At 38.1% G+C, this 852959-nt stretch overlaps 2 protein-coding genes and 1 pseudogene across 4 annotated transcripts; 2 read left to right on the top strand and 1 right to left on the bottom strand.

Moving 5' to 3' along the window:
- Positions 1 to 29382: 29382 nt before the first annotated feature.
- On the top strand, positions 29383 to 232671 carry ITGBL1 (integrin subunit beta like 1). Of its 2 annotated transcripts, XM_036299395.1 has the most exons (11): positions 29399 to 29710; positions 30561 to 30778; positions 118498 to 118644; positions 124268 to 124390; positions 128056 to 128196; positions 131921 to 132061; positions 138488 to 138634; positions 209257 to 209373; positions 224022 to 224168; positions 230688 to 230801; positions 231815 to 232671. In XM_036299395.1, the coding sequence occupies exons 1-11, from the start codon at positions 29613 to 29615 to the stop codon at positions 231904 to 231906; spliced, it is 1485 nt and encodes a 494-aa protein (XP_036155288.1). In that variant the 5' UTR covers positions 29399 to 29612; the 3' UTR covers positions 231907 to 232671. The 2 variants fall into 2 exon arrangements, with proteins under 2 accessions (XP_036155289.1, XP_036155288.1); XM_036299396.1 differs by lacking the exon at positions 128056 to 128196 and having other exon boundaries at positions 29383 to 29710.
- Positions 109549 to 109653, top strand: LOC118652422 (annotated as a pseudogene).
- Positions 232672 to 238870: 6199 nt separating the features above from the next.
- On the bottom strand, positions 238871 to 803376 carry FGF14 (fibroblast growth factor 14). 2 transcript variants are annotated; one of them, XM_036299398.1, is made up of 5 exons: positions 802970 to 803376; positions 368290 to 368400; positions 361726 to 361829; positions 243505 to 243703; positions 238871 to 239214 (listed from the first exon to the last, which is right to left on the bottom strand). In XM_036299398.1, exons 1-5 carry the CDS (start codon positions 803175 to 803177, stop codon positions 239078 to 239080), a joined length of 759 nt encoding a protein of 252 aa, XP_036155291.1. In that variant the 5' UTR covers positions 803178 to 803376; the 3' UTR covers positions 238871 to 239077. The 2 variants fall into 2 exon arrangements, with proteins under 2 accessions (XP_036155291.1, XP_036155290.1); XM_036299397.1 differs by lacking the exon at positions 802970 to 803376 and adding an exon at positions 419260 to 419983.
- Between the last annotated feature and the right edge of the window lie 49583 nt (positions 803377 to 852959).

Genomic DNA, 852959 nt, shown 5'->3' with positions numbered 1-852959 from the left:
TTAAACAATGGTAAATCTATAAACAATGTATATAGAAAACTATTTACCAATTTATTTAATTATCTTAAGTTACCGCCTTCGATTATTTGACCTAAATGCTAGCTTATTTCAGTTTGTACTTTAAAAATATATAGCTGTGTAGCCTTCTTTGGAATTCAAGTTAGAATGACCCATTAGAAAATCATATTGATGAAATAATTCAAGCCAAGGTATTTACAAATTTTTAAATGAAGTGATAAAGACAGCAGTGTCCCCAGTCTCAGTACCACTCTTTGCCAATCAAGCATTGCAGACCCTTCTCTGCACATGCCTGCTATGTCAGTATCTCTAATTCAGGCTTAGGAGTCAAACAATCTCCTGGACAATGGAGAATGTCATTGGAATTCCGTGGGTTCAATGAAGTAGTCTTGGAGAAACTCAGTGCACCCATCGAGGAATCTGTAGCAACTCACTGTGTATAGGAGTAGACAGTCATCCTAAAAGGCAGATACTTACGTCCCAGATACCACCTTACTCCTTCTACCTGCTCATCATTCTTCTGTTTTCTTATCAGTAAAATTAGGGAAGATGGATAAGCAACTTTTCCAGGTCCAATGGGATCTGTAACTATGCTCATTTCTATAATCTAATGAAAGTGAGTTGCTGCCCTATGGGTTCAGTATAATTCAGAGGTGTGTTTTATTTGGCTTGCAACAAATTTTTGACAAATTAAGATCAACTATCAACATTTGAAAATCATGAGATTTTTATTTACTTTATTTTTTAAAATTTTTCATTGTTGAAAGTATTGCATATGTCCCTCCCCCCGCAATTACCCTTTCTAGTCCACCACCACCCCTTGCCCCAGGCCTTCACCACACTATTGTCTGTGCCCATGGCTTATGCATACAAGTTCTTTGGTTGATCTCTACCTACCTACCCACCCAATCCCGCCTTCCCTCTGAGATTCAACAGTCTGTTCAATGCTTCTATGTCTCTGCATCTATTTTGTTCATCAGTTTATTTTGTTCATTAGATTCCACATATGAGAGACATCATGTGATACTTGTCATTCTCTGACTGGCTTATTTCGCTTAGCATAATATTCTTTAGGTACCTCCATGCTGTCTCAAAGGGTAAGAAATCCTTCTTTTTCACTGCTGCATAGTATTCCATGGTATAAATGTACCACAGCTTTTTTACTAACTCATCTACTGATGGGAACTTGGGCCGTTTCCAAGTCTTACCTATTATAAATTGCGCTGCTATGAACATAAATGTGCATGCATCCTTTCTGATTGGTGTTTTGGGTTTCATAGGATATATTTCTAGAAATGGGATCACTGGGTCAAATAGCAGTTCCATATTTAATTTTTTGAGGAAACTCCATAATGTTTCCCATAATGGCTGCACCAGTCTGCATTCCCACCAGCAGTGTAACAGAGTTTTCTCCACATTTTCGCCAGCACTTGTCATTTATTGATTTGTTGATGGTAGACATTCTGACAGGTGTGAGGTGATACCTCATTGTTGTTTCAATTTGCATCTCTCTGATGATCAGTGACTCTGAGCATTTTTTCATATGTCTCTTGGCCATCTGTATGTCCACCTTGGACAAGTGTCTATTTAGATCCTTTGCCCATTTTCAATTGAATTGTTTATCTTCCTTTTGTTAAGTTCCTTTTATATTTTGCATATTAACCCTTTATCAGATGTATCATTGGCAAATATGTTTTCCCATACAGTGGGAAAAATAGATGCATTTTAATGATGGATGGCCTGGGCAAGGTTTAACACAGTTTATTTCTACACCTCCCAGACACGAGCATGATATTGAGTGCCTCTTGGGTGTCTTTGTCTTCTCATAAAAAGAATTTCCAGGCAACCACAAAGCATTAATTCACCATTCAAATATTGGAAGGTTTTGGAAAAATAAGACATCTTACTCTTTCCTTAAGGCAATGTTTCCCAAGTTTTCTTGATAAGGATCACCTGGGTGATCTTAAATATTTTCAGGACAATTCTGATTAAGTATCTTTGAAGTGAGATATGCAACTATGGAGGATCTCTCTTAATATAACAGGTATCCCCTTAAGCAACACAATTCCAGTGGTTGGTACCTATTCACAAGCATTTCTTTCTTAATAGACCAGAGTGGATTTTCCCACTCTCTTCCCTCTCCTACAAGTCCCCTGCACCTCCATCCTCATATAAACCTTGGAGCAGTTCTGGAATCCCAGTAGACCCTGCACTTGTAGCTGTGTGATCTGAAGCACTAAAAATGTGTGAGTGAAACTAGGTGGTAAAAGACCATCTGCTGAGTCAAATGTGAGGTCTTTGTAAGATTGTCATATGGCCATTTAATGTTTCACATAGTTCCTATTTGCATTTAAATCAGCCATAGATAGGAAATAGGCTTAGCATATCCTCAACAGCAATTTTTTTTAAAGATGATAAATACCTTAAACAGAAGTTATGGATATTAAAACAGGCAGAAATTTATTTAAGCAAGAAATGCAGTTGATTTCTCATATGGAAAAATAAACTGCCTAATGATCTGAGAGGGATTCCAGAGGACACACCTGACTTGGAAAATCATATGATGTACAGGTAACTGTGGCCCTCCCCAACTATGCATACTTTACAGGTTAATTGGGAAAAAAAAATCTTGGCTCACCATTATTCCTACTTTAGATTACATTTTCAGAGGAAGCTAAATTCTAGGAGAAAAAAAAAGGAAGGCTGTGAAATCTGGGATAAACAATAATATCAGTTAGGCACTCAGGCTGGGAGCTAAACAGAGGTCTCATTGTACTGAGCAGGAGCTGAGCTGATGGCCCAAAGGAGCTGGTGGAGTACTGAAAACAAAGGGCATGTTTCAAGACAATCAGTCAGTAATCAAGTGGTGCAAGTTTTGACTATTTAATAATAAAAGCTTCTCCCAGACAACAGTAAATATTTGAGTTTAAAGTAACCTTGAATATCTCATTTATTATATAAAATATATTAATACGTTCCCTTCAAGGTTGATGGAATGGGGCACTCCTCAAGACAAGCCACTCAAAAGTGCTAGCTGAGGGGAGACGGGTTCCAGAATGGGTGACAGGGAAGAGGTGTGATGAGCATCACTTATCAACTTGGAGCCGGGAGTGGGGGCTGTTGTTCATAGAGCTAATTTTCCTCTTGTAAATCGCCCAGAAGTAGGGAGCAACCAGAATCCTGTGCCTGGGTGGAATAAACAATGGGAGAAACAAGTAGATCTCAATAGCACTACAAAGGGGCGATCAGTGTTGGCTACTATTGGTGCCATCCCCAGAGCTCTTTACCAGGTCAGGATGCCCATTCCCCAGTTGCTATTAGGATTAGTGCTAATGTCTCATAACTGTCCCCTTTTTCAGAATGGGAGATGCCTCACCCTGGCAGATACAACCTCACTCCCACCCCAGGGAAGGGGGCAGTCTGAAACCAATGAGAAATGGACAAGCTGGCATTTCTGTGTAAAGGTGGATCAACTCCAGTGTAATTCATCTCTAGAGTTCTCAGTATCACCCAGCTGAAGCTTGACTCCAACTACATCTTTCCTTGGCTCCTTCTCCTATTCTCCTCTGCTATCTTCACTTCCTTTCTCCTGAAAGTATCCCTTGAATAAACCATGTGCCCCTGAATCCTTGTTTCAGTCCCTGCTTCTAGGAAGCTAATCTAAGACAACTTTCTATTTTGCATGCTATTGCAATAGGAGTTAGTACTTTCATTCTCTTCCTAGTTGTCTCTGTATCCAGACACCTTATAAAACTTTAGTCCTGAGAATTCTAAAAATGTAATATGTTCTTTATAGATTTTCTGCATATATAATAACCGGATCTCTGGGCAAATCACAGTTTTGCTTTCCCTTTCCAAACTTACACATTTTTTTTTTCTTTTCCTTGCCTTTCTTGGCTGGCCACCTTGGAGATATTGGACACAGAAGTTGTTCTGTATCTCAAAGGGATAGCTTCTAATATTAACATTATGCATAATATTTGCTATTGGCTTTTTGGTTGATAATGTTTTTTAGTTAAGGTTATTTTTATTCCTAGTTTACTAAACATTTTCTTTTCTAATGTTGAGCAACTTTAAGAAATATACTTTTTCTACATCTATCGAGAGAAACATGATATTTCTCCTTAAACCTATTAGTGCTGTGAATGATAATATAAAATCATCTTTAGTGTTCTCTTAAATTATGGTATCCATTGAAAGCATAGACAACTAGAGCAAATGGACGACTAGAAGAAAATTATTTACAATGAAAAGCTGCTTTATATCTGGATCAGAACAAGATATTATAACTTTTTGTTTCAGGGTAAATTTTTCTCATTAGATGATTAATAGTCATTACAAGGTGGAGTAATATACTCAGTAGTCACCTAAAACAAAGCCTTTATTTTTAGATAGAACAAGTCCATTTGGAGACATCAGAAAAAAATCTATAATGTACTAATTTTCTTATGTAGCGCTTCCAAGCTACTCTATATTGTAACTTAAAGTTGCTACTTCACAAAACCCTGGGATTGCCATTACAGAGTGTGAAATAAAGGTGTTTGTTCTCTGCTCTAAAACATGTTCGTAGTACTCCTAGCACAACACCTGTTGGACAATTTAAAAAGCATGCATGATTTTACACATACTTAATGTTGAAATCATCTTCTAAATAAGAGTGTTGACTTATTTCAAGCATAATTTTCTATCATTCACAGTCCAAGATGTATCAAATGATTTATTGTCCTTCACTTTGCAGAGTCAGTGGAGAGCTGGGCAAAGACAAGACCTTTCATACTGTCGGGGAGGTCCTTGAGAAGATGTGACCGCCAGTTGAGCAGCAAGCCCTTTGGTCAGTTATGGTCTCCATTGAAAGCATAGACAGCTAGAAAAAAAAAAGCCCCCTCTGTCCTTGGAATATATGTTCTGCACACAGAGGGAGCCATTTTCAAGAGCACAGCCTTGAGAGGGCAAGGTGTTGAGGCCATGTGGACTGAATATGTGACTGACGCTCAGGCCTCTATGTAACCTTTTAAAGATTCTGGTGGGCAGGTGCTGGGATCTCCTCATTTTGAGTCCACTTAAGAACAGCCTAATAAGTATGTTCCCTTGCTTATTAAACTTGCTGCTTACCAATCTGGAGTGGCCTGCCTCTTTCTTTGGTCTGCTTTACCCTCTGAGTATAGAGGCCATGTTCAGCTTTCACCTGGGCAACCCCCAAGTTTGCAAACCAATACATATACTAGGCCCTACTGTTACCCAGATTCTCTTCTTTCAAGAACTTTGAAAACAAACAGCAATAACTTTATGAAAATAAGTATCACTAGGTCACAGAAGGAGAATACATAGCCATGATTTTAATAAATTTTGTGATAATCCGTATTGTACAAAACACAAAAGGAATACAAGTTCGTCGTGTTCCAAACCCTAGGCCACTTATTTAACAAATGACAGCTCATCCAGGATTCAACAATATATTTTTAAGCACAGTATAATTATTTTAAACATGATGGCCTAGTTGTACAGACTAGCTTTGGTAACCAAATCTGTTTGGAAAGGAATTAGATTTCTCTGTAATTATTGAGTTAGGTCAGGCCAATGAATTGTAAAAGCATTAATATGAATGAACTGCTGGTACATACAACAAGCATGCTAAGAAACCTTACACAAGAGTGATTGATGTCATTTCATCAATATGGGTTTCAAAAATAGTGGTGGAAAAATATCAGAACAGCAGTTGGTTCTGGGGTGTAGAAAGGGTTGACTGGGAAGGGACAGGAGAATAGTTTTGGGGGAAGCAATGAGAATGTTCTGTTTTTTTAAGAGTTCTCTATTTTATGCAAATTTAATGTAAAAAAGACTAAAATATATTGAACTAAAGTTGACAGGCATGCTGAATTACTGAGGCAAAAAAAAAAAATGTATGAATGTCTGCAGTTTACTCTGAAATGCATCAATTACTAAGATGGATTGATGGGATGGACGGAAGAAATTGGATGGGTGGGCATGTAATAGAGCAGGTACAGTAAGCATCAAGGTAGCATCAAGGTGGTGGGTGCATGTGAGAATACTGAATAATTCTTTCAATTTTTCTTGGGTTTGAAATTTTTCATAATCAGTTTGTTAGAAAACTATCAGCAGAGCTTTACCATTTCCTACTCTCATATTTCTTCCAGCTTTTGCGAGGATTACTTTTGTATCTCCTAACTTGTCTCCTGCCTCCTGAAATTTATTCCCAACACAGCCAACCAGAGCAATAAGCAAACTAATTACTCCTCAAAACATTGTGAGGCCAGTCCCATGACACTCAGAGTGAAATTCCCGGTCCTCTGACGTACCATGTCCTACATGATGTGGCCACCATGTGGCCCCATTACCACTCTGACCTCTCCTCCCACTAACCACCTCCTTCAGGAATTTTCTCTCTGGTCATATTCATCTCTTTGCTATTCCTTAAATTATCTGGCATGCTTCTATCTCTGGGTAATTGCACTTGCTATTCTTCTGTCTGGAGTATTTTCCCCTCAGAAATCTCTTTGGTTCTCCCACTCCTTCAGTTCTTACATATCAGTGAAACCTTCCTTGTCTGCTCATTATAAAATTTCAATGCCCTTCAGCCAATATTTCTTATTTCCATTTTTTTAATTTTTTTAATATTTTCTCCATAGCTTGTTTTACATATTACCATTCTCTGTAGTTTACTTATTTATCTTGCTCATTGTCTACACTCTTGCAATAGAAGCTCCATGAGAGCAGGGATTCTGTCTGTTTACCTATTACTTCATCCTCAGCACCTGGAACAGTGTTTAGCACAAACTGGGTACTTACTAAATATCTGTTGAATGAATAAAGGAATATCTGAAGTTTTGGATCCTTTCTTTTATGAAAACAGAATAGTATAATTGATTATAGAGAGACACATGATTGACTTAGTAAAGTTGTGCCATTATGGGAATTTGGAAATAGCAAATTTGAATTAAAGCTAAAATCAAATGCTTGGCTAAACTTTGAGCTTGGCACCTAAGTGTTTTTGTCAGGAGTTATACAGAATAGCAAGAAATCAATCAATTCAGTTGAAGGAGAGATTGTACCTTGCGTTGGAAGAAGAAAGCATAAACCACACAAAATGTTTTATTTCAAGGACTTACTTCCTTACGCCCACAGATTTTTACTTTTCAGAATCTCAAATATATGCTCTTTGTAGGAATTTCTGTAAGTTTAGTTCACTGCTGTATCCCTGGCCTGAGAACAGAGCTTTTATATGGCAAATGTGCCCTATTTATTTGTTGAATAAATGATATGAATGTTGATGTTGTCATTCTTATTGAATAAATTCAATTCTGAATATGATTGTGATGTTAATAGTGCCATAGTTTATTTACCAAGTGCTTTTGTGGGATGGTCAGGAGAAGCCCATGAGTTAGCTGGATATCTATGTGGGTGGCTTGAAATTAAATCCTCATCAGCAATGTGTACAGAGAAGTGGAATCTGGTGTCAATGTGAAAACTGCCGCTGAAATAAAAGTCCTTGTGTATATGTGAATAATTCTCTATAAGTCACTGATTATGGTAAAAGGTGTGATCTGTGCATATTTAGAGAAAATGACTGCTAGCCTAGTATGGGTGTTAAAAAAAAAAAAAAAGACACCGCTTTTTGTGGATAACTCAATGCATGGCAGGGATCATGGCGTAGAGCAAATAGATCCAGGGAGGCCTGGATTTCAGCCCCCACTGATGCCCTGCCTCTGGGCAGGCCACAGCCTCACCACAATCACAGGTCGTGGACTTGAGTGCCAATTGCTTTCCAGAATGTGTCAGTTTGCATGTCCACCATTATTGTCTACCACGTCTTACTGATTGCTTGATTTTTATAATGTAAGCCCTGACATTTTTTTTTCTTTTTGTAATGCAAGTGCCTGACTTAAGTTTTGATTGCTGAGGCATCCATGTCAAAGAGGGCTATCTTGAATAAAGGCATTGTCAACCACAGGACTAAATAAAGAGCCAGGCCACCCCCTCCCACTGTGGCTTCTTCATTTTAGAAATCTTGGTTGATTTTAATAACTGACCATTTGGGCTACTTGTCTGTTTTCACTTTCTTTCCACACTTGAAATTCCTGTTCTTACGTTTTTCACCAATAAAGAGTGAGCCTGGGAAACCCTAGGCCCCCACCTTTGAACCCAATAAAAGCAGAACCGCAGTGCCATGTACGTTCTCTCTCTCCACCAGCGAATTCGCTGTGTGGCCCCAGGTGTGCTGTGAAATTTCCAGGTCTTGTAAGTAAGAAACCTGTATCCTTTCCAAGTTTCCTGATGGTTATTGCTGAAGGGCATCTTGCAATCATAAGAACCACAAGGGTTGGTGCAGCTATTACATTGGTTATTGATAGACTGAGACCAGCACAAAGCAATTTCACATTTCTTGGCTAAACTAGTGAGCTAGTACCTTTAAACTACACTTTTATGTATTTTCTATTTTTATGACTTGTCTTTTGCAGTTATTTGCTCACTTAATTGAAAAACTACAATTTTCTTATCAATTTCTAGACATTTCTCTCACGTTAGGGATTATCGATGATTTTTTCATAGTTTGAAAATATTTTCCCAAGTTTGGTATGATTTTTACTTTTTTTTAAAATATATTTTTATTGATCTCAGAAAAGAAGGAAGAGGGAGAGAGAGATAGAAACATCCATGATGAGAGAGAATCATGGATCGGCTGCCTCTTGCAAGCCCCCTACTGGGGATGGAGCCTGAAACCTGGGCATGTGCCCTTGACCAGAATCGAACCTGGGACCTTTCAGTTCGTAGGCCGACGCTCTATCCACTGAGCCAAACCGGCCAGGGCTGATTTTTACTTTTGTTAGTGATGTTCAAAAGTACAATGAACTCTAATAGCCTTTTTCTTTGTGATTTTTCACATTGTTGTGTATATATATATATATATATATATATATATATACACACACATACACACACACACACACACACACACACACACACACACACACACACACACTGAGTGGCCAGATTATTATGACCACCTGACGTTTGTAGGCAAATTAGCTATGATTTCGCGCTGAAGCTGCTAGAGGGCCAGGCCATTATAAACAGGGAAGCAGGTTGTTTACTGTGACAGTAGAAGTGATTTTTTTCTGAAGATATGAGTAAACAACTCAATTTAACAGCCTTTGAACATGGGATATATATATATATATACTGAGTGTGCCAGATTATTATGACCACCCCATCAGTACTTCATTGGGCCACCTTTTGCCTCCAATACTGCAGCGATTCTTCTTGGCATTGAGTCCACGAGATGTTGAAAGGTGATGCGAGGAATCTGACAACATGCCTGATGAATAGCACTGTCCAGTTCTGTGAGATTTGATGGTTGTGGAACCAGCTGCCTGATGGCTCTTTTAACTCTGTCCCACAAATGCTCAGTTGGACTGAAATCTGGTGGTTGTGGGGGCCACCTAAGCAGGGTAAAGTCTCCCTCATGTTCTTGAAAGCACTCCTGCACAATACGAGCACCGTGGCATGGCGCATTGTCTTGTTGGAAGAAGCCATCTCCATTGGGATACGCCATCAACATGATAGGATGAACTTGATCAGCAACGATACTTAGGTATGTGGTGCTATTCAGACGTTGTTCCACAGGAATTAAAGGGCCCAAATCATGCCAGGAAAACATGCCCCAAACCATAACACTGCCCCCACCAGCTTGAAGAGTTGTACTCATTCATGTGGGGTGCATGCTTTCATGCTGTTTCTGCCAAATTCCCACTCTGCCATCTGCATGATGCAACTGGAAACGTGATTCATCGGATCACATGACTTTTTTCCAATGCTCAATTTTTTCCAATCCTTGTGTTCCTGTGTGAATTGGAGATGTTTTATCTTGGTAACTGCAGACAGCAAAGGTGTTTGAACAGGCCGGCTTCCATATCCCATACGATGCAGTGTATGGCTAATTTGCCTACAAACGTCATGTGGTCATAACAATCCAGCCACTCAGTGTGTGTGTGTGTGTGTGTGTGTGTGTGTGTGTGTGTGTGTGTATGTGTGTATTTGTTCCATCTAGAATTTAGTTAGGTCATTAAAAATTTTTTTTAAATAATAGTTGACCAATTATTTCATCATCACTGTTTAAATTTATTGGATTTAGAGGTAAGGACTGATTTTGAGCTATCATTTCTGTTTTGATGTAAATGTCTACGCTTGAACAAAATCTACTCCATTTAAGTATTTTCTCTGTAAAACATTTGTAATAGTTGGAAAGAAAATTCATTTGCCAAATCTTATCATTACAACATTTTTATACACTTTCTTAACTATATTGTAATTATTTCTATAAATTAATTTAGTAATCATTTTATGCTGTCCAAAAAATGTAACAAATTAAGATATTGAATGGCATTTCATTACTCATTTGGGTTACTTTTGGAATATTTGATATCTTCATAATGTTGTTATTCCATTCAGGAAGACAGTACAGCTCTCTTCTCATTGATTTCTAATTTGATAGTTGGCATCAAGTTTATGTATTTTCCCTTCTGCAGGTTTCATATATTTCATGAAGAAGTCATTGTTACTAATCTTAAATATTTGGATAACCATTGGTTCTGTGATTTTTACCATTATATATCCAGATTTGTTATTGCTTTACCAAGGAAAGATGTCTGGTCTTGTAAATTTATCATATTTCTGGACTTTTTCTGAATTTTAGACGTTTTTTTCTGAATTTCAGAAGTTTTTTTCTGAATTCATATCAGTTGTAATTATTTTACTAAGTTTAATGGGGTGCACAGAAGAATACCTCTTTTCTCTTTTGAGTGGTTCTAACATTGGTATTCTTTAGTTAACAACTATTTCTAAAACCATAGACTTATTTGAGGTTTGTATGCATACCTGAGAATGTTGAACAGTGAACAAGGAATTTATTTAGATCTCCTTGTCCATTATCATTTCAATCATTGGACACCAGAGACTGAATTATGGAGCAATGTTTCTACATTTTCTGGGAGTTTTCAATCTTGTTACATATAAAGATTATCAGAGGTAAAAACTTGGGTAAAAAGTTTTCAACTTATATTATGCCAGCTATTTTAGGGTAGGCATTAAGACCGATTTTGTTGTGTCCCCAGCACTTATAAGACTAACTAATAGCAGCAGTCAACAAATATCTGTTGGGAAAAAAAATTGAAGAAATGCATGTGTCTATAGGAGAAAACTAACCCGATACTGACAATGAAAGGCTTTGGAGTGAGTTTTAGCCAAATTTTTCTAGCGAGAGTTCTTGCCATTTCTACAAACATTCATCCTAAACACATACTGGCAGACATTGTTGGTTGACTGACAAAATAGTTTTCTCTCTTCTTGGCCACATACTCAGGGCAGAAGCCAATCATCAACTCCAATTATCAGCTGAATTAATTCCATTTCCTCTCCAGTAGTTGCTTTAGACATATGCATATGACATATTTCTGGCCAATGAAATGTATGAGAAAAACTTCTGGAAGCTCTTGAGAAGAGCTTTTCACTCTTAAAAAGGAACATTAGTAAGAGACATGCTTTATTTATTTTCTGAAGACATTCTGGGTGAGTTGTGTGAATTGCTGAGACTTGGACTTGATGTAATCATCTCGTGACTATGAATGGATGAGTCTGAGACCAAAGCCAACAGCCTGAAGGAGATGGAGCAAAAAGAAAAGAACCTGGCCCCTTGTGTCATTGGTGAGCTGCTGAAAAAAACCTGAGATTTTGTGAATTAACATTTACACGACCTTTTACTAAGCTTCCAATTATGGGCAGTTGAAAGCATTCATGAACCAATGGATACAAATGATATTTAGAAGCACACATAAGCTTAAATGAAATAAATAGCCCCTGTCTACTGTATTAATAGTAAAAACACTTTCAGTCTTGTCCTATATGTTCTTTTAAAAGGAATAAGAACTTTATATTCTTTTAAAGAGAGGGATTCTTCAGACATTTGGGGAAAAAACATTGCAGATAGGACATAGAGGGCAAAGGGCTGGAAGTGAGGGTAATTTTGAAGAAGATCAAGGAGCTCAATGTGACTACGACTAGGTGAGCATAAAGATAAGTGGGTGAGGTGCAGGGCTTCTGGGTCCTTTTAAAAACTTTGGCTTTTGCCCTGGCTGGTGTGGCTCACTTGGTTGGGCATCATCCCCCACACCAAAAGGTTGCTGGTTCTATTCCCAGTCAAGGCACATGGCCGGGTTGTGGGCTCTATCCCCAGTAAGGATTGATTGATAGCCAATCAATGTTATTCTCTTACATTGATGTTTCTCTCTCCATCTCCCTTCCTCTCTCTCTAAAAATTAATAAAAATATTTTAAAAATAAATACAAACTTTGGCTTTTATATTTCCCTAAAGAATGAAATGGTTTTCAGCAAAGGAGTGCTGTTTTAGATTGTTCTTACTAAATTGTTAAGAATACACCTAAAAGGATTAAGAGCAAAAGCAGAAAGGCCTGATTAGGTGACTTCTTCAATTCAGGCGAAAGAAGATGGTGGCTTGGTTTGGAGTGATAGCAGTAGAGATAGTGTGATGTGCTCAGATTCTGAATGTTTTTTGAAGAATCTGGCAGGATTCACTCATGGGCTATGAGAGAAACAGAGCAGGTGAGGATAACCCTGAGGTTTGGGGGCCTGAGGCTGTGGAAGAATAGATTTACCATTTATTGAGATGAAGAGGACTCTAGAAGGAGCAAGTTTAGATCTAAGTGTGAGGTAAGGCAATAACAAGAGCTTGGTGTTAGATAGGTAACATTTTATATGCCTATTTTGCATTAAAGATGAGACTCTGAGTAGGCATTTGTGTCATATATATATACACACACTCAGATATAGGTGTATCTGTATGTGTATGTAAGAGCAAGCATTTGAGTATTTTATATATTTATGACAGTTTCCGGGTGCAGAGAGGGGCTAGAGTTATAAATTTGGAAGTCTCTGGTATAGAGAAGGTACTTAAGTCAAGAGACTGGATGAAATCATCTAGGTTTCTTTCCTATGTGTAAACATAAAATAGAAGTAGACCAAGACTGAGCCGGTGCACAGTATCATTTAGAGGCCAGGGAGACAAGAATGCAGACATTATGTATAAACAACTCTTTCAAGGAATTTTGTTATAACCGAAGGAGAGAAAGGCAGTAGGAACTGAAGGAGGAAGTCGAGCCAAGACAATTTTTTTTTAAAGATAAGAAACTTAAAAGTACGTTTTATGCCAATCTAGTGGATAGCGAAAACTTGGTGACGCAGGGAAGACAGGAATAAATCGAGCATGTCCCTAATGAAATGTGGGAATCCTCTCTGCTTCTAGGTCTGGAGGGCTGGTCCAACCTAGAAGCAGAGATGATTCATCCACCCATTCATATTAATACAAAGTTAATTCCACTGAGTGTAGGTCCTAAATGCAGGGAGGTGGGCAGTTTGGTGGCACATGCTTCTGGAAATTATCCTCTGATTTTATTATTATTTCCATGAAATAGGAAGAAACTCATTAAGGAGAGTGAGGATAGAGGAAGGACTTGAGAAAAAATAAATGGTGAAATTATTAACTAGAAGTGTGGGGGAGTGGCTGGATGAGAAAAACATAGCATGATTACTGGCAATCTTATGGACCCACTTGAGATTATGAATGTAATTTGAGACATGCATATTTCTCCTAACCTTGTTCAGTTGTGTGAGTGGAGGTAATGACTGCAATCTATTTTTCCAAAGGTTGTAGTTTAGCCTGGTGAGTAATACAATATCTTTGAGCCCAGTACAATGGTAACAAGGCTTCTCTTGAAAGTTCATTGATTTCACATCACATTATTTCTGCAGGTACTAAAGTATATGCAAATGTTTGGGCTAAAAATAAAAAGAATTCAATAAGCTAACATCAGATTTATGTTACTTTGTGAAGTCAGTGAATCTTACACTAACACAGATTTCTTAGAACTTGATAGCTCTTCTGTTCATGGACGATATCTACAAAGAAGGGAAATAAAATGTATTATCAAAGGGGAAAAAACACACACACAAAAAGCCATTTGGAACAAATCAAGTAAAAGATGCTTTAATAAATATGCATTGTGGTTTATCTCCAAAACTACTTAATCTTATTCACCCCAATGGTAACCTGAAAATTTTATTTTGAGATCTTACAGCTAGACTCTATCAAAATATTTGACTGTTTCTTAAATAGTACAAGTACAATAGTTGAGAAAAATTTCTGAAAGAGATGGGAAATATATTCACCCTATATATATTATTCTATGTTAATATTTTGAACACATTCTTATTTTCATACTGTCTTACATGGTAATTATTTACATTCAGAATTATGGTAATTATGGCAATTATTCTTATTTAGATTTTAAGGTTTCGAAAGAGAGTGACCTAACCTTATACTGTAAGTCTTTGCATTCCTATGTTGCCTTATCTAATACTTCTTTACCCTATAAGGTGCTTAATCAGTATTCACTGAATAAATTAACTAAATACCAATTAGTTCATAAATTCAATTATTGAAGATTTAAATGTTTTGCATGAAATATTTTTGCATTTGATCTAATAGGTATTTCTGTTAAGACAAATATTTGTGTATTGGAAACTGAAAATTTTCCATTCCCTGACCAGAAACCAATCTCAAAACACAGCCGTGATAATGTCTAATTACTAAGCCACCAGGGAACTGAAGTTTCCTATTTTAGTGTGAAAATAAAATAGAGGGTGATGTTGAATAAGAATGTCCTCATTAGTCTTCAAAAGAGCCTCACATTGAAGAACTGGAAAAAGCGTTCAGATGTCATTGGAGTTAGCATCTATATCTAGGCTGGAGGATAACTAAATTATATAAAAAATTATTCTGCATTTTACACAAAAATAATCAGTAAAAAACATTCATAAAATGTTCTATCTGTAAATGTTGATGTTTTTATAACAAAAATTATGACTTATAAACATAATCTGGATGTTTTCTTTATGTAACACCAAGCCATGGGTATAATGAATCTTTGTAACTAAATTTGTGTACTCAAGCAATGGTTTCCTTGTTTTCAAAAGCCATCCAGTTATCCAAGAGTATATTAATTTTTTAAATAGTCACCAAACTTCTTCTTTTTCTATTTAAACCTATGTCCTGCCCTGGTCACATTGTAAATGTGTATAAACGATTGCTCATCAGGAATTCTATCATGTATGTGTGTATATGCTTATATATTACTAGAGGGAAGGGGGGAAGGGAGGGTCCCTCAGCCTGGCCTGTGCCCTCTCGCAGTCTGGGACCCCTCGGGAGATAACGACCTGCTGGCTTAGGCCTGCTACCGGGTGGCAGAGGGCAGGCCCAATCCCTAGGTGCAGCCCTTGGTCGGGCTCAGAGCAGGGCCGATTGGGGAGTTGGGGCGCCGCCCCCTGTCATGCACAGAACAGGGCGGATTGGGAGGTTGCGATGCCACCCTCAGTCACGCTCAGGGTAGGGCCGATTGGGGGGTTGGGGCACCATCCCCTGTCACACTCAAGGCAGGGTCGATGGGGAGGTTGCGGTGCCACCCCCTGTAACGCACCGAGCAGGGCCCATCAGGGGGGTAGGGGCTCCGTACCCTGTCACGCACAGAGCAGGGTCAATCAGGGGGTTGGGGAGCTCCCCCCTGTCACTCACAGAGTAGGGCTGATAGGGGAGTTGGGGCACCGCCCCCTGTCACATTCAGGGCAGGGCAGATCAGGGGGTTGGGGCGCTGCCCTCTATCACCCACAGAGCAGGGCTGATCAGGGGGTTGGGGTGCCGCCACTGTCACACTCAGGGCAGGGCCGATGGGGAGGTTATGGCTCTACCCCGTCACACACAGAGCAGGGCCCGTGGGGTGGGGGGGTTGGGGCTCCACACTCTGTCACACACAGAGCCTCAGGGGGATCAGAGGGATGGGGAGCTCCCCCCTATCAGGCACAGAGCAGGGCTGATCAGAGGGTTGGGGCACCTTCCCCTGTCAGGAACAGAGCAGGGCGGATAGGGAGGTTGTGGCCCCGCCCCCTGTCACACACAGAGCCGCAGGGCGATCAGGGGGTTTGGGCGCTGCCCCCTGTCATGCTGATCCCGGTGCCGGGAGGCCTCTCGGCTCTGCTGATCCCGGTGCTGGGAGGCATATTACCCTTTTACTATATAAGATAGAGGCCTGGTGCATAGGTGGGGCTGGCTGGTTTGCCCTGAAGGGTGTCCTGGATCAGGGTGGGGGTTCCCACTGGGGTGCCTGGCCAGCCTGGGTGAGGGGATGATGGCTGTTTGCAGCTGGTCACACACCCTTCAGGGTGGGGGTCCTCACTGGGGTGCCTGGCCAGTCTGGGTGAGCGGCTGAGGGCTGTTTTCAGGATGACTGAAGCTCCCAACTGCTCCTTTTTTTCTTTTCTTTTTTTTTTTCTGGGCCAGCTTTAGCTCTGGCTCCAGCTCTGAGGCCTCTGCTGCTGAAAGCAGGTATCTGGTTTGTTTAGGTTCTATAATCGAAACTCTGTATCATCTCCAGCTCTGAGATCCCGGGCTTGCTGAAAGCAGGTTTCTTGGGTTTTGTTTAGCTTCTATATTTGTTACAATGTTTCTTAAACTGCAAGCTCAGAGGCCGGCAAGGCAGGCGGGGAACATTGGAGTCCTCCGTCACTGAAGCAAGCAAGCCGCATGTTAGTTTCAAGCTGCCTGGCTGCCGGCTGCCATCTTGGCTGGCAGTTAATTTGCATATCTCACTGATTCGCCAATGGGAAGGGTAGCGGTCGTACGCCAGTTACCATGTTTCTCTTTTATTAGATAGGATTCTTTACAATGGCAGTTGCTGAATGTAGCCTAACTACTTTCCCTCCAAATTAAGTAATTCATTTTCTCTTGATCAATCATTCAATATTGAGCCACAAATTTTAGATAGACCTGACCATATTTATTGGTCATAAACAGTTGAATAGCATCAATCTTATATGCTTCAAGCTAATATATCCTACATAATGTTAGTTGCTACATGCAGTACACAGAAAATATATAATATGTCATTTTATTTTGAATTTTCCAGAAGCAAAATTTTGAGTGTTATTAATTTTTAAACAAGTGCTCCCAAGAGAGACCAAATGGGGAGGATGCAGGACAGGAAGAGGAAGAAGATATATGCAATTGTGCATTTTTAAGCACAATTTTAGGCATGTGAGTTTTGCCATGGAGAATAGAATTTAGCAGGGTTATGTAGGGGAATGCTGGGTTATAATTTATACCTCAGAGTTGTCTAAATTTTGGTAAATTTTCTGGGCTTACAGTCATTGGTTCATGGCTTTGAGAGGGTAAGTGGGAGGCAAAGAGGGGTGAAAGTGAAGGAATAAAAAGGAACATCTAGGCACTTTTGTTTGCATTTGCTGACAACATGGTCTAATAGTCTGAAGGCAGTGCCCTGAAGAAGATATGAAGGTGCTGGGCTTTGGAAGTACACCAAAGGAATGCCACTTACACCTTCAGGAATTGTGAATCTGAGACAACTTGTGCAGGGCACTGATTATGTCTGCCACCTACGGTAGATTCCTTGAAAATGCTGAGAAAATTCAACCACATAAGGTGTATGAGGCAGTTATATTATAATACAAAAATTAGTTAAAAATGGTCACTATAAGTCTAACAAAAGTTGAGATAGTCAAGATTATTCTTATGGGTTGGAGAAGACTGGACTTGTGGAAAGCATTGCACTAAAGTAGATATTTTTTAAAATTAAATTTATTGGGGTGGCATTGGTTAACAAGATTATATAGTTTTACATGTACATTTGACTCATATGTAGGATATAAACTAAAGGCAGCAAATGAATATACAAGAAAAACAAACAAAGTAAGTTAGATCTTTTAGATCTTTAAAACTTGAAGACAACTGCATAGAAGATAAAAGAGCCTTTCAAGTGTCTGAAAAAGCAAAATTTGTTTATTTGGAAACAAATGTTGAGAAGAAATTAAGAGTACAGAAGACTTTGGGGGGAGTAACACCTGAGAAGAGGAAAGGGAAGAAGCATGATTAGGCAGGGGAAGCCATCATACTACTGTGCTGGCCTGACATTGCTCTATGCCAGCCCCTGGGCAGCTCTTGCACAGTGACTGTCCCTTAGAGGATACCACATTGGGCAGAAATGGCTAGGCTCTCAAACACTGCCTTTAACAGTCAATGATGGGTCATCCTGAGAAGAGCTTGACCTTGGCTAGAAAATTAAAATAGTCTCTGAAAGGGCCAACAACTTGAGACTTTCAAAAGACCACATTCCTCACATCTGGTTAACTAGTCTCTTCTACGAGGGGTTCTATGCAATGTATCTTCATTTCTGCACTTGGGACTAAGTGAAAGACAGCATAAATTATGTAATCATGTAAACCAAACCACTAATTTGAAAGAATATATGCACCCCTATGATCACTGCAGTGTTATTTACAATAGCCAAGATTTGGAAGCAGCCCAAATGCCCATCAGTAGATGAGTGGATAAAAAAGCTGTGGTACATTTACACAATGGAATACCACTTAGCTATAAAAAAAAAAGAAGAAGAAGAAAATGTTGCCCTTTGTGACAACATGTATGGACCTGGAGAACATTATGCTAGGTGACATAAGCCAGTTTGAGAAAGACAAGTGCCAAATGACTTCACTCCTATGTGGAATCTAACAAACAAACTGAACTAACAAGCAAAATAAAGACAGACTCATAGGTAGAGAACCAACTGACAGCTTCCTGTGGCGGGCAGGGAGGGTGGAGGGATTGAGCAACAAAGGGGAAAAGAAAGAACTCAGGGACATGGACAGCAGTGTGGGGATTGTTGGGGAAGGGTGGTGGGTGGAGGTAGAATAGGATATGGGGAGATACGTGGTGATGGGAAAAAATAAAATAAGAGATTCTAAAAAAAAATTATGGGAACTTATGACACAACATCCCTGACTGTAAGAGTGGACTATGAACCACTTTTTAAATGAGAAATATTAGAAATTGTGAAAAATATTTCTTGGGTCTGTCCTCCTAATATTTTTCTTGTATCTCAAACCTGATATTCTTAATGGCATTCACAGATAAACACTATTTTTTTTTAATGAATCGATGAATGATTGCAGGCAGGTAACTGTTGCTAAAGGAAGGCTGTGGGGATGTTCCAATATTCAAGCTAAAGCAAAGAACGCTGAGTTATCGGAAAAGAAGTAGCAGGAAAGGAGAAAGAAGTAACTGAAATGGAAAAAAGAGGGGTGAAGGACAAATTTTGCCTTTTTTGTCATTTAACTTAATACTAATTCTGTTCCAAAATTAAACTTAATGCACATATACTTTATCTATAACTTATTAGCATTTTTAAAATTAATCCTCACCCAAGTATATTTTCCCATTGATTTTTTAGAGAGAGTGGATGAAAGAGGGAAAGACAGAGAGAAATCTTGATGTGAGAGAAGCACATCAATTGCTTGCCTCCTGCCCACTCCCCGACCAGGTCCGGAATTGAACCCTGGACAGTCCTCAGTCCAAGGCTTTATCCACTGAGCCAAACAAGCTAGGGCAATTTATTAACATTTTAAACTTGGTTTATTTGCATGACTTTTGTGAGCAACATATATTCCACCTAAGGATTCAATAAGATAAAATGTCACATCTTGCTGATACTCAGAGGCAATTATTTTGTTCACATTTTTAACAAATCTGAAGTAAGATCAGTTAACAATTGCTGGCACCTTGCAATGTCTGTTGACCAGGCAGTCATGATGATGCACCAAGGTCCAAAGCTCTCATCTTGAAATGTGCAAAAGTAGCATCAGCCTCTTGAAATAAAATCCCAGAGACACTAGCAGAGCAATCTTGGAATCAAATAGGTGTGGTGACCAAGTGCAGATCATGGTGATGCAGATAAGTTTAGCAAACTTCTAGCAGTTGAACCCAAAATCTGCCTAGCTCTACATCTATGCTAGTAAATCAGCACAAAAGAGATTTGACTTTTTATATAGATTGTTTAAGTAAAACTGCATCATCAACACTTATTGACATAGAGGATTATGTGGTAAGGAAAAAACATAATCACACAACTCTAAGTTGAATAGTGAATATTAGATTCTGCAACATTTTAGGAATATCTCAACCAACTTACTTCACTTGTGCTTTCCCTTTTATTTATAGAACAGAGAGCTATGATAAAAATAAGTGTACTTCTAAAGAAGCTTAAAAGGTCTCGTTCAATAATTATGAAATAAAAATGTAACTGATAAGAACATATGTTATAGTTTAAATGGCCACATTTTTCTTTCTCAGTGGTATGTAAAATGATGATGAATCTTACAATAACTAGCATCTGTATTTAATGAAATATGGCATGGAAAGTGACTGGCATGATAGGTTCTCAATGAAAATAAATGGATTGATTTTTCAATTATTTGTTACTTCACAAATCTTAGAAAACCTAGGTACTAAAGTCACTGCAGTAATTCTTTGGAAGAACTAACACAATGGAAGTAAAAATAAAAATATACAAGTTAAATCATTTGATTCATATCTTCTTGTTCCATTTTATGGTTTTATCTTAACTAAAAGAAGTGTATGCTATCTCTTTCTATCCACAATTATATCTAATCGATTGTAAATAGTAATAGGAAGAGAGTTAATTAAAAATATAGCATGTATGGCAGTTTTTAAGTTATTAGCTTTTAAAATTAGTACTTTTAAAACAACTTGACCAAAAATCTGTCACAGAATTTTGAGACCCATTAAAACAAAGTTTAATGAGAAAAAAATCTGACAATTATGAAACAGTGAACTCAATTTTCCCAATTGTGTTCAATACCCTTTCAGTATACCAGGAACTATGAAAGACATTTAGATTTTCAAGAATTTTTGAATATTAAGCTTTACTGGACTCTACAATGCTAAAGCAACTGATTTAGGGGCAGAATTAACTAAAGGAGAAAGTTGTTTGACTATTTCAACCAGGGCTTGAAAGGCAAGAGTAATTGCTGATGTTTCTGCGGTCAAGAGGGGAGCAGAAGGTGAAAGAAGTGATAATTGACAGAGTAACTCACACACAAGATAACGAGCTGCCCTCTTTTCAAGAACTGACTGCATTATTCCAGTTGTTAGTCAGCTGCTCAGTTATTTTTCTTTTTGGTTACTGGCTTTATTTACTTCTCTCACTTTTTCAGAGGCAATTTAATTCACACCCCAATTACAGTAATGTATCTCAATTGATTAACAGGCTTATATCAAATAAAAATGTTCTGTGAGATAAAAAGTTTAGCTGACAAATTTCTAAAAAGAAAATTTTTGCAAGTTGCCTAGTCAAACAAATTGCATCCAATTTGTGTATCTTTTATACCTATCATTTCAGTTTTATAAATTGCATATTACTGTGGGAAAATGCTTAGCTCTGATATGGGCTCCAATACCACGATTATTATTCCCATGATACTTACCAATGTCTCAGACAACACACTCAGGGCAAGCATCCTGACGGAGATACTAGCACATAATCCGCCAAGCATCTTATTTGGAGAATGAATCCTACTCATGTTGGAATAAGAGTGAAGATAATGGAAATAGTAGTGTGAATACAATTTTTAAACTAAGTGGTGTATGGTATACACCACACAACAAGCCTAATAGTGCTTCAATGAGGAGGAAGCAGAGAGGTTACTGAGTATAGCTTCAGAGACCAGCCTGTGTAGTGGGAAAGGCCCTGGCACAGAGTTCAAATAAAAACGTACATGAATGAAAAAAATTTTTAACTTTTGAATGCATATGTTATATAAAATAGCCCTATATAAAATCTCATTACCAGAAAACTAATTACTAGTTTTCACCATTTTCTCCCTAATGTAGGTTCAAATGTAAATATATATATATATATATATATATATACACACACACACACACACACACACACACACACACACACACACACTAGAGGCCCGATGCATGAAATTCGTGCAAGAGTAGGCCTTTGCAGGGCCCAGCTGCCTCGGCCCTCACAGCCCCAGCTTTGTCCAGAAGGTCATCTGGAAGGTTGTCCAGGCGGTTGTTCCGCTGTACAGCCGTTCAGTCGATTTGCATATTACACTTGTATTATTATAGATATTCCTATTTTCCTCTTTATTACAGGAAGATTTTGTAAAAATATTTTCAGAGAGAAAATATAAACACAGAAATTAAAATGGGAGAAAATCAATGTTCTCTTAAACCATGCCACTTTGGAAACTGAAATTCAGCAGGTTAAAGAATGCAGCCAAGATCAGCTATGGGACGATGGAGCCAGCATCAGAACAAATAGTGCCGTGTTCTCTCCCCTTGTCTGTTTCTGATTATATCCTTCCAGTTGTTATCAACTGATTAACAGCATCATTTTATGAATTAAGAGTCTATTAGTTATGATAAAATAATATTGAAATGATAAATCTTTTTCCCCTGAAGTCAATGTAAACAACGTCTAGATTTGTTTCCCTAAACTTTCCCTTTAGCATCAACCAGAACTGTAAAAATACTCAGAAGACTGAAAGATTATTTCTTATCCCAGAGGCTACTAATATTTCCAGGTGTTTTTACTACATGGGAGGAAAAAATGCTTTCTGGTCCTGCACTAATGTCTGGAAAAGATGTTAACTAAACACCTTTTTATTCCACAGCTCAGGCCCAGCTGAAAAGTTCTTTTTCTTGGAAATTTAAACTTATTTTTATTGCTGCCTGGGAATATTTAGTCTTCCTGAAAGCTTTGGTGTACATTTGACTATTTGAAAACCTGGAAGCCTCCTTTTAACTGAAAATATTATCCAAGTGGGTTTTAAGTGAAATTAAGATTTTTAAAAATTCAAACTTGACTCTGGGTGATTGAACAATTAGTGTATATCACATATATGGAGAGTTTTATAGGAGCTGCTAATTATCTGACTCTGGATTAGCTTTCTTGTTTTTTTTCTTTTTTTCATGAAAAATACAATTTTCTTGCTGATTTTTATACTTTAGTTGCCTAAATTCATTTAATAACAGGGTGTAAATTCTTTCCTTCCATTTTACCTGAAATACTGTCCTTTAGTTCAAATTGTTGAGTTTTATCAAAGTGTATCAAACTTTTAAAAGTCATTCATTCATTCTTTCATTCATTTATTTATTCATTCAATCAATCATTCTCTAAACAAATACTTGTTGAGATGCTACGCTGCACCAGGTACTGGAGTTATAGCAAAGTACAAGGGAGCAAAGGTCCCTGAGCTCATGGAACTTGCATTTAAATGGGGAATGGTTGACTATACACAGAAGGTAAAATAAACAAAAACCATAATGTTAGACCCTGGTAAGGGCTGCCAAGAAAATAAAACAGAATTAAGGAAGCTTGGTCAGGGCAGCAGCTTTAGGCAGAAGAAGGAAGAAAGGAAAGAAAAAAGGAGAAAGAAAGGAGGAAGGGAGAAACACAAACACACGAACTCCTAAATGATAGATATAATAAATAAATAAATTCTATATAATAAAAAGGTAATATGCAAAATGACCATCATGCCCTCACACAAGATGGCCTCCCCTATGTGGTCAAAAGATGACCATCATAAGATGGCTGGCTGGGGAGGCAGTTGTGGGCAATCAGGCCAGCAGGAGAGGACAGTTGGGGGCAACCAGGCCAGCAGAGGAGGGCAGTTAGGGGCAACCAGGCCAGCAGAGGAGGGCAGTTAGGGGCAATCAGGCTGGCAGGGGAGCAGTTAAGCATCAATAAAGCTGGCAGGTGAGTGGGTAGGCAGTGATCAGGCTGGCAGGCAGAAGCAGTTAGGGGCAATCAGGCAGGCAGGCAGGCAAGCAGTTGGGAGCCAGCAGTCCCGGATTGTGAGAGGGATGTCCGTAGGGATCGGTCCTAAATTGGCAGTAGGACATCCCCTGAGGGGTCCCAGATTGAAGAGGGTGCAGGCTGGGCTGAGGGACACCCCCCCCTCCCCGCATGAATTTCATGCACTGGGCCTCTAGTAAGTAAATAAATTAATTAAATAATTTTTAAAAACTTCTTGTTTAGCCTCACACCTCACACATCGTGTTGCCTTTTTAATTTTGAGTCTTTCTTGCCTTGTTGATATGAAAGACAGCGATGAAGGTGTCCAGCTCTACAATTTCCATAGTGGAGGGGATATAAGGATGTCAATACTGTTGCAAGTGGGGAGACTGTCTTGGATATGAATGATCAACTTTAGTGGAGGCTTTTTCTGACATGCAGGGCAATTCCTCATTAAGGGTGCAGCTGTGAGGCATTAGCAGCCAATACTACCATCAGCTAGGTGATGGGTGCATGGGCCCTGGACAGGGAATCCTGGTGGAACATGCATTATGGAAGTAGAGTCCAAACATAAAGTGTCTTGTATAAAATTATAGAGGACTTTAGCTTTATGCTATAAACAATGGAAAGCTATTAAAATATTTTTCAATAGGAACGGATATGATGAAATTTGTATTTGATCTCCTATGGAGCAGGATAAGGGTAGATACAAAAGGATGAGAATGAATGTAGCAAGACCAGTCAGTAGTCTATAGCCATGATGTACAAATAAAAGTAAACATAAAGATGTTGATGTGGGAGGCTAGATTACTAAGAAGAAGAATCAATATGATTCAGGGATTTACTGAATAATTCAGGCAAACAATAGAGAGGAACTAAAGAGAGCTCTCAGAATTATGGTTATAAGAATTAGGTAAAAATGATATAATTAATAAAAATTGGGAATATGAAAAAAAGGATCTGAAGTTATTTAGATTAATTTTGTATCTACACGATGTCAGGAGGATACTAAAGTTTACAAATGTCATGTGTCAACTGATCCAGAAACCACTGCATCACTCAAATTCTCTGTTATTTAAGTATTACATCATTTCCAATGAATTTATTCATGCCAAAAATATATATTGATATATAATATGAATTGGGCACTATTGTAGGTGTTGGCAGAAAAGGTGTGAAAGCCCAAGTTTTACCTGGTAAACTAAAATTACTGAGACCACTATTAGGACTTTCCAGAGGAATCTTATGAACACGATGAAGACATAGGTTGATTGCAGACAAAGCAGGACACTGGTAAATGGTTGGATTGCCTATTCAGTGTTTGCTGATGAAGGGATTGCTATGAGCTTAATAAAATTCTCACCTAAGTTTGGGCCTCAGCCTATTTTTTTCAACTATGTTATCAATAATTTGGATAAAGAAGGAGAAAATGTATTCATCATAATTACTTTTGAAGGATGTGAGAAATATGAAATAGTATCAGATAAAATTGAACAAAGAGAAATAACAACTTGTATTTTGGGGAAAATATACCTGTGAAAGCCTACTAATGGAGTAATGAGACAGTCAAAAAGTTAATTTGATCATCAGTTTATTAGTAGAAATATAGTATATGAACTGAGTGCTGAAAGTGCCAACCTATGAGTTAGACCTAGGCAATAGGATGCTCCCCTCTCCCTCCCCTGTCTTTGGAGTATACGTTCTGCCCACTGCTTCAACAGGGGGAACAATTTTCAAGGACACAGCTTTGAGAGAGCAATGTGTTGTTGATGATATCTGGATGGTGCATGTGACTGAACCCAATTAAGGCCTCTATATAAACTTTTAAGATTCTGGTGGGAAGGTGTGGAGATCTACTTGTCTTGTGGCGATTACCTAAGAAAAGTCTCAATTCTCTTATTAAACTACGACCTATGCATCTAGAGTGGTCTGACTCTCTCTTTGGTCTCTCATTGCCCACTATGTACAGGAGCCAGTTTACAGAAAAACAATTCCACACACATTAGACAACCCCTACTTTATGGTCTCAGTTGTGCATGTTATACTTTACAGAGGCATCCACACCAGACAGAGCAAAAACACTCAGAAAATCAGAGTATTAAAGGCTTGAAGTTGTAATACATGAGGAAGTGGTGATAAAAATGAGAATATGTATCTTGGGAAGTGTAGAATTATTTGGATAAAATGATGGGACTGGGGTACCTACATGTTATAGCTTAAAATATTAAGCTATGGCCAGGCTGCATGACCTCTTGGAGTAGATCTAAAACCAAGGGGTGAAAACATTACAGCTACTTTTACAAAGAGTTGTGTTCTTCTGAATGTTTGTTTTCTTGATGAGTCTACCTAATCATTTGGCAGTTGTTGTTGCATATTGTCAACAAATATAGTTTTGAATTAGATAACCTTATTTTATTTTTATTTTCAATTTATTGATGTTTTTTAGAGAGAGAGAGGAAGGGAGAGAGAAAGAATATTCAATTTGTTGTTCCACTTATTTATGCATTCTCTGTTTGATTCTTGTATGTGCCCTGATGGAGTTCGAACTCACAACTTCGGCATATCAAGATGACACTCTAACCAACTGAACTAACTGCCCAGGGCGGATTAGATTGCCTTTTCACCTTAAAAAAAAATCCCTTGAATCCTTAGATTCTGTGATTTGTGACCTGAGGAGTCAAAGACTACATTCAAGGACTAAGATGTTTTCAATTCCTTTGAGTTTGGTTCCAGATGCTGGGGGTCCTCCCAGGCTCCCCCCACTGTGTGTCCACTACCTTGGCTTTTCTTCAGAGCTCTCACAGGGTCTTCAGGGTCAATGAGAGACTCGGGGCCTCCCATTCAGCAATGGAGCTCAGCATCTGCTCTCACAAGAAGGCGTGTTCTTGAAGTTTCTGCAAACTGGGAGATGGGAGGTAGTAGGCATTTAGGACTTTGGCAGAAGAACAAAAACACCAACAAAAAGTTTGCTAAGAGGAGAGAATTTTAAGTTGGTCTTTTTATTTTGACAGAGTTTTTGTGGACCCAAGACTTTCTACTGAGTCAGCCATAATAAAACTATTTCAACTTACAGGGAATATTATTTCTGAGTCACAGTAATACAATGATCAGAACATTTAAATGTTTTCAGTCACTAGTACATACTATCTTTACGTCACAGCAGCATACTCGTAATGATAATACTTTTTATTGCACACCACACTATGAAAACACCACAAGTTAAAGACATTTCCTTTAATTCATGAAAGAAATGTTCAAACATCAGGTCCCAATTTCACAATAATTCTTTTTTTTCCCCTCAGAAAATATGCAAACAGTAAGTAACTCATGACTCATTTATTAAAAGTCCCATGATTTCAGTGTAAATTCCTAGTGAGGCTTTGGAATTGAGGCTTCCTTTCTACTGTTCCCATGGTCTCTGAGTCATCAAGGTTTTTAGACATTGGCAGGAGAGCCTGCTCCTACATCCTCATAGTGTTACACGTGGCTAGGAAGGAATATAATGGCAGAACTTGAACTGTGAGTGAGTGTAAATACCATGCTTAGCCCCAGGCATCGTGGTCCCAGCCCTCAGCCCTGGACTTTGCAAGGCTCCTCCAATTGTGATGTGCAAGTAGATTTATCAGGATGTTGTTAAAATACACCTTGTGATTTGGGAGGTCTGGGGTTGGGACCTGAGAACTTACATTTCTAACAAGTTCCCAAGTGCTGCTGCTGCTGCAGGTTCACAAATCCACTTTGAGAATTACTGGTTTAATGACTCCCTCTGTCTTTCCTCCAGACACACCTCCTCCCCATAAGGTGAGTCTTTCATGCAATGCAGGGAACCTGCCAACCCAAAGCCTATGTCGTTCCTTCTAAAGCAGGACTCCAAGAATTCCCGTCCCAGATCACTCTGTGGCCTAAGCACACCTCTCCCCAGTCTATACACCCCATGGTAGATCCAGCCACCAGCCTGTACATGCCAGGGTCTGGGGGCTGACGAAGGACAGCTATGTGGAGGAGGCTTAGCTGTGGGCTGGGGTGTGCCCCAGGCAGAGCTCATCCTGGTGCAGATTGAGGCTGAGGAAGAGAGAGGGAAGGGGTGGGCTCCAGCAGGCAAATGTTGGAATGGTCTTATATCTGTTTATATAACTGACAGGGAGAAATCCCATCCTTTATAGCTTATTCCAACTTTAAGGTTGTAGAATCACAGCTTGGATGGTTCTATTCATGAGAAACCACTGCATCCAAAGTGCTCTTGTGAGAACATGGGAACAATGTTTTCTTCCTTTCCATATAACCCTCCACAGCAATTTTCCCCAATGACCACACAATTTAAGGGACAGTGTGTAGTGTGTGGGGTTTGAGATGCCACAGGTTTTAGCTGAAATCTCGCTTTAACTTCTTGTGTGATTTTGAGAGTGTCAGTTACTTTTTCACAAGAGGCCATACTTTGCCCTCAGTTTCTTGATCTTTAAAATGAGAATACAAATGCTTTCCTACTCTCTTGCACCTCTTCCCCATTTACACACAACTTCTACTTTATCCTTCATTCATTAGCTCAAATGCCACCATACTGATTAGATCAGGTGCCTCTAGATCAGTGGTCGGCAAACTGCGGCCCCTTGAGTGTGGCTCTTCCACAAAATACCACGTGTGGACGCGCACGTACAGTGCGATTGAAACTTCGTGGCCACACTCAAGGGGCCAAAGAGCCGCATGTGGCTCGAGAGCCGCAGTTTGCCGACCACTGCTCTAGGTAATCTGCAAGTCACTGCACTTTTTCATTGCATTTGCAAACCTTTGTTCTTTAATATTTGTCTTTTTGTTTTGGTTAATGTCTATTAACCCACTGGATATCAAGAGCAGGGGTCATGTCTCCTTAATTTCCTTAATTGTGTCCTCTCCACCTGGCACAGAGGCCAGAACCTAAGAGATGCTAAATCCATGCTTGCTAAATGATCAAACAAATGTTTGGTTATTGTCACAATTAGAGAAAAAATATACTAAGTGACTGGCACATAGTAGGTGCTTAATAAATGACATGGGTGAGTTTTCAGTGCAATTGATATTATAATTAGACATTTTATCTTGTTTCCTCATACTTGATTCATGGAGGGAAATGGGGTGAATTTGGGACAGCCATGATTTGAACTTTCCAAGTCAAGGAAAAAAATGTGGTGTGATAAACTACTGGCTTGAACAACTAGAATCATGATACACTTTTCAAAGGCTTAAAAAATGAAAAACCCACGATTTAAAACAAAGGGAAAAAGTACAAGTAAAAGTTTTGTTTTTGTTTTTTGTCAATGTTGCTAGTTCCTCAGAACTCATGCCCCAAACAGTGCATCTTCTTAAAAGACATGTGGTGGATAACTCCTTTACCCAAGTCCTCACGCTGACATCCTCTGCCGCCTCCTCCCCCTCACTTCTTGGGGCTTATTTTATCTGTCCCTTCAATATCAGCCAGCCCAAATATTATCCTGTCAGATATTTCTGGGGCCTGTACTTGAAGAGACATTTCTTTTTTTTAATGTCAAAATAAACCATCTGCTTGTACAACTGTTTCTAATTACTTTCCTGCCTAAACTCTCCACTTGAGGGCTTTGGCACCAGCACCCCGCCCAGAGCGGTGCTGCTGCCCAAATCTTCACAGGCGGCTCATCAACGCACTTGCAGCTCCGGGCAGAGCCCAGGATCTGCGCGCCTGAGTGTCGGTGTGTCCGTCTGCCCTGCCTTCTGCTGGTGGCACCCCGCCCTCCTGCAGCCCCCCACCCCCCACGCCACCCCCGCGGTGAGCCCCTCCTTGCAGAAGCACAGCTCGCCTCCACCGCCCGGGAGCTCAGCATGCGTCCCGCGGGCTTCAGGAACTTCTTGCTGCTGGCGTGCTCCCTCCTCTTCGCGGGGCTGTCAGCTGTTCCTCAAAACTTCTCGCCATCTCTGAGGTAAGTTTGGTTTGTTATTCAAGACAGACTTGCCCTGCTTTGTGCGGCAGGGCTCAAGCCTGCAGGATGGCTGCCCTAAGGAAGTTGGACACAGGATGAATGCTTTCAACCTGCTCCCCTTCCTTTCCTTATATCTATGCTGCGCGTGGCTCCTCTTCTGTTCTTGTTGCTTGTACTTTGGAAAAAAGAACCACCGAATAAATAAATAATTTCCTCCTCCGCCAATGCATATCTGGAGGAATTTCTGCCATGAGTTGAAGGTAGTTCTCTCTGTGTGTATCTATGTGTTACATTTTGTATTACAGTTGTAAGAGACTTGGAGGCACATTGCAAAGCTAAACCTTTAAAAAGTATACTTTATAAGCACTGCTTAATGCAACTTTAGAAAGCTTTGTGTCTTATGCCATCATAACCTGTATAACCCTTTCTATATATTCATTTCTTCCTTTTCATAAAATAACTGCCCTGGCCATCAGGTAGTAATGGGGCTTTTCAAAGATAACTGAAAAGGCAGCTAAGTGTCATACTTTGGATTGATCTGTATTTAATCTTAATGTGCATGTAAGATTCCGGTACACACTTCCCAGGGGCGGGGCTGGATCACCTCTATCCAACCGGGAGATGGCCCTATGCCTTGGTGGGCAGGTCATTTCGGGTCAAGGTCATTTCTCAGGTGATAGCTTATGGGCGGTGCCCCTTGCCCGGGATGCCAGGGCACTTCTAGAGGAAGCTTGGCCCCCAGAGCAGTGCGGGGCCTCGTGGGGTTCTGTCTGCATCTGGGTGGGCTCGGAGCAGCAGGAGCAGAGTCTGTGCTTGACCAGGACCCTGCTGTGGTTTGTCGCCCATGCAGAAGCGGGCCAGGCGCCACGTGCCGGCTGTCCCGGGCCGAGTCCGAGCGCCGCTGCAGGGCTCCCGGGCAGCCCCCAGGGGGCGCTCTGTGCCACGGCCGGGGCCGGTGCGACTGCGGGGTCTGCATCTGTCACGTGAGCGAGCCGGGCGTGTACTTCGGGCCCCTGTGTGAATGCCAGGAATGGGTGTGCGAGACCTACGACGGGAAGACCTGCGCAGGTAAGGGAGGGCGCCGTCTCCTCTCGCTGACTCACCCGCACGCGCGGGGGCCAGGAAACCCTCCTTCTGGGGTTGCTGCCTCTCCCCACAAGGGGAAAGGGCGGAGAAGTGTAGGGACAGACCTCTGCTCACAGCCCCCCAGGAAGTTACTGCCATCCCAAATGTATCCTTTTGTTAGTCAATTCTGGAATTATGCGTGATAATACTTTCCTCCACCCTAGAGTTCAAACTTCAGTGGAAATAATATTTACAAAACTCATTCACTTACTTGTCTCACTTGTCTATTTTAGTTTCTTGTTACAGACGAAACCTCCCAACTTCCTCACAAATGGAGTTATTTTGCTGGGTTCCCCACTAACGTCAATCATAATCTTTGCAGAACATAAGTCTGAGTTTTATTTGTACTAAGGCAATACAGGGAAATACCATTTTCCTAAATTCCAGGGTGGGGCAGGCAGTGTCTTTGAACCCTGATTGGCCCTCTCATACTTAGGATATAGTTCACAGATATAAGTGCATATCAGGAACTGTGACAAGGAAAACATAAATCGTCCATATTTACTTAGAAGCAACTGCTTTTGTATTGTTTTAGCTGCTTGAAATTTTTAGCTGCAATGAAACTTGTTATTTTGTAAGGGTGGAGTGAAAATAAGTTCACTGCCTTGCACGTTTTTAAAAAACATATTTTTATTGATTTCAGAGAGGAAGAGCGACGGAGAGATAGAAACATCAATGATGAGAGAGAATTATTGATCGACTGCCTCCTGCACGCCCCACACTGGGGATCGAGCCTGCAACCCTGGCACGTGCCCTGACCAGGAATTGAACTGTGACCTCCTGGTTCATAAGTCGATGCACAACTACGGAGCCATACGGGCTGGGCACCTTGCACATTTTTAAGTGATTTGGGCCCTGATTTTGGAAAGCGTCAAGCTATTTCTTTAGAGAGAACACCCCACCCTCTACCAGTTTCACCTAAATATGCCATTTACTTAATGCCAAGAACCTCAATTAGGTCATTGTGAATGACACAGGCACTCCATTAGTATAAGGACAACACAGCGCATTCCAACCAGGGTCTGGCATATTTGTAGGGGGGAAAAATCACAACTTATTTACCCACAATATGTCTAAGAATAGAGTCCAACGCTAACATACAGAGTTCAAAAATATGTTTATAGCAAAATGCTTTTTTCTTGACATCTGGGCCCAGGAGAGCATAGAGGGAATGCTTAATATGCAGGCTGCTTGGCAGTGGGAAAAATAGTCATATAAGTAATTCAGATGGGCACAGGTGCTTCTATGTGATTTGTTTACCCTAGGAAGGCTGTGGCTCAACCCTTTAAAAATAGTGAATGCCACAGCTTGTTATTTTAACTTCATCACTCCCATAAGCTTCAATACTTAGCTTTGGAATGAAAGCTAAGTATTGTCTAATATTTCATTCCAAATTCAACTTCTACCCTGCTTTTCTGGATTTTATTGCCTCTGGCAAGGCCTCCTCAATATCATGAGTTCTGAATACATTTTCTAAAGGGCATTTTTCTGTTGTTCTTTCATTGGAAAAGAAGAAGTAAGATGCGGTCTTCAACCAGTGAACTAGTCGTCAGATCATCAGCTAAAATCAGAAGAAGCTTCTCTGGTTCCTGTCTTTAAAATTCTGCAGACGGAACGCTGTGGTGTACAGTGTTCTTGTTTATCTTCCATGGAAAGTGATTTGTTGTTTAACCATGACATCTTAGTCACTGCATTCCTTCCTCCCTGATATAAAATGCAGTACTGAGTCACCCATGGTTTTGTTTGCTTGTGTGTTCATTCCTGTAGAAGTCAGTCTATGTCTCTTCATTTCAAGGTTGAATGAAATAACTGTTCATTTTCCGTTCGCATCACTCTGACTGATGCCCTTTGAGGCCTGTGCTACAGGGCGTGGTGCAGAATCTGCCCCTGCAAATGCTCTGACTCTCTTTGCCTGATTCAACAAGGAAATCCTTACATACAGACCACCGGACTACCTTGCCAGCTTGCCCACTTGTTCTTTGCTTTAAATTTAGCTTCTCAATTTCATCTTCAATTGTTCCCCCTAGCTGGTTTGCTCAGTGGATAGAGCGTCGGCCTGTGGACTGAAGGGTCCCAGGTTCGATTCCGGTCAAGGGCACATGCCTGGGTTGTGGGCTCAATCTCCAGTAGGGGACGTGCGGGAGGCAGCCAATCAATGATCTCTCTCATTATTGATGTTTCTATCTCTCTCTCCCTCTCCCTTCCTCTCTGAAGTCAATAAAAATATATTAAAAAAGTAAAGAAGTAGTTCCAATATTATAGCTAGTAACATTGAAAGATAGCAGGTTGTCTTTTTAAAAAATATATTTTATGCATGGCTGTAATAATATTATGTTTTACACATATACACATATTAATATGTATTGAGCACTGACTGCGCAAAACACTGTTCTATGTGGTTTACATATGGTAAACCTCACAATAATTATGTAATATAAGTACTGCTCTTATCCCATTTTACAGACAATGAAATCAAGTTTAAGTAACTGCCCAAGTTCACATAGCTGATTTAAATCCTGGAAAATTTCCTCCAGAGGACAAAGTGTTAACCACTCTAAGATATACTACCAGAGCAGAATTTTATTTTCTTCACAGAGGTTGAAGAGGTCTCTGGAAGCTACTCTATTTCCAAAAAGTACTTACAGGGGCTTATCCTAGAGGTGAAGGCCCAAGTGCCCATCCTATATAATAAAATCCTAATATGCAAATTGACCAAAAAGCAGAACGACTGGCAGAACGACCGGTTTCTATGATACACACTGACCACCAGGGGGCAGGCACTCAACACAGGAGCTGCCCCCTGGTGGTACTCCCACAGGGGGAGCACTGCTCAGCCAGAAGCCGGGCTCACGGTTGGTGAGTGCAGCGGTGGTGGCGGGAGCCTCTCCCATCTCTGTGGCAGCGCTAAGGAGCAGTGAGCCAAGCAGTAAAGAGCAGCGAGCAGGCAGCAAGTAAGGAGCAAGGGGTCCCTGACTGTGAGAGGGTGCAGGCCAGGCTGAGGGAACCCCCACCCCAGTGCACAAATTTCATGCACCTGGCCTCTAGTAAAACATAAAAGACAACCTGCTGCCCTAGCTGGTTTGGCTCAGTGGATAGATAGATAGATAGATAGATAGATAGATGGACGGATGGATGGATGGATGGATGGATGGATGGATGGATGGATAGATGAATAGATAGATAGATAGATAGATAGATAGATAGATAGATAGATGATAGATAGATAGATAGAAGATGAGAGAGAGAGAGAGAGAGAGAGAGAGAGAGAGAGAGAGAGAGAGAGAGATGGCTTGGCTTTGTATTTGTTGGGCATTTGACTCAGTGAAGGCAATTTAGTTTTCTTAGTGTAGTCTGGTCCTGTTGTTATTGATCCAGAACTCAAAAGGTCAAGCAAGGATAGCTATTTTGGCCCAGCCTCACAGCAGCTGTATGAGATACACCATGCCCTTTTAAAGTTAGGTCCGTTGGGATTCTAATGCTGTGAATCACAAGAAACAGTTATTTTAGTTTGCGCTGATTGAAAGTGATCGCATTTACAAGATCACAAGTGGTCTATTTCTTCCAGTATTCACTTGTTCCTGGCCCATGCATCTTCCTTAGACTTCAATAGCATGAAGCCTGGCCCAATGATTGATCATGTGGGTGTTATATTCTAATAAGGAGTAACCTAATTTTGGTGAAGTATGTCTTGGAGAATAGTAAAATGTTTGGTTACATAAAAAAACACCTTTCAGTTAATATTTCAAGGCATCCCTGGAAACCCCCAACAGCTATGATTACACTTAAATAAAATAATTGGTTTCTTAAAAGATATTTGCTAATCCCTTTTAATATAAGTAGGTCTACAGTTGTATATTAAATAGTTTATTCTCATATTATTTGTTAATTATTTTCCATACTAACAAATGTAAACCTACTTCTGCCATACCCCCTGTAAATGTATGTGTGTGCTATATATATATATATATATATATATATATATATATATATATATCACTTAAAAGAGTTTCAGTTTTGCCCAGCTGGCACATCTCAGTGATTGAGCATCGACCTATGAACCAGGAGGTCATGGTTCAATTCCTAGTCAGGGCACATGCCTGGATTATGGGCTTGATGCAGGAGGCAGCTGATCAATGATTCTCTCTCATCATTGATATTTTTCTCTATCTCTCTCCCTTCTCTGAAATCAATAAGAATATATTTCAAAAAAAGAATACATATTTTTAAAAAAGAGTTTCAGTTTTAATAACTGGGAAGAGCTAACTGAATTTAGCAAACACTTACGACATGCTGTATATCTCTGTTTGCTATTGAAGGGGGACAGAAAGTTGGGGAGAGCTTCCCATTGAGTAAGGAGGTCAAGAGAAATACCAAATACCTATAATTCAATGCAGAATATAATTTCTACAAATTTCTTTGAGGATTCCTTTAAGGCAGAAATTAAATGTTGTGGTATTGTGGTTAGACATTCTGGAGAATGTGTTAGCACATCCATCTTTAAGTTTAGGAAGGTTTTTAGTCCAAAAGGTGGACCGTGGGAATTCTGAGTGAAGAAAAGTTCAAGCAAAGGCGTAGAGGAAGAAAAGTATGTGGGTGTGTTTGGGGAATAGTGAGGGATTCTAGGTTTGGCTTGGCTGGATCCAGGACTGTGGGAAAAGTAGAAGATACATTGAGAGTTATGAATGGATATATTGTGGAGGACTTTGAACGTGGATGTGAAGTTTGTGCTCAGGTAAACAACATACGGGAGCCATGAAGTGGCTGAACATGGGAACTGTGGTTAGCGCTCGAACTCATGGCAGGTATTGTGGTGCCTGAGGGCACAGCAAATTGGGGTAGACACTCGAGGGGAGGAACTCTGCTTAGATGCCACTTATATTATAGTCCAACTGAGAGAGAATAAGGTTTGAATTGTGATGAATTTAAACACTTTGAAACCTGCTCCTTAACACCCTCTCCAGTAAAGGAATGTGTTGCACAGGCAGACTCGGATTGCTTCCTTTCGTGTATGGGCATTTTCATCGTGGTCCTTACATCTCCTGTAGTTTCTATTTATTTAATTTTTACTTCTCATCCAAGGATATGGTTTTTTGTTTGTTTGTTTTGTTTTTGAGTGAGAGGATAGTACACAGAGAGAGAAATACCAATTTAAGAGAGAAACATTGGTTGGTTGCCTTCCATATGGGCCCCAACAGGGGATCGAACCTGCACACGTTTTGGTGTATGGGATGACACTCCAGTCAACTGAGCCACCGGGCCAGGGCTCCTGTATTTTTGGAGAACGCATTCAGGAGTCCCCCTCTACTAGCTCACTCACCCACTCTGTGCAGTCCTCTTGTTCGAGCCCTACCCTCCCTAGGTTCATCCAGTTTGGATAAATGTACCTTGTCTTACGCCCAGTGACACATAAAACTAAAGGTTTCCAAGCTCAGGAAAGTGCCAGACCTGCACACCACTTTCTCTCAACTGCACTGCTTTATGTGCACACCACTCTGCAGCTCCAGCACAGAGACCAAAACACATTGTCTTTGAGCCAGGCCATTCCCCACACTTTGATAATCTAAAAAGCATATTTATCATATGATGGTACTTAGGTCAAATAGTGTCACTGTGACAAGTTCAGCAGTTATTTTTTTTTAGTAAAATTGCCCCAGAAAGAAAGAGGAACATATGGGAACAAAATTATTAATGTTACAAGTTTTAAATTTGCAACGCATAAACCTCCTTCATAGGGTTCTCAAAATTCAATATATTTTGAGACATGATGCTAAAAGTGACATCCCATGTCTCTTGAAATCATAACATCCCTTCCCCAAAAAAACAAACAAACAAAAAATAAACTGCTCAGCTCTCTGGGCCTCAGACACAGATGTTAAATCTGACCAGTGACTCATGATGCTCAGGGTTTGGAGGTGGGCAATCAATGCCATAGAAACAGAGATCCCAGATATAGCCCTTTGTCTGAAGAATTTCCTGTCTGAGGAATTATGACGTGAGACAAGACATTTCCCTAAATTCTATCTCCTAGTTCATGGCTCGATGCTCAACCACTGAGCAGCACAGGCCAGACCCTTCCCCCTTCCTAAAGCTAAGTATGGACGTGGAATAAAATCCTGGCCAAAAAGAAGTAAACAGACGGAGCGGACTTGCAGAGGTATTTGTTTTGCCCATGTACCTTTCTCCACCTGGAGTTCCAGCAGTCCTTTGAATCAAGAGATGAATAAGGTGACCACCGGTGAGGCTGGCTCAGCACACAAAATAGGAATCTGGCTTTGCGGGACTGGGGGAGCTGCCATACCAGTCCCAGACAGCTTGCCTCTGGACTACTTTTGCAAGTTTTATAAGAATAATAAAACTTTTATCTTGTTTGCCCCTGTCATTTTGGGGTTTTTGTCATTAGCAGCTAAGGGTAAACCTATTTGAAGCAATGGTTTTATTCAAAAAGTTCAAAACTATTAAAATAAAGCAAGAGTAGAGTATGCATAGTGATTGAGAGCTTGAGTTCCTGAGAACAATAGGGCTGGGCTTCATTCACACCAGTTCACCTAATATTTAGACTTCAGCAGTTTGGATAAACTCCACAAGACTCCGTTTGTTCTTCTCTACAATGGGGTCTAATTAACACCCTGGGGAGGCTTATTGTAAAGTTTAAATGCTAAATGAAGCACTTAATAAAATAACTGACACATAATCATCATTCTAAATAGTAGCAATTATGACTGTGTTGTTATTAAACCTAGAATCTCTAAGAGGATTATTCTAAGAAAAAAGGGAAAACATCTATGCTTTAAATGTACTGTAAGTAACTAAGTGAACAGTGATGAGCGTATATTCCCTGAACCTCTTTTTAAAGTTTTATTTGTGTTGATTTTAGAGAGGGAGGAAGGGAGGAGAGAGAGAAACATTGATGGCTGCCTTCTGCATGCCCCCTACTGGGGATCTAGCTTGAAACCTGGGCCTGTGCCCAGACCAGGAATTGAACGGTGACTTATGATGCCCAGGGTAATGCTTAATCAACTGGGCTGCATCAACCAGGGCCCTGTACCTCTTAATATACTCGATATAATCTAATTTTTTGCTTAGCAGTTTTTAGAAGGTTACTATTTCTAGGAAATTGTGGTGTAATATTTAAAAATCTGGTTTACCAGAAATTAAATGACCATAGAAAATATAAAAATTATTTATGTATTTAAATGCTTAAATTTTTAAAATTTATCAGTATATTTTAAAAATATTAAAATACAATGCATGTTTGCTACAAAAAGTCAAACAATATATATGTGTGTAAATAAAAATTAATACAGTGGAGATGAATTTTGTGTACAGAGCAGGTTCTACATAAGCACATTTGAAGTTTTGTGGTTTGTTTTTTTAATGTGTTTTTATTGGTGTTTTTAGAGAAAGGAAGGGAGAGGAAGAGAGAGAGGGAAACATCAACGTGAGAGGAGCATTTCCAAGTGCTTCCTATAGGCAGGGATTAAACCTTCAAACTGGGTATGTGCCCTGACCAGAAATTGAATGGGCGGCCTTTTGGTACATGGGGCAATGTACAACCAACTGAGCCGTACATGCCCCGGCTAGACATTTGAAATGTAAGTAATGCCCTGACAAATATCTAAAGAAAGCTCTGTGTTTGAGTTCATTACACTGTCTCCAGCACAGGAAATACTAGGAAATAAGTGTTTACTCCATGACTGGAAGGCCATTTTGGTTTGGGGCTGGGTATTAGATAAGTATCAGGTGGATTGTTCTTTTGGGGCCCCTCAGCCTGGTGAGATGCTCAAAGTAGGAGATAGACACCAAGAACCTCAGCCCACAGAAGTAACATCCCTTTCACACTCCCATTTCACACCCACTTGGGGCCTCTGCTCACCAAATGGAATGGCAGAATCTCTACACAGTTAAAATTATTATTTCACCTCCCTATATTGCCAAATATATATGTTAAATGCCTAAGCTCATATGATTGAATTCAGGTAAATTAAATATGTATGTGTGGGACTCCCCTTTAGTCTACCTCTTAATCACAACCTTTGGAAGCAATCAACATTAAATTTAGGGTGTATACTTTCATATTTCCCATAGTTATATAAATATTAGAGGTGAATTCATGCACCAGTGGGGTCCCTCGGCCTGGCCTGCGGGATTGGGCTGAAACCGTCTCTCCGACATCCCCTGAGGGGTCCTGGATTGTGAGAGGGTGAAAGCCAGGCCAAGGGACCCCACTGGGGCACGATCGGGGCTGGGGAAGTTCACGGGAGGTTGGCCAGCTGGGGAGGGACCACAGGAGGGTTCCAGGACATGTCCGGCCCATCTTGCTCAGTCCTGATTGGTCAGACCCCAGCAGCAAGCTAACCTACCATTGGGAGCATTTGTCTCCTGGTAGTCAGTGCACATCATAGAGAGTGGTTGAGTGGCCTTAGCATATCATTAGCATATTATGCTTTGATTGGTTGAACAGATGACCAGGCGACCAAATACTTAGCATATTAGGCTTTTATTATATAGGATAGGATGTGTGTTAAACACACACACATATACACACATACACACAGCTATGTTTCTCTCTCTCTTGCTTTTCTCTTTAAGAATATATCATGGCCTTCATTCTTGTTTAATGATATGTATAATCAGGAATTTTAATAGGCATACGATGTTCTATAGTATGAATGTATTACTTTGTTAAACTGAGTATTACTGAACATTCTGGTTGTTTCTGGTTTTTGTTATTTTTTTAATATATATATAAGAGGACTTTAAAAAGTATTTTCAAATGCCAATTTAACCTTGTACAGATACACACATACAGTTCTGGCTCTTGCACCTACATGTAGACATTTCTGTCAGAGGAAGTTGGGTTCGAAGGCACAAGGGAGGAAGAAAGGGAGTCACCAGCCAATAGATGTGTTAATAAACGTGTCTTCAAACATTGCTGATCTCAGCAAAGGGAAACTTCAGATGAGGTGAACTGGGATATCTGAAGCTTTTTTCTTTAGGAAAATTTAGATTCCAAGCCTGGTGTGGGATTCAAGGTCAAGAGTCACATCTGAGAAGGGGAGAAGTGTAGTATTGTTGGTGCCGAGAGTACCAGAGGGATTTTCCATGGCATTTTCAGGCCTCTACACAGGTAAATTCTCAAGATATTTTCCATTAACTCTTAAATTGATAAGGATAGAGAGCTGCAAGAAGGTTGCAAATCTCATTTTCTTTGGAAAAGAATGCTTTGTCTTTTCAAAGATCACATTTCCTGGCAAATAAGAAACTATATTTCGTAATAGAACTCATTCTTCTGTCTGCTCTAAATAATCTTAGCTAAGCCTGGGTAGAAGAATGACGGCTTTATAAAGGGGCAAAAAAATAAGACCTTTTATAAAGATGCTCACTGGTTTGACCTTGTGTCACCCCAGGCATAACTTGTGAGGTAAGATAATTTTCTATGCCAAAACACCTATCATCCTAATTATACATAGACTAGTTCAAATACGTAATTATTCCAAGTGGATAGTTACGCACTCTGTTTTCCTGTTTTATTATTGTATCCACTTACTTCCTAGGGAATGGCAGGCTAAAAATGTTTTTTAAAAAAGGTCAATGAGTTTTGGTATTGCTTAAAAACTCTATGGCAAGGTCTTAACTGTAAATTTGTGAGTTAGTTGGGGTGGTAAGGAGCAAAATTAGAAAGTCAGAACATGGTAACTATATTTCCCAATTGGTCACTACTGCTCTTTCAAAACTATCATTTTCTGCTGTGCAAAATAGTTAAACAAAACTAGTTATTTTTTCTAAACAAAGTGACTTGGCCATTTAAGTATTTTCCTCTTCAAAACACAAAAGACAAATTACAGACTTTTGTTTCTTGTTTTCTTAGCCAATACCATTAGTTATATAAACTTCAAGAGCAACTTGACATGTAAATAATTCATTTGTTTTAAGAAAGAAATTGTTTGATCTATTAGCTATGTACTGGATAGACTTCTCTCAATTGCTGCTTGGATGGATTTGAACCTTAAAATTAATGCTGCATAAGCAATGGATGCAGACAACAGGGGGTGAGGGTGAGGGCAGGACTGGGGGGATGAAGGGACAATGGAGGGATAAGGACACATTTATAATGCCTTAATCAATAAAGGACAATAAATAAATAAATAAATAAATAAATAAATTAATTAATTAATGCTGCATTAGTAATGCAAAAGAATAATGGGAAAACATCTACTTATATTTGAATATTTTTGTACATATGACTTCATTCAATTCTTATATATCTTTTAAGAGGTAGTCAAAATTATTATTCTCCAACTATCATACTATGTAATTGAGAAGAAATCATTAGATGGTTGCTCTTCAAGCACATTAAAGTTGTTCTGAAACCACATACTTAGGTAAATATTTTCATAAATTTGAAGTTCTAAAATGATAACATAATTTTAGAAACCTCATTTTTACATTTAAAAATATATATTCTGTTGACATTTTTTTTCATGGGAAAGCAGATTTGGACCCTCATTTCTGTCTTATGTCAGAGAAGTACACATCGAAGCTCAAATAGTGAGCAGAACACCTTATTCATTTACATCAAAAGAAATTCAGGTAACAAAAATCACTTAAATTATTTGTCATACCAACAAAGAGCATTTTTCTTAGCTATAATTGAAATTCTTAGAGTGATTGCATTTAGCACCAACTATTATCCAAATAAGGATTCTCTGGAGTCAGCAATGGGAGAAATTCTTTCATAATCTTTGGTTTTCTTTGTCTATAAAAGTGAAAGAAAAGCTAGATAGGAGAGTTGAGTGTATACATTTGTTATTTCATGGATATTAACTAGTGTTATTTTGTGTATTACATATTTGGCTATTATGAATAGATAACATTAGATATTATCTTTTGCACTTATGAAATCAAACTATTTGTAACATGAAATCTAAAAATTCCAATACATGGGAATTTTAATATGTATATCCTCTTTGAGAGCAAAGAGATGCAAATGAACAGAAATGCATGGGGAGGGAAGAAAGGTGTCTATAGAAAACTGAATAATTTTGATTGGATCATCATGAGAGTTTACTTTGTACTTTGAAAATGAGTGTGTCAATCTTTGGGTTGTGACATGAAGGCTTCTGAGGACATCCTACAAATGTCATTCATCAATCTGCTTGGGATTCCTGAGATTCTACTGCTTCCAAATATCATTCCTGCTATTTTGTCAGGTGTGGGATTCTAAGACTCATGAGTGGCAATGCCCCGATCTGTTACTAATATAGTCTTTATTGAATTTAGTCATCTTTCCTTTGGGAACGCTAAGTGAGCAGGTTTGATAGGATGGAAGTGCGGAGGCAGAGCGCTCTAAATAGTGCTTGGGAATTGGAAAGAAAAACGGACTGTTCTATCTCCACTAAAATTACTTATGCTGTGACTTTGAGCAAGTCACTTGACTTCTCTGAGCCTCAGTTATTAAATTCAGCAAAAATTTATTAAATATCTCCAAAATATGTCTAGAGGAGGACAGGGCATTGGTAGCTGGGGGACTAGAACCATCAGAAAGAAGCAGGAGCTGAATCCAGTGAAACTGCAGGTTTAAGGAAGGGGTGGAAAGACTTCCCTTGCCTACAGGTGATCACTAAGGAGAAAAGCCCTGTTACCTTCAGCTCACCTTGAAAGCTCTACTATTTTTGAGAATTTTCAGAACTTTAATTTCCATCAATTATTATTTAATGAGTTCTCAATGTGTGCCTGGTATTGTAATATAGGCATTAATATTGTATAGAGTAGATTTGGTGTTTAATTCCCAACTATCTGCACAATCTATTGGAGTATAATAAAATAATATTTATGTGCATATTAAAATTTGTCCCCTGAGTGTGAAGGTATCAAAAATTACAGTATTTGCTACTCTTTCCATAGACAAGTTAACTAGTCAACCCAGCATGAGTTTGAAGAACAATTAGTAAATAATAAGTATGGGGTATTTGGAGGAGAATAGCAAGGTCTAGAAAAATATTCCTTGGAATATAGTTAAAAGTTGTTTAATTATAATAAAGTATCCCATATTGTTATTATGAAATTGAAACATGGTAATGATAATACGGTTAACATTTATTTAGGATTTGCTGTATGCTTCTTGTGTGGTGTTAAATTCTCACAGTCAGCCTATTGGTTAGGTCATCTTGCCATTCTAAAGATAAACACCTGAGCCTGAGCCTGAGCCTGAGAAAGATTAATGGAACATTTATGATCACATTTTGTTTGACATCAAAAGCTATGCAGTCACTCCTATATTTAGCACAGTGCCCCAAAATATTTGAATTCCTTTTCTGCAATTTTGAGTTAGCATATGCAGTATTAATACACAATAATTAAATGTGTGCGCTTTTCCAAATGTGGAAGTGCGAGAGGCAGGTTAGTGAGAATAATTCAAAGGGAAGAATTCTGTGGTTCAAAAGTTGACTCTGCCCATTATGAACTATATGATCTTGGGAAGTTAATAAACTTTCTTGTGCCTCTGTTTCCTCATCTCTGTGTTATTGTGAGAATAAGGACTCAGGAAAATCCCTGTATAACAAAAATAACCTTACTTTTGTTATAGATTTTATTAGGCTATTTCCATATAAGTACAATTCTGTACTCCTCAAAGGCAGGCATGAATTTTATCTCATACTCTCTCTTAGGGCTTTATTGTTATTGATATAAGAATGCTCCATTAAAAACCAGCCCAAACTTCAGTGGCTTATCGAAAAGAACCAGAACTAATAGGTATGTGTTATTCTTGGGTGTGCAGTTCAGCTACAACTCCGCTGGGCTCAGGTCTGGTCCACATTATCCTTATGCTCTTCAGGGTAGGCTTATATCATGACAGTTCACAGTAACACTGGAGGGTGAGAGGAAATACTGGCTATTTCTAAGGCTTTGTGTAACTGTACTTCATAACCACATCCCATTAGGCAAAAGGAGCCACATGGCCAACTCCGGTATCTATGCTGTGCCTTCTGTGCTCTGCAAGATGGCGTGGCAGGAGGGAGTCAAGTTGTTGACAGCAATAATCTGTCAACCACAGGATTTAACATAGGCTTCAAATATGGTGGCTTCTCAGTGAAATTAGTTGATTGATGTGATTGTGAATATCTGACTGACACTTAAATTTATTTTGGAGGTAAGTATGTTTTGTTTTTAAATGTACCTAAATTAATTACATAGAAAATTATACGGCATCCTGAGGATCTTTATGAGGGGCCAAGAAAACTAAAAAGCAAAAATATATCTAGAGCTAAAATACAATGAGGGAATTGATCTCAATCTCATGAAAATGAATCTCTTAAATATAGACTTAATGTCCTAAGGGTCAAAGGAGAAGTGTTCATTTCCACTACACTTAAATTTACTCAATATGTCATTTCATGGCATTGTCCACCTGATCTTGTATAAACGTGTGTGCCAAATTTCATAAAACTGGTTTGGTCAAAACCAAACTATTGATACATGTCAATGAGAAAGGTTCAATAATTTCTGTTTTCATATGAACATTCAGTAAGCCATTATCTACCATTAGTTAAATTACTCCCTTTAATTTTCACATATTTTCTACCTTAAAAGAATATTTCATGGTAATTATTGATGTATAAGGATTTCTTAAAGCCCTTTTATCTGTTGTTTTCTGGTAACTCTGTGCCTCAATTGGTTCTTTTCCTTTATGCTTCTTCTGATGTTAATTTTAAAAAAAATATTTTATGGCTCTGGCCCATGTGGCTCAGTTGATTAGAGCATCATCCTGTACACCGAAAGTTGGCAGGTTTGATTCCTGGTCAAGGCACATACCCAGGTTGCAGGTTCAATCCCTAATCCAGAAGAGGCGGCCCATCAATGCTTCCCATATCAATGTTTCCCTCTGTCTCAAAAAAAAAAATCAACAAACATGTTTAAAAGAATGTTTTATGTAGCATATGTTTGATTCCTTCAATAAGTTATTTTTGAAATTTCTTTTATCTTCTGTGAACCTTTAGAAAGCATAGGAATTAGTCAACATATTTCATATTATTTAGATTTCTCTTTTTCAAATTAAAAAAACACTAGGATTTAATTTACTTAAGAATAAAGGAGAATGTAAGGAGCTTTAAATTGTGTGAGCTGTCAACAAAATCACTGGTTGGCTAGCCAACCAGTGTAAACTAATTGATAACACTGTTAGGTAGTTAATTAACTGAATGCAGAATGTATTTCCTCTTTCTAATGAGGGACTGTAGGTCCTTTAGGGACTAATTTTTTCATAATGTTTGATTAGTTTTAAAATTTAAAATACTTAGTTTTATTGGAAGCTCAAAAAACTATAAATATTTTTGACAAAAATATGTGTGTAATTGTTAGAAAGGTTGTATAAATTAGTCACCATCTTTAAGAGTTGAAACTCTGAAAATGGACTGTTTTCTTATATATGAAGGGCCAAGGACTTATATACAGATATAAAATAAGAGATGTACATATTTGTGTTGTATGTGTACAATTTTATGTCATTTGTTTGTTCAAGCACCATGTATTTATTAAGCAACTGCTGTGGCTCAGACCCTGCATTGGCAGCTGTAGGGGTTATAAATATTAAAATATATGATTATTTTCCTTGGGAAATGTAGTAGTAGGTTTAAATTATAGTATTCTGAATTATTAAAGAGGTACAAAGTGCCTCACACCTGGGGAGTTTGAGCTGTTTTGAAGATGAGTAAGATATTGACTAGTGGATGTGAGAGTACTGGCATTCTAGTTAGGGGGCAAAAATAAGCAAAATTTGAAGGTAAAACACAATGGGCTGTTGATTTGCTTGCTTATGTCAATGGATTTTTTCTGAGAGGTTATCCGAAAGAAGCCTGCAGGGATAGGTGGGAACAGCTCATAGAGAGCCTTTCAGTGCAAAAAATGACTGGACAGCCCTTGGCAGGCAATGGTGAGCGGGTAATTTCCTTTTCCAGACAGAAGTTTCAGGGACATTGATCTTAGGATAAGTGAAAAGAGAAAAGTCTTTAAATGGAGGGAACAATGAGAAAGTTATTTTAGTAGCCAAGAGTGAGCACTAATAATGTGAATGATGTCGTTGTCCATAGAAAGAAAAGGGAAAGAATGATGTTAACTACATCGTTATATGATGGACATGACAGAGGTAGGAAATCGTACTGGGGAGGTGGCGGCAAGATTTAATTGGTAAATGTAAACTATTATGGTCATACTGGTTTTCAAAGAGTCTGAATCCTGCCACCTCCCACCCGCTCCCCAGAGTCCTGGGCCTATTTATCACTAGAAATTAAAGGGTTCAATCTCGGCATATGTAGAGAACTCTTGCCCTGCTCTGGGGCTAAGTACTGGTACCTTTCCTCATTCAAATATCTCCCATCTGAGAGACTGGAGGAAGCTATATTGGGGTTAGAAATAGGAAGTTGAGAGGGCAGTGTTTTTGAGAGCAAAGGGATAAGGAGCAATTGTTCATAATACAGCCCTCTAAAGGTGGCAAGTGGTGGCCGAAAACTACATGAATTCCCAAAGATTGCCCATTTATCACATAATGAGCATGTCCTAGAACAGTGATGGTGAACCTGACACGCGTGTCAGAGGTGACACGTGAACTCATTTTTTTGGTTGATTTTTCTTTGTTAAATGGCATTTAAATATATAAAATAAATATCAAAAATATAACTCTTCGCTTTACTATGGTTGCAAATATAAAAAAATTTCTATATGTGACACGGCACCAGAGTTAAGTTAGGGTTTTTCAAAGTTCTGACACGCCTAGCTCAAGAGGTTTGCCATCACTGTCCTAGGAGCTGAGAAAATTTTAAGAAGTTAATGACCCCTGATCTCAACTCATTTTCTCACAAATATTACATCTAGATAAGTTGTTAGTTATTTAAATACCTATTTTTATTTGTGGATGTCTAGGACACTTTGACTCTTTAGCTACAGGTAACCATTTTTCTTTTAGGAATTTGAAAGGTGAATGAGAAGTGAAATTATACATTGTATGGTAAGCAAACAGTAGTTACAACTCTTGAGTATAGTGTTATTTTTACTGTACTCAAAATAAAATAGTAACTGTCTTAATTATATTCATTATGTAAAAATAGCTTCAATTTTAAGTCAGCAATGAAATTCCTTATGGAAATATCAGAAACTTACAACATTTTCTATGGAAAAAAAATCTAGGTATTAGTTTTTTTGTGTGTACCTCCAATATTTCATTACAAGATGCTATGAAATTTAATTTTGGTATATCATGAAGTATGAAAAAACCCTAAATGTACTATGAAATCTATCTATTCTGTGTAATAATTTCCTCATGACTTCCCTTCCTATACTTTTAAATGTATAAGCACTAAATAAGATGGAGTAATTCATGCTTATTTGGGAGGTAGGTGTCTTTCAGATACTTAGGTATATTGGGTAGGACACTTTTGGGGGTCCAAGTAATAGAAAACCCAACCCAAACATGTGAAAGACAAAAAAATCACTATTTATTGGCCCACTTAATTGAAATAGGCCAGTGATTTCCAAAATGTGGTTCTTGAGCCAGCATCAATTGGGGACTTGTTAGAAATGCAAATTCTGAGGCCCCAACCCAGATTTACTGAACCAGAAAGTCTGACTGTGAGGCTCAGCCATCTGCTTTAATAAACCCTCTGGGTTGTTCTGATGCATAGTACTTTCAGCAATAAAGATAAATTTAAAATTTTTTGAGCATTAGTGGTCTAGGACTAAATCTTGCTTTAGGTGCAACTCAATTTAGGGCTCAAAGGATTCCACCAGGGTATGAATGTGGGCTCTGCTACCCCTGGGATAGTCCCATTTCCAGGTTTCACATGGTGGCCAGTGACAGCTGTAGATACCTGATAACTCAGCACCCTGCTCAGTGGACAAGAGAAATTATTTCTCCTCAAGTTGAGTGTTTAATATCAGACACAAATCTGGATCTACATAAGGAAATGAAGAGAACTAGAAATGATCACTACAGTGGGTCAATATATACAATATATTTTACTTGTATTCACATATCTTTTAGACAGAGCGAGAAGTATGTAACTGTGAAGAGAGCCAAAGTCAGGGATGAGATATTGGGAAAAAAAACCAGGAGATTAGGTGTGGGATAACAAAGACTATTTGAGAAGTAGGGAGAAATGGTAAATAATGCAAATAAGCAACATTGGTTTCACATTTTTTTTAAAATATATTTTATTGATTTTTTACAGAGAGGAAGGGAGAGAGATAGAGAGTTAGAAACATCGATGAGAGAGAAACATCGATCAGCTGCCTCCTGCACATCTCCTACTGGGGATATGCCCGAAACCCAGGTACATGCTCTTGACCGGAATCGAACCTGGGACCTTGCAGTCCGCAGGCCGACGCTCTATCCACTGAGCCAAACCAGTTTCGGCATGGTTTCACATTTTAATAGACTTGTAGCTTTCAAACTTCATAAGCTATTTAAATGTTATGTTTAATATTATAAAATAATGATAATTTTAATTATTCATGCTAATTGCTATTCTCTATGGCTATATTACTATTCATTTATTCAATCAATGCATGTTTATTTAGCACTGTAAGGGACATAGGCCAGTATTCCATATTCCACTTAGGTTAGTTTTACACATAAAACATGACTATACTAGATTTTTTTTAATCCTTTCTAAATTGCATCAGTCAAATGGCAAAAAAAAAAAAAATCTAAAAATATGTAAAGAACTACCTAAATATATTCTTAAGGTCAGTATTTTATAATAAAATTTTCTTTATAATATGTCTTTCTAAACCTTGAATTTGTTTTATTGCTGTCAGCGTTTTTAATAACCTACCTTATATTTTGTTACTATATCTGTATTGGGTAAAAATGCCCAGGTTTATCATATTATTTGAGCACATTAAATATTACAAGAGAAATGTACACTTATGGCTCCAAGGCAGGTGTTGTGATCCTGTCAAATCACTCAAGCTAATTTCGAGCCATGTCAGGTCAGTTGCAGGGAGACGTTTAAGCTGCACAAGAAATCATATGGAGCCTGTTGATAACAGCTTGTCCTGTACAGTGACACAAAATAATACCAAGCCTGCCATATTACCAACGCTCTTGTTCAAATAGGAGGCCCGTGTTGGAGGTTTATAACACCACTAAAAGAAAACTAGGATGATTTTAAAATATGGTTGCAATTATTGAAAATTTGCCACTGAAAATATAAATAAAATTGGCAATTCTATATAATAAAAGCCTAATATGCAAATCAGCCAAACAGTGAAACGACCGTTGGAATGACTGGTCTCTATGATGCACACTGACTACCAGGGGGAAGACGCTCAATGCAAGAGCTGCCCCCAGCCCACAGGCCCCAGGCCAGCCAAGGTGAGGGCCCCCTGATTGTCCTGCCAATCGCCCCACAGATTGGCCCTGATTGCCACCCAGGCCTAGGGACCCTACCCATGCACAAATTTCATGCACCCGGTCTCTAGTTGTAATTATATTTGCAAAAACATTCTTTTAAAATAAATATTGTATGTTTAGCTAAATTACTTCAGTTCTGTTTTACAAGCTTGGGTGATCATAGGAATTAATTGTGTTTTTCTGTCATCAGTTTCCTAAGCCCCTATTCTGGAGAAGTGCATTTCATAAGTGTGCCTATTTAACCTGCGTCCCAGGTAACTGAATGCTCAGACATAGTATGTTGGCAAATCTCTGGCCTAAAGTAAGGAATTTGTATACTTTTCAAGTAAATGAATATGGGGAGCTCATATAAATATATCCAACCTTAGCTAATAAATTTCATTTCCTTTACATAGTGTTCTCCTCAATATTTCCAGTATCCCAACTGGCACCAAACATAGGGAACACTATGTAAAAAGTATGTGATTTTCTAACCACTAAGCTGTATACCTGAAACCAATACAAATTTAAAATTGAAAGAAAAAAAGATTGCATATCTTTAGAATTCATTTAGATCAGAAAGAGGGGTCAACCTTCCTGGCTTAAATAACGCCTAGGAAGATAGATGAAGGGTTAATAGGTCTATGTTCAGTGTGAAATTGGCATAGAAGGAGTGCTGCATACAGCGATGCAGAAAGATTGAGGCCAAGGAAGTGGTGATACTAGAAATACTGGGGTTCTGAGGAGAACATCAAGTGGGTCGAAGTTGGTCATGAAAGAGGGGGTAAAGAGGAGGAAATTGATGGGGGCCCTAGTAAATGGAGATATTGATATTTCCAAAAGGATGTTTAGATTATACATGCCAAACCTTTCAAACCATAGAGCCAGTGCCCTTGCATTGCCATTTTGGGGGAGTGTACAGTCCAAATGAGGCTGTTGTCAAATGAGTCATTGCTGTCTGTATTAGAAGGCATGGTCTTTCCAGAGCAATCTGCTCATTCTTTATTGTCATTGTAAAGGGAGTTTAATTTCTAGCTTGACATATACATTCAACTGAGTCTATATACTTGGCTTAAAAAAGTGGATGGCATTCCACAAAGAGCCGGGTTCATTCCTTTACTTGTAAGTAGGTTAAGGACATATGCCTGCTTAGTTTTCCCATGTTCCTTGTGAAATAGGGATGCCTTCAGGAACTGACACTGCAGGAGATTCAAGGTCACAGAGTTTGTAACCAGAAATATTTAAACTGACTCCTAATTCTCCCCTGTGAGAGCTGTGTCAGAATGTAAAAACTACTGAACCCGCCAGAGAAGTTTCCTAGTCTATAAACTGAAAACTAGGACATTTTAATAAAGGTGCTATTTGCCCAGCCTATGCCATGTGTGCCTAGGCACTGTGCCAGGTATCCTAAATATCACTCATAGTATTCCCACTACAACTTTTTGAGATCAGCATTATTGTGTTCTGACAATAGCAATAATGATGGATCTTTCTTACAGGATTTTTGTGAGTAACTAATGAGATTAGAAATATTAAATAAAACAAATAAATAAAGATCATGTTCCAAAGTAGGTATCAAATTCTACTTTTTTTTGGAGACATAAACTGTACCCAGCTTTGAAGTTGTAGTTCTTCTCCCCAACTCTCACCCATTAAATTTTTATGGAACCCTTTCTCACCTATTAAACACATGACATATAGGAGGTGCTCAATATACTTTAGTTCCCCTTCAATGCTTAGGCATGTGACTTGAAAAGACCAGATGGTGTAATTGAATATATATGGGCTTTGGAGCTAGAAAAATATTGAATAGATAAAATCTTGTCTGTCTTGGATTGGCTGGGGCACAATGAACAGCTTATTTCACGTCTTCTAAGTCTATTTCTCACTGGAGGAATGAGAATTATCTTTTAGTGTCTGCCAGGGCTGACCAGCAGGCCCTTAGCGACAGACGAATGTGAAAGAGAGGGCTAAGGGAATGCCTGGCTGAAGGAACCAGACAACCTTGATTGCCTACCTCGTTAGGCTTTTATTGCAACAGCATTTTGAGATAAAGTTTATCTTTTAGACACAATCAGTAGACTAAGTAATCTTGGGAGACACATGTGTTTGCAGTGTCCTTTAGGCAAGGACACCCAAAGATTAAGCATAAGGATTCCAGTAAACACCTGGGGGTCTACACATGCACAGATTTGTTTGGAAAGGTCAAGGAATAATTAGGGGCACCGCCTTTGCCACTCCCCTAATCGGACTTCCGATAAACAGGGCAGGTCGCCTTCAGCACACTTTCCTTATCTTGGAACATCCTCCTTACAAACTTTCCAACCAAATCTCCTGTGCTCCCCAACAAGTGTCCTTAAAAAAAGAATGTCAGGTGACCTCTTATAGGGATTGTAAAAAATTAGATTATATTTTAAATGAAATATCACACTTGAATGACATTGTATAGAATAATTCTTTGTAAATGCGAGTCTATGATATTACATCTGAGGCAAAAAGAAAAAGGTCTGTTTTCCTAAGTGTGAATGCAAATAATGTTAGAATAGCATGTTTTTATGTAACATTGGATAAGATTCATTCTGAGTGAAGGAAATTAATGAACTTTTGTTTTATTTTTTTCACACTGCTAGGGATGAGGTCACTGACCTCAAAGGACATTGAAAATACTGATGCATGCTGATAAAATAGATGTCAGTTTGCCTGACTCATTGGTGAAAAAATAGAAACCACTGAGAGGTGGACTAAAGGTCTAGATGTGGGAATTGCTAGCTTTTAGAACAAATGAAAAACAAAATGTCTTCATTTTAGACTTTGTCTCAAGAGCTTACTTGCAGTGACGGGAGCACACAATAAGGGTAATTGTTTTTTATTCAAATTAGTTAGCACTTTGTTATGGACTGAAAGTTTGGGTTCCCTCCTCTAAATTCACATGTTGAAGCCCTAACCTCAAATATGATGGTATTTGGAGGTTGGGCCCTTGGGAGGTAAATAGGATTAGTATATGAGGTATACTAATATACTGAGGGTGGAACCCCCATGATGGGATTAGTGCCCTCATTCAAAGAGGAAGAGATAAGAGAGCTCTCTTTTTCTCTGCCAGTTAAGAATATGGAGGTAGCTCTTTCTAAGCCAGGAAGCGGGCCCTTCCCAAGAACCAAATGCCCCTTGGATTTTTTTAGCCATTAGAACTTTGAGAAATAAATGTCTATTGTTTAAGCAGTCTATGGTATTTTGCGGCAGCAGCCTGAGCTCAGACACACTTGATGAGCAGCTGCTATGCACAGAGTCCTCATAAACAAAAAGGAACAGTCCAACCCTGCAACCAATGAAGTCAAGAGTGATTAAGATAATGTTATAAACAGAGGTATGAGTAATTTGCTGTTCAGGTACCGTGTGAGAAGCCATTAATCAAAGGGAGCTGCCCTTTGAGCTGGGTCCTGGAGAATGAGAGGGATTTGTATCTTTGGGTGTGATAGCTTGAGAGGGGTAAAAAGTTATAAATGAGTAAAGAGAAGAGGCTAAGCTGCAAATAAATGTATTGGCAATATGTGCCAAAGCTAACTAATGTAGGTCAACCCAAATGCAACAGCTCTGGCTCTGTTTATCTCCTTGTTTCAGATTTTAGTTTAACAGATTTGCAGAGAGAGGGAAGAGGGTTTCTTAGTCATTAGAAAAATTGTCACTGAATAATACGTGTTTTGTTTTTTTTCAGTTGATAAGCTGGGAATCCCTTAATGTTCCCAGCCTCAGTGTTGCCCAAATACTAAAGACATTTATTGACATTTAGTAAAGACCGATAAAATTTCTTCTTCATACTGGCTTCATTGTTAATAAGTGGTAGACCAGCATATTGCATGAGTAAGATCTTTCTAGGGTTCAGGGTGAACCATTTGGCTAAAAAGTCAATAGGAATGGTTTTTAAAAAAGGTTTTAATGACTCTTTTGCTCTATAATTTGTAAGTGCCAATATCTCCAACTTACAACTATGTAAATTTCTATAAGTTAAATGAGTTTGAATTTTGTTGTTAATAAAACTGTCTGGCTCCCTGTCTCTGCTTAAAGGTTGTAAATAAAATGTTCTTGTCTCCTTTCAGCCACAGTCTCCTCTTTCAGGTCAGCAGATGGCCAAGTTTGTCAGGGCCAACCTCTCTTTCTGACTGGCTCCTTAGGTCAACTTACCTTCCCCATCTCAACAACTTACCTTGTAAAGCTGATAGCTTCCAAACTAAGCCACATTTTGCCTTCTCTTCCTGAGGAAGTTTGTATAAGCAGGTATGAGCTATGCATTTGTGTTCACATTTTACATTTGAAGGGATTTTAAGATTAGATAGACTCGTAGAGGGGCCGAGCCTACACTCATCCCAACACCCTTCCCTCTATCATGCTTTGCCATTTCCTTACACCACACATTCCTTGATGATTTTGCATATTCCACCTGGTCCTAAACTGATGAATAAGATGACAGAACCTGAGTCACCGGGATGAACATTTTTTTTTTCTACAGGAGAATCTGGAATGTGGAACTTCTTTTTGAAGTTCAAACTTCAAATATAGGGCTGTATTGGTGGTCACGCTCAGCAGTTACACATTTCGTAGGTGGTTTTGCTATTTTTGGAGAAAAGGGAAGTGGAATAAATGGGGTTGCTTTTAGAGTCCAGAAATCCATTTGGCTCAGTGGAGCTGACACACCTTAGTGCAGTTTTTAGGGCCTCTTTGTAATTTACAGTGGATTCTAAATTCCTGCCCAGGTTTCCTAGGGCAGCTCCCATTGAGTTAAAAAGGAGGCCAGGGCTGGTAGTTTTATGTGGAACAGCACCCTGAGAGGGGCGGTCCAGATTCATTCTTATGGCTCTATTTCCCCTTCTTCCCCCCTCTGGTCCCCTGTTTCTTTGCCTTTCTTTTCCCAGAATTCCTCAGAGCTTGAAAGGATGAGATTTTATTTTACTTCCCTTTCCTGTGCTCCTGGGATCCATTACGTAAAACACTAGGATTAACTTCACCAGCCTCAGATGTTAATAAATTAAAAGGAATTTAGAAAATCCTCTCTTCACAGAGCCTGGCTCTCATGTAGATTGTCTTGCTGTACAATCCTCTTTTGAATGTCAGGAGCCAAATAATAATCCTAAACTTTCTCATTCCCTTTCACCCTCCAAATTCCAATGGAGAAGCCTCAGGCTGCCTGAGGATAAATGCATTTATGAAGAGAACAATAATTCCTCCGAGCAGGCATTTTCTGGGAGTAAACCCCAAGGATTCTGGGAGTACATCCTTTGCTAAGCACTTGGTAGATGGTCTATAAAGTTTATTGCACAAATAAGTAAATAAACAAATAAATAAATAGGTGATTGGGTGAAAGGGGAGGTGGAACTGACAGTTTTTGTAGATAGAGCAGATTTCAAATAATCCTTAAGTTTTCAAACCTTGACTCATAAGAGTTGCTATGTAGAGCTAAGAAAACCTCTATTAGCTCATAAATAAAGGGTTATTTGAATTCTCTAACTTCTACCTGCTGAAAATGGAGCTCATGCCTTTTGATCTTTTACCCTGTATCCCAACAATTTGACAAAGAATGATGAATCTAAGGAGCACTGGGGAAACTTTAAGATGATACCAAGTTTCTCTTTTTGAAAAAAAAAATTTAAGCTATTTCTTATTAATAATTTTAATGTCCCTTACATACTTTTTTTTTAACATTATTAATTGAGTTGAGCAGAGGCTGTAAGGTGGCCTTTTGCAGGCCTCCAAGGTGCCTCGTGGGCCCGGGCGGGCACCTGTGATGGGCCCCAGCCATCTAATGACCTGCCACCGAGGGCAGGGATGGGCCTCCGCCGCCAGAAGACTCCTATTCTGAGGAGTCAGCTGCTGCAGCTCAGTGGCCGTCCTTCTCTCCTCCGCCCTCAGGAAAGCAGGGCCCTTGGAAGGCCCTCTGGAGCTGTGAAGGTGTTGTGTGCTTTCTCTGTTGGTGCTCAGAGCTGTGCCATGGGCCTCGGGATGCTCGGTGGTCTCCCTCCTTCTCCTCCTCCGGCTGGGGGGTGGGGGGGAGGGGGTGGGCTTTCGGATTCCCTCTCTCTGAGGCCCTTTCCTCCGAGTGTTTCCTTCCCCAGGAACCAGCTTCTTGCTCGGAGTCCCTGGCAAGGCTTCTGATGTGCTCGCGTTTGGGCTGGCGACTATCTTGCTGGTCCCCGTCTCACCAGATTGGTTACTGCGAATGGCCCAGCAGCTCTTTATATACTGTCCAGCTTCTAACATAGGGCCAGGCGTACCCAACTTGGTGCCCTGTCCCTGCCCCCATGCCCAGGGCGAGGGGTGGAGTTTAGTGCATCCCTGGGGGAGACCCAGGCTCCACTGGCCCCTTGAGAACAGGATCCAACTTCCTTTGTGGTGGGAGCTGGGCCATGATGTCCGTTATATTAATCCCATCTTCTAGATGAGGAAACTGAGGCTAGGGAAATGAAATTAATTTGCATACACAGGTCACGTGACAGGAAGAGAGGAACCTGGAATTTAAGAAGTTTAGGTCCAGTTTGAGCGAACCTTTCTGAAGAGGGTGAAGAGTGGGAGCCTAGAGAGAGAAATGGATCTGTCTGAAGTCAAACAGCTTAGCCCTAATGATGGCAATAATAGTCCCTGCATCTGGTTGGCCTGCAGAGCAGTGTCTGACCTAGGCATCGATCGGTCAGTTCTTCTGGAATGAATGACTGAATGGCCATTTGCTCTGATCACTTGAACAGCAACAGTTGGGCCTGACTCGGATCAGCCCTAGGCACTCCAAGTGGTGGTGGTGGTGGTGGTGGTGTTCTTCTTCTTCTTCTTCTTTTTAATATTTATTGTTGAAAGTATTACATAGGTCCTCCTTTTTCCCCATTAACCTCTTCTAGCCCACTCTCATCCTACCTCCTCTACCCCAACCCTCCAACCGCTACCCCCCCACACCAGGCTCTCATCACCCCATTGTCTGTGTCCACGGGTTATGTAAATATGTATACAAGTTCATTGGTTGATCTCTTCCCACCCACCCTCCCTTGTCTTCCCTCTGAGGTTGAACAATCTGTTCATGCTTCTATGACTCTGGGTCTATTTTTGGTCATCAGATTATTTGGTTCATTAGATTCTACATAACCTCATGTACTCTTTATTATGATTATCAATGTTGCAATAAATTGTGTTTTGAGAGTCTTTGACTAAAACTTACATTTTTATTTCATTTACATGTGTTCTGGAGTGGTTCTGATCCGTGGGTGCAAAAATGACATTGGAAATCAGCTCCTCTTTGTCCAGGACATGCTTTAACCCCACAGCTCTCATCTTGAGTGATGTGTGAGTTTGGCCTTCATCACCTGTTCATTCATTTTCCACATCTGCCCTCCCAGTCACTCGAAGATTTATTCTCTATGCCCTATGGCAAAATATCCTTGTACCTGGGGGATGGAAGCCGGTAGAACATCTATCTCATCTTCTTTCTTTGACACAAGTCCATCTGTCTTGAGGACAATCTCAGCTAAGAGCCCATCTTAATTTTCTTCTTTGGAGACCTTTCAGAATGTCAAGGTTATAGAAAAATTGGCTTTGTGCAAAGTGTGTTACCATCTGTTGCTAGTTTCTAATCTCAGATCCATTTAAGAGATTTGCCAGGTTAGATTTATATAGACATTTTAACTAATTGTATTTTATCGTACTTACATAAAAAGTACATATTAGGTTTGTCTTTGCATTATTATTTACCGAACTATTCTATTATGCCTTTTTGGGGGGCGGGGGGGTGGGGGGGTGCTGGACATAGTGTTTACTTCACATCTATTGTGATAAGACATTATACATAGCATGTGTCTATTTGGTAATCATAAAATAATAATGAATATGAATAGAGTCAAAAAGCAAGCAGGAGATTTAGATGTCTCTTTTTATTAATGAGAAAACTGAAACACACAGAGTTTATGTGGCTTCCAGTCAAAGTCTCAAAATTAGCTCGTGTTTCAGATGAAATTTGCCTTGAAGTTCTAAATAAACTATAACACTGAAGTTTTGTGACCATTTCTTTCCCCTCAGATTTTGTTTGATTCCTTGATTAATAAGTGATTCTTTTAAAAGTTTTGAAAAGTATTTTCTAGTAAAACTGAAAGAGGCTAAAATATATGACAACACTGTGGTCAAAATATATGAGTATACTCTCTCTCTCCACACTGGTATTGCTATTTGTATGGGAATTTTCTGGGTACCCATTTTTTTTTTTGGGGGGGGATGTAAAGTACTAACTAGCACTCTTCCCAGAAATGATTTTTGGTACTTCCCAAATCGTACTGTATAAAGGGCCTACTTCACATAGGGTGGACCCAGGTTGGGGGCGGGGGGTGGGGGGTGGAAGAGAATTTCAAAGGTCTTCACTTGGAGTGACCAGGGAGATGTGGGGGATTTCACATACCTCTCTGGGGCTTGATAAGGATCAGCTTTTCCATTTGGGTAGGTAATTTACATAACTTACATAACTGGCATAGCTTATCTTTATCTTGAAACAATGATTCTAGGTAAAAGTAATTTATTGAAATGAAAGTTTATTTCCTACTAGAGGACAGGTGCATGAACCTTGTGCATGGGGGAGGGGGGGGAGGGTTGTCCCTCAGCCCAGCCTACACCCTCTCCAATCTGGGACCCCTCAGGGGATGTCTGACTGCCAGTTTAGGCCCGATCCCAGGATTTGGGTCTAAACCGGCAGTCAGACATCCCTCTCACAATCTGGCACTGCTGGCTCCTAACCACTCGTCTGCCTGCCTGCCTGATCACCCCCTAACCACTCCCCTGCCGGCCTGATTGATGCCTAATTTCTCTCCTCCTGGCACAATTGCCCCCAACTGCCCTCCCCTACCGACCCGATCACCCCCAATTGCCCTCCCCTTCCAGCCCAATTACCCCCAACTGCCCTCCCCTGCTGGCCTGTTCACCCCAAACTGCCCTCCTCCGCCAGCCTGATCACCCACAACTGCCTTCCCCTGCCAGTCATCTTGTGACGACCTGGGGTGGCCATCTTGTGATGATGTGAGGGCGTCACGTGAGGGCATCATGCGAGGGCACGAGGGCCACCTGGGCTTCTATTAGTATAGATAGTTTATATTTCATAATCAAGTGGTAATTTTTAAAGCTTTATTTGTGCTGTGTTGTTTTCTTAATACTCTAATTTTTCCACGAGCCTATTTCTACAATTTATCTGCAGGTAGATAACCCCTGCTCCAAATCTATATTTCCCAGTCTGTATTATTCCAGTTTCTATTTTTTGCAAAACATTTCTACTTGAATGACTTGCTAATATTTGAAAATGAATATATTAAAGTCAGGGTTCAAAAGGCATTTCTGTTGCAAAACAACAGATAGTACTCAGTATAGAATTTCACACTCTAATCAAATCTCATTTACTCCAAAGGTAGATAAGCTCCCAGCAAAGACCCAGCCTGGGCTTGCAGTCAGGAGACCTGGGCTAGGGTTCCCTCTGCCTGAGGACAGCTCTGTGATCCAGTAAATCATTTAACTTTGGATATTTCAAACTCCCTGCTTGGGAAAGGAGTGGTTTGACCTATGTAATCTCAAAAGCCTCTTCAAGCTTAAAAACACTGGTTGATTTTAATATTTAACAATACTCATAATTGTGCTTGTGTTGCATGATAATCAGGCATGAAGATAAATGGCTCACATGAATGGCTGTAATTAGTTATAATCTACAGAGAACAAATCTATTTTTAAATCTTTCCTCTTCTCCTTTGATTGGTTTTTCCAATATCAATAACCAGTATTAATAGCCTTTGCTTTTTTCCTTGAAACCTTGCACCTTTAACCATTACCATCCTCAACTCCCTTCTCTCCATTATTTTCTTATCATTATACTCCTCGTGATCATACATGGACACATATGTTAAGGACTATTGCATTGAATATTATTTCCACACTGCTGAATTCTCCCTCTTCTGATTTTATGGCAGGTGGTGCTCTCCCGTGTCCTTCATTCTCATTCCATGAAGATATTATGTTGGTACCTTCCTGCCCTATCCTGACAAGGGTGTCCTTAAACACCCAGAAATGGAGGACTTAAGAACAGGACATTGAGGGTTGGAATGTAAAGCATCTACCATGGCCAGGGAACATGGTAGAGAGCAACACCCACAGAGAGACAAGCTTTGGAGCCTGCCTTCCTATGTCAAAGGGGAAGGAGAGGGAGAGGTGGCCTTACAGGATGGGAGAAGCTAGAATTGAGGCCACTAAAGTAGCCTTCTGGCTTTGTAAGTAAATTTACTTGACAAGCATCATATTCATTATGATAACAAGTGTTAAGTGAGCACTATAAATGCGCAAGGCACCATAACAAGTACTTATTATTCTACTCCTTCCTTTATTACTTTTAGATAAATGCTTTTGTAATACCTAAATCATAGGTCAAGTTCTAAGACCTAGAGAGTTTGGGAAACTTAGGTTTAGTCACATGGGTAGGAGATAACAGTGCCAGCTTTAGAAAATAGATGCTTTAGGAATGAGGAAAAGACATTTTCTTTCCCTTTATCTTACCTCATGGTACTTAGTCCTGTTCCCAAAATGTATAATTGATATATTGATTTTTCTTGTTGAGTTGAGCAAGGACACTTATATAAGGTAGGCATTGAGACTCTGAAAGTTCTGTGTAATTGGATAAACTAGTCAAAAAGTAAATCTGGAAATATAAGGAAAACTTTGATTGCATGTGGTATATTTTAATTTAAATTGGCTACTTGGAAGTCCCGAACAAAGGTGGTCCATGTTCTGCGTGGCCTGGTACTTGTCTTCTTGAGTGGAAAGGGCATCCTGCCTTCTATTCCCCTGTGACCCCTCAGGTCCCCTTAAGGGCAGTCCCTTTGAAAAAGGACAAGTGGTCTTGAGAAATAACCTGGAAATTGATTCTGATGCTAAGGAGTCCTTGAGAGAAATAGTGTTTGTCTCTTTTTTCTAAGTAGTTCAGTTGAGATACACTTCCCTTTCGGGAAGATACAAAAGTCCTTGCTGTCAGGTTCAAAGATGAATGTTCCCTCTGTAGGGTTTAATTATTTGACAGCTCCAATAGAGGAGTGGGAGATTTGGATGTCAACCTCTGTGATGTTTTTCCAATAGTAGTATTTGGTTCTGTGGTAGGATTTCAGTCAGTAAGGTTTCAGTTATATGACTTGGTATTTCCTGGTATTTACATCTTAATTTAATATATCTGACCAATCACTTGAATTTTTTATTGCACTTTTCTTTTTCTTTTAATTTGGAACTGAAAAAAATGTTCTCTCCTTGAGACCTCATATGACTTCCATTGGGAGTGGTCTTCACACTTTCAACTTACATTTCCTTTGAAATTTCACTGGCTAGTCTTAGTTTCCCCATGTAATGATGAGAAGTCTCTCATATAAAGCCTGACCATTGTATTCCTCTTGCAGAGGTGAGCATGTTTGTTTTTTTAACTTCTCAAATAGAATGTGTAGCCAAGACTGTTAAAATAATCTGTAACTATGTCCTGGCTTGGTGGATCAAGTGGTTGGAGCATCATCCTATACATCAAAAAAAGTTGCTGGTTCGATTCCTGGTTAGAGCACATACCTCTGTTTCAGGTTTGATCCCTGAAACATGTACGTGAGGCAACCCATCAGTGTTTCTCTCTCATTCTCTCTCTAAAATAAATAAAAACATATTCTTGAGTAAGGATTAAAAAATAATAATAATCTGTAACAATGTGTTTTAGGGTAGAAATATGCAGCATATTTTTCAATAGATATATATAATACAACCATTTTTCTATAAAGAAAGATATTAAAAATCATATTATATCATTTAGTACCTATGAAATACCTTTATAAATTGATTTGCTTCCTTAGGACATTTCGAAAAGGGTGAGGTTAGTGTTGGCTTATGTCTAGAGATCAGTAGCAAAGTATTCAATGTGATTCATTTAGGATTCAAGCAATTTGGATTCATCAAGGATTTAAGATTTTATAAAAATAAGAGAATTAGTTAAGAAGATGTCCTAGCCAATTTTACTCAGTGGATAGAGTGTTGGCCTGTGGACTGAAGGGCTCTGGGTTCAATTCCAGTCAAGGGAACCTACCTTGGTTGCAGGCTCCATCCCCGGCTCTGGTCCAGGTGCATGGGGGAGGCAACCAACTGATGTGTCTCTCTCAGATTGATGTTTCTCTCTCTATGTCTTCTCCCCCTCCCTTCCACTCTAAAAATCAATGGAAAAATATCCTAGGGTGAGGATTAACAACAGCAATAATAAAACCCCCAAAACACACACAAAAAGAAAACATCATTCAATTTAAAAAAATATACAGGTGACCTGAATAATTTATTCAGATGTATACTTATATACACATGAGTATGATATATGTATATCAGCTTATTAAATCACCAGTCCTATCTCCTTGAGCCTAGTAGCAGGGATGGCCTGAGATGAGGATTTCACCTTGATTCACAAATGTTCACTTCCATCACAATGTTGCTTTGCATTGTCTGTGTCTTTAGCTTTTTTTCTGATCATTTCTTAGCTATCTATTAAAAAACAAAACAAAACGATCACCTTCAGACTCCTTCTGCCTTTACCCCATGTCTTTTTATTATGATATGCAGCCTCTACTCATGTAGGAAAGACGGCTATTGCTGGACATTCGCCTTTGGTTCCTACTTTTCTCTCAGCTCTATCAACCCTGATCTCATGTCTCTGTACTTACACTTACACGGAGGTACTTCATTCAAAATGTATTGTACTGATGACACAGATGGCTGCAGTAGTGATTGCTTTACAGTGGAAGGTCACACAGTATTTTATGGTTTTATCTGGAGAAAGAAAGAAGACTGTTTACCAGCAGTATTCTTTTTTCTGTGTTCTTTATGTTCATATTTTCCCTTTAGCTTTCATTATAAAATGTCCTGACTCAATTTTGGAACTAGATAAAAGAGAGGAAGAAAAGTTGTCTAGAGTTGCAACTTCTGGTTTGGACAAAAAAGTTCTCAGATTAACCCTGTCTCCTTAATGTGAGTCACATATAAATAAACAGACTTTGGCAACTGAGTTTTCTACTGTAATCAGATGCCCCCATAAGGATTGTTAATGGATGACACTGAAAAAGGAACCCAAATTTCTATGAGTTTGAACATTTTTATAACAATATTTGGAGAAAAGAGAAGTGAGAGGTGGTTCAGGGCTTGGGTGACTGACTGTGTCTCCTATTTTGCTCCTCAGATGGAACCCTGGGCCTAGAACCCATTCCTGTCTTCTGCTGCTTCAGCTCTATCCCCTCCCCCCACTGCCTCTTAGACTTCCTTCCCCTCAGTTTGGCTTTCCCCAGAGCCACTGACTGATGTGGTCTACCTGTCACTGCTCCCTTCCTCAGGCGCCATCTCCTATTGACTCTGTGGCCTACGGGTTTATCCCGCAGACCAATTACACTCACCAAATGTGGCGCACAAGGCATTTTCATTTTATGTGGTCTCTCAGGGTAAAATCATAAAGATAAAGACAGTAAATTCAAAGTAGCCTTGTTTGATTGGTTGTGGTTAGGATAATTTTTGATCATGGCCTGCAAGCTTCAACTAACTAGCATAAAGTCCAGTAAAATGTATCATGAAGTATCACTTTATAAATTATTTTAATAGTTATGAACAAAGTTCATTCCTATTGAATTTTTATGTATAACAGTGAGTTTAATGTAGTTAAATTTCTGTTGACTTATATTGGAAATATAAGTTTTATTTATAAGGATGCAGTGAAAACATTGCCAAGTTAAAAATGTCATGTCATCCTCTGTCAATGAGGTTCATTCTGCTATATTAGTGAATTTGTCTGAATCTTTTCTTCTAGGGAGCTGAATATTCTCTCTGAATATTAAACAACTGGCAAGATTATTCTTCCAAATGACATAAAATTTAAAAAGCATTTACTAATTAATTCTTCCAAATCTCTTAAGAGTAGGGAGAACTCAAGCAGATATACCCATTGAGAAAGGGGACATCCCCCTTTCCAGTGTGGAGTTGTTATTGCAGTATCCCTACAGTTATCTTTTATGTAAGTAGTTATAGAAGCAGAAGAGGCATCCTAGTGGGTAACGACATTTTATATCCTTCAAATAGCTTTCCTCAAACAAATAATAATAAAAACTATACAGCCTCAAGGATTAGTTCCTGGGGAAGTCTGTGTCTAGCAGAAGGGTTTGAATGGACTCCAATATCCCATCTGAAAGTGCCCTGGACTTTTCACGACAAAAATAAATAAAGTTTGGAATTCTACACCGGTGTAAGTCATTCACAATTTATCTAACCTAATTGCTCTGCCTGCTTCCTTGTGACAGTAAAAAAAAATAATGAAAAGATATTTTTAAACATCAAAGTGGCATATATTTCAGTGGTTATTACTATGATTATTACCAGGCACCACCTGTTCTGTTTCACAGTGGAGATGGTGCTTGGTTTGATATGGGTTCACCTTTTGGCTCCTGCTGTTTGTTTGATGTCTTCAACTTGTCCTGCTTGGCTTGTGTTGTAGGTTCTGGAATCTGTTCTAATTCAAGTAGCTGAGATACGATTACTCTTCTGGAAGGAAAGAGGGTGAAACAGGGAGATGGTAGGAAGTTCCCCCCACAATTCCTGGTCTTCCTGGCAGCCCAAACTTCTGGAAACTCCTGAATCACATTCCTCTACCGAGCATTCACAGCAGTGGTTGATTATGGTATGGTGAGTTGTCAGCTGTCCCTGTCACCTACTGCTAATGCTGCCAACTGTACTTGGCCAGCTCGTCCTGTGGTTCTCAGGGTCCTGATGAGGTGTGACAGTGTGGCATGCAGTGCCCTGTCACTCTTCTAATGATTTAGTTTCCTGGAAAAACCAAGGAAGAACTTTCCCATTGAGAGTCCAGCTGCCTGACATTGATATCCTCACTTGAAACACTGCAGGAGACCGAATTGAAATCATGTGAAAGGACAAATGATCTTAGATGTCCCCTGGCAAGGAAACCACAGTGTTTCAGAGAATCGCAATGCCCCACAATAGCCCTGAGGATCACTCGCCTTAAATTTTCTAGTTGAAAACTCTGTAAGTAGTGTATGACCTTAGACTCTACTCTCCAGGGGAGTTAGTTTCTTTCATAAAATGTATTGTACTTTTCATTGTTTGGTTCCCATGAGGTCAAGATTTTCTCCAAGGTCTGTCGCATGGATAAGCCTTTGGAATAGTAATAAACGAACTATGGCTTGGGGGTGGGGGCATATGTTGCCTAACCAGTATCCTGAAGTGGCTCATGATCTAATTTTTGAAATTCCTGATGAAGAAACTGAGGACCAGAGGATCAGATGTAAGCCAGATTTGTTCTGCTTACTCTGCGTATATTCCTCCCCGCAAGGACTCCAGTGATTGGCCTGATCAGGAAGGGCTACTGGGACTAGCCCCATTACAGAAGGAATGGATGCGGGCAATATAACAAGAATGTGCACTGTTTCCCAAGGAGAAACCTCAATTTAAGGGCCAAATGGATTTCATGAGCATAAGTATACACTTAAAAAAACCAAACTTGATGATCTTTGAAATACACTATTATATAAGTAAGAAAAACACTTTAAGCTATTAAAGATCCTTAATTTTTATGCAAATTCATATTTTTATTCTTTAATTTAAAAACAATGCATTGTTAAATAAAATACAGGTCAAGAAAACCACACAAAACCATGTATGACATAGTGAGTGATTAGAAGATTGAACATTCAGGTCAAGTAATTGAAATCTGCAGCCATGCCAGAATCCCACCCCAAATCTGACCTCACTCTCTCCCTTCAAAAGTAATCATTGTAGGAGAAACCAAGATGGTGGCGTAGGTAAACACCTGAAATTGCTGCCTCACACAGCCACTTCAAAAATACAACTAAAAGACAAAAAGGACATCATCCAGAACCACAGGAAGGCTGGCTGAGTGGAAATTCTACAACTAGAAGGAAAGAGAAAAGCACACTGAGACTCAGAGGAGGTGCAAAAGTAAAGTGCAGAGGTACGGAGGTGCGCGGAAAGGGCTGGCAACTGAGGACATGGTTCTCTTTTTCAATTGGGAGGGAGACACAAGCTCCCGACAGTCCTGACTCCAGTTCCCAGTGACTCTCTGGGGACGCAGACTCATATGGGGAGAAACTGGACTGTCTGGCAGTGGGCAGAACTCGAGGGCAGCTTTCTCTCAGAGGTGTTTGCAGTGATTACCACTGGCTACTGAGACCCGGGACCTCTTAGGGCAGGGATGAGGATCAACCATAGCAGTTTGCTCCACCCTGTTGATTCCCTGAGATGCTGCCCCACCCAAGCAGTGCCCAGAGGTTTTTGCATATGAATGACCTGGCCCTTTGCAATCTAAAATTACCTAACAAACTGCAGCTGTGTCAGAGAGACCCAGAACATACAAAAGAAGGCCCAATGCCCCACAGCAGACTGCATTGCTTCACAGCTGGGCCTCATCTGGGCACCTCCAAATCCCAAACAAAGAAGAGGAATCTGCAGATCTCTCCATACCTCCTGCTAGGAAGCCTCAGGCAGAGGCTAAATTAGCACCTCCTTAGAGATCCAAGTGCCAGTGTACCCAGTGGTCAGAGTGGGACCATCCAGATTACAACTCCTCAGATCCATAAGGGACACACTAAGGGGGAAGACTCAGTGAACACCAAAGCCTCACTGAAACAAGTCTTGCCCCATAAGGGTGTCTCCAGCACAGAAGTTCCCCCACCATAGACACAGCTGAATCTCACAGCCAATTGACCTGGAGGTCAATTCCTCCCAGTGATATGAACTACAATCAAGGCTTAACTACAACAAGACTGTGCACACAGACCACAAGGGGGTGCACCAAGAGTGTCCACCTCAGGTAATTGGGGTGGCTGAGCCAATGGGCACTATAGGACACCTAGCACAGAAAACCACTCTATCAACACAGGAAAGCAGCGAAAGACAAAGAAACAGGTCACAAATGACAGAAATGGAGGAAAGCAAACTACTGGATATAGAGTTCAAAACCACGGTTTTAAGGTTTTTCAAGAATTTTCTAGAAACGGCCGATAAATTTAGTTAGACCCTCAATAAGTCTAGTGAGACCCTCGAGGATATGAAAAAGGACCAACTAGAAATTAAGCATACACTGACTGAAATAAAGAATATTAGACAGAGATCCAACAGAAGACTAGAGGATCGCAAGAATCAAGTCAAAGATTTGAAATACGAAGAAGTAAAAAACACCCAACCAGAAAAGCAAAAAGAAAAAAAGAATCCAAAAATATGAAGATAGTGTAAGGACCCTCTGGGACAACTTCAAGCATACCAATATCCGAATTATGGCAGTGCCAGAAGAAGAGAGAGAGCAAGATATTGAAAACCTATTTGAAGAAATAGTGACAGAAAACTTCCCCTACTTGGTGAAAGAAATAGACTTACAAGTCCAGGAAGCACAGAAGACCCCAAACAAAAGGAATCCAAAGAGGACCACACCAAGACACATCATAATTAAAATGCTGAGAGCAAAAGACAAAGAGAGAATCTTAAAAGCAGCAAGAGAAAAACAGCTAGTTTCCTACAAGGGAGTACCCATACGAATGTCAGCTGATTTCTCAACAGAAACTATGCAGGCCAGAAGGGAGTGGCAAGAAATATTCAAAGTGATGAATACCAAGAACCTACAACCAAGATTACTCTACCCAGCAAAGCTATCATTTAGAATTGAAGGTCAGATAAAGAACTTCACAGACAAGAAAAAGCTAAAAGAGTTCATCATCACCAAACCAGTATTAGCTGAAAGATATTCTTTAAGAAGAGGAAGAAGAAGAAAAAGGTAAAGATAAAAATTATGAACAACAAATACATATCTATCAACAAGTGAATCTAAAAATCAAGTGAATAAAAAATCTGATGAACAGAATAAACTGGTGAATATAATAGAATCAGGGACATAGAAAGGGAGCGGACTGACAATTCTCAGGTAGAAAGGGGTGTGGGGGTGCGGGAAGAAACTGGACAAAAATCGTACACCTATGAATGAGGACAGTGGGGGGGGGGTAAGGGCAGAGGGTGTGGTGGGAACTGGGTGGAGGGGAACTATGGGAGGAAAAAAGAGGAACAACTGCAATAATCTGAACAATAAAGATTTTTTTTTTAAAAAAAGGGGAAAAAAGTAATCATTGTCATGGTGCTCACTTCCTCATTTATTCATTTACTATTCAACAAGCATTTATGAAGGGCCTGGCATACATCAGCCTTTTCTCTTTCATCTCAAACATATAGAATGGCATTTTAGATATCTAAGACACAGTTCTAAATAAATTTGAGTCTTCTGGCCTAGAAACTTATTCTCAAACCTGCTATATATTATGGCTGCTCTGAGTATTTTGGTATAGAGAGGCTGGTTCATATAGTTACTAATTAAATATACTTTTATTGGTAACTTTTAATGTTTGACACTTTATGTTGCTATTATGAGAGATGAATATGAATAAAACACAATATTTGTTTCTATAATACTTACACTATAAGGGCAGCAGACATAATACAAAGGAAATGTTACTAGTAAAAATGTCAGAGAAAAAGAAATGATTTGGGATATTTCTTTTCTCCACTAGCCATTTCCTGGGAGAGAAGAGAATAAGGCAGGATGAATTGGATTGTTCCTCATTCTTTTTCAATTATACCTCTCCATCTGCAGATTACATCCTGTAACACTTCCTTCCTCTAATTTAAATGCAGTGCTCCTGGGAACTTATTTTATATATACCCAATAAAACAGCATTAATCTGATAGTCGTTTCTTCAAACTGGCACAAAATTTGAAGCAAGTGCTATTTTCAACCTTCCAGATGTCTTATTTGGTAAAAGAAATATGGAATAATTGATTTTAAAGTCTCCAGGGTCTTTCTATACTGTGAAATTTAGGGGATGTAAAACTCAGGATTCAGGCAGAAGGATCCAGGACACCAGAAGAAATAAAGTCGTGTGCTAAGCCACTAGCCCCATGCATTCTCCCCTACCCCCCAAATTTGAGACTATTTGTAGTGAGGGTCAGGACTGAGGCTCTCATCTCTAGGACCACTTCAGACACTATGGGATATAATAGGGGTTCACCAGGTGTCTATTCCCTGAAAGGGGTTGCTGCACCTGTGAAGAAATGGTGACAAGAATTTGAGCTAATAGTCAAGGATAGAGAGGCTAATTAAATATACTTTTATTGGTAACTTTTAATATTCAACACCTTGTGTTGGTAATTATGAGAAAAATAAATATGAATAAATCATAGTGGAAAAAATGGAATGGAAAATGTTATTTGGAAATAATGAAGGAAAACACATCATTATCCTACTATAGGAACTGGGATCAAGGACAGACCTCCAGGTGAGTCAAGAACTCACCCTTTATCTGGACTCACCCTTTAGCTGGACATCCTTGTTTGTTCATGGTTAGTGGAGAACATATCTTTGAATATGACACTGACAAGCAGCTTTAAAATTACTTCCAACAGGCCCCCTGCACCTCAGATTCCTTCAAAAGTGAGGAACCATTAGACTGACAGAACTAGTTTCTTTTGGGGGCCCTTAGTTCCTGCTGGGAAAAATTCTTACTTAGCCTCAACAGCTAAAACTTCCTTGCAAGCTAACAAGTTAGTCTGGCGGTTTCATGGGTGCTGACAGAAGACATGAGATTCTTGGGTTGAGACTGTCCTCTTTTGCTGTTTAAAGTGACTAAATAGGGTCTTTGGACATCAGAGCAATTAATATCTGAACAACAGCACATGATATATGGTGGGGGATAGTCACTGGGAAGAAGAATTTTCAAGTCTGGGTAGCTGTAACTCCTGAATATATTACTCTAATTTTGGTGGTCATTTTATTTTAATGTGGCCTGGCAATGCAAGTATTACATGGAAAACTCAGGTTGTAGGTAAAATAATGGCTTTCCCTTTAATCTGTAAAAGATAAAATCAATTTTTAATAAAAGCACTAAAATACCATTAATGAATAAAGTAAATGTTCTGTGCATTTCCTTAAATATCCATGTATTCATCAAGAACAGCAAATGCTACTATGCTTACATCACTAGTGTTTGCAATCAATGATTTCACAAATTCACTTTATATATACAAAACACATCCTGTACATACATTTTATGTGAAAAGCGAGTAGTCTTAAAATAAATACCAAAATAAGACACATTGCATGAGCATTCTACCTTAGCCAGAATTTCTTTTGTACCTATTTTGGGGGAAAGTAATTTAAAGAAGCCAAAATAGTACATGGCAAATGATAGCTGGCTAGCTGACTCATTGCTTTAACTTGCTTTGGTAGCTGCTGCTTCTTTCTCATCTATGTTTAAAGGGAAAATATACCTAGCAAATTTCTCTAATGTGCATTGCACTATACTTGAAGAAAATGACATCTTCACAAAATGCCAAAGAAAAAAGCAGCATTGTGTGGCCTTTTTGTACAATTAGGGATAATTCTACCTAAGTGGAAGAAGGTGAGGGCAAAATAGAATGTTCAGCAGGTAATCTCTCCAGGAAGTGGTTAATACTGAGACATTTTGGGTTTCCACGCTGTGCTTTAAGCTGTTACCAACTCTCAAGCTTGCCTACTTATTTGTTATAAACATTTAAATCTGAGACCTTCACAAAAGGCCAAAATTAACAGTGAGTGTATTTACACTAAGAAAATGAATTTGAATTAGATTTTTCTACTGCTAGATGGGTTGTCAGTAGAATTGTCTAAAAGGATATTTGTGCTTATCTCCAAGTTGTTTGGCTTTGACAACCAAGAATATGAAGATAGCTATTGTAGGAATGTGCACATACATGGCTTTTCTTAAACCAATTTCCCGAACACTTTTTAAGAGCCTACTATGTACTGGATGTGTAGGTGTTTGAAGAGCTCCTAGCCTAGCAAAAGATATACATAAGTGGATAAATATTTATTGTGCCACGTGATGAAATATTTGAGGGAAAGGTGTTCTTTGTGCCCTGGGAACCCTATGCAGGTTGTGGCTAACTGCCTAGAGGATTTAGGAAATAATAATAGCTAAAATAATGAATATTTTAAAGGTAGTATTTTAATAATATTCATAATTTAATTTAACCTTTATTTAGTGCTTTATTGTATGTAGGGCATGGTATTTGATGCATGGAAGACACTAATGACAAAACATAACTGTGGCTAGAACCTAAAGGGTCTGAGACTTTTACCCTCCTTGTATGCTAACAAGTTAGTCTGGCAGTTTCATGGGTGTTGACAGAAGACATTAGATTCTTGGGTCAGAGACTAAGCACTTTACTTATCATTCATGTCACAGCAGGCAGCATAAATTTCATATTCATAGAAGTTTTACTTGCTCTACAAATCATATGGGGAATTGCAGTGTGGGTCCAGGTGGATGCTGTGTATACAAGTATGAATTCATATTTTCTACTTCTTGAGTAAATCTTAATAATTTATATTTTATCTCAAAATTACTTGTTAACATTAAATTTTTCAAATTGTATTACCACTTAATTACTATGTAGGTCTTTATTAGTGAAAATGTTTTAATTTTTACTTACTTTTTATGTTCAACAGTAATTTTATTATTTCATATGGCCTTAGCTTTTTTTCTTCATAAATGTCTGAGTTTTACCTTTCCTTTGGTTAGATTTTAAAGAAAACCCTATTGAACTTATTGATCAATTTTAATAATTTTAATCAATTTTTTCTTTATATTTATATTTTCTCCTTCTGTCTTTACTAAAACTTGTGTTATTCTTTTTGTTGCTTTTTAAATTTAGATCTTAATTTTTTCCATTCTTTTGCTTTTAATTCATAATCATTTAATACCATGGATCTAATTGTATACTGATTTGTTATTGTGTATATTAGGCCACAAGAGATGCGTGAAATATCTGGCAGACATTTATGTATCCAAACAGATAAATTTAAAGCTTTGAGTGCTTAGAATAGCATTTCTAACCTGCCCTTTGCCCTGAGGAGTAGGCTTTTGTGATCAAGTCTACTTAATCACAAATGACCTCCTTCTTTGCCCAGAAAGGTCATTCTCAGTAAAAGAGGATAAAAAAGAATAAATTGAAAATATTAATGTATAAAATATTCTTATTCTTATATTTTCTCTTAAACACAACAAATAGATCATTCTTATAAGATGGAATACAGATATATATATATATATAGTCCCAAAATTCACGCAAGAAATAATTTTGATAGAAAACACAGGTTTATAATTAAAAATTGTAAATTTTTTATTGACTCATAAAGTATACAGTATAGGGTTATGTATTGAATAACACATCAGGTAAATGGCCTCCATGGCTTTGCTGGCACATACACAAAGCCTTGGTCTTCATTGGTCTTCATTGGTCTTCATTGTCCCTGCTCCTGGGCCATATTGGTACGTGGTAATACTTATCAAATTGAAGGGATTGAAATCAAAGGGCAACAGATAGTAGAATCTGATTCAATAAACCAAGTAAAATTAGGCTTTGATTTTTTGTTGTTGTTGTTGTTAATGCTCATGCAAAATTCAAATCTTGCGTGAATTTTGGGACACCCTATATAATCTAATAAAAGAGAAACATGCAAATTGACCGCACCTCCGCTATGCTCAAGCCACATCCACCAGCCAATCAGAGCAACTATATGCAAATTAACCCAACCAGATGGCGGCCGGCAGCCACAGAGCTGGAGCAAGCAGGAGGCTTGGTTGCCCCTGCGATGGAGGAAGCCAAGCTTCCTGCCTGGCTGGCTGTGGCCTCTGCTCAAGGCAACAAAGTTTCAATTATAGAAGATAAATAAATCCCAGATACCTGCTTCCAGCCAGCCTCCACTGGGAGCTTGGGTGGCTGGGGGCTGTAGCCAGCCTTCAAACAGCCATTAGCCCCTCACCCAGGCTGGCCACATCCTCATGGGGTGAGGGTCCCCACTGGGGGGCTTGGCCAGCCTGCAAACAGCCATCAACCCCTCACCCAGGCTGGCCAGGCACCCCAGCAGGACCCCCCTCCCTGAAGGGGGTGTGACCAGCCTGAAAACGGCCCTCAGCTCCTCACCCAGCCTGGCCAGGCACTCCAATGGGACCCCCCACCCTGATCCGGGAGACCCTTCAGGGCAAACCAGCTGGCCCCCACCCATGCACCAGGCCTCTATCCTATATAATAAAAGGGTAATATGCAAATTGACTCTAACAGCAGAACGACTGGGAATGACTGGTTACTATGACACACACTGACCACCAGGGGACAGATGCTCAATGCAGGAGCTGCCCCCTGGTGGTCAGTGCACTCCCGCAGGGGGAGCTCTGCTCAGCCACAAGCCACGCTGATAGCTGCCAGTACTGTGGTGGTGGTGGGAGCCTCTCCTGCCTCCTCAGCAGCACTAAGGATGTCCGACTACAGCTTAGGCCTGCTCCCTGCTGGCAAGTGGACATCCCCCGAGGGCTACCAGGCTGCCAGAGGAATGTCTGACTGCCAGCTTAGTCCTGGTCCCCCGGGGAGCGGTCCTAAGCCAGCAGGTGGACATCCCCTGAGGGGTCCCAGACTGCCAGACTGCGAGAGGGCACAGGCTGGGCTGAGGGACCCCCCCCCCCCCCCGCCTGAGTGCACAAATTTTTGTGCACCAGGCCTCTAGTATATATGCCTAAGTTACCACCAGGGGTAGACATTCAATGCACAGGCATGGAAACATGGAGCAGACTGATGAATCTGGGTTTGTGCATCGGTGGGGTCCCTCAGCCTGGTCTGTGGGGTTTGGGCTGAAATCGGCAATCCAACATCCCCCAAGGGGTATAAAGAAAAAAGTGAGAGATTCCCCTCCACCACCACCATTGTGTCCTGAGACTCACAGAAGTAACCATATTCTTAATTCCCTGTTAACCACCTATGATACCAACAAAGGATCTGATCTCAGGGCTTTCTCTGGGCCTGAAGAACCATCAGTACCTGGCTTTACCACCCTCTTCCTGCATGCTAGCACTCACAGAAGCAATTGTACCACTGCTTTACCCAACTACTGCACAGATGGACAAGTAACTTTGGGGTGGCAGATTTTCATTTCTTCAGAAACTATTAAACAGACAGAAAAGAAATTGGACTTGCTGGGACTAGGTCACTAGAATTGAAAGTTGTTTTGGCAGCAGAGCACCAGCATCTGAGTTTCCTTTTTGGCTGCGTGTCACCCCCAGGATGACAGTGCAGTAGTGACATGAGAGAGCTCTATTACCAAGAGGCTCAGCTACTTCTGAAGAGGTAGGTTTTCCTGCCAAGTGAATATTCTTTTGATGATGAACCTACTGCAATATGTTCAATGAGGGACTAACCTAGGGACATTTGAGAATATTTCAGATGTGCTAACATGTGATAATGCACTGCTGAGCTAAACAAAGCCATTCCTGATGTGTTGAGTTTTACTCCTTGGTTTGATTCAGGACAAAATACCAGGAGGCATATCTTTCTGCTTTTATATAGCTTCTGTGACACTGAAGAGAGAAGAAATGTTAAATGTGTTTTATTGTTAAAGACAAAAGTAAAATATGTCAACTACAATGTCATATTTCCCTCCTTTTTTATTTTATCCTGAGATAAATTTCTAGAGTCATGTGTAAGAATAGAAATGAGGTTTTGGTGACTGGCAATTTTTCCATAGCAACTGAGAAAGACCACAGGCAGCAGGATATTGGAACATGTGGAAGATGTGCCAAATATTCAGGGTGAAGTATCAGGAATATATTTAAATAGTAATCCCTCTCCATGCCCCAGTCGTCTCCCCACATGATATGCCACATAATAACCTGTTTTTTTCTAACCTCATGACATCTTTAGGAAGGCATTGGTTTCTCATCCATCTGTTGTGAATTCACAGCTATCTGGTGGGGTTCTTGTTTTGTTTTGTTTTGTTTTCTGCTTTTCTCACTGGAAGTTCTTTCATGGAAGAAGGATGGCTTGTTCTATTATCTGCTTTAACATAACACCAAGGATAGTGTTTGGCATAGAGTGAGCACCCTATTAAATACTTGTTGAACAAATATATATATATTTTTTTAATGATTGTATTGAACTAATGAACTATGTTTTCCTTATTCGTCACCCCACTTCAATTAACACCTATTTTCTAGTACATATGCTTTTAAATTTTTTTCATGGGATAAAAAATGTAACAATTTTTCAATATTTTTAATACATAGAAACAATGTGAGGCAGGAAAAGCATAATTTCATCTACCTTTGGAAACCATTAGCTCTTTACATACTTCTTTATAATAATCTTTATATATCCTATGTTATAAAAGCCTAATATGCTAAGTGTCTGGTTGTCCAGTCCTCCATTCAACCAATCAAAACATAATATGCTAGTGATATGTTAAGGCTGCACAGTCGCTCACTGTGACGTGCACTGACCACCAGGGGGCAGATGCTCCAACTGGTAGGTTAGCTTGCTGCTGGGGTCCGGCTGATCAGGACTGAGTGAGACAGGCCATGCATGCCCTGGAGCCCTCCCACGGTCCCTTCCCAGCTGGCCAACCTCCCATGTCCCTCCCCGGCCTGGATTGTGTACTGGTAGGGTCCCTCTGCCTGACCTGCACCCTCTCACAATCTGGGCTGAGGGACACCAACCCCCCCCCCCAAGTGTACAAATTTTGTGCACTGGGTCTCTAGTGTTGTTATATAGTTTTCTATTAACTATAGCATCATTTCTATAGTCAACTCAAGCTAGTGTTTCCAGGAGAAATAGATATAACAAGCTCATTGGCATAACCAAGCCTTTGTAAATAACTTTCCATTAATTCTATTTCCTTTCCCATATCTTCTTATAAAACTGAGGTCCCCTGTGAGGTATTGCTTGCAAGGGAGTCTGAGAAATATAGTTCTTATCCCATGAAACTCTTTCCTATGTATTGGTTCTTGTACTTTTATTTTGCTTTTCTAGAATACTCTTCTTACTGTTGTTCACAAAACTGACCCATTGACATATTTCAAGTTTCAGTTCAAAAATCTAACTCAGAGAAATCTCACCTGCCCACTTGGCCTCGCTCAGTTTCTCCACCCCACCAGCCAGTTCATTTTCTTTGTAGCATTTCTTTTTTCTTTTTTTTTTTTTTAAATATATTTTATTGATTTTTTACAGAGAGGAAGGGAGAGAGATAGAGAGTTAGAAACATCGATGAGAAAGAGAAACATCGATCAGCTGCCTCCTGCACATCTCCTATTGGGGATGTGCCCGCAACCAAGGTACATGCCCTTGACCGGAATCGAACCTGGGACCTTTCAGTCCGCAGGCTGACGCTCTATCCACTGAGCCAAACCGGTTTCGGCTTCTTTGTAGCATTTCTGACAGTCTGTATTACTCATCTGTGCCTCTTGGCTCTCTGTTCCACTTGAATGTAAGCTCTATGAGGGCAGGAGCTTTGTTACTCATAGCACCTAGTGCTTTGTCAGGCTTTCCATATTTTTATACAAATTTGTTATGTAATAGATTCACCTAAAGTTGTATCTTCAGTTTATTTTCAATTTGCCAACATAAGAACTGCATTGATGAGCATCTTTACACAAAATACTTTGTCTACATTTCTGATAATTTCCTTGGATCGATTAATAGGATAGGAACAGCTCACATTTTCCAAATTGCTTTATAAGAATACTGTTCCAGTTCACTTTCCTGCCAGCAATATGTGAGAACTTCCATCTTATCACATCACCACCGGAGCTGAATATTTTTGTGTTTAAACCTTTACTAATCTTTTCCTACTGAAATTTAGAGGTGTATTTCTTAAAATAACTATCAAGTTTTTGTATATTGTGAATATTTATTCTGGTCATATTTTTTGAAGTACAATTTACACTGTTGTGTTCTATGCTAGAAGTATTCAACATCTATGTAGTCAAACCAATTTGGTTCTTTCCTTTATAATTTCTTTCATTGTTAAGAAAGCCTTCATTCAGAGGCCAGATGAATATTCTATTTTAAATTCTTTGATGTATTCATATTTAGATTTTGGGGATAATTTCCTTATCTAATTTATTTTCACAATTTATCTTTTAAGAGCTTTTTAAATTATCTTTATCAAATTTGAAACTGGATCATAATAGTAGGTAATACAAAACATGGCTCAGAAACTAAACATAAATCACAGACAATAAAGAAAGAGCATAAAATTGAAGTGTTTATAGCTTATATATTTGTCTATTCTTGTACCAGTATTAAGCAACTCTGAAAATCACAACCATACATCCCTCATTTTAACTATATTCACAAATATAAATTAACATTATGTTCTTGTTCTAAATGAAATGATGACATCAAGTCTGGTTTGCAGAATGTTGTGATTGCTTTGATATTAATTGTTATTGGATGGTCTGATTATTAGATGGTAAGTTTTGTACATTGACCTCATTGTAGTTTTGAAACTGCTCACAGTTCTTCCCCCATAAGCAACAGGGGAAGAAATTTGATTTTGGCAGTTCAGGAAGCCAGTCACCCTCTGTGTCTGACTCTAGAGTAGAGGAAATAACATTCACTCTGTAATTCCTTTGAGGTGCTATCAGCTGAAGCCCTTAAAACTAATATCTTTGACAAGCACTCCTCAAATTTTCTGTTGCTAATTGCAGGTCAACATGAAAATAGCCAATGTTTTATAACTGATTAGTTACTGCAATAATTAAATTTAGCAGTGTGCCCTCCTAGACATAGATTATGAAGTGACCTTGAAAAAACAAAGAATATTATACAAATTAAATCTGCCATATGCTGATTTCTTAGTTTTCCTCCTTTATTGGCTTTTTATTTTGAATAGTCCTTCTCTTCTACTCTATTTGGAAACAAAACAAAGACAAGTTAGAATGGGAGGTGATTTTAATTTGCAGAAACTATGGGTTTACCTGTTTAGTCAGTATAAGTGAGTACTGTGAAAGGAAGTTTAGAACTGAGTGTAAAGGAATAGTGATTGAATATAAAATAGTATGGAGACACATCCTAAGGGGACCCCAATGAGTCACCCCCTTGTATAATCTATTCCCCTTGAGTGGAACCTGGGAGTTGCCTATCACAAACAGAATATAGCCTAAGGGAGGAGTTGTCACTACAATGATCATACTGGTTTATATGGCAGAGGAGAAAGATATTGCAGATGTATTTGTCCCTAGTGTGCTGTCTTGAGCTCATCAAAAGGAAGACTATACTAAGTAGAACTGACCTTATCAAATCCTATATAATAGAAGCGTAATATGCTGTGTCCAGTAGTCCAGTTGGCCATTCAACCAATCAAAGTATAATATGCTAATGATATGCTAAGACCGTTCAACTGCTCGTTATGATGTGCATTGACCACCAGAGGGAAGACAGTCGACTGGTCGACCGGTTGCTATGACGTGCACTGACCACAACGGAGTAGATGCTCCAAATGGTAGGTTAGCTTGCTGCTGGGGTCTGGCTGATTGGGACTGAGTGAGACGGGCTGGACATGCAATGGAGCCCTCCTGCGGTCCTTCCCTGACTGAGCAACCTCCAATGTCCCTCCCCAGCCTCATTCATGTACCAGTAGGGTCCCTCGGACTGGCCTGTGCCCTCATGCAATCTGGGACCCTTGGGGGATGTTGGAAAGTTGGTTTTGGCCTGATGGTGGAATGACCGGTCATTATGACACACACTGACCACCGGGGGCAGACGCTCAATGCAGGAGCTACCCCTTGGTGGTCAGTGTGCTCCCACGGGAGAGCGCCGCTCAGCCAGAAGCCGGGGTCACAGCTGGTGAGTGCAGTGGCAGTGACAGGATCCTCTCCCGCCTCTGCGGCAGCACTAAAGATGTCCAACTGACGGCTTAGGGGGAGCGGGCCTAAGCCGTCAGTCAAACATCCCCCAAGGGTTTGCAGACTGCAAGAGGGTGCAGGCTGGGCTGAGAGCCCCCCCACCCCCCGCCAAGTGCATGAATTTCGTGCACCGGGCCTCTAGCAAGTATTATAAAGGAAGGGTCAGGCTTTCCTTGAAGTTAGAGATTCAAAGCAGCAGCAGTGCTTTTTCCCTCCTTCACTGGCTTTGAAGGAAAAGGTGTCATCAACCCTGCAGTCACTAGGAATGAAGTTCACTAACAATTTGAGCGGACTTGAAGGTGGAGCCTCCCTATTTGAGCTGCCAGATGAGAATGCAGCCCAACCTTCATGCCAGCTTTCTGAAACTCTCATCAGCTTGTTCAGACTTTTGATCTACAGAGACTGTGAGATAATAAAGAGAATAAAGCAGTGTAGTTTTAAGGCTCTCAGCTTGTGGTAATTTGTTGAGTTGTAACAGAAAACTGAAACAAAAAGTTTCCTTCAGGGCATCAGCTAAAGGAGGGAGAGTTTCTTCTCTCAAACCAAAATGTGAAATTCCTCTCTCTGTTTGTAGCTTAATTTGAATGTTGCCATTCTAATTTGAAATTATGTCCATGCTGAAGAACTGGTCGTACTCTTTCTACTTCTTTCTTTTTAGACTATTTTATTAAGGGATGTTGATAAAACTGCCAAAGGAAATATTCTTGAAATAATATTTCCTCTAATAGTATCACTTATTCCTGTGAATTTTGAGTTTCCCTACAATTGTACTACTCTTCTAATCTTGTCTATTTTCAGTTAAGTCATTTTACTTTTAAGTTCAAGTGGACACTCCTTTTCCATTTGCCATTGTGTTTGATTTCCTGATCTCTTCCTCCCCATGTCATTTGAACCTTGTCTTTGCTGGGTGATTCTGCATTTCCCCCTTAGTTCTACAGGGTCAGGATGCTCTTTCCATTTTCATTCTGGGTCCATTCTTGACCCTCCGTGCTAGTCAGCACCCAATAAATTTCTGTCTCAAATTTTCCTCCTTTAAGATTTACCTCCGTTGAAGAATTTCCATTTTCTGTTTGACAAGGTTCAAATTTGGAAATGTGGAGTTTAGGCCTATTCTTTTGTAAGATTTATGTTTATTTTCCTTGAGAAAAAGTGAACAAATTGGTATGCAACTCTGAATGAGTGTGAGGTTTTCTTTTTTTTTTTTTTATTAAGATATTACATATGTGTCCTTGTCCCCACGTTACCCTCTACCCCCCCCCCCCGCTCATGCCCTCACCCCCCCCCCCCGTTGTCCGTGTCCATTGGTTAGGCCTATATGCCTGCATGTAAGTCCTTTGGTTGATCTTTCCCCCTTACCCCCACCCTCCCCTACCCTCCCTCCAAAGCCCGACAGTCCAATCAATGCCTCTCCGTCTCTGGATCAGTCCTTGTTCATCAGTTTATGTTGTTCATTATATTCCACAACTGAGTGAAATCATGTGGTATTTATGCGCTCTCCAGTTCCATCCATGCTGTGGCAAATGGTAAGAGTTCCTTTTTCTTCTTCCTCTTCTTAAAGAATACCTTTCAGCATTTCATATAATGCTGGTTTGGTGGTGATGAACTCCTTTAGCTTTTTCTTATCCGTGAAGCTCTTTCTCTGACCTTCTATTCTGAATGATAGCTTTGCTGGATAAAGTAATCTTGGTTGCAGGTTCATGCTATTCATCACTTTGAATATTTCTTGCCATTCCCTTCTGGCCTGCATGGTTTCTGTTGAGAAATCAGCTGACAGTCGTATGGGTACTCCCTTGTAGGTAACTGACTGTCTTTCTCTTGCTGCTTTTAAGATTCTCTCTTTGTCTTTTGCTCTTGGCATTTTCATTATGATGTGTCTTGGTGTGGTCCTCTTTGGATTCCTTTTGTTTGGGGTTCTCTGCGCTTCCTGGACTTGGAAGTCTATTTCTTTCACCAGGTGGGGGAAGTTTTCTGTCATTATTTCTTCAAATAGGTTTTCAATATCTTGCCCTCTCTCTTCTTCTGGTACCCCTATAATTCTGATGTTGGTACGCTTGAAGTTGTCCCAGAGGCTCCTTACAGTATCTTCATATTTTTGGAATCTCTTTTCTTTTTTCTTTTTCAGTTGCGTATTTTTTGTTTCTTTGTATTTCAAATCTTTGACTTGATTTTTGGGATCCTCTTGTCTGCTGTTGGATCTCCGTAGATTATTCTTTATTTCAGTCAGTGTATGCTTAATTTCTAGTTGGTCCTTTTTCATGTCCTCCATGGTCTCACTATACTTATTGAGGGACTCATTAAATTTATCGGCGGTTTCCATAAAATTCTTGAAAAACCTTATAAATGTGGCCCTGAACTCTATATCCAGTCATTTGCTTTCCTCCATTTCTGCCATTTGTGACCTGTTTCTTTGTCTCCGCATTTTGGCTGCTTCCCTGTGTTGATAGAGTGGCTTTGTGTGCTAGGTGTCCTGTAGGGCCCAGTGGCTCAGCCTCCCCAGTTACCTGAGGTGGACACTCTTGGTGCACCCCCTCGTGGGCTTTGTGCACAGTCTTGTTGTAGCTATGCCTTGGTTGTTGTAGGATCACTGGGAGGAATTGACCTCCAGGGCAATTGGCAGCGAGAATCAGCTGTGTCTGCAGTGGGAGAACTTCTGTGCTGGAGACACCCTTCTGGGGCAAGACTTGCTTCAGTGGGGCTTTGGTGCTCACTGAGACTGCACCCTGAGTGTGTCCCTTATGGATCTGAGGAGTTGTGATCTGGGTGGTTCCCCTCTGACCACTGGGTACAGTGGCTCTTGGATCTAAGGAGGTGCTAATTTAGCCTCTGCCTGAGGTTACACAGCAGGAACTACGAAGAGAACTGCAGATTCCCCTTCCTTTTTTTTTGGAGTTTGGAAGTGCCCTGATGATGCTCAGTTGTGTAGCAATGCAAGCCGCTGTGGGGCCTTGGGCCTTCTCTTGGAAGCTCTGGGTCTATCTGGCCTGGCTGTGGTTAGGTAATTACAGGTTGCAAATGGCCGGGGCATTCATATGCAAAAGCCTCTGCCTCAGCCTGGGCGGGGCGGGGTCTCAAGAAATCAAAGGGCAGAGAAAGCAGCTATGGGGGAGCCTCAGCCCCGCCCTAAGGAGTCGTGAGTCCCAGTGTCCCGGCAATGGCTGCAAGCACCTCTGAGGGAAAGCCGCTCTCAAGCTCGCCCGCTGCCAGACAGTCCAGTATCTCCCCGTATGAGTCCTGGGTCCCCAGAGACTTCCCGGAACCGGATTTCAGAGCCGTCGGGAGCTTGTGTCTCCCTCTGGATTCAAAAAGACAGCCGCGTCCTCAGGTGCCAGACCCTTTCCGCGCGCGCGAGCCCCCGTACCTCTGCACTCCACCTCCGCAGCTCCTCTGGCTCGCAGTGTGCTTTTCTTTCCTTCTAGTTGTAGAATTTACACTCAGCCAGCCCTCCTGTAGTTCTGGATGATGTCCACCTTGTGTTTTTGATGCATTTATCGATTGTTGTGGGAAGCAGCAATTTCCCGGTGTTTATCTATGCCGCCATCTTAGTTTCTCGAGTGTGAGGTTTTCATCATCATTAGATATGAATCACATATAAGCATTTTACCTGAGCTCTGAAATTGTGGGACTACTATTCAAAGGCTGTCAGTGAACATGAAGACCACTCCCCATGGATGTATGACCCCTTAAGAGCCAAAAGCATTGCAGGAAAAAATGGTTACTGCAGGACATTTGCTATAGGCTGAGTGTTTATGCCCCCCAATATTCACATGGTAAAATCCTAATCTCCAATGTATTTGGGGGTTGGGCTTTTGGGAGGTGATCAAATTATGAAGGTGGAGCCTCATGAATGGGATTAGTGTTGGCATAGAGCAAATTTGCTCCTTCTGCCACCTGAGGACATAGTGAGAAGACAGTCATTTATGAACCAGGAAGTGGACCCTTACCAGATACTAAATCTGCTGGCACCTTGATCTTGGACTTTCCAACCTCCAGAAGTATAAGAAATACATTTTTATTGTTCATAAGCCACCACAGCCTGTGGTGTTCTGCTATAGCAGCCTGAAAAGACTGTGACAACCCTTTTTCTGCTCTGAGGTTTATGGATTCTCAGCTGTGATTGATTACCTTCCCTTAAGATTACCTATGTGCCAAGGTCTCCCTCAGTTCCTGTATCTGTGCCTCATTCTCTCTGAAGCTGGATTCAGAAATGTTATAACAGAAGATATTGTAAGGATTGCTTGGGTGTTTTCTACACCAGGACATAGCAGTGGCTTGGTGTCCTGCCCATTTGTGCGGCAGGAAATACTTTTATTTGTTCTGGTGAACTCATTTGTCTGGGATTTATTCCCTCACTAAAAAATTTTGCATTATTTTACTGAGGAAACACGTAGTGAGTAAGGATGTTTTCCAGCGAGTGTGCAAAGGGTTATCGAGGGTATAAAGATGGCCTCTGAGAGGTGACAAATGTAAAATATACTGGGAAGGTGACGCATTTGTGGTGGGTGCACATCTGGCACAAGGTTGGTACATGGTAAGACTAAATCTTTTGGGTAAATTTCTGGCTATGGAGCTTGGGGATTCTTATGCAAACTAAAGTTTAAGAACATTATTACCTGGTGGCAAAAATAATGTCATTGTTCATAAAATACCACAAAGTTTCCCATTTCTTATTATGTCATTAAGATAATATTATAATTTCAAAAGAGAAATCAAAATACTCTTCAAAATTGTTTTCATTAATCAAAATTAGCTTTTGGGTTAAGGCTAGAATTCCTGTGCTTTTATGGTTCTCTTCTACTTGTAAGTCTAAATCTTTTAATATGTTTTTCATAATTATACTTCTGATTAATGGAGAACCATTGACCCCGTGAAATCAAGTTCTGAAATTGACCTACGAGTAATGAATTTTTAATAAGGATGTATTATTCACATCTGCAGTGATTATTTTGGGCTAATAATATTTTAGATTGCAATGATCTTGGAAAATATCTCACAAGCAATACTTCCTGATCTCAAAGCACAACTTAATAATGAATGATGTATAGCTACTTCTATTTTCCTGTGCTAACTGGGAATGAGGTACTTGCCCTGAGCATATGCAGATGTATATATGTAGCATTCATTTATCCATTGTTTGAATGTAATTATATTAACTACATTTATAGAATACTTTCTGCAGTATTAACTACCGCTTTGTATCATGAGAGTCAAAACATTTATAATGTTTAACATGTTGTGTTTTCATGTGATGATATGTACATGAGGACACTTTCTGAAATTAGAAGCAAAATGGCCTACATCTAAATATTCCATCCTACATATCACCATCCTTTTGCATTGTATGAAGAAGTGTGTTGATTAGTTTATACAAACTTAGTAAGTAAATATACATTTATTTCTGGATTGAAGATAAAGGGAAACATGCATCTATAAGTGGTCAAATGTTGGCATTGGTATAAAACTTGCTCAGTTTCATCATTGAAATGACCATGACATAAAATCCTCCAGCGAATAAATACCTTCCTGGAAGAAACTATCACTTTTAGCACATTAACTCTTCCAGGTCATAATGATGCTATACATTTAATTTTTTTTTTTTTTAGCTAGGAATTATTTTTAGGAATTAATTTTCTAAAGTCTTTCATTCGTATTTTGGATGTCATGTGTGTAGTGAGAGATAAATGTTTATGTGATGATAAACTAAAAACAAAATAATTATATCTATTAATATTATGAATTTTCCATTTTTCCCTGAAGCTGTTGTCAAAATCACTGGCATTTTATATGACAGTCTAACTTTGAGTTTGAAACAACCACCAAATATTATGTTAAAAACCTATAGACATGTGAGCGTGGTATGTGCACACCCTCACTTATCTGAACTTGGGTGACTTCAGTTCCTTCCAACCCTCTTTGCTCCTGAGGCCCTAGACCAGGTGAATCTGGGTTGTACTAACAAGCACTTTAATATTGGCCACCAGAGGGCTCCCATATTCCTTCCATCTAAGTAAAAAACACAGTGCAATTAACATAAAGTTCACTAAATAGAAAGCATGTACGGATTTATAATATAGTTACCTATAAGAGGAAATATTCCAAATCCACTGTGTTCTTCTTACACAAAATACTTTCAGTGGACACACGAGAAACTAAACACGTCTATTAAAACAAAGTGATTAAGTTGTGCAGTTGATTTTGTTTTTGTTTCTGGAAGCCATGGCACTGACTTATAATACTTAATACTCGTGACTCCATTTAAAAACTATTTCCATTAGTTAATTTGGGTGTAAATCTATTATATATTTATGGGTGATGTTAAATATAACTGATTCTAGCCATTGGAGTACAGTTGTTGTTTTTTTATCACAAGGTAAGCTATATAGATTATCCTGAAATAAAACGTTGGGTATTTTTATTAGCCCAGCTTTTGATATTACAGAAAGTTTTATAGAACAAGATGGTGGGTGTCTTGAGGGGGTGTTAGTGGTAAGAGGAATAATGTCATGAGCTATAGATATTTCCACTGGAGAGGAAGGAAAAGATTGCTTTCTTCGTGGGTCTTTCTACTGGTTCTTACTGAGATGTGTTAGCTGAAAACCAGTCCCAGGAGCTGAGGCTTGCCGGGGTTACTCTAAGGGTTTCTAGAAGCAACAGAAGCATTTGGCATTGTTCTTTCCTTTAGTTTGTGGTCATTTGTCTGGGTTGGACAATCCAGGTGCTGTCCATAGAGTTTATGTATGCAGGGATATTTCCTCCCTGAGATAGAGCGTGGGATCAGCTGTTAATGGAAATGTTATAATTTGCAGCAGAGCCAACTTGGAAACCAGCATCTTTAGGGACTCTTTGGATTGAGGTGAAACACTTCAAATGAGTCATGACATTGATCTTCTCTGTGATGTGTTTAAACCACATATCATTTATCATCAGTAACTGAAAATGCTATTTAACCATTCTACATTTTTTCAATTACTTTTTGTAGAACACATTAGTTATTATGCATGCACTTAAATGTGCATCAAAGAGAATGACAACACGTAAGGCCTGATTAGCTCAATTATACACCCACACCTACATGCTGTCTTTTTTACTGTAAGACTGAAATATCATGTTATAGGAGAAAATAAAACAATCTGTTCCCCCTTTTATCCATTATGTTCTTCTGGTCTAAGAATTGTTTTGAGTATTCTTTAGAGAAAGAGAATTTAAAAATAGAGCTAATTTTGGTTTATCTTGCGCTTACTGCAATACTTTTAAAGCAGTGTTATGAATTCTGTTTTAATCTGTTTGTAGTTGAAATGCTATTTCCCAGTGCAGGCTTTCTTTGAATCCTGCATTTCAACCATTGCTTTTTCTCCATGAGACGATGGTAATTTAAAAACCACTCTAGTCCGTGGGCTTAGATTACCATGTCTAAGTGAAACATAGATGTGAAATTATCAGAGCGTAAAACCTATTCTGGAAGTTCAAGTACAGTTATAGTTGTGGCCAGTAGTAACCAGTCTAGTGCTCATGATTCACTGGATTTAGATTTGACGCCATTTCTACTCAAGGAAATCCACAATATTGCAATTGGTAATTCACTGCATTTTAAGATCATTGCTAAACTCTAGTTCAAAACATGCACAAATAAAAGAAAAAATTAAAAAACTTGATAGTGACCGTAATATCACCTAGCTTGTAGCTAATTCTGTTTTATATTTCTCATGAAAGTCTTTAAATTAAAAACCAAGGAAAATTTTCTGGATTAGATAGATTTTGTTCAGGAAAGTCTTTGCTAATTACCATACCATTTGTAAGATTCTATTATTTAGTAATAAAAATATCAGAAATTTTTAAATTAATATGTCCAAACAATTTCATGTAAAGTGATTGGTTCCTAGGTTTCTGAATAATTGCTTCAATTCTGAAATTTAGTATGTTTAGATACTGCTCCAATTGTATGTGTTTACCACTTAGAAAGAATTATTTTTTCCAATCTAGACTATGTAAAATCAAATTGGTATAAAGTAAACTGGCTCAAAAGCGTCTCCTAACGTTTATTTGCAAAGGTTTCTATGGCCAATATTCCTGCTACCAAGGTGATATTAAGCCTTGTCAGTCACCAAGGAAATGTAACTTTTCACTAATTCTGAGTGTGAGAAGAAAGGTACTACTTGAGCATATGCCAACCCTGATGTGCCTCTTTCTGCCCCTAGCAATACATTTCAGGCATAAAAACAAAAATCTGAATTCTCAGCACAGGTGGACAGTGATCAGGGAGAGACCCTGCATTGCCCAGCTCTTAAAAGCTACAGACGTACCTATTTCTAAGCCACTGGTGGTACCTAGAGACCTTCCTTTCTCAAGTTGTTGATGCATATTATTCTTTACCCAGGATTTTGGGATCTCTTTAGCAAAAAATAAAATGTAAGCATTATCTTTGAATACTGGTGCTCAATCTTGGCTGCACACAGCAGTCACCTGGGACTACGTTTTAATTAGCAGTGCTCAGGCTGCATCACAGACCAGTTACATCAGAATGTCTGCAGCTGGAATCAGGCATCAGTTTTCTTAAGTCCCCAGGTGACCACAACATGGAGCCAAGTTCTAAAATCACCTTCTTATAAACAGACATCTCCCACTGATATCATAATCCTATATCCTGGCCTGCGTCGTGGGTGGGGATTTCAGTCTACAGGTCCATATATTCAAGAAATACAGGTTATTTTTTTATAGCCTAATTTAATTTTGATTATGAGTTAGTCACACAGTCTAGCTTTTGTAATTCAGCCAGTGTGGTGAAGAGCTGATCTTGGACTCTTAGGATTCTTTCTTTCCCTAGATTTGCAAGTGGATTTCAAGTTATTTCTGATACTAAAGTGTTTGAGAGTGGGACTGGAGAGGGCTCTGTCCCAGGTTGCTCCTTACCTGTGCTAGTTACTGAAATGCTCTCGAATGCATCTGTCCCATGATATGTCGGTGGTCCCATGGGTCCCCACAGCACTGCCCTTCACCCAGTTCCATCTCACCTGAAGGGCCTTTTCCTTCTCCCATGCAAGTCATGGTGTGCAGCCGTAAGGTGAGCTGACTCTAGTCTGCCTTGTAGTACCATCAAGTTTCTCCTCCCCCTCTTCCCCACATTTGAGAAAATGGCTATGCATTTGCTGTTTCTAAGAGACTTTGTGTGATGTTAAATAAAATGTTAAGAAATGGACCAGCTGAAACCGGTTTGGCTCAGTGGATAGAGCATCGGCCTGCGGACTGAAAGGTCCCAGGTTCGATTCCGGTCAAGGGCATGTACCTGGGTTGCGGGCACATCCCCAGTAGGAGATGTGCAGGAGGCAGCTGATCGATGTTTCTCTCTCATTGATGTTTCTAACTCTCTATCTCTCTCCCTTCCTCTCTGTAAAAAATTAATAAAACATATATATATATATATATATACCAATATGAAACTAGAGCTTCTTTCAGCAAAATCATTATAGGTATCTTCCATCCCACCCCCACCCCCACCCCCACCCCCACCACCCCCCATGCCCCGTCTGGCCTTCACTACATTGTTGTCTGTGTCCATGGCTATGCATATATGCATATATGTTCTTTGGTTAATTTCTTCCATTCTCCCCACCAGCCTCCCCTCTGAGACTGTTTTTTCTTCTTCTTTATGCAAAAGCCTATAAGTTCCTTTTCAGTTTATAAGAAACCATAAAATTATGCCTCTTTTCTTGAAATGATTTTTTTTTAGCATGGGATTGTTTGATTTAAAATTATTGTTTAAAAGTATATTAATATAAATATTCAACTCAAAATGGTTTTGCTAGATAAATCTAACTGTGTCTGTCTTCCTCAGGTACTTTTGTCATCTGCCTAAACAGTATGAATCATCTTTAAAATTATATCAACTGGTGCCACCTCCAACGGAGTTGCCTTAATTCTGCTAGGGCTATCCATTTTGTCATTCAGAACCTTTCCTTAATTATTGATTTGAATTAACTACTGCATTTTAGTGACTCAAGGAGAGAAGAAGAACAGTTTATTGTTAGTACCAATACTGAGTACATCTGCTCAGTTTGTCTAACTTAGGGAACCTCCACATTTGTATTACCTTGGCCTTAAGAAAGTATGATTCCTCCTTACAAAGTCCAAGTCAAATACACGTAGCATTTATGACACTATCATTGTAACAACAAAATTAATCATGTGCTTATTATGTCTTGAAACTATGCTTATACCTTGTAAACATTGCCTTGTTTAATTGGACAATCTCCATTTCACAGATGAGGGGACTACTCAAATCACTTGTCCAAGTTCACTCACCTCATTAATTGCAGTTAGGACTTGCTTCATGCTCTTGCCCATTATACTTAGACATATGAATTGAAGGCAGTTCTTGATGTTTGACACTGATTATTTTAAACAAACACATGTACACAATAGAATACTCCTTTTTTTTTCTAATAGGTACTAAACTGGGAAAATAAAATTAGTGCCATGCACTAAAATAAATATGTCCAGATTCATAATGGAATATGAAGAGAAGCTAAACAATAGTTGGGGAATAAACCTTTTGAAGGTTATGTTATAATATTCTACTCAGGCCTCCACAGAAAGTGTCTAGATGCCCATGTATGATACAGGGTATTGTGCTAAGGGTGCCATGATCTGACCCAGAGCTGCCTGATAGAACTACATGCAATGATGGAAATGTTCTTTATTCACACTGTACAATATGATAGCTTACTGAGCACATAAAATAAGGCTAGTGAAAATAAGGAACTCAATGTTGAATATTGTTTGAGTTAAAAATTATTGGACACTATTATCAGAGATAAAAATTTGACAGGAAAACAGAAGGCTGCATTACTAAATCCCAGACAAGAGGGTTACTGATTAAAACACACAAATAAAAACCCCTTAAGACAATGTCCCATGTATAGAAAATGTGGCTCTCTTTATGTTAAGATGGTTGAAGTTGCCATGTAGTAATTGCTGGGGTGGAATGGGGTCAAGGTGTGGCAGGATCTTTTGTTTAAGTAGCTGGTGAGAAAGACCCAAAATCTTATTTGAACTTAATGAACCTAAATTTAAGTAGCCATATGTGGATACTGGCTGCTATATTGGAAAGTGCAGTTTAACCTTTACTGAACTTTTTTCTCTCTTTTTTTTTACTTTCTTTTGTCTTTTCTCTTGAATAAAGGGAATATATACAAACTTTGGAGTCAGACAGACAAAAGTTAAATTCCTAGCAATAATCTCCTAAATGAAAACAGACCTACTTACATTACTAATTTGTAGGATGAATGAGATAATCTGCATGAAGCATCTAGTAGAGTTCTTGCTATAAATGATGACCTGTTGATGATGATGATGGCAATGCTAATGCTAATGGTCAAATGGGATGAAAGGAGGTCCTCATGTTACATTAGTGTCTTGTGCTAAGTCATCTATTTCCTCAGTAGCATAGCAACATTTCACATGATGTTAGCAATGTCATGTGTGCATACAGTGGTTTATGAGTATGAAACAATTTGTCACTCACGAGCATGTACATGTTCTTTTGAGATAAGAGTTGAAATATTAGGCTTATATTGTTAGTGATAACATGAAAACCTGGCAAGGGGAAGATTTGTGATAAGTCACATAGAACTTTCACTCAAATTTCCATCTTCTGTTTCTGTCTACTTCTCTTACTGCACTATCATATTGCCTCTTAAAATATCTATATATATAAGCGACCGTCTGACCGTTCAACCATCCGATCAGTAGCTATGACATGCAATGACCACCTGGGGGCAGACACTCAATGCAGGAGCTGCCAAGCTGCGGTGACTTGGCAGCTGTGGTTCTTGTGTGATGCACCCGGAATCAGAGAAGAGCGAGCCCGATTCCAGGGTATGTCACCCAAGAACCACCCTCTCACAATCTGGGACTCCTAGGGGGATGTCAGAGAGCTGGTTTCGGCCTGATCCCTTCAGGCCAGGCCAAGGGACCCCACCGGTGCACAAATCCATGCACTGGGCCTCTAGTAATAATATAAAGACTCTAAGGTGCATTGAAAAATATAAATACTTGTGGGACTTCACTAAAGCCTTTAGTTATGAAATAAAACAAAAATGTATTAGAATCAGTGGTTTAGTAAGATCAAAATTCCAGATGAAATTATTTTTCAGTAATGTCATCTCTTTATTAATAGACCACTAGTGCTGCTTTGTAGAGGTAGTATTTATTTTGTTTAATCCTGTATTTGGAAAGTTTCAGCTACTTGAAATGAGTGCAGTAGTGGTGAGTGGTAGAGGAAATCCAGTGTTCTTAGGGGATAAAAATTAAAGAAGTAATTCTTTAGCCAGGAAACTTGCCAAGTCATGTATCATCTTCCATCTTCCACGTTGTCATAGCTCCATGGAGGAGACAGCACCTCATCATGTTTTTAAAAGCTAATCATTGTTCTGCACAGGATGTCCTGCCGACTTCACGGGGACTCTGGCAGGATGTGAGAGATACCGCAAGACTGGTTCACTGGAACCCAGGGATTTAGCAAATGGCAGGAAAGGATAAGTTTAAGCTAAAAATGCAAGTGATTTGCTAAGATACCAAAGCAAGAATAATGAAACCAGATGATGGCTGGGTACCTCACACATCTATGGGGCTAGGGGAGGTAATGCAGAATGTTACAGGCCAAAATATGCTTCCAATCAAACACTGGTGGCAAGGGCTTAAGAAGGAAGTGGAAACCTCATTTATTAGTTCATCCATTCTTTCACTCTTTCCATTCATTTCTTGGGACTGTTCTAGAATTAGAAAATACAGACAATAAAAACCTACAAAAATCTCTGTTCATAGACAGCTTTCATTGTAATATGGGGAAAATACAATAAGAACAAAATACGCAAAAAATAAAGTATATTAGATGGTGATAAATACTGCAGAAAATTTAGATAGGGAAAGGGAATAGGGATTGTTGGGGTGAGAAGAGCTGCAATTTTAAATACAGTGGCCAGAAAGGCTTGCAAATGTGCAAGACCTTGCCTTCATATTCAAGGAACAGGAAGAAGACCAGTACGGCTGGAATGGAGGAGATGGGGGGCAGAGGAGTAGGAGATGCAGTCAGAGGAGCAGTGGGTGGTAACAGGGGTACAGTAGAGACTCACAGACCCGCACCAGAAGGCCTGGACAGGATGGTTTTCCCACCACCCACAGAAGCATCATCAAGGCCTCCTAACAACACAGAACAGCTTTCCATTCCCTTTTCCTGACATTATTCATCCACAATGAGCACAAGTAAAATCATAATTGAAACACTGTACTGATTACATCTGTCCCTCTAGTTATTTTTTCTAGATAACTACACTAAGAAGAAAGAAAGAAGGAAAGAAAGAAAGAAAGAAAGAAAGAAAGAAAGAAAGAAAGAAAGAACCACCTACTATACTATCCAACTTAACTCTATTGTCCCAGCCATGGAGGTCACGATTTCTCTTACTCCTAATACGTCCAGAAAGAATTTGAGTTCAGCTGTGTGATGCCATTAAAACCCTCTCAAAAGTGAGAAGAGAAATAGCTTTGTTAGAACCATGATTTAGGGGGGAAAAAAATACAGACAACTGCTTCCTGGGAGGCAGAACCATTAGGAGCAGTAAGACCAGTCCACCAACTTTTTGAGTACACTGAGAGAAATATAATGAGGTTCTTAAGTGGGACACTGATGGAGGTTTATTTAGTCAGCAAATGTTTATTGAGTGTCTGCCATGTGCTAGTATGTACAATGTTCCATCTGCATAGTTGTAGGTGCCAGGAACAATTCAGGACTCCTTCACTCATGGTATTTACATTTCATGAAAAGAATGAAAAAAATTCAAGGAGCTTTCAATGCAGACACAGGAAGACATATTTTTGAACTATATAGACAAGTGTCAAAGAGCAAGAGCAAAGATTAACAATGGCATAAAATGTCAAAGTTAGAAAAATGAAGCAATATCTTCAGAGGTAAAGAGGGTGGTTGGTTATACAGCTAAAGGCAAAATAGTGCTAGTGGACGGACATCTCCATTCTCATTCATTTCTCACCCAATGATTTCACCTCAGGTCATTCAAAGATTTTTTTTTTCCTTTTGTTTAAATTCAAAATGTAAACTAAATGTAAATACTGCTGCTTTATGGAAAGCCACTCTTTTGCTACCTTTCTTAGAGCATATCAGTCTGTTAAAAACACATATAACTGATTGCCCACCCCAGTTTCTTTGTTCTTGAAATAAATATTTGGTCCTAGATGCAAGATTTCTTAGGAAATTAATTTTATTGTTGGAGGTGTTTCAGTAATCTGTGAATAACCCTAAATTACCTATTTATAAGAGGAGAATGCCAGCCCTGTGTGGCAAACAAAGTAGCCTTTTCATTTTTATCACGACTTCCTGTCCTTGGCAAACCATCTCAGTCTTCTTTGTGGAGAGCCCAACTCTCTGATTTCCTGGCCATTGAAGTTGGCTTAGAAGTGTCCTGGAGCCCACAGCACACCACCCACTATGTTGGAAGCTGTAAGTGTTTTTGTTAGCTGAATGTCAGATTAATGAGATTTTACTATCTAGGAAGCATGTTTTGACAAAGATACTCTGTATGTGTACTGACAGTGAGCCTTCTGCTCTGGATTAATGCTAATTCAAGACTGCTTATTTTTCACCTTAGAAAACCATAGACTTGTTTTTAACGCAGGTGACTTCCAAAATGTCAAAAACTAAACACTATGTTGTTCACATTCGGGTTACTTATTTTTAGTCCATTGACAGCACTTGGAACTTAAAATGGAAGCATGTGAGAGAGTTCCAGAGTGCCCGTGACTAGTAAAAGAAAATAGAAGCATGTGCTCATGTATCACTCCATCATAGTAATCTTTGATTTTGTCCCAGACCCAGGGTGTGTCACTTCCATAATTCAGAATCAGCTTGTGGGAGGGACCATCACTGCACATTGCCATGAGCAATTGCCACATGGACCATGATGACTTTCGTAAAAGCTTTACTCATTGCTCCTCAGACTAAATCTGTCTGTTGTAGAGGAAACGTGATGGCTGAGAATTACGGACTGTGTGTCAGTCCTTGGTCTTAATGTGGGTTCAAAAGAGAAGGTGACAGAATTGTTTCACTGCAGTTAAGGATGATTAATCTATGCCTCCTAATGAAATTAAGGGAAAGCAACTATTTTCTCTCTCTCTCTCTCTCTCTCTCTCTCTCCTCTTTTTTTTGCCAGCTGTCCTCTACACTGTGAGTTAAGTAACATATTCTGCTGAAGTTATATAGCAGGGAACAATGGTTCCTTTGTTGGACGTTTTCCCAATTAAAAGCATAGCTTTCTTTTCAAAAAACAATTAATACTATTGATGATATACTTCAGATTATATATAATCCTCTTGCATGGCTACTATTGTGATTTACTTTATGTAGGAAATAATCCAGTTCTTTTATTAGTGAGAGATAGATTATAGAACTCAATATTTTCTCACGCATTCTTTTTTTCAGTTATTCTTAAATCAAAAAATTTAAATACGACAGTAGAGCTTGATACCTAAAGTAGAGACTCTCAAAAAATGAATCCATATCATGTTTGGGAAGAATATGGTTATTAGACCAACTGATTTATTTATAGAGCTATCATTGCTAATGTAATTTTAAATGTGTTGCATAATTTCTTGATTAATATCTGCCTCCTCTACTCATGTATAAGGACTACGAAGACAGGAGTCATAGATGTGCAGACTCACCACTCCTTTAAGATACCTAATAGTGCATTTGGCCCTCAGTACCTAACACAGCCCTTGACCCAGAGTCAGCACTCCATTTGAATGTTGAGTTAAAGAACGAGTGAAACAACTATCTACCTCTAACTAGAGTTTTGTGCGGTTTCTCTTTTTTAAAAAATAATATATTTTTATTTCTTTCAGAGAGGAAGGGAGAGAGAGAGAGAGATAGAAACATCAGTGATGAGAGAGAATCATTGATCGGCTGCCTCCTGCACACGCCCTACTGGGGATCGAGCCCCCAACACTGAGCACACTGACCTTGACTGGAATAAAATCTGAGACCTTTCAGTCCGCAGGTCGACACTCCATCCACTGAGCCAAACCAGCTAGGGCTGTGCAGTTTCTTTTTAAAGCGGTTGTTTAAACTATTTTGAACACCTTCAGCAATAAGAGAAACCCTTTTTTCACAAGGATACCCAATGCATTTTAAACAGTTTTGGCCACTAGAAAGCTTTTTCTATTATTGAGCTGAAATATGTTGATGTGTAGTCTTTCCTATTCAAAAATAAATGTGGTATTGTGTGGAGTAGAATGACTGACAGTGTTAATGTAAAAAAAGAAAAATACTAAGAATGTAAAGGCACATATTTGAAAGTACCCTGTAGGTTTATTTTCCTTTTTTATTTTCTCCCCCCGCCCCCAGCCTCCTCCTTTTAAAAAAGGGGATTGGCACTGTGATAGGAGTTCCAATTCATTCTAGTAATTAATTTTACAGGAACATTCTGTTGATTTTCAAAACTTTTGGAGGTATATGGATAACATTTAAATGGTCAAATTCACTAAATTTATTAAATTCATTAAGTTCATGAAATATCTAAACCATATAGTTAGTTTTACAGTCTTATTCTAGTGGTTTCAATTGGGGGTTTTCAATATTCATGTAATGAAAAAATGACCAAGAGACTTACTGAACAAGAAGTAGAATCATTGCCTATAGGATGAGCTCAGTGCTCTGATCTTTCTGCTACTTCACCACTGGACTAAAATTCCTTCTTGTAGCTTAAAGGTGGTTTAAGCTTTTCGCAATCATTAATGTTTATTCACTTATTCAGTTGTTAAGTATTATCTAAATCCTATTTTATTTGAGTTAGATATTGGGCTGTTTAAAAGCAATACAATTAATATCATGTGAAGTCAAGCTCATTGAGTGTTTTCACAGAATTGGAAAGATGATGTGTGTGCTGAAACACAGGGACTGCTAGCCCTGCCCGTGTGACTCAGTGGTTGAGCATCGATCTATAAACCAGGATGTCATGGTTTGATCCCCAGTTGGGCACATGTCCGGGTTGTGGGCTTCATTCCCAGTAGGGGGTGTGCAAGAAGCAGCCAGTAAATGATTCTCTGTCATCATTGATGTTTCTATCTCTCTTTCCCTTTCCCTTCCTCCCTGAAATCAATAAAAATATATTAAAAAACAAAACAGGGACTGCTAGTATCTGGAACATGCTACATTATTTTGTGTCATAGCTTTGTTGAAAAAATAACTTGCCTATTAAGTAGTTTAGGTGCTTTGTTAGTGAGGTGGTCATTTCTAGAGGGTTTCATTCTTTTTGATTTGCTCTAAAAGATCCAAGACAAATAAAATGTACATTTAAAAATAGGTTATCTATAATAATAAAACTGTAATATGCTAATTAGACCAGACATCCTTCTGGACGACCTTCCAGATGAAGCCGGGGCTGTGATGGAAGCCTGGGTCCCGGGTGCCTGCCAGTGGCTGGAAGGAAGCCGGGGTCCTGGGTGCCAGAGGAAAGCCAGTGCCGGCAGCCAGGGGAAGGCCTACTCTTGCACAAATTTCGTGCATCGGGCCTCTAGTACAATTATATTTACAGAACTAATCTCTTTTTGTTGTTGTTAATCCTCACCTGAGAATAGTTTTTCCATGATTTTTAGAGAGAGTAGAAGGATGGGGTAGAGACAGAGAGAAACACCTATGTGAGAGAGACACATCAATTGGATGCCTTCTGCACAGGCCTGTTCGGGGCTGGGGATAGTGCCTGTACATGACCCTAACCGGAATGGAACCCTAGACCCTTCAGTCTGAGGGCCAGCACTCTAACCACTAAGCAAAAGTGACTAGGGCTAAAGAACTAATATTGTCAAATTATTACCTAGACGTAAGTTATTTGTTTGAAGCAATGTTAATTTTTTAATGATTTTTGATACCATTAAGTGCATTTATACAAGCAAAAAGTAAATGCATACAAAAATTATTTGCAGTAATTCTCTGCTTTTCTAAAAAGCTAATTTCTATTTTAAGATCATACAGAAAGTAAATATTCATACACTATCTGACAAGTGATGGGTTTATTCATCACAAATTAAAACTCCAGTTCATAATTGTTCTGCTTAATAGATGCTTAAATAAATCCTAAAAGATTCCAAATATATGTTAATGTATATTTTTGGAGTTCAATATCAGCATATTTAGATGGTAATTCCCTATTCAACTTTCTTTTAAAATTTTAAGTTCCATGGATTATAAATAGCATCCCTATTAAACATTTTCTAAATACTGTTTCTTCCAGGAAAGTTCTTTTTACTACCTGGTGCTTAAGATTAGAAAGAGGAAAGAAAAGCAGGTGAACATATAAAATCTTTCTTTCAACATGAAGTTATAAAGAAAGAATGTACAAAGGCAAAACAATTTTAAACTGTCAGTTTGAAAAGTGTTTTGTTTTCTACAATATCTATCTATCTATCTATCTATCTATCTATCTATCTATCTATCTATCTATCTATCTATCTATCATCTATCTAACCCTAATATGCAAATAGACCAAACAGTGGAACAACCGAACAACCAGTCCCTATGACATGTGCTGACCACCAGGGGGTGTGTGCAGAACATGGTGGACATCAGCAGCAGGCAGCAGAGCGAGGAACATGGCGGGCATCAGCCTCAGCAGGATGGTGGAGCAGGTGAACAGGGTCTCCAGACCAAGGCGGGGTGCCAGTCACTGTCATCGGGGCAAGCCACTGGTGGTTACTGAAAATTCTTTGGTCCTGTGCTCCACGGCCTTGCCCAGCACTCGCACCTGCTGCCAGCGCCAGCCCCGCTTACACTCGCTGTCGGCACTGGAGCCACCGCTCGCACCTGCTGCTGGTGCCCTGTGTTGGCCCTGATCACTTGGCACTGTCAGAGGGTGGGAGCAGCAGCTGCTGGCCCCGTTGCCCCTCAGGGCTTCTCCACCTCCCCCTGCTCCTAAGGTGAAATCAGGGCTAGTAACTGCCTCTCGCACCCCCTGCTGGGAATGGCCCTGCTCACACACGCTGCTGGTACTCGGCACTGGTCCCTATTGTTTGGTGCCATCAGCAGGTGTGAGTGGCAGATGCCAGCCCCGATCGTCCCTGAGGGCTTCTCCACCTCCCCTGCTCCTGAAGGGCAATCGAGGCAGCAGCTGCTGCTCACACCCGCAGATGGCGCTGGTCCTGCTTGCACCCACTGTGGGAGCTACAGCTGGAGCAGGGCTGCAGGCAGACAGGGGACCAGGGGCCACATGGGAGGGGCTGGACGAGGGCATGGAGGATGAGCCGAGACCAACCCCTGTGCCCACCACAGCCTCGTGGCCCACAGTTCCTTTCAAGGTGCACAAATTTGTGCACTGGCCCCTAGTTGTTTTGATAAATTAAAAAGATTAATTGAAGTAACAAATCTAAATAATAGCCTATCATACGGATGATTGTAGTTATCAGTGGAAGCTTAGAAACATTAGTCCCTAACTCCTAACATTAGGTCCAATTTTTAGTGCATGGTTAAAGACATATAATTAAACCAACATAAGATTATTTGGAAAATAAAAAACTATTGGGAGCAATATTAACATACACAATTGATGTCAACAATACCATATTCTCAATGGCTGTGTTCATATCAACATTCAACTGAGTTTAAGTCAAAGCTGAATACCATAATCAAAGAACAAGCTTCTATAATTACAAGAATAAATCTGAAAATTGATCAATAGTTTAATTGTATTAATTTTACCATTAAAAGGCTTAGTGGTCAAATTTCAAAAGTTATCTGGTCAAAGTTTAGTTTGAACTTTTCGCCTCTTCTAAAACATCTTCGAACCCCTACGGAAATCATGACTGGAGGCATTTTTCTCCACTTCTTTTCGCTTGTTGGAATTTGATTGTGTATCTCCATATAGAAGTGGGTGTTTTTCTATGTTGAGGAGCAAAATCTACATTTCAATAAGTTATTCCCTAAACCTATTCTAGCATCCAATGTTTCTCTCCCTGATATGATCACACATATGTTTCTAGAATGGTGAGCATATTGAGGGGATAGTGTTAATGTGGTATCTCCTGCCACCTTCCACGATTAGTCTCTTGAGATATATGAAATTCATGATATTCTAATAAAATGGACTACTATAGCCCTGACTGCAGAACAATTATACCAGCTCTGCCTGGAAGCACGTCTTGGCAGTCAGAGACTGGCTCTCCAGGCTATTCTATGTCTTTATTTGGGAAGAACTAAAAGAAATTTTGGCCAAGGAACTTAGGCAATATTTTAAACTAGAATGCATAGCTTAAGTAACATAAACGTATTAGATTAAAATAATTTCATATACAACTTAGTCTTTAGCATTACGTAACATTTTAAAGAAAAGTTTTGATTTCAACCATTAGGACTGACAAAATGTGGCAACTTGGAGATGCTGTGATGTGGCTTTGGCAAAAGTTAAGTTGAAATGAAAATGCAAATTTTGACAGCTGGGCAATTTATTTAATTCAACACATAACATTATGATAATCTCACTAAAGTTCCTAGATTCAAGGTTGATTCAATAATCCTAAATAAGCAAAACTAGTAATTTTTTAAAATTTATCTTTATTGTTTAAAGTTAAAGCACACATTGTTCATATAAATCAGAAATGTTTGTCTTCTTTCATAGAGAATTAAAGTTGTCACATAGATCAAAAGTTATTAAGTTACTATAATCAACTCTCAGATATTTTACCTAAGAATGGACTCTAAATATAATAGATATCTTCACTTGAAAAAGCAATATGGGATTCTGTATGATTGTTTGCATGAGGAGCAATTGAGTTTGAGTCACAAATATCTATAGTTGGTTAGTGGCAGCTTAATCAAAATAGAATTATGCAGTAATTTTATGAGGCTTTATTAATCTTATGTCAAACTCTGGTTACATAGATAGAAACTATATCTGGACCAAGCTTCAAAATCCCATATGAATTAAAACATATTATTACTGTCTATGCAAACCATACACCATAATTTTGTCAGTATTAGAATGAATAAGAGTCATTTGCAATTTGAAGGATAATTATAAGTCTGCGAAATAGGTTTTTGACCTAGATGCAAGTCCTTTCATTTATATTCATATACTTTGGAACATTATAGTGAAAAAGTATGATTTGTAGGGAGAAAGCTGGATTCATAATCTACTTGTCCTATTTACTGGAACTGGGCCTATGGACAGTAATTTTGTATTACCTTTACTACTTATGTATTTATCAAACACTTTTAGGGGACAACTATTATGTGCCAAAAAAAATTGGATATGAGCCAAGGATATAAAATTAAGATGACACAGGTTAGTCCTAAAGAAGTTAACAATTTAGTGGGGAAGAGAGCCATGTAAAGAGATTATTAAGTTTTAGTGAAGTAATAGATACATACATGGTATAATTGGAGTCTGGAAAAGGTTCCTCTCTCAGTTTAGAGTCAGATAGCATTTTATTTTATTTTGAATTTATTGGCATGACATAGGTTAATAATGCTATATAGGTTTCAGGTATACTCGGGTAGCATTTTATGAAGAAGGAAAAGCATAAGCAATGCAAGGCAAGAAGTACTGACTTGCAATTATTGGCAGAAATGAAAGTCACAGACATTTTAGAGAACATTATGGCCATAACTATTAAACTTAAATATACGTATAACATTTAATTCATCAAGTTTACCTTTAGAAATTAATAATAAAGTATTTACACATATGTGCAAACGAATGTTCATAGAGAAATTCACTTCTCTTTTTCCTCTCCACATTATCTTTTCAAATATAATTGTTCCAGAAAAAATGCCTTTCATTTGTGATGAATATAATAAAGAAATTAGCATAAGAAAATATAACACAAGAAAGAAATACAAAACATGAACATAACAAACAAAACTCAGGTAATAAATCAACACCTGAAAGATCTTACTATGGAGCTGATAAAAATTATGAACCATTTTTGATGTTATGAAATTAAAAAGAGTTCTTTATAAGAATATATATATATATATACACACATATATATATATATATATCTCACTTCCAGGCAATAGAGTTAAACGGAGAGATGCAAGTACTCCAGGAGGAAAAGAGATAATTTATATAATAATTTAATAAATACTTACATAGTGTTTATTATGTGACAGTCACTGTCTTAAGCTCTTTACAATTATCTGAATTAATCCTTATAGGAACACTTTTATGTAAATACTACCATGTTCCCATTTTACAGATGAGTATTCTGAGATTAAATAACTTGCTCAGATTCACACAACAAAGCTATATAGTGAGAATTTGTACACCAGCAGTACAAAAAGTACTTTAAATTTTGTGCTGTGCTACCTATAGAAAAGTAAAATGAACTGGTGTTGTGTGTCTAGGAGTATATAGGAGTCTTTAAAAAAAACCACAGTAATGAATGCAGAGAAAAGAATAGGCACTTCTTAGGTCAGTCAGGAACAAGGAACACAGGCTTGAGACTATTAAGAATGAAATGAGCCCTAACCGGTTTGGCTCAGTGGATAGAGCATCAGCTTGCGGACTGAAAGGTCCCAGGTTCGATTCTGGTCAAGGGCATGTACCTTGGTTGCAGGCACATCCCCATTGGGGAGTGTGCAGGAGGCAGCTGATCGATGTTTCTCTCTCATCGATGTTTCTGGCTCTCTGTCCCTCTCCCCTCCTCTCTGTAAAAAATCAATAAAACATATTTTTTTAAAAAAAGAGTAAAATGAAAAATAACCAACTGTTTTATCAAAGATTAGAGAGAAAATGACATATGAAGAAGGAAAAAAGGAGATCTAACATAATTGTAATTGGTGCACATACATAGAATTTGTATACCATGGAATTGGTATACAATAGAATTGATATATAGAAGAGAAACTATAACATGGAACTGAATGATTTGAAAGATATAATTCAGAATTACTTGGTTTAAAATATGTTCACTTTAACCTCTAGTAAGGGAACAACATGTTCCAGAAAAACATACAGATGAACAAACAGTAGAACATAACGTGGTAAAATTATTGAGTTGAAAGAGAAGGAATCCTGTGGGAGAATCAGGCTAAATACAAACAAGAAACCAAAGTCACTTTGTTCAGGGACATTTATATAACAGTCGACACTTAGGTATGTATGCAAAAGACATATTTTCAAATGTGCAAAAACTGAGAGAATATGTATGGTTATAACATTTTTTTTTTTTTAAGAAACATCCAGAGAAAAAAATCTGTCAAGAAAGTAAAAGATGAAAGTGTTTAGTAAATTCGTTTTCTAGGTACTTTGCATACAATCGTGAATAAGACAAGACTATCTTGGTTCTCATTGAGCCAACATTCTGGTTATATAATGGTATAGAAAGAAAGAAATCATAGAAGAGAAATTCTAGAGTATGTTCAAGAATATTTATAGTCAGGGTAGTATACAGCTTCTATGTGCTGATTAAATTAGAATAGTTGTTAATTTTGAAATACTGCTAATTAGTGCATAGCAGGTGATAAGAAGATGTAGCCCTGGGTTCCTAAGATCCTCCAGCTGTTCTCTTCACTGCAGGACTTCACCTGGAGCCTCAGATCTGATGAGGACCCAACAACTAGAGCAGTGGTTCTCAACGTTGGCTGCACATTAGAATCACCTGGGAATCTTGTTAAAATCCTGATTTCTGGGCCTCATCATTAGTAACAAAGAAACAGAATTTCCGGAGGATGAGGCCCAGAAATCAGGATTTTAACAAGATTCCCAGGTGATTCTATTGTGCAGCCAACGTTGAAAACCACTGAACTAGAGGGAATCAGGCAGAGGCTAGTTGGGAGCTTCTAGGCTGGCCTGTGTTTAGACGTGTTACTCATAGTTGTTAAATATTTCCAATATGTCTCCTAATTATAGTCACATTATTGGTATTGACACTACTTGAAACAAACCCAAAGTCCAACAGCAGTTGAAAATATAGTTTTCTTTTTTTTTAAATTAAATATTTATTGTTCAGATTATTACATTTGTTCCTCTTTTTTCCCCCCATAACTCCCCTCCTCCCAGTTCCCGCCCCACCCTCCGCCCTCACTCCCCACCCACTGTCCTCATCCATAGGTGCACGATATTTGTCCAGTCTCTTCCCGCATCTCCCACACCCCTTTCCCCCCCAAGAATAGTCAGTCCATTCCCTTTCTATGTTCCTGATTCTATTATGATCACCAGATTATTTATTCACTTGATTCTTAGATTCACTTGTTGATAGATGCATGTTTGTTGTTCATAATTTGTATCTTTACCTTTTTCTTCTTCTTCCGCTTCTTAAAGGATACCTTTCAGCATTTCATATAATACTGGTTTGTTGGTGATGAACTCTTTTAACTTTTCCTTATCTGTGAAGCTCTTTATCTGACCTTCCGTTCTGAATGATAGCTTTGCTGGATAAAGTAATCTTGGTTGTAGGTTCTTGGTATTCATCACTTTGAATATTTCTTGCCATTCCCTTCTGGCCTGCAAAGTTTCTGTTGAGAAATCAGCTGACAGTCGTATGCATATTCCCTTGTAGGTAACTGAGTTTCTTTCTCTTGCTGCTTTTAGGATTCTCTCTTTGTCTTTTGCTCTTGGCATTTTAATTATGATGTGTCTTGGTGTGGTCTTCTTTGGATTCCTTTTGTTTGGGGTTCTCTGCACTTCCTGGACCTGTAAGTCTATTTTTTTCACCAGGTGGGGGAAGTTTTCTGTCATTATTTCTTCAAATAGGTTTTCAATATCTTGCTCTCTCTCATCTTCTGGCACCCCTATAATTCTGATGTTGGTACACTTGAAGCTGTCCCAGAGGCTCCTTACACTATCTTCGTATTTTCGGATTCTTTTTTCATTTTGCTTTTCTGGTTGGGTGTTTTTTGCTTCTTCACATTTCAAATCTTTGCCTTGATTCTTGCGCGCCTCTGGTCTGCTGTTGGGAGTCTGTATAGTATTCGTTATTTCAGTCCGTGTATGCTTAATTTCTAGTTGGTTCTTTATCATAACATCGAGGGTCTCATTAGATTTCTTGAGGATCTCACTACATTTATCGGCGGCTTCTAGACAGTTCTTAAGAGACCTTAAAAGTGTGGTTCTGAACTCAATATCCTCCATTGACAGTTTTGTCCTGTTTCTTTGTCTCCGCATTTTTTATGCTTTCTTGGTGCACCTCCTAGTGGTCTTGTTGTAGTTACGCCTTGATTGTTGACGGCAATACCTGGGGTGATTTTCCCTCCAGGCTAACTGGCTATGAGAGTCTGCTGTGTCTGCAGTGGGAGAGCTTCTGTGCTGGATCTCTTGGGCGGTGCTAATCTAGCGTTTGCCTGAGGCTATCTGGCAAATGGCTCTGCGCAGGGCTTGGGCGGGGCGGGTCCCGGGGGATCTACAGGGCGGGCCTGAGAGAGCAGTTATGGCTGCTCTCAGTTCCGTCCCTAGGGGCTCTGCCTCACATAGTCCCTGCAACCGCTGCAAACCTCGGAGAGAAAGCTGCCTTCGAGTTCCGACCGAAGCCAGACAGTCCCGCTTCTCGCTTCTCCCGTTTGAGTCTGGGTCCCTAGAGACTCGCCCAGATCTGGAGCTCAGAGTCTGAAACTCCCTCCCGATTGAAAACAATAACTGTGCCCTCCGCCTCCAGCCCGCTCCGCATGCACTCCGCACCTTAGTGTTTCACTTCAGCACTGTGCCTCCTCTGAGTCTGGGTATGATATTCTCTTTCCTCCTAGTTGTAGAATTTCCACTCAGCCAGCCTTCCTGTGGTTCTGGATGATATCCGTTCCGTCTTTTAGTTGTTTTTTAGAAGTGGTTGTTCGAGGCAGCAATCTCCGGCGTTAACCTATGCCACCATCTTGGATTCTCCCGAAAATATAGTTTTCAAAATAATAATGCAATGAGCTACTAGTATATTAAATGAAAATGAATAAAATACAAGTACATGTGACAAGATAAATGAATCTTACAAACATAGTATTAAGTTAAAAGTTGTTATAAAAATTAAATATAACCTTGAGTGACAGAGTATTGATATAGTATTTTATAAAAGAAAATATGTAAAGTTAAACCAGTATCTATGCATGTATACAAATGCAATAAAATATAAAGAAAATTATAAACAAAATTCAGCATAGGTTGGGCAGTTGTAGTTGCAAATGGGGGTTCAGTACTTACTGGGATCTTATTCTTCATTATTTGGGTAGTGAGTACAAAGCCATTCATTATTGAGTGTTAAATTGAAATTGATAGACTGTTTTTACCTTCTACATTAGTGTATATTTGTTGAATTTATCCTAAATTAATCTTTATATCTAATGTGATTAATACTTCTTTCCACAAAGTTCCAAAAAATTATTTTTAGAATTAAGCTGAGTCTAAAGATAAATACTGAAAACAAAGGATACAAAAGAGAGACTAGACCTACTAAATATTTTTAAAAACACATTATTACAATCAAGCATGTAAAACAGTTTGGCATTCACACATAATTAATAGAGATAGCAATACAAAATTATACAGAGCTGAGAAAAAGATATGTAGTACTGATAAAGGTGATGTTTTAAATCAATGGGAAAAAAACAAGCCATGTATTAGTGGTGTTGGAAACCATATCTCACTACATGGAAAAATAAATATAGACACTTACCTTCTAGCACCAAAAGAATTCCAGATTTATACATGAAATCAAACTTTTAAGAAGAAAGCATGAGAGAATTTGATCAGGTGATTTAGGATTATGAGAAACTACATATGTCATAAAAATATTTCTAATATAATGGTAGTCAGAAGACTAACTTATTTAATATATAAAACCTAACAATGCTCTTAAAAATAATGAAAATGTCCAACAAATTCATTAAAAAACAGGCAAAATACATAAGCATAAAATTCTAAGAAAATGAGACAAAAATGATTTTTTAATAAAAAAAATGATTTGTAAAACAATGAAAAGATGTTGAACCTCACCCATAGTTGACACATGCCATCAAAGATATCCAGTATGATTTTTAATGCTCAGATTGACACAGATTACTTCAAAATATCCTGAGTTATGTGTTGACAGGTGTATACTCACACACACATGGTTGGTGAGAGTGTATTTAGTATAGTTTTGGAAACAAATTTGTCTATATCTATTAAAATTTTAATGGTATGCATACTCTTTTATCCATAAACTTCACATAATAATAATTCCCCCAAATCTATTCACACTTCTGCACAAAGATACATGTGTAAGGAAGAATAATTCTGACCACATTGTTTGTAGTGGCAAATGATCAAAACTAATTAAGAGCACACCAAAAAAGAAAGCTAAGTTATTGTGGTTATACACAATGGGACATTGTGCACCTGTCAGAAAGAGTAACAGAGGTGTCACTCTTTGAAGAGGTGTTAGGAGATAATTCCCCATGGGTCTCTTCTGTTTCTGTAATTCTTTTCTACACAGGCACTCCTAATTCTTTTCATAGATGTTTGTACAGAGAGCAGCCTTGGAAATTGGACCTGGTGTTTCCCTCTGGAGCAAAGGAAAATTTGTTTACAATTGAGTAAAATAAAATAATGTCTCCTTCTGGGAAATGTTCAGGCATGTTTACTGCCCATTATACAGGAGTTGGGATCCCTATCCTAGGGGTTCCTTTCCTGTACACAACTCACCACATGTGCAAGCATCACCTGGCCCTTGTCATGTTGTCCTGTGGGAATTGGGGCTTAGATAACTGACTCAAATTGATTTTTCAGTTACTGCTATTGATATCCTATATAATAAAAGGCCAATATGCAAATTGACCAAATGGTGGAATGACAGGTCTCTATGATGTGCACTGACCACCAGGGGGAAGACTCTTAATGCAGGACCTGTCCCCTGGTGGTCAGTGCACTCCCACAGGGGGAGCTCTGCTCAGCCAGAAGCCAGGCTCATGGCTGGCGAGTGCAGCGGCAGTGGTAGGAGCCTCTCCCGCCACCTCCAAGGCAGTCGGACATCCCCCGAGGGCTCCCAGTCTGTGAGAGGGTGCAGGCCAGGCTGAGGGACCCTCCCAAGTGCGCGAATTTTGTGCACCAGGCCTCTAGTGAGTACTAAAGTCCTTTGACTCTAACTCAAAAGTCTCCTGTCTTCTGCCAGAAACCAGGGAACTGTGGCAGGTTAATTTATTAATTTCAAATGAGGGAAAATCATATCTCAGTTCCCTTTCACAGTTCTTGACAAAAGTTCTCCAAGATATATTTTACTTGGAAAAATAATTGTCTCAGAACAATGTATATGCCATATTGCTAATTATAAGAAAACTGTTAAGTGTGTGTATGTGGCAGATTCAACTATATTATCTTGAAACTTGGATATTTAGATATGCAAAGGAAATTTTGCTTTTAACTCCCTTTTTGTTTTCTCTGGTGTTCCTTATGAGCTTTCTTCCCTACCCTCAACTTCTCATTAAATACAAGGAGGAAAAATTAAACAAAACAATAAAACATAACAGTTCAAGCCTGCTTAAAACCTAATATGATTCAGTAATGTAAGGATTATCTTTGTTTTAATTAAATCTCTTTGGAATAAATGCTCCAGTATTTTTTATTCTTCTTACTTGCCTTATCTTTTCTAAGATGCATTGGGGGAATATGGATTTTACTGATGCTATGCATTTAGACATGATGAGAGAAGCCAAGGAATCAGCGAAGAGTAAGAAAAGGGGTGGGGAGAAAAAGGAGATGTCAAAGGACAGAGAAGCAAGCAATATGGCTAGGACTTAAATGTTAATTGAATTAAGGAACAAAAAGCATGCTGGTTATCTTAGTTAGAAACATTGATAGAATGGTGGAAATGAAATCCAATTGTAGAGAAAAGGTGAGAATGAGAGTGAAAACTTCCTTTTAGGAGATTTGAATAAAAAAGGGAGAATTGAGTTGGAATAGAGACTAAAAGTAGGGCCATGTGTTTACTAGAGGAAGTATTGATTTTATTTTGTAAAGATCAGGAGATCCTTATTCAATTTCATGGTATAAGAGGAAGGTGCTAATAATGAGGCTTAGATTGTAATAGAGGAGAGAGAGGAAGTAAGGCCCCCAAAGAACCAGAAGACAAGGAAGTCAAGGCTCCTTGAAAGGAATGGACCTTGATGTAGCCTCTGGAGCTGGAGAGAAGGAGGCAACATGTGGGAGGGTAGGGTAAGATGATGGAAGGGCAGGAAGTTGGGAATTTCATTGCTCCTGAGTTTGAGGGTACCCAAGCTGAGTGGATGACTTGGGAGCGTGGCTAAAAATTTGGAGGAATCATTTAAAGATATTACCAAGAATCTCATCTTCTATGAGAATGATAATACTTGTTTTCTATTTTTTTTTTGCATCATTTGGATAGCCATAACCAAATAAGATTGAAGTGATTTGTAACTCAGAAGTTTAATTGTTTTATGCATTATAGTGTAGGTTAGTAATGCTATTTTCCAAAGTAAATATCTGTATGCCAATGGAAAAAGAAAGACAAGATACATTATCTAGAATTCTATAAAAATGGGTTGCCTATAAAATTTAATGATAGGTGAAGCTTATCTATCATGAGTTATAATAACTATAGACTTCCAGATTGGGGAATGGCACAGCTCATCAGTCAAGAACAGGAAGAATATCCTGGACAGGGGTTGGTAAGTTTTGAACTGGTCTTATTTTCGCATGAAGCTGTTCCTTCTCTTTGGAGCAATGACCACTACTGTTATGCCCTTTTCTCCATCTCCAAATGCCTTGGTTTAAATGGTTTCAGGACAACTGAGTGCACTGGCTGTTATAGAAACTTTTTCTTTCTATTTTTATCACCTAAATGCACACCTCAGTGTGGTTTGCTCTCCTCTACAATATATGTGATTTCAGTAAGAGTGCTACTTCAGGTGACTGATCTTTGTATTGTAGAAAATGTCATGACTTAAAGTGCTTTTACCTGCTTGCAAGAGAATTATTTCATTCTTTCCAATCAAGTCAACCAAATTGTCAACAACTTTTATTAACTACCCACTTTAGAACAGCTGAGAGCAGAAAACCCTAGGGAGTTACTGAGTTAATAGAAAAGTCATTGCAATTAGAAAATTTACAATAAAGTTAACTGAACATACAAATGTTTGTTAATTTTTGAACTAAGTGAGAAGGAAATAAGAAATAAATCATTGCCATCTGCTCCTTTTTAGTTGGAATAGGAGAAAATAACATTCCAAAGAATTGCTTGATCATAATATTTGAAAAATCATGAGATGACATAGATGATGTTCAGTTTAGCCATTTCACAGACTTAATTAAGGAGAAATAAAAGAGTTCTTTCTTAAAATTACATTTTATAAAAAGTACATTTTATAAAAAGTCTCAGGCTTACTTTGGAATCTTTGACTGGGGCGCCTTTATAAACCCATTGGAATTTAGTAATGGAACTCATTTTAACCACAGTCCTCTTTAGCTAATGACCTTCCCTCTCCAAAAATTTGTGATTGACCTGCTGTGCCCTGCTGGGTCTGTAGGACACTTCAAGGCCTGTGTCAGATACTTGCTGCCTTTGAAACCTTTTCTGTTTCTATTGAAACTGTTCCAAGCTGCTTCAGACAAAATTGGCAAAGCTCTCCAGAGATGTGCAGTTGGATCTCCAACCTGTCTCTCTGTGTCCCATACTTTACCCCTTCTGCAGAGGGCAGTGGACAGACCCCTTTCCTGGAGGCCCACACAGCTCATTGCTCTTGCTAGCACCTTGCATACAGCATGTATTTTTCTGAATAATAGTGTCTTCCCATTCAGACAATCAAGTACATTCTATCAAGTTCTTCATAGACCCTCAGGCTATGAAGATTTATATTCCTCAGTCTGCCCCATGCAGTGTCTTTTGGATGTGATTCAGGATTGTGACATCTCCTAAATGCCACTGAAGTTCCAAAATGTAACTCTTTGACATCATTACTTATATGAGTGCTAAAAGCCCAGCACACGAATTTGTGCACAGGTGGGGTCCCTCGGCCTGGCCGGTGATTGGCGCCAATCAGGGCATCTTGCCCAGTCCCGATGGGGCCAATCGGGGCTGGCCATCCGGGGGGAGGGGCCATGGGAGGTTAGGGGAAGGGGTATGGAAGGTTGGCCCAATGGAGGGTGAGGGGCGGTGGGAGGTTGGCCAGCTGTGGGAGGTTAGCTGTAGGAGCAATTGACCACCAGGGGGCAGCTCCTGCTATGAGCCTCTGCCCCCTGGTGGTCAGTGTGCATCATAGCGACAGGTTGACTGGTCGTTCAGTCACGTTGGCTTTTATATATATAGATTAATTCTGACAGATGTGGGGTTTTTTTTCTTTTTAATTTTTTTGAGTGAAATAGTATCAAGAAGTGTAAAAGGTAACAAAAATGATATTATTCTCTACCACCTAGCTTAAGAAGTAGAATCTTTGTTATAACTTTAAAAACCTATTGCTTAAATCAGTTGTCTCAAAATCCTGATCATACATTTAAAAAATGAATTTACCCATATATAGGTATACTAATTTATAAATTATGTAGATCGCTTCTCGGCCTTTTGGCTAACATCAAGTGTAGTATCTGTTCTTATCAGTATAAATTATGTAAACATGTTTTATATCAATAAATTGCACACATAAAATCTATAAAATTATTTTAAAGTCAATGAAAATAAGCATAAATATTAATTCTAGATATTTTCTTCTTGAATCACAAATATCATCTTGTACACGCCTTGAATGATGGCTGTCACATTTTGGAAACTACCAATTTGTCAGGAGCTTTGCTCTGAAGCTGAATAAAAAAGATAAACATTTTTGTTGCTTTTTGTATTTTTGGTGCTTTCCCAAAGGCATCTAATGCCAAAGTGTGCAGTATGAATGTGGGGAAGTTTTAGGGACCTTAGAAAAATACATAGATGCACACACATATAAATAGGTATGTATTTGAGAGCACATTAGCACTTTGAAATGTTTAAGTTATTTTTCAGACACAATTAATCATTCACTTAGCTTGTTGGTCAGTGTACTCATTAGTTTTGTGAAATGTGTACTCATCCAGGGAAAGTTTTTTCCCTGTAACCCAGATGGACTATTAGTACTGGAAGAGGGATTTTTCTCTGCAGTATGGGAGAGGGAGAAACATGAGTCAGAATTTGTACTTAACATCCACTTTTTACTCTACACTTAAGTTTAGAATTGCAATAATCATGACAGTTGTGTTAGGGTGACCTGCTCTCCCAATATCTTCAGTATAGATTGTAATAGCTAACATGTTATTGATGGGCAGTGTTTGAAATGATTTGTGGGAATGAACTCATTCTATTCCCATAACAATCATGTGAGATAGGTATTATTATTTTATCCACAATTTACAGATGAAGCAGAGATAATGGGAGATGTTATGGATTGAATTGTGTCCTCCAAAAAGAAAATGTTGAAAAAATCCTAACCCCTAGGATTTCAGAATGTGACCTTGTTTGGAAATAGGGTCATTGCAGATGTAATGAGTTAAAATGAGATTACACTGAAGTAGGGTGGCCCCTAATTCAATATGACAGTTGTTCTTATAATATAAGTACAGGAGAAGAGACACAAACAGACACCTGGGGGAGAAGTCCAGGTAATAACAGAGGCAAAGATTGGAGCAATGCAGCTGCAAGGCAAGGCTCTCCAAGGATGGCTGGCTCCCACCAAAAGCAGGACAAGGCAAGAAAGGGTTCTATTTAGAGTCTCAAGCAGCTTTGGTCCTGCTGACACCTGGATCTAGAACTTCTAGCCTGCAGAATTGTAGTCTCTGTTGTTTGGAGTCACCCAGCTTGTGGTACTTTGTTAAGGCAGCCTAGGAATCTAATTAAGTATATGCTGAAGGTGAACTAGCCAGCAAGTTATAGAACCTGGCAGTCTGCCTCTGGTGCCTGCACACGGAGGCCCTGCATTATACCACCTCATGGGATAGACAGTTGTCCATTTTGACACACAATTCTTTAATGCTATGAGGAATAAAGACATATACAGAGTTTGCTCTATGGACAACCACTAGAACTTGAGATGAAGGTTCATATAAATAGATGAAGAATATTATTGATATTTATCTAATGTACAGATACAAAAAGTTCTGGGGAAACATTTCAACATTGGGATGGACACTAAATACCATCTTATTTGGTGCTTTCCTTTTTGGGAACCATATTAAAAGACAAAGTTTAGAGTCTCATACATGCATATACTTACATATGTATATGAACACACACATATATATAACACAAACACATATACATATATCTCCATTGATTAGTTTATTCATTGCACATTTACAATGTGGAAGGAGTAAATGATAAGGGTGGAGCTACATTTTTTAAAATTTTGTGTGTTCATTTATTTTGTTCTTTAAATTCCACATATAAGTTATATCATATGGTATTTGTCTTTCTCTGTCTGACTTATTTCATTTAGTATAATATCTTCTATGTCCATTCACGCTGTCACAAATGGTAAGATTTCATTCTTCTTACGGTCAAGTAATATTCCTTCTCTTTCCCCAGTACAGCTGAGGAGATTTCATTAGTTCAAGGTCCCCTGCTCTGGTTACCATATTCTGAGATTCTTATATTCCAGTTTGAGTACATTCATTTCCACTGACTAAGAAATATCATTGGTGAATGTTAAGTTTCAAAGGCTTGAATGGCTTTTATCAGTTGATGTATTTGATACTGACACTCCTGAATCAATAACCCAACAGAGGACAAAAGGCCAAGGCAGAAATGAAAGGAAATGAGGGTTCCTTATGTGTATTTTTTAAAATATATTTTTATTGATTTCAGAAAGGAAGGGAGAGGGAGAGAGAGGTAGAAAAATTGATCGATACAGAGAGAGAATTATTGATCAGCTGCCTCCTGAATGCCCCCTAATGAGGATTGAGCCTGCAACCCGGGTATGTGCCCTTGACCTGAATGGAACCAGGGACCCTTCAGTCCTCAAGCTGACGCTCTAACCACTGAGCAAAACCAGCTAGGGCTGTATTTTTTTATTGTAGAAAAAAGTGAAGGAATCTCTGAAAGCTTTCTGATGAATAAAATCTTACAACTGTAAGCTAGAAAGATGGAAAGAAAATTGAGCACTTCTGTCATTTAGTCAAGTGGTCTTTCCTCTCTCTCCTTCCATCCTCAGGAACCTGAGAAATGCAGTTTAGGCTCTTAGTGTCATGGATTTTCAGATAGGAAAGGGAGTACCAGCTTCCTGGGAAATGTGGATAAAACAGGGTCTGGGAGAGAGGTGTAATAAAGAAACATATCCTGCATCCCTCGAGAAATACTGAAAGACGTACATTTTTAATTTACCAGGGCCCCCCCCCAAAAAAAAAAAAAAAAAGATGAGGCCAGAAAAGTTCAAAGATTAACTAGCCTGTTGAAGGTGACAAAACCAGCTGTGGAAGAATCTATACTAACAACTAGGTTTTCTGAATCCACAAGCTTGTGTGTGTGTGTGTGTGTGTGTGTGTGTAATTCTTGCAAGAATTTGATATATAATTATATGGTTAACTTTATAAAATGTGCTACCTAAGAGTCATCCAAAATATTATGTATTGTTTGCTATAATTTATATTTTATTCCCCATTCTAAGGTCACCAGAATTTTAATTTTAAATCCATTAATTTTAGCAGCACTGATTCATGCCAAACCCACTTTAAAAATAAACATATCATGATAATCTACAATATTGTAATGGGTGCTTTTAAAAACAAACAAGATTTTAACTGCTCATGATTGTTTTCAGTAGCAAACAATATTTGGAAACAATTGATGTCCACTGCCATTAACTTGTACTAATATGTTGAATGCCTATTTGAAGAAACCATTTTGCTTTGTCATGAGACAAAGAAACTAATTGAAGCTATCTTATGGAATTTTAGAGATGAAAGGCATCTTGGAGTTAGTTAGTCCAACTCTTACTTTTGCAGATGAGCACATTGAGGTTTGGATTCCTGAACTCTTTTATCTGATGGCTGTGGCATTCTTTCATTTTAAATAGTAAAGTGGGATAATTTCACTGTTACAGTTCTTTCACCAGCTATGATGAATAATCCAATTCTATGCTTGTGAGTCCCAAAAGGAAACCTCCAAAGCTAAAGCAGTGTTGTCAAGCCACCAGTCCATACCTTTTACTGGCATCACCTTTCCGAGAACAAAAGCGCCCTCTCAAGTCTATTGTATTGCAACTAAACAGATAATGCTGGGTGTAATGGTGAAAACATAGCTGTTCAGTTTACAAACCATGTTACTTTGAGCAAGTAAATTATACTTTAGTCCTCTTATTTGTAAAACTTGGAAATGAAATCTATCTCACTGGCTCCTTATGGAAATTAAATAGACTAGCTAGCCTGTATAAACTACCATCAGTACCTGAGAGCCTGTTATTACTGGCTTCCTGTTTTTCTTTTCCATTTTCCTGACCAAGGTCACATGACTAATTAGTGTCCAGACAGGAGGAGAGAACAGACCTTTTAATTTCTTAGGGCAAATGTTCCCTCTACACAGAATTCTTCTATTGTTCATATTATAACGTTCTCAGGATTGAGAAGCAGATATATTTAAGTCCTTTTTTGTTAGCCTGAGAAGCAAACGGGACTGATGCCCCATCTTGAAAATGGTCAAGTTTCTATAGCAAACCGTAATAATTGTAATATTACTTAAGGGATCCTTTCACAGTCTTTTCTTAGAATTCTAGATGTGGCATAGTTAGTTTTTTGTTTGTTTGTTTGTTTGTTTGTTTGTCTTTGTACCTATAAAAGACTGGGAAATCTATAGTAGCTCAGAAAGGATAGGTGAAAAATTGAGTGTGTCTGTTATTAAATGAGCATGTTTGAATCTACTGGGAAATAGGACACAATGCAGGTCTTGGGAATATACATATTTGACCAAAGCAAATAGATTTGCAGGGCCAACTGGGTGCTCAAATTTCAGGGGTATCATGAGGCTCCATCAGTGGTATACCTTGCTAATTTGACACCCAGAATCATTTTTGAAACATCCACACTCTTCCATATAAAATTGTTGTCAGTGGTAATGAATAATAATTAATAATCAGGACTTTAGCTGTTTTATTGAGATATGATTGACATACAGCACTGTGTATGTTTAAAATATACAGGATAATGACCTGACATACCTATATTATGTAATAATTTCCACAATAAGTTTAGTTAATATCCATTATTTCATATAGATACAAAGAAAAAGTTGTTTTTCTTGTGATGAGAACTCTTAGAATTTACTCTTACAAGCATTCAAATATACCAGATAGCAGTGTTAGCTACAGATCATGTTGTTCATCATATCCTCACCACTTACTTATAACTGGCAGTTGGTACCTTTGACCACCTTCACCCATTTCACACACTCCTCACTTTTTGCCTCTGATAACAAATCTGAGTTTTTTCTATGAGTTTACTTTCGGTTGTTGTTTCTTTGTCTATTTTTTAGATTCTATACATAAGTGAGACTACACAGTACCTGTCTTTCTCTGACTTACCTCATTTAGCAGAATGTCCTCAAGGTCTATCCAGGTTGTCCCAAGTAGCAGGATTTCCTTCTTTCCAGTGGCTGAATAACAAATATTATCTTCTTTATTCATCCACCCTATTTCTATACCTAATCTACCTATCTATTATCTATCTATCTATCTATCTATCTATCTATCTATCTATCTACCGATTTACCTAAATACCTATCTATCTACTTTTTACCTTTTAAGACTTCAAGAGGACTGAAGCCAAGGACATATAGCTAATCCAATAAGCATATTCATTTTGGCAGTTTATTTCCATCCAAAATATCAGTAAACTTGAAAAAGAGAGATAAGGGCTGTCTCCTTCTATTTTTTTTCTTCCATATATTTGCCAAAGAAAAGTATAATTATTTTTCATTTGTATTTAGTAATGGCTGATTGGTTTTTAAAAGTTCTTTCAATACTGGTAAAGTCTTTATTTCCATGTTGAAACAGCTTTTCATTTAAAAATAAATAGTGTCAACTCCCCTCTATTGTGCACTAATGGATTTTAATGAGTTCATCACCACTGCCTTTGCATTACCCAGGTGAAAAGGATTATGAAGAATGGTGATGCTGCTGCTGCTGCATTGTTTAATTTAAAATTACAAATTTTTATACTGTGTTTGTTGGAATGCCTTTATCAGTGGAGATCAAGGCCCCAGCTTACTGGAAGCACTGGAGAAAGCCAACCACACCTCTGTCTTCTTACTGAAAATGAGACTAAACTATTGGATTTTACTCTCCACTATGGTTTGTCTTCCCTAAACCACTGAAAGCCCTGGAAACAAAGCCTTTTACATCTCCATCTTCATTATTTTGGCTGGGAGTTGTTTTGGCATTTCTCTGACATTCTTGTTTTGTGTGCTTGTTTTCTTTGGATTCCTTAGGGAATTTATTTGAAGGGCAACAGATTTATTGTCAAGCATGTTGGACTGTTTATTTTAAGACCACATTTTGTAGTTGTGGAAATTGACTTATCTGGAGAAGAACCAGAACTGGAATGGTCTTGACCAGTGATTTTCAACAGGTGTGCCACAGAAATGTTTAAAACATGCAATACTTGACTATTGAATGAGGAACACTGACTTCTTTTCCTTTGGATTGTGAAATCAAATTTAAAAATGACAACAGTGAACACAACAATAGCCTTCCAGTGTGAATGAATCAAAATTATACCCTTTTTTTAATCTGATAAGCAAAAAATATATTTTCAATGTGCCAAAGAATTTTAGTAATTGGTTTATGTGTGCCATGGGATGAAAAACTTTGAAAATTGCTGGTCTAGACAGCCAGGAACGGTGAATGCTGTGCTGGTTAGGATTTCATGTAGCTCTAGGCAGGGGCCATCCTTTTATATATATACTAAAGGCCTGGGGCATGAAAATTCATGCACTGGGGGTGTCCCTCACCCTGGCCTACTCCCAATTAAGCTTGTGGTACTTTGTATGGAAGCCCCAGAAAGCTAATACACAATGGATAATTTTTTGAAAAATGTGATATTTTTAAAAACCATGTTATTGATACTTTAATGGAGATTACCACAATAATATCATAACCTTATTCCCCAAGGTTTTCCAAAGCTCTTCCTAACTGTGAATAAAGAGTAAAAATCATCTGAAGATAATTTTCTTTCTAAAAAATTATATATTTATCTCCAAATAAGCTGTCCCATCCGATATAAATAAGCATTGAGTATTCTTTTATTCCAGATTTAGCAAATCATTACTGTTCCTTGTTCTTCTAAATCATTTCTATTAACATTGTTGATATGAAGACTTTATATGGAGATGAAGATAAAAAATAGCTGATATTCAGCTTAGAAAAGTTAAAATATTATGTGGTTCAACCTAATACACCAATATTAAGAGTCCTTACAGTTACCAACACACTTGATTTATCAAAAAGGCTTAGCTCCTTCAAGAATGTGGCTTAATATATTATAAATAGACTGAATGGTTGGCAGGAGAGATCACTTATGTTTGTGAATGATACCAAGTTGGCGGAGATTAACATTATCATGTAGGGCCAGACAGGAATGCAAAATGAAACAATCAATTTGAAAGAGTAATGTGCACTGGATGAAGTGAATTACAATTATGGTGCATGCAATATTTGAAAAATGCAACAGGAATAGAAACGTTTACATGGACTGGGTCACACACAGAGGACTTTTAAAGTCACAGCCAATCACAGGTGCAGGCTCTGCTGAACTTGCCCAAATGGGACCTCTGAGCCTTTCATTCTGACTGACCATCTGGACCTCATCATGTGAATTTTGGCTGCCACATTGAATAACTGTTGGCACCAGATCAATGATTCCATTCCGTTGTGGTCTATGAATTTCAGGCATTAAGACATCCTATATAATAAAACCCTAATATGCAAATCGACGGAACTGCAGAATGAACGGTCGCTATGACGCACACCGACCACCAGGGGGTAGACGCTCAACACAGGAACTGCCCCCTGGTGGTCAGCGTGCTCCCACAGGGGGAGCACTGCTCAGCCAGAAGCCGGGCTCATGGCTGGCGAGTGCAGTGGCAGTGGTGGGAGCCTCTCCAGCCTCTGCAGCAGTGCTAAGGACCCCTCAGGGGTGGACTGCGAGAGGGTGCAGGCCAGGCTGAGGGACCACCTCCCCCCCATGCACAAATGTCGTGCACCAGGCCTCTAGTAATATTATAATATAAGCCAGTCAGAGAAAGATAAATATCACATGATCTCACTCACTTGTGGAATATAATGAACAACGTAAACAAATGAACAAAAACAGATCCAGAAACAGAAAAGCATCAATCAGACAGTCAAACCTCAGAGGGAAGGGAGGAGAGGGTGGGGGTAAGGGGGAGAGATCAACCAAAAGACTTGTACATGTGCATATAAGCCTAACCAATGGACACAGACACCAGAAGGGTGAGGGCATGAGTGGGGGGTTGGGGGGGGCAATGGGGGATAAGGACACATATGTAATACCTTAATCAATAAAAAAAATAAAATAAAATAAAGAAGAATACTATCCCTGCAACCCATTCAAACTCTCCTCACCTTTCAATGCTTATTTAAAGGTCAAGGAAGTCCAGAAAGTCTCTTCCTTTTTATTTCTATAGGTCATAAACTGTATTGCTCAAACTTAACAGAAAGTCTGACATCAGTTCTCTTCATATGTCAGTCTCAACATCGAATTTGTAAATTCTTAGAGCCAAGGGCCAAGGGTTATACATATTTTGCACTTCAGTCTAATTTATATGTAGCCAATGAAAACATTACTAGGCTTCATTAAGCAGATTTAATAAAGTTAATGATCCCAGCAATAAAAACAGCAAAATGTAGATTTGAGAGCATGAAAGGTTGAGAAACTTGTGTGGCAATAGATTAATGTGGGTCTTATTCTTTTGATTCTTGAACCAAATTTCCTCATTGAGAAACAAGCTATATACTTAACTTTCATGTCAATCTTACCCAAGGTGGTATTTATATATCTATACAATTTTATTACATGTTAGATTCAAATAAATAAAAGGCCAAAGTTTGGTTGAGTGTAAGATTCCTTACTCAGAATTTGTAGTTTTATGTGCTATAAAGTGTACTTACATGAAAATAATTTTTACTGGGCTTTTGTCTCTGCAATGTGGAGGTACTGAGGTTTTTTTCTATCTAATTTTTTTTATGTTTATTACACTTCAGATTTATTATCTATCCTAATGTCTCTATAAATTAATGTTTTAGCATGATTTCTCAAAGTTGGTTATTTAAATAAATTTTACATACTCCATTATACTGTATATAATAATATCATTACCCTTTAGTCAATGTAATATATATGTTTGAATTTATTATTGCTCAATCTTGAACCAACATTACCCTTAACTCTTTTAGTTATAATAATGTGTATTTTTTGTTTTTTGGAAAACAATTTGAGTCTAACTGGATGTCGTTAAATCCTCAGGCCATGGTAAGTGTGACTGTGGAAAGTGCAAATGTGACAAAGGATGGTCTGGGGACGCTTGCCAGTACCCAACTAATTGTGATCTGACAAAGAAAAAAAGTAACCAAATGTGCAAGAATTCTCAAGATATCATCTGCTCTAATGCAGGTAAGAATTTGATTCTATGAAGATTCTTAAGTGAAATAATCAAATTTGGGTTTTTAATGGAAGTACTTATGCATTTTGGAGTGTTGAACCTCTGAATGAAACTGCTTCTGAGTATATTTTTTAGAAATGAAATTCAGATAAATCAATAGAAAAAAATGTCACCTTGCTGAGACTGGCAAGTTTGATATTCTCCAGCTGTTCCAAATGCCTCCTTCAAGTAGGAAATTCACTGGAAACAACACCCCGATGACATTTGATGTACATTGTCGGCCCTGATTTTGAATGCTAAAATAAATCTTTGAAAAATTATTTATATAAACTGACTTAATTATTTTCTGTTACAGATCCAGATTTGTCAGCCATCAAATAAAACCAAACCTTTTTAATTAAATAGAAGTTTCTGATGCACTATGTGAAACTCATTAAAGAATACAGTGACAGCAAGCTTTTTTGTTTGATCAAAATATTTTTACCTCTCACAGAAATCATTTAAAATATATTTTTAGAAATTTAAAGAAAAGCTGTTAAAATTAATTACCAAAACCCTATTTAAAAAATAAAACAACTACAGTTTCATACAGTTTCAATTCCAATGTTTTCAGCCAGTATTGCTAGAATTACATTCTCTTAACATTTGGTCACATGGAGCCTCAAAGTCAGCTTTTCGCAACCTGACTGGACTTGAGAATGTTGGTGTCCTAAACTAGAGGCTGTGATTCAGTTGTCTCAGGGTATGGTCTGGACTATAGGTGATTTTTAAAGCTCTTGTGTAATTTGTATGTAGATCCAGCCGTCTGAGCCTTTGCTCTTCCTGTTATAAGCAAGGACTTGAGGACAGGCATGACTATCTTCCCTCCGGAAGCTCACTTTGTTGGTAGAGTCCTGCAATCAGAGATAAGACCTTTCCAGTTTTTGATTTGCAACGAATTGCTCTTGTGCAGCCTAAGTGCAGTGAGGCTTTCTGCTCTTGCTCCTGGGAATCAGAGCCACGTCCAATGCAAGATGTGAATGGACCAATCAGGGGCCATGACTAATGGTCTCAGCAGCCAGGCCACTTTCTCTGTTGACTGATATTCTTGCTTCTTTCAGTCTTTTCTTTTCTCTCAATCAGATTTCTCTACTTCCAGTTCATAACACCCACCCCTCCCAATGTGTGTGCACCCACACGCTCGCCCCTCACACCCCCACACAGCTTCTTTTGTTGTGAAAACTTTATGCTTTCCAAACCTTCTTAAGTAATAATACTTGAATTTTGTTTGTTTCTTTGTTCTTTATTTTTTGGATTTATTTATTTTGTTTTCAAGTTAAATTCAAGGTATTGGGTTTTGTGTTGTTGTTGGTTTTTTTTTCTCCTTCTTTTTAATAATATATTCAACAGGTAGATTTTAGCTTAGGAATCCAAAGATGTTTCAACATAAGAAATCTAAACATGTGATGCACTACATTTAGTTATCTTTAAGGAGAAATTTTACAGAATTCTTTTAATAGATAAAAACATTTAGTAAGGTACAAAACACATTTCTCAGATATCTATAGCCCTATATTTTTTAACATTAATACAAAGCTTTGATGCAATCTGCCATTCATATTCCAGTTTTTTCAATTGACCCAACAATGTTCATTCTTTATAGCGTATAGTCAGTCCTATTTTGACCAGCCTAGTTCAGGACCACTCCCCTCAAATTGCATTCATGTATGAGTTCTTTCTACTAATCTTTCTTTCCACTTCATATTACAATGTGGTTTTCTGGAAGTAGCTTGGAGCAGAAGAGGAAAAGAGGTAAATGGAGTGGGGCATAAGACTGAAGGGCAGGCTGAGATGGAGCTGGGGACTAATGGAGTTCCAGAATCTTCTGACTCTGTAGGGGCCCAGAAAGGCAAGCACAGTCTGCAGGGTGAAGTAAAGTGTGATGCCATTGCACAAGGGTATAGGCCAATGTTCAAGACTGGGAAGCTGCCCTAACCGGTTTGGGTCAGTGGATAGAGCATCGGTCTGCGGACTCAAGGGTCCCAGGTTCGATTCCGGTCAAGGGCATGTACCTTGGTTGCGGGCACATCCCCAGTGGGGAGTGTGCAGGAGGCAGCTGATCGATGTTTCTCTCTCATCGATGTTTCTAACTCTCTATTCCTCTCCCTTCCTCTCTGTAAAAATCAATAAAATATATTTAAAAAAAAAAAGACTGGGAAGCTATCCTAGAGAGACAGCAGCATTAGTCAGAAGGATGTGTCTGTGCTAAAATAATCTGGCATAACAGAAGACCAGTCCTAGAACCTGAGTTAACTGGCAACCAAGAGAGAGAAGCAGTATGACATAGCATGAACACAGGAGTCTGGCACTTTTGCCAGGTCTTCCATATGCCATATCTTGGAGCCTCAATTGTGATTTCTCCTTGGTAGGTGAGACAGGAAGTCTTTGAGCTGTTGTAAACTTCCTATATCAGCCAGGAATGGTTCCAATGTGTGGAAGGGAGTGAGCCTGCCTGTGGGAGATGTCAGTGAGAAGTTGTAGAATTCAGAGGAAGAGACCATTTCTTCCCATCTTCCCTGAAAATAACTACTGCATACACTCCTATGTTATACCTCTCTCTCCAAAACCACGAAGCCTCCAGGAATTCCAACAGATAAATTCTAAAATTTTTCACCAGTAGTCTTGATCCTCTACTATCTGGCTTCAACCTACCCTTTTCTCCAAACTCAGGTCAGATGCTTCACTGTCCTTTAATTCTCCACTCGTAATCCTTAGCTCAAGATCTTTCCTCAATATCACATCTTTTCTTCATTTCCACTTGTTGAAATTCTATCCATGGTCAAGTGCCAACTCTAGAACTTACTCTTTTATTGTGCCTTTCCTCCTTCACAGAACCAGACTAGGATTTAAGTTTATAGTTTCTATAAAGCATTTGTCACAAATCTATTGCAAATGCCTTTGTATCATCTAGTTTTATATATATAAAAAATATTATAAATACATACATATATACATACACAAAGATTAGCTAAAAGCAAGTTTACAGTTGTATGTGAAACACAGAGTTTATTCTTGTATTACTATTTATTATCTTATTATTTTTTGTATTACAACTGTAAGCCTACTTTTGCTAACCCCTGTATAAATGATTAATCATCTAGCTCTTTCTGCCTGGTCTATGATTTACTTAGTTTTAATTTTATTCATCTTATTATCTCTTATAATTTTATTCATCTCATTATCTTCTATAGTTTTCCTCTTATTATCTCCTATAGTTTTCCAATAATATAATAGGCAACAAGAAAATTTAATGAATACATATGTGGATGGTTGAGGGACAGCATAAATGTGACAATGAAAAATAAGGTTAATAATTAAAGAAAAAATTGAAATGAGGCAGGACCATGAATTAGAGCACTAGATTTGAAACCAACTTTTATAAGTTAAAATCATTTTCAGAAAAAAGCACACAAAAAACGAAGTTTAAGAAAAGTAAAATTCATACATGCATTCTCAAGGAAGAAAAATAACAAGCTCAAATTCTGCAAAATCACGCATTTATATGTGACTATAAGATAAAAATAAGTGTTATAGCTAATAACAAATTTCAAGTGACTAGAGTAACAGAATCATGCAGAGGGTATGAAAACAGGGGTGCATAAATATAAAGTGTACCTGAAGAAATATACTAGGTATCTTAATGGGAGAAGAGGAAAAACCCAAAGTTTTCTGAAAGACTACTATATACTAGACACAGTAGTGTTTTTAGAAAGATGATTGGATGATATCACTTGGTCCTCACCGCAGCTCTGTGAGGTAGATATCATTTGTAGATAAGGAATTTGAATTAAAGATTAAAATAATAACCTCAGAAAGGTGTAGCTAGCCCTGGCTAGTGCGACTTACTTGGTCTGGCATTGTGCCGTGCACCAAAAGGTTGCTGGGACTGATTCTTAGGGCACATGCCTGGGTTGTAGGCTTGATCCCCAGTAGAGGATGTGCAAGAGGCAGTGGGTTAATATTTCACTCTCACATACATGTTTTTCTCTCTCTCCCTCTCTATTCCTCTCTCTCTAAAAATCAATAAAAATATAGCTAGTGGGGATTAAAACCTGGATTTGGCTACACGTCTACCTAAATCCAAGATTTTCAAGTAGGTCACATATAGAATCTCCGGTATCGAGTGGCTCAAATCATTTATCAATATCATCTCTGGTTCCTCCCTATTCTTCACCAAGTCAAGCCCAATCAGTCACCAAGTTTTGTCTGTTCTTCTACAAAAGGTGCATTTGTTTCTTTCTAAAGTCCTTGCCATCACCTCGGTCAGCTTCTACCTTCTATGCAATAATTCTTTCCTCGTATCTACTTTTCCCCTCATTTCAGCTTATTCTTTGTATGACAACTACAGTAATCTGATAAAAATTCATAAATTACCACATGACTCTATTATAAATATATTTATGGCTTCTCATTACTCTTGGATTACAGTTCAAAATTTTTAACATGATCTATAAGACTTCCATAAATTGCACCTTTAGTTGCCTAATTCTTTTTATGCCACTTTTCACATTATTGTTCTTCACTATCTCTCATTTCTTTTATTTTTTTTTGTTTGGTTTTTAGTTTTCAGCTTAATAAGAGCTACTTCTCCAGGGACCCTATCTTTGACTTTCAGGTGTCAGTTAAATCCCCTTGCTATGTGCTTTTGCAACACTTTGCACTTCTCCATTTACTTTGTCACATTGAGTTCTGCTCATATAAAAAATCTGAGAAAAGGATTTGATTGAGTTGATCTGTTATATTCTAGAGTCTAAGGTGGTGTCTGGTGAGTGGGAAAGTCTCAATTTATCTTTAATGTTGTGATGATCAATTAAAAATTGAAAAATAAATATTCAAAAGAAAGTTCCTTAAATGAAAATTCTATCTCTCGGTATCATTTAAATGCTGTTTTACTGTCAGTGAAATCACTCTCAGGAGTTGAAGTGAAATCCTCAAACTTGGCTGAATATGTGGTATATGGTAGACCAGATAACTCCAGCGTCTCTATCACCCTGAGCTGCCTTGTGGTTCTGATGAGCTCCTAGGTTTCTCTGCCTAAGAAAGCCCATTCTGCTCCCCTGTCATTAGAATATGTATATCAGTTTGACACTGTGGATAGGAAATTATTAGGGGCATCTACATTTTTCATTTATGCATTTAATAATGAATTCCACAAATGTTTATTACATAAATAGTATGCTCAAATATTGTATCAAGCATTGAGTAAATACTGGTGAGGCAGATAAGTAAGGTTACTTTCCTCACAAAGCTTAGAATTTTCTGCTTTAGTTCATTTCAGACCCAGGTAAATCAGAAGGTATTCATTCACACATTGATTGGAAGGACATGAATAAGCAGCTTTGCACTGAGGAGGTCAAATTTAAATTCATGAAACTATTAGAGGTCAATCATAATGGCTGTGCTAGAAAAAATAAGTTCTGTGCTACAATAATCTTAAGAAAGAATGTCTTGTTATCTATCTCATCATACCCAAAAAAGTACACAATTTCAATAGTAAATTGATTTGAATTTTCTCTTTTTGAAAGAGGTTAAAATTCATTAAGTATAATTTATATGCATTTGACAAATAATTTTTGCTTGGTTTTAATGGTTTAGGTACATGTCACTGTGGCAGATGTAAGTGTGATAATTCAGATGGAAATGGACTTGTTTATGGAAAATTTTGTGAGTGTGATGATAGAGAATGCATAGATGATGAAACAGAAGAAATATGTGGAGGTATGTATATTAACTGCAGAAATTAATAAAGTACTTGATTTTTCACTTGTTTCATTGTGCTTTTATCTCTCTATAAATTTCTGTACCAGCTTTATGAATTTTATCTGAACTTACATTATTTGGAAAACATTTTATATAAGGGAAGTTATACTAAGGCATTCAAAGTAACGTGTACTTTTTAAATGCAAAATCAGATTATTGCTGGAGGAGAGTCAGATCTTACGTCAAGCAGGCCAACTACATAGTTCTGAAGTGGTTGGACTTCATCTTTTCTGCTCATCTTATCTGCTTTTATTGTCTCTTTTCTCCCAATCTTTCAATTGCATATTTTATTTTCATTCTCTTTCTACGTCATTAACCGTTAAATGATGTCAGGTCCTATTGGAGACATGAGGCCAATAGGTTTATTAGCTTAGTATTTACTTACCCCCCAACACACACATACAGATAACATTTTTCATGATCTTTTCTATGTACCACCATTACTCAAATCATTTTGTCTGTTGTACTAGTGATTGCATACTTGCTAGTGCCAGTCACTGGTACAACATGAGGTAATGCCAAAGACTGTACTCTTGACCCCTCACCAATGAGAACTGCATCAGTGCCCAGGATGTGGCGTTCCATGAGATGATACACTCCTCGCCACCCATAGTGTCCCTCTCTTCTGTTTACCTAACTGCAAGCCTGTTCCTAAAGTTTCAATTTGCAATCATGACCGACACAAGAGAGGAAAGTAGAGAGCAATGAAAATCCCTTTAGTTTAGGTAAACCCTTCTCTGCAATTGATAATTTGTTTTAGTGTGAGATCATCTTTCTACTAATAAGCAATTGCTTATTTCATTTATCTCTGACAAGATTCCAGTTCATGGAATCCTATCCTGTTTGCAGAATGGGTGATTTCAGAAGAGTATTCCCTTGGAAGGATCAGGGGAACCAAAGGCCATTGAGAAAGGCTCAATAACATAAGACAAACTGTCCCTTTGTTTACTAAAACAAATTAGTGCTTCGATTCCCGTGGTCATCCAGATATTCTTATTTAGGTCTGCTTGGTTCTTTCTCTCTGGCTTCATTGCTGGGCAATCCACCAGGATAAAGCAAACAAATGCAAAAGTCTTCTTTTTTTCAAGCCAGTGACCTCAGCTAGATACTGCTCAGAGAATTCTGCTAAAGGGCTCAGTCCAAAATAATTAGAACAATTAGATAAATACACCCACAAATATGATGTATTTGTCTTCCTGCTGTTTCAGTTACAATTATTACAAATCAAAAAAAGAGGAATGGAACATGCTTGGGGCCAAGGTGTTCTGATGCAGACCACCGAAGCAAAGTCTATTTGCCTTTGTAAATGTAAACATTTAACTTGAAACAACACAACAGGAGATTGTTAACTCTCGACCTTTCACTTAGAGTTCCATTTGTTTGAGGCTTAAGCAATTTCATGGTGCAAAGTCTCTGACCACAGACCCCAGCTTTCTGGTAAACCCTCTGGGGGTGACATTGACTGGGCTTGTGGGTCTTTCCACCTGTCATTCACAGGGAGCCAATCTGTTGAGAGGTGACTCTACAGCCCATCAGTGAAGCAATGCAAAATGAGATTTTCTTGCTCCAACAGTTTATACAAATCAAAGAATGATCTTTATTGTCCAGAATGTGTATCGCCCTGAAGCTTTTATTTTATCTCAATTATTCAGATGTCTTGTTACAATATTTTCATTTGAGTTATGAGGATATCTGCTTACATTGCTATACATGCAGAAAGGTGTAGCTTTACATGATTTTTCTTTTCTTTTTCACCTCTGCCTCAATGATTGTTTTTAGTAAAACTGAAATTGAATACTAAATTTTATAAATATACAAAGATTTTGGTGGGAAGAATGTAGATTTATGATCATTCGTTAATGTCAAAGTAATCCTTACATATGTAGCAGCTTACATAAATTTCCTGAAATTACAGAAAAAATAAATTCTGGTTTAAGAAGTTAATCAAGTTTTTTTAAAGAACTGGCTCATAGGAAAAGCTTTCAGTACACTGTTGTCTTGCTATTTTCCAGGGTAGCCCTCAAGTTTCTGAGGCTTGTGATATAGCATTTTAATGTAATATTGTGTGTGTGTGTGTGTGTATATGCAGAGATATTTTTAAGTTCATAAACAAAATGTATAATACATACATATAATTATAATATGTAATTATAAATATAAATGTATAATTTAATAGCCTTTATATTTACTTGTGTGAATAAATTAAAATTAAATCTGTTGTGGAAATTATCATATTAGACTAAGAAGAGGTGTGTGTTTTTTTATGGGTTTCTCAGTTACTGCTTATTCAGACAGAAAACATGGAATTGTATGCATGGGTCTCTTCCTCTGTATCTCATTAGAGCAGTTTCTCTTCACCTCTTGTTCTTCCTCTTTGTCTCTCTGTTGTGTGTCCGCTTGAAAGAAGTCTCATCTGAAGGACAAGAGTTGCACAAGAAACCCTACTGAGACTCTTGCCATTGGCCAGGTTGCCATAGTGTTTAGAAAGAAAAATAGCTTCACAATCAGTTTCCTATGGATGCTCTGGAATTATGGCTGTGGGAGGAAAAAGAGGGAAGTTCAAAGACTTTAGCCATAGACTCTGATAAAACATAAATTCCTATATTACAGAAAAAATTAGACTAAAACACAGTGTGACCCTGGTTTTTATCATATTTACAAGAACAAGAAACACACATTCATGTTTGGAAGGCATAACTACAAAAAGGGAAGACATAAGAAGGATGTTAAAATGCTGACTCATAGGAAAAGCTTTTAGTACAGGGTTGTCTTGCTATTCTCTGGGGTAGCCCTCAAATTTCCGAGGCTTGTGATATAAAAGAATTGCCATCTTTGGGAATTTGTAGAAGGACTGATAGATACGGATGCAGGAAGTGATGGCATGATGATTCATTACAGATTCATTGGTTGTAAGTACAAACAAGTAGGGTAACCGTTTGAAAGGGTGTGGTGATATCCGGACACAAAATGATGGGGTGCCTTTACCTACCATTTGTGTCCCCTTCACAGTTATGGTGGGAATTTGACTGTGAGATCCAAGGTCTAGGATATTTCATTGATCTAAATGAGTTCTAAACATTGATTTAGCTGAAAACCTTTTTCCATGTGGTGGAACACAACAGCTTGTGGGATACAGTTGAATGGAAAGATGAAACATTTCCTCTGGTTTAAGCAATGGTTCAGTCATTAATAATATGCATCCAAGTAAATACACACCATTGGTTTCTCAGTAGTTGATTTCATAAATAAAATATTTTAATGACCGATTCAAGAAGTGCCCTTAGAGTAAGTACTTAAATGCATTTGAGTTTGGTGCATACATTTGAGATTTGAATGTAATAGACTTTCACAGTCTTTCCTATCATTTCTTTAAAATGCATTCATTTTAATCAGCTGCCTGGCTAGGACAAGCTAGAGGACACTGACTTGCTCGGTGCGTGTGATTATGTAAGTATAGGCATAACTATAATGTTTTGGGGAGAAACTACTTGATTATTTTAAGCAATAAGTGTGAAACAGATATATTATTTCAGAAAGCAACAGTGACCACAAAGAGGTAGAAAGTTAATTTTGCTTTTAAAGTTGCTTTTTTCCTCACTGTATAAAATTCATTTTGGGTAAAGGCCATGGAAAGTGTTACTGTGGAAACTGTTACTGTGATGCTGGTTGGCATGGAGATAAATGCGAATTCCAGTGTGATATCACCCCCTGGGAGAGCAAGCGAAGATGCACATCACCAGATGGCAAAATCTGCAGTAACAGAGGTGTGTCATTCATACACATTACTATGGATTTGGGAGGCAAACAGAGCTCTTAATTGTTAACACTCCTTTTCTCTGCATTTCCTTCTGTGTGGGAGGAAGTCATCTTTGATAGTCATTGACTTTGATGAAAATCAACATTTATTATACCAACAATTTTCTCTTTTTTGTCTTTTATTGAGTAGAAAACAGAAAAATTAGAAAGCTACTGTCATTCATTAAGCTTCACTGAACAAATAGTTAACATAGGAACTGTAATTTCTTTGGCGGCCGTCCAGAAATAGCATAGTGCAGCTAAAAGGCAATTCTTGTAGATACTTCTGTTAAATGTCTCTTGACTAACAGAACCATCTACAGCATGAACATCTAATTATCCAGAGAACATTAAAAATATAAAATCTCCTCTTGATGACTCAATTGAAGTCTTGGTTGAAATACAGAATTGACGTAGAGTCATTTAACTTTTATATACAATAATAGAAATGTCATATTGAACATAATATATTTGGAAATGGTATCAAAAGCCATATGAAATTTAGACTGGCCTTAGGCATACATTTAAAAAATATATTACTATTGACAAATTATCATTTAAATTAACTGTTGATATAAACTGTAAATTCGTCAGCTGGACTGATGGATAAAGAGAGTCATGCTGTAGGTGTTCTTTGCCTGCCTGATGAAATGAATAAGTGGTCATATTTCCTTCTATAAAAATCTAGAAACTGGAAAAATATTTTTTCATTTCTATAAGTAAATGATGCATTTTCAGAGATAATACTTCCAGGGAAAACCTTAACACACACCAATTTTATCCTTTTAAAAACTGACATAGAACAGTAAAATGTGCCACATATCTGAACATAGAGAAAAGAAAGGAAAAGACCTGAACTTGTAACAAAAATCCTTTAAAAGACTTCTATCTTCAATTTATATAGAATAGATATGACTGTATATCATACTAATTCACGCTATGTTTTCCTTTCATATATAAGGACCCGTTTCTGCTTCAGTTCTTTTATGCAGTAGGGTCCATAGTCACTGTAAGAATGTCAGTGTAAGAAGCTTGAACTGTGTTACAGTGGGAAATAACCATTTAGGTTTTGAAGAGAGAGAGGAGAAAAGTGAAGCTGATTGGACTGTGAATCAGGTCCTCATTCTGCAGGGATATGTGGGCTGTGAGGCAGACATCATTCACAAACACATGTCACTTGCCACCTCTCCATCTCACCTCCTGCCTTCCCTCTCTTCTGGTGCTGAAAGTTTTCTGATTTGGAGATGGGGCAGAGGCAGAACAGGAAGCAGCATGTCTAAATGAGGCTGGTAGCAGGTGAGATTCAGGAGTGTGTGAAGGCAAGCCAGGGCAGGCACCACAATGAGTTCCTTTTCCCAGAGCTACTACTTATGTCTACCCTAGAACTCTCCTTATCATTGCTTCCCCGGTAGGAGAGAGACATTAATCCTGCACATGTCTGCCTCATCTTCCTTTTTAGCCCATCTTTAAGGACCAAAACTCCAATGTTGTGAACACAGCTCATCGGTGATAGAATAAATGTTCTTTATTGCCCACTTTTGTTTAATCACAATTTCTCAGTGGACCCAATTTAACACATACCCATCCCCCCACATCCTGTAACTTATTGCAAAAGCAATGCATATTCATCTTTAAAAATGCAGATAGTAAAGAAGAAAATTAGCCATAATCTTAACATACAGATATAACCTCCTTTTACATTTTGGTGCATAATATTTTGGTCTGTTTTATTAATTTTTTTTTAAATTCATCATTTGTGTGCTCCCTGACATGTATTTTCTTCTAATTTAATACAAAAATTAAAGCATGCTATACATACTAATTTTTAAAAATATATTTTTATTGACTTCAGAGAGAGGAAAGGAGAGGGAGAGAAACATCAATGATGAGAGAGAATTATTAATCTATTGCCTTCTTCACATCCCTTACTGGGGATCTGAGCATGCAACCCAGGCATGTGCACTAAGAATTGAGCCCTGTCCTTCTGGTTCATGGGTTGGCACTTAACCACTGAACCACATCAGCTGGGCTATAATTTGTTGTTGTTTTTTTCATATAATCATATATTTTGGGTATTTTTCCATGCTCACAGAGCAAAAACCTAATTTTTACCTTTAATGGCTGCTTAGTAATCCAAGCTACACATTGTACTAATCCCTTTTTGATTGATATTTATGTCACTAGTTGTTTTTCAATAACATAAATGCCATCATATTTAATATTCCTGAACATATACTTTTGTGTACTTTTCCTTTCCTGTGGATATATTATTAGAAGTAGATTTTTATACTAAAATTCCCACATTTTCAGAGTACATATTGTGAAAAAAAAGTACATCCAGAGTTGTACTATTTTGTCTTCATACCTCACCAATCTTTGATCTTAGCCATCTCTTCACCTCTGCCAATCTGATATCCAAAATAATTCTAACTCACTATTGTTTTACAGATTCCCCACCCCCACCCGTTAGTAATCATAGGTTGAGTGGTAAACAATTGTATGTTTATCTATCCTCATTACATCTCTACAAAGTTTCTGATTGGTGTTCTTTTTGCCTTTGTCTATTTCACTTTAGGCATATTTGTCCTTTACATATTGATTTCTAAGAATTGTTTAAGTTTGTGAAAGTAGTTCTTTGTCTTTTGCCCACATATGACTATTTATTCCAACTGTTTGTTTTTGGTGTTTTGTTTGCAACCAAATTTTTACATTTTTATATAGATCTATTTCTATTTTTCTTTATAGTAATTTTCTTTTGGGATTTTGAATAAAAAAGATTTATTTTATGATTTTAGTTTATATTTTTAAATCTTCAATCTAACTAGATTAGAATGTACTCTGATGTGAGAGGTGAGAAAGAAATTTAACTTTATCTTTCCCTCAAATGATGATTAGCTCGTGGCTCTAAAGATGATTATTGATAACTCACACAAAGTAAATATGATCTATAACTGGGCACTTCCCCTTTGGAAATCTACATGTGACCACAGTTATATTTCTCTATCTAATCCAACATACTCTATAACTTGAGCTCATCCTAGCTAGCAAAACTTATCATTGGGTTTCCTTACATGCACCTTCTGCTCCTGGGACTCCTTAGGATCCCCACACCCATCCCTGCCCTTCTTTGCTTATTCTTGCTTTCTTGACTTTTCTTGATTTGTTCTACTTCCAATCGATCCTAGAATATTTCCCCATCCCCCTACATATCCAGACCATCTGCCCTAATTACTTTAGCCCACATTGATTTCTTCTCCCCCAAACTCTTACAGTATTTCTCACAGTATTTATGTCTTAGTTTAAAAAATGCTAGTACTCAGACATTTATTGTTTGCTTATTTTTCTTTCATTAGCTTTCTTTTTGTCAAGTATATTGGAAGCTTCTTGAGGACAAGGATTTTATCTTGTGCTGTTTTAATTTTGGGGGTATTATCTTTGAGACGAACCAACACAGAGCTAATGACATATTCCACAATCCCATATAAATATTGACAGAGATAACAACTTTTGTTTATTAAAAAATCTCTGCTATCAACTTTAGATGGACTTTTTCTTTGTAGAATAATTTTTTTCTGAATACATGTATTTTTCAAATACAAAATAAGTCACAGATTTTTAAAAAAGTAATGTATAAGCCTTTTGCTTTCATGAATTTTTCTCACTAGACTCACATAAAAGCATTTTTCCATGTAGGGACTTGTGTGTGCGGTGAATGTTCTTGCCACGATGTTGACCCAACTGGAGACTGGGGAGATATTCACGGAGATACCTGTGAGTGTGATGAAAGGGATTGTAGAGCTGTCTACGACAGATATTCTGATGACTTCTGTTCAGGTAAGTGCTCTCTAAATTCCTATTTAAAATTTTAAAAATATTCATTTTCCTATTTGAAGATTAATTCTGATTCTCACAGAAACTATAAAGGAACTGAATGTGCAGTCTGAAACATTGGATATCCACAGCACTCCTATTAGTCACTTGGAAACCTTTAAGATAATTCACACTTTGAGCAAAGACTGAAGAGGAAAATGCATCACTCCCTTAAAATTAGTCTAATTTCCCACCAGGGAAAGCCATTAGCTCTAGATATCCATTGCTTAACTCAGAGAATTCAAAACTGGCAGACCTTATGACAATTAACAGAATAGGTACCATGATGACAAGCTATATTCATATATTGCAAAACTTAGGATAATACATCTCTCATGGATATTTTAATGCATTAATTCTTCAATATAATTTACATACCAAAATTATTCTGCAAATTAGTTTAAATTGAATATCATTAGTGGATTCAAAAAATTGTTTCATAAATATTTATTGAGGAAATAGTATTTGCCAGGGTCTGGACTGCATCTGGGCTTCTGGGCCCAGCAATGAAGGAGCTAAACATGATTCTTTTTATAAAAATTATACTTTATTGATTTTTTAACAGAGAGGAAGGGAGAAAGATAGTGAGTTAGAAACATCGATGAGAGAGAAACATCAATCAGCTGCCTCCTGCACACCCCTCACTAGGGATGTGCCCGCAACCGAGGTACATGCCCTTGACCGGAATCGAACCTGGGACCCTTCAGTCCACAGGCCGACGCTCTATCCACTAAGCCAAACCGGTTAGGGCTAAACATGATTCTTGACTTTATGGAGCTTGACATCTAAATGAAAAGGGATAAATATATGACCTGCCAGAATTTTTAAGGGTTCAATGGGAAAAAAGGATCTGTCTGCAAAAGTGTCATTTAGCAAAAATGGATTATGGGTGTTCAGCCCAGTTAGGTTTGATAATCCAAAAGGCAGAGACATATACATAGACATCTCTTTAAGCTTGACTTCTTGGTGGTGTACATGGATAGGAAACACCACTGGTCTATTCAAAGCAGAGGGAGATAAAAGAGCTGCCCTATCTAAGTGTGATTTTACAACTGCAAAGACCTCTGGCCTGCTGCTTAAACTTCCCACTATGGAATGTTTTCTCTTCTGATTAGCCCTCATGTTCAGGAGGATTTCCTAAATATTTCAAGAATCCTGTTCTCTTGAGGGGATGATGCTCTTTTCAGATTTTTCTATTATTCATTAATATGAATGTTCTTTATTATCACACCAGCATAATGCAGGGCTTGACTCTATTGTAAAGACAAGGGGGAGTTTGTGATGGTTTTATGCAGTGGAGGGCTGTAGTCATGGGTCTGGTTGTGTGGGTAAATGTTACTGAGATGGGGAATATAGAAGGAAATTGTCAAATATATCAATCATAAAGGACAAATGGCAACCTAACATTTATATTTTTTTAGCTTATTAAATATGTGGGTCTAAAGGATGAGAACTGAATGTGAGAATTTAGTGATAAGCACAGAGTTGGTAATGAAAACTTTACTGAGACTCAATGAACATCATTTAAGAATGTCATTTTAAGATTGTGAGATAAAATATGAATTCACACAATTTAAAATAAGAAAATAAAGGAGATAGTCAGGTTTTTTATGTATGAAAAAATGTGTGTGGATTTCTGATAAACTTCCTCCCTCCCCATAGGGTGTGCTCTTCCTTGTTAAATTCATGATCTTGATTTGGGAGTGGGGCAGAAAATTTCAAAATAAATATATTATAGTGATAATTCAGGCTCTTGTGAATTGGTCTATCTCAATTGTGAGGGACTAGGACCATGAGGTGAAGATGGATATTGGCATTTCAGTTGATATCTCTATCCTTTTATAAGTTCACAATTCCTGTTGCATGTTACTTAAGCTTAGAATTACTATTATATGTTGGGCAGATAAAAGCTATTAAGGAGGACTACTTGGAATCTGAAACTTTGCACTTCATGTAATCCCTCCCTTTTTCCTTCTATCCCATTTTTATTTTCCTCTCATTTTTCATTCTTCCATATCCTATGAGATTTCAGACAAGAATGTTAAGCAATTGAGGTTTCTCATGGAAGGCAGCTAGAAGAGAATGATTAACCGTTTATATGTGGTTTCCATGCTGTGGGTATAAACAGGTAGGAATGGGCAAAAGTGTTAAGGTAATAGGCTGCAGTTTGAACAATAAGAAATAAGACAATGAGACGTGAAATTTGTAATTGTGATTTTGTCATTATTTGAGTGAACTGAATGTGTCCAGTTCTCCATAGCCTGCCTCTCACAGTTAAGTTGAGGCATTTAGGAAAGAAGAAACATTGACAGAGATCCTACTCTTATAGATACTTACCAAGTTCTTTCACATATCTCATTCCATTTTAGGCTCATACTAACTCAGAGAGGGAGACATGATTATATTTTAACAGAAGAGGAAACAGGTTCAACGAAATTAAGTAACTTGAAAAAGTTTTCACTGCCTTTAAGTGTCATTTAAAAACACATATGGCCCAAATACTCATGTAATTTAATCTCCAAGTGATGAAAATAAAATTCTTCAATTTATTTTGATAAGGAAGAGCTATCCTCTTGGTGCTCAAAATTCTTATAAAACTAAACTTCTCTGAACATAATTATGATCTTGGGCAGGCACCAATCTCAGCAGTATTTCTTTATTCTTACTAAATCTGTAATTTTATATATAAGGCTTAGTGAATTATTAGTCTTTACAATTTTTTCTAATTGCCTAAGTCACACCATAGGAAGGATGCCATGCAGCTGATTACTGAGTTTGTTAATAGCTTAGTTTTATGAGACAAAAGTAACCCAACTATGTCAATATTCTCTAGTGATTTATACAAGGCTGGAGTATAAAATGGTTCAGATGAAATGCAGCTTTATTTTTAGTTTATATTCTTGCCATGCAGAGAGTGTTGGTCTTATTTAAATCCAAAAGAAATCTCCTGATGGATTAGTTTAGGTTGGCTCTTCTCAGTAATACACTTAAACGTAGATATTTTGTGCCTACTCCATCATAGGTATGAAAGTACAAATATTTTAAAACATAATCCCTGCTTTCAAATAAACTTGCTTTATTTATTTTTTCTTTTATTGCTGTATATTGTTCACCATTCACATGGTGCATGTGTTAGTATGTATTTAGTCGTACACAAACATCACACACGCATACACACAAACACCTCAAAGATGATATTATTGACAAAACTTGGGTGCTACTAAAATGGCCAGGACATGACCAGTAATCCTAAAGTATACCAACTGCTACTTCAGTTCTATGAGCTGCTCCTTTGAATTTACTTTCTGATTCTGAAATACGTTTCTATTCCTGATGATTGCTTACCACCCTGGTCTCTTTCTCAAATTTCCATGATTGAAAAATTATGTTGCAGTGTGACCTTAAACTCCATCTTTCAGTTTGGGGTGCCTATCAAAATAATGAAAATATAAGATTAGTCCTGGTATACAGTAGCTTGGAAAATGGAATCATTTGATAGAACCTATATTATGTGGGAAATTTTATCATTGTGGATTACCAAAGCACTAAGGAAAGAAACTGAAGGAAATTATTAAGTATGTTCAGGTTGCATTGTCTTGAAGGAAAATCAATATATTGAAGGATTTTTTAAAATAACAAGTACTGATTAGATCTAATTTATTTCCCCAAACTTTTCTCTATTGATTGTCTTCATATTACTTTGTAAGAAACTACTTGTCAACATCAGATTCCAATTCATGACCATTTTAAAAGAAAGGAATGTCCACTATAGCAGAAGAGTGTTTGTCTGGAGTGAATGAACCTGCATTTGTCCTGTATTTCTGAGTTTAGATAGCTTACATCAAAGGAGCACAATAATTGCAAAGAAAAAATTAGTTTTGGTGTCAACAGTCTCTAATATCATGGCTTGAGAGCCTTTTTAGTTTTACCTGCCCAACATAGCCATGATGACACTTGATGTCTGGTCTTGCTGTCATCTCCCCACCCATATGGTACAGATTTGGCTGTGATCCCATTTACAGTATGTACCAGCACCAACACCATGCTGTTCTCCCATTGTGTGTGTGTGTGTTTGTGTGTGTGTGTGTGTGTGTGTGTGTGTGTGTGTTAATGTATGCTTACAGATCTTTTGAAAGCAGTTCTCCTCATATTTGATATCAGGAATAAATAACAATCTGTATCTTTTATTTCTGTTTTGTTATCCCTTGCTTGCAGAGTTTAAAGGAATATTTGTTAGAAGCAATGAAATTAACTCCTGCAGGCATACTCTACAAGCTTGATAAACTAGCATGGAAACATTACATATCTGATCAGAGTGGTGAAATTCACATCTTTTAGTTCTCTCACTTTTAAAGATAAAGTCCAGTGAGATGAGGCCCCAAAAGATGAACTAGTGACACATTTAGATCAGGGACACAAGTATCCTAATTTCTTTTATGCCCTTTCTACTATTTGTGTATAAAATACTCTGATAGTGTATGTTATGATAGTCTAAAAGATTTTGATGCTAAATACATCTTATCTTTCCTAAACTTTTCTTTGTATATCAAAACCATGCATTCTCATCTTCTTTATTTTATCTTTATAAAATGATTCCTTCTCTCTCTCTCTTTCTCTGGCATAACTTTTGCAGCAGAATTGAGAGACTAGGAACTCCAGAAGAAAAATTGCAGTTTCCTTTATGACTGGAGGTGAAGCATAAATTCATAGGATTCATCCTTAAGATGCCCCATGATACTGCATTAAATGTACAGGAAATAGAAGTGCAATATTTCATAGGCTACATCTTCCTCTAGTGTTTATAGCAGAGCACAGAAATAGCAAAGGATTAAAAAAATGAAGCTACAATCATAACATAGAGCTATTTTTTCTAGGGCAGCTGCATTTTTCCATAATTAATGCATCCACAATGAAGCTGACATATTTTGATATTAATTGGACCATATTTTAACTCTAAAAATACCTTATTAATAACTTCTGACTGTCCTCACAAATTTGTTTTATTCAGCCACAATTATTTTAGTATTTCCATGTGGACGATCCTCAGATAGATAATAATAACCGCTCTTAAATCTGTGTCCAAACGATACAACTTGAGACTGTTCTCCCTGCAGTCACAGGTGTCCCCAGCACAGGCTCCTGCTGCATTTTAGGTGCCTCGTTATTGGGACCTTCACACTGGGCATGGGCTGCTGCCCGAGGATTTCAAACAACTGCAGCAGCAGGCGGCATCCCCATTGGTAGGGACTTCCTGGCATCTTAAACCTGCTGGATATTTTGTTCTAACTTTGACAGCTATTTTAAACTCTCAAGAGTAAAGCTTTCCCCCCCTTTCAATCTAACTCTCTTCTTCAGTTTTTTTGTTTTGTTAAAGTGTTAACTGATCTTTCACAAATGACAGCATGTTCTGTACTTTGCCCGGTATCCTCATGGCAGATCTAAATGTTCTTGAAATGAAAACGCTTTGTCTTCAAGAGTTTCAAAGCCATTAGCTCTTTTAAGATGGCAGAATAGATTGTACTTTAAATGTTAAAGATTTTGTTTTTATAACTGTTATTTACCTATGCATTTGCAATACAGCTCTGTTCACAAATTTTGTTTGAAATGGCATGAGGGTTGAGGAGAAGAGTAGGAATTTCTTAAGCTGGGATAAATGGCAAAAAGCCACAGGATCTACAACCAATGAAATCTAATTGCTAATAAATTAAACTACTAAAATAAAAATCCTCATATTTGAAGGCCTAAATGATCCTATCCACATGTTATACATACAGGGTATCCCCAAAAATGTATACACACTTTGAATAAGTATTAATTCCAATGGATTAAATCTGAAAAGAAAGAAACATTGATGTTAATAATTATTCAAAGTGTGTATACATTTTGGGGGGACATCATCATTGATGTTTCTATCTCTTTTTTTCTCTCCCTCCCTTTCTGAAATTAATAAAAATATAATTAATTAATTAATTAAAGAAATAAATATAATGAAAATAATGTGTGGGTGACTTGAAAAGATAAGACCCCATTTCACAAACAAATTATTTTCCATTTCCAATGCTTTCTCCACATGAATTAATTGTCAAATCCATCAAATATTCTATTTAGGCTACAGCAGGCCAGTACAATCACATGCATATGGATTTTGATAAATTCACATTTATAGCCCTATAAGCCTGTTAATCATATCTGGAGTTGTTGCTTTTCTTTACCCCTTATGAGCAATTAATATAAATTAGTTATTTAGGATCTTGAGAAAAATGTACCTTTGCTTTAAGGTCTAATATTGTCAACTAAGATCCTGACTCATAACATTCCCTGTTGAAATGAATTCTGACTTCAATATATTTTTCACACGTATATATATTTTTTACTGCTCTCATCGTGAAGGTCATGGACAATGTAACTGTGGAAGATGTGACTGCAAAGTAGGCTGGTATGGGAAGAAGTGTGAGCACCCACGTTCCTGCCCACTGTCGGCTGAGGAGAGCATCAAGAAGTGCCAAGGGAGCTCCGATCTGCCCTGCTCCGGAAGGGGTAAGTGAGGGCTCTCAGGCCTTACCACCGCCTCCTAATCCTATGCGACAGATGAATTCAGTTCACATATATCCTATTGAAAAGATAGCTAAGATTCCTGAATGAGCGATGAGTCTTTTAAGAACTAATAAAACATACAGATGATGTATCAGAATTGTACACTTGAAAATGTATATAATCTTATTAACCGATGTTACCCCAATAAATTTAATGAAAACAAATCCAAGTTCCATGAATGAAAGTACCTGGAGAATGTAATCTCTCTTTCCCTTTCTGTCCCACACACCCAGACACACTCACACGCTATCAATTCACTGTAACCTTGAGGTTTGTTCAATTTCAGTTCATTTTGACTCAGTTCAATGATACATTAAAAAGAAAAAAAAAATGTTTGAATATTTGCTCAAAATTTTCTGAATGAGACCATCTAATAGTTCACTGCCATTTCTGAAACTCAATAACATTGTATTGGGGAGAGTGTTGGCTTCTGAAAGAGCATTGTATGCACAGATAGTTCTGAATAGGCTTTTGTTGTCTTAGAAGGCATGTGGTCTCAGGTGCACTCTTGGTACCAGATCAGTACAAATTGAAGAAGGAGGCATTCATCTAGCGGAAAGCTGGTTCCATTCTTTTTGATTTATCAAAATAAGAAATACAATTTCACCTCTAACTTGAAAATGGCAACAAGCATTAATATAAACTATGCTTTCAGAGGAACTGGTAATTGAAGTAATTGTAAATTTTATTGTGAGAGAGGAAAAAGAATACTTCCTTTACCTGAATGCTAGATCAGATGTCTAATTTCGTTACAGTTTTCTTTTTGAAAAATAAATTTGTTATTGAGATATAATTCAAGTTCCATAAAAGTTGCTTTTTTAAAGTGTATAACTTAGTGGCTTTTAGTATGTTAACAGAATTATGCAACTATCACCATTATATTATTCTAGAACCTTTTCATCACCACAAAAAGAATCTCTGTACCCCTTGCCAGTCATGCCCCATTCTCCTCTCCCCTCAACCCTTAAACACCATTAATCTATGGATTTTCCTACTCTGGGTAATTCATATAAATGGGATTATAAAATATGTGACCTTTTGGTTTCTGGCTTTTTTTCACGTAGGATGTTTTCAAGCTTTATCCATGTTGTAGCATGAACTTCATTCCTTTTTATGGCTGAATAATATCCATTTGTATGGATAGGCCACATTTATTTATCCATTTATCTTTTAATGGACATTTGGAACGTTTCTACTTTTCAGCCATTGTGAGCAATGTCCTATAAACATTCATGTATAAGTTTTTGTGTGAATTGTGCTTTTATTTCTCTTGGGTTTATACCCATAGTGGGATTTCTGGGTCATGTGGTAATCTAGGTTTAATTTTTTGAGGTACTGTCTTTAAGGTGGAAGTCATTTTACATTACCACCTGCAATGCTAACGTTCCAGTTTCTTCACATCCTTGCCATTATTTGTTATCATCTGCTTTTAAGAATTACTCATAGTTTTCCTCATGTAGAAAACCCCCAAAGTCTCCAAGATTATTTGTACCATAGGTATTTTCCTATACTTTGATATTTGTTTCCAATGATTGTTAAGTAGGAAGATAAGAAAGATATGGGTAGAGGAATATTTTTATTTCACAAGCATTTCTGACTTACCCCGTCTCTCACTGGTAGCCCTAGACAAAAACCAGTGTTCTGTCTGCATTAATACAGTATTGCCATTGTAGTGCTTGAGTCTCTCATGCTTTTAAAGTAAGATTAAAAGTTAGTATCTTTCAGACTACTGTTATTTATTTATTTACTCATACATACATTCATTTATTGTTAAAAATAACTTATATAATGGGGGGGGGAACAAAAACATACAAAATATCTCTCAGAGATATTTTTCATTTGTCTCTAAAATTTTTAATATAGTGCTAGTGCAAGAAGGTTCTTATGGGCTTTATCTATAAATTTTTAATAAACCCTAATAAACACATATTTGTCTCTTACCTTTCTAGAGGTTAGCTAATAAATTTAGCTACAATTTGAAGAAGTAGAGTATATCTAAAGTTTGTTATTAAAAAGGTATTGAATATATGGATTAAGTTATAATTTCTATTTCTTATAATTCACTTAAGCCTTTTGAAATACTTTACAAATAAATAATAAGCTTTTCTAGTTTCCTCATGGAGAAATTGAGGTATTAATGAGTGAAGTGATTTCTCAGGGACCATAATATAAGGATATTGAGAGTGAAGACCAAGGATTTATGGGAGCCAGTACTCAGACCAATGATCAGAGACGCTTCCTTTTTCATAGAGCTACATCTGCAAACTCATTGGCATTGGATGTTTCATAGCAAATAGCCAATATGAAACTTGCGAAGGATTAGTTTTGTAATATATGAGTGACAATTGCACCAGTGGTTACATGACTGAGGAAAGCAATTACAAGGCCCATCGGTTCACAAGCCAGAGAGCCTCTTCAGCTTACCAGCTGGGGCCAAGAAAAATAAATTATCCTGGAAGAATGTACTGAAGTTCCTCAGTAGAGTCCACCTCAGAGGTGAGGTGAAGGCGTTTTCCACTGGAAATTAAATTGGATGACTTGCTTCTGCTGGTGATGACTGAGTGTGCTCCTATGTCTTCGAGGTAGGGGAATAATTTACATTATCTCTTACGTTATCTACTTATCCTCTGATTCCTTGATTTCTATTTCTTATTGGCTAGGAATAACTTTTCATTTAATTTAGTTGACTCTCATGTAGTCAATATGGATATACAGTTGTTCATCTTAATTTCTACTCCTGGGAGTTAGGCATGATGTACAACTTTCTCTATTTTCATACCAATGTTCTGCTAAAAAAACTGAAATGATAGGTTACACATTAGTTTTAAACTCTTCATGACTTAGAAATACATTTATTATTATTATTGAGGTTCTCTTCCTGAGTCTGTGTCTGGCTTTGTTAAAAAAATGTGAACAACGTGATGTGTTCATTTTGGAGCAGAAGCTAGAGGCAGTGAGAGATTTGCCATCTCCGTTTTCCTCTGGCCCAGGGATTTGGAGTATTTGAGATGGTGGCTAGTTAGCCTGGGTCTCTGAATGAGGATAATTAGCAGAAACCTCTGCTGACACCACCAAGGGACCTGTAACAGGAGCAAGAAATAAACCTATCTTTTTTGAATCAGCTCAGATATTGGGGTACTTTGTTACTGCAGCAGAACTCCTGACTCATACTGTCTGCCATGTACAAAATTTAGGGAACACATTTAAACCAAAGCAAACAAACAAGCAAATGCAACAAAAATCTCATTTCAAACCCTACAAGACAACTGAGGTTAATAATATATGCACATCATATCAATATCTAAATCAAATTAAATATAAATGTGCATATTTTACAAATGATGTATTTATGCTACTCTATCAACAGCATGTTATGCACACTTACTCAATGGGTAAAATGTTAAGAACATTGCACGCATTGTCTTTTATGCTATCCCCAAATATAATGAGGTAGGAAAAAGAACAATTATTCTTCTCTTTACAGAAAAAGAAATTAGAAGTTTTAACAGTTTGATACCTTACACAGTAAGTCCCAGAGATGCAAGTTTTAACACAAACTTTTACTACAGGCCCTCTGACTCCAAAGCTGTCATTTTAGATGATTTACTGGTTCTTTTATTATACCAATTTGCTGAACAATATGTAATGAATATATTTATTTCTTTGTTACAAACATTCTTATGCAAAATCATTGGTATAATTGCATGGTATTCCATAATATGATTGTAACAAAAGAACTAACTTTCTTTTCTTAGACATCTAAATTGTCTCATTTTATTCATATTCTAAATATTATACTTTATGCCCTAGCTCAGCGTTTCTCAACCTGTGGGTCATGACCCCTCTGGAGGTCGAACCACCCTTTCACAGGGTTCACCTAAGACCGTCGGAAAACATATATAATTACGTATTGTTTTTGTGATTCATCACTATGCTTTAATTCTGTTCAGTTTGTAACAATGAAAATACATCCTGCATATCAGATATTTACATGATGATTCATAACAGTAGCAAAATTACAGTTATGAAGTAGCAACAAAAATAATTTTATGGTTGGGGGTCACCACAACATGAGGAACTGTATTAAAGGACCACGGCATTAGGAAGGTTGAGAACCACTGCCCTAGCTAGTTTGGCTCAGCCTGCAGATTAAAGGGTCCCGGGTTTGATTCTATCAAGGGCACATACCTCAGTTGCAGGCCCCTCCCTAGCCCAAGCCCTGGTCAGGGTGCATGCAGGAGGCAACCAATCGATGTGTTTCTCTCACATTGATATTTCTCTCTGTCTTTCCTCTCCCTCCCACTCTCTCTGGAAAAATATCCTCAGGTGAGGATTTAAAATTAATAACAATAATAATAATAAATACATATTGTGCTTTATATTCAGATAGCCTAAAAGTTGCACAAATTCTTAGTATTAATTCTGACATGTAGAATGCATACACCTAAATGAATAAAAATACATTGAAGTTTTTCAATTAAAAATTGCTGCACCCAACAATTTATATTCTCTATAAAAATTGTGCCAGTATAGCCTCCTGCCAGGAGCATATCAAGGGTTCTCTTCACCCTCCAATGCTGACAGTTTAATCAGTAGCTCTTCTCAATCTATTTTTCTTTTAGTGTTATGCACTTTTTATCAAACTCATTTTATTGACTCCTATAATCGTAAAAGAGTAATATTTATCTGCAGGCATTATTAGTTAGAGGCTTGTGTTGAGGTATTTTTCCTTCTTTGATCATTTGTCCTTGTACCCAAGTCATCTTTTTGTTTGGTACTCAAATCCCGTGTGTTTTTGTTGCCTATCCTCTGTGCCATTTGGTTTTTTTTTATTAGACTTGTTCTAAGAGGTATTGTATATGTTTTAGTCCTTAAACACACAAAGGGAAGGTGTGAAATGGAGCAAGAATGATAAATTGAGGTTAATTATTTAATATTATAGCTTCTAGAAAATAGAAAACATGTCCTCATTTTTATCAATTAGTATGTTTTAATTAATGAATTAAGCAAGTTGGTTCAATTCCCTTACCTAGGAACATACTTTCAAAGAATAATAGTGTGCCAGATTTATACCATCTGGAGATTTTTCAATTTATCTTTCTTTTTTTTTTACTGGCAAAGCACAGCTTTAAAATGTCTTGCTTTTATTTATCAGAGACGTTTTCCATGATGCATATACTTTTTAACCCTATGTATTAATTACTGTATGTGATGTTTTACAAGTGAACATTATTTTTCTTATTTATGTATACAGAGATGTTATTATTGGGAAGTGATACGCACTTCTTAGAAATTTGAAGTCCTCTCTATATATTTATTTTTAATTTGGGGGGAGATAAAGGCTTTTTATTTTTATTAAAATTTTTTTTACAGCTTTATTGAGTTACAATTGATATACAAAGAAAACCTGCACTTACTTAATGTATGTAATTTGATGAGTTTGGATATATGCATACATCCATGATGCCTTCACCACAATCAAGATATCTGCAAAAATGTCCTTGTGTCTCTTTGTGTGTGTGTGTGTGTGTGTGTGTGTGTGTGTGTGTGTGTGTAAAGAATACTTAACATGAGAGGCATCTAAAATAGTCAAACGCATAGAAGCAGAAAGTGGGATGGTGGCTGCCAGGAGATAGGGAGGGGAAAGGGAGTGGCTATTCCATGGGTCTAGAGTTAGAGCCATATCAGATAAGTAAGTTCTTGAGATCTGCTGTACAACCTAGTGCCCACAGTTAGCCATGTGATATAGTGAACTTACACATTTATCAAGAGGTTAGACCTCCAAATATTTCACATTAAGCACCGGACCACTTATTGTGATTTTGATTATATTTAAAAAATTCTCAGTAGCCTAATTGAACGTCATTGTAAGTTCATTGCAATGGGAACTGCACAGTTTTCGAGTGGCAAGGAAACCTGGTGTGCGGTTTCAGCAGTGCTTTGGGACAGTGAAGGGGATTCAGATTAGCTCTATTCTGAGTGCGCAGATTGGTCAATCCACTGCATCTGCCAGTGCTCGAGGACTCTGGAACAGACATGCACTAAGTTATGGTACTTCAAACAGTCGTTAAGGACCACAGCCAAAGAAGAAGAAATGACCCTGTAAAATCAATTTCTTTATGTTTCCACACCCAGAAGGAATGTCCTGCTTTTAGTGCTTCACTAAATGGGGGAAATATCAGTGAACTGCTAAATCATGTCAAAAGCAAAAGTTTGCACTTTTTTGTATTGTGACATTAAAGGCCTGTGCATCTCGAGAGTTTTCTGTGGATCTCTGAGGACACTTTTGAACTTACAGTGTTCCCTCTCTGTTATGTTTTTTATATGTTCTACTAGAGGCCTGGTGCATGAAATTTGTGCATGAGGGGAGTAGGGGTGGGGGTGGGAAGCCCTCAGCCTGGCCTGCACCCTCTCCAATCTGGGACATCCCTCTCGCAATCTGGGATCGCTGGCTCCTAACTGCTCACCTGCCTGCCTGCCTGATAGCCCCTAACTACCTCTGCCTGCTGGCCTGGTCACCCCTAACTGCCCTCCCCTGCTGGCCTGGTTGTTACCAACTGCCTTCCCCTGCCAGCCTGGTCGCCCCTAACCACCTCTGCCTCAGCCCCCGCCACCGTGGCTATGTCTGGAAGGACGTCCGGATGGATGTCCAGTCTAATTAGCATATTGCCCTTTTATTAGTATAAATTATACAACATAAGCTTTAAGGTAGAATTGCATTAGTAGACATGAAGAGACATTTCATTAAAAAATGTATATTGGTTTGATATAATTCAAATCCACTTGTTTATGACAAAAATCAAGTCTTTAAGAATAGGATTCTTGCCCTAGCTGGTTTGGTTCAGTGGCTAGAGCTTTGGCCTGAGGACTAAAGGGTCCCAGGTTCGATTCTGGTCAAGGGCACATGCCTGGGTCACAGGCTCTATCCCCAGTAGGGCACGTGCAGGAGGTAGCTGATCAATGATTCTCTCTCCTCATTGATGTTTCTATCTCTCTCCCTCTCCCTTCCTCTTGAAATCAATACAAATCTATTTAAAAAAATAAAAGAATAAGATTGCTTTGCTATCAAAGCCAAGTAGGGTGTGTCATTCGTTGTCCCTGATGAAGTCTGAGCAGCTCAGTTGCTAAGTGACTTCGCTGGGTTCTTATCAAATAAACTCCATGGAGAAGCAACTACACCCACCATGCATTTAAGCTATAAAGACCAAAAGTTGGGGAGGACAGAGTGCTTCTGGGGTAGGAGACAGTGAGGGTCAGCAGCTGGGAGGCAGGGAAGATGCAGGCATGCCCAGTGCCTGGAAGCACCAAAGGGTCTGAGATATGCAAATCTGCTGGAGGTGAGGTCAGGCCCTGTGCTCCAAGAGGCCAGGTCCGGAGGGAGGGCAGGGGTGCGGTTCCCGGGGATCTCCATCCTGCGAGGCTCCTCCTCCTCCCCTTAACCCCCTAACCCTGTGGTTGTCAAACTGCAGCTGGCGAGCCACATGCAACTCTTTGGCCTCTTGAGTGTGGCTCTTCCACAAAATACCGCATGCGGGCACATGTACAGTGCAATCGAAACTTTGTGGCCCATGCGCAGAAGTTGGTATTTTGTGGAAGAGCCACACTCAAGGGGCCAAAGAGCCACATGTGGCTCGAGAGCCACGGTTTGCCGAGCTGCAGTTTGCCAACCACTGCCCTAACCTGTCCATTTGGATGAAGTGGGTGGGAAGCAAGTATGCAATGCCTGGGTGGGACGCCTCTCAGTCCCAGATCCCTCCCGAGGAAGGGGTGTTTGTATTGGTTTATTTAATTCTTCTTACATGTTGAAGGGGGTGGCAGGGGAGTCGTCTGCCAGACATGGTTTCCTTCTGCTTGCTTGCTCGAGCTGCCCCGCGTGATGCCTTTTCCCTTCCTTCCCAGCTGCCCCGAGCTCACATGCATGAGATTGCCGGGGACAAAACTGGAGACCTCATTGTATTGCGTGGAGATTGCACTCCACAGGAACCTGCTTGATCCAGGGAGGGTTGGGGTTATTCACTGCTGAAAAAGCTTGATTTAAAGGAAGCCGCCTAGATCTGCACCGGCTGAGCCATTTGGGGAGGGTTTATCATCCCTTCTGGCTGTTTCCTTGGAAACCACAAACTCAAGATAGCAGTGGAATGCTGCATCCCCTTATCTGAAACCCTGATTCTCTAGGCCAGAGACTTAGATGCCCCAGGCAAGTGTGGGATGTCCCTTTCTTACTGATATGATGGCACACAGCCACGTTTTAGGTAGGCTAGGATTTGGGCTCCTATCTGGGGCCGGCCCAGGGGGAGGGGACGCAGCCTGCTGATCTGATCGTTTCATGAGGGCATTCCAGACAATTTGCATATTCCTCTATTATTAGTATAGATTACCATCTATTATTAGTATAGATTACCATGGAATGACCTATAACAGTAATATGGTATGTAGAAAGATTAAAAAACCTATTTATCATTTGCTTTCTTTGGACTCAGGAAAACTCATTAGAATGTTATAAACTGTAGATGCAGCCTATATTTCACAAAATCTCAGAAATTTAAATGTTATTTATTATGACTTTACTAAAGATAGTATGGAGACAAAACGATTGGGATTCAGGGAGAACTAAATATGGTGCCTCCAGCATGGTTCCTCTATGTCATCATGATGTGCTGGGACTTCTGTGTGTTCGGATATTTTCTATCCTCATGAGCAGGCCAATGGTGTGGGTGCCCAGATGTGATGGTTTACTGGATGGTCCTGATTAAATCCAATATTAAATCTCTCACTCATATGAAGAAGCAGCATTTACTAAACTAAAACCATGATCTGCATATAATGAAGGGAATGATTAAAACAAATCATTACAGCAAAGAGCCAAATTAAACAGAAACGGTCTTTTCTCATGCAAGGTGTTTCTTATTTCTCCATCTTTATTTTATCTAGCCTTTCTTCTTGTTATTTTTATATTCAACAGAACATATAGGAGAAGAAATGCAGAAGCTGAATTGTGTATCTTCTTAAAGGATGATAGAAATTATTTCTGTGGAAAATAATAAAAATAGTATTTTTTTCAATTACCTGAGGTTTCTCTAATCCATAGTCCAAAATCTGTATCATCCTCAAGAGAGTATTTTATTTTGTGTGTTCCATTCAATGGTCTTGTTTAAATGTTTTATCTATGGCAACAGAACATTTTGTTTAAAAAATAGAATCTATCCAAATCAATAGATAGTTTTTATTACATTTTGCATAATATAAATTGAAAACCAGTGAAATTCTGTGGCCAAGAAAACTTCCTAGGAAAGGCTGCAACAAATATTGTCAAAATCTATTTGAAATGAAGATAGAAACTTGGACAAAAATTCAATCCTAATTTCTTTAAGTGAGCTTAAAATGAAATGTGTGACAACTGTGACAATTTTGTTACCAACATTATATATTTATTTCTATTAAAGCACTAAATACATAGTGAAGGATGTAATGTGGGGCTCTAGTGTTTATTTACTTGATTTTACTCAATACAAACAAGCAAACCAGATACTTTTAGTGGGAAACAATCTGGAATGGTTATTAGCCAAAATCTTCATGGAACCATACAACTCTACAGAGAGTGTATGAGACACAGAGTCTAAAATATTTACTATCTGGCCCTTTACACGAAAAGTTTGCAGACCCCTGTACTAAGCCTTTGTGATAAATGTGAAAATATGGTGAGAAAAGGGTTTAAGTGTCTTGAGTATCAGAAGAGTAAGATAATCTTTTCTAAATACATTTGGGTGCAAAAATATGACTTCATGAAGTAAGTGAAGCTGGACGTGAGTCTGCAGGGATGGGTGGGTAGCAATAGACAGATGATAATTTAGTTAAAAGTGCATTCCAGGTCAAGGGAGCAGCATAGAGAGAGACACTGAGTTAACAAGGGAATGGCTTTCACAAGAAACATGAAGCAAATTCACTTTTGATATATAAAGAATAAGAAAGTGGTGGGAGACATACTAGGGGCAAAGGTCATCTCTCCCATTCCCCCATAACTCTTCCCCATATGGCAATACATTTGAGACGGAAGAAGTAACTTATTTGAGAGCTCTTGTTCTCATAATTGTTTTCTGAGGTCAATTGTTAGTAAGAATGATACACATTGGAAGTATGGATTGTAAATACACTAAAATGATATCATGGAAATGCCAGGTTAACCTTGCTTAGTGCCCATTCCATTACGCCATTGCTAAAATACCATGTTTAACTTAACTAAAGTTACCAAGATCCAAATCTTTCCATGAAACAGAAAAATGCATTAGCATCCTCTCATGTGCCTTTCTTCCTCTTTCTTGCACATCAAATCATGCTTACTTATTTATTGACAGCCTATGAGAAGACAAATACAGATCTAAAGTGGCTGTTTTATTCATATAAGCAAAGTAGCAAAATGAGAACAGTTTAGCAGTCAGATTAGTATCTGAGGGTCACGTTATCTGTATTGGGAACATATACACATACCTACATGCTTTAAATACAGAGGGAGATCATGTCATAGCAAGGCAAGATTGGGGGTTATTGGTATGGGAGTGAGAGAATGTAGACTTAGGCTGGGCTCTGTTAGGTATGTGACCCAACAAGTCACAGACTAACATAGCAGCAACATCCTAATAGTGACTTTGAACTTAGTTTCTTCAGGCTACTTTCCCACCTTCTCTTCTCTCTGCAGTATGTGAACTTGATTCTATGTTCCAATTCATTTGGACCCCTAGATTTTGTATTTACCTTCACGGACTCCATGCCTTTTATTTCCAACTCACTTTTGCAATAGACTGTGTATCTGGTTTGGCATTGTTAATGAGACATACAGAGAGCTGACTACTTAGGAGAATCAGGTGACTAGCCAAGCTGTCTTTCTCGACTCTGCTTTCTACTACCAAGTGACTGTTTTGAGCATAGAGTAATATATTCCTCAGTTACGGCATCCTTTTATTTGGAATATAACAGTTGAGATGGATGTGTTTTTGTTCCCCCAAAATATTTATTTCTCATGTGATGCCTTTTATTTGGATACAAGAGGAAAATCAGGATTCTTTGGCTGCTTAAAGTTTCTAAATAATTTTGGCCTATTCACTGCTTAAAATGTCCATGGCATGTGGTTGCTTGTAAATAGTACCAAATGGTCTGGCATAGTACAGTCGTGAGTTGTTAAAGGTTTAAATGGTCCCAAAGATGAAATAGCAAATATTTGAGGTCATAAGTAAAGTCCTTTATAAGGACATTAAATCTTTTGCCAAGATTTCTTTCTCTAAATTTCTTCCTAAGACCCTGAATTGCACAATAGAAAAGCATGAAAAATGCAAGCAAATGCAGAGTATATAGTGACTGGAGAGGTCTCTTGTTTCATTTGATTAATTTGCTGGAAGTCTGGTTATGGTTAATGTCACTAGTGAATTATTGTTGCATTGGTGAAACAGAATCACAGAACATATACTCTTGAATGTAGTTGATTGTAATTGTAAAAGAAGTAGTAGCCAAACCCAAGTGGTGTGATGCATGTCGATTCTAGATCCACTCTTCTGGATGATTCTACTACATAAAGAAACAAATTTAGAGGAATTACTGGTAAATGAGTTATTGGATATGTTATGAGCCTGAAGTCTTGTGGTTATACAAGGGTGTGACAGGCCTAGTATATGCTCATGTTGTCCAACCCTCTTTCCAAATGTTACTTCCATCCTTGTGTGATGCCTGAGAAAACTATCAACAAACTTCACTTTCTTGGTTGGGTAGAGAAACTCAGACACCCTGCCAATATTGACTTTATTTGAGTATCTAGAACCTTAACCAGTTAACCACTCTAATTATGAGGACATAAGCTTTTGAGGGGACAAGAATTGAAGGGATGGCCACATGGCTTATGACATCCATACAAGGCAGATGTGCTCACACCATTTATTAGTGTGCCCCTATAAAGATATTTTTGTTTTGTTTTGTCTTTGGATGTTTTTAGCTCCATGGAACCTCAGTTTTGTTATCCATAAAAGCAATATTATAACTGCTCTGTTTCTTCTAAAATGTTGTTGTGAGGCAAATTAAAATGGTACATAGGATGTTGTTTTGTTTACTTAAAATTAATACGCAATTGTAAAGGATTACAAGGGTTTAAGTAGATGACCACAGATGAATTCAAGGACATAGAGTTTAATAGAGATAATATGTCCAATATTAATTCACTCATTCATTCATCAATTCATTTATGCATTCAACATATATTTATTGGAATCTTACTATGTGCCTAGAACCAATCCAGGTGCTGAGGATAGAATAATAAATAAGGCAGCCAATGTCAGGGATTCCATAGAGATTCTAAAAGTTTGGAGAAGTTAAACAAGAAAATAAATAATTGTGGTTAGTGCTGGGAGAAGGAAGTCAGGATATTACATTAAAGTGGCCCAGATGGACCCTCCAGAGGGAGCTGCTCCAGATGGGGTGGTCAGGGACCCTCTCTGAGGAGGTCCTGTTTGGCCAGATCTGAGTATTAAAAGGGGACCAAATGAGAACTGAAGGAAAATGGCTGGAAAATCGCGGGGGGTGGGGGGTGGGGGGAGGTGGAATAGGTTTGCACAAAATTTTAGACTCAGGTAATGAAGGTTTCCAGGAAGAAATCAAAGTCAGGTAGCCTTTGTCCTTCAAGAGTCCATGGAGGAAACCTAGAATTTGTTGAAGAAGTATCTTAGAAATACCAGTGCTGAGCTTCCACATGATTTAATTTGTCTGTGATGTGGCCTGGGCATCAGGGATTTTAAAAGCTCCCTGGTGCTTCTTTCCTGCAGCCACATTAGGAATCACTGCTCTGCAAGGTTGTGTAATGGGCAGCAGAATGGACTGAGCAGAAGACACTTTTGATTCTGCCCTACTTCCCACAGAGCAAACAGGGCTTCAGGGAGTGCTTCGGATTGCAGAAAAATTACTATCTTGTGGGGTCTCTTCTGATGCTCTGTTGAATATGCAGGAAAGCAATAAGGGAGGGGCGGAGGTTTGGGGGAAGATATGCTCTTGGAAAAGAGGGACAATAGTTTCAAAAACAGGAAATTGCATTAGAAGACACAGAAATAAGAAAGAATATGGTACGTTTGTTCAGGGAATTATTCCATCCCAGTTTTTATGTATCTGTGGTGGAAGTGAAAATCTGTATTTTTAAATAAATCTCCAGTGTAATTATGAAGCATTTGGGTATGAATTCTGGGGGTATATTGCTTGCACAAAAATGTCCTTCCATGGTCTTTAATCACTCAGAAGCCTTTTAGTCCTGCTTTCAACCTTCATAGTTTTCTTAGAACTAATCTGTGATGTGTTTCCTCGACCAGAATAATTTGTATCGTAAAGAAATCTATAGACAGGGATTCTTAACCTTAAATTCATGTAAACTTTGCAGTTTATGATTGGGTATCAGGGCAAAAAGAACCTCTTAAAATGGCACAAATATATTGTATATGCCTTGTTGCTTATATTTTTATGAATAGAGTGTCCATAGCTGTTTTTTAACCAAATTCTAAAAATACTACATATTTACAAAAGGTGACAGCTTCTTAGATATAACTGTATAAAACTCAATCACTCTAAGAGAGGTGTGACAGATTGTTAAGGAACATATTTTGAACTAGATGTGCCTTTACTATACAATGCATAGTTTAATAATTAAATTAGTAAATATTTCAATAGAGATAACATGTCTAATGTTCATTCATGCATTCATTCATCAATTATTTATGCATTCAGCATATATTTATTGAGACCCTACTATGTGCCTAGAACTAATCCAGATAAAGATAAAATATATAGATACTTTGTGATACCTAGTTGTATATGGAACTTATGATTTGGCTTATTTTTTTTGATGTGTTCCCATGATTCAAATTTGGAATGCAAAGATGGATCAAACCCAAAACCATTTTATTCAAATTCATGACAATTTGTCATTGAAAAATTTTATTAGGATGGAAAACAAAATTCCACTCATGTTTTTCTCTCAGAACAGAATGACATTTCTTCTGTAATGCTTTAGGTTTTAGTTTGTACCCATGAAAGTTGTCCATTCTGAATAATAAATGTTGAATGCTCGTAACAGTACAACCTGGCATTCTAGGAATAACAGGAGTATAGGTACAAAAACAGAAGGCAATTTAATTTGTATGCTAACCAAGTTTCACTTGGAATTGTTTTAGGAAGACCCATTTCATTATGTGAAAATAGTTTTTTATTAAAATTTTTACAAAGGAAATATATAAAAATTTAATAAGGAAATGTAATACTGTTTTGTGATTCTTACATGGTTCCAAACTAAGATTTAGTTATTATCAACTTATTTCCAATCAACATTCAGCCACATTGCTCTAGTTTTAACTGTGGCTAGGTAATGTCCCCATAGGTCTTGGAAATGTGTGGAGTAGGGCTAAGTTATCAAAGAAATTTCAAGCAGTGTTACAGAGCACATAATGTGAGGAAATAGTAGAAAAGGTAGACAAACACATCACGAAGCAGCTATAACTGCTGTTTATTAACATTGAATGATCCAGGGCCTATATTCTGGACTTATCACTGTTCATCATACATTCATTTATTTATTCATTTACTTTTCAATATAATTAATTATGTTGGTAACATAATATGATAAGGAGGATCTCTATAATACTTACTTATATGAGATAAGCTGGGTAGCTGGTTTTTTGTTTGTTTGTTTGTTTTGTTTCATTTTGTTTTTTCTTTCTGATGTAGCTTCATCCTCAGGTTGAGTCCAAGGGCTCAGTTTCTATATCATAAACTGGCCACCCTGAGGGAAACGATGTTGAGTGAGAATATTTGCTATAACTTGTTTAATGTAAATTTAAATTGTTCAAGAGACCACGGTTGATGCCTTCTATAGATCAAAGATGCTCAGCTACAAAAAGGTGTAGTATGACCGCCATCTGATCACACTTAACAGCAATCTCCAGTTTGGTACATGTAAGAGCTGCTTAGTTCTTATGTCCTGAAAGAACTCTAGCTTTCTTGATTATGTTTTTAATTTCTTTGTCATTAATTACAGTACTGAGGATATAGCAAAATTACAAAGCATCTATTTTAATTAAGAGTCATTTGGATGCAAATGGCAGAACCCCAATTCAATCAGAATAAACAAATGACTTATGTGCTCACATAACCAGAGATAGGGGGTAAAGATGACCTTTAGAATGAGTGGAAAGGGAGTTAGACAATCTCACAACAGTCTTTCTCGTTCTCTCTATCACACACACACACACACACACACACACACACACACACACTCACCTGCCCCCATCACACACATTTCAATTTCTGTCAGCTATTTGGTTTCAGTCTTGCCTACTGTAAAGTGAGTTTTGTCCATGTGAAAGGAGCATGGATTTTTAGCATCATTTAAAGTTATGTTTTTACTGTAACCTGATCAAATAGGATGAGAGACTGTTTCTTCCCTGGCAGTTCATGGGGGAGGTAGAGGAAATCTGAGAAAAATGCTGATTGGCTTAGCTTGGAACAATGATTAATTTGGAACCAATCACTGTCTAAACAGAGGGATGGTAGACTACTCAACTTGGCCCAACTTGGGGCAATGCTGGAGGGGTGAGATGTAAGACTAAGCGAAATGAGCCAGTCAGAGGAAGATAAGCATCATAAGATCTCACTCATTGTGGAATCTAATGAAAAAAATAAATGGATGAACAAAATAGATCCAGAGACATAGAAGCATGGAACAGAATGACCAACTTCAGAGGGGATGTGGGGTTCAGGAGAGGGTGGGGAGGAGTAATTAACAGGGAACTTACTAGTATATGCTTATATGCATAGCCCATGGATACAAACAACAGAGTGGTGAAGGCCTGGGAGGGGCAGGTGGAGGGGGTCAATGAGAAAACAAACAAACAAACAAACAAAAGGGAGATCTGTAATACTTTAAACAATAAAGATAAATTTTTAAAAAAGACTTAAAAGAATTCCTATGAACAAAACAATTTTTACTAATTACAGCTGCCTTTAGGGTTGATATCAATCTTGAGAATCTTTGATTACATGAAGAGCCTTCTCGGTGTAGGAAAGATGATATATAGAATATTTTCAGATTTATAACTAAAGGACAATACCACAGGACAAGACAATTCATTAATGATTGTGATAAGCAAATAATGGGTCTCAAAGACATTCATTTTCTGATCCCTGGAATCTATGACTATGTTAGATTACATGGCAAAGGGAGAAAAATTGCCTGTGGAATTAAGATTGCAACTCAGGAGATTATAGCGGATTATCTGGGTGGATCTGATGTAATCACAAGGGTCCTTCCAAGTGGAAAAGGGGGCAGAAGAGGTGCTAGCATCAGAGCAATTCAATATGAGGACTTTGATGGTGTTGCTGACTTTGATGATGGAAAAATGGGGGCAGAGAATGCATTTTGCCTCTAGAAACTTGAAAAGGAAAGGAAATAGATTGCTCCTAGAGCCTCCAGAAGGAATGCAGTCTTGCTGATATCTTGATCTTAGCCAAGTAAAATCCATTTAGATCTCTGATCTCCAGAACTATAAACTAATATGTTTATGTTGTTTTTAGTCACAAAATTTGTGGTAATTTGTTATAGAAACAATAGGACACTAACACAGTCTTCTATCAAAATAATTCTTCTGCCTAGTCACTAAAATTACATCAGAATCTGTTACTGAGCAAATTATGTATTCCTGGGAATTATTAAAGTCTTTATACAGATAATCTGAAAAAGATTACTGTTAAAATGCTTATTTCTTTTACTGCTAGTACTTTAACTATTTGCATAAACCTAAAGGTATTAGCCAAGGCATAATTCCTTGTTGACTTCCCCTTGCATTATTTTTAAATAATGGAAACTAACTTTTAAGCACAACTTTATATCCTGCTTTTTTGCATTTATATGAAGTCTTACACTTTATTCTGTGTTGTAATATAGTCTGGATACATTGTTTATAATGGCTAATGTTATATTAAGGTATTTTGCCAAAGCATAATAGGCAACTTTGTCCCATGATTTAAGCCATTATTCTATGTAAATGGCCCATGAGTACAATTGTAAGAGTTTAATACTCTGATTTCAATTTTTTCCTGTTTCTCCATTGTCATTCTGCATTGTATTTGGGTACACATTATTACCTAGATAGATAGGTAATCCAAGTTTTGCAGGACCTACATTTTGGGAGCCCTTTTTTAAAAAATGAATTCAAAATTGCAAACACAAAATTAGTTAAGGTGAATATACACTGAGTGGCCAGATTATTATGACCACCCCATCAGTACTTCATTGACACTTCCAAAAATACTGAATATTGAAAACTTCCTAAGCAAATACTCTCAAGGTTTTATTATTATTATTATTATTATTATTATTTGCATAACTAATTCACTTCATTGTACTGATGGGGTGGTCATAATAATCTGACCGGTCATAATAATCTGACCGGTCATAATCTGGCCACTCAGTGTATATTTAGGACTAGAAAGTAAATCAACAAAAATTATAATTTTTAAAGCAGGCAAATACCACAAGCATCACAAAATTCAGAATATTATGTAAATATAATTTTATGAATCTGTTTTAAGTAGCTCTGTGTACTTTAAAACTTGTTTCTTTTCAACTACTTAAGTGTGGGCTGAGAATTATAGAATGTATTCAAATTATGAATTGATCGCTGTCCTTGCATTGTCATGACCAAGGGGACTTTACAGAAGCCATTCCTACACCCTGAAAAACCATGGAAGTCACTCTTCCCCAGCTAATTGCAAGTAAATGTATCCTCAATTCAACCTCCCTTTGGCTGAATCCCAAAAGTACCGGAGCCATCCCAGGGCCTCTTAACCTGAGGGATAGTATGACTGAGTGGAAGTTGGGAAAGAAAGAGAGAGTGCCTAGCCCGTTTTCTCAGTGGATAGAGCTTTGGCCTGAGAACTGAAGGGTCCTGGGTTCAATTCTAGTCAAGGGCACATGCCCGAGTTGCTGGTCAATCCCTACTAGGGGGCGTACTGAAGGCAGCCAATCAATGATTCTCTCTCATCATTGATGTTTCTATCTCTCTCTCCCTATCCCTTCCTCTCTGAACTCAATAAAAATAGGTTAAGAGAGAGAGAGAGAGAGAGAGAGAGAGAGAGAGAGAGAGAGAGAGAGATCCTCATTGATTCAGTTAAATTTCTTTTTTTTGAAATTTTCAAAAATATATGTCACCTCTTCCAGGATCCTCCCCCGCACCATGGAAAAGACTGTTATGGGTGAAGACATCTGAGGATTCATTGCCATTAGCTCCATGGTCAATGTGGTCTGACTCTTTGATGATTGACACTGAAGAACTGCACTTAGGCTATCCCTAAAGTAAAGTACACCGAGTTTTAAAATCTGTCATTGACTTTCTATGCTTCCCTCTTCTAAAGAAGAATAAGCAAATCATTTGCACAGATGAAACACGTGCTGTGATTCCCGTCCTTCTTGATATCACTATATAGAGTGAAGTCTGTCTGTAGCTCTTAGGGTGCTCCTCCCCCCTCCCCGGGGACTGCTGCCACCTCTGTCGCCTGGCAGCTATCTGTTTCATGATAACATTATAAACATTCTTCTGAACTATTAACAGGAAAACATCTGTTTAGAGTTTTGTTACATGTGGGTGCTGCCAGTCCAGGCATCCTTCCATATTTGTCACATGATCAGCTTCCAAATCATTTTTTTTAACTGAAAGTATATAGCCTGGAGCCTCAATGTTTCTATTTTTGTTTATTTATTATACAAGATGCCACTTCTCACCCAACCCCTTGCAGACAGTAAGCTCTTCCACCAAAATGTAATATGACCTTGGGTTTTAGTTTCATGGTCCATAAAATGCTAGATTTTTGGTGATAGAAATTCAGAGTTGGAGCCCTCACTTAAAAAGAGATAAGGAAGCTGATCCATTGCAGATTGATGCTAAGCCTAAACCTAAAATGAGCTTTGCATCCTCATTGAACGTGTTCCCACACTCTAGAGTCCTTATTCCACCTTTTGAAATGCTTGTGTCCATCTCTTCACAAAACTTTGAAGACAGAAAATTTTCAGAGTTTTAATGATATTAAGATAACACAAAAAGAAAGTTTCTCAAAACGTTTTTATTCTCTACAACTCTTGGAGAAAAAGCAGACCTTTATCTTTGTCAAAAGGGAATAAAACTGTTGGCATGACAAATGAAGGTTCTAGGGGGATAAGTGAAATAAGGAAGTGGAGAAGTGTGGTGGATTATTCCCAAAGCCTGGTCCAGACAAGAAAATAAACCATAGGCAGCACAGATTGAAGTGAAGATGTGTATCCTCAGGTCAAGGGCCTGGGCTGGTTGGAAGAAAAAGATAGAACAGAACAAAAAGAAACGGGAGGCCCAGCCGGCGTGGCTCTGTGCTTGAGCATCGATATGAGCCAGGAGGTCACGGTTTGATTCCTAGTCAGGGCACATGCCCAGGTTGCAGGCTTGATCCCCAGGGTGGGGCATGCAGAAGCAGGCAGCCAATCAATGATTCTCTCTCATCATTGATGTTTCTCTCTCATTCCCTCACCCTTCCTCTCTGAAATCAATAAAGAAATATATTTTTAAAAAGAAATGGGAGGAAATGTCTTAACAATGGTGTATATATAAGCAGGGCTTTTGCAGGCAATGGTTATTCCCCCTATTTCTTCACATAGAATAGTACCCAACAAGGTACTAGAGGCTTAAGTATTGATTGAATGAACCTTTCCCTATATGCAAAAATCTGTAAGAATAAGCTTCTGTTCTTATGTAGTACTTCTAATATTAGATTTTGAGTGAGTGATAGTATTAACACTTAATGAGTACTTACTAAATGCTAGTGCTAGGTACTGTGCTCAGTGCTTGATATATGTATCTCAATATTCTCATGACCTTATAACGGTCTTACCATAATTATCCCTACATAGCTAATAGCAGCATGTCTCTCTTTTTCTATGTAAATTTCATTGCTTTTATTTCCTGAGATACTATTTCAGCCCAGGTTCTAGCGCGTGTGTCCTTCTCTGTACCTAGGATATCCACTGAGACCTTATATGCTGGAGTGAATCAAACTTCACATGTAAATGTAATCATTTTTCTCCATGTTACAGCTAACCCCGTGGATACCTTTATTTTTGCATATAACCTACTTTATTATAATTATTTATTTATGTTGGTCTCTCTCACTCCGGGCTCCGTGAGTGCTGGTATTTGTATTTCTAGATTCTAACATCCAGCAAAGTCCTTGGCTGAGAGTAAAGAACAATGATTGTGAAATAAATGACTAAGTGAATCATACTGGACTCCAGTATTCCCTCTTTTAAATAAATGATCATGCACAAGTAGTTAAAGAGCAGATTCTCAGCATGGGTTTCTAACTAGCTGGAGACTCATGAGTGGAAAATGTTAATTTCAGTGAACACAGGGTATCGGTTTAGCTCTATATTCCCTAGCAGTACTCTGGGAAGGGAAAGGAAAATTGAATCTGGAGTGAAGTTGGTGTGTGTGTGTGTGTGTGTGTGTGTGTGTGTGTGTGCGTGTGTGTGCTTTCCTGTACTCGTGACTTAATTCTAAGGTCAACTAGCAAAAAATATGGAATTTTTCATTACCTATGCTTTTTTTCTCTAATTGAGTTTAGACTACATTTATATTTTGCACACACATGAACAAAATTGTAATTCATCGATAATATGTAATTTCTATACATCACTGGCACTCATTAACATTTAGATGGATTTTATTCTCCATTTAAATTGTAGGTTTTAATCTTTTTATTAAAAGTAATTCTCCACAAATTTGAAGAAAACTTTAACATTTGATATAGTAATGCAAACTATTTAGTACTTTAACTTGATTGTGTGATAAAGTGAACTATTATTTAATATATGATTAACAACCTATAAAAATGTTTATAGGTTACCTGTTAGTTATTCTAATAAGGGTGATAACTGCTGTTTTTTTCAAAGTTAAGAAAAAGTTTTTTAAATGAATTAAATCTCATATTTTTATACTGAAATTGTTTTTTTAAATTTCTACCCATATACCTAACCCATAGCTTTATTTTATTTCTTATTCTACATAGAAAGACATTATGTCATTATTTTTATAAAAGACATAAAAATACATTTACTTTCTCCTTCATTTTTGGTTCCATACAGATTCCTGACAAGATGATTCTATAAAATTATAAAACCCAGGTCTCCTGTTGAGTTGCATCTGAGGACAGGTAACGAGGTCACCTGTGAGTCATTGTAGTTAGTTCCAGAGATGTGAAGAAATCTCTTGCCATCACACTTAACCTTCACAGAGCATGGATTTCAGGGGGAGATGCCCAGATGTAAAAATGGGCAATTGACATAAGAACTTTCTCCTCCACATTGAGTTCATCAGAACAGGCTGGTGAATAGTCTGATTATAGATCATTTTAAAGGAATGAAGTATTTTTTTTGGCTATACATTCTATAGCCTTTTGATCCCAATTTAAATCTCATTTCAAAATTCCCCACTGCATAAAACAACTAAAGGAACAAATTTCATAAAAATTCCATTAGACTGGTTAAACATGCCCCTCTGCAATCTATTTAAAATAGCCGTGCTCGGCTGGCGTGGCTCAGTGGTTGAGCATGAACCTATGAACCAGGAGGTTACGGTTCAATTCCTGGTCAGGGCACATACCTGGGTTTCGGGCTGGATCCCCAGTTAGGGGGCGTGCAGTAAGCAGCCAATCAATGGTTTTCCCTCATCATTGATATTTCTCTTTCTCTCTCTCTCTCTCTCTCCCCCCCTTTTTCTCTGAAAACAATAAAAATGTATATTTTAAAGAATAGCACTACATATAGTCCATTGTGTTCATTCAGGGTTGTGATGTGCAGGATTCCTAGAGATATTCTCCAGAGGTTACTCGGGAGAGAGAAAGGTCTGGGTCTGGTGCACATTGCCCATTCCTACCTTTTGCTTCTTCCAAGGGGTTTCACTTATGTATGGTTTATTTACCAAGGGTCTTTTAATGATTTATTTTGAAATAAAATGTTTTTGCAGGTTTCTACTTCTTGATCGCTCAAATGTGAAAACCTTTGCTTTGGTGAAAGCAAACACCATGTCTTCCCAAATCACATCTCCACTCCAGGCAAACATTTACATTCTAGGCTCCAGTAACCACAATCCCTTTAATTTTCCCTGATCAGAGCCTTTACGGGTTCACCTGAAAGCATTTGGTCCGTCACTCCAAAAGGAAAGAAGTAAGGGTCCTTGGAAGTGGGGCTTGGGGAGGGCTCAGGATTACAGATGTCCCTGGGCTTGGTCAAGGATTGAGGCCGAATGCAAAGCGAGGTAGAATAAAATCAGAGGGAGAAGAACGAGCATTTGTGCTCTCTCTTTGTCCAGTACCGACACGTGGCTCGCAGCTGCTCTGCATTTTATTCCTGTTAAATCAGTGACTGTACTGAGAAGCAGACAGGAGAGCCCAGCATCGAGGATTTCCTCTCCCTTCAAAGCCTGGTCTCTGCAACCTGCCGGAGCCAGCCACAGATTCCCTTTGTTGGTAAGTGGTTCAGGGAGATAAGGGAAACCCTTCCATCCGCAGGCTGCAAATGAACTGAACTGCAGCCCAGTTCATGACAGGACGAACATTCACCCTCATTTTTGTAGGGGATGGAAAAGGTATTTTTAAATAGCAATAAGGTGCACCCTGCAAATCCTGCCATATACCAGATTAAAGGAGCTCCTGCTGGTAGAGCAGTGCACGGAGGGAGAGAGGAAGCAGGTAGTTATTCAGACATAATGCTTCTGGGACAAAATGTTGTCACCACATAATGGTCCCCTGCGGGTAGATACAGAGGCAAAGGCAGTGTACTTATTTTTTAATGCAAGAGACACTTTGTCGGTGACACAATCACAGCTCTCATGATTACCTTTCCTCTTTTACCAGATGAAAGGCTGTAGATGTAATCATCATGCTGGATGGAGGACTGGTGTCACAAAGCCATAGAAGTAAGCCCAGTAACAATGGCCTGCTGTGTGCAGGTTGACTTAGTAAACACTTTTGGAGCAGACTTTAGCCATTGAAGAACTATTTAGTTATAAATGGGTAGATTCTTAATTATGCATTTTCTAAAATTCTTAATCCTTTCTAGTCCTGACAGGTAAAAATTACTGTGTTTGCTTTGTCAATGAAAAATCATCTGGCCAATGACATATGAGAGGATACATTTAATTTGATTATAGGGATGACTGTTTCATCTCTAGGTTGAGGGTTATGTAGAGTGGCTAGATAGTTCTATAAGTACACCATGCTACAAGAACTCATCTGGCCCAACTGTATTTAAATCCAATAATAACAGCAAACTACATTGAGTACTTTACTTACAATATGTTAGACACTGTTATAAGAATTTCACATAAAATTTTCATTAATCCTATAATATTTAAATATATGGAGTATTTCATGCAGATCATTGCATTGGAGAAAGTTGGCCACATGGTCAGAGAGGTAATGAGAAGCAGATACTTCAGGGCTAGGTCCTGTTAAGGATTTTTGCTTTTACTTTGAGTGATTTGAGAAGCCATTTAAAGGTTGTGCACATGAGTGGTATGCACTCAGCGTGAGCAGTCCACGCTGTGTTTTGTGACAAGACACAGAAGAATGGCAAAGGGAAGACAAGGATGCCAGTTAGGAATCTCTTGCAATATTCCAAGAGAGAGATAACTGTGGCTTGAGATAAGTTAGTGGCATTTGGGGTTATGATGAAGTGCTGGGTTCTAGATATTTTCCTGAAAATAATACCAATAGGATTTCCTGACAGAACATGAATGGAATACAAAATAAAGAGGTCAAGAGTGGATCAATAAGCAAATGGAAGAGAGTTGTTAGTAACTGGAAAAAAAAATTGCAGTAGGTATTCTCATTTTACCCAGGAAGAAATTAGAACTCGGGGGAATGACTTGTGCAAGATCACATAGCTAATAAATGGTGAGGCTTTGACTGAGGTGAATTGAATGCTGATACTTGTCTTCTTAGCCTTTGTATCTTTGCTTTTCAAAGTGTGGTCTTTGGCGTGGTGGTAGAAGCATTGCATCCTCTGGGAACTCATGAGAAATGCAGACTTTCACACCTCACACCTGACCTGCGTAATCAGAATCTGCATTCCAGTGCTATCCTGGGTGATTGATATTCACCATGTGGTTTAATAAGGACCATTCTTTGTTACATGTTTGCCCATATGTCTTGCTCTGTTGCTGAAAGGAAGTGTTTGAGTGTCTGGGTGGTTGATGATGACTTTCTTGAAAAATCATAGCAATGCCTAGAGGTTGAGACTTTTATCTGAACATGGTGGAGAATAAGATGCTTCTGCTTTTAATGACAAGCGGCAAAAGATTGCCCTGGGAAGTATCTCTATGAAATCCTAAAAGAGAAGAATGACAAATTCAGAAAGAGATTTAGAGGTACCCAAGCATATTTTCAAAATAATTTCCTCTTATGACCCTGGGTAAAATATTTTGATTCTTAATTACTTCACCTCATGTCCTAGCACAGTGATGGTGAACCTTTTGAGCTCAGAGTGTCAAAATTTTGAAAAACCCTAACTTAACTCTGGTGCCATGTCACATATAGAAATATTTATTTATTTTTTTATATTTCAACCATAGTAAAAAAAAGATTTATATTTTTTATATTTATTTTACATATTTAAATGCCATTTAACAAAGAAAAATCAACCAAAAAATATGTATAAAATGAACAAAAACAGAAAAACAATGTACATTTAGGAAAAAAAATAATAAAAACAATGATAATCAAATGGTATGAAAACTAGAAATTAGTGCCTTTTTTGGTGCTGAAGTTTGTCTGCTAATTCTTCGATTGCAGGTTCATACTTGGTGCACTTCAAGGCCAAGCAAGCGCCACTAACTTCATCTGTTAGCCGGTTTCTTTTGTTTTTTTTAATATTATTTAATGCTGAGAACAAAGTCTCACAAACATATGTTGATGAAAAAATTGTTAGCAAAGCCATTGCTAGATTTTTTATGTCGCTAAAAGTGTCAGGTACTCTGTTCCAAGCACTCAAAATTTCTTGTTCGTAGTTGCACTCTTCTTCATTATTCAAACGATTTCGTTCCAGATTTTCAAGTTTCGACCTTAAGTCGACAAACACATGAGTCCAAATGCTACCTTGAAAATCTGCAAGTGCATCTCTAAATCATTAATTTGCATCCATTGGAAATCCTTTAATTCCAAAGTACTGTAAACAACTACATCTGGATACTTAATTATTTTAATGGTCTGTTCTAGGCTTCTAAATTGGTTGAATCTTTCACTGAACTGTTTAAATAACGAGTTTATTATATTCTGGTACATAGGTATGGACTCCATTACACTCATTGTAGTATCCTTCTCGAAATACTTTTTTATACAAGCAAAATACTTATAAGTTTTAGTTTCAATATCTCGCTTGAAAATTTTAAGTTTACTTTCAAAAGATTTGATGTATCCAAACATAACGTCAATACTTTTGCCAAAACCTTGTAATTTTAAGTTCAGTTCATTCATATGAACAGAGAGATCTGTAAAAAAGATCAAATTGCTGACCCACTTATGATCATTCATCTGAGGAAAGTTTGCGAGATCCTTATTCTCAATAAATACCATAATTTCTTCAAAGCACTCCACAAATCGCTCAAGTACTTTACCTCGACTCAGCCATCTCACATTATTGAACATCAGTAGTCCACTGTAGGTTGAATCAATTTCCTGTAAAAGTGCAGAAAATTCTCGCTTGTGAAGGGTTCGAGAAGCTATAAAATTCACAATTTTTGTTACAACTGACATTAAATCATTCAATTCTGAGAATCCCGATTTGGCACACAACACCTCCTGATGGATCATGCAATGAAAATGTACAAGTGGATGTCTAATAGCTTCCATAAACAATTTCAGGAATCCCACATTTTTCCCACCATATTTGGTGCCCCATCTGTCGTGACTGACACAATTTTAGAGATATCAATGTTTAGATCACTGAATGTTTTTATAACAACTTTACATATTTTGTTTCCTGATCTACTTATTGGCACTGATTCTAACTTTATCAACTCTTCTCTCATTGTGAGACCATCAGAATATCTAGCAATAATGGCCAACCGAGCATTTGATGTGACATCAGTAGTTTCATCAAGGGAAATCAAAAAATATTTACAACTATTTAAGTCTTTTTTTAATTGATGTTGTACGTTTTTGTTACGATCTATTATTCTGTCTTTGATAGTATTTCTACTGAGTGGTATCTCAGAAATTCTTTTAATAATATCATCTTTATTTTTCATATCGTGAACTAGAGCTGGTGCACATCTTAGAAATGTTTCCTTAATAAATTCTCCATCACTGAGGGCTTTTCCATGCTGAGCTATGGAGTGAGCAATACAGTAACTTGCTGATGTTAAATTTGTAGAGCATCTTACAAATTTAATGATGGAATTTGATTGACTTTTATAGAGGTGTAGCTGCCTAGAAATGTATTCCTTCCTTTCATCGATACTTTTTTTCAAGAGCTGACAATGATTAATTTCAAAATGTCTCTTTACATTCCACATTCTGCTTACTACCGTCTCATTACACAGTATGCGCAATGATCTGTTGTTTCTGTCGACAACCCCGTACATCTCGGTCCATATGTCTTGAAAGGGTCGGCTACTGCTACTTCCACTTCCTTTATCATTCAATCTTGCTTTTTTATTTTTTTGATTCTCCATCACAAGGCTGCAAAAAATAAATAAATATAAATCACTGCGTTTTTTATAAAAGGTTGATAGGTTTCTTACCTATTAACTTTTTGCAGTGTTGCTGCACTGACTTCTGGTGCAAAACAATTCAAAGATAGTATGTATAACCAACAAATATATGGTGCTTGTAATCAATTATCTGACACACAGAATGTCTCGTGGAGCACTGTTGCACAGTATATCTTTTTCTTCTAACCCTCCCACTCCTGTCTCCTAGTGAACATGGCGATCAAGTGCGCACCCGAACGCTCGGGAAGCTTACCTGAGGCACATGTTGACAATAATGAGGCCGTTTCCAGAATTGGGCATTTTGTCACTTGAGTAAAAATAAAATGTCATGAGTAAAGATTAATCTCTTTATAGTGCAATTCTCAACCTTTCTATATTAATGTCAATATTGGAACAATGTATCTTGGATGTTTTCACTATGTATCTTTGCTACGCAACACCAATGTACATGTTTACATCCGGTTTTAGAATTGCATTATTGATCATGAATAACGTGAGTAATAATATTACTCGAGTGATGCCCAACTCTGGCCATTGCGAGAGACAAATATTTGAATTATGCAATTTTTTGTCTCTATCTATGCGTGTCATCCGAAATGAGTTCGCCTGTCACCTCTGACACGCGTGTCATAGGTTCGCCATCACTGGCCTAGCACTATCCTGGAGGCCACTCGAGTCACATTTGTAAGATCATATGAGGGCCCTACATCTAAGCATGCTGAAGCCAAATTACCCATGAAGGTGTGCTGGCCCCTTCCAAACTAAATGGCAAATTTTAACAGAAATTTGAAACCTGTAACTTAAATACATACATTAGTCATTTGCTTATTCATTACAGTTCTGAAATGCTTTCTCAACACGCAACATGGAAAAGCTGATATTTCAGCATTTGACAAATTAATGTTTAAAAAGGAGAGGACAGAAACAGTTTGCCATCATTGGGGGTAGTATTTCAATTCATTATTTTCGAATAGGCCCTGGAAGCAACGTAAGTGCATGGTTTTAAATTAGAAACAAAAAGCTATAATTGCAAAGCCTGAAAAATAAGCCTAATTACTATGATCATATTCTATTATATTACTTTTGTTGTTAACTTGAATTATTTGAAGAAATGAAACTGATATCTCAGGTTTTATGATGCTTGTCAGCTTCAATATTACCATCCTAATAAAATAAAATTTGAGTTGAAGTGTTCAATGAAATAAGCACAGATTGAAACTTTGAAAACAGGTGAAGTGGGTGGATATTGATCTCTTTCATGGAGACAGTTGTCTGGAAAGGACTGGGGTGGTCCAGGAAAGGAGCTGTAACATCCCACTATGCCAAGCCCAACCTATTTTCTACATGTCAAACATTCAATGATAAAGCATACTGATGACTGGCAATATTTGAATAACAGGTTCACGCGTAGGAACACCATATACAATGGCTAGATTAAAAAATTGAAAATAGCAAATATCTATTCTTATTTATATATGTAAAAGCCTAAGTGACCGGCCGACTGACCGGTAGCTATGATGCGTACTGACCACCAGGAGCAGATGCTCAATGCAGGAGCAGAAACCACAGGTATGGAAACATGGAACAGACTGATGAATCTCAGAGGGGAGGGTGGAGGGTGGGAAGAGATTAACCAAAGATCTTATATGAATACTAGAGGCCCGGTGCACCGATTCATGCACCTGTGGGGGTCCCTCAGCCTGGCGGCCTGGCCTGCAGGGATCAGGCTGAAACTGGCTCTCCAACATCCCCCGAGGGGTCCCAGATTGTGAGAGGGTGCAGGCCAGGCCGAGGGACCCCACCAGAGCACGAATCTGTGCACTGGGCCTCTAGTTTCCAATAAAATAAAATTTAATCTAAGCCTTCTTTATAAACAGTGACTACAGACTCCATGTAAGCATTTTTTTGTTGTTGTTATTTTAAGACATGCATCACTATGGTCCATACATTTTTATAGCCTTTCCCATAATCCTTGATCTATTAAACATTTTGAAAATGACACTATAATTTCATGGCACAAAAAGGAATAACAGAGTTTTTGTGAGCATTTCAAGTTTTTAGAAATGGAATTGTAAATGAATAATTTTCTCCAAGATAAGCCACTTATCTTAAAGGTTAGCTTGTCGCTGATTAGTTTTAGTACTTGAGTCATGGCTCTTTTTTAAAAAAATATTTTTAAATTGATTTTAGAAAGAGAGGAAGGGAGAGGGAGAGAGAGGGAGAGAAACATCAATCAGCTGCCTCCTGCACACAACCCTGGCATCTAACCTGCAATCTCTAAGTGCATGGGACGATGCTCAACTAACTGAGCCATATTGCCCAGGGCTGGGTGATGGTTCTCTCTCATCTAGCTTTAAAAAATACCATCTACTCCAGGAAACCTGGCATATTCTACTGCCATTAACTGCATTGATTTTTGCTTTGCCTATGATAGTCTTTTTCAGGTACAGTAACTTTCTTCTGTTTCAATGATTTGTAAAGATATGTTAAATACAAATGAAAGATTTGAATTGAAATTAAAATCCCACTGCATAATTCAATTGAGAAGAAAATGTAATCAGTAAATTTTCTATTGGTGTTAATTTGCCTATTCTTAGGCAATGAAAGTACATCATTTTTTTTTAAAGAAATAAATGTGATTCAATCTAATTTCAGAAAACTTAAAATATGAAAAAGTATTTTAGAATCAAGGAACTAGCACTTAAATGCTTTCCAGTTATGATCTTAGTCATTCAATAGAGAGCTCATGGAATATCTTGAAAATGGCCCTGGAATAAGAGACAAGATCTGGGTTGAAGTCCCACATCAGCCACTTTCAGGCTGTGTGACTTTGCAGTGATCACTTAAACTTTCTGATTCTCCTTTATCCTGTCTACAAATAAGAATAAACCTCTTGTTCGGATTAAGTAAGGATTAATTTGTGGACTTTTCTTTTGTTTGTTTGTTTTTACAGCTTTATTGAGATATAATTGGCATGCAATAAACTACTCATATTTAATATGTATACGTTTGATCCATGTTGACATATATATGAACATATGAAATCATTACAATCAATATAATGAACCCATCAATCCCCAAAGTTCCTCATGACTCTTTATAATCCCCTTCTATAATCCCCTTCTAGTCCCCAACACTGCTTTCTGTCACTATAAGTTAGCTTAGATCTTCTAGGATTGCACATAAAAGAAATCACACAGTATATAATGTTGTTTTTTTATTTGACTTCTAATCTCTGTGACAGATTTTATGTTTAACTTTTATTTTCACTGCTTCCCAAAGTGTAGGATTTCTCTTTCAGTTACATTTGTTTTGGGTTATTTCTCTCTAGCTTTATGATATGATCACAGAATATAGCTTATAGAAACAATGTTTTAGAATATTTCAATGATTTTTTGTGTGTGATATATATCATGCAGATAATTTTGGTAAATGTTCTATGGATAGTCTTAAAAAGTTGGCATTTAATAAATTAGCCCTATTGCTTATTTTGTTAAGATCATATATGATTTTCTTTTGATTGAATCTATCCAAGACTAAAAGAAGAATATTAAATTTTCCCTAGCAATAATCAATTTCTCACTTTGTTTCTAACAGTTATTATGTCATATGTATTGAGAATGCATGATATGGACAAAAAATTCATAACTTCACATATTCATTAATATTGAAATTTTAAAACAACTAAATAATACAACTTTCTTGTTTAGTTGTTTTTTATTTCTACTGTGTCTGAAATTTATGTTGCCATCTGTTTTATTTTTTTTCTATATTCTTGATAAATCTTTTCCAGCCCTGTTACTTTTATCCTCCTTCATCCTTTCAAGTCAAACTTGTCTCTTGTGAGCATTACACATTTGGATTTATGATTTTGTTTATTCTTTGTATAATTTGTGGATCTTTTCTCTAAAAGGGTGGGGATTAAGCTATTTGAGTTAATTATCATAACTGATGTATTTGATTTTATTCCTGCTAACTTGTTTTACTCTTTCTTCATGTCATTTTTTATTTTCTGTGTTTTGTTTCAATCCCTGCATGAATCACATTTTATAGGTTTCTATCTCCAATGCTTTGTAAATAAATATATCAGTTTTTATTTATCCCAATGATTACCTTATATAATTTTAAAACTATTGTCAGTATTAATTTTACAGTTATTAAGATCTCAAGCTTAATGGTATCATTTGTCCTTCATCTATTTAAAAGGAAAGATTTAGGATCTCTTTATTTTCCTCTAATCTTTACTCATTGGAGATTACCATTTGAATTCCCAGTCAGGGCACATGTCCGGGTTTTTGGCTTGATCCCCAGTAGGGGGCATGCATAGGGCAGCCTATTGATGTTTCTCTCTCTCTTTCTCCTTCATTTTTCCCCTTCCTCTCTCTAAAATAAACAACAATAACAAACCAATAGGATTTAAGAACTAGAAAAACAAATTAGACTATGACTATTTCATAGTATTTCTGTTTCAAGCACTGTTTTTTGAAATTTTCATTGAACGGTGTAAGCCTATTATATTGGCCATTAAATCTAACTACTGGGTAATGATTATAGTCCCATTTTCCACTTATCTTATATTTTTTAGTCCTTTAATTCACATTTCTCTGTTATGCTTTTTAGAGTAAAATTTTACAGGATTAAATTTGGGAATAGCCAACATTATATTTTCTGTAGTTTCCAAACCTGAGCATTGATTTACTTTGGGAAATCAATGTCTTGAACGATAATATTTGATATCTATATGCCCATTTTCTTCTGATGTTTTAATTATAATAAAATCTGATTCTTTGTAGATGATCTATGCTTATTTTCCACCTATATACTTAAATTCATCATTATGTGAATTTCTTTTCATTGATCTTTCTATGGAGCATGATAAATTGTTTTAGCTTTATACTCAGATGTGAGTTTAGGTACAAAATGTGTTCTTTAATGATTTATTCAATATCCCTTCTGGTATGTTGCACTTGATTCTTCCTAGGTAAGAGCCATGATTCTTAAATTGTATTGTTCTACATCTAAGATCATCTTTCAGTAATTTTGTCTTTCTTCATTTTCACTGCATTTTGGGAGATATTATAATATTTGTATCACAAATCACTGGTTCAATTGATCCCCTCTTGTAAGTGCTGCTCTTGATTGTTTTCTTACGATAATTTAAAGTTACAGATATTCTTTACTTTGTTCTCTCTTTCTTAACATGTTCCCTTTACTCTTCGTTTTCACTCCTGTTTGGCTTTTTAAAAAAGGATGAAACCATGTGTGTTTATTGCAATCAATAGAGACAAAAAGAGTCTTCTTTCAGTGCTAAAACACTTTTCCGATGCATGTATTTTCATAACTTGGACTTGTTGTTTTCCTTGTTCTGTTAACTTACCCTCCCTATGTTGATTACTCTGGCCTATTCTTAGAAATACATAATGCCCGTCAGTTTGTTATAGGCACTGATACATCCTGCAGTAAGAAAACTCTTTAACTATCTCCATACCAATATCTCCTAAAGTTAATGGATCCTAGAACTTTCTTCTTGGTGAAATACCTCACAGAGCAAGTGTTTCATGAAATTACATTTTATCATAAATGGCTAAAAACAGATCATTTATAACCTGTTAACATTATAAGAAATTTTTGATTGCTATAATTATTAATTATTACTTAATTTCACTTAAGGACAATTTATTATGTTTTTATACTTAGCAGTGTCATTACAAATGAAAAGAAATAGTGATGAAGAGTTGACTAATGTTTTTTCTTGTTATGCAAAAATAATATGTAGATGTTAAGAATATATCTTCTAATTCTTTAAATGAGGAGGAAAATCATTTAATGAAATTTTTATAGATACCCACACAGAGAAACTGCAGAAGAAAATTGCAAAATCTATCACACGTTATACCATCACAGATCACATTTACTGTGAAAGAGTGCTAAAAGTTGTCAAAACAACTAATTACAGGATGTGAACTGTTTTTTTCTAACTTCATCAATTGGAAGATTCCCTATCGGGGGTTGGAACATTTCAAAGAATCTTATTTTTTGTGTGTATCTTATAGCTACATAGAATATAAAAGATGTTTGCACAAAAGTACATAAAAATGAAGAAGGAACTGCAATTAGTCACCAAGGTAAACCAATGACGATAGGAAACCTCTTCAACAAATGGTGCTGGAACAATAAAATAAATAAATAAAATAAAATAAAATAAAATAAAATAAAATAAAATAAAATAAAATAAAAGGACTACTACACACCAGATATAACCCAATGTATATGTTAGACAATAATATTGATATAAAAAAACATGAGACAATATTTTTATGGCCTTGGTTTGGGCTGAGATTTTTATAGGGGACACAAACCATAAAATAAATATTGATAAAATGAACTGCCTCATAATAAAAACAATAAGTTCTATTATCAAAAGACACTCTTAATAAAACAAAAAGGAAAGGTGCACATAGGATAAAATAGTATGATAAACACTTCTACCTACAATACATGCCAGTAAACAATCTTCATTAATCAGTAATAAAAGATAAACAACCCAATTGCATGGGGTAAAAACTTGATTATACTTCACAAAAGACATTTGCTTGACATAACCATATGAAAATGTACTCAATGTCATTATCAGAGAAATATAAATGAAAACCCCAGTGTATTACTCCTACACAACCACTAGAATGGACAAAATTAGAGACTAGAAACACCAGATGTTGGTGAGGACATGAAGCCCAGAACTCTCAGATATTGTTATTGAGAGAATAAAATACAACACTTAACTTTGAATAAATTATACTATATTCTTTGACTCAGCAATGCCATTTAGGTGTTAACCCAAGAGAAATGTCTACAAAAAAAAGTTGTAAGTAAATAATGGTAATTCTTAAAATGGAGTACTAGTCAATAAAAGGGAATACAATCTGGCCAGCATGGCTCAGTGGTTGAGTGTCAACCTATGAACCAGGAGGTCAGGGCACATGCCCAGGTTTTGGGCTGGATCCCCAGTGTGGGGCATGCAGTAGGCAGCTGATTCTCTCTCATCATTGATGTTTCCATATCACTCTTCTTCTCCCTCTCCCTTCCTCTCTGAAATCAATAAAAATATTTTTTAAAAATCTCTCTATATAAAAGCCTAAGCAACTGTTTGACTGTTCGACCCTTCGACCGGTAGCTATAACACACAATGACCACCAGAGGGCAGATGCTCAATGCACATGCATGGAAAAATGGAACAGACTGATGAATCTCTGAGGGAAGGGGGGAAAGGGGAGGGCAGGAAGACATTAACCAAATATCTTATATGCATACTAGAGGCCCAGGGCACAAATTTGTGCACAGGTGGGGTCTGGCTGATCTGCCCCGATTGGGGCTGATTGGGCTGAGCAAGGCATGGGGAGGGGACAACGCGGGTGGTTCGTAGGCCAGGGAGGGACCACTTGAGGGCTCCAGGGTGTGTCTGGTTCATTTTGCTCAGTCCTGATCGGCTGGACCCCAGCAACAAGCTAACCTGCCAGTCAGAGGATCTGCCCCCTGGTGGTCAGTGCATGTCATAGCGAACGATTGAGCAGGCTTAGCATATCCTATCTAATAAAAGAGAAACATGGTAATTGGCATATGACCGCTACCCTTCCCATTGGCTAATCAGCGAGATATGCAAATTAACTGCCAGCCAAGATGGCAGCCGGCAGCCAGGCAGCTTGAAACTAACATGAGGCTTGCTTGCTTCAGTGACAGAGGACTGCAACATTCCCCGCCTGCCTTGCTGGCCTCTGAGCTTGCAATTTCAAACATTGTAACAAATATAGACGCTAAACAAAACCCCAGAAACCAGCTTTCAGTCAGCTGGGATCTCAGAGCTGGAGTTGATACAGAGTTTCGATTATAGAACTGAAACAAACCAGATACCTGCTTTCAGGAGCGGAGGCCTAAGAGCTGGAGCCTCAGAGCTAAAGCTGGCCCAGAATAAAAAGAAAAAGAATAAAAGAAGCAGTTGGGAGCTTCAGTCCCAGCCTGAAAACAGCCCTCAGCCCCTCATCCAGACTGGCCAGGCATCCCAGTGGGGATCCCTACCCTGAAGGGTGTGTGACCAGCTGCAAACAGCCATCATCCCCTCATCCAGGCTGGCCAGGCACCCCAGTGGGGACCCCCACCCTGATCCAGGACACCCTTCAGGGCAAACCAGCCAGCCCCCACCCATGCACCAGGCCTCTATCCTATATAGTAAAAGGGTAATATGCCTCCCAGCACCAGGATCAGTGGAGCTGAGAGGCCTCCCGGCACCGGGATCAGCATGACAGGGGGCAGCGCCCAAACCCCCTGATCACCCTGCGGCTCTGTGTGTGACAGGGGGTGGGGCCACAACCTCCCTATCGGCCCTGCTCTGTGCCTGATAGGGGGGAGCTCCCCAACCCCTGATCACCCTGCGGCTCTGTGTGACAGGGTGCGGAGCCCCAACCCCCACCTCCCCACAGTCCCTGCTCTGTGTATGATGAGGTAGAGCCATAACCTCCCCATCGGCCCTGCCCTGAGTGTGACAGTGGTGGCGCCCCAACCCCCTGATTGGCCCTGCTCTGTGGGTGGTAGAGGGCGGTGCCCCAACCCCCTGATCCACCCTGCTCTGTGTGTGACAGGGGGCGGTGCGCAAACTCCCTTATTGGCCCTACTCTGTGAGTGACAGGGGGGAGCTCCCCAACCCCCTGATGGGCCCTGCTCTGTGCGTGACAAGGGGGAGCTCCCCGACCCTTTGATGGGCCCTGCTGTGTGCGTGACACGGGGTGGCACCACAACCTCCCCATCGACTCTTCCTTGAGTGTGACGGGGGCAGTCCCCCAACCCCCCAATCGGCCCTACCCTGAGCGTGACTGAAGGTGGCATCACAACCTCCCAATCCGCCCTGCTCTGTGCATGACAGGGGGCGGCGCCCCAACTCCCCAATCGGCCCTGCTCTGAGCCCGACCAGGGGCTGCACCTAGGGATTGGGCCTGCCCTCTGCCACCCGGGAGCAGGCCTAAGCCAGCAGGTCGTTATCTCCCGAGGGGTCCCAGACTGTGAGAGGGCACAGGCCGGGCTGAGGGACCCCCCCCCTCCACCCTCCGAGTGCACAAATTTTTGTGTACCGGGCCTCTAGTCATTAGCATATTATGCTTTCATTGGTTGAAGAGATGACTGGACACTTAGCATATTAGGGTTTTATTATATAGGATAGGATGTAAGAGAGTGGTCTAATTTCATTTTTTTACATGTATCTGTCCAATTTTTCCAACACTATTGAAGAGATTATCTTTTCATCATTGTATATCCTTCCCTCTTTCATCGTAGATTTAGTGTGTAAGTGAGGATTTATTTATGGGCTTTCTATCTATTCTATTGATCTATATATTTGGTTTTATGCCAATATCATGCTATTTTGATGACTTGTGTTATAGGATGGCTTAATATCTGGGAACATGATACCTCTCACTTTGTTCTTTCTCAAAATTTATTTGGTTATTTGGGTCCATTTGTGGTTCCATATAAATTTGTAGGATTAGTCTAATTCTGAGAAGAATGCCCATTGATATTTTAAATGGGGTTGGATTGAATCTTTATATTGCTTTAGGTAATAAGGACATTTTAACAAAATTAACCCTTCCATTCCATGAGCAAAGGATAGCCATCCATTTATTTATATCTTGTTGAATTTCTTCAGTCTTTTATATTTTTCAGAGTATAGGTCTTTTACCTCGATGGTTTAATTATTCCTTTTTTATGCTTTTTTATTGTAAATGGTATTTTTTTCTTAATTTCTTTTTCTGGTTGTTTATTATTAGTGTTTATAAAGAATACTGGAGGCCTGATGCACAAAGATTCGTGCAAGAATAGGCCTTCCTTCCCCTGGCTGCCGGCACCGGTTTCCCTCCGACACCCAGGAACTGGGCTGCTTTGCTCCAGCCGCCGCCAGGCATCTGGGACCGGGGCTGCTTTGCTCCAGCTGCTCTGCCATCGACCAGGGGCTTGCTCCGAGCTGCACCATGTGGCTCCTTGGAGCATGCCCCCACCCCTGGGTGTGTGTGTCCACTGGGGTGGGGGCAGCACACAGTACCCCCCCCCCCCATCTGCACTTGCAGCTTCTCCTGAGCAGTCGTGATGCAGCCTCCTCAAGCAGGTTGTGATGCCCGGCTAATTTGCATATTACCTGCATATATATATATATATATATATGATAATTTTTATTTCTAATAAGTTTTCAGGTGATGCTAATACTACTGGTCAGGGAACTGGATAATGGCTTCTCCGTTCTTCAGAACCGAGAAGAATAATTAACTTTCAAATTCATACTTAAAAAAATACATGAATATCAGATTATGGCAGAAGCCCCTACTGAGTCCTTCCCTTCCAGGTATATCACTGCTCTGACTACTGTTTGAGTTCTTTTAGCCACTTAAGGCACATTCACAATTCATTACATTCATTTGGGTCAAAATTTACTGCTTTCATATCTACTTGACCTGAGAAGTTGCAATCATGACAGGTTATTAAGCTTCTAGAGGCCCGATGCATGAAATCTGTGCAAGAGTAGGCCTTCGCAGCACCGGCTTTGTCCGGAAGGTCATCTGGAAGGTCATCCGGACTGTTGTTCTGCTGTTCGGCTGTTTTGTCGATTTGCATATTACACGTTTATTACTACAGATGTCAGTGATTTATTGAAAGGGGTGGGATGGTGTGGCAGATTTGATTACTGAGCCTAATTCTTTCTTCCATGCATGTTGTCAAGTGACTTATATTGCTGTATGGATGGGGACACGAGAAAGGATACTTTTTCACTTGACTAAAGCTTAGACATCTGAGTTGTCTTGGTTAACAAAAAGTGAGTTCTGCTTGGAAGCTTTGAGAGCCCTCCTGTGATTTTTCAACTGTTTTCCTCCATTTGCCAGAAGAATAATATGTTACAAATAAAGGCTGCTCCTTGGCTAAGATGAGAAATATATGTGCAGAAGAGTAATAACCAATATGTTATCTGAGCAATAAATGAATATTTGTTATTATATGTCAGTGACATTTGGAAGCTATTATTGTAGCAAAATCTAGAGGAAATTGTTGCATTGCCTCCTACTTGAAACCAGGTATCAGGTGAAGCTGATCATGAATAGTATTTTAATTTTAGTTCCCACAATAATCCTATTACTTAGATACTCATAGTCAGATTATAGAGAAGAAAATAAGGTTTGCAGAGAGCTTATCACACTAATTGCTAAGAGATTTCTATTAATTATACTAATAATGCATAAATGGTGAGATATAAGTAAATAAGATTATATCCAAAGAAAGTAAAATTTATTAAGAAATATTATGTTTACCCTTTCTCATCCCAATATCTTAATCAATGTGCAGAGTTAATGTAACAATAGATTATATCAGAATCTTCTCCACCAGAATTGGTTTTTCCACTCCAGAGTCAATTAAATATATTTTAACCACTCAGAGCAGATACCTCCAGTTAACAATATTTAATCTTCAAAATTCTGAGTATAATTTAATTGGTTTTCTTTTGCAGTTGATAGGCTAATCAAAGAATGGCCTAATGTTTTGATGTTTGGAAGTGGAAGATAAACTCCAATAAGTTGAATGAATGGGGAGATAACATTAGCCTAAATTTAAGAAAAATTTAGTTGAGTTAATAAACATGATAACTTAATAGATCATTAAAAGATTGGTTGTTAGTGATACAGTCAATGAGGAATTCAAAGGAGAGATGATAAAGGCCCTGGCATTCAAAGTTTGTGGTCAGGAAGCCTGTGTTAGTGAAGAGTCTATGATTAGGGATGTACACGGTAAGGTACTTTTCCAGTAAGGTGAGAAAGATGTTTTATGAGGTAAGATTAGAGAATCCACTGTGATTTAGGGCTAGCTTTCTCATATATTTTATTCATTCATTCTTTAAATAAGTGTTTACGAAGCACCTGCTCTCTGCCGAGTGTGTTAAGTGTGGGTTATATTCAGCGAATAGGAAATAAACCTGCTCTCACAGGTCTCTTACTTTCTGGTGAGGGGAAACAAACAGAAGCAATAATCTTTTGGAAATTATAAATTCAATGAAGAGAATGATGAAGGAAGACTGGATTGAGTGTGACTATTTGCTAGTAGGATGGTATTTGCAGGAGAGGCAGATGGAGTTACCTGGAAAGGACACTGAGGAGAACTTGATGTTTGAGGTGAGACCTGAATGAATGAAAAAAACTAGCCAGGGAGAAGTTTGGAAGGATACTGTTCCCGGGTGGTACCCGCAAGGGGAAAATGCCTTAAACTTCAGTGAGTTCTTCATGTTCCATAACATCACCAAGGCCAGTGTTTCCTACATTTAAAAGGATATACAGCCTGGTTAGTGGGCTCAGTGGTTGAACGCCGACCCATGAACCAGGAGGTCACAGTTCGATTCCTGGTCAGGGCACACGCCTGGGTTGTGGCTCAGTCCCCAGTGTGGGGCATCCAGGAGGCAGGCGATTAATACCTCCTTCTCATTATTGATGTTTTTATCTCTCTTCGTCTCCCTTCCTCTTTCTGAAATCAATAAAAAACATTTTAAAATAAGGATATATAAATATAGATACTACTAGTATATATAGCCTTTTGAATATGAGTGTGTGTGTTTCATTGTTAGGCTTCTTTTAAATAATTATTTTTATAGGCAAGTACTCTCAATTTCTTGTTTGATTTATTTTTACTTTATTTTTATTTATTTTTTTTTTTTAGCTTCCAGGGCATGTCTTAACTATAACAGCTGTATTGGGAACATGGGAAATTATATACCATACAGTCAGAAAGAAAGTGAGAAAGTACAATTGTCTGGGAAGTTTCATATCATTCATATACACTTTTTAAAACATAATCTTTGTTGTCTAAATTTTCTGTGCTGCACTTACAAATAAGTGTTTCTTAAGCTTTTGTGAAATTTTGACCCCAAATATTCTATGGAGCAAAAGATTTAGTCACTGGACTATTCCCACCCATGTTCCCCCCTCAATAAATCCCCAAAAAATCAAACCAAAGAAAATAAAATACATGTTAAATATCTGAATAAATAAACCAAATTAAAGAACCCCAAATAACAACTATTTCAGTAGAATGATCAGGAATAGCATCTCTTTGAAAACAACTCCAATTTAGTCATAAGAAAATTACTTTTGTTAGTCACAACAATGTCATTCTATATGACATAGTTGTATGCAGTTTTTAAAAGGTCAGTCTCAAAGCCTGTTAAAGGGAGTACGATTGTGTTATATGATCAAAGGGTTAGAAATACATAAAACATGGCCCCTTTTCAATTAGGGCTATTGTATACATACTTCACTAATGCCCATGGCGGGGATAGAAGAGGCATCCCTTAATCTGAATGCACTCAGGTAGAGAAGATTATATGCACACCTCTTTGTGCTTTTGAGCGAGGTCCAATCACTAATGTTAACTGAACTATATAGCGATAGTGATTATATATGAATAAAGTTGAGTGTATTAAGCTTTTCCAAATACTCTCATGTGAGAATATGAACTGAAGGAAATTCAAACTATAAAATGCTTCATCATTTATATTCATCATAGCTTAATTTTGGCATAATTCAACCAGTATTTAAAGAAAACTAAGAGGAAATGAATATTGTTCATCTAACCATCAATATCAAAAAACAAAGCTATTTTTGTCTTAAGTGACATATTTTCCAATGACCTATGAGAAGATATTTAGCATCTAGAACTCTAAAAATTAATATACTCATGTTAAATTGAATGTGTTTTCCAATGTGTAAGAGACCACATTTTGGTATTTTTCCTTCCATTTTATCTTTTATGTAGTATATTTTACAATTTCACAATGTGCTTCTTTTTAGCTTGTCCCTAATGTTAGCCAAGAGATTCCCAATGGCAATTCAGAATAGAAGAACATTTAAATCCAGGAATATAATTTGGGGCATCAGAAAGCTTTTAGAAATGATTTTCTTTTCAGGGAGAAAGGCTACTGTCTAATTAGCCAGTGACAAGAATCTAATTAGCCAGTGGCAAACCCACCTGATCTTCTAATCATCAATCACATATCTTGTTAGTGGGAAAGTTATCTTAGTTTATTATAATTTAATCTTATAATTCATTTTCAAGCTGAGTGAATCAGACACTTGCATGACCTGTTGTTTAATGAAGGGCTCCTAGAGGAACCAGCATATAAATATAGAGCATTCATAATTGATTAGATTAGACTTTTAAGTATATTACTTATATTTCCTCAATTTTTAAATAAAAGGAATCTATTTAAGTATTAATTGGAACCTTTTCATTGACTTTCTTTGGATACACTGAATTCTACTCCTAAGTTTGCAAAGTATGTTTCAGTGCATTGCACTACTTAAAAATAGCTTCAGTTTGTGCTCTGCAGAGGTGGCAAGGGCAAACTTTTGCAGATAATTATTCCTCACTTCTACTTGGTAATAAACTGGTCATGACAATTTTTAGTACTTCAGTGTGTCCCAGCATTTCTGAATTTTCTAGTCTTGATTTAGCTACACCTTTTACTGGAAATATCATGTCATATTATTTGTTTGGATGCCAAAGTTCCAGCCTACTGCTTTGATAATTTTTTCCTACATCATTACATCAAATATGTTTTATAAAAGAATTTAATTAGAGTAATTTCATATGTGATATAACTGAATAATCATATCCAACTTACTTCTGCAATTCTTCACTGAAGATAGGGTTTGAATCTACTGAGTCTAGACAATTCAATGAGTACTATTTAAAAATTTGTCTTAGTCATAAATAGTTTTATGTGTTCATCACCAAAAACAACAAAATTGGAAGATACATCAAAAGTTGTTTAGAGCAGGTATTGCTGAAACTGAATTTTTGGTACATATTGGCATTTCCAATTACTTATAGATGTTAAAATAATTTAAAAAAACTTCAATTCAATGTGTTGTATTCATACATTAAGATGACATATATATGTATGCATATGTATGTGTGTACACGCATTGGCTTTGAAATCAAATCAATGATGTGGGAAGCACAGTAAAACTGAATGGAACAATGATTTTAAGATATCAATTATTGTCATATTGACTACATCACACACACACACACAATAAAACCTCCCACTACTATGCCAAGCACCTCTTCTAACCTTAGTTTACCTGGAAATCCCATATCTGCCTAGAGAGAAATATACTTCCTGGAGAACCGGCAGTACACCTTCCCACTGCCCAACACTGCTAGCACTTAAATTAACCTGACATCCTTCAGCACCTCATGACTGAGTTGAGTTGATTTTGTGCAGGAAGACTTAGTTCTACAACAAAAACAAGTCCTTACTTACTTGTGTTGTCCCATTTAATTACCAAACAAAAAAAACATTAAAATAAAATAAAGCCATTTTTAAAAATAATATTCCTAGTAGACCACTAAATATATTAGCAAATATTAATGTGAAGTTAGAAGAAAGGAAGAATATGAAATGAAAAGCGTATTTTAAAAAGATTTTACTTGAAATACAAAATGTAAGAATATTTTCAGATATTCTCATGAAAGTCTATTGTTCATCTTTGGAAGTTCAATGCCCCCCTGTTCAAAGAGAGTCAATGGCATTATTTTATAGAATGTTTGGCAAGAATGAAATGTAATTTAATGCCATACAAAAACAAAAGCGCCGAAAGCGGGTTTGGCTCAGTGAATAGAGCGTCGGCCTGCGGACTGAAGGGTCCCAGGTTCGATTCCGGTCAAGGGCATGTGCCTGGGTTGCGGGCACATCCCCAGTGGGAGATGTGCAGGAGGCAGCTGATCGATGTTTCTCTCCCATCGATGTTTCTGGCTCTCTATCTCTCTCCCTTCCTCTCTGTAAAAAATCAATAAAATATATATATTTGTTTAAAAAAGCATTATATTTGGAATTGCTATATAGTGTGTATGCTACAAGCTGCTTCTTCCCTTAAGACACAGCATTGAAGTACAAAGAGAAGAGAGTACTGTCTCATCTTAGTGCAGTGGTTCTCAACCTTTCTAATGCCGTGACCCTTTAATACACTTCATGTTGTGGTGACCCCCAATTTCATTGTTACAAATTGAACATAATTAAAGCATAGTGATTAATCACAAAAACAATATGCAATTATATATGTGTTTTCCTATGATCTTAGGCGACCCCTGTGAAAGGGTCATTCGACCCCCCAAAGGGGTCGCGACCCACAGGTTGAGAACCGCTGTCTTAGTGTGATTTGAGGATTAAATGAACTAGCACATTGCTCGGCATGTATTTGGCTTTCAATATCTGTTTATTTTCCTACTCAAAAAAATCAGTCATTGTTTGGAATAATTATTATCGTGCACCTATGGAAGAGGACAGTGGGTGGGGAGTGATGGCGGAGGGTGGGGCGGGAGCTGGGAGGAGGGGAGTTATGGGGGGAAAAAAAAGAGGAACAAATGTAATAATCTGAACAATAAAGATTTAATTTAAAAAAAAATAAATTTATAAATAAAAAAAAATCAGTCATTGTTTGGAATAATTATTATGAAAGGCAAAAGTAGATAGAACTGAAAATCTTTCACAGTAATTTCTTTTGGAGTTAAAAACTAATTTTTCATTCAATAGTGAACATAGTGTTGCATGTTTTACTTAATTGTTTGCATTTATTAATCATTTAGAAACATTACAAAAACATAACTAACTAGGAAAAACGGAAGTGAACAGTGCTATATTCAAATAGATAATCTGGTTTGCAGCATGTTTTCCTCCACGAGGGCCAGCCCCTATTTCCCATCTGAGAACTCACCACTAGGAGTTCAACCCTTGCTTCCTGAAGTCAAGACCTAAAATAGCTGTTCACATTTGGAAGATATTATTATAAGTATTCTTTTTAAACACCTTATCTAGAAATGAAAAAAATAAACTTTTTTTAAAGTTCAGATATCTCAGACATTTCCTCTACAATATTTTTCAACTCATGGCCACTGTTTTTCTAAGACAAAATTTTCTTTTATCCTGAGTTTCATGGGGTAACATAGCTTGAATAAGTGATATTTGAAGGTACTGATGAATGTTTCACAACAAGCAAAAACAGACATATTTCATTGTCACTGGCAGTTGGGTGAATTGTGTTCAAATTATTTCACATTAAATATGATCAAGTCAATTATTAAAGTATAGCCTACAGATCTGGTGAAATTGCTATCCTTTCAAATATATTAAAAATGTAAGTAAATATTTACTTTAAATATTTATTCTAAAACATAATATTTTACTACTTGGAATAAATGCAAGATTTCAATTTGGGTTTTTAGGTGTAAGGAGGGCTTTTCTCCCTGGTTTGTACTTTAAAATGTGTTTAAATGTGCCTTTATTTGTCTATATTTTAGGCATAATCTCTGTGTGTTTCTAATTATAAGACATTGGATTCTTTCAGTCTTTTACAGAGTTTTGTTTTTGTTTTTGAAATATTTTGTGATTGCATCCTCCCTAAAATGCATTAAAGCAATTTTATTTAAACTTCAGATCATCCAATTATCAGAATAGCACTATATAGACAACACATGGAGAAATGAGTCATTCACCCATCTCCCGTCTTTTGTTTCCTTTCCTGATTGAAGGGTTCAACAAATTGCTTGGGCTGGTAATGACTATGAAAGTTAAACACTATTTTTATCCATTCAGCTGGGAAAGTTTCAGTACAACATGTGGACCCATCATTCTGTCCTAGGCAGAAGCTCTGGAAATTCTTGACAGCTTATAATCTTCCTTGCTCATATTCACAAGTGAAAATGATTATACTTAAAAGCAGGAACTTTACACACTAATTTTTGAATCAACTTTCAAAAAAGCAGCCACCCCATGAAAATCGCTTGCACTCTATAGCTTTTGAGAAAGTACTTATCTCAGAGAACAAAGCATTCAGGGTTTAAGGATTAAATTTACTTGTTTGTCATAATTTAAAGAATAAAATATATGAAATCTATATATTTGTGATAACACTTTTGATTTACTTATATGTAATGTTCTGAGTAAAGTTGAATCAAAAAGTTGGGAGTCTATTTGGTAGAAAACATTATTTCCACATTAGACATATACAAGATCTGGCTCACTCAGGCTAATCTATATGGAGCACCAAGCCCCTTCACTGTTATATATTTTTTCGTTGATTTTTTTTACTATCTGAAATCATATATCTTTGTGTTTACTTCTAGAAGTCTATTTCACCCATTAGAGTAGAAATTATAAAAGAGTGCACATTTTTCTTATTTTCCTCTGTGCTCTTTAGTGCTAGACTAGTACATGACACATCAAGAACTATGGTGTCCCAATAAATAGCTGATGACTTCCTGGGTCAATGAAAAATCCCTTATCTTGTTTATTTAGTAGGCGCATACATTTTGCTACCAAGTACTTTCCATACGCAGCATCTGTGACAAAAGGTTTTGAAATCGTCACTGCAGAACTTCACCGTGGATCTTTATGTCAGTCAGTACAGTTTCTTATGCCTGTTTTCTGCATGTAATTATTCTTTAGTTGATATATATTTTTTTTTTCCAAGTTCCTGCCTATGAATCTTCTCAATTAGAATGGAAACATGCCAAAGGCAGGAACTTGCAATATCTTCATCTTATGAGTTCTGTAATATCTGACATAGATTAGGAGCTCAATGACTAGTATATGGTAAATGTCTGAGTACCTGGTGGGTGTCAAATGATGGTTATTAAAAAAATGCTTTAGTTCAAAAATAATCTGACTATTCATGAATAAGGTAACTTTCTCTTCTGTGTATGTATATACCTATATATACACATATCCTATATAATAAAAGCCCAGCAACTGAATGGCAGAACGACCAGAACAACCAGTCGACCAGTCGCTATGACCACCAGGGGGCAGACGCTCAATGCAGGAGCTTCCCCCTGGTGGTCAGTGAGCTCCCAAAGTGGGAGCACTGCTAGGCTGACCTGGATGAGCAGCTGCTCCCACTGCGAACCCCAGGCCTACAGCAGGAACCCGGGCAGAGATCATCGCCTCCTTGCCCTAGGCTCCTCCTCCTTACTCCCTGTCACCTCCTCTGGACATTCGCAGGCCATGCAGCATCGCTGCCAGGCCCACAGAGCTGACCCCGGAGGCTGGGAGGTGAGTTCGTGACCTCTGCGGGACTGAGGCCTACTCCGCCATCGCTCAGTGCTATTGTCCCTGGGCTCGGCTTTGACCAGGTCCCCTGGAGACGAGTGCTCTGGCTCCATGGGAGATGTCAGACCAGGGAGCAGCTGCTCAGAGGGCAGGTCCATAGCCACTTGGCTAATCTGGATGAGTGGCACTCCCACAGCAGGCCAACCCTGCAGGCCACGCCTCCACCAGTGCATGAATCCCATGCACCAGGCCTCTAGTTAATTCATAAAAGGAATTTTTTTTAATTTTCTCTTTGTATATTTTCTTTATTTTCCCTTTATATAAGAAAGGAGTTAAAATAGATTATTTTATAATCCCCTTCAATTTTTTTCAGTCATCTGTTTATTCAATTAAGGTTTTTATTTTATTTTCAATTCTGCACAGAACTCCTTCAAACTTTATGTGTATTTCTCCATTCCATAACTGTGTTGTTTAAATCAAAGGCTTCATTTTCTCACATGTGATTTTTTAGCCACCAGTGAGGACAGACTTTCATTCCCCCATAATCTTGGTATAGGGTAACAGGGGGACCTTTGAGAGCCAGGTAGGTCTACCTTATGGCTTGGGAGAGTCACTTACTCTCTTCAGGTCTCTATTTGCTCACCTGAAAATCAGAGACATTGATGTCTACTGTGGCAGGTAGGGCTGACTTCATGGGCCTGTGGCCTGTGCAGGCTCTCATTTCCATACACTCAGAACAGTGTGCTTGGTTTAATGGTCCACTATCGCTGCCCTGAAATTCTTAAGATTTTTTAAACAATGAACCTTACATCTTTATTTTGTACTGGGACATGCAAATTATGCAGCTTGCTCTTTTGGCAGGATATTGTAATGATTCAATTAAATAACGTTACAAAATATTTAGAGTACTTCGTTAAGAATAAATTATCTCTTCCCAATTATTTCTTAAAATGTATAGACTTGTGTATTTCTACAGAACATTCAATAGCTCAATGACCAATAATTGTGTAAAGAAATAAGTACATATATATAAATATTTTTAAATGAATTAAATAGCATTCAATGTCAGAAGATAGCGTTCTCACGTCATTCAGTTAGGTGCCTAGAGTTTTGCGAAGGGCCCGTTTCCCCCCATTGTATATAGTTACAGTAATCATAGAGAAAATACATTCAACTTTCCTTTCTTAGACTAATGACTAGTCTTAACCTTTTCCATGGGCCATTTTTTTCTGTTTTCTATATGTATTTCTATATTCACAATATATTTTATATTATACATAATTATATAATTAAACATTATAATTGTACATATTAAAGAGAATACATACAAAATAAATGGCTGATGTAACATGATACTACAAAAATAACCAAGTCTGTTTTCCATATTAAAATAATTTATAAATTAAAATAAAATGGGAAGAAATAGTTAGTTACAAAATAAATATTTAGTTTATAATTAAGCAAAACTAGACAAAATTTTTAAAGGACACATTTATAAATTAAGTGATAAATATAAAAAAATAAAAAAATTTAAAGTGAATGCTAGCTATGTAATGGATAAAAGAGAATAAACAAATATAAGAAAATTAATCCAGAGAAACATGAAATTTCACTAACAGAAGTTATTAAAATACTGTAAAAATCACATAAAGCTTTGCTCTTGTAGTGCAATGAAAGAACATACATCAGGAGCCAGGCTAAGTTCAAGGCTTCACACAGTCTGCAGAGAAGCTCAGAGCCCAGGGCTTAAGTCGTCTCATGGGCTTTGGACTTGATTGGCCTCTCATGCCTTTGGGGTCTGGCCAAGGGTCCCTGGCAGCTGCACTCTTCCCTGTGTGTGGCTGAGGGTGTATAGCCTGGGTAGCCCTCATTCTCTCACCCTGAGATTAAGTGGTCATCATGTCTCATGGTTTTGCAGTGAGAAGTGCTGCAACTTCTTAATAAATACCAAGTTCTTTCTCCTATTCCCAGGGTTATAACCCAGTGATTCTTATAATTGGTCCACATAGTGTTAGCTCCTTTTCAAAACTAGGATCAACATCAAGACTTCTGGAAACTCTTGAAAAAGTGGAAGATCTGGCACCATTGGTCCAGATTCCTGACTGGCTACATCACCTCAACTGAATACTACTGCGTGGGAGGTCACATGCTTCCTCATTGGCCCTAATACTCCACTCAGCCAGAAGCCAGACTCATGGCTGGTGAGTACAGCGGCAGTGGCAGGAGCCTTTTCCATCTCAGTGTCAGTTGGACATCCCCTGAGGGCTCCTGGACTGTGAGAAGGCACAGGCCAGGCTGAGGGACCTCCCTTCACCACCCAAGTGCACAAATTTCATGCACCAGGCCTCTAGTACTTTATAAAAGGCTCGGTTACTATTATTTTCTGGATATCTTCTTAATTATAAAACCAATTTATTATACATGTGGGTGTTTTTTTTTCATTTTTTAATTAACTGTGGCTCTGATTTTCTATTTAATGAAAATTCAGTAACTCAATTGACAAATAAAGGAACAAATTGGGTGGTATGAAGTACCTGATGAAATATTAGACTGTATAAATAAAAGTAATTTCTAGTTATATGATTTGTTAAGCATTAGATTTTGAGAAAGTCTACTTAGTCAGTTGTAGAGGGAACACTATTAGATAGAATAAAATGTAATCAAAGTAAAGAGGCAGCAGAGGAAAACAGAGATGAGTTGAATGAGTACTTAGAGAATTGCATCAGTCAGGAATAACTTTTGGTTCTGATTAACAGACACCTCTCCTCCCAATCAAATAGTAGCTTAAACAAATTTTGGAGACCTTATTCTAAAGAACTTTGAGTGAAGGGTATCCAGCATGACACTTTCTAGTATGGCCACTATATAATGTCATCAGGGGCCCAGGCTTGCTTTGGTTCTTAGGGTGGAATCACCCTTGCCCTCACACTTTCAAGATACCTCTTGAGACTGCAGACATCATGCGTTGTCTCAGGAAGGATGAGAGTGAAATACCAAGGGAAGAAAAGTTGATTGCAACATACCTTTTTTAAAGGCACTTTCTCAGGAGTCTACCCAATGGATTCTGCTTATATCTCATTCTACTATATTTCACTAGAGGCCTGGTGCACAAAATTCATGCACAGGTAGGGTCCCTAGGTCTGGCCAGCGATCAGGGCTGATCGGAGCCTTCCAGCTGCCGGCCAGGGCCTTCCTTCGTTCTGCACCACCCCCTGGTGGTCAGCACACATCATAGTGAGCAATCGAACTCCCTAGGGGACACTTTGCACATTAGTCTTTCATATATATATTGCCTTATATCTCTTTAGACAGGATACTAGCTGTGCCTAACTACAAGTGAGCCTTGGAATAGGTTGTTTTATTTAGTCACATTGCAAACATGAATAAAACAGGAGATTCGTCAGTAAGACATTAGGTTACCATTATATTGTATAGACCACTAGCATTATGTGACATTTTTCTCATTCAGAAAAATTAATTTAAATATAATAATATATTGATGCATAGTTGACAGTCTCTTTGCAAGAAACTTATCTGGTTTGGATCTAGCAATAGCCATGTGATAGAGTCAGAGTCTGGGCACAGGCCCTTAGAGAAGAAGGTGACAAGCTCAGGGATGGGTTATAGTATGGCCGCTTCAAGACTTAGATCCTGCCTCCTGCAGGAGGGACATGTGGTCTTTTCTTACCTGTGTTATAAGAACACTGAATTTCAGTAAGTAGGTTTTATAAGTGAATCTCTCATTTCCCATCTTTTATTTGCTGGAATAGTTTATTTTTACTTTTTGAAAATTAAGTAGGAGGGCAGCCTAATATTTAGCTTTTGATGTTAAGAGTTTTCTCTTTTTTTCCAATTGAACTTGTCTTTCACCTGACTCCAGAAATAGTCTCTAATTTTGCTGCAGGAACAATATAATGCTGTTCTCCACCTAATGAAGAAAGTAGCTAATGATTGATGCTAATGAGTACGTGTTCAGTGAGAGGAACAGAACTGTTGGATATTTTCTTGAACTCTCCAATAGATTGATGTGTTTCCACTGGCTTTAACCCTCTGTTTCCTTATATTCCCAACAGTGTGAACTTTAAGCGCTATGTTGAGAATAACATGCCTTTAGTAGGGCACCAATTTGGAATGTATTCTACCCCTCCACTGAGTTTCTCAGTGAACAAAGAACAATTATGGAAATTTGTATAATTACTTTTCCTGGTTAGAGTTCAGTAGAAAAAAAAAGTCCTTAATATTAAAAAAAGCCCAAATATAATATGAAAAATACACATTACACAAAAAGAATGGTCGAAGGACTTAAACAACTTACCCAAAGGAAAAACATAATAAAAAAATGTATATATAAAATTTCCTTTGAATTAGAAATGTAAACTTTTTAACATGTAAATTGGAAGAATGTTTTTTATGCTATTTAGTGTTGAACATGCTTTGGCTTAATTTTTCTTAGAGTAATTTGCCAATGTCAATTAAAGAATCTTCAAAATCTATACCCATTGACCCAAAAGTTTTATTTCAAAGAATTTACTTAAGCAATTCCCCAAAAGGCAAAGATTTATATGTATAAAATTAGTCTTTGCAATTTTACTCAATAGTGAAAAAAAGGAAAACTACCTATATATCTAAAAATAATATTAAATGATTAAATGCAATAGACTAGAGCCACACTAAAAAAAAGTTTTCAAAGGATAATTGAAAACCATGGACAACAGTCATGATGTAATAAGTAAAATAAGCAAGATTAAAAATATATTCTTGAGTATTATATTGTGTATATAATCTGTTTAAAATAAACAAATAGGCCAAAAATGTGAAAGCAATAAACTCTGAGTGGTGAATTTCACAAATTTATATTCATTCAATCATCAAAGTATAATTAAATGTACTGGTTAACATGATATATATTATTCACTGAACTATTTGAAGTCGATTTTTAGGACAACTGGTAGCAAAAATGCCACATGATTCTGAGAATAGTCTTTTACACCCCTATTTGTCAAAATTAAAGAAACCAAGTAACATCAAGCAAGTGATTCAGTAATAATATAGTTACATGAATTAATATTTTCTATTTTCAAAATCCTCTGTGATGAAAAAAATAATATTTGCCTATAATTTATTTGTAATAAAATATAAGATTTTATGTGGCAAAACTTCAGTATAAACACATTTTAAAAATTAACAAGTTCTGTTTCTCACTATAATAACATAGTTTTAATAGACCAATGATATGGTCAAAGACAAGAAAAGCTTGAAAAATATCCCAAAAAATCTATTTGAAGGAGTTGGAACGCTTTTGAGACAGCCAGGGCTTGAGAAACCAAGATCTCAAAGAGAAGAAAAGCTAATTTAGGTGTGAACCTGGTTTCTGTGCAATGTTTTCCCCTCAGATCATGTGCTGGTTTTTATCTTGTACAGGGAAAGAGGGTAAGAAGCTCGCAGAAGGCTTAGATATAAGAAGAGAAGATAATAGAACTTTCTGGAGTCTTAAAGGGATGGCAACAAAATATATAAGATTGAACCTACCAAGACTTCCAGGATTTGAGAGGTCATGATCTTCTTGAAGATAAGGGAGGTGCAGAACATGAGCCAATACTTCACTCTAGTTTTCTCTCCAAGGTGTTTGCCAGTCACAAGCAACTAAGACTCCAAGAAGAAATGGTCTAAACAGCTGATTAGGACTTCAGGGAATAATATGGTGCATGGGAGACAAACATTGAATCTCTGGAACTACTAAGAGCCTGGATCCCAGGTTCTCATAGAAGCCTGGAGAAGTATTGTTGAATCAGAGACAGATCAGACCTCACAGGAAATGCACCCTATTTGGAATCAGCTCAGTCCCTGACTGGATTGGGGATATCTACCTCTAATGTTGATGCTTATTAGAGAATAAGATAGATTATCTCTGGATAAGTATTACACTACTCAGAGCCTCTTCAGTGTCCTGCATTCAATAAAAATAACTTCAAGAAAACAAAACAAATAAAAAACAACCAACTAGGACCATTTGGAAATAAAGACCAAGAGAGGATGCTGGAATATCAGATATATGAGGTCTAAGTTTAAGAAAAGAGATGACAAACTGTAGAATTTCAACATATATTTCTAATGAATATAAGAATACTGCTGTGAATTATAGTTACTAATATTGGGAGCTCAAATGGTGGATTAACAGCAGATTGCACATAACAGAAGAGAGTATTAGTTAAAAAGAATGAAAAACATATTTAATGGTGAAATGTTTTAAACTTTTCCACCTGAGATTGGGAACAAGACATGGATTCCTGATAGTACCACTATTGTGTTTATCATTGTTTTGGTGAACCTAGTTAGTACATAAAGGCAAGATAATTATAAAAAGATTTAGCAATGGGGAAAAAAGAAATAAAACTATCCCAGCAACAAAACTAGACACAAAAGAATGTGCTCTGTATGGTCCCATTTATATAAATTTCAAAAACTGATCTATAGAAATAGAGGCTGTTGTGTTTGAGGGCTGACCAGTAGGGCAGAAGAGAAACACCTGGAGGTGTAGGTAACCTTATATTTCTTCACTTGGGTGTTACACTTAATGAAAATTCTGAGTCATACACTCTTGGTTTGTGCACTTTTCTGTATGTATATAAGACTTTAAAATTAATACACTACAAATAGACATCAAAGCAGGATTTTAAAGATTAAAATAATAGCCATAATTAAAATTATGATTAACGTATTTTCCTCTTAATAAAAAGGCATATGCATATGAATCAAGAAAAAGATCATTTTAGTTTTAGAATCTTGTTGGCTTTTGAACATCTGCTCATTTTGGTTACTCACAGGTTTTTAATTTTTATTGAAATTCAAATGTGAAAACACATCTGTTTCGCTTATTCATATTTTATGGTGAACACTGAAATGAGACAATTGTGAACCAAGAGATCATTCAGAACAGGGCATGTGTCCTCATATTATTTATAGGGAAGAAGTACACGATAAAGTCCTTAAATATTTAATATAAAATCTCACATAAACAAGCCAGACATACAGGTTGTATATGTTAGGAGGAGTATTGAGAGGAACAAGATTGAGAGGAAGAGAAAAACTCACAAGCATGTCAAGCTTGCTGCCGGCAGTGAGTTGACATGCTTAAAGGCATGGCGGCTCTCTTAGTTCACAGAGCTACTGGTTCCCAGTTTTCTCATCATGTCCTCAAATGCCCCAAAATAGTTTTGATTAAGGTAAATATAGCTGATGCCCAAACTATGGTTTTATATTTTGTCAGTTATACTAATAGCGTTAGGAGATATGCCCTTATTTTCTTTCCTTTAGAAGAAATAATAGGTTAGCTTGTTTTTCAAATGAACAAACTGGTTTGCAGATGTGTTTGTAAGGAGATGATATAAAGGTTTTTTGGATTTTCCCCCCTATACCTGATAGTAGATCCTTGGATTTTTGCATGAGACATTTCCCCAGTAACTGCCCTTGTATTTAAAGTAACTTTTCTATCATGACCCTTATTTTATTTTGAAAAGCAAGAAACACATTTATGCTAACTGATAATGCCAATTACTTATCCTTGGCATATGTCCAAAATAAAGAATAAATATAATCTAGATATGTGTTTTTGACTAAGCCAGATATTGGATGGAATCCTGGCTCTGCCTTTTACTGACTGCATCACTCTGATACATTACCTAAACCCTATCAGTCTATGGGCCTCATCTGCAAAACAGGGATAAAATCAGGACCTTCATCCATGGAGTCTCAGTGGAAAAGAAATCAAATGAGTACTTAGTACAATGCCAGGAAACTTGTATGGTCACAGTCACACAAAGGCAGCAGGCTGTCCTCAGCCTCCAAAGCTATATGTGGAAAACACAAATTCACTGTCTAAGGACAATGAAATTCTCAGTGACTATCCACTCCCCTGCAAGTGATTTCTTAACACTTACTTAAACATACCAACTTCTAGGTGGGAAAAAGGGGAAGTGTTCAATTCAGAAACACATAGAATGCATGAGAAGGACATAGATATGCCAGAACTACCACTTTGGTTGATGGCATAGAATAGGTGTTTGGTTTATCTTATCTTTTATCTCATGTGAGAGGAATGGACATAGTTATTGCAAAAAGCAGTTGTTAGACAGGCATAGTTAAATGTAACAAAAAGTGAGGTGGCAGACACGATAAATTTAGTCAAATTAATGCACTAATAACTTATCCTCAGAAAATGCAAACCCCTGTGGTAGTTCTCTTTCTATTCCTACAAATGTAGTTAAAGCATTGGTGTTGCAAGGAAATCAGATAACTGGAATTGAGAGCAACCTGGTATATGAGAAAAGAAGCATTGAAAATTGTATTTTTAAGTTCCTCTCTCTTCTGCTTTTTAATTAACATTTGTATATCTATAAATCCAATTTTCACTTCCATTTCTTATGAAGCTGATAGATCTTATGTCTTTACCTTCATTTAAAATATCTACTATTATCTTTAAAATTTATTTGCTTCTCCATTGTTTAATCGGATGGTCACAACATCCCACTGATGTGCCATGTTGACTAGTGCATGAGCTGAGTGGTTTGGTAACAGTTCTTGTCACAGTAGTGATGCCTTTTTCTATCAATTGCCACAAGTGAAAATTAAGATCAGCAGTTGCAAGCCTTCATATTCAGAGAATGTGATATATACTTATAGAGCAAATTGAAGTTCACCATATTAACTCTCTACTTTTTTCAATCCTCATCTCACCAAGGACATGCTTTTATTAATTTTGAGAGAAAGAGAGAGGGGGAGAGAGATGTCATGGTTGCCTCCCATACACGCCCTAACTTGGGATTCAACCCATAATCTTTTTGATGTACAGGATGACTCTCCAACCAACTGAACCATCCAGCCAGGGCATTAACACCATACTTCTCAAAATGCACTTATATTCTATTTTGTTTGTAATAGTTGGCAATATTTTTCCTTCCTTTGTGAATAACTAATCTTCACCCTTATTGAATATCTTGTTTGAGAGTAGTTTAACACTTTTATTTCATCTCTAAGTCTACGTAATCTATTTTTACATCCTTCTTATTTACTTCTTTTTTTGTCAATAAAATACATCTTTGATATATATTCAGGCTCCTCATTAGTTCAAATAGTGTGAAGTTGATTAGACTGTGTCCCAGTATTGCCTCTGATGGAAAACTAGCCCAAATGCAGGAAGAACAGTGCCTAGACTTGGCCTGAACCACAATGAAGCTGTTATAGTGTTCATTGTATTTTACATTTGAATATGGATGTAATTGCTACACTTTATTGAACTTTTTTAAATTATGTTTTCCCCGGCATAGCTTCAATTTTAATCCAAGTTGCATAAAAATTCATTATTTTGTTTTTTAATAAAATTATTAATTGTTAACATTTTACTTAATTCATTATTTAAGCTTTTAGTAAACATGCCTCCTGTCTGCTAATCTGATGTTATATTGGCCCTGGGTAAACAGTTTAATCTAACCCATACACCAAAGTCTATAACGAAAGTCTAATTCATACACCAAGGGTGTAATTCTACCTTCCTCTTCACTTGACCATCAAACATAAACTAAAAAAGAAATGTAAAGCATCGTATAATGTGTTCTTATCTCTATTCTGTTTTTTGTTGTTTGTTTTTTTATTTAAAGAAAAATGATTTTAAATATAATAATGTTACATGCAATAAAAATTAATATCTCAAGAAAAATGATTTTATTTTTTTAATAAATTTTATTGATTTTTTACAGAGAGAAAGGAGAGGGATATAGAGCTAGAAACATCGATGAGAGAGAAACATCAATCAGCTGCCTCTGCACACCTTCCACTGGGGATGTGCCCAGAACCAAGGTACATGCCTTGACTGGAATCGAACCTGGGACACCTTCAGTCCGCAGGCCAATGCTTTATCCACTGAGCCAAACCGGCTAGGACTCAAGAAAAATGATTTTAAATATAATAGTGTTACATGCAATAAACACCAATTATTCAAGAAAAAATGATCTTAAATATAATAATATTATATTTTTACATGTAATAAATATTTCTGTCCACATTAATATTTCAAGAAAAAAAGGATTTTAATTATAATAATATTACCAAAACTCTCTATTCTGCATTTTGCTATGGGACCCCTTTCTTTCATTTTGATTTGTTTTATTATGTATGACACCCCTTACACATTAACTAAACCTACTCAACCCATAATAGTGGTTTTCTTTATAGTTACAAAACACTTGGAGGTCAGTTTTCTTTCTGTGAAAATTGGAATTCCTATTGGAGGGTAACTTTCTCTTCCTTGGGGTTATCAATCTTCATAGACTCATCAGTTTGATTAAGATTTTAGACCCTCTCCTGTGTGCTGTCCACATGGTTGAATATTAATTGTTATCTCAGCAGATAAGAAAGCAGAGAGCAAATGATTCTCTATTAATAATCCACATTAGAACAATCCTGAATGAAGGGAGCAAGGGAAAGGGTTCCCAGGACCCTTACAATTCTTCTTATTCTTGGGTAGCACACAAGGCAAAGAAGCTTATTAGTGAGTTCCTGGGCAATTTTATAAGAGTGGTATAGAAATTTTTTTTCCTCCTACAGATAGTCTAATTACAGATTTAAGTGATTAAATCATCACTCTCTCTTCTTGGGAATGAATGTCTAATTAGTCAAGCTCTTAGTAAATTAATGTACATTTGAAATTCTGTCAGCAGGAGGAATTCAAATGTGTGCAGTAGAGGTCAAGGCTGGTAACATATACTATCTGCTCCCTTGAAAAAAAATATTGTACTTTAGGATTAAGTCTGGCCACAGTTTAGGTCATGAAAAGGACTACTAAAAAAATGATCTCAATTAAAATGAATCCTCTTAAAAGTGCCCCTAACTAAAGTACTTATGCTGTAATTTTAGATAAAATATATTGCCTGGTTTACTCACATATGTAAAAATAGGTGTAGATAAAAGACTAGAATGAAATTCATTGCAACATTAACAGGAATTGTACCGGAAGCTGAGTTTAACAGGTAATTTCCTGCCTTATGCATATGTATTTTCTTTTATTTACATTGATCCTGCATTGAGTTGTGATTATTTAGGCATTGCTTTGTATAATATATTTTAAATCAGTGAAATCATAATTTAAAAAGTAAAAGGCACTTAGTATTTCAATATGTGTGTGTTTATATGCAATATTTTAAAATCTTGATTTGAAATTAGGGGAGTGATTCTTAATAAGAGATAATAGAGGTATACATAAAAAATATAGTGAATGGTTGTTTTAGGAAATGGCATAAAAATGCTAATGATTTGCATAAGCACTGGATGCAAGATGCAAATGAACAGTTTAGAATTAAAAAAATTATGTAACAGACTTCAACACCATGGAACACATTTTAGATCTATCAATATCTGTTGGAACAGTACCCAGATTCTATTTTAAACATCATAATGATACTATTCAAGCCTCAAGTGGTGATTGAGTGTGTGGGCTGAGGCAGTGGCAGGCACTGATTCTTAAAGGAGGCGAAAATGATCAGTCTTAAAGGATGAGGTGTAGACTTGCGTGGGGGTCATTTTCATGTGAGCATTTCTATGTGTATATGTCTGTGTGTGCATGAGCTCAGGTGACAGTGTTTTGGGATCTCTTGGGAAGAGGAGGGTAAACAAGATGTAAATGCAACTCAGTCTCTGGTGAGCTCAACTGCTATTTGGATGTGCCTTCACTTTTCAGGTTTTCCCAATAGCAGCACTCTTTCACATTGTGGGCTGGAGTCTGTGCTGTGCTTTGTAGGATGTTTAACAGCATCCCTGGCCCCTACCCATTAGATATAGTGCACCTCCAACCCATCACTACACTAAAAAGTGTCTGGGGACATTGCCAAAGTGCCCTGGGGTAAAAATATACCTGGGATGAGATACATTGCTCTATCTACTTACAAGAGGTGAACTCTTTCTGGGGAAAACACTACTGCCCAAAAGCTCTGTAGTCTTTTCATATGCCATTTCTGACAATCAAAAAATGAGAATCAGGACCAAGGAAATAACAACAGACAATAGAAACAAATGCCTAAATGACCCAGTTATTAGGATTATTAGATACAGATATTAGAATAATAACAAATATATTCAAGAAAGAAAGTGGCAAGATGTCTAATTAGACAATAACCAGTATATAGCACAGAGCTAAAAAAAAAATGTGTGTGTGTTTTCTGACTTTCACTCATGGTGGTTTGTTTCCTTATGTGTGCATGTGTTGTCTTCAGTATATGTGCTATCAAAGAGAGCACACATGTTGATCTTCAACTGTGAGCTTATACATGGTTTCTCCTAAACTTTGCAAAATCTTAAAGCTTAAATGCAGGACACTTTCCTTCAAGGAGTATTTGTATCAGTTCCTTACAGGATGTTACTGATCTTGGGTCTCTTTAAGTCCTAGTCTCAGGAGTCTCAAGTTCTGTTTCTCTACTTTCATTCCTTAAGGAACCCTCAGGACCCCTTTCATGGGAGCTTATAGGAATTGCTCTTGGTCTAGCTCATAGTTTTTGTTTTGGGGTATTTGGAAAATTATATTTCTTCCCATAAGCCCAGCAATGGAACGAACACTTTATTTTATGTATAGATGTCACTTGCTCTTCATATTGCTGGAACCTAAATCCCATATAAAGTGTACTTGATTGGGGTATGTAGTTTGCAATGCTATTTCTTAAAGTGAAAATTAATTAAAACACATTTAAAATCACATTTTAACCAAAAAGTAAATAAAATTAAGTGGAGGATAAACCAAAAAGTAAATAAAATAGAAAATTAAGTGGAAGATAAACAATACACTTAGATTTGGGAGCGAATAAGTTTAGAATGTTTACTAACTACTAAAATCTAATGTTATGATTTCTCTACCCATTTTTCTTCCACAATGCTTTGGCTATTTTTTCCCTTTACATTTACATACCATTAATGGTATCTGAATACTTAGGGATGCATTCAACCTATAGATCAATTGTTGGAGAATTAACAATTTTTTTGTGTGTTTTTTTTTTTGGTGTTGCTTTTTGTTAATCCTTACCTGAGGATATTTTTCCATTGATCTTTTAGAGAGAGTGGGAGAGAGAAAGACGGAGAGAAACATCGAAGTGAGAGAAACACATCAACTGGTTGCCTCCTGCATGCACCCCAACCAGGGCCCAGGCCAGGGAGCAGCCTGCAACCAAGGTATGTGCCCTTGACCGGAATCAAACCCAGGACCCTTTGGTCTGCAGGCTGATGCTTTAACCACTGAATCAAACCGGGTAGGGCAACAATTTTAAGGTTCTAATTTATAAATATGTTACACCCTTCCTTCTATGCTTCCCATAAAGCAGTTGTCATTTTCTAGCAAAAAAAAAAATATATATGCAAATGAAAATTCTAGTGGAATTCATGTAACACATCATGGACTAGCAACCAATCTTTTGGACTCTCTGGCAATCAGATGTATTTAAGTCAAAGATAACTCAAGACAAAAGTAATCAGGGTCCTCTAACACTGCTTTTTGTGTGATGTGGAGCTTATCATTTTTTAAAGCATCTCACTTAGCCTTTTTTTGTTCTCTGTTATTACCTCATTTCATTCCCTGAATAGCTTTTGTGGTATGATGTTAACTATTATTGCTAGGACTGATTGAATAATTTATTTCTTTTGATACATCAGGTGAAAGCAAAAGTCATTTCACTGCAGAGCTGATACTGCAATTTCCTGTTACTTCAAAGAAGACATTGCTTTTCAGATAACGGCAGGGACGTTTTTTGATAATTAACAATTACATGTGATTTTGTTTTGTTTTGTTCTTATGTTCCGTATTCACTTCTTTGATTTTACTGAAGATTTGAATGAGAGAGACACATAAGCACAGTTTAGCTCATAATATAAAGGCACCTAAAGAAAGCTCAGGTTCTATTTCAAACAAGTGATTATTTATCTTACATTTTCTTTTCTTTTTTTATTTTAATCTTCACCCAAGGGCATGCTTAGCTAGAGAGAAGAAGAGATAGATAGAGAGAGAGAAACATCAATTGGTTGCCTTCCTTAAGCTCCCAGAGTGGGGATCAAAGCCACAACCCAGGTATGAGCCCTGACCAAGAATCAAACCACCAACCTTTTGGTACACAGGGCAATGCTCAACCAATTGAGCTATTCTGGCCAGGCTATCCTACATTTTCTACGGTTAAGAAGTTGTGAATGCCTACATAAATGACCTGAATTTCAAAACCTTTGTTTTCTAGCATTTTTTTCCATTGCCAATATAGAGGATCACATGTATTTGGGTGTTATTTTTCTTTAAACACCTTCCTTTTCCCCCTTAATTGGAAGCGTATTTCCCCTCTTTCTTCATCTCTATACTACCCCTTTGATATTCTTACTAAAACAAAATGTTTTATCTGATAGAATCCAAGGAACACAGAGGACCCTCATTTATTTGGTCATCAGACAGTTTTTCTAGTTAGCTAAGTTTAGCCATTGAGGTCTCCATGGTCTCTTCTAAGAATAAATATTTAATTATCTTGAAATAGTGGAAAAGATGGGCAAGTAATTTTTTTTCATGTCTTCCCACAATCTCTGATCTTTCCTATGACTTTTTACTGCTCTCTTTGGCCTTTGCAAGTAATATTTATTTGTATATAATTTGCGAATATATGTATTTCCATAGATCTGTATCACTATGGTCCCAGTAAGTCCCATTACTTGAAATTGTATTTCTATGCTTAACTACCTTTACTTTGTAGTCAATGGTAGGAAGTATTTCTGTCTTGGTTTCTGTATTAATGAACATTTTGAGGCTAAGTTGCTCACATGGAGTTTCAGCATCCTCTAATTTAAATGTACATATGCACCTACATCCTCGTGTATGTATACACTTACGTGTATAAACTATGTTCTTTCTACTGTTTTATGATTTGGGGGAATCAATATTGGTAAATTTAGAAACAAAGAATAATAAATAAATGATCAGTAGAAAATATTGTTTTATAGAATTTTTCTTAATTGTAGAAAATTAGCTTGTTGATGGAAAATATAATGTTTGCTGTTATATGGATTTCACTGTTCAATTTTTAAAAAATGAATCTGCTAATTATTCCTGATATGAAAGAAAGCTCACACTTGCTTTAAATCAATTTAATTAACACTGCTTAAATGTGTACTAAGGAAGTGATATATTCACTCATACTTTTGAATTTCTTTAAGTAACAAAACCCAAGAATTTAAATGTGACTAAGGCCTGATTCCACCCCCAAAAAAGTTCATCTTCAAGAACTTTTTATAAAACCATTTCTCTAATTATAGCACACAGAACACTGTCTTGAACTGGTGAATAACATTTGTTTCCTGTGTCAGTCCTTTGGCATTTATCCCATAGACATAGAGTGTTTCATGGTGAATTACAGTTGCATGTATTTATTTATTATTTAGAATGGAATCATTAAAGTCCATACCAGGGATGGGTTCATGTGTGATATGATTTTTGTTTGCAGAATCCTAAAACCTTGTTTCTGAAGCAGGTACTGCCCACTGTCCAGTCAATGAGTTTACTAGGGAGGAAGAAGATTCTTATTCTAATTGATCGTGGCCACTTCATGATGGGCACGTTAATTAATTACTTAAGCTCCATATTTTCCATCTTAGTTCATTCATTGACTTTTTTTTAATTAAATCTTTATTGTTCAGATTATTACATTTGTTCCTCTTTTTTTTCCCCCCATAACTCCCCTCCTCCCAGTTCCCGCCCCACCCTCTGCCCTCACTCCCCACCCACTGTCCTCATCCATAGGTGCACGATTTTTGTCCAGTCTCTTCCCGCATCTCCCACACCCCTTTCCCCCCCAGGAATAGTCAGTCCATTCCCTTTCTATGTCCCTGATTCTATTATAATCACCAGTTCATTCTGTTCATCAGATTATTTATTCACTTGATTCTTAGATTCACTTGTTGATAGATGCATTATTTGTTGTTCATAATTTGTATCTTTACCTTTTTCTTCCTCTTCCTCTTCCTCTTCTTAAAGGATACCTTTCAGCATTTCATATAATCCTGGTTTGGTGGTGATGAACTCCTTTAGCTTTTCCTTATCTGTGAAGCTCTTTATCTGACCTTCAATTCTGAATGATAGCTTTGCTGGATAAAGTAATCTTGGTTGTAGGTTCTTGGTATTCATCACTTTGAATATTTCTTGCCACTCCCTTCTGGCCTGCAAAGTTTCTGTTGAGAAATCAGCTGACAGTCGTATGGGTATTCCCTTGTAGGTAACTGAGTTTCTTTCTCTTGCTGTTTTTAAGATTCTCTCTTTATCTTTTGCTCTTGGCATTTTAATTATGATGTGTCTTGGTGTGGTCCTCTTTGGATTCCTTTTGTTTGGGGTTCTCCGCGCTTCTTGGACCTGTAAGTCCATTTCTTTCACCAGGTGGGGGAAGTTTTCTGTCATTATTTCTTCAAATAGGTTTTCAATATCTTGGTCTCTCTCATCTTCTGGCACCCCTATAATTCTGATGTTGGTACGCTTGAAGCTGTCCCAGAGGCTCCTTACACTATGCTCGCATTTTTGGATTCTTTTTTCATTTTGCTTTTCCGGTTGGGTGTTTTTTGCTTCCTCGCATTTCAAATCATTGACTTGATTCTTGCGCTCCTCTGGTCTGCTGTCGGGAGTCTGTATAATATTCGTTATTTCAGTCCGTGTATGCTTAATTTCTAGTTGGTTCCCCAATATAAGATCGAGGGTCTTATTAGTTTTCTTGTAGATCTCGTTAAGTTTATCGGCGGCTTCTAAACAGTTCTTGAGAGACCTTAAAAGTGTGGTTCTGAACTCTATATCTTCCATTGACAATTTTGTCCTGTTTCTTTGTCTCCGCATTTTGTTATGCTTCCTTGGTGCACCCCCTAGTGGTCTTTGTGCGCAGTCTTATAGTTAAATCTTGATTGTTGTAGCTAATTCCAGGGAGGGTTTGACCTCCAGGCCAAGTGGCTATGAGGATCAGCTGTGTCAGCAGTGAGAGAACTTCTGTCCTCTAGGGAGGTGCTAATCTAGCCTTTGCCTGAGGCTATCCGGCAAAAGCCTCTGTGCAGGGCTTGGGCGGGGCGGGTCGCACAGGATCTACAGGGTGGGCCGGAGAGAGCAGTTATGGCGGCTCTCAGTCCTGTCCCCAGGGGCTCTGCCTCTCTGAGTCCCAGCACCCGCTGCAAAGCTCAGAGAGAAAGCTGCACTCGCTCTGACCGAAGCCAGACAGTCCCGCTTCTCCCGTTTGAGTCTGGGTCCCTAAAGACTCGCCCGGATCTGGAGCTCAGAGTCTGCTACTCCCACCCGATTGAAAACGCCAACCGCGCCCTCCGCCGCCAGCCCGCTCGCGCACTCCGCACCTCAGAACTTGACTTCAGCACTGCGCCTCCTCTGAGTGTCCGTATGCGTTTCTCTTTCCTCCTAGTTGTAGGATTTCCACTCAGCCAGCGTTCCTGTGGTTCTGGGTGATGTCCCTTCCGTTTTTTGGTTTCACTTTTGAAGTAGTTGTTCAAAGCAGCAAACTCCGGCGTTAACCTATGCCGCCATCTTGGTTCTCTCCCATTCATTGACTTTTTAACCCTGGTCTTGTCACTTAGTTTTTTAGTTACTTGGTAAATGAATATGATATTGCCACCTAATTGTATCGCCACCTAGTTATGATATTGCTAACTATATTTATCTAACTTATAGTTAGAAAAAGTGAATCAAGCAATTTCAGTTTTTATTTTAGAAACTATCTTAAGGTTGAAATAATGAGATAATCTAATTTAGAGGTCTAATAGACCTCCTCTGTGATATTTTTCTCCATATCTTAGGAAACCTTTAAGGAAAAGTGAAGCCTAGTGCTCTCATTTTCAATTTTAGACATTCTGGGGCAGACAACTGAAAATTATATTAGCACAACATTTGCTTAAATGTCTTTTTCTCTCTCACATAGTTCATGAATGATCACTTTAATCCTTTTGTACTAAGAAAGCACAAACAGAAGGATTGACATTTACCTGTGTCTTTAAAAGTCATGAGCAATTCTTCATTGGCTAGCAATTGTAATGTTGAGGTGGCTTAAATTATGTCTCACTGCCCATTTTTAAATGGAAGGTGAAAGGTGCCTCTTCACTTTCAAATAATGGAAGATTACTTGATTCTCAAAAAAACTTTTGAACTTGGATGAAATTGTACAGAATATTATAGTTCTCAAGTGCTTAATTCCTTCTCATAGAAATTTCAAGGGAACTTAGGATGCATTTGGCAGGAGCTTTTTCTCGTGCAATCAGGTTGCTATGGTAAACCAATTATTTTAGGCAAAGGAGGACTGTGTTAGTAAAGTGCTAATCTCTTTTCTGTTTTATGTGAGACTCTAATTACTCTCCAACTATTGAGCATGTACTGCAAGTGTGGTTTTTCCCATTTTAAAAAGTGAAGGAAAATAAGGTCATGGAGAGTGTGCCTGCTGTTACCATGCTGGCAGGTTCATTTGATCATATAGTGCTCTTCTTAAACAATCTCATTTTAGATCAGGAAATGCAGTTGTTTTTAGAGAAATGCAATGAGAAAGAAGAGGTATGAATTTTATGTGAGCAATTGAAACCCAAGCCCCCAACATGTTTTTATTATACAAATATAAATAATATCTATAATTTATTAAATAATATTAGGTGTTAGGCCCTGTCCTGTGTACTTTATATGTATTACAATAATTAGCTTTTAAAATAATCTTATGTTATCATTATTGTTTTATTCCCATCATGCAACCATGATAAAGGAGGTTTGATTTACTCTTGCAAGGAAACACATTTAACAGTGGATGTCTCGATAAAGATCTACATATATATAAATTCATAGCCCATGCTTTTAGTTATATCTGCACCATAAACTTTATTAGTTTTCCTCTTTGCCCCATTGACGTTTAACAGACAATTTAAGACTCACTCCCAGGTCACCTTTGCCAGGGAACTTCTCTAATCCTACAGGGTGTGCATACTTGTGTATTTTACCTTTATTCCCTCTACTATTAAACATTTTAAATGTCCTACTTAATTTTGTATATTCAGCATCTAGCACAATAGCCCTTAGCTGATATTCAAAAGTGTTTGTAGAGTGTATGACTAGAGGGAGTGATCAAATCAATGCAGTTTTTCAAGGTTGATGAGCCTTATTCTTGAATAAGAACACATATGTGTTCTCTGTAGTGTAGTTTGAAGGAAGTTAAAATCATTTTTCCACACCTCAAATGTGAACATAGAGGATATAAATGATTTGTGATTGTGTGTGTGTTGTATTTTTACTTATGGCTTCTGGAGATGATTTCAGTTTTTAGCAGTCATTGTTCAGGTCCACACATCTACCATGTGGTGTCTGAAAATTCCAAATATTTACTCCTTTACAAATGCCCAATGATATGACTGGTGGTAAAGAAGAGAAGATTGAATTAGTTGTTAACATTTAATGAGCTATGAGTTTATCCATTTAGTCAATCAAAGGATTCTCTCTAACTGTTAATTCTTGGATTAGGATGTAGTGTCCCTTTTGTTTTTCTTTGTATCTCCCTATCTAGCATATAGTCGCTGCTAATTTGAAGGCTCTGTCCTGTAGAAATAAGACATTATAAAGAGGAGTCTGAAGAGAATGAGGGAAGGAGAAGACAAGTCTAAAGATTGAGAACTTTGTAATGGTTAAAACTGTGCAAAAAGAGGAATCCAAAAAGAAAAGACATAAAAAAAAAGGAAAGGAGAGGGCATGTATGTGTGCATGTGAGTGCGTATGAGAGAGAGAGAGAGAGAGAGAGAGAGAGAGAGAGAGAGAGAGAGAGAGAGAGAGAGTTGGAGGAGATGATTGGGGACAAAGAGAAGAAGTAGAGAAACAAGAGGAGAAAAAAGAATGAAAGGCGGAGGAAAGGATATATAGTCTGAAAAACAAATGTTGTCACCTTCACAGTTTCATATAGTTGACCTGTACCAGTGTTAGAAAATTAATCTCTACCAGAGATAAACACCTTTTCTCAGACAATGCTTTGACATATCTCACCATTTTCATTAGCAAAGAGTCACACGACCATTCCTAACTATTACAAAGGAAAGCAACAATAGGCATAGAAATGATTGAGGAGTACCCCTTATTTACTATGTGACCGTGAGAGATGACCTTTGGATCCCTTGTTTTCACAATGTGACCTCGAATAAGACACACATTATCTCAGGCACAGAGGTTCATTTTCTCTCCTGTAAATTGTGGGGCTTTTCCTCCCTGTAAATTGACTTTTCCATCTCCAACAATCTCCTATTTTGTGAAATAAAAAATTATTATTTCTACTGTAATTGCACTCTAGCAGTTAATAAGAATAAAAACTAGTGAAATTCCTCAATAAATTTTTGATCTTTTAATTTATAAAAATGAAAATGAGGCAATCTACATTTTATAAAGGTATCAAGCTACTCTTTCTTTATCTCATCTTATAACTTAGTGATATTGAGTTATCTTATATATAGAATAAAATTTTTGCTTTTTCTTACTTTAGTGTTTTTGAGTTGTTGTTTTGTTTGTTTATTTGTTTGGCATGTGCCTTTCAGCATCTTGTGGGCAAAATCCAACAAACAATAAATGAGGGTTTCTTCCAAGATGTATAAGGTAAAATCTTATTAACTTAAAAGATCTCAGAAATTTTATGTATTTTAATTAAACCAGGTGACTTCTCAACAAAGCATAGTTATTTTAAATGTGTGGATTATTTCCAGGGGATTTACTAAAAGATAAAAATAATTCACCATTGATAGTAATTATCATGTATTATTTGTATTGTGAATGATCCATTTTTTGTCCTTGGTCTATTTTTCTTGTAGGTGTACATCATTTCTTATTTACATATGAGGCTTACATATAGTAATTTTTACTTATCTGTCTTATTTGTAGAAAAGTTTTGCCTCAGTTCATTGTTTATTTTTAGTCTTGTGCTATTTGTTGCTTTAAATAATTTAAATATCATATTTTATGGTTAAATTTATCAATGGTTAAATTTATGTTTCTGGTTTGTTGTCATATTTAGTCTTTCCTATCTTAGGGTTATGAAAACTCCCACCTATATTCCTGTCTAGCATTTTATGTTTTAAATTTTTACATTTAAATGTTGAATCCACTTGGAATCTATTTAGTTGTAAGGAGTTAAGTAAAGAAACTGATTAATTTTGCAACATGGCCCACCAGTTATACTAGCCTTGTTTCTTGAAAAATCCATTATGCCTAGAAAAGTATATGGTGAGTTAATGTATAGCATTAGGAAGTTTTGTAAAGTAATCACACACCAAACCATGACTGAGGTGCAGAAGTAGAGTGAAGCCAGAATCCCAAGAGCAACCAACCTCTTGCCACATACCCCACATACCTCCTCCAAAAGATGACCATTATTCTCACTTTCATGGTAATCACCTCTACACCTGTCTTTAGTTGTCCAGCTAAGCATATATTCCTAAACACTAAGGTGTTTGGCCTTGCCTGTTTTGAAATTACATCATCTAACAATATGCATTATTTGTGGCTGGCTTTTTACACTCTACATTTTTAAGATTCAAGCATGATGTGCAACCAATGGTGCTTCCTTCATTTTAATTGTTGTAGAGTGTTCCATTTGAGAATATAATAGATATTTATCTATTCTATTATTGGTAAACATTTGGGATATTTTTCCTTTGAAACTACTTGGAATAGTGTTTCTCTGGTTGGACTGGAATATCTCCTGGTACAAATATGTATGCTTTTCTCCAGGGAACGTAGCTAAGAATTGAGTTTCTAGTTTAAATATTATGCATATTGACTTTACCAGACAATGCTAAATAGTCTTCCCAAATACTCTACTAATTTATACTTTCACTAGCTGTAAAAAAATATCAAACAAAAACCTGCTTTGTACTTCCAAACCACTGCCAAACTTATGGTCATTTTTTGAATGCTTGTTTATCTGATTAGTTTTGGAAAAAATCTCATTGTGGTTTCAGTTTGCATTTCTCATATGCTTAAGAGGAGAGGATCTTTATATATGTCTAGTGATCATATGAATTTTTCATTAAAACAAATATTGAAAAACTTTAACTTTTAAATAACATGACTTATTATTTCAGAATAAATTTTTATTATAAAAAAGCCAATAATTTTGGTCAAAACAATTAAGATTTTGATACTTAGAAATCATTCTACAAAATTTGTATTTGGAGTTAATACTTAGTGAAAATAAATTGGAAATTATATAGCATATCAGAAATTACAGGCACGTACCTTTTGTTTAACATTAACAATATTATCTAATCAAATTATTCACACAAAATAGGTTCTCAATAATTATTGAATTTCTTATAAGAGATATTTTTGAGTAAGTGCAGCAGGGTTTTAAATTTTAATCTAATACTTGTGGCAAATATAAACACATTTTAATGATTGTGAGAAATTTTAAAGTAAAAAGATCTAAATTGAGTGAGATATATTTTATTTGTTAAAATGATTACTTGCACATAGAGCTATATACTGTGCTTCTTGTAAAAGTATTGACTTTTTTGTATTTTATTTGAGTATCAAATTTGAAATGTTTAAGTAAAATATATTTTGATAAAAAATCCTAGATATCTGCCTTATTTCATTACTCTTCTTTGCTAGTAGTTTGTCTCTCTGTCTCCACAGTCTGGATGATTATTATTATTCATACATCCACTCATGGTGAGGGCTAGCAAGGTTATGCACACCAGAAGGTAACTGGGGCTCAGATAATCTGGATTCTAGCACCAACACTGCCGATGTCTACTTCCCTGGCTATAGGCAAATCATTTAGCCTCAGCATGCTTGAGTTTCCTCATCTATTAAATACATTGCAGCAAGTCGTGGATCTTCCTGACATTTTACAAAAAATAAATGTGTGCTGGTATGTTCTTCCAGGGAGAGATCTGGAGTCTACCAGTTATAGTTCTTGATAGCAAACAACAGAAACCAACTTTATGAACTGGAATGAAACAGGATTGAATTAGAAGGGGTTAGGCTCAGAATGCAATGCTGCACAATCAGCTCATGCAACACTCCAGCTAAGCAAGGCACTGCCAAGACCAGCCCCAGCTGCCACCACTTTTGAACTGACTGCTCTGTGTCAAGCTCACTGCTCCTGTGCCCTTGAAGTCACCCTCAAAAATCAAAGCCCTGCCAAGAGTATCTGGTGTGTCCCTGTTCTGTCTGCCAGGGCATACTAAGAGGGAATCTCGTTGGGCAAGGAAAGGGACTCTGTCTTCTGCTGAACTTGGGACTGTCTCCAAGTAGAAAAATAGACAGGTTGAAGGGCAGCCACCACAGGAGTATCTATTGCCATGTCTTTCACCAGTTTCTCAAAGGGACCATGGCCTCAACACTTATGCCAGAAAAGATAATGAATCACTTCATTGGATCATCTATCATTACAGCTCTAAAATTATATGATTCTAAATACTAATTTTCCCTTCTCCCATTCTCTACCAACTCGGAATTTCTTTAACAAGATACAAATGCAGCAACAGAATGACTAACAACAGTGTGGGGTCAGTCCTGAAGCATCTCATGATCATTTCAGTGGGTGTATAATTATGATGGTTGGCTAATGACAGAGAGTAACAGATGTCTCAAAGTAGTTACCCAGCTGAAATTTTGGCAAACTAGTCCAAATTCCTTAAACAAAAGGAATTTACTCTCTTGTATAGTCTTCTGGTGCTCTGTTATGGGTATACTCAGGTGCAGCATGGCTCAATGGTTAAGTGTGCACACTTTAACATTAATGAGCATGGATATAAATTTTGAATCTCTCCCTTATGAACTGGGTCACCATGGAAAGTAACTTGGCCTTGTTTTTTTCTTGTTTAGTAAATGATAGTGGTTATGCTAGTCAATGGGTGTTACTATGAAAACAAAATGATGGAATTTAAGAAATTATAATGTTTGACACATACTTACAGCTCAGGAAGTGATGATAAAAGTCATAATGATATTAGGGAAGTCCCCAACGCTGAACCAAACTCATTCCAAAAAAATGTTTACATGTTTATTTTAAGTCAAAAATGATAAAGATTTTTAAGTCATGTGCAGTGACACATGCTCCATGTTAAAATGTGTTTAATGAACTATAAAATTGATGCAAAACAATCACTAAAATGTCATGTTGGAATGTACCAATGAACATTTTTTTCTTTATGTGGTGGATACACCCAAAAGAAAAATATTTTTAAATGAACATATTAGGCTAAATTTCTCAATATATGTAAAGTTGATTCAGTTACATTCAATGGTACCATCAAACTAAGATGAATATGAAATACCCCGAGAGTTTAATAACTGAATTAGTCTTCAAAGATGAAAGAAACAAAAGGTGGACAGTAGTAAAGGTGAATGACTTCTGAGCCAGCAGTTGTCACTGGAATTGTCACTTCCACTCCCGACTGCCTTGGTGCTTGTGTCTAACCTTCTAACCCCATAAGGGGTTCAGAAAAGTTGTTTGCTGAGCTAGAAATGGTACAGCCTAGAACTGGTCCGGAGGTCTGGCTTTAATAGTGTGCTTGTTTCCTTTGAAAGCCTTCCTGGTTCTATAAATCTCCTAATGTACGTGCTCTGCCTTTGTATTTTGCAGGTAAATGTGAATGTGGCAAATGTACCTGCTACCCGCCGGGGGACCGCAGGGTGTATGGGAAGACATGCGAGTGTGATGATCGCCGCTGTGAAGACCTCGACGGTGTAGTCTGTGGAGGTGAACAATTTAACAGCCTTCCGCTACTGCATGCCACATGCTTCACCTGCCTTCCTTATTCTACTTAACCTTTTTTTTTATTGTTGAGAAGAAGATAAGCAAAAAATAATACACAATTCAACCTAAAAGCAATATACAGTTATGCTTGTAATGACCTTTATGTTCTTGGACTCTTGATTTCGGGCATGTGAAAGTACACAGTGCACTATTGATAAAAGATGGTTGAGACTAAACTAAATTCTATGGAGATAGTAAAAGGCTTTGCTGCCACTGAACAGTTTAAGATGATTTTTATTATTGTACTCATAAATCCTGAGGGAAGTAAGTATCACACATAAATTTGAAAAATAAAACACACACACATAGTAAGATAACTTCCTAAGTTTAATTACAAAATCACAGGAAATACACAATATCTCAGTTCCCATAATGGCTCTGAGACCCAAATAAGAGCTTATGAAAGCAAGAAACTGCAAAGAACAAATGAGACAGATAGAAGGTGATCAGCAAAACTGAGAGTCCCAGAGATAGAAGGTTGACAGTGTCTACCTGGTCTTCATTCAGAGGAGGGGATGGGAGTCAACATTATTCTCATAGTTCAATCTTGCAAAATCTGATACTGTAGAGATGAAACATGCTGATGATGCCTCCTCCTAGGTTTCCAGTACAACTGAGGAGCACTGGGTATGGAATCAGACTAAAAGAATATAGCTGTATTTCTTTCTTTTTTAAAATATATTTTATTGATTTTTTACAGAGAGGAAGGGAGAGGGATAGAGAGTTAGAAACATCTGGGGATGTGCCCACTACCAAGGTACATGCCCTTGACCAGAATCGAACCTGGGACCCTTCAGTCCGCAGGCCGACGCTCTATCCACTGAGCCAAAAACGGTTAGGGCTATAGCTGTATTTCTTCAAGACAGTTATCATAATGCAATTGGGCATTTTATTGGATGAAATCAACATGCAGGTACAACATAGAAAAGGCAGGGACATTATCACTACCATCTGTCTAATGTCCATGTGTATCTATCTATTATCTCTCTAACCAACTATGAAACACTTGCAAGTCGACTGAAAATTTCTTCTTTCTTTTCTTTGTGAGCCAAAGTAACGGCCCTTTCTAAGGATTATGGTGCCAGGTGGTTTATTTAACGCAGCCCTCATGGCAGCCGCCTTCAGTAATTGTTCCTGCTTTCTTCATCTTTCAAATAGAAAAGTGAGTGAGGTTTGAGGTGTTGATGTCCCATAGCTAAATAGCAGCAGTCCCAGGATCTGACACTGATGTTCGGTTCACAGATCTCTCCCTATACCACAGTTTCCCCCAGCATAACATTAAACTGTTTGGACTTTATCTCAATATTACTTTTAGTTGAGATTGCCCCTTCACTGGTATTAGTTACCAGAAGTATCTAGGCAGAGAGCGGTCTTTTTTATTAAGTACAGTATGTATATTGACTCATTTAATTCTCACAACGGGGTATAGAAAGCCTGCCGGGCACCTAGAGAAGACCTTGTTATCATTGCCATTTTCTCTGGCATGCAGTGTCTACCTCACATGGGTCTCCTTGCCCAGATGCGCTGGTGACTTGGTTGAAATGGTTGATGTTGTAGAAACCTCTTATATCTACACATCCTTTCACATTCCAGTGAGTACGTTTTTTGTTTTCCTTGTTATTGATTTCTTCATTTTTCCTCTTGATGGTTAACCCTATTGCTTGGAGAAAGAGCTCCAGGAGGGAGAGGGTGAAATATCTTCATGCTCATGTTTATCCTAAATAACATAGCTTGTCAATACCTTTTGTGACAACAATGTGTTTAGAGCTGTGACTGTCTGGTCTTCAGTTTTAGGTGGCATTGATTTCTCCTTTCTGGTCATTCTTATCACACTTGACACTGAGCTATCAAATCAAAGTGACTGTCACTCATCTCAGAAGTATGTTTAGTGTCTCTTACCCTGCGGTGCATCTTCTGTGGAGAAGCTTCACATGGATTCACCCAAGCATGGAGGAGCACAATTAAGAAGACACTGGCCATTAGGGTTCCTCAAGCCACAAAACGCACTGGCAAAGTTTCTGTGTTTCTCAGTCTATCTAAAAATGCCCATTATCATAAGGAAACCTCTCTCATTATTTAGCAATATCCTATCATGTATATAGCACAAATTTAATCAAATCAGCAAATACTTACTGCATACTTATTCCACATAAAGCCCTGCATTGCTCTTTAAACATATATGCCCTTAAGTATTTTTAATCACTTGATGTCATTACCCCTGACCTATATGCTGGCATTCCTCTTGGTTCAATCTTAAGGCCATAGAAACTTGCTCTGTCTCCAACCATTCCACATAAGCGATTCTTCCTGAGTTTATTAATAATTCTAGTTGCCCAGTTCCTAGTTGATTTTTAGTTCTCATTCTACATGACCACTTTTTAGCATAGAGTTATAGTTACTCTACTCTGAAAGCCCCATGAAATGGTCTCCTCACTGGGCCTCAGAAATACCTTCCCCATCCATTTCTTCTTAGACCTCTCCCTTAACCACTTAATTTTTTATTCTTGCTCATCTCCCAGAGCTTACCAATGACTCTGTTTCCCTTAAAATGGATGTTGTTGGTTGCTGTTCTGCTTGCTATTTCTTGCCCTTGAGTAATCTCAGCCTCTTCCACTTGCATCTTTAGTTTTCAACTAAGTTGGAAAGGATGGATTATGAATGAACTCTGTATGTCTGATGGGAATGCTATGCTTATGGCTTCTATGAGTGCCATGACTCTACCAACAGGCATGTCCCTTGCAGGGTTTCTGGAAGATATGCTAAGGAATTGTTAGAAAATATTTTAGCTCCTGTGGAGCATGAGGCTTCTTTTAAACCAGAGAAGCCTCAACATCTGTGCAACATGGATCTCATCTCTTTGCATCTGAGTTGTGTTATCTGAAGAGAAGGTGGTCCCCAGACTACCATGTTGAGTTGTCAACCTCATAAATCCTTGCAAGGATTCCCATGGAGAGGAAGGCCCAATATTGTCCAGCTGCCAGGATGTGGTTCCTACCCCATGTCCTTCTAAGGAGACTAGTGCCAAATGTCAATCTAAACACAGCTGAACCTAAGAAAAGTTGCCCCTTTTGCCCCCACTGCTGCCTTGATGGAAAGGCAGCATTTATGGAAATTCATGATTGAATAATCTGAGTGAGGGGCAGGGCAGAATCAAGGATGAATCTTGATGGCTTCAGTGATTGGATGGGTGGAAGAGTCTATGCTTTTATTGATCTAATTGTCTCCATTTATTGAAAAAGTGAGATTATTTTTCATGAGGGCAATAGAGATGGACAAACTTAAATGTATTATGGTTTTGTTCATTTTACCTGACATTGTATTCCTTATCTTTGCTTCTCCTTCTAAATTACTCGTTATCATTTTCCCATTCTTCCAAATAATCTCCTTTCGAATGCCTTTCTGAAATTATTTTATACTTCCTCCATACTGCAATACCTTCATTAAAATACCATCACATTTTATTGTAAGTTCTTTTCTTCAAGTCTATACAATTCTCATGGATATAATAAAACCTTTTTTTACTCTGAAAAATTATTGTATCCTCAAACTTAGGATAAAAGTTGATGCTTAAGAACTTTTTTGAATAAATTATAAATTAAGGAAGTCACAAGTAAATTAAGGAGTAGAGGAACACATGCAATATTGACTCCAGTTTTGGATCAGAGAATTCTTCAAGTTGGAGTTAACATTTGATGTGGGCCTAGAATAGCTAATATTTAGAGATGTGAAAATGGGATGTGAACATTTTAGGCCTGAGGAAGCTAAGCAAAGGCACAGAGGTAAAAATATTGGATATATGGAGGGAAAATATTTATTTCATTTTCTTACATCAGAGGTTTTCCTCAGCTGCTCTTGAATCCATCCTTGGAAGGATTTTTTTTCAAACTATTTACTCATTTATCATTTACAACAGATATTATTTCCCTCCATTTATTTTACTTTGCTCATCTTTAGATATCAGGAAATTGTGAAATATTTTTATATTAATGTTTTTCCTTCAACACTTAATAAAACTAAAATAGTATAAAAAAAAAAAAAGAAAAGAAAAATCACCCACAAATCCACCATCCAAAAATAATACCTGATAACATTGTGTTGTATTTCCTTCTAGTTTTTTTTGAGGGGTAGATCTCTTTTTGAATCTAGACTTATGACTGTTCTTTGGGTATTTTGATATTTTGTGTGGAGAAAGCCCACATTCTATGGTATGTTCACTTGCTTCAGTTTGTGTTGTGTGCACTCTGCTACATTTTTTTCACATGAGATTACAGTGGGTAGAAGGAACCATTTTCTTTTAAGCATAGTGAGGAAATGCCCTACAACAAAAGGAATACGAACCTCATATTAAAAAAGACCAGCATTTGGATTCTGGCTCTTTTTTCACTAGTTGTAGTAACTTGGAAGGGCCATTTGGTCTCTCTGCCTTGGTTTACTCACATGTACAATAAAGAAAATAATGCCCACCTATTGGCTTTATGTGAGAATGAGACACAAAGAATGAAAAGTGCCTCGTACTATGCGATAAGCAGGCAATCAGTGAATGCCCTATGTATGCAATGCAAAGTAGAAGATTCAAGTGTCCATCACCATAACAGAACAAAACAACCCATTTAAGATCTCTGGAGGCACCAGTTACAAAATGTTTTGGAAGGAAGTTGGCATCTTACAGATCTGCATGTCTGTGTCAGGGAAGGAATGGCAACTACTTTGTTCAAAGCCTTTGGTCTCCCATTGCTTAGCAGCCAGTGGTGAATGGATCTTACTACCATAAGTGTGTGAAACTCACTGACATCATCCCTCTGGTGTGGCTTCAGAGGGAAACAAAATTGAGAACCACTAGTTTGAGTAATTTCCTCAGTTCACCACCAGACACTGGGCCATCCCTTCTATGGCCTTTCACCTGGAGGGATGAACTAGAACCCCATGTATCTTCTGTGTGTTCAGAGCAAAAGGCTGGTCCCTGACTCCAAAGCAGCATTTCGGCAAACAACAAACAATAAAACAAAAAACATTCATAAACCTACCTAATCAGCACATGCAGGAGAACTGATAGCCAGTGTTGTTTCTCCACCTTCCTAACAATAACACTGAAGATGATTAAACCAGTTCTGGCAGGCTGGGATAAATTAGCAATTGTACCTGAAGGTGATTGTACATAATTACATAATTCTAAGCAGTTCAGTTTTGATTACACCAAATTACAACCTGAAAATGACTGGCAAAAGAGAATCAGTATGAAGACCGTTCTCCATTTAATTAACTTATTGGAGAGTTATGTTCAATGATCATAGAAACAGATGTGGACCTTCTCAAAATATCTTTATCAACAACAAAAATTTTACATGGCCTATAAACACATGGATTTTTAAAATCAGATAAGTCATTGCTTTAAAAAAATGCTTTGTACCAAGTGATAGTCCTTAAGATATACTTATTTTTATTAGTATATGACTTTAATATTTCACAAAGAAAATATATCTACAGGCTGGCTCATGTGTATTTGTTTGTAGCCTAACATAAGCTGGACCAGAGCCCTCCCTCCTGTACCCCATATACCCGGGATGAGAATAAGAAATAGACTGCTTATTGCTTGCCTTCTTCCTTCTATGCTCCTGGAATAACTGCCCATGAGTCCAATTTAAAAAACAAGTGGGGATAATGAAGAGCCACCTCTTAATCACACAATCCATTTACATTTCTCCGGGGAGTTCTTCAGTTGTAGCTACAATTGGAAGGAGCTCACGCAGCCCGAGTGTGTGAGTGCAGAGAGCCCAGCACCACGGGATTTCTCACGTTGAGGAGGACCTCGGGCCAGGTCTTTCTTAGCTGGACAACATCGACAGTAGTGGGATTGTCTCCAAATGACGTGTCAAAATCATAGACCTCTTTTCTGAGTTTGTTAAGTGTATCAGTTAGGACTGTGGTTGGCTGAAGGTAATTTACGCATATAAGTCTGATGGATGTTGAGGTGACTGCCTGAGATCCAGCAACACCCCACACCCCTCCTATCTTCCCTTCCACTCTGTCCTTCCAGTATGACTTTTATTGTCATGCTCCTAGAAAACCTCCAGCTGTGTCCATCTTCCAGGAAAGAAGAAAGGGGAAGGAAAAAAGGACAAAGGGCAAAGGACACATGCTGACTGAGCCTGTCCCATTTTCTTTGGGAGACAATCACTTTCCTGGAAACCTCACCCACAGGTTTTCTCTTAGATCTCAATTATTAGAGCTCTGTCCTAGGGGCAGCTCTAGGTAAAAAGGAGACTGGGTAATAAAACAGCTTCCATATGGACATATCATCACTTCCCTGAAAAACAAACAAATAAACAAATACAATAATAAAACAAGTGCTCTCCTAATATTAACAAGGGGAAAAAAATGTCAGCCAGGCAGAATATCATATCTGACACAATCAGTACCCATTCATGGCCCAGTTTCCCAATTGAGAACCATCATTGCAGTGTTTTAAGGAAATGTGTCTCTGAGCCAGTGAATTTCATTGGAAAGGGTCATTGCCTAGAGCAGCACTGTCCAGTAGAATTTTCAAAGATGATGACAATGTTCTAACTCTGCATTATTCAACACAATAGCCATTGGTCACATGTAGCTGCTGAGAACTTGAAATGTGACTAGTGCAACTGAGAAACTGAATTTTTATTTTTGCTTAATAAATTTAAATTGGACAACACAGGTCTAGAACATTCTTGGGGAATTTTTGGTGTGGGGGAAGAAATCGGACTAAGAACAAAAATCACTGATAGGAGTAAGTATCTGGGACAGGATGGATGGCACTGGAAGTGGAGATGGAATGGAAAACTACTCACCTGTCTGAAGATTTGAGAAGTCAGGTGAAGGTAGATTTAGTGTACTTCAAATGGCTCATTAGGTTGGCTCTTCCTCCATCTTTGTTCTAGAATGATCTATTATTGTACACTTATAAGAAGATAACTTATCACTAGATTCTCTGGATTCTACCACCAAACAGAGACAGTGTTCTCACTGAAATCTGTATATTTCTACAATAGTTCTGCAACCCCTAGGAGAGCTATTCAGAGACCTACGTGGCAACAGAGTAGGGTTGGTACAGCAAAAGCTGACTGAAACTACTGTTATAGTCTTATTTTTTTAAACCAATTTTTAGGAACATTCCACTTAGTAGGCTTTGTAAATGGCCTTCTCTGTCATTTTATGAGACAACACAATCATTTTATTTTTCTCCTTCTGTACTGAATGTTCATACCTTGTCTGGCTTCTCCTCCTCTATGTTAGCCTTAAATATTAGAGTTTCTTCCTAAGTAGTTTCATTCAATTCCAAAGCTTTAAATGCCATCTTCTTGCAGAAACCGCAGCACGGATGTGCTTAGCCCTACCCTGTCTTCCCACCAGACTTGTGTCAATTGCTTCCTTAACTTTCCACGTGGTTGTCTTAGAAGTATCTCGTGTAAAAAGGTAAAAAGAAAACAAAACCAGACACTAATAAAATGACAAAATAAAACCACTGACAATACCATTTACTGATGAAGATGGAGAGCAACTGAACTTCCATATTTTCATAGTTGGTGTAACTTCTGACAACCACTTTCAGAAACTCCTTGTCTTCTAAAGATAGACTTGAACATCCCTAAGACCCCAAAAGTCCACTTAGTAAATGCCCAATAAAAAATTCCTACAAAAAATATCTCAATCACATGAGGCTTAGAATAGCTGATTTGCTGCTCTCAACCTCTCCCTCCTAAGCTTCTTTAGCTAATAAAAAGCATCATTATTCAAAATATTTTCCAGCTTTCTTTCTGTCACCTACCACATCCAATTCAACAGTAAGTCTCATTAGCACCACTACCAAAGTATATCTCCATCTCCTCTCTATTTGCTCTGCCACCATCCTATTTTAAGCCTCTAGCACCTTTTTCTTGAACTATTGCAATACTCTCTCACTTTCCCCATATTCGCTTTTTCCCAACACACCTTAATTTTTCACACTTATCTGTCAAAATAAATGTATAAATTGTAAATTATATCACATCGCTCTTGCTTAACACTCTTCTATGATTTCCTATTTCTATTGGAATAAAATTTAAACTCCTTACCAAAAATAAACAGTTTGTTATGCTCTCATTCCTGCATATTTCTCCAACTTTATTATTTATTCCATTTTTCTTACTCATTATTCTTCAAACATATTGGCCTTTTTTCACTGCCTAAAATGTGCCAAGTTCTTTCTTATTCCAAGAAATTTTCATTAGCTTTCCTAGAATATTGCCTCTATGGCTGCTTCTCATCCCTTGTGTATCACGGAGCCTTCCCTAACAAGTCCAGTAAACAGCATTCTCACTATTGAATATACTAATATTCTCTCTAATGTTTCCATAACTCAAGTGCATTTGTTCATGTGTTACTTGTTTTCTTCCTTTGTGCACTGAAAACACTATAACGGCAGGTCTCTATTATGATACCTGGTACACCATAAATAGCTATTGAATTGTATGACTTAAATTATTAAAGTTCATAAAGAAGATATTATTGGAAGCATTTAATATGTTTTTAACTAAAGGGAAGTTATGTAAATGGTGAATCAAAACATGTAAATATCAATGCATTTTGACTATTGTGTAGGCTAGTTGCCAACCTAATGCTATAGAAAGATGTGATAAATGAACTAATAAATAAAAACCAATCACCTATCCTTACATTGAATTATTCTCAATGATATTCTAAGTCAAAGGCAGAATGCCTTTCTCTGCAATAGAGATATAATTATTCTAATTATGCCAAAGTGATTATAATTCTTACTAACCTGAGTTGGTAAGAAACACAGACATTTAAAAAGTCCATAGCTCAGTGGGTTTGGTATTAGATGCTCTCTATTGCTTTCTTACTTATTGTGTACAACAGATTATCTGCCCTAAACATGGATACCTTTTTTTGAACTTCTAAGTAGACCTCACTTTAAGTGAACTTTCGTTTTATTGGAGAAGTCAAGATACCATCAATTGATTGTGTAGCTCTTTTTTTTTTAAAATATATTTTATTGATTTTTTTTTTTTTTACAGAGAGGAAGGGAGAGGGATAGAGAGTTAGAAATATCCATCAGCTGCCTCCTGCACACCCCCCACTGTGGATGTGCCTGCAACCAAGGTACATGCCCTTGACCGGAATCGAACCTGGGACCCTTGGGTCCTCAGGCCAACGCTCTATCCACTGAGCCAAACCGGTCGAGCATAAAGTCATTCTTTTTTTTAGAAAAAGAGGCCATCTAAACAATGGCAGAGAATTCCAAACAGTAGTTTTACAAAATGAGGGTTACCTTCTCACAAGTACCAGTCCATGAGCCGGGGGAGGGAAGGCGGGAGTAGAAGCTGGGAGTGGGCAGAAGGCCACAGTCTGGAAGATGGGGGCATTAGCCCTGGGATCCTGGATTCTTTCTTTTCTTTTTTTTTCTTTTTTTCTTTTTTTTTTAATTAAATCTTTATTGTTCAGATTATTACATTTGTTCCTCTTTTTTCCCCCCCATATCTCCCCTCCTCCCAGTTCCCACCCCACCCTCCGCCCTCACTCCCCACCCACTGTCCTCATCCATAGGTGCACGATTTTTGTCCAGTCTCTTCCCCCATCCCCCACACCCTTCCCCCCCCCCCAAGAATAGTCAGTCCATTCCCTTTCTATGTCCCTGATTCTATTATAATCACCAGTTCATTCTGTTCATCAGATTATTTATTCACTTGATTCTTAGATTCACTTGTTGATAGACGCGTATTTGTTGTTCATAATTTGTATCTTTACCTTTTTCTTCTTCTTCCTCTTCTTAAAGGATACCTTTCAGCATTTCATATAATACTGGTTTGGTGGTGATGAACTCCTTTGGCTTTTCCTTATCTGTGAAGCTCTTTATCTGACCTTCAATTCTGAATGATAGGTTTGCTGGATAAAGTAATCTTGGTTGTAGGTTCTTGGTATTCATCACTTTGAATATTTCTTGCCACTCCCTTCTGGCCTGCAAAGTTTCTGTTGAGAAATCAGCTGACAGTCGTATGGGTATTCCCTTGTAGGTAATGGTGTTTCTTTCTCTTGCTGCTTTTAAGATTCCTCTTTGTCTTTTGCTCTTGGCATTTTAATTATGATGTGTCTTGGTGTGGTCCTCTTTGTATTCCTTTTGTTTGGGGTTCTCTGCGCTTCCTGGACTTGTAAGTCTATTTTTTTCACCAGGTGGGGGAAGTTTTCTGTCATTATTTCTTCAAATAGGTTTTCAATATCTTGCTCTCTCTCATTTTCTGGCACCCCTATAATTCTGATGTTGGTACGCTTGAAGCTGTCCCAGAGGCTCCTTACACTATCTTCATATTTTCGGATTCTTTTTTCATTTTGCTTTTCCGGTTGGGTGTTTTTTGCTTCTTCGCACTTCAAATCTTTGACTTGATTCTTGCAATCCTCTGGTCTGCTGTTGGGAGTCTGTATAATATTCTTTATTTCAGTCAGTGTATGCTTAATTTCTAGTTGGTTCTTTATCACAACATCGAGGGTCTCATTAGATTTCTTGAGGATCTCATTAAGTTTATCAGCGGCTTCTAGACAGTTCTTGAGAGACCTTAAAAGTGTGGTTTTGAGCTCTATATCCTCCATTTCTGTCATTTCTGTCCTGTTTCTTTGTCTCGGCATTTTTTATGCTTTCTTGGTGCACCGCCTAGTGGTCTTTGTGCGCAGTCTTGTTGTAGTTAAGCCTTGATTGTTGTGGGTAATACTGGGGGTGATTTGACCTCCAGGCCAACTGACTGTGAGAATCAGCTGTGTCTGCAGTGAGAGAACTTCTGTCCTCTGGGGAGGTGCTAATCTAGCCTTTGCCTGAGGCTATCCGGCAAATGCCTCTGTGCAGGGCTTGGGCGGGGCGGGTTGCACGGGATCAACAGGGCAAGTGGAGGGAGCAGTTATGGCTGCTCTCAGTCCCGTCCCCAGAGGCTCTGCCTCTCAGAATCCTAGCAACCGCTGCAAACCTCAGCGAGAAAACTGCCTTCGAGTTCCGACCGAAGCCAGACAGTCCCGCTTCTCCCGTTTGAGTCTGGGTCCCTAGAGACTCGCCCAGAACTGGAGCTCAGAGCCTGAGACTCCCTCCTGATTGAAACAGACAACTGCGCCCTCAGCCGCCAGCCAGCTTTGCACGCACCTCCGCACCTTTGTATTTTCCGCACTGCACCTCCTCTGAGTCTTGGTATGCTGTTCTCTTTCCTTCTAGTTGAAGAATTTCCCCTCAGCCAGCCTTCCTGTGGTTCTGGGTGATGTCCGTTCCATCTTTTAGTTGTATTTTTGAAGTGGTTGTGCGAGGCAGCAATCTCCGGTGTTTACCTATGCCGCCATCCTGGTTCCCTCAATTGTGTAGCTCTTATGAAACACCAATTCTCTAACTTCACTCCAATTTATAGAATGTAGAAATAAAGTAGTCATCCAAGAACTGTCCATTAGTCTTAAAGGACAGTTATTTAGCCAGATGACCTGTAAAAATGTCCTGGATTCAGTTTACAGTTCCAAGTTGTGATTAATTTTGTAAATGAGGAGATATTGTTTAAAAAATAATCTCAATCTAAAAGTCTTTTGAGGATCTGCTAAGATTAAGGCAGTGTGCTTGGCACTCTGAAGGCTACACTGATTGTTAGAAGTGATTCCTACTATCAAGGAATTCACAGTCAAGGAATAGGTTTATTTAATAAATAACCACATAAACTACATCCTACAAGGTGGAAGACAACCAGTGCCACCATAGAGGTGAGAAATAAGGTGATGCAGAAATTCAGAGGATAAGACGAATTCCCCTTGAAAGTATTAGAAAAGTTTTCACAGAGGTTTAAAAATTAAGCAGGAACTGGATGTGTGAAGTAGGGGAACAGAAGGACAGCATTTTTTACCAAAAGTATGAAGTCAGAAAAGTGCAGGGGATACATTGAGAAGAAGGAATAGGTCAACTTGGTAAGATCAAGAGGTATATGCAAGGGGAGAAGAGGAGAGATTATAAGGTTGGAAAAGTAGCTTGGCATTCTATTTCAGGAACCTAAAACATAAGGAAAGTTATAGTAGGTGCACTTCATATCATAAATATTGGGGAGTCATACAGCACTAGATATGAAGGCTATGATGTGAGTAGAGTGGTGTAATAGGAAGCGGTGAGCAAGAATATTGGAGAAGACATGACAGGAAGGTATCTCAAAGGTTTATGATGGTGATATGAGTGGATATGTTGGAGTTAGTTTCAACAGGACCTGTTGAGGGCAGTAACAGGGATTCAAATGTGATTCAAAACATTTTAAACTGGTTGACTGAAAGGAAAGTTATATCATTAAAATAAATGGACAATACAGAAGAGGAGCTTTTATTTTATTTATTTTTTATTGATTAAGTTATTAAATATGTGTCCTTATCCCCACATTACCCCCCCATCCCCCCCACTCATGCCCTAAGAGGAGCTTTTAGAAAGGAAATTGTATATGCAGGTTGAGAAGTATCAATTTTGTATGCTAGTAGTACATAAAGTATGGAATCACAGGTGTGGTCCAGTCCTGTGATCATTGAGGTTATCAGAAACCATGTGAGGTGATGAATTTTTCAAAGGAGACATTATAGAGAGATAAAAAATGATTGATGGTAGACAATCGGGATGCCTACATTAATTAGATCAGGAAAAAAAGTAGAAGGATAAATAAACAATGGAGGAGTATTGAAAGGATAAGGAGAGACTAATGTCATGAAAACCAATACAGGAAACACTTTTCAAGAAGAAAGTGCCCATGAATATCAAAGTATGCCTTCTAACTATGTAGCAGCTAAACAAGATAGCAATTAAGAAAAGATTTCGAGTTGTCTCAAATTGATAATCATGAACTATAGAAGCAATGTGAACCAACGGAAAAAGAGTGGACATTGAAATCAGAGAAATTGGCATCAAGGTCTGATTCTGTGTGGTTGAGCTATGTGCTTTGGGGTAAAATTGCTTTGTTTCTCTGGACCTTAATTTCTTGACTATAAAATGGAGATGATACCCGAATCAAAGGGCTCTGAGATTAAATTTAGTAAAAACAACATAGGGATAAGAAGAGGCTGTTGGAAATAGGTCTGTTAATCTAGGTCTCTTTTGAGTTTGCCTCCCATTTGCTTTCCATGAACTTCCAGATGATCATGTGTTATAGAAAAACTTACCTGAGTTTGTGGGAGTTTAGGTTAAATTATCATGACCACAAATTGCAAAATATTCAGCATTGTCCCCTAATCCCTCCTGTGCAAAGCTGAATATAGGAGGAAGCAGATGGAATAGGTTTACTCTGAAAGTCCTGCCACAGCAAATGTTCAAGACAGAATGGTGTCGACAGGTTCAGAGGGCTGAGCAGTTGGAATGACAACAACTGTGTCCTTGATGCTTGCTTTTGCAAACCCTGGTGCTTAGCAAAATGCTCTGTTCATAATAGAGACTCGGTAAGACTCAAAGCAGCCAAACAAATAGCTGTTTTGTTTGTCCTGTTTGAAGAGATCTGGCTCTAAGGTAATACACATATTAGAAAAGGATTTTTGAAAAGGATAAAGCATTGATTGGAAACAAGAAACATTTTAGGAAGATGGTGCAATCTAATGGGGTATTGGTAGCAAGCAGCTAGACAGATGTGTAAGCCAATGCATACTTGCCATAAATACAATGTCATATATGTTGCCAAAAGATAAACATCCCCCAAATCAGGAGTCAATGATGGAAACAAAAGGGAAAAAAAAGCTGAAGACATGAATCAAAGCCTCATGCTGTTTCTAATTTGTAGACAACAGTAGAGAGACATGGCCAAAACTGGTTTGGCTCAGTGGATAGAGCGTCGGCCTGAGGACTGAAAGGTCCCAGGTTTGATTCCGGTCAAGGGCATGTGCCTTGGTTGTGGACACATCCCCAGTAGGAGATGTGCAGGAGGCAGCTGATCAGTGTTTCTCTCTCATTGATGTTTCTAACTATCTCTCTCCTTTCCTCTTTGTAAAAAATCAATAAAATATATTATTAAAAAATAAAATAAATTGACAAACTTAAAAAAAAAACAATAGACATGGTTACTTACACTTAGATCTGTTCTTATTAATAAGTAGAGAGGCACACAGATAAGGAAATATAATACCAGATGCCATTAACTTCTTATGGAAATTGATCTTTTATTTTGATTAGTAAACAGTAGGATTGTAATCAATAAATGCAGCATCAACGGTCAAGTGACTAGCCTTGTCCGTTGGTCTGGGTATCATGGTGTGCACCATGAAGAAAAGCACCGAGACCCCATACTGCTAAAAAACGCAAATGACGTATTTTATATCAAGAAAAGATGGTATAATTCCATGTCAAATTGTTTCAAGGTTTCTTTCTCTCTCGATCCATCTCCTTTGCTGCATTCAAATGTACTATGAGAGTTGGAACTTTGTTGTGAAGTTCTTTTCAGCAGTCACGAGCCCAGTGACTATGCATAAAGGGAAAGTGTGTTTGCTGGATAGGAAACCAGAGCCTGTGGTTTACATATCTCTTCCTTAAACACTGCAATCAGCCTGATATTTACCATCTCCTCCTCTCTCCCCGCCCTGTGATTGCTTCTCAGGCCACGGCACGTGTTCCTGTGGCCGCTGCGTGTGTGAGAGAGGATGGTTCGGGAAGCTCTGCCAACATCCCAGGAAGTGCAACATGACGGAGGGACTGAGCAAGAGTCTGTGTGAATCAGCAGATGGCATACTGTGCTCCGGAAAGGGTGAGTCTCTCTGCCGGAGCTTGGCCTGGATCCCTGCTGGGACACATGGCTTGTACCGCAGCCCGCGGCAAACATCCCTTTCAAGCCGCACTTTGCCTGAATGAAAATCACTCTGTCCTCTGCTTGTACCGGACCTTATTAGTGTGAAAGTGAACCACGTGAGGCTTAGTATCCAAGGAAATGGAGTGCATGAGGTGGGTTGCATGTGAAAAGATCCTCAGCCACTTGTAGACAACCTCATTGTGAATGAAATGCAATTAATAATTGTATAAAGAAGAAAGAACAATAAGATATGCTGGGACCTGAATGGGCCCCAAAAGGTAGAGGTACAATCATTGAGTTCACCTGTGACAGAGCAGAGCCCAGGACGGGTCTGCATAAAATGCTCTGGAAGCTCATGGGATTCTCACTAAATGTTAGGGAGCTGCCCTGCCTGGAACTGAATGTCAATCTCCTGCTCTCCTCTTCCGCTCAGCTGCTTCCTTACAGAACAAACCACCCCCCTTTTCAGACTTTTATAGCTGAAGCTACATCTATCCTCCAACATCTACCCTGGGTCAGGAGTGCAGGTAAATGCTTTCTGAAGAAAACACAGTGAAGCAAAGTCAAGCTGCTGAGGAGGCCTCAGAAGCAGAACTCGCCTCAGGGATGTGCCCCTCAACAGTGGCTGTCGCTACCGATGATCACTCAAGGCCAATGCTCTCCGGATGAAAGAGGCCTCTTGACGTAATTGCAAAAAATAAACTCAGATGGAGGCTGTGACCACATTTGGTGCCAGGAGGAAGGCTGAGAATGGATACAAACATGTTCATTTTAATATCCGAGCATGTCCTTGGTTTCCAGGAATTCTGTGTTTGAGACTGGTGTTTACAGAGTTCTGGCAAGGAGGCCATGCCTTCCACCGAATGCAATCACAGCAGCCAAGCAGCACTTAAATGCATCTAAAGCAATCACTTTGTTCCCTGTTTGTTCTCGTATGGAATTCATGCTAATTCCAAGTCCTAAGCAAATCTCAGCATTTCAGTTCTCAGGGGCCCTCAGGTCCTGGATATACTTGCTTTAGGTTCAAGGAGTTCTGTTGGCCCTGGCAGGCTTGGCTCAGTTGGGTGGGCATCCTCTTGTGCACTGAAATGTTGCCAGTTTGATTCCCAATCGGGGCACATGCCTGGGTTTTGGGCTCTATCCCAGGTAGGACGTCTTGCTCTCATATCGCTGTTTCTTTCTTTCTCTCCCTCTTCCTACCTCTCTCTCTAAAATCCACTTAAAAAATCTTTTTAAAAGAAAAAAGAAGCTCTGTTGGGAGGAGGAAGGAAAGGTTGAAAGGAAGAGACAGAGGGAAGGGATTGCCAAGGAAGAGATTAACAAAGAGAACAGTAAAGGTGGTAGGAATAGAATTAACCATCAAGGTGGAAGCTGGGGAGGAAAAAGAAATGTTATCAGGTCAGAAGGGAGTGTCCTGTGTATAAAAAAGTGCTCAGAATGATTAATTTGTTTGAATTAGAGTTATTTTTTTCCCTGAGTATAGCTTCAAACACAGAGCCCTAGCGTTTAGATACTTTTGTTGTTGGTTTTCATGACGGCATTATCCTTGGAATAAGGCTATTAGCTTTTCTGAGAAACTCTACTAAATGGAACTTTTGTATTAGAACATTGGTGTGCTTGTTTATTTTAAAAATTAGCCATTGTGTGTGTGTGTGTGTGTGTGTGTGTGTGTGTGTGTGTGTTTCCTAGACACTATAAAATCACTAACATTGTTCATAAGCAGGTCTTTGCTAGTCATGTTCAATTGCAGGTACAGAAGGAGAACATATACACACAGCCATGCTCACCTGTGTGGTGAATACCATTCTGTCATTTCCTCGCTGAATTTCATGCAAAAAAGAGGAGTAGTTTGTTTTCAAGAAATAAACATTCTCATTAAAGTCATTACATTCTGAGGAGAGATTTTCAGCATCTTAAATATCGAAAAGGCCCCCAAAAGGGAATGAACCCAAAGGCATTTCCTCAAAACAAAACAAGAAAATCTCTCTAGCTAATGCCTTTTTCAAATTGCTTGCTTTAGGTGATGGAATAATATCTGCAGATCAATGATGGGTTGAAAGCGTATATTTTAAACTGTTTATCCTTCAATGGGGAGAGATCTTCAAAAGGAGACTGGATGTAAAAGCTGCCTCAAGGCTGTGTGCTTTGAAGCTGGCACTAGAGAGGATGGTGGGCATTCTGTTTGCAGCCGCTGACTGCTGGCTTCTTCCCACTTACTCTGGAGTCATCAGTGCTTGATTCTAGAACAGGATTACAACGGTGCCCATGGAACTGTGCTCTCCCATAGGCACAGAGACCTGTGGGGATGCAGCTGTTATTTCTGTCTCCTTAGAGGGTACCATCCACCCCTTGCCTCAAGAACCACAGAAAGAGCCTTTGCTGGTTTGGTTCAGTGGATAGAGCATTGGCCCTTATACTGAAGGGTCCCAAGTATAATTCCAGTCAAGGGCATGTACCTTGGTTGCAGGCTTAAAACCCAGCCCCAGTAGGGCGGGGCACTTGCAGGAGGCAACCAGTTGATGTATCTCTTTCACATCAATGCTTTTTTCTCTCTCTTCCCCTCCCTTCCACTCTCTTCAAAAATCAATCCTTGGGTGAGAATTAGCAAAACAAAAAGAGAACCACAGAAAGAGTAACTCACAAAATAGACAACAGGTTTCGACATGGTAGCAGAGAAACCTATTCCAAGTTATTTGACTGGGGCCGGGTATTTTTTAATAGGTTTTATGGACTTGCCAGAATTCCATATACTTTCCCTCAACATAGTAAATGAAAACCCCTCACCCTGATCTTCACAAAGGACGTTGGAGTGTTTTTCTTTCTCCGACTAGGGGACAGGGAGGAGCAGTGGGCCTGAGGTCACCACCTGGTAGCCTGTACCCAACTGTTTCCACCAGGCGCTCCCCATGATCTGTGAATAAAGCCGTCACCTCAGGAGATGATAAAGAAATAACGTTTTATTTCTTTACAAATTTATAGCCAAGACAATAAATCACTCCATAGAAAAATTTAAAACTAGATACATTGCTGTGACCTTCATAACAGATGGAGTTGTGAATACAATAGTGGAAACTGCCTGCTGGGATGTTGGTTGCAGCATTTTGTCAGGCTTGATGAATGGAAAAGAAAGTCCACTTTGAAATGGGGCAGCTGACAAGGGTGCTCGCCCTTACACTCAAGCTGTTCATGTGAATCACCAGAGAGATGAGCTTAGAGCCAGGTTTAACTCCCTTTGCAGAATCCATGCTGTAATTCGTCGGCTGTTTGTTTGCTTGAGTATTTATGTGTATCCAAGAGTACATAATCACCTTTCTAGTTCCGGGTCATCATCTCTGTATTCTTAAAGATGTTGTCTGATGATGGCTGTAATTGCATGTCACTAAATGTCTCCTTAGAACTCTTACAAAGACACTGTTGAGTCCCACATCATCCGAATAAGTCCATGGTACACACCCACCCACTCACCTATCCCTTACCTATACCCCATCCTGGCAGATTCTTCATCCCTGAAAAGAAACAGGGTAAAAGTTAGGCTTCAAAAACCAGACTCGGACCCGTGTTTTAGTTGCCTCACCCAATATAACTGTCAATGGGAACACACAACTCATTTTTTGAAACTATATGAAGGTTTTTCTTGTGAGAGGCATCACAGATAGGCAGCTAGGTAGGTAAAACAGTAGATGGAATGGATGGAAATCTTTTTTTGCCCCCATGGCCCTGGGCAATTCCATTATCCTCCCTGTATGTCCATTTTCTCATCTTTGAAGGCAGAAGAATTTCATTTCTTTCCCTTTCTTAAGTTCTAAGGATGCTCTGAAAATGTGGCTGAATCCCCAAGGAATGGAAGCCACTCAAAAAGTACAGAAGGGAGATGGAAGCATTCTTAACAGTCCTCATACTGAGAAAGAAAATAAATGGATTAGTGGTGTTGTGGTCAGGAATTTACCACCCTAGAGTTCCTGCCAAGATGGACCAGCTTCTCCCTAAGGCTGGACAGAGTCTCATGGGCACGAGTGGGTGCTGGTCCAGCTGAGCTGAATAATCGATCACCTCCTGGCAGCCATGTGGCTTATATCTTTCTGACAGAATCCTTTTCCTAGGATTTTCCCTTTCCAGAGTAGGGCAATTTGACCCCTGCTTATTGATGAAAACAGCCAGGTTGTTCTATAACAAAGGCGCTATAAAACATCCTATTAATGACCACGCTGTGTTATTATGACATGCCATACTACTCCTAGTTTCACAAGCAGTAGAAGAATTTCCTACCTCTGAGATGCACTGAGAATTCACAAACAGGAAAAAAACAACCCAGCTGGGGAAAACGCTGACGAGAGAAGCTAGTTTTTCATAGCACATACAAAAATCAACCCCCGTTTTTCATTCTAAGTATTTCAGTGACTAGCAGACTTCTGAAAATGCATTTACTTGTCAAATGGTCTAGCAATGTATATTCACTTTAGCTGAGCTGACCAGTTTTAGGGAAATACTATACAATGGCCTGAAGCTAAGCATTGGAAGTGAGAACAGTGATCAGAATAGTTCTAGAGCCAGGGGACAAGTTTAAAGATGAAATGTGATTTTTTTTTCATGAATTGTGGCAAAAAAAATTATATCCCTGGAGTAATACATAAATATCATGGACATATAAAGTCATTTACATCTCCATGTGTTGTAGAAACAAGTTTGAAATATAAGGGAGATAGTATTTTAGAAACAAAAACAGTGGAATTCTTCAAATAATCTTCCTCCACTCATAAAGCACTAAATATGATACCTTCTGAGGATATGTTAATGAAGTCATTAAAATGCCCCAAGTTTTCATAGTTTTCCAATATTGCTCTATCCATTTGCAAAATGCACAGATGACTGTTGAACATTTCTGTGCCTAGAGATTTGACAGAAAGTCTTTAAAATTAGAATAAATAAATTTCTAAATAAAGAAACACTGTGCCTGGGTGAGATGACCAACTCTCACAGACTGGCCTGGGAGGCCCAGTTACAGGCCCTAAGCAACCAGGAGGGTGCTGATCACTCATTAGAACGGGAAGTTATCTATTTTGCAACCTCGCCCCTCAGTAAAACAAGTAAATGGAACCATGCTGCGGTTAAGTAAGAAGTTAATAAATGTAAACACAGTTCTCACCATGTAACTAATTCTGACTGCTCCCTTACCCTGAGAAGTGTGACAAGGAATATCAAAAGTTTAATTTGGCCATTGGGGATTCTTGCAGCTAAAATGCATATATGAGTTTCCATAATATAAAATATCATGGGGTGCTTAATGCCTGGGGCACCTTTATGTGCATCCTTTCATGATAGCAGTAGTGCACAAAAGTTTCTTTCTCTAACCATTTTTTAATTGCAATGTTTCATAGAGACACTAATGATTGATTTCTGCCTCCTCCCAATATATTTTGAATTTACCAAGTCTGTTATTTTATAGAATATGTCAAAATAATTTTTCTACTTCACAGTCATTTAAGGTGATAGGCATCTTTGGTAAAAGGAAATCACATCTAGAAAGAACAATCAATCCAAGGAAATAGAAGGAAGCAGAAAGCTATTCTTTGTGTTCATTTTTAACTTGAAAACTTTATTTACTGCTATTGTAGAAGTAGTTTTGCCACATGAAGATGTTTAGGCTGAGGGAAATTTCTTCTCTGACACTATTTAATTCCTATATTTTCTTTTCTAAATGTGCCATTAATAAACCTGTTTCTCAGCAAGCCAAAATATCTTTAATAACCAAAAAAGGAAGTTTTGAATTAGGTAGGAAGTAAAAAGAGAGGAAATGAGTGAAGTAATGGAAAAGGTGGTTGGATCAAGAGCCTCATAAAAGATGGACATTTGAGGCGAGGGATTAGAGCTCTCCTGGATGGTGGCGGGAAATCCCAAGGGTGAAACTGGGTAAGGTAAATATACATGAGTGATTGTATGTGTATTTTTAGCACTTTAATGAGCCACCCAGTAGGCAAGTGAGTCCTTACTTTAAGAAAATCATGTAATCAAAAATCCAAAATTATAAGCACAATAAATTTAGTAGTTGTTTTAATTATAAATTGCACCCTCATTTAATAGAACTTACTATTCAATTCCTTTAAAAGACAGACACTTTGAAACATGATTCAATTCAGAAAAAAAAATTTTGAAAACACATATATTTTGAACACCTTTTTAGAAGGCCATCTATAAAAATCAGCCACATTCCGCCCTCATTGACATTTCAACCAGACTGAGCCATGGAACATTTGCTCAAGGCTAATTGCAGCCGTCTAGATCCATAATGAAGCCTTTCAGGATAACCTTTATGTATTACAGTAAGTAACGCTCCCTTTTAAGCCACTGGCTATTCCATAAACTTTTACCTTTGGAAGGTTGGTTATTAGAAGCCGATTGCCGGTACATTGATAGTATTCTACTCTAGACAGAAACCTTTAGTTGTGTGGTAACGATCAATAATACCCTTTGTGATTTCAGGTTCTTGTCACTGTGGAAAGTGCATTTGTTCTGCTGAAGAATGGTACATTTCAGGGGAATTCTGCGACTGTGATGACAGGGACTGCGACAAACATGATGGTCTCATTTGCACAGGTGCAGTACTGACCCACTCTAATTGATCTATGCCACATTTTGCAATAAAGGTGAATGACACTCAGCACATTTTGCTGTGGGTCACTGGGCAGGAGAGCTTTCGTGTGCTGAAGGGCCAAATAGTAATATAAAGTACGTAAAGGGAGGTGGGCATTTCAGAATAAGCACTAACATTATTCCCAGGCATAAAAGTATGCACCCAAATTATATGATTTGGAGGAAAATTCCATATAAAGTAACTTCCCCCAATTTACACATATGCAGTTTTATATATTGCAGAAAGAACATAATTCTCTTGACAACTATTTCACTTTTAACATGGAATAGGGACTAGAATATATTTTAAACAGGACCTAGGCACCAAAGCTGTTTGATGTGTTAGTTTGTTTTTAGGGAATGGAATATGTGTGTGTTGGGGGGATGGGAATAGGAAAACAATTTAGGAATATAATAGATACTGCTATGCTGAGTTTCTGAGTCCTAATAATTGGTAATTAAACTATTTTCTTAAACAATGTATAGGGGAGATAGAGGCATATATTTATTCTCCTTGTTTTTAACTAAAGGTAAAAGATGAGTATGTGTGTGTCATTAAGATAGACATTCACATTCTGCCCACTCCTACTACACAAGGCTCCTCTTCTAGCTAATTATTCAGCCTACCTCATCCTATGTCAAGGAGCGGTATGTTCGTTAGCATTTATTGTTACACATAACCTGCTCTCTACAGAAAAACAAAATTATTCATGGAAGCCCAGCTGGAGTGATACTGATGGTCATTATTAGATTGATACTAACTGGATGGTAGCACCAAGGAGATGCCATTAATTGTTTAAAAGGTCAGATTTCCTATAGCTGTTTAATAAGATAATAATAAGATGGCTGCACAATAAGAAAGTTTTCAGAGGATGAATGAAATTGCTTTGATTATGAACAGTTATGTTTTATAATAACACATATTAACTTGGTATATTTCAATCATAATAATGAATCTCCTGTGTATTTTACTGCAGGGAATGGAATATGCAGCTGTGGAAACTGTGAGTGCTGGGATGGATGGAACGGAAACGCATGTGAAATCTGGCTTGGCACAGAATACCCTTAACAATGAGAGAGGACTGGGTTCTTATTTGTCTAGGCCATTAGAAATATAAATGCAGAGGAAACCATGTATAATCACCACGAGGACAGGTCCAACAGACTGTTGTATGTTTTTCTATTTCTGAAAGCCCGATGAAATCTGGATACCCATTAAAAATGAGTTAAGCAAACTCAGATGTAAGTAACACCAGAAAAGAAATTTTCTCCTACAATTTACATCAGTGGTTCTCAACAAGGGTGACTTTACCACCCAGAAAACATCTGGCAATGTCTACAGACAATTCTGATGGTCACACTGGGTGGGGTTGGAGGGTGCTCTTCAGGCGTCTAGTGGGTAGAGGTCAGGGATACTGCCAAACCCAGCAGTGCCCAGGACAATCCCAACGATGAAGAATTTTCTGACTTCAGATGTCATTAATTGCAGAGTTGAGGAAAGCTGAATTACATGGTTGTTAAAAATGCACATCCCTACACAAGAAAGGCCATTTTAGACTCGAAGAAAAAGAGCCTTACATAAATCCATTGATCATATGTTGCCAGGATTCCCCATCACTCAGTGTTTCCATATGGAAATGAAGACAAACACACTTGAAGTACAATGTTGGATTGGGGTAGGGGGGCAGAGGCCAGATCACCAATGCTTTTAGTCATTAAGTCATTTGTCTAGTTTCACTTTAAACTCACAAAAGAAGTTCTCTTAAGATGAAGGAAGAAATTATGGAAAATGTACAATTTAACATTTTTAATAAATAGTGACGTAAGTTGTTTACACTCTGTGTCAATATGTATTTTACCAACTGAGGACTGACTAACAAAAGAATGAATTGCTGTTCAAAAGCATCCATTTTTACGTGACTAGAGCATGTTTTAAACTGGACATGGGTTACATGTACAAGGAATCTGATTTTTCCCTAGAAGTTACTCCATGGTAACCTGCCTTTTAAAAAGACAATATCTAGTTAGGTCTATGACAGGCTGATATATGTATTCATTTCTCTTAAAAGATTCTATTATTTCTAAGGATACATTTCTCACTGGAAAAGTAGGGCCATACATGGAAGTCAAGAAGAGACATTGCGATAAAATGGTACCAGTCCCACAAGCTCAGAGGATAAAAAGAAAAATCTACAAATGGCTTAAATAGAAGTTACAAATATTCACTCAGTGATAGGAACAAAATGTTTATTTTCATAATGGTGAAATTTCGCTCTGTATGAAATTCACATCAAATTATGAAAATGTACAATAACTTGGACTTCCTTTACATATTTGCAATCACGTCTACTTATACCCACTAGTTTAGGCAACCTTTAATTATTTAGAGCTAAAAAAGACCCACTTTTTATTTAATGTGGATTATATTTTGTAAAATCCTGCAATAATGTAATAAAATCATTTTATTATTGTTTAAGATGAAAAATTTTACTTGGACATTTTACGTAATGATGTAAATATTCTAGACTCATGGTTTGGACTTTATAAATCAAGACACCAAAAGTGAGGAAAATGTGTACCTGCAGGGTTACTTAAAATTTACATTAAAAATTATTTAAGAGAAATTTAATTGATGCTGATTTTTAGAATACCGACAGTGTTCTCTGACTTTAACAGATTTATAAAATTGTTATCTCTATCCTGAGATTAAGGAGTGCAACCACACCAGTTGTATCTCAATTGTTCAGTGCATCAACTGAAATATCAGTTTTGTAAATGAGGGAAATGTAAGCAGTTAAGAAATTATAGATATATAGATAGATATCTATACATCTATATATATGCATATGCATATATATATATATATATTTATAAATATCCTTTCCTCTTCTCTAAACATTTTAAGCCTCAAACAAACCTATTTTAACTGTTCAGTAGCAATTTCAATGCTGACTGATTTGATGATGGACCCATGGGCATTCACTACATTATCACAGCGCAGTGACATCTGTAGTCCTTACTGCAGAGCTCTGCTTTCAGTGGAAAGGACCAGATAGTAAACATTGTAGACTTTGTGGGCCACATACATCTCTTTCGCATATACTCCTTTGTTTGTGTTTAAAACTGTATAAAGAAAAAAACTCATTCTGAGCTCCTGCGCCATACAAAAGCCAATTGTAAGCTGGGTTTGGCTCACAGCTGAGGAATAAAAGATCAACCTGTGCTTTGATGGAACTGCCGTTAATCTCCTGTTTCCTCACATAACCCCAGGTGTGTCTTATTTTTCTTGTAATTATCTATATTTGTTATCCCTTTTCATTAGCAACTACAGCAAAAGTGTTTCTCTTTTAAAAAATTAATATAAGAAAAGAGTGCTCAGCATTTATGTTTTTAAAGAAAAAGTTTAGATATGGAGAAATGTTAATTATAAAGTTCAGAATGGGATTTGTCCAAAATTTTTGACAATGAAAATATATTGCAGTCAGCTATATTCTGGGTTCCTTTAGTTAAAAATTATTGAACCAAATTTTTCATATTTCTCCTGTGCATGTGTATGTGTGATGTTTGACTCCAGCTTGCAAACATCAATAGATCTATTAAGAATTTAATTTATATGTTTAAATCGGAAAAAGTTAAACATAGTTACATATAAAGACCTACATTCTACCCTTCTTAAATGTGATTTTGTACTTTGACTTTTGATTCCATTACTAAGATAGAAACTCCCTCTTTAAAAAATGCCAAGGCCAGAGTAAATTTGTAATAGGAGGGAAAATGTGCCAATCTCATTGGCCGGTTCAAGTTTGTCCCAAGTTACAGTGAGATTAATGTGAATTGAGAATGATACAATAAGTGATGTTGGCCACAACCGTGCTTGCTTTGCAAACCATCACTGAGAAATCCTAAGAGGGACTTCTCCATAGAATTCGACTAAGGTCTTAAGACCTAAGAAGAGAATCATTATACCCTATTTCTCCCAAGACTCCTTGAGCTAATTTAGATTCCTTCAACACATTGAAAGAAATGACCACACCATCCCAGATGCAAATGCAGTCTCTGCCAGCAGACATCAGGATTAGACTGAATAGTATAGAAAAACCAGGAAAAAACCATAATTCAGCTTTTGTTTTCAGACTCTATCAAAACTTTGAAACCCAGTTCAGTATTCAAGCATCAACAGGTTCTATGTACCACCTCGTAAGCTAAGGAACTTAAGCTATGAAATGTATTTTCTCCAAAGTAACCCAATTCATATCTGGATTTTGATATGCCTACATTTAGCTGAATCGCTTTCTCCAAATATAGTCTTGTTCTGAAATGAAATTAAAAATAAATTTCAAATATTTTCACTTCTAAATTAGAGTTTGAATCAACCTGATCTCCCTTTGAAATGTTAATTCTCTGATTTAATATTTAGGAGAAAACTGTAAATGAAGTGATACATAGCTAATGCTCAATACATATTTAACATGTTTTGTTTTGTTTTTTTTAAAGAGAACCTAATCTGATATTGGTCATCCTGAAAAACATTTGACTGTTTTAGTGCTTTAGGTACTAATTAAGCAACTAGCCAGATGTGATAAAGAAACTGTGCTTACTCTTCAAGAGGCAATTAGGCCAGGCCAGTGTGGCTCAGTGGTTGGGTGTTGACCTGTGAACCGGGAGGTTGTGGTTTGATTCCTGGTCAAGGCATGTGCCTCGGTTGTGGGTTCAATCCCCAGTGTGGGGCGTGTAGGGGAGGCACCAGATTGGTGATTCTCTCTCATCATTAATGTTTTTGTCTCTCCCTCTCCCTTCTTGTCTGAAATCAATAAAAAAAATTTAGAAAAAAGAGGCAATTAGAAGGATTGTGGCAGGAATTTTATGGGCCCATTGTAGGTCTCCTGAAGTCACCCCCTTCCCCAAAACACTCAGTGCAACCTAACAAGTAAAGCAAGAATTTCTAAATTCTCTAGGATTTATAATGAAATCATGCTTAGTTTCAACTTACTCTCTACAGAGGGTGGACCATTTGCATCTATTCTATAATTTTCCCAAGTAACGTTTTAGCAAAACATTTTAGAAAGCAAACATAAGAAAATAAAAATGGTGTCACTTGAAGTACCAAAACCATTAAACATTAAGCATTGCTGAGGGATGGGTGAAGCAATCAGCTAACATAACAAATCAGTAGAAATAACCCTCCCAGACCAGATATGCATGCAAATGGATGAGATATTAGACTTGATACAATCAACATACATACATGTAGGTACAAAACACACGGTCTCTAAATACAAATGAATTCCATCAGATTTACTATACAGAACATCAATGGTGACAGATTGCACTTACTTAATAACATCAAACTTGATTTTGAGGGGGAAGAAGAGGGTCTTATCCCAGAAAAAATAGCGAGAGAGGTATCATCAAAGAGCTAAAATTTTCTTTGGCACGGTAAAGGGGGAAATTGAGTTTACCAACTTATTTACATGACATGTCTATATTTGTGGGTGATGCAATGCCATTTCATTACATAAAGTTGTTTGATGTTTTATAATATGCCTTCTTATAAATATTTTATTCAGTGTGTTGTATTGGTGAATATAACAAATGATATTAAACACAGAAACTGTACAAAGCAGACACACTCTGTATGTAAATTGAGAAATACATACTAACAGTTCTTGATATCCAGGCCCTATTACATGCAGTCCATCCGTGCTGCCCTTGTCCCGTGCAACAGATGAGACCAGACACAAAGAAAGTGATCAGACTAATTTACAAATAACAAAGACCCCCTCTGCAATATGTCTAAACATATTTTGGAAGAAAGTATTTTGACATCCATTCATAGGGATAAAGGCCCATATAGACAACTCATATAAAAAACAAAACGGGTGTGTACATAAATCTCAGTTATTTAGAAAATAAATATTGTCTTAATTTTAACCATTACACAGGCTTGCAGGGGAAATGAAACCATCAAATGAGGTCTGATTACCAAAAGCAAATTGGAGGGGTTGCTTGATGTGTGTGTTGGGGTGGGGTGGGGTAGGGTAAGCCCATCTAATTGGAATTTTAAGTTAAATTACTCATAGTTTGCCACATGTTATGAATTATATGTATTCCCTAAATAATTAGTTAATGAAATTCATCTAATATCTTTTAACTTATCCTGTTAAAAAATAGGCATTAAAATGGTGTAACAAGAAATCAAGAATGGTCTAAGGAACCATTTTTTTTTGTATTTGTATTTTAGCATAATCAACAATAAATCTACTCAAACATTATGCTAACTTTTTATTTTATTAAAATGGAATCCGATATGAAAATGAAATAAGCATAAACAGTTAAATTTATACTAAATCTTTAATAAGCTAAGCAGGACAATATTTTAAAATGCTGGGCAAGGGCTGTCATGGAGACTTAGAAAAGCAGTGACAAAATAATTTCCCAGTAAATACAGTGCAAATGTGGGTAAATGGCGACTGGGTCATCCTCCCACATGGAAATAATAACAAGAGGCCAGGATAATGATCCCACATATAGTTTTCTATAAATGAGGTTCAGTTTGGTCTCAATTAACTCTTCCAAGAACAAAACATTGAATTTTATTAAGTATACACAGAGTTAACAAATATATTTCCAAACAGTTTAGTATTAAACATTTTGAAACTCTTTATATCCAATATTGAACATTTTGCGTAGTTTCTTCACTGTGTAGACAATATTCGCGGCCTTTCTTGGTAGTTGTCTTCCCTAAGCTCAGAGTTATTTAAAAGGAAATTAAGAAAGCAAATAAAACAAAAGCAAATTGGTTGAACGGACCGAAAACCTGATGTTTGAACGTGTTGGTTTGCCTTTAATGTGATCTAGAACAATTCAACAGACTGCATTCTGAGATCGTGGCAAGGCACCCCTCTCTCCCGGCCCTTGGGCAACTTGGGCCCCAAGAAGCTGAGTTAGAGGTATGGACTGGTGAAATACACAGTACCTGACTCAGCATGCTGAGCTAAAAAAAAAAATATTATTTCCTAATGTGTCCAGTTTAAAAACGTGTCATTAAACACCAAAAATATTAAAGTCTAAGTTATAACTAAGGTTTGCTTTGCTGCTTCAGAAAAGAACACAACAGCCGCCTTGCCCATGCTCTGCTGAGTATGAGTGGAACGCAGCCAAAACCCGGGATGGCAATAAGTTTGGTTCATTAAAAATAGGAAGGATTATATCTGAAATGGATTTAGGTAGCGCACTCTTGTAGGTTGTAATTATTGTGTGTTTTTTTTCTCTTTTTCCAAATAATGAGGATTAGTAGATGAAAAAAAATGAACCTTAATCAGGCCTACAAGGCCTACTGAGTTCTTTGGACCCACTTTCTCAAAAACCAGTGGGTCTTGCTCGCTGGGCAAGGCAAATGTTACCATTACCAGTAAGCTTGTGATATGTATAAAACACACACACACACACACACACAAAGAAACTAGAGGGGGGTGTCAAACACATATCGGAGAGAACTTCCCACGGACTGTGTTTGACCCACTTCTCACCCCGGCAACGCCGACCTCAGGAGCACAGTACCTGCCACTGAACAGAGCGTATATGTGTGTTTAATTGATAGTGTGAGCCAGAGACAACACTCTTAATCTTTATGATGCATTTTGTAATAATAGGTTTAGAAGGCTTCCTGATTCCCTGATCGCTCTCCGAACTAAGCCAACTGCAACGTGTAAGATTTGGAGGAGCACAATCCCTGCAAAAGGTCACGGACAGTGGAGCGAGCAGCCCTGTAAAAACGGGAAGAAGAGAAATCCATAATAGCACAGGTTTACAGCTTCTAACTAGAAATTACTCAATAGTATTTGTGTGCTACAAAAGTGAACTTAAACACATGGATTTTGCTGAAACAGGACTCAAAAAGGATTATGGGTAGCTGTCAGCAGGCAAGGTATCGAGTGTACTTGTGAAGTATGTCATTCACATGAAGTGTCACAGTCACAGAAAAGATATTAAAAAGGCATTCCATATCTGGTAGGGCATTCCATGGTCTGAGTTTAGCTGGTTGTCCAGGTGTCTTCTTGTTGTAGGAGGCGCAACAGGTGGAGATTTATCCTCTTGCAACCAAGAAGTTCGAGACAGCAGCGAGCAAGCATCCGCTTACTTCCACCTGCTCCTCGGCCATGGGAGCAGAAATGTCTGGCAAGGATAAATCACTCAGCTGTGCTCGGGACCAGTAAGTCACAACACCTGTGAGGGTCTGGCTATGTCGTCTTACTTTTGTTGACTGGTTTGCCTCCATTCATTATTGCAGACGCACTTGTGCTTTTACTTGGCGTCACCCCAGCCTTCGGGACCGTTTCTCCAACGTCATGCAAAGACGGTTCTCGGTACATGGCAACTAATGACAGGAAGGAGGGCACGAAGAAAAGAGGAAAAGGAAGTGTTACCAAGTTCAGTTCAAGAATCAGTACACGCACACACCACAGCAGTCTGCCCTGTCCTTGTTTCCCTGAAGCAAAGCAATGCCAGTGGGAGGGATACCTGTTTTAAAGCAGTCATTTCCCGCCCCCAAATAGAAGATATTACTACCTTCACATTCTCTGGCTTATATAACTAAAACATGTACATAGGTGTGCATGGATGTGTGTCCAGGAAAGAAGGTTTAAATGGGAGACATAGCCTCTTTGAGGGCCTAAGATATGAAACACACACACACACACACACACACACACACACACACACACGATGTACAGTAGGAGAATGGCAAGCTTAAATCTAATTCTCTTTGCATAGCAAGGAAAACTCAAACTTCCCTCACACTGCACACTGTCAACACTTGAACCACTCATTCCTATTCATCTTGTCAAGTGTTTACACCCTAGATCAGTGATGGCAAACCTTTTGAGCTCGGCGTGTCAGCATTTTGAAAAACCCTAACTTAACTCTGGTGCCGTGTCACACATAGAAATTTTTTGATATTTGCAACCATAGTAAAACAAAGATTTATATTTTTGATATTTAGTTTAGATATTTAAATGCCATTTAACAAAGAAAAATCAATCAAAAAAATGAGTTCGCGTGTCACCTCTGACACGCGTGTCATAGGTTCGCCATCACTGCACTAGATCATTAAGTTACTTTTCTCTCAAGTGGTTCAAAAGCAACATAGTCACACTAGTGTCTACATCCAAGCTATACAAAGCAAGAACAAAGAACTCACTTTCCCTAATCAGGGCCTTCAAAGGTCATTGTTTATATTTTCTCTCTCGGGATAATGAAAAGAGACCCTTAAATAACTGAAGGCAACTGCGTGGCATTTTCTATTTTTATGCCTCATTTTCTGATATATTATTAAACATCTAATAAGTGATGTCATGCAAGGCAGAAGCACAAAATGGTAAGAGAGCAAGTGGGACTGACATCTGGTAAGCTCTGAGAAATTGCCTGAATAGTGTCTGGCCACACAGTTAATCACAAGAGTTCATGTGGCTTTTTGGAAAATGATTATCAGGAATCCTGGGGGAAATATTTAAGAACGACTGATTCTTGGGGAAAACTAGGTGAGTTAAAATCATCTGCCATCAGAAACAGTGTATTAGATCCGCCCAGCCTGCTTTTTTTGGCTTTTGAGAGTTTATGATGCAGCAGGTCCTAGAATAATGTAATTTGGTTCCAGTTCATTTCATTATAATGTTGATGGGAAAAAATTGATTCCCAGCTGGGACTACTATCTGTGTGGAGTGTGCACATTCTCCCCATGCCTGTGTGGGTTTTCTCTGGGGACTCCGGTTCCTCCTGCATCCCAAAGAGGTGCACATGAGGTGGGCTGGCGTGGCTACACATCCCAGTCTGAGGGAGTGGAGGTGGGTGTGAGGACTCCTGTGATGAAGGACTGGGTCCCACCTTGGGCACTGAGCTGCAGGGATAGGCTCCGCCATCCTTGACCCTGAACTGGAATAAGTGGGTTGGAAAAGAATGTTCTTGTTTTTATTCATCTTTCTTAAATGTATGTATAGCTCACATTTATTTCATTGTTTAATCTTAAAAGTGTAATGGGTATTTATTTAGAAGTTTGGTGATATTTTTGTGACCAGAAATATGCAGTGGGAACTTAACTCTTGTTTATACCGATTATCTTAAAATTGGTTTCATTAAACACGTTTTGCTTAAAATTTCAGTTTCCAAAAACTTATAGATAACATTAAGTGTGGTCTTACTGTACTTTATGAAGAGACCTTATGTTTAGTTAGGAAGAACTACCACATACATTCTCCATGTTCAAGGTGGTAGAATTTTACCTTTTGCACCAATGAATCATGTGATTTTTTGGTAGCACACATATTTCAAAGTGCTGGTGTACATCAGACCTATATTAAATGACTCAGCAAGTTGGTAAAGGGGATTCATCCACAGTCCTTGAAGCACTTTCCAATTGCTTACCAATTCAGTTAGGAGACAACAGCTCAGAGCATTAACCTTGATTGTCTAGTATGAAACTGTATAAGAGATATGAATTCTCCAGAGCAGTAATGACTAATTAAGTAGCTAATTTGTCCTAACATTCCAATGATATAATTTATATGCTGTATGGGTCTTGAAAGCTTGAAATTAATTTCCTCTATTAACTGCACTGTGTGATAACCTCTGTCACTCCAATACACCCTTGTTTATTTTAGAGTACTTCTATCTGCTAATTATTTGAAAATACTATTTCTCTCTTCTTCATATATACATATAAACAACACATGCACACAACAATAGTTCAGTGTGTGACTGAAATACAAGTGATATTATTACACCACACCTTTAGACTCTCAAGATATTTCTTGTTGGTTATACAAAAGATCTGGTTTCTAGAGTTTGCTTCAGGTAAGAGAAACATAAGGGACTTTTTTGGTTTTCATTACATGTATGCAGCTAAGAAACAAATTTTTAGAAATTTAGTCAATTCTTAACTGTCCATATTAAAAAGTTAACATAAAGAGACAAATCGAGAAAGTGAACAAATAAAAATTTCTTTAGAGCTTCCATTGACAGTCTTTAAATTTTTCACTTGCTTTTAAATATTGGTAAGTCTGATGGTTTCAAAATTCATTTAAAAGAATAAAGCAAACCTGCCAGTGTGGCTCAGTGGTTGGGCTTGAACTATGAACCTGGAGGTCATGGTTTGATTCACCATCAGGGCTCAAGGCCAGGTTGCAGGTCCATCCCCAGTGGGGGTCATGCAGGAGGCAGCCAATCAATGATTCTCTCTCATCATTAATGTTTCTGTCTCTCTCTCCCTCTCCTTTCCCCTCTGAAATCAATAAAAATATTTTAAAAATAAAAGATTGAAGCAAATCATAGAGATGTTATTTTAGAACAACAGAGAAACCCTCTAATTCCTTATTTACCCTCTAATTTGTCCTATGATTTATCATATACTAGTAATGAGAATAATTTACTAATTTTTCAGACTCTGGAACAATTTTTCTTTTCCTAGATAGGCCCTGCTGGTTAATCATTTGGGTTTTAATGACTTGTTCTCGAGGCAAATTTAGTTAAGGGTGACAGGAAGTCAACATCACCGAAATTATAAAGATGGTATTAATCAACAAGAGAAGTTTTCCAAACTTAGGCAAACTGAAAGCTAATTATACACTGACATATAATGAATATTTAACTTTCAATATTTCAAATTATCTTATTCCTATGGAAAGAATATAGATTATAAAACCAATGTGAATTTTTTTCTTTATGATTAAGGCTTTCCTGTAGGAATAAAAAATAAACAGAAAATCAAACCTTCTAAACTAGTTTAAAGCGTTTATTTAGTTATTGTAGATCTAATTTTCTGTGAAAAGTAAACAAAAGTATTTAAATAGAAAACACTAGTGAAAAGCCTCGGTATCAATTTTTTGTAGTTCTCAAATAAATTTATATAGATAAAAATAAATGACACTTCTGGCAGAACCCTTGATGAAAAAGGTGCAGATATTTCTGATTAATTAACAAAAGTTTATAGCTTACCTCTGAGAATCTGATAAAAGTAAATGCCTTCACTGTTTACAGGAGAATGTAAAAGAAGGTAACACCACAACTAAGGATACTAAACAATTATGCAGCTTGGAAGGAAGATATGTAAATCAATAAGTTCTTTAAAGGACAAGTTATTGACTCTTCATTTTCTGTATTTATAATAATTAATTCACAAGAATATGGTTTTACTTTAATCTAGATAACATAAAAATGGGCAAGTGTATTTATTCTGTAATACTCAAAACTAAGTTTTTCTAATATGCCTATTATCACAGTCACAGACTTGTAATGTTATTACAAATTTTTAAAATGTTAAAGTTAATTAAAATTTTCTAGGGACAGAGAGGTTGGGACAGTGAGGATTTGAGACTTTAGAAGTATCAGAGATAGGGTTTTGCTGGAATTTTTTAAATTAATGGATTATGTATGTGTATACATTCTATCAATATGTGTATATATGTATCTACATACACATACAGACACAGATATACCTATACACAATAAAGTGTACAACTCTTAAATCTACAACTTACGTAGACACCTGTGCAACCACCATACAAGTCAAAATAAAGAGAATTTCCCAAGGGTTCCTGTGGCCACAGCAGAGCTATCAATGTGAAGAATAAATGTGTACTAAATCTGATAAGTATAAGACACACAGAACACGCACCTTCCAATGGCTTGGGTAGAAAATGAGCTGCTGGTTTCGTTTTCTTTACTCTGTTTCCTTTCATAGCTTGCCCTTCTTTATTCAAACCCAAAAACCAGGCTCTACCAGATTCTTGTTGTCTGTACAGCATGGACGAGTAGATTACATAATAGTTTTCAAAAACAGATTCTTTAAACTTGCATTCAGGGGTAAAAAGTTCCTGCCAAGAGAAAAGGAAGAAAAGAAAGTTAGAGGAAGGAACGGGGGTTTCACGGTGGTTTCTCTTCTCTTCTCCAGCAGTTTGTCCACCAAGTTGAAGGAGTCAGCTCTGGGGCAGGGATGGCCAGACGCACCTCTTCCTACATGCATGACTTATCCATACACTTTTCCCAATATGCAATACACAATGAATAGAGAAGCTGCTGTTATCAAGAATATATTTATAGACAAAAGTACAAGTGTTCTTTAATAAGAAAATAGAAGGCATAAGCAAACTCAAAATCTTTTAAACAAAAAGACAATGCAATCAGTGTATAACCAGAAAGAAGACCACAACGCAGTATCATATCCACAATACACTAAACAAATAGCAAAATACCAGGTATATATTTCAGGTGTTTGTAATCCATAGGGACAGTATATGATACCCTAACAGTGGCCAGTTGTTCATTAGATCACTGATAATATAGGGTGGTACATTTTACCAACAAAGAAACAAATGGAAACCCCAAACTAAAATCATAACAATCAGCTGGCACACCAACTAGCTCCTAGAGCTGAGTCCAGGTGTGCTGGCTGGTCATAGTGACAGAGACGAAAATAATGGCCCAATTCCATGGTTTGGAGCCACATTGGAGAAAAATATCCAAAGGTGCCCTAACTGAAAACAATGAGTTAAATGCTTTAACTCTCAATGCCACGGTCTATATTGACTGATGAGTAGCACAAAGCTTTACTATTTTATGATTATCATTAATAACACAAATACCCATAGATGACTTTTACATACTTCTGAGATTTAACCTACAAAGACATTTCTGATAGACCTCTATTAAAATTAATTTAAAAATTCAACCTCTGTAGTTGTAGGCCTGGAAAGTCACTTAACTTGTTTTTATGGCTATTTTAAATAGGCTGAACACTGTATATATATATATATATATACATATATATATTTGCAAAAGAGAGTTTTATTGTCATTACATTTTTTTAAAAATATCACTGTACTTGGAAAAATTTTTACCTTAATAGGTTTTCATGACTACAGAAGAAAAAAACTAACTTTCATTTTTCTTTTAAAAAGTAATTTTCTATACACATTCTAAAAGAAAACATCCTTTACAGTCTAAAAATTAAAACTTTTAAGAGTTAAAGTTATGTAACCATAATAAGGTATGCGACATTATTGCCAGTAGAAACTTTACTTCAATATTTCCCAGGAGAGTATGAATTATCAACTAGTATCTCTTGCAGGTTATAATTTATTCAGAGTAACCCATAACTCTAATTCACTGGAAGCAAATAGTTTGCCAAGAGGAAGATGCTTTTCATGACAAAAATGGAAAATCCAATGATAACTTTGATGATATCAGAATAGCCAAAAGGTAGGCTTAGCCTCCTTCTAAAGGAATTATGTAGACCTTCACTTCTTCTAGATCATCGGTTCTCAACCTGTGGGTCGCGACCCCTTTGGTGGTCAAACTTTCACAGGGGTCGCCTAAGACCATCCTGCATGTCAGATATTTACATGACGATTCATAACAGTAGCAACATTACAGTTATGAAGTAGCAACGAAAGTAATTTTATGGTTGGGTCACAACATGAGGAACTGTATTTAAAGGGCCAGAAGGTTGAGAACCACTTTCTAGATGATTCCACCTCAGGCTTGATGATGATCCTGTTGAAATAAATGTTCTTGCCTTCTACTAAGTTCTATTTCTCCAAATACACTCTTATTAGATCTCTCACTAATAAATAACAGCCTCTCCCAGTCAATATCCAGACCCGCCTCAGAGGAAAGACTAGCAAAAGGGTGCTTGTTCATACATTTGTGGTGAGGAAATAAAATGAAACACTGTAAACCTGGCTTATCCTCAAAAAGACTAATAAATAGAATATACTAGAGGTTCAGTGCACAGATTCGTGCACCAGTGGGGTCCCTCAGCCTGGACTGCACCCTCTCGCAATCTGGGACCCCTAGGGGATGTCGGAGTGCCAGTTTGGGCACGATCCCCTGTGGCAGTCCGACATCCCCCAAAGGGTGTAGCAGTGTAGGAAGTGGCAAGAGGTTGGGGAGGAGCCCAAGCTGGGGCCAGGCACGGCTCATGCTCATCCCAGCCGCACTCTGCCTGCTGCTGCCACCACCGCTGCTGCTCGGTAGCGCTGCTGCAGAGGCAGGAGAGGCTTTCTCAGCTGCAGCTGCGCTCACCAGTCGTGAGCCTGGCTTCTGGCTGGTGGTGCTCCCGCTGTGGGAGTGCACTAACCACCAGGGGGCAGGCAGCTCCTGCATTGAGCATCTGCCCCCTGGTGATCAGTGTACATCATAGCTACCAGCCGGTCATCTGGTTGTTCGGTCACTGAGGCTTTTATATATACTAGAGGCCCGGTGCACAAAAATTTGTGCAGTCAGGGTGGGGAGAGGAGGTCCCTCAGCCCGGCCTGTGCCCTCTCGCAGTCTGGGACCCTTCGGGAGATAACGACCTGCTGGCTTAGGCCTGCTCCCGGGTGGCAGAGGGCAGGCCCAATCCCTAGGTGCAGCCCCTGGTCGGGCTCAGAGCAGGGCCTATTGGGGAATTGGGGCGCCGCCCCTGTCATGCACAGAGCAGGGCGGATTGGGAGGTTGCGATGCCACCCTCAGTCATGCTCAGGGTAGGGCCGATTGGGGGGTTGGGGCACCGCCCCGTCACGCTCAAGGCAGGGTCGATGGGGAGGTTGCAGTGCCACCCCCTGTCACGCACAGAGCAGGGCCCATCAGGGGGTTGGGGCGCCGCCCTCTATCACCCACAGAGCAGGGCCGATCAGGGGGTTGGGGCGCCGCCACTCTCACACTCAGGGCAGGGCCGATGGGGAGGCTTTGGCTCTACCCCGTCACACACAGAGCAGGGCCGATCAGGGGGTTGGGGCGCCGCCACTCTCACACTCAGGGCAGGGCCGATGGGGAGGTTATGGCTCTACCCCGTCACACACAGAACAGGGCCCGTGGGGTGGGGGGGTTGGGGCGCTGCACTCTGTCACACACAGAGCCACAGGGCGATCAGGAGGTTGGGGAGCTCCCCCCTATCAGGCACAAAGCAGGGCCGATCAGGGGGTTGGGGCGCCTTCCCCTGTCAGGAACAGAGCAGGGCAGAGAGGGAGGTTGTGGCCCCGCCCCCTGTCACACACAGAGCCACAGGGCGATCAGGGGGTTTGTGCGCTGCCCCCTGTCATGCTGATCCTGGTGCCGGGAGACCTCAAGGCTCCGCTGATCCCGGTGCTGGGAGGCATATTACCCTTTTACTATATAGAATAGAGGCCTGGTGCACAGGTGGGGGCTGGCTGGTTTGCCCTGAACGGTGTCCCGGATCAGGGTGGGGGTCCCCACTGGGGTGCCTGGCCAGTCTGGGTGAGGGGCTGAGGGCTGTTTTCAGGCTGGGACTGAAGCTCCCAACTGCTCCTTTTTTTTTTTTTTTTTTTTTTTTTTTTTTTATTCTGAGCCAGCTTTAGCTCTGAGGCTCCAGCTCTTAGGCCTCCACTCCTGAAAGCAGGTATCTGGTTTGTTTAGGTTCTACAATCGAAACTCTGTATCAACTCCAGGTCTGAGATCCTGGCTAGCTGAAAGCTGGTTTCTGGGGTTTTGTTTAGCTTCTATTTTTGTAACTATGTTTCAAACTGCCAGCTCAGAGGCCTGCAGCGGCAGGTGGGGAACATTGGAGTCCTCTGTCACTGAAGCAAGCAAGCCTCATGTTAGTTTCAAGCTGCCTGGCTGCCGGCCACCATCTTGGCTGGCAGTTAATTTGCATATCTCGCTGATTAGCCAATGGGAAGTGTAGTGGTTGTACGCCAATTACCATGTTTCTCTTTTATTAGATAGTATTGGTTGAAAGTGCATCTTCTAGGACAAACAAAAGAGATTTCTTTTTATTGAGATATACCAAGGCATACAAGCATATTACTTATATTACTTATTAGTTAAAACTTATCTCAAATCCAGCTGAAGTGGGATTGGTAAAAGCTGATGCAAGCTGAGGTCATTCAGGGATCAGAGGAGCTGGCACCTGCCTTCTGGGAAACCAGCTCTTTGCCCAAAGACTGGCTCAACGTATTGATAGGATCATTGACGACTGGCTTTTATCTAGAGAAACCAGGGCCTCCAGCTTTGGAAATTCAGATCCGTAGGGTAGTCAACCCTTAGTCTTATCTGATTCCCCCCTGCCATAATGTAAGAAACATGGAGGATAATGCTTGCATTACCATCAGCAAATTGGAAATGTATTGTCTTCACTCTAAGTTGACTACATTGAATATGAAAGAGAAGGAACACAGTTGATGTGGAAGAAATCACTCTTTCTCTGAGTATACCCTAACGACATCTGACACTAAGTCTTTTTACTAGTAGATAAAATATTGCATCTTAATATTCTCAGGTAGCCAATTCCACATCCCCTTTCTGTGAGCTGTGCCAGAGGCTTCATAGATAGGTGATTCTTTCTGTCTCCTACAACAAGAGCCATTCCTTTAATTGCTTGTGATGGTGGAGACTGGTCAGTATATTTTCAGTCTTCTTTATTCTTGGTTAACTAACTAATATATGCACAAATGTACTACATTCAAAGACACTATAACCTAATACATTTTGTTAGAGTTCTCTAGGCTTTTCAAGAAATCAATCTGTTCATCAATTATTGGAGCACAGAAGGAATCCCTGCATTCCCAGAAGTACTTAATGAAAATTAAGATTAGTTATTATTTATTAGGTGTCATAAGGGGCAAATATACATAAATGGGAGGCAGTAAAGTGACTATGAACACCATCTGTGCAGCCAGATCTCCTGGGGCTCAACCTTGGCCCCACTTCTTACCAGCTGTGTCCTTTGGGAAATTACTGAATCTCTGGCCTTCAGCTTCTGCCTCTCTAAAAAAAGTACAAAACCATAGGATAATAGAATGGTTTGGAGAATTGAGTGAATTAATATATGTTATATATTTAGAAGAGAATATGGTGTACAGTATGTACTGACTACTTAATTAAAAAAAAATATTCCCCATCACTTATAATCTAAAATATATTATTTCAATTATATCAATATTTCAGCAAATGAAAATTTAGGTAAATAATTAGCCAATGAGCCCAATTGGGCTCAGTATCAGATACACCAAAATAAACATATACAAAGCAAACAAGATTCTTCACTGGAAGAATTTTGTTAAAAGTCTTGTGATGAGAAAATGACAGTACAGTGTAATATCTGCTGTGATAGACTTACCTTCAAAATGCTAGAAGGATGGTAGGTGTAATAAGCATTGTGAAGGACGGTGGTGGGCAATGCCATGGTACATTTGAAGAACTATAATTAATCGATTACTATGGCTTTGTGGGGGCAGCACTGGATAGGAAGATGGGTTGGATAAATGTGACAAAGGATCTTGGACACTCTGATAAACAGACTAGATTTCTTAGAAGCAAGAGATAGATGTGAAGGGTTCTTAAATAAGCAAGGGAATAATGGCATAGAATAATTAGAAATTACTTAATCTCTGGCCTTCAGTTTCTGCCTCTCTAAAAAGTGTACAAAATCATAGGATAATAGAGTGGTTGGGAGGATTGAGTGAATTAATACCTCCTATATAATAAAAGCCTAATATGCTAAGTGTCCGGTGGTCCGGTCATCCCTTCAACCAATCAAAGCATAATATGCTAATGATATGTTAAGGCCACTCAACTGCTGGCTATGATGTGCACTGACCACCAGGGGGCAGTCATTCAACTGGTCAACCAGTCACTATGATGTGTACTGACCACCAGGGGGCAGTCATTCAACTGGTCAACCAGTCACTATGACATGCACTGACCACCAGGGGTCAGATACTCTGACAGGTAGGTTAGCTTGCTGCTGGGGTCCAGCTGGTCAGGACTGAGTGAGATGGGCCAGACATGCTCTGGAGCCCTCCTGTGGTTCCTCCCTGGCTGGCCAACTTCCCGTAATCCTCCCCAGTCCCAATCATGCACCAGTGGGGTCCCTTGGCCTAGCCTGTGCCCTCTGGCAATCTGGGACCCCTCGGGGGATGTCGGAGAGCCAGTTTCAGCCCAACCCCATAGGCCAGGCCAAGGGACCCCACTGGTGCACAAATTTGTGCACAGAGCCTCTAGTGTTATACATCTAGAAGAGAATGTGGTGTACAGTAAGTACTCACTATTATTCTAAAAAAAAATCGCTATTTATTTTATAAATACAAATCTGTTGTTAATTTGGAGGGTGACTTTGAGAAGTTAGTGTACATATCACTTACATACTGATGTATTGAAGCCCGATTTCTTGCAAAATGGACTTGAAAATTGTAGAACGTGTGTGTGTGCTCATTTTAGTAATTAGTATTAATGCAATAGTCAAGGATGCATAAAGTAAGGGAGAAATACCACCAGAATTATGGCATGTTATAAACTGAGTTCTGAACTTCCTTGTAGCCAAAACAAAAAGAAAGTGGCTATAGCCCTAACCGGTTTGGCTCAGTGGATAGAGCATCACCTGAGAACTGAAGGGTCCCATATTTGATTCTGATCAAGGGCATGTATCTTGGTTGCAGGCACATCCCCAGTAGGGGGTGTGCAGGAGGCAGCTGATTGATGTTTCTCTCTCATCAATGTTTCTAACTCTCTATCCCTCTCCCTTCCTCTCTGTAAAAAATCAATAAAATATATATTTTTAAAAATGGCTATAGGTTATAAAAATTATGGAAAAGAGAAAATCTTTTCTTTTTCTTGGCACAACTTCCAAAAGGCATTCCTTGCAAGAGAAAAGTGATATTCACCAACATAAACAAAAAGATGCTCTTGACAGTAATTGTACAACTAATGACTTTAGTGTTGTGTTTGAGTCCTACAATATGCTCTAGAAAGATAGATGAAGTGAAAAGTCCCTAGGTAGGACATGACATAATGGTAATTGATGAAACCCCCAGGAATCATGTACACAGCAGGAGCCATAAACTCAAATGCCTATACTGTCCAGGAAGATACAAGAGTGGAAGCAAGCTGGTATAATCAGAGTACCCTTCTGAGGATAAATGTCCCCTTACTCAGGCTTGGAAGAAGAGACAGAGAAAATAGTAGAAATAATGGTTCTTACTTGAAAATAAAAACTTTAGATCTTCAATAGAACTGATTTTTTTAAAGGAAGTGTGAAATCCAGGTTTCTAGATAGCATCTCCTTTCAAGGGTGACAACTATTTCTTGGTTCTTGTTTTTGTTTTTCAATAAAGCATGGACCAGGGGCCTGAGATGGGGCTCAGGCGCCTCCAGCTGAGACCTCCAATGTAGAGCAGCAAGAAAAGTACTAAAAGAAGAAGGAACCCCAGGTGCCTTGGCATCACTGTATCCCCAACCTCACTTGTGGTTTTTATACTTGGAGTAATATCATGATTGTGCCAGTGAAACACCCCAAAACAGGCAGTAATAACAAGAGACTGCTTATTTAAATGTAAGCTTACATATACACTCTTCAAAACTGCCGGAGATAAATAGATACAAAGTGTGATGTATCCTTTTCTCATCTTGCCTGTCTATATTTAGAACCACCAACACCAAAACAACCAAGTCAACAACAGTTGAGTTCCAGCAGGAGCTTAAATATTAATTTGTATCTCTGCCAAACTAAATCATCAAACCATAGAATAGGAAAACATAACCACCAAACAAAAATTTCATCTCCTTTTCTGTTGTGGTTGTTTTCAAAATGAAAGCACCATCTGTGGTGTACTTACTTTGTTAACAGTAGTAGCAGAATTCCTCTTCTAAGGGAAATGTTTTTGTTTAGGAAAACACCCTGATGAGCCATTATCATGTACACAGCTAGGCTTCTGGGTTCAGGATAGAAGGAGAGGGCGGAGGGAAGAGAAGGCCCAAGTTCCTTAATTTATAACCAAGGAATCAGCCAGAAGCCCGGATAATTAAGCATAACCATAACCAAAGAACTTGAGAATGTTAGTGGTTGGCAAACTGCAGTCCATGGGCCAAATGCAGCTGCTGTCTGTTTTTGTAAATTCACACCAGAAAGTTCAGAAATGAGTTGTTGAGACAGAGACTGTATGGCCTGCAAAGCCGAAAATGGTTACTGTATGATCCTTTGCCAAAAATTTTTGCCAGCCCTGTTGTAAGATAAATTTTGAGGGTTTCAAACCAAGGTAATCGGGGAAGGGTTGTTACTCTGATTTCAAAATTCCTAAGGTGCTAAGAACCCCCAGATTAAACTTGGATTGCACTTATTTTCATGTATAAATATGCATTCAATTTGAATCAGAATTTTCATTAGAGTTTCATCCCTGGAAAAGCCTTTACAGTATGTTATGAGCCTGGGCTACTGGTAAGAATATGGAAGTGACATCCCATAAATTCCATTTATGTAGTTCCTGCATCATCTTTGGTATAATCTGTGACTAAATAAAAATAAAAACTATGTTTGGTTAATGTATGCCTGTGTACCTAGCACCAGCACCAGCTCCACTGTTTGAAAGGGAAAATTTCAGAGTTATCAAAAAATTCAGTTCTTTTTCATCATTAGTAATGACCCTGAACCTGGACTTCTTATGAATATTGCTCTCCAGGCTTAAAGTGAGAAGTTCTTACTTGGAGAATAACAAGTCACAAAGATTTTTTTTTTTTTTTTTTGCAAATATTACATAAGATAATAGAGGTGGGAAATGATTTGTAAAATATAAGTTGAGTTGGAAACTATATTTATAAACTATGACTAAATCAAAAAGTACCAATTGAATGTTGTTATCCTGACCAGGGTGGTAGTTATTCAGTTTTTCTTGACAGGTTTCAGCTTAATTAGCCATATCTTTAAGTGTGAATCCCAATAATCCACTTAACCCACATTCCCAGTTTTTCTACTTTTTGGAGATGTAGTCTATTAGAGTATATCCTGAAATCAGCAGAGATTTATGCTTCTTTCCCTCATTTTTATAGTTTTTAAATCAATCATGTCCTTTAATGATATTGTTATGACACTACTCAGGCCCTTCAAAAACTGCAGAGCATTCTTAAGATTACATATAAAGGGAAAAAAATTCTGACCTTTTAGCAGATTTTATACTTATAAACTTTGAAACAAAGAAGGATTTGTACTTAATACTCAAAAGTAGAAAATTTAGGTTTGCTTATCTGAAATTCTACATAATTAAATATTTATAATATTGAACTGTAACTAATCCCTACAAGGAGAAAAATAGTAAATTGTTTGTGAATATACTTCAATCTAAAGTATAATTATATATATATAGATTTTATTTAATTACAGGAGCCAGTAATTTTAATTATATATCCACTATCAAAGTAGTTTCTACTTTATCCTTAAAGGGCCAGGAATTGTTACTTTAGTAGTTTCTCGAGGAAACAAGATTTTAAATGAACATGTTATGGGTTTACTTGTTTTTTGCCAATAAAGATATGATTTGACATTTAGAGAAGTTATACATGTATAAAGCTACACATATGTATCTTTAGACATTATTTTATGTATAAAATATATATTTTTAATTTATTATATGATATTTATATATCTTTTTTTCTTATGACTTATTGACATGACTTTTAAAATTATGGCAAGAACATTATTTATTATAAGGATTAAATATTAAATAATTAATTACTTTAATTTATTTAATATAAAATGTATTTTTATAGATTTTAATACATATTATATAGACACAAATATATAAAAATCTTTACATATACATAATGACTTGCTCCCAGGTATGACTGACAGACAAGTACCTTCCCTATTTCACCCAGACTTGGCTGGGCATGAGTCCATTCTCCCCCCTGTTAGTCCCTGCCCCCAGCAATCTGCGGGGCAGAGATGGGTGGCTACCTGGGGATGTTAAACTACAGCTTCCTGGCAAAGCTGCACAATGACATGCCTATAATATTTGGCCTTCCCTTTGCTCCTTCCCTGTTGTTATTAACTAGATTAAATTATAATGGTATCATATTATTGATAGGCGGCCTCCTGCATAGCCCACACTGGGGATTGAGCTTGCAATCCTGGCATGTGCCCTGACTGGGAATCGAACTGTGACCTCCTGGTTCATGGGTCCATGCTCAACCACTGAGCTACACTAGCTGGGCACCCTTTGAGCTATATTTTAATAATATTCCTATAAATCTATATATTTCTCTCAGGCCTATTTCTACAGGCATTTTCAAGCTTTTCTATTTTTCTTTCCTTAAATCCTATTCTATCCTTTCTTTAAACCCCATTCTAAATTAGACTTTAAACTTTTTTTTGTATTAAGCTTATGTGTTATAGATGTTTCCTAAGAAAACCAACCCAGCCAAAAACATGTACTTATATAAATAAAAACTTAACCAAATAAAACAGATCAAAAGTACCTATTTATCCAACCTCTAAAATGCAAGCTTCCATAGAAAATGAAAGAAGCTAGATAAAATAGACCCCATAGTACTCCTAAAATAAAATAGTCATTGAATACTATTTCCTTGTTGGGAGCTTTATTGTTTTCAAAGACTATTCACATGTTTTGATTGATTCAATAATGCTATAAAAATGCTTTCAGAAGAAAAATAGCATTGCCCCATGTCACAGATGATGACTTTCAGTCTCAGGGGGAACAAGTCCTAAGAAGCAATGGATTAAGAATTTTTTTTAATGCATGTGATATTTTTACCTACACCATGCTGCTACTTAGCACATATTTATGAGTTATAACACTGTTGAAAATATGGACCACATGTAAAAGGTTTATTCCCCGCCCCCCCCCCCCCCAAGCAGCAAAGAAATCATCTTACTGGAATAAGGGAAAAGTCAGTATCTGATAAGAATCATTAAGGCTAAATGTGTGGAACACGGAGAAGCAGCCCATGAGGTGCTAAAATTAACACCTCAGGGTTGTATTCTCTCGATTTTGCTTTATTAGCTAGAAACACATTGGCTATGATTTCTGGTAACAACTTATTCGATAATTCCAAAGGTTAACACAAAAGGACAAACATTGACCACTGAATCCAGAGGCCAACAAAGTAAGAAAGGAGGTCATAGCAATACCTTCTAAGGAGGAGAGAAACATGTCACACTGTTGGCTAAGGAACTCTGATTAGGTGAAGCTAAAGCCCCTAATGTTCATTTCTGCTATGGACTGCATTCTCCCTAAATTAGCCCTGAATTATTTTAATGTTATATTATGAAATATTACAGCATTGATGAAGATATTGTCTCACTGCATAGGTTATTCATTGAGAATGTTCACTATGAAATAGGTAGAATTATTTTATTTAAAAATAAAAAGACTGGTTTTAAAAAAAGACTATTACAAATAAACTTCCTGCCCCAGAAATTAGACAATTTTATAAATATTATGAGTAAATGGAAACAATTTTCTACTTATTCTATAAGCAATGGAGTCTAAAATTCATGCAATCATTTATCTAATAAATATTTAGCAAACTTCGAGTATTTGACAGTACTGTTCTTTTTTCTAAAAAAAAATGAATCTATTGAGGTGACATTGGTTAATAAATTATATAGGTTTAAGGTGTACAGGTCTATAACACAGCATCTGTGTTATAGAACACTGTATTGTGTGTTTAAACCCCCCCTCCCCCCCGAGTCATGTCTCTTTCCATCACCATTTATTCTTTTACCCTCTCCTGCCTCCCCCACCTCCATTCCACTCTGGTAATGACCATACTCTTGTCTGTCTATGAGTTTTTTCCCTAATCCCTTCACTTTTTTCACCCAGCCTTCCATTCCCTCTGAGAGGTATGAGTCTGTTTCTGTTTTGTTTGTTACTTTATTCTGTTCCCTAGATTCCACATATAAGTAAAATCATATGGTATTTGTCTTTCTCTTACTTGCTTATTTCACTTAGCATAATACTCTCTAGATCCATCCATGCAGTCAAAAAAGCTATCATTTCCTTATTTTTTATGGCTGAGTAGTAGTCTATTGTGTAAATGTACCACAGCTTTTTTATCCACTTATCTACTCGTGGGCACTTGGGCTGCTTCCAAATCTTAGCTATTGAAAATAACATTGCAATGAACATAGAGGTGCTATATTCTTTCTAATTAGTGTTCTGGGTTTCGTCCGATAAATTCACGGAAGAAATAAGGCAGTTCTATTTTCGATTATTTGAGGTAACTCCATTGTCCGTCACTGTTCTTAATTTTGAGATATAATAATGAGAAAAAATTGATATAGTCTGTCTTCTCTTGGAGTATACAGTGGGAGAGACAGATGTTTACATTAATGATCATATCATTACAAAATAGGACAAGTTCTTACATGGAGAGAATGATTTCTATGAGAAAACACAACAAACAAATGTGACCAAATCCGGGTTGGTAAGGAAAAATATTAAACTCTGATATGAGATCTGAAGCATTAGTATGAGTTAACTAAGCTTAGAGTATGAAGAAGAATATTCCTCGAAAGATAATATTGCTTGCAAAGTCCCTGGGGAAGGATCAGGCACAGATCATTTGAGGGACAAAAAGGAAACAATGAAATTGGAATGCAAATGTGAAGGAGAGAGAGATAGGAGTAGAGATCTAGGTGTTAGGTATGAGCTAAGCCAGGAGGTCATGTTAAAAGGCTTTGGTCTTTTTAAAGGCAATGGGAAGACATCAAAAGTTTTTATGCAACAGCACGTAATAATCAGGTAGGCATTTGGAAAGACCACTCTGCCTAAAGTATAAAGAAGGGAGAGTCAGTTTGGATCCAAGAATGCTGGTTTAATTACTGCAGTGCCAGGCCAGGGCATTGGCAGTGGTGATAGAGAAAAAAGGGCAGAATGGGGAAACATTTATTTTTTATATATATATATTTTATTGATTTTTTTACAGAGAGGAAGGGAGAGGGATGGAGAGTTAGAAACATCGATGAGAGAGAAACATCAATCAGCTGCCTCCTGCACACCCCCCCACTGGGGATGTGCCCACAACCAAGGTACATGCCCTTGACTGGAATCGAACATGGGACCCTTCAGTCCGCAGGCTGATGCTCTATCCGCTGAGCCAAACCGGTCAGGGAAGAATGGGAAAACATTTAGGAGGTCAAGTAGTCACTGCTATGTGATTGTACATGGCAGTTAGGGAGAAGGAATGTCAAGCACGATGTGTAGGTTTCTTGCTTGTAAAACTGGATGATATTTGGTATGTGTTCACTGCTGTTTCTGAAAGGTCAAATACTGCACTTCTGTATTCTTGGGCGAAATAAGCTTATGTGTATAACATACATTTACACAGTGCTTTCTGTCCTTTTATAAAATACTAGAGGCCTGGTGCACGAATTTGTGCACGGGTGGAGTCCAGCCAGCCCAGCCCCGATGGGGGCTTATCAGGGCTGGGCCGGCAGCGGGGAGGGGCCGAGGGAGGTCTGCCAGCCCTGTCCCCGATAGGGGTGGTGGGGGGACAATCGGGGGCCCAGCTGGCCAGGGGAGGGGCTACAGGAGGTTGTGGGGGAGCGATCGGGATCCCAATTGGGCCGGTGGCCACTGCAGCAGCACCCGTCATAGTGACCAGTCATTCTGGTCATTCCGGTGTTCCGGTCGCTTGGTTTTTATATATATAGATTATTTTCAAATATCCATGGGGTAATTTTCCACACTGTCGTATTTCAATTTTATCCTGAAGTAGCCTGTTATGTGTGTATTTTCAATTCCAGATTACTTTTACAAAATATATTTATTCTTAGAACAAAAACAAATCACAGTTGAGGAATTATTATTAGTTGCAGAGCAAATAAAGTTGGAGGAGAAAAAAACTGGAATTTGATGGAAATAGTTCCTTAAATTCCTTATAGTTTTTTGTTGTTGTTTTTTAAGTCCCAATTAGTAAACAAAGCGGTTCCCTTATCACCACTAAAACACCAGAGGATGATGGCCAGTATAAACTTCCCCACTGAGGGAAGAATGTTGCAAAAGGAAAACTTATAAGTGTACTACAATAGGAACCTATTCTATTCCCAGTCAGTTCAGTTAAATACATAAGAATGACCCACAAACATTGTCAAAAGAAGTAAATTTTGTGACATTTTTAGAATAATATGAAACACAGTTATTCTTACTGATGCCAGAGCAAGAGTTGAGAGGTGGGCTCCTGTTTGTTTCCTTAATACATGTTATTTGTCCATCACTTATGAATTTATCTGGCCCTTTAAAAATAATTTTCACTTTCACATTGTATTATTATAAAACAACACAAATTCCATCCCTGTTCTCTGCATTAATCTGTACATGTTTATCCTGACTTGCCACATTTATCATTCTGCATTGAATTGTATAAACTTTCAGGTATAGTTTCATAGATTAGTTCTTCTATTCACTCAATCGGTCCAATTTGCTTTTTCAACTAAAGAGACCAACCAAAAGGTAGGTGCCCTGAGGAGGAAAACTGAAAATAAATTAACAAGTATCATCACACCTTGTTACAGAGCACAATGATCAGGCCCTTAGAGACTTGTGTGCTCCTTGAATCACTACACTTTTAAGAATAATATATACATGTAGAGAAAGACAACCAAATCAATCCAGGGTCAGAAAGACGTTGGAATAAGGAGATCAATCAACGGGAATGTGAATTAAAGTCATCAAGAGAGAAAATCACAGATGAGAACCAGTGATCACTGAGTACAGCCCACCCTAAGTGCAGTAAAGGGGTCAAGGTTGAGGACTTGAAAAATTAATGGACATGGGTTTGCATCCCACTCTGGCCTCTTACTACTAATGATCATGGAAAAGTCATTTAACCTTCAAAGTAAAGTTCTTATTTCCATGGAATAATTGGATTGAGTGAGAATTTTTGATGCAAAGTACCCTCAATAAATGTTAGCTATTGTTCTTATGAAAAGATTAAGGATAAAGAGAACTGTAATAATGTCAAACAGGATTCACAAAAATGAAGAAACCATATAAGGGTGTTCTATAATTATCCTACTTGCTGTATTCATCAAATACAGTAAATTCAGATCTGTTTATCATGGAATTATAAAAACAGGAATAAATGCAAAAAGGGAAGATAAAGGAAACAATGAGAGGGAGCAACAGGGGACCAGGGAAGGGGGAGTCACCAGCAGGAACTGCCAGAGGGAGTATTATCAAGTAAGGATTATTGGGCAGTCTTAAAATTGGTGAGTGCAGGAGGGGAAGTGGTTCAACAGAGGATACCATAAAGATTGTAAAAAATAATTTGTAAAGAGAACTTTATAAATCTGAGGATGCTACTGAGAGACTGGCCAGATTTAGACTGTTTCTGATTTCACCCTAGAAAAGGACAGTGGAGGGAGAGACTGGAAGAAGGGAGTATAAAGACCTTTGAGGAGAAATCTGTAGTCTATGATAGGGTATCACAGTTTCAGTTAATGATACAAAGACCACATTTGTATTTAAATTCTTGCAATTCTGATCTTAAAACATTGATTTTATGATCAAAATAATTGTAACCTAAGCCTGTCTTTTTGTGTGAGAGATGGGAAGGATATTCTGTTTTTGCTAATATGGCAATAGGACATTAGTCTGGTAGCATTAAAGGAGAATGTGGGTCAGTGGTAGTATTGTTATAGTGTATGCAAGATGAATATAGTGAATATAAAACTAGCTTTGAGTAGCATATGGAGAATTAAACTTATAGATGGCAAATACTGAAGGACCTATTTTTCTTTATACAGTATTTTTCCAATGCTATTCAAGTCATTCATTTATTTGACAAATGTTTGAGTGTCTCTGTGCCAATCATATATTAGTTACTGGGGGTAAAAAATAGCTAACATGTAGTCCCTGTCCTCTAAGAATTTCAGTTTCATTTTAGTGAACCAAATCAATATCCAATCAAAATCACAATGCAGAGCTTCTAGTACTGTGATGGAGACTAGAGAAGGGAATAGCTATTTCTGCCTAGGAGAACAGGAAACATTTTTTATTTTCTTTTGTCTTTTAGATGTTCTGCTATTTTATTGTGATAAAATACAAATAACACAAAATTTATCATTTTGACCATTTTTAAATGTACAGCTCACTAGCATTAAGTACATTCACATTGTTGTGTAATGATTAGCATCACCTATTTCCAGAACTTTTTCATCATCTGAAACTGAAATGTAAACGTGGTGCTATTTAGTTAGGGCTTGAAAGGTAAATTGGCATTTTTGAGGTGAAGGAAAAAGAGTTGAAAATTTACATTGTCACAAAAAAGAGCACATCAAAGTTTAAAGCAACTTCATTCATAACTGCCAAAAATTGGGAGCAGCCTAGGTAGCCCTTCAATAGGTGAATGTATAAACAGATGGGTAAATTCATACAGTGAAATATTACTCAGCGAGAAAAACAAATTATCAAGCCATGAGAACTTTATGTGTATATTATTAAGTGAAAAGATGCCAATCCAAAATGTTTACATATTATATTCCAACTCTATGATATTCTTGAGAGGCAAAATTATGGAGAGTAAGTAGATCAGTGGCTGAAAGGAACTGTAGGGGAAGGAGTGGATAGGTGGAGCATGGGATTTTTAGGGCAGTGGAACCATCTGTATAATGCTGTAGTGGTAGACACAAACTATTATATATTAGTCAAAATCCATAGAATATATGAAAGGGCGAGGACTACGCCCTCCACCTTGCCCCAGGATAAGGGCTACGCCCTCCACCTTGCCCCAGGGTAAGGGCTATGCCCTCCATCTTAACTTGGCCATGTGCTCAGCAAGCTTCTTCCCGGAAGATAGTCAAGGGAAGTGCACGCCATCACTATGACCACATCCTGTGTAATGAGACACCGACTTGCGCCTGGCCAATCGGCAGGGCCCACAGTCTTTTCTCCTCCCCTTACCCCAACCCCCTATAAAAGCTCTCTCCACACAGAGTTCTCTCTCTCTCGGCCACTGGAGCTTACCGTTGCATCGGTGAGTGTGGCAGGGGAGCCAAACCTAGGTTTGAAATGAATGACTCTTTGCTTTTGCATCGGACTCGCTGGCTCCCTGTGGGTTCTTGGGAATCATGAAATCTGGGCACAACATATACACACAAAGAATAAATTCTAATGAAAACTATGGACTTTAGTTCATAATAACGTATCAATGTTGGCTCATCAATTGTGACATTTGTACCACACTAATGTAAGATGTGAATAAAAGGGAAATGGTTCGAGGGTGATGGTGGCAAGGGGCTGTATGTGAACTCTCTCCACTCTCTACATTCTACTCGCTTTTTCTATAAACCTAAAAATGCTAAAAAAAAAAATAAATAAAGTCTATGTTTAAATTAATAAAGTCTGTTAACTAAAAAGAACACAACAAAACAAACAAACAAAAACTTGACTCAGGGTGGAGGATGATTTTAGTCCAAAGGAGGACACTGCCGGCTCTGCACAGGTCCCCCACTGATGTCTTACTATATTCCACAGGAGAAGTTCTCAGCTATCAGGCATCGAGAAAGATTCATATAGTAACAGTTCTCAAGAACAATATTTGAAAGGCCAGGTTAGTGAGGCAGAACTGAAACCTCCAGATCAGGAATGAGTAAACTACAGCCTGCAGGCTAAATCCAGCCAGCCAACAGTTTATGTAAATAAAGTTTTTTGGAACACATCCAAGATAATTAATTTACATATTTCCTATGGCTACTTTTGAGCTATAAAAAGCAGTTGATTACTAGCAATTGAGACCATCTGACCTACAAACCTACAACCTTCATCTGGCCCTTTAGAGAAAAAAAAGTTGGCCAAACCCTGCACTGGACTCTGAATTGGGGCTGGTGGAATACTGCTTTCATAGGGTTCCTTCATTTTAGAATTAATAATTTTGAGATACAGAAACTTTCTCTTAAAAAAAAGAAAGAAAGGTAAAGGAAGGAAGGAAAGAAGGGAGTGAGGGAAGGAGGGAGGGAGGGAGAGAGGGAGGGAATATTTTTTCATAAAATTGAAGAATAAAAACAGTTGGATAAAAGTAAATAAAGGAAGCTTAAACTTTCAAGGAATTCAGATAAATTGGGGCAATCTAAGCTTAAACTGGGGAAAGAACTGAAGACAGTGCCTGATGAGTACTCTCCATATGCACAGGAACTGTCAAATCTGAGCAGGTGACAGACAATTAGTCATATTCATCATATAGTTTAGTCATAGTGTATGTACACTTGGAAGCAAAGTCTGAGCGGCATCATCATGAAGCAATTGAATGCATGTTTCTCTTTTAACTCTAATTTGCAAATGAGAGTTTAGTTCCATATCATCTTTAGGCTGTGGTTATAAGACTATATGCTTCAGACAGACAACAGTATATTGGTTGGCAGAGGAAAGGGGGCGGAGGGTAGTAAAGGGTATAGGGGGTCAAATATATGGTGACAGAAAACAGTTTGACTTTGAGTGGTGGGCACACAATGCAATACACAGATCAGGTATCATAGAATTGTACACTTGAAACCTATACAATCCTATTAACCAATGTTATTAACCCCAATAAATTTAATACAATTAAAAATATATAAAATAAAATAAAATGAGTGTATGCTTATACAAATTCCACATACTTTTCAAGAATGTCTTCTATAGTTTTAAAATGGGAGTTATTTAATTAATGAAAAATACCTAATCTTAAACATAGAAATGTTAGCAGATAAATAATATATTTATATTATATAGAGGGAATTGCAAAGTAACCATAGTAGTTCTTAGCAATTCTATATAAAAACACATGCAACTATATATAGATACTATTTCAATATAGATCCACAGCAACCTTATTTTTTACTGGGAAGAAAGGTTTCAATTCAGATTGCGATCTGTTCCTTCAAGAATATATCAATGAAAACCAATGATAAGACTTCTTTCTCTCTAAAGGCAATCTCTTATCATAAACTGATGCAAGTTAAAAACTAATTCAGACTAATTCATGCCGCAGAAAATCCTTTTTTGTATTTCAATAGGTATGCATTTTATAATGCTGCATTTTGGGGTTTGTAGAGGTGGATAACAATGAAAACCCGTATATGAGAACCCAAGTTTAATTACTGTGGTCTTTTGCATGAGGTTAATTGATTTTCTTCTTGGGGGGATAGCTATCATGTGTCCTAGGAACATTTTTTTTTATAATACTCTGAGAAAACAAGCAAATTTTAGTACAACCTACATGTTTTAATTTAATAGCATTAGCGCTATCCTCTACTAAGCTTTTTTATGTTAAAAATTATTAAAAATCAAAGTAGAAAACACCTAGTATCTAAACCATGTAGACTAAATAAATATTACTTAAATTCTTCATTCTGCAAAATGTTTAATTAATTGTACATGCTACCAAAAGGTATTTACTAAGATGGTTTTTAAAAAATAACATGGAATTCTAATGTCTAGTTGAAGATTTTTAGCAGTTATAACATTTACAGAGATTTTACTTCTTGAATCTAAACTTTGAAAAAGAAAACACATCTGGTGGTCAATATTAATTTTTTAGGATTTGACTGAAACTGAGCTCTCTCATCACGGTGGAACATCCTGATTGTGCCCTTGTTCTCTGGTAAATAATGTAGACAATGTTTGTCTTACTTTTTAAAATCACAAAATGGAACTTAACAATATCCTGCAGCCGTTTGTTTTATTATGTTTTTATAAATCAAAGTGAAAGAGTTTTCTTTTTTCATATTTTCAGTTGTACATTTTTTTTGGGGGGGTGGGGCGGGGAGGGACTTTTGAGAAGGGACATTTGAGAAGCAGAATTGAAACAGATAAAAAATTTTAAAATTCAAACTTGCATTTATTAATAAGGAATTTTACTCTTAAAAAATACAAACTGAGGTTATGCGACAGCTCAGTTTTAAATGTCCCCATCAGACTCCTGGATGAGTTAGAAAAGGGCAGTACTACCGGTCTGAGTTGGCCTGAGAGGTGCCTTTGGACTCTCCCTCGCCTTCAGTAAATAGCAGCACAATCTAATCTTGAGATGACTACAGAGTATGCCCTCAGTACATCTGCACCCTGCCTTAGATAAAGGTCACCCTCTAGTGGGGTTGATACGTATTTCAATCTCAATCCTCACTTGGAGAAAAACCGTCACTTAAGATCCTTTGGAGTTGAAAAAATATGGATTTGGAAAATCCAGATTCAGGGATTTTTATCTGGGTGTCAAAGATAAAGAGGTAGATATTTTTGTAATTAGTGTCCAAAAACTGGTCCCCACTTAGGAGTAAGACATTGAAAGGCCCACTAAGGCTATTAATATCATGTTAAAGTCACCTGTCAATAAGTTTTAAACGGGCTTTCAATGAGAGTAGAAAAATAGACAGACTGGTCCTAATTTTAAAAATGGGGAATAAAAAAAAACCTCATTTCCCTTGTTAAGTACCACAATTTTACAACATCTAGATCCCTTTTATAATCTTTATATGAAACCTGTAACATGACTGCTTATAGTATAGGCCCGTGGTCGGCAAACTGCGGCTGGCGAGCCACATGCGGCTCTTTGGCCCCTTGAGTGTGGCTCTTCCTAAGCCTTAGGAGTACCCTAATTAAGTTAATAACAATGTACCTATCTATATAGTTTAAGTTTAAAAAATTTGGCTCTCAAAAGAAATTTCAATTGTTGCACTGTTGATATTTGGCTCTGTTGACTAATGAGTTTGCCGACCACTGGTCTAGGCAACCTATGGATTCACCTGAAATTAAGCAATTAGAAAATTGGAGCAGCTTTAAAAACTAAATATAGACTCAATGATATTCTGACTATGTATTGAACACTTACCTTGAGCCAAGTGTTTTTTGGTCCATTAACATAGTTTAATATTACTAGGAAATAATACGAAGAAAAACTATGAGGTATGAATTATTATTGTTAACATTATTATTATATTACAGAAAAGGAAGCTTAGGGCAACAGGCTCAAACTTGGCATATATCAGGACCACCGAGAAAGCTAGTTAATACATAGTTCCGGGGTGTGTGGGGTGCAGACAAGAAGTTGCTTTTCTAACACACTCTTAGGTGATGCTGATGCTGCTTGCCTGAGACCACACTTAGAAAGTCACTGCACTGCCCTGGCCAGAGCTGCTCAGTGGGTAGAGCATTGGCCTGTGCACCAAAGAGTCGAGGGTTTGATTCCCAGCCAAGGGCACGCACCTGGATTGCAGGTTTGATCTCTGGATGGGGCGTGTGTGGGAGGCAACCAATAATGTGTCTCTCTCACATCGATGCTTCTCTCTCTCCCCTTTCTCTCTCTCCCACTTCCCCCTCCTTTCCACTCTCTCTGAAAATCAATGGAAAAGCTATCCTCGGGAGGATTAAAAAAAAAAAAAAAGAAAGTCACTGAGTAGATTTAGAATACATATAGGACTTTTGCAAAGGCAGTTCCTTCAACATAGATGTGATAAATGCATAGCAGGGGCTTTATATATTTTATATGCTTTCTTCCCTTGCAGACCATAAAGACATAGGAACTATAAAGACATAGTGACCATAGGCAGTAAGGAAAAAATTGCAGGGGCTCTACACACAGTGATCTAAAGCTAACTACTCCCCAATTCTGGACCTAGTTGATGAATTCTCTAGTTCTCTGTGTGATGGGCAACAAATTGGGGGAGTTAGTGAAAGGATGTAATGCCCTAGCAGAATGTAGATATTTGACCTGAGTATAGATCAATGGCTCTCAATTCAGTGTGCATCTGTGTCTAGGCCCCACGCATTTTGATTCAGCAGCTCTGAGTTGTGAAGAGGTATCTACTTTAAAAAGCAGATGATTCTGATGCAGGCAGCATTCCAACATGCTTGGAAACACTCTGCCTTATAGATTTAACAGATGTCTGGTTGCTTCTAACATGAGAATAACAACAACAATGACAATAATCACAAAAGTGCCTTTTGTATCAGGGCTGCAATTCTGAGCCAAATCTTGGTTCAAGCTGCCCGATCACGCTCTATCCAAGCCCTGGGACTGCTTTAAGAGTCAAGTAAGTGTAAAACAGAATTACATGCAGAAATGTACGAGGTGTACTGGGTATTGGTCATATTGTCTACTCCAAACATGAGGGGGGGAGGGAATCTCAAGATAGGCAAGAGGTAGTGACCCACTGGCTCTCCCTTCACACCCCTCCCACTCCTAACCACTAGGGCGCTGCATTTAATACAAGGTGGCTGGTCAGAGTCTGAATCTGGAGGGAATGAAGAACACACCCAGTGTGTTAGGGAGCCGGAGGGGAACAGAAAATGAAATCATGAATCAGATTGTGATTGTGATGGGGGCAGCTAAGGACCACAACATCATTCATGGGCAGTAAGTGGTCAGTGGAAATGGTGTCAATGGCAAGTGATATGCAGAATACTTCTGACGGGATGTGCTTCTCTTGGCTCCCATGGAAGCTTGGTTAGCCAGCATATCTCTGAGTGCTTGCTATGCTGCCAATACATTGCTATAAAGCTTACCCTCCGGTCCCTAGGTTGGAGTGGCAGGTTGACATCCTTCAGTGAATACATTTCTCACCTATTTCAACTTTACATAAGACCTTCCTATTGGTGTTACTTTGGGGGACAGGATTTAAACTGTTGGGTCTCAGTTTGCTCAACCATAAAATCAACAAGAGGAAGGACTCAGTGATCTAAGGCAGTGGTCGGCAAACTGCGGCTCGTGAGCCACATGCGGCTCTGTGGCCCCTGAGTGTGGCCACGAAGTTTCGATCGCACTGTACGTGCACGCCCGCACGTGGTATTTTGTGGAAGAGCCACACTCAAGGGGCCGCAGTTTGCCGACCACTGAGCTAAGGCATTTCCCAGTCCTCAGATTCTGTCCCATTTAGCCTTAGACTAAATGCCCTAGGGTGGGAACTATTACTGCGGAGGAAAGAGAACCAGATTCATCATCAAGCTCTTTTCTGAAGCAGAGATGGAATCTAGATGAATGAGAGGATCAGCCTGCAAGTTTCAGAGGCTGCTCTCTACTTTTACACGCTAAATTTAGTGGCAGCTAAATAACCTAATAAACGCCTAAGGCGGAACAGGATTTTCCAACTGACAGGGAAATCTCATGTCTATTCATCTAGGACAAAAATGGGGGTGACGCCAATGTTTTGTTTTGTTTTGTTTTGTTTGACATATCACAGCACTAGCAGCTCAAGAGAAAAATCTACATTTTAGTCAAGGTAGTGTAACCAAGTGTCCTTAGAGGAAACTATTTTGACAGAGATACATCTGAGTGAAATATGAAGTAGTTTTGAGAATGAAAGGCAAGACTATTCCAATTAAATTCTTTGGAACCATTTCAGTTTCTGAAATCCTGGAAATAAATCTATCTGGGGCTTACTCTATGGTCACTGCTTCTTGTTTAGCTTCTACCTTCGATTAAGAAGACCTCCATCTAAGACAAGGGTGGGGGCGTCTGGCACGCAGGCTTTATAAAGCCCGAGAAATCATTTGGTCTGACCCTGCCAAGGCATTAGGGGTGAGTTAAATGTTTCACCATATATAGCAGGCTAATTTTTGAGTTTATAATTTTGTATGGCCCTCCACTGATGTTATAAATATCCAAATGGCCCTTGGCAGAAAAAAATGCTTCACGCCTGGTCTAAAACCTCAGGTTGTTTGGTGACTTAATACCTATCAACACCTATTATTGCCTATTCATATAACTTTCAGGTTCACAAAGACTGTTACAAGGAGAGTAAAAGTGGCAACAAAATCTATGAGAAAGAAGCATAAAGTGCACTTTTAAATGGCTTTCCAGTGTTTCAGGCGCTCAAAGTGCTGTTTACGCCATTCCCCTGATCAAAAGCCATCAGTGGCTCCCCAGAATTTAAAGTCTAAAAATCTAAATGTCTTTTGACATGTGATGTGATGAAATTGCCTTAATCAACCATCTTGTCCACCCATGTATTTATTCAAATAACTAACAGTAGTTCCTGAACACTTTTGTGTGTTAATTAATAGCCTGGCAATATTATTTTTCTTTAATTCCTTTTAGCATACTCCTTACACCCCAGCAAAATGTCACTTTCTCATTACCACATTTCCTTCTCATTCTTTGTATCTTCAACAATGGCAATCCTCCAAGCCTCAGATCATGCCACTAACTCCATGAATCCCTCTACAATGTCTCAACTGTAGTGAACAATTCTGTTTATCTTCCTGATGGTAGTCTTATAATTGTATTATGATAATGGGGTGGGGGCTGGGTGAAAACATGAAGGAACTAGGCAAAACAACAATAACAACTCATAGACACAGACAACAGTATGGTGATTACCAGAGGAAAAGAGGGGCGAGGGCGAGGGAGGTAAAAAAGGGTAATAGGAGCATAAGTGGTGATGGAAGGAGACTTGACTTTGGTGGTGAAAAAAAACAATACATTATATAGATAATGTATTATAGAATCGTACACTTGAAACCTATATAATTTTATTAACCAATGTCAAAACCAATAAAAATTGAATAATTTCTTAAATAAGGTTTTACCAGAGAAAAAATACTATCCATGTTCTGAGTTGTGTCATATTTACTACTACATATGTTTTATCTTTAAATCTGGATTATAAACTCTTGGTTTATACAGAAAATGTCTAGAAATTGCATATGGTAGCTTGCAATCAATATCATTACTAGATATCTTGAAAAATAATTTCCATTGAGGATAAGGAAAGAAACATAAAATTTGTAGCCCTATAACCCAAACCCATTTTTTAAATTTCTCTATATCTTAAGTCTCTTGTTCAAAATAAAGCATGTCCCACCTACTTATGGCCACTTGTGTGTTCTTCCAATTCCCAGCATCCAAATGGGTCAAGTCCTTGGATGAGAAACTTGGACCTGACAGTGCTTCAATTGCATTATAGTCATCTATTGCAACAAAATACTATTTTATAAGCTTTATTTTACTTCAACTGCCCTGTAGGAAGTCTGACAGCAGATAAACACTTATTTAGATTTCTTGATCAAGTTCACAGCAAAAGCCTCATTATTCCTCATTGGCTACAAAGGAGTGGGCATTTCTCTGAAAAAAAATTTAGTTCACAACCCAAAGACTTTAATCACAATTAAAGTCTCCCATGTCTGGAGAAGTAAGCCAACAGAAGGGTCTGAGTTGGAGACAGAGACAGAGATAGAAGAGAGAGACTCTGACAAAGAGAACTGGAGAGAAACTTTTTGATTCTGCTGATTTCAATTTACATTCTGAATACAAACAATATGTACTGATAATCTGTGTAGGAGGCAATACTAGATACTGTATTGTACTGTAGATTGGTCCATAGTGAGAAGACGAGTAAACTTGAAGCCCAAATCCAAATGTTGTGCCATTTTGTCCAGTTCCTAATTGCACTCTTAAACTTGTTTTGAAAAAGCTTATAGAGATGTGTGCTAACTTGAAAGAAGGTTAAGTTACATAATGCTGCATAAAATCTCACCCAGTAATGCAATATTTTGAAATAGCATGCCCTAATGCAAAATTGTTGATATCTGCCTTTGGCTGGGTAAATTTTTCAGTGAACGCTTCTAACCCCACTGTGGAAAATCCAGGCTTTCATATTGAGTTTGAGGTCCTAGACAATAAACTCACTAATTTATTATACCAAAAGATGTTTTGTTCGGAGCATTACACTCAAGTAAAAGCAGCCATAATTGCCCTTTTCACTCCAAATGCTTTTAGCTATGCATTTAAAGACTAAAAAGAAACATAACCTTAGGTAAAATATATAAATATAACACAATTCAATCAGCTGTTCTTCATTTGCATCATTATGTAACATGAGTAAAGAAATGGAAAAAAAAAACACAGCAAAACCAAAAGCAGCTGGCCCATAAGGCTCTGTTGTAAATGATACTCCCCTAGTTAAATAGAGATAACCACCATGGTGCCATCAAAATAATTTTAACACTTTTCTTTTCACATTAATACCTATATATTTTTTATATACTTAAATATCTTTTAGAAATCTGAAGTATGCCAGTTTTCATTAAACTGTATGGTATTAGCAATTGTCACATTTCATTTCCCCAGATCTGTATCATGTCAAATCCTGCCTCCCGCCTTGTCATATTTTTCCTCTTACCCTGAGAAATATTTTCATGCTAGTCAAGGAGTTATATTTTGGCAGGCTGCTGACACAGCCATAGGGAATATCTTTTAGTGCTGTGCCAAAATACACACCCCAACTCCAGCTTTTAGCCTTCTGTCCAATCATGCAAAGGTCAGGGGCTATCTTTCAGACTACCAACTGCCATTTCTCCTTCTCATCAAAAGGAAAGTCAAATATAGGGCACTGAGTATGTTTTAAGTTTGCAAAATACACAGAAGTAAGAACATTTGGCCTAATGAGTTTGGTTAGGTTAGAAGTTATGAGAATGAAGAGTGAGGAAATGGAAGGCACCGAACAAGGACCTGTAATTACAGTTATAAAACATTATTTTACCTGTCACAAAATAAATGACCCATAAAACTCCCCAGCGGGTCATCCCCAGCAGTGGCAAGGCCAGCAGAAAGGCAGGAAGAGCTTTCTGTATCACTGATTGGTATAAAAAGGTTAGTTGATCCAACTGGACCCAATGTGCCACTATGAATATGTAATCTGTCCAACCTACTGGATTTAACAGCATTTCTATGTCTTCTTTCCCTACAAAGGTATTCTACTTCAATGATAAGATTAGGCTGGGATGGTGAAGGAGCTTTGGCTACATGTAGAGACACCAGGTGTGAAATTTGATCCCATATCTATGAATTCCCCTTTCCTCTCTAGTTTTGGAGGGGTAAGGCACCTAACCTCCCAAAACGATGTCAGACCAAGATAGGAGGCTAGCAGAGATCAGTCTCATGGTAAATAATGTTTCATCCCTGGCATTGTTTAGAATGGCAATTCATACAAAGCAGCACAAATTTCAGTAGGTTTCATTATCACGATTTCTTAATCCTCTACAGACAATGCACTCTCCTGTTGTCTGAACGCAGGGACTTCTTCCACTTACCGTGCTACCTCCCCTTAGTGAGTCTCTAAGCTTCAGTTCTCTAGTTTGCATATGACAATTTCAGTACCTGCCTCTTCTACCTCACAGAATTCTGAAGGTCCAGTGTGATAATGGGTGAGAAAGTGTTTTATAATTGTCAAGCAAATTGCAGCAATTCAGCTCTTGATTATCTTGAGGCGTGGAATAGAGTGAATATGGTAACAAATTGAAACTCACTGGTGATCTCCTACCCCCGTCTTTGCTCCTGTTTTAGAACAGTCCTCTAAACCACAAGTGTGTACCAATAAAGTGAGATTGATTAAATTGAGAGCCAGCTTTTTCATTCTCGCTGTTTACCTTAAAGCAGAGCATCTCCACGTAGGCACTACTGACAATTTGGATCTGGTAATTCTTTGCTAAGGGGGCTGTTGTCTGAGTTGCAGGATGTTGCAGTCCAAGCCTCTCCTGAGATTCCATCAGCAGCCCCTCTCCAAGTTGAGACAAAAGTGTCTTCCAACACTGACTATGGTGCAAAATCACCCCTGGTTAATAACTTTTCTAAAATAATGTCACTATTTAAGAATGACATAGGCAAAAGATAGAGGTGCTTTAGTAAGGAATCCAAATTTTTTTCAAAGGAGTAATTACTTCCAAATAATCTCAAATTCACTTTTTAAAAGCAATTACTCCTACATTTTAAATCTGCTTATATGGAGTTTAATTTGACCTTGAATGATAATCAGCATTTTAATATACCACTAAGTGATAGTGATACCATTATTTTCAATATAATCACTCATAGGCAATAATTTTACCTATCTAGATTCTCCATGTATCTACCATAAATAATATGTCATGCACACAAGTAAGGAATGGCTTAGATCAGTATGACTAAACAGTGGACTACATGATATTACTATGCTTCCAGCACATCCTATATAATAAAAGGCTAATATGCAAATCAACCAAACGGCAGAACGACTGGTTGCTATGACACACACTAACCACCAGGGGGGCAGATGCTCAATGCAGGAGCTGTCCCCTGGTGGTCAGTGTACTCTCACACGGGGAGCACTGCTCAGCCAGAAGCTGGGCTCAAGGCTGGTGAGCACAGTGGCGGTGGCGGGAGCCTCTCCCACCTTCCAGGCAGCGCTAAGGATGTCCAACTGACAGCTTAGGTCCAGGGAGTGGGCTAAGCCATCAGTTGGACATCCCCCAAGGTCTCCCGGACTGCGAGAGGGCTCAGGTCAGGCTGAGGGATGCCCCTCCTGAGTGCATGAATTTCGTGCACCGTGCCTCTAGTGTAGTTATTAATTCTATATTTTCCCTCCCTTCTTCATATTTCAGTTGTAGGAAATTTAAGTTGACCAAGAAACTCACACAACAGAAAAGGAAATCATTTGAAAATCCCTCGTATATGCCAATTACATGCAGATCCTGAGTTGACCAGAGCTGTAAACCTCTGAAGCCTCTAAATTACGTGATTCAACAAATCAAAATATTGGTCACAGGGGCCAGTGCCATAGATTAATTAGGATAGTAAAAAGAAGCTTTGCAGTGAACTCTCAGATTGTGCTGGAAGACAAGGGCATTTTCCATTAAGAGCTGCAGGTAAACTGCTTGACTAGGTGAATGTTTCAGAAATGGCCTATGTCGTATGTTTCCTCTTTTTTCCTGAAAGAATCTCTATTTGCTAAGTAAATATTTCATCCCACAGGGTCCTACATTGTGGAACTTAATTAAGATCGCATAGCTGTATCAGCATACAAAACAAACCCTTTTGTGCACATATAGAAGCCCTTTATTCCCTGAACAAATATGTGGAGATTATATTTCCAAAAATCATGAAGTTCAATAACTAGAAAAACACGCCTCACCAGTTATCAATCATGACCTATGGTTTCATAACCAGAAACTGTAATAGTAGACCTTTGTCTTGCTGCTGTGTTTAGGTGAGTGGCCACACATCCTTCTCTCTCATTCTTTCTGTCTTCCTTTCTAGAGCTTATCAAACAAGAGCTTGTATAAGCCAGCAACCATGCTAGGTGTTCATTTACAGACCTGAATAAGTCACTCTCCCTGCCCTCTAGGATTTCACAGACTGTGGGAGCAAGCAGGTAATTATATAATAATATACCTTTGCAAAATGTTGTTAGGGACATTATGACAGAAAGAAGCAAAAAATGCCAACTATATAGGTAAGACCTGGGGTGGGGCAGTTTTAGGAAGACTGTTGAACATCATCAAAAATTGCAGAGAAATTAAGTAATGTAAGGACTTCTGGGCTCTATGGTGTCCTCTCAAGTTTCATGTCCATGTGGAACTTCACAATGTGACTTGACTTGAAAAGAGGTTCTTTGTAATTAGTTAACTTAAACCTAGGTTACACTGGATTAGGGTGGGCCCAAAATATAATAACTGACATCTTTATAAGGAGAGGACACATGCAGACCTAAGGAAACACAAAGGGGACACACCATGGAAAGACAGAGTCATATATGGGGTTGCTGCATCTACAAGCCAAGGATTGCCAGCAACCACCAGAAACTGGGAGAGAGGCACAGACTAGGAGAGAGGAACCTTGATTTCAAAGTTCTGGCCTCCAGAACTGTGAGAAGACAAATTCCTGTTGCTTTCAGCCACCAAATTTGTGGAAATATTTTACAGAAACATAGGAAACTAATATAAGGACTAAGATGAACTTTCTAGCAATTCTGTAAAGCAGTATTATCAATAAAAACATTTCCCTATATTATATATGACAATCCTTACTAAGATAGAAATGTAATTTATCACTATCCTGGCATTTTGTCTGTCTATCCTCTTAATTGATATTGACAGGAGGTAAATACCAAGTAGCCTAAATTATCGCAGGCCTTTAATTATCTTCTTCCAAATTTTTTCTAGCCACCTATGTTATGATGAATTAATACAGACTATGATTAATATCTATAAGGACACAGCCTGTTCTATTGTATGAAGCCATGGTTTGCTATCATCATTTCATTTAAGAATCACCAGAGAAGCTGTTTTAAATACTGAAACTAGAATGCTGGCCCCTAGATCTTCTGATTTAATTGGTCTGGTATTGATGCTGCAGGGGTACACGAGTGGGAACCCTCTGTGGTTTGTGGGGTTCTTGAGGCAGTGCTGAAAGAAGCATTTTCAGAAGCGCCGCTCCTCCCTTCCTCACCCCTCCCCAGAATGGGAGGTGGTAGAAGATTGTAATGGCATGGAGTTACATTCCTCAGGCTGTAAAGTCCCATTTCTCCCAAGCCAGTCCTGAAAAACAGGCAGCGGGGAGTTCAGCAAAGCCAGAAATCAGGCCAGTGTCCAGAGTTGGGTGTTCCATGTTGCAGCCCAGTATAGTTCAGCATTTAGGCCAGATTGAAGTCATCAGTCCATGGGTGTGCCATGCAGCCATAGTGCAGTCCCCTGCAACAGAAGTCCCAAGAGGGCTTGGCACCCTGGGGTCAAGAGTAAGAGTGGCTCCTTTTCTAGAAGTTTATATATTTAGATTTCACACAATTGCAGTGGCCACGCCCATCCTGGCCAATTAGCCATTTCCAGGTGTGATTGACTGGCAAGCATTTTTCCAGGTCACTCAGACCTTACTGGGCATGCATCTAAACTGCCTTTGTCTAGTCCAGCCGTGGGCAAACTACGGCCCGCGGGCTGGATCCGGCCCATTTGAAATGAATAAAACTAAAAAAAAAAAAGACCGTACCCTTTTATGTAATGATGTCTACTTTGAATTTACATTAGTTCACACAAACACTCCATCCATGCTTTTGTTCCAGCCCTCCGGTCCAGTTTAAGAACCCATTGTGGCCCTCGAGTCAAAAAGTTTGCCCACCCCTGGCTAGTCCCTTCTCCCATCAATCAGCAGGGAACAGACTTGGAGAATGTCAAATGCCGCTTTTGGCAAAGCTGTATGAATGGCATGCCTATACCATTTGGTCTCCCCTTTCACTCCTTTCCTTTTAAATAATAATCAGGTTATTACAGCAGCATCAGTATGATACCAGGTCATACTTTTTTTTTAAGTTCCCCAAGATTTCACAAGTGTAGCCCAGATTGAAAACTATCAATACAGAGCAAGGCTTTATCAGAAGCTGAGAATGTTACATGATTCCCTGAAGACACTAGGTTGAAAATTTAAATAAAATCAAAGAATAAGCTCTAAATTTGTGTTTATGTTTTACTAAATCTCTGTTGTTATAAATTCATGCGATATTTTAAGCTGATATGATTTCAACAGAAACTGGGGAAAGTAAAAGATTGTGGAATGTGACCTGGCTAGGCGAGAAATCAGTATCTCATTGGCTTAGAGACAGGGCAGACCACAAGTTGGGGGTAGACAAAAATCTTCCCAGAGTAGCAGAAAAAATGGGGGTTGTAATTTAAATACAATAATAAAACCATTATTACCTTTTGAGACAAAACACTCCAGAATAAGCAACTAAACAGAAGAATAAAAAGGGCCACATTTGTTACCAAATGCATTCTAAAATGATTTATTCCCTTTTACATTTAACAGTATCTATTTAAATTTAATTATCTTGTTATGCAAATGAGGAACTTTTGAATACAAAATCCTATCTAAGAAAAGAGAAACATGGTAATTAGCCATACCTCCGCTACCCTTCCCATTGGCTAATCAGGGCGATATGCAAATTAACTGCCAGCTAAGATGGCGGCCAGCAGCCAGGCAGCTTGAAGCGAACATGAGGCTTGCTTGCTTCAGTGATGGAGGACTCCAACGTTCCCCGCCTGCTGCTGCCGGCCTCTGAGCTTGCAGTTTGAAACATTGTTACAAATATAGAAGCTAAACAAAACCCCAGAAACCTGCTTTCAGCCAGCCGGGATCTCAGAGCTGGAGTTGAAACAGTGTTTCGATTATAGAACCCAAACAAACCAGATACCCGCTTTCAGCAGCCAAGGCCTCAGAGCTGGAGACAAGCCTCAGAGCTAAAGCTGGCCCAGAATAAAAAAACAAGAAAAAAAGGAGTGGTAGGGAGCTTCAGTCACCCGCCAGCCTGAAAACAGCCCACAGCCCCTCACCCAGACTGGCCAGGCACCCCAGTGGGGAGCCCCACCCTTAAGGGTGTGTGACCAGCTGCAAATAGCCATCATCCCCTCATCCAGGCTGGCCAGGCACCCCAGTGGGGACCCCCACCCTGATCCAGGACACCCTTCAGGGCAAACCAGCTGGCCCCCACCCGTGCACCAGGCCTCTATCCTGTATAGTAAAAGGGTAATATGCCTCCCAGCACCGGGATCAGTGTGACAGGGGGCAGCGCCCCAACCCCCTGATTTCCCTGTGGCTCTGTGTGTGACAGGGGGCGGGGCCACAACCTCCCTATCCACCCTGCTCTGTTCGTGACAGGGGAAGGCACCCCAACCCCCTGATCAGCCCTGCTCTGTGCCTGATAGGGGAGAACTCCCCAACCCCCTGATCGCCCTGTGGCTCTGTGTGTGACAGGGTGCGGCGCCCCAACCCCCTGATCAGCCGTGCTCCATGTGTGACAGGTTGCGGCACCCCAACACCCCCCCCCCACACGGGCCCTGCTCTGTGTGTGACGGGGGAGAGCCATAAACTCCCCATCGGCCCTGCTCTGTGCGTGACAGGGGGGAGCTCCCCAACCCCCTGATCGACCCTGCTCTGTGCGTGACAGGGTACGGAGCCCCAACCCCCCTGATGGGACCTGCTCTGTGAGTGACAGGGGGCAGCGCCCCAACCCCCTGATTGGCCCTGCTCTGTGCATGACAGAGGGTGGCGCCGCAACCTCCCCATCGACCCTGCCTTGAGTGTGACAGGGGGCGGTGCCCCAATCCCCCAATTGGCTCTACCCTGAGCGTGACTGAGGGTGGCATTCCAACTTCCCAATCCACCCTGCTCTGTGCATGACAGGGGGTGGCGCCCCAATTCCCCAATCGGCCCTGCTCTACGCCCGACCAGTGGCTGCACCTAGGAATTGAGCCTGCCCTCTGCCACCCGGGAGCAGGCCTAAGCCAGCAGGTCATTATCTCCCGAGGGATCCCAGACTGCGAGAGGGCACAGGCCGGGCTGAAGGACCCCGCATTCCCCCCCAAGTGCAGAAATTTTTGTGCACCGGGCCTCTAGTTGATAATATAAGTTGACAGCCTAAAATATCTTTCTCATTTTCCTATTTAATGTCCATATTTCCATTTTATTGTTTATAGAAGTTAGAGTAAAGCATTATTGTTACCAAAATGGACATAAAGTGAATCATAAATGCCATTTAGACTTTTTGACGTGAACTGAGAAATCTCTAACAATATATAAGATAAAATGTTTGTTACTTTTCAGACCACACATTCTTAAAAATTATTTTACTCCAAAAAGACTGAATGAATATACACGTAAAATATTAGAAAGATGTTTGAAGAGGTTCATTTATATCAAGGTTTGTATTCCATTCAGGGTGGCCAACCATTTATGAGTGCTTGAATCTGATTATAACATTTACAAATTTTATTTATTTATTTATTATTATTTTTTGTTAATCCTCACCTGAGGATATTTTCCCATTGATTTTTAGGGAGAGTGGAAGAGAGAGGGAAAGACAGAGAGAAACATCTATGTGAGAGAAACACATAGACTGGTTGCCTCCTGCATGTGCCCCGACCAGAGCCCCAGTTGGGGAGGAGCCTGCAACCAAGGTACATGCCCTTGACTGGAATCAAACCCAGGACCCTTTGGTTCACAGGCCAATGATCATTCAAACCATTTGCTATGGACTGATGTGTGTTGACACATTCAGAATAAGTGATATTAATAATTTCCTCATCTTTATATTTGCATTTCTATTTCATAGTGCATATTAGTAAAACTTAACATAAGGATACTCAGATATGTTAACTGGAATATTAAGTATTGTTTTATAAGTGGGACTTATTAAAATAAAAATTTGAATAATACATGACAGGTTAACTTTTATTTGATAATAAAATAAACATTACATTTTAAAAATAATTAGTCTGAAATACTGGGGGTAGTCCTATTGCCTAACCTTGGAGTTGAGTAAATTACTAGTAAGACAAAACATATCTCTCTAATTATTTTCTTGTATGAAATTTCTGTAACTGCAATAAAAAATGTAAACCATATATTGTATTGATAAGTAATTACTATTAAATAGCATAGTCTAAAATACCAAGTACGAAGCTTAGAAAAACTAAGATGGTTTAGTGTAATGGTTAGATAATAAACCTGATGCTTTAAAAAAAAAAATGTTGTTGTTTTGGAGAAGATGGATAGAATGCAGTGCATATCTAAACAACCCAATTAATAGCATTGATATATATATTGCAGTGTGCCAAAAACATTATTTGGAATCAAATAATGACATAGAACTATAAAATTCCTGGAAAATATACAATAAACAGTAAGTAATTGACACAAAAACACATGGGAAAATTAAATTAAAAGAGTGCACAGTAGTATTTTCAAACTGTCAATATAATATACATTGGGTCTAAGGGATTTTACAAGATGCTTAAACGTACATAAATGCCTTTATATATTTCAGAAGGATATTTTACTGCAAATTAGCATGGATGTTCATATTTCCCCACCATGTGGAAAGGACTCAAGCCTCTACAGACTTAGCTTCAGTTGATAATGTATTTCACTGGCGTTCTATCTCAACATGCACAATGCACGAAGGGGGTTTAAGAAAGCCTCAGTGAATATACTGAGGCTAACAAGACACATGATAAAAAGGTTAATCTAGCATGTTGCAAGGCTTTAATTATTTAATGTGAGAAATGGCTCCCTTTTTTTCCTCAAGTATTGACCTCAGATAAGCAATTTCTTCTCATTATGGGTAGGCTAAGAATCAACATAAAAGCATTAGTAGATAATTATAATATATGTGAACCAATTTTACTATGTAATCTTTTCATGCCACCCAAATGCAGCATTTTAACATGCTACAGAGAGCCTTAATGAAATTATATTTACTTAGAATTTTGGCTTTAAACAAATAAATGTCTGGTTCTTTACTCAATCAGGGTTGTTGTAGTATTGAGTATTTATTTGGTCCCCAATGTAACATATAGCCCAATTCTCTGATCTATGAATTTAGGGAGGGGCCTGACAAAATATTTTCAAGTCAAACTCTGTTAAGTTTTCAACTGGAGATTTGTGGAACTCCAGAGATCCATGTATCTGGTTTTTAGTAGACAGACATGAGCAGAGCAAGGACAATGGGCAAGGAACAGAAACCCAGCAGGGCAGAAAGCCTTAGATGCCTAGCAAGGGGCAAAACTGGGAAAACAAGAACCTCACCCCAGAGTAACCTATCCTCCCCTAGCATATCAGTGGTCATGTGGTTTGGACCCCTGATCTTTTATATCGCTGATCAGGTGGTTTAACCCCCCCGACCTTTTCCTCCCTAAAGATAACATGTAGGCTTCAGTTGTATTTCAGCTCCAGGCCCAGAAGAGTCGCAAAACCAGACAACTGACACCTGGGTTGCCTCAGAACCAGCTATATTGACTAATGACCCCCTGCCCTGGCACTGACCAATCGGTGGAGACCAGGACCCTGAAAGAGCACACCTGAAAAGCTGGTGAATATTCTATTGAGACCTTCCCCTGAGATTTCCACCCGGAACAGAGAGATAAATATGATCAGGACAAAGGGCCTAGTGCGAGCTCTCTCTCCAAGGAGCATGCCCTTGCCATTCCCTTGCCCCTCTCCTTCCCCCACAGGCACGAATCCTAACCTCTAAGGGACCTAATGAGAATTGCAACCAGGGGAGCAAAGGGCAGCAGCAGCTCACCCTGGATTATTGAACCTGTTTCCAAGGTCCCCTTTTCTCTGACTTCTCAGTGGCCCAAGGCAGTCCAAACTAGGCTCTCCTGCTCCTTCTCCTCTGTCCTTCCTTTTTCATTGTCCTACGAATATTTTTGCTTCACCACGGACCCAGTACCCTTTGGCTCAGTGCTGTGTAGTCTTTCCCTCTTGGATATCCCCATCTCCCAAACCCCTTTCCTTAAATAAACTCAATTTTTATTTATTCACCATTTGAGATGGCCATTTAGCCTGCCTGCATATCACTGATTTTAATCTTTCAGGTTTAACTTCTTTTTTCAAACACATTTTAATGATGTTTTTCAAAATAAAAATATACATAGCTTAGAAAACAATTTTAAAAACTCTTAATTTGTTACCAGTAAATACTTGTACCTCTTTGCCTTTGCATAAACATTGATATTAAAAAGTAATGACCTTGAATAGATGTTATTCAATGCCTGCCTTTGATACAGTACAAGAAAATACAGTAAAAAAAAAAAAATACTCAAACACAGCAGCACTCACATTCCCAAGAAAGAATGGCACTGTAGGAATCAGGCATGAATTACTGTGTGGACAAGAGCACTGGGGAAGCTCCCTAGCCCAGGGACAGTCTGGCGACATTATGAGAAGCCATCAAAGAACTAAGACACTGAAAAGTGACAGGAGATTTTTAAAATATGTTTTTATTGATTTCAGAGAGAGGAAGAGAGAAAGAAAGAAAGATAGAAATATAGACGAGAGAGAAACATCGATCAGTTTTGCCTCCTGCATGCCTCCCACTGGGGATCAAGCTGAAACCTGGGCATGTGCCCTGACTGGGAATGGAACCGTGACCTCCTGGTCCACGGACAAAGCTCAACCAACTGAGCCATACCCACTGGGCTACAAAAGAATTTTTTACCTGCAAAATGTAAAAGCAATATTTCTAATATTTCTTCATTGTTGGTTTCTAAATATTTTTTTTAAGTAGATAGTAGAAGAGACTCTTGGGGACTTCATGGACCCATTGTCTAGGATTAAGGCAAGTTTGACAATTATTATACTTTATCTGTCCATTTTCTATGGTTTGGGGACCACCGTTTGCTAATTTGCTTCCTTCTGTTAGTGGATGGTGGTGTGATGCTCATCAGTCCATGTTGGTGCATATTCTGCATTTCCTTCTCGCGACACCCAGAAGAAAAGATTTTTAAAACGCAGCATATTGCTTTAATACATACTGGCTAATAAAACTTTTAATGCAGGGAAATCCCTTCAAAATTCTCAGCCTGGTTTCTTTCATTTCACAGACGAGTAATCAGATGCTCTGGGAGAGGATGCTATCTGCCCAAGGTCACTTAGCTAATAGAAAATCCAATTTGCAACTAATGACAAGTACATGCTCTTTCTTTCACAGCAAGCACTTGTGGACATTTTTTTTTTTTTGCCAGTGATATGGCTGAATTTCATAAAATTTCATAAAATTTGCAGATGAACAGAAACTGAGAGAAAGAACTAATATGTTTTAGATGATCAAATAAGAGTTCAAAAAATGTTGTCAAGTTAGAGTAAAGGGAAGAAAATGGCAAAATAAAATATAATAGAAATCTACGTTAAATTCTCCTCTCAGCTGACCATGCATATGTGGTTCCTACACAGTTCCACAGTGACATGATGCTTAGAAGGTCAATCTTAAGAAGGGCTCATGCCCAGACAACTGGTTTCAAAAATTGAGCCTCAATACAAGTGAATGTCCACTTCAGTGAAGGTGATGGTCCTACTGACATTGTTTTGGAAGCAGAAGACTTTGGCTAAAGTTTAAACGCTCTTAAACTTAAAGCTCTTACAGTTGTGATTATTATTTGAGTACAGGTAATAATTTTTTAAATGTATGCTATACCCACTAGATTGTAAGAGCTTCAATAGTGGTACCATACTTGTTGTATTGCCTTCAATATCCTAAGATTTTTGAACTGCTTGTCACACAATAGACAGGCAATACATACTTGTGAATTAATTATTAAGGTATGTGGCTTATCTTCTCTAAGCCTTAGTTTCCTCATTTGTAAAACTAAGGACCTAGAGTTGCTGCTGTGTGTGTAAAATAAGAAAGTAAATGGGCCAAAACCGGTTTGGCTCAGTGGATAGAGCGTTGGCCTGTGGACTGAAGGGTCCCAGGTTCGATTCTGGTCAAGGGCATGTACCTGGGTTGCGGGCACATCCCCGGTAGGAGATGTGCAGGAGGCAGCTGATTGATGTTTCTAACTCTCTATCTCTCTCCCTTCCTCTCTGTAAAAAAAAAAAAAAATCAAAAAAATATATTTAAAAAAAAAAAAAAAAGAAAGTAAATGGGAGTGTTTTGGAAACTCCAAAGTACAATTTACACCGTCTATACCTCCCACTTTCTTAAAAAATTCACTATGTAAAATTCTAAATAGGAAATAAACATAATTGTGTATTAACATATAACTATGACTATATATATATATGTATATGTATATATATATGTATATATAATGCAGATACATGCAAACACACATATAATGCAATTACATAGAACAGTTATCTCATTTACATATTTTATTCTGGCATTTATGTGAACTTAGTTGTCAAATGCATTAACCTGCAGAAAACTCTTTGGGAATTTATAAACTTTGAATCCATTTAGAATCTTTCTCTTCTAGAATAAAAAAAGAGTGTATGTTTTTAGAAAAACATTTGGCCCAAAGATGATATAAGGAAAAGCCTTCCCCATTTAAATAGCTGCTATTTTTATAAATGGAACAAAATCAAGTTTGCCATAAGGAGAAAACACCCTTGTGAAGAGCTGAGAAATTCTGGGAGGCTGGGGGGAGCGGGAGAGGAGTCAGAGTTGCCAAGTAGTTTTCTCTTACATTTCAGCAACATATCTTAGTGGGCGGGGGAAGAGAGAGATGCACATTTCCTTGCACCTGCGTACAGCAAAGAGTGAAGTCTTAAGGGAGAATGATGATACTCAGGGAAAAGTGCGATTATGCCTAAAGGAATTTGTGGAAGGCGACAGGTAATGTAAAATGAAATTGGAAAGGCAAAGAGGCTGTATTCCCCTTGATGCCAGTATGTGCTTTCATTTGATATTAATAGTCACTGAGCCACGGCAGGGAAAATCATCTTTACCCTCCATAATTATTTGTTGCTACCAATTATAAATAAGAGCTAGAATGCTCAAGCCACATACACAGACTTCTCAATTAGAAACACTGTATTTCTAAGAGTAATTATATATTCTATCACATGGAAATGTTTTTCCAAGGCGAAGGAAGTTCATGGAAGCAATATATAACTCCCTGAAATTAAAAACCAGCCTAGTCAATAGAGACTACCTTCTGAAGTTCCATTTTCTTATTCACATGACACATTTAGCAGTTCCATTAATACAGGTGGAAATTACACCCAGGTATCCAGAAAAGACGTCTCAGGCTTTCAACGCTTCCCATTATCATCAGTGGGAATATCAGAGGGCCGTTTTCTTTCTGCATGATTTCTCTCTCCGAGTGAAAGCTTATTTAACTGCATTTGTTGGTTAATCAGTCAGAATGTGAAGACATTAAAATTTAAAACAGGGCTCCAGAAAGGTGGTTGTTCTGTGAAACACCAAAAGGAAAATTGCTTGATGTTATTATGGCCATCTTAACTTGAAGCCACAATTATTAGGATGCATTTCTCAAGGGTAGTGTCTAGGGAGCACACAGATAAGAATCAGAGTTTATTTTCTCCCAAAGATTGCCACTCGGGGACTCCATTTTCAGTTCAGGGTAATATACTTAATCCCCTACCAATTTCTACAGATTAGTGTCAGATCGAAGCTGGCAAAAGGCAGCTTTCAAGTTGACCTCTTCAAAATGTAAAAGCCACAACTCCCAATCCAGCCACCGTGGCTGGTCAGAGCTGAAGGAAATTCGGGCCACTGAACAAAACCCACATCTTCAAATCACAGCCCTGAGTCAAGCTCTGATCGCGTGATGCGTTCTAAAGCTATGCATCCTGGGTCCCCCCCGGTCCTCCCTCAATAATTCCTGTGCTACACAAAATCTCAGAAGGCATATAACACTCCTCCCATTGAAATATCTGTCATTAGCCCAAGAACAAAAGCCAGTGACAAAATTGCAGACTCCAAGGTTTTCCCCAAAGCAGCTCAAAGCCCAGGTCATTCCAAGTCTTTCAGAGTATTCCCATGGGTCTGAATGCCGCCAAGAGAGCTTGCATAGTCTGCCCTGACTACAGACAGGCATAGACAGTTAGCCAAGTTTGGAGAGAAAGTGAAAATAAGAAGGAAAATGTGTTTGTATCAGTTCACGAGGCACCATATGCCACAATTACTTGAACACAACGAACTGGGGAGATGATTCTGATGATCTACAGCAGAATAAAGCAAATGTCTTTATTTCTGAAGGGAGAGTACGGACACAGTAAACTCCATTCAATTTACCTTAGAACGGCCCAGTACTGCAAATTCTTAATTCCTGGTATTTGCCTTATCTCTTCATCTAACTCCTAACTTCCTAGAGGATAATACCACTGTTTTGTACCCCGTTTCCACTAAGATTTCTTTAAACGATTGTCAGCGGAAATCTACTTTGTTACAAAAAGAATTTGTTCTACACTGGAGAATAAAGGAGGAAGAGTCACTAAGGATGGTCATTTGTTAAGGTGCCAGTCTTTGTTAGGCAGTCTTTGTAATATTATAATTGGTAAAATTCAGAAATTGATGTGAGACCTAGCGTAACCATGTTACAAGCCAGGGCTGCCACCAAAGAGCAGGTTGACATCTGAATTTAACTGACACTGCTTGCTTTGAGGCCGCCTTCCCATTGTGTCTCCAACTGCAAAGGAGAATGACTCCCTGAGGGAAGCCTTTGGAATCGCAAATACATAAACATCTGGGATTCAAATCTCTTTCAATTACATTAATGATCTACTATGTGCAGGAGAAAGTTTTGACTCTAAAATAAGATTAATTTAATCTCAAGGTTAGAGAGAGAGAGAGAGAGAGATTTTAAACTTTCTCTAAACCCCAACTGTCCTTTAAAACACAGAGGGGAGAAATTTATATGCACACTGTAATGAAATTGTGATTAAACATGTGAAGGGAAGCATATCCTTGAGCTATTTTGTGAGGGATAAATCAAATGGCTATGATTCTTGTGTCAATAAATTGGGCAAAGCAAAGTCTAGGTTGCCAAATTATTTACCTAAGAAATGGTTATATGTTATTCTACTCAACAGCAATTGTCCACATACAAAGCTTAGTGCTGAAGTACAGTTAAATCCTGTTGGTACTTACTTTGACATCTCACATTTTTCTGACCTAATGCCATCAGTTAAGCCAAACTATTGCTACCTCTTTCTAATAATACCCACACCATGTGAATATCAGAGCAACACTCCCAGCATGTTTCTTCTTGTGTAAACAGTCCACGTACAAGAGCAAGCCTAAGCCTTCATCACATAGCCTAATGCTTGCAGCCAATGCTTTTTGCACCATTTCTACAGGGAGCCTCTTCCTGCAGAATTGGCAGGCTCTTTGACGATTCACTGACATTGACATTGCTGATTCATTGACTCAAGTCTTTGCATATACTATGCTATGTTGCATGACCGAATGCCCTTCTTCTTCCCTGCTTGCCATTATCAAATGCTCATCATTCCCAAGATCCAGTTCAGGTTCTACTCCATCTATGAACCAGGGCTCTTCTGGCCCTCATAAATCCCCCCTCCTCTGTAAGGTGTTATAGACGGTTTCATGGGTTTTGAATATGGTTGCATGTATTTGGGTACATGTGTGAGTAAATGTGTATCCTTTGATAGACACAAATTGTAATTTCTTAAGGTGGCCTCTACTTATTTTGATTTTTCCAAACAATCTGAGACCAATTTGTGAATTCCTCTGTACTCACAAAACATGCCCAGAACGATGGATTAGTTCTATTTTACTGCCAATTAACAAAAATGACTAAAATGTCACAGAAGATGTCAAAGTATCATCTTCGTCTCTTGCCTGGGCCTCCTAATTTTGAAGTATCTCCCTTAGCTCCCTTATCTCACCTCCTTGTCTTTATGTGACATTAAAGAATCCTTTAAAAGGACCAGACTGCAGCTGGGACCAGACGTCTGGTAGACAATGAAGTCATTTGTACCTATCAACGATAAAAGTTCCATCCTAATTTAGAAATCAGAACATCATTTCACTACAAAAAAATACACAAAAAAAACACAACCCCACAAAAAAACAATAGCCTAATACTTAGAGCCACAGAGATATTAAATTTCTCATATTTCTCATAGTTTTAATCTATTTCAGAACTAATAATACTTTTAAAGAAATAGCAATTGATGAAATATTGTGCCTCAACAATACTTTTAGATTAAAAATTAGGCTTAAATTAATACTAATTCTATTTTGAAATATTTATTAAGAGTTTCTCATAAATGTAAAGAAAGCTAAATATAAAAGGCAGAAAAATCAATGCATTTGCATGTATCTAATATGAAATTATAAATGTCTGGGGTTTAAACTATTGATCTGATTATTCCACTGAAAATACTCCTATCATTATTATCCTCTTAACATGCTCATTTATTGTCGAACGTAATTGAACTTATTTAATATGTTCCAATAGTAATTTGATTTGACTATTATATTTATAATTAACAAGCTATCATGTTCTTTTCTGGCAAACAGTAATGTTAAGGAGGAACAGTGACAAATTCCTTGAGCTATGTGCTTCAAATTTAAAGTAGTATCTCTCTTTTTTTAAATATATTTTTATTGATTTTAGAAAGAAAGGGAGAGGGAGAGATAGAAACACCAATGAAGAGAGAGAATTATTGATTGACTGCCACCTGCACACCCCCTATTGGGGATCAAGCCCGCAACCCAGGCATGTGCCCTTACTGGAATTGAACTTGGGACCCTTCAGTCAGCAAGCTGATGCTCTATCCACTGAGCCAAACCAGCTAAGGCAAAAAGTAGTATCTCTTTATAGATTCAATAAAAGAGAAAAAATAAGAAGGTATATTCAAGAGCTTCAGAACAACAATAAGAACACAATAGCATCTCTTTACTTTCAAAAAGTATAACGCTCTGGAAAATCTCCCCACCCTGCTGGCCTATGGTAAGATATCAAGGCCATAGATGTTGGATCCCAATGGTTGGCACAGCTATTTATTAACTGAATGGCATTGGCAAGTCCCTTAATATGCTGGAGCATCAGTGTTGTATCTGGAATGAATATGAATAAGGTAGTGGTGGTTCAATACCTACTATTTAAAGTTAAAATCAACCTAAGCTAAATAATTATAAGTAAGTTGTGCCAGTCACTTGATAGAAAGAATTACCTCTACTAACTACAGGGTAACAAGCTGCAAAATACCACAAACTGTGTGGAGCTATAAAGGCATCCCTGGGTGCTTTGTCACCCTGTTTTGGGAATGGTTGTCACGGCATCTCAGCGGCCAGAAACATTGCTGCTGATTTTGTGGTTTTCCAGCAGGCCCTTATGAAACAGCATATGCTCTAATTTTTTTAAAAAGACATTCTTGCAACATTTTAAAAAATGGAGTCATTCTGTGAATGCCAATCTACAACATAAAGTCTTTGCTACTTTTCGTAAACGTGAAGTCAAAGTCTCCCATCATTAACTTGTAATGACTGATGTCTTTGTCTAAATAATAAAACTGTGTTTAATGACACATACTGGAATTTTCATTTTTGTTTCTTCGTCTGTTTGAAGTAACATGAGGGAAAGGCGTGGTGCCCTGGAAATGTGTCTTTTCTTTTATTAAACCTTCCCAAACCCTGCAAATAGTGTGGTTCTTTTTTTTCTCCCTTCAGAGGTGGAAGGACCTTTGCTGCAGTTCACCAGGAACAGGGCTCAAAGTACAGCACTGATACCTAGGCTATGGGGTAGGGGAGGAAGTCAGAGGCTTAGAGATGCACAATTTAAAGGGTTAGTAAGCATTTCTTTACCTGAATTTAGGAACTCTAATTTTCCTCCAAAGAAGATGATGTTACCTCCTTGCTCTCAAATCCCCAATGGCTTCTCATCATCCTTGGGAAAAAAATGCAAACTCTCCATTCTAGCTCAGAGGGCCTACAGGATGTTAGTGCTGATGGCAGCTTTAACATCTACCCCTTGCCTATACCACTCCAGCCACAGGGCCTGTCTTTTTGATGTTCCTCCTATTTGCCACTCAGTGCCACCTCATGGACCTTACACTTGCCATCATTCCACATGCCTTCTCTGCCCAATCATTTCCCCACAGTTCTGACCCTCCCTCTCTCCCTCCCTCCCTTCCTTCTTCCCTCCCTCCCTTCCTTCCTCCCTTCCTCTCTCTTTTCATTTGTCTTGTCCCTTGATTGTTACAATGTAAAATAGAGACACTACCATATAAATCTTGTCATTTTCTTACACCACTTTATTTTACTTCAAAGAGTTTATTACTTCCCAAAACTATTATAATTTCAATTAGTTTGTTTTCTCTTTCTTCCACTACTTTATGAATCTCAAGAAGAGTAGAATTTGCCTCTCTCTCTCTCTTTCTCTCTCTCTCTTCTCTCTCTCTCTCTCTCTCTCTCTCTCTCTCTCTCTCTCTCTCTCTCTCCTTGTATACTTAGCATCTGAAACATGGCTGATAATAGATACTCCAAAATTAAATGAATTAATGAATGAATAACCACTGTACATAAATATTGAATGTGGCCTTTTAACATTGCATTTTATAAGAAAGTAGGGAAGAATCAGAAACTAACATTTAATTTTTTAAACATAAAAAATATTTAATTTTGGAGTATCCTTCATCCTCATTTTATAGCCTTGGATTTTAGAATTTAAGTAACTTGCCCTTAGGCAAGATATTTAGCAAGTGACTGCCAGAATTTGAGCCCTGAGTGATATGTGAAATAGGTAAAGGGATTAAGAATAAGAGAAAACCCATGGTTTTTAGAGTCCAAATTTGATAATTTTGTCTATATTTGATATAGATTTAAAAAAGAAGTTTTAAAGAACCTTAGAGAGCTTGGCAGGCTTTACTAATGTTTAATTAAGTGGTTAACATTACAACTCTGACTCAGAAGCTGGGATGAGGGAAAAATAATTAAATGAATGTTTATATAAGGAAACAACAAAACTAGCAAATGAATCAATAAAACCTAATATTTCTCATTCTTATCTGGCTTTACTTCTTCCCAATTTCCCTTGAATGTAGGTATCCCTTAAGGTTCAATATGTATTCTTTTCAATCTATAGCTTTCCTTTAGAGAATTTATTCCTTTTTATGGCTTCACAACTTAATTCTTTATTTATATGACAATTTCCAATTGAACTTCTGTCTTATCTCCTAATATCTCATTTTGGGTTCTAGCCATCATGCCCCCAAGTGAAGTCATTATTTCTCCATGTCCAATCACTAAGGGTTAGCCATATTTAAGTACTTAAGCAAAAAGTCGTTATATTTGATCAATTGTTATTTGAATTATTTCTATTCCTTGTATTTGCCCCATCTTTACTATTTTAACTGCCAAAATATTTCAAATCTTTGTGGACTCACATGGACTATCAAATAGCTTCTTAATAGATTTATCTGTTTTCTGTGTCTCCCTATTAGAATTCATCCTGTACATCACTGCAAATTAACAGTCCTTAACATTTTCTGAAAAAGTCACTATCTGCAGCTTAAAGTTTGCACATGGTAGCTTGGAAGTAGCCATGTACAATATGGTCCCACTATGCCCTTGCATCCTAGCTCCACTATTCCTTCATATCCTCCAGTTCAGGGATGTCTTCTAGATATGCCCTATCATTTTGTTGGCAGGGCTTTTTTCACACTGACCATTTCTTGGAAGGCAGTTCTTTCTTCTCTCCATTTGTTCAGGTCCATCAGTGCTCAGTTTATGCCAGTGATGGCGAACCTTTTGAGCTCGGCGTGTCAGCATTTTGAAAAACTCTAACTTAACTCAGGTGCCATGTCACATATAGAAATGTTTTGATATTTGCAACCATAGTAAAGCAAAGAGTTATATTTTTGATATTTATTTTATATATTTAAATGCCATTTAACAAAGAAAAATCAACCAAAAAAATGGGTTCACGTGTCACCTCTGACACGTGTGTCATAGGTTCGCCATCACTGGTTTATGCTCTATTATCATGAAGACTTTTCTGATTGGGTTGCCACAGGATTCAAATCGAGGAGATCCCATTAGCATATTTGTGCTCGCATATTTCTTTTCCATTCTTGGACTTAAGCTTTTCTTCCCTGTAGCCTTTAATATCATGTAATGTTTAATTAATGTCATTCTGACTATTCTTTAATCATTCTAGTGCTTGAATTGTATCAGGTCCTGAATATAATCTTTCCATTTCCCATCTATTTTTCCATTCCTATCTAGTTTTTCCCTGCTTCTACTTGTCAAGTCCTGACCTGGCTTTTAGGGGTCAGCATGTATTTATTAAGCACATGATTCTTGTCCTGGATTATTGAAGGCAATGGGTATACAGCATTAAATAAATCAGACTGATCTTTGCTTTGCTGTGAAAGAAAGCCAACACTGACATCATTGTGCATTAGTGCATGCACGCTACGGGACCCAGGGAGATGCACCTGACTGTAGAGGAGCTGAGCAGTGGGCAGGTAGGGTCATGAAAGGCCTCAGCCATCTATTTTATGAATGGCTCTCGGGGTCTCCTCTAGCTTTACTCATTCTGCTCCCCATAAACAGGGAATGACAGAAAATTTGTCCATTTTCCCTCATCACCTCCTAAATGCTCTGCTTTGGAAAGCACATTGGGTTAGCATGCCAGCTAATGAAGATACCTCCTACTTTAATACTCAAAGTTTAAAAGGCCAGCTTCCCTCTCAGGCTTAAAATATGACTAATCCAAAAAATATAAAGTACAGTAAAACAATACTGTTTCTGAGTGCTGGGCAATTTGACATAGACTTTCTTGCAGCTTGACATTAGGTTAGTAACTGGGCGCTGTAATTAAACATTCCTACCATTAAATTTAAAGGATTTATATATTAAAACTCTTTTAGATTATCAAAGTACCTGGTGTGATAGTAATATATGTATTAAATCCTTAATATATGTAATATGTGTGTTAAATTGTTTCTAGGGCTTTTCTAAGGGGTAGAAAGAATTCAGTGTAAAAGATTAAGTTAATTTGTAGTGCTTTTTATTTGGCTATCATATGATCCATATGTTCTAATATTAACACCTTGAACATCCTACTGCCAATGATTGGGGACATAGACCAACTGCAACTTTTTTTTCTCAATTTTCATTATTACCAACCTCAGCACTAGACTGGAGAAAGACTGACCAGTGTTCCCAAAGACCCTTCTCAACCATCTGACGCATTCCCTGAGGTGGTGTCCAAGAGCCTAGCTGATGCAACCAGCCACCGGATGTCACTCTTACTCTACACCAACTGGACAGGACTGGCTGGAATAACTGCCATAAGTGTACCCATCACTGCCTGGCATCCTGGTACCAAGGCGTTGCCTCATGACTTGGGCAATATCTTCTACACTATTTCACAGAATTGTAAAGTACTAGTATTCACTAAGTATCCTGAGCTGTCTGTTTCTGTTTGAGTTACCCATTTATCTACAAGAAGAGGGTTGATATTTGCAACATTTAGAGGGTTCCACTGATTCTCACTGTGAAGATAAGTCACCTTTTCTGTTTGTTTTCTAGGGCTGCCATAAAGTACCACAAACTGGTGGCTTCAACAACCGAAATGTAGTTCCTCACAGTTCTAGAGGCTTGATATCCAAAATCAAGGTCTCTGCAGGGTGTTTTTTTTGTTTTGTTTTGTTTTTTTTGTTTTTTCACAAAGGCTCTCTCCTTGGCTTATGAATGGCTGTCTTCCCCTTGTGTCTTCACATGGTCATCCCTCTTTTCTTGTGTTCTAATCATCTCTTTATATAAAAACAGAAGCCATATTGGATAAGGGCTTATCCTAATGACCTTAGTTTAACTTAATTACTTCTTTAAAGGTGCTATCTCAAGATCCAGTCATATTCTGAGGTAGTGGGAGTTAGGACTTTGACATGAATTTTTGCTAGGATACAATTCAGCACATAATACTTTTATTTCCCAATCGGTCTGTTTTGTTTTGTTTTGTTTTGTTTGTTTGTTTCCTCCTCTGGTTGGTGACTACCAAACCAAATAGCATTGATATAGGTTGCTAGAAGGCTAATGATATGTCTTGAAATAAACTTTTTAAAAAATCAACTGTCACCTGGCCAGTTTTTCTCAGTGGTTAGAGCATCAGCCCCCATATAACTCTGTTCAGGCTCTCTTCCCAGCTCTGGTTGGGGCTAGAGTGGGAGGCAACCAGTCAATGTGTCTCTCTCTCACATCAATGTTTGTTTTTTCTCTCTCTCAATACCTCTCTCTCTCCCCTTTCTCCCTCCCTTCCACTCTCTCTCTAAAGATCAATTGGAAAAGAAATATCTTCGGGTAAGGATTAAAAAAAATTAACTGTCTTCATGATGGAGAGGTCAATACTGATAGCTCAAGTCATGTTGCTATTTAATCCTGTTCCACCTGCCAATATACAATCTGTAATGTAACAAATTACATTATGTTATATACTATCCAAAAGCCAGAATCTAGGGCTAATTCTGCTCTTTATCTTCCAATGACTATTCAAAACATGGAATAAACTTTATGGAAAATTACTGAACTATAATTTAGAAAATGTGACATCCCATGTTACTAATTAATGATATATCCTTTAACATATTGTCCAGATTGTATTGTAAAACTAAGCCACTCTTGGAGGATATTGTTCTAGCAAAGAAAGTTTGAGTCTATACAGATATCATTTGAAAGCCATAAAGTACTATTCAAACACTACATTGGATAGTTATTATTATTCATTTTTGTGATGATTATTGCCTGAGTGAATGGATGACCCACTGTTTCTGTATCTCAAATTCAGTTAGTTGCTTTTCCCATGTATTCCCATATTTTTCTCCACTTACCCTTCTTATATTTTAATTAAGTTCACTCATCTGTTTTCCTACTGAATTAGAAACTTCTGCTTCTTCAACGCATAACCCTATGTGGTTCTCAGGAAAAACACTGTGTGCTTCCTGATTGTTGACTGCACCTCCTCAGAGCACGTCAGCCTGATTTTCATTCTGGGTAACAAACATTCTGTCCTCTTTCCTTCCTCCTCCCCAGACAGCTCAGGGCCTCCATCCATCCGCCTCGATTGTCTAGGCACATTTCCAATGCTCTTATATTGTCACCCACAGTGTGTGGTATTATAATTAGTTTTGGTGTTTTCACCCCATTGTTCACCTCTGCCCACTGAGAAGATTAAATCACACAGAAATGCCTGACTCTTTCCAATTACTTTTTTTTTTTTTAATCACCTGGGCAGTTCTGCTGGCACTTGGAACATGCAAAATGCAGGCACAGTAGTGTAGGGTGCCTCAACAATTTGGGAAAACCACCCAGCTAATTTGAGGTTGCTGAAATATCTGCCTTACTGATTTTCCCATCCAGGCTGCCACTGTAAGATTAGAGCAATTAACTGGTAATTAGGATTCTGAATAGGAAAATTAATTTGGGGCTGTAATCACCACCTTCCCTCCAGGAAATCTACACATGTGCATAAGCATTGAGGAAAATTCTGAAATATCTGCTAGTATAATAAAAGCAGCAGTCTTGAGATGGAATGCTTAACTAACTTATTATGAACCCAAAGCACGTAATTATCAGAGAAACCTAATCAATTCTTTTCATGTGACTTGGGCATTAAATGTTTGCCTTCTTTGTTTATTTTGAATGTGACTAAGTTTAAAATCAAATACCAAGGGAAGGAGATGTAAACAGTTATTTTTAAAATGCATCCTCCCTATTTTGTATTTGTAATATCAACCATAAGGATTTGCTTTAAGTTCTACAAGTATCAAAAGCTCCACGTCTATAGTTTTTGGATATTTCTTCACCTTTTTTTTCCTTCAGGATGCTCCCTGATTTGAGAAAAATTCTTACTCAATTTTTCTCTGTGTTCTTTTAGCAGACATTTTAATATATTTATTAGAAGATATTTTTGTTTCCTCCCACAGAAGGACCCATGGTTTGGTTTGCCTTTTTCTCTATATTCACTACCACATTTTCAGTCACCATGGCTCACAATTATCTCTGATTTCAGATCTTCCTACTTCCTTTTCACGATGTCATAGTTGAACATGCTCTGGACTTTCTCCACTCTTTCAGTAGCTAGAATTAAGTGTGTCTGGAATAAAGCTCTCTTCCTTAAGAAATCATTTCTCCGAATTTTTATGTTTCCCATCATTCACACTGCCTTTCTGCATCTCCAGGCCTGTAATTCTAGAATCCTTTGGGAGTATTTTCTATCGGCTTTGCTCCTGATCCTCAACAAGCACCAAAGCAAAAATATGATTTTCTTTTGATTTCTAACATTATCAGCTTTTCAGAGTTTCACAGGTGCCCTAGTTTCTGATCTCTTTGTTAGTCTTTTAAGACTCTTGTCTTCATTTCCCACCTTAAATCATAACTTCTGAACTGCCAAGAAAACTATACTCTTTACTCTCTATCAAATCAGTCTCTCTCTTCTTACTATTCACAGATTCCCCAGCCAATGTGGAGTTGATGCATATAAATAGTCTAAACTCTAGTCATTTGGATCAATCACTTCAAAATTTAAAGCACCAACTATCAGTCACGTGGGATTCATGTGTTCTCCAATTTAAGAAGATTATAGGAAATTACTAAGGATCGTAGAGACTTAAGATCCTATGGAAAACTAGGGTGAAAAGACTAATTTTTGGAATGAACCTATGAAAATTCTTACAGATAATATTAGTTTCCTAAGATGGGATAATACAGAGTATATTAAATGAAACCAATATAGTGGCATTTTATACATATCAATAATAAAAAAAGAACTCTCTATTTTAAAGGATTTATAATCCTTTGATCAGCAGATAATCTTCAGACTTTCTTTCTGTTAATGTTTCTTTTTAAAAAATATATATTTTTATTGATTTCAGAGAGGAAGGGAGAGGGAGAGATAGAAACATCAATGATAAGAGAGAATCATTGTTCAGTTGCCTCCTGCATGCCCCACACTGAGGATTGAGTCCACAACCCAGGCATGTGCCCTGACTGGGAATCAAACTGTGACCTCCTGGTTCATAGGTCAATGCTCAACCATTGAGCCACACAGTCTAGGCCTTTCTGTTAATGTTTCAGTGAAATGTCTCTACATTTTTTTTTTACTTTATTGCAAATAAAATACACTTTAAGAGGCTCCACTTCCCTGCTCTTGAATGTTAACTAGTTATTGTGTCATTCTAATTTTATGACCCTTACTTTCTGCCTCCTGAGCCTCCATCTCCATCATCTACTCTTATTACTGTCTCAGCTTTTTCCCTGGATGAAGGTCTAAGTCTAACATTTCCTCCAAACCTCATTTTTATAAAGATCTACTTATTTGTTTATTTATTTATTTATTTATTTATTTACTTGCTTGCTTGTAATTGCCTCTTTTCACTCTCTGCTATCTGCTCTACCTCTTTTGTTATTTTTATAATCCTGGAGTTCCCTCCTTTTTCTCATTATATCCACCACTAAGAGTAAGCAAAAAATGTATAAAAACTAATGTGTTCTGAGTTTCTAGAGAGTACAGATAACCATATTTGAGTGAGGGGAACTAAAACTTGGGTAATGCTACTGGCTGACTTTATTCATTTTCTTTTAAATATCTATATTTGCTTCAGAATAAGTGTAACATCATGCCTAACACATGAAATGCTAAATTCTACACGCTAGCTGTATCTCTCAGACTTCGGTATGCTTGTTGTAACTTTAGAAAAAGTGTTAAAGGCTACTCCTGGGTCCCACCACAGTGATGCTGGTTAAAAAGTTTGGGCCTCATACTTGGAAATAAATATTTCCAATAGGGATTAATGTGATTTTGATGAAATTTGACTTTGGATTGTATTATGATACACTTTGATAAAGAATATGAAAAGAGCCATTAGTTGAACATCTTTAGAGTATGAGCAACCTGTCATACTTGTTTGCATTATAACAACTATATCGTGTATTTGGTATAAGTTTTTGTGCCAACAAAACTCTCTAGGTTTTCTGAATTTGAAAGCACATGCTGTTTTTTCTTTTGCTCAGTCAATAAGCACATTGAAGTGAAGGATTGGCAGTGCTGATGGAAAATATTTTCTGTGATGAACATACAGGTTAGATATTCCTGAGGGTGGTTGTGAAGAGCTGCCAGGTGTGCAAATAAATCCTTCACTCATTCCTGGCACTGTGTCTTTTTATCTGTGTGGTCTTTGCTGAAAAACAAATCCTCTTAAAACGTACTTCCCCTCTGAGTCTCATATGGGAATGTCACCCCTTACCTTAAAGGGTTGTTCTGAGAATTAAATGAGAATTTGCTACAAGGTGCTATGAATAGGAAACACTATTAGGTGGTGTTAATGTTTTGGGGTATGAAGCATTGTGAGACTTAATATAATATATGAGATGCTCTGGCCTTAAGGCACTGATAATTCTACTCTCCTTTATTTCTACAATCTCCCTTCCACCCAATTTAAATTATAATTTTTAAGTTCAGAAATCTCATCTTGTTTCTTTGGAAATCTCCAAAATATAGCAGTCTATCAAGAACAGCAGTTCAAAAAATGTTTCAAGTGAGAATTTTACAAGCATATCTACACGTTAGTAAACATTTTTTGTTAATATTATTTTCAAACCCTTTGTCCAAAAAAAATATATTTTTATTAGTGAGTCTATCACCACCTCTGCAATAGTAGAATGGCAGATTTCTAGAAATCTAGGCTCCAGTCCAGAGCCTCAAATTTATTACCTTTCACCCACCCATTAATATTAAAATTTCACACTTTTTTTGGCATATTTCAAGTAAAGATTATAAATGTTCACTGAAACCCACAGTATAAAAAGTGTCTACAAAATTTAGGATTTGTATTCTTTAAGGAAATAGGTGACTGAGTTTAACTCATTCATTTGGAAAGTAAAGTTCCCTGGATGTAAAATGAAAAACTGGATGTGTTTATGTATTAGAATTTAAAAAGAAAATTAACACAGTACTAACTTGTCTTAGAGAATGAATGTAATTAATTATAGCACGCAATAAAAGTAAACAGAAAAGGTTATTAAAGTCCTGTGACAAATGAGAAAATAAACTCTATATTGAAATTGTTACAGTGAAAATATCTGGAATTGTCACAAGGAATAATATTAAAACCAGAAACCATCTTACTAATAAAACAGAGTTTGAGAATAATTCAGGTAGAATACGTAAAAATAAAGAAAAAACAGAAAACAATTGGTCATGGTGATAAAAAGATGAACAAGTACAGTGAACTGTAAGCTATTTTTCTCTGTCAAATGAAATCCTTAGATTAGAGGTAAAGACCTCTGATTCACACCCAGACACCACCGTAACTTTGGATCCCTGGAACTACAGGAAATAAAGCAGATACGTTTCTGGTACAAAATGACAGCTTTTCACTCTAGTGTCACTCAGGTTGACAACTGACATAAAAGACATATGTCACAGCTCATCACTGCCTATCTTGCACATATGGGCCTTGGAAGTTTCCAGCAAAACATGAACAGCACAGTGAAATCCCATTTCATGAGATAAGCTAAGATCAAAGTCATTTTTGTGAAGGAAAAAAAACACATAGGAAGCAGTTATTAATTTATTACTCTAGAAGGCCATTGCAAGAAGGCTATCGAAAATCAGGCTCGTCTCACTAATCATCCGAGAGATGAAAATCAAAACAACAATGAGATACCATCTCACACCTGTCAGAATGGCTATCATCAACAAATCAACAAACGACAAGTGCTGGAGAGGATGCGGAGAAAAAGGAACCCTCATGCACTGCTGGTGGGAATGCAGACTGGTGCAGCCACTATGGAAGACAGTATGGAGTTTCCTCAAAAAACTAAAAATGGAACTCCCATTTGACCCAGTGATCCCACTTCTAGGAATATATCCCAAGAAATCAGAAACACCAATCAGAAAGGATAAATGCATCCCTATGTTCATAGCAGCACAATTTACCATAGCAAAGATCTGGGAACAGCCTAAGTGCCCATCAGCAGATGAGTGGATTAGAAAACTGTGGTACATCTACACAATGGAATACTGTGCTGCTGTAAAAAAGAAGGAATTCTTACAATTTGCAACGGCATGGATGGAACTGGAGAGCATTATGCTAAGTGAAATAAGCCAGTCAATGAAAGAAAAATACTATGTAATCTCACTCATTTATGGATAATAAAGACCATTATTAACTGATGAACAAAAATAGATAGAGGCAGAGCAGCATCGAACAGACTGTCAAACTACAGCGGGAAGGCCGGGGAGGGTTGTGGGGCTGGGGCGGAGGAAGGGGGGGTGGGGGAAGAGATCAACCGAAGGACTTGTATGCATGCATATAAGCATAACCAATGGACATAAGACACTGGGGGGTAGGGGAGGTCGGGGGAATGTCAAGGGGGGGGGGGAGAAAGGAGACATATGTAATACTCTTTGTAATATTTTAAGCAATAAAACAAAATTAAAAAAAAATCAGGCTTATACAAATCATAAAACAAAGCTTAGAGCACATTTTTTGTCCCTATACTACTTTTTAAAACCAATTGGACCTACATTTAAAAATAGGGGAACTGATGTAAAATTGAGATTTCTAGCTTTTCTTGAAAAATCAGAAGATTTAGCAACATAGGCCTTATATGCCTTTAACAGAATCAGATGGAGCTGAATAGAAGCTGCCTCCTTCTTTGCCACCATCGCCTATTGTTTCCTACACCCAGACTAATTCATTGATTTACCTGCCTGAGCTCATAGGCATGTGAGCCTGAGATCTTTGCTAAACCACAAATAGGACTGTTTTTGTGATTCACTGCCTCTGCATCTTATTACTGAAATGATCAAATAACGGTACTTACTAGTGGAACTCAAATGTAGTAGGTCTGTTGACCTTAGGTGATAAGGCTTCCTGCAAAGATGCATGGAGATACATGGAGATCGGTAAATACACTGAGGGAGGACTGGAGTGCTCTCTCTCTCTCTCTCTCTCTCTCTCTCTCTCTCTCTCTCTCACACACACACACACACACACACACACACACACACACACACCCCTCCAATGCCATATCAGCAACACACCCAGTTCTCTCCTTGGAAATGGGTATAGTCTGCCTCTGACCACATTCAATCTGTCATTTTTATGACTCAACTTCTTTCCTTGCTTCAAAAGGAAAGGCTGATTGCAAAATTCATAATAGTTATCAGTAGATTGTAAGATTGTTTTTAATTTTGAAAGTATCTGCTAAAGGCATTTCCTGTCCTTAGATAAGCTGGTCTGAATTTTCGTCCATTTTATCTCCTCTCAGTACTTTAAAGGGACTTTATTTGTTTGTTTTTTGTTTGCTTGTTTATTTATCTTCAGATTTGGTTGCTAAGGACATCTGCATTGTTATTTAAAAAAACAACAACACATAACAAAAACCACCCAGATTTGAATAATTATTTTTCTAATGGAAGAAAACAAATCCCAATCTCAATATATCTTTCACATTTTCTCTAGAGTAATAATAACAATAAAACATAGCCCGGGACAGTGTGGCTCACTTGGTTGAGTGTTGACCTGTGCAACAAACTGTCGTTGATTTGATTCATGGTCAGGACACATGCCTGGGGTTGCGGGTTCAATCCCCAGTTGGGGTGCGTGCAGGAGGTGTTTCTCTTTCACATAGATGTTTCTCTTTCTCCCTCTCCTTCTCTCTCTCTCTCTAAAAATCAATAAAACATATTTTGAAAATAAATAAGTAAAACATAGTAAGAGCATGTAGTGAATAATTTAACTTCGCACAGATGTGTTGCTGTGATGTAAAACCATCAAATAAGAAGATAAGAATTAGTTTTTTAATTAATGATGTGTGCTCTAGAAAAGCTCTGATAAACTTTCTAGCTTTAATCTTGGCCTCTGCTCTGAAAAATATCTTATGATAAAATAGTTTGACATTAAAATAATTCAATTATGTTGATTCATAAATAGCTGACTTTATTGACATTGTAACTCATAAACAATTTTTCCAGAAATTAATAGATGAGGAAAAAAATCTAAACTTAAGTTGGAATAACACTATTCTACAAATCAGATGTCTAACGGGTCTTTTTGGGGGAGGAAGTAGTGGTCAAATTGAATATGCCTAGAGGACAGTGATGGCGAACATTTTGAGCTCGGCGTGTCAGCATTTTGAAAAACCCTAACTTAACTCTGGTGCCGTGTCACATATAGAAATTTTTTGATATTTGCAACCATAGTAAAACAAAGATTTATATTTTTGATATTTATTTTATATATTTAAATGCCATTTAACAAAGAAAAATCAACCAAAAAATGAGTTCGCATGTCATCTCTGACACACGTGTCATAGGTTCGTCATCACTGCTATAGGACAATGAGCAATCTTGCTATGAATATGCTAATACACATTTTAAATCATATACATCCTGAATGTTGTCATTTTAAGTGTTATATGGGAACACTTAAGGGTTGTGTTTTCCTGTGTGTAAGAAAGGGCTGTGCAGATATGTACCTATAAAAATAACTGAAATACGGGATTAGGTAAAGATAGGTGATTTACTCCAAACCACACAGTCATAATTCTATCTTTATGAATTATGACTGTGTGGTTTGGAGTAAATCGAAAGGAAGTCAGCATAACCAATAACCTTGTCATGACATTTGTACAATTTTGTGCTAACATCAATTTTGAAGTATTGTTCTCTAAAACTAGTTACAATAGTCTGCTATTAGGCAGAGGTATTGTTAATTAGCGCATTAATCACTTGGCAAAGAGTTAATCTGAGGCAAAGATTGCCTTGTACCGATAATACTAAACACAAAATCACTAAATGCAGAAGACTTGCATTGAGTTTTTAATGCAATATGAGTGTACAAGTTGGTGCACATCTACTCAAATCTCAGTGTTATTTGGCTTTTTCTTCAACTCAAGTCCATTTGGGAATGGAAGGTTGGAGACATTTGCCTTCTGTCTGATCTTTCTCATTTCCCATTTAAGCTGTTCCTTCTGATATCCCCTTTGTCTTTCAAATCTGAAATATCTTAGGATTTAAGAGCCCAAAGGATAGAGAAGTCACATCAATACCTTGGTGTGACAGTGATGTGATGTCTCCTAAGCCTTCCTTCTCTTCTTTCCAGTCTCAGCTGTTGTTCTCCTGATAAGCAAAGCAGTGAAGGCACATGCACCGCTGAGGCAATTTGTTCCAGCAAAACATATCTTTTCATGGTTTGGTGCTGACACGGGGGAAAAATGGAGCAAATAAATGTGGCTTTAGGTTAATTTGAATAATGTGTGGCACTGACAGAAACCTTGAGCAGTTAAATGTTTGGGGGAAAAAGTAAATATAGAGTGTCCCCAAAATAGTATACACATATTTGGAATAATTATAAAGGCATTGTTTATTAAAATACATCTCATTTTCAAAATTGAGATATCAGCTGTTAAAGTGTGTTTACATTTTTGGGGACACCCTATATATATATAGTGTGTGTATGTATTATTCTGCAATAATCATTTTTTCTCATGGTCTTGATTTCAGAATTTTAAAAAAATATATTTTTATTGATTTCTGAGAAGAAGGTAGAGGGAGTGAGAGATAGAAACATCAATAATGAGAGAAGAATAATTGATCCTCCTGCACACCCCACATTGGGGATTGAGCCCTCAACCTGGGCATGTGCCCTGACCAAGAATCAAACCATGACCTCCTGATCATAGGTTGATGCTCAACCACTGAGCCAAGCCAGCTAGGCTTGTTTTCCAAATTTTTATTCTGTTCTATCTGGCAGACCACTTCCCACTCCCTTCCCAAAGTGAACAATTCTTAAGATAACAAAGTCTACCTAACACAATAAAAAAAGTGAGAGGATAAATGATATAATAAAACTTTAGAAAATAAGACCTTCATAAAAATCCTCAGAGAATAACTCAAGGGGAAGAAGGCACTTAAAAATGGTCTTCATAATTGTCAATAGTAGTCATTTCATGGAAGTTACAACAGGAATTAAATGATAATATATAGAAACATGCATATGGGTATTATTAGCCTTAGTATCTAATACAGGCAAGGGTATTGCCTTTAGGTAAACTTGAGATAAAATAAATGTCTATTTTTTTCAGGATGCTGTCTGCCTAGCCCTCCTCAGAGACATTAAAACAGTGCTATGAGGTAATAGGCTTTCATTTTAATGGATTAGTATCTTAGGGTTTACAAACAGAAAAGGTGTCTTGAATAAACACTGAGTATCTTAAAACTCATTATGGATTGCATGTCAGCTAAAAATTTTTCCTATTTTCCTATGGGACTACCTTCTCCTTTACTATTAAATGGTTTATAAATTAACTTATAATTTAAAGATGATTTCATCTCTTCAAAAATGATTCAGAAATATCTATCTATCTATCTATCTATCTATCTATCTATCTATCTATCTATCTATATAAAAGGTTAAGTGTCAGTCCATTCCACTGGTAGCTATGATGTGCACTGACCACTAGGGGGCAGACACTCAATTCAGGAGCTGCCATGACGGCGCACTGGCCATTTAAAAATAAATGGAACCACGGACCTGGTGCCAACAAACCAACACTTGGCTTCCCCGAAGTGGGACACAGGCCCCACCACCACCCCAGAGCGACAGCCCACCAAATCACAGCCAATGTTGCCGAGACTCCATGATGCAAAATGCAGCCCACAGCCCAGTCCAGCCTGGAAATGGTTGCTCTGGGTGCCGGATAATGATGTCACCTAGCAATGCCCAGCTTCCTCTCACTAGCGACTAGCCTCCTTGGAGTTTCTTCAGCCCAGAAACCCAACTTGCTTTATAGCCAGGTGCAAACGTTTTACAGTTTAACCAAATGTTTGTGGAGCATTTTCCTGTGCCTGGTTTCATTTGATCCTCACAGAAGTCCTGGAGTAGGTAGACAGGAGAGTTGGTAGAATCCTACTCTTTTCATTAGCCAGAAAACGGAAATTTAGAAAGTTTAGAAACTCGACCCAACTGAAAAGAAGAAATGATGGAACTTGAAAATGACTTCAGGTTTTCTCACTGCACCAAATATAGTCAAACACTGCTACAGTTAAATATTTTACCCTTTGTTCTCCCTGCGTGACCTACAATAATAATCTGCTTTGTGTTGATATATTTACTGCTGTGTTGCTGACAATTACCTGAAAGAGAAGTTGGGGTGCTTCACTGGGCTGGAAAAAGTTTAGCTAAATCAGAAAGCAGGTCTAATTAAGCAAGTTTATCTATATATATAAAAGTCTAAGTTGATTCGCACATGCACAATACATATAAAGCTCTCACTGGTGCCAATTGCACGTGTGTTTCAATCTGTCATTACTGATCATGAATTTGGTTGACACTTCTATTATAGAGAAAAGACGAATAGTAATATTAAAAATATTTCTTCTAATTAATTTCCTTTCAATGTGCATGAATCTGTGTACCAGGATACTAGTAAAATATAAAAATTAATAAGAATTGATAACTATTCATCTAATGTAACTGCTGTACATAAAAATCATTATAATTTATGCATTAAGTAATGTGATAATGTAGGCATATAGTAATAATAATAACTATATCCAAACCTGAAGATACTTAGCCAACTGTTGTTTGCTATAGTGTAAAAATCCAGTACTCAATTATCTCTTAACTAGTACAATTAATCATAAAACTTCTCTTGACCATAATACAAAAAAATGCCTCCTACTGTACAATGTTCTCTCCTTCACCAAAATTAAATCAAATTTATCAGTAATCTCTATATCCTTTAGGTACTTCCAACTGGCATATTTTGGTGATGAAGATGACAAGATAGTTTGACAAAGAACAGTTCCACAGTATTGTATATAATCTTCCATCTCTTTCTAGAGAGCTTTGGATATAGGAGTTAGTGCCTTAGTAGGGCATCTTTCACAACCATAATAATAATAATAATAAAAAGACAGAAAATCCTGAAATTTCACAAATATTTACTTAATGGTGAAACTGCCTGGAGGATAGACTGTTCAACAGTTTTAGAAAATCTGATATAATACGTTGGCATAATTCCCCTAAAAGATATATTAAAACAGGGTGCCAGTATCTCAGTAAGAGACAGTGTCTCAGTCCATTCTGGCTGCTATAACCAAACCCCATGGACTGTGTGGCTCACAAATAACAGACATTTATTTCTCACAGTTCTGGATGCTGTGAAGTCCAAGATCAAGGCATGGGCAGATTCAGTGTCTAGTGAGGGCTTTCTGGCTCACAGACTACCTCCTTGCTATGTCCTCACTTGGTGGAAGGGGTAAGGGAATTTTGGGGGATCTTTTCTGTAAGGGCACTGATCCCATTCTTGAGGGCTCTACCCTCCTGTTCTAACTACCTCCCAAAGGTCTTACCTCTAAATATCATCATATTGGGTATAACGCTAGCATTTAACATACTTAGGCTGATTTTTCTTTCTTGGGAATAAAATACCATTTATAGTTTTCTACCTGAGCTTTTCTATCCAGCCTAACAACTCTCTCTAAATTCATAAAGAGGAAGAGGCAGTGAACAGTATAAAGAAAAGAAAAATAGAAGGAATGCTGATAAAAAAGTATATAAAAATGAAAGAAAGATGTTCCATGACCTTATTCTAAATTCCGAACAGCACATCACTTTTCATGGACTAGCCCTTATTGCTGAACATGAGTTTATATTTTTATCAGTTCCTGAGACATAACCACTGCTTATTCCCATTGTGATTTTGAGGAGAACCATAATTGCATCAATTTTTTAACTTTTTTTTTAATAAGTGTTCCTCCACTCCCAGTAGCTATCTTGATAAGCAGAATCACTTTCTACCTTAGGACAGAAAGTTAGTAGGCTCCATGGCTTCATAACATTATGCTTTTTTGTGAAACTGGATGGATATTACTTACCTTAAATGTTCTCTCTGAAAGCTAAGATCTATATCAAAGCAACGTGATCTACATACTCATAAACTACCTCCTATTAAGCAGCTTTTTATTCTTTTGGGGTAACAAATGTACTCTTTTCTGTGTTAGGCTTTAAACCAAAGCATCATTTTCCTCCTCTAGTATTTTATAACTTGTAAAAAATAAAAGAATGATGTGCTATGGGTAGATACACAACGCTCTTAAGCTAAGGAAAATAATTGCTGAATAAACATAATTTTTAAAACTGGAAAGCCATATTTACTTTATATCTCTTGCAAACAAAGGAGTGAATGGAAAGAAAGTGGCTAAGAATCACAGATTTGTATTGGGGGTGGTTGGAATAGATTTATACTTGTTGCCAATGCAGGGAGATATTTCAATTATTCTGAGCTCACACTTTTGTTAAATAATTTCACAATGATATGTCATGGAAGTAAGAAAAATGCTAGATTTCCAGGTCATCAGCTGGGTTTTATGTGGTACAGTGATAATTTTATTTTGCACAATTCTGGCTATGCCCAGGAATTACTGTGTCTGGTAATTCATTCTGAATGGAGAATGTAATGGTTTAAAGGTTGGAGAAGTTAAAAAGTTATAAATAATGTCTGATGAGCAAGAAATATGTTTTATGTCATTCTCCTTCACAGAGTTTAGTAATGTGCTTTGCATCTAGAACGTACAATATAGGTTTATGAGATGAGTAAAAGAAATGAATAAATAAAGGTTTCCAAAAAAATAAATGGCAAATATCAACTCAGATCTCAAAAATGAGCAGTATAAGTAATTAAATAAGAGAACACCATTCATTCATGTATCTATGAATCTACTAAATATTTTTGTGATTGTTTCTACCATGTTGTCCTTCTCTTTTACCTTTTCTTCCATATTTCTCTCTTTCTGTGCTTCTTTACTGGTAACATTTCTCCATTAATTAATCATTACTTAACCATTAATTAACCATTTTTAACCTAATACAAATTATGTAACCTCATGCTTAATTTTACAAAGCTATTAATTTAATGATTTCTATATCTTTAGAAACCCACTTCATATTTCTCAATAAATTATTAAAAAATACTGTCTCTACCCCAAATCTGTAGTATGATAATCAGCTTTTGCTAACAGGACCAGAATAATCAGTAATGAAAATACGGCTTGGTGGCTATAACTTGACATCATTCCCTGTTGAAAGGCATGATTCTGAAACATCCAATTGATATTGGAAATACCTACTGGGAGTAGGTGTCTAAATAGATAAGACATTGACCTAATTTATTATTTTAGAAAATTTCCAGGTAAAGGTTTTGAGCATATACTGAGGTTGGTGATGTCTGAATATTAAATAGAGAACTAAAAAACTTACATTATTCTTTAATACTTTATTATTAATATAGGGAAAACCATAAATTATATTAATTTAGTATATGATATAATTCACAATTTTTTTCCTATATTACTTGGAAACCATATTTTTTGCATCCTTGCATATAATTCTTATGAACTCTGCTCAACTTATCTTACTCTCTTCCACTCTAATTAGTAACCAGAATTTCAACATTTAAGTGCATGTGCATGTGTTAAATCTCCTGGAGTTCTTTACTTTCAGGGTACTTATTCAGTACTATTTTACTTGAGTATATGTCCTGTATTAAATGTGTGACAGTGACACCTACTTTTCACAATTCTGACAAATCTTTTAAGCTATTTTATATGTTTTATAGTGAAATAATGTGTCAAGATAAATTGATGAAAGTGTACGCATCAAAAAAATACTTCATATGAAAAAAAAACTTAATTTGGAATCTAGGATTTTTTTAAAAAAATGATGATTAAAAATCTTTAACCATATGCCTTTTTATAGATGGCCCTTTATTGCCACAGCAGTCAATAGCTTCATGTCATATTTGTAGATGTCCCAGGTGCAGGCTATGAAGAGCTTATCATAAAATGTAAAACCAGCAAAACTTACAATAGTGAAACAGGACTTCATTTGTCTATTCTAATTCACAGTTATATCAATTATCCTACAAATGAACTCAGAGGACTGTTACTAATTGAGATGACTGGAACTAGTGAAACTAAACAGGCAGAGAGAGTCTTATAGAAAAGTATAATAGCTCATAAAAATTCCACACTCTAAATCTAGGGTAAAAGATCCATTCAACGTGTATGGTATACAAAAGGATTTTAATATAATAGAACATGAAAAGTTCATTCAGAGCTTTCTAGGACTCTTAAGATTTGCAGTTCCTGAAGACTGCAGATTAATTCTTGGTGTTGATTAATAGCTGTCAATCCATCAAATGGGGCTGGCTATCCAATCACCTCATTTATTCCTCACAACAGCTCGGTCAGGTGTTTCAGTGTAATGCATATTTTGTAGAGGAAGAAACTCCCCAAGGCAACACAACTACTTAGTCAGCTAAGGAAGTGGCTGAATTTGTATTTGAACCAAGAGTTTGATCGCTTAACTACTTGAGATTGTAAGTTTTTTGAAAACAGAATAGACGCAATCACTTTTGTTTTTAAAAATTAGTAGTCCTTTGGTCTTTGTACATAATTGTACTAAGACACTATTTCAAAAATCCTACTTCATTATCACCTTCCAAGTGTTCACAGTATAACAGCCACAGCTCTGTCCTTCCCAAAATTCATTTCAAATGGACAATAGCACAATTCACATTATCGCTGTTCTTTGCATCAAATACATATCTTTAACTGGGGTATCTAACACACTGGTGCCCACACAATTGCTCTTATGCCCTGTGGTTTAGAAATATCCAACTCAGCCAGGCCAATCACTCACTCTCTCCTTGGCAGGCTTCCACATCACTGCAGCCCTCTGTCATCCGGGCTCTGCTCAGGCTCTGTCTTACCACCTCCTCCTCACAGTCCACATGCTCAGACCTTGTGGCCATCACTAATGAACGCTCAGAGGGGATCTTTCTGTAGTCTGGTTCGCAATCTAGTCCCCCCCACACAAAGGCGCATTTTATAGTTTTCAAAATATCCTAACCTTGCGTATTTCTAACCTTAAATTTTCAGAAAAATCTCTGAATACTCTTCTTTCTGTGATGAAATGCTGAAGGGCAAAATTAGAAAAGCCTGGGTCATCTTCTAAGTGTGTGACCTTGGACATGACACTTAATCTCTATGGTCTTCATGTTTTCATCCATAAAATCAAAGCATTGGCCTAAATATTTCAGCTTACACTTTAGGTCTAAAGTTTGAAGGTCTCTATCAATTAATTTTGTTAATGTTTGAATTTTATTATGTAGTGAAAAAATAAACAAGCAAATTCCAATGATTTAATTTCCTAAATGAAAGGATGATATGAACTGGGTCCTAGATGCTATCAGATCTGGTTCCAAAGGACCAGTTATGTGACTTTGGCAAAAACACTTCAACTGTAAGTTGCCTCATCACAATAAAGGAGATTAAAGACATCCTTACTTCCCCAATAGGGTTGTTCTCTGGGGAATATGTAATATCATTCTAAATTATTTAATAACATTACAGGACAAAAACTCTTTAAATTATTATTCAAATCATCATCAGTTACTTGCTTAATTTTAAATCTTCTGGAGTTTCTAAAGCATATATTCTGAAACTGAGGACCACAGACTTCTAAGCAAGTAGTGAACAGAATTCAGAGGATTTGCAAACTAAAATAAAAAATAATGCATTTTTTCATTAGCCTGTTTCTTTCCATTATGAAAACAAAACGCAAATAACAGTGGTACTATCAATATCTAACATTTTTTATTAATATAAATTATATTAATTTATATTATATTATACTAAGGTATAATATACTTTTATATTATATTAAGTTTTTACAGATACTCAAAATATTTACGCTCATCATTACTTAGATTTGCCATTGGAATTTATTTAATACTAGAGGCCTGGTGCATGGATTCGTGCACTGGTGGGTTCCCTCGGCCTGGCCTGCGGGGATCAGGATGAAACTGGCTCTCTGACATCCCACAAGGGGTCCGGGATTGGAGAGAGCAGTTCTCGGGTGATGCACCCTGGAATTGGGCTCCCTCTCTGGTTCCGGGTGCATTACCAAGAACCGCAGCTGCCAAGTCACCACAGCTCGGCAGCTCCTGCATTGAGCATCTGCTCCCTGGTGGTCAGTGTGCATCATAGCTACTGGTCAGACAGTCGAACGGTTGGATGGTCACTTAGGCTTTTATATATGCTAGTGGCTTGGTGCATGAATTTGTGCACATTGAACGGAAATTAATTAGAAGACATATTTTAATATCACTATTCGCCCTTTCTCTATAATAGAAGTGTCAACCAAATTCACAATCGACAATGACAGATCGAAACACGTACGTGCGATTGGCGCTGGTGAGAGCTGTATATGTATTGCGCATGCGCAAATCAACTTAGACTTTTATATATATAGATAAACTTGCTTAATTAGACCTGCTTTCTGATTTAGCTAAACTTTTTCCAGCCCAGTGAAGCACGCCAACTTCTCTTTCAGGTAATTGTCAGCAACACAGCAGTAAATATCAACACAAAGCAGATTATTATTGTAGATCACGCAGGGAGAACAAAGGGTAAAATATTTAACTGTAGCAGTGTTCGACTATATTCTGTGCAGTGAGAAAACTTGAAGTCATTTTCAAGTTCCACCATTTCGTACTTCTTTTAAGTCAGGTCAAATTTCTAAAGCTTTCTAAATCTCCATTTCCTGGCTAATGAAAAGAAAATAGGAATCCACCAAGTCTCCTATCTACCTACTCTAGGACTTTTGTGAGGATCAAATAAGATGAGACATGGGAAAATGCTTCACAGACATTTGGTTAAAGTGTAAAATGTTTCCACCTGTGTTCCTGAAACTCCAAGGAGGCTAGTTGCTAGGAAGAGGAAGCCGGGCATTGCTACCTGACGTCATTACCTGGCACTCACAGTGACCGTTTCCGGACTGGGCTAAGCTATGGGCTGCATTTTGCGCCATGGGATCTCGGCAGCGTCAGCTGTGATTTGGTGGACTGTGGCTCCAGGGTGGTGGTGGGGCCTGTGTCCCACCTGGGATAAGCTGAGTGTTGTTTTCTGGGTGCCAGGTCCTCAGTGCCGCTTCTCTGTGTGTGTTACGGCAGCTCCTGCATTGAGCGTCTGCCCTCTGGTGGTCAGTGTGCATCATAGCGACCAATCAGAAGGTGGGAAGGACACACCATATTTGTCTTTTATATATATAGATAGATGTTAACTTGGAAAAGCACATACAAAGTGGAGCAAAAGTAGGTTTATAGTTGTTCGAATAAAAATAATGCCACGATAAATAATAATACAATAACCTGTATTTTGCATACTCATAACTATAAACCTATTTTTGTCGCACTTTGTATATCACTCTATCATTTTTTATATTTTGATAACTCTGCCTTAACATAATTGTTTTCCTTAGGAATCTATCTTGAACTTCTATCTTGTGCATTTCAAAATGTTTTTCCTTAGAAGGGGTCCAGGGGTTTTAACAGACAGTCAGAGGGAAGAGGTCCATAGCAAAAATGTTTCTACTTACAGGTGAGCAGAGATGCAAATACATTCACACATTAGTACATACAGGCAGCAGCAGCTCCTCTGCCTGCACCCAAATCACCCGAATGTCAGACTGGGTAGTGTCCTTTCTCCCATGGTCTGTCTTTTCACTAAATCATCATTACAAAGCCCTTGTCTTTGAACCTTAAACACTATTTAGACAAGAAAACAATAATTTCAAACTGACCCAGTATAACGTCTTCCAGAAACAGATGTATTTAAAACTAAATAATGGTTTCAGGTATTTGAGTTGTTTTTTCTAGTGGAAAAAATGTAGGTAGGCAAGCTGCTCCTTCAGAACTATTCTAAGGGACACTTGTTCATAAAACAGTATTAACAAAACTTGGATGGGGAATCAGAGAGACTAAAACAATGCTTGGGCTTAATTTAAGTGGCAATTGTGAGCAGTCCAAGGCAGCTACAAATATTTTAAAGGTCAAATGGCCTAGTACTGACATAGCTAAAGAACTTATTCATTAAACAGGTTCTTTGCATACCATAAACTATGTCCTAAGAAACTATGAATGTTCCCACTTATTTATAATAGAAGACAAGTAACCCTTACAGGCCAAGCAAGTAGAGAGACAACAAAAGACTTCATTAAAATGTGTTGCCAGTTCATAAAAATGGGAATTACCCGGGAGCTGGTAGAAATGCAGAATCTCAGCTTCCACCTCAGAACCACTGAACCAGAATCGCATTTCAACAAGATCCACAGCTGATCCACGTGCACATTAAAGTTTAAGAAACATTGTCTAAAGCAGTGGTCGCCAACTGGTGATCCTGAGAGGTCCAAAAGGTTGGCAACCGCTGGTCTAAAGTACAGTGGAGCTGAGAAAGAAAGGGGGTATATTTAACAGAAGAAAATGCAAAACAGAACTATGGAAAAGCATAGTTTTGGGGATTTTAAAAACTGTATATTTGGAGAGGAACCAAGATGGTGGCATAGGTAAACCCCTTTACTCATTGCCTCCCACAACCACATCAAAACTACAATTAAAATACAGAACAACCATCACCCAGAAATGCCAGAAAGCTGGATGAGTGGAAATCCTACAACTAGAGAAGTAAAAAAAAAAACAAAAAAACAAAAAGGGCACTGAGACTGGTAGGAGGCATGGAACTAGCTTGTCCGACACCCACATGTGCCACTTTTTTAAAAAAAAAATATTTTATTGATTTTTTACAGAGAGGAAGGGAGAGGGATAGAGAATCAGAAACATTGATGAGAGAGAAACATCGACCAGCTGCCTCCTGCACATGTCCTACTGGGGATGTGCCCGCAACCAAGGTATAGACCCTTGACTGGAATCGAACCTGGGACCTTTCAGTCCACAGGCTGACGCTCTATCCACTGAGCCAAACTGGTACTGGCAACATGTGCCACTTTTTTATTTGGGAGGGAGATTGCCTCTGCGGAGTCGCTCCAAGGAGCAAGGGGTCCCAGCCCCATAGCAGAAGCCCATCTCAGGGTCCCAATACATAGAAACAAACACAGGGAAGCAGCCAAAATGTGGAGATAAAGGAACATGACACAAATGAAAGAAATGGAAGATTGAAAACTATTGAATACAAAGTTTAAAGCCATGGTTATAAGGTTACTCAAGAATTTTCCAGAAACCTCCAAGGGACTTAGTGAGACTTTCAAGAATCTTAATGAGAATCAAAAAAATGGAAAAGGACCAGTCAGAAATTAAGCATAGCCTGACTGAAATAAAGAATAATACACAGGGATTCAATAGTAGAGGATTGAATTCTCAGAATCAAATCAATTATTTGAAATATGAAGAAGCAAAAAAAAAAAAAAAAAAACCTAACCAGAAGAGCAAAAAGAAAACAGAATACAAAAATATGAAGATAGTGTAAGGAGCCTCTGGGACAACTTCAAGCATACCAATATTTGCATTATGGGGTTACCAGAAGAAGAGAGAGAGCAAGATATTGAAAACCTATTTGAAGAAATAATGACAGAAAACTTGCCTTACCTGGTGAAAGAAATAGACTTACAAGTCCAGGAAGCATACATAGAGAGTCCCAAACAAGAAGAACCCAAAGAGGACCACACCAAGGCACATCATAATTAAAATGCCAAGGGCTAAAGACAACGAGAGAATCTTAAAAGCAGCAAGAGAAAAGCAGTTAGTTACCTACAAGGGAATGCCCATACGATTGTCAGCTGATTTCTCAACAGAAATTATGCAGGCCAGAAGGGAGTGGCAAGAAATATTCAAAGTGATGAATAGCAAGGACCTACAACCAAGATTACTCTACCCAGCAAAACTATCCTATAGATTCTCAGAAGGAAGGGGGTTAAGGGTGTGGGAAGAGATTAAACAAAGCTCTTAAATGCATATATGCATTACCTATGGACACAGACAATAGGGTGGCAAATGCCTGAGGTGGGGTAAGAACTGGGTGGAGGGGGGCAATGAGGGGAAAAAAAAGAGGGACATCGGTAATACTCTTAATGGTAAAGATTAAAATAAACACCGTATCTTCACAATTTCAACAGGTTTTTTGAAGCAAACTTCATATACCATAAAATTCACCCACTGAGGGTACAATTCAGTGAGTTTTAGTAAATTTGTATCATCATGCCTTCACATAACCACAATTTAGTTTTAGAACACCTCTTTCATCACCAAAGTTCCCTCATGCCTCTTTGCAATCAATCCTCTCTTCCATCCCTGCCCCTAAATAACTACTTATCTGCTTTCAGTGGTTATAATTTTGTTTTTTGTAGAAATCCTATATAATAAAGAAGTAATATGCAAATTAACTCTCATGCCCTCACAAGATGGCTTCCTACGACCAGGCCAGGAGTGGGGTTAGTGACGGACGACCAAATGACTGAACAGCAGGCTGTGTGGGGTGACCAGGCTGGTGGGGGGTGCAGTTGGGGTGACCAAGCTGGCAGGGGGTCAGTTGGGGGAGATAAGGCTGGCAGGGGGTCAGTGAGGGGCAACCAGGCTGGCAGAGGGGGAAGTTGGGGGCGACCAGGCCAGCAGGGGTGGGCAGTAAGTGGTGACCAGGCTGGCAGGGAGGCAGTTAGGAGTGACCAGGCTGGCAAGGGGGGCAGTTGGGGGTGATTAGGCTAGCAGGGGGGGCAGTGAGGGGCAACCAAGCCTGGCAGGGGGTGCAGTTAGGGGCAACCAGGCTGGCACGCAGAAGCAGTGAGGGGTGATCAGGCCAGCAGGGGGGGTGGTTAGGGGTGACCAGGCAGGCAGGCAGGTGAGCAATTAGGAGCCAGCGGTCCAGGATTGTTAGAGGGATGTCTGACTGCCGGTTTAGGCCCGATCCCCGGGATCGAGCCTAAACCGGCAGCTGGACATCCCCCAAGGGGTCCCAGATTGGAGAGGGTGCAGGCTGGGCTGAGGGGACACCCTCTCCCAATGCATGAATTTCGTGCACCGGGCCTCTAGTTTCATATAAATTGATCATGTAATATTTAGGATTTTTTTGGCTGACTTCATTCACCTAGCATGATGTTTTCAAGGTTCACTTACAACAATCATTAATATGCTTTTTGTTGAATACCATTCCCTTGTATGGATATACCACATTTTGTTTATCCATTTGCCAGTTCATGAATATTTAGGTTGTTTCAAGTTTGGAGCTTACTATAATGCAATGAACATTTGCATCTACGTCTTTGTGTCTCCAGAATGGTTTTGATAATTATCAATCAAAATCCAATTTGCAAGTAATATGAAAATAAACAAAACAAAGTATACAAATAAACTTATAGTCTCTCTGACAGTTATTCATACAATAGCAAACAACAGTTTGTACCAATGAAGTGAGTATCTCCTCATATGAAGAGAGAACCCCATACTGTCAAGTAGAGGAAGGAATGGAGTTGTTGTGTAACTCTGCAATAGGGTTAGAGAAAGATAGACTTTGTTACCAGATCTGTATACTGATCTTTGAACTGGTGGAAAGAAGGAAAAAGTGTGAACCTACATTAAGCAACCATGTCTGTGTGAATGTCCAGTAACTGGATTGGTGTGGGGAGGTAAAAGGGTGGACTGAATTTTAAATCCGAGAAACAAATGACATTTTTGTGAAAGGCAATAGAGGAAAAGCACTCAGAAGGTAATTTTAAGATCAAAGGCGGGTTTACTAAGAGTATCCAAGTCTTAGGTCTTCAAAGAGTGCTCACTGACTACACAATATGGCCTTTCCAGAGGGTAATTACACAGCACCCCCATCAGCCCACGGATGCTCATCTGGGATTCTATCATGATGCTGCAGCTACTAGGGATGTGACTCAAGGTACCTGAGGCAGCCCTTAACCTTATAATTTAAGGAGCACTAGAGACAAGAGAAGAACAGAGTGGAGACACGTTGGCAAAAGCAGATACATGAGGCCAAGTAAGAGACATCACATCGATTTAAAAGGAAAGTGTTTGTCTGCTAGTCAACTTACCCAGGACACTACCCAGTTGCAGCTGGGGTGAGAGGTGATGTGGTGATTGGGGTAGCATCCTTTGGTGTATATTTCTCCTAGGCATATTTTGAGTAAGGAACTAAGTGTGAGATGTGGGATGGAAAGGTACCACATGCCTGAGTGTGCAAAAGTCAAGGATGACTAAGGAGTAGAGAGCTGACAGGTGGGTTATTAGCAAGAAAAGGGGTAAGCTTTCTAGGCTACAGACAAGAACAATTTTTTTCAAATTTAACACAGGCAAATTCAAACACTGATTATTCTGGCATTGCTGTGAAGGTTATAAAAAAAGTTGGCTTGCCTGAAATCTAAAAAGAGATTCAAAGTTTGAAAGTTTTATTTAACATTTACCTTCCTCCACTTTTGGAACATCTTGTTCTCTCTCCCCTGCCTAATGTGGTAAAAGAGAGGGATTAAAAATTTACCTAAAAGTGAAATGATATAATTGACTAATAAATAACATAATTTCAATTTATTCCCTACAATATAATAACCTGGGTCACCATCTTGATCTAAATAATTTATTAAAACAAAATTATGTAAAAACTCCTACAGCTACAGAGATCTAAAAAAATTTTACAGAGCATAAACAGTAGTTTTACTGAAAAAAATTTAATCTCAGCATGATTTTTGCATATTTGAAATAAAGAAAAATATGTTGTTTTGTACCTCATTAACCTTCTTATACCCTCATGCATAAATGACATTTTATTATATATATGTATGATTACAGAACTCTAGGTTAAAATGGAAATCCAACATGAAATTTATAATATTTATTTTTATCATAAAATAAAAATCATACATATTCATACATAGGAAGCATATTTTAAAATCATCCTTATTCCTATAAGATAAAGATATACACTGTTAACATGAGGAAAATTTCCCTATTGTAATTGTTACTTTGCTAAATTCAACTTCTTTACCAATTTTGACTAAATGGGCAGATTTTTTAACTATGTAAAATAATTTTATCTTCTTTAAAACAAAACATGATCAAGACCACATCTCACTTGCCTCTTCCTCTCATCCTATCTAATAAAAGGGTAATATGCAAATTAACCATCACTCTGTCAAAAAGATGGCGGAGCCCAGTCCCCTCAGCCCCACCGGAGTCCCCCAGTCCTGGGGGAGGGGGGCCGGTGAGAGGGGGCAGCATGAACGGCCTGGCAGAATGCTTGCTTTGTCACCATGGCGACGAGGCAAGTGTTCCGCCCCGGCCTCAGAGGCAACGGGCAAGGATGGGAGCGGGATGGGGATGCTACATTCAGTCTAGGTGCCACAGTGGGGCTCTGTGTGTGGATGGAGTGCCCAGCCCACGTAGGGGCATGGGCATTGGGGAATGGAGAGCCCCTATTTGGGGAACAGATGCGCAAAGAGGAGCAGAGCGGCCACATGCAGCTCGCCCGCCTCCTTTGGAGGAATTCCAAGGAGAGAGAGGTGGGGAACAGCAGGCTTCAGCTGCGCCTGCCTCCTGTGGGCAGCACTGCTTTCACTCACTCGCTCACACTCCGCAGGCTCGCTCCTTCCGGAACACAGATTGGCGGGGCCGGCGGCACAGGGCCATCAGTTCTGGATTAGAGGGCCGCCGCCTCCCGCCCCAGGATAGGCAGGACGATTCACATAGGAAACTAGGGTGATGCCCCCTTAAAGGGCCCAACTCCCTGAAAACCAGACTTGCCCAAAAAGGATAAGCTCTTTGCTATTGTACTGATCCGTCACCTTTAAGCATTATTCACACATTAGACACTATCCCTATCGTTAGAACATTATAAAATAGATGTGTGCTTTTTTTAAACTTTATTTTCCAGATAAGGAGAGGTAGACTCAGGGTCTGAATCCACAATTATCTGGGTGGAAAGCTTCTGTTCAGCTCTGAAAGCTGGGAGTGTGGCAGTGGACGACCATCCCAAAAGTACTAGATGGTGAAAGGAGGAGATGGAAATGAGACAAAATGGCATGTGTGCATCTTCAAAGGAAAGTGGATGCTGCTCCCGTCTAGGCACTTTCTAGGAGACCTTGACAATTATCGGCAAGCTGCCATTCTGAAACAAGCAAAGGTGAGGAAGGAGTACAGGTAATACAGAATGGAAACTGCAGTTTGGGCAGGTCAAGGACTTTGACCTAGCAATGTAATGCCATCAGAGTTGGGATGTTCTGGGATTCTCAGAACTTTGCAATTGATTTCTATTGTTTGCTTCAAGAAATTTCAAGCAAATGCCCTGAGATTTTATATATCCTATCTAATAATAGACAAACATGGTAATTAACCGTACCTCTAACACCCTTCCCATTGGCTAATCAGAGTGATATGCAAATTAACTGCCAACCAAGATGGCGGCTAACCGCCAACAAAGATGGTGGCTAATTTGCATACTACAGGCAGGGCGGGACAGCACCATCCTGCCTGCCCCCCTGCCATCCGGGCCTGCTATCTGCAACCGGGGTGGCAGGCAGCCCGTATGGGACCCGACCCAGGGCTGGCCAGCAGGACCACAGCGATCCGCCACCAGACATACCCACAAACAGCCCTCTCGCAGGGATGTGTGGCTGGAAGATGCTAATGCACTGATCAGCCACTGGCCACACCCACAAACGGCTTTCCCGTGGGGATCCCGGGTTGGCAGGTGCTAATGCACCAATCCGCCAATGGCCATGTCCACAAACGGCCCTCCCATGGGGATTCCAGGTTGGCAGGTGCTAATGCACCGATCGCCACTGGCCACGCCAACAAACAGCCCTCCCATGGGGATCCCGAGTTGGCAGGTGCTAATGCACCAATCAGCACTGGCCACGCCCAAAAACGACCTTCCTGTGGGGATCCATGGCTGGCAGGTGCTAATGCACCAATCGCCACTGGCCACGCCCACAAACGGCCTTCCCGTGGGGATCTGTGGCTGGCAGGTGCTAATGCACCAATCGCCACTGGCCATGCCCACAAATGGGTTCTCTATTCTTTTCCATTGATCTATATGCCTGCTCTTATGCCAGCACTAGACTGTTTTGATTACAATGGCCTTATCGTATAGTTTGATATAGGTAGTGTAATACCTCCAAATTTATTCTTCTTTCTTAAGATTTCTGAGGCTATTCGGGGTTCCATATAAATTTTTGGTTCCATATAAATTTTTGGAATATTTTTACTAGATCTGTGAAATATGCCATTGGTACTTAAAAACATCTTTAGATGGTAATATTCCTGGACCAAACCCAAACTTAGCAATTCTGATAAATATATCATTCCTAACCAAATGATTCATTTTTTTCATCAGTTTTGCTCTTCCAAAGAACTTGAGCTTGGATGTTTGCCAAAGCAGGGTCCTCCTTTTACTCTACTGGATATTTTGGACAATATATTCCTTCCTAGCTTTGGTTAATCCTACTGCTTTCTTATAATGGTGAAAGGCCATTGAAAAAGATGTGTGTGTGTGTGTGTGTGTGTGCGCGCGCGTGTGCCTGCGCACGCAAACAAAATGAAACTAATGGGGAATCCCTGCCATAATTGTAACACTAATTTAAAATCCTCTTGGCTGCTTTTGGGTATTACAAATATACTCTTAAGTGTTTGGATGTTTTAGAGAATTTTATGAATACTTAATAGGTATCTTAGGCAGATTTGCAATCCATCAATAGTATTTCCCAATAAATTATATTTCTAACCATTTTAGAATAGCTTATAATATTTCAGGAAATAATACAAGTTAATCAATTTTATGATGAACAAAAATCTATTTTACCAAAGGAAGCACAACATACACTTTTCAAATGTAAGCCTACCTGATTTGTTTTTATTAATAGGATTTCCAATCTACCTATAGTTCCCAACTTCAGCTTGTCTAGGCATTATCCATCCATCACTCCAAGTCAAGCATCATTTCTTTTATCAATTTCTTCATCTCCCTTTATGTGAGGCTTACCCTCACCCCCAGCTAGTCTTGAGCAGTTAACTATTTTTAAAAATAACAAAAAGTGATAGCCATTTGTTGAGCACTTAACTTATGCCAAGTACTCCATATGCATTTATTCCTCATAATATAAAGCTTATAAAGTAGTGAATATTCATTCTAAATTGGGAGAAGAAACCAAAGCTCAGAGAGTTTAGGAGTTCACCTAGTACCATAGAGTTTTACATTAATTTAGGTGTTACATTAATTGGTGGCAAATTAAATTATTTAGAGAAGAGCAACATGAAAATGCGGGGAGAGGGGGAAGACAGACAAACATTCAAGATCCTTCCTTCGTAGGCAGTTATTTTTCTTATAAGAAATAAAGTAGACTCATCTGAAAGACCCAGAGGGTGGCATGACTTAGCCCAAATGTCTATTATGATAGCCATGTGTAGAAAGGGGAAGGCTTGCTTCAAAATTGGGTCCAAGGACTCAGGCTGAAGAAGAGAGAAACCCATGTTTTACTAAAGAAATAACTATTTTCCTATCATTATATTCAACCTATCAATAATTTAAAAGTTTACCTACATTGCTGATAGATAGGAGAGAAATAATATGGTATAATTCTGGTACTTAAAATAAGAAAGTGAAATGGACTATTTTAAATAATAACTGCATTGCCAATTATCTGCATAACTTTAATTGTGGCATTATGATTCAGAAATCTGCATTTTTCTAGTATTGTTGTCCCATTCACTCCCAAACTATCATAATAATGGATTTTTAGAATTTTTGTGAAGATACATCATAGATCAACTACAGTGTTATGATAAGAATAAAAGCAGTATTACCCAATCTTTTCCCAATCTCAGTGCAAAGTATTGAATGCTTCTTTATTGAATGCAGTGTTAACTATAGATTTTGCTGTAAAGACATTTTATCAAATGAAGCATGTTCTCTTTTATTCTTCATGTGCAGAGATCTTTTATTTTACTACAAATTAATGTCTGATCAGCTTTTTATGTTATTTTCAATTGTGTATCTGTTTTCTTGTTTTATTGATTTTTTTTTAAGCAAGGCAAATATCTTTACTCCTGCAGGAGGGTGCACAGGCACGGTCTGACAGTACGCACACTGAGCGGGTAGATCTCTCAGGGTTTTATGCCTGATGAACGTAATCTGTCCCTCACTTTTGATTGGTCAGAGCTTAGGCTCACATTCTTGCACAATTGGATAATTTGAAGGAAAAAGGGAGGGGTTCCGTTTTGTCATTTTAAAATGGAGGCCCTCAAGGGGGCAGCAAATCACGCAGACCAAAATGGCATTTGCCTAAACTCCCTTCTTTGACAGAAAAGGTTACTTGTTTATTCTCACAATTCCTCCCCCTTTTCTTATTTAAGTCTTTTCTTCAAACTTGGCTAACATTCAATGACTTTCAGGCTCTATAGGACATTATATTATCCCATGTATGACAAGTATTATCCAAAGGTTAATTGAAACTGCATTGACCAAACAGCAAAATGATTTATTTTTTAGCAACTTACTGAGGTCTAATTCACATGCCATACAATTCACCCATTTAGAATTCAAGGGTTTTTAATCTATTCAGAGCCATGTATGACCATTGCCACAGTTAATTTTAAGAATGTTTGTATCACCTAAAAAGAAACCTTACACTAGTTAGTTACCATACATTTTCACATCCTCTCACCCCAGTCCTAAGCAGCTGCGAATCTGCTTTCTGTTTTCATGTGAATGGAATCATGTGTCTCTTGTGACTGGCTTCTTTCACATAACGTAATTTTTTCAAGGTTCATCCATTTTTAAAAATATTTGAACATTTTTGGTGTAATTTATTTATAAAAATATGTTGGATAATGAAAAGAGTATATTTTAATCTAGGATTTTTATTTATATTTATTTTTTTTATTGCTTAAAGTATTACAAAGGGTATTACATATGTGTCCTTTTTTTTCCCCCCGCCCTTGACAATCCCCTGGCCTCCCCTACCCCCCAGTGTCTTATGTCCATTGGTTATGCTTATATGCATGCATACAAGTCCTTCGGTTGATCTCTTACCCCCCTCCCTCCTGCCCCCCAACCCTCCCCGGCCTTCCCGCTGCAGTTTGACAATCTGTTTGAGGCAGCTCTGCCTCTATATCTTTATTGTTCAAAAGTTTATAATGGCCTCTATTATCCATGAATGAGTGAGATCATGTGGTATTTTTTCCTTCATTGACTGGCTTATTTCACTTAGCATAATGCTCTCCAGTTCCATCCATGCTGTTGCAAATGGTAAGAGTTCCTTCTTTTTTATAGCAGCATAGTATTCCATCGTGTAGATGTACCACAGTTTTCTAATCCATTCATCTACTGATGGGCACTTAGGCTGTTTCCAGATCTTAGCTATGGTGAATTGTGCTGCTATGAACATAGGGGTGCATATATCCTTTCTGATTGGTGTTTCTGGTTTCTTGGGATATATTCCTAGAAGTGGGATCACAGGGTCAAATGGGAGTTCCATTTTTAGTTTTTTGAGGAAACTCCATACTGTCTTCCATAGTGGCTGCACCAGTCTGCATCCCCACCAGCAGTGCACAAGTGTTCCTTTTTCTCCACATACTCTCCAGCACTTGTTGTTTGTTGATTTGTTGATGATAGCCAGTCTGACAGGTGTGAGATGGTACCTCATTGTTGTTTTGATTTGCATCTCTCGGATGATTAGTGACTTTGAGCATGGTTTCATATGTATCTTGGCTTTCTGAATGTCCTCTTTTGATAGGTGTCTATTTAGGTCCTTTGCCCATTTTTTGATTGGATTGTTTATGTTCCTTTTGTTAAGTTGTATGAGTTCTCTATAAATTTTGGAGATTAGGCCCTTATCAGATATGACATTGGCAAATATGTTTTCCCACGCAGTGGGTTTTCTCGTTGTTTTGTTGATGATTTCTTTTGCTGTGCAGAAGCTTTTTATTTTGATGTAGTCCCATTTGTTCATTTTCTCTTTAGTTTCAAGTGCCCTAAGAGCTGTATCAGTGAAGAAATTGTTTCGGCATATGTCTGAGATTTTGTTGCCTTTGGATTCTTCTAGAATTTTTATGGTTTCCTGTCATACATTTAAGTCCTTTATCCATTTTGAGTTTATTTTTGTGTATGGTGTAAGTTGGTGGTCTAGTTTTATTTTCTTGCATATATCTGTCCAATTTTCCCAACACCATTTATTGAAGAGACTATCTTGGCTCCATTGTATGTTCTTGCCTCCTTTGTCAAATATTAATTGAGCATATTGGTTCGGGCCATAGGATTTTTATTAACCAGATTGTTTATGAGTTTAAAATCATTCATGGTAGCCAAAATCATGAAATATGAAATTAGTAATTACTGCTCACTTAATTGAAATAAAACAAAGATACAATGTTTTACTTTAGCTTCACTAATAGAATGAAGACACTATAGATCTCCACTATTATAAGATACTTTCGATTACTTAGAGATATTAACCTGAATAATTACAGGTGAATTTAGGCAAATCACCTGCGAATTTTGATAATTACTAAAAAAAAGGAATGTAGTATTGTGTTATGCTAACTTTATGAATGTCAAGATACAGATTTCAGTGTCATGTCTGAATTATTATGAAATCGGCAAGTATATCATTCATGTAATCATATATTACAAAAAAAATACTACACAATACAGCCTATATATAGTATATATATATTATTTATACACTGCATACTATATATACAAATACAAACATATATAAGTATATATTTATGCTACCTATACACATATATACCTTTTATTATGAATATTTTGAAAGGGCTAAAGGCCATGATGAGGTGATTATCAATTGTTTTAATGCAGTAGTTGCATTACCTGCTACAAGTCAATTTGCAAACCTCCCTGTGTCCAGAATGCCACAAGCTGATTCAAGCTCAGTATAGTAAAACCATTTCCTTAAGAATGAATTGAAAGCTGCTCATTGAGAATGGAATATCCTCAATGGATCCTTCAAGCCATTTAAAATTAACGTATTCATCCCTCATAGCTGTTTCTGCCACTATATGTCACTCATTAACTGCTGAACAATTCCCTGAGCTGTTTGAAAGACTCTAACAATAAAATAGACTATTTTTGGTAAGGAGATAAGAGAAAGCATGCCTCATAATAACTGCTTCTACGTTCACCTGGTAATCAATGCTATCATGAAGTTTCCACATTGAGGACTGAAAGGACAACTGGAATTCTTAGGATGCAGCACAGCACACCGAGTTCTACACAACCACATGGCCAACGCTGACTTTTAGATTAGATCCATAATAACCATGCTATCCCAAATGGATGGGTTTAATCCATGCATGGATTAGTTCAACTCCTTACATGCTCTAATTTTATTCCAATTATGCTTGCTGGGTTGAGCTAAAAATATCTCTGACTTTAAAACAGGAGGAAGGCAGTTTAAAGAAATCTACTGATTTGCTTTTGTTGCATTTATTTTTATACCCATGCTCAGCAAGAGAAAGGCAAGAATGGGGAGCTACCCCTAGTTCTTCCAACCTTTTCCTGTCTTCTCATTTGAAACTTACTAGTGTTACGCTGGGCAATACAAACTCCTGATGTCAAACTAAGTCAAAGTCACTGAAACTCATTTGTGGTCTCTGCCCTTTTAGATCTGCAATGCTATGTCCTTGGTGCTTCCAAATTCAAGCCTTTGCTGTTTATTACTGAGACATAGATCTAACTGCAGGAGAGTATTAACCTGAATAATATAACCTGAAGCATTATCAAGAACTAGCTAGTGTGCAGCCAGGCTGCTTACTATAAATTCGGAGTGGGGGGAAGGCACCTTTAAAATGCAGGTTTCAGGGAGCACAGAGATAGCAACTCGGGTGGAATCTGTGTAAAGTTAGTTCTAGGCCTATGTCACTTTATGAGGAAAAAGGGACTTTGCAGATGTGATTAAGTTAAGGACCTTGATATGGAGAGACTGATTATCCTGTATCATCTGGGTAAGACCTGAGTTCCATCACACACCTCCTGTGAAAGAGAGACGGAGGAGACATGAAACTCAGAAGAGGAGGGGGCAATGTAATCATGGAGGCAAAAACTGCAATGATGTGAGCACAGGGATGCAGGCAACTACACAAAATCAGAGGAAGCAAGGAACAACGGATTCCTCTCTAGATCCTCCGGGAGGACCATGGCCCTGCGAATACCTTGATTTTGGCTCACTGAAGTTTATATCACACTTCTGGCCTCCAGAACTGTGAGAAATAAATGTCTGCTGTTTTCAGCCCATAGGTTTGTGGTCATTTGTTACAGCAGGCACAGGAAACTACTACAGGCAGTATTGATCAGATGGCGAATTTAGATGTTTACAGGGAAGGGAAGTCACTAAATCTAGGAATTAAAGGGTTGAGTTAGTCATTTCTGAAGAAATTTTTCAGACAAGCTAGACTTTGTGTTGGAAGACACAAAACAACAGGAGAAAGCATGATGAGCTACAAAATTGTTGGCATTTTTTAACCACAAAAATTAAGAGAACTGAAGAACAGAGTAGAGTAAAAGCAAGCAGACTTGTATGGCAGCTGACACTGAAATTATACCACCTCCCCTACTATTGTGTGCCCTGGAAATGAGATCACTGCTCCATGATAATGACATTATGGAGAGAAAAGTGCACGCACTTTAAAATATACAGTAAGATAGGGAGCCACAACAGTGCCTGAGGTGATGTTGTAGGAGTGGTGTGGGATAAGCTTATACCACAAAAATTAATATAAAGATGAACTATTGGAGTTATTCATAAAAGTTGTCCTATAATCTTATAAAGAATTTCTCAATGTCACTGTTCCCCTATTGTTTTCTCACAAATTTTGGTTACTTCTGTGTAAGTAAATGAATTATTACTTAGCCTAATCTCATTGGTACCCCTACCAGAATAGAACCTCAGACAGGAAAGCTGTGGTTCTGTCCTACGAGTAGGAGTCTAGCCTCGTCACTCAAAGCAGAGGTCGTTTTCCCTGCTCTCAATCAGGACAGCGCGGTCAAAGACAGTTTGGGTAGGAGGTAGAATCCTTCCACACAGTGCACAGACCCTTTCCTTACACCTTCCCACCAGGCATGACACCAAAAACTGGCTTGTTTCTAAAGCATAAATACAGCAATGATTCCAAACTATTTTTATACAAAAATACTTTTCAGAATGGAAATGACAAATGCCTATAAAAAGACATATATTTAGCAAGTCCGCTGCTCTTTTATATATACTTTCCTTTTAACGTGTGAGGGGGAAAAAGCCAGATTCCCATTTAAGAAACATTATCAAGTGTACTGATTGAATGGTTACTACAGTCATAAACTATTCACTGCGTGGGGATACAGAGATGTAGGGTTCTTATTCTTCAGAAAAAAATGTATGGTCTATAGTTTTCTTAATTTATAACTAGAGGACTGGAAGACAGTCCCTGGCAAGTGGTTCAAAGATGTGAGATGCTTGCATTTTTAAAAGAACTGTATATCACCCTGGCTGGTTTGGGTCAGTGGATAGAGCATGAAGGGTCCTGAATAGGATTCCAGTCAAGGGCACATGCCTGGGTTGTGGGCTCAATTCCCAGGAGAGGGCATGCAGGAGGCAGCTGATCAATGATTCTCATCATTGATGCTTCTATCTCTCCCTCTCCCTTCCTCTCTGAAATCAATAAAAAAAAAATATTTAAAAATTGGAGAAACCAAGATGGTGGCATAGGTAAACACCTGAAATTGCTGCCTTGCACAACCACTTCAAAAATACAACTAAAAGACAAAACAGACATCATCCAGAACCACAGGAAGGCTGGCTGAGTGGAAATTCTACAACTAGAAGGAAAGAGAAAAGCACACTGAGACTCAGAGGAGGTACGGAAGTAAAGTGCAGAGGTATGGAGGCGCACACGGAAAGGGCTGGCAACTGAGGATGTGGTTGACTTTTTCAATTGGGAGAGAGTCACAAGCTCCTGACTGCTCTGAACTCCAGTTCCAGGCGAGTCTCTGGGGACCCAGACTCATACGAGGAGAAACTGGACTGTCTGGCAGCGGGTGGAACTTGAGGGCGGCTTTCTCTCAGGGGCGCTTGCAGGGATTACATCGGGACCCTGAGACCGGGGCCCCTTAGGGCAGGGCTGAGGAAAGTCATAGCTGTTTGCTCCGCCCTGTTGATTCCCTAAGACCCCGCCCACCCAAGCTGTGCCCAGAGGCTTTTGCATATGAATGGCCTGGGCCTTTGCAATCTAAAATTACCTAACAAACTGCAGCTGGGTCAGAGAGACCCAGAACACCCAAAAGAGGGCCCAAGGCCCCACAGCAGCTTGCATTGCTTCACAGCTGGGCCTCATCTGGGCACCTCCAAACTCCAAACAAAGAAGAGGAATCTGCAGATCTCTTCGTAGCTCCTGCTGGGTAGCCTCAGGCAGAGGCTAAATTAGCACCTCCTTAGAGATCCAAGAGCCAGTGTACCCAGTGGTCAGAGTGGGACCATCCAGATTACAACTCCTCAGATCCATAAGGGGAACACTCAGGGGGCACACTCAGTGAGCACCAAAGCCCCACTGAAGCAAGTCTTGCCCCAGAAGGGTGTCTTCAGCACAGAAGTTCTCCCACCGTAGACACAACTCATTCTCATAGCCAATTGGCCTGGAGGTCAATTCCTCTCAGTGATACCTACAACAATCAAAGCTTAACTACAACAAGACTGTGCACAAAGCCCACAAAGGGGTGGACCAAGAGTGTCCACCTCAGGTAATTGGGGAGGCTGAGCCACTGGGCCCTATAGGACACTTAGCACAGAAAACCACTCTATCAACACAGGGAAGCAGCCAAAATGGGGAGACAAAGAAACAGGTCACAAATGACAGAAATGGAGAAAAACAAACTACTGGATATAGAGTTCAAAACCACAGTTATAAGGTTTTTTGAGAGTTTTCTAGAAACTGCCGATAAATTTAGTGAGACCTTCGATAAATCTAGTGAGACTCTGGAAGATATGAAAAAGGACCAACTAGAAATTAAGCATACACTGACTGAAATAAAGAATATTATACAGAGATCCAACAGCAGACTAGAGGATCGTAAGAATCAAGTCAAAGATTTGAAATATGAAGAAGCTAAAAACACCCAACCAAAAAAGCAAAAAGCAAAAAGAATCCAAAAATATGAAGATAGTGTAAGGACCCTCTGGGACAACTTCAAGCATACCAGCATCCAAATTATGGGGGTGCCAGAAGAAGAGAGAGCGCAAGATATTGAAAACCTATTTGAAGAAATAATAACAGAAAACTTCCCCTACCTGGTGAAAGAAATAGACTTACAAGTCCAGGAAGCACAGAGAACCCCAAACAAAAGGAATCCAAAGAGGACCACACCAAGACACATCAATAATTAAAATGCCAAGAGCAAAAGACAAAGAGAGAATCTTAAAAGCAGCAAGAGAAAAGCAGTTAGTTACCTACAAGGGAGTACCCATACGATTGTCAGCTGACTTCTCAACAGAAACTTTGCAGGCCAGAAGAGAGTGGCAAGAAATATTCAAAGTGATGAATAGCAAGAACCTACAACCAAGATTGCTTTACCCAGCAAAGCTATCATTCAGAATTGAAGGTCAGATAAAGACCTTCACAGATAAGAAAAAGCTAAAGGAGTTCATCACCACCAAACCAGTATTATATGAAATGCTGAAAGGTATTCTTTAAGAAGAGGAAGAAGAAAAAGATAAAGATAAAAATTATGAACAACAAATACATATATATCAACAAGTGAATCTAAAAATCAAGTGAATAAAAAATCTGATGAATAGGATAAATTGGTGAATATAATAGAATCAGGGCCATAGAAAGGGGGTGGATGACAATTCTCAGGAAGAAAGGGGTGTAGGGGGTGTGGGGGGTGCAGGAAGAGACTGGACAAAAATCGTACACCTATGGATGAGGACAGTGGGGGGGGTAAGGGCAGAAGGTGGGGTGGGAACCAGGTGGAGGGGAGCTATGGGGGGAAAAAGAGGAACAACTGTAATAATCTGAACAATAAAGATTTAATTAAAAAATATTAAAAAATAAAAGGACTGTACAGAAATATTGCTAAATATGTATCTATATATACTAGTACATCTATATCATGCTACTTAACAATAGGGCTATGTTCTGAGGAATGCACTGTTAGGCAATTTCATTTTTTGAACATCAGAGAATGTCCTTACACAAACTTAGATGTTACAGCCTACCACTGTAATTGTATGTGCTATAGCTTTATATGATTGGCAGCACAAGAGGTTTGTTCACCAAGATCGTGTAACATTCCAATGACAATCCAATGTCACTTGGTGATAGAATTTTCCAGCTCCATTATAATCTTATGGGACAACCACCATATTATGAGGGACCAAAGTGTTATGTGGCATATGAATATACATACTAAATAATAATATGTAACACATGTACCTATACACATATATATCAGTAGAGGAAACCACAGACTATTTGTTTTATGTTGGCTAGTCTGCACACTGTTTAAATCTGTAAGGAATTCACCATTACCACTGTTTTAATTACAATTCAGCATCTTGCCAACTGCCATTATAATTCAAACCCTGTTGTGTATTGTTAGTTAATTGTAGACCTGGGGTAACTAAACTTATGCTGAATGCAGAAGTCAGCAAACCTCCTAAGATGATGAATGCACTTAGTTATATCTTGATATACATCCAAGATATTTAATGGAATGTTCTCCCAAACAAGATCACAGTCCTAATTCATATATATTCAAACCATAGTTAATTTATTTATCAAACCAATAATAGATTCTGCTAGTGATCAAACAATTACCTCTAAGTGAGAGTATGACAACACAGGTTGAAAGATAGAAAATAGCAGAACTGGAACTGAAACGTTCAAGTATTCCTAGCAAATTTTGACCTGTAGGTAGCACATTTTTATTTGGTATACACTTTTTTTTTTTGATTTTACAAATTTACTCATTCTAGTGAGCAATGGCCTGTTATCACATCATAGTGTTGATCTCTGGGTACTTCCACATTTGCATCAAAGCACTATTATAATCTAAACATTTGGGAATGTGGTACCTTAAAGATGTCTCATTTTTTGAACAAAATGAGACATTCCAAATCAAACAATTACTAAAGAGCTGGCAAATATGTGGAAATTTGTAACTATAAGTAGGCACTACCTGAAAAAACCAATACAGGCCTTTCATTGATTCATTAAATGAAGTCAAAAGGTTTTTCCAAATATACACACAAATGTACTAAAAAGTAGGTAGTATGTGTTATTTTCAAACTAAAATAAGAATACTGAGGAAGATCTGGGAGAAAAACTGAATACTTTTGAATATCCATTCTCAACAGAACAGCCATGTGCGATGTAATCCATTCATCCCATTACAGACAATTAAGGACAAAAAAAGGACTGAAAATGTATTATAGGAGGCAGTTAGTCCCTCAAAACCTAGATGTCAACGGTGACAAGCCACAAGTAAAGTATAAGAATACATTAGAATAAGGAATGTGCTAGGGATCTAAATATACTGGTAAGATGTCCTGGTACCACAATTTTCTTGCTAATCTTGATCAAGCCAAAATACATGTGTAACATTCCTGTAAATAGTACTCATATTTATAAGGTACACATGGACTAGACAGAAAACATCAGTTGCTGGTCCCACAGGGAGAATGTAAGTTTAACTATAATGGCATATATATATATTTGGGAGCAAGCAAACATTTTTTGTTAATTGTGACAAAGAATTTCACTTTAAGTCATTTATGATAAATCTATATATTCAGCCTTTCTTATTGTTTCAGAATAAGAAAGCTTCAATTTGCCTTTTAGATTGATGCATAGGGATTGTCAAGAAACATTTCGGAAGATAAATTAATAGTGTTGCATCTATTCAGCCTTCCTAGCTGTGTGTGTGTGTGTGTGTGTGTGTGTGTGTGTGTGTGAGAGAGAGAGAGAGAGAGAGAGAGAGAGAGAGAGAGAGAGAGAGAGAGATCATTTTGTCTTTTTTTTCAAAATCCTCAACGTTAAAGAAACTACTTCTAAATTAACTCAGCCAGGTCAATTTAGACGACAAACTTTTTGACTCCAAGAGAATCATAAAGCATTACCAAACCAAATATGACTACACAGGAACATAATAACATTTTCCAAGCTTGTAAGAATAGATAGAATTAGACGAAGTCTATGAAAGGAGTAAAATAAATGTATGACATACTACCAGCATGTCATAAACTGGCTGCCTTGGTGATAAACTTTACTAGTTCAGTTCAACGCTCTTTTGACTTGGTGTCTGTCCCCCTCCCTTTATGTACACATACCACTCTACAACAGCACCTAAGGGTCATATGAACAGTAATGTGTGCCTATTTTTGTCACTATTGTATGTTCAACACAAAGAACAGTGTGTGGCACATAGTAACTATATAAATACATAAAATATAAATGAATAAAATACTTGGTGAGGTGAATGAAGTAGGGGGCATGCAGGAGGCAGCCTAAGAATGATTCCCTCTCATCATTGATGTTTCTATCTCTCTCTCCCTCTCCCTTCCTCTTGGAAATTAATAAAAAAATATCTTTTTAAAAAATGATATGTTGGAAATATTCAGTAAAAAATCACACATTTTTAAAATGGAAATAACTTTACACATGAAAGACCTTTTATTTTGCAAAAATATCAACAGTGGTATCTAAAATTTGTGTAGCACTTTACAAATTACAGAGTACTAGCGAGTATTACTGCCTTATCCAAATCACAGCCCTAAGCGGCAAGTATTAAAAACTACCAATTCATGTATGAAGAAAGCTCAATGGAAAAACATAGCTAGAGATTAACTGTTAGGCTTTAGACTTCGGGCTTTAACTTGAATTTCTAAGAGTTTAAGAAGCTTACTCCTATATGTTGGTAATTAATTAAACACTGCCAAACTATTTAGTAGCACATGGAAAATTACAACACTTCTGTTCTTTCACAATGCCTTAATCCAAATGGAGAAGTCATTGGAAATAAGAATGCCTACTATATGCTTGAACTTACACATACTGAATAAACACAGATAGTGGTTATATAAGAAAAAACAAAACAAAACAGTGCCATATATATTTATACCTAAAACACAAATCATGGAAGCAAGGGCAAAATAATGTAATGATAGAGTCCAAACCAATGGTTATCAAACTTTAGCATATGAAGTATCACCTGAAGTATTTCTTAAAATACAAACTATAAGATTCCACACCCACCTGGAGATTCTGATTCAATAGGTATGGATAAGATTTAAATTAGTGGTACCCAAATTTTACTATATTTGAGGATTACCTGGGTTGCTTTTAAAAATCCCAATTCCAGCCGAAACCAGTTTGGCTCAGTGGATGGAGCGTTGGCCTGCGGACTGAAGGGTCCCAGGTTCGATTCCGGTCGGGGGCATGTGCCTGGGTTGCGGGCATATCCCCAGGGGGAGATGTGCAGGAGGCAGCTGATCGATGTTTCTCTCTCATCGATGTTTCTGACTCTCTGTCTCTCTCCCTTCCTCTCTGTAGAAAGTCAATAAAATATATTTTAAAAAAAAATAAAATAAAATAAAATAAAAATCCCAATTCCAGGCTGAACGTGAGAGCCATTAAGTCAGAGTGTCTGGGCAGGAGCCACACATCAATATTTTTTTAAGTATTTTTCTCATGGATTAACTCGGGATTAGTATTTAGCTTATTTATTTTGAAGAAAAATTTTACAATTAATTACACCAATATATTTTGAAATGCAGTCTAATTGTCCTCAACAGAAACTTATACTGATTCTGTTCATATTCCAGAAAGGAAGGGAAGGAGGGAGGGAGGGAGGGAGGGAGGGAGGGAAAGAGAGAGAGAGAGAGAGAGAGAGAGAGAGAGAGAGAGAGAGAGAGATCCATGACCCTGCCCTATAACTTATCTCAGTTCCTAGGAGTTTTGTTAGATGATGTTCTACTTCTCCAAAAGGAGACATGGGGCCAGAGAGTTCTCCCGTGATTCCTGGTTGCCTCTTGGATGCTCTGCTTCTTCCTTGACAAAGAATTTGCTCCAGGCACAGTGATTCATCCTGAAGCCTGAAGCCAAAATGTGCTTGGAAATCACTATTTGGAGATTTAAGTTTATATTTGAAAGCGAAATAGTGTATAACTAATGAGTGCTTATGCAGTGAATTTTAGTTGCATGGTAATCATATCACCTTCAAAAGATTGCCTGGAGGTAAAATACTTTTTACCCTCTGCTCTTATAAGGATCTAAAGTAAATAAGCAAGAAGTTGTGGTGCCGTGCAAAGCAGACCAAAAATAAAGCCTTCACAAATATACACACTGGCATAATGTGAGTTTAAACTAAGCAGGCAACTCAGATAAAAAGAAGCAGAAAAACCAGTGCAAATGATTTTTACCTGATTAACACTCCCAAATAATGAGAAACTTGATAAAGAATGTGTATTATGCTAAGCAAGATAAGCCTTTCAGATAAAGACAAATACCATATGATCTCATAAATATGTGGTCTAATGAACAAAATAAACTGATGAACAAAATGGAACCAGAAGCATAGACACATGGAACAGCCTAGTGAGAGCTAGAGGGAGGGGGTAGGTGTGAGTGCATAAAGAAGCTGAAAAACATATATGCACACCCAATGGACACAGATAACACTGTGGTGAAGGCCAAGGGAGGGGAAGGTAGGAGTAGATGGAGATGGGCAAGGGGGGAATGGGGTGGAGGAAGAATGGGGAAAGTCAGCAAAAATGTCAATATTAAATAAGTTAATTTAAAAAAGAAAGAACATACTGAAACACACACACACACACACACATGAAATTAAATATTCAAGAAAAAAAAATAAAAAAGAATGCCCAGGGAAGCAGAAACTTACTTTTCCAATTGTTTTCAAAGATTTTTTTGACTTGTCTACTGTTAGAGGTATAGGCAGATAAAACCTGGGTTTTCTATTTTATTTACTTAGAAAGCTTTGAAAATTATCAACACAAACAACAATATCCCTTCCAAAACCAATTATATCATTTTCTCAGGTAATGCAGCCAGGTATTAACATATTTTAGAAGTTGCCCAAGGTGCGGTTAAGGCTGAAATCCAATACTTTAGATTAACATGAAAGATAGGATAACATTAAGAATAGTGCATGTCTATTAATAAACAGAATTTAAACACTTTAATGCTTCTCTATTTCTCTGCACCGTGCAGTATCCAATGAAACCTACCATTTTAATATAGTATTTCAAACACTTTATGAACTTCTAATTGAATGCCAAGTTGGGATCTCTTTGGTTCATTCTAGCAATAATGGCCCATGAAACACCATGTGAAATTTAATTTGCAGCCCATATACAAATGTGATATAGAGAAAAGCCTTGGTTTTTTATTATAAAGAAAATAAAAATTCAGTACATGAAGAAGATATTTAGAAGTAAAGAGAAAGCTAAAATTATGACACTCAGGAAAAAAGATAAAATTCAACTATCAGTGACACCAGCTGAAGGCCATCACGAAGGGAAAAATGAGCTCAGGGTAATCTCAGAAACATAATTTGGATATAAAGCTTCAGCATAGGTTTTGTCTACTGTGTTTTTCCAATTGCTCTCTTTTACTATTTAAACTGAATTATAGTTCATAGAATATTAAACAAAGTCCCAGGACTATGACACGTGATTTAGAATATCACTCCATGTATACGGACTCAAAACGAAAAAAATGCAATGTTTCTTCTAAGCTTGGAAAACCCATTATATAGTCCTTCTTCACTCCAGAGATGCTTTTGTCTAAAGAAATCAGAGAAGGACCTACTCTCCCTGGACAGTTGGAAGAGAAAATAAAAGCAATCCTACCCAGGAATAACAGTATGTGTTTGTGTGCCACTAACACTGGTAGTTTAATAAATACTGGTGATTCAATGCTCAATGAAGACATTACTGAAGGGAAACCATGCCTCACTCTTTCCTTGGCGAATAAGAAAAAAAACAGTCCTGAAATGTAAATACTAGTTCAATTAATTTCAATGTAAAGTGGATACCTGCTGATATGTCATATCCACTTACAGAAGAAATATTGACTATATCTACTTAAAAAAGGATTCTAATGTTGTAAATTATGAAGTAATGTTTAGTTCCTCTAGTCTATACTTCTATTCAATTAATAAATATTAATGTGGTAATTTTATATGTGTCATTTAAAACGTATGATGGGGAAGCAGGTCCCAGTTTCTTATAGCTTATTTTATTACTTGAAGACTTCCCTTTATTTCTCATTACTTAAAATCTGAAGTTTAAATGTCAATTATTTTATTTCCCTCACTATTTAAAAATATTTATGAATGCCTTTTCAGTGATATGTAATAACTCTCTTGTCCACTAATATAATGATAATTTTATAATAAATAGTAATTTGACCAGTTCTGTTATGTAAATTGGATTTATAAGATGCACATTCATAAATTGACAGTCAAAAGATGCACAGAGGCTATTAGTAAAATAGTACTAAAAAAATAATGGATTTCAGTCAAAGAATTTGCCTCCTGTATTAGATCTTTCATTCATAGTAGCAAATGTAGTGTTTTGTACATGTGTAACAATCAAGTAGATAAAACATATAGGTAACTACATACATACAACAGAGCATGTTTTTCTAAAATAGCTTATACATTCTGTTACCATAACTTTAACTATTTAAACTAATCTATATCCAAAGAAAATCAAGAATATGTGCTTTTATGTTTTAATAAATATTATTACCATCATTTAGTAGTTTTAAAATTGTTATCTCTAGAGGAAAAAATGGATTCTTACAAAAATATCATTATCAGGGCATTTATCATCTGGTTCTCCTTGTAATAAGGGGCTGTTTACGATTTCAAATGTGGGGCTGTTTACAATTTCAAGTATGGGCTCCAGTGGAAATCTTCCTTGGGAAGTATACTACATTAATTATTTTTTCCAGTATGGATACTACTGGAAAAAATAATCAGGAAAGCCCAAATAATTTGCAAAGAGAATGTATCCCATTGATATTTATGATGCAAATTAGTACCTTTGTCATTGTAATAATTATCTTTTGATTTTAAAAATAATCTTATGTAGCATATACAATAGGGGCCAATAACAAGGGGACACTGACATTGCTTGTTTTATTATTTGGAACCTTCACATCATATTACCCAGTCAAAATACACTGAGCACAGCACATGGGGACAGTGGTTTCCCAGGAAACACCCTAATCGACCATAGGTTGAATTGAATAAGATAATCCCATCCATATACTCTTTTTTAAAAAATATGTATTTTATTGATTTTTTACAGAGAGGAAGGAAGAGAGTCAGAAACATCGATGAAACATCGACATGCCAGCAACCAAGGTACATGCCCTTGACCAGAATTGAACCTGGGACCCTTCAGTCTGCAGGCCGATGCTATATCCACTGAGCCAAACCAGTTAGGCGCATCCATATACTCATATACTAGTTTAAAAAAAAATCAAAGATCTAAACGGATGTTTTTATAAAATCTAACCTGCTTTTCATGTCAAAGAATTTATATTAGTCCATTTTAAATTAAATGCTAGCTAATAGATTTGTTTTTGAACATAATTTACTACTAAGCGTGCATACAATTTACTCTGAAGCATAATGCAAAATCGCATCATGTTAAATGCAACAATTAAGCATCTTCAGATGAAGTCATGAAACCTAAGACAGGACAAATGTTCAGAGAGGGAAGGTAGTTGCCAGTACTTGTTAAGCATCAGAACCGTGCAGGCTGTCAGTAGAATTAGTAGCGAGGAAATCAACAGTGACCCTGTAGTAGTTGCAGGGAGGCCAAGTTCTGACTCCTCTTCTTGCAGAACACAAACTGCCATTTTGTCAATTCTCTCTCTAAATCACACCTCAGACTTTCTGTTGGACCAGTGGATGTTTTGATCATCTGAGGGCCCCTGGATCACAAACGCAAGAATTTCTGCTTCTTCCAGATCTGCTTTGTCCCTCCCACCTTTTCTACAGTGACTCCAGAAAGTGCTTTTATGCATTAAGGAAGAATACTCACTGTCCTCATTTAGTAAAACATATTATTACTGGGCAGAATATAACTAAATGTGCATATAATTAAATACATATCAACGTTTAACTAGTTAAAGGTTTTTGGATATTTATCTGGTTAGGGTATTCAGTTATAGGATATACTGCTCTTTTTTTGCATACTTTTATGCTTATCTAACCTTTTTTTGAGGAACCTTGGATGTTAAGTCATTGGAAAAGAGGAATTAAACTCTGCCTGGTGCTAAATTTTTCCTGTTCCTCTTCCAATATTCCTCTCTGCACTCAGAAAGCAAGCATCATGGTTGCTAAGGCGTCCTCCTTTCATCTTTGTGTCTCTTCTCCCTGCCTAACACATGTGGGACACTCCTCTCTTCTTGCTTATCAGCATATTAACAATTATTTTTATAAGGTTGAGCTTCACTTTTCAGTGTTATTATCTGTGAAATATTAGTCTTACCAATGGTAAATGGAGCAATTAAGATGCTCCTTCATGCAGAACCCCACAGGGCAGGAATGCTGATCAATTAAATAGGTCAAATTCAAACCCAGAAAAGTGGGTGGGTGAATAAATGTCAGAACATGTTCAGGAAGTCAAGGGTAATTGTTACTGGATGGCTGGGTAGGAGATGTTGAAAGTACTCTGTGGAAAGAAAAGGGCTATAAAAGAGAATTCTTTTCAGTGTAAAAAATAATGGTGTTCATCTCTACACCAAGTAAGGGAAAGGAAAGTTGAGAGGAAGAAAACAGAGGTTAAGTAGGTAGGTCTTGACCATTGTGGCTTGAATAGCAACAAGCATCATTAAGCAAGTCTTATCAGAGTTTATTATTTTGACTGAGGCATTGTTTACTTCCACTGCATCATGAATGTCAATACTCAAATTAATTACAAAACAACTTCAAATATAATTATACTTAGGGTGACCATATAATGGATCCTGCAAACTCAGACAAATGTAAGCCATTAAAGAGGGCACTATTAATGTTTATACCAGAGCAACTTGTATGAACCAGAACAGTCCTGGGAAAACTAAAACAAATGGTTATCCAAATTATTATTCATCTACATGGAGATATACATATAACTGAGGCTCTCAACAACGAATATGTATTACTATCTGCACTATGCTGGGTATACAATAGAGCTGAATGGGTGATCAGATTCTAAAGTTAGCAAGTAAGGCAAAGTTAAATCTAGTCAAAATTATTCTTAAGTACTTCTTAGGGCTATAACATTTTTGGAAACTAATATAACATTTGGATATATATTCAACAGAGCCAGTTCTTCCTCCACACTAAAAACCAGTCACTCCTCCTCGTGCATGCACCAGGCAGCTTGCAGTTAGGAACCAATGTATATTATAGTTTCATATTGTTGCATATTGCATATATTGTACATAGTGAATTATACTCCTTGTGCAGATATATTATCAGAGCTCATGAAACTGATTCTTTTTTAACGTTTTTGCTAATCCTCAACAGAGTATATTTTTCCATTGATTTTCAGAGAGAGTGGAAGGGAGGGGGAGAGACAGAGAGAAAGACACATCAATTTGAGAGACACACCAATTGGTTGCCTCCTCGGCGCCAGGGATGGAGCCTGCAACTGAGGTATGCCCGTGACCCTGCAGTTTGCAGGCCGACGCTCTATCCACTGAGCCAAACCTGCTAGGGCTCACAGGGCTGGTTCTGACAGAAGGAAAACAGATCAATATGACCCATCTACACTCACTCTGGGCAATGCGCATATGTTCCAACCAGTACCACTTGACCACTTACTAGATTCCAAGTCAGTAAGTATGGGGGGGGGGGGGGGGGCGGAGACTTAGCTTAAGTTAATTATAAAGTGATACTATTCACAAAGTTGAATAATATATAGTAAACTTGAGCAGTTCAACTCTAACTGTAGAAGTATATAGCACTGCAATCAAATCCTTACTATCCTATACAATAAAAGCCTCATATGCAAATTGTCCCCTCGACTGGGAGTTCAACCAGGGTTTTGACCAGGGGGCAGGGCTGGCAGCGGTGGTGGCAGGTGTCTGGGGGAAGGGAGGGACCCCCGGCTGGCAACCACTAGGGACCCTACCCATGCACCAATTTCGTGCATTGGGCTTCTACTGAAATATAATGAACAAAAGGATCATGTGTCTAGATATAAAGGAGTATGGAAGAAACAGTGAGTGAATTGGCTTCAGGAGGATCAGTAAATGTGATCTTTTTTCCAATCCAAGACCAATGAATGGAAGTTTTCCTAACAGAGCAAAAGAGTGATGGCTTGGAGGAGAGATGGAAATAGACTGAGAGAGAGAGAGCAAATTTCACATAAGAAAGAGATCTCTCCAAATCTATGAGGCTTACAATAAAAACAGCAGACATAACAAATAAGCCAAATAATTTCACTTATCTATAGCTATAATTTTGAAATTATTATGAGAAAGGACCCTAATAAGAGACTTATAAAAGTAATCTATAGTGTCTGATTATAAAGGTCTGCCATTGACAAGATAATAAAATAATTTATATTAAGTGAGTGTAAAGGGACAGAGTTAGTTTTGAAGGTATAAGCCTTTTTAACTATTAACATAATGTTCCATACATCAAAGTCTATCTGTGATGAGAAACATCAGGACACAAATTAAAGCCATTAAAATAAAACATTCTTAAAATCAAGACAAATAAGTCATAGAAAGAATATCCCAGCATTGCTGACACTCAGGCATTTACGGCAACTAGGAAGGCTGGATACATGGCAAGACCAGTGTTATCAGTGATTTTTGATGTTATATCAGCTGTAAATAGACTCACGTGTCCCCATATATGTTCACTGTACTCTCATCCTCACTAAAAAGCATCATTCCTGGAAATTAGCTCAAAGACCTTGCATGAGAACATCATCAACTTCCACTGAAACTTTTTTGCTTCTGAGCCCTGGTGACTAAAGGACATATACTCAAATACCATTTATCACAATAACCACATATTCACAGGCTCTAAGCCTTTTGTCTAACACATTTCAAAGTTCTCCTTTCTTATAGTATGGGAGAGTTACTTTTTAAAAAATTCTTTGCACTGTGGCAGAACAGAATTGTCAACTTTATAATATATGACACTCTGGGCTTAGCATAGTCTGAGCATTTGTGCTTCTCTTTTATAATCCCAAAATTAAGTGTTAAAATGGAATCATTACATATATCCTCAATGTGCATTCTAATTAACTTCTGATTTGGGAAAAAAATAATTTGCCTAAGTCATGTGCAGCTATTTCGGAGATATTTCCATGGAGGTACACATGTACACTTGAATATACTTGACAAATACAAAACAATTAACTCAGCGTATAGAGTTATGATGTTGGAAATCGGAAAGCATTGCAAGTGCCAAGACCAACACTCCCACCTGCCCTGAAATTGCAGAAATTTACAGAAATGAAGTTAGATCAAGAAGAGTCTCTCTAGTATTGGGTAAAGCAGAAATAAATCCTCATGACCTACTTAAAAATGTGAAATCCCAGCCTTGAAGGACTTGGCTTTTAAGGTATTTTTCACTATACATCTTCTAGTACTTTGTGAATGGAATGGAATGACAGCAATGCAGAAAATGGGAAATTAAGTACATTTACAATGAAAATCCTTATGCAATAATAGATACACCTTAGGGTTTAATGACATTTTAAAATATCTGAATAAGAGAAATTATGTCACTTGTAACTAACACAAACTTAATTGGTAACAGCAAAGTTTCTTTAAAACCTTAATGGTAGTCTAAATTTAGATGTGTTGGATTTTTCGATAAATATCACCACAGCTTTCCCAGCCTGTTGCATTTTGGAAGCATTGCTAATCCAAGATCTTAAATGTTTGGCTTAATAAGTCTTTATTTGAACATAACTTGCAAAACAACAAATGACATGAAATCTGATATGAAGACATGGGAGCCCTTCCTCTAACTGTAACGGCTGGAGGGAGACACGGCTGCTGGCATGGAAGAGAACAGACTTCTAAAGTGGCCATCGCAAAGGCACCTGTAAAGCTCAATGATTCACTTGAAAACATCTTGTGGCAGAAGCTAATTGTGATGAAAGTCACAAAGAAACAGAGGAACCACATCACAGGCATGCTGAGAGAGACAGAAAGAAAATCAAGGATAAAGGAAGGAGAAGAAGGTGACCATGTAAAAGGGGAGCCTGAGAAAGAATCTGAGGCTCATAAATAAATGTCTGTAAACAAAGAAAGAATGGCATCAGAGACATTAATGAGGTACAAATAACATGTGGGCGTTTAAAGGTTTCTCTCCGTTTGGGGACGTGGTGGGAGGAAGGGCAATGTATCTGGCAGGTTTCATAGGTTAGGTTGGCAGCAGCTTTGACTTCCAGGGCAAGGAGTCTCGGCTGTCCCTTATAGGGGGCAGTGCTGACGGCAGAGGTCGGTGTGCAAGTGTAATAATAGCGTGGAGAGTGAACATATTTGTTCAAAGTGCCAACAATCTGGTCAGTGTACAACGATGTACGTAATTCCAACATTTCCCCACACTGCTCTGTGCAGCTCACTTGAAATCCTGTGGACTTCAACTTTATCTAATAGGAGTTGCATCTAATTTATTTGCCAAGTAAATATATACTTCAGTAGTATTGCTATTGTGGCACCTAAGACACAAGTAGAAGTTAAAAAAAGATGACTAAAAATAAACTAATGGTCCAAGAAGAATAATACAGGCTATATAGTCTGATCATTTTGAAAATTTATCAGCCTCTGGAGAATCTCTAACAAAGGAAATAAAAGTTAAAAAGTCCACAAAAATTAAGTAACTTCATAAAGGGTCTTAGCAGGAAGGAAACAGTTTAAAATATTATCTGGGCTTCCTGTCCTCTCCCTTTTAAACTTATAAGGAATTGAGCTGAACCTTAAGCAGGCATTTTTCCCCTTCATTTTTTTCAATATCTTTTAAAAGAAAACAGTAATATTTCATTCAGCTTGGCAATGTGGATATCCAGAGGTTTCACTCATGGTTACATATACATTAAATAGGATGAAAATAATTTTATTCTCCTTTATTGTTACAGAATTACAATTATTAAGTGGAAAACATACTGAAACCAGCCTCACAGTAAATATGAATAAAACACTTTTCTCATAATACATATATATCAGCAACTTAAATACTAGTATTTTCCTTGAAACATTATTTCTCTCGTGCAAATAAGAATAGAAATATAGTTAACTTTTAAACAAATGATTACTGTCAGGAAGATCCAGAAATGTATCACAATTAAATAAAATATGTTTTAAAAATCACCAATGTAATAAAAATACACATATTTTCCTTCAAATAAGTTAGTCTTTTCCAGGTGAAGTGACAAAGTGGCATAGGACACACATGATCACAAGTTGAAATAAAAGTTTTACTAAAATAATCATCAAAATAAAGTTATATTCTCTTTAATATCTTAAAAACCACAGATTAAATTTATTTAATTAGTTTTCAAGTAAGTAAATATAAAAGCAGTAACAAGTAACCCTTATAATCATTCATAAACTTTATAGTTGTATTATACTTTATTTATACTATATTGACATTTTATCTAATTTAAGGACAAAACTGGATAACATTGGACATGTTATTTTATGGTATCTACTTCCACAGGAATTTTTCTCAGAGTGAAAGCAATTTGACATTAACTAAAAGATAGTAATAATAATTGTAGTGATGAGATAAAGGAACCTTGAAATATACCAATTAAATAAACCAAGTTGTAAATCTTTAAAAAAAAAAAAAAAAGGATGGAAATCTTACCTTTTGCAATAGCATGTGTGACAAGGAATGAAAAGCATATAATTTTTATACAATTCTGTACTAACCAGAATTAAATGTATTAACTAGCAAACTAACAAGTTTGTTGGAACAAAAACAGAAACCAGATTTTATGCTAACAACCTCTATTTTAGCCTCTATTTTAGTACATTGCAGGGACCAGCAGTACCTGTCCAGATAGGAGATGACTGACCACAAGAATTCGGCTGACACTGAAGGATTCAACATGCTGACACCAAGATCTTTGTCGGAACCAGCAAGAACACTGCCCACACATCTCCACTTCCCCTCATTGTCCTTATAAAAGCCACTGGCTTGCCTAGAGATGTTAAAATGGTTTTTAGGATATGAGTCCACCTTCTTCCTGGGCCACTGGCACTTGAATAACCTGGAGATTATTGTGCTAAGTGAAATAAGCCAGTCTGAGAAAGACAAGTACCATATGAGTTCACTCATATGTTGAATCTAATGAACAAAATAAACAAACAAAACAAACAAAATAGAAACAAGCTCATAGATACAAAGGACAAGCTGACATCTCTCCAAGGGGAAGGGGGTGGAAGGCTGGGTGAAGAAGATGAAGCAATTAAGCCAGGGGTGGGGAACATATAAGGCCCAATAAATCATTTGGCCTGGCCCTGCCAAGGCATTAGGGGTGAGTTAATTAAATGTTTGAGCAAATGTAGCAGCCAAATTTTTAAGTTGACAATTTTGTATGCCCATGAATGATGTTATAAATATCCAAATGGCCCTTGTCAGATAAAAGGTTCCCCACCCCTGGATTAAGAAAAGAAAAAAGAACAACTCATAGACACTGGCAACACTATGCTGATTACCAGAAGGAAAGGTGGGTGAGGGGAGGTAGAAAGCAGGTAAGGGGGTATAAATGGTGATGGAAGGAGACTTGACTTGGGTTGTGAACAGATGATGTGTTGTAGAACTGTACACTGGAAACCGCTATAATTTTGTTGACCACCCCAATAAATTCAATAAATTTTTTTAAAAAGAAAAGAAATAAAGACTTTGATCCAAAAGCTACAGACTTTCTTTTTCCTATGGGCTTGTTGTGTTAATAACTGGAGTACTAGGTAAGAAAGGCTATTTCATTTTTATTCAGAACTCATATTAGATTTTATGAAAACCTTTACATCTGCAGGTCTCTTATAAGTATCCAAATTGTGTGAGCACTATCTTTGAAGAACCATGTATTTGAATGTAATCTTTCTCTATTTGAGATTATAACAAGTATGTATACATACTCATGGGCAAATAAAAATGCCCTTTGAGGATATCATAACTCCAGCCATCCTACAATTTTGAAGAGGGACCCTGGGAAAGATAAGCAGAGAGGAGGAATAGCACCCACTCATGCCCTGCTAGCCCTTGTTTCATTGCTGGGATTTCCCTGCAGCAGGAGACGTGTCAGAGAGGACAATACTGCTCTTGGCATGTGCCCACCAGGCCAACTGCGCAGCTGGGAAATTCTGACTTGTTCTTAATGTGTATATGATAGGCATGGCAATGTTTGCTGACCTAATGTAATTCATTGCCATCATTCTGCTAGACATAATCACATGCAGTATCTGAATATTAAAGAAACCATAATTGAGTGTTTCATCTATTTCTTGGAAAGCATTTCAAATGTCATCAACATGTTACAAAAAGTCATTCAGAATTCTCAAGGTCACCCAGTGGGACCAAATGCTTAAATTAGTGTGGGTGGCATTGCCAGCTTTCATTCAGTCTTCTCAGCTGGGTGTCTGTTCTCATTATATCTGTCCACCTATCACTCCCACTGTCTTGTCCACCTAAGAAATGAATTATATAAGGCATTTGCCTTTGAAGAATTAAAAATAACTGGAGTATGAAAAATATATATATATATATATATTCTATACAATAAAAAGATGGATTTTATTCTCACAGTACTTCACAAATGAGTATGCAGAAAAATCCCTAAATGATAACTAAAAGAAAAATACCTACATATACATATCAGAATATTATCAGAACAAGGAATATTCTTTAGTAGTTTATGGTTATAGAATAATTATACACAAATACACACCACACAGTGCTCACTGTATAATAATTCTACTTTTCCCCAGTGGCAACACATCCATGTGTTCTGCAGTTACCTCTTCAGGCTTCTGAATGACCCTTCACCAACTCACTTTGAATTGGAATTAACAACAATAACTCAGGAATACATTATGTATCGCTCTAGGTTTTGCATTCCCTACATTTGCAGAACATGGGCATTATGTCTCTTCAACTTTACCTTGCTGCTCTCGCCATCTCTGCCTCAAATGTAAAATCACCTTGAGTCACTGATAGTACAACCCATCACTATTTTTTTAGAAAATAATTACTTCAAATGTTTCTAGGTACAACACTATCATTAATAGAAAATACAATTAGGAATTAAACAGAATTTAGCACACCTTGAGCAAGTCTCTTGTTTTAAAAAGGATTGGAATATTGGATAATTCAAAGTAAATGCTACACTGTGCCACATCCCATAGTTTTCCTTAGTCAGACAAGGAACATAATGCCTAATGAAGTTATTATTCATAAAAATGTTTAAAGAACATGATCTTTTGGTGCTGGTAGTTAATGGTTTAATGATTCTGAGGAATTTCTAATCAGCTCCAAAGGCTGACCGCCAGAAAAAATAAAATAAAATAAAATCGTGACTGATTTTTGTGGCACAGACAAGCAAGGTATGATTGAACACCCTGTGCTTTGAAATAACTAGGTATCACTGACATGGTTTCTTTTTCTTTTTTAAATTATTATTATTGTATGAATGATGCACAAAAATTAACAAGAACTTTGTCTGCATTTAAATTCCTACAAGGCATTATTTGATTTTTTTTTTTTTTAGGTAAACACAGGGGAATTATTACCCACGGCAATTCTTTTGTCTACCCATTTCTATGTGCAAGCCCTCTCATGTAATGCAATTTTAAATTAAAGGCTCACTGCTATTTCTCCTGGGTTATACAGTTGGCTTTGCTAAGTCAATAAAAGAGTCTTTGAAAGGATTCCAACTGCATAAGGAAAATAGCTAACCCATTTATGGTACCTGTGGAATAATTTCTTAATAGTTTCCTCCTTTACTTTAATATATTTCACATTAGAAATTATTACTTCATGGGCATTAAGAGAATGCCTCACACATCAACTCCAGGTAAGAGTTGCCTAGAGATCTTTGAAAAGTTTAAACGTTGATTTTTATGTTATTAATATGGCTTGAAATACAGATCCTAATTGATATTGGAATAAAACAAGGAAATTCTGCAGAGCCACCATTAAATGGTAAGTAGAGTTATTGAAATTGCCAATTCTTAACAAAAAACAATTTTTCATTTCCTCCCTTGATATCATTAATTTAAGGTTATAGGATAGAGAGCAAATGGCAATATTTAAATAATTAATAATATAGGAGGTCCCATATCTTCCAAAGTGACATAATTTTATCAATCATTTTACCATTAACACATTAGCAATTATAATGTGTCATGATTACAGAGGAAATACATGCAAATAAATGCTCATTGTTAGCATTTAATGTGCCCTCTAATAAAACAGTAGTTTCTCAGACCACAATAAATACGCATCTTTTAAGGCAAAATATCATCTTGCCATGATGGTACTCTTCATTATCTAAAAGCAAGAAAGATATCTATTTCTTCAAAGCTGCATCTGAAGTACAGGCCAGGAAACCAACATCCTTGAACCATAACAGAGTATTGCTCCCCACAGAAAATGATTTGCCATGACAAGGATTGCACTGAATCTAAGGTTAGTGGAAACAATGTTATAAAGGTTCATAGTTAAGAAACGAATGAGTTAATTGGAGAAGTTTACATTAATGGGGAGTCACTGAGGCTCAACCTTTGTTGTTATGCCCTCATCAAAGGCACTCACAATAAATTTATTATGTGACATCAGTAAAATTGTCTGCTCTCATTTGTCAGGTTAAGTAATTAATTGTAATAGGTTAAAAGTAAAGTAGGATAATGTTTTCTGTTTGCCCACATAACTATTTCTGCTAAATAGTGGCTCAGACCCAGAATAAATAATCAAATAAAATATCTCAACCTCATCAGAGATGTTGCAATTCCAAAGCCTCACAAAAATATCTTGTTTCCAGTCTCTGACTTTATTTGGCAGCAAATAGCAAACAATTATGATGCCTTTGCATGGGTTGGGACATGTCTACTAACAAGTGACTCATCTCTCTTTATTCCATACTAGAGGCCTGGTGCACGAGAAATTTGTGCACGGGTGGGGGTCCCTAGGCCCGGTCGGTGATCAGGGCCTATTGGGGCCGTCTCACCCAGTTCCGATCAGGACGGGGCCTACCTGACGGCAGGTTTGCCAGCTGGGGGGAGGGACCAGGGGAGATTGACTGGCCGTGGGAGGTTGGCTGTGGGAGCGCACTGACCACCAGGGGGTGGCTCCTGCATTGAGCTCCCCCTGGTGGTCAGGGCACATCATAGCGACTGGTGACCTGGTCGTTCATTCCAGTTATTCGATTACAACGGAAGCTTAGGCTTTTATATATATATAGATAGATAGTAGTCAAGTCTTAAAGCTCACATCTAACTCCAAATAAGAGATCTACCATATACATGCTCAGAAGTGTATTAAGTACCTTTCATGAACTTGCATTCCAAACTGAATACATTACTTTGACAATCAATATCAACCTTCAGTGAAATGCTAAGTAGCTCAGACAACAAAATACCTTTCCATAAGGTAGAGAAATCATTCAAAGTTAAAATTCACTGTGTGTGGAACTAACATCTATAGAAATTGTAATTTCCCTGAAGTTAGGGGCCGTGTCTGTTTTTCACCATTTCTCTAGATTCTAGCAGAAATACTAGTTGAAAGGTAATATTATAATGGAAATGTGGCCAATATTTTCACTTGAGTAAATGGTCATCATTCTTTCAATAGTACTAGAACTCCGAAACCAATGGAAACAAACAGAAAGCATAGAAAAGAGGAAATAACCTGGTTAGTGTGGCTCAGTGGTTGAGCGTGAACCTATGAACCAGGAGGTCATGGTTGGATTCCCGGTCAGGGAACATGCCTGGGTTGCAGGCTCAATCTCTGGAAGAGGTGTGCACACGTCTCCCACTGGGGATCGAGATCGCAACCCAGGCATGTGTCCTTGACCAGAATTGAATTTGGAACCCTTCAGTCCATAGGCTGACGCTCTATCCACTTAGCCCAACAGACTAGGAAACAGTTTTTAAATAGGCAGAATTTCCCCCTCAATTTAGTAGCTATTAATTGTTGCTTTCATGTTAAATACAATTTGTCACTCACTGTATGGTATATTGGCCTTCTTAGCATTTCTGTAGTTTACGGCAATTTTTTCATGACTTTGAAAATGAAAACAAAGAGATGGTCATTCTCAAATATTGTTTATCTACTGTTTTAGGACTTAATCTTTTGGGTATTTTTAAAATCTCCTCATATATAAAAATTTCTTGCACCATCTACCACTTACCATCTACCTTCACAAATACAGATTTTTAAAAATTGAAACATTCTTTTTAAAAAATATATTTTATTGATTTCAGAGAGGAGTGGAGAGGGAGAGAGATAGGAACATCAATGATGAGAGAAAATCACTGATCAGCTGCCTCCTGCATGCCCCCGACTGGGGATGGAGCCTGCAACCCAGGCATGAGCCCTGACCAGAAATCAAACCCTGACCTCCTGGTTCATACGACGCTCAACCACTGAGCCACACCGGGCAGGCAAAAATTGAAACATTCTGATCAAACCTAATTTTGTTACTACTGACAATACTTTATAATGTTTTCAATATTAAAAAAATCAGGAAAAAATTGCCAACTACAATAATATTTTTTTGACACCAAAATGAAATATAAAACCAAAATATCTCATGTCATTTCATGAACATATAGAAATCATAAAGCCCTTTCTCTAGTTATCATTATTCATGCACTCGCTTTAAAATGTCCACATGTAAGTGGTAGTGATGTTTATAAGAAATCAAGCTTTATTTTTCTGCCCCGAGATTCTTGCTTAAGGTGAAGACATTACCACTCACCTCATTAATGCAAATATGAGCACATTCGAAGGCAGACATTGCATGTCTGAGCACTGTCTCTGAGTTTCTAATGCTCTTTCAGGAAGGAATGTGTAAAGAAGTGCTTTCCTGCAATTCAGACTTGAGAGATAAACAGACTCATATCTTCTTTGCCAATAATTACTAGTAATGTTTTTCAATGGGGTGAATATGATGTGACATGCATAATAATTATCATTTACAGGAGGGCATTCAAGGAATAATTTAATAAAATATGCTGGTAAAATTAATTCCACCTTCACAATAATCAATCAGGAACGTCATACTGAATACTTCTTACATTCCCTTCACTATTAAAGAAGAGATAGGAAATCTACAAATATAATCATGGAATCATAGATTCTGAGAAAAATAGAATCCAGCTAGTCAAGATGTACTCCAAATGATTTCCTTCTGTCTATTGGACTTCAGGGGGTTTTCGTCTGTTTGTTCATTTTTAAATCTGGAATATTTCACATATCTTTGAAGCCCCAGCACTTATAGCACAATAGCTGCCATTGAAAGGCATACAGTAACGTTGGTTGAATGAATGAATAGACAAGTTCATTAATACACTCATCCATATCAAGTATTTGACTTGTTCGTCAGTCACTGAGTGTAGAAATGGTCTTCCACACATTTCAGACAAACCCTTTTGCTATCAGATAGCTGTGTCCACATTTCTGTTAGGTAGATATTATGGGATGTGGAACAGTTAAGAAATTTTTATAATGATGGGCTCCTATGGGACAATCCACTCTCTATATATAAGACCCACAAAAGAACCTCAAATATGGGCCAAACACCAGGGTCCTACAGAAGGAGAAGGAAGTCTCCTTTGTTCCAAAAATGGGACCTGTGTGGGAAGGCCCTGCTTAGAGGAAAACAAAATTATCTCAGAGAAAATAGGGGGCTAGGAAAAGTAAACAATGTATTAAATATAGATATATATATATGGGAGGGCAAAGGGAAGTGTATAATTGTGAATACACAAAATACAGAGTTTATTCTTGTATTATTTATTAATGATTGTATTATTTATTTGTATTACAACTGTAAACCCACTTTTTGCTACTCCTGTATTTATTTCATTAGTAATTTTTCTTTAAATCTAAAAAGCAATCACTTCTGAAGCAACTCAGATTTGTAGTCAGCTATAAGCTTCGCTGACAGGATGCCATTGTCCTAAAGCACACCCTCCTATTCAGTAGGTGCCTGTTGGCCTCCACGCTGATTCTCAGGCCGATTTCTCCCCCGAACTTTATGTGATAAAAACCACCTCTCTTTTTCAGGATTGCAAACCAGTCATTATTGGTTTGAAATTCAATATTTACTTTGTTTTATTTTTTTCTTTATTTCATTTTTTTCAAGTCTCAGCAAAATTCCCGTCTTTCTATATATTATATATTAAAATTTATCTTTATTGTTGAAATTACTACAGATGTTCCCCCCTCTTCCCCCATTTACTTCCTACCCCCACTACTCTCCTCCCCAGGCCTTCATCACACTACTGTCTGTCCGTAAGTTATGTATATATGCACTTAAGTTTTTTGGTTAATTGCCGGGAGCCGGTCCATGCTTGCTGTTTCAAGGGACCTGGCATATATGGCATACTGTTCTTAATATGTTTTGCTCACCTTCTTGGCACTATGTGTTTTAACCAAGGTGGTCTCTCTGAGAAAGGTTGTTTCCCCAGGTAGGGATTTTCCCCTGAAGTTAGGGAGGGAATAAAACCCCTCAACTAAGTGCCAGGCGGGTAATTAATCACTTTAACTACGAACAATCGTGCTTAAGCTTTTGTCCTATTCTTTATAGACTGGGCAGAGCAATTATCCAGGATTTTTCTCCACACACTTACTCAAAGGCCAGTTCACTTGGTTAATGTAAAAGGTGAGCATTACTTGTGGTCATGTCATTATGCTTATTCAAGGGGCTTGAACTGGACCATGAATTTGTCATCATTATTATCATCGTCATGAACAGCAGCAGCATTTGCTCAAGGTAAGTATAAAATAATGTAATATTAAAGTCATGGTTCATGAGACAGTGATGTACACCATGTTTATCAAGGTATGTTCCTTTAGGCACCTACACAAGGAATGCCTAGGCTACATATTCAGTTCTTGAGGCATATGGAACTCATTGAATTGGAATCTTTTGGGTAAATGTTCTGGGATTTAGATATTTGCAATGTTATCAGCATAAGTCTTATCTATGTTAAGGAATGAGAACCACTATGAGACTATCTGAAGGCTTAATATTCTCTTCCTATATTATCATCATTTTTATAAAGACACAAGTTATAAATTTAATTCAGCTAATTCTCTCCTCTATACCCAGTGTCCAAAATTGCCTCTATTGATTATGTAAACTTAGGAATCAAGGAAAATATATTAGGAAGTTTTTTAAGAAGTTATGTTACTTAATAAAGCTTTTTATTTCTAACTAGAGGCCCGGTGCACAAAAATTTGTGCACTCGGGGGGAAGGAGGGGTCCCTCAGCCGGGCCTATGCCCTCTAGCAGTCTGGGACCCCTCAGGAGATAACGACCTGCTGGCTTAGGCCTGCTCCTGGGTGGCAGAGGGCAGGCCCAATCCCTAGGTGCAGCCCCTGGTCTGGCTCAGAGCAGGGCCGATTGGGGGGTTGGGGCACCACCCCCTGTCACACTCAAGGCAGAGTCGATGGGGAGGTTGCGGTGCCAGCCCCTGTCATGCACAGAGCAGGGCCAATCCGGGGGTTGGGGCACTGCCCCCTGTCACACACAGAGCAGGGCCCATCAGGGGGGTTGGGGCTCCATACCCTGTCATGCACAGAGCAGGGCCCATCAGGGGGTTGGGGAGCTCCCTCCTGTCACGCACAGAGTAGGTCCGATAGGGGAGTTGGGGCACCGTCCCCTGTCACACACAGAGCAGGGCGGATCAGTGGGTTGGGGTGCCACCCTCTATCACCCACAGAGCAGGGCCAATCAGGGGATTGGGGAGCCGCCACTCTCACACTCAGGACAGGGCCGATGGGGAGGTTATGGCTCTACCCCGTCACACACAGAGCAGGGCCCGGGGTGGGGGGGGTTGTGGCCCCGCCCACTGTCACACACAGAGCCGCAGGGCGATCAGGGGGTTTGGGCGCTGCCCCGTCATGCTGATCCCGGTGCCAGGAGGCCTCTCGGCTCTGCTGATCCCGGTGCTGAGAGGCATATTACCCTTTTACTATATAGCATAGAGGCCTGGTGCATGGGTGGGTACCAGCTCGTTTGCCCTGAAGGGTGTCCTGGATCAGGGTTGGGGTCCCCACTGGGGTGCCTGGCCAGCCTGGGTGAGGTGCTGAGGGCTGTTTGCAGCTGGTCACACACCCTTCAGGGTGGGGGTCCCCACTGCGGTGCCTGGCCAGCCTGGGTGAGGGGCTGAGGGCTGTTTTCAGGCTGGGGGTGACTGAACTCCCAAACGCTCCTTTTTTCCTTTTTTTTTTTTTATTCTGGGCCAGCTTTAGCTTGAGGCTTGGCTCCAGCTCTTAGGCCTCCGCTCCTGAAAGTAGGTTTCTGGCCTTTGCATACAATGTTGCGAATCTGCTGGCTGAAGTCCGGTGGTATTTGTTACAATGTTTGAAACTGCAGGCTCAGAGGCCTGCAGCTGCAGGCGGGGAACGTTGGTTTCCTCCGTCACTGAGGCAAGCAAGCCTCATGTTAGTTTCAAGCTCCCTGGCTGCCGGCCTCCATCTTGGCTGACAGTTAATTTGCTTATCTCGCTGATTAGCCAATGAAAAGAGTAGCGGTCATACGCCAATTACCATGTTTCTCTTTTATTAGTGTAGATATCTAACTTTACCCATGTAGGTGTTATTCACCCCATTTCTTCATCTTTGATTCACATGCAGGAGGAATAGGGAAGTAATCACCATCCATCATAGAACAACTCTTTATCCACACACCATTCCTCAGACAGCCCTTAGACTTATTTCTTCCATGATGAATGAGCTTGGTCATCATGCAACACTCATTCAGTGGGATTGTAACCCACTTGGATAAAACCGAGTGCACTGCATTCTTCCATGCCAGTCCCCTCCTCCTTCTAGGTTCTGTTTTCTCAGGGAAAAGCATCACAGCTCACCAGATTCTGAATTTGTCATACCAGAGCGAGCTGTGACTCTGTCACCTCCAATACCCAGACAACCTCAGTGTTCTTATTACTCCTCAAAAACCACTTTCAAATATCTCTCTTTCTTTCCAGTCCCTTCACTGCGGGGTTGCCAACACCAATGTCTCTAGGCCCAGAAACAAAGTTAACATTAACGTGTGTAGTGTCTACCTTTCTAAATTTAAGAACTGACATTCAGGTCGGTCTCTCTCTCTCTCTCTCTCTCTCTCTCTCTCTCTCTCTCTCTCTCTCAGATATATATACACACACACTGATGCTGTCCAAACAAAACAAATGTCTGTAATTTGCAAGCCCTATTTAGTTTTCTCTTCTTTATTCTCTTTTTCTTTTATTCCTTGATTTCCCTGATAACCACTTTTCAAATTTCTGTTCCTATGTATTTCACCTGTTTAGATTACAAAGGCAAGATCATGCAGTTATTTTTTTATGTGTCTTACTCACTTCAGTCTATTTTCCAATGTCTTCCAGGTGTATCTATATTGTTGCCAATGCAAAATCTCCGTTCTTTTTTTATTAAAATGAATAATGTCCCATTGTATACAGACTGAGGCAATGGAACTGTAAGTTTTACAGTTGTGAGTATGCAAAACAGAACTTATTCTTGTATTGTTATTTATTATATTTATCAATTATTGTATTATTTTCCATATGAACAACTGTAAACCTAATTTTGCCCCACCCTGTATACTCAGTATTCCTCATCTGGACTATTGATTGCATGATTTTCACACTGCCACTGATCTATTTCTACTAATTCTCACTGTCACAGGTATAATCCTTTAGAAGGTAAACATGGCCATATTGTCTCCTTGTCTGGAGAATGACATTAACCATTCTGAAAAAGGAGGTTAAAGGAAACAGGTTAAAGTGTACGGAGCTAGAGCAGAAAAAGTATTGTGGGTGTGGTTGGAAACTCTAGACTAGACTTCAGGGGGGAAGATTTTGTTTTTTTCCACCTCCAAGTGGGAGGCTAGAGCTGGGGCCAGGTGGGTTCCAATAGCATGATGGAGTGAGCAGAAGGTATGGGTCTCTCTCTGCTCTCTCCTTGTAATATGTTCTCCCCACTTCCTTCCCTTTGCTGTCTCCTCCTCCCATTCTCTCGTCTTTCTCTTTCTTTTCTCTCCCCTTTTCCCAATGCTGCCTAACATGGCTTCCTAATGCTGATTAATATGCTTTTCTTTTCACTTCTCTTTTTCCCCTCTCCTTCCTCTTAAGCTCTCATATCTTTTCTACCTCAGTTCCTTCCTTTAAACTCCATAAAATGGCATATGAACTTGGATAGCCTAAAACGGTACATTTATTGCTTTATACAGGGTGGGGCAAAAGTAGGTTTACAGTTGTTCATATGGAAAATAATACAATAATTAATAAATAACAATATAAGAATAGACTCTGTTTCACATACTTATAACTATAAACCTACTTTTGCCCAACCTTATATTGCCCATTATCAACCTAACAATAGAAAACATGGGATGTTTCATATTTGGACAAGTAGCCTTGTCCAAAAGGCTACTTAAATTTAGTTATATGTAGTGTATCATTTGTATTTGTTTCTGAAGGGCATTTTCTCTCTGGTAAGTGACCCTAAGTAGAATGAAGGCATTCTTTCCTTTGTCATAATCAATTGTATACTGTGCATTGAGGTTCAGTATTGTAGGAATTATATGAATACTGAAGGGAAATTTACTGAAGTACTGTACTTGCTTCTTTATTGCTATAAATTATCTTAGTCAAAATGCCAAGAACAGATAATAGCCATTTTCAACCTGGGAAATATATTAAAATAATAATGATGTGGGCAAAAGCATAGGAAAACTTAATAAAAAATATTTTTAAGCATATCAAGTAAAGCTTCAAAATATGTGTAAATTAAAGAGCTATTATTTAACATTTATAAAAAGAAATAAAAACACTCTGACCAGAAGTATAACAATGTGAATAAATGTGTATTTAAGCATATGCATAATTCCAATGAAACACACAAATATATATATATATATATATATATATATATATATATATATATACTAATAAAAGAGAAAAATGGTAATTGGCGTACGACACTACCCTTTTCATTGGCTAATCAGGGCTATATGCAAATTCACCGCCAACAAAGATGGCGGTGAATTTGCATATGTAGGCACAATGCAGGGAGGCGAAAGGGAAAGCAGGAAGAAGCCCCCTGCCACTGACAGTGATCGGAAACCCAGCCGGGAGCTAAGAGCTGAGGGGCAGGGCAAAGGCGGCCCTGGAGCCGCCTTTGCCCTGCCCTCCAGCCATGATCGGAGAATCAGGCGCCTTTGCTGCCCTGGCCAGTGATAGCAGGAAGTAGGGGTGAAGCCAGCGATGGGAGCTGCGCACGGTCGAAGCTGGCAGTCCCAGGAGCTAGGGGTCCCTTGCCTGGGCCTAAAGCGGAGCCCACGATCGCGGGGCCGCTGCAGCTGCCGGTCCCCGCTGCCCGAGCCGAACCCCTCAGCCAGAGGCATTAGGCCTGGGCAGGGGCAGAGCCTGCAACCGCGGGGAGCTGGGGGTCCCCTGCCCAGGCCTAATGCCTTGGCCAGAGGCGTTAGGCCTGGGCAGGGGCAGAGCGGGAGATCGCGGGGAGCTGGGAGTCCCCTGCCCAGGCCTAATGCCTTGGCCAGAGGCGTTAGGCCTGGGCAGGGGTGGAGCCTGCAACCGCGGGGAGCTGGGGGTCCCCTGCCCAGGCCTGACACCTCTGCCGGAAGCCTCAGGCCTGGTCAAGGGGCCGATCCGGTGATTGGTGATCGGAGGGTGATGAGGGTCAACTCCTCTGGCCAAGGCATCAGGCCTGGACCGGGGGCAGGGGGTCCCCTTCCCAGGCCTGATGCCTGGGCCAGAGGCATCAGGCCTGGGTGGGGGGCGGAGCCTGGAATTGGGGGGATATGATGGTCCTCTTGCCCAGGCCTGAAGCCTGGGTCAGAGGCGTCAGGCTTGGGTGGGGGGTGGAGCAAGCAATCAGAGGGAGATGGGGGTCCCTTGCCCAGGCATGATTCCTGGGCCAGAGGCCTCAGGCCTGGGCGGGGGTCAGAGCCAGTGATCGGGGGGAGATGGGGGTCCCCTGTCCAAGCCTGACACCTCTGGCGGAGGCGTCAGGCCTGGGCAAGGGGCCGATCAGGCGATCGGAGGGTGATGGGGGTCTACGCCTCTGGCCGAGGCATCAGGCCTGGGCAAGGGGCAGAGCCAGCAATCGGAGGGGTCTGGGGGTCCCCTGCCCAGGCCTGACGCCTGGACCAGAGGCATCAGGCCTGGGCTGGGGGAAGAACCAGTGATGGGGGGAAATGAGGGTCCCCTGACCAGGCCTGACGCCTCTGTCAGTGGCGTCAGGCCTGGGCAAGGGGCTGATCCTGCGATTGGAGGGTGATGGGGGTCAACGCCTGAGGGCTCCCAGTACGTGAGAGGGGGCAGGCTGGGCTGAGGGACACCCCCCCACACACACACACACACACCCAGTACACGAATTTCATGCACCGGGCCCCTAGTGTGTGTGTGTGTATATATATATATGTGTATATATATATATATATATATATATATATATGTTAGATATTGTTTCTGTAGAAAAACATACATATAGAGTCAAAGTCATAGATTGCTAGAATAAGAGAGACATGAATAATCACCTGAAATTTAATATATTTTTTAAGGTAAAGAACTCACCATTCAGAGAAATGAAGAATGAGGGATGAAAAATGAAAAAAAGTCCATTTTGAAAGGGGTACCTCTTTATATGCAGAGAAATCTGGGATCCTGCTTGGTTATAGTTTTGCCTCCCTCCTCCTAGGAGTCACATCAGATAACAAAAGACTGGTCCTCAGGATAAGCAGTCATCAAATGCCCTTGGTCCCCTATAATGGATATTGATTACCAGCGATGGTCACTGTAGCCCAGATTATGTGGTTAATCCCATGCACTGCCTGGTACCTAAAGAAAAAAACACTAGGAGACAGGGATAGGATATGCCTACCTGCACTAGAATAAACAGTGAGTGGCTTCCTGAGGATAGAGTCCATAGATGTGCTTCAGAGAGACCGGGTGGGTACCAGAGATGGACAAAGAACACACAAAATACTCCATGTGCATAGAAATGCAGGCGTGTGATGGTTTTATGCCTTTGTATTAGTAACTCTCAGGGAAGAAAGGAAAGATTTCGGGGGAAATTAAGTACCACACTGAAAAATCAAAGTAGTTCTATTTCTATGGCCCAAACTTGAACAATGAACACAAGAGCCAATGATAAGAAGAAAGGACATTGTTGCAACCCATTTGGCTAGAATTTGAACTCTGCGTGGAGACGTACAATTAATGGTAGAATGAGGCGAGGAGCTCTGAGGCTTTCCTGACTAGGAGGCTTTGAAAAATTATAGATGGAGAGCAACACAATTCAAGACACATCAGTAAGAGATGTCTGCTGGCACCGAGGAGGGGAGGTGGAACCATCTTGGTAAAAGAGGCTTATGAATATATTTCTGAAATATGACTGTGATATTAGAACACTATCCCATATAAAGTAGATAAGACTTGGAAGGTCTTGAAAATGCTTTTTGCATAATACATCGCATTTATCTTTTTTCCTTTAACTGAAGAACATTTCATCCCTATGCTCACATTCATTGTACATTGTTGGATGGGTTGATCCCAGCATACAGAGGTGACAATATCCAGGTGTCCCAGAGCTTCTTGGTAGCTGCATTAGCTAAGAAGAGTATGGAATTTCTCTAAACCTCAACTTAGTAGGAGGTGAAGTTAGGAAAACCAAATGATTTATTTTATTCCGTGTTGGTTTTTGAGCCTGGTTAGTCTGTCTACCACTGTCCTCAACTCTACTCTCACCAGTTGGTCTAAAGCTGTCATCATCTCCCCACTGGCCATTGCAGCGATGCTTGTTGTGTGGTTATGGATTGTTGAGCTTTAGAATCACCCACCAGTGGACAGGTGGGAGAGGTAGATTCTTGGGCCTCCCACCAGACCTAATGAATTGAAGTAGCTGGAAGTTGATCCATGGAATCTGCTTTTTCCTCTCTTCAGGTGACTCTTTTGGGCCCAATTATTTGCAAAACACAGTAGCAGAGCATTCTCTTGATTCATTATAAAAATCTACATGAAAAGGGATTATCTTCCTCTCTACTTGTATCTCTTGGTTATTAGACTCAAATGCAATATTAATTTCAGGAGAATACCAGGGCTTACTGCCTCCCAGATGGCAGCCTCTAGGTAACAGAAACATTTAGAGCACCATTTGGAAACTAATATTCTCATAAATGCCAGCCAGTGGTAAGACAGCACTAACGAATCTTTACACATTTTATGTACATTTTTTACTTCATCATCCAGAAAAATCAATCAGACTAACACCAGAATTTTAAACCTCAAAATTAACTTAAAGCATCCAGGGAAACCCTTTCATTGTACAGATGGGAAGACTGAGAGCCAGAGTATCTGCGACATTATAACACAAGTATCTGCTGTCAGATCCAAGATCCAGGTGTTCTGATAAAAGCACAGGACTTTCCCCATTGTATATCAGTCTCTTTTCCTTCCCTTCCTCCCTACCCCTCTTTCTTATATCAGAACTAGAAGCCCGGTGCACAAAAATTTGTGCACTCGGGGGTGGGGGGCCCCTCAGCCCGGCCTGTGCCCTCTTGCAATCTGGGACCCCTCAGGGGATGACCACCTGCTGGCTTAGGCCTGCTCTCTGGGGGATTAGGCCTAAGCTGGCAATCAGACGTCCCTCCGGCAGTCTGGCAGCCCTCGGGGGATGTCTACTTGCCAGCGTGAAGCAGGCCTAAATTGCAGTTGGACATCCTTAGCGCTGGTGAGGAGGCAGGAGAGGCTCCCACCACCACTGCTTTACTGGCAGCCGCCAGCCTGGCTTGTGGCTGAGCAGAGCTCCCCTATGTGGGAGCACACTGACCACTAGAGGGCAGCTCCTGCATTGAGTGTCTGCCCCCTGGTGGTCAGTGTGTCATAGTGACCAGTCATTCCCAGTCTTTCTGCTGTTAGGGTCAGTTTGCATATTACCCTTTCACTATAAAGGATAGCGGCCTGGTACACGGGTGGAGGCCAGCTGGTTTGCCCCAAAGGGTGTCCCGGATCAGGGTGGGGGTCCTGCTGGGGTACCTGGCCAGCCTGGATGAGGGGCTGAGGGCCATTTTCAGGCTGGCCAGCGACTGAGCTCCCAGCCTCTCCTTTTTTTCTTTTCTTTTTATTCTGGGATTTATTTACCTTCTATAATTGAAACATTGTTGCCATCAATGGTGCTCCCAGCTCTGAGGCCGTGGCTGGCTGAAAGCAGGTAACTAGTGTTTGTTTAGCTTCTATCATTGAAACATTGTTGCTTTCAGGCTCAGAGCCGGGCCTTGGCAGGCAGGGAACCTTGGCTTCCCCCATCACTGGAGCAAGCAAGCCTCATGTTCGCTTCAGCTGTGTGGCTGCCGGCCGCCATCTTTGTTGGCAGTTAATTTGCATATTGCCCTGATTAGGCAATGGAAAGCATAGCAGAGGTATGGTTAATTACTTTTTTTGTCTTTTATTAGATAGGATGACTTCAACTATTCTTTATCTCTGGTCAAATAAGGAATGACAGGGGTTTTTTTCATTTCATGTTTTTCTTCAGTGTTCAGAATTTACTTCAGAGGATTGAGTCTCTTAGTCTAAGTCATAGGTTGTTTGGAAGAGGAAAAAAACCTTGACTGTTCCTTACAGCACCATAAATAGTTTATAGTTAATCAAAATACATTTTTATCCTAAATACCACTACAGACTCATTTTCTAACGAAGTATTTCCTTGTCAGTTTCTGTTCTGCAACATTGCAGTTTACCTTCAAAGAAACTGTTTATATCTGACAATAAATTTCTTGGGGTACATCTTCAAGGAACATATTACAATCATTATGACCACAAATGATATCACTGCTGTCATATTAAAGAAAAGATTCCATAGGTGACAAGTAGCTTCAGCATAAGAAAGGTGATATTTACATCTCAGTCAGATAACTGTTTTTTCCCACTGAGGCAGAATTACCTGACAAATATCTTTATTTGGATGGCAAGGGATGATGAGAGTTACTTCCTGAAATGCAGAGGAATATATCTACCTTGAGTCAGATCACTAGTGTGATTTTCATTTAACATAATTCACTTTGCTTTGAGTTTTTTATTGCCTACATTCTCAATAAAATTGCTCCCATATTAGACATTGGTTTACACTCCACAAACATTAAGTTGATCATTTTAAAGTGGGTATAAGCTTAAAACAGATTCCTTCATTTCCCAGACTTAAATCTTTATTAACTTTTTTCTTTAAACCTGAGCTTGGAGTTCTCCTTTAAAAAAATTTACTCAACCTAGTTCAAAACTTCTTAGTTGGGTTAGCCACCCTGGCTTTTACATTTAAAGCCCAAATGTTACATGTAATACACTTTAAGAATATTTAACACCCAGTACTTAATATCAAACATTTCTTGAATAAATAGAATTTCCTATGATTTGTATTGTTTTATTTGAGAATCTACAAAGGAAACAGATTATTTCAAATTATACTTTTTAATATCTAAAATGAAGTTACTTCCCAAGGTACCAAATCCCTAACGGTTTTCATTACATCATCACATGCTTATAAGTTGTTATTAGAATAGGTGCCAGACCATTTATGAAAATGTCTGGCACATGGAAGCAATACTGTATAGTGAAACAGTTAAAAAGTAACAGTTAGAGTCAGACTAATAGTGCTCAAATCTTGTCTGCTCTAGTTGGATGACTTCGCACAGCTTCTCAAACTTTCTGTACATCAGTATCACCATTTTAACAGTATTTGTTTGATAGGTTGCTGTAAGGATGGAATGATCTAACCTATAAAGTGCTGAAATCAGTGCTAGGCAGAGTGCACTATATACATATAGTGGTCATTATTATTTTACAAGTAGAACTACTATTACATAGTATAATAATTGTTGTGTTGTGCTGTTATATTATTATTTTAGTAGGCTCTCAGGAACTAATTATGGAATAAGTGAGTGAATGAGGGAAAACATTCTTTTTGCCAAAATATTTGAACTTCAATTTTTATTACATTGAAATACACAGGGCACTTTAACTAAGCAGTATTAGTAAAAACTGGAAATTTCATTTGGTTTTTATCTAAGTTCTTTTCCTACAAGATGGTTGAGGATGCTAAGGGCCTGGTCTGGGCAGAGGGGATCTCTTAGGGTAGGGGTTGGGTGAATAGAGTTCCTCTTTCCAGATCCTGGTCTCGGAGCAGAGAGTCAAAGATGGGAAGGGGAGAAAACCGAGATCTGCAAAGCAGAGAATCAAGCCACCAATGGATGGTCCAGAAACCAAGTAACAGGAGAATCAGAAAGTAGAGAGTAGAGGATATGCCTGAAGTTGTCATTAGGACAATTCCTGGGGCAGGGCTGTTGCCAACAGATGTGATTCCTGGGCAGGGAGGCCCTGTTTAAGATGCCAAAGACTGGGCCAGTCAGTTGGTGCCTTCCTCACTTCTATTCCTGCTGCACTGCTTACATTGCAACAAATATAACCAGGACTCCCTTGTATTTTAGGCCAATGCACATACTCCTACCTTGAAAAAAAATAGCACACTTGCACAACCTCATCACAAAAAAATATAAAGTATCTCTCTCAGTAGCAAAAGTAAAACAAGCATTTAAATTTCTCCTGACATCAACACATATACCAGAGCATAACAATGTGATCTCGGGAGGGGGTCAATGGTGGGGGGAGGGGACATCTGCAATACTTTCAACAATAAATATGAATTTTAAAAAATCATCAACAGAAACCAAGGACTAGAGGCTATGGCAGATACCAAATCTAATACTTTTTAGGCATCTCGAAGATCACTTGGGGGAAGGGAAACAAAAGTAACAGAATAAATGTCAAATCAATAAAGTTGATTTGAATCTGAAATAAGCATCTTTAGAAAATGATCTTCCTCTAAATCGAATTTTTCCTCAAGGGGGACAGGGAATTCTAGCTTGAGCATGCTTGCAGATGTTGAATATTCATCTTATGTAACAGAATGCAATTTGCATAATGTGGGGCCAGGTCTGCATGCAGGAACACCTTCAGGGAACTCAGAAGAAGGTTCCAAATTAACAAGAGCATTCCCCACCTCACCACAAAAGGAATCCACAACTCACATTTTATTTTCTTTGACAGATTTTCCAGATTTTTTAAAGAAAATTTATCAAATTTCATGGGAGGCCGCAGAGAATGTTTCTGCTTAAGTTCTGTGTGCATGTGTGTGCCTGTGCGTAATGTGTGTGTGTATATTTACATGTAGTTTTTTTGATGATGTAATTTAACAACAACAGAACTAGTATTTAACAACAACAAAAGCAAATAAAAACATGTTTCCTTGAGGCACTATGACTTTGATCTATTGATTTTTTGCTCAAAGGATAGTAGAAAGAAGTACTTTCATCTAGGTCTCTAATGCTGGAACCTGTGTCAGAAATTAACTCTTAACAGCATTATAATGTATGTATACAGCACATCTGAATGCAAATTATTTGTAAAGAGTAAATATTCCAGAAGAGGTTATATGGCTGGGATAGTGCTCAACTTTATAAACACAAAACAAGGAGGCTTGCTTAGAGTTAAAAGCAATATACATTTTGATATGAGATGTTCCCAGTACAATGCTTACACATTTTGAATTCTTATTTTTAAAAAACTAGTCCCTTTAAATGTTTCTCTTCTCTTTTCAGAATTCACATTAATTCTTTCTCTTTTTATAAAATAATCTTTTACAAGAGGTTCTCAAAGACAAGTACATTTCTAAATAGAAATAAAAAGATTATATTAACATCAACTCTTTCAAAATTGCTCAATTTTCTATAAACTGGGTCACTTTTTAAAATATGCAAATACACAATTTTATAAGGTAATAACGTCATTCTGCTGCTTGATATGCTGATATTAACAAACACTGATGAATAATGAATAAACAGCTCCCACAACACTGCAGCAAAGATAAAAAATGGCAGAGGCAATAGACAGGACTTTCTCATTTTGTTATTGCTGCTATTGCTATTGTTATTTTGAAAACATTGAAAGAAGGACCAAAGACTACGGCATGTTACTTACTGATGGGTAGAGATAACCTTCTCCATTCATGGCTATGTACAACCCTGTCTTCACTCCCTGGATGGCAACAACGCGCAGTCCCACTGGTATGAGGTTGAACAGTGCTGGAAAGATAAACATGGTCTGTCACAAATGGGCAGAAAGTAGCAAAGCACTGCCATCACCGACCTCTCATTTATTTTATTTAAGAAACATCATCTTTGTTACAACCTCCTGAGAAGTTCCAATTAACTAACTTTTATTTCTCTTTATAATTAAGAAGTGTCTGCTATGAATAGTATTAGCACTTGAACTTTAGTTTGTAGATCTTAGCAGTCTGCCTATAGCATTTTGAAGAGCTGGTGGGAAAATGAGCAGAATCAAGCCTGTAATTATGCTTCTAGTATCACAGTCTCTGACACCACTTGATACCAAAGTAATCAGCTGTAAAGATTCTCAAAGAGGAAAATTTAAAAAGTCCAAGTTGACTGTTTATCCTGGCCTTTCCTGCAGAAGGTGTGCTTAATCATTGCAATGTAGCACAGCCCAGAGCTAAAAAGGTAATTCCAAAACTCAATTACTGTTGCTGAACCAACATGATAACCCAGCAGAGCCCAGGAAAGATGTGCATCTGATAATGTGCTAAATCTAGAAAGAACTAATCAAACTGAATGCAATGCAAATTTTAGAAAGACAATGCTCTTTATTAATAGTCATAAAACCATTAGTGAAAACTAAAATAAAAGAGGAAAAAGTTCTCAATTTTACCCACCTTAGAGAAAAAGAAATCATTTATTACCATGTTTTGTTTCTTCCCTTATCGACAAAGAAGTGTTTTTATATGTTTTTTTTTTACAGAGTGTAGATAGTAATGTTATATTGGTTTTTTAAAAGTCTTAACATCTCTTTAACACACTTCCATGCCAGTGTCACAGGTTGACTGTTTAGTGGGTTTTCTGGCATCATGTTTAGTAATCATTTGATGATTTGGGAGACTTTATTATAGATACATTTATAAGAGAACTATTAATTATCCACAGTGAGTTTGTCTGCTCCCATCCAAGTTCTTTTTAATTTACATGTAATCCTAAGCAATAGAACCAGGCCAGAATAGTCAATAAAAAATTAAAATGTTGAAGTAAATGTATAAAATATTGTCACTTTTTGTTTATCAGCTGTATCACATAAAAGGTAAATAATTTGAAAAATGTGGGGAATTTTGACTTCAACCTATGGGTCTACTCAGTATGTAGATATATATCGTGCTCTATTTAATTTTGAGGCATATTTTTTAATAGGGTAGACAAAGTTACACCTTCTCTTCCAGGTATTACATCCCGATCCCAGTATCCAAAGATGTCTGTGCTACACAACTGATAAAAGGCAGGTGATGGCTGTAGGTAATTTTCCCTAGAAGAATACTCAGGGGCATATATGATTAGGTAGATCATTAGCTTTCATGATACAAACTAACATTGGGCTGTTCAAACTGAGGAATGAGACTTATATTTGCTTATTTCTATTATTTAATATTAAACATGAATGTGGAGTTGGTGAATACTATGTAGCTCTTAGTATTCTTTGTTTGTAGAAGACCACTGGCCATTTTCACTCTTGTCTCGAACATCTGAACTGTTCCGCCTTCCTCATAATTTGAAAGGATGGGCACCAGGATAATTCCTGATTTATGTGCAAAACTTTTTTGGGGGAAAACATACTTGTATGCCTGACCAGACAAACTAGTCTAACCTAATATATTTAAATACTCTAAGCTTCATATCCCTAATGGTATTTGTAGGTTCCATATATTTGGTATAGACCAGTTGGTATAATTCACGAACTCACCAAAATAAAGGGTTGTGGGAAAAATAAAAATGATAAAGGATAGTCTAAAATGACCATACTAAAATTAACACACTGGGTTTTTCTCCCAGGATTTTGTTTTGGACCTGAATTATAAATACAAGTTATCATGTATGAAATGATAATAAGAAGTGAATCCAATAATCACTGTCATGTGGAAGACCATCCAGAACTGCCCATGTTGGATACATGGTGCTAATTAAAGCCACGGGTCTCCACATTAATCGAGACATCATTGTATTTTTTAATTCTTTTTGTATTATACATAATTATAAAGCAGTGCCACAAAGTTTAGGGGAGTGAAAATAATGAAGAAGTCCATGCTATTTTGTTTACTCTGTGGAATACTCTATGTCTCCGCAGAGTAGTGATTTTCAACGCTGGCTGTATTTTCCTAGTAAAACTAGGACAGCCATGTCCAATCCCAAATAAAATCGAATCTCAGGAAGTGGGTATAGGGCATAATCCATTTATTTTGAAAGCTCCCCAAAGGCCCCTAAGATATAGCCAAGATGAGAAGCGCCATCCTAAGGCTTGTGGGGTGGTGGTAACTGTGAGCTATCGACAATTTTTACATATCAAGGTATTATGTTGAGAATTTCTAAGGTGAGAGGGTTGGTTTGTGTGAGGTTTTAACATTGCTGTAGTTACTAGCATATTGATATTTCTGTAGTCCTACTCTGCTTGCAGTATCTAGTAGGTCTGGTAACTGGAACAATGGAGTTTGGCAGCATAAAAAAACAACTGCATGGCAGCCCCAAAAGCAAAATGAAGAGAAGAAAACCACTCCCTAACCAAATACCATAGTTCATGGTACTACTACCTACCATAGTTCATAGTTCAAGGAGGTAGAAGGGAAGCACTAAGATTTTTAAGGAAGTGCCCCTTGAAAATTAGTGTGGTCATGAAGCAACCCAAGTGTTCACTTCATCTTGTGAAAGATCCTTCAAGGGCATAAAGAAGTCAGTGGTAAACAGTCAAGTTGCTGCAGCATCCTCTCTATTATCAACTTTTTTTTTTTTTTTTTTTTTTTTTTTTTTTTTTTTTTTTTTTTTTTTTTTTTTTTTTTGCGCCACTTTTTCCTCCCAGAGGTTCCTGGATCTCAGGCTGGAAACCCTGGGACGACATTAGTATCGGCTTCACCTAACTGCCGGCCTTTTCCCTCTTCTTAATTTATCTAAAAACTATGACAAATGCAGCTTAGCAGGGTGGTTCTGACTTTGTCTAGTTGTAAATAATTTCGCATTTAAAAGTGGGATATGCGTTGAACTCAAATCACAAAGATTTGAAGGTTTAAGCCTCAGGCTTGTCCTGTTAGTAAATTTGGGTGGCATCAGGGCCATTCTTCGGCTATTTCTCCTTATTTTCCCTAATTATGGATGACTAATCCTTGCTTTGTGTTCAGAGAATTATCATAAAACTGAAACATGTTGGTGAAAAATTATATCACACCCTTCCTCCAACCAAAAGGACAACGCTTTCATCAGGAACTATCTCTAATACTCACTCTCAGTTAAAGAATACCTTTCTGGACTAACAATTTTCTTAAGATTCATAAGACTACTGCAATGAACCCAAGAAAAGAAAATATCTTCAAATTCATCATTAACAAAACTGTATACTTTAGTTCAAAAGGTGACAGTACACAAAAGTAGAGTTACTTAGCAATTTCTATTGCTTTTGTAAAGCTGCTATAATTCTGCCAATTTTTATTAAATTTTATAGTTATACAATTTTTATAGCCTTTTGAGGAGAGGACCTGTGTCTCACCCTGCTTTATACTGTTCTGCTACGGCTCTGCAAGTGTTGAAATGGTAACAAAACTAGCCAAATTGGCTTACAGTGCATAAAAATGCAATGTAACTTGTAAGAAAAGAAGCTGCAGACCAGATCTTAGAATAAGAATTTCACTCCCTTGCCCTAACCGGTTTGGATCAGTGCATAGAGCCTGCAGACTCAAGGGTACCAGGTTCGATTCCGGTCAAGGGCCTGTACCTTGGTTGCGGGCACATCCCCAGTAGGGGGTGTGCAGGAGGCAGCTGGTCGATGTTTCTCTCTTATCGATGTTTCTAACTCTCTTTCCCTCTCCCTTCCTCTCTGTAAAAAATCAAATATATATATCTATATCTATATCTATCTATATATATATATATATATATATATAATTTCTTATATAAAATATATATATATATATATAAAGAATTTCACTCCCGTGAGTGTGGGCAATGTGATTTAGTTCTGGTTTGCTTTTACACAGGGGCTTCTGTCCCTGCTTCATGCCCAAAACTGTTCATCTGCAGCATTTAAGGGGATAAGAGGTGATCTCAAGAGTTACCAAGAGATTCTGTTCCTTCTAATGCAGTTACACAATAGGAGGAAAGAAGCCCCATACATTTAGAGAACAGCAAGTCACGTATCTTTGAGTATGTGAGCTTTCCAGTTTAGTGTGTGATATTATTCAGATAACCAGACATAATTATGCATGGACGTATACAATGTCTACATCTGCACTTTACAATTTAGAAAATATTGTGCTACTTCTTCAATTCTGAAGGATTATTATTTTAAACGAAGTCTACTTGACCATTCTGAATCTGATATTGATTCTCATCACTAAAAGGAACCAATTCATTTGGCATTATAAAAACCAAAGAAGAAGGTAGGAAAAAATCATAAAACATTCATTTGAAGGAAATTATTTTTCTAAGAATTCCAATTGTGCAGCATCTTCTACAGCTATATTTTATTTTATTTTTAAAAAAACTTTTGTCGTAATAGATGACAACAGCCTCTATTCTGATAAATCAGAGAGTCAGCTCTTGTAGCGATCAGAGTTAGGAAAATTAGTTCCTTTGCTCTACTAGACTCTGGTCAAAGGAAATCAGAGAACATTGAAGTCATCAGAACTTATTAATATCAAAAGTTCATGACCCCCATAACTGTGAGACGTAAGAAAAGGGGAACACCTTTTTTGAGATTATTGGCAAGGAGTTAAAGATTTAAAAAAAAAAAAAAAAAAAGAGCAGATGTATGTGTGAACTTGAACCAGGAGAAATTGACATCTTTTACAGGACAAAGATGGTCAAGTACCGATAATTTTAAAACATTCAACCTAATTATAAAAATGCCAAGTAAACAATGACACTGATCTTTTAATAAAAATGCCTCCTTTTTCTTCTGTCTGAATTAATTTCCCTTCTTTTTGCTTAAATCATAAAAGGAAATAAAAAAATAAACCAATGAGCAAATATAATAGGGAAAAGTTAAAAAATATAAAAGGATGATATAATAGATACATAAAGGGAAAACTATTAGAAATTGAAAAAGAGTAAAGTGTAGATAAGTCAAAAAGAATTTTAAAGTTAAAAGAAAAATGAAGCAATATCCAAGTTTAAAAAATAAACACAGTGGCTTTAAAAATATTGATATTTCACATAGTAGTATCAATTGCAAAAATATTCTATTTCATATGATTAGGTGCTATCAGAATCAGTATTAGTGAAACTTTGATTACTAGAATTTAAAATTTTATAAAAATGCCTATAATTGGTTTACATGCATTCAAAATGAAGTTCGATAAAGAATAAATGAGCCTTGGCCAGAAATCTCAGTGTTTACAGCGTTGGCCCCTGCACTGAAGGTCCAGGTCAAGGGCATGTACCTGGATTGCAGGTCCAATCCCTGGCCCAGGTCTGAGCGCATGTGGGAGGCAACTAATCAATGTCTGTCTCACATTGATGTTTCTCTCCCCCCGCCACCCCCTACCTCCCTCCCTCTCTTCCACTATCTCTAAAAAAAAAATCAACGGGAAAAATATCCTTGGGTGAGCACTAATAGTAACTAAAAAAAGGATAAATGATAAATGGATGAAAAGATTTAGATCCATTCCTGATCCATTGGTAATATATGGTTAAATATTTTTAATAAAATAAGGTTTTGCTTTTCACTAATTTTCCTGAGCAGTACAAAGTGTGTCTATTTTAGAACTGATGTGCTAAATTAAAAGGAATGAGATGCCCAGGTAAATAGAAAATGGGAAAGAAAAACACACAAAAAAATGAATAAGGAGAGACACTAGAATACAAATACCAAGAAAATTATATATAAAAAATAGTAAAATGAAGACAGACATTGATATGATAGGAAGTGTGTGGCTTTTTACTAAAAAATCTTATCACAGACCCAATTCTATATAGTAGGCAAACATCATATACAATGTATTTAGAGGCACACAGCCTTCAAGTCCTTTCTATAAAGAGATCCTTTCTTGTTGAATGCAAATGTTTAAAAATTAAATTTTTATTATTTAAACCAATTTGTATCCCTTGAGTTTCCAGAATTATCATTAATAAGCTACATTCCTGATATAAATAACACTTCCAAAGTAAACATGTAACCAACTTCTATTTGAAAGCTCTAGGGTACTTATTTGACTTTTATGACAATGAGGTTAAAAGTAATAATAATATGTGAGTGATGACAATTGTTTGAAAAATACTTAAAATATGAACAGGGTTATCTTAAAGTAGCAGGTTTCTTTCGTTGCTCTATTAATATTTTCATCCATGTGGTCCAAGTAAAATTGTAAATGTTATTCTAGCTGTAACACTGTAAAAATGAGCCAACATAACCAAATAATTGCAAATGTATTATTTAAAAAGTCAGCAGCATGTCTTCTACCAACTGTGTTAACATAACTGGTGGTCTGAAGTTGTCACTTACTAGAATTAGTGCTGTCATCCTTGGTTCCGTCGAGAGCTCCATCGGGGTGCATTTGCAAGTAGTAGCCTTGCCTGCAATATAACCTGGTCACTATACCCTTGAGCTGGGGATCTGAAAGGCAAACACAGTTACCATAAGCCTCACAATGTATCACAATAGAATTTCTTTTTGTTTGTTTTTTTTCTTTATTTTTAAGAAACAAGAGAGCATTTTAGAGAAGTAGCATCTTATATTTTGTGAGTCCCAGATTTCTCTGTATTTGTGAAACCTGGAGTATGCTAAGCATAGAAGGTAAAGAGAACATTGTTGTAAGCTGCATTTGTCAGCGGCAGAAAATGGGTCATTTTATAAAACTAATATGCGTGCATTTAAATTATTAGTTAAAATGATTAAACTACTTAATCTATTAGTTTAGCTGTTAGATGAGTCCTAAAATAATTAATCTAATAGTTTAAGCTAATATCATTCCAGATGTCAATACAAGAGTTTTATAAAGTTCTGACTCAGACAAACCATGTTAAAGCCCTATGAGTGGATTTTAAAACTTAATTTAACAAGTAATCCCCAAGTGTGAAAAACCTGCATTTTAAAAAAGAAATCATACTGGCCCTGGCCAGGTAGTTCAGTTGGTTAGAGCATCTTAACCAGACATCAAGGTTGCCTATTCAATCCCTGGTCAAGACACACAAGCATCAACCAGAGGATACAAACATTAGAAGAGCAACAAATCAGTCTCTCTCTCTCTCTCTCTCTCTCTCTCTCTCTCTCTCTCTCTCTCTCTCTCTCTCTCTCCCTCCCTCTCTTTCTCTCCCTTCCTGTCTTTCTCTCAAATCAACAAATAATTAAAAAATTAAAACAACAACAAAAATATACAAACACTTTAATGCACATTATTAGAACAAGCCCCAATATGGGGAATGTTGCCTTGATGTCTAAAGGGTCACTCTAACTTGCATGGAGGGATCTTTGGTTCTTATGCATGATCCAGAGGAAAATGAGAAAACTGGCTTCTGAACTCAGGGTGAGACCAAACAACAAGCCTATGCTGTGAGGTCAGCTTGGCCACAATCTAGATAAACCGACAAATTTCATAGATAACCCTACTCATTCATAGAACTACGGAGGAGAGTAAAACTATCAAATATGGATTATGGTTCTTGGCCAAAGGTCTTGAGGTAGAGGACAATGGAAGTTTATTAAAATAAAAGTGGAACGTATATAGACACACTCTTCTCATGTAATGATCCGATGAAAACAGGACCACTCTAGTGACAGTGCTTCACAAAGAGCCAGTTGTATCTTTGAAAATAAATATTGGCCGGTGGCTTTTCAAAAGCCACGCCCATATCAGAACTAGATTTGATGTGGTCTATCACAATCCTCAGCATCTCCACAATTGCTGAAGGGGACATGCAAATCTGATCATGCTATCAAAACAAGAGGATGTCACAGAACAATGAAGCCTAGCACCTTGTAATCAACAGAAAAATTGTGGTCGCCATTCCAACTCAAGTCTCCTCCCACTGGAGTGTTGAACACGCAGATGATATAAAACAGTGCACCTGAAACCTATGTAATTTTATTAACCAATGTCATCCCACTAAATTCAATAAAAATAAAAAAATATTCCTTGCTATAGTATAGTTGTTTTTTTAAAAAAGAAAAAAATGTGGATTTGTAAAAAGGTGAACACAGTACACATACATGCAAAAACAAAAACAGAAAAAGATGTTCAAAAGTAGAATATTCTTAGCCTTTCGTTTAGTCCTCAAGAAATTAAAAATGCCAGTATCTGTTTAAATGTACATCTGATAAAACTAATAACTTGAAAAATGACTCCATGGTACACAGATTTTCTTCAAAGGTAGCATAATGTTATAGAAAACCTGAAACATAATGTATGAACGCCACAGCACCACATCAGTGTGATTAAACGGATTAGAATGTAAATGTTTTCAGAAGGCTAGGATTTTAAAAAGAAACATCTACATGATTATTAGATCATGCTATGTAGGTGCCTTCTTCTGTAGTATATCACTTTAAAAATCACATCACTCTAAGATATGCATTAGTGGGGGGAAAAATTACTCTTGCACCTTAGTCTGCCCATCACTAAGTAGGACTTGGCTGGGCATCAGCCCTCTAAGTATTGAGGGCTTCTTTTCTTAGGTTTGCTGCAGCAGATTTCTGCTCATCACTGACAACAGCAGCATAGAAAAGAAGAGAACAAAATTAAAAAGGCAGCGGAGGGGAGGCCAATTCTTAGTTGCTATGAAAACAAAGAGTTTTAGAGATTGGCATTTTTTCTCTAAAATGTTTATGTTCTGAATCACTTATTTTAAATAATTGCATATTTTAGTTCCTAAATCTTCTGAACTTGAATTAACTAGGTCAGCCAAGGCAGTGCGAAGGCACAAGCGCCCTCACACTTGCACGAAGAGAGCCCTACTTTTATGATTTTTCTATTATCAGAAAATAAAAGAGATAACAAGTATTGATGGGAATGTAGAGAAAAGGGAACCTTCATGCACTGCTGGTGGAAATGTAAATCGGTGCAGCTACTGGGGGAAAACGGTTCCCCCCAAAATTAAAAACTGAACTACCATATGATCAAGCAATTCCATTTCAGGGTACACATCTGAAGGAAATGAAATCAGGATCTCAAAGAGATAGCTGCATCCCCATCTCAGGGATTGCATCATCATTCACAGTATGCAAGATATGGAAACAACTTGTGACCATCAACCAGTAAGTAAATAAAGAACATGGGAATATTACAATGAAATATTATTGCGCTTTAAAAAGAAGGAAATCATGCCATTTGTGACAACACGGATGAACCCGGAGGACATCGTGCTTAGAGAGCCCTGCTTGACCTCACTTTATTTCTGATAAGGAAGTGTGAGTAAAACATGGAATTGTGGTGTTGAGTTCTCATTTAACTCCAAGGAAACAAAATCAAATTGAGTTCTATTTATCTAGTTTCACATTATCTGATATTTTCTTTTTAGAAACCGTAACAACATTGTGTTCTTCTCAGGTGCCAGGCACTGTTCCAAGTACAGCACAGGACTAACTCATTGCTTCCTCTCCACAAGTTATTTAATAGGAAGCCCTTTCTGACGAAGAGGAAGTGGAGACACGGGGCTAGTAAGTAACTTGATGAAGAGCTCATAACTAACGAGTGCAAAGCTGGGTTTTAACATGTTCCTGCCCACTTCCCTCCTACCCTATGTGGCTTCTATAAAATGAAGAATCAGCCATAACCGGTTTGGCTCAGTGGATAGAGCGTCAGCCTGTGGACTGAAGGGTCCCAGGTTTGATTTCGGTCAAGGGCATGTACCTTGGTTGCCGGCACATCCCCAGTGGGAGGTGTGCAGGAGGCAGCTGATTGATGTTTCTGACTCTCTATCTCTCTCTCTTCCTCTCTGTAAAAAATCAATAAAATATATTTTTTTTAAAAAAAGAATCAAATTGAACCATCTTAAAAACCGAAAATAAAACGGAAACCAATCTGGTTTGTTTTCTGAACCAAGGAGTTTAAAGATCAACCACATTTGTATCTAAATGCAAATCTGCAGCCAAATCTATGATATAAAGCAATGACATGAAGTTAGAAAGAATCAAAGTTCTTGAACATCTATTCTACAATCCAACCCACGTTGCCACTGGCTGCATTTCCAATAAATCTCTCTACCCATGCAATTTAATACTGTAAGTTTAAACCTCCTCCAGTATCACCTTCACCAACTCCATCCAAAAGGTATTTCTACCCCTGACATGACTACTTATATTAACAGTATCTGCCCCCTAAAGATCAACTCCATGCTTGACTTAAAAATATATATTTTTATTGATTTCAGAGAGGAAGGGAGAGGGAGAGAGAGAGAGAGAGAGAAGCATCAATGATGAGAGAGAATCACTGATTGGCTGCCTCCTGCATGCCTGACCTCCTGGTTCATAGGTCGAGGCTCAACCACCAAGCCATGCAGGCTGGGCAATGCTTGCTTTTTGATTTTTTTTCCAATGAGTTGCCTAATACCTACAGATACTGTCTTCCCGAGCTCCTTCATTCTTTTTCCATTTTCACAGCTAGCAGCAGCTAAGCCCCTCAGGGCCTCTCCTAGGTGGTCTTTCTGTTTGTACTGTGCCTGTTCTAATCCATCAGATCCTGAAACACATAGCAACTTTTTGCTGGCGGCTCAATTACTCAAACACCCTGCAGCCATGGGGCCTGTCTCATCTGCCTGGCCTTGTTTTCCACTGCTCCCACGCAGTGCCCTGTTTGTAGCCCAACCTGGGTCACTGTGGACTGCCTGCAAACATTCATCCTGTTCCTTCAACCTTACCTGTCGCAAACACGCCCACCAGCATGAAGCTGCCCCTGGAACATCTGTGCGCATACACCCACGTGCACACACGCATCCTTGCATAGTTAACTCCTTCTCCTCCTTGCCAAGATCAGCTCCATAGCACTTCCTCTGGGCACTTTCCTAACACCTCAGACAAAGCCAGATTCCTCCTTGAATGCTTTTATGGCAGCATATTTCATGGGTGTAACTTATTTTTTAAGCATCAAAATTATTTTTCTTTTATATGAGCAAAAGTTTTGGGTTTTTTTGGTATGACATAGAAAAACATTCAAGTTATTTGAAAATGCCGGGCAAACACTGGATATTCAGTATGATACACATTTTTAAACAAATATATTGTGCAACCCAAGTTTCCTACTCCTCTTATCTCTTTTATTTGATTTTATTTTTTATTTAAATTAAAAAATTTCCATCACTATTTATCCCCTCTATCCCTTCCTCTATCTCCCCCAACCCCCTCCCAATCCTCCAATCACACACTGTTTCCATGAGTTCTCTCTCTCTCTCTCTCTCTCTCTCTCTCTCTCTCTCTCTCTCTCTCTTTGCTTAATCTCACCCCACAACAACCTCCCCACCTCACCAGAGATGTCTGCCTGCTCTCTATCTATGAGTCTGTCTGTATTTTACTTAGTAGTGCTGATATGTCTCCTTGGGCAAGGAAAACAAAAGAAAAAATAAATAAATGGGACTACATCCATCTAAAGAGATTTTACACAGCAAAGGGAACCACCAAAAAAATTAAAAAAGAGAGCCCACTGAATGGGAGAACATATTGTCCAATAATACATCTTGATAAGGGGTTAATGTCCAAAATTTATAAAGAACTTCTAAAAATCAACACAAACCACCCCCCCCCAAACAATTCAATTAAAAAATGGGCAAAATATCTGAATAGAAACTTCTCCAAAGAGGACAAACAGATGGGCAATAAACATATGAAAAGATGCTCAATGTCACTAATCATCATAGAAATGTAAATTAAGACCACAGTGAGATATCTCAGCTGTCAGAATGACTATCATCAATAAATCAACAAACAACAAGTGTTGGGGAGGATGTGCAGAGAAAAGGGAACCCTTGTGCACTGAGAATGCAGATTGGTGCAGCCATTGTGGAAAGCAGTGTGGAGTTACCTCAAAAAATAAAAAATGGTACTGACTTATGACCCAGTAATTCCACTTTTGGAAATTTATTTGAAGAAACCCGAAACACTAATTCAAAGAATATATTCACCCCTATGTTCACTGTAGCATTATTTACAATAGCCAAGATTTGTCCATCAGTAGATGAGTGGATAAAAAATCTGTGGTATTACATAATGGGATTCTATATAGCCATAAAAGCAAGAAAATTTCACCCTTTGTGACAGCATGAATGGACCTGGAGAACGTTACGCTAAATGAAAGAAGCCAGTCAGAGAAAGACAAGTACCATATGATTTCACGTATAAGTGAACAAAATTATTTCACGATGAAATTTTTTTAATACATGACAAGATATAGAAAACAATGAAACCAACATCCATATACCCACCACTGAGATTAAACAGATGCTAATATTTTGCGTTAGAATTCATGGTTTTAATTCCACATTTATTTTTGCAATTATACGATGCATGTCTGTCTCCAAATTGGACTGCAAGTTTCAAGAAGAAAATTGAAATGTATGTTATTGCTCACCGTTACATCTTCAGGGTCTAGATAAATAAGAGCAATGCAATATATATTTTCTACATGAATTCTGATGAGATAATTTGTAATATCATATATTGCTGGTACAAGTAAAAATTAGAACAACATAAAAAGCAAGATGGTGATCACAAAAAAAGCCTTAAAAATGTTCACGATTTGTCGTGGCCTGGTAGCTCAGTTAGAGCAACATCATGATATGCCAAGGTTGCGGGTTCTATATCTGGTCAGGGCACATATAAGAAACAACCAATGAATGCATAAATAAGTGGAGTAACAAATTAATGTTTCTCTCTTCCTTTCTCAGACACTCTAAAATCAATTAATCAATAAAAAATGTTCACAATTGTACTTCCCAGACTTATTTTAAATTAAATTTTCAGTGTTAAAAAGTTTTGTGTGATAATATATATATATATAACATGAACATGATTATTTAAAAATTACTATCCATAAATAAAAATACATGGGAGAGAAAACACGAAAATGTTCAATATAACGGTATTTTGATAGTTACTGAAACATTTACTTTTCAACAGTTTACTATTTGCAAAATTTCTTTTTTAAAAAATATATTTTTTATTGATTAAGATATTACATGTGTGTCCTTATCCCCACGTTACCCCCTACTACCCCCCCCCCCGCTCATGCCCTCACCCCCCGTTGTCCGTGTCCATTGGTTAGACCTATATGCTTGCATGTAAGTCCTTTGGTTGATCTCTCCCCCTTACCTCCACCCTCCCCTACCTTCCCTCCAAGGCCCTACAGTCCAATCAATCCCTCTCCGTCTCTGGATCAGTCCTTGTTCATCAGTTTATGTTGTCCATTATATTCCACAAATGAGTGAGATCATGTGGTATTTAACCTTCTCTGACTGGCTTATTTCACTTAGCATAATGCTCTCTAGTTCCATCCATGCTGTGGCAAATGGTAAGAGTTCCCTTTTCTTCTTCCTCTTCTTAAAGAATACCTTTCAGCATTTCATATAATGCTGGCTTGGTGGTGATGAACTCCTTTAGCTTTTGCTTATCTGTGAAGCTCTTTATCTGACCTTCAATTCTGAATGATAGCTTTGCTGGATAAAGTAATCTTGGTTGTAGGTTCTTGCTATTCATCACTTTGAATATTTCTTGCCACTCCCTTCTGGCCTGCATGGTTTCTGTTGAGAAATCAGCTGACAGTCGTATGGGTACTCCCTTGTAGGTAACTAACTGTTTTTCTCTTGCTGCTTTTAAGATTCTCTCTTTGTCTTTTGCTCTTGGCATTTTAATTATGATGTGTCTTGGTGTGGTCCTCTTTGGATTCCTTTTGTTTGGGGTTCTCTGTGCATCCTGGACTTGTAAGTCTATTTCTTTCACCAGGTAGGGGAAGTTTTCTGTCATTATTTCTTCAAATAGGTTTTCAATATCTTGCCCTCTCTCTTCTTCTGGCACCCCTATAATTCTGATGTTGGTACGCTTGAAGTTGTCCCAGAGGCTCCTTACACTATCTTCATATTTTTGGATTCTTTTTGCTTTTTGCTTTTTCAGTTGGGTATTTTTTGTTTCTTCGTATTTCAAATCTTTGACTTGATTCTTGGGATCCTCTTGTCTGCTGTTGGATCTCTGTATATTATTTTTTATTTCAGTCAGTGTATGCTTAATTTCTAGTTGGTCTTTTTTCATATCCTCCAGGGTCTCACTAAATTTATCGGCGGTTTCCAGAAAATTCTTGAAAAACCTTATAACTGTGGTTTTGAACTCTATATCCAGTCATTTGTTTTTCTCCATTTCTGTCATTTGTGACTTGTTTTTTTGTCTCCGCATTTTTTATGCTTCCCTGTGTTGGTAGAGAGGTTTTGTGTGCTAGGTGTCCTATAGGGCCCAGTGGCTCAGCCTCCCCAGTTACCTGAGGTGGACACTCTTGGTGCACCCCCTTGTGGGCTTTGTGCACAGTTTTGTTGTAGTTATTCCTTGATTGTTGTAGGTATCACTGGGAGGAATTGACCTCCAGGCCAGTTGGCTGTGAGAATCAGCTGTGTCTGCAGTGGGAGAACTTCTGTGCTAAAGACACCCTTCTGGGGCAAGACTTGCTTCAATGGGGCTTTGGTGCTCACTGAGTGTGCCCCCTGAGTGTGTCCCTTATGGATCTGAGGAGTTGTAATCTGGATGGTCCCACTCTGACCACTGGGTACACTGGCTCTTGGATCTAAGGAGGTGCTAATTTAGCCTCTTCCTGAGGTTACCCAGCAGGAGCTACGAAGAGATCTGCAGATTCCCCTTCCTTTTTGGGGGGTTTGGAGGTGCCCAGATGAGGCCCAGCTGTGAAGCAATGCAAGCTGCTGTGGGGCCTTGGGCCTTCTCTTGGAAGTTCTGGGTCTGTCTGGCCCAGCTGCAATTTGTTAGGTAATTTTCAGGTTGCAAAGGGCCAGGGCATTCATATGCAAAAGCCTCTGCCACAGCCCTGGGTGGGGCGAGGTCTCAGGGAATCAAAGGGCAGAGCAAGCAGCTATAGGTGATCTTCAGCCCCGCCCTAAGGGGCCACGTGTCTCAGTGTCCCGGTAATTGCTACAAGCACCTCTGAGGGAAAGCCGCCCTCAAGTTCCGAGTTCTGCCTGCTGCCAGACAGTCCAGTTTCTCCCCATATGAGTCCTGGGTCCCCAGAGACTTCCCGGAACCGGAGTTCAGAGCAGTCGGGAGCTTGTGATTCCCTCCCGATTCAAAAAGACAGCCACGTCCTCAGGTACCAGCCCCTTTCCGCGCGCTCGAGCCTCCGAGCCTCCGTACCTCTGCACTTTACTTCCGCAGCTCCTCTGAGTCTCAGTGTGCTTTTCTCTTTTCTTCTAGTTGTAGAATTTCCATTCAGCCAGCCTTCCTGTAGTTCTGGATAATGTCTGTTTTGTCTTTTCGTTGTATTTTTGAAGTTGTGGGAGGCAGCAATTTCCGGTGCTTACCTATGCCGCCATCTTGGTTTCTCCCACAAAATTTCTTATAATAATGGCTTGATACATTTATAACGAAAATACAGAAATTTTAATAAAAATGTATCAATGCCTCCTGACTGGTGTAGCTCCACAGTTGAGTGTTGACCTGTGAACCAAGAGGTCGCCAGTTCAATTCCCAGTCGGGCATATGCCCGGGTTGCAGGCTTGATCCCCAGTGTGGGACGTGAAAGAGGCAGCCAATCAGTGATGTTTCTCTCTCATCATTGATGTTTCTATCTCTCTCTCCCTCTCCCTTCCTTTCTCTCTAAAAATCAATAAAAATATATTTTCCAAAATTTATTAATGCCTTTTGCCAAGAAATGAGTAAAAATATAACTTCATACATACTTGAAAATAATATTGCACACATATATGCAAATAACCTAAATGTAAACACAGTGTAGATTAACTTGTTGCCCTCAATTTTTAAAAATTAAATTTATTAGTTTCTTTTTGTGCATAGTCACAATCCATGAAACCTTCACTATGATATTTTATTATTTATAAAACTGACCATTATGCAATGTGACTGTTTATACTTGAAGGGCATTCTTTCAAATAATTAAAATAAAAGGAAAAGAAAACTTTCTCCCAAGGTAAAAAGTATGCAACCAAATAAACATAGCAAAAAATAAACAAAACAAAAAAAACTATTTTACTGAGAAAACAACTACATCAGTTATGTGCCGTCGGGCAAAGCAAATATATTACAAAACTTCTAAATCTACTGTGTATAGAAGGATATAGCACTTCATTTTTGCACTTAACTTCCGTCTAATATGTGCTGGACAGCTCACTTCCATGTATTATTTCCTGACTCTAGAAAAGTTGAAAAAAAGGGACTAAGAAAATCTCACGCAAATGTCAGCGGACAGGAACTAGACTGGGCAGTTGCAATAATAGCACATGTCTCCAAAACAATAGCAACCCCTTGCATTGTGTGAAGACCCAGGACTAGAACTTCCTGTACATTTAGTATCTCCAAAAATAAAACATGTTAGCTTTGCTAACCATTTACATGAGTTGACATCGAAGTTTTCAGGGTCACATGTCACACTGGGTTCTTGGAGTGCCTGAGGCAGTTTGGGTCATGCCCTAATCCTGAGGGGCTGACATAGTGACCCTGGCTCTCAGTCCTGTTGCTAATGAGTGTTTGCAATATGCTGAAGTTTATGTGTTCCTGACTAAGTAAATGTATAACATATTATTTAGCTTAACTAAAGTTATTATAATTTAGGGAAAACATATGAAAACAGAGGTAGTATGGATTAAAGGTGATGCTGGGGGGAAAAGCAAAAGCTAACACCAACAATATAGCTAATATAATATCTTTGTATATATCTGCTGCATGGATTATATGGTTAAGAACAAATACACACAATTCTTTGATTATTAACAAATGGAATTTATAAAATTACATTATCAGTAAGTCAACGGGTAGATAAGCTCCAGGTATGATGAGGTAAGAATCATTTTGTTTGAATGTGCTCCTTAGCCAGGCATGGGTCCCCCTGGCACCATCCCCCTAAATTTTATAGGCTAAGTATCAGGGAAGAGTGGCTCCCAGAAGGAAAATCAAAGTACTGTTAAAATAACCAAGTAAAATAGGAGTGGAACTGTGGCAGTTACACCAACGGCAAGATAATATGGGAGCCCAGACTCTACCTTTCAGCAAATGGCAGCAAACTTCCCTAGTTAGTAGCACTATGGAGAACTGTGGATTTAGCCCTGCATAAACTAGACAACAGAAATAAGGAAAGTGAAATGACATATTTGAGCATTGTAGTGCCAAGCATAGTGTTAGTAGCAATATTTGTTCACCTCCCCATAACTACTGCTGGCCTTTCAATCTTCTTTGAAAGTTATCACATGAGACTATATTGGCATTCAGCCTGAACTACTGGATTGGTATTTAGAGTTCCTTAATTGTGTTCAGGAAAAATCAATAACCATATGGGTTTTCAAAAATGAATGTTTTGGGTGAAAAAGGTGATAGATTAAGAGGAGAGAGAGAGAGAGAGAGAGAGAGAGAGAGAGAGAGAGAGAGAGAGAGAGAGAGAGAGAGAGAGAGAAGCAAGTACACAAGGTAAATAACAAAGCAATGATTATCTAGTCAGGTCTAACAGGAACTCAATCAAAAGAGTATGAAATGTTAAGAAGACAATCTGAAATACATCTACTATCCTAAAAATGGAACATCACCCTCAATGAATATTATGTCTTGATATATTACAAAACAGTAAAAATATTACATGTGTGAACAAACTTTTATTGAGGTACATGCTCACTTTTTATTTAAATAATGGGATAAGAAGGTTTGGTGACATTCTTCTAATAAATGTTAAATATAAGACCTACCAGGAAAGGATTTTGTATTCAATATACTGATATATTCCAAACTTCTATATCTGAAGTTCCACAACCATATTTGAGTTAGCCATGTAAAACTACAAAATATTTTTCAATTCATTAAATTGTTAGAGTTCTTTATTCTTTTCCAAAAAAAACTTATGCATTCAACATATCCACTCTGCTTAAGAAAATAAGAAAGCTTAAGTTGTCTTAATTTAATTTTCTCCTCTTCTTTTTCTATTTGCTGTGCCTCAAGTATTTTGAGGATACTTCTTGTGTGACACTCCATTCTATGCCCTCTGATATTAGTTAAAATAGAAATAATGAAAGCTAATGTCCATGTACACCAAGAAAAAAAAAAGATGTTTTATAATATGTTAGCCTCATCACTCAGAACTGAAAGAAATACAAATCAGTCCAACTGCCTTCAGATATAGGGGGGGAAATACCCAACATTTTAATTAAAACAATCACTCTCTCAGAAGTGGTTGTATGTAAATCAATCACTGTCACAAACTGTTTCCATCCAACATGCAAGACTGACAAAGGGAGAAATCAGGATAACCCTTAGACTGATGTATACATTTCAATAATAATTTAAATTAAAAGATGTATGACATACAAACATTTTTATATACCAAATATATAAATATGTACAATGTTTTTTTCCATATAAATTTTGGTACTAATTGGTTATCAGTGTAGGTTCTTGAGTATCACTTCTCTGTTACCCATGGAAAATCAATGTTTTTTACAGGGTAGAAAACAACTTTTGAAATATACATTTTGTGGTAGATCTAATTAGATTTGGCACTCCTAAGCAGCAGAAAATAGTATTGTGAGCAATTTACTCAGAGCCATAAATTATCATATAATTCAATCATAAAAATAAGCCAGGCCCAGGAACTCTTCCAGAGGGCTGAGGGGAAAGGGTGGGTGGGAGTACTAAGAATAATGATAAATAAAACTGAAGGTATGTGGAAATTTGCTATTATTTTTAACTCCTCAGGATGGCATCTAGTTTCTTCTAGGGACTGACCCCATGCTACCTTGAGAGCTCCATATGGCTAGGAAAGTTGGTTCAGCCATTTCAAAACCTACCACCTTCATTCAATGCATTGTCATGTCTGTTAAATTTTAATTGCCACCTTTGTCAACCAGAATCCTAAGCCTGTAGGCCCTAAGGATAAATCTTGCATTAAACAAAACAAAACAAAAACAGATTTGCCCTCAAATAGCTTGCTGTCTATTTTGGAAAGATTTGGGAGAACCCAATAAACCTGTGATATGGCTTTATGTCAATTAATCATGTGCTAAATTATTGGGTTTACACATCTCCCTTCCTTTCAAATACATTGTAAGACCATTGGCAGTCTGCAGCATATATTATTCAAGATAGCCTATCACTATGCTTTGCACACAGCAGATGCTCAAGAAATACTTATTGAACTAAATTCATTTGCTTCGAGTTTTTAAAAGAGTCTATATATAAGCCATGAAAGGCAATCGGGGCAAAATGCATTTTAATATCTTATTTAAGAATTGAAGATGCTGAGCATGCTTAAAATAAAGATAAATGTGGGTTTTGAAATGGAAACACCAATACTTTTAAACATTTTTTCTATTTTGGCCAAAACAAATCCCTGTATATAGAGTATATGAAGAAAACAAAAGTGAGTAAAGCCTCTTCTTGGGGAAAATGTTTGAGAAGATCACTAAGGAAGGCAGGCAGTCAGCTTCCTGCGTAATATCTGACAGAAGTTCCAAGGAGCAGGCAGACCTCAGAACAGCATGTTGGGGTTCCTGGCGCAGGGTTTCACTCTCGCTAGTTTTATGGATACATATTCAGGATATACAAGTTCCAGAAGTAAGCAAATCTTTGGAGTTCAGTTACAAAAGCACCTCTTTTGAATAATATTTTCCAGCAAGGTTCTCTAATTACAACATTCCACACTAAAGACACTTCAGAGCTACCAGAGTCCCAACATAATCCAGAAATGGACAATAAAATGGCCAAAAAATGTTGGATCTATTGTTCTACCTTATTGATTCATCACTTACAAAGGTGAATAATTATATCATAAACCATTGTCTGCTTTATTGCACTAATCTATTCCATCTAAAGTTCAAATATTAAAAAAATAAATTATAAATGTTACTTGTATAATTGCAAAGGTAATATACAAAATTCTTGTGAATATTTAAATAAAATATGCGTCCTTTAGTGACAATACTTGAGATCCAAGTCAATTCATTATAATTATTACATCTAGAGAATGCTTCCCTGATAATACACTGTGCCAGGGATTCCTAATCTATGAATGACTTTATTTGCTGCTTGCCAGAACACATAAGTGCATGTGCAGAGAGGCGGTATGCTCTGTCTCATTCAGTGTGCTGATGTGTCACTCTGCATAGCATCTGCTGCACGTGGAAGTATGAGCACATTATTCATGTGCAGATTCCTCGTTAACATGTCAATGACAAAATATTAAAAAGAAACAATATTATCTTGAAGACATTTTATATCTTCTTTGTTATGTTAGCCTAAATATTAGCAAGGACTATGCTGCCTGCTGACAAAGAGTAAATATTTCTTAGGTTGCTAAGCAAATAGCTAAGCATTTTACTTAAATTTTCAAATGCTATTGCCATAGAAAGAGTGGAATATGAGATACTGTAGTGTAATTGTTATCTGCATGTTATTATTTTTTAACTCCATATATACATCCTGGTGTGTTCCTAATGCTGTTTTTATTGCAAATAAATACATATAACTAGATATTAAATACCACAATAGCCCATGCTTATTCAGCAAGTCTCTAAATGTTTAGTAACAATCTTATTTCTATTGCTTATTATAGGATTCTTTTTTTATTCCTAAGGAAACCACTATGTCAATAACTATTGCAGACCTCTTTTGGAATAACTAATTCTGAAAAGAAACTGTACCATCTCGAAACACAAATTGTGATACTTTGCCATAATAAAGAAACACACACACACACACACACACACACACACACACACACACGCAACAAATAGCAAAGATGAAGAAAAAGTTTTTACTTTACCATGTAAGTGACCAAAATTACATTCTTTAATTTTAATAGATAATCCTACATATAAATGATGGAATACTACTCAGCCATTAGAAAATATGAAGTACTGGTATTTGGGACAACATGATGCACCTTGAGTATATCATGCTAAGCGAAATAAGTCAGACGGAAAAAGTTAAAAGCCATATGATTTCACTCATATATGGGATATAAAACTTAAAGCAACAAATGAACAGACAATGAAACAAATAAAAACTCATAGCCACAGACAACAATATGGCAGTTACCAGAGGGAAGGGAGGCTTGGGAGGGGTAGTAGAGAGTAAAGGGGGTCACACAATGGTATGACAAAAGATGATTTGACTTTAGGTGGTGGGCACACAATGCAATATACAGATAATGTATCATAAAAATGTACACTTGAAACCTATATAATCATATTGGCCAATGTCATTCCAATAAACTTAATTTAGAAAAATAAAAATAAAGAATACACAATCCTCTCATTTCTTACTGCTCAACACAAAAGTCATTTTATACTAATCATAATACAAAATATAACTCCATATTATAAATATTAATCATGTTTCTCACTATGTTCTTTATAACCTGTGAGGCTAATCAAATGTAACTGAATGGCTTGAGGAATATTATTACCATTTGCTAATATTTTATAGTCACATACTATCATCATGAACAAATGTCAATGCTGGAAGTATAACTGAAAAGAATGTGAATGTTAACAACAATCTTGCCCCATAATCTGAGAGCTTAATAATTATGCAAACTTTCTTTAAAAGCCTAAGTGACTTCTACTTCTGACAGATAGAGTAACAGAGACCAGAGGGCCCTCTCACATAAAACAATAAAACAGTTTGACAAATTGAATTTTTCAGGACGTCTGACATTAGGAAATGAAGGACAGCCGTCACTGAGAAATGAGAAACAAATAAGGTAAGTCCTACTATTACTTGAGTTCAAAGCCTTGACAGAGATTCCAGGATATGGTAAAGGGAAGGAACGCCAATGGGTTCTTTAAATGAGAGTCCCAGGAGATCAAGGTAGTCAGAGTACAGAGCACTGGAGAAGACAGAGCTGTAGAGATGGAGAACTTCCAGGATGTGCAGAAGAGTCCCTCAAGTACCGTATTCAGCTGTGTACTGATCAGCAATTTTATGTGAAGAAACCACTGCAGGCTGGGGAAAACCACCTGAGAGGATCAGAGTTCAGAGGTGACCTGAAATAGCCCCTTTTCCCACTAGTAAGACTGAATAAATTCATGGGATACAGAGTATAAATAAGGGTCTTGCATCAGTAGTGGGGAAAATTAGCCTTAGTCTAATCACTGATTTAGTCTCACCTAACAAATTCTGAAGGAAGAACTAAAAAGTGTACATATACTGCTTCCAAGCAAGTTAACTGAATCCCAGAATAAGCTCAATAATATTTATAGGAATACAGAAATATCAAGCATCCAACAAAGTAAAGTTCAAAATATTCTGAATTCAATATATGATGGTACAAATGAAAAAAAGCAGGAAAATGTGACCTGTAACAAGGGGAAGAATTAATGAGTCAAAAGTGACATAGAACTGACCCAGATATTAGAATATTAGACAAGGACATACACACAATCATAATAACTGTATCCCATGCATTCAAGCAGTTAAGTACAGACATAGAAAATGTAAAGAGGGACCCAAATCAACTTCTATAGATGAAAACCACAATTTGTTAAATGGGAAAGACACACTGGATGAGATTGCTGATTAGAAATTGAAAAATGCGAGTGGTAAACTTGAAGACAGTAATAAAAATGATCCCAAATGAAATCCATGGGGAAGAGAGAATTTTTAAAACTTAACAGAGGCCTCAGTGAGTTGTGGGCTAACTTCAAGTGACTAAATAAATATTTAATTTTAGTCTCCAGAGAGAGTATCAAGAGGGCAAGAAAAGAAAAATATTTGAAAAAATAATGGCAGAAATTTTTCCAAATAGGTTAAAACTATAAAACTAAAGATCCAAATCGGTTAACTCCATGTACAAGGAATATGAAGAAAAACTACACCAAGATACATCATTTTGAAAGTACTCAAAACCAGTGATAGAGAGACAATATTCTCTTTCCCTTAAATGGGAAAAACACAGTATTTACAGAAGAACAAAGATAGGACAGCAAATATCTTATATGTAACAACTGAAGCAAGAATACAATGAAGCAACATCATCAATGTACTGAAAGAAAAATAATATCCTAAAATTCTAAAAAAAATGAAATTAAAAAATAAAGGTAAAATAAAGATGTTTTAAGACATACAGAAATAGAGGGAGTCTATCACCAGAGGATCTTCACTACAAGACATTTTAAAGGAAGTCCTCCAGGAACTAAGAAAATGATACCAGATAAAAATATGGATCGAAACCAAAGAACAAAGAACCTTGTGCTAAATATACAGGTTAATATGTACATGTATTTATTAAAGGTAATTGATTGTTTAAACAGAAATAATAACCATCTAATGTGGGGTTCATAAAATATGTAAAAGTAAAATGTCTGACAACCATCCAATATAATAAAAGGCTAATATGCAAATAGACCAAAAGGCAGAACAACCGGCCTCTATGGTGTGTGCTGATCACCAGCGGGTGCACATAGAACATGGCAGGCGTCAGCAGCAGGTGGCGGAGCGTGGAAGATTGTGGGTGTCAGCCGCGGCGGGATGGTGGAGCACATGAACGGAGGCACCAGACCAAGGTTGGATGCAGGTTGCTGTCATTGGGGCGAGCCTCTGGTGGCTACTGAAAATTCTTTGCTTCCGCACACCATGGTCCCACCCGGCGCTCACACCTGCTGCCAGCACTGGCCTAACACGCACCCACTGCTGGCACCGGCCCTAATTGCTCTGCGCCATCAGCAGGTGCGAGGGGCCAGCCCTGTCAGCGTGTGGGAGCAGTGGGAGCAGGGTGCCCCGGCAGACGGGACCAGGGGCCAAGGTGGAAGGGGCCAGGTGGGGAAGCTGAGGATGGGCTGAGACCCGCCCCTGTGCTCACCACAGCCTCGCAGCCCACAGTTCTTTTCAAGATGCACGAATTCATGCACTGGGCCCCTATTCATATAAATAATAGCAGGAATAAATAGATGGAATACTATATGGTCTCAAAATGATGGTTCTATTGTTGAAAAATTATTAAGAATTTCAGGATGGTGTCAGCAGAGCATTAAACTAAGTGTGGCCTTACTTAGTTTAAGAATAGGAAATAATAAACAATGCTAATAATAATATGCTATTAGTAAGGCCACACTTAGTTTAATGCTCTGCTGACACCGTCCTGAAATTCTTAATAATTTTTCAACAATAGAACCATCATTTTCATTTTGCCCTGGTCTCCTGGATTTTATATACCTGGTCCTGTCTTTAAACATGACACCAAAAGCATGATCCATTGGGGGGAAAAAATGATAAATTGAACTTCATAAAAATTCAAAACTTATCTTCAAAAGAAACTGATAAGAGACTATAAAGACAAGTCACAGACTAGGTAAAAATATTTGCATGTTTTATATCTGATGAAAAGCTTGTATCTACTAATATACAAAGACTTAAAACTCAATAACAAGAAAACAAACATTACAATAAAACAACTGGGTGAAACTGTATAGCACTTTATCAGAGAATACTTATGGATGAAAAAGAAGTTCATGAAAAGCTGTTCAAAATCACTAATCATTGGGGAAATGAAAATTAAAACCACAATGAGATAAAAATACACAGAGTAGAAGATGGAAATTAAAAAGAATACATTCCAATTGTTGGCCAGAATGTGGATAAAATAAACTCAAATAAAATAATGAGAGAAATGAAAAAATGTTCCAACCACTTTGGAAAAATGTTTGCAAATTCTTAAAATTTTCAACATAAACCTGTCAACATTATCCAGCCATTTCACTCCTAGATATTTACCCAAAAGAAAATAAAATCATAAGTTCATACAAACCATGTACAAGAACGTTCACAGCAGCTTTATTTGTAATAGCCCATACCCAAATACCCATTCAACAGATGAATGGATTAAACTGTATATATCCGTACAATGGAATACTACTCGGCAAAGAGAGAGAGAGAGACTGAACTATTAACAGATGCAACAAACTGGATTAATTTCAAAATAATTATGCTGAATAAAAGTAATACCCACTGTGGGTTTCCATGTGTATAATAGTCTAAACAAATATATACAAAAACAATATCTGTGACTATTTGGGGATTGGTGAATGGACAAGAAGAAGCCAGGAGTTTAGAAGTACCAAGGAGCTTAAGAAAAATTCTGCAGTGATGGAAATATTCATAATCTTGGGTATGACAATTGTTTCTATGTCAAAACTCATAAAATTGTATACTTTAAATAAGTAAAGAATATTTCATAATAATTATACCTTAGTAGAACTATTAAAAATAAAAGTAAAAGAATAGGAAATAACTAATGCTAATAATAATCAATCAACATTAATAAAGGACAAAATAGATTTCTGGGCAGAGGATCTTATCCTTTCATAATGATAGAGGATTCAATTCATTAAGAATACATAACAATCATAGATACTGTACATCTACTGACAGAGTTTCAAGTACATGAAGCAAAAACTGATAGAACTTCAGGGAAAAATAGAAAAATCTAAGATTATAATTAGATATTTCAACTCACTCTTAAAAAATTATATAACAAATAGAAAATCGGAATATAGGGGAAAGTCGAAGGCTTGTAGTATTATATATTAAATTTAAAACAGTTAAATTGCTGCAAAGTGATTCACATCTCCTTTCAGGAACTGAAATGGGATTCCCTAAACGTGAAGGATCTGAAAAACAACTACTAGTTGACTCATTTGTAGAATTACCACAGCCAGTCAATCTAATACCAGGCTGTATTAGCTTGCTCTCCAGCTGTTATTATATTATCTGAAATTGAGAATTAGCATGTCAAAAAGTATGATGTTAAAGAATCAAGGGCATCTGTTGACGTGAATGTGAATTACTTTAAGTAAAATCCAGTATCAAAGGTCTTTTGGTGAAAGTTATATTGTAATCAGGATATATCATATTGCATGAAGAAAAAAATTATGGTAGATGTGTATTTTAATTAGGTGTTTTTTTTTTTTTGTAACAGAAATTGTAGAGCAGTAGACTGCTAACTTTGCATGGAAAAAAAAAAGCAGTTTCAATTTTTTTAGCATACATTGTCTTTAGGGTCAGGAAGCCTTTCCCTAGAGGTATTATGCCAAGAGAATCATAAGAGAATCATCAAGATAGTGGATGAAATTAAGAAAATAATTGCAAAGAGACCTCCACATAATGGACAGAGTTGGCTGTGCAAATAGTTGAAAGTGGTACTGACAAATTCTTTCAGGCTACTTGCATTTAAAGAAGGTGCAAATATCTGAGGACTGCTCCCTGCGAAGTTTCTGTCTCAGACATTTGTCTTCCAGTTTCCTTAACCAGTGCCCCTCCTCCGAAATCTCCAGAGCAGCAGGGGAAGGAGCAGGAAGGAGAAGGCATCAGGGATACCTATTCGTCACAGTGGACATGGGCACTTTGAATGACAGGGGGAAACATGTAAGCCAGCAAAAATGAAAACCGCGTGGGTATCAATGTGGAAGTCCCATAAATAATGATGTAAAATTAAGTCTCTAATTCAGAGTTCTGTTGTGACCAGGTGTATGTGTACTGACAACCCAAACCTTCTGACTATTTTATCACCAGGAAGTGGTGCCTCTCCATTTTTAGTTAAGGTTTAAAATGAATGGCAGACCATAACAATTTCCCCAAAAAATCCTTAATGGCACTTTAATCACAAAAACTCAACAATGCATTTCACACTGGAAAACAGGAGGAAAAATTCTTCCCATGTTCTGCTTAAGAATATTTTCAAAGGCCAAATACTTAACTTGCTTATTTAGCAACCATTTCTTAAACATGTACTTTGTCCCAGGCTCCTTGCTAAGAGCTGAGATAAATTTATAGCCAAATTAGTTTGCTGTCCATTATTCCCGGCACCAGTAAGCCAATAGTATGATGTGGGCCCTAAAACCACAAGGTTGCATAAACAGAAAGGTAATATCCAAACCAATTATAACAATAATAAGAATAACACTGCCATTTCTTGAGCATATACTTTGGACCAGGAACTACTTTAAATTCTTTAACTATATTAATTCATTTAATCCTATAGCAACTGATGGAGTAAGGGACATTATTATTATTTCTTTAGATAAGAGGAAACTGAGGCACAGAGTGGTACATTTCTTGCCCGATGTAACACAAGAAGGAAATGATGGAGCTTGAGTTGATGCCCCTGGGCTGACTTCCCAGCCTGTCCATGTGCCACTCGGCCAGGCTCTGGTTGAAGACCCCAGTGTACTCAGACCACACGAGGTCACAATGACTCATTGAAAGTGCACAATGAGGGGGCACAGATTAGAGGAGAGCAACTGACACAAGGGCCCTGGTAAAATTGTGTCGGAGAATGTTTAATCTGAAGGTGAGATGTGTTCATTTCCCAATATTTGTGAGGCTGTCATGAAGAAAGAGAGTAGAATTATTTAATTTTGCTTTGGAATACAGAAATGGAACAAATAACTAGAGCGATACCAGTATTGAGTATAAATAAGGGCAGTGACTGTCATCTCTTTAATCACTAGTATATCCCAGGTGCCTAGAACAGTGCCTGTCATAAACAAGGCTCTCAATACATAAACGATTAATATATGAATCCATAAGTTAATAGGAACAGGGAAATTTCCAACTCTGTTATCCAGTGTAAGAAATGAATGAATCTCCCACAAATTCACGGAACATTCCCAGGCACTGATTGTTCAGTGAGTTTGTGGGAGATTTGGTCATTTCTTGCACTGGTTATTTATTAAGAGAACTAGGGAAATAATTGCTACTCTTTGCCCTAATTACAGGCTTGCTTTGAACAAATTATCTGAATATACAAAACAAATATGATAAAAAGCCAAATTTATAAAAAATGTGAAAGTCTAGTTCCATCTGAAAAGGACCGGATTAGGACCACTGCCCTCTCCTCACACACAGCGAAGTGCGGCAAGCACTGCCCTCTCTTCTCCCTGTGGGTGGGGCCATGAACTCTTGAGAAGTGAGGAAGAGTGGGCAGAAATGAGGAACCATGGGGGAGAAAGGGAAACTATTTCTTACTAAGTTGTTAAAGGAAAACACACACAGACCTTGCTCAGTAGGGCAAAAGATTAGAAAGGGGAAATCCATAGCAATTGAAAGATTGAGAAGTTTCCATACCTCATAAAACCAACTGTGAGGTGTGGAGAGGTAGACAAGCAAAGGACATTTTAAAGGGAGTTAAATCTACTCAAGTCTAGGAGAAAATTTGCAGTTGATTTTCTTTTTTTTAATTTTTATTTCAATATTCTTTAAATTTTACTTTAACTGATTCACAAATATAGTCACATAGACACAGTGTGCTAATTCAATAAGCAATCTCACTTTCAGGTGCAGGGTGGTGGGAGGAAGAGAAGTGGGGGAATTAATTGAGAATGGGATTCTCCTTCCATCCTACCCCACCTCTTCTGAATATACACGTATGTCCTGAATCTTAATTTTCTTTGCTAAAATTGGAATTGTGGTTTGTGGCTCTGGCATCTGATCCAAACCTTTAATTAAAAAAAAAAAAAAATGAAACAAAAATCCTAGGAAAGGCACTGTGCAGAGAGCACATTTTGGCACACTCCTTTAGAAATGGCAAAGAGAACTGCTTCTTCCTTCTTCCACAGGCTCCCGACTTTCATCCACCCTACAGCTCTGTTCAGTGCATTAAGTTCTTCTTGACCCAAACATCATTCTGACCTGTAACTGATCTGGTGCCCTGCAGAAGCACCACAGAGGCCAGCGTAACCTGGAGCCACAGAGGAGGACAGGGTCTGGCAGGTTTGTGGTCACACCTCAGTGAGCCTGGTTTCCAAGGACGAAAATAGCAAGAGAAAAAGGCAAAGCATCACTTTATGACACCGCGCTCAGAAACATCACTTAACTATGGGCGTGTCCATGCCCGCCCTTTCTTTTTATTTTATTATGCAACTTGGTAGGACGCAGACGTTCCAATATTTTTACCAATTTAAAAATCTTAGTTCAGCACATGTACATAAGACAAATTTAAAAATTCTTTTAATTCCAACTCTGTACAAAAGACAGATCTACCAGGAAGTGTAAGGTATATTCTTCCTTACAGAATTTACAGCTTTATGTGGACTTCAGGTTGGATTAGACAGAAAACAGATCAATAATAATAAAAGGCTTAACCATTCATGTATAGAATGCCACTGGCCAAAAAAGGTGGCTATCCTGCATAACTAACTGAGAAATGCATGGTATAGACATCAACTCATGGTAAGAGAGGGTCATTCTAATCCTTGTGGTTAATGGAAGGCTTCGGAGAGAAAGTGAGTATGAGCCAAGCCAGTGACAGGATGTGGATGATGGAATGAGGAATTATTTTACAGGTAAGGGGAATGTCTTCATGAGGGAAGTAGTATCAGAAGACATTCTGACTGACAGGTGGGTTAAGGGGTTAGGGTAATGGTAGATAAGGCTGAAGGCAGTCTGCAGTTGGCTGGGGAATACATGACACACAAGCTGAGTGGTTGGCATGTTAAACAGTGGACTGATAGGAAGCATGCTTTCTCTGTCTGGTTTTCTTGCTTGAGAAGCGATCTGATGGTGCGACATTTTTGAGAACATTATCAACTGCAAGCTATTGCTCTACACAAAATGAATGCTGGCTAAAATAAAATTTTAACCTGGGAAATTAATTTGTGTTTCTGAATTGTCAAATCCAAAATTTAAGCTTTGCCGTAGAGAATTTTAGGGGTGTGTGTGTGTGTGTGTGTGTGTGTGTGTGTGTGTGTGTGTGTGATGAAATTTAAAGACTGGATATAGTCAGGTATTGGAAGACTTTTAAAATGCTATGACTTCAGGTGATTCACAATCATTCTTCCTGACATTTCTACCGGAGATTAAGTAATATCAAGGAAGCTTGCTCTATTGTTTTATGAAGGGAGGATATGTAATAAGATGACTGATAGGAAAAAAGCTTTAAATTTCTATCAACATTTTTCTGAAATGTGCTCATGCCTATAAACAAATTAGTATCTCCCTGACCAAATTAAAGGAAGACAATTTTAAAAGGCCATGTCTTCTTTTCTGAGATTGCCTTCTGAAAAAAAAAAACAACCACCACCACCAAAAGGTACTTCTGTAAAAAAAACAAAAAACAACAACAAAAAAAAAACACATAAACAAAGCCACTGTAAACTGGAGCTGGCGCTACCATCCCAGAGAAACGCCTTGCACCTTTGGAATGTTAAAATGGGGCGAAACAACCTCTGGACTGGACCTAAAGCAACACTGTGTCCCAAAGAATGGTTTGCAAGGGTAACAACAAAGCAGATATTGTGACCACTGGACGGATGGCTACCAGACTGAAAATTAAAAATACTCTTTAAAATAAACATTACTATGCTCTGGCCCATGTGGCTCAGTTGGCTGAGCATCATTCTGTGCACACAAAGGTGGCTGGTTCAGTTTCCAGTCAGGGCACAGGCCCAGACTGAAGGTTTGATCCTCGGTCAGGGTGCGTACAGGAGGCAACAGATCTCTCTCACATCGATGTTTCTCTCTTTCTCTCTTCCTCTTTCTCTCTCTCTCTCTCCCACCCCAACTCTCTCTAAAAAACAATAAAAACAGGTTTTTAAGTAAATAAACATCATTACGTTCTTCCCCAACAGAAATGCTTTCCTTCTATTGATGGAATCACTCCTTCTCTTTCGCATCAACACACCTCGCCTTTGTCTCCTAATCGGATCACTATTTGGGTTCTGGCTGGATCAGTCAGTGTGTCCACATATCTACTCTCTTTGATCTCAAATAAGTGCTTATTGCCTCTCATTTTGAAAAGCCTTTTATTTTTAGGTTAACACTTCTTAAGAGATTTATTTATCTTACTTATGTACTATTGTGTGAAAGCTTCAAAGGGAGTACCAATTAAAAAAAATAAAATTTAAATATCATGATGACTGACTTAGTGTAGAAACAGATGAGAAAAATCTGAGCTACAATTTTCACCTCCCTGGAGAGCTGTTGTCTTTTATCATGTACAAACATATGAGAAGAAATGAATTGGAGAGAAATGTGGTGTCTCAACATCAGTAATACAATGTATTCTACAGAATTTAAAGAAATTATAAAGTTTTCTTATTCCCCCAAATTTAATCAAGGATGCATAAGTAAATAGAAGAGACACAACTGAACATGTTTATAAAGCCACCCTTGCAGAAATCTGTCCATTTCCATGTTGGGAAGTAAGTTACAAATCACGGTTCAAAAGCAAAATGTCAAGTTGATCTTTCATTAGATAAAAGAAAGGGAAAGAGAGCTTTGGAATATGCTTACTTGACCTAGAACCTTTTAATGAACACTAATTGTTTCAATCTTTCGGGCAACCCATGTAATACACGGAGAAAACTTGCCCCTGAGAACACACATCACTGCCCACCACTGCCCAGTTAGTGAGAGAGAGAGTTGATTCTAAGTCGGGCATGTTCTGGGCTCTGAGAGTACCTTTGCTTAGCGGTGCTCCTTTGCCTACACATACTCATATTTAATATATGCATCTTTATTCACACTATTTCCTTTCCCTTTACACCTGCTGAAATACTGCCCTACAGCAAGGCCTCACCTAGAAATCCCACTGTTTATGAAATGTACTTTTACTCTCCCTATGGGGAACTAGTCCTGATTTCATTGATTAGATATTTTACTAAACCAGCTTTGTTTAATTTTAAAGCTCAATTTATTTACACAATATAACGTAAAACAGAACAAAAATATAACTTCTCCACAGTGAAAAATGTTACAGCTGAGTTCTGATATAAGTCTTGATTTAGGCCAAAGCCTGAACACAAGGTAAGAAGTGCTTACATAAGAAGTGCAGGTTTCAGTGGCTTTCTTGAGAGTGGTTTGGTGCTTTCTTGTACAATGGCTTGGTTCTATCCTCATCAGCTCACATCTGTGAAACACTACTAGTAAGTTCCAATAGCAAAAAGTGTTCCCTGGCTCACCTGAGAAAACACCGATCTCATGAATGGACTAATGCCGACTTGTCGGGACTCCTTTATAAAACCTTTACATCTGCTTTGCTCTGCAGTGTGCCAGGGAGAGCCATTTGGTGACTGCTGTTCACATAAGTCCCTCTATTCAAATGAGATCTGTAGTTCATAAGGTCATCTCAGAAAGGCAAAGCTTTAAATAAAATTGGAACTAATAAAAAAGAACCCTCACATACCAGAGAGGACAGCATAAAATAGGTTATAACAATATGGGTTGTAACAACAATGCTCTACTTCCACACAGATGACAAGCTGGAACAAAATGCTTCTCAGTCAGAGCTCAGAGTTCACATGTCTGTACATTCATGAAAGCAGACCAAAGCAACGGGGGACCCTACAACCGAGTGATCCTCTGGCCACGCCTTGCACAGTACAAGAGAGATCCAAGCACTTCCTCCAGCCTTCTGCTCAGACACCTGCAGGTCTTACTCTAGAGAGAATGGCATTTGGGGTGGAGAGAAAATGCCTGGATTTGGGGCAAAGATGGATGGGCTCAGGTACTCTCAGATTAGTTTGTTGGATAAATGCCTAACTTTTCAGAGCCTGTTTTTGCATCTGTGAGAAGACAAGCAGAGTAATGTCCACCCATCAAGGCAGGCCCACTAATGAGATCAGGTATGTACTGGTTTGAGGACTACACCTGGCACTTAGGAGAAGCTAAGCAGAGGTACCACCCTTCTACCATTTATTTTCACCACTCCTTTTACAGGAATTTAAATTGGAATCCCTAATCTCTAAATCTTTGGTGAAACTGGAAACAATAATAAAGTGAAGTAGAGTGGTTTGTGTGGGGGGACACTCTAGCCTCTGCCTGTGCCTTTTCTTCTACAAGAGCACCTCTGGTCGCCACATTCCGGACACCTGGGTCCTCAAAAAGCCCTCACCCATCCCTCTCCCCAGCTGTGCGGATGCTCCTCATGGAGATGGGTCCCTTTGTCTCCCAGCATTCAGACAGGAGCATAGCAGAGGAACAGTTCATTGCAGCCTACTTCCAACATGCACCCTCATGTCTAGAAATAGCAGCATGAATCCTTCTCTCTCCTCATTCCTCTATGATCCACACAGAGAGAACGGTCCTCACCTTTAGTTCATATCTTCCAAAATGTTGTGGTGATGCGAATAGTAATAATAATAATGACAGCCATCATTTAGTCATTATTCAGTATGTGTTAAGCACAATACTAAGAACACAAACCAATTAATATTATTTCATTTTATTTATTTAAACACATATTTGAGATTTAACCAAATAAATAATTTGACAGTATTCACACAGTAAGATGTGCATCTAGGCTTCAATCCCTGTTTTCAAAGCTGCTGGATGTAGTAGTAAATAATTACAGAGTTTTCATTTATTCCACTAGTCACAAAGAAATCATCTAATTAATGCTTCTGATGGATCGTATTAGAAATAGTGGGAGAGGATGCGGACTGAGAACTATATGTACAAGTGCAGAGCCTGAGAGTGTCCATGTCAGAGGTAAGGAGACTGAGATAGACAAATAAAAGTGATCCAGTTCTTTCATATGACTTACAGCATAATTGTTAATAGTACCAATGGTTAAACTTTAAGACAACTAGAGTTTGCATAGCAGGGGAAAAATAATAAGGAAATGGACAGCTCATAGTCGATTCAATGACATAAAATAAACAGGTTCCTTTTTACATTTCTTTGTGTATTTTTTTAAAAATTGTGTCCCTTAAAACTCATAATTTTCTCTGAAAGAAAAGTGCCATATATTACATAAAAACTTTTGATATGAAGATTTCCATGTCTTTGTAAAGTCTTTAAAAAGTACTTGAGAAACACAGGAAAATAATCCTCACCCTAATTGTTTACCAGTGAGCCACGTAAATTATTTGGGCATCAGAAAGGGCTTAGTAAAAGCTAATTAAGATCAAGACATTCCTAACTGGATAATTATCTTAACAGTAGAGAGGAAGTGCCTACGCTTTGCAATTATGTGGGCCATTAAACATGTGAAGTGAAAGGAATTAAACTTGTTATGACTCACGATGATGCCCCCCCCCCCAAAAAAAAAACCAACAACACAAAACATCACAACAAAACAAAAAAACAATCCCAGTATCCCAGTGTATCTGGTTTCAGGGATAGTGAATTTTCAGAAAACAGTGGGATAGTTTGTCCTCATATCCCTGAACTCCCCAGGAACAAAATCTGTAGTTTGACAATGAACTGGCCTTACCACACCCTTGGGAAGAACACAGGCATCATCCATTTATTGGCTGTGTGGTTTGAGGACAGTCATAGCCTCCCAAATCTCTCGGTAAACTGGACATAAAAATACTTGGCCAACCAATTTCACAGGATGCTACATGAATTGCATACCTTATTTTAAAGAAGTGAGGAGCCCTAGCTGGTTTGGCTCAGTGGATAGAGCGTTGGCCTGCGGACTGAAGGGTCCTAGGTTCGATTCTAGACAATGGCACATGCCAGGGTTTCAGGCTCAATCCTCAGTGGGGGGCGTGCAGGAGGCAGCTGATCAATGATTCTCATCATTGATGTTTCTATCTCTCTCTGCCTCTCCCTTCCTCTCTTAAATCAATGAAAATATATTTTAAAAAATAAAGAAGTGAGGAGCAAAACCAAGGAATGAGGCTGAAATGGTGGGTAACTCACTATCCAAAACTTAAGAGGTCTGGTTAATTACATCAAAATGAATTTTATCCTGATACTGTGGTTGGTCAGTAAGTTAAAGTAGGCAAGGGACAAGACCCTATGGAGATGCTTAATGTATTGTCTGGTCACTGAACTATCAGATATGATGCATGTAGTTAAAATACTATCCTTGTGACCATAGTATAGATGGCAGGGCATTTCTCAGAGGCGGGAGCAATGGGATGGTGAATGCACAGATGTGAGAGCTATGGAGGAGGTAGAAATGGTAAGATGAATTTATTCTAGGCCTATTATCTGCATTGGCTACCTGTCGTTTAAAGATGTAGAAAGATGAGGAGGAATTCAACTCAATAACCATGGTTTCACGAATCAAGACTGTCAATTATATTTGCACTTCTTTATTCTAGTACTAGTTACCTTTTAATTTTGCACTTTCAGCATAATTTGTATTTGTAACATTGAGAGCCCAGTATGGAAAAAGGAAAAATATTAACTCTACAGTAACTGAAGACAACAAAGTAAAATAGATTAAAAAAAAACATGTTTCCCATTTAAGGGACACAGAGAGACTATTTATTTATCTATTATAGATCATTTTTTTCCCAAATCATTGATCTGGGACTTTTAAAATAAATTATTTCCTAAATATATAGTTGATAATTTAACTTTTCAAGACTCAGTTAATATTAATACCTACCACTGGATTTCCTTACATCAAGGTCTAAATGTATTTCCTTTTGCCATAATTTTATGTGGGAATATGCTTCAGAGCTTTTATGCTATTCATTTCGTAATGACTACTTGGGAAGGATCATTTTACTTTTACCAAAGCGTATTGTCTTTTCTTAAAAATCCACTGGATTTTCGAAGTTTGATCACTTAATTTACTTTCAAATGCCTTGAGTGCTTCACAAAGTAAAGCCATCAATTTCAGTACATACTTCTATCAGGTGAAGCATTTTATGAGTTTCTTCTCCATTTCCCCTTCATTTTCTCCCAGGTTCATTCTTTCAAAGTTGGTTTTGCAGGGTACAAATGCCTTGTTCTCACATAGTCTTTCTCTTTAGGCAAAGAATCATTCAAATTTGTAAAACCTTTTAACCCTTTGAGTGCCAACCAATATCCTAGGAACTATGCTAAAATTGCCAAGGCAGTTTTGCTGATTTTACAGCAGTTTAGGGAAAAAAATTATGAATCACAAGTAAATGAAGTTACATATTCAAAAACTTAAGGAAACCTTTACTACATTGACATATTTAGCAATATCATCAGCACTAATAAAAGCAGACTTAGAACTGGACGCCATTTCGAAGCTTTGATAGCGCTCCCGGCACTTTTGGCGGAAGACAGGAGGAGCGCCATCGCGCTCCCCGGCACTCTAGGGGCTAAAAGCCGATGAAAAATAATTACTCTTATGATAAGGGGCACAAAAATGCAAACACGGATGTACAGGAGAAGTAACTTAAGCAAATTAAAATGTAGAGGCAAGAATGCATCAACTAATATAAAGATCTCTGCAACACCACGGCAATTAAGGGAGGGTCCTGAACTAGCACCAGCATCAAAGAGTGCCATGGAGTTCAAGCAGAAATACTCAATTTCTTGTCAGGAGTACTCCAATTTCGTCAGAGTATTTGTGAGTAAGAATAAAACTGTTGCCCAGAGTATTCATAGCAGCCTGGATCTTGGAATCTGCTATTTCATCTTTCATGTAATTAGACACCCACAAATTAGAACACCCACAAATCTTTATATTACTCTTTATAAGGTAAACCCACAATTTCTTTTTAACATTATAGAAGGTGGCTTGATAATCTACAACTTTGTTGTTGCTAGCAACTCAGAGAACAAATTTTAAGAATGAAAGAATAACACAGTTGTTACAATAAAACACAAAAGGTTTAAGATAACTCTAGCTGACAATATTAGCAGTATAGTACCATGGCAGAGACACTATACAAAAGATGTATATCCAGAAACAATTATTGACAAAAATGTCCCTCTTTGCCCCAGATTTTATGAGAAATTAGAACTGGAAATGAGTTCAATCAGTAGGTAACATTTCAGAAGATCAAATAAAATTAAAAAAACTGATCAAAAATTTTCTCCCAATAAATCCAAATGGCTTACCAAAAAAAAAGTATTGAAGAGTTTATCATATTTATTAATCACAAAAACTCTCTCAATTTTTCTCACAATACTGATTTTCTTTCTATATTTAGGAAATAGAAACCAAAAAGGGAGATAATTTCTAATTGCCAGTTTCTCTGAAAGTTAGATTTAAAATTAGGAAAACAATTTCCCTTCGAGTTATGAACAACTAACCAGTGTAAGATCAATTCTCCTACCAAATATGAAAGCTAGATTTAGAAATAGAACACACACACACACACACACACACACACACACACACTTGAAAATAATCTTCATAATAACCCCATATTAGAATAATTTGGGATTTCCTGCTCCTACTCTAATTACCACCCTCCCCAATACTCTATATGGAAGATAGAATCATAGACAGCCTCCATGGTTTTCTATCCAAAATGTGCAGTACTAAATAAAAACTGCCAAAATTACCAAAGAAAATACAAAAATATTGAAGAGAAAAAGAAAAATTAAAACAGATGCTTAGATGGTTCAGATATTACGGTTAACAGAAACAGACTTTAAAATAACTCTGATTAATATGTTTAAGAAAATAGAAGAAATGATGGAGTGTTAACCACAGAACTGAAACAGTGAAGTGAAACTTCTAAAATTGTAAAGAAATAATTGAAAGAAAAATGTCAATAGATGAGTCTAACACCAAAAGAGGAAAGGATTAAACAATTGAAAAGTAACTCAACTGTCAATATCCACACTAAAGCACAGGGCACAATAATGTATCAAATCTAGAAAAGAGAGTAGAATAGGTGGGGCATAATGAAATGAATGAACATAAATGTAACTGAAGTCCTAGAAAGACAGAAGTGAGAGAAGGGTATAGTAATATTTGAGTATAATAAAAAAAATCTAAAACTGACACAAAACCTTATATCCCAGATTCAGAATGTGCTGCAAACCTCATCCAAGATAAATACAAATAAAATGACAGCTAGCCACATCATGGTATAATTGCTGAACTAAAGGACAAAAGAAAATCACAAACGCATCCAGAGAAAAATGATTACGTATTCCCTTCAAATGAGAAATGATAAGATGATAGTTGAATTTTCAATAGGAAATAATGGGAGTCAGAAAATAATGGAATGACAGCATTAAAATGAGGAAAAAAATAACTTCCAATCTAGAATTCTATACCCAGTAAAAGTACAATTCAAAGATAGAAACAAAATATTTTTTATGCAAAAAAAACCTGACAGAATTCATAACAAGTACACTGCACTAAAATAATAGTAATAAAAACAAGACTATTGGGCAGAGGAAAAAATCGCATATAAAATACAAAAATGTAGAAAGAAAGAACAATTAAAAGGAAAATATCTAAATAAATATTGAGTGTATTAAGCAATAACTTCTGTGAGTTTTAAATATACTTAGAAATAAAAGCATGACAATAGGAACAAAAAATTGACACACTAAATGGCAAAGTACACTAAGGTTCTCATATTGTATTAAAAGTGTTAAGTATTCAAACCTATGTTAGATTCTATTACATCAACATTAAATGTGGTAATACCCAGGTACTCACTAAAATATACTGTGATATATTTATAAGCTTTGGGCTAATAGTAGTGGAAAGTGGAGTAATAAAAATATTCTTAACACATTAAAAAAATACAAGAAAACAAAAAGGAATATAAAATACCTGGACAAATAGAAAACAAATATTGAGATATAATAAAGCCCAGCTGGTGTAGCTCGATGGTTGAGCATCGACCTGTGAACCAGGAAGTCACGGTTTGATTCCCAGTCAGGGCACATGCCTGGGTTGCGGGCTTGATCCCTAGTGTGGGGTATGCAGGGGGCAACGATCAATGATTCTCTCTCAACACTGATGCTTCTATCTCTCTCTCCCTCTCCATTCCTCTCTGAAATCAATAAAAATATATATTGAAAAAAGAGATATAATTAAACTCAATTATATCAATAATTTCATTAAATGTAAATAGACTATATATTCCAAATAAAAGTCAGAGAATGTTAAATGGTGTTTAAAACAAAAAAGTAAAGCAAAACCAAATAAATCCTTGCTTACAGAATGTCCACCTTAAGTATAAGGATAGAGAAAATTTTAAATTATGAAAAAAATTACCATTCAAATATTAACCAAACTAAAGTTGGTATAGTTATACTAAAAGAAAACATTAAAACAAAAATCAGGACAGTATGATAAAAAGGCATATGTACCAGTAGATATAATAATAATTTTTCATATTAACCTATGGCAAAAAATGACAGACGTAAAGGAGATGTGGAAAATCCACAATCATATGGGAGGTTTTTATCACAGCTAAGTCAGTAATTAACAAAAGTGGAGACATGCAAATAAATTTTAAAAGAGAACATTTAAATTACACAATTAACAAAGTTGGTATAATTAATATACATAAAGTGTTGTGCCTGCCATCTGAAAAAAAGATTTGTTGTCAATGTTCACATATTTCTTTGTTCTCTGATTGTGGTGAATTTTACCTTGGAATTTAATTATTTATTTTTATAAAAAGATAACTAGACAATATCTAAATATTTGAAAATTGAAGACTTTTAAATCCTCATGAGTCAAAGAAAAAAAAATGACACTGGGGATTAGAAAATATTTTACTAAATGAAAATTAATATATAGCACAGCACAACTTATTCACTGCAGCTAAATGTAAATGCTTACAGGTGCCATGTTTACAGGTAAATTTATATTCTTAAATGTATGCTTAAGCCCCTTAAGACTTAAACTTAATAAGCTTAAAATTTATATTCCCTACAAGTTTAAAAACCTGCAAATTTAGTCTAAAGAAAATAGAAGGAAATAAAGTTAAGAACAGAAATTACTAAGACACAAAAATGTAAAATAGAAAACATCAAGAAAGCCAACTGTGGCTCTCTGAAAAAGACTAATGAAACAATATATATTAATAAAACTGTTCAAGAAAAAAAGAGAAAAGGCACAAATGATTAATATCAGGAAAGTAGGTGATATTGCTATATGTTATGAACTACTCCCAGAGTTAACATTAATGTATCTCCAAACATATTGTTAAGTACAAGAAGCCAGACACAAAAAAACACATGCTGTATGATATCATTTATATAAAGTTTTGAAGCATGCAAAACTAACATATTGTGTTAGAAGTCAAGATAGTGCCTACATTTAGGGTTCATTGATTGGAAAAACATTAACAGTGGGATTTCTGTTCTATTCTTGATTCAGGTGGTCTCTGTGCAAGTTTTTATATTGTGAAAATTCATGTTGTATATGATTTGTGCACCTTTCACTGTGCATGTTATATTGCAATAAAATATTTATCTTAAAATTGAGATAGCATTTTGAATGTAAAATTGTGATATAATATATGAAATAATCTCAGACAACTTACATTATCATCTGCAACTTACAGGACATTTAATAACCCTTCTTAAGTGTTTCACTCTAGGAATTTTTTACATCTTCAACTCAGTCTTGCATGAGAAACACTCAGAGGATTTTCAACTGTAGTCTTGCCTGAGAAATACTGAGAGAAATTTCTAATCCACAGAAAACAAACCCTATTTAATAAATGAAAACTAGATATGGACAAAGAGAAGAATGATACTGTTTCCCAAAGTTGGAGAAGAATATTTATTCTGTTAGGTTGTCTCCTGGATGTCATCATTTTGCAAATTTTACAAAGCAATAAAAATAAGCAAGTCCTTCTGAAAATAAATGGAGTGGAATTGTCCATAATTATATAGAGGCACATAAGAGAAAGCAGAGGTGGGAGGTGAACTGGAGCCATAACTTCTTATCATCTCCCTCCCACTTCCCAAGGGCAAACTTCCAACCCTGATTGGGAAGAATGTTCTCTCAACTTGCAATTTGTTCCCAGAATGGGGGACAAGAACTTTTCATTATCAAGAAACCTTCAGAGAAGAAGGTAGTTGGATCATAAGAGAGCAGCCTTCACACTAGAAATCCAAAAACACAAGGTTGTTAATCCTACTACTCCTCTGGTATAGACTAAATAACATAGAAAAAATTGCTAATATCCATAAGCTTCCATTCTTTCATGAAAAATAGTCATAATGTGGTCTACTTTAAAAAGTTTTTATGAGGTTCAATGCAGATAACAGTAAAGTTTGATCAGCTAAGATATTTATTGTCTTACTAGGAGCCCAGCCCGTGATTCGAAATCGCGCAGCATCACCCACCCTCAAGTCACTGGTCCAGCCCTGCCTCCCTCTCCAGCACTTGAAACAGCCATGGTCACTACTGATCAGGCCCTCCCCCAGCGCAGGCACGCGAAGGCCCCTGCCGCCCCACCCCCAACACTGTGTGCACAACCTCCTCCTGTCTGGTTGACCTGTTATGGAGTCCTGGTTAATTAGCATATTTCTCTATTTTAGATAGATGATAGATAGATAGATAGATAGATAGATAGATAGATAGATAGATAGATGATAGATAGATAGATAGATAGATAGATAGATAGATAGATAGATATTTGCAACAATGAGACTATATCAGGATTATCAGTTTACTAATCTCTTAGATTATGGTCAACAGATGTTTAAAGATACAACCACTTGGCCAGGGCAATACATGCATGAGTGTACAAGGTCCCCAACCATTTAGAATTCTGCTTGCTGACTACTTGCTCACCTTTTACATGTGTTTCTTTCTTTCTCTCTCTCTCTGTCTCTGTGTGTGTGTGTGTGTGTGTGTGTGTGTGTGTGTGTGTTCTGTATTATTTTTAGCTTCTTGATGGTGTTTCAATTTAAGTTGTTTTTATTATTTTGGGGGGCAGTCAGAAATATTTGAATGAGACTCATATATTTTTTAAGAATAAACCCATCAGGCAAGTATCAAAAACTCCTCTTTCTGTGATGTACTATCCTAACTGCAACTTGAAATCCCATACAAGTATATGCAGTAGATGGATCATTCACATTTTCCCTCATGAAATAAGATGCTTGCAGCCAATACAGCAGCCATTAAGCCAGAATATTTAATCAAACCACTTACATCTAATGCACTATTTAAATGGAATCACCTTGGATGCGAGTGCTAATAACCACAGAATAACCATCTCCCTGAAGCATAAAGGAATCCTCTTGACTTATAATTATTTTCTTCATTAGAAAAAGTACTATTTACTGAGATTTTTACTAAAGGTTATTTCTCCTGTTCCAAACCCTGTCATGGTTTTTGAGAATGGAAATTTTCACTGGCTAATCAGAAACACTTTAGTCTAACCTACTTTCAAAACCAGCACTTTTGATACAAATCCAATAGCTTTAATCCTATGTTTGATTAAATCAACATTTAAAAAGGGAGAACATCACTTATTTAGTGCTTCTCCATCTCTTCCAAAAATAGGGGTTGCTATCTCTTTCACTGGTTAATATCCAACCATCTTATTTTTCTAGTCCTTCAAATGTTGCCATTAGATTACTTTTCCCAGTTTTCTGTTTGAGTTTCTTTATCATGCTCTTTAAATGCATTCTAGTTGCTATTTATGAGCATGGTACACTGTTCTTGAGGAATGTGTTCATATTACTTAACAAAACTTAAAATTGAAGATTAAAATTCCTATGGGCACCCTGACATCCATTTAAGTTGCAGATGTGTATGTGTATGTGTGTGTGTGTGTGTGTGTGTGTGTCCATTCATTTTAGTTATACATTGTTTTCTAGGCTTCTCATTGTTTTCACGTTCTCTCATTGAAGCTTTATTCCTTTCATATAAGCTTCAATTTAGTACTTAATTTAACTGTGGCATGTGTACCAACCTGTAATTTTTTCAAAGAAAAATCTGTGCAGATGTCAACCCCAGAAAAATATGATGAGGTTTGTTAAGGCAAAAATAAATAAATAAATGAAGGTGTCTACAGCAGCGGTTCTCAACCTGTGGGTTGCGAACAATGAAAATACATCCTGCATATCAGACATTTACATTATGGGTCATAACAGTAGCAAAATTACAGTTATGAAGTAGCAACGAAAATAATTTCATGGTTGGGGGTCACAAAATGAGGAACTGTATTAAAGGGTCGCGGCATTAGGAAGGTTGAGAACCAGGAATTGAGTTCTAGAAGTACTGACTTTTAGTAGAGACCTGAGTAAGCTTCTTTTTTATTTTGTCTGAATATGCACATCTGTGAATATAGGGGAATTGTAGCTTTTATCTGCATAATGATGAAGTGGCTAATTACAGGGCTGAGAAGTTAGGGGGCTGAACACACCAATTTGAAATCCTATATAATAAAAGGCTAATACGCAAATCGGCAGAAGGATGGGTCGCTATGATGCGCACAGACCACCAAGGGGCAGACGCTCAATGCAGGAGCTTCTCCCTGGTGGTCAGTGTGCTCCCAAAGGTGAAACGCCACTCAGCCAGAAGCCAGAAGCCAGAAGCCAGGCTCATAGCTGGCAAGCGCAGTGGCCATGGCAGGAGCCAAGGAGTGAGGAGTGATGGGTCCCAGACTGTGAGAGGGCGCAAGCCAGGCTGAGGGACCACCCCCCTCAGCGCATGAAATTTCGTGCACTGGGCCTCTAGTATATATACAAATTTTTAATTGAACATTCTTAGCAGTTTTTATGCCTCCTATTTTATCGGCAACATAGAGCATGCTTTGCATTAATCATTTTATTTATACACACACACACACACACACACACACACACACTATACGCTCTCTCCTTTTCATACACACACACACACACAAACACACACACAAACACCTTTAGATGCTGTTGTCTCAAACTTGAACATACAAGAGTGTAATTATTTGATTATAACTAATAAGTAGAATTAATAGAATAACATACAAGGATAATTCACTAACTACATTCAAGCTGTATTTAGTGAGCAGCCAACATAAAGCATGGAACCAGAGTAAATCCAAAAGCACAGGGGTTCAGGAAGCACAAGGAGATGGGATTCTAGAGCAGGGCAACTGTCACTGAGAACAGACCACTGAGAGGACAATTCTGCTCTGTGGAAGGATGGACTTTTAATTTAAATGTAACCTCTGAGACAAAGGAATGTAGCTTTGTCTTGATTTGTCTAAACAAATGAGCAAAAGAATTTAAAATGAAAAGGTGTCTTCCAAATCATCTTATCCAACCTGCTCAGTCCATAGAGGTGTCCACTTAGTAATAGACATGCTGGAGTTTGCGCAGGCATTGAGAACTCGGCCGGTAAGAGGTACAGTGCAGCCTAGCATTTCTCGTGTCTGAATCCACACTCTCACCATTACCCCAGCGCACCTGGGAGGGTGGGTGCTGCTTGTGGAGTGTTGGGCTGTATAAGGATAGTGGTATATAATAGTGAGGGAAGTGTGTGAGAGAGGCAGTGCAAGTGAGATTTAGGTATTTCCTTTCATTCACGTTTTAAGAAAAAATCAACAGGACAACCTCAGAAGACAATGGACATTGTAAGGGAAAGTAGAAGAAAAGGAACAGTAGAATAAGCCACCCAGCTCTGACAGCATTTCAGTTCATGTTAAAAAGCTGTGATTGCAACAACAACAACAACAAAATATTTTGCAAAGTGCTGTTGTTTCCTTTTTTTAAAATAGTGAACCAATAAGAATATTTATGCTACAAATGAATGTAGCTAGGGAGATTGTGCTGAATTAATCTCTTGCTACTATTATCATGGGACAAAAGAAAAACCCACACAGATATGAAAATTTTACCTTTAGACTGATTTGTTGGTGTAGAAGTTGCAAAAAGTGCTTAATACTGCACTGTGATTCTCAGTTTTACTTGACTGTACAGCAATAAACAATCAAGAAAGTGAAAATGCAAACAGTCATGGGAGCATTTGGATACCAGGGACATTTCTAATGGTAAAAATTGCATCAGGTCAGCAGCAGTGGCATGAAAAGAGGAAATGTTTGCTTATTGTTGCCATGTTCTTGAAATTTCAGCAACTTTTATTACTTTTACAATTTTCCAAACTGCAAAGGTCTTGGGGTGAAAAATATGAAAGTTCTACAAACATCAAATGCTCCAAGTCTTATAGGAAAACTTCCACATTGCCACACGCTCCGTGATGGCTTGCTCCAAGAAGAAAGTCTAAGAGATGATGGAATCATCGTGACTGGGTTCCGGCATCCCATGCAGCTTGTTGACCTGGTGTTCAAAGCATTGGACAGAAATGGAAAAGTGGATCATAGCTGATGACATCACTTCTGTATGAGATGGTTCAAATGTGCAGCATTGCTGCTCACTGTGGTTGCTGAAGAACACTTGTTCTCTCATATAGAGGCTTTAAGAATGAATAGAAGCAAACCTTGTGATTGATATTCTAGCCCACTCCAGGGATGAACCCAGAAAGACACTGGAATATGATGTTGAATACTGTTACTATATATGGTCCACTGAGTTAATTTTAAAGATGTACACCCTGTATCAGTTAGGCCTGCAATCAAAGATCACTCCTGCCAAGTATAAACCACTGGGAAAAATTACTTCATTTCTTCTCTCCTATGAAAATGAAAATAATACCAACTATTTCCTGTGACTGGGAGAAGTAAGAGATGTGGCATACAGTGCTTCCAATCCCAGAAGATGCAGTGAAGATGTTTGCTTACTTTCCTACATTTTTCTTTTATTTGTCAGGCATGAAGTCAAGACTTCTATGTTGCATAAACTTGTCCAATTTCCTCATTCCTCCATTCAAATCTGACCCCACCCCCAGAGAGGATGGATAGAGCAGATGCATTCAGTCTTCTTCTACACTGAAGTTGGCCTTGGCATAAAATCCTTTTCATGAAAACAGCAGTCATCTCATATGATGGAATAAGGATGCGGTAATTATTGAACAATCTAAGCCACAGAAATGATTAAGGCACTGGTGGCATTTACTTCTGCAGAAAGATTAATAGAGTTAAACAATTGTAAATTGGCCAAAAGGTAAGGAGGATAAGAAGCCATGAACAAATATTTAAAGGGCATACTGTAGCTAAGGCTAGGCAGAAATTATTTACAGAAATTAAAAAGATAAAATGAGGCATGTTGTAGAAAAAAAAAAGATATTAAGCAATAAGATGCTGACTGTTTTGAAGACCTTTTCATAAGGAAGAAAATTATTGGATTCTGAAGAAAACAAATAATTGCCCATCAAAAATTCAGGAGTTTCCTGAGAAAAAAGACCATATTCATGGATTAGCCACTGAACCTTGTAGTTACAATGACCCTGGAAAATCTAACCAGAAAAGATAACAGAACTCTATCTAAAAATGTATTCCTAAACTCCAATTGCTAGCACTTTGCCATTTCTCATTCCACAAAAGCTCTTTGTCGTTCTGACAGGAGATTTAAAAACATCAAAACCGCAAATGTAAAAAAGTTAACTTTGTCACCAGAGTTTATTAGGTACTTATATATAATAGGCACATACATAAGAGAACATATTACTTAAAACCAAACATATCAGTGAAAATTTTCCACATACACAAAATAAGCTATGTTAAATGGCTCTTCCTATGCTGGAAGCCGATCCACCCTTGCTGCTTGACGCAGTCGCTGCAAGGATGTTTCAAGGGACCTGGCGTATATGGCATACTGTTCTTAATATGTTTGCTCCCCTTAGCGCTATGTGTTTTAAACAGGACCACCTCTCTGAGAAAGGTTGTTTCCCCAGGTGAGGATTTTTATCAGTAAAACCCCTTAACTAAGTGCCAGGCGGGTAGTTAATCACTTTAACTACAAACAATCACGCTTAAACTACATAATCTTTACTTAGAATAATCTCCTTCGGTTACTTCCTTGTAATTTAATAGAACAATAGAGTAACTTTGGAATGGAGATAAGAAACGCCCTGACCTTTGGAATAGAATGGATAGGATTAAGATCAAATAGTATAAATACAGATGTAAAAGGACAATAGAGAGAGGAACCTGGCTAGGAGGACCCTCGCCATGATGATCACCTGAAGGCTGCCTCCGTGTCATTCCTTCTTTGCCGACTCCGTCCACACCTTGGGGAACCCCTGGACCTGCTGGGGCTGGACCCCAACATTCTTACATTTATGACTATTTCTTTCTATATAATGCTTGAATTTGAATGATGTTTTTCATTTAGCAAATAAACCAAATATTTTACTTTGTGGAAATGTCACCCAGCCCCAATACAAATATGTTCAATAAAAATAATATTCTTCACAACTAAGGAGACACTAAGTATCGCCTTTTTTAATTGATTTTTTTTAGAAAGAGAGGAAGGGAGAGGGAGAAAGAAAAACACCCATTGGCTGCTTCCTAATTCCTGTTTCCTGCACATCCCCCAATGGGGGCAAACCAGTGACCTCTCCATGCATGGGATGATGTGCATATCACATGATGGCAATAGTTAACATTAACATACTCAGAAATCCAGATATCTCATGAATATGAAAAGATGATCACCTGTTTAGTGGGGCAAACAATATGTTAAAAGTATTTTGAAGGAAACTTCATGCACATTATTGTACAAATGACAAATTAATTGTGAAAAGTTGAATTCTAAATCCTGTACAAGTAGGATAAGGGCTGAGAATAAACCCTTGGATTTGACCATTTGCAGGCCATTGGAGATCTCAACAAGAGTGGCTTATTGTTGGGGACAAAAAATCTGATTTGAAAGGGTTCAAGGGAGGGCAAGAGATGGGAAATTGGAGATTCCTCTTTCAAGTATTTTGCCAATAAAAGACAAGTGGTTTAATAGCTAGAGAGGAGTGGATGACCAAGAGGAGATTATTTTTTCAAAATGGGATATATTACAGCATATTTGTATGTTTATTATAATAAGACAGTGGGATATAAAAGTTATATGATGCAGAATAGAAAAGAAAATTATTGAACTGATTTATGTCCCTGAGTAGGAGAAAGGATTTATTTCTTAATATGAGGAGGTCTTCATCTTAAATAGGTACTCTAAGAGCTCACCCCCAAGCTCAAAAAAGAATAAAAAAGAAAGAGTAAAGAAAAAAGATCTGCAGATAGGTTTGTAAAAGCAATTGTGGCATATGTGAAAATTTAGTTCTGATCATTTCTATTTTCTCAGAGAAATGGAAGTAAGGCCATATTTGATAATGGAGATGGGGGATGGGGTATAAGAGTTTTGGAGAGAAAAAAAGGTAAAAAAATAGCATCTACGAAAGTAGTGGCTCCAGGCATAATGAAGTCCTCTCTGTTTGTGAGTTAAGTTGGGAATATTTACCCCAAATCAGAAAGCTCAGGAAATGACTGTGGGGGAACAGGTGTGCTGGAGGGCCGGTGGTTGAGAGGGTGGTGAGAGGTGGGAGGAGGACCTGGAGGAGCAAGAAATAGCCTTTTCACTCAGCTTAATTTTCCTTCCAAAACAAGGCAGGCCAGCCACTGGAATCTTGCTGCCCGGCCCTCTGCTCCTCCCATCCTAAAAATAGGGGACTTTTTTTATACAACCCACAGAGAGGAGGGACTGTCACACTGGTGCTGAGGGACCCAGGGGCTGCTGGGAGTCCTTGTTCCTTTCCAGAATCATCCACCCCTGGAAGAGCACAGAACCTGGGGGCTGGGCTGAGGCCCTGGTGTTCTCTTACAGTTCCTAGAGGTCCTTTAGCCAATATCCCAGGAAAGAACATACATCAAAGCTAGAATGTGAATATGATGTTAGTGGAGCAATAATAAAATACAAGAAGCCCAATTGTGAGAAAAGTGAATTCTCTCAACACTGCTTCCTGTTTTCTTCCTCATGTCCCTCCAGGGAAAACCACTTTATTGCTTCATTTCTGTATTTTTCCCCCTTCACATATGCACTTTTGGGCCTTTTACCACCTCACAAACCTGTATTTAAAAAGGAACTGAAATGACCATGTGAGATTTGCCTCTGTCCAAACATTTCATCGGTATGTGTGAAGCCATCATTCATCTGTTCATAGGGGGTGGTTGTCTCTCCTTGGTTTGTTTGGTCCCCTCCCTTGTGGGCTTGTGCTTGGGATCAAATCCGTCTGGCCTGTTAAGATTCTGAACATTTGACTTAGACCACAAGTCAATCTTTCTGGTGATTCAAATAAAAAATATACTTTATAAATAAATAAATAAATAAATAAATAAATAAATAAATAAATAAATAAAATATATCCAGGGTCCACTTGATGTTTTTTATTATAGATTTAAAGTATATTCAATTCATATATACTAGTATGTGTGTTTTCTCTTAGCCAAAATCAACTGTGTAGGTGAAGGCACAAAGTAGTTTGGCAGTTGAATTAACCAATTCGTTTTACTATGTAAGGTAACAAGAAAATAAAAGCCAGGTAAATCAAATAATGTATGACTAGATTTGTAAGGCTGTCCCAGAGTTAAATGTTAATCTGTGTGTAGTTTCTACAAAGTATGTTATACAGTTTACAAGCAACTTAGATTTGACTACATTATGTTTTCTGATATCAGTATTAAGAACAAGATCTAGAACTTATTAGAAAAGAACTCTGAACCAATGTGTTAAATCAAAAGCAGCATATAACACAGAGTATCTAGATTTCTAACAGTCTGTAATTTTTGTGATTAATGTATAACCTTGATGGTTTACTTGTACAATATGGCCAATAATGACTGTAACCAATAAGGCATCTTATTAGAAATGAGAAACGTCTAAAATACATAGTCATGAAAAATTAATGAAAGACTTAACATGAAATTCATTACATGCTAATGAAAGCACTCTAAATTAATTCTTTTCAGATTTTGGGGTCAATGTTGCAATTCATTAAGGAGGTAATATCAACATGTCTCACATCCAAACACTTGTTGGGAGAAAAAGCCTATGACAGAAAAGGCTTGGTAAAATTCAGCACTTTTTTCTCTCCTCCCAAAGTCCACAAAAATGTGTCTACTTTTGAGACAGGCCTTCTTACACCCTCAATTTAAAAGAACATAATAATACACTATTATGTGAGTCTAATTAACAGCATATGTTGAACACCTACTTGCCTTGTGGTAAAAGGTATTCCATTAATTATGAGTTCACAATGTCATGACGAATTAAGAGTGTAAAGTAGTGGGGAAAACAAGATTTAAGGACAGACAGATTGATTTTTTAACTCTGGTTGTGTCATTTGCTAGGTCTAAGTCTTCTGGAAAAACGTAAACTTTTTGAGCCTCAGTTTCCTTTGCTATGAAATAGTGATGAATCTCAACTAATCGAGATGATAAAAAAATATGGTAATTGAGAAGTGACTTTTGTTAAGAGCTGGTACTCTGGAGTCAGCCTGGCAACCTGAGTTTTAATCCCAGCCCCACTCTCTGAGGTTTTATGGAATTGAACAATTTATTCAATTGGGGGGGGGGGGGGGCGTGTTCAGATTCCTCATTTATAAAATGGATGGATGGAGAATAGGAGTGTATCATCAATTAATTTAATGTATCCATGAATGGTAGTATAGTGTATCTACTACATAAGTTTGTTGTGAGGATAAAAGAATATTCAATGGAACAGAGGCTGATATACAGTGTCATATAGATTAGTTGTTAAACATGTTAGTAAGTGCTGAGTCAATTATAGCCATTGCAATGTGCCCACTGATCTCAGCTGTCACTCTTTATCACTTCTGCAATTTCTACATGTAAATCCTTGGAAATACAGGATTTTTCCTTTAACTCAACAAATGCTTGTGGAATGCTAATTATATGCCAAGCACTGGTGGGACACTGACTTTTAAGTGGCTATCCTCCATCTTTATATTATATGGATCCCTATTAAACTTGATATCTAGAACTATAAAAGCATAGGGTGAAATACATATTACACACACACACACATTTCAGACAATACAGCTTTATGAAAAGAGTCTTTTCCCTGAATGACAAAGTAGTCATTAGCCTAAGATGTTTTTGTTAAGTGTCTAGATTTCTACTAACACTCCCTACTACTGGCCTCTCACTCCCAGTAAACAGTAGATTGTGACATATTTATGGAATCTGAGTGTCTTAAAATGAACATTGAAATCATTATAAATAAAAGTTCTAAATTAGCTGTTTTCTAGTTATGCCAACAAGTGTGACTGACTTTAAATTGCATCAATTCCCCTAAAATGGTATCTTATGTGTTTGTGTACCATTATATTTTTGTTTGGGTTATTTTTTGTTTTTGTTTTTTTAGTTCTTAAGTGCTAAAACAATAATATGTAAAACATCATATACAATTGGTATTATCAAAACACACAGTCATTTAAGGCTAAAGTTCCTCACTATTTTGGGAGAAATTAATATAAAGCATACTTAGAAAGAAACCTAGATTTCCATAACTAAATGAACAAATCAGATTAAAAAATATTTCATCTACATTTTCCTGTAAGTTTCTGCCAATATTTTTAAGTTAAGTAAATAAAATTTAGAATACATCATTTTACATTGAAGAGAGGGAGGTTCATGTGTATTTGGAAAAAAAAAATTCTTATAGTAGCATTATTTAACCCTTTGAGTGCCAACCAATATCCTAGGAACTATGCTAAAATTGCCAAGGCATTTTTGCTGATTTTACAGCAGTTTAGGAAAAAAATTATGAATCGCAAGTAAATGAAGTTACATATTCAAAAACTTAAGAAAACCTTTACTACATTTGTTTTCATCTTTGACATATATTGTTTGCTGATTGTATTATAAAATACTAGTAGAAAAAAAAATTGCCGATAGTGCTCCCAGCACTTTTGGAGAAAGACAGGAGGAGCACGATCACACTCCCCGGCACTCTAGGGGTTAAAATAATTAACAGAAAAAACAATTTGGGGGCCAAACACAAAACTATACTAATAATTCCACTATCCTATATAATAAAGAGCTAGTATGTTAATTAGACCAGACAGAGGAACGACCTTCCAGAACAACCTTCCAAACAACCTTTGGGAATGACCAGTGGGCGGGGCTGTGGGGCCGAGGGGCCACAGAGGCAGTGAGGCTGCAAGGGCCAAGCCCCTTACATGAATTTTGTGCATCGGGCCTCTAGTTTGAAATATAAAGTGAAACCTGTGACTGGTACTGGTAATCAGGAGGGTGGCTCTGGAGGAGTTTGTTCTTCTAAAATCTTATATAAAGAAACTCCAAAGGATATCTTCACCAGCCAACAATACTATTTTCTCAATATATGTAAACTCAATTCAATCTCTGACTCTAATAAACCCGAAAGCAAGCCATTTTACTTAATCTAACAATGTACCTGATCTACTATGCTATCTTAAAGATTCATTTTACTTATCGCACCACTTCTGAAGTTATTGCACCACTGTGGCATTAACCATTTCAGAAGCCTATAGAAGATGTGGAATGCGGAAATCATAAAAAGTCAACCTCAAAAAATATACATAGGCAAGCAAGGACAGCATCTCTAAAAATCTTTAACATTATTTTATTTACCAGTATTCTCATAAAGTCTCTCACTTAGAAATCCTAAACTAAATACCCTTGTTTTTAAAAAAAATGGACATTTCAATTTAGAAAAACTATAATTTTGTCTTACCTTAATACTACTAACAAATAATACAACTCTATCAAAAAGTTAGCAACAGGTATTATCAAAGGGTATATAAGAAGACACCCACAAATTGCCCTTATTTAAAAAGCTAGACACTTCCAAAAGAAAAGAAGCGTGATCCTTTGGGGAAAAATATAATCTTATTTTATTTTTACCTAAACTGCCAAAATACCCATGTGGTCTTGGTATTTTCACATGGTAATAGCTCTGCAGCAGTAGCACAAAGAAAGGTGTTTTTTTTGAAGACTCTCTGCTGTTGATTATTCTCTGAGAGGTGGACAAGTATTGCCTTATACAGTACCTTATAGGAAGGAAGACCACTTTTTTTAGGATAGCTGATGGGTTTCATTAGCACACTGGAGCAAAGCAGTTTTGTGTTTATTGGTGTGATGCACTTGTGCTTTTTATAGTACAGAAAAACTTGAAAACAAATGACACATGATACATGGTTCCTATACAGTAGCCCAAACAAGTAGATTGCAAGAAGCAACTGCATTAGCCGTACTGAAGATTTTGAAAGGTTATTATCTTATAGGTAATGAAGGTTGTTGTTTAGTTTAAAAACTCACAGTAAAAATGTAACAGTTTAGGATAACATCTTCATTATCCATCATTGAATGCAGTTTCTATTTTAGTTTCATTTTTTATTAAGATTCAAATAATAAAACTATTGTTTGTTGCCTTGTGCCTTCTTTTTTAGCTAATTTAGCATATATATAGCTAAATATATATTATGAATTAAGTCTTAAAATGAGATTGGTCATATTCTTGCATTTTTTAGAATAACTTCTAACTATATAATCACTTCCTAATTCTTTAAAAATGGGATAAATTACATATGTATATATTTAGGGAAAGTAAAAAGATATAAAAGTTTTAAAAGTATATTTCTAAAATGGCCCATATAGAGCACTGTGGCTCAAGGACTTGATTGTTAGCTTTGCACCTGTTGACCTTTCTTAATTCACTTCAATTCAAGGTCAATGATGAGTGTCTAGAACATGGTAGACACTCTATCAATATTTGATGCCGGGAGCCGGTCCATCCTTGCTGTTTCAAGGGACCTGGCATATATGGCATACTGTTCTTAATATGTTTGCTCACCTTCTTGGCACTGTGTTTTAACCAAGGTCACCTCTATGAGAAAGGTTGTTTCCCCAGGTAGGGATTTTCCCCTGAAGTTAGGGAGGGAATAAAACACCTTAACTAAGTGCCAGGCGGGTAGTTAATCACTTTAACTACAAACAATCATGCTTAAGCTACCTAATCTTTACTCCCTGGAATGGAGATAAGAAATGCCCTAACCTTTGTAATAGAAATTGACAGGATTAAAATCAACTGGTATAAATACGGATGTAACAAGACAATAAACAGCAGAACCTCTCTGGAGATCCAGACCAGAACTTGGCTGGAGATCCTGGCTGGAGATCCTGGCTAGGCTGCTGATCAACTGAACACTGTCTCCGTGTCCTTCCTTCTTCGCTGACTCCGTCTACGCCTTTGGGAACCCCTGGACCTGCTGGGGTTGGACCCCGGCAATTTGAGAGTCTATAAAGTGCAGGCAACATAGACTTGCTCCTAACTACAACCTATGAAAATATGTGCTGGGTTAAACAGCATTAGTGAGGTATAAAATGCCACAGGAGTATTATTTTTACTTATCTTCAATGAGCAAATACTTCTCAGAGGAGATGGCATTTTCTCCAAGTTTTAAGAAATCTGGATAATTTCAATAGGTGAAGATGGAAGACAGAAGATTCTATGCACAAAATAAAGCACGAACAGAAGCACAGGGATTTGCAATCATGTGGCTAATTGGGGGAATCTGAATGGTGCTTGGACCAAATAGGGCGGGGAAGGATAGAGGGATATGAATCTGGAAAAGTGGGATAGAGTCATGGAACCCACACAACCACAAAATGACACCTTGCAAATTCCTGTCCTTCATAAAATACAAAATGGTACAACTGGTATGCAACTGGTACAAAAATCACTTTTATAGGGGTTGGAAGTGATTAGAGTGGGGGATAGGATCACCCAAAAGGGCATAAGTGAATATGTCATACTGTTCACATTGATTTAACTACTATTTAAAGGAGCATTAAAAATAAGAAAAGAAAAACTCTATACTTAAGAAATGTATATTACCCTTCCCAAACCCACAAAATAAGAACTTATTCTTTATTCCATTAGTCAAACTGTCAAATGTATTTGTATTTGCGTGTCAAAATGTAAACTTCAGACAAAATATAAAATGCAGCCAAAATGGACTATGATATAAGATGAAAGCGTACTTAGTTTTCACACCTCCTTTGCTTCTCCTAACAGGCTAGGATTTTTGCCACATCATGGTCTTCACACATATACACACATTACTCTTGAAATCTTTGTATCCATCTCAGAGATCAGCCCTCAACCTGTAGCTCTCAGTGTGACCTATCCTAACTTAATCAGAACTATTGGTTTCTTCATTTCCAGTTGCAATAACTTTCTACCCCATATTTGTAAGCTCCATGATGGAAGGAACTTCATCTGTTCTATTCACTATTTTACACATTAATACCTGAAACAGACCTGACATATTATAAAGATTCAATAACTATTTGTCAAATTAATGATTTTCAAATATGAAGATATACAGTGTTGTCACACCTAAAAATTGTATCTTTAAATTTACAAAACAGATTTTTTAAATTTCCTTGGGTGATATCTATGCAAAGAATGAGTATTGGGGGGGAAAGGTAAATTTGAAAAAAAATATTTCCAAGAGTGTTTAATAAAACATTGAAATAATTATATATAGTTATATATAATATGAATTCATATAAGTATATTAATATATAATTTACATACTATAAACTTTTAATATTTATTTTGCTTAAATTAAAAATAAGAAAATAATTTATTTCCAATACTCGAGATATAACTATATTTTTCTTCACTAACGGATATATTTGTTTATATATAAGAAATATAAAGAAGATAAAAAAAGAGGTTCTGACAAAACTTCCTTCTACCTATCTTCTTTTCCATGCTCCCATAAAAAATAAGATAGCAAAAGTGACCTCAAGTATATTTTTCCTACAGATCATTGAGGCATGTATATCACTTTTAACTCATGAATACCAAGAAAGCAGGCATGGCTAAAATGGTGAAACAGACTACTGGGGAGCTCAGATGTCTTTCCATATCTGAGAAAAAAAAGTATAATCCCATCTTAAAACTCTAAAGTGTAAAAGAAACCCTCCATCACCCAATGACACAAAACATTTACTGTATCTATTTATAAAATAATCTACTGGTTGTGTATTTAAAGAAACACACAGTAAGTTTTAATCAGTTTATATTAAAATAATCTTATCTAGAAGGGAATATGTTTACTTCAAGTAGATGGCAAATTTGTAGCTCTACCTGCTGAGAACTGTGTTCTAAAAGATAATCTGATGAAATAAGGGGAGAAGCAAACACTTTAAGCCACGATAATGTGACCCTCCATGCATCAAAAATATTTAAAATAGTCAAGTGGGTCTTCCAATACAAAGTTTTTTAGATAAAGCTCTAAGCTAAAGTGGAAAATTAAAATCCATTTTTCTTAATAGCTTCTACACTGTTCTAAAAATATTGTCCCCAAAAACTTCATCTAAAAGTATTATATTTATTAATTTTTTATTTTTAAAAGTCATATTTATATAATTATTACATTCATATAATTTTATCTCCCTTAAAACGGCCACTGTTATATTTCTCAAATTTTTTTAAGCTTGATTCTAAGAACAAGTAACCTCCAATTTCTTATTGTAACAATAAGGTATTGTCCTTGAAAAATATTTAGCTCAGCCTTTAAAAAAAAAGGAGCATTAAAACTTTTGGTCATAAATCTGTAAATGTGTGGAACACTCACCTAGATTCACATGTATAGTATATGCTTCTCTCTCCTGTCTTTGGAACAACAGGACATTTAAAACAAATACAGCTGGGAACTGAGAATACAATGTGCTGGGCAAACATATACTCCTATTAACGTAAATATATCCTTTGATGTTTCCTGACAAGCCCATAGTTATGAAAAGCAAGCAATCCCCATTTCTCCCCCAGAACACCGCACATGCTCTCAAAGCAACCGCCCTTAGCAACTGGATGTGGAGACAGGCATAGATGAACAAAAGCCGCCGGGCTCTGGCTCCTCAGTGAGTTGCTATCTCAGACCCTGACATTTCAAAGGTAGCAAAAGAAGGTCATGCTGGGCACTAGTTCCTTCTATCTTTTTTAAGGCGTAGTATGGCAGCTACAGTAGTCATCTGTGATGTAGTAACTGCTTGGTTTGCCTCACGTAATTCGCAAGTCCTTGAATTAAAATTGATACATATGGGGGATGTGTACTTCGCCAATCCGCTAATTAAGACTCATTCTCCCTTAGTCTGCGCCCCTCTCGGAAGATGTGACTCAGGGGCTTGGGAGTGCTCAGTGCCGCAGGTTAGGCAGCCTTCCCTAAATCTCCACTGAACTAGCCCTTAGTTCACACACATACACCCTTCACACACTTCTCCTACACCAGCCCCTGCGGAGGGCACTGTGGGGCTCACCACATTTCATGCCGGTCTAGAAGCCAAGGAGGTTTCCAGACATCCTGGGGAACCGACTGAGGTCAGACACACACAGAATTCCTGACACCTCCAATCCGAATGGAAGCAGCCAGCGCGACCCCGAGGGGTTGCAGAGATCTTTGCCCGGGGTTCGGGAGTCAGACTCCATCCCCGGGGGGAAACCAAGCCCCTCCGAGTAGCGAGATTTTCTCTGGAACCCTGCTCGAAGGAGACTCAAGAGACAGCGGGCCAACTTGCCGGCTCCTGGCGGGGTTGAGTTTTCAGGGGCTACAGGTTGCCTGGGAGCACGTTCCCAGCTCCCGTGGTCAGAAGGCGCTCAGAGCGCTGGTCAGGGAGACTCGGGGAGGTGGGGGAGACTGGGAGGCTAATGGAGGAAAGGGGAAGCCCCGAGAGGTCCATGCAGGCGGGGAGATGGGGAGATCCGAGGGTGCACCACCCAACAGTGACCCACACAGACCTTGGCGCCGCAACCTGCGCTTCTTGAGACCGAAGATGCGTACTTTGGAAAAAATATCCACCAGGTTGCCATTGCAGAGCCCGCGGTTCTTGCTGGGGCTGCTCCGCCTCCTGCTGGCAGACGGCCGGTCCCAGTGCTGCTCCCGAGCCTGCCGCTTCTGGCGGATCAAGCCGCTGGCGATGGCCGCAGCCATGGTGGCTCGGGGATGGGTCCGGGTGAGGTGGAGGACAGAGGGAAAGGGAGCTGGGGGCACGGGAGAGGGGAGAGGCGGCGCGGACCCCGGCTCGCCCTCGGGGAGGCGGCTGGGGGAAGCCGGAGGGGTTGGGGAGCGGCGTAGGGGCGCTCAGTCCCGACTGGGACCCATGGTCCTCTCCACCCGGTCGCGGGGCCAGGTGCGCAGATGCGCCCTGGGCGCGGCGGGGCGAGCCCTAAGAGCCCGAGGTCCGTCCGCAGGTTTCTGGCCGCGTTGGAGCTGGGAGTGGGTTTGGGGTTGCGGCCGCCGCGGTCACCACACAACGCTGGAGCCCTCTCGGGGACCGCCACCGCCACTCGCGCTGCCTTTTTGCCCTGCCCACCTTCTCGGCAGGCGGTGGGACTCGCCGCCTTCTTCCAGGGCACTGGATGGAGGCAGGTCCCGGCCGGGACCCGGCGAGTCCGTCTGATCTGTGCGCGTTGAGTGGGACTCAGCTTCTGGCTGGAGCTGCCCCGCGTCCGGTGCCGCCGCCGGCGCAGCCGCCGCCGCCCGTTCTGGGGTTCTGCTGGTGATTGTCAAGTGCTTTGAAAATCAGCATCTGGAGAAAGCAATCTTCTCCTTGGAGATCGCTCATCAAAGCGCTTCACTGCCATCCACTACCCCCACCTGACGTCCCCCTCCTCTCTTCAGGAAGAAAAAAAAAGTGTGCATGTAGAATACTATTTAAAAATATTATTAACGATAAAGACAGCTCAAATGGACTACAAGAGATGTGGGGCTAAGAGGTAGAGCCAAAGCAGATGGAACTGAAGGAATATCGCCGCGCTTTTTCTTAGATCAAACTCATAGGTTTCCGAGGCGTCTGTGGCCTAGCTGGGGCTGCTGGATCTCCCGGTTCACAGAAACTCTGAGCTTCGGTTGAAGGGTGAGGTGGTTTCCGCCCTCCCCAGTAATCCCTGTGGCACCAAAGCCACCCCACCCAGGGAAGGAGGAGGAGGAAGTGGAGAGGCTGGGAGGGAGGAGAGTGTGTCCTGAAGAGGGAGGCGCCTCCAGTCTTCACCTAGTCCGCCCAAACTTGCTGCACTCTCCCTTCTGCTGCCAGGAAGGGTAGGCTTGTCATTTTGAAAAGGCAACACGGGGCAAAAAGGAGGGAGGAGGGGAAGGTGAGAAGATGTGGCAAAGTGACTTGGGAAGACCCCTTTCCAAATTTGCTCTCTGGCACTTAGAGGAAGAGACACAGCCCCCTGTGGTTGCTACAAAACAGCAGCTGGCGAGGATAACGGCCTAAGGAAAATTGAAGAAGTCACAGAAATATTAAGGGTGGGGGAGCATGTCACAGTATTCCAATGACAAAAAGCCACCAGACTGAAGGGCAGTCCAAACTGAGCTCCCGACTTTGTGTCCCTGGGTAAAGAAACTCTGTCAGCGGGCAAAGCCATAAGGACTGTGTCTGAAATTCATGCACAACAGTGCTGCTTCCCCTCCAGTCCCTGTCTGTGTCCCTGACAGTGTTCGGTCTTGGATAACTGAAAATTTGAAGGCCCTCGAGGAAGGGATCAAGTGGAAGGCACCCTAGGAAAGGAGGTTCGAGGGGAAAAAAGAAAAAAGAAAACACTTCACGCCTGGATGATACAGATCCATGGTTTCTAGGATACACTCTGAGTGACAGACCTAGTGTAGCTGTTGCTAGTGTGGCTTCTTACCTTTTCCTCTTCCCTCTTAGCTGCTTTGCTTATCATTACAGGGAGATAGAGAAAAGAAATGCCAAACTAGACTTCTCACAGTCCAGAGTGAAGAATGGAGGAAAGAAGACTCATTTGGTAATGAGAGACTTGTAGCAATCAATTCTCTGGTAACTGCTTTAGAGCTGGAGTGAAGAGGCACCATCTAAAAGCAACCCAGGGAGCAGTTTTGAACCAACACACACTTTCTCTTTGTTTCAGGAATAAGCAGCAAAGTACTACAAGGACTTGCAACCAGGCCAATGAAAGAAATTCAGCCAACAGCTGATTACAGAGAGGCTAGACACCTTCTGCTCTACAGAACTTTCCCACATTCTCTCCATGCAAGCAATTACTGCTGAGCTGGTATTTGTTCTATTCACTCCATTGTTGCTAACAAGTCTCCTTTGGGGAAGATAATTTAATGAAAAGGGAGTACATGTAGATTTGGGTCCAAAGCAGTCAGGACAGTGTATATCATATTTAACATTAAAGAACATACTCTGTTAGCTTATTTTCCCTATCTTGTTATGTTATATCTACAAAATAACCACAATATTAAAAGGAATAGGGCTCTGGCCTGTGTGGCTAAGTGGATAGAGGATAGGCCTAAGCACCAAAAGGGGCATAGGATCAATATCCCATCAAGGACAATACCTGGGTTTCAGGTTCCACCTCTGGTCCTGGTCAGGGTGCCTGCGGAAGGCAATCCATGGATGGCTCTCTTTTCTCTCTCTCTCTCTCTCTCTCTCTCTCTCTCTCTCTCTCTCTCTCTCTCTCTCTCTCTCTCTCTCTCTCCCTCCCTCCCCCCCTTCCATACTCCAAAAATCAATGAAAAAAATATCCTCAGCGTGGATTAACCAAAAAGAAGAAGAAGAAGAAGAAGAAGAAGAAGAAGAAGAAGAAGAAAGAAAGAAAGAAAGAAAGAAAGAAAGAAAGAAAGAAAGAAAGAAAGGAAGAAAGGAAGAAAGAAAGAAGAAAGAAAGAGTAATTTTGCCAGTAATTTATAATCCCTAATCACCATGAGATAGTAAAAATGAGGGAAAGGGATGTATTAGCTATTTTGCTCTATCTCTATCACTTTATTTTCTGTTTTACATATCTTTGTTCTTACATTTTTACTAATTATGTATTAAAGTTGTATGGTCATGCCCCTGCTTAAAAAGGAAAGCCATCTGCAGAGATGGATACATCTAATAAAAGGCTACCAAAGTATGTCTTTTTAAAAATCCACTAAAATAAGTCCAAACTGAACATGAAGAGTAGCTACTCCTGCCTTCCATTATTGAAGACAGGCCATTTGGACATTTAGGATGTTATGGCTTGGAATACTCAAATGACTTTACAATTAAAGCAAACATATTTACCTAAAGCCACTGGTGGGTTTTTCTAATAAGCAAAATGTTAAGCATATTGGCCTGTTAAATATAGTACAACTCCCTCAATCAATATATCCCAGTCTGCTTTGCAAGGTTTTTCTTTTTTGTCTTTATATGTGGCTATTATATTAATTGAACAGAGTTAGATTAAGCTTCGTACTATTATAGCTGTTTTAATTATTTTATTTCCAGGCATTTTCTTACATTGCAGTCTTTTCCCCAATCGGGATTTGGGCTCCTTTACTGTCCCAGCAACCTACAGACGAGGCTCTGATTCAGCACCACGGACAGGGATCCCGCCTCAGCCACAGCTCTCAAAGCAGAAGCAAGTTCCCCCCAGAGTAGGAGCTTTGTCCTCAGTCTCTGATATTGTCCTCCCTAAAGAGCGCTTTCTGCCATTTTTCTTCCCCACCCCCCTCCCCACCCCCACCCCTGAGATGGAAAGGAAATTAATCCCCACAGTTTAACTGACATTAATAACACACACCTTGGAGCACAAAGCCTTTCAGCTTTTTGATAACGGAGAAATACTCTTTCTTTCCTGATGCATTCCGACCACCTGGTGCAGCGCCTAAAACAGCGGACTCCTCAGTCTCAGGGCTTCTATTCAGACGGTGAATTTCACAAGCTTAGAGCAGTCGTTTCTATTTTATGTGATTTCCTGTTGTTAAAGGAGCTTGGAGTGGGGGCAGCATGGGATAATCAAGGTCTTTTTTTTTCTTTTTTCTTTTTTTTTTTTTTTTTAGCTTAATCTCTGCGTTTCCCTTTTACCTTCCCACAACACTGTTGAGTTGTTTACAGATAGAGGTAATAGAAAGAAAACGCAAGAGAGCCATCTGCTGTCTTAAGCTGTGATAAAAGCCTGTGCAAAACTAGAGTGAAAAGCCGTTCAGGGTGGATGAACACAAATCCACCCTGAACACAAATTCCTCACTCGTGAGAAGCTCCTTGCGGTTGTTAATTGCACTGCTGACTTGATAAAAACAACAACAAAAATGAAGTACTACCCAGGGAGAGTGGCTGCTGACCAGCCCGTTAGGAGTCTGAACTCAGATTTCGGACAGCCTTGGTTCATGTCTTGACTCTGCTACCTCCTGGCTGTATGATGAAGCAACTATAGCAAGTTGCTTTATTCTCTCTCAGCGTCAATGCCTTCATTCTAAAATTAAGATCCTAATAGAATCTCCTTTCCAACTTTTGTGAGATCAAATTTAGTAAATGAATGTAGAGATCCCAGTTCAGTGTTTGGCACATCCCAAGTGCTCCAAAATGACAGCTATTATTTTTATTATCTTCCAGATCACTCATTTCTATCTTGTAATTTTTTTCCAATTTTCAATATCAAAATATATGTATTCTCATGTATATTTTCTCACCTCCTAAATGGGTACATGGTAAGACTTTAAACAATCAGAAACATAAAAATTATTTTACATTTTGGCTAAAGAGTCCAAGTTCAAACCTTAGTTTATCATTCACTAAATTTGTGAACTCCATTCTGTAAGTCTACTTCCCTATTCATTGAATACTGATAATAAAAACAGTTTCCTTCCTTACAGAGATTAATATGAGAAAACAGGTCCAAACTGTAATGTACCACAAGAGCATGAGTTCGCTGGAAGCTGATTATTTGACTGAGTCTCTGTGCTTTCAGGTCTCCTGAAGATGTCATGCTCCCTATGGCCCCTCTACTTTGCATATGTTGTTCCCTATGCCTGGACATTTTTATTGCTTCTTATCCATATCCCTCTTGGTAATATAAAACTTGATAAAAACTGGAGTAAGGTAAACATAACCTTAACTGTGTGTCTTTGAGCAATTCATTTAAGCCTAGGTCTCAATTTCCTCTCCTGTAAAACTGCCATAATAATTTAAGGCTATTATGAGGATTAAATGAGAACACATATGTAAAACACTTAAAGCGGTGCCCGCCACAAAGTGCTAATTCAGTAGATAATAGCTACTGGTAATCACTTAACTCTGCATTGATCTCAACCCCAAGTCCTTCACTGACATCTCTGTGAAGATGTCTAGTGAGGATCCCATGACTCACATAGCCAAGATTGAATTCTCCTTCTTCTTTCTCACACCTGGTCTTCTTTAATCCTCCCATCTCTGTAATGACAACTCCCATCTTCTTGTTCCTCAGGCCCAAAATTTTGACAAGGTACTAATCTCTTTTCTTTCTTTAATAGCCCATATGTAATTCCTCAGCAAAATCTATGCACTCTGCCTTTAAAATATGATTACTTCTCACTATCTCCACTTCTGCCAACCATCATCGTATGGACTATCACAAGAGCTCCTGATTGGTCTCTTTGGATCCAACCTTGCTTTTCTTTGATATGCCCTCAGTTCTGTGGCTAACATGATGAAGATATAAAATAGATCACACTACTGCTCAAAATCCTATACCTCAATAGAAACCTAAAACCTCACAGTACCTATAGTCTCTCTCTCTATATATATAAGTCTAAGCAACCGTTAGACCATTCGACTGGTAGCTATGATGCACACTGACCACCAGGGGGCAGACGCTCAATGCACAGGCATGGAAACATGAAACAGACTGGTGAATCTTAGAGGGAAGGGGGGAGGGGGAAGGGTGGGAAGAGATTAACCAAAGATCTTATATGCATACTAGAGGCCCGGTGCACGAATTTGTGCATGGGGGGGGGGGAGGGGTCCCTCGGCCTGGCCTGTGGGGATCGGCCGAAACCAGCAGTCCAACATCCCCTGAGGAGTCCCAGATTGCAAGAGGGTGCAGGCCAGGCCAAGGGACCCCACCAGTGCACGAGTCCATGCACCAGGTCTCTAGTGCCCAGAATAATTTGCATTTCACATGTGCCTTCATTTGGTATCTGATAGCTCTACTTCTTTCTTTTCTTTTTTTAAAGTATTTTTTTATTGATTTCAGAGAGAAAGAAAAAGGAAGAGAGAGATGGAAACATCAATGATGAAAGAGAATCATTGATCGGCTGTTTCCTGCATTCCCCCTACTGGGGATCGAGCCCACCAGGGTATGTGCCCTGATGGGGAACTGACCATTGGTCGATGCTCAACCATTGAGCTATAATGGCTGGGCTCTAGTTTTTTCTTTTCATTCACCAGTTGCTATTCCTCAAACCATCGGGCATGCTCCTATGGCAGGATATTTATACTTGATCTTCTATGAGATTCTCACCTCTTTCAGTCCTTTGCTTACATATTATCATCTCAGGTGAGATCTTCTCTAACAAATCTATTTAAAATTGCAACCTCCAAACACAGTCAATCCCTTCTTCCTTCCCTGCTTTCTGGTTCTACTTAGCACTTCCAACTATTTAAAATTCTGTGCATTTCCTTTATTTATTTGGATTATCTTGCTCTTAAAATATAAGCCTCTGAGAAAACATATTTTTTCTCATTTGTCTTCTGCCACATACCCAGTGCTTAACATGGTGCTAGGCAGAGTAAGTGCTCAATAAAATATTTGTTTATTGAAAGCATTAATAAGTTGGATACATATATATACAGACATTAATACCAAATAAGAGGAACAGAAAATCCTGCTTAGTGATGTCTTTCAAAGATGAATTACCCTCTGATGCTCAAACTCTTTAAGCACCAAGACATCTAAAATTCTGTGTGGATTACACACAATCTCAACCCCATGAATAGGATATACAGAGAGTACCTTACTTAGCCTTTGCTTGATGAACTTGGGCTCAACCTAACATGGCATGCAGTTTGAGTTCTGAATTCCAACAGTGATAACTAAGGCAGCGATTTTCATCCTTTCTCATCTAATGGAACATATAAACTAGTTAATAAAATTCTGCAGTTCACCAAAATATATATTTTTTGCCGATTTGACAAAAAAAAGGTATAATTTTGATTCATTCACACCAAATGGTTATTCTTGTGTTGGCTGTTGTCATTTCTTTCTTTCTTTTTCTTTTTTTTTTACAATCTAAGGGAAAAGAGGTCAGTGCCCCTGACTAAATAGTCAGGTATTGCATGTTTTAAAAATTCTTGCAGCACACTGTTTGAAAATCACTGTGCTAGGGGCTTATTGAGGATGGGAGACTGATTCCACCTGATCTGGACAGGACTATACTACTGATCTTTGTGACTCATCTCCCTGCACCTTATTTTCTCCCTTGCTTTCGGTTGCCAGTTGACAATATGCCCCTTTTTAAATTTGTTACATTGAATCCATCATGAATTCATCATAAATTGGAAACTAGATGAACATATTTATTAGAATTATCTGTAAATATAAAAGTAAATAAAGTTTAAGGGAAGAGAGTATGTAAACAAATACAGTCTTATTGATATTGGTTAAATTATTTAAAAAGCCTTTTCCCCATTGTCTTCTGAGTTTTTGTTATGCTTCAGTGGATTTTGTTATATAGATTGCTTAAGTTCCAAATAGATAAAGTTTCTATAATTTTGTGTTTATTTCAACTTCAAATAAAAAAAATGTACAAAGAACATATTTTGTGACATTGGTGTTTATATTAAATTATATCACTTCTTATTTTTAACAAACAACCTATTTTTTCTTTTATTTCTGCCATTGCCATAGCCATTTATTTGATCTTAACCAAATTCCTCAAATCTAAGAAATCATTTAAGATGCATCATTATTTTAGGTAAGATAAGAAAAAAACACCCATGTTATTAAATTACATCATACCATAAATTATAAGTTTTATATCGATTTCAGAGGTGTTTTTGCATTTTAGAAGTAATGAAATTTCATCTAATGGGATTTTATAAGTCTATAAATGTGAGTTGTACTCTTATTAAGTCTGTTTTACTATATTTTGCTTAGACATTACAAATCTTTTGGTTAAAAAATACTTTCAGTGCCTCAGAGCATCTGAGTTGTAAAACATCTTTAGTTTTCTTGCTGTTATCATTTTAATTTCTTTATCTCAAAGTGGTTCTAAATTGGAGAGATACACAGGGTAGAAGCAAATATTCCTCAAATGCTCCCTGTCTACTTACTTGATTATCTCCATACAGTGAGTGACTCAGCCCACTTTTGTCACATGGTCTCCTTTGTATATCACTTTTGAACATTTTAAACATCTCCTAAATTAAGGATAAAATCTCAGCATCCAACATTTTTTTACACAACAAGGTTATTTTTTTTAAAAAATATATTTTATTGATTTTTTACAGAGAGGAAGGGAGAGAGATAGAGAGTTAGAAACATCGATGAGAGAGAAACATCGATCAGCTGCCTCCTGCACACCTCCTACTGGAGATGTGCCCGCAACCCAGGTACATGCCCTTGACCGGAATCGAACCTGGGACCTTTCAGTCCGCAGGCCGACGCTCTATCCACTGAGCCAAACCGGTTCCGGCCACAACAAGGTTATTATAGACTAATTTGGTGTGAGCTAGAGTGGGCTTTTTAGGATATATTGGCATTTGTGTTTTTAACCTTTATTCTGGATAAATAAGTTCTACTTGAAAGTAGACGAGATAATCTGAGAATGAAGGAAATACTGATGTCCTTTACATTTTTCACTCATTTGGGAGAACATAAAAAAGAAATGTTAAGTTGTACTTGGACAAAATTTCAGCTAGTTAATTAAGACTGACTGTGTCTCTACTCATTATAATTCAAATTCATATTTTATAATTTTCCGTGACAGTATTAGTGATCTTTAGATACAAAGGATAATCTAAATAAATGTTAAAATATTTTAAATTAGATTTTTTAGGAAGTGATTGCAAAATGTTATAACAGTTTTGTTAAATAATTTTGATGAATATATTTATTTCTAGTAGGCAGCAGATTTCAATTTATTAAAAAAAAAAACTTTACCGGGCCGATGTGACTCAGAGGTTGAGGATTGACCTATGAACCAATTGACCTATGAACCAGGAGGTCATAGTTCGATTCCTGGTCAGGGCACATGCCCAGATTTGCAGGTTCGATCCCCGATAGGGGACATGCAGGAGTCAGTGAGTCAATGATTCTCTCTTATAACTGATGTTTCTAACTCTCTTTCCTCCTCCCTTCATCTCTGAAATCAATAAAAATATATTAAAAAAAAAAAACCTGGAAGGAATTTATTGTTGCTTAATATTTTGATTCAATAAAGAAAAAGTGAAAACTATTGGTACCAAAAACTTGTGAACATTCTTCCTGATAGAAGCAATACCAGATTGATAATAGCAGATGGCTTAGCTTTACATATCTAGTGTATTTTTTAAATCTAACTAATATGTTGGAAAAATATTCTCAGTGGCTTCCAGCCTTCTATTTTAAAATGAACCCAAAATGTGTACAACATTCATTTCAGAACTATGAATATTGACTTATATTTCCTTATTCTATATCAGTAGTGAGAGATGATAACATCAATTTTAATGATATATCAGTGAATTGGCTGTTTAAAAAGACTATTAAATATCTCAATAAAAAATTTAATTTCTAAAAAGATTTTTTTGAAAATTTTCATTTATAGTCTCCATTCAAAGATTCTGTGTGCATATATGATATAATTTTATCAGTATTTAACATTGTGACCAATTTCTATTTAATGATTACTAGAATGACCACTTTTATAACAATTAATTGATTATGTTCTTTGTATATATGGGTTAAACATGTATATAAACATATGCATCTGCACACACATGCATACATACACTTACATACACACATGCATGCAACATAAAACTTAACTAAATTCCTGAAAGATAATTGTGAAACATCAGTGATTTCCAAAGAAAAACAACTTGCAATTCAAGTCTCTTAGACAGATTCCCAACTCAAGACTTTTAGAAAACTATTTTCATTACCACCTGAGAGTGTAGGTTCCTAGGACTCACTGAAGTAATTTAAGATTTTTCAGTTCTAATGTACTAAGTAGGAACTCGGCTCATAAATGTGACCTCAATTTATAATAACATTTCTTAATTAAAGTATATGACCTGGAAGTCCATCAGGAAACACTATATTCTACACACCTCCAAAAACTCTTTACAACTCAGAGGTTACTTCCTTCTAAACTCTGGGACCAATCCTTGTCTTAGGGTTCAGAGTTTAGGAAATATAGCTAAGTACCTTAAATCTTAGGGTTCTGGAAAAGTTGTTATTTATTTATTTCAGATCATGTAATCTACTTCTAAAAGATGTATATGAAAGTAATTTCCAAAGTGCTTGTACTTAAGAAATGTTATTATTATAAACTAGAGGCCTGATGCACGAAATTCGTGCATGGAAGGGGTGGGGGTGGGGGGGTCCCTCAGCCCGGCCTGCACCCTTTTGCAATCCAGGACCGCTGGCTCCTAACCACTCACCTGCCTGCCTGCCTGATTGCCCCTAACCACTCAGTCTGCCTGCCTAATTGCCCTTAACCACTCTGCCTGCCTGCCTGATTGCCCCTAACCACTCGCCTGCCTGCCTGATCACCCCTAACTGCTCGCCTGCCTGCCTGATCACCCCTAACCCCTCTGCCTGCCTGATAGCCCCTAAACGCCTCTGCCTTGGCCCCCACTTTGTCAGGAAGGACATCCAGAATGATGTCTGGAAGGCCATTCGGTTGTCCGGTCTAATTAACATATTATGCTTTTATTATTATAGATTGATTCCTGAGTCTAATCCCTACTTTTTAGGTAAGAACTGAAAATTTGACCCTTAATTATTCCCCTGAGTCCCAGGAACCTACAACATGCTTCCCATGTTTCTGTAATAAATTACTACAAAAGTAGTTGCTTAAAACAATATATTTATTCTCTCAAAGTTCTGAAGGTAGAAAGTCCCTAGTAAGTTTCACTAGGTTTTGTCAAGATATCTGTGGAGTTGGTTCCTTCTGAAAGCTCTGAAGAAAGAATAAGCTTGTTTTTTTGTTTGTTTGTTTTTTCTTCTAAAGGCCAACTTTATCCCATGGCTCATGGTCTTTTCCTTGCATCCTTCCAAATTCTTGCTTCTGTTGTCACATCTCTTAACTACTAATTCTGATCCTCCTGCTTCCCTCTAATATGAATCCTAGTAATTACACTGGGTCCACCCAGATAATTTAGAATAATCTCTCTATCTCAAAGTCTCTAATTTAATTACATATGCAAAATATCATTCATCATGTCAACTAACATATTCATAGGCTGCATGGATTAGGACTTGGACACCTTTGGGAGCTACTATGCAGTCTTCCATACCTCCCCGATATCAAAAGCACATAGAAATAGAGCCTTACCCTAGCATTTGACAATCACTCACCCAAACCCACTACCATGACAGGATAATTGCTTCAGAATGTTTTTAAATTAAGAGTCCTGCTTCCTGCAAACACACACACACATACTAGAGGCTCAGTGCACAAATTCATGCATGGGTGGGGTCCCTCAGCCTGGCCAGCATTCGGGGCTGTCTCGCCCAGTCCCAATAGGGGCTGATCAGGTCCAGCCAGCTGGGGTGAGGGACCACAGGCGGTTGGCCGGCCATGGGAGGTTGACTATGGGAGCACACTGACCACCAAGGGGGCAGCTCCTGCATTAAGCATCTGCCCCCAGATGGTCAGTGTGCGTCATAGCAACCAGTTGACTGGTTGTAACGGTCGCTTAGGCTTTTATATATACATAGATATTTTTTAACACCAACTGCTTACTTGGTTGAATCTCTGATGACTGCCTGCCTCTGTATTCCCATTGCATTACTCCCTGCTCAGGATAATGTCTTATTATTGGCGGGTGTCTCTGATATCACCCTTTTAACTAAATTTCTTGACTTTACTTATTGCATCTCTCAGAAAGAAATGTATAGCAATTCTCAGTAGTAGTGGAAACATTTGCTCCCCTGGGGGTCATGAGTATGCATTTTCTGAGACCCACATACATCCATGGAGAATTTGAGTTTATAACATGCTTTTCATGAAATTTAGAGCCATAGAATTGAGCTGACTAAAACTAAAGCTAGGCTGGTGATGCTCCACAAGCTGAGATTTGGTGCCTCAGGCTATCACCAAATGAGGGAAATAGATTCTGAAAATCCTTTTTTTCCCCCCATTCCATTTTCATTCTTATGTAACAGTAGGGGCAGTAGATAATTGCTGTTTTCTTTTTGAAATGTAGACTAGCTCTGTAAGTAAGTATTTGCCTTAAATATAGATTGAACACTAACTAACTATAAACGAAAGATGTCATTCACGTCAATGATTTTTAAAGGAGTCAAAAATATTTTTCACAGTTTGATGTGAACAGAAAGAGGAGGAATGTCAGAAAAAAGAATAATTTCTGGTGAAACACCATGGAGAGTTTTACATAAACAAAACTTTCGGGCCCTGGTCTCTTCGTCCCTTTGCTCTCTCCTTTGCCCTCTTGTCCTTTTATATTGTCACTTACTTTTCCTTCCTCTGGGTCCCTCCAGGGATTTGAAGTGATTTCCAGGTTGAAAAAAATCTCTGTCTGTGATTCAAGAATAGCAGGTATTCTATTTTGCAGGTAGATACAGATATATTTATATAGTATACCTATATAGATATATAAACTTGGAACACCACGATATTTCAGTACACAGGTCTCTTCCAATGGGCAGGAATAAACTGTCCAAACAGAATTATTTTTCCCCAGACACCTAATTGGTGCAGTCAGCTGGGCGAACGAAAGGGTAGCTCTGGCCACACTCGTAGCCTATGTTCATCTCTCCATAACATGGGCTTCATGATCTGCTCAAGGGATTTAATTCTAACAGGACAAGTCTCATAGGTAATTTATATCAGAGACTCTTGACTGCAAACAGAAGAAAGGGCTTTAACATATCGTTATCTTTATACTATAAAGTTTAAAGTTTAGTCCTTGTTGTCCTTCTATAAGAGTCAGAGCAGATATGCAAATGGTCCTTTTTACTTTTCAGGCCCCCTTAGGCAGAGATAAACCAGGTGTCCTGACTTCCAGACCCTGACTGTGAAGTGCTCCTCTACTTGCCCTTCAGAGGGACATTCTACCATCTCTCCATAATTCATGCTCACTTACTCCCAGCTTCTCAAGCTCTCCTGGGATGATCTGTTTTGGCTCCTAAAAACTCCCAGCCACCCCTGGGCCCGGCATATGCTGACACACCATAGGTATTCAGTTAGTGTTTGTGGAAGGGAGGAAGAGAATAAAAAAGAATAGCCTCAGGTTCTAGACGTTTGATCTATTTAATTCTTTACCCAACAGTAAAATATACCTACCCTGGGTCCCATTTCCCCAGCAACACTGTAACTTTTCAAAGGATGTGGAAACAATACCCAATACCATCTCTGAAAGAAGGTACTCTTACTCTTGAAGCAATAAAAAGGGCCCAAGGGGAAGAGGCTTGTGTGTGTGTGTGTGTGTGGGGGGGGGGGGTGGCGGGGGGGAGGTATTCAGATCCCCTGATTTTGGTTAATCTCAATAAATAGGAAAAAATACTAATATGTGCACCAGACTCACATTTTATTCCTCAATTCTAACTATTTATGGATTTGAACTGAAATCTTAATTTGTTACATTATATCATTATCGCCTATCTTTAGAAAGTCAGAACAAGAAGTAACCTTAAAGATGGCATAATCTAATAAGCACACTTTACTGATCAATAAACTCAACCCTAAGGAGGTTCATGAATTCACCAAGTGAATTCGTAAGCTAACAGGAAGCAGTTCCAGGCCTCGATTCCACATCTGCTGAAGACCTCTTGATTACACCTCTCCACGACCTAGAAGAGCTTGGCTACACTGGAGAAGAATGTCCATTCTATTGTCCCCAGAGCAATTCTGGAACACAACTATCCTCATTCCCTTTGCGCTCAGCACAGTCCTTTTCTCCTATGCAGTCATAAATACTATTCTTAAATAACCCGAGTTGCCTATGAATTATTGCTTCTGATATTTGGAAAACAGGTTCCCTTTGGTTAATATACTGATAAAAAGATACTTTTCATAAAAGCATATATTGTAGTTTACATGACCAACCTTCATTCATTCATTTAGTCAGTCAGTCAGTCAATTAGCAAGTCTGTTGAGCACTATACTTGACCCAGTATGCAGACATTAAAACATGACTCTCCCCTCAAGCAGCTCAGAGTAGAGGGGAAGATCACTGCCTACGTGTATGGGACGAATTGTTACAGATGCTGAGTGCAAAGATGGAGCCAGAGTGGAGAGAGGAGTCAGTTCTACCTGAGGAGAGTCAGGAAGACGTCCTGGAAACAGTTGCACTTCACACTGAGATTTCAAAGATGGGAAGTATTTGCCAGGTAGACAAAGAGGGCAAGGAGATTCCAGAGGGAAAATGTCAAATGAGAGAAACCCCAAGTGAAGGCACAGCTTAATGTGTGAAGGTCAGTAAAAACAGTTTTGGCACCAAACACACCCAATCCGTGTACAAAGAGCCTCACCTGGTGACCATGTTAAGAATCATATGTCATTGGAGAAGTTTGCATCAGCTTTAGAACTGGCAGAGCAAATAAATATTATGCGCTAATTCATGGAGACATGTTTTTCCATATAGGTTTGCAATGTGACCCACTTACCTGAGTATTTTCATGTCATCGCACTATTCTCATACTCCCCTTTCCCCATACTTTTTTACTAAACCGAGGGACAGGGTCATTGGAGTTAAAATGTACACAAAATAGGATATATTATATATATGTATACACACACACACACACACACACACACACACACACATATATATATTTGGTACTTTTCTTCCAATTCTTTACCAGGAGTATGTTCTACCTTCATAATCATAAAAGGTTATCTTTAAAAACAAACAAACAGAGAAGTTGATTTAGAAGAAACTTGGAAAACACATATATAAAGGAGAAAGTCTTTATGTTTAGCTGAGGAGCTAGCTGTGGATATCCATTACCTGAATAGATTATTCTTTCTTCTGATTTTCATATAATCCTGTTGCACCTTTTAACATGAGAGCATATTCTATTTATGTGGCATCACAAGCCTTGCATTTAGAATACTTAAATATAAAAATCTATCCCTTTCCCTTTCTGCATTGAGATGTCAAATATTACTGTTTCAATGAAATCATTATAATAAAAATCAATAAAAACAATAATATATTTTCCTTGCAAAAACACACAGTTGCAGTCTTTAGACAACCTTCAACATAGCTTTTTTGGATATGGATAATATAAGTTATGGGTTGAGAATATTTAAAAGGTTGGTGCCATAAAAAGCAAAATTAATTTCCTGCAATAAGTATTGCACTCTTTATGGCCATATGTTGGCTCCTGGGTTAATGACCTGATTTTATTTATAATTCACTCATGTTCCCATATTTCAGTTATATTATGCACTGATAACCCAGAAATCATCTCTGTCACTGGGGTACTCAGTTCTCATGATGCTCTCTGTGTGGTTATGCTATCACACAGATTCTTTTTACCTTAGAGAAGGGGTGGGCAACCCCTGGAACGCGTGCCAAACATGGCACACCAATAACTTTTGCTGGCACACAAAACCCTCTCTTATAATCTTCCATTTACAATTTTTTTCTTAATATCGACTTTTTTATTTTTCAGATAAATTCAGTGTAGGTGCATCTTAGATAAATAAATAATTTTACATAACAAGTTATCTTAAAGACCATAGACATGGATTGACAAGAGAGGGGAAGAGCAATTTCTATGCCTCTGCCTTAACTCTCCCTGCCTTCCTAGATCTGACCAGTGTTTTGGTTTCAGCCTGAGCTGCAACGGGTTTTCGTTGACAAGACAACCGCCTCACCTACTTATTCAAAATTTCACTCTATAAAAATGAAACCTTCTCTCTCGCTTTGCCCACTAGTACTAACGAAAGGGAAATAAATTTCTATGTTTCTCTCAATGCGCGTTACAGCAGTAACCTGGTGACGTCATCATCACACATGTTTTCAAAAACTTAGGGTTGGCACGCAGAAAAATTTTGAGTCAGAGATTTTGCTGGTTTTGGCATGCACTCACAAAAAGGTTGCCCACCCCTGCCTTAGAAAAACTTAGTCACTTGCAAAGTTTCCTCCATCAATTTTCCTGGCTAGTTGGGATAATAGTTCAATTTCATTTTCTTCACAGAAGTAAATTATTGTATACTGTGATGGGCCTTGCACATTCAGTCTACATTAAAACTCACACACAGATAAATAAACATTCTTAAACCCTCTGGGTTTGCCAAGGAAAATAAAGACAACTGCTTCCACACAGAGTTCCAGAGACTAGCTTGTTAAATTCACATGTATTCTTCTGCTCGGAATTTCCATAGGAAGGGTCCTTCTAATCACCAAGTCCTATTTGGTTCTAACAATGCTGTTAAGAGGATGTCCTCTTGAATTCTCCAATGATTTAGGACTCACCAGACCCAGAGTCACCCTCTCTTTTTCAGACGGCTCTAATTTTAGAAGGCTCTTATCGGGATTGGGCCCGAAGCCTAATTTTGTATCACCCACTGAAACACAATGTCTCCCTCTTCCACATGACAGTCTTTAAGTATTTTATTACAACACATACCCCTCTATTTCTGTCCCTCTAGTTTCAATACATTTAAATGGCACTGACTCATCCATGAGAGCTATCAACAAGGTCACACAAAACCTTTAGGCTTTTTTATGCTTGTCTGTGGACATTTTCTGCTTGTTTCTAGAACTCCAATGAACCTTTTCACTCTCAGTTTCTCTTTCCCTTCCCTCCGTCTGGATGTTATGTTTAGTCACAAATATTAAGACGTCAAAATAAAGTTGCTTTTATCTTGATTCTCTTAAAATCTTTGGACTGGCTGCTCACCCATTCCTCCTCTACCATGTTAGAAAAAGGAGGGAGATTTTCAGCTTCACTCAGTTAGGGAACTTGTCCATTTTATTCACTGCTCCCATAAGCTAGCATCACCTTGGCCCCAGAAGTGATTCAGTGACTGGTTGTTGTATAACTTTGGAAGTTTGATATACTCTAGGCATACTGGACAGGATACTGATTAAACCTTCAGATCAGAATTTCACACTGCAGAGATAAGTGGAGTATCTCAATGGGTATGTACCCTTCACTGGGCCAAATGGCTAAAGAACTCGTTTGATTCTTTCTGAACTTTCCCTTTGCAATATTATAAATTAGATTATTATCTTAGTCTAATTAAGCTCCACAGCTGCTGCTCATGAGATTCACAACTTTTAAAAAGAATTTCTGGGGGTGGGAATGTTCTAAGTATGAGAATCTTCTCGAAAACTTCTCTAAGATCAATTTCAAATACTAATATGTTAATGATCAGAAAATTCCATTAAAATTAAGAGTGTAGCTATTCAAAAATATTGGTGAAGCATCTGATTTCTTTCAAGTGCCAACCTGTAGCCTTGCTCTATAATTTTTCTCATAGCATATGGAAAATAAAGTCTTTTAATGAAAGATAATCTGGCCCTTATTTTGAGCTCATTGGGGGGGAAAAGAGAATGTTGTTCTTTTCATCATCGTTTAAAAGAAAATCATAAATGCATAAAGTAGACAATATTATTACAAAATTTCATGAGAATAATTAAGAAACCAAAGTTTCTTGGCTCTCATGTAATTACTGGTTGAGTTGAATTAGGCCGTGGGTAAGTTTTCTAAAATAATTTTTTAAATAAATGAAGTTATTCGTCAATCAGTTGCCCTTACTTTTGCTAAAGCCTCTTTTTAACATTTAATTACAGTGCATTAATTTTTTTAATAAAGCACTTAGGAAGAATTCTAAGGGCAAGAAGCAGGTTCTGAAATTCCAGGTCAAGACATTTTATTTTTGCTTCAGTGTTTAACACGGGGGACACATTTAGAGGGAAGGGAAAACCCCAATCAAATGACTCTAAGGTAGAAGATAGAAGCTAAGGGGAAGATGGAACAGCTAACCAGTTACAGCAACACCTGAAGTCCTGTTTATTCTCACTTCTGTTTCTTTTTCCTTTTTTATAAAACAATTTTTAGCCTTAATTTTTAATTCTGTCTATCCCTATTTCTCATAATGATCACAATATAGAAATAGCTAAATTAGCATTAAAAACATTGATGATATTCTGTATTTTCTTATTATCATTTTAAAAGTAGAGTTCAATTATTGTTATTCCCCAAAAATATGTTCAAAAAGTAGATTAAAACTAATCAAAATTACTGATATTATTTTTCTTTAATTTGTAGTCAGATCCCACTATCTTCTTATCTCTAAACCCCCATTGTTCACAAAACAAATTCTATAATAACAATAAATAATCATTCACTACAAGATTCTCTTTGGTGAATATGTTTGTTGAATTAGATTAAATTAATGTTATTCATTACCTATCAGTATATTTACCTAATTAATTGGTGATTCTAAGTTTGCAGATTATTATACTAATCTTTGCAATTTAAGTAACTCAATATTAGTATTATTATTGCTTCTATGTACACAAATATGCAGATTATACACATATACACACATATATGTATAAATATATATATATATACATTTTTATTTGTTTTTTTACAAGTATGACTCAGAATAGAAAACACATTTTAATTTCACAACTAATTTACTTTGGATTGTAATTGTTAGCAGAGCGTGAAACTATAAATTTCCATATCCAACATGACTTTTCTAATAGCCAAGGGAAGATAAACATTTTAAGTACTTGCTAATTCCAAACTTTTAATTTGTTTCATCACTAAGGCAAGGAAGTAAACCTTGAATAAGTCAGTGATACACATATTGGAAAAGTTCAATATATATTCCAATCTTCAAGTAAGGAGATGCCAAGGAGTATACTAATAGTAACTTTAGGACCACTGATCTAATTTCCCACACAAGTAAAGTGATGCTCAAGGTTATGTAGAGCAGGAAGTGCAGGATGTTTAAGCTGGATTCAGAAAATGAAGAACCACTCGAGATCTAACTGAGAGCATTTGCTGGATGCTGGAGTGCTCCAAAGGATTTCAGAAGGATAGTCTGTGTTGTGTCGACTATAGTGCAAATCATGAAGAGCTATGAGTTGTTCTGAAAGAAATGGGCATGCCCAGCACTCTGGTGACCTGGTTTTTTATTTGCATTGTGTACAGGAAGCCACTGTTGGGATAGAATATGGATAGAATGGTTTCCTAAAGGCAAAGGTGTAAGACAATGGTGCATTTTATCTCCCTAATGTTTAATCTGTACACAGAACATATCATTTGAAAAAGTGGCCTAGACTCAGAGGAAGGAGGAGTGAAAATTGGTGGAATAGATATCAATAACAAGACAGGCAGATGACACCATCTTACCGGCAGAATGTAGCAATGATTTGAAATGTCTTCCAATAAAAGTGATAGAAGAAAGTGCCAAAGCAGGAAAGCATTTGAATATCAAGAAGACAAAAATCATGACTACAGAAGAAATTCACACTTTAATATAGACAATGAAGACATTGAAATTGTTAAAGATATTGCTTACCTTGATTCAGTCATCAATTGAAATGGAGACTGTAGCCAAGAAATCAAGAGAAGGCTGAGACTCAGAAGAACAGCAATGGAAGCATTAAGAAAGATCCCCAAGAGCAAAGATGAGTCATTAGTGACCAAGGTTAAGATCACCCACACCCTTGTATTCCCAATTACTATGTATGAAGGTGAAAGTTGGACAGTGAAGAAGGCTGATAGGTAAAAAACTGATTCATTTGTAAGATGGTGTTAGAGGAGAGTTCTATAGATACCCTGGACTTCCAGAAAGGTGGAAAAAAAAAAATGAGTCCTAGAGCAAATGAAGCCTGAAACATGGCTGGAGGCAAAAATAACAAAACTGAAGCTGCCCTACTTTGGGCTCATCATGAGCAAGCAGGGTTTTTTGGAAGACAGTAATTCTGGGAAAACAGAAGGTAGAAAGAAAAGAGGAAGACCAAATGTAGCACAATTGACTCCATAAAAGAAGCAAGAGGTATGAGTCTACGGCTGAGCAAGGCTCTTGAGGGCAGGATTTTATGGACATCACTCATTCATAGGGTCACCAGGAGTCAGACCTGACTCAATGGCATACACACACACATGTTATACTTAAATAAAGTGCTATTAGAAGAAACAACAATAGCAAAAGCATCTACTCAAATGAACCTATAGCCCTTCTCACAATTACAGCACATGGAGATTCTCTGAAAGTTCATATTGCCCATAATCTGAACTTTCTCATTGCACCCCAAGTCATCTTCACATCACTTCTCCATTGTCTCCATTAAAGACCTTCTTAACAGTAGGTGAAGATTTGGGGGATATAGTGTCCTCCTGCTACAGACTGTCGGGTGGTTGGGTTGGTTTCATAGTCCAAAATGTAACAAAGAAAATCAATTCTGTATTTGTCTTAGACTCATAAACAGAACCACAGATACAGTACACTGGAGTTGAAGAGAAGAAAAGTAAATTCAATGATTCACGAGAATGCTTTTTTAAAAACATCTTCATCTGAGGATATGTATTTAGATAGAGGAAAGGGAGTCGGGGGAGAGAGACACTGATGTGAGAGAAACATCAATCAGTTGCCTCCCAAATGCACATTGAGGCAGGATTGAACCAGCAACCTAGGTATGTGCCCTGACCAAGAATCGAACCCACAACTTTTGGTGTACAGAACAACATTCAACTAACTAAGCCACCCAACCAGGGCCCAAGAATACATTTTAATAAAACATTTTCTACTAGCCCTGGCTTGTTTTGCTCAGTGGATAGAGAGCATCAGCCTGTGGACTGAAGTGTCCCAGGTTTGATTCCAGTCAAGGGCACATGCCCGGGTTTCCGGCTCGGTCCCAGGTAGGGGGGCGTGCAGGAGGCAGTCCATCGATGATTCTCTCTCATCATTAATGTTTCTATCTCTCTCTCCTTCTCCCTTCCTCTCTGAAATAAATAAAAATATGTTCTTAAAAAATTCTACTAAAGTTGAACTGATAACAGAAGCTCATCACTTTCTATAATTAGTCATAGGCAAATTGTGACTGAGTTGAAGTGAGACCAGTTTCTTCCTTTCAATCACTTCAGCAGCCTATTGGGCTCCTAATATCCGTTGTTGAGAGCTCACTAAACAGGCAAGGCTGACCCCTCACTGCCGGGAGCCGGTCCATCCTTGCTGTTTCAAAGGACCTGACATATATGGCATACTGTTCTTAATATGTTTGCTCACCTTCTTGGCACTATGTGTTTTAACCAAGGTTTCCTCTCTGAGAAAGGTTGTTTCCCCAGGTAGGGATTTTCCCCTGAAGTTAGGGAGGGAATAAAACCTCTTAACTAAGTGCCAGGTGGGTAATTAATCACTTTAACTACGAACAATCATGCTTAAGCTGCATAATCTTTACTCCCTGGAATGGAGATAAGAAACGCCCTAACCTTTGAAATAGAGATTGATAGGATTGGAATCAACTGGTATAAATACAGATGTAAGAAGACAGAACTTAGAATACAGAACCAAGAGAGACAGAACCTAGGCACAGAACCTACACAGAACGTTCTCTAGAGACAGAAGAACTTCGCTGGAGAGAACATGGCAAAAGTTCCTGGACAGAAACTGGCCTCAGAACCTAGAGACAGAACCTAGCGAGAGAACATGGCAAAAGATCCTGGACTGAACCTGACTACAGAAATTGGCAAGAGAACCTGACTAGAACCTGGCAACTGAACCTGGCTGGAGAACCTAGCGAGGGAACATGGCTACAGAACCTGGCTGGAGAACCTGGAGAACCTGGCTGGAGAACCTAGCAAGACAACATGGATACAGAACCTGGCTGGAGATCCTAAGCAGAACCTCTCTGGAGATCCAGACCAGAACTTGGCTGGAGATCCTGGCTGGAGATCCTGGCTAGGCTGCTGATCAACTGAACACTGTCTCCGTGTCCTTCCTTCTTCGCCGACTCCGTCCACACCTTTGGGGACCCCTGGACCTGCTGGGGTTGGACCCCGGCACCTCACATCCTCCAACAGACCTGCCCTGTGCTTCTTGGTCCTGATATCCTAGCTACTCCCAACTACAACCCTAATAAGCACACATTATAAACAAAATCCAGAATGTACTGGTATACAGTCATCTGCTCAGGAAATTGTCTCTTTTCCCCACCAGACTTCTAAGTTGTCATCTAACTATTGTGACTAGTTAATCTGAGAATGCATTAAAACCATTTTCTTTCTTGATTGGTAAGATGTTTTAATTCTTAATAAAAGATTTTTTAAACATAGTGTTTACTCTTGAAAGAATAAGGGATTGGTAGGCCTGTGGCAGGTTAATAAATAGGGAGATTTTGAAGGTTGGATGGTAATGGTGAAAAGGGTCTTTCAGGATCTCAAACATCTTATATAAACTAAGATTTATTGAATGCCACAGTAACAGACATGATCTCTTTTAACTCTTGAGGTGACCTTATGAAAGAGAGATTCCTTTCCATTAGCCAGATTGGGAAAGCAAGTATTCTGTGGGGTCAGAGCATTCGTTGTCTTCTGGGACCAGATCAAAGCTGCTACTAAATGTCCAAACCATGAAGGCTGTGCATGTTTATGCAGTCCAGAAATGAAAAGCACTTCACAGTGTATTTGTTTGGAAGGACACTTACAGGAGTTACTTATTGACAAGAGTTGAGTTTTGAAGGATGCGCTCATCTTTCCACTTGCCTCCAAAATCCCCAAAGGCCATGTTTCAGGCCACGTCCCATTTCCCGACACAGTGCTGAGTAATACAGTCATATGATTTCCAGGACCCAAGTATCATCTTTTGAAATATGAGACGCAGACCATTGCGGATAGCAAAATGTAAGCATTTTGGGAACATTTCAACTACTTCTGGAAATCATGGAATAAAATATTTTAATTAGTGTCTGATTCAAAAGAATTGAGGGCCACTATGCCAAGTTAGCACCAGAAATCTATTATCAGGGATCTTAACTGCTCTCTTCCTATAGTTCTCCTATTTTCCAGAGCAAAGTGAGTCATGTTCTTTGTTGTGAATATCCCCCAATATTCAGCATATGCAGTAGACTGTCCATAATACTTGTTGGGAGAGTAAATGAATGATTGAATGAGAGAATATGCTCAGAACACATGGTTAAATCAGTTGCCACAAAACCTTAATTTACCCTCTTTGGGATGTTTGCAAATCCATGTTCTTTTTCTAGACTGGGAAAAGTAGTGAGTATGCAGGAGTACAGAGGGGTCAGATTAAAGGGTGGAGATGAGGGTTCCTGGAATGCCAACAGAATGAAGGCTGTTTTATGCAACTTGAAATATAAATCTCCCTTGCTAAAAAAGATGGCACAAATCTGTCACAGCACCTCCAAGCCTGCCTCAGCCGTAAAAGACATTTAGGAAGATTTGAAACCCTCTGTCACTATGTATAAAATTCTCTCTTTGCATCTACTTCCTTGCATGGATTAATACAAGCAATTTAGGATAATGAGTGTATGAGAATAATTCCTCACTTGCATTACATTAACATACACAGCCTTTATTATGGACTGGATTGTGCTCGCCCAAGAACCATATGTTGAAGCTATAATACACTGTACCTCAGAATGTGACTGTATTTGGAGATAGGGTCTTTAAAGAGGCAATTAAGTTAAAATCAAGCCCTTAGGAGGGGCCTTAATCAGTATGACTGGTGTTCTTTTAAAGAGACAAAATTTGACCCATAGAGAGACACCAGGGGAACTTGCCCAGAGGACAGACCATGTGAAGAGTCTGTGAGAAGGTGCCATCTATAAGCCAAGGAGTGAGGCCTCAAAAGAAACCAAACCTGCCAAATCTTGATAATGGATTTCTGACCTCCAGAACTGTGAAAGATAAATTTCTGTGGTTGAAGCCATCCAGTCTATGCTACTTGTTATGTCAGACCTAGGAAACTAATATACTATTTGAAAACAGACTGTCTTCTCTTAAAAGGAAAAACTCTGAGGTCAAGCAGGCTAGCCTTCACACTGGTGACACTGCTTGGACTAGTGTTTGCTTTATACAAGCTTTCTGACAAGGTGCTACAGAGGCCAGACCAAGCCGTGGGCAAACTACAGCCCGCGGGCCAGATGCGGCCCGTTTGAAATGAATAAAACTAAAAAAAAAAAAAAAGACCGTACCCTTTTATGTAATGATGTTTACTTTGAATTTATATTAGTTCACACAAACACTCCATCCATGCTTTTGTTCCGGCCCTCCGGTCCAGTTTAAGAACCCATTGTGGCCCTCGAGTCAAAAAGTTTGCCCACCCCTGGGCCAGACCCTTCATGGTTCTGCCAGCAGGTACTACCATGTTGGCATCAATAGGTGTAAGAAGAATCAACTCATCAGGTTTGCATTTGTGACTTTGAAGTCTGGTCTTGGGAAGTACATCCATTTGTGAATATAAAGCACCATCCCCATAGAGCCAGACACCCCTTTCAGCCATTTGCTGAATACACAACAATGAAACTCATCGGCATAGAGAAAGGCTCATCATGTGTATTTACCAGGAATGTTTTTTCTTAACCAACAACTGTTAAAATTAAAATGAACTAGGATGAACATCTGGTAAGGAATGTACTCATGATATTGATATTTATAATTATTCCCTCTGCTCTTATCTCCTGGGTTGATAATAGATATGAGCATAGGAAGAACATTTATTTAGTTCCTGATAAAATTATTACTAAAATAATGCCATGGCATGTTTCTATTAATTAAATAAGGCCAGAAAGAAAACCTCACTCAAATAAAACTGTATTTATTTTTCATCAGTCAATAAGAATTACATAACTGATTTTCCTTTTAAATTTGTCCCCTTGGAATCTCAAAGCTAAATGTATTCTTCTAATATAATTGGTATCTTCGGCCTAGATTTCTGGTATGTCTCTCTCCCTAAATGACTTCATATTATTTAATACTTAGTCATTGAACTAATAAATATGCCAAACTATTATTTTCCCCATGAGCTTCTTCAAATCCTTTTTCTGGAATGAGACAGGACATCAATAATGAGTACGAATTATCCTTCTGGAAAAAAAAAAAAAAAAAAAAAAAAAGCATTGATTTTCCACTGGGATGATTTTGTCCCCCAGGGCATATTTGGCAAAGTCTGGAGACATTTTTAGTTGTTATAATTGGGGCTGATGGATGCTATTGGCATTTAGTGGATAGAGGCCAGGAATTCTGCTAAACATCCTACGTTACTCCCCACAGCAACAAATTATCCACCTAAAAGTCAGTAGTGCCAAGGTTGAACAACCCGGCCATAGAGCTAGCATATTTTCAGAATTAGAAATGCTTGGTAAAGCCATGGTTGAGGAATGAATGAAGTGGATGTTTGAGGAATGAATGAAGTCTGATGAGTTTCAAGTTCTATATTGATCTCTAACTTTTCCCCATGGTATACTTTCCAGTTCTGGAAAAACAGTCACTTAATACAATTCTGTGCATTTCATAGACATTCTGGCTTTGGCCTCTTTTTCTCTGATTATTGGTGGCTGAGCTTATCCAGTTCTCCTGGAAATAGCTTTAAAGTTACTAACAGCATCAATATACATACTCATTGAATGATAATTAGACATGACGTGAAGCTGTGGCTGGCTTACTAAAAAACCTTAGTCCATCACCTCCTTTATTTTTGGCTGACTTCCCATGATTCCAAGAGTGAAAGCACATCCCCTCTATACATTAGCCCTGATTGCAATCCCAACTCTCACCTTGAGTAAGGATCAGTGAAGAGGTTAGAATTAGGCCAGGAAGGCCTGGGTAGTTAACACAGGACCTAAAATAGACCATTAGCCATTGTCAGGTCTGCATCTTTAGTATTAATGCTTTCCAAAATTCTCTTCACCATGCACTTCCATCTACTTCCTTGCTCCTGATTCATAGACTGCAAATGGCAATCGATTTTGTACAGCTGCACTGTCCATCTGAAGTTTCAATGTGTGTGGCCTTACTATTTATATTCAATACAGTTCCTAGCAGGAAAAAATAGGCTGTTTGGGTCAAAAGGTCACCAAACACTCCTATTCAATGGACATGGAGTGAAGAACTGGCCTGCTTTGGGAGGAAATAATATCATGTGAAGTGTCAGAAAGTGAAAGAACCATGAGATCTAAGAGAAGAGGGGAAAGGTGGAGAGGAGAGAAACAATGTTGCCTAGGAATACAGTACAACAGACAGAACAATATAATTCAAAGAGCTCTGGAGTGGAATGCAGAATTCCTAGGTTCTTTTCCCCTTAAATTGACAAAAGGGCCTTGGCCAAGTCACTTACCCTCTTTAGACCTGCAACATAGACTTTGCCTGAATGACCTTGATTAAAGTACGTCTAGGCAGTGAATATCTAGTTCTATCTGTGCCTTGTGTTGGCTGGCAAAAAATTCAGTAATCAGTGTCTAAATAAGCAGGCTTTCACATATAGGCTGAAGTGAAGCAGTTTAAAAGCGTGTGTGGGAGGGTGAAACAAGGTCACCTCTTCCTCTGGCACTACAGAGCGAGGCAGTGAAGAAGAGAGGAAGGAAGGCACGGGCCTTCAATGGAGCCATATTTCTCCAGTGGGAGCTGAGAGTGAAGTCTTCCCTGTGTTCACCTTTCCAAGGTGAAATGGAAACAGTAAAGGGAGATAATAGAGTTGCCTACTTTCTATTCCTCCAAAAAGCAAAGCTTGTGCCCACCTTGAGGCTTCAATACAAACCATTTTTTTCTACCTGAAATACATAGCAAGGCGGCCACGTCCCTGTACATTCAGGTTTCCACTTCAATATCAACCCCTCAGAGAGACCTTCCTTGCCCATCCAATCCATAGCAACTACCTTTCACTCTTTAGATCCCATCCTTTTTGTTTTGTTTTTTGGCCTACTGAGGTCTTTTCTCAGGATGATACCTCATCTTAATTTTTCTCTTTAGGCACTTAAAATTTTTTCTCCCTCCATGAGAACCGAGACCTCCTAGGCCTCCTAGGCTTATTGCTCTCCCAGCCCCTGGTACAGAGTAAAATTCAGTAAATATTTGTTGAATGAATAAAAGTATAAGCAATGCTATAAATAACATCTGCATGTGGAAAGATCTAGAGCAGCGGTTCTCAACCTGTGGGTCGCAAGCCCTCTGGGGGTCGAACAACCCTTTCACAGGGGTCGCCTAACACCATCGGAAAACACATATATAATTACATATTGTTTTTGTGATTAATCACTATGCTTTAATTATGTTCAATTTGTAACAATGAAATTGGGGGTCACAACAACCTGAGAAACTGTATTAAAGGGTCCAGGCATTAGGAAGGTTGAGAACCACTGATCTAAAAGATAGAAAAAGGAAACAGAATATAGTAAGAACCCATAAAATCCTTAGGGAGGTAAGACTGCCAGTAGGAGGTGCCTATACGACTAGAAAGGGGACAGAGCCAGATCCTGCGGATCAAGTGAGACCTGAGAGTCATGAAAGAATAACCTTGTGAACTGAAAGCAGTAAAATTGTGGACAGATTGCTATTATCGGTCTACCCAGTCTGGTGCCTAGAGGTAAACAGTTTTAAATCTCAACAACTGGAATTCATCACAAGAACAAATGAAGCATATAATTGAGCAATTGTTATCAATATGCATAGTCTGCACACAGGAAGCAGGCTCCTTGTCACAGCTGTAACTACTCAATCTCAAAGTTAATAAACACTCAAATTCTGCATTAGCTCTTCACTATCCAAGCTAGATTTCTATGACTAGAATAAATTACGAGCTGCTGATTTCTGTAAATTGTACCAACATGATAAGACCATTTTACCCATGCATCCTAAGTTTTCTCCTATAGCAAATGACAACAATAACAACAAAAAACACCCTCTACTTTTTACCACAAATTCTAAGGAGAAATTTTAAAAAGGAACATAAATCTGTCCTCAGTTTCAACAAGTTTTACAGTTAAAATCTACTAGGCCCTCTGCTGCCTGATTTTGGCAGTGAAACACAAGACGTTTTTCTAAAGCACAAAGACTTCTTTAAAAAGAGGGCAGTTCTAATTAGGCTTTTATCCAATTGTCCAGTTAAATAGATTTAATTCTTAGATGACAAAATTTCTTAAAATGTTTAGCAAACTGAACTGTCCTTAAATATTTTGTATAAATTAAGTAAAAATATTTCTTTTTAATTATCTTCTACTCAACCTCTTCCAAACCTATGATAAATGACCTGAAAAGAATAAACCCAAGTAAATTTTTGGTAAATTTTTATTTAAAATGATAAAAAAAAATCAGTTTCATCACCATAAAATAATTGATGTTGCTTATTTGATAACACCAAATGTAATCTTCTTTGTGTAAACTTATATTTTCTACCCTCTACAATATGAAATCTTATTTAACTTAAAATAGAAATTGTTTTTTTTTAATTTTTTTCCCTTTATTGAATAAGGTATTACAAATGTGTCCTTATCCCCCCACTGTCTCCCACCCCCCACCCCCAATCCTGCCCTCACCCTCACCCCCTGTTGTCTGCGTCCATTGCTTATGCTTATATGCATGCATACAAGTCCTTTGGTTGATCTCTTCTCCTTACCCCCACCCTCCTCTACCTTCCTTCTGAGGTTTGAGCATCTGATCAATGCTTCTCTGTCTCTGGATCTGTTTTTGCTCATTGGTTTATGTTGTTCATTATAATCCATAAATGAGTGAGATCATGTGATATTTATCTTTCTCTGACTTACTTATTTCACTTAGCATTATGTTCTCCAGCTCACTATGTTTGTATTCTTTGATTTATAGAGGCAAATTATTAATTGGCTTTTAAACTAATAAAAACAAACATGTATATTTTTTAAATACCGTGGTATCCTGAAAGGGTATCCTTAAAACCCTTACCTAAAAATGCATCCCGATGAAGGTAAAACGTTGTTCCTGGCACATAGTAACTGTGTAAAGAATGTGCAATTATCTGATTTGCCAGCAGTGGACACTGTTACTCTAGCTATCACCACACAGTGACTAGGGAAAAGCCTGCTTAATATCTCAGGGAACGTCTGCTCTTTATTCCCTTAAATAGAGCAGGAGTCAGTAACATTGGTAACTATTCTGGGAAAAATAGTAAAATAAATTTTAGTTAAAAATCGGTGTTATTCTTAGACACCCAAGAATTATTAAGAAATAAAAATTTACTTTACAAATATGGTTCATATGTGATGCTATTTTTTAAATATATGGAACATAGCTATTAGCTGCAGATCACCTAATTATCATCACTCTCATGTGTATCTTATGCATCTACAAAAGATCTCTTTCCTAGAAAATGTTGATAACTGGTGTTAAGAAATATAATGACCTGCAATTGAAAATAAATAAGAAACATACTAAAATGACCATCAGTGGCCCCAGTCCCAGTCCTGGATTCTCAGGAACTAGTTCTGAGACCCTAGGCAGATCATCAGTCCTCCCTGAGCCTGCTCATCTCCTGCCTATAAAGGAACTACCTAAACTAGCAAATTGCCGGGGAATTCTACACTTATGTCTAGGATTCTCTGCCTCTCTCAGGACAAACTAGAGCAAAAAGCCACACTTGTAGAATCAGATATGGGTGCTATTTGTTTAATCTCCATCCAGAAAAATGCCCTTATAAAACAGCTATTCTCTTTGTAAGGAGGCCAGAAACATAAGCTCCAGCCCTCGGGGCAAGAATAATGGAAATAAACCTGCAGAGCTAATAAAAAGCAGGCAGTGGTCTCAAAAGAGAAAGCCACTTCCTCTCTGCTTTCTACCCTGACAGCAAGGACAGTATCTCACACATAGAGTCTACTTTGTACTACTAAGAGTTTACTTTGCACTAGGTATTATTTTTATTCCCATTTTATAGATGAGAAAACTGAGGCACAGAAGATTAATATCTCATCCATGAATAGCAGCTAGTAAGTGCTAGATCTGACTCGTGAATCAAGGCAGTCTAACTGGAAAGTCTAAGCCATTAAAGCTACTAGATTTACTAGCTCTCAGTAAATACTCTGTATTTGCCCGCTGCCATCTACTACACTGTCAATTGCTTAGGAATAAGAAACAAGAGGAGCCTGGTGGAAAGACCGGTAGTTCTCAACTCTGGGTGAACTTCCACCCACAGGGGAAATTTGTCAACACATGCAGACCTCTGTGGTTGTCACCATGGAGGGAGACGTGCTACTGGGATCTGGTGGGTAAAAGCCAGGGATGCTGCTACACATTCGATAATGCTCAGGAAAGCCCCTCGCATCAAAGAAATGCCCTGATCAAAATGTCAATGGTACCAGGTTGGGAAACACTAATCTAGAGTAAGAGAATCTGGGTTTCAATCTTAGCTCTGCCACTTACCAGTGTATGAATGAGCCACTTGCTTTAAGCTCCCTGAACCTCTCAGTCTTCTCCCTTAAAAATTATAAAACAACAACAAAAAAATCTACCTGAAAAAAAGTGGTTATGGAAGGACTGAATGCTTTTCTATTTTCAAAGACGGTGCCATATAGTAAAAAATTTGGAGGTTTTGGAGGCAAAGTAGTGGGAGTTCTTCTGCCAACCCTCCAAGCCCCAGTTGTCTTCATCTGTTTTTAAAAAGAGGGGTTGTGAATTTCTACTCCACACAAATTTCCTCAGGATTAAATGGGGGAATGCAAAGATTCTCTCATAATATCTGACACATAAAATATCCCTAGAAGTTTAATTTCCGCTCTTCAAAGTAAGTATGTATATGTTATTTCTGTCTGTCTAATATGCAAACAACACTCTCTACAAACCGCATTCCTTTCTTCCCAAACCAAATCCAATTTTGTTTAGGTGCCTAGCCTCACCTCAGGCAGCCAAGTGCTTCAGGAGATGACTGTACCCCCAAATTCAGAAATGAGCTTCCACCGAATTGATCCAAGGTCAATCCAGTGCACTTCACAAGTGACAGAATTAGCATCAGCCATGTGACCTAGTTCTGGCCAATAAACTCAGAGGACTCCGAGAACCTGGTTTACATTTCTAAATAGTCCCGGGAAGAGACAATCTCATTTCCCCTTTGGATGTTGCTTCTGTTTTATGGAGCCAGGAATTGCTGTAGAGATTTTGCTACCAATTCTGTATATGACAGAACAGGGAAATGGGCAGATCAGAAGGGTGGAATTTGAGAACATAGTTGAACTACTGAGTCAGCCATGTGGCCTGCATTTACTTTGGACTTACAGCAATTTTTTTTAAAAAATGAATGTTTTTGTTTCAGCTGGATTCAGAGTGTCTGTAACCTGCAGTGAACAATCATCCAAACTAATGCAAGTGGAGCCTGGGCCCCACCCTCTGTGCCACAGTGCACCTGCATCACTGCCATTGCATAGGCTTCACCCCCTTTCCTGCAATAATCCTGTGCGGCCACCTAGTCTAATAGTCATTATATAATGGAAATGGAATAAAGCAAATAGTGAACGACTTTTTGCTCTTTTACTCAATCATTGGTTGTTTTTAAATTATGGTAGAATATGTATAACATACAATTTACCACTTGAATCATTTTTAAGTGAACAGTTCAATGGCATCCTATATAATAAAAGCCTAATATGCTAAGTGTCCAACCATTCGACCGGTCGCTATGACGTGCACTGCACCAGGAGGCAGATGCTCCGACTGGTAGGTTAGCTTGCTGCTGGGGTCCGGCCAATCGGGACTGGGTGAGACAGGCCAGACATGCCCTGGAGCCAACCTCCTGCAGTCTCTCCCTGGCCTCTAAAATATTTCTAATTAATTTCCTTTCAATGTGCACAAATCTGTGCACCAGGCCTCTAGTTAAGTATATTCACACTATTGTCCAAGCATCACCAGCATCTATCTCTAGAACCTTTTCATCTTGTAAAACGGAAACTATGGGTCTGTTAAAATCCCATTCCCTCTCCCCCGGTTTCAGGCAGTAACTATTCTACTTTCTGTCTCTAAGAATTTGACCTCTAGGTATCTTTTATAAGTGGAATCATACAGCATTTGTCCTTTTTTGACTGGATTTTTTTCCTTAGCATAATGTCTTCAACGTTCATCATGTTGTAGAATATGTCAGAACTTCCTTTTCAAAACTATTATCCCATTGTATGTATATACATTGTTTTGTTTACCTCTTCATCAGTCAGTGGACACTTGACTTGCTTCCACTTTTTGGTTCTGGTGAATAATTCCGTTTTAAACATGGTTGTAAATAGCAAGCTTCAATTTTTAATCTTTAATGCATATTTGATAGCCTAAATCAGGCATTGGCAAACTATGGCCCTCAAGCCAAACCTGGCCTGATGCCGGAAGCCAATTCCAGCATGTTAGAATTGCAAGAGTTTCATCAAAAGGTTGGAGACTCAACAAGGGCTGAGTCACATATGTTGTCACCTGTTGGGAATGGCTGATGGCATTTCCCCAAACCTGAAAAGGGACGATTGCTTGCTGCCAGACAGCTCAGGGCATCTTAATCTACATGTTATTGCCTCCTACTGGCCAAACATCTGAATAGCTGGAGGCATTTCCTCAAATCTGACAATGGACTCTGTATACGAAACTTGACCCTTTGAAGCGTATATCTCTGCCTGGCCTCAGGACAATTTGTGTTAATAAAAAGCATGGGGTCCTGAGAAGAGGGGACCTTAGTTTCTTTAACTAGGCTCCTCTGACCCCCAAATGCCTTTCAAAATTATATTTAGTCTCTGGACTACTTAAGTTACACACAGCCCCTTTTCCAGATTGCTGAACCCTTCTAGATGCTGGAACAAGAACCCCGGCAGCCTGATGCCTGTTTTTATAAAGTTTTATTAAAACAAGGCCATGCCCAATTATTTACATATTGTCTAAGGCTGTTTCTTATTATAGTACAGAATTGAGCAGTTATAACAGAGACCACATGCTTTCTGAAAAATAAAATGGAAAAAAAATAATTCAAATTCTATTCAATCAGTCTACTTTAAGCCCTTCCATAGTTTCCAATCACTGGAAAAGATGGAGCCATAGCCCCTTGGAACACCACCCGGACATCACCAAAGGCCTTTACTCAATTTCAAGTGCATCACTTCTTCTAAGAAAGTTTTCCTTAGTCCTCAAAAATCTTTCCTAGCACAAACTAGTTGTACAATCTTTATTTAATTAATAAAGGTTTGGTTTTTGTTTTTACCTTTTTGTTACTATGTGTTTGAATGATTGCCTGAGCCTGCTGAAGGTGCCAAAGAGAAAGTACATGAATACTGCCAGGAGCTGTTAATGGATTTCATCATCCCTAAGGTCCCCCAAATTCAGGACAGTCACTTAGAATTAATCTTTTAAAGATGGTTGGACTGCATATTTCTGCTAATTATCTTACATTTAATTTTGTGTTAAAATTATATTTTGTCCATATAGGTAATCAGTATAACATAATAGTGTTGGTTCTATTTGGAGTTTCATTCATTTCCCTGAAAAAAAAACTATTGTATAATATTAGAAACATAAATTAATAACATGAAACATAGATGCACTCATATGAAATACAGATCTGATAAAAATCTGTTCTACATATTAATTCCCATAAATAGCATGAGAGTGTCATTTATGGTTGTTAAAACACTACTATCTGATCTAGAGAGTTAACTTTTACAAATCATTTTTTACATTAAACCTAATGTGGCAATTATATATTATATCTAGAGGAAAAACTCTTTAGTGCCCAGAGTTTTTAATCACTTAATGGTGAGATTCTCTAATAAAGTAATTCTAGAAATAATCTTTCTTTAAAATGAGTTGTCTCCTAAAATAAGAGTAATACTTAAAAGGCAATTTAATGGTGGGAAAAAAGCCCTTTAAAATAGGGCTTATCCCAGGTCAATTAAAGGGTATTAATTCAAATACCAATAAAAATGTTAAAGCTTTACTTTTAAAGGAAGGAAAACTCTGTTCAGAGGCAACAGTGTCCAAGTCTGCCACTTACACACACTTCCAACACTATTTCGTAATTCCTCAACTCTAAGAGTTGTATTCGAGAGGTCCTTTAAATATACTTAAATTTAGCAATGATGTATAGCATGTCAAGATGAAGCAAAATTATGTGGTAATATCTTTGGATGGGTGATTATATATTATTATTTGAGTTTATTTTTTCTTATCAGTAGTTAATTTATTAATCATCAAAATGAATTTTAAAGTGTTACACATTTCATTATGCAATATATAGCATGCCAAATGCATATTGAGAATTAATGTTGTTAAACAATTCTGCAGGGATGACAGAGAAGGAGAATAGTGTGACAGAGAGAGGGGTGGGTGAGAGGGAGAGAAGAAAGAAAAGAAGTAACTGATGTGATTCATATAGCTGCATAACATTTTCACTATCAAAAGGGCAGACTTGTAGATCATTTAGATTTTTTCTAATGTAGTCAGCTTAAGTACAAATGCAGATATTTAAATGAGTTCATTAGAAATATTAAATGAGTTCCCAATGCATAAAACTCATTAATAATAAGGAACCAAATGTTAGAAGGGTTTTCTCTCTTTAAAAGGGGGGAGAAATAAAATAAGTTTGACACAAAATTTTCATGTTTGCAAAAGTTTTTGTAACTGATACAATCACCAAAACTTCCTAGAATAGGAAATATATCAACTCTAATTTGCCTTGAAGTTTTGAAATGAAAACACAATTTTCCCTCAACTTTACAACCGTGTTCTTTTTAACTCAATGTTCCATGCACTAAGTCTAATTCAAGTGACTATGATGGTCTCATTTACAAGAATTTGAAGACATGTGAAAGAGAGGAGATTGATCTGCTTTCTCTTTTCTTTATGTGTATGTGAGAGTGGGGGGCAATTACAGAAGTGATATGATAGACTACAAGATACTTGCACTGTTCCTAACCCAGCAATGGTTACCTTACATTGGGATAATCTTACATTTAGATTAATATTTCTGTACCTCAGTTGTCTCTTCTGCGATGTAGTCCAATTTTTTTTTAAAGAGATGAATGTCAACATTTAGTCATCTTTTTACAAATGCTCAAACTTGTTGGTTCTCAAACTAGGTAATTTCCAGCCTGAATATTTCACCAATATATGATTTGATATCGTCCTCAAATAATAAAAAGATTTAAATAAGATTTCCAATTTGGAATTCAATTGATAAATATGTGACCTTGTCCTCAGAGCAGAATGCGCATCATCATCATTATTCATTTATCAGTGTTGTTCTTAATAACAGCTTTTATAACACAGGCCATTCTAATCCTTTTCAATCCTTTTTTTAAATATATTTTATTGATTTCAGAGAGGAAGGGAGAGGGAGAGAGAGATAGAGACATCAATTATGAGACAGAATCATTGATCGGCTGCCTCCTGCATGCCCCCAACTGGGGATTGAGCCCACAGCCCCGGGCATGTGCCCTGACCATGACCTCCTGGTTCAGAGGTCAACACTCAACCACCGAGATACACTGGTGAGGCTTCAGTCCTTCTTTAAATTTCTTAATACATCAAGGACAATAAAATTTCATATTAAATTTCTTTGAATCACCTATTAAATATTTGGCAATGACCAAAATATCAAATCTATTTACACCATAGAGTTTTCTAGATATATTAATAAAACTACTCAACTTTGATAACTTGTGCTTCATAAATTTGATACAATTTTTTAAAATTAAAGCCTGTCAACATTTATAAGGTGCCTACTCTGATGAACATTGGATGATATTTTGTGCATATTTTTATTTTATTCTTAAATTAAGCATGCAAACTACATATTATTATTATTCCACTTTACAAATAAGAAGTTTTAAAATGAGAAGATAACTTGTAAGTACTAGGATTGAGACAGGCTTTTTGCTACAAATTCAATGTTAGATTGTCTGCTATATACTCTATGTTCATCAGATGTTTCTCCTTATACACCATGAAGTTAGATTTTAAAGGCAAGGCTTCTCTAGATTTTTCTTTAAAACATTATTCCTCCTGTCTTCATAATTACCACTTTACCCCTTTTTTATTCTCCTTTCTTTCTCCATTATCTGAAAGAACTAAGTACAAAGCAAAAAATAAATTTTGTTCTAAGTTGGTTTGTCTATGGCATAAGAGTAATAATTTAAATGATGACATGACATAATTGGCAAAAATAAATTCTATGGTTGTTTCCATGGACAGAGTTGTTATTATGTCAACTATCTGCTGTCTTTTATTTCCTGACATGTCAAATAGCACTCAAGCTGTTTGGAGGAAACAGGATTCACACTTCCTCTGCCAGGTTTCCGGTCCCTGAGATTTGTGCAGTGCACACAAAGATAAGGTTCTCAGTGAAGTAGACAGAAGAATCTTAATGAAAACATGCAGATGAATCACTATAATGGACAGTGTTCCATGTCACTTTGAGAAGTTTGTCATCATCTCAAAACTCTTTTTTCCTACCTTTGCCAATCATGTTCCCCTAGATTGAAAACCACCTTTTCTTCAGATTCATCTATACAGAGTTCTTATATGCTCCTCACTTTTTTCTACTTATTTTTTTCTTTCCGATTCCACTAACTACACACAGTTGCCAACTCTCTCTACTCAGTCAGGATGATGGGCTGAGCACCCTGCATGTGTGTCTAACCCAACAGGAAATCTGGGCACCATTCTGGTCCAGCAGAGAGGAATGGACTTGACAGCAAAGTGACAGACAAGTGTACCCTTGAACTTCAACTAGGTGATGTCATATTTACTCCTGTCATATTCCCCTTATCTAAATGCTCTTTTCACTGCTATAGGTGCCGTGAGCTGTTGCTCGGCAAATTACTAGCTTGCTAGGTCTTACCTACCTAATAATATGAAATTTAGATCAAGACAGCTATTACCTCTGTCTATGTAGCAATCAGTAAAGACTAATTGAGTTTGAGTAAATAGCTAGAGAGTGCTCTAGTAATTTCTATGTTTCAACGTTGTTTCCATTACAGTACTGTGGGCTTGTTAGAAGACAGGCCTCTTCTAATTTCTTGAAGAAGCAGATAAAAGCAAGGCTAGATTAAGTTTTACTGCTCAGTGTTGAGCACTGAGAGCATTCCTATAGAACTGAATGTGCCATCTAATTATTAGGGAAGCAGATGATGTCAGACCCAATCTCTTTGTATTGTCGGGGCCCTGGGAAGGTTGTCCCAAGATATTCCACAAAGGTATGAACTATTTTTAGCTAAAGTCACCTGAGAAGCAGGGGGAGCAGGAAGAGCTCTATGACTCTTCTGTTCTAAAAGCAGAAAATAAATCACCTCCCAGCTCCCAGCTCCCAGCTCCTGGCCTGAGACAACCTTATCACAAGACATGAAATCCAGAATAAAAAAGTGAGTATAAACAAACCTTGTAACACCTTTAGTAATTTACTATCCAAGCCCAAACTTTGTGGAGATTCCTCACTAATGAGCACCCAAACCTTGCTTAGATTCCTTTCTAATGAGCACTAGCTTTCTTTGTCCTGTCAATTTCTCACAAATGTATTGTTTCTTTGTCTAGAAACTACTAAAAGGTGCATAATTTGAACATTTTTGAGCCTCATTTTATGTTCTGGGTATTATATTTTGATTCTCTCCTACACCCGTATTAAAATTTGGTTTTCACCCAGCCGGTGTAGCTCAGTGGTTGAGCCTCAACCCATGAACCAGGAGGTCATGGTTTGACTGCAGGTCAGAGCATAGACCCAGGTTACAGGCTCTATCTCCTGTCAATAAAATAAAAAATGGCTTAAATATTACAAAATATGTTCATATTTAGATTTCAGTATATGTGCTCTAGTGACAGTGTTGCATGCGCATCACACACCAAATTCAAGTCTCTTTAAAAGAAAGATGAGACATGAGTGAGTAATACTGAGCAGAAACTATGTGAATAACTCATTTCATAGTATTTTCTGTGGTAAAAATTATTTTCATAGCATATGCATTTCTGAAATGACTGCTTCAGAATCAAGACCTTTTGCTCTCCAAATAACAGGAAAGACACATTTGATTTAGGAACATTTGCATGGATATTTGATGGAGCTACTTGTTATGAAAGTTAACTTTTATTTGCTAACTGAATATTTACACCAAATTAAACCTCACATTAACATGTAAACCAAAGATAGCCACTTCTTACCTCTATCCATATAAAACAGAGGGCAAGAAGCAATTTTCGTATTTTCATTTTTGGTTTTCATTCAAGTACTTGGCAAATAGGTTCATTGGTGAAGACCCAGAGGGAAGAAATTCAGGAAGAAATTAAATATAGTGTCTGCAATAATATTGTAACTTTATCATCTCAAATCACTTCATCTTTTCTTTGCAACCCCTGAAATTTATCTCCCTTAGGAAACAAGTCAATTCCACCAATTTCCCAGATATATAAAAAAAAAAAAAAATTACATGAAAAAATCTCTACTCAGATAAAGCAAATGGCCCATTGGTTCAAATAGTCACATGATAAATTATGTTGTTAATATGAATACTGAAACTCAGATATAGATCTTAACTGTTAATATCTCACTATACACACACATGCCTATGTTATTTCATACTGTTATTTAACACTTCCAAGTTTAGATAACACTATCATGTTATAGTAGTGAATACTTTTTAAAGAAAATAGAGTGAATCTGAGTTTTCCCAATAGCTATATAGGAAGTAATCATTCCATGAGGTGGGGCGGACAAGGCCTAGGATTTATTGGGAGATTTGCAGTTTTCTGCTGGCTTCCCCATGCACGAGTTAGAGTCCCTCCAATCTAACATTCAGTTCTCTACAAAATACAAACACCAAAGAAGCCCAAACAGTATATCCCTTAGAGTTGATGAGATAAAAAATATAATATTCATGTGCAATTTAAACAGTAAAACATCATGTGGAGTAACTATTATAACTATTATTGGATTTACAAAAGGAGCCACAGTTGGTGGACTTTTAAAACAAAGATCGCTGATGCACTTATATTATTCAGTTTACCGCCCCCTCCCAAAAAGAAAGAAAATATATTTTAAAACTAACCTTCAAGACTACAAAGAAATAGGCTGTTGAGATGCTTCAAAAAAATATGGGGGAGAGGGAGAGATAAGATATTCTTCCTCTGTTCTTGTGGTCTCTCTCTGTGTTATAGATTTCATTATTTCATTTTAGAGGCAGAAAATTAGACTGTTGCTACAATGACATATAATTGGGATATTAATGAAACCATAGCTAAATGTAATCAATATGTTCGAGATAATATGTAGAACTATAATCAGGAATCTGCATCATGAATATGGATGGTCTCCAAACTCTAAAGAAGATATGGAACCTCAAGGAGGGACTATATGCCCTGCGTCTGCAATTAGGTACTCAAATCTGCAATTAGATCTGAGAAGTAAAATGCAAAACAAAATATAAACAAAAGAGATAGGCACCATTTTCCCTTGAATGTCTAATTTCAAAACTTAAATTTGCTGTTTAAATGAAGTACCAAAATAAGTGGATTTTACTATGGTTGCCCTTTATTGGGCAAATAAAGCAGAGATGAAAGTGAAAGAAGGACTAAAGAGAGACCATGTATGTTAGACAAAGGCAGGAGGAATGAGAAAAGAAAGAAAGCACAGAACCTTGGGAGAAACTGAATGAGAGCTGAGAGAGGATTACATAGTTGAAAAACTAAGAACAAAGACAAACTGAGCCTTGCTGCTCAACATGTGGTCCCCAGGCCAGCAGCACTGGCATTGCTTGGTAACTTGTTAGAAATAGCAGCGTGGCATTATCCCACACATGTTAGAAACACAGAAGCTGGAGTACCAACAAACCAAATCAGAATGTACATTTTAACAAGATCTCCAGGAGACTCGCATGCAGTTTCTCATTTGAGAAACATTAGATCAGAACTATCCTTTTTGCTTGCTATGATTTAGAGTTCAGCCTTTTCTATCTCCTAGTCTCATAACCAGGTAACTGTTCCCCAGAGGCAATCTTTATGCATTTACCCAGGACTACAGTTGTTGATATGCAAACACATATGAGACGCAATTCCAAAGTAGGATGTGTGGTATAGCTTAAGGAAATCAATTTCACTCCCTTAATATCCTATCATATGTGACTACATGTATGTTCCTAGGGGATCATTTTCCCTCCATCCATCTGACTATGACAAGAAAAAAAATGGCAAAGGGGATCAAATAGAAGTGCCAGATGGGTCCAAATTCATGAATTAAAATATAATAAATAACCCCATGCCTATGACAGATCTGCTAACGCTGAAAAAACACTCTCACCTGTAAAGTTGGCAATCCATAAAATAACATTCAGTTTCTACTGCTTCACAAGCAATGCTCAAAATGAATTTAGAGGAGAGACATTAATCCATGATTGGCAGCACTAAATATTGGGAAAGATTTTAGGATGTGAAGCATGAGGGAGTGCTAGTACCTGGTCAAACTGTGAAGTAATGTTACCACCCCTTTACTCTGCCTTTCCTTCTTCCTATCCCACTTCTGAGTCCAAGGTCCTATGTGCACCCCTTCTCCCCTCGGCCCCATACTACAATGACTCTGTTGTCCATTCTATCTGGTTGGGCCATCTCATTTCTTGTCCAGACTATTGCAAATGGTCTCTTGTCTCCACTCTTTCCATGCTGCACTTGCTGCATCCAGGGGAAATGAGGCCAGCAGGCATTAATTCTTAGCTCACAAGTCTTCAATAACTCTCACCACCTGCAGGGTATTATTATATGTCTTTTTTAATGACCTGAAAATTTTTTAATGAGTGAAAATTTATTAAAGGGCAGAAAATTACTATTATTTGTATTATTATCCTTTTGATGATGTTTTAAAGCTATAATCTTTTTTTTTTTTTTTTTTTTTTTTTTTTTTTTTTTTTGCTATTGTGAATAATGTTGCAATGAACATGGGAGTACAGATATCATCCCTTCCAGATAATGACTTCATTTCCTTTGGATATACACCCAGAAGTGGAATTGCTGGATCAAGAGAGTGGATCCTAAATGCTATCACCAACAATCACAAAAGTGGTAATTATGTGATGGGATAGAGGTATTAACTACCCTTATTGTGGTAATCATTCTGCAATACATACATGTATCAAATCATCATGTAAACCAAAAATCTACATTTAGTATATGTCAATAATGTCTCAATAAAGCTGGAAAAAAAGAAAGAAAATAAAATCTTAAAAATGAAAAGGATTGAAGGAATGCCTAAGAAAATCATTCTAGAACTGTGAAAGTTCGGACAGTCAGTTTAAACTCACATCAATAGCTAACTAACTCAGTCTTTGAATAAGAACACCAAGCATCGACACAATGCTGCGGTGCTTAATTATGTGAAAAATAGTAGGAAGCCAACATTTATGTGACATTCAGTAGGTTGTTCACCAGCAGAGCATCTCAGTAGGTGGCCCTGGGCTTCCTGCAACAAAGTCACGTAGAATGAAACTTAAAATTCACATTTCCAATGTTTATTACAGACCTACTGAATTAGACAGAATAGTTGAGCCTCTTCTATTGAATAAGAATGTGTGAGAAGAATGTGTGAGGGTGAGGTCTATTGAATCAAAATGCCAAAAGGTAATTTTAAAATAATAATACATTTATTTTTAGAGAGAGAGTTGGAGAGAGAGAGAGACAGAGACAGAGAGAGAGAGAGAGAGAGAGAGAGAGAGAGAGAGAGAGAGAGAGATCAATTTGTTGTTTCTTGTATGTGCCCTCATCAGGGATCCAACCTGAAACCCAGGAGTATCAGAATGATACTCTAACCAGCAAGGGCCAGATATTTTTAATTACTCTCAGAAAATCTTTGTACATAATAAATTTGAGAATGACTGTTCTATATTTTCCTTGACTGTGTTCATAGTAATTCCCTTCGGGCTATGTTAAAGGTAAAATTTTTGAGCTAAGTGTGTACCAATATAAGCTTGTACAGAACAGGCAAAGCATGATTATTTCAAGGTCATGTGGTGGGAACTTTTACTTTGTGTGGGAGGAACCTCTGCTTATTCCTTCTCATGAATAACTGAACAAATGGCAAGAAAAACAATGGAAACACTGGAAGTCATAAATAAGCAAGTCTGTTCCTTAAATGTTTTCCTTTCATAGACTCTAAATCAAGGGTGTTTCTTTAAAGATCCTGCACATGGACTTGTTTATGCACCTGTACTTCTTTTCTATGATATTATCTTCGAGGGCTGGGACCATGTCTTGCTCATGATGTCACTGGATCTCCTTTGAGTCCTCCACAAAATCTATCACATGTGACATTAAAAGCCACTAGACACAATAAATACCTGCTGCCTAGTTAGAAGACGGGAAATCTGATAAATACTCTTTCAATAAAAATTGAGCACATTGGTAACAGGAGATAACATTACCGTTTTCTGAATTTGAAGCTCACCTACCACTGTAGGGAAGGTAAGTCACTGGGTCAATGGCCATATTGTGAATCTGTAACTCTCTGCCTATTGTCTGCATTTTATTAGCTAAGACTGATGACCTGGAGTGGAAACTATAATTGATTAAATACTACAACCAATTTCTGTTTCTCAAACAAGTGACAGTATAACACTAAGTAGATAAATATTGTCTCAGAAATGATGATAAATGAATATATGTGAGTAAAGGTGAAATTGTAATGTAATGGCTATGCCTAATTTATTAGGAGCATTGTCATAAATCTGACAAAAAGCCTGAAAAATACTTCTTGGATTTTTTTCCAACCTACCAAACTTTTACATAACATTTTAACTGTTATATGTATAAAATCCTATTTTTATAGAAACTACTGGACACACTATTTTTTAAATCAAAAAAGAAAACATTTAGGAAGGCCCCACAGCTCAAGGTTTCTAGTATTTTTAAAAAATATATATTTTATTGATTTTTTACAGAGAGGAAGGGAGAGGGATAGAGAGTTAGAAACATCGATGAGAGAGAAACATCGATCAGCTGCCTCCTGCACACACCCCACTGGGTATGTGCCTGCAACTAAGGTACATGCCCTTGACCGGAATCGAACCTGGAACTTTCAGTCCGCAGGCCAACACTCTATCCACTGAGCCAAACCAGCCAGGGCGATTTCTAGTATTTTTATATTAAGAATACCCAATGACCAAAGAGTCAGAGAACACCGCTGCTAAACTAAGTTTCCCCCATGGCTCCTTTATCTCTCTTCTCATTCATTCAATCTGCCATTGTCGATTGTAAATTTGGTTGACACTTCTATTATAGAGAACGGGCAAATAGCAATATTAAAATATTTCTTCTAATTAATTTCCTTTCAATGTGCATGATTTCATGCACCGAGCCACTAGTTGGTTAATAAAATTATATAGGTGTCAAGTGTGCAATTCTATGATACATCATCTGCATATTATATTGTGTACCCACCACCCAAAGTCAAATTCTCTTTCATCACCATATATTGGACCCCCTTTACACTTTACCCTCCTTCTGCTCCTTCCCATCTTTCCCTTCCTCCCTCTGGTAACCATCATACTGTTGTCTGTTGACCTCAAAGGCAAGTTGAGGTAAAGGCAAAAATAAATGACTGAGGCTATATCAAACTAAAAAAGCTTCTGCACAACAAAGTAACCATCAACAAAACAAAAAGCAACCAACCAAATGGAGAAGATATTTGAAAACAACACCTCTGATAAAGGATTAATATTCAAAATATATTAAGAACTCACGTAATTCAGCAACAAACATTCCAATTTAAAAATGGGCAGAGGACCTGAACAGACACTTCTCTTAAGAAGACATATAAATGGCCAACAGATAAATGAAAAGGTGTTCAGAACTACAATGAGATACCACTGCACAAGTAATAACATGTGTTGGAGAGGTTGTGGAGAAAAAGGAACACTCATTCACTGCTTTGGGGAATGTAAAATGATACAGCCACTATGGAAAACAGTATTTAGGTTCCTGAAAACTTAAGAATAGAATTACCATATTATCCAGCAACACCTCTTCTGGGTATCTACCCAAAAAAGTTTGAAAACAGTAATTTGCGAAGATATATGCACCCTTATGTCCATTGCAGCATTATTCATGGTAGCCAAGGCATGGAAACAACCAAAGTGTCCTTGAATAGATGACTGCATAAAGAAGGCATGGTACATATATACAATCATAGCAATCTATACTAATAAAAGGGTAATATGCTAATTAGAGCAGACATTCATCTGGACAAAGCCACAGCAGCTGTGAGGCATGGGGCTCAGGCAGCTGTGTGCTCAGGCAGCCATGAGCCTGGCAGCTATGAGGGCCAGGGCTCAGGCCTCACAGCCATGGAGGCCAGCAGTGGCAGCAACAGCAGGGTGATGGGGGAGGCGCCTTCCCCTGATCAGCCTGGTTGCCTCCCACAGAGGGAAGCCAGAGACAGCAGCAGTGATGGGGTGAATGGGGTGAATGGGGACGGTGCCTTCCCCTGATCAGCCCGGTCGCCTCACGCAGAGGGAGGCCAGACTATGTCTTAGGCCCACTCCCCACAGAGTGGGCCTAAGCCATCAGTAGGACATCTCCTGAGGGCTCCCGGACTGTGAGAGGGGGCAGGCAAGGCTGAGGGACGGCCCCCTCCAGTGCACAAATTTTTGTGCACCAGGCCTCTAGTCTTATTCATAAAGTCTTTCCTTCAAAGTTTTTTGGGATTTTCTTTTGAGTAGGTAAGTCAAACCCAAGAATGATGGCATAGGGATACCTTTGCTGGAGGAGAGATTCAATTGTATTGAAAAATGTGGAGAGTGGCTACAGCATTTGGACAGGATCAAGCCTCAGACTGACGAGAGGGCATGTTCCTCTTGTGGCAAAGCCACATACAAGTCTCAGCTTGGAGGGAAAAGCCCTCCCAGCACAATTATAGCCAAAGGCTATGATTGTATGTAAGCTTGACTTTACAGTCCAACCTTGTAGTCCTTGGTAACTGAGGGATGTGGGCTGCAGGAGGTACAGCAAGTGCTGCCAAAACAAAGCTTGATAGAGTTCAGAGAATTGCAATAACAGGAAAGAAGCAAGAACACTGTAAATATCTGGACCACTCCCTTGTTTTGCTTTGTGTGATCTGACTATAAAATAAAGATTCGGCTTACAGGTGGGGTCACTGTGCCCTCATCCAGGTGCAATGATGCACCTGGCCCCAACTATATTCTCTTATCTGTTTTCTCTAATCCTTCACCACCCCTCCTCAGGTTCACCACTGGCCATGCTGGATGCGGTTCAGAGAAAGAGCAGATTTGACAAAGGAAATGATAAACTGGAGATCTGAAATTTATTTTCAGAAATGTTGTTACCTTGGTAGGAGGATTGCACAAATAACCCTTTAACACTGTAGCTTCTCTCCCTTTAAAGTGTAAAACTATCTTCACCTTTCTCATACATACTATCTGTAGTTGATGGGACACGTCAGAAAATGCCCTTAATTTTCCTTTCCTTATTTCTGTTTTTAAAGTTCTAGAGAAAGCATTTAACCAGCTGGCTTGGTACATAATGTAAACTGAATAATACACACACATGTTTAAAAAAAGTTAGCCCCTTCCTCCAAGGTTGTAGTCATGGGAACCTTCTAATACCTTTAAATAAAATATAGCCATTCTTTCAAAGGAAAACGGCAACATCATTTACAAAGAGAAATGCAGGTTGGCTTGGAAATATTCCCCTTTGCCACAGTAATTATTATTTCCCCTTGTATACTTGATAAAGAAGTCCCATTTTGGTGATGGAGGTTGTTTAGTCTATCTGCTAATTACTGTCATACTTGCCTCCTTATCTATTCATTTAAAATCTAAATTTTTATTTTTACTTATAATTATAAAAAATTCCATGCAAAATAATTCATTGCAATCATTGAATACTGTGCTATTGACAACTCTAAAGTCTAATTAATAAATCACCTATGCCTTGTTAATTCATTTTAATTTGTTATAGTACAGTGATGGCGAACCTATGACACGCGTGTCAGAGGTGACACGCGAACTCATTTTTTTGGTTGATTTTTCTTTGTTAAATGGCATTTAAATATATAAAATAAATATCAAAAATATAAATCTTTGTTTTACTATGGTTGCAAATATCAAAAAATTTCTATATGTGACACGGCACCAGAGTTAAGTTAGGGTTTTTCAAAATGCTGACACGCTGAGCTCAAAAGGGTCGCCATCACTGTTATAGTATCTGCTATTCAACCAAAAGGGACTATCTCTATCCTTAGTATGAGGCACACTCTCAGGACTCACATGTGTTTCATAATCTTGACAAGAACTTTCAGAATTGGGTATTGTTTTCTCCATTTTGTAGTAGAGGATGTTGAGGCTCAGAACGGCTAAGTAACTTGTTCAAGGTCACAGGGCTGACAAGTGTCAGAGCCAGAACCCCCCAGGACTGTTTGACTTGCAGTTTACTATGCAGCATGCCTCTAGACTGCAATCATGTACACCGAGTATTTAAAGTTCATTAATATAAACTAGCTTTAATGACTGGGAAGTCCACACAAGAAACTGCAAAGCTGAATAACTACATTTGAAAATATCAACTACCATAAAACGATACACCTCAGTTATCTGAAACAGAGCCGTTTTGTTGCATGACTTCAGGGGGCACCAATACATCACATTCCCCAGGAAGGATCCCTCTTGGAGGACTGCACTCCACACCTAGCACAGTCATCCATGCCAGCCCTGAGGATAAAGTCTTCCTGACTCACTGGTTAAAACACAGTCTCATTGTTAAGCAATTATATAGATTGATCCCAAATTGGTCTAAATGCTCAGTGATGGACTTCTTAGACCTAAACCCATCCATCACCTCATCACATTCCCCGGTCAAGGTGGGCAAGTGAACTAAGATGATCAAACCAGAGAAAGGTCCCTGAATTCTCCCTCCTTCCTTTTCTTCTTCTTGTCACTCCTTCCCTTCCCTCCTCTTCCCTCCCCTTCCTTTCTTTTTCTTTCTCCCTCCCTCCCTCCCTCCCTCCCTCCCTCCCTCCTTCCCTCCTTCCCTCCCTCTTTCCTCCCTCCCTCCTTCTCTCTCTTTCTCTCTTTCTTTCTCATTCTTGTTAAGGTGATACTCTTTGTTTGAGCCGAATAAGAAAGCTGGTGATGCCAAAAACTTCTGACAGCAATCTTGCAAACAGAAACTGAACTGGCCTTGGAACAGAGCCAATATCACAGAAGGCAGATTAGAAAAAAGAGGAACAAGTAGACAAAAGCAAAACATGTCCCCGCTATCATCTCAGAGCCACTGAATCAAGAGTGGACTTTAGCCCTGACCGGTTTGGCTCAGTGGATAGAGCGTCAGCCTGCGGACTCAAGGGTGACTTTACATTTATGTGAGCCAATAAATCCCCATTTTTCATAAGTAAAATGGAGTTAGAATTTTCTTTAACTTACATACTTACTAAATCTTAAGATCAGCTAAATTAAATATCAGCTAGCTAAAAACTTTAGTAACAACCCAGCTTTCAAGTGGAAAAACTAGAATATAATTTTCCCTACAAGAAAGAAAATGCTAGTGAGCTAAAATTTCCATTTGAGAGAAAAAAGCAGCTAAGCCAGCTTTTGCTATAACTAATTTATGTTACTAGAGTAAAAAAGATTAACCTGCCATTCATCCCTCTTGCAAAAAGGGCGATTTAAACAGGTTAACAAAAATTGGGGTGCTTTGTGATGGGTTTAATTTATTCTGTTTAGTGCTACTGTCTAGCTGCAATAGGCAAACAACCCCTTTTAATAGAGTTGCATTCTCCAAGCGAAAACCTGGCTGTCCTTATCTTGCTAATGGAGTTTTCCACTTACCTATAATCTGTGTAGAATGGGGATATCTGATGTGGCATTTTCTTGACATTTCTGTCCTACTATAATCATATTCTTTAATTATGTCTGCCTCGTCTGCATGGAAGAACTGAAGGCTCATCCTAGTTTTTCATTTTAATCATAAATCCATGAAACATGAAGTGTCAATAAATAGCATTCAGAAAACACTGTTATCAAAGACAATTCCCAAATGCTTTAGGAAGCCAAAGCAAACTATATTTTTTTTTTTGGGGGGGGGGGAGCGGGGGAAGAGGTCATTTGCATATGTGAAAAAAACATAAAGAGATGGCTCTTAAATACCAAATGAGCTTTCTAAGCATTAACACAGGATAAGGGCAAAGCCAGACTAGGAGGCATCTCTTAAATTATTCAACTGATAATACCATCTGAATTCATTAAGTATTTGTGGAAAATAATGATGATTCTAGTAAATGTCAGAATTAGTCTCAGAGTATCTCTGTTAAAATAAATGTAAATTACATCTGTGAGCCACTAAGAGGTAGTATAGTACTAGAAGCAAGACAGTACCTTTATAATGGATAAGTCTCCCTGGAGAAGCGCCCCACCTCCTTGTCCACAGGCCAGCTTTTGCTATTTATATCACATCACATTTGTTACAAAATGATGTAGAGACTTTCCTGGAGAAATAGCCAATATGTGTGATGGACTTCTAAATGGTAGAAGCAGACACAGAGCTGAAGGACAGAACTAATAGCTTACAACCATGGGCAAATCCTCATATAAGAAAACACATCAGCTCAAATCTTGTTTTCTTGAGCAGGAAATAAAAGGAAAGCATGACCAGCAAGGAGGGGTCATGATTTGTTTAGGACCACGACCTTCCATAGTTAGACTTCCTAGCTCAAATCCTATCTGGGAGGATTGATAGCTCTATGGCCTTCAACAAGATACTGAAATGTTTAGTGGTTCAGTTTTCTCAAGAATAAAAATAAAGATGGGGTTACAAGTGTGTACATGTGAAAGTACATCATATCTACTTGGCAGATGGGTTACAATCGACCACAAGAAAATTACTGTAAGTTGATTTATATTTTTTAAAAAAAGTAGAAATGGGAAAAAATAATATTTTGGGGGTAGTTATAAAAATTAAATAAATTCACATTTTAAATTGCTTCTTATACTATTATTACCCATGTGTTTGGTAAATAAATAAATTAAAAAACAGAACAAACATTTACTATGACTTTTTACTGTAGTTTTACCATTTGCTTGCTTCCACAAATGGAAAAGGGATGAAAATATGATTTATTTAGTGAAACAGGTATTTCACTTCCTCTATCTCATTAAAGTCCCCTTAATAAATTTCACAATAGGCATTATTATTACTATTTTACAAAAGAAAAAAATGAGGATCATAGAAATTAAGTAACTCTCCCCAGTGCACTATAGCTTGCATCCAGGTCTCCATACCTTTTTTTTATATATATATTATTAGTTAAGGTATTACAAATGTGTCCTCATCCCCCCCATTAACCCCTAACCTCCCCCCCCCCCCCGCCCCGCACACTCATGCTCCCATCCCCCTGTTGTCCATGTCCATTGGTTTGGCTTATATACATATATACAAGTCCTTCGGTTGATCTCTTCCCCTTACCCCCGCCCTCCCCTACTTTCCTTCTGGGGATTGATAGCCTGATCGCTGTTTCTCAGTCTTTGGGTCTGTCCCTTTTCATCAGTCTATGTTGTTCTCTATAATCCACAAATGAGTGAGATCATGTGGTATTTATCTTTCTCTGACTGGCTTATTTCACTTAGCATAATGCTCTCCAGGTCTCCATACCTTTGAAAGCTGGTGTGTTATGTTTGTTTGTTTGTTTGTATGCTTTTGCATTGCACAGCATTATATGTAGAAGTTAGAGTAGAATGGTGAAGGCCTAAAACTAAAATAGCAAGAGGATAAATAAAATAAAGCAGATAAAGGCAAATATTAAATAGGCTGAAGGCAATAGAGGATAGTCTCTCATTTCTTTGGGCACAAAGTTAGGATGCCCCATAGATTAACGAAATAAACCCTTTTCAGTGGTTCTCAACCTGCCTAATGCTGCGACCCTTTAATACAGTTCCTCATGTCGTGGTGACCCCCAACCATAAAATTATTTTCGTTGCTACTTCATAACTGTAATTTTGCTACTGTTATGAATCGTAATGTAAATATCTGATATGCTAGATGTGTTTTCCAATGGTCGCAACCCACAGATTGAGAACCACTGCTTTACATAGAACTGGTTGATGCTGAAAAGGAGATGTCAAAAATAAAACAATATGGAAATTCACCTTGATGACAATGCAGAGCCATGTATTACAAGCCAAGGGTGACGTGGAACAGGAAAAAGCATCAGAAGTGCAGAGACTTCCAGTTTCCAATCTAAACCATCAGTCAACATTTAATTGTTGGTTGCAGAGAAAGCAGCTGCCCACCATCAGTAGCAAGTCAACCAATAACATTTTAAAAGACATTTTACTGCCTAGAAGTGCCAAGACTCATAGTGTTATTGCTACTATTTATAAGGACTGAAAGGATTAATTACCTGTGAGTAAAGCCAGCTCATAACTCCTGGCATGCTGTAGGGGGAAAAACACACTGTTGTCTCGTAAACAGATAAATGTGTAGTAAAGTCTGATTTAATTAAATAAGTTGCAAAAAAACAAAAGACAAGATACTATTTCTAGTAATTTAAGTTACTCAAAAAGTACTGCTGGAATAAAGGCTAGTATATTTATTCTGACTTACATGGATTTAGGGGTTAGTTTTGTAATATTACTCAGACAAGAAACAGCAAGAAGACATTCTAAGGTTGGATAGCATCTGAGTGTTTCTGAAAGTCGCTGGATATATGAAAATGTAAAATAAGTCTATTGAAAGTGAAAAATAATAAAACTACACAATCAGAATGATTTTGATTTTTTGGAAAGCAGTTGATAAGAAAATAATTTCTATGTGTGGATTTATATTTGATTTGTCAAAATATTTCAGGGCCTTGAAAGAAATGGCTGTCTTCTCAAAAATATCTCTTATAGGCTCCAAAATATTCAAATAACTTGTTGCAGTGGATTAAGGTATCATCTACAGAAAAGCCCCCACCCCTCTCAAATGTCAACAACAATCAGAAAAGTTGAAAACATAAATATATAAACCTAATGTTACATCTAAGTTTCAAACACAGGGCAGGACTCAGAAGGAATGGGGTAAAGATAAATACGTTTTGGAACAAACCTATTCAGGACATGTGACAGATGGGAAATTCAGGTGGACTCTACCCAACACCCTAGTGAAGCCAGAACTGCAAAGTATAGGTTTGATAAAGATCAGAGGATGAAAAGCACAGGAGAGAAAGTTGTAATAATGAAAAAGATATACTCAGAATTATGTTAGGCTGCGGAGAGAGAATATAAAGCAATTGATTCTCAGGCTTAGTTCATGTTGGGGCCATAAGGGGCCCATTAAAAATTAGGAAAATCCTTCAAAAGAAATACAAACTCCTCAGACTCTTGGCCAAAATGGCCAAGAAAGATAGAGATGGAACAAGTTAACCCCTCCATTAGCCAGAATAGCAAGAGATGTGCTGGTGGAAGGCATTAAGCCAAGTTAGCAATGCCAACTTTTGATGGAGCCCACCTTAAGTTCCACAGAATTAACTACTATGGATATTTTTACTCCCTATTTGAGGGAATCTCAGAGAAGAAAAGATGGTTGAAAAGAAAAGAGGGGCCTTAGGTGTAGAGGAGGCTCCTTAGGTGCTTAGTGTAGTCACTGGATGAAAGATGGAATGACAGAAATAGGTTAAAAGACTCAAACCCAGAGCTGTGCTAAAGGTTTCTGGGTAGACATCAATTACCTGGAGAATAAGACAAATTCCTCTAATTTCACCAGATAGTAGGATGACCATAAAGTTTAGCATTCAGAGAGAATCCTTTTGAGCAGGGTTGTTAGTATGATTATGATGGGACAATAGATATAAATAAAGTAGACTAACTCTTCAAATTCCAATGCTTATTTTATACAATTTTGCTATTATAGTTATAGAACACATCAAATATGTATTTCTAATTAAAAAACCATTTTCAAATTGTGTCTTTCCATTTTATTAATAGGTTCCTATCTAAAAGTATTTGTTTTCAAAATTCATCTTCAAAATATTAAGGCTTGGCACTATGAAAACATTTTAAAATGTGCTAAGACAATTACAAAAGAGAATTTCCAACAAGGTTTGAATACTGCAGTATGCCAGAATAAGAGTGTGCACACCCTGCCACCCTGCAAAGTGATGAATTAAAATATAACATCTTTTATATGAGTGTCTAACTTGTTGAATATTCTCTAAAAAATAGATCACAACAATTCATAGATAATCTAAAAGTGCAAATTTGCATCTTAAATATGTTTGAGAGCTAGACATGCTGGATCTCAGAGAAACCTAAGGAATATATTATAGAGACAAAAAGCCTATTATTACTCATGCTATTTGAGATACGCTATGAATATAGTTGGCCTACACTGTCCCAGAGAAAAAAAGAAAAACTGAATAAAGTAAAATCTGGCTGATTGTCTGATCTAAATACCCTCTTTTGGTTGAATCTACAGAAGGACCTATTAAATCATTTTATCCAAGTCAATCTTCCAGCAAGTAGATGGAAAAAATATTTTCCTGTATAAACCTGCATTATTTAAGAGACAGGATATACCTGACTTGTTTCAATGCAATAATGTTATGCAGAGCCACTCTACGCATGAACTTCCTACCTAAAAATTATGGGCTCCATCAATCCAGATGCTCACACAAAAGCATATCAATCGATTATTTCCAACAGTTCATATGACTGGTGTTTGCAGTGTCTCTTTGGAGCTATAAATGTGATAAAGAGCCTTTCAGAAGTAACTTGTTAGGATGTAAATAAACTTTTGTGCAGCCACTTATTATCCGTAATCATTTGTACCCGGATATCCTTCCAAGCCAGCATCATTCAGTATTCCTGAAAAAGGAATTAACTTACAGCAAAAGGTTAGTTATGTATCTTTATACAAAAATTGTGAAACAGTCCACTAAATATTGAACTATTTTGGGGACATATGACATTCATTTATTATTAAAATATTTCCAATACTTTGCCATTGTAATTCAAGCCTTTCGCCAGTTCTCAAACACTCATTGAAAGCTACTTTTAAATACTTAAAATAAATATGGTCCTTACTAGAAATCCTATATAATAAAAGGGTAATATGCAAGTCGCTATGATGTGCACTGACCACCAGGGGGCAGATGTTCCAACTGGTAGGTTAGCTTGCTGCTGGGGTCTAGCCTATCTGGACTGAGTGAGATGGGCCAGACACATCCTGGAGCCTTCCCGCAGTCCCTCCCCGGCCTGATCATGCACCAGTGGGGTCCCTCAGCCTGACCTGCACCCTCTCGCAATCCGGGACCCCTTGGAGGAGCCCTTGGGGATGTCGAAGAGCCAGTTTCAGCCCAATCCCACAGGCCACTCTCCTTGGGAGGGCGCCAGACACAGGGCTCATGGCTAGCGAGCACTGCTGTGGCAGCACGAGCCTCTCCCAATTGGGACTGATTAGGCACAAGCCCGCGGCAGGCACAGTGGGGCTGGGATGAGCGGGAGCGGCAGGTAGTAGCTGCAGGAGGCATTGGACTTCAGGTTTCAGCCTGATCCCTGTAGGCCACCCAGAGGGACCCCACCCATGCACAAATTCATGCACCGGGCCTCTAGTAGGATAATAAAATCAGTAGTGAATGAAAAAAAACTCACCACATTTTCATGTTTTTCATTATTAACCCTGGATCTACCCAAAAAGGTATAAATAGGAGGCCCAGTTAACTGCATATTATTTATCAATATAACAGAGATATTATCTATCAATATAATATAGATAATATCTTCCTCCTCATGGCATCATTGCAGGGATTAAATAATGCATATAAAGTAACAAGTCCTCAAATCTATAATAATAAAAGTATAATATGCTAATTAGACCAGATGTCCTTCCAGACGACCTTCAAGACGAAGCTGCGGTAGCGGGGCTGAGGCCTAGGCTGAGGCAGCTGTGGCAGCGGAGGGGGCCAAGGCAGCCGCCACAGCAGTGGGGGCCAGGCCCCTTGCATGAATTTTATGCATCGGGCCTCTAGTATATATAAATGACTGTTTTTTTATATTGCTTTCATAAAAGTCCGTGGCACTGTGATGCTTTTCAGTTTTATATTTTTCTCCTAAGTATTTCACACTGAAAATGTGGAAGAAAATAACTGTGTGTGTGTGTGTGTATATATATATATACCATTTTAGGAGTCATAAATTTTCTAAGAACCTGGCTAATTTAATATTTTGTCTATTGTTACCATGAACATTAAAAAATATAGATAAACCATGTTTAAAAAACACTTTTTCCATCTATCTAGTTCCCAATTTCACTCTGTTCTATAAGATGGGGGATCCCATGAAATTGCTATTCTTTGAAAGGCATTCCGATATAAATGAATAAAATAGATTTTACTAAAACTCATTTCCAAATACAGTATTTAATAATATTTAAAGAAGGTATTCATTCAACTCTACATTATTTCATTATTATTTAACTCATGCTAACCTACATCACAGACCATCAGAATCACCGGCTCCTATGAAATGTAGCACTCGCATTGGCAGGGGCCTATTTTAGGAGGTACAAACATGAATTGAGAAACAAATCAAGACACAAAATGCACTGTGTTCATAAAAATGTAAGAAAAATTATGTTTTGGGGAAGCAGGCCTGAATTGTGAAAATACTACAATTATACCTATGCAGATAGCATCACAGAATATGGATAATTATAACAAGAAAAGCACAAAAATATTCTTTTAAATATAAAGTTTTATAAAATTCTGTAGGCTATGGATTAAACTGTAATTTTATAGACTACAAAAGGCAACACTTAAAATGTGAAAAAAATAGCTGTATCAATAAATCCTTTTAGTAATTATGAGTGTCTAAGAACTAACCATGAATTCAAGGATTTCGCACAACAAAAGTATCTCAGAAATTTGCTTTAGAAAATAGCTTCGATCAGGTTACTTTTCATCAACCTCTAAAAGGATTTAACCCCAAATGGATGTTTAAGCTATGGAGAGAGATCCCAAATATACTAGCAATTTTTAAATTAGCTTTAATTAAGTAAATTGATTGAATTCCCATGTGTGCATATGATTTATATTTAGAAAAATAAGAGTTACAGTTATGTGTGTTTTATTATTTTCATACAACAAATTCTCATGTTAAATAGCTTTAAGAAAAAAAGTTTAACACATCCTCAAAAACATCTCTTGAACCTAGTATTACAATGATTACATTTTTAAATGCAGCAAAATCCCATTATTTTGGTACCTTGCTGTGTTTCACTGAATCATCAGCATTAATCATAGATGACATATTCCTAATGCATTAGTGCTGTCCTTCATGGTGTGAGAACATCTACCAGGGAAATAGCTTTATCTTTGTTGGGGAAAAAAATCCATGGTTCAAATGAAGAAATCTGAAAGCATGTGTTTTTCATCTTTATCTCTAGCATTTTTTGCAGCTCAAAATGATCCTGTAAAATGCTATACATTGATTTTTGAACAGCTATTACTATTCAGTTCACAATAAAAATTACTCAAAACATAAGCTGAATAGGCACAGGGACTTCGGTGCACCTTAAAAAATTAAAGTAGAAGAAAATGTATGCTGGGTTCTAATTTTCTCCAAAGTTTTGTCAAAATTGCTACTTATTAGGCTCTGGCATTTTCATCATGCCAAGTCTGCGAGGATGAGCAAGAGGCTCAACTTCTACACAACCCGTGGTTACATCCAGGATTCTTAATGACTGATCTATGTGCACACAGAAAAACAGAAAAATCCAATTTCAGGTTAAGAAATTAATTCCCCCACCTCCACCCGCCCTGACTCCAATCTGTAAGGAAATTCTGTCAGCTCTACCTTCATACTATATCTAGGACTTATTCACTATCCATCACTTCAACTGCTACTGACTTAATCCAAGCCATTTGCACCTCTGGTTTAGATTATTGTAAAGTTCTCTAACTACTGATCCTAATCCCATTCTGGTCACATACAGGCTAACTGCAGTCTGATCTGCATGTATGATCTTTGTTCTTTGAAAAATAATTCAGATTATATCCCGCCTCTACTAAAAATCAGTGTAAAAACGCCACATTCTTGCCCTGGCTACCACTATCACCTTGTCTCTTAACAGTCATCTAGTCCCAACTACGCTCCTGAAAGGCCAATCTCCTTGCTCTGCCCAAACACCCCCAGTGGACTCCTGCCTCAGGCTGCCAGGCTCTGCCTGTAACTCTCCCATGATATTTGCATCTCGTGCTCCCTCATTCCCTTAAGTCTCCCTCAAACATCACTTTATCTGAGACACTATTTCTGACCACCACATATTTAAAAAGTCTTTGTCTCATCATTCTCTTCCCCCTTCCTTGCTTTAATTCTTTTTTCATAGCAACCCTTAACACTTAATTTTACAGATTTATATTTTTAAATTACTTTCACTTTTTCTCTACTAGAATCTTAGCTCCATAAGAACATGGTTTTATCTGCTTTACCCCTCCAATTATCCACAGTACCTAGAACAGTGCTTTGCACATGGATGTTCAATAAATACAGTGTTTCCCCCCAAAGTGTATACACATATCTGTAGATTCTATTGCATTTTGAAAATGAAATGTATTGTAGTAAACATTGCCTTTATAATTATTCAAAGTATGTATACATTTTTGGGACACTCTGTATTTACTGAATTAATCAATGTGAATGTAACATGTAATATTTTTTTGTGAAAAAATATCTAGGAAGACAAATCTATTTTCATTAGTATTTTTAAGGCAAAGTCGCTGCAGAGGTTACCTGAGTCACACTGGTCAAATGATCATCTCTCTCCATTAGAGCATAAGATCCATGAGGATAAGAACGAACTTTTCCTGTTTATGTTGTTAGTGCCTGGAACTGATTCCGGCACTTTGTTAAATGTTGAGTGAATAGCTTTAATTTATTTTCATTCCCACCCTAGATTCATAAAATAAATGCATACATAACAATATTGCTTGCTTAAGAGCCATAAGGAATTTTTTTAGAGGAACTTGAATTTAGATGGGAAATACAATTTAGAATAGGGGAGGTAAGAAGGATCCTGTGTCATTAGCAGAGACAGGTGAAGAACCAGGATCTTAGATGGTTGTAGCAGACATGGAAACCAATGGTGATCAAATCAGAAGTTAGCCATAGCATGATGAACAAAAGAAGGCACATCTATTTGCAGAGGTGGCAACCACAGCCAGAAAGACAGGTAGAAATATGCAAAATACGCAACTGGAGCTCAACCTAGTGACTAGTTAGTCAAGATAGCCAGAAAAAAGAAATGAAGACAGAAAAACTAATTAATGCTATAAATAGCATTAAGCAAACTGACATTTTTCAGTAAATTCAACCCAAAACAGATAAAGACTTTTTATCCACAGAGAGACAACTTGTACCTGAAGATTTCATGACCTGAGATAAAACTTTATTGCTTTTTTCGTCTCTGTTATTTGTTTACTAGAGGCCTGGTGCCCGGATTCGTGCACTGGTGGGGTCCCTGGGCCTGGCCTGCACCCTCTCGCAATCCGGGACCCTTCAGGAAATGTCGGACTGCCAGTTTTGGCCCAATCCCTGCAGGCCAGGCTGAGGGACCCCACCGGTGTAAGTATCAGTGCACCAGGCCTCAAGTATGCATATAAGATCTTTGGCTATTCTCTTCCCGCCCTCTCTCCTCCTCCTTCCCTCTGAGATTCATCAGTCTGTTCCATGTTTCCATTGCTGTGCATTAAGTGTCTGCCCCCTGGTGGTCAGTGCACACCATAGCTAATGGCTGAATGGTCAGCCAGTCGCTTAGGCTTTTATACACACACACACACACACACACACACACACACACACACACACACACGAGGCCCAGAGCATGAAATCATGCATAGGCGGGGCGAGCTGAGCCACTGGTAGCCGCTGCAAGCCGCTGGGAGCCGCTGCTCACAGGCTGGGGGGGCGGGGGGGGCGGGGGGAACTGAGAGGTGGTCAATGGACCTCATGGCGACTGGTCAAGCGGTCGTTCCAGTTGTTACGCTTATGGTCCCTGGCCTTTTATTATATAGGATATTTTTTTAATTTACTGGGGTGACATTGGTTCACAACACCATACAGGTTTCAAGTGTACAATTCAAAAGAAAAAAAGCCTCATCTGCACATTGCATATTGTGCCCATTGCCCAAAACAAAGTCTCTTTCTATCCCCATTTATCCTTCCTTTGCCCACCTCCACCTACCCCCCCCTTTCCCTCTAGCTATCACCACACTGTTATCTGTGTCCATGTTATATATTTGAGTATGTGTTTGCTTAATCCCTTCACCTTCTTTCATCCTGCCCCCCCACCTCCCTCCCCTCTGGCAGCTGTCAATCTGTTCCATGGACCCATTCATGCCTCTGTTTCTATTTTGTTCTTCAGTTTATTTTGTTCATTAGATTCCACATATAAGTGAGATCATATGGTACATACTTGCTTTTCTCTGGCTGGTTTATTTCATTTAGCATAATACTCTCCAGGTCATCCATGCTGTTGCCACCGTCTTTTTTAGGGCTAAGTATTCCACTGTGTCACTCTACCTTGGATCTGACTTCCTAATGTCAGGCAAACCTTGAATTTTACTGATTGCTTGAGAAACACCCCTCACACAACTCTTTCAGTCTTACTACAGCGACTTGTCTTTTATCAGTGATAAAATAATCTTTTGATAATCACTTAACCACTTCAAAGGTACTTTTTCTAAAGAGCTGTATCTACTTGAAAGAGTCATGAGCTTTAAAATAATCAAGTACTTTACTGTCCTCTCTGCAATACTGCTATTTGTAAATTTCACTGTATTAAATACATAAAATTTCAAATTTTAAATTTATAATTAATGAAAGATCTAATGCACAAATAAAATTGTAAAGTCGATTTTTATGTCTTCCATCATTATGTCCTTCCTACAGAACAATTATTCATCAGTTTTCACTTTTCTGAAAGATTATAGGAAAATTTTATAAATCTATTTCGATTATAAGGAAGTGTGATGCACATTTGATTTCCTACATTATAAATATTTAGTCAATTACATAATGACTATTTTCTAACTCTCCGAGATGGATAATTAACTCATTGGTGAAATTCTACAGTTATTTCTTTAATAAATAAAGCTTTCTTGAACCCTAAATATGCATGCATATGTGTTTTTGTGTATATAATTATATGCTTGTTGGTTTGAAGCTCAAAAATGTATCAGTTTGGTTCATTTTCCATATGTTCAGTGATATTTTTCAATTTTATAAATATGGTTTAGTCTTAAACTGCTTATTTTGTATTGGTTTCAGGTATACAAAGTGATTAGTCTTAAACTGCTTGGTAAACAAGTAAGCAAGCCTTAGAATTTTTCCCATGACAACCTTCATGAGATTTACCAGGGTTTTCTAGTAGGGAGCCTCTTATTAGATATTGCACTGCACCTATTATTTTTTTCATCTTTTTGAACATCATCCTGAAATTATTTCACTGAGAAATTCTAACTACAAAATGTTGCCAAGTTCTTTCTATGACTCATCCCAAACATAAGCCACATTTATGATAAGATTAATAAATTAGCCCCCTAAAAGAGCTCTGTCTCACAGTTTTGTTCTAACTTTTTATTTGAGAATAATTTTTCAAAATCACATGAGCTGCGGTGCTCATAAAACATTATGAGTCAAAGCTCAGAACACGAAGAAGAAACACTCAGTTGATGTGTCTGTCCACATCTCACAAATGGCGGCCTCACTCCAAGTAAGGCTGGCCAAGATAGCGCCTGAATGCTGCCTCTTCCTCATATGCAGATATAACCATTAACATAAAGTTATTTGGCTGCACTAGTCTTCACACAGGGCCACAGGCAGCTGCTGCCAATTGATTGGGAATGGTTGGCACGGTGATTCCTACTTGCTATCCCTGATTTAGCACATTGATTCAGAGCTTCGTGGCGCTGGCCTATCTGCTTAAGAAAAGGCATCCTTTATTTTTTACATTTTTACTTTTATATTTTAATTAAAGCTTACATTCAATATTATTTTGTATTCGTTTCAAGTGTACATAGTGGTTAGACAACCATATACTTTACCAAGTGGTCCCCCCGATATTCCCAGCACCCGCCTGGCACCACACATAGTTATCACAATGTTATTGGTTATATTCCCTGTGGTATACTTTACATCCCCATGACTATTGTGTAATTACCAATTTTACTTCTTAATCTCTTCACCTCTTTCACACAGTTCTCCAACCCCCAGCCCTTCTGGCAACCACCAGTTCACTCTCTGTGTCTATGGGTCTGTTTCAATTTTGTCCGTTTATTTTGTTCTTTAGATTCTACATATAAGTGAAATCATAAGGTATTTGTCTTTCTCTGACTGACTTATTTCATTGACCATAATACTTTTTCAACGCTAAGTTAGGATGGGTGAATATAAAAAAATCTTATATGTTTACCTAATTTGGGTTCTAATTAAATGCCTATTCATATTATACCTTGTAAGCATGCTAAAAGAACTTCTTTAGAGAGAAGGAAAATAATATAGGTGAGAAACTCAGATCTACATAAAGAAAGAGAATTGGAAAAGTAATAGGTGAAAGTAAAGGTAAATCTTTAATTTTTTGTATCTTAATTATCTAGTAGATAAAAAATTTGTTCAAATATTGCTAAAAACACTATATGAAGTGATTATAGCTTTGAATTTTAGTGACATGAGTGACAGCAATGTAATCATGAACAGGAAGGAGAGAGTGGGAATACTCTGTTACCTGTACTACGCATGAAGTGGTATAGTGTTATTTGAAGTGGATTAACATCTATTGTAAATATACACAGCAAATTCCTGGGCAACTATAAAAATGTTTTTAAAACATAAGTATAATTTATAAACAAAGAAAGGAGAGAAATGAATGTATATGAAAAGCTTAAATAAAACCTGGCTGGTATGGCTCAGTTGGTTGGAGCATAGTTCCATATACCAAAAGGTCTCGGGTTTGATTCCTGGTCAGAACACATACCTACTTTGTGGGTTCGATCCCTGGTCAGGACACACATGGGAGGCAACTGATCGATATTTCTCTCTCTCTGTCTCTCTCTCTCTCTCTCTCTCTCTATTCCTCCATCTCTATAATCAATAAACATACTCTCTTGTGAAGATAAATAAATAAAGACACTAAAGACAGTAAGAGTGGAAGTGGAAAAAAGGAAATAAATCTATGAAAGATATTTTTGGAACATTTGGGGAAATATCAATAATGGGTTAGAAATTAAATAATAATAAGGAATTATTTAATTTCTTACATGTGATAATGGTGTTGTGGTTACATGGGAATAAGACCTTATTCTAAGAAGATGCATGATAATATATTTAGAAATTAAATGTCATGTTGCAAAATTCCCTCCCAAATGATACAGCAAGTGTGTGTGCGTGTGCGCACATGTGCGTGTGCATGTATATTTGAATACAAACAAGTAGGTAAAGAAAATAGAAGGAAGTTCCAATAACTGTTGAATCTAGGTGACAATTACATGCATTTAATGTATAGTCCCTTCAACCTGTATATTCAGAAAATTATTTAAAAATTTTAATGAATGGAAAATGAATAAATGAAAAATTGAATAATGAATGGAAAAAGTTAACGTCAGTATAGACTTCACAGCAAAAATCTTAATAAAAATCAAATTTTAACTTTTAATGTGTCTTTAAAGAATATCAAGGCAGAGAACTTATTATTGTCAATGAGCTTGATGATTTCTGTTATTTAAATTTACAGATAACAAAATTTTTTTTTATGTGTGATGTTGCTGCTTATTTTTCTGCTAATTTCTGGAAAAATTGATTTTAACCACAAGAGATTACTGAATCATTAGCTACCAGTTACTTAAACCCACAAATTATAAGTTGTGCAATTTCTATTTTACTTCCTAAGTAATATAATATAATTGTGCAATGAGAAGTAATCTGAGCCTTATAGGAACTACAGGAAATAAAGTTTAGTATGTGAAATTAAAAAGAGCTAATAAACACATTTTGCTAAATTTACAATTATACCCTTTATTGGAAAACATATTGTCCCTGAGTCAATATCCTTGTTATTTGAAAGATGACTTGCATTTTATAGTACATTCTCACCATGATTAAAAGACCTGTTACAGCAGCACTATCATGAATTGTGTTATCTAATTAGACATGACACATTAATATATGACTAAACTAATTGCAAGGCTCTTATAAACACCTATCTTTCTACTTTAAATTCTTCATGCTGGTATTTTAACCACAAGATAAAAAATATAATTACAGCAGTTTGAAGAGAACATCTGCTACTTAAAGTAAGCATCATAATGTCTGTTATCAACTGTCATGTGTAAGTGGTCATACAAATATCTGAAGGGCTGTAATTTTCTAAAAATTCGTTGAAAGTTCCATTTAGCGTTTTGCTTTTCATCATCCTTAGAAAAAAATACATTTGCTTGTTGATTTTTGAGTGTGCTACTCAATTTTTCTCTAGACAGCATGACACTAAACCAAAAATAATCATATTTTAAGGGAAAGAAAAAGTTCTCAGGGAGTAGAAACATAGGAGTATGAATGTAATATGGTACAAGAAAAAGATCATAACTGTTTTCCAGCTTTGGTGGAACAGGAGTGTCGCAGTAAGTTAATACTCTGCTCAAGGAAGAGCTAAATCATGTTTTTATTTTATAACATATATCATGCCAACTTCCAGTGCTTAATTAAATTCAGTTTAACAAGTCCTAAGAATTGGAATGATGTAAAACTGGTTCCTCACTCTAAAACAGGTCATGATCTAATGAGAGATAACAGATCCATCAACACCTAACTGTAGCAGAAAGTACTAAATAGAAGTAAAACTAACATGCCACAGTAAAGCAGAGAAGAGCAACCACTTTAGTTGGAAAACCAGGAATCCTGCCTGGAGGAGTTGGTATTTGAGCGACACCCTGATGTGAAAGGGGTTTTGAAAACTATTAGAAAGGAGGGACAGCTTATTTGGGGTTTGAACTGGTATAAGTTGTAGGGGATGTGGGAAATGAGTTTGAAAAAAGTACTTTAGGGCAGATTATGGAGGGTCTTTATTTGGGAGCTAAATAGACTGGATTAGAGCATTTTGTCAATGGAGAAACTTTCTGAGGAGGATTGTAATTAATAGCCATGTTTTTGGCATCCAGCTTCAGTAGAAAAGTAGATGCTGAATTGGAGCAGACAACAGCTGGAGGCAGGGACTCTAGTTAGAATAATCCAAGTGAAACTATTAAGGTGGGGGGTAGGTGGTGGTGGGGGGGAGAAGGCCACAGAAGCATCCAGGAGACACAGCTGACACACTCAAGCTAGGCTGGAGAAAAGGGGATAAAGAAAACAGATGAGATCAAAGGTAACACAAGATAACTTGTTGAAATCTTGTGCTTGAAATAGCACAGAGAGAGGAGCAGATCTGAGAGTAAAGAACTTTGAGTTTTTTGAATTCATGTTGTAGCCACCCTCCACACCATGTTTGCAGGTAGATTAGAGATCAGTGGTCAATAAATAAAAGGCACCCCTGATGCTCCACATGACCTCTCTTAGATTTCCTTAATTCTTCTTTTCAAATGTATGAGTGACAAAAAAGTTTACAAAATTACTATTGCATGGAATAAATTCTTCCACCTCCCAAACGCAAACCAACAGAACCCACCAGCACCCTAATTATAAAACAATGCAGTACATGTGTTTCTGATGCCCAGCACATTCCTGCCTCCAGGCATTGGTACCTGTAGTTCCATGCCCAGGACACAATCAGGTAACGGCATGGTGCTCCCCCTCACTCCGTCTAAATGCCTTCTGATCAGAGAGCTTATGCAGCCAGCTGAGTTAGCAGGGTTTCCCCCCTCAAGCACTACTCATCCTTTTGATCACATTCACAGTACTTCCTAGTACCTCTCACCGCTAACCTTGACACTATATGCTACTCAACACATTCATTTGATATGTGTTTATTGTCTGTGTTCCCCCAATAGAAACTGTTCCATGAGAGCAGGACCTTTGTTTTGCCCCTTAGCTTCTAAAACAGTGCTCATTATGCAGTGGGTTCTAAATAAAAACTGAATGAATATTGCTTTCTTTTTGGCCTACGTGCTAGTTTCAGATTTCTCAAAATGATTAGTTACTACATGTGCAATTCTCAACAACTGCACATTTCATAAGACAACCATGTCCTTTCTTAGTTACTAACTGTAAATAAAATTATTTTACTACATGTAATATTATTTCATTCACGAAGACAGCTGACTAGAAAGTCGTTTGGCATTTGCAGGGGTGGTTTTCAGACCTGAGCATGCCTCAGAATTGATTGTTGAAGCAGATTGCTGGCCTCAGGCCTAGAGATTCTGATTCATTGGATCTGGAGTGAGTCCAGCAAGCTCCCAAGCGATATTGCTGGCTAGGGGACCACACTTAGAGAAGCACTACATTAGCAGTAATAACATAATTGCAACAGAAGCATGAGAGAAGTCTACAGTCAGGGAGTTGAGATGTGCCAATGGTCTGGTGATAGAAGAGTAGGTCCCAAGGGGAACAGATGACTGTTCCTTTGTTCGCACAGCTCACAGCTTTCTAACCTACTTTTAAAATACCTAGAAATCTATTTTTGCTTTCCTAATTGAATTAAAATGTTAAAAACTCCATTTCATTAAGTTGCATTATACTGCTAAAAGAACTAAATTCATATCAAAAGAGCATTGAAGATATGATAGGAAACAATGAAAGTCATCATTAGAAGCAGAATGCACAGGACTTGCAGTTACTATCAAGACAACGTGAGGACAACAACAAAAACTGTCAGAAGATGTCTTGATGCAATTGTACACTACAAGGCCCTGGGATCTCTTCACTAATGTGATCTCTTGGGCTTTTATTGATTTCTGACCTAAAACCATACAGATTTTAATGACTGCAGAGGCATCTAAATAGAAGGGTCACATTGTGTATCATAGAAACCAGGACACTTTTAAAAGAGAATGGGGTGCTATTAATTTCACTGGATTAATAGCTATCAAACAGGACTTTTGCAAGGGATTAAATAATCCTAGATAAGTGAGGAAATTGTATTAAATGAAATTTGGATAATGAAAGTGTGTTTATTGGTTGGTTTTTGTTTTACCATGTTGAAGGATTTCTGAACTTCATTTACAGTTGCTATGCAAAACCTGCAGAAAGCCATACCTTTCATGCTCACACACTGCAATTCTTCAGACGTGCACACAGTTTAAAGGTATATGCAGTTTGGTGTATGCATATGATCATGGTGCAACAGGAAGAAGTTTGGAGTTGGGCGCAATGTAGTGTGTATCCCAGCTCTGCTGGGTTGCCCTGGACCTCTCTGGACCTTTGTTTCCTCAAGGGAGAGAGATGAACAGTATGACCTACCTCAAAGAATTACCGACGTAGGCAGCATGAACCACCTAGAGAGGGCCCACTCACTACAAAGTTTGGGCCTAGTAAATGGTCATTTCTTTTCCTTTTCCAAAATGTACCTAAGACAAAAACCTAACCTTACTTTTCAAAGAGATTCATATAATTTATGACTCCAGTGAATGATTTCAACTGTGCTTCTCAGACTCTGGATAAGAAAACAAGGGGTAGGAGTGGAGAGAATTAGACTGGGCATAATTTAGAAAGTAACAATAAGAATACTTCAACTTTGCTACTAAGCAGTCACAATATTTATTTCATAATTTGTCATTTTATTGAAGAAAAATCTGAGTTTTTAAATCTTCAGCAAAGGTGGCATAGATTTACAAGTTATGATAAATAGTAACAGAAAATAATACATAACTAGTTAAATTTCTGGGTAAGTTTCAAAAAACATTAAGCAAATCTATCAGTGTGTAGAGTCATCAAGAGGCCAGGATGCCGATGTGGTAAACAGATCACCCACAGTGGCACCTAACAGAAAATCTTTCTGCTTTTTAATGGCCTCTCTATTTCATTATTCTATTAACTCATGGATTCTCTAAAAGTGCCAAACTAATTTACAAATGAGTCTTCTTGGAATTCCAACAGCGTGCCATGTTACACAGCCAACTATTCTTCATATATTATCTTCAGTTACTTTGAATGTTAAAATGTCAGATTGAAAGAATCTGAGAGATAAACTAAGCCAAGACTCTAATTTTATAGATAAAGCGCCCAGAGTTGTGTAGTAATTTATCCAGTCATACCGGTGGTCAGAGAAATGCCAGGCCTAGAAGTCCATTGTCTTCAGGCTCCTGGCACTATGTTCCTTTCAGCGGATCACACTCCCTGTCCTCCACTTTAGCCATTAAAGTTCCACTCAAATCTCTATGGGTCTCTGAAATGATTACTTACTTTCTTAAAGGTCCCTCTTAAATAGCCTAGACAGCCAACAATAGGTATTTGCTAAATAAATTATGTAAAGTCTATTTTAAACCACAAACATCATATTCTAGAATATTTCACAGCATGTGAAGATGTTTATGATGTTTTGTTTAAAAATCAGGTTACAATATGACATATTTGTAAATGTAAAATGGCGTGTATGGAAGGTTACACATCAAAATATGAACAACCATTAACTCCAGGTGTTAATATCACAGGCAAATTTAGTGCCCTATTCATTCTGCAGTTTTCTATGCTTTCCATACTTTCATAAAGAATATGTATTATTTTGTAACTATAAAAGAGAAAAATGAACCAGCTGGATGGCAAGTAAATATTGCTGTATATAAATGCCCTGAGCCTTTTCTGGTCCTTTGTTCTTGGCTTGCTCCCTTTCTCCCTGACTCTATTTTTTCCCCTAGTTTCAGCCTTATTTCCTCTTGTATCTTCTCTCAATGTTTCTGCATACAAATGTTTATATTCATCTTCAGCTAACTCACAAACTGCATCCTGATCTTAGAGGAACACAGAGCTCTGTATGTACTCTCACAATCTGCCTGTGCTAGAACATTTCAATGGCAATGTCCTCTAATCAACTGAAATTATGAGAGGCTATGGCTGGAGATGAAGATTGAGAAGTCATCTATGTACAGAGAAATAGCAAAAGCCAAGAGAACAGAAGCCAAGAAATTCTTAGAGCGCTGAGAGGTTGAAACAAATGTCCAAGGCTGCAGTTTAGGGAGAGAGATACTGTTTGCGGTTGGGATGAGGGACAGAGTCAGACAACAAAGAGAAACATCCACATAAAGCTATGTCATAGAAACCAAGAAGAAAGATCAAGAATATTGAGTGCTGCTTCTCCATGTGGAGTAGCAGAATCAGGACAATTAAAGAGTAAGTTGAAAGCATTTAAAAGGAACAATGGCTAGCCTGGCTGGCGTGACTCAGTGGTTGAGCGGAACTATGAACCAGGAGGCCATGGTTCTATTCCAGTCAGGGTACATGCCCGGGTTGCAGACTCAATCCCCAGTGGGGGCATGCAGGAGGCAGCTGATCAGTGATTCTCTCTCATCATTGATGTTTCTATTTCTCCCACTTTCTTCCTCTCTGAAATTAATAAAAAATATTTTTAAAAAATAAATAAATGCAATGATGGCTAACACATTATTTTGATCATTTAAGGACATAGAAGAGCAATTCTTTGAAAGAACACACTGAAAATTTTCCATTGTGTTTTATTACTAGAAATTAAGAAAATTATTCTAAGCATAAAGCCTGGTCTTAGAGGAGGGATAAATCTAGGGAGAAAATTTAGGTGTGATGGATGGTCATCAAGAAAGCCTTATGACAGAAAAACCAGCAAGCATCAGGCTCAAAAGAAACCACATGGGGGAATCACAGAGATTCTAACACCAGGCACTTCATAGGAATAGTCTTTGGGGTAACAGAAGATTGTACCCCCCTCCACTCTCTAGGCCTCCATTGAAGGGCTCCAGATTGCTGAAATTATTCCTGTTACAATGGTGCTGACCTGTATTTGTTTATTTTGAACCATGACTGCCTCCCAGCCTTCATACCTCATGAGGATACAGCTAATTCATTCCCTTCTATTTATGCCTTTCCCTTTTTTTTCACCTTCTCTACCTTACCTTGACAATGAAAGTGTGGTTAATTATGGAAGGTAGTTAAATCTTTTTTTCCTGTTAAGATTGAGATGCATTTTTTAAAAACAAACCTGGAATTTAAAACAATTCAGTAATGTATTGCTGTAAATAAAATTTTTCTCTTGTAAGCATTCATAACTTGTTCCATGTAGAAGGACTGTACCTTTAACTCATACATGCAAGATTATTCTTGGCTGATATTAGTATTAATCTCTAAGTTCCCGTGAAAAGCACCTGGAGCTTAAAGGCAGCCTTTCTATTACAACCACAACAATTATTATGCCAACATTTGATGAGCATTTGCTATGTGTCAGATGATGTTTTAAACATACATACATTGACTCATTTAATTCTCACACAACCCGAAGAGGTAGTTGCTACCATTTCCTTCATTTGTAAAACCTGAAGGGAGAAAATTTAAACAACTCACTCAGGGTCACAGAGCCAGTAGATAAGAACTAGAAGTATTCCTTGTCCATTGTTCACATACAAGTAGATTGACAGTATAACTTCATTTTTATTCCTAAATTAAAGTCACAAATAGCTTTCCTAAAATATCAGACTAGAACTTAAACTTTTTATTATCTTATCTATTGTTTCTTCGACTTTCTGTTTTCCTAATCAGCCTGTGAAGTATATTTGTAATGCTGTCTAACAGAAAAGGCCCAATCTATAAAGGCCATTTTCCCCCACTCAACAAACTTATAAACTGCCTGTCATGTATCTCTCAGGCACTGTACCTGGTTTTGGGGATCAGTGATAAACTCAACCATCATGGACCCCACGTTGAAGAACTTAGTCTACTATCATAGGGCTTTCCAAATATTTTCACATCTGGGCACCCAGCAAAAAGGATAATATTTGTACTGGAGTAAAGCGATGAGTGTATGTGGAGCTGATGTTGACACCTCTCTGCTACCCAAGCTTTACAAGTACCTCTGAGGCTAAGGGATCAAATGAACCACACAGTGGTTATATCCCACTCCCATAGCAATAACTTTAGAATAAAGAATGCAGATAAATAGATATACTATAACATTGTAGGGTCCTAAGTCATAGGCTAGGGACATCATAAGAGATTTAAAAACCATTTAAAAGGGAAGCCTAATTCATTTCAGGAAAGTTCAGGAAATGACTGCCAAGGAAATAACATCTAAACTAAATACCAATGGATGGGTTTGCCAAGTGAATAAAGAGGGAAGGGAAGCCAGCTCCAGGAAAACAAGAGAGGAAGGGAAGTAATAAGATTCACTTTGAAAGACTTAAGGAACTTGGATGTGTGAGCTACTGTGCTTAATGGTGTGCAGGGGAATGAGGGGATGAATTGACTCAGGAGTCATGTGCCTAGTTCTGTGGAAATATGATGCTGAGAACATTCACATTTTGAGACTATGAGCCACAACTTAAGCTTAGTTACATCAATGATGTTATAAGCAAGGGGCTGGTTTTTTTGTTGTAAAGAGTTGTCTTTCTTTGTTAATGTGGGCATGGGAGCAATTTACATAGAAAACACACCATATTGCGGGAAAAAAAAACACATTTGAAGGAGCAATGCACCTTTTAGTTTGCCAGCTTTCTTCTCCTTTCAAAAATGATAATTTCTAGCTGGGACTAACAGATTTGTTAAGTGCTTCCAATGCCCATGTTTAAAGTCAAAATAGACATTAAACTCAACAAGAAAACGGAAATCACCATCCTGTTATCAAACAAGTGGAGAATGGAGCTCAGCCCTTCAGTTCACTGTCTGGTGATTTGGTTACTGTCCCCTCCGTGTTCTCATTCCTTTCTCCAGAGAGTTCACTGTATTGTATCCCCACTAACAGAAGAGCTACCAAGTCGAATCCAGTGCAGTCAAGTCTCAGATTTTGTCAGGGAATTTGTAGCCCTTGCTTCTGCACTGACTGGCATTATTCAAGCAACAAGTGTGTGTGTGTGTGTGTGTGAGTATATATATATATATATATATATATATATATATATATATATATATATATAAATAGTTACTTGTTCATCAAGTTGTTAGAGAAAGCATCCAGTGTCTTTAGCAAGGAGAAAGGGAATTAATAATAGGCTTACACTTGAAAAGGGACTAAATTATTCCAGGCACTTTCTATAATTCTGGTTTTGTTTGGGGAGACAAAAGAGATGACTCACTTTAGAATTTTATGTTGATATGATTCAACGCAGGCATACAAAATAGTTGTTTCATCAGATCAGATGTAAGCATGTCAGGCTTACCATCCTATACAGAGACCAAGGCCTGGCATAGCAGAAGTTTGAGCTGGAGCTGCCTTTTGGAACCAGTGATTCATCAGCCAAAGCATTCTCTAAACCGTCATCATAATGCCTGTCATCTCTAGTGATGCTTCCCCTCCCTGAGAGTCATGGTCCCTCACAGCATTGATTAACCTGATTAACAGCTGAACCTGAGGTTATCTCATTCCTCCTTAAGGATCTTGGGTGACTGGCCTTTGGAGAAACAAGCATTTATATAAAGGCATCAATTCCTTTCCAAGCCAGAGGCTGTATTAGAATGTCAAGCAATGAGTGACATTTTGGCGTTTGGACATTTGATTTAATCTATCCCTAGGATTTATTCTAAGGAAGCAATCCAAAATTTAAAACAAATTAGGCAAGTTTTGTTTTACTATCTATTTTCCACAGAGAGAATTTCTTTTTAGTTCTTATCCCCATTTAGTGATGCTGTTATAAAAATCTCCACATAGACACACAATCAAGTGCAAATAATCCCAAGAAATGTTGATTTTGCTTTTGAATTACAGCATTCTTCACGCAAACAGTAGCTTTTAAACGTGCACAGAACTTTCTCTGTTAATGCGGCTGGCCTCAGCTTCAAGGTTTTATTGCTTTTCATCTTTTTCTTTACACTTAGGAACAATATTAGTCTGTTGATTTTTCTAAAATGCTGTGTGCGTTTTTCTGGTTGGTTTTTTTTTTAATTAAAATTTTTTTAATTTAAATTCTTTATTGTTTAAAGTATTACATGAGTCTCCTTTTTCCCCCATTGACCTCTCCCCAGCCACTCCCACCCTCAGCACATGCCCGCACCCCCCCTACTAGGGCAGTGTGCATCAGAACCTGCCCTCTCCAGATGAATTGGTTGAAAACAATATATACGAAGACAACCCCTAACTAAGAGTTCCAAGGCCAGCTGGAAAGGACATCAGGTAACACACCTTTCGATGGCCTCTCATCACTAATCAAACTCGAAGCACTCTGAGATATAAATTAATCTTAAAAACTAGCTTATAAAGTACATTAATCACATATAATATTTAAAACAAATGTTAATCTTTCTTAAAAGATTATTCCTGTTATAATCTGTAATCAAGTTGGAGAAATGGATCAACTTTTAACTCTCTAATAAAAGTTTTAGGTAAAACTTTTGTATAATCAAAGCCACAATTTTTATCATCTAGAAAAGGCATAAGAAACTTTTAAATTAATGACAGCTTTTTCCTGAACTTGCAGTTACATTAAGAGCTTGTATCAAATTTTCAATAATTACAAAAGGCACTATTATTTATCTATAAAATATAAATCAGCTAAAATGTGCATATTCAATTGTCTATTTACCCTCAATTAACTGAAACCCAATAAGGTAAGTACCAAATGTAGCCTAACTGAAATTTTCAACATGTAGGCTTTTTAATACTTGAAATAAGCCCAAATAAACAACCCAAAGACTAGAAAAGAGCAAGGTCAGAAACATAAGTCACAAATCTCACCTCTAAGAGGTAGACAAATACCAATAGGTCAAAAATAAGTCAATTTCCTAGAAAACTAAGATATGACACTTAAACAAGTTGTTAGCTATCATTCCCATGCAGTTTTATAAGTTAGCACAACCTTTGGAGTTTATTTTAGAGAAAACAAAAGGAAATGAAAGAAGTAGGGTTCCATGATAATATCAGGTTTTACTCCCTCTGAATCACAAGATGGTCTAAACTGTATGTATAGTGTACAGCGATATGTTCAGGTAAACCTGAGTGGCTATTAACAAGTTTCACGTTATGCCAAATGTGCCCAATAATCAAAGGGCCATGAATGCATTTATAATACAATGGAGATGTAAGAAATAAGATAAAAATAAAAGTGGGAAAACTGCAAAACTATGAACATGTTTCTGAAGTTAGAGTGAGAAAACATTAAGCACTTATCAAGAATGATTGGGGAGATGAGTGTCTTTGCTGCTCTGACACTGTCCAGCAAGGTAGTGACATTCAATGACTCAATGACTCTATCTTCCAAATAGCATTAGTCAAACTCTTCCCATCAATCAAATTGTGCTGCAGTGAAATGCCAGAGTTCATCTCTGTGAGAGTGCATTCTAAATAGGGGAGAACTATGGAAATGCCTGTGATTTTGCTATTCTTTTCATAATAGTGGAAGGCAGTTCCTCCTGGTGATATATTTGAGTTAATAATGAATTAACTATAATGAATTTAGAAAGCTATAATGAATTCCTATTGCATTTCCAAGACATTCCATTATGTTTTAGGATAAACAACAGCAGCAGAAGAAGGAAACCATGGAGTTGGGGTATAAAACGGTGAGCCTCAGATCCCATGAGGATCACCGGAGAGAAGAGATCTGACTACAGGATACAAGTGAATCATCCTATCTCACTGTATCTGTTCTGGTAATTGAAGTAGAAATTACCACAAAAATAAAGAACATCACTTTTCTAGAAGTTTAGACATCTTCTAATTTTCATCTTATTAGATGATACTTTTATGACAACCAAGAAAAAAATATAGGAAAACTATATTACCAAATAACATCTAACTGATGTGTCTGAGCTGTGTAGGCAACCAGCTGCTGGGAACTCCGGCAGAAATCTTTCTTACATGAAAGCTATGGAATAGTATTCTGATCTACCTGCCTTGAAAACATATTGATCCATTTTTCATTGCCCAGAGTTACTGAATTTCTTATTACTTTCCAAGTGAAGAAAGGCCTCTCCAAATCACTTGAACGTTATTAAACTCATTTCTGCTGAATGTCCATTTGATGAATAGACATCGGTATTGAATGGTGCCATTCTGCACTTCCTGAGGCATTTTTGTATTTTTGGAGTTATATAAGTCTTGCCATTAAACCATGCTTATAATAGGGCAGGTGCTAGAAAACCCTGACATCTTACACTAGGAAAGTATAATGATGCTGACCCTAATTCATTTAAGTGTCCCACTTTTAGGTCCATACACTAGGACAATAGACATCCTTTAAACAAACAAACAAACAAAAAATGATCGGTATATTTATCAGTTCTTTGCATGTGATGATTTGATTATTTTGCTGAATAAAGAGAGTATGAATGTGGATGTAAATGTTAGTGTTTTATAGAATGTGAACAGATGTTCCCTGGAGTTTGTTATGGGAGCTAACCTACTTAATATAAACCAAACACATTTTAAATAGGGAGATTTAAGAGAGGGAACCAAGATGGCGGCATAAGGTATACACCTTTACGTGCTGCCTCTCACAACCACACCAAAACTACAACTAAAAGACAAAACAGCCATCATCCAGAACCACGGGAAAGCTGTCTGAGTGGAAGTTCTACATCTAGAAGGAAAGAAAAAAGCGCATTGAGACTGAATAGGAGGTGCGGAGGTGCAGGAGAGTGGAGGTACAGAGGTGCACAAAACAGGCTGGCAACTGGATGCGCTGTTTTTTTCAATTGGAAGAGAGACACAAGCTCCCAACTGCTCTAAACTCCAGTTTTCGGTGAGACTCTGGGGACCCAGATTCCTACGGGGAGAAACTGGACTCTCTGGCATCGGGTCGGAAAGAGAAGGTGGCTTTCTCGCAGAGGTGCTCGCAGGGATCATTGTTACTGCATGGAGGCACAGGATGCAGGGACAAGGAGATGCTGAGATGACTGACTGGCAGCCATTGCTGTTTGCTCCACCCTGGTGATTCCCTGAGACACTGCCCCACCCAATTTACAACCCCACCCAAGCTGTGCACAGCAGCTTTTGCATATGAATGGCCTGTTCTTTTGCAGCCTAACCTAACAAGCTGCAGCTGGGTCAGAGAGCTCCTAAAAACTTCCAAACCCCAAACAAAGAGGAGAAATCTGCAGATCTTGCTGTAGCTCCTGCTGGGTAGCCTCAGGCAGTGGCCGACTTTGCACCTCCTTGGAGATCCAGGAGCCAGTGTACCTAGTGGTCAGTGTGAGATGATACCAGATTTCAACTCCTCACATCCATAAGTGACACACTCAAGAGGTAGACTCAGTGAGCACCAAAACCCCACTGAAGAAAGACCTGCCCCATAAGGGCATCTCCAGCACAGCCGTTCTTCCATTATAGACACAGCAGGTCCTCATAGTCAATTGGCCTAGAGGTCAATTCCTCCCAGTGATACAAACAGCAATCAAGGCTTAACTACAACAAGACTATACACCCAGTCTACAAAGAGTGTCCACCTCAGGTGATTGGGAAGGCTGAGCCATTGGGGCCTATAGGACACCTACCACACAAGGCCACTCTATCAACACAGGGAAGCAGCCAAAATGTGGAGACAAAGAAACATGTCACAAATGAAAGAAATGGAGGAAAGCAAACTACTGGATATAGAGTTCAAAACCACAGTTGTAAGGTTACTCAAGAATCTTCTAGATACCGCTGAGGAACTTAGTGAGATCTCCAAGGAACTTAGTGAGACCTTCAAGGATCTTAATGAGAATGCCAAAAAAATGGAAAAGGACCAGTCAGAAATTAAGCATCCACTGTATGAAATAAAGAATAATATACAGAAATTCAACAGTAGACTAGAGGATCCCAAGAATCAAATCAAAGATTTGAAATATGAGGAAGCAAATAAAACCCAACCGGAAAAGCAAAAAGCAAAAAGAATCCAAAAATATGAAGATAGTGTAAGGAGCCTCAGGGACAACTTCAAACGCACCAATATCCAAATTAGGGGGGTGCCAAAGAAGAGAGAGAGCAAGATATTGAAAACCTATTAGAAGAAATAATGACAGAAAACTTCCCCTACCTGGTGAAAGAAATAGACTTACAAGTTCAAGAAGTGCAGAGAACCCCAAACAAAAGGAATCCAAAGAGGACCACACCAAGACACATCATAATTAAAATGCCAAGAGCAAAAGACAAAGAGAAAATCTTAAAAGCAGCAAGAGAAAAAAAATCAGTTACCTACAAGGGAGTACCCATACTACTGTTAGCTGATTTCTCAACAGAAACTATGCAGGCCAGAAGGGAGTGGCAAGAAATATTCAAAGTGATGAATAGCAAGAACCTACAACCAAGATTACTCTACCCAGCAAAGCTATCATTTAGAATTGAAGGTCAGATAAAAAGCTTCACAGACAAGAAAAAGCTAAAGGAGTTCATCACCACCAAACCAGGATTATATGAAATGCTTAAGGTATTTTTTAAGAAGAGGAAGAAGAAGAAAAAGGTAAAGATAAAAATTATGAATAACAAATACATATCTATCAACAAGTGAATCTAAAAATCAAGTCAATAAAAAATCTGATGAACAGAATAAACTGGTGAATATAATAGAATCAGGGGCATAGAAAGGGAATGGACTGACAATTCTCAGGGGGGGGGGGAGAGATGTGGGGGGTGCGGGAAGAGACAGGACAAAAATCTTACACCTATGGATGAGGACAGTGGCGGGGGGTAAGGGCATGGGGTGGGGTGGGAACCGGGTGGAGGAGAGCTATGGGGGGAAAAAAGAGGAATATCTGTAATAATCTGAACAATAAATATTTATTTTAAATAAATAAATAAAAAATAGGGAGATTTAAAACCAGTGAAACTGATAAGCAGTGAAAAAACCTAATTCATTTGCTGAGTGAAAAATACTGAATCTAATTTTATCAGTTATCTCTGATCTCGGTTCTAAGATTTTACAAATTCTATATTTATATTATTTCATCAATGAGAATCATATATATCCAACCTGATTTTCAGAAAAATAATTAAAAATTTAGGCCAATTTGAATATTTGTTGGTTATGAAGAGAAGATTACAAAAGAAGATTCTCTATTAATACAAAATCCACACATGTTCTTTGAAAAAAATGAAAAAAATAAATTAATGAGAAAAAACTCATAGTTCCATGTATATTACATTTTAACACCCTATTTTATATTATTTCATACTTTTACCATATAGATTTTTGTGTTTGCACAAGATCATACTGAACATAATATATTGTAACCTCTTTTTAATTTATAAGCATCTTTCTATGTGAACAGATTAGGCTGATAGATAGACATTATTTTTGTTGACTAAGTACTATTGTATTCCACTGGTAAATTTTCTAGTCAATTAGCTATTATCAATTAGTTGAAATATGTGCTTTATGAGTTTGATATTCATGAGTTTGTGGTTTCACTGGGCCTAACAATAAACATATTTATAGTTATATCCATATACATGTTTCACATTATATCTTTGTGATATAATCTTGAAAAAAAAATTTTGGTCAAAATACATGTTCTTTTAAGTATTTTATAGAGATTTCAAAATTGTCCTTCAAAAAGTCTCTGCCAACTTACATCAGCATATGAGCTTTAACATTCTAGTTATATCTTGCTTTACCTTTCTAATACATTAATAATTCTAATAAAAGAGACAACTTGTTTGTAATTAAGTATACTATACATTGATTATGAAATTCCTAAAGAAAGGAAATAATCTAAAGAAACACTCTCTCTTTTTCTTTCCTTCCCCAATACATACACTGTATAAGATAAAGCTTATTAGTCAAGTTTTTCAAAGCCAGACAGCAATGATACAAAGAACAATTCTTTACAGAAATATTGCTAAATTTGACCTCAACATATCATAATCCAAAAATTCTTACATTTTAAATGATGAAAAATATACCCAGACTAAAATGAGGGACAGAGTCAAGTCATTCTAAAATTCAGCAATAGTCGAGTAGAGTATAAGAAGATGGTATGGCTGTTTCCTATTTAGTTACTTTCACACTTTAAATGAGCCAATTCTTTTACTAAGTACGTCAGTTTAGAAACAGAACATTCTCTCACAGTGGATTTATATTATATAACAGGTATGAAACAGAAAATAAAATTGATGTGAAGCCATTAAACCAAACATTTAAAATGGCAGCAGATGGCACCAGGCATGAAGGCAGAAGCCATTCCTACAAAGAAGGGAAGGAGTCTTTTATAAAGACAGAGATTTATTTATTTATTTATTTGTTTGTTTGTTTGTTTGTTTGTTTATTTGCATAGTATGTGTCTATTAAACACTTTTTATGTTGCCAATGCAGAGTGGGGGCCTAAGGAGGCAATCATAGCTCAGTCTGGAAAATGCAAGGTTTTAAAATCAAGGAGACTTCAGTGCAAAACTTGGTTTCACCACTTTACCAATCATAATACTTACATATGTTAAAGTCTTTCAATTTAAGCTTTCTCCTTTGCTAAATAAAGATGATAATAATGCTTTCCTTGCAGGAGTACTGTATTGCAGATAATACACTCAGGGTGGAATGGTGCCAGGTAGAACAGCATATTAGAGTGACAATCACTTGCTCAATTTCAATCATCCGTGGGCAGGGATGAAGGGTGAGAGAATGTGGAGAAAAGTACACTTCAGAAAATCTAAGTGGGTTTTTGTTCTCTTGACACTGCATATATAAATCAGAATATGCTAACTTTAAGAAGTTAATATACTTAGACCAGGTTTTCTGTGTTTAATACTGCCATTGTTCATTTTAGGGTATTATTTTAGTGAAGCGCCCTTTCTGTATTCCAGGGGAATACAGTTTAAAGACTTGAAGACATTGTCTTTGTTATAATGCATTCATTTGGGAATCATTTAGAATGGCATTATAATAAAAACATTGTATTAATTGCTTAATTGTTCATTATATTCTCCTAAATACTGTTCAGAGAAAATTACTGTGGCGACGTACCTTGATCTTTCTCTCAAGAAGTTTCCAGTAAAATTCACCTAACACATAAAAATACCTTCACTTGCAAACCACATACCTTCCCTCTTCTTAGCTTCTCAACACTCAAGAAAAAGACAAAATTTAGGTGTAGTTTTCTTGTGCTAAATGAATATGTAGCTGAGCTATAGAGCTTGAAGAGCAGGCAAAAAAACAAAAAGCCATGGACAAGATTACTTCAGGATAATTTTTTACAAGATGTTTTGCCATCTAGATAGTGGCAATCCATAGAAAAGTGTTTCTGTGAAGACCACAGAAGTGCAAAGTCTTTGGGTGACAAGCTTACAGAGCATTTTCTGTGGTGATGTGACTGGGCACAATAATTCTATAAATACCCATCTCCAGTTTGCCCATCTGCCTAGGAAATATTTTTCCTGCACCTGAGCTAAATGGAGAACTGCCTCACTAAAAAATGGATGGAGCAAATCATCCATCTTCAGCTGTCATTCGCAACTTTGCCCATGAATGATAATTCCTGACAGTGTATTTATTTTTCTTGCCACCAAAAATAAATACTGTTATTGAGATTTTTCTACGTTTAACTTGGAAACCAAACCAGGAACAGGGGTAAAATAGTCATGATACCTTATGCTGCTCTGAGGATACGGATCTCCTTAAGCCTTGAACAGTCTTTAACCCTTTATCACTTTGTGGATCTAGTGACCTGACAATGCCCTATGGAACTGAATAGGAGACAAGGATGATGGGGGTGAGTACGAAAAAGCCCATTCCATCAGGTACACAGTGCCATGAATATTATAAAAATTAGAACTGCTCTATAATCATAATATTTCTCACTCTTTGTACTTGGGTTTGGAAAAAGACACTGAGGTCTTTGATGCTACATGACAAGTAGTTACGCTCATAATAATTTAGGTCTCCTCTCGGGGCTCTGTGGCACTTTTCTCTAGATTATTTTGACTGCATGTGGAGAGTTCATACACACCCTTCTGCCAAAGCTAGTGATCTCAAGAGATAGTTGTGGTCACTGGCAGGGTATCACAAGACAAATATGAAGCAGTTGATAAGGCAGGCAGGACATATGATCAGGGTATTTCACAGTAGACTGGTGTTTACAGTGAAATAAAATTGTCTTAGGAGTAAATAAAATAAAACAAGTTATATAATTTAAAATAAATTCATGTGGTAACATTATAGCCTGGATTTTCAGAACTTGACAAGGTTAAGATGGTGAGAGAGAAGAGAAACCATTTTCAAGCTGGGGTTTGTGAAGATAAAGAGAAGCTTGTCCCTGGCACCACCTACCTCCCTATTTCCAGTCTCTCCATCCAGGGCCCAGTTCTGGCATCTGCATAACTATGCCTCTTCTAGGTACCCCATACCTTTTATTAAGCCAATCTGAATTTTGGTTTACATTTCCACTATTTTTATTCATCAAATATTTATTCATTCTCTACTTTGTGATAAATAGTAAAGACTTCTTCTTTGAAATCACCATAATAATATTTTAACCTATTAACTTATGTCACATCATCATAGGTCCAATAATTACAAACATTTGGATTCCAGGAGAATCCTAGTGAAATAATAAGTTCAAAAAACAATTACCTTTAAGACAATATGTAGCACCAATTATACATTAATTGGTCTTCATTGTCATTGTTCTTATGCACAGAAGGCCTTAAAATAAATTATTTTGAGGGGAATTCCTGATAGGCTGTTTCTAAGTTTTTGACCCTAGATATGCTGTTTGCACTGATTATCACATCTTTCTTTGTGCACATCAAACATGGAAGCTATATATTTCCAGATTGTAAAGTCCATGTGGCAACAGGGCCTGGAGTACGGTGTGATGGAAATGCCATCTTCTAATTCTGTACTACTTTCCAAAGAACCTGAAGCAAAACTCTTAACAAAATTAAAAATTCAATGTATGCCAGTGCCTGAATTAAAACAAATTTGACTAAGAAACACTGTTTGCCTTTTTTTCCCTATAGACTCTGATAATAGTCTTAGTTAAAGTTTATTTTTTCACCTACAATAGCAATCTCAGCAAGTAGTGTGCCACCTTTTCAAAAAAATTACCAAAAAAATGGAAATATTCTCTCAAATCTGATACCTCATAATCCTCAAAACAAATCTGTTAGAATATAAAACTATTAGTCCCCACTCTGAAGCTCCCTTTGGAAGACAGTTATATGGATTTTGGCATAAATAGTATATTTTTCTCAATAAAATAAAATCCATTATTGTCATGAATAACAACTGTGATTTGAGTGGACAATGTAAGTTAAGGCATCATTTTAAGTATTTTAAATAAATTAATTCATTTAATCATAAAAATGATCCCATGAGGTAGTTCAATTTTAATCCATATGGTTCCAATTTTAGAGTTGAGAAAATGAGGTTTAGCTAGGCTTAGGAAAACTCTATTCTTGTTTCCCACATCATCACGTGTATGGACATATATTTAGACATTTTAACTAAACTATTATTAAGATATTTGAAAAGGCTTTGAAAATTTAGACATAATGCAAAATAAGTATTTTAAAATTAATAAGTTGAACAAGGCCACCTAGAATAAACAGGGAGCAATGTGTGAGAACTGAGATTAGTTACCTGCTACAGCTAATTTGCCTAGGAGTTTTCACTGTTGGACCAAAATCTATACAAATCCATGGAACTAAATATAGCATAACTTGTATTGCACAGGTTTGGGAACCAGATAACATAATGAATAATGTTTTCAAATATTGCAGCTCTTTTCAAATGTGGCACATCTGAATCAATTATGGAATTTATATAATCACAGACTCCCAGGTGACATTGTAGATCTGCTGAATCAGAACTCCAAGTATATAAATGAAATCCCTAAAACTGAACATGTACGTTTTACCAATATTCACAATGAGTTTTATGCTCAAAGCGTAGGATATATATCATTATAATTTACCACATCCAACACACTTCCTTATGTACCAATTCTCTATAAATGCAAGATGCTAAGAGAATAAGACTCAGTTCTGACTCAATGAAGACATTTCCCAAGACATTAGAACAATATGCCTCGCTTTGGGATTAGCCAACCTGACACAATCATGACAATTTTGAGAGAACAGTTAGTACCTGAAACCCTATCCTTATATCCTAACCCCTCCAAGTCCTTCATCTTGAGGTCCAAGTGAATTAGAAACCACCCAAACTATCTCAGAAAAGGACACTGGTCATTCATGCCCTACCACTCAGTATGGCATGCAAATTATTTTGGCTGCTCTATGATCTGAAGAATCTGGTTCAGCTCTCCCTCTTTCCAGGCATGGCCACAACATCCCATGTGCCTGATTATCAACCTTCCCCTACTAGTCAAGACTTTCAGGAACCTGGGTTCCATTCAATAGAGTCTTTTGTGCCAGGCAACCCTGATTCCCATGAGAAATTATCATTCCATTTTTCCCTAATGGTCCTGCCTCTCCCTCGGAGACATTATAACTTGCTTGAATTATCATACATAGTAAGTTATAGAGCAGGTATTCAAATTCAAATTTCTAGTTCTAAAGGTCATACTCTTCCTACTTTTACAGCATAGTGATTAGATATTTCTCTCAAAAAATGAGCTGTTTTAAACAAGCCGGTAGCAGGGGCCACTCAACAGAACGCACTCTCTGAGCATGCTAGGAATCCACAGCTCGTCAGTGCAGAAATCAAACATGCCTGATTTATATACAAACAATGGTGGCAAAATTGTCACAGCACACATGGTGACTTCGCTGGCTTGGGACATTATCCAAAACACAACCAACAAGCGCTTCAAAGAGGAGGGCAGAGTACGGCTCTTGCGTTGCCTACCATGTGTCTTTCTTCAAAGCCAGTGGCCAGATCTACTTAGACCAGATGTTCTTATGTCTATTCATTCCTCATCCAATCTTAAGATCATTGTGAACTGTTATAAACAGTAACAGAAATCATCTCTATTTTAATATTTATTTTGAAAAATTAAGTGAAGAAGAAACAACACAGGAAGCAGAGGATTTCATCTACTGATCATCATATCACAAATATGTTCTCTTACACTATGTTTAACCAAATGAACAAATACATTTGAAAATGAAACAACTTGAACCACTATAACATCGCATATTGTATATTGATATGAACTGCATCATTATAAATAACTTCAAGCTTAAGAAACATTAAAAATTTCTAATTCCCATTGTAGCTTTTCTTTCTATGATTTTAACAAATCTAACCCAGAGTAGAAAACTAGAAAATATTTGACTTTGAGATTTTGTAAGAGAAAAGCAATGGAAATTTTTAAAATGGTGTAATTTATGGAATAAAAATATTTTTTCTCTCCACTCTCATCATTTATCCATATCAACCAATAGCCAAATAGAAACAACTAACATTTTCTTTGGGAGTCACATCTATTTAGTAATAATGATGGGAAAGCCTTTGGATTGTTCAGTTCATTAGATTATTTATCATATAGTATTAAGCCTCTATTATGTCTTAGAATCAAGGATAAATGCTCAAAATAGAGGTGTAGACCAAGCATGTCAAACTCAAAGGCTAACAAGGTTTAAATTTATGTGGGCCACAAAAAAACAAAAGCTTCAATTTTTATAGAAACTGAGGTTTATTTCGTTAAGAGACATATTGAATACAAAGGGCTGAAATAAAATGAGTAATCATTAACATAAAATAATAGAACAGTTTAATAAAAATTAATATTATTAATATTTTTTCTTGAAAATTAACTTACCAGACACTGAATAACTGCACAAATTAATAAGCGTAATGCAAATAAACCTATTTTACTTGTTATCCAAAAGCGAAATATTTCCTGTTGCACACACCCAACAAGTCAGTCCAAGACTGATGACATGGCAATCAGCTGCTAAAATATTCACTGCTAGTATTAGTGGAGAGAAATGGTGTGCCTGTGCATAAGGTGCGTAAGGGAAATGAATGCAACACCATTATAGTAATCAGTCATTAGCGAATGTTGTAGTTCGTTATTAATAATTTTGTATAACAGGATATTGTAAAAATTAAGTTACGAAATTTTTATTAAAATGTTTCTTACATACCGTTATATTGGCTGGACCACAAAAATATTCGTTGTGGACTACATGTGGCTTGCAGGCCGCAAGTTTGACATGCTTGGTGTAGACAAGAGAGACATGCTTTTTATCTTCATTGAGCTTACAATGTTGTGTGGGAAGAAGTCAATTAATAAATATATACTCATTAATTAATTTTTGTTAGAAGGTGAGAAAGAGGTGTATGTGTTAAGTACACAATATAATTTTTTTAAAACATATTTTATTTATTTTTTACAGAGAGGAAGGGAGAGGGATAGAGAGTTAGAAACATCGATGAGAGAGAAACATCGATCAGCTTCCTCCTGCACACTCCCCACTGGGGATGTGCCCACAACCAAGGTACATGCCCTTGACCAGAATTGAACCTGGGACCCTTAAGTCCGCAGGCCGACACTCTATCCACTGAGCCAAACCGGTTAGGGCCACAATATAATTTTTAACAATACTAGATCAACTATATGAGAGATTTTCATTCATATTATCATTATTCATTGAGCTCCCAAATCCCTAAGACAAAATAATATAATTTAATAAAAAGATTATCTGTTCATCAATGAATAATTTGTTTTCAGACAAACTTACTGGAAACGAAGAAAGAAAAACACATCTTGACTTGGTAAAGTTTACTAGATGGTAAAAATTAATATGCTAAGCTAATCAATTTGCCTGGGTTTCAGAGGTCGGTGTCCCAGGGAAGACACACCACCACATAATTTCATGATGAGGTAAGAAGACCAAGGGGGCAGTTTGTGTAGACATGGCTCTGAGCATCATCACTGTGAAAGAGCTGCAACCAATCAACCAATCTTAACAGAAAGGGCTGTCGAAGCACAAGGGAGAGCAGTTAGCTAGCCAAAGTCACCAGGCAATGAGGGCTGAAATGAATGTATTTAGGGAAAAGATTAACCTAAGCTTTGTGGTCCCAGACCAGAAAGGGTCCTTAAGATCATTTCTGATCCTTTTTTTCTTTTTTGCAAAATTTTGAGCATTTCAAGGAGAGCTCAGGTATCCAACTTCAGGAAGGTATTCAGGAGGGCTGATCCCTATCTCACTATAATGTTACAGGTCAGTTTAAATGCTGGGGACTTTGATGCAGCCTAAAGGAAAGGTGACTGTGGTAATAGCAGAAGCAAAAGTCCCTCCAACTCCCCCATCTATGTCTCTCCTGGCACAGTAACTGCCTGGCCTTTCCTTCCATGACAATCCAGGCTCCTCAGATTATTCTCAATCGAAAATATAAATGAACACTCTGTGTGGATTTCCATGGGATCACATTGCAATTTGGGCATTACAGGGGGAGATTAAGATCCACATTATACAGAAATGCACTAGATATCACTATCTCCATGTGAAACATGACTTAAGCACTTGGTGTTTGGTAACAGCTTTATAACATAAGCCAAAATAAAATTGGTTTCCATGCCTCCCATATAGTTACATAAAAATCACAAGTAGCAAAAATGTTCATGCTTTAGTTTATGGCTTACCAAGTAGTTATCATTGTCATATTATGTAACTACCCACAAAAAGAATATAAACTGGTTAATTTTCACCTCTTCTATACATTGATTTACATCTTTTATAACTGAGGGCCTGATTGTGAAAAAGACCCAAGCAAAGAATCATTTTTGCAGCGAACAATAAAATTAAATTGTGCTCCATTAGCATGAGGTGGGTATGGCTTGCAGTTGAACAATGCATTGGTCATCATGTATTCCTCACAATGAGATAAAAATTCTTATGCAGCGATGACACTTAAGGCTCAGAAATGCTAAGTAACTGGCCCACATTGTATAGCTAGCTTTGGGACTAGAACACAGATCTGAGTTACTATGAAGCCCCTTCTCTTCACTGAAAGTTATTACTCCTAATTTATCCATAATTTGCTAAATGTTGGCATATTCAACCCATATTATGAATTAGAAATGTAAATATTCTTCCAGATAAAAAAGCAGATTAATCTATATTTTTAATTTGATTAAATTATGGCTAAGATCTCAATAAAGATACAGTGAAAGCATAAAACAGAAGGGAAACAAATTGTAGCAATGCCAGCATTCCCCATTTTGGAACTCTGAATAGTGTTGAGTCCATAAATGCTTCTCCAAGGATATTTAGAGATTTATTTCCTTACGACTAAATTAGTATATATGGCCCATGACAAATGTCGGATATTTATAGCTGAATCAATTCATATGGATATTGAGTGAAACATTTTGTAAAGGAATGAAACATTAATTTGAAGAATCATGATGATGTGGTTTCTATTCACTTGTTTATCAAGGTTTCTTAAGAGTAACAATAAAGTGAACACAGTTTGATGTACAATTCTAAAATTACAAACCTGTTAATCAGCTTCCTGGGGATGGAATGATGAAAATAATAGGGGGGACACTTGAATTCATATCATCAATATAAAGGTTATAAATCTGCTACTCATGATATTCTAAATAAAGATGATGAGTGCCTGACTCCAAATCTCCTGGGGGTCCACAGCTCCACACTGCCTTCACGCTAAGCAGGTGGCAACGCAAGGACCCTGCCCACTGGGTGATTATGCTCATGATGGAATAAAAATTACTGAAATACAACTGTTTGCAGCCTTCCATCTCTCCTGCCCACTGGATATATTTGGTTGGCTTTATTCAGCCTCTTCCTTCTCCTCTCTTTCAAAGAAGGCCCTGATTTGTCTGCCTAGTCGCTGTGTGCTCTGTGAATGAGAATCAAAGAGAAATAGAAAGAAAAAGAGGACAATAAATTGGGCAAAAGGATGAGGCCCGGTGGAATTATACATTTAAAAAAAATACTCCCAAGAAAGGAGAGAGAGCAGTCGCAGTGCATGAAGGCAGTCTGTGGGGAAGGAAAGTGGTAAGACCTTAAGATATTTTGAGAAACTGTATTTATTCCCTCCATGGTATCTGAGAGATTCCAGTACAGATCTTGAGTTAATATGAAATATGTATAGTTTGCATCTGCTGTGCTCCTTCTAGAGCTGCGCTGTGTGGGTCCCTGCCGTATAGGATGTGCGCAGGTTGTGGGGGAGCCAGCCATGGGGACGGACACTCTCCAGAGACAGTGTGCTCCTGCGGAGGTGCTCTGTGACTGCCACAGAAAGAAGGCATCCCATGGAGGCAGAGATCCATGAGAAAAGCGCCAGGGGAGACAGCAGTAATCCCAGATGTGTCCTACTCATCCTCTCCTGGACGCTCACCTCCTACCAGTCAAGGGTTTATTCCCTGGGAGTGTCCCTTATGAAATCTACACGAGGAGACTAATTGCTCAGAGGCCAGCCTTGGTCCAAGCTGCTTCAAAAGAAACAACCTAATGACAACATTCAAGACTTCACTTGACCCAAACCATGTATTTTGCTTTCTGAAATTTCCTCTTTCCCTATAAAAAATTCCATATAATAAGAAAATCCTTGAATACTCCACTCATAGATCTGAAAACCTAAAATCTTTTCCATGAAAACAAATGCTAGTCTGCATAGTATCTTCTTGGTCATTGTTACGTTTTCAATGCATTTCAAATAGGCTCTGACTTATGGAATGTTTTGAATCACATCTAACTGAAACTAACCATGAAAAAAATCACAAATTGTGCCAAACAGTAGCAAGATCGTATAGCAGAATACAAAAGAAATAAACTAGTTCTACAACTAGGAAGTGACTAGTTAGTAGGGTCACTTAACAAGGAAAGGTTTAGATTGGACCAAATCCTAGGAGAAAGAGCACTGTATATTTTAACAGGATATTCAGTTTAACAGCTGCATCCAAATCAATATTTCAGCCTTCTTACCTACACACACACACACACACACACACACACAGCCACTATGAAACTCAAAGGGGACTTAAAAAGCCTATACACTTAGGCTTGTCACTTCCACATAACCCTCTCTTGATTTGCAAAATCCCTTGCAGGGCAAGTTCTGAGCTGCCCGTGCTAAAATATATGCTCAAGAAAGGGAAAGAGAGCCTGGCCCCATAGGCTGTATTGGGGTGCAATGTCTATTCAACAAGAACTTTCACTGGTTCTCAGGCATTTGCATCAATTTTAAGGTTTATGTGCATGGAATCATTTGGCTTTAGCAAAACAGACATTAAAACGATTTCACAATTGCAATGCAAAGCACTTGACATCACCATTCCTATCAACTCTGCTCACCCATGTGGAGAGGTACAGTATGGGGAGGTGGGGCTGTATATTGCAGGGGGACTCTGTACTGTCTGCCTGAGAAGCAAAATGCTGCATCTCAGGAGACAAGCCTCGAAAAGTGAGGCCCTTTAATCGGAGGAAAACACAAGCTTTGTTTTTGCTTGTGATCTCAACAGCTGTGCCTCCCTTCATTCCGGGATCGATGCAGTCTTTTATCTAACAGCAGGAAAGGAGGTGACTGTGTAATGTGTCAGCAGATACAAACGGAGAGAATGTTAATGCAGAGGCTACAACTCAATTTCCCCAGAGACTGTACCCTCCAGAAGCCCAGGACCCGACAGAATGAGACAGAGCTGGCGCAACAGACTGTGACAAGTCATCACATTACAAGTCAGCTGGAACCTCTGATGGAGTCATAGTGTTTTCTGGTTGCTGGGGAGAGAACAATGAATTAAAAGGCTCTTCAGAGTTAGAAGCATAGCTGTGAGGCAGGTGATTTGTACAGATGACTCCTTCATAATGCTGGCTGTTTAGGCAATCAGGGGATGGAGGTGGCAGCATTAGTCACTGAATCTAGACTTTCCATTTGTGAAATAAGGAAGGCATCCTTCCTTTCTCCTGTCCATCCCTCTCACAGCAGAAATGAGGGTTAGGCAAGTGAGGCCTTGGCCTTGAGCACTACATTTAAGAGGATGCCAAAACACTCAGAGTGAGGATATTATTCTAGTACAATATTTTAAAATGAAAATCAATGCAAAAGTATTCATAATGAACAAAATACCACATTTTTTCATTTTTTTAAAAAAACAGAATATGATCCCATTTTTGCATCACTCAACTCACCTGCCTTACCCTAGTCCTGATCCTGCTCTTCAAAGGACTGTTCAGAGCATTAAATGGTGGATATGCCAGGAGGTTCTACAAAGAAAGAATACTATTGCCCTGGAGTACCTACTAAGGTCCATGTGTGAACCTACAGGCCTGTTTATAAACAACATCCCATTGAATCCCTGTAACCTTTTGAGGTCACCATTATTGTTTTATTTTACAGATACCGGAACTAAGATTCTCATAAGTCTCTGGGGTAGGATTTGAACCTTGAGTGTACAACTCCATCTCCTGTGTCCTTTCCACCCTACAGTGCCATTACCCACTGATAACGAAACTTGTACTGAAACCTGTTTGCTGTGTTCTAAACACTTAAAATAATGCAGAGAGGCCAGGTGGCGCACTCTAATGCCTGAGTTGACGATTCAACAACTGAGTCCACACACACACACACACACACACACACACACACACACACACCAAGAGCTCTATGCCCCAAGATATGAACCTGTCAGCAAAATCCATGTCAGAAATGAGGTTCTAAGGATATTCAGTGGTGAAATCAGAGCTGGGTAGAGAAAGAGAAGGTAGAGGAGAGCGTATGGTCTCTTGCTTGTTAACTTTTTCTTTCCTTTTGCAGCAATGTCTGGATGAAGATTGGCTCAAAGAAACCAGATAGCCTTGTTTAAATATTAAACCTCCAGGAAAGTCTCTCATCCTTCGTTCCAGTGTCCTGAACACCTTTCTAACACAGGTGGGCAATTTCCCATCTAGTTCTCTACTAGGCTTGCTCTTGGATTCTAGAATGCATGTGGCCCAGTAACAGGTGTGAGCACTGCTACCCAAGAGGCTGTCGATCTTAGGACCTGTGTTCTCAGAGCCAAGCCCGCAGGCTGTGCCTGGATAATTAGTAAATCAAATAGCTGCTCCTGGATCTGTGCCTAACATTTTCACAGGCATTGCAATGCTAACCTTCATTTCTCATTGCTAAAGCTATTGGAGAAGGAAGTTAGATTTTTGTTATAACATCTTGACTTTTTTTTTACCTCTGTAATTCTTAAAGTTCATTCATTTCAGTATCTTTCTGTTGAGTCAGGGAATCAATATTCTGCTCTCCACCAGTATCCTAGGTAAAAAGGAAGTTGCTCTGCACACAGAAATTTGCAAATTCTAACCTGAGAGACACCAATAGGTCTTCTAGCTCTACAGTTCTGTGTTTATATTCTAGGAAAATACACTAAGAGCAAACATAGTGGAGGCAAAAACTGGAGCACATAAAGGGGAGAGAAATCAGAAAGAATTGCCTGGAGGAGAGAAAACCAAGTTAAGAGAAATCACTTATATTATAAATTCGGCAGAAGGATTATTAAATTTTAACAGAAGCAAAAGAGGAACAGTGGCCAGTCTGTAAGCTTAGCTAGGGATGTGAGGGTTAGGTAAATAGAGGGAGAGAGACTATTCTAGGTATAGCAGACACAAAACTGGGTTTAACAAGCTATTCAGTTCATTCAATGCTCACTAAAGTTTGAAAACCACTGGACTCAAGCATTGTACCAATGCCTTTCTAAAAGATATTTCCATTAAATTATTTGTAGTGGGAAGTCAGGGAGCTTTAAGAAAAGGTAAGAGTATAACAAGAGTTCTTGGCAAGTGAGAATGAGACAGGCAATTTGCATACTTATTTCACAGATGTCCGTGGGAATGTGGTAAGCATGGCATGCCTCCCGCCGTTATGATGATTGGATGCAGAACTACTGACCTGTCCCAGAACTGAGACTCTGTAACCAAAAGGAGAAACAAAGGTTACCGCTAATTACTTGAGGGCACCCCTGAAGTGAGAGGAAGGGAAGGGGTGCAGATTCAGCTTAGGTTGAGTGTGGTGAGAAGAAGCAGTTTTGAAAACACAAACAACACCTTTGCATGCTACTGGTAGCATTATCTGATGCTATATAACAACATGAATTTATCACAAATGCCTAAAGAGATAAGGAGATAAGAACAAGAAGACATTAAAACTTTGGGTCAAAGAGAGGAAAGAAGAGGAAGAAGAAGCCGCCACTCTGGCCAGTTTGACTCAGTAATTAGTGTTGGTGGAGGACCAAGTGGTCTCAGTTCAATTCCAGGTCAAGGGCACATACCCTAGGTTGCAAGTTTGATCCCTGGCCCTAGTTGGGGTTCTGCAGGAAGCAAACAATGGATGTGTCCTTCTTACATAGATGTTTCTCTCTCTCTCAATCTCTCTCTCTCTCTCTGTCCCTCTGTCCCCTACAGTCTCTCTAAAAGTCAATGGACTACTACGCTGCTGTAAAATAATGCTGTTACCATTTGCAAGACCATAAATCAGTGGTTCTCAACCTGTGGGTCGTGACCCCTTTGGCGGTCGAACGACCCTTTCACAGGGGTCGCCTAAGACCATCCTGCATATCAGATATTTACATTACGATTCATAACAGTAGCAACATTACAGTTATGAAGTAGCAACGAAAATAATTTTATGGTTGGGTCACAACATGAGTAACTTTATTTAAAGGGAACCACTGGCATAAATGGAACTGGAGAGCATTATGCTCAGCGAAATAAGCCAGTCAGAGAAAGATAAATATCACATGATCCCACTCATTTGTGGAATATAATGAACAACATAAATTGATGACCAAAAATAGAACCAGAAACATAGAAGCATGGAACAGACTGTCCAACCTATGAGGGAAGGCAGAAGTTGAGGGGGTAAGAGATCAATCAAAGAACTTGTATGCATGCATATTAGCATAACAAATGGACACAGACAGTAGTGGGGTGAGGGCATGTGCAGGGGGGTGGCAGTGGCTGGGAAGGAGCGGGGGGGGGGAGGGAGACTCATGTAATACTTTAAACAATAAAGAATTTAAATATTTTTAAAATTACAAAAAAATAAATTAAATTAAATACAAATTAATGGAGAAAATATCCTTGAGTAAGGATTCACATAAAAAAAAAGAGGAGGAATATGTTCTCATGATTCTATACTGAGCAGCAAACAATATAAATCCACTGGATCAAGTTATGGACTCCTATCGCTTCTCAGCCTTTTGGCTAAGATCAAGTGTAAGTTATGGACTCCTACATTCAACTTCTGAGAACTGAAGAATTCTATATCACAACCCCATCTGAGGACAATGAAGAATATTAACTTGAAAAGAGAAAAAAGAATGCTAATATTTCCTCTCAAATTTAAATAATCTTGGGAAGATGACATAGATGAAGAAAAGGAGACCTCCTTCCCTTTTATCAATCACAAAATCTGAGAGCGAAAACAACAAAATATACAGAGAAGCAAATTTCAGATTTCCAGAGGAGGTTACTCTCTGAACTCTATACACTCTACTTCATTCTGATGGGTGACTATGATTATCAGGCAGCATTTGGAAAAATCATATTGTGGATCCCTCAAAATTTGTTGGTCACTTATTATTGTACATCAAAACAAAGGCTTTAAAACTCTTTACTAATGTTCATTATTAAAGTATGTCCTACAGTCTTTATTGTATTAATTTTCTATTGTTGCTGTAATAAACTATCACACTTAGTCTTTTAAAACAACACAAATTTACCATCTCACAGTTCTATATATAAAGTCTGACACAGGTCTCAAATGGGCTAAAATCAAGGTGTCAACAATGTTGTGTTCCTTTCTGGGGGCTCCTGGGGAGTCTGTTACCTTGCCCTTCCCAGCTTGTCATGGTCCCCACATTCTTTGGCTCATGCCTCCTTCCTCCATCATCTAATCCAGGGCATTGCACCTTTCTGTGACCTTTCCTCCAAAGTCACACTTGCCTTTCTCATCACAGTCAAGAAAGTTGTCCTCCTATAGAGACCCATGAGATTGGATGGAGCTACCTTAATATTACAGGGTGAACTCTCTATATCAAAGTCCTTAACTTAATTAAATCTACAAAGTCCTTTTTGCATGGGAGGTAATATCCATAGGTTCACAGGTCCCATAGATTAGGGCATGAATATCTTAGTAGGCGAGGGATGGGGGAAGCACATTGTTCAACTGACCACAAAGATCTACTTTTATTCATAGTCAGTGAAATATTTAAGTATTATTTGTAATATGAGTAAAATACTTTAAAACCCCATTCCAAAATGTTTAAAATTTTAACTTCTTCAAGAATTTTATCCTAAAATTAAAAGTGTGATGTGTAAAGGGAGAGTATTCATCCAGAAATAGAACAGAATAAGAGAATACAGAAAATATTATAACTGCTCTAATGACCAACACTGAATAAGTAGCTAGTGTATATCCGAATCTCTCCTAGTCAAAAGTCAGTCATTTGGTAAACTGATTTAGAATAAAGACTTGCCCTAAAATGGCTACATAAAAACCAACTAAACAAAGTCAGTTGCATATCAACCACATTATAAACCAATATCCAAATGAATTGAGTTTCCTCATACATTTGTGCCCTCAGTGCTTGAATGATACCCCTATTCATCCGCTACATAGCAAGTCACTCCTGACTAGTATAAAGGTCTCTTTTTTATATTGTGAAGGAAGGAATCTTCTTTGACATCAGTGAAGAAAAAATAATGCAAATGAGATAGAAACATGAGTAAAACTAATTTTTTGCACCAGTCCTGGAAGAGTGAGGCATAAAAGGACATAATCCAGAGTTGGAGAGATGACACAGAAGCCAGCTGAGAACTTCTAGACTGGAGACCCATAATATACCTTCATTATTTTGCATGACATGCTACAACATTCAAGTTCAGAAATGCCCATTTTGAACTGTCTGATCATAAATTCATACTAAAGTTAAATATTAATGGGTTTGGGTCAACCACCATTGAAAGATGTTTTAACTTCTTTCATTCCAAAATGGAAAAGGGATCCTATATAATAAAAGGCTAATATGCAAATCAACTGAATGGCTATGATGCACATTGACCACCAGAGGGCAGATACTTAACGCAGGAGCTGCCCTCTGGTGGTCAGTGTGCTCCCACAGGGGAAGCACTGCTCAGTCAGAAGCTGGGCTCAAAGCTGGCGAGTGCAGCAGCGGTGGCGGGAGCCTCTCCTGCCTCCATGGCAGCACTAAGGGTGTCCAACTGATGGCTTAGGCCCGCTCCCCATAGGACATCCTTCAAGGGCTCCGGGACTGAGAGAAGGTACAGGCTGGGCTGAGGGATCCCCCTGAGTGCACAAATTTCTTGCACCAAACCTCTAGTAATAAATAAAAACAAAACAAAAAAAGACCAAAGACCTTAACAAATGCCTCATCAAAAAAGGTATATAGGTGACAAATAAGCCAATAAAAAGATGTTCCATATCATATATTATCAGGGAAATGTAACAACTATACACCTATAGGAATGGCCTAAATCCAGAAACTGACAACACCAAATGCTGACGAGGACGTGAATCAACAGGAACCCTCATTCATCGCTGGTGGCAATGCAAAATGCCACATTTACTCTGGAAGATAGATAGGCACTTTTTAAAAATAAAACTAAAATAATCTTACCATATGTTCAAGCAATCGTGTTCCTTGGTATTTATCCAAAGAAGTTGAAAACTTATGTGCACACAAAAACCTGCACACAGAGGTTTATAAAAGCTTTATTCAAAATTGCCAAAACTTGGAAACAACCAAAATGTTCTTCATGTAGGTGAATGGATAAATGAACAGTAGTACATCCAAAAATGGAATATTATTCAACAATAATAAGAAAAGAGTTATTAAGTCATAAAAACGCATGGAAGAATCTTAAATGCATATCACTAAGAGAAAGAAGCTAATCTGAAAAAGCTACATACTGTTTGATTCAAACTATATATAGCATTCTGAGAAAGGCAAAACTAGGGAAATAGCAAAAAGATCAGTGTTTGACAGAGGTGAGGAAGGAGAAAAAGATGAACAGAAAGAACACAGAAGATTTTTAGGGCAGTGAAGCTATGCTGTATGATACCATAGCAGTATATACATTTGTTTAAATTCATAGAATATGCAACATCAAGATTGAACCCCAATGTAAATTATGGACTTTGAATTATGATGTTTCAGTGTAGACTCACAGATTGAAACAAATGTACTACTTTGGTAGGGAAGGTTGTAGTGTTGGAGGTTATGCATGTGTTGGGCAGGTCCAGGGGTCCCCAAAGGTGTGGATGGAGTTGGCGAAGAAGGAATGACATGGAGACAGCGTTCAGTTGATCAGCAGCCTAGCTAGGATCTCTAGCCAGGATCTGTCCAGGTTCTCCAGCCAGGTTCAGTCACCAGGTTCTAGTCAGGTTCTCTTGCCATGCTCTATAGTCAGGTTCAGTCCAGGATCTTTTGCCATGTTCTCTCGCTAGATTCTGTCTCTAGGTTCTGTTGCCAGTTTCTGTCCTGGATCTTTTGCCATGTTCTCTCCAGTGAAGTTCTTCTGTCTCTAGGTTCTGTGTAGGTTCTGTCTTCTAAGTTCTGTCTTCTCAGTTCTGTGTCTTGCTTTCTTGTTACATCTGTATTTATACCAGTTGATTCAATCCTATCAATCTCTATTACAAAGGTTAGGGCGCTTCTTATCTCCATTCCAGGGAGTAAAGATTATGTAGCTTAAGCATGATTGTTCATAGTTAAAGTGATTAATTACCTGCCTGGCATTTAGTTGAGGGGTTTTATTCCCTCCCTAACTTCAGGGGAAAATCCCTACCTGGGGAAGCAACCTTTCTCAGAGAGGAGACCTTGGTTAAAACACATAGTGCCAAGAAGGTGAGCAAACATATTAAGAACAGTATGCCATATATGCCAGGTCCTTTGAAACAGCAAGGATGGACCGGCTCCCTGCAGGCAGGAAATGTATGGGAAACCTCAATTTCTTCCTCTCAATTTTGCAAGAAACCTAAAAATGCTCCAAAAAACAACGTATTTTTTTTAAAGCTAGATTTTATTATTATTAACACGTCTTTACCCCATTTGAAATATAACAGAAAATCTGAACATCAGAGTATGCAGAGCATTGATTATTCAGTGTGCAGGGTTGTCTTCCACTTTAAAACACAATTTGAGGGAAGGGAGATCCTTAAACCTGCTAAAGGCCAGAATGCTTTCCAGTCTTCCTCTAACCAATGTCCAGACCTCCCCTGGGGGTAGCAGTGCCCCCGGAGAGAATCAGCCACCTAAGTCCTGGTTTCTTCAGACTGCCACTTTCTAAATGACTCCAAACCTTTCATCAGAACCCCCAATACAAGCCCCTAATTCTCTTCCCATTCTTCTAAAGTCCTATTACTTGAGGATATACATCTTAATACCCTGACAGGCCAACCACAGCTGAACTAGGGACCTTATGTAGACACCCAACACAAAATGTATGATAAAAAATGAACATATGCAAGAAAAGCAAATTTCTCTTCATGAGTCATTTCCTTTAGCATAAACCATTTTTCTAAATTACCATATCAATTTTCACACACGAGTTCTGGTTCACCCATACCTAGGGCACGGTAAGAGCCAATATGTCAAATAAAGGATGATGATGAGTTAGTTCACATCTGCATGACAGCTAACACCAATGTGGGTTAAAATATGGTATCATTTAGTAGAACAGGCACTTTCATGCATGACACTGAATTGTAAAAATGTGCCAATTCATCTCATTGCCAATGAATTAGCACAAATTACTCATTCTTTCTTACTTGTTAGTCACTGTAGCCTAGCTCAGTGAATTTAGATTTTATTCCTTTGTGACCTTGTCTATTCTTATACTTAATATTAACTCTAAGAGGCATGTTCATAGTAAGAACTCTCCACTTACAACAATAAATTCCAACAGGCCATGACTTGTGTCATTTTTGTGTCTGGTGATATAATCCAGAATTTCGAAGGGGGCCTGACATGTAATAGACACTTCTTTAAAAGTTTGGAATGAATGAATAAACAAATGAATACTGTGTCCACTATGTGTGAATCATCATGATAAACAAAAAGGTAAAAACAAAAACAAAACCTCCCTGCCCTCATGGAACTCTCAGTCAACTGGGAAAATAAATATTAGTAACTAGAAGCCCAGTGCACGAAATTCATGTACTCGAGTGGGGGGGGGGGGTCCCCCAGCCTGGCTTGTGCCCTGTCATAGTGTGGGAGCCCCATGATAGATCGTCCCAAAGAAGTAGATTCCTCAATGGATTGCCCCAAAGAGGTAGGCCGGAGCCAGGAGGCAGGACCCTCAGGACCCTCAGGCAGGCCTTGCTGCATGAAGCTGGGAGGAGGCGGGACCCCCAGGCAGGCTCTGTGCTGTGCATGCAGTGTCAAGCCCAGCCCCTCCCACCTGCACGCACCTGCTGTGTGTGCAGCCATCTTGTGACGGCATGATGACCACTGAGGCTTTTATTAGTAAGGATGTGCATGCCAATATGTGTTTGTATGTTTTTACAGGGTAATGTCAAATGCAGAGTACTAATATTACCCATGGGTTAAAGAGATAGGACAAAATTCCATTCAAACTAAAGCAGTGTGTGTTACCCTCAGCACTCTTGAGATTTGGGGCTGGACAATTCTTTGTTGTAGGGGTCTGTTTTGTGGATTATAGAAGGTTTAGGTTCACTCCTGGCCTCCCCTCAGTATAGGCCAACAGCAAGCCTCCAGTTGTGACAACCAACAATTTCAGAGGTTTTAAAAAGAGGTTACCCCAGAAGAGAAACATAAGTCTAAAGAACGTGAATTGCCGAAACCGGTTTGGCTCAGTGGATAGAGCGTCGGCCTGCGGACTGAAGGGTCCCAGGTTCGATTCCGGTCAAGGGCATGTACCTGGGTTGTGGGCACATTCCCAGTGGGAGATGTGCAGGAGGCAGCTGATCGATGTGTTCTCTCTCATCGATGTTTCTAACTCTCTATCTCTCTCCCTTCCTCTCTGTAAAAAATCAATAAAATGTATTTTTAAAAAAAAAAACAAAAAACAAAACAAAAAAACGTGAATTTACCAGATAGAGGGAGGAAAGGAAGAGGAGAAAATCATGAGCTTCTGGATGAGAGCATCTGGACTCTATTTCTTTGCATCTGGCAAAATGCATAAAAAAAATAATAAGTGCCTTATAATTATATTGCCCTTATAACCTATGAAATCCATTCATGCATATGTGATCCATACAATGACCTTGTGGGAAAATAGGGCTGATATTTAATTCTTTAGACCAGTGGTTCTCAACCTTGGCTGCACATTTAGAATCACCTGGGAATCTTTTTAAAATCCTGATTTCTGGGCCTGATCCTCTGGAAATTCCGTTTCTTTGTTATGGGGTGGGGCCACAACATTAGTAACAAAGAAACAGAATTTCCGGAGGATGAGGCCCAGAAATCAGGATTTTAAAATGATTCCCAGGTGATTCTAATGTGCAGCCAAGGTTGAGAACCACTGCTTTAGACAATAAAAACACAAAAGTAATCCAGAAAAATAAAATGACATGCCCAAGTTCCACCTGGGATTCTAGTGGTCTTTGTTCTCTTCGGAACATGTCTTTGATATTTATTTATGCCTCAACCACTCAGGTTACTTATTCTTCCAATCTGCACCTGGCTGCATTAAGTCATGACTGTTTAATAACTTTCAACTAACAGGCTCTATCTATTCCACAATGTCTGCTCTATGTCAGACACTTGGCTAAATTCTGAGGCTAAACCTCTGAGAAAGAGGTTTCCTTTTAAAATGGCAAATGCTGGATAGTTTCTTGGAAGTGACATTTTCCCCTTAAAGGAATAAAAATAAAGTGAAAAAGAAGTTCTTATAACTCTAAAAGCAGGTATTGGGGAGAAATTTAAAAGAGAAGGAAGGCAGTTTTTGGCCCAGAAAAACTGAGATACTTCTCAAGTAAAGCCAGAGAAGAGCAGAGCAGGCTAACAACAAAGACCTGCCCAACAGAGTGACCCACAGGGGAAATGGGAAACTTGGTCAGGAACTAGGAAACCTGGCTTCTCCTTCCTGTTCCACTACTCAGGTGTTGACCTTAAGCAAGTCATTTAATCATTTTGATTCTGAACGTTCCCCTTCAGACTATTTCAGACTCTTAGGCCAGTTTAAATGGATTTGCAATGTACATTTCTCACGTGCTACCTACCTGCTAAGCTATTGTCACTGCTGCTGCACTGTCCTTGCACCAAAGCAAGGCAACTGGAAGGATCTCCAAGCCTACAGTATCGAGTTTTGTTAAGCTTCACACTGGGATGCTATGACTGTGTTATAAAAATGACACTGTCATGTGAAAACCTAAATTCAAGGCAGAGTGGCTTCAGCCAGCTGTGCCAATTGATCTTGAAAGGCATTTCCACAGGGGACACCTCCAGAACAGTTGTGTTTCCTCCAGAGTCTCACCTGAGGTCAAGATCCAGAAGGCCAACTGATAGCCCTGGTGACTCCCTGGGGAGCTGCAATTGAAGACACTCTCTAGATTCTACACTTACACAGGTATCTCCCTTCCTGTCAGACTCTGACCTAATTGATAATTATCCAAGACAAGATTCCCTCTTTTTGCTCCTTCCCCCAATTGCAAAAAAAAATTGAGAGAGAGAGAGAGAGAGAGAGAGAGAGAGAGAGAGAGAGAGAGAGAGAGAGATTGAAACTATACAAGCTGCTTTTATTAAGTAAATTATATGGATGTTCTACTTTTGGAAAGAAGAAAATGTATAAATAAAGTAATAGTAGTCGATAGCAACCTGAGCTGCATGTTCACGAAGTGGCAATTGATTTTCAGATTATCGATCCTGTTAAGAAAGCAGACTCCTCTTACTTAACAACAAAATACGTAGGCACCAAATTTTGTGTCACTTTCAGGTGACATGGACATACTCCGAAGCACTGAGTTAAACCCAGGTTTTAAAGTGCTGTCTTAAATTGACTACAACATTATTTCCAAACCCATGAGTCCACAAAGCTATTTCATTGTTGCATAAGTCACTTTCAGGAGAAGAATGTAACTTCCGATTACTCTTCACTATTCAAGAAGAGTAAGGAAATGTATTGCTAGCTCCCTGACATCAAATGCCAAATAAAATAATTTGAGCAGATACACAGAGATCCCTTTCAGTTGAATAAAAATATTGATGAGATATGTCAAGCAAAATATTCCAGGTCTACTGGAGAAATGTCATTGATGTGCTCTGACATCCCATAGTGGCCTGCAAGTAGGAATGTCTTCTTATCATCATACTTGCACAAGAATAGAACAGCAATAGTGACCACAATATGTGGCTGGAACCTCACTGACATTCCACATCCATGTCAGTTAAGGGGTTGTTTACTTGTTGCTTTTGTTTATCTGATCATTTTGATGTTCAATTTGAGCAACTACAATGTACCCTGGAGGATAAAATCCCAAGAATCATCTCAGATGCTTCTGATCAAGCGCCTGGGTGAGCGCACTGGTAGACTGAGAATGTCACAGCATCAACTAGGCATACATCCCTTAGGAATGATTCAAGGGGAAATTGTGGTCTGATGAAAGGCTGTGACAAAGACCTAAATATATGTAAATGCACACAGAAGTTTCAATTCTCATCGTTTACCTGAAATAGAAGTGCCTGATCTCTTCCACAAACATGACATTTTAGAATTTCATAAAGAGTGATGAAAATATGCAAAATGGTACAAAAGACTGAAACAGGAGGACTCGGTTAAGATATAAAGAAACCATCAGCACAACTCATACTTCTGATGGTGGTTACTAGGCAGCACTGTGACATCCATCATGAAAATTTCTTTAAAAGCTAGAGAATAATGGAAAGAAGCATTCGGGGCAGGGTAGTGGGGGTAGAAAAGACATTAAATTGTTCATAGGGACCCACTTAAAGAAAGAACCACAAATTGTACGTGTCTGGTTAGTAATCATAGTAATCCTACAATTTAGAGCAGTGTAATGTGAATGTTTCTTCCCCCTGATTCTGGTGGTGTGCTTTAAATTGAATTAATGCATTGCATGATTCAAATATACTATTCAGTCTGAAAACCTTTGCTCCTGGAAGTCTAGGATAACCTGACTGGTAGCAACGTGGAAGCTACTATAGCATGTGGACCCAGCATGTCAAACTTGCGGCCCGCGGGGCGCATGTGGCCCACAACAAATATTTTTGCAACCCAGCTAATATAATGGTATGTAAGAAACGTTTTAATAAAAATTTCATAATTTAACTTTTACAATATCCTGTTATACATAATTATTAATAATAAACCACAAGGTTCACTAATGACTGATTACTATAATCATGTTGCATTCATTTCCCTTACGCACCTTACATGCAGGCACACCATTTCTCTCCACTAATACCAGCAGCGAATATTTTAGCAGCCAATTGCCACGTCATTAGTCTTGGACTGACTTGTTTGGTGTGCGCAACAGGAAATATTTCGCTTTTGGAGAACAAGAAAAATAGGGTTTATCTGCATTACACTTATTAATTTGTGCAGTTATTCAGTGTCTGGTAAGTTAATGTTCAAGAAAAAATATTAATTTTTATAAAAATGATCTATTATTTTATGTTAATGATTACTCATTTATTTCATCCCTTTGTATTCAGCATGTCTCTTATCGAAATAAACCTCAGTTTCTATGAAAATTGAAGCTTTTGCTTTTTTGCAGCCCACATAAACTTAAACCTTGTTTATTTGGCCCATGTTAGCCTTTGAGTTTGACATGCTTGATGTAGACAGTCATTCATGCAGAAGGACCCAGAGTCCGACAATCACATTGCATAAGGACAAGAAGACAAACTGAACAGCTAAGTTCCCTTCTAATGTGTCCTCATAAGCATGACTCATAGAAATTAGTAAGTAACCAGTCTTCTCCCTTCCCATCAAGGGCCTCTGTTGATGTGCTGATTTCAGCTCTACAACCCCCAATCCACCCACAAGAAAAAAGAGATGCCTTTTATCCTTGCCCCAATCAAAACACCTGGTTTTCCACTTATCCAACCTCTAACTCCTTCTTCCAAAGCTTCTCTCTAAACTCTAACTGATCTTTAAAGAGATATTCAGAATAAAATTATGAACATGAGGAAAGATACATCAATATAATAGAACTATAAACACTAAGGATTATGTTTAACTATACCCATGAATAAACATCAATATTTTTCCATAATGAGTAGAAAAATTGAATGCATATTGCCAGAAATATTTTTTAGTTTTATTAATATAAGAAACACAGAGTTGTTACTATTTTATAGAAATATGAATTAACTATAAACACAAAGAGCAGGAGAATGATAATGCAACAAATATGAAAAATTAGCATAGATGCTCAGGCTTAAGTAGGGATTTTAGTCATCAAGCTTTACTTGACAATTTTATTCATTGTTGTGTTAAATTATTATTTTGATTTTCTTGGTCCTCCCTCAAATGGCAGAATTAACAACTTGCAAGTATTGTTTTTGATATCCAATTAAAGGCAAAATATTCTGAAAAAGTTTATTAAACTTAATTTATCTCATTGTCAGACAACTGTTGAAAAGCACAAGATTTGTATTGACAGATTGAAAGCCTTAATTTCTTTTCTACCATCATTAGTGAGGATTTTTCAAGATGAAAATGCATGGATTTACTGGACTGGAAACATGATTTTCACATCAATAAGTTATTCAAAATAAATGTTTCCTATCCTACTAATTCAGTCTCTCCATGACCAACAGCACCTTATTTACTTCAGGAAAAAGTTTTAATTGGGCCACCAAACCATCTTATTAGATCGATCTTTTCAGGAGGTGTCAGGTTAGTGTTACATTTTAGCATAAAACCAATAAAAGTTTGTTGCTATATAGCTGCAATTTTCAATCATTTTTATCTCATGTTACACAAATTCATTACTAAAATTCTGTGGCCGATCTGATAAAAAAGATAGGTATAATTTTGATTCATTCACCCTCTAGACCAGTGGTTCTCAACCTTCCTAATGCCGAGACCCTTTAATACAGTTCCTCATGTTGTGGTGACCCCCAATTTCACTGTTACAAATTGAACATAATTAAAGCATAGTGATTAATCACAAAACAATATGTAATTATATATGTGTTTTCCGATGGTCTTAGGCGACCCCTGTGAAAGGGTCATTCGACCCCCAACAGGGTTGCGACCCACAGGTTGAGAACCACTGCTCTAGACGGTTATTATTGCATTGATTGTTGTCAATTTTTTCTTTGACAATCTAAGGGAAAAGAGGTCAGTGCCCCTGACTAAATAGTCAGGTATTGCATGCTTTAAACATTCTTGTAGTATACCAGTTGAAAATCACTGCTTTGTAGCATTCTAAGAACCAACACATGTAACTCCACATATGGATCAGAGAACTATATTCAGAATGCAAAACTCACTTATCAAAACAAGTATTATATATTCTTCTAGTTTGTAACCTAGATAAGAAGAAAATAAGACATTTAAATGAGAAATTTAGAAATAAAATACAGCTATAATTATGAATTATCATCCAAAAATTATTTGGATGGTTAATAGGCCCACATTTAAGCCACTTCTTTAGTAAACAAAATTAACCAGTTTATACCCAATCTCACCTCTCTCCCTCCCTCTCTCTTTCTCTCTCTCTCTCTCTCTCACACACACACACACACACACGCACACACACACATTTGGCCAGTTACAATTTTTTATTTATTTTAAGAATAATTCATATGATAATGCAAGGTTGAAAGATTCTTATTATAATCATGTATTCTCTTGAGAGATATTTAGGGATATTCATTTTTATATCACTAGCCCATTGAGGACAGAATAAGGACTGAAATGTTTAAACACCTTCACCTTCCTAAGTACTTTTTGTCAGCATTAAAAAAGAAAGTTCATTCCATGCTTTTTCTGTTGCTTATTTAGAAATATCCTTTGAAACAAGACTCTTAAAATAGAATTATTATTTTGGTTATTTAAAAAAGCAATTGATATAAACTGGGGTTTTTTTAAGCAGTTTATCATGAATTATGAGAGTTTCTAATCCATGAAATGACCTACTATAGATTCATGTAATCAGGATTTTGGGAGTTGTGTTGTTTTTTCAAAATACCCTAGTACAAGCTGTTTAATGATATAGAAAAGTGGAAATTAAGCCTCTTATGTTGTATTCTGGCTCTGCCACTTATAAACTGTTGTGGCCTTAGAAAAAATATTCAGTCTTTTTTTTTCTCTTCTGAAAATTTGGAGTAACAATAAATACCTACACTACATGGTCGCTGTGAAAATATGAGATAGTGTATATGTGCAAAGCAATTAGCAGAGTGCCTGTTGTACTGTAGATTAGTGCATGGTAACTGCCATTGTTTCACTGTATCTCCATTATGGTTTCCAATGTTTTATGCTCACAACACTGGGAGATAGAGTGTAACCTCCATATTCGACTTGAGCCACGTAAAGCTTAGCTATTCAGTGACTTTTCTACGGTCACATAGGACTCCTCTGCAAGTCTTCTGATTCCAACTGCCGCTGTGCGTTCTCACTCCTCCTGCCTGGGCTACACTGCACCTGGGAGGTGTTGGCCAGGGAAAGTGATGTGCATCTGTGTGAGAAGGGGGTGGCCATGGCATTCAGCAACTAATCCAATGGGAAGAGACAGCCAGGGATAATGGCATTGGCCACTGGAAACCAGAGCTTAAGTCTGACTCTAGCACTGAGGTTGTCCTCACTCAGGCACATTTACAATGATCAGGTTTTTCCTATATGTACATTGCTGTGGAGTCCAACTTAATTCCTCTGATACCATCACACTAATTATTTAAATCTGAATAACTCCCTGCCCTAAAATAACAATCTCTGACATTGCTGTTTCAGCTGATAATGAGAGAAAGAAATTTGTTTCAAAGTAAAAAAAAAAAAATAAGATACAAAATAAAAACATTAAAATATGTGTCTCCTGAGAAAACATCAATAGTCAAAACAAACTCAGTAAACCATGTAAAAGAAAAATTTTGGAAGAAAGATGCAATATATACAAACTTGAGTAAATATTAATCTAAACATGCCAGAAAATCCTCATAGACTATATATAATTTAAAATAAAAGGCACAACCTTTGACTTGTACAATCCAATTCCCTTTCCTTTATTGCCTTCCTTTAAACTCATTCTTTAGTTTAATGAATAACTGTGCTCTTTCTCCACCTCAATGAATCAGAAAATCCAATTTCTTATTGGCTCTAGAATCATTGTTCCAGGACATAGCACCCAGGCTAGACACATCATCTTAGGACCTCACTGTCCATGCAAACCCTTCTTTCTGTTTTGAAGTCCAGATCATCATTAACATCTACTGTTTGCCTGCCTGAGTGCTATGGTTTGAATTGTGTCACACACCCCAAGATTCATATGTTGAAGTCTTAACCCCTAACACTTCAGAATGTGATCTTATTTGGAAATTGGGTTGTGACCGATGCAATTAAGATAAGGTCATAATGAGGAGGGTGGGTCCCTAATCCATACGGGTCCCTAATCCATTAGGGTGGTCCCTAATCCATACGACTGGCATCTTTGTAGAAAGAAGAAATTTGGATACAGATACACACATAGAAAGAATGCCTTGTAAACATGAACTGAGTGATGGGGAGGGGCACCTACAGGTCAAACCACAAGAAGCTAGGGGAGGCACAGAGCATGTTTTCCCTCACAGCCTCAGAGGGAGCCATCCCTGCTGACACATTTCCAGCCTCCAGAGTTGTGAGAACATAGGTTTCTGTTGTTCAAGACCCCCATTTGTGGTATTCGGTTATGATACCTCTCCTGGTAAAGTAGGACAAGGTGGTTGTCTCAAAAAGTTGCTCCCAGGACTTGGTATTCTGTTAAAAGCTGTATAAATATAAGAAAAAAAAACAAGGCAAAGCCCAATGCAGTGTATTTTCTTTCAAGGTTAAGTGGATGATCAGGTTACTCAAATGTATTAAGAGTAAAATAAATGAGCAATCTCTAGGGCATACTTATTCTTCCTTCTGAATCAGTATAACTCAATAGGTTAAGGCAGTGGTTGGCAAACTCATTAGTCAACAGAGCCAAATATCAACAGTACAACGATTGAAATTTCTTTTGAGAGCCAAATTTTTAAAACTTAAACTATATAGGTAGGTACATTGTTATTAACTTAATTAGGGTACTCCTAAGCTGGCCTTTGCTAAAAACGTCCTCAATCTGATTGAGGTATGTTTGCTGAGGTGGACCCCTTCCAACTCTCCCATCCACACTCGTCTTGTATACTTGTTTCAGATAAATGAGTGTGGATGGGTGAGTTGGAAGGGGTCCACCTCAGCGAATGTACCTCAAAACAATGTACCTCCCCGGCACTGCGTATCCCACGGCCCGCCTGCGCCACGTCTCCCATCGCCAGACTGACCGACACCACCCACTTCTTCTAACGCCACTTCTTCAAAATAGATTCGCCCAGGCCGAAAACCGACTTCTGCACATGGGCCACGAAGTTTCAATCGCACTGTATGTGCGCACCCGCACATGGTATTTTGTGGAAGAGCCACACTCAAGGGGCCAAAGAGCCACATGTGGCTCACAAGCTGCAGTTTGCCGACCACTGGGTTAAGGAATTTATAAAACTAAAGGCTTTCTGGATCATATATATCAAACTTTCTTGGTGGGTGAGAGAAGCTCTCATAAGCAAAGAAAAAGAAATTTTGTTTATTTGGAACCACACTTCATGGTCATTATACCTGCAATCACCATAGCTTGTTTAGTATGAATAGTCATAGCTGCCCTGCAGATACATTAAAATGTTGATTTGGGATTACTTCCCAGTTCCTTCTGGTTATGTGTAATATAGCATATGGTAATATCCTATATAATAAAAGCCTAATATGCTAAGTGTCCAGTCAGCCAGTCATACGTTCAACCAATCAAAGCGTAATATGCCAATGATATGCTAAGGCCACTCAACCGCTCACTATGACGTGCACTGACCACCGGGGGCAGACAGTAGACCGGTTGACCAGTCGCTATGATGTAACTGACCACCCAGGGGCAGACGCTCTGACTGATAGGTTAGCTTGCTGCTGGGGTCCGGCCAATTGGGACTGAGCAAGATGGGACGGACACACCCTGGAGTCCTCCTGTGGTCCCTCCCCAGCTGGCCAACTTCCTGCATCCCTCTCTGGCCCCAATCATGCACCGGTGGGGTCCCTCGGCCTGGCCTGTGCCCTCTCGCAATCCGGGACCCCTTGGGGGATGTCAGAAAGCCGGTTTCAGCCCAATCCCGCAGGCCAGGCTGAGGAACCCCACTGGTGCACGAATTTGTGCACCAGGCCTCTAGTACAGATATAATATGATAGGTATCTAAGTTTTTTTAATCTAAATTTTAAAACATATCTTCTACTCCAAGGATTTTGAATAAAGGATTATGCATTTTATATTCTTTTAACATTCACCACCTCACACCAATAAAAGAAATCAATCAATAAATTCTTACTGGATATCTATTACATAATAAATGTTGCAAATAAGACATTTAATGCATCAGGGGAACTACTCTGTAAAGTACATGATTGTCTCATCACTTTGCTGTACATCTGTACATCTGAAACTAATACAGAATAATATTAAATGTATACTGTAATTAAAAAATAAGAAAATTCACCCCCCACACAAAAAGACAGAGCCTTAATTCATTGATAGTTTATAATCCAACTTAGATAATAAAAACATAAATCCACTGAAAGAAAAGCTATGCTATAATAAATATCACAGATTATCCAAGATTAACTACCAAATTGAAGATGTCACATCTTTCACTTCTCTATTCCTTGTCCCTAGAGGCATCATTCTTTCTCTCTGAGCAAGAAATTGACTGAAAAATGCTCCTACACTAGGCAATCCCACTTCACACTTAAGAACAAAGTGTCTGTCACCCTAGGCAAATAAATTTATAAAACAGGCTATCAATTCAAAGGCAATGTTGAACTAAGTTTAACCAAGACTCATAATGGCCCTGCAGGGTTTAGTGCAAGCTTCCCAACCTCCACACCTCCTGCTAAGAACCAATATTTATTCTAGCACTTTCTAAGTTCCAGATGCTTGCTCAGTGCCTTATAAATATTTAATCCTCACCTAGCCCTGAGGTATATGTACATTAGATTCATTTCCCAGAGGAAAAACTTCAGAAAAGTTAAGCAACACATACAAATGGCCTAGAAATTATAATTTGTGGCGTTGAGATTGGGAAATTAATTAAACAGCTGACTCAAAAGTTTATACTTTTCCTACCAACTTCCCTCAAAGGTGACAGTCAGAGTGAATTATAGGGAAAGAGCTAAAATTTCTTCTCTCGTGGATACATGATCTAGTGGGGTAGGTAGGAAAGTAAATACTTATTTTAAAACAATATATTCTTAATTATGTGGAACTGCTCTCACATTGCACATTAGAGTCTAGTACAGGGGTGGGCAAACTTTTTGACTCGAGGGCCACAATGGGTTCTTAAACTGGACCGGAGGGCCGGAACAAAAGCATGGATGGAGTGTTTGTGTGAACTAATATAAATTCAAAGTAAACATCATTACATAAAAGGGTACGGTCTTTTTTTTTTTTTAGTTTTATTCATTTCAAACGGGCCGGATCCAGCCCACGGGCCGTAGTTTGCCCACGGCTGGTCTAGTATCTGTGGCCCCAACTACTAAAATTCCAGTAAAGCCCACATCCTATCACTAGAGCAATAAAAAATGCCCCACAAATGTTCAAAATGCCCTCCAAGGGTAGTGCCTCTTCTGTAAAGAATGGCTGGCCTCCCGGATAGAGAAGAAGCATGTTAGCCCTTAGGATCTGGCTCTGGCCTTCCTCTTCAGCCTCCTCTGCTGCTCTACCTGCCTCCTAAACCTAAGAGCTCTTCCTAGTTCCCTAAGAGGGTCACGGAGTCAGTCCATGGGCCTGAATGTCTTGTCTTCCTTTGCCTCCAAGAGGCTTACCATTTGTCCCCAACATTTAACATAGTACCTGGCACATGATACTCACTCACCAAGCTGTAAAACATGAATAAAGAAGATTTCACTGCTCAAATTCCTTTAGACCACAGGCATGTGGGCAACACTGATTTAATGGCTGATACAAGTCTCCATAGTTATGGACATTTATTCTTGGTTGGTTTTTTTTGTTTGTTTGTTTTTTGTTTAAATATATTTTATTGATTTTTTTTTCAGAGAGGAAGGGAGAGAGATAGAGAGAGTCAGAAACATCGAAGAGAGAGAAACAGCGATCAGCCGCCTTCTGCACACCCCCCACTGGGGATGTGCCCGCAACCAAGATACATGCCCTTGACCGGAATCGAACCTGGGTCCCTTCAGTCCGCAGGCTGACACTCTATCCACTGAGCCAAACCGGCCAGGGCTACTCTTGGTTTTTATAGCATTCTTTGGAACAAGGCAAGACAGAAAAAACTAAATTTAAATCTGTTGTCACTTATGCAAGGAAATACTGAGCTTGTGTTTTTTTAAATGTCAGTTAAAGACTCAGATCACATTTTGAGAAATAATAGTGGACCATGATATTAGAAGGCTGCAACTTTTGACCACATCTTTTTGGTATGAGATTATCATATTGATAATTTTCTTACAAAAATAAATTTTTAAAAATCAGTGGATTTAGAGATTTTCTTCCCTGGAATTTTAGATAGACGTCTATAGTGGACATTTATAATGAATATCACTTGTGGAGTATACACTGAAATTACACTTAACTAAAAACCAGCCATTTTGTAATATGAGGGAGAGGCTTATATCCCTCAGCTTGGCCATCTCCCCTGTAAGACCATGGATGAAGCGTACTGAGGCACAGAATTATTCTCTGGATTAGAAAGAGTCCATTTTCTTACTGCCCTCCTCTCAGACCACCCTCATTGGTTAGTGTTAATCAGACATTCTTCGTCCTCTTCTTGGTCTTTAGACTTTCCCTGGGGTTTTTCATCTTCTTTTATGGCATCAGCTGCTACCAGTCTCTGTTATTACCAAATATTTCTACATCCCACATCTTAGCATCCTGCTAGACATTGTACCTGGATGTCCCAACCCAGATTCAACTTCCGTGTCCAAAACCTCAATCACTATGTTTCTCCTCTCCACCACCCACCCCCGGCTCTTCCCACCACAGAGTAAGGTGTCACTCCTACACTGCCTAGGTAGTCACCCGTCATCCCTGCTTTTAACTCACCCCAACAGAAAACCAATCACCAATTCCATCGGTGTTACTTCCAAAGTATCTTCTGAAACCAGCTTCCCTTTCAGTTCCCACACAGCCACCTTAGTTTTCGGTGTTCTTCATCTTCTATTTGGATTACTGCACAACCAGGTAACAGTTTCTCCCACTCCAGTCCCATATCCACACTACAGTCCCAGTTTTCTGCCTAAAAATAAAATCTGACCTTACCCACTTAAAGACTTTGCCAGTTCCTTTTTTTGTTTCTCACAGGTCAATGCCCCATTTGTAGCATACGAGGATCCAACCTAGATTTTTAGTCTTCTCTCCTACCTCATGCACATGTTTTTCTAGTTCTTTTTAAGTTTTAAAATAATTTCCAATATACGCTGAGTCCTTTTGGATTCTCTGCCTTTGCACATACTTTGCCTTGCACCCGAAGTGCCTTTCTCTGCTTCAGTGTGATGCAGATCAAACGTCATTTGCTTTCTGAAATGCTTATTGATTTGGCCCTGGAAGGACTAATCTCAATCTCTCTCTCTCTCTCTCTCTCTCTCTCTCTCTCTCTCTCTCTCTCTCTCTCTCTCTCTCTCTCTCTCCTTTCACAGTACTTCATTCATTCTCCAAATAGCAGTCAATGGGATCTTTTTGAAGCATAACTAAGATTACATGTGCCTGTTGAACACCTTGCAGTGGCTCTTTATCCTGCCTAGAATAAAATCTAATCTCCTTACCCAGTCCTACTGTAGTCTCCCTTAGAATGAGGCAGTGAGGCCTCTGCTCTGGGCCCCACCATTTAACACATCAAAAACAAGCCGATGATTCATTTATTAAAGAACACGAGGGTGCCTCTGTCCCTTGGGATCTGAAGTGTAGTGATGGCATAGCACACCCAGGTGTGGCAGCCACAGTTCAAAGGCCAGATCCAGACTACCTATTTTTGCAAATAAAACTTTTGGAACACAGCAGCATTCATTCATTTACATATTTTCTAAAGCTGCTTTTGCCTTACAACTAGCGCGTTAGTTGGGTAGTTGTTACAAATTCTATGACTCAGAAAGCCTAAAGTATTTGGCCCTTTATAAAAAAAGTTGCCAAACCCTGGCTCAGTCTATAACTCTGAACACCTGCTCTTGTGACTACCAACATTCAGGCCCAAAGAAACAACTTCTCAACATGTGTTGACCTTTTTCCTCAAAACAAAGGCTATTTTTTGTCCAAGTGGTGCAAAGGACTGTAGGTTATGCCACCACCACCATCAGTGATTGACACTTCTTTGGGAGCCAAAGAAGATTTGAGCTTGTTAGATATAAAAAGAAACATTAATTATCTTGTCAAATTATTCCTCTAAGTGAATATAGATGCAATTGATACTTAGATAACAAATAGTATTTCCCTAAAGTGCTAAGTGTCCATTTACTTCTCTTCATGTTCTCATTCGTGGTTCCAGAAGTACTCACAATTTAGCACATTCTATGTAACAGTCGTGAATGTTAGTCAAGAAAAATTCTGTAACATTAAAATATTTACTTTTGCCCTATCTCACGTTGCTCAGTGGTTAGAACATAGGCCCATGCACCGAAGCGTCTTGGGTTTGATTCCCAGTCAAGGGCATGCACCTGGGTTGCAGGTTCAATCTGATCCATGGCCCCCATCTGGGCGCATGGGGGAGGCAATCAATCAATGTGTCTCTCTCGCATCGATGTTTCTCTGTCTTCTCTCTAACTCCCACTTCCACTCTATAAAATATATAGATACATCCATTTATTTCTATCTTAAATTTGTATATAAATTGGTCTAGATATAACATATAAAGCATGATCCTAATTTTTTACCCTCACAACTATTTAATATTGAATACCAGCATTTTATTATATTTATAAAATGCTAGAGGCCCGGTGCACAAAATTAGTGCAGGGGAGGGGTCTCCCTCAGCCCGGCCTGCACCCTCTCGCAATCTGGAACCACTGGCTCCTAACTGCTCGCCTGCCTGCATGATTGCCCCTAACCACCTCTGTCTCTGCCCCCGCCATGACGGCTTCGTCCGGAAGGACATCCAGAATGACGTCTGGCAGGTTGTTCGGCTGTTTGGTCTAAGTAGCATATTATGCTTTTATTATTATAGATTATTATAGACAATATAGTTATAAAACAAAAAATGAATCTATATATATAATTGAATTAAATTTAAAACAAACAATTTTAACACGGATGTATTATAATCAGTATTTTCCACTTATTATAATAGGTAATTAGGAAAATTTTAGAAAATCAACTATTAGAAAATCAAGCCTAATTAGTGATTTTGCTAAAGTAAAAACACAAAAAATAAAATTTAAAGAGTAATAATAGTGGTTTATAAATTATGAATGTTTTTACTATCTTATAAATATAAGCTCACTAACCTATATACAGAACATCCAAAAAATAGGCAATAATGAAATCTGGTCATTTTAAATCATTTGCTAACATTCAGTCACACAAATCTTATAGTTTTATGAGTATTTTAAAATCTTGTCTTTGTGAAGGTATATTTATCACAGTAGAAGGAAGCATAGTTCAGTCACAGCTAATGAGTTTGATCTATAATCTTAGCTCTTTAGACCTATGGCATATGAGTCTCCATTTGCACTCCTGCCTCAGGCCAGACAATTGGAAGGGATGGTCCTGCCTACTGTGCTCAGTGTCTGGCTCCTGACCATCTCTGAGCCTGCTTCCTAGGTTCCTGCCACACTCCTAACTGCTTCCTCTTTGGAGCTTTTGCACTCTTGCTCCTTCTGCCAGAGGTGTAGCTATTCTTGAGGCTGGTCTTATATGATATGCAGACCCCAGGTTAAGAGTCAGCCTCAGTTTTCTAGACCAACAACTTAAAGGGGCTCTCTAGATTCCCTAGCACATCAGTCTATGTTTTCCTCACAGCATCCTTGGCAACCTAATATATCCTTATAACTTTATTAACTTACAGTCTGACTTCTCCAGATAGGATATAATTGGTATGAGAACAGAAACTTAGATCTACCTTTTAACACTGTATTCACAGTAACCAATACGATATTTGAAACATTGGAGCATAAATATTTGTTGAGTAAATACCTATTTACAGCATGAATATTTGTATTGTAACTATCTGTGGCTATGATTTTTCTCTTGGTTGACAAGAAGCTCTTAATGCAAAATTCACTGCTGACTCAAAAATACTTACTGAGTAAATGAAGAAATAAGTAAATAGATACATGATTAAATAAATTCATTAGTTATAAATAGTATATTTCCAATTCACTTAATAAAGTATTTTAGACCTTTGGTTAATTTTTTTCAGCACCTTAGTTTCTCCATGTGCTGAATCTTATAATAACTCTCTCCCATCAAAAAAAGTATTTTTGAGTTAATTTGTACAAGCCCGTAAAACTCCTCCACTGACAATCACGTGACCTTATTATTGTTGTGTCTCAGCCACCAGCTCAGAATGCCATTTGGCAAGAAAAATGTTCAAAGCAGATGGACATGAAATATGTGAAGCTCTTCTTATTTTTATTAGCACTCATATTAAAGAACATGAGCCTCTATAATCAAACAATACTGCAGGGAAGCTGCTGCTCCTGACAGCCACAGCCCCCACAACACAAACCCTGCTTCTATGAGTCTGATTGCTACTAGCACAATCAGAGATTTTAGTCGAGTGCAGAAAAAGGGGACTGTTTCATTAACAATTTCCTGGCTTTCTAAGAAATCCTTGACAAATATATGGAAAATGAAAAACATGAAAATAAAATCTAGACAAACTCTCTTCACTTAGATGACATTTGTGTTGATTTTTCTCAATAATTCTAACTCATTTTTTATCAGATAACAGACTAAAAGTTTGTCTGCATGTTGTTCTACCTTCTTAGAGGATAATTAACTGCTTCACTTGTCATCAGTGGATTTTATATTAGCTCATTAAGTTTAAAAAATGTATAATTCTTTCTTTCAAAAAGTAAAATTGGTATCATATTATTTAAAAAGTAATGTATGTAGACATTAGAGAAAGCATAGAAAACAAAGCTATAATCTTCTCTCCACTCAGAGATTTGCCACTATTACATCTTAGAGCAGTGGTTCTCAACCTTGGCTGCAGATTAGAATCACCTGGAAATCTTTTTAAAATCTTGATTTCTGGGCCTCATCCTCTGGAAATTCTGTGTGTGTTTTTTTTTATGGGGTGGGGCCACAACATTAGTAACAAAGAAACAGAATTTCCAGAGGATGAGGCCCAGAAATCAGGATTTTAAAAAGATTCCCAGGTGGTTCTAATGTGCAGCCAAGATTGAGAACCACTGACTTAGAGTATCATTTCTAACACACACACATACGTGCATTTTTTTCAAAATAATACCATATGTAGGTTTTGTAATTTGTTCAATTAAGGATGTCTATATCTGCTTTTCAATAAATCTCATGTCATCTAGTACCCAATACTATTTGAACTGTCAGTTTTCCCCCAAATTTCTATTACTGCTGAGTTGTTTGAGTCAGGATCCAATGCAGGATCACACATTGTTTCTAGTTACCATGACTTCTAAGTGCTTTTCTATGTAGAATAGTCACATTTCTTATCATAATGAACTGCTAAAGAGACCAGAAATTTATTCTCTCTTAACTCAGAAAAAAATAGGGATTTATGAAGATTTTGGTAACTATATTACCAAAAGTATATCACTTCATTCCATCAAATTCTGATTAAATAACCAATAGGATTTCCCTGGATAAGGATTCTATGTGTTCTCAAAACTTAATGAGGGATGCTACTTTACATGCCAGAAACAATAAAGAATGTCTTCTAGACTTAGGACGGATTGAATGAGATGGAAGGGGAAGAAAATGCTCTCTTAAAGTCTTTAATAATTAGAAGGAAGATACCGTGGTCCCATAACCCATTGGAGCTGGACATGGGACAGTCCTCAGCGCAGTACTGGCACCCAGCTTGGCATCTCCTGTGCAGTTGTAGACCAGTAGCCTTTAGAGTACACCAGTCACACTGGAGGACAGAGGACTCACTTCTGCCATGAGTGCCCACATCAAGTAGAGAGCAAGGCATGCATCTCTGAAGGGAAAAAATTGTGGCTCAAAGGCTATACAAAAGCCAAATTGATGTATGGGAATGTAATAAACAATCAACATTCAAGAATATTTAATTACTTAGAAATGCACCATCTAAGAGTATCCCTTAAATAATCCAGTTGATTATTTAAGAACAATAACAAATAAATTCAGCAAAAACAGAAAGAAGAAATCAGGTTATCAAGGATTGGTGGGAAACATGAAAACAGTTAAATATATAAAAAAAAATCCTAACAAATGTTATAAATGATGTTACAAAATTAATGCCTCACAATATTTTGATAGAGGCCACCAATTATTTACAAAATGTTTTTATAACATTAAAATAAATAATTAAGAATGGACAAATGAAAATTCAGCAAAAATCCCTGGTATTCCAAAAAGACAAAAAATTAGTGGGTTTTAGTCACTTTCACAGATGGATGATATATGTATGGTTAAGATGTCTCTGAAACTTTTCATAACTACTAGTAATAATCGAATGCCTATCATGGCACATTGTATTTTCCAAACATGGTCACAACATTGTTTCCCATATGCTCTTCTACAACCTGGTGGGCTTCTGAGATTGCCTCAGCTAGAAGAATACGATGGACATGGCACTATGTAACTTCAAAGCAAGTCAACAGGCAATACTGTATGGTTCTGCCTGTCTCTCTCTTGGGCCACTGTTCTTGGAGAGCCACTACTCTGTGGAAAGGCCCAGGCCACATAGAGAGGTCACATGTAGGTGTTCTGGCTGAATGCCCTGATGCGGTCCACCAGTATCTACTGCCAGACATAGAAGGGAAGAAGCATTTGAGAAACCTCTAGCCTGAGCCACTACTTGACTGGCGGCAGCCTCCTGAAAACCCAAAGCCAGAGCCGCCTAGCTGAGAGGAGTCAACTCCCAAGATTGTGAGACATAATGGCAATCAACAGTTGTTGTATTTCATTCCACAATGTTTGTGGTGGTTTGTTATGCAGTCACAGATAATTAAATAACAGCTAACAAAGAATCTCTGCATAAAATAAAATGGATAAGCAGCAGCTGAGAAACTAAATTACAGAAAACATAACTATAAATCAAAAACCAATAACACTGTTTTTACAATAGATACAAATGGTCTGAACATTCCTCATCAACTGGAAAAGATATTCAAGTTGTATTTAAAAATAGGAAATCCACTTACAGCTACTGATAAATCCTCTCCTTCCCCTACCCTCAAATTTAAAAAGGTCAAATATAAAAAAATAATAAAATAATGTAATATGCATTAAACTCAAGAAGAAATAATTTGAGAAATTTGCTTTAAAGGTTTTTGTTATTATTGAACCAAAGAACTTCTGAGTCTATAATAAAACAATGTGCATTCCAAGAGTATAGAAATCAGTGTTTTCCAAACCTTCCTTACTATAAAATTATGCTCTTATTCACAGAATAGTATTCATGTGCTATAATACAGTAGAATGAATGACTGTTATAAAACAATTTTACTTTAAACACAGATGCAAATTATGTCAAACTCAATAAGTTAATATTGATATAATCCTATTCATAACAACTAAAATTTTATACTAAAAATAGGTATTTCTGCTATAAGCAAGCAACATCACTCTTAATGTTAAAACATTATACACATTACCATTAAAATCATTTTAAAACATCTATTATCACTATTATTTTATTTTGATATAAAGGTCAAAGCAATATAATAAAACAAGAGACAATGTAAGATGTACAGATTATCTGAAAAGAGGGATAAACTGATAAGAATTTGCAGATCATATACCTATATACTTCCAAAAATCCAAGAGAATTAACTGAAAAATAGAAGTGATATATAGTACCAACAATTGTGATGGATTACTATGCAGGTACTAGAAATAATGTTTTTGAAGAATTTAGACATTTTCATTTAGGTAAAAAAAAAAAAAAGATTAAGGTATTATAACTATTGTAATTACAAGTTTCTTTTTCAAATACAAATTTAGAAATTAAAGGAAATAAAATTAATATTGATCTAGTTATAAAGTTATATAATTATAATTTTATTATTTGTACTTTTTTGTGCTATTTTTTAAAAGGAGCATATGCTACCAGTATAATCAGGTTTTTACTTTATTTTTATTAATACACATTTTAATTTGGCCCTTTATTATATCCAATAATCCCTAAATTTAGTGAAATCTCTGGTCCATCCTTGATATTCTACTTATCTAACTATATGCATTAGATGGCCTTTTTGGAATCCTTAACTTTAGATATTATCTGAGTACTAATGACACACCCAAATATATTTAACTACCTATTAAATGTCTTCACTTAGTTGATGTGGTAGAACCTTATACAAATAATGTATGTCCAAAAGCAAAACCATTCGTCTTCTAGAAGTCATTCTTCTTTTCTAGAGTTAACTGTTTCAGCAATGGACATTTAATTTACCCAGGTGCTCAGACTCCCAAAGAATGTTGAAGAATTATATGATTTGAATGAATGATGGCATTAGAGAAGAAATTATATTTGAGATGGGTCTCATGACTAAGGTATCCCCAAATGTCAACCTAAAAGAAGATTTACTCAGGAAAAATTAATATATCTTAGAGGTAAGTGTAAAAATTGAAGGCATGAAAAATTATCTATCTCTCTATATAGATAATCATTTAATCATTATCTATGGACATCTAATCTAATTAAAGAGCATTCAGACAGTTCTGTGTTCAACATATTAAAAGTAATTTTCCTGCTATAGATTTTGCATAGAGGAATGGAGCTCTTTTCTTAACTAGATTTCAGATTTAACTAGTTAGGAATGTCAGTTGCACAAGAATACACTTAAGTAATACATTAAAATAACATTTGGCTTAAAATCTACTCTGACTTTAAGCCGGAGATTATTAGTGTATTACAAGTTCATACTTATTATCACAGTAGAATGCTCAGAATTTTAAACAGGAGACTAATTCATAAGAGTTCATTTTAGTTTTAAAAAATTAAGTTTAGTTCGATGTCTAATAAGTGCCTTACCATGTACTTAAAATTCTTTACCATTATTACTGTAGCATATGATTTGAGAACATCTTAAAAAGCTATTGCTTTTTCTGACATCTAATTTGAATCACGTTCTTAATTTTCAACTGGAAACCAATTAGGCACTCAAAACAGAAGAACCATTGAAATGATCTTATTAATTACAGAGATATTTTACCAAAGACAGTCAGCAGTAAAGACACTGACATTTTTCACCATCAAATAGATTTTACTGTTTCAAGTTCATGTTTATAAAGATCCCATCAAAAAAGCTTATGAGACCAAATTAATAATACAATGCTATCCCCTCCAATATGTTTTTAATTTCCAAATGACACATTCAAATCATAGTTCCAAACTTTCTAGACAAACACATTTCTCTTCACACACACTTCTCTCTTTATTCTTTTGAGTTCTAAGCCCCAGTGTCTTTCACTAATTATGGTCCAATTATTACTGGGTCCTAGCTATACTTTCATTAAACTTTCTCTTGAGTCTGCAGAATACCTGCCTTTTCTTGGTCCAAGTGCTTATCACTTTGTATAAACTACTGCAAGAACCTCCAGGCTTCTGTTCCCCTCTTGTTCTTCCCCTCCACACCACCCTTAAATCATGAAATATGCCTACTCAAAAGCTGCATGGGTCCCCATGATTTCAGGGGGGAAAAGTGTATGTCTATTCAAAGTTTTCCACAAGCTGACATTAACTTACCTTCTCACCATATCCCCCACTGTTTCCCAGCAAAGGCTCTTGTTTCCCACTTCACTCCTTGACACTGTGCCTCCTGAGCATGCCTTAGCCTACTTTGAATTCACGTTTCCTCACGTCTATAACAGAGGTTTGCACAAAACAAGCAAATGTATGGGAAGTTTCAATTTATTCCAAGTCATAGAATCAGCATATTTTTATGACGAAAAGGCCATTGGCAATTGGGTGGTTCAAGTCTCTCATACTATAAATACGAATATTGATTTGCAGTGTAAGATAATTGAATAACTTGTACATTGCCATCCAGCCAGATTTTGCCAAATCAGTATCAGAATTCTTCTTCCCAGATAGCTAGGTATTGCTTAATTCATGTTATGCAAATAATTTAGAAACATCGCTAATGGTAATGAATAGATGAAATGACGTGCTTTCACTGCCCACTGAAACACTGATGACACCTTGTTCTCTCAACCCCTAATCCCCATATTTGAGCTACTGCATAGAAAATATTTCCATTTCACAGTAAGAGCAATATTTTGACAAAAGAATTGAATTATACCAGTGGGTTTCCATGAAATATAAGACAACTATGAAACACCTATTTAAATAAAACATATTTCTTAAACAGAATTTAGTTTCTCCTCTGTGGTATATAACATAAAGACCTATTTATAAAACCTGTCCTTGTAAATGATTCCATGAAGTCAAACAGCATACAAATGTTTACTCCAGTTGGTAACTTGTTCTCTAAAGACTGCATACTTATTGGCCAGAAAAATGAAACAAACAAAGAAGCAAAAACACAAACAACTGATCAATGAAAAATTCTCGAAGCAAATCTGACGGAAAAAGCATATGTGATCAAATAACTTACAACTTTAATGTCAGAATAAGTAAGAGCTTACACCAACAACAAAACCAGTCCTGATTCCTCCCTAATAAACATCACAGAAGAAAAATCAAAAGCCAGGAGTTATTTCCTGCCCTGGAAGCTCTTGTGTGTAGATAATAGGTGACAAAAGAATAGCAAAACAGGGAGAGAGAGAACCTGGTCAAGAGGGGAGGTTTTGATACAGTGTCTTTGCACATAAGCCAAGAGAAAACTACCAAAGCAATTTTTTCCATTATCCACATAAGTCATAGTAAAGTGTGTTTCGGGATAGTTTTGGGTTGATGATCATAACTCCAGCTACCTCCAGGAGATAATCAGTTTTAAATTACTGTAGTGATCCGATATATTACTTGCCTTCTTTTTTACTTTCTACTGATGTACCTCTGTTTGTAGAGCAAACTATTTGTTTCACCTTTCCACCCTCTTGATATGTTTTTTTTCATAATCATTATGTCAAGATGCAAAAAAACAGCAAACTCTCAACCTCAAAAGAAACAGTAAACTGAGATTCATCACTGTCTTCCTTGTGATGAATGCTATGAGCAATCTTCTCACATGTAATAGAAAGAGATCAATTTATTTTCCCCTTGCTGCATTGCATCTTTGTACAACAATAGTAGATAACTAGCTACAGCTACCTCCTATCTTTATTCTGTAGGATAAACTATAGAAGCATTCCTAGAAATTATTAGAAAAAGAAAAATTGATTTGTAAACACTAAAATAGAAGCTGATTAAAAAAACAAAGGATGGAGAGCAAGATGCCACTCTCAGAATTACAGGATTACTAAGGATTCATCAAGAATGGAAGCAATAATAAAAGCGTATGAAAGAAATATTTCCTAATGAATAGAAATTATTTACACATGGGGCTCTCAAAGTTCTAAACAAAATGGATAATATCTCCCTCACAAAATCTTGCTAGCATTGTTAATCAACTAATACAGAACAATGGAACAACACTGTACAGAGTTTTGAGGCAAAGCCTGTGTGACTAATTTTACATACAGTTGAATTGCTTGAACGTGTGAGAAAAAAAGAAAGACATTTTTAGATAAGTAAATACTGGGCAACATATCATTCACTTACACTTCTTGAAAAAAATTACCTGAAACCTTGCTCAGATAATAGAAAAATAGAAAAAAAAGAATTTAAGGAATATGGAAGCAAAAGTTGTAAACTGAGGTCTCAAAAGCAGTCTTACAGGAGGAGAGCTAGTAATAAAAATGTGCAAGTTGGCTGGTGCAGGGCAATACACAGGAATCATATTTGTGGCAAAATGGAAATTAAAGTTATTGAAACACAAATGCTGAAAATATATCCTCTTCCTCCTTCTAGCCAGAGGACACAACCATTTCTTGGCCTCTGATATGAAAGCACAGTCCAGTTTCCTTTCATGGGCTCACATGCCTAACTTAGCAGTCTGCTTGGATACTCAGTGGATTTTAACTCAGGAGCAACACTAGGCCCCACAGAGTTTGCCCCAGTTTCCATCCATTAATTTCCCCTCTCAGGATGCATCACACCACATCCTTTACCATATACGGTAGTTCATGAAAAAATTGGTACCACCCTTGACAATGGTTAAAATAATGACAAATTCTGTTCTATTCCAGTACTAGTTAACAAAGCCTAACATTTATACAACTGGAAGACTCTGGCAAGAAATTAAAATTCATCCAACAAAACATATTTTCACCTTTTTAAGCTGCTTTATCAATACATAGTAAATTACTATTTTTAGGAAAGCAATTTGGCATTAAGAGTCTCATATTTTCTTCATAACTCTGGCTTAGTAATTCCATATAAAGAAACTCATACTAAGGAAATAATGAGATCCATGAAAAATGTATAATACATATTAATGTTCATTGTGGTACATAATTTAGAGAATTGAAAATCACTAAAATGGCATAAAAACATAAAAATTAAATTCATTTTAGTAGTCCATATGCTAGAATAGTATACAACCATCAAAATCATGTTTTCAAAAATAGTTGAATAATGGGGAAATTCTCATAATAAAATGTTAAGAGAAAAAAGTGTATGTACAGTATGGTTTTCATTATATAAACACATATATCAAGATCACCATCATGGTTTATCTTTGAGTCATGATTTGCTAGAATAATTTGAATCTACCTATTTTTTATATTCTTAGATATTCTATAATGAGTGTATCCACCTTCCATAATTATAGGTTATCTTTCTTTTGTGGGTAGATATATCATTCATTCATTCATTCATCTTTTGTATTTCTCTTGGTTTCTCCAGGCTAGAGAAGCCGAAGTGCACTCACATTATATCTTGTGTCCACTCAAGTAGGATGGCCAGAGAAAATACAGGACACTCATTAAAATTTGGATTGCAAATGAACAATGAATACTTTTTAGTGTAAGTATGTCCCAGATGATTTCCTGGCAACCCTATCAAGATGGCATCACCCAGACTTGAAGAGGGTCTTGATGGTGAGAAGACTCACTGATTTTATATTTTCATAACAAAGCTTGATGTGAATCCTACCAGGTATGTTCAGGTCCCCTATAGATGGAACACTGGTGTGCAGGAGACAGCAGTGGATAGTGGATCCAGGGCTGTACCAACTCCCTGGTCATCCAGCCACTGCAATTCTAAGTGGCCTAGAGGCAGGCTGAGGACCCAGCCTCTCTGAGTATGGTTCCTGTCAGCAGGGCACAGGATCAGCCTCCTTGCATGTGAATCAGCTGCATCTTACCAGTACAGCGGGACCATGACACACTGGAGACATTGGGACTGTGCTTAAGTCATGGCTCTAATAGTGATGGGATGGTACTGAGGGCAGGCAGGGAAGAGACCCAATAGCCTCTGGTAACTGAAAACTTAGTGATGCTCAAGATTTCTCTTAGACAAGTTGGAATGAGGGGTGCCCAATCAAGCCTGAGAATATTCCTCTTGGGCTGCAGAGCATGGAGTTGAGTCCTGAACAGAAAGCCAGTGACTGTGTTGGTTGATCTCTACTTGCTCGCTCTCAACACACCCACCAGTTATTTCTACTCTTTCTGCTCTTCTCTGTGCCCACGTGGGGGTGTGGTAAGATCCCTACAATTGTAGCATCTGGGCTTCTTTGGCCTTTGGCTTCTAGCTAGGTTTGTCCAATGGTGGACAGATGAAGGATACAATACAGTAGAACAGAGAGATTGGGGTGTTTCTTCTCCTGCTATCTCTGGCCATAGATTTGGCAGTGGCTGCTTTCCTCCAAGGCTCCCATTTCTACCAGAAGCACCGTCTGTGTAGCTCCAGCTGTCACCAGCCTCTGGTAACACCATTTTCCAGGCCTAAGGGGTAGAGGCTCCTCACTTTTGTTTCCCATACCATGTTTTTCCCCTTAACACTGTCCACACCTCTGCAGACCTGATCTACATCAATGAGCTTCAAAGTCATAGCAGAGTGGGATTCTGTTCCCTGTTCAGAGCATGAGTGAGACACTCATAAAAATATAAAACATCCTAATTGAGGCCTTGATCTAAAGGGGGATTTTCCAGAGCCAAGGAAAGACCCTGGTGAGAATTTTCTCCAAAGGCAGGATACTTATTTGTATTACCCTTATCTCCCTCAACAAGACCTAAGACAAAGTTTTCCCAAAGAAGAATAGGCCACTAACAAATAACCATTCTTTATTATCCCCAGCTCCAAACATGCATTTCAAGAGGGAAAACGTCTTTCTTTTTTAATGGACTCTCTATCTGGGGAATATTCTTCTAGACTATGACCCACAGACATTGACATCTGGGGGGGGGAAACATTCTCTCAAGTCTTGAATACCTAACATGAGACAAGCATTGTGTTAGGCTCTGAAAACACAACTATAAATAAGGCAAACTTAGTTCACACATTCAAGAAACTTATAGTTCAGAGGAAATGCCAATATGTAAACATACAATTATAATACCAGGTGATGTGTAGAATCTGTACTGCAATGCAGGATTCTACTGGTCTCTTATAAAGATATATGGCTCAATTAAGTAGGTATCAGGAAAGGCTTCTCATCCAAGATGAGATATAGAAGATGAACAGAAGTGATCCAATTTTACAGGAGAATAATATTTAAGACTATGAACAGATTCATAAAGGCTCAGCAGTCCAGGAGAATGTGGCCCAGTCTAGAGTGTTAAAGCTGGAAGAATAGTGTGCCATGAAGTTAGAAACTCCTATGAGATGCGTTCTGAACTTGAACTTTATTCTGTGATCAATAGAGGAGCTATCAAAGAGTTGTCAGCAAGAACATGACATGATCACATTCACCTTTTAGGAAGAGTTCTTCAACCAGGGTAACAAAGAAGAAGAGGCAAAACTGAAGTCTGTGAAATTTGTAGTTAGAATCCAAAGAGACGTGTGAACCACGGGAAATAACAGTGAGAATGAAAACAGAAAATAAGTATCACTACAGAAATATTTAGGAAGGAAATCTGAAAGACTTGGTAGTTCTTTGGATACCACTGGATCTGGGTAGCGGTCAGATCTGACCCTACTCTTCTCCTGCTCCTTCATCTTCACCAGCGGTCACCTAGAGAGCTCTTGGATGGTTCATCTTTGTGTCTCTTCTCCAGAGACACACATGGACTGCGCCACTGGTTCATGTCTTGTCATGCTGTCCTGTCTGTTAAGGTCTTCCTTCTTTAGCACTTAGTATATTTCAAAAAATCACTGCTTATAATTTATGCTTTTTCTGCAGAATGAAAAACAATTCAATCTGAACTTTCAAGGAGCCATAGAAAGAGGAGATTAACATGCTTTCTTTCCCAAAGCAAATCATATTAAAGATAAAAGTTACTCATTGATCTATTCAATAAATAAAATATTAAGAGTATATTATATATGTCAGGAACTGTTCTTGGTGCTGGTGGCACAGCAGTGAGAAAAACAGTCTGTTTCATGGAGAAACAAATGACCTAGATTTATATCTAGATATAGATATGATCTAGATATGTATATATAACATTTCAAGATGTGACAAGCCAATATATAATATGTCAAGTAGTGATAAGAGGAGAGGTGCTGCTATAGAGTACTACGGAAAACCTCGTGAAAGTGACATTTGAATAGAGACCTAACGGAAGTGACAGGAAATACACAGATATCTTGGGGGAGAACAGTCTGGAAATAGAATCAATAAGTGGTAGCATGTATGAGAAATGGCCAGAAGATCATTATAGCTGGAGCAGAGTGAGCAAGAGGGAGAAGGCTAGGAGAATTTAGTGAAACAGTAGATGGCTGGGAAGGGAGCTGACCATAAGGACTTTGGGTCCTTCCTGCTCTTAATAATTCGGGAAGCCATTCCAGTGTTTTGAATAAAGGTATGACACCATCTGACACCAACAGACTCCAGCTGGTATCTGGACAGAGACGACTGTGGAAGGACAAGGTGGAAGCAAAAAGACCAGTTAGAAAGCTTTGGCAATAATCCAGAAGATGATGCTATCATGGGCTGGAGTTCTCTCAATGGAGGTAGTGAGAAGTTGACATTCTGGTTATGTTCTGAAGAAGTGTCCACAGACTTTGCTGAAAAAACCAAGGTGAGGTGAGAGAGAGAGAGAGGTCAGGAGGATTCCCAGGTTTGAAGCTGCTCTCATATTAGACAGGTCTTTTAGACAAGTCTGCTGGGACCTTCCTCAATTCCTCCAAATATGCTTTCTCGCCTCTGACTGCTGCTTCCTCTAGTAGCCATCCATTTTCTTCTCTTTCAAGACTAGCTGATTTAAAACATCATGCTTTCAAGTCTCAATCCAATCTCATTGCAAAATTCAACCATCTGCACTCTAAATGCATACAATGTTTGGGAAGCCTAAGCTATTTTTAAAGGTGTTATAAGTGATTAAGACCTACAAGGATAAATGTTGGTGTTTGTCTTCACAGCTCTTTTCCTCCCTCTCAAGCTAATAGATACAGCAGGATGGGGAATCGGCGTGGCTCCAGGAGAATTCATCATATTCTACAGGTAATGATCTCATTTACCCAGTTTTTTTTTTTTTAAAAGTTCATTTGCTAGATATATCATATTATGTCACTGAAACAAAAAGCAAATAAAACTTGCTTCTTCATATAAATCCAGGAAGCAGAAAGCATCAGGAGGCCTCCTAGGGAATTAACTAGGCAACCAAGTTCAGAGAGGACCCAACTGTCCTTCAGCTCCGAGGAAATGACTCATTCCTTTGGGCGGTGGATGCTCTAATGAATTTATTCTGCCAAAAACCTTCTTCTCACTTTCTAGGACCATTAAAAACATTTGAAAGAGAAGACTGAAGTAGCGGGAGGAAAATGGTAACTCATGTAAAAAACAAACAAATGGGAAAAAAAACTAAATTCATGTATAGTATGAAAAAGGCCCCTCATGCTATTTAGCTTAAAGTCAAGTTGTTGCCTCTCTTCCGCATCATTCAGCCAAAGCATAATCCTCAACCCAGTCAGAAAAGAGACTTGCTTCCTCTTGCTTTTTGATACCTATAGAGGTCCACTGATTCTTTGAAGTTCTTAATGTAGAGGCCTGACATGTTTAAGTATGCATCAGGTAAAACAACAAAACTCTGATTACAGAATTTAGGCATCAACCAATGAGGGACAATTTTGAAAATCTCTAAAGGAATACCAGTGAATCTCTAAAACCTCTTACATTTTACTTTACCTTCACTCAGGTTGTGATGCTTTGCTCATCTCAATTCAACATTCTGCAGTTCTGTGTGACTGCTCATCCCAAGAATCCCACTGACATTTGTTGAAATACTCCCAGTGTTATTTTTCTAACATCTTTCACTGAATGAAACTTTTCTCCTTTTGTTCCTTTTCCATTATGACATATTAATGTGAATACATGCTCAAGTTCTATTTTTTATAACTTGAACATTCTCACATAATTATCATAACTTATATAAGTTATCTATATATCTTAAAGACTTTTACTTATTTACATTGTTATGAATACATCCCTTTGTCTTCCATATGAAACTATAAACTCTTTAAATGTAGGGATAATATCTGACTGCTTAAATGTGTCAAAAGTATGAGGTAATGTTATATTGACTCACATATTCATTGTAAACATGAATGTTAAGAATTATAAAAACAAACTAGGAGTTTCCAACTGTAAAATTATAATGCCTCAGATTTAGTATCTGTAAATTGAATCATATGTACAGCAGTATTTTATTTCAACTAAAATCTCTAAAATAGCAATTGTTTTTTTTAAGTTAGATATAATTATTTAAGCAACCACAACAAACAGAGAAACCAAAAATTCCATATCTGACTGTTTGAATTTATCCATTCTATTACTACTCTACAGGGACTATAAATTACCACTAAGAAATTGATGGTATGAATCCAAAATGGAAAAAGCAAAATTAAGACCATAACATTTTGTCAACAGCACCCTGAAGATTATTCTCTCTAACCTCCTGAAGCACATTCCTACTTCTCTACCTCTCCTTATTCCAGTAACGGCCCTAATTTTTTATATAACTCATGTCCCATCTCGAACAGAAATGGGAAGCAAAGGCTTAGGACATTCTCTCATCCTAGAATGCACTTTCCTCATGCTCACAAGGTGAACCCCCACAGGCCCTCCAAATGTTTATGTTTATTTGCAACTTCCCCACACATTCCCCAACCCCTGCTCTGCTCCATTTTTTTCCTTTGCATTATTCATCTTTTTTAACATACTTAATACTTTTCTTATTTATTGTGGTTATTCTTGACCAACTAGAATATAAACTTCATATTAGTAGGATATTTTGATGTATTTTGGTCTCACAGATATATCCCTAGTACCAAGAATTAGTTGTCAGTATTTCTTAAAAAAGAAAAATCAATTAATGAAAGAACATCTTTTTTATTTCTCCTATTTAACTTTCCTACTAACAAGGCATTCCTAGTTCTACATTTTCCTTTTATTTTCTAACAGACATTCAGGGAGAAAAAAATTATAAACTGGTAATTAAAATTACTTGTGTTACCTGCTGATCATTTCAAGATAGGGCATAAAACTAAGGCCAGCTCTGAAACCTGGAGATAAATATCACCATAATAATGGTATGAGTTATATATAATCAGAGGAAGCAGGAAGTTTTTGAGGCAATCACAGAAATAAAAGGCAACAGGAAGGCTTTGAAGACATATGCCCCAGATACCTTACCATCAAAATCAGCATAAGAGAAATGCATTTTGTAGGAGCCCCTCCTTGCTCAGGTATGAAATCTCTCATTAGCATGCTAAATAGATTGCTTTTTAAGTGAAATGGTTATGACAGTCCTTACTACAAAGAGCTAAACTGTCAGAAATGGCTCCCCAAAACACTCATTAATATTGATTATCAATGCCTCCTACTATCACATTTTTTGGTCATTATCCTTTAAATGGAAAGTCCCAATACTTATCTTTTAACTACTTAAAAGTTTCATAAGAAATGCCATTGACCAAATATGAAACAAAGCAAAGTTTATCAGAGGAAATTAAAAAGTAGTATGATTGGCCTTAACCTCTATCACATTTCCTCTGTACACTCTGTGCCAGACACTCTCTATAAACATTTTTTGATCAGTAAAATAACTGAGCTACCATTTATTGAGCTCCTGTATGTACTAAGCACTGTGATGGATCCAAATTCATTTAATCTGAGAACAGTCCTAACATGGAGGTTCCTTTGCCCTTAATCCTTCTACCGATTAGTGCTAGAGAAACGATTTGGTCTAAGTGTTGCAATTTACAATTATATGTTATTTTTCTAATCACCTTATTGTTTCTGTTAGAATCAATGGGGTGATGCCAGTCCATTTTCTAATTAATTATTGAGAGAAGAGCTCTGATGGAATTGACAGTGACTATGACAATATTTAGGAGTGAAAGATAGAAAATGTTATAATTTGATATCCAAAACAAAAATGAGTTCGCTAGTTTCTCTCACAATATATCACCCTGGGGAATTAATCATTTATGTTTACTAAGGTGAGAGTAAATGTCTCAGGTGGAATAAAAAGCTTGGGAACTGAGAGACCTGTGCAATGAAACCAACCGCCTTTTTCTTTGCCTACTGGAAGGTCAGTGACAATAAAACAGAATTTCCTCAAATGAACCTGAACCTTGAGGTTGAAACCACTCTACCTCACGTATGGAGGAAAAAAAGACATGGTAAAAACAGAGATAGGAAAGCACCTTAAATTTCTATTCCTGGAATTTTCTTTTCAGTAGCTGTCTTGAAAACGTAGCTCTATTAAGTTAAAACAAACAAAAAAATGGTTGTTTAGTATGTGTTTACTATCCAAGGTCTCTAAAGCAAAGAGAAGGGCAGGCTGCTACCTTGAAAACCCGTTTAGAGATTATTCAACAGTTAGAAAGGTCCTCACTATGGAGTTTTGCTAAATGACAAGTCTGATTAAAAGCTGCAGACGATGCTTTTCTTAAACCTAATTTTCATGGGCTGTGGTTGATGTCAACTTTAAATGCAATTTTCTAGTTAAATTCAACTCCAATTAAATATAGACTTAGAGTGGAGAGGTACTTCAGACCTTACTTCATCAAATCTCTTCATTTTACAGATGAGAATGTGACTTTCTCAAGAAAACTAAACAACAAAAAAAGCAAATCTGTATTTTAAAAATTCTCAAGCTTTGAATCTCATATATGCTGGCATTGCTGCATATTTTTTCCTTTCCTCCCATTCTGATTTCAGGTCCAAATCATTGATTCAGTCTGATTGGAATTCAAATGTACAGTTGTAACTATCTTTCAGATCACTTGACAAACATAAAGCTATACTTTAACTTTTTAAGGTTTCCAGAGTTACATAGAGTGAGTAAAGGCTGCTTAGCTTAGGCTGAGGGTGGTCTGACAACATGGGGTGAGCTGAGAAGCACACACTACCCTGAAGACTTCCCTTGCTGACCTGCTCCCTTACCTGGAAGTTCCTCTATGAGCCCAATTTATAGGATCTGTGGCAGAAAAGCCAGTTTTTACGAGGCAAATGTGTCGTTTTCAGGAGGAACAAAGGGATCCAAAAATAGCCTGCCGAAATTTAGTTCATCAGATTAGTTAGCTCAAGAAATAGGACACAGGCTGGTAGAGTTTGATGGGATGGGAGCTGGAAAAGGCCATGTGCATTTCTGGAGATGATATACTGTGTGGGTCCTAATGTGCAGGGACCTGTGTGACTGGAAATGGCATGCAGTCATGACTAGGTGAAGCATCAAAGGAGGAGAAGAACTAGTACAATTTAAGGACTTCCTAGCAGTGTGACTTGGGGCATTTTTCTTCATGTCTACTTTGCCTGCACATAGTGAAAATTAGAGATTGCAACTCTAACACAGGGTCTGACACAAAGCAGGTAGAATGCAAAAATGTATTATAAGTTGTCATTGTTGTATCTGCTCCTCAACTTTTCTGCACCAGATACTACACTAAACATTGTGCACACAATTCATTTAATACTCACAATAACCATTTTACAATGGAAATGAAAACTTTAGAAACAGGTAGAGAAGATGATATTGATACAGATGTTTGTCTGATTTCAAATCCCATGGCTTTTCTACTTCTCCATATGTGTGCAAAAATAATACTGATAATTAACTTTACATAAGAGGAGCTAAGGCCCAGAGGAGGTTGGGTCACATGCCCAAAGTCATACTTCAGTGAGTAAAGTTTTCCATTTTCACTTGGTTTCTCTTCTTTATGACAAACAGCTAACACAGGTACTCAACTGTCAATCTGAAATGAGCCAGAGATTAAGTTTCTGCTGATATTTTGCCAATTTTTAGAAATGCTACATATTAATAAAGGCTAGACTCACTGTCAAGTAGGGAGAAACAACCAAAATGGTAAATTTGATAATCAGAGAGAATTGTATTAATAAAAATAGATCTCAAACTGTGGTATATATACATACCATGAATTTGAAAACATGTTAGTGTTAAAATGTACAACTTTTGTAACTTAGAAAGTTAATGAAATTATGTCATCAAATGGAATATTCTTTTAATCCTCAATGCATGAAATAATATTTAGATCATAAATGCATAGTTTCACTCTTTATGGTAGAGATATTTCACTATATTTCCTTCTTGAGAAATTAAAGTCAGTCTATGATGTATTTTGACATATACAATTAAATAATAAAAATACAGTTTCACTGGAAAAATGTATAGATTTAAATTTCTATAACAGAACATGTAGAAACATATCTTAATTAAATGCTTTTCTTTCAAATTTGTACACTTTATGTTAAAAGAGACATATATCATAAAACTTTTCTAACTAATATTGTAGAAAATTCGTACTACAGGTCAGGTAAAAAGATAAGTGCTTCATGTATAAACTCATATAATCCTCACAATTACCTTATAAAGTGGATACAGGTTTTTCCCCTAAATTTTCTAGCTTAGGAAACTGAGCTTTAATCAGAATTTGGACTTGAGGCAGCATGATGCCAAAGATTAGGCCTCCATAGCAGGCTAATGGTCAAACCTCTTCTGTTTGAATTCTGACTACTGAAAATATTTATAAATCAATTTATCTTCCTTAATAGAGAATTCAGAATATGATCTTAATTTTAGAGTGAGGTGTTCGAGAGTGTAGGGAAAATTGAGTGCCAAGGTAATATATTTTAAATATTCCTCCACATTCCTTTGAGTACAGTGAGATAGTGTATCCTTTTATGCTCACAACAAAACCAAATTGTATTCTATCATAATTGTATCCACTCTAATAGGTGAAGGAGAAATTGTTTAGCCTATATGTAAACATGGCAGATAACTTCTGTAAATGTATTTTCTATCCAGAAGAGGGCACTGGCAGACATTCAACCCAGATATTTTGGGAAAAGGAAAGCAAAGTTTAAATATAATAAATGCATATTTCAGCAAGATGTGCTTCCTTTCATGCCCTGCAATGCGACTATAAGGAACATGGATATATCTGAATAAAATTATGTTTCAAAAACTGACGATAGCGGATAGCCAGTTTAGCAGCCAGCATAAGAATGAGATTCTAGTCAGGGTTACTGCCTGAAGGTTTCACATTTTCCCCAAGTTTTACTTTCAAGGAAGTTTACATTTAGCATTCACTTACAAAAGCCCTTTCTATCCACAATGACACAGTATTATGTAAGGCGGCTATGAACAAATGTTCATTATGATACTGTCTTCAAAAATGATTCTGCTTTACCTAAACTTAGAAGACACAGAACTAGAAACAATAGTAGTTTTGATCAGTCTGATTTCCTGAGTGGCTGAGACACATAACTGCTTCAGTTCATTTTAATTACTGGCTTTGTCTGCTAAGTAATTCTTTTCTGCACTACATAGATATGAAAGCATTCTTCTTTGTGTCCAAGGCTTATACTTGAAACTCTCTGGGAATAAATGTCATTCTTATGGCCTTATCTCATTTTCTCTGGTGTTGTAAAATTCCATTTTCCACACTTGAACCTTAAAATGACAGGAGATTCTGTTAAAGAATCGTCTTCTAGTGTTGGGTGATTAACTTTACTATGTACATCTAGCCTTCTAGAAAAATTAGATAATGCACTCAAGGTCAACATGGATCAACTTGAAAATCATCATTCTAACAAAAATTCTTATTAATATATTCATATATATTCAACATACATTTACTGATATTCTAACAAGCATCAGGCATTCATATTATGGATTTATTGAATCTTTCAATTAATTACTGTCCATGAGTCTGTCAAGTAATTGCACTGCTTGCAAAAATAACCCCTCACATGCCAGGCTAGTGTGGCTCGGTGGTTGAGTGCCTACCCATGAACCAAGAGGTAGCTGGTTTGATTCCTGGTCAAGGCACATGCCAAGGCTATGGGCTCAATCCCCAATAGGGGGCATGCAGAAGGCAGCTGATCAATGATTCTTTATCATCGTTGATGTTTCTATCTCTCCTCCCTCTTACTCCCTCTCTAAAAAATAAAATAACCTTGATAGATAATGACATTTTTGTCCTATCTTACTACTGGAAAGCAGAGCGGAAAGGGTAATTATAAATTATAAGAAATAGACATAGCGAACCTGGGGTCTCTCACTCACTAGCTGACACAACTCTCAAGGTCTTTATGGTCAGTTTCTACATCTATAAAACATGGGTGATATTTACTACTTAGAGACTGTTGTGGATAAGTGTACTGTGTTTATAACTTGTAGCAGAGTGTCTAACTGCTGTAGAGGTTCAACAACTGGTAACTATTGTTTTTGAATATGATTTTCATAAAAACCCTAGGCCCTGGCTGCAATTCCACCACTAAAATGACTTAAAAGTAGCCGTAGAATATGTCATTCCCTCCATGGACGTGCATAGCCTTTAGAAGTAGCACTAAAGAACCAGGGACAATCAGAATGACACTGGGGTTCCCATTCCCATTAATGCACGCCTCACTCCAAGAACAGTATGCAACTGTGAGATGGTGCCTTTGATGCAGTCAAATTCTAAAAGCACACGAGCTCCTTTTCGTATTCAAGCCTTGAAGCTGATATCAGATGGCACTGCCACTCTGAGTTGGTGAGGAGCCGACAGTCAAAACTCTAAATGTGTATTATACCATCTGAACCAAGTCAGGGGCTCTCAATACTGTCAGACTCAATACGCACTTGTGATAACAAATATTTTATAATGTCTCCTCTGCTATTTAGAAATGAAATTAACTCCCTCCAATAAATCAATGTACTGTGTTAATTGTCATATAAAAGAATAATAGAAAACTAATACATAAAAAATATGTATAGATATATATTTCATGCATTATAGTATGTTTATATGTATTTATATTTATATAGACTTACATGCATAATAATATGAAAATGGCCAGGAACAAGTATACTAGATGACATGGTTATATAAGTTTGGATTTAGGATATGTGCCAGTTACTGATTCATTGTCTCTCAGCTCCTAACTTACTCTCTCCCACGCTCTGATTCCTGATACTGGGCCTGGGACCCTGCAAACCCCATTTCTGCTTTGCCTAGCTTCTCCCTGTTCGCGTCTGCCACTAGGGGCACTGCAGACCTCAAAGCTGGGGGAGGAACAGGAAACTTGCTCCATCCCTCCACTTTCAAGGATCCTCCAGGCTGCTTCTGGCTTCTGTGCACCTCGCCCTGCAATGCTTCACCACCTTGGCAGCAACAGATCTTTTCCTGGCAGCACTTGAATACAGTTTGCGGTTTTGTCCAACACTTGGAAAAGCAGCTTTATCAGACTCTGCCTCCCCAGACACCAGCCAGCCACTGTTTCTCCTTCAGAGGCCTGGATCCCATTCAGGCCCCTCCTCTGAGCTCAGACATTAAGCACTAGGCACCTTGCCTTCCTCCCTAGAGGTCTGAGAGGCTGAGTTTGAGCTTCACAGGGTCTTGCCTCCAAGTTCCTAAGTGTTTCCCTTTGTTCCATCACCTCTGGCAGTGGTAGCAGCTGCTTCCTGAAGTTGCTATTTGCATGATATCTCAGGGTTTCTTTTTTACTTTTTTAAGTTCTAAACTGACAGCTGATTGCTAATTCAGAATTCTTTGTAATTTCTTTGTTCAAATTAGTGATGTCATTTCTCTATACTGACTCAACTCTGACATCTACTGAAGATAACTTTTTTTAAAAAATATATATTTTATTGATTTTTTACAGAGAGGAAGGGAGAGGGATAGAGAGTCAGAAACATCGATGAGAGAGAAACATCGATCAGCTGCCTTCTGCACACTCCCCACTGGGTATGTGCCCGCAACCAAGGTACATGCCCTTAACCAGAATCGAACTTGGGACCCCTGAGTCCACAGGCCGACGCTCTATCCACTGAGCCAAACTGGCTAGGGCAAGATAACTTTTTTATTTGAGCATTTAAAATAAGGAGTGAGACATATGTTTATAGCTACACAGAAAATGATCATAAATACAACTGCTGCTGATGCTGACATGAGGATGACACGTTGGTGATTGAAACACCACCAGAAGCGTTGCTACTGATGACACCACTTTCCAAACTGATGAGCCACTGAGCAAAACAAACTACGATCCCCCCTGATTTACAGTGCAGTTTATTCCTGGGACGTTCAGCACATTCGGTAAAATGGTGAGAGAATACTTTGTGCTTATATGTGAAACGCAGTCATCTGAGATGTGCACCAGTTGGCGGTGCAGGACAGCCACGCATTGCTGTATTTCTCACGACTCTGACTCCTGAACCCTGACCAGTGCACTTCTCCCCAAGCTGCCCACAACCTCTAAAAACACCTCTGGGAGTAACACCACATCTGTGGAAAACCAACAAAATGAAATAACAGGCAGGTGAGGCCACTTCCTTTACAGAGTGAACTGAGGGGCAAGCCACCCATTGGCTTTTCATGTGGATAGAACCTCCCCTCATATTTCTTTCCACTTGACAAAAGTCTGATTGAAATGAAGAATTTTTCTAGGAGAGATAAAATCGTAAAACAAATTATTTACTACCTACAAACATATTTTAAACTCAGTATGTCAATCAAAAAAGAAAAGAAAAACTAATACCTAATAGTAATATAACACTAATTTATGTTAATGCTATATTATAATACACAAATGCCTTGGCACAACTACATTGGATCCTGAGAGTGAATATGATAATCAGTCTAGTTGTACTGGGGGCCCTAACTCAGGACACCAGAAAGGTTATTATGGTTTGAGAAGAAAGAGGGAAAAGAAAGATGATAATAATAGTTCAAAATCGTGGCACAGATGTTATACAGCAAAAGTGTTATGAATAAGGGGTCAGCATGAAAGCATAAGGCTAAGTTGGGGAGCCCTAAAAATGCAGATGGAGTTGGGTAAGAGCTCAGTACATGTCTATTTTCACTCTGGAAATCTATTAATGTGGACATAAATATATATGGAGAGAGAGAGTGAACAAATTACACATATATTTCTACTTATTTGACATGAGTGAGACATTGTCTTTTTTGTATCATATTGAATTTTGTTAGAGTCTGGATACATCAGTTTGCATATCCAGTATATCAAATATAACAAAGAGGAGTTATTAGGGTAAATTAGAAATAACTGTGGATTTTAGCAAAAGTTAGTTCCAGAAATATCTGTAAATCTAGTAATGAATGACAAGTTATAGAGGAGTAGTTGTCAACTGAAAGAAACAAATGTATAAAAAGTTAAGCTTCTGTCCAGTTATCAGTAGAGATAACTAATGGTAAAGTTCTAACTTCATTTAGACACTAAGTGAAGATTAATGGTGAAGAATGATGATCAGTGGACTCGATAAGCGAAGAACAGTCCTGATTTATGCCTGTCATCCTGGTGTTCATTAATATTCATTCAAAAAGACAACCATCACCAAAACATAAAAATAAAAAAGACCTGGATGATGGTCACCTTGCTGAAAAACTTTAAAGAATTAAGTTTGATAAGGACACGTAATATTCATTAAAACCTAATAGGAGCAAGGGACTATACTCCCAGCTTTCCATCTGTGATTTTACTTACTCATTTGAATAACCAAGAATGGAGGTACATTTATCCTGTTTTACATCCCAGGACTCTGAGTGACTTGGAGGGACTCTGTATGTGACTTTTCCAAGGACATGCAGCTTCCAACTGTCAGAGGATTCCAACCCACAGCTATTTAGACTTTTAACTGCTACTTGACAAGCCTGAACTATTCCTTTTGAGCAAAGGGTGGGAGCAAAAGACAACTAACCAGAAAATACAGATTTCTTAGGCAGCCAAGAAGGAAAGAAACTGAACCAAGTATAAGCCAGGACCTTGTTTGAATAATGAGAAACTTTAAAAAACTAAGAAATCATCCATGAGATGCAGACTAAAATTTATGTCCACCACCAGTGTCTACAATGGCCTCTTTGTATAGAGGCAGTCACCTCTGAGTACATAGAGTCTGTTCTCCTAGAAACCCCATGCCTGTAGTAAATGGCATCTATCTGCCTCAGGCAAAAAACCAAAGGGCATCATTTTTTTAACTGACTATGGGACTGCGTCATAAGAACAACAAAAAAGCTATGTTCTTGAAAAGATTCCTCCCATGTGGCTAGTTGCCACAAAATGCCTTAGACTAACTTTTGTTGCTTTGCAATTCTGACCATGTTAAACTGCAGGTGGTCAGCTTATTCCTTTCACAATATAGTCATGTGTTGCTTGTTCTAAGCTGCATAAAGATTTAGCTCAGAAAGATTCAGAATTGAGCATTTTCCTAAATTTCCATAGATGGTTAGAGACTTAGAAACATACCAGCACTTGGTGCATCTGTCTAAGATGAATAACTTTCTAATATGCTGCTAGACAAATTTATGGTGAGTTTAATAAATACTTCTGTCTACTTCATCATAGTCTCAGAGCAGATATATTTATCATGTCTCCTTTGAATAAGCAGCAAAACAGACTTGGCTGACACTTTGTCATATTCTTTATGACCCAAGATATTAAGAACCCAATATCTCAGGCCAACCCAGTAGCACTCAGATGCCCAATGATAGCGCTGGAGCTGAGGGCCAAACTATTGACATCAAAAACTCCCTGTGGTATGTAAAATGATTGAAAGGGTTTACCATCTTCCATTTCCAAATCACCAACCGCGCCTCCTTCACAGGGAACTGCGTTTGTCTTAGAGCACATCTGTCAAACAACACTCCAAGGAGCGTTTGAAGCCACTCTGTGTGAACAGAGCAGCAGCGATGGGAGAATAACCACCACCTTGTGTGTAAAGCTCACTACTGACTGAGGTCTATGTCCCAACCGTGAGCTCAGAGCCCTGCTCCCCCATCACAATGAGCAGTCAGTCAACCAAAAGAAAACTGCTGAAGATTAGCCCAACTCTGGGGGACCAGCTACTACTTCCTTTAGGCAGCGGTTCTCAACCTTCCTAATGCCGCGACCCTTTAATACTTCATGCTGTGGTGACCCCCAACCATAAAATTATTTTCGTTGCTACTTCATCACTGTAATTTTGCTACTGTGATGAATCGTAATGTGAATATCTGATATGCAGGATGTATTTTCATTGTTCGCAACCTATAGGTTGAGAACCGCTGCTAGTGCGTTCCAAATTGCATCGTGGAGTCATGTGTTAACCCTCTGTCTTCAGGGCAAGGACTGACTCCCATCTCCAGCATTTCCTGTCCTTCCGAAAATGGACCTGCCCTAATTCTGCACACTTGATGAAACTGCCTTGCAACTCCACTAGCTGGCTCTGTGTGTCCTCATCAGCAGCAAATAAGGGCTTTCTTTCTGCATCACGCACCCAGGGTTCTGTATGCAGAAAGCAAGAGGACTGTTACCAATTTGCTTCTTTATTTAATAACCCATTTCTGGAAAGACACATCTCTGGACATTCAAACTTAAGAGTTATAATATGGCTGATATATCCAGATGTAACATCTAAATACAGGTTTCCCCTGCTATTTAACACTGGAGTGTTCCTGTGAAAACTTTCCTAAACCGAAGTGAAGAAGGAATCACCGAGGACATATCTTGCTGTGAATGCATGAATCTGGATAAAGCACAGATGCTCGTAGACACAGTTCAGAGATACAGTGGCTCGATGCTGAGATGGCTTCACAGGGAAGGAGCTTGGCAGGGCCACTCTCACTACTCCCGGGTGCCCGCTCCAAGGCCCTCTACAAACAAACACTGAATGCGATTTTTGCTTTTTTCATAAAAGTAAGATTCTTCTTGGAATTTCTTTCTGTTAGCAAAAACAGGTGCTAATGTAGGTCTTTTGTAAATTGAAGTTGCCTAAAGCAAACTTTAGAAAAGCTGGGTATACCTGTGATCTCCTAAACTTTGTTTCTTACAAAGAATCTATTGTGGTTAATCCTAACCCCACCCTGACCTGCTGGAGGAGAAGTTACATTTTCACAAGGTCTCCGCGTGGAAGCACTGCATTAGAAGACTTCTAGGTTCTTATCTGCCCCGCCATAGGTTCTTCCTCCCATTCTCAGCCACAGGACAACACAGATGTCACTGATCATCTCAGAATGAAAAATCATTAGCTCCTCAAAGTCCTTCTGCATTATCAGGATCCAGGGACTTTTGCCCAGGTCATCCAGCAAGTTAGTGACAAAGGCTGAGGTTCAATCTCATTTCTCCAGCTCCCTACTGCAGGGATCGTCCCATTTATCACGTTACCTTTGTTGTTTGCCATCCCTGCAGCTCCTCCTCACACTACGCCTCCTCCCCCAAAATAAAAGTCATCAAGCAGGGATGACCAAAGTGAACACTGTAGTATAATACATTTATCTTCAGTATACTCAAGCACTAGGCTCCTTTGGTTCCATTCTTTCCCCTAAAACAGTCATTGGCAGCATTATCAACATTCTACTCAGTGGTCGGCAAACTGCGGCCCCTTGAGTATGGCTCTTCCACAAAATACCACTGTGGGCGCGCACGTACAGTGCGATTGAAACTTTGTGGCCACACTCAAGGGGCCAAATGCCGCGTGTGGCTCGCGAGCCGCAGTTTGCCGACCACTGATTCTACTCACCAACAAAATTTCACCATGAGCTAAGATCTGGACTTGTACTGAGGTTGCAAAGGAGTTTCAATATAACAATGAAAGTATTTGCAACCAACATCTATTAAACAAGCAGTATTTGGCAGGCACTGAATTAAGCACCTTAACTATTTAATCCTCACAATATCTCCATAATCATAACTCATAATAGTAGTGAATTTTTTGTTCACTACAGTTCACAGGCAGGAAAACTGAAGGCAAAATGCTGCAGTAACTTGCCCTGGGTCACACAATAGCAGCACTGATTCAACTACCCCTGGCTTGAAGTGACATAATTTAAGAGTTCTATTTCCCAAAAGCGTTTGCATTCTAGCAACATTAAAAACCCTAAGATAAAGAATGCGGTTTCAGCGGCCACCAGCTTTGGCCCCAGAAAGCATAAGCCCTGCAACAGTGCCCTATTTACAAACTCAAAGGGATATTTAGGTATTAAGTCAAGAATTAAACACATTTCCAGAATCCAAATTAGGTTACAAGCAAGGATTGTGTCTAAAATCCAAGTCCAGGGTATGTGCAAGATATAATTTATGCAAGGAATATATCTATTTTCTAATGTAAGAAGGTCCTATTTCACCCAACTGTTACCATGCTGTTTTGATTGAGAGGACATTTGCTAAGCAACTTAGGAAAATAAGGCTAGTTGGCTCCTTTCTTAATGCCAATTAAGTAATGATTGTATCCCGAAGGTGCTGTGTTATGATATGCTGCTCAAGGTTAGAATTCCACATTTTAACTGAAAATAAAGTATTTTTCCATTGCTTCAGGCAAAGTCTTTATTTGTTTTTCCAAGAGAAAAGAATAAAATTTCTGCCACTATTAAATAGGTCTAGAGAAATAATTAGGTATTTTCCCCTGATCATTTAATTGACCATAGTTGACCTCTATGGGAGGCAATTAAATTTTTTTAAGGAGGAACCACTGACCTATTTTATGTCATTTACATGCCTCCCAATATTTGACAAGATGGTGAAAAAGAATCTAGTTTCATTATAGGTGTTTATAAATCCCTAATTGCTAAAAATTCTAAAACATTTACAGGCATTTTTATTACTGATAATAACTAGCTTCAATGGAGAGGTTTTCTGCATTATTGGAGAGTAGATTTCTTAAAGTATGAAATATTACAATGTTAAATACAGCTAACTGGGACATGAAGACTGTTTCATTTATTTTGTTTTTCCAACAGGGCTTGGCTGACAATGTTCTTGCAATATATTCAATGATCCAGAACCAGTAGTTTCTTAAATGGAAAATATTAAATGGGAACTGCTTGTCATTTTGTAAACTCAAACTCAATTTTCAGAGCATTTCAGTGCACTCAGCCAGATGAGTTAGGTAGTCAGAATATCATGAGAAACTGAATTAAACACAGATTGTGTTTAATTTTAAATGATCAATGTAATTATTTATTAATAATTGTGAGTGCCAACATATATTGCCACATATTATAATCAATATTTTGCTTATTCAATAAACATTCATTGAAGATTGGGATAAGTTCCAGACTATAGTAGGTACATTGATTACAGGGTCTCTACCTATAATATTTTACATTCAAACAGATGAACAGATTTTGACTTTGGATCACAAGATTACTGCTGAAAAGCAGCTCAAAAAATGGTTCAGGCCTGGCCAGCATGGCTCAGTGGTTGAATGTCGATGTATCAACCAGGAGGTCATGGTTTGATTCCCAGTCAGGGTACCTGCTTGGGTTGTGGGCTCGATCCCCAGTGCGGGACATGCAGGAGGCAGATGATCAATGATTCTCTCTCATCATTGGTGTTCACTCCTATTATCCATTACAGTTCTTCAAATTTCATTCTGTCCCTCTCCCTTCTTCTCTGACATCAGTACAAATATATTTTTTAAAAAGTTGTCCAGGTTCAAAAAAATACCTTTTAGAGAAATACAAATTCCTTTATAAGAAACATTTAACTGGAATATTTTTCTGTTCAGTGAACCAACTTTGTATGGAGTGACACCAGATAAATCAATTTGCATGTACCACTAAGATTGTAAAAGATCTAACATTAAATCACTCTTAATAACTGAAAAAGCTTTATCCCTAAAGAACACGATCACAAGGTAAATAGTTGTATGGAAACATTTCTATTTGTGTTCATAAATAGTAGCTTCACATATTTCCAACAGGACTGGTTTAAGAGAAAATACGCGCCTGTGCTTTCTTAACATACAGAAAGTATTTTATGGGTTTAGTTAATAAGTAAAACAGTTAATTGTGTACTGACTTCATCTTTATCTATACTAAAAACATATTCTGTTAAAGTAAATACCAGTCATGAGTGAGGCAAGTGAATCAGGTGGCCCAGGCCTGCACAGAGCCATTTCAAGAAGCTTATGATGTGGACTATTCCAGAGTGAAAGCAACACACATTAATGTCCTGTTAATTTTCTCTCTTGATTAAGCTCCGGTATGCCTTGTAATACATAATTTTGGAACTCTGGCAATTTTTATCCACTTCCGAACTTCAGTTTGGTGAAATGAAGCTTTTCAAAAAATTGGTTACTAGTCCAAAGCCTATAAGAGATTTGACAGAACAACGCGGCATTGCCTTGTAGCGCATGCAGCATAAAGTGATCTATGAATCAGGGGACGTGTACCCCTAGGCAAACACAAACACTTCCCAAGGTGCTCATGCATCAATGGTTTAAGCCTTTAAGGGAATCAGGTTCAACATCCTTAGCACCAAGGGGAACTCTTTTCTAAAATTCTTCTGCCTGAAACAGTACCTGTCTTGGCGGTCTCATTCACACTCCTAATCTGTTTGCCTGCCATTGCTTCCTCCAATTCAGAGGAAAAGCATACCTCTCACTGACCAGGAATCTTACAGTGGCGCATTGCCCAGCAGTGGAAAATCTGGTCAAGAGGCAATAAAGCCCAGCTGATGTGGCTCAGTGGTTGAGCGTCGAACTATGAACCAGGAGTCTGGTCACGCACGGTTCAATTCCCAGCGAGGGCACATGCCGGGTTGTAGGCTCGATCCCCAGTGTGGGGCATGTAGGAAGCAGGTGTGCAGGAGGCAGCCGATCAGTGATTCTCTCTCATCATTTATATTTCTGTATCTCTCTTTCTCCCTTCCTCTCTGAAATCAATAAAAAATAATTTTTAAGGCAGTTAAAAATAGTGGTGTTATCAAAGTCTCCTTTGCCCATTTCCTCCCCGCCCCCCCGCCCGCCCCGTCCATCTCAAGAATATATGGGTATCTAAAACATTTAGTTTTTCTATGTACCAAAAAATTCTATTTACCAATAAATACCAAAAATTTTGAAAATGGGATTCTATTTTGATTCATTGTTTACTAATACTACTTATAATGAGAACCAGTGCAGAGGAAAATTATAATCCTTTGAACCTTGCCAAACCCTCCCTCCCAGATTTTTAATTTAGTTTTAATTTGTAATCATATTCTGTTGCTGTGTACTATATGCTATAGGCTGTTGAATATTTGAGTAGAAATATTTGCTTATATTAATCTATACACTCTTGTATTTTTCTATGAAAATGTTCTTAAGTATATAAATGTATATACCCAAATACTCCTATAAAATTTAGGAGTATGTCTTTGAATTGAGAGTGGGAATATAAGGGAACCACTAACATAGCTAATAAAGTATAAATGCCACCTAGCTCCTAATTAAAGGTCCGTCTCTTCTGCATAAAGGCAAATAAAAATGAAATTCAAGATGTCTAACAAGTAAAATTATCAGTATAGCTTATTGGAGGTGGGGGGCATCTAAGAAATCTGTTTTCCGCCAAGGGAACTTTATTTTGTCACTTAAAAGTTATGATTCAATTGAATGATATCAAATGTAAATTGACGGAAACAAAATAAGAAACCATTATTGACTAAAATATTGTTTGTAATTGCAACCATTCCACAGCTAGATTAAAGTCATGAGTTTTGTTCTCCTGGGATATGTTTGCATTTAAAAGCAACAGATTAAAAAGCAATTTATTTCAATCACAAGCTCACCCAAGCAAAATCTCATCCAACAGACTGAGGACTTCTTACGTATTCTTAAGTTTTCTACTTTCCCCAAAGTATATCAATCAGGGTGTTATCTTTACACTCAGCCCACAAATGAATAACAGGACTGCTGATCCTGGTTGGTGTTCACTCCTATTATTCATTATGGCTCTTCAAACTTCGTTCATTCTCTTGAAAGTCTCACCACATCCCTTCCCTTGACCTTTTTTTCCTCTTAGATATTTCTGACAGTAAGCCCCTAGATCTCGTCTGTCTACATCCACTTTCTCCACTTTTACAGATATGATGATAGCAGGAGTATTTCACCTTATGTGGTAAATCTTTCCATATAGTCACTAGAAAAAGCCCTTTTTACCTTTTAACCGACTTTCCTTCAAGATTTCCAGCCTTTACTTTATTGTTAAATCCAATGAATATTTTTCAGTCCTTGTGAACCTTGACTATTTTTAGATAGCATGCTGAAAATCTAAGTAACTTTTTATAAGCATTTTGGTGATAATAGTTTTAGTTATATCCCCTCTGGCAAGAGATGAGCAACTTGGTTTTGGAAAGACCATTAAATTATTTTGAATTAAACCTTTTTAATAATAACAACAGCAAGTATGGATTAATCACTTAAATGCCCCAAGATCGCTTTTAAATATTTCATATTTATTAGTGGATCTGACCCCAAATAACTCTGTGAGATAGGTATTAATATATTTTTTTCAACTTACATAAGATAAAGTTTAATTAAATTGCTCAAGTCTATAGAGGCAGCAAGAGTTCAAACTCAGATTCCTTGACTCCAGAATCTATCCTACTACCCATCAAATGATGCTGAGTCACCCATAAAATTCACTTGACCAGAATGCTTCATGTCACCAAGTAATTGGGATTTGGTTCTAAAGTCTGAAGCATTTTTTAAATGTATATACAGAAAAAGATGATGATGATGATGAAGGTGAAGAAGGAGGAGGAGAAGAAAGAAGAAAGATGAAAAAAATAAAGAATGGAAGGAAGAAAGGAAGGGAGGGAGGGAGGGAGGGAGGGAGGGAGGGAGGGAGGGCAGGTAGGGGAGGGGAGGGGAGGGGAGGGGAGGGGAGGGGAGGTATAATGGGCAAGTCTGGTAAAAATAAACTAATTAAGAAGATACCTCCATGTCAAGTAGCTTACCAGTAAGTATACTGAGACCAAAGAACAGGAAGATTAAAGGACTTGTTGAAGATCAAAAAATCAGGTCTATAACAGTTTTCTAGGTCATATGCAGCCGACCATGCCTGCTACTAGATTGAGAAGAAGCTGCATTTTCCTTTTAAGCACTTTGCTAAGTAAAATTACAAAGATGGCAGGAGGAAGAATGAAAGGTTAATCAATAATAAAATAAAGGTAGAAAATGAAATTTTGTTTAAGAAAAAGATTAGAGAAAAGCATTAGAGCAATTCATTAAAATGTATATAATGCAGCTGATACAGGAATTTAGCCCAGAGAGGAAGATTAAGTAAAAATTGATTTTTCTTGAGAGACACCAATATTCAGAACATCAAGAAGTGAAGAAATGATAATAATTTTTTTAAACCCAGATGATCAAAGCTTTGCTCCTTTTCAAATTCAAACAATCTGAGCTTTCAAAGCCCTCCTATTTTTCCTCCACCCCCATTACTTTTCTGTGTTCATATCACTCCACATTTTTTATTGCTTAAAATATTACAAAGAGTAGTACATTTGTCTCCTTTTTTTTCCTCCTTGACCTTCCCCCAGCCTCCCTACCCCCCAGTGTCTTGTCTCCATTGGTTATGCTTATATGCATGCATACAAGTCCTTTGGTTGATCTCTATCACTCCACATTTTTAAGGAGTTTTTGAACTACATGCAGCTGATGTCAGCAACAGTTTTAAAGGTAAGTGGTTTTTGATAAATCTCATTCCCCCTCCCCACCCCCAACCAGATTTTAAACTCTTCGCATACTGAGACTTGGTGTTAGGTTTATTTTTAAAGAGCTCCTGCAAGTCTGTGCACATAAAAGGCATGAAGCAATAACAATAACAACAGTCATTTGTGTGGATTAAATATTTTAAAGTAGAAGTGTTTATGGACCTAAAAACATACTCATAAGTGACCTTAGTCAATAGAAATACTGCTCTGTTTATGATCATCCAACATTTCTCCAGGACACAAAGTACCTTCAAAGTTAGGCAGACTTGCATGTGGATAAAAGATACTCTCCGGCCAAATTCTCCAAAATCCAAGGAATAGCAGTGGAGTAGGAATAAGAAAAAATGGTGACATGAAAAGGATTTGAGGGTAAAAAGCAAGAATGAAAGCTGTTCATCTCAGGTAAATTCTAGGGAACAAGGTATGCATCATAAAAAAGAGGGAAGGACAGACAGTAGTATTAACAATCACTAAAAATTAAAATTGAAAGTATTAACAGGGTTACTAAAAAAGAAACCTGAAAAATTACTGTAGGCTATGAAATGAAGATCTGGGACAAAAGATGGTATAGGTAAAAGTAATTGATAGAGTGGAAAATTAGATGGAGTTTTTTAAAATAATATTAATTTTGACCACCAAGATGGAAATAATGTTAAGGTAGAGCCATATTGGGGTTCTGTTATAGCAAAAGTAGAAAACAATGGAACATTTATCTATTAAATTATGGGGGAAGCCGAAACCGGTTTGGCTCAGTGGATAGAGCATCGGACTGCGTACTGAAGGGTCCCAGGTTCAATTCCGGTCTGGGGCATGTGCCTGGGTTGCAGGCACATCCCCAGTGGGAGATGTGCGGGAGGCGGCTGGTCGGTGTTTCTCTCTCATCAATGTTTCTAATTCTCTCTATCTCTCTCCCTTCCTCTCTGTAAAAAATCAATAAAATATATTTTAAAAAAATTATGGGGGAAGACAATTTTCTACACTAATAATTGTTAGTTGAAATCGAAAAGATTTAAAGCAAAAAGGAAATCAGACTCCTCTTTTGCTTAGAACAGACCAGTATAAAATCGCATTAGAAGCACTCCGAGTTGGTCACCTGTTCAATCATCTGATCTGCTGGAAAGACTCTTGCCTCTTCTCATCCAAAAGTTGCAGGGCTAGCGCATACCTTACACCAATCCAAGCTTTCCAATATTTACCTTTTGTCCTTTTCTATTTTCTGTATTTATATGTGTTCATAAAAAAAATCTTTTAGCATCCATTTTAGCCAAGGAGGATTATGATGGTAAATAATATTACCTTTAGCCTCTTTTTCTCTACATATTTAAAAATAATAATTCCTTTACTCTTTACTCTTAGAAATACTATTCTATTTACTTTAGTATTCAGAACATGCCTCAGCTTGTCCAGGTTATCTTTTTGAAGTTTAGCAAACTACATAAAATCCCAATAATTCAAAGTAGAAAAAAATTGCAATATTTTCCATCAGATGTTGCAATTGTTTTTAGTTTACCTCTTTTTAAAATTTTAAACTGTTGACTGCTTCTTCTTTTGGTAAACTCAACCCTCAGATATTATTGTTTAATATATAATCTTGATCAAACTTACCCCATATTGCATTCCTAATAATTTATTTGCCAAGGTTGTCATGCTAGTTCTCCAGTTTATTAGTCAATTGATTTCTTTTTTCTAAAGACAGCAAAGCTTTACCAACTTTTCTTGTTATGTATGCATCATATTATGAAAATATCACATTCTCATTGTAAAAATGTTAGAAAAGCATAAGAAAGTCACAATTCCTCATCCTACAGATAGCCATTGTTATGGATCATTCTGTTATGGATCCTTATTTAGAATTGGAGCTCTACCTCTCAAAGAGTGATAGGTAAAACACTTCACTTGTGAAAACCTGTCATTGAATTGTTATAGGCAGAAAGAAAATGTTGGCTCATAATACTTGTTGATGTATGAGTGTCTCCATCAGCCACTGGGTACTAACCATTCTGCCTCTGGGATCTGCCCTAAAGATCTGTAGTTTGATACAACTTATCATAACATACCACCTTCAAGATACGTAGTTTGACGTAACTACCTCTGGGAAAGCTTCTCTGACCCCATGGCCTAGAGATCTGTGCTCTTGTTGCCCCTGACTCAATCTCTACTAGTGGTGACCTGACCATCTCTGCCCAGGACTGAGGCTGCTTGAGAACATGAACTGAGATTTTGTGCAGCATAGTGTTGTGCTCATTGTAGAAGCTTAATAAACATAAATAATAAATTAAAATTATGTCATTTGTATCCAATACAACTTTCATTATTAACCACAATCACAATCCATAATCAATCAGAAAGACTCATTTCAGTAGAATGCAAGAATTGCTCGTCCCTGTCTGGTCTGCTCACCTTCTCAGACATATGGTCAATTCATTCCCACTCTCATGATCTTGCTTATGCTATCTGGACTATAATTAGATTCTTTTCTCAAAACCATCACAATATCCAGATCCCAATTTCTAAATGAAACCTTGGTCAAATACTATAATACACATTAATCTCAGACTCCAAATTCCTATAGTATTTAGGCCACAGATTGCTAATTTATGTGTTGCTATTTTTTCTGATCTTAAAACATATTGTAATCCTACATCTTATTTTGTCTTTCTTCCAGTATTTAAAACAGACTTAAATTCTTAGCCTCACTAATAGTCACAGAAACATATATTACAACAAGAAAATAATAAAATAATACATTGGAACCATCAAAATGAGGGAATTTAGAAAGTTCAATATTATCAACTGTTAATAAAAATATCAGGCATCAAGAATTTTTATGTATGTGTGCATATAAATTCTGGATGTAAAATTAGCAGGATTTATGAAATTAAGAATTTTTTTTGCCTTAAGATATAGCAATCTTACCCCTGGATGTATATCCCAGATATAGTCTCACAAATTTCATCAGAGACATGAATGAAAATGTTTACCATGGCCTTTTATGTGGTAATAGGAACTTGTAGGTAGAACAGTAGAATATTCTGGAAGAACAGTAGAATATACTGGAAGCCCACTTTAGAACAGTAGGCGGCAGAGAGCAGCAACATGATAAGACTTTCAAAACAGAACATGAAAAATAAAGACAAAAATTTATAGCACAATACTACTTTAATAAATTTAAAACATATACACACAAAACATTACATATTGGTATATTTAAGAACAGTTGATGTGTATATTAGCGGAAAATAGTAACTAAATAGATGATAGGTAGATTAAATAAATTAGACAGATGCTAGATATATAAATTATATATATACTGTACTAGATAGGTATTAGATAGATGATAGATAGATAGATAGATAGATGATAGATAGATGACCTTACAAAGACTATTTTATAGAGCTATTAAATTTGAAGCCTGATGAACTCAATCTGAGATCCAAATCAAAGCTGATGATGAACAGATGTAGATACAAAAACTCTAAGACTTTATTTAAGAGATATAAGTAATTTTCTGTCCCTCAAGATGGTTTATTTTTTACTAAAAATAGCATTACTTGCCTTTATTTGAATTTAAAAATGACCAATGAAATGTTTTGTAAAATTGTTGGAAAAGACTTTCAGGTTTTTGTTGACCCAAATACATTTCCATTGGAGCAGTTGCATTTGTCCCTGAAAATATAGTCAGCAGGGAGCTTTGAAGCATCTGCTATCAAAACCATCAAAAGAGAAGGCCTTTCCTATTCCATGTCCTACAATTACATTGAAATGCATTGCTGACCATTCACTTTTACTCTCAACACATTTATTTTCATCAACAATTTCCCACAAGCATAGCACCATACTATTTAAATGGGAGTGTTATTTTTAAGTAATTGTTTTTATTTGTGATTTTATATCTGTACTGCTTTTAATCTGACAAACTATTCCAAACAGCTTTTTGTTCGAAGTTATTATATAAAATTTAGAATAACATGACCAGTTTGGAACTGTTTCTCCTAGTTAGTCAAGCATATATAGAAAAGTTTGTTTACACTTCAAAGAAAAAAAAGAATCAGATTTACAAGGTCTTACTAAAGTGGACTATAATTTAGACCATGCCAAATCAGTTTTCTTATATACATATTAAAGTATAACACACACACACACACACACACACACACACACACACACACACACACTGAGTGGCCAGATTATTATGACTGGCCAGATTATTATGACCACCCCATCAGAACAATGAAGTGAATTAATTATGCAAATAATAAAAAAACCTTGAGAGTATTTGCTTAGAAAGTTTTCAATATTCAGTATTTTTGGAAGTGTCGATGACGTACTGATGAGGTGGTCATAATAATCTGGCTGGTCATAATAATCTGGCCACTCAGTGTATATCCACTATACTATGGAAGACTATATATGACAATATATGGTATATATTACTCTTCTGTAGAGAAAAATATATAAAGTAAGAGACTTTAGAAATTGAGAAAGTAGCATTTCCCCAAAAGAGAGAAAAAAATAATTCTAATCTATCAATCATGATTCACTAAGTTGAAAATTTAGTTATAATAGTCCCATCATTTCTTGATCAACTAATTGTTAACCGACACTTGACTTAAAGGAGACAGGCTAATTAGTTAACAGTTTTATTGGGCCTCATTAAAAAAGCATGTGTTTAACTTCTGTATGTCATGAACACAGAACAGCCTGACACAGTGCAGAGGGAGTGGACTGTTTACATGTTTCCTTACTATCGATTATGGGATAGTGAACACAGCATGCTTTCCTTAATTTCTTTCTGAAAAATGCACAATTAGCAAATATCTGAAGCATCAAAAAATAAAAGCAATGAATGAATCAAGCTCTGGATTATTTCAGTCCTGTTTCCCATGCCACCTTACTCTTTCCAGTGGGAAAGAAGATCCCCAGCCAACATCACTTGACCAGACCTGTGAAATTTTCCTGAATGTGCTCAAGAGAAAGACACAAACATATATCTGCCACGTCCAGATAATCAAGTAAAGTATACAGAAAAGCAGTCCCTATGACTGGCATATGCACACAGGCACACATATATACTCCCAAGGAACTCAGTAATTAAAGTAATCAAGGGCATCAAATTTATTTAACCTGTCTTATGATTTATGCCTTTGCACATGACAGAGTTAACAGTCTTAATCACCTTGATGTAGAAATTGTGAGGACAAACTCACAGTGTAACCTGGCAAAGAGATTTCCTCTCCAATGACAAGTTGGTCTAATTAATAGTGGCTGTTTGGGGAACCATGCTGAAACGCAAGATAAAGTTCAGAATGTTCCTTAATAATGACTGAAATGGCATCTGAAATGGAAGTCAAAATTTATGATTTGTGGTTATCTTTTACAAAGTTGTTTAAGTTAAGGCTTTTTATTTTTTATCTTTTTTAATCTTTAATGTTGAATTATTACATATGTCCCCTTTTTTCTCCCATTAACCCCTCAACCCATCCCAGCTCCCTGCCCCGGGCTTTCACCACCTAATTGGCCGTGTCCATGGGTTATGTATATATACATACAAGGTCTTCGGCTGATTACCTTCCACCCACCCACCCTCCTTCGCCTTCCCTCTGATATTCCACACTCTGTTCCATTAAATCAAATGAAAAACCCTCCATTGGTACAAATATTTCCTAGATATATCTAAATTCTAAAATGCAAACCATTTCAATGAATCCATGGACCAAGTTTCTCTGAAATAACAATCACAGAAGGAATTTCTTAGAAACTCTTTCTACGCAGGCTAAAAGAATATGACAATTGTTTCCTCTTAGAATCTTTGCTTCTATCAGATTCAACGGAGATCTCGTATCAAGCCACTTATCTAAAACTAAGACCACTTGCACTATGAAAAAGCTCAATGGCATTTAGTTTCTACATGTCATATAGACAAATAGCAGGTTTGCAGGAAAGCAATTACAACAGAACTTTATCTGAGCTATATTCTTAATTTTCATTAAAAAATTCTTTAACTGGTTGGGTTTTTTTTATTATTAAGACTAGCATAAAGGGTAATATAAAATGGGTAAGATAGTAGGATTTTGGATGGCAGTTCCATAATGAAATCTATGATATTTACAAAACTTCCTGGAAACAGTACTTCTCTACATGTGGGATTTGAAGCTCGATTCCAGTGGAATTTTAAATAAGACTTTTGCTCTAGTTCTTTTCCTCTTATTTCAATGGATCTCAATGCATTTGTTTTGCAGAGCTGTGTTCCCTGAAAGAAGTAAAATCTCCAAAAGGGAAATATATCACATTATGACCCATATCTCTAGCCAACAATAGTCTTTTAATATTCCATTACATATCAGTTTACATCCAAACAATAAAAATAGTACTAATATCTGGAATGCAACTTATTTATTATGCACTTATTAGATCATGCAATCCTAACAGCAACCCTATGAAGTAGAAATTATTATAATCATCATTCCTATTTTATAGGTGTGGAAACTGAGTTACAGAAAGTTCAAATATCATGTCCAAGATCACATTAAGTGGCAGAGCTGAAGGCTGAAATCAGGTAGTCTCATTACAAGTTTGATCTCATGATTGTTACACTAACTAATCTGCCTCATTTATTAACCAACAACCCCCCCCCCACACACACACACACAGAATATAGTCAACTCCAATACACCCACTACATTGCCTTAAAAATGAGCCCTCTAATCCAAAAAACTTTAATTTCAAAAAGCACTATAGCAACCAGAATGGTCCTGCCGGAAGTAGTTCTCCTAGGATCAACACAGACAGCAAGCCTAGCTTTAAAGCAGCCCACAGATTAAATAAATACATTTTAAGTAAGAAAAAAAATAAACTGAGATTGAGCACATAAAATAATCCAATAAAAATGACTAATATTAATATGAAAATTTATTGTGTCCAGTTAGGGGGAAAAAAAGCCAAAAAAAGTAACATATCCTTCCTCATGATTATTACCTTAACTAGCTCATATCTATTTCGCTTATTCCTGATAAAAACAAAATAACGAATGCTAGCATGGTGCCATTGCTTCTCTGAGCTGTTATACAGCCGCATGATCATTCCTCCAGCACCCACTGTCTATCTGACACTCTTGAATAAACTAGATTTTTACATTGTTTTTCTGATGATCGCAATGTATTTATGTTGAAGCAGCCTCATTTCAGACTTCTCTCTCTCTTGGCAACCAAATCTAGATAAATGACAAAGGTTAAAAGTCAAAATTTATGACTAAACAGTGTTTTCTATCTTCACAAATTGTCATCATATCCTCTAGAGACACACTCTGGATAAACAAATTATTTGAGCAAGAATATATGGAGGCTGCATGCTCACAGATGTCTAGAATTTAGATTCCTGCATCATAATAAATAATACGCAACCAAGGTATTTGTTCATAGGCTTGGTGTGTCCTGGGTAAGTTCTTGGGAAGAAATGGACTTACGTTGGGTGTAACCCCACTTGTTCTGGACTGTCAACATCCCAAATTTGTAGGAGGATGCATACATACCAGTTGTTGTTCACTCTCCTGACATAGTTGTTAATAGCTCCTTATTCACTCCCAAATACCTTGATTTAGTGAATGAATTGCATAGTCATCATACATCAGTATCCTTCAAGTCTAATGACATAAACCTTGAAAACTGAACACATATTTTACTATGATGTATTGTCTTGTTAGGGCCATAGGTTGGGTACCACCCATCAGGTGGGTTGAGACTTTGAAAGGAATGGATGGTCTCATTGTCAGTCAATGAAAGGTGTGAGTTCTGGGATAAGACATGTTAACACAGGAGATTGGCTTTAAGCTAGGGTGACAAGGACAAAAAGTACTTAACCTGGGATTCATATTTCAGATTGACCCAGACAATGAAGTATTATTGAGATGTCATTATGGGGGAAAGTGAACTGTCCCTTGCCACATGGAGGAGAGTCCAAAGGTGAGAAAGGAGACATGATAAAACAAAACCTGTCCTCATTATCACAAGACATCTCCACAGTTTCTCATTACTAGTTGCAATGTGGGAATTCAGAACCTACATGTTCACTTGGCAAAAACAGTGGAGAGCTAGGTGCCTGCCATACAACACCAGTGTGGCAACAGCAGGAGTGGTCAAAGGTGGAGGGCTGGGTACTTTGTGAGGCATCAAACCCTCTAGTGTTTCATTACCTGAGGCAGCCCTCTAGTGGCCTGAGCAGGACCAAGGAGAAGACATTTGTCCCTGAATGGAGTAGTGGGACTTACTGAAATGGAAACTAATTTCTAGAAATCACGAGTATAAATCCAAGAATGGCTTGTGCCATTATATGAAGCATAGTTATTGTGAGCCATAGGAACTGTTCACAAATGGTAAGCAGCTTACATGAATGACTGTAATAGGTGGTGTTTTTCTACAGCTAAACCACTTTTTAATTTTTCAATTCTTACTTTGTAATTGTTCCAGGATCCATGATCAAATTTAAAACTCACAATCTTCCTGTATACCACATGCTTTTTAATTATTTATCACTACATACATTGTCAGACAAAAATCATGGTTCTATTGCCCTGTACTCTGTATAATTAATTCCCTTTGACAGCCTGGCTGTAAGCTCCATCTGTGTAATGCACTCAAATAACCCCTGTGGCCTTTTTTGAAGGCAAAGGCAGATACTACTATCAAGACAGAAAGTCCCTGAGGTCAACACACCTGAGTGTGAATCTTGGTTTTTCCAACTGGAACTTAGAGAAGTTCAAAAGCTTGTAACTCCTATGAGTCTCAGTTTCCTCATCTATAAAATGGGAAAAAACACCTACCTGGTAGAGTTAGTGTGAAGATTAGAGATGAAATATGTTAAGTGCTTAGTAAAGTCATTGAAAAATGGTAAGGTTATATTGCTAATCCAGACAAGTTGTCCCCATCATTACCTGCTATGTCCCAGAAGCTCTGCCCCGTGGATGACTGCTTGATTACTGTTAAGGGGAGGCAAAAGAATCCTAGTTAACGATGGAAGGATCAAACCAAGAACAGACTCTTAATTTACAGAGTCAGAGGGTACTTGGGCAGAGCAGTAAGACGATCGAAAGCAGTCAGTTACAGGAGGAAAGACCGGGAAGTCTCTGTGTCACAAATGTTTCCACAGAAGGTTGGTGCTCAGAACTGGCCAGCTATTGGAACTAATTCAGCCATCAGCCTCTCAGCCTGGTAGCCTGCTAACAACTGAGCCGTAGGTAAGGATGGCATACCTTCCAAGAATGTCTCATAAGCGTAATTGTTTCAATCTACTGTCACTGTCTTGTACTGAATTTAGTGGAGTGAAATTTTCACACAAATTTTATTATATGCATATCTTCAGCAACATCAGTTTTAAGGTGGTGGCTTTAGGCCAAAATCTTTAAGATCCTCTGAACTGATCACTTATCCAGGTTTGATGCTTTGGTAGAAAATTGTGACAGAGTAGAAATACTTATGAACAGTTCCGCTTCTTATTAGCTGTATGATCTTGGGCAAACTCTCTAACTTTGCTCATTTATAATAAGAATAATAATGGAGGCCTTGAAAAGTTGTAAAAATTAAAACTTATTATAGATAAAATGATTATATATCATCTGGCATATATACACAATAAACATTGCTAATGTTTCACTAAAACTTATCAATGTTCTATGTACTAGACATATACTTAGTGTTGGATCAGTTCAGAGGTAAAAGAAGTATGCCCTCAACCAACCCAAATATTTTTATACTTTTCCTCCTCTCCATTCCAAAATTACTTGAAAAAAAAAAAAGACAAAGTTTACCATTCCACAATTTTAGAAATAAAATGCTTAAAAATTACCTGGAAGAGGTAACATATTGTAACAAACGAACTCCAGTGTGCTTGTAATTTAGTATTGCATAGTCTTAGTAAGGGAGAGTGAGAAAGCAATACTACTATCGGTATTTAAATAAGAGGGTTGGGGTGCTTTTAATTAGGAGTGAAGAGGCAGAAATTGGACTTCGTAAACCTCTGTAATGAACATGCAACACATCGTAAGTTTGTGAGGGTCACTGCCTGCTACTTTAGCAGAAATTATGCCTCCAATTTCTCTCTCATTGATCAATCTATAAAATGGTATGTGAGAAAATTTGGGAAGAAAAATTTGACAGTATACCTTGTTGTATTATATTAGTTTGGTGAAAAGTTATAGAAACCAAACTTGAATTTAAATTTACCTAAGCACAATGAAGATTTTATTGGACTACAAAATCCAAGGACAGATTAAAAACAGGTACAAAAGTTATAGGGATATGAAAAGGGCAGATAGCTAGATCCCAGTAGAAGTAGAAATCAGGAATATATCTTTGACTTACCATCTGTTACTAAAATTTAGCAATTAATATGGCCACCATTGTTTCCGTATGTTTTAGTGTCTCCTATACTAGACATACACTAACGCTCTTTCTCAGTTCTAGTTTCGAAAACCCTAGGAGAGGATTCTTACTGGCTTGGTTTAAATAAAGAGTCCATTCCTATAATAACTTTGGGCATGTAAGAAAATAGATGTTTCAGATGAAGGCAGCGGCAATTTCAGGAAGAGGAAAAAGAACAGGGTATCAATCCAGTAGAAGTCTAGCAGAGCCATAATGCCAGTATCTATTTCTATATAGATAGATATTTTCTAAGAGGTCCACTCTTGCTATGTGAAACAAGAAAGTTTTTTTTTTTCCATGCAGTTCTTTCAAGATAATCATCAATACAAAAATAAGACACAGGTTATGGATTAATGCAACAACTTAGAAGAGTTTTTCATAAAGTGAATTCTTAGAAGAAAAAATGCATTTGGAAAATGTGCTTACTTTTCCTCAAAGAATCACAGAATTTTGCTGAACAAATGAACCATAAAAATCATGAGAAAATATACTTTTGTGAATTAAGATCTTTCTCTAGCTAAATGGTGGTTTATTTTTTCAATACATAATTTTGATGCATTTTGAAAATATATAAAACTCAATTACATAAGATTTTTTTCTCTAAGTGAGTGTATGGGTAACATTATTCAATTATTTAGATGCTGAATCATTATGTACTGAAAGAAAAAGTCAGCGTTCTCTAACTTACTGAGAAAATTTATGCATCTACCACTAGAGGGCACAAATAAGGCTGTTTTCTGCGGAAAGGGGTTTTGAAAATGACAAAATTCCATTTTTTTAGAACAGTGTCTGAATGAAGATATGTAGATATTGCATGTTTTCTTTAAATGTGAAAAGAAAAATCAAAATATACCCACATTTAACCATGAACCATTTTTTTCTGTTCTCTCCCCCTCCCCTACCCCCATCCCCAAAAATTCATATATGAGGAGAATAAGAAATATTTCTGGTTCATAAAATTTTAGACATACAAAGTTATGGAAGTTAAATTATTATCAAAGAATAAGCTAACATAAAAATACTGTTAACAGCAACATGGCAAAAAATGCCATAATTTGGCAAAACTATTTATAGTTGTTTAAACCACACTTAGAATCTTTGGAGTAATTCTCACCTAAAATCAGCACAGTCCACAAAACTGATTCTAAATCTTGTAACTATCAGGTATACATTGCATATCTTCTTAGCAAATGCAGCACTAATGCAGTAAATGCAGTAAAAATAGGATATGATTTGGTTGGTATCTTCACACAATAATATGCTTGAGTCAGACTTGTAGGATACTTTCATTCTTCACCAATTGTTTTACTCATTTAAAAAAAAAAAAAGTAAGAAAAACAACTTCCCCAGAAAAGGCAAATGCTCCCAAATCTTTTCACCCTGGGTGCTTCACAAATACTAATAAATATGGTTAGGTTTGATGCCTCCCATTACTTTGGGGTATTCTACAGGGAAGAAGAATATTCTAGAACTAATTATTCTACTAGAAATAAAAACAGAACAAACTGAGCACAAAGTTTGCTGAGATGTTTTTAAGGTAGAAAAAGGATAGCAAGGTAAATGGTCAAAATGATGTGAATTCAATGATGAAAAAAATGCCACAATGAATTGTATAAAAATAGCAGGTTGGTAGTTTCTATGCCTTTTACATCAAGATTTCCCCCCTGATATGTTTCAAATTGCTAATTTGAGAATCTCTCCAAGATAGATTGCCTTCATCTTATTGAAATTTATCTACAACACCAATTTTCAAGGTTATAAATGAGTTAGAGATTTTCATAGAATTGCTCAGTTTAGTCCCCTCTGATGTTTCCTTCTAAAATAGCATTGTTTTAATCTTCCATGCCACAAGCAACAAACCTTATACCTTGTGAAAACGTTTTCCACTACTCAAACCCTGTTTCCGTTTGCGCTCCAGATTTTGTCATTTTCCTCCTGATGCCAACCTGAAATTCCACCATGGCTCATTTCTATAACAGGGACAGGGCCACAGGAAATGTTGATTATGATACAGGTACACATTTATCCTCCCACTGACACTGACACGCATCCACATAGAACTAAGTATGCTTTTTCTGAAACAGCTTGTCTACAAATCAGAGCCCCAGGGTAGAGTTTCTTCCACCAAATACTTTCAAATGCTTTGTCCTATAGGATTTCTTGGTATTGATGAATTTAAGAGGTATGAGGAGAGGGGCACAACCTGCTGCTATGTGACAGAAGTACTCTTACTCTTCCTACAAAGACTTTGATATTTGCCATTTAATACACAAATATCACACACACACACACACACACACACATCTATAATGTTAATAATGATGCATTAGATATAAACAATATATGTTAATATATATTAGTAATTTATATGTAAATGTACGTATCTACTCTATCTATATTTATATCTCTATATGTATTTAACATCAACAAATCTTCAAGGAAACAGAGAGGGCATGGCAAACATTTTGAAACCTATCATGACCATCTACTAAAACATAACCAAGCCACCTCCCTCAAGAAAAAAACAACAGCACTCTTGTTTTTCATTTTACACATTAGTATTATAAGAAACTGACCCACTGAAGAGATAAAAGGCAGCTTATACAGGCCCAGTAGTTTCTGGATCTGAAAACCAATTTTAAGTAAATAGTTGAACTTTAACCCATGTTTCTACTAACCTGATATAGTCATATTGACTTCAAAATTATTTTTAAACCCCAAAGAAACTGTGTTTAAGAGATTCCCATCCCCAAAAAGCATGACAAAAATTGCTTCTCTTTTGGGTGCAATGGATTTCATGTGGAGGGAAAGGCTAAGTATTCATGTAATGGTGAAGTTTAGGAAGATTCTGGAAAAACAAGAGGAGGCAGGACTTAGTATCTAATTTCCCTAACAAGTCCCACAGCAAGGAGAAGAATGAGACATGAGGACTTCTGATAGCAGCAGAGATGGCCATGGAAAATCCAGCTGGCAGGGGTTAGCTTGATTCCTTCCAGAACCCTAGGTCAATACCAACTCTGTCTTGGCTGTCACACCTGCAGCATCCGAGTTTATAAATTTCATAGTATTATGTAGGTTCTCTAAGACAGCAATGTTTATTATTAGTTTCCTGCAAAGTGGAAGTGTTATAAATTATCATGGAAATGCCCTCAAGTCTTAAAACCCAAACATCATGCATCATGCAACTTACAATTAAGGAATAAAATAATATGAATGTATCATGTTACAACTTAGTCTCTGGTGGGTTCTATTGCATCCATCATTCTCCATGGTTTCTTTTTAAAATAGTTGATTACATGAGGATACATATTTTTCTGCCTTGAACTGGTTTTGTTTGTTTGTTATGATATGTAAAAGGATGAAAGTGGCATTTTTACTATAAATGTATTACATTTATACATCTTATGATAGCTATTGATAAAAAAAATGAGAAAAGGGTCCATATTTACAAAAAAAATTTTAAATACTTAGTCTTCCTTCTATCTCTCCAGTTTATTTCTGTCTTGTATCTTAGCTGTAGAGAATTAAAAAATCCTAAATCATTCAGGTAGTTGTAAATTGTAATAGCTTTTTTTTTCAAAGAGTTTGCCTTGTAAACAGTATAGTCTTCTATTATACTGATCCAGAAGCCTCTGAGAAGACTGATAGAAAAATTTTAATCTATAAATTGAATAATTATAGTATCTATCATTTGATATAATTCTTTATCATCTGCTATGGAACTGAACATTTGTGTCACCCCAAATTTTATATATTGAAGCCATAACCTCCAATGTTACAGTAGTTCAAGGCCTTTGGGAGGCAATTAGAGTTAGATGAAGTCATGAGGGTGATGCTATCATGATGAGATTAGTGTCTTTACAAAGAGGAACGCCAGAGAGTTAATATGTGTTTTCTCTCTCTCTCTCTCTCTCTCTCTCTCTCTCTCTCTCTCTATATATATATATATATATATATATATATATATATATATATATATATATGAGCTTCTGCCATGTGAGCTCACAGTGAGAAGTCAGCGATCAGCTCTGCAAGCCAAGAAGAGGACCCTCACCAGAATCCAACCATGTTAGATTCTGAGACTTTCAGCCACCAAAACTGTGAAAAAATTAATCTCGGTTATTTAAACCACTAAGTCTATGGCATGTGTTATAGAATCCCTAGTAGACTAATAAATCATCATAAAGAAAAAAGACAAGTATCTAAAACCATAAATATGCACCTGACCATCTAAATTACAATGATCTCATAATGTGTACATGGACTATGACACTAAGTGCTAAGGCCTGTCCAGCATTTGATTCAGCAACTTATACACATACTATAGTAGCAATTGTACCATATTACACATATAACATGGGTAAACCTAAGTCAAGGTAAGTGAGAGCAACATAGAATCACAACTTCTATAATTAACCACAGCCTATCAGAAAATCAATTATATGCTGTTATGTCTTGTGGGGAAGCATGGGACTTGGTTGGAATTCTGTAAGGAGGATTCTCCAAAAGGTCGGGGGCCTCTGGAGGGACGTTGCCAGAGGTGGCAGCCCCTACCTTGACTTTTCCAAACAAGTCCGGTGTTTTGCTAGAATCTCTATGTTTAGTCTTTAAGACCCAACCTTGTAGAAGCATGTGTTTTATCAAGGATATTTACCCTGATGATTGTATCTAGAGGTTAATTTTAGTTCAAGCTGTTGTTACAATAAAAGCCTAAGGAGGCAGGCAATCTATGCTATTTGCCCCTAAAGAAAAACAGCTCCTTAGCCTCTCTTTGACAGAAATGTGTGTCAGAGTAATCTATTCATCCGTCACTCAGGGTCTGCTGGTCAGCCCTGGCAATATCTGAAGTCATTTTTATGAGTTTTGCCCTCCAAAATGATTTCAGTATTAGCACAAGTTGGTAAGCTCCAATATGTTAACATAGGAGACTATTTGATATTAGTGTGATATTTATTATAGTTTTCAGTAGATTTTTAAGATATGCTTCAAAATAAATTAAAATATAGTAATAGCAGAATCTTTAAAGCATCTCTTCAGAATTATACTATTTCTTGAAGCACAATTTGAATACCCTTAGATGAAATGATAAATATTGCCTTTTATGATCAGTGGATGATCAATATGGGATGATACCAATTTCCATTTCTACTATTCTCTGGCCATCTAAGTATCCTAGCTAAGCCACATGTATTTGTAAGTGCAGCATTCTTCAACAAATCCCAATAATACTTTCTAATTTGAGTACAATTCTCAATTCATCACAGTTTACCCTCTATTCTTGATATTATGCAACTCAAAGCTTAAGTAACCAACATCAAAAGTAAAAGTATTTCAAACAATTCTCATCTAAATGAGCATCACACAAATATAAAAAAACACAGACTCTGAAAATAGCTAAATCAGAAAAACTAAATCATTTTGATGAGCATCGGTAACATCAATCTATCATCTATTTTAAGTAAAATGAATATGGATTATCAAGTAACTCTCCAATAAACACATGATACAAAAATTCCAGAATTAACATTTTCAGATTTTATGTTATTTGACTAGTGTGACAAATGATCTTGGTTGCCAACAGCCATTATTTCCTTTCTTCAATTCTAACAGAACCTCAATTATGTTCAAGGTATTGTGGGTAGAAGTATGAATTGCACCACCAGAGGAGAAGGAACCCTCACTAGTGCTACTATGTGAACCCTAATTAAGGTAAGACAACCTGATCATTGTTTTTCCTTGACAATGACTGATTTAGGAATATGCAAGAGATACAATTCTGGCCAACGCATTATATAAGTTCAACTGGGATTGTAGTGGGGGGGGGGTGGTAGTGCTTTGGACATTGCTGGGTGACATCTGGACCTGCTGCAGCCATCTTACCATCATGAGGCAAAAATGGTGGGAAAACGGTTGTGACAGCCATGGTGGCAGAGTGGAAAAATAAAAAAAATAGATCCTAGTTGAATGTTATTGAACTAGTGAATTTACCAATTTTAGAACTTCTGTACCTCCAGACTTATTTATATTTAAGTCAATTTTAGTTGGGTTTTCTGATTTTTCAGTTTAAAAATATTTTAAATAATATGACCCATGTATGTTCAAAAAAATACTCTTCAGTAGATCAGTTGTAACTCTTAATAACATTCTTTATACTTCAGAGTCACTGTAGTTTTTTCATGATATTCATGAATTGCAGAAGTGATATGCCTTCTCCTAAGAGCTAAATAAGGCTACAAACCACCTCTGGAGTCATTGGTACATTAATAAAATTAACCATTGTATTGGTTACGCTAATGCATTTTGGAACAAGAAATCCTGCCAAAAGGGAAAGAGAGTATTTAGAGACGTATATAAACATTATTTTACTTGAGTACAAGAGATATGAAATCCATTTAGAGTAAAAGAAACAAACCAGAAAACATCCTTGCAAAAAGCATTCCTATTTATTTTCTAATAATGTTCTACTTAGACTCCAAAGATTCTGCATTAGGAAAAAACAGTGAGTATATCATAAAACAGTAAGTACAACCTAGCACTCTGATAAGCAAAGCAAATTACTGAAATCAATTACTCAAGAACTCTCATACCCTCCAAGTCTTGTTGCTTTTTTTGTGAATCATAAAACATCCTGGTTGCTTATCCAAAGTTACTTCACATTGACTGTCAATGTCAATGGAGAAAGAGAGTGGGTTTTTTCTGTTTTATTTTACCCTTTACAGTAAAATGTGTAATTTACATGCAGTACATGGTTGGATTGATTTAGTAGCTCTTGATAGGGCTTTGAAGAATTAACTACCTAACAAAGGTGAGTGTTGATTTTGGTGGTTGCCCAGGCATTTTGTGGGCTGAGCACCAAAGTCATATTAATTCTAAGATAAACATAAATATGGCATAAGAGTACTACATGTCCATTGACTCATTCAGAAAGGTGGACCCTTTTTCTATGCTTGCTATAACCTAGAGCAGTGGTCGGCAAACCGCAGCTTGCAAGCCACATGCGGCTCTTTGGCCCCTTGAGTGTGGCTCTTCCACAAAATACCACGTGAGGGTGCGCACGTACAGTGCGATTAAAACTTCGTAGCCCATGCGCAGAAGTCGGTTTTCGGAAAGGAGACATATGAAACAAGTATACAAGACGAGTGTGGATGGGAGAGTTGGAAGGGGTCGACCTCAGCGAACGTACCTCAATCCGATTGAGGACGTTTTTAGCAAAGGCCAGTTTAGGAGTACCCTAATTAAGTTAATAACAATGTACCTACCTATATAGTTTAAGTTTAAAAAAATTGGCTCTCAAAAGAAATTTCAATTGTTGTACTGTTGATATTTGGCTCTGTTGACTAATGAGTTTGCCGACCACTGGCCTAGAGGATACAAATCCAGCAATATTTCATTAATTCCCAAATTCATCCAACAAATACTTTAGAGACTGCCTCTATGACAGAATTATAAGAGAATAAATATTGTAGCTAGAAAATACCTTTACTGAGCTCTTTATAAGTGAGAAAATGGAGGCCCAACGAGGTGAAGTAATTTACATCAGTACAGCATTTAGTGGCAACATCAGAACTCCATTCTAACCTTCTCACCTCCCAGGCCACTGCTCTTTCAACCACACCATGTTGCTTAAACTAGTACAATAATAAAAATCCTGCAAATCACTGCCTGTGTTCAACTTCACCAAGCAAGAGCATGTGCTTCACATTAAAAGAATGAAATATTTTTCCAAGCCAGTCCTAATGGTCTGACTCATTCATGAAGAACATTAATGAAAATGGACTGTGCAAAATGCAGCTAAGAACGTCACATAAAATAACAGCAGCCATGAAGGGAAAGAACAAAGTCCATTGTGCTGCTGAAACTTAATTATCAATCCTTGGCTTTCATTCTAGCTTTTGCCAGTGGTTGTGGCTTGAACTCTGACATCAAAAGTGTTACCAGTGGTGCATACGAACCAAAGCTGAACTGACAAATAAATAGCACCATAGCAACTCCCTAGAATGAATTATGGTATCAACTTAGTGGCCCTGTTTTGTTGAATTATTTTAGATCACGCTTAGGCAAGTATTTATTGGAAAAAAATGTACTTATGTCCAGTCAAGACTCTTTAATAGCAGATGGAGAAAATAACAATCAGAGTGATGAGACTGACCCAGTGTGAGCCAGGGAACAACCTACAGGACTTGAATTTGGATTTCTGAACTCTAGGTCATATTTTCTTCTACCCTATGTTTGTCCAGATAAGATTCACAGGCTTGCTGTGAAGGCAGACAGGCTTTGTGAGTATATGGGTGCATATACTTATTGTGCAAGCTATTTATTCAGTAGGTCCACTGGTGTGTTATATATATAAATAAATAAGACAGGGCCTGCTTTCAAGGAACTTTTGTGACAAATGGAGAAAGAAAAACACACAGACATTTCATTACTAAACAGACATTTCATTACCACCATAATATGTGGTAAGTACTATGACAATGCAGTAATTTGAAAGATTACCAACAGGACACCTTTTAAAAATCACTTCTCATTATCAAAAATATCACTCTTTTGTAATGATCATTGGTCTACCTACTGAAGACTTTTAAAATGTAAATATTCCAGCACAGTATCCTAGAGTCTTGGCACGGAGGGGGGCTCATCTGCATGGTTCCCTGAAAGCGCAGGGGTTGGAAAGAGGCTGAAAAGACTAAGAAGAAGGCAAACTTCACTGAATTTAGCTTTCTGTCAGTGATTTTGTGCTCACCCAGTAGGAAGATTTTGTGTGCCAAAACTGCTTCTCTTGTTGAATAGTGGAGAAACTGTGCATGTGTTAGTCTATTATGTATGCTAGACCACGCCTTTAGAGAACTGCTGTGGCACATACACAATATAAGTAATAATTATTCTTCAAAATTTGGCAAGTGCCCAACATGCAGCAATTTTGCCATACCTGGAAGGTATGTGGCTTTTAGTAAAATCTTTATTTAATAAATCTGAACTGAAATGTTTTTCCAAGCATAGAGCCTCCAAGGATAAAATGGATAATGTGTTAATGGTCCCTGAATCAAAAATGAAAGTTTTACTCTGTGTAAAAAGCTCATTTATCTTCTGTTCAGTTATTTTCTAAAATCTTATACATAAGGTCAACTTAATTTTGAGGGAAAAACAAATCATTTTAAAACTTCAAAGGGAGAATTTGATAGAGTAATAAATTATTTTTACAGGAAAAATATAAAATTAAATTCTCGTACTGATTGTAAACAGGAAGAATTTTTATCTGAATTTTATATTATATTATATAGTTTTTCAATGTAATTATAATTTTTGAATGAAAAATGAAAGAATCATAATAACATAGAGTGGGGGCTCAAGCTTGTGTTAGGAATAGAGTTTTAGAGAAAAGTTTCATAAGGCACAATTTGCTCTACGTGCTATACATTCTATTTTCATGACAATACGTTGAACAAATAAACACGTATTGATTATTTGGAATAGATTCTAAATTGAAATCTAGATGGTGAGGCTGTGTGCACTGACAGACATATACCTTAAAGGCACAGTAGTGTCACACATGCACAAACACACTTTTATATATATTAGGATGTGAATAAATTGATCATGGAGATACAGAAAAGTGCAGCTTATTATCAAAAATTTCTCAAATTTATTAAATAGCTATTATGGATCAGGATATGTGCTCAATGCTTTACCTGGATTATCTCACTGATTATAAAAATGTAATTTGGTCCAAAAAGAAGTGTCTAAAGTATCATGTCATTATTTTAAATAAATGATCTCCAAATATATGTTTTAAAGATTTATTGGTATAAAATAATGTCTCCTATGGTGGATTCTAAGAAACACTCGTTTTCTTTGACTACTAATAGGTATCATTTTTAAAAAATAGACACAATGATGATTAATTTTATCTATCAATTTGACTGGGCTAAGAGATGCCCAGATAGCCCTAACCAGTTTGGCTCAGTGGATAGAGCATCAGCCTGTGAACTCAAGGGTCCCAGGTTCGATTCCAGTCAAGGGCATGTACCTTGGTTGTGGGCACATCCCCAGTAGGGAGTGTGCAGGAGGCAGTTGATCGATGTTTCTCTCTCATCGATGTTTCTAACTCTCTAGCCCTCTCCCTTCCTCTCTGTAAAAACTCAATAAAATATTTTTTTTTTTTAAAAAAAAGAGATGCCCAGATAGCTGATAAAACATTATTTTGGGGTGTCTGTTTGAGGATGTTTCCAGAAGAGATTAGCATTTGAGTCAGTAGACAGAGCAAAGCATTCTGCTCTTACCAATATGGGATGCATCATCTAATCCATTGCAGGCCCTAAATAGAACAAATAGAAAAAGGAAGGGAGAATTCTCTCTCTCTCTCTCTCTCTCTCTCTCGCTCTCTCTCGCTCTCTCTCGCTCTCTCTCCCTCTCTCTCCCTCTCTCTCTCTTTGAGTTGGGACATCCTTCTTTTCCTACCTTTGGGACATCAGAGTTCCTGGTTCTTAGGCATTTGAACTCTAGGACTTATACCAGGGCTCCACCTACCCAACCTCTCCCCTTCCCCAACCCCACACCATTGCCTCCCTTGGTTCTCAGACCTTCAGTTTCAGACTTATTTATACCACTGCTTTCCTGCTTCTCCAGCTTGCAGATAATATATGGTGGGATTTCTCAGTCTTCAATTGCATGAGCCATTTCCCACAATAAATTTCCTCTTATACATCTACATATAGCCTAATGGTTCACCTCAAAAGAACACTAATACAGATGGCAAATAAGTTTAAGAAAGGATAAGGCAAAGCAAGTCAAACACGACTTTCATCATAGCACTTTTTTTTAATTGTTTTATTGCTTAAAGTATTACAAAGGGTATTACATACGTGTCCTTTTTTATTCCCTGCCCTTGACAATCCCCTGGCCTCCCCTACCCCCCAGTGTCTTATGTCCATTGGTTATGCTTATATGCATCATAGCACTTCTTAAAGCCTTTATTATTCAACTACCTGTGGAACTCTGCAAGAGAGACATTGCAGACCCTGACTCCATGCTCAGGCCAAAGTGTACCCTACATTGTAAAGCATCTCTCCAACACTCTGTTCTGCAGAGAACCCTGTGGGAAACATTAATACAGAAACTCAAAATGCAACGCATGTCAGTGTCAGGTGGGAGAGCCATGCTCCAGAAGGACATTAGATTTGAAATGTGTTTAAAAGGAGACTTTCAATTTGATTGATAGAGGGAGAGGAGAATGATGGGGGTGGGTGGAATGTCAAATTGCCTGGCAGCACAAGGTAAACAGATGGAGATAAGAAGGCAAAAGCAGGCCAGGTCCCATCAGGAAAGGCCTTGAAAATCAAGTGAAGGGATGGAGAAATAAAGGGAGCCCTACTCTGCTGTGTTTGCTCCTCTTCCCTTCACTGGGGATAACGGAAAATCACAGGCACCTGTCTACTGCCTCTGTTTAGTCATGATAAAAAGCATAGGCCTTTTACTTTACTAAAAAGAAGTTTGAAAACTGAGTCCGAGACAAAAATCATCAGAGTTACACACTTGTAAAAGAACTGGTCTCATTGAGATGTAAGCACTGGTACAGCTTAGAGTGTGAATTAAAGGGAAAAACTGCCCTGGATTAAGCAGCATAAGATGATGGAAAGATCAGTGAGTGACCAGGGAATAGAGAAATATATTCTAGTCCTAATTCAACCTTCTGGGTGACTGTAGATAAGTCCTTTAACATCACTGAACCTCACAGAGCTCATCAGTAAAAGGTCGATGTGGCTGGATGGTCTATTGTCTTATGGCATCCTTATAGTCTATGTCCTCTAGAGCTTAATGTTTCCTTGTTTTTCAAATAGCAGCAGTAAATACTGTGGTATGAAGGGTGGAAGATAATACCTATATGGAAGACATGCTACAATGTAAGTAATTAACAATACAATTCAAATTGTTCCATTATTTCGCTTACATAGAGCTACTTGTACACTGGCTTCTTCATGAGTCCACCATTCTCACCTGTAATCTTCCAAGTCACACTCTCCCTCCATGCTTTGTGGTCATACTTGCCCCATTACTCCCGATTCCTCTTGCCTCCCTTAAATATGACAAGTCAAGAAATAAGGCAGTAAGGAAGAGTGAAAGCTCTGAGTGGGGAGGAGAACTAAAGGGCTTTTTTTCCCCCCCTCATCTTGGCATCAGCCTGCTCATCTCATTTTTACATTCTTCTCGGAGAGTCCTAAAAGCATAATTTCCTTCATCTAGACCAATTGTTTTCAACTATGGGTAATTTTCCCCACCAGGGGACATTCTGCAATGTCTGGAGATATTTTTGGTTGTCACAGATGGAGGAAAGAGATACTACTGGCATCTTGTAGGTGGACCAGGGATGTTGCTAACCACCCTGCAAAGCACAGGATAGTCCCCACAACAAGTAATTATTCAGCCCCAAGTTTCAGTAGTGACAAGGCTGAGAAACTCTGCCTACCTGAGTTTGCTGTTTGCTGACTATAGGAAAAAGGGTGCATTAGCAGTAGGTAACAGAATTGTGGGTACTAACCTTTTTCTATTACTTGAGCTCTTTTGCATCTTAAAATATTTTTCAATGAATTTATATTACTTTTACTTTTTTCCCTACTATGTAGTAAAGAAGAGAAAGAAATGCTATTGAAAAAGTCCATTGCTTTTGAGGGCTTTTTAAAATAATAGAACACCGAGAGTCAGATGATCAGGAGGCTAATTTCCAAGATCTTTGATTCCTTTCCACTGTGCTGAGCTATAATTTATGGACCAATCTCTAAATCCAAATGGAAGTGGAAGCTGTGGGGTCATGTTGATTGTGTGCTTCTGGGGGCCCAATTCATCCAGAGCAAGGCTGTGAACCCCATTTTCTCACCTTTGCTGGGGACCCTCCCACCATCTTAAGCCTCATTTGAAAAGTCAATTAAAAAATGAGGAATTTAGCATCCATACTAATGTTAAATCATATGCCTAACATGAGCTGAGCTTAAAATGCCTCCAGTTCTACTTTTACCTTCAACGGAAGGGTCCACATATAATAATGACTCACACTGTTATATAACACTTATATAACGTTGACAATTATATAACTGCCATTTACACAGTGCTGTTTCCATAGCCATTAGCTCGCCTGTTTCTCACAACAATCTTATAATACATTATTAGCCCATTTTACCAGTGAGACAACATCCACAAAGTTTAAGTTCACACACCTCGCAGAGTCTTTAAACAAATCCCGATTCCCAAGTGGCTACTTGTTCACAATGCCCAACATAAATCATGAAAGTTCTGATAGTATTTACAATATTCTATCATACTCCATACTCAGGGTCACAAATGCTGGTTTTCTACCCCTAAAAATGAAAATGCGGGTTTTCTTCAGCAAAGCTAGGTTAGTGTTACTGCTGACAACCTTTCATCACTTCGTTGGAACTTTAAGATGTGGCCAAGCTCCTAAACACCATGGCCAAGGCTCTGGTCACTACTTGTCTTAGTTTGCTAGAGCTGCCATAACAAAGCACCACAGGCTTAAACAACAGAAGTTGATTTTCTTACAATCAAGAGGCTGAAAGTCCAAGATCAAGGTGTCTTCTTCTGAAGCTTGGAGTGGGTCATCTTCTCCCTGTGTCCTCACACTATCTCCGCTCTGCGTGTTGGTGTCCTAATCTGCTCTTATTAAGGACAGCAGTCATAACTGCATTAGGACCTGCCCTACTTGCCTCATTTTGACTTAATTTCTCTTTAAGGAAATTTCCTCCAAATACAGTCACACCCTGAAGCACTAGTGTTTAGGAATTCAACACATAAATTTTGGAGAAATGCAATTCAGCCCATAACACTGGTGCCAGGGAATTTTTTAGAGCTAAAAATATTCCACAAACTTATACATACCACAATATTTCAACCATTCGCCTATGAATAGCTAAAACCTCAGTTCCAAAATAGAGCTTTGCAGAGTTATGCCATGTTCTGCTTTCACCTATAATTGTTTTAATCGGTTAAAAAAAAAATACCTAAACAGTGCACTTCATTCTTAGAGCTTATCTTTGTGCAGTGATGTGGAAAATGTATTGACAAGTTAATCTACTAATGCTTCAAATTCTGCTGAACATTTAATTTAAAAGATGTGAGGGGGCTGTTCGAGAGGTCTGTTTTTGGCTGCTTGGGAAACCACCTTTTGCCTTTCTATGTGACTTCACTCTCCCTCCTACACCTGCACTGTTGCAGTCCCAAGTCCTTGCTAATATCAGCTTCAGAGGGCTTGCTGTGAGCAGTCCATGCTCTCCTTTCTTCTAGGTGCATTAACCTGAAGGTCTCCTATGTAATGAAGTGATTAACTGAATTTGGAATTATCTCAAATAAGACAAAGCCTTTCAAAATATACCTGACCTGACATTTTCTCAAATTCTGAGAGAGGCTGGAAGAGAGACAAAGGACAGTGTAGAAAAGGGAACTGCCAAGTAGTGCTGCTCTGTGAATAGAGAATGAAAAAGAACTAGAATTTTATCTGTAAATTCTCCCTGACATACATATCTGTTTTTCTCGGGGGGCGCGGGGTGGGGGGGGAGGAGGGGGCGATGTTGTCAATTGATATACACAACAACAACACATTACAGAAATAGAAGGAACTTGGTGCTTGGGTCATTAATCCGATTATATGGCCAAATCTGCCTATGCTTCTTGCATGCCCTTGGGCAAATTACTAACTTCTTTCATATTTACTTTTTCACATACAGAAGAGTGGTTAATCATCTCAGTACTGCTTATTTTATAGGCTTTCTGTGGAGCAACGAAGGTAGAGTGTGTGACGTCAATGTAAGCTATCACCATTTTGAAAAGAATTTTGACTAGTAATATATTTCAGCTAAGAGTTCATTTTCTATAACTTTCTACTTATTTTCTGGATGACAAATTCTATTCTAAGGAGTTAAACATATACCACAATATTTCAACCATTAGCCCAACTCCAAATGTGGCCTAAAGTTTAAGTGAAGGTTGTGTTTTCAAATAGAACGGTAGGTATATCTGATACTCTTTTAAGGAACAAATTTACCACTATGTAGATTAGGATTTTCAATCTTGTACTGGCTTCCATTTTTCTTCCCACTGAGGATACTGGGAAGGTGGGGGGCTGGGGGAGAGGGCATTAACACAACTTTGTACAGCAAAACACACAAAATAACCTATTTTTCCTTCCTTTAGTTAGAAATTCATCTAATCTCAGAGAATGATAAAGAAGAAAAAATCATAAATAATCTTACAAGGAACTATAACAACTAGTGCTTAATAACTTCTTACTATGTCCAGGCACTGTGTTAAACATTTATAAACATTGCCTTATTTAATCCCCAGAAAAATCCTTTGAGGTAGGCATTGTTCTTCTACCTGTTCTAGCTCCGAGGAAATAAAACTTATGTTTAAAGAGGTAACAATCAAAGGTGGGATTTGTCTTGACATCCTGCTTTTAGCTCTTGCATTATATGGTTTCCATGAAGAATAACAAGAATATGATTCTTATTATTAACAGTTAAATATTTGAGATCAAATAGTGGCTCCATTTCAAGAATTCTAAAATTGCTTTTGAGACTCTACAGATTGATTTATAATTTTTATATTGTGAATCAGTTAGTAGACTGGCAAATTACTGTAAATTATTTAATTTCAATCAAAATTGTATTATTTCCCATTATGAACAAAATTCATGGAGTTCACACATATGTTTCCATATGAACATATGAAAAACTAGCCATAATACGGAATAGAATATGGTAACTGTAATAATTTGTGATAAAAACAAATATTATCAAGGCATAAAATAAGGCATTAAATGAATGTAACATTGTCAAGGAAAACTTCATGGTGTTGGAATTTTAGCTGGGCCTCAAAGGAGAAATTGATTTTCTCCAAATGGGGAGAAGGGGTAGCAGGAAGAACATAACATCAGTATAGAGTACAGAACTGAGAGGTGGTTGATACGATTCCTTAGTAATTATAGTTTAGAAAGTTCCCAAAAGAAAATTACAATTCTCCTCCATTATTCTTGAATGGGTTCTCAAAAAACCAAGCTTAAAATGAAATAATGAAATTTTATATCTTCAGAAGACATATCAACAATACAATCAAAGATATTGCTCATTTTTCATTTCTCTCTTATAGCACCCATCAAATTTTAGCATACTGATATATTATTTCTTTATGAAATTTTAACTTATTTATCTTTGTACACCAAGGACCCTGCGTGGTACCTGACCCACAGTAGAATTTAATACACATTTGAGTAATTAAGTGCCAACTGCTCTGTACTGGCTAAATTTCTATTAAGGCTTCATTTCCTCTTTTAAATTTGTAATGTAAGAAATCTTACAATTAAAAGTTTTCTCTATCAGACACCAAGAAAATTACTAGTTGTCACCAGCTTATTGAACTGTCCCATCTCTTAAAAGATTTTATATTTTCTTCATCAACACTCCTAAAAATATGCTATGTCAAATCCTCCTTTCATATGGGGTAGAATATTTGGTTATTAAAACTTAGTCCAGGCCAATTTAAAACTTAAAGTCTCATCTCCAATCAAAGCTTTCCTTCTCCCTGCACAGAATGCTCTGCTCATGGCACACCCACTTCCTCATCACTCCTCTAGGCTCCAAAACTTGGGCTCCAAGAAGGGAAGGAAGAATAGGTACATATTTATTTTTCTCCTTATCAGTCCTTGCAGGCAACCGAGGGGAACACATGTGCAAGTCCTCTGAGAGGCGCCCCATGTACAGTTGCCTGATGTGGGAGTCCTGGTGCCTCCCAGTATCCTCCACTCTTCTTCAGATCATGCCACATATGGTTCACCCACTCTTCCTTGATGGTATCAGCTCTTCTTCCCAGGGCATCCCCTAGATACTGTCAGAGCAAGATGCTCAAGCTCAGCTAAGTGCCATACCACCAAGTTCACCCCAGGATAGTTAGCATGGAAATGAATGAATGAGTGAATGATATTGCTCACTCTGGATATTGATTTTTATTTCATTAAGAAAAAGCATAATCTTGCATTTATTTCTTCATGCTAAAGGTAAATTGTTGTGTTTCAAGAAACATTAGAAAGAAATATATGTATTAGAGAGAAAGGAAGGAAGTGGGAGAGAGATAGAAAAGCATCGATACGAGAAACACTGATTGGTTGCCTTCTGTACATGCCCCAACCAGGGACTGAACCCGCAACCCAGGTATATGTCCTGACCAGAAATCAAATGGCCACCTTTCAGTGCACAGGGTGACGCCCAACCAACCGAGCCACTCAGGCCAGGCTAAGAGCATTTCTGGTATTTTAATACTATCTATAACTTAGAATCTAAATGCAAAAGCAAAATGAAACACGGAAAATCCAATACCTCTAAGACATTTAGTTACAGGCAGCTTTAAGAATGTGATCTCTTGGCTTATAAGAGATACTAAGAGAAGGGACTAGAATCAGTTGCACGTTTCTTAACTAGGAGCTAAGCAAAAGCTAGTTAGTAGCACATTTTAGCTATTCAAACAGTGTTGTTTTAAATAGCAATTCAAGTTACAGCAAGCACAGAATCTCTTGGTCAGAGGCGAACAATGCCTGCTATTTGGGGCATTTCGCAATAAATTGTAAGAATGGGTCACAAAAATACATTTACTGGAAAGCAATTGAAGAAAAGTCTTTTAGAAAAACAGATTTTTGGTGAAAGCAGCCATAAGCTATTCTGGTCTTTGGCATTATGAAGCCCATAAAGCAAATTTCCAAAGCAATTAAAATAAATGAACATTATATTAAAAAATCAATTCTTTTATATGAAATCCAAGGAGAGGCTAATATCTAATCTTATGAATGAGCACTTTGCGTCATTAAAATTATCACAAAGGCTGAAACCGAAAGTGTCAATCAAGTATTAGTTATATTTCATGCACTACTGGACAGGTGCCCTGAGCTTGGACTATAACCAATAAAGTTTCTGGCATCTCCAAATGTAACATGAGACTTCATTATGTGTTCATTGAGAGTGAAGCTTAATTTAAAATGGAAATAATAGGGAGTAATTATCTGGGAAGCAATAGCTACAGTTCCTATGGAGGGATTCATAGAACTTTCCCTGAATAAATGAAACATTTTATTTTCTTTTTTTAAAAAGCTCACCAAACACACAGCCCAAACTCCCAATAATGTAAATACTTCTAAATGCTTTTCTGCCCCATGCCACAAATAACCTTTTACACATAAATTCGATCTGTGATGACAATCAAGAGCATACTGGGTAGTTTATGTGTATTATACCCATTCTGCTTTAACTTTATCAATTAGCCTCTAGCACAGAGCGCCAGAGAAGGAATTTTGCTATTCACCTTCCTTAGAGAAAGGCTACACCAGCCGTGGGCAAACTACGTACGGCCCGCGGGCCGGATCCGGCCCGTTTGAAATGAATAAAACTAAAAAAAAAAAAAAAAAAAGACCGTACCCTTTTATGTAATGATGTTCACTTTGAATTTATATTAGTTCACACAAACACTCCATCCATGCTTTTGTTCCAGCCCTCCGGTCCAGTTTAAGAACCCATTGTGGCCCTCGAGTCAAAAAGTTTGCCCACCCCTGGGCTACATTAAGCATGTGCTGTGAAGACACCACACTAGTAAAGATGAGGAGTGTCAAGGCTCTGAGGGACTTTAGAGCAAGTGGGCGGACAACTATGTAAACCCATGAACACTACCAGTTTAAGAAATGCTACCTAACAGGAAGTGTGTACCGTATCTTATGGAAGCACTGGCGAGGGTGCAAATCTCTCTGCAGGGCTGCTGGCCATAATTCTCAGAGGTCATTTCGGGCTAGCTCTCTGCAGGGTGGCTACCAGGGATAAGTATTCTAGTAGGTGACTGGCTGGTTCCAAAGACTGGGGATTTGGGGCGAAAAACCATAGGGTGCACCGTGGGAACATGACCAACACGGGGCTTGATTGTGAAGATTCGCAAACACTAGACTTTAGGATTTTCATATACAAAATAGGGAGCTTTCCAGGGCCTTCGCATACAACGAGGAAATGATCCGATTTGTGCCCCGGAAAACATTCTGGAGGCTACCTAAAAGATAGGCTGTAGCAGGGAGAAATGCAGAGAGATGGGTTAATGAAGCTATTCCGGGGGAAATGGTGGAAGCCTAGCGAACATCTGATGTCCCCCATGTAGAAGAATCATATGTTTCCTCCCTGTTGACCCCAGCAGTGGGCAGATGATTTGCTTTGTACAATAAAATGTTCCTTGTCACTGACAGGCAGACATTTCAAGAGACTGATGAGCAGCCGAAGCCCTGGATGGAGCCATGGAGTACAGAGCATGAACAAGAAGTAAGTCTGTCTCTGTATGCCGCTGAGATTTGTTCCTAGTCTAGCCTGGCTCCTCAACCCCAAAACAACAGACATTTTATTTCTCTTACACTTATGTCTTGCAAAGCACTGCTCATAATTGATCAATAAATATTTATTGGAACTCTACTTGAATGTTAGATACTGTGCTTACTGCCAATAAGTTTTCAACCTTAGAGAGTCTACAATCATGGTAGGAAGAACTGACTTTAAACAGAACAGTATCTTTGGGAATTCAGAAATCCCTACCACCAGGATGGGGTGGGTCATGAATGGCTGGTTTCCCTCAGGGTGGAATGTGAATAGGGAAAAATGAAGAGAGCAGGCAATAAACATCAGGATGGGGACCAGGAAGAGGGTAAAGTTATATGGTCAAAGGCAAGAAGGAGAAAATGTGTAAACCATCTTTGGGATAGAAGAAGCAGACCATTTCTAACAATTGATAATAATTGATATTGATTCCGTCCAATACGTTGGCTGGTGCTAGAGTCCAGCTATAATACTTTAACATTTCCTCAGTTGCACTAGCCATGATTCAAGCACTTTTTAGTCACATGTCACTAGTGCCATACCGACACAGTACATCCACCATCACTGAAAGTTATATTGGGCAGCTCTGGCCTAGGAGAAGTGAGATATAAAATAAAAATACAAAACGAGAGTCCTTAAATGCCAAGATAATGTTTAATTTAACTTCAAAAGTTTAAAATTTGAAAAGGGCAGTGACAATATAAAAATAAGTGAAAGAGTAGCAAGATGGGAGAATATATAGGAGACAAGGCTGGGGGGAGAGAGAGAGAGAGAGAGAGAGAGAGAGAGAGAGAGAGAGAGAGAGAGAGAGAGAGAGAGAGAGAGAGAGAGAAGGGGTTTTTGCAGCAATCTAGAAATGAATAACCAGGACCTAGAACATAATGTGAGGGTAAGAATAAAAACAAAAGAATACTATTCTTATTATTTGCCAATTCTGTATATGTGGATGTACTCACTCACTAAAATTATTTGTAACCCTCAACATCAATACTTTCTACACTTTCATGGTCACTGGGAGACATGTGCGGACTGGAGAAAAATAAGTCCGCCAATGGCTGTGCACATTCCAGCTGAGATTCAACTCCACTTTCTTGTTTCAGCTCATATTGTGAACAAGTGTCCTTTCTGTGGTCTATGTAGCCTCATGTTTCTGCATTTTTGTTCTTTTGTTGGTGATTCACTGCTGCAAATGGCCCCCAAGTGCAGTTCTGGAGTGCTGTCTAGTGTTCCTAAGTGAGAGAAAGCTGTAATGTACCTTACAGAGAAAACAGCTGTGTTAGATAAGCTTGGTTCAAGTGTAAGTTATAGCAGCAATTTTCAACCTTTTTCATCTCATGGCACACAGAAACTAATTACTAAAATTCTGCAGCACACCAAAATATATATATATTTTTTTGCTGATCTGAAAAAATAGGTGTAGTTTTGATTCATTCCCACTGCACAGCTACTGTTGTGCTGGCTGTTGTCATTTTTTAAAATTTGACAGTCGAAGGGAAAAGGGGTCAGTGTCCCTAACTAAATAGTCAGGCATGGCATGTTTTTAAAATTCTTGCCACAGCACACTGGGTGAAAATGGCTAGTTATAGTATTGTTGCCCATGATTGCAATGTTAATTAATCAATATTTATTAAATAAGGTATCTTTTTAAAAAAAAAAAAAAGCCACCCATAACTAAATTTCCCAGCATGCCTACTCAAACTACTTTCTTTAAATCTACTACTAGTGCTTTTTTTGCCCCAGGAAGCAAAATACAGATTTTAGTTACTAAAGAGGCTTACATGAACTAATGTATCAAAACAGTAAAGCAAATTGAGAAGATGATGCATGGTAGTCACTTAGAACTAAGAGGTGTGTTCCTATGTACCAGGCTGGAAGTACTCAAGATTCAAATTTGGGTTGCAACAATAATACACATTACCATATATCACGGGACATTGAAATCACATTCAAAATGCATGGTAGTCAGCAATTTAAGTCCCCAAAAGCTGAGGGTCTTGTGTATACCATACTTAGAAAGCAATTATCTATCCTTTATTCTACAAGAAGATTTCAATTGTAAGCAATTATCTATCCCTTATTCTACAAGAAGATTTCAATTGTAAGCAATTATCTATCCCTTATTCTACAAGAAGATTTCAATTGTATGTACCACATTTTCAAGTTTACAGAAGCTTATATTTTAAGATATAAACTATATTGACCTCTTACTCAGCTATTAGCACATACAATAAAGGTTAAGCTGGTCCACTTCACCTTCAATCACAATTCTCAGGGAACTGCCATTCATATGTTCTTACCTTTGACATTATTGCTAATTTTGACACAGCTTGGCTATGCTCTGAGTAAAGATAATGTGTGTGTTTTGTTCTTTTTTTATGTGACCCAATTTTCCACAGCATACTATTTTTCCTTTTGTGGAATTAGAGGCTTCAGCTCTAAAAATCAATGCTATTCTCTCCTATGAGAATTATATTGCACCCAAAGGAACTTGTGCAAAATCAAAGTGTTTATGGCAGTGGAAACATTCATAACTGAAAATCAAACTGAATAATGAAGAGCTACCACCCGACTGGGGCACTGAGATAACCCAGATCAGTGACAGAAAACACAGGAAATGAGATGTATTTGCTCTCGTTAGAAAAAGCATCTGCCTTCATTATTGGGCGGGGGGCGGGGGGGGGGGGGGAGGATGTAAAAGAGAACCAGAAACTGCTTTCATTTTATTATTTTTAGAAGCAATGAGCATATATTTGATAAGCCTTCCAAAGTGTGGGGGGTAATATAACATCAATGCAATTACAGCAATCCTTTTCTTGGGACTAAATGGCGGGTTTTAAAGTGCAGCTACCCTTTGATTAATGTGGCAAAACAGCCTGCAGAAAATGAAAAGTACTTTTACAAAGTTGTATGAATGCAATGCACATACCACGATAATAACTGAATTCCTTATTTTGGCCTTCTAATAAACCACAGACACAAAGATCATTTCTTTAAAACACACTGAGTGGAGGGGTCGACAGGGGCTCAAAGGGGGCACCTGTAATATTTTCAACAATAAAGATAAATTTTTCCCTCAGACCCAAGGCTGTCAGGATACTCTCCTTTCACTTCTGACAATGGCTGAGGGCATCAACAAAATCACCTATTTGCTTAAGACAGACCCTTGCTCTCCACAGCTGAGCCAGGGTAAGGAGGATTCAAGATGAACAAAGGGAGGTCAACCAAATCCAGTGAACGTATGTCAGAGAGCCTTTGGAGAGAAATGAAGGCGGTTCCCAGGAGAGAGTAACCCCTGGGCAAATGTCTACTCCCTTCCTGGACTGTTTGAGTCAACAACACACAAGAAAGATTTACTCTATGCTAAGGAAGATCCAGAGAAGTGTATGCTCTGATCCTTGAGCTTAAGCTACTAGAATATAGTTAGGAGAATAACAGAGATTCAGAGTCAGTTAGATGCTCAATTATACCTTGAACAATACAGAGAGGAGAAAAAATACATACTCACAGTTTACTCCCTTACCTCTCTGAGACTGAGAGTACTGCTCTATCATTCATTCCAGATCCTATCTTTGGGTTTCAGGAAGATGTGTAATCTTCAGGCAACTACATTACACAAGCAATGCATCTAAGCCAGCAAGCCTACTCTCATCACAGCTTGGCTCTTTCTCAACCTCATTTGTGGCGCTTCTTTGTCCTTATTTTTGCTTCACAGTATTTTCCTAATGTCTTCAGCCCAACAGCTCTCACTTCCTACTCTGTTTCCAGTCTCCCAATCACCCCTTCTATCCCACACTTGGTCACCCGGGGACACCTGTCCTGAGACACCTGTCCTTGGTCCGGCAGCGAGTTTCACTCAGGCCCCTGAGGAGAGAACTTGGACCAGATCATCCGACCAAGTTTTACATGTGTTTCTTAACTGAACCAAGTGCAAAAGAAATAATAAGCCCCAAATGGGAAGTTATGAAAAGAGAGCACTCGTCATTAAGCATCATCCCATTAGACATTCCAGAAAGCGAAAGTAATAACAACAAAAGCTCCTTTGCAGGGAAAAAGAGATAATTCAATTCTTTAAAGTTTTATTACCAAATTTAAAAATTCACACTGCTGCGCACAGATGTGCAAATAAAACGTATATATAATTACTAGTAAAATAAAACATAAAGATTAAATATATGTATTTCTAAACATGTATAGTTAAAATAAACTATATATAAAATACATTTTAAAATATATTTATTTTAAATACAAATAACTTTCTTGTTTTTATATAGTTAAAATAGTTTCCTTGTTTCCTATTAACTGATTTAACCCTGCTTTTCAAACCCTAATAAAAAGTAACCTAATGGTTTAAACTGTATCCCAGCCAAGAAGAGGAAGTCCTCTCAGATGCTCAGCTTCACTGTGGAAGCTTCCGAGGGGCCATGTCCAGTAGAACTCTGCAGTGATGGGTATGTTCCAGACTTGCATCATACAACACCATACCAATTAGATTCAATGTGGCTACTGAGCTCCTAAAGTGTGGCTCGTGAGACTAAGGAGTGGATTCTAATTTTAATTTAAATGTATTAGGCCACGTGTGGCTATTGACTGCTAAATGGAACAGCACAGCTATAGAACCTAAGTGTCCCTGTGGGTGTGTGGCTGATGCAATGTCATAAAGTTGGGGAGGAGGAAAATCCTTGTCCCCATTTATCCTACAACCGTGGGCTGGGGCGGAAGCAGGCTACGGCTTGCCAACACCCTTTCTTTGGCATATTCTCCTCTATCACCGAGCATTCCTTAATGCTCTATGATATAGTTGGCTCCTGGTAAGTTAAAAGAAGTGGTAAGGATATTTAGATCAGAATTTACTTTTTTGATAAACCCTGGATTTCATGTCTATTACCTTGATGAGGAAACAAAAATTCTATTATAAGAAATATTGGCTCATTTTTTGTCTTCTTCCCATTGTTGTTGTTGTTGTCTCCTTCCTCTCATTTTATAGCAATGCTACTATTTGTGCCCTCTACCCAAGCAAATGCGGTCATGGTCTACCTTGAGCATAAAGCCACTTACCGACAAATACAGCAGAAGCAGCACAGTATGAATTTTCTAAATATACCTTCTATCATAATAATATTCATTTTATAATCAGTTCAGTAACAGACCTACACTGACCAAAAACATAAGGCAGCCTCTGTTATCATTAAATTATAGGTGGACCAAGAAGTTCCTTAATAATTGTTTGGAAAACAAAACAAAGAACTTTCAGTGACATTCAGCTTCTTGGTATTATATTCTTCCACGCCATGGAAACCCAAGAGAGCCTTTTGGAATGGCAGGAAGTAATGGACTGTTACTCTTCCAAGCTCTTCATAGCTATTGCACATCTGCATCTTGTAATACTTGTTCTATTCTAACTTGTGGATTATCTGCATCTACATTATAAACAACTTCTGTTGAAAAAAAAAGCTTCATGTGTATAACTCACAGAGCATAGTGAATTACAAAAAAATTTTATTGAAATCAATAAATCAATACAAATGAACTGAACTAACAAGCAAAATAAAGACAGAAGACAGACTCATACATAGAGAGCAGGCTGACAGCTGTGTATGGGCTTGGGGTGGTAGCAAGCGCTGGGGGTGTGGAGGGATTGAGCAAAAAAGAAAAAAGAAAGAGAACTCATGGGCATGGACAACAGTGTGGTGATTGCAGGGAGGGGGGCAAGGTATAGGAGAGATAAATGGTGATGGAAATAAAGAAAACATTAACAATGAAAAACTTCAAATGCATGCAAGAATTTTAACAAATAATTGTTTTTCTTAAAGCTATTTTACTAAAATATAAAACTAGAGGATGCTATCAATTTACAGCATGCTATACCTTAAAAGTAAGCATAAACTGGGAATATAAATGTATAATATTTGAAGCAATGTGGACATGGGCACTTTTAAAAATACTTGCACAAAGATGTAATGTATTTCAGATCAGTGTTTTACACATACTGTCCCAGTAGCTGTCTTAAAAGAGGTAAAATCAGCTTTAAGACACTACTTCCCAAGAACAGCAATGGAACAATGATTGAGTTGATGAATAAATGATTGCATGGTGAAGCATTCGAGAAAGAGATCTGCTAATAGTGTCTTCAAGAAATCAGGCAATTAACCACTTAAATTCAGAAGAAATGACAAATAATAATATAGATTTTAATATTGGATTCTTCAGCTAGGAATAAAAGAAATTTTCTTCAAGTTAATTTTTCCTTATTTGAAAAATCTTTCCAGGGAGAGACCAAAAATCTAACCTTCATTTTTATCATACGAATAAGCAGAAGAATATTAAAACAGCAAACCTTAATATCTTTCATTTCTCATTTTAATCTTGCTGAAAAATATTTAACTATTTGTATAAAATGAATAAAATCATTTAAGCAACAAGTAGTTTTTCAAAAGTTGCTTACTTTATTCTGAAAATTATGTATTGCTGAATTTTAAAAATATCCATATTGAAAATAATTTATGTTGCCAGTTAGTGAAACATTTTAATGACAGTATTAAAAGCACCACAAGATATCACCATTTATTGATAACTAGACATTGTCAACCTTCCAATTACCTTCTAGTAAATAAAAACACAAACTCTGTTTTCTACTTTGGGTTTTTATTTTTGTTTGTTTTTTTGGTTTTTGCTGTACTGTATATTTCAAAAGATTTCAAAATAAATTTTGCAAAGAATTATCACTATATATTTACCTTTTTTACTTAAACATATATGTTTCTAAAACATTATGATAAAATACTTATATCAAATTTCAGGGGAAAAATGTAAATATTGAGTCAATTCTTATAACTTTGTTTTATTCAAATAACCTAGCCTCTCCCCAGCCTTTAGGAATGATCTTTCTTCAATACTGTTTTCATCAGGGTGCCCATGATTATAGACTCTTGGAAGGCTGTTGGAGGTTGGGGTAGGGTGGACGCAAGAATAGGAAGGTTATATTGTAAGAGATAAAATTGAGACATTTTGATAGAGAAAAAAAAAGAGGGAGATGAGGGTAGTGTAGTGTCTAGTCCAGTAACATGGTAACACAGATTCACACTCCCCTGGTACCTGAATTTGAATCAGCTGGAGAACTTCGGTCAGTTATTCTGAAAAACTGTTCTCTTGTTTAGTCTTCCTGACACTCTGCCCTTGAATCACCTCACGTCTTAAGGACGCTCTGCGGTGGCAGCCCTGCTAGCTCAGCATCTCTTCACACCTCTCTCACTGTGTTTAACCCTCACCGGAGAGTGTCAGTCTGACAGGCCCTTATTTGTTCACACAAAATAGACATTTTCTCCACCAATACACTTGTACTTTTTGCCTGGAGCTAGAGATCAGCTTGCAAATATGTAGCAAAATTAGAGAGGCACATCTAAGTGACTTAGCACATAATCTGGAAGTGCCATCAGGCAAGTTTCTTCTCCTAGTCAGGTCAGTTACCCAGCACAAGTGATACTTAACATATTTACCAACAGGTAGACACAGACATCAAACATCTTCTGCTGGCCGTGAAGTACCAGAACAGCCCAACAAGGGCAGATCAGCCACACATGAACCCTGGACAATATTTTATCAACTTGAATCTCCTTAATTCAGAGCATCCTACAACTCAAAAGAAAGCATAAATTGGGAATAAAAACATAATATTTGAGGCAACATAAACATGGGTTTTAAGTACTTGCACAAACCTACAATGTATTAATTGTCACCTCATTTTTAAATCAGTGCTTATCATGTGTTGTTTCTGTTTCAGTCTTAACAAAGGAAGAGTCAGCTATGAGAAGAACAGCAATGGAACAATACCTGAGTTGATGAGTGAGTGATTGCATGGTGAAGCATGGACAGGTACTTGGGTCTACTTAGCCCAAATCCAAAGCATGCCCATTGGTTCTTACTAAGGGGTGTGGTCCAGTGGGAAATATGTCTTTATGGAGCTTGGAGTTCAATAATAAAGCAAACTTATTTGAAAGATTCAAATTTTCCATAAAATGAATGCACTATCCATTCACTGACAGTATAAAGAGGATAGTGAGACCTTGAGTCTAGGTAACCGGCTCCCTCAGAAAGCCCCGCACTGTCTGATAGGACACTGAATGATGCCAAACGGCTTTAGTCCTTTGTCCTTTCTCCAGGTTCCTGGAGTGTCTGTCCTCCTCTAGACTGCAAGCTCCTCATTTTACTGAAAAATTAATACAATGTTCAATTCTTTTTCTGAAGGAAAGTCACTAGCTTTTTTAGTTAATATTTGCCACAGGGACTTGACTTTTCTGAAATATCATTATGTTTCTGCATTGCCTCTTCTTTCAAATTTTGCATCTGCTGATGTTTGTGCAGCAAATCTTTCCAAACCTGTTTTGTCAGCAAGTTATTTGCAGAAAAAAATGCAAAATTCTCAATGTCCGCTTGAGTGATTTCTCAAGAACCTGATGGTTCATTAATATCCCACATTCATGCCAAGGGGAGTCTATCACCAAGAGCTAGTCAAGGCAAGAATGAGAGAAGAAATTATAAAGAAAGAAAATTTCCATCTTAGAAAAAAAGATGCCATTCATTTAATAATTTCTACATGAAAGTTAGTATTATTATACTCCTTTAAATATGTTATTAGAGAAAATAGATAAATATTTAATAATATCCCCAATAAGCATATATGAAAATAACACAAACCAAGATATTGGTCCATCACTTACACCACCAACACTTGTCTCTCAGCTCATGCCCTGTGCTTCCCTTGACAGTACATATCATACATCACACGGACATCCTAGGTCAGCAATCGCTCAACATCGTACCTTTATCTCCAGCAAAATCATAGGGCCGAAGCGTCCTTGACCAGCTTCTCTGGCTTCCCTGGTATCTTGACTGACTCAGCCCCTCTCCTAGCACGGAGTCCTGACTTCTGGAACTCCCGAAGCCCAACGCCACAGTTCTGCTTAGGTTAATGAGAGAGCCAAGTGAGGATTGTGGAAAGGCAGCAACTGACAATGGGGATTACAGAGACACTACTGTGGATCAGAAGGTTGGAGAACCAAAATTCTGCAAACCAAATCATACTCCTCCCAGAGTGTAAACCATTGCCGCAATGGCTACTAAAAACTGACTTTGAGTCACCAATTCTAATGAAATCCCTACTTCTCCAGTGTAACTACTAAATACTCACCCATTACTTTTTAAACTTCAGTTTTAAAGTGCATTGGCCAATATCACTTAAATTCAAATGCAAATACTTTATCTAATTCACTTTTTGTAAACATAAAACTATGTATCCCTTGGGGACTTGTTATTTTGTCAACAACAAGCAGTGATGAGGAAGAAATACCAAGGAAACCATGTTAGAGAAGGATATTAAAAAAGAAATAGAGAAGAAAGGAAAGCTAAAAGAAATCCCAAATGTAGCCAAAGAATGAAATTCAGTAATGCAGCCTATGGCAACAATGCGACCACATGTCAAACAGCAGAGCAGAGGGGACGTAACATGAACGCCCCACTCTCTTCAGGTTTACAGCAAGTGGTAAAGAAATAGGAATACCCTGGACAAGTATCCAGTTTGCCTTGAGAATCTGTGCAGTCCCAGTGACTGCCTCCTCTGCCACCAGCATGCTTCTGATCCCCATAAAGGTGCTGATGATGGCCTACCCTCCCTCTCCAGCAGGCTTCCTTCAGTCCTGGTTCAGGTGTTTCTATGACAAGCCAGGGTCTCTCACCTATCTAATATATGCTTAATGATTAGAGGACTACCTAATCTTAAAATAGCTCTCGACTTCCACATTTCTTAACACATCTGTTTTTTAATAAGGGGCACTGTACTAGTATCACTACCATCACCACACTACTACTGTTACTACTCTCAAACTACCACAATTAATAATGATAATAATCAAGCACAGAGCACTTATATAATGTTTATTACATGCCAGGCACTCTCTTAAACACTATATACCCACATACTATCTCTATACCCATTTCATAGAGAAGTAAATCAAGTCTTAAAGAGGTTATGTGACCTGCTAGGCAATAGTAGATCACAGATTTAAACCCATGCAGTCTGGCTCCAAAGACCATGCTCTTTATCACTATTTTGTCATAACTCATAAAGCTAAATAATAAATTTAAAAGAGTCCAAATATAAAATTAAATTTTTGAAGAATATAATTCCTCACTCAAGAAAGACTTATGAATGGGATTAGTTCATTTCTTTGTCATATGGATTCTAAATCATATCCGCCCATTAACCTTGGTCAGATTTATAAATAAAATCATTTCATTTATTTACCTAATATTTCCCATCCAAATTAGACCTCCCTAACTTCACATTTTATTATTAATGCAAATTTAAAAAATATGTTTTTAGCAAAAGGTTACAGAATTTCCATGGAAATCTGTTGAGAGGAAGGCTTTATAATATTGACTTCCAAGGCAGAAGGGCTAGACAGCTAAATGTCAACAGATATAGTAATTTCCTTATTTGGAAAACACACTATTTGTAATTGATGATGTCTTCCCTTTGACAGTATGCATATTAATAAGGATTGCTTACCATCATTTCCATACTGTAATTCTGCTAAAATATTAAAGTTTTTGAACACCAAATAGAATGATCTATTTTATATAAGATATACACACTTTTATGAATTAGGTCGTTTTTTTTCCTAAGTGAACAGTCTAGTCATATTATCCTGCTTTCTAGTAAATGCCTATGAAGAATGTGTGTAATATATGAAATTCTGAATTATACATACTAGCCTGGAGAAATATAGGGGTTCATAAAGTAGGTTTACAGTTGTGAGTATGTGAAAGACAGTATGTTTATTCTTGTATTGTTATTCATTTAGTAATTATTCTATTTATTATTATTATTATTATTATTATTAACCTATTTGTGCCCCACCACTGTATTCACAGGTGTAGGATATTAGCATTCCTTTGAAATAAATCAATAATAAATATTAAGCATCCTAAATTTGAAAACTTTGCTCAAACTACTCAAAAGGGTCCGTTTTACTATGTGATCATTCCCACATATGTATCCTAGCCAGACTAGGACTAGAATTTCTAATATATTTTTAAAATCAAGTTTATCATTTCACTAAATGGAATTTTAGTAACACACTCATAGGTTTTGGTCTAAATAATATTTTGTTTATAGTAAGAGCAAATAGAGTCTGCTAACCAAGTGCATCTCTACCTGTTTTTATATGACTCATAGCTCAGAATGGTTTTTCCAGATTTACAACCAATTTGATGATGCAAAAGACTAATTTTAAATCCCAATCAAATCACATGTAATCTCCCAAGGAAAATAATTTTAATGTTCTTATCAGTAGGTGAGGCAGGAAGAATAATGGCCTCACAAAATGTCCATGCCCTAATTACAGAACCTATGAATATTTTTCTTTACAAAATAAACGGGATTTGGCAGATGTAAGTAAGGTAATGGACTGTTATGGGTTGAATCACATCCAGAAAAAGATAAGTTTAATCCCCATTACCTGTAAATGTGATCTTATTTGGAAATAGGGTCTTTGCAGATGTAATCAAGTTAAGATGTGGTCATTAGAGTGAGACCTAGTCCATAGAACTGGTGCCCTCATGACACAATAAAAGAGACAGAGATACACAGGGAGAACACCATCTGATAACAGAAGCAGATATGGAAATGATGCAGCTACAAAGCAAGGAGCACCAAGGACTGATGGTCACCACCAGAAGTTAGGAAGAGGCAAGGAAGGATTCTACGTAGAGGCTCAAAGGGAACATGACCCTGCTGACAACTTGATTTTGGAATTTTAGCCTCCAGTACTGTGAGAGAATAACGGTTTTCAACCACCCATTTGTGATACTTTGTTACAAGAACCCCAGGAAACCAACTCATGGACCTGGTATGAGAAGATGCATTATTCAGGTGGAACCAACATAATCATATGGATCCTTAAGAGTGGAAAACCATTCCAGGCTTTGGTAAGAAGAAAAAAATGTGACAACAGAAGCAGAGTTAGAGACATGCTATGCTGCTGGTGTTGGAGATGGAGGAAGGGGGCTATGAGCTAAAGAATGCAGGCAACTTCTAGAAGCTGGAAAAAGCAAGAAACGCCTACAGTAGAGCCTCCAGAAGGAACACAACCCTGCCAACACCTTGGTTTCAGCGCAGTGAGACCTGTGTTGGACTTCCGACTTCTAGAACAGTAGGATAATACATTTGTATTGCTTAAGCCACCAAGTTTTTGATAATTTGTTATGGTTGGAATAGAAAACTGATACAATAATATTATATTATAAAAATTATTTTACTCAATTATCATTATTACTGTTATTATTTGAACTTCATAAAGTTTTGTGAAACTTTGTGTTCTCTCTTGTTATGTAAGTACCTACATAATGTCTTCGATTTATCATTTTGGCCCACAAAGCCTAAAATATTCTCTATCTGGCTCTGTACAAAGTTTGCTGACCCCTAGTTTTCAGTGTTAGCAAGTTTCAAGTTTCTTAAAAGATGAATAAAATATAGATCTTACATTGTTCAATATTTCTTGCTAAGTAGTGTACTGAAGTTCAGATTAGAGATGCAGATTTATGGTATAGAGTTGCATAATTGTAGACCTCAAAAAGAATTAGAAGGGACATATTCCCTGTTACTATAAGATATTCTTTTTGTTGTTGTTAATCCTCACCCATGGATATTTTTTCCATTCACTTTTAGAGAGAGTGGAAGGGAAGGAGAAGGGGAAGAGAGAGAGAAAGAGAAAGAGAAAGAGAAAGAGAAAGAGAAAGAGAAAGAGAAAGAGAAAGAGAAAAAGAAAAAGAAAGAGAAAGAGAAAAAGAAAGAGAAAGAGAAAGAGAAAGAGAAAGAGAAAGAGAAAGAGAAAGAGAAAGAGAAATATTGATGTGAGAGAGACACATCTATTGGTTGCCTCCTGCACATGCCCCAAAAGGGCCATGGATCGAACCTGCAACCCAGGTAACATGCCCTTGACCGGAAATCAAAGCCATAACCTTTCAGTGCTCAGGCTAACACTCTAACCATTTAGCAGCACTGGCCAAGGCAACTATAGTTATTCATTTTTAAAATTCATTTGTGCAGTTTGTAATGTGCCACCATAGTGCAATTCGCACAGCAGGCATGTGAGTCAAAGGTCAGCATACCCATTTCTCTTTCCAGAGACACATGCCCATTTGACCAAGAGAAATGGACAGATAACACTATTCCTGCCCACACGTAGTTTTGTAGTAGCACTGGCGGGATGCAAACACTGTATAAAAGCCATGTGTTTCATAGGAATGTGCAAGATTGGGGGAGTAAATATTTTCCTCTTTGAATAATGAGGCTCAGCATTAATATGATCATAATTCTTTCCCCTAAGGATTGCTTCAGAATCCAGAAATTATGAGTTAGATAACCAGTAAATTTAAATAAAACACTATTTTTACTTATTACTCATCTATTCAGAGAGTTCACAACTTACTCATCTTAATCACATTATTTGGAACTCAATAGCCTCATTCTGAAGAACTGGAAGAAAGCATAAATAGATTGCTGAAGACAGGCCGAGTCATTAAGAGAGGGTCGATAAGCACTGTCAGTTTGTCCCTGCCCTACAGACTAGTGAACCCTGCTTTCATTTGAGAGAAGATAAGTTAAAGAAAACGCTTTTTTCATTCAGTAATAACAAATAGTTGTTAGTGCCCACCATGTGCTGGGAACAGGAAACACAGACTTGCCCCTGCCCCTCAATGAACTCAGCCATTTGCTGGCAGAACAGAAGGTGCATTTGACATTTACTTCCTCCCTCCTCACCTCATCCCACACAAACCCACCCCACATGGGTGGGTCTGAGTGCCACTTTAGCAGAGAACAGGCACAAGCGCGTATTTCCCCACCCATTACCAGATAGTTCAGGAAATACAGCAGAGAGGCCATGCATGGATTACAGATCAGTCAGACTCAGATTCAAATTCACTCTCCTTATTAGCTATGTGACAGTGAGAAAATGGCCCAACACAGGTGAGCCACAGTTTTCTAGAGCTCAGAGGTAAAATCACAGCAATCCACGGTGTTGCTTTCAGGACTGACTGAAAGCACATGGGAGCCCAGTTGGCTTAACATAGGTGTTCAGTAAAATCTAACCACCATGAACGTCTTTGAAGGAGCTAAAGTAAATATAAAAAAAAATAATAATAACAATGCTTCTTTCTCACTAACTAGGTTTCCGTCTCAAAGGGGCCCCTGCTGTATGCATAGGCACTTTATATGCACACATGCTAGAACTGTCCTGGATGGTGAAAACATGTAACGGAAAGGCAGAATGGCACTTTAGACAACCTGGAACAAAGGCAAAATATTGACGTCTATTTCCATAGCCTCATGTAAGCCTGCTAATCCCAGAATACCACCAGGCTGCCAAAGATTTTAAATTGAGGAGAGAACAAAATGGTGAGGAAAATGCATGGAAAAAAGAAAGGGAACAAGTAAAAAGGAAGGGTGAGAGGAGCAATAAAGACAGGTATGAAGCATGTAGGCACATGCTATTAATTACCCAAGAGATCGTGGTCCACTCCCTAAACTCACATGTATAATGTGGCTACACATCCAGCTAGACTCTTATGTATAGTGAGGAGTTGAATCATGCTCAATTAGGCTCCCAAGCTCTATGATTGAAATAATTCTATCTTTCTGAGGTAGATGGTGATAAAGGATGATGGAGAAGATGATTTACCAAGCATGTCAAACTCGTGACCCATAGGTCGCATGTGGCCCACAGTGAATATTTTTGCAACCCAGCCAATATAACGGTATATAAGAAACATTTCAATAAAAATTTTGTAACTTCATTTTTACAATATCCTGTTATACATAAATATTAATAATGAACTACAACGTTCACTAATGTCTGATTACTATAATCGTGTTGCATTCATTTCCCTTATGCGCAGGCACACCATTTATCTCCACTAATACTAGTTTAGCAGCCGATTGCCACATCATTGGTCTTGGACTGACTTGCTTGGTGTGCACAACAGGAATATTTCGCTGTTGGAGAACAAGAAAAATAGGTTTATTTGCATTATGCTTATTAATTTGTGCAGTTATTTAGTGTCTGGTAAGTTAATGTTCAAGAAAAAATATTAATTTTTATTAAAATGTTCTATTATTTTACGTTAACGATTACTCATTTATTTTAGCCCTTTGTATTCAGCATGTATTTATCGAAATAAACCTATGTTTCTATGAAAATTGAAGCTTTTGTTTTTTTGCAGCCCACATACTCTTAAGCTTTGTTTATTTGGCCTGTGTTAGCCTTTGAGTTTGATATGCTTGATTTAGACAGTATTCAAAAGGAGAAGAAAATGGCTAGTAAGTATGAGCAAAACAAATGGTCCAATTTTTTAATAATACAAATTAAATCAATGCAATACAATGTTTGCCTATCAAATGGACAAAGAATTATCACGAATATTAATGCAGATGAGAGCCAAGTGAATTAGATGCATTCAGACATTGATATCGGAAGTATAAATTGGTAAGAATCTAAAAAGCAATTGGTGATATTTATCAAAATAATTTAGAGTGTTTCTATCTTTTGACCTCCTTTTCTTAGAAACTACCATAAGGTAGTTATGAGAAGATAAGCCAAAGTGCCCACGAAAAGTTACGTACAGAAGTGTAGTACAATAGTGAAAAATTGAGTATCTCTCAAGTGCTCAATATTAGGATGCTTTATAAAGCCACATTACATCCATATGATGGAAAACTTTGTAGTCATTAACCAGTTAACTGCCACGCGTCCAAAATGGAAGCCATCCCCACACGCCATGATATTTTGAATTTAATTTAAAAAATCAATTTGCAATGAATATTATAAAAAATATATATATTACAATTTGGGTGTTCTTGAATATTTTCAGCTGAAAATTCTCACAAAAAATGATTTTAAAGTTGGTCAGGACTGCCACTTAGGGAAAACATTTTTTTTTATAGACGCGTTTGGTGTGTAGGGAAGGTCTACTGCTTGTGTCTACAGATGCTTATGGCGTACAATGGGTTAAAAATAAAGGCTTTTCAATAACATTAAAAATGCCAAGTAAAGAAAGCATATGTTCTCACATAAGCTAAAAATGTATTGATATAAAGACACCAAGAAATTATTATTGCTGGAATTATGAACACATATTTTCTGATTCTTCATATTTTTTCAAATTTTCTACAAGCATACACATTAGCTTTAAGCTCAGAAAAAAACACAAAGCTAAATTAATTACCATAATAAAAAAAGAAAGGAAACAATGAAAGATAAGAGTTTGACAATTTTTTGAAATCGTTAATATGGAGTTACCCATATGTCTTAACAATTCCACTCCAAGTTTACACCCAAGATTATTAAAAACATATGTCCACACAAAACTTGTATATAAATGGCTATAGCAGCATTATTAATGATAAAGTATAGAACATGGGGAAGATGGCGGCATAGGTAAATGCCTGTACTCGCCACCTCCCACAACCGCATCAAAATTACAACTAAATTACAAAACCATCATCCACAACCATTGGAAAGCTGGCTGAACGGAAGTCCTACAACTAGAGAAGTGAAGAAAAAGCACACTGAGTCTGCGAGGAGATGCAGAGGTGCGGAGGTTTGGAACGGGCTGGTCCAGCCCCCATGTGTTCCACTTTGTTAACAGGAGAGAGATCACTGCTGCAGAGGTCACCCAGAGGATGAAGGGGTCCCAGCCCCATACCAGAAGCCCAGTCCAGGGTTCCAGAGTCGGGAAAAGAAGACCCTAGGGAAATAAGAACTACAGGCTGTAAAAAGCAGTGTGGATTGGGGTTCAGTGACACAGAAGCTGCTGGAGACCCAGCTGTTCCTCTTAAAAGGCCAGCACCACGAACTGAACGTTCAAGGTCCTGCTTCCTCTGAACTCCAGCACCAGCGCAAGGCTTTGGGGAATACAGACACATATGAGGAGGAACTGGATTGTATGGCATCAGAACAGGAACTTGGGAGTGGCTTTCTCCCAGACTGAGGTGCTCACAGAGATCATTGTTCCTATGCTGGGACCTCCCCAGTTGCAGGACTAACTGGCAGCCATTTCTGTTTGCTCTGCCCTAAGACCCCAACTCATCCAATTTACAACCCCACCCAATATGTGAGCAGCAGCTTTTGCATATGAATGGCCTGTCCTTGCTCAGTCTAAAGCAGCCTTGGGCAAACTGCAGCCAGCCCGGCCCATTCGGCTGTTCTATCCAGCCCGCGGAGCCGAAAGAGCGGAGGGTTCTCTTGCTCTCCCCTCCGCTCCTTCACCAGCAGCAGTGTTAACATGTATTAGTTCACACCAACACTCCATCCATGCTTTTGTTCTGGCCCTCCGGTCCAGTTTAAGAACCCATTGTGGCCCTCAAGTCAAAAAGTTTGCCCACCCCTGGTCTAAAGTCTCTCAACCAAGCTGCAGCTGGATCAGGGAGCCCAAAATTTTTCAATAAAAGGCTCAGGACCCGGCACCAGCACCAGCCTGCCTTGCTTCATAGCTGGGCCTCGTCTGGGCACTTCCAAACCCAATACAAAGAGAAGGAATCTGCTTATCTCTCTGTAGCTCCTGCTGGGTGGCCCCAAGCAGTGGCTGACTTTGCAACTCCCTAAATACCCAAGAGCCAGTATACTCAGGGGTCAGTGTCAGACCATACTGGATTACAATTCTACACATCCATAAGCGCCACACTCAAAGGGCAGACTCAGTGAGCACCAAGGCCCACTGAAGTAAGTCCTGCTCCATAGGGGTGTCTCCTACACAGCATCTCTCCCACTGTAGTCTCAGCTGGTCCTCACAGCCAATTGGCCTGGCAGTCAATTCCTCCAATATCAATCAAGCCTCAACTACAAGAAGACTGTGTTCATAGCCCACAAAGGGGTGCACCTAGAGGGCCCAGTTTGGGTAACTGGGCCCTGTAGAACACCTACTACACAAGGCCACTCTACCAACTCAAGGAGACATAGCAGCTCTACCCAATACATAAAAACAAACATAGGGAAGAAGCTAAAATGCAGAGACAAAGAAACATGTCAGAAATGAAAGAAAGCAAATTACTGGATATAGAGTACAAAACCACAGTTATAAGGTTACTCAAGAATCTTTTAGAAACCTCCAAAAAAAATGAAAAAGGACCAGTCAGAAATTAAGCATATACTGACTGAAATAAAGAATAATATACAAGGATTCAACAGTAGTGTAGAGGATTCTGAGAATCAAATCAATGATTTTGAAATATGAGGAAGCAAAAAACACCCAACCAGAAGAGCAAAAGGAAAAAAAAAAATCCAAAAATATGAAGATCGTGTAAGGAGCCTCTGACACAACTTCAAGTGTACCAACACTCGAATTATGGGGGTGCCAGAAGAAGAGAGAGAGCAAGATATTGAAAACCTATTTGAAGAAATAATGACCAAAGACTTCCCCTACGTGGTGAAAGAAATAGACTTATAAGTCCAGGAAGTACAGAGATCCCCAAACAAAAGGATCACACCAAGACACATCATAATTAAAATGCCAAGAGCAAAAGACAAAGAGAGAATTTTCAAAGCAGCAAGAGAAAAACAGTTAGTACCTACACGGGAGTGCCCAAATGACTGTCAGCTGATTTCTCAACAGAAACTATGCAGGTCAGAAGGAGTGGCAAGAAATATTCAAAGCCATGAAAAGCAAGGACCTACAACCAAGATTACTTTACCCAGTAAAGCTATTATTTAGAATTGAAGGTCAGATAAAGAGCTTCACAGACAAGAGAAAGCTAAAGGAGTTAATCATCACCAAACAGTATTATATGAAATGTTGAAGGGTATTCTTTAGGAAGAGGAAGAAGAAAAAGATCAAAAATATGAACAAAATGGCAATAAATACATACCTATCAACAACTGACTCTAAAAATTAAAGAATAAGAAATCTAATGAACAGAATAAACTGTGAATAAAATAGAATCAGAGGCATGGAAAAGGAACAGACTGACGATTCTCAGAGGGAAGGGGATGGGGGGAGGTGGGAAGCAATTAAACAAAGAACTTAAATGCATATATGCATTACCTACAGACAATAAGGTGGTGAAGGCCTAGGGCAGGGAGGGAACCCGGTGGAGGGAGGGAATGTGGGGAAAAAAGAGGGACATCTGTAATAATCTCAACAATAAACATTTTTTAAAAAAGGATAAAATATAGAAAAAAACACAAATGTCCGTCAATTGAAGAATAGCTAAACAAAATATAGTATATCCATACAATGCAAAACTTCTCAGCCATTAAAGAAATAAAGTACTGATACATGCTACAATATGGATGAACTTGAAAACATTATGCAAAGTGGAAGAAAGCAAACAGAAAAGATCACATATTGCATGATTCCATTAACATGCAAGGTCTACTGTAGGCAAATGCAGAAGGTAGCATTCATTGTTGACATGGGCCTGGGGTTTGGGGGGGCGGGGGGGGGGGGGGAGACAAGGGAACAAAGAGTGACTGCTAATGCAGAAAGGGTTTCTTTTTTGGAATGACAAAAATGTATGGAATTGGGATGTTTGCATAACTGAATATAGTAAATGCCACTAAATCAAATGCTTTTAATAGGATGAATTTTATTATATGTAATTTATACATTATTAAAAAAATTGGGAGGAATTGAAAGACTGATTGATAAAAAGAAAAAGAAGTGATTTGTTTTGTTGGAAAAAAATGTGTTTTATAATGACTTTAGGAACATAAATATGAAATAATAATAGTAATGACCATAGTTAAAATTAGATAACCTTCACAAAAATCCTATGAAGCAGATACTATTTTTACCCCTGACTTTCAGATAAGAAAATCAAGTTTATGGTGACAAGGAAACCTGCAGAAAATTACCCCAACAGGGAAAAAAGCAGCAAAAAATAGAATTCAATCCCAGATTCTTTGGTTTCCTGGCCACCAGCAGGAATAACACCCCTGCTGAGACCACATTTTCCTGGTACAAACAGACAAGTAGACAAATAGTAGCCATCTAATAACAGAAGTCTCCATGGAGAGAGGTTTGGTAAAGGAAGGGGGACAACACAAAGGATAACGTCAAATTCCCCAGGCAGAAAGGATGAGAACATTCCTTTCAGATGACTAGCGGAACTGAAGTCCTACAACCAGGATTTCAGATATTTCTTGATGCCTTTTGACATCTGCTCTCCCTCTCTACTGCCTTAATTTCCTGCACCCTCCACACACACACACACACACACACACACACACACAGGAGCATGGCAAGGGCAATTTAGATACTAGCTGAGCTTCTCTCTATATATAAAAGCCTAAGCGACCGAATGACAGAACAACTGGTCGACTGGTCGCTATGATGCACACTGACCACCAGGGGGCAGACACTCAATGCAGGAGCTTCCCCTGGTGGTCAGTGTGCTCCCACAGCCAACCTCCCACGGGCCCTACCCCCAGCCGGCCAACCTCCTTCCGCCCCAATCAGCTGGGATTGCTGGCCAGGCCGAAGGACCCCACCCGTGCAAAAATTCATGCACTGGGCCTCTAGTAACTATAGATTTAGTTACTTCTAAGGTGACCTGGTTTGTTACTCAGATGGGTTTAAAGGCTGTGCTTATATACTTGAATACAAGCCTTTAGGTTCAAGTGTATCTCCTAAACATTGAACTCTTCAAGTTCTTGTTTGAAAAGAGTTCATTTAAATTCATTCTGCACACAATTATTAGTAGCCTATGCATTATACTACCATCCCTACCCTGAACAAAATATGTGTAAACAGCTGCTAATCAAATAAAGGAACAGCACCAAGAACATACAAAGGCCACTGTCTCGTACACAGAGAGAACAACATCACATTTGGATAATGATTTCTCTGATTAAATTTGTTGCAGACAGACAGAGAATGGAATTAGATCAGCAGTGAGTTCACAGTGTAGCATTAACAATGAGAAAAGAATTGAATCCACAAATGTCACTATGGAGAGAGGAAACAGGATGCATATGTCGTCTCTTAATAGATTAATTATGATAAACTAAATAACATGTTCAGAAAGTTTATGAGATTGGCAAGTAATGTTTTGGTAAGGTCATTATAAACCATTCAATGGCTATGATGATGATAATTTACAGCCGTGACAGTTGTCTAGACAAGAGAATTAAGACCTTACTGGTTCCAATTTTAATTCGAAGCAAAGCTAACCGTATCCTATTAAGTGTCCTGGTCTTGTGGCCTCCAGCCACTGGCTGCAAATGTTAAACTCATTTGCTGGTTTTGCCCAGAACAGCTCACAGGAGGGAGCAAGGGCAGGAAGAAAAAAAAAATGAGTCAATTGTGAAGAAACTTGGATTCAAGCAAAAAGATTTAGGAAAGGAAAAAGATCCTTTTCTGCACGGCAATGCTATCCAAACAGTGGAGTGCTCAGATTGCTGTGGTGGAGGACAGCCCATAATCAGCCTCTGGTTGGGTTGCGTAGGGGGTTACTCTGAAAAGAGTCCACAACTGAGCATACTCTGCTTCTCCTGCTCTTACAACATAAACACAAAATATACCACATGAATTTCTTCTAGAGAAGGTGGCCTAATCATTGTTCATAATTCGAAGAGAGGATATTTCAGGTATGTGGGCCTTTCTGCTTTCACCGACATTATATTCTATTGGCAGCTGCCTAGTCCTCAAATTGCCTTTGGGAAGCCATAGGAGAATGAACTGGAAAATGTAGCTGGGGTGGTAATTTTAGTTCCTCCCTCAGAAGACCAGAGAAGATTTCTGCTCCACCCGACAAATTCTATATCCTTTTGGACTTTTAAAATACTGCTACTGGAATTGACTGTCATTTAAATATTGAGAGGAAAATCTGTCACAGCGATTTGATTATTCAAGTTCTTTAAAAATCATTAAAATCCTGACCCTGTGGGAGGAGAGGAGCTTTCCTACTATTTGATGTTGTCCTCAGACAGTCGATGACACACCTAATAGACATCCTCAGCCTTCCCATAGGGCTTAAATGTTGATTTCATTGAGCAAGTGGAAAGCACTTCTTCTTTGCAAAACTTCTAATTTGAAGTCACCTCCATACAGGCCCAAATGATTCTCCTAAGTCTAAATGTTGCAACAGTGACAAATATCTTTTTATCTCAACTGAAGGAACTAGCTCGAAAACATGAAAAACTATTATCCTACAACAACGTACCTGTAAAGATGTGTACACTGTGTAGGTGGTTCTTAGTTTTATTATCTTTTTCATGAGTCACTAATATTGCAGCATGGGAGGAATAATCCATATAAATGAAAATAGATCTTGTCCACAGAGAAGGCAGGTATCGGTTGCTTATTAGTAAGAACAGCCTAGTGCCTTGGTTTGATAGAGCATTGTTCCTTGAAGGAATTCAAACATTCTCGTGCAAATGTCATTTTTAAAAATCTCACCTCTTACTCTGGCCAGGTCGCTCAGTTAGTTAGAGCATTGTCCCGATAAGCCAAGGCTGCAGGTTTGATCCCCACGGTTAGGGCACATACAAAAATCAACAATGAATGCATAAATAAGTGGAACAATAAATCTCTCTCTCTCTCTCTCTCTCTCTCTCTCTCTCTCTCTCTCTCTCTCTCTCTCTTTCTCTCTCTCTCTCTCTCTCCTTCTCTCTTTCTCTCTCTCTCTCCAAATACATATCTAACAGTTAATGAGTGTTTACTAAATGCTAGGTATGGGGTTGAGATTAGCCTTATGTGGACTATTTCAGTTATCATCAAAACAAACCAATCAAGCAGGAACAATTATGACTTGGGGAAGATAAACAACTTGTCCAGGTCACAAAACCAGGGGTTAAAGGGGTCCTTATCCAGCCTTTTTTTAGTCACCTTTTCTCATTGCTGCAAAAGTCCTATATCTCACCTCTCTGACTCCATTCCACATACAGTCCCCCCTAAATTTCCTAAGCGTTGGTTTCATCCTGCACTCTGTTACAGTCACTCACGTAGTCCAATCCTTCAGAAAAAAATCTAAACTCCATGTTCAGACTCCATGTACGGAAACAACAGATCATACTACTTCCATTCAAAACACTGAGTAAAATTCTTCTTTCACAATATGTCACCTTCCAAACTTTACTGCACACTCCTCTCCCTGTCTGAGGTTCCCTTTCCTTCTGAAATGTCCAAGGTTCTTTTCATGCCCCACTTTCTCCAGGTAAGCCTTCCACAGCATTTACCGGTTATACTATGTTTTGGGAACTCATCCTGGTTTAAGAAAAGAATTTATGCTTCAATAGAAAGGCCAGAGAGCTTAGAATCCAGAGACCTGTGCTGAAATTCTAGTTTTACTTGCAATTTTACTTAATATCATGTAGCCTCAGGGTTTACATCTATGATGTGGAGACATTACTCTGTATCACAGAGTTGCTATAAGGATTAAATAACATTATAAATACACACAAATACACATATGTGTATGTACAGACATACAAACAAATAAATATATGTATATGTTTATAGAGAAATAATTTCATACATGTATGTTTCATTTAATCCTTATACAATATTTATACACAAATATATGTACATGTAATTTTGTGCTCACATATAATAGCTTTGAAAACTATAAAATTATCTCAAGAGGTTAAAAAGCATTACTGTGTCTTAACTGGTATATATTTCCTCAAGTAGATTTTGGATTTCTAGAGAGTAGCAACTTTTTATTGATTTCCTTCTCAGGTTATAACATAGTACTATACAACATAAAGAATACTCAGCAAATACTTGAAGAAGAATTTTTCCAAAACCCCTAGGGAAAATCCATTATTCCCACACTATACATTAGAAAAATGTAAAGGATAGAGAAACGCATCAGTGAACAGCCAACTATTCTGCAGCAAATGCACAATTCCTAATTATCACTGGAGATATTTTCCTCAACCAGGCTGCTCTGTCAACGCTTTATTTGACGAATCGGACTTAATTTCTACTAATGACATTCAGAGAATATACTCACTGTTAGTGGTAAGCACCAAGTGGGTGGAGTGTCAACTACATTTGGATGGTGTTTCTGCAATTCAAAACAACACTGACAACTTGAAGTTGTGAGCAGATATAAACAACAGCATTGAGAAGACCACACATTTTTTTAAAAAAAGATCAATGTCTTCTTTATCAAGTTTAAAATGAAAATGCTGAAATTTAAGATCTGGTAACAATTTCTCCATGCTACTAAAAATTATTTAGGAACCTGTGAATCCATCTCTACTTTAAGATACCACGATTTGACAAGCATCGAGAACATAGAGAAGGTTAGGAGAGAATAAGAAACATACCTAATGGATTAGTAAACTCTATCAGCACACAGGAAAAAAAAATAACCTAATTATACCCCACAAAAGCAGCTACCATCTTTTTCATATCCTCCCCACAAAATTTACAAATTCCTTAAGAATACAGTTTGACGGAAAAAATTATCTGAGGCACACACTACGATCTTAATTCTTCTGCTGTATCACTGGAGACCCTTTACAGGGCAGACCACAGAATCTCTTTTGAACACATGCATCTGATTCTTGAGCAAGAGTTTATAGGATGTTAAATCTTGGGTGGTCCAGAGGTTCCATGATGAATGACTAAGCATGATTCATATGACAAAGTGGAAAAGATAGTAGTGAAAAATGTTTTAAAAATAATAAGCTGGCACAGCTGTGATCCTGAAGCTGAAGAGAATACTGGGGATGGGGTGGGGGTGGGGGGGGGAGGGACGACAAATTTCCAAAGAGAGGAAAAAATCAAAAACTGAAGAGCAGCATTTCCCTTTTCCTGTCACTGGTGACAGACAACAGCTGGGCCTCCCATAAGCCAGTGTATTGAGTAAAGTTATTATGGTCCCTGTAACATTCAGTTGGTCCAAAGAGCCTCTAAGTATGCAGACATTGACTAGTAAGGGCAGTGCTGAAGTTGACAGCACTTGTACTCGTTCACCTCCAAGAACAGGAGTGTTATTAGCAAAAAGCAAAATGATACCTCATACCATAGAGTTCTGGGATGAGCAACGGATGAGTGAGGATGATAGGCAGAGGGCAGAGGAGCAATTACAAGACTTCTTGAATCATCCCTAGTCTGTTGTTAATATTACAGGGAAAGCATTCTTTTTATGTCAGACTATATTCTGCTGTATTGGGAAAAAATCACTTTTAGCTGTTTTTCAGAATTAAACTTTATCATCCTAGCAACTTGGCTACTGCTGACTTTATAAGCTCCCTAGTGAAGGCAAACTCATCTTAGAAAAAGGTCTGACCCTGCTGTTTTTAGAGTTACTGTTTTACACTTTTAATTGCAGACCCACAAAAACATTTGCAGAGACATGCTATCCTTAAGCTGTAGACAATTTGGCAAAATCTCCATTTCTAAACTCATGTCATTACTCTGACCACCAGCAACAAAAGGGTTTAGAGTCAGAATACTGAAATGCTGATTTTTTGTTCATGCTTTGTCCAAAATCATGTGAGAGGTGAAGAATGGGGAAAGGAATTCACAGGTCTCTTTATCACAGCTGTGAAAGCAGTCCTGACCCAAATGTTATACCATGCCTACCCCACCCCACCCTTGAAATTCCTTCAATCTCCATATAGATAACTAACAAGCAGATAAGGATTTCCCTAAGTGAGTTCAAGACTGAGATAGAACAGGTAAGACAGGAGACCCTATTCCAGCATACTTATGAAGAGCTGTGACCAAAATAATCCAAAGCATGGGGCAAATTTTACTTCCCTTAGACATTATAATAGGGCTTGTATTTTTCCTTTGTTTTGAGAGCAGATTTGCCTTCTGAACTATACTTTGCTTAAGCGAATACTATAATCAATCAGTTTGCATTCTCCAAAAACATATCAACAGCTAATGCAGTGAGGTAGCTTCTCAAAGGGCTGAGGTGGTGACAATAGTTTGCTTTTTAAATATATACTTATAAATCTCAAATTGGATGAAATATGCAATGCAAAATTTTGGCATAGTTTTTATAAGGAAAAATTAAATCTTGAATAATTTTGAGAAAATATCAAAGCAACTCTGTCATTCCCTCTGGAGGGAAGCACTGCGTGGTTCTCTCTTTTCGTATACTCAAATAAAGTTTAGTAACAGTCACCTATTAAATCTTTGAAAATACATAACATAATTAACTGTTTTTCATAAAGAATGAGACCAATGTAAGAATATTAGTGGAGCCAAATTATATTATCATTTGAATCTAGAAGTATCAAATTTGGGATGCTGCTGTTTAAAAAGTAAAATTCTATTGAAACAGTTAATTTTAAACACTTTTCCGCTTTGCTTTTAAGTGAACTTCATGAAGTCTAATTTTCTCTTGTGGAAGTAGGTTGCAATTTTTTTTCCTCCCAATTAACAGAGTTTTGACACCAATTTGCAAATACAATTTAACTCAGTGAGACCATTTTCCCTTCCCCCACCATTAAAGTTTGACTGTGCAGTTGAAAACTGCTTTAATTTTTAGCTACTGTGCACTTTTCATTTAATTAGATAAGTGACTTCTGCAAGAACAACTAGCTTAACTATGCTCAGTGGAAAAGACCATATAGTCAGGTACTGTAAGTGGGTATAAGTTCTCCAGTCTTGCAGAACATGGATTTCCATAGTATGCACCTATTAAAACTTTTCAATTAGAGCAGGGAAAATTGAATCCAGGGCAGCAATAGCCAAAAGTGTAATGACTCAGCTTGCAAATTCAGTCAGGTTCCACAAGACCGAGGTAAAGCTGGGAGGTAGGTAGCTAGGCACTCTGCCCCTCGGACTTGCTTCAGCCAAGCTGTCACACTACCTCATGGTTGCCCAAAACCAGCTCTTCCTTAGCCCACTTAGTGCCATTTTCCCAGGAGACATGCCCCCTGCCCTCCTCACTCCCCTGCCTACCATCTCAAACATCTCATATGAACTGAGAAACCTCACTTCCACCACCTCTGTGTGCCACACCTCATTTTAGTGGTCAAGGAAGTATAGGAATATAGTAGGTTGATTTTGTACTTCAGAGAAAAACTGATGCAAATCAGATTGGAAGTATTTGCCTTCTCTGCAGACACTAACTCCAGGGCCCTCATGAAGACAGTAACCAAATAGCTTTCTTCCCTCCTGCTTATGGAGCCAGCAGATACTGAGAGAAGAAGGTCTTGGGCATGAGCCAATGGTGTATGTGTATGGATGTGTGCACACAAGTGTGTTAACTCGAGTGTGTTAACTCGAGTGAGTTATTTAACTTCTGTGAATCTTGTTTTTTCCAACTATACAATGGGGATTATTTCTAATAGCAACCGTACAGGATTGATGGAAGGACTAAATAAAATGGTGCATGTGAAGTGCTTGATAGGAAACAAGGCACACAAAAATAAAAATTCTCAATAGAAACTATTATCCCCAAAATGAGGGAGGTGGGTTCCAAGTTATTTTATTAACCACTCCACTCCACACCTAAAAAAAGAGAAAATCAAAATACCTGGAAAACATTTGGTCTTAAAAAAAAAAATGACATTTTAACAATTTTTACAAAATTGCTCCTTAAGAAAGAAAGGAGAGCCAGTTTTTATAAAGATTAGATAGTGTTTATGGACCTAGAAAGGCTCTCAAATGAATGTTTTGAAGGTGAAAATCAAGTATATAGCCCAGCCAGTGTGGCTCCGTGATTGAGCGTCAACTCATGAACCAGGGGGTCATGGTTCAAATCCCGGTCAGGGCACATGCACAGATTTTGGACTCGATCCCCAGGAGGGGGTGTGCAGGAGGCAGTTGATCAAATGATTATTTCTCATCATTGATGTGTGTCTCTCTCCCTCTCCCTAAAATCAATACAGATATATTTTTTTTAAATCAAGTATATATAAGATTCTTTAAAATGTTTTTGATGAAACAATGTTTGAAATCATCTAATCCAGCCGTGGACGCCGGATCCGGCCCGTTTGAAATGAATAAAACAAACAAAACAAAACAAAAAAAAAAGACCGTACCCTTTTATGTAATGATGTTTACTTTGAATTTATATTAGTTCACACAAACACTCCATCCATGCTTTTGTTCCTGCCCTCCGGTCCAGTTTAAGAACCCATTGTGGCCCTCCAGTCAGAAAGTTTGCCCACCCCTGATCTAATCCAACCTTGCATTTTTTAAATTACAATGGTGACATTCAAAGAGGTTAAATGACCTGCTCATAACCACATGGTGAATCGTAGTTTTTCTTACCCAGTGAAAGATGAAGCTGGTTGTTCTGTCAGGACTACTTTCCACTAACAGCACTGAATCGGAAAAGCTATAGATTACAGATTTAACAAAATTTTCTTGGGCGGGGGGGTGGGGGGGGTGGTACTTTTCTTGTGGGATTGTGCTTTTGGTTTATGAAGAAGAAAAATGTGTTTTTTGTGTTGTTTTCTCTTGGGACTCTCACTTTATTAAAACTTTAATTTCTAAGGTAAGTTCCAAGGTTAAAATAGCATTTGAAAAACAAAACAAAAAAAGTAATCCTTCCTCATTCAGCTGAGTCCACACACAGCCCTTGAGAAGCAGTGCTGGTGGGAAGTGGGCAGGGGAAGATGGGAGCCCCGCACTCAGATGGTTCTCCTTGGTCGTCTAGCATGCAGCCGGAAGCCAATGCTGGCAAATACTCTGAGACCCTGCAATGGGATAAGACCCAAATCAAATAATGTGTATTAAAAATAAAATCCCTGGTTGTTCAAAGGTGTCTGTGCTGTTTGTGCGGCTGTTTTATTTCCTAATTCTCGTATCCCTGGCATCAGAGCACATGCCATCATTCTTCCATAAAAACAGTAATTAAGGCTTTTAAAAATATACATATTAGCAGAGCACACACTCCTATCAGTTTATCTTGAGAATATCGTAAATATCATGTACACAACAGATGGAAATGGCATAAACAGCAAAATTCTGCATTATTCATGAACTGTAGTGAGCTTTTCCCTCGGCTCCACGCTGCTGAGGAATATGTGTATGTGTGTAAATGTTCCCCTGTTAAAAACCAAGTCTTTTAACAACAACAAAGTTTATATTGAGGCATTTTTAATTTGAGGATTATTAAATTTGAGTATGTTACCCTACCTCTCACACCAGAATGAAAACACATCATCTAAAAGGCATAGCCAAAATATTTTTTGGCTCATTAGGAAAATATAAAGGAGTCACATTTTCAACAGTATCTTCCACTGAACATCTCTCTATATAAAGAGCCACGGTCCATAACATCCAAAACGACCAGACAGATGACCAAACACCAGGCTAGGGAGCTGAGGGAGCGGGAGCTGTGGGCCCAAATGACCAAAGGACCAGTCCGGCTCTCACAGCGTGGTGGGGCAGGGCTGCGGAGGCTGAGGAGCCACGCGGCGGGGGAGGTGGGGGAGGTTGGGAGGGCTGTTAGCATGGGGCATGTGGGGCGGCTGAGGCCGAGGAGCCTCGCAGGGCAGGGGCTGTGAGCATGGAGGTTCACGGGGCAGGGGCCACGGAGATGGAGGAGTGACGCTGGGCAGTGGACATGGCCCTGATTACAGCTAGGCCTAGGGACCCCGCATGATTTAACCGTGAGCTGGGCCTCTAGTAGCTATATAATACCACAAATACCACAAAAAAAGATACCACCAAATATAATCACAGTTAGTGAAATAAGTTCGCTATATTATTTCCACCCAAAATAGAGTGATTTTTTTCTCCCTTCTGTAGAATCACAATTTGAAGTGCAAGTTAATGAATGGGTGTTTTCCCGTGGGTTTCCTGAGAACAGATTCAGAGGGAGAAAGGCAGATGGGGCTCAAGCCCCCAGGAATATACCTACAAGGATGTGAAAAAGCCAGGACTGGGAAGAATGAAAATCAAGACTCAACATAGATACTCTGGAAGCCTCCAGCCAATTCTACAGGGAGCTTTGGAGCTAGGATGACCCTGCAGATATGTCCCCAGCTGAAGCCAGGCTTTGCACCTCTGTACCAGCCAGACACTGCCTGAAACTCTGCAGGCTTAACCTTGGGCCAGGCAGTTCCCAGTAGCCGAGGGTAATTGCCAATGAGAGGTATAGTGGTGAGCTATCAGAGGCCCAGGTGGCCAGCATTTCTTGGGGTTGGTACTTCTGACCTCACAAAGGCACCTAAAAAGAAGAGTATAGCATTGTCTACAAAGTAGATTTTTCATTGTAGTAAGCACCATCAAGTCAAATTTCAAACCATAACAATATTGATTCAAACTTTAAGACCTATGATAGATTAAGGATGTCTAGTCAATGAAAAACAAGCATCTATCAAACAAGAGAGAATAAGCAATTTTTAAATTAAATAAAGGGAAGAGAGGAAAGATAGGTAAATCTTTTTATCAACCCATTTATATGTGTTCTCAGTACTTAAAACTAAAATTAAAATGGAATTTATACTGAACCTTTTCTCATTCTAGCAATAGTAATATTCACCCAAGATACATGAACTAATTAAGCTTTTTTAAAGGCTCATACATTTTATTCCCATGCATTTTAATATAATTTTAATGATGTTTAATGATCATCAAATCTATAAATTTTATTGTTTTGATCAATGATTCTTATGAGAACCCAATACACAAAAAAACTTTTTATATAAATATTTTTATTATAAGACATATAAAAGGATGATTAATAAAAGATTTTCAAGAATAGATATATTACTTTAAGTTCTGTGAGGAAAGTTAAATGGAAATAGGAGTCCCAGGAGGAAAGAAATTGATGGAAAATTTCCATATGTCAAAGAACTTTTCATGTACTTTTTAAATGGAAAGGGTGATTAACAAATAAATGTAGTTTCCCGATATGATGATTACCCTGAAAAAAGAAATGTTATTCTTTTTAAAAATATATATTGATTTCAGAGAGGAAGGGAGAGGGAGAGATAGAAACATCAAATGATGAGAGAGAATCATTGATTGGTTGCCTCCTGCATGCCCCACACTGGGGATCGAGCCCGAAACCCAGGCATGTGCCCTGACCAGGAATCAAACTGTTACCTCCTGGTTCATAGGTTGACGCTCAATCACTGAGCCACACCAGCCAGGTGAAATGCTTAACTTTTAACATGAAAATACTTAACATACATTAAAATGACCTATTTTGCAACTATGATATAAAATTTAGTTTTCATTGTAAAATGTGCAACTAACAGATTTTCAAACCTTTTTGTGGTGAGCAGTTTGAAAGCAATGGATTTTAAAGAGCATCTATTTTTTTTTTTTTTTTATTAGTTAAGGTATTACAAATGTGTCCTCATCCCCCCCATTAACCCCCAACCTCCCCCCCACACACACTCATGCTCCCATCCCCCTGTTGTCCATGTCCATTGGTATGGCTTATATACATGTATACAAGTCCTTCGGTTGATCTCTTCCCCTTACCCCCGCCCTCCCCTACTTTCCTTCTGGGGATTGATAGCCTGATTGCTGTTTCTCAGTCTTAGAGTCTGTCCCTTTTCATCAGTCTATGTTGTTCTCTATAATCCACAAATGAGTGAGATCATGTGGTATTTATCTTTCTCTGACTGGCTTATTTCACTAAGCATAATGAAGAGCATCTATTTTAAAGTCCCTCCTGACTCATAGCTACTCATAATTGTAAATTGTGTATTTCCCCAAGGTCCTGAAACTATTGCCCATGTAGCACCTCAGAACTACCAACAGAAACATGTTTAATTTAAGGTCAAGGAAGCATCTTAAGAAGCCTATTCGGCACAGTAAAAGATTGAAAACTGATCACATTTAAAACAATCTAGGGGAAACTGTCACTGGAAAATGAGGGCTTTGCAAGGTAGAGAAAAATCCAACTGGAAAAAATCAAAAAGGCGCAAATAGTCCATTGTGTTGAGCCAAAGCGATCATACTCAGCTTCTCGACCACACTGTACTCCCAATTCAGTGCTTTCTATTGTAGTCAGACAACTCTTGCCTTAGAAGGCAGAGAACTTCTTGGGACAGAAATTAAGACTCCTCTAAGTAATCTCACCATTGGTAAATGCAACCTCCCATCCTGGCTACCTTTGTTTATTTAATTTTCTCTTTTTTACTGTCCTTCCTTCTTTTTATCTTCTCCTCCTCCTCCCTCTTGCCCTGCTTCTCTTCCTCCTCTTCCCATTCTCTTCCTCTCGTCTTTTCTTTCTCTGTCTCTGTCTCTCTGTTTAAAGACCCCTATCTCAATAAAAAGAAAAAAATATGATTATAATGCAAAAGTGAGCAATGTGAACATCAGTCATTATTTTGCCAACAGGAAAGACAGACTGGCCAAAGTAACTTTATGAGAAGAAAGAGTAAATTAATAACATACCCTGATAAGTCTCTTAGATCCTTATATTTTCCTATTCCTCAAAAAAAAAAATAATTACATATAAACAATGTGCATGTGATTGACCATGCCCCCCAGGCTTACCTAATAAAACATTTTAAAGAATGCCTTGGCCTATTTATTGCAAACCTGCTTGTTTACCACATCCTAATCAGAATTTTTATGTTAATATGATGCCTTTAAATTTCCCATCCAAGATTATTTTGATGTCTGCTTTTTACCTTGAAACCAATCAGATTTTTTTCCCCTGCTTGGTACCTCTTTTGCCACTTGGATACAGCAAATCCAGGCTGGAACCCTGCATGTCAGGCACCTGCTGGGCCCAGGCATAGCATGCCTCAGAAGTACACTTTAAAATTTAATTTTGTTCAAGCATTTTTCAATGAAATGCCATTCCTCTTTTAAACTCTAATGCTAAAAGATTTTAAGATTGGCAACGTTACCGAGGACTTTATTCTTACCCCAGAATAATGTACCAAACGAAGCCGAGGACCTGGGAGAGAAGCATCTCAGGTGGCGAGCAGTGAGGGGTGCACTTTAGACTGATTTTCATAAAAAGGACTTAATACTGTTTCTTAGTTCAATTTGATGTGCATATAATTTTGTCCTATTTTACCTATTTCAAGCCTAAATTCCTGTTCTATTAATTAAGTCAAATGCTCTGGCTTAGTTAAATTTCCCTTTCACAATTGCTCAGATGTCTTCTACGAGAGCAGTGAGAGCCCTTTATTGACAGACTTTCTTTTATTAGAGGATATTCAGGAGTGAGAAGACAGTCCCAAGTCCAATCCCGTAACGGGTTCCATAATGAGCCTCCCAAAGGAGTCAGCTTTGTGTGCATTTTATTGCATATCGGTTTCCACTGACTTTCTTCTCAGCAATTTCAGGCCTCCTCCAAAACATTTGGTGGTGTTTATTTAACATCATGCATTTGTCCTAAACCTCTAATGTAGGCCAGAAGCAAATGGAGAGAGAGTCTCAGTCTCGAGCATGAGGCAAATTCATTGCACACAGTCAGTCTGGGATGCAATACCCCAGAAACTTACTAAAGGGAGCTTAAAGCATCCTTGAGCTTGGATCCTTCTACCCACTGCCCTACCCGCCCCGCGCGCCCCCCCCCCCAGCTATGCACTCCTTGGGGGGCACTCTTCACCTGATTTGAGGTTCTTTCAGCATGAGCCTTTCTCTACCACCAGATCTTTAAGCTTCCTGAGATCACAAGCCATATTTTTCTTCTCTTTCTCTTGACTAATTTATAGCTATAAGTGACTTACTCTGAGCACAGTTTTGAAAATATTCATTGAATGAAGAAAACTGGATGATTCTGCCATCCTTATCAGGTTAGCAAGAACTAATCACAAGATTGATCATTGGGGGGGGGGACTATCTTCCTCTTCAAAATGAGCAGATACCCTAAAAAGTATGGGTATCTCAATACCTATTAGTGTAGTTGAAGCATGATGGTCTTGCACTAGGTGCTGTGGAGCAAAGCTTTTTGCAAGCTCTGCTCAGGTAGGAGTCTTCATTATAACCAGGCAGTCTGCTGAGACTAAATCCAAATAAAGTCTGAAACTCCTCTTCCCCCCTGTGGTGTGAAACACCAGTAGCTTTCAACAAAAGGGACAGAAAGTAAGCTGAATGCTGCCAGCTGTCAAGCTTTCTTTATATGTATTGTTGCAACTGCCACTTTTAAAATTATTCAACACCTTGAAGGAAATAGTGACAAAGATGGAGATTTCTTAGAAAAGAGCTTGAAAGCAGCCTGCTAACTGGCAATTCATGCCTGCAGCCAGCGTTCACCCATTCTGTTCTGCAGTGTAAGGATCAGTGTACATTAAAGAAAGTGAACTACCCAAGGAATCCTGCCATTACCTTTTTATACAAATAGCATAAATATTAACAGAGTTTTAGTTCTTTTTAATTAAAGGGTACTATATGTTAATACAGTAATTGATACATGGAAGTGTTTAGAACCTTGTACTTAGAAAATATCATTATTCCCCCTAGACCATTACTTTCACTTGTAGATTTCAAAGCACTTTGCATTTCTCCAACTAGTGGCAGGGCTGAGAGTAGGATCAAAATATTTAAATAGTAGGTGAAAGAAATGTTCTGGAGCATATATGTCAAGGTGATATTTTAAGGGTATGTCAATAGATCCATCTATAGGTCTTTAAAGTTAAGAATATATTAGACTAAAGGTATGTCAATCTTTTTTATCTTTTCAAAGAACCAGCTCTTGGTTTCATTGATCTTTTGTATTTTTGTAGACTCTATTCTGTTTATGGCATATATCTAATTTTTATTATTTTCTTCTACTCGATTGGGGCTTTATTGTTCTTTTTCTAGTAACTTTAAGTGAAAAATTGGATTATTTGAGACTTTTCTTGTTTCTTGAGCTAGGCCTATAATGCTATGAATTTTGCTCTTAGCACTGCTTTCCCTGTGTCCCATAGGTTTTGGGTTGTTGTGTTCTCATTTTCATTTGTTTCAAGGTGTCTTTTGATTTTTTTTTTTTCCTTTTTCTCACTGTTAACCTTGAACTCACTGTTAACCCATGGATCAGGTGATATATTATAGAACTGTATACTTGAAACCTATATTTTATTAACCAATGTCACTATAATAAATTCAATAAAAAATTAATAATAAAAAGAATATATTGGAGTAGCTGCCGAGAAATCAAGGACCAAAGGAAAAAGTTCTTAAGAAACCCTGAAATATTGTACATTTTAATAATTAATGTTATTGTCAATGTTAAGGAAAAAAGCAATAAATTAGAAGGATGACATTTATGATTTAGAAGAAGTAGACTCAACAATTTAAATGGAATCATTTTTTAATCTCCTTTCTCAATAAGCAACTTAAACAGCATCTGTTTCTGACTGCCAGACAGTCAAACCAATGTGGAGAAACCTCCTCTCTCTACTCCAGGCACAAAATAAATCTTCAGGTAGTCAAGCTTCCTTAGACTGTACTAATGACTGTTCTTCCCATCTCTATAATTATAAGGGATTTCCATCATTGGTACCAATAGACATTGTTTAGAATGGCCGTGCCTCAGAAATGAGGGAATACTGATGCTGCCTTTTGCCGAAGAAAGCCTGCAGGTGAGATTTGAGATCATTACTCAAGAGTCAAGTCCTATGAAAGAAAATGGCCCTTCTCTGAAATGACTGACCAGTTGGGAAACAAACATTGAGTCCATACTGCAGAATTCTCTTTAGCCTTGACTTAGCCTTTGCTTTCCCTCTCTTGAACTACACTGAATAACTTGTAATTTTGACTTAATTGCCCTCAGCAATAGTAACAATATTGTCCTATCATTGTCTCCATGGGAAGACCCTTCCATTTTCTTCATTTGCTCATCAATTCCCTTTCTTTGCCATTAATTACTTATAATCAAATAATAAAGTGCCATCGTTAGAAAGGGGTCTGTTTATTTTGAAGCAATGCTTGTGAGTCATTTCACTGTCTTAATCTTTTTTAAAAATTATATTTTAAATTTATTTTAATAATAGTTAACATGAAATATTATATTAGTTTCAGGTATACAACATAGTGATTCATTTATATACCTTATGAAGTGATCACCATTAGTCTAGTAACCATCTGTCACCATACAGTTATTTATTATTGACTATATTCCTTATGCTGTACATTGCATCCCATGACTTACTTTGCAACTATAAATTTTTACTTCTTAATACTCTTTGTTTTTATTTTTAATGTGAGGGTTTGACCCACTACTTAAGATTCAGAAGCTTCAAAAATGTTACTTTTTCTTTTTTGGGATATGTCATTGGGTAACCCCAAGATGTATTCAGTCTTCTATGAAATATGGGAGCAAATTGGTCATCACACAGTAAACATGACAAAAACAGTCACGAAGTTAAGTAAGTTTACCCTCAGAGTCCCACTCCCTGAATATCATTTAGTTCCAGCCTTCAGCACTAAACTATGGAAGTCAGGTAATCATCTGGAATGGTCTCCTCACACCACATTGTTAATAAGTTCATTATTTACAGTTTACATTTCTAAATAAGAGGCTCTTAACTGGAAGTGTCCCTGCCTCCTTGCCCCCAGAGACTATCTGGCTACTGGTGGAGACACTTCTGATTGTCACAACTTGGGGGACTGCTAATGGCATAGGGCAGTGGTCGGCAAACCGCGGCTCGCGAGCCACATGCGGCTCTTTGGCCCCTTGAGTGTGGCTCTTCCACAAAATACCACGTGTGGGCGCGCAGGTACAGTGCGATTGAAACTTCGTGGCCCATGTGCAGAAGTCGGTTTTCGGAAAGGAGATAGATGAAACAAGTATACAACATGAGTGTGGATGGGAGAGTTGGAAGGGGTCGACCTCAGCGAACATCAGATTGAGGACGTTTTTAGCAAAGGCCAGCTTAGGAGTACCCTAATTAAGTTAATAACAATGTACCTACCTATATAGTTTAAGTTTAAAAAATTTGGCTCTCAAAAGAAATTTCAATCGTTGTACTGTTGATATTTGGCTCTGTTGACTAATGAGTTTGCCGACCACTGGCATAGAGGGTAGAGACTACAGATGCTGCTACACATCCTAGAGTGCACAAGACAGCCACCCCCCCCCCAAAAAAAAAATTATCTGGCCCAAAATATCAATAGCATCAAGGTTGAAAAAGCCTGTTTTAGATATATGCTCTTGAATGCCTTGTTCATATTTGGTGAGCAAAGACTTTTTATTCATCAGCCTAAAGCGTTCCCATAAGTCCTGAAAGAACAACTCACCTATAAATAAATGAGTGGGAAACAGATATACTCTTTTGGTAGAAAACGAATTTCACCACCCACATTCTGTGAAGGAAAAGCACATCACCATTCACTCTTCTAGGAACATTAAATTGAAATTTTCATAATTTACTTCTTTGGGGTTCATATGCAAATTATAATGCACTAAAAATGAAACACATTGACAGGCTCATTGTTCCTACTGCTCTGGTCCAGCTGCACAGAACTACTGCTGAGGAATCCCAGAGCAGGAAAGGGCATCAGACAGGGTCAGCCTGCTCTGTGCGCCTGGGTGCATCAAGCATCCCTTGAGTGTTGAGTTAGACAGACTGATACTATAACACATGTACTTGACATTTGCTGATTTGGTTTCAGCTTTTTAAAATAGTATTTCAAGAAGAAGCTAGCACTGCTTTTGCTCTTGTATTTTTCCTTTGTACTTCTTAAAAGTAAAATATAAATGCAACATGTATTTCAGGCACATTGGCTCAGAACTCTGAAAAGGTAGAAAGAACTCTGCTAGATAGCCAGTGTTCTCAAATACAAATCATTTCCAGTCCCCATGGCTGCATCAAGCCTTTCTAGTGTGTTATATTTTATTCTAACATCCAGATTAAACCACCTCACATTCCTATTAGCTCTGAGCCCTTTCCCCATGGCCAGCAACATATTTATCATCCATGCTACCATTTGTGCATTTATAGACCGTTTATATAATTCTGATTAGAAGATTTTGTATCGTTCTTGAGAGGATAAGCTTTTCAAAAGTGAACTGTGACTTTTTTCATCATCTCAAATTCGTTTTTTTCAAGCACGGGGTTATATATACAATACTCAACACATGTTGGTTGATAATTTCTATTGCTGAGTAGAAAGGGAATAGAGAGGTTATGTACATTATTTTAGCTACATGCCTCCTCTTCTTCAAGCACTGTTCTTATTCATGGTTTGAGTTAGAATTGACATTGTAATGTTTAAGTGCCTAAGACAGTTGGAAAGAGAGGAACACATGTCAGAAGTGGAGGTGTGGATCCCATGTAGGCCCAGATATGTGAACTTAGGCACAACAGAAGGTGAGCTGAGCAGAAGAATATTTACAGAAAGGAGCTAAGAGACTAAATGGATCATAAAGTTAAGTGGTAGGAGGAAGAAAAACCATAAAATCTATGCAAGCTTGACAGGAGGAAAAAGAGGTATTCACATCACTTGGAGACACAAAGTGTTCTCAGGTGCTATCAGGCCAATCTTTCATACAAAGCCTAAATCTATGACGTGCCTCATTCCAGGCTCTCAGCATAGCTTGGAGAGAAAGTATGATGCAGCTGAGGAAAACAACCATTGAACTTGACAAAATGGGCTGCTAGGACTACACCACCTGTCAGCTGGGTGACCTCAAACAAGTCACTTCGATCTCCTCATAACCTACTCCCTCATCTTTGAAATGGGGACAATCAGGATTACCTAACAGAGTTGAGGTAACATATATAAAGAATTGGATGCATTAGAAAATGTTATGTGAAAGGTTTTATCATCACATCATACAGAGAAAACATTTTAGCATTAACAATGCAAAACTGAATTATAAACATTCTTAATCCAATGGCAATTTAAAACTTCATGGGCTAACCACTAATTCCCAGAGGAGAAAACTTGTTGGTCTCTGAAGACAACTTTAGCGCACTACACTAAATTCTAAGATTAAAAAACAAACAAACAAAAACTGTTTTACTGCTATTTCTCCCCAGAGAAGAAACACAAAGTACTCTTAACACCTTCATAGCAGGACATTTCTGTTCTAAAGGAAACAGGAGTCCTTTACAGAATTTCCAAGCCCAACATCAGTGTTACATCCATTGTGCAGAGAATACCTCAATTGATTACTAGCCAAAATTATTTTATGTCTTAAAAAATATTTGCTTAAAACAGTGATGGCGAACCTTTTGAGCTCAGTGTGTCAGCATTTTGAAAAACCCTAACTTAACTCTGGTGCCGTGTCACATACAGAAATTTTTTGATATTTGCAACCATAGTAAAACAGACTTATTTTTGATATTTGTTTTATATATTTAAATACCATTTAACAAAGAAAAATCAACCAAAAAAATGAGTTCGTGTGTCACCTCTGACACGTGTGTCATAGGTTCACCATCACTGGCTTAAAATGAGGTAAGTAGACATTTCAATACTCGGGAAATAGCATTTCATTCTATCAGTATCAAACAAAAGCCTACTCTTTCTGTTGAAATGAGAATTTAAGTTCCTGGAATAGTGACAAACATGAAAATCAGGGAAAGAAAATATTGATTTAAGAAAATAAAGATAATTCATAAGTAAATCAAAAGTCAACTCCTCATTCCCCTCACACAGCTCCGCAGACAAAGCAACATGCAACCAGCCGCAGCGAGTTCAAGGTCCTTGCAAAGTCTTAGAAGTTGGGACAGCTTCAGATGAAGTGCCACAACTAGCGCCCTGCGGCTGGTGGGGATGGAGGACCATGCTCATTAGGGGAAGCTGTGAAACCAGGAGGCCTGAGGCTAAGGTTCAGGACCAGCCCAACCCAATCACGATTCTGAAGAGCTAGTCAATATTGCAGAATAAAAAATAATGTTTACAAATTAACACTTAACGTGGCTTAGAAAACTCTCCTCGGGATCAAAATTCTGACCCTGGTTCAACAAAGTCCTGTCTAACATTCACGTCTTCCACTTTTTCGTAGCACAGTCTCCTTTTGGACTTTTGTCAACTCCAGCTTTGACCAACTCTGCAAGTGCAGTATTGATTCCTAGAAGAAATCAATCCCAGCATGAAGTAAGGTCTTTCATCAAAACCCCATTTTTCTCCTCAATGCCAGAGCTCTGCTGGAATAAAATACACAGACCACAAACAGGAATTTCTTTCCTTCCAATCTGTTCAGCAAGTATAACTGAGAGTTAGAGCTCTGGCTACATCAGAATGGCCCTGGACCAAGGGAAAGGGGGCTACAAAGCCCACGCCTGACCTGAAGTGCTTGGTGGAGGATACTTGGGCATGTGAATTAGAATTAGAAGTGCAATTTTTGGTTTGGAATTTGTGACTGGAAAATGTATAAGTCCTGGTTGAATTTTAAAGAGTTTAGAATCGTTTGTGTAGTGCAAGAAAACTTAAAGGAAAGGAAATATGATATATTAAGGGGAAAATCCCATCACTCAGAGCTTACATTTACTTCTTTATTTAAAAGGCATCAAATTAAGCTAGAGTGCTAATTATCTTCCATTGTATCTTTTTCTTTCCCCCTGCATCCACAGCACAAACTACCTCCTTCCTTCCATCCAACAAAGCCATCTTTGTGTGTTTGCATAAAATAATATAATGGCATTAAACAAACATGAGTGTATACATGAGTATGCAGAAATATAAACATGTAGAATGTTTTGTATCTTTATTTAATAAAACTAAGGTTAGATCTTTTCAATTAAGAGCAAATTCATGATTAACTCATTTGTCATGCCTGCATAATATTCCAGTTTCTCTTCTGTTTTAAATTCTCCCTTGCTCAAAAGAGGTATACAGATTAAAGACCATTTTTCTTTACTGTGCTTGTTGTTCAGTATTGCTTTACAGACCGTCCATTCCCAGCACCTCAGCAGTCTTCTCATGGCCTATTTACATGGAGGCATATTCCCTCACAGGGACTCCTGGGGCTGCTCCCTCCACACAGTGGCTATACCAGAGACAGGAGGAGGAATTCTTAACTTAGACCCTATGCTAATCGTGCTTTCCTAGTTTTCTATAGTCAAGTGAGATTCTTCCATTTCAAATCTTGTAAAAGTTGCTTGTAGAGTTGAACCTTCTGAACTTGTTGTGGAAATTGGTTTGAAACTTGAATACATAATGTCTCCAATCATGAAAGAAAACATAATATGCTTCAGGTAAGAATTTATAATGTTTACTTTTTAACTTCCTCCTGGAACTGGAAGGCTGGATTAGCATTTGAGAGAGTTACAGTCAGCTGTTGAAATTGATACTAAAATGCCCTCAATTTATATATCTCAACCCCCAACTCACAACTCACAGCTCTGAAGTCTATAAAATATCTCCATCATACTGATCAGAATAAAGTCAATAATGGCAATTAAAAAGCAAAAGACTTCCATTTATCTAAATCTGAGCCAATTTTCAGATCTTCTCAATAAATATTTAGTCACCAAACCTAACCCTAGGGCAAAACTTGTACTTTATAGTTTGGGTATATCTCAATTTAATCTTGTTAACAATGGTATTAATATAAATAATAATCATATAAATGCATCACTTTGGGAAAGTTACCTACATTTTTCATTTTCCCTTCCATAAAATCTAAAAGTTGGGTGAGAATCAAATTTATAAATTTTCTTCATATTTAGTCTTTTTTAATTCTAAACTAAACTTCGAAGATCATATGACCCAACTCTGCATAAAGATGTTTATAACTGAGAAGAAGTACTTAATATTATTTTAGTAATTCGCCTAACAAAAATAAGTGGCTACACTTGTCATTGAGAAGATAGATAAAGGTGTTATACAATTTAGAGCCCAGATCAATTATAAATGAACCTCATTTTCAGTTATCAGCAATTAAAATCTAGATCCATACAAAAAATCCAACACTGGATATTTTAGGTAATCATTCCTAAAACAGATGTAGAAATTTAAGGGAGAGAGTTAATTATCCAGCATTTCAAGACATTAAATATATTTTTACTTATGCTATTTGCTAAAATACAATTCAAGTCCCTAGATATGGTTACCTAATGCACAAGAGTAAAACTTTTGATCATGTTCTTGTTCTAAAACACAGCAGAATTTTTCAAGTTATTATATACATTTTTCAAAAGCACATTTTGATGGTTGATGTAACTTGGCACCAAGAGGCACTTCACACAATGTTCGCAGCTAAGATTTACTAATGTGTTTCCCTATTGAATTCACGGCATGTGCACATTCCACAGCATGAGAATATACATGTTAACATCATGATTTATTCATGAAGAAAGAGCTCCAAGCTGAAACTTGCAAGCTGGTCTCAGCTCAGCCCCTCTTAAGCCAAATAATCTTGGACAAATCTCTTAATTTGCCTGACACTCCTCTCTCTGTCCCTCTATAAAATAAGGAAGTACATATGGGTACTGAGATAACAGCTGTAAAAATGAAGACATTTTATGAGTACTTTGTAAATGGGTTATGGCAACATAATACTAGAAGGAGAACAGACATACAGTTGATCATGTAAAAGAATTCTGTCCTATGAGTCTTTAGTCTCCGATGTCCAACTAACTCTAGATACACAAGTGGTGCAAAATAGTTAAACAACAGAATTTTTACAAACACATCCATATGATTTTTAGCAAATTGCATTATGGAGACAATTATTATTAGAAAAGAACTAGACTTGAAGATCAAGTAATTTTTGATGGAAATTTTATGAAATAAATCAGAACTTGCAATCATCTAATGAACCCAAACCTACCAATACACAGGAGGAATAGTAAACTCATGAAAACGTAGTTCTTTCAAGAACACTGAGAACAAGTAAGTTTGTTAAGAGGCCAACTCTAAACCTGTTACCTACCACTGCTCTAGGACTGAAGGAATCCTAAAGGAACAAGCTAGATCCTTGTCCTTAAGGAGCTAAAAATCTAACATACAAAACTCATAACATTGCTGATTTCCCAACTCGACTACAAGTTTCTTGAAGGTAGAATGTTTGTCCTTTGTTTTTATATCCACACTACTAATTAGAACATTTTTAATAAACAGCCGTTGGCTAATTGTCTATTCTAACCACTTAACTGTGTAGGCAATATGAATTTTTATTACTGATTTGGAATTAAATAAGAGCCAGGAATGATCTGTCTTTATCTTAAGCTATAACACTTCCAGTACTCAACAGCACTGGTACAATTACAAAGTTTATTTGTACACTGTCAAACCCTCCCCACTCTATACCAATAAGTCTTCAGAATAGGAAGCTGAGTTACACTTTGAGGATAGAACACAGTAAAATGCTTGTCAGTAACATGATAAGCGTGTAATATTTGCTGAATTCATTAAGTGCTATTCCCTGGATCCCCCTAGGACTTTTTCACTGTCATTACACCACTTATACCATATTATACTCAGTTTAGATATGTCATTTCTCCAATTAGATTGCTAGACCTGTTTGCAGGGTTTATGGTCTATTCAGCACCATATTTCATAGTTCCAGGGCAGTTTCTGGTACACATGATCAACAAATACTTGTTCAACAAAGCATACCACTTCAAAAGTAGAAAGCATTGTTTAAAAGCCTTCTGCCCACTTAAGAAAGTCTGACCAATGGTTTGCCAGCTCCAGCTTAAACACCCCCGGCAGCCATAACCTCCTGAGGCAGCCCGGGTAGTTCCACAGGAGATTGGCCCTAGTATTCACAAACTCTCCTCTAGGCTAAAAGCATTTTCCTTGTATGCTCTGCCTGTGGTTCTAACTCTTTATTCAGAGAAAGGTGGATAGCTTGTTCTACTACTTCTAGCCTATGTCCTTTTGGAATATAGGTCAGCAATCCTGTCTCAGTCAGAACGTTTCTTCCCTTCCCCAGGGTACGCGTCCTGTTTCCCTTGAGTAATCCTTGTGGTATGTGGTCTCTGGATCAATGACCAGCCTAATCATTCTCTCCAAACACTCCTCCAATTTATGTCCTTCTTGAGATTCAGCATCAGATAGGAACACAGTCCTCAAAGGGACTGATTACATACCAAGATCCATTACAGCTCACGTCCTCCATTAAGACAGCCCAAGACCCTCCTTAGGATACAAATGAAGGAAATAGAGTTAAACCACATTTGTGGAGACTATTTAGAAATCAGCTTTCAGTAGGCTTCTTTCATCATCTATTGGGGTGCTGTCTGGGTCAATTAAACTATCCTGGAATATGCCAGCTTCCACTTTGTTGAAAACCTCATTGTCTACTTTTCCAAATATAGCTTTCAAGTTTTCTAGAGGGGAAAAAAACACCCTAGAAAAATGTTAACACCGCACACTCACATCTGTGCCAAACTTTGGCATGGGTGATGGTAAGGGTGTTTGTAAGACCACTTTACTAAAAGTTGTAGTTTGTGATTCAGTGCAAGCACCATCAGTGACTAGATCCAGACAGGTATTTGGCTGGAAAAGAGGGCAGTACATAGAGATGGGAGCTTGTCAATGCAAGAGTGACAACTGTCATAGCTACTAGAAATACAAAAGGGACCCAAATTATCAGCAATTTTTATATCTTCCAAGTAAACCTACTTTCAGTGCTATCCCTGACACCAAGACACTCTTGATAGTTGTGTGGTTTAAACATTATTTCACAAAGACTAGAATTTTCTTAGAACCTCTCTTATCTAAATGTGATATGATAATTTTACTCTGCTTTTTTATCTGCACAGTGGCAGTCATCTATTATGGTCCACTGCTTTCAAAAGAGTTTTACCCTATTTTTTAAACATTTTTAAATCACCAGGCTTACCCTATCTTTTTAATCTACTGTCATAATTTATATGTATCCTGTTTCAATCTCCATAACATCTATCCTACATATTCTCCTATAGTTCACTAGCAAAACATCTAAAATGTACTACTTAAGAATACATTATATTAATTTTTTTATTTTTAATTCTGTTGTAAATGATGAAATAGCATAATGGCAATGAGAACTTGCATTGAGCTACAGCTGTTAGGACAGTGAGAGGTGAATTTCCACAGGCTCTGAAAGGGCACTTTGATTTTTATCACATGGCTTTTGTTTTCATATAAACAAATTAAAACTAATAAAATGTTATCAAAAATTATTTTCATCTTGTAAATTCCCCCATCAGAAAAAAATGGAATATATAATCTCTATTTCCCAAAATGTTTTCATGCATTAGTACACATTCAAGCATTCCTTAGTTTGAAAGATGCTCTGTCCTGTGTCATATTGTCAGACTCTAGACAGCTTGCTAAGAAAGTTCAGATTAAAGGTTATTAGTATTATGGAAATATTATTTCATAATCACTCCTATGATTGTATCTCTACAGCAAATCTCTTTTTCTAAATAAGAAATTATTGTAATTGTACTGTGTTGAGGGTTATCGAGGTACTAACTCTTTTGTGCAACATTATATGATACACATTGGTTGCTATGGTGAATTAATGGATTCCATTTATCATTTTTACAGGTTGTCCTAGAATAAAGAGAAGGCAGCATTCAGGGTCCTTTCCAACTGAAACTGAGACAATAATAACAATAATAATTTTTAAAGGCAGCATTTCTAGATAGTAACTTTGTATTATATATACCTAAATAGATTGTAAATTATTAGATAAGCTGCTTTCAGTGTCCTCACACCACTGAGTCGAACCATCAAATATGAGACGTGATACAACTACTCAAACGTTAGCTATAGTTTATCCCTTTGAGTAAATCCTTTGATGATCAATTATTATGGCTACCTTAGAAGATGCCATCGAGAGAAAATGTTTTAGCTCAATTTTGGCAGGTTTTCCATCTCCAAGTGATTATTTTTGGTGGTATGTTCTATGTCTTCCGTTGCTAAGAATTGATCATTTATAGGTACTATTGTTTCCCACTCTCCCAATGCCCATTTAAAGAAGTAAACATCTCTTTAAAGCATTTTCAACTAAGTTAGTGCTTTAGTACTTCAACTTGGTCCTTTATGCTGAGCAGCAAATATTTACTCTCTTACTGATTCCCTTTCTTCACAGAAATGTTTCAAACCTCTTCCTGCTCCCAAGTCTAAATTCAGATCCCAATGCCCAGCAGAATATCTGGCTCTTACCTCCCTGAGGACAAAGAAGCCCTTCTAAACATAACAGACTTTCCTCCACATTAGCACACTTCCCAACTCAACCTGCCTTTCCTCTTGACTTACAAAGCCTTCCTCAGCCCATGAATAAGCCTTCGACCCTAAGCAGCTTCCTTCAACTCTGCTTCCCCAAAGTCCCCAGTACTTCACTGTCCAGCAGTTCAAGGTTGTAATACTAGGTACAGCAACTGCTGCCTACATTTTTTACTATGCACTCATTCAAGGATAGATCAGATATGTGGGCACCCTGGACCAGCTAATAATTTCAAGCCCTGACAAATCATTATTTTACTTTTCTTTATTTTATGATCTTCAGAGATAATCGTTCTCTATTAATTCAAAGTGCATGCCTCTCTGTCAGTTCAAAATAAAAGATTTATTTCATGCACTAAATCTGCATTACTGTTAACTGATTTAGAATTGTCTTTCATTTTGCATGTTTTAAATTACCTCTATTTAGATGATATTAGTCTCTCTGGGTATACACTAAAGAGAGCGGTAAAATACTGATTAAAAACTGATTTCAAAAAATTTATCACTTTTTCCTTGCAGGTCAGCATTTGTTTGATTACAGAACTTACAAATTATGGCTAGCAAGTTGAGCAACTGTGACAGACAGACGTGTTTATCTACCTATCTTCAAGGGCAGATCTGCCAAGTCATTCTTCCATGTACTGCTCAAATGTCTAGCTTTCAGTAACCTCCCCTCCAGCCAGAAATAATTATTTGGGGTGTTTGCTATGTACTATATCTTTATACTGTGTCTTCCTCTACTACCTTGCAGTCAATCTTTGAGGGCAGAAATAATATCTTATATGTTTTCCTTTCTCCTGCCCTGCCACACCAATAGCTAGAACAATGTCAGACATGTAGTTGATACTAATTTTTGGCAAACACATCATAAATTTGTGTCCACCATAAAAACCAGTCTACATCACACAAATATATCCAAGGTCAGTCAGATATCTGCTTCTAAGACAAAAGTTTTACTAATCCTTGTCTATTTATAAAATTATTTATACTCTGCCTCCCCAAAAGGACTTACTCCAACCTAGAATAATAGATATAGGTATTTAAAAAACATAAAAGTCTACATACAGAGACTAGACTGATGGATGCCAGAGGGAAGAGGAGTTAGGTGGGTAAAAAGGTAAAGGTATTAGAAGTCCTGCTTTGTAGTTACAAAGTAGTCATAGGGATGTAAAATAAAGCACAGGGAATATAGTCAAGGACATTGGAATAACTACGTACAGTGCCAGCTGGGTACCTGAAATACCCGGGGACCACTTTGTAAAGTATATGATTGTCTAACCATTATGCTCTATATCTGAAACCAATACAAGACAATGTTAAATTCAAACTGTAATTGAAAAAAAAAAATTAAAAGAAAAGTAAGAGTCATGAGTGAAGGGGATGTGAGAATCTAGGACTCTGCCCATTGTGTTCTCAGAGAAACAGGTGGGGGCCTTCTCCTCTGAGTGCCATTCACTCAAACACACAAACCATCTGGCATCGGAGCCACGTGGACCACCCGCCTTTGTTTTACATCACATATAACATGCACCACATTTTTGACTCACAGACATTTCCAGATTTCTTTATTTGAAATATGTTCACAAGGGAAGCTTTGCATATGACACTCTCCATTGCTTATTGAGTAACAGCCAGCTTTTCTTATTGAGTGTTTATGTTGACCAACATTCATTTTCATATTTACTAACTGTAAAATGACAAAACGGAAACATACTTTTTTTGTTGTTTTCTCATGGCAGTTTTTCCTATTTTGATGATTTGTTTTCACTGGAAATGAGTGATGTTAACTTTATCCTACTATATTTATCCTCATGTATGTTGGACAAGTTTACTTCTTTACCAACACAAATGTGTTTTCTAGTTGTTCAACGGCAGCTTAAAAATTAAGATTCTAATCAATCAAAGGACTTGTATGCATGCTTATAAGCATAACCAATGGACACAGACACCAGGGCAGTGATGGCGAACCTTTTGAGCTCGGCGTGTCAGCGTTTTGAAAAACCCTAACTTAACTCTGGTGCCGTGTCACATATAGAAATTTTTTTATATTTGCAACCATAGTAAAACAAAGACTTATATTTTTGATATTTATTTTATATATTTAAATGCCATTTAACAAAGAAAAATCAACCAAAAAATGAGTGTCATAGGTTCGCCATCACTGCATTAGGAGGTGAGGGCACAAGCAGAGGGATGGGGGGCAATGAAGGGGTAAGGACACATATAATACCTTAATCAGTAAAGAAAAAAATACAAAAAAATTAAAATTCTAATCCATATGGCAGGGGGCACCATTTAGGAAATGGTGAAGGTAAAACAAATAGAATTCTAAACCACTCAGTCTAAATATCTTCCCTTCTACCCTGACACTGATGGTGGTTAAATTTATGCAGATGTATTTATTGAATGATTTATGTGATTAAAAAAAGTTAAGACTTGAGTTGCCTAATTAATACTTACTATTTTGCTGGGATTGCAGAGTATCTATCTATCTACCTACCTACCTACCTATCTATCTAACCTCCATTAATCCATTCATCATATTCTATCATCTTAACAATACCTATATTGATTGATCTTTCTTTATGCACCAGGTCCTCTGCTATGTTTTTTGCTAATGTGATTCAATTTCATCCTTAAATTAACTCAGTAATACGTTAGCTATTATAACTACCATCTTACAGATATGAAAACTAAGACTTAGACAAGAAAACTCTCATGACCGTACAATAAATATGTTCTAGTGCTGGGATTTTTGTTTAAGATTTTAGTTTGCACTCAACAGCTCTGTTCTGCTGCCTTCTAAACATAGCATACCTCTGTCCTATGCAAGCTGAATATTAAATTATAAAACCTCCTCCTCCGTCATTAAGTATATTTTTAAAAATAGTTTCAAATATATTTGGGTTGATTTAAAACTAATATTCTCAAAAACTTGATACTGAATTTTATCTCTCACTGACTTCCTTCTCATATTTCTTTTTTTAAATTAAATTCATTGGTTACATAAGATTATATAGGTTTCAAGTGCACACTTCTATGATACATGATCTGTATATTGCATTGTGGAAGAATCAACATTGTTAAAATGTTCAAATTACCTAAATAAATATACAGATTTAATGCACTCCCTATCAAAATCCCAATAACATTTTTTAAAGAAATAGAAAAAATGAAATTTGTATGGAACCACAAAATACCCCAAATAATCAAAGCAATCCTGAGAAAAAAGAACAAAGTCAGAAGTATCACACTCCCTGACTTCAAATTAAACTACAAAGCGAAGATAATCAAAACAGCATTGTATTGGCAGAAAAACAAGACACACAGACCAATGGAACAGAATTGAGAGCCAAAAAAAACAAAAACGCACATGTGTATGGGCAAATAATTTTTGACAAAGAAGCCAAAAATATATTGTGGGGGAAAGAAAAGCCTCTTAAATAAATGCTGCTGGGAAAACCGGAAAGCCACATGCAAAAGAATGAAACTAGAATACTGTTCGTCCCCACATATAAAAATTAACTCAAAATGGACCAAGACCTAATTATAAGACATGAAACAGTAGATTTCATAGAAGAAAACATATGTACTAAACTTATGGACCTTCATTTTAGAGACTATTTTATGAATTTGACCCCAAAGACAAGCGAAGTAAAACCAAAAATAAATGAATTGGACCATATAAAATTAAAAAGCTTCTGCACAGCAAAAGAAACCCCCAACAAAACAAAAAGGCACCAATCAAATGGGAGATGATATTTGCAAACAACAGCACCAACAAAGGGTAATATCCAAAATATATAACGAACTTACACAACTCAACACCAAACAAGCAAACAATTCAATTTAAAATATAGGCAAAGGACCTGAACAGGCACTTCTCCCAAGAAAACATACCAATGGCCAACAGATATATGTTCAACTTCATTGGCTATTATAGAAATGAAAATCAAAACTACAATGAGATACCACCTCACACCTTTTACAATGGCTATTACCAACAGATAAGTAATAATCGGTGCTGGAGAAGTTGTGGAGAAAAAGAAACCCTCACTTACTGCTGGTGGGAATGTAAACTGGTACAGCCACTATGGAAAACTGGGTGGAGGCTCCTCAAAAATGTAAGAATAGTTACGTATGATCTAGCAACCAGTCTTCTAGGTATCTTCCTGAAAAATTTGAAAACACTTATTCACAAAGATAGATGCATCCCTATGTTCTTTGAAGCATTATTCACGGTGCCCAAGCTAATGGGTCAAGACATGGAAACAACCAAAGCATACTTTCATAAATGATTGACTAAAGAAGATGCGTTACATATATATATATATGGTGAGGCAAAAGTACATTTACAATTATTCATATGAAAAATAACACAATAATTGATAGGTAATAATACAAGAATAAACTCTATGTTTCATGTACTCACAACTGTAAATCTACTTTTTCCCCACCCTGTACAATAGAATACTACTCAGCCATAAGAAGAGATGAAATACAGCCTTTTGGGACAACATGGATGGACCTTGAGAATATCATATGCTAAGCAAAATAACTCATATCCCTTTGTGTCTTAACCTTACTTCTATTTTTAGGGAGAAAAAAGCTTGCTTCTCTTGGTTCCACCTTGAATGGATATATATCCCAGATGAGGCTGCCAGAGATCAACTTGTCCCGAAGCCTAGAAGGCCAGGAACAGATGCTGCTTGCAAGTTCTCACTCCCAGCAAGCTTGATGGATTGTAAATATGAAAATGAATGTTGGTCAACATTCTTGAGCAAGCTTGGTGGATTTTATGGATATGCTTTGTTTGCTAGAGACAAAAATCTTACACGATGGTATCAAGTTCTATTTTACTTATTTCATTCAGATCACACAACCAACAACAGTATTAGTACCTGATGTTTAACACCTTCCTTATGCATGGCTCCACGCAGGGAATTTCACGTGACTTCTATACCTTCATCCCCAATGAGATACCACCTCACACCTTTTAGAATGGCTATTATCAACAGATAAGTAATAATCGGTGCTGGAGAAGTTGTGGAGAAAAAGAAACCCAAGACAAGCTAATGGGTCAGAAATGACTATTATCCTCATTTCATGGGTGAAGTGACGCTAAGAAAGGCAAAGAAAGGAGACGATGAAAGAGGATATCAGCTGCTATGTTTTTAATTCCTATGTAGTATTCCTTCCTCCCACTATATCTTGGTAATGGTAGGTATAAAAGATTCTAAAACTGACAGGCCACTGTCTTTTCCTGAAAATTCACTGCTCTCTTGGCTGGGAAGATACCATGCCCCAGTGCTCCTGTGCTCTCTTCGGTCATGCTTCTCAGAATCCTTTTCTGGATTCTCTTTCCCTATCCAACCTTAGGGTTTCTCAGGACATGGTGACGGTGTAATAAAAGAGGCTCTGCCCTTCCCTCACCTGCATGTGTCGGCTGCTAACAGCCATGATAGGAGACTTAGGGCTAAATAAAGAGGAGGATGTTGAATACTCAATTTGCAGATGAAAGTTGCGTTCTGACAGGGGATCAGTGGTAAGCCTGGGGTAACTTGATTGAATATGCTGTGAAGGGCTTTATCACAAGAGAAAAACACTGATTAGCTTTCAATTATCCAGTAAGTATTTGTTTATATAACGATTCCAAGAGTTGTACTAATCACCAATAAATCAAGATTATTGAAACATAACCTTTGTCTTTAAAAAAACTCACAGTCTAACAGAGGATAGAATCAAGTAAACACATAATTTACAAGTCAAAATAGAGTCTTAGAGTTCTTAGAAAGGTCTAATGGGGGCAGAAAGGAAAGAGTGGTTAATGCACATGGACTCCCTGGTCCCAGTCAGTCCAACCCCACACTGATGGGAAGTAGGTCTCAGGAAGCTCCATGGAGAAGACTCAAAGGGAGCTGGTAGGCAGTAACTGGTGGAAATGAAGAAGGGAGTGTACTTAGTTACTATTTATATTATTGTGTTAATTATTCCAAAAAGAAGTTATATTGGTTATTCCTGAAAGCATCTAACTTCTAAGTTATGAGTGAGCAGATGGAAGAATCAGTGCATTTATTTGCAATCTGCCATAATACTTATAGAGAGCACTGAAAATGCAATAATATAAGCTGAAGCTTATTAAATAAATGTATCGAGATAGCTGAAGCCAGATTTTATAAACATCTTACTAATATTCAAACCAAATGGGGGGGGTGGTTTAATTCTTAATCACCCAGTGAAGAAACATACTTAAAAAGTTAAAGTGACTTCCTCAAGATCTCAGAGGTCTTAAGTGATGAGGCTGAATCTGACCTTGGGCATCTTGGTTCAAAATATATTCTTTCCACTATTCTTTTCTTCTGCAATGTCATATTTTGATTTCTGCCAATCCGTTGAACCAAGTTGCCACTAAACATATTTGTCTCTTTCTTCCTTTCTCAGATACAGGTTTAATATATTGTAGAATGTAAGAATTTCAAGCCAGAGCAAAAGGCAGAGTTGGAGTTGGAGGGCGGGGTTGATATCTCCATAGACAGAAGTAAAGAACTGTAAGGAATGATGCTTGACATTTATAACACAGATATCCTAATTATGATGCTTTGCCATTATACTGTTTCTTAAAAATTCATTTAACAAGCCAGCCAAAGATAGCATTGTTATGTCCTTCTCCCTGCTACACTCAGTCTAAGAGCTATTTCATAACTCATGAGAACCTTCTAGAGAAAGAGTGTGGAATAAGAGTGCATCAATCCATTGAGGTTAATAAGACAGACTCTTAAGTTCAGTTACCGACTTCACCTCTTTCTGGCTGTAAGACACTGGGCAAACTACCTAACCTCTATCTACTCTATTTCTCCATCTGGCAGGTAGTAAGTATGACAATAATTGCTAACTCACAGAGTAAATAATTTCAAGAATTAAATAAAAGAATTCAGGAAAAAATACTGGCACATACCCAATAAACATTATTATGATTAGTTGTTACTAATTGTGATAGAAAAATAATGCCTTGAAATTAATGTGCAAACTATCTAACTGAAGTATGCTCTGGTTTACATAAGGATTACATTTATTGTTTCCTAATCCTTTCACCCACTCTCCTTGGTAATCAATCAAGAGAGGCAGACTACTTTCAATATGAGATTGAATAAATTAAGCCCATAATTTTTATAACTAAGTATCGAGAAGTCATGTATTACAACTAAATAGAATAAAGCTACCTACAGTTAACACTATTCACTTTTTCAATTACAGTTTATATGCAATATTACTTTTTATTAGTTTCAGGTGTGCATCACAGTGATTAGTCAATCAAAAAGTGTTACCCCTGATAAATCCAGTATCCACCTGACACCACACATAGTTATTATACTATTACTAGAGGCCCAATGCACGAAATTCATAAATGGGGGGCAGGTGTGGGGGGAGGTTAGAGGGGGCTGGAGGGTGTCCCTCAACCCATCCTGCACTCTCTTGCAATGTGGGACCCCCCGGGGATCCCTCTCGCAATCTGGGACCCCTCGCTCCTAACCACCCCCCTGCTCACTCCTTACCACCCACTTGCTCGCTCCTTACCTCTTGGCTTGCCGCTCCTTACCACCCGCCTGCTCACCACTTACTGCTTGGCTCACTGCTCCCTAGCACCTCTCCCGCCACTGCCACTGTGCTTGCCAGCTGTGAGCCCATTGAGTGTCTGCCCCCTAGCAGTCAGTGCACGTCATAGCAACTGGTCATTCTGGTCATTCCACTGTAACGGTTGCTGGGCTTTTATATAGAGAGAGATTGACTATATTTCCCATGCTGTACTTCCCATCCCCATGACTATTTTGTAACTACCAATCTGTACTTCTCAGTTAAAATGTAACCACTACATTATTTAAAACACAAAGAAATGATTACAGTGATGTTGAGCCACAAGTTGACTAGGAGCATAAAAATAAAAATAATATCTGCACATTCACATCAGTATCAACTTTACCTGAAAAGTAAGTTGCAATTTTATATACCCTATCAAAATATAATAGGAATTATAAAAGTTAATAACACTGGAAGGAGACTTAAAAGGATTTATATCCAATTAGGCTTTAAGAATAAAAACTACCACATCTACAATGTGTTATTTTCAGAAAAGTGCTTGCAAATATCAATCTAAATTTTTATTTTGACATATAGAAATAATAGAGCATAAAATTATGAATTATAAATAAATTGATTTTATATAAGAATTTTAAATTCCAAATCATAAGAGCAATTTTGAGCTACTTTTGATTCCCTAACACGTTCAATATATATTTTAACATTATTTAGTCACAAAAATGAACATAATACCATGTCCTTTTAAATTTTTTAATCACACTTCTCTTTTACAATCACTTCAAAGTTAAGCAATATGCAACACATTTTAGTTGGGAAAAAGTCAAAAATTGCCCTCACAGAAAGACAAATATAACATGATCTCACTTATTTGTGACATCTAATGAGCAAAATGAATTGGCCAATAAAATAAGACCTGAAACATGGAGGCATGGAACAGACTGACATACCTCAATCTGGGGGGGGGGGGGGGGGGGGGGAAGAGATTAACCAAAGAACTTATATACTTATAGGCAATAGGGTGGTGAAGACATGGGGGGGTGGCTGGAAGGATGGAGGGGAAGGGGAGATATCTGTAATACTATTAACAATAAAAGTTTATTTTAAAAATTGCCCTCATAAATAAATATTAAGAATCACTAAATAAAATGCCTACTTTTATATTTGACTAGAGGCCCAGTGCATAAAATTCATGGACTCGGAGGTGGGGGTCACCTCAGCCTGGATAGCAAGAGGGTGCAGTCCAGGCCTAAAGACCCCACTGGTGCTAGATCAAGACCGAGGAAGGACATGGGAGGTTGGCCAGCCAGAGGGACTGCAGGAGGGCTCCAGGGCATGTCCAGCCTGTCTTGCTCAGTCCTGATTGCCTGGACCCCAGCAGCAAGCTAATATACCGGTTGGAGCGTCTACTCCCTGGTGGTCAGTGCACGTCATAGTGACTGGTCAACTTGTTGACTGTCTGCCCCCTGGTGGTCAGTGCACATCATAGACAGTGGTTGAGCAGTTTTAGCATATCATTATCATATTACGCTTTGATTGGTTGAGTGGATGACCGGACGACCAGACACTTAGCATATTAGGCTTTTATTATATAGGATAGTAATAAAAATAGTTGTTTTATTTAAAAATGTGTCTATCATATGTTAAGTGAAATGAAGGAGGCTTTAATCCAATTATATATTAGAATCAAGGGGTCACTGGCTCAAAAAAACTTGAGGGATTCCATCTATGGTTCTTCCAGAGACACACCAGATTGGAGAGACAGACTTGTGTGCCTGCCTCTGCGAGTAAGGGATGCCATGCTCAGGACTCAGAACCCACTTTCTGAAGGTAACATGTGGAACTAAGCTATGATTATATCAGGAATGAAGTTAAAACACTCTTCAATTGGTACTACATGCCCCTATTCTCCTTCCTCACTTCCCTCTCATCCTCTGCTGACTCCTCTTCATCAACACACACTCCCTGCACCTCATTAAGTCCCAGTGCCCTAGAGCTCAATCCTTGACCACTTTTCTTTCTACTGACAAGTACTACCTTCTTAGTGATCGCTTCCAGTGGTGAAATACTGAAATACTCTTCAGACTTGATGCCAGTCTAGCTGTCTCCTGAAAACACCAGACCCATTCTCAGTACCAATTGCCTCGCCCTCATCTCTACCTGGATGACCAACAGGCTTATCAAGTTTAACAAAACTCTGGATCTTCCCTCTCATACCTGCTTTTCTGCAGCCTTCCCCATTTTTGTGACAGGTCTATCCTTCCAGTTGTTCAGGCCAAGAACTGCAGACTTATCCTTCCTAATCTTTAGGCAAACCCTGTTGTCTCTACCTTCCAACCACGGTTTGCCACTTCTCTTGCTACCACTCTGGTCCAAGCCACTGAATACTGATCAACTGAATTTCTGCAGCTGTCCCCTGACCATCACTTCTACTTCTGCTCTTGCTCCCTTCATCAATGAGGATGACTCCTCTAAAACAAATCAGATCAAGTCATTACTCTGCTAAAAGTCCTTCAGAGGCTTCCATCGCCTGTCAAACAGCCAAAGTCTGTATAATTGACTAAGAGGCCTACCTGCTCTGTCTGTCTGCCATCTCTCCAACCTCCTCACCTCCCACTTCCCCCCTCACTCTCAACTCTGACCAAAGTATTGTCCCTGGAGTGGACCAGGGTACCAGACCTCAAAGCTTTACCACCTGCTGTTCTCTGCAGGAGATACCACACGTCCCCGCCCACCTCCCTCCTCTCCCTAAAGTGTATCCTTCTCAGCTTCCCTAGTCCTACCTCACACCATTCCACTCCCTCTTTCCTGGTTAATTTTTTGCTAAAACATTCCTCATCACCTAACATATGATATAATTTTTTTTTTAATTTAGCTGGCTTTTTGACTAGCATCCCCCACTAGAATGAAAGTTCCAAGAGGGTAGGCATTTTGAATCTGTTCTTTTTACAGCTATAATCCCTGCATCAATAACGGAAGCTGGCAAAAGAAAAAACTCAAATTAAATTGCTGAACAAAAGAGCGAACTTGGAAGATCATCTCTGATTCAAACCCTTAATTTTGTAGATGAGATATCTGAGTTCTCGGTGGCTGAGGCAGAGCCAGACGTGCTATGACGGCATGCTGCTTCCATGCTTTAGCAGAAAGTCTAGCGACTTCAATACCACACTTAATGTTGCTGACACACAAATGAATGAAGTCCATGATAAATTGGGCTCTTGAATTCTTGAATCTGCATCATGCTGACTTTTAATGTGCCTCTAATTGATTTCCTATCAAGTTGTAAGCATCTATCTTCAACTATTAAATAAACTATGCTTTTCCATATTTGACTGCAAAGCTACCCAACTTTCCACTTATATGAGGTACCTAGAGTAGTCAAATTCAAAGAGAGAAAGTAGAATAGTAGTGGCCAGGGGCAGGGAAGAGGATGAATGGAGAGTTACTGTTTAATGAATACAGTGTTTCAGTTTTGCAAGATGAAAAAGTTCTGGAAATGGACGATGGTGATGATTTCAAAACAATGTGACTATAGTTAATACTATGGAACTATTAATTTTAAAATGCTTAAGGTGGTAAATTTTATGGTAGGTGAATTTTAACACAATTAAAAATAAAATAGCCCTGACTGGCTCTGTGGATAGAGCTTCGGCCTTTGGACTGAAGGGTCCCTGGTTCGATTCCAGTCAAGGATATATACTTTGGTTGTGGGCACATCCCCAGTAGAGGGTGTGCAGGAGGCAGCTGATCGATGTTTCTCTCTCATCGATGTTTCTAACTCTCTATCCCTCTCCCTTCCTCTCTGTAAAAAAAAAAAATCAATAAAAATATATTTTAAAAAGTAAAAATTTAAAAATTAGTAGGCAGTTTTCAACATATTTTTCTGAAATGCCTAGATATTATATCACTATCTTCAAAGAGTTCAGAATTATTGTCTCAAGCTCTATACATATTTTTGATATGTATACATATATGAGTACATATAATTCATAAATTATATCTGAGCTTATAAAACTTAAAGCTTTGCTATCTCCCCAGTGGTGTACATGAGTTATAATGCATAGGAATTTGGAACCCAACTTACTTTCTATAGATAGTCAAACAGTATGTAGAAACGATTTTAAGAGTTAGATGAAGCTTTAAAAAACGGTTTGAGTGGGAGAAATAAAATCTTTTGATTCTCAGAGAAGCATAAATTCTATTTCAGGTGTATCTATAGAAAAGATTTACAAATAGAAAATACTGTCCACATTCATACTAAAAGAGCCCCCAAAAGTGAGATCTCTCTTTTCTGGTCAAATCAATGTATTATTTGATAGTTATCTGATTCATAAATTTGTTTTTTTGACAAATACTATTGCATATATGCCCAGTAAATTTCTGAAACAGAAATCACAAAATCACTTTGTGGTACTTATTCCTTTGCAAATTACATTTGGGGATTTATTTATATTTTTCTGTAATGTTTAATAATACTCCTCAATAAGATTTGTTAATCATGTATGATAATATTAAAATTCCAGCATGTCCCTCAAGTTTTATAAATGAATAAATTAAAAATCATAAATAATTCAGAAATCTAATCACCACTCAACTAGCAATACAATCAAACATAATTATCCACTGAAAATTCTCTAAGACTTTGTTACTCAAAGTTTGGTCTGCAGGCCAGCAGCACCCAGGTGACCTGGAATCAATGTGCAGGATGTCAGGCTTCCCCGAGACCTTGTTTCACAAGAACCCCATAAGATCTGTGTGTACTTTAAAGCTTAAGAAGGACTTCCCTAGCGATATGTAAAGATATACAATAAAATCTGATTTTTAAATTGGTCTCTTTTCCAAATTTATGGTCACAGGTGAAACAAATCAAAGAAACATTTGCTATTTTTCTGATAATGTAAACTGTTATTTCTTATCTAGTAAAACATACTAAAGTGAACAACAAAATATTTTGACACAAGATCTCTGCATTTAAGCTTTGAGATAATCAGATCAGGGTAAAAAATAGGAAAAAGTAGTTAGAAATGGCTGTAAAATGCAGGCCTCTTCAGAAGGAAAATGCTGCAACAGCCTCAGGAAGAATTCTGCATACAGTAAATAACCCATCAATGCTTGCTGACCAGCTGACCAGTTACACTGACAACTCTCCCAGTAAATAATTTCTTTTCCCAGCCTCACAGTAAGTATACCAAAAAATAAAAATGAAAAACAGAAGAGTAACAATTTGTAGCAAGAAAACTACAAAATGCATGGCCTCGGGAAACCAAAGATAACTCAGAAAACGATAGAGTAAGTATAACTATATTGGGAGGGGGTGTGAAAAAAAGGCTCCATTTCTGGATACTGCCTGGGGTCCCCAACATTCACCCGTGGCGTCCATGGCAACCGTGTCATGTGTGTACCCTAGTGCTATTCGCCTTCTGAGTAAGAAACTCCATGACTAAGAGTTAGAAGTATGCCTGGGTGCAAAGGACATAACTGAGCAAAAAGTCCACAAGGAGAAGGGTATGAACATGTTCTTTCAGTTGGCTGTCACTGGGTGTGCAGTAAGTCAATGCGGAGATGGGATTTGGACCCGTGTTTGAACCACCAGCTTGGAGCAGGCCCTGGGACATTTCCTTCACTCATGCTGAACTGAGTCTATCAGAGAAATTAGAAGAGCCTGGGCTGGTGGGCACTGAGCACTCAGAGGGCCCTTCGCCACTTCCTTCCCCCCGCCCCCGCCTCCCCACCAAGCTCACTGGGCCTTCCTTCTGGAGGGACGCAAGGCAGGGTGAGGAGCACAGGTGGCCAGGGCTGGTGGCCTATGTTCCACCCCCTGCATTTGCTCCCATAATTGTGATTCTCCTGTCTGACCTCACCTCACAAATCTTCTTCCCAAACAAGGACTAAAGGAAGGGATGCTGCAGGGGGTAGGATGTCCTAGTGATGTCCTGTTGTTTGCTCAGACCACTAGGAGCAACATTTTTCTGGTCAAGCTGTGACTCATTCTCAGTTGCTCACCTGAGACCTTCCTGCACACATTTACCTATAGTTAAGACACCTGGAGACTCACGGTGTGCTTCCTCTGAGCCCATAAAAAAAGGGGGTGGGCCCCTCCATTCAAGGTGCTATAACATGGACAGGCATAGATTCCTTGTGGAGAAGTTGGAACTGGACCTGGCATGCATTTCTCAAGCACCAGGAAAAGCCCCAGGGAGACTCTGCCACTAAATCAGTCAAGGGAATAATGGCCTATGCAAGCTGGGCATGAGCAGGGCACAGCCATCCCCTTGAGAAGTGGAATATCCCAGTGTGACTTATGTTTGGGAGGGACAACCAGCCGCTGCAAACTCTATTCAGCAGGACCAGTATTTGCACTTGGTTTCTAACTCATCTGGCACGTTTCCCCTCTTAGAAAGAAGGGTTGTAGCCTGGCTCAAGTCAAGCAAAAACACAGTTTTAATATTATTGGGAATGTTTAAGTCAGCAATGCCTAAACTACATATATTTTTTAATTATCTTAAGGTTTTCAAGGTAAAAATTTGACAGTATAGAACACCTGAAAACCCTACTCTGCAAATTAACAAAAAAATTCAAATCTAAAATAACAAATCTAAAAGATATCTTAAAAGTAAAGTGTTGAATTAAATAACAAAATAATTTGACTCATAATTATAGATTCATATGCAGATTTTTGGACCACTTATATTGAAAAATCAGTGTTTTGGCATCCACTGTAAACTAGTATTAGAGACACAGATCACCTGAATAATTGTGTTTTTAAGATCTATGCAAATTTTAATTATGCAGCTATTTATACTCCTCCAAAATATAATTAATTATCATTCATATGCCCAGCTTGCACATAATAGGCAACATTTTACTTATCATCATTAAATTTTTCTCTTGACTAAATTGACATGCTTACTAAATGAAATAATTAGGACATAGGAAATTTATATTGTAAAAGCTGCACCAAGTCAAAATATTCTGCAATATATTAAAGAGCTTTAAGAGATGAGATAAGGTTAATTCAATGATTAACAAATGCCAAGAACAAGTCAAAATAAAACAGGATGCAGGCACCCTTTGAGAGACAAAAAAAATGTACAGAACATAAAGAAGGTTTCCATCTTCTGTATTATCATATATATCTTGTCTTTCTACCTCCACATAACTCACAGACATATTTTGATTCTGAGATGTGATTCTAAATTACAAGAGATATAGTACATTTCATCAGCATGCCTGGCACTCTATCTTTTTCAATGAAAACTCATTTACATATCTCATATCTAAATCAGATGCTATTTCAGAGAGAAGCTAAAACTCCCTTTCCCTTTCTTTATGATGTATTTATGGACACAGTTCATAACACTGTAAATATTTAAAATGTATCAGTGGATCAGAGCATCATATCTGCACCAGAAGTTTCCCCATAATATTATGGCCAGAAAGCCAGGTTAGAATAGAAACGGGCAATATAGCAGACAGCCAGGGTCACTGATTCATTTTTAGAACAAATTAGCAGTGTTTAGTTGGAAATTTATTAATGTGATTTAAACTATTAAAATAAGCTAAATAGTGCTTTTACACAGATTTCCTCTATCCCTAGTTCACTTATACATCTGTGTGTCTGGTTTGTCTCTGCCCTTAGAAAGGGAGTACATACAGAATAAAAGGCAACTCATTGAAAAGAATATACCTGTGAACTATTTTATCAGCTTATTGTAGTGGGAAACAGAGTGGAGTCAAAAGACAATGGAATTGAGAGTCAAAACACTTCATTTCAGCTGAGGTGGAGGAAAAGTTAAATAATTTTACTTATAACAAAACTGGTAAATCACAAAATCAGGATTCCAGCCCAGGTCTACCAGACTGCAAAGCCCTGAGCCAGTTCTTAGAATGAGTAAACTTCCATTAACTGGTTACGGTAGACATTTAACTTTCATTAACCAAGTTGGCCTTCTTTTCCCCTGCTCAAAGAAATATCTGATGTGGTATTTATCAGGTGAGCTAAAGAAAATAGAAATTTAGATACAAGCTATGTGTGCTCAGTTAATGTTGCAGAATAGTGCCTCTCAAACATTAACCTTCTAAAAGAATGCAGATTTTGATTCCCTAGGTCTGGGGGTGGGCACTGCTAGCAAGCTCCCAGATGATGCTGATGCTGCCGGGCCAAGGACCACACAGAGCAGCAAGGCTAAGGAAGACGACGGGCAATTTCTGCTTTAGGATCTGAATGGGGCTGACTAAACTTCGAAATTGGGTGTAGGCATTTACAGCATTAGCTACACATTTGTCTAATACAGCAATCACCTGCAAGCTTGAAAAACAGATGAAGATATGAAATAAGGTCCTTATCCAAAAGGGATTCCTTTAGCTTCTGGAAGCACAACAAATGAATGGAGCGGTTTTACTAGGTTCTAAAGCGTAGTCCTTCCTTTTCTTGCTGCAATCCCTCTAACATATTAATTATTTTCATTCTTTACTTACTCAGGCTAAGCTACTTTCCAAAAGCAGGAAAAGAAACTGTTCTCATCCAACACAATGTTTGAGGAAATGCACCTTTAAAAAATGTCAGTGGGAGCAGGAAAGTCTCCCAACAGCACATTTCATTAGGATCAAAAAGTCTAGACTGTAATTTCACAAGGAAAACACAAAGGATATATTAGTATGTTATTCTGATTAGAAAAAGATTATTTCTTTAAAAGAAACACTCCCAAAATATGCTATTTTGCAATGGAAACTTGAATACAATGAATTTACCACTTCTGAGCACAGCCTCTCTCAAGGATATTACTAAAAATGCTGGCTGTCCTTCTGCACCTGCATTATTATTTTTTAACAATATCACAGGGAGAAAATACTTCTTATAGATAACACACATAACTCTCTGAAAGATTACGAACAGGGGCTCAGAGATAAAATATCTCTATGTATAGCAATCTTAATTCAAGACGGAATAGAAAGCATATGGCCAACCAAATGCAGTCCTTCTGTTATCCCTGCTCCATTAAATCATGCTTTCCTGGCTTACACATCATATACTAAGGGCTTGCCTTCACTCTGAAAAACACACTTTTCCTTCCTACCTGTCCTGCAACATTGCCCAACTAGAATAAATCTTGTCAGTAAGTTTGAAAATGGATATTTGCAATTTTTTTTAGAAATAATAAACCTATGTTCTATGTTTCTCATGACATCTGGCTCCTTTACTCCCTTATATTCACAGAGTAGCAGGATGGAAACACATGGCTTTTAAATCTAGCAGCTGTAACCCCCCAGTTCTTCCCAAAAAGAAACCATTCAGTAAATGTCGCTGGGCTTTGGGGGCAGATGAGAAGGAAACGTAAACCCTTATCACAGGATAATATTTCTGAATTACAGAAGGACTGAAGATTCAAAAATCAGTGGAAAAATATATAAAATTAGAAGAAACAATACAAGACAATAATTTTACCCTCTTATTGAAGGAAATATTATAAAACATATAGTAGTGAAATGTTTAAAGTCTGTAACAGGAAAAACATTTCTACAAATCACTAATAACCCAATACAAAAATGGACAAGGGTTCTGAAAAGATAATTCCCAGGGAAAAAGAAAAAAATGCAAAGGTCCAGCAAACATGAGTAAAGATTTTCTTTCTTAACCATAATCAGGAAATATAAAAATTTGAGCCTATATTTCCCACCATATTGATAATAACATGGATATAAAGAAAGAGATATTCTTGCACACTGAGCTAAATGATTCTATCTGCCAGGCAATCCAATGCCTGTTCTTCAGCTGCGCATAAAAAGGACAGATTACATACATGTGTGAACTATTCCACACAAAAAAAGAAAGCATAATTCTAAATTCCATATACATTCACCCTAGTAAATACAAAACTATAGGGGTCACATGATACCGTAACTTTCCCAGGGCTGTCCTACACAGGGATTGTACCCATACAATCCATGTAGCCAAACATGACAGCCCTGTTTGTTTCTTTCCCCACCATGAAAAGATGCTTTAGAAGAAGCAACATTCAGGTTAAAAGATGTGCATTTCTTTGTTGAGTATCAGTCAAAAGGAAGTGGGACAACTAACAAACACAGCTGAGAATCCCCCTGGAGTTATGATATTAGAGAAAATATGACCTGTCCACCTGCTTTGCTAATTTGAGCTCAAGAATTTCAAACATATAGTCTATTTTTTCCCATTATTAAATTTTTTTCCATGAGTAGCAGCCAACACGTCCTCCCATTACCTACAGAACAATCCACTTAATGAAGAAGGAACGTATTTTGTTTAGAGTACAGTGAGGATAAGACAAACCACTGGAGACAAGCTTTTGCCAATGAGAAGCCCAAAAGCTCTGATCCAGCAAATAGCTCCTGCCAGGAAGTCTTATTTTTAGTTAGAAAATAATTTTATACAAGCCATGCAAGTTTTGCTTGCTTTGTATATAAGATTTAAAGAATCTTGGTTCCTGTAACCTACAAATAAGAAGTAAGCTAGATGCTTTCTTTCGGCTCTCAGACCCCCAAGTGAAGTAATGCAAGGCCTGGTGGTTTTTTATTATGAGAAACTAAACCCTTGCTCCTTCCTGTCATTGGCCTGAATTTTAAGTATAAAGCAATTATATAATAGCATTATCAGAATAACCTAGTTTGAGAAGCTAAAATAAAATAATATACCTATGAAAGATATATAAACTATATACATAAGTTTTGAACTCACAGAGTTTCTGGCCAATCCTACTCTCACTTCCTTTTTCTCTAGTATTCCTCAGGCAATAGGAAAAATATTACACTTAAATGTAATATTCACATTTTTATTTATATGTTCAACATATTTAATATTAAAATGCACTTAAATTTGTAATTTGGACAGAAATAATCTGACAGGAAGGAAGAGCCAAGCTCTAGCCATACCATGAAGTGACATGGTAGCGTCTCTTCTGGGCCTATCCCCTTGACATATTTAGCCTTTGACTTTTTCCCAGTATTTTATTTTGAAATTTATTTGTTCAAACAATCCTATCTTTTTTTAGTACTATTCCTTCCAATGTGTGGAATAGTACTGCTAGCTTTCCCTCAATTTTTTTCTCTACTACGTATTGCCCTCGGCACCTGGCTGCACAGCTAGAGACTCTATGTCCAGCTTTCTTTGCTGTGACTTAAGTTCTTGTCAGTGGAGGTGAGTAAAAATATATGCCACTTCCAAATCTTGACCATAAAACCCAGGGTATGCACTCCACCATTCTTTCTCTCATTTCTCACAAGCTCCAACAGTGACCAGTAAACCATGAAGATGAGGACAAGGCCCAAAGGAGACAGAGCAGAAACATGGAAAGAACCTGGGTCTCTGAATGACTTCCCAAAACAGAGCTAACCAGTCATACTAAATTGGTTAAACTGCTACATAATAGAAAAATAAATTTCTATCTTTAAGTGACTGTCATCTGGGGTCTCTTTGTCATAGGAGCTTAGCCTGTACCTCAACAGATACAGAAGAAATCAGTTTGTGCGATCAAAGTCTACTCTTTAGAAATGCTACATTTTTCCAACAGTAACTGCATATGAATATGGACTTCTGGCAATTAAAAAGTTCTAAGTCCAAAATAGATTAATTTTTATAAAACCAAGTCATATGTCTAGGCCTGACATGTATTTATAACAATACCTGATTGAATTATTTAACTAAAACTAATTAAGGGAGAAAAAGAACCAATTTCCAATTACTGCTATAAAATAAGTTGGGGTATCAGTGTGGAAAAAGTGTGGCAAAATGGAAGGGTGCCAGGCAGGCCATGGTTTACATTCAAAATCTCACAAACATTAGCAGTGGAACTTTTGATTTTACTTAATTTTTCTGAGCTCTAATATAAAGTAATGTAATGTAATGCCTGTTATAGGAGGCTAAAACAATTCAGCATATGAGATTATAATAAATCTTTACCCTGGAATGACAAATAGTAGGCATTCCCTACTAGCAGTAATTCTTTAATTACTGTAGCTACTAGCAATAATTCTTTAATTAATGAACATATTTATATACAACAGCTATAAAGAACAGCCCCTCTCACTAAAATACAAGTAAAACTCCTTTGACAACTATGTTAATGAGAACTCTTTCATTTCAAGTCCCATTCTGCTGCGGCTTCTTGGGTTGTCTACATTCAGCTGGTCCTCTCAAGTACCTCTTCTTATTCTCCTCCGGTATGTTTGCACTGGCATGTTTTCTTCTCTGAAGAAGATCCTCAACATTATATTTAGAAAATGCTAATTCTATATTTGCAATTGCTTCAGAGTTTCCCCTAAATTCTAAGTGTTTAACAAGAATACTGCTAAGGAGTTTTGCTTCCTTTGTGTGTCCTATAAAATTTAAACTGGCACTTATTACTCTGAGACTGAATTTTCTTGGGGTTTGTAGAGTACTGTAGATCTGCACTGGATCCAAATCCTTCTGCATTTTGGGATCTGTATTTGGTCCTGAGTTCTTCTTTTATTGAAAAATGTAACTTGAAAGTTGGGTTTGAGATGAAAATGAAAAGCTCATCCCCAGTGAACAGAAATCAGGAGGCAATAGCTCTTCCTATGCAGATCCCACATCCTCTCTGGTTTTTCAGAATTCTATTCTTTGCCAATTCACACTCACAATTGTGTAAGCTAAATAAAAAACAGAATTTTAGATGAAAAAAAAATCCCTCAAATTATAATATAATCAAACTAAAAAGGTTTTTTTGTGTTGTTGTTTTTTAAATAGGTTTTTATTGATTTTAGAGAGGAAGGCAGGGAGAGAGAGATAGAAACATCAATGATGAGAGAGAATCATTGATTGGCTGCCTCCTGCACACTGTCAGCCTACAACCCCGGCATGTGCCCTGACCAGGACCTCCTGGTTTATAGGTTGACACTCAACCACTGAGCCATGCCAGTCAGGCAAACTAAAAAGTTTTGAAGCCTTTTGTGGAACAACAGATGACAGAGCTATGTGTAAAAATATCAGGTGAATCTATACAAACTGCCTTGAGTCCTTTAGACTTTTCATGCGATGGTGTATATTTTAATCATGTGCAAATAAAGGTGTCATTTGATCACTCATTATTTGATCACAGCTGGTTTTGTAAAGCAAATATATCTTCTCAAATAAAGAATATTAAAAATAACAGTGAAATGTATCTGATCTGTTGCAGTGAAGAAGAATGCCTCAATCCCAACAGAAGCTGGGTAGAGTGGACCATTGTTATAAATATCCTAGATTCCCTTTCTAAGGAAGAAACATACATGCTTCTGTGAACACAAGTGCACAAGAAAAAAGATTTAATGTGTCTGAGCCAAAAAATGAAAAAACTTCACAATGATAGCCCTAGAAAACCAATTTGTTCTCATTGCACAAAATGTAGAAACTATTAACTGTCTCTAATCAATATCAAAAGGAAAGGAAAGAAAAGATGTTGCTCACCATTTAGGGAATGGCACCAGATATACTTATTTCATCTTCTCTTCAGAAATCTCAAATCAGCCTTGGGCATGTGCCCTTTCTTTAACTGATCTTTATGCCTTCTACTGCCTGCCTGAATGTGGGTGAGTTATAATCATGTCTATAAAACAGACATGATACTACTTGAACCATCTCTCTTAAAGGTTATTGTAATAATTACTCCAGAAGAGTAATGTAGGTATGTCTTGACAAGCTTACAGTGATATGTAAATATAAGTACTTCTATTAGACTCTGTTAGGAAGGACTTAATCATCTTGGTTAACTGAAATTTTATGTCCATTGAGTAGCAAGGAATCAATGGACAACATACCTATAGTCAACAATAATGTATTGTATATTTAAAAGATTTGTTAAGAGAGATCTCGTTAATATTCTTACCACAACAAAATAAAATTTAGAAGAATCTGTTAAAAAACATAGAGAACAATAATTGAAACTTTCTTTAAAGTCTTTCTAATGAGTATTTACACTAGGGATGGAACCATGTTGGTCTTATCCATATTTAGAGCAGTGCAGCTTATCAAAGTTCTGCCATATAATAGGCATTCAATAGAATGGTTACTAAATGAGGGAATAAATTAATTAAATAAGTAATAACATCTTAGAATTAGAAAAGTATTAACCATAATCTCTAAAAAATATAAAAATTATATTTTATATAATTTCTTCTGGCTTTTATAGGGCCCTCATGAAAAATAATTTTATAACATGGTAATAATAGCTAACATTTATTTTTTATTGAACACACTACCCATTATACTAAAAAAAAACACCTGATAGCATTAACGCATTTAAAAAACACAACTGCATTTTTAAAGGCTTCTTATATTTTCACGAAACAAATATGGGAATTGAGATATGGATTTAAAGTGTTATTTAATGCCTAAAATTTGGTTTTTGTTCAATATTCAAGGACAAACCCAAGTGCTATATGCCATCACTTTTTTCTTAACTACTTGAAAAATTTTACCTGCAACTGAAAACAATAACAATCATTACAAATATTTTGTCATCCTTTCTTTTTAAAACAGATTATGTAACAAGTGAACCATCATTTTCCTTTGTCTTAGGAAAGAAGGAAAGCACAGAAAGGTCAAGTAACTTGGCAACAATATCTAGCAGGCTAAAGGAAGATTTATTACCAGAATTCATCTCTCCTTAATTTCTAAACTACTACTTTTGTTACATGACCTCTCAAAAAGTTAATAACGACCATACTAAATATAAAAATTCAAAAAGTAAATGATTATCTACGTTAAGTTGTTACACTACTTTGCAGTTATGATAATGTTAAGATTTTTCAAATACCAATTAGTCTTCAAATGTTGAACTAGCAAAAGAAAGTTGCCCTGACTGGCTTGGCTCAATGGATAAAGCGTCGGCCTGCGGACTCAAGGGTCCCAGGTTCGATTCCAGTCAGGGGTATGTACCTTGGTTGCGGGCACATACCCAGTGGGGAGTGTGCAGGAGGCAGCTGATCGATGTTTCTCTCTCATCGATGTTTCTAACTCTCTATCCCTCTCCTTTCCCTCTCCCTTCTTCTCTGTAAAAAATCAATAAAATATATTTAAAAAAAAAAAAAAGAAAGCAATGCTACACAAAAGGTCAACTTTTTAAAATCAAGATGAGTTGGCAAATAATTTAATCCACTTATGTCAGAAGCACTTGAAAGAGTAGGAGTTGGTATTGGAAGAGAAGGCAAAGCAAATTTGGATACAGAAAAACACAAGTCCCAGTTATCCTGGGGGGAAAACTGAGGAAACTTAATATTCAGGCTTGTTAGACAATTTATGACTGGCTTTAATATGCCTCAATCAGTTAATATTAAACTAGTATATACTTCACTGGTAGGATTTATCATGGGATATATATAAAGAAGTAGAATATACTATGCCTGTTTTTTAGACTCTTAGAAAATATTAATGTGTAATTCTTTACCTACTAAAATAAAATGAGGAAACAGATAAACGAGGAAATGCTGCAGACACACATTATTACAGAAGTTTAGAGTATATATGTCTTCTTTAAGGTTTTCAAGACTCAAATGAGAGGAGAGGGGTGGGAAGTAGATTTAATATGTTCAATATAAGAACATGGAGGCCAGTCTGACTCAAGCATAGTGTCTACATAAAAGAATAAGTGGAGTGTAAAGGAGGAGAGGAAGGTCGGGGCCAGATTGCAGACCTTTAAATTCCAAGCTAGGATTAAAGTGTGAATTTGCAAGAAAATTGTTAGATTTCTGTTTTGAACCTGGAATTAAGATAATCAAAGCTATGTTTTAGGATGGCTTCAGGTAAAACATACAAAATACATGACATGCAGAAAGAAACCTGACAGCAGAGAAAACTGTGCAGGCCCGTCAGTCGTGATATAAAATAATGAGTGAACAAGACAGGTAATGAAAGAAAGGGAGAAAATCACTGAAAGGAAAGAACTGTTGAGACTTGATAACTGGTTTCATATAAAGCAAAGGAATAGAAATCAAACACCAAAATGTAAAATCTAAATGATCAGAAAAAAACAGTGCTAATTAAAAATTAAGGAAGCCCACAAAGAAATGTCCTGGGAAAGCAACAATTAATTTAGTTTGGGGCATATGGAGTTCTGGGAATAGCGGGCCATCTATGTAGAAATGGGTACTGTCCATGTAAATGGTGCCTGTAAATGAAAGCTAGGAGCACACGGCCCAGGAGGAAGATTTATTATCTATTGCAATGGAGGAAATTCCCAAGAATGGCAGGAAGACTGACAAAGGGCTGAGAGTGTGTCCTTGTGCTATTCCTTTAAGTGGGAGCAAGGAAAAGAAGAGACACTCTAGAGAACTAGTTAGAAAAATAGAGAGAACCATGATAGCATACTGGTGTTACAATCAAAAGAGCATGAATACTGAAAGATAAATGAATTAGATAGACATCAGGGGAAAAAACTGATGCTCTTACAGGTAGAAGTTTTGAATGATGGTGGCAGTAGCTGAAGCTGAAGAACACAGTAGACAGTAAGGAATGAAGGCTGAGCATGAAAAATCACCAACTATTAAGAAAATTAAAGTATGGTATGAGAACAGTGTATGTGGGGGGGGTGGGGATATCTTCTGTGGTGGAATAAATGACCCCAGGTGTTGGAGTCATTTTTACCTGAGTCTATTTCAACTAAGTCACTAACCCGGTATTGTTCAAATAACCACATGAGCAAGAAGGATAGAGTGCACCCTCCCTGTCCCTCAATTCCAAAGCAGTATTTAGGAAGAGAATCACCCTAGGAATCTTTTCCATTCTTCTTGAACTCTCTGGTGAGACTAAAGATACATAAAGGATTCCTTCAGAGTTAGAATGCAGTAGCATTTCCTTCTTCCACCTCATGAGAAACCTTAAGTGGATTCTAGAATCAATTACTGTGGGCTGGGAGAAGGGTCAACCATCCTTTTTAAAGACAGACCCAGGGTAACTGGAGCTCCCAAACTCATCAGGCCAAGGATGCACAAGTGCTTCTCTAAGGCCAGATCCGAACCAGAAAGGAGAGCAAACAGGCACTGGTCCCATCCATGTAAGTCTCTGGAACAAGAGGAGACCTCAGCAAAATGAAGCAGGAGGTACTGTGGTCTAGCATTTGGGAAGAGACCACCTCTGGCTATAAAAAAGCATGTGTTCCATGTCAATGAAATTGTGGGAGAAGACGCCTACGAAAGCACCATCAGGAGAAAAGGATGAGCTTTAACATGGGCCAAGATGAGAGAAAAGCAACAGAACTAGGCCACACCTGTCTTACCCACCCTCTTACCTACTCCCCACCATTTCAAGGAATTAAGTGGCAGATGCCAAAGGGAGGATATTTGTATTTGCTCTGGATCCTGGTCTTCCATTCCACTCCTTTCAAGCTCGAATTTTGCTCAAATTTAATCAGAAGAAATGGCCAGGGGACTTACAAATCATAAGGGAGTCATTTGCTTTCTCAGGAAGGCAGCGATGAAAGAGGGAAATTCAGAGGTGGCCTTCACTGTATTTCTTATTGAAAAGGATAAAATGATCCCCTTTTAATTGATGGAAACAGAGCACTGAGAACAATGACCAGGATAAAAGGGACAGAATGTGAACTCTTGTTTCAGAGCAAAAGTCATTTTGGAATCTAAAGTGATGGGATGAGCTACACTCAATTAAGCAAACACATAACAACAAAGAGAAATGAAATAAAGCAGGGTTAGAAGGGAACCAACCCATATAAGGAAGTAAATTAGAATTACAAAACAGGAAAGAAAACAGACTATCATGTACAGTCAATTGTCTCACTATTCATAGACAGAAATATCATCAGTAAGGTCTGTGATGAAAGAAGATTTACCCTTGCTAGTAAATGAGGCAAGATTACAAAGTAATGTAATTTCCTGGATATGTTTTAAATAATTATCTCATCAAGAAATTCAGCTTCTGGAGGATAATTAGATAAAGAAACACAGCCTTTCATCAGTCTCAGAAACTTCTGCTGGGAGACTCAAGACCACTACCAAGTGACTTAGTATATGTCTACTTGGATTTAAACCATACAACTGCAGAAAGGAAAACACTACCCACCATCACCAAATTTCTAAAGGGCTAATCTTCAGACTGAGTACCCTCATCTACAACTATAATTCTTGGTATGTCAATGCATGCTTCCTCGAACCTTTGCCACCCTTATAAGACATACCTGATGTGGGGAGGATTCTGATAGAGAAAGTAGGTTTTAGAAGATAAAATTGGAATTTGACAATGAAAAGAAAATATACTCATTGATGAGAAAGGTACCCAAGACCAATTGGTTGCCAACTGGGACTGGAGTTTGGGCAAGGCACTCACTCAAACACCAAATTATTACTGAGTGGTATTTTGATTTGAGAGCATGAAGAAATGGTATGAATTGCTAAAAGACAGGAAAAAAATGAAAAGAATATAAAAAACCCAGATCACACATATCCAAGAGTTCTTTTAAGAATAGGTAAAAGAAAAGGCCAAATAGAAGTGCCAGCAAGCCATCAAATTTTGCTGGATGGTTTTCCAAACTTAACTTGAGAACTAATGTATTAGATGCTCCAAAGAGTTAACACATCTCCTGAAATTTCTCACGTATTAAGGAAAACTTATTTTATCCATAGGATATGCTCTAAATTATTACATTTCTTGCTAGGAATTGCTCATGCTTGAACACAAGGGAAGCTTAATAAATGGGTGGCAATGCTTGATTTAATATTAAAAGTTGAACCCTGGCCAGTTGTTCAGTGGTTAGAGCATCCTCCTGTAGATAGAAGGGTTGCAAGTTTGATCCCCACCCCAATGATGGGCATGTTTGGGAGGCAACCAATCAGTGGGTGTCTCTCATGTTGATGTTTCTCTCTTTCTCCCCCACTCCACGTTTTCTAAAAATCAATGGAAAAAATATCCTCAGCTGAGGATTAATAAAAAATAAATTAAAGTAAAATTACAAGTTAATGCTGGTAATACAATAAAATTATTCTACAAAGAACATAATTTAATTGTAATTTATGTGTTACACAATACCAGGTTTATAAATTAAATTTTGGTTGCTTAAACTTAAAATTTGTTGAAAAGATAAATGTTATTTTTCCCAGTGAAATAACATTTATTTGCCTTAACTTTTTAAAAACAGGATCAATATGTCTCTAAATGAGTTTAGTGGTTTGTTTTGAACTTGTTTTCTGGTATATAAGGAAAAGGGAGGATTGGCTTATATAGTAATTGGCATAATAATAAATACAGTAAGATTATCGCAAAATTAAGCATTGACTGGCTTAAAATTGGCATATTTTTCATGACAATACTATCAGAGTACATGATGGTGGATATATACAATTTACCATTAGGAAAAAAATACTAACCACCAGATAGAAATTTATTATACCCAAGAGTAAGTCTTCAGAATAACATTTTTCTATAAGTAGATTATTTCGATAGTTAATGAACGTAGACTATTTCAATAGTTTACTGATGATTTTAATGCCATCTTCTTTATTCCTTTTCATGCATATCTAATCAATAGAGTCTCCAACTACCTATCTTGTGAAAATGTTTATTTTTTCCATCTATACTTGCATCTACATTATAAAAGGCCAGGGGCCTTCACGACCTAAACGACCAAACGACAGGTCACCAGGAAGTGTATGGAGCACCTCTCGGTCCCTCCCCCGCAGGCCACAGGCTCCTATCACAGCAAGGCTGCTGTCTGGCGGGTGGGCAGGGCAGCGGAGGGTGGGTGGGGCGAGGCAGGCACGGCGAGGGCTGGAGGCCTAGAGACCTGGTCACTGCCGTGGTGGCTGCAGATCAGGCCCAGAGAGAGGCCGGGAGAGAGCGGCAGGGCCTGATCAGCAGCCCCTGCAGCTGCTGGCGAGGCCCAGAGAGAAAGACAAAGCCTGATCAGCAGCTGCCAGGAGGCTGCGGGTCAGGCCCGGAGACAGACCCAGAGATAGGCCCGGAGACGCTGACTCGCATAGAAACCGACCAATCAGAACCTAATCTGGGTGAACTGCGAAGGCAGAACCTAAGGTGGGGGCTGAGGAGAGGTTTAAAGGGCATAGCTGTTTGGTGTAAGAAAGCAGTTCAATTTTTTAATGACCGGTTTGGCAGTATAGTGCATATGACTAGCTATCAGTCCAGATATAGGGATTATGTATTTTTGTCTGCCAAGAGCATCTCCTCCTGCTGAAAAAGGCTTCCCCTCCCCACCCCCCCATTTAAACAATCCTATCCTATATAATCTATCTGTACTAATAAAAGGGTAATATGCTAATTAGACTAGGTCAACCGGCCATCTTCCGGACATCCGACTTCCTTCCAGACAAAGCCATGATGGTGGGGGCCGAGGCAGAGGCAGTTAGGGGCAATCAGGCTGGCAGGGGAGGGAAGTTGGGGGCGAGATCAGGCCAGCAGGGAAGGGCAGTTGGGGGCAACCAGGCAAGCAGGAAAGCAGTTAGGGGTGATCAGGCAGGCAGGCAGAGGTGATTAGAGGCAATCAGGCAGGCAGGCAGAGTGGTTAGGGGCAATCAGGCCAGCAGGGGAGGGCAGTTAGGGGCGATCCGCCCGGTAGGGGATAGTAGTTGGGGGTAATCAGGCAGGCAGGCAGAGGTGATTAGGGGCAATCAGGCAGGCAGGCAGAGTGGTTAGGGGTGATCAGGCAGGCAGGCAGGTGAGTGATTAGGAGCCAGTGGTCCCAGATTGCGAGAGGGTGCAGGCTGGGCTGAGGGAAACCATCCCCACACACACACACATGAATTTGGTGCACTGGGCCTCTAGTTTTTTTATAATTGGTTCCCCTAGGCCACAAGGAAAGGTAGAGCTTCATTCAAGAAATAAAAATTTTTGATGAAGCTACTATTCTGCAGTTTCTGGATGGATCACTTTTAGTTTTCTCTTTTCTTTTTTTTCCTCCCAGCTCTTTAAGTTGGGTTCACCAATGTCCCTCCCTGCTCCAGTTCCCCAGCCGGTTATGCCTATAGGTAGGAGCACAGTGCAATTTCAGCCCACTGATGGCACAGGAAGGAGGTAACACATTTCTCTTGTACACACCCCAGAGTGGGGGCAGGAAGCAGGGCAGCTATGGATCCCACTTGCCTCTCACCCCTCCTGCTGATTGCTGCTTCCTTCCAATTGAGGCCATAGGGAATTTTTTTACAAATGAAGTTGTGCTAGATGAGCCTACAAAGATTCAATTTGTTAAAGTTATCTGGGTGGAAGAGGGGAAATTGTGAGCACAATTTCCCCTCTTCCTGGTGCCACTCTCATCTCAGCATTGTCTTAGCTCCCTTTTAGGACTGTACCCTTACCCTAAACATTGGCCTGCTAGCCTAGGACTCTAACAGGTTGCCTATTGCTTGTCAAACCTCTACTGAAGTAGCCATCTCTTGCTCTCTTGTACTCCTATCAGAGGACTGGGAATGTATGGGAAGAATATGGCAGCAAATGGTTGACTCCAGCATCCCCCGAGCCTGTGCCCCCAAAGTGACAGCTGTCTCAGTAAATTATTTATTCCACCCATTGTATGCTGTGGACAGTGTCAGAGAAACTGTACATGAACTTGTGAGGAATGTGCTCTTGGTTTCATTAACTGGATGGAGGATGTGAACGCTAACGTAAAAATTTCATGATCAATTAAGCAGGTTTGAGGAAAATCCTATTGAAGTAAAAGTAATAAAACTAAATATAAAATGATAATGCTAAAAGAGTTTAACCACCTGTAATCCATGGGTGAGCTTTATAGGTACCTCCTACAACCATATTGGTATAGTTTTAGCTGGAAATTTGTTTTTTCTGGAGATAATTTTAATATTCTCAAAACAGAACATGATCTGAAAATTAGAAACCATTTATTTTCCTCATTCATTTGCTCATTTAATAAATGTTGCCTCAAGGCATAAAGTGATTGTCATGAAGTGCAAATATCATTATCTCACTCCCCTATTGGAAAGATTTCAGTAGCTCCCTAACACTCTCCAGATAAAATTCAAAGCATGACATACTTCGCCTGCCTAGGATCTGGCCTTAGCCCACCTCCACGTTGATGCTACCACTCATCAACATGCAGACTCTGTCACACAGACTGAATACTCACAGTTCCTGAGGGCACCATACTTCCCTTTGTGAGCACAATTTCCCCACTTCCACCCAGATAACTTTAACAAATCGAATTGTTATAGGCTCATCTAGCACAACTTCATTTGTAAAAAATTCCCTATGGCCTCAATGCTCCAGTCTCTACTACATACACTCGTACTTGCTTTTGTAGCAACCTGTGTATACCTCTCTCATAGCACATATTCCATCCCACTATTAATGACCATTTGCTTATTTGCTTGTCTCTGGATGTATTGCTCCTACGGAAGCCCTATCCCCCAACCCAGCTATTTGAAGGTAAAACTTTTCTGTTTTCACAACCCCCAGACCCAACACAGCTCCCAGACATTCTAGGTTCTCCATAAATATTTATTACATGAGTGAATAAATGAATGAATAAATAAAATTTGAATTACAGAAGATAAAAGATAAAGCACTGGACATCTTATACAATGATGTTTCTATTGTGCCCACTGCATGTCTATGCTCTGAAAAAAAAAATCAGGAGCATTTTTTTCTGCATCTTTTAAAAACATAAATGTAATGCAGTGGCTGCTTCCTCAGACTTCACCAGGCAGAGGGAGCTGTTTCTCACCTTCTCTACGAGGATTACTCTGACCTTCCTTTTCTGGGGGCTCTGTAATTTACATGTTGGTTAAGTGTGAGTTCCTCACTAGAGAAGCCCTAGATCTTCCTTCGCTGGGGATGGGGGTGGAGGAAGAGGAGGAGAACCAGGAGGAGGAGGAGGAAAACAAGGAGGGAGAAGAAAGAAAAGGGGGAGGAGATGGAAGGAGAAGAAGAGGGGAGGAGGGTTGAGACGGAGGGAAAGAAGAAAGGGCAGGAAGAGGGGGAGAAAATTAAAAGAAGAAAGAGAGGGAAGAGTCAGGAGAGGAGAGGAAAGCAGAAGAGAGAATAATTTTAGGCAAATTATTTTTCAGGCACCAGTTGAAGCCTAATTACCTTTTGTATGGGTAATTGACACTCAAATCCTCAGTTATTTATATCTCAAGTAAAAACTAAATCTCAAGTACAAAATAAATTGGGTCACCATTGATTATGGTAACCCAACCACACATTCTGGAAAACAGAAAGTTTGAGTATCAAATGAAGATATTCAAGTGTAGGGCAAAGTGATATCCTAATAGGCACTACGATGGCCCGATGCCAGTTTGCTGGCCTGTCTTGAGCTACTTTGTGCTGAGCTCTAATGATATTCCCAAAGGGAGTATCACCAATACTGTATGTTTTCATTCCCACTGCAAACTTTCAGTTGTTTCTCTTCTCCAATTCACTGCAGCATACTAGGGCAAGTAAAAATAAAAATGTTGTTCCCCCTCTTTCACAGTGACTAATGCTCATTGCACTGACAGATGCCAAGAAGTAGAATGAACACCGGAATTGAGAGGTAAATAACTGGCCATATTTGAAGACATTCTGCAAATAGCCTGGCTCGTACCCAGCAGCCTGCAGTATCCCCAGTGCATCCTGTCCTTTCTCACTGTCTTATGTTTAGATGTGCTGATCCCTCTGCTTACAACGTTTTTCCTTGTCCCAGGCCCCATCTCTGAATGACACTTACTTTATTCCATGTCTCTACAGAGCAGTTACTTCCCCACGAAGCCTTTCCTAATTCCTCAAAAGAAGTGAGAGGCCCTCCTATAATTCCCTGTTTTTTAGGTCTCCCTCCCAATACATTGTCAGATACTCAGGGGCCAAGACTGTGTTCATAAGAGAAACTCAAAAATATCTGAAAAAAATTGACAATTTAGACTATTTTTACAAATAAAATTCAGGTAATTTTATTTTAGATCAGTATCTGAGGGAAATAGCATCAATCCCTCAGGAAAAGGACAAAGGGACCACCTATTGGGACAGTCTTACCAGTACAACAGGACATAAGTAAGCACCAAAAATGAAGCAAGAATCCTGCATGAGGCAATTAGAAGACTTTGTGAAATATTTAATGAGGTTTACCCTTAGTTTCCTGGCTGGTTTAACAACTTTTAATTCAGCTTGGCTGCAAGTTGTAGAAAAAAATCTTTGAAATATTTAAACCAATAGCAGTGTAACCAGTTATAAAGAAATGGGGGGGGGGGGGAGGGAATGAAAACCAAGATAAATGTAACATATTTAAAGAATAATAAATTAGCTGGAAACAGCATCCAAAAAGCAGTTCCCAAGATATCACTATGTAATTATAGCTCATCAGCATATGTCTCGCATATTCCAAAATTACCCATTTCACTACCCTCTTTCTCCCAAACTGGGAAAGGAAGATGACAGCAGGCTTCAAAAATGCAAACTAAATGGTTCTTTAATAAAAGAAAGCTTTGAATGTCCAATATTTTCTATAAGTACATCATACCTAAAAAAATCTGAAAGCGTATTCCTAGAATTCAAATTACACTTAGTCCATTTTCAAGGATTTTTATAATGCTTTGGAAAAAAAATAAACTTTCCTGTCAAACGTCAAAATAAAGAAGAGGTCATTCCCTAAATGTCAAGTGTAACTAACAGGTTTTGTTGAGTCCAGGACCTGGAGGAGTCTTTCTGCCCTTGGCTTCATTGGTGTGATCGTCCAACATGATGCGCTGATGACATGAACAGCTTCATTAGTGAGGGGTTCCAGGAGACATGGAGGGTTGATATCCATTCCTGTCCCCTGGTGATCAGCTGCCTAATTATCCCTAGAAGCAGGTGGCTCATGTGTTCCCTCAGTACTCGCTGTAGCTGAGGCTTGGGTAAATTTCGCTGGACAACTAGATTTGAACATTGTAAAGCAGATGCTAATCTTTAGTATCACAAAGTTGGGGAAAAACTGCTCCTCATAAAAGTGCAAAAAATACTTGCATTCTTTTTAATGTTTTAGATGCTTAAGATAAAATATTTTGAGGTTTATATATTAAACAATAAACAATTAAAATACTTAAGATGAAATATTTAGGTTAAACATACTAAAACTTTTCAGAAGCAGTCATTTGCCATCTAAAATAGAAACACACGTTCAAAATCGCTAATTACTACCTATTATTTCTTAGACATCCCTATCAAGTGATGAAACTCAAAGAAGTTTTACTTCTTATTCCTTGCTCATTCTGTCCCTTCAAAAATCTGTATGTAGGAAAATGGTGGTATAATCCCTGTTGCTAAGAACCTTTCAGCCTTACTGTCTCTGAATAGGTAGTTGTTCATTTAGATCACTTAGGTGGGGATTTTTTTTTCTGCCAAGGACCATTTGGATATTTATAACATCATTTGCAGGCCACACAAAATTATCAACTTAAAAGTTAGCCTGCTATATTTGGTCAAACATTTAATTAACACACCCCTAAATGCTTTGGCAGGGCCAGATCAAGGTATTTCATGGGCCTTATATGGTTCACAAGCCGGATGCTCCCCACCCCTGATTTAGATAGTCTTTGTAAAATTCCTAGCACAGGGGATTACTTATGATAGCTTTATGTAAATGTAGGTCTAAGAAAGCTTTATGCCTTCTTTTATTATATCAAGTAACAATGATCCAATATAGGTAATTATAGCAATTAAGAGGTAGGCATATATTAGGTATCAAGCACTTAGAAATAACACATTTCCATTGGTTTTTGGACTGTTTATGAGCCCTCAATGGTTCATATTTTTTTACTGTACTATATCTGTGTTTTCATTTCTCTTAGTTATCAGTTATTCATTTTTAAGTAGCAGATTTGATAGATATTCCTTTGAGATTATGTATGATGAACTTATCATCATTCTCAAGATAGGGCAATGAAGGATAACAGTGAAAAATTACAGAGTAGGATTTGATTTAAAAAACTAAGATTCTGTCCCAAGTGCTAAGGGTTTATATATCATGTTTTCTTTTTCACTTAAAAAAACTTAAGAGGCATTCACGATAAAGATAATATCTATTGTGCATAAAGATTATGGAGAGAGATTATGAGGTTAATAAATTCCAGTATTCTCATTTTATGTGAACTTTTACTAAAATATATGCAAACATCTTTTTTTTTTTACTTTATCAGTATTGATATGTTAGACCCCATATATTTCTATGGAATCTGAAATAGCATTCTGTTTTTAGATAATAAATATTAGTAGAGATAAAAATGTTTCCAGTGAAGTGCTTTTGGCTATAATATTGTCTTTAATTTATAAACTATTACTAAAATTCAGATTTTTTAATTCTAAACTCAGAAGAAACATTGCAATAAACACTCTTACATGGTGAAATAATTTACTCTGTAGTACATGGTTCTGCTTAAGGTAATAATATAAAGTTCAAATTTTAAAAAATAAAAATTCACTGTAATTTTAAAGCAGAATAAATCAGAAGCTTTGGCTCAGTCTTTCAAAACATGGCTGCATATCAGAATCACTCGGCCATTGGTTGCTTATAAAAACATCCATCTATGTACATATATACTTACAAGCTGTATGTGAAGTTATAAGCACATACATATGGTTATAAGAATATATATGTACATACATACATATAGTACTTATATATGTACTATTTATCTTATAAGAGTATATCCATATAACCCCAAAAGATTTTTCTAGCAGACCTGGGGTAATTCTGGCAATCTGGATTTTACAAAGAGCTTCCTATGTACTTCTGAGGTACAGCTGGTTAGGGGAACCAACTTTTGGTGTTTGAATCATAGCTCTGCCATTTACCAGTTCTAAGGCATTGGACTAGCAACTTAAGACTGTCTAACCTTCATTATACTCATCTATAAAATGAAGGAAAAATACCTTTCGTATGAGAGTCTTACTAGAATTACGTAGGATAATGAAATGTTGAGCACTGATATCAACACAAAATTGATGCTCAAAAAAGGTTTACATCCTTTCTTCTCTTTCCCTAAAACTAGCCTCTACAATTGACATGGAAGGAACACTTCCAGTTCTCTTACTTGATGAAATAATATTATGTAGGTTTCCATTTAAAGCATAAAAGCTGGCCAAAAATAATTTGCTGCCTATTGAATGATTGAGCTATATGGCCACCAGGCCATCTGTGTTTGTTTTAGGTGGATTTTAGACACTACAAAAATACTTACATAAACCAAATTAAGTCTAAGGCCTCCCATGGCCCCATATCATTCAGGGTTCCAGCAGAGAACTATACACTTACATTGGATAATTTGAGAAGGGGGTTTATAAAGGAATTGTTTATAAGAGTCTGGGTAGGAAGTACAGAAACCACAAGTGATGGTAACTACCCTGGAGCTAAAGATGTGGGGCAGGGAGCAACACACCTGAGTCAAAGGGGCAAGGTAGTGAATGATTATTTAAACCTGGAGTCAGAGGGATACCCTCACAGAACCTGTGACCTTGGTCAAGGGACACAGCTGGCCCACACTGAGCATTCAGGAAGACAGTGTGAGGAATAAGTCCCCAACCTCACTCTTCTCTCTCTTGCTAGCTGCTTGCTGATGCTCCCCATTAACCAAAGGTCAGTATCAGCCTCCCAGGGCAGGATGAAGAGGTGAGGGGAGATGGGAGGAGAAAAAGAAAAGGCATCCTGCATAAAACCTAAGTCATTCTTTTAGAATCACAAAAGAACATAGTCCCTCACATCAAAGTATTAAAAATAGTTCTAATATTTATTTGTATCTTTTGAAAACATTTAAAAAGCCAAATCCATAACCAAAAATAATTTTAAATAACTTTTATCTCTTCCCCTCCCATTCTCAAAGTCTCCCTGCAAAATGAAGTCTTCACCACTCTGTATTTCTCTATTATTTTTTTTCTGTTTAGTAAACATTGGCTCTTTCTGGTACAAACTCCTCAACCCCATTTCAGTTCCCTCCATCAGCATTTCTGCTTTGCAACTGTTAAGAAACAGAACTGGCAGGTTCATTATCTCTTTTAGCAAACACAGAGGAAGGTGAGGTAAAAGGGAGAAGAGTTGCAAGCACTAACATGTAAGTATGTTCTTCTGTTTATAATGCTTACTTTAAAAAATAGAAGCTCATCTGGAAACAATGCAAGCAAAAAGCAAACCTATTATTGTTGTCTGTAAGCTATGACCTGAATGTTTTCCATATATAAAATGGAAAAAGTTCCCATATATAATATAAATATTGACTGTATCTGATATATGCATTGCAAACGGTAGCATTCTAACTTTCACATGTCGTATTCTACTGGATTCTCACGAAATAGTCCTATAAGGTAAGTAGGAATTTTTTATCCTCTTAAGACTAAGAAAGTTAAATAAATAGAAGAACCATAGCTGGTAAGGAGAGAATCAAATAAGAATCCAGAAAATACACATTTGTAGATTTGTCTCTAAGAACTATATGTACTAGTATACACACACTACCATATTTACTTAGATCTAGTTGTTCATTTATATTGATTCAGCACTAATCTTTCATATAGAACATATTTTGATTTATCGCTTGTTTGGAAATATATAATACAAATACTTCAACTGCCTTTTCTAAAGAAAAACAATGAGGTTTCTTGGGAAATATACAAACAAAAACATTTGTTTACTCCCTGCATTGTCACTTACATTAAAAAAGTATTAAAAACAAAAATTGCAATCACAACAAAATTAGGAAACTATAGCAACCCTAAAAAACAGACTAAGAAGCCTATTGCAAAATACAACAGAATTGGGATAAAATGAGAAATAAATTGTGGGCAGTTCATATTTTTCTAGATCTTGATCAAGATGACAATTTCTTAAAAGTAAGTCATGCCCAAGCCGGTTTGGTTCGGTGGATAGAGCGTCAGCCTGCGGACTGACGGGTCCCAGGTTCGATTCCGGTCAAGGGCATGTACCTTGGTTGCAGGCACATCCCCAGCAGGGGGTATGCAGGAGGCAGCTGATCAATGTTTCTCTCTCATCGATGTTTCTGGCTCTCTATCCCTCTCCCTTCCTCTCTGTAAAAAATCAATAAAAAATATTTTTTTAAAAAACAAAAAAAAAAGTAAGTCATAATTTCAAAAAGTACTACTTAGTGATCCTTTACTTTAGAAGGACAAAGCTCAACCTCCACTCCCCAGAACAGCAGAAGGGGACGGACTAAAGAAGAATTACACACATTGGCCACTGAGGTTTTTCCCATTAAAACTCCTGACACCAAGAAACTGTTCAAGATAGAGTTGGGAGGGCAGAAGAGAGAGGGGTCACTCCTCCCAGTAGTCACTGACCAGATTCAGCAAATGAGTGATAAACAAACACTAAATTACAAAATAAAACTCATGTGATTTAAATGTTCAATAACAACAAGCCTAATGCTCTGTGTGGGTGATCTGCTCCTTTCAAAGAAAGAATGTAGGAGAGAGAGAGAGAGAGTATCAAAGATCACAGAACTGCCCCTAATAAGCAAAAGCAAATTTAAACCAGATGATATGTGATTCTTGGCAAAGAATTTTAAAAATAGATCAAAGAGATAAAAGGAAGATCAAAGGTAACAAACAAAGATAAAAAGTGAACAGACCAATTTTAGGAAAGAAAATTTGAAATATCAGTACTGCCATTTTTCAATAGAAATCTACAGCAAAGAGTAGAATACATAATGTTGAAACCAGTAAGAGACATAAAAGGACAGGCTTGAAAAGCAGATCACACAAAATAAAAATATGCATATATGCATAACCCATGGACACAGACTATAGGGTGGTGAAGGACTAAGGTGGGGGGGCGGGGGTGGGGTTGGAGAGGTCAATGCAGGGGAAAAGGGGACATGTAACATTTAAACAATAAAGATTTTAAAAAATAATAAGAATAAAATAACTTCAAAACGGGGAAAAAGCTAGATAAATACTATATATAAGTTATTATGGGTGATATTACATTACATATGCAATGTCGTTTATATAGGAAAATGTCTAGAATAATATATACGAATATATATAAAAATCTCAGTAGAGGTTCTTATGAAGGAGACAGAGGATGATGGCAGGAGGAGGAGAAGAATTTCATTCTTCATTTCTGACTTGTCATTCTAACATTTTTTGCAATTAACATGTTAATTTTATAATTTAATTCACTTAGGTTAAAAATAAATAAAGGCTACAAATGTAATCAGAAATTTTCTATCACTATTCCTGACATAACTTAAATATTTGGGAGACAACACACTATTTTTAATTAAGAAAAATCTTTACATCATAAGCCTGACTAATCCTTATAAGTGTAATGATAAACTCACCATAGTAACCAATTTTATCCCTTCATAAATAAGATGGTTTAAACAGTCACCAAAAAGATAGAGATAAACTTTATGCCGATGAGATAAGCTTCAGATTTTATGCCATATCACCTAATAGAGCAATCTGGAGGGATAGACCTTCTCATTAAATATCCAATAACATTAAACTGAGAAAAACATACTTCAATTGTAATGTTGACTCATACAGAAAAGGTGGTTTGAAGCAGTCAGTAGACAATTTGTTAGGCACAAATATGCCTAAAATTGAAAACAATTAATTAGAAAAAGAAAAAGCCCTAAAGTGCTAGGTAGAGTCCAACGAGATATATGTGAACTCAACAGTTAAGGCAATTTCCGTTAGTATACCACATACTACATGGATGAGCATGCAAACTACAAGTGTAAAATAAAATCCTTTTTATGAGCTCTAAAAATGTCTCCAGGTCAGCTAACATTTATTGAATGGCACTACACAGAAAGCACTATTCTAAATACTTCCTATGTGTTAACCCATTTACTTCACACAAAAGCACATACACACACAAAACCATGCAGAGGAAGAGGCGGTCATTATCATTATGCACATTTTAGAAATGTGAAAACTGAGGCACAGAAATGTTAAGTAACTAGCCCAATGTCACCCAGATATTTCGTGGTACAGCCAGAATTAGAATTATGTCACACAGACAGGGGGCCCCACTCTCTCAACCACTGTACTGTATGCATCTTATTTTAAAATAAAGGGGGAAAGTAATCTGAGATATTTTTATACTCTAGTTTTAAATCTATTTTGACCTAATAAAAATATATCTGAGTTCAAAGAAGTACATTTTTTAAAATAAAGCAGAGTAGCTTGTCACTGCAGAAATCATACCTTAGTACCTGTCAAGAGACAAATAAAAACCAGTGACATGGGAGCTAACCTTAGAAAAAGGCAGACTTTCTTTCCCCTTAGCTGAAGGAACTACATGGGACTTTACTGCATTGTATTACCTTGAAAAAAAATACTGGACATATGGTGTAGTTCAAACCCCTGCTGAGGAACTGTTGGACAGGAATACTATAAAATATACCTAACCTGGCTAATAATAGCAAACCACTGATCCTTCACTAACGGTGTTTATAGGAAATAGAATTCATGAGAAAAAGAAATAGCAGCATGAGACAGAATTAATCCACAACATGCAATTTCCTTCTCTGTGCATAGCCTTCACTGAGAGGAAATCTGAAGACTCACCACCTGTTCAGATGTGTCTTTCCTAAGATTCAGAATGGCCCTCCACCAAAATGACTACAGGCATCCATTTATGCCACATAATAAACATTGTGTTTGCTGAGAGGTAAATTTTGTTATCTAAGGAATGAAGTAAAAACTCGTTACTGCTGAAACCGGTTTGGCTCAGTGGATAGAGCATCGGCCTGCGGACTGAAAGGTCCCAGGTTCGATTCCAGTCAAGGGCATGTACCTTGGTTGCGGGCACATCCCCAGTAGGAAATGTGCAGGAGGCAGCTGAACGATGTTTCTCTCTCATTGATGTTTCTAACTCTCTATCTCTCTCCCTTCCTCTCTGTAAAAAATCAATAAAATATATATTTAAAAAAAAAAAAACTAGTTACATTCTCAATTCTCAGTCTCTTAATTTCAATAACAGGTATTTTGTGTGTACCAGTTTAGAACAGCTGAAATTTAATCTGCAAAAGTAGTGATTTTTAATACTTATAATCAATCTGTGTGTCGAATGCACAGTAAATGCTTTACTCATCTTAAAATTCTTCACCTTTCCCTTCTTTTGGTGCAGGTCCAGTTTAAACACCCCTTTCAACTAAATGTTTCTTTCTCTGCTCTTTTCCTCCCTTCTTGGTTCTCTCACTTATTCCTAATAACTCCATACTTTGCACAAAGATTAACTATTTTCTTCATGGTGTGACCTTATAGGTAAACTTTCTATGATATCTTGCAGAAGCCACTCATCTACCTCTTGACACATCTCTCTTTGGTAAGTCTTAAATTACAAATGGTTCATCTTTGATATTTTTAAATTAGGAAATATGCAAATATACTATCAAATGAAGAATTTAAATCATGATGTCTAGACTAGGTGCTTAATATTAAGGACTTGTTTTTTCACAATTTCTGAAAATGTTTCATTTAACACTGGATTTCTCCCCTAATGCTTACATTTAAAATAACATTTGAAATATTTGAAAAGTAAAGAAGATAAACATCAATTTGAGAATAATGAGCTAAACATTCACACGTGCAAGCATTCCATTGGAGTAACTGCCAATAATTCCAATGGCTTACGTGAATAGGTATTCCTTCGAAGAACACCAGATACAGATTTTCTGTCTTAGACTTTTGTGACTGATGAAGACCTAGGTTTTAAAACAAAAAATGGTACTTCTAAAGTCCTGTCTTATGATTTGAGTCCAAATTCTGGATCCTCAAATGAGAGTTCCCTTACCAATTTCCACCTCTGCTTAGCCCAGTAAACTACTCTGCCTCCAATTTTTAAAATCATCCCAAGACTCATAAAAAGGAAGAATTATTTTTAAAACATTTTATATATTAAATTTCAATTGTTCTAAATTCACTTTGCAAAGTGAATTGAACAGACATGATCCCAGCTGTGTGCCATTTGCAGTCTAACAGATAATAATGACCTGGACTAGGATAGTAAGAATGACAGAATGAGACCACTGATTGTTCATGTATAAAAGCAACATATTATCACCCTAGCCCAGCGGTTCTCAACCTGTGGGTCGCTACCCCTTTGGCGGTCAAATGACCCTTTCACAGGGGTTGCCTAATATATTTACATATCAGATATTTACATTACGATTCATAACAGTAGCAACATTACAGTTTTGAAGTAGCAACGAAAATAATTTTATGGTTGGGTCACAACATGAGGAACTGTATTTAAAGGGCCAAAAGGTTGAGAATCACTGCCTAGCCGGTTTGGCTCAGGAGATAGAGCATTAGCCTGAGGACTGAAGGGTCCCAGGTTCTAGTCCAGTCAAGGGCATAATCCCTACTGGGGATTGTGGGCTCAATCCCCAGTAGGGGGCGTGCAGGAGACAGCTGATCAATGATTCTCATCATTGATCTCTCTCTCTCTCTCTCTCTCTCTCTCTCTCTCTCTCTCTCTCTCTGCCTTCCCTTCCTCTCTGAAATCAACAAAAATATGTTTAAAAATTTTTTTAAAAAGCAACATATTATCAAATTGGATTGAAGAAAAATAAACAGTAAAAAAACAACTTGCATCATACATACTTCTTGAGCTACCATCTTACCACTGTACAAAGACAAAAGTGGAATATACTAATATTAAGAAGCAATATAGGATATAAAATGATAATGAACTTTGGAGTCAGTCTTCATAGAATTATTTCCAGCAAATTATTCAATCTGATTAATAGTTTCCATTGGTAACATGGAAACACCAGGTTGTCCTGAGGGTTGCATGGGATAATATAAGTGAACATCATTGCACAGATGAGGTCTCAATAATTGTGCTTTTGCCTTAACTACTGAGTCTTACTAACTAGGGCTTTCTGGTTATATGTACAGTTCATTGTCACTAAATCAGAAGCACTTCAGCAAAGAGCTCTTAGAATCTCCACCAAACTACTGACATATTTAGACTGTGGAGCCTTTCTTATAGTCTATTACATTTGCTGCAAGCCATCAAACAAAAATTCCGCGGCTCTGTGAATACTGTTTGTTCACTGTCAGTTCAAAGAATTCTTTATTCTTTGGAGAAGCATTTTAAAGCCTCTGGTACATCATGCAAGTTGCTTAAAAAACACATAACTGTTATGGCATATATAGTCAATTCTGCAAAGAAATCTATGTGTTTGGACGTTAGTAATTTTAGAAAAAAAAATGTCTTATATAAGCACCTAGAAACACATGATGTGTTTTGTTACTAACATGACATTTTAAAGTTGACAGTGAGTGATGCAAAGAATTAGCAGTTGCAAGACCTTAGTGTCACCATTAATAACAGGAGAATGTGACTTTGAATAATTTGGTGGCATGTTTATGGGTATCTGTGCTAATGACCACCCTTATAAAACTAATGGAGGTCAAGAAGTATTGATTATGAACCTAATGATGCTATCTAAAGAATATCAACCTGGAAAGATGATGCAAGGGTTAATACTTTGCCTGTCCTTTTTACTCATTTTTTAAAGTCAATTACTTTATCTGTAGTTATTTTTGTAGATTAATTTTATCAACTGCCACATTACCAGAATATGGCCCATTTACCAACCTTATTTTTAAACAGATGCTAGACAACAGAGAGATTGTAGCTGATGAAATTCTATTTTAGAATGACTGTCAAGAAAATCTATTTTAGAAATAATTACTGACTTTACACAACCTATTTTAAACAACCACGATGTCTATTTGCCTTAAATGTATACATTCCATTTTAATTCTAAAGTTGTGTTTAAGCTGAAAGTTATTTAAAACTTGGAAAAAATCAATGCACTCGTTATCACATAGGAGAGACTCCCCTGCCTCCTCTGAGGACTGTCCAATGGACATGGTGCCCCACATCACATGTGGGAGCATCATGCTGGTCCCAGGACGTGCCAGCTGGGGTTATTTAGAAGACTCCTCATAAATTGAACTCCCAGTCCAACATGTAGCCTGCAGGCTCACTCTTCCTTGTCCCAGGGGGAGGGACCAGGATGAACTCTATGGAGTATCAGGAGGCCAGCCCCAGGCTCTGCTCTACTGCCTCCCATTATTCTGCTGGAGAGCATCTCACATAGGAGAGGATCCCAGGAGACCTTTCATAACTGCAATCATTTACCAGATCTCACCCAGGGAAGACAGCCAAATGCTGAATTCCCCTTTTCACTAATTTTTCAGCTCTTCCACCTCTTCTCTGACACATATTTGCATCTGCTAATATGAACCCAGAGAAGTGATCCTGCACTCAGTGACTTCATAGCCTACGTATATAACTGGTCTAATTTAATGCATGTGTGTTTTTAAATTTACATCCTTACTATCCCTGTCGAGGTCATTATTATCTGATTGAAACTGCAAATGACACACAGCTGGGATCACATCTGCTCAATTCACTTTGCAAAGTGATTGGCCGGCAACCAAATGTGACCCTTAGAATAAATGCTCCTCTGGGGGCGAGAATGGTCTCTGAAGAGCCCTCTTAAGAACTTCAGTCAAGGTGGGAGCCCATCCATCATTCAGCTTAAGTGTCTCAGCCACCATATTCCATAAATAAATTCTAATGAAATAACACAAATGCAGCTGAAGTCCCGCTTAGATATACCACATCTGCAGCCCATTAAAAGAGGCTTCCTGGCCATGGGCTAAGGGTTCTGAAGAGCCTGATTTTTCAGAGAGGAAGAAATGAAGGCGTGAATGCTAAAACAGCTCGTGAAAAATTAGAGAGCTAATCGGCAGTCATCTTTTGAGTCTCAAGGGTTTGCCCTCAGAGAATGAGTAGTGGACAAGTTAAAAATTCTAGAAAGGTACAGTAAGATAAGAGTGAGCAAAACAGCAATATATATTGACATCAGTTACTAACCATTCCTAAAATTATTTTTTATAAGCTAATGGATTTCATCAGCAGACTGGGTGGTCTAAACAGGGGTTGGCTGAGCATAGGCTCAAAATACATCATTCCTTCAGAAAATAAAATCAAGATACTCTAAAATGAATTTTAGACATGAGACCTCAAAAGTAAACTGCACTTTACACATACTTAGTGTAAAAATATTTCTTTAAGCTCCAGTGTATGTATTACTCAGCAAATCCCTCTCTACTGCCATCATAATGTTCATTTGTTAATTTTAAGCTAAATGATTGAAAGCAAACAACAATTATAAAAGAAGGAATCGCATTCCGCCACATCGAGAAGGGCTGGTGCCATCTGTTCTAGGGAGTAATGATGGGAGGTGCCATGAGTCCCCACACAAACAGAGGGCACGTCTGAAGTCCCCCTCTGAGGAGACTTTGCACAAAGTATATAACAAGCAGAGATACTGTGATAATATCTATTCTATATTGTGAGGTTTATATACTGACTGGGTTAATTCTTCAATTGTATTTCAGTGGTATTTTATAACTATAAACTATTAGGAACTTGTTGAAGAAAATTGGGGGGAAAACTAAATTACCCATGATCACTTATCAAGAGATTATTATAGGTAGGTATCATATATCTGTACATGGCTCCAGTCCTTTATGTGTATATGTATGTATTGATAGATAAATAGATGATCCATAGACATATAGAGATAGTTTATTTATAAAATCTTTTAATATTTTTCCATATGTTACATTTATGTGGGAACATGTTATGGGGGAAACATGGTATTTTGTAGCTACCACCATATTTTGTAGCTTAACTGTTTCACTATTTCTCTAATGTTCAGGTTCCAGTTACCTCTATTTTGCTATTAAAATAATACCGCAATAGCGATATTTTAACAAAATATAAGTGCTATATTTAATCAGTTCAGTTGCCAGGTTTTCTTCTTAATGTTCCAACTGTGGATTATGTATTATATTATCTATTGCACCTCATCAACTTATAATACTAATAATACTAATACTAACAAACACTGATTCTTCACTGTGCACCACACACTGTTCTAATAGCTTCCCACATATTTACACATTTTTAAACTCTACAAGAACCTCATGAGATAGAATTTTATAATCTTTTATCACCTTTAAAGAGAAGAGGAAACTAAGACGATGAGAGAACCGTCTAATTTGCCAAAGTCACACGGATAACACAGCAAGAACTGGGCGTTTGAACCCAGGAGTCTGGGTGCCTGAGCTCTGTTCTGAATCACGGAAGGTAAGTACACCATCTTTCCAAAGAACAAGAGCACATGATTATTAAGCATACTATATTAATATATTTCTCATTTTTAAAAATAGCACATACGAACGGGAATATTGATGTATTTAGATAATGAACAGTTGTACAAGAAAAAAAATTATACAAAGGAAAATAGACATAGTGACTCATTCCTTTACTGAAACAGCTTTAATCTCCCCAGAAATGACATTTGTCTTACTCCTCTTGTGGAATTACAAAGTGTTGTGCTCATATTTTTTGAGAGAAAGGATGAAAATACAAAGAAGTTCAAGAAGTTAACGATGGATAATTGTGATTTTGATATTCATAACTATCATGGCAAGCAGGACCTGATTTGAATCCTTTTCTAATAAAACCACTGAAGAGATATTTACCTCTTTTAGTGCCACATTTCTATCCTTTAAATAAGAATGTTAACTTCTCAATATTATTGTGAGGCTGAAATCAAATGCCCCACATAAAGCAATTAGCACACTAGCCAATGTATGTCAAGCAATTTTTTTTCTTCCATCTGCCTTGTTTCCCTCAAAAAAAACAACGAATAAATCAAAATAAAACCCCTCTTGGAAACAACACAGCTTAAAAGTCTGAGCTTTTATAATATAATCACTAAAATCTTATTAAGAATAAAATCCTTTGGGAACTCTATTTGAAACGTTCCACTGAAAAATACCCGGCCATCCCTTCTCCCTGCTGAGCGCACAGGATGCCTTCAGCATCTGCTCCCACGCATTACCCTTATTGTTTGCAGTTGACATCTACTAGAAACACAGACTTGGGGACGTGGTGCAAAGGGCATGGGCCTAAAGCTGAACTCAGTGCTTGATTTAACTTGTCAGGGAGGAAGCTAGCTCTCTACATATTAAAATAACAAAACAGAGTTCATCTGAGTGTACTGTGGATGCAGCTCCATACATATGAAATAATTTTTATTATTTCCTTTATTCATTCTGTTCAAATAACAGTTCTGACTTGGGCAATGTGCAGGGAAATAAGCAATTATTTCAGCAGTATCCAGGCATGTCAGCCATTGAAGAATAAATAACACATTTATCTCTTTTTTTTTTAAATATATTTTATTGATTTTTTACAGAGAGGAAGGGAGAGAGATAGAGAGCCAGAAACATCGATGAGAGAGAAACATCGATCAGCTGCCTCCTGCACATCTCCCACTGGGGATGTGCCCGCAACCCAGGTACATGTCCTTGACCGGAATCGAACCTGGGACCCTTCAGTCCGCAGGCCGACGCTCTATCCACTGAGCCAAACCGGTTTCGGCAACACATTTATCTTTAAAAAATCATGTAGCAGGTTGAAAAACCACTGGCACCACAGTTCCTCTAAGGGAGAGAAGTGTTTTTATTTCAGAAAATACCTAGATATATTGCTTTAAGCAGGGAAGTGTGTCCCAAAGTACTGCTTTACGTGAAAACAGCAAAACCAAGTGATAGCAAGACTGCTCCATGAGGTGTTACTAGAAACTGGAGGGTAGAGGAAGCATCTAGAGAGGAGAGTGGGTAGGTAAGTAAGTCATCAGTGAGAGTGGAAGGCGCTGTGGACATCAGCATACGAGAAGGTTTGATCAGGTAGAAGAAGAAGTTGGTAAAAAAAAATTCAAGTGGCAGGGGATTTGAGGCATTCAGTTATTAACTAAATCAGAGTTTGGTTCTGTAAGTTAAAACTCCTTCATCCCTGAAAACCTTCAGTAAAGCCATTTTACACATCATTCAATGCCTTCTTTGAATAGTGGTTTTGGTTTAATTTTGGGGTATGCATGGCACACAGAAATTAGAATACCTCCAGGAGCTGAGATTAAAATGAGATGCAGAGCTCAAAAGAAATACGAAAACAGATTTAGGGTGAACATGAGCCCCTGGAATGTAACAGGATTTGGGGGAGGACACTGAGCTTCCTATAAAGTAGAGAGTAGAGAGTTTTAGTCAACTCTCTGTAAATTTCAAAGGTACCTAACATCAGGGTTACATGAATGAATAGAAGCAATCTACAGTCTACAAGCATAAAAGGAACAGGACAAAGAAGCCAGTTCCAAGGTGCTTGGAAACCTGAATTTAGATTCATCTTTTTCTGTTAGAGCTTTCTATTCTTTTTCCCAAAAGTTTGAGATGTCAAGAATAATATCTTCACAAAGGTAAATATAAATTGAAAAGCATTCTAAATAAAATCAAGTTATTGTTTTGATGAAAATTAAAGCAGTCCTATTATTGGCTATAAGTAGAATAGTATCCAAACTGAGTTTCCAAAACTGTAGGCTCAGTGTGTGCTCAGAAGACAGGAAGTGGTGCCCAATGGTTCTGCCACTCTTCCTGTAACACTTTATGGGTTTACAAAGGTCCAATGGCCCTCTCCCTGAAAACCCTACTCAGCATCCCAGCAAAGTGAGCATATTCCTAGACTATCCTCATCTCTTTCCTCCCAGTTATCCATTCTTCAAAACAGAGCAACCAAATCCTCACCCTTATAGTCCTCTGACATTACCTACCCCATCACAATCACCACCAACCTCCTAATTACCCAAACTATCAATATTCCCTTTGTCCCCATGCCATTCCTCTGTCCCTCAGTAACAGAACATTGAACATAGCCTTGTCATAAGACTATCCGCCCACCCTTAAAATCCTTGACTCTGTTTTTCCTATTCACCCCATTATTACTCTGATCCAAACTTCTCATTCAACAATTCTTCTTCCACAAGTGCCTCAGTTTGTGTTTCTAAGATCTTATCTTCTGTTTGTCTGTTTATTCTACAGACAGTCCATGCTTGAACTACCACTGAAAATGACCCCTAAACTTACTTATCCATGTTTCTCATCTCTCCCAGCTTCAAACCCATGAAGCGTGCTACACAGGTGCATCAAAATATCTTACCAAATATCTATCTGTATGTCTCAACCAGTGGAGGCAACAAGGGATAACCTGGTCAGGATTTATGCTTCTTTCATCAGGCACCTCTCACAGCTATACCAAAGAAAAAAATCATATATTTGCAATGTAAATGCAGTACCTTCTTCTAGATATATATTAACCAAAAGCCCCGCCCATACATAAATTCAGAAGACACCATGGACCCTAATCTTGCTCTTCCTCCTAACCCTTTCTCCTTAAAGATCATCACATAAGGACCTGAGCAACCTTTTATTAGGAAATTATTTCATCTGTCTTAATATCATAGTTAGCTGAATACCTGTAACTATAATTGATTTTCTTTTCCTTCCAAAGAAATGTATCTTTACCTCCACAATACTTAGAGCTCCTTAACAATATGTTGAATTGAATGGCTCTCTAGACCAAAACTTCCTTGTATGCACATCTACCCTCAATGTACCACTTTCAACATATATCTTACATTCAGCCACCTTTGTCTTTCTACTACTTGAGCATCCTTGAAATTCTCTTTAGTCATCTTGTTATTCCAAGCATCAGACACAATTCCTAGCACACTGTAGGCACTCAATAATCATTTGATCAATGAATAAATGAGACTCTTTTGAAGCTATACAAATGAACTGAAATCTTTTGAGGATAAATGATAAAAAAAAGTTTGCAACCGAGAATAAAGTCATCTTTGAAGTTGAATCTAAGAATCTAAAAATTCAAAGACTTTTCTACATTACTCTGGCATGTTATTATAGCATTTTGAAACAAGGATTTTATTTTATCTAGCTTTATTTCCTTCCATTATGATCAGAAAAGACTGCTAAAGTATTTGTGTTCATGTAAGCCTGAAAACTGGAGCCTATTGCAAACTCATGAAAACAATCTGTCATGATTATCCTTAATATTCTCAACAACTAACAGGAAAACTGATTCAAAGTTCAAAGCTCAATTCAAACTAATTCAGCTTTTTACTAACTTGAAAATGAAGATTGAGATATTTACTTACCTCTTTTACTATTCCATAATGATAAAGAATAAAAAAAGTGAACTACCAGAAAGAGAAACTAAGAAAACTTTCACATATATAATTATAATCAAAAAAAAGGTACCCAGGAATAAGTTTAACCAGGGAGGTAAAGGACCTGTACTCTGAAAATTATAGGCACTGAAGAAAGAAAATGAAGAAGATACAAATAAATGGAAGCATATATTGAGTTCACGGGTAGAAAAAGTTTTCATTAAAATATACATGCTACCCAAAGCAATCTACAGATTCAATGCAATGGCTATCAAAAACCAATGGCATATTTCACAGAACTCGAACAAATATTCCAAAAATTTATATGGAATCAAAAAATACCCCAGAGCGCCTCAGAAATCTTGAGAAAGAACAAACTTGGAGGTATCACACTATCTGATATAAAACTGTACTTCAAGGCCATAGTAATCAAGACAGCGTGGTACTGGCATAAAAACAGACCTATCCATATATTAATAGAACAGAATAGAGCCCAGAAATAAACCCACACCTTTATGGTCAATTAATATTTGATAAAGGAGTCAAGAACATACAATGGAGTAAAGACAGTGTATTCAAAAAGTGGTGTTGAAAAAACTGGACAGATACATACAAAAAAAATGAAACTAGACCACCAATTTAAACCATACACAAGAATAAGCTCAAAATAGATTAAAAACTTAAATGTAAGACTTAAAAACATAAAAATCCTAGAAGAAAACATAGGCAGTAAAATCTCAGACATTTCTCATATTTTTTTTCTAATATATCTCCCTGGGCCAGGGAAACAAAGAAATGGGACTATATCACACTAAAAAGTTTTTGCACAGCAAAGGAAACCATCAACCAAATGAAAACACAACCCACTGAATGGAACAACTTATTTGCCATGATATATCTGATAAAAGATTACTCTCCAAATTTTGTAAGGAACTCAACTCAACACAAAAACAAATAAATAATCTGATTAAAAATGAGCAAAGGAACTGAATAGACATTTCTCCAAAGAAGACATACAGATGGCCAATAGGCATATGAAAAGATGCTCAATATCACTAACCATCAGAAACATGCAAATTGAAACCACAATGAGATATCACCTCACACCTGTCAGAATGGCTGTCATCAATAGATCAACAAACAACAACAAGTGTTGATGAGGATGTGGAGAAAGGGTACCCTGTTGGTGGGAATGCAGACTGGTGCAGCCACTGTGAAAAACTGTATGGAGTTTCCTCAAAAAAATTAAAAATGGAACTGACTTATGACCCAGCAATTCCACTTCCAGGAATTTATCCAAAGAAACCCGAAACTCTAATTCAAAAGAATATATGCACCCCTATGTTCATTGCAGCATTACTTACAACAGCCAAGATTTGGAAGCAGCCCAAGTACCCATCAGTAGGTGAGTAAATAAAAAAGCTGTGGTACACTTATACCATGGGATACTACTCAGACATAAAAAAGAAGGGAATCTTACTCGGGACAGCATGGATGGACTTCAAGAGTATTATACTAAGTGAAATAACTCAGAGAAAGACAAGTACCATAGGATTTCACTTACATGAGGAATCTAACATACAAAACAAAAAAGCAACAGACACAGTCTCATAGATATAGAGAACAGAATGATAGCTGGTGGGAGGGTTGGGGTACTAGGTGAAGGAGTAAGCAAAAAATAAAAACTCATAAATATAGACATCAGTATGATGATTATCAAAGAGAAGAAGGGTGGGAGAGGGAGGAGAGGGTAAAGGGGGGATAAATGGTAATGAAGGAGATCAGACGGTGGGTGGTGAACACACAATAAATATACAGGTGGTGTATTTAAAAAATATGCCCTTAAAACCTATTTAATGAACCAATGTAACACAAATAAATTCAATAAATATTTTTTAAAAATTTGTTAAGTACTTTGAGCCCCTGGCCACGTACCTCAGTTAGTGAAAGCATCAACCCGATACACGAAGGTTGCAGGTTCGAGCTCTGGTCAGGGCACATACAAGAAGCAACCAATGAATGCATCAATAAACGGAACAAATCAATACTTCTCTCTCTCATATGTGCACTCTTTCTCCCTTCCTTCTCTCTCTCTAAAATCAATCAGTAAATAATTTTTTATTAAAGAAGTACTTTGAATCCCTCGGAAGAAAAGTGTTAGTCTCATAAATTTTAAAGTCAACTCATAACACAGAAATAAGAAATTTTTGCTTATTTCTGGAGTAAAGTATAATTCTATCATTTCATATATCTGTACAGGTGGTATCTTTTCTCACTTGTAAAAGTGTGTATCCTTCAACATTTTTTCCTGCACTCTGAATTTGTCACTTTTCTTTTTCAATTGCAGTACCAATAAGTACCAAGGTTAGCCAATAAAGCCTGAGCATCACGGGATGTTATTAAACTCATTTCTGGCCCTTTGGCCTTACAAATCTTCAACATCAGATTAGAAGAGATTCGGTGAAAAAAAAAAAAGGCCTGGGGTGGGGTTGGGTGGGAAGCAGGTGGAGGAGGGCAATGGGGACATCTACAATACTCTCAACAATCAAGATTTTTAAAAAACACCTACACACATAGTATTACTAGAATTACATTACCAATTACAATTTGTTCATCACTCCTTGAGTGTGTGTGGTCTCTTTTGAGCCTTATAAAGAATTACACATAAAGTGATGATGTTGAGCCTGCCTACCATCATTTCTACATCACATTATACGATATTCATGTATTTATGTACCCTTTTGACCCAGCACTCACCAGACACCTATATTAATGTTGTGATAATCTGCTTAATGTCTTTCTAGTCTATTATAAACCCACTGACAAACTTTTTGTTAGTTAGATATTAAATATTTTTATATATTTGTATTGATTTCTGAGAGGGAGAGGGAGATATAGAAACATCAGTGATGAGAGAGAATCATTGATCAGCCACCTCCTACATGCCTCACACTGGGGATCAATCTCGCAACCTGAGCATGTGCCCTGACCAGGAATCGAACCATGACCTCCTGGTTCATAGTTCAACACTCAACCACTGAGCTACGTCGGAAGGCAGATATTAAATATTTTAAACTTCATGGACCAAAAGCTCTCTAATTACTCAAGCTAGTCACTGTAATGTTAAAACTGCCACAAGCAATACATAAATGAATGAGTGTGACTACGTTCCAATAAACTTTATTTCACTATCCTTACACCTAAATTTGTATTTCACATAATTTTTCACATATCACAAAATATTAGTCATCTATTTATTTTTTTCAATCATAGCTTGTGAATGGTACAAAAACAGTTGGCAGTGGATTTGACCCATAGGTCATAGTTTGCTGACCCCTGCATTAGACTATAAAACCCATAAGAACAGATTCTATATCACCTTTCATTTGTCAACACAGGTTCAGGCTTTGAAAAGTTCTCTGCACACTGCAGGTGCTCAACATGTGTTTATTAGCCAAATCACTGCTGAATGATTTATGGTTCTCTTAACACCAGGGTTAACTTGTTTAGGCATAAGAGAATTTTTCTCTCTCTCTTTCTCTAGGACTCTAAGGAGGCCAAAATATGCTAGTATTAAAGGGTTAAATCATTTCCATTAAGTTCAGGAATATTTAGAAAGTGACTTAGTTGTCAAAGGAAAGTTCAGGTAAATAAGTAAAATTGGAATAGGCCACATGGCACGTTGTTAAAATTGTAACAGCTGCTCCCTTCCTAGCCCAGTCCTTGGATGCAATAGTCAACAACCCTTAAGTCTCAGAGGAGCATCTCATCTTTGGCTCTCTGGACTTGATCTACTTTGTTATGATGCCAACCACTAATTTCTCCATTAAATTATTGTGCTGCGCATGAGCCCAGCCTCGATGTAGCATCATGTCCCTCTGCATATACAAGACCTGGCTGTAGTCTTGAACTATGTCTGAGTGAGTGATTAGATACAACCTTGAGCTAGATCCAAGGCCATGTCACCCTTGTCTTGCAGTTTTACTGCCTTGTCCTTGCACATCCTTTTTTATATCACATAATTGTTTCACCCTGTGCAACTGTCATCAGCCCTTGCCAGAGAAACTCCACCCTAGAGATGGCATATCTGCAGCAAATAATAACCCTGTCTTGGTGAGAGCTAGATGCCCCACAGCCCTATGCAAACCTCTATAGTTGGTAATTGTCCTTTAGTGGAACATACAATGTTTCAGAAATCATATATGCTACATAACCAATAACATTCTAGAAAACAATGTTATTCTTTTACACTTTGTATAATTTTAACATAATTTTTTTAAAGTGAAACAAAGAGATCATTAAAATTAAGTAAAATTCTTATTTAAGCTGCATATTTCTTGTGCATGACTATAAAAACAAAAAGAAAAGATATTTTTCCTAAAAAGAGTATTAATACAGATTCTCTAACTTTTTAGCTACAAACTGTTGAAATTATTTAACTACCAAGTAACTCAAAATAACCTTCTGAATTCTCTTCATACCCATGTGAACTATCATTGACATTTAAAATTAAACATTTTCTTCTTTTCAAATTAACAAATTTTAAATCCCACCTTGGATATTTCATACACTGAGCTTGACCCTACCCTTCATAGGAGAGAAGCTGTATTTACAGTTCTCAGTAAATGCAGAGAAAGGAACTTGCTAACTTGTTCAGGTTTGGGAGAAAAAAGTCGGGAAGGTTGCACCGGGATGCTAAGAGTAGCATCACGGAGCTTATTTCTTCCCTGTCTCAAGGATTTGTTATTTATTCATAAATTAAAACAGATAGGTTGAGAAGTAAAACTTTTTAGGACCAGATAATCACCATGCACAAGCTAAGGGACCTGCATGATATCAAGCTACACTGGAGAAACTGAGGGCAGAATTTCAAGGACATAATCTGGATAAAATTCGATCCTATGAATGAGAATGGCAAAAAAGACAGAGCACAGAAAAAAAAATAGCAGTTATAGTGCACTTCAAAAGATTCAACAGGTCCCTGGGCAGTCTCCTCCCATACCCTGGTTTGGACTACCACGTAGGGGAGTGGAAGGCCCCAGGCCACCTCTCCTGCTTGCCTACATGAAGCCCACTCAGCCTTCTTTGATCACCACTTGGAAGCACTTAAAAGAGGAAGAAATGTTTCAGAGTGGCTCCAATGAGTCAGCACAGTAATGCTGACTCTACAGTTACATGATTTAGAGCCAGCCTGGCTTATTTGTTGACCCTGGGGCCCTTCTGCCCAATCTCAAATGCTGCAAAATGGCCAGCTGACCAGAGCCAGTGCAAATTTATTCCTCTGGCTTGCATTTAACTATTTACCATAAATCAGTGATCAATTCTAAGTTATCCCTCCCATTCTTAATTCTTTCCTCACACCAGAAATTTGTTAACAGACTTCTGAAAATGGCTTGATCATATTCCACTAATAGAAGCCCAAATTCTGTTGGACTTTGTTATTGTTAATAAAAGGGCTGCTTTTCGTGAATTTAAATGAATTGACAAAAACTCACAGGGTTTTAAAGAAGACAAATTTTTACCTGCCAAGCATTTTCTAATATAGACTCCAAAGCAAAATAAATATGGAAATTTCTAAGTATTTTCAAAGCAAGATATGTAAATGTATTATTCTTCTTGAGGGTAACTCTTTCATGTTATTATCTTCCAGAATTTCAAATATAACAGTAAAATGTGATATCAGTATCTTAAACAGTTTCCAGAGATAAGACTAGATTGTTATTTTTTAAAAGAGGCATGTATCAGCTTGTAGTGGTCTTTCATATATAAAGTACTTACTACAACATCAGACACCTATCAGGTACTCAATAAACATGAATTCTTTGCTTTCCTTTTAAGGCTTTGTAAGACTGTGATTCCCAACTCAAAAGTTAGCAGACAAAAAAAAAAAAAAATCATTCACCTGCAATGGGCTTGAGACTCAGTAGGATAAGAAATATCTCAATATGAATACATTTTTTCAAAATGTGGAGTTAACCCCTGTAATGAACAGCAGGGCGGGAAGAGGCAAGGGGTGGTTTGGGCATCTCTCCGAAACGCAGTAAACCATAACAGTGGCCCCAATTTCTTTACAGCTGATATGTGTGGCATTTGGCCCCTCGGTTAAACTGAAGTCATCATTCTGTGCAGGAAACACCGATTTAAGGAGCCCTTGACATGTACTCATCAAACTAAGATGAAAATTACCTTTGCCCAATTCCAACCCTTTGCCTGTGTTCTCTCTGTGGTCAGTAAAGAAGGGAAGTAAAATTATCACCCCCAGTTTTCAGGCAGTAGAAAAAGAATCAGAAAATTGCAGTCTTCTCGCTAATCCCACCTTCCCATCTCTGGTAGTCGCCCCTCCGTCTTTACCCCCAAATCAATAGGCTGTGTGTTTCCCTCTCCAGAAAGTGAGAGGTCAGGTTTCAAAATGTCACTGAAGGCTCTTCTTAGCCATGACATGTTTTGGCATCTCATCAGCTGGCTACCAAATCTCACTTTGTAAAATGAATTAACTTATGAGCATTTTGCTGATAGTTTCAGGCTCCACACTCTCAATATTAGAAAATGACAAATCTTATTTATTGAGTTTATTTTCTGTCTTCCTTTAGAAAAGAAGGCCTTCCCTTGTTGCTACCGTGAGTACTGCATTTGTCCTGACCAACATTTTAACATAAAGAGGCTATATCTAAGGCAAATGTAGGCTGCACATGTCATTTCATGGTTCTTTGCTGAGGGAATTACTTATTTCCAGATGTGAAACTAGTTTGCCCCTTAATGTAATCAAAGGCTGAAAAAAGATGACACTTGACAGCCATTTGGGAGAAGAGGAGAGGAGGGGAGCAAGGCCTCCGAGCTGTTATTTATAATGCAGTGCTGAATTTCACATGACCTTCAGAAACAAAGAATCGCATGTTAAACAACATTTTACCAAGCCATCATTTTCTAATAAATCTCCTTTTGTTTTGCATTCTCTTTGCCGTATAATGTGCAAAAAAGAAAAGAACAATGGCTGGAAACTCTGTCTCGGTGATTTAAAGTGCTCTCACTTGCATGCTGAGAAGTGTTACAATGAATATTTTTGGCCTCAGCTGCAGATAGCAGCTTGGTGTTAGCAGCATTTGATTCAAATGTCATCTGATACAGTAATACACAAATTGAGTGCACAGAGGGGGAAAATCATACAACCTGTCATAGGTACAGCAATTTTTCATGAGCATTCGGAGAGAAATATAGAAGGAGAAACCTAAAAACTGAAATATGAAAAAAAAAACAGTCCACAAATACCAGGAAAAGAAATTATTAACAAGTAGAAACAGCAATTTTTATGTTATCATAACACCAGTGGTTTCTTTAAGTCAAAATCTTAAGGCTTAAATCTATGAATGATCTGATGTAACTGAAGTACTTAACTCAATGAGAAAATATATTTGTTCAAATATGATCCAACAGTTCTCCTATTAATTTTTAACAATTACTTTTCTTAAAATAATAGTTATTTTTTCTACTGCTTAATCTTAGCCTTCCACTGGTCTTTCTTCAAAAGCAGATTTTTAAAAATCAATTCTATATCCTGAATATGATAACAGAACTGCCTTATCCAAAATACGTTTAAATATTAGCAATGAATTATCTAATATTTACTTTTAAAATAAATACATTGCAAATGTCAATTTCAAGGACATTTATTCAGTATCATGGCATTCCCTTGTCCTGATTTTACCAACTGTTTTTCACTATTTGAGTAGTTACTGGTACTGGATTGTCAAGTTGTGTTTGCCACTCCTCCTTTACATTTCTAATTGCCAAAGCAGCAGTTTTTCCCCTGACCCTATTAATGACACCTTCCCAATTTGGTTTTTATTTAATACTTATCATTAGACTGCCTTTTCCAATACCAGCTATATGAACTCAGCCACATCATTTCCTGTTTCTGTGCCTCAGTTTCCTTACCTGTCTCATAAGGCTAGTGTGAATATTAATGAGTTAGGGTGGCATTTAAAACAATGCCTGGCACACAGTGAGCTCTGCCTTAATGTTCTCATCTTGAAAACTGAAGTGATTTCAATAAGAACACATTATTATTCAAAATATTTTAAAATATCTATTTTTATTTGTTTCTTTCCACCATTAGTCTATGGATTACATCAATTTAAATAAATGATTATTTTTAGTTAACCATTCTTAGGATTTTAAATTCAGAAAGAACCCTAAAAATCTTGTTATCCAACTTCCAATTTCTATAGTGATTACTGCCATCAGGCATTTATTAAACAGATAATTGTACTTCTCATGTATTCTGATGCCACTGAAGTGCCTATGTAGTCTAAGTTTTGGGCTTGAAGATATTTTCAACATTATTGACAAATACACTCTCTTCTCCGTCCTTCGGAGCACAGATATTCACCACACCTGGCACTGTGATACCTAACAGCAAGTGCTGTAGGTAGAAAGGATTTCCCATAGACTTTTCCTTAACCCTTAGCAATTTTACATTCTTTCTTTTCCTTTGTCCATTACTGTCTAGCCCAGGGGTGGGCAAACTTTTTGACTCGAGGGCCACAATGGGTTCTTAAACTGGACCGGAGGGCCGGAACAAAAGCATGGATGGAGTGTTTGTGTTAACTAATATAAATTCAAAGTAAACATCATTACATAAAAGGGTACGGTCTTTTTTTTTTTTTTTTTTAGTTTTATTCATTTCAAACGGCCGGATCCGGCTGGCGGGCCCGTAGTTTGCTCACGGCTGGTCTAGCCTATAGACATTTGTACAATTATCATGCACCAGATCCTAAAGCAACTTTTCTAAAGATAGGCAAGGCAGCTATAATTGTCCATTCTTCCCCAGAAAACACAAATTAAAGGTGAGGATCTTTTTCAGGGTCAAAGAATTAGAAGTACCAGAGAGAACCAAAAAGGCCAGCTCCTAGGATTCCCCCTCCAAAGCTATGTTCACAGCACCATGCTGCTTTTTCCCAAAAATGTTTTGCTTCATACATATCATATGCTTATCATATCAGTGAAAGCAAATAGTCCAGCAGTGTGCGGAGAACCAAGAAAACCACGTAGAAACAGTAAGATTATGTCTGAATGGGCAGTCAGCTATTCACGTCATTCAGCAGCCCAAGGTTAAGTTCACACAGAAGCTTATCTACATGATGGGAATATAGAGGAAATGGATGCATGAATTCCATATTCAGCCAAGATGGAGTTGAAAATAATGGCCTTTGGGCTACAGAAGAGAAAATCTTGAAAAGAACTGGACCCAGTCGTGTTTTACATTCATACTGATAATGTAGGACTAAGTTTAAATGGCCAGGACCATTTAAATTAATGGCCAGGACAGTTTCTGTTCTTTTGTGAGGGTTAGGAAGCCACTGTTATTTAGGCAAGGTAAATGAATTTTCATTCTAAAATGAAATATTTTCACATTTTTGTCACAGAAACTTAGGTAAAAGGAAGTTTGTATAATATCCTCATGGTATCTCCAGGCCCCCAAAGGCAACAGATGGTCTCTGAGTTTTAGAGATCTCTTCGTGTTCTATTTTAAAATGTTTCCAATAGATTGACATAGTGTAGGAGTCTGACTCCTTATTAAAAGATTGTTTCTCAGGTTTTGTGCATCTTCTGTAAAGTATGAGATTTGAGCTGTTGTGGTTTGCAGGTTAGGTCAATGGCACAAAACGACTCTTTACACCAAACTGAAATCACTTTCCATCTTGGGCGTGATCTGCAACAAGGGCAATGAACTTGTCAATCAATCCTTAATTAGCCTTGGTCATCCACTGATATGCTGCTGCAAGGTGAATTGATTAGAAAGCACATTTTTGCTAAATGCACTCAAGAGTAGTAAGAAAAAAATTTAACTGCCATAAATGCTAACCACAGATTCAAATAAAACTGATCTAAGAAATTATATTTTACTCTTGAGCTTGAAATCCTGAATCATGCACTGCAGAAGCACAATTGTGCAACCATAGTGCTCCATTTTCCTGCCAAACCACTGCCAGAAAGCAGCTCTGGAGCCTGTGTTTCCTTCGGTTAGAATTCAGTGGTTCTCAACCTTCCTAATGCTGTGACCCTTTAATACAGTTCCTCATGTTTTGGTGACCACCAACCATAAAATTATTTCCGTTGCTACTTCATAACTGTAATTTTGCTAATGTTATGAATCGTAATGTAAATATCTGATATGCAGGATGTATGTTCAGGGGTCGCGACCCACAGGTTGAGAACCACTGGGTTAGATACTAACACTCAAGTAGCATGAAACAAGACAGCAAAACTGGAAATCAGGAGGCATGCAAAGATGACAGGCGGTACACTTCTTCCAGCTCTTCACAAACTATCTAATTCTATTATGAACATAATCAGGTTAAGAGAATTTACCTATCCGCACATATTCCCATTTTGCTGTAGTAAATAAACCATCTCTACTAATAAAAGGGTAATATGCTAATTAGACCAGAAATCTTCCGGACAACCATCTAAACGTCCTTCTGGACAAAGCCATGGTGGCGGGGTAGAGGCAGAGGCAGTGAGGGGCGATCAGGCCAGCAGGGGAGAGCAGTTAGGGGGATCAGGCCAGCAGGGGAGAGCAGTTAGGGCGATCAGGCCAGCAGGCAGATGAGTGGTTAGGAGCCAGCAGTACCAGATTGCAAGATGGAGAGGGTGCAGGCCGGTCTGAGGGGATCACCCCCTGCCCCCGTGCAAGAATTTCATGTACTGGTCCTCTAGTTCAAATATAAAAATCTAACAAATGCAGCAGAGGAGAAACCTGACTATACTACTTGGGCCAGGTAATCAAAGATAACTTGAACAGTGATAAGTCATGTTTATATTATTGATAGGTGCCCTTCATATGATGTGATAAAAATGGTGCTTTATCTCTGGACTCTCTCTCACAAAAACCTTTATCATCTCAGGCTAAACATGAGGGAAACATCAGACAAACCCAAACTAAGGAGCATTCTACAGAACACTACCAAGTGCTCCTCAGCCTGTCAGAGTCATCAAAAACAAGGAAAGTTTGCAACACTGTCAGTCTAGAGAAGCCTAAAGAGGTATGAATATTAAATATAACATGGTATCCTGGATGGGGTCCCAGAACAGAAGAACACCAGGTAAAAACTAATGATATCTTAATAAAGTGTGGGTTTTGATTAATAATAATGTAATAATATTAGTTCATTAATTGTAACAAATGAACCATACTAAGCTGAGATGCTAACTAAGGGAAAACCGGGTGAGATAGATAGATAGATAGATAGATAGATAGATAGATAGATATTCCCTGTACTATATTTGCAAATCTTCTATAAATCTAAAACTATTCTGAAGTAAACGTTTTCTTAAAACTAAAAAAGTTATTCCTTTTATTTTACGGCTATCTATGGATCAGAATAATTCAGTTAACCAACTATTTATTTGTTCTTCTGTTTCACAGAGGAATGCAATGAATGCCCATGGGAAGCTGTCGAAGTGACTGGGATGCCCTCACAGATTTTCCAGGCTGTGCAGTTTGGTTCTTACCAACACATGACTCCAATCTTGTTTATACAAGCTGTACTTGTTATTTTAATTATGTAATTTAATTATTTTCAAAATCACAAGTATAATTGCAAAGGAGAGTTATTATTTTCATTAAAAAAATAGATTGAACGATTTGAAAAAAACTTGATAAAGGCAAATGGCTAAAAATACTTCTTTGAATATGTGTTCTTGTACCATAAAAGATTGAGAGAAAATGTCATGAAAATCAAGAAGGATTCTGTACTAGATTGCTTACATTCTTCAAATTCTGCTCCACTGAAAGACACCAAAATTAGAAATCATAAACTATGGGTATGATTTCTGCAGGAACTCAAATCAGTTCAACCATAATCAAAGAAAACACAATGGGGCTATCTCAAAGCACTATAAATGAGCATGTATATATTTAATATGACATAAAATATATAAGGCACATGTGGTATCATTTTTAATAATTGCCATGTTACCGTCTTTATCATTACCTTATCTCTTCAGTTACCCAATTACTACTAATCTCAACTGACTAACCAAGATGTTCTATTAAAGACTATTTTTACTTTCATCTTTCATGCATTAATATTTCCTAATACCTTCGACTATCTTTCCTTTAACTGGTAAATTCAGGTTTTTATTTTGCACTATTTTATAATGAGCCCATTGTACAATTCTGTCACCTTCTTTCCCTGGTGGGCTCTAGACAGAATGGCGATTGCCTAATTATGCTGTGCTGCCCATAAGAAACAAATTTGTTCAACTGCCTTCATAGATGAACTGTGTAAAGCACATATGAAAGCTGGAGGGAAAATCCCCGAGAGGAAAAAAAAAGGCTTAAAATGTTTTTGTTTTAATTCAGGGTCTTAGGAAACATTATCGTTTTCTGAAAATTGAGTCTACCTTCAAAGAACTCTAAGTAGGAGTGAAAATGGGAACTGAATAAATGTGATGTGCTCCTCCCGTGCTTTCCGGGTAATAAATTCCACACCGGACGATTACACTAGATGTGAATCTGTTTCTTGTAGCATGCCGAAAGCAACATCACTAAGACATACATTACCTTTCCCAATAGAATCTATCTTTCTCAAAGATGGTGAAAAAGCTATTTCTTGTGCATTAGTAGAAAACACATTCTAATCCAAGTAAACCAAAGAGCAGCAAGATGCTGTAAGGATACAACAAATGAAATTAAATGCTTATTTACAAATTCAGCTATTCACCCCCCAAAAAAAAATCTTTTAGAAATTAGTGTTGTTTTTGTCTAGAATAGGCTTTGGAGGAATAATTTTTAAAATAGGGAATTTATAAAAATATACTTGTGAAAAAAATCGAAGAGAGTCAAAATGGATTCTAACTCTCCCTCCGGGATAGAAAGCAATGCAGAGGACCAGTGCTCCCCTAGGATTAAGCAATGTGCGGGTTTGAAGGTTAGGATTTCCGGCGTGCACACAGTTTGGCTGGACTTGTGATATTTCCCTTATGAGCACACCAATGCCAGCTATACCAGCTGGCAGTAGGCAAGAGATGGGGAGGAAAATCAAACAGGGAAAGAACTTCTAGGGCTGCCTGGATTGCTACCCAAGACCTCAGGATTGGCATTTTCCGACTCTCCCAGCTTAGGGAAGGAGGCTCACTGGAGGTGGGAAGTGAAGGCAAAGAGGAAAGTTGTGGAGGACTGAAGGGGGAGGCTCCAGAAAGCAAAGCCTCAGGAAGACAAAGGTTCCTAGTTTGTTTCTTCTTCGTTGCTTCCCACGAGAATTAACAGTGAGACTAAAAGTACAAGATGAGGAAAGTAGCAAACAAGATGACTTGGGCAGCACAGCAGGAATTCCCTAGGCCCAAGGAAAGCCAGATTTTGAGAATACACCAACATGGGTAACACAATGTGAGTATCCTCCAGTAATATTTTAGGAACATCAGGGAGAAAAACAAATACCTAAACCTAACACAAAAATCCAGCCCAGCTGGCATGGGTCAGGGGTGAGCAGCAATCTACGAACCAGAGGATCACAGTTTGATTCCCGGTCAGGACACATGCCCAAGTTGCGGGCTCGAGTAGAGCATGCAGGAGACAGCCGATCAATGATTCTCTCTCATCATTGATGTTTCTATCTTTCTCTCCCTCTCCTTTCCTCTCTGAAATCAATAAAAATATATTTTTAAATATCCAGCTAAACTTTAAAAGCTCACTTATCACTAAACAAACTTCTGTTTGGGCATGTACTGCATATCTCAAATATTTGAAATTAAATTTTATTTAACTGATATTTTTAAAGCTATCTAATATAATTTTCTTTCCTGCTACATTCTCATAGAATTGCAAATCTGCTGTGAGGGGAAAATACAAACCTCATATTCAAACACTAAAATTAACTACATACATAAGGCATACCAGCACTGCTTCCTTAATAAATGGAGCAACAATGAGCATCCTTCTCTTTATAAATTTCCTGTTGTTTCGTCAAATTTTGCCTCCCCTTCACCTAAAAACTATAACGCATCATGTAAATTTTCTCCCTTTTCACCTAATTCCCAGTGGACATTTCCATACAAATACTCGTATGGATCCTTCAACAAAGTACGAATCCTCTAAATAAGCATCTTTCCCCTGTCCTCTTGTAATCCCTATTAAAAACTGCCAACATCTTCTCAGGGTCAAGACTTCTGTATGATCTTCCATAACCCTCCCTCCCTCACCTCCCACAGTCAGTCAGTTACCAGAATCTGCCCATACTATATCCACAAGGATTCTAGTTTACAGCCCTGCTGGATTTTAAAACCCATGACCACAAGAATCTTATTTTTTTGTTTACCTGTTTTAATTACTGCAGCCCAGCACCTAGCATGGCACCACACACAAGAAGATACACCACACAAATTCACTGACTGAAGTCATACAGTACTACACACCTCAAGACAATACTTTCAGTTGTTAGTCTTTTATGTTAGGTCTATTCACACACAAAAGAATATTTTTAGAGGTCCTTTGCAAATCACTGACCACTGACCTAGTTTTTTTATATTCCATCTTCTCTTACCTGTCCTACCAACCCCCTATCAATAAACACACATGTGCTGATACATCTATAATCAAAAGTAGGCTTTGAATTCTGAGCTTCCCTCATCTTCTTCCTGCCCTCGCCTCTGGTCCTGCCCACTTAGATTTCATGGTGCATCATCATAATCAGCCCTCCCTACCTTACCACTCTTCACTTCTACTTACCAGCCAAAACCTACTCCACACCTGCACCCATGCGGCTGAATATGACTGGAGAGAAACACACAGTTTCCTTGGCACACTCCCCTTAAAATCCATGACTGCTAACCTCAAGTGGGTGGTTACTGCCGCAAGATAATTTTATAACATTCCCCAGAGAGTATTTTATACTTCCTTTCTTCTCAAAATGCCAGTGCTCTCCTCTACCTTTATTCTGGGCTGATGGCTTCACTTCAGATGTCTCTGAGAAAAAGGAAACTCAGAAGAAGACTACATGGTGCCACCACAATATCTTCCAACCACCTACATCCGTGCCGACAGGCGGTCTTCCTTCCTGTTACTTCTGCTTTTGTATAAAGCCTCCTTCACTTACACCCCAGGCCCTTCCTCATATTGACTATTCAAGAGCATTCCATAGTTTTACTCCTGAGTATTTTTTACTTTCTTGCCAGTTCATGGAGAATTCAAAAAGGTTTTAAAATATTATAGCCCACATTTTCACGGTTTTCTGCATAGGATCGAATGGAGTGACAATTCACCATGCTGCAGATAGAGTGATGGTTAATTCTCAGTTATTATCTTACTTGATATATTAGCGGTATCCAATATAATTGATCTTTCCCTCTTTCTTGAAACACTTTGTTCCTGTGGCTTCAGGAATCCTGCTTTCTTAGTCCTCGGAACAGAGGTTCTTCCTCAAATCTGTGTTCTATAAACACTGGTTCATCCTCACACATTCCTCTTCCCCATCTACACTGTTTTAAGGAACCAATCATTTACAACTCCCAAATTTAAGTCTCTAACTTGCCATCCTGCCCCCTGAATTCCAGACTCAGAGCTCCAACTCTCTACTAGCCATCTCCACTTAAATGTCTGTAAAAATGCTTCTCAACTTAGCATGTCTGAAACCAGATTCTGATCCCAGGACTCAGACATCCTCCCACAAACTCCCCATCCCAGATAAATAACTACATCTTTCCAGATGCTCAGGCCAAGAAACTTGGGAGTTCTCCTCAACACTGCTTTCAGTAATGCCCAGAATCAGAACCTCTTTTCTAACACCACCAACACTCCCCTAGTTCAAGCAACCATTATTATGTGCCTCGATCCTTTCCATAGCAATAGATTTTAACTCTGGCCTTGCAGTCTATTCCAAAACAACAGCTAGAGTGACCCGTATAAAATGTAAGTCAGATCATGTTTTTGCTCAAAACTCTCCAATGTCTTCCTATCCCCTGGGAGTTAAAGGCAAACTCCTCACTAGGACCCACAGAACCCTAAATGAGCTGACCACCCACTGCCTCTCTGCTGTCATCCCCTACCACACCCTCCCTTCCTCTGCTCCATCCCAGGTGGACTCTTTGATGTTCATCAACATGCCAGGCATGTCCCCACCTAAGGACCTTTGCACCTGTAGCTCCCTTTGCCTAGAATGCCTTCCCAGATACCTGCCTTATTCTTTCCCTCACTTCTTTCAGTCCTCTGGGCAAATGTCAGTGATGATTCCCTTGATAACTCTACATCAAATAGCATCCCATTCTCAAATACAGCACTTGCTTTCATCCCTCTCAGTTTTATTTTCCTTGCAGAATTTATCACCAACTTAAATACTTTGTTTTTGTGCCTCCGTTATGGTTATAAGCACACCAGGGGGATAAGGATCTTGACCCTTTTATTCATTTTTCTTCCTCAGATCCTAGATAAAAGGAAATCAATAAGTAAGTATTAAATAAATAAATGAATTAAATTTTGAGAAAGGATATTTATGTAAATAATAAGAGTTGACATTACTGAGTGTTCCCTGGCAGGCATAATAAGTGTTTTATGTGTATTGTCTTACTAACCTTCACCACAATCTCTGAAGGTTCTTTTAATCCTCAATTTTACAGATGAGGAAATTAAGTCTTAGAGAAGTCAAATAACTCACCAAAGTCCCAGAGCCAGTATGTGGTGGACTTTAGACGGATACTCAAGCTTGTTTCATGTCACAGCCCATTACTTTCCTAAATTGACTCTGAACATCTCTTAGCTGTGTTGCCAGGATAAACCTTGATAATGGCCTTAGTGTGCATTAAACACTTAATAAACATCAGCAATTAGTGTCATTAAAATCAAACTCCACACAGTAGGTAAAACACTAAATGATAACTTATCAGATTCTAAAAGCTATGTAGCTTGCTAGGCATCACATTTTCCCCACAGAGATTTTAGACATTTTGTATAACTTCATTTATCGCCTTGCTGAATGGAGGGACACCACTGCTCTAACCTTGGAATTAGCATATATTCAAATTAGCTACAAAAAGCTACAAGATCTTTCTTGGTTCAAGTTGTTAAAATCTATTTGTCAAGACACTGCTGAACCCAATTCACCATCATAATATCAATAGCAAGGTGTGTTTCTTGCCTTCCTCTCTGAAATCTGTTCCCCAGAGCCCTGTCTTCCTACGTCACCCCACAAACTCCCTTGATCAAGAGGCATTTTCCCTGGGATGTGCTTTGATTAATACCTACTCTTTTCTGGACTTGTCTTCCTGACCCAGATTCCCACTGCTACTCTGATTCTGAATTCAGCCCTACTATTTCAAATATTGGTAACCCTGTGTTTTACCTGACATGGGTTCTCTCTTCGAGCCTAAATAAAATTAAATTATATTTTCTAAGTATGCAGAATCAGCCGTTACACTGATAGTTAGGCTTAAAAAATAAAAAAGAGGAACATGTGTGTGATAACTTGTCTCCAAGAGGACTCCAGTGATTCTTGCCTCTGGGTATTCACGTTCTCATATGGCTGCCTCCTATAATGAACAGGCAGACCTACGTGGCTGAGGCTAGCCCTTAATGGACATTGTGGGATCTGCCCTATACTCTTCGATCATTCAAACTGTAGGAAGCCAGAGATCATGTCGTAAGAACATTAAAGCAACCCTATGGAGAAGCCCAGGTAGGAAGCAACTCGGGCCTCCTGCCAGCAGCCAGCACTCAGCTGCTATCCACGCATTTGGAAAAGGATTATCCAGCCCAGGCAGTCTTCAGATGACTGCACCCTCAATCAACATCTTAATCACAAACTCATGAAAGATCCTTGAGCTAGAACTATCAAGCTCAGACTCTCCTGAATTCCTGACCCACAGAAACTATGTGAAAAGATATATGTTTATTCTTGTTTGAAGCCACTGAGTTTTAGCATAATGTGTTATACTGTAAAAGATATGCATACGTACTAAACAACACGCATACAAAATCCATTTGTAAGAAAAGTAAACTTTAAAAGACATGAGCCCTCTAACAAGGAAAATTGTGCATAAATTCAATTCAGAATTAAAATATATGTGCCATACAAGAAAAATAAAGTATGGATTTGTCTTTTTATAGAACTTAAGAGTTTTGATTGTAGGTTTTTAAAAAGGCTATTAGCTGACTTTTCCTGACCTACCGTAGAGCCCTAAATGTCAGCATTTCAATAAATTTGTGTAATAGCACAAATAGGTTACATTACAGAATATAGAGTTCCAGGGACTTTGAACTTTAAACTCTGAACTCTGAGAAACATTAAGTTAACATAATTTTCTGCTGTTAATGTGCTAACCTGGATTTAAAATATAATAATAACCAATCAAATGTAGATTGTCTAGGACAGGCACAGAAGGTTAAAGTGCAATACAGAAGAGTAAAGACAATGCCAGGCCATGACTATGAAGAAAATATCAAGATCAGGAACAAGACAGAAACATTTGCCTCAAGGTTAAAAGCTTGGAGTTAATACTAGAATGACATTGTAGTTACATCTGTATACTTATTGTACTTTCTTATATAAATTTTCTCTAGGTAACTAATTAGAAATCTGAATATTAGTCATTCTCAACTGATCCTTCTGTTGGACTGATGTTAAAGAGAGCAACCAAATAAATTCAAATTGCCAATTGCAATCATCATAAGATATTAAATTAGGGGCATTTAATACTGCCATTATTTACCCTGGTCTTGATATATTAAACATTAAGGAAATAAAAATGTTATAAATATGAAATTGAAGATATAAAACTTGAAATAATATTTGGCCTCTGTTTTGAAGTTCTGAAAAGCATCTAGGAGACAAAAGTTAAATAATTCAATGACCTCTCTTGAGCTCAAATAAAGCTTTTAGCATTCATCTCTTCATGATATATGTACAGCTATTTTGTCAAAGATATACACTTTGATGCTTCCCTAGAAATTAGGCTACAAACCCCTAAGTTACTAGAATTGTGTCTATTTATGGCTCTGCCTCTGGTCCCAAGTTTTATATTCTGTGTTTGGCCATAGATAACAAGTGACAGATTAGACAAATGCTCCTCTTCTAATCAGCGCCCTGGAATACAACCATCAGGAATTGCTTATCTCTACCAGGCACTGTATTAGGTGCTAAGGATACAAAGCAGTTGAAGAAATAATGCTAGCTCTGAAGGAGCTCACAGTGCAGCAGGGGACCCAGGCAGGTGCACAGACAAACATAGGGCAAAGGAAACATGTCATGACTGAGAAAAGACAAATGATAGAGGGAAAGACAAAGAGAAGAATCATAAAGTCTGAAAAAAGTAGAGGACACAATGAATGAGGGGATCACTGAAGAAAAGGGCATGACAAAAACAATGGCCTTTGGCCTTTGAGCTTGATCTGTAAGTGGAAGGTTTTCTGATGGATGATTAGCTTTGGACAAGGCAAGAGTGAACACTATGCCACAAATCTGAAGCTTCTACAAAATAAGACACACTGTGTGCCAGAAATACTGCTAAAAGAATAATCACCAAATAAATGTATTTCTACAGTCCCATAAGACCAAAAGAATAAAGAGAGAAATCAACATGTTTTCTAGCAATGTATTCAGGCTTTTTCACCTTTTGAACAATGAAATTTGGAGCTCATACAGTAGTATATTTACTTTGAGCTACATACAATTAATAAGGTTCATAAGCCAGGGCCACTTTTTAAATTCTAACTGAAGAATACAAAATAATGCCTCCTCCCAAAGATGTCCGAATCCTGATCCCAAGAATCTGTGCATATGTGATCAAGATTAAGGACCATGAAGTTCAGGAGGATAGCCTGGATGATCCTGGTGGCTCCAATCTAATCACGTTTGTCCTTAAAGGCAGAGAACAGCCTTGCTGGCTGGGCTCAGTGATTGAACTCAGACCTAGGAACCAGGAGATCATGGTTCAATTCCCAGTCAGGGTACATGGCTGGGTAGCAGGCTCGATCCACAGTAGGTGGCATGCAGGAGGCAGCCAATCATTGATTCTCTCCCATCACTGATGTTTCTATCTTTCTCTCTCCTTTCCTCTCTGAAATCAATAAAAAATATATTTTTCTAAAAAGCAGAGAACATTTCCTGGCTGTGGTCATGGGATGGATTTGGTACCCTATAGATTATTCTGTAAGGTAGGGCTCTGCATGCAAATGCCAGAAAGAGGCCACTAGATGCTAATGGAGGCCCTAGGCTGGTGGTCAGTAAGGAAGTGGAGACCTGGATCCTACAACCACATGGAAATAAATTTTTCCAACATCTAAAGGAGCCTCCAGAAAGGAACGCAGTGGGCTGACACCATAATTTTAGTCATATGAGACCCATATGATATTTCTGACTAGTTGTAAGATAATAAATTTATGTATTTTTATATGACTAAATTTGTGGTACTGTTACAGCTGTAATAGAAAACTAACACACCAACACATTCTATTTTTAGCTTAAAATTGGAGTGATAGCCCAGCCTGCTCAGCTCAGTGGTTCAGCATTGACCAGGCACATGCCTGGATTGCGGCCTGATCCCCAGTAGGGTGCATGAAGGATTTGGCCAATCAATGATTCTCTCTTATCATTGATGTTTCTATCTCTCTCTCCCTCTCCTTTCCTCTCTGAAATCAATAAAAATATTTTTAATGAAGTTATAAAGTTAGGCTTATACTTGGTTTTATAAAAATAAATACTGTTCACCCTAGCTGGTTTGGCTCAGTGAATAGAGCGTCGGCCTGAAGGCTGAAGGGTTCCGGGTTCGATTCCAGTCAAGGCACGTCCCTTGGTTGCAGGCTCCTCCCTGACCCTGGCCCTGGCCCTGGCCCTGGTCAGGGTGTGTGGAAGAGGCAACCAATCAACGTGTTTCTCTTACATCAATATTTCTCCCTGTCTTTCCCTCTCCCACTCTCTCTGAAAATCACTGGAAAAATATCCTCTGGTGAGGATTTAAAAAATAATAAATAAATAAACAAACAAACAAACAAATAAATAAATACTGTTCAAGATCCAGAAATGTTGTTACAATGATACCACTTATTTTTATAGACCAGTTCTTCTAAAAGGAAAGAAAGGATAAATAATAACGAACTGCTGTTTACTTAATAGATACCATGTACTAGTTAGTGCATTAGATGATTTACATAGCAATTGTAATCTCTAATATTTTGTAGCATATGTATGTTAGTAGTTGATAGGCATTGTCCTAAGCACTTTATGTGCATTGATTCATGTAATCTTCACAACAACCTTATAAGGTAACTACTATTATCATCTCCAGACAAGAGAATTGAGACACAAAGAATGTGAGTAATGTGCTAAGGTCACACAGATAGTAATCATTTAATTCCCATAGCATCTGAGCGAGCACTTATCAGGAGCACACTGTGTTCCAGGTCCTGGGCCAAGCATTTCCCATTCATTTGAGCACTACTGTCCCAAGAGCACCTCATTTTACAGATGAGAAACCTATGATTTACAAAGGCTCAATAACTCATTCAGTGTCTCACAGAAAACAAAGAGCTACAGTTGGAAGTGACCCTAGAACTGACCCTCTTACCCATCCAGTGTGCTCTCAAGAAACCCAGGAAGGTGGGGCAGCAGCTACTTGAGGATGTCCTTTTCTGAACATTCTTCAACAAAGTATTTTAGTTAAATGCTCTCCAAACACTCAAATCAAGCCAGATCTCTTCCAAAGCACACTTGAGATCCTCCCTGTTTTTGGCCAAGGGTGGGCTTCACATATACCAAGTCAACATTTGGAAATATTTGTATTTAACAAATAAAAACTTCAGTCACCTTCCCACTTGATTACAAAGTGGTTAATTAACATCTACTGAGTACCTACTATATGCAAATCAAAATGGAGCATTAAGGAACATCCAAACAGGTGTAATTTACCTGAGTGTACTGATTTCTATCTTATAATTCAAGAGAAGTTAAAAGAGCTTCTGTGATCTGTTGCTTAACAACCATGACACTAAAGAAACTTATAGAACATATCGAGGGAACTTCAATCAATTTCTCATAATCTTCTAGAAAAATTAAATGCAATTATGTCAGGGGAAAAACAACAACACTGAACTACAAGTCAGCAGATCCAGGTTCTACCTGTGTGACCTTGAATAAATCATTTCATTTGTAACCTCCATGTCCTCATTTGTAAAATAAAAAAATTGGTCTACAAAATATCAAATAACTTTCTAGTTCTGATTTTTGTCTTTGTACAAGAAGAATGCCTAGATTCAGGAAGTGTGCTAAACAGCAGACGGGAGTACCTGGGATGGTACCAGGGACCGAAGATGGCAGATATCCAAACCTGAGAGCCACTTATTTATGAACTAGGCACGTTTCTTATATGTTTAAAAAAAGGACCCTGGAAAAAGAGCACTCCAAAGTATCAGCAAAAATGTAGTGAATTTTCCAAGACCTGAATAAAAATGAGACGCCAGAAATAGTAACCTTGCTAAGTAAGTAATCGCAGATGTACTTGACACTTGGTTAATGGGATTTAAAGAAAAGTAAACATGCACCCACACAAATGCATACATGCATATAATACACACACATCCCCTCACACAGAAATGAGTGCTTCCCACTCTCTCAAGTGGAGTGATGAGCCAATCCAAGTTTTACCATGGAGCTATTACACAAGCTTGCTGCACTGCACCAAACTCACTGAACACACGGCACTCCTGGAAACGCTACCACCGTTTCCTATGAGCACAAAGGAGGCCCTGGAACTCTTCCAAACCCTGATGCTTTTATCAGCTAGGCAAAAGCATTCACTTAACCAACTGAAAAGACAGGACCATCAACCTGTACTGGGCAACCCTAGGAATGGCGGTTTACAGCCCACTCTGCAGTACCAGAGGGGAAAGGAAGTCTTCCCGGATCCAGGTAGGAACGAATCAGAGAGAGGGAGAAAGCTGCATTTTAATATCCACAAGTAATTTTTCCTGTACAAAAAGATCATGCAGTTTGGGCATAAAGCATAGAATCATGAGAAAGTAAATTAAATAGTAAACTGCAGAAATAGGGAGAGCACTGAGAGGTTTCGTAAATAGAATGCTAAAATTGGTGTTGTCTATTGCAATAATGCAAAAGCTGCTGCAACTGCATAGTCATCTATTAAAGGGATTATAAAGATTCTGCAGAATTAAATAATAATCTTCTCTGAGCACATATCTCATCCATTCCCTGCTCTACATATATGATGTCAGGGTCCTCTTTGATTCTTCACCATGAATTGAGTTTAGTCTTTGAATCTAAGTAATTCTTGAACCACTTAAATTTGAATCTAGTATTCAATAGAAAACACTGATAAATCTCCATGACTTTTCATTTTTCACCCATGTGTAAGTATCTCTCACAAAACATAGAAAGTGCTCACTGCCCACAAGTTAGGACTCCTTTTCTTATCCTATAAAATGAGAAGTTTGCTTCCTTCTTGCTCGATGATTCTGAGATCAGTTTACCTTTAAATGGCATGGCTTTTAATTGGGAAACTTTGAAGAGATTTAACTCTAATAAGTCCAAAAGGTAAAAAGAAGGGTAAATGGGAACAGTTTTATTCTTGCCCAATTTGGTCTTGGTTAAAGTGAAACACACACACATACACACACACACGCACACCCTTTCCCCTTCCTTGGAGTCTTCTTTTGTGTCTATTCTACATTTGGATTGTCCTATATACTAAAATCCTAATATGCAAATCGAAGGAATGGCAGAACAACCAGAGGAACAACTGGTCGCTATGATGCGCACTGACCGCCAGGGGGCAGACGCTCAACACAGGAGTTGCCCCCAGTCCGCAGGCCCCGACCAGCAGTGGCAGCAGGGGGCGGGGCTGGTGAGCAGGCGGCTCCAGGCCAGCCAAGGCGGATGCCAGCAGGCGGCCCCAATCACCCCACGGGTTGCCCCACAGATCGTCCTGATCACCAGCCAGGCCTAGGGACCCTACCCATGCATGAATTTGTGCACCGGGCCTTTAGTTAACTATAAAAAAAACTAGAGACCTGACACACAAAATTCATGCACTGGGGGGAGGGTGGTGGGGGCTTCAGACCGGCCTGCACCCTCTCACAGTCCAGGACCCCTTGGGGGATGTCTGCCTGCCGGCTTAGGCCTGATGCCCCCTGGGATTGGGCTTAAGTCAGCAGTCAGACATCCCTCTTGCAGTCCAGGGCTCTCGCAGTCCAGTGCTCTCACAGTCCGAGACCCCTCGCTCCTTACTGCCCACCTGCAGTGGAGGCGGGAGAGGTTCCTGCCACTGCCGCTGCACTTGCCAGCCATGAGCCTGGCTTCTGACTGAGTGGCACTCCCCCTGTGGGAGTGCACTGACCACCAGGGGGCAGTTCCTGCATTGAGCGTCTACCCCCTGGTGGTCAGAGCGCATCATAGTGACTGGTTGTTCAGCTGGTCATTCCACCATTCAGTCAATTTGCATATTAGGGTTTTATTATATATGATAAGGAATTCTAACAGACAGAATCCTAGCATTCTAAAAATAGATGTGACCTTGAGGAGCACAAGGGTTGAATAAAGCTGATAAATATTAAAGGAGAAGAGAGTTTACGTTTTAAAAATTAGAATGGACTCTTTTCTCTTTAAGTATGAACTGTGCTCCATATGTCTCTTTGTTGCATCTACCCTCAGAGTTTGTGCCCACAGGGATAGAAAGGTATCTTTGGGGGCCAGGAGATAGTAAGGCAAGAAAGAAAACCTCTCTTCTTTGCTGTTGGTGAAGAAAGCTTGCCTTACACCAGGCCTGAGGTTCCTTCTCTCAGGAGTTAACCAATCATTTGAGGCCAGATGCTAGACCAGATTGTCCCCGCTTGGGGGCAGGAAGAGACTACCAGTGTCCCATCTTCAGGAGCTGAAAACTGCATCCAGGGCATGACCTAATTCAAGCCTATGTCCTTCCACTATGCCAGCATTATCTCTGTTGATATTACCAGCTGTGTCCCATATGGCCCACTTCTGTTCACTTGCACGCGCGTGCGCGCGCACACACACACACACACACACACACACACACACTTCAGAAAAGATTTGGTCAACCATTTAAAGAGGCTAGCTGCTCTAATTGCGTTTTCATTCAGTGTCTTCCATTCATTAGGTAGCGTGGTCCATGGGAAGAGGTTATTTCTTAAGGGTCTGAGGAGAGATGCATTTGAAAATGCACTCCTTAGGGAGAACTGAGGTGTTCTTTTTTAAGAAGGTCATGAACAGATCACTTTGCATTAGGAGTTTCTCTTGCCCTGGTTTCTGGGCCCTGGAGAGTTGAGCTTTATGATCTACTAGGTACAGTTATCTGATTAATGCTGAAGAAAACATCTTTTCTATGTGAGCTCTTTAAAGCAAAACTGAATTTTGTCAATCATTCTTCCCAGGAGGGAAAAAAAAAAGTGTTTTGAGCTACAATGCCCCTGCTGGCAAATGTCCATACCTTCCCAGAGCTGAATCCGGCCAATTTAAAAGTCACCTCATGAATTTGGGACAGGTTGGAGGTATGGAAAAACACCATCATTACAATTCAGAAGTACTGTTATACTACCAATAACCAAAAATAAAGCTTTAGAAAGGAGAGGGGAAAGGAAATGGTAAGCAAAAGAAACTCAGACATAGGCAAGGCAAAGCATTTTAAAAAGTGTATGATACAGGATATTTGAAATGAACAAAAACCTGGACCATTCTTAAGCACAACTACAAACACTATTCTCAAATATCTGTGATCAAAGATAAGATCAGAACAAGTTATCTCTTTTTCTTCCTATTTCTTAGAAATACACAGTATATATCACATTTCTAAAAATAAAAATAAGAATAACTAAAAATCATACTGGCATGATAAAAAGTTTCTTCCATGTATTGAGATAAACCAAACAGCAACAAATATTTAAATATTAATAGGAGCTGATATTTTTCAAGATTTGTTTAATACAGCTCACATACAAAAGCTTTCACTAAAAAAAATAGGAGGTGGGGGAAATTTTCACTTTTATATTTCAAAGTCTGAACTATATCTTACCATTTCATATTAATGGGTTAATAACATTTGAATTAGGAACCAAGTGACCTAAATTACAGTTCAGTTATGCTGCTAAGGGCTGTTTGGCTTTTCATAAGTTACAGCCTCTGAGTTTCTGTTCTTCATTCGTAAAAACAGTACTCCATTCCCTTTGAGGCTGCCTAGTGCTCCCCACATTTCCCTTGTATTATATAGCAAACAATGTAAAGTCAAGGTAAACTCAAATTGATCATTTAAATGAAAGAGAGAAAAAAAACTATCTTAAATGGCAGAGGACTTATAATTACAACCCACTAATAGTTTGTTTTCAAAGAGGCTTCATCGCCTCATTCAATTCTTACAACAAACTTTGGAGACTAATATTCATCACTGTTTACCGGTGGAGAAATTTAGTAGTTATCCAAAATTACCAAAGACATCTACACTAATAAAAGAGAAACATGCAAATTGGTGTCACTCCGCTATGCCCACCAGCCAACCAGATGAGTATGCAAATTAACCCAAAAAATATGGAGGTTAATTTGCATACACAGGCACGGTGCGAAGACTGAAGAGGCTTGGCTTCTCCACTGCGGCTGGAGCGAGCGGCCGGAGCGAAGGCCTGGGTCCTGGGTGCCGGAGGAAAACCAGTGCTGGCAGCCAGGGGAAGGGAAGGTGTATTGCATGAATCTCTTTGTGCAACGGGCCTCTAGTCTTATATAAAAGAATCTCTAAGGCTGAAACACAGCCCAATGATTTCAAATGTCTGTATATTCTTTAACAAATCAAATCCACCAGAAATTATATCTCCCACAAACACTTATTGCCTGCAGTATGTTATTTCACTATCAATCCCAGTACTGTTAGATATTCCAACTACTCCTGAATAGCTTAAACCAATAAAGACACTCAATGGTAGCCCTGAGTGTCTTTTATACTCAAAAGGGTATATTATCCCTTTCAGGCACAGGTGTGAAAGCTACCTACAGCAGGAAACTCTTGTTGATGTTTTTTGGTAACAATGTCCTCAGAAACATTTAGAGAATTAAAAAAAAACTAGCCCTTACATCAGCCGTGGGCAAACTGCGGCCCGCGGGCCAGATCCGACCCGTTTGAAATGAATAAAACTATTGAAAAAAAGACCGTACCCTTTTACGTAATGATGTTTACTTTGAACTTATATTAGTTCACACAAACACTCCATCCATGCTTTTGTTCTGGCCCTCCGGTCCAGTTTAAGAACTCATTGTGGCCCTCGAGTCAAAAAGTTTTCCCACCCCTGCCTTACATCAAAGCACTGATTCTGATCTCTGTCCACAGCACCTTGGTTAAAAAGAGGGTAGTTGGGTAGAGAGGAGATGAAACCTGAGAAAGACAAGGGAGTCCCTCTCCTCGGCCATATGACCAAGTGTAGACCAGCCTATCCCTTCCTGGGCCACAGCTACAAAAGCAAATTCAGATTTAATTCAAGGACAATAGAGCACCTTCAGAACATTGATACCCCTACGGTTCTTCAAGGAGAAAGGAGAAAGGAAGTACAAAGCAAGGCTCCATAGCAAGGCTCCAACTGATCTAGAAAGCAATACACCCAACAATGTATCAAACCTCAACTGTGAACAGGGCACTAAGCCTTGAAGGTATGACCCAGCATAAAACACAATCCTGAACATGAAAGAACACGGCCCATATAAACAAGGTTTACGTTTATGTGGGCCGCAAAAAAACAAAAGCTACAATTTTCATAGAAATGTAGGTTTATTTTGATAGAGACATGCTGAATACAAAGGGCTGAAATAAATGAGCAATCGTTAACATAAAATAATAGAACACTTTAATAAAAATTAGTGTTTTTCTTGAACATTAACTTACCAGACACTGAATAACTGCACAAATTAATAAGCGAAAAGCAAATAAACCTAATTTTCTTGTTCTCTGAAAGCGAAATATTTCCTGTTGTGCACACCAAACCAGTCAGTCCAAGACTAGTGACGTGGCAATCGGCTGCTAAAATATTCACTGTGGGTATTAGTGGAGAGAAATTGTGCGCCTGCGTGTAAGGCACGTAAGGGAAATGAATGCAACATGATTATAGTAATCAGACATTAGCGAACATTGTAGTTCGCTCTTCATAATTATGTATAACAGGATATTGTAAAATTAAGTTGTGAAATTTTTATGGAAACGTTTCTTACATACCATTATATTGGCTGGGCCGCAAAAATATTTGTTGTGGGCTGCATGCGGCCCGTGAGCCGCGAGTTTGACATGCTTGGTGTAGATAGTCAAATTACAGGTATGTGTTCAGTCTCTTTAAAATTACAACAGAAGCAGAGAACTCAGAAACCGTCTGAGACCTGGAAGGTAACATTTGAGCTTAATCTTGAAAGACCAATGGGAATTTATCATCAGAGTTGAGGGACAGGCATTACACTCACAGGAAAAGGTTTATGAGAATGAATATCGACATTTAAGAAAGAGCATTAGATTTAGAGAAATAATAAGTTCATGTTGAAATTGTAGTTAATGGTCCAAACAAGAAATTCTTTGGGAATTCTCTCAGAAATGCATCAGTCACATTTTAAAGGGGAGAAAGAGTCAAAATACTTCAAATTCTTAGTTTTAATTGATTTTTAAATTACTAACAGAATGATGTATGAAATGTTTATTTCCATTGTCAATTAAAGAATATATGCATCAAAACCTTTCAGATTAAATTATGAGAAATCATCCATAGCCATCAATCCTATGATTTCTTCAACAGTAAAAATGGAAGAGTAACAATATAGTACGGACACTTCCTAAATCCCTCCACAAAATATGATCATTCAAGGTAGAGAAATGAAATAAGCTTTGAAAGACAGTAATTAAACATCGCTGCTTAAGGATTTACTTAACGGCAATTCTTTTCTCTGAACTCACCAACCCTGGGCCCATCATCACTCAGGCAGGAGAAAGCAGCGATTACCTAACAGCTTTGCCAGACTGAGGCAGAAAGATTCGGCCAACATGCACATACCAAGATGTTTGTACCATCTGAGAAAATGTTCCATGTGACTGGCAAGCCACTCTCATGAAGCGCCACATATTAAAGAGAAATAAATGGCTCATCTTCGGAGAGGTCAATTGCGGGATGAGGGGGGCGGCAGGTGGGTAGGAGAAGAGTGAAATATCTTTCTGCTGCTTATACAATAATAGAAAATCTATCTTATGTCAACGTCATTTAACAGCATTACAGTTGGTCTGACATAGTGATCCTACAAATTGAAGTTATCAACATCTCCACTTGCCTATCATCAGGTTTTACTCAAATGAAACTGTCTCTCTTTTCACAGACTTTCCAAGATATGCATCACAGACAAAAATCAAGCAGTACATGTCATATACTGACCACTTATTAGTAATTTCTTCCCTGTATGTCCTTAATTGTGCCATAGCCATTTTCCTGAAATGAAGAGGCCATGTCCATAACTCTTCACAGTATAGATCATTTCAACCAAACACATCTTGAGTATTTCCATTTCCCAGATACTGTACTAGGATCAAAGATGCAACAATTAATAAGAAACCACTTCTTCCCTGAGAGAGTTTAATTTTCCCAGTAACTCACAAAGCCATTTTTCATAGTAAACACTTAAGAAATACTTGGTAAGTAAATGGGTGCATGAACATGAATGTAAATAAATGCCAGCCACTATTTCAAAAATGTTTACAACAACAGAGTTGCTGTTTTTACTCTGAAAAGTTCATTTCTGCTATCCAAAAAAAAATGGTCTCGAGTATACTGACTCTAAGAGATTTCCCACTCGACTCTGAAATCAAGCACTTGGCCACACCTGCCAGGACAGTTTGGTGTTTGTTGACATGAGAGTAACAATGTTTTGTTGATCTAGTTTCTACACAAACAGATATAAGAAGCCCCCATTGTCCACAGGGGATACATTCCAAACCCTCCCAGTGGATGCCTGAAACTACAAATAGTACTAAACCCTCTAATTACTTGTTTTTCATATACATTCCTATATATACATGCCTATGGTAAAGTCTGATTTTTAAATTAGACAGGGTAAGAGATGAATAACAATAACTAATAATAAAATAAAATAATTGCAACAATATACTATAACAAAAGAGATATGAATAAGGTCTCTTTCTCTTAAAATATTTTATTGTACTACACTCACCTTTTCACTTACAACAAGCACTTACGGCTTCTCTTTGACATATCTGAATTGTCAGCATCACTACTCTTGTGCCTTAGGGCCATTATTAAATAAAATAAGGGCTACTTAAACACAAGCACTGTGATACTGCTATGGTCAAGCTGATACTCAGATGGCTACTAAGTGAATAATGGTTGGTGCCAGAAGCCGGTCCATCCTTGCTGCTTGACACAGTCGCTGCAGGGAAGAAACATCTGCACAGCATATGTTTCAAGGGACCTGGCGTATATGGCATACTGTTCTTAATATGTTTGCTCCCCTTCTTGGAGCTATGTGTTTTAACCAAGGTTACCTCTCTGAGAAAGGTTGTTTCCCCAGGTAGAGATTTTTCCCTGAAGTTAGGGAGGGAATAAAACCCCTTAACTAAGTGCCAGGCGGGTAGTTAATCGCTTTAACTACGAACAATCACACTTAAGCTACATAATCTTTACTCCCTGGAATGGAGATAAGAAATGCCCTAACCTTTGGAATAGAAATTGACAGGATTAAAATCAACAGGTATAAATACAGATGTAACAAGACAATAAAACACAGAACCTGGCTGGAGAACCTAGCAAAAGAACATGGCAAGAGAACCTAGACAGAACCTGGCTGGAGATCCTGGATAGAACCAGGCGAGAGAACCCAACCATGCTGATCAACTGAACGCTGCCTCCGAGTCCTTCCTTCTTCGCCGACTCCGTCCACACCTTTGGGAACCCCTGGACCTGCTGGGGCTGGACCCCAACAGGTTGGGTAGCATCTGGAGTGGGATACACTGGACAAAGGGATGATTCACATCCCAGGCTAGATAGAGAGGGACAGCTCGAGATTTCATCATACTTCTCAGAACAGTGTGCAATTTAAAACAGATGAATTGCTTATTTCTGGAATTTTCTATTTAATATTTTCAAACAGTGGTTGACCAGGATTAACTGAAACCATGGAAAGCAAAACCACGAATATGGGGGGGGGGGGGGAGGGAGCTACTGTACTGTAAAGATATGCCTTCTATAATAAATAGGTCAAAGGAACCCGTGGTAAAGAGAGAATATCATAACACCTGCTATTTTCCTTTTTACAAATTTTCAGGATCTTTTCAAAAAAACATAGATTGCTCTGAAAGTCTGTCGCACTTACGTGGACATCAGAGAGCACACTTCCAGTGTGCCTCCCAGCCTGCACCTGACTGAGCAAAGAAGACTAGAGCAATCCTCTAAGTCTCACTTTGAGTTCAAGATCTGTCACTCCCATGAACCCTCCCCTGTAAGCAGAACCTGTAATATTTCACTGCCTACTTTGCAGGTCTGTTTTACTTGACCAAGCTCCCTGAAGGCTGGCACTGTGAACTGTTCATCTTTAAATGGCCCAATCCAGGTCAGACCCCCCCCCCCTCCCAGTGCAACAAAGAGGATTCAAGGGCATATATTGGTTTATTAAATTAAATTTAAAATGCATTTTCTTTTGAGATATTTTGTAATATCCCTTGAAATAGTTGAAGATCCTTCAGCATATCACAAATCCAGAGTTGGCTATGGCTGTCCCAAATATCATGCCTCTAAAATATATTAGCTTGGGTCCCATGTACCTTAGGGAGAACCCCAGGCCTGGAATAAGCTAAGTAAGACTTCAAATACAGCAAGGCAGTGAAGCTTTAATTCCCTCTTCTTATATTTCCAGCAAATTACTCCCTTTAATAATATCCCAGGATATTAAAAAAATGTTGTATATTACATTACACTCTTTCATGAATGTGAAAGAGCAGAAACTAGGACATAACCACTTTGATGCACAGTAAGTACTATGCAACCCCACAGTAACACTGCTTAGGGAAGAATAAAGCATTTGGTCAGTATGATATAATTAAGGGGGGAAATGCCCTGCCTGGATGCAAGACTCTAAACTAGAAGACGCTTTGGAGTTTCATAATAAACCCAGGGAATAGCAACTAGAAATTGAAAGAAGGGTAACCCTAGAGAAAAACTTAACTTTCTTAACTCCTAAGCTCCTGACCCTTCAGCCACAGTACTCAACAAAGTTTCCACTGGCATTCTATTATGGGCAATCAGTTGTGGTATCTTGCTATCAATAATAATTAAAATATTGAAGTTTGCAGATAATGTATTTTTAATAAATTAAAGCAGATTCAAAATTACCTCTCCAACATTATTACTGTCACCTGCATTCCAACAGGTTTTCTTGATGCAAAAGAGAGCAGAATACACCAAGAACTGAGCAGCCAAAGACTATGTCATGCACCATGCAAGTCCACTCTGAAATTAAATATACTTAAATATGGAGGAACACTTAGGAAAATTTAAACAACATATGTTCATAGATTGCCTGAAGTAGTTCTCATCTGTGTGTGTGTGTGTGTGTGTGTGTGTGTGTGTGAAATATTGTACATGTTGACACCCTGTTTTTCAGCCATGATACTATAGAACTTGATTTTTTGTTCAAAAAACTCAAGTAGACCTCTTTAATATTCAGAAAATATTTTAATTTAACTACTTTTATCTAAGTCTAATTAGTTAACCTCTAAGACATCTGAAAGATTATAGTAAAAACAATGTGATCCTCTCTCAAAGTAATCATTATAATCATCAGTAACATACACTGACATTGTTTGCATGACTGAAGTGTGGAAGATACCTCACCTGTGTGAAGCAGGTCCACAGCATTGTACTTCTTTAGGTCGGCTGGCTGCTTGTCATTGTTTTCGTGGGTCATTCCACAGTCCTTAATTCAACTGATTTTTCAGACATACAATATAGAGAGGACACCTCGCTGATATCACTATGCCTGTCTCTAGTAGAGATGCACTTTTCCTCCATTTGAGTGTTTTTCCTTTTTTCTGTATAGCTGTGAGATGTGCTAGTTTCTAAACCTTCCTTTCTTCCACGTACTTCCCAAAATGCTGGCCCAAATTTTCAACGTGCTTGGAAGGCTTGAACAAGCACAGGAAGCTGGAAATCTGCAGATAACTTCCCTGCTAGGCAAGACCTGCCCCTCATCACTGCTGGGGAGGGAGCATCCCACTCCATCTGCCCTCTACCCAATGCCTCTACTTGCCTGACTGGCCTTCACCCAGTGCCTGGTTCTAGTCCTACTCCCACACTCGGGCTGAGTGGCAGCCAGCTTCCAAATTCCAGTTTGACCAAGTGAAACCCTTGCTTAGCTCCTGCCAGGTCCTTTCAATAAATTGGCTTTTATAAAGTATCTTTCCTCAACTCAGATAAACCCTCCTTTCCACAATTTAGCTTCCTACAACAATTGCAAGACTGCAAATCCCTACAACGTAAAAGTCTAATGCTACTATGTGCCTTGGCCTTTACTCTAGATCCTTGAAAATCAAAATTGACCCCAATCATACTTTAATTTTTATTTTGGTGGCTTAAACTGGTCTCTCTCTTTTTTACCATCATGCCTCACATAAAAATCGATAATAGTATTTGACACACTCAGGAAATGGAAGAGGCGTGAGGCTCCAGCAACCCTAGGTCCTTCCCAGTCACCATGAGGACTGAGAGAATAAATACTTCAGCACTCCTATAGGCCTTCAAGGCACCAGAAGAAGGGGTGAGGATGGGAATTTGAGCTCCTGGAAGCATCCAAAATTCAATTTGGACTCTATCCACAGAGGGAGCTCTCTGGACAATGTGTGAGCTGCCAGGAGCAGAGGGTACTCAACTACATTAGTTTGCTAGGGCTGTGTAACAAAGAGCCATAAACTAGAGGGCTTAACCAACCAAAACTGACCGTCTCACAATCACTTCTGGAGGCCAGAAGTCCAAGATCAAGCTGTCAGCACGGTTCATTCCTTCAGTGGTTTATCAAGGAAAAACTGTCCCATGCAGCTCCCCTACTTTCTGGTGGTTTACTGGCCATCTTTGGCATTTCTTGGCTTGTAGCAGCATCACCTGATCTCTGCCTTCATCCTCACATGACATTCTCCCTGTGTGCATTCTCCCTGTGTGCATGTCTCCTTTGTATAAGGATGTCAGCCATAATGGATTAAGGTCACCTACCCCACTGCATATGGTCTCATCTCAATTAATTACATTTGCAACAACCCTATTTCCACCTAAGGTTCACATTCTAAGGTACTGGAAGTTTAGACCTCAGCATATGAATTTGGGGGGATAGAGTTCAACCCATAAAAACAACGATGATATTACCACTACCTGAGACAGGGCCTAGCACACAGAGGGTATGCAATACATGTGTGCTAAATAAATGAAGACATGAATGCACGATCCCTGCCTAGTGCAAAGATTCACTGAGTAGGGATTATTCATCTGCTTTGAGGAGATAAAGAAGTATCTGGCTTGAGGTGATGTGATTTTATGATCACTGAACGCAATGGAGAACGAAGCTGCTTCTGTGAAAAAGTTTCTGAGACTGTTTCCTGAAAAATGGAGGTACTCAGCTGTCTGATCACATAAGACTCTGAATTCGATGTTAGAGTGCTATAAACAGCAGCTAATATTATCCTTAAAAATGTCATATGGACTTACAAGATTTTAGTGCCAGATAAAAGTCTCTGAGTAATTCGACTTATAGGAAAAGGAGGCCAGAGAGAAATAACTATACTATAATTAATTACATATGCAAATGATAGACTAAATTTAGACGCACAATTACATGTCTAATCATAGCTGGCAAAGGTTGGAAATTGCCTGCTTGGACTAAGGAGCATGCCTTCCGCTCTGCTTAGGTGCTCAGATCCCATCAGTCACCTCACTCTAGATCATGCTGGCTTGGAATATGATCCTGGAAGTGCCCAGTCTCCAGCCTCAGGAGCCTTAGTGATGTCACTCGGTCCCTCTGGGGCTCTCCCAGCATACAGTGCAGATATTACACAGCATGGTCGGTCTGTGGTAAGGGCTGACCTGCAACTGCAGCTATCATGAAGTGAGGGGGAAGACAACTTTGTTGTCATTGCTACAAAGCAAACAGCTGTTACTGTGTGCAATTGCCACTTAAATATAAGCAATATCAGAAAAGTCCTTCTGGATGTATAGGAGCTTTCCGTGCACTCTAGTTAAAGTACAGTTTGCTGTGTCCTTCCATCAAGTCTGAAACAATTAGTTCTATAGTCTTATGCTGATGGCCATTGTGCATTTTTTTAAAGGACATTAGCTAAGGAGAGTGACTGATATATATAGATGTGTGTGTGTGTGTGTGTGTGTGTGTGTGTGTGTACAGAGAGCAGAGAGACAGACTGATGAAAGTCACATTGCTGATATCCCAAAATTGCCATTAAGCTATAGTTTCCAAGATTATGAAGCATATTATTGGTTTTTATTCTGATGATACCTACCAAACTGTATCTGTATCTGTGATCAGATACACACCTGTATGGTTTCCAGTGTCAAAATGTGTGTGTGTGTGTGTGTGTGTGTGTGTCTTCCCAAAGCAGCTGTAGGGTACTACAAAGAATAATGGTTTGGAAGTTAATCATAAGTCCTAAGTTTGAGTCCCAGTCCTACCATTAATGAAAAATGAAAATAATGATTTTTATTACTCAGACTGTGAGCATGAAATGAGGTTATGTGAAAGCCTTGTAAACTACAAAAAATAAAATAAAACAACACTAATGAGTCTCACAGATCAGCAACGATAAGAATGGTGTGGTGCAAGTTTCAGGCAACCTTGTATTCTTCAAGGTGGAGACATGAATGACCAAGTCTTCCTGACATTTCTGAATACATCACCAGGATGCATATCACTGGGGGTCGCACTGGAATGGCCACAGGATTTCATCCTGAGCCTCTGCATGGGACTAGAGTTATCCTAGGGACAGTGGGAACTAGGCCAAGTTTCTCTCCAATATCTATACTTAGCCTTTTCATGCCCATTCACTCTCTTGGGGAGACATTTTCTCATATAATCTGAGAGGAAAGAGATCGGTTTGCTTGTTCAAAATAAGAAGGTGGAGTCAATGCAGTATTCTTACTTGGTGCAAGCGCTCTTTGAAAGAGAAGGCCTGGCAAAGACAAACCTGGGAGCACAGGGAGAAGTGCTGACCAGCCTCTACCTACTCACGTACATGCCCCACACCTATGTAATCATGTTCCCTTGAATGGGGCTGAAATATGGAAAACAGCAATGTGACATATGATGGAGCCAGGATGTATGTTTATTATGAATCCCCTAAGGAATAAGACCTAATTTCCTATTCCCTTGGCACCTCCCACCAAATTCTTAGCCAACTCCACATTTAAAAATTCCCTCTAGAACCAGTATTACTGTACTCTACATAGTCTTTATCAAATATGACCTCAATTCATAACCTGGGTAGTTGATACAGTTCAAACACAGAGGAACTTTAGGCAATTCAAAGTGTTAAAATTTCTATTTCGGCTTGACAGGCTGGAGAGGAAGGGCACCAACTTGTAAGTCGGGAGGCCAGAGTGCATGACCTTGGAAAAGCCCCTTCATTACTACGGGTCCCATTTTTTCCTTGAGAAAATGACTGAATTGAAATTATAGCTCTACTATTCCTTGACTCAGTGTTAATAAGCAGATCCAGCAAACTCCTGTTGACTGCTTAATATATGTATGTATGTGTGTATGTACGTATTCATGTATAGAGAGTGTTCCCAAATATATACACACACTTTGAATAATTATGAAGGCAGTATTTATTAAAATGTATTTCATTTTCAAAATTGAGCTATCAGCTGTTAAAGTGAGTATACATTTTGAGGGGAATATAATACATATATAAATACAAATAAATATATATGTATAGATAGATAGATATGGCTGGAAATTCAAGTTATATGGACTATTTAATTTCCAAAGTATAGATAAGTGACCTAACATGCTGGTGGCAGCTCATAGTATGAATAAATGATAGGGTATAACATTTTGGTTAACTTGGAGTTACCATAGAACAATTAAAATTTTTCAAGGAATCATAAGGCAAAAAATATGTATTAACAATGTAACTACACAGAATATAATTACTTTCAATTTATAAAAGTGAATTTGAAATGTAAATACCTCCCAGGGTCATTATAATCATGCATTTTTATTACTAGTAAAAGTTGAAGTGCTAGTTAATGAAAATTTTATATAAATTCTTATTAGACTTTTTTAGACTTTATTTTTTAAAGTGTATGTGGGCATATGAGGTTATTACAGGTGAAGGTAACTGAACATTTGGACTTTTGCCAAAATGTGCTTTTATTTCACTAATTTTGATTGGAATTCGATGTGTTTTCTAAATTTGGCCAGGGTATGCTAAATACAAATACCACATCTGCTCCATTACAAGCAGCATTCCAGTAGTTTGTGATTCTGTAACTAATAATAAAAAATCATTGCTCATCCTTATTAATTGACTCAGATTAATTAACACCTCCTCCCTCTCCCCACCTTACATTTTAATTATCTTCAAACCCCAAAAGTTCAAAGTGACCTTAAATTTATTTTTTTAAAAAAATCAAACCAAACTGCCCTAAGAACAGACCAAATTTCCTCAGGCAGACCCAGGCCAGGATGGTCTGACCTAGACAGGGTTAGATTGAACCCAAAAATATAAGGATCTGAGAGAGGCACTAGGATCTGAGCGCTAGGACACAGGGTGGCTCACCAAGCACATTCCTGTCCAGCATTCATTCACCAGAATGAAAAGCCAATGGGCAGGAGATGTACCTTCTAGGAAGAGTGTAAGCATCGCTTTTCCCAACACACCTACAAATTGCTCTCTAAATGCCATGCCAAGATCCACAGAGTTTCGCCACGAACTATTTGAGCAGTTAATTCAGTGGCTGCTTAATATTTGCAATTTAACAAACTTAAACTATAATCACCTGAAACATGCTTTCCTACCAAGATTGAGGCATCACCATGTAATGGAGAAAATCAATTAAATATACCCTGGCCTGGAGTACAGGAACACATTTATTATGATTGGGAAAGACCTATTAGGCCTGTCCATCACATGCCAATATATAATGTATCCCTGAGGCTTTGTGGATCCCATAACTGCCATGATTTTAATGGTGGTGAGTCACAGGCATTTAGGAAGATGGAGTACTTCAGTGACTATCAATTGGACTCTTGAGATGCACATATTCTTTTAAAAGATTATCCAAAATGTCTCCTTCCCTGACTCGTACATGATTTCCCTTAGGTGAATTGTTATTATTTACTTGGCAAAAATAATGTGAAACAAAACCCACATGGAACTTTTGTAATTTCAGAAGATTAGTATGTTTGTTGCTTCATACTAAAACATATATAAAATCATTCCTACAACAGACATTGTAATGTGTTCTAATCCCACATACCTATTAAATAAATAAATATACATCCTTTCCCGTTCTGTCCAAACCCCACCACTCCCAGTTTATCTTCAAACTAAAAAAAAAAAAAAAAAAAAAATTCAACATGTGATATTAAAATCAAAACAAAATAAAAGTTAGTTAAAAATTCTACTTTGGCCCATCCGGGTGTGGCTCAGCAGTTGAGCATCAACCCAGGAACCAAGAGGTCACCGGTTCAGTTCCTGGTCGGGGCACATGCCTGGGTTGTGGGCTCGATCCCCGGTGGGGGGCCTACAGGAGGTAGCTGATCGGTGATTCTTTCTCATCATTGATGTTTCTGTCTCCTTCTCCCTTCTTCTCTGAAATTAATAAAAAATATTTTTAGCTGAAACCGGTTTGGCTCAGTGGATAGAGCGTCGGCCTGCGGACTGAGAGGTCCCAGGTTCGATTCCGGTCAAGGGCATGTACCTGGGTTGCGGGCACATCCCCAGTAGGGGGTGTGCAGGAGGCAGCTGATCGATGATTCTCTCTCATCGATGTTTCTAACTCTCTATCTCTCTCCCTTCCTCTCTGTAAAAAATCAATAAAATATATTTAAAAAAAAAAAATTCAACATGTGATATTAAAATCAAAACAAAATAAAAGTTAGTTAAAAATTCTACTTTGGCCCATCCGGGTGTGGCTCAGCAGTTGAGCATCAACCCAGGAACCAAGAGGTCACCGGTTCAGTTCCTGGTCGGGGCACATGCCTGGGTTGTGGGCTCGATCCCCGGTGGGGGGCCTACAGGAGGTAGCTGATCGGTGATTCTTTCTCATCATTGATGTTTCTGTCTCCTTCTCCCTTCTTCTCTGAAATTAATAAAAAATATTTTTAGCCGAAACCGGTTTGGCTCAGTGGATAGAGCGTCAGCCTGTGTACTGAAAGGTCCCAGGTTCGATTCCGGTCAAGGGCATGTACCTGGGTTGCGGGCACATCCCCAGTAGGGGGTGTGCAGGAGGCAGCTGGTCGATGTTTCTCTCTTATCGATGTTTCTAACTCTCTATCTCTCCCCCTTCCTCTCTGTAAAAAATCAATAAAATATATTTTTAAAAAAATATATTTTTAAAAAAATCCTACTTTGACCTCTTCTTACTTTTCTCTCAAGTTGATCCTTACGCCAGCATTTTTTAAACTGGCAAGCAGCATAAAGATGAAAAAAAATCCGGGTGGTTTCTGCCATAACATAAAGTTGGTTAGTATTGACTCCAGTTCCCCCCCCCCCCCCCCCCGCTTTTTTTGCCCAAGTGTAAAGTTTAAAGAGTTGCTTCAGGTCAATTTATAAATTATTATTAACACTGTGTCAGCATTTGACACATTTCAGTATGTAAGAAATACAGTGAAAAATAGCTACATGTCAGTTTGAGTCCTTTTAAACTGCATTATTCACAGATTTCTCTAATATCTGGAATTCTGAGTCTTTAAATGGAAGAAGAGTTATATGTAGTTAAAATTGAATTATATGTTTATGTTTTTATAGATCTTTAAACTGCCCCTTTTATTCTGTTTCTTGTCTTTATTATTGATGAGGTATGTAATCGGATGCCATTAGTCTTTTCATAAACTTTATATGAGTCATCTAACAAATAAATATAAAAAGATGGTTTTACTATTCAAAAGTATTGACATGACACTGGTAAAGGACAAAAACCTATCTCAGAATCAAAGTGAAATCATATTATTTTGTACAGTAATCCATGTTAAATTTAGCAAACATCTTTTTAAAAACTTCGTTGGCTCCTGTGTGAATATAAGCATTAAGGTCTTACCAGTCTCCCCTGTTTTTTTTAAGCTTTGAGCATTGAAAAAGATATGTGATCTAGAATAACTGACATCTGAGCAATCATTTTTTAAAAGTTTGTAATAAAATTACTTCAAAATATTTAATTCATAGTATCAATAAAATGTCTCCCCTGTAGGGAATTTAAATTCAGGTTTTAAGATTCATTAGCTGCTCTCTCATTTGCAACATACAACTGAGGGAAACAACTTTAGTCCAGATCAGTGATTCTTTCCCTGAGCCTCCAAACCATTGCCGAACAGGAATTTACAAGAATTATCTAGCATAGGAATATTCAGAGAATCCTGGTGTGCAGCCCCTGAGTGTCTGTATGTGTGTGTATGTATGTGTGTGTGTGTGTGTGTGTGTGTGTGTGTGTGTGTGTGTGTGTTCTGTGCCTCCATTGTATTTGAGCACATGCCCATTTGGAGGTATTACCATATTTATCTTTTGCTTATATTATTGGGGAAAGAAAGAAACATAGAGAAACATGATAATAATTTTACAGTCAAGAACAATAATCATAGCTATTAAATTCAGTGTTCCCAATACATGTCTTCATTTTAAAATGAAGACATGTATTAGGTACATGTCTCTTGCCTCCCTCTCTCTTGCCTTCATACAACATACATAAGAGCCTGCTGGTGTCATTATTAAGAGCTAGTATTAAGCTGGTCGGTCTGCCCAGGTTCAAATTCTGGCTCTACTATTTACTCAGTGTTTCCTTGGGTCATTTATATGTCAGTTTCTTCATCTACAAAATGGTCATTTCTTTTCATTCATTCAATACATGTATACAGTGTCTAATATATGCCCACAATTATTCTCTGTACCAGATAGACAATATTCACATTAGATTTGTGTCCTTGTGAAACTTTCATGCCAGTGGTCCTTGCGAGGATGAGATCAAACCATGGGTGCAAAGCCTTTAGCAAGGTAGCTGAAACAGAGAAGGCCTTCAATAAAAATGTCAGTTAATAGGATGATGATGATTATTATTATTATTGCTGTTATTATTATTACAGGCACTAGACACCATGCAAGACACTGCACACGTGATCTCTCATCTTCAAAACAACTGGGTAAAATAGTTATTAACCCTGTTTTACATGTGAGAAAACTGAGGCTAAGTGAAGTAAACTGTCTTACCCATTCACAGTTCCTTTTTTCCTCTTTTAAAGATAGACATTACACTTTTATGTGAGAAATCCTGTTGTGTAATCACATTACAAATATTAACATTTATATAACTTTTTAAAATCCACCATCTTCTCTTATTCTATCATATTGTCTGCTAAACATTAATTGATATTTATTTCTGTTGATAAATTTTAGAACTATTAAAGGTGATTTTTTAGAAACTTTACTGTAATTCTCAATCCATTATCATAAACACACATGCACACACACATATAAACAGCACAGTCGTATTTTTAAAATAAACATCTTTGAATTCAAAGTATATCAAAGAGAAAAATGTTCAAAGGAAATAGAAGGAACCCAACAAGAACTGATGGGACCAGATCTCCAGAAACAGCTCTCAAATATTACCCTACAAAAATAATGAATATAGGACATGAGGGAAAAATGAAAAGATTATACTGGTTATAATCTCATTATAATACTGATTATAAAGATTACTAGAGGCTTGGTGCACAAAAATTTGTGCACTCGGGGGGTAAGGGGGGGGGTCTCTCAGCCCGGCCTGCACCCATTTGCAGTCCAGGACCCCTTGGGGGATGTCCACCTGTCGACTTAGGCCCACTCCCCAAGGGGAACAGGCCTAAGCTTTCAGTCAGACATCCTTCTGGCAGCCAGGGAGCCCTCGGGGGATATCCAACTAAAGGCTTAGGCCCCCAAGGGAGCTGTGATGAGGAAGCTGGGGTGACAGAGGAGCCATGCTGTCCCGCCCCACCGCCCTGGATCGGGTTGCACACGGGACACCCGGACAACGGCCGGGCGGGCCAGCGGATCGCTGCTTCCCCGCCCGGCCGCCCCGGGTCGGGTCGCACATGGATGCCCGCTGCCCCCGGTCACAGATAGCAGGCCCGGATGGCGGCAGGACAGGTGGGATGGCGCTGTCCCGCCCCACCACCCCGGGTAGCAAACAGCAGGCCTGGATGGTGGCGGGGCAGGCAGGATGGCACTGACCCACCCTGCCTACAGTATGCAAATTAGCCACCATCTTTGTTGGCAGTTAATTTACATATCATGCTGATTAGCCCATGGGAAGCATAGCGAAGGTACGGTCAATTACCATGTTTGTCTATTATTAGATAGGATGATCATAGCTGGAATTATTTTTTCCAAAGAATTTTGAAAAGGAACAGAATAACCTTTAATCAGATCAAGGTTATCAACAGAAGAAAAAATTCTTAGATAAATATTACTATTAAATTATTTTTCTCTTTTTGTTGACAAGAAACAATATCAACAGTCCTTACAATACCACTCTGGGCCATTCTCAGATTATTCCCTTTGCTGAGCATTTCCTTAATGATCTTGTCTCCATCACACTCCCTCTTGTTCACATCATTCTGCCATTCTGGCACCCAGCAGTGTATGAATGTGCAATGAGACATTCTCAGGCTGTTTCCTCTGCCTGGAATTCTATGTTCCAGATAGTGTCATGATCAATGCCCTTACCTCTTTGAAGAGACCTACCCTGACCATACTATTTAAAATTTAAATGTGCATCTTCGCCTTCACCACAACATTCCTAATCCCACCCATCCAACTTTACATTTTCTCACAACACTACCATCTATACTAATAAAAGGGTAATATTCTAATTAGACAGGACATCTTCCAGATGTCCTTCCTGACAAAGCCAGGCCCAGGCGAAGCTGCCCACCACGCAGTCCCGGGTACCAGTGGCTGCGGCCTGGGAGAGGGAGAAGCCACCCACCCCTGGTCCCAGGTGCCTGAGGTGGTTAGGGACTATCAGGCAGACAGGCAGGCAGGCGAGCAGTTAGGAGCCAGCGGTCCCAGATTGCGAGAGGCATATCCAACTGCTGGTTTAGGCCCACAGGGATCAGGCCTACACTGGCAGTTGGACATCCTCCAATGGGTCCCGAATTGGAGAGGGTGGAGGGTGGTCTGAGGGACCCCCCCACATGCACAAATTTCATGCACCAGTCCTCTAGTCCTCTATAACACTGTATACTACACTTATCTACCCATGTTTGTTTTTTAGTTTGTCTATTTCCCCCCACCTATCACAAATTAAATATAAGTTCAATGAAGATACAGAATTTTTTTACTTTGTCCATCTGTTCACTGATGTATCGTGAGTGTATAGAAACAGTGCCCAGAATAAACAACCAAAAAGTATTAAATTTTAAATGCCAATTATTTTTTTCATATTGGCTCCAATGAACACAGGTGATGCATAAAAGCAAAACAAAACAGTCCTTGTACTTCTGGTTGGGCATTCTGGAGAGGAAAGGAAAACTTAGATTCTCTATTATTTAAGGGATTGAAATGTGAGATGAATCACAATCATTCTGAATATTCTTTAATTCAAGTTTTAAAGCATAATCGCAAATAACATCCAAATACAAAATGTAAAGAATAACCCAGAAGTCCAGGAATAATAATCAAAACTCCAAATGCAAATAACTAGAGAAAAGAAATTTCTCCACTAAAATAGACACTTCTTCAAAGATGGTCAATAGACACATGAAAAAAACTGTTCAATGTCACTAATCATCAGAGAGATACAAATTAGAACTATAATAAGATATCACCACACAGCTGCCAGAATGGCTACCATTAATAAAGCAATATATAAGTGCTGGTGAGGATGTGGAGTAAAGGGAATACTAGTACACTGTTGGTGAGAATGTGGAGTGGTGCAGCCACTATGGAAACCAGCCAAAATATTTTTTAAGGTCACTTAATATGCTAAAGTCACAAACTGCAAAATGCCAAGAAAAAAAAAAGAAAGAAAGAAAGAAAACCAACAACAACAACCCACAATCCATAGCTCATAGCTGAGCATTCTCATAAATGAAAAAATGAGTTTCTTAATATAAGCACCTATTATATATTAAGAGTGCAACCTACCACTGGTTATGTACTAGGAGTTAGAAGAGAATTACAGATATATTGGTGCTCCTGGTGAAACTGACACTCTCTAAGCCTCTACAACATCATTTGCAGGAATAGGAGAATCCCAACACCTTATCCGCTTTTGACAAACCTCTCTCCTTCCTGCCCACTCATCACACCCAGTCTCACCACCACCACCTGCCTAGAGACCATTGGGGTTAACATGATTTTCCACTCTAAAAAAGCCCAGGATTGTCAATTAATTCCTTCTCAGACTGCCATCCCATAAGGGCCTTAACATGCTCTTCTCTGACCCAATCCACCATGCCCCGAATCCTGAAATTCTTCCACTGTGTCCACCAAAGCTCATAATCATGAGTACAATCCCCTCCTTGCTCAACTCCTTCTCTTGACTCTCTTCCTTAGTTTCTTGCTCCAGACTGATACCTGGCTCTCCTTGGAGGACTCAGCTTCTTCTTCTTAGCTCTGTGAGTGAACGCTGCTTTCTTTTCCACATAACCCTAACGATCCTGCCAAAAACTAGGTTGGTGTCCTCCTCCTGTTTGCCAAATAATTCTCCTATCCTCTTCCTAAAAGACCCACAGCTCCTCAGGACTCATTATGAGCAGATCATTCTGCATCCTTTAAAACTTATCAATAACAACTTGCTCCTTCTTGCAATCATCACTGACCACTTGCTACAACCCTTTTCCTTTCAGAGTTCTTTAGCTTTTAACTCACCATCAATATCTAGAATAAAACCTGAAAAAATCGTGGTAATTTCTTTTTCCAGTTAACAATGTTCTTTAAGTTCCTTGTACCTTTCCTCCAATGATCTTGTACTCTGCCCCACTTCAGCTGCTCAGACCTATGTTTACACAAGAAGACTTAACCCCCTGAGTAACCTCATTATCAAGCATCCCACTCTCCGACCACCACCTCCTGTTTTCCATCTCCATCCCTCACTCTTGAACCCTAGCAAGACTTAAAATCCATTGAGCTCATCACCTAACCCATGTCCCTAACACCTCCATATGTCCTCATTTCCCACCTTCCCAACTTAAATTTTATAATTATCTCTTTATTACACTCTTATGGTAAAATGCTGACCACAATGAAACCCAACTTTCCACCTACTCTGTTGATCCTGACCTCATTTGAGAAGCATGCTCACTCCCCAGAAATTGAACTTACAACCACACTGATCATTCTCACTCTGAATACATGACCACTTACACCAAGTGGGCCTTTAAGGCTGGTGGACAATGAAACTGTGGAGGGGTGCTCTGGTCACTTCTGGAGGATAATTCTGCACTGCAGCTTCTCCCATTTACACCCTCTGCTCAAGATTTGAATTTTGCTTTTTCAATAAGAAAAAATGAACAATCAGAAGAGAATGCCTTCAACTCCCACATATCTTCACCAACCAGTACAATATGCCTATCCTCTGCCTTCACTCCTATCATTATGAACCATTTTCCTTGCTCCTAAGATCAAGCCCTCCACTTCTATATAAGGTCCTATTCCACCTAGTCTGGAACATTGCGGTAGCAATTCTCACATCTCTCTCCTGCATCATCAATCAATTTTCCATTTATACTAGACTCTTACCCCATATCACTTAATCATGCAGTATCTCAAATCTTTAAAAGAGCCCACATTCTCCTGATGTAGGACCAACCTTTTGACACGTGTCTCTAAAGAGCTGTCTCTACTCTTGCTCTCTCCTGTTCTTCTGTCTCCTCCCAGGTTCTCTTTAGCCTCTCCCACTTCAATTACGCCTTTGCTCACATCTTTGTTCCAGTCTGACCTTTTCAGCAAAATCCTCAAAACACAGTAAGCAACCAACAAATGAATGCCCACTTTTATATTATCCCAGATCAAAAGGTACAAAGCAATTTAATGCTTATGTTCTGAACTGCTCCATTTTCTAATATTCCAATATCCAAAGATCCCAAAAGATATTATTCCAGCTTATACAATTTAATATAGATATTAGTACAGACCAATACCTTTGGCTCAAAGTGGAAATGTTGTCCTACTCCATCATATGCATGTCTATCAGTTTTCATTTATTAGCTAAACTTTTGCCTCATTCTTATACATTCACATTTTGCTAGGCCCTGAGGGCAATAGCATATGATGCTGCTACTGTATGCCTACACACACCATCCAAAAAGGCATAGAAAATCACTGCAATGATACAAAGCCTGGCTTGTTCAAAACATGGGACCTGAGGCAAAATGTCATCATCTGTTTAAAACGCTTTGTTTGAGCACTGTTATCACCAAAGGGTATTACAGCATTACTTCTCATGCCATCCTTATGAACAAGGTGAAATATAAATAAATAAAATGGAATATGGCGAACACAAGCTACATAAAGTGCACAATGAAGGATGTTAAAAGTTCAAATGCATTTTCATTTGATTGACTAAAGAATGATAGAATCACAACAGTTTGGGGTTGGTGGTATAGCATTCTCATTTTATAAATGAGGAAACAGCAATGTACAGCACAGGGAATATAGACAATAATCCAATATAATAAAACCCTAATATGCAAATCAACCGAACGGCTGACCACCAGGGGGCAGATGCTCAATGCAGGAGCTGCCCCCTGGTGGTTACTGCGCTCCCACAGAGGGAGCGCCGCTCAGCCAGAAGCCAGGCTCACGGATGGCGAGCGCGGTGGCGGGAACCTCTCCTGCCTCCACTGCAGGTGGGAGGTAAGGAGCGAGAGTTCCCAGACTGCGAGAGTGATGTCTGACTGCCGGCTTCCGCCCAACCCCTGGGGGCATCGGGCCTAAGCCGGCAGGGGGACATCCCCCAAGAGGTTCCGGACTGCGAGAGGGTGTGTAGGTTGGGCTGAGGGACCCCCCTGAGCACACGAATTTCATGCACCAGGCCTCTGGTATCATAATAACTGTGTGTGGTGACAGATGGTTACAATGGTGATCACTTCGTAAGATATGTAAATGTTGAACCACTATGCTATACACCAAGCATGTCAAACTCGCAGCCAGCTGTGAGTATGACATGCTTGCTATACAACTAAAACTAATATAACACTGTATGTCAACTATAATTAACTATAATTAAAAAATAAATTTAAAAAAATAAATAAGGAGACTGAGGAGGTCTGCTAAGTTAGTATGAAGAGAATGGGCATGGCAAAAATGCTTCCCCATGGAAAGAAAAGTAACTTCTATAGAGCAAATCCCCTATAGCAGAGACAGGCAGGAAATACAATAAAATAGAAAGGGCACAAAAATAGCAACCAGCACAGAACTGAGGGCAATAAATATTTGTGCAAGAACTGAACTAAGAGTGAAATGACCTGAATTCTAGTTACAGCTCTGCCCAAACTCTCCTTAAATAAATTACTTTACTTCTTTAATCTTATTTTTCTCATCTTTGTACTTACATTACAGTTGGTAGGTTCCACTGACTTAAGGACCTGTTTGGGGGGCTGACTGTAATTTGCAGGGGCAGGAAAAAAAGAAGAAGAGAAAGTTTATTTTTTTATTGATACCTAGCGAGAGGAAGGGAGAAAGAGAGAGATTTGTTGTTCCACGTATTAATGCATTCATTGGTTGATTCCTGACCAGGGATCAAATCTGCAACCTTAGGGTATTGGGATGATGCTCTAACCAACTGAACTACCCAGCCAGGGCAAGAAGAGAAATTTTTCTGTACTAAGACTATAGGGCTGCTCTGTGATATGAAGGCCCAACAGTCACATTTTATTTCAATAAATAAAAAATGTACATTTGAACAAAAGGGTAAGAATAAACCAATAGTTGACTGCCCATTTTCCCAAAGAAAATGCACAAATAAGGCATTAGAAGTAAAATAGTCATTATTCTGAGACGCCATTATACATTAATATTTTAAATATATAAATTTAAGATAGCATTTTAATTATCACATATTTTATGTGTGTGTAAAAGATTAATGAGAATTTTTAAAAATGCATAATAGTGAGAATCCCTTCTGCCACATTTGTAAAGCTAAGGGAAAATTCCATTTTCCCAGAATTTGAGGATGCAATCCATGAGTTCTCCTGAAAGAGCTTTACCAACATATTTTTTTTATAAATTCAACTGCTGTGCATCATGTCCTTAAATACATCATCCACAGATGATGACTAACTCACAGGCAGACCTGTCTCCACTCAAGGGCTAGTTGAAGCCTTGCCATCCTTTTTGACAGTTCTAAGTATTTCAGTCATCAATAATAATCTTTACATATAAGTTTCTTAACATTTATAAAGCCCCCCCCCAAAAAATTTTGCAAGTCAGGCAGATTTTGCATATATATTTTTCAAGTAGAAATGAAGAGACATGATAAGTGCTATTTCTCAAGAAACAGCTCAGTTATAACCAAATCAAAAATAAGGGGAGCACTATCTCAATTCGTTCTGCTTCCCGGCATATGTCGACAGTTTGGCTCAAATAAACTCACAAAAATTCTTTACAGGTTTCAATGGTTTTTTTACGTTAACATAAGGAACAGCTAATGAAATGCTTTGTATTTTTTTAACACTGTTTTGCTATAAAGGATCATACTGCACCCTTGGTCTCTGCCACATTCTTCAAACCTTCCCAGAGGGGGAAGGTGCTGGCTGTGGTCAGCTGGCCAGCTTAATAAAGGCTCTTAAATTTAAAAAAAAAAAAAAATAAGGCCAGAAGTCTCACTTTTAATTCTCTGACCTAACTATCTCCAACTGCTTCTAACTAGTGAGATGACTTAAAGCAGATCACAACATAAAGGTCATATGAAGATGGTTCTATTTGTGGCATTTCTAGAAACATTACCAGTTCTATGTGTCAAGCTATGTAAAATTTGGGAACTAGATTATCATACTGCACTATGTAAATCTTGGGGTATCCAACATGCCACCCACAGGCCATATGAAGCTTTCAAAATTGAAAAGCTTCATACATATATAGCAGATTCATTCCAAAAAGTAAAACTTCCCTTCTACTTTAACCCAATGTGGCTCTGACATATGGGAAATGTCTACTGCTGAAAACACATCTAAGTCCATGATTTATAACCAGAAAATCAGTTGGCATCTGTGAGAACATGACTCATAGATTTGTAAGCAAGGTGGGGGAGGGAAGGTGTCTTTATTCCAAATAAAGAGAAACTGGGCCAAAAAAGAGCCTCGTTTAGGGTCCACTGGTTAATATATTAATGATTAGCAATTAATGCAATGACATATCAAATCTTAAAAAATAAAAGATCTCACACTCTCCTCATCCAGGACCAATTTTTTGACATGTTACTCTAAAAAGTGACCTTGCTCAGGGTCAACTTGTTAATATGTGAAGATTAAACGAGATTTAAAGATTATGTCTTCGGTCTAAAACGGAGTCCCTTGCTGTACAGTGTCCCTTGGACTCCATGAAGAATCAAAAATATGGATGTTACACAAGAAGAGGCCCCTCAGCTTTCAGTACAGTAAGAACACAAAGGCACTGCCAGAGATATTCAGCATGACTCCTGTTTATGATTTCCTGTGTTCTGATGATGGGAGATATAAACAGTTACCAACCAGTTACCAAAAATACTGAGCAGAGTCACAAAGGACACAAAGCGTCTGAGTGTGAATAAACAATGCCCCCTCCAAACCTGCTGCTGTCCATTCAGTGCCAACATTTGCTCCCTGACAAAAAAAATGTCTTTTCTGAGACACTACCTGGCCATTTGTTATGTTAATCTCCAGTATGTGAAGGGCTCTTCTTATCAGAGAAATCACCCAACAGTCACTACAGGATGTTTCTTATTTTGATGACTGAAAGGTACATGCTGGGTCTGAAAGAGGGAGCCATTGATTTATTTTCACCACTTTTCCCTGGCTGGCAGCAATTTGAAAGAGAAGGAACAAGCCAGATCACTCATCTGCCTACTTGGCATGCCTGGTAGTCATGGGAGCCTGTCTCAAGGCCATCTGTTAGGACCCAGCCTCTCCGAACATACACAGAAAGATGATGTCAAAAAGGGTGTGCTTGGGGACTCTTCCCTCTCCCCACGTGGGAGTCTGTGCTGTGAGATCTTTTCCCTTCCCCATGTGGGAGTCTGTACTTGTTCTTTAATAAATCTCCACCTTTGCTATACCAAAAAAAAAAAAAAAAAAAAAAAAAAAAGAAAGGAAGAAAGAAAAGGGTGTGCTCTAGTCCTGCTAATGAGCCACCAGAAGACCCAGGCTGAGCAACCCACACACTTCATTACTCCCTCAGCAGTCAGGTCCTATCAAGTCATAGATTTGGGCTGAAAGAATTACTTTTAAGTTGATTTGCCAAATAAATGTTCAGCTGATTGAAATATATCTGGCTTAGCCCTATCTCATAGACATGTAGGTAGGTAGATGCAGTGAATCAATAGAAATGCACCTTGCACACAACCTACAAAATGAAACCTGCCTTAGAGGACCTCATGCTCAGCACTTGCTTGATGGTGTGTTTCTGTACCGTCAAACTCAGCTCTCAGATGCCCCCTAAATTACTGCAGCCAGAAAGGCAGTCTGCAGCATGCAGATGATGGCTACTTTTCAGAAATAATGGTGTCATGTAGCTCTGCTTCAGTGAAATAAAAACAAACAAGATATTCTCTCTTGCCTCAACATCACCCTGTTGCAAAAGATTCATGATCTATTATAAAGAACTGCCAATCACTACACATCAGATTGAGATAAAAAGAATATACTGGTATTGGTTTTTTGGAATCAGATATCTAACTTCATGTTTAATGCACAGTATTTATGAACTCTACTGGAAATAATTTAGCCATCTAAGACATTTCAAATTTTACTTTTGTACCCTATAATGTGTCTTGTTTTTTAGTTATCTATGACATGATCACGTGAAAGATGTCCTAGATTTTTCAAAATAATTCATATGAAAACGAGTGAACTTCTGGGATCTAGGACCACTTAAGCAGTTGTGTTGGCGGCACCCCTTCAATGACAAGAAAGCACCCATTTTTAATCCACACTGACACCTAAAGCTACCAGGGAGGCCGAACCAGTTTGGCTCAGTGGATAGAGCGTTGGCCTGCGGACTCAGGGGTCCCGGGTTCGATTCCGGTCGAGGGCGTGTACCTTGGTTGTGGGCACATCCCCACTGCGGGGCGGGGGGGGGGGGGGCGTGCGGGAGGCAGCTGATCGATCTCTCTCATAGATGTTTCTGGCTCTCTATCCCTCTCCCTTCTTCTCTGTAAAAAATCAATAAAATATATTAAAAAAAAAAAAAAGCTACCAGGCAGCACCTGGAAGCCACAGTGTTAGAACCATCAACAAATCTTCTGCTTTTTTCCTCTTCATACCCCTTCTACCGAAACTACCTTCCCTTCTATGCTCATCCCCCATTCTTTCAGGGGCCTTCTTACTTTACATCTTTCAGTTTATATGTCTGCATTTTCAATTAGGCTCCCTGTTTTATAAAGTCCAGTCTCTAAAGCTATTGTGCAAAGAGAGAATAACATCATCACAGACAACACTAAAGTACCATAATGTTAGCCTTCATATCACCATTCTTTGATTTCCCATATAGATTATTTTGTTTGGTCCTTCCTGCTAAAAACTTCCATTGCTTAGATTTTGGACCTTGTGGGCTTTCTAAATTACTTCTAGTTGAATTCTCTCTATATCTACCAGTATATACCAGCCTATTCCATAAATAATGTAAGTCTTCTCAATAAGACCAATCTTTTGTTAAGATCAAGTAATTTTAGCGGACATACCCCAAACCCTATTCCCACCGAGAAATAAGATACAGCCAAATTTTAATAGAAACGAGTATCTACTAAAGTGAGACACCAATGAGATGCACTCCACCTTACCCTGCAGAACCTAGTAAAGGTTCAGAAGTTGGAAGCACCAGGTAGAATATAAAAGATAAAGGGGATGAATGGTGATAGATAGAGACTTGACTTGGGATGGTGACACACAATATGGTGTACATATGATGTGTTGTAGAATTGTGCACCTGAAACTTGTATAGTTTTGTTAACCAGTGTCACTCCAATAAATTCAATAAAAAGGTAAATAAACAAATACAAAATACTTTAGATTTCCCTAGTTCTATATTTGTACAAGTTATTTTATTATCTAACCTGAGCCAATTATAATACAAGCATACTGACAAGATTATTTAATATCTATTCTGAAGACTGAACTAAGAATTCATTTTATAAGTTAGACTAATTTAGAAAGGGAGAAAATATTTGCATAATAAAAACAATTTAAGCCGAAACCGGTTTGGCTCAGTGGATAGAGCGTCGGCCCGCGGACTGAAGGGTCCCGGGTTCGATTCCGGTCAAGGGCATGTACCTGGGTTGCGGGCATATCCCCAGTGGGGGATGTGCAGGAGGCAGCTGATTGATGTTTCTCTCTCATCGATGTTTCTAACTCTCTATCTCTCTCCCTCTCTGTAAAAAATCAATAAAAAAAATAAAATAAAATAAAAATTAAAAAAAAAATTTAAAAAGAGGGTTTGAAAATCGCTATAAGAAACATTTATTTCCCTGTGTCCCCACCTCCAACACAACCTATTACCTGCCTACCCATCCCTCAGTCCATAAGAGTATTGAGAAATATTCCACAGAGAAACTGAGCCTGAGAATCTTAGAACTCAGGACATCAGGGACAGTGGATGGTGGGGTGAGAAAACGGTGAGACATCCAACTCTTCCTTCTGATCAGCTCTAGAAAGTCAGTAGCCAGGTTTGTGCTTCCTTACAAAGAAATTAGAGGATCCTGCTCTAGAGAAACTAAGGAAAGATATACTGATTGTTAGTGGTCCCCCACTAAAAATGATCTGCCTGGTCACAGAAAAGCTGATCAATGAACAAACCCAACTATCTCACAAAGTTTGTATCAGTGTTCAAGCAGGAACATGAGAAGACAAGTAAGAATTCCCAAACATTAAGAAAGTCTCCAACTGAAACAAAAGATAGAGAATAAAAGAGGGGAGCGGGATAAATTTTCAAATTGGAAATTGGTATAAAATTTAGCATTATGAATTAAAAATAAGATGGCATAAATAAGAATTTTAAAAATCTGTTCTTTGAAATTAAAAATATGAAAGTAAAATATTTTAAATCCAATAAAGAGATTGTTCCTGGAGAGGAAGAAAAATACAAAGAAAGGGCTTATAAACAAACAAAAAAGAGAGGAGTAATTTAGAAAATCCATGTGGTCCAAAAATCTAATAGGAGTTTCAGCAGGAAAGACAAAAAAAAAAATCTATTTAAAGATTATCCAAGAAATAATAAAAGAACATTTCTCAGAACTAAATGATGTGGGGCTCCAAATTGATAAGTTCTTGAAAATGTCTAGTAAAATCAATACAGATCCACATCATATACCTAAAAATTCCAGGAAATGGATTGAGAGAGAAGATTCCTTGTAAAGAATTAGGACAAAGAGACAGCAGATTCTCAACATTAACATTGGAAACTAGCAGATAGTCGAGTTATGCCTTCACAATTCTAAGGAAAAATAATTTTCATTCTAAAAGTATGACCTTAGCAAAATTAACAGTCCAGTGTGATGGTATAATAAAGTCACTTTTAGACATACAATGTCACATATTTTTCCTTTCTCAAGAAGTCACCAGAGTGAGGGGTGATATAAGATTCTAGAGACAGAAGGTCCCACATAAAAAAAGGTTAAGAAAATTTCCAAAATGATAGCCTGGACTACATAACTCAAAGTAAACAAGAATAAAAAAGGAACACAACACATGAAGTATGTTGAGCATCTATTACATGTCATTTTCCTTTTTCACTAGTTTGGTAGAAGGCAATGGAGGTTAAAGTGGAGTTAATGACACACTAAATAAGAAAGTTGTCTACTTGGGTTTGAATAAAAGGTTAACAGAATTTCAAAGGCACTTTGATCAATTCAGCTTACCGAAAAAACAACAGTATCTTTAAATTTCTGGTAGGCTTACAAAAATTCAGCCAAATTCAGTTCATTTGCAATTTTGTCCAATGGAGCAGGGCTCTGAATTTCTTTCCACTTGTATTCTTCTTATATTCAAATTGATCCTGCCCCCATCTTTTTTGGCATTTTGACAAATCCCTTAGAGGGGATTCATAGTTTGGAATTAGAAGCAATTGTATTCCATATCAAAAAATATTTTATTTGTGAGAAACTGGGAATGGAAAGTATAACAGCAATACTAAGGATAGCCTTTATTCTCCTTCTAGTTACCTATAGGACTATTCTTTGCCCTCACATCCTTGCCTCAGAGCACACACACACATGCATGCACACACACACTCCAAAGAAGAGTGTTACTAATCAGTTCTAGGAGGTCCACAAAATTTGCAAGTCTTTTACCCTGAATTCTTGTTATGCATAACAAATACCTTTTCATTTACAACCATAGATACTGTTACTTGCCAGTCCTTTTGTCTATCAATCATGTTTCCTGATTCTGAAACAATAACTCATAACTAGGAAGGCCTTTAATATCTGGAAAGGAATACAGTAAAGTATCCAACATCAAACCTTAAAATCAATATATGGATCATGAAAACAGTAAAAATATGCAAAGGGTTTCTTAATAGCTAAAGCTCTTGCAAAAAGAAAAGGTGATAAATTAAATTATCATGATGAATGTACTACTGTAGATATTCAGAGTCCTTAATAAAATGACAATCAATTTATTCAAAAGAGTCAGAGTCCCCCATATATCTGTAATAGTTTAGTCAATTCAGAAGTATTTACTAATTACCTACTATGGGCTCAGCATCGAATCAGATGCTGGAATTTTTTAAAATAAAATGTATGCTATCACATTGCCCCATGTAATTATCATAAGAAAACTAAGCATCAAGTAGAGATAGGAATAAAGTAGAATAACCAAAAAGAAGCTTCAAGGAGGTGCTGCTGGAGCTGTACCTTGGAGACATCATTAAGATAGGGGGGGGGGGGGGGGGGCGGAGGGAGGGAAGAAAGGCTGGCCAAACCTGGAGAGAAAGATTTTTGCTTATGAGAACTGTGGACCAATTGTAGAGAAATCACGTATACTTATGTCTGGACAAATATTAAAAGATCATTTTGCCAGGTAGTATTATTGTTTCCATTTTAAATGAGGGGATATCCATCTTCAAAGAGTGTGAGCCATGCTGCAGAGAATTAAGAAGTAAATTGGGAGGGAGCAGTAAGTGGCATACCTTGGAGGTGCTGAGCGTCAAACAAGAAGAGGTGGTATGGCAGAGAGGAGGGTCCTTTTGAAGGTACAGACATGTGGAAAGCCAGAGAGATAATTAAGGGGTTGGATCCAAAGTAGAATGAGATGTAATCCAGAAAAAAAGTGGATAGCTTTATAGAGAAGGGAGTTATTTTTATATGAGACTAGAGAAGACTAAGAGGATAATGCTTTTATTTATGCAAATAAAAAGGAAGAAAACATGTTCCATTATGAGGAGACAAATTTATTTTAGAGATCCTGTGACATTAAAAAATGATAAAAAGTAGATGTAAAATATCCATCCATTTACCCATCCATCATCCATCCAATAAACCCATCCGCTCATTCTGCAAATGTAAGTGCAGATTTGGTGTTTAGTACAAGTGGAGGCTTTAGAAGATTTTTTAAAAAGTATAGTTCTTTTCTTTAAAGTATCCTTGATGTATAATTAGAGGCTCTTCGTTTCCCCCTCGCCCACCCCACTCACTGTCCCTATTATCAGCTCAAAGCAGGATTTGAAATTTTTTTCTATGACTGAAAGAGTTACCTTCCTGGAAGATTTCCAAGACAGGGCATTTTTCAAGAACGTTTTATGTCCTTCTTACTATGAATAAAAGGAAGGAAGCTGACAAAAAGCTATGGTATAACTTTTTTTTACGTGAAGTTGCAAAATGATTAAAGCCACCTAGCAACAATAGCTGACCTATTGAGGAAAAATGCCAGTTAGATGGAGATACATTTAGAAAGGACTCCCAAGACTATTTCTATTTGTTTCTGAAGCCCTTGACTCAGTTATTAACTAATCCATAGCTCCATGTTGCCACCCAAGCTACCCTGCTCAATATGAACTCTCATAACCCAAAGGGAAGCAATAGGCCCATTTGTTAACAGAAGTAATTACAACTTGAGATCATCACTCACTTAGTCAAAGTTTCTGCTAATTCAAGTAAAAAATCAATGTTTCAGATACTTTTAAGGTATCGCCTAAAAGTAAATACAGTGGGGCCTTGACTTACGAGTGTCCCGACTAACGAGTTTTTCGAGATACGAGCCATCTCTCGGCCAATTTTTTGCTTTGGGTTGCGAGCTAAAATTCGGGTTACGAGCCAGCTTCAGAGACCTCACCGCTAGTTGGCCCAGCGAACCTCATAGTGACACCACAACATCAGCCCAGCATCACGTGTCTCACTCGTTCACTTTAAGATTTGACATACAAGGAATTTTGAGTTATGAGCTCCGTCATGGAACGAATTAAACTCGTAAATCAAGGCCCCACTGTAGTCATTTGATAAAGCCAGAAGTTACAAAGCAGTTTTGTGCTTCAATCTCTTCTCTGAAGGACTAATTATTTGTGTAGCACTCTCCTTCAGGGAACAGTAAAAAAATCAATGGAAAGCAAGCTATAGTGTAACTCCCAGCTCCAAGCCTGGTACCTCCTGGATAGTTGCTGCACTGCAGTGCCACTGGAATGATTTTCAAATACAAAAGGCAGGGACTTGGAAATACTTTGTATATGGCTCAGTACTTCTCTGTGCCATGAAATCCAAAATAAGCCACTAAGATTCTGAGCTTATGCTTTCTCAACTTTAAAAATAAATGGAAGATGGACAAAATTAACTCAATATTCTATGATTCTACCTATGCCCAGTAATGATGTCTACTTTGGAATTTACTTTTAAGCCCGCAGACAATGGCAAGGACTAATTCTATGACTACCCATAATACCTGACATGCTAACCTATAATTTTACATAATTTAAATAACTCATACATAACAATAATCCAGTAATTAAGATTGGTAATATCTCAAGGAAAAAAAATAACATAGAATCTCTTTAAGTAGTCATAACATAGAATCACTCTAAATACGAATTTAACTAAAAATGGTGATAGCTTTCCCATATTTGCTCCCCACAATGTCCTAAACACCTGTAAGAGCAAAATGGGTCACAGAACACATTTTGGAAAACAATTTCCATGGCGGAAAAAGGAACGGTCAAAATTGAGAATTTTCTATTTGAATTAGAGTTGAAATTATAAAGCAAAGCTACTAATGTCTAATGTTTTCAACTACAATCTTAAAACAAAATCTCTAAGTGCAATAATAAAAGCTCCGGGAAATATCTCAAGCTGGAGACAACTTATCTTGAAATAGCAAAACTTCCATGAAATATACTGATTTTGAGAGTAGGCACATGCAAAGACCTCTCTCAGGTATCGGTGAATCCATTCATAAAGTGCCACGCGGAGATAATAAGAGCTTAGAGTCTAAGAGAGATGGGTAATTGCACACACAAAATTACCCATATCTTGAAAGTACAGTAGTGTAGAGGTGGATTATAAATGCGAAGGACGGAATGGTCAGTTCCCCTGGGAAAATGGACAGAGGTCACACATTCTAGGCAGAGATGGTTGCTGAAAAAGAAGTAGCCAATAGCTGAGATGTTCTGGGCACTAAGAGTTGCTCCTTGTAGTTTAAATATGGATTTCAAGGGCATTTACTGCAAGTCCTTTTGAGGAAGGACCTAGTCTTCTAAGCTAAGGTATCTAGATTCCACCACTAAAGGGCTTTATACAGATGAATCACATATTTACATTTGCTTTTAGAAAGATAACTGTACCAGCTGCATGAAGAATGGATTGGAGGGGTGTGATATGTGAGAGTGCTGGCTTTCAAACTAAATTTAAGCAACCCCTTTCTACAAATTCTATGGGTCTGACCTCATACTAAATATAGCTCTCATATTCTCATATATCCTCTAGAATCTAAAGATATTTTGAAAGTTAATATGTTTTTTAATATCCTGTTAGATTTCCTTAGCAGAAAAAAAAAGCTACTCAAGGCTGACATTAAGATACATTCCTTGAATGGCTATTTTGATCATTTTAACCCAGTCTTCCTCTACTATTCAAAATGACATGGTTAAGCTTCTGCAGGGGAAAAAAAATCTAAAAACCATATTCTCTGCCTTGTGTTTTTCATACTCTATCACAGAAAGAATATGAGGTGCTTTTTAAACTGGTTATGTAATATATGGAAATATATGTTCCATTCTTAGTTATAAGTAAAATTATTAAGTTAGGAGCTGCAATCCACATACTTTTTTTCTACTTTTATCAGAAAAGAGGGGATGAAAATTCACCATATAAAATGATCCTCTATGAATAAATTATCCTGTGGGTATGATGTTTTAAAATTCCCTCATGCCTATTAAAAACTAAATTAATCAAATCACTTGGGTGTCAGAATGGTTTAAAAAGGTAGATATTGTCAAAATTTCTGGTAAAGATTCCTCTAATCTCTTAAGAAATCTGAATTAAAACAGAACTGCTTTCTTAAAGAGCCTTACCAAACCCATTAGCCATTGAGATTGTAACACATGTTGCTTCTGGATAAAAAATACTCATGTTTGCCCACTTGGGCAAATCACTAATTAGATGTGTGACACAAACAATGGATATTGCTGGAATAATCATTTGAAAATCGTAATTTCAAAAATCAAACTGAATTTCTTTCTAAATAGAGTATGGTATAAGAGTATTCATTTGTTCATTAATTTAGATTTCTGCCATATCCTATTTGGTACAGCTGTTTTGTCAGTTTAGCCCATATTAGCATATCTGAGCACTCACTACATGTTAGGCTCTGGATGTGCAAAGAAATTATAGTAGAGTAGAGGAGAGACGCATAAAGAGATAGTTGCAATATCAAGTGCTAGGACAACCATGCATAAGCCCTATCTGGAAGTTGTGAGAAGGCTTCCGGAAGGAAAGGAGTTAAAATAAGAACACTGCAGGTAAAGAAAGGTGTGAAGGGCACTTTATTCAGATGAACCTATATGGCCCAAGACAAAAAGGCATGAAGTAGTATTGATATGAGAAAAACTACTAGCAATGGAGTTCCTGGAATAAGAGATATGGCATGAGGAGCTGTGGAGGTAAGGCTATGGAAGCAGGTGGGAACCAGCTCTTGATGTTCCTCCAGAAACAACTATTTGAGTTTGGCTCACTCCCAACAGAAGGAGAGGAAATTGTACTAAATTCCAGGTGAGGATCCTTCCAATATAACCTCTTATTTCTGGTCTTAATTCCACTAATTACTTACTTACTGTGACCCTCTGGGGAAAAATCACTTAGGCTTTCTAGCCCTCTTTTCCCTGTTGAGTGATATCCTACCAACCTACTGAGATATGCTGGAGAACTAAAATAAATAAATAAGAGAGCACTTAGAGAGCATAACCACAATATTATTTAAAAGTATTATGTTAGGCGGGCAAGAAGGCCACGCAGGCCTCCCAGGAGTACTGAGGCCGCCGCCGCCCCGCCACCACAAAGGCCCTTTTAAGGGCCACCAAAAAATAAAAAAATAAATAAAATAAATAAAAGTATTATGTTATTTTAATAATAATTATCACTATCACATCCACCCAGGTGGATAATAAATAGAAGACATAACATATACATTTTATAGTATGTTTGGGGAGCATTTATTTGTATGTATGTAATGCTACAATGACTTTATGAAACATGGTACTATGGAATGTCCTTTTTTTTAGATACACTATTATCCCATGGGGAAAATAATGAAGCAAATAAAAATTCTCTCCGTCTTCAAACCTACCTTTTTTCCCCTTTCTTTCCTCTCTGCCTCCAAAACATACCTTTCACCCCTTTCTAAGTAAAAAGCTGGAATGGATCTATCTCATATTTTTATGGATTTGTGGCTATAGATTTTTCCTTTTCCAGAAATACTGATATTTTAAATCATGCATCCATAGTATCTATATTATTAATGAAAAGTGTTAAAATTTCAAGGAGCTAGCATTGATTTAAGTAAAAATTCATCAGACAAACCTTATTTATTTTTATGAAACTCGTACTGGAGAGGTATAATGAAAATACTGCAATGATAATATATTCTTATTCAATCAGAGCTTCTGGCAGGATTTCTCTTGCCTTTCCTTGAGACCAGAGAGAGAAATTGATCAAGAATATAGCAATTAATTTAATTGATTCAACACTCAATAGCCTTAACCAAAGTCTGCTGGTTAGTGTATTACTATCTCTAGGACAATGGAGGGACGGGATGCTACTGTCTTCTATTATATATTTACTATGTTTAACATTCTTATCTATAAATTGGATTAAATATCTGATTATCAAATTTCTATATGATACAGAGATCCAAGATATAAAGATTAAAAAGTATTCTAAAATTATTACAAAGCCTGAAAAATTTGGTTGAAATCAACAAGACAAAATTTAGCAATGTAAAATCCAGCTTTAGAATTCAAAATCAAATTGTAGTATTAGGGGAGACCTAGTCTAAAGATGCTGTAAATTGGTATATCCATAAAATGTAATACTATATTAGCTATACAAATTATATAGCTATTATAAATATGGTATATAACTACTAGTACATAACTGAAATTTAGAAAAGATAAGTAACATACCCAAGGTCATAACAGCAAACTAGTGGTAGGGGATTGTAGAGCCCAGATCAATCTGAATTCAATTCCTGGATTCTTTTTTTTAATCCTCACCCAAGGATATGCTTTTATTGATTTTAGAGAGAAAGGAAGGGAGAGGGAGAAAAAGAAAGAGAAAAAGAAAAAGAAATATCAATCAGTTGCCTCCTGTAGGCACCCCAACTAGGGCTCGAACCTGCAACCAGGGTATGTGCCCTGACTGGAGATCAAACCTGAACCTTTTGGTGTACAGGACGACACTCCAACCAACCTAAGCCACACCAGCCAGTGCTCAATTTCTGGATTCTTAATCACTATGCACATTGCCTCCCAAGGCAAAACAAAACACAACTATATTTATTGACATGAAGAGACATCATAATAGAAAATGAAAATGAGCTTATAATACACACACAAACATATACATATATGCTCACATATATAAACATATGTGTATATATACCAATATATACCTATATACATGCATATATATGTACTTATATCAACATAAATAGCCCATGGGAAAAGTCTTTGAGGTGATAAAATTTTAACCCTGGATGTTCCTGAGTGACAGCATTATTTGGTGATTTTATATTATTGTTCTATTTCATCTGAACTTCCTAGTTTTTTATAGTGGTCATATATTGCTTGTATTGTGAAAATGCATCATGGGAATAGCTGAGGCATTGCAGTGACTAGAATTTTAGCATTAGCCAGCAGTGTGACTCAGGTGCTAAAAACATTAAAGCAGTGCTGATGTGTATTAGAGAAGGATCAAGCTCAAATAGAGGAAAAGAACACTTTCCTGTGTTCTGTAAGGATACCCAGAACACTATGTTCAACTGAACATCCAAAAGTGGGTAGTCAAGATGGCAGGAGGTCTGGAGACCACATCCTATGAAAAAAAGCTAAGGAGTTTAGCTCTCTAAGCAGAACTTAGAGAACAAAGAGGGAGAACAAAAGGAAGGCATGTGATCATTGACAGTCAAATGGGAACACTTAGAAGCAGGGTTCTTTTTTTTTTTTTTTTTTTTTTTTTTTTTTAGAGTTATGCCAAAGAGCAGACAGGATGAATAAACCCACTAGTCACTAAATAGAGAGGTACTTCTAGGCACCTGTTCCTAGGCACCAGGGATTTACAGTGACCCAAAACCCAGGCACAGTCCTTAGAAAACTCACAGGCAAGTGAGTTGTTCCTCATATTATTACAGATAGTTAAATAATTACACTGTGCGAAGTTTTATAAAAAGGAAGTACTGGTGCTCCAAAGCAAATGGCAGAGTGTATTAGCCTGGGTGTCATTCAAGACCCTTCTGAGGAGGGGGTGATGGTCATGCGCAAGCTGACACTTGAAGGTTGACCAGAAGTTAGCTTGGAAAAGAGCGGGCAGAAATCTGTAAACGTGGAAGGCAGCTTTGGAGCATGTAAAGAGCTGGGAGCAAAGAGGGCCTATTGCTGAAATCAAATCAAGTCTTCTATCACTGCTGCTTAAGGAGCAAACATTTCTAACGGTGCTTGCAATCCAAATTGCCCCAGCCATGAAACACACCTACAATAAGCATACTGCAAGATCCAGAGTGATGGCACTCGCAGCTCATGGTGGGTGATTCACTGGGGTCAGCTCTTTAAATTGAATCAAGTCTAGGAAAACCATGTGGTGCTAGAGAGGAAATAGTCTACTTCTGACCCAAAACTGGAATGGGATTGAATGGTAGCACAATATGCAACCCCAAAATATATGGCCTGGATATATTGATCATTTTGAGCTGTGGGTACTTGCAAAACAGTAAATGCAGGGAGTTTTCTACTAGGAGACAGATTTTCCTAAAGGAACTCAATTGTCATAAATCCCTTTCCCTGGAGTTTCACCAACCAGAGATGACTGACTCTAGTTAAAGACAGGAGACTAGAAGTCAATACTACACACAGGCAAACTTTATCACTGTTATACCTCCCAATATTCTTCTCAGGGCCCATTCATCTCTACTAAGAATCACTTAGTCTCCCCTAAGAGGCCTACATCCCTTTCCCTTTTTCCTATTAAAATAATGGTACCTAAGTCTGAATTCTAATCCACCTCGGGGAGTTACTCAATTTTCTCCGTCTCTAATGTGTACAGGAGAAATGCATGTCAATAAACTAGTTTGTTTTATTTTGTGAATCTGTCTTTTATTACAGGGGTCTCAGCTAAGAACTCAGAAGAATAGAGAAAAATAATTTTTCCTCTCCTACAGGGTCCTGGGATTCTCTTTGGTCATGGATAGAGAGCTCCTTATCAACATGCAGCAAAGGGAACTGATATAAAAATATAAACAGTGGTGGTCTCCCAAGGACCAATTGTCAGGGTCTCCCGCAGACTGCCCCAAAATACCCTGCAAGGGCTTATCGATCACTTTGAATTAAAGTTATTTGACAAGCAGCCACTGTGAGAAGGGCACGTTGACCCTCCAATGTCTCCTTGAATGCAGGAAATAAATAAATCTCCTCTGTGAAAGGTGCCCGCTCCCCTTGCTCAGAGGGCTGAAAGAGACAAACTTATCACCAGAATTCAGGAATCCAGGGTCAAAAAGCCTGTATAAACAAATGTTGCTACTCCTTTACTATTTTGCTACACCAGCCCAAACTTCACTTAGATTCTTCACTAATGCGCACCCAAATCTAAATTTCATCATCCTTTAATTCTTCATAAATTTATTGTTTCTTTTCCTGAGAAGTATAAGTAGTTGCCCACTTCAGTGATTTCTCTGAGCATCAGTTATGATCTGCTGTGTGCATTTATTAACTTGCTTTTTCTCCTGTTAATCTGGTTTTGTGTCAATTTTAATATCAGTCTAGCCATAAGAACTAACATGGAGTAGAACACAATCTTTACATTTTTTAAAAAACAAACCATTTTGATAACTGAGAAAGGGTAGGATATAGTAATAACTCTAAGAATGCACATGACAGTAATATTTAATGAGTAATCTCATAAGGATATTTAAGTGGGCAGGAAATTCACAGATAAGCTTTAACGTGGGGAAGTGTAAAATTATACATTTATGCAAAATAATTCAAAGGTCCCTTATAGAAAGATAAGTTCCAATAAATCATTTACAGCTTAAAAAGGATCTAAAAGTTAGATATTTCCTAAAAATGTGTTACTATATTCAAAATATCATCTTAAATGCGAAGACACCCCAGATTTTTACAACTGTGGAGCATATACATAATCCATCCTTAAGGCACAGATATCCTGAAAGATGGGCAACCTTAGGACAGTGGTCAGCAAACTGCAGCTCGCGAGCCACATGCGTCTCTTTGGCCCCTTGAGTGTGGCTCTTCCACCAAATACCACGTGTGGGCCGCACGTACAGTGCGATTGAAACTTCGTGGCCCATGCGCAGAAGTCGGTATTTTGTGGAAGAACCACACTTAAGGGGCCAAAGAGCTGCATGTGGCTCGCGAGCTGCAGTTTGTCGACCACTGCCTTAGGAGATGGTACAGGATGCAGCATGAGGAAATCTCGTATAATATGAACCAAAGAAAAATTGCCCAGTGAAAAAAACAAAAGAAAGATGAGGCATCTTCCCTTCACCCATTAGTACAAACTGTAAATTAAGGAAGACAATTAAAGGACCATGGGAAGTAAACAAGACAAGGATTAAATAGAAAGAGCAAATGTGAACAAGAAAATCTAAAGGTAGCAAGCCTGTGCACAAAATCTCAAAGGTAATCAAGGAAGATCTAACACCAGATAAAACCAAAGGCTGTTTATTCTAGAAAAGTGGTTCTCAAAATGGGGTCTCTTTGTGATGCCACAGCTTCATCTGGGAACCTGTTAGAAATGCAAAGCTTCTCTCAGGTTCTTAGATCCACTTACTGAGATCAATGAATCAGAAACTGGGGAGGCCAAATAATCTGTAATTTAATAAGCCCCCCATCTGATTCTGATGCACACTCAAATCTGTAAATCACTACTCTGGAAAGTAACAGTCATGAAGATACCACAATATTTAAAGAAAGGCCCCCAGGTCTGGGTAGCTACCTGGGAAGATGTGTTTGTAGGTGGCCTCATCAGTCAAAGGGCCTTTGACTTTCCTTTAGCACAAAAGGCAGTTCCTTCTCAGCAATCTCCTCTCTTTTTTTTAGTGTTTAAAGTATTACAAATAGTAGAACATGTCTCCTTTTTCCCCTATTGACTTCCCTCTCTCCTCCCCCACCCGCCACCCACCCTCACACATGCCCTCACCTCCTTAGTGTCTGTGTCCATTGGTTATGCTTATATGCATGCATACAAGTCATTTGGTTGATCTCTTACACCCCCCACCCCAGCCCCCACAACCCTCCCCTGCCTTCCTGAAGTTTGACAGTCTGTTCAACGCTTCTTTGTTTCTGTATCTATTTTTGTTCATCAGTTTATGATGTTCATTATATTCCACAAATGAGTGAGATCGTGTGATGTTTACTTTTCTCAGACTGGCTTATTTCGCTTAGCATATAATGCTCTCCAGTTCCATCCATGCTGTTGAAAATAGCAATCTCCTCTTAATTGCAACTTTAAACGTATACTAATACTATACTAATACAATACTTCTATACTAATACAATGCTTCCCATCGGCTTATCTACACCAATGGTTCTCAACTAGTCACTCTGACTCTCAGGGAACATATGGCAAAGTGAGAGACAGTTTTGTTGTCAAAAAAGGAGGGATTAGAGTAGTGCTACTGGCGTCTATGGGGTAAAGGTCAGGAATGCTGCTAAACATACTATAACACACAGAACAGCCGCCACAAAAAAAGAATTGCCCAAAACATTAGTACTGCTGTTGAGAAACTATGATGTAGGTCAGTTGACCAGGAACTAAATTCACACCAAACATCATCTAATTTGTTCCTCCATCCCTCCAATCCAAATTGGTTTCACTAAAACTTGTGCAGCCCTGGTACCATTTATATGGTCATCTCCCCTTTAGGCTCAAACTTTTTCACATCTGCCTTCCATCTACTTGTAGAATTAATCATACAAGGCTTTTCACAGGTGACACTCCCTCTCAGATACAGCCTCTGCGTCAACATTCAGTCTGTCACCTACAACTCCCCAAAGAGACCTGATGTCATGTTATTAGCTCTTTATCTTTTCTGACTTGAACATGTTGTATAAACATAAAAAAAATAGTTTCCTTAATGACACTTCATGGGGCAACATAAAATTCTGCAAATTTCCATTCTACAAAGATAATACAAAATGCCTATCTCTACAGAATCTGTTTTAAAAATAATACAAAATGCCTATCTCTACGGAACCTGTTTTAAATTTTTTTAAATAGATTTTTATTTATTTCAGAGAGGAGGGGAGAGAGAGCGAGAGATAGAAATATCAATGATGAGAGAGAATTATCAATTGGCTGTCTCCTGCATGCCCCTACTGGGAACCGAGCCCATAACCCAGGCATGTGCCCTGACCGGGAATCGAACCCTGACCTCCTAGTTCACAGGTCAATGCTCAATCATTTTACACCAGCTGGGCTGTTTTGTTTTTTTTATCAACAAAAACTCAAAAGCTAAGAAGCTCAGAGTTGAATTATTCTAGGAACAAAGTTAAAAAAAACTTGAACATATTTGGTTTCTTGGTTTTACCTAAATATACTAGTAAATATTATAAACTCACTGACTTGGGTCAAAATAGTATAAATTCTCAGTACTCTATGGAAAATCTTGATGCAATAAACCTATAAAGTATCTTATAAATCACCAATTCCATAAAAGTGTCAGATCCTATATTTCTCCTTCAGAATGAACATTAAGTGATAGGAAATATATGTGTGTGTGTGTGTGTGTGTGTGTGTGTGTGTGTGTGTATGTGTGTACACAAGTATACATATGTACATATTCCAAATTATGACCTGATGTTTTCAGATATAAATCTAAGAAGAGAATGGAGATAAGAATGAATATGGACTATGGGTGGCCTATTAAACTCATATGTTTGTGAAAATATCCATAGCAATGAATTAATACCATATTTACCAAAGCCCTGTGTGATAGCATGCAACAGAAAATTTAACGCTTCAGCAATCATTTTCATCTGAGCACAGAGACTGACCCAAAATACTCCCAGAATCATCTGCAAAAATTCACCTCTCTAAAGGGCTTAAAGAAAGAAGCTAAGGGCATTACAAAAATTATCCTTTGAGCTCATTTGGAGCAAGACAGATTCATCTCTCTACATTTCCAATCCATGTAGAAATTCTGATGTCTCTCATTTTAACCAACTCAATTTGCCTATATTGCATATTTAACTTAAACATCTTCCTTTGCAAATTGCAAAACTTATTAGGATGAGAAAGTTCTTTCAGTACCTGGCAAAAATTAAGCTGGCTTTTATACAGAACACATGAAAAGGGCAATCAACTGACAAATATTTATGGACATCAATCAAGGTGTTTAGGTATAAAACAATAATATGGAAATTCAAAGAAAGCTAGGTGGGATATCATACATTGAAATAAGGAGTGGTATAAGAACCAGCCATCTATATATATAAAAGCCCAAGCAACCAAATGACCAAATGACCAGTCAACTGGTGGCTATGTCATGCACTAACCACCAGGGGGCATTGCTCAACACAGGAACTGCCCCCTGGTCAGTGCATTCCTACAGCGGGAGCGCTGCTCAGAGAGCTTACCAGGTGATGGCAGCAGGCACAGCAGGTCTAGGATGAGCGGGAGCAGCGCCCCGCCTGGGCTCAGGCTCCTCCCCAACGTCCTGCCACTTCGCACACTACTACATCCCTTGGGGGATGTCAGAATGCTGATTTCGGCCCAATCCCCACAGGTCCCTCAGCCTGGCCTGAGGGGATTGGGCCAAAACCGGCTCTCTGATATCCCCCGAGGGGTCCAGGATTGAGAGAGGGTGCAGGCCAGGCTGAGGGACCCCACTGGTGCATGATTCTGTGCACGATTCTCTGCACTAGGCCTCTAATATTTCATACGCAAGGTTTCTATATATGAATGGTCAGTGGCTACCACCTCCATCTCACCACATTAAAATCAAGGTCTTTCCAACCTAACTTGCCTCAGGGAACAATGGATTTTCTTCTTATTAGGGTGGAAGTACTGCATTAATATAATATTTGTTGTTTTTTTCAAGTGAATTTGCATGCACTGTGTTCTCACTCTTCCCTTTTCAACACCAACAAATGGCTTCCACTTCTTTATCATATTTCTCTTCAACCCTCTTCTTCCTTCACATCTCTTCCAAATCTTCCTTTAGAAAAATCATATTTCCTCTCTCACTTCTCAGGCCCTCATTGTAACTCTTCAATATATGAGTATAAGAACAATTTTTTAAGATTTCATAAAAGTACAGTCATAAGTATAATAAAATTATATTCAATTTAAAAATAGGAAAGAGAAAACCAAGATGGCGGCATAGGTAAACGCCTGTACTTACTGCCTCCCACAACCACATCAAAATTACAAATAAAATACAGAACAACTATCATCAAGAACTGCATGAAATTTGGCTGAGTAGAAGTACTAGAATTAGAGAGGTAAAGAAGAAAATGCACTGAGACTCGTAGGAGGTGTAGAGGCCCCAAACAGGCTGGTCCAGCACCGAGGTGTGCCCCTTTTTTAATCAGGAGGAAGATCGCCACTTTGGAGGCCGCCTGGAGGAGCAAGGAGTCCAAGCCCCACACCAGACCCAGCCTAGGGTCCCAGAACTGGGGAAAGAAGTCCCTATGGGCAGTAAGAACTACAGACTGTAAAAACAAATGCAGATTGGGGCTGAGTGACACACAGGCTGCTGGAGACCCAGCTGCTCCTCTTAAAAGGCCAGCACCATGAACTGAATTTACAAGTTCCTGCTTGCTCTGAGCTCCAGTGCCGGGGGAGGCTCTGGGAGACCCAGACACATACGGGGAGAAACTGGACCGCTGGCATCAGGGCAGGAATGCAGGGGCATCTTTCTTTCAAACAGAGGTACTCACAGCAGTCATTGTTCCCATGCTGGGACGTCCCTGGTGGAGGGCTGACTGGCAGCCATTTCTGTTTGCTCTGCCCTGGAGATTCCCTGAGACCTTGCCCCACACAATTTACAATCCCATCCAATCTGTGCATAGTGACTTTTGCATATGTATGTCCTGTCCTTTCGCAGACTAAAACCTGTCAAACAAAGCTATCAATAAAAGGCCCAAGGCTGGCACCAGCACCAGCCTGCTTTGCTTCACAGCTGGGCTTCATCTGGGCACTTCCAAACCCAATACAAAGAGGAGGAATCTACAGATGTTCCTGTAGCTCCTGCTGGGTGGCCCAGGTAGTGGACTTTGCACCTCCTTGGAGATCCAAGAGCCAGTGTACCCAGTGGTCAGTGTGAGTCCATACCAGATTACAACTCTTCACATCCATAAGTGACACACTCACAGGACAGACTCAGTAAGCACCAAAGCCCCACTGAAGCAAGTCCTGCCCCATAAGGATGTCTCCTGCACAGCAGCTCTCCCACTGTAGTGGCAGCTGGTCCCCACAGTCAACTGGCCTGGAGGTCAATTCCTCACAGTGATACCAACAGCAATCAAGCTCAACTACAATAACACTATGCACACAGGGCACAAAGGGGTGCACCAAGAGTGTCCACCTCAGGTGATTGGGGAGGCTGAGCCACTGGGCCTATAGGACACCTACTACGCAAGGCCACTCTATCAACTCAAGGAGCCTTAGCAGCTACCCAATACATAGAAACAAACACAGGGAAGCAGCCAAAGAAATGGTCACAAATGAAAGAAATGTGTCACAAATGAAAGAAATGGAAGAAAGCAAACTACTGGATATAGAGTTCAAAACCGCAGTTATAAGGTTACTCAAGAATCTTCTAGGAACTTCCGAGGAACTTAAGAACCTTCAAGGATCTTAGTGAGAATGCCAAAAAAAAAAAATGGGAAAAGACCAGTCAGAAATTAAACATACACTGACTGAAATAAAGAATACAGTGGGGCCTTGACTTACGAGTTTAATTTGTTCCGTGACAGAGCGCATAACTCAAATTACTCGTATGTCAAATCATAAAGTGAACGAGTGAGACACGTGATGCTGCGCTGATGTTGTGGCATTCACTGTGACATTCGCTGCGCCAACTAGCGGTGGGGTATCTGAAGCTGGCTCGTAACCCGAATTTTAGCTCGAAACTCAAAGCAAAAAATCGGCCGAGAGACAGCTCGTATCTCGAAAAACTCGTTAGTCGGGACACTCGTAAATCAAGGCCCCACTGTAATATACAGGGATTCAACAGTAGACTAGAGGATCCCGAGAATCAAGTCAATGATTTGAAATATGAGGAAGCAAAAAACATACAACCAGAAGAGCAAGAAGAAAAAAGAATCCAAAAATATGAAGATAGTGTAAGGAGCCTCTGGGACAACTTCAAGCGTACCAACATCCAAATTATGGGGGTGCCAGAAGAAGAGAGAAAGCAAGATATTGAAAACCTATTTGAAGAAATAATGACAGAAAACTTCCCCTACCTGGTGAAAGAAAGAGACTTACAATTCCAAGAAGCACAGAGATCCCAAAACAAGAGGAATCCTAAGAGGACCACACCAAGACACATCATAACTAAAATGCCAAGAGCAAAAGACAAAGAGAGAATCTTAAAAGCAGCAAGAGAAAAACAGTTCGTTACCTACAAGCGAGTGCCCATACAACTGTCAGCTGATTTCTCAACAGAAACTATGCAGGCCAGAAGGGAGTGGCAAGAAATATTCAAAGTGATGAATAGCAAGAACCTACAACCAAGATTACTCTACCCAGCAAAGCTATCATTTAGAATTGAAGGTCAGATAAAGAGCTTCACAGATAAGAAAAAGCTAAAGGAGTTCATCACCACCAAACCAGTATTATATGAAATGCTGAAGGGTATTTAAGAAGAAGAAAAAGGAGGAAAAGGTAAAGATAAAAAATTATGAAAAACAAAGTCACAACAAATACATATGTATCAACAAGTGAATCTAAAAATCAAGTGAATAAAAAATCTGATGAACAGAATAAACTAGTGAATGGGATAGAATCAGAGGCATGGAAATGGAACAGACTGATGATTCTCAGAGGGAAGGGGGTGATTAGACAAAGATCTTATATGCATGTATGCATTACCTATGGACACAGATAATAGGGTGGCAAGGGCCTGGGGTGGGGTGGGAACCGGGTGGAAGGAAGCTATGGGGGGGAAAAAGAGGGACATCTGTAAAAATCTCAACAATAAAGACATAAAAAAAAAAATAGGAAAGAGCCACTGAAAGTTGCCAACATTCCATTTAGAATCTTAAAACAAAAAAGCCCATCTCCTTCCTCGTCATTCTCTAATGTGCTTCCCCTCTCCCCACAAAAATGTATTCAAATCATATTATTTATATAATGTCTCCTTTGCTTAAAATCAGATTTTGAAAGTGTTTCACTGGAAATCAGAGAATGTTTCAGCTGATTAAACAGGTTCTGATAGGTTTGTTAGTTATGGATAACGAATTAATATAAAATTTAGTAGCTTAAAATACAACCACTTATTATCTGACAGTTTTTGTGTGGAACAGGAGTCCAAGAGTGGCTTAGCTGGATAATACTGGCTCAGAGTATCTCACGAGTTTGTACTTGGATTACCAACCAGGACTGTGGTCATCTCAAGGCAAGACAGGAACTGGAGGGTCCATTTCCATGATGGAGCACTCACAGGCTGTTGGCAGAAGGCCCCTTTCCTCACTGTGTGGGCCTTTCTATAGACCCCCTGCACATCCAGAGGCAGCTGGCATCCCTCAGTGCCAGTAACTCAGGAGAAAGGGAGGAAAGGGAACTGGGTTGCCTATTATAATCTAGTCTCTCAAGTCACACTCTGTCACATCTGCTTTTTTCTCCTATTCCTTAAAGTAAGTCACTAACTCCAGCCTACACCGAAAGGAGAGGAATTAGACTCCAAGGTTGGAAGTGAGTATCAAAGAATTTCTGGACATATTTCAAACCACTTCTGTGGGCAAGGCTTGAATCCAAGTCCCACTTATGATATTATTTCCACTGGGGAAAACGTGCTGTAATCTACCTGCCAGCATCTGTTTACAACACAGCTTTTTTGTTATATGTTGTGTGACTATATGGTTAAGGAAGTTGCCAAATATTATAATGTGTCATGGAGACTTAAACTTGTTGTAAGCTATAAGGTTATAGTTTTTGCCATTATAAAATACCCCAAGCAATCAGAATATCTACATCTACACATACACACACATCTCCAACACTTTAATCCAACAATTTAATTTGAAAATTAAAACAACTAAGGAATACCAATAGGGTTCTATAGTAAATAACAGGATTAGATGACTCACTGATGAAAATATGGGGGAAATTTTAACTAAGGGGACAAGTTGTTTTAATAACTCATAAATCTTATCTACACTGATTCATACACTAGCACAAGTCCATTGATAGCCATCAGTGAGCACATAATCTAGGTAATCTTTTAAAATAGAGTTTGTAGCCGAAACCGGTTTGGCTCAGTGGATGGAGCGTCGGCCTGCAGACTGAGAGGTCCCGGGTTCGATTCCGGTCAAGGGCATGTACCTGGGTTGCGGGCATATCCCCAGTAGGAGATGTGCAGGAGGCAGCTGATCGATGATTCTCTCTCATCGATGTTTCTAACTCTCTATCTCTCTCCCTTCCTCTCTGTAAAAAATCAATAAAATATATTTTTAAAAAATAAATAAATAAAATAGAGTTTGTAAAAGAACAATATGTCTTTAGGAGATAAAAGCTTTCCTCTCAGAATATCCTCTTTTATAATACATTGTTCTAATTCCCACCTTCTTCCCACTCCCTTTTTCTATTTCTACTGTCCTAAAGGAAAGGAAGGTGTCTTGAACAGTCACCATGACTGTAGGTCCCTGGCTGTTGAAACCTTGTGTACTTATCTTTGCATTTCTGTTACAGGAAGGAAAAAATAAGAGAAGCCTAGAATAACAAAAACTGACAAAAGCCTGCCTGAACAAAGACGGCATTGAATCTGACTCTGGAGGACCTGAACCTCATTTGCATTTCGACACACTAGCTGGTCCTACTTGGGCCATGTAAGGGAGGGTGGGGGGGAGGGAAGGATGGCATCATCTAATGCCAAGTCCATATTCTAATTTTCTCCAATTGCTCCTACAATGTCTTTTATAGCAGGCTTGTTCAAACCAGGATCTAACCTAAGACCTCACATTGCATCTGGCTGCTATGTCTCTGAATTTTCCTTTAGTCCAGTGATTTTCAACTGGTGTGCCACAAGAATTTTTAAAACATGCAATGCCTGACCTCTTTTCCCTTAGATTGTAAAATTTTTTAAAATGACAACAGCCAACACAACAGTAGCCACCCCGGGTGAAAGAATCAAAAGTTTTTAGTGTGCTGCAGAATTTTAGTAATGTTTATGTGTGCCATGAGATGAAAAAAAGTTAAAAATAGCTGCTTTATTCTACAAAGTGTGATATTACACTATTTCTCTTTGCAGTCAAACCACTTCCTATTTACTCTATAGCAACTCATTATGATCTAGCTTCTACTCACCACCATTCAACTAAAAGTACTGCCTGCAAAATCAGTCATGTTCTCTAGTGACCTATTCTCAATCCTACTTCTCAAATACTCTGCAGCACTTGACACCAATGGCCACAAATTCCTTGAAATGTTGTTCTTTGCCTCCATAACCCTGATTGTTCTATCTCTGTACCTTCTGGGGTTACCTCTTGATTTGCCTTCCCTTTAAATGCTGATGTTCCCCCAGCATTTGGCTCTCTTCCCTTCCAGCTCTACACTTTCTTCTTTTGCAATCTTACTCCCATAGCTTCAATTATGAATGCAAGTGTAATTGACTTCCAAACTTTTTGCTTTGATTACTATTTTGAACTCTGGATGCTTGAAACAATTTCAGATTAAACATTTCCCAAACTGAGCCTACTGGTTATATCCCTTGTATTAACTTGCTTTAATTGATATAGACCTCAAATAGCATTAACTTAAACTCAATAGACATTTTTAAATATATCAAATAACAGTCCAAGTATAAGCAGACAAGGTTGTTAGTTTCATGGTGACAGGAGCTCAGGCTCCTTCAGGCTTGTCTCTAGAGTTTGTGTCCTCTTCTCCATTCCCATGGCCACTGCCTTAGCGCAGAACTTCATCATTTCTTATTTGGGCTATTGTTATGGCCTTCTTTCTTGCATCATTGCTTCAGGCAGCTTTCTCACTACTTCTAGAAACTGACCTGAATTGATTATTTCTAGAAGAGTGTAAATTAATTACCATGATAGTCAATGCCCTTCGTATTATGGCTAGGGTTTACTATTTCCCCTTCATTTCCAACCACTCCCTTGCACTAAATCACCATTTCCAAACGCTTCACAAACTTTCCCTCCTTCCAGATTTTGCCATAACTGAATTGCCCTCTTCACCTCTATTCTGTCTTTTTTCTGCTTCATCATTATTCCAGGTCCACTTTGAGTATTATCTCATTTGCTAAATATTATCTCCTCAATGAACTCTTCTGTCCCAACTTCTGTCCAGTCAACTAAATTCAATAAATATTTAATGATCATAAAGAAGAGAAAGAACTGGAGAATCTGAGATAAATAACCTTCTGCCCTCAGAGGTTAAATATTTAGTATATGAGATGGGAGCTTTACTCATTATAATAAAATATTATCAACAGGATAACTTCAATATAAACAGATTGATATGGGGGCACTTAATCTTGGGTGCAGGCAAAAGCTATTGTTCTGCATCTGTATGCAGTAGTACTTTGTTAATGTAGTACTTGTATGTTCAATAAATATGTTTATATCTGTCTTCTTCACCAAGTTATGAGTTTGTTAAGAACAGAAACCATACTACCCACACCACTATTTTATTCATCACCAAAAGAAATAAAAATGACTTCATCTTGACAAGGAAAAATGTCAAACTTCAAATAACTATATATTGCACTATAAAATTTTAAAAACCAGATTAAAATAACACTGAGTTATCTCTAGCCATATTATGAAGAGAAAAAACTTGCATGTGAACTAAATTCAAGTGGAAAGATTACTTTTTGAGGTATTGATAAAATAAATTATTAATCTTCCATGGGAAAATAAATAATTAAAAATAATAATCATGTTAAGAAACCTAAACCCTTAAGGCATAATACTTTTTATTCTAATATAAATTCATTTAATTTTTAAAATACTTTATTATCACATGAAATACAATAAAATGATTATTTTAAGAGATATATATACAGGTGAAAGGAAAACACTTAAATATCAGATATTGAGATGTAATTCCAAATCAACCTCTTCTAATCATATGTAAAATTAACATACTCAAAGCTCAAATTAAATGGGTAACTGACAACATTTAGATCAGTTGATTGTGACCTTCAGTTGATTGTGGTTGCTAATTTATTTATAGAGAAAACATCCTCTTATTATTTGAAAAAAAATCCACTTGTTTAGGATGGCATTAATTTCCTCATTGTGCAACAAAAAGAAAGTGATTCTGGGAGAGGTTTAGCAATTTTTGCATTTCACATGGTAGGTCATATGGGAAATCAGAACTAGAACTCCAGCCTATTAAATGAGATGATAAGTGTTTAAAAGAGCTTCAAAAACTGTAAAGAGCTATAAAAATGTAGGTTCTGTAATATTTAATTAAAACACTATGTGTTCAAATTCACCTCATCTAAATTACGCTACAAAAGACTCCTTTCCCCATCACATAATACTGCTATTAAGAGGAATGTTTATTGTTATTTGAAAAAGAAAAACAAAATCATTTCCTTGAACTGAAGAAAATAGATTTTATTTTTTGATGTGATGTCTCTATCATCAGCTTGTGACAGCTGTTGGGAGCCCTTTATTTGTCCTGTTGCCATTTTGAATAGTTTGATTTCCTTTCTATCCACCCCCACAAATATATTGCCAAGAGTCTTTACCCTCATAGTTAACATTGAACAGGGAGATAATTCAATTTTTCAGAGGAAAAGAACTTGATGTCCTGCAGCATTCTGACAATAGACTCTCTGTGGGTCTTTTCTTGAAGAAAGGTCTTAACTGTGAATATTTTAATAAGATATTTGAATATCTTATTCCCCAAACACATTTTCAGCTTCCTTGTCTCTACCTGAGATGGAAGCAGAACTACAAAAAAAAAATTTTTTTAAATCATGTGGATATCTGGGTTCATGGAAGTGAATCTGAAGGAAATTATGTTATTTTTATGTTTTTATTACAGAGAAGATGCTGTAAGTAGCAGCAGACTTTGCTCTAAGCTTTTAAATTAGCTGCCAACAGCACAAATGTGTGCATCCATATGAATGTGATAGTGTTGATTTCCTTAGTAAACACTCAAACGATCAAAAACAGTTGTACTGTAAACTATATTTCAGGGGGCCATGCTTGAGGTTAAGAGCAATCTGGGATGCTTTACCCTGACACTACTTCCCTGCCCATTTGCTCTTATGGCTGCGAATTTTATATAACAAGCTAAAACCTCATAGTGGACTCAATTCAACATCAGAAAGTTGCTGGCACATTTGCAGTAACAACAACTGAAGCATTCCTTTATCCATGCAGTTTCAGAGTTCTTCACTAGTTAACACTGAAAAATGCTCCTATTTACTACTTCTGCAGAAAAAGGAACTGTGGCAATTGAAGGACTTCTCAATAGACATTTCTATATATTGCCAATTTAACCTGAAATTTTACTAACGGAGTGTAAACAGATGCATTGGACTTTAGGTTATAAAATGGCAGAGACAGGCCCTTGATAACAAAATCTAAGCTTGTCTTTAACAAAAGGCACCCACCCCTCATTGGAGCCATCCACAGAACCACACAGACAGTAGTCAGAAACCACAGTCTCCCCAAACTTCCCCATTCAGTTCCCCTGCGGTTGATCATCAGCACGCAGCAGAGTGCAAAATTCACTGTCTACAGAAATGCCAGAAGAGATGAGAAACCCCATGCATATTGGTGAGTTGAAAGTAAGTCCTCTGCTCTGTGACAAAATCTATGTAGCCTAAATTCGTAAGTCCAACTTGATTTTCTAATTGGAATCCAGAGCTAGCCCAGCCTCAAAAAGCTTTTCTTTAGGAGGTCACTGAATTCCGACACTCTGGCTTTTCTCTCTTCATTCCACTCAGGACTCATCACACTAGGTCACTGAGGGCGAACCTATGACACGGGTGTCAGAGGTGACACGCGAACTCATTTTGGTGATTTTTCTTTGCTAAATGGCATTTAACTATATAAAATACATATCAAAATATAAATCTTTGTTGTACTATGGTTGCAAATATCAAAAAATTTCTATATGTGACACGGCACCAGAGTTAAGTTAGGGTTTTTCAAAATGCTGACACGCCGAGCTCAAAAGGTTCGCCATCACTGCACTAGGTGTCACTATTCTGGAAATGCATTTTTCCAGGCTCTAATTGTTAAGTAATCTCTCCTACTACATTATACTTTTAGTCACAGGGGCTAGGCAGTAACCAGGGAGAAACACAGTTCTTACACTCCGTTGAGTTGTGACCCCTTGGAGAACCTTAAAGTCTGGTTCCTCCAACCAAAAAAAAAAAAGTAAAACACTCAAGTATACATGACATTTTAGCGCTCCACTGACCCAGGCTGAGGAATATCTGGAAATGGAAAGATCCCTAAACATATTTAAAGACAGACCCCACATATACACACAGATTCAAATTCCAGTTTTATCCCTTACTAACTGTAAGACTTTAAGCAAGTCAATTAAAATTCTTTGAGCTGATGTTTTCTCATTTACAAAATGGTGACAATAATTCCTGCTATAATCACTTCTCTGGGTTCTATCAATAAAATGTGTTATGTACACCAAATACTGTAATTATATATCACTGTATAGGTTAAAGTATGTTAGTTAGAAATTTTGGAGTTATCTTTGAGTCTTTTTTTCATTTGTCTCCTAAAATCTGTTATCAGCGGTTCTCAACCTGTGGGTCGCAACCCCTTTGACGGTCAAACGACCCTTTCACAGGGGCCGCCTAAGACCATCCTGCATATCAGATAGTTACATTACGATTCATAACAGTAGCAACATTACAGTTATGAAGTAGCAACGAAAATAATTTTATGGTTGGGCCACAACATGAGGAACTGTATTTAAAGGGCCAGAAGGTTCAGAACCACTGTGTTAGATGTTCCTTGAATGTATCTCTAATCGACTCAAGCACCTTGGTCAAGACCTTATGTTTGGACCTCAATTTCTGCTTCACAGCTATTATTAATATGCACTGTTATATATGAGTAAACAAATACAAGTGTACAGATCTAATGTCTCTATCTATGTTTGTATATGTATACATTCAACATTTTATATGTAAATGTAATATATATTCACTTATCTCTCTGACTTGGCTATGTTTCTATGAGATACCCATGTTTCCACAATAATGTGTTGTTTTATCTAAACAATGTGCTCTATCATTTGCCCTCTGGCACAAAGTAAGCCAAGATAGAAAATTTAGACCATATATAGAGTATGTGCTAATGGAGGTGGAAATCAATGGGAATGAATAGCCAATGAAGAGGCTTTTGCTAAGAAAATTTCATCTCATCCAACAAAACAAAATTTTTGAGTAAGAGTTATTAAGAAATTGTTAAGTAGAATAGGATGGTAGCTTGTTGCCTTTTACAGGAGTTCACAGACTAAACCCCTGAACACTGGAGAGTAAAATATATGCAAATAAAATATTAGAAGCACAAAATAATGATACATGTCATACTGGTGTTTGAGGTTATATATTTCTGAAATCATTATATTTGTAAGAATAGCATGTTCCTTGATTAAATAATCTAAGTATCAATAATATATAATCACATAAAAATGTTAAGGTCTGAAATCCAGGATATTATTAAATCTGTGATTCACACTTGATCCATATTTGAATTTGGTGAACATTTTGGTTCATTGGTGCTGCCAGTGGCTTTCTGCCCTCCACTGTGGGATTCTGTTTTATGAGTCCTATCCTCCTTTTGCCCAAACAATACAGTATTGGCTGAAAACACCTTGCCAAGAAGCATGGAGTTAATTCTATATTGTTTTCCTCCCTACAAAAAAACATCGTTGGCTTGTTCTTTCTCACAACATCATAATATGATTTAAATATAAAATAATCTCACATAGGTAATAGCTTTAAAGCAAAAAAATATACATCTGTTGGAAAGTAAATTTCAAAAATTCTCTCTTCTGAACTAGCATGACATATCACTGCTTTAGTACAGATCTTTACACCAAATTTGCTTAGAACTACCACTGTCCATTTGATTCTTTACATTCCCCATCCTCCTTACAGTGAGGTGAATCATGTGACTAGTTCTAGCCAATAGACTATGAAAGAAAGTAGTATGTGTAACTTCCAGACGGAAGCCTTAAAAATTCATGCATGAGTTTCCTGTCACTTTTTCCCTGCCACAATATCCAAGGAGGTCCTTGCTCAGGGCAGTGAAACTGCAGGGTGATGGTGCTTCTCTCAGCCTCCACTGCTGTTCCAGAATATGTGTCAAGGAGGAATTGCCTTGGAAAATTAGCTGGCATCATAGTGAATGTGGTGTAAGCAAAAAATAACTTTACATTATTAGGCCACTGATACATGGGGTGTCTTTGATACCATGTATAATGTAGCCTATTTTAATTTACATATCTTGAACAATTAAACTGAAACAAAATTTAACATCTAATTTCTTCATCACCTCAACTCTGAGTCTGAGTCTGTTTCCTCATTAGCAAAAAAAAAAAAAAAAAAAAATGGAATATGTTCTCACACTATTGCTTTCACAATTAAAAGAAATAAAATACATGAAAAAATTTACCACACACAAATGAGATAATAAGCATTAAGCTGGTGTTTTTTCCCCTTCTTTCCTCTGAACTATCATCAGAGGTGATTTAGAAGGTCTTCTTCCTCCCATTAAACTTGCTTTCCTCACATTCAAAGCCTCAGAGTCCTTGGGAAGCTAACATACTGCATTTATTTCATAGTTTCAACAAAAATATCATGTTTTTTACTTAAGACATAAAATGTATGATAGAAATGTTAACAGTTTAAAAGATTTACCAATCCTGAAACAAATGGAATGACTTCATTTCAGAATTAGTCTAAATTAGTCATTATTTCTTAAAGAAAATGCAATTAACCTTTTTAAATGTTATTTAGGCCCATAAATGTCACCCTTCAGGACTTTTGTCCCACCGCGAGAGCTATGTAAGAAGGAACTTGACCTGTGTCATCTCTAAACTCAATAACATAAAAAGCTGAAGTATAATTGGAACCACTGAGCCTAAATAAATATGAGTAATAGGCAATCAGGAGAATAATTTTATTTAAGAGAATTTAGCCATTTGTGTGTTGACAGTCATTACACCGTTCACAGGATTTGTTCCAGAGAGATTTATCAAGAATACACTGTAAGCTCTCAATCAACAGACTAGTAGAACTCATCTGTTTCCTCATTAAAAACTAATCACATGTGTCTTTGTGATGTAAGCCATGTGATCAACGGTCCATCTCTTCCTTGTCCAAGTCAAACAGCCTAACACTGGAGTGCTGTGTCATTGGAATGTGGCTTTTCAAACACATGGAAGCTCCAGATGTTAGTGTAGGTAGCTAGCTAGTTATTAATAAAGGAAGGGAGCAAATGGAACCAGACATTAAGCCTAATAAACTAGGGAGCTTAATCAGCATTAAGCCTCATTCACTAGGAGCCATAGCATTCACAGGCTCCCCGGGGGACAGCCACATCCTCCACAGAGGAACTTCATGCCCAAAGCAGGCAGGAAGAATTGGCTACATGTCATTAGCTTGAGATTACTGAGGGAAGAATAAAAATGGTGGAAGAAAATTCTCTCCAGTAGAAGCCAAGATGGCACAGGAGGAAGTAAGTGCATGTGCAGTAGAAACCAGATGAGGAGGCAAAACTGTGAGGCATGCCCCAATAGGAGCCAAGATGGCAACCATAAATGGAAGGTGTCTAGCCTGGATTGGATGTGGGTATGAAACCCTGGGAGAAGTAGGAAAGGGATTGGACAGGGGGAGACCCAGCACAAGCCCAGGAAGGATTAGGAAAGAGATTGGAGAGCTTGAAAGAAAGCCTGCTTTTTTCCAAAAACCAAGAAAATACATGGAGAGTTATTAGGGATCTCAGAGCAGTTGCTACTAGAGCCTGCCCGCCCTCTACATCCCTGAGGGCATATTATTTTCCTTCATCCCAATAAATCTTGCCACTAACCTTAAACTTCTGCCACAGGTGTGCCCTTTGAAATTCCTTCCTCATGACACCACAAGAACCCATTTTCATCAACAAAGAGACACTTTGGTGTTTTTCTATCACTGTCCTTCACTGAGAGACTCCCAACAATAGTCAACATGCCCACTGCAGCACAAAAAAAGTAGAACAGCATGCATTCAGCTGCTCTCCCTCTCCTCAGCAGAAGTGAGAAAATAAATTGTCCAGATCCATTCTGCTCTCGTCTGTTGTAGCCAAAGATCCAGGGCAATGAGAGATGCACTGTTGAAATGCAGGTGCTGTGTCTCAAACTAATCTCCATCTGACAGACCAGCCTTGCTCCTCTGTGTGTTCCCTGTGCTGCAGAATCAATGTGTGAGTGAGCTGAGTCATGGTGACACAGTATCTTGCTAAAGACATTAACAAATGAGTTGTTACAAGGTCATACTCTCTCCCTACTGTGGCCATGAAGCTCTTTACCTGTTCAAGGTTAAGCATTGCTGCCTTAGAGTATAGGTGTTTAAAGACCTCACACAAGACCTCCTCAACTAGTATGCTTACCTTAATGCACGCATGTAAAACTAAATTTATCATCAAATAACATTAGATGTCATCTAAGTAAAAAAATTACACAGAAAAATAAAGTATAAGAATAACATGTAATAATATTTAAATAGCACAGTAATTGTTTGTGTGTATATACTAATACACTTCTTGGAACATGAAAGCCCTTCTATAAGCATCACTGATTGTTGCTTCTTTATCTCAGGATTGATTTACACATTGAGCTATAAAACAACCACAAATTCACACCCATAATTGGTTTGTCTCATACTTCCCTAGCACACTTCTTTAACTGTAAGATGGGAAGAACAATTCCATTGACACATGAAAAAAATTAAAAGGATTATAGACAACTAAAGGCCCAGTACACAAAATTCGTGCACTGGTAGGGACCCTCACGGCTTGCAGCGGCCAGCCAGGTACTCCCTCTCTTCCCCTGGCTGGTTCTGCCCCCTGGTCGAACTCCCGGAAGAACTCCCAGTCGAGGGGACAATTTGCATACTATGTTTTTATTATATAGAATTACATTTTAAAGTAAATGGTAACAATTACAAGGCAGAAGACATTATTCAACCCAGAGTTTAATTTTAATGAATTCATTATATTATCAAATACCTGGATTATTTTATTTAACTGAATTGGATGAATGAATTTTGCACTATGCATCCTAGGTTATTCCTATAATACTCAACAGATTTATAATAATAAAGTACAGATACACAAACATTCCCCATCTTATATATTTTGTGTTTCTTCTTTGAATGTAACAAGAATTTATTATGCATTGTTTAATGTGCTGTGGGGAACCCAAAATAAAAGTGTTAGAAGAGTGTCCCAACCTCTAATGACCTAAGGCCTAGGGGAAATAACACACACACACACATACACACACACACACACACACACACACACACTCGATTTATCCCTATAGTTTCCCTCAAACCTTTTGCCCCTACACCAAAAATAAATAAAAAATGGAAAACAGAATAATTGTTCAAATCCTAGTGATTCTGAAAAATGTTTCTCACTGAAGCTCTCTCAACTCCTGCAACTACTCTATTCCTATACCATCATGTCATTGCCCAGAAACTATTTGCAACAACTGGCCACCTATCTTTCCATATTCCAGGTATATGTCTGAAACATAAGCAATTAAGTGTTACTGATTTAAAACTTTAGGTAATTCCCTATTGACTAGACAATAAAATCAAAACTCATAACCTGATATGAAATGCTCTTTAGCAGCTGATCTTGCCTGTCTTCAAAAATAATCACAAACTTCATACATACTACCAAGTACTCCCTCCCCTTGCCATCTTCATCTTCTTACAATTAACAAGTTATGCTAGGTTCTCTCAAAGGCTAGATCGTTGGGGGGTTTCCTCTTCATCTTCTCTCTCTCCTCCCCCTTCCTTTCCCCCCTTAACTCTCCTTCTGGCCAACAAGCTTTTACTCATACTTAAAAACCCAATTTCAATGTCATCCATTTAGTGAAGCCCTCATCAAGCTACTTTTTGTGACTCCAGAAGCAATTAATTTCATTGTTATAACACTAGTCACATTGTATTATAATGTCAATTATTATCTCTCTCTTTCCAGAGCTATGCTGTGAGTTCCACATGGGCAGTGATTCTGCTTTGTTTATTTTTATAGCCCAGCACCAAGCACAGTTCTTCACAAATTGAAGATGCTTAGTCATATTGAATCAATGAATGAATGAATAAATACCAAACAAGTGCTTTAAAAGTTTACAGAAGGGAGAATTCAATTTGTTCTGGTGTGATCAGGAACTGCTACATTAAAACATATGCAAACAAAATTTTTGTACATTACATTTTACTTTTTTTAATCTTTATTCTTGAAAGTATTACATATACCCTCCTTTTTCCCCCAATGACCCTTTCTGGCCTGCCACTGCCCCAGGCCTTCACCACCTTATTGCACATTACTTATTTTAAATGTACTAGTAAAGTAGGGAATATTCAGAAGCATGAATAATCATTCTTCAACCCTTTTTAACTTCAAATGATACACTTATACTATCATAATGTTCTTTAACATGCTGTAAGTGTGTAGTTTGAAGAATTTTAGGTTCAAATTCATTTAAATTTTGTGGATTAGAGAAGTAGGAAGACATGTTCCTAACTGCATCATCATTCGCTAATTTTACTTATTAATACTAATCTGTAACAATTATATTTATAGTATTTCAACAAATGAAGCCATTTTAATGCTAAAAATTAGCCTTTTCACTTATTTAAGCAGTATTTCTCGCTTCTTCATTCAGAAATACTACCATTTTACTTTAGGATAAAACCCGCCTAATATTTAACCCAAAAAATTCTTACACGGCATGTAGGTAGGATTGCCAAATTAAAAAAAATAAAAATAAGAAACCTACAGGATGCCCACTTGAATTTGAATTTCAGGTAAATAATGAATAATTTTTAGTATAAATATGTCCCAGGCAATATTTGGGCATACTTATACTAAAATAAATAGTTATTTATCTGAAATTCAAATTTAAATGAGTGTCCTTTATTTTATCTAACATCTCCACATGTAGCAGACAAGCAGCCTAGGATCAAATTGATGAGAGGAGGGTCTTAGCTAACCCCCAAAATGACTAGCTTTCCTGGTTACCAGAGGAAACCCAAAGACCTCAACCATACCCTATGCTCTATGGCCTTAAAGAGACCCATCCTCACTCATGAATTGTAGTATTAGGGCTCTCAATAGGAAACCCAGTTTGGTGAAGGCACAATCTAAGATCATGTCTGAGGGTAGTTTTTTATAAAGTAGAATAAAGATAATGCTTTCTATAGAACTAGATTCATGAATTTGTTCTGCTGCTGTCTTAAAAGAACTTCTTTTACAAGTGTGATCTGCTCAGGTAATACTGATGATATACAAAAGGCCAAGAGGTATATGAAAAGGTACTCAATATCACTAATAATCAGGGAAATGCAAATCAAAAACACAATAAAATATAACTTCACACCTGTTAGGATGGCTGTTATTTAAAAAAAATAAAAGAACATATGGAGAAACAGGAACTCTGGTAACATGGATGGTGGGAATATAAATTGATATAACCATTATGCAAAACAATATGAAGATTCCTCCAAAATTTCAAAAATGAACTACCATGGGATCTAGCAACCCTACTTCTGGGAATTTATCTAAAGGAATTTAAATCAAGATTTTGAAGACATATCTGCATTCCCATGTTTATAGCATTATTCACAAGAGCCAATATATGGAAATAATCTAAATGTCCATCAATGGATGAATGTAAATTGAAAATATGGTGCACTAGTATACATACAAAAGAATATCATTCAACCTAAAAGAAAAAAATCCTACTATTTATGAAAACATGGATGAATCCAGAGGACATTATGCTAAATGAAATAAGCCAGACACAGAAAGACAAATACTACATGACATCCCTTATATGTGGAATCTAAAATAGTCAAACTCCATAAAAGCAGAAACAGAATAGTTATTGCCAGGGAAAAGGGGAGTGGAATAGGGAGATGATGGTCAAAGGGTACAAAGTTTCAATTATGCAAGATAAATAAGTTCTGAGATCTACCATACATACAGTGCCTATAGTTAACAATACCCTATTATATATTAAAAATTTTCTAAAACAGTAGATTTTATAAGTGTTCTTATAAATAATAATCATCATCATTATCAACATCATCATAATAGCTACAGGAAACTTTGGGAAGTGATGGATATGTCTATGGCCTTAATGGTTGTGATAACAGATATATATTTATCCCCAAACTCATTCAGTTGTAGACATTAAATACGTACAGCTTTATATGTCAATCATACCTCAATAAAGTGGTATAAAAGTTTAGCTAATGAGTACTTCCAATAACCTAAGGGCTATTGTGAGACTTTATATGCATTACTATTAGTCCTCATAACATCTCTATAGGATATGTGTCATTATCTTACAAATAGAGAGAGTGAGGCTGAAATAAAATAATATTTTGCCCTAGGCAACACAGTGAGACAGGATGGGAATGATACTCAAATCCATGTTTGTCTGACTCCAGAACTATTTGAATATTTAATAATGATATTATATATTGACTTTTAGGACACAGATTCTCCTAAAGGAAATGCAAAAGTGCTCAAATGAGTTTACATATAGGTAAACGGTCTCAGGGTAAATAAGTTCCTAAGCAAGAATACAAGGTGTCTGTTTCTCTCTGAATGGTCACACAGCTTTCGCTAAAAATTCTTCTCTAAAATCAGAGACTTACAAAACTAAATCTTTGCCATTCCCCTCTCAGTATATTTGAAGTTTCCTATGTGGTACATTACCATCCTAAGAAGATAGCATATTTCCAAAAGGGTCTGCCTAACTTTCAACTATAAACATTGTCTATTAAATCAGCAAGGTACAGGCAGGTAAATACAAAAATAATCTGCCCATCACTTCTGTTTCCCCAAGTACAAAAAAAATAAAATGATTATAATGCTCTAAAACAGGGCAGAATGTTCATCTGAGTCACACCAAATAATTTGATTACTGCTAAAGTAAAATTTAAAAATGATTGAAGTAATGATTATGATCAGCCTTTTGAAAGTCATTCCAAAGTGCTGCAATACTACTTCAAAGAAAATAATTCAAATTTAAATGTCACTATCTCTTTAGTGTTGTTTATCAACAGTAGAGTATTAAATTGGTGAGCCTGATTTATGTTATGTAATTTAAACACTCTTATAGAAGTCGCAATTTGATGGTGTATTTCACAGAACTAGAAGAAATATTCCAAAACTGTATATGGAACCACAAAAGACCCCAAATAGCAACAGCAATCTTGAGAAAGAACAAAGTTAAAGGAATCATGCTACCTAATATCAAACTGTACTACAAGGCCATACTAATCAAAATAGAATGGTATTGGCATATAAACAGACATATAGATCAATAAAGCAGAATAGAGAGCCCAGAAATAAACCCACACCTTTATAGTCAATATTTGACAAAGAAGGCAAGAACATAAGGTGGAGTAAAGGCAGTCTATTCAATAAATGCTGTTGGAAAAATTGTGCAAAAAAATGAAACTAGATCACCTTCTTACATGGTACACAAGAATACACTCAAAATGGATGGAAAGCTTAAATGTGAGACTCGAAATCATAAAAGTCCTAGAAGAAAACACAGGTAGTAAAATCTCAGAAATTTCTCATAGCAATACTTTTTATGATATACTAGAGGCCCGGTGCACAAATTGTGCATGGCTGGGGTCCGGCAGGCCCTAACTGATCGGGGTAGGGGGGCTGACTGGGGGCTGGGCCAGCTGGGGGGAGGGGGTTGCAGGAGGTTGGCCAGTCAGCCCCGCCCCCATCAAGCTGGTTGGCCAGCCACAGTGCGCATCATAGCGACCGGTCATTCCGGTCATTCTGGTGTTCCAGTCGTTTGGCTTTTATATATATAGATTTCCTCAGGCAAAAGAAACAGAAGAAAAAAATAAACAAATGGGACTTCATCAAACTAAAAATTTTTGGCACAGCAAATGAAACTATCAACAAAATGAAAAGTCTACCCAATAAATGGGAGAACATATTTGCCAATATATCTGTTAAAGACTTAGTATCCAAAATTTATAAAGAACTTACAAAACTCAAAACCAAAAAATCAAACAATCCAATTAAAAAATGAGTAAAGGACTTCAATAGACACTTCTCCAAAGAGGTAATACAGATGGCCAATCGACATATGAAAATATGTTCAACATCACTAATCTGTAGAGAAATGCAAATGAAAACCACAACGAGATTTCACCTCACACATGTCAGAACAACTATCATCAATAAATCAACAAATAACTGTTGGAAAAGATGTGGAAAAAAGAGTACCCTGTTGGTGGGAATTCAGACTGGTGCAGCCACTGTGGAAAACAGTATGGAGTTACCTCATAAATTTAAAAATGGATATGCCTTATGACTCACTGATTCCACTTCTGGGAATTTATCCAAAGAAACCCGAAACACTATTTCAAAGGAATGTATGTACTCTTATGTTCATTGCAGCATTATTTACAATAGCCAAGATTAGATGAGTGGATTAAAAAGCTGTAGTACATTTACACAGTGGAGTACTATTCAGCTATAGAAAAAAGAAGGAAATTTTACCCTTTGCGACAATATGGATGGACCTGGAGAACATTATGCTAAGTGAAATAATCCAGTCATATGATTTCACTCATACGTGGAATCTAATGAATTAATTAATAAGCAAAAAAGAGACAGACTCATAGATGGAGAGCAGGCTGACAGATGTGGGGGTCAAGTGGGGCTGGGGAAAAGTAGAGGGATTGAGCAAAAAAGAAAAAAGTGAAAGAACTCATCGACAAGGACAATAGTGTGGTGACTGCTGGGGGGTGGGGGTGACTGGAGGAGGATATGGGGGGATAAATGGTGATGTTAAAAAAATAATAAAATAAAGAAAATATATATAAATAGGAAGTCATTATTTGAATAAATGGGATAAACACAAGACAAATTTGATAGTGAGCTGCTCATCTCCAGAAGACTTCAATCAAAATGGAAAATATTTGTTAGTGATTTTGTAGAATATTGACTCTGAATCTTAACTGCACACTGGAATCACCTTTAGCTTTAAAAAAAATACTGATGCCTAAATCCAATCCACAAAGATTCTTATACACTAGGATTGAGAGGCTGGAGCACTGGGATTTTTAAAGCTCCTCACTTCATTCAAATAGGTGACAAGGCTGAAAACCACTGCTACAAAGGGAATTCAATTGCTGGATGGGAAGTTGGGATGGATGACATTTCAGGACCCTTCCAACACTAAGAGTCTAAATTTGATATGACTGATATATATATATTATTGATATGACCCATGCTATTAACATGGTTCTAGAGTAGACCTGAAGTTTCTTTGGACATACAAATTAGGAAAAAATTGTTTCAATAATATTGTTTCTTGGGTATGATTTCAAAATACAAAGAGGATGCTACTATCATTTACACCTCCTCTTACAGTATCCAATCTTCTCCAGGTTATACATTGAAGAGACATTAAAACAATAAGTCAATCAATTTAATTATTAAATAGCCACTGAGCATCTACTATCTGCAAGACTCTCCTCTACGTATTGAACATTCAATAATGAGTTAGCCAGAGTCTTGGATCTAATTGAAACTTACAATTTAATCAGTACAAATGGCTGAATTACAAAATTAAGGTATGTTTTAAGTATAAGTGCATCGTGGTTCATTTAAGAGATTACATCCCATTGTGAAGAAGAGGTAAAGCAGGCAGAAGTATTTTCTTATCAGCACAAAAAGCCATACCTTATATATTTTATTGAAAGAGAATAAATATCAAAGTAAAATTTAAAGTTGTAGGTCAGACTTTATGTATATCAATAAGCACATGTGTGAGGCTCTTTCGCCTCACTAAACATTTACTGAAAGGAATTGTTTTGCAAAATCAAATCAATCCCTTTGAGAGATCTTTTTCAATAAAGGGCTAAACAAAAATTTTCTAAGGTGACTCAAGACATATTGGTAATTTATGCAAATCTTAAATTCTCAATAAGTTGAAACAACTTCCTTAAAAGACTGGCTTGTTAGTGAATTATGCTGCTTCTACAGTATAAAGAATATTTTAGAGAAGAGAATGTCAATTAACATACATTGGCTAAATTTTATTTCAGACAACTAAACTTACACAAACCAGAGTTTAGAAAGGCAGAGCATTGTATCAGAGCAGAGATAAAGAAAACTTTTAACTAAATAAATCCTAACATCATTTCAGCAAACTGTACCCAAAAGGAACTGAAAAGTCAGAGTGGTAGAAAAGGTCACTTACTCTGATAAAAAGTAATGCATCTGCTACCATAATTACACCCCGGAAATGAAATTCACATCTATATGTGGTCTCAGTTAATCTTCACTACTGGATGCAGGACCAATCTAGGGGCAGGTGCTCAGCAGGAGCCAGGAGCAAACTGTGTTCCTTGTCCCCTAATTCCAGCAAAGTGTACGTATCACACCTGTGGTCAAATCAGAACTAGCAGATAGTGTGATACAAATAATAAGCTATGTTAGCTGAAGGTAGAAGACTTTGGAGTTTATAAATGATTGGAAAGTCAACTCTTTGACACAAATTATAATTCTTTAGTGATAATGATGTAAGACTAAGCAAGATTTAACAATTTTTAAAAATCCAAGTAGCCCAGCTGGCATGGTTCAGTGGTTGAGCATCAATCTATAAACCAGGAGGTCACAGTTCAATTCCTGGTCAGGGCACATGCCTGGGGTACAGGCTCGAACCCCAGTAGGGGGCATGTAGGAGGCATCCCATCAATGATTCCCTCTCATCATTGATGTTTCTATCTCTCTCTCTCCCTCTCCCTTCATCTCTGAAATCAATAAAAAAATATTATTTTTAAAAATCAAATTAAATCTTACCATATAAAACCCAAGTGCAGTCAGTTAAAGACATGAAGTTCAGAAGATAAGACTGCTTATGTGGGAAGTTGCATTTTGAAGTCTAAACTTTAGCTTCTATTTTAGGACTCTGTTCTCTAAATTGCAGTAATGAAAAACATTCATGCGAATTTTTTCCATACAAGAAACAATCCTTAGCTTAAAGAAAACCCAACCTCAATTCAACCTATAAAATACCAGTAGCAGTCCTTCACACTGTTTTTTTTTTAATCCTTCTCTTTAAAAAGATCAAAAACATATTTAAAACTATACACATAAAACCAAAAAAACATTTAAAAAAGAACAGGGTACCCTAACATATATTCTTTCTTTAAATGTATCTTCTTTTTTTATTGAGTTCAAATTTGACTGAAATGAAAAACTCTATTAATTCTGAAGCTACAGTATCTAGAGTCTATTTCTCACATTGATATTGAAATTTTAGTCAGTGGATTCTGCTGTGAATAAAAATGCCTGGCTAGCTTATTATTTCATTGAATATTGGAGTCTGTAAGAACCCTGCCTTCTCCTTCCACTCTTTGTCTCCTCTGTACCTTCGTTCATTCCTAAGTTTTTATTTATTATCTATACACTATATACCATATACCATATACTATATACTATATACTATATACTATATACTATATACTATATACTATATACTATATACTATATACTATATACTATATACTAATGATGCCAGCGTACCTTTATGCAACCCAGGCCTCTCTTTTGAGTGTCAGATACAATTGCCTAGAGTCTACAATGCTCTTCAAGATATATTTTCCTTACCCACCACCTCCCCAGGGAAGAAATCCGACTACTACATAATTCTAACTAAATAAAGTAACTAATATCAGAGAAAGTATAAAGTAACTTTAATGAAACTTCATTGTTCCTGGTACCATATTTTCAATAGGAAGTCAATTATATAGTTTATTGACGTTTTCAATCAAGTCATCTTCACTTCCTAGGTTCTATAAATGATATTTTCTCAGAAAATTTAGATTTTGTGTTTTCCAATGGTTTTACCAAGAAAAAGAGAAGTCTGTTATTCATTATCACTCCCACGAAATAAGTACCATCATAAGCCCAGTGGTGCCAAGTATTAGAAACGGGCACCAGGCACCTGAATCCTGAAATAAGATGAGTGCTCATTGGGTCCAATCTCTCCCACCCAAGCCAGGATTCTCATTTATGAAGCAGAGCATTTCCTATAAGGCCCTCGAAAAAGGCAAATTCAAGCTAGACTTTACTGTAAATATCTAGGTTATTTTTTTCTAAAGAAAATAAATGAATAACGGAGCCTAAAGTAGGAAGGTAGGAACAAAGGAAGAGCTAAAGTTTTCATGAATAATACAAAATTGACAGGATAGTCTATTTATAGTGTTCAGGGTATAAGCAGCATGGACAATAGCAAAACTAAGAATTAAATAAACAATGGGGATGGGAAGAGGAGTTGAAATAGTAAAAAGAAATAAAAGCCCAGTAGCAAAATAAAAAGCTCAAAGCTGTAAATGAGATTTTTAAATGCAAAGAAGTAAAAGAACAGTTAGGCAGAGAATCTCTTAGATAGAAGAACAATGATAGGAAAAGCTTGCTTTAAAATGTTCATTTATAACTAGGTCAAAAAACATCAGAGGAACAACCCTTAGAATTTACCTCAAAGTTTTTTTAGGTAATTATTGCTATATGTAAACAATTAAGGAAGATAATAAAAATGAAGTAAAATTTACATATTAGAAAAACTATAAAATATTTTATAATACTCATTTAAGTATATATAGATGATTAAGACAACTCTACAAGATATAAGGGAGAAACTAATTTGTAATATGCTAGCACAGATATCTGACAATGTAATTTAGCTCTAGAATGTATAAGGGCTTCAAAACTGTCTGTATGCAGCCAATCCCACTCTGGGCAAAGTACAAAATATTCCAGGCTCCTTTAGGCCCTGAAGGCTTACAAGTAAAGGACTAGTTTGGCCCATAAAGTACAAAAGGAGGCTTACAGAGAACATGGCTTCTAATAAGCCTTCCTTCAAGCTTTACTTGGATACTTTTAAAAATGTATGTATGTACCACAAAGCATTAGCTGTAGTTAAGTGCTTAAAAATATTATATTAATTAATAAAAAATAAGAATTGTATCATAGGTCACGCAGAGGAATATGTAAGAAAGAAACTAACATTGTATCTGACAAGGAAATAGGGAGGAAGGAACTAAAAAATAAATGTCTATGTGCTAGGTATTTTTAGGTACTTTACTTACATATTCTCTTTTAGTCAGTACAAATATATAAAGGAGGTATTCCCCTTCTTCCACCAAAAACAGAACAAGCTAACAAACAAAACAACTTGAGGTACAGAAAAATTACAGCTAGGATTCCAATCTTTATCTAACTCCAAAGTTCTCAAACTTATACTGCTGTCTTTATCAGTAAAAAAAAGAAAAGAAATTATTTTTTAAATATACAGCTACCTAACAGTAATTGTCAAAGAACGACAATAAGAACACAGAACAGAGAGACACTGAGTGGCCTTTAGACAGGGGTTACACAAAACTAGCCCCTCTAGATCAACAGGACTGGGGACATCTTGACCAGCACAAACCAAAGAAGATAAAAATCATCTGGCTTGAACATATTTCAGAAGATTATTCTATAATATGGAGAAAGACATAAAAGATCAAGGCTCTAGACTGTTTGGCTCAGTGGACAGAGCGCTGGCTCGCAGACCTAAATATAAGGGCTAAAACGTTTACAGTGGTTCTCAACCTATGGGTCGCAAACCCTTTTGGGGGGGTCGAATGACCCTTTCACAGGGGTCGCCTAAGACCATCGGAAAACACATATATAATTACATATTGTTTTTGTGATTAATCACTATGCTTTACTTATGTTCAATTTGTAACAATGAAATTGGGGGTCACCACAACATGAGGAACTATATTAAAGGGTCGCGGCATTAGGAAGGTTGAGAACCATTGGTTTAGGAGAAAACTTAGAACAAAATCTTCATTATGTTAAAATAGAAATGGTTTCTTAGACATGAAAGCAAATAAACAAATGACAAAAGAAAAAAATAAATTGGACTTCATCAAAATTTAAAACTTTGTGCTTCAAACAACACCATCAAGAAAGTGAAAACAACAACCCACAGAACAGACTAAAATATTTGTAAACCATATACTTGATAAAAGACTTGTGTCTAGAATATAAAAGAAACTCTTACTACTCAAAAATGAAAAGATAAATAACCCAATCAATAGCTTGTTACCAAACAATGAATTTAGTTCCAATGAGATCAAGGCCAAAATCAAAAACTTACTAGAAAAAAAACAAAAATGAACACGTAACAACCCAAAATCTATGGGACACAGCAAAAGCAGTCCTGAGAGGGATGTTCATAGCATTACAGGCCTACCTCAAGAAACAAGAAAAATCTAAAATAAACAATCTAACCCTACAACTAAGAATTAGAAGGAGAATGACAATAACAAAAAATGGGCAAATGATTTGAATAAATATTTCTCCAAAGAAGATATACTAGTAAAAATAGTGAGTAAGAAATGATACTCAATATTGTCAGTCATTAGAGAAATGCAAATCAAAACCACGATAACATATTTCACACTTTTTAAAGGATACAGAAAAATTTTAATAGCTTTCTTAAAAGGGAGACCAACCCTCAAAGGCTAAAATCTAAAATATTAATTCTCAATCATAGTGTCCCATCGCTCATATGCAAGTCTTTCTATGCAAAATATCACTCAAGAAATTTGTTGCTATTAAAGTACCAATGTTGCCCTGGGTGGTGTGGCTCAGTTGGGTGAGCACCATCCCGTGCACTGAAGGGTCATTGGTTCGATTATAAGTCAGAGCATATGCCCAGGTTGTGGGTTCGATGCCCAGTCAGGGATTTTACAGGAGGCAATCAATCAAGGTTCTCTCTCTCTCTTTCTTCTCTCCCTCTCAAATCAATTAAAAAAAAAATTAAGTACCAGTGTTTGTCAATGATTAACTTTTTATATAATTAAAATTATTCAAGGCTATTCTTAAAATAATGTCTTTGTTAAATTTTTCTAATGGTATTTCTTGAGAAATAAAGAGAAAAGTTACAACTAGTAGGCAGAGACAATTACTCATTAGAGTGTATTAAACATGAGGATATTATCAAACATAACTCAGTCAGGGTTTGATTCCTTCCAGAAAGCCCTCCATACTCTCTTTGTTGGCCCTATAGCACCATAACCAGAAAAATGAAAGATCATTCTCTATTACTATCCCCTATAATAGTAATCAGAAGAAATTAGTAAAATATTATCCCTGAAGATATGCACTACAAGTCTACCTATTTTGTTTGTTTTATTAAACTATCACTTCTGATCAAATTGAAGGTCAGGTCAAAAGTGATCACAGGTGATTAATTTTAACAGTCTTCTAATCAAAACTGTTATCTCCTCCCTCTTTACCAGGTACCTAAAGCAAGCATGTCAAACTGTCGGCCCACAGGCTGCATGCAGCCCACAATGAATATTTTTGCAGCCCAGCCAATATAACAGCATGTAAGAAATGTTTTCATAAAAATTTTGTAACTTTTTACAATATCCTATTATACATAATTATTAATAATGAACCACAATGTTTGCTAATGACTGATTACTATGATTGCGTTGCGTTCATTTCCCTTAAGAGCCTTATGCACAGGCGCACAATTTCTCTCCACTAATACCAGCAGCAAATATTTTAACAGCTGATTGCCACGTCATTAGTCTTGGACTTTGGTGTGTGCAACAGGAAATATTTCACTCTCGGAGAACAAGAAACATAGGTTTATTTGCATTACACTTATTAATTTGTTCAGTTATTCAATGTGTGGTAAGTTAATGTTCAAGAAAAATATTAATTTTTATTAAAATGTTCTATTATTTTATGTTAACAATTACTCATTTATTTCAGCCCTTTATATTCAACATGTCTCTATCACAATAAACCTACGTTTCTATGAAAATTGAAGCTTTTGTTTTTTTTGCAGCCTACATAAACTTAAACCTTGTTTATTTGGCTCATATTAGCCTTTGAATTTGACATGCTTGATCTAAAGGAAAACCAGAAACAAACAAAATCCTACTTAATAAAAGGATAATATGCAAATAGACCAAACGGCAGAACAACCTAACAACCTGTCACTATAACGTGCACTGACCACCAGGGGGTGTGTGCAGAACACGGTGGGTATCAGCAGCAGGCCACAGAGCGCAGAACATGGCGGGCATTGCCTGCAGAGGGATGTTGGAGCAGGTAAGCAGGGGCACCAGACCAAGGCGCGCCTCTGGTGGTTACCGAAAATTCTTTGCTTCTGTGCACTGCAGTCCCGCCCAGCGCTCACACCTGCTGCTGGTGCTGGCCCCACTCACACCCACTGCCAGCGCCCGGCACCAGCCCTGATTGCTCAACGCCATCAGCAGGTGCGAGCGGCAGCTGCTGGCCCCCATCGCCCCTCAGGGCTTCTCCATCTCCCCCTGCTCCTGAGGGGTGATCGGGGCCAGCAGTCGCCTCTCACACCTGCTGTCAGCACTGGCCCCGCTCACACCCACAGCCAGCACCAGAGCCACCGCTCACACCAGCTGCCAGTAACCGGCGCCAGTCCTGATCACTCGGCGCCGTCAGCAGGTGCAAGCTGCGGCTGCTGGCCCTGAATGCCCCTAAGGGCTTCTCCACCTCCCCCTGCTCCTAAGGGATGACTAGGGCAGCAGCCGCTACTCTCACCAGCTGATGGCGCTGGCCCCACTTGCACCCGCTGCTGGCGCTGGACCCAATCACTCCACACTGTCAGTGGGTGTGAGTGGGACTGGCACAGTCAGTATGTAGGAGCGGCAGCAGCGGAAGCAGGGCTGCCAGCAGACAGGGGACCGGGGGTCGTGGCAGGAGGGGCTGGGCGGAGGCGCAGAGGATGGGCCAAGACCCACCCCTGTGCGCACCACAGCCTCGCAGCCCACAGTTCCTTTCAAGGTACACGAATTCATGCACTGGGCCCCTAGTAAATAAATAATAGTGCATGGCAGCATCTAAAATCAAATAGCCAGGGATTTCCTGTTTTTTGTTCCTTTAGTCGGATGATTAATAAGGAAATATGGAAGAATCAAAGCACTCCTTAGATTTATAAAGTAAAAAACTACTGGCGCTTCTCATTAAGTATGTCTCACCACATACAATGGGAATCAATGATACTGGACATCTGAAAACCCTACCATGACCCGTATGGAGACAGTAGCCACTGAAGTTGTTTTAAGGGTATTTCATTTCCTCCCAGTTAATTTTTTTTAATATTTTTTATTGATTTTTCACAGAGAGGAAGGGAGAAGGATAGAGAGTTAGAAACATCAATGAGAGAGGAACATCGATCAGCTGCCTCCTGAACACCTCCTACTGGGGATGTGCCCGCAAGCAAGATACTTGCTCTTGGCTGGAATCGAACCCGGGACCCTTCAGTCCATAGGCCGATGCTCTATCCACTGAGCCAAACCAGCTAGGGCCCGCCCAGTTAATTTTAAATAGTCTAAAGCCCTATTGACAATATCTATTTGTTACTCCATGTCCTATTTTCTGATTTTTATCTAATACCTGTCAGTATACAGAAAAATCATGATAGCAAAACACTGAAAACTAAGGAAGAACCTAGAGTGCAACTTAAAATATACCATATATTGGGAGGTAACAACTCTGACTTCTATATGGCCTACTTGCCTGTAAGAAGTTTAAAAGGCTCGTTAGACTGTAGCAATCCTTCAAACCATATCAAGATATCTGACAAGTAAACCTGATGTAGGAGATAGATATACTTTTAAAATATTTTGTTCAGCCATTACATCCTATGCTGCCAATCTCAGCATTTAATTGTAAATCATCTCAACAAAAGCTATGAAATGGACTGATGTGCATATGAAATATTCAGTTCTGTTTTTACATTTCAAAATCCCAAGTTTAAAAACACAAAATATGTAATCTATTAATTATTTTTGTATTGATTCTACTTCCTGGCTATTTCTGTTCTCACATTTACTGTTAATATGAACCCTTCTTGATGGCTCTCATGGGTAAAAGATTCTAGTGACATACAGATCTGTAGGTGCACAAACATCCAGGATTTAGCCATGAACTAAATATCTAGCTACATCCATACCCGTAAATACATTCAACAGGCTTAGTGTTTGCTTGTCAAATTAGAAAAATTCAAAACACAATTTAGTTAAAGCAGTATTTTATTATTCAGCAGCTCAAAATATGCCCATTTTCCCCTAATGTAATATAGTAATTAGGAATTGCTATATTATGTCTGCTACCTGAAAAAAAAAGTATATTATCTAAAAATTTTATGTAAATTTTGAAGTTCCTTTCACCTATATTGCTATATTGATTAGCAGTACCAACTTCTAACATTTTCCTTAATTATCTTGTAAGTCTAAAGTGGAGAGAGATAAGAAAAGCTCCTAACAAAATATACACTAATACTTAAAAGTATTTCTACTAATTATAAATTTAAAAGGATACAAGAAAGAAAGACTCAAAGATCTGTCTTACACTTAAACTGTAACGGTGAAAGAAAGAGCATAGGCAAAAGCTGTTACCATGATTATAGAGATAATAGCTCCTTCTGCTTTAGATAATAAAAAGAGAGAAAGATTATGATTCACAGAGTTGAAGGACCCTAATTTCCTTTTCTCAAGGCTCTCACAAATACATGTTAGTGGGCACCAGAGAGACTGGGTTTAAAAGTATACATATCTATGCCAATCCATATGACACAGCTTGGATTGTGATTCTGAAGTGGAGTCTTTCTATGCAAAGGGTGTACATTTTAATTTTTTATTCAAAGCTATGCTAATGCAACACATTCAGACCCTCTACTTAACTCTGCAGTATTCAGGCCTTTCCTATTGTACAGCTGTCTATTGCCTTTACTCTAATTTGCAAAGTGTTTGATTAAATTGCTTTCTCACCCACTGAAATGACAGAATTCAGGTTTACGCTTCCAATTTGCTCCCAACACAGTGTGTCTACTACTGTTGTCACCACCTAAAATGAACCCCTTCTTCTTTTTGTATGAATTATGCTTGTGGCCCTACAAATATCAGTCTTATAAACTGAGATGTCTAATAAGAATCCTAGCTTTAAATTGAAGAAATGAAACTACTGCTTGTAAGGCATTATTAGTTACATTTTGTAAAGTTTGAACAGGCATTAATAATTTAATGTGTTTTTGTTTTAACAAAAATTATTTTTATAAATAAATTTTGTGGCCTCCTTAAACATTAAGACATCCAAGAGACAGATATTGACCACCTAAAAAATAATTTATATTTTATAGCAGAAAGAAGTTGAAATCAAAATCCAGTCCCAAAAGTTGTAGTTTTTAGCAAACTATTCCTTAATGAAACTCTCCACTAATCCTTGATCATGGTCATCAACAGTTACTAAAACATATGTCCCAACTAGAGCCAGAACAGCATAATAGGATTGCTATAGAAAAAAATGTGGTCTAAGTTGTTAAAGATCTAAATAGCTTGTGACATTTTTTAGCCCTTCCCAGTTGTGGAATTTCACAAGAAAACATCATCTTGCCGAGAAATAAATTGCTGCTACAAGTACCTATGTACCACAAAGATGTTTAGTACTCTATCTTAAAGCAAGTATTAAACACGATTCTCCCCTTATTTAGAAACCATTAGAACAACATAATTTGAACTATGAAGTGGCCTCAAATTATACATATATTACATATATTATATATACAATTTGGAAATTAAAAAATGATCCTGGGGTTTTGAGTAGACAATATTCAATGCTGTACATTGAAATTAACAGCTACTGGGAGATGTTTAAAACTTTCTGTAAATAATGTAATAGTAATATATATGCTCATCTATCAGTTAGATGTAACTATCAACAGTATACTAGTAGAGCCGCATTTCCTGTCACATTCTCAACAAATCATCTATAACTTCGAGTAGTAGATTGTAGCCACCCTTCCCATAAGCCTCCACAATGTACACCTTTCATTTACATTTACACCTTTTATGTCAGCCATCCTTCAAAACTCAGAGGAAGCAGGTCCCTTCCGGCTGCATGATTTCTCCACGTGCCTTTAGCTTATCCCTTCCCAACTGCTGGGCGATTTTTTGCCTGCCGGTATTCTGCCACACTCAGAAAAGCCATCCTTTCACCCCAGTCCCTGTTTTCCATCTCCAGCTAACGAAAGGACATTTTCACTTGATTGAGTTCTCATTAGGAAATCTCTCCAACCTCCCAGTACTGCACCTCCCACAATCAGTTACACCAGTTACACTTTCCAGTTGCAGTAGTAGAGCAGTTCTCAAACATTTCACTCCCATTTTGGAAATGTTCTCTAGTTCATTTTTACCACCTCTAGTCTAGCTCATCTGCCCTGCTTTTGGACTTCAAGTTTTGATTCCCCTAATCCTTCAAAATATGACTCCACTAACATTCTCACAAATCCCCAAGCATGTACCTTTCACAAGGCCTTTGACTTTCACTCACTTTACTTCCTTGCCAAAAATGTACTTATCTCTCTTGTCAACTGAAACATGCATTCAAGAGTCCACTCAGGTCACACTTCTCAGAAAGATTTTTCTTTCTTCCCCTTACATCCCAGAGGATTTACAGTGCTCCGGTTAGTCTTCAGTTGTTCTGGACTCTTTCTCATTTCTAGTATTCTCTGTACATTTAGCTTAAATACGTATGGTCTAAAAAACAAATCTTTACAGAATGTGTTAAACATCTCCCAGTAGCTGTTAAGTTTATCGTATAAAACTGTATATTGTCTATCTTCTCAAAACTTCAGGATCATTTTTAATTTCCAAATAACAGATATTTTCTCTATAGATTAAGTTCATCTTTGGAACAATAAGAATGTCAATCATGAGAAAAATAGAAAGGGAAGAAAGGGTTATTTTACAGAAACAGATTTAAGTGAAGACTTATCCATGGGATTTCTGCATGCCCTGTAACTGCTTTTGTCTCAGACTCTCTCTGCAAGGATATTGAAACCTTGGAATCTAGGGATAGAGCCTCCTTCCAAATTAGAGGACAAATTCATTTCCTGACCAAGATAGTGCCTCCCTCAAGATAATGCCTCCCTGCCGGGCAAAAGTTGGACAGCTTTGCAGAAACTCCTTAAAACGTGGGGATTGCCTAAGCTCAGAGTGCCTCAGCTGTGAAACAAACCCACTGTGGGCAAGCATCCACTTGGGCCAATTAAACACTGCCCCTAGTATTTGGGGACAATGAAAATGAAAAGCTCATGCTGCCTGCTGTGCCCTAAGTAATAAAGTCCTTTACCTCTGACCCAGAAGTCTCCTGTCGTTAGGCAGCATCGATGTAACTAAAGCAGGCTAACTTGTTAACCTGCAAGCTCAGGATCAACTCTCAAAATCTTTGTAGTTTAGGACAATTTCTGCATATTAAGTAAAAGTGAGTCTGTTCAATTAGGAATTTCTAGTTTACAAAAACAGAAACTATCGCATCAAATTCCATACATCTAACACACAATGACACGGCTGAATCTCAAAAACAATGTTAAGTGAATTCAAAAGTGTGAGGACTCCATGATTTAATGGTATGAGGTTCTACTACAGGTTAAGGTAGAGTGAGAGACCTCACAGTGGTGGTTGCTTCTTAGAGGAGGCACAGATGTGAGCTAAATGAAACCAAGAGGGAGTTTTCTGGAGTGATAGGAATGTTCTATATCTTGATTGGGGAGTTAGTTATAGAGATACACACAATATTCAAAAGACATCAAATGCCCCAATGAAGAACTATGTGTTTTGATGTATGTAAATCATGTTCAATAAGAAAGCATTACAAGTTCTGAATAGCTTAACAGTGACTATGTTACAATCCCTTTTAGTGTCAGGATATAATAAGCCACAGAAACACAAAGACAGTACTGGCCACTCTCACATACATTCTTTTAACATGTTCTTTCTTTTTTTTAAAAAATATATTTTATTGATTTTTTACAGAGAGGAAGGGAGAGAGATAGAGAGTTAGAAACATCGATGGGAGAGAAACATCGATCAGCCGCCTCCTGCACACCTCCTACTGGGGATGTGCCCGCAACCCAGGTACATGCCCTTGACCGGAATCGAACCTGGGACCTTTCAGTCCGCAGGCCGACGCTCTATCCACTGAGCCAAACCGGTTTCGGCTAACATGTTCTTTAGAGAGGTAGCCGCCATACAGGGATTTAAGAATGTGCACTACAGTTTGTACCCAGATATTTCCATTACTAGCAGAAGACCACCAGGCGACTTCCTTAACCTCTTCATGCCTGGGCTTCATCCTCTAAAACAGCGGTTCTCAACCTGTGGGTCGCGACCCTTTGGGGATCGACCAACCCTTTCACAGGGGTCGCCTAAGACCATCGGAAAACACATATATAATTACATATTGTTTTTGTGATTAATCACTATGCTTTAATTATGTTCAATTTGTAGCAATGAAATTGGGGTCACCACAACATGAGGAACTGTATTAAAGGGTCGCGGCATTAGGAAGGTTGAGAGCCACTGCTCTAAAATAAGTGTAACAAAAGTTCCTACCTGTGGCTTTGAGGATTCAAGTAGGTAAAGCACCTAGTACATAGACAGCGTTCTCTAAATATTGTTATTACTACTTATTTAGAGCACAGGTCATGATAAAACAAGATTCACAATAAATCAATGTTTCTGTTAAAGTAGAAGAGTAACATGCTTTTTAAAATCTAGTAAGTTCAATGTGCCCTCATTAGTAGGAATAGTAGGTGGAATATTTACTTATAATAATACTCCCAAATCATTTAATTAAAGCAATAGATTCACATCACAGTTTTTTACATGTTATTTGAAGCACAGGAAGAAATAAATGAAGTCGAATAAATGCTGCTCTGGGTAAAAGTCTCAAGTTCAGACAGATGTGCCTCATTTACTTTCTGATAACTATATTGTTAGCATTTCTTTTTGCCTTTTTCCCTAATGTAATGCATTTGAAAGTTGAAAATCCATTTGAATTCCAATCTCTGAAGAGTAAACTGATGACAAAACTTTTGGAACACACAAATAAAGGAAATATGTGAAAGGACAAAATCTGGAGTGTGACAGTTCAAAAACAAGGAGGGCAGGACAAAGGGGTGAATTCTCAGTGACGGAAAAGTTCTTGGCGAAAGCAAAAGGCAAGCGGTCAGAACAGAGCTGACCAGACTTCATGGCTCTGGCGATCAGGCGACACCCTATCTTTAGCATGTGTGCCCCTGGTTAGCGTCCCCATAAAAAGGCATGTGTACCACAGATGGACCAGGGTCACATCAGCACTGTGTTCTCTAAAATCATTCCCAAGATGTTAAAAGGAATATACTTAGAAATGCAATAATGATGCAAAATTTCTATCCTTTCTCATTTTTTTTTTGCTACTGCATCATTAAAATATTTCTAACATCTAGTATTTCCAATACTTTGTATCCATTATTATATGTCTGACAAATGAGGAATTTTATGTCACTTAATTTGCATGTCAGGAAACAATTTAAATGTAAAAGAAAAACTAATTACATTAATAAAAATATAAATTCCTAGGAAACAAGTCAAGTCATTGTATAATAAAGGAGGAACAAGCATACTGGGTCACTGTTTCAATCTGCCCCACTAGAAAATGTTGAGGCAAAGCGAAACTGACTCGGGCGACCTAGCAAAGTCCTTTCTTTGCTTAAGAATTACAACACCTGGTGTACAACAGTAACACAGTCAAAGAAGATGAGTTTCAGACTTTGAAATAAGTGGCTGTTTAAAAAAAATTAAACCCTACAATTGTTTTCGTCTTTAACCCTTCTTATTTTCATGTTTCTTCTTTTTTAAAGCACAACAATAGTATGCAGGGGTGGGCAAACTTTTTGACTCGAGGGCCACAATGGGTTCTTAAACTGGACCGGAGGGCCGGGACAAAAGCATGGATGGAGTGTTTGTGTGAACTAATATAAATTCAAAGTAAACATCATTACATAAAAGGGTACGGTCTTTTTTTTCAATAGTTTTATTCATTTCAAACAGGCCGGATCCGGCCCGCGGGGGCCGTAGTTTGCCCACGGCTGGATAGCATGTGCCCCACACAGGAGTTGGAAAGAATAGAGATTACAATCCCTCCCAAACTATACTTTATCTCAGAGGCAGCATTACAGAAGAGGGTACCACACACTTCAGGGACCCACTGTCACTGTGCAGACAACAAAATGTTATATAAGAAAAAGGCATTTTAATTACAACTACATTCAGTTCTATCTTAAACATGTAAATTCTTAAACATGTAAATTCAATTAAGGTCACGCTTCCTTTTCTTTTCTTCCCAGACATGAATAGTTCATCTGAAAACTTGGCTTTCAAGTGCACTACTTGAATTCTCAAACTGAACAAAGTATTCTGCACAAAAACATGCTATTGACAAAGAATTGTATATTATCATAAAAAGAACTTTTAGACTTTACTATAAAGCATATTTTCCTTTCCTAAGTACTTCCAGGTTTGAAGTCAAGAACATGAATTTTTTGTCCCAGAGCAACTCTCCTAGAACTGCCTATTTAAATCTTGATCTAGAAAAAAGAAACTTGTTCAAGTTTTCTATTTCCTATTAAAACCTACCACAACCCCTTAAATATGAGCAGTCTGGAGAGAGCCGAATTTGTAGTCCATGTTTCAAGGAGATGGGGATATTCTATTGGCAAATGGTCAGAGAATCAGGATCAACAGTTGTCCAAATAAAAAACCTGTGATCAGAACCACCGGTTCTTTCCTTCCTTCCCAAATTCAAACTAACCACTAAGACATTTGGACTCCCATTCCTCTCCAACCCCTGTCACCACTTTAGTTTGGATTTGACCACTTCTAGTTTGCTTCCTCTGTGACCTTTCTACCAGCAATCTTGTCCCACTCAAAGCAATGTTCCACACTAGCCATAATGAATGTCTAGGGTAAGCCTGAGCATGATCTGTTCTTGACTACTGAAAAGTTAGCTCATGCCTGATGAACCCACAGAATGTAGACCACCCCACTGGCCTGGCAGATGAAGGTACCACTGAGGCCTTTTAGTTGGCTGGCTCTTTGGGCCCTCTTAGATTCAGCTCTGCTTATTTTGGGCTCTGAGCCCTTCAAGTTTGTATGTCTTAATTCTTCCAGGTGAAAAACTGGGGTGTGAGAGACTCCAGATTTTCAGTGTGAGACGTAGTGAGCTACTTACAACATTTGGATTTGTGGCCAATTTCATCTATAAGGTAAACACCTTTGAGAGGTCCTTTCAAGCCTCAAGAATTGTGCACAGGCAGCCAGAAATTCAGTCTGGTTGAATTACGGAGGATTATTTCAAGGGACAATAATGGGTATTCCTAAATCTAAAAAAAAAAAAAAAAAAAATAGCTAAATGGCAGCTGTTAGGGGACTCACAAAGTCTCAAGGCTAGCCCACTGCATACACAGCTGGGGCACTTAGGGAAATAAAGACAAGAAACTCAGACTTTCCTGAGTTTCATCATCAAAATCTAAGTAGATACAAGTTGGATTATTAAAAGCCAAAAAGGCATCTCCCACTATAAGGAAGTCTTCTCATGAAAGGAACAGATCTATTGTTAATAAAAATCTCGGTAGCCAATGTCACAGAATTGGTGGGCACAAGGTTGAGACTTAAAAACTGTTAGAACGCTCGCCACCTAACTCTAAGACTAATAAGTTGGTCATGAAAGCAGTTTGCTGTAAAACACTACAAAATCCCCAACCCAGCAACATACCCCTCATAGGTATTAATTTCGCTCTGACAGACCCAAGGCTTAGTTTAATAAAACAGTATCCTTAAGTTTCAAGAATTACGCATGCTACCTGTTTAGTTTATGTCTGAGAACCATGGTCCTAGAAGCTGTATCTATCTACAAAAATGGCAAAATCTTACTAAGCCAACCTAGAATTACAATTAGACAAGATCATTTAATAAGTGCACTTGAAAGTAAGGATTCCCAAGTCAAACAAACAGAATAGGATATCTTTTTTTTTTTTTATGGTCATAAAACCCTCCAGAAAGCTTAGAGACGCCAAAATAGCTTCACTGAAAGATTTATTGCAAAAGGCTAAAGAAAAATTAAGGACATAAGAGGCACCTAAAACAAAGACTGTCAGACTGATGTGACTCCTACTACTCCCCTCTGTTTACCTCAGGACTCACAGAGTCTATTCATCCTCTTTCTGAACTGCCTTTCCACTCAAAGAGACGAGAAGACCGTAAACCAAAGTCTACCAAGTTAGTGGCCTTACAGATGCCCCAATATGTACCCTCAAAGGAGTGCCCCCACATAGGCCCCTCTCAGGATTGACAAGACTGTGGGATTCTCCAGTAAACCGCAATCCAAACACCCAAGAGGGAACTAAAACTACAATTAATGCAAAACCTTCCTAAACTCTCTACTTTAAACACCACTCATCCCAGAGCCTGTAAATGGGATCCTGAAAAAACTGGCAGAAGTGAGCAAAGGCTGAGAATTCTTACCAGTGTCAGTTCTCCTGGATCTCTGCCTGTCCTGAGTGCCCAATCGAGAGAGGAAGGTCGAATTTTATGTTGTCCCTTATTTTCCAAGTCCTGTTGGTTACCCATCCTTTCTTTCCCAGGGACAGCTAATGCTTTCTTCTTTGTCTCCTTTTGTGTCCTGAGAACTTGGTTAGGCAACTGTCAGGTTGGTGGCCCCCAAAATATGGCCAGAAAGAAGTGTGGGCTTCAATCCATTTCAGATAGATATGGCTGGACAGAAATATGGGTTGCACTCCATTTGGGGCTAGTGTCAGACCTCAGGGGAATTGTCTAAGTCTTCCTTTTGGCTGTCTTTGGGAGTGCCTCTCGATCTTGGGAGGGTGGAATCTTTTGCACCTTCTTTGGGGAAACCTTTTGCATTCAGCGAGTTGTTCAGTAATGCCACGAATATTTACAGATTGCCCCAACTGAAACCTGACAAGATATTTAAAAGGACCTTTTTTTTAAGTAGTTCTGTGGTTAGAAGTTGACCAATTTGGAAGCTGATATTCAGAGCCTGATGGGAACATTTTTTAGGCCTTCTCCCCTGAGTTAAATAAAACTATGTACACAGAGAGGAAGAAATCTAGAACACAGGAATCTTTTTATTTCCATCTTAGTGGAAGACCTTCTCCCTGATCTAGAGAAGCAAATAGAAGATAATAGAGTTGAATGGATGGTCAGTCCTTCGATGTAATATAGGTTGCAACCCAATTCTTTGAGGAATTAAAAACACGTTGTCTTAAAAATCTAGTCCCTACAAGAACAGAACTGCAGCTCTAGAAGCAATCCAAACCCTATCAATCCTTTTTTAGCAATTTCAACACCTCCCTATTCATCTATAAACACTTGTAAGTGTTGTCAAAATCTGGATTCTGGAAACAGAAGTCCTTCTCGGAGGAACTTGCATTCTTTCCCAGTGCCTTTGTGATGCAAATGTCTACCCAGTCTTTTCTAAATACTGAGGGCCATCTCTTTGAAATACTACAAACTTCAGGGAGGTAATTCTTATCAGAAGGAAAGGCTATTTGGAAACTAGGCCAATGGGGAAAAAAAAATCTTTTAAAAGTTGAAAGCTGCCCGTGCAGGTAACCTTAATTGATTCCATCTGCCAGAAACACAATTTAGATCCAGCTGTTCTTTAATAAACTAGTGAGTTTTGCACCTTTGTGCCCTCAAAACAATCTTTTCCCTTTCTAAATTTACAATGAAGTTGTTGTTGTGTTTAGACTTAAAATTCTTGTGAATTCCCCGGTCTTCCCCCCCCCCCCCCCAGCCCAAAGATGATAGAAGGAAATACAAGGTAAACTCCTCCCTCACAACATTTTAAAGATAGGGAAAGATCTGGGGGATAGAATGGATCGAAAGGAATGCCATCTGTTTCAGCACCAATTGCTCAACTCTCTACACTGCATGAAGAACTCTTGGTGGTGTCACCTGTAAAATACCACCTGCAGCTTCTTCCAAGGTCCAAAGCCGCTGTGTTTGTGTCTACAACTCAGAATCAGCTCTTGGGACAGTCACTCACTCCACTGTGAATGAGTCGACACGCCTCCACAAGGAGCAGGTCACGCACGAGCCGGGGGGCAGTCCTCCATCTCTGACAGTCTCTGATTTTGGAATGCAACTTACTTATACTCAACAAAGTCCAGGAGAGATACAGCGAAGCGGGGAGTTCACTTCCAGCCCAGACTGGGTGGAAAGTTACAGAAGCCTTGAACACGAGCGGCGGGGCCCACCTCAGGTCACTGTAATGAAAGCCACTGGACGGACGCCCACAGAATTCAGCAGCCAGCTGGGTCTTCCAGGGGCTGGTGGGGAAACTGTGCAAACCTGCTCACCCTCTCTGCCCTGAGCGCGGTGAGGACAGAGCCTTCCTGCAGCCCAGCCCACGCCCGTCTCCTCTCGGGCCCAGAGCGGACAGGAGGGCGGGCGCGTGGAGGCGGCCACCTGTGGGCCCCGGCGTGGATGTGGGGCTCGTGGACCCCACGCGTGCGCAGCGACGGAGGTGCCGGCTGGTCCGCGCGCAGGGTCTCGCCAGCACCAGGGCCCGCCACGTGGTCTCCATAGCAACAGCAGGGCTGGCGGCTAAGCTCTCTCGCGCCCAGAGGACCCTCAAGGTCAGAGGTCATCTCTGTGGCAACACAAACTTCCCGCGCTACGGCGGCTCGGGCGGGCCACTTCTGTCGCATTGCGCAGGGGAGCCCCCGGCACGCAGAGGCGAGGAGCGAGCGCGGTGGCCGGTCCCGGGGATCCTGGCCGCGGGTCACACCCCAAGGAAGACCGCGCCTCGCCTTCCTACCCCTCCTCTCAGGGCTCAGTGAGGCCGACTCGGAACCGGCGTGGGTCGGACCGCCGAGGGGCCCGGCTCCTGGAAGGAGATCCGCGCCGCAGAGGCGGCCGGCTCTGGGCTTGCAGAGAACAAATGATCACAGAGGCTCTGGGAGCGGGGCTCTGCCCCAAGCCGCGCTTCTGCTTCTGCCAGGCCTCGTCCTGCAAGCTCCGGTCTCCTGGCCCGAGGCCACAGGCCCAGCAACCTCGCCTTTGACAGTGGCTCCGGGCAGGAGCCCGCTGAAGAGCTGAGTGTGGTGGTGGGACGTGCGGGCAGCTACAAGTTCGAGGATGGCTGCTTCACAAAAACACGAGCTGCCGCGGGGGGGGGGGGGGGGGGGGAAGCACCTCCCTTCCAGCCTCCTGGAACCGGCAGCCTGGAGGTGCAGACCCTCGAGGACAAGAACATGCCCCCGGAAGGTCCCGGGTACCATCTTCAGAGAAGAGTTCGTAAAAGAAAGGAGGAACACGACCGTTTCTGTGGACCGTCTTCCTTTCTTAGGAGAAGAAAAGCAAAGACTAGGAAAGAAAATGACTGCTTTCTCCTCTGGCAGAGGGACACGAATGGTGCCCCTTCTGTTTAAAGGCCGCGGGTGCCAGAAGGGGAGAAGTTCACTTTCTCAGAGAACCCGATTTTTCACTGTTGATTCCGTTAATAAAAATGCATTAAAAACCTGCTGGGTTGTCATAACCAGAGCTTTGGTCAGGGGACAGTGATAAAGGCAATAGTGCCCAACAATTGTTGGGTGACTTTCTGAGACGTTGTTAGTAGATTAAATAAATAAGAACTGATGTGTTCCCTGTAAAACGTGTCTACATTGTACCTGTTTTTGCCTTTATGTTTAGGACGGCCCTAAGGATTCTTCCTTTCAACTTCCCTTGCCTTCATCATTCTGCCTTCTACATTCTGAGCAGAAAGTTAGTTTGTAGCCACGAGAGAAATACACACACACAAAATCATCAGGACAGACTTGGTCCTTAAAAAGCAGAAAATAAACTAGTATATCTTTTGAGGCAAATGGAGGAACTGAAAAGTCTCCCTCAGAAAACTCCCTGCCCTTCAGTGCTCAGGTTCGACGCATAACTAAATATAGTATGAAACCCTAAGAAACATCACAAACTGAAGCCCTAAGAAACATCACAAACTGAAGCCCTAAGAAACATCACAAACTGAAGCCCTAAGAAACATCACAAACTGAAGCCCTAAGAAACATCACAAACTGAAGCCCTAAGAAACATCACAAACTGAAGCCCTAAGAAACATCACAAACTGAAACCCTAAGAAACATCACAAACTGAAACCCTAAGAAACATCACAAACTGAAACCCTAAGAAACGTCACAAACTGAAACCCTAAGAAACGTCACAAACTGAAACCCTAAGAAACATCACAAACTGAAACCCTAAGAAACGTCACCCAGACTATGGAACTGGGCAGGTAGATGTGTCAGTAGGAATTTCCCTGACCCACCGCCCCTCCTGGAGATGGTACTAACTTGGGCTCGACGATGTTATTAATAATACAGGCGCAATGTAATGTTTCAAATATACCATTCAAACATCCCAACTGTTTCCGCTTAAGGCATAGGAAAGTATTTTGAATAAATGCTTCCATTTTCAGACATCTACACAGTATTTATAGAAAGCTTATGATTCAATGGAATGAGTTATGATGCCAAAATGTACAAAGGAGTGAAAACTTTGGTTGTTATTCTTGCTACCATATGTATAACAACACTTCACAAAAGTCCCCAATGTTTGTGTTGCTAAAACATGGAAGACTGGTTTTGAACGTTTTTAAAGGAATGATTCCCGGTAGGCAAAGCAAAATATGGTATAGAATTAGCTTTAGCACCTTCTCAAAGCAATGCATCATTTGAAAAAAAAAAATAGCAGTTATGGATGGAGTCTAAAGTGAGAAGAGGCTGGAATGGGGTCAGCCAAAGTCATCTTCATCTTTAAAGCCAAGTTTAAAGTTTAGATTATCATGCATTGGATTTCACACTCATTAACTTGGATATAAATTTCAAATAAGAAAAATCCACTCTCCCAATCAGTCAATACTATGAAGCCTAGCTAAAATGCCATACCTGAGTTCATGAAGTGACACTGCTCTGCAAAACCCATTTTGCGACTTCAGTAACTCAAACTTCCTGGATGCAGTTCAACCCAACTCATACTACACGAGATCCCACTCTAAAGACAAGCATGTGAGAAGGAGAACCCTTCACCTGAATGGTGTTCCAGTTATGCAGTCTGAGTTTAATGTCTCCATCTGATATAGGCTCAGTGTTTAGAAATTCAGATTTGTGGCCCATTTGTGGCTCGCCCAGCTCTAGAGGATGAGTCGGCAGGCTCAGAAGGAGGAGTGAAAAATGCTTACTCTTTTTTCCTCCCTCTCTCCCTATCTTCTTATTTCTAAACGCCATGACAGCCCTTGATGTAAAGGAAGTAGCTTTAAAAGAACCATGTGTATTGAAATGAGTAACAGTGCCATACCAGGTGTTTTGCCACCTAAAACAGCTTAGGGAAAGGCAAAAGCAGAGCTGAAAGACACCAAAACAAGAGGAAATAGAAAATGCCAATAAATTCTACGAAGCCCTACTTGTTTCATCTCCAAGTTACAGGGTAGAGAGGGAAACTGAGTTCAGAAAAGGACACACTCAGGGCCTCAAGTGTGTGGGATTTTCTAAATATGCTCTGCAAAAGTAGATCTAGGGCATCTGCTTCCTGCCCCCCCTTGCACTCAATAAAAATTAACTTCAATTACAATTCATCTAAAAATCTGTGCTTTCTAAGATCCTATCATTCCATGGAAGTTTGGGGGACTCATATGTATGGTTGAGTGGCTGTATGTATTCAAAGGTCTGTGGCTTCCTGTGCTTGTTGTATAGTATGTGTCTGAAAAGATAGTCATGACATGACCTTAGTATTTATCTTTATTGTGTACTTTTTTTCCAACCACATTTCTTTCCTTAGCAGGGTCAAAGTTCAATGACCTACATTATTTCTCAAACTGGTCTGTTCTGGCTAGTCTATATTATCATTACTGGTTTAAAGAGACATATCAAACCCTCCACTAGGCAAAACAAGTGCCTTGGACTTATTCCTATGTAATGTTTTGCCTACAATACAGTCATCTTGCATGACATACAGTGAAAACTGAAGCAGGTAACATTTATTCTAAACACTTAACAATTGCTGTGCTGGGAAAGTAGGACATTTAAATTGTGTGTGTGTGTGTGTGTGTGTGTGTGTGTGTGTGGTCTTGGATAATAGTTAGTTGTATTGTGAGATTTTGTTTATTTTTATTAAGATAGTAAATATATATCCAGGATTTCTAAGCTATTACCATTTATTTTTAAAAGCACATATTCTTCATGTTTTACGTAAAAACAACTACAAAAAAAACCTATTTCCTTAACACCTCTAATTTAAATACTAATTAATAACTTGGGTAAATGAATACCTTTGCCCTTAAGTTCATGGCTCTATTATCTGTTTATTTTCACACCAGCCTGATTATATAGCAGAACTCTGAAATTCCTCCCAGTACCTACACTTGTTGACAGTTTAAAGAATTGGCAAATTATTTTATAATTTGCAAAGATTAGGAAGGAAAATTAATCTCATAAGAAGTCTGCACCAAATTTATGATCCTAGTACTGGTATTTTGTGGTATTCTGCCAAGCTCCTTAGTTTGAATATAGTTAATTGTCTTCATTTTAGATTTAAGATAACATAATAGGTAGTAGTCAATCTGTTCTTTTTGGTTTTAACAGTCAAGAGGATTTTAGTCTTTGCTTTATTTTAATTACCCAATTAACTTCTTAGTTATACTGCTATCTTGGGATCAAAAACCTGCAAATGATTTTAGGCTTAGTGTTAATAGCAGAAAGAGAATGGAACTCGCCAACTACAATACTGAAAGGGAATGACTAGGCATGAGTATATTCCAGCTCAAATAACAAAAACTTTTAGAAGGTGGGATTGATAGTGTGACACATTAAAGTTCTATTATTAAAATAATTTACAAAAGACTCCAACTTCCAGGTCGGAAAGTTAACCCTTATCAATCCAAGACTAAACTAGAGTAGTTGGTGATGTTGTTAGCACACTTTGAGTTAACCCATCAAATCACACATGAACCTTTAGCATTCATAAGGTTCAAAATTGCTCTAAAAATAATTTATCATTTGTTTGACACCTTCCAAACCACTTTGGAAGAATAAAAGGGCATCTACTTTATCCCAGAGAGATGAAAATGGGGGAGGTGAGGGAGGTATAATGAAAAGATCTTGCATCTTGTGTTGGGGGAAATTAGTGTTTCCAGTGAAACTTTACCATATATAAAGGCCAGTAAGGAAACTTCCGAGTTGGTGCTGAATTATTTCCCACTCTCCAATACTATGGAGGGACAGAGTTCAAGGTCCCTAGACAAATGGCTGAGTCTTAAAAAACAACAACACTTTTGCAATATTCCTTTCTCTAAATCTTTTCAGAGGACGCAAGACGTCTTCAAAAACCACTATTTTTACTGTGTGAAGGAGTAACCCCTCCTCTCTAAGCCCTTGGCTAGTCCCACTTTGGGAAGTCTTGTAAAAAGGGTGTTCACATTCACTTGTGAGATAGTGTTTGGAATCTACGACCGACCGAGGCATCAACAAGTGTTGGGCTGGATGCTGGGCTTGGGGTACCCCTCGCCGCTGAACTGGAAATGCGGATGGTAAAGGGACAACACTGCTCTTTGCTTGGGTGATGCTCTGGATGCTGGTCTCACCTCCGAGCTGCTAAAGGCGGAGTCGAAAGAGAAGGGTAAAGGGCAGGGGAGGGAGGACTCGGAGGAGGCAGGAACCGATGGCACGGAGAGATACAGGTTAGAGCTGAAGCAGCACGGGGAGGAGGATCTCAGGACAGAGGCACAGAGCCCACTGCAGCACCGCGCCCGCGGGCCAGCGGCTACTCCCAGAGCCTCAACAGCCACCAAACTTCCTAGCTGGGGGCAGCTGCCCAGGCGTCCTCCGCTGCACCCGAGCAGCTATCTGCCCTTTTGGACCGTCTAACAACTCGCCGTTTCTCATCTGCGGCAGCAGCGGGGACTTCACCGGGTGCTCAGCCTCCACACCCACCGCCTCCACCCCGCCTACCCACACCTCCTCCTCTCCCTCCGCTCACACCCCGCACCCGCAGGCGCAGCACCCCTCGGAGCGCGCCGCCCCAGCTGCAAGGCTTTTGCAAGGCTCCGGGGGCCGGGAGGCAGCAGCCACTTGCTGCCCAGCGGCTGGGGACCCGGGTGCCCGCGCGGTCCCCGGCGGAGCTCAGGTTGTCAGGGAGGCCATGGGGAGCCATGATCTACTACACCGCAGTGCCAGCGTCAGGAGCTTCCAGGGCCCCGGCTGTCGCTGCAGGAGGGCCCGACCCTCACCCCCGCCCCCGAAAGCCGCCCCAGACACCAACACCCGGCCCCCTGGTCCCTCCCCACCCAGAACCGAGCCGCGTGACGACACACACCCCCTATGCCGGCGCGCACCGCTCCCAGACCCGCTGTGCCCAAGCTTCTCGCCAGTGTGCCGCCGCCTCCACCACGCAGCCCTCCAGCCTGGCCTCCCTGGGCTGCTCTCCCGCAGCTCCGCGGCCTCCCCGAAACACCTCAGACAGAAATACCAGACAGCGAACCCGGGTACCCAACTCCTCGAATCACCTGCATTTGCATTTCTTATGTAATGTACTGCAAGTTTCCCAGTTGGAGCCCTTTGGAATGGGGGCGCAAGATCACCGGAGGCTGAAACCGGGACTCACGGCCGCCCGGCTCCCACCCAGGGGTCGCCGACGTAGGGCTGTGATTCTGCTTTGTAAATGGGGGTTTAGTTACATACATTAGGGGGGACCGAACTAGTCTTCTCGGTCTGGAGTCCCCCCAGCCATAGAAGCCCTGCTCAAGTATTCCCAGTAGCAGGAGGTGCGGGAGGCAGACCCCGGAATGAGTTAATACTCCGGCACCGGGAGCGGGAGGGGGAGGGAGGCGGGGGCTGACGGAGGAGCGGGGCGCGAGGGAGGGGGCATCTTTTACTTTGAGTAGAGGTGATGGGGTGGCGAATATTGTGCAAGCTAATCAGAAAGTCTAGAGCAGGTTCCGGGCACCGAGCTACGTCCCTGAACCTGCAGCAGAAGTAAGGAGAGCTCGCGGTTCTTTTTTTCCTGGCAACTACGGAAGCTTCATCTGCCTCGGGCAGAACCTTGAGCCAAACCCCTTCCATTCCACCAAACATCGGCAACCAAATACATTTAAAAAAAAAAAAAAGTTTCCTCCTCCCTCCTCCTGATGGATGGTGTCACAGCCAAGAGAAGCTGATAATGGTGTTCTGGCTCACCGACCGATCCAGCTGTTACTTGTTTATCCATGCAACACCTCTACATGCAACACTGTCCTGGTTCCTTCTCTGCCTCCCTCGCCTTCCTGCATAGCAGAACTGCAGATCTAGCTCAGTGAGCAACAGACAGGTTATTATGAGGAAAAGCATAACACGATGCATGTTTTGCTTACCAGTTGGGTTCTTGTTTTTCTTAAGACTCTTGCCACAAAGACACTGCAGCATATGCGTTCCTTTGCTGAAAATGTTCCAAAGAAACCACATTGATTTGGGCGAAAAGCAATCCAGCAGCTTAGACACCCTGAGAAAGAAGAGATCCTTGTGGTTGCATAATAATAATTTGAAATCAGTTCTCCTGAAGAGGGGCACCGGTTTTACCATAGGAAAAACGATAATATTCCGAATCTTCTCCCAGTTTTTTCCCCTCACGTGGTATATTTCTTTGAGACTTCTCAGTGATTGTTTTTTTTCGGCCAGGATGAATGATTTATCTCTCTTGATCACCACTGGGTTATTACCAAAGGGTTGGGGGAAAAGTCCTTTTTCAGCATGAAGCCAAACAAAAAAGCCAAGAAATCCCAACTGAGCTCAGAACTAATCAGGGAGAACAGTGATGCACAAAAGATCGCCAAAGAGAAAACCATAGCCTTTACTTGATCGCTATGAGGATGGGTGGGTCTGCAGAAGGCGAAGCAGGATTCATCTCAGTGAGAGAAGACTGCCATTGTGTAGTCCCTAGGAGAGAAGGGGGGGAACCAAAGGAGAGAGAGAAAGAAAGGAAAAAGAAAGAAAAAAGAAAAAAACCACCGGTACACACACTCACACACCAATACCACCTCCGAGATTGAGAGTCTGACAGCCGAAGACACAGCCTCCCAGTGTCGATTTTTTTTGTTTTTATAATCAATCGCCAGTGCCCAGTGGGATCGGGTTGAACCTGCAGTTCTCAAATCACCACGAAGAAAAGATGCAAATCTAGGTGCCCCCTCCCCTGGTCAGGCCGGCAGCAGGTAGAGAGCGCCACAGATCCCCTTCCTCCTTCTTCTCACTCGCCCAGTTCCCAACCGCGGTGAGCATGAGGAAAACCTCCCCTCCGGATTCCTCGCCCAGTCTCGGCTGTGAGTTACTGGCATTAGAGGGAGGAGGAGGAGGAGTTGAAGTTTGCATTGAAAAGACTGGCTTTCCATGACGTAGCCACGTGCTCTCAGACCCGTCACCAGTGAGATGCTTCAACCCGCCCAGGGAGGGCAGTGTCACTGCAGTCTCTCCGCTAGTTCCCGTCCTGAAGTCCCCCAACCGCCCGCACCGCCCCAGCCTTGGACCCTCTCCCTCCTCTGCCCAGCATGAGTAGGCTTGCTGATGGCTCTAGGAGCCATCTAACAGACCTTTCTGTTAAAAGTGAATTTGGAAAAGAAAAATGAACAATTATAATAAGTAAACCTTAAAAAAATACATGGGGGGGGGGGGGGGGACTTAAAGAGAAACAGTAGTTTAATACCACTCTTCACAGCTTACATGAGTTCCACCTTATCTTTTCAAAAGCAGCATCTAAACCATTAAGGAAAACTCACGTTCCTTTAGTTCGTATTATTGGAATCCTACTTAACGTGCTGTTTGGAAAATATAAACTAGACATAGGACAAACAAATATGTACTTGCAGAAGCAGCCTGTTAAAAGGGCAACCACTAAAATCTAGGTGGTAAGATGTGTTTTGGTAGGGAGGGCCATATGTACATGGGAAATAGTATGCCTTTTCTAGACAATTAATTCATTATCATCATATAATTTTTTTAAACAGAAAGCACTCTGCTTAAATCACACCCTAATTCATTGCTTGTTTCTATAACCATTAATTGAACATTAAATTCACCCTTATTCACTTCTCATCTACGCTAATATACAACCTTGTTATCAGCCACCACAATCTAACCTAACAAAATGGGCAAACATAAACCAGCTCCCTACTTTCCCAGAAAAATAAAAAGATTTAGGGCTGTTGTTTTATTTTATCTTATTTGGGGGAAACAATGCTATGTACAAAAATAGCACAAACTGTTACAAAGAATAAATAACAAACCCCATGTACTCCCCACTCAATATTAGTACATGTTAACATTTCATCATATCTGTGAACTGGGGAGTTTGGGAAAGTAAAATTACCCACTCTCACTCTTGTTAGGTGAATGAAGTAAAGTTATTTCAGCTTATTTCCATTTCTATAGGAAAATTGACATAAAATTTTAAAATATATATGTAGAAGCTCCATTTTACTATCAAAATATTAAAAATGCTTCTACTCCATAGGATTTCAAACTATCTTATAAACAAATAGATGCAGACTTGTGTTGTTGAGAATAAATGGAAGAAATTGATTTTGAAGAAAATTAACGCCTCAGTTATCAAAAAAAGAAATTGTAGTCAATAACTTCCTCACTGCTATAGTTTTCTAATATTCATGAGACATTTTGAGATTCCAAAATGTGCATCCAATATCTGGAACCCTTTTGGGAAACATCAGTCAATTTTAGATAAGGTAGTAAGGGAATTTAAAACAAGTAAATTCTATTTAAGTAAAGGAACCAGAAAGCTAAATAGTGATGGCCTCAATGTACCAAAAGAATCATGTCATAGCTTAAAAGAATTACTATGATTAACTGGAATCTAAATAAAGTTTGGGAAGTAAAGAAAGAGGAAATACTAAGTGTTTATGAATTTAATGACAAATGACTTAGGAGAAGCAGGATGAAAAGAATAGAATTCTTTTTTTTTTTTTCTAAAGAGTAAAACTGGCATAGCATTGCCAAATAATTAGGATTATTTTTATATCAGTCCATCGGGGATAGATATCATATGCTGCTTCTATAAAATTTTGGTGTCCAGTTCGGGGGCGAGGGGTTCTGGAATATCCCAATCTATTACCACTGGATATATTCCAGAGAAACAAATGAATAAAAAATATTCTCCTTCTAGGTCTTTTGAACTCTCACATCTCTAAGTTTCCCTAAAAACTTGCTGAGTCCCCTGGGATATTTCACAAGTAAAATAAAATCTGGGGAGGTGTTCTGTAACTATTGGATCTTTTTATATGCTAAGTTTATGTAAAGAGAGTATTTCTCAAACCAGCTTCTCTTGCATTTCAAATTGAACTCTCTTTTCTACATTGTAACAGTGAATTTGATTCCTATTACAATAAAGAATGACTGTGAAAGCTATGGGATGTTTTACTATATATTGGTGGAAAGCTGATTACTTCTTTGTCCTAGTGACCAACATAAAAGGTAATTAACTGTGGCTACTACTTATTGAGATTCTATTATTCCAGGCTGTGCTAGTTCCTTCTCATCTTTTATGCTCTTTAAAGGAAGGAGAAATCTTTTATAATAATGTATGAAATTTCTATAATTCTTTTCCATACTTAGTTTACATAGGCTATTATTCACATTATTCAACAAACAAACAAATACCAAATTTTTTGTCTAGAAAAGATGGCCTAATACTGATTCAGGTTACCATTGATCCAAAGGATGAAGGGTGATCCAAGAGTCAACTCAGGTTTCTGGGGGCCTCTGGTTTAAGGGTGATCCTACGATATTTATACTGACCTGAGTTTAGACCATTATTTAAGTTGTGTGGGTTTGGGTTTTTTTTTGAAGATATCAAAATATTTACTTACCCTTTGCCACACTACATTCAAATCAATATTAGATGGCAAAAAAATGAAAATTATCAGAAAGTAAATGTAAGCATTAGAATGCATGTAAGTAAAGATAGAATAAGGAAAGCCTCATGGTAACTGTAAAAATGAACAGTAAAATCTGTACTATATATAGGTAGAAAAATCTTAAAACTATTTTCATAAGGTTGAAACAAGATAAACCCAGAACTCATAATCGAGTTCAGTTAAAATTGAAACTTACCTTCAGCTATATCATAGTAAACAGACCTAAAAATAAATGTAGTGGCCAGAATTCCAGGTCACAATAAAATATACATTTTAATTTAGGACATGTAAATGTCTATGAGATTATCAAAATCTTTGTGACTGTCTTAGCAGGCTCTTTCTAATTGTCCCCAATAGTTACTCTTCTATTTTATTCTTCCTTTTAATAATAAAACCCCACCCCACCACAGTTTTGAAAGGGCTCATGGGTACCCAGATAAAAAAAATATAATTCCCAGCCTCCATTGCAATTAAGTATGGTCATGTGACTATATTCTAACCAAAAAGATGAGAGCAAAAGTGACCCATTGAACTGCCTGGTCACATTCTTCAAAGGAAGTCTCTCTCTCTCTCTCTCTCTCTCTCTCTCTCTCTCTCTCTCTTTCTCTCTCTCTCTCTCATTAATAAATAAAAAGAAGTAATTTGAAAAATAAAAGTAATTTTTAAGGTATTATCACTTTAGTACCATTTGCTTCCTCTCCCTTGTTCCTATATTGACTCATGGCATAGAAAACCTCTGCTGCTTTCTCCTGGAGGCAACAGTCTGGAAAGGTAACTCCGGTTCTGCTCTCTGCCCCCTCCCAGGTTCTCAATGAAGAAGGAATGATTTAAGTGGTCTAGCCCCTTCTTTTCTCTGTCTCTTTGGATCTGCCTACATGCAAAATAAAAAAAAGTTTTCATGATCCTCTGCTTCAGTTCCCCTCTGCAAAGAGCATTGTGTGAGCCCTGGCCGGTGTGTCTCGGTTGAATCATCCTCCCATACACCAACAATTCGCGGGTCCGATTCCTGATCAGGGCATATACCTAGATTGCAGGTTCGATCCCCAGTTGGGATGCAAATGAGAAGCAACCAATCAATGTGTCTCTCTTCCTTCCTCTCTCTAAAAGTCAATGAACATGTCCTCAGGTAAGGTTTGGAAAAAAGCATTGGGTCAGCTTTGAACCTACAGTCTATCTTCTAGAAACAGGTGTGGACACCATTCTTTCTCTGAACTCATTATGGGAGACGTCATCAGTACTTCACATATATCCTTTTCATCCTGCCTTATCAGTGTGCTGTGGTTGGCTTCCAGCTTCCAGTGTCTCCATCTCTGAACCTGAGGGATCTTTGTCCAAACCGCGAAAGGCCCCTCTCTGTGCCCAGGCACTCACAGAGAAGCCTGAGAATGAACACTCCCTCAGAGAATGTTCCCATGACTAAACACCACAGCTTCCTTACCTTGTGGGAAGGATAATGATGAGGCATGTGTTTTATATCCTTTCCCAGATTTTCCTTGTGGAATAAGACAGTCTCCCACCAGGATAGCTTGTTTACCAGCACACCATTGGCCCTCTCCCCTTTCCTATATCCATTCCCCACTCATCTACTATATTCTCACCCTGAGAAACTACTTGTATTAGAACCTTTATCCTCCGTGGAAACTCAAACCAAGACAGGGTTGAAGAGAGAAGACAGTAGCACTGGGTAAAAAAAAGTTTTCAATGATTTTTGCAATTTCCAGATGTGGGAAAAGTATTTAGCGCAGTGGTTCTCAAACTTCCTAATGCCGCAACCCTTTAATACAGTTCCTCATGTTGTGGTGACCCCCAACCATAAAATAATTTTCGTTGCTACTTCATAACTGTAATTTTGCTACTGTTATGAATCGTAATGTAAATATCTGATATGCAGGATGTATTTTCATTGTTACAAATTGAACATAATTAAAGCATAGTGATTAATAACAAAAACAATATATGTGTTTTCCGATAGTCTTAGGCGACCCCTGTGAAAGGGTCTTTCGACCCCCAAAGGGGTTGAGACCCACAGGTTGGCGACCCACAAGTTGAGAACCGTTGACTTAGGGAGACCAATTCTATTTTTTTTTTTTTTGCAATTTTTTTTCTTTAGTGATTAAGGTATTACATATGTGTCCTTATCCCCCCATTGCCCACCCACCGCACCCCCACTCATGCCCTCATCCCCATGGTGTCTGTGGCCATTGGTTAGGCTTATATGCATGCATACAAGTCCTTTGGTTGATCTCTCCCCCTTACGCCCACCCTCCCCTACCTTCCCTCTGAGGTTTGATGGGTCTGATCAATGCTTTTTTGTCTTTGGATCTGTTTTTGTTTATCAATTTATGTTGTTCACTTTATTCCACAAATGAGTGATATCTATCTTTCATGTGATATTTATCTTTCTCTGACTGGCTTATTTCGCTTAGCATAATGCTCTCCAGTTCCATCCATGCTGTTGCAAATGGTAAGAATTCTTTCTTTTTTACCGCAGCGTAGTATTCCATTGTGTAGATGTAACACAGTTTCTAATCCACTCATCTGATGATCGTCACTTAGGCTGTTTCCAAATCTTAGCTATGGTAAATTGTGCTGCTATGAACATAGGGGTGCATATATCCTTTCTGATTGGTGTTTCTGGTTTCTTGGGATATATTCCTAGAAGTGGGATCACTGGGTCAAATGGGAGTTCCATTTTCAGTTTTTTGAGGAAACTCCATACTGTCTTCCATAGTGGCTGCACCAGTCTGCATTCCCACCAGCAGTGCACGAGGGTTCATTTTTCTCCACATCCTCTCCAGCACTTGTCGTTTGTTGATTTGTTGATGATAGCCAGTCTGACAGGTGTGAGATGGTACCGCATTGTTGTTTTGATTTGCATCTCTCAGATGATTAGTGACTTTGAGCATGTGTTCCTATGTCTGTTGGCTTTCTGAATGTCCTCTTTCGAAAAGTGTCTATCTAGGTCAGTTGCCCATTTTTTGATTGGGTTGTTTATCATCCTTTTGTTAAGTTGTATGAGTTCCCTGTAAATGTTGGAGATTAAACCCTTATCGGTGATAACATTGGCAAATATGTTCTCCCATGCAGTGGGCTTTCCTATTGTTTTATTGATGGTTTCTTTTGCTGTGCAGAAGCTTTTTATTTTGATGTAGTCCCATTTGTTTATTTTCCATTGCCCTAGGAGCTGTATCAGTGAAGATATTGCTATGGCATATGTCTGAGATTTTACTGCCTGTGGATTCCTCTATTTTTATGGTTTCCTGTCTTATGTTTAAGTCCTTTATCCATTTTGAGTTTATTTTTGTGTATGGTGTAAGTTGGTGGTCTAGCTTAATTTTTTTGCATGTATCTGTCCAATTTTCCCAGCACCATTTATTGAAGAGACTGTCTTGACTCCATTGTATGTTCTTGCCTCCTTTGTCAAATATTAATTGAGCATATTGGTTCGGGTCAATTTCTGGGTTCTCTATTCTATTGGTCTATATGTCTGTTCTTGTGCCAGTACTAGGCAGTTTTGAGAACAGTGGCTTTGTAATACAGCTTGATATCTGGTATTGAGACCCCTCCTACTTTGTTCTTCTTTCTCAGGATTGCTGCAGCTATTCGGGGTCTTTTTTTATTCCAGATGAATTTTTGGAGAGTTCGTTCTAGGTCTGTGAAATATTCCATTGGTATTTTAATGGGGATTGTGTTGAATCTATAGATTGCTTTGGGTAGTATGGACATTTTAATGATGTTGATTCTACCAATCCATAAACATGGTATGTTCTTCCATCTGTTTATGTCTTCCTCTATCTCTTTTTTCAGTGTCCTATAGTTTTCCAAGTACCTGGTACAGGTCTTTTATCTCCTTAGTTAAGTTTATTCCTAGGTGTCTTAATTTTTTTGGTGCAATGGTAAATGGTAGTGTTTTTTTAATCTCTCTTTCTGTAAGTACACTATTGATGTATAAAAATGCCATAGATTTCTTGGTGTTAATTTTGTATCCTGCTACATTGCCAAATTCATTTATTAAGTCTAATAATTTTTTGATGGAGTCTTTAGGGTTTTCTATGTACAGTATCATGTCATCTGTGAATAATGACAGTTTTATGTCTTCTTTTCTAATTTGGATACCTTTTATTTCTTCTTCTTGTCTAATTGCTATGGCTAGCACTTCCAGTACTATATCAAACAGGTGTGGTAAAAGTGGGCATCCCTGTCTCATTCTTGTTCTTAGGTGAAATGGTTTTAGTTTTGCCCATTGTGTATGATGTTGACTGTAGGTTTGTCATATAAGGCTTTTATTATGTTGAGGTATGATCCCTCAATTGCCATTTTGCTGAGGGTTTTTATCAAGAAAGGGTGTTGGATTTTTGTCAAATGCTTTTTCTGCATTAATTGATATGACTATGTGATTTTTATCTCTCAATTTGTTTATGTGATGTATCATATTTATTGATTTGTGGATATTGTACCATCCTTGCATCCCCGGGATAAATCTTACTTGGTCATGGTGTATGATCTTTCTGATGTACTGCTGTATCCAATTTGCTAGAATTTTGTTGAGGATTTTGACATCTATGTTCATGAGAAATATTGGCCTGTAATTCTTTTTCATTGTTCTTTATCTGGTTTTGGTATTTGGTGATGCTGGCTTCATAGAATGAGCTTGGAAGTGTTCTTCTTGAATTTTTCAGAATAGTCTGAGGAGGATAGGTTTTAGTTCTTCTTTGAATGTTTGGTAAAACTAGGGGAGGCCAATTCTTGGGCACATGTCAAATTTCATTCCCTAAAACAACCTTATCAGTAATAAAACTAATATTTTTATTTTTTCATTTTTTAACTCGTGTAGTCCTATTTCTTAATTGAATCTGAGCTCAGAAGTAGTGAGGGGAGAAGAGGCAGAATTATTATGTCTTAAGGCCCCAAATACTACAAAATAATACAAGAAAAAAAACCCTTTGTTCCTATTATGTCCAGCGAGTATTGTAATAAAACAGTGAGGAACCTGCCAAGAGATACAGGCAAAAATAGGTGAATTCCCCTGAGACCTCAGAAATATGAGCTTCTCTTGACAAAATGCCACAAGGCTTCCTTTCACACCTAAAGGAACTTTATCTCAGCCTATATAAATATGTCTGACAGTAGAGCCCCAACTCCCTCTACAGCTCCAATAAGAGTCCAGAGGACATTTATTTGCATCCTCTGAGGCAGGTAAGAGTTCATCATAAACAAGTAGGATAGGCTCTAAACAATTTGAGGACTTAATGCAGTGTAACCTATTTCAATGTCTCTAGACCTTTGAAATGCATGCCTCCTATTAATAAACATATTAAACCTTCTTTAATGTGATTTTAATATGAATTAAATATATTGGCTACAACCAAATGAAAGTAATGGTAACTTTTTATGGACTACTTCAAACTACACTCTACTTTTTTCCCTATTCATGCAAGATTTGTTATCCCTAATCCTAGGGAAGTATGCCCCCAGTGAAAAACATTGTTGTCCATGATTCGAAGTGTTCTAAAGGGAAACTACATTTCCTGTAAATAGAATTCTGATCTTTAATCTCTATAACTATTGAGTAGGACAGCTTTGGATATATCATTTTAAATTCATCATTTTAATTTACAGTGGAGAAATTTGTTCACTTCACTTTTTCAATATGGGGAGAGGCTTATATATTCAAAATTTTAGAATATCATTTATCCTGGAAAAAAAGAATATTCTTTATCCCAGACAATAGTTTATTTTCTAAAATTTGGATAACTGAGGAATAAGAATAACATTATTGAATATGTGCTTAAATATAAGAGATACATCCTTCTGTATAATATACTGCCTGTGGTCAAGTCAGCACCACCAGTGCCCCATTCCAAGCTGCCTGAAGAAGCCAGGAATACATGTCTCAAGGAACCTTCTCTCTGTGGTTCCAAGTTTGCACTCTCCAATGAGAGGCTCTCAGATAGATTTGGATGGAGAAGAGATGTAAAGGTCCATTCTCTGAAGGCAACTGTCGGTCAATGTGAGATTCGCAGTGGATTCCTAGTACATTTTTGAGAACGATAGGTCTCTGAAGAATCGTAGCAGCCAATCAACCTGACTTTCATTCCCAGCTTTTTGAGTAGTTCTAAGTCCCCAATTCCCATATTAAAACAACTTGAAACCAGGACACATCAAATGGCTTCAGTTTTCCTGACTTTTCCCTGATGAATACACGGTATTTTCTCTGACTAGGTTCCAAAACATTACAAGTTACCAGGTACATCACTGATAATTCCCTTTGAGTTTGTGATGGTTGACTTGATACCTAAATATCTGGTATGACGATTAGACTTTGAATCCAGTATCATATACTATTAGATGGATAAACAGAGATGATTTCCTCCTTATAAGTATTTGCTGGTTATTCCACCCAACACAGAATTCTAACAGGCCACTTTTAAAATTTATCTTTATTGTTGAAAATATTACAGATGTCCTCTTTTTTCCCCATTGACCCTCTCTACCCGACTCCCGCCCTCCCCCAGGCCTTCATTCCATAATTGTCTATCTATGGGTTATGCATATATGCATATAAATTCTTTGGTTAATCTCTTCCCACCCACCCAACCCCCGTTCCCTCTGAGATTTGTCAGTCTGTCCCATGTTTCCATGTCTCTGGATCTATTTTGTTCATTAGTTTCCACCTGTAAGTTAGATCATGTGATATTTGCCTTTCTCTGTCTGGCTTATTTTGCTTAGCATAATATTCTCCAGTCCCTTCATGCTGTCTCAAAGAGTAGGAGATCCTCCTTTTTTTCACAGCTGCAGTGTATTCCATTTTGTAAATATACCACAGCTTTTTTATGAGCACTTAAGCTGTTTCCAGATCTTAGCTATTGTAAATAACACTGCTGTGAACATAGGAGTGCATATATTCTTTCTGATTGGTGTTTCTGGTTTCTTAGGATATATTCCTAGAAGTGGGATCACTGGGTCAAATGGGAGTTCCAGTTTTAATTTCTTGAGGAAATTACTGTTTTTCATAGTGTCTGCACCAGTCTGCGTTCCCACCAGCAGTGCACGAGGTTTTCCTTTTCTCCACATCCTCACCAGCACTTATCATTTGTTGACTTGTTGATGATGGCCATTCTGGCTGGTGTGAGATGATACCTCATTGTCATTTTAATTTGCATCTTTCTGATGATTAGTGACTTTGAACATTTTTTTGTGTCTCTTGGCCATCTGTATGTCCTCCTTGGAGAATTGTCTATTTAGGTCCTTTGCCCATTTTTTAATTGGATTGTCTTCCTTTTGTTAAATTGTATGAGTTCTTTATATATTTTGGAAATTAATCCCTTATTAGATGTATCACTGGCAAATATGTTCTCCCATACAGTGGGATAAGTTGAACCTGCAGCACTTTCCACTTTGAATTGAATGAAAATGATTTGGTTGGGCTATTTCTTATACTTCCTCAGAAAAGAAGTTTATAAAATCAAATTCAATTCTAACATAAGAAAATGAATGGAGCCGAAACTGGTTTGGCTCAGTGGATAGAGCGTCGGCCTGCGGACTGAGGGGTCCCAGGTTCAATTCCGGTCAAGGGCATGTACCTGGGTTGCGGGCACATCCCCAGTGGGAGATGTGCAGGAGGCAGCTGATCGATGTTTCTCTCTCATCGATGTTTCTAACTCTCTAACTCTCTCCCTTCCTCTCTGTGAAAAATCAATAAAATATATTAAAAAAAAAAAAAAAAAGAAAATGAATGGAATTATTTTACATTTTAACCAAAATTCCTGTCATTAAGTTAAAATGTGTCACTCATAAAGAAATTTATCAAAATTAATGTAAAAATTACAATAAAAATGCATCTCATTTCTAACACTTAGGTTACAAACTAAATAAAGAAAAATGCCTGCCCTAGACGGTTTGGCTCGGAGGATAGAGCATCAGCCTGCGGACTGAAAGGTCCCAGGTTCGATTCCGGTCAAGGGCATGTACCTTGGTTGCGGGCACATCCCCAGTGGGGGGTGTGCAGGAAGCAGCTGATCAATGTTTCTCTCTCATCGATGTTTCTAACTCTCTATCTCTCTTCCTTCCTCTCTGTGAAAAATCAATAAAATATATTTAAAAAAAAAAAGAAAAAGAAAAATGCCAACTCAGAGACAATTTACATTCCAAAAACTAAATGGCACAAGTCTGTTGGACCATAACTTTCTAGAGGTCAAAAATTAAAGCTATTTCACTTGCTTAGTACATCACCCTAATAATCTTAGATGTACACATATTTAATTATTCATATCTTGAAATGTAATTTCCACATAAATTTAGATTTTGAAGATTACACTGTGAAGGGAAAAATCCCATTTATCAGCTCATATAAACATCCTAATGAGCATTTATAATATTGTAGATTTAAGTGCACATAATTGAATTGCTGTCCAGGCAAGTGTAAAAAATGTCTTAAATGTTGTTTTTGAACATTGATTTGGTGTAATATAATATTGGCATTTGGACAATAATGCACTTTCACTTTATTACTTGTCTTAATGAGGTAAACAATAGAATATACCTATATGTATAATGGCTCAAGATAATTATTATTTAGCATTAACTGTTTTTTATTTTATTTATTTTTTTATTGTCTAAAGTTTTACATATGTCTCCTTTTCCCCCAATTGACCTCCCCCCCAGCTATTCCTACCCCAGGCAAGCCCCCAGTGTCTGTGTCCATTGGTTATGCTAATATGCATGCATAAAGTCCTTTGGTTGGTCTCTAACCCCTCCCCACACTCCCCTACCATTTGTCTCTGGATCTATTCTTGTTGATCATTATATTCCACAAATGAGTGAGATCATGTGATATTTATCTTTCTCTGACTGGCTTATTTCGCTTAGCATAATGCTCTCCAGTTCCATCCATGCTGTTGCAAATGGTAAGAATTCTTTCTTTTTTACCGCAGCGTAGTATTCCATTGTGTAGATGTAACACAGTTTTTTAATCCACTCATCTGCTGATGGGCACTTAGGCTGTTTCCAAATCTTAGCTATGGTAAATTGTGCTGCTATGAACATAGGGGTGCATATATCCTTTCTAATTGGTGTTTCTGTTTTGTTGGGATATAGCAGTGGGATCACTGGGTCAAATGGGAGTTCCATTTTTAACTTTTTGAGGAAACTCCATACTGTCTTCCACAGTGGCTGCACCAGTTTGCATTCCTACCAGCAGTGCAGGAAGGTTCCCTTTTCTCCACATCCTCTCCAGCACTTGTCGTTTGTTGATTTGTTAATGATAGCCATTCTGACAGGTGTGAAATGGTATCTTGTTGTTTTGATTTGCATCTCTCAGATGATTAGTGACTTTTAGCATGTTTGCATATGTCTCTGGGCCTTCTGTATGTCCTCTTTCAAAAAGTGTCTATTTACAACAGATCCTTTGCCCATTTTTTGATTGGATTGTTTATCTTTCTTTTGTTAAGTTGTATGAGTTCTCTGTAAATTTTGGAGATTAAACCCTTATCGGAAATATCATTGGCAAATATGTTCTCCCATGCAGTGGGCTTTCTTGTTGTTTTGTTGATGGTTTCTTTTACTGTGCAGAAGCTTTTTATTTTGATGTAGTCCCATTTGTTTATTTTCTCCTTAGTCTCCATTGCCCTAGGACCTGTGTCTGTAAAGATATTGCTATGACATATGTCTGCTATTTTGCTGCCTATAGAGTCTTGTAAGATTTTTAAGGTTTCCCATCTTACATTTAAGTCCTTTTGCCATTTTGAGTTTGTTTTTGTGTGTGGTGTAAGTCGGTGATCTAGTTTCATTTTTTTGCATGTATCTGACCAAATTTCCCAGAACCATTTATTGAAGAAACTGTCTTGACTCCATTGTATGCTCTTGCCTCCTTTGTCAAATAGCATTAAGCATTGACTGTTCTTTAGAAGTAAACATGCCAATAAAGAATACATAATTAATCAAGCATATCCAGGCTAATATTTTGGGTTATATTTAAGAACTTTATAATTTGAATATAATTAAAATAAAAATATACCAAAAAAACATATTTTAACTTCACGATCAACCACTTTCTTTTAATTTAAAGCCATTACTCAGGCTCTGACACACATTAGGATATATGTTTTGTTTATATTTATTTTAACTTTCTGTAGGTGTTCCCAAGTTTTGGAAGTGTTCATTTTAAAGCTCCATTAGTAAATTGAGTTTGATGTTATTCATTAAAGAATCTTTTAATGCAAGATTTTCAAATATCATCAGGTGGTGGAAGGCAGGAAGTCATGGTATTCATGGTACACAGCTGTATGAAATATTGTTATAGTAAACAAATTTACTAAAAATACTTTTTTGATAATACTTCTACCACTTTTATTAGATTAGAACATGAACATTAGCAACAGGCACCAAAATCTCAAGTCAATTTTAGGAGGAAAATGAAAATTGAAAAAGAAATCAATAATGTTTCAGTTTTATTTCCTAAATATGGGGGAGAAACAAATCACTACTTTGCACCAAAACATGATCATTTAATTCTTGAACACTGAAACTTCAAAGGCAACTAACCAAGGGGGTGGAAGTCGGGACTGAAATGCAAGCTATGCCTCACTGAGCCAGTGTACTAGACTTGGAAGGGCATCTTCTTCTAATTGGTTCACCCTGGAACTGCCTTTTCCTCAAGGGTTCTCCAGAGGTACTGCCTTTTTCTAATTGGTCAGTGCAGAAGGCATGTTTTTTCTGATTTGCATATAGCACTGGATGCATGTCCTTCCTGCCTATGTACTGTAGACCAATGAGAAGTACCGGTGAGACCAAGGAGAACCATTTCAAGAAAAGAAAGTGTTCAGACACATAAGATTAATCAAAAAATATAGACTCAGGTTAGAAGGAATAGTAAATTTTAAATACAATACAAAGTTTAAAATTTAGATTGTGGCTCAGTTTCTATCTTTTTCTAATTGATCAGCCCAGAAAATAATGTGCCTGATGATATCCTGAAAAAATTACTTTTCATTCCTTAAAACCTGAGTGCTAATCACTGGACAAATTAAAATTCTTTGATCCATAGTCTATTCTCAAGCACCATATCTCTCCGACCTATTATATGTCAACTAGAGGCCCGGTGTATGAAATTCGTGTATGGGTAGGGTCCCTAGGCCTGGCCGGTGATCAGGGCCAATCTGGGCCTTCTGGCTGCCGGCCGCAGCCTTGCTTCATTCTGTGCTGCCGCCTGATGGTCAGCGCACGTCATACCTAGCGATCAAACTCCCAGTCTCCCTGTCAAACTCCAGAGGGGACACTGAATATTAGGCTTCTATATATATAGACTAGAGGCCCAGTGCACAAAAATTTGTGCACTCGGGGGGGAAGAGGGGGTACCTCAGCCCGGCCTGTGCCCTCTCGCAGTCTGGGACCCCTCGGGAGATAACGACCTGCTGGCTTAGGCCTGCTCCCAGGTGGCAGAGGGCAGGCCCAATCCCTAGGTGCAGCCTCTGGTCGGGCTCAGAGCAGGGCCCATTGGGGAGTTGGGGCGCCGTCCCCTGTCATGTACAGAGCAGGGCGGATCGGGAGGTTGTGATGCCACCCTCAGTCACGCTCAGGGTAGGGCCGATTGGGGGGTTGGGGCACCGCCCCCTGTCACACTCAAGGCAGGGTTGATGGGGAGGTTGCGGCCTCACCCCCTGTCACGCACAGAGCAGGGCCGATCAGGGGGTTGGGGCGCTGCCCCCTGTCACCCACAGAGCAGGGCCCATCAGGGGGTTGGGGCTCTGTACCCTGTCACACATAGAGCAGGGTCGATCAGGGGGTTGGGGAGCTCCCCCCTGTCACACACAGAGCAGGTCCCATCAGGGGGTTGAGGAACTCCCCCCTGTCACTCACAGAGTAGGGCCGATAGGGGAGTTGGGGCACCGCCCCCTGTCACACACAGAGCAGGGTGGATCAGGGGGTTGGGGCGCCGCACCTTGTCACACACAGAGCAGGGCCGATGAGGAGGTTATGGCTCTACCCCATCACACACAGAGCAGGGCCCGTGGGGGGGGGGGGGGTTGGGGTGGGGTTGGGGCGCCGCACCCTGTCACACACAAAGCAGGGCCAATCAGGGGATTGGGGCGCCGCCACTGTCACACTCAGGGCAGGGCCAATGGGGAGGTTATGGCTCTACCCCATCACACACAGAGCAGGGCCCGTGGGGCGGGGGGGGGGGGGGGGGGGTAGGGGCGCAGCACCCTGTCACACACAGAGCAGGGACGATCAGGGGGTTGGGGAGCTCCCCCCTATCAGGCACAGAGCAGGGCTGATCAGGGGGTTGGGGCGCCTTCCCCTGTCACGAACAGAGCAGGGTGGATAGGGAAGTTGTGGCCCCACCCCCTGTCACACACAAAGCCACAGGGCGATCAGGGGGTTTGGGTGCTGCCCCCGTCACACTGATCCCGGTGCCGGGAGGCCTCTCGGCTCCGCTGATTCTGGTGCTGGGAGGCATATTACCCTTTTACTATATAGGATAGAGGCCTGGTGCACGGGTGGTGGCCGGCTGGTTTGCCCTGAAGGGTGTCCTGGATCAGGGTGGGAGTCCCCACTGGGGTGCCTGGCCAGCCTGGGTGAGGGGCTGATGGCTGTTTGCAGTTGGTCACACCCCCTTCAGGGTGGGGGTCCTCACTGGGGTGCCTGGCCAGTCTGGGTGAGGGGCTGAGGGCTGCTTTCAGGCCGGCGGGTGACTGAAGCTCCCAACTGCTCCTTTTTTTCTTTTTTTTTTATTCTGGGCCAGCTTTAGCTCTGACTCCAGCTCTGGGGCCTCTGCTGCTGAAAGCAGGTATCTTGTTTGTTTGGGTTCTATAATCAAAACACTGTTTCAACTCCAGCTCTGAGATCCCTGCTGGCTGAAAGCAGGTTTCTGAGGTTTTGTTTAGCTTCTATATTTGTAACAATGTTTCAAACTGCAAGCTCAGAGGCCGGCAGAGGCAGGCGAGGAACATTGGCTTCCTCCATCACTGTAGCAAGCAAGCCTCATGTTCGCTTCAAGCTGTCTGGCTGCCGGCCGCCATCTTGGCTGGCAGTTAATTTGCATATTGCCCTGATTAGCCAATGGGAAGTGTAGCGGAGGTACGGCTAATTACCATGTTTCTCTTTTATTAGATAGGATTTCTGCACATGAATAATGTTTATCTCAAGCATATAAAAGTCAGCATTGAATGGCATTCAACCAAAAGCAAAGTGGACTGCTGGTCTGTATCTAATGTATTTGAGGATTAATAGGTCTATTTATTTAATAAATATTTGCAAATCTGCATCATGTATACCTGCCGGTTTTATCTCCATCATTTAGCCAGCCAATTCATTAGAAATTTGGCAAGCTTCTTAACTGTTAGAATAGCTGTTCTTGAAACTCTAGCATATTTCAGCTCTTTCCACGTTAGACCAACCACTGAAAGTTTAAAGATCCAGGCCATCTTTATTAATACTCTCCTCTCCCTCTCCTCTAACCTGTCTAATTCCTCTCTTATCCTCTCTCTCTCTCTCTCTCTCTCTCTCTCTCTCTCTCTCTCTCTCTCTCTCTCGTCACTTGCATGGGCACACACATAAACACAGCTATTTGAACTTAATTTTTCCTAAATTGACCACTGATCTTTGCAATGTTTAAGAAGAACTAAGAGCATGGTGCTGTCTGCAGAAAGGGCTTTTGTGGATGTTTCTTTTAAAATACTGGATTTAGGGACATACGGATACGGTATTGGTTTGAGCCATTTCCACGAAACAGAGCTGAGTATAATCATATAATTTTACTTTCAAAAACTTTTTCCAAGGCTAACACATTCTTACCTAAGTTAACCAACAAGTGATGAGCAAAATGCCTCGTTAATACTTTGCATTCTCCAATGTTACATTTGTATATCTAAAATTAGACTAATTTGTAGAAAAACATCAGAAAGTGTATTTTACTTTTAAACTGCTCTTCACAATAAATTATAATCTCAATCTTTTAATTATCCATTTAGTATCTTTCTGTCTTTGATTCCTATATTATTTTTGTTATTGTAATTCTCATTTAAAGGTGCTCTGAGAATATGGTGTGTTGAAACTTCCATAGAGCCTGGTACATGGTTAATTTCTACTGTCTGGGAACTCGAGATTTTTCTCCTATTGGTGTATCTATCTTTATTGAGCCTACATTCCAAACAGTGTATTCTCTCCTTCAATTCCAGAATTTTCAGTTATTATCTTTTGAAATGTTTATTCTTTGCCATTCTCTCCATTATCTTTCCCTGGAAATTCTAATACAGAAATATTGATCCCTCCTTTTTTTTTTAAAATATATTTTATTGATTTTTTACAGAGAGGAAGGGAGAAAGATAGAGAGTTAGAAACATCGATGAGAGAGAAACATCGATTAGCTGCCTCCTGCACATCTCCCACTGGGAATGTGCCCGCAACCAAGGTACATGCCCTTGACCGGAATCGAACCTGGGACCTTTCAGTCCGCAGGCCGATGCTCTATCCACTGAGCCAAACCGGTTTCGGCATGATCCCTTCTTACTTTATGTCTTAGGTTCATGATTTCTTGATCAAACTTGATGTAAGTTGTGTTTTTATTTCTCTTTTGAAGCATCTTAAAAATACATTAAAGTCTCTGTCATATTGTTTGATGCAAATGTAACATGAATTAAATTCACATTCTGATTGTTGATTCTGTTGGTGGTCTGTCTTAGCATGCAATTCAAAAGCATGTTAGAATTTTGGCTTTTCAGAAGGTGGGCAGGGAGATTTTTGTTTAGATATTTGTTTTTCTCTCCTCCCTGCTCTCTCTCACTCTGCCTAATTGTTGCTTCCATCCAACACTTCCCAGCCCACAGCCAGGCCAGAACTGATGGCATTGCTGGTACCAGCAAGGTTCAGCAATACTCAGCATACTATATATTAAATCCCCAAGACAGTACTTGACCATGAGGACTTGTCTTTATCCTGAGCTCATAACTGCGCAAATCTCAGGTGGTAGCAAGAACACTTATGTTTTAGAGCCCATTGAAAAGGCAGGGAATACCATCCCAGTCCCTGGCCTCCAGATCCCGTTGATCATCAATAACCAAACTCCCAGCTACTTCTGCACCATCTGGGGCTCACTGTGGCTTCAGTCTCCACCTCTGCTGGGAGTTTCTGTACAATTTCTGGTCCGTGAAAATACCAGTCTTGCCCTGGCCAGTGTCACTCACATGGTTGCACCACGTCTCACACACCAAGAGGTTGCTGGTTCTTTTTGCAAATTTGATCCCAGATCGGGATGGTATGCAGGAGGCAATGGATTGATGTTTCGCTTGCACATCAATGTTTCTCTCTCTCTTTTTCCCTCTCCTTTCCTCTCTCTAAAAAAATCAATTAAAAAATCTCTTTTTTAAAATGTCAAACTTGATTTTTGATCTTAGCTATGTAATTTGGTTTCTGGTTTTTATATTATTTTAGAGGCCCAGTGCATAAAATTTGTGCACAGAAGGGGAGTCCCCTCAGCCCAGCCTGCACCCTCTCCAATCCGGGACCCCCTCAGGGGATGTCCGACTGTCGGTTTAAGCCCGATCCCAGGGATCGGGCCTAAACCGGCAGTCGGACATCCCTCTCACAATCCTGGACCATTGGCTTCTAATCATTCTTTTTATTAACAAAGATTAAATGGAAGGAGCAGCAAGGGATGTGCATCTACTTTTTTCTGATTAATATGTGAGACATCAGTCCTTACTTCTCTACTACACACTTCTTTTAGTAATCTCTCTGACTTTATACCTTATTTTTCTAAGTCTCTAACATCTGTATGGCCAACTGCAGACTAGCCATTGCCACTAAGTTGTTTCACTTGAAACTACTATTTCATCTGAAATATTTCTTTTAGTATTTAAGATGTCTTTGGTTGTAAGTGACAGAAACACAGCTCTAACTATTGACTTCTTTAAGTATGAGAAGAGCAAAAAATTTACTGATCCTCAAGGCTGAAAGGAAAACAGGTTTTCTGTTCTATTGTCTCAATTTCTCTCAGTGTGTCAGCTTTATTCTATCAGAACAGCTTGTTCCTACAGTTTGGGAAGAATTACTCCTGGAAGCACCTTGGTCTTAACATCTTTCAGCCTCAGCACCAGAAGTTTGAGACTTGTTTTTTGGACCCAAGTTTAGAAATTCCAGGAAAATGTTCTGATTGATTCAGCTGAAGTCAGTTTACTATCTCTGCATCAGTTAAAGTGGTCATGAGTGTAGAGTATATAATAACATGGCAGCACTCATTCAAACCACATGGATAAAATGGGAAAGTGTTTTTGATCTTGTCAGACAAGAGAAAAGGTTTCCATCGTGGCTTTTATTTATTTTTGAAATTAATCTTTTATTCAACTTATTGGGATAAATAAGTTTAATTTAAAAATGGTTAATAAGATTACACTAGTATAAGTAAAGGAGACCAAATATATGGTGACAAGATAATTTGACATTGGGTGGTGGGCATACAATGCAATATACTGATCATGTATCATAGAAATGTACACTTGAAACCATCATGGCTTTTAAATAGGCATATAAGTATAGATTATATTTGAACTCGCAGGAAATAAAGATTGTATCAGTCAGAGTTTGATTCAGGAAAGAAATATCACTTCTTTCAATCACTCAAATCAACCAAGTCTCAATCAGATCAATGTGCTTAAGCTTCAAATTTGAATTACATTAAGAACGTAATATAGGCAATTAACTTTTTAAAAAGTCATTGGAACCAATGGAGGAAATGACATCAGCAGCACTGGTACTGAATTATAGACTCAGGGACAAAGTAGGACAATGAATTATAGAAATGTCAGGCTATCTAGACTAAAATGTCGGCAATAATTATATAGCTAGTGAGTCATTTCTTTAGGTTATGGGAAGATTAATAAGTGTTATCAGAAACTCCCTTATATTCTTTCAAAAAATTAAGAAGAAATGCAGATAGAGAATTAATTATTCAGATAAACAACACATTGAGTAAGGTCTGGAATATGATCAGTGACCTCGGAAATTTTCAGAGCTATATTCTACACGCTCAGCTCATTTGTGTGACTTAGAATCCTGCTCCCTCATGATAAAAGACTGCATTTTTATTTGTGCTTTGTGTTTTATGTGAATTATTTGTGCCTGCCTCTTTCCACATTGTATGTAACGAAGTCAGCCTATTAAAAGATACTTTCGAGAATATAGAGCAATAAATTAAGTAGATAATCACCCCAGGCTCAATCTGATCATTGTGTTCAAGCTTCCAAATTTGAATTCTCAGGCAGTCAGGACAAAAAGAAAAACATGATATATTAGAAATGTTTCGCTATTGTAAATAATGAAGCAAACCGAATCACCAAGGAAATAAAATGTAATCAGTACCTGAAAAACATAGTGAGTGCCTCCATGAAAACCTGGAAATACGGGAAATAAAAATTTACTATAGCTAATGCTAACAAAAGACTATTCATTCTAACACTCCAGCTTAAGACATATTCCTCTTAAAATAAAATAATAAATATAATATAATATAATTAATATAATAATATGAAATTACTATGCCAAGGTCTTGGATGCAAAAATCATGAAGAGACTTTAGTTCTGTCTATCCAAGGGGAATTTATCAAGTAGGAACTAACTAGCTGAATTATTCTTGGGACAATATTCCAGAGCTATGGCAGCAGCGGTCAGAGAGTCTTGAACCAACCAACGGCTGGATCCTAATGGGCTCTGCCCCAGAAAAAAGGGTGACTTCAAGGACTTTATGATAGAAGTTCAGCCTTAGGTCAACTGGGGAGACAGATAATCTCTGTTTTCTGGGAGTACCTCCCCAGCTTTTTGTTCTCCATGCTACTTGGTTCCGCTCTCTAGAGGTCTTCCTTTCCTCCATTATCCTCTACTAAAGAAATCCTTGTTGTTAGTGTCCCAGAAGGAAAAAAGAAATCTCTACAAAGGAAGATAACATTACCCTATCTTTCTAAATATGTTTACAAAGAATCTCATCACCTGTGTCTTCACTCAGAAGCTTAGTATGAGAGGGTAGCTGCTGACTGGAATATTTCCAGTATTGTGACAGTGCAAGAGAGAGCATGAAAAAGCATTCACTCATGTTTAAAACCTTCTTAAAAGTGACACACATCAATTCTGCTCATATTTCATCCTTTACTGCAATACATATGGCTACACCTCGGTTTGATAGAGTTGTGAATCCTGCTACAGAATGAGGGACCAGAAATTGTAATTAATAATAAAATTTTCAAGTCCTGTCCTACTAAAGATAAAACATTAGTTTCCCTCTCTTTTCTCAGTGCAGAGTACACTCAACCCATCCTCAAGGGAGATATCCAAAATTTCCATCCAATCTGTTCAAAGCCAGGATCTCTGAGTAATTCACAATAGTTTCTATGTCAAATCTAGATGTGGCTTTTGATCTGGAGACTCAGGAAATAAAAAAACAAGCTGCCCCTCAAACTCCCAAAATACAGTGGGAAAGCATAGTACCAGTACAGTCTCCTACACTAGAAGACCAATAACATGTGACATACCTGGTACAGAAGTCACTAGTAAATAGCAATTTCAAAAGCAAATGCCACAAGAGACTTTGTATTCTGGGGGTGGGATGTGCTTGTTTTCTAAGAGTACCTCCCCAACTCTTTTTTCTTCATGCTGCTTGGCTCAGCTCTCTAGAGGTCTTCCTTTTTTCCATTATCCTTGACCACAACTTGAAAGAGCATTGAAAAATACGCCTTTCTTGAGGGTTGAACTTCTTAGCCAACTTCCTTCTCATGGAAATATGGATGCTGTCATAGTCTGTCCAGGCTGCTATGACAGAACACTATAGACTGTATGACCTATAAACAACAGAAATTAATTTCTCACATTTCTGGAGACTGAAAGCCCAAGGTCAAGACACCAGCAGATTTCGTGTCTTGACAAGACAACTCACTTCCTGGTTCATAGATGGCTGTCTTATCACTGAATCATCATATGGCAGAAGGATCAGGGATCTCTCTGGAGTCTCTTTTACAAGAGCACTAATACCACTTATGAGGTCTCTGTCCCAATCACCTTCAAAAGCCTCCTCCACCCAATACCATCACATTGGGGATTAGGTTTGAACATATGAATTTTGGGAGGACACAAGCATTCAGTGTATAGCAAGCATCTAAGTGGCTTCCTTAGTATCAGTCACACTCTCATTAATTCCAAGCTGCTGGCTCTTTATGCAGTACAATTCTCTGAAAAATGTAAGCAGTTTATTCTCTTTTTTTTTTCAATCATTTTTTGTTGTTATTTCATGTCCCACAGCAGCATAAAGCAACTATCTTGTGTTTCTATTTCCCGGGAGTAAAGTATTTACTGGGAGTATCTTAGTCTATTCAAAAATGTTAACAATCGATGAGACAACCATACTCTTTATTTGATCCTTCCCTTAAGACCGATTTTTAATTACCTTTGACATTCGAAGAATTCATCAATTTGATCGTTTAATATTTGAGAAGCATTGTTTCAAACTACAAGTCCCTGAATTTATAGACTATCTCTATTCTTTTTCATTTTTGTTTGCATATCAGACAATATTGTTCTGCTCATAAACAACAGAAATTACAAGACTCTTTCTTGTAATAAACTTTCAAATGCAGCCAACACATGCTATTAAAAATCTGTTTTTCTATAAAACACAAAATTATTCGGTACATAATTTGCCTTCTAAGTTAACACAGGCAACAGTTTTGCTAAGTAATTTACCACTATATAACATGGTGACCATTCTTCTAGGCTCCATTATCAATTTCCTCGCAGACTAATGTCTAGCCCATAAACCAAAGCCACATTTTTTTAAATTGTTTGTTACAATAGCACTCCAATCCTGACTTCAATATCTATTTCAATCAGATAGTTCTGATTATATTGCAGTAATAAACAACACCAAAATTTCAGTACCTTAAACAATGAATGTTGTGTAATGTTTCACTCTCTGAAACATTACCAATAACCACAGCAAAAGGAAAGAAGAACATGGTGAAGCATGTACTGACTCTAAAAGCTCCTGCCTAAAAATGACACACCTCACTTCTGCTCCCATGTTCACACACACTTGAGTTCAATATGGTAGGTATGTATAACCCTAACACAGGAAGCAGAGCTAGATGTTGGTGGAAAATGTTAGAATCTATCATTACAATGTATCAAGTAAAAAGACTATACTTATTATTACTTAAGGAGAGAAAAGCCAAGCTTGAAAAATTCATTAGCAAACTGGAAAATATGAAAAGTAACACGGGAAATACAAATAGAAGTACATATGCAGAATTCTAGAATTAAAAATGCAACTGAAATTAACTAGAGGGACAGGTCTATGAGCACATCAAGCGAGGATTAAGACAGAATATGTGAACTGGAAAAAAATAATCTATGCAGCATGCTATGTAGAAAGACAAAGATATGGCTTAGAATCATAGAGAGTGTTGTGAATTCTCCATTCACAAAACTATATTAAAGGAAACAGTAAATAGTATTATTCAAGAAGAAATAAAATCATCACATAATGGGGCCTGTCTGGTGTGGCTCAGTGGTTGAGTGTCAACCTATAAACCAGGAGTTCACGGTTCAGTTCTGGTCAGGGCACATGCCAGGCTGGATCCCCAGTGTGGGGCATGCAGGAACCAGCCAATAAATGATTCTCTCTCATCACTGATGTTTCTATCTCTTTCTCCCTCTCCCTTCCTCTCTGAAATCAATAAGAAATATTTTTTAAAAATTATCACATAATGGAAGGTCAGAGATACAGGAATATATGAAAAGCAAATGAAATGAAAAGCAAAAAAGTTAATCTAAATAAATGTGGACTCTAAAACAGGAACAGTAATGCCTTATGTCTCTCTCTCTCTCTCTCTCTCTCTCTCTCTCAGAAGAGAAATAAATACATAATAGCCACAGTATTTGAGCAAGTAAGAGACAAGTAGAGAAAAAGTCTTCTTAGATCCTTACATTTCCTGTGAGGAGAAGAAAAATCTCAATTAACATTAGACTTTGATAAGTTAGGAATGCATGTTGTAATTTCCAGCCTAATCAGTCTGGCTCAGTAGATAGAGCATCAGCCTGTGGACTAAAAGGTCCTGGGTTAGATTCTGGTCAAGGGCACATGCCCAGGTTGTGGGCTTGATCCCCAGTAGGGGGCATGCAGGAAGCAGCCAATCATTGCTTCTCTCCCATCATTGATGTTGCTGTCTCTCTCTCTCCCTTCCTCTCTCTGAAGTCAATAAATAAATGTATATATTTTAAAAAGAGAAGAATTAATAAAAAATGATATAAAAATAAACTAACAATCAACAAGCTTTGAAAAACTGACAAAACAAACTAATTCTACTTCCAAATAAATAAATAAATAAATAAATAAATAAATAAATAAATTGAGGAGTTCATACACAGACTTAGTGTTAGTAATGAAGAAGGGGCTATCACTGCAGATATTGCAGATATTAAATGGATAAAAATTAAAAAATTATGAGCAACTTTGTATGAATAAGTTTTTAATGTTATTTACTTGCTTGACATGGCTTTGTGAATTATTACTGAGTACACAGACAAAGAAAAAGAACACACCAGCTCCCCACCCCAGGATTCCCCAGTGTGTCCAATACCAAGCATAGCTCTCTCCCTCCAAAGGAATTACTCACCTGGCTTTTATAGCACTCACTTCCTTGCAGATATTTCAAGAAAAGAGCCTGAGGAAAATCTTCCAATAAGATAGATTTATGGAGTGGAATGTAACAAGCCAAGACAAAAGACGTGAAGTAGAGAAATAAAGTGATAGTGGAAGCAAGGGTACAGTGCTCCAACTACTGTCAGATGGGAGGGGCCAAAGGTCATTAATACTTGTGTAGGAATGGTCCAAGTGAAAGAGAAACAAGTAAAGTCAGAGGGTGGAGAACTATCAGAGTGTGCAGAGGCTAAAAGGATTGGATGCAGAACTTGAATGAAGGAGATGGAGTCATTGAACTGTTATAAAATGAACTCCCTCCTTTTGGAGGCAAGAGGACATGGGTTTAGAATTAGATGCAGATAGGTTTCCAAACTTGAAAATGAGAAGATAAAGAAATTCCTAGCTGATATTTTCAATATGTAAGTGAAATGATAGTCACAGTTAAGAGTAGGGATCAAAATATAGGAAGGGAAAATGAGAAGTTTGTGCAGAAAGGAAAAGGAACAAAAAAGTTAACTCACGCAATGAGAGTGCAATTTATAAGATAAATTCAGTTGAGTTGTCAGTCAGGTTTGAGTGCCCCCTTGGAGTTTTATATGATTTATTTGAAGGGAAACCAATCTGCCTGGCTGGAATTCTTTCCTCCTACAACATTTATCTGTCTGTATGTAAGCACAGAACTCATGGTTGGATAATTGAGTCATCACAGACTGGGGTTATACCGGGCCGGGGGGGGGGGGGGGGGGGGGGGGGGGGGGGCGGAAATGGCAGAAGAGAGAGAAGAAAGTTAAGGAGATTGCAAGAAGCAATAATAGTGTTAAGCCCTGGACTCTGAGTTGCACAAGGAAGAATGTGAAAACAGGAGGGGATGCTAGATAGTAAGAAAATGTTGGGTTAGATTAATTGAAGAGAACTGATTGATAAGAAATTTTGTAGTAAGATTATTTGAGCCATGAGCTGTTAGGAAAAGAGGTAGTTGCAGAATTGGAATAAATTTCAAAGGCAGTGCAGTTTAAACAAGTGACAAGTTTCAGGTTGGGCTGTGGGAGTGGAAGTCTGAGGGGAAGGAGAGGAAAGAATATTGGAGAAATCTTGGTCAAGGAACCGAGAGGCCAGGATGTTGGTTGGGACATGTACCAGGATGTCCAAGTCAATGGGAAAAATGGCATGAGTTCGGAAGAAGGGAAAGCTTATACATCAGGGAAATTATTAATGAGTAAGGATGAGAGGCCTGAATACTTATTTCCCAGGTTGCATCAGGCTGACTGTGTACCTTGGCTAAAGGCGCTAATTGTTCAAGGCAGCCAATCCTACATGAGTCTCTCATTCTGGATTTTGATAACAACTCCCTCCTGCCTCCCTTGAGGTGCCCAGTGTTACTGGTTCCAGGATCCCGTAGTATTCCCTGTGGTTCCTCTACATTCTATTTGTACCTTTGTAAATGTTCCCTTTTCTAAACCCTCTTTGAATTTTCCTGCTTTGCGTGTGCCATCTGTTTCCTTGCTGAGATTCTGACTGATACCATGTTAAAATCTAATGGTGTGAGCATGAAGTTTTGAAGGAAAAAGAAAAAAAAAGAAAAAAGAAGCCTAATGATCCAGAAGTGAAGATGAGAATTTAAAAAATCACTACCCCACTATGTGGCTCAGAAGTCTGTCATGGATGAGAGAGAAAAGCATGCCTCCAATTGGAGGGGACAAGGAAAGTAATGTCCTCAGGGACATGCTAGGCATCTATTAGGGCCCATGAGTGTTAAGAAGGCAAAAAAAAATTTATGGATGGAAGGGAAGATGGAAATAAAGGAAGACTGTCAGATCCTATAGATCTATGACCATAGACCTATTCAGCTGCTAATGTGTACTATTCATCAAGACAATGGAAGAATGATCCCAGAGACAATTCAGAGATCTTCAGGACTACTCCTCAGCTTCAACAGGCAAGATGGAAGTCACCTGGGATTTGACCCACACCCAGCAGAATAGCAGAGGCAGGACCTCTGCCCCAGGGAATCTGAAAGACTGAACAATGAACCAAAGAGGATTCTTCTCGAGCTTTAAGATCTGATAATATTTACTTCCTCGGGACTCATCACCTTTCGCTGCTTTCCTATTTCTCCCTTTTGGGTTGGGAATATCTATCCCGTGTCTGTCTAATCATTGTATTTTGGAACTATTTGACTTACCTGGTTTCACAGTTCACAGCTGGAGATGAATTTTGCTTCAGGATGAGTCATAACTTGAGTCTTATCCATTTCTGATTTAGATCATAATTAGACTTTGGACTTTAAACTTCAGTGTTGATGCTGAAACAAGTTAAGACTTTTGAGACTCTTGGGATGAAATGAATGTATATTGCATGGGAAGATAACATAAATTTGGGGGCCCAGAAACAAAATGTATGAATTGAATGTTTGAGTCACTCCAAAATTCATTTGGAAGTCCTAATCCCCAATGTGATGGTATTTGGAGGTGCGGCCTTTGAGAGGTAATTAGGTTTAGGTGAGGTTATGAAGGTGGAGCCCCCATGACAGGATTAGTGTTCTTTAAGAGGAAGATACTGGAGCTCATTCTCTGCATTGTGAGGACACAGCAAGCAAGCAGCTATCCACAGCCAGGGAAAGAGCTCCCACCAGGAATAAGTCTTCCAGCACCTTGATCTTGGCCTTCCCAGCCTCCAGAACTGTAAGAAATCGGTGTTAGTTGTTTAAGCCACACAGTGTATGGTATTTTGTTATAACATCCTGAGCTGACTATGACAGAAGAGCTGTGGCCAATCATAGAGCAGGAATTCTAGAGGAAAATCACATGAATGGAGGGAAAGGTTGCAGTTGGGACAGATTAGTGGTCCACAGAGAACATAAAGGAGATTTCAGGTGATAGTAAATGTTTGCAAAGGTTTAGACTTGGGGGTAACTGGGAGTCAAGGCACATAGGTTTAGAAACAAATGGGTTTGAGGTTCTAGCATTGCATTATGGCCCCAAATATTTCAATTACTGATATTGCAATTGGTCACTAAGTCATAAGCAGACTTTTTTGGCAGGCAATAGGGCAAAGTCACTCTTGTAAACTTTGGTCAGTGGTCCAGCTTCATGAAGGATGCTATTCTCAGAATGCAAAGATTTGGCAAGTTGATACAAAGATTTGTTAAGATGGAAGATACTGGAATGTGTTTAAAAACTGATGAAACAGAGATCAAGACAAAGCAAGGGGTTGAAGACACAGAATAGAGTTATCAATGAAGAGAAGTCTCCTAAGGAGCTGGATCCTGAGAGTGGGTGTTGGAACTGGCCTCTTTCATTCTGACAGGAAAGAGGTATCTTGCTAAAATGCCAGCAGGATCTGCTGAGAATGGGATGTAATTTACTAAGCATACTAATTACTCACAATGAATTAATAATGATGCACTGAAATAACAAGCTCTGGGCTGGGCAGGTCTGTATCTTCCTCGGTCTATTACTAGTTCCCGGTTTGACTTGGAATGTCTGCTTCTTTCTTTTTGGCCACTAGGAATATTACCAGTGGTTCATACCTGTGAGCACAGAGCTGTGCAAGGCTGCATGTCTTTCATGTATGTGAACACTCGAGGTGAAAAATAGGGGTCAAAATTTTTTGGGCTGGAAGAAGAAAAAGATGGATAGAACTACCTACCAGATCACTCCCACTACTTGTCTACTTTCAAGAAAAAGCACTACTAATTAGTAGAGTTGAACCTAGATCACCAATATGTAGGGTCCAAGAGTCTGTGGGCTATATTTGCACACCTGAGGCAGGTAGTTCAAGTGCCTCTGTGTCACATCTGTATGTATAATGAATGATGGTGACTCAGCTCATTGGAAAGAAGTGTCTGAGTGGAGGAGCGAAGCCAGACAGCAGCCAGAGATTGCATCAGACTTCCAGGTAAGCAGGTCTTTCAGGGAGGAGAAGTTGCGGTTGGGAAGCTCAAGCCCAATTTTTGGAGACAAAGGAGACGGCATTAGGGTAGCTGGTCAGCCTGTGTTTCAACAGTGACACCATGTGGCAGCAACAGCTACAGGGCCAGCAGAGACCATGAGACTTCTGGTTTTCTCTCGGACACTATTTAGTATTGAATATCTAAAATGATTGACATTTCAACTGAGAAAACCCCTCATAGTCTCGCACCTATCCCATGTGTGCGTACGCATGCGGGCTCTGGGCAGGGGAGTTGATAGGAGTAAAATGCCAGGGGCAAGGAAGGAAGACCTTCAAAGATGGGAGAAGAATTATATTCCTCGTTTAATTTAATTTAAGGAATAAGAGCCATAATTACTTTTACTATTGGAGAAACAGGTTACTGCAGCTGTAAGACAGGACTTCCTTTGTAATATCCATGATACTCAGGAGCCCCTCTGGAGTTGCACAGTAAAATCGCATGAAGTCAGAACAAGTACAAACACTACAGAGAAAAAAGCGTGGATTTTGGTGAGGCTGACTTGGGTTCAAATCACAGTTCTTCTATTGATTAGCCGTGTGAACATGGACACATTTCTTAAATCATCTGAACTTCAGTTTCCATATCTACTAATGCAGATGAGGCATAGGGTCGGTGTGATCGTTGGCGTCATCATAAATTTCCAAATCTTTTCTCTCCTTCTCAGGACATTTTGATTTGATGTTTTGGCTGTCAGCATAAGAATAAATAACTATTCAAGATCAAAACTGGTCACATCTCTGAGTTAGTTATAATAATGATAAGTTTGGATTAAACCACATGAGAGAAAAATGACTAAATAAATATAAATTAACATTAGGAAATATTAGTCAGTCATTAAAAATGAAGTCTTCAGTGAATCTCAATGACATTAGAGACTGTTGACAGAATAACATCAAGTGAAAAAAAAGAGTACTAAAGCCTCATGTTATATGTAATTTAACCAGAATTATATTTTATATGTAGTAGTCACATATGCATATATGCATCACTGTGGAATTCATACAGGTATTGAAATAGATATGACGGAGATGCAAAAACTTTAACAATGCATCCTTCATGATTTTTATTTTATTTTCTTTCTTTTTTTATTTTATGCCCAATCCCTCCACTACCACACCATACCCTCAAGCTGTCTGCCTGCTCTTCATCTATGAGTCCATCTCTATTTTGGTTGGTAGTTCAGTTTGTTCATTAAATTCCACAAATACTACTTTGCCATAAAAAGAAATAAAATTTTACCCTTTGCAACAGCATAGATGAATGTGGAGAACATTATGCTAAGTGAAATAAACCAGTCAGATAAATAAAAATACCTCACAATTTTTTAAATTAGCTTGTAGGGGGCATATTCTGATTTTATCTTCATTAAGTACAGCCTTTTAAAAGTTAGATCAAGTAATAGCACTACTTTATGACTTTCTCGATGTAAATTCAGCTATCATCCTATGAGATTAGGGCTTCATCTTCTCTTTCTCATGCTCCAACTTTAGATAAATGTATGGAGGAAGAGGCTGAACCTATGAAAAGATGAAGGAAGGGAGGAGGGAGAGGAGGCAGGCTTTTCAGTCCTCTTGGCTACATTCTGGTTGTTCTTGGCATATTTTGGGGTGGCATATTCTGTTCCCCTTCAATGTAAAGAGTACTCTCCTATGACTCTACAATTGTGCTTGGATAATCTTGATTAACTCCTGGAGAAAATAAAGAAAATAAAAAATATTCTGAGAAATCATAATCTTTTATAGAGATATTGTAATAATCATTTGAATATAAACATTTATGCTAAATATAAAGTAGTGACACCATATTAATATAAATATCTATAATAATAAGAAAAACTACTACAAGTAAAATAAAGCACTTATTATACCATAAAATATTTCAAGGTCAAAATATGAGTCTGCAAACTATGGCCCAAGAACGAAATTTGGCAGACAGTCTGTTTTGTAGAGCCTACAAGCTAAGAATTATATATAGTAGTCATATATGCATCAATTTTATAGTTTTAAAATATTTTAAGGGGAAAAAAGGAAGAATATGAGACCATGTGTATCCTTCAAAGCCTAAAATATTCACTACCTGACCCTCTAAGCAAAAAGTTTGATGACCACCCTTAAAAAGGGTAATGTTACTAAGCAGCAATTATCTTCTAAAGCAAATGTTATATATTTCAGAAACATGGAGGGAGAGCTTAAATTTAGCTTGTTCGAAGTGGTTGCATTGGTAATGATCTTGTTTCTGTATTTTTAATTTGTTATTTCATGCTGTGAGAATCAAATAGTGAACTATTACATTAGTTCTTCAGAGGTAAGCATAATTTCTGAGAAAGAGGTATATACTCTAATTAAAAGAAATGTTATGTCGAGAAAAGAAAATATCTATAGTAATATCTAAAGTTAGTGTAACAATTATGCTCCAGTGGACTGTCTTACCAGTTCAGTGGGTTAATACTTATATATTGGGAATTTAACCATCTCCCAGAATATGTCGATATATGACAACAACTTGCACAGTTCAGCCTGCATGCTGACATCCGCAAGTCTCTGCTTCCCACAAGCTGCCCAAACAACTCTGCTCACCACCTCACTTAACCTTTTTGCAGTAGTCCACAATGTTGATCCCTTCCTCCTTCCCAAAATACTCTCTTGCTTTGTCATCACGACTCCACACAACCCTAGCTTTCCTCCTGTTTATCAGTCTTTCTCAGACCCTGTAGCCATGTTCTCTTCCTGTACTTGGCCTCCAAGCATTAGAATCCACCATCATCTGCTCCCTACCTGCTCTTCTTTCTTGTCCTGGGGGATCTGATCCAGCATATGCTGATGCCTCCCACCTCTCTGTCCTGGTCCAATCCATTCTTCTCAGCTTTGAATCTACTAACTCTGCTAACGCTCATATGTAGGTCAAATATGAGTCTGCTTGGTGTTTCTTTTTCTTAACAAGAAAGTAATAACAATCTCTTGGTTTTGGTTGATATCATATAATCCTGTCTTTCTTCATGACTAGTATTTTTTTTATTATATGTCCAACATTGTGTATAAATAAGTTCAGATGGTGTTATACTCTACCAGAGAAGATCCTCCTTTCCTATGTTAGGCATATTATAGGGCAAAACATTGATCACTTTAGTCCCATCAAGAATTAGGGTGGGTTGGAGCTGGATTTCAGTTTTGGTAAGACTCCAGATAGATTTGACTTCATCCAGATTTTATATGGTAGTCCTCCTAACTTTATGTTGAGAGCCAGTTCTGCACTCTAGAAGTTTTTAGGTCAGCTCTGTAGCCTCCCTCCACAGACTTCAAAAGTTGGAAGAGGTCTCTACCTGGACCAAGTCCAATCCTCAGCTCATACCCCCAAGCAACAAGAATCTACAGAGGAAAAAAGTCTCTGGCACATATTATCTAAACTTGCAATGGTTCTCCCTGCCTGATGCATTTAACAAATGCACTTGAAAACTTGGAAATATACTAGTTGCCATTTAAAGCATCCTATTGTTTCATATTATTTTAGGAAAACCATATTTTGTGAGTATGTTATGATAAATATAAAAATCATGGAGATATACATAAATAAATCAACAAACATGTTAGTGAGGATGTGCACTATTGTTGAAAACACAGATTGGTGCAACCACTATGGAAGTTCCTCAAAAATAAAAAATAGAACTGCCTTATGACCCAGCAATTCCACTTCTAGGTATATATCTGAAGAAACCCAAAATACTAATTTGAAAGGATATGTTCATTGCAGCATTTACAATAGCCAAGCTATGGAAGCAACCCAAGTTCCCATCAATAGACAAGTGGATAAAAAAGTTGTGGTGCATAAATACAATAGAATATTACTCAGCCATAAAAAAGAATTAAATCTTAGCATTTGCAACACCCTGGATGGACTTAGAGCAGTGATGGCGAACCTTTTGAGCTCGGCGTGTCAGCATTTTGAAAAACCCTAACTTAACTCTGGTGTCGTGTCACATATAGAAATTTTTTGATATTTGCAACCATAGTAAAACAAAGATTTATATTTTTGATATTTATTTTATATATTTAAATGCCATTTAACAAAGAAAAATCAACCAAAAAAATGAGTTTGCGTGTCACCTCTGACACGCGTGTCATAGGTTCACCATCACTGACTTAGAGGGTATTGTGCCAAATGAAATAAGTCAGACCGAGAAAAACAAATGTAATATAATTTCATTTAAATGTGGAATCTAAAGAACAAAATAAATGAACAAACAAAATTAAAATAGACTCATATATGCAAAGAACAGACTGATGGTTGCCAGAGGGGAGGGGGATGGAGGGCTGGGTGAAAAAGGTAAAGAGATTAAGAAGTACAAATTAGCAGCTACAAAATAGTCATGGGGATGTAAAGCAAAGCATAGGGAATATAGTCAATAATGTTGTAATAACTATGTATAGTGCCAAGTGGGTGCTGGAAATATCAGGGGGAACACTTGTAAAGTATATGATTGTCTAACCACCATAATGTACACCTGAAAGTAATATAAAATAATATTGAATATAAAATTTAAAAATAACATTTAAAAATATCATACAGATTTATACATTTCAATTCATCAACTCAAGATTTAATATGGCAAAGAAATATGAGGAAAGATTAGAATTGTTGTTTATATTTTTATGATAAAAGGTAAATGTTTTGATTTATATAATCTACCTTCATTTCTGTTGCACTATCATTTTCATCATTGATATTTCTCTCTCTCTCTCTTCTCCCTTCCTCTCTGAAATCAAACCTAATATATAAAAACCGTGGGTTCATCACATCCATAACGACGGGAGGCTTGACCTATCACCCAGGCTTTGATCGCAGCAGGCTCTGGTGGGTGGGGACTTGTGGCAGCAGAGATGGGGATGGGGGAGGCCCTGCTGGCACTCACACTCACTGACAACTGAGCACACGCACAGACACACACAGTGCCCAGCAGCTCACAGCCTTTTCTCCCTTTCTTTCCCTCCCTCCCAGCTTGCTCTTGGATCCTCTCTCTCAGAATGAGGAAACAAAACATACTGGGCCTGAAGAGGCCTGGATGGAAGGGAGGGTGGGCAGAGGGTGGAGCAGCCCCCACTGGCCCCGCCCCCTCCCAGCCAGGAAAGAGGAAGAGGGAGATAAGGAGGCAGGGAGGCCTGGAGGACTACTGAGAAAAACAGAGACACAGACTGGGCAAGATCAGGCCCGCAGGGGAGGGCAGGTGGGGGCAACCAGGCCAGCAGGGGAGGGCAGGTGGGGGTGAGATCAGGCTGGCAGTGGAGAGCAGTTAAGGGCAATCAGGCAGGAGAGAGCAACTAAGATGGCGGCATAGGTAAACACCGGGAAATTATTGCCTCACACAACAATTGAAAATTACCGCAAAGGACTGAGCAAACATCATCCAGAACAACAGGAAGGCTGGCTGAGTGTAAATTCCACAACTAGAAGGAAAGAAAAGCACGCTGAGAGCCAGAGGCGCTGCGGAGGTGAAGTGCAGAGGTACGGCGGCGCGCGCGCGCGCGCGAGGAAAGGGGGTGGCGCCTGAGGACGCGGCTGTCTTTTTGAATCACAAACTCCCGACGGCTCTGAACTCCGGTTCCGGGAAGTCTCTGGGGACCCAGGTCTCACACGGGGAGAAGCTGGTCTGTCCGGCAGCGAGCGAACTTGAGGGCGGCTTTCCCTCAGAGGTGCTTGCAGCCGTTACCGGAACACTGAGACGCGCGACTCCGGGCGGAGAATCGGCCATGGCCGCTTTCTCCGCCCTCTGACTCCCTGAGACCCCGCCCCACCCAGGCTGCCGCAGAGGCTTTTGCATGTGAATGTACCTAACTGCAGCCGAACCAGGCAGACCTGGAACTTCCAAGAGAAGGCCCAAGGCCCCGCAGCGGCTTGCATTGCTTCACAGCTGAGCCTCTTCGTGGCTCCTGCTGTGTGGCCTCAGGCAGAGGCTGAATTAGCACCTCCTTAGATCCAGGAGCCACTGTACCCAGTGGTCAGAGGGGGACCATCCAGACTGCAACTCCTCAGATCCATAAGGGACACACTCAGGGAGCAGACTCAGTGAGCACCAAAGCCCCACTGAAGCAAGTCTTGCCCCAGAAGGGTGTCTTCAGCACAGAAGTTCTCCCACTTTAGACACAGCTGATTCTCACAGCCAATTGGCCTGGAGGTCAATTCCTCCCAGTGATTCTACAACAACCAAGGCACCAAGAGTGCACCAAGAGTGTCCACCCCAGGTAACTGGGGAGGCTGAGCTACTGGGCCCTACAGGACACCTGGCGCACAGGGCCACTCTAGCAACACAGGGAAGCTGCCAAAATGCGGAGTCAAAGAAACAGGTCACAAATGGCAGAAATGGAGGAAAGCAAGCGATTGGATATAGAGTTCAAGGCCACGTTTATAAGGTTTTTCAAGAATTTTATGGAAACCGCCGATAAATTTAATGAATTCCTCAATAAGTATAGGGAGACCATGGAGGACATGAAAAAGGACCAACTAGAAATTAAGCATACACTGACTGAAATAAAGAATAATTTACAGAGATCCAGCAGCAGACAAGAGGATCCCAAGAATCAAGTCAAAGATTTGAAATACAAAGAAACAAAAAATACCCAACCGAAAAAGAAAAAAGAAAAGAGATTCCAAAAATATGAAGATAGTGTAAGGAACCTCTGGGACAACTTCAAGCGTACCAACATCAGAATTATAGGGGTACCAGAAGGAGAGAGAGGGCAAGATATTGAAAACCTTTTTGAGGAAATAATGACAGAAAACTTCCCCTACCTGGTGAAAGAAATGGACTTACAAGTCCAGGAAGCGCAGAGAACCCCAAACAAAAGGAATCCAAGGAGGACCACACCAAGACACATCATAATTAAAATGCCAAGAGCAAAAGATAAAGAGAGAATCTTAAAAGCAGCAAGAGAAAGACAGTCAGTTACCTACAAGGGAGTACCCATACGACTGTCAGCTGATTTCTCAACAGAAACCATGCAGGCCAGAAGAGACTGGCAAGAAATATTCAAAGTGATGAATAGCAAGAACCTGCAACCAAGATTACTTTATCCAGCAAAGCTATCATTCAGAATAGAAGGTCAGATAAAGAGCTTCACGGATAAGAAAAAGCTAAAGGAGTTCATCACCAACAAACCAGCATTATATGAAATGCTGAAAGGTATTCTTTAAGAAGAGGAAGAAGAAAAAGGAACTCTTACCATTTGCCACAGCATGGATGGAACTGGAGAGCGGATAAATACCACAGGATCTCACTCATTTGTGGAATATAATGAACAACATAAGCTGATGAACAAGGACTGATCCAGAGACGGAGAGGCATTGATTGGACTGTCGGGACTTGGAGGGAAGGTAGGGGAGGGTGGGGGTAAGGGGGAAAGATCAACCAAAGGACTTATATGCAAGCATATAGGCCTAACCAATGGACATGGACAACGGGGGGTTGAGGGCATGAGCGGGGGTGGGGGGGTGGGGGGTAGAGGGTAACGTGGGGACAAGGACACATATGTAATATCTTAATCAATAAAAAATATATTAAAAAAAAAAAAGGGCAATCAGGCAGGCAGGCAGAGAGGTTAGGGAGATCAGGCAGACAGGCAGAGGGGTCAGGGGCAATCAGGCAGTCTGGCAGAGGCAGTTAGGGGCAATCAGGCAGGCAGGCAGGTGAGCGATTAGGAGCCAGCAGTCCCAGATTGCAAGAGGGATGTCTGACTGCCATAGGGATCGGGTCTAAACCGGCAGCCAGACTTCCCCCATGAGGTCCCCAATTAAAGAGGGTGCAGGCTGGCTGAGGGAACCCCCTGCCCTGTGCATGAATTTCGTGCACTGGGCCTCTAGTTTTAAAAAATAGGAGAATGCTGGCCTTTATGGGCACAGCAGGTGGGCTGCATGGAGGAGGCAGCAGGCACAGCCCAGGCATTGTGGAATGGCAGCATCCATGTTTCCTTTCTGCTTCATAGAGAGGACCTGTCTGTCAGATTATATCTAGCCAAACTGTAAATCTGGTTTTATACAAGACCTTCCAGAAGGGTCCAGGAATGCATTGATTTCATTTCTGTCCAGCCCCCTTGAACCAGAGCAGACAACCATTTGAGTACATGGATCAGCACTGCTCAGGCTGCTTTTGCATCTTTGATGACAGCCTGAAGATGCCCACATCCCTGTCTGAAGTGCAGCCCCAAGAAGACAGGGATCCCAAGGACCCAGAGAGCCAGCTTGAGAGGGAGGCCTAGTCCCAACTCATACCATCCACTCCAAACTCAGCCTTCTGCAATAGCTTTCAAAGGATTTCTGCATCCACAATTCCCCTTTTATATCTAATCTATATTCTATACTTTCAACATAATAATTTTCTTAATCTTAACAATTCTGCCTAAAAATCTTTATTGCCTCTTCCTTACAGTATATGCTATATGCAGCAGAATAACACAAAAGCCATATGCTAAATATTCCTTTTGAGAAATTTCCTATGTGGATAGAATGGCTAAACCTTCAGACTTTGCATAGCAAATGCCGAAGGGAGAGTAGATTCTGCAGTAATTTAAAGTTGATGTTAGCCTTGATCACTAAGAAGTAGTAAATTGTAGTTTTGGTCATCACCAGAATATTTACCAATTTTCCCCTTCTGTCTATTGTGATAAATCTGTGGGTGCAGGATAAATTAGTTATATTTTGTCTGCCCTTGTAAACTGTGAAATTTCAGAGAGTAGTAATCATATTTTATATATCATTGTATTTCCAGAGTCTAACATGTCAGTGCCAAAGTACTTGAAAAATATAGCAAACCGATGAGTGAGTGAATAAATGAATGAATTGATGAATGTCACTCAGTATTATTAGTATCTCTTGGAAGAGAGGCAATAAAGTAAAATGGAGCAGGACTCCAAGGAAAGCATAAACTACCAACTGCAAGCATGGTTACTATTGGCAAACTGATAGATAGGAATGGCCAAAGGACAAAATCCAGAAACGCACTTCATTTTGCAAGCCAGGTCTGACCTGAGTTTAATAAGAACCTTATCTCACTAAGTGCATCCTCACATCCCACTGGAATAATCATGCTTAAATTTTCACAAACTGTATCAGAAAGATGCATTCTTCTAAGTTTAAATGTTTTCCTTTTTTCCACCAGTTTACTCTAGAAAATTGGATCTAGGCACCTATGAAGGTCAGCAGTGCTGTTCAGGAAGTGTTTTCAGTTCTGCCCTTTTTCTGGGCATCTAACTTGAAGTTAAGCATGATTGGGTGACTTGCTTTAGACAACGATGGGTGTGACTTGTAGTCAGAACCTTTAAGTACTACTATGCACTTGCCACAACTCTTTTGCCCACTGGCACAGTGATCAGCAATGTTCCATATAGTGACCAGGACCTGGAATGGGCATGATAAAGAGCAGAGCTCCCAGCCAAACCATGGTGGACATGTAAGTGATAATCTTTCTTATTTTAGACTGCTGAGATTTTGCAGTTGACTGTGGCATAGCTTAGACTCTCTTGATTAATGCCATACTAAAGAAAATGATAGCATTTTTTAAAGAAAAACATGGATTTTTCTTTTCTTTCTAGATAAGTCAACATTTTTGAGTCCAATAGCCCCTACTGGAATCAATTTCAAGTTTCACTATTCACTAGCTGGATGACCTAGGATAAGTTACTTAAACACTCTGTGCCTATTTCCACGATAATAGTAGCTAACTTCAAGAATTACCATGAAAATTAAGTGAGTTTAATGTTTATGTCATAGAGCAATACCTTATACAGCCTAAGTATGATATATATGAAAACGATTGTTATCATTTTTAGAATTAGTGGACTAAATATTCATCTGGAGTTTCATCATCTCAATTAATTTCAGAGATGTCCTGTCAAAGACCACATCTCAGCATATAACCCTGTGAATGACTTTACAATTAAGAGCTACAGAACATGGAAATACAAAATTAAACTAATAAACAAGTAACAAAACAACAAAACAAAAGCAAAAACTCTTGGGAGTCACAAGGAGATGGCAGGAGGAGAATTCACCAAGAAGCAACAACATTTAGAGGGAGAACCAAGATGGCGGCATAGGTTAACGCCGGAGTTTGCTGCTTTGAACAACTACTTCAAAAGTGAAACCAAAAAACGGAAGGGACATCACCCAGAACCACAGGAACGCTGGCTGAGTGGAAGTCCTACAACTAGGAGGAAAGAGAAACGCATACGGACACTCAGAGGAGGCGCAGTGCTGAAGTCAAATTCTGAGGTGCGGAGTGCGCAGAGCAGGCTGGCGGCGGAGGGCTCGGTTGGTGTTTTCAATCAGGAGGGAGTCGCAGAATCTGAGCTCCAGATACGGGCGAGTCTTTAGGGACCCAGACTCAAATGGGAGAAGCGGGACTGTCTGGCTTCGGTCAGAGCGAGTGCAGCTTTCTCTCTGAGCTTTACAGCGGGTGCTGGGACTCAGAGAGGCAGAGCCCCTGGGGACAGGACTGAGAGACGCCATAACTGCTCGCTCCGGCCCACCCTGTTGATCCTGTGCGACCTGCCCCGCCCAAGCCCTGCACACAGGCATTTGCCGGATAGCCTCAGGCAAAGGCTAGATTAGCACCTCCCTAGAGGACAGAAGTTCTCTCACTGCTGACACAGCTGATTCTCATAGCCACTTGGCCTGGAGGTCAAACCCTCCCTGGAATTAGCTACAACAATCAAGATTTAACTATAAGACTGCAAACAAAGACCACTAGGGGGTGCACCAAGGAAGCATAACAAAATGCGGAGACAAAGAAACAGGACAAAATTGTCAATGGAAGATATAGAGTTCAGAACCACACTTTTAAGGTCTCTCAAGAACTGTTTAGAAGCCGCCGATAAACTTAATGAGATCTACAAGAAAACTAATGAGACCCTCGATCTTATATTGGGGAACCAACTAGAAATTAAGCATACACGGACTGAAATAACGAATATTATACAGACTCCCAACAGCAGACCAGAGGAGCGCAAGAATCAAGTCAATGATTTGAAATGCGAGGAAGCAAAAAACACCCAACCGGAAAAGCAAAATGAAAAAAGAATCCAAAAATGCGAGGATAGTGTAAGGAGCCTCTGGGACAGCTTCAAGCGTACCAACATCAGAATTATAGGGGTGCCAGAAGATGAGAGAGAGCAAGATATTGAAAACCTATTTGAAGAAATAATGACAGAAAACTTCCCCCACCTGGTGAAAGAAATGGACTTACAGGTCCAAGAAGCGCGGAGAACCCCAAACAAAAGGAATCCAAAGAGGACCACACCAAGACACATCATAATTAAAATGCCAAGAGCAAAAGATAAAGAGAGAATCTTAAAAACAGCAAGAGAAAGAAACTCAGTTACCTACAAGGGAATACCCATACGACTGTCAGCTGATTTCTCAACAGAAACTTTGCAGGCCAGAAGGGAGTGGCAAGAAATATTCAAAGTGATGAATACCAAGCACCTACAACCAAGATTACTTTATCCAGCAAAGCTATCATTCAGAATTGAAGGTCAGATAAAGAGCTTCACAGATAAGGAAAAGCTAAAGGAGTTCATCACCACCAAACCAGGATTATGTGAAATGCTGAAAGGTATCCTTTAAGAAGAGGAAGAGGAAGAAAAAGGTAAAGATACAAATTATGAACAACAAATATGCATCTATCAACAAGTGAATCTAAGAATCAAGTGAATAAATAATCTGATGAGCAGAATGAACTGTTGATTATAATAGAATCAGGGACATAGAAAGGGAATGGACTGACTATTCCTGGGGGGGAAAGGGGTGTGGGAGATGCGGGAAGAGACTGGACAAAAATCGTGCACCTATGGATGAGGACAGTGGGTGGGGAGTGAGGGCAGAGGGTGGGGCAGGAACTGGGAGGAGGGGAGTTATGGGGGGAAAAAAAAGAGGAACAAATGTAATAATCTGAACAATAAAGATTTAATTAAAAAAAAAAAAGAAGCAACAACATTAAACATACAGTTTTTGGTATATTAGACTTACACACCTTCAACATTGAACAAAATATCTTAAGAATTCTTTATATATTGATTCTAACATTTTCTACCCACTTGGTAGTCTGGCCTTTTCTATAGCTGAAGCATTAATTAATACCCTCTTTGTAGGGGAAGAGATTGACCTTCTCGTAAATGGTCTTAAAATAGCTCCTGGGTGAGATTGAAAGTTGCAGAACTATATGTCCAAACTGGGATATTGGGGGGAACGCTAGACCTTTGCACAGAATTGTCACCTGTACAAGAAATTCCAAAACTCTGAATTTCACATTCCTTTTTTTAAAAAAACATTTAATCACCTCTATTTATTTATTTATTTATTTATTTATTTATTTATTTATTTATTTATTATGTGCTTGTTTTTGTTAATCCTCACCCAAGGATATTTTCCCATTGATTTTTAGAGAGAATGGAAGAGAGAAGGGGAGACAGAGAGAACATCAATGTGAGAGAAACACATCAATTGGTTGCTTCCTGTAGGAGCCCTGACCAGGGCCCCAGGCCGGGGAAGAGCCTGCAACCCAGGTACATGCCCTTGACCGGAATCAAATCTGGGACCCTTTGGTCCGCAGGTTGATGCTGTATCCACTGAGCTAAACCGGCTAGGGCTCACATTCCTTTTATGTAGGGGATAACATGACAAAAACAAATCTGGAGGGACGGGAAAGAAAGAATGCACTTAACTCCTAAGAATGGGGGATTAAGCTCATAAGTAGAGCAAGAATTAACAACAAACTCATAATTATTTATTTTAAGCATTCTTTTATTACTTTAAAATAAAAATAGACTTAGGAAACTATGTGGCCTTATAAGTTTAGATTAGCAACAGCTAGTATAGAAAAAAATTATTGTCAAATTGATACCTCCAGTGATGATAATTGGGTTATCAATTCTTTTCAGTATTCCAGAAATCCTATTGTCAATCATACATAAGCCATGGTAAGATTTCTGTCTGAGCAAGACAAGTCACTCCTTTGCTCTGAAATGGAATTAGGGCCCAAGACTTTGGAATAAGAAAGATCTTGGGTCAGAACCCAGTTTCACAATTTCTGTGTCACTTTGGGCAAGTTATATAATTTTTTTACCCGTAAAACTGGTTTAGTACTTACCTAATAAGGTTTTGGAAAAGATTAAAGGAGATAACATGTAAAGTGTTTAGTAGGTAATTCACTTTTGATCACATAGTAGGAAATTTTAGAATCTGTGGAGAAAATAATAATAAAGGATTCTGAGTGATAAAAATACTGGGAGTCATTCCGTTAGTTAAGTGCATCCCCAGAGTACTTGGAACTATCTCAGGAGCTTCTAGAGTCTGGACATGGAGAATGTGGGCCACACCTATGCCAGAGCAAAGCAACTAGGAAAGCTCTGCTTTTATCTGTCTTACATGCTCATGCAATGCATGTGGTTTATAGGATTTTCCTGAATATCAGTAAACAGTTCTGCTGCTACTGAAAAAATGTTTGACAGCCAAATATAAAATATATATTTGATGTCACCCAAAACTAGTTTTTTCATTTAATGATGTCACCTTGGCTTGGCATCATTTCACCACTTTCTTAATCTGCAGGTGGAAATATTTATTTGGGGATTTTGGAATCTTGCACGTAAAAGTCAAAAAACAAATACTTGTACCATCACAAAAAGGCATTTTTATTAATTCAGTATCACATTTGCATTTTCTCCCAAGGCTTTGTCACCATGAATTACTGAGTTCCCAATGTATTCCACCAAAGGTAATCTAATGACAATTATTGCATGGGAATCCTGATTGAATACGGTGATGGGAAAACCACCAGGATACCTTTGTCACTGGCTGACTATGCTGTAACAAAGAATTATCACCATGCCTATAAAGAACTTGATTTATTCTTAGCTAACTATTTTATAAATCGATACTGAGGTCTTGAGCAGAAACCACATACTATTTATTCTTGTTCAAGCCACATATCAGTCTTCACTAAGGATGAAACCAGATGTACCCTAAGAAGGGAGAAAAGAATTACACATGTTGGCTGTGGTTTCTAGGACGGGGCTTTATCAAGGGCTGTACATAAGACGATCCAGGAGTCAGCATTTTTTCTCTAGCATTATTTCTGTTTTGCTTTTTTTGTTTCTCTGGCTTACATTCTAGTGAGAAGTTCCCAAACTCAATAATGTGTATATATATATCTACACTAATAAAAGAGAAAAATGGTAATTGGCGTACGGCGCTACCCTTTTCATTGGCTAATCAGGGCTATATGCAAATTAACTGCCAACTAAGATGGCAGTTAACTGCCAACAAAGATGGCGGCTAATTTGCACATGTAATTGCACAATGCAGGGAGGCGAAAGGGAAAGCAGGAAGAAGCCCCCTGCCACTGACAGTGATTGGAAACCCAGGGGGGAGCTAAGAGGTGGGGGGCAGGGCAAAGGCGGCCCTGGGGCCGCCTTTGCCCTGCCCCCCAGCCATGATCGGAGAATCAGGCGCCTTTGCCACCCTGACCAGTGATAGCAGGAAGTAGGGGTGGAGCCAGCGATGGGAACTGGGCACAGTCAAAGCTGGCAGTCCTGGGAGCTAGGGGTCCCTTGCCTGGGCCTAAAGCGGAGCCCACGATCGCGGGACTGCTGCAGCTGCGGGTCCCCGCTGCCCGGGCCGGACGCCTCGGCCAGAGATGTTAGGCCTGGGCAGAGGCAGAGCAGGCGATCGCGGGGAGCTGGGCCAGAGGCGTTAGGCCTGGGCAGAGGCTGAGCCTACAACCGCAGGGAGCTGGGGATCCCCTGCCCAGGCCTGACACCTCTGCCGGAGGCCTCAGGCCTGGTCAAGGGGCCGATCCGGTGATTGGTGATCGGAGGGTGATGAGGGTCAACTCCTCTGGCCAAGGCATCAGGCCTGGGCGGGGGGCGGAGCCGGGGATTGGGGGCATATGATGGTCCCCTTGCCCAGGCCTGAAGCCTGGGTCAGAGGCGCCAGGCTTGGGTGGGGGGTGGAGCAAGCAATCAGAGGGAGATGGGGGTCCCCTGCCCAGGCTGATTCCTGGGCCAGAGGCCTCAGGCCTGGGCGGGGGTCAGAGCCAGTGATCGGGGGGAGATGGGGGTCCCCTGTCCAAGCCTGACACCTCTGGCGGAGGCGTCAGGCCTGGGCAAGGGGCCGATCAGGCGATCGGAGGGTGATGGGGGTCTACGCCTCTGGCCGAGGCATCAGGCCTGGACAAGGGGCAGAGCCAGCAATCAGAGGGGTCTGGGGGTCCCCTGCCCAGGCCTAACGCCTGGGCCAGAGGCATCAGGCCTGGGCTAGGGGCAGAACTAGTGATGGGGGGAAATGAGGGTCTCCTGTCAGAGGCATCAGGCCTGGGCAAGGGGCCGATCCTGCGATTGGAGGGTGATGGGGTCAATGCCTGAGGGCTCCCAGTATGTGAGAGGGGGCAGGCTGGGCTGAGGAATACTCCCCCCCCCCACACACACACACACACCAGTGCACGAATTTCGTGCACCGGGCCCCTAGTATATAAATAAACCTAAGCAACTGTTATGACTGGATGACCGGCCTGTAGTTATGACACACACTGACCACCAGGGGGCAGATGCTCAATGCAGGAGCTGCCCCCTGGTGGTCAGTGTGCTCCCACAGCCAACCTCCTTCAGCTGGCCAACCTCCTGAGATCCCTCCGCCCCGCTGGCCAGCCAACCCCAAACGGTCCCCATCGCTGGCCAGGCCGAGGGACCCACCCGTGCACAAATTTGTGCACCGGGCCTCTAGTAATACATAACAACCCTTGCTATTTTAAGTGACAGAATTCAAACCCAAGCTGTCTTGGCTTCAGAATCCATACACCTAACCATTACTCCTTACTGACTCAAGTGTCACTTTATAGGCAAAAAGGGAAAAAAGAAGAAATGTAGTTCTAATTCACAGGCTTATGACCAGCCCAAACAAAAGGGATTGTCACATTATCCAGGCAACCCTGAGGGAGTCATATACAGGGACTTACGGTCTAGTCTCAGACTAAAAGAAATGCCCCTTTCCTGGGCAAGTTTCTCTGCATGTATCTCATTCAAGAACCTCAAAGGAAAGAGTAATACATATAGGACAGACATGTATTCCTTTCCCTCCCAGCCTAATGCCGTCTTGAACTCATTCCACTCATTCTCTAGATAGATCCTGAGGTACAGGATATGAAAAGGTATAGGCAAGGGTCAGTCGACCTCCATGCCTAGTCCAGGAGATGGCAGCATGGGAAACAAAAGAAACACAGGCAAAGCAAAACCGGCTCAAAAGTAATAGGACCCCAAAGACTTGGACTTGGTTCTGAGTTCTGAGAGGAAGATCCTTTGCTGTGGGGGGAGTTGCGGAAGACAGGACAGAACGTGCATGAGTCCAGTCACCAACATATTGAAATCCGGTCTTCAAAGCTAACAGATGGCCTCAGCCAAAAGCCCTTGAGCGTGTGCTTGAAGCACACATTGTAAGGAGTGCTGGCAGATAAAATGTTTCCTGAGCACTGACAACATTCTATGTGGCAAGCCGCGCTCTGAAAGTCACTTGCTGAAAAGAAAGTTAAGGAAGGTGGTGAGACACTCCTACCTATCTGAGAGTTCCCTGGCAGAGAGTGGAAGACAAGCAAAAAAGAACTTGATTGGCTACATTTGAATAAAGGAGGTGCGCAAGTTGTGGAAATCAAAGAATTTGATACATACAAATACCAGAATTTGAAAGGTGGGGCCAAAAGAAACCCTATGTTTCTAACTATTCTCTTACTTTTAGGAAAGACTAGTGTTTTGTGGGGTTTTTTAATTGGTTTGTTTGTTTGTTTTATTTAGACTTGGAATTTTCCTGAGAAGACTTTCTGGTTTCTTTGTAAATGTGTCAGGGTTCCTCTCATCCTTGAACAGTCACCTGAGGGCTCAGAGGTTTTATCTTTGTTTATAGACCTGGTTGCACAAATTGCTGCATTAATCTGTATTTTTCTTTTGCCCAAAGTAAAACTCAACTACTGAAGTACACGCAGGAGATCATTGTATATGTAAATCAGAATTGTTGATGAGATAAATAATAATCCAGCACATGTTTGATATAAACTTTTTCACCATGAACTAAACACAGAATCCCATCACTCTAAACATGTGGAAAGGCATTAAGCTAATACGTCTTCTGTGTTGTCATTCCTTACACACTTCAGATGTCAGTGGAGGTCGCTTGACTCTGAGGTTTTGATTACTGCATCCCTCCCAGAGGTACTTAGTAGGAGTCCACTCAAATATTCACCTTTGACTGAAGTTCCTTCCCACCTGAACTTGCCTCTTGTGGCTGTTCTCTTATCCCTGTGCTGACCCACATATAAAACACAACCTCTTTTCTTTTACTTTCCCCCCAAAAAATCCAAGCAGTACTTTGTAGATGAAGTACTTTGCTAAAGAAGGAAGGGCAAACGAAGGGCTTATGGTGCAGGAATGCAATCAAGCTGAAATTGGATATGAAAATTCTTGTTGTCAAAGTTACCATCCTGTTCCTCAGCTTATGCATCAGCTACTTTCTGGGTAGGCTGGGCCTCCAACCAGGCTGTGGCTTCCTTCCCCCACTCTGACCACTTCCATCCCCATGCTACTCCTCTTTCTTTCTGTCTTCTGTGCTCCCTAACTTTTATACTAGTAAAATAAACCTTTTTATTTTCTAGTAATAACCAAAATCTCAAATAAATTTGGGAAATGCTGCCTTATCATTCTAAAATATTTTTAAAACTTTAAAACATTTCAAATACTTTCTGCTCCTCTTACCTGAAAATTCAAATGAAGTCATTCTTCACCAGCTATGAAACTCTGGGTCTACTCTCATATATCTTAAATGTTAATATTTCTACTGGGGGAAAAGGGGCTCTCTAACCTGAATCTCACCCAACAGCAATGTTGATGGCTAGTATTAAAAAACACAGAAAAGATTAATTATTGGAGAGAATGGCAAGAAATTGGAACCCTTGTGCACTGTTGGTAGGGATGTAAACTGTGCAAACACTGTGGAAAACAATATGGTGGCTTCTAAAAAATAATAATAGCACTACCAACCATATGGTTCAATTATCTCACTTCTCTGTTTATACCCATAAAAGTGTTAGAACTAATAAACAAATTCAGTAAACTTGCAGGCTACAAAATCAATATACAGAAATCAGTTGCATTCATATACACTAACAATGACTTGTGTGAAAAAAATAAACAAACTCACTTAGAACCAAAAACAATAAAATACTTTGGAATAAATGTAACCAAAGTGGTAAATGGATTAAAGGCAGAAGAATAAAAGTGATAGAGAATACTGTTAAAAAGCCAGTGAAGCGCTAACCTGTTTGGCTCAGTGGATAGAGCGTCGGCCTGCGGACTGGGGGGGGGGTCCCAGGTTCGATTCCAGTCAAGGGCATGTACCCTGGTTGAGGGCACATCCCCAGTGGGGGGTGTGCAGGAGGCAGCTGATCGATGTTTCTCTCTCATCGATGTTTCTAACTCTCTATCCTTCTCCCTTCCTCTCTGTAAAAAATCAATAAAATATTAAAAAAAAAAAAAAGCCAGTGAAATAAGGAAAACTTGAGGAAGGCTGAACCTGCTCAAACACATGAGAAAAAAGAAAGAAAAAAAGACTTAGAGATAACTATAAAGTAGAATCAGCAGCATTAATTGACAAATTGACACGAAAAAGAAAAGGAAATAGACTGCTGTAAGTAGATTCTCTTCTGGTGTTTTGTGTTTTTTTCTTAAGTTGAGCCTTATTAATTTCCATCCCTTCTTCTTTATGTATATAAAGAATTAATGATATAAATTTCCTTTTAAGTAGTGTTCTAACTGTATCACAGAAGTTTTTGTGTGTGGTGTATTTATTATCAGTTCTAAGCAAAAGAATGCAGACACAAAATAATTCATCATGTAGTTTTCCATTTAAATCAGGTTTTTTATTTTATAAGAGCAAAATTAATCTATGGTGTTCAAAATCAAGATAGTGGCCTGGCCAGTGTGGCTTAGTTGGTTAATCGTCGTCTCATGAAGGGTTCAATTCTCAGTCAAAGCACATGCCTGGGTTTCGGGCTTAATCCCCAGGAGGTAGCCAATGGATGTTTCTCTCTCATCATCAGTGTTTCCATTTCTCTCTCCCTCTGCCTTCCTCTCTTTGAAATAAATAAAAACATATATTTTTAAAAATAAGGACAATGTTTCCTCTTTGGAGGCCTAGTGATGGAAAGTGAGAACAATGTGGGCATTTAAGGTGCTGACAATATTCTATTCTTGATCTAGTTGCAGTTATGTTTGATTTGTCAAAGCTCACTAAGCTATATACTTTTTTCATGTGTACACTTTTCTGTATGAATATTAGATTTTAACAAAAAGTTCAGAAAGAAAAAATAATTAAATACTTAAGAATGAATCTAACCAGATATGTTCAAAACTTCAAAACAGAAATTTATAACATTTCTGAAAGAAATTGAAGAACAAAACAAATAGAGAGATAATGTCATGTTGTGACTCATAGGACAATTTTAGGTGTTAACGCTACCTAAATTGATATACAGATTCAATGCAATCCCAACCCAAACACTAACAGATTTTCTTTTCTTTTTTTTTGGAGGAGGGTGCCCTAAATTGATCATATAATTCTAATACTTTATAGAAATGCAAAGGACCGAGAATATATAAGGCAATCTTAAAGAGTAGAAATAAAATGGGAGAATTACATTGCTGGACATAAAGACATATATAAAACTTCAGTAATTAAAATGGAGTGGTATTGACATCAGGATAGATAAATATATCAGGGTAGCAGACTAGAGTCCAGCAACACATTCATGCATATATGAACTCTTGACTTTTATTTAATGTAGCATGACAGAACAGTAGGAAAAGACAATCTTGTTTTTCTCTTTTGTAAAGGAAAATCTTGTCTACAAATCATTTTGAGTCAATTGGATATTTATAGGAAAAAAGGTAAAACCTGTCTCTAACCTCAAACCACATATAAATATAAATTCTAAATCAATTTAGATGTAAATGTGAATAGCAAAACCATAAAACTTCAAGATCTTGGGGTAGGGAAAGTTTTCTTAAATGGAGCATGGAAAACATTACCAAATGGAAAGGATTGATCAATTGGACTCCATTAAAATAAAGAAAATGTCAATCAAAAGACAATATTAAGACAGTGCAAATACAAGGAATATAGAGGTAAAAGATATATGGTCCACAGAACTAATAAAGATTTCATATCCAGAATCTAAAAAGAACTCCTTCAAATTAATAAAGAAAAAAAAAACAGTCCAATAGAAATATCATGAAGAAACTTGAACATGCATTTCACCAAAGAGGATATTCTGTCAATAAACATATGAAAAGATGTTCAACCTCATTAATAATTACAGAATACAAATTAAAACCATAATAACCTAGCATACACACCGTGCTAAAAATAAAAGATCTGATAATCCCATGTGTTGGCAAGGTTGTGGAAATACACAATTAGTGTGAGGAGTGTAACTTGATACAAGCTCTTTGGAAAACTCTAACAAAATCTACTACTAAAATTGCCTTATACATACCCTTATGATTCAGCAATGGTGCACCTAGGTGTATATCCAATAGGAACACATACAGATGTACTACAACAGCTGTACAAAATGTTTATTGTAGCATCATTTGTATTCATCTCCAAACTGGAAACAATCCAAATATCCACCAACAATAGGAAGTATACATAAGTAAGTGTACATTCATATGACGGAAATTTTTGCATCGATGAAAAAGAATGAAATCCTGCTAAATACATCAATAGGA

The sequence above is a fragment of the Myotis myotis genome, unplaced genomic scaffold (genome assembly GCF_014108235.1).
Source record: "Myotis myotis isolate mMyoMyo1 unplaced genomic scaffold, mMyoMyo1.p scaffold_m19_p_3, whole genome shotgun sequence".
NCBI classification, from domain to species: domain Eukaryota; kingdom Metazoa; phylum Chordata; class Mammalia; order Chiroptera; family Vespertilionidae; genus Myotis; species Myotis myotis.
Note: the sequence above shows the minus strand (reverse complement) of the source record. Positions and strands in the feature narration are given on the sequence as shown.

Excerpts from the sequence above, each read along its gene's own strand:
- ITGBL1 (XM_036299395.1), top strand. The coding sequence starts at position 29,613 with ATGCGTCCCGCGGGCTTCAGGAACTTCTTGCTGCTGGCGTGCTCCCTC. Across the intron at positions 224,169-230,687 it reads CATACTGTGCTCCGGAAAGG|GTTCTTGTCACTGTGGAAAG; the intron begins GTGAGTCTCTCT and ends TTGTGATTTCAG. Across the intron at positions 230,802-231,814 it reads TGATGGTCTCATTTGCACAG|GGAATGGAATATGCAGCTGT; the intron begins GTGCAGTACTGA and ends ATTTTACTGCAG.
- FGF14 (XM_036299398.1), bottom strand. The coding sequence starts at position 803,177 with ATGGTAAAACCGGTGCCCCTCTTCAGGAGAACTGATTTCAAATTATTA. Across the intron at positions 368,401-802,969 it reads GAAAAACAAGAACCCAACTG|ATCCCCAGCTCAAGGGTATA; the intron begins GTAAGCAAAACA and ends TTTGCCTTTCAG. Across the intron at positions 243,704-361,725 it reads AAGGTTATCTCTACCCATCA|GAACTTTTTACCCCTGAATG; the intron begins GTAAGTAACATG and ends TTCTCTTGGCAG.